Consider the following 1,153,433-nt stretch of genomic DNA (forward strand, 5'->3'; position numbering starts at 1 on the left):
ATGTCATACCATACATCTAATGCTGTTTCCTCATCCTGGTCTTCCCAATCTGGCCATCTTCCCGTGATGTTTCTCAGCATGCCGGTATATAGGATGAATTGACCCATATGTATTTCGTATATATAACATGGGCAATAGTGGGCACCCCTGCTTGGTTCCCCTATGTATCTTCCACTCCTCGGAAATGAATCGCCCCGTTTTCACCCTTGCTCTGGGTTCCTTGTATAGTAACCTGATGTAACGCTCACCTGATTCCCGCAGAGGCGCCGGTCTTGACTGGGTGAATGCCGTATCTTCAAAGGTGATGTGTAACACACGGTTGGCTCTTTGGGTTGGACCTCTGTGCACTGTATGTCTGACTCGAAGAGTAAGATGTCTGCAGATAGAAAATATGGGATTAATGAACTGGGGTTATTGGGTGCCTCTCTCCTCTTCCCTTTCTATTCTCCTGTAGAACCCCAAAGGTTAACACCCTCACCCTAGGTAAGTGAACGCCGAGCTCTCCATCTGCCTCGGGGCAGGGTGCCGTAACCAGTTTCTTCACTGGATAAGGGTGCAGGCCTCTTGACCTCAGAGGACTGCTGTCCGTCGTTAACTGCACGAACGGTAAGTTCTGGGCACTTCAAATGTCTTAAAAGTCTTTTGTAATGATATCTCTTGTTTTGCAGGGTTCCGGCGATGGCGGATGGCGGGCTGATGAGAGTTGAGGATCGAACCCGCGTGAGGAATAGAAGCGCCTGGAAGCACGTAAGTAAGCGCTTGTAGCCTGCTTCACGATGCGCACTAACTGTCCCTTTTATCTTGCAGGTACAAGTTCGGAGCTTTAGAGAAGCTGAAGGGTGCTGGAATACCCACTGGATTCGGCGTGGGAAGGAGTAATGGCACGTGAGTAATAAAGTTGCCCAATGTCTCTAAACGCACCTTCTTCTGTCTTTCAGATGCGGGATTCAGCGCCGAAGGCCTCCGGAGCGGCGAAGAGCTGGTAAGCTTTTGTCTTTCAGATGCCGGAATGCAGCGCGAGGCGTTGGTGACAGCCGATGGACCAGGTAAGAGATGCGCTGCCACGGAAGACCGTAGTGCTAACCTGTTCTTTCTTTGTCTTTACAGGTGCTGCTGAAGACTGGATTCCAGGATGGTAAGCCTTTGTTCCCTTAGGCCCAGGATCAGAAGCAGAAGACACGATGAGCGTTCTGCTGCAGAGAATGCAGAATAACGCAAAGCAAGATTCATCCATCGGGTGTGGTTTAAATAGCCTCCTGTAGTGCTTAGTGGTCTCCTTCCACAGCCACGCCTAAGAAAAGAGTTCCTGCTTTCCAGAAGAGTTCCAGTGTTCTGAACCTAGGGAGTGGCTCCTGCCCCACCCAACAGGAAAAGTAGTCCCAAACAGAAGAGGATCAGGGGTTCAACTGGCAGGTAAGTAAGCAGCATGATCTGCTGCAGGTAAGTCCACCCAAGCATTATGAGTCCGGCGCTTCCAGCGCTGGGACTGGGCATCTTTATGAGCCTGGTGCCACTGGCACCAGGACAGGGTCCAAAAGGTCCCAATTGGGACTGGCTGGCACTCGGAACCGGGGTTATGGGTCTGCTTCCAAGGGAGTCGAGCAAGTCCTGATCTTTTGGAAGCAGAGATCATGACAGCACCCCCCCTCAAGGCCCCTCCCAAACCGGGCTTCTCCGGGGGTTTGGGCTTGTTAGGAAATGTTCGATGAAATCTTTTGATTAGACGAGGCGCGTGGACATATTCTGCAGGTTCCCAGGATCTTTCTTGGGGACCGTAGCCTTTCCAGTCAATCAGGTAAAATAGTTTAGATTTGGAGATCTTGGAATCCAGGATGCTTTTGACTTCAAACTCGAGTTCTCCATCAACTAGAATAGGTTTTGGAGATGTAGTTAGTCGGGTTTGAGGTTGCACGGGTTTTAATAGAGAGACGTGGAAGACCGGATGTATCTTCATGTGAGGGGGCAAGTCCAACTTGACCGCTACTGGATTTACTATGGTAGTGATGGAATAGGGACCAAGGTATCTTGGGTTGAATGTGCGTGGTCCTTTTAGAGGTAGATATTTGGTGGATAACCAGACTTGATCTCCTACTTGATATTGGGGGGCTTCCTTCCGATGTTGGTCTGCTCCTTTCTTGTATTGTTCTTTAGCCCTTTGAAGGTGAGAAACGGCTTCCTTAAAGGCTTGGGTGATTGTAGAATGCAGGTGGTCTACTGCTGGTGTTCCAAGATGTTGGAGTGGATCCAACTCCGAGGTTCGAGGGTGACTACCGTATAAAAGAAAAAACGGGGTCTTCCCAGTTCCCGAGTGGACAGAGTTATTGTAGGCATATTCGGCTATGCAAAGGATATCTTTCCAAGTTTTTTTCAGTTTGTTGTAGCATGCAGCGCAAATACTGTTCCAGAGTTTGATTGGTCCTCTCGGTTTGTCCGTCGGTTTGAGGGTGGTGGCTGGTCGAAAGTCTCACATCAATTTGAGCCGACCGACAGCAACTTCGCCAAAAATGAGAAATACATTGACTACCTCGATCCGAAATTAGAACTGAAGGAAAACCGTGCAGTCGGACGATGTTTTCGAGAAATTCTCGGGCCAGAGTTGCTGCTGTTTGAGTGGAATGAAATGCGCCATCTTGGAGAATAGGTCCACGATTACTAGGATCGTATTGTATCCGGAGCATGGAGGTAGATCGGTGATGAAGTCCATAGAAAGCGTATGCCAAGGGCGAGGCGGGATGTCAATAGGGCGTAAGAGGCCGGCTGGTTTTTCCTTTTGACTCTTGTTTTCGGCGCATACTCCACAGGACATTATAAAGTCTCTGATATCTTTTCTCCAAGACGGCCACCAGAAGTAGCGCTTGATCTTTTCCAAGGTCTTGGTCATACCGGGATGTCCTTCCATTAAAGAATCGTGATAACAAGAGATTACCTTTTTCTGTAAATCTGTGCTGGGCAGGTATAACCGTTCTTGGAAATATAATAGGTTGTCCTTCACCGTAAAGTCCTTTCCCTGCAGATGCCAATTCTGTATGTCTGCTGGAGTTACCAGTAGCCTGGCTTTATCCTTAACTTCCTCTATGGATTGTGTGGCGATTACACCTAGAATTCTTTGTTCGGGAATGATAGGTACAGGTTTAGGATTGATCAAATGTTCTTCCACTCCCATCCGAGAAAGGGCATCAGCTTTACCGTTTTTTGTACCAGGTCGATAGGTAATTATGAAGTCAAACTCGGCAAAGAATAGTGCCCAACGGAGTTGCCTAGAGGATTGAGCTTTTGCGGTTTTCAAATATTGCAGGTTTCGGTGATCTGTAATCACAGTAACGGTGTGTCGGGCCCCCAGAAGATAATGCCGCCAAGCCTTAAAGGCGTACTTGATAGCTAGAAGTTCCTTATCAGTAATAGTGTAATTGATTTCAGGAGGCGAGAATTTGCGGGACCAAAATGCCACGGGATGCAACTGATTGGTTACTGGGTCCTTTTGTGATAGAACTGCCCCCATGGCAAGGCTCGAAGCATCAGTTTCAACGATGTAGGGGAGTTCTGGGCGAGGATGTTTTAAGATCGGTGCAGAGATAAATCTAGTCTTCAAATTCTGGAAAGCTTGTTCCGCCTCGGTAGACCATTCAAAACGTTTGTTTTTCTTTAACAAGGCGGTGATGGGCTGGACTATTCGAGAGAATTCGGGGATAAACCTGCGGTAAAAGTTAGCGAAGCCTAACATGCTTTGAACACCTTTTACGGAGGATGGCGATGGCCATTTGAGAATTGCATCGACCTTCTTTGAATCCATACGCACTCCGCTAGGTGATAATATGAATCCCAAGAATTCAACTTCAGTCACGTTGAAAACACATTTTTCCAATTTAGCGAAAAGTTTGTGTTGACGCAATCTCTCGAGGACCATTTTCACGTGTTTCCGATGTTCAGTTTCCGATGAAGAATAAACGAGGATGTCGTCAATGTAAACAACAACACACACATCTATGAGCTCTCTGAGGACATCGTTCATAAAATATTGAAAGGCGGCCGGGGCATTGCAAAGTCCGAAGGGCATGACCTGATATTCAAATAGCCCATACTTGGTGCGGAAGGCCGTCTTCCATTCATCGCCCTCTTTTACTCGTACCAAGTGGTAGGCTCCTCTAAGATCCAGCTTTGTATATATGCATGCTTTTCTGACTTGGTCCAGGAGTTCAGGGATCAAAGGTAACGGATATCTATTCTTAACGGTGATCTGGTTCAGGGCGCGATAATCTATACAAGTTCTAAGGTCCCCTTCTTTTTTTGGAACGAAGAACAAAGCTGAGGAAGCAGGGGACTTGGAAGGACGAATAAACCCATTCGCTAGGTATTGATCCAGGTATTGTCGGAGGTGAAGATTCTCAGGCTCGTTGAGGGCATAAATTCTACTACAAGGAGGAGTAGATCCAGGTATCAGGTCTATCTGGCAGTCATAAGACCTATGAGGAGGTAGAGAGTTAGCCTGATCCTTCCGGAAAACATGTTGGAATTCTAGGTATTCAGGAGGTAACTGAGGAGCCTCCGAGGAAATTGCTGCCAGTGCAACACCAGGTCGAGGGTGACAAGTAGAGACACATTCTGGTAACTGAACCGTTCTTGCTCGCCAATCGATCTGAGGATTGTGCTTCTCTAACCAAGGAATTCCTAGAATAATCTGGAACTGGGGGGCCTTGATCACATCGAACACAATCTTCTCATGGTGTCCATCTTGACTTACTAGCGTCACTTCTTGGGTGGTATGCGTTACTGGTCCGGAGGCTATCTCCGTACCATCCACCGTAGTAATGACGTCCTTTACAGCCTTTGGACAAAGAGTCAGATTCATCCTCAAAACCATTTCATGATCCACATAATTGCCGATGGCACCGCTGTCGACGTAAGCTTCAATCGCATGTAATCGATCCGGATGTTCAGGGCTAATGAGGACCATAGGTATCACGAAATGCGAGGTCACGGAACTGGTTTTCACGCTCGGCAAGAGGACCTCTATTCTTGTCGGGCGAGGTCGTTTCCCTGCTCAGAGTTTGTGACCCTGGTAACTGCAGCTCCTACTGCCTTCTTGGCTGGTTTCACCGGACAGTCTCGAAGAAAGTGCCCCGAGTTTCCGCAATAGAGGCATAATTGCAGCTGTTTTCTCCTTTCCCGCTCCTTTTGTGTTAGTGGTCCTTTTAGGCCCCCTATTTGCATGGGTTCCCCGGAGTCTACTCCTTTGGTAGGAGTTGGTTGTTTGGAAAATACTCGAGCATCAAACTTGGAACGATCGGCCTTCCTGTTCTGCAGTCTGTGGTCAATTTGAACGACTAAGTCAATATAGTCCGAACAGTCTTGCGGGGGATTCACTACTTGGGCTAACACATCTTTGAGCTCTCCACGTAGACCTCTATAAAACAGCGTAACCCTTTTGTCCTCAGGCCATCGAGTTTCCACTATCAGTCTGTTGAAAGACGCAATATAAGCCAAAAGGTCTTGATTACCTTGTCGCAATGAAAGGAGCTCATTGTCCAAGGCCTGCCCCTGTGAATGTCTTGCAAACAGTTTTTCCATACTGAGCTGAAAAGCTCGAAAATCATGGAGAACCGGATCATCTTGATTAACTAGAGGGATCGACCAGACTGCCGCATTGCCACTAAGGTACAAAAGCACGAAAGCTACCTTAGCTTGATCAGTTGGAAAGGCTGCTGGCCGGCATAAGAAGTGCAACCGGCACTGATTAATAAATACTGCAAACCTCTTTGGGTCACCAGAAAATCGTTCGGGCGGAGCCAGAGGTACATTCCCAGGTAGGTTGATCTGCACTGGGTTCGTAGAGGATGTTGAAGGAAGATTTGCCCCTGATGCGGGTAACGGAGTTTGTCCGGCTTGTGACTGTAGCAATTGTCTAGCGAGATCGCCTGTTCGCTCCTTGGAAATAATCAGTTCCCTTCTCAGAGCATTCGTTTCCTGACGGGCTGCATGCACTTCTGCTCTTAGTTCCCCAAGTAACTGGGCTAGCTGGTCGGTATCCGAGGTTTCCATAGCGCCTGGGTGGGAGTTTTGCGATAGGCTTTGCGTTCTGTAACGCTCACCTGATTCCCGCAGAGGCGCCGGTCTTGACTGGGTGAATGCCGTATCTTCAAAGGTGATGTGTAACACACGGTTGGCTCTTTGGGTTGGACCTCTGTGCACTGTATGTCTGACTCGAAGAGTAAGATGTCTGCAGATGGAAAATATGGGATTAATGAACTGGGGTTATTGGGTGCCTCTCTCCTCTTCCCTTTCTCTTCTCCTGTAGAACCCCAAAGGTTAACACCCTCACCTTAGGTAAGTGAACGCCGAGCTCTCCATCTGCCTCGGGGCAGGGTGCCGTAACCAGTTTCTTCACTGGATAAGGGTGCAGGCTTCTTGACCTCAGAGGACTGCTGTCCGTCGTTAACTGCACGAACGGTAAGTCTTTTGTAATGATATCTCTTGTTTTGCAGGGTTCCGGCGATGGCGGATGGCGGGCTGATGAGAGTTGAGGATCGAACCCGCGTGAGGAATAGAAGCGCCTGGAAGCACGTAAGTAAGCGCTTGTAGCCTGCTTCACGATGCGCACTAACTGTCCCTTTTATCGGTCTCCTGCTTGAGTAGCTGGAACGGGACCCCCGGGGCAATCCATATTAGTACACCTCGTGCGTAACTTGAATATGTGGCGCTGTAAATCCGTCCTCCCCATTTCTTGTCCACCTTGGCCTGCCTGTCTCTTGTGAGGTGTGTCTCCTGTAACATCGCTATCTTGATTTTCATCCGGTTTAGCCAGGCATAAACCCTAAGTCTCTTGACATACGCATTGAGTCCTCTCACATTCCAGGTGGCTATCGTCAGTTCATCCGGTCCCATGATCTCCTTTGTTTGCTTGGCATCATTGTCCCACTGCCATGTCCCTGCATCCTGCGCTTAATCTCCTCGTGCCCATCTCCCTCGGTGCCCTGGTCCTGGATCTATGCCTCTTGATGTGGCGGCTGCTGCTGTCACATGGGTCCTGTCCCATGTTGCTCCGGTCGCTTATTGTCTGTATTATTCCAGTGTTCTTTACAATAGTCCTTCCGTAGTTTGTGCCTTGTACTGCCCATTCACTCCATTCAACGTCCATAACTTCAACAAAAACTGAAAAACTAACGCCCAGCCACCCTCCCCTGCTCGGGCTCCGCCGCTTCTCTCGCCATGCTCCTGTGATGGGCGCAAACTCGCCGCAGCGTAATGCCTTAAAACTGACATCCAAACTGATAGTTCATTCTTCCCGGGGGCGCCGCTTCTCTCAGCCAATGCAGCTAAAGTGGGGCCGATTGCTCCTCCATGCTTACTGCTAGCTTCTTTTAACTTACGTAATGCTCATTTTCTTGTTCCAGGTTGCCTTTGTTACTTCTCATCGGGGTCTATTTCCAGGATTGTTAGCGTTTCTCTGCCTCAGCTGAGGGAAGCCTTGTGAGTCCATCCAACTGTGGGCCTCTTCAGTGGAGTCGAAAAAACATGTTTTGCCTTGGTGTATCACCTTGAGTTTAGCGGGGAACAGGAGCATGTATCTCACCCCCATGGTCCTGAGGCGTTCTTTTGTTGGGCCGAACTGTGCCCGTTGGCTCTGTACCATGGCTGTATAGTCCGGATACATTGTGATCTTGGAAGAGTTCCTGATGATTCCCCCACTTCCTTGAGAACGCTAGTATTTTCTCCCTGTCTTTGTATTCATGATCCTAGCAATCATCGCTCTCGGGGGGGACACCCGGTTGGGGTCTTCCAGTCAGGGCTCTGTGTGCCCTTTCTACCACAAAGCCCTGGGATAGTGCACCTACTCCGACCTCCAGGAGGAGCATGTTCTCGACGTATTCAGTGGGGTCTTTGCCCTCCTCACCTTCCGGGATTCCGATTATGCGGATGTTGTTCCTCCGCGCTCTCCCCCATGCGTCTTCTGTTCTCCTTTCTAGAACCTTAATTCTCTGTAGTACCTCCAACATCTGTGTCTGCATTACCGCAACCCCCTCCGTATTTTGCTGCACCTGCTGTTCCATCGCCGTCACTCTTTCTGTTAGGTTCCTCGCGTCCTATCGGAGAAGGCCCACATCTACCATTACTGTATCCAGTTTATTTTCTAGAGATGCTTTCAGGGCCCCGATTGCTGTGTCCATTTTGTTTTCGAGCGATTCTTTCATGGAGGCGATTGCTTCCAGTATTATGCCTTCGTTGGCGGCTTCCACTGGGCGTGACGTGTCATCCGCGGCTGCTGCTTAGTCCGCTGACGGCGACGGTTTGTGTCCGGACGCCGTCGTAAAAGTCTCCATGCTTACTTGCTTGGTTTTCCCCTCCGCTTTCTTGTTCGGCATCGCGGGGGAGCCGCCCTCTGCCTGCGTCGCCGGTACCAGTCTTGGCTGCGGCCACGTGCCGTAGCCCCTGCTTCTTCCGCCGCCCTGCTCCCAGTGTTTACGGGTCTCTCCTTATATTGGGATTATTGCACTCTTCCGGCGGGTGTATTCGTTAGGCCCTCGTTGCGGGCGTCGCTCTGGGTTTGGGCCTTCCCGTGCATGCTGCGTATGTCGCCTCACCGTGTCAGGGGCCTTCCCGCTTCCACGTCCCACTTCCACCAGCCGCGCCGATCTCCACGTTGTGGGGTTGACTCAGGCTCGGGTCTACCCCGCACCGGTTTCTTTGTTATGCGCGTGATGTGTCCCTCTCTTGTAGATTCACCGGTTCATTCTGTATTACGCAGCCGGGGTCCTCCCACAACTCCTGCGTCCGCCATTTTGATTTCACAGGACGATTCCCCTCCGGCGGTCTATCTCCTTTTCCACCGCCCGGTTTCCTCCGGGGGCTTCGCCGTGTGGGCAGCAGGTGTTCCTGTCTCTCTGGGGAGACTTTGGCGGTCTTCTGGAACCAATTTATGCTAGTTTTTATCGGATTTTGTCAGGATCGCTCCGGAGCTCCTCGGCAGCGAGTCTCACTACATCGGCCGCTAAGCCACGCCCCCTACATTTATGTATTTACCTCCTGTGTTATGTCATTCAAGTGCATTTTAAGAACCTATAATATCTCCTGCTTGTTTCATTTTTTAGTGTGTGTAGAAGGCCTATGATAAATATTTGTATGTTTATACATACCTGCCTAAATTGAAATATTGTGCGTTATATTGTGTGGACTCTAAGGACTGCTGACCCCACTAACAGTCTCCTAAGGTTTTGACCAACCACTCAGAGCTCCCAGTTCACTAACTAGGGTGGCCTCCTAAAATCTGTCCACCATTCTATTAATCCATCTTAACACTTCCTACTACCTCACTGAGTGCATCTCACTGTACTCTCCTTTTCGAACATTCTGCTGCTCCTCATCTCTTCACAACCCATCAGACCCCAGCCCCTCCATCAGACCTCCTGCTTCTGCTCCTTTTCAATTCTTGACACACTAGACTGGAATCCTCTGTGGCCATTTAAGCAATTGCTTCAGTGGAACCCTTCGAAATAAGGCTCAAACTCCACCCTCTTATCCAAACTTACTGCACAACGCACCACTACTGCATTCTGTCCTCAAAAGGTTCTATGTAATGCGTACATGTGCAAGTACTGTTGACAGACCCTCAATGTTGTAAAGTCCTCCAGACACAGTCCCCGTTTTATCTTCCATGTACCCCATCACCACCAGCTATATGTAGTTTAGTACAAAAATGCTTTTAGGTAAAAGGTACCTTAACCTAGGTGTGTCTCTGCTCTCTTACTACCGGAAGTAATTTCAGTTAGTTAAAAATGACTCCGTTTTTAAATAAATAAACAATTGAATCCAAGTCTTTGAAACAGGTTTTTAAACCAACAAACTCCAAAGCCAAGAACCATTGAAACTAACCCTTTTTGTTCATGAAAGGTACCGGGTAGCCTACCTGCGAAGCCTCACCGGATCAATGAAACAATTAATGGTAGGACCAAAATACAATATACGGCAAGTATCTTGTGGATTACAAGAGTTGACAAAGGTGAAGGACCAGGAACAGATTTGATCAAGATCAAACACCAGCAGTGTTCCGACCGAGTGGTGAAGGTTAAAGACGGTTTGAAGGCAGAAGGCATATGTGCAGCACAGTACTGGAGACTACAAGGTACTAAACGCTGAGCTGGAAGACTCTGGGAGGCAACAGTGCTTCTTGCATCCTGCAGAAATAGACTTAACGTAATTAAGCACCAGTAAAATCTTAATGCTCTTAGCTTACTTTTGTACCCAGTCCTCCGACATTCAAAGAGAACAACTGTTTGACAGCCTGAGATTGGCATCTGATTACGAGGTCAACACCCACTCCAAAATGTAAAAAGGTTCCCCCATGGCAATGCGCAAGGTCACCTAGTCCTGGTTTTGCCAGGAATTTTGGGACTTTTAGTAGTAGTTTTCGTAAATTTCAAATGTGAAAGAAAAAAGTCCCAGAATCTGAAGGGGGGAGGGGGAAACAGGAAACAGGACTGGGTTGCCTTAGCATGGCCACGAGAGATTTGAGAGCGTTAATGTAATAACGTTTCATATGCCAAATATGCATACCATGGGAATCTAAAACCGAAAGACATCCTAAAAACATACTGCTGGGATTAGCCTACCCTCCTCCAGTAACTCCCAAATGGTAGGTTAGTGGCTAGATGTTGTATTCCCACTCCTATGCTTGCCTGCAACACTTTACTGTAATGTAATGTCTTGCCCTTGTTCTTATACATGCTCCCAGAATCATTCAAATAAAATACCAAGACAAAAGGGAAAAAAATAGGCATGTTCAAAGTTTGAGCAGAGAAAGCAAGTACAGAGTGGTTTTGTCTCAAACGTTCCTTCTGCAAGCGCAAGCAGTTTTGATAACACTTGTGCAGAGTGTGCAAACGTTTGTTCTGCGAAGGGAGCCCTTTCAAAGCTCTAGTGTTCACAATCCAGCAAATACAGATGGTGAATTCGCTTTAGCGCCGTTGCATTTCAGAGTGGTGCGAGCACTATGCAAGAACATGCCATCAGTTTAACAACATAGCAACAACATTTGTATCTAAAATAATTTATTATAAACTTTAATATTTCATAGCAAAGATCCTGTGGCTCGAAATGCCATAAAGAAATAATTAGATTAAAAGGATCTTGTACAATAGTACAGACACATGGTTAAATATACACACGCACACGGTAAAAAACGGATCAAATAATTCGTACAAAGCGAATTTTTGTCATAAAATTGTTCTGTGCACGGATTAAGGTAAAGACAATCTGGCAATATCACACTTTCTGCAGGCAGATCACGAGATCCGAGGGGTACATCACCAGGGTCTCCCAGGGCAAAGCTCTGATGTCCACTGAAAAGCAAAACACTACACTAACCAAAACCCACATGGCACACAAGGCTGGTATAATTTAGGGCCTGGCATTCATACACCATGTACAGAACCAGCAGGAAGCCAGGCATTGGCCTTTGATGCAGAAAGTGGCTTCGGTTCTTCCCACCAAACACAAAGTGCACAGACAAAATGATGTAATATTACTTTACATTGCATTTATAATGCGCACTATAGACCCGCAGGCATGAAGGCGCGGACAGGTATACATATATCTAAAGGCTCCGGCTCTCAGGTCTAGAAAATCCAAAAACCTGGGAGACACTAAGGCAACAAAGATGCCAACATGAGGCCCATGTGATCTAAGTTACTACCAGATAGAATTTATCAGGTGAAAAGTAGAGTTTTTGAGTCTTTCTTAAAATTAATGAGCGACTTGTGGTTACGGATATATCCTGGCAGTTGATTCTACAGAATGGGCGCTTTCAATGCAAACGCACCATTCTCAGCTTTTGATATTCTACATCTGGGTTGCACCTGTACATTTAGTGACCCCGATCTCAGGGTTATAGAATTCACTTTCTCGTTAATGTGGAGCGGTGTCCGGTTAAAGGTGCGATTACAAAAGGTTCGAATGCAATAGGTTCGGGTCAATAGGACCGAAAACAAAAGGTTCAATTTTTTTTTTTATTATATCTTTTTTTTGGGTTTCCGTTTAGGTAAAAAAGTGTTTTTTACCACAAAAACAGGGGTTGGGGGGGACCCACCACCCACCCCAAAAAAAAATATATTAAAAACAAAATAAATACATTTTTCGAACCTTTTGTTTTCGTTTTTTTTGTTTCGACCCTATTGTATTTCGAACCTTTTGATTCGCACCTTTAACCTATAACCATGTGGAGCTACAAGTAGGATGGCATCTTTTGCATTTTACACTTGCAAGTGATGACCAGAGTTCTAAACTTGATCCTTGCTTCTATAGGCAGCCAGTGAAGGGAGCGCCTAGCTTCGGATACGTGATCTCGCCTAGCGAGCCCCAACACAACTCTCATGGCCCAATTCTGCACCACCTGGAGCCTTTTTAGATCCTGTGTGCATGTACCTAGCAATAAACTACAACAATAGTCCATCTTTGCTCCGACTATTGCTCTTGCAATGGTTTCGGCACTTTTCTGTGAAATTAACGGTCTCAAGTGTGATAGTAATTTGACATAATAGAACGCTGATGAGACGACCGAGGTAACATGAGCTCTCATATTAAGTGTCTGGTCGAAGGTTGCCCCCAGTATTTTAGTTTTTGGCAGTGGAGCTATAATGTCATCCCCTAGCTTAAAGGAACTATAGGACTGGTTTAGATTGTGCAAGGGGTGTGAGCTGCCCACAATCATTAACTCTGTCTTGCTCCTATTTAAGGTGATATGGCTGTCAAGCATCCATTTCTCAATTCGGGTAAATAATCTATTGACTTCAAGCTTGTCCTGATCATGGAATCCCGTCAAAGGGACTACACACTGAGTGTCATCTGCGTAGTTTGAGAATACCACACCCTCCTCCTCTAACATAAAGAAAAAAGGAGCCATAAATAAATTATATGGGCATGGTTATGTACTGGCCCCTTGTGGGACGCCATAGAGGACTGGAGCTGGTGAAGCTTCAGCTATGTCCGAACAGACTCTGCTGCATCTATGTTCCAAAAAGGAAACAATCCACAAGGCTGCAGAATCTGAGAAATTGGCAAATTCCTTCAACCTAGTGTTAAGTATGGAATGTTCGATTAAATCGAAGGCCGCCGATTGGTCTAATGAGATGACCACAGATAAACCGCTCTTGTCCATCTGGGTTAAAAGTTTTGATTTCAACTCCAGAAGAGCTGTCTCGGTGCCAAATAGTTTTTTGAATCCCGACTGATGGGAATGTAGAATTGGAAATTGATTCATGTGCTCAACAATTTGGTTGTATGCTACCCGATCCAATATTTTTAGCAGAAACGGGGTATTTGATATGAGGCAAAAATTCAATGGGTTATCCCTAGCTAATCAAGGTTTCTTGATGATTGGAGTGACCATAGTTTGTTTTAAATCAATCGGCAACTTGCCCTCCTTCAAGGATGCATTTACAAACATACAGACTGCTTTAATAACACTTGGGGCACAAGTTTTAACTACCACAGATGCACAAGCATCTCCTCTACAAAACAATGGTTTCGTTTGTTCTATGAATTTTGTTAGATCAGATTCACTTATTGAGTGAAAATTAACACCTTGCTCCCTGTTAAAGACTTTAGTTGAGTCAAAATCCGATGATAGGGACTGCAACATCTTGTTTTTTTTTCAAGCATTGCCGACCGGATATTATTCAACTTATTTTGTAGTCCATCTTGGATGAGTTGACACCAGTCTTTGTCATTTTTTTCTGCAGGTCCTGAGGGAGTCGGCGTTATTCCTTGTTCTTTTAATATCTTAAACATTTCTTTAGTGTCTGATTTAGCCTTACTGATGCGGTTGTTATGAAAATGTCTTTTGGCTTCAAGTATGGCGTTTTTATAATCTCTTACTATGTTCTTGTAGATAGCTAAAAGATTCGGTTTGGGTTCAGGTTTCCATGCATGAAAGGCTTTTGAGGATGCAGATTTTTGCTTTCTCAGTTCTTCATTGAAGCAGGCCTTATTTTTATTATCCTCTTTATATTGCTTTTTTTGTTTTAGAGGTGCAAGTTTATCTAAGATGTTATTTAAATTGTTTATTAAGGCAGCTGCCATCGCCTGGGCTGTCAAATCTGATGAGAAGTCCAAGTCCAAGGACTTCTCGATCAGAGACTCAATGTTTCCCACGGTTATTTGCTTAGAATTCCGTGACATATTGCCCAATTGTTTGTGATTCTTTTTAACTGCAAATGGTACAGTTAGTGAAAAATTCACAAAGTGATCCGACCAGGGACAAATGCTAGTGCTTACCTCACTGCAGATGATGTTTAATACTGTGAACCAGTCCAGCGTGTGTCCCAATTAGTGTGTTGGAGTTAGCATGTATTGGACAGTTACCTAGGAACTGTTGCAGCTCTCTGCCCCGCCCCGATCACTGGTTGTGCCTAACCAATGGTTAAAATCCCCCAGTATTATATATTTAGAAGCCGGTTTCAGCTGCGGTATTAAATAGCTGCAGATGGCCTCGGCTAAATTTATTTTTGAAGATGGAGGATGATAGACTAGGAGAAGATTGATTGTGGCCTCTGCATTCATGCCTATTTTTATGTGTAAGGAGTCTATGTCCTCAAGAGAAAGACCCGGTGTTTCCCATACAGAGAGAGCTGCTTTTAGGATGAAGGCCACACCACCTCCTCTACCCTCTGGCCTATCTCTCCGGATCATGGTATACACGCCGGAATGGCTAGATTAAGAGCCGGGGCAGAAGCACTTGTCCCCCATGTCTCTGTAAGAGCACATAGGTCCAAATTCTAGTCCTCGATAAAATTGGCTATATCTGTTGCATGTTTAACCAGCGAGCGCGTGTTTAATAACATGCAATGTAATTTAGTAACAGGGTTAATGACCTGGGTGTGTGGAGTAAACATCTCTGTTATGGGGATTCCCGTCGAGGCGGGTGTAAGTTCAGTGGACTCTAAGAGGTCAACTGCTTCAGATGAATTCTCTGTTACTTTGGTAATTTTGTCGGTTAAATTGCCCAATCTTAGATCAGTAGAGACATTATTAAAAGCGCTGTTTCGGTTAGTTTGGGTAGGTATCCCGCATTATCTGCGGACCAAGTGGTATGCATGATAGGCTCACCGGCATCCAAGTTACAAGGCTGGTCCATCAAGCGTAAATTAAGTTTCATTCTTTCTGCTGCAATTACTTTTAGAACATCCTCTATGCCCATGACCTGGCGAGCAGGGAGTAAGGACTTCTGGTCTTGTCTGAACGCAGACTGGCGCTGACTGGCCCGACTCATCCGCGCATGGCGCGTTCACGCCGGGTTTATAGTGAAAACGCACTTCCAGACTACAATTCTGAAGGGGACTGTCGTTGGTAGCAGCAGAACATGAGCGTACAGACGTCCGTCAGGGGTCTGATTTAAACCGTCACACTTCTGCTTGCTGACTTGGATTCTAAATGGTTTGCAATTCGTCTCTGACCGGAGACTAATTGGTAAAAGCTACAAGTCTCTGAAATTAGACTGTGCGTGGCGTGCAAGAAAGTTAAAGTCAGAACTGCGCCCAAAGGTAACCAATTCAAAACTCATGCACAGTACAGTATTCCAATCTAAAATAGCAATCCGCTAGGTTAAGAGTACATAAAAAGCACTATCACAAATATTAAAATACAATCTATGTAATGTATGGAATATTACTTTTGTCTCGGTCAGTCCAAGCAATAAAAAACACGGGCAGGGATACAAACAAACATATTTTCTTCATAAAAAGTAATGCCGAGTAGCTGTGCATTGCACAAGTGACTCATGTGGGTCCATGCTTAAGTGTCTGAGGTCTGACATTCCCTGGCAGTAGAAACCCATAGGGTGCATGCAGGGCTGTCCCAGGCATCAGCCATGCCTGGCAGAGGAACCCCATAGGGTGCCTAGTACAGTGTCAAGTAGTGCAGCTGGCTGTGCTGGCAAGAAGCTGTAGGGTCCATTGAAGTAGTCAGACACCTCAATACAATCTAACTTTTCCTCCTCACTTGGATTTCGTGTGCAAGCACGCTGGCATTCCTCTGTCTGTAGTGTTCCAAGAGTCTCTTCCACATGAAGCAGCAGAGGAGCAGGTGTCGGTTTCCTGTTGGAAAGGAGTGGAGCAGGTGTGATGAAAAGTATTTAGCTTAAACACAAACCCCAATCAGCATTTCTGCAGTACATGTGACTGGCCTCTCAGGGAGAAGTGCAATGGATATCGAAAGTGGCAATGGTAACTAAGGTCGGACGAACATGTACAGCTCCCCAAAAGGCTAGTCTCCAAGCATTCACAGACTTCAGGTCTCGTCCTAAGCGGACTCAGCGTGTGCTCCAAGACAAGTCTTACGATCCATATGACTATGGAAAAAGCATATCACTCTCCATAGTTGTATACAAAAAACCCTAATATATAGTTCAATAAAAGGAAGAGCTCACTGCCACTTTCTTCTGACTCTACCCAACAAAGAACAGATTTAAGATGCACAACTCTGAAGATCTTGCCTGGGCACCACAGGCTTAAGTCTCCTTTAACCAGTCGAAGATATACCAGCACAAAGCACTCACCGAGGATGCAGAGGCCCTCCTGGGCTCTGGTTATAGCAACATTGATTTGGTTCTGATCCGTGACAGAACCAAGGTTTTTATTCAGCCAGCTCTTGGTGGGTTTGCGATCTGCTTCATACTGGGAGCAGGATCTGACTGTGGACAGGACGACGTAGCGCCACTCACTACCTGTAAAAAAATTCAAATAAACTCATGGTCTGCAACTCAAATCATAGGTAATCTAGCTACATTATCAGCGATATGCAAAAACACTGGTATTCTACAGAACTGACCTATTTGATTTTTTACAAATCTCCTTTCACTTCTTGGAGCAAGACCTGGGACAACAGAAATGTCACTTCAGTCCTCGCTCTTAAAACTATGCAGTCATCCAAACATCGCAAACTGGCAAATGTTGTCTACTTGGACATTTGGGCATCATCACACCCTTACTTGGACTCTCTTTACAGTACCTCTGTAGCGACCGTGCCAAACACATTTTGAATAAACACCAAAACTCCTTCCTCCGTCCTAGCCAGACACAAATTGCTTTGACTAAGTATTAGGATTCTCCAACCTCTTTGCGAATGACATTCCTACCTTAGTCTTCCACCCTTGAACATGAACAATACAAGGGTCTGGAGGGATTGGCCAACATCTTGGTCATTCAATACTGGATTATAAACTACGTGGTGTTTAAAATTGACTAATCTGAGATGTTTCAACTGTCCCTCATCTATTGTTCCGAATCCAATCAGATTTGTCTAATCCCCCACAACTCTCCCACCCTTTAATCACCACACCCATCACTCCTGCCCACTTAATTGGAATTTAGTTGACAAAACGTTGGCAAGAAAACCTTTCCAGATATTAACACTAGTCTTCAACAAGATAAGCTACTATAGCCCCCACCTCAACTCTACCTGCAATACTCCTTTTAACTGCTGTAAAAATTGTCACTTCTTCCCAATTCCCCCATACCAAAGGCAAATTCCCTCACCTTAAAAAGCACGCATGAGCTGGACCTCTGCTCCTTCCGGACTCTTTACAAACCTGATTCAAACATATAAAGCAGTAATAGCTGGCCCACCCTTCCCCGATACAGACCATCTTCCACTACACCCCCAATCCTCTCTTCAATACCAGCAACAATCCAAAATCTCTAAACAAACTTGTGTTTCAGATACTCCCCCAGGTTCTTTGTTTTAATACTTTGTGAGCTGTCAAGATAAGATTTAAACAACCCCCTCTCATCGTGAAGCATGCCTCATCTTCTTCGCGACCAAGTACAGAAACACCAAGCAAACAAAGCACCATTTTCTTGAGACCGTGGCCATGTTTTTATCTTTGGATTTCTCATTTTCCACCACCTCTGTGTATTGTTTTTTTTGTTGCCACCCACTAAAAGGATGCTAGAGTTTTGCGTTTGGGTTACATCCAAGACTCAAACAAATACTTTGAGCAGCAGGATACTAAGTTCCACACTCTGGAACCTTCCTGGTAGAATGCGTCACTACTTTAAAAAAAAAACCTGGCCCCAAGTTCCAACACACACACCCATTAACAGAGAACCCCCAGTTAAAGTCTGCACAACAATAAAAAATGAAAGCTTATGTGTACATTAATTTACTCACCTTAGTAACAACACTTCTTAGCAGTGTATATTATATGCATGTGACCAAATGACTACTAGACAGAGCAGGTGCATAGCACGCTACCAAAAAGGCCAGATCAAACAAGACTGTGCCGATGCCCAGGCTTCACCCCCTGATCATTCCCACTCTAGCAAAGAGGGTCTGAAGAGTAAGGTGTACATTGCACATTGAATAGAAGGAGTTTAGACCCTGCAGCCCATGGAGCTAAGGGACTAGGGGTACTATTGTTCTTGAGAAGTTATTTACTTATGTCATAACTCCACCAGTCAGACACATGGATGCCTCCTTGGCATGGAAGTACAGAGGAGGTTGGGAAAGAAGGAGAGCAGGTTGGAGGAGACAATACAACAAAAAAGAAAACAAAACCCTCCATAACCATGCTAGGGAGGCTTTTCTGAAGATCTCTAATGAGGGGCTCAAAAAACAGTCCCAGTATTGTGTGCAGGGGTTGCTCACCAAGAGTGTCTAAAACACTCAACAGTAACGTGACCAAGCAGACTGGCTTCACTCTAAGGGAGGGGAGAGGGCTGTGTTGAGATGTTTTTCAGAGCCACTGTTGATATAATGTTCTTAGTGGGCCAGTAAAGGTTTCACTCACAAGTTTAATCAAAGTCCCTCGATAAGCTGATCGGTAAGGCTTAGACCAAGAAGATCGGGGTGTGGCGGAAAGTTAAAATGCACAGGAGATTGTCAAGCACTAGATTGTCCACACACGTAATGACAAAAACTCCATATTTAGCAACACACGAATTAAGTCAAAATATTAAAAAGTATAAACTACACACACACAAACAGTTTGGTGTCTAAAAGGAGACAAACTTTAGATGTAACAGTTGAAATTGTGACAATTGCCTAAAGTGTGGTGTACGTTTCGGCAATATACAATAGGCTTTATAAAAACGAATAAAACATCTAGCAATAACAATTTATAAAATCCAAGGCCTAGCCTAAGAACTGGGTCGAACAATGTTCAAGGTAAGTTAACAACTTTAGCCAATCCCAGGGTAGGGTGCAAAGTTACTCCAGGTTCTCCCACAGAAAGCAATGTGGCTTGACGAGGTAAACCGTACTATAGGCACTTTAAAATGCATGTTTTCACATTAGGGTTCCATTGCATGGAAGTGGCTGCTAGTTGCCCTAGTCATCCAGGGGAGACCCCAGACAGCAAGATGCCCAGGCTCATGTAACCAGCACAAAAGCCAGTGCCAGGTAGCTGCAGGTTAGGACTTTCCCACCTATTGGAATGAATGGGGAAAAGGATGGACATCAAAACAGGCAACTCAAACCCCAATCAAACATTGATCCTAGATAAGTTGAGGTTGTTGGGGAAAACTGCTCTCAGTGAAATCTGGTGTTGGAGGTCCATAAGTTGCAGGCACAGCATGACTGCATAGGGCAGCTGGGTAAAGAGATTCAGCGGTTCCAGTCTTTAGCGACCTAACGGAATTGGTCAGCGCTGGGCTGGGTAGCAGTTGGAAGGAAAACCTTGACAATGACTGACGTTGGAGGGCCCACCTGCCAGGAATCCTCTGGTATGACAAGCAGTTGAAGTGACCATACACAGGGTCAGCAGGCAAAAGTATGGACAGTACGAGGGCTCCCATTGATACGGGTAGGAGAGCAGTTGGTCCCAGGTCAGTGAATAGGATGCACGGCACAAGTACGCAACAACCACAGACATCCCCACTTTGGATGATAAAGGACCCCTATTCAGAGCTCCAGGACAATGAGGTCTGTGATGCAGGAGTCGGAACTGGTTAGGTCCACCAGCTCAGAGGGAGACAACGTTACAGTTTTCCTCTGTTAAAGAGCAGACCTTCACCTGGCTTGTGATCACAGTTCAATGATGTGCATAATGGGTGAGAAAAACGCCTAATCTAAACCTAAATCTAAGATGGGAGCAAGCTACGACCATCAAATAATAATAAGGCAGTCCTAGTGGCGGTGTGCCAAATAAAAGGGCCTATATTAAAATAAAGCTATTGGCAATCCCCACAACTAAGTTATAAAATAAAGAAATAATCATAGGAGCCTCTCTGAGCACAGTGACAAAGGGGTCCACATCTGGATGACCCTAGGAAACCTAGGGTGACTAAGCCTAAGCCCCTTAAACAATCAAAAAATAGTCATAGGCGCCCCTCTGCGAGAACGAACACGGCTAAATGACCAGTTCTTTGGGAAGGTACCCACTCGAGAGTCTGCAGCCACACTTTAGCTCACTGTACCTTTCACAGAAGGGAAATATCCATTTGCACATCAGTCTTTGTCCCGCCCACATGGGCACAGTCCAGCACCAAAATGCTATGGCAATTCTCTTCTGAACAAGAGTACCAACAGCAACCCCAGACACGTGTTTCAGCCTTGTTGGGCCTCATCAGTGAGGTGGAGCTCTGCCTCTCTGAGCACAGTGACTAAGGGGTCCACATCTGGATGACCCTAGGAAACCTAGGGTGACTAAACCTAAGTCCCTTAAACAATCAAAAAATAGTCATAGGCGCCCCTCTGCGAGAACGAACGCGGTTAAATGACCGGTTCTTTGGGAAGGTACCCACTCGAGAGTCTGCAGCCATACTTTAGCTCACTTCGGTTTTACTATCTGTCTTCTCCGACTCACCAGCTGTGCTGAACTGTTGGAGTTTCTTGTCTCGAGAGCCAATGACGCCACCACAGCGGCAATCGCTTCTCCCCGCTTGGGCTATCAGTGCGGAAGGGCCCTGTGTGCCGTTGACACCTGTCACACCACACGCCAGCTGGACTTCCCGGTCTTATGATTTCCCTTTCGGAGGCTTTGCGGGTCTGAATTGGAAAGGGCAATTTCCTCCTCGTCGTCCCTCCAGGTCTCTCCATCTTTCTCCGCTTGAACTGCCAGTCCAGAATAGTTGCTTCCTCGTGTGTTGGGCCTTGCTCGAAGTGTGCTTTTGTGCTCTGCCTTTATCCGTGTGGGGAAGGGAAATGGCCGGCATGTGTGCGTAGTTATTGTCACTTGCCTGACTCAGCCTGACCGTTGTGTGGGACATGTCAGAGAAACGGCTCGGGTGTTAGTCCATTATCTGTTACGGTGTAGGAAAGTGTTTGTGTTCGAAAAGAGGGGGTACAACCTCTGAATATCCTACGGGGTAGGATGGGGAAAAGGTGTTATAGCGAAGGGGATACCGCGTCTCAGCCTGTCGATGTCCCACTTCCACTCCCAGAGGACCCCTTATCCAGGTGATCCTCCCGCACTGGTCCACCCCCAGGAACTGGATCCAATAGCGATGGCCGTGTCCTGGCCACCTGGATGACAGATCCCCGGGGACAAGCGGGTGAGACAACGTCAGGTTTCTCACATACCCTTCCTCTATGCGAGGTGGATATGCCTGTTCTTTGTCCAGGTTCCCCATTGTTAACACCTGGAAGAGAACAGGGACGAGAGATGTCCAGGAACTCTAGCATATTCCACTGATTGGTGTTAGTCGTTGTAGGTAGAGATGGAGTGGTTTTACCGGTCTCTTTACAATAACCTATAAATTGGGTTTCAAGGGCTGTTTTGGGTTTCATTGGCTCAGAGTTTTCCCAGTCTCATATTGGAGAGTTTTGGGAGTAGTAGTTTGCCTGCCAGGATCTCTGGGGTAGAAAATCTACAAAGGCAGGTGGAGATTCTTGTAAGAGAGTAGAGAAGATGGGGAAGTCCCACCCCAGAATAACTTCTTCGGGGACCCGAGGAATTATGGCTGATGATATTTCACAGGATTCGCCCCGGATTTCAAATATTTTAGGGTATACTTCATTTTCTCCATGTACACATGTCACTCTAACTAGGGCCGCGTTGTCTAGGTCTTTTGGTTTAACTAAATCGGCATGTATAGCGGTTTGCTTACTACCTGAGTCGAGTAAGGCTCTTACCTGTCTCCCATTCACCCAAGCCTTTTCATATGTAAACTCGGCAGGAGTTTGACACAAACAGATGCTAAAGGTTTCTAACTCTTCCTCGGGTTCGTCCCACTCTTCACCCTTCAAACAGCCTATTTCCATAGGTTCGTCTTTTATATTCTTTGGACAGTGTCTAGCTAAATGTCTTGTTTCTCTACTGGAAAAACAGCCTGGAGGAGGTGACCTGCTTCCTTTTAATTCTTCCCTCCTGCTTTCATCCTGCTTTCATCCTTAGTTTTCCTGATTTCTACTCTCTCTCATGGCATCCCTTCTCTGACTCTATGTGACCCCCCCTTGTTTATCTATTCCCTGAGGTTGAGGTTGATGGACGCGCTTAGGATCCTTCCATTCTTCCCATCGATGGGCCAAGTGGAAGTGTTTAGCTGCATCCAAATCGTTTTGCGCAGTCTCAATGGACATGGCTAGGGTAGGTCGATTTAACTGAAGGACATATTTTTGCAAAAAATGGGGTAAGGCATTAGTAAATTGTTCTAGGGTAATCATCTCTGTCAGTTCTTCTAAGGATTTATTAGTCCACAGGGCCACTGTTTTTTGACACGTTCACCCAGTTCTAAAGGAGTTTCTCTCAGGTTTAACCTAATGGCTAATCATTTCTGCAGATAAAAAATTTGCTTTTCTGCCCCACTCTTTTTAACAACCTTTCCTTGATGGATAGAAAGGTGGCTCCCTGAGAAAGGTTGAATAGTTGATAGGAAGTTTGGAATTCACCTTTCAACAAGGGAACCAAATAGCATCTTTTAAGGTTCTCTTCCCATCCCATTTGTTCAGCCAGGCATTTCAAGTTTAGTAAAATATTTCCTGAATCTTCGCCTTCAAGATATGGTTGAGTACGCCCTGTGTTAGTAAGGGCCTCGCTTGCAATTCAATTAATCTAGTTACATTTTCTTGGAGTCTGTTTTTCAGCCTGTTTCTGATGGGCTGCCAATTGGGCGATGATATTGTCTAGGTCGCCCATTTATTTTGCGGGTGTAAGGGTATTATTTATTAACTGACTCGGTACAAAGATTTAGCAGAAACCACTAACCTGAACAGATCACAATCCCTGGACGTGTGGAGAAACCCCCCTGCAAACCTTGCCCACTCTCCGTCTGACTGGAACAGGTAATGGAGAGAGACAAAATCCCCAGGGAAACCCTCTGGGGTAGAAAACCCTGTGCTCGACTGGCGTGGGACAACAGCAGCAGATCCTGGGTCTTCGGACGAAGAAACTGCTACTCTTCTGCAGTGTTGTCTAGGAAGTTGTCTATCAAACACAAGAGATTGGGTAAGCATACTTGTCAGAAGGAGGAAGGTAAAGAGATAGATAGAAAGTAAGGATCGGCACCTACAACTGAGATACTTGGGTTAAACCTCCATAGAAGGCGAGCTTGGGAGAAGAGAAGTGTTTCCTGGATCGAGGCGGGTTTCCTACTCGGGTAGTAAAGAACAATAAATACAGGGTTCCCTTAATTCATAAAGAATAACTCCCTCTTCCCCTAGAACCTACTTGTTCCCAGTGATGATGTGGAACCGCAAGTGAAGAGAATGGAAACAAATGGACGTCTCCGAAGGGGGGGGTGTATTCTCTAGATGACGAACTGAAGAGAATGGAAGTTAGTTTGGCCGTCCTCTGTTAGAAGCGGAACAGTTTCTATACGTAAGTAAATCCCTACCGTATCTCTATGGTATCACTCATTAAGAATTTAGGAGCTTGAAGCGGAAGAGAAGAACTACGGAATGTAGCGGGAGTATAAGAAATGCGGAATCCTGGAGCGGGCGTGACCGCGAGCTGCACAGTTCTGCAAGGGAAGAGAGAAAGGTAAAAGAGAAGTAAACCAGTCGGGTAAGAAAGGTTTTCCTAGAATGCGAACTTACTGAAGCGTCTGAATCTGGAGTAGCGACGAACAGGAGCTCCGGCTTCAGCAGCTTAAGAACGGTCACATGACCGCTAGGGGGCGGAGATACTTTCCACGTTAAACCAGTCAAACCCAGAGTATCTCAGCGGCACAATTCTGCTGCCATTTTGCGGGTAGTCCGTGTAGCAGACTTGCCTGACATAAGGGCACCAGTATAACACAGCCGGCCACCGCGCCACCACAACCAGCGGGAATAGTGAAATGTGACAAAGGGGTCCCTCTGTCGTGTCAGAATCAGAAAAAAAACAACTCCCGACTCCCTCGGATAAGGTTTCAAAATCCTCTGAGTCTTCCGATTCTGAGTCTGTCAAAGGAGTCGACTGGGGTAAATTAATTTCTAACCATGATGGTCCCGCGACAGATGACTGTGTAAAATGGAAAAAAGAAAAGGCTCTGTGGGAGGGCGGATTCAGAGCACTGGGTCTGATAAAAGAAAAGACCGGCTGAACTTTTAGAACGATTCCGTCCCACGGTTATATGTTATAATGGGAGAGAGGAAGGGTATCTAGCCACACTTGGGTTTTAAAGAACATATCCTGTTGACCAGGTGGGACAAGTAGTTGAGAGGACTACACCTCTTTCAATGTGGATACGCGGTCAGAGACTAGTATATAAACTATTTTATTTTCCCCTTCTGGTAGTACCACAATTATTAGCATGGGTTTCAATTGTTATCAGTTGGATCACATCCCACTGCTGACACCTGTCGTGATCCCAGCAAAGGAACATAGATCCCATTCAGAAACACTAGGGAAGCAAAGAACTTCATATCAATCAGGGGGTCAACGCTGACATCAAGCCTGGTGCAAAAGGCATTTTCCTCACTCTTAGCATTGCACCCATAGGCTCATTGCACTTACATTGGTTTTCCCTACACTTAGCATAGCTGCCGCTAAGTCCATAGTTAACTCACAGTGCATGCTACAGCTGTTGCAGAGGGAGCTACTTAAGCCCGTCCTCCGCTGGAGCGCTCACTTTGCGTCTTCTCCGCTGACAGCGGGTAACACTACCAGCGATCTCCTCACAGAACCTGCCAATAGAAAAACGAGTTAAAAGATATTAATTTCTCAGCAAATCAACAGAATACCAGTGTAATTGTAAAGTCTTACCGAACCAAAGTTTTTCTGAAGCTTTTCCTCAGTCTGCTGTTATTTTCGTAGTCTCAGCATCTTCTGTCAGAAGTTCCGTCGCAGCTGCAGCATTTCTACTCTCAGCAGCCTTTGTTCGCGGTCGCAGTGCCTTCATTCAAACGTTTTCCTCAGCAGCCTCTGCATCGTCCGAAGGTATTTTCATCAACAGTTTTTTCCAAAGACCTGCAAAACCAAGGTATTTAGTGAATGAATGAACTTGTGGAAACAAAAGAAAGAAGAAGTTACATATGTGCTTACCTGAAGTCTCAGCAAGGCTTTTCTTCGCTTAATTATTACCGTGCTTGTCACTGAAGGCAGCTATTACTCAGTTTCGATGAACTTACTTTATTTAACAATTCCTCAAACTGAGTATAGTTGCAGCCATATCGCAGCATCTGCCCTTTACCTGGGAACCAAGAACCTGCAAAAATAAAGGAGAATTTTAGTAAGAGCGATCTCTCCAATGTAGGGAAAACTCAGAATCTGATGAATTGTACATAATTATATTTTCACCATAAGACTTACCCAAGATACCTATAGAAGAGGATAGGGCATCATTCAGTTAAGAATCTGCCGACACCACAGTCCCTCAGATTAAAAGTTATCAACCCAACGCGCCCCTGTAGAATACAGGATGGAGAGCTCCACAAAACATAAGCACAGGAGGGTTTATTCAAAGGTACACTGCACCACAGTTTTTGTTTGCAAATGGGAATTACAGTCATTCTATTGTTATAATTGTTGTTTCCACAGAATAAGAGCCCTGATAACAGGTCCTCTAGCTGAAAAGGCATTATGCTCCCGCAGAGTCCCAAGGTAAGCGTTACAACACCATGTGTAAAAAACTCATGGTGGCAACGATAAAGACAGACACAAGTGATCACAGTTCAAGGGTGTTTATTAAAGGAGAGTTCCGGGACTTTTTTTTTATTGTCCCTACGGTTCGGCCATGTGTTTTTAAGCATAACTCGGTAGATCGTAGAAAACTTTCCTATGGACCTTACCCGACTTTTCGTCCATTATCGCACTCGAAATCAGCCGCCATTTTCTGATAATCCTATCATTTCCCCCCATCGCCCTGGCTCACCTGCTTTTGCGGCACTAAATCAAATCCCCCGCCCCTGAGCCTGACATCAGCAGACGCGTACCGCCCATTTCCCAACGCCAAAGCACGTTTCGTGTCAACAATCGCTGCGCCTCAGCTAATGAACTGTCGCCATGGAAATGGCAGGACGCCTCTTTCCTCAATAAGTATAAACACACCGTTTGACAACACACAGCAGCAGATTTTCGATTCCATTACTCTCTGTGTGTTACTTTGAGTATTCTGTGACTCGTTTCTGTGCTCTGGTCAGCTACCTTCGTTGATTGTAGCCCGTGTGAACAGATACCAGTACCACCGCTATAAATTATTTTACTTTCTTTACCACACAATGGCTACAATAATGCCGTATATGTACGAGCCCGAGTACACCGAGGAAGAACTACTGGAAAGGCAAGCACGCGAAAACGATGGGGATTCGGACGGCAGTTGGGAGGACCAGTCAACGGATGAAGAGCCTGGACCATGTCGCATGGACGGCGTCTCCACCTGGTGCACGTGCAATCGGTGCGAGCTAATGCCAACTGAGGAGGAGAACTGCTGCTGCCGTGAAAATTCCGGGTGCTTGGCCTACATTTCGGAAGGCGAGCCAAGTCCGCAATGCATCACCGAGCTGCCAGAGTTCAGGGAAGCCTGCCTCTCACGGACCGTGTTGAGGATGATGATGGTGCTTATGCACGAACTTTGCGGCACTGTTCGTCCGCGTAATCCGAGTAACGAGTAAGTATACTCTGGTTGTGATGTCAGTGATGCCACTACTATTTCATGGTCGTCTCATCATTCGAATGCATGTAAATTGGTTCCATGTTGTGCATTTTCTAGATAGAATTTTTTTCAAAGCAAAATGACATTTTTTACCTGAATCGACAGTGATAAGAAAGTTGTCATTTTAATACAGTTTGCATCTTTCATTTTCACAGGTGGTACAGGCTGGTGGCCTATCGTTGCTTCACTTGGTGGCTTCACGGGAGGCTCGGACACCGCGTTCGGAGAGTAATACCTGCCTGTGCGGTACTTGCCATTAGACAACATTTCCCCAGCGACAGTGGACAATACCGCGGATTTTCCCTGGATGTGCTGCAACCGCAACTTTACAATGTGTAATGTTTATTATTTATGTTCAATTGAAATTAAGATCTAAAATAAAACCCAACATATATTTTAACAATGGTTGTTTTGATTTTTTAAATGAATCTAGTGTGTCTCCATTGAATAGTCTTCCTGTGCCTTGTCTTGTCACACCACATGTCTCCGGCCAGCATCCTCCCTCACGCTGGACGGCCCCCTGCAATCCACATAAGTGTGTCTCCATTCACAAGTCTTCCTGTGTCTTGTCTGCACGACCACCGCCCCAATCCACCCCCCGCCCTATCAAAGGCAGTTCGCACCGGGGTACTTGTGCTGGCAAGTGGAGCTGTCAGGGAACGATAAAGGCCAAGAGGTGCCAAAGACCATGTACACTTCAAAGTGGTCTATAGAGCATGGGTTGTTGTTCCCATGTCTACCGCCAGACCCCGTGTCTCCTGCCAAGCATCCCCCCTCACGCTGGACGGCCCCCTGCAATCCACATAAGTGTGTCTCCATTCACGAGTCTTCCTGTGTCTTGTCTGCACGACCACCGCCCCAATCCACCCCCCGCCCTATCAAAGGCAGTTCGCACCGGGGTACTTGTGCTGGCAAGTGGAGCTGTCAGGGAGCGATAAAGGCCAAGAGGTGCCAAAGACCATGTACACTTCAAAGTGGTCTATAGAGCATGGGTTGTTGTTCCCATGTCTACCGCCAGACCCCGTGTCTCCTGCCAAGCATCCCCCCTCACGCTGGACGGCCCCCTGCAATCCACATAAGTGTGTCTCCATTCACGAGTCTTCCTGTGTCTTGTCTGCACGACCACCGCCCCAATCCACCCCCCGCCCTATCAAAGGCAGTTCGCACCGGGGTACTTGTGCTGGCAAGTGGAGCTGTCAGGGAGCGATAAAGGCCAAGAGGTGCCAAAGACCATGTACACTTCAAAGTGGTCTATAGAGCATGGGTTGTTGTTCCCATGTCTACCGCCAGACCCCGTGTCTCCTGCCAAGCATCCCCCCTCACGCTGGACGGCCCCCTGCAATCCACATAAGTGTGTCTCCATTCACGAGTCTTCCTGTGTCTTGTCTGCACGACCACCGCCCCAATACACCCCCCGTCCTATCAAAGGCAGTTCGCACCGGGGTACTTGTGCTGGCAAGTGGAGCTGTCAGGGAGCGATAAAGGCCAAGAGGTGCCAAAGACCATGTACACTTCAAAGTGGTCTATAGAGCATGGGTTGTTGTTCCCATGTCTACCGCCAGACCCCGTGTCTCCTGCCAAGCATCCCCCCTCACGCTGGACGGCCCCCTGCAATCCACATAAGTGTGTCTCCATTCACGAGTCTTCCTGTGTCTTGTCTGCACGACCACCGCCCCAATCCACCCCCCGCCCTATCAAAGGCAGTTCGCACCGGGGTACTTGTGCTGGCAAGTGGAGCTGTCAGGGAGCGATAAAGGCCAAGAGGTGCCAAAGACCATGTACACTTCAAAGTGGTCTATAGAGCATGGGTTGTTGTTCCCATGTCTACCGCCAGACCCCGTGTCTCCTGCCAAGCATCCCCCCTCACGCTGGACGGCCCCCTGCAAACCGCATAATGCCACGACATATACACGTCATTCATTCACAAACACACCCCTGTTTCGAATTCTTTATAACCCACTTCATATTTCTAATGAGAACTTCTTTGCACTTTGCTAGTCAACCCGTGAAGGTGCTGGTTATCTGCTCTTCGTCTCTGTGAACTTCCGTGACCACTTCGAGGAAACTCGTCAGTTTGCAACCTGTGAACGACAAGAAACTACTCTGATCCCTGCATCTAACTGTTTGCTCGTCAAGGTAAGGCCATGTACCATACTCATTTTGCGTCCAATTTCTTTTCGTTCAAGACAGTACATGCAAGGAACTAGTCACATGTTCTGAGTTTAGTCAAATTATTTTTCTATTTTTTTAAAGTTATTCAAATACTTATCCGCATGTGAATAACGTGTATAGTTCCAAGAACCAAAACATACCTTGCATTGAACCTTTTATGTGTCATTTAATTTTTTAACACATTGGTATTCATAGAGAATTGTTGATCTTTACTTTTCAGAACTTTCCACAATGCCTGCCTGTTCCATTGGCGGTTGCCCTTCGAAGACCCATAATAAATCTGAAGGTACTATAATGCATGTTTTCCCTAAGACAATAGATCAGATAAGAGAATGGGTCCGATATTGCGGATATCCACCCTCTGAGCTTGAAAGTAGAGTCCTAGAAGTCTTTGCGGACAAGAGGGGTGATCGATACCGCATCTGCAGCAGGCACTTTACCTCTGACATGTACTCCACATCATTGCTAATAAAGAAGAACACACCGCGAGCGAGGCGAAAATTGCTCTCAACCGCTATCCCCACTCTATTCGTCCACATCCCTCCACTGGTGAGTCAAGTTTACGTATTTATCTCTCGGCCTTGCGGTAGTGTGTAGCATTAGCTAACAATAATTTCCCCATTTATGTATCCACTCAATATGAAGGCGGAAGATTCTCCATCCGTGTCGTTATTGCAGTCATCAGCCACTTCAAGCGCCTATCGGGTAATCTTACTTGGCTATTCTGCCACTGACTTGTTTTAGGCATGTAAATCAATAGTTTTAATTTATCGTGTAATTATTTTACCTAATGGTACACCCTTGTACTCGTCTTTGTTTTCAGTTATAATTATTGTTATCCAAAATAATTCAAGTACTGTCTTTCAGGGAGATGCTGAGGAGTCCAACGTATTGACGACTACCGTTGATGTCACTCAGATGCTCGAGGTACGTTTCAGGACAGTTCCATCGATGGAGATCATCAGATCTTGCATTCTTGTAGCGTGATTGTTACACACAATGTTTCTTTCGTTTTTAGCCATTGATATGTCCTTCTGTCGTCGCCCTCCTATGTGTCTTCTTTTTTCAATATTGTGTTCATTACTAATGAAAGTCCTATGTTTCAGGGAGTCGATGGAGCATTAGTCCAAGAAGAAGGGGGAGCGTGCAGTTACGGGTCGGCGCAACAGCTTGCAGAAGTGTGCACCGCAGTTACATCGTCCCTTGATGTTCTTATGCATTTCGAGGTATGGATACTGACAGTTCGATGAAGCGAAATCATATGACGTGATTACATCCGCTATACTTCCTTCTTTATTAACGCAAGTACTATGTTTCAGGGAGATGACGGAGCTTCTTCTACAAGAACATCACCCCTAGTAGTTGATGCAGATTTCTGGGTGGTGACACTTCCAACGATCGAGCAAATCGAATCATATTTAGATATCCATTATTTATTTTAGACAACTGATCATTTGTGCAGGTCTATTTAGATGAGCCGTTCACGCCTGCACAAACTTTCTGTTCTTTTTATCAAAATAGAAAACCATACTAATGCAATTACTGTGTTTCAGGGAGTCACTGAAGCATCATCTTCAATAATATCATCAATGGAAGTCTATGAGGAGCACGAGGTATGGATCTTGACAGTTCCATCTAACTAGATCAACAATGCGTGAATAATTGTCGTTTGAATGTTCTACACAAAGCGTTCATTCGTGTTTTGCTATTGAGATGTACGTGGGTATTGGTCCCCAAGTACATTTTGTGTTTTCGATATTATTATACATACTAATGAAAGTTCTATGTTTCAGGGAGTCCATGGAGCGTCAGTGCGTGATGGATGTGCTTATCAGGAAAACATAGTCGTTGCAGCGCAAGAGGAAGTGGAGACATGCACACACGAGTCGGAGCAACAGCGTCCTGATGTTGAAGTTCGAGGCAAGAAAGTTTCAAAGAAAAGAAAGCAAAAGAAGGTTAGTGTCCTGGTCACTATATTATGTTGTTTTTCACTGTTAATAGTTCAATACTGTAAGTTGTGTTTAAACTGAACACCCCTTTTCCAATCTGTCCTCTAGTTGCGAGTGGGTGTACGAACTAGATCTACACAGACAGTGAAGCGAACGAGAGATGTTGCTTGTCAAACCTTTTGGCAGGGACTTGAGACTGGAGAAGCATGGTGCCAATGGGAAGAATATGAAGTGATTGACAACGGAGCTATACCACCACCAGCCATTGATAGTGAATGTCCTCCTGGTAGTTCGGATGCAGTCGGAGATCAATTCACAGAATCCACACCCGCAAAAACTAAGACCGCGAGAAAGTTGAAGAAATTGTTTTATTCACCCATCGCCGGAGAAGGAACAGATGTTGCAATGGAAGAGAATGAAGTAGACGACAATGAAACACCATCAATATCACTGAACATAGCGGAAGACGATATCAGAGATTCTACCTTTCATGTGAGTGACATGTCCTCAACGTTACAGGCCGAACCAGCTGGGATGCAGAGTGACAGTATAAGGAAAGAGGCCAAATTCATTGTATTCGATAGTTGTTTGATTGATATTATTATTCGGATTAAATGTGGGCATTTGGTAGGTGGGGAAGTATGTGGGGAGCCATTGATTAATGTGACTCGTGCAATTCGAGGCACTAACCTTAAAATACATGCCACCTGTACAAAATATCATCCTTTCACATGGTCTGCACAACCTATGCTGGGACAACTGCCAGCAGGCAATCTACTTTGTGCAGCGGCTGCACTTTTTAGTGGTTCAAGTTTTAAAAAATTAGAGTCTTTCTTTCAGTTTGTGGGAATCCATTTCATTGCGAAAACTCAGTTCTACAAATACCAAACCGATTATCTATTTCCAGCCATTAGCGAAGCTTGGAGAATGGAAAAAATGTCTATTGATAGTACATTCGCGGGCAAACGGTTCAGGCTAGCCGGTGATGGACAGTGCGACAGCCCAGGATTTTCAGCCAAGTACTGCACCTACCACTTTCAGGACATGGAAAGTAAGAAAATTGTGAGTTCGGTGGTCGTGCAGGTGTCACAAAGTACATCCTCAGTGGCCATGGAGAAAGTTGGCTTTGTAGCATCATTGCAAGAACTACAATCGCGGGGAATGGTGATCGACCTGATAGCCACGGACAGACACGTTTCAATTGCCAAGACAATGAGGGAACAGTACAAAAATATAAATCACCAATTTGACGTTTGGCATCTTGCAAAATCAATCAATAAAAAATTGTCGGCTGCAGGTAAAAAAAAAGAATTGCAAGGTATTTCACAGTGGTCCAAGTCAATCAGCAACCATCTTTGGTGGAGCTCAAAAACATGTGGAGGGTCGTTGGAAATTCTACTGGAAAAATGGCGGTCAGTAATGCCACACTGTACAAACGTTCACCGATGGAACACGAACCAACATTTCCACAATTGTGAACATGGCCATTTGTCCACAGAGGAGGCACGGAAGAAGAAGTGGTTGATTCCTTCATCACCCACTCACAAAGCCATTGAAAAGATTGTATTTGATAAAACTATAACAAAAGCTTTGAGGGGACTCACGGAATTCTGCCACACAGGAGATTTGGAGGTGTTCCACAATATGTGCCTCAAGTACAGGCCAAAACGATTGCATTTTGGCATGGAGGGCATGATAAATCGGACTCTTTTAGCGGTCTTGGCACATAACCATAATGTTGGCCGTCAACAAAGTAGGACGACTGGAACTTTAGGGACGCTTCGCTACAATAAGGCCTTCACTAAAAGAAGTAAACAATGGGTGATCAAACCAGTGTTTGAGGATATGCAATATGAGTTTATTGAGAAACTTATTGTTGACGTCCTAGATAGGCACATAAATGGAGTTGTGAACGAACCTGTGCAGGGGACAACTGCATTGCCACCCAACATTGCCTCTGTTCCATGTCCACCTAAAGCAGAGCTCATTGAGAAATACACATCACGGTTTAAATGATTGTAATTTGATTGTCTGTTCTCTCGAGTCTCCTCATGTCGCAGGCCCATTGAATATGTGTATCTATCCAACCTTGTTCATTTGCGCATTAAATTAAACCAAACAGTAATATAAATCATTTTTCAAAAAATATAGAATGTCTCCGTATTTATGGTTCTGTGGGGCTGCAAAGCACGCAGACAAAATGCAAAGATGGAGTGTAAATTTCAAGTCCTGTGAGAATGCCTTACACTGAATGTAGCTAACTAGGAATGTGTGCTCGTTCAAAGTGAAGGTCAGCTGCTTTGATTTTTTCTCGGGTGCCAGAATGGCCCACGACTCAGTATAAGGTTCTATTGTATTTTGACCTTGACAGGCCGGGATCACGTAAGAAACGATAATGAATATAATTTCAGAAACGAAAGCCATTTCATGTTCGTTCATTAGAAGAAATAACGTCGGCATAGAAGGAGTGGTATTTCGGGGCTGCCCTACGCACAGACACAATGGAAAATGCAAATATAATGTAAGTAACTCTTTAGATGAGTTTATACCGCAATTTAATTACTATACAGTAGCTTTAAAGACGGGTTAAGTTGTACTTGTTCGTTCTATGTGGCATATTGTTTTGTACCGCGCACTATCTTGGGGAGAACCGTCTACTTTTACGGAAGCACCTCAAAACCTTTGCTTCTGCTTTCTCTCTCCCTCTCCCCTGCTACAACTGGTCCACTGTCTGCGATCTCGGTCCTGGGCCCTTCCACTCTCCACCTGCACTCCCTGTCAACCCCTGCACTGAGGGACTGTCTCAGTATCCTACAGCCCCCCCTTGACGTTTAAAACCCAGTTGCACTGTCCTAGCTATGAAATAATTTCCCGACCGAATATATAAAATGAATAATTTTAATAAAGATCTGATGGTGAGACTAATTTCATTGTTTATGTTTTTCAAACAGGTACATCATGCATTACTGCATGTGTCACGAGTACCAGACACCGGCGGACGGCTTTTTTAACCGCCAGTTGCTTCTCCGCGTGAACAACGTTACCACCCTGACCATTTTATGGGACGATCGCCAAGTACAAGTATGCCCTTACGCGGTACTAACGGCTAGATGCAACATACAGACCGTTGTGGTGGCCTAGTGCCTCGTTGTTGGAACAGCCATGCGATTATCAGTGCGACCGAAGAGCTTATTTTATCGTAAACCAACACCCTGTTTACTGCACACGAACATCGCTTGCCTCAAGACGAACTATTTTGGATCGAGAGCAAATGAAAATGAAAATCGCTGAATATTCTCTAAACATTTGATGTCCAATAAATGTACTTTGCCAAATGTACAATCTTGCAGTTTGCTTTTAAACCACAGTTTCATATTCCGAATTGTGGCGCTGTATTGTGAGATGATCTAAGACCCTGTGTACAGCAAAGGAACATCGCGTGCCTCAAAACGAACTTTTTGGAACGTGAGCAAATAAAAAAGAAAATCGCTGAATATTCTCTAAACATTTGATGTCAAATAAATGTACTTTACCAAATTTACAATCTTGCGGTTTGATTTAAAAGTACAGTTTCATATTGCGAATTGTGGCGCGCTGTGTTGTGTGAGCTGATCTGTGTTGATTTCCGGGTTCTGTGTGGAGTCGCGTAGAAGACGCCTGGGCGCGTTTGCCTACGCAGCACAGTCACGTCACGGATAGAGGCGGGGAATATGAATGTTTTGATAAAGTCTGTTTCAGGGGCGGGGGATTTGATTTAGTGCCGCAAAAGCAGGTGAGCCAGGGCGATGCGGCAAGTGATAGGATTATCAGAAAATGGCGGCTGATTTCGAGTGCGTTAATGGACGAAAAGTCGGGTAAGGTCCATAGGAAAGTTTTCTACGATCTACCGAGTTATGCTTAAAAACACATGGCCGAACCGTAGGGACAATAAAAAAAAAGTCCCGGAACTCTCCTTTAAACTGTATAATGGGTGAGAAAAATGCCTAATCTAAACCTAAATCTAAGATGGGAGCAAGCTACGACCATCAAATAATTATTAGGCAGTTCTAGTGGCGTTGTGTCAAATAAAAAGGGCAAAGCAGTTCACCAAATGATAAGTCAGGATGGTATGGCTGAGGTCTCCCTTCTCCACATTTTTAGCATGGTACAAGGCAGGACCTTTGAGCCCAGCACACTCCTGTGCCTCGCCAGCACAAGGTTACAGTTCCTTCAACGATGCCAGCACCTTCTGGGCCAAGTCTCTTTCCTGAAAAGGTCTCTTGCCTTAGTAGGCCTGCTGTACTATAAACAATAAACAAACAAAGGTTCCTTTGGCAATCTTTTCATCATGTTGGGCGACTGCTCTTCACCCCTTGGGTACCCCTCAGCTGGTCTCTGATCCTTCTTGCAACGTTAGTCTTCCTTAATCGGGTTCACTACGGCCTTTCACTCAAAAACGTATCTTTCAGCAATCTCAATGGGCCCCATTACGAGTTTGGAGGTAGCCATACTGTTTTTAGCTGGTCCCGCAAAAGGGGACTTACCGGGCCATTCCGATCTTGGAGGGCCTGGTAATTCCCTTTCGCGGGACCCGGGCCCGGTACATCCCCGGTACATCCCCATTCCCTTTGAGCCCAAATAGGGCTCAATGGGAATGGGGAGGATGCTAACAACCGGCCCGTCTGACCAGGCGTGCAGAGCGGGACCCGCTGCAGACCTCATAATGTGGCGGCCCGGAATGAACGAGGCCGGTCCCTTACCGGCACCGTTCATTCCGTGGCCGCCTACCTCGTAATGAGGCCCAATGTATTTTAAATCAACTATCCATTGTGGACATCCCTCAGCCGGGTTCACACTTGTTGTCACAATGTTCACGAGTATATCACGGTTTACCCTCAATTCGCAGGCATCCCTCTGTCGGGTTCACATTTGCCAGTTTCACTGTTAAATCAGTTTTCTCCCATGTGTCAAAGACTTTCGAGTGTACAATGGTTTTTGCTCGACCCTTGTAGGCCCACTTTGACACTTCACACTAGCCTCTCCTAAGGCCTCTTGGTCTTCGTAGTTTCAACAAAACAACACAACCCAAGAGGGCTTCAGTCAGAGTCCTTCAAATGAGTGCCCCACGACGCCTGACCACTCTGCTTCTGAACCTTTTACTAGGGTTTCTTTAAAGTTCAATTACACAAGTTCTTTGTTCAACAAGTTTACCACCTGCACCTTGGGCCCAGCACAGTACAGTTTTACTATCCGTCTTCTCCGACTCACCGGCATTGCTGAACTGTTGGAGCTTCGTGTCTCAGGAGCCAAGGATGCCACCAGGCGGGAAGCGCTTCTCCCTGCTTTGGCTATCAGTGCGGGAGGGCCAATGTGCCGTTTACACTTGTCACACCACACGCCAGCTAGACTGCCCGGTCTTATGATTTCCCTTTCGGAAGCTTTGTGGGTCTTAGTTGAAAGGGCAAGGGCAATTCCCTCCTCGTTGTCCCTCCAGGTCTCTCCGACTTTCTCCACCGTTTGAACTGCTGGTCCGGAATAGCTGCTTCCTTGTGTGTTCAGCCTTGCTCGAAGTGTGCTTTTGTGATCCGCCTTTATCCCTGCGAGGAAGGGAAAGGGCCGTCAGGTGTGCGTAGTTATTGTCAATTGCCTGACTCTTGTGTTGTAACATGTCAGCTAAATGGCTCGGGTGTTAGTCCGTTGTCTGTCACGGTGTAGGAAAGTGTTCGGTTGGAAAGGAAGGGGGGGTAGAACCTCTGAATATCATATGGGGTAGGATGGGGAAAAGGTGTTATAGGAAAGGGGGTACAGCGCCTCACCTGTCGGTGTCCCACTTCCACTCCCCGATAACCCCTCATCCAGGTGATCCTCCCACACTGGTCCACCCCCAGGAACTGGATCCAATAGCGATGGCGATGGCCGTGTCCTAGCCACCTGAATGACAGTTCCCCGGGGACTAGCAGGTGAGACACCTTCAGGTTTCTCACAACGCTGAGACCAGTAGGCAATGGAGGAACAAAGCTTCCGCTCTCAGGGCAAGGACCGCTGAGGGTGCCTGAGCAGGGAAGATACAGGAAGCAAATTCATGCGAGACGGCGACACAAAGGAGAGGGGGTGAACGGCCACGTCCCTGATGAGACGCCACTTCGCTGGAGCACACCCAACAATAGAGGTGCCAGGGTTGCCAAGGTGGAGGGGGGCAAGTGGAACAACGTGAGAAGAGAGAATATGACCGAGGGTTACAGGAGCCCTAGAATACTGAATGGTAAAGACTTGCCAAGGCTAAAGATACAACCATAAAGGTTCAACAAACCAGAGCCTGAGGGGGCTGGAGAAGCCTAGTGAATTAAGTGAATTTTGCAACCTGTGAGGAGAAGGGAACCTGGAGGGTTCAAGTCTGTCTAATACATAAAACTAGTGGAAAGGAAACGAAAACGTTGGTGGAGAAGGAAAAAGGGACTCATCCCCCCCACTCAAAGAACTTGAAACTTTTAATTTGTATAAAGATATTCTACTTTTCTTTTTGCAAGTCTCTTACACAGTTTTGACAACCTCTCTTAGAAATTTTGCAATTGAGGGACAGTTCTGATTGCTCCCACATTCTCCAATTTTATCATACCTGATATGAACCTGTGAAATCTATGTACAAATATTGTAGGCACTTTTTGAACATAGATTCTCTAATTAACTGGCTTTGCACACGTTTGAAGATTGCTTGCATTACAAGAAAAAGGAAAACCCTTTTGCAGGTTGCTAGCACACAGATATTCTTGGAACAGACTTCAAGAGTGGAAATAGCCAAGTTGACAGCTGGACCAACAAAAGCCGAGACTCTGGCCTGTGTTCAAAATTAATCTGTGAGTTAATGACCTGCCATGAAGCTATTTTTTACCAATTGTATATAAAGCGGTTTGTTTTGAGAAGAACCGCAGAGGTAGAACGGAGCCAACTGGTGTCGTTAACTCCCACTTGCAAGCGCTTTCAAATAAACTATGTGCCTTTTGAATAATATTTTTTTGTCCTGGTGATTGAATTAAAGGAAATATTATTGACACAGGCAGATATTATAAAAGTAAAGCCCACGAACCATCTGTTGGTCTCAGTTGAAGAACTTCCCAAAACTACAGTTTGCTATGGGTTACAAAAGCTGCAACAGACAGCATTTTCACCTGTTGGGCCCTAGTACAGAAGGTGTGCCATACCAGAATTACACTCATTGGACAAGAACCTTTATTCCATACATGCCACCATTTCTACGAATGGGTTAATTTCTTCACCTTCACCTGCTTGTATTGAAGGCAGGCTTCTGCACATCTTCTGTCCCTCTGATCAAAGGGCTTGCAGAAATATGGCTTTTTTCCTCTCCAGAGAGAATTTGGTGGCATCAATCACATCAAGATGGGTATCCATCTCTTTTTGGACACCTTTTCCAGGGAATGGGTGGTTTCTCTGGTTCCTGCAAAAACTAGCGTGTATGGGTCAAGGGGTTGGATTGTTGTATTATTGATACATGTTACTTCTTTGGTGTGGAGTCTTTCCCTTTATTTTATTTATTGTACTGGTGTATACAGTGTGCAGACGAGTTATACATTGATTATGTTAATGTATTTTTTGGTTAGTTAGATTCTGTTTTTCCACAGTCCCTGTGGGAGTGCGGCTTGAGTGCACACTGGTATGGCTATACGAAAAAGCAAAGAGGACGCCACCGACCGTCATGACATCAGCAGTCCACGTGTCAATGTTAGAGGATCCTTTAACAGGCCATGTGTCAACATTAGGTGGTTGTCTGCTTCAGCACGAGTTATTGCTTAGGGAGAGTTGCCTTTTGCGAGAAATCGATGCAGTTACTGCTGGTCTTATGTAGCCTGTGGATGTGGTACGTGAGTAGTTGAGTCGCACAGGGTCTGTTGATTGGTGCTCATGGTGGAGCACTCATCCCTGCATGCAGATTGATAGGAACCAGCTCATTGCCAAATTGTGGCTGAAGATATGAGGGCAAGTACAATGAGGAACTTGAGATCCTACAATATCCACCATCTCCATCTGGTTCCTCACTGAAACTCGACATCCTCTTTGATGTCACAATCACCAACATAAAAGTTAAAGATATATGAAATAGCAGCTGTACTCAGGAGTGCAGGTTTTTAACAGATTTTTAGTGGAAGCCCTTTGGGTGGGTTCCGAGATGCCACCCTAGGTGACTAGCAAGGGCTTTTCACACATGGTCTACCTAAACTCCCTCAAGGTAGCGTAGGCCTAGCAGTATGGCAGATTTAAGCGATCAGCAGTTTTTTGTGTAGTTACAGTTTATTTATTAAACTTGTGTGGAACTATTACTTGACCCTTTACTATCTCTATTTATTAGACCCAAACACGGTATATGTAATCGCAAAGGCAGACTACACAACCTTTTACATTTAAAACAGCAATAGACAACCTAAGAAAAAGCAATACTCTATCAAGTAAAGTGGGGGGAGAAAAGTGGTTAAACCAGAAATAATGCACCTTGCCATATAATAAGGTGGGCACCTAGCTTGAGCAGCCCTTCCCTAACTACGCAAGTAAATCCAAGGCCCAAAGAGTTCAGTAACCAGGTAAGTACCTGGTAAGGGATTTGGGAATTTCCCCTGTACAAGTTTTGGCATAACCAAGAGGTAGGTAAAATGCAGTTTAAAAGCACACTTTAAGATAAAAGGTTTGAGTCAAAGTAGAGGTACATTCCCATCACCACCACTTTAGGTGTTATCCAAGGTGGAACCCTAGGCCACTAACACCCACAGCCAGATAAGGAGCATTGCAAGAGTGGTTTATACACATTCTTGCATCTACCAGATTTCAGAAATACCCATCACTGTGGTATTCAGAATTGCAGGAGCCATTTGGTTGTTGGTCCCATTGCAGGTCGTCCAGTAGGTTTCAGGTTTAGGTCTGGCTAAGCAGTAGTTCTAGCTCTGGTGAAGATGCGATTCTCGCAGACTTGCAGCATGACGATCCAGATGACCCAGGACAGGGACCACTTCAACTCCTGCAAAGAAGATGGAGCACTCCAGAACAAAGGCGACAGAACCAGCATAACACACTGGTCAGAGGTCAGCAGGCTCAGCTCATTGCAGCAGTAAAAAGCAGGCCCCCGCAGACCACCCTTCCTGAAGGAAAGCAGCTGATGCAGGCCATATATTAATGGGCCAAAAGTTGAAGACCTGCAAAGTCTCAACTTGGAACAGTGTAAGATGAAGCAGAGGCCTGGCCGGTTAATGCGAGGGTACTAGGATACTTCCAAAGTCCACTGATTGGTTGATCCTCGCCAGTCCAGGGGAGGAAGGCACTGATTAAGGTATTCCCTGGTTGCAGGAGATGAAGCATAGGGTCCACAGTGATTGGCTTTGGCAATGCTAGAAGCTTCTGCTGCAGATTCGTCAGTGCTGCTCTTAGTTTTCTGATCCATTGCTCCAGTGAGCGACTTCCAAAATGGCTCTTGATCCTCTCCTGTTATCCAAAATCCAAACTGAGGGGATGGGGTTTGTTTAAGCCCTTCAAAGGTAAACATCTGCACCATTCAGCGGTTAAGAACTGCCCAGTCATAGGCAGCGACCTAGCCCTACCCTGAACGTGCTCAGCAACAGACATCCTCTGGTAGAAATGTGTATTGTAACCAGATAGTCCCAATCCGGGTTACAACCAGTTTGGCACACAAAGCACTGACCGGGAGTCCTGAGCTGGATCCAGATAAATTGCATGGCCTGTTTTTGAAGTTTCCAGCCTGATGGGGCAGGAAGGCAGTACAAAGACAGAATAGCCAAAGGTCAGGTCTTAGAGCACGATTGGCGTCCATTCAGAGTATATCGTTACCAAAATGGCTTTATAATGGTAAAATAAAATAAAAATATCAAAAAAGGTACACGATAGTGCATCTGAAAAAGTAGTAAAGTGTGATTCACAGCACCCAGCTGGACCTAGAGCCATCAAAAAGGCATCCAAAATGCTGCCATGCAAAAGGAAAAAGGAACACAAATTGTCCCTTTTTAAACTCCACTTAAGGTTATGTACATTAAAAGAAAAAAATCGAAACAGTGAATGTGAATTGGAGAAACTCAACCTGCACTGGAAGGCTTAGAGAGTGACCAGTACCTTCAAAATAAATGAGTTGAGCAGGTAGGTGATGCTAAGGAAGTTAGGACTGTTTTTCTGAAGTCCAGTTAAAGGCTTAGCAAAACCATACAACTGAGACAGTACAAAACTCCACTATTAGTATAAGGCTGTACCACCTGAGTATGGGGTAGCGTAGACAGAGCAGCCAGGCTTATTTTAGGAGGGAGAGAGGGCTTTAGGAAAGTACATAGAGCCTGTAGTATACCAAGGATTCAATAGAAACACTTACAACCAGAAGTATTATAAAAAATAAGGATTTATTATAAATATAGTTAGGCCAAGTTAAGTGTTGGGGTAAGTACTTTGTCATAGAGTCATTAACACATTACAAGCTAAAACTGCATTGTCGCTTGAATAGCCTATTGCTGCCGCTCTGGGCCATACTGATCCATCTAATGACATTCGTCCTCCTTAGCTCCACCCCTGGTGGCCACCTTCAGATTCGTTGTGCACGTAAAGTGGCAGTAGGAAGCAAGAAGAGCCACAGAGTGGATGGAGGGAGGTTTTGCATTGGAATCCATGTAAAACCCATGCTGGAGAACTAGAGTTACAGGTAAGTAACGTGTTGCTTCTCCAGCATGAGGTCTTACATGGATGCACATGCTATGAATACGATAACACAGCAGTACACATACACAAACACAAGAGGTGGCAATGCTCAACAGAAGCAATACACTTGTCCCTGGAACAGACTCACCTCATGCAAACAGGGTGCAAAGCACTGCTTGTCTGACACGAGACTCCTCCCTGGAATCCTTGTCGACACAGTAGAACCTCGTTAAGGTGTGGTGTGATGAATCCAATGGCATCATTATGGATTCCCCGGTGGTGACCTTCTCCCATGTGGCTAGGGGATGGCAGCCGCTACCTGATCCTGACCCTGGCGGTGGATCTATGAGGGAGGATCACATGGGAGGAGACAACTACCAGGGAGACACTATGAATTCATTGGATCAAATGCGGTATTACCCTCTTTCCCATGAGGAAGATCCTCCAATAACGGAGTTCTTAATGGTCTATTGTTATTCTGGCCAGGCTCCCACATGTGACCCAAACATCCACAACTTGCATAGAACCTTTGTTTCTACTATGTCTTCAGGTGAAACCTCAGAGAAAAACCATCTAAGAACTAAAATACCCATGACATCCATGGACTCCAACTCTCATAACCACTTAGGTACTGAGACGAGGAGGAGGAAGAGAGAGTTTCTGCAAAGTGACAGGAGCTTGATGTACAGCATTAAGACTAGTTTTCCCAATCCCTCACTGTGCGGGACATTTAAAAATGGCAACCGCACTGTTGAAAGGAGAGTGCAGGAGATTACATCAAACCTCATGCTTAGGATCACGTACGCGGAACGCTGTAAAGCCGCCGGAGAAAGAGGAGAGAATCCGCATGAAAACAGAGAAAGCCGTGGAGATGCGAGGAGCCGAGTAGGAGCTTGTGGTGGGTGAGGTTTCGCAGAAGCAGCGTTCTCCAGTCTGGACCAAGCAAAGCAGCTGGCGTGTGACTGCAAAGCCGCATAGGATGCTGGGGGAGCGCCCATACACTCTAAAATGGAAAGCGACTGCAGGAGCCACACAATCAAGGCTCGAGCAGAGTAGGAGACGCTGGTCACCACCGGTGAGCATATCCAAACTCCAAAGCAGTTGGGGCCCCCGAGGCGTACCGATAAGCGCCCTTCCAAGTATTTGAACATTATGATATTGATAGTATAGGAAATAGTCAAAGCCTATTTAAATGCTCCTTTCATCATCTTGGACTGCCTATCCAGTCCTGGTGCACATCCAATGATGTGCACCTTGAAACACTCGTCTATAGGCGTGTTATAAATGTCATATCATATCATGATCTCTGCTTTAACGCCAGCAAGACTGAGGTCCTTTCAATCGGGACCCCAGCTCCCTCGTTCTTCCCCTTACTCCAGCCATCTTCTATGGGCTCTCCCTCCCTCCCTCATCCGAAGCCAAAAACCTTGGAGTCATCCTGGATTCCTCTCCCTCTCTCTCTCTCTTTCCTCTCTCACATCCAGGACATTGCCAAGAAGTCCAACTTTCAACTCTTGCTTCTCAAAGGAATTCTCCCTTTTCTCACTTTCCCCCAGAGGCTCAATGTTACCAAAGCTCTGGTTCTCTCTAGGCTTGAGTACTGCAACAGCCTACTCTTGAATCTCCCTTCTTTCTCTCTACGACCCCTTCAGCTAATCCAGAATAGGGCAGCAAGACTTATCCTTGGCCTCAAGGCCAGGGAACGCTTCTCTCCTGCCCTAGAAACACTTCATTGGCTCCCGGTTGCTGCACGGATTAAATTCAAGTCCCTCTGCATCATCCACAATGCTGTCTGGGGCCATGGACCATGCTATCTGCAACTTGCTATCACTAAATATTCTCCCTTTAGACCGCTGCGTTCCTCTGGTACCAGCTCTCTGTGTGTAAAGCGGTTCGCTAAACAGAGGGCCGGAGGTCGATCTCTTGCATCAGCAGGCTCCCTCCCTCCTGTGGAACAGCCTCCCCCTTCCTCTTTGTCTTGAGCCGGACCTCTTCAAATTTCGGAAGCTCCTCAAGACTTTCCTTTTCACTTCCTCCTTCCCTTCCTCCCTCCTCTGCTAACTTCACAGTTGCTACGATTGGTGACATGGGCCCTTATGTGTCCTCAGGACCCTGGCCTCTCACACACAATCCCTTTAGCTTCTGCCTACAAACAGCACTTGCCTCGGAACTCACTGGCCTACCCCACTGTAGGCTTGCACTTACCCACTTCCTGCAGCTAAAGCTTCCTAGCACTTACTGTACCTCGCACTTACAACTGCTGCTCACGCAGGAGCACAGACATTGCAGTACTAACCCCGACTCCCTCCTCACTCTGCACTTGCACGTTCTGAATACTCACAAAGCCTAGTAGGTTCATCTTTTTCCTCCATTGTATATTGCGTTTCAATCCCATGTTCCCGCCCTTGCCATGTGGGCGATTAGAAACACAATTTGCTTGTCGTATATGCGCCTAACAAATGCACAATAAATAAAATAAGGCACAGTATAAAGACAAATCCCTGTGGGTTCCTGGAGGTGTAATCTAGGCATTGGGTGTTCTCCAGAGTTGCGAACAAGTCGATGTCTGGAAAACCCCTTTCGGCAAAGACATTGTGTAGAATGTGCTCTTGCAATCCCCACACTTTCTCTACGGGTAGGTGCAAGTCTTTGCTGAGCACATCTGCCAGAAGATTGTGTTCCCCTGAACATGTGATAGTAGGAACATGTGTTTTGAGTGCCCACTTCAAAATGTTCTGGGACAGTTTGGATAGCCCTGGAGAGTGAGTGCGCCCCTGTTTGTACAGACATTACATGGCGTGGTGCTGTCTGTAAGGACAATAACTGCCTTCCCCTGCAGGTGTGCTTGGAAGGCTTTCAGGACTTTGAACACTGCAAGTAGTTCCAACAGGTTGATGTGATTGGATGCTGCTGATGGGGATGCACGCTGTGCGCTGTCTGTTGAAGGAGGTGAGCTCCCCACCCCTACAGAGATGCGTCCGTGGTGAGAGTGGCCTCTACTGCGGGGGTGGTAAAGGGTTTCCCCTGCAGGAGGTTTTCCTTTGACCACCACTGCAATGACGGAACGAGTGCTGTAGAGACAACCACTAGATTGTCCCACTGGCCGCTGCAAGACAGGCAGAATTTAAAAGGTGTCCTCTCCATATCAAAGGGAAACGACAGCCAGAACAAAGAAAAGAGGAGGGGTAAAGAAAAGGCATTCTAGAGAGAAAGTAAGTAATAACAAAGCCCCACTCTCCCTACTGTGAGGCTGTGCCGGAGGTCAGAGGCAAATGGAAATCAGTCGCTGAGTGGTCACAAAAGGATCACGGCGAGGCAGGATGAAGCGTAGAGTAGCCATCAAGCAGCCGCTGAGAGGGTAAGTGCGAACCACTTAAGAATTGGATCATAAATATTAACTCTTATGAGCTCTGCATTTGTGCGACCAACTAGACAGGCAGAAAAAAAACAATCAATGGGACCTTGACGCGTGAAGTATTTTGGGTGCACTACACATCACGTTAGGGATAGTGTTACAGTCACGCCCATGTCGAAGTCCCTTTTCGATCTTGAAAAGAAGATGCAATACTCCACGATTACCACTAGATGTCAGACTATATGTACAGCATGTGATTCTAAGCAGATACACAAGCATCAGAAACCGGGATATCGCTGCTATGTGCCATTTGATGGATGCATGGACGCTTGAGTAAGGCCAGTTTTAGCCAGCGAGAGCAGGTAAGGCAGAAGTTGCGGCGCTTCCACTTGGGTTTGTAGCATGCTCGTTTGGACAGAGCCCTGGCCTTAGCTAACATCTTCTTGCATACAAACGGTAGCAAGAAATGCCAAAATTCTAAGGCTGCAGGAGCCAGGCCAACAGGTTCAGTGACGCTGGGTTGTGGTACAGGATTGCCCCTCCTTTTCGGATAACAGGTCCGTAAGAGGAGGCAGTGTCAGGAAATGCCCGAAGACCTGGAATATGTGGGATAAATAGAGACTAAAACCCAACCATGTATGTCATCATTACCCCTAAAATGGCCGTCGAGAATGGTCTTATTACAAAACTGGACAGGCAGGCCAGAGAGGAATTCTGACTAAGACTGCCCCTGTTTAAACTTGTGAATCCAGCAGAGCGCTGTGTCGCTACTTTACAGGTGGCCCTGTGCAACGCTGCCTCGCTCGAGTGTCTGCTTCAAAGACTGCTGATCCGAGCTGGATTTCTGAAGAACTTATTCACCCGAACTAACATATTTCTTTCCCAGCTTTCCCTTCTGTACTCAGCTGCCTTCCGAAATGGCATCCTCTCCCTTTTCGCGCACCTTGCGCATTCCTTTCGCCCCCTTCCTAAACCTTTCTCGCCTCTCCCATCTTCATATGTGCAGCGGGCCTTCATCTGCTTATGCTCTGTGCTCTCTGCTACTTCTGTTGCGCACCCCCTAACACATAATGTGCTTGTCACGTCCTACCGCTGATCCTGCTGCCATAGATACATGCTCTCTTCACGTTCAGCTCGCTGTTGCAGCTACCTCCTCCATAACGCGGTCCTTGTGTACTGCCTTCTCCCATACTTTCTCTACTACTCATGCTTCTCGCTTTCTAGGTCTCACCAATAACATTCCTTCCTGACATCTTACCCTGCGCTCCACACCCTCAGTGACTTTCTCTTTGCATTTGACATATAACTCTTTTAACAGAGAGCTCTGAACATTCTAGCTTTTGTCCTGCTCTCCTCACCACTATACCCCTGGGAATCCATTTCTTCATGCCCTTGGAATTCCTACACCTGTATGGTACCAACTTGTCCCCTTTATCCTTCTTTATCCTCCAGGAATTTAAATGCCAGATGACATCATAAGGAGCGGCTTCTCACTCCTCATATCTGCCAGAACTTCCTTCCACATGGCACATAGAAGATCGGAGAACCATACATTTTTTCTGCACGATCATCTGTTACCATCCAGAGATCTGACAGAGTCGGGGATAACTCTACCAGCAACAGGAATACCATCAACCTCAGGTCAGTGCGTCTCATCAGTCTAAACGTGATAGGCAGCTTGATGGCCAGAACCACTGACATGTGGAGAAGGTCTGAGTACAGATCTGTCTGGGCCATGCCGGTGCAATGAGGATCATCTTTCAGTGGGATAGTTTGAACGTATTGATCACACGTAGGAGCAGGGAAGTTGGCAGTAATGCATAAAGGAATAGGCCGTCCCATGGGAACGAAAAACTGTCCCCCCAGACTCCTTGCATGAGGATCTGGCAAACTGCTGGCCCTTGGTATTGGCCACGGTCACACACAGGTTGATCTGAGGCTGGACCCACTCGCGAAGATCTGAGGCTTCAGCTTGCTGGAGCTCCCACTCATGGCAAGAGCGCAGCTCGCCGCTGAGTCTGCAATGGTGTTTTGAATGCCTGCTAGGTGGAACCGGACTAGAAACATTCGATGAGCGATGGCCAAGTGCCACAGGTTCTGTGCCTACAGCGAGAGGATGGGCGACCTCATCCCGCCCTGCTTCTTGGTGGTTGTTTAGTCCGTGAAGACCCTGACCACCTTTCCCAAGAGCTGAGGCTTGAAAGACGAGAGGCCAGAAAACTGCCCATAGTTGCAGGATGTTGATATGCAACACCTTCTCCTCCTGGAGCCAGAGGCCTCTGGCTTATAGCTGGCCCATGTGGGCGCCCCAACCTTCAAGTAAAGCGCTGGTTGTGACAGTCTCCTGATGCACAGGGGTACTGAAGGGAGCTCCCTGCGAGATGTGAGGGTGAGTGGACAACGGTTTATGGTCTTTCCATCAATGGAAATGCATCAAAATGCAAATCCATCGATGGAAATCCATCGAATGCCATTGCATCGAAATGCTATCTTTTACATGTAAAAGTGCATTTCCATCGAAACCAGTCCATCGAATATATAAATGGACACGTTTAGATGGATATGTACTTTAAAATGTAAAAAATTGCATTTCAATGCATTTTTTGTAACGTTAAAACATTACATGGAGCTGTCCAGTGCTGAAATTTCGGACCTGGCCAGCTCCTTGTAACGTTTTATTGTTTATTGTATATTGGGGTGGTGGATTCCCCCACCAGCCCCCCCTAACCCCCACGCACACTCCCCTTAACCCTAACCCAACCCTAACCCCAGCTCCAACCCTAAACCTAACCCTAGCCCTAACTCGAACCCTAAACCAACCCTAACCCTTAATCTAACCCTTAATGTAACCCTACATCTAACCCTAAATCTAACCCTACCCCCAACCCTAATTATCCATCGAAATTAACTATTGAAAATTATTCAATGAATATGCTTTTCGATGGAAAGACAATTCAATTAATAATTTTTGATGGAAAGGTATTCGATGAATAATTTTTTGATGGAAAGTCCAGATACCGTGGACAACCAGTGCAGGGTTTGGCAGAAAGCTTGATTGAGGGCTATCCTGTTGCTCCATGAGCCAGAGATCTGCTTCCACCTGGCGTCCAGGAACTCCTGAAGTGGACTCATATGTAGTCTGCAATAAGGAACCAGATCGATGCACAAGCACATCATCCCCAACAGGGATTTGATGGACCAGACCGTTGCCATTCCGATGGATTGCCTTCAGACCTTCCCTAGGATGGCAAGTAATCTTTCCTCTGATGGGGCCAGCAGGCACGAGACTGTTGAGTCAGGCCCCCAGTAACAGAGCGTCTTGGGATGGCACCATGCAAGATTTGGGATCGTTTATGGAGAATCCCAGAGAGGTTCAAGTCTGGACCGTCTCTGCTATATGTTGCGCCGCCTGGGCGTGATAACGAGACCGGACCAGCCAATCGTCCAGGTATGTATACACCTACACTACCTTCTGCCAAAAGAACGCCGCCATTGGAGTTAGGCATTTGGTGAACACGCTCAGGCCGATTTGAGGCCAAAGGGTAGCGCCTTGAATTGGTAAGGTCTTCCTTGGGCTACGAATCTTAGGAACTAACAATGTTTTGGGTGAATGGGGATGTGGAAATATGCATCCTCCAGATTCAGCGTCGCCAGAAAATCTCCCTCTTCCAGTTAGCTGAGCACATGCTGTAACATGACCATCCTACATTTCTGGGACTTTCAGAATATGTTGAGACGACGCAAGTCCAGGATGGGCCTCCACCCGCCTGACTTCTTGCGAACCAGAAAGTATCTGGAGTATACTCCTGAGCCCCGGAGGTGCAGAGGGACCAGTTCTATTGCCTCTTTCAGCAGCATTGCCTGAACTTCCTTGACGAGTTGGGCTCCGTGCTGTTCTTGTCTTATCACGGGAGGAATGCAGGGAGCAATGGTCTTGGAACTCCAGAGAGTGTCTCTGCTCGAGGACATCAAGCACCCATTTGTCCGTGGAGACGTTGTGCCACATGTCGACAAACTGAGATAGCCGGCCTCCCACTCGGGTGCTGAAGTGTTGTCTCAGGGGCTGGGCCTGGTCAGGCTTCCTTCTGCGTCCTGGTGGCTTGCGGACGACAACGCTGGGTACCTCCCCTGTAGGCCTGGGAACAGCCTCTATTTGCCTCCTGAGCAGTGGAGCAGGAGGGCCGACGGTAGGAAGGGCTGAGCACCTTGGAAGTCCAGGAGACCTTCCCTTTTTGGGAGCAAAGGGGTCTGCCTTCTCTGAAGCAGCGTGCCCAGAATGTGCCACCTCTGTGTCCATCTTCATGGTAAAAAGAGACTTGTCCACTGCTTTGCCAAAAAGGTTATCCCTGTCGAAAGGCATGTTGACCACCTTGGCTTGGACGTCCTCCCTGAAATGTGTGGCTGTCAGCCAACCTTGATGGCATAGGGCGACCCAGTTGCCAATCTGCTGGAAACCTGTGTCGGCAATGTCAAGCGCAACCGTGATTGCATGGTCAGATGCCACTTCCCCTGCCTCAAAGATGGCCATAGCCTTTGATTTCTTGTCCTCTTGCAGGAAATCGAGGATGGGTCCCAACTTGTACCCGAGTCCTCTGTCGTAGCGTGCAAAGATGGCAACGTTGTTTGTGGCCTTGACTGTAGAGGCTGTAGTGGCGGTTATCCGCTTCCCTGCAACATCCAGCTTACTTCTCTCCAGATCAGGCGAGACTGAGCAAGACGATGAAGGATTAGACAACCTCTTCCTTGCAGCAGCCGAGACTACAGAGTCCGGTGTTGGATAGCATCTGAGGAAATTTAGAAGCAGTTTGCAGGGCCCTCTATTTCTTCTCCAGCCTCTGCTTTTTAGTAGGTGTGGAAAAGGGCTTTTGCATCACCAGCAGCCAGTACTCACAGACGTCATATAGAAGCGGGACTGAGACCACAGTCTTTTGGGAGGATTCACCGTGCTGGAAAAATAATCCCTCTTTTCCTCTGGAACCAGGTTGAAAGCTTGGCCGCTCAGGAAATAATCCCCTGGAAAGATCCCACTTCATCCGGGGGAAAGCCCCTAGATGGTAGGTCTACATCTAGGGGATCACTGTCTGCATGGACGTAGTCCTCAAACTCATCCGTACCCTGGGTACCATCTGTATCCGGGTTGGTGTCCATATTAGGGCCTGTTCCAGTCAGGACCAACTCCTCCACTATAGAGGGCCGTGGAACAGGAGTTGGCTGTGGGATTGCAGGCACTGGAGAAGGTGGTGCCAGGTGGGGCTGAGGCGTTCTTGGTGAACTGGCCACAGGAGCTAGGCCCGGAACCACAGGAGCCACAGGCAGTAGAGTGTGGAGAGTTGACAAAACGTCCAAAGAAACATCGCTTGGCAATAAATCGCTCACAGTCTGAGGAGTCAAGGTTGGTGCATGAGGCCAAGGGCTCTTAGGGCGAGCAGGTTGTAGCCGTTCCACAGGCCGATGGGCCGGTTTATTCAAAGCAGGCCAACACCACCCTCCAAATTGTGTGAGCCGGCTTCTTGAAAGACTTCATTCTCCTCTGACAGGATGGCAGGAGCGGAGACAGGAGCTGGAGACATGACCATGGGAGGCTTCACCGGGGATCTGGCAGGCAGATGAGGGGAACCTTGTGGGCTTTGGTAGAAAAGAGATCTGGAGGTGCCTCCCTCTCTCTGCTAAAACCTCTATGGAAGGTGCCTAACACAGGCACACCTGGACAAGGTAGTCTGGATGGACCAGACCCAGCAGGCCTTCGAGGCAATGCTACCCTTGAGATTGCGGTCATGACCGTTGAGATGGTGCCTTTAGAGGTGACCGGTGCCACCGGCGTTGCAGACTGGGTTGTCTACTGTCACAGACTGAATCTTCGTCGGCAATTATGACTATTTCGACAGCGGTTTTGGTGTTGTCGATGATGAAGTCTTCGGGGTTGCCGACGCTGCAGACGATGATGAACTTATTTCATCAACAGGGTTGACGGTGATGGAGTGGATGAACTGCGGCCCTCCGAAGACAGGGTGCCCTTCATGCAAGTCGCTGATCCAGATGACAGAAGCCGTGGTGCTTGTCAGCGAAGAAATCGGAGCGTGAAATGAGTTAGCCTTTTTAGGTACCTTCCACCTTGGAAGCGTCTTCAGAGGATCTCGACCTCTTGCCAGAGGGAGTACCATCTTTGGGCTTGCTACCCCTGGCAGAGGCATGACTGTGCACAGACACAGAGTAAAAGGCCTTACCTTCGTCCAGCCACGAGACCAGTCTCTGATGGCGATACTTCCTCCTCTTAGTGGAGAAAGACTGGTAAATGGGGCATCTCCTCCACATCGTGCTCTGGGTGTAGGCAGTAAATGCACTTTTGGTGGCGGTCCTCGATGAAGACATTCTTCTGACCACATCTAGAAGAAGCTTTGAAGAGACTCTTCTTTTCAACCTCTGACATGGCACGTGTACTAGGCCCAAAACTTGGTTTGCGGCCTCACACGGCATAGCGATCCGACGGACGGTGGGATCAAGCCTGGCAATGGATCCCTGCTGCCGACAAGTCACAACAGTGACTTACTGAAAGAAATCGGGAACAAAAAAAACGATCAAAAAATAGGCAAAATACTCGAGACAGTCGAGGAGCGAAACTTGAGGACTCCAAACACGAAAACGTGCAATACAAATCCGAAGATGGCCACCAGGGGTGGAGCTTAGGAGGACAAATGTTGTTGGATGGAGTAGTATGACCCAAAGAGACAGCAATAGGCTATTCAAGTGACCATGCAGTTTTAAGTTTATAGCTGAACTACTTTATTTTACTGAGGATTCCCAGCTGTTAGGAAAGATTCCTTTTTCCTGCATCTTTCCTTCCATTTCTATGGAGCCCCTAACTTTTTTCTTTTCTTTTTGCATCTGACCTGCTCTTTTGACAGTGCAGTGAAGCCTTAAGCTTCACTGTATTGACTTTTTTCTCATCTGTCATGGGGAAACCGACATGCCCTTCAGGCTGTCAGTATTGGGAAACATTGATTCCCTTAGTATAGTTACTTTGTTACTACTTGTAATAACTTTTTATTACTTGTGGTAACTTTTATCATTGTACAAAGCATCTTACAATGCAGTACAATGGGGTACACTTTTTGTTTGGCCCTAGACTAACACTTAGAGAATTTCGGGTTACTCTAGGTGTGCTAAATAGTCAAGCTGGTAGCAGCAGTGACTTTTTACAATTTTTTGGTACATTTCGTTTTAGCCTGCGTTTACCGTGCTTGGCTACTAACTGTGCTAGTGGTCAGACATGGCCATGCCACAAGGGTTTTCGCTTGTCATTTGGCCATCTTGTCTTTTAGCCTTCTTCTTGTCCTGTGAGGCCAGAAAAATCATTATATGGAGTTCCAGAGCCCGGCAAAGCAACTTTTGGCGGGCTACTGGAGGGCTATGTGTGTTTGCTGCCAGGAAGTGGGCTGGGACTGTCTGGTCCCAATCCACAAACTGGTGACAGGGTGTCTGAGTGGTATGCATGAGTTTTCCCGCCAGTGCACTGCTGGGGTTTGTGTGTGGTAGATCTGTCATTGGCTAGTGGGAGTTCCAGCTCTTACCTGGCTTTTAGGATAAGATGAGGACCCCTGCACCCACAATAGAGAGATCCTGGAAGAAATTGAAGAAGCAAAAACTCCCGTCCAGTGACAAGACCTGCGAGGAAACTGAGGACCCGTCGGAAGAAGGCATGGCAACCAACTTCTGCTGCTGCCCTGGTAGAGCCCTGTCCTGTGGAAGATCTCCAGCAGTCTTGTGAAAGAGCTGCGACCCTTGGAGTGGAGGGAACATCCATTCTCGACGTCATCTCAGAGTCCTGCAAAGAAGAGCCTTAGGAAGCGCCCCAGAACTGACCCGTGGCTGACCAGCTCTGAGTTTGGGCTACTGCACTGCAGACGTAATTCCGACCTAGAACTTGGGGGATCCCCAGCTTGTGCAACAAGACTTAGCTCTGCAGGATTTCATGCTCCTAGCATCAAGGGGACCTGAGATAGTCAGACCGTGGCTAGTGAATCCCTTTGCGTCGCCATGCATTGGTGGCTGTTGTCGGAAACTGCTTACCTGCATCCATTCCTGTCCTGAGAGGGGCCATGCAATGCGTTCTGCTGCATTCTTCAACTGGGAAACCTTGCACCAGCATTAGACACTGACAGGAGAACTGCTCCAAACCTGCAACCCCTGGGAATCAATGGCTGAGGTTGATGGCGGAAAAAGCGACCTTGGACTGTCTTCAACCAACCTGCCAAGTCTCATGAAGAATCGGAGTATGGGGGGTGAGTTATAGCGATAATTACCTGCACCCCTAACTCCCTTTTAAAAGTTTGGTAACTTTTAAGAACTTTTGTATTACTTTGGCTTTGCCACTGCTTGTTCATACAAGCACTCCGAAGTTGGGAGCATGTTTGTTAATCAGATTAACTAGTCCCATAACCATTGGAACTGTTCACTGGACCCCAGACATCCTACTTTCATTTTTCCAGCTTCACAAACTGTGGGGAACTTTGCTGAACTTTTGGGCACAAGGCCCCATGCATTTTAGGCATGGGCTTCTGAATTTAGAATGTATTCTCTGTGGATTTGTAGTGCTAATACTAATCTGTACCTTCCTTTTCAGGGGTTTGATATGTGTTTTGCTCTACTCTAGTGATTGTGTATATGTATCATAATGTTAATGTTGTGTGATATTATTACCTGTTCGTAGTCTTTTTTCACAGTTTATTTTGGCCATAAGTAAAGAAGTATTTTTATACCTGTTAGTCTAAGTGTGTTTGTTGACTGTTTCACTCTGTGTACTCATTGTGGACCCTTTACAAGTTCACCACCTCTTCAGGCTTAGCCTATACCACTCGCCTTGCTACCTTGAACTGGTTTGGCTACAGATCCCAGATTTGTCCCTGTCACAATATACGTTGGCCTTCTATACATCTGTCCACCAGGCCAGAGTATAGAAAATCAGTCTTAACACCAGCCTGGCGGGGAATATTCATAGCATGTGAATCCATGTAAGACCCCATGCTGGGGAAAAAGGCTTTTCGTACCCTCTTTAGTCAGCCAGGATTCCAAAATAGACAGATATGTTGTTCCCATTAAATTTAATGGAGGGAAAGCTGAAAAAAGAAAATGTCTGTACCACTTACCTTTAGGGTTTCTATGAAGACCCTATTACTTTTAAAGTTGGATTGTTTTTACTGCGTGATGTGTCCTAAACGTATAGTACTTAATTGTGCCTTTAAAAAAAAAGAAAAAGTGCATTTTTTGCAGCCTACTTGTGTACTGTACTTTCTTGGGTTATCTACTGGCACTAAACACACCTATACACCAGCCATCTTACCTCTTTGGAATTAAACCAAAACTGATATGTCATTGCTACCCCTCACTGACCTTTGTCCATCTCTTGGTCAAACCCTGTCTTGCACTTAAGATAGTTTCACACCACTCACATGGGGCTTTGAAAAAGTGTCCCCAAGAGAGTGTCTGTGAAAATGAAGATTTACCGCCTTCTTTTCTATGTCTATGACAATGCCTCAGGTCCCCTGGTGCCTGGCATTAGAAAGCCTCCCATCACTGAAGGCATAATGGAGGGATCTAAAAAAGAAAATGAGCTTCACAAAGCATGTATATGCACTAGAAGTGGTAGGTCAAAAATCTTGATAGGTGGCTACAGCTTTGAGATCCATAATCATTGTGCTCGTCCTGTACTGTTTACCAACCTTTTTCCCTTAGAAGTACTCATCCAAGGCCCCATGGAGTGTGCAACATTGTTGTGCTCCCAGAGAGAACTTAAGTGGGTTGGGGGAGGGTCCTGTGGGGGGTCGGAGGGGTAAGAGTGCCCAAAAGGTACCCAGGGTCTGCCTAGGGGAAGGAGCCTTGCTCGGGTTAGCTATGGAAGCCAGAGAAGACTAGGGCAGAAAGACTTGTTGCAAGTTGCCTAGGCACTTGCAAGTAAAGAGCTTAAAGGATTAGTAACCTGACGACCCTGGCAGAAACGTTGAGAGTTCCACAGCTAAACTGGACTTCCTTTGTCCAACAGGATCCAGATTTGCTCATATCTGGCTACATATACTTGTGTGCCCACAGTGCATGGGGAAGGGTTAGCCAAGACCAGATCTGGTGTGTATGTGAATAGTTGTCTGTATTCAAAGATGAATTCAGATCCTGTGTGTTTGCCTGAGAAAGTGAATGTGGTGGCCCTTGGTCACCATATTCAAACTTTACTCAGCCCCAACCCCATCCCCAAAGATCTGTTGCCCGTCAAATGTTTGAAAGGAGGCACGATTGTGATTGGAATCAGAGTATCTGCTCCAAAACTTTGTCAATCACTGGGTCAACTTTTGAACCACCAAGACGCAGACTAATAGTGTTTTAATAGTGTTTCACGCAAGATTTCTCCAGCTTGTAAACCCTGAAATAACTATGTAATGGTATGTAATGGTGATGAAAGTCTGAATCAGCTATGTTACACAGGCTATGTACCCAAACATGAAACTGCAGAAGACCCTGTGGAAGCCCTGGTGAGGCAATCTCCCATTGATCGTACAAACAGACAAAATGCTGTTCGGATCTGCGGATTCTAGCCTTTTCAGTGTCCCCTTCCAAAGACATGGCAGGACCAGCTGGCTTACAAGCCTACAAGAGCCCTTTCTCCTAGAAGACAACTTGCTGCTTTTCCTGGCAGAGGCAAGAGCACTTCACAACCAAGGACTGGTAACAGGTAGAGCCAAAGACCTACTGTTCCAAATGACAATGAAATTAAATAAACATTGACCAAGAACCTCAGGCTTTCCTGACCTGCATGACTGAATGACTGCCTGGTTGCTGCACACCTGTGTTCTTGGCTACCATAAAGCTGCACCAGACCCAAATGTCCTACGGTCCAGAATCAATCGTGGTAATGTTAAAGTCGCCCTTCCTGGTGGGGAGCCTTCTGGGTCACCAAAATGTCCCAGTTTACCCTCACTTCTTCCCAGTCACCCCAACTTGCCAGGGTCACATCCTAAAACACTGAGCGGAACTCATTTCAATATTGCTGCATCAAGCTTTCTTCTGCACAGTAAAGAACAATGTTTTGGCTAATAGGTTGTGTGAAGATTACCTTACTGTATGGTATGAAGAATTTACATGACCGACTACCATCCTCCCCTTCTAAGAAGGTAGCCTTGGCTACTCCACCTTAGCCACTGAGAGCGAGGAGGGCTAGAAGGAAAGCAGGTTACCTAGTTGTGGATTGGTCTTTCTAACACCATGAACACCAGACTGAGGAAAAGACTACTTCACTCATGTTTGGTGCTGTAATGTTCATAAAGGTTCCAATACCTTGAAACTGATTTGATCATGTGTACTAGAATGTGCACCATTCTCTAACTTTAAATCATCACTCTAAATATTGTCTCCCACAACCTTTTTCTCCCCCCTCCCATTTATGCAGCTTATGCCCGGGCCACACAATTTGTTCATGCTCTACTTCTATCCACCACCTCCCCTTGACACCAGCTCCCATTTAAACCTATGTCAATTTCACCAGTTTAGCCAACCCCCACAATAGGTCCAAGCAGTGCTACTCCCACTCAGTTTTCACCTTGGCTTTTCATGATGGTGCAGACGTTGATGCCATGGAGGCCTTCCTTCTGTAAGCACTGGTTGATCTCCCCCACCTGTGCATTGTACGGCGTGAGGATGGCGATATCCTTTGGGAGGATGCTGCGATCTAGAGTCAGCTGCTTCACTATCTGCACCTGTAAGAGTAAATGGACCTTAAATTCCTAGTACAAACAAGCCTTATGTATGTCAGCCCTTGCAAGGTATTCAACTGGCAAATACATGCAGGTCAAAAGGTGACCACAAATTTGAAAATCCTAAACCGATTTTCTTCTAAGCCTTTCTCAAATATATTTAGAAAATCAACTTTTCAAACCAGTTTTAGCCTTTGGACACTATTTGGTAAGGCCCAGCAATGACATGTGACACTAAAGTGTGGTTGAACAAGATGATTTGTTTACCATTTGTTTTGGGCATGGCTTAGATGTAATGTCTGTAGACGCCAGGGAAAGGTCTGCACACAAGAAGGATGTTCCCAACTCAAACAGTGTCAAGGATGGGTCAACACAAAGGCCGAAAGTTTCTCCAGATGTCTAGCACCTTCAAAGTAGTGTAACCCAACTACATTCCACTTCTCATAGTTCTTGACCTGTGCTTAATAGTCCTTACCCCTCCTTGGACACCCTACTGTGCAAAACAATACCCATAAGACGCAGCCAACCAAGTTCTAATCCCTAGATTTAAGAAGTCTTTTAGCCTTCTGACTACCCTAAGCTTTCAAACACAAATGGTCTAAGTTTGCCAACAAACGTTCGGAGATTAGGATTTATGAGGCTAAATCATAACCTAACAAAACAGATAAGTTCTCCTGGGAAGGCTCTTGAAGAGTATGCTCACAGCCTGTATCCAACTTCGGTCTTCCTGCTTTCGCGGTTATGCCAGAACTCCCCCCCCCCCCCCGGGTGTCAGGGTTCCATGTCTTAAAATCGCGGCAAAAATGGCCGTGAATACAAAATCTTGCGGCAAAAATGCTGTGGTTTTGCCACCACAATCATGTAAAGGATGCGGGGGACACCCCTGCAATCCCCGGACCCATTATACCATTTAAGGGAAGCGGGGGACACCCCTGCAACCCCGCTCCCCTTAAATGGTATAATGGGGTACACCTTTACCAGGTCAAACCACAGCATTTTTGCCACAATTTCTTTTAACAGCGACATTTGTGCCGCAATATTATTACCTGATACCGGTGTCAGGCTTCTTGGGTTCCTTGTCTCGGATTTATTCACCTCAACCTCTGGTTTCTCCAACTTTCACTTGCTTTTCCCCAATCCACCATGCATAGCTGGGTTGCTCAACGTTCACGCTAGGACTTTCCCAGAACTTTGGTTTCATCAGCATTCACTTTAATAGATATTTCTTCCCACTACCACCCAATTCAGGGTCCTTTTCAGGGAGGTTTTCCTAAACTCTACCAACAGGTGAGGCTCTATAAAACGATCCCTTGGTATACAGGCTCCAACTCTTATTATAAGTCTGTACTACCCAAAGGTTTGTTAGAATGGCAGAGCAGCCAGGCTTATTTTATGAGGAGGATGTGAGCTGTAGGTAATTACAATGAACTTAGTAAATACATATAGCCCAACAGAACTCACACACTTGTAATGATATTAAAATATACATCTATTTTATATACACAAGGCAAAGTTATATTCAGGTATGTAAATACTATTTAGACTGACCAACACAAATAGAAAACTACAGCAATACTTTTTTAGGTGAGTAAACCAATGCACCGGTCATCAACACAGTTCAATGATAAATCAATTCACTTCTTAAAGTCACTCAGACAATGTTCTGTTGTAAGGAAAAAAAGGCTATTCAGCACCAGCAACAGCAATAGACTACTTTGTAATATTTTCAATGATTCCAATACTTTAGCAGTCCTTCCTTAACTAGTTCAGAGTTTATCAGAGTCAGTTGGGATGGGGTGGGAGGGGCGCAAAGTCATGTGCAGCAGCAGAAAAGGCAAAGTTCCACAGGATACTTTAATTATGTTTAAGTAGGATGCTTTAGTGGAATAAAAAAAGTTATCAGGGACCTTGGAAAGGACTCCCTATGGGTGCAAATGTTTTAGGCCTCGGCAATGCGTATTGGAGAACACCCAAACGCCTGATACGGCACTCCAGTAACACAGGAGCGACAATTTAGCTTGAGGCAAGCACTACCTTGAGCCCCACAGCACCTTAGGAGTATTGAAGAAGATGCAGCTCATTCTTTCCTGTGCAGCAGCGGTGGACCCGGTCTCCTGTTCCTTGGTCGTGGTGACGAAAGGAGGGACTCTGAAAGGGATGTCGCAGCAACGGTCGCAAGAAAGTTCCCTCTGCAAGGAATTCATTGGACTCCCACGTCAGTCTGAAGCTTTGGTGCCTGTTTACAAGCTCCTACAGTAAAGGGTTATCACTTGGTCAATCAGCCTCGATTCTGCAGTCCTGCCCTCTGGTGGAAGGACTTTGGGCATGGGGATCTGGCGAACTCCAGAGACAAAGGTTCTGGGAGGATTTGTTCACAGGAAGACGATGCACTGCAATTGGGTCGGAGGTCCCCTGGTATTGGCGGTTTGCAGCTGTGGAAGGTCACTGCACGTCGGGGCGTGGCTCGTTCTGAAGGTTGTCCAATGGCTAGTTGGTCCCACCAGCCAAAGGGAAGGAGTCGTTCTCTTCGGATCTCCTCTGTCGATTTGAAAACTGGATCAGGACAGCAGTGGTCTCATCGGAGTTACTGGAAGGGATTTGCTGACATCTCTGGTTGTCTTCTGCTTCGGATCTTCTGTTCCAGTGGTCGACTTTTCTTCTGCCTCAGGAACCACATCTTTTACCTGGATTTCCCATTCATTCCTCTGCAAACTCTCTGCAGTTTAAAGAAAGGGGCGGGTGGCTGTCCACTCAGGACAGCCAGCCCCCCAGTGGGAACTAGTTCCATTCAGGCACATCAGCAGACAAAGGATAGCAGAGTTTCGGGACCCTGCCCTGCTTCCTGTCCTCGCAGACACATTGGAGCCTCTGCGGGCTACACAAAGGGTTCCTGCCAAAGACAAAACTCACATCCAGACCTCCCCATCTCAGGATGACAGAAGGGCTAAGAAAGAACAACCACACAAGAAATGGCGAAAAAAGAAAGGCGCCACCATTTTGGAACATAGGTGACCCTCTTGTGCATAACCGCAGCTGTAAGTACAGCCCGCAATGGAAAATTGCACAAAAGTAAGTAGACACGCCCCCTGCCACCAGCCATAACTATAGGGTTGTTACTGTAACTAAAAAGTTACAGGAGCAGAAAGAAGGGGGATACTAGGTATCCCCTCGGCACTCCACATAAGGTGGTGTGTGCTGATCTCTCAAAAGTGAAAGTTAGGAATGATAAAAAGTATCCACCTATCCTTAAGAACAGTAGTTTTTAAGGACAATGAAAGAATATAAAAAGGAGAACCCAATGGGCTCCCAACAACACTGCACATAGGGTGCAGTGTGCTGCAAAAGTGTATCGCATATGCCTTTATAAGGTCTGGAGGAAAGCAAGACTCCATAAAAAAAAGTAACACATAAACCAGAGTTGCCCTGGTTAGAGCAGAAAATAATGAATGTGGGGCGGGGCTCCCCTCATTCAGGAGAACAAGAGAAAAGAGAAGTCCAACAAAAAGTGCTGGGGGTCTCACTAGGAGAGTGGGATTAAACATAAAACTGATACATCTCCCTAAGTGTCACCCTCCTGCCAGGTGTCTCCCTGCCTCCTGTTTGGCCCAGCGAGGTTTCACTAGCTCTGCCTTTCTTCTAGCAGCATACCATCCTCAGGGTTGGATCTCTCCACAGCATACGATGTAGGTTTGTCAAATGTGTCAAGATCATGACCATGACAGGGGGAAGGGGTGTTGAGAAGATAAGGATCCACCCGAGCTGGGGTAGGTGGCCTAATAGGGTGCATGCCAGAACCAGCTCCGATCCCGGACGCGGGGTGGGAGTTGGGGAGGATGGTGGCCAGCCCATATGAGTGTGCATTGTATGTGACGGACGGTACCACTATCCCTTCCACAATGCCAGCCAGCCTCTCTGCTGGCCACAGTTCTTTCATCTATTTCAGAACCGCAAATCCCACAATGCTCTTGGGAGCAACAAGAAAACTCAGACTGGGACCATCGAGACCCCAACATTGACTGGATTGGGATTTTCTCCTGCCCAACAGAGAGGAGACACCAAACACCCGACCCACCAACTCCAAACAAACCAAAGGGAATGGCGGAACAGAAAACTAGGGGAGTGAGTAAGAACTGCAGGGGAGAAGTGAAGACAGAAATCCTGCCCAAACCAAGGGGGAACAACACTCACCAGCACAGGAAGATGGCCACCAGGAAAATTAGCACATGGCTGCCATCCAACAAATGGACATTTAAAGAGGGTGGGGCTAAAAGCCTTTTAAAGCCTTCCAAATGAAGACAACACCCAGAGGGTTGTTGATAGGAGCATGTGACCAGGGAGGGGTATGGGAACTGGGAGAAGTGTTGGAAAGGGGTGTGGGTGCAGTTGAGCACAGAGGAGATTGACAGGCGCTTAGATGAGGTCAGGCAGAGCGGTGGTGGACCAAGAGACAAGTGGAGAGAGTGGAGTGGAGTCCTGAGTAAACGGACAGTGTTTTGTGAGAATGCAGCAAAGGTAGTGTGAGAGAGTGGTATCAGTTGTGTCTGGTTTGAACAGGGGAGGAGGGGGTGAAATGAAAGATCGAGGGAGGGAGCATAGGAGACACCACACAGACAACTCCCTTGCAAGCATGCATACAAACTCATAAGTAACAACTTCACGTGCATGCTCACACCCTCGACACACTACTGCCGCCATGTACAACGGGATGTGTGGTAAATATGCGGTTAGTGCAATAATGAGGGGCCACAGGCTAGACTTCCTATGCCCCTGTTAGGAGGGTTTTTCATAGCCTTTATCCGGGACAGGACTTCGAAAAGTCAACCTACAGTCAGCAAGTTTTCTTACAACGCCAGATGAGCAAAGCCACTCACTTAAATAGTCGTGACCAAGCAGCAAGGCTGAACTAAGGATGAAGGAGTTGTGTAGTACAACTAACACTTAGCAGAACAGGCAAGTAAAAGAACCACACAGCTAAGTTATGAAAATTACAATCTTATTACAAGAAATAAGTTACTAACCTGTAACTCTGGTTCCCCAGCAAGGATATCTTTCATATATTTACATGCTGTATGAATATTCCCCATAGTCAGGATGGGAATCCTTGGTAACAGAGCAGTTTACTTTATAAAAATTAAAACTGCAGTTACTCTAGTTGAGTCATTTTGGGTCATATTGTTCACAGCCAATAGAAAGGGCTCCTTTAGTTCCACCCCTGGAGGCCATATTCGGATTTGGCATAGCGCACGTAAAGTGGCAATAAGAGCCAAGAAAAGCCATAAGTGGGGTAGGTGGGATGGATCCCATGTGAATCTATGAAAGATACCAATTGCTTGAGAAATTTAAGTTACTCACCGTAGTGAATAGAGTACTCATAGTCCTTAGTCCCCTTTCCTCCATACTTGTGGGTGTCCTCCAACATGGGGACGGTGCCGGAACCTTTGGCAGTGAAAATGTGAGCTACCCCTTTAAATTTTGTATAGCGCGCGGCCCCGGGTGTGGGAACGCCCCTAAGGCCCCACCCTCCGGCGCCTCACCTCAGTCCCCTTTTTACCTATTGGATGCTTGAATACCTGGCTATACTAAAAAATGTTGCCCCCGCCATACTAGCGGGGAAAGATGGGTGGGACGTATGGAGGAAAGGGGACTAAGGACTAGGAGTACTCTAGTCACTATGTGAGTAACTAATTACTCATAGGTTACATCTCCTTTCCTCCATCCTTGTGGTTGATTCCATCGAACAAGATAAATGGGTGGAGCTGTGACAACCTGCCTCATGCTTAAGAAGCAAAAAGGTTCCTCAGAACCGCCTGACCGAATTCTGTATCCTGCCTGGAACTGGTGACCAGAGAATAGTAGTTACAGAAAGCAGACGAGTGGCCCACATAACCGCCTTGCTAGTGACTTCCCAAGAAGCATGCCTCTGAAAGGCGACAGCCGTAGCCTTGGCCCTGACAGCCAGCACATGAATTCCTGCGGGCACCATCTTGCCTAGGTCCAGATAAGCTTGTGAAATGAACTGAACCATCCAAAGAGCGATGGAGGCCTTGGTGCCGGGGCCACACCCCCGAATGTGAAAAACAGTGCTTCCGACCTCTGGAAAGATCTTGTCCGGGAGAGGTAGAAAGTGAGCACTCTCCTCAAATCCAAGAAATGCAGGGCCCTTTCTGCATCTGACTGATTTCCTGGTTCAAGTGGAACGGTGCGACCACCTTGTCCAAAATGTTTGGATGAGTGCGCAAAATGACCTTGTCATTGTGGCAGGTGAAGGGTTTGCGCAGCGACAGCGCCTGCAGATCACTGATTCTGCATGCAGATGTGAGCACCACCAGCAGGAGCACCTTTAGTGTAACTCACCTGATCCGATGCCAGCTCGAATGTTTTGCGCTGTAAGGCGGCAAGCACCACGTTCAGGTCCCAGATGGGATGGGGTCTATGAACTGGAGGGAACAGTCTGGACAAGTCCTTAAGGTGGGCCTTGACCACCAAGTTGGCCACTGAGAAGGTATGACCCAGTGAGCTTTTGTATGCCCCGAAGGCCGCCAAGTAAGTGCAGCAAGTATCCACCTGTACCCCTGAGAGAGCCAGGTGTGCGGAAAAAAGACCACACGTTGTCCAAGGAGCAAGTGAGGGGGTCAAGCCCCTCACCGCGAGCCCAGAGGCAAAATCTTGGTCCACTTACTCATGTACTGAGAGCGAGTGGCCGGCCTCTTGTCCTTCTGTATGATCTGTGAGAAACCTGAAGGGTTTGTCTTTGGGCCTCGAGGTGGATTGAACCCCTCTGACGTATGTCTCTTCACAGTCTTGTGTGTTGATTAAGTCTCGTAACCAGCATTGATGTTTGGGGGGGTCTTTTGATTTCCATTTCCTAGGTATGTTCCGTTTAGCCGCGGCTCCACCCACTGCGAATAGTCTGCGGGTTTTGACGGATACCTTTCCGATATCTCCCAGTAGGTATTTCAAATGTATGACTGGGATGTTTGTGTTTAATATAGCGTCCATAGTTTCTGCCACCTCATTCCAGAATTGTTTCATTGGTGGGCATTCCCAATACATATGAATGGCTGTTGCGGTAAGTGTGCCACATTTGGGGCATGACTGCGGTTTGGAAGGGTCAAACTTGGAGATTTGGTTGGGAGTGATATGCAGGGGATTCAAGATTTTGAATGAGATAAATCTGAAATTTAAGCAAAGCTTATGGTTTTTGTATATTTGCAGTAGTTTGTCCATTGCTGCTCATTTATCTGGATGTTCAAGTCTCTTTCCCACTTTGCTTTCATACAATTCTTGGATGGTGTGTTGGACTGAGTGATCCTATATAGCATAGACACGCTGCCTACGAAGCCATCTTCCGTCAGAATCTCGGATAGGAATTTGTGTGTTAGCGGTGCACTGGGGAAGGATGGCCACTTCTTCTTGTAGGAGGCCTTCAGATGTTGGTGATGTAGAGTTGTGGTTACATTTTTTCCTGTTCTGTTTTGGATCTCTGCCGCCGTCAGGAACTGCCCTTCCGGGAAGAGATCTCCGACCTTGGCCTGCTTTTCGGGGTCCCATAATGTTTGTATAGTGCGGCCCATTGTGGGTTCCAGATCTGGGTATTGCCATCGGGGTAGGTTCGGTCAGTATGGTGTTTCACATCCCACTCTCTTGACCATGCTCTCACTGTCGATTGCATAGGGTCGGCCAGTGTCTTTTCTCTTGGTACCTTGGCAAATATCATGCTCTTGAGATTCAGAGGAGATGCTGCGAATTTTTCTGCGTGTATGTGCGGAAATTGTTCAGCGGTATTTGCCCAGTATTTTGCGAAGTGTGCTTGTGCTGAATAATGGTATAGTTGGAAGTCTGGGGCTGCTAGGCCTCCAGTGTCGTAGTTCTCGCATAATTTGGACCAGTTTAGTCTGGGCATCTGCCCTCCCCAGATGAAACGTGTGGCAAGCTTTTGTAGTGTGTCGAAAAATGTCCTACCCGGCCAGATCGGGATGCCATTCAATAGGTACAGTAGCTTTGGTACTACTAACATTTTCAATAGGGATATTCGACCATACAGGGATAATGGTAGCTTGATCCATGCATTGAGTTTGCATTCCAGTTGTGTCAGGTATGGGGTGTAGTCATTGGCAAACAGAGTTCGTTTGTCTGGCGCCATTATGATGCCCAAGTATCTTGCTGTGGTGGGGGACCAAGTCTTTTATGCCAGCAGTTTGGATTGTGGACTCGGTCAGGGGGATTATTCCGGGCTTGGCTTGGTTGATTTTATATCCGGAGTGTTTGGTGAATTCGGCTATGTCTCAAAGCACGGGTGGTAGATGAATGAATGTCCGGGTTCTTGAATAGAGGGAGATGAATTGTGGGGATCCCATTATACGGATCCCCCTCCAGGTGTGATTGTGTTGTAGATATGCTGCCATTCCCTCTATTGTCAGTGCAAATATTAACAGAGAGAGCGGGCAGCCTTGCCTAGTACCTCTCTGGTCCAGTTGGGAAGTGATGGCGAAGAAGCGTCTGAGGTTCAGGGCAGTGGAGCGGCCAGGTATAAAACCCGTTTGGTCCGGATGCACAAGTTTAGTCATATATTGGTTCAATTTGTTGGTTATGGCCTTAGCAAAAAATGTTGTATCTACATTGATGAGGGACAGCGGTCTATATGAGGAAGGAGAGTGTGCAGGTTTATGCGGTTTTAGCAAGACCGTGATGATGGTTTCTCTCATTGTCGGTGGGAGTGTTTAGCTTTCCAGCGATTCTTCCAATACTTCTAGAAGCCATGTGGCAAGTTCGTTAGTAAAGATTTTGTAGAGGTCTGCAGGTAGGCCGTCCGACCCTGGCGCCCTGCCCACCTTGAGATCTTTGATTACTTGTTGTATGTCTTCTAGGGTAGGAGGTAGATCGATAGTGGCACTTTCCTCTCGGGTGAGCTTGGGAAGTGGGAAGGAGTCCAGATATTCGTGTAGTTCTTCTGTTGGTACTTGAGCCGAATTGGCATAGAGCTTGCTGTAGAAGTCTCGGAACACTTAATTCACCTTCAGATGATCTACATGTGTCAAGCCTTGTTCATCCATTATGCTGGTGATTTGTCTATGTCCCGTAGTGTTCTTAATGTCAGTCCAGAATTATATGTTTGGCATGTTATACATTCTACAATGAATTTTGACAGGTGCTCTTGTAAGTTGGGAACGAACCAGTGTTCTTGGATATCTGCAGCAATGTGTTGTTTTGCTATATGGCCAGGGAAATGCAACTGCTGGAATGCTATTTCCAGTAACTCTATGGGCATTACAACCTTCCCTGTCGTCTCTTGTCTCCAAATGAGATCTGTGGCTGATTGTGTGCATCCCCATTTGTTCCACAGCTCTTGCTCCTATTGGGATGCACGTTTTTGTAACTCTATTATCTGTGCTATTGGGGTATTAGTGTATGCTTCTTCTCATGGCTCTACTTAGTTGCTTTTGTGATACACTCAAGTGTTGGTGTCATATTGAAATACGAGGCCTCCTTCGCGGCTGCATCGGCTGCCGCGTTTCCTGCGTCTGTGTTGCTGGTATGGGCTTGGCACTTCACCACTGCCACTACTGATGGTACTGCTAATGCATCTATCAGCTCATTTAACAATTTTGCATGCTGTACTGGGGAACCATCTGCCCTCCTGAATCCCCTTCTACGCCACCGTGACAGTCCTGAGTGCACTGTGGTAGTTGCATAGGCTGAGTCTGAGTGTATTGTCACTGCACAGCCTTTAGCAGTGTGCAGTGCTTCAATCAATGCAGTTAATTCTGGCGCCTGGGCTGAATAATGGGATGGAACACTTGTGTATAGGCGCGTTACAAATGCCATATCATATCATATCATATCATGGAAGGCGCTTTTGCACAATTGTTTCATATTCATCTTCCTCCATGCGCACTACCGCCATTCCGACGTGTTTTCCTCCTGTCTCGCGGTCTATTGATGCTGACCCATCTATGAAGTATATTTCTCCCTCCTGTAGGGCATTCCCACTTGCTTTAGGGATATTGTCACCTTCCCCCTCATACGTGGCACAATCGTGTTCTTGTATGTCCTCTGTCGTGCATGGCTCTGTAATAAATGTTGCGGGGTTTACTGTCTTGCACCTAACTATGTGTACGTTGGGGCTTGATATTATTACTTCATACGCTGTTGCTCGTTGGGTCGTTAGTGTTGATTTTGTTCGCTCAAGGATGGCAAACAAGGAATGCTCCGCATATAGTGTTACCGAACATCCCATGACAATGGTGGCGCTTTTTTCAATCGCAAAGGCTGCAGCTGCGAGGGCCTGTTTGCATGCGAAATGACCTTGCATTACTGGATCTAGTGTCCCACTGTAGTAAGCCAAGGGTTTGTGACCCAGTGATGTCTTCTGTGTTAGTACTGCTGTCATCAGTGTCCCATTGCAGTGTGAAAATAAGAAAAACTCCCGCTCATAATCTGGGTTCGCGTGGACTGGGGCGTCTGCGATAAGGTCTTTTAATCTCAAATACTGGGTTATCATTTCCTGCGTCCATTTTATTGCGACCCTACTTTTCTGTGCCTCTTAATGCTTGCAGTAAGGGGCGTGTGTATGCCGCATAATCAAGGATCCAAGCTCGGCAATAATTACAAATACTAGAAATGCTTGCATGTCTTTTACAGTTTTTGGCATGATTATGTTGCGTATAGCAGCTGCTCTCTCTGGGAGTATTCGCTTCCCATCTTTTGATATTAGCTGTCCAAGATATACAACCTCGGCGAGGCAGTATTGCAATTTCCCTTTGTCTACCTTGTATCCTTTGGCAGCTAGCACATTCAATAGTGTTATCGAGTCTTCTCGACACCTTTCTTCTGTATGGCTACAAACGAGCAAATCGTCTACATATTGAATGATGGTACTTTCTACGTCTATGTTTGCAATGTCTTCCCGCAATACCCTGTTAAAAATGCAGGGGCTTTCGCAGTATCCCTGTGGGAGTCTGCAATGTTCATACCTGTTGCTCCCTAATGTGAATGCTGTCAGATATCGGGATCCTGGGTCAAGGGGTATTGAGAAGAAGGCATTTTTCAAATCAATTACAGTAAAACATGTTGATTCTTTTGGAACACTACAAAGTATTGATGCCGGGTTAGGGACTAGAGGGAACTCTTTTTGAATGACGTCATTGAGTGGGCGGAGATCCTGGATCATCCTCCACGCCCCTCCCTTTGCTTTTTTGATCGGAAAAATCGCTGTATTACATGGGGAGGTTGATGGCACTATAATGCCTTGTTTCAGGAGTGCATTTATCGTTTCTTTAATTCCCTCCTCCGCTTCCTTTGATATGGGATATTGTTTTACTCTCGGCAGCATAGCACCTGGTTTGAGTTTTATTTTTATTGGTGTTACCTCATGCAGCAGCCCTACATCGTGGGGCCCAGTAGTCCAAATTTCAGGTGCTACTTTTGTCATGTCTTCCTCAAATATAGTCAGTGGTGCTTTAACGCTAGCCATCAATGGGTTGTGTACCTCACTGTATTGGACCATAATATCACATGGTATGCTTATTTCCATTATTATTTCTCCATCATCCTCACCATCGGTGAACAATTCCTCATCTGTTATGTCTCGTAGCATTACATTTGGGTCTATGCATAACACAGTCCTCCACTCACACCCCTGCGCATCCAGTCCTATGACCACAATGCGTTTACTGGATACTTGAACTGCCTCAATGTCTATGGACATTATCGTGCCTGGTACAATGTCTGTGTGTGCAATTGGGCGGAATATGAAATCTGATGGTGTTCTCCATTCTTTTCTTGTTATTTCTGGCACCACCCATGCTTATATCAATGGGTACCCCTCTCACCACAACTTCATTCATCACTGTGCTGATCATCAACATTGCTCGTACTGGGCACACTCCCGGTGTTGAGCACACTATTCCTCGTTCTGTGAAAGAGATTGTCATATTCAACTTACTTAACAAATCTCTACCCAACAGATTTATTGGCGCGTCTTTGTGGTACAGTAAGGGTGCGCGCACGGTTTTACCTCCCACCGTTATATCAAGATCTTTAGTGTAAGGAACTTTTAAAATAGCCCCAGAGAAACCCTGCGTCTCTAAATTCCTGCCTGAGAGTGGAACCCGGCCTTCCATAAGGCATGATTTCTCTGCTCCAGAGACTACCATGAAGATAAACTGCTTATTTCTTATCTCTGCCCCCATTAGTGGTTCCTCTTCTGCACATAGGGTGGTAGTAGGACTGGACACACAAGTGTTCCCTGTGGGCTGTCCTAATCTGAATGCCTTTCTTGCCCTGGCACGGAGAAGACATTATCTCCGATCACTGTTACGCCGCGGTACGGTGCAGGTGCACCATTTGCAGACGTTGCATAACAATTACTGGTCACACTTCCCACTGCATTTTGCCTTACCATTTGTTGTGGTGGTGGTTGCTGTCCTTACTGTACCTGAGGTTCGCTATAGCAGTAGTCTTGTTGTCTCCCACTTCCCATTGGTAGCCCGTAGGGGCTACCTGGGTGCAGACATCCCCAACCTTGTTCGTTCTCCATGGGCTGTTGCCCCTGGAAATACCCTGAAGGCCGCATTCTACAATCTCTAGAATAGTGTCCCCTTCTCCCACAGTTCCAGCATTACCCTTGTGGTCCGCCTCTCATTCATTGGCCGCCAAATCCCCTATTTCCCATACCTCCAAACCCCCCTCACTGGCCGCGGTACCCACCTCTTCCTCTTGCCGGTCGGTCTTGCCACTATTGTCCACCGTATTGCTCTTCTCCGTTCCACTGTCCTGGCCCTCCTGTAGCCCGTAGTGCTGCTATTGTTGCTGGTCTGTTCCCTGCTCCTTCGTCCCCCTCGTTTTCTCGGTCTGTGGTTGCGCTGGCGCTGACGGCGGCGACATTCACTAATTTGTTCTGTACCAGCTTCGCCTTGTCTGCCAACCTTTTTTGTGCTATCTCGTTTTCTCTTTCTTTGATCCTCCTGCAGTGGTGCACAATGATACTCTGTATTTCAGGCCAGCCCTTGGCTTCTATCCCAGCTATTTTGTCCAAGGCCTTCTGCACCTCCTTCGGGAGCCCCTTCTTTATGATAAAATAAAACAAGGCGGTGGATTGGTTCCAAGCCGTGCCAGTTTCACTTCTCCATAAATCCTGCACCCGTAGTATGAATTGCGTAGGATCCTTGTTCTCTTCCATTGTACACTGCATCACTAAATGTAAATCCGGAATATCGGGAAACATGCGCCTCAATGCATCCCATACTTGTGCTCGAACATTATTGAACGCTGATCCATCGTGGCGATCACAACTCATCGTTACTCCAGGGAATCCGGCTTTTTCCCACACTGCGTCTGCTTGGTCACCTATTGCTGACACTAATAAGCTCTTCACATCCCCTATTGATAGCGGCACTCCCGCTGTGTTTTTCTCAAAGGCGTGTATCCATTTTCCAGCCCCTCCCGACATTGGGGGGAGGACCTTGAGCAAGTTCTTTTTGTCCATTTGTGCCCACGGAATGTAGTGTGGCCTACCTGCTCCTTTATGTATCAATGGCATTTGCAACTTGTGTTTCTTCCCTATCTTACTTACCGCACCTTTCTTTGTCTTACTTACCATCACATTTCCCTCTCGCTGTCTTAACCTACCCTGCCATAATGGTGGCGATGGTGTGTCTGGGTACCGGCGGTTAGGCAGTGGGGACCCTGTCTTGGCAGCTGCCTCTTCATACTCGTCTAAGTCACTCCACACTTATTCTATTTCTGACACCTGTTCATTGTTCCCTTCACATCCTTCTCCCCTCTCACTTTCTGGGGTAGGTGGGCGCATAATTCTCACTGGCTTGTCATTCAGATGGAATAGGAACTCCCCCGACCGCCACTCCTTCTCTTGCCCTTGTGGTGTGCGTGGTTCTTGTGATGATACTGACCGTGCTGGCTCTGAGATTGCTTGCGCCACTAATCCTGCTGTGCATAATGTTGGTGTTAGATCCGCTATAGATAATGGTGGCACCTCTCCGCCTCCTGGCAGCATCTGGCTCCTATCGCACAATGCTCGTAGCAGCGTTATCTCTATCTGTGCATGCGCTAGCTGGCGGTCTAATTCTCCAGTGATATGTGCTAAATTCACGGGGGGTGCGCTTGTTGGGCCATACAAACCTCCTTTATCATAAGGGGGTGGTTCTGTGGCAACTGCTCCTGTTGTAGGTGTAGGAGTTGGACAGGCTGGTACGTACAGGGGCTCACTATATCCTACTGCTGGTCTGGACATTAGAGTAAGAGAGTGGAAGAGGTGGGGAGTGAATGATAAGAGTAGGTGAAACGGGAAAGGGAGTGGGAAAAAGGGGAGCAACAGGGAAGAAAACGCGCGCAGGCAGTCCCTGTGCATGATAAGTGTTATATATGTCTTGCAGGAGGTCAGGGGGCATTCTCCATAGGTGGTGTTCCGGTTTGAGTGACCCGATCTGGATTTCAAGTACTACTGGGGAGTGGTCTGAGAGTGTTCTGGGTAGTATAGTGCATTCCTTCAGGTTCGTTTGTGGAGCAGAGCCAATAGTTGATTCTGGAACTTGACCCATGGACATATGAATGAAATGTATAATCTCTGAAGTTGGGATGCAGTTCTCTCCAGGCATCCGCGAGCGGCAGAGAGGACATGGCCTGTTTTATGGTGAGTGCTGCTTTCGAGTTTGTCCGCTGAGCCGTGGATGTCCTATCGAGTGAGGGGTCAAGAATGGTATTGAAGTCTTCCCCCATATCACTCTTGCTTCTTCTGCTGGGGATATTAGAGTCACAATCTGCTGATAGAACTCTGGTGTGTCGATATTGGGGCCGTAAGTATTTATGATTATTAGTTCCTGACCATGTAATGTGCCCCAGGTTATTACAAATCTGCCATTTGTGTCTATTTTAGTTTTATGTACTCGTCCAAGTCTGCGGTGAATCAATGTCAGGACTCCTTGTGATTGCGATGAGTAATTTGTCGTGAATACCTGTGGTCCCCAAGCACGACCAAGTGAATTAGACATTTGTTCCGTGGTGTGCGTCTCTTGTAGTTGGAGAATATCGATTTTGTGTCTGTTGGCGTATGCAACTACTTTTCTGGCCTTGATTGGGTTCAAGAGTCCCCTAACATTCCAGTATAGACGTCTGGTGCTTCTGGTTACTTGTTGAGGTGCCATTCATAAAACATCTGTAGTGTGCCCATTATTACCACTATGTTGTGAAGGTCTTCTTCCCTTTGCAACAATGCTAGTTTTTTCTTGTTATTGTACCAACATTTATTAACTATACAAACTTTTCGGCTGTGCGGCTTTGTGTGGGTTTCATAACTCCTCTAATTGAACCGGCAACCGGCCTGTTTACCCCCCAACCCTCCACCCTCACCCTCACCACCCCCTCAATCGGGCAGTGTAACCCAAAAAACCATCTGCAACTTTGCAGTAGACAATCAGGAGGAGAGGGGGCTGTGCGGCCCAACCTCCTCTCCGGGGCTGCAGCTTTGGTGTTCATGTGGATCGGCATGCTGCCGGTTCGGCCGTAGGACAAGATGGGGGCATTAGTTATATGTCGGGTTTAGTTGTTGGGAGTGCGGAGATCAGGTCCTGGTGGGCATCTCAGGGATGTGTCTCTGAATATATATGACATAGCTTTGTCTGGTGAGTCAAAGAATTGTGTCTTGCCTTCGTGTTGAATGCAGAGCCTGGAGGGGAACAGCATAGCATATATCATTTTCCGGTCTCTCAGTGTTCTTTTCACTGGGTCAAAGGATCGTCGGGAGGTCTGCACCCCTGTTGAGAAATCAGGGAATATATGGATGCGATTGGATTCAAAGGAGAGAGGGCCTTGTTCTCGCGCCAAATGGAGCACCAGGTCTCAGTCTCGGTAGTTGAGTAGCCTTGCTATAATTGTTCGTGGTGGTGCCCCTGTTGTGGGTAGAGAGATCAGTGCTCTATGTGCTCTCTCAATCAGGAATTGTTTCGAGAACTGCGCATCTGGAAATAGGGAGTGGAGCATGTCTTCAAGTGTTCCATTGGAGTATTAGACTTGCGCTCTGCCACCCCAACTACCCTAATGTTGTTACGTCTCAAATGGGATTCTAAATCTTCACATTTGTTCTGTAGTGTATTGACGTCTTTTGGGATTTTTTCCATGGTTTTACCCTGCGTGGTGGATGTGTCTTCCAAAGTAGAGACCCTATTTTCTGCCTCAGGAACACATGTACTCGGAAGGGTTTAACTGCTATTTTCACTTGTTAAGGGAACCCCCCCTCGGTGAAGTGCACCCTTCACCGACCTATCATCCAGATAAGGGTATAGGTGATGGCCCTGCAAGCGAAGGAAGCCCGCCACCACGATCATAAGGTTTGTGCACCCACGAGGGGCCGAATTGCGACCGAACGGAAGCACTCTGTATTGGAAGTGGTGCAGCATAATCGTGAACCGCAAGAATTTCCTGTGCGGTTTGGAAGATGGGGACGAGTAAGTACACATCTTCGAGGTTGAAGGAACTCATCCAGTCCCCTGCGCCTATCTGCAATAGCGGAGGAGAGGAAGGAGGGGGGAAGGAAGAGGAAGACTGAAGCCAGTGGAGACTATAGACAGAAGCCAATGACCCTTGAAAAGCCGCTTCCAGCTGCTCACAAATAGAGCCAGCTGGCCCCCACAGGGGAACTGTGTTCCTTGGCTGAGACGTCATTGCTTTTCGCCGTCCAAGGCAGGAGCGGAGGAGGGGGGGTGTGAAAAAGGCCCTGCAAGGTCCTCTGCTGCTCGCTCCTATGGTGATCTGTCTGGCTGCCACGTTCTGTGGTCTCCAACCGCCTTGAAGCCGCTGAAGGAGAGAGGTTTAAAGTCTGCCCTGCCCAGAATCTGTGGGTAGGACTTTTGCCCCGGCTTCGTCAGGATTGCCAAGGACTTTGCCATTTGGGTGGAAGTCTTCTTTTTTGTAAACCCGTCATCAGTGGATGACTGGAACAGATATGTCCCCTCGAACAGAAGGTTGAGGATCCTGTCCTGCACATCTGAGGACTATTTCGTAGCATGCATCCACGCTGTCCACCTCATTTCGACACCCAGGCAGAGGCCCCTGCTGGATGTGTCAATGTGGGTGACAGAGGACTGCATCTGATCCTGCTCAACCAGGCGAGCCTCGTTAGACCCGCCTTGAAGGAGGCCTGACTCTCCAGAGGGAGGCATGGAAGGAGCTCCCTAATCTCCCATCACCACCTCTGGCTCATCGCAGCAAGGATAGTGTCAGCGTTGGTCTAGCACTGATGCAGCCTGGCGTTGAGGTAGGACTCTCTTCAAAAAGACTTGAGCGTCTTGTCCTCTTTGGACAAACAGTTGGAGGCAGCCACACCCACAGAAGACGAAGAGGAAGGCTTTGACTATGAAGGCGCTGCCGCCACGACAGAAGAATGTGGCTGGAAGTGGGCTGCAAGGATGGCTGGTTCCCCATCCAGAAGCCAAAAGTGGCCAGCCGTTCGTCTGATCGTTGGCACAAGTCTTTTCCCAGACTTACTTGGACATCCTTTTGCATCTGAATGCCCGAACGGCTTGTGGCAAGCAAGGCCAAAAACCTTCACTGGCATCCCTGCTCTGGGTGGGACACCCCTAAGAACTCCGCTAAACTCTGAAGGCGGTCATGAAACGATTTTACCAACGCGGAAGACCCCTCTTCCTGTGAGTCTCTGCCTCCATTTTTGCCAGGTGGAGGGGTCCTGCATGGAATGAGTCAGAGGGGTCCCCCCCTGGCCAGCCCCCAGAGACGGCTGCGCAGCAACAGGCTTCTGAAGAGGAGAGGAGCGGAGGAACGGGCACTGGAGCTGGAAGTATTGGAGGAGGGGGGGCCAGGTCCGGAGCGGCCATGGGCTGCAGCACTGGGATCCCCAGAGGAAATGGAGGGCCCAAAGGAGGGGGCCTTGGAGGCACCACCTGGGGAACCGCCTCCTTGATGAGGTCCTTAAAGAATACCACCATCTGCATAGAGTGCATGAGTAGGTGGAAGCACTTGAAAAAACGATCCTCACAGGCCACTGGGTCGCGAGAGGGAGCGTGACCATTGGCAGTGCTGGGCCTTCTGTCCTGATCGAAACGCAGAGGAACCTGGGATGGGTACCCGAACAGTTGGGTGGCATAAATGTAACCCTGCAGGGACCACCCACCTGTGCTCTGAGGGCCGACACTGCTCCCCGAAGGAAGAAGACTAGCACCACCCTGCACCGCCTGTTCGGAAGGCGACAGGACCGCCAGAGGCCTAGAGTCAGGATCTAAGATGGCCGGTGGCCGTTTTGGGGCCTTGCGCCATGCCCTGGGTGGGGGGACAGGAAGGCCCTGAACCCTGTGCTGGGTCCGACATAGCCGAGGACTGTTTGTGCCTCGACCATGAAGCAGAAGCGCTGACCTCTGAGATGGCTCCCGTAGGCCCAGGGCCCTCAGCCAGTGGGCTGGTAGTTGCATCGTTCCAGAGTCACGACCTCGGAGAGGGCTCCGGTAGTCTGTAGGCCCTCATCTGGGGACCTGGTAGGTGTATGGGACTGCACCTCAGGCTGCCGGCTGGAACTGGAGCTTGAAAGCCCCTTGCAACCCGGTGCAGAAGACGAAGAAAAGCTGGAGTGCCCCTCGGTGGATCGCCCGGAAGAGCCCTTGGGCCCCTCGGCTTGGGAGCCGGAAGCCTTAAGGGCCTCAGGTCTGCAGCGAATACCATAGTCCAAGGGACCTTTCCCAGCTGGAGGTCCCAGGAAGGAGTCTCCATGTTGGGGGGAATGGCCTTAGAGAAAAAGGACCTACCTTCTCTTGGCCCGAGGGCCTGGCGATGAAGTCCTTTAGACAACCGGGTGGTGAAGAGTGGAAGATCTCTCTCCAGCGGGAAAGACCATTCTTCAAGGATCAATGACCAAGAGAGCTCTCCACGCATCCTCGTGGTGCACGGGCCCCAGGCACTCAAGGCAGAGCGTATGGGGGGCTGAGGCCAGGAACGACTGATCGCAGGATGCGCATCTTCTGAAGCCTTCTGCAGCCGACAAGTGCTGGGTGAGGCAAGGCACCGAAGGGAGGTGAAGAAATTAGAAAAACAAAAGAACGGGGAGCACGCAGATAATTGAAAAAGGTTACTGCACCTAGTTGCCAGATCCGACACCTGCCGTGCGGAAAAAGGGACTGAGGTGAGGTACTAGAGGGCGGGGCCTTGGAGGTGTTCCCATGCCTGAGGCCGCACCCCCAGGTGCTATACTAAATTTAAAGGGTAGCTCACATTTTCACTGCCAAATGTTCAGGTACGGTCCCCATGTTGGGGGACGCCCACAAGTATGGAGGAAAGGGGACGGGACGTATGAGTACAGGAGTTACAGGTAAGTAATTCATTCCTTCTCCAGCATTGGATCCTTCATAGATTCACATGCTGTATGAAAAGATTACAAAGCAGTATCACATAACCACAAAGGGCAGAGGCAAGCTCCTTGAAGAGACACTTATCCTAGGAAACACTCACCTCATGAAAACAGATTATCGCAGACCCACTTGGTCGACCCTGGAATCCCTGTCGACACAGTATAACCTTGTAACTGTGTGAACAGAACTCCAGGTTGTGGCGCTGCAGATGTCTAGCAATGGGACTCAGAGAAAAGCTGTTGTTACAGCAGTGACCCTTGTAGAATGCGCCCTGGGCCTGCCAGGGAGAGGCCTGCCAGCCTGTTGATGACAGGAGATGCAGGAGGAAATTCACCTGGCGATTAACTATTTGGAAAGTGGTTTCCCATTCCAGAGGGACCAAAAGTCACAAAGAGAGATGTCTTTGGGAACGATTTAGTACAGGAGACATACAATATCAAAGCTAGCACTACATCCAAAGAGTGTAGCGAGCGTTCAGCAGGTGAAGAAGGCGAGCCAAAGAAAACTGGTAGCACCACAAGTTCATTGAGGTGGAATGACAAAGGAACCTTGGGTACAAAGGATAGGTTATTGAACTTGTGGAAAACTAATTAGGGGGGCTTGCAGGAAAGAGGCTGAATCTCACACACACACATCTAGTTGACATGATGGCTACTAGCAGAGACGTCTTCCAGGATAGAAACATTAGAGACTTTATGCAGATGCTCAAAGGGAGGTTTCATGAGCCGTGAGAGGATTACATTCCACTTCCAGGCCGGGGCCAGCCGTCAGACCAGCGGGAATGAGCAGAAAAGCCCCTTAAATAATTCATTGATTAAGCAGTGGGACCACAGAGAAGGAGGTGAGAGTATAGAGTGAGATAGTTGCAAGGTGCACTGTGATGGAGGAACGCGTCATGGTCGACTTAGCCAAGGATAGCTGATATGGCATGACGTCTTTAGGTTGTGCGTGGAAAGGGTCTCTGCCCAAGCCACACACCAGCAGGAAAATGTTTTCCATTTACTCCTGTAACAAGCTAGCGTGGAAGAAGCATGTTCCCTAGCCAGGACATCCTTATAGTCTTGTGGCGGCAGAATATTGCTGAATTCAAGGAGTGTAGGAGCCAGGCCGCCTGGTTCAGCGAGGCGGGTCGTGGTGTATCACTGTGCCTTCGCTCCCGGAAGGAAGATTGCACAGAGGGGCAGATTTATTGGTGGAGCAGAAGACAGGGTGAGGAATACCATAACCGCCTCAGCCACGCAGGGTCCACTAAGATGAGTTTGCACCGATATTGTCTGAAGACATTTAACACCAGTACCACAAGGGGGCATGGGGGAAAAAAGCATACAGGGGTATCAGGTAATAAAATCGCGGCAAAAATGTTGCGGTAAAATAAATCATGGCAAAAATGCTGTGGTTTGGCCCGGTAAAGGTGTGCCTCATTTTACCATTTAAGGGGAGCGGGGGTTGCGGGGTTGTCCCCCGCTCTCCTTAAATGGTATAATGGGTACAGGGGTTGCGGGGGTGTCCCCTGCATCCTTTACATGAATTGCGGCGCAAAAACCACGGCATTTTTGCCGTGATATTTTGTTACCACAGCAATTTTTGCTGCAATTCTATCACATGGAACCCATACAGGGACATCCCATCCCAGGGAAATGTGAAAGTATCTCACAGGCTCTCCAAATGAGGGAACCTGCTGGCAAAAGACACGCACCTCTTGTTGGCATAAGTGGCGAAGATGTCAATTTCTGGGATGCACAATCGGCAGTAGATCTGGCAGAGTTGATTCCTGGAGCTCCCATTCATGACAGGAACAGAGTTCCCTGCTGAGGGAATCTGTCATAGTGTGCTGAGCACCCGGTAGGTGAAGAGAATTAGGAACATGCGATTCAGTGCCTAGTGCCACAGAGACTGGGCGTCCGCCGACAGAGTCCTGGTGCCCCCTCCTTGCAGATATAAAACATGGTTGTGGTATCTGTGAAGACCCAGATCACTGAATTGCAGAAGGAAGGACTTTAGGGCCCAAGACACTGTGCATAGATCCAGAAGATTGATATGAACCATCTTCTCCTAGTGTGTTCAGAGACCCCTGGCATGTAGATACTATATGCGTGCACCGGCTCTGCAGGGAGGCGTCCATCGTGACAGTGACTTGATTTGGGAGTGGTCGAAAGGGAGCACCCTGGATGAGATGAACACGGACTGACCACCAGCAAAGGGCATTCTTTAATTGTCTCGTTCGAGGGATCTTATCCTCCCAGGAACAAGGCATAAATTAGTTTTCAAAAAATTGATTAGCAGAGTTTGCTGATTAAAATGTTCTTGATTAGCAAACAACCCATTTGAATAGCAATGTTGTACTAATATTTGTAATGCCACCAGAGGTTATTTGTACCCAAGACATAAAATGAGCATCAACACAAAATGTTTTTGTACCGCTTAGGTAAGACATTAGTCAGATGAGTCGGGCATTGCACATTCTTTGAAATTCTGCTAGACCTGCAGGTCGAGTAACTAGGCCCCTTTAGCGCAGTGCAAAGTGTACCTTTGCAGTACAAAGTGACTATGCTTGGCAAAAATACACTTGCACCTCTCTGTGAATCCGGCCCGGTTCAACGTGCCAAATCCTCCATGAATTAGGCCCTTAGATACACTAACCTAAACCTGACTGTAAAGCATGGAGGCAATGCACTGTTTTACATTAGACATACTGTAATTATGCATTATTTAACAACTTAAATTTTTAGGAGTGAAATTGTGTGACTGTTTTAAAAAAAAAATGATAAAGTAAGCACATACTGTTCTTTGCTAGTCAGGATACAGTCAGCTTAATAAAAGTATCAGCACCATTACTTCTGGCTTTCAATTATTTGAGCTTGCAGTGAACATAGAAAAGAAGGTGGAGAGAGCCCATTGGGCAACAGTGGAATGCAGGGTGAGCTGTGCTTTCATTGAACGGGCTAACTTAAATAGCTAGCTTTACTAAACAAGTGTCCATTTAATTAGCAAACCTACCGAATTGCACAGAAAATTGCTGTGCAACACTGCTTATTTTATGCCTTGCAGGAGCCAGAGGCCTTTGCCAAACAAATCTACGCCTTCCACCACCTTGGTTTGAAAATCTGGTTGGGAGTTGGTGGCCTTAAGCCAGCCTTGCATGCCTAAAACAGCACTGTTTCCCAGCTGTCTGAAGCCAATGTCTGCAATATCAACCAAGATCGAAATGCATGGCCGAAGCAGCTTCGGCCTCATGAAGCAAAGAGAAAGCCCCCTCTTTTTTTATCACCCAGGAGGATTTCAAGTATCGGACCTAATTTGAACCAAAGTTCTGTCATATCTTGATAGGATGGACACTGCATCGGCCACTTTGATGGTAGTAGCAGCGGTCGTTATGATACTCTTGCCAAAGGCATCTAGATGCTTGCCTTCTTTGTTGGGGGGTGAACCGAGCATGGCATGGAGGGGTTGGACGAACGTTTACACGCTGCTGCTGACACCACAGAGTAAGAACTGGGTTATGACCCTTGGCATTTGGGTGCAGAATCCGGAACTTTGTATTTTTTTGTTGAACCTCTGCTTCGTGGGAGATGCAGAGGAAGGATTGGTCATGGTCAACAGACAATCCTCTCATAGGTCTTCAATCACCGGAATTGCAACAGACTTTTTGGGTCGCTAGCGCTGCTGGAAGAGGAATCCCTCCTTCTGTTCCTCAGTAACAGACAAATATTGTTGTAACCCTTGACATTAGGCCATGAGAGGATCCGATTTTGTCTGGGGGAGAATCGTAGAGAGGATCATCTGGTACCAGGTCAAACTTATCCGTGCCGGTGGTATGTGGAGGCATCCCAGGGACACGTCATCTTCAGTTTCAGTGTCTAAGATTATGCACAGGGAGAGGATGAAGCTGGTCCCTTAGAGGACAAGGAGGTGCATTGAGTGATCCACAAAAGGTCTTGTTGGTGTGTGGCTGTGTCAGGTAGCTGTGTTGCAGTTCAGGCAAGTACTGCAACGTGGTTAGAAGGTCCATGGAGAGGTCTATAGAGGGGGGAAGGGTGGGAGGTTGGGGGGGTGGAGACAGAGGACTGTCTTGGCAGTGAGCCAGTCTCAATTTCTTCCTCCGAGAGAACCCCTTTTGTCTCTTTGGGGTCAGTATCCTGAAGAATCTGCTGAGACGGGGTCACCAACGAGCCTGGCATAGCTGAGGTGATACCCAGGGCCAGTGGAAACCGGTGTGGAGGACTGGGTAAAGCAGCCAGGGCTGGCGGCAGTTGCAGGGCGCCAGCTGTAGAGGAAGTGAGGATAGTCACCAAGGCCTGTGACAGCTTATATGGAGTCTTGGTAGCCGATGAGGTTGATGACGGAGTGGACGACCTTGCCTTGTGCTCTGTCGACTTTGTCAAAGAATCTTGTGTCTGGTGATCTCATACTGTTAGGACAGTTTTTCTAAAGTTCAACTAACGGATTCATAAAACCATACAACGTAGGCAATACAGAATCTCCAACTCTAAATATAAGTCTGTACCAGCTGAGATGGGGGTAGCTAGGCTAGAGCAGCCAGGCTTATCTTAGGAGGGAGAGGGCTGTAGGTCAGTACAAATAAATTGTCAGTCGTGGTCACTAGCAGAGCACTAGCAGAGCAGAGCGGAAAGTCTGTCCACCACTTCCATTCTGAAAGGCGGAGTCTCAGTCTCACACTGAGAATCACATCTACAAAACCCCATTCCCAGCGCGGAGCATGCGTGGAGAAGTGAGCGGAAAAGTGGTCAGTCGTGGACCGTCAGGTGACGGAGCAAGGAACACCACCTAGCTGACCAGCTTTGGAAACCTTGCACTCGTCAACTCATCGATATTGTGCCAAATTCGCACCTGACTTAAGACGGCACTTGGTTGAGCTGAGTGAACATTCACCAAGGTAAGAGGCACGGTGGTCTGAGAGCCGGCGGAGGCCAGTACCCAGTGCTCCCAACCCCCCGGAACACTAGATATGGCGGAGAGGGTCTTCAGGGTAACCACCGGCAGCCTAACCCAAGAGGAGGATGAAGGGCGCCGATTAAGGAGCTCACGGTGGCGCCAAGATGGTGAGAAACTGCAGAACCTGCAAGTATACTCGCCTCCTGAAATTCTTGAGGAAAGCGATATGAATGAGGCCCACGCACCCCATAAAAAAGACGTCGGGCCCACGAAAGATCAGTCACAACATCAAAAACAAATGGCACACACTACCGCAAAGAAGGGCTCTGGTGTCCTTAAAACATACAAATCAAGCCTACCTCATGTAGAGGACACGGCAGTGTCCGACAGGCAGGAAGCACAGTCCCGGGCGGTATTGCGAAACCCACGAACTGAGGACTGTAGCCCGCCGATCCACGCAGCTCTGGTTGGCTTGCCGTCAGCCTCCGGAGGGGGGGCGAGATCCGACAGCATGAGCGGCGTTGGATTGGAGACTGCTGCAGGGTTGGGATCGGAGATGGATGTTGGAGTTGCGGATTGCGAGGAGCACAGGCCGTGCTGTTTGGAGGCTGCAGCGGGGCACCCATGTGAATGTCCTGCGGAGCAGAGCACTGAGTCTGTGCCTGCTCGTGATTGCGTCCCGACGGCTGTTGGTCACGTGGCAGTGAGCAGCACGCCACCTGGTGCCGAGAGAGGGAGCATTCAGTCTGGGGCACAGGCGCCACAAGAGGTCAAAAGGCATTGATCCACACCCTCCCTGAAGGGCGATGGCCTCAAGAACTGTGCCCAATTGAGATCGCAGTTAGATCTAGATGCGGTAGAAGCCTCAACCGCAATACCACCTAAAATAATTGAACAAAACCTGACAAGACAAAATTCAGCACATGATGAACCAAACAAAAAAACAAACAAAAAAAAGTTCAATACAACACAGCCTAAGGGGTATTTGAAAGGTACTGCTGGAAAAGCTGTCTTTGCCCCAAAAGGCAAACGGGGAGGCAGTGGCATCACAAGAGTATCAGGATCAGCAAAACCGACCACTATGCGCATTTTGACTGAGTTCTTTCAGTCACAAATGTCTTCCAGGCACAAGGACTTCAAGGAACTCTCTGACGCCGAAATGCTGGCAACCATGAAAGAAAACTTCCCCTGTGCTAAACAAAGAAGGTTGGATTTGCCAACAAGTAAGGATCAACCACACACGGAAACCTTAACCGAAAAGACCAACGTCCAGTCCTCAGAGAGCAGGAAAAAAAGCAACAGTTCAGGTCAGATGAAAGACATCCCGGTCATTGCACAGCCACTGATAGAATCTACTCCTAAACCTGAACCTGTAGTGAACATCCAGCACCCCCGGGGAAAACAACAATTTCTGCGGAAGAGGCGGCTAGATTACATTCAGAAAAGGTTAACGAAAGTGGAACCATAGATACAATGGGGGAACAATCACCTTCAGAAGTAAAAAGGCACGCAGAAACAGGCGGACGGCAGCACGAATCGGCACTGGATATTAGTAGTCAAGAGCTACAGTGCGAAACGTCTCCAAGACGTCTGGAATGAGACCTGGACAACTGCAAGAAAAGGCCGGAGCCGATCCTCAGAGAAGAATCGCCAGAGCTGGCACCGTCTGGAGGCATAACATCACCAACGGCCTTGGGCTGGCAGCAAACCTGAAGCATCCCTGTCACGCGAGTCTGAGCACTGTGTGGATACAGGTCTCCAACGAAGAAGCTTGTTGGAAGCATGCTCCAACGCAGCATCTCATAAAGCCCATTTCACAAGCGACATGTTTGTAACCCCAAGCAAAAGAGCATCTGCACAAACACTGGTACTGCCCCCCAAGACGCCCTCCAAGAAACCTGATTTGTTAACCATTATGTCTGCAATTACAATAGTGCTTGCCCCGTTCTGCAAATTATATGAGTCAATTAATGACACATTGCAGGACCATTCATCTATTCAAGCCATGATGCTCTCCAAATTGACTTAGAGGGTTACATATCAGCCAGAGAGGGAAGAGACACCCAGGTCAAAACGACAGAACAATTCGTAAACCAACTGATGGCAAAAATAACAGCTGTCTCTACGAGTCTCCATCCAATACACACTGCTGGGAAGAAGGATAACCACACCAAAGAAATAAGTGAACAAACAGTAACTATCATTAACTTAACAACAATAATAAATCAATACACGCCAAGGGGAGAAAAGCCACAGAATGCCTTAGTCAAACCACGAAAAGTGATGTCTCAGATGCTGGAACAAAAAAAGCCACAGTTCTGATGGTTGTAGAAAAACCGTCAGCTGAAACTGCGACTGCGCCAGTAGCAATTGAAGAGCCAGCAGCGTCATATTCCATTTTTGACAAATCTAAGTCAAGACCGGTTGTGACCTTTGAAAACGATAACGTCATGTCTCAGTATGTGACTGCGCACCCAAAATATGCGACGAGCAACCATAACATGCCAACAGCATCCAAGACAACGCAGAAAAATGGCTCCATCCACAGTAGAATGAACCCAGACTTTGAAAATCTACAGACAATTATAGTGGCACCGGACGAAAACAAAAGACCAGTCTCCCCAAAGTCGGTCGAAGACTTTCTTAATAACGACCATTGATGAACATAAGTGTGCATTCAACAGGCGAATCAACTCTCCTGTCTACCGCATTGGATGCTAGCCACTCAGAGGAAGTATCAACTTCAGAGATGGCAGCGCAAAAACTTAGAAAAGGAACCAAATCCAAATGTATGACGACACGGGATGATCAATCCAATCTTGGATCAAGAGCGTCCGACGACAACCTTGAAAGTCAGTTCTTAACCTTGGAGCAGAGATGTAAAAGAATATCACAAACAGCAAATTGGCAACTGCAAATGACGGAACAGGCTAAAAATGAAACCTCCGATGGAGACTCACTCTTAAAAAGTAAAAGGAACAGTGAGGCGAAGAAATTAACAGCAGAAAAAATAGCCACGCCGAGAAACCACATAAAAATAAATGATCTGGCAAATACAGCTTATTCCCCGAAAGAAACAAGGCTGAAGGAAACAGCCAAAATTCACTATAGATCCAGAACAGAGGTCTTTAATACAAGAAGCTTAAGAGCACAGGAAGTAAGATGGACCTTCAAAATGGAGCAAAGACCAAGCAACAAGGATGTTCTAACTCTGAATAGAAGAGCCGTCCTGGGGATTCTACATCACATCACAAAGCTCCGGGCAATAAAATCAGACGATCTGCTCATTGTTGAACCATGGCACAAACACCACAGAGCCTGCACACTCTTGTACATTGGCTCATCAACAGTCCAAAAACTCCTCTGTAACGGAACATCAGAAATACAAAAAATGGGTTTTTATATATTTGAAACAACACTTCATGACCAAACATCGCGCAATGCACACAAATCCTGCCGATACATGGACAAAAGTAAAGCTAGCATTAAACAGCATGAGGACGCAAACAAGCGAAAGACCTCCATAACGTCAACGCACAAAGCCACGCATGTAGAACCGAAAAGTGAAGAACGGGAAGAAAGGCGCAGTACAGTGTATGAACAAAAATATACATGAAAAAACAGCACCCCGTCCACAAATAGGCGGAACCCAGAGACACCTGAAAATAAGCAACTCAACAGTGAAAAGATCCAGAGGAGAACAACGGAAAATGCCCATACGACAAATAGAACTATCATCCAAGAAATACAGAGTAATCAGACAAAGATGAGAACATCAAGCAAATCCGAAAATAAACATCTGGTCTTGGCTACCAAAGGCGCTCTCCTCATACCTGAACAAATAGCAATGCGAGGCTGAAGACCTCAGTCAGCCAATGGATCGGCAAGAGGAAGGTCTTCAGTTAACTTTGAAACTCTGCTCATGGACCACAAGAGGTCATTCCCATTTAGCAGTCCCAGGCGATGTAAATTTAGGAGCATACGATATAATATGCCTGCAACGATATAATATGTCTGCAGGAGACATGGCTCGTACACCACCATCCCTAGAGGGGTATGAAATCATGATTGCTCCGGCAGCCAAAGGACATCTTGGTCGCCCCTCCTCAGGCATCTTAACAGCGTGTCGAAATGGCTGTGGACTGTCCATGGATAAAATCTTGATTGCCAATTCATCTGTATTGGCCGTTACAGCAACTTGGAACAAAAGTCCGCTCCAAGTGAAACCACTACCAGCAAGACACTAGTGATTGTCAACACTTACTGGAATCCAGCAGCCATTGATGCAGCAAAATTCATCGCAATGCTGGAGCAGATGATCGATGAGACATTGGCAACACTCATGACGCCCTATCTACTTATCTGTGGCGATTTAAATGCATTGTTGTTAGGCAGAAACCTGTGCAGTTCCCTTTGGGACCACTGCAAAAGATTTAGGACTACAGGTGTTAGCAGTAAACCCACTTGGTAGCAGTCTGTACCACCCAGATTTACCTGGTAGCTGTGGCTGAACAGTCAGACTTCTCTCAAGAAGAGTTAGGCAGTATGCAAAGTATACACAATAGACACCCAGATACAACAATACAAGCAAACACTGACCAGAGCTTTGGTATCAAAGTATATAATTATTTATTTAAAAACACACTGTTTGAAACACTCCAGCACTCTTATTGTAAAACACTCTAAACACAGTTCCTAATATAATATATACAACCCTTATTCCTTATCAGATAAGTCTTAGTTAACACCACTTATTTTCATACAGAGGTGAGTGCTTAACTATAGATAGCACTCCAACAAGTTAATGAATAAGGGAGGGAAAAAGACAGAATATGGGAAGGTACACCACTCTAAGCTTTAGGAACACTATTAGCAAGGCAGAAGAGCAAAAGTCACTTGTGAGCCAAAGTCCATAGGCTGGGCCCACTCTTAGAGAGAGCAGAGCACAAATGCGCCCAAGATCACACAGTTACACTAGGCTTAGAAAGTCTTGCAGAGAGTTCGAAAAGAGTTTAGAGAGGCTCAGAAAAGTTTAGCCAGGGTGTCCCAGGCTAACCCAGGTTCGAAAGCCGGGGGCTAAATCTACCCCGTACAGTCGGTGGCAAGGGAAGCTGGGCAGGACACGGTACCTTAAGTGGGAAGGATCCTCCAGCAGTGGCAGTTGTTCCTGGCAGCAGGTGCAAGTCTTGTCGTCGTCCAGGGGAAGAGAAGATCTCGACTTGGAGGAAAGATGAAGGTCTTTGCACTGCCAGGGAAGAAACCAGCTGCAGAGTTTTCCGGTTAAAGGTATTACACTTTAATTCGCGGTTGTGGTAAAACGTGGGATCCCGGTTGCCGGGGTGCTTGGCACAGGTAAGGCGGCCACGAGATACGTCGGGAAGGCGAAAAGACGGTGAAACTGGTTATCCCCACCAGTCAAAGGAAGAAGACTCTCCGGCGGGAGATCTCCTCTGTCGTTGGGAAAAGTGGTGAGACGGTTCAGCAGGGCTCCACCGGTGGTGTCGTCATGGCAGGTCAGCTCAGCTTCTCCCTCGTTGGATTTTTAGGTCCAGTGGCGACTTCTGAATTTCCAGTCCCCAAAGCCCTGCTTTTATGCAGAAAACCCCCATTCACTCAGCCTAGCTGTCACTCAAACATGCTAAGTGGTGAGCCGGCCGGCTCACCACTTGGGCCAATCAGGACGGAGTGTGACTTGAGTTGCCTAGGCAACTCCGTCCAGGGTGCCTAAATCCCCCTCCACCCCTCCTAAGTACCCCAGACAGAGTGGCACCACTTTGGAGGGCTTCTGTGGAGAAGCCCGCCAAAAAAGTGGAACAAAGGGCTCGACTTGGGTTGGAGTTACAGAAGAGAACACAAACGCCATTTTAGAACCGAGTTTTGGCAAAAAATACCAACCGGAGAATTAATATTAATTAAATAAACCGGCGGTATGTTTGAGGCGATCATAATTAAATAAATAAAGATAGTAGCCTCGAACAATGGGAAAATCCCATAGAGAAATATTCGCGGTTGAATATAAAAAGTAGTATCCACTGCCACCAGCCAAAATTCGATCAGGGGGGACGGAGACGTGCCCCCTCGACTAACAGACCCCGGGGCAATCGAATTGCCCCAGCCAGTACGTCCACAATATGATGGTTTGTACTGGTTCTGTTCAGAATTTAAGACTAGTAAAGTCAATGGTGACTTTACAGACCCTGGGAGACAGTAGTAATTCCCAGGGTATGGAGTCTATACTGGGGAGTCACTATGACACCCCTGTGTTACTGCACTGAGCGTGCTGTGTAACACACATCACAAAAACACATGAAGCCCTATGGAGTAAAAGACCCCATAGCCCATTAAACACATCTAGAGCCAAAGAAACACACTCAAATCATGTCCAAGAGTGAGGGTAAAAGAGTCTCACTCTTGGCAGGAGACAAAAAACAAACCCCAAAAATCCAGCAAAGCTGCTGGGGGACTCACTAGGTTAGGAAATTCAGCCTAAACAGAGAATTCTCCCTAACACTCGCCCCCCCCCCAGACTAAGGGACAGGAGGATTTAATCCACTCCTGGATGAACCTCATACCTCTAGTCAATGACATACATCCTAGAGAGTCCATCAGCATTTTGATGGTGACACCTTGACCTAGGTTCTATGGTCAACTCAAAGGTTTTCCTTTGTAAGCTAAAGGACCTACAAATCCTTTGAGGAACATCAGTCTTTTTGAAACTGTAGGGGATCTGGTTGACCAGTCCCTCAGAAGTTGGTACAACTTCTGAACCTGTGTTAGGCTTTTTCAAGGGGTCCTTATAAAGGATTCCCTAAGATCTAGAGGGGTCTCCAAGGTTCCTGCTGTAACGCCCACCTGGTTCCCACGGGGGCGCTGATCTAGTCTGGATTACTGCGGCCTCTTCTAGCGTGATGCGCAGGACCCGGAACACCGATTGGACAGGACCTCCAAATCGTGCTTCCTTGGCCCGTAGGAATATCCTTCTGCAGATGAGAAAGGGGATTAACAGTCTGCAGAATGGTGTGCTAGCTCCCCCCTTCCCCCCTCCGTTCCTCTCTATTCCTCCAAACCCGGTTTAAGCTCACCTTATGGTTTGGAAGGTTGAACTCTCCATCCTGCTTCTGGTGCAGGGGCGCACGTTCGTCCAGTTACTTCACTGGTTTTCAGAATGACGCTGGCAAAATCCACTTGACTTTCCTGAGCGATGCGCCGTAAGTATGAAAGTTCAAAGTTCAAGTGAGGCCCCCTTTATGCTGTCTTTCTCAACTGTGATCTGTCCTTTATTTCAGATGCAGAATGAAGGCAATGCGTCGAGGGGTTAACCTGCCGAGGTGAGTAGTAATGAGGACGATCCATCTATATGTCCTTATCATTCCTCTGAAATGTCTCTAGTCCTTTCCCCATAGGGTCCGGGGTACGGTACGTGCCAACGGGGCGGCGCCGACCCGAAATGTGGAAGAAAAGCCGGTAAGTATTATGGCTGTTAATCAGGCTTTCCTTCTGTGTGTCCTTCTGCTCACCTTTTGTTTCTTCCTCTCTCCCCTAGGTGCAGAGATGTGGCGTCCGATGCTGACAGCCGCGATGGAGCCGGGAGATGTCTCGAGGACAGGACAGGTGAGTAAAGCGTGGCGCTGCAGCGAGCAACGCTATGCTTTTAAATTGAAGTCTTCCTTCAGGGATGCTGGCGAGAAGATTCCGGATGCAGGTAAGAAGCTTGAAATAATCCTTGGTCTTCACCTTTCTCTTCTCTTCCTTCCTTGCAGGTCTTCCAGGTTCAAGAGGGGCATGGCTGTAGTCCAGGAGCAGGAGCAGACACGGTGAGCGTTAAGCTGCAGGAAGCAGAACAACGCGAAGCATGAGCTGCTGTCTGGGCGTGGCTTAAATAGCCTCCAAAGAAGTCCCAGGTATGTATCCTTCCCCAACTAGGTATGTATCCTTCCCTGGCCACGCCCGAGTGAAAAAATAGTCCCTATGAAAAAATAGTCCCTTTCAGGTCTCAGGGAGGCATGAAGCTTGCAGCATGGTCTGCATCAGGTAAGTGCACAAAACACCTCCCTTTATGAGCCTGGCGCCTATGGCGCCAGGACTGATGTCCAACATGAGCCTGGCGCCAAAGGCGCCAGGACTGAGTCCAAAGAGTCCCTATAAGGGGCCGCTGGGCTTTTACCCGAGGGCATGATGCCTGCTTCCGGGGGTGCTGGGCCTGGCCTGATGCTCCGGGGGTAGGCATCATGACAGCTGCTTTCCCTCATCCTTTTTCTGAGTGACCACCGAATCCTTGTGAGTGGCCCTGTTGGCAACCCACAAGTCAGCAGCCTTAGCTAGTTTTCTGGAATCTAATTCCTTTGAATCAGCCAAGTGCTGTCTGAGCTCAGGAGAGCAGGCATCATAAATTGACTCCAACATAAAAAGATTTTTCATACCTTTATAAGTGTTCACCTTGTAACCCTTGATCCATCCCTCTAAGTTATTCAAACACTCACTCAGCCAGGTAGCCCAAGGGGTACCATCATGCTTTTTGAGGGTTCTAAACCTCTTAAGATACTGGGAAGGGGTCTTCCCAAATCTAGCTATCAGAGCTAGTTTCACACATTCATACTCTTTCCTATCCTCCTCCCCCAACTCCATTACCACATCAGTTGCAACAGGGGGAAGCTTAGAGAACAACCAGGTGAGTAAGTCATTTCCTGTGATGTTCTGAAGCCCATGATTATATTCAAACAGAGACAAACAATCCAACACATCCAACCTAGGCTCATACATACCAACCAATTCTTTAGGCATCTGGGGTCTTTTAGGACTGGAACTTCTAGAGGAGCCAGCGAGAGAAGTATTTTCAACAGACAATTTCTTCATTTCTAGCTCATGCTTGAGCTCCATTTCCCTTAGCCTTAGTTCTTGATTCAGTTCCTGGTGTCTTTGTTCAGCCTGAGTATTCAGTCTCTTGAACTCTAGTTCAAGTTTCATTTTTTCTAGCTCAAGATATTGAGGACGAAATGTGGGACCTGGCAAAGGTCCAGTAGGTACAGCTGGCAGAGCAGACAGAGGCCTAGGGGGGACAGTCACAGCAGCCTCACCCTCCTCTTCTGACTCTTCCTCAAGATTATCAACATTTTGATCAACATCAATCTCTATACTGTTATCTACAGTTTCTGGCATGGTAGGTTCCTCTGAACCATCATCCAGACTTTGGTTAGCTAACAACCTTTCTATCAATTCCATGTTTTTGCCTTTAGTCAGGAGATTCTTAGGCTTACAGAGAACTCTTAAACAATCAGCAGTTTTTGTAGCAAGGGACTCTTGACTATAATTTTCCATAGTTGACATGTTAGAAAGATTACTTTTTTTCAGTGCTAAGCTTTGTGGTTAGTTGTACTAAGGTATCCTGAAGCACTCTAAAATGTATACTCAATACAAATCCCACCGCTGTACACCAGTGTTAGGCAGAAACCTGTGCAGTTCCCTTTGGGACCACTGCAAAAGATTTAGGACTACAGGTGTTAGCAGTAAACCCACTTGGTAGCAGTCTGTACCACCCAGATTTACCTGGCGCTGTGGCTGAGCAGTCAGACTTCTCTCAAGAAGAGTTAGGCAGTATGCAAAGTATACACAATAGACACCCAGATACAACAATACAAGCAAACACTGACCGGAGCTTTGGTATCAAAGTATATCATTATTTATTTAAAAACACACTGTTTGAAACACTCCAGCACTCTTATTGTAAAACACTCTAAACACAGTTACTATTATAATATATACAACCCTTATTCCTTATCAGATAAGTCTTAGTTAACACCACTTATTTTCATACAGAGGTGAGTGCTTAACTATAGATGGCACTCCAACAAGTTCATGAATAAGGGAGGGAAAAAGACAGAATATGGGAAGGTACACCACTCTAAGCTTTAGGAACACTATTAGCAAGGCAGAAGAGCAAAAGTCACTTGTGAGCCAAAGTCCATAGGCTGGGCCCACTCGTAGAGAGAGAAGAGCACAAATGCGCCCAAGATCACACAGTTACACTAGGCTTAGAAAGTCTTGCAGAGAGTTCGAAAAGAGTTTAGAGAGGCTCAGAAAAGTTTAGCCAGGGTGTCCCAGGCTAACCCAGGTTCGAAAGCCGGGGGCTAAATCTACCCCGTACAGTCGGTGGCAAGGGAAGCCGGGCGGGGCACGGTACCTTAAGTGGGAAGGATCCTCCAGCGGTGGCAGTTGTTCCTGGAAGTGGGTGCAAGTCTCGTCGTCATCCAGGGGAAGAGAAGATCTTGACTTGGAGGAAAGATGAAGGTCGTTGCACTGCCAGGGACGAAACCAGCCGCAGAGTTTTCCGGTTAAAGGTATTACCCTTTAATTCGCGGTCGTGGTAAAACGTGGTATCCCGGTTGCCGGGGTGCTTGGCACAGGCAAGGCGGCCACGAGATACGTCAGGAAGGCGAAAAGACGGTGGAACTGGTCCCCACCAGTCAAAGGAAGAAGACTCTCCAGTGGGAGATCTCCTCTGTCGTTGGGAAAAGTGGTGAGACGGTCCAGCAGGGCTCCACCGGTGGTGTCGTCGTGGCAGGTCGGCTCAGCTTCTCCCTCGTCGGATTCGTAGGTCCTGTGGCGACTTCTGAAGTTCCAGTCCCCAAAGCCCTGCTTTTATGCAGAAAACCCCCATTCACTCAGCCTAGCTGTCACTCGAACATGCTAAGTGGTGAGCCGGCCGGCTCACCACTTGGGCCAATCAGGACGGAGTGCGACTTGAGTTGCCTAGGCAACTCCGTCCAGGGTGCCTAAATCCCCCTCCACCCCTCCTAAGTACCCCAGACAGAGTGGCACCACTTTGGAGGGCTTCTGTGGAGAAGCCCGCCAAAAAAGTGGAACAAAGGACTCGACTTGGGTTGGAGTTACAGAAGAGAACCCAAACACCATTTTAGAACCGAGTTTTGGCAAAAAATACCAACCGGAGAATTAATATTAATTAAATAAACCGGCGGTATGTTCGAGGCTATCGTAATTAAATAAATAAAGATAGTAGCCTCGAACAATGGGGAAATCCCATAGAGAAATATTTGCGGTTGAATATAAAAAGTAGTATCCACTGCCACCAGCCAAAACTCGATCAGGGGGGACGGAGACGTGCCCCCTCGACTAACAGACCCCAGGGCAATCGAATTGCCCCAGCCAGTACGTCCACAATATGATGGTTTGTACTGGTTCTGTTCAGAATTTAAGACTAGTAAAGTCAATGGTGACTTTACAGACCCTGGGAGACAGTAGTCAGTCCCAGGGTATGGAGTCTATACTGGGGAGTCACTATGACACCCCTGTGTTACTGCACTGAGGGTGCTGTGTAACACACATCACAAAAACACATGAAGCCCTATGGAGTAAAAGACCCCATAGCCCATTAAACACATCTAGAGTCAAAAAAAAACACTCAAATCATGTCCAAGAGTGAGGGTAAAAGAGTCTCACTCTTGGCAGGAGACAAAAAATAAACCCCAAAAATTCAGCAAAGCTGCTGGGGGACTCACTAGGTTAGGAGATTCAGCCTAAACAGAGAATTCTCCCTAACAATTGTGTCAAATGGAAAAGTCTAAGCAGGCAAAATCCAAGATCTCACCGGCGGAAGGACGAGGGAAAGCATGGCTAGTCATGAAACAGTCAAGAGAGCTTCACAACTTGGACGCGGTTTTCACGCAACATAATAGGCTCCCGACATGGGAATGTGCTGATGTGAGCGCGACTATCGATTATATCTTCGTCTCGAAACCACTGCTGCAGCTGACAACAGCTTTTGAGGTATTGCGAACAAGCACCAGCGATCACAATCTGCTGGAAATGTGCTGGAGGATACCCTCTAAGAAAAATGAAAAGATGACCACGCAAATTGAGTCCAACATACAAGGCTCACGAATCAAATTAAGTGCAAATGTCATTAAAAAGCTGACATCAAAATACAAGGCAAATGGGCAGAATGACTAAGAAAAGCCAGTTGACTATCAACCCCGGCTGACGTCATACAAACACCAGTCAACCAGCAGGAAGTTCTCTCAGACACCTAAAAATCATGCCTACAACAAAGAGCTGGTAGAAAAGAGACGGGAATTCAGAAAAGACAAGAGAATGGCTTAGTCCCTGCCAACGATAAAAGGCGGCATTAAAATCAAGGAAGTAACAAGAGTTTACAAGGCATAGGTCAGATGCCATCGAGATAAGCTCTATCAACAAGACGCGGAATCCATTGCCAAAACCTTAAGCACACATAATGTAAGAGACTTCTGGGCCCTGCTGAGATCCATCGATACGTCAATGCAAGACTTAATACCCAACAAGATCGGGCAACACACCTGGGAAACCCACTACAATTCTGTATTTCAATCTGTCTGTGAGGCACCTAAAGAGGTTGTTTCATACGACAGTCCTGAGAGGATCAAGCTCGGAAACACGGAAGACATTGAAGATGTAATCAAGAACCTCAAAAACTCTAGGGCCCGGGGGCCCGATGGAATTACAAACTTTGAGCTAAAAATGCATCTTTCAGAATGGGCAGCTCTACTCAGCATAATTTTTCAAAGATGTGCAGATACAAAGACACTTCCTCTGTCCTGGACATCGGCGATTGTGATCTCGATTTACAAAAAAGGGAATAAGAGCGACCCCTATAACTTTCGTCCCATTGCATTGCTCAATGCCATCAGGAAAGTATTTGGAACCTTACTGATGAAAAAACTCCAAATATGGGCAGCATCGGCAAAGTGCAATGATCATCTTCAAGCCGGATTTTTAAAAAACGCTGGGACTGCAGGCAACATTCTCTTGCTTAGCATCCTGAAGAGCAAGGTTCTACAATATGGTCATTGTCTCTTTGTTGTATTCATCGACTTCACACAGGCGTTTGATCGAGTGGAAAGACATTGCCTCTGGCAGAAACTTCTAGATTGGAACTGTCCAAAGGAAATCTTGGCACCCATAAAAGCACTTCACTCAAAAACAACAATGAGAGTTTGTCTGAATCGACAAGGGGATTTATCAGCCGAGATCCCAACCACATGCGGGGTCAAGCAAGGATGCCCGCTAGCAGCATCTCTCTTCCGAGCCTATATAGGTGATATCCAGAACACAGAAGCAACAGTACGTGCATTCCCAAATCTGAGGTGAAACGATCTGGCGGCTCCTGTACGCCGACGATCTCACACTATTTGATCAAACGCCTATTGGCTTACAGCGGCAACTGAATTCTCTACTTTCTTACACTCAAGAAAATCACCTCGAGATTAATAAAGAAAAAACAAAGGTAATGATCCTCCTCAAATCTGTTAGAAAAAAGAAAAACAACATAAACAAATGGTTCCTGGCAGAAAACCGAAATAGAGACAGTCCAGAGTTTTAAATATCTAGGAGTCACACTGGACAGCTCTAAACGTGAAACGGCAATGCAAGTGACTCTACAAGGCAAAATCAAAAAGCTGGCGGCTCAGGCAAAAGTGATCGATAAAAAATGTGGTCGATATTCATTAATTCCCACAATCAACTTTTACAAAATTAAGGTCGTCCCGTTTGTGACGTACTGGGCTGAGGCACTGCCTACAATTCCAAGTGACTTCTGGCCTAAATTAGAAGCTGCCTTTTGGAGCTCTGTTTTAGGCCTCCCCAACTCTATATTGGGACCAGCTATTAGACGGGAATTGAGTCTCCTGTCACTCCAATGTATGGTAAGCTGCAACTCCCTAATGTTATACAGGAAATGCAGAATGACAGATAGCAATCCTATCTATAAAATGATAAACAAAGAAATGCAAGATAACCGATGTGAGTTATTAAACTGGAAAAAGGAAAATGAATTGTTACTGGACGCAATTGTTAGCCAAGAAGAAGAGCTCATTTAGAACCCTGTGAGGGTTCTACGAAAAATCAAAGAATTAGACTGGGCAAAGACCACAGAAATGGCAGCAAGGAACAAATTGACCCTACACCTACCGCATAAGACAAAAAAACTAAATGAGCCACAAAATCTCATAAAGAAATTTCCAAACAGGGCGGCGCGGGACCTAATCCCAAGAGCCAGGTTAAACCTACTAGAAACAAATGAAATTCTTTACATTAGAGGTCTTTCACTGACAGGCAACTGCAGATAGTGCCTAGACACGACGTCCCATCAAAAAGAATCTATACAGCATTTGTTGCTTTCATGTACAAGAACTTATTCGATCAGACTACGATACTTAAATAAGTTGTTTGAAAAAGACATACTAGAGCCCGTGTCTAGACTGTTGGTTACAGTCATCGAGGTAGTGTTTGGTGTTGATGTTGACTGTTGGATACAGTCAGTGGTTGGTGTATGGTGTTAAGCCTGTTGGTTATAGCCGGAGATTTAACTGTTGGTTATAGTCGGCGAGGTATTTGTGTTACAGCTGTTGGGTACAGCCAGAGTTTTGATTATTGGTTACAGTTGCGGAGTGGGTATGTATTGTGTTTAGAGATTTGACTGTTGGGTACAGTCAGGGAGGGTGTGTGGTGAATAGTGTGTTTAGAGATTAGACTGTTGGTTACAGTCATGAGGCGATTTAGAGTTTTCACTGTTGGTTACAGTCAGGTGTTGACTGTGATTACAGACAGTGGTTTGGAGTTTAGAGTAGTGAGAGTTGGCCGGGGGTTACAGTCGCGGAGGGTAGTTGAGGGTTAGAGAGAACTGCTGATTACAGTTTGTGTCGTGTGCAGAGTATAGACTGTTGGTTACTGTCACTATGGTGAGTTGAAGTTTTGACTGTTAGTTACAGTCGTAAAGTGTGGTGGGGCGAGTTTAGACTGTGATTATAGTCGGGTGTTTGCCTACAGGTGTTTTACCATTGTTGGTTACAGTGGTGGTGAGTGGGGGTTAGTGTGGTGGTTGTTCTGTTCCGTTGAAAGGTGCGTTTAGGAGTTCTTCACTGTTAGGGGTTTTGCTATCCCTGTGCCCGGCGGACCGCATTGGTTGTCTAAGGTGCAGTGGCTGGTTAGATGTGTGTGCTGTGCAGATTCCCCAGTTTTCCAAATGGTTATTATTCCATCTTTTGTTTTTCCTGTAGAAGGTGTACTGCTCACGTGGGTGTTTTGTGCCAGAATAGATCTGGTTGTCTGGTTAGAGTTTTTCCATCGTTTGTTTCATCTGTTCTTATCAGTTTGTGAGAGGTAGTTTCATCTGTCTCAATTGTTTAGATTTTTGCTGGCATGTGAGGTCGGGGCTGGTATGTTGTTTTACACGTGTGGTGCCAGTTTGTGCTTGTTGCAATGAGTGAACAGGATGAGAGGTGTAGTAATGTGTTATGGTTTTTGTTGGTGGACAGTTAGAGAGACCTCAGCTGGAGTGTGGATGGGCCAGTGTTTCTTCCTATGTACTTTTTTTTTTTATTAATGTAATTTGGTCAGATTTTGACCTTTTACATATACAATTGAACGAACAAAAGAAAACTTAATTTACAAACAATATTCTTTTTCTCTTCACATATAAGATCAAATCAGATAAATCTAGACAAGAACACTAAATCACAAATCATTACTCTCAGTACTCCCCACAGCCAGCCATCTCAGTTGGGACTTATATCCATCCGGATGGCAAAGATGAGAGCATAGATGTCAAACAGGGAAAATCCCTTGGGAGCAACTAAGTATATGTACTTGATGAACTTACCTGTACAACTGGGCCCAAAAACTATCTGTAATTTACCTGGTTCCTGTTTGCTGTGTGGTGGAAGGACCCAACATTGGTTACTTCACAGACCAGGGAAAGCAAAACCCAATAACACATTTAGAAATGCACAAGGTATTTCAAGGTGGGTATATCCTATTGGTCAGCTTTTACACTGATTCAATTTCGTTATTGTAGCTGCTGAATAGAACATTGTGAAAGACAGTTATTAGGATTTTATTTGATATTATATTCCTTTTAGTGTTATTCTTTAGCTGCATTGTGCTTTTAGAAGTGTTTTATTTAGTGAACTTTTACCGCTTGCTGAACTGTAATTTAATTTCTTTTTAACTTGAATCTGCATTAGGGATACGAAATACTACCTGTGCATTATTGAATTGTGTTGCTGCTACCTTCTAATCCCTGATGTTTCTGCTTCGTGCATCACACGTGAAAGCAGTTCTTAAAAACTACAACTCCCTCTAACATTCTAGTTTCCAGCCTCCTCTAATTGACAGGTTAGACGCGCCAGTGCCGGCGCGTCGGGGACGGTTTGTGGCTGCCGTGGCTGGTGAGTGCGGCCGGTTATTCTGCCTCATCCTTTTTGTTAGTTGACTCTTTTTCCTTTCTTCGTGTTAGTACCGACACTTTAGCTATCACTATTATGGCCGCTTTAAATGCTGCCATTCGGCGAAATCGGAGAGTGCGCTTAAATGCCTTGCGGCAGATAATCTTTTAGAGACTGATAGTGTTGTGTTAGATAATCTTGGAAGAAACGTTGAAAAGGAGACACATCAGTCCAGAAAACGGATTCAGATTGATCAGTGTTACTGTCACCGTTACCGCAATGGATAACAAACCATCTCTGCAGCATTCTACTACTCAAGGGTCTGATGGTAACCCTACCCCCTGTATAAGAACACCAGTGAATACATTGAAATGCTGTCTGTTAAATACACAATCACTAGTGAAACATTCAACAGAAATATCCGATTATATCTTTGATTGATTGATTGATTATTTGTATAGCGCCTATACACAACGTGTTTCAAAGCGCTTCAAGGAGGGAGGGAACATGGGAGAATACAATTCAATTCTTGCAAGTCCTTGAAACAATTCAGAATGTGAAAAATAACTATCATAATCAGCCTGGCGACATTTCAGATAGTGCAAGTGCAAGTATCAATTAAGGAGAAGAGGGGAAAGGAAAAATGAGACAAACCAGCAGTAATATTACTATGCCTGATGACAACTGATGTAGTGCATGAGTATACAAGAGGAGTGGGAAGGAGAGCCAGGGAGGGGTGGAGTGAGGGAGAAGGAGAGGAGCAAAACAAGCGACTATCGGAAAAGGTCAGTCGACAATTCAGAAGAGTGCGGGGGGAGAGGGAGGAGAAGAGAAGGAGGGAAGGGGGAGAGAGACAAGCTTCTATCAAAGGTCACAGGACAAATTATAAGAGTAAGTGCTAATGGACAAAAAGGGGTGGGCAGGTGGCTGCAACAGACAGGCGGCTACGATTACTATGCCTGATGACAATTGAGGTAGTGTCAGAGATTTACAGGAGGAGGGGAGGAGGGAGTATGGGGGTGGTCATAAGGGTGAGTGGGGCGAAGACGGTAACAAGGGGCAAGTGGGTGGGTGGGGGGCACAAGGACAGTCACAGGGGGCAAGAGGGTAGGTGGGGGGCAGAAAGACAGTCACTTTGGGTGGGGGACAAAACTTCAACCAAGGTCTTTCCCACCTAGAATGGCAGAAGACCACCTAAGAAACAACAAGCAAATGAGAAATTACGAAAAATAGAAGGAGCCCAACCTTCTAACAGAATGGTGACCCTCCTGCGCATTAACACGGTTGATTTGACAGTCTGCGAGTAATAATGACTAAAAGTCATACAAGTAGTTTCACTGCCACCAACCATTCAAGTTAACAGGTAAGTACGAAAGGGGATACAGTGCATCTCCCCAGCACCCCACATAAGGTGGGATGTGCTGGCTCACTATATAAAATGTAAAGGGGATGGAAATCTCGCTTTACCTCTTGGGAACATTAGTTCACCCAAGTACATTAAAGAGAAATTACAAAGGGAAGCCGAAAGGAGCAAACCATCCCAAGCCCAAACGTTATAGGGAACTATAAATCCAAACACACACTATGGAAAGATATACAAAGGTCACCCACAGAAAGAGTTAAAGACTTGGTGAGAAGGGAAAAAAAATCCCACTCACATAGGGACAAGGGAAAATAATCACAAAGTCCAAGCAAAAGGTTCTGGGGTTGACACGGGTCAGGAAGATTTATCATAAATATGAAAATCTTACCCAACACATACCCAGAGTGCTTTGTCTACAGGGTGTGAGGAGGGGCTACAAGATCTTTGTTAGCCCTGGGAGAATCAAAGATGGTGGCACCCTTTTGTGGACTGAGGCCTCTCTAATTCCACTGCCTTTCTCTGCTAGTGTACAACGTATCAGTTAACTGCCATCCTGGTGCGAGTTCCTTTGGCCTAGCAGAGCCTGGCCTTTGCAGCACCAAACCTCTCCTAGACCCTGGGGGTGGGGCAACAGGGGGGAGTTCCTGTTTTCTGGAGGGGGACGACCCTTTCACAGAGCGAAGACAAAGGCCTTTGCTGGGGCCAAGCCCCAATATTTTGTTCTGGGCGACTGTAAGAAAGGCATGGTATCAAAGCAAGACAGACACAAGTGATCATAGTTCAAGGGTGTTTATTAAACTGTAAAGTGGGTGAGATAAACACTTAATCTAAACCTAAATCTAAGATGGGAGCAGGCTACGACCATCAAATAAAAATAATACAGTCCTAGTGGAGTCTGGTCAAATAAAAAGGGCCTATACTAAGAAAACCTATTGCCAATCCTTACCGCTATGCTACAAAAATAGTGTGGGATAATGTTCACAAGAAAAGAAGGAAGTGTTCAAAAAATAAGTCAGGATGTAATGATCTCCCTTCCCCATGTTTTAGCACGGGACAAGGCGTGACTCTCGAGCACAGCACACTCCTGGGCTTCGCTGACACAAGCTCACAGTTACTTTTCTCTATATCAGGGCCTTCTGTGTCCAAGTCTCTTCTCATGGAAAGTCTCTTGCTTCAGAGGGGCCTGATATGGCAAAACAACCAAACAAAAGTTCCTTCTGGTAACCTTCATGTAGGGTGATTATTACCGTTCTCCCTTGGATCCCCCCTCCTCTCAGTGGTTAGCCTCCCTCAATCAGGCTCAGACCAACCATTCACTTTGGACATCCCTCAGTTGGGTTCATACTTGTCGTTACAATGTCGTTCACTTAGCTTCTTCAAACTTTTCTCTTGACATCCCTCAATCGGGGTTCACTATCGTCTTTCAATCAAGTTCCTTATTTGTGTAATATTCAAAACTCTCAATTCTTTTTAAACAACCACCTTTTTGTTAGGTCCCCCTCACCTGGGCTCAGACCTTTCACAGTGCTTGCCAACTTTAAACAAAGACTTCCGAAGGGCGATCGCGTCTTGCTGGGTCACTTTGTAAGCCTATGACAAGGGTGTGTTTAATCACAATAGCCAGTGGTTTGGCGTTCCCCTCTGCTGGGCGCAAACGCCTATTTCACAGTTCCCTCAGTTGGATTCACAATTCTATTATCATCAAAACTTCTGCAACGTGTGAAGGACTTTCGATTGTACAAGGGCTTTTGCTTGACCCCTGTATGACCACCTTGACACCTCACGTCGGCCTTACCTAAGGCCTCTTGGTACTTGCAGTTTCTTTATTTTTTTTTGTTCAACACAGTCTCTTTGTTCAGAGGAGGGGTACCTGTCAGAGACCTCCCATCAAAGGCCCACGTGGTGCCGGACCACTCTACCTCTGGTACCAAGTCAATACACCTTGAGTTCAACACAGTCCGGCCGACTATCGAGTTCGGCCAACTCACCGGCTGTGCTGAACTTGCTGGCGTTTCTCTTGCCTCTGGAGTCAAGGACGGTACCACGATGGCAACCATGTCTCCCGCCCCTGGCTATCAGTGCAGAGGGTTCCATGTACCGCTGACATCTGTCACACCACTCGCCAGCTGCGATTCCTGGTCTTATGCTTCTTTTATCGGAGGCTTTGCAGTTCTGGGTTGAAAAGGGCAAGTGCAAATCCCTGCTTGACGTCCTTTCAGGTCTTGCCGCCTTTTTCCTCCATTTGAACTGCTGTCCTGGAATAGCTGCTACCTCGTGCGTTCGGCTTTGCTCAAAATGTGTTCCTGTGCTCTGCTTTTTATCCCAACGGGGAAGGGAAAGGGCAGTCGGATGTGTGTAGTTGTTGGCATTTGCATGACTCTGCCTGACCCTTGTGTTGGGACATGTCAGGTAAACGGCTCTGGTACTAGTCTGTTGTCGCTCACGGTGTGAGAAAGTGTTTGTGTTGGAAAAGGGGGTGGGGGTAGAGTTTCTGAGTATCCTACTGGACAGGATGGGGAAAAGGTGTCACAAGGAAGGTGATACTGCATCTCACCCTTCGGTGTCCCACTTCCACTCCCCGAAGACCCCCCATCCAGGTGATCCTCCCGCACTGGTCCACCCCCAGGAACTGGATCTAATATCGATGGCCGTGTCCTGGCCACCCGGATGACAGATCCCCGGGGACTAGTAAGTGAGACACCTTCATATTTCTCACATACCCTTCCCCTATGCGAGGTGGATATTCCTGTTCGCTGTCCACGTTCTACTTTGTTAGGACCAGGAAGAGAACAGGAACGAGAGCTGTCTAAGAGCTCTCGCATATTTCATTGGTTTGTCGTGACCGGGGCTGGTAGAGGTGAAATGATGTTACTGGTCTCTCTACAGTAGTCTATGAATTGGGTTTTAAGGGCTGTTTCAGGTCACTTAGGCTCAGAGTTTTCCCAGTCACATACTGGAGAGTTTTGGGAGTGGTAGTCTGCTTGCCAACAACTCTGGTGTAAAAAGATCTCCAAATGGAGGTGGCGTTTGCTGTAGGAGAGTAGAGAAGGTAGGGACATCCCACCCCAGAATAACTTCTTCGGGGAGTCCAGGAATTTTGGCTGATGATATTTCACAGGAATCGCCCCAGATATTAATGTGTACAGGTATTTTGGGGTACACTTCATTGTCCCCGTGTACACATGTAACTAACTATCGCCGCATTTTCCAGGTCCTTTGTTGTAACTAAACCAGCTCGTATAGCAGTCTGCTTACTACATGAGTCAATCTAGGCTCTTACTTGCCTCCCATTTACCCAGGCCTTTTCGTATGTATAGTCAGTAGACGATTGACATAAAAAGATACTAAAGATCTCTAGCTCTTCTTCGGGTTCTTCCATTCTTCGCTCTTTTGACAGCCTATTTCAGTCGGTTTGTCCGGTTCGTCCCTTAGATTCTTTGGACAGTGTCTAGCTATATGTCCCGTTTCTCTACAAGAAAAACAGACAGAAGGAGGTGGTCTGCTTACTTTTAATTCCTCCCTTTTGCTTTCATCTTTGGTTTTAGGGTCAGTTCTTCTGATTTCTACTTTGTCTCCTAGCATCCATTCCTTGGTTTTATACGACCCCCCCTTGTTTATCTAATCCCTTTGGTGGATAGGCTTATGATCCTTCCATTCCGCCCAAAGATGGGCTGAGTGGAATTATTTAGCTGCATCCAAATGGTTTTGTGCAATCTCAATGTCTGTGGTTAATGTTGGTCGATTTAACTGTAGAACAGCTTTCTGCAAAAAAGTAGATAAGGAATTAGTGACTTGTTCTAGGGTTAACATCTCCGCCAGTTCTTCTAAGGATTTGTTATTGATCCACAGAGCTGTAGTGTTTTTGACATGTTCACCCATTTCTAAGGGGGTTTCTCCAGGGTTTAATCTAATGGTCCTCAACTTCTGCCGATAAAAATTGCAGGTTTGGGCCACTTTTTTTAACAGCCCCTCTTTAATGGATAGAAAGGTGGCACCCTGTGCAAGATTAAGTAGTTGATAGGAGGTTTGTAGTTCACCTTTCAACAAAGCGCCCAAATAGCATCTTTTGAGGTTTTCTTCCCATCCTATTTGGTCAGCTAGGCGTTCGAAGTTCAAGAAAAAATCTCCCAAATCTTCACATTGAAGATACAGCTGAAGTACCCCTTGTGGTAGTAGGGGTCTTGCTTGTAATTCAATTAATTTTGTTAGATTTTCTTGGAGTCTAGCTTCGGCCTGCATCTGATGGGCCGCTAACTGGGCGATGACATTGGCTAGGTCGGCCATTTATTCAACCCATTGATAACCCTGCGATGGATGATGATTGGATACCAAAAAAAATGGTTTGGAAGGGGGAGGCTACGACCATCAAATAATAAGAATACAGTCCTAGTGGAGTCTAGTCAAACAAAAAGTGCCTGTACTAAGAACACCTATTGCCAATCCTTACCACTATGCTACAAGAATAGTGTGGGATAATGTTCACAAGAAAAGAAAGAAGTGTTCACAAAATGATAAGTCAGTATGTTATGGTCGGGGTCTCCCTGCCCAAAGTTTTTAGCACGGGACAAGGCGGGACTCTCAAGCACAGCACACTCCTGGGCTTCGCTGACACAAGCTCACAGTTCCTTTTCTCTATATCAGGGCCTTCTGTGCCCAAGTCTCTTCTCATGCAAAGTCTCTTGCTTCAGAGGCACCTGATATGCCAAAACAACAAAACAAATGTTCCTTCTGGTAACCTTCATGTAGGTGATCCTCCCGCCCTTGTCCACCCCCAGGAACTGGATCCAATAGCGATGGCCGTGTCCTGACCACCTGGATGACAGATCCCTGGGGACTAGTAAGTGAGACACCTTCAGGTTTCTCACAGCGAAACTCAGATCCTCCTGTGTATTTACTATCTGGGACTGCCAGGCATGTCAATGGGCCAAGCTGATAATAAAAAAGGTTTATAGTGATATTTTCGAAACCCATATTTTCGAATGCCATTTTCTCGACACCAAATTTGACGATTTTTTTTTATTTTATTTTTTTACATTTTATATTTAAAATGGGGGGGTTCCCCCCAAACCTTTGTTTTATTTTTATTTACACTTTTTTTTACTAACGAAACCCAAAAAAAACAAAATAAAAAAAAACATTAAAAAAAAAAATCGGCTAAATGTTTTTGACATAATGGTCATTCGAAAAGTATCTTTTCGAAAATATGACTGGATACCAATAAAAATACACCACGATTATATTGGCCAAAACAGTTTAGTGTCCCAGAGGCTACCATCTCGACATAACCTGGCATGGCTTCTACTCAAGACTTGTCAGCCACCAAATCCTTGATCCCACAATTATGTTTAATTTATATGCAGGACTACCCGTGTTGAAATGCAGATTCTGCCTACTGACTGTGTGGTCCCACCAGCTACTGGCAGGAATGCACATCACCTTGTGACTGTCATGTTGCCAAACCATAAGTTAGCAGCTGAGAGACCTCTGATTAGCAGATCTCGTTTCATGGACAGAGCTACCTGCATAAGTTTACTAAAAACCAAAAGAACCCAGGCAATTTCACCCTTACAGATTGTATTCTGTCACGGGTAACCCGGTGGCAACTATACAGTTACATTGTGCTACTAATGCAGTTAAAAGGCCTACATCTCTGTGGAAGCATAAACTAAATTACAGCTGTTACCAGCCCACTCCGCAATACAGCTGTAGGGTGATAGAATCACCATAGGACACAATGGGGTGGTTAAAAAGCACCCCTGTCCCAAATGCCACAGGCTTGCAGTGACTGGGATTGCAGTAGGTGTGTCTTTGTTTCTTATGTTCAGGAAAAGCAGTTGTGAAAAAACTCAATGTTTAGGTTCCCCATACAATGGGTGAAGAACCCCGAAAATCGAATGCTGTTTGAACACCTTCATTAACTTCAAACCGACCCTGAAAAGTGAGGCGAAGAGGAAAGGAACTAGTAGTAATATTCACTACATGCAAATTGTGTGCCTCATTGCATGCTCACTTTACAACTTCAAGACCTACTAGAAAAGGCCAACTGTAAAGGTTCATGCAGGCCTTTATACGATAACCAAACTTCAGCATTCCTCCATTCATAAATCACCACTACCAGAACTGCAACACTACCATGCCAGATAGGCAAGCACATTACTGATTTTCTGTATGTTTACAGCTGCCATCAGAGGCAAAGACCTTCAAGAACTCTCCAAAGGCTTCATGAATGTCATCCACTCCTGCATCCTACCTTGCATTAAAGCACAATTTGGGCCGAGCTGTCCCTCTTTCTACACTCGAGATCTTGCAAAGCTACCCAGAACGCCCATCTCTGATATCACTCCAATGAGAGCGCCTGGAATAGGCTGTACTCCAAGCATGTGGGCAGGTCTTAGGCACACCCAGGTTTCTGGAAAGGGGTAGACTCACCGCATGTGCAGCCTCTTCAGCATTGGCTTTTGAGTTCTCGTTGCCTTCACGTGTGGAGACGAACAGGCTCTGCTCTTTGCCTTCCACGTGGCCAAAGATAATGGGACAACAGGCCTTCCTCGCGTGGTAAAAAACACTCTGTGGCCGAATCAGCTGACTCCAAGTTTTCAATCGGCCCTCATAAAACTCTCCGGAAGGAAAGCTGCAAATGTCCATGTGCTAGTAGTAAACAGACAAGAGCTTAAACACAAAGCGCATCAAACACGGACATTGACATACTCTGCAAAAGGCAAACGCCCAAATGAAAACCCCAACCAACACTATACAAACCAGTGGTTCCTCCCATCTTGAAAACCCTGCTCTTCACCCTTCTTTTCCAGATAATTTTCGAACAGTCTTCCTTCTTCCCTTGTTATCTAAACTACTTGAGCAACTTATTTAGATCACCACTCCTTCTTGCAGTTTGTCTGGGTTTTGGCCTTTCCACTACACTGAACTTGCACTTCTATATGTTGCTAATTTCTTTCTTTCTGCTTGTCACTTAAAACCATCTTCCACAGCTTGATCTTTCTGCTGCATTTTGCACGGCCAATCACCATACTCTTCATTCCCCTCTTCCCTCCTTGGGATTTTCCAGTTCTGCCCTATTTAACAGATCAGACATTCTCGGAACAGTGCCCGCTCCTGTCACTTTCAGCTCTAGCAGCCTGAAAAGAGCGAGTTTTATTTATGACTGTTGTAAACTGCTTATTACTTGTTTTTTCTCTCATCTCTTCTACTGTTCTGCTCTTCCAATTGGGCACCCCTCCTATCACTGTAGTCCTCTTTGCCCATCTATAATTCTGCTATTTATCTGCCATTTGCTCTTTCACCAAGTACTACCGTTTCTCCTTCTATCCTCTGGCTCTGTTAACTCATCTGCTCTTCCATTTTCTCTATAAAACCCTCAACTATCTTCTCTTAACAAAACCCCACTTTCCCCAGTCTGGATTTCGATCCATTTCACTCCTTGCCACTAAATATTGAAATTCTTTACCTTCCCGTTTTAAATGTAATCTTCCTCCTTCATTGTAACCCTCTAATCAGTTTACTGTAATTTTGCATCATTTGCTTTTTTGTACCTTTGTTATTCTTGTTCAGCGATTTGTAAAAGTGCTATAAACATGCGAATGAAGGATTACTTACCATGCGATACTGAATGTCAAGCATCAGAGCTTGGTTGCCATAGCGTTCGAAGAGAGATCTTTCCATCCCAAGTCTGCGGCAGAAATCATCTAGCACAACAGGACGAAGCTGTTTGTGGTCTCCAAGCAACACTACCTAGAAAAAAAGAAATCACAAAGACGTTAGTCTACTCTACATCTTAACAAGTCACATGCGAAATTTCAAGAGTACATTGTCCATTCAACCCATATGAGCAGAACCAAGAAGTAGCATTGTTACTCAGTAATGCAATAGCCTCTCTTAACCCAATGTATAAAAGAGGAGAGCTTAAAGGGAACCCATAGGGAACCCTTAATATAGCCAATATATTTGTTAGGGAAAATATCTCTTCCAACTATTTTACCTCTATATTTGTGGATCCCCCCAAACTTTCTGCTTTTGTTTCAGCATCCTGACCTGCCTTTTGCCAGTGGAGCACAGCCTTCAGCTACACTCCACAGGGCTTTCGCTCATAGTTATGGGGAAACTGACACATTCTACTGGCCGTCAGTGCTGAGAAACTTTGCTTCTCTTAGTCTTTCGACTTGGTTGCCACTTTTGGTAACATTTTATTGCGCAAAGTACATTACTGTACTGTACAATGGGGTCCTTGTGTATTCTGGACAATGTGCCTAGGAGTGGACTGGTGGCAGCAGAAGCCTTTTCATGTAATTGTATAACTTTTTACTGAGCCATACTGCGCTTACTGCGTTTGGCTCATGACTGTGGCTAGTGTCCGTCATGGCCATGCCACAAGGTCTTTTGTCTACTAACTTGGACATTTTGTCTGTTGGCCTTCCCCGTGGTCTTTGTGACCCGGGAATTCCTTATTTGGGCATGCAGTTGCCCATGAAAGCTGCTTCTTTTGTGGGCTACTGCAGGTCACGTGTGTGGGTACCCAGGAAGTGGGCTGGGACAGTCTGGTCCCAATCCGCACTACTGGTGCCAGGATGTCTGGTGTGCACGAGAGCCGCAATGGTCCCAAATTGGACCACTGCTGCTGTGCATGCGTGGGGCAGAGCTCACTGACCGGCTGGGTGCAAGCACTCACCGGACTTGTGGATATGAGGAGGGGTCCTGAATGCAGACACGCAACAGCCCAAGCAGACCCAAGAACTATCCAGAACCACGCAGAAGAAGGTTGGCACCCTGAACCCGATATTGTTCCGGTAGAGCCCTGCTTTGCGCTCAATCTCTGAAGACCTGTGAAGGTGCTTCAAACCTTTGGAGTGGTGGGCCCAATCACTCTCAACACCTCATGGTTTCCCTGCAAAAGAGCTTGTTCAGAAGTGTTCCTGGCCCATCCAGTAGACTGTCCAGCTCGACCCTTGGCACCCATGGAAGAACGTTGTCACATCGAGTTGCTGTCATGACCCATGGCCCTCACTGGCAAGTCAGCCTTCCAGTTAGGGCCAGGTCAAAGGCCTCAAAACCTCATCCAAGACTCTCTTGGAGTCAGTCCTAGCACCTTTGGCGCCAGGCTCTTAACCATCATGAAGACCAACATTAGAATGGGACTATTTACTTGGGACTACTTAACTTGGGGGAGTTCAACCAACATGGAGGCACACAGTTACAAGGAACTGAGCTATGCGATCTAGTCTTTTGGGTGTGGCAGGCCTGAGACTACTTTACCTGGACTACTTTGGGTGTGGCAGGCCTGGGACTATTTTACCTGGACTACTTTACCTGAGACTATTTAAACCGCACCCAAAGAGCAGAACATGCTTTGCGTTATCCTGCTGTGGGCAGCGTAATGCTCACCGTGTCCAGTTCTTTGATCCCAGCTTACCTGAAACCAAGGACCTGTAGAGAGGGAAAGAACACTACGAAACCTATCTGGAACAGTATCCTGTCTTCAATCCATCGTCGACTTCAGATCCGCTCACCTGAAGGTACGAACTCCATCATCGGGCACCGCATGCATCAGAAATACCATAACCTGGAAAGAGGAGAAACAAAGACAGCATTAGTAAGCGTTTACTCACGTTTCCTCCCGAATGAAGGATGCCACACAACTCTTACCTGGGTAGTCATCTCCTGATCAGTATCATTGCTGGAACATTACGGCGCTCAGCGAGGAACATCGCAACCTATAAGGAGAGAAAAGACACAGGTTAGCAATATAAAAGGCGAAACAGCACGGCGCATCGCGCATTACTCACTGGACAGCATCGCGCACACCCTGCTTTCACCTACCGGCCCATGCTCACCTTCAAACTGCATGACAACACCAAAATACCTTTCCATACCAAAAAGAAAAAAGAAGCAAGACATTATAATTTGAACTAAGAGGAACATAAGAACTGCATATAAAGACTAAAGCAGCAAACCTACGGAGTCGCAGCAGGCCTGGATTCCCACAGGGGGGGGCCTGCACCAGTGACGTAACTTGGTCGCTGCTCTCCCCTCACATCTACGCGCCCCTGCCACGAGGAGCAGGACGGAGAATCCATCTTTTACAATATTAAGACCGATCTTTAACCAGAGTCCTTACCAAGGGAGCAGGAGAGGGTACGAGAGTGCAAATCATCCAACCAGGGCTGGGTGGCGTCTCCGTGGATACCAGGTGAGCGTAACAGTTATGCCTCAGGGAATCCTAGCTTGCACTGCAAAGTACCTTTCCACCAAATTTAGTCGTCACAGCTGCGAGAGAAAAGCATTCACCAGATCGCAAGAGTTTGGTGCACCTGAGTCACTGTGCGACAGTGACGGTCGCTAAAGGTGGTTTTCATGCGTTCCTTCTTGTGCCCTGAGACCAGCTGCATAAGTGTTCTACAACTGAGAGGAGAGATACAGCTCCTGTTGTAAACCAGACCCGCACCTGTACCAGCTGCGCCTGTGCAGTTTGAAACTGAATCATTGGCGGGAAATTAAACCTCTGGCGACCCTCTCTAGACCTGCCAAATTTGGACCCAAACCCAGCTAAGGGCATTGAGTACTGAAACCACTTACCGGTAGCCCCTTGTTCATCCATTTCCATTGTATTTTACGCACAGAGGATCCCTGGTGGTCCTCCCTTTGGCTTGGGTAGCCTCCACTTCCTAAAGTCCTCCAAAAGTTGGGGATAGCTTTGTTCATCGCAGCAGATCCTCCCCCGACTCTTGGAGCCCGCTTTCACCCTTCAGAATCCTGTCCCTAACTTTGCCAGCGCCTTAAAAATTTTACTTTGAGACCTTACGCACAACCGATCACTTATATGCACGCATCAAACATTGAGCACACAGCTACATTCATCGTTGGGCTGGACGTATCAAGTTAGGGTTATCCATCTCAGAAGGCGGTCTATGCTATAAAGGTTCCTTCCCTTTTCCCTTACAGGTATTGGCAGAGTTAGCACTTTATCGCATTTGACACCAGTGACTGTATATATTTTACAAAGTGTGTTGTTTGAGTGGTGTTTTTACAGTGCATTTCATTATTCACTTGTGTTTATTCTTGGGCCTAATAAATTGTATATTTTTGTATAGTGCCGTGTAAGGGTAATTCTTTGTGTCTTACTGTGTGTGCTCATCACAGACCACAGATCACCCCACTCCTCCTGTGACTTAGCCTTGACTGCTCTCCAAGCTACAGTGAATTGGTCTGGCTATCTTCCCAGAAGTGTTCCCTGTTTCACTAACAAGTGTAAGCGAGGCATGGCATCAAAAGGAGACACTGACACAAGAGCTGTAAGTTTCAAAACCTTTATCTGTTGGCCTAAAGGGGTTGGAAAACTCATCTTGCCCTATAACTAAGATGGGAATATTCTCTACCATCAAATAAAAGAAAACCCAGTCCTAGTCAGTCTTTCAGTCAAATCAAAAATGGCCTATGCTAAAAAACATAATGCATGCCCTCACTCTTATACAATAAATGTGAAAAGGGGAATGTATGCTGCATAAAGGAAAATCTGACATTTCATTTGAATTCTGATGTGGCTGAGTAAACTCCCTCCCCCGTGTTTTTTTTGTAGCACGGGGTAAGGTGGCACACTTGGACCTTGTGACACACTCCAGCTCTGGTCACAAGGCGGCAGTTCAAGACCTGGACCAGGGCCTACTCAGCCTTCCACATTAAAGCAATTCGTCTCACAGTTTGACAATGGTTTGCTTCCTTCTCGTTTCACTGTTCAACAAAGTTACAGTTCAATACAGGTCTCCCTCTGTCAGGCTTGGACCTCTCAATCACAGTTCCTGGGGTTCCCTTCTTAAGGCTTAATCACACTCTCTAAACTCCCCTCCATCGGGCTCAAGCCTTTTCACTTTTCTTTCACTGTCAAAGACTTTCAAATGTGTGAGGATTTTACCTCGGCATGGCCACTTTGAGTTTTGCTTAAGTTTCACTTTCTCCTTCCCACACCAAAGCCTCTTGGTTAACGTAGTTCTAAGCACAAGAAAGTTCAAAGAAATCCTTTTCATCCAGGTGTCCCTCTGCCGGGATCAAACCTATTCATTCAACAAATTGCCAAGCTTTCACATTCAGGTTTCCCTTCACCGGGATCAAACCAAACAGTTCAGCATTTAAAAGTTCATTTCTTGTATCTATTTCTTTCATTCACTTTGGCACTTTAAAGTCTTGAAACATTTCGTGGAGACTTTCGATTGGGCAATCTCCTTTCGCCGGACCACTCCGCTACTTTGTATCTTTCACGTTAAAGTTCAATACTACTTTACTTTCTATTGCGTTTTATCGCCACCTGCGCAAACCTTCATTCTTCATTGGATACACTGTTGCCCGTGTGATCTCTCTTCAACACAAACTGGCCTTTCATTGCTTTTGTCAACTCACTGGTTGTGTTAATTACTTTTCCCTTTTACTTGCGGCTTTGATCCTGAAGTCAAGGCTGATGCCACTTTGCCTCACAAACTCTGTCGTTCACCCAGGAGGGTGGCTGGTATCTTGGAAGCACAAAGCAGATTTTATTTATTCGTTTACTTGGCTTTTCTTGTGCAACCTTCAAGGTTCTATGGAGGCAACAACCTCTCTCCGGGATGCGCAAGGTTTCCCCACTCCTTGATTCCGCCTGTCGTCCTGCTCCACCTGGTTCACCGTCACCCTGGAAGGACTGCTCCTTCTCGTGCCTCGCCTTGCTCAGAGTGTGTCTCAGTGCTATACCTTTTAACTGTGTGGGGAGAGCTAATAGGTACCAGGTGTACATAATTACGGTCAAGTGCATGACCATATTAGTGGGACATGTCCAATATAATGTTGGGGTGTTAGTCTTTTCAATCTCAGACCTCCTCTTCCTCGGCTCAGTTTTTGTGTAGAAAGGGGGGGTTGAGAAGTTGGAATATCCTATGAAATAGGATGGGATAGTGGTACTGGGAAAGGGGGGATAACATGTCTCACCATCGGATGTCCTCTCGCACTGTCCACCCCCCGGGGTCTGGATCCAAAGGCGATGGCCGTGCCCTGGCCACCTGAGCAAGATATCGCTGGGGTTTAGACAGTGAGACAGCCTTTGGTTTCTCATATACCCTTCCCCTATGGGATGTGGACGGATCTGTTTCTCAAGGGAACCGGGAAAGGAAGTCAAACGTTCCCCTGTTGCTTATCTTTTTGGTGTTCCACTGCGAAACAGTATGGCTGCAAGTCCAGGAACCATTGCGTTACTCAAAGGTTAGATTATTTTCTCTGTTTTATCCATACCAAGGGTTTATGATCAGTAATGAATGTAAGTATTCTCCCCAATAGGAGTATCTAAGATGGAGGATCACCCATTTGATGGCAAGGGCTTCTAGTTCTAACACAGAGTAGTTTTTTTTTCTCTGGGAAATAGTTTGCGACTGGTAACCAATATAGGCTGTTCCAAGCCATCATGTATTTGAGATAGTATGGCTTTTAAACCTGTTAGGGAGGCATCCGTATGTAACAAACTCTTTCGAGAAGTCTGCCACTTTTAATATGGGGTTCTGACATAGAATCTGTTCATGATTGTTATAACAAACATCATCCTCATTAGTCCAACACATTTTCTGGAATTCTGCATTTCTTAATGTATCAGTTAATCTTGAAATTTTGTCTGAAAATCTTGGGATAAACCTGCAATAATACCCAATCAAACCCAAGAATGCTCCAAGATTTGGGTGTGGGAACATCTAGGATGGCTTTCACTTTTTCCTGCTGAGGCTGTACACTACCATTACCCACTAAGAAGCCTAGGTATCTTACTGCTGATTGAGCCAACTTGCACTTCATAGGGATGGCTGTTAATTCGGCCTCTAGGAGTGCTCTCATAATAGTGTAAAGATGGGGGAGGTGTTCTTCCCACGTTTGACTGTAAACTACTATATTGTCAATGTAGGCCACACAGGAATGAGAACAGGGTTGTAATATTCTGTCCGTGAGTCATTGGAAAGTCACTAGGGCCCCATGTAGTCCACAAGGTAGGACTTTAAATTGGAATAGCCCTATTGGTGTTAAAAAAAACGGTTCTTTCCTTATCAGGTCCATATACAGGGACCTGCCAATATCCCTTAGTTAAATCTAGAGTTGACAAGAATACTGCATGTCCCAGTTTATCTATCAAGTCATCGATACGGGGCATAGGATATGCATCAAAGGCAGAGATGGCGTTGACATGCCTAAAATCTATGCAAAATCTTCATGACTGACCTGGTTTGGTTACCAACACGATAGGGAGGACCATGGGCTTGAAGAGGGCTCGATAATATTTGCCTTTAGCATGTTCTCAACCTCATCAATTACTATTTTCTTACGTGCTCCTGGGAGTGCATACAGTTTTAGATTAACCACTTTCCCTTTTGGGATTCGGATGTAATGATAAATTCCATGTACTCTCCCTGATTTTTCACAAAATACGTTGGGGAAAGCAGTAACAAAGTAATTTCAATTCTTCTGTTTGTCTTTAGGTAGTTCTTGGGGAGTGAGTTCTAGATTATCAATTGCTTGGGAGTACCAAACAGGATAATATGGAAGCGTTAGAAGCAGAAGGATTTCCTTTCCACTCTTTCAGGAGATTTACATGGTAGAGGTGGGTCTTTTGTCTTCTATCAGGTTAGGCTACCCTATAAGTACAAGTTCCCATTTGCTCTAGTATTTCATAATGCCCATGCCATTTTGAAACTAGTTTATTTTCAGATGTAGGTAGAAGAACCAGAAAGTTCTGACCAACTGAAAATTATCTAAGATTTACCTTTTTATCATAGGCAAGCTTCTGTTGGTTTTGAGCTTTCTCCATATGAGTATGAACTAGAGTTCTGACTAGATTCCTATGTTCTCACAACCGGGTAGTTGTCTGTGAAAGAGGTATTGGTGCTACTTCTCTTTCTTCCCAGGTTTCCCTGAGCATGTCCAAGACGTCTCTTGGTTCTCTACCATATAGTAATTTGAAAGTAGAGAATCCGGTAGATGCTTGAGGGGTCTTTCTCACTGCAAAGAGGGCCCAGTGGATCATGCGGTCCCAATCTTTCCTATCCTCGTCTACTAACTTTCTCAGGATCGTCTTGAGGGTCTTATTACATCTTTCTATCGGTAAACCGAGGTTCTTAAGGCTGTAATATGTAGTAATTCCTTTACTTCACCCATAAGCTTACTAATGAAATGTGCCCACTGGTCAGTTAGAATTTCTTTGGGGAATCCAACCCTAGAAAAGAATGGTAGCAAATGCTTTAGGATTTGCTAGGTTGTGTTATTTCTCATGGGGAAGGCTTGACCTGGTGGCGTAATTGACAATCACCAAAATAATTTGTTTCCCAATTTAGAAGTTTCTAACAGTCCGATAATATCCATCCTGATTCAGGAGAAGAGAACTTCGATTATCGGTAGTGGGTTTAAAGGGGCAGGTAGAGGAACATGTGAGCTGCTCCTTTGACATATTTCACATGTCTGAGCAAAGTTTTTTATATCAGCATGTACACTGTGAGAAACCAAAGGGTGTCTCACTTGTTAGTTCCCTAGGAACTCTCTCTCAGGTGGCCAGGGCACGGCCATCTTCTTTGGATCCAGGTCCTGGGGGAGGACCAGTGCGGTGAGGGCTCTTCGGGGAGTGGCAGTGGGACGCCCGATGGTGAGGCGCGGTATCTCCACCTTCCCTGTACCTCCATTCAATCCTATGTTATAGGATATTCTGACTTTCCAACCCCCCCTTTCCACACAAACACTGGGCAGAGGAAGAGGAGTGAAAAGGCTAACATTCAGATCTCTCATTGGACATGTCCCATTAACGAGATCAGGCAAAGTCAGGCACTTGACCTTAATTACATACATCTGATACCCATTAGCTGCCCCCACACAAATAAAAGACGGAACATTGAGACAAACGCTGAGCAAAGTGAGACACGAGAAGGAGCGGCCCCTCAGGGGAGAAGGCGAACTCAATGGAGCAAGACAACCGACCGAGGGACCAGCGCGAGGGATAGAGAAACACTAAGGATCATTGCAGGAGGTCATTACCTCCAAGTGACTGCAAAAGATTTATGGAAAAAGCCAACTCCCAAAGGAGAAGAAGCTTGCATTGTGTTTCAAGGACGCCAGCGACCCTCCCGGGTGAATGGCAGAGTTGGGGAGGTGAGGCCAAGCCTGTGGTATCAACCTTGACTCCTGGATTAAAGCTGCAAACAAATGTGAGGTATTCACACAACTGGTGAGTAGATGAGAGCCATGAAAGGCCGGTTTGTGTGGAACAAAGATTGAAGCCGCAACAGTGTTTCTCACAATCGAAGGTTGCGCGTGTGCTCATGAGAAGTGAAAGAAAGTAATCCAATAGTGAACTTTAAAAGAACCGATAACTGTGAAGCCCATGATACAGAGTAACAGAGTGGTCCGGCAAAAGGAAGTAGCCCACTCGAAAGTTTCAGTGAAATGTTTGACATCTTGTTAAAAAAAAAACAGTAAAGCGAATGAACTCTGAAAGGCTAAATGAGTGATCCAAACGAAAGGGGAAATTGAAGGCGAATACTTTAAAGAGAAAGATTGCTTTGAACTTCATTGTTTTTTAAACTACCAAGAAAGAGAGAGAGAGCTGGAGTGAAAGTCAAAGTGCTCATGCAGAGGTCTGTGCAAAATCCTCGCACACTCGAAAGACTTCGATATTAGCGAAAGGTCCGAACCCCTCCTATGTGCTTTCAGGTGAGGCGAACTCCATATGAAGTGATGTAGTATATAAGGTGGGAGAAAATCGCACTATCAAACACAATGTAGAAGCAATATAGCGTCAATAGTAGCTGTGCGACACTAGAAAACACATAGAATGAGAATCCATTTTGCAATAGGCCAAAATAAGCACAGGCCTGCTTGATCGCGCTGCACCCGCAAAACTCCACGAACCCAGGTCACTACACCCAAACTCATTAAGGCTGAATGAATCCACACGGTCAGTTCTCACGGAAGTTCACTTCACCTTTGTCCCTCCACTGTACCGTTTAGAGGAATGCACCTGCAAGAGCACGAGACAACCCCAGGAACCGCAGAATAACTATCTCCACTAAACTTCCAATAGATCTCTTACCCCCACCCAGCCAGTCCAGAGCCAGCCCCACACCATGGACCCGACCCCCACACCTTTGCATTCCCTGGTAAGCAAGTGACCACCCGTCCCAACACAAATCAAGTGTCTGCAAAAGATCTAAGCATGCACGGCTGTATTTCTTCAAGCATAAAAACACATCTCTTGTTACATGAGGTAAATGAGGGATACATTAATGATCAAACCCCGGGTGGAGACCTTGAGAGCGTGAACTACGGTACCAACGAAGCCCTGAATGTGTGGGTCACCGTGACTGTATCTTATCCTCCCTTGCCCCTGGCACCATTTCCTGTGCCGCCCAGCTGCATGCCACAGTGATGGAATAGGGAGTTTAGCGTGTTAGTGTAGATAAGACAATGTATTATACGAGCACCCTGACCTTCACGTAGATCCTGAATGATGGCAACAGAACTAACCAATTGTAGCCTGGCATCCCCTATGGAGCAGGCCCCTATACTGCCTAACCAATCAGTAGTATCAGTTCGTACTGTGTATGATGACATCACATGTCCTTCTAAACTTCTACTTTGCTTTAGAATAACCAGAGCGCTCTCGAGCAGCAGAGTCTTTTGCTGATGTTTGTACTCTGTACAATTAAACCTTTGTTATTCTTGCAATGCTATCTCCTGGCCTATTTCCCTAGAGGGTTGTGTTTATTCTGAAGTGTGCATAAAAAGGGACTTGCCTTCATTTGGTGACCCTTGCAATGTGATTCCATCGCCCCGTACTTGCGGAGGTATCCAGATGGCCTCTCCGGAAGGGCCGTGTCCACCCACGGTGACCAGTCCCAAAATGCGTACGTTGAGTGTCCCTTGTGGTGCTGTCTTTGCAGAATTCCTGCCTGCTCGTTGAAGTGGGATACGGCCCCAAGGAGAGGCCCAGGCCTGCTGTGGATCCCCCGTGAATGGAGGCTTTTCGGAAGAGCGTGGACATGTGAGTATAGCCTACAAGGGATAACAAAGTAGGGTTGGGATTATAGAGCAGTGTGAAAAGGGTGAACACGCAGTGAATTAAAGTGAGAGTGTATTGTGGTTTGTAGAGTGTGGTGATTTTTTCATGGCCATTTTTTTGTCACTTTTTAAAGAATATTGAGGATACGGAAAAAGGAACACGGGAGCACCCCGAGTAAGGGGGGACGGTGGCACCACATGCACTGTCTCGACCAGTGCGGGAGATAAATACAAGGAGAATATAGGAGCTCCGTATAATTAGAGAGCTCAGGAAGAGTAGTGGTTGTTATTTTAGCTTGTTACTTTAGTTTATTTTGTTGGTGTATTTTAATGTGTACCGAGGAGACCTAGGAGGGGTGTGTGTGATGTGTGCAAACGCATCAGGATAGCATGTAGGGCGTGAAGGAAGAATCTCTAATGGGGAACATGGGAGGAAGAAAAGTGAATTGATGTTCTTTTTTGTGAAATGATTGACAGTATTGACTCGTACTAGAGACACGATTAAGGTGTATATGTTTTAATTGATATTGGACGTATTTCTGTTTTAACTGTGGCACAACAGTACAGGTATAGCCCCGACGCAAGACACACTCTGGACACGACCATGGGGACGAACCCACCCCTAGACCACATATGTAAAGCTTTGCCCCTATACTGTGAGAAAATTAAAACGTATCACAACCAATGGGTGACAGACTAAAGGGAAGGGAATGCCCCACTCCTGGCCCGAACAGGTATTTTTTGACAAATGTACTTTGAACCATATGTCCACTTACTTGACCGCAAAGTATAAGGGGAGACCATTGCAGAATAGAAGGAAAATATTGGACCTCTGGAGAATGTTCGAAGAAACAGGGGGCAACATCTGATAGTGGCAAGAAGACGAGTACAGAGGAGACTGGGGGAAAAGGGGAGACAAAAAAGGGAATATACCCCCTAGCCACACACCCAGCAGAATAGTACACCAACCCGATGTATGTGTCAGCGGGCACTATGGTGGCCACCCCAGGTACAGCCCCACTCCCATCGTACGTCTCACCCCCTGAGGTATCGACTCACACAGGGGTAAGCGCAAGAGACCTAGAGGTATTATTAGCCTCGACACACACTGAATTGGCTAGATTAAGGGCAGCATGTGAAGCCACAAGGGTGACAGAGGTTCAAATGTTGCCCGCGGGAGCATCCCCGCAGCCACCTGGGGACGAATGGAAGTCAGGTGACTCCCTGTTCAGAATAGACAGTGCACCCATAAGAACCGGCCACGTAGAGTGGGACGGGGAAACAGACAGCTTGGGATACGAGAATTTAGGGTCCCGTAGAGGTGACGAGGAATTTTGGAGTGACTTTGAGGACACGGAAGAAGATGTAGAGGGAGGGGCCAAGCAAGCACCCCAGACCATATCGAGATTAGTGAGCCTATGGGACGGAAGATTAAGGGAAAGGTTCAGCAGAATAGCATTGTCACAGAAAAAGGGAAGTGCACTTAAGGGCGGGAAGAGAAAGGCAAAACTGCAAATGCCCCTAATACATAAGGGTGCAGAGCAACCACACAATTTGCCCTGGGCACAAATAAACAAACATAATCTCCTCAAGGCACTCCCCCAACTCACAGCGGGGGCGGGGAAATGGATTTACGCATTTGAAAAAAACACAGCAGGGATACCCTTAGCAATAGGGGATATTAAGAGTTTGTTGGTAGCTGCAGTGTTAGATCAAGCAGAAACGGTGTGGATTAAAGCTGGGTACCCGGGAGTAACAGTAAGCAATGATGCCCATGACGGCACGTCCTTAAACAAGATCAGTGCACGTGTATGGGATGTGCTGTGACACACGTTTCCAGACACCCCAGATTTACAGTCCGTATTGCAATGTACAATTGGAGATGAGGAAGATGCTGCGCAATACATTCTCAGAGTTCAAGAGATGTGTAGAGCAGAAGTGCTTGGGACCAATCAACGTCCCTATTTTATTTCATTGTAAAAAGAGGGCTACGCTAGGAAGTGCAGAAAGTGAAAGATAGCCGGGGTAGAAGCAAAGTAGTGGCCCGAGATTCAAAGCATGATAGTGCACCATTGTAGGAGGATCAAAGAGTGGGAGAAAGAAACTGTTCAGAGGCAGCATGCAGAGGAAGCGAAACTGGTTCAAAATAAACTAGTGAAAGTGGCTTCAGTATCGTCAGTATCGACAGGGCTGCCCGCAGAGCAGATGGGAGAGGAGGGGTGCTCCTCCATTGTGACCCAGCCGGGGAGGAAACCAACATTATTCGGGATCCCAGTGGCAAGGAGGGCTGCAACGAGGATGAGGTGGGTTCTGAGGGCCTACAGCAGGAGGATTTTGAGGTCTAGGACCAAGGGGTGGTGGGCCGGACAATGCTGGACGTGTGGGAGGTGGGGGCACTTTTCGAGAGAATGTCGCAGCTACTTTGAGAGAATGTTGCAGCAGGCAGGGAAGAATTATAACTACAATCAACAACAGTATGAGTATCCCCACCCAGGTAGCCCCCAAGGGCCCGCTCAGGGAATGACTTCAATACCATATGAAATTCACCAGGTCTACACGCAGTTACCTCTTTAAGTCCCTGGCCCTTACAGCCCACCGCACCAGCAACAAGCAATGCAACCACACCAGCCTCGCCCCAAACAGCAGCCCGCCGAGAGCAGACACCCTTTCGCGACTGCTCCCAACGGAGCAGTGGCCCCATATCAAGGAGCTACCATGGTGGGGAGAAATCCTTTCTCATTCCTTGGGGCAGACACATACCCCGACTAGGACAGCCCACAGAGAGTACTTGCATGTCCAGTCCTGTCAATGACCTTAGATCCAGAAAAGGAGCTGCTGGTGGGGGCAGTGATAGGGAATAAACAATTCATCTTTATGGTGGACTCAGGAGCGGAGAAGTCATGTATTAGTGAAGGATACATCCCGCTATCAGGAAAGACTCTCGACACTCAGGTATTCTCTGGGGCTGTGTTAACGGTTCCATACACAAAAGATCTAGACATCAAGGTGGGAGGGAAGGTTGTAAGAGCTCCCTTCCTCTATTCAGAGAGTTCCCCTGTCAATTTGCTCAGTATGGACCTGCTTAGCAAATTGAACATGACAATCGTGTTCACAGACAGAGGGACTATCTGTGCCACACTTGTCATGTGCGGCTACGAGCCATGCTGGTAATACATGCTGTGGCAAGTGAAGTATTAGTGAGGGGTATCCTCGTAAATCCAGACATGTTTGTGTTGGCATCAGGGTGCTCGCACAAGCGGTCCCCCGGATCAAAAAAAAGAATGGAGGGTACCCACTGACTTCATTTTCCGACATGTAGTGCTCCCCGAATTGGTTGCAGGCACAATCCTAACCTTAGATTTGGAAAGCCTAGTTGTGTTTGCGAAACAGATTGTAGTGCTGGATACTGACCCCCACAGGTGCCAATGGCGCACTGTGTTATGTATCAACCCTAATGTGCCCCTAAGAGAATTGTCAGACGAAGACCACTTCGAGGATGGCAATAATGATGGAAAAATCATCCTTGATATTTGCATACCTTGTGAAATAAAGGTACAGTACAGGAAAGTGTAAAGCCCCCTCATGACTATTGTTAATGGACCACCCCTCGTTCAGTGAGACAGATTTGTAGTACATCCCTAACACATTTATGGACAGCAAACCCACACAATGTAGGGATGTTGAAAGAAGTGACCCCCGTAAAAATCACACTCAAACAAGGAGCATTACTTCCACGGGTGAAACAGTACCCCCTGTCCAGGGAGGCAGAGGAAGGGATTCAGGAAACACTACAAGCCCTGTGGCACCAATGGATCATAGTGCCCTCCACCTCACCATGCACTACAGCTATGTACCCCATTAAAAAGCCAACGGGGGGCTGTTGGAGGATGATCCAGGATTTGAGACCCCTTAACGATGTTGTGCAGAAAGGGTTTCCACTTGTTCCCAACCCGGTATCCATCTTGTGTAGCATCCCCAAGGAGGCTACCCATTTTACTGTGCTGGATTTTAAGAATGCATTTTTTTTCAGTTGCCCTGCACCCAGACTCACAATACCTCACAGTCTTTACCCTGGGTGGGAAACGCTATGAGCACACTTGTTTGCCCCAGGGGTATTGTGAGAGGCTGAGCATTTTCAACAGGATACTACATGAAGACTTGGGGAACATCCAAGTACCCAGCACAATAATTCAATGTGTAGATGACCTACTGGTCTGCAGCGACAGAGAGCAAGGCTGTCGAAGGAACTCTATTGCATTACTACAATTGCTACAAGAAAAGGGTACAAGGTAGATAAAGCAAAACTCTGATATTGTCAACTAGAAGTACTTTATCTAGGGCAGCTCATTTCCAAAGACGGGAAAAGAATAATTCCTGACAGGGAAGCAACAGTGCGAGCCACCCCTCACAGTTAAGGACATGCAAACGTTCCTAGGGATATGCAACTATTGCAGGGCATGGATTCTAGAGTATGCAGCATATACAAGGCCGCTCTTACAGACCCTTAAGGAGGCCCAAAAGAGAACAACAAAATTGAGTGGACCCCTGAAATTATAACTAGTTTCAATGACTTGAAAGAAGTAATTTCAACAGTACCTGCCCTTGCCACCCCAGATTACACACAGGAATTTAACATTTTCTCACACAAACGGCAAGCTCATGACTGAGGTACTCACCCAAAAGAGCACAATGGGTCATAAACCACTCGCATATTACAGTGGCATCCTTCAATTCTGTCATTCAAGGACAGTTTGCCTGTCGTTGCTATTGAAAAGAATTCCACAATTGTCATGAGGTGCTCGGTAACGTTATACGTGGAACACTCACTTTTTGCAATCCTAGACCGCTCCAAGTCCACACTCACAACACAAAGAGCATCAGCATATGATATCATACTGTCTAGCCCCCACATTCATGTTGTATGGTGCAAGACAGTAAACCCTGACATGTTCCTCACTCAGCCATGCACCTCTGAAGACTTGCAACAGCATGATTGTGCATCCTATGAAGGGGAGGACGATGATATCCCCAAAGCAAAAGACAGCCCCCTAGAAGGGGAGAAGAGCTCTTCGTTGACGGGTCAGCGTCAATTGATCAGTAAACAGGTGAAAAACATGTTGGGGCAGCAGTGGTACGCCTGGAAGATAGAGAATAGGAAACATTGGTAATGAAGAGACTAACCACTTACTATTCAGCACATGCCGCTGAATTGGTAGCGCTCATAGCAGCCCTGCAGGACTCTAAACGATGTTGTGTAACTATTCAGACTCTGCCTATGCCACCACCACGATGCACACAGTTCTGTCACGCTGGAGAAGGAGGGGGTTCAGGAGAGCATATGGCTCACCAGTACAGCATGCTGCCCTGCTTAACACATTGATTCCCGCCCTGACAGAGCCCTCTGTGGTGGCGGTCATCAAATGCACAGCACATACACACAACACAGATGAAATTTCACTGGGGCATGAAGACTGCAGCATACCTCCCAGTACCAACATCAACAGAATACGTCCTGACCACCGCAAACAGCAGGCCAGACACAGATGCATTCACAGCTCTCCCTATCGTACAAATTATTGAACTGCAGCGTAGGGCACCAACAGAGGAACAGGACATATGGCTCAAATGTGGGTATATGCAATCATCCACGGATCTCTTATGGAGACAGCAGAGCACAGGGAAGGTAGTAATGCCCGTGAATTGTTGCATACAGCCTTTGACCAGTTGCATTTGCCATCCCATAGTTCAAAACAACACATTGCAGCAGACATTCAGGAAGATTGGTTTATCCCAAACCTACAGGAGCACCTCACAACGATGATGGTACAATGTACAACGTGATACCACAAAAAGGTAGGGCAATTGACAACTGTGATTCTAATTTAGTTAAAACCAAAACACATCTGGTTTCCAAAAACAGGCAAACCACCTGTTTTTGGGATAAAACTACTGTGGTTGAGGGCAGAATTATTTTTAAAGAGACAACAGAGGACTGCTGTGGATTTAGCCACTCGCAGAAAAACAAGGCGGTGAGAGAGGACAGAAAGGGATAGAGTTGAATTTCTAAATATCCAGTAAGAATAACACCTAGGGAAACGCATAGTGGAGTGTGGATCGTCTCTATGTTGGTTTGTAACACAACGTTTGAGTTTTTATAATTTGTGTTTGTGTCTCTTTTTAAACTTCAGTGTGTGTGGTTGTCACACAATTTTCTGTGAGAGGCTAAATCCACAGCAGTCCTCTGTTGTCTCTTTAAAAATAATTCTGCCCTCAACCACAGTAGTTTTATCCAAAAAACAGGTGGTTTGCCTGTTTTTGGAAACCAGACGTGATTTGGTTTTAACTAAATTAGAATCACAGTTGGCAATTGCCCTACCTTTTTGTGGTATAACTCACCCGTTTGGCCCCCCATTTTTCGTAAACAATGTACAACGGGTCAAGTATTCAGCACAGGCATGACACTAAGAACACTGAGAGGAACACTGCCTCGCCCAGTTGGTCCATTCTGTGAGTTGCACATTGATTATGCAGACATGGGAGAAATATGCAACAGGGCATGCTATTTTATTGTGGTGGTATGTCCATTTTTCAGATGGGTTGAGGCTGGCCCATGTGCCCACCCATACGCCAAGTGTGCTACGAAATTCCTTGTCAGAGAGGTATTTCCCCCTTGGGAGTGTGTGACATTTTAAGGTCAGATAACGTCACTCATTTTTTCAACGAGCTGTTCAAAAGAGATAACAGCCCTGTTAGGAATAAAGCATTATATGTGCTCGATTTACCACCCACAAGGGTGGTGGAGAGGATCAACAGCCTCCTTAAAAGCAGACTATCCAAACTATGTAACACTCTAAAAAAGAATTGGGTGTATTGCCTTCCCTTGGCCCTGTTTCAGTAAGGACCACCCACCTGTCCTCCCCGACCCCCCATGAAGTAGTGACTGGCAGGCGCATGCAGACACCCCTATCACCTGTCTGGAGAGCATCAGATGCCCATAGGATGTATCACAAAACAAATGGCTCTGCCACACACTTAGGAAACACAAACGACAACTGCCCCACAAACTGACACCACCCCCGCACAACCATTGTTGCCAGGGGATTTGGTCTGTGTCAGACGTTTTTTGCGAAAATGGAACAATCCCAGTTTCGATGGGCCCTACGAGGTCGTTGTTCCCATCCCTCTCGCAGTGGAGGTGAAGGGACTGAGTTATTGGATACACCACTCAGATGTTGACAGTGCCCCAAAGGACTCCACACCAGGCGTACAGACAAAAGAACACACTACTACCTCAAAAACGTAGCTCTATGCTGTGCATTTTAGTGCATGAGAGAAACTTTACAGTACTGACAGTCTGAAGGGCATGTCAGTTTCCCCATAACAAGATGAGCAAAAGCCCAGCGGAGTGCAGCAGAAGGCTGGGCTCCACTGGTAAAATTCTGGCTAGGATGGTCAGACAAAAGCAATAAGTTGGGGGATTCACAACTGGAGGGAAAAGTACCTATAAATGGAAATCTTTCCTAACACTTGCCCCTCCCAGACCAACGACAGCGGGAACTAATCCACCCCGGATGAGCTTCTTGTTCAGGTTGGTTAAACATTCTGGACAACCCATCATCATTGCTACGTTGGACACCTGGCCTATGCTCAATGGTGAAGTCAAACCTTTGCAGACTTATGGACCACCTTAGCAACTTTGGATTCTCTCTCTTCATGTTCATGAGCCACATTGAAGGCCATAACACACTCCTCAGACCAAGAGACCTTCTTGGGTTTCTTTGGAGTTGTGAGAACAGTCAGAGGGTTAGCTATGGTACCATCATCTGCCATGAAGTTTCTGTAATACCCATTGATACCTAAAAGGTCTCTGACCTGGGTTTGAGTAGTGGGGGTAGGCCAGTCTTGTACTGCTTGTACGTTACTGGGCACTTGCAGAATTCTCCCTCCACCTACTTCCTGCCCAAAGTAGAGCCCTGATCATTGACCAATCTGGCACTTGCTGGCCTTTATGGTGAAGTGGGCCTCCTGAAGAGCCTGCCACACATTTCTAAGGTGTTTCACATGAAACCTGCTTTATCATCCCAATATGCACGACAGAATTCATCTAACCCATTAAGGGCATGGTTCACAAGCCTCTGGAAAGTGGCATGTGCATTTTTCAATCCAAATTACATTACCCTGAACTGGTAAAGGCCTTCTGGAGTTGAGAATGTGATCTTCCCCTTGGCATGTTCTGCTAGGGCTATTTGCCAATACCCTGCAGTGAGGTCAAATATGCTGAGGTACTTGGAGGTAACCAAGGTATCCACCAGCTCATCAGTTCTAGGCCAGGGGTGTGCATCTGTCTTAGTGACAGCATTCAGAGCCCTGCAGTCCACACAGAACCTCAGCTCAGAGGAACCTGCCTTTGGTACCAGAACCACAGGACTGGATCAAGGACTACTAGAGAGTTCAATCACCCCAGGATATAACATCTTGTTGACCTCTATCTTGATGTAAGATCTCACCGTATCTGACATCCTGTATCCCCTACCTTTAATAGGTACACTATCTCCTGTGTCAATGTCATGTTGGCACCAACGTGTTAAACAAGGAGCTAGGGAAAACAAGGGGAAGAATTGACTCTGAAAACTTCTCACCTCATCTTGTTGACCAGAGGTCAGGTGAGGGGCCACTTTGACGCCCTCAATGGAGCTGTCTGAAGGACTGCCTTGGAACAGGACAGGAAGAGGTTCTGACTCCTCCTCCTCTACATCTGATGCCAAAAGCAGTGCGGCAATTTCAACCCTAGGGATGAAAGCCTTCAGTCTATTCACATGGAACACTTTTGGAGCCTGTCCAGCCCTTCTAAGGTCCACAAAATAGTTTACCTCACCCAGTGGCTCCACTATTGAGTAAAGCTCTAGTCCTTATAGGGTCCATAATCAGGACTTGGTTGTCTGGTGTAAAGTTGACAAGGGAAGCTGTCTGGTCATACCAGTGTTTCACCAGAGCTTGCCCAGCTTTCACCTTATCACTGGCCTTAGCCATCAGGAGGACCATTTTGTTCTTTAGTGCTAGCACATAGTACACTACATTGGTAGTGATAGGGGGAGTATACAGCTCCTACCACTCCTTCACTATAGCCAACTGTTGCCTTACAGGGTGACCAAAAAGAAGCTCAATGGGGCTGAAGCCAACCCCCTCTTGAGGTACCTCTCTGTAAGCACACAATAAGCATGGAAGAAGGAGATCCCATTTTTCTCCTCTAGAGCCTCCAATCATGCTTTTGAGGGTTCTATTGAACATCTCAACTAAGCCATTGGTTTGGGGTGATATGCTGAGGAAAACCTGTAAGTGACCCCACACTCCTTCCACGTGGCTTGCATTTACTTGGACATAAAGTTTCTAAAGGGAACCAACAGTGTCAATCCCTACCCTCTCAAATGGTACCCCACAACTGGGAGTGGTAACAATTGAGCCTGGATTGTTGAGCCACTTTTCCCAGATAACTGGCAGGTGGCACAACTCCTGCAGTGTCTTTCTACCTGGACCCCCATCTTTGGCCAGTAGAAGTGCATGGCTAACCTTTGCTTGGTTCTCTTGATTCCAGGGGGAACTTCATGTGCCTGCTGCAGGAGGAAGGGTCTTATATGAAGGGGAACCACCAACCTGCTATTGTCCCCTTCTGTAGAGACTGTGGGCTCACTGTACAGGAATCCACATTCCCAATAGATCCTATGCTTCCCAGGAGGTTCACCCTCAAGCTGAGAAAAGGCCTGTCTCCTAAGGCCTTCCAAAGATGGGCACTCATGTGGGCCCTTACTAAACTCAACCCGGTCAGGACCACCTTCAACCAATAAACTTTAGAGTTCAGGATGGTCATGGGGATTGAGAATTTCAGGCAACCTCTCTTCTTTGTCAGGGCCAGGTGTTTGGCCACCTACCTCCACCTCAGTGGTAGTGTAACGCTCACCTGATTCCCACGGAGGCGCAGGTCGTGGCAGGAAGGTGTCTGTGACTCGAAAGGTGATGTGCAGGACTCAATGGGCTTCTGGGGTCGAACCTCTTCGCACTGTGTGATGAACTCGTAGGGTGAGGTTTCTGCAGGTGAAAGAATATAGGGGTTAATGGTCTGGGTCGTTTAATGTCTCTCTTCCTCTCTCTCCCAAGCTTCTCCGTAGAGCCCCCAGGTCAACGTGCTCACCTTAGATAGGTGAATGCCGGACTCTCCATCTGCGTCTGATGCAGGGCGCTGTTGCCAGTTCCTTCACTGGTGAAACATAGGCCTCTTGGACTCAGAGGACCTTTACCGTCGTTAATAGCACGAGCGGTGAGTTTCCAGACACCTTTTTAGTCTTTATAGTCTTTAGAGTCTTTAGGTGCAAGGCACGTTAACATTGAACAGGACTTCGTATGATGCTTTTCTCCCTTTTTGCTTGCAGGACTCTTGAGGAAGATGAAATAAAGCGCCTGGAAATGCGTGAGTAAATGCAAGCGCTCTAGCTGTTTTTTCCCTTGCAGCGTAGTTCGTGCTGAAGAGGCACCAGAGTATTTGCAGGCGTTCTATTGTGAAGAGCGCGATGGGCGTAAGTAAATACCTGTCTAATGTCTCTTCTTTTGTCTTTCAGAAGCTTGTTTGCAGCGCCGGAGTCCGCGGAAGGCCCGTAAGTAAATACGATGCTTTGATCTCCGCAGGTGGCGATGCAGCGTGAAGAATTCCAGAGTTCACGGAGTGCCGGTAAGTAATGACAATACCTTTGTCTTCACAGGCAAAAGTACAGCGTGCCGAAATGACCGCAGCCGATGGATCAGGTGAGTAAGCACTGCGAGTTAAGACTGCCTTGCTAACCTGCTGTTTCTTGTCTCTGCAGATGCTGCTGTCGACTGGATACAGGAATGGTGAGTATGATTCTTGCAGATTGAGGAAGAAAGGCTGGAACAGACTCGGTGAGCGTTCTGCTGCAGATGCAGAATAACGCGAAGCACGTTTCATCCATCGGGTGTGGTTTAAATAGCCTTGGAGTGATGAGGCGTCTTCCTCCACGGCCCCGCCTAGGTAAGAAAAGAGTTCCGGTTCCAGAAGCTTTCCTCATGCTGAATCCAGGGAATGGAGCTGCCCCACCCAGGTAAGAAAGTAGTTCCTGTTTACAGAGGACTTCTAAGTGGCTGGTAAGTAAGCAGCATGGTCTGCTGCAGGTAAGTCCACCCAAACATCTGCACACATATTATGAGCCCGGCGCTTCCAGTGCCGGGACCGATGATTCTGATGAGCCTGGTGCCACCGGCGCCAGGACAAGGTCCAAAAGGTCCCTGTGGGGACCGGCTGGTGCCTAGGATTAGGGTTAGGGGCCTGCTTCCAAGGACGTTGGGCTGGTCCTGGCTCCTTGGAAGCAGTGATCATGACAGTACCCCCCCCAAGGCCCCTCCTAAGCGTGTCTTCTCCGGGGGTTTTGGCTTGTCGGGGTGATTCAGATGGAATCTCTTGACCAGACGAGGTGCGTGGACATATTCTGAGGGTTCCCAAGACCTTTCCTGGGGACCGTATCCTTTCCAATCAACCAGATAGTATAATTTAGATTTGGAGATTTTGGAGTCTAGGATGTTCTTTACTTCGAATTCGAGTTCTCCGTCTACCAAAACAGGTTCTGGGAGTTCAGTCAATCGAGTTTCTGGTTGTACTGGTTTTAATAAGGAGACATGGAATACTGGATGTATTTTCATATGCGTAGGTAATTCCAATTTGACCGCCACCGGATTAATTATGGTAGAGATGGTGTAGGGTCCAAGGTATCTCGGGTTGAAGGTGCGGGATCCTTTTAGAGGCAGGTGCTTAGTGGATAACCAGACCTGGTCTCCTACTGCGTAGTGAGGGGCCTCTTTACGATGTCGATCTGCTCCCTTTTTGACTTGAGCTTTAGCTCTTTGCAGATGGGCAGTGGCTTCCTTAAAAGCACGGGTAATCTCAGAGTGTAAATGATCCACAGCTGGTGTTTCGAATTCTTGGGGAGGATCCAAATTAGAGGTTCTAGGATGATGTCCGTATAATAGGAAGAAGGGAGTCTTCCCGGTTCCAGAATGAGTCAAATTGTTGTAAGCGTATTCAGCGATCCACAGGATGTCCTTCCAAGGGTTTTCAGTTTGTTGGAGCATGCAACGCAGATATTGCTCTAGAGTCTGATTTGTCCTCTCGGTTTGTCCGTCAGTTTGGGGATGGTGACTGGTTGAAAGTCTTACATCAATTTGGGCTAGACGACAGCAACTTCGCCAAAAGTGGGAGATGAATTGACTTCCCCTATCAGAGATTAAAACCGAGGGAAAACCGTGTAACCGAATGATGTTTTCTAAGAATTCTCGGGCCAATACCGAAGCCGAAGGTAGGCCCTTCAGGGGAATGAAATGAGCCATCTTGGAGAATAGATCCACGACTACTAAAATGGTATTATACCCTGAGCATGGAGGTAAGTCTGTGATGAAATCCATGGACAGGGTATGCCATGGACAGGGAGGAATATCCAGAGGGTGTAAAAGGCCGGCTGGTTTCTCCTTCTGACTTTTATTCTGGGCACACACACCGCAGGAGATTACAAAGTCTCTAATATCCTTCTTCCATGATGGCCACCAGAAATGCCTCTTGATCTTTTCCATGGTTTTAGTAATGCCAGGGTGACCCTCCATCAGAGAGTCGTGATACCCGGAGATTACTTGTTTTTGTATTTTCTCACAGGGCAAGTACAATCGTCCTTGGAAATATGGTAGGTCTTGATCCACTGAGAATTCCTTTCCCTTTAATTGCCAGTCCTGCAAATCGGCCGGAGTTAGGAGTGACTTGACTGCCGTCTTGATGTCTTCAAAGGATTGAGTGTGGACTAACCCCAAAATCCTTTCATCTGGGATTATGGGTATTGGTTCTGGATTGGTCAAATATTCATCTACTCCCATCCGAGAGAGGGCATCTGCTTTTCCGTTTTTACTGCCTGGTCGATAAGTAATTATAAAGTCAAACTCAGCCAGAAACAGAGCCCAGCGAAGCTGTCTGGAAGACTGAGCTTTGGCTGTCTTCAGATATTGTAGATTGCGGTGATCAGTCATTACGGTGACTGTGTGTCTGGCTCCCAAAAGATAATGTCGCCAGGCTTTAAAGGCCGATCTGATAGCTAAAAGTTCCTTGTCTGTAATGGAATAGTTGATCTCGGGAGCAGAGAATTTGCGGGACCAAAAGGCTACAGGATGTAATTGGTGTGTGACCGGATCTCTTTGTGATAAAACTGCCCCCATAGCAAGACTAGAAGCATCTGTTTCCACAATGTAGGGGAGATCTGGGCGAGGATGTTTCAGTACAGGTGCAGAAATGAATTTAGCTTTTAAGTCCTGAAAAGCTTGTTCTGCTTCAGTAGACCATTCAAAACGTTTGTTCTTTTTTAACAGAGCGGTGATGGGCTGGACTATCCGGGAAAATTCAGGAATGAATCTGCGGTAAAAGTTAGCGAATCCCAACATGCTTTGAACTCCTTTTACCGAGGTTGGTGATGGCCACTTGATGATTGCATCGACCTTCTTTGAATCCATATGAACCCCATTAGGTGACAATATGAATCCCAGGAACTCAACTTCAGTTACGTTGAAAACGCATTTTTCAAGCTTGGCAAAAAGGTTATGTTGACGCAGTCTCCCGAGAACCTTTTTAACGTATTTCTGATGTTCCTCTTCAGATGATGAATAGACAAGGATATCATCAATGTAGACAACAACACACACATCTATGTGTTCTCTAAGGACATCGTTCATAAAATACTGGAAAGCGGCAGGAGCGTTACAAAGTCCGAAGGGCATCACTTGATATTCAAATAGCCCATACTTGGTGCGGAAGGCCGTCTTCCATTCATCGCCTTCTTTTATTCGTACCAAGTGGTAGGCTCCTCTGAGATCCAATTTTGTATATATACATGCTTCTTTGACTTGGTCCAGGAGTTCAGGGATCAAAGGTAACGGGTATCTGTTTTTAACGGTGATCTGATTCAGGGCGCGGTAATCTATACAAGTCCTAAGGTCTCCTTCCTTTTTCGGAACGAAGAACAAAGCCGAGGAAGCTGGAGACTTAGAAGGACGGATAAACCCGTTAGCTAAGTATTGCTCCAGATATTGCCTGAGGTGAAGATTCTCTGGCTCGGTGAGGGCATAAATCCTACTGCAAGGAGGAGTTGTTCTGGGTATTAAGTCTATTTGACAGTCGTAAGACCGATGAGGAGGCAGGGTGTTTGCTTGATCCTTCCGAAAGACATCTTGGAATTCCTGGTAGTCGGGAGGTAATGTAGGAACCTCAGAAGAAATTGCCGCCACTGAAACTTCAGGCCGAGGATAACAAGTGGTAAAACATTCTGGAAACTGAACCGTCTTTGCTCGCCAGTCGATCTGAGGATTGTGTTTCTCTAACCAAGGGATTCCCAGAATGATCTGGAACTGAGGGGCCTTGATCACATCGAACACAATTTTCTCCCGGTGTCCATCTTGGCTCACTAGCGTCACTTCTTGGGTGGCATGCGTTACAGGTCCGGAGGCTATCTCCGTGCCATCCAATGTAGTAATGACGTCCTTTACTGCCTTAGGGACAAGGGGTAGATTCATCCTTGATGCCATTTCACGGTCCACATAATTGCCGATTGCTCCGCTGTCGATGTAAGCTTCAATTGCATGCAAACGATCCGGACGTGCTGGACTAATGAGGACCATGGGCACCACGAAATGCGAGGTCACGGGACAGATCTTAACGCTCGGCAAGAGGACCTCTACACTTGCCGGGCTAGGTCGTTTCCCTGCTTAGAACTTGTGGCACTGGTGTCTGCGGCTCCTACAGCCTTCTTAGCTGGTTTCACTGGACAGTCTCGAAGAAAGTGCCCTGAGTTCCCGCAATAGAGGCATAATTGCAGCTGTCTTCTTCTTTCCCGCTCCTTTTGGCTTAAAGGACCTTTCATCCCCCCTATTTGCATGGGTTCCACAGTGTCAGCTACCTTAGCAGAAGTTTGTGGTTTAGAAAACACTCGGGTATCAAATTTGGAACGATCAGCCTTCCTGTTCTGTAATCTGTGGTCCAATTGGACGACTAAGTCAATATAGTCTGAACATTCTTGTGGAGGGTTCACAACTTGAGCTAACACATCCTTGAGCTCTCCACGCAGGCCTCTGTAGAAAAACGTTATTCTCTTGTCCTCGGGCCATTGAGTTTCCACTATGAGTCTGTTGAATGAGGCTATATAGGTCAAGAGGTCTTGATTACCCTGTCGTAATGAAAGAAGTTCATGGTCCAAGGCCTGCCCTTGTGCATGTCTTGCAAACAGTTTCTCCATACTGGACTGGAAGGCCTGGAAATCATGCAGAACCGGATCATCCTGGGTGACTAAAAGAATCGACCAATCTGCGGCGCTGCCACTGAGATAAGAAAGCACGAAAGCCACTTTGGTCTGATCTGTTGGGAAAGCAGCTGGTCGACATAAGAAATGTAAGCGGCACTGATTGATGAACACTGCATATTTCTTTGGGTCACCAGAAAAACGTTCGGGCGGAGCCAAGGGCACATTACCAGGTAGATTGATTTGCACTGGATTTACAGATGGTGCAGAAGGATAGCTTCCTCCTGGAGCGGGCAGAGGTGTCTGTCCGGCCTGCGTTTGTAGCAATTGCCTAGCGAGGTCCTCTGTTCGCTCCTTGGAAAGTATTAGTTCTCTTCTTAGAGAGCTTGTTTCCTGACGAGCTGCATGTACTTCTGCTCCTAATTCTCCGAGCAACTGGGCTAAGTGATCAGTGTCTGAAGTTTCCATTGCGCCTGGGTAGGAGTTTTGCGGTGGGCTTCGCGTTCTGTAACGCTCACCTGATTCCCACGGAGGCGCAGGTCGTGGCAGGAAGGTGTCTGTGACTCGAAAGGTGATGTGCAGGACTCGATGGGCTTCTGGGGTCGAACCTCTTCGGACTGTGTGATGAACTCGTAGGGTGAGGTTTCTGCAGGTGAAAGAATATAGGGGTTAATGGTCTGGGTCGTTTAATGTCTCTCTTCCTCTCTCTCCCAAGCTTCTCTGTAGAGCCCCCAGGTCAACGTGCTCACCTTAGATAGGTGAATGCCGGACTCTCCATCTGCGTCTGATGCAGGGCGCTGTTGCCAGTTCCTTCACTGGTGAAACATAGGCCTCTTGGACTCAGAGGACCTTTACCGTCGTTAATAGCACGAGCGGTGAGTTTCCAGACACCTTTTTAGTCTTTAGAGTCTTTAGGTGCAAGGCACGTTAACATTGAACAGGACTTCGTATGATGCTTTTCTCCCTTTTTGCTTGCAGGACTCTTGAGGAAGATGAAATAAAGCGCCTGGAAATGCGTGAGTAAATGCAAGCGCTCTAGCTGTTTTTTCCCTTGCAGCGTAGTTCGTGCTGAAGAGGCACCAGAGTATTTGCAGGCGTTCTATTGTGAAGAGCGCGATGGGTGTAAGTAAATACCTGTCTAATGTCTCTTCTTTTGTCTTTCAGAAGCTTGTTTGCAGCGCCGGAGTCCGCGGAAGGCCCGTAAGTAAATACGATGCTTTGATCTCCGCAGGTGGCGATGCAGCGTGAAGAATTCCAGAGTTCACGGAGTGCCGGTAAGTAATGACAATACCTTTGTCTTCACAGGCGAAAGTACAGCGTGCCGAAATGACCGCAGCCGATGGATCAGGTGAGTAAGCACTGCGAGTTAAGACTGCCTTGCTAACCTGCTGTTTCTTGTCTCTGCAGATACTGCTGTCGACTGGATACAGGAATGGTGAGTATGTTTCTTGCAGATTGAGGAAGAACGGCTGGAACAGACTCGGTGAGCGTTCTGCTGCAGATGCAGAATAACGCGAAGCACGTTTCATCCATCGGGTGTGGTTTAAATAGCCTTGGAGTGATGAGGCGTCTTCCTCCACGGCCCCGCCTAGGTAAGAAAAGAGTTCCGGTTCCAGAAGCTTTCCTCATGCTGAATCCAGGGAATGGAGCTGCCCCACCCAGGTAAGAAAGTAGTTCCTGTTTACAGAGGACTTCTAAGTGGCTGGTAAGTAAGCAGCATGGTCTGCTGCAGGTAAGTCCACCCAAACATCTGCACACATATTATGAGCCCGGCGCTTCCAGTGCCGGGACCGATGATTCTGATGAGCCTGGTGCCACCGGCCTGCTTCCAAGGACGTTGGGCTGGTCCTGGCTCCTTGGAAGCAGTGATCATGACAGGTAGGTGAGTTTGGGGGAATGTTTTCCTTTCCTCTCTTGTCTTTCTTGACTCCTTTAGCGTTGGGTTTCCCCTTTGGCTTGGGCTTTGCCTTGGTCTTGGCTAAGGTCTTGTGCAAGGTCTCTCTGCTGTGTCACCCACAACACCTAAGTCCCTGAGATCATTCCCCAGCAGGACCTTACCTGGGACTTGCCTCTGTATGCTCACTGGAATCCTGACCATTGTCTAATTGAGCAGTGAGTGTTCACTGCTAAACTTGGAATCAATTTAAATTCACTTCATGGGGTGCAAACCCCAAAAAAGCTGCCTCTGTGTAGAGCACATGTGAATCATACAAAAAGACAGACCTTGTGTTACGCTCACTTGGCTCCCACGGGGGTGTCGATCTGAACTGGCCAGCTGTTGTTTCCACCAGTGAGACGCGTAGTGCTGAGATGATGGACTGGACTGGCCCATCCAGCTTTGTTTGTTTGACTCGTAGGAATATCCTTCTGTAATGGAGAAAGGGAATTAACCACCTGTGGAGTTCGAGCGCTAACCCCACCTTCCCCTCTCCCGTAGTTCTTCCCACAGGTCACTTTTGGATTCCCTCTATGCTCTCAACTGATGGTTTGGAAAGATGAGCTCTCCATCCTGCTTCGAGCGCAGGGGCGCGTAGATGACCAGTTTCTTCACTGGCGTGGAGGAGTTGGGGAGTTCCAGAACGGTATTGACTCAAAGAATGCCGGCGAGACGCCGTAAGTCTGTAGTTCGTAAGAGTTCAAAAAACGTCTGACCTTCACTCTGTCCAATTCCTTTTAGGTTGCTGAATTGCCCTTATGAAGAGTTCCACGTGGCAACCGGTAATATGCAGGTAAGGGTTTATATTATCCGGCTCAGTTCGCTAAAATGGTGTCAATGTATAACATGTGGCTTTTCCCCCATTCAGGCGCTGATGTGGTATGAGGTCTTGGGGATTGATGCCTCCAGTGGTAAAACCTGGTAAGTCTATTGGAAAAAATCGGTTTTCCCTTATTGCGCCTTGCTGTTCTGTTGTTTCCCCATAGGGGCCGGGGCACGGCGGAGATGCAGCGGAGGCTGAGCTGACCCGAAATGAGGTAAGTACCCCCTGTGGTAAATCAGGTAAGTCTTGGGGGTAGCTTGTACAGTCTTAGAGTATCCCCTTGGCTCACCTTGCTGTTTTTGTCTCCTTAGGTGTCGGAGAGCGGCCGCGAGATGGAGAAGAGCGTGATGGAATGCTGAAGTGCTGCAAGGCAGGTGAGTACAGCGTGGCGCTGCAGGATGCGAAGTAAGGAGTTTTTTTTAAAGACTTCTTCTCCAGCTCTGTGGCGTGATGGATCAGGATTCAGGTAAGGATTAAAGGTAAAACTCCTGTTCTGACCTTTCCTCCTTCTTTCTTCTTGTTTCCAGGAGGTCCGGACTCGAGGCGGGCGTGGCTGAAGACTGGAAGCTGCTGCAGGCACGGTGAGCATTACGCTGCTGGATGCAGAATAACGCGAAGCATGTGCTGCTGTCCGGGCGTGGTTTAAATAGCCTTGGAAGTAGTCCCAGGTAAGTATTCTTCCACAGCCCCACCCGAGTAAAAAGTAGTCCCTTAGGTAAAATAGTCCCTCCTAAGCCTCATGTGGCTTGTGGCTTCTTGCAGCATGGTCTGCATCAGGTAGGTTTTCTACTATGAGCCTGACGCCCATGGCGCCAGGACTGACTCTATTCTTATGAGCCTGGCGCCATAGGCGCCAGGACTGCACCCAAACAGCCCCTAGCTGGGGTTTTTGGGCTTGCTCCAAATGGCATGATGCCTGCTTCCGAGGTTGCTGGGCCTGGTCTGGTTTCCGGGGGGCAGGCATCATGACACCTTGGCTATTAAGCCTGCGGTGTGGACTGCAATCCCTGGAACCATGTAGTGGTTAATGAAATTCCTAGTGGTAAGAAAAAATAGAATCCTATTGTGGAACTTCAGTCCTCATTTATTTTTTAATATCAATCATATTAATTAATGAATCTTTCATTCATGGTTAGCAGATGCATCATTAGGCCAATGCATTTCGGACAATCATGTCCTTCGTCAGGGCCAGTACAAACTTCATATTTTAGGTCAGATATTTTTATACCATTATCAAAAACAGTTACAGTGTATTGTATATGAGCAGTTAACCATGCATCAGCTATTCAATCAATTTAACACGCATTGTGAAATCAACATATACAGGTCCCTAGTACATTCAAAAACACATTTGCGTTACAATTGCATCAGGTGTACATCACAGACAAAATGGTGAAAAATAATGTACATATGTGAAGAGACTGTGGATCCAAAAAAAAGAAAAGAAGAGAAAACCAGATATTTTTGTTAGGTTAGATACGGTTCAAGGGAATTGTATACCACTCGCAACACATCTTGTCAAGCATTGTGTACTAACTTGGTGGTGTTGGCATTCAAAGTAGTGTCTGTGGAAGTAAACGATCAGAGTAACTTAAAAAATGGTGCCCAGTAAAGTGATATGTCTTTGCACTGTGCCCTTGTGTGTACATTCATCTTACCACAAACAGAATTCTGTGTGTTGACAGTAGCTGATACATCGTTGTGTGGCTCGCATTATTTAAAGTTTTCAAAAAACCAAGATCCGCTGTATAAAAAAAGTACTGTTTAGCATTCAACCTATACTGATGTAGTACATTTTAAAATGTGTGTTCTGTGAGAACACTCTTACCTACAGTGCAGCAGCGTTTCATGTGGAAGAACCCACGAAATGCGGTTTGCTTGCTGTGAAAAAGCCAAAGTCAACAGACGGTCGTCATGGTAACCTTAACAAACTTAGATACAGAACTTGGTCGGCCATCTTAAAATGGCTTGGTGATCATAAGGGTAATACGAATCTCAAGGGATTGTATGTGGCAAAACCTATTTATGTCAATTTGTGTATATTAAATAACTGTGTTAAATAATAAATAATAAAAAAATAGTCCATAGGCGCTCCCCTCTTCGAGAACGAACACGGCCCATTGACCTGCTCTTTGGCAAGGTACCCAATCGAGAGTCCACAGCCACACTTTAGCTCACTGTACCTTTCACAGATGGGAAATATTCATTTGCATATCAGTCTTTGTGCCGCCCACATGGGCAGTCCAGCACCGAAATGCTATGGCAATTCCCTTCTGAACAAGAGTACCAACAGCAATCCTCTTTTTTTTTTGGCTCCAGTTCTTCACATAGCAGTGAACGCACTGCAATACAATAATTTACTGAAACGTCCTTCGTGCAACTGCAAAATAATGGGAGCCCAGGTCTAACTTTGCCAAATAATTCAACCTCTATCAATGTACCCAGACTTTATACAAGCCAAGATCAAGCCTCAGTAGAAGAGCGGGAAGCTCGAAACACGTGTCAGGCTGCACCAGCACTGATTAAAACAACCCATTTAAATTGCATTGTGCTTACTATTCTATGTGTGTACACAGTTTGAGAGCAAACCCTTTCTTTTTCTAATTCCATTTTCCAGTGGGAATTTGGCAGGCTCCTACTCAAGCTCTCAGCCGCAGCCCTTACACAGCCACATAAGTTGCCGTCCTATGCGCTGTACCCTGCTGGCCCCTTTCTGACACTCCTCCCCCTAAGTTTACATGTACGTTTATTCTCCAGTTGTAAAGTAGAGAAAGCACTAGGACATCCATCCAGTCCAGCACATTAGGTCCAACTGAAACCCATAGAACCCAGCACTACAAACCTCCACCAACACTCCAACACTCCACATTCCATGTCAGTGACATCACCACTCATAATAACACACACAGCCCATAATCAGGCCCCAGCACAGATTATGACACAGTGCTTGATTTGCCTACTGTGTATGGAATATTTAGTCACAAATACAAGGTCTGGACTTTGTCGTGATTTAGTATTAGTCAAGAGATTGTTACGAACTTTGTTGTTAGTTTTTGATAGTTATTTCTAAATTGTTGTCAGGATATCCTCATTGGCATAGTCTGTCTTGTAGTTTAGCTAGTTGTACATTGCATTCTTCTGGGTCACTCACAATCCTTTTGACTCTAAGCATTTGGCCATAGGGTAAATTCTTCAGGATGTTTGGAGGATGAAAGCTTATGTTTCTATCAGTGATTTTGTGAAAAGAGTTGTGGTTATATTTGGTCCCTTTATCTCGGTCTGAACGTGTAAGTAATGTACATGGGGAGTGCCGATTTCCATTGTGAACTGGATGCGAGTCTCTATGCTGTTAACGTATATCAAGAATTCATCGAGTTCATCTCTACTGCCACGCCACACTCCAAAAATATCATCGATATACCTAACCCATTTTTTGATGAGTTTCTTCCAATAATCATGTTCAAGTATGTGTGTTGATTCTAAACAAAATATAAACATATTGGCGTATGCTGGTGCCATTGTGGCCCCCATACCTGTCCCTGATGTCAGGAGGTAAAATGGCTGGTTATATTCGAAACAAGAGTTCAAAGAAATGAAATTTAGACGTACCATCAAAAATTCCTTGGATGCTCCAATACAGTATTCTTGCAAAAGCAACCATTCAACCGCCTCTTGCCCTAAGTTGTGGGGAATGCTGGTATATAAACTATTAACGTCAATTGTAAAAAGTATATTGTTCTCTGTTAGCTTGATCTCATTCAAAATCTGTAAAAAATGCGTGGTATCTTTCAGATAGATTTTTGGAAATTTTGGAAATGCCACCCACTTCATGTTAAGATGGATTTCTGAACTCTGACCTGGTGGGCAATGGTTCAGAAGGCCAGCCAAGTTTCATGAAACAGGGTAACCTTCTGGACAAGCCAGACCAATCAAGGTAGCATTGGCGGCGGTCAAGACTAGATCTCATGAGGGGTGAAGGTGATCAAAAGCCCACAATGAGCACACACACAGTAAACAACAGCACACATTACTCTGCCAGTTGGATATAACAAAAAAGATATACATTTATTAAAAGCCTTTTAACTCAAACACAAAGTAAATCTCAACAATATTAAAAAAACTAACAACACTAACTTGGAAACATATATACAGTAACCATTGGCTTAAATGAATATTACACAAGTGAGATCAACAACCTGCAAAGAAAGGGGTCATACTTTAGGCAGTCCTTCAATAAATCAAACCCTAACTAATAGGCAGTCCAGTGTCCAAGAAATGTGGAGCCTTGAGCTCAAAGGTGAGAGAAGAGAGAAACGTTAAAACATCTGATTTTATTTTGTTCAAAATTGAAAAATATAAGAACTACCCTCTGGCATGAACAACTATCTAACTCAGTAGGTCTTGATGCTGAGAAATGGTGGCAAATTATCTATGTATGTGAAAATAAGAGAGTACATTTTGTAACTGTGAGATTCTTAGAAGCTGCGTTCAATAAACTAATGGAAAAAGAAGAGAGTGAAAGTGAAATCAGATTGATGGAAAAGATAGGAGATTGGAATTCAAACCCAAAGGGTGGGGGAGGATGGGAATGAGGGTAGCTTGTGCGTGTCTTCTATTTTAGTGAAAACTGGATCATTAAGACAAAGTTAAAAGTTTGTATTAAACTATATACACTGAAAATAAAAATAAAAAATAAAAAAAGTCCATTTAGTGCAGGAGCACTAGATCATGCGGTTAAGTTCAAAACCGATCTTCTTCAGGGGGCTGTACTGACTCAGGAAGCTGGGTGAGGTGATGAAGAATAATGTCCCACTATTCAAGGAGGGTCTCCACAAGAGGGCAGAGTGAATTCCAAGAATCGGGAATAGCTTGGTAGCAGAGGCTACCTTAACAAAGGAGTGTGGCCCTCAGAAGACAATTGTGCGTAAAAGTCTATGGATGCGCCAGGGGCCACCGGTAAGAGCTGCAAGTACTTACGGACCCTCGGCGCACTCCGGACCAAACTTCGCCAGTCAAGTCCAGTTCATTAGCAGGTTCGAATCCCGCATTTGCATATCTCTCTGGCTTTCAGGGGCAGCGTTCCGGGGCCTCAGTCCATGGTCGGACAGTGGCGATTTCTCCTCTTCTGGTGAAGGGATTGGGCCAGTTACACTGCAGCTCGTTTTAGGGCACAGGGGACACAGCAGCAAGGCTCCCATGAAGATCGTCACAACAGAGGGGCCACACGAGAACCGCGAATGCTCGGGTTCAGGCGGACTCTCCTAATTTCAGAACCAGGAATGCTAGGTGTACGGAACTCAGCGGGAGAGTGCCTTCTACCACAATCCTACTAGTTCTCAAGAGCTCAAGTCAAAACTCAAGCTGGCAGCGGTTCCAGGGCAAAGGTCCCATACGAGCTGCTCATTTCACTGGGCGATCCAGGCACACTTCCGAAAAGGCTTGTTTGCAGGTTAAGCAGGAGGTGCCAAGAGTAGTTAGTCCCACTACTGCAACTGGTCGGAAGCCCTTGCAGGCCTTCTATGATCGATCAGAAACAGGGACTCTGACGGGACGACAGCAGGTTCAGGGTGCCAAACCTTCCAGTGGGTCACCAGCAGTTCCACAGATCTGCTTCTTTGGTTCAAGATACTTGGCTCCTTTACTAAGTTCAGTGTGAACTCAGCAGATTGACCTGGAATGGGTGTAAGGTGCCTTTTCTTATCCAAAATCTCCTTTGCACCAAAAGGAAGAGAAACAATAAGAGATCTGCTCACATTCAGCCATCCCAGACGTGGACCACTCATGGACCACAGTGGTCCCAGTCATCCCAGCACTTCAGACATCCTGGCACCCAAGATGTGTATTGGAACTAGACGGCTCCAGCCCACATCCTGGGCACACAGAGACAAGGCATGCAGAAGCCTGTGAAAGCTTCGGTTTGCGTGGGGGTCTGAATGACCAAATAAGGAAATTCCTGGGTCTGCTCGACCTGGGGAAGGCAAAGGGACAAAAAGGCCAAAGGACAGCATAAAGGACCTTGTGGCATGGCCACTTTAGGCACTGTCCTAGGCCAAACGTAGGAAATGTGGTTTGGACCATAGAAAAGAGTCAAAAATGCTTTAAAAGTAACTGCTGCCACCAGCTCTGTCCTGGACACATTCACCAAAAATCCTTTGAGGGTGTGTAGGGCCTTAAAAATTAAAAAGAGACCCCAGCACACTTTACTGCAAGGTACATTGTGCACTAATAAAATGTTGCTCAGAAATAGCAACAAAGGGAAATTAAGTCTCCCAGTACTGACAGTCTGAAGGGCATGTCATTTTCCCCATAACAAGATGAGCAAAAGCCCAGCGGAGTGCAGCAGAAGGCTGGGCTCCACTGGTAAAAGTCAGGCTAAGATGGTCAGACAAAAGCAAAAAGTTGGGGGGTTTACAACTAGAGGGAACATTATCCATAAATGGAAATCTTTCCTAACACCCCCCACACAGGTCTTGTGGAGGTGAGGGCAACCAACAGAGCAGTCTTTCAGAACAAAAACTTTAGAAGCTTTGTGTAAAGGCTTGAAAGGAGGTCCCCACAAGCTTGGAGAGGACCATGTTTAACTCCCACGCTGGAGCAGGCGCTCAGACAGGAGGGAATGAGTGGAAAAGTCCTCGAAGAAATTCTTTGATGAGCCTGTGTGACAACAGGGAAGGCGTCCGGGAGAGGGGTTTGGGGGGAATGCATGAACCTGGAAATGGCAGCCAGGTAAACATTGATGGAAGAGTGAGCCAGCCCGGCTCTTGCCAAGGCCAACAGGTATGGCAGGATGCCAGGAGCCTGCACAAGGAAGGGGTCGAGGCAAGTGGAGAAATGCTTCCACTTGCTCTTATAGCAGGAAGCTGTGGCAGAAGCCATGGCTTGAGCCAGCATGTCAGGACAGTCATGAGGCAATGGTACAGTCCCAAATTCTAAAAAGGTAGGAGCCAGACAGTCAGATTGAGGGAGACCAGGTCATGGTGTAGCACTGCTCCCTGGACAGATTGACAAGTGGCAGAAGGTGGATGGGATGGATGGGAGGTGCTGCTGACAGAATGAGAATCCGGGATCCATCTTTCATGGCCATCAAGAGAATCATCTTTATCATATGTCCACTTTCTATGGCAGTTTAGTCTCCAAACCAAACAACATTACTTTTATTATCGGAATTACTTACGAGGTAACTCTACCCACCCAAGCTGACTCTTCCAAAAATGTTCCCACCTTCTTACTCCTCCAATCCATCTGAATCCTCTCTTCTTCTGCCCTCAGATTTAGTTTCCTATTTCACAGCCAAGGTGTCCACTCTTTATGAGCCCTGCCAGCCGGGTCCCATTACCAAATCAGCTGCTCCTCTCCATTCTATTTCTTCCTTTGAGTTATTCACAGACACTGATACCTCAATGTTTGTCGCACATGCCCACCCTACTGCAGCACCCTATGAATACCCCTTCCTTCTTGTCTCATTTCGCAAGTCATTCCTTATCTCATTCTTCATTTGAACTCTATCTTCTGCGGTCTTCCCTAGGTTTTCAACCATGCAATCAGTACACCCATTCCAAAGAAACCTTCTTTAGAATCTTCGGTTTTATCAAATTTCCATCTGGTCTATTTTACCTTTTATTTCTAAGATCCTCGAAAGAATAGTCTATTGTCAGGTGTCCTTCCTGAACTCTCACTCTTCTTCCTCCACTCCACTTTGGTGTCCGCCCCTTCCATTTGACTGAAACAGCCTTGCTTTCTGTCACAGATTATCTTCTATCTGCTTGCCATAACAATCATCTCTCCTTATCTTAATTGATCCATCTGCGGCATTTGACACAGATCACTCTATTCCTTTACATAGACTTTCTTCCTTGGGCATCTCTGGTTCTGTTCACAATTGGTTTGCTTCTTATCTTTCTGGACTTTCCTACTCTGTCAAATGGGATGGCCACTCTTATACTTCCTATCCACTTCAGAGTTCCTCAGGGCCCTGTATTTGGCCCTCTTCTCGTCACTCTTTATAACATTGCTCTTTCCGCTATTATCTCTTTCAATTTCTCTTACCACTTCTACGTAGACAACTTGCACATTTTCTTTTCATTTTCTACTTTTTATGAGTCTGCATCTCTGCCTTTGTCCTGCTTTACTACCATTGAAACTTGGATGACTGTTATTATTTTTTTCCTAAAGTCCCCTTGAGGTAAGACTTGCTAAAACTATACCTTGGCATACAGGTCCCCAACTCTTAGTATAAGACTGTACTACTCAAAAAACCTTAGTAGAGTGGCAGTGCAGTAAGGCTTATCATAGGAGGAAGATGTGAGCTGTAGGCAAGTACACTGAACCCAGTAAATATAATAGTCCAAAGAAACACTTACACATAAAATGTTATATTAAAATATACACATTATTATATTTATACAAGTAAAGGTAGATAAATACTTCTAACCAACACAAATACGAATTCTTAGTAATACTTTTCAAAGGCCATTGCTTCAATGGTAGTTGCTCGTGGTTACAAGTGTTTCAGACACCAATGACAGGTCTGCCGTATTATCGGTAATACTGCGCATGCGCTTAAAGACAAAGATACACGCTGAAAACGTATTTGTTCTGATTGCCAATTTGGCTCTACTACTTATTTGCAGCTGTCTTTTTTTATGTACTAACCCCCTTAGGCCCTAGATGCCTTTGGGCCTCAGTTTGCGCTTTATACATTTCAAATAAATAAATGCATTTAGTTAGCAAAACCACACGAGATAAAGTCTTTTAGGAAGGAAAAAGGTTGGTTAATCACACAGCAGCCGAGCTTAATGTTCTAGAGACACTTGTTGGGCAAACTAACGCTTTAGAAGTCCAATCCCCAACTATATGAAAAGGTCTGTTCGGAGTGGATTCAAAGTCTTAAGCAGTAGCAGAACAGCAAAAGTTCCTTAGGACACTTTCAGTCTCTAGGATAAGGTACTCGGTAATCTAAAACGAGGGAGACCCTGCAAAAGGACACACTAAAGGGACGCAAGCTTGTGTCAGAGGTACAGTGGACAACTCATCACGCACTCCAGTCACTCTGGGGCGACTTCTTGGTTCAAGGTAAGTTATACCTTTCACCCCACAGTGCCTTTGTTAGAAGAAATGTTAGAAGCTGGATTCTCATCTGTGCAGCAGCGACGGACCCGGTCTCCTGTTTCCTCGGTCTGGTGATGAGAGGAAGGACTCTGAATGGGATGTCTCAGCAGCAGTCTCGAGAAAGAGGACTCTTGGCACAGATTTCTTCACTCTCCTTGGTCGATATGTGGTTTTGGCACCTTTTTTTCAGCACCAACAAAGGACGGTACTCGCCCGGTCGATGATCTTCCCTTATGAAGTCCTCCACTCTGGTGACAGGACCTAGATGAGTCAGATCGTGCCTCTGTAGGTCCAACAAGAGCTCACCAAAGTTCTGGACGGATTCAGCCTTGCAAAGACATTGCACTTCAATTGGGTCAGAGGTCTACTGGTATTCGCGGTCTTCAGCTCTAGAAAAGCACATCACCTTGTTAGATGGATCTGGTTTAGTGATTTTAGAGTTTAATGCTCCTTTCAAGCGGTGTCTAGGGCCCCATCGACCGCCTTACCAAAGAGAGCAGAGTCCTCCACAGACTTGTTGATGAGGGAAGCCTGAGTGTCTAGCTTAAACCTTGAGTTCCTGAGCCACGCATGGAGTTTTAGTTGTGTAAGGAAGGCATGGTATCAATAGTGATGACAGACCCAAAAGATGCACACTTCAAGGGTTTTTATTTAACAAATGAGGGCTGGTAAAATGCCTATCTTGCCCTATATCTAAGGATGGGGGCAAGCTGAACCATCAAATAATAAATAATGCTGTCCTTGTCACGTCTTGTCAAATCAAAATGGCCTATTCAAACAAAAACCTATTGCCTGCCCTTACGCTATAATCAAGATGTGTGGGAAAGTCGTGTATGCAAAGAAAACAGTGTTCAAGAAATAATCAGTCAGGATGACTGAGCAATTTAGTTCCCTTCCCCGCGTTTTCAGCACGGGACAAGGTGGCACACTCAGGTGGTTGAACACTCTCTAGCTTCTTGGCACGAGGGTGCAGCTCAGAACACAAGCCCAGGCCTTCCATGACAAAGTCTCTTTCTGCACAAAGTTTCGTGGCTATAGGCTGCCTGGGCTATACACGCAAAACAAAGTTCTTTCTCTCAAGAATTACAAAGTTCTTGGTTCAAGGTTTATGCAGGGGTTCCCTTAGTTGGGTTCGGACCCTTCTCCTTCACAAGTTCACCATAAGTCTTCCTCGGTTGGGATCGGACCTTTCAAACTCAGTTTCCCTTCTGCTTAACTAAATCGAAGACTTTCCACTGTATGTGGGATTTTATTAAGACCTTCGCAGGACCACTTTGATTCTCACTTTCCTTCAACATTTGCTATGTTATACATCAAACAGAGAACTTCGACTAGGTGCTTCAGCTATGTCGGACCACTCTATTTATTTATATCTTCAAAGCACATCTGATCAAGTCAATGTTCATGAATGATCATTTCACTTTCGCATTCACTCTTGTCTTTTCATTCTTTCTTTGGCTACATGGTGGCCCCTTGCAACCTTCGTTTCAACACAGACCTGCCTTTCATAAGTTTCTCTAACTCACTGGCTGTGTTGATTTCGGCCATTGCGCTTTTGTTCTCGGAGCCAAGGTTGATACCACAGCGTCTGCTTCACCAGCCCAGCTCGCTCAGCCGTGCAGAAGGGCGTCTGGTATCTCGTTCACACAATGCAGGATTCACCAGCTTCTATTCTGGGTTTCACATATTCCCCTTCCCAGGCCTTTTGGAGGTAAGGGTCTCTCACCGAAAAGTTCAAGGTTTGATGTCCCCTCGATCTCGTCCTTCGGTTTGCCGCCTTTTCCCATCCGGCCAGCAGCTGCCTCAGAAGCGTTGTTCCTTCATGCACCTTGTCTCGCTCAGAGTGTGTTCCCGTGCTCCACCTTTTATACATGTGGGGAACTTCATTGGGAGTTAATGTGTGTTAATTGCCGGACTCTGCCAGACCAGTGTATTGGGACATGTCATGTGCAATGCTCGGGTGTTAGTCTTTCTTTCCTCAGACTGAACTGTCTGTGTTAAAGTGTTTGTGCATGGAAGAAGGGGGTGGGGGGTTGGAGTCTCAGAATATCCTACATAGTAGGATGGAGTAAAGGTGTTAAAGGGGGGTATACCGTGTCTCTCCATCAGGTGTACCAACCCCACTCCCCGAGGACCTCTCACCCAGGTGATCCTCCCGCACTGGTCCACCGACGGGAACTGGATCCAAAAGGGATGGCCGTGTCCTGGCCACCTGGATGACAAGTCCTCGGGGCCTAGGACGGGAGACACTTTTTGGTTTCTCACAATAGGGTAACCTGTGCGAAAACTCATCTCGTGGAATACAAAGTGTTTTTGAGGATGTTTTGTTTCAACTGACACCTTTCAGCAACCACAGCAAGAAGCTCAGTGCGAGTAGGTTCCGGGCCATTCCGCAGGCCCTCCTGCACAAGTCCCCATTGCACATCGATGCACCTCGCAAGAAGCGTGGTGTTATTGACGATCTGAGTACAGAAAGCAGCAGAGGTGGTAACCAGTTTGCCCAGAGCGTACAGCTTTTTACAATCCTTGTCTGGAGTGAACGAGGATAGCGGCGCACCTGCTCTTTTCCTGGTGGTTTTAACATCCAGGGGACACAGGAAGACATGGCCTCTAATATCTAAGGGGTCTGAAGGTTCTGGTTGGAATGTCTTCTCCACTCAAGGGTTGACCGTTCGAGTGAGCAAGATTGTGAGCAAAGAGGGGGCCAGGCGTTTCTTCACCGAGTTCAGGAGGGGAATTGCCTGACTGACAAGGACCTTTTCTTTAAGAATATCCTCCATGAAATACGAATCAGGGATGGCCTCCTGGGTGACAATCTTGAAGTGGTCAGCCGCCTTGTTGAGGAGGATGTTGAAGAGCATTTGGTCGTCAATGGGTGACGAGTGGCAAGGTTGAACAACAGGAGGAGTGTCCAGGAAAATATTGTCTGGTTCTGTGTCATGGCTCGAGATAGTGTGCCAAGTGCCCTGGTCATCAGTAGGGATACAGTCTGGGTCTTGAGATACTGGGTCCTGTGGTGTTTGATCTGGGTCAGGTACATAATACAGTTCCTCGTCCGGGTCATCCTGATCATCCTGGTCGTCAAGGAACACATCCACAGGAGGTTCAAGTGGACGATGCTCAGACAGGGACGCAAACTGCGCACCTAGAGAAAGGAGCCTTTGGGACTTCAGGGGAACAGGACACATCTACAGTCCTATGTCTCCTAAGAATATCATCAAACTGGTTTGAAAAGTTGATAAACTGAGACATATTTTCCATAAAGGTCTCAAATCTTTCTTTAGTCCACCCAGAGGAATTGGACTCATCAGGGGGAGGGAAAGGTGAAGCAGCAGGAGCAAGGTCCTTCTGCAGGGCCTGAGAAAGAGCGTGAGAGGCTGGACAATACCCAGAGGTAAAGGGGCAGACTTTTTAGGGCAAGAACCATGTGCATAGGCCTTTCAAAGCTTCCCCTGAAGCTTTGGGAGTGTTATGTATGGATGAGCCTGTTTCGGTGCGTCTTTTGGCTCTACTGCGTCGGGGGGCGAAGATTTATGGGAGGCGCCCACTGAAGATGGAGTCTTGATGCTGTGCGTAGGCCGCAATGGCTGGTGCGCAGAGGGCGATGAACCGGAGGTTTAGTAGGCCACACAGACGTTTTCGATGGGCCTGCAGATGTCGATGGCTTCCTCAACGGGTCAATCGAGGGAAGCTTAGGGGTTGTGTGTTTTTGTGTCGTGGTAACATGTGTGCCCTTGTCGCCGGGGTGTAATCCACCCATCACACTGCCGGTGGCATGCTTGTCGGGCTGGGGACAGACATGCAGGAACTAGTATGTTCCATGGCTGCTGGCAGACTCCTCGTCCGAGCAACGGCACCGGTGGGACAGTGAGTCCTGGCCTGCATGGCGTAGGCCGCCCTCCACTTAGTGTGCCTGTCTTTTAATGTTTTGGGTTGAAAAGGTTTACCGAACTTGCAACGCCGCTCATCGTGGTCAGGAGGGAGGCACTGATTGCACCTTGTATGCGTATCTTTCCAGGAAAATTAGTTGTTGCAAGACTTAAATGGAGTTTGCTCCATGCCAGAGAGAAAAGCAGCCAGACCAAAGGAAAAGAAAGAGAAAAGGGCAAAGAAGGACATTCTCAAGAGACAGTCAGTAAATAGTAAACCCACTCTTCCTACTGTTAGGCTGGGCCTGATGTCCAAGGGCGAGAAGAAATCAGTCGCTGAGTCGCCAGAGATGCATCGTCGGGAGGCAGGTCCAGTCCTCGAGAACTGTCAAGTTGACTTTGAGACAGCTGTCGAGGAACTTTCAGCGAGAACCGCTTAAGTGAGACAAGCAATATAAACTCTATATGAGCTTTGCAGTTAGCGATCGGCTAGATAAGTGGAAATAACAATCTGGTGGGACTGTGACAAGTGAAGGATTTTTGGTACACTACAAGTCACGTTAGGGATAGTGTTACAGTTACGCCCATGTCAACATCCCTTTCAATCAAAAGAAAGATAGAATACTCTGCGGTTACCACTAGATGTTGGACTAGATGCACAGCATGCGATTCTACGCAGATTCACAAGCATCAGAAATATATATATATGGGATACATTACTCACCGTAATCGTATTTCTGATGCTTGTATCTGCTTAGATTCACATGCTGTGCATAGGCCGACATCTAGTGGAAGCTGCAGAGTATTACAGTTTGTTTTTCGAAACTCGAAAATGGGCGTCGACACAGGCGTGCCAGTAATACTATCCCTAGTGTGACGTCCACTGTACCCAAGATCCCTCACGCGTCTGGGATCCTCAGATTGTATTTTTTCTGACATGAGGAAGCATGAGGAGTAGCGTGAGTACAGATAATCCAAGCAGATAGACAGAAAGGTAAGACTACAAGCAATCATGCGCCTTCTCTCGGAGGGGAGGAAGGGTGGGTCGCATGTGAATCTAAGCAGATACAAGCATCAGAAATACGATTACGGTGAGTAATGTATCCCTTCTGAGGCTTGTGGAATCTGCTTAGATCACATGCTGTGCATAGATTAGCGAGCAGTACCCGAAGAAGGAGGTGGGATGTGAGAAGGGTCATGAGCAAACAGGTGTCTTAGAACCGCTTGTCCCACTTGTGTATCTGTCTTGGAATGAGTGTCAATGCAGTAATGCTGAGTAAAAGTGTGAATGGAGCTCCAAGTAGCTGCTTTGCAAATGGTGTCGAGGGGAACATTTGCAATGAAAGCCAGAGTGGCACCAATGCCTCTAGTAGAATGGGCCCTTGGCGTAAAAGGCAGAGTTCTTTCAGAAAGAGAGTAACACAGCTGTATACAGTTGATAATCCACTTCGAGATTGCGCCTTTAGAGACGCGATCCCCCTCTCTGCCTGTAGCTACGGAGACAAACAGTTGATCTGTTTTTCTTAGCGGTCTGGTCTTATTTACATAGTAGAGGACCGCCCTACGCACATCAAGGGTGTGTAGTTTCACCTCAGCCGAGCTTTGCGGGTTCTGGAAGAAAGCCGGAAGCTCGATGGACTGGTTTACATGGAATTTAGATATAACTTTAGGTGAGAACCTAGGGTGTGTGCGTAAAACCAGTTTGTCTTTGTGGATAATAAAGAAAGGATCTTGCACTGACAGAGCCTGAATTTCACTGACCCTTCTTATGGAGGTAATGGCTACTAAGAAGGCAGTTTTATAAGTCAGGTGTTTGAGACTACTTTTATGCATGGGTTCGAAAGGGGGCCCCATGAGCTTAGCTAGCACCACATTGAGGTCCCATCCTGGCGGTGGGTTCGAAATAGGAGGGTGAAGTCTCTTTACTCCTTCCATAAAGGCTTTAACTACTGGTACTTTCCACCACGATACCTTGTTATGGGATGTGGCGTAAGCCGAGAGGGCTGCCAGGTGTACTTTCAGAGAGTTAAAAACCAACCCTGCATCCAGCAGGTGGAGCATGTATGTTACCACGTTGGAAGGAGTGCAATCAACAGGGTTGATTTGTTTATTCTGGCACCAAATAACGAATCTTTTCCACTTGTCAAAGTAACAGTGCCTTGTGTTTGGTTTCCTGGATTCTTTTAGGATGTCCATACACCTCTGTGGTAAATTGAGATGGCCAAACTCTATGACCTCAGGAGCCATGCTGCTAGGTTCATTGAGTTGGGTTCCTGGTGCACTGTTAGACCTTGTTGCTGGGACAGTAGGTTGTACCAGGCTGGGAGTTTGATGGGCTCGCACAGCGCCATCCTGCGTAGGTGTGGAAACCATGGTTGTCTCGCCCACATGGGAGCAACTAGGATGAGCGTCATTGATTCCTTGTTCATCTTGTACACCACCTTTCTGATGAGAGGGGTTGGTGGAAAAGCGTACGCAAACATCCCTGACCAGTTCATCCACAGGGCGTTCCCCTGGGAGTCTGGCTGGGGGAACCTGGATGCAAATCCTGGGCATTGTTTGTTTTCGCTTGTGGCGAATAGGTCTATAGTGGGGAAACCCCACTGAGAGAAGAGATCTTCTACGATATCTCTGTGAAGGACCCATTCGTGTTCTTTTGGGAGGGAGTCTCTGCTTAGGGCATCCGCTAGGGAATTGAGCTCCCCTGGAACATGTTGTGATGACAGGAAGATGTTCCGTCTGAGTGCCCATATCCGGATTTTCTGGGCAAGCTTGGACAGATTTGGCGAACGAGTCCCTCCTTGTTTGTTCAGATAGAACATGGCTGTCGTGCTGTCCGTCTGGATCTGCACCGACAAGTTTAGCAGATGGGGCTCGAACGCCCGAAGCGCTCGGAATACTGCCAGAAGCTCTAGCAGGTTGATGTGGTTCTTGGCTACTGAGTGAGACCAGAGACCCTGAGCTGTGTGGTGGAGATGGTGAGCTCCCCACCCAGTCAGGCATGCATCTGTAGTCACCACTGCTTGTACTTCGGGATCGTAAAAGGGTTTTCCCCTTGCGAGATTCTCTCTTGTCCACCAGTGTAAGCTCTGTACGAGTGTTGGCGAAACGACCACTAGATCGTCCCACTGACCACTTGCCTGAGACCACTGTTTCGCCAACCATTCCTGCATGGGACGCATGCGCAGACGCGCGTGGGGGACCAGGTAAATGCATGACGCCATCATGCCCAGTAACCGCATTGCTTTGCGTACCGTTATTTGTTGACCTGACTGATAATGTGGAATTTGCAGTAGTATATTCCGAATTCTCTCTTCTGAAGGGAAGGTCAACCCTTCCTGAGTATCTAGGATTGCTCCTAGGAACTGTTTTGAGGTGCTTGGCACCAGACTTGACTTCTTCTCGTTGATAGAGAAGCCTAATTCGTGGAGGAGGTCGATAGTCCTCTGAATGTTTGACCTGCAAATTCCTGGGGTTTCCCCCGTTATGAGCCAGTCGTCCAGATAAGGGTACACTGGGATTGCCTCCCTGCGTAGGTGTGCAGCTGCCACCGCCAGTACCTTGGTGAATACCCTTGGTGCTGAAGCTATCCTGAAGGGCAGTACCTTGAATTGGTAGTGGCGACTGTCCACTTTGAAGCGCAAGTACTTTCTGTGCGCTGGGAGCATGGAAATATGAAAATAAGCATCTTTCATATCCAAGGTTGCCATGTAATCCCCCTTTTTTAGGAGGGGGATTACCTCTTGTAGTGTGGTCATATGGAATTTTTGGGGCTTGACATACTTGTTGGCAGGCCGTAAGTCCAATACTGGGCGCATTGTCAAATCTTTCTTTGGCACAAGGAAGTAAGTTGAATAGATACCCTTGTTTACCTGGTGTCCTGGGACGAGTTCTATCGCGTCCTTTTCTAGCAGAATGGCGATCTCCTCGAGAAGGATCTTCTGATGTTCTAAGGAGTGTATTCTTTGTCGTGGAGGGTGGTTCCGGGGACGCTGCAGTAATTCTATACAATATCCTGCGGACACTGTTGACAGCACCCATCTGTCTGAGGTGATCCCTTCCCAAGCCTGGGTGAAGTTGGAAATGCGTCCCCCTACTGGGGTTGCGTGAGAAGGGACCCTGAACTGAGCGTCACTGCTTTGGCGGAGGCGTGCCACCTCCCTTGTTGGGGCTGCCTCTGCCTCTTCCACGACCTCTCTTGTTACCCTTGCTGTAACTTTGGGTAGACTGCTGGTTGTTGTTCCATTGTGTACCCTGTCCTTGGGCATAGTTGCCTCTTTGTGAATTTTGGCTGCGTGGGCGACGAAAATTACTGTTCCCCCTCTGGTTCGGGGGTTTGTTGGTAAGCTGGCCAAGGGATTTGAGAGTCTCGTACTCGTCCTTGGCATTTTTAAGTGCGTCTTCGACCGCTTTCCCAAACAATAGATCGGGTTCCACCGGCTTGTCTATTAATGACGCCTGTGTTTCTGTCTTGAACCCCGACTGCCGCAACCACGCATGTCTCTTGATAACAGTACCTTCTGCTATCAATCTTCCTGCGTTGTCTGCAGCGTCGAAAGTTGCTTTTAAAATGCAACCAGACACGGCTCTCCCTTCTGCCGAGATCCGAGCCAACTGGCCCTTTAACGGTTCAGGAGCAGAGGCTATGAGCGCCGCGACCTCTTCCCATTGATGGCAGTTGTAACTTGCCAACAGGGTGGTGGAGTTAGCAATCCTTGCTTGGTAGGCGGACGTTGAGGCTACCTTCCTGCCAAACCCGTACAGTCTTTTGCTCTCCTTGTCGGGAGGAGCTTCTGACGACGATAAGGGTGTCCCAGCCCTCTTCCGAGTGTTGGTGACCACTAGGGAGTCTGGTTTAAGATGACCTCTTATATAAAGAGGGTCAGACTGGGCTGCCCGAAAAAGTTTTTCGACTCTGGGGTTGACGGCTCTGGTGAGGTTAGGATTCACCAGGGATGGATCTATTCTACGCTGGATGGATTTAAGGATAGGGATGGTCTGAGCGACCGGCCTCCTCTCTCCCACCAACTCTTCTGCGAAGTCCCTTTCCTCCTGTACACCGTGGGTGTCGATGTGAAAATGTTCTGCTGCGCGAGCGAGAACTTCATTAAGGAGGGGTTGGTTATCAACTGGCGAGTCGGTAACTGGGGCTTCGCTCTCTACCGGGGAATCTACTCTGTAAATTTCCTCATCTTCTACCTCCTCCAGGTCCTTATCCTCCGCATAGTATTCCGACCCGGTTCGTTCCTCCATAATTGAAAACTCCTGGTCCCCTTCAGGGAAAGGTTGTCCTTGGTATCTGGGGTGAGGAGTAGCGTATGGAGAAGAGTAAGGCTGCACCTCGAAGGGGTCAGGTCTTTCGGCCCGGGCCTTTTTACTTAGGGGGATAGGATCAGAGGAGCCTGAGGGTGTGGCCCCTTGAGGGTCATACGAAAGGAAATGCTCTGGGTTTTTGTCATAAAAATCTGCTAAGGAAGACATTCTTGACATGACCCTGTCTATGTCCTCACTGGACCATTCTTTGGAACAGGGTATGAGTTTAGTAGGCAACTTAGAGGACTTATCAAGGGTACCCTTGCTGGATGCTGCTGTCCCAGTAGATTTATGTTTATATGTCTGCTTGGGGTGGAAGGATGGTCTTACAGGAGTGGAAGGCTGAGCTTTCCGCTGTTTCCCTCCCTCCCCGTGCGTGGAAAAATGTTTTCCCTGCCCCTTAGAGGCCCCAGAGACCTTCGACGCCTGGCGCCGAGGGTCTGGAGAGGTATATTGTTTCGAGCGTGGGGCCTCGCTGGTGTTAACTGCGCTCTCGGTCTCTTGGAGCGCGGCCTGGGGGTGGAAGTCGTCTTCGTCTTCTGACGATGGAACTTCCGTTAATCTAGGGAGCGAGGCACTCTTGGCAAGAGTGGATGATTGCCTTGCGTCATGAGGCGATCTCGATCGAGAGCGCCCAGAGGACACCGAGTCGGACTGTTCTATCCGTGCCTCTTTCCGAGAAATCGACGTCGTCGAGGTTCGGTTGGACTTAGTGTGCTTAGTGTGTGTAGGTGTAGCGCTTGCGTCGCCGGGGGTCTTCCCCATAGCCACCCTGCCGGGCAACCTTCCGAGGTCGGGGACCTGCGCTCGGCAGTCTTTTGACGCCGTAATGCCCTCGCCGTCCGAAAGTACGGCGTCGCTGCCATCGCTGAAGGCACCCTCCGCTGCCATGGCTGCCTGCCTGGCGTGGTGGGCCCAACGCTTTGTCGAACGGTCCTTAAGTGTCTTAGGTTTAAACCTACTACACGCTCTGCAGTTCGCTTCGGGGTGGTCCCTCGGCAAGCAGAGATTGCACGTGGCGTGCCTGTCGACCCAAGGGTATTTGCGATTGCACTTGGGGCAGAATTGGAAAGGGGTACCCTCCATACGCACCTTGAGGCAGCGGGCTGATAAGTGTAGGAAATATATAAGGTGTACCTATATACCAAGAGTGAAGAGTATGTACCACCCCCCACTCTCCCTACTTGCAGGGCCGAGGCCAGCGGCCTACTAGGCCCGGGCCGAGGCCAGCAGCCTTCCTAGGCCCAGATCCGTCGTGCAGCAGCCGACGGTCGATGTCTTCTCCAGCCGTCGTCGAGATCGATGGTCGACGTTGGGGTGGGGAAGGATGTCAATAAATAATTTTAAATTGCAATATAATAGCAAAAGTATGGCTAAGGCCAGGGGACTCCGCAAGATGCTTCCGACCAGTATGGCGGAAAAAAACAATCTGAGGATCCCAGACGCGTGAGGGATCTTGGGTACAGTGGACGTCACACTAGGGATAGTATTACTGGCACGCCTGTGTCGACGCCCATTTTCGAGTTTCGAAAAACAAACTGTAATACTCCGCAGCTTCCACTAGATGTCGGCCTATGCACAGCATGTGATCTAAGCAGATTCCACAAGCCTCAGAAATATATATATATTTGTGAATGTGCGTTTGTATGTTCGGGGGTTGGCTCCAGCCCCATAACAGTTGGTGGGCTCACATTTGGGCCCAAGGCGGGGTCCGGCCCTGTGCTATCAATATGGGCGATTTCGGGAGATTGCCCATTTACCAAAAATAGGAAGTCAGGACACAATATAACATACACAAGGCTATAGCAGACCTCCACGTGCATGTCAGCTACATACCCGGGCAACGCTGGGTGTGTACTACTAGTACATTTCAATAAATTACACACAGAAAAAACACAGTATAGCCTCGGCCAAGATGGGGCCACCAATATCAGTTTGCCCTGAGGTCGTATGAACACGTCAATTGGAGGGAACGTGTACAGGAACATGCTTGCCCATGGGAACGTGAAGGCGTCCCTTAGGCTTTCTGTGTGGAGAATCTGCTGGCAAAAGCCATGCACTTCTTGCTCATGAAAAGATCGACATCTGGCATTCCACAACTGACGAAGATGCAGCGGACTTGATTGTCAAGAAGTTCTCACTCATGGCAGGATTTCAACTCCCTGCTGAGGCAATTCACCACTGTGTTGTGGATACCCAGTAGATGAAACGGGATGAAGAGATTGTGGGCCAGAGCCCATGTCCATATGGACAGCACAGATGACCGGGCGCCACCTTGTTTTCAGGGGTAAAACACCATTGTTGTGTTGTCACTAAAAACAAGGACCAACCAGCTCCGAAGCTGCGGTAGAAAAGACCTCAGAGCCCAGAAAAGCATGTAGATCTAGGACGTTGATGTGCAATGTTTTCTCTTCTTCGAATCAGAAACCCCTGGCATGGAGATGGCCCATGTGAACTCCCAAGTCCTCCAGAGATGCGTCTGTATAGACTGTGACCTGGGGGTTGGGCAGACTAAAGGGTGCTCCCTGGTTGAGACAGGAGCAAAGCATCCATCATCAAAGACCGGCGTGAAAGGGACGTGCCAGAGGAACCCTGTTCTCCCATGCTCTGGAGATTTCCATCAAGCATCTAGGCACTCCTGGAGAGACCGCATTCGAAGCCTGCTGTGCTGGATTAACGGGATGCAGGAGGACATCATCCCTACCAGGGACTTCAACATGCGAATCGAAGCAGACTTTTTCCGGAGAGCTTTTGCTAACATGGATTTCACCCCGTCCCCTGAAGGGGTAGCAGAACAGCATGTCCAGCCAAGCTCCTAAGAATAGAGTATGCTACAAGGTGGTCAAGCAGGACTTGGCAAAGTTGGAGAACCTCAGCGATGTTGAGCAATGGGTTGTCTCTTCTGTGTTGCAGATGGGCCAAAAGAAGAGTCTGCTGCAACCAGCCAATCGTCGAGGTACAGGTACATGTGCATTCCAGGCGATGTAGATGAGCGGCCACCAGAGCCAAACACTGTTCGGAGGCCTTAAGGGAGAGGCCTTGATTTGAAAATATTGGCCTGCGAAGCTGAATCAAAAGTACTTCTGGTGCCGGAGATGGATTAGGACGTGAAAATACACCTTTTCTGGGTCTAGGAACGATGGGAAATCTCCTTCCTGTAGATGTGTGAGGATATGCTGGAGTGACGATCTTGAGAGTTTGAGCCTGCAGGAAGTTGAGAAGGCGCAGGGCGAGAATGGGCCTGCAACCTCACCCTTCCAGATGTCTTCCGTATGAGAAAGTATCTAGGGAAGGAGGGCAAAGGTTTCATCTTTCTTGTCGACCGTAAGGAAATTCAAGATTGGGCCCTTCTTGAACAAGAGATCCCCATTGTATTTGGATAGGATAGCATTTGCATTGGCCGCTTTGATGATAGTGGCGGCCGTGGAGATAATGAGCTTCCCGAGGGGTACTGTTTCCCTCCCCGTCGGGTGGCACTGAAAACTGCGATGAAAGATTCACAGAAAGATTTTGACGCTGACATCACAGAGTCTGGACTGGGTTGCGTTCTCAGACATTTAGGTGCAGAGTCAGGAGCCTTGTACCTTTTCTCTAGCCTGTCCTCCTTTGGAGGGTCAGAAGAAGGATTCCTCATGGTAAGCAGGCCATCTTCCTAGATGTCGTCAAAGACAGGTATGGTCAACACAGACTTTTATTTTTTATTTTTAGCATTTATATAGCGCTACAAACCCTCAGGCATCTGAGCGCTGCTTATTATTACCCACGATGTGTGGTGCTCATTTATCGACCTCGGAAGGATGAAAGGCTGAGTTTGGCCCTGCCGGGATTCGAACCTGCGTCAGCAGGCTCTGCACAGATGTCAAAGCGAGCGCTCTACTCGCTGTGCGAGACATCAGGTGTGGAAGGATGACATTTTATCAGGAGGAGTGTCATGAAGAGGAGGATCATCCGGTTCGCTGTCCCCAGGAACGACATTATCAAACTCATCCAGATGTGTGCATAGGCACCTCACCATGGGTGACGTCTTCCTCAGTATCAGTATCTAAAAGAGAGGCTGGAAGAGGAAGAGTAGATGTGCGTGTCTGTTAGGGGTCGCCCAACCAGTCAATGAGTAGACAACGAGCCCGCTGGGAGCTCCCGACGTGAAGAGCACGAAAGGAGCTGGAAGCCTTTGGTTTCTGAATTGCAGCAAAGTTTGCAGTGTGGATAGGATGTCCAAGGAGAGGTTGCAGGGCTAAGGTTAAGCAGGAGCCAACCTAGAGGATGGCCCAGCAGGTTCAGAGAGTGCGTTTGTGGGTGGCATATTTGTGGAAACTCCAGCCGGAACAGATGGTAGAGACTCCACGTGAGTGTCATCAATGTGGGTGTAGTCATCAAAGACACCTCCCTGTTCAACCTCTGCCTCATTAGCAGGTTACATTGGGACTCATCACGAGTTGGGCTGTATTCCTGGCTGTAATACCGCAGACTGTAATAGCCCTAGCACGGACCGGTCCGATGGTATTACCACTGGATCACAGGTTGGGCCTTAACGGTAAATCCCCATTCCTGATTGGGTCCATTGGATCTAATGGGGAATTTTCGGTGCTAATACTGCGGGCTAATACAGCCGGCTGTAATACCACCGAAAACAGGGATTTTCACCTCCAGAAAAAAGCTGGAGGTAAAACAGCCGATTTAGCGTCCAACTCATGATGGGGCCAGCCCTTAAATGTGGTGGTAATACCGTTACCGCCGCATTTAAGGGCTACAGCCCAACTCGTGATGAGGCCCAAAATGTTTTCTAGTGGAAGTATAGTAGAGCCGGTAACGAAGAGGATGGATTTACGGAGTGTCCGCGTAATCAGTGGATTGGTACACATAGGCCGTTGAAGTGCAGAAAGCACAGAAGCAGAATCTCCAGTTGGAAAAACACCAAGCAGAGCCATCACCTTTCTATTTCTACAGGAATAAGTGATTTGGTCGATCGGCTTCACAAACCTCTTACCTTGCATACCCATTACAGCAAGAATGTTCCTCAAACGGGTCCAGAGACCCCCTGTAAATTTGATCCGTAGTGGGCAAAACGGTACTACCTGGTCCTTAAAAATCAGAGCTAAATCCCCCGCTTTAATCTCCATTAAGAGCTTGCTAAGTCTTGCTGAACCAATCAGTTTGAATAGATTCAATATTTTGACAATCTTTTCAGAAATTCAAGCACTTGCCTTGATTACCTATAAGGATATTGCCAGGGTGGCCTTCCTGGAGAAAACAATTTGTGATAGAGGTGTCCTATACTTGGAGTCACCCCTAGTTAAGGGACTCATTATCTCCCAAAGTGGCCCTCTGCAGAATCTGGGTTTTGAGATTGAATCAAGATTATCCTTGGAGTTTGTGATCTCTGACCCCTTACCCGTGCCACATAAGGAGCACCACCCGCTGGGGCAGCCGTTAGACAATGAGGGGCGGGCTCAAGTAGGTAATTTGGCATAGAAACAGGGCTCTGATATGGATTGGGACGCAATTATCTCAACCCTGTGGCAAAAACTTGTGCTATAAGCAGGCCTCTCAACCCACAGGGGGCCCCAGTAAGATCAATTTAATACTTAAATCCTGGAACACCAGAGGAAACCAACATCTTTTCTGCAATCCTGCCTGTTTGCGAGAGTTGAGAGAAGCCAATGTTGTGTGTCTCCAGGAGACTTGGATGACCTCTTCCCCCTGCTTGGATGGCTATCGGATATATGATCAGGCGCCCGTCCAGGGAATGGTGGGCAGGCCAGCTGGCGGGGCCTTCTGATAGCGGTGGCTAATTGTTTGGGTTTTGGGGGATCAGACTTGCTGGGCCTGCCTGCTGGAACACTGGTGGTTGATATCTTAACTGGTGACGGTGACCTGAGGCTACTGATTGTTAATATCTATTGGCACGATGGACTGTTGACAGTGGACGTATTCGTAGAAAGTGAGCCCCGAGCAATAACTGCATGGGCCCTGGATAATGAGAAGGGTCGAATTCTGGTTGTTGGAGACCTGAATGCGGATTGTCAATTTGAATATCCCCCATGGGAACTTGGTAAAATGGAGTTTAACCTAGTGGGTACATCTCTGAAAAAACAACAAGGAGTTATTTGGTATGTGGGATTGGGCAACTTCGGCCTACTACCCATTGTGGGTTCTGATAAACAACTACTAGGGGAATCGGCCTGGCACACCTGGCGGCGTGGGAAGAGTTCCTCTTTGTTGGATTACATCTTCCTTGATGATTTTCTAAAGAACAGATGCACCGCGTTTACGGTTGTTCATAACGACTCGAGCGACCATGCCATATTAACTGCCCATTTTAATCGCTTGCCAATCACTGGGAAACCTAATTCACACTTACAGGTCTCAGTAAGTAACACGGGCAATGCTGTCAGATGGACCCCTAAAAACAATGACGCCCTAAATCAGAAACTGAGGGCCCAGTTGAATGCCTCCACCCTGGAATGGAAATTAAATAACTTCCACACTAATGGATCAATGCCTCTGATTAATTGTGCGATTAGGGACATTGCCTTACACCCTAATAGACCGGTATCTAACCCCTAGCATTCCCATTCCTCCAATCGTGAACTGGCCCTGGCTAAAAACCATATGAGATAAGATATCAGTAGAATTAAAAAACTGACAAATCAAACAGCCCTTTCAGACCACTATGGTTAGGCAGATCAAGCAAAAATATAAACATTTCTGTAAAACCATAAAACACCAATTATTACAGCGAGATGCAGAAACTGTGATTCTGATATTAAACAGGGCTAACTTGGGTGCTTTTTGGAAAATTTTGAATGGCCAAGACTACATTCATGCCACTTCACAATTAAATATGATATCAGAGAAAGAGTGGTTAGCATTCTACAGGGACAGGTTTGGGCCCAAATCGACTGCTAGCTGGCTTATATCAACTGATTTCTCTGCTTATGACGCTAGTGACATCTGGGTACCTACCCTAGAGATTGATACAATTAGGCATCTGATTACAAAGTGTAAAAGGTTGCGTGCTCCGGGACCTAATGGTCTCACTAACAATACTTTTAAATCAGACCCTAATTTGTGGGCTAACCTTCTCTATTATGAATTCAAAGACATTTTGGCTTCCGAGGTTTGTCCTCTATCTTGGTCCACAGCAAACGTTATCCCAATCTAGCTTCAAGTGAGGCAGCAGGTCTGATCCTAAGAACTACCGACCAATTTCTTTCATTGATGCAGATTGTAAAATGTTCTCCGCCTTCTTGCTGCTACATCTTGAAGATTGGGAAGAACGTTCTCATCCTTTAAGTATCTTCCAGACTGGATTCCGTAAGGGCCATTCAAGAAACATCAATAGCCTAACAATAAAATGCACCCAGGCGTCGGCACGGAAGAGGGAGAATGGCTGCACTTTTATGGCATCGGTCGATCTTTCCGCAGCCTTTGATTGTGTTGACCGAAACAAACTATGGCAGAAATTAGCATCTTCGGGCTTACCTAGGGGTCTGTTAACATTAGTGGAAGGCGTCTATAAGAACGCTGGCATCAAGATCTGACTGAATCAGCAGGGTGAGAGGTCAACCAGATTACAAACGCACTCTGGTATGAGACAGGGCTGTGTATTGGCGCCATGGATCTTCAATCAGTACCTGTCGGATGTTGCGCAATGCTTAATGAATGAGGGACTCCTCGCCCTGAGTAGGCCTATCAAAAATGATTTGGTTGGCCTATGCGGATGATTTCTTGCTGTTTGATTCTACCAGGGTGGGACTTCAACGACTCTTGGCCTCCTTTGCAAAGTGCGCTAAGGATAATGGTTTGATTATTAATCCAAACAAAACCAAAATCCTAGCATTTACGAAGCATGATCCCAAGACATTGCGGCTGACATGGTCTCTGGAGGGATCCAGGAAAGGCATCTCCCCCAGCATGACATATCTGGGCTACTATGTGGGTGCTTATAAGGGGGCTGGAGCACAGCTGGCAATTTTAGCAAACAAAGCCAAACTATTGGGAGCCAAATGTTGAAAATTGATTGCAAATTTGGGAAATGTTCGATCAAACCCGCGTTCATGTTTTTTTAAGGGAAGGTGGTCCCTAAAGTGGCTTATGGTTTCAAACTGTGCTCAGAAATTGGTATGCATAAGCTGAACCAGATAGAAGGTGGAATTTGGAGAGGGATTCCTATTACTGCAATCCGGTTTGAGTTGGGCTACACTTCCATCTGGGCCCAAGTACAATGGAAGATGCTTCTGTTATATGCTAAAATTAAGGCCCCGATCTCAAACACCTTATATGAGTCGGTAGGTAAGAACATTAACTTAACGGGTTTCCTTGTAATATTTTCCACTAACTGTGAAAAGATTCTTCAAAACATAGACTCAAACTTGGAAAGCTTGATTAAAAATCCTACTGTAACTAAAAAGAGGTTGCTAGACAACGATTGGATTTGTACATTAGAAACTTTCCATTCATATAAATCTTTGTCTCATCTTTCGCATGAACACAGGAAAAGGGGATCCCTCTCCAAAATTCTTTCTCTCTTCCCAAGTCGATACCATCGTGGTCTCCTGCTACGGCTTTGTTTGAACATCCTTCCGACTAAGGATATTCTACTTAAAAGAAAGCAAGTAAATATGGGTGAGTCTTTATGTAGATTCTGTAATTCCGAGCCGGAAACAGCAAAACATCTCATTCTTAATTATGTACAATTGGTTGATATGCGAAACTCCTTTTTGGGCCCCTTCAAGGATTCTTATTTATGCTCTTCTGCTGACTTGGTTTGGAAATATTGTTTAAATGTACAAAACACCCGAGAGGCCGTAGCAATTTCTGGGTTCCTTAAAATTGTATGTTCAAGACAGTATCAATGATCTTAGGTACGCTGTACGTGTCTATTGTCTTCTCTTTTCTGATGATGTTTTGTCTATGCTTGGTTGTTTGTTGTTTTTTTTTATTACAGGTACTTTTACAATGGGAAGTGTCCTTGTGTGGCCTCGACTTCTTGGGTGAAGAGGTGTGTTCAAGGGGCCTGCTCTTCCCAAGGGAAGCATAGCCATGGACCGAGGCCACATCAGAGTCTCCAATACCATAATCTAACCACTTCACTAACCTTCAGTGACGGTCTTGAAAAGTCTTGTTGGGAAAACGACTGATAGATGGAACATGTGCCGATTTCATGGTCAGAATAAAAAGTAGAGGAAGTCGTTGTGGAGATCCTCCACAATGTTCTTTAGATGGTATATAGCACAGGCCTTGAAAAGGCTTTTCTTCCTGGTGTCAGCCGGTAAAATAGCTCAGCGGGTTGAGCGCTCGCTGCTGTGATCTGAGTGTGATCTGCAGGTCGCAGGTTCGAATCCCGGCAAGCCCAACTCAGCCTTTCATCCTTCCGAGGGCGATAAATGAGTACCAATTTTGGGTGATATTGTATGTAAATAGGTGCTTTGGATTAAGGCGCTATATAAATAACACATCATTATCATTATCATTAGCCATAACCTCACAGACAGGTCAAAAGCCTCAACGAGAGGACATTGCAACGGTATCTCCAGAGGAGCTGGAAAGCAGGAACTAAACCACAACAGTAAGTTCCTGGCGTCGTGACGAGTTGGATATCCAAAAGAATGTAGAAATAATGGAAAAACCATCAAAGAAAGGACATTTTTGAAAGTGCAGTAAAAAAATCTGAAGACGGCCTCCGGGGGTGGAACTATGGGAGACTTGTCAATATGACCCAAAATGACTAAAGGAGCATGAACATAGCAGTTTTCTAAATTTAAACAAACTGTTTTACTATACTGAGGATTCCCAGACTGACGACTGGGAATATTCAAACAGCATGTGAATCTAAAAGATCCAATGTTGTAGAAACGAGAGCGTTCTCCCTGCAATGGGAGCCTGAATGAGTACACATTGCTCCAAATGAAGTAAGTTGAACAGGTGAGGCTAAAACGACAACATACTCCAAAAATCAGCCAGAGTCCTAATCCAATAAATGATATGCTGGACGCACCATTGAAGTCAATGGCAGAAAGAGGCAAAAATAAATCCTTCCCAACAATAAACCTTTCAAAGATCCTGCCCACATAGACCTTGAACCCGTCATTGCAGCACACTGAGTTTACTACTTGGAGTTTGAACGTCTGTCGTGGGTTAAAAGAAAAGAGAAACAGAGAAAAAGCTTACACTGGGTCTGTTATGCCAATTTTCTTTTTGCAAATCTTACCCTCTCTGTCCTGAGCCTCCCAGCACTACTGCTGGACGCACAGGTATTTTTTCCATTGTCTTTGAAGGCGATTGAGATCATCTCACCCACCTGCTGCATTCACTTGTTTTGCGACACTGGACCCGAGGGGAGACCTATACCCTTTGTTTTTTATTGATATTTATTGAAATGTATAGAGCACTTTAGCCAAAGCACTTTACAGAATGAATTACATGGTATAGGAAAATGAAAAAACAAACAAATGAATGCAACGGATGATGAAAGCTAGGTTTTAGAAAGAGCAGAAAGAAAATGTCTGTTGGACGAGTGCGTAAAATATGGTAAGAGGAGGAAGAGCAGATAGTGAGAGGAAGAGAGTTCCAGTGTTTTGGAGCGGGGAGTGCAACATAACAGAAACATGAGGAAGTACAAAAAGGTTTCGGAACTGAAAGGAGGAATAGAGGAATGAGATGAGAGAAGACAGACTACAAATTCAGCAGAGTAGTCAAGGCGAGAGAAAAAGGAGATAAGTTTGGTATCATGAAATGAAATAAATTGTCAAGGCACAACGAAGATTATAGAGATGGAAGTGACAGATGCAGGCAGTGTTGGCAATGTGATGAGAATGACAGGGAGGAGTCAAAGATGACTCCAATTGTGTGCAGAGTGGGAGAAGGATGGGGCAGTTGAGGGAAAAGAACACAAGTGAGAGGCGCAGGAGAGTAAGGAGGAAAGAACAGGATTTCCCTTTTGGGAGGGCTTAGGTGTAGCAAATGAGAGGACATCCAAGATTTGATAGCAAGAAGTCAAGAGGACACAGAGTTAGGAATGGAAGAGAAGAAAATCTATGAATCGTCGGCATGGAAATGACAAGAAAGATAGCCTCTAGGAGTGGAACCAATTATGAACAGAGCCAGAGTAGCCAAGGAATGAGACAGAAGACAGAAGGGTTGGATGGTCGACAGTATCAAAGGCATCTGAAAGATCAAGGAGGAGGAGTCTGCATGAAAGCTTGTGTTGGCAGTAAGTAAAGAGTTTCAGACATGTAGCAATGCAATTTTGATTGAGTGAGCAGGACGAAAACCAGATTGCATGGGGTGTGGGGAGGGGTGGGAAGCAGAAAAGAAGAGACCTTGGTATATGAAATTCTTTCAAGAACTTTAGTTAAGAATGGAAAAAGTGAGAAATTTGAAGGGAGGGATCAAGAGATTGACTTTAGGATAAGAATAAAAATAGCATGTGTAAAGGAAAATGGAAAGATGGAAGATGAGAGGGAGAGATTGAACAGGCAGGTAACTAAGAGCAGCGGAGTATAAACAAAGGGTATGAGATAGAAAGGAATAGGGTGAGCATATGACAAAAAGTGGACATAATCAGTAAGGGAGAAGAAAGAAGGAGCAGGGGAATCGAATGGAAGGGAGGAAGGAGTAGGTGGTGGGTAGGAGAGGCATTTGGGGTGCAGAGGAATCTGCTAGTAGTCAGTGAAGTCTGTAGTTGAGAGGGGTAAAGAGGGAAAGGTTAAGGACGACGAGGTGCGAGAATGTTGAGAAGTTGCAAAAGAGTATGAGGATGATGTGAAAGGCAGTGTTAGAGTAGAGAAATAGTATTCTTCTGGTTATATGGAGTAGGGGGTGCGATTTTCTCAATTGTCGCCCAGCCGTGTGCTAGCATAGTTTTCCTAGAGTTCCACCTGGGGGTTAGGACTTAAGTAAACTATCCCAGTGGTTTTTAGATCCCCAAACTCTTAGTATCAGTATGTACTACTGCTGGAACCTTGGTAGAGTGGCAGAGCACTAAGGCTTATCTTAAGAGGAAGATGTCAGCTGTAGGTTAGTACACTGAACCCAATAAGAAATGCACAACAAAGAAACACTTACACATATATTTATATAAAAGATATATATGTATTATATTTACACCAGAATCACTTTAAATACTTCATACGTTAACACTGAAACACTTAGGAATACTTTAGAATGCACTTCAAAGGGCACTTCTTACTTTGTGAATGCTCGCGGTTACAATTGTAGCAGTGGTTTGACAAGTATGGCAGTTATATCGTATTATCAGTAATCATGCGCAAATGCGAATCTTAGTAGTAATACTGTAAAAACATTTACTGTGCATACACATATAAGATAGTGGGCCTCATTCCGAGTACGGCGCTAACCAATGGCGCTATTAACGCCTTGGTTGACGCCGTACCCGGACCGGCAGCGCCTTGGTGGTTGGCGGAATTACCGCCCCATTCCAAGGTTGGCGGGGCGGTAATTCCCCAATCCCCATTTACCCTTCCCCATTCCCATTCTTGCCCCATAGGGCATAATGGGAGTGGGGAAGGCGTCAATTACGCCACCGTAAATTACGGTGGCGTAATTAACATCAAGGTCCCTTAGCGCCATGGTATTTAACGCCTGCTAAAAGCAGGTGTAAAAAGCACCATGGCGCTAAGGGAACTCGGAGTATGGCGGTAAGGGATTACCGCCACCGCTCTCGTTAGCGGTGGCCGCTATCCCTTACCGCCATACTCGGAATGAGGCCCAGTGACTTTTAGGAAGGAAAATAGTTGGTTAGTGTAATACTAGGACGGTTCAAGGTTCTAGAGATGGCTTCTTCACACAGCAAATCTTTTAAGTCCATCAAACACAACCCTAGCTAAAAGCAGTTTGAAGAGGGCTCAAAGATCTGGTAAGCAGCAGAATACGAAAAGTTTTTGTGAATACTTTAAAGTCTCTAGTCTTTGCGAGGTAGCAAGTTTAAAACCAACATTGGAGACCCTGTTAAGGACTCACTAAAGGGACACAAGCAGCGGCATGGGTCGGAGGTAATAAGGGGTACCCTGGACACCTCTGGGTGCACTCCAACGCTCTGGGGCGACATTACGGATCAAGATAAGCAATACCTTTCTCCCCACAGTACCTTAGGTTTAAAGAAACTGTTGTGGCTGGATTCTCCTCAATGTGGCAGCGCTGGACCCGAATTCCGGATTCCTTGGTCTGATGACAAAGAACAGGACAATGGACGGGATCTCTTAGCAGGAGTCTTGAGGGAGGACCTCTGGCACTGCTGTTCTCCAGCATGGGGTCTGGCATGGATTCACATGCTCATGAATATTCCCCGTCGTCAGGCTGGGAATCCTCGGTAAAGAAAAAAACCAGTATCAGTTTCGTTTCTGATCTGTCTTTCGTAGTAATAACCAATCACTGGTCTCTGCGTCATACTGACCACAGCCAATGACTGCCCTCTACCTAAGCACCGCCTCTGGCAGCCATCTTCAGATTTTTACCGCACGTTCATGTGTTGGGATCCTCGTTCTATTGCTCTCGAGCGTTAGTGCTATTTTTTCACGTTTTTCTCAAAAACTTCGTTTTTTTCGGTCAAAAGAGCCTCAAGCTCCACCGACTCTCCATCCGATCAACGGGGACCCGTGTCGGATTCGTCTGCGCCCCTCAAGGGTGAAGATTTCGTCGAGCTACGTTTTTGGAGGACTCCAGAAGCTTCTCAGGCCCGGACATGGCCCAGGAGAAGGGAAGCCCGACGCCCGGAAAGCTGTTCAGGGTCTGCCCTGGATGCCAGCTGCAGAACGTCTTTAAGGAGGACGAACACTCCTTTTGTCTCTACTGCTTACATGAGGACAAAACGCACGTGGAGAAGGACTGTGCGTTTTGCGGCAATATGTCGGAGCGGACCATGAAGGACCGCCATCAACGCCTCGCCAACTGGCTGGAAGGGAAGAGCCCGTCAGGCGAGAAGAAGAGGAAGAAATCCGAGCGGTCTTCTAAGACCTTTGAGGACGCCCCGGCGATGGGCGTCCAACACAAGGCCAAGCACCGCGAGTCCGCTGGCACCGGGAGCGCCGAACGGTCGGGCTCTACGGGCGCCAGGCAGGGCGCACCCTCCCCGGCACCTTCAGCCACGAGCCAACGCTCTGGGTCGGGTAAGAGGAAGGGCGAGCACCCGGCGAAGCTCCTGGAGAGGCCCCGGTCGAGCTCGAAGGCCCCATCGGAGGGGGAGCGAGGCAGTGTCCCCCCCTCAAGGATAAGGCGGTGAGCACACCTAAGGTGGTGAAGGCCTTAATCCATCCGGCCAAGCCCTCTATCGATACTGTCGCGGCGGCCCTGGCTCAGCCTGTGGAGGCTACACCAGTGGTGGCGATCTCGGGGCTCAGAGTCTCCCTGCCACCTCGGAGGGAGTCCTCTTTTGTGCCCATCGATAGGACCCCCGTGAAATCCCCGGCGGGGAAGAAAAAGGGGGGGCAGGGCGTCGTCGTAGATTCGGCTTCAACCTCGGAGGAAGAGCTGATCGAGGTCTTAAGCCACGGCCTTGGCGTGGATGAAGACTGGCCCGTCGGGATGGATCCCGACGCAGGTGACGACGACATCGTCGAGGGTGCCGACGGGGCCCCTGATCGCCCGTCGGATTCCCCTCTGCCAGCGCCGCGAGACAACTCGGCGGCCATTTTGTTGGCTATACAGTCCTTATGCTCAGAGATAAGGACGAGACTACCGTTGCCGACGGAGGATCCTCTCCCGTCGGGGGATCCTGAACCGGGACCTTCGGGTGTTCCCCCGCCCAAGAAAAGAAGGATTCACCCTCCACCTCCTTTTCAGCCGTCGCGCCCCGTCCAGCCCTCCTCCCCGTCCACCCGAAGGGATGATACGGGGACTGACACGGCAGCGACGGGTATGGACGACGAGGTATACGACGAGGATCTACCGTCGTCACCTCCCACCAGGGCTTCTCCGCCCGACGAGATTAGATCGTTCCCCTCCATGATCGCCAGGGCATCCGAGCTTTTCCAACTCTGCCCTGAGGAGAAGAAAAAGGAAGGATTCCTTTATCAACGGCGCGAGGCCAAGAGGAAGACGGTCCTCGCGGTGCCTCTACTGGACGACATTTGGGATGAGGGCCTCGCCCTCCTCAAGAACCCTTCCACGACGCCAGCTAGAAGAGACCGGTACGAGAAGAAGTACCGGGTCCCGGATGCGGCCCCCCTGTGCCTCCGGGCGCAGCCTACCCCGGACTCCGTCGTCTCCGCGGCGGCCAGGAAGAAAGCGGGGGGGGTGCGGCCTCCACATCGACTTCCCCACCGGACGGCGAGGGAAAGAAATTGGACGCTATGGGACGCAGGGTCATCTCGTCTGCAGCGACGACGATTAAAGCGGCCAACGCCTTGGCTATCGTGGCCCGCTACGACAGGTAGCTATGGTACAAACTGGCTCCCCTGCTGGACTTCCTACCGGACGACAAGAGGGCGGATGCCCTGGAGATCCTACAGGAAGGTGAGGTGGCGTCGGACCACGCCATCACTATTGCGACGGACATCGCCGACACTGGGTTTCGCCAGTTGGGCAACGGCGTGTGCCTTAGGCGGCGTGGATGGCTCAAGGCTACGGACTTCCGTCAAGACGTACAGACCAGAGTCCTGGACATGCCGTTCGATGGGAACAACCTGTTTGGGAAAACAGTGGACGATTCCCTTCAGGCCATTAAAGCGGACACTGAGACGGCCTGGGCCCTTGGGGTTCTGCAGCAACGATGGACGCCCTTTCGGAGCAGCGGAGGCAAGGGCGCCTCCAAAGGTTCCGGCGGCGGTTTCTCCACCTACCGTCAAGCGGCCCGCTCGTCGCCTCAGGAGGCCTACAGAGGACGAGGCAAGTCTGGCGGACCCCGCCGTCGTCGCCAAGGAGGTCAAGGCAGCAAAGCCTCGTCGAAACAGGATTGAACCGGCCGTGGGGTCGGACCCCCACCGAAGCACCCCGGTGGGAGGCCGGCTGGCGAGCTTCGTCAGCGTGTGGGAGTCCATCTCCACCGACCGTTGGGTGCTGGATGCCTTAGCCCGGGGCCACGCGCTCGAGTTTCAAAGAAGGTGCCCGCGCGTCCCCCCCGTGGCCAGGAAAGAGCTTCACGTCCCTCAGCTTCTCCTGGAGGTAAAGGCGATGCTCAGGAAGGGCGCCATCGAACTCGCTTCGGTGCTCCGGAGTTTACTCGAGATACTTCCTCGTGAAGAAGAAGACGGGAGGATGGCGCCCCATCCTAGACCTGCGACGTCTGAACAAGTTCATCAAGGCGCAGTAGTTCCGGATGGTCACCCTCCAGCACGTCCTGGGTCAGCTGGAGGAAGGAGACTTCCTGTCGTCGTTGGATTTGGAGGATGCCTACTCCCATATTCCCATCCTAAAGGGGCACCGAAAATTCCTCAGGTTTGTGGTCCAAGGGCGTCACTACCAGTTCAAAGCCCTCCCCTTCGGACTACTGTCGGCACCCAGGGCACCCAGGGTATTCACCAAGTGCCTTGCACCGGTGGCGGCGCAGCTGCGCCGCGAGGGGATCCACGTCTACCCCTACCTGGACGACTGGCTCATCCGAACCAAGACGAAGGAGCTCGCCGTGGAGCACACGGCTAGGACCGTCCAACTTCTCACGGACCTGGGATTCTCCGTGAACTACGCCAAGTCCCACCTGGTACCCGCGCAAAACGCGCTGTTTCTGGGAGCGAAGCTCGACAGTGTCCCTTCTGGCCTCCCCGTCGGAGGAAAGGACCAGGTCCATCCTGGGCAAGGTACAGCAGATGTTGGTTTCCGACGCGGCCAAGGTGAGGTCCATCAAGTCCCTCCTCGGAATGATGTCTTCTTGCATCTACCTCATTCCCATGTGCAGGCTCCGGATGCGCCAGTTGCAGGAGTTCCTGGACGCGCGCTGGATCCAAATGACGGGCGGCTTCGAGGAGAGGATCACACTCGACGAGAGTTTCCGCCGAGCGGTCCGGTGGTGGGGCACCCGCGCGCATCTGACAGCGGGCATGGACTTCCAGACCCCAGACCACCAGGAGACAGTGACCACGGATGCCTCCCTGGAAGGGTGGGGAGCGCACACCGAAAATCTGCATGCGAGGGGCCTTTGGCTCCCGACGGAGAAGTACCTCCATATCAACGTCCTGGAGCTCCGTGCAGTGTTCTGGGCCCTCAGGTCCTTCCTTCCGTCCCTCAAGGGCAAGGTGGTGAGGATCTTCACCGACAACACCACCACCATGTTTTACATCAGGAAACAGGGCGGAACCAGGTCCCCAGCACTGTCCAAGGAGGCGCAGGACCTGTGGCATTGGGCCGTCGCCCAAAGGATGTTTCTGGTGCCGTTTCATCTGGCAGGGATAAAAAACACCATCGCTGACTCACTCAGCAGGGAGCTGCGCTCGTGCCACGAGTGGGAACTACGGCAGGATCTAGTGGATCGCCTCTTCCGACGGTGGGGCACACCCCAGATCGACCTGTTCGCGACGGCGACGAACTCCAAGTGCCGGAGGTTCGCCAGAAGGTTTCCCCAGGCGAGGAGGATGGGCGATGCTTTCTCGTTCCCCTGGGAGGGCCTGTTCCTCTACGCGTTCCCTCCTTTGCCACTGCTAATCCGGCTCGTCAACCAGCTCAAGAGGTCACGGTGCAGGATGATCCTCGTCGCACCTGCGTGGCCGAGGCAGATATGGTTCCCGGACCTTCTGGACTTGTCAGCGTCCCCGCCAATCAAGCTGCCGGTGGACGCGGATCTACTCTCCAGGGAAGGAGGCGCCATCCTCCACCACGACCCGAAATCGCTGAACTTGCAGGCCTGGCTCCTGCAGCGCTAGAGTTTGGGGGATACGACATACCGGCCGACTGCAGAGAGGTTCTTGCAAAGGCCAGGGCGTCCTCGACTCTTAAATGCTACGGACACAAATGGAAGAGGTTCTCTGTCTGGTGCCACGCACAGAAGATTAACCCTCTACGGTTTACAGCTCCCCAGGTACTGCCGTACCTGCTGACGCTGGCCAAAGCTGGACTGGCACACGCGTCCATCAAGATTCATCTTGCTGCGATCTCCCGATACACCAGAACCACGGGCTGGACGTCCTTGTGGTCTCATCGTCTGGTGAAAGAGTTCATGAAGGGACTGTTCAGATCGTTCCCGCCGGTGAAGGCTCCGGCCCTGGCGTGGGAGCTCAACGTGGTGCTGACCAAGCTCATGGGACCTCCGTTCGAGCCTCTGCACTCGGCCCTGTTGAAGTTTCTGTCGTGGAAAACAGCGTTTCTTGTGGCCATCACCTCCGCACGACGGGTGGGAGAGATCCAGGCCCTTTCCTGCAAGGCCCCGTACTTGACTTTTCACGACACGAGGGTAGTGCTGAGGACGCACCCCTCCTTCATGCCCAAGGTACCGTCGGACTTCCATCTCAACGAACCCTTGGTGTTGCCTGTGTTCTTCCCGTCGCCTTCGTCGCCGGCTGAGAGGACTTTGCACTCGCTGGATGTGGCTAGAGCGCTGAAGTTCTACGTGGACCGCACGAAGTGTTTTCGGAAGACGTCACAACTCTTTGTGAACTTTGGACCTGTCAATCAGGGGAAGGCTCTCTCGAAGGCTTCCATTTCCAGATGGCTCTCCGGCTGTATCATGTACTGTCATCGGTTGGCAAACCGACCGCTGCCTGGCCGTCCGAGAGCCCATTCCACCAGAGCGATCGCAGCTACCACGGCGTTCCTTTCTGGTGTGCCCCTGCTGGACATATGCAGGGCTGCTACGTGGAGGTCGACGCACACCTTCACGAAATTCTACTGCGTCGATCGGGATTCCAGGGAGGAGTCCAGGGTCGGCCAAGCAGTGCTGCGCAACCTGTTCGCCTGAGGTGAGCCTGGTGAGGAGGTAAGATGCTTAATGTTGAGTTTGATGTAATGCTTAATGTTGAGCCTTTGCCACCTCCCGTGGTTGTGCATGTGTGTACTGCTATGTATTCTTTATTCATGAGCATGTGAATCCATGCCAGACCCCATGCTGGAGAAGGAACAAGTTACTTACCTGTAACTGTTGTTCTCCAGCATGGGTCTGGCATGGATTCACATGCGAACCCTCCCGCCTACCCCTCTGCGGCTCTTCACTTGGTCATACTGCCACTTCACGTGCTTCCAAATCTGAAGATGGCTGCCAGAGGCGGTGCTTAGGTAGAGGGCAGTCATTGGCTGTGGTCAGTATGACGCAGAGACCAGTGATTGGTTATTACTACGAAAGACAGATCAGAAACGAAACTGATACTGGTTTTTTTCTTTACCGAGGATTCCCAGCCTGACGACGGGGAATATTCATGAGCATGTGAATCCATGCCAGACCCATGCTGGAGAACAACAGTTACAGGTAAGTAACTTGTTCCTTATCTACTTCTCAGGTCACTCTGTGGTTTTGGTGCCTTTTCTGCAGCACCAACAGAGGACGTGATTCGCCCACTCACCTTCTTCGCTTTTCTCAGTCCCGCACTCTGCTGAGGGGGTCTGGGCGAGTTGGATCGGATCACTGGAGTGTCCTTGAGGGCTCAATAAAGAGTTAGACGAGTTCAGCCTTTCCACAATGATGCACTCAGAATGGGCAGCAGGTCTCCTGGCATTGGGGTTCCGCAGCTCTGGAAGCACACACAGCCTTGGGAGATGGCTCAATTCAAAGTTTGTCCTGGGACTGGTTGTTCCCACCAATCAAAGAGAAGGAGTTGTCCTTTTTCGAAGTTCCTCTGTCGTGTAGAAAACACAGTCAGGACAGCAGTGGTCGCTTCACAGTGTTTCAAAGGGTCTGCAGGTGTCTCTGGTCGTCGGCTTCTTCGGTTGCTTTAGCTTCCAGTTGTCGACTTGCTTTACACTCCAGAAGCCTCACCTTTTATACAGTTCCAGCACTCACTCCTCTGCAATTTTCCTCAGCAGTTTGCCTGAATGAGACCAGCTCCCACTGGGGGTGTGGCTGTCCTGATTAGACAGCCAAAACGCCCCTTTCTGTACTCTGGCAGATCAAGGACAGGGGGGTTGAAAACTCCTCCCCCACTTCCTGCCTGCCCAGACACTCTGAAGCTTAGGCGGGAACACCCAAGAGTTCCCGCCAAATGCAAAACACACACAGGGCCTCCCCCTCCCAGGATGGTAGAAGAAGGGCTGACAGAGAACAACCACACTAGTAATGGCGAAAAAAGAAGGAGGCCACTGAGTTAGAACTCAGGTGCCCCTGTTGTGATTAACCAAGTCTATGGACATAGCCTGTGGTAGAATAATCACACAATAGTTGGGAGAACACGTCCACTGCCACCAGCCAGAACTAGGAAATTGTCTATGTGACTAAAAAGTCACAAGAGCAGAAAGAAGGGGGATACTAGCTATCCCTTTGGCACTCCACTGAAGGTGGTGTGTGCCAATCTCGCAGACAATAGATTTTTAGGAGAGATACTAAGTATCTCTCTATCCTTAAGAACTGTAGTTACTCTGGGATAATGAAAATAATCTCAAAGGAGGACCCCAAGGGTCCTCAGAAAGCACAGATGCCCTTAAGAGATATGGAGGAAAAATAGATTCCATGGGACAGTAAAATACAAAGAATAGAGTTCCAATAGACAGAGCCCATAGGAATGAATGAGTGGAAAGAGGCTCCACTCATGCAGGATTAAAGAAAAAGGTCCAGAAGTCCAGCAGAAAGTGCTTGGGGTCTCATTAGGAGAGGGGATGAAGCATAAACATGATAAATCTCCCTAACACTGTGCAAAGGAAAGATTTGGGAGTGAGTTAGCAAGGGTTATAGAGGTTTGCGCTAGGAGAAGGGCGCAGTGAGTCAAGAGAGGACAGAAGAATGGAGAGTAGAGGGAGAATGATCCGGGATAAAGGAGGAAAAGGTTGTAATAGGGGAAAGGGAAGAAGAGAATGAAGAGATGAAGGGTTGAAGAAACGTATATCATGTTGTACGAAGGATACAGTAAGTAATGTAATATGTACAAAGTTTATGTCATTAATTGTTTGTCCTACCTTATCATCTTGAAATGTAAAATTTAATGTGTATGCATTAAATTAATTGAGGCAAAACATAGGAGTTTGCCTACCATCTTAATAAGAGCAATTCTTTAAGTTACTCTGGGGAACGGAAAGAGTGTGCGTGGGTCTCATTCACTCTGACCACTTGTTTATATAGTTCTAAGCCCACCTGGTTATAGAAACCTGCATTACTTCTTCTAATTCTAAGACCTAGAAAATGTAGATTAATACATTAGGAGAGATCAATAGTGGAGTGGGATTTGTTGCAGACTGGACAGGCGTTCCTAAAGCCTAACAGAAACCAGGGGAGAAGGAGAGGGAAAGGGGGTAGGGGGTAGGTAATGTTAGAGGAGTCACACCAGCGAGGAGTCAAGGAGGAAGGTCTAAGTAGAGGAAAGGACTGGAATAGCAAGAGTTAGTGATGGAGAAATGAGGAGAATTTAGGCGTATAGGGCAGAGAGTAGGAAACAGTGAGAACAAAAATAGAGGCTTGCCAATACAAGGGCGAACTGCTAATTACAGGCAGGGGAGCATTAAAAATAGGGCGGATATGATGATAGACCGGGTGCACACAGATGCAAACAGGGGTAATGTGGGTGCCCTTAGAACGCCCACCCTTTGAAATGGATGCCCAGGGAGAGAACAACTGAATGCATAGGAAGAGAAGGGCAAAGAGAGTCATGTGAAAAATCGCGTGAGCTCTGGGGGTGGTAGGTGCCACATCTGCTGAGGGTGTAGGGGAGGGTCATGTAATGAACATTGGAGTCATCATGGATTCCCCAGCGGTGACCTCCTCCCATGTGGCCAGGGGACAGCTGCCACTACCTGATCCTGGTGTGAGGGGATGAGATGGGAGAAGACAACTACCAGGAGATGTGATGGCTTATTGGAGAAAGTGCAGTGTACCCCCCTCCCCCATTACCCATGCGGAAGACCCCCTAATGTACCTGTTGCAATGTGTTTGTTTCCCCCTGTAAAAGTAAAGAAACCATTTCCCAATATTCTTTAGGTCAAACTTCCACCCATGACCAGAAGGATAAAAGCTCCAACAAAATCCTATTTGCTTTTGGTTCACCTTTATCTGAAACGGTTCTTTCATGTAAAACCATTGAGAAAGATTATCCACAAACTGTATATCCAATGACAGCCATGGACTCCAACTCCCACAATCTCCTAAGTACAGAGACAAGAAGGATGAAGGTGTTGGTACAGAGTAACAAGAGCCTGAAGCTTAAGGTGCGTGCTAGTTGGTCACAAGACTACCTGTGCGCAGGACAATTAAAGATGGCAACCGCATTATTAGATGTGGCAGTACAGGCAAAGACTTCGGTTCCTCTGCAGAGGCTTTCGAATGCTGTAGACACAAACCAGTGTAGCAAAGCAGCAGAGTTCGACCAGCAAAGAAGGAGAGCCACAGTACACGAGCAGGATGTGCTGTGGAGATGCCCGGAGCGAGTTCCTGCGTGCTCAGCAGCACGAAAAGGCAGCGTTCTGCTTACCGGGACCTGCGGGGGAGCAGGTGTGTGGCCGTGGAGCTGCGAAGGAAGCCGGAAGGATGTCTGAACAACCCAGAGTGGGAAGCAAGCAGCAGAGCCACGCTGCAGAAGCGCAAACAAATCTGAAGATGCTACAGAGAAGCAAGTGGGGACCATGGAGCGTTTTGGCAACCACGCCAACAGCAATTTGAATGTTATAAGATTGCCAATACAGAAACAACAAGAAGATTGTTTGGAAGCAGAAAAGGCAAAGTGGAGATCCATGGCCCAGTAACATGAATGCATGAAATGCGAGTGCGGGGAAAAGTTTGACGTACATTGAAACACACAGATATATTGAGTCAAGAACAGTATTTGCAGTTTAGCTGATAAAGGGGAATTGTGAAAATACATAAGAAGTCCTGACAAGAGAGGGATACTAGGCACTTGCAAATGCATAAGAAGTCCTGGCAGGTGTGAGGAACTCATGGTGACAACAAGTAAGACTGACACAAGTGATCACAGTTCAAGTGTGCTTATTGAACAATCAATTCTGCATGCCTATTGGAAAAACGCCTGTTCTAAACCTAAATCTATGATGGGAGCAAAAAATCGACCATCAAATGAAATATAAGGCAGATCTAGTGACGTTGTGTCAAAATATGAAGAGCCTATGATAGGAAACCTATTGCCAAACCTCACAACTAATACAAAAAAAAGGGTGTGTGATATTTCTCAAGAAAAGAAAGAAGTGTTCTCAAAATATCATGTCAGGATGCGGTAGCCTGGGTCTCCCTTCCACACGTTTTGACCACAGGGTAAGATGGGAGCTTGGCGCACAGTACAGTCTTGGGCTTCTTCAGCACGAGACGACAGTTCCAATGGCAGCTTGCAGGACCGTGATGGCTAAATCTCGTTTCCCTTGAAAGTCTCTTGCCTTCGAGGAACTGGCATGTTCAGCTAACATAAACCAAAGTTCCTTTAACAAATGAAAGTTGGTTTTCAATATTCGTTGGGTGATGGGTTCACCCCTGAGTCCCCCCCTCTTCTGACCCTTCTTGACTTCATATTCACTTTACTCTCAAGTGTTACAGGATTTGCTTCCCTTGTTTTCTCTTGATGTGGGATTCACTTCCTTTCTTTCTCTCAATGCAGGATTCACGTCCCTTGTTTCTCTCAAAGTGGGATTCACTTCCCTTTCTGTTACAGTGCTCGTAGATTAAAGTCTTTCGATTGTACAGGGATTTTGCTCTACCCTCTGTATGACCACTTTCACCTATTTCTCTTGCCCTCCTATGGCCTTCTGGTACTTGTAGTTTCTCTCATATGGGGCCCGACCAGTGTCTCTTGAGTTAGCACCCACGTGGTGGCGGTTTCTCTCTGCCGCTGGTCTCCCCTTCACACTTTTTCAGTTCATTCAAAGTTTATCAGCTTTGGTTCAAAACTTGCCACTTTGCGATTCCTACTCAACACAGCCTGGTTCTTATCTTCTCCCCTCGACTCACTGGCTGTGATGAACCGCTAGGCTCTTGGCTTCTCTGGAGTCAAGGCCAGTACCATGGGCGCAGGAGCTTCCCTCGCACCTGCTTATCGGCATGGGTTTGCCCTGTGTACCATTGACATCTGCTGCAGGACAACTGTGCTATTGTTCACGGTTTTAGGCTCTCTTCCACAAAGACTATGCACGTTTGGGACATAAAGGGTAAGGCCACTTCTCTCCTCGCCACCCTCTCGATTCCTGCCGCCTTTCTCCTTCTCTTGAACTGCTGCGTGATAGTCGTCTCATCGTGCTGTCTGCCGTGCTTGCTTGGCTCAAACTGTGCTCTCTGGCTCCACTTTTTATCCCTGTGAGGAAGGGAAAGGTCTGTCAGGTGTGTGTAATTTCGATCAATTGCTTGACTTTGCCTGACCTTTGTATTGGGACATATAAGGTAAAAGGCTCTGGTGTTAGGCCATTGTCCTTTGTGTTGTGCAAAAGTGTTTGTGTTGGGAAGGGGTGGGGGCAGTGGTTTGGAACATCCTACGAAAAAGGATGGGGAAACGGTGTTAAAGCAAGGTGGATACTGCGTCTCACCTGTCAGTGTCCCACTCCTCGAGGACTCCCCATCCAGGTTATTCTCCCTCACTGGTCCACCCCTAGGAACTGGATCCAATAGCGATAGCCATGTCCTGGCCACCTGATGACAGATCTCCGGGGACTAGCTAGGGAAACACCTTCAGGTTACTCATACAGGGGAGTATACCAGGCAGTTGGAAACATAATAGAAGTCCTGGCAGGGGAGTATACCAGACAGTTGGACACCTTGGATGAACAGGGGGATAACCCTTAGGTTTAGCCTGAACTACCAAAAGGTTTGGTAGCAATGGCTGGGCAGCCAGGCTTAGTCTAGGATGGATGATGGCTGTAGTGTGGCACACAGTACTCAGAGCATACACTTAGTTCATGGAAACACATGCACACTAGTAGTTCTATAAAAATAGCATTTAGTTGATATACAGTAAAGCCGATACATTTAACTAAGGTAAATACTATCACACAGTAGCATTAAACACAGAATAGTTCCAATATCCAAAGGATAAAAAATACTTTAGAGCAGTTATAAGGTAACACAAAGTAGCAGAAACATCTTAAACAATTATGTAAACGTCAGACCAACTCTTATACCTTAACCAATCTTAAGATACCCACCCCTATTCTAGGTGAGTCTCAGAGCCAAGGGGAGGGAATATGAGTCTTGTGTACAAGGGCAGAGGAAGAACAAGCAGATAAGAAGCACACAAGGTGGAGTCTATGAAGAGTTCTTCAAGTTTACAAGTAAGTATCAGGAGATTTCTTTGGTAAAGAGCAGAAAGGGTTGTCCACCCCCCAATTTCAGGCCTGGGAGGGGATGCAAGTAATGGCTTAACTGCAACCCTCCGAAGCACAAGAACAACAAAGCAGGCCCCAGATAAGTATTAGGGGCTGAACAGTACCTTGTAAGTGAAGAGGTTTGTGCAGCAGGACGGTCCCCAAAGTGAGGTGACAGAAGACCCTAGTTCAATATTCCTGGCCTTGGCGACTGAAGAGAACTTGCAATGAATCTGATGGTTGCTCTCAAGTAGTTGGGCGTCCAGCAGAAGATCTTCGCAGCAATGGCTCCTTGGTTTCAATGCTTGGTTGAAAGATAGTTCTCGTGCAGTAGATAAAACCGTGCTTCGGTTGACGTTGCACCACAAAATGCAGTTAGTCATGGGACTGGTTAGGCCCACCATGCAAAGGAAGGAAGTCATCCACTTTCGGGGATTCCCTGTCGCACAGAAGTTGAGGTCGGGAGTGCAGCAGTTACTCAGATGGATCTGGCGACAGCTGGAAGTGGCTACAGATGTAGTCCTTCTTTGGCTCTTCAGTTTCAGTGGTCGACTGAGTATCTGCTCCAGGACCCTCGTCTTTTCTGCAGGAAAACTGGCTGAGCTCACCGATCACCCGAAATTCATTCAAACTTGAGGGGTGGCTGTCCAATGCGGACAGCCAACCTCCCACCACAGACTGGTTCCAGGCAGGCACACTGCAAGACAAAGACCAAGGGAGTTGGTCACCTCCGCCACTTCCTGTCCTTTCAGGCACTCAGAGCCTTTGCAGGCTTCTCAAGTGAAGCCCGCCAAAGACAAAAGACCCATCAAGACCTCCCCCACCCAGGAGGTAGAAGAAGGCTCAAGAAAGACCAAGTCATCAAGAACAAGGCTTAAAAAAGTACAGCCACCCTTTTAGGCAAATGGTGACCCATGCGTTCCTTACTGCAGCTGTGAAGGCATCCTGCAACAAAGGTCCACAAAAAGTCATCCAAAAAGGTACACTGCCACTAGCCTGTCAGATGAACTTGGAACAGTAACTAAAGGGTCGAGAAAAGGGAGACAATGTTTCCCCTCATTACTTCACTTAAGGTGGGGTGTACTGATTTTGCAAAATAAAATACAGATGGGACAAAGTTTCCTCCTGCCCTGGTAACATGTGTAAACAAAGGTCAAATAAAAAAGGACGCTCAAAGAGCTCTCAGCAACACTGCACAGAAAGTGCTGTGTGCTGCAATAATAAAATGTAGATGCCAGAAAAGATGAAGGAAAGCATAACTCCATTAAAAAATACCAAAAAGAGGTCAAAAAGATTCCCACTCAGGAGAATCAGTCCAAAAATCCAATAGTCCAGCAGAAATGCTGGGGGTCTCACCAAGTGGGGAGAATTTCACTCAGAAAGGAATATCTACCTAACATCTCCTCTAGTGATACATGGGCAACAAAGGGTAGCTTCCGTGCTGCATTTGGAATGCGTCCTATGTTTGAAAGGTTATGTTTTATTTGGGAGCGAATTGCCACCATATCAAGATGGATTGTCAGGTGTATTCAACTCTACACCCGACAATCCATCTTGATATAGTGTCCTCGGTTACAGGGGCACCTTCCCTGCCAGTTGCGAAAATTGTTTCTTTTGTTGTGTGTAAATAGAACAGGAGAGAGAGAGAGAGAGAAAGAGAGAGAGAGAGAGAGAGAGAGAGAGAGCGCGTGCATGTGTGCGTGCCTGCATGTGTGTGTGTGTGTCTGTCCCCCCTCCAATGTGATGGTTAGTGGAAAAGGATGGAAGATAGGAAGATATGTAGACCGATTGACATGACATTTTGAGATACATTTCGATAAGATATGTGGGTGTGTACTGTAAGAAACCTGAAGGTATCTCCCTAACTAGTCCCTGGGTAACTGTCATCCAGGTGGCCAGGACACAGCGATCGCTATTGGATACAGTTCCTGGGGGTGGACCACTGAGGGAGGATCAAATGGACGGGGATCCTTGGGGAGTGGGAGTGAGACACCAACGGGTGGGATGCAGTATACCCCTTCTTTCAACACCTTTTACCCATTCTACCCCGTACGATTTTCCAAAACACTGCCCCCCCCTTTCCGACATGAGCACTTTCGCACAACACGAAAGACAACGGACTAACACCAGAGCCGTTTATCTGGCATGTCAGAATACAAGAGTCAGGCAAAGTCAGTCAACTGACCAGAATCACTCACACCTGACAGCCCTTTTCCTTCCGCACAGGGATAAAAGGGTATCAGGGAATATTATCCCCATCAAAAATATCGCCGTGTATATGGTCGTCGGGAACGGCCATAGGCAATAATGTTAGTGGGGATAATATTTGGGTTTTTTGGGACGGGGGTGTCCTTTTCAAATAATACAGGGGTTGCGGGGGTGTCCCCCACAGGTTCCATGCCTTAATATCGCCGCAAAAATATGGTGATATTTTTGTATGGCGATATTTTTACGGGGATATTAACACATGGAACCGATAAAATTTGGAGAACAAGAGCACAGGACGATCAAGGAAGACTGCACAACGTGAGAGCTAACTCAGCATATCAGTTCAAAAGGAGGCGATAGACAGCAAATACCCAGAGGGTGACAAGGAGAGAAGTGACCTTACCCTTTCCTATCAAGGCCTGTGAAACCTCCGCAGACTGAAACATAAGACCGCAAACAAAGGCCAGCGTGTGTTGCAGCAGATGTCAATGGTACACAAGCCCCTTCTCTGCTGATAACCAGACCGGGGAGAGACGCTTGTCTCAGTGGTACCACCCTTGACTCGAAGGAGAAGAAAGACAAGCAGTTCATCGCCGTTGAATCGAAGGGGAGTCGATAAGAAACCGGGCTGTGTTGAACGAAAAGTAGCAAACCGATAATTTGAACTTTGGAAAACTTAAAGGAACTATTGAGAAAGTGGGGGGAAAGCCTGCAACAGAGGCGTCCGGCACCATGTGGGTGCTCACGCAGAAAACTATGGGTGATTACCCGAAGGTAGAGACTACCATAACCAGAAGGCCTTGGGAAGAGGTGATGAGACATCAAAGTGGTCATAAAGTGGTCTTGTAAAATCCTCTGTTCCGTCGAAAGTCTTTGACCGACAGATGATTGTGAAGAGGGAAGTGAATCCCGCATGGTGAAGATTAGCAAGAGTGAACCCGGTGGATTGATGATAACAAGAGGGGACGAAGTCTAAAGTACCGAAAAGCAGTGAACTGTCGATAAAAGTTGGCAAGAGTGAACACGGCAGAGGGAAGCCGACAACCAGGGGCAAAGCCTGATAAACTGTTTAAAAACACATTGAAGATTCGTGAATGCAAGACATGGCAAAGGGAATTGTCCCCTTGTCAGTTGGGTCCGAGCCCGGCCGTACGAGATCCAGGGGTGAAAAGTCATCACCCAAAGTTCATTGAGAAAAGTAACTGTTTAGTTGTTTTGTTAAATACGACTGGGGAGAGGTCTGCGTTCTGAAGAAGGGGACCCAAGGGTGAATCCGTCACTGCAAAGCATATGTGGAAGAGAACTTTTTGTTTGTTTGTTGAATGCATCAGGCCCCTGAAGGCAAGAGACTTTTATTAAAAGGAGACTTAACCTCTGAAGAACCTGATAGCTGATACGGAACGTTTGGCTCGTGCTGAGAAAGCTCGAGCGTGTGTTGTGCTCCAAGGTCCCACCTTGTCCTGTGCTGAAAACGTGGAGAAGGGAGACCACTGGCAATCACATCCTGACTTCTTATTTGTGAACACTTCTTTTCTTTATTGAAAACCCTGTCCCACACTCTTTCTGTAATTAGTGGTAAGGAATTGGCAATAGGTTTTTTTCATTTTTTACACCCCAAAACCTACACCTCAGCAAGAGATCGACCAGGAAGAAAACCAAAACACTAATCAGAAGACGATCTCTACAAGAAAGTCCAAGCCAAACAACACCTCCAAACTCCACTTCAATCTTATAAAAGCAAGATCCATGTCGAAACATTCAACAGAGATCTTTGACCTACTCGATGACAACGGCATTGACATCTTGTTCATCACAGAAACATGGCTGGATGACCACTACAAAATCACACTCCAAATCTGCCTTCCAACCGACTTCAAATGCCTTCAAATAAACAGGAAAAACAAAAAAGGAGGAGGCATCGCAATAGCATTCAAACGACACCTGACAATAAAAACAGATGAACCGCTTAACATCCACAACTGTGAAACCATGGTAATACACCTAACAGCAAGCCCAAAAACCAACGTCACATTCATCCTGGTATATAGACCACCAACATATGATGCAACCTGCGTCGATAACTTCATAGAAGCCATCACCAACATAGCCATCAACCACAAACACCTAATCATCCTGGGGGACTTCAACATCTGGTTTGAAGACAGTCTCGCCAACTCCCAAAACTCACTGATTGAACAACTCACCACCATGAAACTAAGACAACTAGTCAAAGGGGCAACACACTCGGCAGGACACACCCTCAATGAAATTTTTACCAAGGAAAAACTCATCACCACGGCACCGCGATACAAATACTGTGAAGCGACCATCTCATCATCCCATTCGTGATCACTCTACCTAATCAAATCTGCATCCAACCTCCTAAACTCACAACCACCACAAAAAGAAACTGGAAACACGTCAAAGAAAGCAACCTATTCGAACAACTGGAGTTAACCAAACCCTCAACTACAGAACTAGAGCTAGATGACCTAGACGGGAAAGCGGAGCTACTACACAAATGGATTGCAGACACAATTGACAAGATCGCCCCAGAAAAACCATTCACCCCATCAAAAAAAGAGCAATGGCAAAATGGTTCACCCCACTATTAAGCACCATGAAAAAGGAAAACAAAAAGATGGAACTAGAATGGAGGAAAGAATACAACCCAGACAAAAAAACACTATTCCCGAGACAAATCCACGCATACAAGAAGGAAATTCAAAAGGCAAAGAGAAGGCATTATGATGACAGAATCACCAATGCCACCAACACTCAAAAAGAAATGTTTAACATAATTAAAGAGATGAGAAACCCACCAGGCCGTGACAACACCCCAACTCCCTCGGAGAAACTATGCAACGACCTGGCAGAACACTTCAAGAAAAATTCAATGACATCCGACAAACCATACAAAAAATATAAAACATACCAACCGACCACAACATACTACCAAGCGAACCTATCACAGAACCTCAGCACAAACTAAAAAACGTTCCTGAAATATCAGCAGAGGCATTCACAATGCTGGTAAAACACAGCAAGAAAGCTGGATCACCTATGGATCCCTGTCCCCTGGACATCTACAAATCAATCCTCGCACAAGGAACAACAGCAGAATACTACAGAAACCTTCTGAACCTATCACTAGCAAAAGGAACTGTACTGAGGACCTTCAAATCAGCATATATGAAAGCACTTCTGAAAAACACAAGTGGCAACGTAGAAGACCTCTCTAACTACAGGCCGATTTCAAACATTCCCTACCCGGGAAAAATCCAGGAAACCTACGTATATAAACTAACCCAAGAATACTTAGAAAAACACCACCTGCTAGACCAAGCTCAAGTCGGTTTCAGACCCGCAAGAGGAACGGAAACAGCACTACTATCCATCTGGGATGACCTAAAAACTAACGCAGACTGAAACACAACCTCAGCCCTTATCCTACTCGACCTCTCTGCAGCCTTCGACGCAGTTAGTCATGACACCCTAACCAAAAGACTAGAAGACATAGGCATAACAGATACAGCACTACTCTGGACTAAATCATTCCTAGCAGACAGAACAGAAACCGTATGGATTAAACCCTTCAAATCCACTCCGAGAGCTAACGACTTTGGAGTGCCACAAGTATCCTCACTATTACCACTGTACTTCAACATCTACCAGACTCCGGTTATTAGAATCTTCAAAAAGTACAACATCATATGCTACAACTACGCAGATGATACTCAAATCATCTATAAAATCAAAGACACCTAAGACGATCATTCAACCCTAATCGAGTGTCTAAAAGAAGTCTTGAACTGGATGACTGCCAACAACCTGAAAATCAACCCAGGAAAGACAGAAATCATGATCATATCCAAAGACCAAAAGAACGAAACCGCCATCCCGTGGCCAACGGAAATGGGAACCGCACCAGCACCATCTAAGGTAGTAAAAAATCTGGGAGTCCTGATGGACAACACCCTAACCTTAGAACCAGAAATAAATGCAACAGTCAAGAAATGCTTTTTCCTCCTCCACACAGCAAGAAGAATACTACCTTTCCTCTCCTTCACGCACAAAACAATCACTATCGTCGCCCTCATCATGTCAAGAATCGACTATGCAAACAGCCTCTACCTCGGAATACCAGAATACCTCCTGAAGAAACTACAACGGATCCAAAATGCAGCAGCCAGACTACTCCTCAAACTATCAAGAAGAGAACACATCACTCCTGCTCTTAAAACACTACACTGGCTCCCAGTAAAACATTGCATCACCTTCAAAACAATGTGCATAACGCACAGGGCAAGGAGCAGAATTCCTACAAAAGAAAATAACAATCTACAAGCCAACAAGACTCCTCAGGTCAAGCAACGAAATCCGCCTGGAACCAAAACCATACCTCAAGAAAAAACTCTGAGGCACTTCCTTCTACCACTTAGCTGCAAAAACCTGGAACAACATCCCAAAAGAAATAAGAAACACCAAAGATCACCTAAAATTTAGGAAATTACTAAAACCTGGTTCTTCAACACCAGAGAGACAAACTGAAAACCGAAAGTGAAATGAAAGGGATGACCAAACTAGAGTGGAAACGGACAACTACCAGAACCGTCTGGGAAGCTCCCACGGCACTCTGACAAGTGACGCAGAGTATAGAGTGGAACTCAGGCGACACCCATGGAGACGGAGTCAACAACCCCAACCTAACCCCACACAACGCCCGCACTCGCTCCTTAGTTGCCACCAGGTACCACAGTGTTGTGAAATTGTCGGGATATTATCAAACACCACAATACTGAGCTGTGGACATTGGCAGGTGCACTGGCCGTATGACTGGGAAGGGAAAACAGGTAGGGCTGCGAGGAAGGCGGGGGGACATTAAAGGCCGGACAGACACAGATCAGGACAGAGGCACAGGGGTGCTCCCGAAACCCAGCTGGGGAGATTACAGAAGCCGAAGCCCACCGCCTCAAGTCAGGATAGAGATGCCAACTAACCAATCCGCACTAACAATTTCCCCCTCCGCTTACATCTGTCAAACTACAAACCAAACACAACCACAAACCTACCGCACAACAAACCGCACAAACTTCACTACATTACAACAACAAAACAAAAACACACATAGACTCGCACAACAGTACACAACGACTACCGGCCGCAAACACCCCAGGCCCAGCCAACAGACCCACCGGGCTGAGGCCGCCAACAGCACATCACTGCTCTCTTGCACTTTTCCAGCTTCCTCCCACTAACCCCCTACCCTCCCTCTTTCAGAGCCGCCAGAGCGCCAGGGGACCACTCCAGTGGTGATAGTGCACGGTACAAATGTCCTTTAACATGAACATTAACATATATGCCTTTTTATTTTGACACAATGCCACGAGGGCTGCCTTATTTTAATTTGATGATCGATCCTTGCTCCCATCTTAGATTTAGGTTAGGTTTTTTTTTACACCCTGCATTAACAGTTTAATAAACACCCTTGAACTGTGATAACGTGTGTCTGTCTTTACTGTTGCCACCATGAGTTCCTTACAGTACGAGTTACCACCTTGTGTTTGTGTATGGAAACAAAAGGCTCCGACACCGATAATGGTTTTAGTTTGCTTTCCCTCCTTGTAGATTGAACAGCTGTAAGAAAAGCCACTTTGTGAGATCCCTTAAAGAGGCCTTAGGCTCAAATAGTGCCCCCATGAATCTTTGCAACATAGGTCTCCAACCTGGAGGTGGATGTGCCACAGTAGGATGTATCCTTTTGACTCCTTCCATGAAGGTTTTAAACACTGGTACTCTTGTAGATGGGGAGCAGGTGCAAGGGGATCTATGTCACCTGGCCTATGCCCCTCCTACCTGGTGCCTTCTTGCCTACCGCTCTTTTTCACCACTTAGCAAGCCCCGCCCACCTGGTGCCTTCCTGCTTGCCGCTCTTTTTCACCACTTAGCAAGCCCCGCCCACCTGGTGCCTTCCTGCTTGCCGCTCCTTTTCCAAATGAAGGAGCCCTCCAGCCTCTTTTCCTTTGCAGATGGGGAGCAGGTGCAAGTGGATCTGGTTCACCTGGCCTAAGCCCAACCCATCTGGTGCCTTCCTGCCTGCCGCTCTTTTTCACCACTTAGCAAGCCTCGCCCACCTGGTGCCTTCCTGCTTGCCACTCTTTTTCACCACTTAGCAAGCCCCGCCCACCTGGTGCCTTCCTGCTTGCCGCTCCTTTTCCAAATGAAGGAGCCCTCCAGCCTCTTTTCCTTTGCAGATGGGGAGCAGGTGCAAGTGGATCTAGGTCATCTGGCCTAAGCCCCACCCACCTGGTGCCTTCCTGCCTGCCGCTCTTTTTCACCACTTAGCAAGCTCCACCCACCTGGTGCCTTCCTGCTTGCCGCTCTTTTTCTCCACTTAGCAAGCCCCGCCCACCTGGTGCCTTCCTGGTTGCTGCTCTTTTTCCCTACTTAAGGTGCCTTTCAGCCTCTTTTCCGTTGCAGGTGCTAATGGATCTTGGTCCCCTGGCCTAAGCACCACCCACCTTCTTAGCCCTGCCTCTTCCTTCCTGTTCTTAACTCTTAGATCAAGGGCGTAATCTCGCCCGGGCGTCCGAAGTGAAGAGCAGACAAAGAAAAGGGCAATTCCTGTTTGGAGTGAAGGGCAGATAAAGAAAAGGGCAATTCCTGTTTGGAGTGCAGGGCTGTTAGGGAGAATTCTCATTCTATGGCTAATTTCCCTTACCTATAGAGTCCCCCAGCAGCTTTGCTGGATTTGAAGGGTTTGTTTTTTTCTCCTGCTAAGAGTGTGACTCTTTTTCCCACTCTAAGGCATATTTGCTATGTGTGTTCTAGGCTATTTTTTGTGTTTAATGTCTATGGGGTTTATCTCACCCCCATAGGAACCATCTTTATCCACATGTGTTACACAGCACCCTCCGTGCAGTGACACAGGGGTGTCGTAGTGACCCCCAAACATAGACTCCATACCCTGGGACTGACTACTGTCTCCCAGGGCATGTAAAGTCCCCATTGACGTTACTAGTCAATCTTTATGAACAAAACCAGTACAACCCATCCTACTATGGAGGGACTGGCAAGGGTTAATAGTTTTTCCCCTATGTTCATTTTCGAGAGGGTACCGTACAGTCCCTCTCTCAAAGGTTTCTGGCTGGTGGCAGTGGTTACTAACAAAAATATTCGACAGCGAATATTTCCCTATGGGATTTTCCCATTTTTACAGGCTACCATATTTACTGACAACCTCTAACATACCGCCGGTTTATTTTTATATTAACTTTACTCCGGTAGGTTTTATTTGTCAGAACTTTTATATAAATACTTTCTCGTGACTTTCTCTAAGATCCTAACCCAGGTCGGGGATCCTTTGTTTGTCCTTTTGGCGGGCTTCTGCCAAGAAGCCCTCCTTTCGGCGCCACTGAGTCTGGGGTGGACACATTGTGTGGGAGGGGGAGTAGGACCCCTGGACAGGGTTGCCTCAGCAATCCATGTCGCACTCTGCCCTGATAGGCTGGAGGGTCTCCCGCCAGGATGACCACTCCACAGTATGAGTGACAGCTAGGCTGTATGAATGAGGATCTTTTTGCATAAAAGCAGGGTCTTGAGGACTGGAAGAGCAAGACGTCGCCACTAGAACTAAGAGGCCGAAGAGGAGAGAAGCCAAAGACATCTGCACCAACTGAACCACCGCTGAAGCCCTGCTGCAGCGTCTCACCACTTTTCTCCACACGACGAGAGCAGATCTTCATCTGCAAGAGCCTTCTTCCCTTGAGCTGGTGGGGCCAACCAGTTTGCCAATCGCCTGCCAGGACCTGCCTTGGTCGAATCGCCAGTGCCCTGCACTCGGAGACCGGATCGCCAGGCACCCGTCCACCCGGACCGTGATTTAAAGGAGCATACCTTTATTTCGTTTGGCAGCACCGCGGCTGGTTTCATCCCTGGGCAGTGCAGTAACTTGAACCTTCCTCCACGACGAGAGTCTCTCTTCCTCTGCTTGATCTCCCGAACTGCAGGAACGGCCAGGAACAACCGCCACCGCAGGAGCCTCTTCTAAATTTTAAGATACTTTGTTCCCCCAGGCCTCCCTTTTCGTGTGGTAGTGTTAAAGGTGTTTTAAATCCTTTACCTACCTCTTGGGTTGGCCGCCCCTATCATCTAACATTGTCTTTCACCATCTGCAACCACCTTTTTGAATCGTTTAACAAAGACTTGACTGCAGCTACAAGAACATTTTGCTCCTGGGTACTTTGCCCTGTACCACTGACTCTGGCACAGGCCTATTGACTCTGGTTGAATCTGTTACAACTGCCCTCTCTAGATTGCTTCTCAACTAGAAATGTGTTGCTGCACCTGACTCTTATAAGCACCTTTTCCTTCCCACTTTTAAAACTTGTGAAGTGCCATTTTTCTTGGTTTTCACCTCAGTATTATACCTGCTAAAGTACTGCCTTGCCTAAACTTGTTCACAAACTTTTTTTTTTATTTTTTATTTTTTTTAAACTTTTTATTATTTTAAAAACAAATAAACAATACAAACCAAACTAGCAGCATTATTTGCGACAGACACATGAACATCAATTAATGCACGCTACTGTTCCCCCAATCCCTCCCCCCTCAAGAGCTTGTATGCGTTTCTCATTCTGTATCTGCTGCGTGTGGCCGGGTATCGCTTCCTTCCGAAGCTGCAGAATCCATTATTGTGCCAAACAGTCCTGTTATTAACTCTCTCCATGCCATCAGGTTACCCACTTCTTCTTTCCCGCACTTGCTACATGCCTCCCGCCACACTACCGTTTCAGCCTCCGGCCATTTTTGCAAATCCCGCCACCATACCTCAACCCGTGGCTTGTGGCACTGCTTCCAGCCCATGGCAATCCTTTTTTTTTGCAAGCACATATGCCAGGTCCCTCAGTTTCCCAACATGTTTAGTATTCCGTGGTCTGGGAAACCCTCCCAACAGGCAGGCCCAAGCCGTATCTATGTTGATCGTGACCCCTTTATCCGCTAGTTTTTGTGCCACTTCCCCCCAAAAACCTTGAATCACTGGGCAAGACTAGAACATGTGTGTCATATCAGCGTCTTCTTTATCGCATTTTGAGCATGCTTGTCTTCCTGCATTTACAAACTTAGATATTCTCTTCGGGGTCATATGGGCTCTATGTGTTATGTATAACTGTATTTGTTGCAATCTGGCGTTTCTGGACACCTTCTTGTGGTATCCCACAGCACGCTCCCACATCCCATCGGTCATCTGTGCCCCCACCTCCGCTTCCCAGTCCAGCCTCAAATGCGTCAAATCCTTCCCCACCCGGGTCATCACCATCTCATACAATCTAGAGATCTTGTGCCCTCCTTCTGATATGTCATATATTGTCCCCATAATGGCGTCTGGCTCCTCCACCAGTACAGTCTCTGGCCAGGTTTTACGAATAATCTGCACTAGCCTAAGATACGTGACATATTGGCCTTTGTGCAAGCCTGCCTCTTCCCCCAGTTCTTCGAAATCCTTAATGATCCCCTCTTGCCATACATCTCCCAATGTGACCAGCCCGACCGATTCCCAATAGGTCCTGATTATCATTATTAGTTGGTTGTCTTCCCCCGCTAAGGCCACTAGCGGCACTTGTGGGGAACACGGGTACGGGTTCTCCATCAGTCGGCATACTCTACGCCACATCTTCCACCCAAGCAACATCATACCCGGGCGTTCTTTCATTTCAAGTCTAGGCAACCAGATAATCTCCTTTAGGTAAAACGGAGTGCAGTCCTGTCCAAACAGCCTAAGTTCAGGGGTTTCCTCATCAGAAAGCCATTTGGTTACATATTGCAACTGACCAGCTACATAATAGGCCTCAAAATTTGGCAGCTTAATGCCCCCTCTATCATAGAAGTTCTGCAGCTTCCATAGCGCCACTCTATTTCGAGTGCCATGCCATAGGAAGTCTCTGCACATGCTATTCAGTTTGACAAAAAACTTTTTGGGTATCAAGTACGGTATATTACTGAAGAAATGTAACAGCCTGGGCACGACCACCATTTTGAGCATCGCCCCCCGTCCCATCATCGCCAGCGGCAACTTCTCCCAAAACTTCATACTTGTTCGGATTTATCCCACAGCCACCCCGGTATTATGCAAGTGTTCCTCCTCTACCGTGTGATACACATCTATTCCGAGGTAGCGGAAGGAATCAACCGCCCATGGTACAGACAACACTGGCAACCGCTCCAGAGGGGTTCCTCTGTAGCTCCCCAATGGGAACATGCTCAATTTTTGGGGGTTCACCGCTATGCCGGTCAGTTCTGCATACCTTTCCATAACCTCTAGAATATATTGAAGATTTTCCTCCGGATATTTCAGGTATAGTAGCAAATCGTCAGCATACAAGGATATTAGATGTTTCTCTCCCCCTACCTCAATACCTATCATGTCATATTGTTGTCTGAGGTACACTGCCAGGAGCTCCAGGGCTAGAATGTATAACATCGGGGACCAGGGGCACCCTTGTCTGGTGCCCCTGCTAAGTTGCCATCTCTCGGATATAACCGATCCTGTACGCACCCTGTCCAGTGGCTCACTGTATAGTAATTTTGCCCACCTAACATAGCCCGGCCCCATCCCGTATTCCCTCAGGGCCTCCAGCAACCATGGCCACCTCACTGAGTCAAAAGCTTTGACTGCATCTAGGGACACAACCACCATTTCCCCCTCGCTCCTGTTCCCCTCTTCAATCACCCGGTGGAGTCTCCTATGGTTATGGGTTATATTTCTGCTGGGGACATAACCTGTCTGGTCCGGGTGTATCAGTTTGCTAATAACTCTACGTAGCCTATTGGCCAGGACCGCCGTCAATATCTTGCTATCCTGGTTCAACATTGACAAAGGCCTATAGGAGCCGCAGCTATGCCCTGGCTTGTTGGGCTTAGGAAGCGGCACAATTAACGCTTCTCTAAGCGATTCCAGCAGCCGGCCCATCTCAAAAGACTCATTGAGCATCTCTAGCATAGGGGGGAGTACTTCCTCTCTATATGTTTTATAAAACTCGCCAGGGAAACCGTCCGCGCCCGGGGTTTTACAGGTGGGCAGCTGCTTCACCACCTCCTCCAATTCCTCTAAGGTAATCGGGGCGTCCAACTCCTCCCTTTCTTCAGCACTAATCTTAGGTAATTCCATGTCTTTTAGAGTTTCTCTTATCTCCTCTCGATTGAACCCTCTTCTGTCGTCATATAATGTCCTATAATAGTCTAAGAATGCCTTGTTGACTCCCTCTTGGGTGTCAACTACCTCCCCGTCTTCTCTAGTTATCGTCCTAATCGGGGGCCTAGGGGTTTCGCTCTTATATAACCACGCCAACAAGCGGCCAGTTTTATCCCCACCTGCATGTTGCCTCTCTACATACTTCTTATAGTTAAGGTTGCAGAGCCTTTCCCAAAGCTCTGCACACCACTGCTGTAGTTCGAGTACAAGTTCCGCATCCCCTCCTGCCCTGTTGCTTTCCCGTTCCAATTTCACTTCCGCTTTCTCTAACTCCGTTAGGACCCCACCCTGTAGGCCTTTTGATTTAGCAATAGCAGCACCCTGTAATACCACCTTAAAGGCTTCCCAGAGCGTTCGCGCTGAGTCCACACTGCCTGTGTTTTCCTCAAAGTACTGTGTGATCGCATCTCTGATATCTTCCCTGAAGACCGGGTCCCGGAGCGCCTCCGCCCGGAGGCGCCACGTCGGTATCCGCGCCCTGGGGCGGCAGTACTGCCAGCTCAGAACCAGAGGCGAGTGGTCCGACAGGACCCTCGCTCTGTAGTCTATTTGGGTGGTCTCTATCACCACATCTGGCGTGGCAAAAAAATAATCAAGTCTCGTATGCAGTTGTTGCAGGGCTGAGTAATGCGAGTACTGTGTTTCATTGGGGTGTTTCAGCCTCCAAACATCTGCCAGCCCGAAGTCGTCGAGTAATGTCTGCAATACCCTGGCTGCTGGGGTGGGCCTATCAATCTTATCATCGGATCTGTCTGCCTTGGGGTTGAGCACGCAGTTGAAATCCCCTCCCCAAATAACCGCTCCTCCCATACACGCGCCCAGATGAGTACACAGGGTTCTAAAATATGCCGCAGTATTTTGGTTGGGGGCATATGTATTTATAATGCACACCTTTCTATTCTCCACCAAAGCCTTTAATATGACCAACCTCCCCTCCGTGTCCACCACCTCTTGTGTAAGTTGGAGCGGAACGTGCGGTGCCACCCAGACCAGCACTCCCCTAGCGTAGGCAGAATACGGAGAGCCTACTACAGTACCTCTCCACTTCTTCCCCACCAGTTCCAGTTTCTGCCGGGTCAGATGTGTTTCCTGCAACAACGCAATATCAATCTTCTGTCTTTTCAAGTACATCATGACTTTGTTTCTCTTTAAGTAACTGTTGAGTCCCCTGACATTCCATGTTACGATCTTAAGGTCCCCCATAGCTCATGAGTGTCCTCTTCCCTTCCGTGTAGCGAATCCCCTTTGCCCACGTGATACAGATACAGCTCTCCACCTTTACTTGTAGCTTCTTGTACAAGCTCAAACTACCCATAACTATGTACACAACAACTTCCCCACTTTCCTCCCCACCCTCCACCCATCCCTTCCCCCACACCACACACCCCAACTGTTGCCCAGCTCCGTTCTCGGATCTCAGGCACCCCCACATCTAGTGCTGCAAGCACCAAACAATGCCCAGAGCTCAGTAGGGTGAAGTCGCCCTAATGGCCACTTAACTAAGATTACTGTGGGGTAAAGAGATCCGCTCTGCAAGGCTCCCATTAATTCAATACTAATTACAGTGCTCATAATATCTAGTGTAACAGTCTGACCTTCTCTTCTGAAGGCTGCGCAAATGACTATATTCAAGTCCCATGGGTCCGTGCCGCGCCATCTTGTGGCACCCTCCTCGTGCATTACTTATCTCTTCCATGCTCTCTCTCCGTCCGAACTTCAGACTCCTGGGGACATCCCTGCGCATCGAGCCATCCCATGGCATCCTCCGGGGTTTCAAAAAACAAAGCTTTGTGTTTATGTATAACTTTCAATTTTGCCGGATAAAGCAACATGTATTTGTGGCCCGCCTCTCTCAGTCTCCGCTTTACCGTCCCAAAGTTCATGCGGCTACGCTGCACAGACAGGGTATAGTCCGGGTAGGCCGTGATGTTTGCAGCTCCTCGTATAATCGTTCCTCCCTTGCGGAAGTATTCCAATATCCTCTCCCGGTCCCGGTAATTAAGAATTTTGGCTATCACCGGCCTAGGCGGGTTTCCTGGCGGCGGCCTCCTTGTTAGAGCTCTATGTGCCCGTTCCACCGCAAATCCTTGAGATAGGGCTCCTCCGGGTATCTCTTGCAGTAGCATGGACTCAATGAACTCCGTGGGATCGTGGCCCTCCAATCCCTCCGGCAGGCCCACGATGCGGATGTTGTTTCGTCGGGCGCGTCCTTCCGCCTCCTCCGCTCTGCTCTCCAAGTTGCCCACTCTCTGTATCAGGGCATGCAATTCGGCCTTATGGGAGGCACAATCCGCGGTATTCGGGCTCACTTCCTTCTCAAGGGTCTCCGTGCGCTCCGCCAAGGCCCTGTCGTCCTGCCGGAGTAGATTAACTTCCTCCTGCCTCTCCGACCTTAAGGTCCAGTGCCGCTTTCAGCTCAGTGACGGATAGTTCGAGTTTGGCTTCCCAGGCCGCCTTTAAGTCTGCAATCACAGCTAGGATTTCTTGGTTAGTGCCCGTTGCCGTCATGCTGCTTGCAGGCGACTTATCCTTGCTCTTGGTATTTTCTTGACCAGGGGACGTCTTAGCGAAGTCGTCCAGGGTGGGCTGCTTCGCCTTCGGCCTCACCGTTCTATTAGACATGACCCAGAGGACCTGTATTCTGCACAAGTGACAAATGCGCACCCAGTACGCCTCTTTCGCTCGATCACCGTGCGGCCTATTCCTTCTTTTGTTCCGGACATTGGTCGGCCATTTTGTGTCGTCTTTTGTCTCCGGCGCTTCTTATCTTATCCGCACAGAACTCTGCCGCCGTTTTTCCTACACCTTCCAAAAGTTCGCCAAGCGTGGTCCAATCATTCACACGCCGACATGTGTATTTTCAGCAGTCGTCGGCCCGTCGTTGCGCACTTTTACGCCCGGATCATTTCAGGATCTCGGGAGCTCCTCCAGATCACGTCTTCCTACATGGCCCTCATAGCCACGCCCCCACTTGTTCACAAACTTAGTAGGAAGTGTTGCTAGGGTGCCTAAGAGTATATTCCTGTATAACTGGTCCTTTCCCTCCCTTGTGAGAAATTGCTAGAGTGCCATTTGTGTTTGGTTTTCACTGTGCCGTTTTGCTCAGTTTTCACTCTTGCTCAAACTTGTCTACAATTTAACCCGGGAGTTGTGTATGCTTTTCTTGACTGATTTTAACTTGCTTTATTAACAGTGATTAATGTGTTGAACTAGAAGTGTGTAAAATAAATATATATATATTCTTTTTAATCCAAAGCTTTGGTCAGTGTTTCCTTGTGCCATAGTATTGTAGCCCTATTGTGTAAACCCTGAATACTGCTCATCTCCCTCTTGAGATAAATCTGACTGCTTAGCCACAGCTACCAACTAAATCTTTGTAGTACGGACTGATACCAAAGGGGATTTATTGCTCATACCTGTAGTCTTAATCTTCTGTAGTGCTCCCTAAGGGAACTGCACAGGATTCTGCCTAACACTGGTGTACAGCGGTGAGGATAAAAGTATTGGATTTATATTTTAGTGTGCTGCTATTACCTTGGTTCAATTAACCACAAGGCTAACTATCACAAAAAGTTTATTTTAAACAAAGTCAAAGTATGGAAAGTTACAGCCAAGAGACCCTCCTTACTGATACTGCTGATTATCTAAGGGATCTGTGTAGACAGAAAGGTCTTCCTGTCAAAGGCAAGAAATCAGAAATGATTGGTAGACTGTTAGAAAAACAAAGTCTGGATAGTGGTGCTGTAGTGCCTACTACTCCAGCAAATGTAGTAAACATTGAGGATGATAATGTTGATGATGTTATTTTTGAAGCAGATGAGGAAGAGGGGGATAACAATGTCACCCCTCTGGCCCTCTGCCTGCTCAAAGGCCTCAACCTGTGGCTACTGGACCATTGTCAGGTCCCACCTTAAGTCCTGAATTTATCACCCTAGAAAAAATGACACTTGAGCTAGAATTCAAAGGAATTAGTGCCCAAACTGAACAGAGACATCAAGAACTAAGGCTCAAAGAATTGGAGCTCAATCATGAGCTAGAGATGAAGAAATTGTCATTGGAAAATGCTTTTCTCCCCGTATCCTCTAGATCTTCCAGTCCAAAAAGACCCCGGATGCCTAAAGAGATTGTGGGTATGTGTGAACCTAAGTTGGATGTATTAGATTGGCTTGCTATGTTTGAATACAATCATGGGCTCCAGGATATCACAGGGAATCAGTTGATCCCCTGGTTATTCTCTAGGCTCCCCCCTGTTGCATCTGATGTGGTAATGGAGTTGGGGGAGGTGGATAGGATGGATTATGAATGTGTGAAGCTAGCTTTAATAGCTAGATTTGAGAAGACTCCTTCCCAGTACCTTAAGAGGTTTAGGACCCTCAAAAAGCATGATAGTACCCCTTGGGCTACTTGGATGAATGAGTGTTTGAAGAACTTAGAGGAATGGATTAAGGGTTACAAAGTTAACACTTATGAAGGAATGAGAAATCTTGTAATGTTGGAGTCTCTCTATGATACCTGCTCTCCTGAGCTCAGACAGCACTTGGCTGATTCAAAAGAACTAGATTCTAAGAAACTAGCCAAGGCTGCTGACTTGTGGGTTGCCAACAGGGCTACTCACAAGGATTCAGGGGCCACTCAGAAAAAGGATGAGGGAAAGCAGCCTAAGAAAGACAACAAAGAGAATTCAAATAATTTCAATTCCAAAGAGGCCCCCAAACAAAATTCTAAGGGTAAGCCCCAAGGGAAACCTAATCAGGCTAGTGTACCTTCTGGTCCCAGACCAGAAGGAGGTCAGAACAAGCCACCATTCATAAAGACATTTTGGAAATGTTATGTTTGTGGCTCTACTGATCATGTGAAAGGGGATCCCAGATTTAAGGGTAAACCTTCAGGGGTCCACACTGTCTCCTTAGCCTTCGCTCCAGAGGAGGAAGTACATATGGCCAGTGGAAACTTTGAACTACTAGCTGAAGACCCCATCAGAGTCTCAGCTAGTGTATCTTTAGTATCCCTAGGGTTGTGGGAACAACAGAATTTAGATGTGTATAATTATGTCCCTCCTAATACGAAAGAGTATTATAAAGACAGTGTCCTAGTAAATGGTCATAAGACCCCTGCCATTAGAGACACTGGGTGTGTCACATGAGGGGGTAGCCGCCTAACTAAATTGCACCATACTCTAACTTATGTATGTGGTGAACATTATGAAGAAAAAAGGTGGTCTATGCAGAAGTAAACCTATGATTCATCCTAGTGATGTAATCTAACATCCCCTGGGGGTTGAAAACAAGACAATGTACTTTGTATTGTATAGGCAAGTTCTATTACAAACAACCAGTTATATACGGTGCGATTTATTTTTGATGCACTCGGTATGTTAACAAAACAACAAAAACAGAAATGCAGTGTTCTGATATAAAAACAAAATAATTTTTAAAGGTACTATTAGAGCATCAGTCTCAAACAAAAAAGAAAAATTACTTATGACATCATCATTTGCATGGTACGGTTCTTTTACCAGCAACAACAGGGTAACACTTGTTTTAGTTACAAATACAGTTTGCCAAATTATTCAGCAGATTATTTTCCCAATTGGGAAGCTCTGTAGCATCAAATTGAGCAGGACAGAGTGGTGAGTGTTAGTAAGGTTGTGTACATTTACATATAGGGGGGGCAACCGTTTGCCTCACAGTATTAACGGTGAAACCTCTATAGTTGTACACTATTGTGCAGATCTATAAGTGACCAATCCTCAGTCGGTCACTGGGGCCAGCATAACTGTGGTGGATGAATCTTTTTTCAAGGTGGAGGATGTTGCTAGGGCACCCAAACTCCTCACTAAGTTAGCTGGAGGGCCTGTGCAGATGCTTCCCCAATTAACAGCTCTCATCCAGTGCAATGAAAGGACTCTGAGGATACCTGTTAGTGTGCAATCTGAAGTGCCTGGAAGGGTTCTTTTAGGGAATGACCTTAAAGAACTGGGAGTGGTGTCAAGTACTCCCAGACCTCCCAGCAAGAGATTGCAGGAGCTAACCAGACCTGCAAGGGAGAGGGCCTTGAGGGGCTCTCCTGAGGATATGATGGACAAATAGATCACTCCTACTCCACTGGAGTTACTAACTGCTATTTCAAAAACACCAGAAGCAAAGGGGAAACCCAAGACTTCTAAGAAGAAACCCGCTGAAAGCACTCCAGTGCTTCCAACCAGGAGATCTCCTAGGTTGTCCAAAATCACACCTGTGATTCCCCCTCCAGCTGAGGCTGAGAGGGAGTTATAACCATGTGTGGTTGAACTAGAACCTGAGGACTCAGATCTAGTAGAAGGCCAGGAGCTTATTGTAGATCTGGACCCTGTGGACCATCCTGAGCTGCAGTCTTTACAGGCAGAAGGTGGCCCCAACAGGGCAGACTTCAGTAGGGGACAAAGAGAATGTCAAACTCTGGAAGGTCTTCGCCACCAGGCAGCTTCTCAGCCTGAAGGGCAAGAACCTGGGACGTATAGGTTACACTGGGAAGATGGCCGCTTTTATAGTGTACTGACAGAGTCAATCCCTGGAGACTACAAAAGACTTGTAGTGCCCCAAGAGAACAGACTCCAATTCTTGCAACTAGCCCATGAGATACCTTTGGCTGGTCACTTGAGTTTCAAGAAGACCAAGCAAAGGCTCTCTCTCTACTTTTATGGGCCTAAAATGAGGGCTGAGGTAGATAAATATTGCAAGAGTTGCCACACCTGCCAAAATTCTGGTAAGAGTGGCTCCAAGAACGTGGCACCTTTAGTGCCTCTCCCTGTGGTGGGAGTACCATTTGAGAGGGTTGGAATTGACATTGTCAGTCCTCTTGACCCTCCAACTTCTTCAGGCAATAGGTTTATACTTTTTGTAGTAGACCATGCTACTAGGTACCCTGAAGCAATTCCTATGAGGGCTGTTACAGCTCAGGCTGTAGCTAAGGCCCTCCTTGGTATTTATACCTGGGTTGGGTTTCCTAAGGAGGTAATATCCGACGGGGGGTCAAATTTTATGTCCCACTACATGAAGGCCATGTGGAAAAACTGTGGAGTTACCTACAAGTTCTCAACCGCATACCACCCTCAGACAAATGGATTGGTAGAAAGGTTTAACAGAACCATGAAGAGCATGATAGGAGCTTTAGAGGACCCCCTTAAGAAAAAGTGGGATCTTCTACTGCCATGCCTTCTCTTTGCATATAGAGAAGTCCCTCAGGAGGGAGTGAGTTACAGTCCCTTCGAACTTCTCTATGGCCATCCGGTCAGAGGTCCATTGGCCCTGATGAAGGAGGGGTTGGAGAGTGCTCCTTCCCCCACACCAGTCAGAGTCACTGACTTTGTGATAGGACTCCGGAGGAGAATGTCACACATGATGGCTGAAGCAAGTGATAACTTGAAAGCAGGTCAGGCTCTGGTGAAGCATTGGCATGACCAGAAGGCCATCATAGTTGAGTTCACTCAAGACCAGCTAGTTCTTGTTATGGTGCCAACAAGGCAGAGGGCCTTGCAGGACAAATGGATGGGACACGTCAAGATTGTGGGAAAACTTGGAGAGATTAACTATCTGGTGGACTTAGGCAATCCTAAGGAGACTCCTAGAGTCTTTCACACCAACCAACTAAACGCTTATGTCTCGAGGCCAGAACTGGGAGCTTTGCTTCTAGCTTCAGCTCAAGAGGAGGAGGAGAGTGAACCTCTACCTGACCTCCTCAGAGGCAAACCTTTAGATGAGAAGGTAGAAGGAGTTAATCTCTCTTCTAATCTTGACACCTGAACAACAAGAGGAGTGCAACGTTTTGTTAAATCAATTTTCCCCTCTGTTTCCTCTAGTACCAGGCTTGACCCCTTGGGACCAGCATGATATCAATACTGGTGACTGTCTACCTGTCAAAAGCTGGGGTTACAGGATGTCAGAAAATTTAAGAACCCACATTAAAGGAGAGGTCAACAAGATGCTTGATCTCGGGGTAATGGAGCTCTCTACTAGTCCATGGTCTAGCCCAGTTGTGTTAGTACCAAAGGCAGGATCCAAGGAGTTGAGATTCTGTGTGGACTATAGAGCCCTAAATGCAGTCACTAAGACTGATGCGCATTCTTTGCCAAGGACAGATGAGCTGGTGGATAGATTTGGTTCAGCCAAGTTCCTCAGCACATTTGATCTCACGTCAGGCTATTGGCAAATGGCCCTGACTGACCATGCCAAGGAGAAAACTGCATTCTCCACCCCAGTTGCCTTATACCAGTTTAAAGTTATGCCTTTTGGACTAAAGAATGCACCTGCTTCATTCCAAAGGATGGTTAATCAGGTTCTGAATGGGATGGAGGACTTCTGCATGGCATACTTGGATGACATTGCAGTGTTCAGCCCTACTTGGAAAGAACATGTTGACCACCTAGGATATGTTTTGCAGGCTCTTGAACAGGCCCATCTGACAATAAAGGCAAGTAAATGTCAAATTGGTCAGAGTAAAGTGGTTGTTAGGGAGAATTCTCTGTTTAGGCTGAATTTCCCTACCTAGTGAGTCCCCCAGCAGCTTTGCTGGATTTCTGGGGTTTCTTTTTTTCTCCTGCCAAGAGTGGGACTCTTTTACCCTCACTCTTGGACATGTTGAAGTGTGTTTTCTTGGTTAAACCTTGTGTTGAATGGGCTATGGGGTCTTTTACTCCATAGGGCCTCATGTATTTTTGTGATGTGGGTTACACAGCACCCTCTGTGCCGTGACCCAGGGGTGTCCTAGGGACTCCCCAACATAGACTCCATACCCTGGGACTGACTACTGTCTCCCAGGGCATGTAAAGTCACCAAAGACTTTGCTAGTCTTGAATCCTGAACAGAACCAGTACAAACCATCATATTGTGGACGTACTGGCTGGGGCAATTCGATTGCCCCAGGGTCTGTTAGTCGAGGGGGCACGTCTCCGTCCCCCCTGATCGAGTTTTGGCTGGTGGCAGTGGAAACTACGTTTTATATTCAACCGCGAATATTTTCCTATGGGATTTCCCATTGTTTTAGGCTAACACATTTAATTATTTATTTACGGTAGCCTTAAACATACCGCCGGTTTATATATTTATTATTATGACTCCGGTTGGGACTTTTTGCCAAAACTTGATTCTAAAATGGCGTTGGCGTTCGCCTCTGTAACTCTGACCCAAAGTGGAGCCCTTTGTCCCACTTTTGGCGGGCTTCTCCACAGAAGCCCTCCAAAGTGGTGCCACTCTGTCTGGGGTACTTAGGAGGGGTGGAGGGGGATTTAGGCACCCTGGACTGAGTTACCTTGGTAACTCAAGTCGCACTCCGTCCTGATTGGCCCAAGTGGTGAGCCGGCCGGCTCACCACTTAGCAAGTTTGAGTGACAGCTAGGCTGGGTGAATGGGGGTTTGCTGCATAAAAGCAGGGCTTTGGGGACTGGAACTTTAGAAGTCGCCACAGGACCAAGAATCCGACGAGGGAAGAGCTGAGCCGACCTGCTTCGACGACACCACCCGGTGGAGCCCTGCTGAACCGTCTCACCACTTTTCCCGACGACCGAGGAGAACTCTTAACGGAGTGGCTCCTTCCCTTGACTGGTGGGGACAACCAGTTTTCGCCTTCTTTTCGCTTCTCGAGGTATCTCGTGGCCGCCTTGCCAGTGCCAAGCACCCCGGCAACCGGAACCCCACCACTTTTTACCCCAACCACGAAAGTCGGTACAACCCATTGACCGGAGGACTCTGCGGCTGGTTTCTTCCCGGGCAGTGCAACGACCTCCTTCTTCTGCTCTTCTGCGAGAACTTCTTCTCCCCTGACCGACGTCGAGCCTTGCTGCCACTGCCTGGAACAACTGCCACCGCTGGAGGATCCTTTCCGCTTAAGGTACCGTGTTCCGCCTGGCCTCCCTTGCCACCGACTGTACGGGGTAGATTTAGCCCCCGGCTTTCGAACCTGGGAGTGCCTGGAATACCCTGGCTAAACTTCTAAGCCACTCTAAACTCTTTCTAACTCTTTGCAAGACTTTGAATCCCTAATAACAGTGTGATCGTGGGCACATTTTCGCTCCGGCTACTCTAAGAGTGGGCCCTGCCTAGTGACTTTTGCTCACCTGTGACTTTGTGCTTCTTTGAGCCTATTGCAAGTGTTCTGAACCTTAGAGTGGTGTGTTTAACCCATTTCTGTTTCTTTTTACCCCTTCCTTAAACCTACTAGAGTGTCATCTAACGTTAAGCGCTCACCTCTGTTTTAATTATGTGGAGTTAACTTAGAGTTGTCTAGATAGGAGTAAGGGTTGAAACTGCTTTCATTATAACTGTGTTTTAAGTGTTTTTACTATACTTTGCTAGAGTGTTTTCAACTTATGTGTTCTTAAAAAAATAAATAACTATATACTTTTGAAACCAAGCTCTGGTCAGTGTTTGCTTGTGCTATTGTGTCTGAGTACATACTGTGTATACTTTGCATACTGCCTAACTCTTCTTGAGGGAAGTCTGACTGCTCAGCCACAGCTACCAGGTAAATCTGGGTGGTGCGGACTGCTACCAAGTGGGTTTACTGCTATACCTGTAGTCTTAAATCTTTTGCAGTGTTCCCCAAGGGAACTGCACAGGTTTCTGCCTAACACTGGTGTACAGCGGTGGGATCTGTATTGAGTATACATTTTATTGTGCTTGAATACCTTAGTGCAACTAACCACAAAGCTTAGCACTGTAAAAGTAAACCTCTAACATGTCAGTTATAGAAAGCTATAGTCAAGAGTCCCTTGCAGCCAAAACTGCTGATTGTTTAAGAGTGCTCTGTAAACATAAGGATCTCCTGACTAAGGGCAAGAAAATGGAGCTGATTGAAAGATTGTTAGCTAACCAAAGTCTGGGTGATGGTTCAGAGGAACCTACCACTCCAGCAACTGTAGATGACAGTATTGAAGTTAACATGGAGCAAAATGTTGATGATTCTGAGGAAGAGTCAGAAGAGGAGGGTGAGGCTGTTGTGACTGTCCCCCCTAGGCCTCTGCCTGCTCTACCTGCTGTACCTACTGGACCTTTACCAGGTCCCACATTTAGTCCTCAGTACTTTGAACTGGAGAAAATGAAACTAGAATTGGAGTATAAGAAACTTAATGCTCAAACTGACAAAGAACTAAGGCTAAGGGAAATGGAGCTCAAGTATGACTTAGAAATGAAGAAATTATCTGTTGAGAATGTTTCTCTCTCTGGCTCCTCTAGAAGTTCCAGTCCTAAAAGACCCCGGATGCCTAAAGAATTGATTGGTATGTATGAGCCTAAGTTGGATGTGTTGGATTGGTTGTCTCTGTTTGAATATAATCATGGGCTCCAGAACATCACAGGAAATGACTTACTCACCTGGTTGTTCTCTAGGCTTCCCCCTGTTGCAACTGATGTGGTAATGGAGATGGGGGAGGAGGATAGGAAGGACTATGAATGTGTGAAACTAGCTTTGATAGCTAGGTTTGGGAAGACCCCTTCCCAGTATCTTAAGAGGTTTAGGAGCCTCAAAAAGCATGATGGTACCCCTTGGGCTACCTGGGTGAGTGAATGTTTGAAAAACTTAGAGGGATGGATTAAGGGTTACAAGGTGAACACTTATGAAGGTATGAAGAATTTGTTTATGTTGGAGACTATTTATGATGCCTGCTCTCCTGAGCTCAGACAACACTTGGCTGATTCCAAGGAATTAGATTCCCGGAAGCTAGCTAAGGCTGCTGACTTGTGGGTTGCCAACAGGGCCACTCACAAGGATTCTGGGGTAACTCAGAAGAAGGATGGGGAGAAACAGCCAAAAACAGACTCCAAAGAGAATTCTAATAAATCCTATCCCAAAGAGGGCCCCAAACCACAAAATAACCAGGGTAAGCCACATGGGAAACCTAGTCAGGCTACTGTACCTTCTGGCCACAAGCCAGAAGGAGGTCAGAACAAGCCACCCTTCCAGAGAGCATTTGGACAATGCTATGTCTGTCAGGGTACTGACCATATCAAAGGAGATCCCAAGTGCAAGGGTAAACCTGCAGGGATCAGCACAGTCTCCTTAGCCTTCACTCCTGAGGATGAAGTACAGATGGCTAGTGCCCACTTTGAACTCTTTGCTGAAGAACCCTTGGGTCTTCAAGCAACTGTAAACTTAGAGCCTATGGGTCTGGTTAGTCCCCAGAATAGGGTTGTGTATAACTCCCTACCTGTTAACTCTAAGGTGTATTATGTGGACAGTGTTCTTGTCAATGGCCAGGATACTCCTGCCAGGAGAGACACTGGGGCCAGCAGAACAGTAGTGGATGAAAGCTTCTTTCAACCTGAGGATGTGGCCAAAGCACCCAAAGGTCCCACTAAGATGTCTGGAGGCCCTGTCCAAATGGTTCCTATTCTACCAGCCCTCATTCAGTGTAACAACATGACAGTGAGGATCCCTGTCAGTGTTCAGACTGAGGTACCTGGGAAGGTCCTGTTGGGGAATGACCTAAGAACTCTAGGAGTAGTGTCACATACCCCCAGGCCTCCCAGTATGGAGAAGCAGAACTTAACCAAATTGGCTAGAAAGGCTACCTTGAAGGACCCTTCTAAGCCTGTGGGACCCTCTACTGAGAACCCCACTACAAGCCCTGGTGTTAGTAAGTTGACCTCTAACCCAGGCACATTTCAGGATAGTATGCTAGGAACATGGGCGCCCCAACCAAGCTCCATCATTGTTCCCCTAGTCTCAGAGTCTCTGACTCCCCCTGCTTCTGAGGAAGAGGTGGATAGACCAACTAGGCCCCTATCTGGACCTAAGAGAACTGGTAATTCTCAGTGCTGGTGGAAAACCAGAAAGGAAAAGTCTAAGGCCAAAAACCTTCAGACTGTTGGACCTTCTACTGAAGACCCCAACTCAACTCCTAATATTAGGGGGGAAACTCCTAAAATAGGTAAGGGTAGATCTAAGAGGAAGGGGAAGCAGGTGCATTGCCTAACCCCAACCCCTCCAACCAAGAGGCCTAAGACCCAACCTGCCCCCACAAGAGAGGTGGTGAGGAACCTTGGAGGCCCCTCTAGATCTAAGGGAATCCTTTATAAGGATCCCTTCAAAAAGCCTAACATAGGTTCAGAAGTTGTACCAACTTCTGAGGGACTGGTCAACCAGATCCCCTATAACAAAAAGACTGATGTTCCTCAAAGGGTTTGTAGGTCCTTTAGCTTGCAAAAGAAAACCTTTGAGTTCTCCCTTAAGCATAGGTCAAGGTGTCACCATCAAAATGCTGATGGACTCTCTAGGATGTATATCATCGACTAGAGGTATGAGGTTCATCCAGGAGTGGATTAAATCCTCCTGTCCCTTAGTCTGGGGGGGGCGAGTGTTAGGGAGAATTCTCTGTTTAGGCTGAATTTCCCTACCTAGTGAGTCCCCCAGCAGCTTTGCTGGATTTCTGGGGTTTCTTTTTTTCTCCTGCCAAGAGTGGGACTCTTTTACCCTCACTCTTGGACATGTTGAAGTGTGTTTTCTTGGTTAAACCTTGTGTTGAATGGGCTATGGGGTCTTTTACTCCATAGGGCCTCATGTATTTTTGTGATGTGGGTTACACAGCACCCTCTGTGCCGTGACCCAGGGGTGTCCTAGGGACTCCCCAACATAGACTCCATACCCTGGGACTGACTACTGTCTCCCAGGGCATGTAAAGTCACCAAAGACTTTGCTAGTCTTGAATCCTGAACAGAACCAGTACAAACCATCATATTGTGGACGTACTGGCTGGGGCAATTCGATTGCCCCAGGGTCTGTTAGTCGAGGGGGCACGTCTCCGTCCCCCCTGATCGAGTTTTGGCTGGTGGCAGTGGAAACTACGTTTTATATTCAACCGCGAATATTTTCCTATGGGATTTCCCATTGTTTTAGGCTAACACATTTAATTATTTATTTACGGTAGCCTTAAACATACCGCCGGTTTATATATTTATTATTATGACTCCGGTTGGGACTTTTTGCCAAAACTTGATTCTAAAATGGCGTTGGCGTTCGCCTCTGTAACTCTGACCCAAAGTGGAGCCCTTTGTCCCACTTTTGGCGGGCTTCTCCACAGAAGCCCTCCAAAGTGGTGCCACTCTGTCTGGGGTACTTAGGAGGGGTGGAGGGGGATTTAGGCACCCTGGACTGAGTTACCTTGGTAACTCAAGTCGCACTCCGTCCTGATTGGCCCAAGTGGTGAGCCGGCCGGCTCACCACTTAGCAAGTTTGAGTGACAGCTAGGCTGGGTGAATGGGGGTTTGCTGCATAAAAGCAGGGCTTTGGGGACTGGAACTTTAGAAGTCGCCACAGGACCAAGAATCCGACGAGGGAAGAGCTGAGCCGTCCTGCTTCGACGACACCACCCGGTGGAGCCCTGCTGAACCGTCTCACCACTTTTCCCGACGACCGAGGAGAACTCTTAACGGAGTGGCTCCTTCCCTTGACTGGTGGGGACAACCAGTTTTCGCCTTCTTTTCGCTTCTCGAGGTATCTCGTGGCCGCCTTGCCAGTGCCAAGCACCCCGGCAACCGGAACCCCACCACTTTTTACCCCAACCACGAAAGTCGGTACAACCCTTTGACCGGAGGACTCCGCGGCTGGTTTCTTCCCGGGCAGTGCAACGACCTCCTTCTTCTGCTCTTCTGCGAGAACTTCTTCTCCCCTGACCGACGTCGAGCCTTGCTGCCACTGCCTGGAACAACTGCCACCGCTGGAGGATCCTTTCCGCTTAAGGTACCGTGTTCCACCTGGCCTCCCTTGCCACCGACTGTACGGGGTAGATTTAGCCCCCGGCTTTCGAACCTGGGAGTGCCTGGAATACCCTGGCTAAACTTCTAAGCCACTCTAAACTCTTTCTAACTCTTTGCAAGACTTTGAATCCCTAATAACAGTGTGATCTTGGGCACATTTTCGCTCCGGCTACTCTAAGAGTGGGCCCTGCCTAGTGACTTTTGCTCACCTGTGACTTTGTGCTTCTTTGAGCCTATTGCAAGTGTTCTGAACCTTAGAGTGGTGTGTTTAACCCATTTCTGTTTCTTTTTACCCCTTCCTTAAACCTACTAGAGTGTCATCTAACGTTAAGCGCTCACCTCTGTTTTAATTATGTGGAGTTAACTTAGAGTTGTCTAGATAGGAGTAAGGGTTGAAACTGCTTTCATTATAACTGTGTTTTAAGTGTTTTTACTATACTTTGCTAGAGTGTTTTCAACTTATGTGTTCTTAAAAAAATAAATAACTATATACTTTTGAAACCAAGCTCTGGTCAGTGTTTGCTTGTGCTATTGTGTCTGAGTACATACTGTGTATACTTTGCATACTGCCTAACTCTTCTTGAGGGAAGTCTGACTGCTCAGCCACAGCTACCAGGTAAATCTGGGTGGTGCGGACTGCTACCAAGTGGGTTTACTGCTATACCTGTAGTCTTAAATCTTTTGCAGTGTTCCCCAAGGGAACTGCACAGGTTTCTGCCTAACAGTGGTCTACCTTGGGCATGAGGTACGAGGAGGTGAAATAAGGCCTTTGCTCAGCAAGATTGAAGCTGTGCAAAATTGGACAACCCCTTCTACTCAAACCCAGGTGAGAGCCTTCCTAGGCCTCACTGGGTATTACAGGAATTTCATTGAGAACTATGGATCTATAGCTTCTCCTCTGAATGTAATCTCCTCTCCAAAATTCCCTAAAAAGGTCAAATGGAATGAAGAGTGCAATCAGGCCTTTGAAAGTCTGAAGAAAGCCTTTGTCAAGCTCCAGTTCTCAGAGCTCCTGACTACCGCCAACCCTTCATTGTGCAAACAGATGCTTTCAATATAGGTAAAGGTGCAGTCCTCAGTCAACTGGATGAGAAAGGTAGGGAGCACCCCATTTGCTTCATCAATAGGAAACTGAAGGAACCTGAAACAAGGTGGGCAGCTATTGAGAGAGAATGTTTTGCCATTGTGTGGTCTTTTATGAAGTTTAACCATACTTGTATGGATATACTTTCATTATTCAAACAGACCACCGGCCCTTGAGAGGGTTGATGCAAATGAAAGGGGAAAACCCAAAACAGCTAAAATGGTCAATCTGCCGCCAATGGTTTGATTTTACCATTGAGCACAGGTCAGGATGTCACCACCAAAATGCTGATGGTCTCTCTAGGATGTTTATAACCGACTAGAGGTAAGAGACTCATCCAGGAGTGGATTAGATCCTCCTGTCCCTTAATCTGGGGGGGGGGGCGAGTGTTCCCTTACCTATAGAGTCTCCCAGCAGCTTTGCTGGATTTGAAGGGTTTGTTTTTTCTCCTGCTAAGAGTGTGACTCTTTTTCCCTCTCTTAGGCATATTTGCTATGTGTGTTCTAGGCTATTTTTTGTGTTTATTATCTATGGGGATGGCGTTTATCTCACCCCCATAGGAACCATCTTTATCCACATGTGTTACACAGCACCCTCCGTGCAGTGACACCGGGGTGTCGTAGCGACCCCCAAACACAGACTCCATACCCTGGGACTGACTACTGTCTCCTAGGGCATGTAAAGTCCCCATTGGCGTTACTAGTCAATCTTTATGAACAAAACCAGTACAACCCATCCTACTATGGAGGGACTGGCAAGGGTTAATAGTTTTTCCCCTATGTTCATTTTCGAGAGGGTACCGTACAGTCCCTCTCTCAAAGGTTTCTGGCTGGTGGCAGTGGTTACTAACAAAAATATTCGACCGCGAATATTTCCCTATGGGATTTTCCCATTTTTACAGGCTACCATATTTACTGACAACCTCTAACATACCGCCGGTTTATTTTTATATTAACTTTACTCCGGTAGGTTTTATTTGTCAGAACTTTTATATAAATTCTTTCTCGTGTCTTTCTCTAAGATCCTAACCCAGGTCGGGGATCCTTTGTTCGTCCTTTTGGCGGGCTTGTGCCAAGAAGCCCTCCTTTCGGCGCCACTGAGTCTGGGGTGGACCCATTGTGTGGGAGGGGGTGTAGGACCCCTGGACAGGGTTGCCTCAGCAACCCATGTCGCACTCTGCCCTGATAGGCTGGAGGGTCTCCCACCAGGATGGCCACTCCACTGTGTGAGTGACAGCTAGGCTGTATGAATGAGGATCTTTTTGCATAAAAGCAGGGTCCTGAGGACTGGAAGAGGAAGACGTTGCCACTGGAACTAAGAGGCCGAAGAGGAGAGAAGCCAAAGACATCTGCACCAACTGAACCACTGCTGAAGACCTGCTGCAGCGTCTCACCACTTTTCTCCACACGACGAGAGAAGATCTTCATCTGCAAGAGCCTTCTTCCCTTGAGCTGGTGGGGCCAACCAGTTTGCCAATCGCCTTCCAGGACCTGCCTTGGTCGAATCGCTAGTGCCCTGCACTCGGAGACCGGATAGCCAGGCACCCGTCCATCCGGACCGCGATTTAAAGGAGCGTACCTTTTATTTCGTTTGGCAGCACCGCGGCTGGTTTCATCCCTGGGCAGTGCAGTAACTTGAACCTTCCTCCACAACGAGAGTCTCTCTTCCTCTGCTGGATCTCCCGAACTGCAGGAACTGCCAGGAACAACCGCCACCGCAGGAGCCTCTTCTACATCTTAAGGTACTTTTTTCCGCCAGGCCTCCCTTTTCGTGTGGTAGTGCTAAAGGTGTTTTAAATCCTTTACCTACCTGTTGGGTTGGCCGCCCCTATCATCTACCATTGTCTTTCACCTTCTGCAACCACCTTTTCGAATCGTTTAACAAAGACTTGACTGCAGCTACAAGAACATTTTGCTCCTGGGTACTTTGCCCTGTACCACTGACTCTGGCACAAGCCTATTGACTCTGGTTGAATCTATTACAACTGCCCTCTCTAGATTGTTTCTCAACTAGAAATGTGTTGGTGCACCTAACTCTTATAATCACCTTTTCCTTCCCAATTTTAAAACTTGTCAAGTGCCATTTTGCTCGGTTTTCACCTCAGTATTATACATGCTAAAGTACTGCCTTGCCTAAACTTGTTCACAAACTTAGTAGGAAGTGCTGCTAGGGTGCCTAAGAGTATTTTCCTGTATAACTGGTCCTTCCCCTCCCTTGTGAGAAATTGCTAGAGTGCCATTTGTGTTTGGTTTTCACTGTGCCGTTTTGCTCAGTTTTCACTCTTGCTCAAACTTGTCTACAATTTAACCAGGGAGTTGTGTATGCTTTTCTTGACTGATTTTAACTTGCTTTATTAACTGTGATTTATGTGTTGAACTATAAGTGTGTAAAATAAATATATATATTCTTTTTAATACAAAGCTTTGGTCAGCGTTTCCTTGTGCCATAGTATTGTAGCCCTATTGCGTAAACCCTTAATACTGCTCATCTCCCTCTTGAGATAAGTCTGACTGCTTAGCCACAGCTACCAACTAAATCTTTGTGGTAAGGACTGATACCAAAGGGGATTTATTGCTCATACCTGTAGTCTTAATTTTCTGTAGTGCTCCCTAAGGGAACTGCACAGTATTCTGCCTAACAAGGGCAGACAAAGACAAGGGCAATTCCTGTTTGGACCTGTTCGGATCAGGAGGATCCAGGGGCGAACCCCTGCTCAGACAGCAGGTAAGCATGCACCAACATGTTTAAACTCCCTCTGTCCCCACAGGCCATCCCCATGTTACGCTCACCTGGTATCCACAGGGACGCCACCCAGCCGGGTTACTCGCTGGTATGCTTCTCAGCTTTGCCCTGATGTGGTCTGCGGGGAAGGTTCTGCCTGAAAATACAGGAGGACTGTGTTCAAGACTGACCGACTGGGGTAAGTATCCTCCCTCCACCCCTGTATGACTTCAGTCCCTCTGGCGCCCTCTCCTCACCTTGTGGTAGAATTAGGCGTGCTCTCCGTCCTGCCTTCTTTGCAGGGGTGCGTTGTCTTTCATGGGCGAGTGCGGTCCAGTTACTTCACTGACGCCGGCCCGTTTGATATTGTTCAGGTAGGTTTTATTGCTGTTCTTTAGTTTTGTTGCTATCCTGCATGCCTTTCTTTGTTTAAAATGTCTCTTTTTTCTCCCTTAGGTATGCAGAGCTTCAGCGCGGCGAACTGGCTTGGTAGAGCCCCGCTGGTAAATGATGGCGCATTAAGAGCGCTGTGATGCGGTAAGTAAACACTATACACAGCGCTGCAAAGTCTTGCCTTTGCTAACCTGTGTTTTCCTCCCTTGTAGGTCGCGGTGTTCTTCAGCGCAAGTGGAATGTCCGGAGTGGTGCCAGCCGAGAGGCGACCAGCCAGGTAAGCCTTTTGAGCAGTTCGTAATTTGTAAATGTCTCTACTGCTTTCTTTAATGTTGCCTCTATCTTCCTCATTCAGGCCGTTCTGTCAGGGAGGCGTGCAGATTCGAGGAAGCTGTTCTCAGTAGTTGCGAGTGTTTAAAGATGAAGACTGCAGGTAAGATGCTGCTGCTAATGATGTTCCTTTTGTCTCCTTGCAGGTTCTGCTTCTCCGAGGTTCGAGGGAATAGCTGGACACGGTGAGCGTCATGTTGCAAGCTGCAAAGTAACGCAAAGCTTGTTGTCTTGCTCGCGTGTGGTTTAAATAGCCCCAACAAAATAGTCCAGGTAAAGTAGTCCCTAGGCTGCCACACCCAAAACACTAGACCGCATAGCTTGGTTCTTAGGAACCAAGCTATGTGGATGCCTCCATGTTGGCCGACAATACAATAAAGTAGTTCCCAAGCACATTGTTTTTGATGGTGTATGAGCTTGGCACCATCGGCGCTAGGACTGCCCCCATGAGGGCTTTGAAGAGGATGCCAGGCTCTAGAGGCCCGAGTCCTGACTCCACCTGGCCAATGGGTTTGCCAGAGGGGGTTTTGGGCGAGGGTCGTGACAGCACTCCCCCCTAAGGCCCCTCCCATGGTGCTCCTTCTGTCTGTGTAACGCTCACCTGATTCTCGCAGAGGCGCCGGTCTTGACTGGGCGACTACCGTATCTTCAAAGGTGATGTGTAGCACCCGGTTGGCTCTTTGGGCTGGACCTCTGTGCACTGTATGCCTGACGTGTAGAGTAAGATGTCTGCAGATAGAATATATGGGGTTAATGAACTGGGGTTATTGGGGTGTCCCTATCTCTTTCCTCTTCTCCTCTCCTGTAGACCCCCAAAGGTTAACGCTCTCACCTTAGGTAAGTGAATGCCGAGCTCTCCATCTTCCTCGGGGCAGGGTGCTGTAACCAGTTTCTTCACTGGATAGGTAGCGCAGGCCTCTTGACTTCAGAGGACTGCTGTCCGTCGTTTACTGCACGAACGGTAATTTTCGAGTCATTCAAATGTCTTTAAAGTCTTTAGTAATGATGTCTCTTGTTTTGCAGGGTTCCGGCGATGGCGGATGACGGGCTGAAGTGAGTTGAAGATGGAGCCCGTGTGATGAATAGAAGCGCCTGGAAGCACGTAAGTAAGCGCTTGTTGCCTGCTTCACTATGCGCTCTAACTGTCTTTTTATTTTGCAGGTACGAGTTCGGAGCGGCTGCAGGGTGCCGGAATACCCACTGGATTAGATGTGTAAAGGAGTAATGGCACGTGAGTATTAAAGTTCCCCAATGTCTTTAAACGCACCTTGTTTTGTCTTTCAGATGCGGGATGCAGCGCCGAAGGCCTCCGGAGCGTGCGAAGAGTTGGTAAACTTTTGTCTTTCAGATGCCGGAATGCAGTGTGAAGACCTCCGGAGCGCACGAAGAGTAGGTAAGCCTTTGCCTTTCAGATGCCGGAATGCTAACCTGTTCTTTCTTGTCTTTATAGGTGTTGCTGAAGACTGGATTCAGGATGGTAAGCTTTTGCCTTTCAGATGCCGGAATGCTAACCTGTTCTTTCTTGTCTTTATAGGTGTTGCTGAAGACTGGATTCAGGATGGTAAGCCTTTTTCCTTAGGCCCAGGACCGGATGCAGAAGACACGATGAGCGTTCTGCTGCAGAGGTTGCAGAATAACGCAAAGCAAGATTCATCCACCGGGTGTGGTTTAAATAGCCTCCTGTAGTGCTTAGGTGTCTCCTTCCACAGCCACGCCTAAGTAAGAAAAGAGTTCCTGGTAAGAAAAGAGTTCCTGCCTTCCACAAGAGTTCCAGTGTTCTGAATCTAGGGAGTGGCTCCAGCCCCACCCAACAGGAAAAGTAGTTCCAAACAGAAGAGGATCAGAGGCTCAACTGGCAGGCAAGTAAGCAGCATGGTCTGCTGAAGGTAAGTCCACCCAAGCATTATGAGCCCGGCGCTTCCAGCGCTGGGACTGGGCATATTTATGAGCCTGGTGCCACTGGCGCCAGGACTGGGTCCAAAAGGTCCCAATTGGGACTGGTTGGCACTCGGAACCTGGGTTATGGATCTGCTTCCAAGGGAGTTGGGAAAACCCTGACCTTTTGGAAGCAGAGATCATGACAGTCTGGCCCAGGTTTGGTTTTAAAGTTCCGATGGAATTTCATGATTAGACGTGGTGCGTAGATATTCTCACTGGGCTTCCAGGATCTATCTTGTGGTCCAAATCCTTTCCAATCGACGAGATAATATAGCTTGGTCCTAGAGTATCTAGAGTCCAAGATATCTTTGACTTTGAATTCTGGTTCTCCATCAACAAGTATGGGCTTAGGTGGTGTCCCAATCCGTGTGCCAGGTTGCATTGGTTTCAGGAGGGACACATGGACTACCGGGTGGATGTGTAGATTAGGTGGTAAATCCAGTTTCACGGCTGCTGGGTTGATAATTGCCTTAATGGTATAGGGTCCTAAGAATCTGGGATGAAAGGTCTGGGTTCCCTTGATGGGTACAAATTTAGCGGCTAACCAAACTTTGTCTCCTACTTGATAATCAGGGGCCTTTTTCCGGTGTTGGTTGGCAAATCCCTTTTGTTTTTCTTTGGTATGAATAAGGTGTTCCTTTGCCCTTTTGAAAGCCTGAATAATGGTTGTGTGTAGAGTCTTTACCACTGGCATTTCCAAGCTGGCTGGAAGGTCTAGTTCAGAGGTACGTGGATGTCTGCCATAAAGGGTATAGAAGGGTGTTTGTCCCGTGCTTGAATGCAAAGAATTGTTATATGCATATTCGGCTATCCATAGTAGGTCTTTCCAATTCCTTTGTTCATGGTGCAGCATGCACCGTAAATATTGCTCGAGTGTCTGATTGGTTCTCTCGGTTTGGCCGTCCGTGTGGGGATGGTGACTGGTAGATAGCCGAATGTCGATCTGCACCATTGCACAACATTCTTTCCAGAAGTTTGAAACAAACTGGCTGCCTCGATCAGAGACCAGAACCGAAGGGAAGCCATGTAGCTTAACCACACCCTCCAGGAACACTTTTGCTAAAGTGGCTGCATCTAGGTGGCCTTTGAGAGGAATAAAATGGGCCATCTTCGGGAATAAGTCCACAACTACAAGGATGGTGTTGAACCCTTGGCTTGGAGGTAGATCAGTGATGAAGTCAAGGGAAAGAGTGTGCCATGGAACTGGAGGAATGTCCAATGGTTGTAGGAGACCAGATGGTTTTTGTTTCTGTGATTTATTTTGTGCGCAGACACCGCAGGACTGATTATACTGAATGATGTCCTTACGCCAGGTAGGCCACCAAAAGTTCTCTTTCACCTTAGCTAGGGTTTTGGTGATCCCAGGATGCCCTCCGATCAGTGAATCGTGATAGTTTGAAATAATATGCTGTTGTAATTCCTTCTTGGGTACATATAGGCGATCCCTAAAAAAGGGTAGATGGTCCTTGATGATATATTGTTCTCCTTGAGTTTGCTATGCAAGGTAGGCATCAGGATTCATTGTCCGTTGGATTTCTTTTCATAGTTCTGCTTGTGTTATGACTGTCATGATACCGAAAAGTTTGTCTTCAGGTATAATAGGTACTGGGTCTGGAGTTATATATACTATTTCATCTATGCCCATGCGAGATAAGGCATCCGCCTTTCCGTTTCTGACTCCTGGTCGAAATGTGATTACATAATCATATTCGGCGAAGAAAAGGGCCCACCCTAATTGCCGCGAGGACTGGGCATTGGCTGTTTTGAGATATTGTAGGTTTCGGTGGTCTGTGATGACTGTAATGGTGTGTCTGACCCCCAGAAGGTAGTCCTCCAAGGCTTTAAAGGCGGATTTGATAGCCAGGAGTTCCTTGTCCGTGATGGCATAATTAATCTCTGGAGGTGAGAACTTTTTCGACTAGAAGGCCACAGGTTGTAGCTGGCCGGTTTCCGGGTCTCTCTGTGAAAGGACAGCCCCCATTGCGAGACTGGACGCATCAGTTTCAACGACATAAGGGAGGTCTGGACGAGGATGTTGCAGGATTGGAGCGGAGGTAAACCTTCATTTAAGTTCCTGAAAGGCTTCTTCTGCTTCTTCGGTCCAAGCAAACTTTTTATTGTTTTTTCGTAATAGTACTGTGATTGGGTGCACAACCGGAGAGAAGTCTGGGATGAACCGGCGGTAGAAGTTCGCAAAGCCCAGCATGCTTTGTACCCCTTTCAGAGACGTCGGTGAAGGCCATTTCAGAATGGCATCTACCTTGTGCACGTCCATTCTGATGCCTCCTGGAGTAAGGATAAAACCAAGAAATTCTACTTCGGTGACATGAAAAAAACATTTTTCAAGCTTTGCAAACAAGCGATGTTGACGGAGCTTGGTGAGGACTGAACAAACGTGCCTGACATGATCTTGTTCCGAGGCTGAGTATACTAAGATGTCGTCTATGCACACTAAGGCGCACACATCAATTAACTCCCTTAAGACGTCATTCATGAAATACTGGAATGCCGCAGGAGCGTTGCATAACACGAAGGGCATGACTTGATATTCAAACAAGCCGTACTTAGTACGGAAGGCGGTTTTCCATTCATCTCCTTTTCTGACTCGGACCAGGTGGTACGCTCCTCGAAGGTCCAATTTGGTATAAATCTGGGCCTCTTTAACTTGGTCTAGCATCTCAGGGATAAGTGGCAAGGGGTAGCGGTTCTTCACAGTGATCTGGTTCAATGCATGGTAGTCAATACAGGTTCTCAAGTCTCCTTCCTTTTTTGGTACGAAGAACAAAGGACTGGCTGCGGGGGACTTCGAAGGACGGATAAATCTGTTTGCAAGGTACTGGTCTAAATAGTATTTCAAATGAAGGTTTTCTGGTTCTGTGAGAGCGTAGATCCTGCCACAAGGGATTTGTGCACCAGGAACAAGGTCGATCTGACAGTCATAGGGCCTGTGCGGCGGCAATGTATTGGCTTGGTCCTTTCGGAAAAAACCCTTGAAATCATGGTATTCACTTGGCATGGTATTAGTTGCTCCCAGGGTTGATACTGTTGCTCCGGGAGTCTTGGGAATACAGACGTCGGGTTTCTCCTCTTGGTAATAGCAGGCAGGGGAGCAGTCACCAGGGAAGGTTAATTATCGTGCCCGCCAGTCCATCAAAGGGTTGTGAGCAACCAACCATGGCATCCCTAGTATTAGCCTCAACTGAGGTGCCTTGATGAGATCGAATGAAATAGACTCCCTATGTCCGTCCTGGCACAGCAAGGTTACCCTGGCTGTGCACTGGGTTACTGGTCCGGAAGCGATTTCTGTCCCATCCACAGTGGTTACCTTGTCCATTGTTGGCTTAGAACACAAAGGAAGCCCCATCTCTGCTGCCAGTTCTTGATCAATATAATTTCCAACTGCTCCGCTATCGATGTATGCTTCAACAGCATGCATTCTTGGCGACTGTTGGTGGTTAATTAAGATCACTGGTATTGCAAAGTGTGAGGTCAGCAACTCTTTCTTCTCACTCGACAAACTGACCTCTACGTTTGTTGAGATTGGTAGTTTTCCGATTCCTTAGTTTCATCCTTCTCTGTGGCCCGACTGTTCTTCTTGGGGGTTTTACTGGACAGTCCTTCAGGAAATGTCCTGGTTTCCCACAATACAAACACAGCTGTTGTTGTCTTCTTTTGTCCCGCTCTTGTTTTGTTAATGGAGGCCGTATCCCTCCAAACTGCATGGGTTCTACAGCATTTTCAGGTACATGGGGTGTGTTTTCCCTTGGTCGAACATACACGGTCCGAGGGTCCGTCTTAGACCGGTCTGCCTTTCGGTCCTGCAACCGGTGGTCTAGCTGCACGACCAGATTTATGAATTCTGCACAGTCTCTGGGTGGATCAACCACCTGGGCTAAGACGTCCTTTAATTCGCCTTGTAAGCCTTGATGGAATAACGTGGTTATTTTGTTTTCTGGCCACCTAGCTTCGGCAACCAGTCTGTTGAAGGTAGCAATATACGTTAACAAGTCCTGATTCCCCTGTCAGAGGGACAAGAGTTCATTGTCTACTGCTTGTTCCTGGGAATGGCGAGCAAAACGTTTTTCCATTTCTCTCTGGAACCCCCCAAAGTCATGTAATAGAGGATCATCATGGGTTACCAGCGGCGCCGACCAATCTGCTGCACTACCACTCAGGTATGATAAGACAAAAGCTACCCGAGCTTGGTCATTTGGAAATGCTACAGTCCTACAAAGAAAATGAAGGCGGCACTGATTGATGAATGCTGCATACTTCTGTGGGTCGCCTGAGAACCTTTCTGGTAGTGCCAGGGGCACTGTTCCAGGTAACGTGATCTGTACCGGAGTGGGTGTTATGGCAGGGTTTTGCATTGTTGGATTGCTTCCAGGTAGAGGCGTCTGTCCTGCCTGTGATTGCAAGTATTGCCTGCTAATCTCTTCAGTGCGTTCTTTGGTCACTATTAGGTGTCTCCGGAGGGCATTAGTCTCTTGTCGGGCAGAATGAACCTCAGCACGAAGCTCTCCTAGTAATTGGGCCAATTGGTCCATTTCTGATGTCTCCATGGCGCCCAGGTAGATTTGTTATGGTAGGCTTTGCGTTCTGTTACGCTCACCTGTTATCCACAGGGACGCCACCCAGCCGGGTTACTCGCTGGTATGCTTCTCAGCTTTGCCCTGATGTGGTCTGCGGGGAAGGTTCTGCCTGAAAATACAGGAGGACTGTGTTTAAGACTGACCGACTGGAGTAAGTATCCTCCCTCCACCCCCGTATGACTTCAGTCCCTCTGGCGCCCTCTCCTCGTGGTAGAATTAGGCGTGCTCTCCGTCCTGCCATCTTTGCAGGGCTGCGTTGTTTTTCATGGGCGAGTGCGGTCCAGTTACTTCACTGACGCCGGCCCGTTTGATATTGTTCAGGTAGGTCTTATTGCTGTTCTTTAGTTTTGTTGCTATCCTGCATGCCTTTCTTTGTTTAAAATGTCTCTTTTTTCTCCCTTAGGTATGCAGAGCTTCAGCGCGGTGAACTGGCTTGGTAGAGCCCCGCTGGTAAATGATGGCGCATTAAGAGCGCTATGATGCGGTAAGTAAGCGCTATACGCAGCGCTGCAAAGTCTTGCCTTTGCTAACCTGTGTTTTCCTCTCTTGTAGGTTGCAGTGTTCTTCAGCGCGAGTGGAATGTCCGGAGTGGTGCCAGCCGAGAGGCGACCAGCCAGGTAAGCCTTTTGATCAGTTTGTAATTTGTAAATGTCTCTACTGCTTTCTTTAATGTTGCCTCTATCTTCCTCTTTCAGGTCGTTCTGTCCGGGAGGCGTGCAGATTCGAGGAAGCTGTTCTCAGTAGCTGCAAGTCTTTAAAGATGAAGACTGCAGGTAAGATGCTGCTGCTAATGATGTTCCTTTTGTCTCCTTGCATGTTCTGCTTCTCCGAGGTTCGAGGGAATAGCTGGACACAGTGAGCATCACGTTGCAAGCTGCAAAGTAACGCGGAGCGTGTTGTCTTGCTCGGGTGTGGTTTAAATAGCCCCAACAAAATAGTCCAGGTAAAGTAGTCCCTAGGCTGCCACACCCAAAACACTAGACCGCATAGCTTGGTTCTTATGAACCAAGCTATGTGGATGCCTCCATGTTGGCCGACAATATAATAAAGTAGTTCCCAAGCACATTGTTTTTGATGGTGTATGAGCCTGGCGCCATAGGCACCAGGACTGGCCCCATGAGGGCTTTTGAAGAGGATGCCAGGCTCTAGAGGCCCGAGTCCTGACTCCACCTGGCCAATGGGTTTGCCAGAGGGGGTTTTGGGCGAGGGTCGTGACACCCCATCCCTCTGGTCCCTCCGTGATGTTCCCTTGTGCCCCCCCCTTCTCGAACGTAGGTGTTGCCTGTTTTGCTTGATTCTTCTACCCTGCTCCCCCTCACCCCCGCACCTCCCCTTTAGCCTTCTTCTGCAGGAGTCTGTCCTGATACATTCTGGTTTCACCATCACCGTCTTGTGGCCAATGCTGGATTTGACTTTTATGGACTTCATTGATTCACAGTGCGTCACCCTTTCTCATGGTGGCCCTGAATCATGCTCTTCCCATCTTCATCTTGTATCCAGGCTTGCAACATTATGTGTTACTACCGACTTCTGCATTTGTATTCGCTCTCCCCTCTTGCTTCTCCACTCTTTTTGACTCTCTTTTCTCTCTGTTCTCTCCTCCTCTCCCTTTTCCTACCACCTCCCCTTACTTTCATCTATGCACTCTATCAGAATTGTCCATGGACCTAGTATGATAGCAACCTCGTCTGTCTCCTCCCCCCCTTACTTGTTCTCCCCTCCCCCTCCAGCACTATCTGAAATGCATCAGTCCTAGTAAGATAGTCGCTTGTTTTGTTCTTCCCCTCCCTTTCTCCACCCCTCTCCCTCACCTTTTGTTTTCTCCAGTTCTACCAGAAATATCGTCAGACCTAGTACGGTAGTCACTTGTCTGTTTCCATTTCCTTCCCCTCTCCCCCTCCCTTCTTTATCTATGTCTTAGCTCTTGCACTATCTGAAATGTTGTCAGGCCGAGTACGATAGTTATTTCACATCCTTACTGTTCATAGCTTGTAAGAATGTCATTATATTTTCCCTTGTTCCCTCTCATGCCTTGAAGCGCTTTGAAACACATTGTTTATAGGCGCTATATAAATAAACTATCTTATCATATCAAAAGGGGAAGAAATGAAGAAAAAGGGAGAGGGGACAAAGGAAGGGGACGGACCAAGCTCTCCACTCCTGCCCTACGGTGTCTATCCGACATTGCGGACAGTAGCGGGGTATACAAACGCACAACTGGAAAACCCAGAGGGGGACAAAGAGACAACAGAGGGAAAAGAGGGACCGAGACACACCGCGGGAGGAGGTACACAAAAGCGGGGATAAGAAATACTTAACAGACATTGAAAAGAACACACAACAGCAGGTGGATGCATTATTCAACGAAGAAGAGGGGGTGATAGAAGAGGAGGTGCAGAGGAAAAATAAAGAGGGCAAGGGGAATGGTTGTCGGGGAGGATAACATTTAGATTGGATGACGAGGAGGAAAAAGGGAAAGAGGAGGAGGCAGAAGGAGGGGACGAGGGTAGTGTGGCCTCAGATGAGGAAGGATTCAGGCTAGAATAAGCGATGGAGAGGGCAATGAGTGGACCCCAGACAAAGACAGGAAAAGTGGGGGGAAGCAAAGAAGACAGCAGGACAGCACAGAGTCTGGAAGGGACTCTTCCCTCCGTAGCATGAAGGGGGAAGATAAAAGTAGGTCTGGCCCAGGCCACCAGAGGGGGAGGGGGGACGTGGCCTAGGACAATGCAAATGCTGCTGCTGCAAAAGGGGATGCACATTACGTACCATGGCAGACAATGGACTGGGACAATCTAATATGCAGCCTGCTCTTCCTTGTGGCAGGGGCCAGAAAATGGATACAGTTGCTTGAGAAAAAGACAGCTGGATTGACACTAGCAATAGGGGATATGAAAAGTTTCTTTGCGACCACAATAGGAGAACAAGGGGACAACATTTGGGAGCAGGCAAGGTATAAGAGGGGAAAATTAAGCACAAATGCCCACGATGGGGCTCCATTCAACAACTGTCGAGCACACGTATGGGAGGTCCTGAGAGGCATGTATTCCGATAGCTACAACCTGGTAATAGTAATGGCACATAAGATGAAGCCAGATGACAATACCGCAGATAATATAAAACAGGAGCAGTGAGGAGACTACCAGGGGGCGCGGACCAAGATGGCCGCGTAAGGACCGAGCTCCTCCACTTGCCGCCAATGCAGAGTTCGAGAAGGGTTCCCCCCCAAGCGTCCTGTAAGCACCCCGGTGGGAGCAGAGCCTGGAGGCGGAAGGGTGCTGAGGGACGAGTTACAGCTGTCCCCCCGCACCCCAACAGGAAATTGGAGTTGGGCTGTGTCCCGGGCAGGGACTGAAGGGGAGGAGCCGACACACGGGAGCCCCGTGGCGGCCACGGACCAGTGGAGGCTGCGACAAGGAGAGTGCGCCCACCCAGTGGCAGCCAGAGGCCAGCAGTGCCTTGAAAGTGGTGCCGTGGGGTGCCGCGGCACACCCCCACTGGAGTCAGACAGCGCAGCAGTCCTCGGACTGGGAAGTGTCCTGCAGTGAACACCTGGGACAGATATTACAACTTGGGGCTAGCGGCCGCTCCAGCCCGTGGTGCATGAATTGCGGCTCCCTGGAGGATAGGTGGGCTCAGGCTGGGCCAAGCAACAGAGGAAAGAGGGGAACAAAGGAGGCATTGGTGGCCCCCCGCAAGAAAACCGCACCTGGTACGCCCTATGACAATCTGCCACACGGGAACCACCCACTAGAGCGGGGCCCACAGTGGCCTGACGCAGCGACACACGGAGGGTGTTGGAGCGTGGTGAGAGGAGAGTTTGGTTCCAAAAACAAGGGCCTTGCCCCTTCCAGCGCTGGGCAGCAAGAGGCCTGGGTACTCCAATTCCTGCAGCGGTACGGGAGAGAGCTAGTGACAGACCTCGGAGGGGAGCAGAGCCGGAAAGACACCATGTTGAAGGGGACAGCCACCCCAGCTCACACTAGGGAAGTCCTCAAGGAGATCTTTCAAGAAATCAAGGCCTTCCGAAATGACCTCCAGGCATCGTTCTGTGATCTGAAGGGGAGTATGGACAAGCTGAAGGACAAAATATGGGAGGATATAGACAACCACCTGCAGGCAGACCTACGAGACATGAAATATGAAGCACGATTCATGGACTTAGATGCCTGGGAGGAGGAAACCCTGTTGAAACTGGATGATCTTGAAAACAGGGAATGTCGGAATAACCAACGTATCCTGGGACTACGAGAACAAAAGGGGGAGACCGCTGCTGATGTCGGCAGAAAAGTGCAAGGGCTTGTAAATGCCCCTTTCCTTGCAGATAGGGGGAAGGAAGTTCAGCTCGAGAGAGCCACAGAGGCGGAGAAGGTGGGGGAAAGGGCCCAAGGTCAATTGTAGGTCCGATTTCTCAGGTACATGGAGAAGATGGAGGTCCTTGAGAAGGCGAAGCGCTTGGGAAGACTCTGGTCTAACCTTGTTCCAGCATCGAGACTGTCGCCCCCTCACACAGTGGTTGACAGAGAAGGGAACTAACTAGATATCGCTGGTCATTCCCATTTGCAATGGTGTTTGAGAGAAGAGAGACTGATTACCGGGTCACCAATGGCCAGGAAGCACAACAGGTGTTACAGATACTGAAGGAGGAGTGGACCCCCTCCGAGGGGGATTGGCCAAAAGGCTTCAACACGAAGTGGAGAATTCCGAGGGGAAGGAAGTACAAGAAGCTCAACACACCGCCTCTGGTGAAATGAATGGCAACAGGATACAGGCGGAGCATAACTATGCAAGCAATCGTGTGGCCTAAAGTGTTAAGGGCCAAAGTCAAGTGGGTACGATGGGGGGGAACAGAGGGGTTAGGGAAGGTGGCAGCAGAGGCACAGGTCTACCTTGGTGTCCCATTGTAAGGTGGGCGTCTCCAGTGAGAAGCTGGGGCCTTGGGGGGAGGGGAAAGGGGTAGGAGGGCTGGAGTGGGGGTTCAGGTTTGTTGGGGAAAAGATAGGGACCAGTTGAGTTTCTGTGCCGACTTTTTGTTAAAGGTGTCGGGAGATTGTTTGGATAGTCCAAATGGCACACACTGACGGAGGAGGCCGGGTCGATGCACTCAAGGTATGGACCTTGAACGTCAAGGGCCTGAATTCACCCACCAAGCGATCCCTGACAGGTAGAGAATTCCACAACAGGGGGCTTGACTTAATGGTTGTGCAGGAGACGAGGCTAGTCCGGGGGGAGGAAAGGGGCATCCGGGAGCTCAGATTGGGCAGATCTTCTGGGCATCGGGGTCTACCAAAAAGGGTGGAGTGGGCATCCTGCTTAGATGGAGAACACGCCTAGCCGAACCACAGGTGTGGCAGAAGGCAGATGGTAGGGCCCTACTGGTCTCCGGTATCCTGGAAGGAGTCCAGATGACCCTGGCCACGGTCTACTGCTCGAACCTAGGACAGTGCCAATTTCTTCAGGAAGCGATGGGGGAAATACTTAGTTGGATGGTGGGCCTACTATTAATGGATGGGGGGGGTGATTTCAATGTGGGCAGACCGGCACATGGACCACAGTGGGGGCGAAAGCCAAACAAGAGGCGGGGGATCACAGGAGGTAGGAGGGGCCTTCTGGGGTACATGACTTAGCAGGGCCTGGTGGATGTGTGGAGGGAACGCCACCAGACGGATAGGGGCTTTACCTTCTTCTCCTCACCCCATGGGTCCAGATCGAGGATTGATTACTGGTTCACGCAGCAATATGTGCAGAGGATTTAACTAGTGAACTCATACCCATTAGTTGGTCAGACCATGACATGGTGGACATGGGCATCTCAATGACGGGCCTTAGAACGAGGGACTCCCTATGGCGCTGCAATGACATGCTACTCAAGGATGTGGTCTTTGCTGGGGAAACAAAGGCAGCAATAGAAGAATACTTCACCCTCAATGATACCGAGGAAGTTGAAATCAGAACGTGTGGGATGCTGCCAAGGCTACTTGGAGAGGCCTCTTGATAAGAGAGGGTGCGGCAAAGAAGAGGGTTAGGACCGTCCTGATAAGAGAGGCTCAGGAGCAAAATCATGGGGCTGGAGGGGGGGAAAGACGGATGGGGATAGACTGCAGCTGGCAAGGGAAATAAAGGCAGGAGCTGACGGAATTGGAAGTGGGGAAGGTGGTGTATGGCCTACAGTTCCTCAGACAGTGATACTATGAGAAGGGGGACAAAGCAGACGCCCTGCTTGCGTCGAGGCTGCGAGGACAGAGAGCAGACCGCTGGGTAACGGCGGTGGAGGACTCCGGGGGCTCTCTACGTTCCACCATGGAGGAAATCCTTCAGGAATTTGCCACGTTCTATGAGCAGTTGTGAGTGGGGTGCCCCTGCCGACCCTACGTGAGAGCGAGAGCGAAGACCTAGAGTCACCAATCACTCAGGGGGAGCTACTAGTGGCGATTCGGTGGTTGATGGTGGGGAAGGCTCCAGGGGATGATGGTTACAGAGCAGTGTTTTATAAAATGTTCACGGGCGGTCTAGCCCGGCACATGGCGAAGTTGTTCAATCACATCCTGGCTACGGGAAGGGCACTTGCGTCGTTTGGAAGATAATTAATAACGGTCATCCCTAAAGCAGGGAGAGACCCTAAGAGCTGTAAATCATATCGCCCTATATCCCCCCTCAATGTGGACGCCAAGATCTTCACCAGGGTGCTTGCCTAGAGAATGGAGAGGGTCATGCCAAGATTAGTACACTCGGGTCAGGTGAGTTTCATCTGGGGAAGGCAGGGGGCCAACACATTGCATGAAACAAACCATCTTATGGAGGCTGCAACAAAAAGAGAGAGCAACCCTGTGCTACCCGCCCTGGAAGCCGAAAAAGTGTTTGATCGGGTGGACTGGGGCTTTCTCTATGGAGTCATGCGCAAATACGGGTTTGGGGAACAGGTTATGAAGGGGATACAGGCACTGTACTCATCCCTGGGGGCATGGGTGGCGGCTAATGGGAGGCTGTCGTGGTCCTTTGACCTGAGATGGGGAACGAGGCAAGGATGCCCGTTATCGCCACTCCTATTTGCGCTATCCATGGAGCCGCTTGCTGAGCGATTCCGGAGGGCATCCCAGGTTGAAGGCATAAAGGTCGGGGAGAAGGAATTCAGCGTGGGTCTATATGCCGACAATGTCCTGCTGCATTTGGTGAACCCACAGAGCTCTAACCCAGCAGCCCTGGGAATAATTGAAGAATACAGGAACAGGTGAACAAGGGAAAGTCGGTCATATTTCCATTCGCAGGGGACAGACAGAGGGATGTGGAGGCTCACCCCTGGGGTTGGGAATCCGGTTAGAGAGCATACAGTACCTGGGAGACACCATAATTAGACCCGGGAGGGACCTGAATGGAGCTAACTATCCGCCCATGTTTAACAAATTGTATAGTGATATGGCGGGATGGGCTAAAGGCACATCTCGTGGATGGGGAGGCTGAAAGCCCTTGTTAGGCAAAATCCTGTGCAGTTCCCTTGGGGACCACTGCAAAAAGATTAAGACCACAGGAGTAAGCAGTAACCCCAATTAGTAGCAGTCTGCACCACCCAGATTTACCTGGTAGCTGTGGCTGAGCAGTGAGACCACTCTCAAGAAGAGTAAGGCAGTATATAGAGTATACACAATAGGGCCAAAAACACAGTGGAACAAGCAAACACTGACCAGATCTTTGTATCAAAAGTATATAATTATTTATTTAACACACACTTTAAAAACACGCTAGCACTCTAAATCAAAAGCAAGTTCAAACACAGTCAGATAAAGTATAAACACCTCCCTTGATAACTATTAGACAAGTCAGAGTTAAAATACTACTATTTGTTAAAACAGATGTGAGCGCGTAACCTAGATGGCACTCCAATAGTTAGGTTAAAGGGAGAGAAAAAGGCAGAGCATATAAATAAAACAGGTCCCAACACTTTTAGGAGTTCTCAGCAAGGGAATAAAGGCAGTATACACTGTAGAGCCAAAGTTCATAGGCCAGGCCCACTTTTAATGGAGCAAAGCAAAATATGCCCAGGGTCACACGGTTGAAAATGCACTAAACGTCTTTGCAGAGTGTTCAAAAGAGGTTGGGGTGGTTCAAGAAGTAAAGTTAGAAGGTCTGGGGCCAACCCAGTTGGAAAGCCAAGGATTTAAGGGTCACCTTTAGCAATCCGAAGAAAGGGAGCCCAGGTGGAACACAGTACCTTAAAGAGAGAGGAAGCTCCAGCGGCAGCAGTTGTTCCTGGCAGTGGTTGCAGTTCATTGTTCCGACCAGGGGAAGAGAGGATCTCGTAGAGGAGGAAACTTGCAGTCGATGCACTGCACAGGGATGAAACCAGCCGCGGAGTTCATCGGTAAAAGGTTTGTTCCTTTTATTCGCGGTCAAAGTGGTGAAGCTTGGCTATCCGGTCGCCAGGGTGCTTGGCATGGGCGAGTTGACCAAGAGACGTCTTTGGAAGGCGAAAGGGGCGAACTGGTTGATCCCACCAGCTCAGAGGGAGAAGACTCTTCCAGCAGAAGATCTCCTCTTGTCGTCGGGAAAGTGGTGAGGTTGTTGCAGCAGGGCTCCAGCAGTGGTGTCATCGTTGCAGATGGCTCAGCTTCTTCCCTCTTCAGACTCCTGTGGTGACTTCTGAAGTTCCAGTCCCAAAAGCCCTGCTTTTATGCAGAAACCCCCCCCCATTCAACAGCTTAGCTGTCACTCAAACATGCTAAGTGGTGAGCCGGGCGGCTCACCACTGGGCCAATCAGAATAGAGTGTGACTTGAGTTGCTAAGGCAACGCAGTCCAGGGTGCCAATTCCACTCCCCACACATCCTGTGGAACCCAGACAGAGTGGCACCATTTGGAGGGCTTCTGTGGAGAAGCCCGCCAAAAAATTGTAACAGAGGGCTCGACCTTGGTCAGAGTTACAGAGACGGGCACGAACGCCATTTTAGAAAAGAGTTCTGGCAAAAAGACCCAACCGTGAATTTAATATTAAATAAATAAACCGGCGGTATCTTTAACATTGCACCAAAAAGTGGTGCGTTTAAAATCAATGGGAAAATCCCATAGGAAATATTCCGGGGGAATATTTCGAGTGGTAACCACTGCCACCAGTCAGAAACTCGACAAGGGGGGACTGGACAGTGCCCCCTTGAAAACAGACCCAGGGGTAATATAATTAACCCCTTCCAGTACTTCCACAATATGATGGTTTGTACTGGTTCTGTTCACAATTTAAGACTAGTAAAGTCAATGGTGACTTTACATGCCCTGGGAGACAGTAGTCAGTCCCAGGGTATGGAGTCTATGTTTGGGGGTCACTATGACACCCCTGTGTTGCTGCACTGAGGGTGCTGTGTAACACATACACAAAAAACAGATGATGCCCTATGGAGTAAAAGACCCCATAGCCTAAAATCACACAAATAGTCAGAGACATATCTCAAATCATGCCTAAGAGTGGGAGTAAAAGAGTCTCACTCTTAGCAGGAGAACAAAACAAACCCCAAAAATCCAGCAAAGCTGCTGGGGGACTCACTAGGTTTGGGAAATTAGCCTTTACAGAGAATTCTCCCTAACAGCCCTGAAAATGAATTTCCTTCCGAGGGTGCTGTATATGTTCCAGATGCTACCCTTCAGGTCCCGGAGGACCTCCTGCGGGAGGCTAAGGGTCGGGTTTGGTAAGGTTCCTATGGCAAAACCAGTAACCAAGGGTGGGATATGATACCCTTATACTCCCCAAAGAACGGGGAGGAGTGGGGCTCCCCAACCTGATGTTATACTACAAAGCCGCACAGTTGAGAGCAATGGTACCACATCTGCGAGACGACCCTGATAAACAGTGGGATTACCTGGAAAATTACTGCATGCGCCCAGCGACGGGTTGGGGAGTGGCTCTGGATCCCAAGGGAGCGGCTTCCGGGGAGAATTAGAGAACGCCCCTTCCTGGGGGTTTACTGGGAAATCTGGAAAAAGGGAGCTGGAATGCGGGGAGTCACCACATGGCCCTCGCTGATGAGTCACATTTGGGCCCCTCCTGTGAGGGACTAGATGGATACCTGAGCCGGAGAGATATCAGAAATGGTTTGAGGTGGAGCTCTCCAGAATTGGCCAACTGTGGGTGCAAGGGCAATTTATAGGGATACAGGAGCTACAAGCGAGCTTGGACATAGAAAGGTTACCCGTGCTTCTTTACCTCAGGCTGAAAGGGGTCTTCACCGCAGAGAAATGGAGGGATCTGATTCAAAGGGACCTCCCGTAGAGAAGGTGCTCGACAGACACACGGAAATTAAGGGTCTCATCTTGTTACTCTATAGGGCATTGCTAGAAACCTAGGCATGGTAGAGGGACTCGGGAAAAGGTGAGAAAGGGACCTGGGTCTGGACTTGAACAAGCACCTCTGGCAGCTAATGTGTAGGAGGGCCTTCAAAACATTGATAGCCTGCCAGTCCAAACTCCATGGCCTGCAATTGCTGCACCGGTGGCAATGTGCCCGATGCGGCTCTCTAAGATGTTCCTGTCAGTGAAACCCCTGTGCTAGCGTGGATGTGGGGACAGAGCAGACTACTGGCACATGTGGTGGGGATGCCCGAAGGTTCAAATGTATTGGGCTGAGGTTCTGGGATGGATCAAAGACCTGAAACGGAGGAAATGTTTGTTGGAGCCAATGTTGATATTGTTTGGCTTGGACAATCAAGAGGGACAATGGCACACCATGCCTCATATGACTCATTTTCTGATGTTAGCCGCAAGGGCATGCCTAGCAAGGCACTGGAAGAGAAGGGAACTCACAAGCCTAAAAGAAAAGTCCGAAACAGCAAAAGACATTTACCTAATGAAAAATATCACAGCAGCAATACATGGAAGGACCGCAGGGATGGAGGGGGAATGGCAGCAGTTTTGCACTAGATTTGGGTAGGAGGTTTGTTTTAACTACTCAGGATGGTCCAGCTCGGTCCCAGCTGAAGCATATGTAGGCATAGGGTGTGCATCATATTACAGTTATGTTTGTTAGACTTCGCTATGTTGCAGTTGGTTACTGTGAGCCGGAAACCTCAAATTTAAGGGGTATGTTTGAAAGGAAGGGGGCGGGTACATGGGAGGGGAGAGGAACAGATGGATGATCTAGTGTTTGAAGCATGTGCCGGGGGCTATTAACCCCCAGTCGATCTGTATTTTTCTTTGTTACCATAAAACAATCAAATTCAATTTACAAAAAATGAAACAGGTGCAGGATCTATGGATGCAGGAAACACGAAGGTGCTGGGATGAGTGCATACCCTTGTTTTACCACATACTGGTCAAGGGATTGCCGACGGATGTCCAGGCATCATTAGACAAGATTGGGGGAATAGAAGCAAAGGGATGGCCAGAGATACAGGCAATGATAGTAAACTACTGTAAACGAAAGCAGGAGAGCAAGAGACAGGCGGCAGAAAATGCTGCAAAGGCAGAAAACAAACTGGTACAAAAGAAACTGGCGAGGTATACAAAGGAAGGGTCAATGCTTGTGCCTGAAGCTGCGGCAGTGACACCCGCCCAACAGGGAGGGTTTCCCATGGGGAACACGCCACAGCAAGGGGGTTATATGCAGCAGCAGTATATGCCACAGTGGGTACCCCCACAACAGGGCAATTATATGTATGGGGGATTCTTTCCAATGGGGAGAGGGTACTTGCAACAAGGAAGAGTAGGAGAATACAGAGGGGCAGGATAAAGGGTCTTTGGGCCGTCCTTCATATGCAGGAACATAGGGCACTTGGCACGCACATGTCCTTTCAGGCAACAAGCTCGGGCACAAGCAATGCAAATGGCACAGCAGCAAGGGGTTGTCACAGCAGTGGCAGCAGATGCAGCCTCTCTTAGCCCAGCTGCAGCAGGGACAGATGCACCTGCAGCAGGGACTGCCGCAAGTGCAAGGGGGGCCAACGGATGGTGATATGGCACCCCCGACTGTGACTCAAACACCAGCACTAGCTGCGGGAAGCACAGTGGTGTTAGGACAGAACGTGGTACCCCACTACACTAGGGTCAGCGTTGTCGGAGGGAATCTTTTCTCTTTCCCACAGGGTAGCCCGCAACATTAGGGGGGCCTGCAGAAAGCCAGAGTGTGTCCAATCCTAGCAGTAACTGACGGCCCTGAAGAGGAACCGGAGGTAGCAGTGACAATAGGACCAAGAGAATTTGCATTCCCCATAGGTACAGGAGTAAGAAAATCTTGTATAAGGAAAGAGGGATTCCCGCTATCAAACAAGGTGATGGATACGCACGGCTTCTCTGGGGCAGTAGTGACAGTTCCGGTAACAAAAGACTTATCACTAACAATAGGGATGCAGAACAACATAGTGCCCCTATTAGATTCCAAAGACACACCTATCAATATACTAGGGAGAGGCTTAATCAGCAAACTAAACCCCACAGTAACATTCACAGAGAAAGGGATGGTTTGTATGTCAGGCATTTCCTACACATGAGTGACCGCGCTACTTTTAGGGGTGCATGTTCAAAGCACACTATGAGGCCAACCCATGTACCCAAGCATGTTTAGTATGGAGTCGAGATACTGTTGGGATGGGTCCCTAGAATAAGAGGAAAGGTGTTCAGATTGGCATCAGATTACTTGTTCAGACCACAGTGTCAGAAGGAAGACATAAAAGGTACCACATTAATACTACAGCTAGAAGAGGTAGTGATACACAAACACATCATGATCCTATGCGGGACGGACAATGACAACATGGAGTGGTGTATGGTGCTATGCGTCAACCCAACACTGACAGTAACAGGAGTAACAGATAAACAGCTGTTGTCCGATGGGGAGGAAGATGGCAAGATGGTATTCCAGCTACAGATGCCTTGCCCAGTAAAAGTAGTAGAAAAGCTGGTGCCAATACTGACAACTGGTGAAAAGGGGAAGCGTACACACAAATGAAGATCTCAAAAGGATCCCAGAGAAATTATGGACCAAAGGGCCCCATGATGTAGGTGTACTCAAAGGAGTGGGGGCAGAGATGATAAAGTTAAAGGAAGGGGCACTGTTGCCCCGTGCAAAACAATACCCATTGTCCAGAGAAGCAGATGTGAGCATATACTCGACTCTACATGCACCATGGCAGCAGGGCATCATACAGACATCCTCATCGCCATGCAACACGGCTACATACCCGAAAAAGAAATCTAAGGGTGGGCCGTGGAGGTTTATACAAGATTTATGCCCTCTTAACGATGTAATTGAAGCAGTTTCCCCTGGTACCGAACCCCGCTACAATACTATGCAACATCCCCATGAAGGCAAAGTACTTCACAGTCAGAGAATTGAAGAATGCCTTCTTCTCCATTCCACTGCACCCAGACTCAAGATACTTGACAGTGTTCACGTATCGGGGAACAAAATTCAAACACACTAGGCTGCCCCAGGGGTACTGTGAATCATCAAGCATTTTCAACAGAGTGATCCAAATGGACCTGAGCAATTTACAAATGCCAAGCACAGTGATCCAGTATGTGGACAATTTGTTAATATGCAGTGAGACTGAGGAAGAGTGGAGGGCTGATTTGGTACATCTCTTAACATTACTAGCAGAGAAGGGGTACAAGGTGGACAATACTGCAATACTGCGAGGAGGAGGAGGTTGTGTACCAGGGACACATTTTATCTATTAAAGGGCGCAAGATAAAACAAGAGGGTAGAGGCAATTTACATAACAGCATGACGGCGCACAGTGAAGAAATGCAGAAGTTCCTGGGGTTATGCAATTACTGCAGGCATGGGTCTTTGACTACTCCACATTCACAAAACCGTTACTGTAGGCCCTTAGGAAGCAGAGAAGGAGAATAGGGAACTACAATGGACCCCAGAAATAAAAGAAAGCTTCACAGAACTAAAAGAAGCATTGGCCCATGCACCAGTATTGGCCACCCCTAACTACAAAGAGAGGTTTTACCTGAAATTGTGTGGTGTGTCAACAGTTTTTGTCTGGCCATACTTTGAGAACTGTAAAGGGAACATTACTGCGAACGGAAGGGTCCTTCTGGCACTTGCATATCCAGTGTGTTGATATTCAAGCTAGATGTGCCTGCCACAGGTGCATGCTTGTTGTCGTCTGTCCATTTTCATGTTGGTTTGAGGCGGGGCCCTGTGCTAAAAATGACGCAAAGTCTGCCACAAAGTTTTTAGTATTGGAGGTGTTTTCAAGATGGGGGTGTCTGATGAGATAAGCTCAGACAATGGCCGACATTTCGCCAATAACCTTTTTAAAGAAATAAATCTCTTCCTGGGAATAAAACACAGGCTATGCACAGTGTACCAACCTCAAGCGACCAGGATTGTTCAGAGACAAAATGGATTGCTTAAAGAGCGCTTAGCCAAGCTAACCTCTTCATTGTGCCAAAACTAGCTTATTGCCTCCCAACGGCACTGTTTGCCCTTCGCAACTCACCCAGTGCGGATCACCACTTGACTCTGCATGAAATTGTAACTGGTAGGATGATGCATGCCCCTGTCCCTCCTGCACGTTCAATTTCGGACACTAATAACACAGCAAAAGTTCTAGGAGAGGAGATGAAAAAGTACTTAACTGAAATGACAAATGTCCTCAAATACATTTCCCGCCAGGTCCAACGTTCAACATATCGGCTGACCAACGGTGAACAGACAAGTGCTCACAGGGAGGAGGAGTTTCCATGAGCACAGCTCCTCTACCCAGGTGATAACATTTTCGTCCGTAATGTCGTACGAAAGTGGCGAGAACCCAGGTTTACTGGCCCCTACAAAGTTGTATACGTGACACTGCAATGAAAGTTAAAAAAGGAGGGTTTGGACTCATATTACCAACATCCGCAAGGTCAACAGCAGCGCCTAATGCACTTGTGTCTATGCAAAACTAGAGGGCTCTTTCAGGGACACACAGTAGAAGTAGAATGGATAGACAAAGGGAAGGAGCTAGATGCAGATAATTATATACAGCTTGAAAGCATGGCCAGGGAAGAAACCACAAAGCATGCAATACTGGAATATAATATAGAAGGGGCACAGAGGGGGAACAGTTGGCTACTACCCACAGGAGAATATATTGCAAAAATTCAACAGGACATGATATCCTGTGGTGCCAGACCAGACCCCTGATGCAAATATGGGGATTGGTGTTTCATGATGGCAAATGGGAAAGGGGGATGGTGCAGTGCTATGCAAAAGTACAGGTGGGATATGACAAAGGGGTAGTAAAGAAAATAAATAATGAATGTCAGGGAACATGGAATGACAATGTACATGCTTTGACGTGGATAGATGAAAAACACCGTCCAGTATATATAAAACCGTTCACACAGCATCCTTTGTGTTTCAGAACAACTAGGACGATCGTGCTGAGGGTGAACACTGGCTGAGAGAGGACGATGAGCAGCTCGGCATTGCAAGGGACAGCAAACGTGATGGACTACTGGTGGGCCTGCGGGTCTAAAGCTTACACACAGCATCCTCCAGATTGGGTAGGGGTATGCGCACTTGTAACCCTCCACAGCCCGGCATTGGTCGTGCCCCAGGGAGACTTGGTACCTTTTAATGAACTATGCCAAGGCAGAAGAATAAGGAAAAAGAGGAAAAGGAGATGAGAGATTAGCCATAGCAAGTGGCAAGAAAGAAAAGGAGCAGCAACTACATATCTGCCAATTCTACATGGAGCTTGGACACAATCCCACATCATCTAAAACCTTTTAACAAAGCATCAATCTTCTTTACATCTCTCCTGCTTACCGGGGTTCAAGCAGCCGACAACGCCAAATGGCTTAAGATGATATACATTACTCACCATAATCATATTTCGAGGGCATGGTGTCCTCCGACGTATTCCACATCTATGACAGGTAATGACCACCGCTGTGCTGCTTCGGAAAATTTTCGGCAGAGGGCGTCCTGCATCGATGACGTCGATACATTGTTCCTCGAGGGTCGACGTCACCAGATGTTATATATAGGACGCACGGCACCCATAGCCTTAGTTCCAGTTCCATTTTTTCCACAACGTGTTTGCTCCTGAATCTCGGCGCGCTCGATTCTTCTGTGCGAATATGTCTTTGTCTTATTCTGCTACCCCGAAGTCGGCTTTTAAAAAGTGTCGGGACTGCGGGTCGAAGATGTCCATCACGGACGTATCTCAGGAAAGGGGGATTCATGTCTACCCCTACCTGGACGATTGGTTGATCAGGGCGCGCTCGCCCGAGCAAGTCCTAGATCATCTGTCCTTCACCTGCCACTCCCTTCACAAGCTGGGCTTCTCCCTCAATTTAAAGAAGTCCCATTTGACACCTACCCAGCGGCTCCAGTACATCGGAGCAGTGCTAGACACGTCCCTGGGGCTGTGTTTGCCTCCCAGGTGAGGGCTCATCACATTCTGCAGATGGTGGACAGGTTTCAACATGCCCAGAGTCTCCTGGCATTCGAGTTCTTGAGGTTGCTCGGCCTCATGGCATCCTGCATTTTCCTGGTGCCAGAAGCCAGGCTGCATATGAGATCTCCCCAGTGGGCTCTCAAGATGCAGTGGTCGCAGTTCTCTGGCAGGATGTCGGATCCCGTTCAGATTCCGCCCTCGTTCGCACAGGATCTTCTGTGGTGGGTCGTTGAAGGCAATCTGATGAAGGGAGCTCCATTTTGGCAACCTTGGCAGGAGGTGACGATCGTGACGGATGCATCCCTCACGGGTTGGGGAGCTCATGCCAACGAGTTGACAGCCAGCGGCCGTTGGTCTCCGTCGGAGTCCAGACTCCACATCAATCTGTTAGAGCTGCGGGCTGTCAGGCTAGCCCTGAAGGCTTTTCTACCATCTGTGCGGGGGAATAATGTCCTGATTATGACGGACAATACAGTGGCCATGCGCTACCTCAACAAAAAAGGGGGGGAAGGGTCACTCCCGTTGTGCAGGAAGTCAATGCAGCTCTGGTTCTGGGCCATCCAGCAGGAAATGTTGATCTCGGCAGTTCATCTGGCCGGAGACAAAAAAGCGGCGGCGGATGCTCTGACCAAGCAGAGCACGGTCTCTCACGAATGGGAGCTGGCTCAGGACGTTCTGTTGGAGATCTTCGCCCTTTGGGGAACCCCACAAGTGGATCTCTTCGCCACCAGTGTCAACCGGAAGTGCGAAAGATTCTGCTTGTGGGAATTTCCACCAAGAGGAGCCTTAGGGGACGCTTTTGTAGTGGAGTGGTCCTTCCCACTGCTGTACGCGATTCCTCCAGTCCCCGTCATTCCGCAAGTGTTGCAGAGGTTACGGAGGTTCGGTTCCTGGATGATCCTCATTGCTCCGGCATGGGCCAGGAGAGCGTGGTACCCGGACCTTCTAGACATGTCCATCTGCCCTCCACGTCGTCTTCCCTACCAAGACGATCTGCTCTCACGGGAGGGGGGTCGGGTTCTCCATCCAGAGATCAAGTCTCTTAGCCTTCATGCTTGCTGAAAGGTTCAGGTATAAGGATTGGGACCTCCCCGAAGATGTGATGGTGTCACGCTCACCTGATTCCCACGGAGGCGCAGGTCTGGCTTCGAGTGCTGATGCTTCTTCTATGGTGAAGCGCAGGACTCTGAAGATGGACTCACTGGCTCGCAGGAATATCCCCCTGTGCGTGAGAAGGAAGTATTACCTACTGACGGAATAATGCTCAAGCCTCCCACTCCCTTCCAACCCTCCACGATACCCTTCCTCGATTCCCCGTGAAGTCTCACCTTAGGGTCTGGAAGGATGAGTTCTCCATCCTGCTTCTGATGCAGGGGCGCGTTGAAACCCAGTTACTTCACTGGATTGAGGTTTAATGGGAGTTCAAATAAGCTTGACTATTCAGGTAAGGCGCTGTAAGAGTTCTGTAGCAAGTTCAAAAGTTCAAGCTTAATAATAATGTTCATTGTCTTATTGCAGCAAGCGCTAACGCTTATGTCTTTTTCCCCTTAGGGGCCGGGGTTCGGAATGCCGGAGATATGGCGCCGACCCGAAGTGAAACGTGCAGTTCCAGTAAATGACAGGTAAGTTCTGGATGAGCGTTCGGGTAATGTCTTTGCATTCGCTCATTCAATGTCTTTGTCTTTTTTCCCCATAGGGGCCAGGGTCCGGAATGCCAGGAAGCGGCAGGACCCGAAATGAAATGGGAATGACCCAACAGGTAAGTCTTAGAAGGAAACTGAGCTTTTCCTATTCCCTTCCTTCTCTCACCTTGTGTTCTTGTCTTTTTCTCTCTAGGCTCTGGGAAGTGGCTGCGGATCCGGATGATCGCTGCTGAAGATGGAGGTGGCCAGGAAAGGTGAGTGAAATGCAGCGCTGCAGCGATCGAAGCGAAATGCTTTTAAAATGATGTCTTCCCTTTCAGGATCGTCGGTGTGAAGTCTCCGTGATGCAGCTTTAGCAGGTAAGGTCTTCTTTCTCTCCAATTCTCTCTTAGCAGGTGACCCAGGATGCTGACAGGCGTGGCTGAAGTCCAGATGCAGGAGCTGACACGGTGAGCGTCCAGCTGCGAGGAGCAGAACAACGCGAAGCGTGAGTTGCTGATCGGGTGTGGTTTAAATAGCTTTGGAAGAAGTTCCAGGTATGTATCCTTCCACCGATCAGGTATGTATCCTTCCCCGACCACACCCAGGGGAAAGTAGGTCCACAGGTAAAGTAGTTCCATTCAGGCCTCAAGAGGGCCTGGATGTAGCAGCATGGTCTGCATCAGGTAAGTGCACCTTAAAACATTTGAACACATGTCTAGCTTTATGAGCCTGGCGCCTAAGGCGCCAGGGCAGGGGTCCAACATGAGCCTGGCGCCTAAGGCACCAGGACTGTGTCCAAAGGGCCCCAGCTTGGGCCCGCTGGCACTTCCCTGGGGGAAATGATGCCTGCCTCTGGGGTTGCTGGGTCGGACCTGGCTCCTTGGAGGTAGGCATCATGACAGATGGAGGTGTTGCTTTCGGCCAGAAGGCCTGCAACGAAATCCCTGTACCGTTGCCGTTGAAGAAAGTTCTGTGACTGGTGCAGGGTACGGAATGTGGATCCTTTCCAATGTTCGATTCCCTTGGTTTTGTCTTTTTTGCTTTCTTTAGCCCACAAGGGCCTGCAAGTGGGTACCATTAAGGGTTACCTGGTGGTGCTGTCCATATTTAAGCGCTCGTCTGAGGAATGTTCTTATTTTAAGATCCCTTTGATTTCTCAGTTTCTGAAAGGGCTGACTAATGTGTTTCCACCTTCGCCTTTCCAGGTACCCGGATGGGATTTGAATTTGGTTTTGAAGTTCCTAATGGGAGCTCCGTTTGAGCCCTTACATTCTTGTCCATTGCGACTGTTGTCCTTTAAAACAGTGTTTTAATATGCACTTACTTCCGCACGCAGAGTGAGTGAGTTGCAGGCACTTTCCGCCAAGCCACCCTTTACTGTGTTCCATAAGGACAGGGTTGTCCTGCGGGTGCGGTCTTCGTTTCTTCCGAAGGTTGTGTCGGAATTCCATTTGGGCCAGAAGGGGATTCTTCCGGCGTTTTATCCTCCTCCACATCCTGGTAAGGAAGAGGAGAGGCTCCATAGGTTGGATCCTAGAAGAGCTTTGAGTTTCTATCTCTCGCGGATGTCCCAGGTCAGAGTGGACAATCAGCTCTTTGTTGGTTATGCTGGAAGATGCTTGGGTCAGGCTGTTTCCAAACAGCCCTTCTCTAGATGCATCATTTTGACGATCTCTGAGTGTTACCGTTTGGTGGGAAAGGACCCTCCAGTAGGCTTACGGGCTCACTCTACTAGGGGTGTGGCTGCCTCCACTGCCCTACAAAGGGGTGTTCCGATTCGCAATATTTGCGAAGCAGCCACATGGGCCTCTGTCCATACTTTTGTGAGACACTATTCCTTGGACTCCATCCATGGGCAGGATTTGGCCTTTGGTAAGGCAGTCCTTTATTCAGCAATTTGATTGGGCATTCTAAAATTATATATTGTAAATTCTTCTCCCACCTCCATACATTGGTACTGCTTTGGGAGTCTGTCATAGATGTGGAATACGTTGGAGGACACCATCCCAGCGAAGAACAAGTTACTTACCTTATCTGGTAACGTTCATTCGATGGGATGGTCCTCCGACGTATTCCACATAGAACCCTCCCAGCCTGCCCCGCTACTAAGTTTCCGTAAGACTTTCTGCAGTCATACTGGCAGGAGATTGGTGCCACACGTTCTGGGAAAAAACTACAACTGAGCCTACGGGCGCCGTGCGTCCTATATATAACATACGGTGACGTCGACCCTCGACGGAGGCCCTCGAGGAACAACGTATCGACGTCATCGACGCAGGATGCCCTCTGTTGAAAATTTTCCAAAGCAGCACAGCTGTGGTCATTACCTTTCATAGATGTGGAATACGTTGGAGGAACATCCCATCGAAAGAACGTTACCAGATAAGGTAAGTAACTTGTTCTTCTGGTGATTTTATCTGCTTAGATTCACATGCTGTCTATATAGTCAGACATCTAGTGGTAATTGCAGAGTATTTTATCTTTTTTTCAAAGATCGAAAAGGGACGTTGACATGGGCGCGACTGTAACACTATCCCTAACGTGGCGTTTAGTGTACCCCAAATCCTTTACACGTTGTCAGGTACGATTTTTAAAAAGTCCAACTGGTGTGGGACTTCACAAGACTTATGAGCTTGGTATTTAGGACCCAACCTTTAACATAGGCCTGTTCTACACAAGTTGGTAGAGTGACTGAGCAGCCAGGCTCATCTTAGAAGGGGTACTGTGAGCTGTCGAGCAATGCAATGAAAACAGTACACACAAGGATCCAAGTAAACACTTACACACTTAAAGTTATATTAACATTATCTAATTATACATACACAAAACAAATTCAAATCATACTGAGGAAGAAGTAACTAACAGTAACATTGAACAGAACATGGAATTCAGGCAACAATATTGCAGGCGAGGAATTTCTTTTTGTACTAAAACATTTTCCAGCACACTGAGTGACGTCAATCAATGTCAGTAATAACACTAATGTATTCACCATACATTGTTTGAGTTTATGAGGGAAAGAAAGTGTTAGAGCAGAATAGAACATACTTTAGCAACTGTTACAATAGTCTTTTCTCCCAGAGGGATATAGGAAGTCTTTTTTCCCAGCCAGCAATAAGAGTTAAAACAATTAAAACCTGTATAGGGAACAAGCACTGCCAAAGCCAATAGAGTTCAGCAGGGATGCCTTTAGGGAGCTAGGACAGCCAAAGTCAATGGATAGTTCTAGTTCTGATAAAAAAGTTAGTTGAACAGTCAGTATCACCAATCCAATCACAATGGACCAAATAATCTAGGGTCCTCTAGTTAAAAGAACCAATAGGACTTCGTACATTTAGTGATCTCTACAGCAGGGATTTTTGAAGGAAAGGCTTAGACGCCCACCTGATAGTGTTTACCCAATCCCCTCACTCCATTACCATATACAGATATAGCACCTATAGTAAAGTTACCTTTTCCTAACAAATAGAATTGCATGTTAACTTTTGAGTGTTACACGTCAGATTATGATGCGCTTTGAGTATAAAAGTTATGTTTTGTATGACGTTCGAGGGAGTTGAAGGCTATCGCATCACTGTTGATTTCCATGTTTCCCCGTTTTTTGTACTTGTCATTGTTAGGGAGAATTCTCTGTTTAGGCTCAATTTCCTAACCTAGTGAGTCCCCCAGCAGCTTTGCTGGATTTCTGGAGTTTGTTTTTTTCTCCTGCCAAGAGTGAGTCTCTTTTCTTCACACTCTTGGACATGATTTGGGGGGTTCCTTTGACTGTTAATGTGTTTTATGGGCTGTGGGGTCTTTTACTCCATAGGGTCTCATGTGTTTTTTTCTATGTGTGTTACACAGCACCCTCAGTGCAGTGACACAGGGGTGTCATAGTGACACCCCACCATAGACTCCATACCCTGGGACTGACTACTGTCTCCCAGGGCATGTAAAGTCACCATTGGCTTTACTAGTCCCAAATTACGAACAGAAACCAGTACAAACCATCATATTGTGGATGTACTGGTCGGGGCAATTCGATTGCCCCAGGGTCTGTTAGTCGAGGGGGCACGTCTCCGTCCCCCCTGATCGAGTTTTGGCTGGTGGCAGTGGATACTACTTTTTATATTCGACCGCGAATATATCTCTATGGGATTTTCCCATTGTTCGAGGCTACCAACTTTAGTTATTTAATTCTCATAGCCTCGAACATACCGCCGGTTTATTTATTTAATATTAATTCACCGGTTGGTATTTTTTGCCAGAACTCGATTCTAAAATGGCGTTTGTGTTCTCTTCTGTGACTCCAACCCAAGTCGAGCCCTTTGCTCCACTTTTTGGCGGGCTTCTCCAAGGAAGCCTCCAAAAGTGGTGCCACTCTGTCTGGGTACCACAGGGGGTGTGGGAGGGGGTTTAGGCACCCTGGACTGAGTTACCTTGGTAACTCAAGTCGCACTCTTGTGTGATTGGCCCAAGTGGTGAGCCGGCCGGCTCACCACTTAGCATGTTTAATTGACAGCTAGGCTGAGTGAATGAGGGTGTGCTGCATAAAAGCAGGGCTTTTGGGACTGGAACTTTAGAAGTCGCCACAGGACCTGAGAATCCGACGAGGGAGAAGCTGAGCCGACCTGCTACAACGACACCACCGGTGGAGCCCTGCGGAACCGACTCACCACTTCCCGACGACAGAGAAGATCTCCCGGCTGGAGAGTCTTCTTACCCTGACTGGTGGGCACAACCAGTTTACCTTCTTTTCCTCGCATCCCAGGACGTCTTGTGGTCAATTGCCCGTGCCAAGTACCCCGGCAACTGGATAGCCACTTCCCACTGGACCGTAAATGAAAGGACCGCTCCTTTTAACTGAGAACTCCGCGGCTGGTTTCTTCCCTGGCAGTGCAACGGACTCCTGTCTTCCTCCCCGATGAGATCCTCTCTTCCTCCGGATGAAGCACCGAATTGCATCCGCTGCCAGGAACAACTGCCCCCGCTGGAGTATTCTCACCACTTTAAGGTACCGTGTCCGCCAGGCCTCCCTTTCTAAAGATTGCTACAAGGTAATAATAATCCCTTAACCTTCTGGACTGGGCTGGCCGCCTTGACCATCTAACTGGTCCCTTTCTTTTGGTCCAACTTCTTTCTGAACCTTTTCGAGACTTTTGTGCACTTTTCAACCGTGTGACCTTGGACACATTTCGTTCTGATCCTCTTAAAGTGGATCCGGCTTTCTGAACTCTAACTTCACGGTTTGACTCTGCCTTTCTCTCTTGCTGTGTTCTTTTGAAAGTGTTGGGATCTGTTTCAATTTATGCTCTGCCTTTCTCTCCCTTTTACACCGATTGATTAGAGTGCCATCTTCGTTAAGCGCTAAACGCTGTCTGAAAATAAGTGTTGCTTTACTTAAGACTTGTCTAACTAATCGTTGAAGGGAGTGTATATCTTTTAGTGACCGTGTTTTTGAACTACTTAAAATTAGTGCCTGTGTGTTTTATTAGATGTGGTTTTAAATAAATACTTATATCTCTTTTACACCAAGCTCTGGTCAGTGTTTCCTTGTTCTACTGTGTTCTTTTGACCTATTGTGAATACTCTGTATACTGCCTAACTCTTCTTGAGGGACGTCTGACTGCTCAGCCACAGCTACCAAGTGAATCTGTGTGGTACGGACTGCTACCAAGTGGGTTTACTGCCAAACACCTGTAGTCTTAAATCTTTTGCAGTGGTCCCAGAGGGAACTGCACAGGTTTCTGCCTAACAGTCATTAAACAGACTCCCCTTTGCCAAACCATTCAGTTGTCCTTATTGATTGGAGTTGGAGTAAGAAAACCTGCACCCCCATCCATCTCAAGGTGCAGCTATCTTGTCTTAAAGGACTGTAGAGCAAACCCCGACTCTATGGGATGGCCGGGGGTCTCTCCAGTACACTCGGTTGGAGTTTCTTCAGTCCTTCTGTCCTGGACTCTGGATGAAGAATTCCTGCTTCTGGAGGACCTGGAAGGTGCCCACAATGTTTTGGGCAGATTTGTTCTGCACTCGATAATGGTCAGACGTCCCCGGGCGTTGGGATTCTGCAGCCTTGGAAAGTCGCAGCAAGGTGGGGGTGAGCCAAAATGAAGCAGGTCTCAAGGCTAGTTGGTCTCGCCAACCCAAGGGAGGAAGTCCTCCTTCACGGATCTTCCCTGTCGAAACTAAAACAGGGTCAACACAGCTGCAAGGCTTTACCGGTGCTTCTGTGGTCCTGGAAAGTGCTGATGGCTTCTCTCTGCATCCTCTTCTTCAGATACGATGTTCCAGTGGTCAACTGCTTGTAGTCCCAAAACCCTCGCCTTTTATGCAGATTTCCATTCATTCACAGCCCTACAGCTGCCAATCACACAGTTGGAACTGGTTTCGGTCAGGCATGCCTACTAACAAAGGACAGTGAGGTTTTGGGCTCCTCCCTTACTTCCTGCCTTCATAGACACACTGGAGCCTGGGCGGGCTTCAGGGCTGAAGCCTGCCAAAGGCAAAAAACACAATGGCCTCAAACCTATCCTAATCGACACAGTAAAAGCCCAGAAGGAACTTACACACAAGAAATGGTGAAAAAAGAAGACAGGGGCCATTTTGGAAAAATGGTCACCCATGGGTGCTGCACTGCAGCTGAGAAATCAGCCTGCTAGTGTCCTGCACAAAAGGTACGTAAATGTAACCACTGCCACCAGCCATTCAAGTGAGTAAGTGTAACAAAAATTCCATGAAAAGTGGGATAAGGAGTTAGTATGTAACCCCCAGCACTCCACATAGGGTGGTGTGTGCTGGACCCACAAGACAAAAAGGTAAATAAAATAAAAGTTATCCTACTATTCTTGTGTAGTTCACACAAGAAAATGTATTTAAACATTTCAGTGGCACTGCACAAAAGGTGCTGTGTGTCACTATGCGAAAGGCAGATGCCTATAGAGTTTACCAGACTCCATTAAAACAATAAGAACACAAATCCCAGTCAGAAAGAAATACATGAGTGAGTAGAAAAAAACTCTACTCACTCAGGAGGTCAAAAATCTAAAAGGTCCCAGATTCCCGCAATGGGCTGGGTGTCTCTAAGGTTAAAAGGAATTAGCACAGAAACTGAAAATTCTCCCTAACACTGCCCCCCCCCTCACCTCCCCAGACTCCCGAGAAGGGACAGGAGGATTTAATCCACTCCTGGATGAATCTCTTGTTCCAGTCGTTCATACTTCCAGAAGAGACCGTCAGCATTTTGTGGATTACACCCTGACCTATGCTCAGTGGTAAAATCAAACCCTTGCAGGCTGATAGACCAGACCATCTGAGCAGTTTAGGATGTTCCCCCTTCATTTGCATTAACCATCTCAAGGGTTGGTGGTCTGTCTGAATAAGTGAAGTAAAACCATACAAGTATGGTCTAAACTTCTTCAAGGACCACACTATGGCAAAACACTTACATTCTATGGTTGCCTACCTTGTGCCACAGACCTTCGATTTCCTACTGATGAAGCAAATAGGGTGTTGCCTGCCTTGCTCATCCAGTTGACTGAAGACTGCCCCTATTCCTGTATTGGATGCATCTGTCTGTACAATAACGTTTTGGGCATAATCAAGAGCTCTTAAAACAGGAGCTGTTTCAGCCCTTGAAATGCCTTGGCACACTTTTCATTTCAACTGACCTTCTTAGGAACCTTTGGGGAAGAGATGACATTCAGGGGAGAATGTATGTATGTATGTAGTTCTCTATGAAATTTCGGTAGTACCCTGTGAGACCTAGGAAGTCTGTCACTTGGGTCGAGTAGTGGGGGTGGCCCAGTCCTGTACAACTTGTACTTTACTAGGCAAGGGCCTAATCTCTCCTCCTCCTACCTCATGTCGAACGTAGCCCACTTTACTCTGACCAATTTGACATTACATGGCTTTATGGTCAGATGGGCCTGTTCAAGAGCCTGTAACACATATCCAAGGTGAAGAAGATGGTCTTCCAAAGTGGGGCTGAACACTGCAATGTCATCCAAATATGCCATGCATAAGTCCTCTAACCCATTCAGAACCTGGTCCACCATTCTTTAGAATGTGGCAGGTGCATTCTTTAGCCCAAAAGGCATAAGCCTAAACTGGTATAAGCCTCCTGGGGTAGTCACTGCAGTTTTCTCCTTGGCGTGGTTTGTCAGAGCTATCTGCCAATAGCCTGACGTCAAGTCAAATGTGCTGAGAAACCTGGCAGCTCCAAGTTTGTCCACCGCTCATCTGTCCTTGGTAAAGGATGGGCATCAGTCTTGGTGACAGCATTAAGAGCCCTATAGTCCACACAGAATCTCAACTCGTTGGTTCCTGCTTTTGGCACTAGTGCAACTGGACTAGCCCATGGACTGGTAGATGGCTCAATAACCCGAAGGTCAAGCATCTTGTTGACCCCTTCCTTTACAGGAGATCTTACATGATCAGACATTCTGTAGCCCCTGCTTTTGACAGGGAGACTGTCACCAGTGAGGATATCATGCTGGCCCCAAGGAGTCAAGCCTGGTGTCAGAGAAAACAGAGGGGTCAACTGAGTTAACAGAGCCTTGCACTACTCTTGTTGCTGCAGAGTCAGATCAGAAGAGAGTTGTACCCCTTCTATGGCCCTGAAGAGGAACCGGAGGTAGCAGTGACAATAGGACCAAGAGAATTTGCATTCCCCATAGTTACAGGAATAAGCAAATCTTGTATAAGGAAAGAGGGATTCCCGCTATCAAACAAGGTGATGGATACGCACGGCTTCTCTGGGGCAGTAGTGACAGTTCCGGTAACAAAAGACTTACCACTAACAATAGGGATGCAGAACAACATAGTGCCCCTATTAGATTCCAAAGACACACCTATCAATATACTAGGGAGAGGCTTAATCAGCAAACTAAACCCCACAGTAACATTCACAGAGAAAGGGATGGTTTGTATGTCAGGCATTTCCTACACACGAGTGACCGCGCTACTTTTAGGGGTGCATGCTCAAAGCACACTATGAGGCCAACCCATGTACCCAAGCATGTTTAGTATGGGGTCGAGATACTGTTGGGATGGGTCCCTAGAATAAGAGGAAAGGCGTTCAGATTGGCATCAGATTACTTGTTCAGACCACAGTGTCAGAAGGAAGACATAAAAGGTACTACATTAATACTACAGCTAGAAGAGGTAGTGATACACAAAGACATCATGATCCTATGCGGGACGGACAATGACAACATGGAGTGGTGTATGGTGCTATGCGTCAACCCAACACTGACAGTAACAGGAGTAACAGATAAACAGCTGTTGTCCGATGGGGAGGAAGATGGTGAGATGGTATTCCAGCTACAGATGCCTTGCCCAGTAAAAGTAGCAGAAAAGCTGGTGCCAATACTGACAACTGGTGAAAAGGGGAAGCGTACACACAAATGAAGATCTCAAAAGGATCCCAGAGAAATTATGGACCAAAGGGCCCCATGATGTAGGTGTACTCAAAGGAGTGGGGGCAGAGATGATAAAGTTAAAGGAAGGGGCACTGCTGCCCCGTGCAAAACAATACCCATTGTCCAGAGAAGCAGATGTGAGCATATACTCGACTCTACATGCACCATGGCAGCAGGGCATCATACAGACATCCTCATCGCCATCCAACACGGCTACATACCCGAAAAAGAAATCTAAGGGTGGGTTGTGGAGGTTTATACAAGATTTATGCCCTCTTAACGATGTAATTGAAGCAGTTTCCCCTGGTACCGAACCCCGCTACAATACTATGCAACATCCCCATGAAGGCAAAGTACTTCACAGTCAGAGAATTGAAGAATGCCTTCTTCTCCATTCCACTGCACCCAGACTCAAGATACTTGACAGTGTTCACGTATCGGGGAACAAAATTCAAACACACTAGGCTGCCCCAGGGGTACTGTGAATCATCTAGCATTTTCAACAGAGTGATCCAAATGGACCTGAGCAATTTACAAATGCCAAGCACAGTGATCCAGTATGTGGACGATTTGTTAATATGCAGTGAGACTGAGGAAGAGTGCAGGGCTGATTTGGTACATCTCTTAACATTACTAGCAGAGAAGGGGTACAAGGTGGACAATACTGCAATACTGCGAGGAGGAGGAGGTTGTGTACCAGGGACACATTAAACAAGAGGGTAGAGGCAATTTACATAACAGCATGTCCGCGCACAGTGAAGAAATGCAGAAGTTCCTGGGGTTATGCAATTACTGCAGGCATGGGTCTTTGACTACTCCACATTCACAAAACCGTTACTGTAGGCCCTTAGGAAGCACAGAAGGAGAATAGGGAACTACAATGGACCCCAGAAATAAAAGAAAGCTTCACAGAACTAAAAGAAGCATTGGCCCATGCACCAGTATTGGCCACCCCTAACTACAAAGAGAGGTTTTACCTGAAATTGTGTGGTGTGTCAACAGTTTTTGTCAGGTCATACTTTGAGAACTGTAAAGGGAACATTACCGCAAACGGAAGGGTCCTTCTGGCAATTGGATATCCACTGTGTTGATATGCAAGATAGATGTGCCTGCCACAGGTGCATGCTTGTTGTCGTCTGTCCATTTTCATGTTGGTTTGAGGTGGGGCCCTGTGGTAAAAATGACGCAAAGTCTGCCACAAAGTTTTTAGTATGGGAGGTGTTTTCAAGATGTGGGTGTCTGATGAGATAAGCTCAGACAAGGGCCGAAATTTCGCCAATAACCTTTTTAAAGAAATAAAACTCCTCCTGGGAATAAAACACAGGCTATGCACAGTGTACTGACCTCAGACGACCAGGATTGTTCAGAGACAAAATGGATTGCTTAAAGAGCGCTTAGCCAAGCTAACCTCTTCATTGTGCCAAAACTGGCTTATTGCCTCCCAATGGCGCTGTTTGCCCTTCGCAACTCACCCAGTGCGGATCACCACTTGACTCTGCATTAAATTGTAACTGGTAGGAGGATGCATGCCCCTGTCCCTCCTGCACGTTCAATTTCGGACACTAATAACACAGCAAAAGTTCTAGGAGAGGAGATGAAAAAGTACTTGACTGAAATGACAAATGTCCTCAAATACATTTCGCGCCAGGTCCAAAGTTCAACATGTCGGCTGACCAACGGTGAACAGACAAGTGCTCACAGGAAGGAGGAGTTTCCACGAGCACAGCTCCTCTATCCAGGTGATAACATTTTCGTCCGTAACGTCGTACGGAAGTGGCGAGAACCCAGGTTCACTGGCCCCTACAAAGTTGTATACGTGACACTGCAATGAAAGTTTAAAAAAGGAGGGCTTGGACTCATATTACCAACATCTGCAAGGTCAACAGCAGCGCCTAATGCATTTGTGTCTATGCAAAACTAGAGGGCTCTTTCAGGGACACACAGTAGAAGTAGAATGGATAGACAAAGGGGAGGAGCTAGATGCAGATAATTATATACAGATTGAAAGCATGGCCATGGAAGAAACCACAAAGCATGCAATACTGGAATATAATATAGAAGGGGCACAGAGGGGGAACAGTTGGCTACTACCCACAGGAGAATATATTGCAAACATTCAACAGGACATGATATCCTGTGGTGCCAGACCAGACCCCTGATGCAAATATGGGGATTGGTGTTTCACGATGGCAAATGGGAAAGGGGGATGGTGCAGTGCTATGCAAAAGTACTGGTGGGATATGACGAAGGGGTAGTAAAGAAAATAAATAATGAATGTCAGGGAACATGGAATGACAATGTACATGCTTTGACGTGGATAGATGAAAAACACCGTCCAGTATATATAAAACCGTTCACACAGCATCCTTTGTGTTTCAGAGCGATCGTGCTGAGGGTGAAAACTGGCTGAGAGAGGACGATGAGCAGCTCGGCATTGCAGAATGGGACAACAGCGGTGATGGACTACTGGTGGGCCTGCGGGTCTATAGCTTACGCACAGCATCCTCCAGATTGGGGAGGGGTATGCGCACTTGTAACCCTCCACAGCCCGGCATTGGTCGTGCCCCGGGGAGACTTGGTACCTTTTAATGAACTATGCCAAGGCAGAAGAATAAGGAAAAAGAGGTAAAGGAGATGAGAGATCAGCCATAGCAAGTGGCAAGAAAGAAAAGGAGCAGCAACTACATATCTGCCAAATCTACATGGAGCTTGGACACAATCCCACATCATCTAAAACCTTTCAACAAAGCATCAATCTTCTTTACATCTCTCCTGCTTACCGGGGTTCAAGCAGCCGACAACGCCAAATGGCTTAAGATGATATACATTACTCACCGTAATCGTATTTCGAGGGGATGGTGTCCTCTGACGTATTCCACATCTATGACCGGTAATGACCACCGCTGTGCTGCTTCGGAAAATTTTCGGCAGAGGGCGTCCTGCATCGATGACGTCGATACGTTGTTCCTCGAGGGCCTCCGTTGAGGGTCGACATCACCAGATGTTATATATAGGACGCATGGCGCCCGTAGCCTCAGTTACATTTTTTCCACAACGTGTTTGCTCCGGAATCTCGGCGCGCTCGATTCTCCTGTGCGAATATGTCTTCTGCTACCCCGAAGTCGGGTTTTAAAAAGTGTCGGGACTGCGGGTCGAAGATGTCCATCACGGACCCGCACAACATCTGCCTTTGGTGTCTCTGCGAAAGCCACGCCACCGACGACTGCTAGGAGTGTCAGTCCCTGATGTCTAAGGCCTTGCAGGAACGGAAGAAAAAATTGAAGGTAGTAGGGTGTCTAAGCCCCATAAGTCTCGAGGGGTGACTCTCCGCGTCGGCAAAAGTCCAGGGCTCGGTCTAGGAGTGGTTCCCGCCATTCCACTTCCTCGTCGAGGCATTCTAGGAAGCGCCGTCACCAGTCGCCTTCCCCGTCTTCGTCGGAGGAGGACTCCGCTAGGCGGTTGACTTCTCCCACCAAGTCTTCGTCGCCAGCCGAATGGGAGTCATTCTGCCGGCAGATGTTGGTGATTATCGAATCGCAAGGCACAGTTCTGTCTGCGCCTTCGAAAGAAGCCAGAAAGATACGGGCTCGGTCCACCACACGCATGCCTTCGGGCTCGGGTGGTCGGCGTGATCATCAGGAGCCGTCGAGGTCCTGCTCGGACAAGGGAGATCGCCATAGCCGTGCCAGGTCCAGATCCCAGTGCTCGACGCCATCGAGACCGTCGGAACCTGTGAAGCCTTCGAGGAAGGCGTCAACGCCATCGGTGCCGTGTCCGTCGAGGGACATTCTCGAGGCTCCGCCCTCGAAGAGGTTGTCAGCGCCTCGGTCGACGTCGACGCTGAATCCATCGGCGCCCTCCATGCCGTTTGTGGTCTTGACACCTCTCCGGAGGTGGAGTTTGGTAGGCCTGAACCGGGGACGCATGCCGAATCCTCTTAGAGGCGTCTCATGTCGAGGGTGACTGAATACTTGGGGTGGTCTGCTCCACCTGTTGATTTTGATCAGGATGATCTGACATACATCCTGGACCAAGGTCCACCCACTGACCCGGTGTTGCCATTTCATATGGCTTTGCAAAGAAGGGTGGCGGTGGTTTGGACTGCTCCGGAGAGTCTCCCGGCAGTGATTAAGTCACTTCCGAAGAAATACCGTCCAGCCAGTAGTGACCCCTGCTACTTGTCGACGCACCCTACTCCGGTGAGTTTGGTGGTGCAGGCGGCTATGGCTCCCGCAAAGCAGGCTGCGTACCCTACCATCCCTCCTGATAAGCACGATAAGCGCTTTGATGGTTGGGCGAAGAAGGTGTTTTTATCTGGGGGTATGGCTTTGAAGGCAGCCAACTCCGTTTGTGCCTTGGCAAGATTCACTCACACTCTGTGGAATTGTGCATCTTTGGTGGCTGAGCATATTCCCGAAGGGGAGGAACGGGATGGTTTTCAAGCCCTCATGCAGGACAGCAAGGATGCCATGTGTGAAGCCATTCAGTCGGGTTTGGACACGGCAGACTGTGTCAGTCGGTCCATGGCTGCGATCACCGTGATACGCAGGTTTGCGTGGTTGTGGAAGTCGGGGTTTGCTCCTGATGTGCAATCTCGGCTAATCAACATGCCCTTTGATGGTGTCGATCTGTTTGGCAGCAAGGCTGACGAGAGCCTTGAGAGGTTGCAGACCTCCAAAGCTGCAGCGAAGCCTTTGAGCGCTGCAGTACGCCAACCTCCGCCGTTTTGTCCTAGGGGACAGCAATGGAGGGGAGGTTCCTTCCGGTACTACTCTTCCTATGGTAGATCGAGAGGAGCTGCCAGTCAAAGGGGCCACCGTAGGAGTACCAGAGGTGGAAAGCAAGGTACTCCAGGTGCCAAAGCCGCTCGGCAGTTGCCTCTTTGCCCTCAGGCACTGCCGCAGCCACGTCCGCTCAGTCATGGGGCCATGTCCCATGGTTTGCCAGTTGGGGGTAGACTTGCGCTGCATCTTGGAGAATGGTGTACCATTACTTCAGATGTGTGGGTTCTGGAGATCATAACCCACGGCTACGGTCTTCCCTTCCGGCAGAGGCCTCACGACAATCCACTGGGGAAGCTCTCTTTGAAGCATCCGGATCCGCTCCTTGCACAGGAAATCCTTTCTCTGCTGTAGAAAGGCACCATAGAACTGGTGCCTGCAGCGTAGAGGAACAAGGGATGGTATTCCCCTTATTTTTTGATCCCGAAAAAAGGCGGGGGATTGAGACCCATCATGGACTTACGTGGGCTGAACAAGCTCCTCAGGAAGGACAAGTTCAAGATGCTAACTCTTTCTCAAGTCCTCCAGGCCCTTCAACTTCAGGATTGGTTGGTGTCTCTCGACCTCAAGGATGCTTACTTTCATGTGCCAATTCATCCCAAGCTGATGGTGGTGGTGGCAGCGTATCTCAGGAAAGGGGGGATTCATGTCTACCCCTACCTGGACGATTGGTTGATCAGGGCACGCTCGCCCGAGCAAGTCCTAGATCATCTGTCCGTCACCTGCCACTCCCTTCACAAGCTGGGCTTCTCCCTCAATTTAAAGAAGTCCCATTTGACACCTACCCAGCGGCTCCAGTACATCGGAGCAGTGCTAGACACGTCCCTGGGGCTGTGTTCGCCTCCCAGGTGAGGGCTCATCACATTCTGCAGATGGTGGATGTCATGATGCCTACCCCCGGGCATCAGGACCATGGCCCTCAGCTCCGACAGCAGGCATCCAGACATTTGTTTAAACCTCAGCAGCCCCGGATAGGGGTTGTCTGGGTTCAGTCCTGGCGCCTTAGGCGCTAGGCTCATCATAGAAATCAGTCCTGGCGCCATAGGCGCCAGGCTCATAGACTTTACTTAACTGATGCAGACCATGCTGCAAAAGAGTCCAAGCCTACATGAGGCCTGGATGGGACTATTTTGTTACAGGGACTATTTTTTACTCGGGCGTGGCTCTAGGGAACTTCTTACCTGGAACTACTTTGGAGGCTATTTAAACCACACCCGAACAGCAGCACATGCTTCGCATTATTCTGCATCCAGCAGCGTGACGCTCACCATGCCTGCAGCCAGCATCCAGTCTTCTGCCACGCTCGCGTGCCTGCAGCCAGCATCCAGTCTTCTGCCACGCCCGCCTCGAATCCGGAGCTCCTAGAATAAAGAAGAAGAAAAGGACAAGGTTAGAAAACAAACTTATTTCAAATTCCTCACCTAATTCCGGAACCATTTCATCTCCGGACCTGGAAAGTACATCAGTCCTGCACGCGTCGCTTCGCCAGCTCCAGCACGGCTCCATACTCACCAGTTCTCACAGAATCTTTCGATCTGGCACTGTCTCCATCATTTCTTCGCCGTAATCCGGCACCTAGGGGACACAAGAAAAAACAAGGTGAGCCAAGGGAATCAACAAATACAACCTCTTACCACCATAGACTTACCACCGGCGGTATTATTCCATAACTCTCCACATTTTCATATGCCGCATCTGTAAAGAGGGAGAAAAACAACACGTTAACGCATGCAATAGTTACCGGACAGCGTTGGGTAACACAGACTCTTACCTGAATGACAGCAGCAGCTATGAGACCTTCTTCTCACGAACTCAGTTGCAACTTAAGGAAGGAAGGGGACAAGAGTGAACATCTGGCACATTGAACTCTTTGAACTTGATACTTACCAATCCCGCCAGGGACTTCAGAGTCAATTCTTACCGGAACTCTCCCAACGCCTTCAAACCAGTGAAGTAACTGGTATCTACGCGCCCCTGCAAGACACGCAGGATGGAGAGCTCATCTTTTACGAACATAAGGTGAGGTTACTAAGGGGATATCGGAGGTGATTAGTGGGGGAGAGCGAGAACAGTTCGGAGGCCATCACTAAAACCCACAGGTGGTTAATCCCTGTCTCCACTTGCAGGAAAATACTTCTTCGGGTCCAGCAGACAAGACTAGGCGGGCCAGTCCAGACAGTCATCTCTGCATTACGCATCACGTTGAAGGAGACCGCAGCAGTCCGGGTCCGATCGACACCCCTGTGGGGTCCATGTGAGCGTAACAGAACGCGAAGCGTCTCTACAAATAACCACGCGGGTGTTATGGAAACCTCGGAAACCGACCAACTGGCCCAATTATTGGGGGAACTTAGGGCAGAAGTACATGCCGCTCGCCAAGAGACTAATGCCCTCAGGAGAGAACTGATTGTCTCAAAGGAGCGCACGGATGATCTGGCTAGGCAACTACTGCAAAACCAAGCTGGGCAAACGCCCCTACCTGGATATGGGAGATACCCAACCCCCGTTTCATCAAGCAATCCAGTGCAAGTGGTTTTACCAGGAAATATTCCGTTAGCTCCACCCGAACGCTTTTTATGCAGACCGGGAGCGTTTCCAAATGACAAAGCCAAAGTAGCCTTTGTGTTGTCATATCTTGGTGGCAGCGCAGCGGATTGGTCCATTCCATTAGTCAACCAGGATGATCCTCTTCTCCGGGATTTTCAGGGTTTTCAAAGGAGCATGGAAAAACTATTCGCCAGACACTCACAGGGTCAAGCCCTGGACAACAAACTTTTATCCTTACGACAAGGTAACCAGGATCTGCTAACCTATATTGCAACCTTCAATAGGTTGGTGGTGGAAACCGGGTGGCCGGAGGAAAAACGAATTACATTGTTTCATCGTGGACTTCGGCGAGAACTCAAAGATGTCTTGGCTCAAGTTGTGAACCCACCTCAGGATTGCACAGAATTTATAGACTTAGTGGTCCAGCTAGACCACCGACTTCAGAACCGAAAGACTGATCGAGCTAAGTTCGAGAACCGGGTATTGGTTAAACCCAACGTTGCCCCCAAAGGAACAGATGCATCTGAACCTATGCAGATCACGGGGGCTAAAGGACCCTTAACTCAAAAGGAAAGAGAAAGAAGACGACAGATGCAGTTGTTTCTGTACTGTGGAACCTCAGGACATTTTCTACGGGACTGCCCTACAAAACCACCCAAGAAGTTGGTAGGAGTTGCTGATAAAAGCCACATAGAGCCTGATTCGGGAAGCGACCACGCCCGACAAGCGTAGAGGCCTGCTTGCCGAGCTTAAAGAAGGACACTCAGACCTCGCATCTGATCATCCCAATGGTCCTACTTGATCGCAGGCAGCCATCACGTATGCACGCAGTAAGGGCATACATATATAGCGGGCCGTAGGAAACTATATGGACCACGAATTGGTGTCAAGGATGAATCTACCTCTTTGCACAGTTGATGGAACTGAGATTGCCTCGGGGCCTGTAACTCATTCCACTACAGAGATGACACTGTTGAGTCAAGATGGGCATCGAGAGACTATTGTGTTTGATCTAATCAAAGCCCCACAGTTCCAGATAATACTGGGGATTCCATGGTTGGAAACACATAATCCTTGTATAGATTGGCGAGAGAAGAGAATAACCTTCCCGGATTGTGCACACACCTGTTACCCGGAGAAAACTTTGAACAAAGGCCTGGCTACAGTCGTTAACCCAATCGTGCAGTTACCTCAGGAATACCAAGAATTTCAGGATGTTTTTCAAAAAGAACAGGCCAATACATTACCTCCTCACAGATCATACGATTGTCAAATCGACCTCCTACCCGGTGCACAACCCCCATGCAGAAGAATCTACGCCCTCACAGAACCTGAAAATCATCACCTACGGCAATACTTGGACCAATACCTTGCCAATGGCTTTATTCGTCCTTCCAAGTCTCCTGCATCCTCAGCTTTATTCTTCGTGCCAAAAAAGGAAGGTGACCTTAGAACGTGCATAGATTACCGCGCATTAAATCAGATTACGGTAAAAAAACGTTACCCATTGCCTCTGATCCCCGAATTACTAGACCAAGTAAAGGATGCTTTTATCTACACTAAGTTAGATCTCCGAGGGGCATATCATCTGGTACGCGTCAAGAAAGGCGACGAATGGAACACTGCCTTTCGCACCAAGTACGGATTATTCGAATATCAGGTGATGCCCTTCGGGTTGTGCAATACACCAGCAGCCTTCCAGTATTTTATGTACGATGTCCTTCGTGAACTCATTGACGTCTGTGTCGTCGTATACATAGATGATATTCTAGTGTACTCCTCCTCAGAATAAGACCATGTTAAGCACGTGTGTGCAGTCCTTGAGAAACTACGCCAGCACAAGTTATATGCAAAATTGGAAAAATGTGTTTTTCATGCTACGGAAGTTGAATTTCTTGGATTTATCCTGACTCCAAAAGGAGTCCGAATGGACTCTCGAAAGGTGGACGCAATTCTCAAGTGGCCCTCACCCAGTTCAGTCAAAGGGGTACAAAGCATGCTCGGATTTGCTAATTTCTACCGCAGATTCATTCCGGACTTCTCCCATGTTGTACACCCCATCACAGCACTTTTGCGAAAAAACAAATGCTTCTTGTGGACCGAAGAGGCTGAAAAGGCCTTCCAAGAGCTGAAAGCGAAAATTCACATCAGCACCTGTCTTAAAGCATCCACGCCCTGAGCTTCCATACATAGTAGAAACTGATGCATCCAGTTTAGCCATGGGAGCTGTCCTGTCCCAGAAGGATCCTGAAACCGGTCAACTTCACCCAGTAGCGTTTTGGTCCAGAAAGTTCTCAGCACCTGAGTTAAACTATGCGGTTACCGATAAAGAGCTATTAGCCATCAAATCTGCCTTTAAGGCTTGGCGGCACTATCTTCTTGGTGCCAGGCAAACTATTACCGTAATCACCGATCACCGGAACCTGCAGTATTTAAAAACAGCCAAAGCCCAATCATCGCGACAACTTCGATGGGCATTGTTCTTTGCCGAATTCGATTTCGTGATCACTTATCGACCAGGCTGCAAAAATGGCAAAGCAGATGCCTTATCCCGAATAGGGATGAGAGAAGCATATGCAAACCCGGAACCGGTGCCAATAATTCCCGAGCAAAGAATTCTTGGCATAACTACTCTACAGACACTAGAAGATATTCATTCAAAAATCCAACAACTCTTCGAACCAGCAACCCTGCAGGACTGGGTAAAGAAAGGCCCGGACTACTCAGTCGTCAATGACCTACCTTACTATCAAGGACGACTATTTCTACCACACAAGGAAATACAAGAACTAGTCATCTCCAATTACCATGACACCCTGATGGAAGGGCACCCAGGTATCGCAAAAACTGAAGCGAAAATTAAGAGACAGTCTGGTGGCCCACTTGGCGAAAAGATGTAAAGTCATTTGTGATGTCTTGTGGCATTTGCGCCCAAAACAAAAGCCAGAAGAAAAAACCCGCTGGCCTTATACAACCTTTGGATATTCCACCTACACCATGGCACACCTTGTCTTCAGACTTTATTACAGATCTACCTCCATGTAATGGATTTAACACCATCCTAGTTATTGTGGATCTTTTTTCCAAGATGGCCCACTTTACTCCATTAAAGGGGTTACCTTCTGCTTCGATTCTGGCCAAGGAGTTCCTCGAAAACATTGTTCGATAACACGGATTCCCTTCCGTATTGGTTTCTGACCGAGGTAGTCAATTTATCTCGCATTTTTGGAAGAAATGTTGTCAACTGGCACAAATCGACGTGAGGCTATCAACAAGTCACCATCCCCAGACAGATGGTCAGACGGAAAGGACCAACCAGACCCTTGAACAGTACCTACACTGCATGCTACACCAGACCGAAAGCAATTGGAAAGATATTTTATGGATTTCCAAGTACGCATACAACAACTCTGTACATTCAGGAACCGGACAAAGCCCTTTTTATACCATATATGGACATCACCCTCGAACCTCAGAACTCGATTCGCTTCAGCACTTAGAAATGCCCGCAGTTAGTCATTTGCACTCTACTATTACACAAGCCTTTAAGGAAGCCACAGAACATTTGAAACAAGCAAAAGAGAAATACAAGAAAAATGCTGATCAACATAGAAGTAAAACTCCACAATACCAGATTGGGGATCAAGTTTGGCTGGCTACAAAACATATACCTCTGAAGGGAACTCGGACTTTTAATCCTAGATATTTGGGACCTTACACCATTAAGGCCATTATCAACCCGGTGGCCGTCAAATTGGAATTACCCTCTAATATGCGTATTCATCCTGTCTTTCATGTTTCACTTCTAAAACCAGTTCAACCAGGGACAAGATTAACCAAACCACCTGACCGCATCTTGATAGATGGAGAACCTGAATTCGAGGTAAAAAATATCCTGGACTCCAAGATGATTAAATCAAAACTTTTTTATTTGATCAATTGGAAGGGCTACCGACCACAAGAAAGATCATGGGAGCCTAGCGACCACGTTCATGCACCTCGGTTGGTGAAAAGATTCCATCGGAACTTCCCAGACAAACCGGGGCCAGGGGGAAGAACAACTTTAGGAGGGGCCATGGGGGGAGTGCTGTCATGATGCCTACCCCCGGGCATCAGGACCAAGGCCCTCAGCTCCGGGAGCAGGCATCCAGACATTTGTTTAAACCTCAGCAGCCCCGGCTAGGGGCTGTCTGGGTTCAGTCCTGGCACCTTAGGCGCCAGGCTCATCATAGAAATCAGTCCTGGCGCCATAGGCGCCAGGCTCATAGACTTTACTTACCTGATGCAGACCATGCTGCAAAAGAGTCCAAGCCTACATGAGGCCTGGATGGGACTATTTTGTTACAGGGACTATTTTTTACTCGGGCGTGGCTCTAAGGAACTTCTTACCCGGAACTGCTTTGGAGGCTATTTAAACCACATCCGAACAGCAGCACATGCTTCGCGTTATTCTGCATCCAGCAGCGTGACGCTCACCGTGCCTGCAGCCAGCATCCAGTCTTCTGCCACGTCCGTGTGCCTGCAGCCAGCATCCAGTCTTCTGCCACGCCCGCCTCGAATCCGGAGCTCCTAGAATAAAGAAGAAGAAAAGAACAAGGTTAGAAAACAAACTTATTTGAAATTCCTCACCTAATTCCGGAACCATTTCATCTCCGGACCTGGAAAGTACATCAGTCCTGCACGCGTCGCTTCGCCAGCTCCAGCACGGCTCCATACTCACCAGTTCTCACAGCATCTTTCGATCTGGCACTGTCTCCATCATTTCTTCGCCGTAATCCGGCACCTAGGGGACACAAGAAAAAACAAGGTGAGCCAAGGGAATCAACAAATACAACCTCTTACCACCATAGACTTACCACCGGCGGTATTATTCCATAACTCTCCACATTTTCATATGCCGCATCTGTAAAGAGGGAGAAAAACAACACGTTAACGCATGCAATAGTTACCGGACAGCGTTGGGTAACACATACTCTTACCTGAACGACAGCAGCAGCTATGAGACCTTCTTCTCACAAACTCAGTTGCAACTTAAGGAAGGAAGGGGACAAGAGTGAACATCTGGCACATTGAACTCTTTGAACTTGATACTTACCAATCCCGCCAGGGACTTCAGAGTCAATACTTACCGGAACTCTCCCAACGCCTTCAAACCAGTGAAGTAACTGGTATCTACGCGCCCCTGCAAGACAAGCAGGATGGGGAGCTCATCTTTTACGAACATAAGGTGAGGTTACTAAGGGGATATCGGAGGTGATTAGTGGGGGAGAGCAAGAACAGTTGGGAGGCCATCACTAAAACCCACAGGTGGTTAATCCCTGTCTCCACTTGCAGGAAAATACTTCTTCGGGTCCAGCAGACAAGACTAGGCGGGCCAGTCCAGACAGTCATCTCTGCACTACGCATCACGTTGAAGGAGACCGCAGCTGTCCGGGTCCGATCGACACCCCTGTGGGGTCCAGGTGAGCGTAACAGTGGACAGGTTTCAACATGCCCAGAGTCTCCTGGCGTTCGAGTTCTTGAGGTTGCTCGGCCTCATGGCATCCTGCATTTTCCTGGTGCCAGAGGCCAGGCTGCATATGAGATCTCCCCCGTGGGCTCTCAAGATGCAGTGGTCGCAGTTCTCTGGCAGGATGTCGGATCCCGTTCAGATTCCGCCCTCGTTCGCACAGGATCTTCTGTGGTGGGTCGTTGAAGGCAATCTGATGAAGGGAGCTCCATTTTGGCAACCTTGGCAGGAGGTGACGATCGTGACGGATGCATCCCTCACGGGTTGGAGAGCTCATGCCAACGAGTTGACAGCCAGCGGCCGTTGGTCTCCGTCGGAGTCCAGACTCCACATCAATCTGTTAGAGCTGCGGGCTGTCAGGCTAGCCCTGAAGGCTTTCCTACCATCTGTGCGGGGGAATAATGTCCTGATTATGACGGACAATATAGTGGCCATGCACTACCTCAACAAAAAAGGGGGGGCAGGGTCACTCCCGTTGTGCAGGAAGTAAATGCAGCTCTGGTTCTGGGCCATCCAGCAGGAAATTTCGATCTCAGCAGTTCATCTGGCCGGAGACAAAAAAGCGGCGGCGGATGCTCTGACCAAGCAGAGCACGGTCTCTCACGAATGGGAGCTGGCTCAGGAAGTTCTGTTGGAGATCTTCGCCCTTTGGGGAACCCCACAAGTGGATCTCTTCGCCACCAGTGTCAACCGGAAGTGCGAAAGATTCTGCTCGTGGGAATTTCCACCAAGAGGAGCCTTAGGGGACGCTTTTGTAGTGGAGTGGTCCTTCCCACTGCTGTACGCGATTCCTCCAGTCCCCGTCATTCCTCAAGTGTTGCGGAGGTTACAGAGGTTCGGTTCCCGGATGATCCTCATTGCTCCGGCATGGGCCAGGACAGCATGGTACCCGCACCTTCTAGACATGTCCATCTGCCCTCCACATCGTCTTCCCTACCAAGACGATCTGCTCTCATGGGAGGGGGGTCGGGTTCTCCATCCAGAGATCAAGTCTCTTAGCCTTCATGCTTGGTATCTGAAAGGTTCAGGTATAAGGATTGGGACATCCCCAAAGACGTGATGGAGGTGTTGCTTTCGGCCAGAAGGCCTGCAACGAAATCCCTGTACCGTTGCCGTTGAAGAAAGTTCTGTGACTGGTGCAGGGTACGGAATGTGGATCCTTTCCAATGTTCCATTCCCTTGGTTTTGTCTTTTTTGCTTTCTTTAGCCCACAAGGGCCTGCAAGTGGGTACCATTAAGGGTTAGCTGGTGGCGCTGTCCATATTTAAGCGCTCGTCTGAGGAATGTTCTTATTTTAAGATCCCTTTGATTTCTCAGTTTCTGAAAGGGCTGACTAATGTGTTTCCACCGTCGCCTTTCCAGGTGCCGGGATGGGATTTGAATTTGGTTTTGAAGTTCCTAATGGGAGCTCCGTTTGAGCCCTTACATTCTTGTCCTTTGCGACTGTTGTCCTTTAAAACAGTGTTTTAAGATGCGGTTACTTCCGCACGCAGAGTGAGTGAGTTGCAGGCACTTTCCACCAAGCCATCCTTTACTGTGTTCCATAAGGACAGGGTTGTCCTGCGGGTGCGGTCTTCGTTTCTTCCGAAGGTTGTGTCGGAATTCCATTTGGGCCAGAAGGTGATTCTTCTGGCGTTTTATCCTCCTCCACATCCTGGTAAGGAAGAGGAGAGGCTCCATAGGTTGGATCCTAGAAGAGCTTTGAGTTTCTATCTCTCGCGGATGTCCCAGGTCAGAGTGGACAATCAGCTCTCTGTTGGTTATGCTGGAAGATGCTTGGGTCAGGCTGTTTCCAAACAGACCTTGTCCAGATGGATCATTTTGACGATCTCTGAGTGTTACCGTTTGGTGGGAAAGGACCCTCCTGTAGGCTTACAGGCTCACTCTACTAGGGGTGTGGCTGCCTCCACTGCCCTACAGAGGGGTGTTCCAATTCACAATATTTGCGAAGCAGCCACATGGGCCTCTGTCCATACTTTTGTGAGACACTATTCCTTGGACTCGATCCATGGGCAGGATTTGGCCTTTGGTAAGGCAGTCCTTTATTCAGCAATTTGATTGGGCATTCTAAAATTATAAATTGTAAATTCTTTTCCCACCTCCATACATTGGTACTGCTTTGGGAGTCTGTCATAGATGTGGAATACGTCGGAGGACACCATACCAGCGAAGAACAAGTTACTTACCTTATCTGGTAACGTTCATTCGATGGGATGGTCCTCTGACGTATTCCACGTAGAACCCTCCCAGCCTGCCCCGCTACTAAGAATTTCTTATGCGATTGCAGCTTCCGTTTCCGCAAGGCTTTCTGCAGTCATACTGGCAGGAGATTGGTGCCACACGTTCTGGGAATAAACTACAACTGAGCCTACGGGCGCCGTGCGTCCTATATATAACATACGGCGACGTCGACCCTCGACGGAGGCCCTCGGGAACAACGTATCGACGTCATCGACGCAGGATGCCCTCTGTCGAAAATTTTCCAAAGCAGCACAGCTGTGGTCATTACCTTTCATAGATGTCGAATACGTTGGAGGAACATCCCATCGAAAGAACCTTACCAGATAAGGTAAGTAACTTGTTCTTCTGGTGATTTTATCTGCTTAGATTCACATGCTGTCTATATAGTCAGACATCTAGTGGTAATTGCAGAGTATTTTATCTTTTTTTCAAAGATCGAAAAGGGACGTTGACATGGGTGCGACTGTAACACTATCCCTAACGTGACGTTTAGTGTACCCCAAATCCTTTACGCGTTGTCAGGTAAGATTTTTAAAAAGTCCAACTGGTGTGGGACTTCACAAGACTTATGAGCTTGGTATTTAGGACCCAACCTTTAACATAGGCCTGTTCTACACAAGTTGGTAGAGTGACTGAGCAGCCAGGCTCATCTTAGAAGGAGTACTGTGAGCTGTCGAGCAATGCAATGAAAACAGTACACACAAGGATCCAAGTAAGCACTTACACACTTTTTTTTTTTTTTTAATATTTGTTTATTACATTTAGTTAAACATACAAACAGTAGGGCCTTGAATGGCCGCATACAACACCTTTTGAACTCCCCGCCCTTTCCCTGCACCTCCCTCCCTCCCTCCCTCCCAACTCGCAAGACCATTTCGCTCTGCACCGCAAGGTCCTTTCCGCTCTATTCCACAGTGATCGTACTGTCGCTCGCTGAGTCCACCATCTTGGGGCTGAACAGCGTCACCGTGAGCTCCACCCATTGGAGTAGGTCGGCCGAGGTGTCCAGCCTCTGCTGGCTTCGGGCGTTTTCCCAGGCCCCCGTTTCAGCCTGTGTCCATCTCCGGAGGTCTTCCCACCATGTCACTAAACACGGGGCCTGGGGGCGTTTCCAGCACATGGCGATGCGTCGCTTCGCAAGAATGTACATTAGGTCTTTTAGCTTATTCAGTGGCTTGTTCTTCCGGTTCCTGGGGTATCTTCCCAGGATGCATGCTGTGGGCGTATGCACCTCCAGGGTAACGTCAGCCTCAGCCACTTTGGTTTTGATTAGTGTCCAGAAGGTTTGTATTGCGGGGCACCCCCAGAACATGTGTGTCATATCTGCGTGGGGTTCGTTACACTTGGGGCATCCCCTGCTGTTGACTTGGTTGAATCTGGAAATGATTGCCGGGGTGAGATATGCTCTGTTTGTTATGTAGAACTGTATGAGCTGAAATCTGGCGTTTCTGGATACCTTTTTGTGGTATCTTGTAATGGATTCCCATTCAGCATCTTCAAATTGCTGTCCAAGTTCCATTTCCCACTTTGCCTTGCACTTGAGGCTGTGCTGGGTAGTACTGTCTAGCAACGTTTCGTAAACCCTGGAGGTCTCATGGCCCCCTTCCGCCGCCGCCAGCAGGCTCTCGATCCCTTCATGTCCTGTGTCCAAGTTTTCTACAGATGGCCAGCGGGCAGCCACCCTCTTCGCTACAGCGTTGTGCAGCAGGAATTGACCCGTGTGTAGGCCAGAGGTTTCCTGCAGTTCAGCAAATGTCAGGATGCCCTGGTCATCCACTAGGTCCCCCAGGGTGGCAACGCCGCACAGCTCCCATGTGTCTCTTATTATTTTCCGACTCCCCGGTCTGTTTGCCATGAGTGCAGCTATCGGGATCTGTGGGGAGTAGGGGTCCTTGAGGCTCATGGATTTGCTGGCTCTTTTCCAAATCTGAGTTCCGAGTTGGACTAAGTATGGGTATCGTTGTTTTTGGCATGGCTCGACCCACAGCAGGTCTCTCAGTAGCGATGGGGCTATGCTTGGCCGCAGCAGGCGGGTGTCTGTGGAAGCGCCATCCGCCATCCACTGGATCACATGTTTTAGCTGACCGGCTAAATAGTACAGTTCAAGGTTGGGGACCCTCAGGCCTCCCTTGTCATAGGGTCTTTGCATCGTGTCTAGGGCCACTCTGTGCCTTCCTTCTTGCCACAGGAATTGCCTGCAGAGCTTATGTAGGTTGTTAAAGAATTGATGTGGGATGTTGTATGGCACGTTGGTAAAGTGGTAAAGAAGCCTGGGTAATGCTACCATCTTGAGGAGCCCCACCCTGCCAGCCACCGAAAGCGGCAGCCTGCTCCAAAAGTTCATTGATTTCACTAGGCCTTCCTTTGCCCTGACTGTGTTAAGGATGTGTTCCGTCTTAGGGTCTCTGTGGATCACGATGCCCAGGTATTTAAAGGAGGTGGGTTCCCATTTCAATTCTAGTGTAGGGAGCTTGTCGGCTGCAAGCTCGTTCAAGGCCGCCAGGGGGAACAAGCAGGATTTGCTATGGTTGATGTGAATGCCAGTGACTCTGTGAAACCCCTCCAGGGTCTCTAGGATGTAGGGCAGTGTGTGTTCTGGGTTCCTCAGATAGAGGAGCATATCATCTGCGTACAAAGAGAGAAGGTGGGATACACCATCTATCTCGATGCCAACGTCCTCATATTCCTGTCTGAGGTATGCTGCCACGGGTTCGACGGCGAGGATGTATAGCATGGGGGACAGGGGGCAGCCCTGTCTAGTACCTCGGGATAACCTCCATTTGTCCGAATAAGTTTTATTGGTGCGCACTCTGGCCTCTGGGTTAGTGTAAATGAGTGTAACCCATTTAATAAAGCTGGGCCCCATCCCCATTTTGGACAAGGTAGCTAGGAGCCACCTCCAGCGAACCGAGTCAAACGCTTTTGAGGCGTCTAGGGACACTACTGCGTATTTCTCTCGTCTACCCTCGGTACTGTAAATGACATGGTGCAGTTTGCGCAGGTTTTCCGTGATGGTTCTACCCGGCACGTACCCTGTCTGGTCTTGGTGGATCAGGATCGGGATGGCTCTGCGCAACCTCATGGCCAATATTGCCGTCAGAATCTTGCTGTCCACATTTAATAGGGACAAGGGCCTGTATGACCCACAGTCTGTGGCATCCCTGTTGGGCTTTAGCAGTGGGATGATGGTTGCTTCTCTCATGGTGTCCGGGAGGTAGCCCAACTCATACGCCTCATTGAACACCTGGGACAATAACGGGGCCAGTGTATCTTCGTAGGTCTTATAGAACTCTCCTGGGAGTCCGTCTGGTCCAGGTGCTTTCCCGGAGGGCAGCGATCTGATGGCGGTCGCTACCTCCAAGCACTTACACACTTAAAGTTATATTAACATTATCTAATTATACATACACAAAACAAATTCAAATCATACTGAGGAAGAAGTAACTAACAGTAACATTCAACAGAACATGGAATTCAGGCAATAATAATGCAGGCAAGGAATTTCTTTTTGTACTAAAACATTTTCCAGCACACTGAGTGACGTCAATCAAGGTCAGTAATAACACTAATGTATTCACCATACATTATTTGAGTTTATGAGGGAAAGAAAGTGTTAGAGCAGAATAGAACATACTTTAGCAACTGTTACAATAGTCTTTTCTCCCAGAGGGATATAGGAAGTCTTTTTCCCAGCCAGCAATAAGAGTTAAAACAATTAAAACCTGTATAGGAAACAAGCACTGCCAAAGCCAATAGAGTTCAGCAGGGATGCATTTAGGGAGCTAGGACAGCCAAAGTCAATGGATAGTTCTAGTTCTGATAAAAAAGTTTGTTGAACAGTCAGTAGTCCATTGAAGAATTCGAGGAGCTCAAGTGAGTCTACCTGATGTGCACAAGCTGTAAGGCCTGCACAAGTGAATTGAGGGTAACTCAGAAGTAGAGAAAGGAGCAATTCCCGAGTTAGGAAGCACAAGCTTTGGTGAAAGGTGGCTAAATCCTGAGCCCCACAGTACCTGAGAATTGAAGCAGATGTTCCAGCTGGCTTCCTTCCCGATGCAGTGATGCAGACCCTTGTTCCTGCTCCTTGGTGGTGGTGACAAAAGGGAGGACGTCTGGCGGGCTTTTGCGGCAGTAATCTGGAGAGGGACTGGGCAGCAATTGATTCGACATGATTAAACGGCTCTTTGTGGTTTTGGCGCCTTTTCTTCAGCGTCAAGGAGAAACGAATAGCTCCTGTAGAGGAGGCCCCGAGTAAAGCTTGCACTCCAGTCGCCCATTTTGAAGTACCAGGAACATTCACACCGAAATACGTGACGTATGATGAGCAAATAAACCAGCAGAGAGCCGCAGTAGGGCTCTGCCCAGTACCTATCAGAAGAACAATACCTATTAAAGTACCAATAACCAGACAACCATGGACATTAAGGTACCCATTGAGAAAACCCTACCAGCAAATGTAACGAAATGAAGATTGCTTAAGTACTGTCCAGGAAGAAACCAAAAGGTCCTTAATGGAAGACGAATGGTGACGTCACGAGGGCCTGGACTAATGCACCCATAGAAGATATGACGACCCAAGGATGACACAAAGAGACGAAATGCCATGAATAAAGATATCGTGAAACTGAAAGAAGAGAACGTTGATGAAAGACAAAGGAGCTTAAACTGTAAGCAGGATGAAGATATTCAACCAGCTAACGCCTGTACATATGCTTGTAACCGCAAGAAAGCTAAGAAAACAGTGCAGCTTGCTATGCTAAGTAGAAGAATAGAGCGGCAAGCGCCATTGTACACAATCTACCTCAAAACGAAGCATGTTATATAAGTGCTGGTCCACTTTGCACTAAAACCAGAACCAACCCAGGTTATTATAGGCCAAACGCAAGAAGATTCATATTCTAGCAAACACGAGGAAAGAAGGCTGAATCGACACTCGGCAGAGGCAGCTCGTGCCAGGCAAGCCACGGTCATATCAGTAGAAGCTATGAACAGTAGTTACTTTTAATTGAAGTTAAGAACAGAATATCCTGCCCCTGAAGGATCGAGATAGGAAGGCGAAGGCAGGTGGCGGTTGAAATGAAAATCAAATACACAAATTGAGAGAAACGAGGGAAATTCACAGTGTAGTAGCACGTGACCATCCAAGCAAGGGTTCACACCTACGCTTGGCAGCCGCTGAGACAGAGATATTATAACTTTTCCTGACAAGAAGACACAGTTTCGAGGTCGACCACCGCCGACTAATTGACACATAGCCACTAAAGTAATGATGGATTGAGGGAAGGCCGGGTGAATCTTAGGGCACCCTGTACCTGGTGGACCGTTCTGCGTGCTGCTAAGCAAAGTGGAAATTTTAGCATGGTGTGATGCCAATCCAATCACAATGGACCAAATGATCTAGGGTCCTCTAGTTAATAGAACCAATAGGACGTTGTACATTTAGTGATCTCTACAGCAGGGATTTTTGAAGGAAAGGCTTAGACGCCCACCTGATAGTGTTTACCCAAACTCCTCACTCCATTACCATATACAGATATAGCACCTATAATAAAGTTACCTTTTCCTAACAAATAGAATTGCATGTTAACTTTTGAGTGTTACACGTCAGATTATGACGCGTTTTGAGTATAAAAGTTATGTTTTGTATGACGTTCGAGGGAGTTGAAGCGAATCGCATCACTGTTGATTTCCATGTTTCCCCGTTTTTTGTACTTCTCATTAAACGGACTCCCCTTTGCCAAACCATTGAGTTGTCCTTATTGATTGGAGTTGGAGTAAGAAAACCTGCACCCCCATCTATCTCAAGGTGCAGCTATCTTGTCTTAAAGGTCTGTAGAGCAAACCCTGACTCTATGGGCCGGCCGGGGGTCTCTCCAGTACACTCGGTTGGAGTTTCTTCAGTCCTTCTGTCCTTCTGTCCTGGACTCTGGATGAAGAATTCCTGCTTCTGGAGGACCTTGAAGGTGCCCACAATGTTTTGGGCAGATTTGTTCTGCACTCGATAATGGTCAGAGGTCCCCGGGCATTGGGATTCTGCAGCCTTGGAAAGTCGCAGCAAGGTGGGGGGTGAGCCAAAATGAAGCAGGTCTCAAGGCTAGTTGGTCTCGCCAACCCAAGAGAGGAAGTCCTCCTTCACGGATCTTCCCTGTCGAAACGAAAACAGGGTCAGCACAGCTGCAAGGCTTTACAGGTGCTTCTGTGGTTCTGGAAAGTGCTGATGGCTTCTCTTTGCATCCTCTTCTTTAGATACGATGTTCCAGTGGTCAACTGCTTGTAGTCCCAAAACCCTCGCCTTTTATGCAGATTTCCATTCATTCACAACACTACAGCTGCCAATCACACAGGCGTGGGAGGGGGCGTTCTCCAGGACAGCCTCCCACCCAGTTGGAACTGGTTTCGGTCAGGCATGCCTACAAACAAAGGACAGTGAGGTTTTGGCCTCCTCCCTCACTTCCTGTCTTCATAGACACACTGGAGCCTGGGCGGGCTTCAGGGCTGAAGCCTGCCAAAGGCAAAAAACACAATGGCCTCAAACCTATCCTAATCGACAGAGTAAAAGCCCAGAAGGAACTAACAAGCAAGAAATGGTGAAATAAAAAGACAGGGGCCATTTTGGAAAAACGGTCACACATGGGTGCTGCACTGCAGCTGAGAAATCAGCCTGCTAGTGTCCTGCACAAAAGGTACGTAAAAGTAACCACTGCCACCAGCCAATCAAGTGAGTAAGTGTAACAAAAAGTTCCATGAAAAGTGGGATAAGGAGTTAGTATGTAACCCCCAGCACTCCACATAGGGTGGTGTGTGCTGGACCCACAAGACAAAAAGGTAAATAAAATAAAAGTTATCCTACTATTCTTATGTAGTTCACAAAAGAAAATGTATTTAAACATTTCAGTGGCACTGCACAAAAGGTGCTGTGTGTCACTATGCAAAAAGCAGATGCCTATAGAGTTTACCAGACTCCATTAAAACAATAAGAACACAAATCCCAGTCAGAAAGAAATACATGAGTGAGTAGAAAAAAACTCTACTCACTCAGGAGGTCAAAAATCTAAAAGGTCCCAGATTCCCGCAATGGGCTGGGGGTCTCTAAGGTTAAAAGGAATTAGCACAGAAACTGAAAATTCTCCCTAACACTGCCCCCCCTCTCCTCCCCAGACTCCCGAGAAGGGACAGGAGGATTTAATCCACTCCTGGATGAATCTCTTGTTCCAGTCGTTCATACTTCCAGAAGAGACCGTCAGCATTTTGTGGATTACACCCCCTTCATTTTCCCCCTTCAGTTGCATTAACCATCTCAAGGGTTGGTGGTCTGTCTGAATAAGTAAAGTAGAACCATACAAGTATGGTCTAAACTTCTTCAAGGACCACACAATGGCAAACACTTACATTGTATGGTTGCCCACCTTGTGCCACAGACCTTCGATTTCCTACTGATGACGCAAATAGGGTGTTGCCTGCCTTGCTCATCCAGTTGACTGAAGACTGCCCCTATTCCTGTATTGGATGCATCTGTCTGTACAATAACGTTTTGGGCATAATCAAGAGCTCTTAAGACAGGAGCTGTTTCAGCCCTTGAAATGCCTTGACACACTTTTCATTTCAACTGACCTTCTTAGGAACTTTTGGGGAAGAGTTGACATTCAGGGGAGAAGCTATGTAGTTCTCTATGAAATTTCGGTAGTACCCTGTGAGACCTAGGAAGTCTGTCACTTGGGTCGAGTAGTGGGGGTGGCCCAGTCCTGTACAACTTGTGCTTTACTAGGAAAGGGCCTAATCTCTCCTCCTCCTACTTCATGTCGAACGTAGCCCACTTTACTCTGACCAATTTGACATTACATGGCTTTATGGTCAGATGGGCCTGTTCAAGAGCCTGTAACACATATCCAAGGTGATGAAGATGGTCTTCCAAAGTGGGGCTGAACACTGCAATGTCATCCAAATATGCCATGCATAAGTCCTCTAACCCATTCAGAACCTGTTCCACCATTCTTTAGAATGTGGCAGGTGCATTCTTTAGCCCAAAGGACATAACCCTAAACTGGTATAAGCCTCCTGGGGTAGTCACTGCAGTTTTCTCCTTGGCGTGGTCTGTCAGAGCTATTTGCCAATAGCCTGATGTCAAGTAAAATGTGCTGAGAAACCTAGCAGCTCCAAGTTTGTCCACCGCTCATCTGTCCTTGGTAAAGGATGGGCATCAGTCTTGGTGACAGCATTAAGAGTCCTATAGTCCACACAGAATCTCAACTCGTTGGTTCCTGCTTTTGGCACTAGTGCAACTGGACTAGCCCATGGACTGGTAGATGGCTCAATAACCCGAAGGTCAAGCATCTTGTTGACCCCTTCCTTTACAGGAGATCTTACATGATCAGACATTCTGTAGCCCCTGCTTTTGACAGGGAGACTGTCACCAGTGAGGATATCATGCTGGCCCCAAGGAGTCAAGCCTGGTGTCAGAGAAAACAGAGGGGACAACTGAGCTAACAGAGCCTTGCACTACTGTTGTCGCTGCAGAGTCAGATCAGAAGAGAGTTGTACCCCTTCTATGGTTGCATCTGAAGGGTTTCTCCTGAGATGATCAGGGAGAGACTCATTCTCCCCCTCCTCTTGATCAGAGGCTAGAAACAAAGCTCCCAGTTCTGCTCTAGAGACATAGGCCTTCACACGATTAGTGTGAAAGACCCCAGTGGCTTCCTTGGGGTTGCCTAAGTCCACTAAATAATCGACCTCTCCAAGTTTGCCTACAACTTTGAAGGGTCCAATCTATTTGTCCTGTAAGGCGCTCTGCCTTGTAGGAACCATAACTAGAACTAGCTGGTCTGGAGTAATCTCCACCATGCTAACTTTCTGATCATGCCATTGCTTTATCCGGGCTTGACTAGCCGTCAAGTTTTCTGAAGCTTCAGCCATCAATTGTACCATTCTCTTCCTGAGGCCTAGTACATAGTTAGTTACACGGACTGGCTTTAAGGTTGGAGCACTCTCCAAACCTTCTTTGATCAGAGCCAAAGGGCCTCAGGCAGGGTGACCATAGAGTGGCTCAAACAGGCTGAAACCTACTCCAGCTTGAGGCACCTCTCTATAAGCGAATACAAGGCATGGCATTAGAAGATCCCACTGTCTTCTCAGGGGTTCCTCTAAGGCATCTATCATGCTCTTCGATTAAACCTCTCTACCAACTCATTTGTTTGAGGGTGGTAGGCAGTTGAGAATTTAGAAGTAACTCCACAGTTTTTCCACATGGTATGCATGTAGTGGGACATAAAGTGTGACCCCCTGTCAGAGATGACTTCCTAAGGAAACCTACCCTGGTAAAAATACCAAGTAGGGCCTTAGCTACTGCTTGGGCCGTAATAGTTCGATCGGTATAGCCTCAGGGTATTCAGTAGCATGGTATACTACAACCAATATAGATCGGTTGCTTGAGGTAGTTGGAGGGTCTAGGGGACCACCAATGTCAATCCCCACCCTCTTTTAAGGCACTCCCACCACTGGGAGGGGCACTAAAGTTGCCACATTCTTGGAACCTCTTTTGGCAGATGTCTGCCAGGTGTGGCAGCTCCTACAATGTTTATCAACATCTGCACCCATCTTGGGACAGTAAAGGTACAGAGAAAGCCTCGCTTTGGTCTTCTTGGAACTCAAGTGACCAGCCAGAGGGATCTCATGTGCTAGTTGTAGGAACTTTGGACGAGTATTCTGGGGTACTACCAGTCTCCGGAAGTCCCCTGGGATAGAATCTATAGGCTCACTGTAGAGAAAGCCATCCATCCCCCCAGTAGAGTCTATGCTTCCCTGGCTGGGAAGCTGTATGTTGCTGCAGACCTTCTCGAGAGGGAAACTCTCTTTGTCCTCTGCTGAAGTCTGCCCTAAAGGGTCCACCTTCTGCAAGCAAAGTCTGTAGCTCAGGATGGTCTTTAGGATCTAGATCTCAAACAAATGGAAAGTTCTCCTTCAGCTCTGTTTCACCAGTCGCTGGTTCAGTAGGAGTCTGTTCAACCACCAACTCATCCTCAGCTGGAGGTGGGGTCACTGGGGTGACCTGGGACTTGCCTCTGGGGGAAGTCCAAGGGGCCTCATTACGAGAAGTGTGGTAAAAACAGGACCATTACTGGCATGGAGGAACTAGTGGGTCCGTGCTCGTTTGACGCCGCTAATAGCGGGTGATTACGAGTGCGCGAGCACGCGGGAACCCCCATGCCGGTAATGGCCATACCGCCATGGCGCTAAAGGCCCTCCAACCCCCCGATAGCAACATCACGGGACCCGCCGATACCGCCTCTGCCTAGGAGGCACCCCTTAATCCCAACCCGGTAATAACATCATGCTAATACCGGGCTCGTAGTACCGGACCTGGAAGTAACGTCATTGCGTCGAAATGGGAAATGCGCCGGCGGCCATCTTTAAAAACACAATCCATTGCAATCCTCCCAAACCACCAGTTGTGTTCAGGAGAGACCAGTGCCAACCTATTCAACATGTCTAAGGCTACCCGGAAATCAAACCTGCCTGCGCAAGAAGCGTTTTTCGGACGAAGAACTGAACATGTTGGCGGACACCCTTGCTGCCCATGCTGAGGAGATTAACCAGCACAACCTCAAAAGGGAGGTGCAGCAGCAAAAAAAAGGAGATCTGGGAGGAGGTAGCCCGCAAGGTCTCGGCAGTCGGCACCACCCCATGGACAGTCAAAGAAAAGGTGGGATGACCTCCGCCTCAGGGTACAGAACATCCTGTCCAGCAATAGGAGGGAGGCCATTGGCACATGCGGGGGTCCCCACTCACCCACAAAACGAATGCGCTGGGAGGAGATGTGCAGTACCTTCATCCAGATGGAGTCCATCGAGGGCTTCAGGGAGATGGAGATGGGTGCCGCATAAACATCTGGAGATGGAGGTGAGTGACCCTGCAGATCCCAGTAGGGGAAACCATGACGTAGCACAAGTGATCTGGAATAGAGTCTAGGCAAGGCAATGCATGTCCCAACACACACATCAACATATCCTTGTCCAGATGGAGGCCCAAAGCCTCCCACACTGAAATGCATGCTGAGTTCCAATCCCATTACCAACACACAGCCAACACACACGGACCGTGCCCATGTACTACATCACACAAACCCCAATACAATGCCATGCCACCTGCCATGCAGCATCCTTGAATTGAGACGTCACGGCAAATGCCAAAATGCCCCCTTCATAATACCCTGTGTGACACACCTGTAAGATATGAATGCATGATAAATGAAATTCTCCACAGCACCACATAATGCATCTTGCATGTAACACCATCACTGATGCCCTGCATCTCTTCTACCACCCCAGGCACTGATGGAGAGGATGCCAGCGAGGAAACAGCCACAAGGGCATCCACGTCCTGGCACAAGACAACTCCCACAGGCAAGAACACCCCCGGGGCAGCCTCGCAGGCCACAACAAAACCCAGGGCGAGTGCCAAGGCCATGGCCGCACATGAGGGCCCCACATCAACGCCTGACACCGGGACCACAGAGCTGGCAACACCAATGGGAGGCAAGGCCAGTGGCGCACTTTCGGCGGCAACAAGTTTGGTGGCCGAGGCAGCAGCCACTGAGCGACATTGAAAGAGCAGTGGAGGAGTATGTGGACGAGGATGGGCTAACCCTCTCAGCTCCCCCCTCCCACCCCTGAGGACAGCACTGCCAATGCACACCCGGTCGCATCACCCTCAACCACTGCTTCTCCCACCAACCTTGAGGCACGGCTAGCAAGGGTGGGGTGGAGGCTAGACAGGACTCAATGCTGGACCTTGTCTGACAATATGTTGTGGAGGGAGAGGACACGAGGCGTGATATGGCACAGGCCATAGCGGTGAACACAGCCGCCATCAATGCCTCTGCGTCGATGATGCGAGACAGTCTGGGGGCCGTCACGCAGGTCCTCACCTCAATCCTTCTGCACATGCAGCAGCAACAACCCGCACCAGCCGTGCAAATCACCACGGCTTGCACCCCATCCACCACACCCCCATCCTCCACACCCGCTTCCTCTGCACCCTCCAGCCCTGTGCGTCCAACAAGACGGAGTGTGAGGCACTCAGAAATGCAGCCCCCGGACAACAAGAAAGCAAGGAAATAGTGTGGGACAACAATGGGAGTGGGTCAGATGGTGTTGGTGGTGTATGGGTGTATTAGGGGAGTTCATTGGGGGGTATGGGGAGTTCATTGGGGGTATGGGGTGTTTTGGTGTTATGGGGCGGGGGGTAGCACATTTATGTAGTTGTATTAATACACCCGTTGTGTGAAAAATCATTCAATGCCTGGACATTGTTCATTTCGTGTGTATACATTTTATTCATGACAGTGCACAGTGCCCAACTCCCCACATTCCCTGTGTGCATGTTCACATGGACCCAGTGTACAATGTGTTACTGACACATATCCATCAACATCCCTGTGGGTCAGAAGTATTCGGCAATCAGTAATTGGCGTACTGCACGGCCATGTTGTGCATCACGTACTGGCAGGGGTGCTGCTTCTCCTCCGTCTTCATTCCCATCATCCTCCCCCGGTGCATGCATGTCAATGTCAGGTGGCAGTGGTACATTTCTCCGGAGGACGCACATGTTGTGCAGCATGACACAGGCCATGGTGATCTTTGCCACCTTCTCAGGCCTATAAAGGAGTGCTCCACCAGACCTGCTTAGGCAGCGGAATCGCGCCTTCAACAGGCCAAAGGTCTGCTCAATCACAACACGGGTACGGGTATGAACCCGATTGTACTCCTCTTCATGGCTGTTTACCGCGGGTTCCACACAGGGGTAAGTAGCCACGGCTTCAAGGGATATCCTCCATCACCTGCAAGCAAATACAAATAGGTCTGTGTGAGTCACTCTGAGCTGCCACCTTCAGGATTCACAGCTATGGCCACAGCAATTTGGTGTTGACATACACATGTCCCTGTACGTATGCACAAATAATATTTAGATGCAGTGTATACTGCAATACCGTGTGCTAGTCTGGATGGTGTTGTAGAGATGATGCACGGTGATTTCTTGCATGCTGATGCGGATGTACTGTGGATGCAGGACAATGTTTTGCCTCCCATTTTTGCTGTGTATACTACACTGTGCATGATCACACTAGCCACATTGGTACGGTTGCAATCATGTTTAGTCATGCATTGCTTGACATACCCATGGTGGCCAGGTTGTGCGTCTTACATGTCGTCATTGATATACGGCATTGGTCCAATGTGTGCCAGTGATGTGTCATGTTCGGGTTGGGAGGTTCAGGTCAGGAGTGTTTAGCTCTGTGTGCATTCTCCACTCACGGCCCATTCCCACCCTAGTGGAATATGCATCCCCCCACATCACAACCCGGATGCACTGCCATGGGCCAGTCAGGCAACTCACCAAGCAACCAGGCACGTCGTCCAGCATGTCGCTCCATGTGATGGGGTAGCGTAGAGTTACGCAGCACCATGGCATCATGTGTAGATCCGGGATATCGGGCGCAACAATGTGTGATGATCTTGCTGGAGTCACATACCTTCTGCACATTGATGGAGTGGTATTGCTTGCGATTGCAGTACACCGCCTCTAGGGCATGGGGGACTACCAATTCTACATGGGTGCAGTCGAGGGCACCAACGCAATTGGGCATACCTGCCAGTGCATGGAAGCCTACTTTGGTGTCGGCTATCTCCTGGACAGTCCATGGTAGGGATATGTGGGTGCTAGCGTGCTTCTGGAGGGCATCCAGCACTTGGGTCAGCATGCGTGAAAATAGTGATTGTGAAATGCCATGCAGCTGGCCCACTGTGTGCTGGTAGGTGCCTGTGGCCAGGAGGTGGAGCACAGACACCACCTTTAGTAGCGGGGGGATGGCAGTGCGTATTTCTATGAGGCTGACAATGTCGTTGTGTATCATGTCCACTATGGTGGTGATGGTGTCCCGGTCCAACCGGTACAGGGTGTGGATCTGCTCAGGGGTTAGATTGAATGGCCTGGGTCTGATGCGAGGGATTTGTGGCTGCCTACGAGGTACTACTAGCTGCACTGGTGGTAATTGCTGGCCCTGTCTCACCCTCCTTCTCCTCCTGCGTCTCCTCTCTGCTGCCTGTTGCTGTGGCTGTAGTTGTTGGTGTAGTTGGTGTTGTTTCTGTAGTTGTAGCAGTATAGGCATGTCCTCCAGCCCCATGATTGCAACAGCTAGGGGTATAATTTTGGTGTAGGAAGGGGTGTGGTGTGTGGGTGTACTCCTTTTATACTGGGACAGGCTCCATTGACTCCACCTGTGGTGATTGTGTGCACCTGTGGCAGTTGCCCTGGCTGCAGGTTGCTGTTTATGGGTGGTCCGCGATGCCTGTATGGCCGCTATCGTGCAGGCCCTAATTACCGCCTTCGGGATGCCGGTAACTGCATGCCCGCGTGAGTTGTGATGTCCTCCTATTACCGGCATCCCGGTATTTACTCCGCAAAGGGGCACGTGTACGCGCATGTGCCGGTATGAAGGGGCACGGTACGGGCGGTGGCGGTATTGGCGGGTTGTCGGGTCGTAATGGCCCGGACCCGTTAACAATGACGGTATTACCATTCCGCCTTCCTTTTTTCATTACCTCCTTTCTCGTAATGAGGCACTTGTCTTCAAAGCATGCCTGGGTCTGACACGCTTCTTCCCAGAGACTGTGGATCTCTCCTTGGTCTTTTTCCCAGAAGTTGATGTTTGCCCTGCCTGAGGGTTGGAGATTCTGGATTGCTCCTTGATCTCAAACTGAGAGTTTCTCAAGGTTGCCTCTCTGGCCAATCTTGTCATCTACTGTTTCTTCATACTAGGAGGCCTGGGGGTACTGGAGACTACTCCTAGAGTTTTTAAGTCATTACCGAACAGCACCCTCCCTGGTACTTCAGACTGCACACTAACAGGAATTCTTACAGTCATGTTTTTGCACTGGATAAGGGCTGGCAAAATGGGAACCATTTGGATAGGGCCTCCAGCGAATTTAGTGGGATCTTTGGGTGCCTTAGCTACATCCTCAGGTTTGAAAAAATTTTCATCAACCACTGTAATGCTGGCCCCGGTGTCTCTAATGGCAGGAGTCTCCTGGCCATCTACAAGTACACTGTCCTTGTAATATTCGTTGGTGTTATCGGGTATGGCGCTATACACATCTATATTCTGTTGTTCCCACAGACCGAAGGATACTAAAGAAACACTAGCTTGAACTCCAATGGGTTCTTCAGCTAGTACGTGAAAGTGAGCACATGTCATTGGAGCTTCTCCCTCAGGGATGAAGGCTAAGAAGACAGATTGGACCCGTGAAGGTTTACCCTTGCATCGGGGATCCCCTTTTACATGGTCACCAGACCCACAAACCACACATTTACCAAAGCTTTTCTGGAATGGGGGTTTCTGGTAACCTCTGTCTAGTTTGGCCCCAGAGGTTTCACTAGACCTGTATGGTTTCCCTTGGTATTTACCCTTTATGGTTTTTGTGGCCCTCTTTTGGTGGTGGGGAATTAGAATTTTATTTACCCCCTTTCTTGTGCTTCTTTCCCTCACCCTTTTTATGAGTGCCCCCAGAGTCCTCGTGAGAGGCCCTTTTGGCTACCCACACGTCAGCAGCTTGTGCTAGTCTCTTGGGATCAAGTTCCTTAGAGTCAGCAAGGTGCTGTCTCAGTTCAGGGGAGCAGGCATCAAAAATAGTCTCAAGTAAAAATAAATTCCTCATTCATTCAAAGGAGTTCACTCTGTAACTCTTAACCCAACCATCTAGGTTGTTCAGGTATTCACACACCCAGGTAGCCCAAGGAATCCCATCCTTTTTCTTGTGATCTCTAAATCTTGTTAGGTATTTGGAAGGAGTCTTCCCAAACCTGGCTATACGAGCCTGTTTGACTAGTTCATAATCCAGTCTGTCAGCAACATTCAATTCCATCACAGCATCACAGCCATTCTGGGGGATCCTAGACATAATCCATGAAACTAAATCATACTCTTTTATACCTTGCAAACCATATGTGAATTCAAATGTACTGAACCAATCCAACACGTCAAGCCTAGGATCATACATACTCACTGCCTCTTTTGGTAGGCGAGGTCTCTTGGGACTAGCAGACCTAGAAGACCCTGCAAAGGAAGCAGTGTCAAGAGACATCGTTTTCATATAATATTCATGCTGCATTTCCCTCTCTCTGTGCCTTCTGTCTTTTTCCTGGTGCTCAGATTGTACTGAGTTTCCTGAATTCTAGTTCCAGTCTTATTTTTCAATTGAGGGGTATTCGGTGCTTACATTGTGACCTTGTGGGGTCGTGATAGGAGGTACAGTAGAAGGCTGTGGAGGGGGGTTTCTCACGCCTTGAGGATCCTCATCACCCTCTGACTCATTTGGCAGATTGGGGCTAAGCTCCAAACTATCATCCTCGTCATTTTATTCCATATCAATCTGGGTAGTAGGGGTTATGGGCCTACTCCCAGGGTTTTGGTGATTCAACCATGTTTTAATCAACACAAGCTTTCTTCCTTTACAACTCAAGCCTGTTAGTCTACATAGTTCTTTCAATTGTTCCATTGTAAGTGCAGTAAGGAACTGTTCATTGAAACTGTCCATTCCTGGCATGATATAAGTAATTTTCTTTTGGTGAAGCTAGCCTTGTGAATGTTTTTCTTGGACACAAGTATAACCAATAGTCACTGTAATCCACTCTACACCAATCCCACCACTTGCCAGCAGGTTTAGGTAAGATTTCGTAAAGTCCAACTGGTGTGGGACTTCTCAAGACTTATCTGCTTGGTATTTAGGACCCAACCTTTAACATAGGCCTGTTCTACATAAATTGGTAGAGTGACTGAGCAGCCAGGCTTATCTTAGAAGGGGCACTGTGAGCTGTAGAGCAGTACCATGAAATCAGTATACACAAGGATCCAAGTAAACGCTTACACACTTAACGTTATAATAAAATTATTTAATTATATATACACAACACAAATTCAAATCACACTGAGGAAGAAGTAACTAACAGTAACATTTAACAGAATATGGAATAAAGTTATTTAAGCAACAATAATGCAGGTGAGTCATTTCTTTTTGTGCTAAAACATTTTCCAGCACACTGAGTGACGTCAATCAAGGTCATTAATAACACTGATGGTTCACCATACAATATTTGAGTTTAGGAGGGATAGAACATGTTACAGCAGAATAGAACACACTTTAGCAACTGTTACAATAGTCTTTTCTACCAGAGGAATGTAGGAAGTCTTTTCCCCAGCAACAAGAGTTAAAACAATTAAAACCTTTATAGGGAACACGCACTGCCAAAGCCAATAGAGTTCAGAAGGGATGTCTTTAGGGAGCTAGGACAGCCAAAGTCAACAGATTGTTCTAGTTCTGATGCAAAATGTTCTTAGAACAAGTTATTTGAACCGTCAGTAGTTCATTGAAGAATTCCAGGAGCTCAAGTGAGCCTACCTGAGGTGCACAAGCTGTTAGGCCTGCACAAGTGAATTGAGGGTAACTCAAAAGTAGAGAAAGGAGTGTTAAGATGGATTTCTGAACTCTGACCTGGTAGGCAGAGGTTCAGAAGGCCAGCCTAGTTTCTTGAAACAGGGTAACCTTCTGCACAAGCCAGAACAATCAAGGTATCATTGGCGGCGGTCAAGACTAGGTCTCAGGAGGGGTGAGGCTGACTGAAAGACCTCAATGAGCACACAGAGTAAAGGACACTACAAATCACTCCCAGACAGGTGTTATCTATATTAAAAATATAAGTACATTTATTCAAGGCCTTTCAACACACAGTAATTATCAACAGTAATACATTTAAACCAACACGACACTCCTATAATACATATATACAAAACCAAGTGGCCTAAAGGGGTAGAAGCACAGAATGGGTCCACATCCTAAAAGGGAACGACGCAAGCAGTGCAAATAGTTTTTAGGCAGTTCTTCGTACAATAAACCTTAACTGGCAGCCCAGTCCCTACAAAGAGAGGAGCCTAGTGCTCAATGTACTTTCAATGCTGGTGCATGCGATAGTGCAGAAGGGCGAAAACAGGGACTCTTGCAGGGGCTGTAGCAGCTCAGGAAGGTAGGTAACACAATGAAGAACAAGTTCCCACTATTCGTGGAGGGTCTCCCAAAAAGGGCAGAACAGGTTCCAGGAGTTGGGAAAGGTTCGATAGCACAGGCTATCAGTGGAAACAAGAGTGGCCCTCAGGGGACACTCGTGCATAAAAGTGGGTGGATGCACTAAGGGCCACTGCTAAGGGTTGCAGGTACTCACCGACCCCTGGCGCACTCCAGACCAAACTTCGGCAGTCGAGTCCACTTGGTTTCAGGTTCAAATGCGGCAATTGTGCGGCTCTGCTGCTTTCAGCGGCCAAGTTACAGCAATGATTCCCTGGTGGAACAGTGGTGATTTCTCCGCTTCTGGTGGATGGATCAGGCCAGTGTAGCAGGCTGCAGGGCACAGAGGGGCACAGCAGCAAGGCACCTGGAAAGTTCGTCACCACGGCTGGGCGGCACGGTAACCACGTGTACTTCGGTTCGGGCGCTCGCTCTTTATTCCAGACCTGGGAATGCCAAGTGTACGAAATTCGGTTTGAGAGTGCTGGGAACACAGAGCTTGCGATGTACCAAGATTCAAGGGTCTCCTCAAAACAGTGGCAGTGTCAGAGCAAAGGTCCTGCGTAAGCTGGTCAGCCAAGTGGTTGGCCCAGAACACGTCCGAAGAGGCTTACTTGCAGGGTTTGATGAAGGTGCCGAGAATAGTTGGTCCCACTATTCTAATGGGTCGACGCGTCTTCGCAAACCTTCTAGTTCGATCAGATGTAGAGGGGTCCAGCGGGACGACAGCAGGCTCAGGGTGCCAAACCTTCCAGCGGGTCACCAGCGGTTCCTCGACTCGGCTTCTTAGTTTTAGGATACTTGGATCCTATCCTAGGTACAGTGAGACCTCAAGAGATCGATCTGGTATGGGTGTTTCTCTTATTCAGAATCCCCTTTGTGCCAAAACGAAGAGGACCCAATAGATCTGCTCACATGCAGGCATACCAGATGTGGACCAATCATGGGCCAAAGTGGTCCCAGTCATTCACAGCACACCAGACTCTCTGGCACCCAGGATGTGTATTGGAACTAGACAGTCCACCCCACATCCTAGAAGCACACACACAAGGCATGCAGAAGCCCGCGAAAGGTTGGCGTTTTGCGGGAGAATGCATGCCCAAATGGTCGACCTGGGGAAGGCAAAGGGGCAAGATAGTCAAAGGACAGGACAAAGAACATCGTGGCATGGACATTTTTGAGCCAGGCCACCTTCCTAAGCCAAACGCGGTAAGGGTGGTTTGCACGACAAGAAAGGGTTAAAAATATGCAAAAAGATAAGCTGCCACCATCCCTGTCCAAGGCACAACTGCACTTCTACTAAAAAATCCTTTGAGGGAGTCTAGGGCCATTGGAAGCAAAAGGAAGGCCCGAGCGCACTGTACTGTAATGAACATTGTGCACTTAACATGTTGCAGAAAAGTTACAACATTAGAAAGGACTAAGGGAAACAAATCTCCCAGTACTGACTGTCTTTAAGGGCATGTCAGTTTCCCCATAACAAAGTGAGCGAAAGCCCAGTAGAGTGGAGCTGAAGGCTGTGCTCCACTGGCAAAGTCAGACTATGGTGTTTAAACAGCAGCAAAAAGTTGGGGGGTACACATATGGGGGAAAACCTTCACATAAATGGGTATCTTTCCTAACATGGAGCACTTCCCAAGTTAGGAAGCACACGTTTTGGCAAACGGTGGATAAACTCTAAGCCCCATAGTACCTGAGAATTGAAACAGATGTTCCAACTGGCTTCCTTCCTGATGCAGTGATGCAGACCCCTGTACCTGCTCCTTGGTCATGGTGACGAAAGGGAGGACGTCTGGCGGGCTTCTGCAGCAGCACTCTGGAGAGGGACTGGGCAGCAATGGATTCCACATGATTCAGCGGCTCTTTGTGGTTTTGGTGCCTTTTCTTCAGCGCCAAAGAGAAACGAATAGCTAGTTTCTTCAGTTCCTCGGTCCTGGACTCTGGATTCCTGCTTCTGGAGGTCCTTGAAGGTGTAAGGGAGGCATGGTATCACAAGTGAAGACAGACACAAGAGATGCAATGTTCAAAGGTGTTTATTGAATACAAGGGTTGGATAAACTCCTATCTGGCCCTAACTCTAAGTATGGGAGCACGCTCTACCATCAAATAATACACAAAACAGTCCTAGTTGTGTCTGTCAATACAAAATGGCCTATACTAAACAAACCCATTGCTTGCCCTTATACTACTACAACAAATGAGTGCCCGGGAAAATGCATATGTAAACAAAAACAGTGTTACAAAATAATATGTCAAAATGGTTCAGCTAACAAACTCCCTTCCCCACATTTCTAGCACAGAACAAGATGGCATATTCAGGATTTAGAACACAGGGCCTTCCACGAAAAGTCTCTTGTTCGCAGCAAGTCTCTTGTTCGTAAGATGCCTTGGGCTTGTTCAACAAAACAAAGTTCCTTTAAAAGTTCAACATAATCACATTTCTTCAGGATTTCTCTGTTCACAACTTCCAGGGTTACACAATTCACACTAGGTCTCCCTCGGTCGGGCTCAGACCTTCCACTAACAATTCTCTCACAGTTTCCAAAGTTTGCAATTTACAACATGTCTCCCTCAGTCGGGCTTGGACCTTCCTTTCATAGAGGTTTTTCCAATCTAAGACTTTCGAATGTGCAAGGGATATTACAAATACCTCTGCATGACCACATCGATTGCCATTTACTTTCCTTCTCATCCTTTGGGACTTTCAAAGTTCAATATTTGACAAGGTTGTTTATGGCTTTCACTTTTCACTTCACTATGGTATATGTTTAACAGAGACCTTCGATTGGGCACTTTCGCTATGTCGGACCACTCAGTTAACTTGTATCACTCTTCACTTTCTCACTTTACAGTTAAAAAAACGCTTTGACGGGTTAACGATAATTTACTTTACTTGCGTCAGTCCCAGTCCTAAGGGATTTTATGGCAGTGGGGACACGGGACCACCAGCACCGTAAGCAACGGCGCCGGTGCTCCCGTGACAAGTTTGCCTACCGTGGCCGCTGCGCCCGGCATGGTTAGACCTGTCAGGCACAGCGGCTCTGGCAGACAGACTTGTAGTTTGCCGTTCCGGAAACAAGGGTGCCAGTGAGCTTACCGGGACCCTTGTTTCCGGACCAGCAAACATGTAATGATGCCCCATATCTCTAGGAGAAAAGTCAATGGGTTTGACGTTCTTAGAGTTGTACCAGACAACAAAGCATGCCCACTTATTGGAGTAACAATGTCTGGTGTTGGGTTTCCGTGCTTCCATGAGTATGTCCATACAGCTTTGAGGGAGTAGGAGGTGTCCAAACTATAACTTCAGGAGCCAAATTGCTAGGCTGAGTGTTTGGGGCACGGAGGCAGGGTTTCTCTGTGGTCCTGCAACAGCATGTTGTACGGGCATGGCAGCTTCCTGGGAGGTGTGAGAAACTAAAGGGTGTCTCACTAGCTAGTCCCCGGGGATCTCTTGCTCAGGTGGCCAGGGCACAGCCATTCCCTTTGGATCCAGGCGCTGGTGGTCGACAAGTGCGGGAGGATCATCTGGGTGAGGGGTCCTCGGAGAGTGGGGGTGAGACATCCGACGGCAAGATGTGGGATACCCCCTTTCCGTCTACCCCTATCCCATCCTATTTTATAGGATATTCCAACTTCCCAGCCCCTCCTCTTTCCTACCCAAACTCTGAGCCGAGGAAAAGGATCTCTGAGTGTAAAAGGACTAACACTTGTACATTAGATTGCCATGTCCCACTAATACGGTCAGGCACTTGACCTTAGTTACAAACACCTTGTACCCATTAGCTCTCCCCACACGGATAAAAGGTGGAGCACTGAGACACACTCTGAGCAAGGTGAGACACGAGAAGGAGCAGTTCTCCCAGGGCAGCCGCGAACCAGGTGGAGCAGGACAACAGAGCGAGTGGCTGAATCAAGGAATGGGAAAACCTTGGGCATTCTGGCGAGAGATTGTTACCTCCAAGGTACCGTGAAGGTTGCCCACGAGAAGTCAGTTAAGGGGAGAGAGAAAAACTGCATTGTGTTTCAAAGATACCAGCTACCCTCCTGGGTGAACGGCAGAGTTGGGGAGGCAAAGCAGCAGTTGTGCTATAAGCCTTGACTTCAGGATCAAAGCCGCAAGTAAACAAAGGGAATTCACACAATCAGTGAGTTAATGAACACCATGAAAGGCTGGTCTGTGTTGAAGAAAGATTGTAGCAGCAACAGTGTATCCGGCGAGTGAAGGTTGCCCGTGTTTTGATGAGATGCCAAAGAAAGAAAAGCAATACTGAACTCTAAACTGAGCAATACAGAGTAGCGGAGAGGTCCGGCGAAAGGAGATTGCCCACTCGAAAGTCTCTACAAAATGTGTGATGTCTTTTTCCGAAGTAGCAAAGTTAATGAAAGAAATAGATACATGTAATTAACTTTGAAAGGCGAAACTGTTAGGTTAGATCCCGATGGGGGGGAAACCTGAATGTGAAAGCTTTGCAAGATGATAAACCAATAGGTTTTATCCCACCAGAGGGAAACCCAGAAGAGAAGGATTTTGTTGAACTTTCTTTTTGGTATTTGGAACTTCAAGAACCAAGGGACTTTGGGGTAGAGGAGAAAAAGTGATACGGAAGCAAAAGTCGGAGTGGTCATGATGAGGTATTCGAAAAATCCTTGCACATTCGAAAGTCTTCGACAGTGATAAAAGGTAAAAAAGAGGCTTGAGCCTGACGGAGAAGAGCCCAGTGAATGTGAGTTAAGCTTGGGGAAGGGAACCCCACAAACTGTGATAAAAAAGGTCTGAACCCGACAGAGGGAGACCTGTGATGAACTGTGAAATGTAAAAGAAGTGAACCCTTTTTTGAAATCTGAAAGAGTGACTTTATCATTGAAGGCCAAGTAGGACTTGGTCCATGGTTTTTTAACTGCATCCTTGTGTCCAGAGCGTGTCACCCAGCTGAAGTGTGCCACCTTACCCCGTGCTACAAAATGTGGGGAATAGACTTTGTTCAGCCACCTTGGCATTTCCTTTAAACAATGATTTTCCTTTTGTGCATATACATTTTCCTTAACACATTTATGGTTGAAGAGTTAGGGCAGGCATTCGTTTTTTTTAGTGTAGGCCACTTTAATTTGACTAAGACTGAGTAGGACTGCGTTTTTCTTTGATTTGATGGTCGAGATTAATCCCATTTTAGATACAGGGCAAGATGGAAGTTTTCCAAACCCATTCAAGTTATAAAATAAAGGTGTTGAAACGTGCAGCTCTTGTGTCAGTGTCTCCTTGTGGCACCATGCCTCCCTTACAGAGGGGAGACTGACATCCTCATGAGATGGGAACACCATGGCTGTCGGGCCCACATTGGTAATCCCACATTTTGATTCAGATGGTCTTATTTGGACTAATTTATAGAGAGACCATTACTTGGTTGCATTTTGTTGCCTTTGTATCAAACAAGACTATCTTCCAAATGAAACATTATTTTGACTTTATTCGGTTTCTATGGAGGGCAGATATTCTTTAAAATCCCACGTATCCCTGGTTGTTACTATAACATCCCATCCTACAGCCATGGACACCAGGCTGCAGCGCAGACCGGCATCACACGGCCTGCCTGACCCTGTCCCGATCTTCCGCCTGACCCGCCCATGCCGGGCGCGACGCGGCACCACAGCGAGGCTGAGCCTCGATCCGGCCCATATCTTGATTCCAGTATCCGCCGGCAGGCGGATGCGCCGGCGGCCGACATGAAGGCCGTATAAAGGCCCTGTTTTGCGCCTGTTTGGCGACCGGAAGGCGAGGAAGCGCCCTTCTCTTCGCCCCTGTTCACTAAAGTTAGCTCGGAGGGAGCCTCGTCATCCTCTACGGTGGGCCCTATCACGGTAAGCCTTGGGGCCTTACTTTGCACCACCAGTAAGGAAACAAAAAACTTTGACATCGTGATCCAGTATCCACGCTAATGACATAGAGCCATTCTGCTGCTGCGAGCTGTGCTCATACAACTCTACCCACTATCATGCAGCTCAATAGGTAGCTATAATATCCTATCCATCATTGCCAGCGATATGATCACCTGCTATTACCTTGTTGCCTGCACTGTGCCTTTGCCATTTGAAATGCAATCTTCATAGCCCTGCGTACCCTGCTACTTGCTCCTTAGTCACTGCAGCCTACTGCGCCTAGGCTGATCACTCTGCCCACCGTACCCTTGAGTGCGTAGTCATTGCAGCCTATGGAGACCATACTTACCCATGCCCCCTTTGATTTTGTGTAACTTAAGTCTCCGCTACCCACTGGGCCCCTGCTACCTGAATCTTAGCCTCTGTGCATATACCTTTCTCTGTCCAGTATGCCCAATTGAAACAGCCTATCTAGCTTTCCGTGCTTATTTGAAATTTAGCATCCACATTGGTGCAGACCTTCATAGTACTGTTACAGATCCAGTAACTCTGAACAGTGTGTTTTTCTTTTTCTCCACCACTTATTGCATAAACCTGGTCCTCTATTAATACACCTTTTGACCCACTCGAGACCCTCCTGGTCTCTTGCCAATTGTATGGTCGCTCAGAGACCACTGTGATATTGTGTTGTGCCCTATGGTCGCCTAGAGATCACTGTGATATTGTGTTGTGCCCTATGGTCGCCTAGAGATCACTGTGATATTGTGTTGTGCCCTATGGTCGCTTAGAGATCACTGTGATATTGTGTTGTACCCTATGGTCGCTTAGAGATCACAGTAATATTGTGTTGTGCCCTATGGTCGCCTAGAGATCACTGTGATATTGTGTTGTGCCCTATGGTCGCTTAGAGATCACTGTAACATCGTGTAGTGCCTTAGGGCCGCTCCTGACCGCCCACAGGCCCTCCTAAGAATTTTGCTATTAGCCTAACAGTATCTCACTGCTGACTACTGTATCTAGCCTAATTGGTGCTAGAAAGTGAACCGAACCTCACTTTGCACCACTCCCTATATCCCTAGCTATGTTAAGCTGGATATTGCGCATTATGTTCCCCTTCTGCCTTGTCCGAGCTGACACCCCGTGCACTGGCACTCACTTCCTCGCCCTCATTAATGGCCTCACCAAACTAGCCTGCACAAGACACCATCCCATCCCCTGTCCATCTCCCTTCCTCCCTACCACACCTCCCTTCCCATCCTCCTCTATTCCCTCCTCCAGGCTCAAGGATTCCCACGCAACCAGTAAGGAACACCACCCCACCTCGATCATCACTGATGATCCACTTGCACACCTCAACCCCTCAAGCAATGGTAAAAAATGTAAATCATACCCTATCCTAGGAGACGAGAGAATACCCCGTTTAAGAGCTCGCACAAGGCCACCACACCGCAACCCTACTACCATGACCCAGCCTCCCAGATCACCCAAACCCACGGCCTACACAACAAACGACATACACACCCAGCCTAGAGTAGCTAAAACTACCCCACTATGTGGCCCACCAACCATAAATACTCCCACCAAGGAGCCCAACCCTCCCATTAGTCTCAAAAATGCTCTCATCAATGCCCGCTCCCTTGGAGCCCACGCCATTGATATTCATGACCTCATCACCGATCTTGACCTTGACATGTTAGTAATCACAGAAACTTGGCTACACCAAGCATCAGGCCCTCTGCTAGCATTAGCTATTCCACCAGACTACACCATTCTCAGATCTGATAGAACCACCACTCCAGGAGGTGGCGTGGCCATCATTGCAAAAAACACTATCAAACTCAGATCAAGTTCCATTGAAATAATCTCAGGGTACGAACTACTACTCGCCAAACTCTCATTGAATGTAAACACCACAATTAACATAGTGGTCATCTATAGAGCCCCTAGCTCAAACAGACACCCAGAAACAGACATCCCACTAATACTGGCGCCCCTCCTCAAACCCAAAACGAAATGTATCATTATTGGTGACCTGAACCTAGGTTTTAATGACAACCAAGACACCAAAGCAACCGCCCTCATCATGGCACTAAATGACATGAACTTCCGCCAACATGTCAATGTCCCCACCCATACCAAGGGCAGAACCCTTGATTGGATCCTCACCCTCAACACCAACATCACCTTAGGCCCGATTACCGCACTGAATTGGACAGACCACTCCTGTATAGAATTTACTATCACTAGTGACGACCCTTGCACACCCAAGAACATGCCTATGGAAATCATCGAAAGTAGAAACTCCAAAAAGCTCACAGCTCAGAACTTCGACCCCACCTTGAACAAATTGCTAGATACCCACTCAACCCTCAGCAATGACCCAACTACTCTCGCTGAGTACTACCATAAATGCCTCTCCACAGCGATCAACACCATAGCACCTGTAACCTCCAAATTAAGGCGCCTCAACAAAAAATCCAACTTCTGGTTCAATGAGGAACTAATCGCCCTTAGAAGGAAAAAACGCTCCCTTGAGCATGCCCATAATAAACACCCCTCCCCGGACTCAGCCAAAGCATTCAAAGATGCTAATACCCTCTACAAATCAGCTATCATCTCGCACAAAGCTAATGCCTATAATACCCGCATTAGTAATGCAGGTTCCGATTCCAAAGAGCTCTTCTCTATCCTTAGAGAACTTGAAAATCCACTCCCTACCGTCACATCCACAAACACAAGCAAAGAATGGTGTACCACCATCCAAGATGCTCTTGCCTCCAAAATCACTACCTTACAAAACAAAATCAATTCCAAAAAATTACTCCTAGCTACAAAAAAAAAAACCCTCCCCAACCCCTGCGCCCTTTCCAGTGACAACTCCAACCCCCCATTCCAATTCACGCCAGTCTCCCACAATCTCGTACTCGATACTATCTCCAAACTAAAAGCATCCAACTGCAAAGGAGATACTGTCCCAGCCAAACTAGTCAAAGCCTGTGCTCCCACCCTGACCCCCCTCATCACCAAATTTGTCAATGCCTCATTCAACTCCAATACAGTGCCGACTTGCATCAAAGAAGCCTGGGTTACACCAATTCTAAAAAAACCAAATCTAGACCCCACCATTCCAACTAACTATCGCCCCATAACCACGGTCCCATTCTTACTCAAAATCATCGACAAACTAGCCTACAACCAAATTCAAACCCATTTAGAATCTAACCAGCTCCTCGGCTCCAGACAATCAGGTTTCAGGCCCAACCACAGCACTGAAACAGCACTCTTGGACCTCAAAATCCAGATGGATGCCATTAGAGACTCAGGGAAACTTTGCATTCTCCTATTGCTGGACCTCTCAGCAGCGTTCGACCTGGTGGACCATGACAAGCTCTGTAACTCACTTGCCCATGAATTCAATTTCTCTGGGGCAGCCACTGCTTGGGTGAAATCGTTCTTAACTGACCGCACCTCCAGAGTGTCCATAGGCAAAGAAGCAGCCAACCCCATCCCAGTCCCCATAGGAGTGCCCCAAGGCTCTTGCCTTTCTCCCACGCTGTATAACGCATATACCAAGCTCCTGTTCTCAGCACTCGACGATATGGGTGTCATTTACACTAATTTTGCCGATGACACCCAGATCCTTATACCTCTTACAGGCAACTATGACCAGGACACGTTAGCTATCAATAAAATTTACGTCATCATACAAAACTGGATGGCTTTGAACAGTCTATGTCTTAACGATGAGAAGACGGAAGTCCTCATCGTAGGAGCTCCAGCCAAATTAGCAACCCTTCAGCCAGAATATTCAACTATCAACATCGACGGCACCAATATCCCAGTGTCAAAACAAGTAAAAACACTGGGCGTGTACCTCGATGCTAGCCTTTCCATGACCAAACAGATCAATGCACTTTCCTCCTCCACGGCCTACACTTCCAAATTAATCGCACTCAGCCGACAATTCCTGACCCCAGCAAACTGCCTCACCCTGGCCAGAGCTCTGGTCCTATCGAAATTGGACTACTACAATGTCTTGCTGCTGGGCACCTCCAACACCAACCTAGCCAAAATGCAACTTCTGCAAAACAAAGTCCTGAGGGCAGCACTAGGCATAAAAAAATCAGACCATATTTCCAAGACCAGGAAAGATGCCCACTGGCTCCCCATCAAAGCCCGCATCATTTTCAAAACACTATGCATCACCCACAAATGCATTACTAAAAAAGGACCTACCTACCTCAATAACACTCTGCATCCTAAAACGAACACAAGATTACTGAGATCCAACGACAAACTCCACCTGGACCCCCCTCGATTCAAAACCACTAGAGCAGGGGGCAGCAGCTTCACCACCTTAGCCCCCAAACACTGGAACACCCTACCCATCACCATCAAAAAAGCATCCTCCTTCAAGCTCTTTAAGAAACAGCTAAAAACCTGGCTATTCAACCAATATTAGCACACTTAGATTGGACCCCTCCATCGGACACTGTTGTGAATACTTAGGCCACTGTATATCTTCTTGTGAATATGTTATAAACTATGTCATGTATTGCACTGTCTGTAATGTTTGATTGTGACTAATTCCTAAGCTATCTTATAACCTCGCCGTGACACCTGAGGGTTTGGGCGTGTAACAAATATACAAATAAAATAAACATTCATACCATGGGACCATGGTGTGTGTCGGTGAGTGTACTTAAAATTTAGTAGATGGACCGGAGTACTAAGATGAATTCTCCTCTATCCTCATGCGTGAAGTATTTTTCACTTCTTCTAGACTTCATACGCAGAGTGTTCAAACATCTTGAGCTTTCCTGTTATTCTATGGAGAGATCAAACTGTAGTCTGGTTTTGAATACTAGTCCATTTTCTGCATACACAGTAAAAGTGTGAGCCGACCAGTTTCAGTGGTATGCAGGTAAATTGTACCACTTTCATCAGGGCTAGAACAGCTGGTATCAAGTGGTCTTCTGTTTTCTAAAGTGCTGCAGTGTAATCTGGCTGTTTGTTATGTGGGTAAGAAAATTATTTGAGCAAACAGGGGTTTCCCCCTTTTTTTTTAAGGGGGCTGTGGCAAAAGGCACCTCTAGCTACCCATCTCAACCACACTACAGTTGTAGGTACCCTACTCGACAAGTGATATTGAATATCATCAAGTTACATATTCAACCAAAGGCATAATATAAAAAAAACCTATTTTAATTCATGTATCTCGGACAATTTACTCACATACAAAACATTTAAAACACTAATAAATGCGAGCGTTGCTTGAGAACAACACAGAGAACATAAAAGATGGAATGAAACCCACATTTTCAGCTGTTTCTATGTCAAATGCAGATGTAACTGATGTGCATTTTATGGTTACGTGATGTTAGTAACAGTGACTTAAGCCATGTACAGATATTTACAAAACATGGATTGACAGCGTCTACACTCTAATGTGTTTCTGGGGCAGGGAACAGCACTTTAGTAGTCTAAATTTTGCTAGTGAAGTCCCATGACCCGTCTTCAGGAGGCAGGAGATTAGTGAAAGTGGTCAACTATATTTGATGCATGGAGCCTGTGCATCATTGTTGGGACCTAAAAGCAAATAAAAAGAACTCAGTTTAGGAGATCATCTAAAAAGCCTTATGGGTGATCACAAAATGCCAGAAGCAATGTGAAAAGAAGAGTAGGAATCCTACTAACCTTATATTAATTTCTTTTCGTTGTGGAGGGCACATTCTTTTAGACTTTAATGAGAACCGTAGCATAGATTCGACATCTGGATGAATCCGTAACTATAGACAAACAGATAAAGCAAAATGCATATGGAAGTTAGGTACATCTGTGTCCATATGGAAAAATAACTTAAATTTTATTTTTTGGACAGTGTGTTAACTCAATTACCGTCTATTGTGGATGAGGAGGACAAGAGTTCCTTCCAATAATAGATTCAAAGGATCACGTTCCTTCAGGGGAAAAGAGCTGTGGACTGCATTACCCATAATGCATCATTGTGTCCTGTAAGGGCACAACAAAAAACATAATGTGTGCTAGCGCCATATGTTGCATTGTGGGCAACAGAGACGAGTGAATCTCGAGTCTGTATCAAACAAAACACTTACTTGATGTCCACATGTCAATGAATCCATGCTGGGGACACAATCAGATAGTGTATGCCTGTCTCGATACGTAGTGATGACGAAACCTGCGTTCGGTGTGTGCAAGCCTGTATAAAGAATGGCGCTGATTAGTATGTTACATTTGGTTCCAAAAGAGTGTAAAACAATTAATAAAAGGAAATGGAGCACCCGGGAGAAAGCCTGCGGAACCACATGCTTACCTCCAGGGACCGTTAGTCGTCCTCGTATCTGGGACGAAATGTAGAAATGAATAAAGGACGTCATGTGCATTATGTAAGAATTTAAAGGGAGCCGCTCATCTGTGTTCATGTCCACGTTGTACAAGGCAACAAAGACGGATTCATGAATGACGACTCTACTGTTGTTAATTGAGTCCCTAGAACAGTGGCAGCGCCATCATAAAAGGTTTTGATTGCCTGTTGATGAGTCCCACGAGCAATGCAATCAAGGCACCAGGAATGCCTGAATGATTATTATTTGCTGTACACTGTTGGCGTGTTTATATAGCAAGACAAGTTTTTATGCAATACAATGGGGTACATTTCTCCCCATCTGTGATATGTATTGATAGCAGAGCCACACGTGAATACCTAAACAATACAAGCTCAGAGATACTTGTCATCACAAAACACGGAGGTAAATGTTCCGAACTACGGACCTAATGGTGTGAGGTACATGGTGTGCCCTACAGAAGTAACTGCATGGATGCCCCATATGGGCACCAATAAAATGTCCAGTATACTCCACGTCAACTGTGCATCCTGCTGTGGTGTGTGCTATACCTACTGTGAATGAACCATCATATATTATATATGTCAAAAGGGTATTAATGAACAAATGAATTCCATTCGACCGTTATGTTTAATCCAGTCTGGGCAGTTTTGAGATCATATATCCGCTTCTGTTCTAGTTTTTTGAGTGACAGATCTCTGTCACCCCCTCGTGGATGCGCCCTTGTTGTCTGTATCACAAACAAGAAGATATCTTCACAAGTGTATTTAGCCTCTTTGAAATGGGAAACAAGTGGTTTATCTGGTGTCTCATTGCGGATTGCTGAGCGATGTTCGGCTATCTGCAGCTTGACAGGTCTTATTGTTTTGCCCACATATATAAGCCCACAAGGGCATCTTATCCCATAGACTACCCATTTGGTGAGACAGTTGGAGAAGGATTTGTATTTCCAGAGACGGCCTTTCAAATCAATATGTTTCATATTATTGGTGAGATGGCAAACGGAACATTGTCCGCATTTAAAGTGTCATTGTACAGGCGGTAGGTCCCATAGTTGGAGCTGGGCAGATGTGACATTTTTATTCACAGGATATGTATGTACCAATTTATCGCGAAGGTTAGGCATCCTCTTGAATGCAAATCTAGGGTAGTTAGGTCTAAAGTCGTCTGTTTTGACCGTTTTCCATTTCTTAAGTATGATCCTTCTCAGATCATTACCTATTGGTGAAAAGGAGGAAATGCATGTAATTCTTTCTTCTTGTGGTTGTGTTCGTTTATTCAAAGTGATTTCTCGATTTATGTTACGTGCTCATTTCATAGATCTTTTTAGGATCTTACGAGAGTATTGTCGGTTCTGTAATTTGTGATTCAGTTCATTGCTGTTTGTTTTGAAATCCTCTATCTCACTACAGTTGCGGCGGATTCTGAGAAATCGTCCGCAGGCAAATTTTCCCGGAGGCTCTGTGGATGGAAACTACTGTATAATAAGAGTGTATTCTTATCAGTAGGCTTTTTATACAGTGTAGTGCCCAACAAGTGACCCTCCTTTTTGAAGATCTTAAGGTCTAGAAATGCAATACTGTGTGTGTCAGAGGTCATGGTGAATTTGATAGTTGGTGCTTGTCTATTGAGCCATATGAGAAAACTTGAGAGATCTTCTTGGCTACCATTCCATAACGTAAATACGTTGTCGATATAATGATACCACGACGTAATCTGTCCATGGAAGGGATTAGTGTGAGCAAAAATAACGTTTTCTTCGTAGTGATCCATGTAAAGATTGGCAAAGTCTGGGGCAAATATTGCCCGCCATGGAAGTTCCATGTCGTTGTTGGTAAAAGATGTTTTTTCATAGGAAGAAATTCTTAGTGAGGGCCAATCTGATGCACTCCGAAATAAAGTTAGAAGGTACTGACTGGTCTTCTCTCCTCTCAAGGTACTGATGCATGACCTCTATATATTGTTATTGAGGTATGTGTGTGTATAGAGATTCAACATCAAGGGTGACCAAGTTATCGTTAGTCCCGAAGTGTAACTGCGAGATGGTATGAATCATGGTGGTGGTATTTTGAATGTAAGACTGCATGTTTGAGACAAAAGGTCTTAAAAAAGAATCTGCATACATTTATAATGGTTCCAACAGTGAACCAATAGCTGACACAATTGGACGACCAGGAGGAGTCGCTGCGTTTTTTCGGCAATAAATAGAAAGCCGGTGTCGTTGGATTAGGCCTAGTCAAAAATGGAAATTCATCCTTACAGATCCACTTGTGATCATAAGCATGCTTCATGAGGCTCATTATTTCCTCCGTCAATGCCGCAGTCGGGTTGCCAGGTAATTTTCGACCCCCTTTATCCGCGGGTTTCACCACAAAGGAGGTGTTATTTTCCAGGTCTTTTTTATTTTTAAAATTTCAATTTTATTGGTTTTACCGATGGAAACTTCAACAGTATCGTACAAACATTACTTACAAAGCAAAAAACGAAGAAAGAGACAACATTGCCGATATAGCATAGTTTAATTAAAAATAAGTGTGACTTAATGTCCCTCTCCCCTTCCCATCTTGTATGTCCGTAGGCGAGGCGAAAAACGTTCTATTGCTTCGTGTTATGGTCTTTAGCGGAACCTTGACATCAACAGTAAACAGGGGCGCTTATATAAAAGGAAACAGCTCTTTACAGGCACAGTCAGCTGATTAAATGTATCTTTCTGATCATTTTGGCACATTGTGCACACAATTGTTCATGTGATATATTTGGCACGGAATTCAGACCATTCATTTTCAACAGAAGGGAAGCCCTTGCGGCCAGCAATAGCCCCAAGACCATTTTTGGGGCCTTACGGATTGTCTCTTCATCTTCAATTAGACCGAATAGGGCCAGTAAAGGGTATTTTTCCCTCTCCTCTTCATCTAATTCTTTGATCCAGCTTAGAATTTCGTCCCAGTATGCTTGCACCGCACTGCATCCCCACCACATGTGCCAATAGTCTGCCCTCTGTCCACAGCCCCTCCAACAGTATGGGCTTACGTCCTGGTACATTTTGGCAAGTCTGAGCGGGTCGTATTGCCATCTGTATATTAGTTTGAGTGCGTGTAGTTTGTATTGGCAGGATATCAATGATTTTACTGTCTGTCTACATATTCGCAGCCACAACTCTTGTGAAAGGTGTCCTCCCAGATCAGTTTCCCACCTATTCTTTAGTTTGGCCGAGGGGGCTTTATTGACCTCTATTAGTGCTGTGTACATTGCGCTTATTAGGCCTCTGGAGCCTGTGCAGGTGTCTCGAATTTTCTCGAAATGGGTAAGGTCCCTTTGCAATTGATCTTTCCATACCTCTCGTGTCATAACGCCTTTCAATTTTAAGTATTGAAACACTGATATTGGGCCTATGGCAAGTGCTTCTTCAAGTTCTTGTATTATTATGAAGGCCCTGTTTCTCCATAATTGTCCGACTCTTTCTAGCCCAGCTTCGTACCAGGATTGATAGCTCAATGGTTCAGGTATGTCATCACGGATCCCTGGCACCCAGAGATGTCCCAGCGGGGAAGGCCACGACGTGACCCCTTTCATATCTTTATTTGGTTTCCATACCGCCCATATGGTCCCAAGAAAGGGGTGATTTTTGATGCTATTCCGCAATTGGGGGCCAGGGACCCATAGCCATTCTCCTACAGTAAATGGGCGGAGGTGAAAGTTATCCAGGGGCATCCATTGTAGGTCTGTCTGCTGTCTCAGGTGCGGAATTAATACTCGTAGTTGGGCTGCCTTATAGTACAGTTCCAGGTCTGGAAGGCCCACCCCTGCATTATCCTTCCTGAGATGAAGAAACGATCTAGGGACCCTAGGTTTTTTGTTCTGCCATAGGAAGGCCGTTAGTGATTTCCTGGTGGCAGTGAAATATTCTTTAGGCATCTGGAATAAGTACAATAATTTAGGAAGGATTACCATTTTAATAGTGTTTAAGAGGTCCAACCAAGAAATCGTAAGTCTAGCCCATCTCTCCATGTCTTTCTGCAATATTAGTGACAGAGGGGGGAAGTTAGCTTGGTACAGGGTACCAGGTTCCCGGGTGACGTTGATGCCCAGATATCTAAGTGTAGTGAGGCTCACCTTCATTCCCAAGGGGGTGAACCTATCCACTTCGCTGTCTCTACTTTTATCAATCGGGAATAGGATTGATTTCCCAGCATTAATTTTGAGGCCTTCTAACCGCCCATATTCTTCAATTATGTCTAGCGCTGCCGGGACAGAGTCGAGGGGATCGGTAAGGTTTAGAAGTATGTCATCATCGTAAAGGCCCAGTTTATATTCTCTGTCCCCTACTTTAATACCTCTGACCCTGTCATCAAGTCTCAGTTTCTGTGCTAATGGTTCGAGGGATAGGTCAAATAAAATAGCGGATAGCGGGAAACCTTGCCTTGTCCCTCTTTCTAATGGGAACCATCTGGAGTAGCCACCATTCACGGACACTGATGTCTGCGGGCATGTGTATAATGCCTTTATGGCAAGGCAGAGTTTTGGGCCTAGTCCTATCTCTGCAAGGACCTTTTCTAGGAAGTCCCAGGCAACCCTATCAAAGGCCTTTTTGGCATAAAGGGACAGAAGGGTTGGGTCACCTTGCATTCGCTGTGCTTCATGTATCAGGTGGAGTGTCTTTCTCATCTTGTCAGCCCCCTGTCTCCCCATTACGAAGCCAACTTGGTCTGGGTGTATTAATCGTGGCAGGTGGGTTTCTAATCGGGCTGCTATGACTCTTGCATATATTTTGGCATCTATGTTGAGGAGCGATATGGGTCAATATGATCCGCAGTATTTCAGATCTCTGCCTTCTTTCGGTATGACTGTGAGGAGGGCCTGTGCAAAGGACGGGGGTGCCCGGCCTGTCTCGAAGATGTCGTTAAATAGGGTCGCAAGGAAGGGGGCGAGGAATGTGGAGAATGATTTATAGAAGCCAGAGGTGAATCCTTCGTCCCCTGGAGCCTTTCCTGTTTTTAAATGCTTTATGGCATCCATTACTTCTTCTTCCCTGACCGGTGTTTCTAGGGATTCGGCTTCTATGCATGTCAGTGCCAGGAGTTTCACTTCTTTGAGGTATTTATCAATGGTCCCTGGTGAGGGAGGTGGGTCATTGGTATATAGGTCTTCATAAAAGAAGACAAATGCTTCCCGTATTTCCTCAGGGGAGGACTCTGTTGTGTCCAGGAGTGTGCCGTCGGTCCTCTCTATCACATCCACCCACCTCTTTGCCCTCTGTGCTCAAGAGTCGAGCCGCCAGGAGGGCGTCTGCCTTGTCACCTTTCTTATAGTATTTTTGTTTCAGATATTGCAAGGTCTGAGTTATTTTGCCCACTTCCATTATTTTTAGTTCCTCCCCAAGTTCTTTGGCCTCATTGATATATTTCGATCTCTCGTGCAGGGTTGATGGTGCTTGTTTTTCTGCCATGTTCAACTTCTCTCTAATGTTTTTTTTCTAATAGGGTACGTTCCCTTTTTTCCGGGCTCCCTCCCTGATGAGGATACCCTTCCATGTCGCTTTGGCTGCCTCCCATACCGAAGTCTTTGTGACCTTGCCCGTGTCATTAGAGACAAAAAATTGTTTGATCTTGTTTTCAAGGACGTCCCTGAAGGCCGTATCTGACCATAAGGATTCATTGCATCTCCACTTTGTATTTCGGGGGGCAAATCTGTCCCACCGTATCTCTACAATGACCATGTCGTGGTCTGACCATGTTCGCAGTTTGGATTGTTCGTAGGAGGCCCTCGGAGAGCAATAAATAATCAATCCGTGTGAGAGTCTCGTGTGGGATGGAGCGAAAGGTGAAGCCGCTGTCTGCCAGGTGGAGGTGGCGCCAGCTGTCAGTGAGGCCATATAGGGAGAGGGCGTTTTAATGTCGGCTTCTTCATGAGAGTGTGGTGGATTGAGTACATCTGCCTTACTTTGTCTATCTAGGGAACTGTTCATCCAAGTGTTAAAGTCGCCCCCAAGGACTGATGCCAGGTTGAACACTTTTTCGGTAGTTTTATGAAGGAATCTTTTTTTACCCTGATTGGCAGCGTAGACCGTGGCAAGAGTAATAAGCGTGTTGTGAATGGTTCCTACAGCTAGCACAGCCCTTCCTTCTGTGTCAACCCAGGTGTTCAGAATCGACATACGGAGGTTCTTCCGGACCAGGATCCCCACACATGCCATTTTTTAAATTCCCGAACTCCAGAGGGAGTAACCTACACCGCCACCTGGAATCGCCCTTTCTTCTCCCTTCAGATAGCGTGTTTCTTGGAGGTATAGGATGTCAATGTTAGACCGTTTGAATTCTCTGGCCACCAAGGATCGTTTCGTGGGGGAGTTTAGGCCCTTTACATTGAGTGTGCATATGCGCAGTTGATTGCTGCTAAGTGTGGTCGACATTGAGAGTATTTGGTGTCTGTTTGATTGACAAGTGTGCCTGTTTTAGCGCCTCTGTTGACTCGTGAAACCATATATTAGCTGTTGGTTCTTTGCTACCAGGTTGCGACATGATTGACCTGACGGTTGTCAGTGTGCGTGCCTCGCGCACTACGGATAGTACGAATAGAGGTTCATCTTCTTCTCCTCTATTCATCGAGATCTGCTGCTATTCTTCAATGGTTGACTGTTATTTGAAGGTCACCTTCGCCTCATTGTGACCTTACTCCACTCACATCCTTTGATGTTTCACCCTGAGGAGAGTGGCTGGGTTGATGGGGGGATCAGTGTTCCATGTCCGGGGAGGCATTCATCCTCCTGAATTTGCTGGATCCTTGTATTTTCCTTCGTCGAGGGCCTCTAATACGCCATTCTCTATCCTCATTCCTCTGCTCACCCATGGCTGCTCCCTCTGCTTGGGCGCCCAACAGGTCCGCTATGCAGTTGGAGATGTCTCTCTCTGAGATTAATTTCGTCTTCGTTCCTTCCCATTCAAATGTGAGTGAGAATGGGTAGCCCCACTGGTATCTTATGCCCTTGTCTTTGAGTAATTTGGTGATTGGTAGACACTTTCTTCTCAGTGCCAGTGTGAGGGAGGATAAATCTTGGAAGATGTTGATGTTTGCTTCCCCCATTGCGATCTTCGGCATGAGCCTGGCTTTCTCCAGGATTCGAGCTCTGTCTGCATGGTTATGGAACCGAGCTAATACTGTTCTCGGGCCGCCTGGCTTGCCTCCAGCTCTGTGGATCCAATCAATTTTTGGTTCATCTACTGTATCATCCTTAAAGAGTAACTTCAGGATGTCGTGTAGGGTTTTCTTTAGGTGTGACTTGGATTCCCCCTCCGTCTCTGGAATGCCAAATACACATATGTTGTTGCAATGTTCTCTATTTTCCAGATCGTCAACCTTTAAGCAAATTTCTTCTTCCTTGTTTTCAATCTCTGCAAGACGCTGGTCTATTTGTATCTCCAAAGTACTCGATGAGGTTTGGTTATGTTCAACTTCCTCAAGCCTCTCCTCCATTTTCTCTATTCTATTTGTAATTTTGTCGATCTTATTCCCAATGTCCGCTCTCATGCCCCTCATTTCAGTGAGCAGGTCAACGATGTCCGCTTTGGTCAATGCCGCCTCGGGTCCTTTCAATGCCATGTTTGATTTTCCAGGTCTTTTAAGGCCATCCGTTCTGCCTTGGTCAAGTTATCTTTATGTTGGTTTTTAGTTTTAAAGATATATTGTAATTCTCTTAATATTTTGTTTTCAAAAGTAAGGATCTCAGGAGAGATCATGACCGACGTTGGTGTAAAATAGGACAGAAGTTTCAATCCTGTTTTGTTATCATCTTGGCATATTCCGGCTTTGGCATTGCAAAAAAAAGATATGAGCCTTAGGGATCTGAAAAAATTCCTCATTTTCATTTCAGTGGTGAACTGATCGGCTGTCTTGGTGGGAACAAACGATAAACCTTTGCTCAACACACTAGTTTCTACATTACTTAGGAAGTGTGAGCTTAGGTTGAAAATAGGAATTACCAATTGGTCTGAGGGGGTTGCCACTGCCGTGTGGGCATAGTGCGGTTGCCCCACTGTTTGTTCTTCCTTCGTCTCCCTCGTCCTTGAAAAAATTGTGGTTGTGAACCTCTCTGTGTCTGACCCCCTCGGCTAGTGGAAGGTTGTGCTACTGTAGAATTGGAGTCACTACTATTAGAGGAGTTGGAAAAAGTGACATATTTGTTACTATGGGCTCTATTATTCGTGAAACCTCTTACATTAGCCTGGTTAGTATTTTGCTGTTGAAAGTAGCCAGGGTTCAGATACGGATAGGTAGATTCCTCTTTATAATTAAAGATATCTTTCTTGAGTTTCCAGATCTTTTTTTCAAGGGTAAAGGTTTTGAATTTTTTCATTTCTTCGTCAATTTATTTAAGGAGTATCTTAGTTTCAGGTATTGTTGATTCTTCCTGGATTTCCTTTTCCAATACTAGAAGGTCCTCTTTTTGTTTGGTGGACTCTTCCTCCGCTGTCTCCATGACCAGTATAACCCAGTCACGTGAGCATTTGTTTGCTACCCCACTAAAGTTTCCCATAAATTTGGGATTATCTAAGAAAACACGGGGGATATTTCTAATTTGTAATCCCTCTGGAATCACCACAGCTTTCAGATATTCCACCATGAGTTGGCCGTGTGATTCCGTTCTGATAAGCTTTTTCTTTTTTTGGGTGAGCAAATCAAGGTCATTTGTGTTGATGGGTACAGGAGTAGTAGCCGTAGCTACTGGTGGCGGGCCTAAAATGGATGGAAGTTCCAATTTTTTTTATATAAATCGTTGGAGAATGACACGTAATTTACATTCTCCATGATTTGATTATTGCTCGACCAACCAACAGGGTAGTCCTAAATAGGTAAGAAAATGATTTGAGCAAACAGGGGGTTCCTCTTTTTTTGAAGGGGGCTTCATTCACAGTAGGTATAGCACACACCACAGCAGGATGCACAGTTGATGTGGAGTATACTGGACATGTTGTTGGTGCCCATATGGGACATCCATGCAGTTAATTGTCACGGATATCCCCCTTTCTCACCTGAGTTCGATCCTTGCAGGATTTCTTGGAAGGAGCCTTCTTGCGTACGGATCGGGTTTTGTACAAGCCTGTGCAAGCTTCTTCTGGTTCCAGCGTGCGTTCAGCGTCCAGGGGTAATCGGAGTCTCCGGGAAGTCCAGGAAACGAGGGAGGTGTACTCGGAGGCGGTACACGAGATCCGGGAATCAAGGCAGAGTAAGGAGGGAGGAAGGGAAGAGGGGGAAATCAAGGGTCCGGGAACCAGAAAACAAGAGATTAGTTACAGCGAACTACGGAGCACACGTCTAGCCACTGCAAGCGGTAGCGTTGAAACGCGTGGGGCCGCGGGGGCATGGTCTCTTTGTAGAATGAGCTACGTCTGACGTGGAGGCTGGTGGAGAGGGTATCACGTTAGACGGCCATGTTGGAAGTACCAAGGAGTGCAAGCCCCTTTGTGACAGAGACCAGGAAGTCCAAAAGGGACGCGTTCTATGGATCATGACATTAATTCTGTAGGGCACACCATGTACCTCACTTCATTAGGTCCGTTGGTCTGGACATTTACCTCCGTGTTTCGTGATGACAAGTATCTCTGAGCTTGTATTGTTTAGATATTCACGTGTGGTTCTGCTATCAATACATATCACAGATGGGGAGAAATGTACCCCATTGTATTGCATAAAAATGTGTCTTGCAATATACACACGCCAACAGTGTACAGCAAATTATAATCATTCAGGCATTCCTGGCACATTGATTGCATTGCTCGTGGGACTCATCAACAGGCAATCAAAACCTTTTAAGATGGCGCTGCCACTATTTTAGGGACTCAATTAACAACAGTAGACTCGTCATTCATGAATCCGTCTTTGTTGTCTTGCACAACGCGGACATGAACACAGATGAGCAGCTCCCTTTAAAGTCTTACATAATGCACATGAAGTCCTTTATTCATTTCTACATTTCGTTCCAGATACAAGGACGACTAACGGTCTCTGGAGGTAAGCGTGTGGTTCTGCAGGCTTTCTCCCGGGTGCTCCGTTTCATTTTATTCATTGTTTTACACTCTTTTGGAACCAAATGTAATATACTAATGGGCGCCATTCTTTATGCAGGCTTGCACACACCGAACACAGGTTTAGTCATCACTAGGTATCGAGACAGGCATACACTACCTGATTGTGTCCCCAGCATGGATTCATTGACATGTGGACATCAAGTAAGTGTTTTGTTTGATACAGACTCGAGATTCACTTGTCTCTGTTGCCCACAATACAACATATGGCGCTAGCACACATTATGTTTTTTGTTGTGCCCTTACAGGACAAAATGATGCATTATGGGTAATACAGTCCACAGCTCTCTTCCCCTGAAGGAACGTGATCCTTTGAATCTATTATTGGAAGGAACTCTTGTCCTCCTCATCCACCAGAGACGGTAATTGAGTTAACACACTGTCCAAAAAATTTCATTTTTGTTGTTTTTCCATATGGACACAGATATACCTAACTTCCATATACATTTTGCTTTATCTGTTTGTCTATAGTTGCGGATTCATCCAGATGTCAAATCTATGCTACGGTTCTCATTAATGTCTAAATCAATTTGCCCTCCACACCGAAAAGAAATTAATATAAGGTTAGTAGGATTCCTACTCCTCTTTTCACAGTGCTTCTGGCATTTTGTGATCACCCATAAAGCTTTTTAGATGATCTCCTAAACTGACTTCTTTTTATTTGCTTTTAGGTCCCAACAATGATGCACAGGCTCCATGCATCAAATATAGTTGACCACCTTCACTAATCTCCTGCGTCCTGAAGACGGGTCATGGGACTTCACTAGCAAAATTTAGACTACTAAAGTGCTGTTCCCTGCCCCAGAAACACATTAGAGTGTAGACGCTGTCATCCATGTTTTGTAAATATCTGTACATGGCTTAAGACACTGTTATTTACATCACGTAACCATAAAATGCACATCAGTTAAATCTGCATTTGACATAGAAACAGCTGAAAATGTGGGTTTCATTCCATCTTTTATGTTCTCTGTGTTGTTCTTCAAGCAACGCTCGCATTTATTAGTGTTTTAAACGTTTTGTATGTGAGTAAATTGTCTGAGATACATGAATTAAAATAGTTTTTTTGATATTATGCCTTTGGTTGAATATGTAACTTGATGATATTCAATATCACTTGTCGAGTAGGTTACCTACAACTGTAGTGTGGTTGAGGTGGGTAGCTAGTGGTGCCTTTTGCTGTTTTTTTATGTGTGTCATGTGGACCCACCCTCAAAAGGTTGTATTTCCCCTTTCCAAAGCGGTCCTTTTCTCAGACTGAGTGCCTTCAGTTTTCCTGTACGGGCTGTAGAAGGTCAGCCGCATGCGGCGTAACCTTTCGGGATATGACTTCTTTCTTGAAAGGTCAGTTCCAAATTAATTTTGTATTCGCAGCGTTCCGGTCATTGGTGCCATCAGGATCATTGTTACTTGTTACTGGTGCATCTTGTGCACTATCCTGTTGAGAAGGGGAATCGGGTGAAAAGCAGAGGCAAATCTCCCAGACCATGGTATCCCTTTGGAGCATCTCTGTGGGTACCTGGAGGCGTAATCTGGGCATTGGGCGTTTTCCAGAGTCGCGAATAAGTCGATGTTGGGAAAACCCCATTCTGCAAAGACATTGGGCCTCATTACAACCTGCCAGTCCGGGACCGTGCAAAATCCGTGACGGCGGTAAAAACGTTTCCGTGTCCGCAAGGTTGCGGAAAAACCGTCCGATTACACGCTGTTGGTCGCGCGCACCACACGGACTCTGAACCGTTGTTACCGCCGTCACGGAAAACCTCACGGAAATGGAAATAACGCAGCCACAAGTGGTGCAAAACCCATGTCCGCCTCCGCCGCCACGGACACGGAACCGGAAATACCATGATCGCCAAAACAGGAAACAGAGAGGCGGCCATCATATAAAAGCACAATCCATTGCCATCCAGAGCCAGCACAAGCACAATCCTAACTCTGAGAAGCCAAAAGGGACCACCAGCATGTCTTCCAGGATTCCTGCTCAGAGGCAGCGCAAACAGCGCTTCAGCAAGGCGGAGCTAACCGTCTTGGTGGAGCACATTGTGGACAATGCGGAGATGCTGTTCAGTGCCGACCAACGGCGTGCCACACACTAGCGGAGGAAGGAGGTGTGGGCCGAAGCTGCACGCAAGTGCACCGCTGTGGACGTGACAGCGAGGAGCGTGAAGAACTGCCACAAGCGGTGGGACGACCTGCGGCTGAGGGTACGCAACCTCATTTCCACGCACCGCCAACGCAGCAGTGGGACAGGCGGAGGACCCCCTTCCCCACTGAGGCTGCAAGCATGGGAGGAGCGTTGCAGCAGCGTCCTCCACCTAGAGGGAATCCATGGGATCAGGGAGGCTGAGGCAGGAGTGAGCCCACCTGCAGATGCCGGTAAGTGCCCAAACATGAATGCCACATGAAAATATGCAGTTGTGAGTACTGGGCCAAAGGACCCATTAACAACCCCCCCCGCCCCCCAGGCAGTGCATGTGTGGGCCAAAGGACCCATTAACAACCCCCCCCAGGCAGTGCATGTGTGGGCCAAAGGACCCATCAACAACCCCCCCCCCCAGGGCAGTGCATGTGTGGGCCAAAGGACCCATTAACAACCCCCCCCCCAGGCAGTGCATGTGTGGGCCAAAGGACCCATTAACAACCCCCCCCCCCCCAGGCAGTGATTGTGTGGGCCAAAGGACCCATCAACAACCTCCCCCCCAGGCAGTGCATGTGTGGGCCAAAGGACCCATCAACAACCCCCCCCCCCCAGGCAGTGCATGTGTGGGCCAAAGGACCCATCATGATCTGTATGGCAACCAATATCACAGAATGCATACACTAGCAATCAGATGCATGTGACTAACACTATTCAATGTACAATCTTAATGACGCATGTGATGCACCCATCTGCCACCACAACAACACTAATTGCATGCCCTTTGTGTCCCCACAGCCGTTTCAAGTGACAGTGATACTGCACAACAGGCCAGCCAATCTGCACCGGCAAGTACACAAGCCACCGCCACCACACAGGAGGATGCTGCCAGCAGTTCTGCACCTCTGGCCACATTACCAGCCACTACAGATGTGCCGCTCACCACCACCACCGACATCCCCACCGTCTCCACACTGCCTGAGTCTAGACAGGTGCCACGGGAACCTATCATGGCCACCCAACACAACACCGAAGGCAGCAGCACTGCAGAGGGGGCAGCCTGCAGTGATAACAGTGCCCCGCAAGAGCACTCGGAAACGGGGCCACAGGGGGAGATGCCCACATTGGAAGTCCTGGGCTCCTTCCATGAGCTGGAGTTCAGCCCCACATCACTGGGGAGTTCCATGAGGTCGCCCACCCCATCCATGGCCGAACTGAATGCCCGCATGCAGCGGATGGAGGACCAGCAGGCTACCCTCACCCAGCTGCTGGAGAGGCAGCTAGAGGAATCCAGGCTGCAGAGGGAGAGCTACAGCGCCTCAATGCGTCGCCTGTCGAGGTCCATCGGACACTTTGCGAGCACTATAGTGACCCTTGCACGCCATGTGCGGGAGGGCAACGACCACACCTCCAGGCTTGTAGAGGCCATGTTGGTTGGCCAACAGGCAAATCTGGCACGGATGCCCTCAATCCCAGATTCTGAGCAATCAAACACAACCACCCCATCCAGCTCCACTACTGCCAGTCCAAGGAGGCGCTCGAGTAGGCTAACGGGTCCCTCGGGCAAGGTTGCACAGGCACAGAAGCGCACACGGAAGTGATGGCATGTGTGTGGGGCAGTGCAGGACACATGTGGACTACAAGGGTGTGGGTGGGGGTGGGCACGTTTGGGTGGTGGGGTAGGTAGTTTTGGGGGTTTGAACAATGGGGCCTGGGTGGGGGTGGGCACGTTTGGGTGGTGGGGTAGGTAGTTTTGGGGGTTTGAACAATGGGGCCTGGGTGGGGGTGGGCACGTTTGGGTGGTGTGGTAGGTAGTTTTGGGGGTTTGAACAATGGGGCCTGGGTGGGGGTGGGCACGTTTGGGTGGTGGGTGGCCCCGGGTGTACAGCTTCCCTAACCATAGCACCTCCTTCCCTGTTGTTATTACATCCATACATCACCGTTTCGAATCAAGACATACATGTGTGGACATTGATCATTTATTTTGCAGTGCAACTATTAATTCATTGTCGTCACCATGTTCGTGCATTTCTGTGAATGTGCTGTGACTCAAAAGTAAATGCGAATCAGGGCATCCCGTGCTCTCTGGCCATCATGTGGACCCCGAGGGGGAGGCGGTGCCATCCCATCCCCATCTCCATCCCCATCCCCATCTCCATCCCCATCCCCATCCCCATCTTCCTCATCTGCGTCTGGTGGCATTGGGATGTTCCTGCGCAGGCATATATTGTGCAGCATGGCACATACGAGCATGATTTTACCCGTCTTCACTGGGCTGTACAGCAGTGATCCGCCAGATCTGCTCAGACAGCGGAAACGGGCCTTCAGCAGTCCAAATGTCCTCTCAATCATTCCACGTGTGCGGATATGTGCCCTATTGTATGCCTCTTCATGCCTGTTCCTTGGTCTCCGTACAGGTGTCATCATCCATGGCGTGAGTGCATTTCCCGCATCACCTACATGGGATGTAGATGGGGGAACATGTCAGTGTTTGTGGCATCATGTCCTCATCTGCTGCTGTGCATTCTTGTATCATCATTCATTCATGCATATGTACCATGCAGTGTATGGAGGTATGTTTTGGGCATCACGATGTATGTCGCTAACTGGATATGGGCCTACACATTAACTTGCATGTTTACTGTGCCCTGCGGGTGACATTTGATTGTGTGCATGTCACGGTGCAGTGCTGTCCACACATGGCAGAGGGACTCCACTGTACGGAAGTAGTAAATACACGTCGTCTCATTTACACGCCTCTCGTGCCTTTTGAGGCAGTGTTTCAATTGAGGGCGGGTGTCTGCAGTGGCACAAGGTTCATGGGACAGTGACGGGATTGGCTGTGCCAGCATGTGCACGGGCACATTGTGGTGCCCTGTCATGTCTTCCTTCATGATGTTTGGCATCCGCTGTGTATTTGGTAGATGGAAGGGGGGTGATGCATGTGCGGTCACAGCGGCACACTCACAATGCTCACTGGCCTGGACACACACACACCACTTCGACAGGGTTGTAGCATCGTCAGCTGTACTCACCCAATAGCCATGTGCTTTGTCCGGCATAGCGTTCCATGCACCGTGGCAACGTGGAATTCTGCAGTACCATTGAGTCATGTGATGAGCCTGGGAAACGTGCGCAGCACTGTGTAATCAGTTACATGGCATCACAAACCATCTGGACATTCAAAGAGTGATACTGTTTCCTATTGCGGAACACCGCCTCAATTGCACGTGGTACTGTCAGCTCAACGTGGGTGCAGTCAACTGCGCCTATGCAATTTGGCATGCCTGCTATGGCATGGAAGGCCAACTTGGTGGCAATGACCTCGGGGAGGGTGCGGGGTAGGGCTATGTGTTCCGACACATGGCGCAACAGGGCATCCAGTACGTGTACCAGGATTTTTGAGAAACAGGGTTGTGATATGCCGTGCAGCTCACCAACCGTGTGTTGATAGGTGCCAGTGCCAAGGAAATGCAGTACTGAGACAACCTTCAAGAGGGGGGGATGGCGATGGGGGTGTCAATTTGGCTGCTGATGTTGTCCTCAATCATGGCGGTGATGTGCAGGATTGTTGCACGGTCCAGCCGGTATAGTGTGTGGATCTGTCCTGGGGTGAGGTTCCAGGGTGAGGCCCTGATGTGTCGTATTGCTGGCTGGTGGCGGGGTCGGGCTGGCTGGGCAATGGGGTTTGCCATAGCTGCAGGGTTGGCTGGTTGCCGCCTGCGCCTCCTCCGCCTACGCCTCCTCCTCTGCGCCATTACTGCCACCATGTGCAGTGCTGCCTGTTGGTTGAGTAGGCCCAGTCCCAGTGCTACTAGACCTGCTGCCTGCATGGTTCTGTGCTGTGTTGGGCTGGGTGTGGCCCTTTTGTAGGCTCCCAGTGGCCTGCTAGGTCCAGCTGGGCTGATTTGGTGCACCTGTGCCCTGATTCAGTTCAGCAGGCAGTGTATAACGCCATGTTCGTGGTGGCGGCGGTTCCGCCACCATGATCACGGTATTTACGCCATTTTTTTGCCGGTATTTCCGTGTCCGCGCTAGTTGTGATGCTCACGGTGTTTCGTGTTGACGGTAACGGAGGGGTTTCCGTGCAGACGGACTTAACGGGACCCCTATTTCCGCGGTGGTGGTTGAGGGTGGTGCTATTACCGGGGCCGCGGGTCATGATTGGGCGGACATGGAAACGGTGCCGGTATGGATTTACCGGCAGTGTTAATTCCGGACCGGAGTACTTGTAATGAGGCCCATTGAGTAGAATCTGCGCACGCACTGCGCCACTGGTGCACAAGATTGTATTCCCCTGTAGCATGTTGTAAGAGGAGGAACATTTCGAGTGCCTACTTGCAAATGTTCTGGGACAGTTTGGATAGCCCTGGAGAGTGAGTGCCCTCCTGTTTGTTCAGGTAGTACATGGCTGTGGTACTGTCTGTAAGGACAAGAACTGTCTTCTCCTGTAGGTGTGCTTGGAAGGCGTTTAGGGCTTTGAACACTGCAAGCAGTTCCAACAAGTTGATGTGATTGGATGCTGCTGATGGGGACCACAAGCCATGCGCTGTCTGTTGAAGGAGGGGAGCTTGCCACCCTGACAGAAACTCGTCTGTGGTGAGAGTGGCCTCCACTGCGGGGGTGGTAAAGGTTTTTCCCTGCAGAAGGTTTTCCCTTGACCACCACTGCAGAGACTGAATGAGGACTGTTGAGACAACCACTAGATCGTCCCACTGGCCACAGACCTGACTCCATTGGCTTGAGAGCCACTCCTGCATAGGGCACATGAGGAACTAAGAAGACTCAGGAAGGCATCATGCCGAGCAGTCGCATGGTCTTGCGAACGGTTACCCGGTGACTGGCTACATAATGAGGGATCTGGAACAGCATGTTCTGAACCCTATCATTGGAGAAGAAGACAAGCCAGTCTTCTATCTGAATCAGGGCCCCCAAAAACTGCTTGACTTGGCTGGGGACCAGGCTTGCTTTCTTCTTGTTGATGGAGAATCCCAGATTGAATAGAAGGTCTACTGTCTTCTGGTTATGAGCCAGTCGTCGAGGTAAGGATACACAGGGATGTATTGCTTGCACAGGTGAGCCGCCGCTATCACTAATACCTTTGTAAACACCCTTGGGGCAGAGGCAATGCAGAAGGGGAGAACCTTGAATTGATAGTGGATGTCCTCTATCTTAAACCTGAGATACTTTCTGTGTACTGTCAACATTGAAATATGAAAGTATGCATCTTTCATGTCCAATGTGGCCATGTAATCCCCCTGCCTCAGCAGCAGGATTACCTACTGGAGTGTTGTTATCCTGAACTTTTGTGGTTTGACAGATTTGTTCGCAGGACGCAGATCTAAAACAGGGCGCATGGTTGGATCCTTTTTGGGTTATGTAAGAAAGGCATGGCATCAAAGTAAGACAGACACAAGTGATCACAGTACAAGGGTGTTTATTAAATTGTAAGATGGGTGAGATAAACACCTAATCTAAACCTAAATAAATCTAAGATGGGAGCAAACTACGACCAACAAATAATAATAATACTGTCCAAGTGGAGTCTAGTCAAATAAAAGGGCCTATACTAAGAAACCTATTGCCAATCCTTACCGCTATGTTTCAAAAGAGCGTGGGATAATGTTCACAAGAAAAGAAGAACAAGTTACTTACCCCTGGTAACGTTCTTCTGACTTGATGTTCCTCCAACATATTCCTCATCTTTTACATGTAGTGTCCACAGCTCAGCTGCTTTGGAGATTTTTTGGCAGAGGGCGCCCTGCGTCAATGGCATCGGGTCGATGTCCCTCGAAGGGTGATGTCATCGGATGTTATAAGTAGCACGCACTGCACCAGTTGCTTCAGTTCTAGTTTTTTCTCCCTCCTCGTGTAGCAGAGGTGGCCACAAATTGGGCCTAACTGTACTCAGCCTTGTTGGAACGAAAGCTGTAATAGCATGGGAAATTCTACAGAGGGGTAGGTTGGGTAGGTTGGGTAAGTAACTTATTCGAATGGATTGTGTCCTCCAACGTATTCCTCATCTTTGACAGACTCCCAAAGCAGTATCCATGATTGGAGGAGGGTGAAGAATTTTGTACAGTTGAAATTCAAGGGCAGAGTAAAACACTGCCTTACCATACGCCACATCCTGAGCATGGGAAGTATCCAGGGAATAATGCTTGGTAAACGTGTGTATCGAAGACCACGTTGCAGCATCACATATGTTCTTTATAGGACGCCCCGTTGCAGGGCTGTCGACGTAGCCATGCTTCCGGTTGAATGAGCACTCAAGCCCTCAGGAGGGACCTTGCCCACTGAAGTATAGCATTCAGAAATAGTGAGGATGATCCACCTAGACAAGGTCTGTTTAGACACAGCCTGGCCTAGTTAATGTCTGGTATACTCCACAAAGAGATGATCATCCACTCTCACCTTGGACATTCTGGAAATATAAAAGCTCAAAGCTCTCCTAGGGTCCAACATATGAAGCCTTTCGTCTTCCTTACTAGGATGCAGAGGAGGATAGAAGGCAGGTAGCACAATTTTCTGACTCAAATGAAAGTCCGAAACTACCTTAGGTAGAAAGGAGGGTCTGACTCTCAACACAACCCTGTCCTTGTGGAACACAGTAAAGGGTGGCTTGGAAAAAAGTGCCTGCACTTCGCTCACTCTACGTGGAGATGTAAGAGCAACCAATAGAAAGGTCAACAACCTCATTGGACATGAGTGCAATGTTTCAAACGCAGCCCCCATCAGAAACTTTAAGACCAAGTTAAGGACCCAAACCGGAACCTGAAACGGTGAAGGCGGGAACACATTCGTGAGCCCTTTTAGAAATTGAGTAACCAAAGGAATCTTAAAATAAGAGCATTCCTCGGATGAACACTTAAAGATTGAGAGCGCTGCTAGGTCATTTCTAATGGTCCCCACCTGAAAACCCTTGTGGGCCAAAGAAAGCAAAAAGGATAGAACATCTGGAGTTGAACATTGAAAAGAATAACCATTCTTATCTCTGCACCAGGCGCAGAACTTCTTCCAAAGGCAATGGTACAGAGACTTTGTTGTCGGCCCCCTGGCCGAAAGCAACACCTCCATTACGTCATCCGGGAGGTCCCAATCCTTGTATCTCAACCTTTCAGAAACCATGCGTGAAGATTGAGAGTCTTGACCTCTGGATGGAGAACCCGACCTTCCTCTCGTGAGAGAAGATCCTCTCTTTGGTGAAGACGCATCGGAGGACAGATGGACATGTCCAGAAGATCCAGGAACCACAATCTCCTGGCTCAATCTGGAGAAACTAGGATCATGCAGGACTCAAACCATCTTAACCTCCTGAGAACTTGAGGAATGACGGGGACTGGAGGAAACACGTACAGTAGCAGGAATTCCCAATCCACCATAAACGCGTCGCCTAGGGCTCCTCTCTGAGGAAATTCCCTTGAGCAGAACTGCTCGCACTTCCGGTGGCGCCGGTCGTGAACAGATCCACCTGCGGGGATCACCAAAGGGCGAAGATCTCTTGAAGGACTTCCTGAGCTATTTCCCATTCATGGGAGACTGCTCTGCCTGCTTAGGGCATTCTCCTCTCCGGTCAGATGAACTGCTGCTAGTGAGATCCCTTCTTGAATTGCCCAGAACCAGAGCTGCATTGCCTCTCTCTGCACAGTGGGAGTGACCCTACACCTCCTCTCTCTCTTGTTGAGGTAATGCATGGCCACCATGTTGTCTGTCATTATCAGGACATTCCTCCCCCGTACAGACGGCAGGAAAGCCTTCCGTGCCAGCCCGATTGCTCTCAGCTACAAAAGATTGATGTGTTGTTTAGACTCCGATGTAGATCAACGACCACTGATGGTGAGATCATTGGCGTGAGCTCCCCACCCTGTGAGGGAAGCGTCCGTCACTACAGTTACCTCGGGCCATGGCTGCCAAAAAGGTTCTCCTTTCATGAGGTTTTCCTCGCAGGCCCACCACAGAAGATCCTGTGAGACCCTGACCGGAACCTGAAGGCGATCCGACATCTTGCCTGAGAATTGGGACCATTGAGTCCTGAGCGCCCATTGATGGGACCTCATCCTCAGACAGGCATCTGGCACCAGAAAAATACAGGATGCAATGAGGCTGAGCAACCTTGAATTCAAAGGCCGGGAAGACTCTGGACATTCAGAAATTTGGTTACCATCTGGAGAATGTGTTGAGCCCTCACCTTGCGTGAAGAGCACTTCCCCAAGGATGTGTTCAAGACAGCCCTGATGTACTGGAGCTGTTGGGAAGGTGTCATATGGGACTTCTTGAAATTGAGGGAGACGCCCAGTCTGTTAAGGGAGTGACGGGTAGCATTGAGATGAGCCAAGGCTTGTTCGGGGTAACGCGCCCTGATCAGCCAATTGTCCAGGTAGATGTGAATCCCCCCTTTCCTGAGATGTGCTGCCACTCCCACCATCAGTTTAGTGAATACCCTCGGGGTGGAGGGCAACCCGAATGGCAGGACTCAAAACTGATAGTGTGAGCCGCCAACGGAGAACATCAGGTATTTTCCTGTGCTTGAGGTGGATCGGCAAATAAGCATCCTGAAGGTCCTATGACACCAACCAATCCTGGAGGACCTGAAGGATCTGAGAAAGTGTGACCATCTTGAACCTGTCCTTCCTGAGGAACATTTTCAAGTACCTCAAGTCCAAAATGGGACTCAGTCCCCCGTCCTTTTGGGAATAAAAAAATAAGGGGAGTACCATCCCTTGTTCCTCTCCGCTACAGGCACTGGTTCTATAGCGCCTTTCTATAGCAGGTTTAATATTTCCTGCACAAGGAGCAGATCTGGAACCCTCAAAGAGTGTACTCCCGGTGGATTGTCATGAGGCTTCTGTAGAAAAGGAAGATAGTACCCGTGGGCTATTGTTTCCAGAGCCCAAGCATCCGAAGTAATGACTGGCCATTCTTCCAGATGCTGAGACAGCCTGCTCCCCCAACGGTGAGCTGGGACCGAAGGCCTCAGAGCAGTTTTGAAGCGGCAGTAGCAGAGCCTGATGGCACAGAGGCTGCTGCTTGAGTGGATTTGGCACCTCTACCTCGTCCACTACGAGGAAACTTACATTGGCCTCTTTGACTGGGCATTCCTCTCGCCCTTCCAAATGAGGAGTAGTAACGAAAAGATCTACCCCTCCATTGCTGTCTGCTAGGATGAAAAGGCTGATGCTGCCGAACAGCGGCGTCCAAAGACTTGGCGGCTGCTTTAGAGGTCTGCAGCTTCTCAAGCCTTGCTGCCAAAAAGGCCAGACCCGTCAAATGGCATGTTCAGAAGTCTCGCCTGCACATCCGGTGCAAAACCCAACTTCCTCCACCACTCAAATCTGCGTATTACGGTGCTCATAACCATGGACCTGCTGATGCTGTCTGCAACATCCAACCAGAACTGAAGGGATTAACACATGGCTTCCTTGCTGTTCTTAATAAGAGCCAAGAAACCTTCCCTTTCTTCCCCTTCGGGAATATTCTCAGCCGCCATAGATATGCACTCCCACAGAGTGTACGAAAATCTTGCGAAGGCACAAGAGAAGTTGGCCGCCATCAATGCCATACTCCCAGCTGAAAATACCTTGCGCCCATCCATCCACGCGCTTATCATCCCTATCCGGAGGGATGGTAGGGTACGCAACCTGTTTTGAGGTTGCTGTGGCTGCCTGGACCACCAGACTCTCAGGATTGGGGTGAAATGACAGATAGATGGGGTCGCTACTTGAGGGGGCAGTATTTACTTGTAAGGGACTTGTTCACCCCCAGATTAGTCTCTGGTGTTTCCCAATTTTTTCCAACCTGTTCTCTAGAGCCCCATGAAATGGCAATATTCGATCTGTAGGAGGACCCTGATCCAAAATGTCTGCAAGATCATCCTGATCATAGTGTGCAATAGGCCTAGAACAGTGCAAATACTCCACAACTCTCGATATAAGGTGTCAGTAAGAGGAGTCGGCATGCTCCCAGGGGCTGGTCTGCCGAACTCCAGCTCAGGTGAAGTGTCTATACCACTTGCATTATGCAAGTGCTCACAAAGATCCTACATTCTACTCTCCTCTGAGATGAGGCATTCTGGCACATTAGGGGTCCCAAACTGGAGACCAAAAAGAGTCTCACCCTCATCAGAATGTTCCTCCTTCTCAAAAATGGAGGTGAGGGACTTAAAAAAGCCTTTCTTTGGCAGAGGAGTACACCTTTTCTCCGTTAGCACAGCCAGAGGTTTCAACGTTGACGACTTCGATACCACCTTTTTAGGGGGTTCCACTGTTAGCAGGGGTTGACGTCGGTGTCGACAACGGCTCCGAAGGCATCGAGGGTCTGATCGGGGTGGAAGACCCAACAGGCACAATGGACTGGTGTGGCGCCATGGCATTGACGGCTTCAATGGTATCGAGGGTTTTGACGCTTTCGATGGAGACGAAGACCGTGACCTCATTTCACGTCTTGAGTGATCCTTAGCTACCTTGTCCGAACAAGGCCTCGAAGGCTCTCTATGAGGGTTGCGCCATTAACCCAGGCTCGAGTGCGCATGAGTATCCGGCCAAGACCGTTCCCTGCCTGCTTCAATAGAAGGCACGGACAGGGCCTTGCCCTGCTTTTCTAAAATGTTAAGCATTTCCATGCGGAAAGCTTCCCACTCAGCGGGCGTCGAATGTTTGGATGGGCAACTCACCCTCTCGGACGTGCCGCCTGAAGAAGACGAGGAAGGTGACCGGCGGTGCCTTCTTCTCGAGCGCTTCGACGAGGAGGACGTGTGGCAGGAACCACTCCTGGACCTTGAACGCTTGGCTTTCTTCCTCTGAGGAGAGTCACCTCTCGACTCATCGGTTGAAGGCCCGGCAGTTCGAGACTCATGTGGCTTGGACACCTTGCCTACCTTGAGCTTCCCCTTTAGTTCCTGCAAGGCCTTTCCAGTCATCGACTGGCACTTGGAGCACGTATCCGTGTCATGGCCCACGCCGAGGCACCACAGGCAGACATGATGCAGATCCATGATGGACATCTTGTATCCGCAGTTCTGGCATTTCTTGAACCCGGACCGAGGTGTCGTTGGAGTGGAAGACAAAGACATATCGAAGAACTTCACTGCAAATACTCGCAAGTACGAGGCGCGCCGAGTTTCAGGAAGCAAACAAGTTTGTGGAAAAAACGGAACTGAGGCAACGGGCGCCGTGTGTGCTTCTTCTAACACCTGATGACATCACCCTCGACGGGGGCCTTCAAGGGACATCAACCCAATGCCATTGATGTAGGGCGCCCTCTGCCAAAACATTTCCGAAGCAGCCTAGCTGTGGACACTACATGTCAAAGATGAGGAATACGTTGGAGGACACAATCCATATGAAAGAAGTGTTCACAAAATGATGAGTCAGGATGTTATGGCCGGGGTCTCCTTTAACCACCTTTTTAGCACAGGACGAGGCGGGACTCTCGAGCACAGCACACTCCTGGGCTTCTCCGGCACAAGCTTACAGTTCATGATCTTACAGTTTCTTTTCTCAATATCAGGGTCTTCTGTGTCCAAGTCTCTTCTCATGCAAAAGTCTCTTGCTTCAGAGGACCTGATATGTCAAAACAACAAAACAAAAGTTCCATCGGTTAACCTTTACGTCGGTTGATCACCCTTCACCCTTGGATCCCCCTCAGCCAGGCTCTGATCCTTCTCTCAGTTGTTGGCCTCCCTCAGTCGGGCTCAGATCAACCACTAACTGTGGACATTCCTCATTCGGGTACATACTTGTCAACACAATGTTGTTCACTTAGCTTCTTCACAATATGGGATTCACTTCCCTTCAATCTAAATCTCCTCATTTGTAATATTCACAAGTCTTAATGTCTTTTTAAACAACCCTCTTGGTTTAGTGAGGTCCCCCTCATCCATGCTTAGACCTTCCAAAGCACTTGCCCATCTTAAATAGAGTCTTCTGAAGGGCGATCTCGTCTCCCTGGGTCCCTCTGTTAGGCTACAAAAAGTGCGGGTTTTCACACAAACAGTTTGCATGGCGTTTCCCTCAGTCGGGCACAAACGCCTGTTTCGCAATGTCAAATCTTCTGCAACGTGTCAAGGACTTTTGATTGTACAAGGGATTTGGCTTGACCCTTGTATGACCACCTTAACACTTTATACCGGCCTTCCCTATGGCCTCTTGGTAGTTGTAGTTTCTTTGGCAGTTCCTTTGCCACTGGAGTCAACGACGATACCACGATGACAACCGCGTATCCCCACCCTGGCTATCAGTGCAGGAGGGTTCCATGTACCGCTTACATCCGTCACACCATTTGCCAGCTGTAATTCCCGGTTTTATGTTTCTTTCATCGGAGGTTTTGCGGGTCTGGGTTGAAAAGGGGAAGGGCATGTCCGTCCTTGACATCATCTCAGGTCTTGCAACCTTTCTCCTCCGTTTGAACTGCCGTGCTGGAATGACTGCTTCCTTGTGTGTTTGGCCTTGCTCGGAGTATGCTCTTGTGCTCTTCCTTTTATCCTAAAGGGGAAGGGAAAGGGTAGTCAGGTGTGTGTCAGGTGTGTATAGTTGTCGGCAATTGCCTGACTCTGCCTGACCCTTGTGTTGGGACATGTCAGGTAAACGGCTCAGGTATTAGTCAGTTGTCGATCACGCTGTGAGAAAGTGCTTGTGTTGGAAAGGGGGGGTCGAGTTTCTAAGTATCCTACTAGGTAGGTTGGGGAAAAGGTGTTACAAGGAAGAGGATGCCGCGTCTCAACCTTCGGTGTCCCGCTTCCACTCCCGGAGGACCCCTCATCCAGGTGATCCTCCTGCACTGGTCCACCCCCAAGAACTGGATCCAATAGCGATGGCCATGTCCTGGCCACCTGGATGACAGATCCCCTGGGACTAGTAAGTGAGACACCTGCAGGTTTCTCACAGTACAAGGAAGCATATTGAATAAATACCCTTGTTTACCTGGAGGTGAGGGACGACTTTGATGGTGCCCTTTTCAGCAGGACCTGGACCTCGGCCAATAGGATGTGCAGATGTTCTGATGGGCCATCTGCTTCCAGATGGATGGTAGCAGGGTGGCCGGAGGAACTCGATGCAATACCCGTGGGCGACGATCTTGAGTACCCACTGATCTAATGTGATCCCCTCCCATGTGTCAGTAAAAAATGTCACACGTCCCCCGACTGGGAAAGTGTGGGAGGGGACCCGTACCACTGAGTCACTTGGAGGTGGAGGCTGGAGAGTCTCTGGAAGCAGAGTTTTTACCTCTGCCTTTCCACTGTCAAAAACCTCCAAAAACCTCTTTATTGAGAAGGTATAAACCACTGGGGACACCCTGCACGGTGGCCCAGTTGGACCCCCCCAAACGGTACTGGCCATGAGGAGAGCGGGAGAAGGACTGACCTAAAAAGGGCCGGCGTGTGTTGAAACTGCCTCCCTGGACGAAGGGCTTGGTCGAGATCTGATTCAGTGATTTCAGGGTCTCATGCTCTTTCTGTCATGACCTTTGCCCCTGGCCCTCACTGGCAAGTCAGCCTTCCAGTTAGGGCCAGGTCAAAGGTCTTAAAACCTCATCCAAGACTCTCTTGGAGTCAGTCCTGTCGCCTTTGGCCTTTGACGCCAGGCTCATAACCATCATAAAGACCAACATAAGAATGGGACTATTTTATTTTATTTTATTTTATTTATAAAGCGCAAAAAACCAGGCCCAGGGGCAACCGGGCGCATACTCTTAAACATGTTACAAAAAGCAGTAGTTACAGAAGTTACAAAAATATACAGCATATATACATGTACATACTCTTAAACATGTTACAAAAAGCAGTAGTTCCAGTGAGTTACAAAAATATACAGCATATATACATGTACCGAAGGGTACCATTACAGCGTATAATACAGGGACAGAGCAGAGAGAAAATGTATATTCAGTCCTGTACCCCACATGGGACTATTTTACTTGGGACTATTTAACTTGGGAGGGTTCAGACAACATGGAGGCACACACATAGCTCAGTTACAAGGAACTGAGCTATGCCGTCTAGTCTTTTGGGTGTGGCAGGCCTGGGACTACTCTACCTGGACTACTTGGGGTGTGGCAGGCCTGGGACTATTTTACCTGGACTACTTTACCTGAGACTATTTCAACCGCACCCAAACAGCAGAACATGCTTCACATTATTCTGCTGTGGGCAGTGTAATGCTCACCGTGTCCAGTTCTTTGATGCCATCTTACCTGAAACCAAGGACCTGCAGAGAGAGAAAGAACACTACGAAACTTACCTGGAACAGTATCCTGTCTTCAATTCGTCGCCAACTTCAGTTCCACTCACCTGAAGGTACGAACTCCATCATCCGGAACCGCATGCATCCTGGAATACCATAACCTGGAAAGAGGAGAAAGAAAGACAGCATTAGTAAGTGTTTACTCACGTTTCCTCCCGAATGAAGAAAACCACACAATTCTTATCTGGGTAGTCATCTCCTGGTCAGTATCATCGCTGGAACATTACGGCACTCAGCGAGGAACATAGCGACCTGCAAGGAGAGAAAAGACACAGATTAGCAATTTAAAAGGGCGAAACAGCACAGCGGATCGCGCATTACTCACCGGACAGCATCGCGCACACCGCGCTTTCGCCTACCGACCCATGCTCATCTTCAAACTGCATGACAACACCAAAATACCTTTCCATACCTAAAAGGAAAGAACCAAGACATTATTATTCGAACTAAGAGGAACATAAGAACTGCATATAAAGACTGTAAAACAGCAAACCTATGGAGTCGTAGCAGGCCTGGATTCCCACAGGGGGGCTTGCACCAGTGAAGTAACTTGGTCGCTGCTCGCCCCCCACATCTACGCGCCCCTGCGAAGAGGAGCAGGACGGAGAATCCATCTTTTACAATATTAAGGTGAGGAGAAGGCCCAAGGGGGAGGAAGGAGTTGAGGCCAAGGGAGGTGGGAAAGTGTTAGGGAGAATTCTCTCTTTAGGCTGAATTTCCTAACCTAGTGAGTCCCCCAGCAGCTTTGCTGGATTTCTGGAGTTTGTTTTTTTCTCCTGCCAAGAGTGAGACTCTTTTTCTCCCACTCTTGGACATGATTTATGGTGTTCCTTTGACTGTTTATGTGTTTTATGGGCTATGGGGTCCTTTACTCCATATGGTCTCATGTGTTTTTACTATGTGTGTTACACAGCACCCTCCGTGCAGTAACACAGGGGTGTCATAGTGACACCCCACCAGAGACTCCATACCCTGGGACTGACTACTGTCTCCCAGGGCATGTAAAGTCACCATTGGCTTTACTAGTGCCAAATTATTAACAGAAACCAGTACAAACCATCATATTGTGGACGTACTGGTCGGGGCAATTCGATTGCCCCGGGGTCTGTTAGTCGAGGTGGCACGTCTCCGTCCCCCCTGATCGAGTTTTGGCTGGTGGCAGTGGATACTACTTTTTATATTCGACCGCAAATATTTCCCTATGGGATTTTCCCATTGTTCGAGGCTACCAACTTTAATTATTTAATTCTCATAGCCTCGAACATACCGCCGGTTTATTTAATTAATCTTAATTCGCCGGTTGGTATTTTTTGCCAGGACTCGATTCTAAAATGGCGTTTGTGTTCTCTTCTGTGACTCCAACCCAAGTCGAGCCCTTTGTTCCACTTTTTGGCGGGCTTCTCCACAGAAGCCTCCAAAAGTGGTGCCACTCTGTCTGGGTACCCCAGGGGGTATGGGAGGGGGTTTAGGCACCCTGGACTGAGTTACCTTGGTAACTCAAGTCACACTCTTGTGTGATTGGCCCAAGTGGTGAGCCGGCCGGCTGACCACTTAGCATGTTTGATTGACAGCTAGGCTGAGTGAATGGGGGTATCCTGCATAAAAGCAGGGCTTTTGGGACTGGAACTTCAGAAGTCGCCACAGGACCTGAGAATCCGATGAGGGAGAAGCTGAGCCGGCCTACCATGGCGACACCACCGGTGGAGCGCTGCGGAACCGACTCACCACTTCCCGACGACAGAGAAGATCTCCCGGCTGGAGAGGCGTCCTCCCCTGACTGGTGGGCACAACCAGTTTACCTTCTTCTCTTCGCACCCCAGACCGGTCTGTGGTCGAATTGCCCGTGCCAAGCACCCCGGCAACCGGATAGCCACTTACCACTGGACCGCAAACTAAAGGACCGCTCCTTTTATCTGAGAAACTCCGTGGCTGGTTTCTTCCCTGGCAGTGCAACAGACTCCTGTCTTCCTCCTCGACGAGATCCTCTCTCCCCCCGGACGAAGGACCGACTTGCATCCGCTGCCAGGAACAACTGCCCCCGCTGGAGTATTCTCACCACTTTAAGGTACCGTGTCCGCCAGGCCTCCCTTTCTAAAGATTGCTACAAGGTAATAATAACCCCTTAACCTTCTGGACTGGGCTGGCCGCCTTGACCCTCTAACTGGTCCCTTTCTTTGGTCCAACTCCTTTTTGAACCGTTACAAGACTTTTGTGCACTGCAACCGTGTGACCTTGGACCCAATTCGTTTTGATCCTCTTAAAGCGGATCCGCCCTACTGACTCTGAATTCACTGTGTTACTTTGCCTTCCTCTCTTGTTGTGTTTGTGAAAAAGTGTTGGGATCTGTTTCAATTTATTCTCTGCTTTTCTCTCCCTTGTTTAAACAAATTATTAGAGTGCCATCTACATTAAGCGCTCACCGCTGTCTGAAAATAAGTGGGGCTTTACTTAGACTTGTCTAATATTCTTTTAAGGGAGTGTATATCTTTTAGTGACCATGTTTTTGAATTGCTTACTATTAGTGCCTGTGTGTTTTTCTAGATGTGGTTTTAAATAAATAATTATATCTCTTTTACACCAAGCCCTGGTCAGTGTTTACTTGTTCTATTGTGTTCTCTTGACCTATTGTGAATACTCTGTATACTGCCTAACTCTTCTTGAGGGAAGTCTGACTGCTCAGCCACATCTACCAAGTGAATCTGTGTGGTACAGACTGCTACCAAGTGGGTTTACTGCCAAACACCTGTAGTCCTAAATCTTTTGCAGTGGTCCCAGAGGGAACTGCACAGGTTTCTGCCTAACAGAAAACATAAACACAATCTTGTATTGAATCCAGCTCTCCTATATTGCAGACCCATCTTTAACCTGAGGCCTTACCAACTTTAATTATTTAATTCTCATAGCCTCGAACATACCGCCGGTTTATTTAATTAATCTTAATTCGCCGGTTGGTATTTTTTGCCAGGACTCGATTCTAAAATGGCGTTTGTGTTCTCTTCTGTGACTCCAACCCAAGTCGAGCCCTTTGTTCCACTTTTTGGCGGGCTTCTCCACAGAAGCCTCCAAAAGTGGTGCCACTCTGTCTGGGTACCACAGGGGGTATGGGAGGGGGTTTAGGCACCCTGGACTGAGTTACCTTGGTAACTCAAGTCACACTCTTGTGTGATTGGCCCAAGTGGTGAGCCGGCCGGCTGACCACTTACCATGTTTGATTGACAGCTAGGCTGAGTGAATGGGGGTATCCTGCATAAAAGCAGGGCTTTTGGGACTGGAACTTCAGAAGTCGCCACAGGACCTGAGAATCCGATGAGGGAGAAGCTGAGCCGACCTACCATGGCGACACCACCGGTGGAGCGCTGCGGAACCGACTCACCACTTCCCGACGACAGAGAAGATCTCCCGGCTGGAGAGGCGTCCTCCCCTGACTGGTGGGCACAACCAGTTTACCTTCTTCTCTTCGCACCCCAGACCGGTCTGTGGTCGAATTGCCCGTGCCAAGCACCCCGGCAACCGGATAGCCACTTACCACTGGACCGCGAACTAAAGGACCGCTCCTTTTATCTGAGAAACTCCGTGGCTGGTTTCTTCCCTGGCAGTGCAACAGACTCCTGTCTTCCTCCTCGACGAGATCCTCTCTCCCCCCGGACGAAGGACCGACTTGCATCCGCTGCCAGGAACAACTGCCCCCGCTGGAGTATTCTCACCACTTTAAGGTACCGTGTCCGCCAGGCCTCCCTTTCTAAAGATTGCTACAAGGTAATAATAACCCCTTAACCTTCTGGACTGGGCTGGCCGCCTTGACCCTCTAACTGGTCCCTTTCTTTGGTCCAACTCCTTTTTGAACCGTTACAAGACTTTTGTGCACTGCAACCGTGTGACCTTGGACCCAATTCGTTTTGATCCTCTTAAAGCGGATCCGGCCTACTGACTCTGAATTCACTGTGTTACTTTGCCTTCCTCTCTTGTTGTGTTCGTGAAAAAGTGTTGGGATCTGTTTCAATTTATTCTCTGCTTTTCTCTCCCTTGTTTAAACAAATTATTAGAGTGCCATCTACATTAAGCGCTCACCGCTGTCTGAAAATAAGTGGGGCTTTACTTAGACTTGTCTAATATTCTTTTAAGGGAGTGTATATCTTTTAGTGACCGTGTTTTTGAATTGCTTACTATTAGTGCCTGTGTGTTTTTCTAGATGTGGTTTTAAATAAATAATTATATCTCTTTTACACCAAGCCCTGGTCAGTGTTTACTTGTTCTATTGTGTTCTCTTGACCTATTGTGAATACTCTGTATACTGCCTAACTCTTCTTGAGGGAAGTCTGACTGCTCAGCCACATCTACCAAGTGAATCTGTGTGGTACAGACTGCTACCAAGTGGGTTTACTGCCAAACACCTGTAGTCCTAAATCTTTTGCAGTGGTCCCAGAGGGAACTGCACAGGTTTCTGCCTAACAGAAAACATAAACACAATCTTGTATTGAATCCAGCTCTCCTATATTGCAGACCCATCTTTAACCTGAGGCCTTACCAAGGGACTGGGAGAGGGTTCGAGAGTGCAAATCATCCAACCAGGGCTGGGTGGCGTCCCCGTGGATACCAGGTGAGCGTAACAGAACACAAAGCCTCAATAATATTATCCACCTGGACGTCATGGAGACTTCAGAGACTGAGCAGTTAGCTCAGTTGTTGGGACAATAACGTGCTGAAGTACATTCAGCCAGGCAAGAAACCAATGCTCTTAGGAGGGATTTGATTGTTAATAAAGATCGTACCGACAAAATAAGTAGACAATTGCTCCAATCACATGCAGGACAGACCCCATTGCCTGGTAACATTTCGCCAGCCCAGCACCTGTACCAACTTCTTCCACCAATCCAGTACAAATAACCCTTCCTGGGGCAGTTCCTTTAGCTCCACCTGAACGATTTACAGGGGACCCCAAGAAGTACGCAACGTTCATGAATCAGTGTCGTCTTCATTTCCTTTGCAGACCTGGGGCTTTTGTCTTGTCATATCTGAGTGGCAGTGCTGCGGATTGGTCAGTACCATTGGTAAGTCAGGACAACCCATTGTTACACGACTTTGGGGGTTTCCAGATGGAAATGGAAAAACTCTTTGCTCGTCAAACCCAAGGCCAAGCATTAGATAACGAACTTTTGTCACTCCGTCAAGGAAGTCAAGACTTGCTTACATATATAGCAACATTTAACAGACTAGTCGTTGAAGCTGGGTGTCATGGGAAAAAAGGACCACACTATTTCATCGGAGTCTACGAGGGGAACTAAAGGATGTCCTTGATCAAGTGCAGAATTCATCAACCTTGTGGTGCAATTAGATCACAGATTACAAGACCGAAAAGCGGACCGGATAAGGTTAGACACTTGAGCTGTGTATGTCCGGTCAAAGGATAATGTTCGACGTACATTGGAAAACACGGTAGAACTCATGCAAATCGGAGGTGTACGGCCCCCTTTAACTAAAACTGAATGAGACAAGAGAAGGAAACAGCAATTATGCTTATATTGCGGAAAATCAGGCCACTTCCTCAAAGAATGTCCAGTGAAACCCCCAAGGAGAACTGTTGGAGCCACAGAGAAGGAAGGTTATAACAAGGAGTCGGAAAACTACCAAGCCCGGCAAGCGTAGAGGTCCGCTTGTCGAGCGAGAAGGATGAGCCACAGACCTCCCACTTTGCATTACCAATAATTTTGATCAATCACCAACAACCGTCTCGGATGCATGCTGTCGAAGCATACATGGACAGCGGAGCAGTTGGGAATTATGTAGGCCAAGATCTGGCAGCAGAGATGGGGCTTCCCTTATGCTCTAAGTCGACTACTGAAAATGTTACTACTGTTGATGGGACAGAAATAGCTTCTGGACCAGTAACCCAATGTACAGCAGCACTAGCCCTACTGTGCCAGGATGCGCACCGAGAATCTAATACATTCAATCTCATCAAAGCTCCTCAGTTTCGACTAATCTTAGGGATGCCATGGTTGGTAGCTCACAACCCTCTAATAGATTGGCATCCCAAGAAGTTGTCCTTTTCCGATGATTGTGCTTGCACCTGTTATTACCAAGAAAAGGGGAAAACAGACTTGTGTACATCTGCTACTCCCAGTACGGCGGCGATTGTCCTAGGTGTGACTAGTACTCTACCAAATGAATGCCAAGATTTTCAAGACGTGTTCCAGAAAGAACAAGCCAATACTCTACCACTGCACAGGCCCTACGATTGTCAGTTCGACCTCATACCTGGTGTGCAAATACCTTGTGGCCGAATCTATGCACTTACTGAACCAGAAAACCTCCATTTGAAATCTTATCTTGATCAGTACCTGTCAAATGGTTTTATCCGGCCATCTAAATCACCGGCAGCCAGTCCCTTATTCTTCATACCAAAGAAGGAAGGCGATTTGAGGACTTGCATCGACTATCGCGCATTAAACCAGATCACAGTAAAAAACCGTTATCCACTGCCCCTTAATCCCGAATTATTGGATCAAGTCAAAGACGCCCAAATCGATGCCAAACTGGACATTAGGGTGACGTACCATCTTGTTCGAGTGAAGAAAGGACACAAATGGAAAACCGCCTTTCGTACCAAATGTGGCTTGTATGAATACCAGGTAATGCCTTTTGGACTTTGCAACGCTCCCGCTGCATTACAGTACTTTATGAATGATGTTTTGCAGGAGTTAATCGACATTTGCGCCCTGGTTTACATTGATGACATCTTAGTGTATTCTGCTACAAAAGAAGACCATGTGAGGCATGTCCGCTGCGTCCTTACTAAACTCTGCCAACATAAACTGTATGCTAAACTCGGTAAATGCTCTTTTCATGTCACCGAAGTGGAGTTCCTCGGTTTTATCCTCACACCAAAAGGTATCAGAATGGATAGGCACAAGGTAGATGCCATTCTTAACTGGCCGTCACCAACTTCATTTAAAGGAATCCGGAGTATGTTGGGCTTGGCAACCTTTTACTGCCGATTCATCCCAGATTTTACCCAAATAGTGCATCCAATTACATCACTATTGAGAAAAACAATAAAAAGTTCCATTGGACCAAAGAAGCTGAGAAGGCCTTTCACTTCTGCTCCGGCATCCTCGCCCAGACCTCCCTTATATAGTTGAAACAGATGCCTCTAGCATGGCTATGGGAGCTGTTCTCTCACAAAGGGACCCAGGAACTGGCCAGTTACACCCTGTGGCCTTCTGGTCACAGAAATTCTCACCTCCCGAACTCAACTATGCTATCACAGACAAAGAACTCTTGGCTATAAAATCAGCTTTCAAGGCATGGCGACACTATCTCCTTGGTGCTAGACATACTATCACGGTCATAACTGATCATCGAAACCTGCAATACCTAAAAACAGCAAAGGCTCAATCATCCCGTCAACTGCGGTGGGCTCTTTTCTTCGCTGAATATGACTATGTGATCACCTACCGGCCAGGAGTCTGAAACGGAAAGGCTAACGTCTTGTCCCGCATGGGTGTTGATGAAAAGGCATACATTACTCCAGATCCAGTAGCCATCATTCCAGAAGACAAACTCCTTGGTTTTATGACAACATTGACACAGGGTGAACTCCAAAACAAGATCCAACTCTTAATGGATCCCACTTTCTCACAAGAGCGGTGTACTCAAGGAGAACATTACACCATTAAAGACCAGGTACCATATTTTAAGAACTGTCTATACTTGCCAAGTAAAGATTTCCAAGAACAGGTTATTTCTGGTTATCACGACTCCCTGATTGAAGGTCATCTGGAATTGCCAAAAAAAGCTAAAGTAAAACGAAATTATTGGTGGCCCACATGGCATAAAGACATCATACAATTTATCCAATCTTGTGGTGTGTGTGCACAAAACAAGTCCCAAAAGCAGAAACCAGCTGCTCTTCTCCAACCATTGGAAATTCCTCCCGCACCATGGCACACACTGTCCCTTGATTTCATTACAGATCTACCTCCCAGTCAAGGATTCAACACCATTTTAGTAGTTGTAGACTTGTTCTCTAAAATGGCAAACTTTATTCCTTTTAAGGGTCTTCCAAATGCATCAAGTTTAGCAAAAGTATTCCTGGAGGAAATCATACGGCTACATGGCTTTCCATCGGTATTGATCTCAGATTGAGGTAGTCAGCTCGTATCCAACTTCTGGAGGAAATGCTGTTCAATGGCCCAAATTGACATTCGACTATCCACAAGTCACCATCCTGAAAACAGATGGCCAAACAGAAAGAACAAACCAAACCCTCGAGCAATACTTACGTTGTATGTTACATCAAGTGGAAAGAAATTGGAAGGACTTGTTATGGATAGCTGAATATGCCTATAATAATTCATTACACACCAGCACTGGACAAACCCCTTTCTACACTATTTATGGTAGACATCCACGTACTTCAGAATTGGATCTCACAACCCCTTTGGAAATGCCAGCGGTTAACACCGTTTATACGACTATTTCCCAGGCCTTCAAAGAAGCAGCAGAACATTTACTCCAAGCCAAGAACAGACAAAAGAAATTTGCTGACCAACATCGTAGTAAAGCCCCCGACTATCAAATTAGAGACAAGGTCTGGTTAGCATCAAAATATGTGCCCATAAAAGGGACTCAGACCTTTCGTCCCTGATATCTGGGACCTTATTCTATTGAATCCATAATAAATCCAGTGGCAGTTAAATTAACCCTACCACCCACTATGCAGATTCATCCTGTGTTTCACGTATCACTCCTGAAACTGGTACAACCTGGTACTCAGGTTACAACAGCACCAAAACCAGTATTAGTTGACGGAGAGCCAGAGTTTGAAGTAAAGGATATCCTAGACTCAAAATACACCAGATCCAAACTATACTATTAAGTTGATTGGAAGGGATACGGCCCTCAAGACAGATCATGGGAACCTAGTGAATACATCCATGCACCTCGCTTAATTTAAAAAGTTCCATTAGAATTACGCAGCCAAACCAGGACCAGGCAGAAGTGCCACCGTGAAAGGGGCCTTGGGGGGAGTGCTGTCATGACCTTTGCCCCTGGCCCTCACTGGCAAGTCAGCCTTCCAGTTAGGGCCAGGTCAAAGGCCTTAAAACCTCATCCAAGACTCTCTTGGAGTCAGTCCTGGTGCCTTTGCCGCCAGGCTCATAACCATCATAAAGACCAACATTAGAATGGGACTATTTACTTGGGACTATTTCACTTGGGAGGGTTCAGCCAACATGGAGGCACACACATAGCTCAGTTACAAGGAACTGAGCTATGCGGTCTAGTCTTTTGGGTGTGGCAGGCCTGGGACTACTTTACCTGGACTACTTTGGGTGTGGCAGGCCTGGGACTATTTTACCTGGACTACTTTACCTGAGACTATTTAAACCGCACCCAAACAGCAGAACATGCTTCGCGTTATTCTGCTGTGGGCAGCGTAACGATCATCGTGTCCAGTTCTTTGATGCCAGCTTACCTGAAACCAAGGACCTGCAGAGAGAGAAAGAACCCTACGTAACTTACCTGGAACAGTATCCTGTCTTCAATCCATCGCCGACTTCAGTTCCACTAACCTGAAGGTACGAACTCCATCACTTGGCACCGCATGCATCCTGGAATACCATAACCTGGAAAGAGGAGAAAGAAAGACAGCATTAGTAAGCGTTTACTCATGTTTCCTCCCGAACGAAGAAAGCCACACAATTCTTACCTGGGTAGTCAGTATCATCGCTGGAACATTACGGCACTCGGCGAGGAACATTGCGACCTGCAAGGAGAGAAAAGACACAGGTTAGCAATATAAAAGGGCGAAACAGCGCAGCGCGCATTACTCACCGGACAGCATCGCACACACCGCACTTTCGCCTACCGGCCCATGCTCATCTTCAAACTGCATGACAACACCAAAATACCTTTCCATACCTAAAAGGAAAGAAGCAAAACATTTATTTGAACTAAGAGGAACATGAGAACTGCATATAAAGACTGTAAAGCAGAAAACCTACGGAGTCGCAGCAGGCCTGGATTCCCACAGGGGGGCTTGCACCAGTGAAGTAACTTGGTTGCTGCTTGCCCCCCACATCTACGCGCCTCTGCCACGAGGAGCAGGTCAGAGAATCCATCTTTTACAATATTAAGGTGAGGAGAAGGCCCAAGGGGGAGGAAGGAGTTGAGGCCAAGGGAGGTGGGAAAACATAAAGACAATCTTGCATTGAATCCACCTCTCCTATATTGCAGACCCATCTTTAACCAGAGGCCTTACCAAGGGACCGGGAGAGAGTTCGAGAGTGCAAATCATCCAACCAGGGCTGGGTGGTGTTCCCGTGGATACCAGGTGAGCGTAACACTTTCTTGACGGCTTCATCAACGGTTTCCCGAAAAGGTTGGCTTTCTCCACTGGTTCTTTAATGAAGGGGGCTTGGGTTTCTGGTATAAAACCTGAATTCTTCAGGCAGGCGTGGTGCTTGAGAGGGTTCCCCTGTGCAGTCTCCTGCAGTTTCAGCAGAGTCCAAGGTGTTTTTTTAGGATATACTGGGTGACTTGCCGCTCCTCTGCCACTACAGCCAAAAGGTGGGTGCGAGTGGGTTCTGGGACCTGTTGGAGGCCATCCAGGACAAGGCCCCACTGAAAATCACTATAGCTCACGAGGAGCGTGGTGTTTTTAGCAATTCTGGTGGAGAATGCAGCAGAAGTGGTGACACAATTGCCAAGGGCATACAATTGCTGTCAGTCCTTGTCAGGAGGGGATTCCAATGAGGACAGAGGCACCCCCATGTAGTAGTGACTACCAGGGAGTCACGGATGGTGTGGCCGCTGATATACAGTGGGTCTGAAGGAACCGGGTAGAACATTTTCTCCACTTGGGGATTCACTGCACATGTGAGCGATGGTGTGATCAATGAAGGGGCCAGGTGTTTCTGGTTTGACTTTAGGAAAGGAATGGCTTGGCTGACTGGAGTCTTCTCTTTAAAAATATTTTCCAGAAAGTCTGTATCAGGGACGACTTCCCATGTAGTAATTTGGAAGTGGTCAGTGGCTCATTTTAGAAGGTTGTTGAACATCTTCTGGTCGTCTATACGCGATGAGTCCGTGGATTGGGCGACAGGAGGAGCATCCACAAAAATGTTCCCAGGGTTAGGGTCATGTGGCGGGGTAGACTGCCTTGTGCCTTGGACATTGACAGGGTCCCAATCTTGGTCTTGATAATTGGGTTCTTGGCCCTCCTAGCCGGAGTCTCGGATGTACAAAACGTCCTGGTTAGGATCATCTAGAAAAATATCCACCTGGGAGTCTTCCAGGGAAGAGAAATTAGCACCTGGGGAGTGGAGCCTCTGTGACGTAGGAAGGAAAGGACAGGAGTCAATATCACTAGGTTTCTTCAAGATGTCATCAAATCAGCCAGAGAAATTAATGAACTCGGGCCATCTTGTTCAAGCAAGCTTCAAATCGGTTCCTGGTCCATTCAGAAGTGTCTGAGGGATTAGGAGGGGGGAAGGGTCTTGTAGTGGGAATAGGGTCCTGGTGCAGGGCCCTAGAAAGTGGAGGAGAGGGCAGAGAATAGTCCTCAGGTTAAGAGGAGGCCTTTTGGGGTAGCCTTGGAAAGCTTCTCCCCAGGGTTTGGGAGGGTTTTCACTTGTCTCAACGCGGTTTTGCATCGCAACTGCGTCTTTCGAGGTTACTGTGCCTTTTAACAGTACTACGAGATTTAGAGGTAACGCCTGCCACAGAAGAAGACTTTTAGGCATTCGTAGACAGTGCAGATGGTTGCACAGAGAGCGCCATACTGTGAGGCTCGGAAGGTCCCGCTGAAGATTTCGACAGCCTGCCGGCGTGGAAACTTTCCTCGACTGAAACGCCGGGGAAGGTTTGGGGGTTGTGTGTTTTAGAGCAGGTGGTGCATGTGTGCCCTTGTCGCCGGGATGTGACTTCCCTATAACACTGCCGGCAGCATGCTTATCGGGGCCGGACATGTGGGTGTGCAAGGGCTAAAGAGTAAGGGCTACAGCCTCTGTACCGGAGCCATGGCTGCCAACAGATTCCTCGTCTGAGGCGCTAACGCTGGCGGGGGAAGAGACTCTCGGCCTGCATAGCGTAGGCCGCCCACCATTTCGTATGCATGTCTTTCAGGGTTTTAGGCCGAAAGAGTTTGCTGACTTTACAGCTACGCTTGTTGTGATCACGAGGGAGGCACCGATTGCATTGGCGATGGGTGTTGTAAGGAAGGCATGGTATCAATAGTGAAAACAGACACAAAAGATGCACAGTTCAAGGGTTTTTATTGAACATGTAAGGGTTGGTAGAATGCTTATCTAGTCCTTCATCTAAGGATGGGAGCAAGCTCGACCATCAAATATTAAATAAGGCTGTCCTAGTCGTGTCTTGTCAAATCAAAAGAACATATTGCCTACCCTTACGCTATAACAAATGTGTGTGAAAATCATGTATGCAAAGAAGAAAACAGTGTTCAAGAAATAATATGTCTGGGTGACTGAGCAATGAAGTTCCCTTCGCAAAGTTTTCAGCATGGGACAATGTGGCACACTCAGGTAGTACAACACACTCTAGCTTCTTGGCACAAGGGTGCAGCTCAAGACACAAGCCTCCCTCGGTCGGGCTCGGACCTTTCACTTCACAAGTTCCTTGTAGGTCTCCCTGGGTTGGGCTCGGACCTTTTCCTCTCAATATTTCTTCAGTTTAGACAAATTGAAGACTTTCGACTGTGCAATGGATTTTACAAAGATCTTCGCAGGACCACTTTGATTATCACTCTCCTTCACTTTTTATGCTAATCTTTGTGTGAAACCTGAAGGTGTCTCACTTACTAGTCCCCGGGGATTTGTCATCCAGGTGGCCAGGACATGGCCATCGCTATTAGATACAGTTCCTGGGGGTGGATCAGTGAGGGAAGATCACCTGGATGGGGGGTCCTCTGGGAGTGGAAGGGGGACACCAGCAGGTGACATGCGGTATCCCCCTTCTCATTATACCTTTTCCCTATCCTACCCTGTAGAATACTCGAACACTCTACCCCCCTTTTTCTGACGTGAACACTTACACACATCACGAAAGACGACGGACAAACACCAAAGCCATTTACCTGACATGTCCCAACACCAAGGGTCTGCAAAGTCAGGCAATTGACGAGAATCACACACACATGACAGCCCTTTCCCCTCCCCACAGGGATAAAAGGTGGCGCACAAGAGCACAATACGAGCAAGGCAGACAGCACGATGAGAGAGCTAACTCAGCACAGCAGTTCAAGAGGAGGAGAAAGACAGTGCAAATTGAGAGGGTGCCAATGAGAGAAGTGGCTTTGCCCTTTCCGACCAATGCCTGTGAAACCTCTGCAGAAGGAATCATAAGACTGCGAACAATAGCCAGCGTGTGTTGCAGCAGATGTCAACGGTACACAGGGTTGTCCTCCATTGACAACCAAGCCGGGGAGAGATGCTTGGCCCTATGGTACCGGCCTTGACCGGCCTTGAGACAAATAAAATGCCAAGCAGTTCATCACAGCTGGTGAGTCGAGGGTAGAGCCGATAAGAAACTGAACTGTGTTGAACGAAAGTAGCAAGGGGCTGATTAAAGAAAGTACAAAGAGCTATTGATGCGCAAGGGGAAAGCTAACATAGAAGAGTCAAACACCACTTGGGTGCTCACTCAGGAAACTCTGGGCGATTACCTTGTTGTTGAACTACCGTTAGCCGAAATCCTTGGGAGAAAGGGGAGAAGGGGGTCAAAGTGGTCATACAGGGGTCTAGTAAAATCCCCTGTACAGTTGAAAGCCTTTGACCGACAGAAGATTGTGAAGCTAAGCGAAGCGAATCCCACATCGTAAAGTTGGCAAGAGTGATGCCGATAAAAGGAGGTGAAGTATGAAGTCCCAATGAATAGTGTGTTGATAAGAGTAAACCCGGCAGAGGGATGTCGACAGTGAACTGTTAAAAAAGACATTAAGATTTGTGAATCATATAGATGTCACAAAGAAGATTGTGTTGAAAGCCATAGTGAACCCAGCAGAGGGAGGCTAACCATCAAGAGGAGTCTGAGCTGAGAAGAGGGGGACCTAGGGGTGAAGAGCTATCACCCAATGTCATGACTGTGCAACTGGTGCACCAATTGGCACTCATTGTGGACTATCTGGGACTCATTCATCTCCATAATCCTCCCTGGACAATACCTATTCATATTTTTGTCTTTACTTTCCGTTTGCAGGACTTTGGAACTTCGCTATTTAATTTCACAAACTACATGTCCCATAATGCACCCAGTGGCAGTTCCCAATCCCTGGCTATTCCTATGCAGTAGTCTTAGAACTACAATCCGCAGAAGCCTTAGGGATCAGTGTGGCTTTCACATTCCCAGGACCACAGAGGGAGAAGGCCAATTATCTTCAGGTGTGTTGCTGCAGGTGCTGCTAATTAGCCTGCTTCAGCACAGGGCTGGTCAGTATTCAAGCAGCTGCCTGCAGGAGCACAGGTCTCTTGCATTGAGCTAGCTTCCAGTCCTTTGTTGCTTTCATCATTGGATTTCTGCTGTGTCCTGTTGTTTCCATAACCCGCTCCTGTTCCAGAGCCCTGTGCTCCCTGCCTTGCAGCCTTGCTACTCTGCTTTCACACCCCTGCCTTTTGTCCTGCAACTCTGTGCTTCCTATACTGCAGCCCTGCTCCCCTACTTGCAGTCATATGTTCCATGTCTACAGCACCTCACTCTCTAACACTACCTGCAGTTACTTGTTCTGGGCCCATTGCCCATGCTATCTGTCTTCAGTTCTGCCCTTGTTATCCCACTTCAGAGCTACAGTTTCCTTGTTATTATTTATTTATTTGCATTAAAATTGTTTTTTTTTTTTTTTGCAAAACCTAAAACTAAATGCAATGCAGTTCTCCTTGTCAACTTGCTTCTTGTCAAACAAACTAACTTAAGATATCTGTCTTCAGTCCTGCCCTTGTTATCCCACTCCAGAGTTACTGTTCCTTGTTATCAGCCTGCAGTTTCCAGTCTCCTTACCCCTGTACTCAGATTCTAGTTTCTTTGCTTTTTTTCCACTTCTCTGTCCTGAACTTTGTTCACTTTGACTTCCTTTTTTCCCCTGGATATTTCTGTTACAGTTCTTGTCTTCACTTGTGCCTTGTGTATTTCCTTTGTTCAGAGTTTGGCTGCTGGGTTCCGGCAGGCAATCTTTGCCCCCTTTTCTTAGTCGCGTTTCAGTATTGTACCTTGTGCCATTGTAAACTGTGAACTGGTTCCTGTTTCAGGAGGCAGTCATTGTTCAGTTCCTGCTGGACCCGTACAGGCTTCCGTCTTGTGAGTACTGTTTTCTTGTTCGTGCCTTAGGGTCCAGACACAGACACTCACTGATGTTACTCCTTTCCATGAGCATTCAGAGTAGGGCACTGTAATAGTAACCAGCTTAGAAGGCTGGAGTTTCCCTGGTTCTGTGGGAAACTCTTCCCCTATTCTGCGTACACCCCAAGAGAAAACCCAACGTGTTTGTTTTATTTGTACTCCCTGCCCCTTTCTGTTCACTGCCTCTGTTGCCTATCCTTTCCTGTATGTTATGTTATAACATTTATATAGCACCAAAGCCCTAAAACATCCAGGCGCTCACTCACAAGCAGGAAGAGGACAGTGAGATGTCAGATGATTAAGTAAACAATATTGTTTTCAAGGAATTTCTAAAAACCAAATGATTGTTTTCTTCTCTGAGCGCCAGAGGTAGATTGTTCCATGCCTTTGACGCAAGCACTGGAAAGGAGCGTCCATTTCCATGTGCTCTCTTAGTCCTTGCCACTTTTAGGAGCTGGGCAGAGATTGATCAAAGGTTTTTAGTGGGCCGGTATATGGAAACTCTTTCCTTTAAATAGATGGGAGCTGCCCCATAGATGCACTTATGACAGAGTCAGCATTTTGAAAGAAATCCTGGCTGATATAGGCAGCCAGTGCAAATCCTTTCTGGCAGGAGTAGTTGGTCCATACCGTTTCATACCGTAAACAATACGAACAGACGCATTCTGGTATTTTTGCAGTCTGAAAATTCTTCCCTGCTGGCACCCCCCAACGGGGCGTTGCAGTAATCCAGACATGGGAGGATTACGGCCCTCACTAATTTGGTTCGGTTATTTTTGAAGATTAACGAAGCCACCTGTCTCAATACTCCCAGATAATATTGAGTGTTCTTTTCAATGGCATCTACTTGGGCCCCTGCATCCAAGGATGCTTCCAAGTATGCACCCAGGGTCTTTACCTTATTAACCACTACTATATGGCTGTCCTCCATCAGAAAACTAGAGAAGGTGGGAGCTAAGGTCTCTCTAGACTTCTTGGACCCATATATCATGCGTTCCGTTTTACCAGCATTTAGGCACAACCAGTTTGTGGTCACCCAATTTTTTATGACTGGGTAAACCTCATTTAATTTGTACTGATCTTCCTGATAGTCTCCTGATAGCTCCATTGACAACTGGAAGTCGTTGGCATAATTTGTGAAGAAAAAGCCCAGTCTTTCCAGTTCTCTACATAGGGGTACTACATAAATGTTGAAGAACAAAGGAGATAAGCATGCCCCCTGGGGGACACCACACACAATGGTCTCCATCTCGGAGGATGAGTCTCCCCAATATACCCTGGATTTTCTGCCCTCTAAAAAGGATCTGACCCAATTTATCGTCTCGCCGGCAAGTCCACCCGTATCTTGCAGCCCCTTCAATAAACTCTCATGGTCTAATAGATCGAAAACCGCGCTTAGATCCAATAATATCAGCAGCCCGGATCTGCTTTTCTCCACTAATGTCAGCATATAAGTCTGAAGGTCCACCAAGGCATTTTCCGTGCCATGAAAGCGGCGGAAACCCGATTGTCTTTCATGTAACCGACCAGTGTTTTCAATGTAAAGTTGAAGATGGGTTGTAGCCACCTTGTCAACCAACTTGAGGAAGAACAGGGTGTTCGTGATAGGCCGAAAGTTTGCGGCATCCTTAGTTTCTAAACCTACCTTTTTTCGTAAGGGTGTGACTGCCACTGCTTTAATAGCTTGTGCAACAGTACTATACTTAAATGCAGCGTTGACAAATCTGCATAAAAACGGTGCAAAGATGTCCAAATGGTCCAAAATTATTTTCGAAGGAATAAGATCCCCGGGACAGCTAGTCGGGTTCATAGCTCTCATAATACCCGCAATTTCACAGACTGATATCTCTGGAAATTTAAATCCTATAGAGGTTGATTCCTGATCTTTGTTCCTGGATGGCGTATGATTAGTCATATGACTAATTTCAGCACTCCAAGAAATGGGAGGATCTATGTCTAGATTTTGACTCTGTAGTTCTTTTCTGATTTTATTTTGGGCACATAACATTTTATTAGAAAAGGCCTTCTGTGTTCTAGTACAGTCCTCTTGAGTGGGTGTAATAGCATGATTTAATACTTCCGGTTTTTCGCATGACCTGAAGAGACGGAAAAGCTCCTTCGTTTCATTTCCTGCTATTTCAATCTGGTTGTTATAGTAGGTGCGCTTCGATTCCATGATTTTTTCTTTATACGCTTTTTCATGAGATTTCCAAGCCACTTTATTATTTATATTTTTATCTTTGAGCTAGATACGCTCTGCACGTCTCTTACTGGCTTTTAATTTAGTCAATTCAGGTGTAAACCATTTTTGCTGATTAATAGATTTCCTGGTTATTTTAGGCTTCATAGGGGCAACATTTTCCAGCAGACTTGTCATTTCTCTATTATATTCCTCAACAAGTGTGTCTGGATGATCTAGCTCACTTGTTTTTTCTATGAGGGAAACCATACATTCGGATAGTTTATCTGCAGTAAGCGCCTTGTCATTTCTCTGTACGATTTTGCACAATGGTTCATGTTTGGGCCTGTAGGGAGGGGGAAGCTGTATCCGTAGCATTTCCTTTCCATAAATTCAAGTCCCCTGCTAGTATTATGGCGGAATTTGTTGTCTGCATAGCATTTAATACATATATAAGGTCCTCATTAAGATTATGTGAAACTCCTGGTGGCCTATATATAGTTATCAAATGTATACTACAATTGGGATTGGGGATGAATTTAGTGTGTAAAATATCCCACCTCTCACAATCAATTGTAATTTCATAAATGTTTAGCTCTTCCTTGCAGATAACGTCGACACCGGGGACCATCTTTACGGTGTTTCCCAAAGAATGTGTAACCTGGTGGGTGACCAGGTCTCAGTAACACACATAATGTCAATGCTATGATTAAGGATATAATCCCAAACATCCAGTGTTTGTTTGACCAGGGATATGGTATTTAAAAGCGCTAGATTCAGCTGTGAGGTATTCAGAGGCGGGGGAAGCAATTTAGTTGGCTGTGGAGATTGGGTAATCACAGTATCACGTTTATCTTTCTGCCTGCCAATTTGTGTTTTATCAACTAGGGTGTTTATACTCCCATAATCTACCTTTAGTTAATCCCCTTCATCATGGGGGGGTCTTATAGTTATAGTTGATGCATGTGCTTCATTACATTTAACTATGGCTGTTTCCAGAGTAATACTGCTTGTTTTGGGTAGGCGACTAGTAGAAGATAAGAACATTTCACCCATATGCCTTGGGGCTGTCTGAGTGTTAATGATGGAGTCTGCAGGTGATGGCGTCATAAGCAGAGTCATTCTATCTTGCATCGCTAATGTTTGAGATAATGGCCCTCATTACGACCCTGGCGGAGAACCATGGTGCAATTTGCACCATGGTCCATGGCGCTAAGCTGCCAACTCCGCCATGGTGGTTGGCGGACTTACCGCCCCATTCCGACCTTGGCGGGGCGGTAAGTCCCCAATCCCCATTTACCCTTCCCCATTCCCATTTTTGCCCCATAGGGTATAATGGGAGTGGGGAAGGCGTTAATTACGCCACCGTAAATTACGGTGGCGTAATTAACAACAAGTCCCGTAGCGCCATGGATTTTTCCGCCTGCAAAAAGCAGGCATAAAAATCACCATGGCGCTACGGGAACTCGTACTCTGGCGGAAAGGGGCGCCATGGTTTACGCCGGCGTAAACCCCTTTCCGCCAGGGTCGTAATGAGGGCCAATGACTTACTGCTAGCTCTTTCAATTGCTGCAAGCACCTCCTGGACGCCCATACTACGGGTTCACTGTGATATGGGGGCTGCCGCATTTGCATGTCCCGGCACGGACCACCACAAACCGGCTGGTCACGTACGTGCCGGCGCATTCGCGCCTGGGAACGGTATTTAACACGCAGCAAGGACTACAATCCCGCTGGGGATTGTAGTTCCTAGTTAGGAAAATGTGCATGTGGAGGAAAATACTCTGATTCAAATTGCACTTACTTTACAAAAGCACTAGATTATGATTTGACTACCTGCACCAAAGCACATGAATGTCTCGGTCATACAAAGTAAAATAAAATAAGCAAACACTATAAATCCGTTAAAAAGGCCAACAAAGCTATTTTAACACAATATAAAATCTTTAAAATCTTAAAAAATACTGGTAGCACTTTATTTTCAAACCGTCTATCTCTCTTGTATGCAGGACTCCTTGTACTCCTGCTTCTTGTGTACTTGTCTCCCTTTGGCTTTGTGGGCACATCTCTACCCGCAAGCCCCTCTGACACCCAAACACAAACAGAGACAATCTGAGAAGAACTTTGGTTTATTATTGTTGACCCGTTGGTTAATATTTTTGGAGCTCATCAGACCCTCGGAAACAAGATGTTTGAATACCGAAGGGCCTGATACAGCTAAAGACTTCTTGGGATTTGAGCCCGGAAGAGAGGGATCCAGGGGTGAAAAGGCATTACCCAACGTGCAAGCAGAAAGTAACTTTTGTTTATTATTTTGTTGAAGAGATCAGGTCCTCGGAGGCAAGAGACTTTTTGTAGAAAACAGACTTAACCACTGAAGGCCCTGATAAACTGACAGCGGAACTGTTAGCTCATACTGGGAAAGCTTGAGCGTATGCTGGGCTCCAGAGTCCTATATTGTCCCATGCTCAAAACGTGGGGAAGGGAGACCTGACTGCAGCATCCTGACTTATCATTTGTGAACACTTGTTTCTTTCCTGTGGATCCTATCCGACACTCTGTTTTTTATTTAGCGTAAGGATTGGCAATAGGTTTTTCTTAGCATAGGCCCTTTTATTTGACAAGACGCCACTAGGACTGCCTTATTATTTGATGGTCATAGCTTGCTCCCATCTTAGATTTAGGTTTAGATTAGGCATTTTTGCAACCCCCATATACAGTTTAATAAACACACTTGAACCGTGATCACTTGTGTCTGTCTTTATTGTTGCCACAATTAGTTCCTTACAACATCCAACAGAGATCTTCGACTGGGCACTTTCGCTATGCCGGACGACTCTGTTAATTTTATCTTTAAAGCATCTGCTTAGCTCAGAGTTCATGAATGATCGTTTCACTTTCACATTCACTCGCGTCTTTCCATTCTTCCTTTGGCTACACTGTTGCCCCTTACAACCTTTGTTTCAACACAGACTGGCCTTGCACAGGTCTTTCCAAATCACCTGCTGTGCTGATCTCGGCCGTTGCACTTTGGATCTTGGAGCCAAGGAGGATACCACAGCGGCTGCTTCGCCACCCCTGCTCGAACAGCCATGCGGGAGGGCGTCGGGTATCTCATGCACACAATACAGGATTCACCAGCTTCTTTCTTTGGGTTCACATATTCTGCTTTCAAGGCCTTTATAATGTAACTATCACTTGCCGAAAGGTTCGCGGTTTTGTTTTGCCTCAATATTGCCTTGTGGTTTGCTGCCATCTTCCATCCCGTCAGCGGCTGCCCCTGAAGTACTGGTCCTTCTTGCACCTTGCCTCGCTCAGAGTGTGTTCCCGTGCTCCACTTTTTATCCGTGTGGGGAAGTTCAATAGGAGTCAGGTGTGAGCAATTAGTGTTAATTGCCTGACTCTGTCTGTAGTGTATTGGGACATGTCATGTGTAATGCTCGGGTATTTCTTTCTTTCCTCAGACCCAACTTTCTGTGTTAAAGTGTTAGTGCATCGAAGGGGCGGAGGAGTTGGAGTCTCAGAATATCCTACATAGTACCCAGGTGATCCTCCTGCACTGGTCCATCCCCAGGTCTCGTTCCAATAGCGATTGCCTTGTCCTGGCCATCTGAGTAACAAATCCCAGGGGACTAGCTGGTGAAACACCCTCTGGTGTCCTTCCAAGGGAATTTGCCATTGACGGACGGGCAAACTTTAAAGGGCGTCCTCTCCATAGCAGAGGGAAATGGCAGGCAGACCAAAAGCAAGGGTAGAGAAGGGGTAAAGGAAAGGCATTCTCAGAGAAGTCACTACAAACAGGGCCCCCAATCTCCCTACTGTAAAGGCCGGGCCGGAAGGCAAAGGCCGCATGGAAAACAGTCGCTGAGCAGTCAAGTATGGGACGTCGCCAGACAGGATCAGGCAATGAACAGCCATTGAGTAGTCATCGAAGACAAGCGAACCACTGAAGAAAGCAATATAAAACTCTTACGAGCTCCGCATTATGTGTGACCGACTAGTTAGGTAGAAAAAAACAACCTGGTGGGACATCAACATGTGAAGGATTTTGGGTACACTGCGCGTCACGGTAGGGATCGTTTTGCAGTCACGCCCATGCCGACCTCCCTTTTCTTTTTTTATAAATCTGTTTATTGATTTAGAGCACAAACCAAAATAGACAAACCAAACCAAACAGACATAACCAAAACAAGGTCGCATTGCTAAGGTACAGTATATCCACATTTGTAGAACATTAAAGAGAAATGAAAAGACAGATGAGAATGGCTCATGATAAAGGGGGATGGTGAGAGTCCCAGGTCACTGTGCACCCAGGGCCCCATGGGTTCAGCACCATGGGGCATTTTGGTGCCGAGTATTCACACAGTTCCAATCCATTTCCCCCAGACCTTCTGAAACTTCCCAGGGCAACCCCTGGCGTTGTAGATGCGTTTCTCTAGGGATGCACATCAGTCTATTTCATTGATCCAGCGGCCAAGGCTCAGTCTGTCTGAAGATCCCCACGTAGAAGCCGTAAGCCTCTTCCCCAGTCCCAACGCCACAGAGAGGAATGTCTTTTCGTGTTTGGTGTACTCCACTTCCCCCCAGATTCCCAGTATTACTAGCTTCAGGTCCTGCGGAACTGGGGACCCCAAAACACTAGAGATCTTGCGGATGCATCTCCGCCAGAAGTTCTGTATAATATTGCAGTCACACACCATGTGGTAGAAAGTTCCTTCTAACCTTCGGCATCTCAGGCAGTCTCCATTATCCACTACCCCCCAACTTGCCATCGATGCACAGGAGTAGTAGGCCTGATGCAATATTTTATACTGTATTAAGCGGAGTCTGGCATCTATACCTACCTCACGTGGGAACATTAGTGCCTCTACCCATTCCTCCGATTCCAACGGGCCCATCACCCTCTCCTATTTCACATGGAGACAGGATAGTTCCTGGGCCCCGAAAGCGGTAAGAACTTGGTAGAGTGTTGATGTAACCTTTGTCGGGATTTTAGCATGAAGAATGTTTGCTTCCGGGGGGGCGAGGGGGCCTTTGGGATCTCAGCCAACACAGGGAACTGGGAATGGATGGAATGTGTTAATTGTAGGTATCTATAATATTCCCCAGTGGCTAGCGCAAACTTGTCCTGCATGGCCGCGAATGTCAAGAGGTGCCCATCCTGTACCTCACCAGCAAGGGTTCGTATCCCCAACTCTTCCCACCTTGTAAAGTGCCCCATTTTTAGGATTTCAGGGATGTGCATGTTATTCCATAGGGGTTGATCCATTGTTGGTCTCCCGCCCCAACCAATGTGATGAGTTTCTATCCAGATTTGGTGGACATGTTTTGTCATCCCGGGCATATCAGGCATCTCCTTTTCCATTCCATTCCATACAACACTCGCAGGGGTGGATTTGTGCCCATATTCCTAATCTCTCCCCCCTAAGTGTGGGAGACCCGGGTCCACGCGAAGCCAGTCATTCAACACTCCTAGATGTGTAGCCCAGTAGTAAGCTCGAAGGCAGGGTAGACCAATTCCCCCTTCCCAGACAAAGCGCTGCGGGTTTTGAGGGCTATACAGGGTTGCTTCCCTCCCCATAGGAGTCTCCGAAGGATGATTTCCACGGATGTAAAGATCGTGTGGGGGATATATGGAGTGGGGCATTCTGGAGAACATAAGAATCTCCCATTAGTGTTAGTGGAAGGGATTGCCAGTGGGTAACGTCAGTCCCAAATCTGTCTATTACCGGTTGTAAGTTAAGATGGAGGAAACTGTCCGAGTTGGGGCTTACGTGGATGCCCAGATATTTGAAGCTCTGGATGGAGATCGAATAGGGGAAGTTCTGTGGGATCGCCTCGACCCCACCCTGAAGCGAAAAGAGTACCGTTTTCTGTTTATTCACCCTGAGGCCACAGAATTCCTGGTATTTCGTAAGGATATTCGATACTGATACTGCCGGGCAGGATGTCCTTGGATTGCTTATATAGACGAGCATGTTATCGGCATAAAGTGAAACCCGGTCTTCCCCTCCTCATGGCCACACAAATCCTGACCACTCTTCTGCCATCCTGAGTCTGATGGCATGCGGCTCTATGGCCAGTGTGAAAAGCAGGGGGGGAGAAGGGACAACCCTGCCAAGTTCCCCGCCCCAGCACAAAAGCCCTGGAAGAAGTCCCATTAACCCGTACCACTGCTTGGGGGGAGTGGTATAGTATCCTGACCCAGGACATGTAGTTGGCCCCAAATCCCATGCGACCCATAATATCCCATAAGGCAGCCCATCCCACCGAGTCAAAGGCTTTTTTCAAAATCCACAGCCAAAAGTGCAAGTGGGTCTTCTATCTCGGTTGCTTGATTAATGGTGAACTGTACCCTTCGTAAATTTTTGCGAGTGGACCTACATGGCATAAATCCACATTAGTCTGGGTGCACGAAGGAGTGTGCAACCCCTAACAGTCTATTGGCTAAGACCCGGGCAAGAACCTTGGTTTCTCCGTTGATGAGCGATATTGGCCTCTAGGAGGCACAGAGTTCTGGTGGTTGCCCCAGTTTGGGGATCACAATGCTGCCTTCCTGAGATCTTGGGGGAGCTGCCCTTCCTCCTGGCAATGTACGAACATGCAGTGTATGTGGCCTATTATCGGTTCGCCCAAGCGCTTCCAGGTCTCCACCGGGAAACTGTTCTGTCCCAGAGTTGGGACCGAGCAGCCGCCACCACCTCCTCTGTGATCTCAGCTTCCAGTTTGTGTGTCTGGTGCTCTGAGAGCCTGGGGATTGTAATTAAGGCTAGGACGTATGAGCCCTCTGTTCCCCACAGTGACACCTGGGGGAATAGAGATGTTCATAGAAGATGCCCAATGCCTCTGCAATCTCATCATCCTCAGTCAATAATTCCCCCCCCGGTCTAACGTATGGCCTGCACATGCCCCCTGTTCCTATCTCTCCTTTCCAGCTACGCCAGGGTTTTCCCAGCTTTGTCTCCCGTTTCATGTATCTGACTGCGTACTGCCCAGGGAGCAGTCCTTGCGTTGTCCAGTGCCAAATTTTGTAGGACCTCCTGAGCGGTAATAAGGGCATCACGTGAAGCACATGCCCCTGATGCTAGGAACCCCTTTTCTGCCCTAGCTGCCTACTGCTTTATAGCCTTCCCACAGCGTAATCGGGCTGCCGACAGAGCCTTCGTTTAGGAGAAATGTTCTGCTGTTTTTTGGAAGAGTCCGTCTGCCACCCCAGGAATGCCGAGGTAATATGCATTGAGATGCCAAGTGGGTTTGGTTTTGGTTTGGCTGTGTTTTAGCGCTATAATCAAGGGTGAGTAGTCTGAGATACCCCAGGCAAGATACGTAGCCATCACCAGTCTGTGTGTCATGTCTTGCAGGACAAAGAAGTAGTCTATACGAGACAGGGACTTATGTGCATTAGAAAAAAAGGAGAACCCAGAGTCTGTAGGGTGCAACATTCGCCATGTGTCCACCAACCCAAGCGCTGTCGTGAAGGAGTTTAATTTAGTCTGGAGGTCGGGGTTCCTAGTACCCATATACGTTCTGTCTCTATCCACTTCGATCCCCTCATTGAAGTCTCCCCCCAGCACCCAGAAATCTGCTTGTTTATCAAGCATTGCAGCTTGGAGGTCATTCAGGAGTTCGAGTGAGTTTGGGGGGGAGCATATACTGCTACAATACCCCAGATGTTGGCCCCTATATCACCAGTTACCAACACAAAATGCCCTCTCGGATTCACCTGGAGGCCCCCCCCAAAACTTAAATAGGACCCTTTTATGTATGAGGATCATTGTTCCTCTTGCCCCTCTAAAGAATCCTGCATGAAAGGCCGTTGCATAGTTGGACCTTCGAAAGAACCTGCATTCCGTGCCCATTAGTTGTGTCTCTATGAGGAGGGCAATGTCATGTGAATGTCTTTTGAGGATCTGGAGTACTAGCCTGCGTTTAAAACTGGAGCCCAGTCCGTTGACATTCCATGTGAGCAGGGTTAGTTGTGCCTCATGTGCCAATGGAGTCCGGGGAAATGTTGTTGGGCCATGGGATAGGTTCCCACTGTCATGAACCGTCGCCTGCATCCCTTTTGGACCTCCTGGTCCCTGACCCATAGAGCTCTGAATGCAGTAACCCTCCCAACATGGCCGTCATATACGAAATTTAGCTTGCCAGCCTTTACGTTCCGCGCTTCACACACTATTAAACAGACACACCCCCGCGGCGCTGCGCGTTTCAACGCTGCTGTTTGCTGTAGCTGGACGTGTGCTGCCGGAGTTCGCTCGGGGCTATCCTCCTTTCCCGGTTCCTTGATTCCTCCTCCTTTACTTATATCCTCTAAACTTACCCAACTTCCTGGATTTTCACCGCGCTCGAGTCACAGCTAACGTGCCTCTGTGCGCGGACATTGTTTCTTCCTGGTTCCATACCGGACAGTTTGAACGAAGCATGCTGGAATCCGAAGACCCGCGCACAGCTCTATGGAAATCCCAGACTGTGCGGAAGAAGTCAGGAAAGAAGGTCACAAGCCAACAGGAAAGACAGGTGAGAAGGGGAGAGACTTGTAACAGATTGAGACGCCCAAAAGTCAATACGGATACAGGGATGGAAGCCGCGGTTCAAGACCTCATGCGAGGCATGCAGGAACTTACCACCGAAGTTCAAAACCTTAAAGCTGAGAACGCTGCCTTAAAACAGCTGGTATTGTCTCGGGATTCTGCTACCAAGGAAAGTGTGTTATTAGGAGGAGTGGTGGACGGCTCTCCAAAGACCCTTCGTGCCTTCCTGGATTCATACCTAGTGCATTTCACCTTCAAGCCCTACTACTTTTCCACCTCTAGAACAAAAGTAGGGTTTATGATATCACACCTCACTGCCAACGCATTAACCTGGGCTACTCCCATAGTCAATTTGGGCAACGCCCTCCTGGATGACTACAATAGATTCGTGGAAGCCCTAAAGGCCATGTTTGATCGTCCTGAGCAGGTCTATAGCGCTCAAGAACGTCTACTTGATTTTAGACAAGGATCCCAGGATATGCTTACCTATGTCACCCGTTTCAAACAACCATTGAAGGAAGCCGATTGGTCCCAAGAGGCTAGCTTCACCCTCTTTCGCAGAGGGTTGAATGAAGAAATAAAGGACGAGCTAGCCAGGGTAGCTCGCCCTAATTCTTTCCAGGCCCTCTTGGATCTTTCCTTGCAAATTGATTTTCGAATCCAGGAAAGAAAGGTGGAGAAAAAGAAGTCGAAATCATCATTCCCAAAGACTGTCATCGATCATCCTTCTAGTCCTGAATCCGCAGTTTCTCTGACCTCTGGCCAGAACCTGTGCAACTGGGGGCCTTCCGTGGACCCATTACCCCACAAGAAAGGATGCGCCGTATTCACACTGGTCTCTGCATGTATTGCGCCTCCGATAAACACCTTGTGAGAGAGTACCCTATTGCTCCTCCACGGCGTTCGGGAAATGCCAGCTCCCGATCCTAGATGGGGCACAGTTTCGGGAGAATGATGTCTGCTCCAAATCAATTCATTCCTTGAACTCTCCTGGACAATATAACCTTGTTATTTTACAGGCCTTTCTATCGCCTTCCAAGAAAGAATCCTACCCCATCCTGTCATTAGTGGATTGCGGAGCCATGGGCATATTCATAGATCAGGATTGGGCCACAACTCATCATATCCCATGTGAAACACGAGAGATTATGCAACCTGTCGAAGCAATCGATGGAAGACCCCTGTCTTCAGGACCCATAACCCTTCAAACCAAGGAGCTTCTTCTCTCCATAAACCACCATCAAGAAAAGGTTACATTTGATGTTATAAGATCCGCCCACTATCCAATGGTTTTAGGTATGCCTTGGTTACAGAAGCATAACCCCTAAATCAATTGGGCAGCAGGCTCCTTGTTTCTTGGTTCGGAACATTGTATGTCCCATTGTTTGTCCCTGAACACCTTACCAAAAGCCTCTGAAGATTTCCCAAAGAATCAACAAATACCAGTCACCGTCTCTAACGTCATCCAGATTCCCAGGGCCTATCAGGCCTACTCAGATGTGTTTTTAACTGCCATAGTTCAAGCTCTACCACCCCACAGACCTGAAGATTGTGCCATCGATACTGAACCTTCAGCTGTAATTCTTTTTGGAAGAATGTTTATCTTGTCAGAACCTGAAAAGAGGGCCCTCTGGGAATACCTGGATACCAATCTGGAAAACGGAACTATTTGTCCATCCAAGTCCCCAGCGGGTGCCTCCCTGTTTTTCGTTCCCAAGAAGTATTCCAAGGAGCTTAGACCATGGCCCTCATTACGACCCAGGCGTTGGACCATGGTGCTAATAGCACCATGGTCCATGCCGGTAACTTACCGACTCCGCCATGGCGGAATGGGGAATTACCGCCCCATTCCGAGGTTGGCGGGGCGGTAATTCCCCATGTCGCCATGGCCCTTCCACATTCCCATTTTTGCCCCATAGGGCTCAATGGGACTGGGGAAGGCGCTAATTACGGCACCGTAAATTATGGTGCCGTAATTAGCTCCTAGGTCCCTTTGCGGGTTGTTTTTTTAACGCCTGCTAAAAGCAGGCGTTAAAGTGCCACCCGCAAAGGGACCTCGTAATCAGGCGTTAAGGCTTTAACGGCGCCGCCACCTTTTACGGCGCTGTTAACCCCTTAACGCCTGGGTTGTAATGAAGGCCCATGTCTCGATTACCGTGGCCTTAATCAATGCACTCTTAAGGACCGTTATCCATTGCCTCTCATCTCAGACATCCTGGAAGCCGTCAGAGGCGCTGTCATCTTCACAAAACTAGACCTCAGGGGCGCTTACCATCTTATTCGTATAAAGGAAGGTGACGAATGGAAGACAGCTTTAGGACACCCTTCAGCCATTTGGAGTATTTAGTTATGCCCTTTGGACTTGCTAATGCCCCAGCAGTTTTCCAACGCTTCATGGACTGGGTATTTTCTGATATGCTGTTCCTCTTCGTCATTGTATATCTAGACGACATACTGATCTATTCCAAGGACCATCAAAAACATGAAGCACACGTAAAGGCAGTCTTACAACGTTTACGGGAACATAAACTCCTGGCCAAACCTGAGAAATATCTCTTTCATGTGTCCACTGTTCACTATCTCAGATTTGTTCTTAGCCAAAAAGGGATTGGAATGGATTCTTCGAAGGTTAACTCCATTCTATCTTGGACTTTTCCCACTAGCGTTAAGCAAATTCAATCCTTCCTGGGGCTTGCTAACTTCTACAGAAAGTTTATTCCAGCATTTTCGGAAATTGTTCATCCAATTGTCACGTTGTTAAAAAAGGGCACCCCCTTTCATTGGACCTCAGTCCAAGATTCAGCATTTCAGCGATTAAAATCAGAGTTTACACAAGCCCCCATCCTTGCTCAACCTGACACAAACAAACCTTTCATTGTCGAAACTGATGCTTCCAACTACGCCATTGGGACAGTCTTGAAACAGGAACTTGGAGACAAACTTGAACATCCCATCGCCTATCTCTCCCGCACCTTGGCTCCCAGTGAAACCCATTATTCCGTCCTTGAGAAGGAATTGTTAGCAATCCGTCAGACCTTCACTGATTAGCGTCATCTCCTTCTGGGAGCAAAACACCCAGTTCAAGTTCACACAGACCATCGGAATCTCCAAGTATTACAATCCCTAGAATGCAGAAACAGTCGCCAAGCTCGCTGGGCCTTCTTTTTTGCCCAATACCAATTCCAAATCCATCATTTCCCTGGAACACATAACGTCATAGCCGATGCTTTATCCAGGAGTCCCAACTACGAGCCCCTTGAGGATCGGACCTTTCCTAAGATGTTTCCCCACAGATTATTTGTTGCCCAAGCAATCACCCTTTGGAGGATATTCAAATTCAAACCCAGTCCTCTGAACTATGGAAGGAGTTTATAAGAAACAATCGATGGAATCTCAAAACAAAGGACGGATACCCGTTCAAGGACAATCGCTTGGTCATTCCCACTCCTGGATTGAGACAAAGAATCACAAGCCTATGTCATGATACTTTCCATTCAGGGCACTGTGGCATCAGCAACACTCACCATCTAATACAAAGACATTTTTGGTGGCCAAAGATGAAGGATGATATCAAGATCCATATCCAGATGTGTGCAATCTGCAATCAGAACAAACACGATAACAAAAAACCAGCAGGTCTCCTGCTTCAACCGGCGATACCAACAAGACACTGGGAAATCATTGCCACGGATTTCATAGTGGAACTACCCTCTTCCAGGGGCTACACAACTATAATGGTTACCATTGATTTGTTCACTCATATGGCTCACTTTACACCTTTCTCCAAACTGCCATCCTCATCTGAGCTTGCTGGAATTTTCCTGGAACACATATTCCGGCTTCATGGGCTACCTTCCAAGATCATTTCTGATAGAGGGCCCCAATACATATCCCAGTTCTGGAAACAGTTATATCGTATACTGGGAATCCAGCGTGCCTTGTCGTCAGGATATCACCCACAGACCAATGGAGCTACTGAGCGTGTTAACCAAACTTTAGAACAATATCTTTGTTGCTTCACCACCAAGGTCCAGGATGATTGGTCACTCTTAATACCCGTGGCTGAATTTGCATACAATAATTCGGATCATTCAGCTATCAAAACCAGTCCTTTTTTCTGTAGTCAAGGATTTCATCCTTCAGTCCTACCGTCCATTCTTCCACATCCAACCCCAGTTCCTACAGTTGACTCTTGGATTGAAACATTAATCAATGTACATAAGGAAGCTAAAGAAAACCTGGAAATGGCTCGAAGAGATGTGAAACTTTATGCTGACTCCAAAAGAAGACCAGGACTTTCATATTCAATAGGCGATAAAGTCTGGTTATCCTCAGAACCCCTCCCACGTCACTTACGTCCAAATAAATTGGCAACCAGGTATTACGGTCCCTTTACTATAAAAGAAATCGTCAATCCAGTGGCCTTTCGACTCCAACTACCTGAATCATGGAAAAGGATCCACCCAGTTTTCCATACTTCTTTCTCTGTTAAAGCCATATGTCCAACCCTCTCGAACTGCTCCAAGAGCTACGCCAGTGATTGTCAATGACCAACTCGAATATGAGGTCTCCAGAATATGTGATTCCAGGTACCGACGTGGTCAGCTGCAGTACTTGGTTGAATGGAAAGGTTATCCACCTAGTGAGCGAACCTGGGAACCCCTTTCAAACATGAATGCCCCCAGGTTGTTTCGAAGATACCACCTTATCCAACCAGGCAAACCTGGAGGAGCTGGGCTTCAGAGGAGGCATGCTGTCATGAACTGTAGCCTGCGTCCCTTTTGGACCTCCATAGAGCTCTGAATGCAGTAACCCTCCCAACATGGCCGTCGTATACGAAACGTAGCTTGCCAGCCTTTACGTTCCGCGCTTCACACACTATTAAACAGACACACCCCCGCGGCGCTGCGCGTCTCAACGCTGCTGTTCGCCATAGCTGGACGTGTGCTGCCGGAGTTCGCTCGTGGCTATCCTCTTGAATTTCCCCTTTCCCGGTTCCTTGATTCCTCCTCCTTTCCTTATATTCTCTAAACTTACCCAACTTCCTGGATTTTCACCGCGCTCGAGTCACGGCTACTGTGCCTCCGTGCGCGGACATTGTTTCTTCCTGGTTCCATCCCGGACAGACAGAACGAAGCACGCTGGAATCCGAAGACCTGCGCACAGCTCTATACAAATCCCGGACTGTGCGGAAGAAGTCACAAAAGAAGGTCGCAAGCCAACAGGAAAGACAGGTGAGAAGGGGAGAGACTTGCAACACCCCCCCTTTCAGTTGCTTTCACCCTGAGGGTCCCCCAGGTGGCATATAGAACAGTGCCTGACCCACGGTTCCCAGGATTATTGGGCCTGGACATTTGTGTACCTGGAGCCAGCAGGACGCCTGTCTGCACCCTGCATGCAACCCCTCCACCAAGCTATGCGACCAACCAAAACAAACTCTAAGTGCAACCGCCCAGAACTTCCCCCTTTGTAGCCTCATCCCAATCATGAACAATTATGTAAACCAACGGTCCCCGCATCCCTCCCTGTACTCCCCCGCCCCAACCTGAATCACCTGTAACCCGAACTATGCGCCATCTAGGCGACAAACAACTAAATAACACATTTGTGTGGTATCCGCCCAACTGGAAATACAAATCACACATCATTGGTCAGTGGCCCCCAATGTAAGGTTGCCCATATAGCGCCCATATACTTCGGAATCCTGGATGGCGGTGTTGGTCATCCGTTTTCATCCCTGTCTTCCCCTGTCTGTACAGGTCTCGATGGTTTGGCTACTTGGGAGTCCAACTGGGGCGGGGATCGGTCACCTCTTGGTTTACATCCTGGTGGCCCCCTCGGTGACCGCAGTGGCACAGATTCATTAAGAATCTCAGTTTTCAGCCATTCCCATGCCTCTTTAGGCGAGTAGAACAGACAGGTGGATGACCCCCTCATGGTGCACCTTATGCTGTGCTTGAAAGAACAGTGCATATTTTATAGACAAGGGCTGTAGCTTCTTTTTCACTGAGTCGAAGGATTGGCGAGCCTTTTGAACCTCCCTGGTATAGTCAGGATAAAATCTGATGCGGTAGCCATTGTAGGTGATGGGACCTGTGGCCCAGGCCATCTGAAGTATGGCATCCCTATCTCGGAAATTCAGGAGCCTCCTATGCCCCTTTTCGATCGTCGAAAAAAAGATGCAATACTCTCCAATTACTACTAGATTACAGACTATATGCACAGCATGTGAATATAAGCAGATTCACAAGCATCAGAAAACCTGTTACGAGGTGTTGCAGTTGGCAAACGCAGCCGAGAAAGGACTGAATTAAGAAAGGACTGAATGCAGTGCAAGAGGAGCTCTGTGCCCTGCGCCTGACGGGTCTACAGAATAGATTTGTTCTCGACCTAACAACTGCAATGAAGGGCGGGGTCTGCTACAAGATAGGAAGCAGCTGTTGCACAGCAATACCTGCCAACGATGCTACCAATGGAACACTTACAGAATCTGTCGAAGATATCCGAACATTAGATGAAAAAATTGTAAAAGACGCATTACACTGCATCTGAGAATTGGCTGGACTAACTATTTGCCTGGGTACCATAGTGGCTGGCGGCAATGTTCATAATAACTGTCCCTGTGCTTGTTTTTATGCTCGTTGCCCTCTGTGCCGGACAATTGATCATCAAGCAGTGCAGTTGTCGCGAGGGGAAAGTGCGGTATATAACGTCTTCTAATAAAATTGATGATGATAGCGGATTAGAGAGGCAGTCTCCCAGGGTGAAGGAGGGAGACGAGGGAGTGCACATGGTTTTTGCAGCACCCCCACCAAACGTAGAAGACTTATGATGCGTTTTGGGTAGCATGCTCCCTAGATTTATTTATTTATTTCCCTTTACAAAGCGCACAAACTGCCCTCAGGCATCGATGCGCTGTTACAGCATTTTCACTTGGCAGCAGGTTGAGACATAGTTACAATACTTTGGTACAGGTTAGTGGTTAGGTACATACGCTACTCATGTTCCAATGTTACAGGGGAAACAGCAGAGCAGGTGCGGTTTACCTGAATAGTTTGGTTTTCAGTGCCTTTCTGAAAGCCATGAGTGAAGTTACTGTTCTGAGTTCAAGTGGTAGTGAGTTCCAGGATTTTGGTGCCAATACCTCGAAACTGGACCCACCGGCTTTGGTTCTGTTAAAGGTAGGAATTGTGAGTTGGTGTGAATATATGTCATGTTTGGGTCTGAGTGGTTGAACTTGGTGTATTCGTTACACTAGATAAGTGGGTGCTGACTGGAATAGGCATCTGTGGGTGATTGTAAGTGTCTTGAACATTATGCACTCTCTGATGGGGAGCCAGTGGGCCTCTTTTCTTTCCTGAGAGATTTGCTCTCTCCTAGGAATGCCGAGGGCTGCTCTAAGTGCATTTTTTTGAGCAACTTGTAATCTGTTGATGTTTATGGCGGATGTGCCGAGTAGGAGGACATTACAATAGTCTAGTTTTGCACCTATGGTCGCTGTGGCGATGTTGAGAGTTTTTGGCCAAGAGGTAGGGTTTTACAGGATTGATAATTTTGGTTGTGAGTGTTAATGAAGAGAGATATAGCTGACCTGTCTATCCATAGATAGGATTCTGCCCAGAAAGACTACCAGAGTTTTTACAGTAGTCGAGACTGTGACTACAATGTTCTATATTTTGAAACTGCAGTAGCTCTGGTTTTTTGAGGGTGTCCTTGGGGCCAACCAGTAGGATTTCAGTTTTGTACCTTGTCAACGGTAGGAGCATTTGGCATTTAAATAAGAGGGGGATTGTGAATCAGCCACAAACCCTTAAACACCCAGCAGATTTCCATTAAATCATTTAGACAAGTTACATTGCACCAAATCAGGCTACCATAAAGGCACATCCCACTGGAGAGATGCTACATATCATTTACTGCCATTGTCTCAAGGGCAGAAAATATTGCATTACTCAACCAAGCAACACACTGTATAACTCGAGTGAATAATAGATGGACGATTCTAAGATGGCCGCCGACACCAGTTAGACGTGCCAGCAGCACTCCTGTGCCTCCCCAGCGATTTCAGCAGGATCCACCACCCCACTATAGTCGTAGCCCCCCCGTGAAGGACAGGGAAGGCAGCAGGGGCACGATCGGGAGAAGGAGCAGCCCAAAATGGTGGCACAGACACCCCAGTGGAGACGCCGCAAATGAGAGATGGAGCCCGGCAGGCGAGCCGTAGCCGACGGCCCAGGAGAGTTCACACACCCCACAGGGCGGCCCATCATCCTGCCAACAGCAGAAGCCAGGGGACCCGAGCTCCGACAGAGTTCCCCGGGACGCTGCAGGAGGCCAGGCGCCAGCACACGACAGGCTCGGCAGCGGGCTGACGAGCAGGGAGACCCGGTGACGTGAGGGTGACAGAGGCAGCAGCCGTAACTTCACACGGCGCACCCTGGAGACGAGGAGGAATGAGCGCATCAGAGCCTAAGCAGTGCCATCTGCCCCCCCCCCCGAGCATCGGAGAGCCCAAGGGACGGCGTGGACAGAGCAGGGAGGAAGGGCAGGAGAGGCCCGGGTAAGAGGCAGCAGCACCACGGCCCAGGGGGCACACCCGCTCAGGCACTGAACACCAAGTGCCCGGGACTGCAGAGAACCAGGCATCAGCACGCGACAAGCTCCACATTGGGCTGATGAGCAGCGACAGCCGGGGACGTGAGGGTGACAGTGGCAGCAGCTGAAACTCTGCACGGCGCACCCCGGAGACGAAGAGGAACGAGCGGAGAGGAGCCTGTGCAGCGCCATCTGGCCCCCCCCAGGATCGGAGAGTCCCGCTCCAGGGGACGGCGTGGACGGAGCAGGGAGGAAGGACAGGAGAGGCCCAGGTGAGAGGCAGCAGCGCCACCGCCCTGGGGCGCACCCGCTCAGGCACTGAACATTAAGGGCCTGGGACGCCTGACCAGCGGGCGAGGTAGTGGAGTCCCAGAGACTACATTAGAGAGATGGGAGAGGTGGCCCAAAGGCCAAGAGCAACAAGGGAGTATGCCCCAAGGGGGACATACCGTTAGGGAACAGGAGAGAGGCCATAGAGGCAAGGAGGAGCCAAGAGAGGATATTATTAGTAGGACACCCCTTCCCGCCTAAGGGTCAGAAATACCCAGCCAACAGAGCCTCCATAGTGGAACAAGGGCGGAGAGGCCCAGACCAGACAAGTGCACCCATGAGGTTGGGCATAACAGGGCGCATCACAGGTGCGGAGGATCCCAGGCTGGTGCAGAATTGCCAGAGGGAGGCCCACGGACCTGGGCAGTAGACACCTGGGACAGCAGCGGCAGTAGGCCCATAGGGCCCCCGAATACTGGTAATAGGGGAGGGGAGCCACCCCCAGAAGCGGATCAAGCCTGAGTGAGTTCTAACACTAGAAAATTCCACAATAAGGAGGGGACCAATCACAGCAGAGGTGAAAGAAAAACTGGGAAGAAGCAGGGTAACACGCCACTCCAGGGAACTAGTGGGGGACGCCAACCAGAGCGGCAAGGAAGGACTGGGCTAGGAGGCCAGAAAGGTGAGGCCAAGGGCCCCAACAAGGGAGGGGGCACCCAGGAATAAAGAGCATGCAGAGAGAGGCGCTCAAGCAGAGGAACCTGGAATAAAGGGAAAACTTCAGGGGGGCCCACCTCGAGACGAGAAGGCCCGCAGGGGGCTGAGAGAGGAAAAGAAGTTGAAAGGCGGCACCCAACTGTAGAGGAGAGCGGGCAGCATCCCACCATGTCCAGAAAAAGGTAAAGCGAACAAAGGGACACACCCACAGGGAAATACCCCCGGAACGCTAGCGACAATGTGGACGGCCAGGGAACCCAGTGAGATGATTAGGGGCACCTAGGAGGGTGCGATGGACCGGGCCACACCAGAGAGTCGTACCCAACAGCGCTGATATCGTACCAGGACTTCCACAGCGAAATGATATCCCTACAGTCTAATCTGGTTAAGACTTTCCAGGACCAATTTCAGTTACTACGTTCGGACCTCAGTGCGGCCTTGTGGGAAGTCAAGCAGGAATTTAATCAATTGGGAGAGAGAACGGACATTGTGGAGAGGGGATTACAGGAAGTGGGTGACGACACGAAGGTGAACAGCGAGGCTATCAAGAAACTGGACGTGGCAACACAGAGCCTGGAACTTCAAATGGAGGACATGGAGAACAGGTCCCAGAGGGTCAATATAAGATTGAAATTGCTCCCAGAAACAGTACAAGACAAGGACCTGAAGGGGGTCACCCAAAGCATCTTTGTGTTTCAAGGCGCGAAGTGGAATTAGACAGGGTCCACAGAGTGGTTCGTCTCAATAGAGATATTGTTGTATACTGTATTTACACCATTCTAATTGTCATATCTTCATTAAATAATGACAGGAGACAGCATGTGGGTCTGAACTCCTTTATTCCTCTATCATAACTGTCCCCTCTCCATTCCATTCCTTCCCAAGTTCCACCCACCAAGCATTCCACATTCTATTCAGCCACAACACCTCCCCCTTGTTTATCATAGAGGTTCACTCTCTCCATCAGTCTGACAGGATTACCTCTACATTTGTTCAATGAGACGCAAGGGTTTGCGTATAGTCCTTTGAGGGCAACTATCGCCAAGCAAACAAGGTGGCAAATGTCCAGAGTCCTTAAGTGAAAGGAGACCAACAGTTTCTTCACTCCTCCTTTCCCCATACAGTTCTCTATTCGAGTCATCCTGTGACATAGGACCAACATGCTCCTCATTTCTCCCTTCCTCAGATGATGTTTCTTCTTCCAACTCATCCTGGAACATTGCATGGAAGAGCGAATCATCCCCTGTTACTATGCCATCATCTTTCACAACAGTCGCTATGGGCGTTTTGACAGCCATCATTATTAATGGCTCTAGCTCATGGCTGGATCCCATCTTCCTTTGTTGTTTCTGCCTGCTCAGTACAGATTCACTTTCACTCACTGGCATCTGATTTCCTTCAATTCTCCTCTTGCGACTTATCCGATCTACATTGGCCTGCAGCCTTCTTCCCTCCATGTCCCTATCCATGTCCATGCCCCCCCGCGCCATTTTCAAAATGCTTCATGGCCAGATCTTTTCTTTGGTTTGGTTCTACTGCTTTGGCACGTCCCAGCTGGGACTGACAGATTTCCACATAGCTACTAGCACTAGGTTGTATAGTCTCTCTCTCCCAGTACGATCTTGCATCAGGAAATCTCACCATGCCACACCTCCTCCTTGGTAGCACTCGTATGCTGGTTCTCCATGTTGCCAATGCTGGGACCTCCTCTCTGCACATGATCCAGAAATGATTCCTCTGTCCACATCTCATACACCTCCGACCAAAAGCTGGACATCTACCTCTGTGTGGGAATTCCAATCCACATCTATAACACTTCTTTCCTGGTCGACTCTTGCCTTTACCATCACATGCGCTTTGTCAGGTGAATAGGTTTGAACATCAGGATTGCATCTTTCCGTTAGCTCTGACACCAGTAATGCTATTCAACCCACTTCTGTTTTCCATCTTGAACACTTGCTTTTCAGTTCTTTCATACACTCTTGCCAACTCCAGGACTTCCTTTAATGGGGGAGGCACTTTTAAAAGATGTCTCCGAAGTTGTGATGACGTACACCCTTGAATGATTTTCAGCCTAATCGCCTCATCATCACTAAAACATGCAAATTCGCAATATGCCGCCTTTCTCTTTAATCGTAATGCAAATTGATCAATTGTTTCATGTGGACTCTGTATGCATTGGTTATATGCGTACCGTTCATAATCCCAATTGGGAGGGATCACCAGATGTTCACCAATAGCAAAGATTAATTGTTGATAGGTTGTTTTTCATGAGCTGGAATGCTCATCACCACATTATTCACTTCCTTTCCTACCAAATTAACAAATATGTCAATTTTGTTTGAAGCATCCTGATTTCCTGCTGCTTTCAAAAGGTTCTCTAACTCCTCCATCCATTCCTGCCACCGTTGCCCCTGATCTTCCTGTGGCTCCAGTTTAAATGGGTCAGTACACTGTAAATAGTTCACCGGAATCCCATTATTTTGGACTGGTCTTGTCTCCCCACTTGTGTTATTCAGGGACATGGTTACTCACTTCTGGCAGTTGCTTCACTCTTTCTTTTATCAGCAAATATCTAATAATGCAAACTGTTGTTGTCCTTGTTGCTTGATTGTACAATGTTATTTCCCTTCCCTTATTGTTCGATAAGACACTCTTTCCGAGATTAATAAACTGGTTGTGACATTCTGACTATTCTCTGTGCATGATCTCTATGCTTCCAGCCATCAATCTCGCCGTCGTTATCGACTGCAGCACACTTTGCTATGTTTGTTATATTATCATGTTGCTATTTCTTTTTTCCACTTATCGTGTGCAAGCAATTGGGCTTCTGAGATAGGCTTGTGACATACGTCCCTTGGCTGGGCACAATGGTCCTCATTCCAACCCAGGTGTTAAGGGTTTAACGGCGCCGTCGGCGCCGTTAACCCTTAACGCCTGATTTCCACCTTAACGCGCGTTTTTTGCAGGCGTTAAGTACCAAGGCGCTAAGCGTCCTTGGCGCTAATTATGGCACCGTAATTTACGGTGCCGTAATTAGCGCCTTCCCCACTCCCATTATGCCCTATGTGGCAAAAATGGGAATGGGGAAGGGTAAATGGGGATTGGGGATTTACCGCCCCACTCACCTTGGAATGGGGCGGTAAATCCGCCATCCACCATGGTGTAAACAGAGTTTACACCATGGTGGTAAAGTAGGGAACTTACCACCTGGGTTGGAATGAGGGCCAATATCCGTAATCTCTTTCATTTATCCAGTGTATTTTGTGCTCGACTCTAGTTTTGGTTTTCTGTTTTATTCTGCTGGTGCTGTCACATTTATTTCTTTGTTAGCTATCTTCTTCAATTCCAACCTTTACTGTTATCTTTCTTGTCGCAATTATTGCAGCATGTTATTGTGTACTTTCACTAACATCAGTTCAAAGTTTGAATATGCACGTGAATTGTGTTGGTTCCAGAGATCACTATCATACAGAGCTCACACCATTTAACTTATGGCACAGTTTCCTCCTAATTGTATTGTTGCCCAACAATCAACACTGTTGCATTTAATTTCTTTCATAGCATTTGCGATGCTGCAGCGAAAATCATTTCCATCTTTCCTTTCCACTCTGGTGTTCTGTGGACACAGTTTGTCTATCGCCCTTGCTTTGTGATTGATAGTGCAGCGTTATTGGCTTTGCTGTGTTCTTTTAATTGTTTCCATTGGGCATCTATAATACCTTAGCCCATTGTTTTGTCTTGTTTCATTTCATTTTATTTGTGTTGCATTTATTTTATTACTCTTTTGCTTTATTTGTTCACTTCACATTTACTTCGCCATGCAATGGCAGCATTTTATTTCTTGTGCTTATTAACATTGCAAGTGTTGCATCCATTCCTTCCCAAGTTCCACCCACCAAGCATTCCACATTATATTCAGCCACAACAGATATGAAGGCCAGACCAAGGGATGTGCTTGCAGCTTTTACGAGATACGGCCAAAAAGAAACATTGCTGAGAGCAGCAAGACAACAGGAACCGATCAAGTTCCAGGACCAACGGATAGAGCTTTATCAGGATTTAGCAAGCAGCACTCTGTAAAGCTCGGTTATATGGGCCCGGTCCTGGTGCTACTCAAAGAAAAGGGGATCAGATACAAATGGACATTTCCCTATGGGCTCCTCTTTGAGTGGGCAGGGGGACAAAGACGTATTACCATCCTACAAGAAGGGGTAGATATGCTGCACCTCGATCTGGACCAGGAGCGAAGGGAGGATAGGCCCGAAAGGGCGCCAGGTATGGCGAACGGGCTGAGAATGAAACCGTGTGAATGGTCTATGTAGTAAGGAAGAAACACAGCAGGTAAGTGGAACTTCTTTATTGGCAACCAGCCTAAGCCCAGCAGTGCTGAGCCTACATTCAGCTCTCAGGAACAACTGCTAACCATCCTTTCGGAATGTAGAACCACAACATAAACAAACATGACATCATAGCATGGGTGGAATTCTACGAGGTAGAATTCCACCCAAGAGACATTATAACACTTCTTCCCCCTTTATTCAATAAGAGAACATCCATCCAAGATCCACACACACACACACACACACCCTCCACACTCGCATCAGCAATCACACACAACAGACACACACACACACACCACCAGACTGACATACACTCACTTTAAGCCCAACCATAACATGGATCGCTCACAAGAGCAATGAAGAAATACCAAAAAAAACTAAGAGGTGCTACTGAACAACAGCACCCAAAACAAATTCTTTGTACTTGGAGGGAACCTTCCTCTCCCTGCCAGACCGAGTATGTGTAGGAATAGAGTTGGCCACCCCAGCAGCGGACACTTCACATTCATCCACCGGAACATCCCTAACACCAGAATCAGGCACAGAGATGGAAACGGAATGTTCCTCAATACCCTGGGGATCAAGAGCCGCTCCACTGATCATGGGCTGCAAGTTAACTAGTCCCTCATTCTCCTCCCGGATAGTTGAGCCTTTTAAGGGGACATCACAACCCACCCCAGCATCTCCTGATTCGTTGCCGGGCACACTAGACTCACCCCCCGCAGAAACCACTTTCTCCTTGTCCACCACTACTACACGCCTGAGACTCCAGGTGGACCCATCATCAAGTTTTACATAGTCACGACCACACTTGACTATTTTGCGTGGATTTAAGTATTTGCTGAGATCCTTGGCCACAAACCTAGGATTCCTAATCTGAACCCAATCACCAATCTTCACAGGAAGGGGTTTCCTACAGGTCATTTGCTCACTCAAAAACCGTTCTTGCCTGTTCCTAACTCGATCCAAAACTTCCTGCATGTCCACCTGTCTCTGAACACCGCCACCCAGGGCTGGCACTCTCAACTTGGAGCCAGGTTTCCTCCCTCGCATCAGCTCAAAAGGAGAATGACCAGTAACAATAGAAGGGGTAAGCATGTAAGCCTTAAGTGATTCTGACACTACTCTTCTCCACGGAAGACCATTGGCAAGAGCCAACTGGATGGCCCCCTTGATAAAACGATTCATGCGTTCTACCAGACCGTTGGCTTGTGGGTTGTATAGCGCAACTCTATGATGGCGTATTCCAAGTTCAAAATTTCTGCATATACTCCAACACAAACTGAGAGCCATTGTCAGTAACTAAACCAGCAGGCACACCCTCCCTGTCAAACACTGCAGAGAGGAACTCTACCACTTTCTCAGCGGTAACCGTAGACAAGGCTGTGGCCTCCACCCATCGAGATGTATAATCCACCATAACGACAATAAACCTCAAATCTCCCCCCAATGAATCAATGGGTCCCATTATGTCAAACGCCACCTTGGACCACACTTCACGGGGTGGTTCCACCGGATAAACAGGTTGGGGAGCGGGAACCTTGCTCTTGTCACTGGTGGAATAAGCTGCACAATCCTTCACTACATCCTCCACATCAGCATCCATTCGGGGCCACCAATAGTCTTCTCTGAGTCTTCTCTTGGTCATGGACCTCCCTATGTGCCCCTCATGGGCCAAATCAACAAGCTTCCCTCTAAGGGAACGAGGAGGAACTAACCTCAGGCCTCTAGCCACACCCCATGGACCCACAGACAATTCCTCCCACACATGCCTATAGGATTTAGACAACTCAGGTCCTATAACTCCACTAGTGAGCGCCGTCCTCACCTCCATCAACTCAGGATATCAGTACATTCTGCACCCCACTCAGACTCTGACACCGCGGGGACCACACTGGCCACCAGGGTACAGTCGTCCCCTGCGACCTCTTGAAGCTCAATCTCATCCACAGATTTAGGAAAGCCCGACAGACAATTTGCTACTGCATTCCTAGTTCCTGGAACATATTCAACTTTGAAATTAAACTCTGTCATATCTGCCATCCACCTCATGATCCGTGTGAGACAAACCTTTAGTCGTCAGCACATGCACCAAAGGTTTGTGGTCAGTACGCAGGGTGTATTCAATTCCCCACAGAAAGGTTCTGAAATATTTGGACGCCCACATGACAGCCAAAGCTTCCCTCTCTATGACAGCATACCTGCCTTCAGCCTCCCTGAGCAATCTGGATGCAAAAACAATAGGTCGCAGTTCACCATCCACCCTTTGCTCCAAAACAGCACCTATACCATACTCGCATCCACCGTGAGAAATGTTTTCCTAGCCGGAGAGAAGGACCCTAAGGACGGGGCTTGTTCAATCACCTGCTTCAACTTGACAAATTCCGCCTGACACTGATATGACCATGCAAAATGTACACCCTTCCTCAGTAACGACCTCATACTAACAGTCTTGTCAGCATACGAGGGTATAAACCTGCTGTAATACTCTGCAAGACCCATGAAGGATCTCAACTTGTCAATCTGGAAAAATGAATACCCTTCATTTGAATGATAGACGTAACTTGATGGCCGTGGGCCAACCGTCTTATGCACCGAATTGGAGAAATATGAACTGCTATGCTTGACCGACAAGCAGCCATTTTAAATGTAGTAAGAATCGCCATTTTGCTTGTTAACCATTGCTCATTGCTTTTTGTCTAAAAACTGCTTTGCAGCTTGCAATTCTTGCGGATTCTGCTTACTCTGCTCAACTGTTAACATTGTTGTCTGAATATGAAAGGACAAGGTCGCGGGACTGAAGAGTTTGCTGAAACTCTTCATGAGTAGCCCAGAGAGGAATGCCCACGCTCCCTCTCTGTAGCCTTGGGAGGGAGCTGCAGGGCATTTAATCACTTCACAGCTGCCAGCCAGTCTCGTACGATGGTAGAATATGTTAGAATAATACAGTTAAAGGCTTGAATTATGCTTCTCTTACGGCCCCCCTCGCAAAAACCCTTTAGAACATGTCGGCTCCCAGGACACAAATAGTACCTCATAGATAGCAAAGCTTGGAATGTGGCTCTTCCCCCGTATACAGATTGCTTCCAAGAACAGAACCACCGTGTTCTAAAAGATGCCTCTGCACTTTCTAAATTGCACATTGTTACTAGAATAGACATCGAAAGCATTATAATCGTCATACTCGTCGGATATGTCCATCGTCATCCCGAGTTCAAAGGAATTTAATACAGAGGGGTGTTGAACATGACTTTGCTGATTGTATGATATGCATTTGGTATATATGTAACTGATGTACGTAATTCACTCTCTTGCGTCCCTCGAGGTCTAGGAAACTCACGTTGCGGGGCGTGAGATCAAAATTGGCCAATTGATACTATCTTTTGCTTGCAATAAACCCTAGCATTGGGAATTTGAAACCTCGTGTCTGGCGCATCTTTTCGTGTATGGTCATTGCCTTGTTTCCATAGCACGAGGGACCCCTAGGGGCCCCTTTCAAACTGGTCCTTGTTAGTCAGGGCCGGTGCATCACTCAATGTCTTCACCAACTCTGCCTTGGGATGAATACCTTCAGCATCCAAGGAATTTCCCAAATAGGTCACACTGGGGACACCTACCTTGCATTTGCTAAGTTTGACAGTGAGACCACAATCTTTCAAGACACCCATGACCTCAAGGACCCTGCAATCATGCTTAGCTTGCGATCTTCCCAACACAAAGATGTCATCCTGGAAACATTACACACCCTTAATGGCCCCAAAGAGTTTTTGATTAATCCTCTGAAAAACCGCGGCAGCGGAGGCCAACCCAAAAGGCATCCTGCAAAAACAGAATGCACCAAAATGGGTTACAAACGAAGTAAGTGGGCGAGATTCTCTGTGCAAATCTATTTGATGATAGGCAGACGAGAGGTCAAAAGTCGAAAAACATGAAGCCCCTGATACCAATGTAGGCATCTCATTGATATTTGGCAGGGGGTGTCTGTCAACCCAAATACATGAATTGAGGTCTCTGAGGTCAACACACATCCTCATTCCTCCATCACCCTTCCGTGCCAAGACCACCGGGGCTAACCATTCTGACCACTCTACGTCTTCTATGACCCCAGAGTCCTTGAGTTTGTGCAGTTCCTCCTTCAAGGCATCACAAGCCATGATGGGGACCCTTCTGACCTTGTGAACAACAGGTAGGGACCCTCTCTTGAGAACTATCTTGTGTGCAAAACCCTTCAATTTGCCCAACTTAGAGGTAAATACTGAGGGAAATTTACTCTCTAAAATTTCTGCCGTGATCCCCCCACAGCACACAGCACCATTGTCCCCTTCAGTCACAATCATGACCGGAACAGGTTTTCCTGGTCTAATCAACAGCTCCAGGGCAGCTTGTTCTTCCCACCCCACAACGGGGTCACCATCGTGGGCCACATACAACTTACCCCTAGCCATTCTACCTTGAAACTCTATGTCAGCCCATTCAAAACCCAGAACTTTAATGGGTAGCCGCCCATAGGCGTAAGGTTTTATGTCAGGGGAGGATAAATCAGAAACCCTCTTGTGGAACTTGGATTCGTATAGCTCAGGGGATATCATAGTGTATGGAGACCCCGTGTCCACCATCATCTCCAGCGGAACACCGTTGACCATAAGGGTCGCCCAAGCTCTTTTCTTGCCGCTCCCAACACTTAGTAATGAACCTTCAAGCACACTCCTTTCGCTCCCATCTGAACAAACCATGTAGCCCACTATTGTCACATCATCATCATCATCATCATTGGTGTCAACCATGTTCACTGAGTCCTTTGTGGAGACAACAGTCTTGCACATGCGGGCATAATGTCCCTTGACTTTGCATTTCCTACAAACCACATTGTTAGCAGGACATCCCTTTGCACCCGCTATATGGCCACGCCACCCACAATTCCTGCACAAATCCCTCGAGGAAGACACTGCCCTGTTGTCCTTGTTCTTCCCTTTGACTTCCGTGGACTTGCGGGGAATGATGGCATGCACAGTTTCCCTTTTGTCGGCCATTTCCCTCACACTTTTCCTGGATTCCTCAATTGCACGGGCTATCTCTATGACTTTTTCCAGAGGCGGGCCTTTCTCTATCCATAGCCTCTACCTGACGCGCACATCACACGTCCGCATCATCACTTGATCACGGATGTATTCATCAATGGTGCCTGTGAATTTGCACGTCGCTATTAATGTACGTAAAGCAGTCACATAAGCATCAATCCCTTCACTGGAACCTTGAGCTCTCGCGAAGAAGTGATACCTCTCAAGTACCACATTGGCCCTCTTGCCAAACCTCGCCTCCAACTTGCCCAAAGCCATTTCATAAGCCAGTATTACTCCAGGTAGAGCATCCCCCCCTTCACTCCCTTCCGCGGGGGCAGCTGGGGCGGCATGCACATTGGGACCAGGAAGATGCCTGAATAGCCTGAGTCCCTCAGTCCCCAAACAGTTGAGTAATGCAGCTTCTTTTTCGTCATCCGTAAATTTGGCGCCACCTGCTGCTCTTAGGTAGACTTTAAACGTGTCAACCCTTAGATCCCACACAATTGCTGGTTCACCCGGACTAGCCAGGAAGGCTGGAGGGGGACGCGCATTGTTGTGCTGCATGCTGGTAAGGTTACTTGGTTACACCAAGCAGAATCACAGTCAACTTCTTCCTTCCTTGTCTGCGCTATCCTGGGCCTTTGGCAATAGACATAGGTAAAGTCCAAAATATCCTACACGGTAAGCGCAGGGTTAATTCTTCGTGTTGTCAGGCTCTCTGGCTTTGGACAGAGGGAAACCCAAGAGTTTCGCTCGGTGCACGCAGGGTTAATTCATTCGCGATCGTGTAGAGGAACGCCCCTATGTTGCTCTCTTTGTTTCTGACGGCACTCCGTTAGTGGGCGGGGACTCTCCCAGCGAGAGAGCTCACTCTCCGCTCTCCCCCCCAGGCGCTGACTCTCTGCGGGAGCTCCGCGGAATGCTACGCTGCACTACGGCCGGGGCTGAGGCCTTTGGGGCGCGTGGCTTCTGTTCCTGCCTCGTTGCTTTCCCCACTGGCGGTTCTCCCTCTGCCCACTGTCCCAGAACTGCGCGGTGCCGAGCTGCAGGATGGGGCTGGAGCGGTCACCGTAAGCGCTGCGGGTGGCGCAGGGAAAATCGCTCACCTGTCCATGGGCACACGAAGAGTCGCTGGAGTGGGCAGGGGCACCGCACTCGACCCAGGATGGGGAGTGCAGACCAGACACACCTGCCCCTCTTGCCGGCGTCCGTTGGTCGTGTCTTTGCTCCGCCCAAACGCTCACTGCGGCAGGGGCACCGTGCTCGACCCCTGCTGGGAAGCGCCGGCCAGGCACGCCGGCTTGTGATGTGGAAGCGGCGCAGCGAGGGGTTCCTTCCCCTTCTTCAACAAGTTGCTTGATGCGGACGGCTTCAGCTGGGCAGCTCTTCCCTTGAAGAGCTCGGAGACAGCCACGGACCGGCAGCCCCTCAGGGAGAAACGCAGGCAACTGCTGGGCCGAAGTCGGCTGCATGGGTTGGGGGGCTGGTTGCCCTCGTCGCCAGTGTAGTAAGGAAGAAACACAGCAGGTAAGTGGAACTTCTTTATTGGCAACCAGCCTAAGCCCAGCAGTGCTGAGCCTACATTCAGCTCTCAGGAACAACTGCTAACCGTCCTTTCGGAATGTAGAACCACAACATAAACAAACATGACATCATAGCATGGTAACAGTCATTATAACAGTCTACAGTCAGAGACAAAAGAAGGAGAAGGGCAACACTACGCGGCCCACCATACAAGGAGAGAGGTGAAAAGTTGATTGAAGAGGGAGGGGAAACACCCAGTGGGGGCGAGCCCTGAATAGGCAGCATAAGAAGGGGTGGTGGATGACAAAAGGAGAACAAGGGCAGCGGAGGGGGCGAAAACATCTGAGGATCAGCAAGGGCGATGAGACCCGAAGAGGGGGGAGGGAGCTGGCGGAAGGGGTTGAGGACCCAGTTGGGGGGGAAGGGGTGGGGGAGGGAGGCGGCTCGGCATAGGGATGGACAGAGGGACAACGAGTAGGATGGGAGAGGGGAAAGGACGGAGCAAAGTGGGTGGGAGAGACTCATCAGAGAAAGGGTAGGTGAGTGTCATCGGCAAGCAAAGGAAGTAAGCAAATTAACAACCGTTCAAGTGGGTAACCCATAATGTCAGGGGGCTTAACACCCCCCTCAAGAGTAAAAAGCTAGAACAATTTACGGGAAAAGAAGGGCCGTATATTCTGGGCCTACAAGAAACGCACCTCATGCACAAAGACAAGGGACGACTAAAGTTACGGGGATTCGACCGGATCCTGCATGCATCTCAAAAGAGCAAAGCGGGTGGAGTGGCCATAGCCATCAAAAACACAGTGGACTTTAGGGTTCTCGAAGTTCTACGGGACAAGGAGGGAAGGTACATAATGGCCAGGGGGACGTATCAGGATTTCCCCAACACTATGGCAGTAGCATACGCACCAAATACAGGCCAGTAGCAGTTTTTGATATGCTTTTTGGCAGTATTGGAGGAGAATGCACAGGGCCAAATAATCCTGATGGGAGACCTTAACATAGCCCGGGATAGAGGGTGCGATAGGTCGGTGGCATCCATGAGGGGAAGGGGAGCGGTGATGTCAGCGGAACTAAGGGAGAGGATCGAGAGGGCGGGACTATGGGACGCGTGGCGGGAGCTGAAGGGGAATGAGGAGGGCGACACTTTCCTATTGGGAGTTCATGGGTCTCAGTCCAGAATTGACTACGTCTGGGTCTCAACGGGCTTAGTGGGACGGATCCGGGATGTGAATACGGGCCCCATTGGAATCGCGGGCCATAAGATAGTGTCCATTCAAATGGACCTAGGGCACAAGGAAAGAGGGGTATGGGGATGGAAATACCCAAAGCACCTACTTAGGGCCCAGTAATTAGAGAAGAAATGGAGGGGAAAGTCAAAGGCTTCTTTGAATCCAACAAAAGGGTGGACACAAGGGAAGAAACAAGGTGGGATGCGTTCAAAGCTACGCTTAGGGGAGAACTGATAGCAGCGATGGCTCAGAAGGAAAAGCAGCTGAGAGCGCTGGAGACACAGCTTGAAACTGAGGTGGAGGTAGCAAGGCAACGGGCGGGAACAACCCCTTTTAGATCCTCCATGAGGGAGTACAGGAGAGCGGTAGGGCAATTAGAGATGCTTCGCACTAAGAAGACGGAGGGGGCACTGCTCACTGTCTGCCAAAAATACTATGCCAAAGCAAATAAAGCAGATGCCCTCCTAGTGCGACTACTGCGGGGGGCGAAGTCCAAAAACACGATCACGGCCTTGAAAATGGAAAAAGGGGAGAGGGTTACACGGGTGGGGGACATTCAAGAAACATTAGTGAAGTTTTACGAATCCCTAAACACATCACAAGGCCCCCAGGCCCACACACAAGAGGACTTCCTGCAAAGGGTAACGATGCACAGAATTGGGAGGGAGGCACAGGAAGCCCTTAGCCGGGAGATCACGGAGGACAAAGTAAGGAGGGTGATCTGGAACCTGCCGTCAAACAAAGCTCCAGGACCAGACAGCTACACAGCGGCCTTTTACAAAACGTTTGCGACCGAATTAACCTTGCATCTGACATATCTTTTTAACACATTCAAGAATACAGGTAGAATAACCCCATCTATGGAGGAAGCTAGATTAACCCTCATCTTCAAACCTAATAAAGATCCAGAGGAGAGAACGTCGTACAGGCCAATAGCGCTAATAAATGTAGACGCCAAGATCTACACGAAGATCCTGGCAAACAGATTGGAGGAACACCTCCCAGACCTGATCCACCCAGATCAGGCAGGATTTATAAGGGGAAGGCAAACAGCGGACAACATCAGGAGGGTGGCCCACCTGCTGGAAAAGGTGCCCAAAACTGACACTGCTGTGGTCCTCTTAGCGTTGGATGTGGGAAAAGCATTCAACCTCATGGAGTGGTCCTTTCTGTTCAGGGTTATGCAGAAAATGGGCATTGGTGGGGAATTCCTGAAGATGGTCCAGGCTAATTATCAGGCGCCATCAACGAGAGTGGCAGTGAACGGGGTGATGTCCAGACCCTTCAGATTGAGCAGAAGCATGAAACAAGGCTGCCCACTGTCCCCAATGCTCTACGCAATTCATTTGGAACCCCTCCTACAGGCAATAATGGAGGCAGAAGGGATCCACGGCATTCCATTTGGGAGGGAACAACAAAAGGTGGCAGCATTCGCCGACGATATGCTGCTCTCACTAACAAAGCCAATGGAATCCATTAATGTGAGTAGGGCGCTGCTGGAGGAATTTGGGGAGGTCTCGGGCTTGAAGGCCAACCTCGAAAAATCCGAACTACTGAACTGAACCCTGGGGGCAGGGGATCATGATACACTGAGGCACCCACCCCATTTGTGTGGAGCCTGGGGGGAATTAGGTACTTGGGGGTAAGAATCACAGTGACCCTGGCAGGATGGTACGTGGCTAATTATCCCCCACTACTGAAGGGTATTAAGCGGGATTTCAATAAGTGGAGGAATCTTCGTGTATCCTGGATGGGAAGTTTGAAGTACAACTATTTCTAATCCATGAACATTGTATTAGCAGTATACAAATGATGTTCACTGTGTGACAATCTGTCAGCTCTCATCAACCGGTTCTGTTCCACTGTGCTGTAATTTATTTATTACAAGTATTTTGATACAAGGGGATGGCAGGATATATTCGTCTAGCTCTAGATCCTGGAATTCCTTATGTGAATTGGTGTCTCCAGTGTCCCGAAAATCCTCCTGATGTGTGAAGGGGTGTATTGGGAGTCCAACTGTGTCTTTGCTTTTTTATGAAGGGGTTCTCTCTCGAATAGTCAACTTTCTCTTTGCGTGTGATTCGTGTGTTTCCATAAAATCCATTATTTTGGACAAAGTGTCTGTAGAATGAGGGACGGTAGACTGTTTGTGAGAAAGTAAATAAACCTTTATTCAGGTATAAGCCCTCCTGGCCGAAAGGGTTATGGGGCTTGAATGGTTTCAGTCCTTGGCATCAGGGGCCGATAGACTGTTTTCTCCCTTCAATAAGGAATGTTTCTTCTTTCCTTCTGATGTTCGCACTGGTCCTTAGTACGCACAACGGTACTCTGACAGCTGGACCTGCTGCACGCGGGAAACAAAGAACAAAGAGTTCAGGTTGGTTCCCTTTTGAAGTCCCGGCCCGTCCCTCCCCCAATCTGCATTCAGTAAGTAGCCTGGTCCTCCTGTGTAAGTCCCGTCCCCGTTCGTGGCTCTGTCTGTCCAGGTCCCCATGGCCTCCTGATCCTGCCATCGGGGGGCTGTGACTCAGCCTACCCCCTTCTCGCCTGCTCGGTCATCTGGCCATGGGGAACCGCTATGTTTCCCGCAGGATTCCGGCGTGGGGCCCTGATGGGACAACTGCGTCCGGGAGAAGACGCCTTCCCTGAGCAGGTTCCTCACTGACTGCTCCCGCTCCTTATCACGGTAGGGTTTGGCTTGAGTCCTCCCTTCCGAGTCACCTGTTGGGAGAGGGTTTGGAGGAGGAGTCATATGCCGGTGTTGGGTTCTGATTCATTCTGGGACACGTGATGGGTCTCAATTCCGCTTTCTGATAGGGGTTATACCAGGGGTCTCCTCCGGGAAAGCTTGTACAGCCGGTACAGTGTCCGTAAATTCCTGCATCGACCACTCTGGCATTTTGGGGTTGGTTCTGAAGCGGTTGAGGTTTGGATTGGTGTTGAAGCTAAAATGTTGGCATCAATGCCCTGATCATCAGCCATGTTTTATTCCTCCCACTCCTCCTCTGAGCCTTATATTTAAAAGCAAGCCTTTTTCTGCTTCAACACCTTAGAGAGCGTTTTGACGCTCAATGTGGACATAACAGTTAATGTAAGTTTAGTTTAACACTTTTTTTAATGTGTCGAGTTGGGCACCAGTTGGGTGCTGTCGTTGGCTGTTTCTGTGTGGGTAACGCCCAACGTAGTGTCTGTTGTTGTCTCTTGTCTTTCGCATCGATGCCAAGACTCAAAACCTTTATTTCCCTCGTGTCTGTGTTTGTGTCGTGGTGGTCTCTAGATCGCAGAGGGATTTCTCCGTAAATCGCCCTGTGGTCTAGATGACAGAGCTGGGATTAGGAGGGGAATCTGCTACGGTGCTTGCCTTGAAAGCACCTCTTTGTTTCGCTGTAGGGGTCGGTCTCGACCCCAACAACTGAAACCCCAACCTCGATTTCTGTTGCTTGGGCACTAGAAAAAGCCACACGTTTTGAACTGTGCTCCCAAAGAGTTTTCAGTTTAAATTGTTGGCACGCCTGGCAAATTACAAATTACACCTGGGACAGAATTTAAAAGGTGTTTTTTCCATAAGAGCCTCGGGGAAACACTAGCCTGTGGGCTGTAAGGTTGTAAAGACATTCTCTAGGCCTTCATGTAAATTTAATATATAAGCATATATCACTGTAGCCCTTGTTGAGTCACAGCCAGGGTAGCCTTTCATCAGATTCTGCTTCGATGTCAAAGTTGGCGATCCGCGTGCAATGGTGTTTACAAATGTCTCTCCTCTACAAGTTTTGCTGCCAACTGATGCCATAAAAATAAAACAATCAGAGGGCGTTGACGAGTGCTGGATCATGGGTACATGTAGGATAGGGATAGTGTGACATGAACGCCCTGGTCGAGGCCCCTTTTTTCGACTTTGAAAAAAGCAGATGTTATACTCCGACCAATCACTACATGGCGGACTATGCAAAGCATATTAATCTAAGCAGATTCACAAGTGTTTAGTGTACTACACAACAGTGTCATCTTCCTCCTTAGTTCTGCCTTGCTGCTTGGTCAATGCTATTTGAGAGTAGTTTTGCTCAACTGGGGTTGTGAATAACCTTGCTAACCCTAGGTTGAGGTTCCCAACTTCTCCCACAAGCAGCAAGCTGGCTAAACCAACCTACCAAGCTCTTTCTCCATTGAAACCACTCATATTGTTCCCTGGGCTGCCTTTCCCTCACTCCCCTGTACAGTTCACACAAACCTGCTCCGCTTTCTTGTGGCTGACCAGAGGAATTAGAGTCTCTGGCTCTGTACACATGCCACACTCATCGATCAGGATCTGCTTGGTGGGGAGTTTCTTAAGGTAGTCATGAGAAGCGGCGCAGCATGTGCATAGGATAACATCATGGTGTCGCAGCTCCAGTTCACGTGCCTTCTTAAGAAGCGATTTGTACCTGTAGGTAATGGAAAGTAAAATAATAACATTTAATGTATTGCGGCACACACCAATCCCACAGCACCTATTGGCTTTTCATGTCCACATATTTTCTCCCTGCAGTTTTACATGGGGGACATTTGTTTAGCCCCCACTTCTATTTTTCCTGTGTGTTCGGCAGCAAGTCAGCCACAGGAGGATGCGATACCAGTAACCCTCACCAATTTCACTCCCTGCAAACCCTCTGCTTTTGCCCAGCCAACAAGGATGCCTACTCACTCTTTGATATCCTTTTCCGACAGCTCCTCTTGAGAACGTATCCTGGCATCAAACTCAAGGATCTCGCTATGGTACTCATTGGACGACATCCTTATTCGGTGATGCAAAGTGATGGACCTTGAGGGAGGGAAAAAGATAATAATTAGTTCTGAGGTTCAGCAATCTTAGGCAATTCATGAGTGGGACATGCAGGGACCTCAACACAAGGGATGAGGTCCATTTTCACCACTACATTGCTTGCATTGGGATTCCCTACCTTAGCTCTTGTTTTGGCTTTCCATCATGGAGGGATTTGAAGTTCAAGTGCATACTGCTCCCGGGATAGGGATAGTCCACCACCTCCATCTGCTCACCATACACCCGTAGGGGGCGCAAAACACCCCTCATCGGCAGCAACATGGCTAAGAGGAGAACAAAGAGGATGGCCTTTAGAAACTTGAAGAAAGAAATCATTGTGCCTTCCCACAGCACCAAAGGGAAAAAGTAAGAACCAGTTGCTCCTTTGACACAGCGGAAACGCTGCCGGTCCTTTTGAAACTTCTCACATGTAATGCCTACCTTGCAACTGCAAATCACAGGAGCCCACGTTTACAAACCTAATTAATCACACACCAATTAATGGTGATTACAAAGGCAAGCCCAGCTTTCAGGCTAAGTAGAAGAGCCAGTTGCTCGAAACACGTGTCAGGCTGCACCTTCTTTCGGATTAAACTACAAATTAAATAACTTTCATTTTGGTTGTGTGCGCAGTGTGTTTGCAACAAAATCCCTCTTGTAAGAACCACTCTACACTGCCAAGAGGACTGGAGCACCCCTGCATTTACCACATGACTAAAAGGCATTTGCTTATCTTGGGATCAATTAATTCCCGGCCTTCTGTTAAGCCCATCTTTGGCACAGGGTTACTTAAATCGTATCTCCAGATGCCCATGTGATGCTGTCTAATGTCAAGGACTACACGCCTTTAAAATAATGTCGTCTGGACAAGGGTGTGGCTGCGGCGGTCATGCTTCAGAACAAACAATCAGTGCTGGCTCTAACGTGAGCATGTACTTCCACAAATAAGCAAAGCACTACGTTTATGATGCTTAGCAACCAACCTGAATAGGAGACTGGGTGCATCTATCTTGCCATGGGCCAGAAGCCCGTTCCACATGCCACAGCTCAGACACCAGAATAGTTGTAGCCACTTGAGAATACATGGAGAGCTCTGTCTTGAGCAGAAATGTTCAAGAGCTTTAAGACTGTAGCTGGCTGTGCAACAAAAACCAACGTGTTGCTGATGGAGTGTAACTGCCTGCCTGGTAGGTCCCACAGCGTGCATTGCTTTACTTAAGAGCCCTCCTCTTTTCCCCAATACCCAGGACGTAAGGGCTGAAGAGTGAAGGCATCCCAGTGGCTGCAGGCACTGGATAGCACGGCTGCCAAACATACAGACGTGGCAGGGATGAGGGGATTCGGAAACTAAAACCTTGTTTGTCAGAATTATTTCAAAATGTACAGTCTGGAGGGGAAAGGGTTCTGATCACCATCTGAAGTGTCACACAGAGGTAAAAGTAACGCCTCCTGTAGAATCCTTGAGTGATTGTGCATTTCTAAAACAAAGATTACTATTTTTTTAACATTCCCTTGAATCTGGTTGTGATGTCACTGCTGCACATGCTCCCTCAAACATCAGCTTTACCCCTAGGCGATAAACATACAGTGTGCTTCTAAGCCTCTATTATTTCTTTGGGAAGTTACTCTAGTACGGGTGCCTCCCATCATTGTTAGTTTTCATTCTCACACACCAGCATGTGTGTCAAACTATTTTAATGCATGCGTACCCATTTCCTCCTTTCAAGGAAACCATATTAAGTGTTAAGTAAGGGCTCAGGTGCCTTTGACCAAGGCACCTGTTAATTGGCTTGGCTTTATCTGAAGCAGATTCTCCCAGATTCTTGGCACACGCAGCAGGGCAAGAACACTATAGCAGTTGTATTACCATTGTGGTGTTGTATTTAGTATCCCTGCATGCAGTGATCTGTAGAAATGTGATTATCCAAATGCTTAAGGCTGAGGTTATGTTCAGTTATAACTGGCCTTCATTTATGCAGCTCTAAAACGTTAGTCATTTGTCGTCCTTCAATCTGTGGCCCATATGTACCCATTGTTAGTGTAGTGCGTTGGCTACCAATGGTGCTTACTTGTGGCATGCAAACATAGGAGGTGGCTTATGGTGTATAGTGTGGCTTGCAGCCCTATTAACAGAGCTATTTTGGAAGCTGTAGAGGGGGTATACTGTGCAGGAGCGGCAAGGCTGGCCCTCACCCTTGGACTGGGTGACTGTTAGGATGGATTTCTAGAATCTGGCTTGGTGAACGGATTCTAGGAGGCCTCCCTAGTTATAGTGAACAGGGGAACTCTGAGAGGGTAGCCAAACCCAATCAAGGTAAGCGTGGAGTGGTCAAAGCTTAGTCTCAGGAGAAAGTGAGTGTGGTCAGAGGTCCACAATGAGTCCACACAGTGAAGCACATCATTCAATGTAGACAGGCAGGTACAGAAATACACTATTATAGGGCCAAAACACTAGAAAATGAAATAAGCAGGTAGTAATATCACCCAATACTCGGTTATCAAACATATACAGTCACCTTTGGTTCTTAGAAATGCATTCAGTAACTTAGACAACAAAATGAAGGTAAGCAGTATGCAGTAGAATGAAACCAGTTTTCAAGAAGGATACCATTATATCCTGAAGTCGCATGCAATGATGACAGCAGCCACTTCATGTAGGGCTGTTTATTCAAGTACAGCAAACATCTAGTCACAGCAAGCAAGTTCACATATTATGTTCAATAGCAGGACCGATAGCATAACACTGGTAACCCATCCTTACTCCGGCAGGCCTCTCAACTGTTCATCATAGAACACTCCTGTGGCCATTAGATGAGTCCCATGATGTCAGAGATTCCATAACATTACATTCTTGAATTTCTTTTTTTTTATTGAGTGCATTTGGTTAAAAACCCTTTCACACTAAAATCACATAAGTAAACATAATAAAAAACAGATTAAATATTCAAATAAATGCACCATAGAGTTACCATTATATTCAATTACCAGCTAGTACTAACAGTCTATCTTTCACAATTAGCCAAATATGATAAGCGCTAATGTAACGACAACGGCCTGTGCGCCATAAAGCATGCTCCAAAATTGATCAAGAATAACATTCCGTAATTTAGTATAACCTTTGTCATATAAACATTGGAGTTTGGAGTATTGTGTTAATATGTGACGGGCAGTCTCCACATGATCGCCACAAATCCTGCAGAGTCTCTTATCTCTAGGTAATCCTGTCCAAGCACCAACGTACCCCAATACCGGCAGTATGTAAATTCTTAAATATAGGACGAATTATAACAACCCCTGGGCAAGCAGAATTCACTAATGGAGGACTTCTGGACACAACACAGGAAAAATACTTCCACTGGGAAGTCACCGCACAGCGAAGATGGCCTGAGCCTTTCCAGTCTCGGTCGAAGAAGGCCTTACAGAGCAGGATCCCTTGAAGCTCGGAAGCTGAAACTCGGCAGCAAGGCGATTTGTGTTGCGAACTTCCTTCGTTGAACATGGAACGGTGACGATTCTACAGAGGTAGCCCACTGGAGAGCTGGTCTGTTCACCAGGTGGCCCAGCGACACTTACGAAGGCTTAGGACAGCTGGATCCTCGAGGTTGGTCCCACCAGTCCAAGAGTTGAAGCACTGTTTGGGGCCTTTGCAGATCAGGTAGTGTTGGCCTTTGCAGATCAGGTAGTGTTAGGGGAGTTTTCCTAAAGTCCACTTTAGAATATTTAGAATAAGACTCTATAAAACTACCCCTTGGTATACAGGTCCCTGTTAGGGAGAATTTCCATTTCTGTGCTAATTTTCTCCCACCTTAGAGACCCCCAGCTCTTTTGATGGATTTAGGTCTTTCTTGGCTTTTACTCTGTAAGTTGAGACAGGTTTGAGCCCTTTGTGTGTTTTGCCTTTGGCAGGCTTCAGCCCTGAATCTGGTCCCTGGCTCCAGTGTGTCTGGAAGGACAGGAAGTGAGGAAGGGTCCCAAAACTCCCCCGTCCTTTGTCTCTAGGTGTGCCTGATCGAAACCAGTCCTGTATGGCTGGCTGGCTGGCCAGGAATGACAGCCAGCCTGTTGGGTGATTGACAACCTAGGGATGTGAATGAATGAGAACGAGCATAAAAGGCAAGGTTCTTGGGACAACAGGCAGAGTCAACCACTGGAAGAAACATCCGAAGAAGAAATCGTGAACAGAAGCCCGCTGCAACCTCCTGGAACTGGAAGTGCCCGGTGAAGCCCTGCTGCTGTGCGGACCTCCTTTTTCGCATCGACAGAGAAGCTCTGGACGGGACGACATCTCCCGGGCTAGTGGGACCAACTAGCCCCGAGACAAACTCCACTTTGGCACAACTCCCGACTTACTGTGCCTCTCCAGTGCTGCCGAAGCCCAATGCCAGGGGTCAAGTGTCCATTATAGAGTGCAATGTCTTCCGCAGGACGAATCCAGCCAAAAGCTCCAAGAGCCTCCTAAGGACACTCCAGAAGCAGGAAATCCTGATCCAAAGTCCCCTCACCACAATCCAGGACCGAGGGAGCAAGGAAAGTCCAACCGGGGATATTCGTTCTGCATGAGTACGGTTTGCGAGCTGCTGAAACCACGAAGAGCCGCTGAACTGAAGAAAATCCATAGCTGACAAAGTCCTTTCCCCAAGTACTGCCGCAGGAGCATGCCAGACGACCTCCCTCTTGTGCCCACGACTGAGGCGCAGTGCTAGGGAGAATTCTCAGAAATGTGCTAATTCCCTCTACCTTAGAGACCCCCAGCAACTTTGCTGGATTTTGAGGACTTGATTTTTTCAATCTGGAGAGAGCGAGACCCTTTTTTCCACTGTCTCATGTATTTTAATGTGATTTTGAACACCGTGTTTCTTTGGTTGTGGAGTCTGACAAACTCAATGGGCATCATATTTTACATTGTGTCACACAGCACCTTCATTGCAGTGACACTGGGAAGTCTTTCAGATTTCTCAAAGGTTTAAATACTTTCTCTGGGATAAACTACTGTTTCCCAGAGAAGTAAAGTGAAATTGCCTTTACTTACATTTGTAACTTTCTCGACCAAGCACACACTATCTTACAATAGGGTGCTGGGGGGGTTGCTTAGTATCCCCTTTGTCTAGCTTCTCATGTAACAATTTTATGTTACCCTTTCCTCGATGAATGGCTGGTGGCAGTGGTTTACTTTTAACTACTGTGGTGTGCATTTACCGCGGACTGAGTTCGCAGCTGTAGTAAAGCACCCAAGGGTGCCATTTTTGTCCAAAATGGCCACGGTCTTCTTTTTTCGCCATTTCTTCTTGGAAAGGTCCTTCTTGAGATTTATTCTGCGCGCCAAACCAGGTTTGGTCCCTTTGTTTGCTTTGCCTTTTGCGGGATTCACGAGTGAAGCCCGCCTCTGGCTCCAGCGTGTCTGGTGGGGGAAGGAAGTGAGGGAGGTGCCCAAAACCCAAATGCACTCTGTCATGATTGGCCAGCTGACTGTCCAGCAAGGACAGCCACCCTGCTGGGTGACTGACAGCTAGGCTGGAAAGATTGGGAGAGAACTGAATAAAAGGCGAGGCTTTTGGCTTGGAAGTCAGAGTCGACCACTGGGCGAAGGAACCGAAGAAGAATTTGAAGAAGACGCCTGCTGCAACTCAGGAACAGTGCGATCTGCAGAGCGGCACAGGAACAGAAATCATCTTCTGAAATGTTTCTTCAATCCAAAGGTACTGTCAAAGTCTGAGAGAACTTACCTCTTGTGGTAGAGTTGCTTGCATCTTCTACTACTCACAAGCCTAAATAGCTTGTGGCCCTACATTGATTCTTCTTTTTTCAAAGACTTCTAAAACATTGTGCAAAGACTTTCTCTACTTACCTACCAGAAGGGCTTCAGCTCATATAGACTTTTGCTCATTGACTTTGGCTTAACCTGTAACAGTGAATGTCTCTGCTTAGGGGATCCAAAAGTATTTGCCTGCTTAAGAATATTTGTGGACTCTTGTTTGTTCTAATAACTTTTTCCTTTGCCCCAGTTCTAAGAATATTCTAAATGCAACAGTAAGATATTAATGCCCCCAGCACCTGAATTATTGAAGTCGCCTGAGGGTGTAGGTTGTGGTTGTGGGCCATCCGAAAAGGGTCTTTACTGATTTAGAAACTAAGAGTGTGTAGTTTTGAAGTGTATTTGTGTGTTGCTTTTATATTGCTCCCTTCTGAAGAAGGCTTATTCTAACTGACTGATAAATAAATTAATAATTGTTTATTCAAGAAACCTTGTGTGTAAGTGTTTATTTGAATACGTGTCACTGTGGATCTCTGTGTAACTCCCCTACAGCTCACATTGACCCCTCTTGAGATAAGCCTGGCTGCTCAACATGCTACCAACCTGTGTAGTACAGACTTATACCAACGGTCGGGATCCTATTGCCAGGGGGTCAGGGTTGTTGTAGTGCACCCAAAGGATACTGCATACAATCTTGCCTAACACTGGTGGCAGGCAGTGAGGATCTATTGTAGAGTTGTTACACTAAGAATTTACTTTGCTTATGTTGAACTAAAAACCTTCACAAGGCTAAGCGCCACTAGAAAAGCAATTGTAACATGCCAGATATGGATAACTTGAGGCCGGAAGCCCTGATCATTTTAGCAGTAGAGCAACTGAAAGAAATGTGTAAAATCAGGAATCTCCCTGTTAGAGGAAAGAAAAATGAACTAATTGCAAGATTGTTGAATAATGAAAGTCTGGGTAGTAGGCCTGTCACACCTACTAACCCAGGAAATGAGGAAATTGATAATGAGGATGATAATTCGAAGTCTAACTCTAATATTGTTGAAGAGTCAGAAGAGTCAGAGGAGCCTCAGGAAGATAGCCCGTCTTTACCTCAACAGGCCCTTTTGCCTCAATCTGTATCCACACGGACCCCACAAGGTCCATCACTGAGTCCAGAATGTGTGTCTCTTGAGAAAATGAGACTTGAGTTAGAGTTCAAAAGATTACAAACATCGCTGAAACCAAACATCAGGACATCAAACTAAGGGAAATGGAAATGCAACATGCTCTTGAAATGAAGAAATCGTCTCTTGAAATGTTTCTATCCCAGAGTCTCCTACGTCTCTCAGTCCAAAGAGATCTTGCATGCCTAAAGAAGCAGTGAGTATGTATGATGTGAAAGTTGATATTTTGGATGGGTTGGGTGCTTTTGAATATAACTATGGGATTCAGGGTTTCACAGGGAATCTGCTGATTCCTTGGTTTTTGTCTAGGCTCCCCCAGGTTGCAACTGATGCTGTAATGGAGGTGGGGGAATTGAAAGATTGGAGTATGGAAATGCGAAGCTAGCTTTGATAGCTAGATTTGGGAAAACTCCTTGCCAGTACCTTAAGAAGCTTAGGACCGTCAAACAGACTGATGGTAACCCTTGGGCTACCTGGTTGTGTGAATGTTTGAAAACTTAGATGGTTGGGTTAAGGGTTACAGAGTGAACTCCTTTGAAGGAATGAGAAATCTATTTTTGTTGGAGTCTATTTTATATGCCTGTTCTCCTGAGCTAAGACAGCACTTGGCTGACTCAAAGAGATTCATTTTAAGAAGCTAGCAACAGCTGCTGACTTGTGGGTTGCCAACAGGGCTACTCACAAGGATTCTGGGGCCACTCACAAAAAGGATGAGGGGAAATAGCACAAGAAAGATGAAAAAAGAAAAATAATTCTAAAACCTCCCATCCAAAAGAGGGCCACAAACATAAGAAGGATAAGCCATTTGGGAAACCAGGTCAGTCTAGTGAAACCTGAGGTGCCAAACCAGAGGGAGGTCAGCAGAAGCCCCCATTTGTCAAAACATTTGGAAAATGTTATGCTTGTGGGTCAACTGACCATGTAAAAGGGGATCCCAGATGTAAGGGTAAAGCTTCAGGGGTCCACACTGCCTCCTTAGCCTTCATCCCTGAGGGAGAAGTACATATGGCAAGTGGAAAATTTCAACTATTGGCTGAAGACCCCATTGGAGTCTCTGCCAGTGTTTCTTTAGTGTCCCTGTGTCTGTGGGAACAGCAGAATGTAGATGTGTATAACTCTATACCAGATAACACAAAATAATACTACAAGGAAAGTGCACTTGTAAATGGTCAGGAGACCCCTGCCATTAGGGACACTAGGGCCATCATTACAGTGGTGGATGAAACCTTTTTCAAATCTGAGGATGTTGCTAAGGCACCCAAAGGCCCCACTATGCTTGCTGGAGGCCCTATCCAGATACTACCAGCTCCCATCCAGTGCAACAATATGACTGTAAGAATACCTGTCAGTGTACAAAGTGAGGTGCCTGGGAAAGTCCTGCTGGGGAATGACTTAAAAACTCTTGGAGTTGTATCAAGCACCCCCAGGCCTCCCAGTAAAAGGAAGCAGGAGCAGACTAGGAAGGCCAGAGGCCTCACTTTAAATGACTCTCAGTGGGTTGTTACAGAAGAACCTATAACACCCAGTCCACAGGAAGAGCAAACTTCTATTTCCAGGAAGAAAGAGACAAAGGGGTAACCCAAGGTCTCAGGAAACCAGAAAAATAACACTCCTGTGCATCAAACCAGGACATCCCCGAGAGGACAGTCCAAAGTCACACCTGTGACTTCTCCACCAGCTGAAGCTGAGTGTGAGGTTCAACCAGAAGATGGTGAATCAGCTACTGATGACAAAGAGCTGGAAGAACACCTTCCCCCTGTTGGAGATCTGGATCCTAAAGACCGTTCTGAGCTGCAGACTTTGCTTGCAGTAGGTGGCCCCTGTAGGGCAGACTTCAGCAGAGGTCAAAGAGAGTGTCCTACTCTTGAAGGACTTTGCCAACAGGCAGCCTCCCAGCTGGAAGGGCAAGAGCCAGGGAAGCACAGGTTGTACTGGGAGGATGGACTCCTCTATATAGAACCTATTGAGTCTACCCCAGGGGACTACAGAAGACTTGTAGTGCCTCAGGAGGTGAGACCCCCGTTTCTACAGTTAGCCCATGAAATTCCTTTGGCTGGTTACTTAAGCTTTAAGAAGACCAAGGAAAGGATTTCTCTTTATTTCTACTGGCCTAAAATGGGGTCTGGTGTAGATCAATTCTGTAGAAGCTCTCACACTTGTCAGATTTCTGGCAAGAGTGGAGCCAAGAATGTGGCACCTTTGGTGCCTCTCCCAGTGGTGGGAGTCCCTTTTGAGGGGGTAGGAATCGACATTGTTGGTCCCTTAGACCCCCCCAACATCTTCAGGCAACCAATTTATATTGGTTGTGGTAGACCATGCTTCCAGGTATTCTGAAGCCATACCTATGAGGACTGTTACTGCTCAGGCAGTGGCTAAGGCCCTACTTGGTATTCAGAGTAGGTTTTCCTAAGGAGGTTATCTCAGACAGGGGATCCAACTTTATGCCCCACTACATGCAAGCCATGCGGAAAAACTGTGGAGCAACCTACGAGTTCTCAACAGCCTATCATCCCCAAATCAATGGGTTGGTGGAGAGGTTTAACAGAACTATGAAGAGCATGATATGTGCTTTAGAATAACCCCTTAAAAGAAAGTGGGACCTTCTACTGCCATGCCTTCTCTTTGCTTACAGAGAGGTCCCTCAAGAAGGGGTTGGCTTTAGCTCGTTTGAGCTTCTTTATGGTCACCCGGTTAGAGGTCCATTGGCCCTAATCAAGGAGGGGTTGGACAGTGCTCCTTCCCACAAGCCAGTGAGAGTCACTGACTATGTGCTTGGTCTCCGAAGGAGAATGACACACATGATGACAGAAGCTTCAGATAACTTGAAAGCAGGTCAGGCTCTGGCAAAGCATTGGCATGACCAGAAGGCCAACATGGTTGAGTTTACTCAAGACCAGCTAGTTCTAGTTATGGTACCTACAAGGTAGAAGGCCTTACATGACAAATGGATTAAACCCTTCAAGGTTGTGGGAAAGATTGGAGATGTCAATTATTTGGTGGACTTAGGCAATCCTAAGGAGGCCCCCAGGGTCTTTCACACCAACCGCCTAAAGGCCTATGTCTCCAGACCAGAACTGGAAGCTTTGCTTCTAGCCTCTGCTCAAGAGGAGGAGGAGGAGGAGAGTGAACCTCTACTTGACCTACTCAGGGGACAACTTTTAGATAGGAAGATAGGAGTTAATCCATCTTCTGATCTAACACTGGAACAACAGGAGGAGTGCAAAATTCTGTTAAATCAGTTTGCCCCTCTGTTTTCACTATCACCAGGCTTGACCCCTTGGGGCCAGCATGAGATTCTCACTGGTGACTGTTTACCTCTGTTAAAAGCAGAGGTTACAGAATGTCAGACCATGTAAGAACCCACATAAAGGAAGAGGTCAACAAGATGCTTGATCTCGGGGTAATAGAGCCCTCTACCAGTCCATGGTCTAGTCCAGTTGTGCTAGTACCAAAGGCAGGATCCAAGGAGTTGAGATTCTGTGTGGACTATAGAGGTCTTAATGCAGTCACCACGACTGATGCCCATCCTTTACCGAGGACAGATGAGCTGGTGGACAAACTTGGTTCAGCCAAGTACCTCAGTACATTTGACCTAAACTCAGGCTATTGGCAAATAGCTCTGACAGACCATGCCAAGGAGAAAACTGCATTTCCAACCCCAGGAGGCCTCTACCCGTTTAAGGTTATGCCTTTTCGACTAAAGAAAGCACCTGCTACATTCCAAAGGATGGTGAATCATGTTCTGAATGGGATGGAGGACTTCTGCATGGCATACTTGGATGACATTGCAGTGTTCAGCCCTACTTGGAAGGAACATATTGACCACTTAGAATATTTATTGCAGGCTCTTGAGCAGGCCAATCTGACCATAAAGGCAAGTAAGTGTCAAATTGGTCAGAGTAAAATACTCTACCTAGGACATGAGGTAGGAGGAGGTGAAATAAGGCCATTGCCTAGCAAAGTACAAGCTGTACAAGACTGGGCCACCCCTACTACTCAAACCCAAGTGAGACCCTTTCTAGGTCTCACAGGGTACTATAGGAACTTCAATTAGAACTATGGGACCATAGCTTCTCCCATGAATGTGATCCCCTCACCCAAATTCCTCAAGGTCAGGTAGAATGAGGAGTGCACTAAGGCATTTGAAGGATTTACGAAAGCCCTTTGTCAAGCTCCAGTTTTAGGAGCTTGTGACTACAACCAATCCTTTATTGTACAGACAGACGCTTTCAATACAGGTATAGGTGTAGTTCTGAGTCAGCTGGATGAGAAAGGCAGGGAACACCCAATTTGCTTCATCAGTAGGAAACTGAAGGAACCTGAAACAAGGTGGGCAACCATAGAACGTGAATGTTTTGCCATTGTTTGGTCTTTGAAGAAGTTTAGACCATACTTTTATGGATCTACTTTTGTGATTCAAACAGACCACCAACCCTTGAGATGGTTAATGCAGATGAAGGGAGAGAATCCTAAATAGTTAAGATGGTCAATCAGCCTACAGGGGTTTGAGTTTATCATTGAACACAGGTCAGGGTGTAATCACAAAAATGCTGATGGTCTCTCCAGAAAGTCTGACCGACTGGAGTAAAGAGATTCATCCAGGGGTGGATTAAATCCTCCTGTCCCTTAGTCTGGGGAGGACGAGTGTTAGGGAGAATTCTCCGAAATGTGCTAATTCCCTCTACCTTCGAGACCCCCAGCAACTTCTCTGGATTCTGAGGACTTCATATTTCAACCTGGAGAGAGTGAGACCCTTTTGTCCACTCTCTCATATATTTTAATGTGATTTTGAACGCTGTGTTTCTTTTGGTTGTGGTGTCTGACAAACTCCATAGGCATCATCTTTTACATTGTGTCACACAGCACCTTCAGTGCAGTGACACAGGGAAGTCTTTCAGATTTCCCAAAGGTTTAAATACCTTCTCTGGGATAAACTACTGTTTCCCAGAGTAGTAAAGTAAAATTGACTTTACTTACATTTGTAACTTTCTAGACCCAGCATAAACTATCTTACAATGGGATGGGGTGCTGGATGGGTTACTTAGTATCCCCTTTGTCTAGCTTCTCATGTAAAAATTGTATGTTACCCTTTCCTCGATGAATGGCTGGTGGCAGTGGTTTACTCTTAACTACCGTGCTGTGCATTTACTGCGGGCTGCGTTTGCAGCTGCAGTAAAGCACCCAAGGGTGCCATTTTTGTCAAAATGGCCCAGTCATCTTTTTTCGCCATTTCTTCTCGGAAAGGTTCTTCTTGAGATTTACTCTGCGCGCCAATCCTGGTTTGGTCCGTTTGTTCCCTTTGCCTTTGGCAGGATTCACGAGTGAAGCCTGCCTTTGGCTCCAGGGTGTCTGGTGGGCGCAGGAAGTGAGGGAGGTGCCCAAAACTCCCTGTGCTTAGTCTCCTAGGAGACCCAAATGCACTCTGAGGATTGGCCAGCTGACTGTTTGGCAAGGACAGCCACCCTGCTGTGTGACTGACAGCTAGGCTGGAATTAATGGGAGAGAACGGAAAAAAAGGTGAGGCTTTTGGCTGGAAGGCAGAGACGACCACTGGATGAAGGAATCAAAGAAGAACTTGAAGAGGACTCCTGCTGCAACTCCTGAACCATTGGTTTGCCCATTTAAGCCCTGCTGCTGTGCTGAAACTCCAAATTCGTATCGACTGAGAAGCCCCGGCAAGGACGACTGCTCCCCTTGAGTTGTTGGGACCAATCAACTCCAAAGTAAGCCACCTGGACATTCTCTCGGAGCTGGTTGCATTTCCACAGAGTTGCTGCTGGAAACCAAAACATCAGGGAAAGGAACACCAGATTGTGTGCGTTGCTTTTAAGTTGGCCAAGAGCTCCAGAAAGATCCTCGGGACTCCCAGCAAGCAAGACTGACCGAGCCTAAGCCCCCTCAACAGAGTGCGGGACCCCAGAAGCAAGGCAAGTCCATCTCGACAGCCAGAAACTGCAGTGTTGCTATTTGCGGTAGTCGCGAGGAGCTGAAACACCGAAGTGCCACTTGTTTGAAGATTGCCAGTTGTGGTACTGTCGTTGGCTCCAACAATAAAGCAGCGTCAGTGAAGTCAACACAGCCAGTGAGTTGGGGAGAACGATACAAGACCGGTCTGTGTTGAAGCCAAGGTTGCAAGCGGCAACATTGTATGGTGAGCATTTAAACGTACGTTTGAAACGCGTGTGATAACCAATGCAAGTAAAGTTGAACTGCATGTGAGCACGTTGCAGCATCACATATGTTCTTAATAGGGACACCCCTTTGAAGGGCTGTCGATGTAGCCATGCCCCTGGTGGAATGAGCACGTAAACACTCAGGAGGGTCTTTGCCTGCCAGTCTGTAGCATTCAGAAATGGCTAGAAAGATCCACCTAGACAAGGTCTGTTTGGTAACAGCCTGTCCCAATGTGTGTCCTGTATACCCTACAAAAAGCTGGTTGTCCACTCGCAATTTTGACATTCTGGCAATGTAAAAGCTTAACCATCTCCTAGGGTTCAGCCTATGGAGCCTTTCCTCGTCCTTACCAGGATGAGGTGGAGGATAGAAAGCTGTCACGCCCCCGCACTCACCCCCGCTCCTACTCTCTCCCTCACACTCGTCTCCCCTACCTGGCCCTTCTCGCCATCATGTTTTCCACCCACATCAGCAGGGGAGGCGCGGCAGGCGAGATACCATGGTGGGCAGACCCGCCTCTTTTCGCCCTTTTCCGCGGTGGCGGTTGCCATGGCGCCTCCTCCACACCCGGCGACACCAGCATACCAGGAAGCGCCGGCAGCACCAATCGCTGGCCGCGTTGCGCTCTGCGTAACGGGTGCTAGCGGTCACGTGATGCGTCACTTGACTCTGCTCGCAGCTTCAAAAGAAGCTGGCAAATACAACACGTCGCTTCACAGCTACTTCTCCGGAGGACTGCCAGGCGTTACTTACTGCATCTTGTTACTATCCTTACCTCGACCTTGGAACGTTTTACTTAGACTTGCTTTCGGATTACCCTTGGACTTTGGCGTGCTCTCTGACCCCCCGGATCATCTTGACCTTTGTTTGAACACTGGACTTGGCTCTGGATTGCCCCTCTGTTTCTGCAACCTCGGATTGCTTCAAGTTTTGCCACAGATCAAGTTCTTGCTTCACCCAGGTGTTTCCGGAGTGCCAACTACATCATCCCAGCCTGCTGTTGGTTTCCCCTGCTGTTTGTGTAGGTCTCCTACCTATGCTACCATCCTTTAGGTAAGCTGGTGTCACTGTACCTTGTTTGCTCCCTCTGCCAGTTGCCTTTTGGGTGTTTCCTTGATTATAACCCTTTGCCTTACAGCACTCAGGGGTCCTTCTGGCGTTCCCGGTACCAGGCTGACGACGACACTCCACATCTGTGGCCTCAAGGATTGCTAGGGCAGTTATTTTTTCCTGCTCGAGCGGTACTTGGGGACGGAGGCATTACATAACTGCACAACCATCAAGTCTGACCCATCGAGTTAGAACAGACTGTGAAGCCTTGTGGTCGTCCAGTTATGGATGCCTCGGCCCGGGACCCTGTGACTGCCTTAATGCAAGCAGTGACATCGCTTAGGGCAGACATGGCAGCTGCTACCACTGCTCTCCGCACTGACATGGCCACTGCCACTACTGCGTTGCACCACCGCCTTGATGCCATGCAAAGCACACATCACCCCTTGCCTGTAGACGCCGAATTCGGTGATGCCACTCCACCCGAAAACCCGATCCCTGTCACACCGCCCACCTTACCATCCCTGCCTGTGGTGGTTCAGACCCACTTCCCTCTAGCAGCCCCCGAGAGATACCAGGGGGACCCAAAGAAATACTGCACCTTTATAAACCAATGCAAATTGCAATTTGTGTGTCGACCCCAGGCTTTTTCTGATTCAGTCTCCAAGGCGGCCTTTCTCCTCTCCCATCTGTCAGGTGTGGCAGCCACGTGGGCCAACCCGTTGTTGGAGGGCGACCATCCTGCCCTGTACGATTTTGAACTGTTAACCCAAGAAATGGCCAAAGTTTTCGACACCAGATACAAAGCACAATCCAGAGATATGGAACTCCTAGATCTCACTCAAGGCCTATCAACTCTCATTGAGTACATCACCAAGTTCAACCAGCTCTCTGCTGAGACCTCCTGGTCAGAGAACAAAAAGGCGGTGATATACTATTGGGGCTTGTGTGGTTCCATGAAGGACGCATTGTCTGTGGTGCCCTCTCTTCCCTCAGTCTATGCAGACTTGGTTGACCTGACCTTGCAGGTCGACGCTAGACGAGCAGAACGTAGGGTGGAAGCAGGGCTATCCCATACCCCATCATCAACCACATCTGACACCTCACCCGAACCCATGCAGTTCGGCGGGGTACGCAGCCCCATTACTCATGCCGAACAAGAGCGCAGAAGGACAGACAATGCTTGCTTCTACTGCGGTCTTAACAGGAATTTTATAAAGGAGTGTCCCGTCGCCCAAAGAACAAGATTCCGGGTTTTCCGAAGACTCGCCCTTAAGATCAGGGGTTGGGCGAGTCCTATACGAAATCCCTCTGATCCTGCTTTTGGTCCCGTCTGGCCTGTGGTGGTACAGGCTTCCTTGAACCCTACTGCTGGTATCTCCCATTCAGTACGAATAGTGATCGACTCTGGAGCTACAGGCTGCTTTATTGACATAGCACTAGCCAGTTCATTGAATCTACCTTTGGTTACAAAGAAACACCCTGAGCCGGTTTATGCAGTGGACGGGACGTCCCTTGCTTCTGGACCAATCATGCAACAGACAGCCCCATTGGAATTAGTCATACAGGAAGTCCACAGGGAGACCATATCTTTTGATCTCATAGCCACACCTCAGTTCGGAGTCATCCTCGGCATCCATTGGCTGAAAAGGCACAATCCTCTGATTAACTGGGGCACAGGTCAGGTCTCCTTCGAATCAGAGACGTGCCAATACTACTGCCTACTCGAGACACCTCGGGTTTCCAGCCCCGCAGACATCCTAGGGGTAGTCGCTTCTTTGGCCATAGAGGACAGGTCCGACACCCAGGACACGCACATGATAGGGGCAATCACGGGCAGCATACCTCCTGAGTACCATGATTTCCAGGCTGTGTTCGGCAAAGGCTCTGCGGAAGGCCTACCTCCGCATCGGCCCTACGATTGTCCCATTGATTTAGTCCCTGACGCTCTGATCCCAAAGGGCCGGATCTACTCCTTGACCCAGACGGAAGAACGAGTCCTGCAAGAGTATATACAGCAGGCTCTACGTCTAGGTCACATTCGCCCGTCGACATCCCCAGCTGCGAGCCCTATCTTCTTCGTTCCGAAGAAGGAAGGGGATCTCCGTCCCTGCATTGATTACAGGCGCTTGAACGCCATCACGGTAAAAAAACGCTATCCCATACCCCTTATTACCCCGTTGTTAGACAGGCTTACTCATGCCACGATCTACACCAAATTGGATCTCCGTGGGGCGTATAATCTCATACGCATGCGTGACGGAGACGAGTGGAAGATGGCCTTCTGCTCACGACAAGGGTTATTCGAGTACACGGTTATGCCGTTTGGCCTCTGCAATGCTCCCGCTACGTTTCAGCGCTTCATGGATGACATATTCAGCGACATCCTGAACGCTTACGTGGTAGTGTACTTAGATGACATACTGGTTTTCTCTTCCTCCCTCGAAGAACACATCACGCATGTTAAGGAAGTGTTGGTATGGCTCCAAGCCGACGCACTATTCGCTAAACTCGAAAAGTGTCCTTTTCACACCAGTCAGGTCGAGTTCTTGGGGTTCCATATCTCTCCCGGGGGTCTATCTATGAACCAGTCCAAAGTCCGGGCGATCAACGAATGGCCAATCCCGACCACTCTCAAACTGTTACAGTCATTTCTGGGATTCGCTAACTTTTACCGACGGTTCATTGCTGGGTTCTCCTCTATCGTGGCACCTCTCACTGCTCTCACTAGCCCTTCCGTCCCCTATGTCTGGTCCATGGCACAACAAAACGCTTTTGACTCTCTGAAAACCATGTTCACCACTGCTCCGGTGTTGCAACACCCTGACCCTGAGCTCCCGTTTGTTCTCGAGGCAGACGCTTCTTCATATGCACTGGGCGCTGTATTGTCCCAACCCTGTCCTACCACTGGCCGTTTGCATCCGATAGCGTTTCACTCACGTAAATTCACGGCAAGCGAATTACACTACACGGTTACGGAAAAAGAGCTACTGGCCATTAAGGACGCTCTACAAACCTGGAGACACCATCTCTTGGGTGCAAAGCACCAGACTGTGGTGTTCCCCGATCATAAGAACCTCCAGGACCTTGCCTCCCTGAAATGTACAAACAGCCGACAGGTACGTTGGCACCTCTTCTTTGCCACGTTCGATTTCGTGGTCAAACACAGACCCGGTGTCGGGCATGGGAAAGCAGACGCCCTGTCTCGTTCTCCTGGGGGGGAGGTTCTCCCATCATTCCCTGAGACCTTGTTGGGTGAGACATATGTAGTATGTGTCTGCACACCGTCGCCTTCCTTACAGTCCACCATACGGCAGTGGGTTTCCCAATATCCACAATCACTAACAGAATGGGATCCGGTTATGCAGGATGGGCTGCCTTTCGTACACGGGAAGCTCTTCCTTCCCACAAGTGAAACCAGGAATCTGGCGTTAGACTGGTCTCATGATGCTGCCATTAATGGTCACCCCGGGCAACATCGCACTCTAGACCTCCTCAAATGCTGGTGTTGGTGGCCGACTATGAAACGCGATGTACAGAACTATGTCAATACCTGTTCAGTTTGTGCCCATGGCAAGTCACGCAGGGGCCGACCCTTGGGTCTTCTTCTCCCTCTCCCCGTTCCTCCACGGCCTTGGCACACGGTCTCAATGGACCTGATTACCGATCTGCCACGTCCACAGGGTTTCAATAACATTTGGGTCGTCGTCGACTCCTATACCAAACTGGCGCGTTTCATACCGTGCAAGGAGGTACCCTCAGCCCCAGTCTTGGCTAAACATTTCTTTAGGTCTGTGTTCTGTCTTTTTGGCTTGCCCCATGTGTTGGTTTCCGATCGTGGCATGCAGTTTACCTCCCGATTCTGGCGGGCCCTCACCTCTCTACTGGGTATCGACGCTCACTCATCAGAGAGTGATGGGCAGACCGAGAGGGTCAACCAGACATTAGAGCAGTATCTATGCTGTCTGACATTACAGTACCAGGACACATGGCTCAACCTGTTGCATCTCGCCGAGATCGCCTATAACAATACACTGCACTCTGCTACTGGATTCTCGCCTTTCTTCGCCCTCTATGGACAACATCCCCGTACTCTCCCCATTCCGGACTTCTCCTCTTCTGATACCCCCGCCGCTTCAGCCTGTGCTCGGGATCTGGTCTCGGTCCATGCCCAAACGTTGGTCCACCTGCGCGAAGCCCAGGCCTCCATGAAAACCGCTGCTGTCAGGAGGAGGGCGGATGCTCCTGCTTACAAGGTGGGGGACCGGGTTTGGCTCTCTACCCGCCATTTGCACATCCCTGGCTGTCGCAAACTGCTTCCTCGTTTTGTGGGTCCGTATGGGGTGGTCAAGGTCCTGAACCTGGTGGTGTTGCGCCTGGCGGTGCCACCCGCCTGGCGGATGCACCCGGTGTTTCACGTCTCCCTACTTAAGCCATGCCCTGGCCCTACCCGGTTAGCTGCCCCTCCTGCCCCGGTCTCTGTCTCGTCCCCTGATGTGTTTGAGGTGCGGGCTGTTCTAGGTTCCCGTATGTACAGGGGTGGGTTGCAGTATCTGGTGGACTGGCTAGGTTACTGTCCTGAGGACCGCTCTTGGGTTGCTTCCCGGGATGTTCATGCTCCTCGTTTGGTGGCCCGGTTTCACCGCGAGCATCCTTCCAGCCCACGTGGTCGTGGGCCTTTAGGGGGGGCTCTGTCATGCCCCAGCACTCACCCCCGCTCCCACTCTCTCCCTCACACTCGTCTTCCCTATCTGGCCCTTCTCGCCATCATGTTTTCCACCCACATCAGCAGGGGAGGCACGGCAGGCGGGATACCATGGTGGGCAGACCCACCTCTTTTCGCCTTTTTCCGCGGTGGCGGTTGCCATGGTGCCTCCTCCACACCCGGTGACGCCAGCATACCAGGAAGCGCCGGCAGCACCAATCGCTGGCCGCGTTGTGCTCCGCGTAACGCGTGCGAGAGGTCACGTGATGCATCACGTGACTCCGCTCGCAGCTTCAAAAGAAGCCGGCAAATACAACACGTCGCTTCACAGCTACTTCTCCGGAGGACTGCCAGGCGTTACTTACTGCTTCTTGTTACTATCCTTACCTCGACCTTGGAACGTTTTACTTGGACTTGCTTTCGGATTACCCTTGGACTTTGGCGTGCTCTCTGACCCCCCGGATCATCTTGACCTCTGTTTGAACACTGGACTTGGCTCTGGATTGCCACTCTGTTTCTGCAACCTCGGATTGCTTCAAGTTTTGCCACAGATCAAGTTCTTGCTTCACCCAGGTGTTTCCGGAGTGCCAACTACATCATCCCAGCCTGCTGTTGGTTTCCCCTGCTGTTTGTGTAGGTCTCCTACCTATGCTACCATCCTTTAGGTAAGCTGGTGTCACTGTACCTTATTTGCTCCCTCAGCCAGTTGCCTTTTGGATGTTTCCTTGATTATAACCCTTTGCCTTACAGCACTCAGGGGTCCTTCCGGCGTTCCCGGTACCAGGCTGACGACGACACTCCACACCTGTGGCCTCAAGGATTGCTAGGGCAGTTATTTTTTCCTGCTCGAGCGGTACTTGGGGACGGAGGCATTACATAACTTCACGACCATCAAGTCTGACCCATCGAGTTAGAACAAAAGCTGCTAGCACAATTTTCTGACTTAAATGGAAGTCTGAGACTACCTTAGGCAAGAAGGAGTGTTTTACCCTTAACAAAACCCTGTTCTTGTGGAATACGGTAAAAGGTGGCTTGGAAGAAAGTGTCTGCAACTCGCTCACTCTATGTGCTGATGTTATAGCAACCAATAGTTTTGTCTTAAAGGTGAAAAACCTTAACAGACATGTGTGCAAAGGTTCAAATGGGGCACACATCAGAAATTTTAAAACCAGGTTGAGGTCCCAAACCAGAACCTGAAAAGGAGATGGAGGGAACACATTAGGGAGCCCTTTTAAAAAATTGAGTCACCAGTGGGATCTTGAAATAAGAGCATTCCTCTGATAAGCGCGTAAAGATTGAGAGTGCTGCTAGGTAGCCCTTAATGGTGCCAACCTGAAGGCCTTTATGTGCTAATGAAAGCAAAAATGATAAAACCTCTGGAGTTTTACACTGAAAAGGATCAACATTCTTTTCTCTGCACCAGTCACAAAAAGTATTCCAACGGCAACAGTACAGAGATTTTGTTGCTGATCTTCTGGCCGAAAGCAACACCTCCATTACGTCATCTCAGCCTTTCAGAAACCAAGCATGAAGTTTGAGATTCCAGACCTCTGGATGGAGAAGCCGACCCTCCTCTTGCGAGAGAAGGTCCTCTCTTTGTAGAAGACGCATCGGAGGACAGATGGACATGTCCAGAAGGTCCGGATACCACGTTCTCCTGGCTCAATCCGGGACAATTAGGATCATGTGTTTGCCGAACCGTCGCAACCTCCTGATTACATGAGGAATGACGGGGACTGGAGGAAACGCATACAGTAGTGGGAACTCCCAGTCCACCATGAACGAAACTCTCCTAGAGCTCCTCTTGGAGGAAATTCCCTTGAGCAGTACTGCTCGCACTTCTGGTTGGTACCGGTCGTGAACAGACCCACCTGAGGGGTTCCCCAAAGGGTGAAGATCTCTTAAAGGACTTCCCGAGATAGTTCCCACTCATAGGAGACTGTGATCTGCCTGCTCAGAGCATCCGCCGTTGCGTTCTCCTCCGCGGCCAGGTGAACCGCTGATAGGGAGATACCTTCTTGAATAGCCCAGTACCAGAGCTGCATTTCCTCTCTGCACAGAGGTAGTGACCCTACACCTCCTCTCTTGTTGAGCTAGTGCATGGCCACCGTGTTGTTCTTATTTATCAGGACATTCTTTCCCAGTACCGAGGGCAGGAAAGCCTTCAGCACTAGTCTGATTGCTCTCAGGTCCAAAAGATTGATGTGTAGTTTGGACTCTGATGGAGACCAACGACCGCTGATGGTCAGATTGTTGGCGTGAGCCCCCACCCCATGAGTGAGGTGTCCGTCACTACCGTTATCTCCGGCCATGGTTGCCAAAAAGGTTCTCTCTTCAGAATATTCTCCTCGCAGGCCCACCACAGAAGATCCTGTGAGACTCTGGTTGGAATCTGAATGCGGTCCGACATCTTTCCTGAGAATTGGGACATTGAGTTCTCAGAGCCCATTGAAGGGATCTCATCCTCAGGCAGGCCTCTGGCACCAGAAAAATGCAGGATGCCATGAGGCTGAGCAACTTCAAAAATTCGAAGGCCGGAAGACACTAGGCACTCTGAAATTTCATTACCATCTGAAGAATGTCTCAAGCCCTCACCTCGGGTGGCAAGCTCTTTCCCAAGGATGTATCTAATAGTGCTCTGATGTATTGGTGCGTCTGGGAAGGTGTCATATGGGACTTCTTGTAATTGAGGGAGAAGCCCAGTTTGTGAAGAAAGTGGCAGGTAACATTGAGATGATCCAGGATTTGTCTGGGAGAAAGCGCCCTGATCGTGAATCCACCCCTCCTGAGACTCGCTGCCACCACCACAATCAGTTTGGTGAAAACCCTCAGCCGAATGGCAGAACTCGAAACTGAAAGTGCGAGCCGTCCACTGCGAACCTCAGGTATTTCCTGTGCTTAAGATGGATTGGCACATCAAAATAAGCATCCTGAAGGTCCAATGACACCAACCAATCCTGGAGTTGGAGGGCCTGAAGGATCTGAGAAAGAGTGACCATCTTGATTTTGTCTTTCCTGAGGAACTTGTTCAAGCATCTCAAGTCCAAGATGGGTCTCAGTTCTCCGTCCTTTTTGGGAATAAAAAAATATGTGGAATACCAACCCTTGTTCCTCTCTGCCACATGCACCAGTGCTAGAGCACCTTTCTCCAGCAGGGTTAAAATTTCCTGCACAAGGAGCGGATCCGGAATCTTCAAAGAGTGTTTCCCCGGTGGATTGTCCTGGGGCTTCTTTAGAAAAGGAAGGCAGTAACCGTGGGCTATTGTTTCCAGAGCCCAAGCATCGGATGTAATGTCTCACCATTCTCCCAGATGCTGAGACAGCCTGCCCCCCACTGTTGAAGTGTGACTCAAGCCCTCAGAGTGGTTTTGAAGCGGCAGTTGCAGCGGCCGATGGTACAGAGGCTGCTGTGTGAGCTGGCTTAGCACCTCTACCTCGTCCGCCATGAGGACATTTTCTTTGACCTCTTTGACTGGTCATTCCTCTCGCCCTTCCAAATGAGCAGTAATAGCAAAAACATCTACCTCAAAGGTTGTCCGCTAGCACGAAAAAGCTGAGGTTACCTAACAGCGGCACAATTAAGACTTGGCAGCTGCCTTCGAGGTCTGCAACTTCTCAAGGCTCTCGTCAGCCTTGTTGCCAAAAAGATGAGACCCGTCAAAAGGCATGTTGAGAAGTCTAGCCTTCAAATCCGGTGCAAAACCCGACTTCCGCAACTACGCAAAGACTTTCTTTGTAAGACTCTTGTCAACTACTGGATTGGTTTCCCAATTCCTGCCCACCCTTTTTTGCAGTGCCACATAGAAAGACAAGAGTGGATCAGTGGCTGGACCCTTATCCAGAATGTCTGTTAGATCATCCTGATCATAAGGTACTGGAGGTCTAGACCAACCCAAGTATTCAACAACTTTAGACATGAGTTGTCTGTATGAGGAGTGGGCATGCTCCCCGGGTTCTGGACTTCCAAACTCCAATTCAGGAGAGGTATCAATGCCACTAGCATTGTGCAAGCAAAGTATCACAAAGATCTTGCATTCGACTTGCCTCCGAAATAAGGCACTCAGGCACATTTAGGGTACTATACTGGAGTCCAAAAGGGGCCTCTTCCTCATCCGTATGCTCTTCCTCCTCAAAGATGGAAGTCAAAGACCTGAAAATATCCTTTTTCGGGAGAGCTGTACACAACTTCTCTGGTCTAGAACCCAGAGGCTTTGACAGTGTCGAAGGCGTCAACTTGGTTTTAGCCAGTGCCTTTTTCGGAGGAACACTGGTCACCAGTGCCTGTGCCGGCAAAATTGGCGCAGCAAGCGTCAACAATTTCGCTGTCGATGTCGACACTGGCGTCGATGACATCCATGGCCTAAAAGGGGTCGAGGACACGATGGGCGTCACAGGCACCAACGGCGTCGAGGACTTAGAGGGCTTAGAAGGCATCGACGACCTCGATCTTTCACCCCATCTCGAGTGATCGTTAGATTTCTTCTCTGAACGAGGCCTCGAGGACTCTCGACAGGGATCACGCTGTTCACGCGGGCTTGAGGGCGTGTGAGTTTTCGGCCGAGACCTCTCCTTCCCGGCTTCCACAGAAGGCTTGGTCGGAGCACGACCATGTTTATCAAAAATCTTGAGCATTTCCACACGGAAAGCTTCCCACTCTGCAGGAGTCTAATTCTTGGATGGACATGCCACCATTGCGGGGGAACCGTCTGATGAAGACGTCGGGGAAGGCGACCTGCGGTGCCTTCTCCGTGACTTCCTCAAAAGAAGAGAAGGAGTGGCGACTACGACTCCTAGACCTAGACCACGCTTGGCCTACTTCCTCCCAGGCGAGTTGTCTTGCGACTCATCAGTCGAAAGGCCAGCAGGTCAGGACTTCGGGGGTTTGGAAACTCTGCCTACCTGAAGTTTCCCCTTTCGTTCCCTTAAGGCCTTTCCCATCATGGACAGATACTTGGAACAGAAAATCGTATCGTAGCCCTCGCCGAGGCATCACAGGCAGATCTGTTGCGGGTCAGTGATGGATATCTTAGATCCGCAGTCCTTACATGTTTTGAAACAGGACCAAGGAGTCGACGGAGTAGAAGACGAAGACATCTCGAGGTTTCGCAAAAACACACAGAAATATACTTGTACAAGTACGAGGCGCGCTGAGTTTGTCACGAAGCAAACGCATTTGCAGAAAAACTGAACTGAGGTTAACGGGTGCCGTGCATGCTATATATAACATCTGATGACATCACCCTCGATGGAGGCTTTTGAGGGACATTGATCCGACGCCATCAACGCAGGGCGCCCTTTGCCGAAAAAGTTTGCCGAAGCAGCCGAAGCTGGACAACACATGTCAAAGATGAGGAATACGTTGGAGGACACAATCCATTCGAAAGCCGTTTTTCAAACCCAAGTGAAATTCAATAAACACCCTTGAAATGTGGTCACTTGTGTCTGTTTTACTGTCGATATCATACCTTTCTTACAGTGCTTTTTTATATCAGCTCCAACTATGGATGGTTATCGCCTTGTTAATCGATTCTGCAGTTCTGGCACTCTGGTCAGGGGACTTGGATGAGTGGGATCGTGTCTCTGGAAGTCCAAATGGAGCTCACCAAAGTTCTAGGTGGATTTGTCCACGCAAAAACGTTGCACTGCAAATGGGTTGGAGGTCCCCTGGTATTTGCTGTTTGCAGCCCTGGAAGGTCACGACACTTCAGGGGATGGCTCGATCTGTAGTTCATTTTGGGGCTGGTTAGTGCCACCAGCCAAAGGGAAGGAGTCGTCCTCTTCGGAGCTCCTCTGTCAATACGAAAACTGGATTGGGACAGCAGTGGTCACTTCACAGTTACTGGAAGGGTCTGCAGGTGTCTCTGGTCATCTTCAGCTTTGGATCTTCTGTTTCAGTGGTCGACTTGCCTTCTGCCTCAGTTTTCCTATTCACTCCTCTGCAAACTCTCCCAGCAGTTTACAGAAAGGGAAGGGTGGCTGTCCAGTCAGGACAGCCAAACCCCCAGTGGGCACTGGTTCCATTCATGCACATCAGCAGACAGCAGGATAGGGGAGTGTTAAACTCTTCCACTGCTTTCTGTCCTCGCAGATACACTGGAGCCTAGGGGTGGGGCATCCAAGAGTTCCCGCCAACAGAAAAACACATTCAAACCTCCTCCTCCCAGAATGGTAGAAGGGCTAACATAGGACAACCACACTAGAAATGACAAAAAAAGAAAGGAGCCACCATGTTAGAACATAGGTGACCCTTTTGTGCATAACTGAGGCTGTGAATACAGTCTGCGGTAGAAAATAGCACGCAAGTTTGTAGAACACATCCACTGCCACTAGCCATAACTAGAGGGTTGTCACTTTGACAAAAACGTCAGAGGAGCAGAGAGAAAGGGGATTTTAGGGATCCCCTTAGCACTCCTCATAAGGTGGTGTGTGGTAATCTCTCATAAATTCAAGTTTTAGGAAGGATACAAAGTATCCCTCTATCATTAAGAACAGTAGTTGTAAAGGATGTATGCGGTTTGGACGTGGCACAATTGTCAGTGGCCGAATTAACTGTGGTCAACTTGGGCGCTTACCCAATTTTGGCACTGCCAAACCCGCCCAAACTAAATCAACCCCACCCACCCCATCCCCATCCACCTCCTACTTACCTTTTCGCTGTCCGCTCATTTTCTAACCCTGCGGCATGGGATCAGTCCCTCCTATGCGGGTCGGATCAGATGCCGCAGGGTCCGCTTTTCTTTTTTTTTTTTCCTGTCCCCCACCTCCAAACCTCCGAAAGAGGGGGACACCCCGCTACCCCAAAAGCCATCACTACCAAACATGGGGAGCGGGGGACACCCCCGCTCTTCATGTTTGGTAGGGATTACCCAAACTGATCGTTTACAAACCATAGAATGGTACTGGCCGAATTCGGACAGGTTTACCATACGATTGTTTGTAAACTATTAATTTGGTTAATACCTTTTTTAAAGATAGTGAAAGAATCTAAAAGGAGAATACAAAGGGTTCCCAGCAGCATTGCATCTAGGGTGTTGTGTGCAGCAAAAGTTAAACACAGATGCCTTTAAAGAGATATGGAGGAAAGGAGACTCCATAGAAAAGGTAAAACACAGAACAGAGTTCCAAAAGTCAAAGCAAATCCTTATGTTATTTTGCTTATAAAGCGCCAAAGCCCTATGAATGAGAGGAAAAAGGCTCCCCTCATTCAGGATAGAAAGAAAAAGGTCCAGATGTCCAGCAGAAAGTGCTGGGGCTCTCACTAGGAGAAGGGATGAAACATAAAAATGATAAATCTCCCTAACAGGTAGTCCAGCAGGGCTTCACTGGGCCAATCACAGGCAACCTATTATGATTTTCCATCACTGTTTGTTTTTTGAGTCTCCATAATAAAGCTGTAAATTCTAGAGTGTTTTTGTTAAGGATCCTGTTAATTTGCACACTGGTGATAGATTCCCATACAGTATGATGCAATGAAAAGTTCAATTATGCCTTTTTGCTCCCACTTATAATTTATACCAATTTACAGTTTGTCAAGTTGCTTTATTATGTGATATGTTCCTTTTTTTCAAGAAACACTATAAAGCATTTTCTTTTTTAATTCTTTTTATTTCGGTCCTAGGAAACCAAACTCTATAACTGTACCAATTAGAGCTGGAATAATGTGGACAAATGCCTGCATTTCAGACTGGGGTCAAACAAATCCCAGCTTCACCACTTGACTAAAGTGTGTGTTATTACCCAAATTGATTGTTTACAAACGATCGTATGGTAAATCAGGCTGAATTCGGCCAGTACCATACGATCATTTGTAAACAATCAGTTTGGGTAATCACTACCAAACATGGGGAGCGGCGGTTGCTCCCCGCTTGCCATGTTTGGTAGTGATGGTTTTTGGAGGTAGCAGGGGTGTTTCCCCCGCTTCTGGGGGTTTGGAGGCAGGGACGGGAAGAAAACAAAAAAAGAAAAGCAGACCCTGCGGCGTCGGGGCGACCCACGTAGGAGGGACAGATCCGACGCTGCAGGGTTAGAAGATGAGCAGACGGTGAAAAGGTAAATAGGTGGTGGGTGGGGGAGTGTATGAGGGTGGGTGTTTTTTTTTAGTTTGGGCAGTTTTGGCCACGGAAAAAACTGGCTTTGCGGCCAAATTGACCACGGTCAATTCGACCGCGAACAATTGTGCCACGGCCAAACCGTATACATCCGGAGTGACAGGGAGGTCCCTTAAGTGCAAATGGTGGGTGATTATACATTGGAAGAGTGCATAGTAAGCTCCATGATGTGTGCACTCTTCCAATGTATAATCACCCAACATTTGCACTTAAGGGACCTCTCTGTCACTCCCAATTAGCCGCCGAGTGCTGTATCTGCTGTGATCTACCATGGATCACTGAGTTTTTAACGCACTGTTGATGAGAAAAGTATGTTAACAGCTGCCCCACTTCTTTGTGTATCTGAATGTAAAGTGGAAAAAAACGGAACAGAGCTGGTACATCAATCTCAGAATGCTGGCTAGGAGAGCCAATCCAGCGCCCTCAAAGTACCTAAACCCCGGCTGCCACCTTCTTGGCCAGCCCCAAGAAACCACACTGACTGGCGGTGTCTGTTGTCCGGTCCCTACTTCAGAGCCTGCATAGTAAATGCCATAAAAAGAACAGATGAGTAAAACAAGCAGAACTGCACATCACGCCATTCACCAGGACGGTAACACTACATATTATCCCCACCAAAATGATCGCCGTATAATATATATAGTATAATACATAGTATATATCGTCTGGAATGGCCATAGGCAAAAACATTTTGGGAGGGATAATTTTTGGGGGTTTTAGGAGTGGAGGTTACAGGGGTGTCCCCCGCTCTTTTAAACATAATTCAGGGGTTGTGGGGGTGTCCCCCTAAGGTTCCATGTCTTAATATTGCTGCAAAAATATGGCGATATTTCAGTATGGTGATATTTTTGCAGGGATAGTAACACATGGAACCACCAGGACACACGTACATTGGCACAGCGGTCTGCATGCGACTTCATGAGAATAAAAGTTGTTGGTACTGGACAATAATAATTAAGATTAACTGGAAAAGCTTCATGTGAGGACCTGGGTAGGAAGTGTAAGGGCTTCTTTTAAAGGGGGACTTCAGTGGGTTGGGGGAGCCGCTGATGTCTTCTTAAAACCCCTCCAGTTACTACAACTAAGGGACAGTTCCTTTGACAGAACACGCCCTTCCGCCCCCCCTCCCCCACCCCTTCAGAAAAGAGGTGCTAGAAGAGGTGCTAGAATGCACCATGGCCAGTCCTTTGGGCCGACATATTCGAATCTGATGTAATGAAGGAAGTTAAAAGAAACACTTTTTTTGCAGCTGAGCATATTGCATCAACATGTAGGACTGTTAACAGAGATGCTTTGCCAAATACAAATGCAGAAATTCAATGATGCAGTTTATGAACCTGTATTCCATAATTGGCAATGTTTTTATTTAGGCGAAATTGAGACAAGTAGCTTCCTCATACATTTTGCCCCTTGGATAATATGATATTTTTTTTTTTATTGCACCCCCTGTTGGCACCCCACTGTTCCATTAACCCAGGCAACCGCTCACTAATGCACTCCCAGAAGCCCACATCCATGAAAGTATTGTTTACCAGCAACAACGTCAACTGATTTATTAGATGGGCCGCAATAGAGGATGCAACTCTTGGCTCGATCATCTGCAGGATCCAGAGGAACTGGCACCTGCTGCTGTTCTTGCTCCAGGTTTATTCTGTGGAACCAGTGCACAAGGTGGACACCAACCAAAGTCTTCCCTGTTCCTGGAAAAGGAGAGGTCAAGTGAGATTTCTCTCCTACAGCATAAGCAATTAAGCACTCCACTCATTTATGCCAAGTAAAATATTGAGTAGTCGGAGTCCCCTGCAAGCTGTACCAATGCCCGTGTGCTACCCCACCCCCACCTCAAGCCTTGACTAGGCTAAATCCTTAATTCTTGTACTTTATATTTATTTTGAGTTGCTCCCCAAATCCATCTTGCGAGAGGACCAGTAAACCTCCGAACCCTGAAAGGAGGAAATGCACGGTCATTGCTAACAACTTTGCAGCTTAGGTCTTCAACCATCCAAACATTAGCACAGCCATCTCTCCATCTACTGAATTATTCCACGGCCATCCTCAATTTCAACCTTTCCTCAAACCATTCCATCAAAGCCCTTCATGTACCACACCCCCACCCAAGAAGGCCTTTTTGGCACAGACTATTTAACACCTAACCAACACTTCATCTCACTCTGTGCTACATTTATTTCATGGTCCCAAATGCCCTTGTACTGCAAGACAGCCCTCATAATTCCTCCTCCCCTGATCCATTTCATTCCCCTGCCAGCCAAAGAAAGCCTTCCTTCGCCTTTCTCTGCACACCCACATTTCTCCTCAATTATCTCTTCACCTTGCTAAGACAATGATCAATATCTGGCCAGTTGCGGGTTGCCCTCTCAAAGTACTTTACCACTGGTAAGGCCTCAACTTTGCATCAACTTCTTCAGACATAAGGCAAGTTGACTAGCATAAAAAATGGATGAATCTGCCAACCAAACCGTCTGCCTCCAACACACTCCGCTCCTGAGAGTTCCAGATTCTGGTCCTCTTTACGTCCTCTACATTGGCATGTTCATTGAGCCGAGGGCTTCTAGCCCACTACCCACTTTACAGTACCACATCAGCAAACTAAAACTCCCCACCTGCTACTTCACTAATCCCGCTGGGCAGCACCAACAGCATCCGTACCCCAGATACTGGCATGATGGGTGGGTAGACTAATGTGTTTATTATTTTGACTTGCCTTATTGCTCCAATCATGCTTTGTGTCACCACCAGCTCTTAAATTACTTAAGTAGCATTTCCAATGTATCCGACCTCCAGTGGTTTTCATTGGATTGCTCAGACTTCCAATGCAGAGACACACAATCAGTTATACTTTCACAGGATCAGTTTACTGCTTACCAGGAGGTCCCTGGATCAACGTGAACGGGTCCCTCAGCGCCGTTGCAATTGCCTTGTTCTGACTTGCATTTAGCCGACGATAATTGCTAAACACATCAAAGGTGTTCTGCTTCAAGATTTTGGAATTACGTGATGATCCTGGAAAACAAAAGGCAAGCATGTCACAGTAACAGGATCCCCAACAATTCCACAAGTCATTGAACTTCTTTTTTTAAATAGTATGGAACATGCAAATTAAAGTCTAACAAGCTTATACATTAAACATGTTTTTTTTTAAAGGGGGGAATAAGACGGGTAAGATTCACAAAAAGAAACTCTCCCTGTCCTGAGTCTCCCAGCAGTATTGCTGGACACAGATTTTTTTAAATGACTTCTTTTTATTTCACTGACCCGCTGCATTTACTTTTGTTCTGGACCCACTGGACTCTTCGTACAAGGTTTGAGTGGGCGTGGGGGGTTGCGAAGAGACCGCTCCCCTTAGTTTTGGCCCTATGCTTTCCTATGGTGCCCCCCCACCACACACACACACCTACACCTTAAGTGGTGTGCTACCAGGCACCCCACAGCCCCTTTTGCAATGTTGTTTGGACTCATTGGTGAATCCCCTAGACCCACCAGGGCAGTAGTGGTCATTTACTGTGTGCAGCATAAGCCATTTTGCTACTGACCAGGAATGCTCTTACAGGCAGATGGCAGTCTTCACTTTTTACCTATTTTGGGAAGCATTGTGCCGGGCTGCTCTGCTTTTGCAGCCATGGTAATGCATTAAAGTGACATGTTGTAAGTCCTGTTACCGCCCTACCTTTCTAGGTGGGGAACGCTCACTTTTTATTACACCTTGGCTGGCGGGCCAATTGCTTTTGTTAATGGGAAGTGAGGAAGGCCCGTCTGCCCCCAATCCACATTACTCCAGGGACTTGGATGTTGCTGGTCAGATTGTTGGAGGCGGGCTGTCCCCCATTGTACAGCCACCTCCAAGTTTGAATGATACAGGGTGCCCTTATTGGAGCGCTGCAGACTCCCCTACCCCATTTTCTTGATAGAAGGAGAAAAGCTGGACCAAGGAACCAAATCGACCACTGGAACTGAAGAGATCCTAAAACGATTATGACAGAGGGACACCGGAGGACTGCTGCAGCAACCAGCATTGGCTCAGCCAATATCACTGCATTGCGGACCTCAACCTTCATATCAATAGGTAAAATGGCTGAGCGGGTTCACCGCTCGTTGCTGTGATCTGTGTTTGATAAGCAGGTTGCAGGTTCGAATCTCAGCAAGGCCAACTCAGCTTTTCATCCATTCGAGGTCGATAAATGAGTACCAATTTTGATTGTGTAATAATAGTAATGTATGTAAATAGGTCCTATGTAAATCGCTTCACATTAAAGTGCTATATAAAAATTATTATTATTCTTATTTTAGGGGAAACCTCTGCGAGATGCAGTCCCGATTTTGGTGATACCAACCAGTCACCTCTCCTGCTCTAGGTACATCGCCAGTTTTCGTTCTTAGGAGCGTGTATCTTTGCATTTCCTCTGCAAGGCCCGGAACTAGCGGGTTATCATTGCAAGGACTTCCTGCTAGCCAAACGGCTGAACTTTTCGTGGTCATCCTCGAGGCTCTGCTGAGACTCTGGAAATTCGCTCTGCTGCCCTACACCAGTCGACCAGCCTGCAGGACAACCAGCGTGCAGCCGCAGTGTGCCTCGTGTCTCAGCCCAGGGTCAATGCAAGAAATGCATCTGTGAACATATCCCCAAACCCCTCCTTTTCCGTTTAACAGAATCTGTGTGTCGTCCCCCCACCACCTTAGGTCTCCAGAAAAAGCTACAGATGACTGGTGGTGACCACTCTGAAAACCCGCGACCGTGAACAGAAACTACATCAGCGAGCTTGGCTTTCCCCAAAGCTTTAGTGTCGACTAGGTTCTAACTTCTGAGGTGCAGAGGGGCCAGAGATCACATATCTCTTAAACCACCCCCTCCCCAATGGGTTTCCATTGGGAACAAAGTCATGCTTACCTTAACGCCATCTGGGGCTAGCTCAAGACAGTGGTATCGAGGTCAGTATGTCTGTTGGCCAGTCTTAAGAACCCCAGAGGTGGCAGTTGCTCCTTCTGTTGCTGGAATTTGACTTCTGACCCTTAAGTCTCCATTTGGCATTGTAGCAATTGCCCTGCACAAACTGAAAGTCAGTACATTTCCTGCACTAGACGATTGGGCACTCCCGGCCACTCACCTTTTGCCTCAGGAACCTTTTGGGACACCTAAAGCTACCAGAGACTTGGTACAAGCTAGGGCTGGACTGCGAAGCTGTGGTATATGGTGCTGGGTGATTACAAGTAAAAGGCCTATGCATAATGTGTGCTTAACATTAATTCTCCCTACTTAATTGACTGCATTTATTGAGTGAATAATCTTTTGTGATTTTAAAGTAGCGAGTAACCAATAGTGGGTTACCTGAGTTGTATATATGTACTAAAGTAATGTTTTACTTACCTTAAAATATTTTAAGTGTGCCTACTTTACACGGATCCAACTCCTTCCCATTCCCAACACCCGGAACCTTATGATCAACTATAAAACCTGTGATGGCAGAGGTCAAAATGAGGCTCAGAGCAGACGATTTCCAGAGAGTAGGGCAGCTTATCATCTTTTCTTACACAAGCAAAGTAATTCTGGCAATCAAGGAAGGCAGCGCAGGTGGCTTTTCTTCGGATCACACTGTTAGACAGGTTTATATATAATCATAAACAAATTTAAAACAGAATAGAAACATCGCAATTCTGAATGACCTCTGGGCGGAATGCAGTAGTGATCTGCAAAGCTAGCTTTCTGCTTGAAAGGCAATGCAAAGTCTAGACTCTAGACAGACAATCGTCAGTGACCTGGAATCCAGTATATCTGGCAGACAAAATGTACTCTAGGAAAGCGGTGTGAATGCTGAAGTCATAGGCAACCAATGGCTAGAAATAGGAGTTGGTAAGAAACATATCCAGATGGCAAAGGCAAATGCCTTACACTGTACCCCTGGCTAAAGGCCCGATACTTTGCCCTTTTCCCCTCCAAATTAGGTGTACCAGAGGTCTCATTCAAGACAACTCCTTAATGTGCCCCCAGCACTGGTGGTCTCAGGAATGAAATGCACCCCAAAGGTGCCAAGTCCCTGTGCAAGCATCCTCACATTGACCTGGTGCAACGATTTCTAAATTACTGTAAAGAATTAAGGTGTTAAAGAAGCAGTCAACAAAAACATTAAAAAAAAACGTTTCCCAACCGGATTAAGCATTTGGCAACTAAACCAGCATAGTGTTCAGGATTAGGTTTCTTTTTACAGCTTCCCAACCTGGCAAACGCTCACTTGCTCAACTTCTTTTTGGATGGACATTGTTAGTCCACAAGGCTGACTGTCCAGGGACACCACTTCTTCCATTCATGTTTTCACCACCCTGTGTGCAGCATTACCGGCACAGTTCCTTTTTGTCTAGCAATATTGTTGTATGCCTTTGGAATGTGCCTTGGAGAAGAAGCCGGTGGTAGGGATCCATGTTTTACAACTTTCTTTAACAGCAATATTGCCATTTTGGGTAACAAATACACAAAATGGCTGCCCAGTCAGTTTTTAAAACTGTCCTTTGACCGTCTTGCTGTTTGTCAGTCTTCCTGCCCTCTCAGGCATGAACCCCCCAATTAGGGGTATCCACTGTCACAGGTTCCTGCTGAAGACTCCACTCAGTGTTGTGTGTGACTGGATCTTCGCAGAATATTTGGCTCCAAACTTGATCTTCAGAAATGGGGACGGACACACACACACACACAAACACACACACACACACCCACCACCCCACAAAACAGACCCAGTCTCCTGTTCCTCAATCTTGGCGACTTGAAGAAGGTGACTTTGGTGGATCTGGCGACAGCACTCGCACAGGGGAATGTCCAGCTGCAGTTCTTCCATGTGATGTGTTTCTTGGTGCCCTCTGCAGGCCCGGTGGACAGTCGGTTGTCGCAGCGGTCAACTGCACTCAATTTCTCGGTCTTCACTTCTGGTGAGGGGACATTTGGAGCCAATTACAGTTGTTGCAGACTTGGAAGGATGCCCTCGAAGTTGCAGGTGAACCCATGCTTCCGGAGAAGTTGCACAGCTATGCAGCGCAGGACCCCAGGTTTTGGAGGATTGCAGCTCTTCTGGGGAGGGCACACATTGTAGGTTGGCTTGAAGCTGATTAGGCCCACCAGTCTATGGGAGGAAGTCACCTTCTTCAGATCTTCCCTGTCGCTTGGAGTGACAAGGCTCAGACTGCAGCTGTGACTAAAAAGGGTCTGGCACTCGTTGAAAGTGCGGGTGAGGTCTTTCTCTGCGCTCCTCAGCATCTTCTTGTTCCAGTGGTTGACTCTGGGTTTCTGCTCCAGAACCTGTGGATATATCCAGGAACACCAGCTAAGTCCATCAATCATGTTCCATACACCACTCAAACTTTGAGGTAGCTGTCCAATGGGGACAGCCAGCCTTGCAGCCTGAACTGGTTCCAACCAGGCAGGACAAGGGTCAGGGGTGTTTCGCGTGACCTCCCCCACTTCCAGTCCTGCCAGGCACTCAGGTATCCTTAGTGGGGTTTCCTTGCAAAGCATACCAAGGGCAAAGGGACCGTCCCAGACACGGAATGGTAGAAGAAGAGACCAGAAAGGCAAACGATCTTGTTCAGGGCTGTCTCGGGAGGATAGCTCAGGGGGGACATGCTCGCCTTGGAAGCAAGGTGACACGTAGCAACATAGGTTCGATCCCCGGGTCCGCTCTTAGAAACCTCTGGGTATTAAGCGCATTATAAATAACCCATCATATCATATAATATCATGAAAGACAAGGCCACCATGTTATATGTATGGGGTGACCAATGTGATTTGTCAGCGCTGCAATAGCAGCCTCTGATAAAAAGTATGAAAAACGTTGTGTAGAAGGTATACTGCCAACAGCCTGAACAGATGGGCCGGTCACAATAACGAAATGTTACTGGAGAAGCGAGAAAAAAGATACACTGTACCCCCTTAGCACTCCACATCATGTGTTGTGTGCTGATCATACAAGAGAAAAAGTAGGAAGGATAAAAAGTATCCCCCTGCTCTAGTAACCATACCAGTTATTGAGGGAAAAAATAAATAATGATGGGGAAGATCTAGGAGCTTCTGCCAACACTGCACAGAAGGTGCTGTGTGTTGCTTCACTAAAAAGTAGATGCCACAAAAAAAAGCCTGAGGAAAGCATAACTGAAAACAAATCCCAAAAAAAGACCTTTAATATCTAAAGAAACTACTAAATGCACCTCTAGCTGGCAGAGGGCCCCAATCGATACCAGGGAGACTGTGGGAGAGGGTATTTTGGACTGGTCGGGATACAATGCGAATGACTCTCTGGCTAGTGACCGGGAGAGTGAGTTATCTACTACCCATTATTTGGCTCTGGAACAACTACTAAGGGCAGTTTTGGTGAAATGTGATAACAGAGCTGAAACTGGCCACACACGCAAATGATTTAGGTGCTCTAAACTACTTTGCACTCAGGGAAATAAAACTAGTACTTGCACTGAAGTAAGAGAGAAATGTGTACTGCTAGAGAACAAATTAGATAGTCACACTGTGCCGCTGGAAGAGTTAACATCTTTGTGTGTGTGGATAAAAGGAGGTATAACTAAATTGGTGACTTAGGTGGAAAGGATGGGTGAAGATGATCTATCGCGGGAGGCAATAGAGATAAAGGATGTATCCGATAACCACCACTCTGACCTTGGGCAAGATGGACACGTAGAAATGGGGGTTAGGGGGGTGAGGGGTTGGCGAATAGGAAAAAAATAAAAAAATTAAAAACAGACTCCTATCCACCAAGCTCACATGTATGCTAACAAGAGGTATGGAAGGAAAAGGCAGGGTTGTGCTCTTAATTCTGAGAAGTGGGCCCTGGCGGAGAATGCTGATGGCAACTATGAGGTGGTAGAGGTGGCCTTTATTGGAGGTAAAGTGAAGATAAAGAGAATACTCCAGTGATCTGTGAAGGGGCAGCTACTGGGGTACGGACAAAAGTATCCAACCCTAACCAGCCAGCCGTAATCCACAGAAGCAATTTGACTGCTGATAAACATAATACTTCAGAGTTAGAGTTGATTGAGGAAGACCCAGAGCCCGTAGTTGGGAGGTAGAGTGCTGATTAGAAGTGAGGGAAGAAAGGAGGATATTAGAGGATATCTGAAAAAAGTAGAGACGCAAAAGCCTCATATGATGGGCTCTGAATTGGAAACAAAATCCCCAGGTATGATAGATGGAGTAATGGCAAATGGTCACCAAGCAGAGGTTTTGAGGTTTTGATGGGTGACTATATGGCCCTACAAGTCAGTTGGATCATGAGGGATGAAGTGCATCCACCAATAAATCGACACATGATGCAGTAATTCCATACTATCATTCCACTAGAGTTATGATGGGGGATGACATATTGTTGGTTGACCAAGAAGAGGACAGGGTGAACTCTGTTTCTAATATTGTTTTCAGAACTAATGATATAGTACACTTTGTTCTGCAGTATGAGGATCGATTTAAGTGTGGCTATGATTGTAAATTGGTTTCTATCTCTAAAGAAAAAAAAAGGAAAAAGGTTCAGAATTCCCTGATTAACCACGGCCTTGGGGGTTTTGATTGATTGATTGATATTTTATTTCTATCCCGCTCGTACACAAGTGTTTCAGAGCGCGACAAGGCAAGGGAGGGGAACAGGAGAGAACAAAACAGCGATCTTACTAGGCCCAGTGACATTGAGAACGCGCAAGTGCATGTGAGAGGGGGAGGGGAAAAGTGCATGGAAGGGGGGAGAGGTGGAAAGTGCGAAGCAGAGGAGAAACAGATAAATAACAATAAATAAATAATAAAGGCAACAAACAGTGGTAATGCAGCCAGCAATTTGCAAGTGCTAGGTTTAAGGCAGCAGACAGGGTAGGTCCGATAAGTGCAGGAAGAAAAAGGGGGGGCTGTATGGGTACAGATACAGACCCCAGTGCAAGGGGTGGCCCGGAGGCAGTGCGGGAGGGTGACAGGATGAGCAGGTACCTGGGCCCAAAAGACAGAGGGTGGCCAGGTGCACGGGGCCAAGAGAGAATAGATCAGCAGGGGAGAGGGGGAGCGAAGGCAGAAGAAAAGAGGAAGGTCTTGAGGTGCTTCCGGAACCAGAGATGGTTCTCCTCAAGTTTTAGAGTGGCAGGGAGGCTGTTCCAGAGGGAGGCCCCAGCCGAAGACAGAGGTCTACCCCCAGCTCGTTTCTTAGAAAAACGACTGACCCTGAGTGAGTTGGAGGTAGAGGAGCGAAGAGCTTGAGAGGGGAGGTATTTGCGGAGGGATAGCTGAAGGTATTTTGGACCCAGGCCCCAGAAAGCCTTGTGGACAATGCAGAGGGTTTTGAATTTAATCCTTGCATCCACTGGGAGCCAGTGAAGAGATTTCAGAGCTGGAGAGATACGATCCCAGGGCTTGAGGCCAAGGACAAGTCTTGCAGTCCTGTTCTGGATTAGTTGCAGAGGGTGGAGAGTAGAGGCAGGTAGATTTAGAAAGAGGCTGTTACAATAGTCCAAGCTAGAGAGAACCAAAGCTTGAGATACCATGAGCTTCTGGGAGAAGGAGAGGAAAGGCAGAGTACCTCTGAGGAGGTGCAGTCAGAAATTTGACTTTTTAGAGACCTCAGAGATGTGGGCAGAGAAGGAAAGGGTGGAGTCAAAGATGACCCAGAGGTTCTTAGCCTCGCAGGTGGGGGTAGGAGGAGGGCCAAGGTAGGCCGGCCAGAGAGGGAGGGGAAAGGATGGTGAAGGTGTGCCGATGAGGAGGATCTCCGTCTTGCTGGCATTCAGACAAAGATCATTGGCGGCACACCAATCTTGAATGGCAGTTAGGCAATCAGAGATGAGAGAGGAAGAGAAGGTGGCAGAGCGCAAGCTGAAAATGAGTTGAGTGTCGTCAACATAGCACTGGAAATTTGAGCAGAAAATGGCAATGCAGTGGGCGAGAGTTGGCAGGTATTGGTTGAAAAGCCAGGGCGAGAGGTTAGACCCCTGGGGAACACCACAGGTAGAGAGGAAGATAGATGAAAGGAAGGACCCAAGTTGGACCTGGGAGGGTCGATCTGAGAGGAAAGAGGTCAGCCAGGCCAGAGCCTGATCAGTGATACCCTGGTTTTCACGGAGATGGTTGAGCAGGATGGTATGGTTGACCGTGTCGAAGGCAGAGATCGAGGAGGATGAGGACAGAGGGAATGTTAGAGTCAAGGTTGGTGAGCAGATCTTCACGTATGTTTAGGAGAGCAGTTTCCGTTATTCTGGCAGCTCTGAAACCAGACTTGTGGTCATGGAGACAGCCAACAGAATTGGAATGAAGGTTAAGCTGAGAGATGGCCAACTTTTCCAGGAGTTTGCCAAGAAAGGGAGTAATGGAAATTGGGCGATAGTTAGCTGGACAAGAAGGATCAGCTGTGGGTTTCTTGAGAAGAGGATGCACAAAGGAGTGCTTCAGAGGGGAGGGGAAGGATCCAGAGGCAAAGGAGTGGTTGCAAAAATCAGCAAAGGCCGGAGCGAGGGTGTAAATGTGGTCCTTGATGGTTTTAGAGGAACAGGGATGAACCTGTTTTGAAGAGGCTTTCATAGATCGGACTTGTCTAGCAACCTCGTCAGGGGTGAAAAGAGAAAAGGACGAGAAGGATGGTGGCAGGGTGGCTAAAGGAGGGTCAGCAAGCACAGATGGAGAGGGAAGAGGAGGAGTGTGGGTGGAGAGGGTGGACAGGATGTCCTGGGTTTTTTTAAATGAAGTGAGAGGCAAGGGCATTGCAAAGAGCCTGGGAGGCAACAGGAGGGGTAGAGACTGCAGCAGGGTTGGCCAGCTCCTTGTAGATTTTAAAGAGTTCGGCCGAGTTGTTAGATGCCGCAGAGTCACAAGCTTGAATGTGGACTCTCTTCTTGGTGAGGAAAGAGAGTCGGTATTGCCTTTGTAGCAGGCGACAGGCCAGTTTGTCAGAGGATGAACAGGAAGTCCTCCATTTCCTCTCAGCTGCCCTACACTTACGTTTAAGTGTAGCTAGGTCAGAGTCATACCAGGAATTGCACTTGGCTTTGGACTTCAAACGGATCCTCATGACAGGGGCAAGAACATCAAGCGTATCAGAAATTGAAGAGTAGAGCAGAGACAGGGCTATATCAGGATGAGAGACAGCCAAAGGTGGAGGGGGGGGAGAGAAAGTGGCGACAAAAGCCTCAACTGACACACGCTTCATGGGCCGGATGTCCGAGAAGGTAGGTGGCAGTGTTGGGGTAGGCTTGGCTTGGGGGGAAGAGAGGGAGAGATGAGATGAGAGGAGGGAGTGATCGCTCCAAGAGAGAAGATTGGTCAGAAGGATGGAGAGGGGGAGGTCAGAGGAGATCAAGACATCGAGTGTGTGCCCTGCAGAGTGAGTCGGGCCAGAGGGGAGGATGGACAGGGAGAGGGAGTCGCAGAGGTCACGGAAGAGTACAGAGGAGGAGCAAGGAGAGTCTAAATGTATATTTAGGTCACCGAGGAGGAGGAGTTGAGTGGTAGAGGCCAGGAGGGAGGAGGAGAGGTCTGTCCAATCAGAGAGAAATGAGGTGATTTGACCAGGAGGCCGGTAGATGGTAACCACAGTAAGAGCATGGGTAGGCGAGAGAGAAAGCCTACAGACAAGGCATTCAAAAGAGAAGTAGGTCTGAGTGGGAATGATAGAGACAGGAATCCACTCAGGAAAGATCAGGACTACCCCCCACCGGACCGGGAGGATCTGGGTGCTGAGAGGATCTTGTAACCATCAGCGAGGAAAGTGTCAAAGCTTGTAACAGAGCTGGCCGTGAACCATGTCTCAGTAAGACCAAGGACATCAAGGTCTAGTTCTTCAAGGAGGTGGCAGATGTCAGAGGAGTGTTTGACGGCAGAGCAAGAGTTGAGAGTGGCAATATGAAGAAGGTTGCCAGCCTTAAAGACCTTCCGGGGAGGGGTACAGATCAGAGGTACGCCCTGCGGAGGAGAAAGAGCCCTAGGAGGGGCAGAGGAGGAGGAGGAGGAGGAGAGAGAGGGCAAGGTAGCCAATGGGGGAGAGGAGGGGACAGCAGGAGATGAGAGGAAATTGATGAGGCGAGGGAAGCGCCTATCAAAGAGGAGGAGATTGGCCTGAGGGCCTTGGACCATGACAGTGCCATTTAGGTAGACATTAATGATGACTTTAGAGGAGTCAAAGGAAGCCATGAGAACTTCCCAGCGAGTGCCGCCATTAATGGGAGAGGAGGAGATAAGGCAGAGCATAGAGACCATATGAGAAGTCCATAGATCTGGCGAAGGAACGACAAAGAGGATGTCGGTAAGGGTCTGTCTGGTGGAAGCATTGGAGTAGGTGTCGGCGATAGGAAGACCAGGATTAGAAGCCAAGATATCCTTTTTGAACTTCTTCCTACCAGACTTAGTGAGAAGGGGAGGATAGTCAATGGAGAAGCAGTTGGCGAAGATAGGAGAAACAGAAAGCGCCATTGGGGTGGAAGTAAGGAGAGGATGGAGATACTGGGGGGGCTAAGTCAGGTGTGAGACAAGAGAGTGGTGAGGTCACTGGGCTTGCAAGTTACAGAGAAGAAACAGTATACAAGCAAAATACAGAGAATTTCGCACTGGGCAGCAAGATATGACTTTTTAGCACAAAGCAAAACAGCAAGATTTGACTTTTTAGCACAAAGCAAAAACAGCAGGATTTGACTTTTTAGCACAAAGCAAAAACAGCAAGATTTGACTTTTTAGCACAAAGCAAAAACAGCAAGATTTGACTTTTAAGAGCAAAGCCAAAACAGCAAGATTTGACTTTTTAGCACAAAGCAGAAACAGCAAGATTTGACTTTTAGGAGCAAAGCAAAAACAGCAAGATTTGACTTTTAAGAGCAAAGCAAAAACAGCAAGATTTGACTTTTTAGCACAAAGCAGAAACAGCAAGATTTGACTTTTAAGAGCAAAGCAAAAACAGCAAGATTTGACTTTTAAGAGCAAAGCCAAAACAGCAAGATTTGACTTTTTAGCACAAAGCAGAAACAGCAAGATTTGACTTTTAAGAGCAAAGCAAAAACAGCAAGATTTGACTTTTAAGAGCAAAGCAAAAACAGCAAGATTTGACTTTTAAGAGCAAATCAAAAACAGCAAGATTGCCAGAGCCAGTGCCGGTGAAACAGCACCCGAAAGCTCTCTCATATAATAGGCATGATGACAATTTGGCTCTGGAAGTTGTTTTGCAATGGATCCCAATAGCCTTCCAGCGTTATCATTGAACCCGTAGACCTAGGGCTCTTTAAGACGAGGTAGCAATACTTAGAGAATGATGGGGATGCAGATTTTACTCAAACAACAATAATCAAACCGACTCCTCAGGAAGTTGACAAAACAAGGTACTGTTTTATTTGCAATTATCTAAAACAGAGAGTTACAACGGACATCAACGGATGTTCGCTCGATTTCGCTCAGCTCATTTCATATAAAACACAACTTTTATAGTAAAAACTCATCATCAGTGACGTCACGCTACGTGGCAAACTACAAAAAAAACCTACTTGGAAAAGGGAACATCTAAGTATACGTTCCATGCTTGACGGGGATAGTGATTGGGTCTCTAACATCAGGTGGGCAACTAAGCCCTCCTAAAGTATAAGTCATCTACATCGTCACAAATGACATGACAATTCATTGGTTACACAAACTATAGGGCTCTCTGTTACGTGGCCCTCTATAATTGGTTGGCACCCTTGTACCCCTCTGGAATATTCCACACGCTAGCAGCATGCAGGCCGGTACCTCAGGTGCTTGGGGGGGGGGGGGTTGGCTGGTCATGGCTTCCCATCCAATTAGTCTACCATCCATCATCACTCTTGCAGTCTGCCAATCAATTAAGGCTCTGAACTTGGCCATGCACAAGTTCTTTTTGCCTGAGAATAAAAGGAAGTATAGGCATAGTTTGTCTCCTGGTTTTTGTGTAGCTCGACCCAATCTCTATTTTGATCTGACCATTTGACGCGAGACCACATTTCCGAGCTCTTTGCTGCATTTAAAACTATTAAATGATCAACTCTAGATGCCTTCAGTGTTTTTCCATTCCACCTCAGACAGAAGTTTGTTTCTTTCTCACATGCATGTAACTACGGGATGGACAACCAGGCTCACGGTGGCCTCAACCTCTTGGTACTGGGCCAGCCAAGCCTTTCTTGGATTCTCCTTCGCCATTAGCTGTTTTCCAACTGCGCCACAGTGAAAACCTTTCTATTCACACGGTGCAAGCTCTGCTAAAATGCATTGTGGAACATCCATATTCTATACATTCCTATGTATATATGTTGGCGCATCGCCGCAATCTATTCACTAAGTAGCCAGCCTCAAGATCACTTTGTCTACTTGAGTCACTGCATCTGTACAATTGTAAAATGACTGCATTTTTTTCAGCGTTTCTGTAGCATGAGCATCTTCATCTCGAGCTCGAAATGTTGCTCATCTTTAACACCTCCTCTTCAGATATCATAGAATGTTTATATTCTTTTTGCCTCTTGCGTCTTTTCTGGGTGTGTCAGTCCTTCTTCGCATGACGTCACCAGTCTTCTTCCTTACTCATGTTCACCCTTCTTCTAGGATTTTGTCCAAAAGGCCATCATATCTTTGTGAATGCATATAGGGTTTCCTTAGTGGATACCTTGTTTCAAGGATTCTTTGCGGGACAGGCAGCTCCACTGGTACTGCACATGTCTCACTTTCTGGCTCCCAACATATAGGCAACATGGCGGCAGAGCTTTTGGTGGGGGTGCTTGACCTCTCCTCTACACTCCCCCCTCCGGGAGATTCATCGACCACTCTCTCATCAGTCTTCTCATCTAGACATCCTCGTCTGAAGAAGTGCTTCTTTGGGACCCATATCTTTACTACTCTTTTCAGACATCCTGCTGATTTCACATGCTCATCAACACTCCAGGTTATAAGCATGCATCATCCACTGGGACTGCAGTAGCTCCATTTCCCCACATACTTCTTATGGTTCTTTGGGTACAAGAACTTCGTTCACTCAGGTGCATGGATGCTGGCCTTTACTTAGTCTCTGATCTCTTTGTCTGTCTGCTCTTTACGTTCAAATCCTGATTCGACACCAATTACAATCTTCATTCCTACTGCTTTCTTTGCAGCCTTCTTGCATTGTGTGATTATTATCCTGATCACACATAATCCAAACATGATCATCACCAACAGTGCTCCCAGGAATTTCCAAATGTTTGCCATCCATTGTGGAACCCAACTGTCATCAGCAATGTCTTCTACTTCATCTTCCATCTTGGTGTTAAAGTTTGTCAGCAACATCAAGGTGCCATTTTCATCAGCGTGAGAAGGTATGAATGTGCAACATGATTCTCCAATTTTGGCACAAACACCTCCATCCATAGCTGTGATCATATCCAGGACATATCTGTTCTGTAGAGTCATAAGTCGTATGGCTCTCAGTTCCTCCTTGATAGCATTGAATCCCTTTATGGTGGTGTTGATCATCTGCAAAAGTTCCCATCTGGTTATTTGCAACCATTTGGCATTCGTCATCACCTGGATCCTGGGCATAAAGATTTTCGTGAATATTGCTGAAGTCTGACTGAACAATCTGTGTTAATATGGAATGGCATCAAAAGCTTCTATTGAGTTAGCTGATAAATAGTTCTCCCTCTTCATTCGATTCAAGAGCTCAGCAGATCTCTTCTTCCTCAGGTGAGCATCTGCTTTTGGAAACTCGCCAATGTTCATGTCACTTTTAGGAATCACCAACACTGGAACATGAACGATCACTATAGAACGTAGTCCTCCCCAATCTCTGGGCAGCTTCATATAAGCTCTGGATCCACAAGCCCAATAGTGATCCATTATTACTGCTGTCCCGTCCTTCATTCCTGGTACATAAAAGATTCATCCGCACTGTTGATTGTCTCCAACTTTTCTCGTGCATTATTTCTGAAACATAGTACTGCACTAGCCAAAGGCACTATCTGCAACGGGCCTCCTTTGCCTTCTACTCACGTCAGAAGTTTTGCAAGTTTTGGCCACAGAGGTTTGCATCCATTTTCCACTCGTTTGATAACTGGTTTGCGATGACCAGTTACTACCACAGCTATGCATATGACTACACCTTCTTCCCATTGGTCTGGAGATAGTACTGTTCCCCAGATCTGCATCTGGCTTCTTTCCTTGAAGCTTCAAATGTCTTCTTCAGTCTTCCCTTGTGAGTTTTCTGTTTATTTCCCATTTGATTCCTGCTCCCTTCATACCAGGCTGTTCAGACCTTATCACAAGATTTCTGGTGTATGCTCTCGCTCTTGTCTTTATATCTTGAACATAATCATCTTCATCTGGTGCTGACCATTCTGTCACCCATATCAAGGATGCCGTTCGATCTTGGAACTGACCTCTTGTATGGCAGAGTGCAAGTGAGCCGTTTGAACATATATTTCAATGGCTATGAATATCTTAGACTTTCCCATAGTATAAGGCAGGAGTGCACATACATAGCAATCCTCCTCTGAAGTTCTCTTTCCCACCTCTTCCATGTGTTGATACCACATATTTTTCCCCAAGTGTGCTGTACTGTCTAAGTAATTATTTAATTCATAATCATCCTCCCTTGTACTTCTCTTGGGTCTCTTTCTTTGTTTCTCTCTAAGAACCTGTATCAGTAAGGATAGCTATAAGAGTTCCTCCTGCATAAGGATTTCCAGTACACTAATCAGAGAAATCAGTGCTTTCACATGAGCTAGTGGAGTAGGGACAATCACATAGGGTCTTGGCTTTTGTAAAACTGCTATACTTCTTTTTTTCCCAATAAGTTTTTATTAATCATTTGTAATTCATACAACAAAGAGCATTAACGGAAAGAAAAGAACCCCAGAACCTCCTAAACCCCTTTTACCCACAACTCCCCCCGTCCTCCCCCTCCCCCGCCCAGATTCTACAGGTTCTCTGAGCCGCCAAGTTTGACAAGTAGGAGAAAGGTAGCACACTTCAACTTTGAAGGTCCGATTCATCTTGAGGGCTAACTATGCCCAACAGCTCCATCGCCCTGGGGCACCAAGCCTGGCGGGCTCCCGCCTTTAAGAAGGACAACAGAGTGGCCCAATCCGAGTAAAACCTCAAGTGCATGCCTTGAATCGCATAGGTGAGCCACTCCATCGCCACCATTGCCCACAGTTTCGCCACCCACTCGTGTTCCTGAGGCGGGTCCTTTGAAGTCCACTTCCTGGCCAGGACCATTGCCGCTGACATCATCATTATCACATATAGTTTGCGGTCAGCTTTGGTGGACAGGGTGGCAAGCAGTCCATTAAGGCCCACTAAGTCGCGCCCCCCACCTCCATCTTGCAAAGGACCCAACACCTGAGTTATCGCCTGCCGAACTAAAGACCAAAAGGCAGCCAGTTTCGGGCATTCCCACCAAATGTGAGCCCAGGATTCCACTTCGCTGCACTCCCTCCAGCAAAGCGCCGGGTGTGTGGGGTACATCTTGTTTAACTTAAGCGGGGTACAGTGCCATCTAAGTAGCAGCTTCAGCCACATCTCCCGGATTTGAATAGATCTAGCGAGTTTTGGGATTTGGGACCACAGCCTAAGCCATTCCTTCTCCCCTACGCCAGCCCTTAGATCAGTCTCCTATTTACCCATGCAGGACCTGGAATGTAGTGCCTCTTCCCGTTTTATGAGCGTATAAATAGACGAAACCACCGCCCTATCCCCCGAGTTGGTATCTAAATACTTTTCAAATTGGGTAAGAGGGCGCGAACCTGGGCGTCTTACAGACGGGTGGGAGATCCAGTGCCTGAACTGGAGGTATGAGAATCGCTGTTGCTCTCCCACACCAAAGTTTTTCTTGCAATGCTCAAAGCTTTTCACCTCGCCTCCGACGAGCAAGTCTCGCAGCATCCTACATCCCCCTAAAAACCATGGATCGAAACACGGTGCGGGGGTGGCAGCCGGAGTGAATTGCGAGTTTCAATGCAGGGGAGAATATGGGGAAGGGAAGGTAGTGATCTGAGCCCTATGGACTGCCTGATCCCATGCATCCCCAGTCGCCGATGTTATAGCGCTACAATACATTCTGTGTGGCCTACCTTGCTTCGGTAACCACAGGACGCCCTCTAGGTCAGAACCCACCACTGCTCTATCCATTGGTCTCCAGACTTTGCCCCTGTCATTCCTCTGCCAATCCCTAATTACTCTAAGCTGCGCAGCTAAGTAATACACACGAAAATCTGGCTGCCCCACTCCCCCCCTCTCAGGCAAGTCTTTCATGATGGGAGCCGCCACTCTCGGGTGCTTTCCGCTCCAAACAAACCGACTGGTTATTTTTTGCAGAGCCCTGAAGAAGGATGTAGGGACTTGTACCGGTAGGGTGACAAAGTAATACAACATCAGAGGCAGGATTGCCATCTTTAAAGCGTTGACTCTACCCAACCACGAGATCTCAAGGGGGCCCCAGTCCACTAACTTAGATTTCACCTTCTGGAGGAGTGGCGGATACTTACAATTGGTCCACTTTATTGGTCAGATACACCCCCAGGTACTTCAATGAGGATTCTACCCCTCTGTATTTGTGGACCTTGGTGAGATCCCGAATCTCGGAGGGCGTCAGGGTTAGGGGGAGAACCTCAGACTTGTGGGCGTTGACCTTTAGGCCTGCCACCTTACCAAACTTATCCAGCTCTCTTGCCACCTGCAAGGATAAGATCGGGGAGGTTAAGGAGAAGATCATATCATCAGCAAAGGCCGCGATCTTATAGGCCTCGCCTCCGAATGGGATATCCTTGATGTCCTCAGCTGCACGAACCGCTGCCAGAAACGGTTCCAGGTGGAGGGCATATAGGAGCAGCGACATCGGGCATCCCTGCTTGGTGCCCCTTCCTAAACGTATCAGTGCAGTAACCTGGCCATTTATCGCTAAGCGTATGACAGGGTTTTGGTAACCAGCCTTCACCCGCGCTATAAAGCCCGCTCCGAAACCCATTCGCTCCAGGACTGCAAACAGAAACCCCCACTCCACCCGATCGAAAGCCTTCTCGGCATCGATAGCCAGCAGAAGGGCAGGAATATTCTTTTTCTGGGACTTTTCAATCAGGTGCGTGAGCCGTCTGATATTATCCGAGGTTTATCTACCCCGTATAAAACCCGACTGATCCCCCTGAATTAGTTTGGGGAGGATAGGCTCTAGACGATTGGCCAGGACCTTAGCATGAATTTTGGCATCAATGTTCATTAGTGCTATAGGTCGGTAGGACGCGCAGTCGGTCGGATCCTTACCTTGTTTATGAAGCAAGATCACTTTGGCTTCGTTCATGGATCCGGGGAGTTGCCCCGAAGAACCTATGCAGTTAAATAGTTTAGTGAGGGCGGGAATCAAGGACTCCTTGTGGGTCTTATAGAATTCTGAAAGGAACCCATCTGGGCCCAGGGCTTTACCTGATGGAAGATTATTAATGACCCTCCGCACTTCGTCTGTCGTGATCTCGACTTCCAGCACGTCCCTATCGACCTGCGACAACCGTCGGACGCCAACATCCCGAAGGTATGTCTCTTGCTCTACAATCTGAGGAAAACTTGAACTATAAAGGGCAGTATAGAATTTAGTAAAAGCCCCCTCAATGTTACGAATGCGACGTGAGCAAGCCCCCCTCCTCATCTTTTATTTTTAGTATGGTTCTGTCCCCGGCCTCCTTTCGGAGGTTTCTAGCTAACAAGCGGTCAGCCTTATTGCCCTTTACATAGAACCTCTGTCGGTAGCGGCAAAGATTCCGTTAAACCGCTCTGGTTTGTATGAGATTCAACTGACCGGGAAGCGACCTACACACTTTTTGGTGGCAGCCGACATTTTAAGGCTCATGCGAGACATAACCTCCTTGAGCCGCTCCTCCAGCTGTAACTCCTCCAGCTTTAATTCCCTTTCCCTTCTAGCCTTGATAGCGATGATCCTGCCCCTGATCTTGGCCTTCAATGCGTCCCACCAGATCTGAGGAGTCGAGACCTCCCATTTATTGTGGGAGGCGTACTCCCCCACTGCATCCTCTATCTCACTAACCAGGAGAGGGTCTCGAAACAGGGAAACCGGGTATCTCCACTTCCAGATGGCCGGAGGATCTCTAGGCACCGCCAACGATAGGGTAAGCAGGGTGTGGTCCCCCACAACGATCGCACCCACCTCCAATGCCAAGGCCCTTCCCAACAGTGGTTTTGAGATCCAGACATAGTCTATCCGCGAGTGTGACCTATGCGCATGCGAATAGAAAGTATTCCTCTCCGCCGAGCCATATAGTTTGCGCCACATGTCCACTAGGGCCAAATCATGCATTTTCTTCAACAAATCCCCAGAAGGGCCCCCCTGTTTATCCCATGTCGAGGAGCTCCTATCTTTAGCAGGGTCCCAGGCTAGATTAAAATCACCCATTAGGAGGATATTCCCCACTGCTAATTTCCCCAGGCGGGTAAGGGACTTCTGTAGGAAAGGGTCTTGAGCCTGGTTGGGCGCATATAGGGTGGCCACCGTAAAGGACTGGCCCTTACCCCCCAACAACACTGCAAGATACCGACCCTGATTGTCCTTCTGGATGCCTTTAATAGTCATTCCTAACCCGTCCCGTAAAGCTAGTAACACCCCCCCTTCTTGCTTGGCTGTGCAGCTTGAACCAGACGGGAATACCCCCAGAATCTAATCCTATGTGAATCTTTCGTCTGTACATGAGTTTCCTGCAATGCCACTACGTGAGGCTGTTCTCGCCTTTTCCCCTCTTTATATGGGAATTAAGCCCGTTCACATTTAGTGACATGAATTTTAGGGCGTTAACGTTAGCCATCTGCCCGTGTCATGTTGATCTGGAAAGACCCAGGGAACCTTCTTGGCCTTATTCCAAATGTTGGGTGCCCCGAAATCTCCCCCCATGCAACCCTTTTGGTGCCACTCAAGTCTGAACCTTGAATCTTGAACCCCTCCCACCTCCCCCCCAACCACCCCTTCTGGGTGGGATCGGCTGGCACTCAGCCCCCCTCGTACAATAAACACGAGAGCCAACCCCAATACCAAACCCAGAGAACACCCACGCAGGAAATCCCATTCCCTTTCCAAGAATACCAAACCCGCCCATCCCCAACCTGCACTCGAAGCAACATAAAGCCGCAGCCCAGCCCGAGCTCTTAGACAGCTTCCTTTAGAGCCCTCCCCGGCCTCTACTCAAAAACTTGTTAAACCCATCAGACTGCTATGACACCACCGAGGAACCACTCTGCCCAGCCATGTCTTCAAGAGTGCCTTTGTTAGCCTGTGGCTCGGGACACGGGCCCCAGGACCTCTTCCAACCCCTCCTGCGCTTTGCTGTCGACCACTCCCATGGTCTGCGCGGAGGCTGCTGCTCTCCCTCCGCCTGCGCGGGGGTAAGGGTTGGTCCTCCAGGCCCAGCAGGGCCAGGCCCTGATCGCAAGTTGTTATCTTGTATTGAGAGCCCTGCCCGGTGAAGGACAAACCAAATGGATGGGCCCATCTGTAGCTGATCCGTTGAGATCTGAGGAATGACAAAACAGGGCCCATTCTTCGCCTCTTTATAAGGGTGATCCTCGCCAGGTCTTGGTAAAGTGCGATTTCCTGGCCGTTGTAGGTGATTCGAGCCGCCTTTCTCGCTCTCTCCATTACTCTCTCCTTCGTCGCATAACTGTGGAAGGCTACCAACACATCCCGAGGTCTAGAGCCCGGCTCCAAGCGTCTCGGACCCACCCTGTGGACCCTGTCAAACTGCATGTCAAAATCCAGGGTGACATCCAACATGTCGACAAATACTCCTTTCAGCACAGACGGGAGCTCATGGTCTTGGATATCCTATGACAGCGATTTCACTTGGATGTTCGCCCTTCTCGACCTGTTCTCCAAGACTTCCGCTTGCAGCTCAAGGTTTTGTGTAGCCACCGCCAACGTCTCAAGTAGGGTATCGACTTTTCTCGCATCTTCCGTCAGTTCCTGGATAGCCCTCTCGTTAGTGTCAACTCTCTCCTCGACCTTGTTGACGTCTCTTCTGAGATCCCCAAGGCTTTCAGCCAGGTCCTCTCCTAATTTGTCAATCTGTTGTTGTCCGACCGCCGTGATCTTCTCTAACAGTTCGCCCATAAGGCGCGAGAGTGATTCCTGGGTTAACGGTGTGTCCTGGCCCTCTGGGGAGGACCCCGCAGAGGACCCGGCCAGCCCCCGAACCGAGTCCGAGTTTCCGTAGTCTCCATGTCCTTGGGCCAAAGTTTCATAAGGGGGCCCCCTGTAGTTTTCCTGGACATCTTTCCCTGTGATGTGCCCTCTTTTCCCTTGTTCCTGGACATGGCCGGCCCCAGTGGCAGAAGACAGAGGGAGACAAGAGCGTCCACAACTGCACCCCCTAGGCAGGGGTGGCACGGGATCCGGGATAAGGGCCACACCGGACCCGCACGCTCCTCCGGGGCGACCGAGTCTGGAACCCACAGCCCCACCCAGCACCCCACTCAGCCGTGTTTACTCCCCCGTAGCTGTTGCCCCCAGTGGAAGTGGACCAACCGTGGGGGCCAATCCCCTCCCGTGGCACCAGGGGTCTTCTAATTTGCTGAAGGGGCTCAGACTGACCGGCCCCCTTCAATGTTTTCTGTCCACAGTGCAAGTTGGTGAAAATCTGCAAGGCGATCCACCAAAGTAGCCCCCCAACGGGGCCCAGCAGCCAGTCCACTCGCCCAAGTCCAGAAGGCCCGGCCAGGGGAAGGAGCACTCCACCACCCCTGAGCTGCCAGCAATGAGCCTCCTAGCCTGACCGCTCCACACAGGCGGCCCCTCCACACGGGGCCGAAGGGGGGTCGCAGCACAAGCCTACAGTTCTTCTGGAGCCCGGGGGCCGGCCACAAACCCCCGGCAGGACGCCCGCCCGGGCCCTCCTAGGGCCTCCAGCAATCTCAGGTCCTCCCCTTGCTCGCCTCCAACGTGCCCGGCAGGTGCCGCTGTCAATCCGGGTAGTGCTCCACCCCTGAGCCGCTGCGCCTTCACTCCTCTCCCGGAGCCCAGGACGGCCGCCACAGCACCCTGGGCTCCCTGGGCTCCCCAACTGCTCCACCAGGTACGGGCACCACCGCTGCCTCTTCAAACAGCCCTGGGGCCTCAGGCCGCCGCAGATCCGGCCCCGCTAGCCGCGACCACACCAGGGACACTGCTCCCGGCCCCCTCCACCGGCAGAACACCCGGCGGGGGCGCCCCAGAGACCCCTGCGGGGGCCAAGCTCCTTCCCCGCTACGGTCGGCGGCTGCTCGCCACACAGCACCACTGACCCGGACTCTCGGGCGCCCGCAGCACCAGCCGCCGGATCCACACCAGGGGCCCGGGTCCCAACCCTGGCCACACCAGCCGCAGCAGGGGGGGGGCGACAGCCGTCCGTTCCGACGCCGGGGAGGGGGGCTAGAACAACGGGTGGGCAATCTTAGTCAGTGCAGGTCGGGAGCACCAGGCAGTGCGTCCTCCCTACTAGCCGGCCATTTTGGAATCCGAAAAACTGCTATACTTCTAACTACCTCTTGTGTAGGAAAAAACAAGGGAACCGCTGCTCTCTTTGGACAATATAATGAACAGTATGTATCTTAACAAACAGAAACATGATGAATACGGTGCCTGCATATATTATGCACCAATACATGAGCCCCCACCAGCGGTGATTCCTCGCACGTCATTGTGCCCTCTCATTGTCTGCTATATTATTATCAATGCTCCACATCTTGCCCGTAATTACTTTTAAGAAGGGAAAAGTGGTTTTAATCAGGCAAGTTTATCAGATGGTCAGGCAGCTTCCGAATTTGCTCTCCGATTTCTGCAAGTAACTGGTTGATAGTTGGACGGTTTATAGGATCTTGCATAAACACAAAGTGTTGGTATTCTGCCAAATAAGATAAGGGTGTACTTGAAGCAAATAGTAAAAGATCATGACAAGTAGTTTGTGGGCATCGTCGCTAGATAGGACAATTTGTGCATCCAGTAAGATGTTCAGGTAGCTGCAGAATTTGCTCAATGATGGCTGAGAGCAATCGCCTTGTGATGGGACCATTTTTAGGATCTTGCAGAAAAACACAAACGTCAACAGTTCTCCCAACCAGTGCAAGATATGCTTGCAAAATGAAGAGAAAAACAGCAAAAACGAGCCGGTGGGTGTTGACATCAGACAACACCATGGGTGCCTCCAAAGAGAAACTCAGTAAGAAATGAGTTGGGGAACTGCTCCCTCTTCCAGTCATCAAAGAGAAATTCAAGATCTGGCAATTTTTCTTCAGGACTTCAATATTTCACAGTCCAATGTCAACAAACTCCTGTGGCTCAAGAACAGTAACTGTCATGACCCTTGCCCCTGGCCCTCACTGGCAAGTCAGTCTTCCAGTTAGGGCCAGGTCAAAGGCCTTAAAACCTCATCCAGTACTCTCCTGGAGTCAGTCCTGGCGTCTTTGGCGCCAGGCTCATAACCATCATGAAGACCAACATTAGAATGGGACTATTTACTTGGGACTATTTAACTGGGGGGGTTCAGCCAACATGGAGTTACGCGCATAGCTCAGTTACAAGGAACTGAGGTATGTGGTCTAGTCTTTTAGGTGTGGCAGTGTAACGCTCACCTGATTCTCGCAGAGGCGCCGGTCTTGACTGGGCGACTACCGTATCTTCAAAGGTGATGTGTAGCACCCGGTTGGCTCTTTGGGCTGGACCTCTGTACACTGTATGCCTGACGTGTAGAGTAAGATGTCTGCAGATAGAAAATATGGGGTTAATGAACTGGGGTTATTGGGGTGTCCCTATCTCTTTCCTCTTCTCCTCTCCTGTAGACCCCCAAAGGTTAACGCTCTCACCTTAGGTAAGTGAATGCCGAGCTCTCCATCTGCCTCGGGGCAGGGTGCTGTAACCAGTTTCTTCACTGGATAGGTAGCACAGGCCTCTTGACTTCAGAGGACTGCTGTCCGTCGTTTACTGCACGAACGGTAAGTTTCGAGTCATTCAAATGTCTTTAAAGTCTTTAGTAATGATGTCTCTTGTTTTGCAGGGTTCCGGCGATGGCGGATGACGGGCTGAAGTGAGTTGAAGATGGAGCCCGTGTGATGAATAGAAGTGCCTGGAAGCACGTAAGTAAGCGCTTGTTGCCTGCTTCACTATGCGCTCTAACTGTCTTTTTATTTTGCAGGTACGAGTTCGGAGCGGCTGCAGGGTGCCGGAATACCCACTGGATTAGATGTGGAAAAGAGTAATGGCACGTGAGTATTAAAGTTCCCCAATGTCTTTAAACGCACCTTGTTTTGTCTTTCAGATGCGGGATGCAGCGCCGAAGGCCTCCGGAGCGTGCGAAGAGTTGGTAAACCTTTGTCTTTCAGATGCCGGAATGCAGTGTGAAGACCTCCGGAGCGCACGAAGAGTAGGTAAGCCTTTGCCTTTCAGATGCCGGAATGCTAACCTGTTCTTTCTTGTCTTTATAGGTGTTGCTGAAGACTGGATTCAGGATGGTAAGCCTTTGCCTTTCAGATGCCGGAATGCTAACCTGTTCTTTCTTGTCTTTATAGGTGTTGCTGAAGACTGGATTCAGGATGGTAAACCTTTTTCCTTAGGCCCAGGACCGGATGCAGAAGACACGATGAGCGTTCTGCTGCAGAGGTTGCAGAATAACGCAAAGCAAGATTCATCCACCGGGTGTGGTTTAAATAGCCTCCTGTAGTGCTTAGGTGTCTCCTTCCACAGCCACGCCTAAGTAAGAAAAGAGTTCCTGATAAGAAAAGAGTTCCTGCCTTCCAGAAGAGTTCCAGTGTTCTGAGTCTAGGGAGTGGCTCCAGCCCCACCCAACAGGAAAAGTAGTTCCAAACAGAAGAGGATCAGAGGCTCAACTGGCAGGCAAGTAAGCAGCATGGTCTGCTGAAGGTAAGTCCACCCAAGCATTATGAGCCCGGCGCTTCCAGCGCTGGGACTGGGCATATTTATGAGCCTGGTGCCACTGGCGCCAGGACTGGGTCCAAAAGGTCCCAATTGGGACTGGTTGGCACTCGGAACCTGGGTTATGGATCTGCTTCCAAGGGAGTTGGGAAAACCCTGACCTTTTGGAAGCAGAGATCATGACAGTACCCCCCCTCAAGGCCCCTCCCAAACCGGGCTTCTCCGGGGGTTTTGGCTTGTCAGGAAATGTTCGGTGAAATCTTTTGATTAGGCGAGGAGCGTGGACATATTCAGCAGGTTCCCAGGATCTCTCTTGGGGGCCGTAGCCTTTCCAGTCAATTAGGTAGAATAGTTTAGATTTGGAGATCTTGGAGTCCAGAATGCTTTTGACTTCAAACTCGAGTTCTCCATCCACTAGGATAGGTTTTGGAGATTTGGTTAGTCGTGTTTGAGGTTGCACGGGTTTTAATAGAGAGACGTGGAAGACCGGATGTATCTTCATGTGCGGGGGCAAGTCCAACTTGACCGCTACTGGGTTTACTATGGTAGTGATGGAATAGGGACCAAGGTATCTTGGGTTGAATGTGCGTGGCCCTTTTAGAGATAGATATTTGGTGGATAACCAGACTTGATCCCCTTCTTGATAGTGAGGGGCTTCCTTCCGATGTTGATCTGCTCCTTTCTTGTATTGTTCTTTAGCCCTTTGAAGGTGAGAAACAGCTTCCTTAAAGGCTTGGGTGATTGTAGAATGCAGGTAGTCTACTGCTGGTGTTTCAAGATCTTGGAGGGGATCCAACTCCGAGGTTCGAGGGTGACTGCCGTACAAAAGAAAAAACGGGGTTTTCCCAGTTCCCGAATGGACAGAGTTATTGTAGGCATACTCGGCTATCCAAAGGATATCTTTCCAAGTTTTTTCAGTTTGTTGCAGCATGCAGCGTAAATACTGTTCCAGAGTTTGATTGGTCCTCTCGGTTTGTCCGTCGGTCTGAGGGTGGTGACTGGTCGATAGTCTCACATCAATTTGAACTGACCGACAGCAACTTCGCCAAAAATGAGAAATAAATTGACTACCTCGATCCGAAATTAGAACCGAAGGAAAACCGTGCAGTCGGACGATGTTTTCGAGAAATTTTCGGGCCAGAGTTGCTGCTGTTGGCAAGCCTTTGAGCGGAATGAAATGCGCCATCTTGGAGAATAAGTCCACGATTACTAGAATCGTATTGTATCCGGAGCATGGAGGTAGATCGGTGATGAAGTCCATAGAAAGCGTATGCCAAGGGCGAGGTGGGATGTCAATAGGGCGTAAGAGGCCTGCTGGTCTTTCCTTTTGACTCTTGTTTTGGGCGCATACTCCACAGGACATTATAAAGTCTCTGATATCTTTTTTCCAAGACGGCCACCAGAAGTAGCGCTTGATCTTTTCTGAGGTCTTGGCTATACCGGGATGACCTTCCATTAAAGAGTCGTGATAACAAGAGATTACTTTTTTCTGTAAATCTGTGCTGGGTAGGTATAATCGTTCTTGGAAATACAATAAGTTGTCCTTTACTGCAAAGTCCTTTCCCTGCAGATGCCAATTCTGTATGTCTGCTGGAGTTACAAGTTGCCTGGCTTTATCCTTAACTTCCTCTATGGATTCTGTGGCGATTACACCCAGAATTCTTTGTTCGGGAATGATTGGTACAGGTTTAGGGTTGACCAAGTGTTCTTCCACTCCCATCCGAGAAAGGGCATCGGCTTTACCGTTCTTTGTACCAGGTCGATAGGTAATTATGAAGTCAAACTCGGCAAAGAATAATGCCCAACGGAGTTGTCTAGAGGATTGGGCTTTTGCGGTCTTCAAATATTGCAGGTTTCGGTGATCCGTAATCACAGTAACGGTGTGTCGGGCCCCCAGCAGATAATGCCGCCAAGCCTTAAAGGCATACTTGATAGCCAGAAGTTCCTTGTCAGTAATCGTGTAATTGATTTCAGGAGGCGAGAATTTGCGGGACCAAAATGCCACGGGATGCAACTGATTGGTTACCGGGTCTTTTTGTGATAGAACTGCCCCCATGGCAAGGCTTGAAGCATCAGTTTCCACGATGTAGGGGAGTTCGGGGCGAGGGTGTTTTAAGATTGGTGCAGAGATAAATTTAGTCTTCAAATCCTGGAAAGCTTGTTCCGCCTCGGTAGACCATTCAAAACGTTTGTTTTTCTTTAACAAGGCAGTGATGGGCTGGACTATTCGAGAGAATTCGGGGATAAACCTGCGGTAAAAGTTAGCGAAGCCTAACATGCTTTGCACACCTTTTACGGAGGATGGTGATGGCCATTTGAGAACTGCATCGACCTTCTTTGAATCCATACGCACTCCGCCAGGTGATAATATGAATCCCAAGAATTCAACTTCAGTCACGTTGAAAACACATTTTTCCAACTTAGCGAAAAGTTTGTGTTGACGCAATCTTTCGAGGACCATTTTCACGTGTTTCTGATGTTCAGATTCCGATGAAGAATAAACGAGGATGTCGTCAATGTAAACAACAACACATACATCTATGAGCTCTCTGAGGACATCGTTCATAAAATATTGAAAGGCGGCCGGGGCATTGCAAAGTCCGAAGGGCATGACCTGATATTCAAATAGCCCATACTTGGTGCGGAAGGCCGTCTTCCATTCATCGCCCTCTTTTACTCGTACCAAGTGGTAAGCTCCTCTAAGATCCAGCTTTGTATATATGCATGCTTTTCTGACTTGGTCCAGGAGTTCAGGGATCAAAGGTAACGGATATCTATTCTTAACGGTGATCTGGTTCAGGGAGCGATAATCGATACAAGTTCTAAGGTCTCCTTCCTTTTTTGGAACGAAGAACAAAGCTGAAGAAGCAGGGGACTTGGAAGGACGAATAAACCCATTTGCCAGGTATTGATCCAGGTATTGTCGAAGGTGAAGGTTCTCAGGCTCGGTGAGGGCCTAAATTCTACTACAAGGAGGAGTAGATCCAGGTATCAGGTCTATCTGGCAGTCATAAGACCTATGAGGAGGTAGAGAGTTAGCCTGATCCTTCCGGAAAACATCTTGGTATTCTAGGTATTCGGGAGGTAACTGGGGAGTCTCTGAAGAAATTGCGGCCAGTGCAACACCAGGTGGAGGGTGACAAGTAGAGACACATTCTGGAAACTGGACCGTTCTTGCTCGCCAATCGATCAGAGGATTGTGTTTCTCTAACCAAGGTATTCCTAGAATAATCTGAAACTGAGGGGCCTTGATCACATCGAACACGATCTTCTCATGGTGTCCATCTTGACTTACTAGCGTCACCTCTTGAGTGGTATGCGTTACTGGCCCGGAGGCTATCTCCGTACCATCCACCGTAGTAATGACGTCCTTTACAGCCTTGGGACAAAGAGTTAGATTCATCCTCAAAACCATTTCATGATCCACATAATTGCCGATGGTACCGCTGTCGACGTAAGCTTCAATTGCATGTAATCGATCCGGATTATCAGGGCTAATGAGGACCATAGGTATCACGAAATGCGAGGTCACGGAACTGGTTTTCACACTCGGCAAGAGGACCTCTATTCTTGTCGGGCGAGGTCGTTTCCCTGCTCAGAGTTTGTAACTTTGGTAACTGCAGCTCCTACTGCCTTCTTGGCAGGTTTCACCGGACAGTCTCCAAGAAAGTGCCCTGAGTTTCCGCAATATAGGCATAATTGCAACTGTTTCCTCCTTTCCCGCTCCCTTTGTGTTAGAGGACCTTTCAGACCCCCTATTTGCATGAGTTCCCCGGAGTCTACTCCTTTGGAAGGAGTTGGCGGTTTGGAAAATACTCGAGCATCAAACTTGGAACGATCGGCCTTCCTGTTCTGCAGCCTGTGATCTATTTGAACGACCAAGTCTATATAATCCGAACAGTCTTGTGGGGGATTCACTACTTGGGCTAAAACGTCTTTGAGCTCTCCACGTAGACCTCTATAAAACAGCGTAATCCTTTTGTCCTCAGGCCATTGAGTTTCCACTATTAGTCTATTGAAAGATGCAATATAAGCCAAAAGGTCTTGATTACCCTGTCGCAACGAAAGAAGCTCATTGTCCAAGGCCTGCCCCTGTGAATGTCTTGCGAACAGTTTTTCCATACTAAGCTGAAAGGCTTGAAAATCATGGAGAACCGGATCATCTTGATTAACTAGAGGGATCGACCAGTCTGCCGCATTGCCACTAAGGTACGAAAGTACAAAAGCTACTTTTGCTTGATCAGTTGGAAAGGCTGCTGGCCGGCATAAGAAGTGCAACCGGCACTGATTGATAAATACTGCAAACCTCTTTGGGTCACCAGAAAATCGTTCGGGCGGAGCCAGAGGTACATTCCCAGGTAGGTTGATCTGCACTGGATTCATAGAGGATGTTGAAGGAAGATTTGCCCCTGATGCGGGTAACGGGGTCTGTCCGGCTTGTGACTGTAGCACTTGTCTAGCAAGATTGTCTGTTCTCTCCTTGGAAATAATTAGTTCCCTTCTTAGAGCATTCGTTTCCTGACGAGCTGCATGCACTTCTGCCCTTAGTTCCCCAAGTAACCGGGCTAGGGGGTCAGTATCCGAGGTTTCCATAGCGCCTGGGCGAGAGTTTTGCGGTAGGCTTTGCGTTCTGTAACGCTCACCTGATTCTCGCAGAGGCGCCGGTCTTGACTGGGCGACTACCGTATCTTCAAAGGTGATGTGTAGCACCCGGTTGGCTCTTTGGGCTGGACCTCTGTGCACTGTATGCCTGACGTGTAGAGTAAGATGTCTGCAGATAGAAAATATGGGGTTAATGAACTGGGGTTATTGGGGTGTCCCTATCTCTTTCCTCTTCTCCTCTCCTGTAGACCCCCAAAGGTTAACGCTCTCACCTTAGGTAAGTGAATGCCGAGCTCTCCATCTGCCTCGGGGCAGGGTGCTGTAACCAGTTTCTTCACTGGATAGGTAGCGCAGGCCTCTTGACTTCAGAGGACTGCTGTCCGTCGTTTACTGCACGAACGGTAAGTTTCGAGTCATTCAAATGTCTTTAAAGTCTTTAGTAATGATGTCTCTTGTTTTGCAGGGTTCCGGCGATGGCGGATGACGGGCTGAAGTGAGTTGAAGATGGAGCCCGTGTGATGAATAGAAGTGCCTGGAAGCACGTAAGTAAGCGCTTGTTGCCTGCTTCACTATGCGCTCTAACTGTCTTTTTATTTTGCAGGTACGAGTTCGGAGCGGCTGCAGGGTGCCGGAATACCCACTGGATTAGATGTGGAAAAGAGTAATGGCACGTGAGTATTAAAGTTCCCCAATGTCTTTAAACGCACCTTGTTTTGTCTTTCAGATGCGGGATGCAGCGCCGAAGGCCTCCGGAGCGTGCGAAGAGTTGGTAAACTTTTGTCTTTCAGATGCCGGAATGCAGTGTGAAGACCTCCGGAGCGCACGAAGAGTAGGTAAGCCTTTGCCTTTCAGATGCCGGAATGCTAACCTGTTCTTTCTTGTCTTTATAGGTGTTGCTGAAGACTGGATTCAGGATGGTAAGCCTTTGCCTTTCAGATGCCGGAATGCTAACCTGTTCTTTCTTGTCTTTATAGGTGTTGCTGAAGACTGGATTCAGGATGGTAAACCTTTTTCCTTAGGCCCAGGACCGGATGCAGAAGACACGATGAGCGTTCTGCTGCAGAGGTTGCAGAATAACGCAAAGCAAGATTCATCCACCGGGTGTGGTTTAAATAGCCTCCTGTAGTGCTTAGGTGTCTCCTTCCACAGCCACGCCTAAGTAAGAAAAGAGTTCCTGATAAGAAAAGAGTTCCTGCCTTCCAGAAGAGTTCCAGTGTTCTGAATCTAGGGAGTGGCTCCAGCCCCACCCAACAGGAAAAGTAGTTCCAAACAGAAGAGGATCAGAGGCTCAACTGGCAGGCAAGTAAGCAGCATGGTCTGCTGAAGGTAAGTCCACCCAAGCATTATGAGCCCGGCGCTTCCAGCGCTGGGACTGGGCATATTTATGAGCCTGGTGCCACTGGCGCCAGGACTGGGTCCAAAAGGTCCCAATTGGGACTGGTTGGCACTCGGAACCTGGGTTATGGATCTGCTTCCAAGGGAGTTGGGAAAACCCTGACCTTTTGGAAGCAGAGATCATGACAGGCAGGCCTGGGACTACTTTACCTGGACTACTTTGGGTGTGGCAGGCCTGGGACTATTTTACCTGGACTACTTTACCTGAGACTATTTAAACCACACCCAAACAGCAGAACATGCTTTGCGTTATTCTGTTGTGGGCAGCGTAACGCTCACCGTGTCCAGTTCTTTGATGCCAGTTTACCTGAAACCAAGGACCTGCAGAGAGAGAAAGAACACTACGAAACTTACCTAGAACTGTATCCTGTCTTCAAGCCATCGCCGATTTCAGTTCCACTCACCTGAAGGTACGAACTCCATCATCCGGCACCGCATGCATCCTGGAATACCATAACCTGGAAAGAGGAGAAAGAAAGACAGCATCAGTAAGCGTTTACTCACGTTTCCTTCCGACTGAAGAAAGCCACACAATTCTTACCTAGTCATCTCCTGGTCAGTATCATTGCTGGAACATTATGGCGCTCATTGAGGAACATCGCAAACTGCAAGGAATGAAAAGACATAGGTTAGCAATATAAAAGGCGAAACAGCGCCCTGCATCGCGCATTACTCACCGGACAGATTTGCGCACACCACGCTTTCGCCTACCGGCCCATGCTCATCTTGAAACTGCATGACAACTCCAAAATACCTTTCTATACCTAAAAGGAAAGAAGCAAGACATTATTATTCGTACTAAGGGGAACATAAGAACTGCATATAAAGACTGTAAAGCAGCAAACCTACAGAGTCGCAGCAGGCCTGGATTCTCACAGGGGGGGGCTTGAACCAGTGAAGTAACTTGGTCGCTGCTCGCCCCCCATCTACGCGCCCCTGCCACGAGGAGCAGGACGGAGAATCCACCTTCTACAATATTAAGGTGAGGAGAGGGCCCAAAGGGGAGGAAGGAGTTGAGGCCAAGGGAGGTGGGTAAACATAAAGACAATCTGGTATTGAATCCAGCTCTCCTATATTGCAGACCCATCTTTAACCAGAGGTATTACCAAGGGACCGGGAGAGGGTTCGAGAGTGCAAATCATCCAACCAGGGCTGGGTGGCGTCCCAGTGGATACCAGGTGAGCGTAACAGAACGCAAAGCCTCAATAATATTATCCACCTGGGCGTCATGGAGACTTCAGAGACTGATCAGTTAGTTCATTTGTTGGGACAATTACGCTCTGAAGAACATTCAGCCAGGCAAGAAACCAATGCTCTTAGCAGGGATCATACCGACGAAATAAGTAGACAATTGCTCCAATCACAGGCAGGACAGACCTCATTGCCTGGTAACATTCCGCCAGTACCTGTACCAACTTCTACCAATCCAGTACAAATAACCCTTCTTGGGGCAGTTCCTTTAGCTCCACCTGAACGATTTACAGGTTGACCCCAAGAAGTACGCAACGTTCATGAACCAGTGTCGTCTTCATTTCCTTTGCAGACCTGGGGCTTTTCCTAACGACCAATCGCGGGTTGCTTTTGTTTTGTCATATCTGAGCGGCAGTGCTGCGGATTGGTCGGGACCATTGGTAAGTCAGGATGACCCGTTGTTACATGACCGATGGAAATGGAAAAACTCTTTGCTCGTCATAACCAAGGCCAAGCATTAGACAACAAACTTTTGTCACTCTGTCAAGGATGTCACAGACCTCACACTTTGCATTACCAGTAATTTTGATCAATCACCAACAACCGTCTCGGATGCATGCTGTCGAAGCATACATAGACAGCGGAGCAGTTGGGAATTATGTAGACCAAGATCTGACAGCAGAGATGGGGCTTCCCTTATGCTCTAAGTTGACTACTGAAAAAGTTACTACTATTGATGGGAAAGAAATAGCTTCCGGACCATTAACCCAATGTGCAGTAGCACTAACCGTAGTGTGCCAGGATGGACACCGAGAATCTATTGCATTCATTCTCATCAAAGCTCCTCAGTTTCGACTAATCTTAGGGATGCCATGGTTGGTAGCTCACAACCCTCTAATAGATCGGCGTGCCAAGAAGTTGGCCTTTTCCGATGATTGTGCTCGCACCTGTTATTACCAAGAAAAGGGGAAAACAGACTTATGTACATCTGCTACTCCCAGTACGGCGGTGATTGTACTAGGTGTGAGTAGTACTCTACCAAATGAATACCAAGATTTTCAAGACGTGTTCCAGAAAGAACAAGCAAATACTCTACCACCGCACAGGCCCTACGATTGTCAGATCGACCTCATACCTGGTGCGCAAATTCCTTGTGGCCGAATCTATGCACTTACTGAACCAGAAAACCTACATTTGAAATCTTATCTTGATCAGTACCTGGCAAATGGATTTATCCGCCCGTCTAAATCACCTGCAGCCAGTCCCTTATTCTTCGTACCTGAGAAGGAAGGAGATTTGATGACTTGCATCGACTATCGCGCATTAAACCAGATCACAGTAAAAAACCGTTATCCACTGCCCCTTATTCCTGAATTATTGGATCAAGTCAAAGACGGCCAAATCTATACCAAACTGGACCTTAGGTGGGCGTACCATCTTGTTCGAGTGAAGAAAGGAGACGAATGGAAAAACCGCCTTTCGTACCAAATACGGCTTGTATGAATACCAGGTAATGCCTTTTGGACTTTGCAACGCTCCCGCTGCATTCCAGTACTTTATGAATGATGTTTTGCGGGAGTTCATTGACGTTTGCGCCCTTCTTTACATTGATGCCATTTTAGTCTATTCTGCTACAAAAGAAGACCATGTCAGGCATGTCCGCTCCGTCCTTACTAAACTCTGCCAACATAAACTGTATGCTAAACTCGAAAAATGCTCTTTTCATATCACCGAAGTGGGGTTCCTCGGTTTTATCCTCACACCAAAAGGTATCAGAATGGATAGGCACAAGGTAGATGCCCTTCTTAACTGGCCGTCACCAACTTCATTTAAAGGATTCCAGAGTATGTTGGGCTTTGCAAACTTTTACCGCCGATTCATCCCAGATTTTTCCCAAATAGTGCATCCAATTACATCACTATTGAGAAAAAACAATAAAAAGTTCCATTGGACCGAAGAAGCAGAGAAGGCCTTTCAAGAAGTTAAGAAAAAATTCACTTCTGCTCCACTTCTACGCATCCTCACCCAGACCTCCCTTATATAGTTGAAACAGATGCCACTAGCATGGCCATGGGAGCTGTTCTCTCGCAAAGGGACCCAGGAACTGGCCAGTTACACCCTGTGGCCTTCCGGTCACGAAAATTCTCACCTCCCGAACTCAACTATGCTATCACAGACAAAAGACTCTTGGCTATAAAATCAGCTTTCAAGGAATGGTGACACTATCTCCTTGGTGCTAGACATACTGTCACGGTCATAACTGATCATCGAAACCTGCAATACCTAAAAACAGCAAAGGCTCAATCATCCCGTCAACTGCGGTGGGCTCTTTTCTTCGCTGAATATGACTATGTATCACCTACGGCCAGGAGTCCGAAACAGAAAGGCTGATACCTTGTCCCGCATGGGTGTTGATGAAAAGGTATACATAACTCCAGATCCAGTAGCCATCATTCCAGAAGACAAACTCCTGGGTATTATGACAACATTGACACAGGGAGAACTCCAAAACAAGATGCAACTCTTAATGGATCCCACTTTCTCACAAGAGTGGTGTACTCAAGGAGAACATTACACCATCAAAGACCAGTTACCATATTTTAGGAACCGTCTATACTTGCCAAGTAAAGATTTACAAGAGCAGGTTATTTCGGGTTATCACGACTCCCTGAGTGAAGGTCATCGTGGAATTGCCAAAACTCTAGCTAAAGTAAAACAAAACTATTGGTGGCCCACATGGCGTAAAGACATCATACAATTTATCCAATCTTGCGGTGTGTGTGCACAAAACAAGTCCCAAAAGCAGAAACCAGCTGGTCTTCTCCAACAATTGGAAATTCCTCCCGCACCATGGCACACACTGTCCCTTGATTTCATTACATATCTACCTCCCAGTCAAGGATTCAACACCATCTTAGTAGTTGTAGACTTGTTCTCTAAAATGGCACACTTTATTCCCTTTAAGGGTCTTCCAAATGCATCCAATTTAGCAAAAGTATTCCTGGAGGAAATCGTACGGCTACATGGCTTTCCATCGGTCTTGATCTCAGATCGAGGTACTCAGTTTGTATCCAACTTCTGTAGGAAATGCTGTTCAATGGCCCAAATTGACATTCGACTATCCACAAGTCACCATCCTCAAACAGATGGCCAAACAGAAAGAACAAACCAAACCCTCGAGCAATACTTATGTTGCATGTTACATCAAGTGGAAAGAAATTGGAAGGACTTGTTATGGATAGCTGAATATGCCTATAATAATTCTTTACATCCCAGCACTGGACAAACCCCTTTCTACACTATATATGGTAGATATCCACGTACTTCAGAATTGGATCTCCCAACCCCTTTGGAAATGCCAGCGGTTAAAACCCTACATACGACTATTTCCCAGGCCTTCAAAGAAACAGCAGAACATTTACTCCAAGCCAAGAACAGACAAAAGAAATTTGCGGACCAACATCGTAGTAAAGCCCCTGACTATCAAATTGGAGACAAGGTCTGGTTAGCATCAAAATATGTGCCCATAAAAAGGACTCGGACCTTTCGTCCCCGATATCTGGGACCTTATTCTATTGAATCCATAATAAATCTAGTGGCAGTTAAATTAGCCCTACCACCCACTATGCAGATTCATCCTGTGTTTCATGTATCACTCCTGAAACTGGTACAACCCGGTACTCGGGTTACAACACCACCAAAACCAGTATTAGTTGACGGAGAACCAGAGTTTGAAGTAAAGGATATCCTAGACTCAAAATACACCAGATCCAAACTATACTACTTAGTTGATTGGCAGAGATACGGCCCTCAAGACAGATCATGGGTACCTAGTGAATACATCCATGCACCTTGCTTAATTAAAAAAGTTCCATCAGAATTACCCAGCCAAACCGTGAGAGGGGCCTTGGGGGGGAGTGCTGTCAGGACCCTTGCCCCTGGCCCTCACTGGCAAGTCAGCCTTCCAGTTAGGGCCAGGTCAAAGGCCTTAAAACCTTATCCAAGACTCTCTTGGAGTCAGTCCCGGCGCCTTTGGCGCCAGGCTCATAACCATCATGAAGACCAACATTAGAATGGGACTATTTACTTAGGACTATTTAACTTGGGGGGGTTCAGCCAACACGGAGGCACACACATAGCCCAGTTACAAGGAACTGAGCTATGCAGTGTAGTCTTTTGGGTGTGGCAGGCCTGGGACTATTTTACCTGGACTACTTTACCTGAGACTATTTAAACCACACCCAAACAGCAGAACATGCTTTGCGTTATTCTGCTGTGGGCAGCGTAATGCTCACCGTGTCCAGTTCTTTGATGCCAGCTTACCTGAAACCAAGGACCTGCAGAGAGAGAAAGAAGACTACGAAACTTACCTGGAACAGTATCCTGTCTTCAATCAATCGCCAATTTCAGTTCCACTCACCTGAAGGTACAAACTCCATCATCCGGCACCGCATGCATCCTGGAATACCATAACCTGGAAAGAGGAGAAAGAAAGACAGCATTAGTAAGCGTTTACTCACGTTTCCTTCCGAATAGAGAAAGCCACACAATTCTTACCTTGGTAGTCATCTCCTGGACAGTATCATTGCTGGAACATTACGGCGCTCGGCGAGGAACATCGCAACCTGCAAGGAGTGAAAAGACACAGGTTAGCAATATAAAAGGCGAAACAGTGCCGCGCATTGCGCATTACTCACCGGACAGCATCGCGCACACCACGCTTTCACCTACCGGCCCATGCTCATCTTCAAACTGCATGACAACTCCAAAATACCTTTCCATACCTAAAAGGAAAGAAGCAAGACATTATTATTCGAACTAAGAGGAACATAAGAACTGCATATAAAGACTGTAAAGCAGCAAACCTACAGAGTCGCAGCAGGCCTGGATTCCCACAGGGGGGGGCTTGCACCAGTGAAGTAACTTGGTCGCTGCTCGCCCCCACATCTACGCGCCCCTGCCACGAGGAGCAGGACGGAGAATCCACCTTCTACAATATTAAGGTGAGGAGAGAGACCAAGGGGGAAGAAGGAGTTGAGGCCAAGGGAGGTGGGAAAACATAAAGACAATCTGGTATTGAATCCAGCTCTCCTATATTGCAGACCCATCTTTAACCAGAGGCCTTACCAAGGGACCGGGAGAGGGTTCGAGAGTGCAAATCATCCAACCAGGGCTGGGTGGCGTCCCCGGGGATACCAGGTGAGCGTAACAGTAACTCGCTCACTCCTTGCTTAGCAGCTATAAAGAGTGTTTCAGGGGAGCCACTGTCCAAGTGTACACTTTCATCTGTCTACTGGACAGTCTTTGCAATCAAGTCTGCACATGCTGAACTTCTTCTCCTTGACTTGCTTCCGAATGGGTTAGAGGTGTGGTGGCCTCTCCAGCGTAGACTTTCACATCTCTTAGGTGTATCCATGCTCATCTCCCTAGGACTTTGACTGCTAATGGAGTAATGTCCTCCACTACAAAAGGGCCACTAAATTTAGGCTTGTGCCACATTCGTGTAAAATTTCTGATTAGAACCTGATCTCCAGTAAAAAGTCTAGGTACACATAATCCTTCAGGTCCGGTTGCTGTATGGTCATCTGTGTTCTGAGACAGACACCTGGTCCGCGTGACTTGATCTGAAATGACAGGGACACTCGCGGTCATACATGGTAAGTATGCACGTAACTCATCTCCTAACAATTCTGCAGTTGTCTGGGCATCACTCCTAGTCCTCGATCAAAGAGTTAGAGGCATTCTTATTTGCTTTGCTGTGACTAGTTCGAGGGGTGTGAGATGGTTGTTCAGAGCCGGGCTGATTTCTCAATGCATATAATGCAAGGGGCAGGCAATGCAGCCACCCCTTTTTCAGTGTCAATTTCAACTTGGCTATTTTCTCTTTGAGCAGACCCTTGAGTCTCACCCATATCCCGTTCGCTTGCGGGTGATAAGCAGAAGAAAACTTGTCTTTTATGCTAAGCAATAAGCTAATTTGTTCAAATTCCTCGTTCACAAAATGAGGGTCATTATCTGATCTCAATACCTTGCATACTCCCCATCTAGGGAATACTTCTCGGACTAAGAACTGCGCAGCGCAAGTGGCGTCAGGATGTGTGCATGGACCAGCCTCGATCCACCTTGAGAAAGAGCACACTATCATATACCTATATCCATTACAAATCTGCAGCATGTAAACATAATCGATATGTAAATGCTGAAAAGGACCATTTGGTTGAGGAATTACTGCTCTAACTGTTTGCAGCATGTGCCCAGCAGTAAACATTTGACATATGATGCAATTTACTACATAAAAAGCAACGTGTTCTAACAGGTTCGGTATGAACCAGTCCTCTGCAATGGTTGCAGCGAGGCTTTCCCTAGTGACGTGCGCAGGGTAGTGTAGCTGTTCTAACACCACCCTCAATAAGGGTACAGGCATCAATGGTTTACCAGTGCTGTCTTGTCGCGACAGTGTTTTAGAAGGGGATAAAGAACACCCCCTCTATGTCCATAAGTCATTCTCTTCCTGTGGGGCTCCACCTTGAACTACCATTAATTGCGTTCGTGACATATGATTAAAACCTTCATTCACAACCATTATTGCAACCATTTTCTCTTTCACATCAGGCGCATCAAAACTAAACATTTCAGAAGAATATGCAACTCTTTTGGCCTCTTCGCCTGCGGCTTGGATCCGCATGAAATAAAGTCTGTTCTCTTAGTTTGCGCTGCGCACTTAACTATAGCGATAGCTACTGGGAGCTGTAGTGCTTTAATAAGTCTGTCCAATAATGTGGCATGTTGCACTGGAGTGCCGTCCGCTTGGAGGTAGCCACTCCTTTTCCAACGTGTTAATCCTGCGTGCACAGTTGACGTCATGTAGGTGGAGTCACTATACACCGTCACTTCCTGCCCTGTGTGATTCTCGAGCGCAACAATAAGGACCACCAATTCTGCAGCCTGTGCTGAAAAATGAGATGGTAGTCTCGCGCTTGCTACCACTTCAAATTCCCCATTGGCTCTGTGTCTTACCACAGCTAATCCTGAATGCCTTTCTCCATCAGTTTGATCGATCTTCTAAAAACCATCAATAAAGAGAACCTCCCCAGCTAGTAGAGCATTTTCTTTTACTCTTGGGTTCTCATCATAGAATTCTTCATTGTTTGAGCAATCGTGAACTTGTTCATCCTCTGTCAGTGGTTCGGCTACAAACGTGGCAAGGTTCACCATTTTACACCTGACTATTTTAATCGCTGGATTCGATATAACTACCTCATAAGCAGAAGCACTTTGAGACGTCAGCGTACCCTTGGGTTTCTCCAAATCAGTAGAGCATGTTCAACAAATAACGTCATGGAACACCCCATCACTATGCTGGCAGACTTCTCAATAGCGAACACGGCTGCTGCCAGCGACTGTTCGCAAGGGAAGTGACCCCCTCATAACTGGGTCCAAAATCTCACTGTAATATGCTAGGGGCTTGTACTCCAATGTTGTTCTCTGTGTGAGTACCGCTGTCATGACTGTTCCATTTGTGTGCGAGAATAAAAAGAACTCCTCAGAATAATTGGGAATTCCTAAAACTGGAACTGTGCAAATTGCCTTTTTTAATTCATCAAACCCCTCCTCTATTTCCTCAGTCCACTCATTTTTTTCCTGATTCACCTGTGCCTTTTTCAGGGCCTGCAACAAGGGTCTTGTATATGAATTATAATGAAATACCCATGCTCTAACATAATTGCATAAGCCTAAACACTGTTGCATTTGCTTTATCGTATGCGGTTTTGATATTTTCAAAATCGCCTCAGCTCTTTCAGGTGTAACTTTCTTTCCCTCATGCAAGATTTACTGTCCTATGTACAACACCTTTTCTTGGCAATACTGTAATTTCTCCTTGTCCACGTTATATCCTTTGTCTGCTAGAATAATCATTAGCTGAATCGAGTCTCGTCTACACTCTTCTTCTGATGTGCTACAAACCAAAATATCATCTACGTATTGCAGCACAACACTTGGCACATCAATATTGCTTAGGTCCATCTGCAGGAACCTATTGAAGATCGATGGAGACTCACAATACCCCTGGGGCAAACGTGTGCTTTTCAGCTGAGTCTGGCGGAAAGTAAATGACTTGAGATCTTGGGAATCTTTATGCAACGGGATTGAGAAAAACACATTTTTCAAGTCAATCACAGTAAAATATCGCGCCCCAACAGGTATACTACATAGTATCGTCGCCGGATTTGGAACTAGAGGAAACTCTGCCTCTACAATCTGGTTAATCAGTCTCATAACCTGGATTAAACGCCACAACCCCCTCTTTTATTTCTTGATAGGATACACTGCGGTATTGCATGGTGACTCTCACCTCACTAAAATGCCCCGATCCATCATGGCTGATATAGGGCCTCATTACACGTTGTGCGCTAAAATTACCGGCATGGCGCTCTTAACGTGTCCGCCCTCGCAAGAGGGCGCTAATAGCGTACCATTACGAGTACGCGGACACGAGCATAGCGCCATGCCAGTAATGACCCTACCGCCATGCCCCTAAAGACCCCAAAAAGTCGCTTACCGCCTTCGACGAAAGTGCAGATAGCACCTCTGCCCTCACGCTGCATGCAAATAGCGGTCACCGCTATTAGCGGTGACCGTTAAATTGCGGAACCGGAAATAGCGTCATCGCACAGGAACGGGAAAGAGCACGGCGGCCATCTTTAAAAACACAATCCATTGCCATCCTCTGCCCCCTGGACCTGTTTGGAGTAGCTTGCAGTTGGAAATCATCAGGAACACCCTCAACATGCCCAAGGCATTGAAAAAAACCACCGACCGGCAGCGGAAAGAAAAATGTACCTCAGAGGAGCTAATCATGCTGACCCAGACCCTAGCTGACAATGCCGCCATGGTCTTTGCCAGCGACATGCGGCGGGAGACTCTCATGAAAAAAAAGGCAATCTGGGCTGAGGTTGCATTAAAAGTCAGTGCTGTGGGCACCACCACCCGCAATGTGTGTGAGTGGCGAAAGAGGTGGGATGACCTGAGACTCCGGGTGAGAAGCATCCTTGCCGAAAATCACCAAATTGCCACAGCAGGTGGATCTGGGTCGCCCATAAAACTTAAAGAATGGGAGGAGACATGCGCCAACCTCATAGGAGTTGAATGCATAGAGGGAGTCGGCACGATGGAGCATGGCGTGGCAACCACTTCAGATGGAGGTGAGTGTATACATGAAAGCATGCAATGTGAATCTACTGGTCCCCCCAAATGTGAGCCCAGAATCACCTCATGGATGGCCAAACATCCACACATGCATCACACCCTGGCCATGTCAGTGTCAGACCCAAACAAACACACATGCACACATCACCAGAGACAAGTGCCACACACAACCATGCATGGATGAGCCACTGTACTGACACATCACCTGCATCCTTTACAATGTAGTCCAAATGGCCACAACTGCATTATTGATGTATACTGCATTAAGTACATTGAACCGTAACCTATGACATCCCCCTTCTTGCCCCTGACAGGCTCACATACAGACAGCGAGGATGCTGGCAATGCATCACAGGGACCCCCTGCGCATAAGAAACAAAGGGCTTTGGACACAGAGGACACCCCCACAACATCAAGGGGCAAAGGCAGAAGGGTCCCGATGCATAGTACGAAACATCAGTGGAGCGCAACTTCCAAGACACAAGTTGCCACACCACCAACAACTGCCCCACCTCCGGAGGTTAACCCACCACCACCGATCCCGGCCACAGAGGGCCCACCCTCAACTCCAGCTAGTTCTGCAGGAGAGGCGGCAGCCACTGCCCCACTATCAGATGTGGAGGACCCCACCGACTTCCACATGGAGATGCACACCTCAATCCCCCCTGGAACCCCCGAGCCATCACCACAGCACACACCTGGGTCCAATGTCACTGGCAATGAGAACATGGGAGCTTTTAGTAGCCCCCCGGTGGCTTCATCTGTTGACCTGGTACCATCACAGGCCACAGCAGCCACACCACCAGAACCCAATACTGCCCTCGACCTGGCCAGCATCAGCCAGCGGCAACAAGAAATAACTGTGCTGGTTGGGCAGCATGTTGAGGAGGCTGCCCGTCTCAGGGCAGACATTACAGAGACAGCAAGGCACTCCAGGGAGGGGATGGAGGCATGTACAGACAGGCTGTGTGGGGAGATCATCCGAGTCAGGGAGGTCCTCACACGGATAGCGGACGCATTGGACCGCCAATTCCCACCACCACCACCACCAGGACAGTCTGCCACATCCTCATCCGCCAGTTTGGGGCAGACAAGCCCCCTCCACCACTCCTCACGCACCACAAGGCACACCTCTAGTCAGCCTTCCAATGCTGGTGTTGGCAATGGCCAATAGGGAGTGCATGCTGAAGCCTCTGCGTGCATGGCTGGAGGGAAACATTGTGCAAGACACATGTGGAACTGTTGTGGGGGGGAAGGGTGTTATGGGACTGTTGTGGGGGTGGGGGGAAGGGTATTATGGGACTGTTGTGGGGGGTGGGGGGAAGGGTGGTGGGATGTTTGGGGACATGCACATTTCCTTCTTTACGTTCCTTAATACACTGGTGTTTGAACAAAACACAGGCTTGGACTTCTTCATTGAGTATGTGTACTTTATTGACGCCATGGTCCATTGTGCGCTTCAAAACAGACACCAGTGCATTACTACCCATATCCATGTGACAGTACAAAACCATGTTACTCAGAATATTTGGTTGATCAGATGCTGTCTCACAGCACGTCCCTCCTGGCCATCCCCTCTTGCATGACCTGCATCCCCTTCACCTCCGTCCTCATCACCATCATCATCCTCATCAGGTGCTTCTATTTCAACGTCAGGGGGCAGTGGCACATTCCGTCTGATATACATATTGTGCAGCATGACACATGCCATGGTGATCTTGGCCACCTTCTCATGGCCATACAACGGAGCCAAAAGGCCAAAAGTCTGCTCGATCACAATGCTGGTACGGGTATGTGCACGATTGTATTCCTCCTCGTGCCTGTTCTGTGGGTTCCGTACAGGGGTGAGGAGCCACCTCTTCAGGGGATAGCCGGCATCACCTGTATGGGGGGACGAATGGGGTCCTGTTACTGTTCACCTCAAGAGCTGCCTGTTCATATCACACAAATGGACTTTGCATTGTGATTGAAGTACACAATTAACAGCATCCATGCAGATGGTCTGTGTGACTGCAATGTGCAAAGGTGAGCTCGCCCCTGCAAGTAGACATGCCCCATTAATGCCTCCAACAGTAATTGACATGTCCTGGGTGAGGCCAGGTCTTAGGTGTCCCTGGGCCCAGGCAGATTTGGTACCACACTGCTGGTGTTATGCCATTCCAACATTGATGTTCTCATGCTGAGAGGCATCACTTCAGTGGTGCTATAGGTGCGTGGTGCAATGCTATGGCTAGGGGTGATCCATTTGCATGCTTTCAAGGGCACATTGCATTATTGTTGTTGTGCTGGACTAATTCTGTATGACTATCTTGACGGCATGTATGACATTTGTGTATTTTGTGGCGTGGAATGTTGTGCAATGTGGATGGATGTATAAGGTTTCTAGACCTGCATTGTCATCTATGTTGTGTAGCTTATACTTGCATGTCCGTTCATCTCAAGTACGTTGCAGGCTTCCCAGATGGACATTGGCGTAAGTCTGTATGTGCATTCGTCCGACGGACGACAAGCTACACCCATTTCAAGTATGTATCTCCCCCCCCAATCACACCCAGTTGGAGTATGTATCTCCCCCCCCATCACACTGACATGTGCTTGCCCTGCAACTCACCAAGTAGCCACGGACGTTGTCCGGCTTGTCGCTCCATGTAGCGTGGGATAGTTGAGTTCCGCAGGACCATGGAATCATGGCTTGATCAGGGGAAACTGGCACAAAAATGTGTGATTACCTTGTTGGCGTCACATACCATTTGGACATTGATGGAGTGGAATTGCTTCCTGTTTCGGTAGACTACTTCATTGTGATGTGGTACCACCAATTCCACATGGGTACAGTCGATGGCCCTGATGCAACTTGGGATGCCTGCCAGTGAATAGAAGCCAACTTTGATGATTGCAATCTCCTGGGCATTCCGTGGCATGAATATGTGTTCAGGTGCATGCTTCAGGAGGGCATCGAGTACCTGGTTCAGCGTGCGTGAGAATAGTGGTTGTGAGATGCCATGCATCTGGCCCACTGTATGCTGGTAGGTGCCTGTGGCGAGGAAGTGGAGCACAGTCACCACCTTGAGTAGAGGGGGGATGGCAGTTCGGATGTCTATGAGGCTCACAATGTCGTTGTGTATCATGTCCACGATGCTGGTGATGGTATCCCGGTCCAGACGGTACAGGGTGTGTATCTGCTCTGGGGTTAGATTAAATGGACTGGCTCTGATCCTGGGGATTGGTGGGTGCCTCTGTGGTATGATTAGGTGCCGTGGTGGTGCTTGCTGTGCCTGTCTTGCCCTCCTCCTCCTCCTCCTGCGTCTCCTCTGTTCTGTCTGTTATTGTTGCTGCTGCGCTGCAATCATGTCCTCCAGCCCATGTAATGCTGCAAGTATTGGAACCATCTTGGTGTGGGCAGGGGTGTGGTGAGCTCCTTTTGGGCTGCCACAGTCTCCATTGCCTCCACCTGTGCTGATTGTGTCCACCTGCCACTGCTCAGTTCTCTTAACGGGTGGTTCGCGATGGCGGTATTAGCGCCATGGCGGTAAGGGGTTTTGGGGGCTTTAACATGCCGCTATTGGCATGTCCGCTCGCCTTGTGATGCTCTGCTATTAACGGCATGGCGTTATTTACGGGATGGAGGGTCGCGCACACGCGGACTGCCCACTATTAGTGGCACCGTACTTAGCGGTGCCACTAATAGCGGTGAGCCGGGTCGTAATTAGCATGGGGATTTAACGTTACCGGTATTCCATTACCGGTAACGTTAAATCCCTACCGCCTACCGTGTAATGAGGCCCATAGTCTTAAAAATACCCTTGTCTGCCTCTCGAGGCATGGGATGCTGCCTTGCTCCTGGCTTCAGCTTTGTTTTAACTTCTCCCACCCCTTTTAACAGGCCTATGTCATAGGGGCCCGTAGTCCATAAAGAAATTGGCACTTTCTCCATATCTTCATCAAAAAATGCAGGACGCTGCAGCACTATCAACATTTTCTGTGGAACCTCGCGTCTTTAAATCCTGATCCAATGTGTAATGCTCATCTCGAACACTACTTCGTCATCTGACGGGTCGTCTCTAAACATATCCTTGTCTGTGACATCAGTCAATCTGTAACCCTCCCCAATAGCAATCACTGTTCTCCATGGCCTGCCTTCATCATCAAATCCTTCGAGCATGGCCAATTTCCCCCGCACTAAGGCTGCCTGCAACTCTTAAGGAAAAACCTGCCCCCCCTCTTCGTCCATAGGTATCCGTGGCCTGAACAAAAATTCATCCGGTATTCTCATAATGTTGCCCACTAAACGGGGTAGCCACGTTAACAAAATGCGTACCCCATAGTGAAAGACTTCTGGTTCTAACGGCGTCCCTCGTATGGCTATTTGTCCTGTAAATGCCATGATAAATTCACCCATGTTTAGATAATGTATTCCTGGCGTTGAAGACACTATGCCTTCATCCGTGAAGGAAATCGTCATGTTTAGCTTCGTCATCAAATCCTGGCCCAGTATATTAACTGTTGTCTGCCTTGAGTACAATAACGGGACGGACATATCACACTCTCCTATAGAGACTGGCAGTTTCTCAGTAAAAGGAACTCTACTTGTAGCTCCAAAGAACCCTTGAGCATTCATGGCACTTCCTGATAATGAAAATGTTCTCTCTCGTATACATGAGCGAGTTGCCCCTTTGTCTACAAAAAAAGGATTTGCCTCCTATGGTACCGTCAACTCTCGGTTCCTTTTGAGGATTTGGCGTCACCGATAGTACTGAACACATCAAGTCACCCTGTGAGCTGTCCTGTTGTGGGTACATACTTATTCCCGCGCCTGTGAAAGAATTCCCACCCTCAACAGTGACACCCCCTAATCTAGGAGTCAATAACTGTCTTGTGTTTGCACTCTGCTGTATTTGCATAGGTGCGTGCTGTGACTGCCCTTATGGCGTATTCAATGGTGCTGGCTGTGGTTGCAAAGCATGTTGTATTCACGGTGCTTGTGTTTGATGCACTGTCTGATCTTGGGCAAACCCATACCTACTTGTGGGCTATATGCTGGGGGGGAACGCTGTCCCCCTTCTTGAGAACTGCCCATTCTGTACATACTCTAGGCTCCCACATGTTCGTTCAATGTGCCCTATCATTCCAGATGTCCAACTCACAGGAGGGAGTCTTCTGATTTGCCCTCCCTGCATGCCTCGATTATCATTCTGCATATTCTGAAAACCACCTTGGTTATTCTGAAAATGTCCCTGATTATTCTGAAAGCCTCCTCTTCCGCAGAAGCCTCCTCTGCCTCTTGGCATAAATTAATTCCCTCCTTGATCCAACTGCCGTTGGTTATTCATCTGCGGCATACCTGCGGCATACCTGCTGCGATCCTGGCCCTTCTACGCTAGTTAACATTGCCCCTTCTATAGCATATTTCGACAGCTTCTTTTGTACTAACTTAGCCTCCTCGATCTTCCTAGCATCTTCTCTCTTTTGATTTTTCTCCTGCAATAATAAGCAATGGTGCGCAATGGTCAGCTGTATTTCTGGCCATGGTTTTGCCTCCATACCCACCAGCTTCTTGAGCTGTCTCTGCACCTGGTCTGGCAGTCCCTGACATAAAATATGATAGAATACAGGTATTGATTTTCCCCACGGCTCCCGCGTTTCCAAAGACCACTGCTCTTGAAAATTCTGAATGTAAATAAGCGGATCCTCGCCTTCCTGCATCTTACGTGCCATAATTGCGCCTAATATATCAGGATATTGTACTCTAAGCGCCTTCCAGACTGCCGCTCTACAATTATTAAATGGTGCCCCGTCATGCTCTGTGTTCTGTGCAGCGACACTTGCCTATCGGGAGCTACACCTTACACTGATCGCCTTCTCCCTGGTAATAACCTCAGCCTGTTCACATAGGGTGGCGAGGCCCCCCCTCTCACTAGGAAGTTGCCTTTTAGGTCAATCTGGCCGAACCATAGGCTCTGGCGTCCTTTCTTTAGGTAGGTCCAGATCCGACCATCTCACTTCATTGTCTGTCAGAAAACACCCCTCGGGACGGCACACACCAGTGCCCTTGTCAGGCCTGTGGTTACTGCTAAGGTCAATTGACGCCCCTCTACTCACGCTGATTACACTATGCCACAGAACTGTATGACACGCATTCATGTAAACAACCACGTTCATATTCCTTCCATGCATCATAATATCAGAATATTTAACCCGCACTACAACTCCCAGACCCGCCGGTGTTACAACCACAGGACTCGCTATGGTGCTGATTGGCGGTTTCCATGGAGACTAAGACCGCATGTGGAAGCTGCAGGGCTCCGACGCTCATCTCGATCACGTGACAAGGTCCGCTGTATTCAGTCCATTCAGCCCCTGACGGCGGCGCTTCTGATTTGCTGTAGTTCTTTGTACATGAAAATGTTGATTGCTTGTTATTCGAACCTTGCCTGCTACTGGATTCCCATTGCCTGTTCCTAGTCTGTTTGTCGTACTTGGTTTCCGCTTGCCTACCGCCTACCTGATCACGGACCGCACCTCGGATTGTTACTCTGCACCCTTTTGGCCCACGCCCTGGAAATGTTACCTTGCCGTTCTGGTATTCGACCCGGACTGTTTTTGGAACTCTCATGCCTCCTGTGACTTTGGAAGCCCACGCCCTCGTTCCTTGTGTTCCTCATCTCAGAGCACCTTTTTTCCAACACCAATGGGCCACCCCGTCTCATCTGGATTTTCTCCCACGACGGACTGGTACTGTGAGGTGGAGCATAACCCTTCTGCCCAACTGCCTTGCTCGGACTGGGATTCTACATTGGCAGTATTCCTAAAAGACGTACGCGTGCCGCCGGGATTGTCGTTGGGACTAGAGACTGTCTTCCTGTTTCAGGCGTCCTCGTTTCGTCGGGATAGCCTCGTTGGGTTGCTCCACCCTCTGCAGTACCATCTACAAAATTGCCACTCTCTCTATATGGTAAGTCCTGTCACGTTCCACGCTAAACTTCCTTACTTAGAACGTCCTCCTTGTGCAGTACACCACCCTTAGGATTCTTCTGTTCATGATTACAGATCTTGGTGATATCGTTGTTTCTTCCTCCCATTACCTTTGGGCTTTGACCAGGAAGGGTCCTCCACCTAATATACAGAGGTCAGTCCTTTCCACTGGATTCTTGATTTCTTTCATTGTTGTCTGAAGATAAGATATTGATTGTGTTCTCTTGCGTGCTAGGTTAACGGGTGTTCACTGGTTCCATTCTTTCAATGAATCCATCCTCCTGTTCTGTTAGTTTTACAGACAAGAGGTTCTATTGCTAGAAAGAATTCGCTGACTACACCTCGGGGTCAACAACCCGGCGGATTCTGACAGCCCTCCTCCCCACAGAAGGTTTCCCTGTCTTCGTCTGACATACCTTGTCCCCAACTAGTATGGCTATCATCTTTCACGTCTCTGTTTAAAGTCAGCCTGTCCAAAGACAAGGCTCGGGGCTGAACAGGCCCTCCTCTTAGCCTAACGACTGAGCACCTTCAGATCAATCGTCTTTCCCTTTGCTTCTCAATTCACCTTTTGCCCTCACCTCTTGATAAGCCTTTTCGATTCATTCTCTGATATTTCATATCTCAAAATTATCCTCTAGATTTATCCTAGAGGGTCCTGGCATCAGTTCATGTGACGGGAGGAACTCCTCTATGTCCTCCCATAATACCACTGGACTTGGTTCCATTAGCTGTTTCTCAATACGATCAATGTTGCGTGCCCTTTGCCTTCTCTTGCATTCCATTTCCTTATCAAATTTTCTTTGTTTATTTGCTTCCTCCCTAACCCTTTCCTCTTCCTGTCTTTTCATTTCTCTTCTTTCTCTTCTCTCGTTTGCCCTATGCACTTCTTGGTCTCTGTGTCTTTGCATTCTTGTATCTCTTAATTTCTGTTCTTCCTCTTCCTCCCTTTTCCTTTCTAGCCTGTCTTGTTCTTCGATTGCTCTTTGCCTATTGTCATATTTTCCTTGTTCTTCTGCTCTTTCCTCTTTTCTCAACTGTTTATCCTGATACAGTTGTTCCCGTCTTTGTCTACTCTTTCTTTTGGACTTGTCTTCTTTCCACCATTTTTCTTGTTCCCTGTCTTTTTTATCTTGCTCGTCTTGATCTTCCCCTTGCCATACTTCCTCAATGCTCTTTCCATCAAGTTTGAGCAATATCTGACCACCCAAACACTTGTGTACGAGCGCGATATAAATAAAATATCACTACATTTCATTTCATCCATTTTTTTGAGTGCTATCTCGTCAGCTCTTTCTTTTTCTCCTTTCCATCTCTTTATTTCTCGTTCTATTTCTAGGGTCATACTCGGTTGTTCACTTTTCTCCTTGTCCCGTGGGACTTTAGAGATCACATCTTTTTCTAGAGTTCTCTCTGGACTCTCGTCACTGCTATACGCAGGCGGCTCATGTATTGGATTACTGTATCCTGTTGCTGCCTTAAGCTCTCTTAATGGATACAATCCTTCATCTTTCGTACTATCACCATTTACTTCAGGCGCGGTAGAGGGAGCAGAAGGCTCAACACCCCCATCTTTACATTGGTTAAGCATCCAGTCTTCAGGAGGCGGGTCTTCCCTTTCCTCCTGATACATCTTCCAAAGTTCTAGGCTAGCTAACCTTTTGTCCAACCTTTTTCCCGTGTACACAGCGTGCAAGTATGTGGTCATATGTTGCAAAGCTGCTTTTGACAATGATCCCCCTTGTGGCCATGGCATGAACATTTTATCTGCTGTGCTCTTAACCCATTCTGAAATATACTGATTAAGCTTGGGTGCGTGTTTTGGCAACTGGTTGCGAAGGTGTATGAGCGGTAGAACATCCTCCATCATGACTAGTCACAATCGACTGTCAATACTTACCGTTCTTTTACACAGAAAAATACATTTCAGAAAAACAATACAATATGAGTGTGCACCAATCGTCGCAGCTCCAAACCTCTATGTCTCACTTTACTTCAATCTACCTATTCAATCAACACCATCAGTCAACTAAATAAATAATCAAATCTCAGCCTTTTACCCCAATCTATTACTTGTCGTTTCTTCAATAGTTCATAATTTCCTCAACAGATAAAATACATATAATAAACAGAAAGACAGACAGACTGGCCGGCCCCAACATATATATCTCTGCCAACGCTCCTCGTGGCTACTCTCCCCACTAAAAGTACTCTAATCGGAATGTGAATTATTTTCTTTAACAGATCTAGCTGTTTGTAGCCTATATATCCACTTGGATTTTAAAACAACTCCTTCTAGACGTCCCTTGATGTAGGATTAATGGGTTTAAAATTATGACGCTCCTCGTCTTTCACTTACTTGACGCTCTTCGTCATTAAACTAAATACCCCACCAACCCGCCGTTACTTTCTTCCCATTATCACTTTCCCCACTCAATGCTCATTCATTGTTTGCCACGTTTGTCAATCTACTCACCATTTGCTTTTCAGCTCCTGACCCTTGGGATCGTCTCCTCCACAACCAATCACCTCAGCCTTCGGTCCGCTCAGCTGCCTGTAGAAAACGGGAGGGGAATTCCGTGAAAGAGGGACCCGTCCCAACTGCTTCGTTTGTCCTGTAAAAACTTGTTTTCGGCCGCTATCCACAGGAAGCCTCGCGGTCCTCCAGCTAAATGGCGGAGGACATCTGATATTTCGGAGTCCCTAAAAAGCCTACTGGGTCGACGGATCTTTAACCATCCTACCTCTGCTACCACGTGAACCCATAGACCTAGGGCTCTTTAAGACGATCAATACTTAGAGATAGATGGGGATGCAGATTTTACTCAAACATCAATAATCAAACCGACTCAGGTAGTTGGCAAAACAAGGTACTGTTTTATTTGCAATTATCTAAAACAGCGAGTTACAACGGACATCAACGGACGTTCGTTCGATTTCGCTCCGCTCATTTCATAAAAAGCACAACTTTTATTGTACAAACTCGTCATCAGTGACGTCACCCTACGTGGAAAACTACAAAAACCTACTTGGAAAAGTGATAGGCTTAAAGGGAACATCTAAGTATACGTTCCATACTCGACGGAGATAGTGATTGGGTATCTAACATCAGGTGGGCAACTAAGCCCTCCTCTAGTACAAGTCATCTACATTGTCACAAATTACACAACAATTCATTGGTTACACAAAATATAGGGCTCTCTGTTACGTGGCCCTCTATAATTGGTTGGCACCCTTGTACCCCTCTGGAATATTCCACACACTAGCAGCACGCAGGCTGATACTCCAGGTGCTTGGGGGGGGGGGTTGGCTGGTCATGCCTCCCCACCCAATTAGTCTTCCATCCATCATCACTCTTGCAGTCTGCAGTCCGTTAAGACTTTGAACTTGGCCTTGCAGACGTTCTCTGTGCCTGAGAATAAAAGGGAGTATAGGCATAGTTTGTCTCCTGGTTTCGGTGTAGCTCGACCCAATGTCTATTTTGATCTGACCATGTGACTGGAGACCGCATTTCTGAGCTCTTTGCTGCATTTAAAACTATTAAATGATGAACTGTAGACGCTTTCAGTGTTTTTCCATTCCACCTCAGACAGAAGTTTGTTTCTTTAACACGTTCATGTAACTACTGGATGGACAACCAGGCTCACGGTGGCCTCGACGTCTTGGTGCTGGGCCAGCCAAGCCTTTCTTGGATTCTCCTTCGCCATTAGCTGTTTTCCAACTGCACCACATTGTAAACCTTTTTATTCACGGGGTTCAAGCCCAAGTGCATTGTGGAACATCCATATTCTATACATTCTTAAGTTTATGTGTTGGCACATCGCCGCAATCTATTCACTACGTAGCCAGCCTCAAGATCACTTTGCCTACTTGCGTTACTGCATCTGTACAATTGTAAAATTACTTCGCATTTCCTTCAGCATTTCTGTAGCATGAGCATCTTCATCTCGAGCTCGAAATGTTGCTCATCTTTAACACCTCCTCTTCAGATCTCATAGAATGTTTATATTCTTTTTGCCTCTTGCATCTTTTCTGGATGCGTCAGTCCTACTTCACATGACATCACCAGTCTTCTTTCTTACTCATTTTCCCACTTCCTCTGGGATTTTGTCCAAAAGGCCATCATATCTTCGTGAATGCATATAGGGTTTCCTTAGTGGATACCTTGTTTCAAGGATTCTTTGTGATACAGGCATCTTCACTGGTACTGCACGTGTCTCATTTTCTGGCTCCCAACATATAGGCAACATGGGGGGCGGAGCTTTTGGTGGGGGTACTTGACCTCTCCTCTACATCTTAATAATCAATCCTGATAGTTGAGTTGGTCTTTGTTGTATTCATGGAATACTAGAGGCCATTGTCACGTTTGGGATAATGGAGGGTAGAGTGAAGTGTGTAACTTATTTTTCATAATCCTACTGAAAGATACATGGATGGACATGCTTGAACTAACGGGGAGGCAATCTATTAATATCGTATCAACTTAAGGTGAGAGAGGGAGGTCCAAGGGAGGACTCCATATTTCTGTGGATAACCAGTGGCAGATTGAAAAACATCCCGAAAGTATGAAGTTTGTACTGGGTAGCCTGCTACAGTGTGGAGAGGGAAAAACCAAGGAGAGAATCCTGCTGATTAACGTATACGACCCTCCAGGGAACAGATGGCATGATAGTATCGTGTAATCTATTAATAAGATGCTGTTGACAACAGAGGCAAACACAGTGACCATTATGGGGGGTGACTAACGCAAACATACTTTGGGTATCATGCCTTTCAGAGCTGCCAGAGCGCCAGGGGACCACTCCCTTGCACGATATAAATATCCATTAACATTAACATCAGTAGATAATCTGGAAATGGAGGAACAACCCATCTCTGGCAAATCGAAATATAGCAAGAAGGGCCATTCGTGGGCGAACATTATGTTGCTTAATGGATACGCCATGATTAATGGAAACTGTAAGCGATCAACAGAGGGGGCTATACTAAATCTAGCTTGAAATACTTTTCTACGATTGATTACTTATTTGTTAACATATCACACCTAGGTAGAATACTGGATATGGCCACTGTCGTAAGAGAGGAGAGTGATCACATGCCTCTGTACGCACTGTTCACTGTTGCAAGTAGCTCAAGAGGAGTATGATGTGACTGAGGTGGGAGATTTGAGTGTGAATGGTGATAAGAACAGGATGCAATGGAGTTTTAATAAATTAGAGAGGGCTAGAGAAATAGCGCAGGAAGAGCTCAATGGTCATTTGAACAGAATGGAATACAGGGGCATCGAAAAGAGTGCTGAATGGGTCATTGAGGAGTTTCAGAAGATGACCAATATCCGGGATCTGGTATTCCAGATTGGTAGCACAAAACAATTATAAGGGCAATTTAAGAAAATAGCGAAATCCAAAAGGAAAGATCATGATGGAGTGGTACAATTAGAAAAGAAACGGCACAGAAGGGACCTTAAAGGAATAATACAAAACCATATATATCTTGCGGTGGTAGCCACTGTGAGAAACCAGAAGGTGTCTCACCCACTAGTCACCGGGGATCTGTCATCCAGGTGGCCAGGACACGGCCATCGGTTTTGGATCCAGTTCCTAGGGGTGGACCAGTGCGGGAAGATCACCTGGGTGAGGGGTCTTTGGGGAGTGGGACGCTGGATGGTGAGACGCGGTATCCCCTTCCCTCTAACACCTTTACCCACATCTTACCCGGTAGGATACCTAATAACTCAAAACCCCCTCCCCCCTTTCACAACACAAACACTTTCTCACGGACAGCTCGCTATGAGAGAAAACAGACTAACACCCGAGCCGTATACCTGACGTGTCCCAATACAATGGGCAGGCAATTACTGACCATCATGAACACCTGACTTCCATTACACTTCACCACACTGATAAAAAGCGGAGCATGAGAGCACACACTGTGCGAGGCAAAGCAGACGAAGAAACAGCAGTTCCAAGATGGCAGTTTAACAAGAGGAGAAAGATGATGACACAGAAGGGGTTTGCAAGGACGGAAGTTCCCTTGACCTTTTCGACCAACAACCGGTGCTTTCATGAGTCCTCGAGATAGGAAAGCATAAGACCAGGAAAACAGGCTGAAGAATCCTGCATTGTGTGTCAAAGGTACCCGGGGGCCTCCTGTGTCGATAATCAAGGCGGCGAGAATCGCCAGCTGCCGTGGTACTGCTCCTGACTCAAACAACAAAGCAGCGTCAGTGAAATCAACACTGCACGTGTGCTCATTCGAACGTCTCTGTAAAGTATCGAGCTGAGAGTGGATAAAAGTGAAAGAGTGGCAAAAGATTGTGAATCGAAGTGGTCCTGAGATGGGTCAAGGCAAATCCTGTGCACAATCGAAAGTCTTCGATGTTGATACAGTAAAGCAAGTTTATGGCAAAGTAGATCAATTGGTCCGAGCCCGGCAGAGGGAGACTGATTGAAGATTTTGCATCAAAGTGGATCTGAGGGGGATTCGGGGTTAACAGTGAATCACCCGAGAAATTGTATACATGAAAATCCTGAGAACATTGTAATTGTGTTTAAGTGGATCTGAGCCCAGTGGAGGGGGATCCGAGGTGACTAGTAATCACCTAAGAAAATTGTGTACAAATGAAATACTGATAAGAGAGGAACTTTGTTGTCGGGTTTGTTGAATCAAGGCCTCTGAAGGAATGAACTTTGAATGACAAAGAAACTTGGGCGCATAAGGCCCTGATGCTGATGTTTTGAACTGCATCCTTGTGCTAGAGAAGCCAGAGACTGTGCTAAGCTGGAGTGTGCCGCCTTGTCCTGTGCTTCAAATGTGGGGAAGGGGACCTAACGGCTCAGATATCCTAACATATGATGATTTCTTGAACACTTTTCTTTTGCATAATATTTCCTCCACTAGTTGTATTTAGAGGTAAGGATTGGCAATAGGTTTATTTGTATGGGCCCTTTTTATTTTGACAAGACACTACTAGGACTGCGTTATTATTGTCTGATGGTCGTAGCTTGCTCCCATCTTTAGTGTTAGGTTCAGACAGGTGTTTTTCAAACCCAATTGAAGTTCAATTAACACCCTTGAACTGTGATCCCTTGTGTCTGTCTTACTGTTGATACCATGCCTTCCTTATACCACGAATAAAAGCTTAAGTGAGAACCTGCAGATCAGAAAATCCCAATTTAAGAAATGGGTTCGTACTCATTTTAGAAACAAAGAAAAGGAGGCGTGGTTGGGCATTGCAAAAGCATTGAATGACAATGATTTTTGGAAAAACATAAACCAAAATAATAATACGGTATTCCAATTAATGGGGAATGAAGCAGACAGTGGCAGGATTATGTTACCTCAACATTAGGGACGGTGGATGAGGCCGTTCTGATGGAGGAAAGTATATATGATAATGAATGGGCATTTAAACAGTCTAATTAGTGAACTCAGGTCTCTAGAGCTATGAGCCCATATGGAACGTGCAATGCTTTAATGAAACAGGACCCTCTACTATGGGCCCGTACATTATCTTGAGTATTGACCGGATTTTGTAAAACCGGAAAAATACCAAAAACCTGGCAGGTTAGTATAATTTTGCCAGTGTTTAAAAAGGGTCAGCAAAACGATCCTGCTAATTAGAGGATGCTCGAGATACTCAGTATACCATCAACATTTTTGCCAGGATCCTCCTTGCAGAACTTACGAACTGGAGTAATACCGGTAACATTTTTCCATTTAACCAAACGTGTTTTCATAAGAAAATGGGGACCATTTATAACCTCCTGTCCCTTACAAGCATTATAGAATTTACGTGGGTCAGGAGGGGATTGCCTCTGTATGTGGCCTATATAGATTATTCGGCTGCATTTGGCTGCATTCGGCACAGTGAACAGAGGCAAACTCTGGAATAAATGATGCGATTGGAACATCCAGTGTGGCCTCTTGAGTATGATTGTGGCGTTACATACTAACACTAGGGTTCTTGTGCGACTGGACCGGGATGGGAAGACTACTAACTGGGTGAACACAACAGGAGGAGTCAAGCAGGGTTGCCTATTGGCTGATTTAATCTGTATTTGGCAGATCTTCAGCTTGCCTTTGATTCAGCAGATGTGTGCCCTGTTAAATTCAGAAGCTTAGTACTTTCCTGGTTAGGCAATGCGGATGATTTGATTATCATGGACTATATTACGCACAGACTACTAAAAGAATTACACACGCTGGAACAATACTCAAAAGATAATGATCTGAGGATTGACATAGTGAAAACTAAGATAATGATTTTTAACAGAGGGCATAAAAGATTGAAGAATTACAAGTGGTATCCCCAGGATAAGGAACTAGAGGTGGTCAGAGACTACAAATACTTTGGTGTAATTGTAGACAACCAGTTAAAATGGGAAAAACACTGGGAATTGGTAAAACTAAAAGTAAAACAGTGGGAGGAATTAATGTTTTCTCAGGTACTCATGGTGGCCATAGCCTGGAAACAATTGCCAAATTGTATAAAGCAAAAATACGCTCTACCATGATCTATGGGGTTGAATCTGGGGCAGCAAGGAAAGTTTATGTACTGCTTAGACAAACTAGAGGCATACACCCTAAGGAAATTAGTTAAAACAAGTCCTACACTCCCAGTAGAATAACTAACCCTGGAACTTAATCTGGCGAGCTGTAAAGCAGTGTACAGACAAAAGTGAATACTGTTATATAGCAGCTCGCTACAGCGGAAGGAGCCTCATTGATACATCACCTATGGTTCGCCTTGAACACTTTGAATCCCCCTCTTAGACAGGGCCCGCTAAGAAGCATTGATTCTTTTGCAGGGATATGGAGTTAATTTTATTGCCAGTAGGGACTTTTAAAACCATTTTACGTGGTGTATTGTACTACCAAGATAGAGATCAACAGATTGTGGTACTCGCATCTAAATCGAATAGTATGGAATTTTTGTTGCTATATTGAGGTTTGTAGCCCCGGGCAAAATATCTCAAGGCATATCCATACAGAAACATTGCAAAGAAATATTTAGACATTACATTTAATACCATGCCCTCAATGGAAGTGTAGGACGGTCGTATGGGTATCCCTACGGGAGATAAAGTTTGCCCTTTTTGTGGCAAGCGGGTACTGGAATTTGATAATAGATTGTTCAAGGTTGGACAAGATAAGGGGGAGCTACCACAGGAAATACAGTAATAACTGTAAACTGTTGATTTTCAATTACTGTGGGTGCAATTTTTAAACGGTAATGATTTTAATTTGATGTTTTATATTGTGAATTTTACAGATGTGATATTTGATTTACTGAATGAGTTATTTTGTTAGGAGATGCTATTTTTGCTTTTTGGTTATTGTAAAGTGTAACTCCTATCAGTTGACACTAGATAAAGGACTGAAGTATGTATATGGTCTTTATATAATATGTACACAATAAAAAAGAAATATATATACCTGGACATGAAGTGGATGCCTCTGTCAGACAACCTCTTTAGGGAAGCGAGCGCTAGTAAATATGCCCAGCAATGCTCCAGCGGCTGACTTGTCAGTTACTGTATTCAGTGGGATGGCTTCAGGATACCTTACAGCATTACCAAATGTAGGAGGATTAATGGACCAACGTTGACAATCCCTACCCTCCCAAATGGTATTCCCACTACATGTAGTGGTGCTAATGGAGCCCAGGTTTTTGCACCACTTTTGCAAGAAATCTGACAAGTAGCACAACTCCTGCAATGGCATTTTTACTTGTGACCCCATCTTAGGCCAGTAGAAATACATGCTCAACCTCTCTTTAGTCTTCTTGATGCCAAGATGACCTGCAAGTGTGACTCATGCACTAATTGCAGGAGGAAGGGTCTCCCCTGAAGGGAAACCACCAATCTCTTCTGGTCTCCTTCAGAGGACTGGGCTCACTGTACAGAAGTCAACTTTCCCAATAATTCCTGTGCTTCCCAGGGCCTTCACCCTCAACTGGGAGCAGGCCTGTCTCGTTAGTTCTTCAAGTGATGGACACTCATGTTGCCCATTATTAAACTCTTCCCTTGAGGGACCCCCATCTGCAAGCAAACTCTGCAGTTCAGGGTGATCATGGGGGGTTTAGAATTTCAGGCAGCTCTTCTTTCTCGTCAAGTTCAGGGGCTTGGACAACTACCTCCACCTCAGTGGTAGGTGAGTTAGGGGAATATTTTCTTTCCCTCTTCTACATTTTTTCTCTCCTTTAGCCTTAGGTTTCCCCTTTGGCTTTGGCTGGGCCTTAGGCCTGCCTAAGGCAGCCTTGGTCTGAGACCTAATACTTGGACCTTCTGCAGTGTCCACCACAAGACACAGGTCATTGCGGTCATTCCCAATCATAACTTTTCCATGGACTTGCCTCTGTACGCCAACAGTTATCCTGATCACGCCACCATTCACAGCTAAAATCACAGGCATAGCTGGAACCGTGAGAAGGGGACCATCAGCCAATTTAGCAGGCATCAGAGTTTCTCTGACCAGAGCCTCCGAATTTACCAGAGTAGAATCCACCACAGTTCGACTGGCTACAGTGTCCCCAATGGCAGAGGTGTCTACACCATTTTCCAGTACACTATCCTTGAAATAATGCTTAGTGTGATCAGGTATGGAGACATAAACCTCAGCTACTTTAGGTTCACAGGGAAACTAAAATGACCCCAGATCCTATCCCAAGGGGTAAGGAATCGGAGGAGAAGGATGCCCCTGTGAGTATTTCTTACTCTTCATAAGAAAGTACAAGATTCACAGTAGACCCAAAAGTCTTACCCTTACATCTGGGGTCCCCCTTCACATGGTCACTTGCTCCACAGGTTACACACGATCCAATGGATCTGTTTATGTAGGGAGGCTTAGAGTGTCCACTCCTATGCTTGGGATAGTTCGTCCCACTACCCTTTCCATGCTCATGCGACTTATTCTCGTTATGAAATTTTCTGTGGGTTTATGGGAAGACATTTGATCAGTAGACCTACCCTCTTTTTATTGCTCTTTCTCCCCATGCTTACTAGAAGGATGTTTGTCCTTATGGGACACTTTGGGGAAACCCAAACATCAGCAGCAATGGCCATCTTCTTAGTATTTAATTCCTTAAAATCTGCCAAATGCTGCTTAAGCTCAGGGGAACAAGAGGCAAAAATATGTTCCAGGTTGGTCATGCCTCCAAAAGTGGTTACTTTATGATCTTCTACACACCACTCAAGTTTTTCAACAAATCATTAACAAAAGACACCCAAGTATCATCTTTTTTCTTGTACTCTCTGAGCCTCTTTACGTATTGGGCAGCAGTTTTACCAAACTTTAAGAGGCGAGCCTGCTTTAATTTGTCAAAGTCCTTAAAGTCACCATTTGACATATCCATAATCACACTGCAGCCAGAATGGGGTAGTTTGCTGAGTACCCAAGCAATCTTATCAGGCTCACCTACTTCCTGTACCTCATAAGGATATTCAAAAATTGTTAGCGAAAAAATAATATTTTTTTCATCATACATATTTATCAGATCCTTAGGAAACCTAGGATAAGAGGATCCAGAACCGCAGCAAGAACCTCTGAGGATCCTTGAGACCCTTGTAGTCTGGCCAACTCAACTGGTGATCTCTATCTTTTTGTTTCTCAATCCTGCCGACTCCAGCTCAGCCATGTTGTTAAAATCAAACTCTTCCTGTCTGAGCCAGAGCTTCTTTTTTAAGCTCCCACAAGGTCTCAGCTTCTGACGTTGACAGTGAAACATTGGAAGACTTCCTGTGCATTCACAATAGTGGCAGTTACCACAAGTCCATTGCTACTGCAGGGACCTGCTCCAGCATCTACTGCATCACTATTAACAGTCAAAGGAACAATTCAAGACTCCTGGTAACAATTTCTGTACCAAATAAACTCTGATTCAAAAGGATAGCAATCCTCGGTCCACACAGAACTTTCTTAAATTCTCTACTTTAAGCGCAGAAAAAGTAGACACAGTGAATGTATCTATGTTTTTGTTTTAAATGTTTTAATTTATTTAGTGTCAGTAGTTTACAAAAAACTAACATATTCCTTTAAAAAAAAAGAAAGCAGTAGGCAACTTTTATACCAACTACGTTATGTTATGTGAAACAAATGTATAAAGCGCACTTACACATGTAGGCAACATGACGCTAAGAGGATTTTCTTTTTATTTTAGGAGCTGCGTGATAGCCCGAGGACAGTTTAATTGAACAGAAAGGTTTTTAGTTGGCGCTGAAAGGCCAAGTGATTGGTGATTTTGCAGATTTCAAGCAGAAGTTTGTCCCAAAGGTGAGCCGCTGAAACAGAGAAAGCTTGTCCACCAAATTCTAGCTCGATGGATTCTGGGAACTAGGATCAGCAAATCAGATGAAGATCGAGGCTGTCGAGTAGGGCCACAGCGGCAGAACTTTAAGTAGTCAGCTCCTTGGCCATTGAAAGCCTGATGGACTAAGCATAATGCTTTAAAGTCAACACGGCAAGAAACCGGCAGCCAGTGAAGGCTGCGCAGTGAAGATGAAATATGGTCGCGAGAAGATAAACCAAAAAACGGCATGAGCCACAGTGTCTTGTAGTACTTGAGGTCAGTGCAGTAGGTAAGCTGTCTGTGAGAGATACGGCACATTACAATAATCGAGTGTGCTAAGAATTAAGGAAGCTATCACTGGAGAACACAAAGGAGACAAGAGAAACAGAAGTATTGTGTGCAAGGTTTTGAGCTTAAAATGTCCTTGCTAACATACTGAGCTTACTTGGGCTTCCATGGAGAGTGAGGCAGCTACTTTGATACCCAGATTCTTTGCCACTGGCACTGGCTGCGGAAATGTGCCTAAAGATGGCGGCCAAAAATCAGGCGAGCCGATGGTCTGAACTGCTGCTTTATCGTCATTACGTTTGAGCCAATTTTGGGCCATCCAATCCCCAATCCCCAACGGCCTTCAGGCAGTTACTGAGATTCAAAGCTCCACAGGGATTATAGGTAAGGAGAACAATGATCTGCGTGTCATCAGCATACATATAACAACGCAGACCAAATGATTGGTCTACTAAATTCAAATCACAGATCTCAGTTGGCCACCCTAGTTATAGTGAACAGGAGAACTCTGAGAGGTTAGCCAAACCCAATCAAGGTAAGCATGGAGAGTGGTCAAGGCTTAGTCTGAGGGGAAAGTGAGTGGGGTCAGGGGTCCAGAATGAGTCCACACAGTGAAGCACACAATCATTCAATTTAGAAAGGCAAGTAGAGAAATATTCCATTTGTTATAGGCCCAAAATCAAACACGGAAATGAAATAAGCAGGTAGTAATACCACACAATACTCGGTTATCAAACATATACACAGTCACCATTGGGGCTTAGAAATGCATTCAGTAATTTAGACAACAATATGAAGGTAAGTAAGGATGCAGTAGAATGAAACCAGTTCATAAGAGGTATACCCTAACTTTGTGAGTCCAATCCCTAGGATGCATGGGGCTTTGTGCCCAAAGGTCACAAAACATCTTCTTAAGAGAGGGGACTCATGCAGGAAGAGTTATTGTGGTGTGGAAATGTTCCAGAAGATAGTCAATAACATTACAGGTCAGTCTAATTATATTCCTATCTCTTTAGATACAAGCTTCTAGATCAAAAAGCCATGGAATGGAATAACCAAAATGTATTCTCAGGTTTATTCTAAGGAGAACAGGGGGAGGTGAATGCGTTCCAATTACTTACCCCTCTGACTTGGGGGGATGAGGAGGTTGTGACCACTGAAATTCCGGCAACAAACGCGTAACAGTGACAATTCTACTAAGGTAGTCCACTGAGAGCTAGTCAGTCCACTGGGTGTTCCAGGGACACTTCCGAAGGCTCAGGACGACTGTATCCTTGAGAATATGTAGAGACTGGTTGGTCCCACCAGTCCAAGGGCTGAAGCACCATGCTCAGGGCCTACACAGATCAGGAAGTCCAGCAGGCCTTAACCTGGTCAATCACAGGAAAGGATGCCAGGCCTCTTCGGGAGCCAACCACGGATCTACAGTCTGCTCGTCTACGCAGGATATTTGGTGCCAACACTGATCTCCAGAAATAGCTGCAGGAGTCCAAGCCCACCAATGGTAAGGATCTGCACCATTCAACAGCCAGTCAGGGACCACTGTGGGTTTTACTCATGCCCCACACCTAGACTCTCTGGCCCCCTAGATGTTTAGTGGGAACAGACAGTCCCACCCACTTCCTGAGCGCCACACACACACATTTCCTGACCTGAGAAGGGAGGAAGAAGGCCAAACAATATGGTCAAAGAACAAGTGGAAATCCTGTGCCACTGTCATTTTAGGGCACTAGCCACATTTAGTAGCCAAACACAGTAAACTCGAATGTGCACACTAAAAATACTGCAAAAATGGTAAAAGGGTCATTGCTGCCACCAGCTTGTCTTTAGGCACATAGAAAAGTAAACAAAAACCCCTAGTGTAAAAGACTAGGGTGATACAAATGTATCCCCACTGCATTGTATGATGCTGCATGCCCTGTTCAAAAGTAAGCAAAAAAGTAAAAAGACAAAAAGGGAAACAGTTTCCCAGTACTGATAGTCTGAAGGACTGATCAGTTTCCCCGTAACAAAATTAGCAAAAGGCCAGGGGAGTGAAGCTGAAGGCTTCACTTCCCTGTAAAAAGACAGGACAGGTGCAAAAGGTGTGGGGGGTACATAGAATATGGAGGGGAAAGTTGCCTAAAGAGAAATCATTATAACAGTTACATGCACATAACATTCTGTACCTAAACTACTCTTTCCTGACTTTGGTCAGTGGAGGCCTGGTCAAGAATCCCCTTCCTTGGTCTAGCCTAGTGACTTGGCTTGAGTGAGTTTACTTACCTTTTTTAATCAAACACTGGCATTGTGTAAACTTAGTAAACCTACCTGAAAAGTATAACTTTGGAACTGACGGCTTTAGGGCACAATACTGTAACCCATTTTACGGGCGGACTCATTAACAGATAGGAGAATTGTTCTGTGGTTCTTTTAACGTTTCTTTTACTGAATTTCATATATTTGAGCACTGACAAACCAAGGATATTCGTCCCTTCTCCCTGAGGGGGAAGCTTCCCCCTTTGAAGCTAGGGTGGGTGAGCCCGCTCCGCAAGACCCTCCCTAGGCATCTGGCCAAGTGGGACCTCACTGAGAGAGACAGAGGAGAGGAGGAGAGGAAACTCCCTGCTTTCAAGTCGCTGCAGAGAGGCGAGACAGAAGGAGAGGATTGTAAGCAGGGATTATGCCGACAACGCACAATGTGTCGTCCCCCTTTGCTGAGGACGAGATTATGATTAACAGGATATATGGATTGATCCAAAGCTGGATGTGCAGTAATGGGCTTGCACTGAACACCAGCAAAACTGAGCTGATGCTGGTGGGCACCGAAGCTAAAACTCGTAAAATGGAGACATAATACACACAGTTCCAGATTGATGGCTGTGAGATTAAAACTAAAAATAAAGTAAAGAACCTTGGGGTTTACTTTGACCATAACCTTAATATGAAGGCACAAATCAGCAGTCTGGTCTCCTCAGCATCTTACTACATTAAACTAATGACACATGCACACCCATTTATCTCCAGAGAAAACTGAGAGGTACTTGCTAGGACTCTAATGGGATCCAGACTTGATTACTGTAGTAGCCTGTTAGTTGGTTTACCGACAACACAGGTTAATCGGCTTCAAGTTGTGCAGAACAAAGCTGTTCGAATTATAATGGACCTTAGTAGGAAAGACCATATTTCTGAGGCAGAGTCTACATTGGCTACCTATGAAAGCCAAAATTACTTTTCGACTCCTTCTTATCACTCATAAATGTTTCAAGAGTACAGCACCAACATATCTGAAAAAAGTTCTAGAAGTAAAATCTAACTATCACAACCTTAGATCGAATAATACCTTCCAACTATAAATTCCAGCTTGTAAACTGTCTCAGGTAAAAAAAGGAGCTTTTTTTGCTGTCGCTCCCTCTGCTTGGAACACAATTCCTGTGAACCTTAGAGAGGAAACCTAAACAGCGGTCTTCAGGAAGAAACTAAAGACATACTTGTTTAGTTGGATCACACATTTTTAACCTGCATATGTCTTCTGGTGATGACGGACTCCTGTGCCCTACAGCTTATCGACTTGTCTACATGTATTGTTTCATTCTTGTTTTTTGTTGGTGCCCTTAAGCCTCCGGGTCAGTGGTGCACGATACAAATTAATAAAGTAAAGTAAACCACCCCCCTCAATATCACGCCTTGGAAAGGCGGAGCGAAGGAGAGCCGCAGAGCAAATCAGAGAAGTCCCGAAATACAGAGGAAAATGCTGGAGGCCTGGCGTTTAAGAGGACGGAGAAACAGTGGAGCAGGGAATCATAACCCTAGTGGTGGCATGACCACGACGGCTTCGTGGTGGGGCATGCGTCCCTCAAACTTCATCAAAGCCATTAAGGCAGGGAGTGGAAGAGACTCCCTGGTGCCCACAACCGTAACCAGCCGCACCGAGAGAGAAGAGAGAGGGCGGGACGCCAGCAATATCAAGAAGCATGAGATCCAGAACGTAGAAGAGAACCAGAGCGAGCGCCGAGCCCGACAGCGTTCCCCTGCAGACATTGGAGCTAACAGGGAGAACCGGGAGGCCACCGGGGCATTGTTATGAAGTGGGGAAAACTTGTCCCAGTGAAATTGACGAGATACGGAATATAAAACTATTTAAGTGATAAAGTGAATAACGAAAAAGCCTGAAAGAGGAATCATTACGGACACATGCCCTGGAAAGAACCTCCTGGTTTAAGAAGTAAACAGTGGAACAAGCCAGAGAGGGCATCCTATAAGTATGAATGGGAAGTGAAATCAAGTGAACTAGATGAAAGAGATAACCAAAGTGAGAAGCTCAAGGAGAGGGGTGGGTGGTCAAATTACAACCAGGAGAAGGGAGACATTCTCCTGAAGTACTCTAAGTTAGTCAAAATAGTGGTAGGGTCTATTAGAACTAGTTTGGACCATGGACATATTCATTTGGAACTTCTCGACAACTGACAAGCACGTTTACTTTATTTAGATAGGCAGGAATACCCCTCTAGCAATTGGGAAAGATGGGCCTTATCCACATTATTTTAATAAACATCAGTTAAAATATCCCCCAAGTGTCCGACTCCTCTTTCTAACCCACCAAAGCACTTACCAGTGTTTCACTGGCTATCGAATCATATGCTTTTTTTTCTCCTACGGGTGAATGCATATATCTGTTTTATAGTAAGTGTGTGACAATGCTTGACTAGAGGTTTGACTAGAGGTTTTATTTGCTTGGTATGCATTGCATATCTTTGTATATAAAGGTCTAGCTTGAATTATTGGTGTTTTTCTGTGTGGACACATTGTAATCCTAGACCACTCTCACAGCCATCCTGAGACTAATGGCCTCATCACGAGTTGGACGGTATCCCGAATGGGAAGTACCGAACTTAAGTACACCTCAGTCCCTAAGCACAAGTCAGAGAGAGACAAAATGGACTTGCTGACCGGTTATTGAGGCCACAGGTGGCAGGAACAGTAAACTCCAGGTCCCAGGTGACTGTGAGGAAAAACAGGCAGGTTAGACTTAAGCAAACAATCTTGGTTTGTGATATGTCCCAGTGGAGAAACTGGAAAGGCACCTACCTAAATGGAAGCTGGAGGAAGAATGGAAGGACACTGATCCCCTCTTTGTCTCTATTAGAAGTTGTGATGGCGACCTCTATCAAACACCTGGGTAGATGCTTTATCAAGACAACAATGAGGTGCCACCGTAGGGTGAAGAGGATGGGTAGGGCTCCTGGTGGGGAAAAGGATTGGACAGGGGTAAGGCCAAACAGGGGTTAAGATCCAGAGTGTCAGTTCCAAAACAAGATCCAAAGCAGTCCAAAATCCAAGAGCCAAAGTCAGAGCAGTTTGTAGGAAATGTCAAATTAGGCGGCAAATCCAAATGGGGAGTCCAAATCGAAAATCCAAGAAACGTTGCCAGGTCAGTAATCCGTGGTACAAGATACAAGAACAAAACGCCAAACGCTGCAGTAGGAAAACAGCTGAGAAGCGTTTAAACAGCGTACCTGGTGCCTTTTTATGTTGCCGGCTTGTTGTCACGTGATCGATGTGCAGGAAGGCCCACGTGATCGGAGAAATGACAAGCCCCACCCCCTCACACATGATCGCTCAGGCCATGTAGAATGTGCAACGGGGGCCTGGGGAGCCGGCTGTCGGGATGTCCATAAACACCATGGCAACTGCCAATGCCAGCGTTGCCACCAACGCCAGCCTGGGACCATGGAACCCCAGGACAGCACCCGCCAAGGGACACAAGGCTTCCTGGTAAGTGGGGAACTTGAGATGCGCCCACCCTATGAGAGTGTTCTGGTGCTGGGACGTGATGAGGGGTGTATGGCCTGACGGAGCACAGGACAAGAGGGACGCATGACAGGTAGGATCCTTTTAACCAATCGCAGAAGAAAGAAGCATTTCTTGATTAGGGTGTTTACTTTACAGTAGATGATGGGGCTGGGGTATCACCAAGTTCAGTGGGCCATGGGATGTAGAGGTTGTCTTCTCCGTTTTTTGTGATGATCATTATTTCGGTTTTGCCTGGGTTGAGTTTAAGGTAGTTTAAGTTCATCCAGTTGTAGATTTCACAAAGGCAGTTCTCTAGTGTTGAATTGTCTTCTTGTAAGTCTTGTATTTTGTAGATTTGTGTGTCGTCAGCGTAGTTGTAACAGGTGAGGCAATGTCTTTCGATGATTTTAATTAGCTGTGACAGGTAGATGTTGAATAGTAATAGCGAGAAGAATGATCCTTGAGGGACTCCGCAAGATGATTCTCGTGGGCTTGATTTGTAAGGTTCCATCCATATTGTTTCTGTTCTGTTTGTTAGGAAGGATATGATCAAAAGTAAGGCGTTGTCGGTAATTTCAAATTCTTCCATGATGAGGATGTTGTGGTTAACTGTGTCGAATGCCACAGAGAGGTCTAGAAGTATCAGAGCGGTGCTGTTGTTTGAGTCTGCGTTCGCCTTTAGATCATCCCAGATTGAAATAAGTGCTGTTTCCGTTCCTCTCATCGGTCTGAAGCCTACTTGTGCCTGGTTTAATAGGTGGTGTTCTTCTATGAATTTTTGGGAAGCTCTATATATGTGTGTTTACAAGAGTTTAGCTTGGTAGGGGATGTTGGAGATGGGTCTGTAGTTAGAGAGGTCATCTATGCTTTCTGTTGTATCCTTGAGGAGTGGTTTGATGTATGCTGATTTGAAGGCTTGAGGCACACTTTCTGTTGAGATTGATTGGTTGAGGACGTTCCTGTTGTATTCCATTGGTGTTGCTTGTCCAAGGATAGATTTTTAGATGTCAGGGGGCATGGATCCGCAGGGGAGCCCGATTTGTTGCTTTGATTTACGAGTTTGATGAAAGTCTCCACCGATATGTGCAGGAAGTTTTGGAGTTTGTTCTGATGTTCCTGGCATCGGTCAGTGTCTTCAGTGTAGTGGTTGCATGGTCTGTTTTGTATGGTATGTTGGATGGTCATGATTTTATTTTTGAAGTGGTCTGCGAGGTCACTGCATAATTTCTTTGATGGTATTGGAGTGTTGTTGCAGCCGGGTGGGTTTTTTATTTTGTTTATGATTTTAACCAGTTCTTTTTGGGTGTTTGGTGCTCTGAGAATTCTGTTGTCGTAGTATTTCCTTTTTGCTTTTTGTATATCCTTTTTGTATGAACGGGTATGTTGTTGAAGTTTGAATTCTTTTTCCTGCAGTCTTTATTGATCTTCCATTCTAGTTCTAGTTTTCGTTTTTTCCTTTTCATGGCGCCTAGTAGTGGGCTGAACCATTTTGCCATTGCTCTTTTGTGGGATGGATTGAAATGTCTCTCTTTTGCGATCTCGTCGATTGTTGTGGGGATCCAGTTGAGAAGTATAGCTATTTTAGTGTCTAGGTCAGCTTGGCCCATGGTTATTGTTTGTGGTTTGGTGATCGCGAGTCGGTCCGTTAAGTTGCAGTTTTTTATGGTTCTCCAGTTTCTTTTCATGATGATTGGTAGTTTTTCTTCTTTCTTGGTTATTGGGGAAGGCAGTGTGATTACGAAGGGGGATTATGAGGTGGTCGCTCCAGAGGATCTGAATCAGTGGTTCTGTGGTAATTCGTTTTCTGTTGGCGTAGATTGCGTCTAGTGTATGTCCAGCCGTGTTGGGTGGTCCTTTGACCAGCTGATGTAGTTCCATTGTTGTTAGTTGGCTGGTAAGACATTTTTGTGAGGTTGTGGTTTCTTCATCGAACCAGATGTTGAAGTCTCTGAGGATAATCAGTTGGTTACGCTCGATAGCTAGGTTGGTGATTGCTTCTATGAAGTTGTCTATGAAGGCCGCATCGTACGTCGGTGGTCTGTATATCAGTATGAATTTCAGGTTTGTTCTGGGATTTATTGATAGACTATTGATTAGGGATTCACATTTGTTGATGTTTAATGGGTCTTCCACTTTAATTTCCAGGTGTTTCTTGTGGATGATTGCCAGTCCACAATCTCTTTTGGTTTTCCTGTTTACTTGGATGCACTTGAAGGTATCGGGCAGGCAGTTATTGAGGGTGATCTTGTGGTTGTCACCTAGCCATGCTTCGGTTACAAAAAGGATGTCAATGTCCCTGTCACTTAGGAGGTCATAGATTTTGGTGGCGTGTTTGGACATTGATCTTGCGTTGATTAGATTGCAGTGGATCTTTTTGGTGTCATTTGGTTTATTTTGTGTTCCCGGTTTTGGTTTGTGGGTGTTCAGTTGGGGTGCTTTTATGTTGCCTCCAAGCGGTAGAGGTTCTGTGAAGGCAGCTTCGTGGTTGAATCGGTCTGTGAGATTGATAATTGGGTAGTTGACATCTATTGTTTCTCCATCTCTTGTCATTTGATGTGGGTATCGACAGTGCCCATCTGTTCTTGTGATGTAGCAAGTAAAGGGGTTGGTGTCATCCCATTCTATTCTTGGGTCTTTTGTTCCATTGTTCTGTGTTTTTTTATCCGTGTGGAAATGTTGTTGGTGTCGTTGAAGTATCTAGGTTCTTTGGTTGGTGCGAGGTACGGTGTAAGGTATAAGGAGTTTTCTCTTGCGATGTTTGTTCTGTCAATAGTATTATTATGCGGGGTGTGTTCTGTATTGAAGGCGTCTTTGTCTGGGGGCGGTTGAGCTTGTGTATCCGTGTTATTTGTGCCCAGTTCCTGCATTGGGAACATGACAACCTGAGTAAAATCCTGGTATCCAAATACTTGAGCAAGCTTACTAACCTAAAAAAAAAAAACAAGGGGTTGCGTCCGCCCTCTGAAAAAAAGTTACGCTGTCCAACCACATGTGTCCTTTACTGGTGGCCCTGAAAAGCAGCAAACAATCAGGGGGAAATAATTGCACCAGTGTCCAGGTTGCAAACTCTCTTGCCACATCGTGGGCAAATACTCATGACTTACTTGCCCTCTCATCATTTCCCCTCCTCACCCCTATGCCTGGCTTTCAACATTACTCTGCTTTATAAAGCTAACTTGAAAAGTACACATACCATAGTGTCACTCAAATATATAAATCCTTATAGAACTATGTGAGGCGAAAAGTGTACAATTGTGGCATTATTCCCCGCATCTTGACTGTGAGATTACAAATACCAGAATGCAATTCAGCAAAAGGCAAAACAATTGTCTCAGAGTGGAAAACCTTCAAGGACTGTCAGTAGCACGGTTTAAAAAAAAATAATGTGGATGCCGTGTGTTATGAGATATTTTAAACTAAGAAAACACACAGCATTCGGGACTGTGGTCTGTCTGCCACCCATGCAGTAACCGTGACTGACCCTGCTTAGTTTCAAACCGAGGAAGGATCCAGCCCCCACAGGCCATGTTTCTCTAAGTGGTCTTGTAAGGTGGGCTCATATATTAGGCCCATTGTTGGATGGCAACAGCTATACCCCTCTAGAGTGTGATCCTACGTCTGAGTTGATTCTGATAATCAGAGAGAAAGTCATGAGAGCATTCGAATCAGAAATTATTTCTAAACAAGAATGTGATTTTTTCACTCGGGAAACTGGCAGAGTACCAGTATTTTATATTCTGCCAAAAGTACATAAACAACTCATCCGTCCTCCTGGCAGACCCATCGTATTAGGGGTGAGCTCTATCCTAGAGCCACTTTCCAAGTTTGCAGATTTCTATCTCAGGCCATTTGTACTGAAAATGGCTAGTTACCTTAGAGACACCACGGATCCCATAAACAAAATAGAGAATCTGCTTTTTGAACCAGGGAAGTCTCTGCTTATCTGTTTAGACATTCAGTCTTTGTACACAATGATTCCTCAACAAGACACTTTAGAAGTGATTGAAGAAATACTACTAAATAGGGACGATGGCCACCCTGTGAGCAACGGATTTATTTTGTGGTGCACTGAATTTGCTCTCACTAAGAACTTCTTCCAATTTCAAGGTGCCTTTTATCAACAAACAGAAGGTACTGCCATGGGCGCAGCCATGGCACCCAATCTTGCAAATTTATATGTGGAGTTTTTTGAAAAAAGTATGATCTATTCCACAGATAATCCATACCAACAATTCTTGAGAAAATGGCTAAGGTACATAGATGATGTCCTTATAATTTGGGACGGATCTATTGAACAAGCTAATGATTTTGTCGATTGGCTGAATCTACAAAATAGGTTCTTGAAATTCACCCGAGCGATAGAGGAACAACAAATTGACTTCCTGGACATTACCATATTTCATCATTTGGGTGTCATCAAAGTTAAACCTTTCAGCAAGAAGAATGATAAAAATGCCTTGCTACATTACAACAGCCATCATGCCAATCATCTCAAATCAAATTTGCCTTTCAGGCAGTTCTTAAGGCTTAAACGTAACAGCAGCCTCAAAGAGGACTTTGTTTCTAGTGCTGATGTCCTGTCTCGAAAATTGTTAGAAAAGGGGTACCCGGCTAAATTTGTTAGAACCTCTTCTAAAAGGGCTTATAACAACAATAGAGATGCCGTACTGGAGAAAACTAATAAAGAACGAAGAGAAGTAGGTACTGTATTTGTTAATACCTTCTCGAATTTGTCTTATAAAATCAAGACCATTATTAATAAGACATGGAAGAAAGTTTATAATAACAAAGAAATACTACCTCCATTGGTAGCATACAGAAAGAGTCAGAATTTGCAAAACATACTCATCAGGAATGATGTTACCATAAAACCCAATGCACCAGTGAAACAAACCACTTTGTGGGGTCTCCCTCTTGTCATTGGTCATTTTCCGTGTGGCCAGTGTGTCATGTGTGACTTTACCAAGGCAACCAAGTCATTACAGATCAGTCCTGCGGTAATATGGAATATGAGCAGTATGACTAATTGCAATATGCAAAATGTGGTCTACATGATCACTTGTCCCTGTGGCCTCCGATATATTGGTAAAACCAATAGGAAATGTTGGACTTGAATTATTGAACATCGTAGCTGTATTAAAAACAAAGTGCTAACAGCTCCAATCGTAAAACATTTTTTGGATAAAAAGCATGACCATACCAACTTTGAATGGGTAATTTTAAAGAACATTGAAGGTAATAACAAAAATGAGATTGATCAAAAGTTGTTGAATTTTGAACAAAAACTTATTTTCAAATTACAAAGTCATGTGATAGGGCTCAACGAAAATGTTGATTGGCACCAAGTACATCTTTGAGACAGCTTTGTCCTCTACTGCAACAAATAACAAGGTTGACCTACTGCTTTAAAATGTCTACACTATTGTATATAATCTGTGACTTTGCCTGGTGACAGCCCCATAAACATTGTTTAATATAAAAACATGTACTATTTGAAACAACAAGTATATGTTTTTCATCGCACATTGAATTATATGGACATCTATATGGTGGTTCACACCGTTTGTATATTTGACATTTTATGATGCAAGATAGGGCTAACATGTTTATTTATGCGGTATTTAAATTATACTAGAAATGTATGAAATTATACATTTTGGTTATTCATTCCAACCGTTGTTCCTACTTAGGAGAATTTGTAAGAATAGTCCATTGCGTTCTTGTGTAATCAATATTGTGCATCATCGGGCGTTGCATCAGTATTTTCCTAAACTGGTCTGACACCATTTTTCCTTTCAAACATGGCGCTCTTTTCCACTTCCTTCTTAGCGCTGTCTTCTATTTGAACTCGGTGCCTGTTTTCAGTCCCCTTTCTATTTCGTTGTAGATACTGACTACGCAGTGATTTCAGACCTCACTCGCGTTGGCTCCTCTAGCGAGAACGTTGGTCCACGGCATGCTGCCCTGCTTTGACTCACACAGTAAGTTTAAAACCGCGGGCTGTGAACGCATGGAAAGCTACCGTGTTTGGCTTAGGCAGCTTGTCTGTTTCTTATAAACGTGACATTGAGTGTTTGCATGTTTTGCACCCACGGCCTCTTTGAGAAAGAAAACAAGGGTTCTTTCGTACGTTGAATTTAGTAGTTTGACAGAGCTGATGAGTGTTCCATTTCATTGATGGGGAACTATTTCTTTTTCAGACAGGGTATAACTGGCACAGTTATAATTGATACTTTAACTGCTAGCAATGGCTTTTTTGGCGACACATGTGCTGAGATGCCGAATGGGACTTTGATGTTTCCAATGCTGTATTGACATACACACGTTTGAAAGTTTATCTATACCATCTTTTGGAGACGTTTTCAGGTACTTGTGAGTTTCACATGATTTTAATATGTAACTGTATGTTGTGCTTTCTGGTGGTAGTTTCTATCGTTGTGCCTACCCTGGGTGATTTGAGCATCTAATCATATAAATTTGACCTTTATGATAGAGGTGTGGCAAACGTATTAATTAACATATCGCCTCTTAAGAAGTGGCAAGTTATGGCCCTTCTTAGTAATTATTGTAATTACTGTTTTCACTTCGAGGGTGACTTTTCGAACTCTTTGGGAATCTGTCATGGTGACGGTATGCTTGTGCTTTCATCACGGTATAGGCTTAAGTCTTTTTCCAGTGGTGAAGGTTGTTATTTGTTCTTTGGATGATACTATTGGGAACTGAAGGCTTCTTTGCCTCTTCTTTTTTCAGCTTATTGATAACATCTGTTGGTGGATGTTCTTAGGACCCCTACTGCACAATATTGAAGGACGTTTAGAAGAATTGTTTCCCCTGAAGAAAGTTCAGCTACATAAAGGCATCAAGAACTGAAACATGCTACATGTCGGGAATATATGTGTTGTTTGTGACACATTCATTTTATGATGTTGTGATTTGCTGCTATATTTGTGTCCATGGGCCTCATTACGACCCCAGCGCTAAACCATGGTGCTATTAGCACCATGGTCCATGCCGGGGTCCGCCATGGTGAATGGCGGAATTACCGCCCCATTCCAAGGTTGGCGGGGCAGTAATTCCCCATTCACCATGGCCCCTTCCCCATTCCCATTTTTGGCCCATAGGGCTCAATGGGAATGGGGAAGGCGCTAATTACGGCACCGTAAATTACGGTGCCGTAATTAGCTCCTAGGTCCCTTTGCGGGTTGGTTTTTTAACGCCTGCTAAAAGCAGCCGTTAAAGTGCAACCCACAAAGGGACCTCGTAATCAGGCGTTAAGGGTTTAATGGCGCCGACATCTTTTATGGCGCCGTTAACCCCTTAACGCCTGGGTGGTAATGAGGCCCCATGTATTTGTTTAAAACGTGTTTTTTATGAAAACTAAGTAATACATATGTACTTAATACGATTATTTGTTGTACATAACTAGGGTCTTTGTTGCTTATAATAAATTATACATTTTTTGATAAACTGTTTGTACTTTATCTATTGTTTCAAGATATAAGTACCGGTACATCATCTAGAGAGATGTTCTGTGTTCCCTTGTTTGATATCTACATTTGTTCTTTTATGTTTGGTGTCCTATCTCTTTGTTTATGAATATATACTCATATATTAGGCAACATGGCCTTAGGGGGCTGACCCCTTCCTCACTTTAAAGCTAAGCAGGGTTTGTTCCAGTTACTGCAGGGATGGGAAACCCACTGTTGCTGTAAAAATATCAATTTGTTTTTGTATTATTGACTGGGAGACTACAAATACCAGAATGCAATTCAGCAAAAGGCAAACAATTGTCTCAGTGCAAAACAAGGACTGATAGTAGCACAATTTTAAATAAAAATGAAAATTCAGATGCCAATTTGGTCGCCCATTCATGCAGTAACCGGGACTGACCGTGCTTAGCTTCAAAGCAGGGCTGACCCTGCTTCGCTTCAAAGCAAGGAAATGTCTGGCCTGTTTCTCTAAGTGGTCTTTTAACTTTGGCTCATTTATCGGGCAACATGGCCTGAAGAGGCTGGCCCCTTCCTCACTTTGAAGCTAAGCAGGGGCTGTCCTGGTTACTGCATGGATGGGAGACCTGGATGGCAATCGTGTCACTGGCCATGGCCCCCCACTCCCCAGATGGCCGACTGTCAGGAATCAGCACAAGAACAATAGAATCCCAACATCACGTAATGCCTTATGAAAGAAAGACACGCAAAGCTCTGATTCTATGCAGCCCGATTCTATGGTACGCTCCAGTAAGCATTATTCCGGTACATCATATAGGGTTTTCATAACAGGAGATCCCAAATGCTTGAGCGTTGGCGGTTGCGCTGGACACAGTGGCGTCCCCTTCACAGGTCACGTGGGCACTCACGGAACAGCAAAGTCATGTGACCGCTATTTAAACGCCTTTCGAAATTGCTGCAGTGCTTCTGATTCATACTAGTTAGCTACTTTGTTACTCTCTCTTGCCTTTCATTGTTTTGACATTGTTACCGACCTTTGCCTTGCCTACGGATTTGTCTATGTCTACACCCTTGTGAATCTACGTCCTTGTTACTCTGTTGCCAGACATTGCATCGTCCCCGGATTGCCTCTGCTTAAGCCCTCTTGTGTATTTGGTACTACGTTATTCGACCTCGGACTCCATCCCCGACTTCCTCTGCCTTTCGACTATACTTTGATTGTCTCCCACATTACGATTCGGACCGTTGATGGATTGCTTTTGTCTTCATGCCCTGAACTGATCTGTACTCACCCGTCATCATACTCTACCTGGAAATTCAAGACAAACTGCTCCATTGCTTCTACATATTGCGTCAACCATTTTAGGCGTCCGCGTGCCGTCGGGTTCAGGTGGGCCATTGAGGTAATAGAGAAAGGCGCCACCTTAGCTTAAGGCGTCCTCGTTTCGTCGGGGCTAGTATTGGGATCAGCATCATTTTGTAACTCTTTCAACTCTGCAATATCGGAACTACTGGAACTTGGTCTTCATCATCTGGAATCCCACGGTAAGACTTTCCCACTCATTTGTCCTTTTTAATCTCACCCATTCTGTAGTCAGTCTTGTTTCATACACTACTCTTTGTGCTTCCAGGTTTGCACTGAGATCTAAACATCAAGTTTTCACTCCAATTCCTAAGATTCCCAGATTTCTGGTCAGGTTAGTCCTTGTGTTGTTCTGGGTTTTCACTGCCACTTGTTTGTGTAACGTGCATTAACATCATTCTTCTGTTGTCTCCCTGCAGCCTGTGGTTTTTGTCTGGTGCTCCATCTTCTTTCGAAATAGATCCCTTTGCGTGTACTTTGGCCCACCAAAGGGTTACAGTACTAAGAAGAATTTGTCGGCTACAGTCACTTCAGAGAGACGAATTTTGACACCTCCTCACCCCCTGCCCTCTCCATTTCCCCCCACAACACATGCTGTTTCTGTGACGCAGTTCGCTTTGAGATGTCGGCTATTCAAGGCTATAGCCGAGGCTACACAAAGCTTTGTGTTGCAAGCTCAGTCCCTGGGCCCCGTCTTTAAGGAAGGCATTGTATCAAGATAAGACAAACACAAGTGTTTATTACACTGTAGAATGGTTGAGAAAAACGCCTAATCTAACCCTAAATCTAAAATGGGAGCAAGCTACGACCATCAAATAATAATAATACAGTTCTAGTGGTGTCTTAGTCAAATAAAAAGGGCCTATACTAAAAACCTATTGCCAATCCTTACTGCTATGCGACAGTGTGGGATAATGTTTACAAGAAAAGAAAGAAGTGTTCTCAAAATGATAAGTCAGGATGTTATGGCTGGGGTCTCCCTTCTTCACATTTTTAGTACAGGATAAGGTGGGACTCTTGAGCACAGGACACTCCTGGGCTTCACCAGCACGAGCTTACAATTCATTTCCAAAATATCAGGGCCTTCTGTGGCCAAATCTCTTTCACACAAAGTCTCTTGCCTCAGAGGACCTGATGTGCTATAAACAACAAAAACAAAAAGTTCCTTTCAGTAATCTTCACATTGGGCGATTTATCTTCACCTTAGGATCCCCCTGAACCGGGCTCTGATGCTTCTTGCAACGTGGGCCTCGCTTAATCGGATTCACTACGGCCTTTCATTCAAAATATCAGCAACTTTTAACATTCAACAGTCTCAATGTCTTTTTAAACAACCATTCACTGTGGACATCCCTCAGCCGGGTTCACACTTGTCGTCACAATGTTCACGGGTGTATCACTGTTCACCCCAATTCGCAGACTTTATAACAATCTGGGATACACTTCCCTTAGCTTTCCTCTTGGCCTCCCTCCATTGGGTTCACATAGACATTCTAACACAGTTCACGATTGTATCATCTCATCAGAAAAGCAGGGTTCTCTTCCCCTAGCTTTCTTTCAGCATCCCTCTGTCGAGTCCACACTTGCCTTAGTTCGCAATTTCACAGTTCATCAGAAACGGGGTTCCCGTCCCCTAGCTTTCTCTTGGAATCTCTCCATCGGGTTCACACTTGCGACAGTTCACTAGACCCCTTAGGTTCTTTTCTTACCTAAGTCCGGGTCTCAGCCCCCAGTCAGGCTTCACATAATTCTATTCACATAATGTTCTCGGGGTTGTTACTGGTCACCCTAATTCGTAGGCATCCCTCAGTCGGGTTCACATTTTCCCCCAGTAACACAGTTCACTTTCTTTCCTCAGCGTGTCAAAGACTGTACAAGGGGTTTTGCTTGATCCTCGTATGACCACTTTGACCCCTCACGCCAGCCTCTCCTAGGGCCTCTTGGTATTTGTAGTTTCAACAAAGGGGACCAGCCAGAGTCCTTCGAATGAGAGCCCACGTGGCACCGGACCACTCTGCAGCTGGACCTTCACTGGGTTTTTTCAAGAGTTCAATTACACATAGGTTCTTTGCTCATATACTGTTGCCATTTGCAACCTTGGGCTCAACACAGTCTGGTTTACTATCAGCTCTCTCCGACTCACCGACTGTGCTGAACTTGTTGGCGTTTCTTGCCTCTGGAGTCAAGGACGGTACCACAGAGGCAAGCGCTTCTCCCACCTTGGCTATCAGTGGGCGAGGGGCCTGTGCACCGTTGACATCTGTCACACCACATGCCAGCTGTAGTTCCTGGTCTTATGATTCCTTTCACGGAGGCTTAGCAGGTCTGGGTTGAAAAGGGTAAGGGCACGTCCCTCGTTATCCTTTCAGGTCTCACCGCCTTTCTCCTGCGTTTGAACTGTCGTCCTGGAATAGCTGATTCCTCCTGGGCTTGGCCTTGCTCAAAGTTTGCTCTCATGCTTTTGTCTTTTATCCTTGTGGGGAAGAGAAAGGGCCATCAGGTGTGTATAGTTATCGGCAATTGCTTCACTCTGCCTGACACTGGTGTTGCGACCTGTCAGGTAAACGGCTCTGGTGTTAGTCTGTTGTTTTTCACGGTGTGAAAAAGTATTTGTGTTGGAAAAAAGGCCTGGGGGGCAGGGTTTCTAAGTATCCTACGGGGTAGGATGGGGAAAAAGTGTAATCGGGAATTATATTCTTGGTCCTAGGGGGGGTTGGTGAATTCGGAAAGGTGAGATTTGTAAGGTTTGTGAAATGAATAGGGGGGGGTTGTGGGAACGTCATGCTTTGTCAAAGTAGACTGGGAGTTCGGGAAATAATAAGGGACGTGGAGAAAAATGACTCGGAGTACTCGAGTAGGCAACAGGAAGACAGGGATTCTCTAAGATGTAGTTTACAGGATTTGAGTTCCTAATAGGTTTGCCAGATGCAGAGGGGTTGTTGGATTCGGGTGAGGGAGATTCATTGGGTGGAAGGGAGGTGGATTTGGAACAGCCTACAAAAGTTTCAGGGACTTCATCCTCCTTACCTTCTTCCCCAGTATAATACAGCGTCTCGCCTGGGGGATTCCCCTGAGTATAATCCCAGGCTCCCCTCCCCAGGTGATCCTTCCTCGCTCGTCCACCCCCCGGGGTTGGGATCTGAGAGCGCCAGCCCTTCCGTGGCCACCTGAATATGGGATTCTCGAGGTCTACTTGGGAGAACACCCTCAGGTTTTTCACACCTCCAACTCCCAAATTTCACTTGGTGCCCTCTAGCCACCCTGTCTAGCATGATGGCATTTGCATGTTTTCTGACCTGCAAATAGCTTTTTTCCTACGTTTTATTCTTCCATATCCTCTGCTATAGCCGCAGATATCTCTTGCCTTGAGAGAAAAACAAGATGGCGGTTATTTCATTTCTAAAAACACCCGGTTTTGGGTAAATCCCCAGGATATCTCTATTTTTGGGAAGGGGCCACCCCCTTCTCCATCAAATATTTTAAAAATGACTGCACGGAATAACCCCAAACCATGCATGGATTGCAAGTCAATGCTTCGTGCCCCAGTTGTTTCGGACATGGTCCAAATCTGTCCAGTGGTTTGGGCTGTGCCCTTTGGAAACAATGGACCTTGTTTGTCTATGGGAAAATGAATGGGAAGTAGGCCAAACCGTTGCTCGAATCAAAAGTTGCAAATGTCTGTCTTGGGTTGATTAAGCTATGTATAAAGTAGCACTGCCCTTTTAGACAAAGAAATTTCCTGGAGAAAAAGGTTTGCATTTGAGCTAATTTGCATACCCACAATGCCTTGCTGTTGTGGCTCAGAACTGGAGGGGAACTTCCAGCGATGGCTACTAGGTGGCGTTGTATAATGTGTGACTTGGCTCAAATGGACTTTCCTACTATATATGTATTTCTGAGGCTTGTGGAATCTGCTTAGATCACATGCTGTGCATAGGCCGACATCTAGTGGAAGCTGCGGAGTATTACAGTTTGTTTTTCGAAACTGGAAAATGGGCGTTGACAAAGGGCGTGCCAGTAATACTATCCCTAGTGTGACGTCCACTGTACCCATGATCCCTCACACGTCTAGGACCCTCAAATTGTTTTTTTCCGCCATACTGGTCGGAAGCATTCCGCTGAGTTCCCTGGACTTAGCCATACTTTTGCAAAATATTGTTATATTTCCCCATTTCTCCACCCCAACGTCGAGCCACCGAACTTCCACACTCGACGCCGGCCCAGAGAAGGAATCGACCGTCGAGAGTTGCACGATGGACTTGGGCCTCGGAAGGCCTCTGGCCTCGGCCCGGGCCTTGGAAGGCCTCTAGCCTCGGCCCTGCAAGTAGGGAGAGTGGAGGGTGGACATACTCTACACTCTTTGGTATATAGGTACATTCTTATATATTCCTACACTTATTAGCCCGCTGCCACAAGGTGCATATGGAGGGTACCCCTTTCCAATTTTTCCCCAAGTGCAACCGCAAGTACCCTTAGGTTGACAGACACGCCATGTACAATCTCTGCTTGCCGAGGGACCACCCGAGGCGAACTGCAGAGTGTGTAGTAGGTTTAAACCGAAAACACTAAAGGACTGTTCAATCAAGCGTTGGGCCCACCACGCCAGGCGTCAAGAGGCCATGGCAGCGGAGGGTGCCTTCAGCGATGGCAGCGGCGCGTGCTTTCGGACAGCAAGGGCAATGTGGTGTCAAGAGACAGCCAAGCGCAAGTCCCCGACCTTGGAAGGTCGTCCGGCAAGGCGGCTATGGGGAAAACCCCTGACGACACAAGCGCTACCCACAGCACTTCCACAAAACATATGAAGTCCAACCGAGACTCGACGCGCACGTCGAGTTCTCAGAAAAAGGCACATAGAGAACGGTCCGAATCGGTATCCTCTGGGCGTTCTCGATCTAGATCGCTGCATGACTCCAGGCAACCATCCACTGTTGCCAAGAGTGCCTCGCTCCCCAAGGAAATAGAGGTTCGATCGTCGGCAGACGAAGCCGACCTTTATCCCCAGACCGCACTCCAGAAGTCGGCGTCAGCAGACTGTGTAACGGCTGTGGACACTACCCCCGAACCTCGACACCAGGCGTCGAAAGGCTACGAAGGGGCGAAAACACAGGGTAAACACTCTTCCACCCACGGGGAGGGGGAAAAAACAACAGAGGAAGCAGTCTCAGCCTTCCACACCTCAAAAACATTCTACTCCACATAAACAGACAGACAAGTCTTCTGTTATCCCAAAGACCCCTGCTCAAACCAGTAGGTCTAGTCAAGATAAACCAGGGAAAGTCCCCCAAGTAAGAGTCATTCCCAGTTCAAGAGAATGGTCTAGTGATGACATAGACAGAGTTATGTCAAGGATGTCATCATTGGCAGATTTCTATACCAAGAACCCTGAACACTTTCTCTCTTATACCCCCGACGGGTCAGCACCCTCAGGCTCTAAGGATCCAATACCCCTAAGTAAGAAGTCCCGGGTTGAAGCACCAACACGGTCTTCAGACCCCTTCTGTATACAGCCCTATTCTCAATATCAGGGACATCCATCCTTTTGTGAGGATCCAGATTTGGGCATGTTGGAAGAACGCGCTGGGACGGGCTACTATGGGGATGACGAGGACCAAGAAGAGGAAGAGAACGACCCAGAAACATACAGAGTAGATTCCCCGATAGATAAAGAACCCCCAGTTACCGACTCCCCTGTCGACAACCAGCCTCTCTTGAATGAAGTTCTGTCCAGAGCGGCAGAGCACTTCCACATCTCCCCCCCAAGTGCTCAAGAAGAGAGGGACTTTGCCGAGGAGTTAGTGGGAGAAAGGAGACCTGTTGCCCAGGCCATCACTATCCTTAAGTAAATACAAAGGAGAATAGACCCTTCCCTTGTAAATCCCAACCTCACTAGGGCAGTAAATGCCAGGATTGAGAAGCTTTTCAGGGCAGCCCAATCAGACCCACTGTACATAAGGGGGCATCTGAAACCGGATTCCCTGGTAGTTACAAACACCCGAAAGAGTGCGGGAACACCCTTGTCATCGTCCGAAGCTCCTCCAGACAAGGAGAGCAAGAAGATTTATGGCTTGGGCAGGAAGGTAGCCTCCACTTCCGCCTACCAGGCAAGGATTGCCAACTCCACCACCCTGCTGGCGAGTTACAACTACCACCAGTGAGGAGAAGTCACGGCACTCATAGAGTCCACCCCAGAACCCTTAAAGAGCCAATTGGCACGAGTTTCGGCGGAGGGAAGAGCCGTGTCCGGTTGCATTTTAAAAGCAACCTTTGATGCCGCGGATAACGCCGGCAGATTGATAGCAGATTGATAGCAGAAGGTACTGTTATCAAAAGACATGCTTGGTTAAGGCAGTCTGGGTTCAAACCCGAAACCCAAGCATCATTGATAGATAAGCCGGTGGAGCCGGATCTATTGTTTGGAAAGGCTGGTACCTTGAACTGGTAGTGCCGACTGTTCACCTTGAAGCGCAAGTACTTTCCGTGCGCTGGGAACATGGAAATATGAAAGTAGGCATCTTTCATGTCCAATGTTGCCATATAGTCCCCCTTTTTTAGGAGGGGGATTACCTCTTGGAGACTAGTCATGCGAAATTGTTGGGGCTTGGCATACTTGTTTGCAGGCCGTAAGTCCAATACTGGGCGCATTGTCAAATCGTTTTTTGGCACAAGGAAGTAAGTTGAATAAATACCCAAATTTACAAATGGAAAAGATTCGTTATCTGGTGCCAGAATAAGCAAATCAACCCGGTTGATTGCACTCCTTCCACAATTGTCACATACATGCTCCACCTGCTGGATGTAGGACTGGTTTTTAACTCACTGAAGGTACACCTGGCAGCTATGTCAGCATACACCACCTCCCATAACAAGGTGTCGTGGTGGAAAATACCAGTGGTTAAAGCCTTCATGGAAGGAGTAAAGAGACATCACCCTCCTATTTCAAACCGACCACCAGGAAGGGACCTTAACGTGGTGCTATCTAAACTCATGGGGCCCCCATTCGAGCCCATGCATAAAAGCAGTCTCAAACACCCAACTTATGAGACGGCCTTCTTAGTAGCAATTACTTCTATAAGAAGGGTCAGTGAAATTCAGGCTCTGTCAGTGCAGGATCCTTTCTTTACAGTTCATAAAGATAAACTGGTTTTACGTACACACCCTAGGTTCTCACCCGAGTTTATTTCTAAATTCCACGTGAACCAGTCCATCGACCTTCCGGCTTTCTTCCAAGACCCACAAAGCTCGGCTGAGGTGAAACTACACACCCTAGATGTGCGTAGGGCGGTCCTCTACTATATAAACAAAACCAGACCGCTAAGGAAAACAGACCAGCTGTTTGTCTCCGTAGCTACAGGCAGAGAGGGAGATTGCGTCTCTAAAGGTGCCATCTCTAAGTGGATTATTAACTGTATCCAGCTGTGTTACTCCCTTTCTGAAAAAACTTTGCCTTTCACGCCAAGAGCCCACTCTACAAGAGGCATTGGGGCCACTCTGGCTTTCATTGCAAATGTACCCCTTGACACCATTTGCAAAGCAGCTACTTGGAGCTCTATTCACACTTTTACTCAGCACTACTGCATTGACACCCATTCCAAGACAGATACTCAAGTGGGACAAGCGGTTCTAAGACATTTATTTGCTCATGACCCTTCTCACATCCCACCTCCTTCTTCTAACACTGCTTGCTAATCTATGCACAGCATGTGATCTAAGCAGATTCCACAAGCCTCAGAAGGGATACATTACTCACCGTAATCGTATTTCTGATGCTTGTATCTGCTTAGATTCACATGCGACCCACCCTTCCTCACCTCTGAGAGAAGGCGCATGGATGGTTGTAGTCTTATCTTTCTATCTATCTGCTTGGATTATCTGTACTCACGTTAGTCCTCATGCTACCTCATGTCAGAAAAAATACAATCTGAGGGTCCTAGACACGTGAGGGATCATGGGTACAGTGGACATCACACTAGGGATAGTATTACTGGCACGCCCTGTGTCGACGCCCATTTTCGAGTTTCGAAAAACAAACTGTAATACTCTGCAGCTTCCACTAGATGTCGGCCTATGCACAGCATGTGAATCTAAGCAGATACAAGCATCAGAAATACGATTACGGTGAGTAATGTATCATATATATATATATATATATATATATATAAATATTTATTTATTTATATATATTCAATGAAAAAACTGTTAAAGGGACGTTATGGTTAAGGTGCACTAATAAAAACCTATGAAATTCAGTAAAAAAACGTTGTTAAAAGGACGTTTTGGTTACAAGTAAAATCGAAAAACCCATGAAATTCACCAGTTATGGTAAGCTAAGCAACCATAACTCGCGCCACCACCTGCACTGCTAAGACTAACACCCAGGACATCAAAGATGACATCACAAATATCATTTGTATATTCCTGCACAGGTCGGAACTGCATTTTCTACTGATCTAGAAACTTTCAACTTCAAAATTTCCCTTGCATAGCTCCAACACCTATTCCTACTCATTATCCATTAACAATCTAGTACACAGTACATACTTTTAGCAAAACAGCTTTTTATCTTAAAATGGCATCAGCTATTGCCATCCCTCCTCCCCAAGAGCCACCACCACTGCTGTAATCAAGGAGCATGAGAAACACTGCCCCCTACCTTAGAAATAACACACACGCAACATTTTCCCTTGTCCACCTGCCCCTGCATATTAGTGTTTTGTGCCTCTTCTCTCTTTTCTTTCCCCACCTTTCGTTCTTAGCTCTCCTGCCAACAAAAAAAAAATATATCCAAAAACAACAAAAGAAATGTTCCTTTAGGAACCACCGTTCACAGTTAAAAAATAGAACTAAAAACCACTTATAGACTTCATCTACTTTACATTTCTCAGTAAAGTACATAGACTCAATAAGATTTTCCAACATTTCCATTTGCATTTTGTGTTATGCTAATGGGAATATTGTGGCGTTCATCCCCCGTTCCAGGGACTGGAACGGTGGATACCGCCCAGCAGCCCAAGTTATCAGCCCAAGCGAAGCGAGGGTGGATAACGAGGTCTCCGGACCATTATCCCCCCATTCCAGCCCCTGTAATGAGGGATGAAGTCCATTAGCACCCTAGGTTCCTAAAGCGGGAACCCGGGGTGCCAAAAAAGGATTTTCCGTTCCTACACCAGGACGCCTCTGATAAGTTTGACAAGTTTGCCTTTGGCGTCCCGGTGGAGGAAGGAAAATCCTTTTCCAAGATGGCCACCAGGGAAAGGGAAGGTGGGGTTCCATAAAGGGCCCCTCTTCGCTTTCCATGGCAGCCTGCAGAAGCCGAAGAGAAAACCCTATGACCATATTACTACGAGCACATTTTTCTTCCCTTTCAAACCTATCCCAATTTCGAACAACTTTACCACAAAGCCGGTCCCAGGTGGACATGGCCACTTTAACCCCATGTGTTGTCCGTCGTGGTCATGGCCAGTAGCCAGATTGTCCGGATCATGACCTTATTCCATGACCCGGACAATCTGGCCACTGTCCATGGCTACCGGCTATACCTCAGTCACCAAAAAGGTATATCACTATTTTTTGTACCTACATTATGACATTTGTTCAAAAGTAAAACGCGGGCACATTTGCAAAACCATGCTTTCAGATCCTTGCCAATGCTCCTTCCACAAGTTTGCTGGAAATCCACACGTGTTATTTTTTCAAAAGTGTCAAATGTATACACATACAATAGTCATATAAGCTAGCCCCAACTTGACAAAATCCATATAGACTTTATGAAAATGTTATATCTAGATCTAAAATCTTTTTGCAAACTTTTGTGTAGATTTGTCAAACTGCACCGCATTTATAAGCCTTTACAATATTTTTGTACGCCCCCTCTAATTTTGCCCCCTCTTGACAAAATCCCACCAAACATTCGAAAAACATTTATATCTAGATCTATAATGTTTTTGCACACCTTTGTGTAGAGTCGTTAAATGGCACCCCTTTTATAAGCCTTTAAAATAATTTGGGACACCCCCTCAAATTTTGCCCCCTCTTTACAAAATCCCACCAAACTTTGCAAAAGCATTTATACCTAGATCTATTATCAGTTCCCCAACTTAAGTGTGGATTTGTCAAATGGCACCTCATTTATAAGCCTTTATATTATTTTAGGAGCCCCTCTAATTTCGCCCCCTCTTGACAGAATCCCACCGAACATTGCAGACTCATTTGGAATCAGGTCAAGAATATAAGTGCAACATTTCATGCAGTTTAATTAAGTGGCGCCAAAGTTATAAGCCATCCAAGAACTGCTTTTCACCAACCCTGCAATTAAGAGATATCCGCCAACTTCACAGGACTGTTTGCGACCATCCGGGCTGTTCGTGGATTTTCGCGACAAGAAAACACCCTTTTTTTGCTTCCTGCAGCCATATCCCATCCCCTCCTCATCTCCCCTCACCTCCCCAGAGATTATTTGATAAGTTTGACCAGTGCAATGTTGTGTTTTTTTATATGTTTTTACCACGATGCCCGCGGACACCGGCTGCTGTCCACGAATCCAAGATGGCGGACAAAAATCTGACGCACTTCACGCTTTTCACCATCCAATCAGCAGTTACGTCCGATGTCTGCGGACACCACATTGCCCTTTAAGCCAATCAGAGTCCTGTCCGCGGAGCGAACAGGGAAGTGTGTCCATGGAGCTGACATAGATAGCACACATTTTGTTGGACCTACTTTTTGGTCATTTTAAAAAAAAACTACTGGACGGATTTCCACCAAATTTACAAAAGCATGCTTTCGGGAGCAAGCCATCCAGCGGTTTGGGCTGTAGGCGTGAGCAAAGTTTTTCTCCATTCAGTCTATGGGAAAAAAAGAAATTTTGGGACCCCCCTATAACTTTTCCCCCCCTTGACGAAACCTCACGAAAATTTGCAGAAAAATTCGGAGTCGGACATATACTTATTTTGCAACGTTTGGTGAGGATTTGTCCAGGGGGACCGAAGTTATAGGCCGCCCAAAAGGTGCTCTTCCTATGGGTTTAGCAACTTAACCATAACTACATGGCCGCTACCGCAGGCCATGTAATATATATATACATATATATACATATATATAAATATATATATATATACCTTGCCTCCTAGGAGGCTCAGCCTCATACGCAGCAGGTGCCTCCGGGTAGGGATAGAGTCAACCCTTCATTCATACAAAACTCTCAGACTATCAGACTGCATACCGCATCCATGTCACCAATGGTAGTCGAAAGGAAAAAGTGGAGCACTCATTCTTCCAAGAAATGCTATTTGCAGTATGTGCAAATTTATCGCTGCTTTCTAAAACGATACTCTAATCATAATTATCCAGCCATGGTCAAAGACAGGACAGGAAACGATTTTAAAAATCGTCACACGTTCCATCCTAACACAGGACTTCCTCAGGCACAATTTACATTGATCATTGTGGCCTCACCTGATCGAGAAAACAGGACCTTCCATTTCCTGTTCACCTATACAAATCATGTGATAAAAGTGACTACGTGCTCAACCCCTCCAAAATGGAGGACATTTTAAACAATCTAGAACTGCATGGATTACACTGCATTGGCTACTTATTCATACAATCGTTGATTCAAATCTACATTTCCACACTAACAGAGGAAAAAGCAGTCTTGTAAATTAGTTACATAAGACAAAAATAAACAGCTTAAATGCAAACAATTACAATTGAAACATGTACAATCACGTGTATTTCTTGAAAAAGACGATGGATTAGCTGCTGCTCTACACCATGTATTGGTGATGAAAATTGTAATCATCCAACCGACATTAAAAAACTTGAGTGCAATAAAGCCGAAGTGGGGTAATTGTTCCCAAAAACCGAATAGAAATATCAGTTCAGGCAGCAATTCATATACATACATTATCAAAGAGGCAGTTACTGAGTTATAAAGACAGTGACAAGTGTTGCAAATCTGTTCAGAAAGACACATAGCTCCTCACCACCATGCAGGCCATTGGGTTTCATGGTATTCATTTTTATTAGGACTTTAGATTCAAGATGTCGTAATTTTAGCTGCCTATTACCGTTTCTTATGTGTTCAGGAACATAAGCAAATGCCACAAATGTCATCCCTGTAACACCACTATTGTGGAATTCAGTAAAGTGTGGCGTTAAAGGATAAGTGATGTTGCCATTCTTAATGGCTCTACAGTGACGCAAAATAAGTCATTTCAGGGACCCTATAGTGGACCCAATGAACCTCAATTTGCAGGAACACTATCAAATAAACAACAAATTTGGTGAGCCAAATAATAACATAATTCAGCTTCCAGGTTTTGTTCTCATAGGTTAGTTGATCACTAGGTACATAACACATAACAGCCAGGCAGGTGCTTTCAGAAAGATACTCACCAAACACTGGCCCATATGTTTGAGTGATTGTTAGGGAGATTTATCAGTTTTATGCTTAATACCCTCTCCTAGTGAGACCCCCAGCATTTTTTGCTGGACTTCTGGACCTTTTTCTCCTGAATGAGGGGAGCCTTTTTCCCCTCATTCATTCGTATTTGCTCTAACCATGGGAACTCTGTTATTTATGATTTACCTTCTTTTATGGAGTCTTGCTTTCCTCCATATCTCTTAAAGGCATCTGTGTTTCACTTTTGCAGCACACAGCATCCTATGTGCAGTGTTGCTGGGAACCCTTTGGGTTCTCCTGTTATACTCTTTCATTTTCCTTAAGAACAACTGTTCTTAAAGAAAGAGGGATACTTTTTATCCTTCCTAAACTTTTACTTTTGAGAGATCAGCAGGCCCCACCTTATGTGTAGTGCTGAGGGGATACATAGTATCGCCCTTCTCGCTGCTCCTGTAAACTTTTGGTTACAGTGACTACTCTATAGTTATGGCTGGTGGCAGGGCACGTGTCCTACCAACATTTGTGCAATTTTCCACTCTAGGCTGTATTTACAGCTGCAGGTATGCACAGGAGGGTCACCTACGTTCCTTTTTCGCCATTTCTTGTGCAGATGTCCTTTGTTAGCCCTTCTTCTACCATCCTGGGAGGGGGAGGTCAGAATGTGAGTTTTGTCTTTGGCAGGAACCCTTTGTGTAGCCTGCCAAGGCTCCAGTGTGTCTGTGAGGACAGGAAGCAGGGGGGAGGCCGAAACTCTCCTGTCCTTTGTCTGCTGATGTGCCTGAGTGGAACCACTTCCCACTAGGGGGCTGGCTGTCCTCATTGGACAGCCACCCACCCCTTTCTGTAAACTGCAGGGAGAGTTTGCAGAGGAATAAATGGTAAATCCTGATAACAGGTGAGGTTCCTGAGGCAGAAGGCAAGTCAGCCACTGGAACAGAAGATCCAAAGCAGAAGACGACCAGAGACACCGGCAGATAATTCCAGTAACCGCAAAGAGACTACTGCTGTCCTGACCCTGTTTTCTAATCGACAGAAGAGCTCTGAAGAGGACGACTCCTTCCCTTTGGTTTGTCATAGGACGAGCTGCAAAACAAGCTATCCCTTGATTTGATTTATTTGTAAACGCGCACCTGACAAAACTAATCGTGTCTGGGCGCAGATGTATCACACAGTGATAAATCAACTGTCTTTGACAGTGCTATCAATTCAGAAATTTCACAGGCAAGTGACTAAACGTTGGTGCTATCATTAGCAGAATATATATAGGTCTTCAGAGCCTTTCGGAATGTAATGAGAGTTTTATGTTCTCGAATGACTCTCGGGAGGCTGTTCCAGAGTTTTGGACCATAAACTCCAAACCTTCGATCTCCTTTACACTGATATCTTGACCGTGGCACTTGCAGCAACGTCTTGTCGCAAGAGCGTAGTTGACAGCCTGGGCTATATGTCTTGATTTTATCAGACAAATAGCTTGGTGCTAACTGGTTCACGCATTTAAAGATAACGCAAAGGATTTTAAAATCTATGCGTTCCTTCACAGCTAGCCAATATAATGACCACCTTAGATTAGAGATAGGGGATGATTTTATCACCCTGAACACCAATCTAACTGCCGCATTTAGGGTGACTTGGAGTCTGCATAGTTGGGTTGCAGGGATTCCAGTCAACAGAGTATTACCATAATCCAGTCGTGAATTGATGAGAGTTCCCACAACTGTCGCCCGGTCCTTGTCTGCTATAAATGGTAGGATCTGTCTTAGCATCCGTAGGGTGTAGAACACAGATTGTACTTTCGCAATAACTGGTGCCCCACTCCCTATGTTGTCTTCCCAGATACAGCCCAGATTATTTATTTTGGGAGAAAAGTCCAATTGTGATCCCAGAAAACTTAGTGACAGTACTTGCTTGTTATGTTGCAATTGGTGTTTAGAGCCAAACAATGCTACATCTGTCTTATTTGCCTACATCTGTCTTATTTGCATTCAACAACAGCTTTTTCACTCACATCCAAGCTTGCACCTCCTTTAAACAGTGTTCCACTAGTTCAAAAGTGTCTCCGATATCTCTATTCTCAGAAATACCTGAGTGTCATCAGCATATGAATGGAATTTAACTTGATGTCTCCTCAGGATATCCCTAAGAGCTTTTACATATAGATTAAAGATGAGAGGCGAGAGAGAGGAACCCTGGGGGACACCACAAATTTGCATAAGGGAATCCGACAGGAATCCTCCAAATGTTACCCATTGTTCTCTACCAGCAAAAATGACTTAAACCACTGTAGAGCTTGTGTAGAAACCTTTCCCACCTCCTCGAGACGTCTCAGCAAGATCTTATGGTCTACTGTGTCAAATGTGGCAGATAGGTCCAACATAATCAAAAGTGATATGTCCCCCTGATCTGCCGTCTCAAGAAGCTCATCCTAGACCGTCAACAATGGAGTTTCCGTACCGAATCCCGGTCGGAAACCCAGAGGGTCCAGTAAATTCTCATTTTCCACATACTCCTGTAATTGTGATGTGACGATTTTTTCTAAATTTTTCCAGGCCATGGCAAACCTGCCACTGGTCTGTAATTCTGCAGGTTCTTGGGATCTAATTTTGCCTTTTTTTAGCAATGGAGTGACGACTGCCTTTTTCAAGTTTGCTGGTACAATGCCTGTTGTTAGGGATTGGATGTGCTGTGACCTGCCAGGGCTGCAAACCACCAATACCAGGGAACCTCCAACCCAATTGCAGTTCATCGTCTTTCCATGAACAAATCCTCCAAGAACTTTGGTGAGCTCCAGTTGGACCTACAGAGGCACAATTCCACTCCTTAAAGTCCCCTCACCAGAGTGCAGGACTGCAGATTCAAGGCAGATCGACCCGTTCACTGTTGGAGCTTGTTAAAAGGTGCCAAAACCGCAGACTGACATGGGAGACCGAAGAATTCCTTGATGGGGGTCCTTTCTCGCGAATGCTGCTGCAACATCTGTTCCAGAGTTCCTCCTTTCGTCACCAGACCGAGGAATCAGGAGACCGGTTCCATCGCTGCTGCACAGGAAAGAATTCAGCTGCATTTTCTTCAACTACCCTAAGGTACTGTGGGGCTCAAAGTAGTACTTACCTCAAGCCAAATTGTCACTCCTCTGTCACTGGGGTGCTATATCCAGAGGTTGGCCATTCGCCCTTACACCTTGCCCAGGCCGTACATCTTAGGGAGTCCTTTCAAAGGTCCCTATTAACCTTTGTATTCCACTAAAGCCTTCTACTTAAAGTAACTAACTTTGCCTTTTCTGCTGATCCATAGGACTTTGCACCCTTCTTCAAATGACTTTTGATGAACTCTTAACTAGTTAGGCAATGGACTCCTAAAGTATTAGAATCATTTAAAAGTGCTAGAGAAGTAGATTGTTGCTGCTAGTGCTGAATAACCCTTTCTCCTTACAACAGAACATTATCCACGTGACTTTACAAATTAATGTAACTGTCCTCTGTGTTCATGGCGGGCACAAGTCACTACCTATTGAAGTAGTCACCTGAAAGAGTGTTACTTATGTTATCTATTTGTGTTGGTTATTCTAAAATAGTATTTACTTACCTTGCCTTGTGTATATAAAATAAATGTGTATTTTACTATAACTACAAGTGTGCAAGAGGTTCTTTGGACCTATGTGTTTACTGAGTTCATTGTACTTCCCTACAGCTCACATCCTCCTCATAAGATAAGCCTGGCTGCTCTGCCATTCTATCAAACCTTTGGATAGTACAGACGTATACTAAAAGTTGGGGCTCGTACACCAAGGGATAGTTTTATCGAGTCTCACCTGCTGGTAGACTTTAGGAAAACTCCCCCAACAGTGATGACTTAAACAAGTTTCTGAGCACTTCCCCAAAAATTACTTTTTATAAAGCACCTAATCTAAAAGACAAAATAGCACCAAGTCGTCCACGCAGTCAATTGGTTGACACAGGATAAAAAAAACAATGGCTACTGTAGGTGTAATAGCAGCAACATTTGTGAATATGCTATGGTTTGTGATCAACCAACTTAAAAGAATGAGAACAAAACTTAGAAGCTAATTATGTTACTACTCGTTTTACCAGGTTTGTAGTTTATTTGATCGTGTGTCCCTGTAAATTGCAATACATTGGGTCCACTAAAGGGTGCTGAAATAATTTATTTTGCAACACTATAGAGCCATGAAGAATGGCAACAGCACTTATCCATTAACCTCACACATTGCTCCATTCCACAATAGTGATGTTGCTGGGATAACATTTGTGGGGATTGCTCATGTTCCTGAACACATAAGAAAGGGTAATAGATAGCTAGAATTACGACAGCTTAAATCTGAAGTCATAATAAAAATGAATACCATGAAAACCAATGGCCTGAATGGTGATGAGGAGCTATTTGTCTTTCTGAACTGATTTGCAACACTTGACTCCTTTTTAACTGCCTCTGTGTGATACATTATGTATATGAATTGCTACCTGAATGTTTAGATTTTTCTGTTCGGTTTTTGGGAAAAATTAACCCACTTGGGCTTTAGAATGTATGATGTGATTATAATTTTCATCACCAATACATGGGTTAGAGTAGCAGCTAATCCATGGCTCTTACAAGAAAATGAAATGTGTGCATTATGCACGTGATTGTACATGTTAGAATTATAATTGTATGCATTTAAGCTCAGTTTATTTTTGCCTTATGCAAGTAATTAACAAGACTTGCTATTCCCTCAAACTATGTTTGTGGTGAAATGCAGATTTGAATCAACGACTGTATGAACAGGAAACCAATGCAGTGCAATCCATAATCACATGATTTGTATAGGTGAACAGGAAATGGAGGGTCCTGTTTTCCATATCAGTTGGAGCCACAATGAGCAATGTAAATTGAGAGGTATACGTTTAATACTGCGCTGCAGATAACAGAGGACAAAAACATTGAAATATTTGTGGTGGCTGGGTTAAGGTTATAATTAATGTGGGGGCAGTATGGGTGGTGTGCGTGGGGGGGGGGGTAATTGCATTGAAATGACCAAAAAGGAGTGGGAGGTGGAAGAAAACACCTGTTTTCATCCTCAAGGTTATTTTTTCATTGTAATCACATAGATCCAATTGAGCCTTAGAAAGTCCTGTGTTACGACAGAACGTGTGGTCATTTTTTCTTTTTTATCGGGTCTTGTCCTGTCTTTGACCATGGCTGGACTATCATTTTAACAGCAGTAAACAAAATGTATACACAGTGGTCCAGATAAGATTTGGATGTGGGAGTATTTTACTCCCTATATTTTAAAGTTGGGTGTAAAATGATTTTTTTAGGGGGTAAAAATGCAAGTCCAATTCCCAGTGGGAGTATTCTATAAGCGAGTAAAAATATGTTTTAACTGGAAAAAACGAAAATGTTTCTGTAATAATTTTTTTTGCACCTATTTATTCATCTACATTAAAAGAAATAGGTTTATTTCTTCTGATCAGGCAGTAATAATAGTAGTTTCATCCTGTGGTACTATGTGCACTACTGATCCAAGCCTACCCATTGAGCTGTGTTGGGGAACTCAAGGGGAACAGGGTTCTACATGTCAGTTTCCCTTTTTTTGTTGGGAGTATTTTGACTCCCTGTTTTTATTTTTGGGGCATATTTGCCTATTTTTAGGGAGTAAAAGTGGCCAATACACCCCTTATCCGTAGGGCTGTGTACACATGCTGCACACAGCACTTTTTGGAAGAAGTGCCCAGGTGCTTTTCTTTCGATTACCATTGGCGACCTGGATGTTGTACGTGGTCAGATGGTCAGATTGTTTTATATAAAAGGTTTGTGCTGTAGTGTATAGTATCCTTAGGTTGTCCTTGCATTTGTGTTTGGGCCTAAGAAATAGTATATTCATACTTTATAATTCTGTGTGGAATCCTATTACAAGAGGCTCTCCGCCATCATCCAGAGCACTTTTTGCATATGAGCTAGTTAAGGCAGGCAAGTGTGCTCACAAATAACCCAAATTGCAGGCTGGCCAAAGAAAGAAAATTGGTAGAACAGTAGTTAGGTGAAAGGCACATAGGCGCTTCATAATGAAGACCAGATAGTGAGAATCAGCACAATGTATAGATTAAAAAAACTCTATGAATATCTATATTAGACAGACAATAGTGGAAGTTGGTTTGTTTTAACCGGTTAGCTGCAGAAGGAAGAAGCAAACCAATCTTCGAATGACAACCTCATCCAGTAAGAAGCAAGAATTCTTTGACTCTCAGAAGATGCCCTAGCTCCAGTCAATCTCAACTGTGTATTAGCGGCTGGTCAGACTTGACAGGCCGTACACCACTATCACTCCATAGAAGCTGGATAGAACAATGGCAAGTGTGGAAAAGTTGGTAATTCATTAGCAACACCTCTCGCTTTACAGAATGGAACGCATTCATCCTGGTGTAGGAAGAGTCGTCAATGAGATAGCAAAGAATATTCTCTGTATTTGAGAGTGTTAACCCAAAGACATCTACATTACAAACCTCTGGAAAACAACTTGTGACTTAAAATTCATACGAAGCAGGTATGGACAAAGGATCTCTCCAGCATTCCTCTAGCCCTACTTCCTCAAGTCTCCCTTGTAATGTGCCTTAATATAGACAACGGAAAGCCATCCTGTATAAGAATGGAGATTGTCGCAGAGTCAGGGGTGATGGGCATCAGCAAGATGATAGACTAAGCACAAAAGAAAAAGGGAAGTCCTTATCCTTGCATCTACACTGTACTACTTTGCTTATAATTTGAGATACCCAATTACCAAAAAACTGGGAGACAAGTTAAGCTATCCTAGGCATCTGGTGAACAGGTTATTAATGCCCGAGTAGCCCAACTAAACAGCTGCTGAGTAAGTACACAAGAAGATGCGTTGTGAACTGCTGCTTCAAACCTAAAAGTATGGACTTCCGGAAGAGACCTTTGCACTGGGGAAGTGGACACAGCATCCTCCCCCACCAAAGGAGGCCATAGGAGGCATTACCTGTTTCTGGAGGTTGTTGGCCCACAGCTATACACTTTGTGAGTTTGGAGGCCCACTGAAGGCCTTCCACAGCAATCTCCTTGCGACTGAAAAGAAAGGAAGCAGACTTTAGGTTCCTCTATAAAATGTACAGAAGCAAATAGACTCCTCAAATCCACGCAGTTAAACTTTCCCTTGCACTCATCAACCGCCCCTCCCATCTGAAATCTTTCATGCAATTTGCACAGCACTTCTGGATTTTCTCCCCATGAACCCCCTCGCAGATGGAACCAATTTAACAGCGGATCCGAAGAAGAGCAAAATTCATACTATTTTTACTAAATTACTACTTCTATCCTTCCTGACTGAGGCTTTGCAATGCCTTCATCCCCGGCATACTGGCCCCAATGGGAGCTGTAGCATTAAGAAAGCCTCCATTTTAGGAGCCTGACCCAGTCGGTCCGGACAGGCAGGGCCTGGATTGGACACTGCAGTCAAATCATCCCCACCACAAAGTTCTGCCCTTGGACATCTACATGCCAGGCATCCCAGCCGAGAGCTAACAGTCAGGGGTAATTAGTTTGGCCCAATTAGGGCCTGGTAGGGCTTTGGATGGTGTAATTTCACAGCCCCGATTTACCATACAAGTGTACCTTCTTTTTAACTGCATGGTCTGTTGCCTGATGTCCCTTCTACCCACTCACACAAGTTATGCACCATCCATAAACTCATACCAGTTGCCTCGTTCAACACCAAGTTTCCCTGGGCACCTAAATTATTCATTCCAACCCACCTTTCCATATACATTTACAAATTAATTCTAGACTATTTTCCTTGTGCATTTAGAAAGTATTTCTACCATAGTTGTCTTGCATATTTAATATAATTCAGACCTATTTCTCAAGTGCAGCGAGCTCTGCATGCTACTGCTTGTATGACTACCTAGTGTGGTGTCACTTATTGGTGCACTGAGGTGGCCTATTGTTAAGGTGGATTTCCAAAATCAACCATGGGGATGGATTCTAAGAGGCCAAACTACTATGGTGAACAAGAAGATACTGAAGTCTGGCCAAACCAGTCAAGGTATGGGAGCAGAGTAGCAAGGCTTAGACTCAGGAGGGGTGTCAGTAGTCTAGGGCTACAATGAGTCCATGCAGACCACCACCAATAATTCCAGTTAGACAGGCACGTACAAAAATATACAATGATTTATTGGGCCTTTAGAATTCACACAAAAGAGTAACTTCTAATCAGATAGTGTCACACCAACACTATAATACAGATACATACATTCATCCTTAGGAGATACAAGAAAGCATTGGATTCAGTAACCAGTTACCCACAGGCAAGTACTCTGATGCATTAGAATTAGAAAATACACTTTGGGATAATCATAGAACAGCTTCCCTACCTGTTATAAAGTGCATTCCTAAAATAGGTTGGGGCCTTGTGCCCAAGGTCACCAGTTCCAAAGTATATACTTCAGAGTTAGGATTATGAAGAGATTAGCAATGACAGTGATTATGATTAAAAGTCAAACTGTTAGTTAAACGTTCAGATAAGTAAAATCACTCCATCTCAGTCACTCGGATAGGCCCAGGAAGAGGTACCTGACCAGTCCCCCACCAACCAAAATCAGAAAAAGTGATTTTAGGGACGGGACTTTACGCCATTGTACCCATATGGAGAGCAGTGGGGGACAAAAACTGGCATGTTTACTTACTCTCCTGACTCAGAATTTTCCAGAATCCACAGCAAAGCTTCCCGATTCCGTTGGGGACTTAGTCTTCTGTGCTTGGTCCCTTCAAGGGATGCCCAGGGGTCTCGGGTGCAGAGGTCACTTTTGACATCGCAATTTAGTGTTGGTCGGTTGCAGTATTTAGGAATGTCATTTCCAGACAGCTTCTAGCCGAACACCCAAAAAAAGAGATCATCAATTCTGCGGGGCAGACCACCTATATACACCTCCAGGGAGCAATGATGAGTTGCAACGGGAGTCACCACAGTCAGGAGGAGACAGGCGATCTTTAGGGGACCAAAACAAAAATAAAAAAAATAATAGGCCTAGCACAGCTTCTTCTGATGGAAAGTGGCTGAAAATGCAGTTCCAAGGATGAACTTAGAATCGCGACAGCTGAAGTGAGGTAGCCCAGGAGAGAGCCGTCAGTCCACTGGCGGGACCAGGATCACTTCTGAAGGCTCAGAAGGCACAGATCCTAAAGCAGCGGTGGGTCTGTATTGCTCTCCCCAGAGTTCACGGAAAAACATAAATCACCAATGTAATTATAGAGCAAATACTTTGAACGCAGAAAGACGCAATAACTCGCAACCACACACTCTTAGAAGGTAATCAGCACTTATACGGCTATTTATTCAAAGTTTAGAAGCAACCAGTAATAACATAGAAATAACTCAAAGCATTAACATAGACATAAATCACAGAATAAGCAAAGAATTGAAAAGGAAATACATCACTGTGAGCGTAACTGGATTCCTCATCTCGCCCAGAAGCGGCTGGAAGACCCCGGGAACATCCAGGCCGAGAGCACCACAGCTCACAGGAGTGCCGGACGTAAGTGTCCTCCTCTGGCTGAAGTCTCACCTGACCACCTCCGGGTTTCCGCATATATACACACTCCGAAAAGGGATGGCAGTTCTCGAACCTTCTGGAAATGGCACTTGCACAGTTGATGCGCAGCCGTCGGTTGCCAGCTGTGTCAATCGAGAGCTACCCTCAAGGGGCTGAGTGCCTCCCTCCTCTAAAAACACGCTCCGCAGAGAACAGTAACAAACCATAACAAAGTTAGTTTTCCCAGCAGAAATGTCCTTGACCGCATACCAGGTTTGGAAAGCATGTTTTCCTCAGCACCGTGAATCTAACACTCAGCAAAATGTGTGCAGCTTTTCACTGCGGCATGAAGTAAATATCCATCATGGCTCCGAGCGCTCCCAGAATACATTGCGCACCAGCGCCATTTTAGTTCAAGCATAACAATTCCACCCTTGGATATTTACCTTCCATAGCCCGGTGGCAAAGGAGCCGGTCTCTGAAACCTACGAAACGTTAAAACTAAATTGGGAATACATTGAATACAACAACAACAAGCTATTATGATAGCTAATATAATGAAAATGCAAGCAAAAGCGTAACGTAGTGTACCCCCAATATCAGGTATCCATGAAAATAACCAATCCCACCAATTCCCAGTACGATCTTGAGTCACTTGAGAAATGAGATCCCTCAAACCTCGAATATGACTTTCAATGGATCGTGAATGGTCACTTAGATTAAAACAACACATAACTTCAAATGCGTTACACCCTAAATTATGCTTTAGCAATAGGTAATCAACAGCAGCTCTGTTCTGCAAAGTTGCTTTTCTAATAACTTGACTATCAAGGAGTAATTCTTCTAATGCCTGAGAAGTATGATTAAGGCTTTTGACTACTAAACATGCTAATTTCATCAAAGATTTGTAACCCCCAGCAGCTAAACCCCAAACTCCCACTAATGAAAGGGTTAATGCTAGAACCTCAGCTTCTGATAACAAGTGTACATGTGAATCACAATCAGGAGATAGACCCACAGATTCGAAAGTTGACCTTTTACCTCGAGTTATCGCTGGGTGTAAAGGAAACATCATTAGTCCTAATCGAGTTAAAGCACATGGACCTCCGGAAATGTTAGCTGTAATGTAAGTGTATGTGATGTTACCACATGAAAAGAGCCATCCTGTTGGAAGTTTCACATGATTCAAATGACTGGCAGCTATCACTGTATGATTACAAGACATAGTATTATTTACACTGGTGCATGTGCGTGGCACTCGCGAACATAGTCGTCTCTCAAACATTGTGTGATTGTGCTGTTGGGTTAAATCGATCTGTCGGCATTTGCCAATTTCTTGTGCATTGCAGGTCATAAAATAACAGACATCACCTTGGGTTATATCATAAGTAATAACACGTGTCAAATTTCTCCATTTGCGATCGGTTTCTTGGCAGAACCTACAGTACTCATAAACGGAAAAAGCTTGCCTAATATCAGAATCTTGAAGCAAAGAATCATTGTGTGTGAGGCCGAAGATATGCTTTTAAACCGGAACAGGCGTCGGCACTGCTACTAAGCACATAGTCAGTAAAGCTTCAGCATTGGGCACATCAGTAAAACAGAAGTGCGATATGTTGAGCACCTGCTGTGCCAGATATATCCACATATTCTCCGTCTGGGTGATCATAGGAGAATGTTTTCGCCGTCCTGAAAATGCTTCTAGCATGACTGGCATCAAGGTTGTTTTCACTTGCTCCTGACGTGTTTGCCGCATTTCACGAATCCATGTCTTCGGTCTGGCTGGCTTTTCGGCATCGGCATAAGGCTGCTTTGGGACAACATTATTCATCACTATCAGTATCCCCTTGATCACTGGCACAGATGTGACATTTTTCGTTGGTAGCAGCAGGCTGTTTAACTCTCCCAAATGGAGTCCATTTAGTACCACAATTACACCAGCCAGACACAGGATCTACAAGGCAAACCCAGAAAAGAGATATCAGTGTTGCACAACACTCTCTCAGGTAACATTTGTCTGCGGGTACATATTGCCATTTCTTTCTACCAGGTTCCATGACTAAAACTACTTGATCTTTGCCTGATGCAATGACATCTGCGGGCACTGGTGGGCCACTTGGCTTTTCCACCCACACCTTTGCACCCGGTACCATACTGTCTGAAGAGCCAAAACTGCGATCCCCATGGGTAGTTAACACTGTAGGAGGCTCCCTTTTCTTAATCATAGACAACTTAACGGGAATAATGATCAATTGGGCCACTCGATCACCCTTGTGGATCGATAACAATTGGTCCCCACTATTCATCAGGATGACTTTAATCTCGCCTTGGTAATCAGCATCAATCACCCCTCCCAACACTTGAACTCCCTTCAATGCTAGGCCAGATCTAGGGGCAATCCATCCCATATGCTCTGGGGGAATTTGTACTCCAATCCCTGTTTCAATTACAACCATCCCTCTCTGGTCTGATCTGATTTCTTCATGGGAGTGCAAGTCTACCCCTGCTGACTCTGGAGTTGCTCGATAGGGAGCTAAATAACCCTGAGTAATTTCCCAGTACAATAGTGTTTCTCTGACTGAATTGGGTTGAACCTGTAAAGTAGGAGTCATTAGTCGCATCAAAGGAGTTTCATGCTCATTCACAGGTCTATTGTTTAATACTTGCACCGCATCAAACACACGATCACGCCAGCCTGCCAAATTGCTGTCACCAGGTTTGTGCAACTGTTCTTTCAATAACCCATTCATTTGTTCAATTAACCCTGAAGCTGCTGGCTAATATGGTACATGATACAACCACTCAATGCTCTTTTCCTGACAAAACTCCTGGATTAATTTGCCTTTGAAATGTGACCCATTGTCACTTTGAATCTGCAAAGGCACTCCATAATGTAGTATGATCTGATGTAACAACCTGATGATGTTCAGTTGTGTTGCACGTTTGCACGGCAAAACCATCAAATATCCTGCGTATCTATCCAGAATAGTGCATGCATACTGACAACCTCTACTGATTGGCATGGGACCGATTTAATCTATCTGCCAAATTTGACCTGGTAATTTTCCTCTTCGCAATGTACCCCGAACAATCTGAGGGATAGGTCTATGCAGTTGGTGTTGGCACACTGGACATTGCAAAATGATTGTTTTCACTACTTCTAAAGGAAGACTGATTCCTCGAGTTTGTGCCCACCTGATAGTAGCCTTTTCTCCAAGGGGCCCTCATTTCTGATGGGCCCATTTGGCCAAACCCTCCAAATCGTCTTCCTAAGCCTCTGCATCCACAGATGAAATCTTGGTGTGTTCGTCTGCAACAGAATTAAACCAACGTTCTAATGAGTCTGTGGCACAATGCGCGTCCACATGATATACAGTGACTTCACTTTGTAATAACATTTCTGCAATATCTTGCCACAGTTCTTTTCCCCACAGCTCTTTTGAATGAATCTTCCAGCCATTCTTTTGCCAAGTTGGCAACCACACTGCCAATCCATTCGCCACTGACCATGAATCTGTACACATAACATTGACCAGGGGTCTCTTGTTTCAATGCTTGGTAAACTGCGTAAAGCTCTGCAAACTGACTGCTCTTCCCTTTCCCTGTCGTTGTCAACATCTTTTTTGTCTTGGGATTGTACGACACTGCTTTTCAGTACCGCTCAGTTCCCACATATCGGGTTGAACCATCCGTGAACCAAGCATGTTCCGTTTGCTCCACGGTCAAATCGCTGTAAGGTACTCCCCATTTCAGGGGAGACTCGCGTTTTTCAGGCACTTCCGGTGATATGTAATCTGAGGGCTTCTTGAGCATGTCCTATTCTATGCGTTTTAGGAGAGCTCAGTACCCATTGCATGATTGGTATTTCTGGTCTCATTAATGCATCATGGCCCACCGTCATTTGCTCGGTATCAACAAGTGCCCAATAACACGCCAGCAATTGCTTCTCAAACGGAGTGTATGAGTTACCAGCATCGGGCAACTTACGACTCCAAAACCCCAATGGCACACGTTTCCTGTCTTGTTTCTGCCACACACTCCACTTAGCATAATTGTCTTGTACAGACACAATTAATTCCACTTCGCCTTTCTTCAATGGCCATAAATCAAGCACCTGCTGCACGGTTTCTTTCGCCAGCTCAAAGGCTTTCTGTTGCTCCTCCCCCCACTGAAACTCATATTTCTTTCGTGTCACCTTGTAGAGGGGGGGCAATATCTGCCCTAAATGGGGAATGTGCTGTCTCCAAAACCCAAACAGCCCTATAAACTGCTGAGCTTGCTTTTTGTTCATTGGAGTGGTGAATTCAAATATTTTCTGTCAGGCCTTTGGCACCATTTCTCGATGCCCATGATGCCACTGAATCCCTAGGAATATCACTGTTTCAGCTGGACCTTGAATTTTATTCGGGTTAATCTCCCACCCTTCCTTCTTCAATCCTTCCATAATGACATCTAACTGACTTTGCACACTGTGCTCATCCTTGCCCTGAATCAAAATATCATCAATGTAATGAGAGATTTGTATGTCAGGTTTACACGGTATATCATGTCTAAGTGCTCTGCCACCAGCCGGTGACAGATAGTCGGACTGTGTATGTACCGCATAGGTAGCCTCGTGAAAGTGTACTGACGTCCACTCCACCAAAATGCAAACTGCTCTTGACACTCTTCAGCAATTGGCACAGAGAAAAATGCATTGGCTAAATCGATCACTGCATACCAAGTCCCCTCAAACTTTTGGACATTCTCAATCAAGGTAATGGCATCTGGGACTGCGGGCACTAAGGGAGGAGTGTGTTTATTCAACTCCCTGTAATCCACCGTCATCCTCCACGACCCATCTCCCTTTTTAATAGGCAGGAGAGGATTGTTCCATGCGGTGGTAATACAGCGCCATACACCCACCTCCACGTACTCTTTGGTGGTGTCTGAAATTTCCTTGTGCCCCCCAGGAATGCAGTATTGTTTCATTGCTACCCGCTTGGTTGCCACCGGCACTTGCACTGGGGGCATCTTCAATTTGCCTACGGTAATGGGTGTACAGATCAATGCACTCATCCCAAACTGGTACGTTTTACCGCCAAGTCCCAAGGTTAACCCTTCCAAAATGTCAAAGCCAATTATATATTCAGGTATCGGGACAATCAACACTTGGTATTTCTGCCTATTCAAATTGCCTATTTTCATCTCCACTTTCGTTTGTACTGCGGGGGTCTCCTTTCCCCCTAGACCTGTAATAGTAAACTGTTTGCCTTTAAATCGTGTTGGATTGCCATGAATCAAAGAGGCCTCCGCCCCGGTGTCTATCAATGCTCGCACCCCTTGTGTATTTCCTGGCCCCCAAAAAATCTTAACATCAACATGAGGCCGCATCAACATGAGGCCGCCTATCAACTTTTATGCGGGCAGACGCTGCTGGAGCTTGGCCGAAGCCCTAGTCAAACTTCGAATGAGTGTGACTCGACTCCGCCTCTAACATTGCACTCACCACCTTTCTCAAATCAGCGTATGTTGGCTGGTACGGGAAGGTGTCCCCATAGACCCTTCGTCTTGTTCTTCCGCAGGGGGAGCAGAAGGTGAGGTGTCCCCCTGTGGCGTGGTGACTACCTGTTTCTTAACCTGTTTATAGCGCTCTTTAGCTGCAATTCCTCATTTTTTGTATAATTCATACATTACTCTGGTTTCAATGCCATCAATTTCTTTGTGTGGCACACCATCCTTTAACAAAGCCAAAAACATGTCTTTTCAAGACACTCGGGAGTCTCTGCTATCTTGCCGCCTGCCTTTGGTTCTTCTCTCACTACGCCCTTCTCTCTCCCGTAGCTTGTTATCGCTCTTATCCCACTCCCCTAAATCTGCAATCTGCCGAATGGCATCCGCCACCTCATCAGTAGCTTTGCCCGTCATACCTACAAGCAAAGTCATAATGACACTTTTGTATGCAGGTGGCGCGGTTCTAATCACCATGTTTCGAGTTGAAACCGAGAGCGGCACGGCTCCCATATGATCAGGAGCATCTATGTGAATAGCCTCTTTCATAGCATGCTCTCTGACTTTTTGAATTGGTTCTCTCAATGTATACCACTTCGTTTCTTCGCTAGGCCAATCTGTGGTAATGGGGTATTTACGGTTACATGCTTGGGCTACCAGGTGCAACAAAGACACCTGTGTATCTTGACCATTTGCGTCAGGGGGTGGTCCTGCTCTTAAGACCTCCTGTACATTGGTGTCAATTGACAGTGGTAAAAAACGCGATGAATCCGTAGAATCTACCAACAACCCTGCAGCACCCCCATCTAGCAAGCTCACCATCCATGTTAATAAATCTTCCCCTGATTTTTGCCTCAAACGGGTAATAATTTCCCCAACCTCCTGTTGTGTGTAATCCTCCAGCGTGGTTAAATCCACCATTCCGCAGCAGGATTCTGCGGGTGGGGTCCGGCTCGCCGTCTTCTAACGGGCTTAGCCGCCACTGTTTTCTGTTTCACTTCCATTTTGGGGTCAGACTCATTTGCGGAACTACTTTCTAGACTGGTTGAGTCAAAAATATCACCATCCCACTTATCCGGATCCCAGTCCACACCAGCGGTATCAATTACAGTTGCCACCTTTCTTTTGTTGACCCCTCCCCGTCTTTTCCTATACTTATACCGGGCTTCTCTGACTGCTGCCCTCTCGGCCACAGCCTGATATGTGTCAGCCTTATCTTTAAACAGTTTCATTTGAATCTGCTGCATTAACACAGTCTGCCTTTCTGCAGCCAGCTCTCTCTCTAATCGCAAAACCTCATTTTTCATTTCCACCTTCATTTGATGTATTTTCCTATAAGCATACAAAAGAACCCAACCTCGCCTACCTAATGCCGCACATTCTCTGCCACGTTCTACTGGAACTTGTTGCAAGCATGCCATACATCAGCCGGATCGGCATCTCCCAATCCTTGATCCCATGTTTCACTTAGACCTGCACCACATGCCCACGCCTGGGCCAACTTATCATATGGACTCTTAGTCCAGCCTGGAATAACAACATCAGAACAGTCACCGCCAGCGGTAATGCTCTTCTTCCTGAACAAACTAGTCATTATCGCAAACAAAACAAAACCTCTTTATATCTATTTATTTCTTCTCTCCACACTGCAATCACGCCCACAGGCACGCACACACCGGCAAAGGAAAAAAACGTACTCAAAAACTTCACTTGAAAGACAACCGAATCCTATCTACGTTCAAACAGATTCTTGAATACTCGGAACAACTCATCACAAGTATCCTGTTCGTGACGAAAAACATAAATCACCAATGCAATTATAGAGCAAATACTTTGAACGCAGAAAGACGCAATAACTCGCAACCACACACTCTTAGAAGACAATCAGCACTTATACGGCTATTTATTAAAAGTTTAAAAGCAACCAGTAATAACATAGAAATAACTCACAGCAATAACATAGACATAAATCACAGAAGAAGCAAAGAATTCAAAAGGAAATACATCACCGTGAGCGTAACTGGATTCCTCATCTCACCCAGGAGCGGCTGGAAGACCCCGGGAACAGCCAGGTCGAGAGCACCACAGCTCACAGGAGTGCCGGACGTAAGCGTCCTCCTCCGGCTGAAGTCTCACCTGACCACCTCCGGGTTTCCACATATATACACACTCCGAAAAGGAGTGGCAGTTCTCAAACCTTCTGGAAATGGCACTTGCGCAGTTGATGAGCAGCCGTTGGTTGCCAGCTGGGTCAATCGAGAGCTACCCTCAAGGAGCAGAGTGCCTCCCTCCTCTAAAAACACGCTCCGCGGAGAACAGTAACAAACCGTAACAAAGTTAGCTTTCCCAGCAGAAATGTCCTTGACCGCATACCAGGTTTGGAAAGCATGTTTTCCTCAGCACCGTGAATCTAACACTCAGCAAAATGTGTGCAGCTTTTCACTGCGGCATGAAGTAAATATCCATCATGGCTCAGAGCGCTCCCAGAATACATTGCGCACCAGTGCCATTTTAGTTCAAGCATAACAGGGTCTGAGGGTGGTCAGGACTGGTTGACCCCATCGGTCCTGGGGGCACCAATGAAGACCTTCGAGATCAGGACAGAGGAGCAGGGCTTCACCGGGTAAGCACTGGAGTCGATGCTGATCAGCTTCAGGAGTGGTCTTGAGATTGCCAACCGGCAGCCCTTCTTCGTAGAGGTCTTGGCTCAAATGATGATCAGAGGAAGGGCTGCATGAGTCCTCCTTTTATCCATGATTGGACTGGGCACACCAATGGCAAGGATCTGCACCATTCAAACTGGCAGTGGCTTCCAATCATGGATAGCCAAACATCTGCTCAGCAACAGACATTCAGGCACCTGGGACCAGACAGTACCAGCTCCCACAACAGGGCTCAAACAAACCACCTCTTAGAAGGACTTTCCATACATAGCAATTCAGATCCGAGAGGGCAGGAACAAGGCCAAAGACAAATACGGCCAAAGGACAAGCAATAACCTTGCTGCATGGCCATCTTAGGGTGCTAGCCACCCTTAGTAGCCATTTGCAGTAAAGGCAAAAGTGCACAAGTAAAATCACAAAAACATAGTAGAACAATATCCACTGCCACCGGCTCACCCTAGGAACATTGTAAAAGTAACCAAAAAGCCATTTTAGAAAAATATATAAAGGACACAAAATATCATAACTGGACACTTTAAGGTTATTTGTGCAATTGTAACAATACAAGAAATTCACAAAGACAGTTTTCCCATAAGAATGGGCAAAAGGACAAGGGAAGCAAAGCAGAAGGTTTTGCTTATCTTCAAAAAGTCAGGACAGGAGTCTAAACAAAGCAAAATAAAGGGTCTCCCATCGAGGCCCATGGGCAGAAAGCAGCAATAGGAAAGTCTTTCACAACACCTATGAAAATGGCTCTTCACCAGTTCCCAATATGTATATTCTCCTTTGTGTGCCGACTGATCACTCGTCATGCCCCAGAACAACTGTTTCAATTTGTCTAGGCACCCGACTGTGCGACTAAGAGTCCATTAGTAACAATGGAAAACTACCCAAAAGTGTTATCCTTTATTGCCCTTTTCATTCAGTAAAATTACAGCCAGCGAAAGAATAGACATTCTTATCTTCAATTATGACCCTAGTGCCTGGAAGTCCCCCATGCTGTCAAAACCTCACTGCAGCTTCTGTTTGTACCTACAGGCTTTCCTGGTCAAAACTAACCCACTTTGCTAATTTAATGCTTCTTCCTTAATGCCTGAACCAACTGGATCCAAATGTTCTAAGACACTGAATATCAATGTCTTTGTACTCCCCTTGCACCCCATTCCCTTTGAACCTGGGAGCACTACTAAGCGATCGGCTCACTGATGGTGCTGGTCCAATCACTATTAAATACATACTCTTACCAATTTTCAATCTAATCTCATGGTCTAGGAGTTAGGATTCACAGGTGATCTGTCATCCCATTTGTAAATAGGTCACTTACTTTTCGATCATCCCAGCCCTTAGCTTTTCACATTTCAGCCAGAAATTTCAAGCAGCTAAAAATATAAGCTCTTAAATCTGTACACAGTTTGCTGGGGTGGGAAGTGTTCTTTCCAATTTTGATTTTGGGGACCTCCATTCTTTGACCAGTTCAACTGTTCACCTACAAAGAATACATACTTTTTTTTATACTAAGAGGATGCCCATTCAAGAATTAACTACCCTTTATAAAAAAATTCACCAGAGTTGTATTGATGTTCTGTAACCATGATGAGAAAGGGCATTGCTAATGACAGGATGAATACCAATTACCAGTAAGCCCCTTGAAATATCACATGCCGAAACTATATAAATATGTGTGCCAATGCACAACGCAAAACAGACTTTTCACAGAGAGTACATCTGCTCATATTTAGCAAATTGGCTGATTATTTTATTTAGTAACAGAATAAACCGACTACCAGCCTCTCTGAAAAACCCAGTTAAAGTAGAAAGAGGTTTGTAGAGCTGCAGAGTAATCACCCTTCCGCTTACATGGAGCAGACCAGCTTGGAAGTAGATATGGAGCTTTTCCTACACTTATCCTGAGGTTCATTTGGGGGAACCTTTCCTTAACATTTATTTCCACAGTGCGTGAATTTCCCCCTCAAAAAGTCTCACTGCTTTGACCCTACGCAATATTTAATTGAAATCATTCATAGTGCCTCAGCCCCTTTTGGTGCCAAGGGGCTCCGGTGGGTTTATGCTTAAAAATAAATTAATAAATATATAATTTGAGGTTTGTAGCATGTTGGGAAGTATGCTGAACTTTTCGAACAGCCACATATCCACATATGGCAGGGGTAAGCATTGCAGACCGCCTAAAAAAAGTTAATTAGAAAAATGTATATTGTATACTGTTTACATTGTTTACACAATGGAACCTACCCACATGCCAAATTTCAGGTTTGTAGCAGGTTGGGAAGTATGCTGAACAGTCGGAACCGACACACATTTTCCTATATATATATGTATATGTATATATATGATACATTACTCACCGTAATCATATTTCTGATGCTTGTATCCGCTTAGATTCACATGCTGTGCATAGGCCGACATCTAGTGGAAGCTGCAGAGTATTACAGTTTGTTTTTCGAAACTCGAAAATGGACGTCGACACAGGGCGTGCCAGTAATACTATCCCTAGTGTGACGTCCACTGTACCCATGATCCCTCACGCGTGTAGGACCCTCAGATTGTATTTTTTTCTGACATGAGGTATCAGGAGGAGTAGCGTGAGTACAGATTCTCCAAGCAGATAGATAGAAAGATAAAATAAGACTACAAGCCTCCATGCGCCTTCTCTCAGAGGGGAGGAAGGGCGGGTCACATATGAATCTAAGCAGATACAAGCATCAGAAATACGATTACAGTGAGTAATGTGTCCCTTCTGAGGCTTGTGGAATCTGCTTAAATCACATGCTGTGCATAGATTAGCGAGCAGTGTTAGCAGAAGGAGGTGGGATGTGAGAAGGGTAATGAGCAAATAGATATCTTAGAACCGCTTGTCCCACTTGAGTATCTGTCTTGGAATGAGTGTCAATGCAGTAGTGCTGAGTAAAAGTGTGAACAGAGCTCCATGTAGCTGCTTTGCAAATGGTGTCTAGGGGTACATTAGCAATGAAAGCCAGAGTGTCCCCAATGCCTCTTGTAGAGTGGGCTCTTGGCGTAAAAGGCAGAGTCTTTTCAGAAAGGGAGTAACATAGTTGGATACAATTGACTATCCATTTGAGATGGCACCTTTAGAGACACAATCTCCTTCTCTGCCTCTAGCTACGGAGACAAACAGTTGGTCTGTTTTCCTTAGCGGTCTGGTCTTGTCTACATAGTAGAGGACCGCTCTTCGCACATCTAGAGTGTGTAGTTTCACCTCAGCAGAGCTTTTGGGTTCTTGGAAGAAGGCGGAAGCTCGATGGACTGGTTAACGTGGAATTTAGAAATAAACTTAGGTGAGAACCTAGGGTGTGTTCGTAGAACCAGTTTATCCTTATGAACAGTAAAGAAAGGATCCTGTACTGACAGAGCCTGAATTTCACTGACCCTTCTTATGGATGTAATGGCTACTAAGAAGGCAGTTTTATAGGTCAGGTGTTTGAGACTGGCTTTATGCATGGATTCAAAGGGTGGGCCCATGAGCTTAGCAAGCACCACATTAAGGTCCAAACCAGGTGGTGGGTTTGAAATTGGAGGGTGGAGTCTCTTTACCCCTTCCATGAAGGCTTTAACCACTGGTACTTTCCACCACGACACCTTGTTGTGGGAAGTGGTGTAGGCTGACAGCGCTGCCAGGTGTACCTTGAGTGAGTTAAATACTAGCCCTGCATCCAGCAGGTGGAGCATGTAAGTGACAATATTGCAAGGAGTGCAATCAACCGGGTTGATTTGCTTATTCTGGCACCATATAATGAATCTTTTCCATTTATCAAAGTAACAGTGCCTTGTGTAAGGTTTCCTAGATTCCTTTAGGGTGTCCATAGATCTCTGTGGTAAGTTGAGATGTCCAAACTCCATGACTTCAGGAGCCATGCTGCTAGGTTCATTGAGTTGGGTTGAGGATGCACTGTTTGACCTTGGTGCTGGGACAGTAGGTTGTAGCAGCACGGGAGTCTGATGGGTTCGCACACCGCTAGTCTGCGTAGGTGTGGGAACCACGGTTGCCTCGCCCACATGGGAGCAACTAGGATGAGCGTCATCGATTCCCTGTGCATCTTGTTGACCACCTTCCTCATGAGAGGTGTTGGTGGAAAAGCGTAGGCAAACATCCCTGACCAGTTCATCCACAGGGCGTTCCCCTCTGCTGGGGGAACCTGGATGCAAATTCTGGGCACTGCCTGTTTTCGCTTGTGGCGAATAGGTCTGTAGTAGGGAAACTCCACTGTGAGAAGATGTCTTCTACGACTTCTCCTCTGAGTAGACACCATTCATGTTCTTTTGGGAGGGGATCTCTGCTCAAAGCGTACGCTAGCGAATTGAGATCCCCTGGAACATGTTGAGATGACAGGTAAATGTTCCGTCTGAGTGCCCATATCCAAGTTTTCTGGGCAAGCTTGGACAGATTTGGCGAACGAGTACCTTCCTGTTTGTTTAGGTAAAACATCGCTGTTGTGCTGTCTGTTAGGATCTGCACAGACAGGTTCAACAGGTGGGGCTCAAACGCTTGAAGCACTCTGAATACTGCTAGAAGCTCTAGCAAATTGATATGATTCTTGGCCACTGTGTGAGACCAGAGTCCCTGAGCTGTGTGGTGAAGGAGGTGTGCTCCCCACCCTGACAGGGATGCGTCTGTTGTAACTACAGCCTGTACCTCTGGATCGTAAAAGAGTTTCCCCTTTGACAGGTTCTCTCTTGTCCACCAAAGAAGACTTTGTCCAAGTGTTGGCGAAACAACCACTAGATCGTCCCACTGACCACTTGCCTGAGACCACTGTTTCGCCAACCATTCTTGCATGGGTCGCATGCGCAGGCACGCATGGGGGGCCAGATAAATACATGACGCCATCATGCCTAGCAAACGCATCGCTTTGTGCACCGTTATCTGGCGACCGGGCTGATATAGAGGAATTTTCAGTAGTAGATTCCGAATTCTTTCCTCTGATGGAAAGGCCAACCCCTCTTGAGTGTTTAGGACAGCTCCTAGGAACTATTTGGAGGTGCTTGGCACCAGGCTTGATTCTTTCTCGTTTATGGAGAAACCCAATTCGAAGAGGAGGTAGATCGTTCTTTGAATGTTTGATCTGCAAATTACTGGGGTCTCCCCCGTGATGAGCCAGTCGTCCAGGTAAGGGTACACTGGGATTGCCTCCCTGCGTAGGTGTGCCGCCGCCACCGCCAGTACCTTGGTGAATACCCTTGGCGCCGAGGCTATACCGAAGGGCAGCACTTTGAACTGGTAGTGCTGACTGTCCAGCTTGAAGCGCAAGAATCTTCTGTGCGCTGGGAACATGGAAATATGAAAATAGGCATCTTTCATGTCCAATGTTGCCATGTAATCCCCCTTTTTGTAGAAGGGGGATTACCTCTTGGAGAGTAGTCATGTGAAATATTTGGGGCTTGACATACTTGTTTGCAGGGCGTAAGTCTAATACTGGGCGCATAGTCAAATCTTTTTTTTGGCACAAGGAAGTTGAATAAATACCCTTGTTTATCAGGTTGCCCGGGACGAGTTCTATCGCGTCCTTTGCTAGAAGATTGACAATCTCCTCGAGGAGGATTTCTGGTGGTCCAAGGAATGTATCTTTTGACGTGGAGGGTGGTTTCGGGGACGCTCGAGCAGCTCTATGCAGTATCCTGCGGACACTGTGGACAGCACCCATCTGTCTGATGTGATCCCTTCCCAAGCTTGGGTGAAGTTGGAAATGCGTCCCCCAAATGGGGATGCGTGAGAAGGGACCCTGAGCGCGGCATCACTGTTTTGCGGGAGGCGTGCCGCCTCTGCTGGGGCTGCCTCTACCCTTACCACGGCCTCTCTTGTTTCCTCTGCTGTAACTTTAGGTAGTCTGCTGGTTGTTACCCCATGATGTACCCTGCCCCTGTGTATAATTGGAGCCTCTTTGTGAATTTTGGCCGCGTGGGCGATGGAAATTACCATTGCCTCTTTGATTAGGGGGCTTGTTGGTCAATTGCCCCAGGGATTTCAGAGTATCATACTCGTCTTTGGCAGTCTTTAAAGCGCCCTCTACCGCTTTGCCAAACAGTAGATTAGGTTCCACCGGCATGTCGATTAAGGATGCTTGTGTCTCGGGTTTAAACCCTGACTGTCTTAACCAAGCATGCCTCTTAATGACAGTGCTCTCTGCTATAAGCCTGCCCGCGTTATCTGCGGCATCGAAGGTTGCCTTAAGGATGCAACCGGACACGGATCTCCCCTCTGACGCGACCTGGGCCAACTGGGCCTTTAATGGTTCCGGTGCAGAGTCAATGAGGGGAGCTACCTGCTCCCACTGATGGCAGTTGTAACTAGCCAGCAGAGTGGTGGAGTTGGCAATCCTTGCCTGGTAAGCGGAAGTGGAGGCTACCTTCCTTCCCAACCCGTAGATTTTCTTGCTCTCCTTGTCGGGGGGAGCCTCGGGCCTCGGATGATGATAGAGGTGTTCCCGCCCTCTTCCGGGTATTAGTAACTTCCAGGGAGTCAGGCTTCAGTTGACCCCTTATGTAAAGTGGGTCTGACTGGGCTTCCCTAAACAATTTCTCGATTCTGGGGTTTACTGCCCTGGTGAGGTTAGGATTGAGAAGGGAAGGATCAATTCTCTGTTGGATGGATTTAAGCATTGGGATGGCTTGGGCAATGGGTCTCTTTTCTCCCACTAGTTCCTCAGCAAAGTCTCTCTCCTCCTGTGCTCCCTGAGTGTCTATGCGGAAGTGTTCTGCCGCTCTAGTAAAGACCTCATTTAGGAGGGGCTGGTTGTCGACTGGAGAGTCTGTAACTTGAGGTTCTTTGCCTACAGGGGAGTCTGTTCTGTAGACTTCTGGGTCATCTTCCTCCTCATCCTGGTCCTCGTCATCCCCATAATAGTCCACCCCAGTTTGGTCGTCCAACGTTACCAAGTCTGGATCCTCATCCTGTTGTGGATCCCCACTATACTGGGTGTAAGGCTGGATGTAAAAAGGGTCTGAAGACAGACCTTGCGTTGGGGTCTCAAACCGAGGTTTCTTACCAGGGGGCTGCGGGTCCCTAGATCCTGAGGGAGTAGCACCGTCAGGGGTATAGGTGAGGAAGTGTTCTGGGTTCTTGGAGTATAAGTCTGCAAGGGAGGACATTCTAGTCATAATCCTGTCTATATCCTCACTGGTCCATTTTTTGGAGCTGGGAATGACCCTTTTTTGAGAGGGTTCCCCTTCTATGACTTGACTGGACCTATGGGTGGGTCTGTGCAGGGGTCTTGGCTAGATGCTTATCAGAAGACTTACAACTGTCTTTATGTAACTGTGGTGCAAAAGAAGGGTGAGATGGTTTCTTCTGCTGTTTCCCCCCTTCTCCATCAGTGGAAGAGTGTTTCCCTGGTGTTTTCACCCTCTCATTGCTTTTCGACGCATGGCGTCGAGATTCAGGGGTAGAGTCCCTTTTGAGTGAGGACGTCGGGATTCGGAAGCAGCCGCCGAACGGTCTGCTGTAGCCGACTCCTGGTGAGCGGCCTGGGGCTGGTGGTCGGCTTCATCTTCTGACGAGCGTACCTCCATGGATTTGGTGAGTGAGGCACTTTTGGCAACTGTGGATGGTTGCCTGGTGTCGTGAGGCGATCTTGACCGAGAACGCCCAGAGGACACCGATTCGGTGGACCGCTCTTTGTGTGCCTCTTTCCGAGAACTCGACATGCGCGTCGAGTCTCGGTTGGACTTCGAGTGTTTAGGTGTGGAAGTGGTGTGGGTAGCGCTCGTGTCGCCGGGTGTATTCCCCATAACTGCCCTGCCAGACAGTCTTCTGAGGTCGGGGACTTGCGCTTGGGCGTCTTTCGACGCCTCCCTGCCCTCACCGTCCCAAAGTACGGCGTCGCTGCCATCACTGAAGGTGCCCTCCGCTTCCATGGCCTCACGTTGCCTGGCATGGTGGGCCCAACGTTTGGTCGAGAGGTCCTTTAGTGTCTTAGCCTTGAACCGGCTGCACGCTCTACAGTTCGCCTCGGAGTGGTCCGTCGGCAAGCAGGGGTTACAGGTGGCACGCAGAGGTTACAGGTGGTGTGTTTGTCAACCCAAGGATACTTGCGGTTGCACTTGGGGCAGAATTTGAAAGGGGTACCCTCCATACGCACCCTGTGGCAGCGGGCTAGTGTGTGTAGGAAAATATAAGAGTGTAGAGTATGTTTCCACCCCCCACTCTCCCTACTTGCTGGGCCGAGGCCAGAGGCCTTCCAAGGCCCAAAGTCCGTTCTGCAGCTATCGAACTTCGATGACTCGACGTGGGAGTGGAAGAAACAGGGAAATATTATGATAATTTGCAAAATATGGCTGAAAGCCAGGGAACTCCGCGGAATGCTTCCGTCAAGTATGGCGGAAAAAACAATCTGATGGTCCTACACGCGTGAGGGATTATGGGTACAGTGGACGTCACACTAGGGATAGTATTACTGGCACGCCCTGTGTCGACTCCCATTTTCGAGTTTCCAAAAACAAATTGTAATACTCTGCAGCTGACACTAGATGTCAGCCTATGCACAGCATGTGATCTAAGCAGATTCCACAAGCCTCAGAAATATATATATATATTGTAAATAGAGATCATGTTAAAAAGCTGATGCTCATGTATTGCATCCGTCTTGAATATTATTTAATCTCTTCCCTACCAATTGATCTGTGGCAATGACAACCATCCATGTAGGTGGCTAGAACAAACCAATCAACATTCCCCAAGTGTCTGGGTTTTATCATGTTTTACTGGTTCCAATATAATTCACAAGATGCACATTCATCTAGACTAGCTATTACATCGGATCCCTTTGCTATGAGAAGGGCTCCAGTCTCATAGTAGCCACTTCAGATGATAGAAACACAGAGTATGGGGACCACCCGGTATCACTCCCAAAGAAATTGAAGCTGTAACTCCTGAGATTGATGCCCGCGATCTAGGGCGCACTGAAGTTGAGGGACAGCAAGAGAGCCTATCGGAGGAGCCCCGCCTAGATGTCTTTAGAGATGCTGGAGTGAGGTGACCCCTATCGGCAGCATAATGCGACCGCTACATCTGGGCCAGAGAAACTAACACAAAAGACCGCCCAGCTCATCGATCAGACTGCTGGTGCAGGCAAAGCACGCTACTGAAGCTGCGTGATCACCTGGGAGAAAACCGAGATATTGACGGCTGAAAGAAGTAAGTGCGACCCCACCAACGTGTGAAAGACACTCTACGCTCTAGCAAGCGACTTCAAAAAGAGCAGGCACTTCATAAACTCTGAAGCACCTTGTTTGAATAAAACAGCCCAGCACTCCATCTGCTGTTGTAAATGTGGGTGGTTCCCCACTGCTCATTGTGTGGGTAACGCACACTTTCATTTAATACGCAGGCCTACAACAACTGATATCAGTGCCTCCCTGGTTGAGCCATAAAGAAACTACGCTCCAGCCGCCTACCAGCTGCCATATACCCTAGGCCCTATAAAGTGACACTGCTCCAAATAAACGCTTCTCAGCCAGATAACCCTCTCCACGGTGGCATAACCTCCTGGCACTCACTGGCAATCTGTGCAGCTTACGCCGTGGAGGTGAGTTACTTTGGACCCATCTGTTGATCCGTGATCTGTAAGGGGTTTGCTTATCTATAAGTGCGGCTGGTCTAGGCATATCTGGACCCTCAGGAGGCCACGAAACGCAAGGGAGGAAACCATGACAAAGGGTTCAGGGAACAAGAAAGGAGTCCCAATTGAACGGTTCACAAAACCCACCCCTAAACCTTTGAAGAAGGCTGATGGAGCGCCCAGTGATCAAATGCTCACTGGGGAACCTCAAGCTTTGGCCCTTATTGACCTACAGGGTGTCATGGACCCCATGCAGCAACACTTATCCACAATAAATGATAAGCTGGACAGTATAACAGCTAATGTTACTTTGATCTGTGCCCAATTGGAAAAGGAAACCCAACGCATAACTGAGGCTGAAAATTGCACCAGCAATACTGAGGACACTGTGGCATCGTTGCAGGAGACTGTGACAGCACTAACCCAGGATATGAGGCACGTTAAAGCCAAATGCGAAGACTTAAGAGTCAAGACCACGTAGAAATAACATGCCCATCGTTGGTGTCCCGGAGGATGCACTTAAAGGCAATATGAAGAGAGCAGTGGAAGAATTGTTGCTGCAGGGATCCTGAGCAACTTTCTGGTTCCCCACTCGCTGTGGTAACTGCCACCACTGATGTGAGTGCTATCATTATGTGGGATAGTTTTGTTGAGTCGAAGTTTGGGGGGCTATGAGGGAGGGGGTGTAGGGACGGGGAAGGGTGTAGGGAGAAAAAGTAGTAAACTACACATGGTGAAAGGGATGAAGACCGACAGCACATGGAAGTATGCATTAGCAATTATGGGCATGGCAATAAATGCGGGATGACCCATGATAGGGAGAACGTGTCAAGCTGGTGGTCCTGAGGTGATAATCCGTTAGAAGAACTAGAAGCGTAGCTGCAGAGTTCTTCCTACCAATGTATCCCTTTGTATTTCTAATCAAACTACAAAGGAATCAATTAGCCGAAAGATGGGATCACTGCATCCGTGTTAGAGTGTTCAGACACCGTTGACTGTAGAAGAGTTGGAGTATTCAAACACGGTTGACTGTAGAAGAGGAAAGACCTGATATCAGAACAAAATAATCTTCCAAGAACCAGAACAAGAACGAGGCACCAGAAAGAATGCGAGAGATTTACATAAATACCAAATCAAGAAGAAAGCAATGAGGTGAGATGGATATGATTTACCACTGTGGGTCTTTAGGAAAACACTACAGAGGAACACATACACCACCCAACCTAGCCCTAAACCCCGCCGGCAAGAGGACACCTAGGCGGAAACAGACAGTCTCTAGTCCAAGGTGCTACCCCGACGAAACGAGGACGCCTGTCGGCCTATGCGCTAATAATCACAGTCTCTAGTCCAGGCGCTTTGAGTTTGGCTGGTGCAGGTTCGCTCTAGGCAGTAAGGGAATGGAAGCCAGACCCAAGGTAAGCGGGAGAACGTTGGTATCTTCAGCAGTTCACAGGTGAGTCGTAAATGGAAAAGAAGGCAGGTCGGTAAACGTTCCAAGGTTAACAGCGTGCGGGCAATAAAGGTGTGGCAATCCGAAAAGAAGAAGCAGGTCGGTGGACGGTCTGGAGTCAGCAGCGTGTGAGCAATGAAGGTAATGCAATCCAAAAAGCAGAAGCAGGTCGTTAGACTGTTAGGCAGAATCCTGTGCAGTTCCCTTAGGGAACACTGCAAAAAAATGTAAGACTACAGGAGTAAGCAGTAAACCCAATTGGAAGCAGTCCGCACCACCCAGATTTACCTGGTAGCCATGGCTCAGCAGTCAGACCTCTCTCAAGAAGAGTAGGGCAGTATGTATAGTATACACAATAGGTCCAAAAACACAGTAGAGCAAACAAACACTGACCAGAGCTTTGTATAAAAAGTAAATAATTATTAACCCTTAACGCCTGAGTTGTAATGAGGCCCGTGTTTAAACAGCTCTAAGACTGAGCTTATGGTCTTCGGATCTACCCGGGCTAGAAAGAAGCTTGACACATCCTACACAACTTTTACGATCGACTCCTGCGACATAAAAGTGGTTGAAAGGGTAAAAACCCTGGGCACCATTTTTGAAGCATCTTTAAATGCAGATGCTCATGTCAAATATGTAACTAGAAATGCACACATCTAAAAATTCTACGACAGATCAATTCTTTAGTATCTCGCAAAAATTGCAAGACTTTGGTCCGGGCCATAATTATGCTCGCTTGGATTACTCCAATGCCTCATTGAATGGGGCAGGCAAAAGGAACATTCAAAAGTTGCAGATAATCCAGAACGATGCGGTAAGAATAATTTCAATGCAACAAAATGAGAGCACATCTCACAGTACTGTAAGAAGCTTCCCTGGCTACCAATAGAAAAAATAATTCAATTCAAGACACTGGGGGTCATTACGAGGTTGGAGGTACGTGGAATAAGATGCCGGTAATGGATTACCTGCATCGCTTACCGCTCCGCACGATTAAGACATGCCAACCCGATATTAGCGGCACCGTAATTAACGGTGCCGCTTATAGCGGCAGGGGCGCGGGCACGCGACCCTTCCTGCCGGCAATACCGGCATGGCGTAAACAGGGGAACATCACAAGTCAGGCGGACATGCAAATAACGCCCTACTGAAGCCCGAAAAGTACCTTACTGACATGGAGCAAATACCGGCATCGCGGACCACCCGTAAACGGCCATGTGCAGTGTTCCCAACTGCCACAGGTGCACACAATCAGCAGAGGTGGAGGCAAAATAGACTGGGCCAGCACAAAAGGTGCACACCCAACCCCTTCCCACACCCAGTCACACACCAAAATGATTCCAATACTACTAGCAATGCTGGGGCTGGAGGACATGATTGCAGTGGAACTCCAGCAACAACAACAACAACAACAGGCAGCACAGAGGAGACGCAGGAAGAGAAGGAGGGTGAGGCAGGCCCAGCATGCCCCACCAGTGCAGCCAGTGGCACCACGCAGGCTGCCCCCAACCCCTCGCATCAGAGCCAGTCCATTCAACCTAACCCCTGAGCAGATCCACACCCTGTACCGTCTGGACCGGGACACCATCACCACCATTATGGACATGATACATGATGACATTGTCAGCCTGATTGAAATACGCACCGCCATCCCAACCCTACTGAAGGTAGCGTCTGTGCTCCACTTCCTGGCCACAGGCACCTACCAGCACACAGTGGGGCACTTGCATGGCATTTCACAACCATTATTCTCACATACGCTGAACCAAGTGCTTGATGCCCTCCTCAAGCACACAGACGACCACATTTCCTTAGCACGGTCTGCCCAGGAGATCTCACACACCAAAGTAGGTTTCCATTCACTGGCCGGCATACCTGGTTGTATTGGCTCCATCGACTGCACCCATGTGGAATTGGTGGTCCCACATGCCATGGAGTTAGCGTACCGCAACCGTAAACTATACCACTCAATCAACGTGCAAATGGTATGTGACTCAAACAAGATCATCACACATTGTTGTGCCTGATTCCCCGGATGAACCCATGATTCAATGGTCCTGCGGAACTCCACGATACCACTCTACATGGAGCGACATGCAGGGCAGAGATCCTGGCTTCTCGGTGAGTTGCATGTTAGGCTCATGGAACTGCGATGTGGGTAGGTTATTGGGGGGAGAGATGCATACTTCACCTGGCTGAGATGGGGGCGGGGGAGAGATGCATACTTCACCTGGCTGAGATGGGGGGGGAGATGCATACTTCACCTGGCTGAGATGGGGGGGAGATGCATACTTCACCTGGCTGAGAGTGCCTGGGAGAATGGACCATGCTCATAACCCAAAGCAGGCCTGACTGGACCTGACACCTGACCCCAAAATGCAAGACGTAAGCTGCTCTACCATGAAAATGATGCAGTGTTACAACCATCCCATAGCCATCAACATGTGCACTGTACATAATCAGACCGTATACCCCACAACACAATGCAGCTACAAGCAATTAGTATGGCCAATGCACACGACCCCAAATACCATCAACAGAAAGGACAGTCCTCCATTACTGCGTACAAAGGAGTCACATGAGGGCCAAATACATTAAAACACCACTACACTAACACAGAGGTCCACCAAAACTGCATGTCACCATTTGTCGTGCATAGTGAGAGCATCATGAGGCTGCCATCAACAGTGACAGGATGAAAGCATAGAAATGACTGCACATTAGCCAGATCATGGGATCAACCAGCACCAGCGTGGACAAACAAGGTGCATGATCACTCACAAGGAATAGGACCCCCCTGCGCCCACTAGACGATGGCACACCCACCTGTCCATAGGAGGAATACACATATAGCAATCACATTGTGTGTCTGTATTCATGCATGGATATGTGGTAGCAAACAGTAAATAAATGCATGCTATGGTGTCATTGATACAGGTCCCATATGATGTGATGACTTACACATATACATTGTTGCCCACATGCAGGTGATGCAGGCTATCCCTTGAAGAGGTGGCTCCTTACCCCAGTCCGGAACCCGCAGAACAGGCACGAGGAGGACTACAATCGTGCGCATACGCGTACCCGTGTGGTGATTGAGCAGACATTTGGCCTCTTGAAGGCACGGTTTCGCTGCCGCAGCAGGTCTGGTGGGGCACTCCTGTACGGCCATAAGAAGGTGGGCAAGATCGTCATGGCATGTGTCATGCTACACAATATGTGCCTCTACCCCTGACGCTGAACTGCAACCACCTGACGATGAGGATGTGGAGGGTGGAGATGGGGCTGCACTTCAGGGAGGCAGCGATGCACAGGAGGGACGTGACATGCGGCTGACACTGATTAGCCAATGTTTCTAGCACACATGGATGGGGGGTGTGACATGGAGGTGGCACTCAGGGCACTGGGTGTGTCAGGGACACGGACACTGTAGAATGTTCACCAATAAAGCACACGTACACAATTAGCAATGTCCACATATGTGAGTCATGATTTTCCAACAGGTGTATTAAATAAACATAACAAAGTGCACAAGCCCTCCACCCCACACACCCTCTCCCCCTCCCCCCTCAACTTCCCCACACACCCTCTCCCTCATCCCCCCTCAACTTCCCCACACACCCTCCCCCCTCAACTTCCCCACACACCCTCTCCCCCCTCAACTTCCCCACACACCCTCTCCCCTCTCCCCCCTCAACTTCCCCACACATGGTGTGCACTTGCATGCACCGTAAGTCAACATGAGTTCAGGATGCCTGCCAGAGCCTACACCCCTTCCCCTCTTCAGGCATCAGGTGGACCCTTGGCGGACCTGCGCAGGTTCCGTCCAGACCTACGCACGGGGCTGGTCTTCGTGGAGCTAGCACTCGACGATGTGGCAGGTTGTTCGGCCACCTGTGCCAGGGCCATGGCCTGCATTGCTGCCACCATTTGTGAGAGTACCTGTCTCATCCCTGCCAATTCGCTACAAATTTCTTTGGAGCTTGTCTCTATAGCAGATCTGATGGAAGAGGCGCATTCCCTCATCTCATCCCTTGCATGTCCACATTCTGTGATATGCTGGGTTAACAGCCCTGCCAGCTCATCCTGCCGCTGTTGAATCGCCCTCATCCCCTCTTGGCTGATTGGGACACTGGTGGAGCTATGATGTGCCACTGCCATCGTTGTTTCCTCAGGCAGGCTTTGTGGGGGGCTGATGACTCCCCAGGAGACAGCTCTTGCCTGTTGATGTCGTCAATGCTGGTTGGTGTGAGTTGTGGCGAATGCATTGGCCCAGTAGCGGCAGTTGTGCCTTGTGTGAGACTTTCAGCCTCATTGTCGGACACGGCTGCTGTGGCAGCTGTCTCCCCAACAATACTGCTGGCACCCGAAACAGTGCCTTCAGCCGCTGCCTCCTGGGTGTTGGTGGCTGGTGTGGGTGCTGTGGTGTTGGCCGTAATGGTAATTGGTGTTGGAGGTACTGGGGTTGTCTTGCCCTTGTGCAAAACTGCAGCTTGCCCTCTTCCCCTTGATGTAGAGGCGCAGTCTGGTCCCTCCATGCCCCTGGCTTTCTTGTGGGGCATTGCGGCATCCTCCCTGGTGTCCTGCTCATCAGTGTCTGATTGCGTGCCTGTGCGGGAGCAAGAGAGGGAGAGCATTAGTGATGGGTCAACGTGCATCAGGCATGCATTGGTTTTGCTGTTTCTCTATGGAATGGCAGGAGATTGCCATTGGGGTAGTGACATACGGGTTGCTTGGCTTTTGGGTGGGTAATCAAGGGATGCGTCTGGAAAGAGACATATATGGGGTGCATCATGCATGTGGATGAGTTGGTGCTGTGCACTGCCTGTAGGCAGTCTTGCAAAAATATGTCTGGTGGACCCTGCTTCCCATCATTGCACTGTCAGTTCAGGGGGACATCATCGTTTAATACTTTTGAGTGTTTGTTTTGTGACACCTACCTGCATCTGCCGAAGACGGGGCTCCTCGCTCCATGTCCCCCACTATGGCCTCCATCCCTATTGTGCTTGTGCAGATCTCCTCCCACGGCTGCAACTTGATGGGGGAGTCCGCACCACCACCGGTAGCCATCCCCTGTTTCCGGTTGACCGCAAGGATGTTGCACAGGTCGTCCCAGCACTTCCGGACGTCTTTTGGTGTGCACGGGGTGGTGCCAACAGCACTCACCTTCTGCGCCACCTCCGCCCATATGGCCTTCTTGCGCAGCAATGCGGGTCGGGACATGTTAGTAGAGAAAACCACCTCTTCATGTTCCAGCAGCGTCTCAGCGAGCATGTTTAGCTCCTCCTGTGAGAAGCGCTCCTTGCGCAGGCGGTCTGCGCTTTTTTTGAGAGATTTTGGCATTATTAGATGCTGCAGGTTATAGTACAGGTGAGGAAGAGGTGTGGTCAGGATTGGGGTCCTGGAGGATGGCAATGGATTGTGTTTTTAAAGATGGCCGCCATGCTCTTTCCCGTTCCTGTGCGATGACGCTAGTTTCGGTTCCGCTCATTAGCTGTCACCGATAATAGCGGTCATTGCTATTACAGATGGCTTGGATGGCGGTGGACCTATCTACGCCTCGCGCAATGCCGGTAAGGGCGATTTTTCGCCCTTTACCGACATGGCGGTAAGGTCATTACCGGCATGGCGCAAAGCTTGTGCCCGCCATGTCGTAATAGGCCGCTTTTAGCGGTCTAGTACCAGCACGGACACGGTATTTGCTCCATGCCGGTAATGACCGGTACTTACCTCCAACCTCGTAATGACCCCCACTGACCCTTACGCATAAGTGTGTGCACGGAGAGGCCCCACTATATCTGAAGCAAACAGTAAGACAATACACACCAAGCAGGTCTCTGCGCTCTAGTACTTCACACCTCTTGATCATACCACAGATCAAAAGAGCTAGAGGATCCGGCAGATCTTTCCCTGCTTCTACTGCAAAAAACTGGAATAAACTCCCCATACCAATGCGAACAGAAGTAACCTATGAGGTCTTCAGGAAAAGCCTGAAAACAACCCTGTTTGAGTAAACCAGTCATCAAATCCTAAAAGCCTATATGTCGTAGGTTTTGCGCCCTGATGCCCGTGGGCTATGGCGCGGTATAGATCCAGTCATCAAATCCTAAAAGCCTATATGTCGTAGCTTTTGCACCCTGATGCCCGTGGGCTATGGCGCAGGATAGATAAATAAATAAACAGCACCCACGTGGGAGAAGATGGACAGACGGGGCTGTGACCAATGGTCTGGCATCCCGTATGGATCAGGCCGTCCATGTATAGGGTCTCACTAACCAGCTGCACAGGTTTTCACTGTGTGTAATGATGTCATGATGATGCTGTGTACCTTGATACGGTTCTGCTTGTGCAGATTTTGGCAGAATTTTCGGCGAGAGCAGAGCAGTTTGCTGGCGCATTTCTTCTAGTTTGTGGAAATAAAACTTGTTATCCTTGCAAGAGGTGCATTGGACCTTTTTCCCTGCTGGGTTGTTTTTTTTCTGGTATGAGCATCTAGGGGGGCTTTCTTACATTTGGTGACCCTGACGTGATCCCAGCAACCCCTGCGTCCACGGAGGCTTCCAGGCCGCTTCTCTGAAGGGGCCGCACCCACCCGCAGCAACCAGACCCACACGTGCAAAACGCAGAGGTCTGCAGGAGCCGTTTTCACAGAATTCCTGTCTGCTCTTTGGAGAGGGGCGCAGCTCCGGGGAGAGTGCAGGTCGTTATTGGGACCCTGTGACGGACGAACTTGTGTGAACACACAGACGTGAGTAGTGAGTACACCCCTTGCGAGGGATAACAACAAGGGGTATGGTTTGAGGGAGTGTTGCGTGCATGAGTGTAGGAAGTGTGTGTTAAGGTCATGTGGCGTGAGTTCTTTTTTATTATAATTTCTGGGTAATATGACAGGATTTTACAGAGGAAAAATAAGAGTGTAGGGAGCCTTCCTGCGTGAGGGAAGATGATGGCCCCATTTGTTTTGTGACAAGGAGATAAAGGAAATAATAGGAGCTCCATATAATTAGAGGGCTCAGTGGAAGTAGTGGTTGTTTGTTGTTTCAGCTTGAGATGAGGGGGGGAACGCCTTTAGAGTTCATGTATAACGCATTACCATTGTACAGGGACAAGAAAGAGAAGTATCACATGCAGTGGGTGGTGGAGACGCAGGGGTGATGCCCCGCTCCAGGCCAGAGCAGAGCACCCACAATAGAGGGATATTAGACTACATGAGCAACTTGTTAGCTCCTAATTATAAAGGTAAACAACTTCAAAAGAGATATTGGATTTATGGAAGATGATAGAGGATATGGAAGACCCAGATGGGGGCGGGACTCAGGGTATTGAAGGGACTGCCCTAGACACAATGCCTGTGACAGTACAGGAAAACGAGAATGCATCAATACACACAGGGCTTTACCCACTCGCCACCCGCGCAGCAACGGGATATATAAACCCAACATACATGCCCACTCTGGCGACTGCTCCGCCCCCATATATATCAACATTGAGTGCCGTCCCGCCCCAGGATAGCAAGGCTCAGAAAGAGTAAGAAGAAATATTGGAGGATATGCAGGTAGAATTGTCTCGATTGAGAGAAACTCAATAAGGAGGGGGAAAGAATGGGAGTGGGTTGGATGAATGGAGAGCAGGACACATTCTGTTTCAGTTAGATAGCACGGTCTGAGAAACATGAAGGTGTCTCACTCGCTAGTCCCCGTTGATCTGTCATCCAGGTGGCCAGGACACGGCCATCGCTGTTGGATCCAGTGCCTGGGGGTGGGCAGGTGCGGGAGGATCACATGGATGGGGGGTCTTCGGGTGTGGAAGTGGGACACTGAAGGGTGAGACGCGGTATCCCCTTCCTTATGACACCTTTTCCCCATCCTAACCAGTAGAATATCTAGAAACTCAAACCCCCCCCCCATTTCTTGGCACAAACACTTTCTCACAGACAGATTACTGTGAAAGGCAATGGACTAACACCAGAGCCGTATACCGGGCATGTCCCAACACAAGGGTCAGGTAGAGTGAGGCAATTGGGGATAACTACACACACCCGACTTCACATTCGATTCCCCATAGGGATGAAAGGCAAAGCACGAAATCACACTCTGAGCAAGGCCAAACGCATGAGGAAGCAGCTAATCCAGGACGGCAGTTCATACGGAGTAGAAAGGCGGCAAGACCTGAAAGGACGAGAAGGAAGGAATTGCCCCTGCCCTTTTCAACCCAGACCCACGGAGCCTCTGAGAAGGGAAACGTAAGACCGGGAGTTGCAGCTGGTGAATGGTGTGAAGGATGTCAGTGGTGCATGGGACCATCCCGCACTGATAGCCAGGGCAGGGAGAAGCGGTTGCCATCGTGGTACCGTCGTTGACTCCCAAGGCAAGAGACGCCAACAGCGTTCTGCACAGCCGGTGAGTTGGAATGAGACGATAATAGACCGGGCTCAAGGTTGCGAAGAGCAACATTGTATGAAGAAAGAAAACTAAGGTACTAAAAGGTCTTTTGTGAGTAAAATTGACATTAGAGTTAGAGTGGTCCGGCGTCACATGGGCACGCATTCGAAGGACTCTAACCGGTGCCCTGCTCCTGAACAAGGAGAATGTGGTGAAGAAGGAAATCGAAGTGGCCCTGCAGCAGGTTATGTTGAATCCTGTGCATAGTCGAAAGCCTGGCGTGAGGTGTCAAAGTGGTCGTACGAGGGTCAAGCCAAATCCCTTGTACAGTCTTTGGCACGTTGTGGAGGCAAATGTGAACCCAACTGAGCGATGGCAAGAGAACGTTAAGCAAGGTGAACTGTGTATGTGGGCAAATGTGAACCCGACTGAGTGATGCCTGAGAACTAGGGTGAGCAGTAATACACCCATGAACATTGTGATGACAAGTATGACCCGGCTGAGGGATTCTAGACAGAAAGAGGACAAGGACAGTAGGATGTTGACCTCAGTACTCTTACCCAAAGTGGCACCAAGGAGGTCAACAGCGCGGGAGGGGCGGATTCCAAGGAGGAAGGGGGGTATTTGGAGGCATGGGAGCTTGGGCGCAGGCATGGGCCCCTCGCAGTGTTGGAACTGTGGGAAGTAGGGACTTTTTTCAAGGGAATGCATGAGCAGGCAGGGGTGGGATATGAATCTTATACCAATTATCACCCACCATTTCAGCCCCAACCACAGGGGCAGCTCACAGGGCCAACCTCCATACCATATGAAATACATCAGGTTTACACCCAACAGCCGCAACGACCCCCAGGTGAACAAGGACAGAAACCACAGATGACACAACTGCCAATGCCCCAACAGAAGGCCATGCATGGAAGTAGCATGCTGACTACCAATGCAGTGCCAAATGGCACCGTCGTACCCTACCGAGGGGTGAGAATGATGGGGACCAATCCTTTCATGTTCCCGCGCACCAACACATACCCTGACTAGGACAGCCCACATAGAACTCTTGCATGCCCAGTCCACGCTGACAAGGAACCCTTGGTGGGTGCTGTAAGGGAGGCATGGTATTATAAGTGAAGACAGACACAAAAGAAGCAATGGTCAAGGGTTTTTATTTGAACAATGAGGATGGTAAAAACGCCTATTTGGCCCCATATCTAAAGATGGGAGCACGCTCGACCATCAAAATAATAAATAACAGTCCCAGTAATGTCCGCCAAACAAAATGGCCTATGCTAACAAAACCTATTGCCTGCCCCTATGCTAATATAAGAAACATGGGCTGGGAAAATGTGTATGCAAATGAAAGAAGTGTTAAAAAATAATGTATCAGGGCGACTGAGCAATAAGGTTCCTCAGTAAAGTAGCGGCATATCCACATGCCGCTACTTTACTGAGGAATCATAGGCAGGTAAGGACCACCAACCACGTTTTCAGCACAGGAGAAGGTGGCACACTCAGGCTTTGGAACACACTCTGGCTTCTCAGGCACGAAGATGCAGCTCAGGACACGAGCCAGGGCCTTCCACGACAATGCGCCTCATTACACGGTCGGAGGTAACCAGGGCGCTATTAGCGCCATGGCTACCCCTTACCGCCTTCTGGGTTCGGGTAGGCGGTATGGGGATTTACCGGGACATTCCGACCCTGGAGGACCCAGTAAATCCCCATGCCAATTACCATTCCCCATTCCCATTCGAGCCCCTCTAGGGCTCAGTGGGAATGGGGATGGACCTAATAACGGTACCGCCATTAGCGGTACCGTTATTAGCTCTGAAGTCCCTCAGAAGGTCCCATCCTTAACATGTGGTCTGACCACACGATAAGGACGGGACCCGCTGAGGGACCTTGTACTAGGGCGGTAAGGGATTACCGGCACTGATGCCCTTACCGGTGCCGGTAATCCCTTACCGCCTACCGTGTAATGAGGCCCAATGTCTCTTATTCACACAAAAATTCTCTTGTTCGCAGGATGCCTTGGGTGCACACAAAATAAAGTTTCTTCTCGCTAGGATTCACAGATCCCAAACTTTCGGGCTCACAGGTCACAGTAGGCCTACCTCAGCCAGGCTCGGACCTTTCAATCGAAAGTTGGCACAAGTTCACTGATCTCCCTCAGTTGGGCTCGGACCGGCTATTCACAATCCTTTTCAATATTTAGTTAATCAAAGACTTTCGAATGTGACTCCACATAGCTTCAACAGACCGGCCTTGCATAGTTTTCTCTAACTCACTGGCTGTGTTGAATTCTGCATTTACGTCTTTGATATGGGAGCCAAGGATAATTCCACGGCGGCTGTTTCACCACCCCAACTCGACCAGTCGTGCGGGAGGGTGTCGGGTATCACTTACAAACAATGCAGGATTCACCAGATTTGTTCATCGGGTTTGCATATTCCACTTTCAAGGATCTTGGAATGTAATGATCACTCGATGAAAAGCTCAAGGTCTTTCTCCTCCTTGATTCTGCCTCACGGTCTGCCGTCTTGTTCCACCTGCTTAGCTGCTTCCCGGAAGTACTTCCTCTTCGTGTGCTTTGCCTCGCTCGGAGTGTGTCCCCGTGCTCCACCTTTTATCCGTGTGGGGAAGATCAATGGGAATCAGGTGTAAGCAATTGGAGTCAATTGCCTGACTCTGCCTGACCATTGTTGCGGGACATGTCGGGTTTAATGCTCGGGTGTGAGTCTTTCTTCCCTCAGACCAGATTTTCAGTTTTTCAGTGTTTGTGCAAGAAAAGGGGGGGAGGGCGTAAGGAACTCATGGTGGCAACAGTAAAGACAGACACAAGTGATCACAGTTCAAGGGTGTTTATTGAACTTTATAATGGGTGAGATAAACACCTAATCTAAACCTAAATCTAAGATGGGAGCAAGCTACGACCATCAAATAATAATAAGGTAGTCCTAGTGGCATCTTGTCAAATAAAAAGGGGCCTATACTAAAAATAACTATTGCCAATCCTTACTACTAAATTACAAAAAGAGTGTGGGATAATGATCACCAGAAAAGAAAGAAGTGTTGAGAAAATGATAAGTCGGTATGGTACGCTGGGTCTCCCTTCCCCACGTTTAAAGCACGGAACAAGGCGGGACCTCTGAGCACAGCACACTCCTGGGCCTCGTCAGCACAAGGTTCACAGTTCAGTTCAACAATAGCAAAAACCTTCAGAGGCCAAGTCCTTTCCCTGCAGAATTCTCTTGCCTTAGATGACCTGCTGATTCACAACGACAAACAAAGATTCTTTCGGTAGCCTTGTACTTTGGGCGATTGCTCTTTTTCCCTAGGATCTCCCTCCGCCGGGTTCGGATCCTCCTTGCAAATCCGGCCTCCCTTCGTCAGGTTCACTAAGGCCTTTCTTTAGCACAGTGCATGTATTTCTTACACAGTTCATATATTGCTTATCTTCACCAGAAAGCAGGGTTTTCCTTCTCCTTGCTTTCTCTCAGCATCCCTCTGTCGGGTTCATACTTGCCTTACTTCACAGTTCACAACCTTGTTGGAAAGCAGGGTTCCCTTCACTAGCTTTCTCCTGGCAATGGGTCAGAGACTTTCGATTGTACAAAGGATTTGATGTGATCCTTCACGCTGCCCTTTTCTGGCGCCCTCTGGTCTTCGCAGTTTCAACACAAAACCAAAGGGGCCAGCTACAGTCCTTCCAATGAGCACTCCTACGGCGCCTGACCACTCTGCTGCTGGCCCTTGTCTGGGCTTTATTAACAGTTCAAAAATGTTGCTACTTGCAACCTTGGGCTCAACACAGTTCGGTTTGCTATCAGCTTTCTCTAATTCACCGGCTGTGCTGAACCGGTTGGCTTCTCTGATCTCTGGAGTCAAGGATAGTACCACGGTAGCCAGCTTGCCTCTCCGCCTGCGTTATCAATGCAGGAGGCCCCAATGTACCGTTGACATCTGCTGCTCCACACGGCAGCTGTATCTCCGGTCTTATGATTTCCCTTTTCGGAGGCCTTGTGTGTCTGAGTTGAAAAGGGCAAGGGCAGTTCCCCCTTTGTCGTCCCTCCAGGTCTCGCCACCTTTCTCCTCCGCTTGAACTGCCGGTTTGGTGTAGCTGTCTCATCGTGCATTCGGCCTTGCTCGAAGTGTGCTTTTGTGCTCTGCCTTTTACCCTGTGGAGAAGGTAAAGGGCCGTCAGGTGTGCGTGGTTATTGTCAATTGCCTGAGTCTATATGACCTGTGCGTTGGGACATGTCAGGTAAACGGCTCTGGTGTTAGTCCATTGTCTGTTACAGTGTAAGAAAGTGTTTGTGTGGGAAAAGGGGAAGGGTAGAGCTTCTAAATACCCTACAGGGTAGGATGGGGAAAAGGTGCTACAAGGAAGGCGATACTGCGTCTCAACCCTCAGTGTCCCACTCCCTGGAGACCCATCGCCCAGGTGATCCTCCCCCACTGGTCCACCCCCAGGAACTGGATCCAATAGTGATGGCTGTGTCCTGGCCACCTGGGCGACAGATCTCCAGGGACTAGCGGGTGAGACACCTTCAGGTTTCTCACAGGGGGGGAATTGGAATCTCTGAATATCCTACATAGTAGGATAGGGTAGAGGTGTTGAAAGGGGGGGATACCGTGTCTCACCATCGGGTGTCCCACCCCACTCCCCGAGGACCCCTCACCCAGGTGATACTCCCTCAATAGTCCACCCCCAGGGTCTGGATCCAAAGGCAATGGCCATGCCCTGGCCACCAGGGTGACAAATCCCCGGGGACTAGACCATGAGACACCCTCTTGTTTCTCACAAGCCCTTCCCCTATGCAATGTGGCTACATCTGTTTCACAAGGGAACAGGGAAAGGAAGTCAACATTTCCTTGCTTTTTACCTTTTCGGTGTTCCACAGTGAAACTGTAGGGCTGTAGGTCCAAGAACCATCGCATGACTCTAGGGTTGGACTCTTTCCCCTGACTTATCCATTCTAAAGGCGAGTGGTCAGTTACAAGCAAAAACGTTCTTCCCAGTATGTAGTATCAAAGATGGATAATGGCTCACTTAATGGCAAGGGCTTCTAACTCTATTATTGAATAGTTCTTTTCTCGGGGGAATAGTTTTCGACTGGCAAATAGGATGGGTTGTTCTAGACCAGCATGTACCTGGGATAATACTGCTCCTAATCCTGTCAATGTGTAAGATGAATTCTTTAGAGAAGTCTGACACTTTCAGTATGAGGTTTTGACATAGGGTCTGTTTGAAGTTGTTAAAACAGATATCGTCTTCCTCTGTCCAGCAAACTTTCTGAGGCTCTGCGTTCTTAAGTTTATCTGTCAGTCTAGATGTTTTGTCGGAGAACCTTGGGATAAACCTACGATAATACCCAATTATCCCTAGAAATGTTCAGAGATTTCTCTTGGTCTTCACCTTTCAGCTTTCACCTTCTATCGCTGTGGTTGTACACTACCATTCCCAACAAAGAAACCAAGATATTTCACTGCCGATTGAGCTAACCTGCATTTGTTCGGGTTGGCAGTCAGTCCGGCCTGTAAGAGTGCTCTCATGATGGTGTAAAGTTGGGAAATGTGGTCTTCCCAAGACTGGCTATAGATGACAATATCGTCAATGTAAGCCCCGGAGAAGTTGGAATATGGTTGGAGTATATTATCCATGAGCCGCTGAAAAGTTGCTGAGGCCCCATGTATATCGAAAGGGAGGACTTTAAACTGAAATAGTCCTATTGGGGTCGAGAAGCCCGCCTTTTCCTTGTCAGGTCCGTGTACTGGGAGCTGGCAATACCCTTTTGTCAGGTCCGGGGCGGATAGGAATAGTGAGCTACCCAGTTTGTCTATCAAATCATCGATTCGAAACCTGGGATAGGCGTCAAAGGCGGAAATGGCATTGACCTGCCTGAAATCTATGCAAAACTGCCAGGATTGGTCAGGTTTGGTAACCAAAACAATAGGGGGGAGGACCACGGACTGGAAGAGGGTTCTATGATGTTGGCTTTTAACATACTCTCAAACTCCTTGATTACTATCTTTTTCCGTGCCTCTGGGAGTCTATATGGTTTTAGATGTACTACCTTCCCTTTTGGAGTTCTGATACAGAGATAAGTGCCCTGTACCCTACCAGGTTTTTCCCAAAATACAAAATACATCAGGAAAAACTCTGACAAGATCGTCTAAGTCTCTCTGTTTCTCCTTCGATAAGTCTTGGGAATGAGGTCTGTGTTATCAATCTCCTCAGGTACTAGACAGGATAACATGGATGATGTGGAGGCCATTGGGTTTTCCTTCCACTCTTTCGGGAGACTTCCATGATACAGATGGGTTTTCCTTCTTTTGTCAGGTTGGGCTACCCTGTAAATTCAGGTACCTGTTCATTCTGTATGATCTCATAGTGTCTGTGCCACTTAGAAACCAGTTTATTCTCGGAAGTGGGCAAGAGAACTAACACTTTCTGGCCCACTGAAAAGGAGCGGAGGTTCACCTTTTTATCATAGGCCTGTTTTTGTTGAGCCTGAGCTTTCTCCATGTGAGCCTGGACTAGTGTTCTAACGAGTGTCATGTGTTCTGTCTGGGACAAGGGTATTGGTGCTGCTTCTCTTTCTTCCCAGGTTTCCCTGGGCATGTCTAAGACATCTCTGGGTTCACTACCTTACAGCAATTCAAAGTGAGAGAATTGGTAGATGCTTGAGGAGTCTTCCTTACTGCAAACAGAGCCCGGGGTCTTATTAAATATCTCCATCAATCCGTATGTCTAGGGGTGGTAAACTGAGGTTTTCAAAGTAACCAATATGTAATAATTCATTTATCTCCCCCCCATTAGCTGACTCATGAAATTTGTTCCCTGGTCAGTTAGAATTTCATCGGGAAAGCCTGCCTGCAAAAAGAAGGGTAGCAAATGCTTTAAAATCTGTTCAGTGGTGCTATTTCTCATGGCGAAGGCTTTGGGGTACCTGGTGGCATAATCTACAATTACAAGAATTCATTTATTACCCAACTTGTAGGTTTCTAATGGACCCAGGATTTCCATTCCTATCTGAGAGAAAGGAATCTATATTATGGGCAGTGGGTTTAGTGGAGCAGGTAAAGGAATATGTGAGCTGGTTTTCTGACATATTTCACACATCTGAATAAAGTTTTTTATATCTGTATGTATACCTGACCAATAGAATTTCTCACTAATCTGGGCTCAGGATTTAGATTGCCTGAGGTGTCCCCCTGTCAACTGAGAGTGTGCAATTTCTAGTACTATTTTCCTATGGGTTATAGGTATTACCAACTGAGTTTTAATCAGGCCTTCCCCAGTTGTTTCTCTCCTATACAGGCGTCCTTGTTTCAGAAAGCAGAAGGGACTGTCATTCCCCTGGCCTTAGTATTCAGGTATTACCTGTAAGAAGGCCTCAGTGAGTATTGGATCATTTTCATTGGGTGAAAGCTAAGTCAGGAAGGATGGTTGTTTCATCGTACCTTGCAGAACTGAGTTTAAGTTCCTTGTCAGCCTCTCCAAAACACTGGTCACCTCTTTCAGTTTCCACAACTTCCTATTCCTCCTCAAAGTTGGGAAATAAAGCCTTTTCAAGAATTCCCCCGGTCGTGTTTCAAAGGGGTTCTCCCAATGATTTTGTAACAGAACTTTTATGTCTCCCCTAAAATCTGGATCTATAACTCCTGCCAAAACATCCAAACCAAATATCCATGATAAGCCAGATTTTGAGGTAAATCTGATATAGCAACCAGGTGGAGGTATCAGGACCAGGTCTGTGGGAATTAAATCTCTCTTCCCAGGAGGGATGGTGGTTTCCCTACTGCTACAAATAAACATTTACCACCCAACAAAACCACTCAGATCAAGCAACGACATCTGCCTAGAACCAAAACATACAACAAAAGAAAATTTGGAGGATTGTCTTTCTCTCACCTGACACCAATAACCTGGAATAAGCTACCAAAAAACATACGTAACACAAAAGACCATCTTCAATTCAGAAAACTACTCAAAACGTGGCTCTTTGCCCCAGAACACAAAGGAAACGACTAAAAAGCATATACGTACCGGGAAACAAGAAATCCCAGAGAGGTAACCCATCGTCCCTAACTTATCTTCCCTAACCGGAGGGTGGGGGAGAATGCCACTAATGCATACCATTATGCCAAAGCGGAAACGTAGGTAGGCTAGGTTCTCACTTGGGAATGGGCAAGGAAGGACCTTGAGGGCAGAGGGTGTACGGCATATCCACATGCCGCTACTTTACTGAGGAATCATAGGCAGGTAAGGACCACCAACATGGAAATGGGCAGGAAGGGAGCTGAATCCTGCAAACTATACATGCCAACACCAGAGTGGGGGAACACACCTGCTTCAAACAAGGAACACAAACTAATAAAATAACACAAAAGAAAAATGCCACTGCAACATCCCTTCCGATGATACGGACAAACTACAATACCAAACTCACAGAATAACTACAGATGTGCTACAAAGAACAGAAACGCAAATGATTAATGAGGTAAAAAAAAAAATAAAAAGAATAAAATAAAAAATAAAATAAAAACCCACTAATTCAAAACTAGAAAAACCTCAACTTTCCCCATACACTTCTCACACGGAAACCCACACAACCACTTCTGTGCACAGCAATCTGCACATACTTCACCACAGCGCAACAACAGACAAACAACACATAACCGTATGAACAGCACATGGGAACTCAAACTGATCCGATAACCGCACTCAAGCTCAGCGCACAGTGAATACCGAACTGAAGCTGCCAACAAGACATCACAGCTCTCACTATTTAAAAAACAAAAAATATTTATTCATTGTGTTTTATTTCCCATAAGTTGAGATGCAAGACACAAAACAAATGAGAAACTTTCACAAAATCATATAATACCAAAATAAAAAACATTCAATACATTTCAGAATATAAAATTATGAAACATTGTACAAATCCTAATAAAAAGAAAAACCAAAAATGTCCTAATTCAGTTTTCCTGATTTGCATAGCATTATGAGATGCCAAAAAGCAGTACATTCTGCCTAAAAGGCTAATGGGCACAACCAGAGCATAAAACGTGTGGGCTATAGGTATGAGCTATGTTCCTGTGGTATGCTCTGTCAACCTCTTTAATGTTTTAGAGATTAATTCACATAACGTCAGAATCAAGCTCTACGATTGTCCACCCATTAGACTGCACCACCAAGCTCCATTACCTGCTTTGATGTTAAAGTAATTCCCCCTCACTTCCCTCAGGGCATCACAGCCCATCACCAGCTGTTTCAAGGATGCTATCAATCCCTCCTCCACACACAATCTACAACTTCCATAACCTTTCACTTTCTTCCAGCTGTTCACTCTTTCCAGCGTAGGTAGCTGGTTTAAACAGAAGCAAAGGTAAAGTGCTCTTCTTCTAGAGCACGGAAAGATAAGTATATATTTAGCTACCTGCTCCCTTTTATAGACCCGCTTAGAGTATTATTTGTACAGGGAATATTGCCCCAAACCATCTGCTGTTTTCCCCCAGTCATGTTGGAAGAGCTTCTTTTTGACCTTAGCTGGGTTTAAGACGAGTTCCTCTCGAGAGGCTCCTATTTCACTCAACAAGGTGTTCATATGTTCCTTAAAGGTGGTGATAGTTGCCCCTGATGTACAGGACTGCTCATCCTCCATTTTTCATGCAGAGTTGGTAATGGTGGATTCAGGAGTTTGGCGTAAGTCATCAGCTTTCTCCATGTGGTCCTGCTTGCCAAGGAGGCAAGCCCAAATTCATATCTTATGACTGTGTTTGGTGTAGAGCTAGCAAGCCTTAAGGTGTTCTTCCAAAGCATGCCTTGTATTACATCCAGGCTGTCCCCCAGGTCAGTCAAGTTGATCTCAAGACCATAGAATATTATTGGTACAATTTGCATAAGATAGAATTGAATCAATGGGGTAAAAGAGTAGGTGCAAAGCTGCGCGTAAACTCGCTTAATTTTCGTTAACTGTGGGCCATATTTGGATTTTCGATACAATTGACTCCCTTTTTTTGAGGAGGTATTTAGCACGTCATACCCTAAGTAGGTCAATGCAGATACCCGTTCTAAGGGCTCATTTCCTACCCGGCATATCATTACCTTGGGAGTTTTCTTTGTCGTGAAGATGCAAACTCTTGATTTGGTGCCATTTGTTGATCTCTCACTATCCTACTCCGGCTACCACCTACTAATCCCCACCCCTCCTCTTTCAGATCCATCAGAGCGCCTGAGGACCACTTCCGGTGGTGACGGTGCACAGTACAAATACCTTTAACATAACATATGTCAAAGCCAATGGATTCCTTGGTGGCAACAGATGGGTCTGAGGCTCGATTACTAAGTTTTTGAAATTTTAGGGTTCCCCAATTTGTCTCAATTGAGTCACATCCCACTCCTGACACCACATGTTAGGGAAGTATAGTATCATAAGTGAAGACAGACACAAAAAAGCAATGCTAAAGGGTTTTTATTTGAACAACGAGGGTTGGAAAAACACATATCTGGCCCTGTATCTAAAGATGGGAGCACACTCGACCATCAAAATAATAAATAACACAGTCCTGGTAATATCCGTAAAACAAAATGGACTATGCTAAGCAAACTATTGCCTGCCCATACGCTAATATAACAAACATGTGCAGGGAAAATGTGTATGCAAAGGAAACCAGTGTTAAAAAATAATGTATCCGTATGGCTCCCCTTCTTCGAAAAATACGGCCGCTCAGTGTAATCTTAAGCACTGGACCCGGAGAACTCCCCCCCTTGGGGCCTCGGGTCATCGTTCACTGGTCCAACTTCGAGTCCTTGCAAAGCTCGGCCCATGACTTCGGCGTGCCAAGTGCACATCATGTAGACTTTGCTACGCTCTTTTCGGAACCCATCCAATATGCAATTACTGAGAACTTGAACTGGTGGGGAGGTGGGAAGGGGTGGGGGGCGATGGGTTATAACTGGTTTCCTGTTTATTCATGTTTAAATATGTTCTGCGTTGTTATAACACATGTGCGAAACCTAATAAAATTTGATTTAAAAAAAAAAAATAATGTATCTGAGTGACTGAGCAATAAGGTTCCCTTACCCACATTTTCAGTACAGGAGAAGGTGGCACACTCGGGCTTTGGAACACACTCTGGGTTCTCGGGCACGAGGATGCAACTCAGTACACTAGCCAGGGCCTTCCACAACAAAGTCTCTTATTCACACAAAAAGTCTCTTGTTCGCAGGATGCCTTGGGTGCACACAAAATAAAGTTCCTTCTCTCTAGGATTCACGGTTCCCAAACTTTCAGGTCCACAGGTCACAGTAGGTCTCCCTCAACTGGGCTCGGACCTTTCAATCACAATTTCTCACAAGTTCACAGATGTCCCACAGTCGGGTTCGGACCTGCTATTTACGATCCCTTCCAATATTTAGTTAATCGAAGACTTTCCAATGTGCAAGGGGTTTTACAAAGACCTCAGCATGACCACTTTGATTGCCGCTTATTTCCACTTCTTCCTTTCACCTTATTAGTGTGTACATTAAACAGAGACCTCCGATTGGGCACTTTCGCTATGCCGGACCTCTCTGTTAATTTGTATCACTCGTTGTCAGCTTATTTCACAGTTCAGCAATGTTTCGATAGTTAACGGTAATTCACTTTCACTTGCATCTTTCCATTATACGTGCCAATTCCATTATCTCCTGGAAACACTGTTGCCACTTGCAACTTTAGCTTCAACACAGACCGGCCTTGCACAGTTTTCTCTAACTCACCGGCTGTGTTGAATTCTTGGTTTGTGTATTTTATCTGGGAGCCAAGGATGATGCCACGGCGGCTGCTTCACCTCCCCAACTCGACCAGTCATGTGGGATGGCAGGGTGTATCTCTTACACACAATGCAGGATTCGCCAGCTTCTTTCATCGGGTATGCATATTCCGCTTTCAAGGATCTTGGAATGTAACGATAATTCACTGAAAAGCTCAAGGTCTTTCTCCTCCTTGATTCTGCCGCACGGACTGCCATCGTGTTCCACCTGCTTAGGTGCTGCCTGGGAAGAAATGCTCCTTCCTTCGTGTGCTTTAACTCGCTCAGAGCGTGTTCCTGTGCTGCATCTTTTATCTGTATGTGGAAGATCAATGGGAATCAGGTGTAAGCAATTGTTAGTCAATGGCCTGACTCTGGCTGACCATTGTAGCAGGACATGTCATGTGTAAGTCTGCCTATGATAGGACTGGGCTAATTTGGGAATACTCCACTCTGGCTGTATTTAAAGTCATTCACCTCCGAACTCCGCTGAAGTTTCCCAGCAGGCAACAGACTCCCTGTATAACCTCTATAGAGAAGGGCCTACGGTCACAGAATCTTGTGAGTGACGCCTAAATGAATATCCTGTCCCTGCTCTGTCCATCACAATAAGCAACTAGAAGTACTACTGGGTTTAGAAGATTTTTTTAATTTACTTGTATTTAGTCAGTAGTAACGTTTACAAGAGATTCTGAACAGTAAGAGGCCATGAAGATATTTCCATCTGATTAAGTAGGTAGAGCTTCTATCTTCTCCATGGCGAATTTTTAAATCTTTGCTGCGGCGATAGTCCATCTGGCCTTTTCACCTGATATCAAGCGGGCCCACCAAGTCTCTTCTTCCTGTAACTTGCAATCCGAAAACAACGGGATCAGATATTTAGCTCTCGCTCCTCTGGTTGCCGGATAGAACATCAGTAAGTGTCTTATGGTTTCCCGATGGGATTCCTCTGCACATAGTCTGCATTCGATTGAGTTTGACATTGATCTTATTTCCAAGATTTCGTGTGTCAGCAGAAGACTTAGTCGTGCTCTCATGAATGTACTTCTTAGAGTTTTATCTGGAAATTTGTTAATGTATGCTTTGGTTTCTTTTAATTTTCTAGCCGCCTTGGGCAAGTGACTGAGCAGTTTGTTACTTGCCGCCAGTTCTTGAGTGTTGATCCAGTCCAGATTTTCCATTTTTTTTTACTCTCTGGGGGTTGGAAATTAAGACTTCCCCAGTACAGGTGGAATTTCAAATTGAAGTTTTTTTTGCGGTCACCCAGGTATTTAGCATGTTGCAGCGTCCCTTTTGGGGCTCTTCAGCGATCAATTGGTAGGCTGGCAGGCTTCCTGTCATCAGGATCTTCCTGTAAAGTTGCATACTTCTCTGATCTACCATTACTGCCAACGGGAGCAAGCCCAATTCACGTCTGATGGTTGCAATAGAGGTCGACTTAGGTATATTGAGAACGGATCTCCACAAGAAACCTTCCATCTTAGGCCATATTGTTACTGGGATAGAGGGGCATGCGTCCATCCCATACACAATAGATGGTACCACTTTGGTTTTGTAAAATTGAATTGCAGGCAACAAAGAAAACCTTCCAAATTTCTTGTCAATTGCTTTGGTTTGCGAGGTTAGGTTTCTCGTTTTATCCCAAGGGATTTGCTGCATTCTGGCTTCAGATTTTGAGCTATCAAACGTGACACCCAAATATTTAAAGTAGGCAACAGATTCAATTTCGGAACTGCCTAAGGTCATCTGAATTTATCGCCTCTTTTTGGAAATTTCTCCAAAGTCAGGATTTTCGTCTTGTTCTTGTTCATTTCCAGTTTGTTTTGTTCAATGTATAGTGCCTAGTTATTCAATTGTCTTTGGAGGCCGATGGGGGTTTGTTCCAACAATATCATGTCATCGCAAATGAGGAACAATGCAATTGCCAATTTTGGGCGGAAATGATCTTACTGTTGTCGCAGATTCTTTGTAGTCCCCCAGGAATGCGATGAACAAAGTAGGAGCCAGAGGGCAGCCCTGATTTACCCCTCTTTTGGATGGTATTTTGGCCGAAAGAAGGCTTTGCTGACTAAGCCGCACACGCATGTTAGTGTTGGTATGTAGTGCGGTTAAAGGGCCCAAGATGGAAGGTGGACACTTCCAGGCTTCAAACTTCTCCCAGAGTTTCTCACGGTCCACTCAGTCGAAAGCTTGAGTTAGATCGATGAAAGCTAGGAACACTCTCGGAGCGCCAGCTCTGATCTTGCTTTTAATGATGTTTAAAAGCATAATGTTCACTGATGTGCTCGCGTTTTTCATAAAACCCGTTTGAAACGGGTCAGCACATGGGGAGAGTCTAGCCCATGCCTGAAATTTTTAGAGAAGGAGGGATGCGAAAACCTTTCCAATGATGTCTAGAAGGGTGATCGGGCGATAGTTCTTCGGGTCTTCCCTACTGCCCTTCTTAAAGATTGGCACCACCACCGCCGAGGCCCATGAAGTCGGGATTTAGGATCTCAATAGAGCATTTATACATGTCCTGATGAAGGCCCGGCATGAATAAAGAGAAGACCAAGGTTGGATGTGGTCTATCCCTACCATTTAGGCCAAAACGCACCGCGTCAACAACATTCTTGCAATTTCATCCATTGCTAATCACGCCCTCAGAGGTGATAGTTAGCAAGAACCATACAATCAACAAAATAACTATTTGTCTTCTTTTCTTTGAGAATTTGTTGGAAATCAAATGAGTTGATACCCTTTGATGTACTGTAACTGCCTGTTTTGTTTTTTGAACCCAGACTTAATGTATCTACATGAAACTATGTCCAATGTGAGTATATCATTTGTGACATGTTTTTTATGTGCTTTAATACAAAAGAAAAATTTGGTTTTGTGAAAAACAGGTACTCAAGATGAGTAAAGAATAAAATTTGGTTTCCTGTTCAAAACTTTTATAAAAAATTGTGTTTTGGACCATTAAGAAGTTTATATGGTTTATAACTTCAGGGTGTGCACTTGGTTCTGATAACTGATAATCAGCTAAAATGCAGGAGTAGGAGGAAGTCTGTGGTTCTCTTTGTTGCTTATGTCAGTATATCTTACATAGTAGGACGGGGTAGAGGTGTTGAAGGAGGGGGGATACTGTGTCTCACCATCGGGTGTCCCCACTCCACTCCCCGAGGACCCCTCACCCAGGTGATCCTCCCACACTGGTTCACCCCCCGGGTTTAGATAAAATAGGTGGTGGCCTTGCCGTGGCCACCTGGGTGACAAATCCCTGGGGACTAGACCGTGAGACACCCTCTGGTTTCTCACAGCGCTGAGATAGGTAAACAAATCATCTTCAGAGTTGACACAGGTGCCACTAAATCATGCATCAGTGAGGGAGGATTCCCACTATCAGGTGAAACTCTGACTGCAGGGCTCCTCTGGGGCCGTCGCGACGGTTCTCTATACAAAAGAAGTGGATATCAAAATAGGAGGTTTGAAAAACCAGAGGGTGTTTCACAACCTAGTCCCCGGGGATAACATATTCAGGTGGCCAGGGGAGGTGCATCGCTTTTGGATCCCGTCCCTGGCGGTGGACAAGCAGGGGAGGATCACCTTGGTAGGGGGTCCTCGGTGAATGGTGGAGAAGCACCTGATGGCGAGACATGCTATTCCTCCTTTCCTACATCCCATCCAACCCCTATTCCCACCTTTGTTTATGGGAAACTACAGCTCCCTTAATTCCTCCCCACTTCACATTGACAACACCACTGAGCAGAGGAAGATGAGGAATGAGGCTAGGAAGATTACCTCCAGTGATTAGCAATGGCTCTGTCCCCTTAATGAGATCAGGCAGAGTCAGGCATGTAATCCCAACAACACACACCTGTTAACACTCCCTGTCAGGATAAAAGGTGGCGAGCACAGTTATACTCTAAGCGAGGCTGGGCACAAGAAGTAGTAGCTCTGTCGGGGCTGACACAAAACTGGCATTGGAAGTCTGGAAGCCAAGGGGCTGAATGGCAGTTGTGGAGAGCAAGAGAAAGCCAAGCAAGGATCCCTCACTTTCAGAAGGCCGTAAGCGTTCAAAACTTCAAAGCCATTAAGAGGAGAGAAGACTGCTATAGAGTGCTGCATGATGACCCGCTCTCCTCCAGGGTACAAGACCGAGTCAGGGAGGTGCCAAGATGGAATTGTTATTGGCCGTGACTCCCAGATGAAAGCTGCTGAAAAGGCAAAAAACATAAACGGTGAGTTATCAAAAGCAAACAAAAATCTGGTTTTGTGTTAGAGTAACTGTAGCTAGAAGTGAAGGATGCGCATCTGCTGATAAGCGCGTAAACGAGAAAGACGTTTAATGGCCAAATCATAAAATGTATGCAAAGTAACAGTGGTCCTGCGAAAGGTGTTGCACATTCATAAGTCTCTGTGAAATGTCTTTAATGTTATAACGGAACACGAAAGTGAGATGAGAAAATGACGTCAATGCCGAACGAGGATGCATGAGTAGATACAAACTTTGAGTATGCCAGAAGGGCAAAATAAAACAAACTCTAAGTACCAGAAGGCATTGTGAGTGTTAAAGGTACGGAAGATTGGTGAAATTGTTAAAGCTACAGAAAGTTGATAAATTGCTATCGTCGAAGTGGTCATGCAAAGGTAAAAGCTAAATCCTTGCAGTTTTGAAAGTCTTCGACAGTTAACAAATGTAGGTTTTTGAAGTAAAGACATTGGGGAAGTGAACCCCAGAAAGTGAGATAAAAGGTTAGGCTTGAGCCTGGCAGAGGGAAGCCTATATGTGAATTTAACTGTGATCAACTGAAACCACGAACTGATTGGAAATTGTGAACAAGCTTGAGCTCGGCAGAGGGAAGCTTTATGTGAATTGGACTGTGATGTATTGAAATCACAAGCGGAGGTATATATTGGTGAAGAAGCTGACAAAGTCAGGGAACTTTGTGAACTGTACTAAAGGGTTGATCTGTGAAAGGACTGGGAGCTCCAGTCTAATCTATGGAACTGTGCCAGTAAGCCAGAGTGTGCTGAGTTGAAAGATAGATGTGCCATCCACCCATCCCTTCAAAAGGCTCCCAACACCCTGTGCCTTTGAACGTGGTGAAGGGACTTTTTACCTACGCCATTCTGACATTTATTTTTAAACCACTGATTTTTGTGTTATATTCCCTTTTCACATTTTGTTGTTTAAGAAGGAGGGCAGGGTTAGGTTTTATTAGTGTAGGCCTTTTGTGTTGGACTAGACTGACCTGGACTATTTTTCTTATTATACAGTGGTCGGGATTACTCCCATTTTGGAGGTAGGGCCAGATAGGAATTCTCCCAACCTGCTTAAAGATAAATAAAGGTTTTTGAAACTTGCATCTATTGTGATAGTGTCTACTGTTGATAACATGCCTTCCTTACAGAGGGCAGTTGATATGTGCACTCCTGTTGTATTCTGAGAGCTCCCCTATAAATTTGTTGGGGCGAGACTTGCTTAGCAAATTGAATATGACCATCTCCTTCACAGACACAGGAGTGTTGTGTGCCACCTTGGGTATGGGTGCCATAAGAGCAATGATTATCATACATACACGGGAGGAGGCAGTGGTTTGCAGTATTGCTGCGGACCCAAACATGTTTGTTTATGGCATAACAGTGCTTCTTGAGGCGGTGCTCCAAATTGGTAAGGCTTGTTGGCGAGTGCCTTCTGACTTCATTTTTCAGCCTGTGGTAACACCCAAACTGGTCACATGAACAATACTATCTTTGGATTTACAGGGCCTGGTGGTATCAGTCAAAGGGATTGTTGTAATAGGGACCGATTCAGAAGGGTGCAAATGGCGCACGGTGCTATGTGTTGCCCTACAGTGTCTCTCCGAGAATTTACAGACACAGGGCCTCATTACACAGACGGCGGTGGACCAAGGTCCATGCCGGTAAAATACTGGCACCGCCTTGGTGGAAAGGGGAATTACCGCCCTATTCCAAGGTTGGTGGGGCGGTAATTCCCCCTTCCCCCATTGCCCTTCCCCATTCCCATTTTTGCCCCATAGGGCATAATGGGAATGGGGAAGGTGCTAATTACGGCACCGCAAATTGCGGTACCGTAATTAGCTCCCTGGTCCCTTTGCGGGTTGGTTTTTAACGCCTGCAAAAAGCAGGCGTTAAATTCTCCAACCCGCAAAGGGACCTCGTAGTAGGGCGGTAAGGGTTTACCGGTACCAGTAAAATACCGGTGCCGGTAAACCCTTACCGCCTACCGTGTAATGAGGCCCACAGAGTTGTTTGAGGACCGGCCAGAAGATGGCGAAATTGTGTTAGCAATTTCCATTACACATTAGGGTGCAGTATTGAAAAGTGCAATGGCCCTTGATGGCTCTCGTAGCTCTGCCCCCCCTTCACCGACACAGATTTAGAGCAGGTCCCTGAAAGGCTCTTGACAACAAATGCCCACAATGTAGGGCTAGTGCAGGGAGATACCCCAGTACAAATAACACTCAAGCCAGGCGCTGTGCTGCCCCGGGTGAGACAGTACCCTTTATCAAGAGTGGCAGAGGAAGGAATATGAGATACCATCGTGGCCCTACTAAACCAGGGGATAATTGTGCCATCTACCTCCCCATGTAACACGGCTATGTACCCGATAAAGAAAGCAAAAGGGGGGAGCTGGAGGATGATTTAGGATTTGCGCCCCCTTAATGACATTGTACAGGCATAATTTCAAGTGGTCCCGAACCCCGGAACAATACTTTGCAACATCCCTAAAGAGGCGACCCACTTCACGGTGGTAGATCTTAAAAACACCTTCTTTTCTGTCCCCTTGCACTCCAAATTGCAATATCTTACCGCATTCACACATCGGGGGAGGCTGTTTGAAAAAACAAGACTGCCTGAGGGGTACTGCGAGCCCCCCAGTACTTTTAACAGGATCCTATATGCTGATCTGGGCAATATCCATGTGCCCAGTACGAGTATTTAATATGTTGATGATGATTTACTGGTGTGCAGCGTCAGCGAACACCAGTGCAGGCAAGACTCCATAACACTCCTACAGCCCTTGGCCCGCAAAGGATACACAGTTGATAAGGCTGAATTACAGTACTGACTCCAAAAAGTGGTCTACCTGGGCCAGTTGATCTCTGTGAATGGTAAACGGATCAACCCTAATAGCGCTGCATCTGTGCGTGCCACGTCACAACCCAAAACAGTGAAGAAGATGCAGACATTTGTAGGCCTCTGCCATTATTGCAGGCCATGGATACTGGACTGTGCAGCATACACGCAAGAGTTCTATTTATTTTCCCACTCCAATGGGCACCCCAATACTGAAAAGGTTCCATGGGACACAAGCCCCAATCCAGGTCTGTGGCTCAGTGGACTAATGCATCCACTATAGGGACCTGTGTTGGACCCCATGGTCACAGGTTCGAATCTCGGCAGGTCCACTGAGCCCGTCATACTTCTGAGGTCGATAAGTTGGGTAACAATAAACATCTGTTATTAGCGTTGAGATGCCCCTTCAGGGGTAAACATGCGCTTTATAAATATGCCTGTTATGTTATTACAGTGGTATGCTAGACTCCGTGATGCAGGGCCAATTTGCATGCGAGCAGGCACTTGCTGCTGCATTTGCATTTCCAATTGAAAAAAGTTCTACCATCGTTATGGGCTGCTTAGTACCTTGAGCATGTAGTTTTTGCAATATTGGAGCAGTCAAAATCCTCTCCGAGCACGCAGCGAGCATCCGCATACAAAGTTATTCTGTCGAGCACAAGCATTCACATTGTACGATGCAAAACAGGAAATCCAGCGACCTTTTTAACAGAAATGTGCTCTGATGAAGACTTGGCAAACCATGACTGTGTGACTTATGAGGGGGAGGAAGATGACATTCCTAAGGCACACGATAGACCGCTCAGCCGTAGTGCGCCTGGTTGATGGCAAACCGAGCAGCTGTCATGTAACTGCGTTCGGGAGACTGACTCTTAAATGCCAGTTTGCCGTCTCTTTCTAACACGATACAGATCGAAGACGATCAATATCAAATCAGAGGACTTGACCCTCCAACCACAGTAAGAGTACCTCGCGACCACCTTTTCAAGATACCTTTGCCACCTAATCTGATCAACAAGGTTTTCGGGTGAACATACAAGACCAGTGCCTGCACCAACGGCTCTCCTGGACTCAACACAGGAGCGCCTATAACTGTCCACCCCGTAGCAAATTCCTGCTTACTGCAGAAAAATCATAGGGCACCCTGAATTCCACCTGCTTCCGTCCTGATGAAGGCCTACCACATGCCAGCCTCACTAAAGAGCCTATATTTGGCTGAAACACAGTAGTGCCGACTACCCTAAGAGCTATGGATGGTCGATAAACAGCAGTTCCCATCCACTGAATTACTTACAGTTTAATTAACTACATCTGCTACCTCTACCATTAACATGCACCTAATCTATAGACCTCCGGGTATCACTACTACCTTCAAGGATGACATCTCCTACTTACTAACCTTCAATACTAAATGTAACTCTCAAGTTATAATCCTAGTTTAATTTAGGCCTTGATGATCCTACATACTCCAAAGCTACTACCCTTAAGGATACCATGACTGAGCTGGGGTTTACACACCGTATCACCAGCCCAACACACAACAAAGGCCATACGCTTGATTGGGTAGCAGACCTCAATTGCAGTATCAAGGTACTATCTAATACGCTTTGTCCTTGGACAAACCACCACCTAATAACTTTCAGCATTGACAAGGCCGCTCCTTCCATTACCACTGCTATAGCTCCAGCTTCGATGACAAGAAGTAAATGAAAACTTACTCTAGAAAATGTACTTCCACTTCTACGCCCCATAACTCATCCGACTTCTACCTACTCAGGCCCATCAGACTTAGTCAATCTCTATAATAATACCATTCTTAAAGCTATCAACACGATAGCACCACTCAAACTACAGAAAGCCAAACCTCTCGCACATATCAACAAATGGTACACTCCTCATCTAAAAACCTTGAGGAAAGAGAAGCGATTAGCAGAAACCACCTGGAAAAAAGTTCCATCTCAACAAAACAAAGATATCTTCAAGGCAGTCTCATCTAACTATAAAGCTGCTATTGTCCAGGCAAAAAAAGAAAAATGTAATGACTATATAGCCAAAGCTAACTCTAGTACTAAGGAATTGTGCAACATTCTTAAATAATTAGAATCGCCTGCCCCTATACCAGATTCATGTATAAAAGACACTGCATGGTGCACTAGTATACAGAATGCCTTACAAGATAAAATCACACTGCTACTCAATAAAATATCTATCAAGAAAACTCTCATAGACAATGCCCTACCACAGGACATGCCACCTGTACCTAACCCTAATTTAACACAATTTAAATTTGAACCTTTAACAACCAAAGAAGTAGAGTTGATAATACGCAAACTTAAACCTTTGAACTGTAAGGGTGATGTCTGCCCAGCCATACCTATTAAAGAAGCGGCTACTACACTTGCTCCTTTTATTACTTCATTCATAAATGCTTAATTCAATACGAGTACGGTACCTACCAATTTGAAAGATGCCTCGGTACTCCCTCTATTAAAAAAACCTATGCTGGACCCGAATAATCCATCTAGCTACAGACCCATTACACTGTCCCCTTTTTATTGAAGATACTGGATCATGCAGCATACCTTCAGATCCAGCAATATTTGGAATCCAATAATCTATTGGGATTAAGACAATCAGTCTACAGACCAAAACATGGGACTGAAACTGCTCTCATTGACCTTAAGTCCCAAATTCAGACACTAAAAGACAAAGGGAAGTCCGCCTTGCTACTACTACTCCACTTATCAGCAGCATTTGATTTAGTGAACCATGAAATCTTATGTAAACATTTATCAACTGCCGCACACTTCTGAGACCAAGCAAACCTATGGATTAAATCCTTCCTTAGCAACAGATCGATGAGGGTCTTTGCACCCACTGTAGTGGCCTCTCCTTCACCAGTCTCCTGTGGAGTCCCGCAAGGATCCTGAGTGTCCCCCTACACTCTATAACGTTTTCACCAAACCCCTTTTTGATATTCTAGACTATCTGGGTGTCACGTATACGAACTACGTGGATGACACCCAGATACTCACCCCTAACACTGGTGACTACACTATAGATAGTACACTACTGAACAATATCTACAGTACAATACAAATATGGATGGCCAACCATGCACTAAATGACGACAAAACCAAGTACTTGGTACATTGACTCTACTTTATCATTCATTAGACAAACCAATGCCCTAGCATCAGCCACATCGTATACCTGCAAGCTTATTACAGCCTGCCGCCCTTACCTTTCGCCGACCAACTGCATATCTGTAGCAGGAGCACTAGTATTCTCTTAGTTAGACTATTGTAATGCTCTCTACTTAGGAACGTCTCAATATAATATCATCAAAATGCAAGTTATGCAAAGGAATGCAGTTAGAGCAGCTTGCGACATCCCCAGGAAACACCACATTACCACAGTCAGACAGAACTTAAACTGGCTGAGTATTAACCAAAGAATAGACTTCAAATCACTTTCACTAGCACACAAGTGCCTCCACAACCAAGCACATATATACCTAAGTAACACCTTTAAACGCCACTCCTCTACACGGCCTATTAGAACAGCCCAGTCACACTGTATTGTAATACCTCGATTTGACCAACAACGGGCAGGTGGGGTCAGCTTCCCTGTTTTAGCAGCAAAAACATTTAACTCACTCCCAACTACCATAAGAGCAGAACCTTCCTTCTCGGTCTTCCGCAACAAAGTTAAAGTACGACTTCAAGACCAGGACTACAACCTTGCTTTACATTAACGTATGCTCCGCTTCATTATAGCCTTTTACTGTATACATGATCGTACCTATGTATATCTCTAATCCTCTGCTTGTACAGACTTGCGCTTTATGCATTTGTTTAATGGCTCTTCCTTGCAGAGTCATCCCCTGCACATAGTTAGCCATGTGTAAATGCTTATACCTTGCTATGTGTAAACTGTATACAATTGTAAGATTAGCGCTCAGTTGCCCCTGGGCTTCATGCGCTCTACAAATAAATAAAATTCAAATACAAATACCCTCTTGTTTATATAGTGTATACTGTCTACACTATAATTTGAGAACTGTTTATCTCTGTACCTTTTATACATGTCATTTTGGCTACTGTATCCCTTTTTTTTTTATAAAGGACAATACATGTTTTTTCGGCACTTGAAACCAGCCAACCGCAATGGATAGAAAGTTGATGTAATATGTGCAAAGTTTATGTGACAAATGCGTGTCCTACCCTACAAACACAATTGTGAAATGTAACTTATATGTATTAAAATCATTTAGACAGAACAGGTTTCTGCCAACAATTTTATCAAGAGTAATATCTTTTGGTTTTTGAGCATTGTGAAGAATGGGTATTTATCTTAACCACCCTGATCATATGTTTATATAGGTCCAAGCACACCTGGGTAGATCGGGGCCAAGCCAGGAGCCCTTTTTTCTCTGTCATCAGTGGGAAAGTGAATACGAAAAGTGAACTGTAATCAAAGTGGTTATGCAGATCGATTCGTAATATACCTTGCTCATTTGAAAGTCTTTGATAGGAAAGAAAGTGTGAACTGGAAGGTCTGGGCCCGACAGAGGGAGACCTATAGCAAACTGTGAGAATGTGTGATTGGAAGGTCCGAGCCCGGCAGAGGGAGACCTATGGTGAACTTTAAATCTTGAAGTTTGTGATCTGTGGATCCTGGAGGAAAGGAACGTTTGTTTTGTTGGATGAACCCAAGGCATCCTGCAAACAAGAGACTTTGTGCGAACAAGAGACTTTTTCGTGAAAGGCCCTGTCCCGCGTCCTGAGCTGCATCCTTGTGTCTGAAGCCAGAGTGTGTTCTAAGACCCTAGTGTGCCACCTTATCCCGTTCTTAAAACGTGGGGAAGGGATTTTTTGCTTAGCCCCCTTGACATATTATGTAATAGAGTAAGGCCAGGCAATAGTTTTGTTTTTAGTATATGCCATTTTTGTTCTGACTGAAAATTGGCCAAGGCTGTGCTTTTTTTCTTTGATGGTTCAGATTACTCCCATCTTTAGCTATAGGGCAAGCTAGGAGTTTCTCAAACCCCCCCATTCAAGTTACAAGAAAGGTTTTTGAACCTTCAAATCTTGTGTCTGTGTCTACTTGTGATACCATGCCTCCCTTACACCTGTTAGGTGAGCATCAGACTCTCACAGGGCGGCATCCATTTTGGGGGAGGAATTTAGCAGCTAAATGTCCTGCCTACCAAAGGCCATAAAATGTGTCTCCCAACAGATTGAAAGCAAAAGGCAACAGACCCACCAGCATCATCACCCACAATGCAGTGGTTCCCTAGGGACTCGGTTTACATTAAAAATGTTGTCTGCCGGTGGTCAGAAACCAGATGGTCCCTTTCAAATGATCAAAGCCACTCCCCTTGCAGTGAAAGTGAAGGAACTATGCTACTGGGTGCACGTTTCAGATGACCGTATGGCACCCCAACCTGAGCAGGAAGTAAACACGTAAATTGCCCACCTTCCCCCTTCAGTACGACCCATATACTCACTCCCAAATGATAAAAGAACGTTGCTTGGCATCCCCAGCCGCATGGTCCCCACGAAAACACTGTCCACCGCTGCTACACACTACATTTGCACAGGAAGTGCCTTCTCGCACTTCTGCATACGTTGCTCTATTATCCCTCTCTCCCCTTTTTCTCTCTCTCTACCTCCCACTCTCTCTTCCTCTCGCGCTCTCTCTCTGTTCTCTCTCCTTTTTGTTAATAAGAAGTAGGTGTGTCCCAGATTTCGCCTTGAATAAGTATTCGGGCGACTATCGGCTGAAAACCAGCTATTCGATTTCGGCAGAATACTTACTGAAATACTTACTCGAAGCCGAAGTTCTGTGCTTCCCTACTTTCTAGTTACTGGCTGAAACTTTGGATGTATAAAATGATTTGAGGAGTGGCCACCAGATGTCACTGTGCGAAAAGAAATTGTTGTATTGAGCCTCTCTGAGGTGAGGTAGCTTGAGATGTCATGTGGAATGTTTGTGTGGACGATGGAATATTCTGAGTGAGTGTTCTGTGTAGAGGCGGTTACAGCTGGCTGTCTCTGGGTGATGGGAGCCGGTGTTGTCACAGTTTATGTCCTTTATGTCTTCATGTGGATATGTAACTAAGAACTTGGAATAAACTTACCTGAAGAAATCTTAAAAGAGCTTGGAACATGCTTTTTAACAATGGCGACGAGTCGGTCTTTGGTAAACTACGTGCCACAAGCTGATGGACTGAGGACCCTGCTGCGGGGGGTGCAGGAAGGACAAGCTTCTGGAGAAGGACAACACCGGCCCCCAAAAACTGTGTCTCATCACCCAGGGTGCAGGGGGAGTCGGAGGATTAAAGCCCCATCTTTGGTGGGACCGGCAAACATAAGTAGTGGGCAAGCTGTACCCCAGGGAGTCTTCAGGGAGAAGCCCTGACATGGCTCCACAGAGCGCAGGGGCAGGAACAGGAATTGGCCCCCATTGCAGATGGATCAGTTCCAGGAGCAGGAAGGAGGACTGTGTCCCAGGGTTCAGGGGAAGTCCAAGAAAGAGGCCCCTTTTTGGATGGGCAGCTCCTAAGTAGGAGGCAGAGCTCTGCCCTGGGGGCTGGAGATGGCGCTGGACCAGCAGGTGAAAGATAATACTGGCAATACTGGGAAATTGATGTTGAAAGCAAACGCTGTACCCTGGTCCTCCGTGAGATGTAATGAAGAGCTAGCCCACTGGGAGGAATGTGATGCTACTCTACGTTTTTTTTTTTAAGTTAGAATGGCAATAGAAAAAAAGAGACGCTGCTCTGTGTTTGGGAAATGGATGTGAATTTGACATGAACAAGGAGGACTGTTTGCCTGACTACACGTCACTCCCATGTCTTGTGCACTCATAGCAATGGGGAGCTGTTGTTTTAAACGCTGTCCTTCTCACTAGATAATTGCAGGCTTTGAAGTTATGGGAGCCTGGCAGCACCGTACTGTGCTTATCGTGCACATCATGTTTTTGGCTGTCTGAAACTCTGGTGATTTATGAGCCTTTCGTGGCGAGGTCTCCTGGGAAGTGAACGACCGTTGGCCTATGAAGCTCTGCATAGCCCTGCTGAGCAGTAGTGACTGATGATGTCACATATGCAGCAGGGGGAGATGGTGAAGTGTAGAATGTTCTTTGGAATGTGCTATTGTTAGAGCTTCGTATTATAAGTGCTGTTTGCCCTGAGGGTGTAAAAGGGAAAGTACTTTAAGGAATCTGACGTTTGGCAAGACATGTGTCTTAGAAGGAAGGAAGCAAAATATGTGTGCAGCTATATTAAGGCAGGAATGAACAATGCTTAGAACATGGGATTCCTATGATACAAATCGGATCCAAGAGACAATAGGTGTCAAATGCTGTGGTCTCTGCTTTGCAAAAGAGACATTTTTGGCCGATTGTGATGCTGGCATGCCGCTCCGTCTCAGTTAGTGAGGCGACAGGTAGCGGCCAACAAATAAGGTGACATTTTTAGGTCATGACAGTATGGTGGGGTATAGGTTTGTGCAGAAAGTAACAGCCATAATGTTGGGTAGTTTGGAACTTTAATATACCTATTTAAAACTGACGGAGCATTTTGCACGTGCAGGATGGTGAGGGCCTTGATACGATGTGAATCTGTAGAATGGGGGCACTGCGAGGATGCAAATGAGTTCGTGTTTATAGAAGATATACATGCATCTTAAACGGCGCTGTTCTGTTATGTAAATGGTTAAGTGAAACGGTGACAATGTAGTGTGTAATATGTTGTATTGAAGGGTATTTAGCATAATTCTTTTGAGGAATTGCAAGTTTCGAGTGCCAAGCACCATGGCACATGGACACTAATGTGCATAAATCGTTGCTGTTAGTGTAAGATGGGTGGTATGTGTATGAGTGTGATAGCTTTAATCATTTTGAGGATTTTCAGCTATATTGCACATGTCAGTAGAACCTGTGTAAACGGCTATGGACTCATAGGTTCGCTTAAGAGCCTGCAAATGACTATGGACGTTTTAGTTCATAAAAGTGTTAGTTTTGGGGACTTTACTTACTATGAGCAACATGGTTTTGTATTCAAATGTGCACAACGCAAAAGTTTTCAATGCTGTTTATGTATTGTTTACAGCATATGGTTGCAGCATTCTATGATTTTGAAATGTATGTTATGATGAATCTGACTCAGATAGGTTGGAGAGAGTCAGTGAGTGTTGGGTATTGGGTGAACTCACATTCAGCATGGAAGTGTTGCAGTGTGAAATGCATGGTTTGAATTGTTTGGGTAATGTCAGTGGGGTATATAGTTTTCCTTACATTGGTTTGGTTTGGTTTGGGTAGTTACCTGTCGTGGTAAAAGTTGAACACCCATGCGATTGTTCTAGAGTGAGGTAGCGCCTCGACTATTTCAATTAAGGATGTTAGGATTTTCTAATTTCATGTGAGGGGATTGGTCTGGTTATAGGGGTTACCTGATTCCGGTAAAGGATGAACAGCGATGAGGTTGTTCTGTGAGGTAGGTAGCGCCTCCTCTAGGTTTTTTTTTATCCTTCTCATCACATTGGACAGTAGGTAGCTGGTGGCAAAGGGGTAGCTGGGGACGCCTGGTAATGACCCGTCGGTTTTGAGTGTGGCAAGTCCTGTGATGATGAGTAAATTGTTTTCTATGTTACTTGTGGTATTTATTGTGGATTTCGTTGTATCCATGGGTTCAACAGCTTGTTTTGGGTTAGGATGTTTACCTTGCTATAAGACCGTTTAGTTTTTACCAGTCATTGATGTTGGCATTGGGAGTGCGTGGCCACCGCTCCCAATGTGTTTGGAAGGCTGGTACATCCTGGTCTGGTGTAATGAGTATGGTATTAAGACCATGGGTGTTTGTGATCTCAGGGATGTTGTATGTTTCCACTTTGTGAATCCCTGTTCGAGTGAGGTTGTGATTGTCTTTTTGGAGGCTTTGAGGTCTCAGTTCTCTAGAGTGGCAGTCTAGAGGCCTGCTGGGGTTCCAGGGTGGCAGCCTGGACAACCGCGTTGTTGTAGGCGGGGGCAGGTGGTAGGAGGTGTAGCAGTCTTGTGGTTGTTCAGGAATGTAGGTGAAGTAGCCCAGTTTCAGGGTTGGCCAGGTCCTGGGGTGAGAGCCCAGTTGCTTGTTTGTGGCAGGAACAGGCAGATGGATGACAGTATTTTTGTTATTGGTACATGGAATGTAGTTTGTCAGGGTGTGATGTTTTGATGGTTGGGTTTGGCCGTGGAAGTGTCTGTCTGCCAGTTGAGTGTTACGTGTGCGTATATCTTGGAAGGTGGTAGTTGTGTTGTTCTGGTATGTGACTTGTTCTGTGCATGTATGGTTTAGTAAAGGAGGGAGGTGTGTTGTATTGTGCCTCTCTGAGGTGAGGTAGCTTGAGATGTCATGTGGAATGTTTGTGTGGATGATGGAATATTCGGAGTGATTGTTCTGTGTAGAGGCGGTTACAGCTGGCTGGCCCTGGGTGATGGGAGACGTGTTGTCACAGCTTATGTCCTTTATGTCTTCATGTGGATATGTAACTAAGAACTTGGAATAAACTTACCTGAAGAAATCTTAAAGAGCTTGGAACATGCTTTTTAACAGAAATGTAAGTCGCATTCGAAAAGCAATGTATATCTGTACAGTGGAGTATTTTTGGGAAAGCGTGGGTTTGCATGAAAGGAAAGTCTGCTAGTCAATGATTGTTCGGCTAGTAGAGAGATGCAATGATGTGTGTAATCTTTCAGAAGACATGGATCACCAAGGGTGACAGAGGAACGGGGGAATATATCCCTGCAAGCTGTCTGTGGGATACCAGTGGTTGAATTACTTAGTACAATGCTGGCATCAATGAACAGTTTATAAATAAGTGGCCATGAGGTGCCGCTAATTAGCTCCTGCGGGGAGTAGTAAACTACAAAGGAGGGATGTGAGCAGAGAAGCCATTGATGCCTAACCTGTGGAGAGAATCATCAGGAAGGGAGTGGGGAGGGGGTTTGTTGTAGGAATGTGTGATGCTATATATGGTGGGAGAAGGAAGCTGGAGACTCAGTGACTGGGTGAGAAGTGTGAAGAGCGCAGATGGCGAGTGGAAGGGGGTGTCAGGTTAATTTTGATGGATAGTGAGGAAGAGGGTGAGGACAAAATGGTCTAAGTGCACATTAAGAATGTATGTAGATATAGGCATTTGTTGCAAGGGAGGAGGAGGAAGTGTACTGCTGTCCTGTGAGTGGCGATACGAACAAAAAATTAATGCCTTTCTGCCAAGAGGTGTTCAATGTACTAGTGAAGTTCCCTTCTGCCCAGTGAAGTTACACAAAACGAGTGCCTTTCTGCTTAGTGTCAAATAGGTAAGCAACTGGCACCTCTCTGCTTGGTGGCTTCAATGAACAAATCCACAGACTAGTGGCTTGCCACTAGCATTTCCACAGTAAGGTTTACACTCGTGTTCAAAGTAGAAAAACAAGTGCATCAGTGAAACATTTTCCAACATCGGCATATGTGATACTTATAAGCTCAACGCGTACCTTCTCTTTGTAACATTAGGATTCTGTAACATCTGTGACTGCACTTGTGATACTGTGCAATGGCTGGTGTAATTAATGCATTAATAAGTAGCTTATATTGAGTGTAAGCTTTGTTTCCTCTCCCCTCCCCCAGAATATGTTTATGAGTTTTCCCGGGTGTTTCCCAGTCATGGCTGTCAAGAGGGGCTTTGTTGTCTTGTAAAATGGGAAGCCAGTGGAGGAGGAGGGTATTCGTGCTATTAAACATGCGTCTTTGTTCACAACCTTAAGGCTGTGGGGTTTTGGGTTGTCTCCTTACAGGAAGGGCGCTGCAGGCATGCACACACAATTGATGTAGAACTCGATTGGCTGGTGTAAGTAAAGGTCACGTTTTAAAAGATAGTTAGGTTTTAAAGCTGCCTGCAATTTCGGTTCTGGGCCTTGCAGTTGCTGCTAAGGAAAAGCACCTGCATGACGTACATGTCAGAGTGCCTTACTAGACCTAGTCCTACTTCGTATGGCCTCAGTTTACCACTTGAATGGATTTGTTGTATTATCTCAGCAGGAATGGGTGGGGTTGCACCTTGTACTAGTCTGCATGCGAGTAAGAAGCATCCTGAATTTAGTTGAAATCGGGGTGGGGTGGCGCTATGGTACCTTCAGTTGAAGTGCGGGGCGGGGTAAAAAAAAAATGCACCACAGTGACAACCCCAAAAAGTGTGATTGGCAAATATGTCAGAGGGGTCACGTTTACAAAATAATAGTAAAAGCATCATTACCATAAGCTTTAACCAGTGGTAGAAGTGGTTATTAAGTTTTACCATTCCTATACATTTATTTTTAAATGAAACCATTCCGTAATGGCTTAGTCTTAATATAAAAGTGTAGAAAGAAGTTGGAACTTGCACTTGAGTGCACTGCACTGAACATTCCCTTAAACAGTAGGTACTTTTGTTTGGGGGTATGGATTGCGCATTGGGAGGGTCGCTGGGATGGGGTATGTGGGGAGCTGGGGCAGGCCAGTTGGGAACATAGCTCCACTACTTCTTTTTGTACGCTTCAACCACAGCTTTAACATTAAAGCTCTAGGAGTAACGTAATTAAAAAGCTACCTTTTGTTTTTGATAAACTGGAATGAAATGAACACAAAGATACGTAACATGTTACATCTACAGCAAGACATTTCAAATTAAGAAATCATATGGACCCATCACGGCGATGGAAGGGGAGGTTTGCCAGAAAATTGACGATTCCTGCTGCACATTCGTACCTCTAAATGACGCAGAGAACGGCACCCTGACACAAATAATAGGAGCAGTGCACTCCCTCGGCTCGCACATACAAACTGAAGCAGGAATACAAAACAAGGACTGGTTTGAGGACTTTTTTGCCTGGGCACCATCCTGGATGGGGGTGATCGTGAAGATGCTGGTGCCCGTCCTCATGTTGGTCCTTTTTTGCACCTGCCAATTGGGACTCCAATGTTGTGCCAAAGAAGTACCTAACAGTGCCATGATGATGGTTTCAATTGGAGTTTCAAATGCACCTCCTGGTACAAAAGACATTTCTGCCCAAACAGATGACTCAAACCAACCACGCATGGTAGTCATAGAGCAACACTTGCACCCTCCGGGCACTGTCACCACACCCGACCTGACCCTGAGCGTTATATAGAACACTGGGTGGATTTAGCAGGAGATGGGGGCTGTATATACACGACTTGTACCCTTGAGGAGTATGTACGAGCTGGCCAGAGTTTACATCATGCATGCAGAGCATGTGTTCCAAAAAAGGGATCGCCCACCTTACTTAGAGGCTGAGAGGTTGGAGAAAGAACGCTATCAGGGGGCAAGTACACATGGGGTTGTTGGGGAGTTAATTAATGTAGAATTAACAACAGAGGGGAAATCTTGGGAAGGGAACGCAATCTTCCCGCCCCCCTAAGCGCTTCGGAGCAAAGACTGTGGATAGCAATGTAAGAGACCAGGGGAAAGGTGGGTGCCCTTAAAGGCACCACAGGTTCACATTATTGCATGCTTAATAGATGCAGTGCAAATGCGGTAACAAACGCCATTTTAGATATTAGCAGCCATATTGAAATGCAAGGCCTAAAACTTAGCGCAGCATCCAGCATCCAAGGCTTAGGCCGCGAACATGAGGGAGAACCAGGTGGCATCCCGGGCACTGATGAGAAAGGCCAGTGCCACACAGATCCAGAAACCCTTCATTGTTCTAAAAAGTTGCCATTCGCTGTGCTCTGGGAAGAATGTGCCGTGCAAGGCCATGGGAGGAGGGCTGCATGTCTCCCCGTGATACAATCCGACAAGAAGGAAGATATGGGCCTCCAACCCACACCAGTCCCCATCCTGAGTTATAGTACCCAAATGTCCTATCCTTAAGACCCCTGAATTCCAAGGTACCAGCTAACCACAGATCACTAATCGTTAAACTGTTAGACCCCCCGATCGATCAAGAAAGATCAGAAAGCCGGGCCCCCTTGTCTTCACTCTTGGGTCATGTGATTTGTGCTGCAAGATACAGGAAGGGATGAAATTATAGCCGAGAACGAGGGTGGGAGACCTTGGAGTGGTGCCTGCCTGTGGGAGCGAGTGAAGTGTGTCATTTAGGGGCCCTCGGCTTGTCCTCCCGGGCCCCTGTCTACTCGTACCAGGTGCACTGTTACATAGATAGAGATGTGTTGTTTAGTTGGAAAATATTTGTGAGTTACCCAGCTTCAGACAGATGACTAATGCAACAGCACCCACGTGGGAGAAGATGGACGGGAGAGGCTGGGATCAATGGTCTGGCATCCCCTATGGAGCAGGCCGTCCATGTATAGGGTTTCACCAACCAGCCGTGACGGGTTTCACTGTGTGTAATGATGTCACTGATGACGCTGTGCACCTTGATAAGGTTCTGCTCATGCAGATTTTGGCAGAAGGTTCGGAAACAGCAGAGCCCTATTCTGGCGCATTTCTATTTTGTGGAAATAAAACTTTGTTATCCTTGCAAAGTTGCATTGGGCCTCTTTCCCTAGTGGATTGTATTTTTTCTGGTGTGAGCATCTAGGGGGGCTTTCCTACACTATAACAAGTGATTTTACTTACATTGAACTGTGTTCATGAACTGTATATTTCCCTACTATTGGTTTACTCACCTAAAGTATTGCTCATGTTTTATAGTGTGTTGATTAGTTGAAATAGTACTTACTATGAGAAACCTGCGGGTGTTCTCACTGGTAGACCCCGGGGATCCTTTGTTGAGGTGGCCAGGGGAGGGCCATCGCGCTTGGATCCTGACCCTGGTGGCCGGATAAGCGAGGGAGGATCAGCTGGGCAAGGGGTGCTTGTTGACCGTGGAAGGAACGCCCTCAGGTGAGACGCAGTATCCCCTTTTCTGCGATACACCCCTACCTGACAACCCTTCAGTCTTTATACGATATTGCCACCACAGTCCCATCCTAGCCCAGTCCTTTCCTTTAACAAAAGGCAGGAGAACACCCATTGATCCACAACGATACATATGTACTCCCCCTTTCTGACAATAACCTGCCCTCCTCTTCAGTCAAACACTACAAACCCCATAATGCCTGTTCTTTTGTTGACAAACCTTTTTTAAATATTCACCCGAATAGCTCCCAAAATCTGCATCTCACATTTCCCAGAATCCCCTTCATTCACTCTGTCCTTCAAATACTGCGAAGAAGAGGAAGCAACAAGGAGGAATAAAGATTACCCATAGGAATCCCTGGGCCATAAACTCCTATGGACGACCGCCATGTTGTCCCGCTAACAAGAACAGGCAGGGTTAGGCATTCCCATCCAACCACTCACACCTGGATCCAATCACTACTCCCAGGAAGTATAAAAGGCAGAGCAAGAGAGCACACTTTGAGCGAGTTGGGGATGCTGGAAGATGCACGAAGCCAGAGGAAGACCAGAAGAGCGGCAGAGAACCTGGGAGACCTGGAGGAGGAGAAAACTGCCCTGACACTGGCCCTGTGAGTCCAGGAGAGACTGAACTGTGGAGAGGGAGCTGTACCTCCAGAAAGCAATTCATTAGGCAGCTGGGGTTGCCTGATAGTACCCACAGCAAGAATCCTTCCCTGGGCCAGTCAGATGAACCCAGGTCTCTGAGGGTCAGCAGAAGAGACCCTGACCTCAGAACATTATCCCCTTTTAGCTCCTGCAGTTCCCAATGCCAGAAAATTCTGTTTTGGGGAGCTGAGAAGTGGTAGCAAAATCCTGACAGTGCATTCTCGGGCTAGGGGTCCCAAACCCCTTTTTGTGGATTGTAAACTTTGAAAGGAGGTTCGAGCCCGGCTCAGCGAGGCCTTTTTGGTGAGAAGATTGTGAGCTTTGTAAGAGGGTCTGAGCCTGGCAGAGGAAGGCCCTTTGTGAAGCTTGGCCGAGGGGTATTAGCCCGGCAGAGGGAAACCCCTTGTTGACTTTTGTAGAGAACCTTTGGGAGAAGGGTATGAGCCTGGAAGAGGAAGCCCTTTGTGAACCCTAAGAGGGGGTCCGAGCTCGGCAGAAGGAGACCCTTGGAAATTTTGTGAGTGAAATTGGCACCAGAGACAGAGGGCCTCATTACACGGATGGCGGAGTGCCGGGTGCCGGTGAGAAAATGACTCCGCCAACCATGTAATGACCACCTTTGACACGTTGTGGAAGCAAAGTGAACTGTGTTACTGGGGAAAATGTGAACACGACAGAGGGATGCCTGCAAATTAGGGTGAACAGTAAGACATCCGAGAACCTTGTGGTAATAGAATTGTGTGAAGCCTGACTGGAGACTATAGGGAAAGCCTGATTGGGGGCTTATGGGAAAGCCTGACTGGGGTCTAAGACACAGACTTAGGGAAGAACCTAAGGAGTCTAGAGTGACTTTCTATTGAACTATGCTAAAATGGCAATGTGAACCCGACGGAGGGATACCAGGACAAAGTGAAGGGAAATGAATCCTGCATTGTGCTAAAGCTAATTGAACTGTTATTCTGGCAAATGTGAACCCGGCTGATGGCTGCCTGCGAATTAGGCTGAACAGTAATACACCCCTGAACATTGTGACGACAAGTGTGAACCCGACTGAGGGTTGCCCACAGTGAGTGATTGGTCTGAGCCCAACTGAGGGAGGCTAACATTGAGAGAAGGATCAGAGCCCTGAGGGGGATCCAAGGGTGAAGGAACGTTTTGTTTTGTTGTTTTTGGCATATCAGGCCCTCTGAAGCCAGAAACTTTCCATGCAAGAGACTTGGGCACAGAATGCCCTGATATTAAGGAAAAGGAACTGTAACCTTGTGCCGGAGAAGCCCAGGAGTGTGCTGTGCTCAAGAGTCCCGCCTTGTCCCATGCTAAAAACGTGGGGAAGGGAGCCTAACAACCTGACATATGAATTCTTGAACACTTCTTTCTTTTCTTGTGAACATTATCCCACACTACTTTGTAGCATAGCGGTAAGGATTGGAAATAGGTTTTTTAGTATAGGCCCTTTCTTTTTGACTAGGCTCCACTAGGACTGTATCATTATTATTATTTGATGGTCGTAGCTTGCTCCCATCTTAGATTTAGGTTTAGATTAGCTGTTTATCTCACCCATTTTTACAGTTTCATAAACACCCTTGAACTGTGATCACTTATGTCTGTCTTACTTTGATACCATACCATACCTACCTTACATTACTTACCTGAATACAACTTTGCCTTGTGTTAGAAAATAAATGTCTATTTTTACTATAACTACAAGTGTGTGAGCGTTTATTTGGGTCTTGGTATTTACTGAGTTCATTGTACTTCCCTACAGTTCACATCATCCACCTAAGATAAGCATGGCTGCTCTACTATTCTACTAAACCTTTTGGGTAGTACAGACGTATACTAAGAGTTGGGGCCTGTATACCAAGGGATATTTTTATAGAGTCTCACCTGTTGGTAGACTTAAGGAAAACTTCAACATGCGCAACCGCAAAGTCAAAGGTAACAGGATCGGCAGGACACCTGGGAGGAGTCCAGGGGAGTTACAATAGGCATAAGAGAGTGCCACAGGAGTAATCTCCCTCGACGCAGTAATTGTGATAGATCATAAGAAAAGCCAAGAGATCTACAGGATTGATCTCCCTCGTCACAGTGAGTGGGGAAACCTTAAGAAAACCCAAAAGAACTACAGGAATAGCCTCCCTTGTCATAATACTGGGAAGAACAGTTTACCAAATCAGAATCAAGAAACCAGAAGAGAGAATATATGAACAACAGTTAAGGAAAGAACGATTGTGGACATTTCAATCCAATAATCATTGTACACTTCAGAAATACCCAAGTAGCCCCATTGAGGAATTCCAGGGGCTAATCATAAATATAACAAGAGACTATATGAAGATACATCACTGAGGCTGGGCCAGGAGAAGGAAGACATTCTCTTGAGCACCTTTTTGGTTTGCAGAATCCTTTCTGCTTAGTGGTAGGGTCCGAGTAGGATTGTTTTTTGGACAGGACAGACCTTTTTCCTTGGGCAAACCACCCCGACAACAAGCACCCTGGTAAGAGTTCTGTTGGGTAGGGCAAACCCTGGTAGTATAAGGAAAGATAGGTCTTTTTCTAATTATTTCAATAAAAGCTTTGTGTAGAATGGCATCCCTTTGTCCGACTCCTCCTCCTTACTTACTACACCTCCCAAAGTCCACCCCACAGTTAATTTTGGAAATCCATCTTAACAAACATCAAGCAGCAAATTAAAGAAAACACCATTTCACATATCTTGCATTTCACAAAGCAGCAGCTTACACATCAGGCAGCAGTTGTGGGATGATCTCCACTGTGAATCTGGAAGAGTCTGCAAACACCTGCGAAGGAACAGTAGTCATGGAGACCTGGTGGAGATGGAAGTCCACCTTCCGCAATGGGCTTTCAGAAAGAAGCTTTTCTTCAGAAGGGTCAGTTAAGCCATGGGCCACCCATGTATAAGTAGCTGGGTCCACCTCCAGCTTTCCATTCTCCCCTGAAAGCTTTTGACAGAGGTTTTCTTTGGCAGATGGATTTTGAGGATTTCTCAAGTGCAAGTCTCCAAGTCGAATGCAGAGGTAGCAGTGTTCAAAGTCCACCTTAATGCAACGTTCTTGCAACAAGTCTTTGGATAGACTAAAGGAACCCAGAAGGGGCTGCTGTTTCTGAGTCCAGTTAATGCAAAGGTCATGCAGAACAAGGTTGGCGTTTTCCTGCACGGCACTAGTTGCTGACTCCATGGCGCACAGCGGTTGCCAGACTCTTCTATACTCCAAGGGATCCCTATATGAAGGTTTTGGAGACAGGGTGGCATACTCCGTAAAGCATTCAATAGGTTTTTCAGAGTGCTCCACACAGACATTAAACCCAGGTGCTGCTGTCCACAGCTGAACAGAGGGAGTCAAGAAGCCACGAAAGACACTGGAGGTCAGCTGCACAGTCACCATACTCCCAGGATACAATTCCAGCGACACCTCCATGTAGTGTGAGCAGCGACTCCTCTCCACCTTTCCCACAGCGGTCAACTGCTGGCACCCATGGTTGAGGAGCGGTACCACATCTTCAAACTTCTCATGTCTGACTGCTTTCAGAACTTCTTCCCAGACTGGTAAACTGAAGGAGGTGAGATCGTCATGAATCAAAGCAGACCGGAAACCCAACTGCTTTTGGGGATCTACAGAATAGGTCCTGCGTCTCCACGCTAGCCCTGTGCATCCTTTGACTGGATTAAATGCCGGTTGCTTAGTCAGCTGCAGACGACTGTATTTCAACTTTATGCAATTGGGCAAAGTGTCATGGTTGAGGGGAAACATCATCCCAAAACAATTGGACTCCACAGTCATTACAAAAGCCAGTTTCTGCTGAACCTGGCTCTGAAGTTGAGTTGCCAGCTGCAAAGAATATGCTCGCTTCTCGTAAGCTTTTGCCTTCCTATTCTTCCTACCAAAGTCATGGCAAAGAAAGTCAATTTCCTCTGGCAAATACTCAGGCGGCTTTTTGCAAAGTGTACTATGAAGGTGCCGTTGCACCACAATGTCAATGTAACGTCGGATAGGCGACGAGGCCCAAGTGTAACAATCAAGCTGAAGTGAGTAATGACCAGCTTTTGACTGCTCTGTTGAATTGGAGCGATTGAAGGATGCCCTGCTCAACAGCTTCCTGAACTCCCAGCAAATATGGGCAAGATTTGGGTGCAAATCATCAGTCATAAGAAGATCAATCATTTTGTTAAAATCCTCGCTTCTTGCAGCAGACTGGAGAACCTCCCACACAGGGGTCAGCATAACAAATTTCCCATTTGAGGCAGAAGCCTCCTCAGTTGGATGATAGTTCAGATGGTGAGACAGATGGATGGAGAGCGGTATAAGGTGTTCATGCTTATTCTTCAACTGTATTGCACGCTGCAGGTTTGGGGCACCTTGACACCGCAGGGGCATTACATCCTTGGTCTGATTGTTGCTGGTTAGGAACTCTGCCACAAAGTTGTTGAACATGATCATCAGCTCAGCAATCATGTGATGTGCCCTCCTGTTCCCAGGAGAACACTCCTCATCCAATTGGTCATAAAAACAGTCATCCTGGAGCCGACATTTCCTGTGAACTGTGGAAAAATGATACAGAACACTCAAGCAGTCTTCCACTGTATCAAATCGAAGTGGCCCTGGCCGACTATCTTGGATGAGGTTTTCTGCCTCTTCGTAGGAAAGCTGCCGATCAGAGTTAATGAGAGAGAAAGCAAAGGTTCCCCTCACCACTAGGTCAGTGTCCTTCTCAGTCACAACAAACAAGGAGATAACCCGGCGATCCTTCTCGGGAAGGAGGCAGAGCAAGTCCTGGCTGAGCTCAGGTGGAAACATATGCAAAGGATCCCTGCCAGGGGCATAGTAAGTGGTACCACGTTGCTTTGCCTGTTCATCCAACGCACCATCCTTTGGGACAAAACTCGCCACATCTGCAATGTGTACACCAACCTCGTAATGGCAGCCAAGGTCTCGAACAGTGATTGCGTCATCCAAATCTTGGGCACCATCAGGGTCGATGGTGAAAGTCAGGAAGCTGCGGCAGTCCTTTAGGCATTCCACTGATGGGCAGGATTTACCAGACTTCATTTTGGTCACTTCTTTGGTCACAGCTGGTGGATATTTTGTACTTTTGTCTAATTCGTACTCTATATCAAGGATTTTGAAACCCTGCTCTGCTGTCACAGCTAATGGCAAAATATTTGTTACAATTCCCAGTGGATAGTAGAAGCCTTCTCGCCAGCAAATTATCTGGACGACAAACAGTCTGGTCCTTTTGATCTCCTCTGTGATCCTTTCTGTGCGCACAGTTTGTATGCATTGGTTTTTGAAAGTGCGGATGGGGACAACATTTGGTTTATCCTTAAATCCTGGAGCAAAGATTTTGGTGACAGATTGGTTGATGGGAACCATCACACGAGGGTCATGCGGATCCATGTTGCAGACAAAAATTTGCTGACTTTGGGCTTTCTCAAGCACACCAATTACTTTCCCACAGAGATCCTGGGTGAGGGTACCAGCCATGTTTGATAGGATCTGCACTACCACTTCATCTCCACTGAAGGCCATACCACAATTAACCCGTCCCTGGATAGTGATATGTAGGGGCGGCGATTCATCCAAGCTGAGAGCATACGCTTTATCAAAGAATTCCTTGACAAGCTCACACCTTTTGTACAATTTGGGCTGCATTTGCAAATAGTTCTTGAGAGTACAAGACGGAAAACTGGTGTAGTACCCATCCTCCACTTTTGACCTTTGTTCACCAGTCTCCACGTTCAGGAATCCCTCCTGAGTCACAGTCACCCGAGCATCCCGGCTGCTGTCCAATAGTTCCTGTAAGATAGGGTCATCAGAGTTCACATCAAAGTCAGAGGTCCACGAATCTGTGTCACTGCTCCTATCATCATCTTCCTCATCGGGCCCAGTTCTCCAGACCGCAAGATCTGCAATGGCTTGCTTGATCTGCTCAACTGTGAAGTTCTCTGGGTATGCACAGTCATGCTCCACACATTCCTGGATGTAGTGCTTCCAAATCTTGCTGCACTTGCCAAAAGAACACAGGGCCACAGCATCTCCAACAACAATGACCTGAGACTGTGCTCTAGTCATGGCTGTGTTCAGCACCCTAGCCTCATTGAAGAACTCTAGATTGGGTGAGGATGACGATGAGTTCACAATGCTCTCTCTTGTGTGAACAGTGCTTATGATGACGACTCTGAACTCCCTCCCTGTGTAAAGAAAAAAGACAAACTGTTAACAAGTGAACCTTGCACATGTACACACAAGTAAATTAAGCTTGTACCTGCATAGACATGAGAAACAAAGATAGTCAGTAAGAGCTTGGAGATCCATGTGGGCCAATTCATTTCCTGTTGTAGAGTGCATCCCAAGAAGGTCAGTAGGTGTCAGTGTCCTTACTTTTTTTTTAAACCCTGCTTGAAGGGTTGTTTTGTTTTTAAGTCCACAAATGACATTGGGAGGCACTCTACAAATCCACCACCCTTTTGGTAGTACGTTTGTCAAACGGTGCATCATTGTACCAGGCAGGTTAGAGATAAAGTACAAACTATGAAAACATGGGCCTAAGTTCTTCAGAAATCAGAAGGGTTCATTCAGGCATAAGAGAGGACTGCTCCTCCCACCAACTTCATTTCCCATGTCTACCAAATCTAATATAAAATTCTCAGTCATTTATTTCCTCCTTCTGTGCGATGACCTTTCATGAAGCCAGACACAAATCACCCTACATTATACAGCTACCTCACCCACATTTATTCAGTAGCTCTATGGGGGGGGAGGGTGTTAAGAAAACTACAAACACGTCTGAGACATTTTATAAGCCATCTAACAATACAATTACTATTCAGCATTACATGTTTTTTCAGAGCAGGTTTTAACAATAGAAAATAAATTCCCATTACTACCAACATTCTTGAAATGTAAAGGTTTCCATATGAGGGGGTTAGCCGACTACAAACCAATTTAACACCATCCCTGCCTATGAATAAATGTAGTTTGGAGTTTTTTTTCCAGGGCCCTCTGCACCCTAATGGAGGGCAGGGCAGAGTAGAAAACTACAGATATCCAGGGGGAAGGAAGGGGCAGAGAGCTGAACATCAGCAGGGATGAAATGCAGGGAAGTAGTTGCAGAGATTCAGGCCTGAGACCCTTGCAGTCTGGCCTGGTGAGCAAGTCTACTCTTCCAAGGGCCTGAGAGGAGAAATCTCCTGGTGGCGTCATGAGCACACTCCAGCTTATGCCAAATGACTGGAGCAAGTGTCTCTGGAGTTTGGGAGCTGATACATGCAATGGAATGGTTGAGCGAAAATAGGCCAGGGTCTAGGGTAGGAGGCTTGAATAAAGTATGTCCCAATGGATGTTACTTTAAGTTGAGTTGACATTGGCTCAGAGGTTGTGCATTTGGGCAGTTACCATCACAAGGGCTTGGAGTGAATGGTTATCTGGCCACACCCGGATTGGGAGGGGATGAAGAGGGCGGTGTAAGGAACTCACGGTGGCAACATTAAAGACAGACACAAGTGATTACAGTTCAAGGCTGTTTATTAAACTGCAAAGGTAGGTTGGAAAAACGCTTAATCGAAACCCAAATCTAAGGTGGGAGCAAGTTTCGACCATCAAATAATAATAAGGCAGTCCTAGTGGCGTTGTGTCAAATAAAAGGGCCTATACTAAGAAAAACCTATTGACAATTCTTACGCTAAATACAAAAATAAGTGTGAGATAATGTTGTTAAGAAAGAAGTTAGTGCTCACAAATGATAAATCAGGATGCGGGACTTGAGGTCTCTCTGCCCCATGTTTTCAGCATGGGACAAGGTGGACTTTGGAGCACAGCACACGCACAAGCTTTCCCAGCACAAGATAAAAGTTCCTTTGTCGGGTTCCTTCTGGCATATCATGCATTCAAAAAGGCTCTCTTTATTTTTGATTGGTTACACTCGCGGGTCGGTGGGTGTTTGGCTTTTCACCCTTGGATCCCCCTCTTTCGGGCTCAGATCTGACTCGACTGTTCGCCTCCATCAATCGGGTTCACTATTCCTTTCAATGCAACTTATCTGGTGACTTTTGAATATTTTAGTGTCCATTTGTACAGTTCACTGTGGACATGCCTCGGTCGGGTTCACTCTTGTCAACGCACTGTATTTCATGACTTTAGACTTCGTCCCCTCTTTATCGGCATCCCTCGTTTGGGTTCATGTTTGCCAATCTGTCAATCGTACCTTTTCTCATTCAACTCTTACGATGCGGGATTCACTTCCCTTAGCTTCACAATCATCTGTCGGTGAAAGACTTTCGACTGTACAGAGGATTTTACAAGACCCCTGTATGACCACTTTGACCCCCTCCTCGCCTTTCCCAAGGCCTTCTGGTTATGGTAGTTTCAACAATCGGGTAATCGTCCAGAGTTTCCTGAGTGCGCACCCATGTGGTGCCAGACTCCTCTGTGGCTGGTTTTCCCCCTTTTCTCATCAATTGCAAATGATGCTTTCAAAGTTCAATTAGCCGTTTGTACTTTTTGTTCAACACAGTTCGGTTTCTTATTGACTCTCCCCCTGACTCACCGGCTGTGATGAACCGCTTGGCTTTCTTTCTTGTTGGAGTCAAGGTTGGTACCACAGAGACAAGCCTCTCTCTCCGGCTTGGTTATCAGCAGAGGAGGGTCTTGTGTACCGTTGACATCTACTGCAACACACACTGGCTATTGTTCGCGGTCTTACAATTCCTTCTGCTGAGGTTTCACTGGGCTTGGTCGGAAAGGGCAAGGTCACTTCTCTTCTTGTCACCCTTTCAGTATGCGCCGTCATTCTCCTCCTCTTGAACTGCTGTGCCGAGTTAGCTCCCTGGACATGCTGTCTGCCTTGCTCGTCTTGTGATCTTGTGCTCTACCTTTTATTGATGAGGGGAAGGGAAAGGGCCATCAGGTGTGTGTGGCTCTGGTCAATTGCATGACTTTGCCTGACCCTGGTGTTGGGACATGTCAGGTAATTGGCTTGAGTGTTAGTCCGCCGTCCTTCATATTATGCAAAAGTGTTCGCGTCGGCAGGAGGGATTTTGTCATGGAAAATTATACTCTTCGTCCTAGTAGTGTTGATAACGTCAGAATGGTGAAATCGGGGAACAACAGAAAAAGGAGGATTCTCGGAGTTGGGGTGTTTGAGGTTTGTGTATCCTACGTGGTATGTTGGGGTACAGTTGTTGGAAGAAGGGGAATACACCGTCTCACCCATCAGTGTCCCACGTCCACTCCCCAAGGACCCACCATCCAGGTGATCCTCCCTCACTAGTCCATCCCCAGAAACTGGATCCAATAGCAATGGCTGTGTCCTGGCCACCTGAATGACAGACCCCCGGGGACTAGTCAGGGAGACACATTCAGGTTTCTTACAGCACAGATGGCCATCTAGTCCTATGCCGAGGGCCCGAGACCTATATTAGGTATTGTTTCCCCAAGGTTTGGAAACATTTTCCCAATGTTAAACGTGACAGCAGTCCAACTGAATATTTAGGAGGGGGGACAATTGTAAAGTACAGCTTAGACAAACCTCAGCAAGGACATTCCACAAAGCATGCTCCTAGAAACCGGTTACATGTCTTTCCATCGAAAATGTTCCATCTACACATTTTTCCATCACATTTTTTCTAATGAAAAAATGTTCATCTGATGCATTTTTTTATTTGTTGTTATTTTATTCAGGGGGTCCCCCCTAACCCCTGGTTTTGAATCCTTAAAAGCCCACCCCAAACAAAATTAACCCTTTACCCCACACAAATATGCATTCGATGAACATATTTTTGTTAGAACATTTTCGATGGAAAATGTGTAGATGGAAAATGTGTTGATGGAAAGATTGCACAGCATAGAAATGTACCCCTAGAAAATATGAAATATCTACATTTACAAGCAAGTACTTTACTGGTTTTAATATGCTTGCTGTATGTTTTTAAAGTGTTTCAAAAAATCACAAATCACAAAGTTAACATGTTTTCAACACAATTTTACAATTCAACACACACAAATTGAAGTACTTTTAGTTTGTGTAGAAAGTGTTAAAGATTTGTCCAGACAGTGAGCAGACGGCCCCCATGTACAATGAAACTACAAGTAAGTGTTAAGAGTAGAGGCAGACAAGGAGACCTTCAAGCTGGCCAGGAAGGACCCCATTGGATGAGATACAGACCCACTTGACGACCAAATTTGTTCGGAGACCTGACTGAAGACTTTATTTGTATTTAATATATTTGTGTTGGTTTAAATAAACCTTTACAAAGTTAAAAATCACAACAACAAAAATAATTTGAATAAAATCTACTGACAAATATCTCTAGAACAGATTACAGACATTTGATGAAGTACTGCCAACTTCAGAGACACGGATTTCCCAAGTAACATTGACCACCAAAAAAGTTCCAAATGCCCAATGGTACTTACAAATTTCCCAACATATTCAGTACGTTGTGGCCTAAGAACATTACAGTACAACAATAGATGTGGCAGGGTTTCTTTTTCTGTTATTTGATTACAAAATCGAAACACAGCCTTACCCTCTAATTGTACTTTTCTAATACATAAAATTTCATTTGTAGGTAAAACATTCATTCTAAAACGCATACAATTATTGTGTAGCTTTTTACTAGGAAAACAGCAAATATAATTCAACCTGTCCTATTTCTTTCAGTGGAGATACAATCTGCTTATAAAGACCACATTTCATCAGGGCATCAATAGCGTTAGCCCAATAATTACGAATAATAATTTCCTTGGCTTTTATTGGATTCAGAAGTAAAGTTTAAAGTTAAATATCCAATGCAGCCAACCTAGACAAACATACATTAATGAACTCAAAAATAAATCCTTTCTCTAAGAAACCTTCTCGCACCTCCCTACTCATTACAGAGTAAAGATTTCCTGCAGGGTTAATATCAATCCTAAAAAGCGACAGTCTGCGCCACACAACACAGGTCTGCAAAGATTTTAATCCTAATTCAGATCTAATAGTGCTAATAGGGACACATTTTGCTAGGTGATAAAAAACTGATCTCCATATTAGAGCTTCCAAGATATACAGTTCAGTCAAAATCCAAGCCATAGGTCAGCCTATGTAAAACTTTAGCAATATAACATTTCCGAGTTGAAATAATGGAAAATAACAGAAAATGTCCCATACTTCATCTCTATTTTTTTCATTTGTCTAATCAGAACCAAGGTTTTCTCCCTCACATAATTCTTGTAAAAGCACTTCTTAGGTTTGGTAATAATAGGAAAGACATGGTATACCATAGAGGATTTCTTTAGCAATTTTGTATTACCAATTGACCAGGGAAAATATTGAACACCTGTCTGTTTACCCATCTGCAAAATTACAGTTTTATGTGGATTAATGGACAGGTTATTATTGTCCATATAGTGTTCAAATGCCAGAAATAGTCACTGGAGCCCAATGGGAGTATGATCAAAAAGAAGGAAATCGTCTTTATAAGCAGCCCATCTGATTTTCTCCCTCCCTACACTCGGAGGAACAAATGAGGCCACAGCAAGAGGGTCTCCTACATACGAGACAGCGGTTAAAGAGGCAAGGTGCCAAGATGCAACCCTGCCTTAGACCATTCTGCGTGGGTGTAGGGCGAGATAACAAACCCTTGTTATTCAACCTCACTTGGATACAATCCAAGAAGATTTATGTAAATAGATTAGCATACTCAATAATACATCGGGTAGTCCGAGTTTGGCAAGTTTCCTACACAGGGTTGGGCAATCAACTTTATCAAACACCATGCATAAGTCCAAGGATGCAATATAAACACGGGAGGAACTCTCCTTCTAAGCAATATGTTGAAGGCTGTTCAGCAAGACACCACCACAGTCGGCTCCTATGAATTTTCTAAATCCTAGTTGGTACGGACTAAGACTATTACTCCTCCAAATACTGCAGGACCACGGTAGCAAATGTTTTTGAGTCTGTGTCTATTATTTCTATAGGCTAGATAATTACTGGCAACGCTTTTAATCCCCCTTCTTAAATAAAGGAATTACATACGTTGACCTCCATGAGATAGGTACCCTCCTATTGACAATTATATAATTGATTATATCATTGAATAATATGCATAGTATTTTAGACCATAGTAAGGAATTCTATTTAAACACAGCGTCAAAGCTCTTGGACCACAAGCCCTAGGTGGGTTAGACTTTACAATCACATGTGCAATATCTTCTACAGACACAGTTAGACACCAGCCAATATTGGAAGGAAAAGGGAGATTAACACCCGAGGAATACTTAGTCTTATATCATTCCAAAAAATAGCCACACCAGGTTTCTTTAGATATTGAATTCATTTATCTTACCAAATGATTTGACTCAAGGCTGTTAAATAAAAATCAATAATTTGAAGTCGATGTACAGCATATCCTCCCTGTTGAGATGACTTAATGCCTATCAAAGTATCTGATATATTTTTAGAGGAAGACTTGAGCATACACATTTTCTTCACAACATTCCTTCTTCATTTTTGTACCAAAGGATCATACTTATAACAATGTTTCTTAACATGTTTCTGTTTCCATTTAGTTCAAGGAAAAGCCCCCAACACAGATTGTACATATGGGTCCAAAGTTGATACAGTATACGTGTACAATTTAGTCTCATAAGAAAAATTCTCAGTCTTCCAGGATGAACAAATTCATTTTCACAATATTGTCATAATGCACTTAATACGGTTACCTCTAGTATTTCCAACAAGGTGAGTGGTGTACTAGTGACTATCGTATGAGGGAGAATTCCCCTCAAAGGAGACACAAAGCATACCATGATCGCTAAAGGAGTTGAATAAAATATCCACCTCAGAAGCTACATCAAACAAGTTATTGGTGATAAAAAGATAGTCAATGGTTGATGCAGAATTTCCACACCTACATGTTGGAGCCTGAATATATCCATTGTATGATTTAGTTAACATAAGCAGGCCCCAACCCTCAATAGCATGACGCCACTTCTGTCCATGAACCGATTTCCTCTTAGAGCAATTCACACATTTATACTGATCAGCTTGATGGTTCTCCTCTCCTACCCCCAACTCATCAGTTACATTCCAAGAATCAAGAATCAAGATGTAGCCCTCTTCTTGCTTCCAACTTCAGACCAATCGCCCTTCTCCCCTTCATCTCAAAGCTCCTTGAGCGCCTAGCCTACTCTCAACTCTCAGCTTTCGTATCCTCTCACTCCCTCCTCCCCACCTCTCAGTCTGGTTTCCGCCCTAAACACTCCACTGATACTGCTCTCACTTATGTACTTAATTCTCTCTTCACTGCTCGCTACGCTAAGCAAGCCTCAATTCAAATCCTCCTTGACCTCTCTGCAGCTTATGATACCGTAGATCACCCCTTACTTCTTAGCACTCTGTCCTCTTTCGGCTTCAACGGCTCTGTCCTCTCCTGGCTCTCCTCTTACCTCTCCAATCGATCCTTTACTGTCTCCTGGGGCGGCCGCTCCTCCTTCAACTTCCCCTTGAACTATGGCGTTCCCCAGAGATCTGTACTTGGACCTTTTCTTTTCTCTCTCTATACCTCCCTTCTCGCCCCGTCATCTCTTCCTTCGGCATCTCCCACCATTTCTATGCTGATGACACCCAGCTCTTTCTCTCCTTCTCTTCTTTCACTCCCGACCTCCATCACATTCTCTCTTCCAGCCTTACGGCGATAAAAAAACTGGATGTCCTCCCATTTTCTTTCTCTCAACACTGACAAGACTGAAGTGCTTTTCTTCCGTCCTAACACTGCTTCTCCTCCCCCCCTCCTTTCATCCACTTTCCCCCTTCCAATCTCCCCATCTCCACCCATGCCTGCAATCTTGGCCTCCACATTGACTCCTCCCTCTCCTTCTCCAACCACATCTCTCTAACCTCTCATGCCTGTCGGCACCACCCCTTCAACATCCGCAAGATCCGCTCCTCTCTCACCTTCCACGCTTCAAAACTCTTAATGTCCTCCCTTATTTTCTCCCGCCTCTTCTACTGATCCTCTCTCCTTTTTGGACTCCCTCTCTCTCACCTGACTCCCCTAAAATCCATCTACCACTCCTCTATCCATACTCTTTGTCTTCTTGGCCCTCACGATTCTATTTCTACCTCACTCTCTCAACTCGGCTGGCTTCCCGTCCTCTCACAACTAAAATTTCAATTCCTCTGTCTTGTCTACAAATCCCTCCATGATCTCGCCCCCCTATCTCTCTTCCCTCCTCTCATTTTACTCTCCTTCCCGCCCTCTCCGCTCAGCTGATCTCCATCTACTCACTGTTCCCCCAGCCCCATGTGCCTCCTCACGCTTCCGCTCCTTCCAACTCTTGGCCCCTCACTGGAACTCCCTACCTCTTTCTATCTGCTCCTCCCCTACCTACTCTTCCTTCCGCTCCTCTCTGAAATCCCTTCTTCTCCACTCCCCCGACTCTCCTTCCCTATCTCTCAACCCCAATCCCCCGGCCCCGCCTTCCTCTCCCTCCTTTCCCCTCCTCCCGCTGACCTCAAATCTGACATTGAAACCACCAGGGGGTGTAGGAGGTCATCAGGGGGCTCCCCCCCCTTCCCTTACCTTCCCTCCCTCCCCTCTCGCTGACCTTAAATAAGACATTGAAACCTTCCTTACCTACCCCTCTCCCCTCCCCCCCATCCTTTTATGTAAATTGTTCTGCATACTCTATCAATGGTTTGTTTCATGTTTGTAAATATGCTTCTTTCATTATTGTACCTGTTGTTATACTGTAAAACGCTTTGGATTAAAGCGCTAAATAAACTCAATAAACAAACATAAACATAAGGTATTCAATAACACAATCACTAGTGAAGTGGCAATCAGAGTTAAGATCTCCAGCGATTATAATGTCCCCTCCAGGAAAGCAAGTAAACCAGTATTCCAAGGTTTCATTTACAAGACCAATCATATGCTCCAAATTAGCAACAGGGTTATGATATAGATTAACAAGTAATATCTCCCTACATAAGGACACAAGGTTTTCTTCTATTGCCACCACCAAAATTCCCCTTGAAACTTTCCATTGACCAGTGATCTTTAGGTTACAGTTTATCTTAATGGCAATTAACAAGTACCCCTTAGTCGCCCTCTAGCACCTTGGATCGCTGGCTCAGTGAAAATAACAACCATCGAACAACGGCATACCAACCATCCAAGTCTCCTGTAACATAATGCGAGAATATGCTTGAGGATGAGAGCACAGAAGGATGTCAGATGAAATGGAGGAAAAACCTCTAACATTCCAAGACAGCAGTGAAAACACTCTATGCAACCAGCTGCCACCAACAGTCATCAACAATATACCCATAGGAGAGATCAGAGCATGACGTAATTGCGAGGATGCAGTTGTATTTGACAAAGAATGTGAGGTTACTCAGCACAGTTTATAGATAAAGCTCATAGGAAAGTTAAAAGTATGCAAAGAAAGAACACATTGGTACAGAAGACAAGAAGGGACCCTGATATGCAACATAAGACAAGGTTGATCACGAAATACTGCAAAGATAGCAGTACGATTCTTAACAAGCACTGGTATCTTTTAAACTTGGATAAACATTTAACAAAACCATTTGGATTAGAAACCACGGATCACATTCACAAAGGCAACCACACTCAAGAAACGATTGAGTCCCTTGTTTTTGCCAAGTCCAGACCAAGGACATGGGATGAACTGGCTACATCCTTTAAGGAAGGGATTTTTTAAGTGCGGGACATTCACGTTGTGTAAATATGCCCACACAAGCGACAAGAATTCACAGATTGCAGGGGGTCCAAAATGAATATCCTCGAAAGTATTAACTGTAGATCCAAATTTGTGATCTATGCGATTGAATGTGTGTCACAAAATCTACATTGAGAGCACCATCCACAAACTGCAAATCAGGGTTCGTGAACATATCTCAAAAATTGGGAGCCAGGACCCTAGATTCCCATTGGCCGTGCATTGGCAGGCAACTCATCAAATGGAGGGAAAAAGAGGTGGTAACAAGGAATTGAAACACAGGCAAATGGAATCAAGAACTATATGCCAAATGCGCTCAACAGAATTTGATCTAAATACAGATAATGAAATGGGGGCATTTTTGCGAAAATTGAAGGTCCTCCAGCATTTGTCAATGAGGTTTACTTCAGGTGTGCAATGGGGTACTACAGATTTTTCAGACTAAAAAGAATGTAAAAAACTACCTTGGGCACCATCTTCCAAATCCTTTGTCTTTATAGCATGGAATTTTGCGGGATTATGTGAGCTCTTTGTTGGCTATGCAATTGCCCTCCACACACGCAATTGCGTTCCTTATGAGCATTGCTAAAGACAGCCTTGTACCATGAGAATACCATGATGGTTCAATTGGAAGTAGTATGTATCTGATCCTACTATTACCTTTTCTGGGGTTTGTATTGCTAAGGCTCCGAGATTCTGTACGCATTGCCATACATCTCAACCTATTTACAGAACATATAGAATAGTCAAATATGTCCTTACCGCATTAGAACACTAATTTCAGTCCAAACCACGTAATTGCGCATTTTATGAAGAATTATGCCCATGGGGCTTGTAATGCTGAGGCTTACAGAGCTTGTGCGCATTGACCTAAGTGCTAAACCCAAATGTGGAATATTCAGAATAGATCAGCATAGCTTTATCGTAGTGGCACATTTATTTATGCTTTCACTTTGAAGAAACATATCTGTTTTCAGAAAACATAAGGGTTAACTAAACCATGCTTGTGTATACACTTTTTGTTATGTACGGCCGTCACCATGGGAAACAGGAACATCTGACGTCATGCGCACAACGGGAGACGTCACTGTCTGTTTACATAATATCCACTGTAGGTAAAATGGCGCCCGTGGCATTAACCAGCACACATGAATGCCGAGAAAGAGGTTTTGCCCTCTGTAACAAGAAGGTAAGTTCCTTTCGTTTGTTCTTTAGCTTTTCGGGGCTACATACCTGTAATACAAGCTGTCTTTGCAAATCTTTATCGAGTATAAAATTTGGGCACTGATTACTTGTATGTTGGTAGTGTAGAGAAGGAGCTAAGCACCCCCACCTCAATCACCTTGCCTATATTGCCTATATGTTGGGAGCCAGAGCATGAGACACGCACAGAGTGATTTAAACTACAGATACCAAGGAGAATCCTGGAAGCAAGGTTCCCATTGAGACAACCATACCTGCATACGAGACAGTTCGATTGAAATTCCAGAAGACACAGGACATTTGAATGGTGAAGAAGAATGATGACGTCACAAAGGGAAGAGATGATGTGCAAAGAAGAGATGCAGAGACTAAAGAATGCAGGCAATTCTATAAGCCATCAAGAAAATATCGAGTATAAGTATCATTTTGGGATCAAGATGAAGAGGATGAAGAAGCTTATGCTATGACAAATAATGAAGATACCAAGCTGTTCTACACGTGTAAATATGCAAAGCAACGCAAGCAGACAAAGCACTCTTGAGGCTAGCTTTATAGTGAAAAGATTGCAGCATGCGCCAACATGTATATGTATATATATAAGAGTCAGTAAAGAATGGATGTTCCTACTACGAACAAATAGAGATGAGCAAACGAAGAAAGGCCGCCTTTCCAGTATGTCGCAGTTAGAAAACAAGTGAATTATAGGTGAATCTCAGAAAGGTTAGGTTGGATGAACCAAGAAGCCAAGGCCATATCAGACTGGGGTGAGCTGACATTGGATACAAATCATGTGAAGGAATGAAGCTCTTGTTCAGGAGGCATGGATAAAAAGCAAGAAGATGTCAGAGGTCTATTAGGAAATAGTATTCTAATACACTAGAAAGTCGATTTCGTGGTGTTCAGTCATGAGGGGAGAAGAAGTTGGACGAGAATGATGGTCACACCTACGCCCGAGGGCAGAGCGTGCCTTCACTCGCCTGGATTCTCCATAGCAAGGAACATTTTCAAGGCCAACTTCAAAGTCCTAATTGACAGCAGACCACTGAGGTGATGATGGATGGTTATGTTAATTGGTGGGAAGCATGGTTAAGAGGAGCTCCCCAGCACCTGGACACTCAGCCTGCGTGCTGCTATACATGGGTGGGAAGATACTGATGGAGGTTAGAAACTAACCAATAATAGAGGACTGCATGATCAAGGGTCCTATAGTTGTGTAGCCAATAAAAAGTTGTATATTTTGTGACGTTCATAGTGACATATTTAAGGGGAGGGCTTAGTTGCCCCACCTGATAAGAAACAAATGACATTATTCCACTGCCCTAGACGAGTATGGATTGTATACCTAGATGATCTTTTTAGACCCTATCACACTCACCATTAGGTTTTTGAAGTTTGCCACGTAGGATGACGTTAGTAATACGCAGGTTAACGTCATCAATGACGAATATCTACTATAAAAATGTAATTTTTAATCAAATGCTTTCAGCAGTCTCGAGAAAGAGTCATTACGCTAAGATGTCAGTTTATATCCGTTGTACTCCCTGTTTTTCGATAATTTTTTTTTTTTAAAACATTTTATTAATTTTATATTTTAGAAAACCAAACAACACACAACACAATACAACTGTTATGGTATATCGTCATCAATGCACCATATTACATAACATAAATCCACAACTCCCCCCTCCCCCCATCAAGCCAGAGCCGGCTCCCCTATGTCATCAGCTGGAGCACCATCGGGTGGTACATTCTTTATACGCTCATCGTCCGAATTCTCAGGTTCGTCAAGACCTTGTTGTGGATTAGTCATAGAGGCCAGCAGTTGCCGCCAGGCCAGCAGGGGCCCTATTGCCTCCTCGCCCCCGCTAGTGACCGCTTCAAACCATACCACAGATTCCGCTTCAGCCCACCTAAAGAGTGTTTTTCGATAATTGATATTAAAACAGCTATCCTTTTGCCAACTACCCATGCTGTTTCAATTATTGATGTTTGAGTAATTTCTGCATCCCCATCAATTTTAAGGGTATTGCTACCTCATCTTAAAGGGCTGGAAGCTCCAGTTCACCTTTTATCAGAGAGAGGATGGTTACATATCCATTGCGATAAGTAAGCTTTGGGGTCTGGGAAATATCGCACGACTTCTGCCATTTGGCTGAAAGGACGTGAGGCTCCCTGTAGATAGCAGTTTAGTGTAATGTAAAGTCTTGCAAGCCAAGTTAGACGGGTCCCTTGTTTTCATGCAAAACCCCTCCCGGTGTCTACGGGAAGCTGAATGAACGGAAAGTTGGAGAGGCCAGTGAGGAGCCGTACGATCCCTAGAGTCGGAAGTCGAATGGTGAGTAGAAAACTGAGCGAGGTGGCAAAAGAGTGAATGGGCAGTCGGTGAAGAAAGTGATAAGGAGAAAACGAGTAACAAAGGGAGGTGGTGTTAAATATTGAGTAAATTAACTTGAGGAGAGGTCAAGCAATTAAGAAGTATCATGAAGAGAGGCCACGATAAAAGAGTACGCCTAGATACCTGCGTTTTAAAGAACGTAACAGAAGCAGCAGCACCTAGAGTCCCGTAGCGGATGACGAAGGAGACAGATTCAATTAAAGATGAATCTAAGGAGGGCTGTTCAAACTCTGTAGGAGTATTTTTAGAGATAGGATTAGTCTTAAGGAAAAAGGCTGAGATACATGTGGCCGGCCCAGTGTGTTTGTCCATGTGTTTGTTTTATGTGATTGTGCAATAATGATGAAATAATAAGACGAAATTGATCAATGAAAAGAAGAGAAACACAAGAGTTTTAAGAACTAAGTGTGTATTTAATAAACTTTAATTGATAGTATTTTTAGCAGATTAAAGTAAAAAAGGTAATAAAAAAAGGTTTGGAGCCTGCGACTGTCACGACTTGCTTCCCTTTCTCCAAACTCCTCCTCACCTGTGTCTTCTAACAACTCCTCCGATCTCTCTGCTTCCTTATTTTTCCTGGGTTTCTTGGATTCTGTTATCTTCTTCCCCTTCTTTTGATGTAAGTAGGGACACGCTCCTTCGGTGGCCATCTTCATCTGAATTGTATATAGACCTCGGGGACCCCCGAGGAGCACGCCTCTTGGACAGGGAAAATGCCAAAGGATGAAAAAACCCTGTTAGGTGTTTGCTTGATCCTTCCGATTACAGGTGTCTTAATCCGGATTAGAAAAGGGACGCTTCCACCTTAAGACCAGGAAATGTTTGAAGTCTTCATCAATACTGCTGGCAGCAATCCGTAATAGTCAGTACTAGTAAGGGGGTAAGTCCTGGATAACAAGGAAGGTGACTGCATGGAACAGGAAAGGATCCTTTGATCTCTGAAGACAGGATTCGGGAAGCAATCGAAATGGCAGGTTCCGATTCCGGAAACCAAAAGAATGCTGGAGGCGGTCCGGTGAAGGAACGGAACAGGCAAAGGTAATGTCCGATCCCAGGAGCCAGGAAAAGCGGGTAAGAAATATATAGCAAAAAACACATACAAATAAATAAACTCAGAGACAACTAAGAGACGAAAAAATAGTAGAATAGAGAGGTACACAAGGTACCGATAGACATGGTACTAGATAGAAGAGGAGAAATTCTAATTACAGTAGGAACTTAGAAACAGGTAAACGGAGGTAGCGTTACAAAAGAAGAAAGTACGCGCTACGGTGCACAACAGAATAGCTGGTAAATTCCCGTAAAAAGTTACCTTAAGAATGATCCTAGCGTGAGGGAAATATGATAGATGAAAAGTAAGCAAGGAGAAAGTGATGAAGATGAGAAAAACTCTGAAAAGCGAGTCGCTTTAGAAAAAAGGGACTGGCAGCGCAAGTAACCAATAAGATACAATGCACCAAACGCCAGTCTGAAGAGTTGCTTATAGATTCCGACGGCCATCTTGGAAATAAGCTAGACCGTTGTAAACGGAGAGTATTGACGGTCAAAGAGTGACGTGTCAAAATGCAAGGCTATTACGCTGCTTAAACACCTTTGAAAACAACAGCCGAAACACGCACCTAAGCTTAGGCAGGACAGTGCGGAATAGGTTAAAGGAACCGCAGACAAAATGTTCATGCCATGGCCACAAGGGGGATCACTATCGAAGGCAGTCCTGCAGCATATGACAACATATTTGCATGCTGCATATACAGGTAAAAAGTTACACAAACGACTAGCGAGCTTAGAGCTCTGGAAAATGTACCAGGAGGAGAGAGAGGACCCGCCTCCTGTAGATTGGATACTTAATGTATGCACAGAGGGGGGTGAGGAACCTTCCGCTCCACTTGCCGCACCTGAAGCAGACAGCGATAGTAAAAAGGATGACGGCCTGTACCCATTTAGGGAGCTCAAGGCAGCAACGGGGTATAGCAACCCGGCATATGAGTCCCCTGCGCAAAGCAGTGACGAGGGCCCAGACAAAAATACTGAGAGAGATGTAATCTCTAAGGTCTCGAGGGACAAGGAGAGACGCGATAAGGAGAAAAACGATCGACCAAGTACATCTCTAGATATAGGTCGAGAAATAAAGAGATGGGAATGAGAAAAGGATGAGACTGATGAGTTAGCGCTTATACAGAATGAATGGATGGGTGGTCAGATTTTGCTAAAACTCGATGGTAAGAGCATCGAGGACCTAAGGCAAAGGGAAGATCGAGATGAACAAGATATGGAAGATAAAGAAAGGGAAGAGAGATTGAAAGATGATGGGACAAAAAGAAAAAATAGACAAAGACGGGAACAGCTGTATGAAGAGGAGCAACTGAGAAAACAGGAAAGAGCAGATGAACAGAGAAATTATGACAACAGACAGAAGGCGATCGAAGAGCAAGAAAGACTAGAGAGGAAAAGGAGGGAAGAAGAAGAACAGAAATTAAGGGATAAAAGAATGCAAAGACGCAGAGATGAAGAAATACGAAGGGCAAATGAGAGAAGGGACATGAGAAGAAAAGAAGAAGACAGGGTAAGGGGGGAAGCAAAGAGTTTGATGATGAATTAGAACGAAAGAGAAGACACAGAGCACATGATCTTGATCGCATGGAAAAGGAGGTAATGGATCCTAATCCAGTAGTGGCATGGGAAGATTTAGAAGAGTTCTTCCCAACACATGAGCCGATAGCAGGTCTATCCAGAGCAAATCTGGAGGATGAGTTTGACTCTAGAAGCATTAGGGATGCAACGACGTCACAGATTAAGACTTGTTTAGAGATCATCCATCAGATGACGAAGTCAACTTTGAAACAAGCATCACTTATTGGGTGAGAGAAATTAAACATGAAGTTCCTCAGAAAATTATGTTAGCACAGAAACGCCCTGACTATTTCGAGGAAGACATGGCAAAGATACCAGTTTCTTTACGGACAAAAGGCCCCTATGATGTAGGCCTATTGAAGGGGGCCGGGGAAATCAAGATTAAATTGAAACCAGGAGCAATTTTACCTTGAGCACGACAGTATCCCATGTCTCAAGAGGCAGATGAAGGTATTTTCAAAACGATATCAGCTATGATGGAGCAGGGTATTTTAGTGACGTCAGATTCACTGTGTAATACCGCAATCTATCTGATAAAAAAAGGGAAAGGAGGGTCATAGCATTTAATTCAAGATTAACGCCTGATTAACCAGATTGTAGAGGCCGAGTTCCCTCTAGTTCCTAATCCGGTGACAATTTTATGTAATATATCTGTTGAGACACGATATTTTACTGTGATTGACTTGAAAAATGTGTTTTTACAATCCCATTGCATAAATACTCGCAAGATCTGATGTCATTTACGTTCAGACAAACTCGTCTGAAAAGCACTTGTTTACCACAGGGGTACTGGGAGTCCCCATCGATTTTCAATAGGGTCCTACAGATGGACTTAAGCAATATTGATTTAGAAAGTATTGTGTTACAATACGTGGATAACATATTGGTCTGTAGCACCTCAGAGGAAGAGTGCAGATGCGATTCAGTTTAGCTGATGATTATTCTTGCAGACAAAGGATATAAAGTAGACAAAGAGAAGTTATAGTACTGTCAGGAGGAAGTGCTGTACATAGGCCAGTTAATCTCGCATGAAGGAAAGAAGGTTACTCCTGAAAGAGCTGAGGCTACATTAAAAACAGTAAAGCCAGTCACGATAAAGCACATGCAGAGACTTTTAGGACTATGTAATTATGTGAGAGCATGGGTCTTTAACTACAGTTCATACATAAGGCCATTGTTGCAAGCTATAGAAAAAAAGGCAAATCAGGAAAAGATTCTTTGGAATGAGATGATGGAAGAAGTGTTTGATGAATTGAAAAAAGCAATTTGCACAGCTCCAGTTCTAGGGATTCCTAATTATGCGGAGGAATTCTTCCTATTTTCACACACGAATGGCACTGTTATGACAGCTGTACTCACGCAGAGAACCAAGTTGGGGTACAAGCCCCTTGCTTATTACAGTGGGATTTTAGACCCAGTAATGAGGGGTCACTTCCCTTGCGAACAATTTTTGTCAGCTGTCGCCTTCGCCATTGAGAAGGCTGCCAGTATGGTAATAGGATGTTCTATGACGTTATTTATCGAACATGCATTGTTTGCCATTCTGGAAAAACCTAAAGGTATGTTGACATCTCAAATGGCTTCTGCCTATGAGGTGGTCATATCGAATCCGGCGATTAAAATAGTCAGATGCAGAATAGTGAATCCTGCCATGTTTGTAGCAGAACCACTGGCAGAGGGTGAGCACGCACATGATTGTTCAAACTGCGAAGAGTTCTATGACAAGCTCCCAAGGGGGAAGGGAAATGCATTGGTAGCTGGGGAGATTCTCTTTATTGACGATTCTTCTAGAATCGATCAAAATGTTGGACAAAGATATACAGGTGCCACTGTGGTAAAGCACACAGCCAATGGAGAGTTTGAAGTACTAATAAGTGCACGACTACCGTCTCACTTTTGGGCACAGGCTACAGAATTAGTGGCGCTGTTTGTCGCGAATGAGAATCATGTAGACCAGGAAGTAACGTGTATAGTGACTCCGCCTATGTGACGTCAACGGTGCACGCAGGGCTAGCACGTTGGAAAAGGAGGGGCTACCTCAGAGCGGACGGCACTCCGGTGCAACACGCAACCTTATTGGACAGACTCATTAGAGCACTACAACTCCATTGCAGTCATAAAATGCGCAGCTCACAATAAAAGGGAAGATTTTATCTCACGAGGAAATCAAAAAGCAGATGGGGAAGCCAAAAGTGTTGCATGTACAGGATTGATTATGTAATTTGATACGCCTAATGTGAATGAAAGCATGGTGGTGATGATAAGTGTGCCAAACTGTTATAACAACCTGTCTACAACTCAGTTGGGAGAACTTCAAGGGGAAGCGCCTCAAGATGAAAAAGACTTGTGGACGCAGAGAGGGTGTTCTTTAAACCCCTCTGAGGCATAGTGGTGACAAGACAGCACTGGTAAACTGGTGATGCCTGTAGCCTTGTTAAGGGTGGCAATGGAACAGCTGCACTACCCTGCGCACGTTACTAGAGAGAGCTTCACCGCAACAATAGAGGATTGGTTCATTCCAAATGTAGTAGAACACATTGCATTTTATGTAGTAAATTGTATTGTATGTCAAAAGTTTACTGCTGGGCACACATTGCGCACAATTAGAGGAGTTATTCTAAGACCTAATGGTCCCTTTCAGCATATACACATTGACATGCTGCAAGTCTGTAATGGATACAGATATATGATTGTAGTAGTATGCCCGTTCTCAAGGTGGATCGAAGCTGGACCGTGTACTCACCCAGATGCCACCTGTGCAGCCACATTTTTAGTACGAGAAGTGTTTCCTAGATGCGGAATATGTGAAGTATTGAGATCAGATAATTGTCCTCATTTTGTCAATGAAGTCTTTAGAACAAATAAGCTTGTTGTTTAGCATAAAGCACAAGTTTTCATTGGCGTATCACCTGCAAGCAAATGGTGTCTGTGAGAGACTCAACGACCTGCTTAAAGAGAGAATAGCCACATTGAATTTGACTCTGAAGAAAGGATGGTTGCATTGTCTACCACCGGCATTGTATGTGTTGAGAAACCAGCCGGGTTCAGACCACCAACTTACCCCTCACGAGATAGTGATAGGGAGGCGAATGAGGACACCTCTCACACCTCTGTCTAGAACTAGAAGTGATGCCCAGCCAACAACATAATTGTTAGGAAAGGAGCTACGTGATTACCATACGTGTATGACTTCAAGTATCTTTGTCATTTCAGATCAGCTCAAGCGAAAGGGGTGTGGGGCAACGCAGAACACAGAAGGAGATGCCACATCGACCGGAGTTGACCAGCTTTGTCTTCCCAAACTTTTTCCCTGAGATGCGGTCCTAATCCGCAATTTCACTAGGAAGTGGCACAAACCTTGTTTCAACTGTCCTTTCATTGTGGAAGACGTCACGCCGTCTGCAGTCAAGATGCAAGGCAGACACGCTTGGATATTCCTCGGCGATGTAAAGATCTATATTAGAGAACCCGCATCACCCTCACCCCCACCCGAAGAGAGCATCAAGGAAGAGCCACAGCATGTGCAGACTAAGTCTATCACAAGGAAGACGGACACAGAAGCTGCTGCCAAGTAAAAACAAAGAGTTCATTGGACTGTGGCTTATTTCAGGACACTTTTTTCAGTCCCTAAGAGAGTTAAGGGTAACATTATTGTTCTTGAGCCACAGGGGCTTGCTGACATTGGACTGAGACATGTTTAAAGTCTTGATCATAAAGAAAGGTTTCCCAAAATTCAAGATACTGTTCAACGTCCGGAAGAGGGAGCAGTTCCGTGATTCTTTTCCTATTGAACTTCCTTTCCAGGGTGCCGATAGTGGTGCCAACAACAACGTTTCCCGGATCGTTCTTACTGTCTTCCTGTTCATCTTGCGCGCTTACCCTGCACTGGTAGGGAGAACTACCGACATTCATTTGTTCTTGCAAGATCCTAAGAATAGCTCAATTGTGAGAAGATTTCTTGCAGCTATCATTCAACAAATCCTTCAGCTTCCTGAGTTCAGTGTGGAAAACACAAATGCCCCTGTCACCGGATAATGCGCATAGACTGGCCAGTACAGTATTTTTATATCTGATCGAGGAATGCCCACATCTTGTTGGGAGACAAACCGACGTCCAAACTTTCCTGAGAGATCCCAGAAACAATGCAGCGCTCAATGAAATATTGAGAGACATCATAAACCAGGTGAATGGGTACGCTGAGAGAACTTTAAGAACTGAATGAGACTTTGGAGGAAGAAGATCAAAAAGGTATACTGATTGAGGAATTTTTGTTTCATGCTGAAAGAAAATCTACATGTCGTCTGGTCAAAGATCAATTTGTGGCATCCATTGGGAATTTGAGTTTATTATTGTATAGTCAGCCAGCTGAAGCTGAACGAGGAACTTTTGAGTTGACTCCAGAAATAGTGTATGATGTTACTGAATTACTTATCCTTTCCTTAAATGAAACATGGGCAGCAGCAGTAGCAACTTCGTCATGGCACATCACGAGAGATGTCCATGATGTATCAAAAGTTATTACTTTAAGTGGTCGTGTTTGTGCACAATTTACACCTGTATTTTGTTCATAGTAATACTGCTCTCACTTACAGTACGAACAGCTTATTATATAGATATAAACAGAGTGAAGATTCCTGTGTATCCTCCTGTGCAAGAGAAGGATACCGATGTGGCAACTACTAGGCAGCCAAGACCTTATGTGATTGTTCCTACTCTAGAAATACACACAAGAGCACCTGGTCCTGTGATGAATGAACCAGGGTTAACTAAAAGGAAGTGACATATGGACATTTTGCGAGACATTTTCATGCCTAAATCTTATGTTGATAGGATGAAACACCTAGAACGTTCTCCTACTCAGGTAGCACATGTAAATGCACCCAGTCCACTGATGAATGGTTCTATGATTGGTCCAGTAAGAAGAACCTATGCTGACATACTTCATGAGAGAAGAACGAGATCCAAGAGAAATGCTAGTGAGGATGATCATGAGCTAAATTATTACCCGGACAGTATAGCACACTTGGGGAATAACATTTGGTATCAGCATATGAAGGAAGTGGGAAGGAGCACATCGAAGGAGGAATGCTTTGTATGTTCACTCATGCCTTATAGCATGGGCAAGTCCAAAATCTTCATAGCTATTGAAATAGATGTCCAGACAGCATATTGTCGATCACACATAGCACTCTGCCATACAAGAGGCCAGTTCATGGGTCGAGATGCCTATCTCAAATGGGCAACTGAAAAGACAGATCCAGATGAAGATAACCATGTGCAAGACACAAAGACAAGAAACAGAGCTCACACCAACAATGACGTGATCAGATATGAAAAGCCTGGAGTAAAAGGAGCTGGAATCAGAGCTGGAATCAGATGGGAAGTAAACAAAAGACTTGAGAGTCCAGGAAAAACTGAAGAAAACATCTGACATTGGAAGAACAGAGGCCAGTTGCAAATTTTGGGATCAGTGTTATAACCTTATGGATGTGAGTCGTTATCTGCAGAGCTTGAATGATATATGATCGTCCTGAATCAATTGTTTGGAATGCACAGGTGGGATGCAAACCATTGTGGCCGAAACTTGCTAAACTACTGACCTGGGTCAAAGACAGAGGAGGACCATTGCAGATAGAGACTTTGGAAAGTTCAAAGCTGTGCTTTAGAAACAATGGCACAAGAAAAGTCGGAGAGAATCAGAGCTGCAGTTGGATCTTTGATGCACCAAAGATGAATCTTGGAACAGCAGTGATCATGAATCAATATTGGGTCTGTGGAGCCAAAGCTTATATGATATTACCTACAGACAGGGGAGGAATATGCACACTGGTGTATGTTCATGTTCCTGCGTTGGTGATTCCTAAAAGCGACTTGAATATTGACAGTTTCCTGAAAGCAGATGCTCATCGGAGGAAGGCGAGACCTGTGGAGCTGATTAATCGAATGAAGAGGGAGAACTAGTTCTCTGCCAAGTCAATAGAAGCCTTTGACTCCATCCCATATGAACACAGACTGTTCAGCCAGACTTTGTCAGTATTCACGTTAATCTTCATGACGAGAATCCAGGTTGGAGCAAATACCAAATGGCTGCAAATTACCAAATGGGAATTGCTGCAGACGATCAACACAACCATAAAGGGATTCAATGCTCTCAGAGAAGAGCTGAGAGCCATAAAACTGATGACTCTCCAGAACAGAAACATCTTGGATATGATCACAGCTATGGATGGAGGTGTTTGTGCAAAAATCGGAGAATCTTGTTGCACATTCATACCTTCTCACGATGATGAAAATTGAACTTTGACAGAGGCTACAGAGATGCTAATGAAGCTACACATCCAGATGATAGACGAAGTAGAAGACATTGCTGATGACAGCTGGTTTGGATCACATTTTACTTGGGTTCCACAATGGATGGCGGACATGTTCAAGTTCCTTGGAGCCCTGATCATGTTAGTGTTGCTGGGATTCTGTGTAATCAAGATAATAATCACACAGTGCAAGAAGACAGTAAAAAAAGCCATAGAGATGAAAATCATGATCGATGTTGAGCCTGGATGGAAGGCCAGAGATTTGACAGATGAAGAAATCAGAGACTCTGTGAAGGCCAGTATCAAGGCACCTCAGGGTACGAAATTCCTATATCCAAAGAACCATAAGAAGTATGTGGGACGATGGATCTATTGCAGTCCAAGTAGACAGTGAATGCTCATGACTTGGAACAAGGATGAGCTTGTGAAATCAACTGGATGCCTAAAGAGCGTCATAAAGATATGGATCCCAAAGAAGCATTTCTTCAGGCAAGGATGTCTAAATATTTTATTTTAATTTTATTTTGTTATTTGTTATATGCCCAGACCAGGAGGTATTACGGCATAGGTTGCAGAATGCTTACTTATCTGATTACAATGTAAAGTCAATACAAGTGTTACAAAACGCTTACGTTTTTGGTTACAAGTCACAATCAATACAAGAATTATAGTTATACATGGGAAGTATTGTAGTTCTTACGTTTCTGATTACAAGTTACAATTAATCCAAGAATTATAGTTATACATGAGAAATATTGTAGTTCTGAACACAACCCAGTTGCACGAGTGAATCATATGATACAGGGCGAGATGGTTGATATGGTTCATTCATATAAGTTGAAAAGCCAGGTTTTTAATATTTTCTTAAATATCTGGTGAGAGGGTTCGCCTTTGATGGTGGGGAAGAAGGGTATTCCATAATTTCGGGGCTAAGACTGCAAAGCGATTACCCCCTGCTCTGGATCTTTGGTAACGGCGAGCGCAGAGAGGTGAATTGTTGCTGGATCTGAGGACTCTGATGCTCTTTTTATAGGCAATGGTATTGTTCAGGTAGGTGGGAGGTGTTGTTGAGGCACTTGTGTGTGATGCAGAGTGTTTTGAAGGAGATTCTGACTTTGAAAGGGAGCCAATGGGCCTCCCTTCTGATCTTAGAGATATGGTCGGATTTATTTTATTCCTAATGATGCTCGCAGTGCTTTATTTTGTAGGAGTTGGAGTTTGGCAATGTTAGCTTTGGAGACGCCTGACAGTAATATGTTGCAGTAGTCTAACTTGGACAGGAAAAGAGCCCTGGCTAGAGTGATGCAGTTTTGAGGGGTTGAGTATTTTCGAGCCAGTGCAATGAGCTTAGAAGTGTAGGAGGTGGCTGAGTAGAGAGCATTGACCTGTTTGGTCAGCGTATGATAGTGTCAAGGTGGACCCCTAGTGTTTTGGCTTGGTGGAGAATTGGGATCGGTGTGCCATCGATAGTTATGGAGTTATAATCTTTGTATACCTATATGATCTTTAAAGACCTTATCACACTCACCATTAGGTTTTTGAAGTTTGCCACGTAGGATGACATTAGTAATACGCAGGTTAACGTCATCAATGACGAATATCTACTATAAAAATGTAATTTTTTATGAAATGCTTTGAGAAGTCTCAAGAGTCATTACGCTGAGATGTCCTTTGATGTCCGTTGTACTCCCTGTTTTAGATAATTGATATTAAAACAGCTATCCTTTTGCCAACTACCTGAGTTGTTTAAATTATTGATGTTTGAGTAATTTCTGCACCCCCATCCATCTCAAGGGTATTGCTACCTCATCTTAAAGGGCTGGAAGCTCCAGTTCAGTAGCTTTAGCGAGTGAGAGGCATTTGAATTCTTTTTTGCTGATGAGAATTCAGAGGGAAGCATCGGATTCACGATACTAAATCATTGGCACTGAATGGTGTACTGTTCTGCACTTGTGGGAGAATATGCAGAATGGCAGTAATAGGTGTGCTTTTCACATGATCATGTACCCACTGATGGCAATTTACAGTATATGTTGCGAACAAAATCTTTTTCGTTCAGGGCCTAGGGATTGATCTCTTTAATATTCAGTGGAGCAATTGCTTCATTAATTAACTTAGGAAGAAGCAGGTGAGTATGCATGACCCCACTGATATGGCTGAACAGAGGGCATTGGCACAAGCATAACTTTAATTATTGCATATACTCTGATATATGTACACCGCTCTTTACAAGGAACTAAGGTATTTCTAATATGGACCTGTGATTTATACTAACTATGAAATAGCTGGGAATAATGTGTTCTTTCTCACAGAGCACACCAAAGCAGGCAACAAGCACCCACGATTAGGGAGGAAAAGGAGGGTAACGTATGTATGGTGGATCTCTTTAAAACCAAACAGGGAAGTTATTACAGTATGAGAGAGGCAATTATGGGAATTACATGTGGTATGATACGATATGATATGGCATTTATAACGCGCCTATACACAAGTGTTTTAAGGCGCGACGAGGCAAGGGGGGCAAAGGGAGGACAGACAACGATCCTACTAGGCCAGGTGTCATTCAGATCGCGCAAGTGCATGGGAGGGGGGGAAGGAAAAGTGCATGGTAAGGGGGGAAAGGAAAAGTGCGTAGGGGGAGGGGAGAAGGGAAAGTGCAGTACATGGGAAGTGGAATAATAAGACACATAAAACAGGCAGCTAGTGGCCAGTGCAAGGAAGTGCAGACGTAAGTGCTGGTAGGGGGACTGAAGGGATACAGAAAAAACAGTCCCCAAGTGCAGGGGTTGCCAGGGAGGCAGTGCAGGTGGGTAATGGCCAGAGATTGGAAGGGTGGCCAGGTAACGAGTGCAATTTCAGTCAGGAATTCAGCAAGGGAGGGGAGGAGAGAAAGCAAAAGCAAAGAGGAAGGTTTTAAGGTGTTTCCGGAACCGGAGATGGTTCTCCTCAAGTTTCAGGGAGGCAGGAAGGCTGTTCCATAGGGAGGCCCCTGCCGAAGAGCGTGATCTGCCACCAACTCGTTGCTTGGAGAAGCGACTGACCCTAAGGGAGTTGGAGGCAGATGAGCAAAGGGCTCGAGAGGGAAGAGAGAGCTGAAGGTAGTGCGGCCCCAGAACCCAGAAGGCCTTGTGTACAATGCAGAGGGTTTTGAACTTAATCCTCGCAGCCACTGGGAGCCAGTGCAGAGATTTCAGTCCTGGAGAGATACGATCCCTGGGCTTGAGGCCAAGGACAAGTCTCGCAGTCCTGTTCTGGATAAGTTGTGGAGGGCGGAGTGTGGAGGCAGACAGATTTAGATAGAGGCTGTTACAGTAGTCCAGCTTGGAGAGGACCAGGGCTCTGGAGACGGTGAGCTTCTGGGGGAAGGAGAGGAAAGGAAGAATACAATAGAGACTGACCCTGTGCTTTACCTCCCCTGGTAATCCTCCCCTTTTCCAACCCTGTGTTATCTGTTTGTATATCTTTCATCATTCACTGCAGGCAGCCGACGCGAGGTAAGAAAGCCCATCCGGGCCCTGCACACCTCTATTGGTGGCAACTAGGCCCCCAGACCCCCGGCGCATCCCTCTCCCACCCCGCACCCTCTTCTGGATTCCCGCTCCCCTCCCGCCTCCCAACCCGCCCATCCCCGCTCTGATTGGGCCGTGAGCCCTGGCCCAAAGGGTCTAGCGACCCTCCTCGCGCCGGCCCCTGCATTCACTGCAGGCAGCCGACGCGAGGTAAGAAAGCCCATCCGGGCCCTGCACACCTCTATTGGTGGCAACTAGGCCCCCAGACCCCCGGCGCATCCCTCTCCCACCCCGCACCCTCTTCCGGATTCCCGCTCCCCTCCCGCCTCCCAACCCGCCCATCCCCGCTCTGATTGGGCCGTGAGCCCTGGCCCAAAGGGTCTAGCGACCCTCCTCGCGCCGGCCCCTGCATTCACTGCAGGCAGCCGACGCGAGGTAAGAAAGCCCATCCGGGCCCTGCACACCTCTATTGGTGGCAACTAGGCCCCCAGACCCCCGGCGCATCCCCCTCCCACCCCGCACCCTCTTCCGGATTCCTGCTCCCCTCCCGCCTCCCAACCCGCCCATCCCCGCTCTGATTGGGCCGTGAGCCCTGGCCCAAAGGGTCTAGCGACCCTCCTCGCGCCGGCCCCTGCATTCACTGCAGGCAGCCGACGCGAGGTAAGAAAGCCCATCCGGGCCCTGCACACCTCTATTGGTGGCAACTAGGCCCCCAGACCCCCGGCGCATCCCTCTCCCACCCCGCACCCTCTTCCGGATTCCCGCTCCCCTCCCGCCTCCCAACCCGCCCATCCCCGCTCTGATTGGGCCGTGAGCCCTGGCCCAAAGGGTCTAGCGACCCTCCTCGCGCCGGCCCCTGCATTCACTGCAGGCAGCCGACGCGAGGTAAGAAAGCCCATCCGGGCCCTGCACACCTCTATTGGTGGCAACTAGGCCCCCAGACCCCCGGCGCATCCCTCTCCCACCCCGCACCCTCTTCCGGATTCCCGCTCCCCTCCCGCCTCCCAACCCGCCCATCCCCACTCTGATTGGCCCGTGAACCCTTCATCACTGGTCCTCCCAGGGCAGCCCTCTGCCCGGCAGCCCCAGCGGCTAAGGGCCCCATGGCCAAGGGCGGCTCCAACAGAGGCGGCTCCAGGAAGTGTCAGCAGGTGTCCGCAGGGGACGCCAAGGAAGCCAGCAACCAACAGACACCACCAAAACCGTGAGTGTGGAATGGGTAGGGGAGTAGAGCAATCACTCCACTCCAGAAAGCCCACGCCACTCTATCTTACCACCAAATAACATAGATTGCCATAATGTTAGCATGTCCACTCCTAGACAGAATTTGTGAAAGTTAGCATGTCCACTCTAGAACTGTGAAAGTTAGCATGTCCACTCCTAGACGGAATTGTGAAAGTTAGCATGTCCACTCCTAGACGGAATTGTGAAAGTTAGCATGTCCACTCCTAGACGGAATTGTGAAAGTTAGCATGTCCACTCCTAGACGGAATTGTGAAAGTTGGCATGTCCACTCTAGAACTGTGCAAGTTAGCATGTCCACTCCTAGACGGAATTTGTGAAAGTTAGCATGTCCACTCTAGAACTGTGAAAGTTAGCATGTCCACTCCTAGACGGAATTGTGAAAGTTGGCATGTCCACTCCTAGATGGAATTGTGAAAGTTAGCATGTCCACTCCTAGACGGAATTGTGAAAGTTAGCATGTCCACTTCTAGACGGAATTGTGAAAGTTGGCATGTCCACTCCTAGACGGAATTGTGAAAGTTGGCATGTCCACTCCTAGACGGAATTGTGAAAGTTAGCATGTCCACTCCTAGACGGAATTGTGAAAGTTAGCATGTCCACTCCTAGACGGAATTGTGAAAGTTAGCATGTCCACTCTAGAACTGTGCAAGTTAGCATGTCCACTCCTAGACGGAATTTGTGAAAGTTAGCATGTCCACTCTAGAACTGTGAAAGTTAGCATGTCCACTCCTAGACGGAATTGTGAAAGTTGGCATGTCCACTCCTAGATGGAATTGTGAAAGTTAGCATGTCCACTCTAGAACTGTGAAAGTTAGCATGTCCACTCCTAGACGGAATTATGAAAGTTAACATGTCCACTCTAGAACTGTGAAAGTTAGCATGTCCACTCCTAGACGGAATTGTGAAAGTTAGCATGTCCACTCCTAAACGGAGTTGTGAAAGTTAGCATGTCCACTCTAGAACTGTGAAAGTTACCATGTCCACTCCTAGACGGAATTATGAAAGTTAGCATGTCCACTCTAAAACTGTGAAAGTTGGCATGTCCACTCCTAGACGGAATTGTGAAAGTTAGCATGTCCACTCCTAAACGGAGTTGTGAAAGTTAGCATGTCCACTCTAGAACTGTGATAGTTAGCATGTCCACTCCTAGACGGAATTATGAAAGTTAGCATGTCCACTCTAAAACTGTGAAAGTTGGCATGTCCACTCCTAGACGGAATTGTGAAAGTTAGCATGTCCACTCTAAAACTGTGAAAGTTGGCATGTCCACTCCTAGACGGAATTGTGAAAGTTAACATGTCCACTCTAAAACTGTGAAAGTTGGCATGTCCACTCCTAGACGGAATTGTGAAAGTTAGCATGTCCACTCTAAAACTGTGAAAGTTAGCATGTCCACTCCTAGACGGAATTGTGAAAGCTAGCATGTCCACTCCTAGACGGAATTGTGAAAGTTCGCATGTCCACTCTAGAACTGTGAAAGTTAGCATGTCCACTCCTAGACGGAATTGTGAAAGCTAGCATGTCCACTCCTAGACGGAATTGTGAAAGTTGGCATGTCCACCCCTAGATGGAATTGTGAAAGTTAGCATGTCCACTCTAGAACTGTGAAAGTTAGCATGTCCACTCCTAGACGGAATTGTGAAAGTTGGCATGCCCACTCCTAGATGGAATTGTGAAAGTTAGCATGTCCACTCTAGAACTGTGAAAGTTAGCATGTCCACTCCTAGACGGAATTTGTGAAAGTTAGCATGTCCACTCTAGAACTGTGAAAGTTAGCATGTCCACTCTAGAACTGTGAAAGTTAGCATGTCCACTCCTAGACGGAATTGTGAAAGATAGGATGTCCACTCTAGAACTGTGAAAGTTAGCATGTCCACTCCTAGACGGAATTTGTGAAAGTTAGCATGTCCACTCTAGAACTGTGAAAGTTAGCATGTCCACTCTAGAACTGTGAAAGTTAGCATGTCCACTCCTAGACGGAATTGTGAAAGTTAGCATGTCCACTCTAAAACTGCGAAAGTTGGCATGTCCACTCCTAGACGGAATTGTGAAAGTTAGCATGTCCACTCTAAAACTGTGAAAGTTGGCATGTCCACTCCTTGGCGGAATTGTGAAAGTTAGCATGTAAAAGTTGCATTTAGAAAGTGTGCCCTACAGCCTCTCCGTCAAGCTTAGAAATGTGCCCAATAGCCTCTCTGGTAAATTGAATTTAGATGTGTGCCCAAGATCCTCTGTGAAAGATGCATTTAGAAATGAGCCCAATAGCCACTCTATGAAAATTGCATTCAGTAGTGTGCCCAATAGACACTCTGGAAAGCCGCATTTAGAAATGAACCCAATAGACACTCTGGTAAATTGAATTTAGATGTGTGCCCAAGATCCTCTGTGAAAGATGCATTTAGAAATGAGCCCAATAGCCACTCTATGAAAATTGCATTCAGTAGTGTGCCCAATAGACACTCTGGAAAGCCGCATTTAGAAATGAACCCAATAGACACTCTGGAAAGTTCCATTAGAAGTGTGCCCAATAACCTCGCTGTGAATTTAGTAGTGTTCCCAATAACCACTCAGTGAAAGTTGCTTTCAGAAGTGTGCCCAACAACCCCTCTGTGAAATTTAGAGGTGTACCCATTAGCCGCAATGAGTTACATTTAGAGGTGTGCCCAATAGCCTCCCTGGTAAATTGAATTTAGAAATGTTCCTAATAGCCTCGCTGGAAAACTGAATTTGGAAGTATCCCCAATAGCCTCGCTGGAAAATGAAGTTAATAGTGCGCCCAGTAGCCTCTCTGTGGAAAATTGAATTTAGATATGGGCCCAATATCCTCTGTGAAAGCTGCATCTAGAAGTGTGCCCATTAGCCACACTGTGAAAGCTGCATTTAGAAGTGCTACCAATAGCATCCGTGAAAGTTGATTATAGAAGTGTATCCAATAGACACCCTGGAAAGTCTCAAGTAGAAGTTTGCCCAATAACCTCTCTGGAAAATTGAACTTAGAAATGTAGCCCAGTAGACGCTCTGTGAAAATTTGCATTTAGAAGTGTACCCAATAGCCTCCGCGAGTGTTACACTTAGAAGTGTGCCTAGTAGCCTCGCTGATAAACTGAATTTAGAAACGTTCCCAATAGCATCTGTATGGAAAATTATACTTAGAAGTTCGCCCGGTAGCCTCTCTGTGAAAGTGATTTTAGAAGTTTGCACATTGAAAGAGCATATAACCATTCTTACCACACCCCACGCTTACTCTCTCCTTTACATCACCACTCAACTAGAACACAGAGATACTATGACACCATTCGGTATAACTGTTCCCATACGAACATCCACCGCTTACTCCACATCATTCTATGTAAACACTGCTGGTCTCACACCCCCAGCCAGGCGTTCTCCTCAGGCCTAACGCAGCCACATCCGTTCCGGATAAATCCTGCCAGAACGAACACATTCTCCTGATCTCTCAACCACCACACCTACCAATAAGAATCAGCTATTACTTTGTGTACCGCACGAGCTGCACACATATCCGGTGCACACACGCACCTTTTGACTCTCCCTACTCTCTCTACTGATCTGAACTTCGGTTCCCAAGGGCGTTCAACCTACCAGCGCCTTCAGACCATACCAATGGTATATAAGGCGCTATATAAGTGCAAAATAACAATAACAATAACAATTATATTTTTTGTTTAATATATTTAATTCAATGACTGTTCTTTTTTTCATTTTTGAAATGGATTTCATGTTCCTATTTATGTGCTTATATATTGGGTTGCACATATGCTACAATGGGTTGAAAACTTACCTTTGTTCTTATGATTTTTGATATGCATTTACATCTCGGTTTTGTGTTGACATATGTAGCCCAGTTTTGAAAAAGGCCTAAGTAGGGCCGAAACATGTGTAAACATTTGGGCAAGATAACATAGGACACTTGTGAATCTATAAAGTGTCCCATGTACTGACTACAGTGAACTTGTATTGATTTTAAAAGTGTTTGGCGCATCCTCTGGGACATACTACTACTAGCAGTGAAAGGTTACTTGGTCCTTTAGAAACCAATTATGGGGAGCGACAGGGAACCAGCTACATAGCCCTTGTTAGCCCGTGTAGTAAGGAATGGAACCAAATTGTATCCCAACCGTTGGAAAATCGGGGCTTCATTTAAAATTCTCATTTACAATCTGTGACGGAATCACCAGTCTAACAATCATATCTTCTTAGATAGATAAAGTCGACTAATTTAATGTCTTTTGACGTAATTAAACGTAAAGCTGGAATTTCATTAAAGAGAGCCAGCAAATGCCCTCTATTAAGGGAGCGTGGATCCCCCCGCCCCCACTCACCAAACATGTAATTTAGTACCACACTAGGATCATCAGGAAAGACAGGATCTCTCAGGAGTTGATCATAATGTCCCCCCACATTATGGCAAGAATATTTAATTATACTACTCAAAGGCATATTGCTGGAGTTTGTCACTGCCAGATCTTTACATGGAATACCTTAGATGCCTCCCCCAATAAGACAGTTTTCTCTGTTGGTGACCGGCCTGGGATCCCCATGGCCCAGAGCTGACTCAAAGAGAGATTTCTGATTCAGAATAGTTTGTACAATTGCCCTTATGTCTACTTCTGTAAGTTGCATAGTCAGAGGTCTAGCCTTCCCTAGCATAAAGCACTCATTAAAAGATTGAAGATCCTCTTTACCATGGTCTCTAGATGTTTTATCAGAGCCTCTCCTCTCTTTGCTAGGTGATACAGGATCGTTATTCATGGTGTTTTCACTAGTTGCTGGTTGACCAAAAGTAACCTGAACCGGCAGATCCTCAGTTATTACTTTCACACTCTCTTTGACTTTATTCTGTTTTTTAAATATTTCATCCATACAGAATAGGACAAGCATAAAGAGCGTTCCGCATCAGCAAACAGGCACTTAAGAGGCACTCCGAGATATGCGCCTGAAGAATTTAGAATGCAGAAAAACTTGGAATGCAGAGCAAGTCGTGGTTAGGGGTCAGGGGTGACAGCAGGTACAGCCCCCAGGCACGGAAGATCTGACCTCTACCTCAGCAATAGATTTGAGGATCCAAGACCCAGGAATGCGGAAGAGAGCCGGGTACTAAATAACCAGTCCAAGGGTACATAGAGGTGTTTGCACAATCTTTCTTCTGCATGTCATGGCTCTGGATCCTGATCAGCAGACAGAGACCCTGGTGACAGAAGTATTGATTAAATGACAGGAAAGGTCACCAGGCTTGCAGAAGACAACCCTTATGGTGGGGAAATGACAGGACATCTGCAGCAACGAACTAGCACAATTCTGGCCCTTCAGAAAAAGCTGGAGATGATCCAATCAGGACAAAGGGTCGCTGTTAGGAAAGATTTCCAGTTATGGGTAATTTTCCCTCCAGTTGTGAAACCCCCAACCTTTTGCTTTTGTCTGACCATCCTAGCCTGACTTTTACCAGTGGAGCCCAGCCTTCTGCTGTTCTCCGCTGGGCTTTTGCTCACTTTGTAATGGGGAAACTGACATGCCCTTCAGACTGTCAGTACTGGGAGACTTTGTTTACCTTAGTCTTTCACTTTGTTGCTAGTTCTTTGGAACATTATATCAGTGCACAATGTACCTTAATGTACAGTGCGTTGGGGTCTCTCATTTTTAAGGCCCTAGACAACCTCACAGGATTCTTAGTGAATGTACAAGTGTATCCAGGACAGAGCTGGTTGCAGCAGTTATGTTTACAGCATTTTTGACTCTTTTCCATGGACCCAACCGCATTTACCGCGTTTGGCCCAGGACTGTGGCCAGTCCCTAAAATGGCCATGCCACAAGGTCCTTTGTTCTATCCTTTGGCAGTTTTGTTTGGGAAATTCCTTATTTGATCATGCAGACCACCGCGCAAACCAAAGTTTTCACAGGCTTCTGTATGCCTTGTGTGTGTGCGCACCGGATGTGGGCTGGAGCTGTCTAGTTCCAATACACATCCAAGGTGCCAGGATGTCTTGTGTGCTGGGATGACTGGGACCACCGTGATCCGTGATTGGTCCACGTCTGGGATGGTTGAATGTGAGCAGATCTCCTATTGGTTTCTCTTTGTTTTGGTGCGAAGGAGATTCTGGATAAGAGAAGGCTCTCTGGACCTATTCCAGGTCCATCTTGTGAGTTTGCACCAAACTTAGTAAAGGCGCCAAGTATCTTGAACCGAAAGAAGCAGATTAGTGGAACTGCTGATGACCCGCTGGAAGGTTTGGCATCCTGACCCTGCTGTTGTCCCATCAGAGCCCCTGTTTCTCATCGATCACAGAAGGCCTGCAAGGGCGCTTCGACCTGTTGGAGTAGTGAGACTAACTACTATCGGCACCTCCTGCTTAACCTGCAAACAAGCCCCTTATGAAGTGTTCCTAGAACAGCCAGTGAACTGACCAGCTCATACAGGACCTTTGCCCTGGAACCGCTGCCTTCTCGAGTTTCGACTTGAGCCAATTTGAACCGTAAACTCTTGGTAGAAGGTACTCTCCTGCTGAGTTTCGTACACCTAGCATTCCTAGGTCTGGAATTAGGAGAGTCCGCCTGAACACAAGCCTACGCGGTTCCCGTGTCGCCCCACTGTGGTGACAAACTTTGTGGCTGCTTTGCTGCTGTGCCCCCCTGTGCCCTAAAATGAACTGCAGTGGAACTAGCCCGATCCCTTCACCAGAAGCGGAGAAATCGCCACTGTCCTGCCACAGACTGAGGTCATGGAACGCAGCCCCTGAAAGCCGCAGAGATGCGCAACTGCGGGATTCGAACCTGCGAATGAACTGGACAAGGCTTGCAATGTTTGCTCTGGACTGCCTCGAGGGTTACTAAGTACTTGCAACCCTTACCGGTGGCTCCTGGCACATCCATAGACTTTTACGCACCAGTGTCCCCCAGGGGCCACCCTCCCTTTGTTAAGGTAGCATTTGCTACCATCCTATTCCCGATTCCTGGAAATCACTCTGCCCTCTTGTGGAGATCCTCCTCGAATAGTGGGACCTTTTTCTTCATCACCTCACCCACCTTCCTGAGTCACTACAGCCCCTTGAAGAGACCCGTTTTGTACTTAACCGCACAATCGACTGCTCCAGCACTGAATGTACTTTTGAGCACAAGGCTCCACACTTCGTAGGGACTGGACTGCTTATTAGTTCGGGTTTCAGTTGTTGAAGGACTGCCTAAATTATATTTGCACTGTATGAACCCTTTCAGTTGCAGGTTGTGGATCTTAAGCCTTTAATAAATGTATATGTATTTGTCATAATGCCTACCCCCGGGGACCCAGACCACGTCCAGCAACCCTGGAAGCAGGCATCAAGTTATCCTAAGCAAGCCCAACAACCCCTGCTAGGGGCTATTTGGGTCCAGTCCTGGCGCCATAGGCGCCAGGCTCATAGATTAACACTTACCTGATGCAGACCATGCTGCAGACTTACCTGATGCAGACCGTGCTGCAAGAGCTCCAAGCCAAAAGAGGCTTGGAATGGACTACTTTACTTAGGGACTATTTTTTACTCGGGCAGGGCTGGGGAGGAATACTTACCTGGGACTACTTTGGAGGCTATTTAAACCATGCCCGAAGAGCAGCACACGCTTCGCGTTATTCTGCATCCAGCAGCGTAACGCTCACTGTGCCTGCAAATCTGCATCCAGCCTTCTGCCCGCCTAGAGTTTGGAGCTCCTAGATAAAGGGAGAAAGAAGAAGAAAAGAATAGAACAAGAGCAATACCTTTAATCCTTACCTGAATTCCCGATCCATTGCGCCTTCGAGCTGGAAGAAAGAAGTTATTTTATGCGCGTCGCCTCGCCTGCTGCAGCGCCGCGCTAAACTCACCGGCCTTCGCAGCATCTTCACATTCCACCGCATCCTCCTGCATGTTCCGGCCGCACTTCGGCACCTAAGGAGAAGACAAGAACAGCAAGGTGAGCCAAGGGAATACACAGAGAAATATTAGTTACCCCCCCATAGACTTACCTGATTTTACCGCCGGGGGTACTATTCCTCTTCACGGGTCGGCGCAGCTTCCACTGCATCTTCGCCGAACCCCGGCCCCTAAGGGGAAACAAAAGGACAGCAAGGTGAAACAAAGGGACTAACAAGGGGAACCCTCCTCACCACAATAGACTTGCCTGATTTTACCACCGTAGGTATTATTCCCCAAGACTTCATACTTTCTCTCAGCACCTGAATAAGGGAGAAAGCAACAGGTTACATATTTTATCGAACTGTGTTGGAAAATACAAATCCTTACCAGAATACTACCGGTTTGCACGAGGAACTCTTCATTAGGGTCAAGCTGCAACCTGCAAGGAATCGGACAAGAGTGAAAGTCAGGCATTTGAACTCTTAAGAACTTTATACTTACGGCGTCTTGCCGGGAATCTCGGAGTCAATATTGTTCTGGAACTCACCAATTCCTTCGAGCCAGTGAAGCAACTGGTTATCAACGTGCCCCTGCGCTCAATGCAGGATGGAGAGCTCATCTTTTCAAACCGTCAGGTGAGACTATAAGAGGGGACATCAAAGGTGATCTGTGGCGAGAACAGCGGGGGTGGGGGGATTTACGCTCAACTCCACGAGTGGTTAATTCCCTTTCTCCATTTGCAGAAGAATATTCCTACGGGCCAAGCAAACGAAGCTATGTGGGCCAGTCCAGTCCGTCATCTCGGTCCTACGCGTCACATTGGTGGAGACCGCAGCTGTCCAGTTCCGATCGACGCCTCTGTGGGAGCCAGGTGAGCGTAACAGTATTTTTGATATATACACCTGACAGAGTAATTTGTGGTGTCATTTGCTGTGTGTGCAGATTGTGGACTTTCGATCAGCCTCACCCCTCCTGAGACCTAGTTTTGACCGCTGCCAATGCTATCTTGATTGGTCTGGCTTGTCCAGAAGGTTACCCTGTTCCAAGAAACTAGGCTGGCCTTCTGAACTTCTGCCCACCTGTAACGCTCACCTGAATCCCTCGGAGGCGCAGGTCTGGGCTGGGGGTTCTCGGAGTCCTCTAGGGTCACGCGCAGGCCCCGAATGCCACCCTGGAAAGGCCCTCTCCTCACTGAGATCTTGATCTGAAGGGTGAGGTGTCTGCAATTAGGAGAGCAAGGGGTTAATAGGATATATAAGCCTGACTGGGCAAGCTGACTCCCCTTCCTGGTACTCCCCAAGTAGTTCGTAGGCTAAATGTGCTCACCTTATATAGGTGAAAGCAGAGCTCTCCATCCTGCGTCTGTGCAGGGGCGCCGAAGCCAGTTACTTCACTGGTTAATTGTCCAGCCTCTTGGTTGCAGAGGATGAAGATTTGGAGCTAGGCCGTCGTTAGCAGCACGAACGGCGGTTGCTTGAATGTGGAGGTCCGGAGAGCGATGGAAAGGCGAAGGTATTGCAGGCAAGTAAGTAGAAAATGTCAATTCGAAGTTTAAAGCACTTCTTAATGTCTCTTTTCCTTTTTCAGGTTGCAGAAGCAGCTGGGTAGAAAAATAGATGTCGAGGAATGTGCCGAGGAGTGAGAAAGATGAGAGCTGCCCAAAACACGTGCGTATGAATGGAGTTTTGTATTTCTTAATGATGTCCTTTTGTTTTGCAGATGCGAGTAGCAGCGTCGGCGGAGGAGAGAAGAATGCAGCGCAGGTAGGGAAGGTTTCACGATGGTTACTAACCAATGTCCTTGCTTCCACAGGGTGCCGAAAAAATGGAAAGCTGCAGCCCGTGGCTTGAGATGCACCGATGGATTGGGTAAGTGCTGCGCTGGTTTTTATCTCTTGCCAACCTGGTGTTCTTTTCCCTTCTCAGATGCTGCAGAAGACGAAGATGGTATTTCAGAAGGTAAGATTACAGATTTCTCTTCCCTAGATGCAGAAGTTGAAGATTCTCTGGAGCTGACGCGGTGAGCGTCCTGCTGCTATTGCAGAATAACGCGAAGCACGTTGCTCTGATCGGGCGTGGTTTAAATAGTCCTACTGGAGTGCTTAGGTGTCTCCTTCCACAGCAGCCTCGCCCAAGTAAAAAGTCCCAGCTTCCAGAATAGTTCCAGTATCCAGTCCCAGGGAGTGGTGCTGGCCACACCCAGAAGGTAAAGTAGTTCCAGCCATGGATGGATGAGGATTTCATCCTGCAGGTGAGTGAGCAGCATGGTCTGCAGCCGGTAGGTCCACCCAAGCACCATTCCTTACATCATGAGCCCGGCACGTCCTGTGCCGGGACTGGGTCCCCTTATGAGCCTGGCGCCACTGGCGCCAGGACAAGGTCCATAAGGCCCCTATGGGAGCCGATGGATGCCTGAAAAGGAAGTTGTGACCCAGCTTCCGAGGCAGTTGGGCTAAATCTGACTCCTTGGAGGCTGCGGTCATGACACCACCAGGGAGTTCAGAAATCCATCTTAACATTCGCAGACAGGATACAAGAGGGTCTTTCTATGAAGGACATCTGTAGAAGTGCAGGGCAGGACATCCCATGACAGCACAGGCTCTCAGAAGCTAGCTCATCAGATTTGGGCTGACCACGGTCCCCAAGCTTCTAGGGGTGCATGCAAGGATGCAGCATCTGATAATTCAGCTATCCCCAGTGGAACAAAGGAGTTAAGAGCCTGAAACAGGATTCCCTTAGTTGGAAGAGGCAGAACCTAAGCCAACAACACAGCTTGAACAAGGAGTGTTTAGCCATATCCTTCCTTCCGATAAATAGGACATAGTTTAAGTTGGAGGGGAAGAGGGCTCTGATTGACCAGGCCTCACAAATTCAGAAAAATATTAGAACAGGTCTAGATCGTTACTTTTCACGGTCCATACCCCCAAACATCAGGTACAGACCACCCTGCCCAAGGCGTTGGGTCCCATGGGGGCCTTGAGGGCCCCAAGGAATCTTGCAGGGGCTTCCTGGACTCGGTCCTGGCGCTGTTGGCGCCAGGCTCATACTGCCATCACCAACTTGGCACGTTTCAGACCCAGAGAGGCACGTGCGAACCAATATGAGGCAGGGTGAAGGGATTATTTGCCGTGGGACTATTTGCTTGGGTGTGGTTGCTGGAACTACTTTACCTGAGAACTACTTTCAGAAGACTATATAAGACACACCCTTCATACAGAACACGCTTTGCGTTATTCTGCACTCCTGCAGCGTAACGCTCACCGTGTCTGCAGCTCCAGGCCAGCCATCAGCCACGCCCGTCCAGTTGTCTCGAGTTACCTGCAAAGAAGAGTGAGAAAGAAGAGCAGAACAAGATACTTACCAGTCTCTTCATAGCAGCCGCTCGGGAGTCCACGCTTCTTCAGAACTGAAAAGGAAAGAACATCAGATTAGCCTTGCAGACCACACGCTCTTCATCGCAGTTCAGCGCCGCACTAATACTTACCAGCGAACCATCGGAACGTCATCACTCGATCTCCGCTTCATCTTCCGATCGCCACTCCGGGACTGCCGCATCTGTAAAACAGAAAGAAGACATCAGGTTAGCAGAGCAGTGGGAAGGCCTCATTCTGACTTATAATCCTGCACGAGGCAGCTCTCACCTAAAGGCAGCAATCCTCACGGGCTCACAATTCTTCATCACGCAGCCTTTGTTCAGGAGATTCCGCACCTGCAGAATATAAAAGCAGCAGGTTAGTTGTGCAGAAAAACAGTATCGGGTGGAAAAACTTTTGCATAGCACTGGCGCAAATCTTACCTTGGGAAGCCAGCTACCAAGAACCTCGCTCCATCGTATGCACGAAGAGGGAATCTGTAAAGAAAGGTACAGAGTGAACTTTTGCAACTTGAACTCTTAGCTATCCATATCTTTGGAATAAGACTTACCATAGAGTCACAGTTGTCTGGAACTTTCAATAGGATCAGTGAAGTAACTAGATCCTAGAACTACGACGCACCCCTGCGAACAGTGGCAGGACGGAGAGCCCGCTATTTGTAACTCAAAGGTGAGATATAGCGGGGGGGGGGTCCACATGGTTGGGTAACCTGTGATTTACCTTTCTAGGCAAGCCTGATTTCGAATCGGAAGGGAGTACAAGACACCACTCACCGTCCGGCGTCCCTGTGGAGATCAGGTCAGCATAACATTACTTTAGCTATTTGCCCCCAATACATTCCATCACACTTATAGAAAAATGTACCAAACATTTTTTTTAAATTAAAACACAAGTGTTTTCTGTTAAATGGTGCATTTCATATTTGGCACAATGCTGCCACCCAGAGGCCAGCTGCGCACAGTGAGACGTTTATTTGCTATCTGCTACAAAGGACTGTCGTCGAATGATGGCCAGCAGCCTTTTCTTCACTGCCCCGGTGAAGCCCCCGTCTCTCTGCAGATCTCTAGAAGACATTAATTGGTGCTTCAAACCCTGTACCGGTGGGAACAGCCAGTCCCCACCTCTGCTTGACAAGCCAGCTGAAGTGTTCGGAACAGTCTTGGAACCATTGGCTGACGTCCTCCTGTGCTACTGCGCTGCAACCGTTGATGTCCCGAGTTGAACCTTGGGACTCCGCAAATCCTCAGCTTATGGAACAAGAAGCATTTCTCTGAAGTTGCAGTTCTCCACCACGAAGAGGGGCCTTGCAGGACCAGTTTGTTTTTGCCACTAGGGTCGCCTTTTGCCATTTTCTTCAAGTGGCAGTGGCCATCGTTGACTGCATCGCAACCTGGGGGTCCTCTAAGGTCATCAACAGAGTGGTGATCCCGAAATCAGTGGACAGCTTGAAACTCAGAGAACAATGTCCAAAACCGATCCAACAGAGCCTGGCACCATGAACTACTGACCCAAAAACCAAGTACCTGAAGTGACCTTTGCACCAGACCCCTGGACTTCCTTCAATGGAAGGAAGGCACAAATACAGAAAGCCCAGCAACATCAGGAACTTCTACGGTGGTCCTTGAGTGAATCAGAGTACAGGGGGTGAGTAAACATAACCGTTATGCCCCCACCCACCTTCCCAGTCTCCATAGGGTTCAATGGGTGTAAAGTCCTAGCTCCATCTCTCCCTTACCCAACCCTAACCTGTGCTATTCTGGCGTGGTAGTCCTCTCCTCGGTATCCTCTAAGATGGTTGGATTGGGAGAGGGTCTTTTAAAGACTTTCCTCTTGATTACATACATTTTTGGAACACTTACAACTTGTTCTCTCAAGCCAACACTTGTGCAACATACTAAAAGACACTCCTAGCCTCCTGAAAAGACATTGGGACCAGTGACTCCAAGGACACAAGGCTGCTACTTTTCCAGCTAGGAAAGGTCATGTTAAGGTTAGTATCTTATTTATGAGGTTTTGTATGGCGTTTGAGGACCAATAGCTTTAGATAAATTAAGTTAGCTAAGTATTGCTTACTTACCTGGTTCACTTTCTTCATTCAGTTTATTTGCTAAATATTTGCTAATACATTTTGATCTATATTTAAAAGGGAAGTGTTTGTGCTCTTAGCAGAGCACGCCAATGTGAATGTATTGTGATGGGCCCGCGTTGTGGCCCCATCAGGGGCCGGGAGGGAGTCCACCCCAACCAGACCATGGTGCCAGAGTGCAGGCAACCCCCTTCCCACCTTACCTGCATGGATGGTGGCCTGCAGGCCGCAACAGGACCCAGGGAGACCTGCAGCCCCGCTGCCAGCGCCAGAGCCACAGGACACCAGGAGAAGCAGAGTTCATCCTGCTGCGGGGAGCAGAGAGCGGTACAACACTGACCGCCCAACACCAGAGGACACGGTAAAGGGGTGTTGCGACACTCGACACCGGCCATCAAAGGAGCGCAGCTTGTAGCCCGAGCGGGGACAAGCCTCCACTAAAGCACCAGGGAAATATTTTTTAAACAAAGGTCTGTATAATGGCCATAACAACCACTCTCCCATCAGGGAATTTTTAATTATTAAATAAAGGCATCCATAAAGGCTTTTACCCCACTAAACGACCTTTCACATGCAACGTACCTGGACTCCATCAGGGTCCCTGTTGGAAAAAGGGCATGGAATACAAGCCCTTTTGAAGCCTCCCATGCACTGCCCATGACAAACCCCTGGAGCCAGGGAAGCTAATGGTTAAGGTAAGTGGCCAATCCTGGGAGGGGTAATTAAGTATGTGCGTGTGAATGATTCTGTGTGGGCTACTTGGGTGAGGACAGGAGGTGGTGGACAATGTCCGAGAGACCCGAGGATGCGAGAGTGAAAGGAGTGCACAGGCTATTATAAGGAAGGGGATTTGTGGAGTGTTTGTGTGTGTAAGAGCGGAGAGTGTAAGGTATAGGAGGTATAGCAGAAGTGGCAGTGGTTGCCAGTAGAGGGTGGTAGCGAGCACTGGTGAGTAAAAAGACTGATAGTAGTTGGAGGAAGTAAAGGGATAGCGGTAATAACGAGTAGAAGTAGTAGTAGAGGAAGAGTGGTAGGAGCAACAGAGTGGGAGAATAGGAGTAGCTAGTGAGTAGAGAGCGATTATAACAGGAAGAATAGCAAGAGACAAGGAAGTAGAGTGGAAGGGAAGAGAAGATAAATGGAGGTAGAGGGGTAGTTGGAGGTACGAATGATAGTAAGAACAGGAGTATGAAAAGAAGTAAGATCAAAGGGTGGATGTGGAAAGGCAGAGTGAGATCAGAGGGACAGCGACGTGGTGGTAGGAGAACATATTAAGAGACCAGTATAGTGAAGGGTCAGGTACGAGTGGGTGTGCGAGAAGTGAGGGTGGCACCGGGCGGAAGAAGACATCATCCCTAACTCCCTAAAACACTTAGTGGGCTAGGAGAGGGAGAGTTAGAAGACCCCTAGGGAATCAGATAGCCAATGACTTAGGGAAGCCACACTTAGGCCCAGGAAGAACGACAGATAGTAGGGCGCACCTGGCTGTAGTATCATCAACCCCATTAGGGATGCCAGGGTTAGGGAGGCGGGGACAAGGCCGGGGTAGACAAGATAGAAGGGGGCTGGCACCAGTGCCAAAACCCCAAGCCTAGCTAGGCCCCAGATGCCCGTGCCAAGGAGATATGGCTATCTGGTTTGTAAAGATTTTTAAATAAACATCCTTGGACTTGACAGCCGAGCGAGTGTGGTTATTTGTGGCGGGTCACCCAGTCAAATGTGTATATCAAATAGTAGTGAATGTATTAGAACAAACTCATCAATGATAAACCACAAGCTAGTAACACACTAAGTCCTAAATAAATAACTTTAATACATTCTGCCTAACTTGCATTACCAAGAGTGCTCTGTGTGTGCTTAACTGAACCCTTCACCACTCTCACGCCCTCCTAAGTGTAAGCCTTGTTGTTCAGCGACAACCTTACTGCACAAATCGGGCAAAACACCAGAGAAATGCGAGTCTTCAACAGATTTCTCTATTAACGTGGGCAATAAAATCTGGCAAATCGCCTTCTTTCCATCATGCTGCCTTGGGGATCAATCCGGATGAATTCCTGGCCGGAACAAGACATTTGGTCTGTGCCGATATTTTGGGCTCCCCGATGCGATAGACCCAGCAGTCTCTGTGATATTGGTGCTCTCGGACGTCAAAAAAGCGTTAGATTCTGTTGAAGGGCCCTACTTGTTTAGTGTTCTTAAAAAGATTGTGTTGGACACTAAATTTATATCACAGATAGCTCTATTATATTGGCACCCCTCTGCTAGCATTACGGTTAATGGAATGCTCTCAGAATAGATGACAATGGGGAGGGGGACGAGGCAAGGGTGCCTGCTCTCAACATTGATGTTCGCCCTGGCAATGGAGCCATTGGTTGCTTTATTGCAGGAACAAAACTTGGATAAAGGGATCCAATTGTATTCCCATAAATGTATCATATGTCTTTAAGCAGATGACATTGTTCGTTAAGGACTCTAGGTAGAATCTAGGCCCAGTAATGCAGCAGGTGATCTGCTTCGGGGGAACTCTCGGGTTAAAGATTACTCATAGCAAATCAGTTGTATCCCCTCCCACTGACCAGACTGTGAATACACTGACTTATGCGGATGAATTTGGGTTTAAATGGGAGTGGAATGACAAATATCTGGTAAGGAACAAGTTACTTACCTGTAACTGTTGTTCTCCAGCATGGGTCTGGCATGGATTCACATGGTCATGAATATTCCCCGTCGTCAGGCTGGGAATCCACGGTAAAGAAAAAATCAGTATCAGTTTTGTTTCTGATCTGTCTTTCGTAGTAGTAACCAATCACTGATCTCTGCGTCATACTGACCACAGCCAATGACTGCCCTCTACCTAGGCCCCGCCTCTGGCAGCCATCTTCAGATTTGGTAGCACGTGAAGTGGCAGTATGACCAAGTGAAGAGCCGCAGAGGGGAAGGCGGGAGGGTTCGCATGTGAATCCATGCCAGACCCATGCTGGAGAACAACAGTTACAGGTAAGTAACTTGTTCCTTCTCCAGCATGGGGTCTGGCATGGATTCACATGCTCATGAATAAAGAATACATAGCAGTACACACATGCACAACCACGGGAGGTGGCAAAGGCTCAACATTAAGCATTACATCAAACTCAACATTAAGCAATTCTTACCTCCTCACCAGGCTCACCTTAGGCGAACAGGTTTCGCAGCACTGCTTGGCCGACCCTGGACTCCTCCCTGGAATCCCGATCGACGCAGTAGAATTTCGTGAAGGTGTGCGTCGACTTCCACGTAGCAGCCCTGCAGATGTCCAGCAAGGGCACACCAGATAGGAACGCCGTGGTAGCTGCGATCGCTCTGGTGGAATGGGCTCTCGGACGGCCAGGCAGCGGTCGGTTTGCCAACCGATGACAGTACATGATACAGCCGGAGAGCCATCTGGAAATGGAAGCCTTCGAGAGAGCCTTCCCCTGATTGACAGGTCCAAAGTTCACAAAGAGTTTTGACGTCTTCCGAAAACACTTTGTGCGGTCCACGTAGAACTTCAGCGCTCTAGCCACATCCAGCGAGTGCAAAGTCCTTTCAGCCGGCGACAAAGGCGACGGGAAGAAAACAGGCAACACCAAGGGTTCGTTGAGGTGGAAGTCCGACGGCACCTTGGGCATGAAGGAGGGGTGCGTCCTGAGCACTACCCTCGTGTCGTGAAAAGTCAAGTACGGGGCCCTGCAGGAAAGGGCCTGGATCTCTCCCACCCGTCGTGCGGAGGTGATGGCCACAAGAAACGCTGTTTTCCACGACAAGAACTTCAACGGAGCCGAGTGCAGAGGCTCGAACGGAGGTCTCATGAGCTTGGTCAGCACCACGTTGAGCTCCCACGCCGGGGCCGGAGCCTTCACCGGCGGGAACGATCTGAACAGTCCCTTCATGAACTCTTTCACCAGACGATGAGACCACAAAGACGTCCGCCCCGTGGTTCTGGTGTATCGGGAGATCGCAGCAAGATGAATCTTGATGGACGCGTGCGCCAGTCCAGCCTTGGCCAGCGTCAGTAGGTACGGCAGTACTTGGGGAGCCGTAATCCGTAGAGGGTTAATCTTCTGTGCGTGGCACCAGACAGAGAACCTCTTCCATTTGTGTCCGTAGCATTTAAGAGTTGAGGACGCACTGGCCTTTGCAAGAACCTCTCTGCAGTCGGCCGGTATGTTGTATCCTCCAAACTCTAATGCTGCAGGAGCCAGGCCTGCAAGCTCAGCGACTTCGGGTCGTGATGGAGGATGGCGCCTCCTTCCCTGGAGAGAAGATCCGCGTCCACTGGCAGCTTGGTTGACGGGGACGCTGACAAGTCCAGAAGGTCCGGGAACCATATCTGCCTCGGCCACGCAGGTGCGACGAGGATCATCCTGCACCGTGACCTCTTGAGCTGGTTGATGAGCCGGATCAGCAATGGCAATGGAGGGAACGCGTATAGAAACAGGCCCTCCCAGGGGAACGAGAAAGCATCGCCCATGCTCCTCGGCTGGGGAAACCTGCTGGCGAACCTCCGGCACTTGGAGTTCGTCGCCGTCGCGAACAGATCGATCTGGGGTGTGCCCCGCCATCGGAAGAGGCGGTCCACTAGATCCTGTCGTAGTTCCCACTCGTGGCACGAGCGCAGCTCTTTGCTGAGCGAGTCGACGATGGTGTTTTTTATCCCTGCCAGATGAAACGGCACCAGAAACATCCCTTGGGTGACGGCCCAATGCCACAGATCCTGCGCCTCCTTGGACAGGGCTGGGGACCTGGTTCCGCCCTGTTTCCTGATGTAGAACATGGTGGTGGTGTTGTCGGTGAAGATCCTCACCACCTTGCCCTTGAGGGACGGAAGAAAGGACCTGAGGGCCCAAAACACTGCACGGAGCTCCAGGACGTTGATATGGAGGGACTTCTGCGTCGGAAGCCAAAGGCCTCTCGCGTGCAGATTTTCGGTGTGCGCTCCCCACCCTTCCAGGGAGGCATCCGTGGTCACTGTCTCCTGGTGGCCGGGGGTCTGGAAGTCCATGCCCGCCGTCAGATGCGCGCGGGTGCCCCACCACCGGATCGCTCGTCGGAAACTCTCGTCGAGTGTGATCCTCTCCTCGAAGCTGCCCGTAGTCTGGATCCAGCGCGCGTCCAGGAACTCCTGCAACGGGCGCATCCGGAGCCTGCACAGGCGGATGAGGTAAATGCAAGAAGACATCATTCCGAGGAGGGACTTGATGGACCGCAACCAGCATCTGCTGCACCTTGCCCAAGACGGCCCTCATCCTTTCCTCCGACGGAGAGGCCAGAAGCAACACTGTGTCGAGCTTCGCTCCCAGAAACAGTGCGTCTTGCGCGGGCACCAGGTGGGACTTGGCGTAGTTTATGGAGAATCCCAGGTCCGTGAGTAGTTGGACGGTCCTTGCCGTGTGCTCCACGGCGAGCTCCTTCGTCTTCGCTCGGATGAGCCAGTCGTCCAGGTAGGGGTAGACGTGGATCCCCTCTCGGCGCAGCTGCGCCGCCACCGGTGCGAGCGACTTGGTGAACCCCCTGGGTGCCGACCTCAATCCGAAGGGAAGGGCTCTGAACTGGTAGTGACGCCCTTGGACCACGAAACTGAGAAACTTTCGGTGTCCCTTTAGGATGGGAATATGGAAGTAGGCATCCTCCAAATCCAACGACGACAGGAAATCGCCCTCCTCCAGCTGACCCAGGACGTGTTGGAGGGTGACCATCCGGAACTTCTGTGCCTTGATGAATTTGTTCAGTCGTCGTAGGTCCAGGATGGGACGCCATCCTCCCGTCTTCTTCTTCACGAGGAAGTATCTTGAGTAAACTCCGGAGCCCCGAAGCTTCTTTGGGACGAGCTCGATGGCGCCCTTCTTGAGCATCGCCTTTACCTCCAAGAGAAGTTGAGGGACGTGATGTTCTTTCCTGGCCACAGGGGGGACGCGCGGGCACCTCTTTAGAAACTCGAGCGCGTGACCCTGAGCTAGGGCGTCCAGCACCCAACGGTCGGTGGAGATGGACCCCCACACGCTGACGAAGCTCGCCAGCCAGCCTCCCACGGGGGTGCTTCGGTGGGGGCCCGACCCCATGGCCGGTTCAGTCCTGCTTAGACGAGGCTTTGCCGCCTTGTCCTCCTTGGCGACGACGGCGGGGCCCGCCTGACTTGCCTCGTCCCCTGTAAGCTTCCTGTGACGACGAACGGGCCGCTTGACGGTAGGTGGAAAATCCGCCGCTGGAACCTTTGGAGGCACCCTGTTTGCCTCCGCCGCTCCGAAAGGGCGGCCTCTGTTGCTGGAGAACCCCAAGAGCCCGGGCCGTGTCTGCCTTGATGGCTTGAAGGGAATCGTCCACTGTTTTCCCAAACAGGTTGTTTCCGTCGAACGGCATGTCCAAGACTCTGGTCTGCACGTCCTGACGGAAGTCAGTAGCCTTGAGCCATCCACGCCGCCTAAGGCACACGCCGTTGCCCAACTGGCGAAATCCAGTGTCAGCGATGTCCGTCGCAATCGTAATGGCGTGGTCCGACGCCACCTCTCCTTCCTGCAAGATCTCTAGGGCTTCCGCCCTCTTGTCGTCCGGTAGGAAGTCCAGCAGGGGGGCTAGTTTGTACCACAACTCCCTGTCGTAGCGTGCTACGATAGCCAAGGCGTTGGCCGCCTTAATCGTCGTCGCCGCAGAGGCAACCGAGTCCGGGGTCGGCTGTGCCCGAAGGCACAAGGGGGCCGCGTCCGGGACCCGGTACTTCTTCTCGTACCGATCCCTTCTAGACGGCGTCGTGGATGGGTTCTTGAGGAGGGCGAGGCCCTCATCCCAAATATCGTCCAGTAGAGGTACAGAGAGGACCGTCTTCCTCTTGGCCTCGCGCCGTTGATAAAGGAAACCTTCCTTCTTCTTCTCTTCCGGGCAGAGCTGGAAAAGCTTGGATGCCCTGGCGATCATGGAGTGAAACGATCCAATCTCGTCGGGCGGAGAAGCCCGGGTGGGAGGTGACGACGGCAGATCCTCGTCGTAAACCTCGTCGTCTGTACCCGTCGCGGCCGTGTCAGTCCCCGCATCATCCCCACGTGTCGTGGACGGGGAGGAGGGCTGAACAGGGCGCGATGGCTGAAAAGGAGGTGGAGGATGAATCCTTCTTCTCTTAGGGGGAGGGTTCCCAGAAGGGCCTGGCTCCGGGTCCCCCGTCGGGAGCGGTTCCTCCGCTGGTGGTAACGGCAGTCTCGTCCTTATCTCCGAGCATAAGGACTGTATAGCCAACAAAATGGCCGCCGAGTTGTCTTGCGGCACTGGTTGAGGGGAGTCCGATGGGCGGTCAGGAGCCCCGTCTGCACCCTCAACGTTATCGTCGTCTCCTACGTCGGGGTCCCTCCCGACGGGCTGGTCTTCTTCCACGCCAACGCCGTGGCTTAAGACTTCGATCAGCTCTTCCTCAGAGGTTGAGGCTGAATCCACGACGACCTCCTGCCCCCCCTTTTTATTCTCCGTCAGAGGTTTCACGGGGTCCTGTCGATGGGCATAAAAGAGGACTCCCTCCGCGGTGGCAGGGAGACTCTGAGCCCCGAGGTTGCCACCACTGGTGTAGCCTCCACAGGCTGAGCCAGGGCCGCCGCGACTGTCTCGATAGAGGCCTTGGCCGGATGGATTAAGGCTTTCACCACCTTAGGTGCGCTCACCGCTTTCTCCTTGGGGGGAGGGTCACTGCCTCGCTCCCCCTCCGATGGGGCCTTCGAGCTCGACCGGGGTCTCTCCAGGAGCTTCGCCGGGTGCTCGGCCTTCCTCTTACCCGAACCAGAGCGTTGGCTCGTGGTTGATGGCGCCGGGGAGGATGCACCCTGCCTGGCGCCCGTAGAGCCCGACCGTTCGGCGCTCCCGGTGCCAGCGGACTCGCGGTGCTTGGCCTTGTGTTGGACCCCCGTCGCCGGGGCGTCCTCAAAGGTCTTAGAAGACCGCTCGGACTTCTTCTTCTTCTTCTCGCCTGCCGGGCTCTTCCCTTCCAGCCAGTTGGCGAGACGTTGATGGCAGTCCTTCATGGTCCGCTCCGACATATTGCCGCAAAACGCACAGTCCTTCTCCACGTGCGTCTTGTCCTCATGTAGGCAGTAAAGACAAAGGGAGTGTTCGTCCTCCTTAAAGACATTCTGAAGCTGGCATCCAGGGCAGACCCTGAACAGCTTTCCTGGCGTCGAGCTTCCCTTCTCCTGGGCCATGTCCGAGATGGGCCTGAGAAGCTTCTGGAGTCCTCCAAAAGCGTGGCTCGACGAAATCTTCACCCTTGAGGGGCGTAGACGAATCCGACACGGGTCCCCGTTGATCGGATGAAGAAACGGTGGAGCTTGAGGCTCTTTTGACCGAAAAAGAAGAATTTTTTGAGAAAAAAACGTGAAAAAATAGCACTAACGCTCGAGAGCAATAGCACGAGGATCCCAACACTTGAACGTGTGGTAAAAATCTGAAGATGGCTGCCAGAGGCGGGGCCTAGGTAGAGGGCAGTCATTGGCTGTGGTCAGTCTGACGCAGAGATCAGTGATTGGTTACTACTACGAAAGACAGATCAGAAACGAAACTGATACTGATTTTTTCTTTACCGAGGATTCCCAGCCTGACGACGGGGAATATTCATGAGCATGTGAATCCATGCCAGACCCCATGCTGGAGAAAAGAGGTTTCTTTTTCTTATTTGATTTGATCAATATCTGATCTTCCAAAAATGAATTCTCACAAAAAAGAGAATTCATAAAACACAAATTTCAAAATTCAAAATTCATTTTACACATTAATACAATGGAAGAGAAGTATTAAAATCCAACAAACACAAAACATTCAATACACAATATTCAACTATAACCAAAGTTTCATTTAATAAAATTGTATAATAAAGCAGAGATCAAAGCATCCCTGTACATATTAATATATATTGCACATATGCATTAAAAACCGGCGAACAGTTACTCCTACTTATTCTCAACACTCTTCAAGAGGTCTAGCGTTTCAAGCATTCTTCTCATTTCGGTTGTTAGGAATACTTCTTGTCCTGTAATTAGTCTACACCAAATATCATCAGGATCAACATAAGCATTTAGATTAAAGAAACGTCCCAGGTATTTGGTACGGACCTCTGTCAATTTCATACAATCAACCAAAACATGCCTAAGGCTCTGAATTGAATCTTCAGAATTACAATAATGAGAAATACCTAGTTTGGTATCTGGTGTAGCTGCACAAGCTCTAAGCATTTCACTGGTCGGTAACAAATTCAGGCGGAGCCTTAGAAAGTGGCTACGATATTGAGGATTGGGAAACAATTCAAGATAGTGAGCTAGGGAGCCCTGAGGTTTGTCCACCTGTGAAAAGGTAGAATGCAGGTGGTATTCTCTAGTTTAGTCGATGGTATATATCCAATCCATCTCTTTGAGAGACTTCTTAACTTTCAAAGGATTTACAATAAAGTCCAATAAAGTACTACCAAACCCTATTAGAATGGTTTCTGTAGTTTCTTTCAGTTGTTTTAAGAAATATTGTGGCTCGACCGTGAGTTCCTAATGCATGGCTTCATAGAGAGTGTCCTTAATAGGATAGATAATTTTTCCCTTAGGGATAATACCCACCAATTAAACCAGGCTTAGAGGGATTGAAGGACTAGCTCAAAACGTAGGGAGGGCATTGGAGTTGCGAGAGGAAGATTTAATATTCACTTCCAAATCCTTCCCTCTAGCTTCTCCCATTTCAAATTATGGCAGACTGGTTCACCCTCACTTCCATATGGTATTGTTGGAACCACTTTGCCAAATTTACTTAGAGGATTTATAGAAAACGTACAGAAAGAACCCAAGATCTACCTTATCTGATGGATCATAGAGTCTGCTTTATCCTCTAGGCCCTCAACGATTGTCTGCTTATTAGAGTTGACCAGTACAGGAAACCCTAAGTACTTTGTTCCTTTCATCACGGTGATATTTGTGTCATCAATTCACCATTTGAATCTGCATTTTCTGGTAGCCATTTTCGTGAAATGAAGGACATTTGATTTATTATCAGGTCATTTTGCTTGGCATACACCCCCAATGCACTGAGTAATCTGTTTAGGCCTACGGGAGTACGATCAAATAAAATAACATCTGCGTAGGCCATCCAAAAAATATTTTTATTACCCAATTTGGGACGGACAAAAACTGATTTTGCCAGTGCATTCCCTATATCAGCCATATAAAGATTATAAAGGCATGGCGCCAAAATGCACCCCTGTCTCAGTCCCCTAATGATCCTTATCTTGTTTGTCAGATGTCCTTCCTCATCCAGAAGTGCTTGAACTGTGTTATCCTCATGGATAAGTTGCAATATGGCTAATAAGGTATTATTAGGTATATGAATGAAGCCCATCATTCATCCTGATTTACGGTGTCGAACGCCTTGGAAAAATCTATCATGGCTATATAAAGCGAATCATTTTTAGTTGCCCAGACCTGATGTCTCAAAGTCGTCAAGATGATACCATTAAGAGTGTTATTCATACCTTTTCTAAACACAGTTTCGGCCTGATCCTGTGTGTGTTCTTCCTCTATCCATGTCTGTTCCAGAATTAGAGCACAAAAGACCTTGCTATTCGCATCAAGTAGGGCGATGGGGTGGTAATTTAACAGACCCGACCAATCTCCCTTTTTCAAAATGGTTTTGATTATTAGCTGCCCTCCATGTCTCTGGCAAAGACTTTGTGATAAGAATGTTTTTAAATAGCATATATAATAAGAGGGACCATGTATCTCTATTAGATTTCAGGATCTTATTTGAGAGACCATTAGGACCGGCTGCACCATAGTTAGATATTTTGACTATGAAGCAATCGACACCCCCTCTCTCAAAATCAATAATCCAGGGTACATCTTTAGCACCTGACTCTACTGTATTGTTGATAGGATTCATTTCCTTCCAATGAAGATACCATTTATCTTCAGTGACTGCATTTAGTTGTTGTTGAATCTGGGTATGGTTAAGGCTATTAATCATTGTCCAAATGTTTCTCGTATTTTTAGCTATTAATGTATTTAGCCTTTTTTCTTCAACAGCCTGCAAGAGGGAGTGCCGATGTAAACAAGACCAGTTTTTATAAGACCCTATTAGTTGTTTTTTATTTGTTTTATACGCTTCATTATCTGTTTTGTTGAGTCTCAAAAGGCGCAACTGTTTTCTATGAAGCCTTTTTCTACACAGAACTTACTGATCAAATCTATGGCAAGTGCCATGTCGATAAGCTCCTATAGGCTTAGGGGTTTCTTGACTCCAAATAAAATCTTTAAAGCCTTCACTTGTGCATACGACTCCAAGGGCGTGTGTATTGTTCTCTTGAATCGTTCTAGAGAGGGCCTGTGTAAGTTGTACACCACCTTTTTTAAATGTTCTAATTCTGTTTGCAGCAGTATTTACTGAAAGGTCTGAATGTATGCTTGGGCGTATATTTGTTTTCTTTAAAAAAAATGTTGTTATCATTTTATTATGGTCAGTAGCCATAGTTTCCTGTATATTCATATCCTTACAATGTACATACACTGATAAATATACAGTCAATTGTTGAAGACTTTGTGCCACTTTTCCATGTAGGTTTCGGCACCAAATCTCCACATGCATTACCGTTCACGCTCAGTAAATCCCAATGTTTTGCCCATAGATTACACTTGTCACCATTTCTTATACTCATTCCCTTTTTTTGATTATCCAAACACAAACAATTTGAATTGAAGTTGCCGGCGACAATCAAGTTGGGGTCATGGTCAATTAACCAATTGCCCAGGATTTCTGAGAGATCGCCAATAAAATCAGTAAGCGTGGATAGGACCGCATTCCAATATAGATTCAAAACTAAAAAGGTTTGAGTTTTGGAACATGTCATTATCTCTAATTAGTACCCGGCGAAGGGTCTACCAGAATGTAACAATCTGATTGGCCCTCGCCAGGGCTTTACCCGACTGAGAATCCCTCGAATCCCTCTCCACTGCGTTCCTTCATGTTCCTGGTGGGGGTGTGTGGCAGCTACTCAGCCAATGAGGAGGCTTAGAACGCAGTATTCCCTGCTCCGAGCCACCACACGGCTGGAGGCTGCCATCTTCCCCCGCCGGGGATCGAGGTAATGGTTTTCCCTCTCTCTCCCCCCCATCTAAACAATCACCTTCCCGCCCTCCCAACCCCACTTAGCTTCTTTTTGGTCCATTTCGGGAGCAGACACGCTGGGAACACTTCTGTCCCCAGCGTGTTCGCTCCCGATACCCGACAGGCCATCATGGAAAGGAAGAAGGGATTACACGTAGTCCCTTCTTCCTTTCCATGGCAGCCATTTGTTTTGTTTACTTTTTTCTATTTTTTAAATGGCTACCATGGAAAGGGTAACCAGACTTCATTTTCCCTTCCCCAGTGGCCATTTTAAAATAAAAAAGAAAATTCTGTTCCGAAACGCCAGAGCGTTTCTGAACAGAACAATAATACTATTAGTACCCCGCTCTTTTGGGCAGGAGTACTATTAGCAATAAGCCTGTCGCCACTGGGGCATTACCAAGTCAGGTAAAGCCCCAGGGCCTTCGTTAAGGCCCTCACTTTGCTCGGGCCTGTAACTATGGCCCCGGGGCTTTACCTGATTCTGTAATGAGTATCATTCTTCAGTGACACGGTCGCAGGAGAGGGAACAGAGGAAACATGTACAGAAACAGCCCTTCTGACAGGAAGGAGAACTCGTCCCCAGGCTTCTCAGTTGGTGGAATCTGCTGGCAATCTGCTGGCAAACTTCAGCCATTTGGAGTTTGCCGCAGTCGCAAATAGATTGTTCTGGGGCCTGTACCACTTGACGAAGAGATGGTCCACCTGATCCTGCTGAAGTTTCCACTCGTGGCAGGAGTGCAGTTCCCTGCTGAGGGAGTCTGCAATAGTGTTCTTGACTGTCGCTAGGTGAAGAGGGACGAAGAACATCCCTTGTCCGATGGCCCAGTGCCACAAGTCCTGCGCTTCCTTGGAGAGCACCGTGGATCGAGTGCCCCCGTTTCCTGATCTAGAACAAGGTGGTGTTGTCCATGAAGATCCTTACCACCTTGCCCTTCAGAGACGGAAGGAACGACTTGAGGGCCCAGAACACTGTCTATAGCCAGGCCTCTGGCGTGTAGACGTCTGGTATGGGCTCACCAACCCTCCAGGGAAGCGTCCGTGGTGACCGTCCCCAGTTATGGGGGTGTTTTGAAATCCCGTGCTCTGGGCGACGCCCCATCATCCTATCACCCGACGGAACTTGTCATCGGGAGGGAACTTGTCCGTGAAGCTCCCAGACACTTGTATCCAGTGAGCATCTAGGAATTCCTGTAGGGGTCGCATCTGCAACCTGCAGAGCCGGACGAGGTATATGCAGGACATCATGCTCAGTAATGACTTGATGACCCGTACCGTGGCCGTCTTCGTCGACGACAGCCTTGAATGGCTGCTATCCTCTCCTCTGAGGGTGACACCTGGCAAGACACTGTATTAAGGCTGGAGCCTCGGAAAAGCGCATCCTGCGATGGCGTTAAGCAGGACTTTGGAAATTTGACGGAGTATCCCAGATCCATCTGTAAACAGACAGTCGTCTCTGTCAGCCAGCTCCCCCGAGCGGGCACAAATCAACCAGTCGTCCAGGTACAGGCATACGTGTATGCCCTGTAGAAGTAGATGGGCCGCCACCAGTGCCAGGCATTATGTGAACACCCTGGGGGCCGACTTCAAGCCGAAAGTTAGAGCCTTGAACTGGTAGTGCTGTCCCAGCACTACAAAACATAGAAACCTTCTATGTTTCTTGTGAATGGGGATGTGGAAATAGGCGTCCTCCAGGTCCAACAATGTCAATAAGTCTCCTTTTTCCAGTTGGCCGAGCATGTGTTGCAACTTGACCATCCTGAACTTTTGGGACTTTAGATATTTGTTGAGATGTCATAGGTCTAGGATGGGCCTCCAGCCCCATCTTCTTTCTGACCAGAAAGTATCTGGACTAGACTCCGGATCCCCGGAGCCGTTGGGGAACTAGCTCCATCGCCCCTTTTCACAGCATGGCCCGTACCTCTTCCAGGAGTGGGGGATCTGCTGCTCCTGCCGGCTAACCGGTGGGATCCATAGACACCTGCGTTGAAACTCCTGGGTGTGTCCTTGGTCGAGAGCGTCCAGCACCCATCCGTTGGTGGTAATCTTTCTCTACTCGCTGACAAACCTCGTCAGACGGCCTCCCACTGGTGTGGACAGATGGGGGACCAACGTCCCGTTCAGTTCAGGCCTGCTTCGGCACCCGTGTCCTGCCTTGCGGGCGACAGCGACGCTGTCCTCCACTACCATAGACCTGGGAGGCTCTGTAGGCTTCCTGAGTTGTGGATCTGGAATGTTGATGGTATGATGTGGAGAAATCTTTTGGAGACCTGCTCTACTTTCACATAGTGGAGCGAAAGGAAAAGCGGTGCTGCTGGAGAGTGCCCAGGGAACGGGCTGTCTCCGTGTCTGTTTTGATGGCTTGGACGGACTTGTCGACGACCTTTCCAAACACATTCTCTCAGTCGAAGGGCATGTCCAGGACCTTCGCTTGGACCTCCTGACGGAAGTTGGTGGCTTTCATCCAACCTTGGCGACGCGTGCAGACACCGTTCCCCATCTGCCGGAACTCCGTGTCAGTGACGTCCAATGCCACTGTGATGGCATGATCCGATGCCACTTTCCCTTCCTGGAAGAGAGATCGATTGCCTCCATCTTCGTATCATCAGGGGGGAACTGCAGAATCAGCACCAGTTTGTACCACAGCTCCCTGTCGTACCTGGCCAGGATTGCCAGCACGTTGGCCGCCTTGATAGGGGACGCTGTGGTGTAATCACCTTCTTTCTGTAAGGAACTCATGGTGGTAACAGTAAAGACAGACACAAGTAATCACAGTTCAAGGGTGTTTATTGAACTTTATAATGGGTGAGATAAATGCCTAATCTAAACCTAAATCTAAGGTCGGAGCGAGCCACGACCATGAAATAATAATAAGGCAGTCCTAGTGGCATCTTGTCAAATAAAAAGGGCCTATACAAAAATAACTATTGCCAATCCTTACTACTAAATAACAAAAAAAGTGTGTGGGATAATGTTCACCAGAAAAAAAGAAGTGTTCTCAAAATGATAAGTCAGGATGGTACGGATGGGTCTCCCTTCTCCACATTTGAAGCACGGGACAAGGCGGGATGCTTGAGCACAGCACACTCCTGGGCCTCGACAGCACGAGGTTTACAGTTCAGTTCAACGATATCAAAACCCCTTCAGAGGGTAAGTCTCTTTCTTTTGCCTTAGAAAGTTTGCTGATTCAAAGTAACAAACAAACAAAAGGTTCTCTCTGTGATCTTGCACCTTGAGCGATTGCTCTTCGCCCCTAGGATCTCCCTCCGCCGTGCTCGGATCCTCTTTACGAAAATGGGCCTCCCTTCGTCAGGTTCACTATGGCCTTTCTTCAACACAGTTCATGTATTCCTAATACAGTCCATGTATTGCTCAGTTTCATCAGAAAGCGGCATTTCTTTCTCCTAGCTTTCTTTCGGCATCCCTCTGTCGGGTTCACATTTGCCAATTATCACAGTTCACAATCGTAGTGGAAAGCGGGGTTCCCTTCCCCTAGCTTTCCTATGGCAATGGGTCAGAAACTTTCGATTGTACAAGGGATTTGACGTGACCCTTATAGGAACACTCTGATGCCTCATGCCACCCTTTCCTAGGGCCTTCTGGTCCTTGTAGTTTCAAAAACAGGTCCTGGTCAGAGCCTTTCGAATGATCGCTCATGTGGCGCCGGACCCCTCTGTACCTGTACCTCAACTGGGCTTTCTTTAAAGTTAAAACATACATACAAGTTCTTTCTTCTTGCGTTCATAATGTTGCTACTCGCAACCTTGGGCCCAACACAGTTTGGTTTGCTATCAGCTTCCTCCGACTCACCGGTTGTGCTGAATCCGCTGTCTTCTTTGTTCGCTGGAGTCAAGGATAGTACAATGGTAGCCAGCTTGTCTCTCTGCCTGCGTTATCAATGCGTGAGGCCCTCGTGTACCATTGACATCTGTTGCTCCACACGCCAGCTGTAGCTCCCGGTCTTATGATTTCCCTTCGGAGGCTTTGCAGGTCTGAGTTGAAAAGTGCAAGGGCAATTCCCCCTTCGTCGTCCTTCCAGGTCTCACCGCTTTTCTTCTCCCTTTGTACTGCAGGTTTGGTGTAGCTGTCTCCTTGTGCGGTCAGCCTTGCTCAAATTGTGCTTTTGTGCCCCACCTTTTATCCCTGTGGCATCATTGCCAACCCTCCGATTTGGGCGGTAGGATACCGCTTTTTAAGCAGTCCTACCGCCTACCGCTTTATTGGCAACAAATACCGATTTTCTTTGTAAACATTTTTTTTTTTGCCCATGCCAGCTCGGGTCGAGTCTTTCAAGGGCTCCCCCGAGCTGGCGTAACGGGAGAAGGCACTCCATGCAGGCTTTTGATGTGAAAAGGCACCCAGGCGGTGGGCTAAATGTGCCCCTCCACTGTGGGTGCCTTTGACAAAAGGCGCCATTAGCCCCCCACCACGCCAGCTCGGGGGAGTCTTTCAAGGACTTCCCCGAGCTGGCGTAGCGGGAGAAGGCGCGGCATGCAGGCTTTTGATGTAAAAGGCGCCCACGGCGGTGGGCTAAATGCACCCCTCCGCCGCGGGTGCCTTTGAGAAAAGGCACCATTAGCCCCCCACCACGCCAGCTCGGGGGAGTCTTTCAAGGGCTCCCCCAAGCTGGCGTAGCAGGAGAAAGCATGGCATGCAAGCTTTTGATGTAAAAGGCATCCACGGCGGTGGGCTAAATGCACCCCTTCGCCGTGGGTGCCTTTGACAAAAGGCGCCATTAGCCCCCCACCACGCCAGCATGGGGGAGTCTTTCAAGGGCTTCCCCGAACTGACGTAGCGGGAGAAGGCGCAGCATGGAGGCTTTTGATGTAAAAGGCGCCCACGGCGGTGGGCTAAGTGCGCCCTTCTGCCGCGGGTGCCTTTGACAAAAGGCGCCATTAGCCTCCCACCACGCCAGCTCGGAGGAGTCTTTCAAGGGCTCCCCCGAGCTGGCGTGGTGGCAGAAGGCGTGGCAGGCGCCTCACTGTCATTGAATGCAGCCGTGGCGGCAGGCTCATTCAATGACAATGAGCTGCTGTCGCGCCCTATTCCTATCATTACCTCCTTGCCTGATTATTTTTGAAACTTTAAGATTCCTACAGATTTTTGGTCACAGAATGTTGGCATGTATGCTGTGGGGAAGGTAAAGGGCTGTCAGGTGTGCATGGTTATTGTCAATTGCCTGACTCTTCCTGACCCGAGTGGTGGGACATGTTAGGTAAACGGCTCTGGTGTTAGTCCGTTGTCTTTTACTGTGTAAGAAAGTGTTTGTGTGGGAAAGGGGGGAAAGGGGTAGAGCTTCTAAATATCCTACAAAGTAGGATGGGGAAAAGGTGTTATAGGGAAGGGAACACTGCATCGCTACCCTCGGTGCCCCACTTCCACTCTCTGAAGACCCCTCACCCAGATGATCCTTCCCCACTGGTCGACCCCCAGGAACTGGATCCAATAGCGATGGCCCTGTCCTGGCCACCTGAACGTCAGATCTCCGGGGACTAGCGGGTGAGGCACCTTCTAATGGGCAGGTAATGACTGCTGTCCTCACCCAAAAGACTTCACTCGGACATAAGCCCCTGGCTTATTTCAACGGTCTTCTGGACCCAGCCATGCAGGGGCACTTCCCATGCGAGTAAACTCTAGCAGCTGCTACATCTGCCATACAGAAATCATCTACCATCTATCATTACCATGGGGTGCCTGCTCAACCTTTATGTGGATCATGCAGTTTTCACAATCCTAGAAAAGTCCAATTCTAATCTTACCACCCAACGAGCATCAGGGTATGAGGTCATACTGTTAAATCCCTCTATTCACACAGTTATGTGCTACACTGTTAATCCAGCAATATTTATCACAGAACCATTTCAGGCAAATGACAGTACATGATTGCGCCACGCATGAAGACACCATTGACAAAAATACCTGCGTAAGGGAGGATGTGCTCTAAGAAGGGAACGTGCTCTTAGCTGACGGTTCATCAACGACTGATTCAGAGCACTGGAATCAGGGGATTACCTCATGTTAGCTAAGGTGCCACTTCCCTCGTACTATATTTAATGGTATCCCTGGAGTCTAAGTTTGTGCTTATTAGTCATTTGCAGGTGTGAGCCCATACCACCACCCAGCCCTTCCAACTGCAGGCTCTCCCAAGCTCATATTTTGATCACAAGTCCCTCGACTCCCCCTCAACAATTACACCACTAATACGATTGCCTTCCCCGGCCTAACTTATCTAGACCTTCACCACCTTCTCCGGCTCACACGTCTTCCCTTTAAGTAGCTGTAGGGGCCTTCAGAGTCCTCTTATAGTTTCTTTGCTTGACCTTGGACCATTCCCAAGTTTTCTTGGATGCCTGGCCTTTCATTTTGGGTTAGCCTGGTCTTGCTTCTTCCTCCTCTAGCCCAAGTATACTCGCACCTTCATTGCAGGATGAGACGCAATGTTTTTGGCCCTCCCATTCGAATACCAAACCAAAGGGAAATGTCCAGCGGTATCTAATGTCCTTTTCACAGAGAAAACTCACTACCGGGCCCATTTTCCTCATTTCAAGCAATGTTATTTGGGACAGGTCCTGAAAGAGTTGTAGCTCCGAGAAGTTGTATTTTAACTGCTTCATTTTTCTGGCTGCCAACAGTATCTTCTTTCTGACCATAGTCGTGCAGAACCGCCAGAACGTCTCTAGCTCTAGGTTTAGCTCCTGGTTCTCTCCTAAGCGGGCACACTCTATGGACTCTGTCCAGTTTCAGCTGGCCGTCCCCTTCGAATTCTATAAAATCTACAAATATTTGCCGGATCGCCGCCTTGAGATCTTTGTCTTGCACGTCTTCGGTCAGGCCTTTTACCCTTACATTACACCTATTAGACCTGTTCTCAAGATCCTCAGTTTGCAGTTTTAAGTTGTGGGTAGCGGTCGCAAGCCTTTCCACCAATTCGTCCGTTTTCCAGGCATCATTCACCAAGTCCTGGAGCGCCGTCTCATTCATGTCTACTCTTTCTTCTAATTTGTTCACATCTCTTTTTACCTCATGTAGCGCTGACGCCAGGTCCTCTCAGATCTTGTCCAGCTGTGCCTGTACAGTTCCTGCAATTTTGTCCCCAAAGTTGTCCCCAAAGTCTTGAAAGTACCTTCTAAGAATATCTTGCGTGACCGCCTGGTCCCCTGAGTCCCCCCTAGATCACCTTTTTTCCGGGCTTCCCTCTACCTTGGACTGGGTTTCTGTGTCCTTCCTCCATGGTTTTTAGATGGTGCCTTCCTGTTTTTTTTATTGCCTTTGGTTATAATCTGCACCTCTTTTCCCTTGTTTTCCAACATCTTTGACATCTGCCAACTTACAGAATCGCTCTTCGGGTTTTCCAGTACGTCCACCCGTTGTTTATTAAGCCCACACAGGATCTCCTGCGCAGATGTTCCTCAACTGTTTTTGTTGTCTCAAGTGCCTCAAGTGTCTTTGCCAATTGTGGAGCCCACTTCTCTAGAATCTCGGTCACTCCAGGGAGTCCAGGACTCGGTCAGGGCTTGTCCTTGCTTTTAAGTGCTCTCAGCCCCCACTGCCTTCTTCCTCATTTCCAGACTACTCCCTTTTTGCCTACTGAGCAGGTTTGTTCCTCCTACCCACCCGGATTGAGGGCTCTTCATCTCTCTTCACTTAGGGTTGAATTGCCCGCTATTCTCTTTGGGACCAGTGCCCTTGCCTCTATGCTGCCGCCTGAAAGGGGTAATTTTCTAGCACAAAAATATGATCTCCCTTGTGTCCTCTGCTTCTGTCCCCGGCTAAAATGTCCAGATTTCTGGTGTTTGGATAAGGGGAGCGGGGGACGTAAGTCTCACTTCTCTCGTGTTCCTGAATTTTCTCTCTCTCACACAGCCCCGCTGTGTGCCCCGCTATCGCTCCGCTGCTCACCTCTCCTTGGTTTCGCCTCTTCTCTCTTTCAAAATATGTCCACTCCTCCAGGGGTCCTCTTAGATCTCGCCTCCTCTCTGGTGGTCTGCCTCTCTCCTCGCCTTCTGGGTTCCCAGTCTTCGTGTGCACCACGGATACCTTCTTATCGGAGCTTGTCTTCAATTACGCTTTGTCTCTGAGGCAGCTTCTCCCTCTTCTCCGGCTCTGGTTCTTTGCCTGCGGGGTTCCCGCAGCTGCTTCGTGGGTGTAAGCAGGTCCTTCTAGCAGCTTCATGCCACTCTTAGGCCACTCCTTTTGCCGGGGTCTGCACCACTCCTACGTTTAACCCTAGCTACATCAGAATCTTTTTGCTCTGCAAAGGTGAAGATTTCGACCTTTTCGAATATTCGCGCTCGCTGAAGGAATCAAGCTAAATGTCTTTGAATCTTTGTCAGGGGGCAGGAGAGCATCGGTTACAGTGTTCTCCTGTAGGCGGCCATCTTGGAATCTTCTATTGACTTTTTGCATTGCATTTCCCCCCTAGTGTGACCTAGTATAAAACTACAGACTATACCAGTAAACTCCCGGTCAAAAAATAGGTTGGTTTCCATAGGAAACCTAAGGTGTTTACGAATTAAATATAAATGTATGAAGTGGCAACGGTGTAACCTTATGAATACTGGTTTTGTCTTCCTGTTTTGCGATATGCAATGCAAAAACTAAATAGAAGCAAAAATAAAATGTGTACTGGTAGACATTGACCAACAAAAGAGAACCACAAACTTCCTCCTACTCCGGCATTATACACTGACTATCAATGATCAGAACCAAGTGCACACCTTGAAGTCATAACATGTATCAACTCCAAGGTGTGGGATTTGAGACGTTCTCAATTCTGACTACGGCACGCATTTTTCCAATGAAAAAAGTTGAAAGAAATGTTCTTTGTTGGGTACAAAACACAAATTGTGCTCCATTTGTCACCCACAGGCCAATGGTGTAGTGGAGCGCATGGCTTGTCTCTTAAAACAGAAACGTGCAAAGTTGTGTGATACACTGAAAAAGTCATGGTTTCACGGTTTGCCTCTTGCTCGGATTGCGCTGGGAAATCAGCCAGGGTCCGACCATCACCTTACCACGCATGAAATAATCACAGGCAGAAGAATGCATACTACTCTCCCACCTGCACACACCTCTGTGCAGATTTTAGGGGAAGAGTTCCAGGGGTACCTTAGGGAGCTAGCGAAAATTAGTCAGGTTTATATCTCACCAGTTGGGCCCCATTGCAGCAATCGTGATCCACCGGCAGACAAGTCAACGCCGGTGCAAGTCATTGCAGTGCCTGCAACCATAGCTCTTCCCAAGCAATCAAGTTTTTTCGTTAGGAACTTTGTGCGGAAGTGGCAGGACCGTACATTTGAGGGACCGTTCGAGGTTATCTACGCTACTCGCACAGCCATCAAAGTCGCCGGAAGAAAGACATGGATTCACCTCAGCGACATCTGCAAGGACAGCAGTTCCCTTGTACCTCTCCAACAGCTGGAGGAAAAAAGAGGAGGGCGGGGGGGGAGGGCGGGAGGAGTATAGATTTGACTTTTTTGCATCCAATAACATGAATTACTTCTTTACATCCACCTGGGCAACAGGACATCATGAACTCATTGCGGCATCGAAAGAACACAGACCGATTCAGACAGTATATGCATTATCTTGTTCTTTATTGCATTTTGTTTTTTCTTATGTTCCATCTTTTCCGTTTTCTCTCCCACTGGGATATTGCTGGCTATAACGTCACTAATGCTGAAACCATTGCATTGCTAGGAAGTAGTAATGTTTCTAAACACACTGAACTGTTAGCGAGTGTTAATGTTTCCATGTCCAGAATTAAAAGAGATTACTGAGCCAAGAGTTATCCCAAGTAGATCTGATAGAGTGCATCGCCACGCAGAGAACATGTGGTACTGCCACACGCAGGCAGTGAGGAAATAGGAAGAAATGTCTCCTATTATGTTTGTTCATGGATTTCTTATGCAGCGGCCACACCCAAGTTTTTCTTACCTCAAAAGATGCCAAAGGTATCAAGTTGTTTAGTTCACCTAGCCTTATGCACTCTGGTTGGGGACACCATTCAGGGACGTAAGGTCATATACAGTGGGTGGAAGTTAACACAACAGTATATGACAACAATTATGTGGAGTTGAAGATTATAACGGACGATAATGGTTTGAGTGATCTCATACATAGGTATCAAAGAAGATGACAGGCGCAAATGACTGACTTTCAGGAAAAGCAAGTTAGGAAGAGCGAGTTCGTTATTACACCATTGCATGCATCACATTGTTCCAATGATATAGGGCGGGGCAGGTCTCATTGTGGAGTTAGGCCTAAGCTACAGATGAAAGGCATTGTCTTGTATAAAGGCAAATGGGTCGAATGGCTGATTGGATGCAGGGCAGGGGGAATGTTTGGGATACCCAATAATTTGCATCTAAAAATAACTTGAGTTTGATCTGTGTAAGAGTAGATTTCCTTTTTGAGTGAAATTCCCTACACCTGAGAGAGTCCCCCAGCACTTTTTGCTGGACTCTTTATCTAATTGTCCTGAGTGGGAACCTTTTTCCACACTCGCTCATTCTTTTACTTTGTACTTGGGGGAACCCTTTTTTTGATCTCTTATTGATACCTTCTAATGGAGTTATACTTTCCTCCATTTTTTCTGGGATCAACATTTTACTTTCTGTGCAGTGTTGCTGGAAGCGCCTTGAGCTTTCCCTTCTATTGTATATTGAGTTGACTACTGTTACCAGGGCAGGGGACACCCTTTTGTCCCTCCTGCATTTTACTTTGTGAGATTAGCACACCCCACCTTATATGGAGTGCTGAGGGGAAACAGTGTCCCCCTTTTCTCACTGTTCCAGTAACCTTTAGTTACTGTTACAAGTTCAGACAGACTGGTAGTAGTGTACCTTTTTGCATGACTTTTTGTGGCCATCTACCGCAGGCTGTCTTCGCAGTTGCAGTAGGGACACAGGGTCACCATTTAGCTACACTGGTGGCTGTACTTTAAGCCCTGTTCATGATGACTTGTTCTTACTTGAGCCTTCTTCTACCTTCTGGGTGTGGAGGTCTTGATAGGTCTTTTGTCTTTGGAAGGCTTCCTTTGGAAAGTCGCCAAGGCGCTCAGAGTGCCTGAAAGGTCAGGAAGTGGGGGAGGTAGCCGAAAGCCCCTGGTCTTTGTACTGCAGTGTGCATGTCTGTAAATAGTTTGAAATGGGAGGCTGGCTGTCCTCCTGGGACAGCCAACCCCCATATTTGCATGAAAGGCTTTTCTGGTGATTGGTGGGCTCAGCCAGTTTTCTTGCATAAAAGGAGAGAGTCATGCAGCTGAACCTCGTAGTCGATCACAGGACAGAAGATCCTAAGAGGAATTTGTAGAAGGACGTCCCAGCAACTTCAAAGCGACCGCCAGACCCGTTGAGTGATCGCTGAAGACCCGACCCTGAATTCCAAGTGACAGGGAAGATCTTTTGAAGACGACTACCTCTCCTGGACTGGTGAGCCTAACCAATCTCAAAACCACCTGCATTTTGCGCCATACCATGAAGAGCTGCGATCTTCCTGGGCTGCAAACTCCCAAGACTCTGGGACCTGCGACATTTTGCAGTGCAACATCTTGTGAGGCGCGGATCCAGCTCACACCTAGTGGGCATCCTTCTGGACCTACAGTGATTCTAGACGTCCCCTCAGCCAGGTCGTGGATCTAAAACCGAGAAGTCTATCGAAAGACAACCGTCGCTAACCCAAAGCCTTTAAAGGGCTCCTACGCACCAGTGCCATGAAGATCCACTGCTGGGCATCCAACTGCTCAAGTGTATCTATTTGCTTCCTTTAAAGTGCATTCTTCAGCCATCCAGGCCAAGAAAACCTGAACCAGGGACAACTGTCGCTTCACCATTGGGACCAAACAGCTGCACCAAGTTCTTCATTGAAAGGGTACGGTCTCAAGCCCAAGTACTTACCTTAGTCTTGCTGCATTGTTCTGGTATTCTTGGAGGGCTGCAGTTAAGCTTTTACTTGCACCCCCCTCTAGGGCACCCAGAGTCCCACTGGGGTGAACAACCCACTGGGCTCTAAATTACCAAACTAACTGTTCCTTACCTGCAAACCTGAAGAAAACCTTTGTAGACTTTACTCTGTTGCTTAACTGCCTCTTTCATCCTGAGCCCTTGGTCACTGGACCCACGGTGCCCCCTTCACTCTGAGCTTTATCTAGTATAGGGATCAACTTTTAAAGATTGGTTAAGCAGGGGTTAAATGACGTTACAAAAGTTGATCTAAAGTTTGCTCATTTGGTTCAGTAGTTTCTCCTACTTTGGTGTTGCTTTACATTTGATTTAAAGTGTGCTACCTTTTATTCTACTGTGATATTACTGTGTGAATAATACTTACATGACTTATTTCTAAAGCCTTTGTGTATATCAAATAAATTACTTTTTTATATAATTGCTAGTGTGTCAGTGTTTCCTTGAATAATTGTATGCTCGGAGTACTGTGTGCCTCACTACAGCCATCATCTCTCCTAGACTAAACCTGACTGCTCAGCCATTGCTACTAAACCTTTGGGTAGCTCAGGCTAAACCTAAGGGGTAAAACCCTGTCACCTAAGGTGGCCCTTTCCAAGTTCTGTCACAGACAGTAAAACTCCCCAACATTCTGCCATATGGGGGAAGTACGTAAAAAGTTTGACTTGGATAGATCAATATAAACCTCCCAAAGTTATAAAACTCAAACGGTTCTCCTTGTGTTTCAAAAGCAACAGGAGTTTGTTTGTGGTGGCAAACTTAAACTGCAATTTAACTGTCGATCTTCCTGATATTTAGGGGGTACCGATGCTCTATGGACCTATACTGGGTGTGCAGCGGAGTGGCATACACCCAACTGCAACCGTCCTAGAGGGGTCTTTCTTTCCTGGCAACACTAAAAGCTCCCATCCAGGTGGTACCTGATGTTAACATCACTGCAATCCGCAAGCATACAATTATTATTTATTCAGATTTGTAGAGCGCACATCAGCCCGTGGGCATCGTGGCGCTTGTTACAGACAATATCTTAGTTACATAGGATACAGTAATTACATACAATACAGAATTTACAGTAGACATGCATACATTAGCAATGCAGTATATTTACATGGATTCCTGAGAGTTTCCCAATTATTTTGCAAGGAATGATCAATGATCAAGCCCATGTACTTATTGCACCAGAGAATTCACCAATCTTTGAGCCTGAGTCGCCACAGCAACTATCTGTCTCAAGAATCAGTCAGCAGGCTACATGAAATACCAGAGGAATACAGACTGTTCAGCCAAGCAGACATTATTTTCTCCTCAGTTTTTGCTCCAAGGGTGCAAGCGGTAAACAATGCCAAGTGGCTGTAAATAACTAGGGGGGAGCTCATTCAAATTGCCAATGGCACAGAGAATGGGTTGAATTCCAGTAAGGTAAGAACTCTGGCCTATAAGACGAACCACCTTCTAGAATCGTTATCTACTCAATCTCATTACCGCCATGGAAATGAGAGTTTGCACTAAACTGGGTACCTCTTGCTGCATGTCCATTCCCTGCAACGACGCAGACAATGGCATTCTCGCACAAGCAATAAATGCGTTACACACCCTGCGCACCACCATGGAGAAGGAGGGTAGGGTTCAGAATGACAAATGGCTCACATCAATTCGCTCATGGATGCCTTCATGGAGGAGCAATCTTCTCAAAGTATTGATGCCTATTATCATTCTGCTCTTTGATCTTTTTTGCACGTCCCAACTGCCCGTAGGATGTTGCAAAAGATTGATGTTAGTAATGTACATGATGACTCTCACAATACAGCCATTGTAAGTGGTCCTATGACAAAATATGCCCACACCCAAACTGAACACTGGTCTTGCGAGGATAAGCCTTTCATGGTTCGAATAGAACACCCCATTGGTCCAGAGGGAACACTGTTTGATTGCCCTAATGATCCCGAAAATTATTTTGAAAAATATGTTGATTCTATAGGGGATGGAGATTTTTGCTTTTTGCCATGTAGCACAGAGTTGTATAGAGGGGATATGCATAATGTTTTCAAAGTTTGCATACCAAAAACTCCCTTTGACAAGGTGAAAGAGAACGCTTGTGTGACTGAAAACATTCATGTCCAACGTCCTAATCCTAACAGAAAATACAGGCTGCGCGAATATTTTTGAAGTAAGCATTTCTCCCATTTTATTGAATTGGGCCTAGGCCCTGTGACTATCCAATTGAATGTAGGCCTCGTGAGCATTGCTGAAATGAATGTTTCTGCCATTTACTGAATTGGATTTCATCTCTGCAGCATCCTAGAGAACCATTCAGGTTGCCAAGTACACAGCAGGATGGCTGACAGCACAAATGCGAGTCATTGTCCAAGAATTAGGCTTTGTGAATAGTGAATTAAGTCTAGGCTTGGTGAACATTATTGCAGTGAATGTTTTTGCCATATTGTTGAATTAGGGTTTAATTTCTACTGCACTCATACTCGGCAGCTTTAAGGCTGCCGAGTATGTGGTAGGGTAAGATAGCACAGAATATGAAGTTATTTGCCCAAAGAATTAGGCCTTGATTGTATTTTCCCAGAGAAACCTTCCCCAGAGAGTCAAGCACATTATGAAATAACTGTGTGTGTCCTTGGCATACGCAGGCGGGTACAGGATAGCTGCAAGTACATGCTTTGAATGTGGGCGAGCAGCAGGTTTTGGGAATAGCTTGGGTGCCAAGTTGCCTGGTCGCACGGGAGAGTATAGCACTCTATCTAGTTTGTTGCTTTGATGGGCAGATTTCGCTCTTCTTACTGACTGCATATGATTAGGTCATCTGCGGTGGGATGCAACTCACATGTAACACTGTTCTAACCAATCAAGGTAGGGCAATTTATGCAGACTTAGGTTTGTATAGGCAGGAGCCAATAGGATGGTTAGAATGTATTCCAATTTTGTGGTTTTTGCCTTTAAATACTACTGTCTGATGTGAACGTGTCGAGGGCTTTCAGTTTTGCGGACTCCCGCGACCTACTAAACCTCCTGGATGTTATTGCATTAAAACTGTTTTCTTGGAATTCGTGCATCTCGTTATTGTTTTGTGAAAATCGCTAGAGGTCTACATGCGATATAGAGTGCGGCCGAAACGTTCCTATCTCTTTTTGAGCATCCCACTACACCTTTCAACATTTCATTTTTTTAAACAGGCTTTGTGGGTTCATCCTAGACTTCCTGTGGGCAGGCAAGCATCCCGAGTTAAATGGGGCACCAGTGCAGCCCGTTGAGCAGGGAGGCCTAGCACTTCCAGATTTTGAAAGCTACTACTTGGCTGCGCAGGCACTTTTGTGTCCTTCTGGTAAGCTGTGCAATATTTCAGATTCCACGTGCAGATAGAAAGGGTGGTGGTTGCGTCGGCATTATAGCGGCCAGTGATACTAGGCGAGTCGAGACGAGACGCAAGCCCAGGGATTTGAATGTGGTCTCCTGCTCCTGCATAGCCTGGAATAAAATTGCAGACAAAATGGGTACTAAAACTCTATATTCACTGCTACTCCCAACTCGGTTTGTGCAGGGGTGAAGATAATGCACTTGAAGGTATATAACCCTCTTACACTTGGAGATTACTATGATGGTCTATAGAGAAAAGGGTGGGGTCACACCATTATACACAATTATGTATTTTGGCATAAGGAACAAATTCAGGGTACGCTTCCAGTTCTTTCTGGCACAAGGATGGATTTGTATGCTCTTGCATGATGTCACTGTAGCCCGAGGAGAGGGACAGGTGGTCTCACATATATAGAATGGACTCATGTCCAAGATTCTGTATGATGGAGAAGCACCTAAAAGGAGATGGGAGCGTCACCTCACCGATGGGATCTCTGAAGAGGACTGGGCATATAATATGTGACAGACTAAAAAAGGTGTCGCTCAATGCCTGATACAAGTTAGTCATAATTATTACCCCGAGGTATTGCAAAATTGTATGAGGTGTAATGCTGAGGATGCAGATTTTGTGCATCTGGCCTGGATATGTCCTTAGATGGCAGAATTTTGGGACGAGGTTTTTGTTATGGGTTCCCTTATGAAAGAACGGATTGCTATGTATTCAATAATGTCCTTACTGGGGCTCACTGGAGGCCTTCCGAAAAGCGCATGTGCAGACTGGTGGGGCTCCTGCTGGCTTGCATGAAGGTGGCTATAGCCTGTTGGAAGGGCCCCAAACCCAAATTAACATCCTGGATGCAGGACTTTGCTTACGCTTATGATATAGACATCGCATTTATCTGCACTATGCCCTTACATGCCAGACTCCCGGATATATGGGGACCATATGTACAATATTTGCTATATATGTCAAAGGATGATTCTCCTATTGTGTGTGGCAATGTAGACTGCCCCCTGGATGAAATCGCTTAATGGACTTTGTTGTTGTATCACTATGCTATCAAATGTCATTTTCTGGGTCACCCAAATGTTATTATTGTATGTAATGTGAAACAGATATTGTCAACAACAAAAAAAGCTTTATTGTTCAATCCCACTATTCAGGTAGTTTGGCTAGACATTTGCGTTTGGTCCTGTTCATCCGAATAGGGCGGCCTTTACGGCCTTTCAGAATCGGTCCACAGGACCAATTCTGAAGATCCATCTTAACATCAAGTAACCAGACGTAAACACATTTGTAGTCAACATCCCATTAGCAAAAAAAATTCTTTATATAAGAAAAGGCAAAGACAAACAGTAATACTCTTGACAGGTAAGTAACTTGGCAAAATAGAAGATGCTACAGTGTATCTGGTAAGTAACAATTTTAAATAAGAATTCTACAGAGTTCGAGTTCCAGCTACAAAGAAAAATGCATTACCAGGTATGCAAAAGCTCTCCATCTAGGTTGGCAAATTCAGGAGGAGACCAGTAATGCAAATGGGGAGAGACTTTAGGGGAGGGGCATAGTTACCTTTGTGCAAAGTGCCTCAAGGGGCAGTCCATCGAGTTCAATTTGAAGGAAAACCTCAGGAGTTCGTGGCAGATGAGAGGCACAGGGACGCACAAATAGCACCAGTGTCAGGAGAGCACGACTCGAAGAGCAAAAAAGCAGTTCTGCAGCAGGCAGTCAGTGGTTTCCAAATGCAGTTGATGCACACATTGTTCAGCGACCACTGGGGGCTCCAGCAACAAGCCACCAAGGCAGGACGGACCAAGACTTTTAGGAAGAGCGATTCTCAGTCCAGTTACTTCTAGGTCTGGCCAAGAGGAGCGGAAAGGCAAGTCGACTGCAGTTGCCAAGTATGCAGGGTTCCTGCATCTTTCTCGTGCATATAATTTTGCTTCCGAGTACGCGGTTGGCTCCGAAAGACCCCAAGGAAGACCAAATGAAGTCACCCCGGATAGGAAGAAGGACCGGGAAGGAGAGTTCAGCTGTACTGTTGCAGAGGCAGTATAGGCCTCTGGCGCTTCACAGTAGGGGAACAGATGCAGAGCGATTGTCCGATTTCCTTGGATGAAAAATCGTTGGTTTGGTCAGCACAGTCATCTTGGAGTCCAAAGGGGCACCCGCTTCTGGGTCCAGCGATTGAGGCAAAGTCAGAAGATTCAGGGAAGGGAGACCTTCGGGCAAGAACTGCAATCCACTTGTCACTGGTTCAGGGGAAAGGAGAACTGCTGTGGTTCCTTCTGGTGTTCCAGGAGGCACAGAGCTTTGCAGTCTTTTTGGTGTGTCAAAGGATGCTGGTGCAGAGCATCAGTCCTTCATAGAGCAGCATGCCTTCCAGAGGGGAGGTTCAGAATTACAGCTGTTGACTAGGTGAGTGGGCAAGGTGGACTGCTTTTATTCCCCCTGGGAGGCAGTCAGTGAGCACAAAATCCACTAACACTCCAAGCATCATTTGTTAGGTACGATTTTCATATCTATGATAAATCTTCCTGAACTGGGTCAACCCCAGAACATTTTGCTTTGACTAGGTAACTATTTTTCCTTGTACCTAGACGAAGGGGAATCTTTTTCCCCCCTCACCCAGTCTTTTGCTCTTTTTATGTATATCCATAGTGTATGGTTGAAGTTATAGTTTCCTACAACTTTTGAGCTTAGGCTAGGTAGCCCCTTTGGGCTCCCCTGTTAATTTCTCTTTCATGTACTTGGATGAACTACAGTCCCCAAGTAGTAAAGAGGGATTTTCATCCCCTTTACATTTTGTACAAATGAGCCACCACCCCCACCTTAGGTGGAGTGCTGGGGGGATACAATGTATCCCCTTTCTTACTTACCTAGTATCATTCTGTTACAATTGCCAGTTTCCTTGAATGGCTGGTGGCAGTGAAACTAGTTTTATGACTGTTTAGTCTTCATTACTCGCAGGCTGTTAATTCAGCCTCAGTAAATTTGAAAATGGTAGGCTGCACTTTAGGGGGGCTGAGGGATCACCCTAGACCGCCAGAGAATTTTGTAATGTAAAAAGGGGTGGCCCTCTCACCCAACCCCAAATGGAGGGGGGGCATCTCATGCAGCCAACAAAAAACCGAGAACAGGCCCCCCAGTGGGTGGGCCAGTAGGGTTTGGACACCCTGGGGGCACATTAGCACACTAATGTGCCCATCTTCGCCAAGGGAAGTTTGGTAAACAAAGAAAAAAATTGAAAATGGTAGACTGCACTTTAGAGGGGGCTGAGGGGCCCCCTAAATCGCTGGGGAATGTTCTAATGGAAAGGGGGTGACCCTCTCCCCCCACACCAAATGGAGGGGGGCATCTCATTCAGCCCTCCCTGGGGGCGGATAAGAGGGGGGCAGTCCATTTTGGGTGAGGGGGAAGGGACACCACCTTTCCATAAGAAAAAATTCCCTGGTGGTCTAGTGGGGGTGGTGGGGCACTCCCCCCAAAATTAACCATGAATATATTTTCCTTGGGCCCATTCCCTAGGGGCACCCATCTGCCCCAGAGGGCCCTACCCTGCAGGCCCCATCCTTTGGGGGGCCTGCCCACACTTTCCTGGGCCACCCCTTTCCCCAATTGGATGGGGGGCCACCTCATGTACTTCTGCTTGGGGGAAGAAATCTGCCCCCAGAGAGGGCTACAAGGGGTGCCCCCCTTTCCACTTGGGGTGGGAGGGCGAGGGCCAACCCACTTTCATGTAAAAAAAAATACCTGGTGGCTAGTGGCCCCCCACGCACATCCCTGTTTGCTTGTGATTATTTTTTTTTTTATTTTTTTTACATATCCCCTTCCCTGGGGGCATATGATCACCCATCTGCCCCCAAGGGTCTCCATACCTGTGGCCCCATGCTTTGGGGCCTCGGGGGGGGGGCAGGGAGGGCCGATTACCTAGTAAGCAGTCCCCCCTGCATCAAAAATGGATTCCTGGTGGTCCAGTGGCATTGCTGAGCGCGGTTAGAAAGCTCTGCATCCGATCCGCGCCCAGCAATGCTTTCAAAAAGGTGTTGTTGGAAAGGGGAGAGTCTCCCCTTTCCAACTACACCTCCCTCGATATCCGGCTTGAAATACAGCCAGAGATCGAGGCAGAGAAAGGTGGACAATCACCTTCTCTTTTCACCGGAGCAGCCGAAAGTGGCTGCTGCAATGAAAATACTTTCAGTTTCATGTCGGCATGCATTACACACGCCAATGTGAAACTGAAGGTAATCCAACCCCCGGGCAGTGAGGTGGGACCTCCCCTCACATAGCCTGGGGGTTGGATTACTGTTTTGAGTGATCCCTGCTTTGTAGGGATTACTCAAACCAAAGTGCCAAAAAAGACAAGCTATCTCGTCCTTGGCACCCGGGAGGGAATTCCAAGGACGAGATAACTCGTCCTTGGCACTTAAGAGGTTAATCCACACCCTTGAACTGTGATCACTTGTGTCTGTCTTAACTGTTGTCATCATGAGTTCCTTACATGAGGTACTGTGTTGACTGGGGTATTACTTACCTTAAACCTTGAGTGATTCCTGTGTAGCTTTTGAGGTGTTTCATGTGATTGGGAGAACTCTCATCCAGTTCACCCAGGCCCACTGATGGTATCCTCCTAGGTGTCTTCTCAGAAGTCCCTGAACCCTAACTAACTCTAAAGTGAACTACTTACTTGTTTTGAAGAGACCTCCACAGGAACTCTGACTTTTCCTACATCTGTGCCTATCCTGACCTGCCTGCTGGACACCAGAACCCTAGTGATCCCCCTCCAGCCACTGAGAACACTCATTCCCCAAGGATAGGGAAATACGTCTAAGGTTTGGGCCTTTTGCCTAAAAAATGTAATAAATGTTTAAAGGTTACTTACTTATAAATGAATTGGTTTAGTAATGGTCCCTCTGAGAGTGAGCAGGTACAAAAGTTCTTACTAGCCTTTGAATGCGTTTTGGCATTCTGAAAAGTATATGGGATACATTACTCACCGTAATCATATTTCTGATGCTTGTATCTGCTTGAATTCACATGCTATGCATAGGCCGACATCTAGTAGTAGCCACGGAGTATTACATTTTTTGTTTTTGAAACTCGAAAGGGGACGTCGGCAGGGCATGCCAGTAAACTATCCCTAGTGTGGCGTCCACTGTACCCATGGTCCTTCACGCGTTGAGATCTGTCAGATTGTTTTGTTTCTGACATGAGGTAGCACGAAGTGTAGCTTGAGTACAGATGTAATAAAGCAGATAAGAGTAGGTAAGCCAGAGAAACGTCTACGCACCTTCTACTCCACAGGGGAGGAGGGGTGGGAGCATGTAACAGATACGAGCATCAGAAATACGATTACGGTGAGTAATGTATCCCTCTTTAGGCTTGTGGATCTGTTTAGATCACATGCTATGCGTAGATTAATGAGCAGTGTCTGGAGAAGGTGGTGGGTTGTGAGAAGGTATAGCGGCAAATAGACGTTTTAGCACTACTTGTCCCAACGAGCCTAACACATGGAGGCCTGTAATGAACTATATTGTGAATTGTGAACCCTGGAAGTTGTGAACTGAGAAATCCTGAAGGATTGTGATTATATGGAACTGTTAAAGGAACTTTGTTTTGTTGAAAAACTCTAAGGCATCCTACGAACAAGAGACTTGGTAAGAAAAAGAGACTTTTTCGTGGAAGGCCCTGGCCCATGTCCTGAGCTCCATCCTCGGGCCTTATATCAGAGTGTGTTCTAAAGACTCGATTGTGCCACCTTGTCCCGTGCTAAAAGCGTGGGGAAGGGAGTTTGTTTGCTCAGCCACCTTGACATATTTTGAACGCTGTTTTTCCTTTACATACACCTTTTCCGATGCACCCATTTATTGTAATAGTATAAGGGCAGGCAATAGGTTTATTTAGTAAAGGCCATTTTTGTGTTGACTGACACAACTATGACTGTTTTATTTATTATTTGATGGTAGAGCGCGTTCCCATCTTTAGAGACAGGACCAGACAGGAGTTTATCCAACCCTTTTGCTAAAAATAAACACTCTTGAACATTGCATCTCTTGTGTCTGTCTTCACTTGTGAAGGATTGGCAATAGGTTTTTATTAATATAGGCCCTTTTATTTGACAAGACGCCACTAGGACTGCCTTAGTTTGATTTGATGGTCGTAGCTTGCTCCCATCTTAGATTTAGGTTTAGATTAGGCGTTTTTCCACCCTACCTCTACAGTTTAATAAACACCCTTGAACTGGGATTACTTGGGTCCGTCTATTCTCGATACCATGCCTTCCTTACAGCGCATATCCCAGACCGAATAAATATCGCCACGTAACCAAGTTTATGGACCTTGTGTGTGTTTTGGCAAAAAGACGCATAGCCATGTCTTGGAAACTTAGACAGGGCCCCCAATATACGGTATGGACGAAGGACTTTGAGCGATGGTCCCTAGCTGAAACTACGACCTGGCTTCAATCTTTGAGCAATGACGCCAGTGTGACATCCGATAACTTTGAAGGCTGGAACGCCCTTATTCTTGAAATGTTCCATCCATTGGATGATATGCCACCTGTGCACCACTACCCACTGTTATTTGAGCTGTAGTATTACATTTGTAAAAGTTTCTCGCCCTGACTCGACGCTTTCAGGCCAGCCCCGGCATGAAGGGTTTACTTCATACCCGTTTACCACAATTCTGAAGCACTGCTTACCTATGGGCCTTCCCTCAGAATATATACACCGACCAAGCCTTGTTTACTCCCTTTCAGATTTGTTAAAGTTTTATAGTTTATAATTTGTTGTTGACTCTGTGGAAAGGATTCGACATCTGAGAAAATGGCAAATGCACCCAGCTTGCTGGTAGTGAATGAATGAAATATTTGCCTTACCTGGCATTGTACTGTATGTTACTGTGTCGATAATGTCCTTAATAACAATAAAATAATGTTTAAATAAACTGCCTGAGGTCCTCTGTCTAGTTTTGAGAGAAAGCGTAGACAAGATATCGGGTTGTGTATGTATTGTGGGTCAGGAAACCATCTGCTCTGTGATTGTCCCGAAGTTCCGCAGAGAAGGACGGGAAACGAAAGACCCCTGTCGTAGGGGGAACCTTGTGCCGGGGTATTAAGGAAGGTCCCTTGATTGCCACACACACCAGTCGGAACACAAAGGACTCACTTTTACTGGTTGTCCTTCTACACCTGCATCTGCCTGAAAGAACTATCGAGGCACTGGCGCTGATTGATAGCGGGGCTGCAGGCAATTTTATGGATGTTGTCTGGGCTGATAAAGAGGGGATTCCCTGACAAGAACGCTTATAGAACTAGGCTGTAGAAGGGGTGGATAGAAAACCTCTGAGTTTGGGACTCATCACTCACACGTCTGTACCCAATGCGGCTCTCAGTTTTTGATAATCGGGAAACTCTTTGTTTTGATATTATCTGGGCTGCTCACTTTCCGGTTATATTGGGTATACCCTGGTCAAGGATGCATAATCATCTCATTGACTGGAAGAACAACACACTTATCTTCCAATCGGACTGTTGTACCTCCCATTGCCTTCAGGTTTCAGAGGAGGAATCCTCTCTAGCACAGTGTCCGTGTCCGATTTGGTGGTCTCCGGTGGTTGGAGTTCATTGCATAGCTAAGACTTATCACAGATTCGGGGAGGTCTTCCAGGACAAATTCCCTAAGGAACTACCTCCTCATCGCCCAGAGGACTGTGCCATCGAATTAAAACAGGATGCTCTGGTACACTTTAGTAACATGTTCTCACTAACCATTCCTGAAAAGAAGGCCTTGAAGGAATACTTAGAACATAACCTACAAAACATTTTTATCAGACCTTCCAAGTCACTTGCTGGGGAATCACTGTTTTTTATACATAAGAAGGATTCTCAAGAACTTAGGCCATGTATCGATTATCGTGGCCTCAATCGGGTCACCATTCGGGACAGATACCCCATGCCCCTCATAAGAGACATCCTGGAGGCGGTCCAAGGATCATTTGTTTTCACCAAGTTGGATCTCCCAGGGGCTTACCATCTTTTACGAATGAGATCAGGGGATGAATTAAAGACAGCCTTCATGACCCCTTATGGTCACTTTGAGTACCAGGTCATGCCTTTCGGCCTGGTGAATGCTCAAGCTGTCTTTCAGCGTTTCATGGACCGATTATTCTCGGATTTGTTGTTCTGGTCGGTCATCATTTACCTTGATGTCATCCTGGTGTTCTCAAGGTCAAAGGAACTCATCAGGAACAATTGTCTGAGGTGTTGGACAGATTACGAAGGAAGTGTCTTTTTCAAGTGTCTTCAGTTCCTTATCTGGGTTTTGATCTTTCAGATAAGGGCATTGAGATGGACCAGCGTAAGGTATCAGCTGTGCTTCAGTGGCCTACACCATCCTCGATAAGGGACATCCAGCGTTTTTGGGTTTAGTGAACTTTTAATGTAAATGTATTCCTGAGTTCTCCAAGACAGTCTTACCCATCACCTCTTTGCTCAAGAAATATGTGCCTTTCGTCTCGAGCCAAATGGCTGAAGAGGCTTTTCGACGACGCAAGGATTTGTTCTGTTCCGCACCAATAGTCAAACAACCAGATCTGAATCTTCTGTTTATTGTGGAACCGATGCCTCTGCGGGGCCCTGGGAGCCGTCCTGAAACAATTCATCGACGGAACAGAGCATCCCATCGCCTACCTTTCAAAGACCTTATACCCCAGTGAACTCAACTATTTCATCATTGTGAAAGAGTTACTAGCCATGAAACATGCCTGCGCTGAATGGCGACATTTGTTGCAAGGGACTACACATCCCTTCAAGATCAGGACCGACCATAGAAACCTCAGAGTCTTGCAACAAATGGATTGTGTCAATGCTAGACAAGTCTGTTGGGTATTCTTCTTTGCTCAGTTCGATTTCACAATCACTTATATTCCCGGATCTGAGAACATTGTAGCAGACGGTTTTTCAGGACAATTCCTCACAGAGACTACTGCAGTTTCAATAACCGAGCCGCTCTTCAGTAGGAACAGGCACCTTTGCTCAGTATCATCTTTTCTGAAGGAGGTTAAGGAAGCTTTCACTGATTTTGCTCTCAACCAGCAGGATCTTGCTTTCATGAAGAGGATGGCCTTCTCTTTCATGATGTTGTTAGTTGTCCCTAATGTTTCACTTCAAGGTACAGTCCTGTCTTGGTATCACGCATAAAAGACGGCTGGCCACAAAGGCTATGATGCCACTTTGGAACTTATTAGACGTTCTTTTTGGTGGGCCACGTTGTGGAAAGATGTCAAATCCTTTGTTCGTTCGTGTCCAATTTGCTTACAGTGCAAGTACAGCACCGGTAAAGCCATTGGTTACCTGGAAAAAGGTCCCAATCCCACCAGACCTTGGAGCCACGTGTCCACTGACTTTGTGGTTGATCTACCACCCTCTCGGGGGTGTACTCCTGTGATGGTCACAATGGATTCTTTCAGTAAGTTGACCCACTTTGCACCTCTTCAGGGTCTACCTACTGCTTCCAAAATGGCTACAGTTTTCTTCAGGGAAATATTTTGTTTACATGGTTTCCCCGAGTCAGTCACATCTGATCGGGGTTCACAATTTACGTCTCTATTCTGGAAGACTTTATGTAACCTTCTTGGCATAGAACGAGCCCTTTCTTCAGGGTTTCACCCTCAAACTAACAGACATACAGAGAGACTTAATTACACCATGGAACAGTATCTCTGCTGTTTCGTTAACTCTTGACAGAATAATTGGGTGGATCTGCTACTACGGCGGAATTTGTTTATAACACCTTGAACACCGCAATAGGAATGAGCCATTTTTATTGCACATATGCTCTCCACCCATGGTTCCTTCCCAGTGCTGTCTTTGCAGCTTCTGCTGTTCCTTCAATCAACTCTCTCTTGAAAGATCTCTCGAGCCCACAAGGATGCTTTGGAAAGTCTCAAACAAAAGGCAAGAATATAAGGCCCAAGACGATGTTCACAGAAATCCTGTCCCGGACTGGAAGATCGGTTCCAAGGTGTGGCTCTCAACTAGGTATTTACTGTGAGAAACCTAAGGGTGCCAGGGTAGGGCCATCACGCTTGGATCCAGACCCTGAGGGTGGACAAGCGAGGAAGGATCACCTTGGGACCGCAGAAGGAACACCCTCAGGCGAAACGCAGTATCCCCTTTTCTACGATACACCCCTACCAGACACCCCTTTGTCTATATGGGATATTGCCACCACAGTCCCATCCTACACCAGTACTTCCTTTTAAGAAAAGGCAGGAGAAAAACCAATTTATCCACAACAACCCATCTGTTCTCCCTTTTCTGACAATAACCAACCCCCTCTTCAGTGGAACACTACAAACACCATAATCCCCATTTTCTTATTGACAAACCTTTTAATATGTCTTTTTTTTTTTACTTTGGTTTTATTAGCATTTTCTGAAAACAACAAGCCAAGATAGATACAAATTAAACACATTAATTGGACCCTTGAACCCAACTCCCTCAGCCCCCCCGACCCCCGAACCCCAACCCTCCCCCCAAATAAATTGACCCTTTAAACCAATAACTTTAAGAGCATCCATAATACGTCCTTTCCCCGGTGCTTGGGTGCTGAATTGTTTGTCGCCATCTCTGTCGGCTTTGTAGCGTCTGCTGTGGCCCGGACCGTAGGTCACCACTCCTGGAGCAGGCACCACACATTCCCCATCCCACCCCCCCGGTACATTAACATCCCCTCGTGACATTAAATCTCCCATCTCCACATCTGTCGCACCCCATACCAGTTTGCTTGGAATGCACTTGAGTCATTGTTAACCATGGCCGTTAATTTATCCATGAGGAACATGTTCTTTAATTTATTCAACCAATCGTCCTATGAGGGGGTCACCGGGGCTCTTCCATTTCTGCGCCAGGGCCACTCTACCCGCCCTCAGCATTGTTTCCCACATTCATGGGTACCTGTGTATTTCCGCTTCCTCCGGGGGGAGGCCTAGCAGCATCGTCAGCGGATTTTGTGGGAGTACTTCCTCAGTTTCCTCCGCCATCCAACCCCTTACGTCCTTCCAGAACTTCTGGACTACTGGGCAACGCCACATGTGGTCCCTTGAGCCCACCTGGCCACACCCCCTTGGACATCTGGGTGACACCCCTGGGAACATCTTTGACAGTTTGAATGGGTCCCTATGCCAGCCCTGCAAGATCTTAAAATGATGCTCCATGTCTGATGTAAATAAGTTCCCATGGAACGCAATTTTAAAAATCCTTGCCCAATAGTCCTCCGAAAGGGTCGCCCCTATTAACCCATTCCAAAACCTGTGGAATCCCCTCCTTTACTCTAGGTTGTTGGTGTTCAGGATTTTGTACATCTTGGACACTGACCCCTTTCTCGTTGTAGCCATGTCCATTAGTGTTTCAAATGGAGTCAGCTTTCTTCTCAGATTTTGCCCCCATGATTGATCACAAAGAATGCCCTTCAACCGAAGGTACTCGAAAATGGAAATTGATCCCCGCCCAAGAACCGCCCTCATTTCTTCATACGAGAGAAATTCACCCTCTTTGAACATTTGCCCCGCCCATTCCAATCCCGTGTCTGACCAAGATTGGACATTTCGAAACCCCCTACTCCCGAGTTTGAAGGGGTGTCCCCAGAGTGAGGCCATTGGGGAGGGCCACGAAGTTAGGTGAGCAGTCAAGGGTCCCTCTTTCCAGGTCGCCCAGAGCACCCCCAGGGTTGGATGGGCCTTCAACCTGCTCGGAATGAGCCTACGTGGGGCCCACAGGAGATCACGTACCTTAAGGGGGTGGGCATCCATGTCTTCCAGATAGGACCAGTAAGTTCCCATCCCTTCTTTGATGTGTTCCAACAGAACTCGCAATTTAGTAGCACGGTAATAGAGAAGAAAATCCGGTAACCCAAAAACCCCTCCTCCCTGGGGAGAGTCAGAGTAGCCCACCCGATCCTCGGGGTTCTCCCCTGCCATATAAACTCTCGCACCGCTTTCTGTAGGCCCCTAAAGGTTTGGTCGGGGACAATCGTTGGGAGAGCTATGAAGAGGTACAGCAGCCTAGGCAGGATATTCATTGTTACCGCAGTCATGCGGCCGTACCAGGAAAGGGTCATCCCTCCCCATTTTCTCAGATCCGATGTGATCCCTTCCACTGCGGGGCCATAGTTGGTTGAAGCTAACTCCTAAAGGTCCCTAGTAATGAGAACGCCCAGATAGCGAACAGAGTCTTTCCCAACCACAACTCCCTTATACCTGCCCAGGGGATCCAGCCTCGGATCCCGGGCTCTCATGGGGAGTTTCACTGACTTTGCCATGTTAATTTTCAACCCCAAAAATTGCCTTAAAGTGGTCATCAATGATAGGAGGGAGGGAGTGAGGAGTCAGGCTGCACCAGGTATACCAGGATATCATCTGCGAACAGAGATAGCTTGAACTCCACTTCACCTCTTCTAATCCCTTGGATTTCCGGATGGGCTTTCACCGCTGTGGCCAGGTGGTCCAACATTAGGTTGTATAAGAAGGGGGAGAGTGGGCATCCTTGCCTCATCCCCCGCGAAAGGGAGAATGAGTCTGATAGCATCCATTCACTTGAACCCTCGCCGTTGGGGCCCTATATAATGCGGCCACCCAGTTCCTAATGTTTACCCCGAAGCCCATTCTTCAGAGGAGTAGTTCCATATATCTCTATTCCACCCTATCTAAAGCTTTCTCCGAGTCTAGAGAAAGCAAACTCGCCTCCAGGTCCGACTCTTGGGCATAGTGGATCAGATCTATCGTCTTGCGGATATTGTCCGACCCTTGCCTCCCCCTTATGAAGCCCACTTGACCCCCAGCTTTGGCATTATCCCTTCCATCCGCTTCCCCACCACCTTGGCTAGGATCTTTACGTCTATATTAAGAAGCGATATAGGCCGGTAGGAGGGGCATTCCGTCGGGTCCTTCCCTTCCTTGGGCAGCACCACTATTATAGCCCCCATCATGGATTCTGGCAGGATTCCCCCCTCTAACACCGCATTAAACACCCTCGCTAAATACGGAGCCAGGGTGGAGCGGAACCTTTTGTAAAAGTACACAGTGCAGCCATCCTCACCCGGTGACGTTCCCCCTCTCATCCCGCTAATCACTTGCTCCACCTCATCCTCCGTTACAGGCCCTTCCAAACCCTCTGCCATCTCCTCTGTCAGGGCCTTAATGGCGTTCAGAAACCCCTCAATCTGGGCGTCCTCCCCTTTATATTCAGACGAGTATAGCTTCTCGTAAAATCGACGGAAGGCCCCACCTATACTAGGGGTGTCATAGACCATCACCCCCCGATCATTTTTCACTGCCTTCACCATTCTACTTCTCTGGACCTCCCTCAATTTCCAAGCTAAAATACTATCCGCCCTGTCCCCCTTCTCATAATATTTTTGCTTCACCAGCTGGAGGCTCCTTTCTGTTTTATGTAGGAGGAGATCCCTCAACTGGAGCCTGTAATCCTCCAGTGTGGCCACCCGCTCCCGGTCCAAAGGTACCTCTCAGGGACCCCCCGGCTGGAGATGAGCTATTTTCTCTCTCAAAGACCTCTCCAGGGCCTCCCTTTCCCTTTTTTTCTGGGCTCCCATTTTAATAAGGACACCTCGTATGGTCGCCTTGAAGGCGTCCCATAGTGTGTTCATGCCTACCTCGCCATTATCGTTCACTGCAAAAAAATCCACAATGGCATCCTAGATCTCCTGGGCCAAAACATTATCCTTCAACAGGGAGTCATTACATTTCCAACGCCCCCTTTGCGGACACCCCGCCATCCACCCGCTATGGCAACCCAGACCATCTCATGGTCAGACCAGGGGACAGGGTCGACCCTGTGGCCAGAGACGTGCGGGTGCAGGAGCTCATCAACCAGGATGTAGTCTATTCTAGAGTACGATTCGTGGGTTGCAGAACAGTATGTGAAAGAGGGGTCTCCGATCCTGGGACTCGGGGTTGCGTCCACCAGGCCCAACTCTGCATTAACCTTCTGGAAGGTTCGTGCCATGGGTTTGTCCGCCGCCCTAGTAACCTGAGATCCCAGCCGTTTCCTGTCTGTGGATGGGTCCAGGACCATGTTAAAATCCCCCCCCCACCACCACCGAGCCTTGAACAAATAACTTTAGCCGGTCCCCTATTTCTTCCCAAAATTGTGCCTGCCCTTCATTTGGACTATACACCACAACAATAGTTAGTGGGGAGCCCTGTAGAGACCCCCTAACCATTAAATATCAGCCCTCCGGATCCATCATTATGGCCTCCTTGTCGAAGCCCACGTCCTTCGCCATTAAGATGGCCACCCCCCTCTTTTTGGTCCTGTGCGATGCGCAGAATACCTCCCCAATCACCCCCACCCCTGCATTTTGGGTTTCTTCCCCCGTGCCCAGTGCGTCTCTTGTAATAAAAGTAGGTTGAGTTTGGTCCTTCTAAATTCTCTGCAAACCAAAGACCTCTTTGTAGGGGTGTTCAAGCCTCGTACATTTAGGGAACCCACACCCAGGGCCGGCAGACATTCAGCCATTGTCTAAGATACCTTTTCTCTCGGTCAGCACCCTCACTGCACCTTTTTCTAACAGCTCTTGATACTTTTCCCTGTGTACCCCCTCCCCCCCTCCCTCCTCCCTGGGTGGGCCTTAAGAATTCCCCCAACTGCCCCCCAGTCCCCACCCCCAATTTAACAACCCCAACTCTCCCCCAACCCCCCCCCCCCACCCCGGCGTCCAGCCAAATAGTTCCACCATCGCAGGTGCTTGGCCGGACCACCAGCCTACCCACCACTGCTGGGCTATCATCGACGTGTTCACTGCTGTGACCCCCCCAACTCATCGCCCCCTCCAAGATCCCCTTATACTTGCTGTTCAGGGGGACCCCGATCTTGCAAGGACCCCCGGGTCCCCTCCTCTCTTCCATTATTGGTCGGGGCAGTCCACCCCTCCTCCACCATGGTCGTTCTTGGTCGGTGAGGGGGTATTCCATTTTTCCATTCCATTTTTTACATTTTCTTGAGCCTGTTTTTTTTCTCCTGTTTCCCCACTATTCCCTATGGGCCCCTTCCGGGGGATCGACTCTGTTACATAGTCCTGGATTGCTCCCTTTATGTCTTCCTCAGTAACCAAAGTCATATGCTGCCCCATATATTCGAATGAAAGGGAGAAGGGGTAGCCCCATCTGTAGCGCACACCCTTCTCCTTCAGCCACTGCGTTAGGGGGCGGCACATTCTGCGCTTAGCCAAGCATTACTGTTTGCTCTGCATTGTGTTATACTAGGGTGCTTTTTCTCCCCTCGCAGGATTCTCAAACTTAGGTGGCCCTGACCTACTACGCATTACTGTTTGCTCTGTATCGTGTTAAACTAGGGTGCTTTTTCTCCCCTCGCAGGATTCTCAAACTTAGGTGGCCCTGACCTACTACGCATTACTGTTTGCTCTGTATCGTGTTAAACTAGTGCCCTCCACTCAATTCCTGTCTACATACTCGTGTCGTCCGCCTCCCCTCCTACTCCATGGTGCTCTCTATTTCGCCTATCTACTCTAATTGCTTCTCTATTGACTATCCTGCTCTCCTCACTAAATCCGGTAGGAAAAAGTTTAAAAAGGACATCCTGGTCTCCAACCCAGGCCTCCCTATTGCTGACACCTACACGAGCGCCTGCTCCAAGGAAACTCTCACTGACATTCTCTTTTTCGTGCCTTCACCTGACCTATGGACCCTTCACATGCTCTCTGTGCTCTCTCCTTTCTCCTCCTCTCCCATCAATGGTGGCACCCGCTGGGATGTCCTCCTGGCCCCTTTCCACTCCTCTAAGGCCATCATTAATGTCTATGCTAACGGGACCGTCTTGGTCCAAGGCCCTCAGGCCAACCTTCACCTCTTTGATAGACGCCTCCCACGCCTCATCAACTTCCTCTCCTCTCCCACTGTCCCCCTTCCTCTGTCCTCGGCTACCTTGCCTCTCCCCTCCCTCCATGCCCCTTCTCTTGCTCCCTCTTCAACTCCCTCTCTAACACCTCCGCAGGACATACCTCTGATCTGCACCCCTCCCCGGAAGTTTTTCAAAGGTGGCAACCTTCTCCACATTGCCACTCTAAATGCTCGCTCTGCCATCAAGCACTCCTCTGATATCTGTCGCCTTCTTGAGGAACTGGACCTGGACGTCCTCGGTCTCACTGAGACATGGTTCACAGCCAGCTCTGCCACCAGCTTCGACACACTCCTACCTGACGGTTACAAGATCCTCTCCGTGCCCAGGCCCAACCGTTCAGGGGGTGGTGTTGCCCTTATCTTCCCTGAGTGGATTCCTGCCACTGTCACTCCTACGCAGACCTACTCCTCTTTTGAATGCCTTGTCTGCCGACTCTCTCTCTCTCCTAGCCATTCCCTTACCGTGGCTACTATCTATCGGCCACCTGGTCAAATTTCCTCCTTCCTCTCTGAATGGGCTGACCTCTCCTCCTCACTCCTGTCCTCAACCACCCAACTCCTCTTTCTCGGTGACTTCAACATCCACCTCGATGCCTCCTGTCCCCCCACTGGTCTCTTTCGCGAACTCTGTAACTCTCTCTCACTCTCTATTCTCCCGTCTGGGCCTACTCACTCTGCAGGGCACACTCTTGACGCTCTGATCTCTTCTGACCTTCCTCTCTCCCCTCCTCTCTCCACTCCTCTCTCTTGGAGTGATCACTTTCTCCTATCCTCCCACCTCTCCCTCCCTACCCCACAGGCAAAGCCACCCTCTTCACTGCCACCCACCTTCTCGGTCATCCGACCCATGAAGCGCGTGTCAGTTGAGGCTTTTGCTGCTACCTTCTCGCCCCCTCCTCCCCCCTTGGCTGACTCCCACCCTGACACAGCCCTCTCCATGCTCTATTCCTCTATATCTGATACTCTCGATATCCTTGCCCCTGTCATGAGAATCCGCCTGAAGCCCAAAGCCAAATGTAACTCCTGGTATGACTCGGATCTCGTCACCCTAAAACGCAAGTGTAGGGTGGCAGAGAGGAAATGGCGTGCTTCATGTTCATCCTCTGACAAACTGGCCTGCCGCCTGCTCCAAAGGCAATACCGGCTCTCCGTTCTCACCAAGAAGAGAGCCCTTATCCAAGCCCGCATCTCTGAGGCATCAAACAACTCGGCCGAACTCTTTAAAATCTGCAAGGAGCTGGCCAACCCTGCTGCAGTCTCTACCTCTCCTGTCCCCTCCCAGGCCCTCTGCACTGCACTGGCCTCGCACTTCATCTCAAAAACTCAGGACATCCTGTCCTCGCTCTCCTCCTCTCTCCTCCCTCCCTCTCTTCCCAGCTCTCCCTCTTGCTCTCTTGCAGCCACCCCTCCACCCTCCTTCTCTGCTTTTCCACCTTTTTCTGCTGATGAGGTCTCCAGACAAGTCCGATCTATGAAAGCCTCGTCTAAACAGGTTCACCCCTGTTCCTCCAAAACCATCAAGGACCACATCGACTCCCTGGCTCCTGTCCTGGCTGACTTCTGCAACCACTCATTCGCCTCTGGAGTCTTCCCATCCCCCCTCAAGCACTCCCTTGTGCACCCCCTCCTCAAGAAACCCTCTGCCGACCCCTCCTGCCCGGCCAATTATCGCCCAATCTCCATTACTCCCTTCCTGGGTAAGCTCCTGGAGAAACTGGCCATCTCCCAGCTTAACCTCCATGCTGACTCTGTTGGTAATCTGCATGACCATCAATCTGGCTTCAGAGCTGCCAGAAGCACGGAAACTGCTCTCCTGAACATCCGTGAGGACCTGCTCCTGAACCTCGATACCAACACTCCCTGTGTTCTCATTCTGCTCGATCTCTCCTCTGCCTTTGACACTGTCAACCATGCCATCCTGCTCAACTGTCTCCGTGATAACCTGGGTATCACTGGTCAGGCTCTGGCCTGGCTGACTTCTTTCCTCTTCGATCGACCCTCCCAGGTCCAAATGGGCTCCTTCCTCTCTGACATCTTTTTCTCCACCTGTGGTGTCCCCCAGGGATCCAACCTCTCTCCCTGGCTTTTCAACCAGTATCTGGCACTCCTTGCCCACCGCATCGCCGCTCTCTGCCCCTACTTCCAGTGCTATGCAGACGATACCCAGCTCATCTTCAGGCTACCCTCAGCCTCCTCCTCTCCTTCCCTCATCTCCGACTGTCTGTCTGCTATCCATGAATGGTGCGCCGCCAATGACCTCTGCCTCAACGCCAGTAAGACTGAGATTCTACTCATCGGCACACCCACTCCCTCCTTCCCTGCAGCTCTCTGGCCGGCCTCCCTTGGCCCCCTTCCTGCCCCTACCTGCAAGGCTAAAAACCTCGGGGTCATCTTCGACTCCACACTCTCCTTCTCTCCTCATATATCTGACGTCTCTAAGAAGTCACACTACCAGCTGCACCTCCTCAGAGGTATTCTTCCCTTCCTCTCCTTCCCCCAGAAGCTCACTGTCTCTCGAGCCCTGGTTCTCTCAAGGCTGGACTACTGTAACAGCCTCTATCTTAATCTGCCTGCCTCCACTCTCCGCCCTCTGCAACTTATCCAGAACAGAACTGCGAGACTTGTCCTTGGCCTCAAGCCCAGGGACCGTATCTCTCCAGGACTGAAATCTCTTCACTGGCTCCCAGTTGCCGCGAGGATCAAGTTCAAAACCCTCTGCATTGTCCACAAGGCCTTCTGGGGCCTGGGACCAAAATACCTCCAACTCTCTCTTCCTAAATATCTTCCTTCACGAGCCCTTCGCTCATCCGTCTCCAACTCCCTCATGGTCAGCCGTTTCTCGAAGCAACGAGCTGGGGGTAGATCTCTCTCCGCAGCAGGGGCCTCCCTCTGGAACAGCCTTCCTGCCTCCCTGAAACTTGAGGAGAACCATCTCCGGTTCCGGAAGCACCTCAAAACCTTCCTCTTCGCTTCTGCCTTCTCTCTCCCTCTCCCCTGCTAATCCTGCTTAACTCCCCACTGAACTCAGCTCAAACCTGCATCTGGGCCACTCTCAGCAACCTCGGTCCAGGGCCCAGCCACTCTCCACCTGCACTGCCTCCCCGGCTCCCCCTGCACTGTGGGACTGTCACTGTATCCCTACAGCCCCTTTCCCAGCACTTGCTCTGCACTTACCTCGCACTTGCCACCAGCTGGCCCTTTCTATTTATTATTTATTATTATTTTATTTTATTTTATTTTTTCTTACGCTACTTACCTTGTACTGCACTTCCCCCCCACCTCCTCCCCCCTGCACTTCCTCCTTTTCCCCTTACCTCTGCACTTGCGCGATCTGAATGACACCTGGCCTAGTAGGATCGTTTGTCTGTTTTCCCCTTGTTTCCCTCCCTCCCTGCCTCGTTGCGCCTTGAAACACTTGTGTATAGGCGCGTTACAAATACCATATCATATCATATCATATCAATGTGTACGCGGAGAGATCTTGCTAGATTGAAACTTGCGCGCTGTTATATGTGATCTCCCGGGCCTTCCTAGCCTCCTCCAGTACCTTGGCCCTCTCAGTGTAGTAGTGGAACCGGACCAACATGGACCGGGGGCCTCCCGCTCTGCCCCCCGCCCTATGAACCCGGTCGAACATCGGCTCCGTTGTCATCCCATCCGCAAAGAGGAGGTTGATAATGTCTCTCACCACTCGACCCAACTCTCTCTCCGTTTCGCCCTCCATTTCCGGGACCTCATAAATCTGAGGTTATTCCTTCTTTCCCTGTTTCCAAAATCGTCCAGTTGCCTGGCCCTTTTCTCATCTCTCTTCCAGGGCCCTCAGCTTCAGGTACATTTGCACTTACTGAGTCACAGAAGAAGTTTGGTTGGTTTTCAATTGCAACAGCCTGTCATCCACTTTGCTCACCCTCTGGTCCTTTTTTCCATTTTTTGGGCAATGTCCGTCCTCATGTCCCTGATTTCCTGCAGGACTGCAGCAAAACCTCTTTCCATTGCAGAGGCCGACTGCGACGAGGACTCCGGCTGGGCCATTCCGCTGTCTCGATCCAGGCCTTTGCCGCAGCTGCTACCCTCCCGATAATGATATTCCTGAAGGGTTTTGCACCAGCTCATCCGACCACCCTGTCTGCCTCACTGCCGGATCTCCCGCCGTCCAGGGGACCACGAGGCGCCCCCCCCAGGCCCTGACGCAAGACCTCTTCACCACTCCAGCCGCTGGGTTCCCTAAGAGGGGTCAACCCGTCCTCCGGGGTAACATACACCCCTGGGCGGGCACACGCCCCACCGACACCGGGCAGGGACCTCACACCCTGTTCACACCACAGCAATAGTCCAAGGTCCTCTTTGCACTCAGGGGGGAGAACCTCCTACCTACCCCCCTGGGCGGGCACACGCCCCACCAACAACGGGCCTTCCACACCACTGCCGTGTTCCAAGGTCCTCTTCGTACTCTGTGAGGAAGACCCCTCACATACACCCCTGGGCGGGCACACGCCCCACCAACAACGGGCGGGGGCCTCACACCCTTTCCACACCACCACGGGGATCCAAGGTCTTCTTCTTCCTCCGGGGGGAAAACAACCAATCCGATCTCCTGGTCCTCTCCAAGGGAGCAGGTTCCCCCCCTGGCACTCGTGGGAGGGCGCTCGTTGCGGTCACAGGCCCCGGGGCAATCACCCACGCGGAGTCAGCTCGCCCATTCTCCGTACCCTCACTGGGGCTTATCAGCAGACACGGGCCCCGCGGACATTCAGGTACCCCTCTCCACTCCCTGGGCCCCGACACCCCTCCCAAGTCCCCAGTCCAATCAGGAATCCTCTCGTGGGGGGTCACTGGGCGAGGGGCAACAGGGGGAGGGACCGGAGGGCCTCCTATCTACCGCTCTGCGGTCGTTCTGTCTCCCTACCTCCGGGCCCCCTTCCCCGTTCAGGCTGGTGACCACTCCGGGGGGGGCTCATGCGCGAGTTAGGGCCAACACTCCACACGGCCACCTCCTTGCCCCCGTATCTGCGCTCCCGCGCCCGGCCGGGGGGCGCCTCCACCCGCTCCTTATCCAGGCCGCCTGACACCACTCTCCCCCGCAAGGGGGAAGGCTCCGCTCCCGCTCCACCAGCTGTCCGGGCAAAGGGTTCTCCCGCCGGGATCCCCTGCGCCCACAGACGGGAGCCAGAGAAGGGAGACAAGCCCGACAACGGGAGCCCGCAGCCCCGGGCTCCAACGGCTCTTCTAACGCCTCCCGAGCCACAGGGACTTCCACTGCTTCCCGCCAGGCCCAGCGTCCTCCGAACTTCGACTTCCCGGGGTCCCGGATCACAGCTCCTGCATTTAGGGGATCCCCGGAGGGGTCAGTTCTCGGGCCCACAGGCTTGCTTTCGCTGGGGGGCTCACACCCCTGTTTGGCCCAGCTTCAGCGGGAGCACGGGAATCAGGCAGCCATAACCTGTGCGCCCCCTGTGGCCTCCTTAATATTTCTTCAGCCGATTTTCTTCCACAATCTGCAACTCGCTACACTTCCCAGAATCCCCTTCATTCACTCTGTCCTTCAAATACAGCGAAGAGGAAGCAACAAGGAGGAATAAGGATTACCCATAGGAATCCCTTACCCACTAACTCCTATGGATGACCGACATGTTGTCCCGCTAACGAGGACAGGCAGGGTCAGGTATTCCCTTCCAACCATGCACACCTGAACCAAATCACCACTCCCAGGACGTATAAAAGGCGGGGCAGGAAAGCACACTTTGAGCAAGTTGGGTGTGCTGGATGGTGCAGGAAGCTGGAGGAAGACCCAAAGAGCCCCTGGGAGACCTGGAGGAGGAGAAAACCACCCTGACACTGGCCCTGTGAGTCGAGAGGAGACTGCACTGTGGAGAGTGAGCTGTACCTCCAGAAGGCAATTCCACGGGCACCTGGGGCTGCCTGGCGGTATCCATAGCAAGACTCCTCCCCTGGGCCAGTCAGGTGAACCCAGGTCTCTGAGGGTCAGCAGACAAGACCCTGACCTCAGAACACTATCCCCTTTTAGCTCCCGCAGCTCCCAATGCCAAATGCCGTTTTAGGGTGCTGAGAAGTGGGAGCAAAACCCTGATAGTGCATTCTGGAACTGGAAGTCCCAAAACCCTTTTTGGAAACAGGTGTGAGAGGAGACTCAAGCCCGGCAGAGGGAAGTCTTCTTTATTTTTTTTTTATAACTCTGTTTATTGAGTTGGAACAACACAACATAGAAAAACAAACATGGATCATCGGCATACATAGGATGAAGGCAGCATAGCATTAATAACAGTTAGAACAAGCCCATAAGGCCGAGGACCGTGCGACAATAACAAAACAAGGCAGGTAACCAATGCTAACAGTGATATTAATCTATCCCCAACAGCGGATCTCAGTGAGCATCTAGCCATTTACCCCATATTTTTTCAAATTTACGGGGGCAGCCCCGTGCGTTATAAATCCGGCGCTCTGAAGCTGCGCACCTGTCCAGCTCGTTACTCCAACGGTTCAGGCACAGTGGGTCGGCAGATCCCCAATTAGCTGCAATAAGTCTTTTGCCTGCCCCCAATGCGATTGCCAGAAACATCTTCATATATTTTGACAGGTCTACTTCACCCCCGATGCCTAAGAGAACCATTTTGGGATCCCTGGGGATTGGTGTCGCCAGGGCGGCAGAGATTGTACTAATACAGTCCTCCCAGAAGGCCTGTAACACCCGACAGTCCCATATCATGTGGTAGAAGGTGGCAGGTTCATTATTGCATCGAACGCATGTCCCATCTTCTAGTCCACCCCATCTGGCCATTACAGCACGTGATTGCTATGAGCGATGGAGGATTCTTAACTGTATTAGCCTAAGCTTGGACTCCATACCAATTTCTCTAGGAGACATTAATGCATCAACCCAATCTTCAGGTTCGAGGTGACCTACGTCCCTTTCCCACTTTGCTTTGAGCCCGTCTAGCTGTGTAGCCCCGAAGGAGTTGAGGGCCTGGTAAAGAGTGGAGGTGACCTTAGAGGAGATGCGTTGCGGGAGGATATTGGTCTCGATGGGGGAGCAGGGGAGTATGATTGTCATATCAGGGAATTGGGTGCGGATAGCGTGGGCTTGTTGCGCGTGCCGAAATCGATCAATGGGTGCCAGGTTGAATTGTTCTCGGATGGTCTCAAAGCCCAGGAGGCGACCCCCTTGTATCACCTGTGCTAGTGCGTTTATTCCTTTTGCATGCCAGTGGCCAAAGGAGCCCATTCTCACTATTTCCGGGAGGAGCGCATTGTGCCATATGGGCTGTGATAGCGTTGGCTGTCCTTTCCAGCCGATTAGTTTGTGTGCGTCTCACCAGGCGCGACGTATATGGTGGGTCATTTTGGGCAGCGCCGGGAGTTGGGCATGGGTGGCGTACAGGATTTGCAGCGGTGTCAACAGGGCCATGATCTCCAGTTCGATACGGATGTGTGGCAATGTGGGGTCTGCGTGCATCCAGTCGTTTACCACTCCTATCTGTGTCGCAAGGTAATAGGTGCGTATGCAGGGTAAACCGATGCCTCCCTCCCATACTGATCTCTGGAGCGTGTGAAGGGCGATCCGGAATTGTTTCCCGCCCCATAGTGCGTAGGTACTTGTCAATTAATGCAAAGGTTTCTCGGGGGATGAGGAATGGGGCGTTCTGAAGGACATACAACAGCCTGGGGAGTGTCATCATTTTGAATAGCGCGGCTCTGCACATTAGCGATAGGGGAAGTGATTGCCAATGGGGGGTGTCTCTGGTGAACCGCTCAATTACTGGTTGTAGATTAAGTCGGGAGTACACCTCGAGTGTCGGGTCAAGCCGTATACCCAGGTATTTAAATTCCTTAATAGAGACATGGTATGGGCAGGTCTCCGGGATCGCAGACTCGCCCCCCTGAATCGGGAAGAAGATGGTTTTGGCTTCATTAACCTTTAGGCCCGCAAAATTCTGATATTCCCTGAGAATGAGGGAGACAGCCGGGCATGAGATGCACGGGTTACTGAGGTATATGAGAAGGTCATCCGCGTAGAGCGAAAGGCGGTCCTCTCCCCCTTCCGGCCAAACGAAACTGGTCCAGTTGGTATTGGCTCTAAGCTCAATTGCTAGCGGTTCAATGGCCAGGAGGAAGAGGAGTGGGGATAGCGGGCACCCCTGCCTCGTGTCCCTACCCAAGGGGAATGATTTGGAAGACCTGTCATTCACCCTCACCGTGGCTTCTGGGGATGCATAAAGAAGTTTTACCCATGATATAAATGTCTGCCCCAGGTTCATCCTAGCCATGATCGCCCACAGAGCTTCCCACCCCACGGAGTCAAATGCCTTTTCAAAGTCCACCGCCAGGAGGGCGAGTGGGGCTGGTATTTCTTTCGCTCTGCTCAGCGCCAGTTGGACTCTACGTGAGTTCATTCGAGTTAATTTATTGGGCATGAATCCACATTGGTCCGGGTGGACGAGGGTCTCAATCACCTGCAGTAGTCTGTTGGCAAGTGTTCTGGAGAGGACCTTGGCCTCGCCGTTGATCAGGGATATCGGGCGGTAGGAGGCACATTCCTCCGGGGGTTTTCCAGGCTTGTGTATGACTACAATGCATGCCTTCCTGAGGTCAGGGGGGAGCGCTCCTAGCTCTCTGCTGTGTAGGAACATGCGGTGCATGTGGGTAGATAGTGTGCCACCGAGGCATTTCCACGTTTCCGTTGGGAACCTGTTGGGGCCTGGAGTTTTCCCGGACTGGAGCTGTGCCAGCGCCTCTTGCACCTCGGTGTCGGTGATGTCGGCATTCAGAAGATCCGATTGGTGCTGTGGGAGTATCGGAACCTCGATTCGGTCGAGGTAGCGTGAGGGTTCAACTGGCGGGTTCTCAGTGGGTGGGGTGTAGAGATTTTTGTAGTAGTTGGCGAATGCCTCGACAATGTCAGAGTCTTCTGTCAGTAGTGTTCCATCTGTAGATCAAATGGCCCGTACATGTCCCCTGCTTTGTTTTCGTCTCTCTAACTAGGCCAGAGCTTTGTCGCCCCGTTCATATATTTGGCTTCGAACTAATTGGTGGGCCGTTCGTGCATTATCTAGAGATAGGTTGCTAAGGGCGTCTTGCGCCGTGAGCATTGCCTCTTTTGCTTCTTGGGTGCCGTGTGCTAGGACTTGCTGTTCACACTCCAGGACTCGTGTTTCCGCTTCTCTGACCTTCTGGACTTGACGTTGTTGATAGGTGGAAACCGCTGAGATATCTTCCCCCCAGAGGACCGTCTTGTACGCCTCCCAGATCGAGATCGGGCAGTCCACGGAGCCTTCATTGAGTTTGAAATATTCTGTTGTCTTTTTTTCAAGCTCCTCTGCGATTTCAGGGAGGCGGAGATGGTATGCGTTTAGGCGCCAGTTACGGTCTGGGTGGCGGCAGGAGTTTTTCATGGTTTGGAGGAGCGGAGAGTGGTCCGAAATTCCTCTTGCAAGGAATTCAGCGCTGAGAAGCCTGTGATTTATGTTGCCGGGGATAAAGGCATAATCGATCCTGGAGAACGATTTGTGGACGCCCAAATAGAAGGAAAAGCCAGCCTCGTTATTATGAAGCGAACGCCATCTGTCCGTCAGTCCCAAGGCCTCGGCGAACGCGGCGAGCGGTGTGGAGGTGGGGCGGGTTCTAGGTCTCCTATAGGATCTATCGACTGTGGTGTCCATTACTTCATTAAAGTCCCCCCCAATAACCCAAGTATCGGCCTCTTCTTCCAGGAGCAAACTCTGTAGTTCGTAGAGTAGTTCTTTCGCCAGCGTGGGAGGGGGGCATAGATTGCTGCGAGGCCCCATTTCTTGCCCCAGATATCAGTTAGCAACAGTACATATCGGCGTCAGGGGTCGGTCTTGATCTTCCTTACCTGGAGGGGAACTTGTTTGTGAACGAGTATCATCGTGCCCCTGGCACCTTTCGTGAATCCAGCATTGTAGGTATGCGGATAATTGGACCTTTTCAAAAAGTTGGCATTTGTGCCTATCAAGTGCGTTTCAATTAGGAGGGCAATGTCTGCCGAGTGTCGGTTTAGGTACTGGAGCACCAATCTTCGCTTTATGCTGGAGCCAAGGCCATTGACGATCCAGGACAGTATGGTTACCTTGTTGGAATTCAATCTATCTGCGTGAGTCTTCTTGTTGGGACATCTAGAAGGATCAGTGGCGATTGCGCTTTTTCTGGGGGCATATAGCGGTTTCCTTCCAAGGGAGACATCCAAGGTTTGCCTCGCATTGAGGTGCCTGCTGATAATGGCGTCCACGGTCCTGGCCAAAGACAGTGTTTGTTTTCCTTATCTACGTTTGTCGGCTTCAAGCCTTCTTGTCCCATGGTTCCTTAGGTCCCCCAAACGCCCCCCACCCTGTACTTCCCCCCCAACTGGGAGCACCTGTCGCCCAAACATTAAACTTATAACTTGGTAAACTTCCTCGGGATAACCCCGACTGCGATAGCGCCCACGTCGCATTAGGAGCGGCGGCCGCTAGGTGAGCGCTTCCATGTTAATACGTTGCAGCTTAGACTCCCCCACTGCGTGGGCCTTACCCCTTTTCTGTGGGGGTCTCCGTCATGTCGTTGTCTGCGTTGGCCGGAGAACGAGGGGGCGAGGGCCGCTCGGGTCGGGGCCTCTGTGTGGGTGGGCCCGGTGGTGTGCGCCTCGTTCTGGAATCCGAGAGAACTTGGGTTTCCAGCCAGTCCCATGCTTCTTTGGGAGTGTAAAATAGATGAGTGGTGCCCTCATGGTGGACTTTGAGCGATGCCGGGAAAAATAAAGCATATTTGATAGAAAGCGACTGAAGTTTCTTCTTGACCGAGTCAAAAGATTGGCGGGCCTTTTGGACTTCCTTGGTGTAGTCGGGGTAGAACCTGACCCTATAGCCGTTGTATGTGATCGGGCCGGAGGCCCTTGCCATTTGTAGGATCGCATCTCGATCACGGTAGTTCAGCAGGCGTGCGATTATCGTTCTAGGCGGGGCGCCCAGGGTAGGTGGGCCGGTGGGGACTCCGTGCGCCCTTTCTATGGAGAAGAATTTGGACAGTTTTTTGGGGGCGAAGACATGAGTTAGCCAATCCTCCAGGAACAGTTCAGTGCTGGGGCCTTCCTCCTTCTCCGGTATTCCGAGGATCCTGAGATTATTGCGCCCCGCTCTCCCTTCGCTGTCCTCAGCACGGTATTCCAATTGGGCAATTTTTTGGGTGATCTCGGCAAGTTGTTGCTCCAAGCGGTGCACCGTGTCTTCTGTGTCCGACACTCTCTGTTCTGCCTCACCAACCCTGGCCGATAGATTGCAGAGGTCTTGGCGTATGAGGGACACCCCAATCGCTCTCATGAGGTCCGTCAAGGAAATTGGGGGGTCCTGAGGCTCGTCGCCGGCCCCTTTGTTTTCTTGGGGCTGAGGTCCGCAGCGTGGAGGGCCTCCACGGTGTAGAGGTCCATTTTGCTTTGCAGTGTTTGTCGCTTGGTCTTTTCCTTCCCCATGTCGCGGTTGATCGGCCCTGTGCAGTGTGGGCACAGCCGCTTCAAGTGTTCACCCAAGGGGTGGGTGTAGGGTTTGGAAAAGGGCTAACGTATGCCAAGCGGGTGTGCTCAAGCAGCGCAGGGCCCATTGTGTGTCCGTATGCTGGCTGCGCCTTAATATAGTTTGTTGGCAGCGTATCTCCGGCCACGGGGGAGCGCAGCCCCCGATTCTCCTTGTCCTGCTGCAGCTCGACCCCGGTGCCGCTGTCCTGCTGATTGGGGGAGGGGGGAAACGACCGGCAGCGTAGGCCCGAGCCGCAGGCAGTCAGCCGTAGAGCCTCGCCTGCTCACCTCGACGACGGGCCAGGAGAAGCGCCTTGAGGATTCACCCACTGCCAGTGTCGGGTCGACAGAGGAGATCGCCGAGGGTCTCCTGCGGTATCTACAAGGCGCCGGTTCTTGGAGTCGGGTTGTCTCTGTGTGCCTTCTCAAGGAGGGATCCCCGCGCACGCCGTGTCGTGGAGGGGGCGGGCGCTGCGTTAGGGCCTCAACTGCCGCGCCTCGTCCGTCTGACGACTTCGGGAAGGATCTCGCGTCTCCGACTCCGATTTTCTTCGGGGTTGCAGGCACTGGTTCTCTACTGCATCCACTACCCCCGGGGCACAGCCGGGGTGGGAATAATACACTTTAACGGGAGTTCTTGCAGGATAATTGTAGCGGCCGCTGGGAGCCGAGGCGATTAGGTCCGCATGCGTCGGGCGCGCATGCGCAGAACCGGAAGTCTTCTTTATGAACTTTGTGAGAGATGTCTGAGCCTGGCAGAGGGAGACCCTTGTTAACTTTGTGAGAGGGTCCATATCCGGTGGAAGGATATCTTTGTGGACTTTTGGAGAGAACTTTTGGGAGCAAGGTCCAAGCCCGGCAGAGGGAGACCCTTGGGAACTTTGTGAGTGAAACTGGCAACAGCGATGGAGTGATCTGGCACCAAGTGGGCGCTCATTCGAAGGTCTCTGGTTGGTGCTCCCTCTCCCGATGCACAACAAACAGGGTAGACAATTAAGAGTCTAAATGGGAAAACAATTGCATTCCTGCCATTATATCCCGTACCTTTTTAACACATCAAAAACGGACTTTGAAGAACTATCTTAAACATACATAATCATTATCGTGCAAACAAATTCATCAAGACCACTCAAGCTGTCCCTCAAAAAGAAGCACATCCTGACCCTGTCAGGGAGAGCTCTCCCTAGGTTGCCAGTGGTGCGCCACCTATCTAAAAGGGATAGCAGGTGAAAAGCTGTCCCGGATACCCAATGACACACTGAATGAGTTCTGAAAGGTTTAAAAATCCAAATGAACAATACCATATTCACAATGGGTCGACTGGTTTCGTTGACTAATGGTATTAGTGTCATCTTCTTCAGTACCTGGTTGTTCACATATTGACAATGTTCTATAAGTAAACAGCGATGAAGTTGTGCTCCAGTAATATAGCTGATGTAGACGCCTTTGAAACTGACTAGGAAAGGTGAGAAGTAATTTGACACGCCCCTGTCTTTCACCTCCTACCGTCAGAACACCCATGTTTGAATTCAGAGGGGGCGGAGGTGTCAGCCCAATCTGGAGTTGCGGATTTCTTTTGGAACATTGTCGATATGTTGAAGTTTTTTGTCTCGATGTCTGTTCTTCAGCGCGCAACAGAAGGGCCTTTTAAGGAGCGGTGTCGGAAACTGGCCTATTCAGTGCATGTTTGGGAGTTCTATGTTGTGGTGATCGCGAGCGTGAGGGCTCAGAACAGTGTGCGTTTGGATTTCTCCTTCTGCCTAGACACTGTGTGGCCGTGTTTTCCCGACAACGTGGTTGGAATACGGCTCTGGGTTGTGTCTTTAGTGTGTTTATGAATATGTGTGCTTTGGCCACCGGGTGTTGTCTCCATTACAGGGCAGCCGGCCTGCTTACCGAAAGTCGGGTGCCAGCACGTGGGGATCTGCGGAACCCTGATCATCCTCAGCGTCACTGTGTGCGCCCTAGCTGCCTTCTTCGTCAAATTCGCCTGTACCGATGATGAATGCCTCAGCCTGCATGGTGTGGGCGGCCCAGCGCTTGGTACGGCGATCCTTTTAAGTTTTGGGTTTGCAAGATTTGCAATGCTTTTTGTTGTGGTCCTGTGGAAGACAGTGATTGCATATCCGGTGTCACACCTCGGGTCACACATCGGCACTCTCTCCGCCTGCTCCAGGCTCTCCCAGCTGTCCCTACACTTAACATATGGCAACCTCGCTCTAAAATGGGCATTGGCAGGTTTTCAGCCCTTCGGCATGGCATACAGCGCTTCGCAGCACCATTTCTCCGTCAGTGGAAACTGCCGTGGAGACGGACTACTGCAGCAGTAATCTCAAAGGACTCTGCCTAAGTTTCCCAGCAGGCTCACATTTCCACATGAGGCGTGCTGCCAATGGAATACTAGAGCCTCGCATCCAGCATTGTGTATCATCATACATTTAAACTGATGCTGCCAGCCAAATACTGCTATTGTTTGAAGTTGCTATCAAAGTTTCGTCTTCAGCTACCGGAGTTCCTTATTCCAATTTTGATTCCTTGTGTACCAGATCTTGCATACTTCCAAACGGACTGCCTCCTCTATACGTTTCACTGTCTTGCTGCCAGCTCGTGTACCAGCCCCTTTGAATTCCAAACGGACTGCTTTGCCTTATGTTTCACTGTCTTGCTGCCAGTCCGTGCACCGAAACCTTGGATCTCCAAATGGACTGCCTTTATGCTTCTTTACAACAAATCACCTGCTCCCATGCAATCCGCCTTTGACTCCGGTGAGTCTGCTAACCAAACTGCTGCGCTCCCGTGTGCCTTTTGTCCCTGCATACACTTTGGCTTTCCCGCAGACCCCTGGCTCACAGACCCTTTGGACTCCGGATCATTTGAGTTCTGCCTGTGACTCTGTGCTCTGTTTTTTCCTCTCCCCGTGGTTACTTTATTGGATTCTGCTATCAATTTCTTATCCTCCTGTTTTGAACTACTCCTTCATCTCCTGGGAATAACGAAGTGCACAAAGAGACGCTCTGCAGGCAATGCACCAACCCGGACCTAGTTCGCCCCTCGTGCCGCCCGGGTTTAGAATCCCTCACAAACCTATCCTTTTTTGTTCTTTTATCCCTTTGTTGTTATCTCCCTGGATTCTGCTCAACTAACTGACTCCCAACCAAAGTATTGGTAAGATACAACCATTATTCTCGAGTTCTTCTTTTAGTCATCATTGCCACTTGAGTAATTCTGTTCTGCACTTGCAGGAAGGTCCCTGAGTTTGTATCCTTACAGAAGAGGGGGGAGAATTACTAAGGTATTGGTCCTTTATTTTGGACATTACTGGTTGTTACACATATGATCAGTTATTGATTGGTTGTCTTTTCTTTCAGCTGGGTCAGTGGTGGTGCGTTCTCCCTGCTCTTTTAGGTGATCAGTCTTTTTGTCTGGGTACTTTGTCAGCAAAGGGGCATATCATAGAAAAGAGTTTATTCCCCCATAGAGAGGAGGCTCGGGTGGAGGCTCCAACATGAGCTCTTCAATCAACCCAGAGAAGTTAACCAGAACCAGTCTTATGCCTCGCCCATTCACCCGTCCAGTGAGTAACACCCAGTGTGTGTCCTTCCAGGGGTACTTGAGACTGTAAGAGGGATATAAAAGATAAAAGGAGTGTTTTCCCTATTTAGATGGAAAGGCAGCACGACTAATAATGGGAAGTGGTGTAAGGGAAATAGGCATTCTCTAAAATACAAAGTATGATATGATAAGTCATTTATAACGCGCCTGTACACAAGTGTTTCGAGGTGTGAAAAGACAAGGGAGGGAAGACAGAGGGAGGACAAGACAAACGATCTTACTGGGCCTTGTCTCATTCAGATTCTGCGAAAACGAGAAGTCCAAGGGAAAGCGGGGGGGCGGGGGAGAGTGCAAGGGAGAGGGGAGGGGAAAAAAGGGCAGCAATGCTCTGAGTAAGTGGAGCCACGGCAGCACAGCTCTGGGTAGTGCAAAGGGAACTGTAGGGTTACAGTTACAGCCCCTAGGTGTGTGGTAGGCCCAGAGGCAGTGCATGGGTGACTGATCAAGAAAGAGCCTGGTACCCAGTGAGTCTCTGAGTGTAGCCAAGCAACCAGTCGTTACAGCAGACAGGTAGGTCAGCAGGAAAGGGAGAGAGAGAAAGCAGAGGAGAAAAGGAAGGTTTTGAGCTGCTTCCGGAACCTCAGGTGGTCCAGCTCAAGTTTGAGAGGGGCAGGGAGGCCATTCCAGAGGGAGGCACCTGCAGAGGAGAGAGATCTACTCCCCACTCCCTGCCCGGAGAAGCATCTAACCCGTAGAGAGTTGGAGGTAACTGAGCGAAGGGCTCGAGACTCTAGATGGAAGGTATTTTGGAAGAGAGTGTTGCATGTAGTGCGGGCCCCGGCCCCAGAACACCTTGTGGACAATGCAAATGATCTTGAACTTGATCTTTGCAACCACGGGAGCCAGTGGAGAGATTTCAGGGCTGGATAGATACAGTCCCTGGGTTTGAGGTCAGGGATAAGTCTCGCAGTCCTGTTCTGGATTAGTTGCAGAGGGCGGAGAGTAGAGAAAGGAAGATTGAGAAAGAGGCTGTTATAGTAGTCCAGCCTAGAGAGAACCAGGGCTCTGGAGACAGTGAGCTTCTGGGGGAAAGGGCGAAAGGGAAGAGTCCCTTTGAGGAGATGCAGCTGGTGGGACTTCTTGGCGACGTCCGAGATGTGAGGAGAGAAAGAGAGTGGAATCGAATATGACACCAAGATTTTTTGCCTTGCAGGAAGGCGAAAGAAGAGGGCCCAACGTGGACGGCCAGAGTGAGCGAGGGAAAGCAGGGGCAGGGGTCCCAATGAGAAGGATCTCCGTCTTACTGGCATTAAGGCAGAGATCGTTGGAGGTACACCACTCCTGAAACACGGATAGACAGTCAGGAATGAGCAAGAGATGAGAGGAGGCTGAGGGGAGCCTGAAGGAAAGCTGAGTGTCATCCGCATAACACTGAAAGTTAGAGAAGGTAGATATAAGGTGTGCCAAAGGGGCCAAGTAGAGGTTGAAAAACCAGGGTGAGAAGGACAGAGCCCTGGGGAACGCCAAAGGTAGAGAGAGGTGGTGCAGAGAAAAGGACCAAGTTGGACCTGGGAGAGGCGGTCCAAGAGGAAGGAGGTCAGCCACTCCTGGCCCTGATCTGTGATGTCCAGGTTCAAATGGTGTCGATTCATCAGGATGGCGTGGTTGACCGTGTTGAAAGCAGAGGAAAGATCAAGGAGGATGAGGACAGAAGGAATACTGGAATCAAAGCTAGAGAGCAGATGTCTCCCCCCCCACCACTTACCCTACTGTAATGGGCCGAAGCCTGGTGTAGGCTGCGGTCAACGTTCATAAAAAATTATGTTGTTTCTTCAACGCAGGTAATGGAGCCATCCGTAGAGTGTCGTTGAGGGCTGCTCAACTGCGAGAGGCGAACAACGGATGGGACGGCAATATAATGATAAACTTTGTAATAATAAAGGTGTATAGCCAGTAATCTCTGCAACATGTGACAGACTATGATGGTGGAAAAAACAATCTGAGGGGCCTCGACGTATTAAGGACCTTGGGTACAGTAGATGTCACGCTAGGGATCGTATTACAAAAACGCCCAGTCGATGTCACTTGTTTTTGAAACTCAAAAAGTCATGCAATTCTTACATCTACGGCCCCGCGACTTGCACGGTTCCCGGGCATTAGACATCCGGCTCTCTATAAGGCCAGGAGATTTACTGCTCCATGCTTACAGCGTTGACGGTTGCCCTGGAGACGAAGCGTCTCTGCGTACGGGAATCAGAATCTGCGTCCCGGTCAACTGACAAGCTTGCAGCGTGTTGCACGTTCACGCAAGCTCCGCCTCCCGCTGAGCCCATTTAATCGCTCCACTCGCTCCTGAAAGGCGCTTCTAATTAAGCGTTAATTTATTGGTCTATTCCTTGTTACCAGATACTTCATTTACGACTTCGGACTTCTTATCGCACTTCCTCTGCCTCTTCCCTTGCTACGCGTCTCTCCTGGATCGACTCGGACTGCTTACGGACTCCTTCTTCTAAACCCTTCAGTATGTCGCCTGCCTGTTTCCAAACTGCTCCATCTGGCACTGGTCTTGGTGTGCAGCCTCTTTTCGGTCCTTCCCGGGTTGGGCTCGCACACCCGACACGCCGCTCTCCGAGCCATCTGACCTCAGGCACGCTACCCATTCCTGCCATTTTGCCTGGCTTCGGTGCTCTCCCATGAGCATACCGAACAAACTTAGGTAAGCGCCTTCCTTGTTACAGTCTTACCTCATCTCTAGTACCGTTGGCTGACTAAGCTGCAACCCAGGAATCATCCCCTATAACTGACCTAGTGGAACCTGCTTTTGACCTCACAGTGACTTGTGTATCAGCGGTGTGTGTGTGTTGGACCATCTTTGTGCAATTCTGGATGCTATCCTGTTACCTTGCACCAACCCGGCTCTAGCTGCGCTCTGCGTGCCGCCTGGGTAGATCTCCTTACTAACCTTCCCATTTTTTATTTTACACTGTCGTTGTTCCATACCCATGCAGTCTCCTTCATTTCCCTTCAGGGTAAGCTTTCCTTGTTAACAATTTATAAAGGGTATCCTGTATTACTTGTGGTAGTAATTAGATCTCCATTTCCCTAGGGGTTGGCTCCTTGAGTACTACCGTTTCCTATACCATTGCTCTTCAGCTCAAGGCTTTAAGGTATCCTCATTGCTATTAGGAATACTGAGTTTAGGCTTGTCTCCTGGCTACGCTAATCAGTTTGTTTCCTTTACAGCCTTGGCGCAGCAGTGTGGTATCCTGCTCTTTTGGGTAATCAACCCCTCTATCTGTTATTACTTAAACAGCAAAGGGGTTTATTGCATTAAAGAGGACCTCTAGTTGAGGAGGCCCGGTTCGGGTTACCTTCCTGTATTGGAGGTTATACCAGTTTGGGCTGAACATTCCCGGAGAAGCTCCCCCCGATCTGTAAATCAGGGGTCCTGAGCGATGCCCCGGCCAGTTCAGCGTGAGAGAAGATCCTCTCTGTGGGGAAGATGGCGTGGAGGTCAGATGGACATTTCTAGAGGGTTCGGGTACCACGCTCTCCTGGCCCAATCCGAAGCAATGAGGATCATGTGGGATCCAAACCTCCACAACCTCCTTAGCACCTGAGGAATGACAAGGACCGGAGGAAACGCATACAGAAGTGGGAATGACCAATCCACGACGAATGTGTCCCCTAAGGCTCCTCTCGGAGGCAATTCCCTTGAGCAAAATCTCTCGCACTTCCGGTTGGCACCTGTCATGAACAGATCCACTTGAGGAGTTCCCCAAAGGGCGAAGATCTCCAGAAAGACTTCCTGAGCCAACTCCCACTCGTGGGAGACCGTGCTCTGCCTGCTCAGAGTGTCTGACGCTGCATTCTCCTCTCCGGCCAGGTGGACTGCCGAGAGTGATATTCCTTGCTGTATCGCCCAGAACCAGAGTTGCATCGCCTCTCTGCATAGCGGGAGTGACCCTACCCCCTTTTTTTTTTAGGTAATCCATGGCTGCTGTGTTGTCCGTCATGATCAGGGCACTCTCGCCCTGCACAGATGGCAGAAAAGCCTACAGGGCCAGCCTGATGGCCCTCAGCTCCAACAGGTTGATGTGGAGTTTGGACTCTGACAGAGACCAACGACCGCTGGCGGTCAGATCGTCGGCATGAGCTCCCCATCCTGTGAGGGAAGCGTCCATCACCACTGTCACCTCCGGCCATGGTTGCCAAAATAGCTTCCCCTTCATCAGATTCCCTTCACTGGCCCACCACAGAAGATCCTGCGAGACAGAGAGTGGAATCTGAACGGGATCCGACATCTTACCTGAGAATTGCAACCAATGCATCTTGAGAACCCATTGAAGGGATCTCATCCTCAGTCTGGCCTCTGGCACCAGAAAAATGCAGGATGCCATGAGGCCGAGCAACCTTAAGAATTCGAAAGTCAGAAGACTCTGGGCACGTTGAAATTTGTTGACCATCTGTACAATGTGATGAGCCCTCACCTTGGGAGGCGAGCACTTCCCCAAGGATGTGTCCAACACAGCCCGATGTACAGGAGCTGTTGGGAAGGTGTCATATGCGACTTCTTGAAATTGAGGCAGAAGCCCAGCTTGTGAAGGGAGCGGCAGGTGAGGCTGAGATGATCCAAAGCATGTTCGGGAGAATGCGCTCGGATCAACCAGTTGTCAAGGTAGGGGTAGACGTGAACCTCCCCCCCCTCGTCTGAGATACGCTGCCACCACCACCATTAGCTTGGTGAAGACCCTCGGGGCGGAGGTCAATCCGAATGTTAGGACCTGAAACTGAAAGTGTGAGTTGCCAGCCGCAAACCTCAGGTATTTTCTGTGTTTGGATGAATCGGCACATGAAAATAAGCATCCTGGTGGTCCACAGACACCAACCAATCCTGAAGTTGAAGGGCCTAAAGGACCTGAGAAAGAGTGACCATCTTGAACTTGTCCTTCCTGAAGAACTTGTTCAACCAATGCACGTCCAAGATGGGTCTCAGTCCCCTGTCTTTCTTTGGGATCATAAAATATGGGGAACCATCCCTTGTTCCTCTCCGCCACAGGTACTAGTACTATAGCGCCTTTCTCCAGCAGGGTCAAGATTTCCTGCACAAGGAGAGGATCTGGAAGCTTCAAAGAGAGATTCCCCGGTGGATTGTCGTGAGGCCGCTTTAGGAAGGGAAGGCAGTAGCCATGGGCTATTGTATCCAGAACCCACGCATCTGAAAGTAATAGCTTGCCATCTTCGAGAGGCTGAGACAGTCTGCCCCCAACTGGCGAACAATGGAACATGGCCTCATAGCTGTTTTGGAGCAGCTGTGGCAGCGCCTGAAGGCAAAGAGGCAGCTGCCTGAGCGGCTTTGACACCTCTATTTCCCCGTCCACCATGGGTACCTTTACGGTGGCCCCTTTATTTAGCGGCTCCTCTCGTTCTACCAAAAGAGGAGTAGTAACGAAAGGAACCCCCCCTCCACTGTTGTCCCATAGGACGAAAAGGCAGAGGTTGACGCACAGCTGCGCCCATAGATTTAGCAGCAGCTTTTGAGGTCTGCAACCTCTCAAGGCTCTCATTAGCCTTGCTGCCAAACAAATGAGAGTCATCAAAGGGCATGTTCAGAAGACGGGCCTGCACATCTGGAGCCAAACCAGACTTCCGCAACCACGCAAACCTGGGTATCACGGTGCTCGCAGCCATGGACCGGCTAACACTATCAGCCGTGTCCAACCCAGACTGAAGGGATTCACACATGGCATCCTTGCCATCCTGCACAAGAGCAAGGAAGCCATCCCTTTCTTCCCCCTCAGGGATATGCTCAGCCGCTAGAGAGACACAATTCCACAGAGTGTGTGAAAACCTTTCCAAGGCACAAGTGGAGTTGGCAGACTTCAGCGCCATACTCCCAGCAGAAAATACCTTGAGTGCCCAACCATCTAATCGATTGTTGTCCCTATCAGGAGGGATGGTAGGGTACGCTATCTGCCTCGAGGTGGCTGTAGCCGCCTGAACCACCAAACTCTTGGGAGTGGCGTGAGTGGATAGATAGCTGGGGTCGCTACTGGATGGGCGGTATTTCTTAGTTAACGACTTGTTGACCGCCGGAAGAGCCTCTGGGGTCTGCCAAGTAGTCGCCACCCTTTTTTGCAATGCCAAATGAAAAGGAAACACTGGGTCAGTGGACGGACCCTGATCCAAAATATCAGTCAGGTCATCCTGACCGAATGCAACCGGAGGACCGGACCACCCGAGATATTCTGTAACTCTAGACATAAACCTCATATAGGAGGATTCAGCATGAGCCCCAGGCTCTGGCCTACCAAACGCCACCTCAGGAGAAGTGTCAAGGCCACTGGCATCATGCAACGACTGACGCAACTCCTCCAAATGACTTTTCTTCAGAAAATACCATGTCAGGAGCCTCATGAGTTTCAACAGGCTCAAACTCCATATCTGACCTCTCCTCATCCTCATAAATATCATGCAGAGAATGAAAGTACTCCTTCCTCGGGACAAGAGCATCCCTAGAGTCCACAACAGGCCTCACTGTCTTGGATAAAGCCTTTCTCGGAGGATCCACAGTACCAGGGGCCTCCACTGGCAAATTCTGGCCAAATTGCCCCAAAGGCGTTGAGGGTGCCGATGGCTTCGGCATCGATGCCGAATGCTCCGAGGGCTGGATCGAAGGCAAAGCTCTGACAGCCGTACTCGACAGACATGGCGCTGACAGTGTCGACGCCGACCTCGAGCCCAAGCTCTGACATCCGTACTCGACGGACATGGCGCTGACGGTGTCGATGCCGACCTCGAGCCCATACCAGTTTTCTGCGGTTTTGCTGGGGAGGAAGACCGAGACCTGGATCTGGCACCTCTCTGGCGATCCACCGGAGCCTTGTCCGAACGGGACCCCGATGATTCCCGATGTTTATCGTACCCGAGCCCGAAGGCGCGTGAGCATCGGACCGAGACTGTTGCCTGCCTGCTTCTTCTGAAGGCGCAGACGGAACTGTGCCCAGGCATTGAAAAATCGCTAGCATTTGCTCCCTGAATGCCTCCCATTCCTCAGGGGTCGAGGATTTAGTGGGACAAGCCACTTTCCTTGCGGAGCCATCATCCAATGAGGACGGAGAAGGCGACCGGTGACGACACTTCCGGGAGTGCCGAGACGAGGAGGAGTGGTGGGACCCACTCCGGGTTTGAGATCCCCGGGACTCCTTCTGACGAGGAGAGTCACCCCTCGAATCGTCAGTGGAAATACCTGCAGTTTTTGGGGATTTTCGAGGTTTAGAAACCCGACCAACCTGTAATTTCCCCTTACGCTCCCGCAAGGCCTTGGCAGTCAATGACTGGCTCTTCGAGCAGTCGTCGGTATTATGACTTTTGCCCAGACACCACAAGCAGATGCGTTGCAGGTCTGTAATCAACATTTTGGACTTACAGTCCTGGCATGTCTTAAAACAAGACCGCGGAGTCGGAGGGGTAGACGATGAAGACATTTTCTCCGAAGAAGATCACACGAGGCGCGCCCAGTTCTCGAAGCAAAATTGCGGAAAAACGGACTGAGGCTACGGGCGCCATGCATCCTATTTATAACATCCGGTGACGTCACCCTCGACGGAGGCCTTCGAGGGACATCGACCCGACGCCATCGACGCAGGACACCCTATGCCGAAAAAATGTCCAAAGCAGCACAGCTGTGGACATTACATGTCAAAGATGTGGAATACGTTGGGGGGGACAATCCATTCGAAATAGATTTTTTTTAATACTGCTCCCCTGTGAATCTGCTTTAGAGTGTGCGTCTAGGCAGTAATGCAGAATAAATGTATGAATGGAACTCCAAGTAGTAGCTTTGCAAATTTCGTCTAAAGGAACATTTGCAATAAAGGCTAAAGTCGCCGCTGTGACTCTTGTAGAGTGGGCTCTTGGTACAAAGGGTAAAGTCTTTTTTGAGAGCGAGTAGTGTGGAGGCATGGTATCACAAGTGAAGACAGACACAAGAGATGCAATGTTCAATGGTGTTTATTGAACACAAAGGTTGGATAAACTCCTGTCTGACCCTATATCTAAAGATGGAAGCACGCTCTACCATCAAATAATAAATAAAACAACACTAGTTGTGTCAGTCAAAACAAAATGGCCTATACTAAATAAACCTATTACCTGCCCTTATACTATTACAGTAAATGGGTGCACGGGAAAAGGTATATGTAAAGGAAAAATAGTGTTCAAAATAATATGTCAAGGTGGCTGAGCAAACAAATTCCCTTCCCCATGTTTTTAGCACGGGACAAGGTGACACACTTGAGCCTTTGGAACACACTCTGGCTATAAGGCACGAGGATGCAGCTCAGGACGCGGGCCAGTGCCTTCCCACTTGTTCGTAGGATGCCTTGGAATTGTTGAACAAAAAAAAAGCTCCTTTAACAGTTCCATACAATCATAATCCTTCAGGATTTCTCAATTCACAACTTCCAGGGTTCACAAATCACAACAGGCCTCCCTCTGTCGGGCTCAGACCTTCCATTCACAAATACCAGTGCATGACCACTTAGATTGCCATTTGCTTTCTCTTTCACCCTTCGGGATTCTCAAAGTTCAATATTTGACAAGGTTGTTTCTCACTTTCACTTTTCTACGGTATACGTTAAACAGAGACCTTCGATTGGGCACCTTTGCTATGCCGGACCACTCTGTTAACTTGTATCACATTTATCTTGCTCACTTTACAGTTCATCAATGCTTTGGCGGTTTAACCAGAATTTACTCGCATCTTCTCAGTATATGAGCAATCTTCATTCTCATGATACACTGTTGCCGCTTTCAATCTTAGCTTCAACACAGACTGGCCCTGCACGGTTTTCTCTAACTCACTGGCTGTGATGATTTCTGCGTTCACGTTTTTGATCTGGGAGCCAAGGTTGATACCATGGTGGCTGCTTTACCTCCCCAACTCGGCCAGTCATCCGGGAGGGCAGCGGATATCTTTTACACACAATGCTGGATGCACTATTCTCCTTTGTCGGGTTTGCATATGCAGCCTTCAAGGTTCTTGGGAGGTGACGATTGTTCGCCGAGACTTCCAAGGTCTTTTTACTCCTTGATTCCACCTCTCTGCCTGCCGTCCTGCTTCACTGCTGCCCCGGAAGAACTGCTCCTTCATGTGCTTTGCCTCACTCTGAGTGTGTTCCTGTGCTCCACCTTTTATCTGTGTGAGGAAGGTCAATGGGAATCTGGTGTAAAGCAATTGTAGTCAATTGCCTGACCATAGTAACGAGACATGTCTGGTGTAATGTCTGGGTGTTAGTATTTTTTCTCTCAGACCGTCTCTTCCGTGGTTCAGTGTTCGTGCAGGAAAGGGGGAGGGGGAGTTGGAATCTCGGAACATCTTATCAAATAGGATGGAATAGAGGTGTTGAAGCGGGGCATACCATGTCTCACCATCGGGTGTCCCACCCCCACGCCCCAAAGAACCCTCACCCAGGTGATTCTCCCGCACTGGTCCACCCTCAGGGACTGGATGCAAAGGCGATGGCCATGCCCTGGCCACCTGAGTGACAAGTCGCCAGGGAGTAGATAGTGAGACACCCTCTGGTTTCTCCCAGCTGCAAAGTTGGATGCATTTGACTATCCATATTGGAGACCACGTTTTTTAAACATGATCTCCCTGTCATTAGCTATGGAAACAAAGAGCTGATCCATTTTCTTTAGTGGCTTGGTTTTGTTTTTGTGGTACAAAACCACCCTACTTACATCTAAGGTTTTGAGCCTTTGTTCTGCTGAATTTGAAGGCTGTTGGAAAAAAGTAGGAAGTTCAATAGACTGATTCACATGGAACTTGGATATGAATTTTGGCGAAAATCTAAGATGTGTTTTACGAACCACCTTGTCTTTATGGATGAAAAGGAAAGGGTCTTGTATTGAAAGTGCTCGTAGTTCATGGACTGGTCTTATGGAAGAGATAGCCACTAGAAATGCAGTCTTGTAAGTTAAAGGTTTTAGACTGGCTTTGTGCATAGGTTCAAAGGGTAGACCCATGAGTTTTGTGAGTACAACAATGAGTTCCAAAACTCATTGTTGTACTCACAAAACTCATGGGTCCACCCTTGGGGATTTGAAATTGGATGGTATAGTCTTTTTACTCCTTCCATGAATGCTTTGATAACTGGTACTTTCCACCACAATATTTTGTTTTGGGAAGTAGTGTAAGCAGACAGAGCTGCTAGGTGTACTTTGATTGAATCAAAGACTAAACCGGAGTCTAGTAGGTAAAGCATGAAGGGAAGCATGTGCGATGGAGAACAGACAATTGAATTTATGTTGCATGACCTGCATCAAATGACAAATCTTTTCCACTTGTTAAAATAACAGTGTCTTGTGTTAGGCTTCAGAGCTTCTTTAAGGCTATCCATACACCTTTGTGGAACATTTAAATACCCCAATTCTATGATCTCAGGAGCCAAGCTGCCAAGTTCAGAGTCTGAGGATATGGATGGAATGTCATCCCCTTGTGTTGGGACAGCATGTTGAGTGGGCACGGAAGCTTGATTGGATTGAACATTGCTAGTTTGAATAGGTGTGGAAACCATAGTTGTTGCAAGCACATTGGAGCTATCAGAATTAGTGTGGCTTGTTCCTGGTGCATCTTGTGCACTATTTTGTTCAAGAGTCGTGTGGTGAAAAAGCGTAGGCAAATTTCCTTGACCAACTCATCCACAGGGCGTTCCCCTTGGATACTAGTTGCGGAAACCTGGATGCGAAGACTGGGCATTGCACGTTTTGCTTTGTTACGAACCAGTCTAGAGGTGGACGCCCCGAATGGGTGAAGATATTTTTTTCATTTTTTTTATTACGAGTATATAATCACCGAAGTGATTTTTACAAGAAGATGAGTAAAAACAAACACAAAATGTTTTGTCATAACAGCAGAAGTCAGGGCTGAAAGAAGAAGACATGTGAAGATTAAAAGGTGAAAGTAAAAGCTCAAGGTGAAAGATGCAAGGTGAAAGGTGAAATCACTCCCAGCCATCTTGGTAATTGCACCGACCCACACACCACCAGGAGGAGTCACCCCTTATGCCTGGCTTCACATGGGACCGGTCTGCCGTGTCTCAGAAGCTGCATGTGCGAAGATTTGATCCAGGATTTTAGTTGCTGCTATAGTCCAAGAGGGTCTCAAACCTCCTATTAGACGATCCCACCAAACTGCTTCATCAGTCAGGTAAGCTTTCTTTAAGTGATGCAGTATGTACGGCGATCTGAATTTGTCTGTTCCTGGGCACAGTAGTAAAAGGTGCCGTAATGTTTCGCTTTGTTTGGTGTCGTTACAAAAGCGGCGGGTATTAGATGGAGAGAGGCCTCTTATGTGCAGGATTTCGTTTGTGGGTAACAAGTTCAACCTCGCACGCAAAAGAGTGTTCCGAGTTTTTCTGCTTGGATGTTTTAGCAGAAAAGGTTGGACTGCATTAAATTTTCTGCATGTTGGAGGAAGATGGCTAGTCAGCTTATACTCAGATGCCTTGTCTAATGTACTTATCCAGTCCATTTCCTCAATTCAGGATTTGGTTTTTGTTGGATTACCCAAAAGTTCTACCATGGAGCTGCCGCAAATTTCGAGTTGCTGTAAACACATTAACTCCCATTTGGTCAGCAGTATGCTTTTACTTGAGTTAATCTCCGCTTGTACCATCGAAAAAATTGACGGAGAAGAAGGATCTTTGATCTTCCGGTATAACATGACAGAAGCCCTTTTAACTGTTGACTCTAAAGATGAAAGGGAGAGTTTGCGTCTTATCAAAGCTATCGGGGTAGAAGATGGTAAATTCAAAACTGAACGCCAGAAGAGGCGCTCAAGTCTGGCCCACAAAGCGTTGGGTAGGGATGGCATGGCGTCAGCTCCATAGGTAATAGCTGGGATAACTTTGCCCCGATAGAATTTGAGTAGGGGCATCAATGAAAAACGCCCATATTTTTTGTCCAGTGTTTTTGCTTGTGAGACAAGAGCTTTAATTTTTTCAAAGAGGTGGTGTTGCATCGCTGAGTCTTTAGGTGTTGAGTCAATGAGGACTCCAAGATATTTGAATTCTGCCACTTGTTCGATTTTGTTTCCAGTCAGGAACCATGAGTTGTTCTTTTTCCTTTTGTGATTTTTTTCAAACAACACGATCTTTGTTTTTTGTTTGTTTACTTCTAAATCGTTAGCAGCTGTGTATGTGGTCAATGCCGACAACTGGTGTTGTAAGCCAATTGGGGTCTGGTCAAGTTGAATGAGGTCGTCCGCATACAAGAGTCTTGGAATCTTCACCTTGCCCAATTCTGTGGGGAATGCAAGTGTCCTGATTGAGATGTCTTTGTAGTCCCCAAAGTATGAAAGAAAAAGGGCTGGAGCTAGGGGGCAGCCTTGTTTGACCCCTCTATCGGTTGTTATAGCTGACGAAAGCAGACCACTAGTATTCAATCGCACCTGCACCGATGTAGAAGCATGAAGTGCTTTGATAGGGTTCAAGATCTGCTGTGGGCAATCCCAGTTGTTGAGTTTTTCCCAAAGTTTCCTATGATTGACTAAGTCAAAGGCCTGGGTAAGGTCTATGAATGGCAGATATAGGTTCCGATTTGTTTCACGGGCTTTTGCTTTTAGTAGACTGAGAATGAAGATGTTAATACTAGTTTCTACTCCCTTTTTAAACCCAGATTGAAGAGGGTCGTTACAGGGTGCACTTTTTGCCCATTGATTGAAGTGATCCAACAAAAGGGACCCATAGACCATCCCTATGACGTCGAGGAGAGCCACTAGGCGAAAATTCCTAGGGTCATCCTTCCTTCCTTTTTTGAATATGGGGATGATGACCACTGAGGTCCAAGAAGGCGGGATTGTGCTGAAGATTGTACATTTCTGAAAAATTAGACTCAGCAGATTTGACCAGTCTTCTGGGGCAGATTTCAAATTCTTGTTAGACAGACCATCGGGCCCTGGTGCCCTTGAGTTCTTTAACTTGGATATTTTATCCAAGATTTCGGTTTTGTCAGAGAGATCAACCCAAGGTACTGTCGTCTGCGGTGATAAAGGCCCCACAGCAAGGTCCGGAGATCTGAACAATGTTGAGTAGAACCCAATCCATGTTGCTTCCGAGATGCTATTCAGCATCATTGTAGTTGCTTCTTTAGCCCGTGGATTGACCAGACTCCAAAACTCTCTAGAATTGGATTTTTGGATTTGTTCCAACATAGCTTCGGAGTCCTGTTGATGAAGTGTTAGACGATAGCACCGTAGCCAGCTTTTATAGGCTCTTGATGTCTCGATTACGTGGGCTCTATTGGAGGGCGTGTTGTTTCTTGCAGCCGTCCTTTTCGCTCTCCGGAGTATGTTTCGGTGTGCCACCAGGAGGATGTCGAAATTGTGTGCACGGGATGTTTGCTTTGAGTTTATCCCCTTCGAGCTTTTCGTCATGGGTCTGTAGGGTTCCAGAAGTGGTCTGTAATCAACCTCCAAAACAGACTGCCTGGTTCCATATGAAGAGGTGATTGCTCGAATGTTTGCCCGTGTGACCCTAACCCGGTTGCCTTTACCTTCCGGTTCAATTCTTCCAGAGTAATGGGCTGATGCTGGTTTTGTAGAAGCCCATTTGATGGCCAGAAGATTGTGGTCGCTTTGGTTTGACTGATGAACACTGAATTCTGTCAGCCGAGCTAGAAGAAATTCAGAAGCAAAGATGTAATCTATTGTTGAATGGGCCATGCCTCGCTTCCATGAAGGTAGAATGCTGGAATCAGGAAGTACCGATGCGGTGTTAAAAAGTTGTCTGGCTGTCATCAGTTTATGCCAAGCTGTACCTTGTTTACAGGGAATACTCTGTGAGGGACCTGTGGTGACAGAGCCAGCCGTTGGGCATTTGATGTTTAGATCTCCGCATACAATGACCTCACATGCCCTGAACTCCAAGTATACCGAATCTAGTGTAGACGTAACTATGTCAAACAGGGAGGTCTGGTGAATCGCTTTGTGGTTCCAATAAATGGACAGCACCAGCAAGAAGGTGCGTGTGTGCTGGTCTTCCGCGGACTCCTTTCACAGCCAAGAGATAAGAACCGCAATAACGTAGGGGGACTTCAGGATGATTTTAGTTATCTCTAGTCCCACACCCATCCGGACTGCAATAATTAGCCCTGAAGAGGGCCTTCCTTTGCTTTCTCAGAAGCATTAGCAGGAAACAATCTCGAAACCATCCAATGTTGGTTTAGATTTTAACCAGACCTCTTGGAGACATAGAATATCGTATTCCCCTAGGTTGATGTCACCAGGTGTTGTTAAGTGTAAGAACCCTCTTGTGTTCCAGCTCGCCAGAGAGAGTGATTGTTGCTCTTTATCAGTTTTGGTGAGAACTGGTGGCTATTTGTGAAGACGTGTAGACAGAGCTTTAGGTAACCAAGCCCATGTAGAAGAGTTGAAATTCGGTTTGGCCTGCGTCCTCTTTTGGTTCTCCTCTAGTAGTGTGCTCGCCTTTATATCAAGTGGTTTACGAGGGGAGATATCTTGCCCCTGAAGTGATGATAGAGCCGTGTCCGACCGGAGGGTTACTGATTAGTTCCTTGCCAGATCGGCGCTTGAGCTAGTGTGCAGGCGTTTTTCATTTGCAGGTCTATCCTCCGTTGTGCTGTCCTTTATCTTCTCATTGGCCCTCATTACGACCCTGGCGGAAAGTGACTGACCTGACCGCCATAGCGTAAATAGCGTTTCCGCCATTGCACGACGGAGCAAAGTGCGGCTAATTCCGACCCATCGGGCACGAGCACCACGCCATGGCGGAAGTGCAAAGTCCGCGATGGCGGAAATGTCCCCAAAACGGCCCTCACCGCCGCCGTACGGCGCCCTAGGTGCAATTCCGCCACCCATCTTAGTGGTCACCGCAATGAGCGGCAATCGGAAAGTACGGTGACCGCAAATATACGGAAACGGAAGTAAAAACATGGTCCCGGAACGGGAAACAGCACGCCGTACACCTATAAAAACACAATTTCCACACAACCATTAAAAATACTACCCTGAGACTCATCCCAACCCGTCATCCACCCTAGTGAAACCAATAAAAATGGGAAAAGTAGCGAAAAAATCGTGCGACCGCAAGCGGCAGGTCCACTTCTCCCGTGAGGAACTCACCGTGCTCACAGAGACCCTCCAGGAGAATGCTGCCGTCGTCTTCTCGACGCAAATGACCAGGACGGCACTTGCGAACAAGAAGGCCATATGGGCCCTGGTGGCACAGCGGGTAAGTGCGGTGGGGACCGCACCCCGCAACCCACAGCAATGCAGAAAGCGATGGGACGACTTGCGGATACGCGTACGGAGCATACTATCCGCCAACCGTAACATTGCCACAGCTACCGGGGGAGGATCGGAATCACCCATCAAGTTGACCCCCTGGGAAGAAATCTGTGCCTCCACCATTGGAATGGAGAGTATAGAGGGAGTCGGAGGGATGGAGAAAGGAGTGCAGACATCCGAAGAATCAGGTAGGTGGGCCAAATAAAACAATGCTAAATCCACAATGTCCAATCATGTGAAGTACCATGTGTCCACATAGTGCAACAGTAACACATGTCCAGGAGAACGTCCACATACATATGCCTGATAGCACACTTTAAAAGTCACATTAAATACATAAATAATTAAAAATCCTAAAAACACCCTCTACACGTGCAGCAGGCACACCCTAACTGCAGGCTGCAAAACAACTGCATCCTCAATCCACACAAAAATGAAACCACCTCCAAGGCCCTGACCCAAATCACCCTCAGGTACCACCCCAATGCATGTGATACATTGCCATTCCAATTTCCACAGACCCATTAATAACGCTCGCCCTCCTTTACTCCACCACAGGGTCCGATTCAAACGACGAGCTCCAGGACACCCCTACCAGCACACCTGCAAAGAGGGCCAAGACCAACGGCCAAAGACCCTCCACCTCAGCTGCACGTATCAAGACACGGCAGCAGCAAAAATCAAGTGGCAGCACACAGGAGGGAACTTCAACAGGCACCCCAGCAGCCAGCATGCCCACAACAGCACCACCACAGGTCCCCCCAATGGATGCCACAGAAGGCACTGCTTCTGGTGGCAGCAGCACCATAGGTGACACTGCATTAATGGCAGCATGCTCCGACACAGAAAACGGGGATGTCGAAGTAAGATCCATCCATGACCTGTCTCAATCCCCCTGTCTGTTCCATCCCGTACACCATGAGGATACCACGCAGGGGCACCCACAAGACGACGACTGGCCATCCCCCACAAGCCCTGTGGCAAGGCAACATGAGGTGACCAGCCCCTCTGTGACACCACCGCAAATGGCCATGGCACAGCAGAGGCAACAGTCCCTCGACCAGGTGATCGTGCAACAGCAGCAACTGGCCACGCTCCTCAAGGACCATGCTGATGAATGTGGGGGTACTAAGGCAGCCATAGAAACATCAACTGAGACACTTAGGGCAGAAATGGAGAGAAGTACAGAGACACTAAGGGCACAAATGGAGAGAAGCACCGAGAGCCTGAGGGGGGAACTGCATGCGACGTCCAAAGACGTATGTGCTGAACTTGCTGCTGTGCGCCGTGTGCTCACTGAGCTCTCACAAACCCTTAGGGACATGCATGGACGTGAGCAGGCAGAGACATCATCCGTTGCAAGTTCCGTCCAGGGCAGCCCCCAACGTAGATCTGGGAGGAACCTGCGCTCAACAGGCAGGGGTGCCCCTGATACCCGGAGAGGGGGCTTGCAATAGCGTCTGCCCACTGACAATGAGCATCTTTGGACACTGGTGTTCGGGGGGGAGGTAGGAGGGTGGAGGGGGTGTGTTGGGCTCACTTGGGTGGCGGGTCGATGGGGTGTGTAACATAATTTCACATATGCCATAAACAATGCACGATCATCCAATGAGATGTGTGGACATTGATCTTTGTGTACGAGGCCATTATAGGCGTACAGTCCATATTGTGCATGTTCCAGACACACACAGTGCCACAAGTCCCGTGTCCATGTATCAGCCACCAGGCGTGAGTGCTAGAAGCATGCATCTATGATATGCTGACGAATGTCACGGCCCTCCTGTGCCTCGCAGACTCCTTGAGGTGCTGCCACATCCCCACCCTCATCATGACCATCTTCAGGTGCTTGCAGTTCTGCGTCAGGGGGCATGGGCACATTTCTACGTACGCACATGTTGTGTAGCATGACACATGCCATGACCATCTTTGCAACCTTCTCATGGCGGTACAGGAGTGCCCCGCCAGACCTGCTGAGGCAGCGGAAACGAGTCTTCAGTAGGCCGAATGCCTGTTCTATGACTACACGGGTACGTGAGTGGGCATGGTTGTAGTCCTCCTCATGCTGGTCCTGTGGGTTCCGGAGTGGTGTAAGGAGCCATCTCTTCAGTGGATACCCGGCATCACCTGTATGTGGACAATAAAGGATGTTTGTGGAATGACATTGCTACGTACGCACCCCCCCCCTTCCTGCCAGGTCATTGCCGCATCACATACCCCACATTATCATGCTTGAAATGAGACTCACCGAGTAGCCAGGATCTGTTCCCTGCGTGTCGCGCCATGTAGCGTGGTATTGTAGAGTTCCTCAAGACCATAGAATCATGGGTTGATCCAGGAAATCGGGCACAACAATGTGTAATGATCCTGTTGGAGTCACACACCATTTGTACATTCAGAGAATGAAATTGTTTTCGGTTGCGGTACTGGGCCTCCATGGCATGTGGGACGACCAATTCCACATGGGTGCAGTCGATGGCACCAATGCAACCCGGTATGCCGCCAAGTGCATGGAATCCCACTTTTGTGTTCGTAATTTCCTGCTCCGAGCGTGGTAGAGAGATGTAGTCGTCTGCGTGCCTCAGGAGGGCATCGAGCACTTGCAATAGTGTCCGTGAGAACACTGGCTGTGAAATGCCATGCAACTGTCCGACTGTGTGCTGGTAGGTGCCTGTGGCCAGGAAGTGGAGTACAGACACCACCTTCAGTAGGGGTGGGATGGCGGTTGGGCTATCTATCATGCTGACAAGGTCAGCCTGTGTCATGTCCACAATGGCGGTTATGGTGTCCCGGTCCAAACGGTAGAGGGTGTGGATCTGCTCATCAGTGAGGTTGAACGGATGTGCTCGGAGGCGTGGGATTGCGGGCTGCCTGCGTGGTGGTAGTGGCTGTGCTGGCGGCCCTTGCTGGCCCTGCCTTGCCCTCCTCCTCCTCCTGCGTCTCCTCTGTGCGGCCGGTTGTTGTAGTAGTTGGTGTTCGTCTTCTTCTTGAAGTTGGAGTACTTGCAGTGCTATCAGGTCCCCCAGGGCCAACATCGCTAGTCCTGCCGGTAGCATTTCGGAGTGGGTGTGGTTGTGGGAGGGGGTTGGGTGTGCAATTTATGTGTTTTCAGGCTGTATAGCCTCCACCTGTGGTGATTCATTCCACCTGTGCAAGCTGCAATCCCCTTTGGGCGAGCACGTCCCGCACACAACGCTGCAATTCGACGAATGGCATCTTGCTATTACAATCATGTATTTGTTCCCGATGGCAGTGTAATATTGGTTCATATGTTCATTCTGCTATGGTCCCATTGTTTCACATACTATCTTTGCAGTCGCGAACAGACTTGTGAAGGGTCAGTGGAATGTAGTACTCGATTAACGGTGGACCCTCATGCAACACTGTACCGAGGTTCACCGACGGGCGGGGCGTCCCATTTGTGAGTGAAGCCAGTTGCCATTTTCACACACTGCCGCACTAGATGGATGAATTTGTGATTTCAAGCGGTCACAGATGCCTTTTCGACGTTATGTTGCAAATGAGGAATTCGAAGGACGGCGCTTTCGGTTTTCAGCTAGCGGCAAGGAGATGCCCACAGGTCTGACTGCAAATATAACGTTCTATTGTTCAATGTCCTTGGGACAGGGGCCATGGCGAGAATGCAATGATTGATATGAATAGTATGGGATGCGCAATAGCGTAGTGGACGATGAGGCCGGACGTTCCCAAATACATGTTACTTCACAACACTGGAATTACGGGCTGGAGCACAGTGGATTTTGCAGACTGCATAACGCACAGACTCAATGGAAATTTCACATGTTATGTGAGTATAAAATCAGGCGTTTTCATTACGGGATGAGGGAATGATGTATGGATGCATGGACAGATGATTTAATACAGAGTTTGCCATGTACAGGGCTTTTTGGAATCTATCCACCTCCCCTGCGCTATGTGATGCAGAGCTGCCATAGTGGGACCATCGTCTATCTGCCCTTGTTGAACCCTCCCTGTCTCGACGCGCCTTCATACACTTGTGTCTATGCACGTTACTAATCCCATCTGATGGATTCTGTTTTAACAGACGCATGCACAAAAACACTCGTTTGTAATAGTGTTTTCACCTCGATATATATAGTTATGATTCGCAAGTGGTTTTTGGGTGGAAATAATCCATTGGAGTGGGCTAGCATGCATATGGCTGTGGATTTAGTGTGATCATTGAAGTGAGTAATTCAAATGAAGTTCGGATGCCCATACTATTCTTTTTCATTTCATTTGGGTGACAGGTATCTCCTCCCCTTTTGCCACTGCCATCTGTATGCCACTCCTGCAGATGGATTTTACTCCCGACACCTGCTGCTTCGTGTTAATCAGTGGAGCACCATTACGATCTTATGGGACGATCGCCAATGGGCCACATGCCCTTACGCAGTACTCGTGGCTAGGAGCAACATTTCGGCCTTTCAGCTGGACTAGTGCCTACCTAATGGGACGGCCCTGCGGTTCTAGGCGCTTCCATGTTGCCTTTTTGAACGTGAATGTAGCCCCTGTGTACCATGAAGGAACAGGGCGTCACACAAGAAGAAGCTGGTCATTTATTGCGGATGCAGCCCACAATAATGAAATCTATTTTGGAGTTCATGACCTAATGGCTGTATGGGCTTGGTGATTTTGTTGTGCATTAAATTTCTATTCTGATATTAACCGTGTAGCGTTCTTCTTTGCAAGTGATGTAGCATATTCCTATTTGTGGAGCGATGTATTGTGAGGAGATCTGCATTGGGTTCCAGCTTCGGAGTATAGTTGCGTGGTACTGTACTGGGCGCGTTTGCCTACGAAGCCCAGTGAGGTCAGGGATACGGGCTGCCATTATGACTGTTTTAATGATGTCATGCTCAGGGGCGGGGGATTAGCTTTTGTGTAACAGATGCCGGTCAGCCAGGTGGATTGGTGGAATGATGTGATTATCAGAATATGGCTGGTCACAGGTGCCTGTGTTTGCGTGCGTTTCTTGGAGGGAGACTGAGGTCATGTCCATTGGAATGGCTTCTGTATTCGTGCCATCTGTGCCCTGCAGCTCCCATTGGCCCCTCTTGAGATGAGCCTGGCTGCTCAGTCACTCTGCCAACTTGTGTGGTACATGCTTATGCTGATGGTTGGTTTGTTTACTGGCAGGAGCACAGGGCTGGTGCAGTCTCACTCAGGATACTGCTTTGAATGTTGCCTTACACTGGTGTCAGTCGATGGGGGGGCCTGTTTTTGTTTGTCTCATTTTTCTGTTCATGTTGCTGGACTTGACCCTTCACATGCCTGTGCTGCATCAGTGCGGCAATGGTGCCATGGCAAATATGGATGGCCACTCACAAGGCACTTGGAGCCCCTAGATTCATTTGTTCGTTGCCAGGCATGGATGACTTGTACATTTCACTGGTTGCATTGTGTGACTTCATTGCACCTACGAGGAGTTGTGCAATGTGGCCAGGGAGTGGTGTACAGGCACTCAGTAGGGCCGTTTACGGTTGGTTCGCGATGCCGTACTTCTCACCATGGCGGAATGGTACTTTCCGCCATGCTTGATGGCGTTAGGTGCATGTCCGCTAGGGTCAGAATTCGCGTACCGTTGCGCCATGGTGGTAATTACGGTTTGGCATGGCGCGCGTGCGCGTACTTGGTGCAGTTAGCGTTGGCGTTCACTACGGTGTCGCTAATGGCATCGTACTTTACGGTGACGGGTCATGATCGCACCGAGCGCTATTCGATGGCGGTATTGCATTTCCGCCATCGTTTTTCGATTTCCGCCAGGGTCGTAATGAGGGCCATTGTCTGTTTTAAATGGCCTAAGTAAAGTTAGTTCAAACCCTTGTTTGTATAGTACCTCCGCTGCGGCAGACAACAGAGTGGTCACACTGACTGATGAAATGTAGAGCAAACAAGAGGCCTTGTGACCCTCGTGAGAAGGTTCCACCGTTTTGAGATCTTCTGATTTTAGATTCCTTAAGGTGGAAATACTGTGTAGCAACTTCATCACAGTGCGTCTATTTAAGACCAAGTACTTTTGGTTGCCAGATCGTTGTTGTATTTTGATAGAGGGGTTCAACCTATGGCTGTGAGTGTCTTGGTACGGCTTCTTCTGGTGATGAGAATTATAGGTCGATCTCTCTTGTTGTTTGTGGTCCTGGAATCCCTTTCACTGCTGCGGATGGATAATATCCTTAGTCTTGTCCGATGAGTCAGCTTTTGTTTGAATATGGACTCTCGAGCTGTATTTCGCCTGTGGCCGACGAAGAGGTAAGTCCGAATCAGGGTTTTGTTCCATACGCTTGTCAGAGGGCTTGGTGGTGTGGTCCCAATTATTACTTCCTAGAGATTTGAAGCGGTCATCAAGTGAGGTGAAGCCTGAAAGATCCCTAATAACTGTCTGGTGGCTGGGTGACAGCTCGGGAAGATGAAAGTTCGCGCCTTTCTGTTGGCTATCTACACTGACATCAAGATGTTGGGTTAAATCCATCAGGTCATTGTGAGTGAGAAAATCATCTACTGTTTTTGGTGACTGAGAAAGAACTTCTGATGGGTTATCAGTATTTAAGGCATTTGCTGGAACTGATTTCTTCCCTCCCAGGCTTTGATTGTTCTTTGGTAGAGTTTCCTTCTGATGGAGTTCCGGTTGCTGAGTGACAGGGATTGGATTAAACAGAGGTGCCGTTTTTAGGCATACTTGGGAGCTGGGAAGTTGATGTTTAGATCTTGTGCCCAAGTTTGCGTCGATAGTCACCCCTGAGCCCGATGGTTTTTGGCTTACTCCCTGGATTAGTTTTAATCTTGGCTGATCTTTGTGTGGGAGAGTGTCTTCTAGACACATCACTTCATTGTCTCCCATCTTATTGATTGTCAAGTCTGGTCTAAGTGGCGATGAGCTGTGAAGGCCTGGCAAATTGCTGGAACCAGATTTAGGCCTTGTCCCATAGACAATTTGAGTGGCCTCACGCCGCAAAGTGTCTTGTACTGTTGTTTGAGAGCTTGCGTCCATCTTTGGCCTGTCTTTGTTGTTTTTTCTTGGGACTGTTGAAGATTCCATAAACTCAGATTGATGGAGATGGGAGATGCCAGCTGAATCGTTTTTCCTTCTCTCCAGGGCGTTGATATAACCTTCTAGGTAAATGAGCTTAGAGTTCATCATCGCGAAGGTAGATGTATGATCTTTCAAGGAATCGTTGATTGCCTCATATAGCTTACAGAATGGTGCAAGTGCGATTGTTACGGCAGACATAATGTACATGAAGTCTGCTTTTTTCGATTGAGTCTCCTTTGGGATGCTGTAGGATGACTCACTTGATCTTCTATTAGTTGAAGAGCTCAATGGTGATGAAGGCAGCCATAACCGCAGCAGTTCTTTGGATTTGTGTTGAGGGGTGGGGAACCTCGGAAGGGAACCCTCCCGGGGGTCTGGCACAGCCTCCTTATTTCCGTTTCCCCCATGTGCCTCAATGGGAAGGAGGACTGCTAGGTCAATGGGCTTGTTCGCCAGGTTCCTTTTCTCGAAATTTTGAGGCGATGGATTTTCGTTGTCGTATAAGCCCAAGCTATTTGTTTCCGATGGCACTGGTAGGGCAAGTAGCGGGCTTTTTTTTTCAAATGACGCTGGTAAGGCGGTTAGCGGGCCTATACAGTCTAACTGGGGATTAGATTTCGAATTTCCCAGTAGAGGTTGGATTATCTGATCAAGCTCCAGAGAGTTTGGGTCTTCCCTGTAAGACTTGTTGTGAGTTGACACAGCTGGTAAGGTGAGATTTTCCTCTGGCCGGTTTTCTTGTATTTCCACAATAATTGGTAAAAATGCTGGCCCGGGATTGCAAATGTCTTTAGCTTGCTCTTTTTGTTCTGGGGTCGGTGCTTGGATCCCACTACCAGGAATGGTCTTCTGGGAGCCAGATGAGGCAGTGAGTAGAGGTTCAAGAAGTGCTTCTAGCAAGTCTGCGTCTGAAATTTCCCCAAGCCCTGATTGGTAGAGTTTCTCTTTTGCTTGCCTTTGGAAAAGCGTTTTCAGGGAATTTTCCAGGCGCAAACTCGCTGATGGAGTTGCCGAACTGCTGGATCTCGAGGGCTTTTTTGCTGCTGTTCGCTTGTTAGACATAGGGAGATCAAAGTTTTTTTTTGTGAGCAGCCTAAATGGAATTCCATGTGGATGTCGATTGTGTGCCCCTTGTTTGGTGCCCTCTCTCAGATCTCTAGTCTTGGCAAACTCAGTTTCAGTGCTCTGAACGTGCAAGGGGCCCGAGGGGGAAAAAGGTGGTGCGGGAGGCGTTGTAGTAAGATCACCAGGACATCCCGCAATCTTAGGATCCCCCTCAAGAGCAAGTGTTTTATTTCTTTCAAGTTGTTCCATTTCGGCACTTTCAGCCAATGACAAAGTCGAGATATTATGTATTTGAGCCTTTATTGTTTTTGCAAAAGGATTCAATGCAATCGCGTCTGTGGCCACCAAATGGCGCTGTGGTACGGCTGAGCCAGGAGTTGTCAAGTTAAAGGAGCTCTGCGCCCCGGAATCTCTGGTTTGCTGAGGAGAATGCTGAGGTGGAAGCCAGCCCTCGCTGCTCCGCTCTTCCGTCGGTGAGTGATGGTCTTCCTGGGGTACAGTGGACCACGCGGTGCCTGGCCGCGGCCCCCCCTGGTTCCTGCCCGGGCGGCCTCCCCTCCTTCGAGGGACGGTTCCTCCGCGTCTTCCATCAGGTGCAGGGGCCGGGACCAGGGCCGCACAGCACCGCTGGATTCTCCCATACAGCCGACTTCATCCTCAGAATGCTGCCGTAGTGATGCTTCTCTGCAGCTCCGCTGACCCATATGGCCGTAATTAGCCTCAGTTGGTGAGTCGGCACACGCGAAGCCCGTCCCCAGCTTCTCCTGGCGTTCAACACAGGTGGCCTCCCCTCCTTCGAGGGGTGGCCCCCCCGCGCCGTCCACCGTCAGATGCTGGGGCCAGGGCGCCGCGGCTCCCCTGTTTTTACAGCCGTCTCCGACTCAAGAGCGCCAATCTCCTCCGTTTGCTACTTTTTAGTGATAGCCTCCCCAGTCGAGGAAGGTCCGGACATAGACTCGAACCACCCCGCCGGTAAAAGTTTTTGTTTTTGTTTCTGTGCAAAATTATTGCTCTTTGCAGTATGTTGTTGGGCTGTTAATTTAGCCAGTTTTTTTGAAGGGATATATTGCAATTTACCTCCTAGCCGCTTTAATGAGCCAGCACAGGATAAGTTATTTGATTGTAGAGTTGAAAGAGCGTCATTAGTGAGTGAGGAAGCTAACAAGAGGGTAGAGGTGCTGTTGGCACTCCGCAGCCTTCGTGGTTCATCTTGCCTCCAGCGGTGTTGATTCTCAAGTCCAGAGAAGCTCCCCCGACCGCCCCAGCTACCATTGGACTGCCACAGACTGCCCACTCTCACACCACTCCGCTCCGCTTTGCTGCTGCCTTCTGGTTTTGAAGGAATGGGTGAAGATATTGCTTAAAATATCCTTGTGTATTTGCCACTTTTGTTCTGCAGGTAGTTGTAGACTTCTGCTGAGTGTGTCTGCCAGTGAACTGTGTTCCCCTGGAATGTGTTGTGACACTAGGAACATGTTTAATTTGAGTTTCCACTTCCAAATCTTTTGGGATAACCAGGACAGACTTGGAGCGTGTGTCCCACCATGTTTGTTTAGATAAAACATGCCAGTGGTACTGTCTGTGAGCACTAGCACTGTTTGCCCTACTAGGTGGTGTTGTAAAAGTTGAAGAGCTTTGAGGATTGCTAGCAATTCTAGTAGGTGTATGTGGTTTTTTGCTGTTTGGGTCCACACGCTGTGTGCAGTATGTTGGAGGTAGAGAGCTCCTCAAGCTGAGAGTGAGGCGTCTGTTGTGAGAGTGGTTTGAACTGGTGGGTTGCGAAAAGGTTTCCCTTTTTTAACATGTTTTTTGCCCCCCAGCAAGAGCTTGTACTAAGGTTAGCGAAACACCACTAGATCGTTCCAATGACCACGTGCCTGAGACCAGTGTTTCGCTAGCTACTCTTGTATCAGGCACATGCGCAGCCGTGCGTGTGGAACCAGATTAATGCACAAAGCCATGATCCTAAGCAGGCGCATTGCCTTGGGCATGGTTATCTGACGACCGGCTAGGTAGTGAGGTACTTGAAAAAGCATGTTTTGTACGCTCTCGTTTGAGCGGAAGACTAATTCTTCTCCAGTCTATTTATAATTGCTACCAGGAATTGTTTGACTTGATTGGGAATTAGACTTGATTTTTTCTCACTGATGGAGAACCCTATTTCGAATAACTTATTGATTGTTTGTCGGGTGCGTTTGGCTCATTACAGGGGAGACACCACACATTTGCAGTCGTCCAGCTAAGGGTACACTGGGATTGATTATCTTTGTAGGTGTGCTGCTACTACTGCTAATACCTTTGTGAACACCATTTGCGCTGATGAAATACCAAAGTGGAGGACTTTGAATTGGTAATGATGGCTTGCGATTTTGAAGCGCAGGTATTTTCTGTGCGCTGGTAACATTGAAATATGAAACATGCATCTTTCATATCCAATGTTGCCATGAAATCCCTTGTTTTAACAGAGGAATTACCTCTTGCAGCCTTGTCATGCGAACCTTTTGAGGTTTGCCATTCATATTGGCTGCTAGTACAGGGCGCATAGTTAAGTCTTTCTTTGGCACAAGGAAGTACGTTGAATAGATACCCTTGTTTACCTGTTCTGCTGGCTAGTTAGATTGCGCCTTTCTGCAACAAGGACTTTATTTCTTGTAGAATAATAAGCTTCTCTTGTGGTGACATCTTCTGATGTTTTGGAGGATGGTTTAGGGGATTATCTAGAAACTCTATGCAGTAACCACCTGCCACGGTGGATAACACCCACTGATCAGATGCGATTCCCTCCCATGCATGGCTGAATTGGCAAATTCGGCCTCCGACTGGAGTTGCATGCAAGGGAACCTGTATTGACGCATCATTGCTTAGAGGCAAGGGAGCCTCTGGTGGTGGAGGCTCTACCTCTACTTCTTTTATACCCACTTTGAAAGTTGGTCTGGTAAACACTCGACTGACTGTGTGTTTCCCCAGGATGAGGGTTGGCTTTGGTTATATCCCATTGATCATGGGTAACCTTGCCCATGAAAGGAGCATCTGGTGTTGAACACCCCTCGCTGGACGAAACGCTTGCTTGTTATTTGGCCTAAACATTTCAGAGTCTCATGCTCTTCTTTTGCACTCTTAAGCGTATCATCAACTGCCTTGCCAAATAATACATTCAGCTCTATTGGCATATTTAAAAGCGCAGCCTGAGTTTCCAGTTTGAAACCTGACTGTCGTAGCCAGGCGAGTCATTTGATCAGGGTGCCTTCTGCTACAACGCGTCCAGCATTATCTGCAGCATCTAGATTATTTTTTAGGATGCAGCTGGCAACTTGTTTACCCTCGGAAATGGTTTTAATGAACTGAGATTTCAAGGGATTAGGGACAGATTCAATTTGCTGCTGGATTGCATCCCAGACATGGCAGTTATAACGGGCAAGCAGGGTGGTGTTATTGGCAATCCAGGTTTGGTATGCAGCAGAGCATACTACCTTCCTGCCTAGAGTATTGATCGTTTTACTCCTTGTCTGGTGGTGTCTACGTGGAAGCCAGCGGTGTGCCTGCTCTCTTTCTGGTTGTAGTTACTCAGGTTTTGGTTGACCTCTAATATACAGGGGGGTCAGTTTGAGTTTAAATGTTTTTTTCAATACAGGGGTTTCCCGCTCTTGTCAGGGTAGGTGTAAGTAAAGATGTCTGAATGGACTGGAGAATAGAAATAAACTGGGTTACGCCCCAGGATGTCGTCCACAAAGTCTATTTCATGTTGAGTCTCCTGTGTAACTACTTTGAAGTGGTGTGCTGCTTTAATTAGCAGCTCATTGTATTTGAGCTGGTTGTCAATAGGGGAGTCAGCAATAGGCTGATCCTGGTCTTCTGGGGATGGCAAAATGTAAATGTCTGGATTGTCGTCATAGAACTGATCTTGATCCCGATTAAATTGGTCATCCTGTGATACTGGATCATCTTGGTGGGAAGGGTCAACTATGTATAGGTCATCCGAGGTTTCTTTACAGAGTAGCAGGGGGTTGGTGGGTGGAAGTGCTGGGCTGTGAACTTTCCAGTCTTTGTACCTTTGCAGGTGGTTCCCCCACTAGTTCCCCTTGAGTCAACACTTCTGGATGCCTGTCCATAAAGTCGACAAAGCAAGAAATACTTTTCATTACTCTTTCAAATTTTTCAGTAGTCCACTCACTGGCCTTTGGGAAAGAGTTTGTCCCAGATGAAGATGGTACTTGGAGAGAAGCCTGTCTCCTGTGGTGTAAAGCCTCTGATGCGGTGTCTTCAGAGAGTGTGTAGTCTTTCTTGTGATGTGTGTTGTATGTGATTTTGGTGTTGAAATACTAGAGGGTTTTGATCTTTTACCCTTAAGCAGCGTCTTGGGGACATGTTTTTGTATAAGTTGCTGCATTTTCGACATGCCTGATGTAAGGAAGGCATGGTATCAAACAGTGAAGACAGACACAAGTGATCACAGTTCAAGGGTGTTTACTGAACTTCACTGGGTTGGTTGAACACCTATCTAAGCCTAAAACCAATGATGGGAGAAGGCTACGACTATCAAATAATAATAATGCAGTCCTAGTGGAGTCTTGTCAAAACAAAAGGGCCTATATTAATAAACCTATAGCCAATCCTTACTTCTAAATACAAAAAGGGTGTGGGACAATTGTGTATGCATAAAGAAAATGTTCAAGAAACAATATGTCTGGATGGTTGAGCAGTTTGCTTCCCCTCCCCACGTTTTCAGCAGGGGACACGGTGGCACATTCGAGCTTTGCACACACTCTGGCTTCTCTGGCACAAGGATATAGTTCCAAGCAAAGGTATCAAGGCCTTCTGCCAAAGCCTCTTTTCCAACAACAGCCTCTTAGGGCCTGTCGTAACAAACAAATATCAAAGTTCCACACTTATCAGGATTTTCACGTGCATAAGTTCTTGCTTCCCGTTTCCATCATGGGTCTCCCTCCTTCAGGCCTGGAACCCCTTTTTACAACAATGTTTGCATTTGGTCTCCCTCGTTCGGGCTTGGACCATGGATCTCACATGTAGTCCCACTTTCTACGGTTTCCTCTTGACATCAAAATCGAAGACTTTCGAATGTGCAATGGGTTTTGCTTAAACTGTCGCAGGGCCACTTCGATTCATTCGTACAATGTTCTGATCAATCTTCTACTTTCGTTTCTACCACTTCTTGGCGGGATACCTCAGAGAGACCTTCGATTGAGCACATTAACAGTGCCGGACCACTCTGTCAACGGTATCGTATCTTTCCTTCTCAAGTTCAAACATTCATCAGTTGTTTAGCTTTACTCACATCTTTCATCACACGCGTTCACCATTATTAGTTCCAGCGCTTGTTATACAATGTTGCCGCTTGCAACCTTGACTTCAACACAGACCAGTCTTGTATTGGTCTCACTGGCTGTGTTGATCTCTCTGGCACTTTTTTATTCTTGAATCCAAGGACGATACCACAGCGGCTGAAGCTCCACATGTCAGGTATACTGCTCGGATGTGAGTCTGTTTTCTCCCAGAGTGGGCTGTCTGTGTTCAAGTGTTTATGAAGTGAAAGGGGGGGTTAAAGTGGGGTAAGGGTGTTGCAGGTGGAGGGATACCGCATCTCGCCATCCAGTGCCCCACTCCCAGCACTGGTCCACCCCCAGGAACTGGATCCAAAATGATGGCCGTGTCCTAGCCACCTGGATGACAGATCCCCAGGGACTAGCAGGTGAGACACCTTCTGGTTGCTCACACTGAAGAGTGCCTCAAAGATGTCTTATTCAACGTGAACTCTTCGGCGCACGAAAAAGGGCCTTTTTACGCACAGTGTCAGAAACGAGCCTACTCAGCACCTGTTTTAGAGACGTAGCGTGTGTTGAGTGCGCGGGCCCAGAGGGCAGTGGGCGTTTAGATTTTTCCTTCTCCTTCGACACCGCGTGGCCATGTCTTTAGTTTGTTTGTGAGAGTGTGTTTTTGCCGCTAGGTGTTTTCTCCATGACAGGACCACCGACCTGCCTATTGGAGTTGGGGGTTAGCACTTGAGGTTCTGTAGAACACAATGTCCTCGGCGTCACTGTGAGCGCTGTAGCTGCCTTAGTCGGATTCACCCGCCACGTAGGTGGAGGCTTTGGCCTGCATTGCGTAGGTGCACAATGTTTTGTGCGTCGGTCTTTTAGGGTCTTGGGTTTGAAAAGCGTGCACGATTTGCAATGCTTTTCGTCGTGATCCAGTGGAAGACAGTAGTTGCACACACAGTGCGTGTCCTTCCAGGGAAACATTGGACCGCAAGCAGGGCAAAATGTAAAAGGAGTGTTTTGCATAGTGGAAAGGAAAGGCAGCACAATGATAAACGAGAAGTGATGGGAGGGAAATAGGCACTCTCTAAAGACCGAGTATATGTACCCCGCCCCCCCAACTCTTCCTACTGTAGAGGGCCTGTGTAGGCCGAAGTCAAAGTCCGTCGAACAAGGATTTCTCTTCGATGCAGGCAACAGGAGTCATCCGTCGCCAAAAATTGCTTGAAAGCGGGAGGCGAGAAAATGACAAATATAATATTAAATGTTGTATTAATAATGGCGTTTTGCCAGGAATCTCTGCAACACGCGACCGACTAGGATGGGGGACAAAAACAATCTGAGGGACCTTGATGTGTGAAGGACAATGGGCACAGTAGACATCACACTAGGGATAGCATTACAAACACGCCCAGTCGGCGTCCCTTTTTCGTGTTTCGAAAACAAGTCATGCAATACTCTGTGACTACAACTAGATGTCGGCCTATGCATAGCATGTGATCTAAGCAGATCCACAGGCCTCATAAATGTACATGCACACATAGACACACACATTCACCGTTGGATATAAGATTGCATATGCATTCAATACCAGTATTCAACAGGCAAGTAAGCAGATGTAAGAAAAAGTTGGAATAGTTAGTATAGGTGCAAACTCAGCTCCCTCTGCCTTATAAAGTCCAGCTCTAAGATGTATGTGGCCTTGTTCCCAAAAAGTCAAACATTCCAACTATGGTTTCTTCAGGGAAGGTATTCCAGAACTGATGCACTGGGCTGTACTAGGGCTTTGAAAGTTCTTTAAAGTAAGATAAGTATTTACTTAAAGTTAGGCAAGTACCCCACTCCACCCTATTCCCAAGGTAAATCCAAGGAAAGGATCCTTATCCCAGGTTCGACGACCAAAGACCAGGCCGAGGATGTTTAGGGACAATGGCTCTACACCCAGTGTTACCTTATGGAAGATAGAACAGATATGTTCACTCCTCCCCTTACTTTGATTCTTCCAGGTGACACTGCAGGTCTTCTAGAATTTGTTGGGAATTCAACCTTGTGTCCTTTGTGTCAGGAGCTGGCCGCGGTTCTACAACTTAGAACCCCAAATGAAGAAACAATGCAGACTTCAGCAGTACAAACCCTTCAGGACACCTCACAGGAATGCAGAAGGATTGTTCCAGCCGAGGTTAGGCAGTGACAGGCGATCTTCCAGTGGTGAACACAGAAGCAGACCCAGCACAGCTTCCCTTGTCATGAAATGACTGAAAATGCAAGGACAGGCGACTTATGACAAACTGAAAATCTTGCAAGCCCCAAGGCTCTGATCAGAAATGCAACAGCAGCAGTGTGGTAGTCCAAAGGGGAGCTGATCAGTCAACCAAGGGGGTCCAGGGACACTTACGAAGGCTTTCAAAGTTTGGATCTGCAAGCAGGGGTCAAAACTGGTGGTTCCGACTGGTCCAAGGGTCAAAGCACCTGCGATCGTCTTCTGAGATCAGGCAGAGAAGGACTTCACTGGGCCAATCACTGGAGCAGAATCTGGTCGTCTGCGGGAGTCATCCGTTGGTAATCAGCGGGCTGCACCTCTTGGTTCTAATGATGATCTGTGGAATAGATTGCAGGAGCCCTCCTTTTATCCAAGATTCAGGCTGGCAGCTAGCCCAAGCCCACCAATTGTAAGGATCTGCACCATTCAAACATCTGAGGGTTGTCCAATCCTGTACAACCACTTGTCATCCCATCCGTCCAGCAACAGACTTTCGGGCGCCAGAGGCTGTAGACTTGGACCAGACAGTTGCAGCCCCCTCCTCTGGCGCGCACACACACACATGACACACACACGTTACACACATGGCCCACACCACACACAAACGCAGCAGCTTTCACTTGCAAAGAGGTTACCTATGGCATTTCCTGAACTGGGAAGGCAGGCGTGCCAAGATGGCCAAAGAATAAGCACAAATCCCGTAGCAGGACTCTTTTAGGGTGATAGCCACCTTCAAAAAGAGGCAAAGTCTCTCAGTACTGACAGTCTTATGGACTAGCAAGCTTCCCCATAAGAATGAGGAAAACAGGAGCAAAAAGAAAAAGAAAATTTGCTCTTCCTTGAGTCCTTATGACTCCCAAGGCAGGTGTACACTCCAAATGTGCCCCGTAGGGTCCCAGAGACGGTACCCCTTCTGTATTAGTCATGTGGCTAGGCTTGCTGTGACTTTTTCACCCTTGCAAATTGGAGGACTCCATGCTACCTGACTGGGTTCTTTTTTTAACCCCACCTCCACTTCATGAACATTGAGGTGTCTTTGTTTTCCTCAAAGATCAGAGGGGGTCACATGATAATCCCTTGTCTCTCTATGTGTAAGAGGGCATGACCATCTTGGGACACTAGTTGCCTGCTTCCGAGGACTGTGGGGGCTGTAGTCAGCCTGAAACCAGTTCCAACTGGCAGATGCCTGTCTGAAGTAATGTGTATTCATGTATTGGTGCAAGACCCTTCCAAGAGCATGGATGTGCTTAGAGGGATGTCTTTGTTGGGAAAGATTTTCTTTTTGTCACTTTCCCTCAAAAGAAATCAATAGGAAAGTCCCCTTTCTGCTGTTTTGAACCTGTTCTGACTTTAAGGCAAGTGAAGTCTTTTTTTACTTTTCTTACGAAGCTCATCTGTCTTAGAGGCACTTATCAGTCCCTACGACTATCCATGGAGGAGAACTCTGTTCTCAATTGTCAAAGTGTTTTACCCTGCACTCTTCACCGGTCAGTGATGTGCAGTGGGCATACTTTGGTACTAAAACCAAATCTACAGGGACACAATGTGGTTACTAACCTGATGTGTCCAGGACAGGCTGGTAGCAGCTGATACATTCTACAGTTTGTTTTCATGGTCTTGTGCACTTTTGCATTTTACTGCTTTATGCCAAATAGAGTACCATATACCCTAAAATGTCCATGATACTAGAGCAGTGGTCTTCAAACGTTTTTGTCCGGGGGCCCCCCTGAGCAAAATTTGGGCAGGTCGGGACCACCCAGAAATGCCAAATGGACAGTATATATTGCGCGCAGTCACCTGCTCCCATAACAGTTGCTGGGCTCCCTCATCCCACTCCTACCCAGTCCCTGGTCTCTCCCCACCCCATCACACACCCTGGGCTCTCCCCACTCTGCTCCCACCACTATCCGATGGTTCCCGCCCACTGTGCTCCCACCATAGTCCCTGGGTTCCCCCCATCCCATTCCCAACACAGTCTGAGGGCCAGTGGCGGCTGGTGATTTTTTTAACCTCTGATTAAAAAAAAAAAGAATGGGTTAAAATGTTGCATTGTAGAGCATACGTTTAACAAAAAATGGGTAAACAGCCAAACAGTTTGCAATTGGTGCTGGGGGGCCCAGAGGGTAGGCATGACATTTTCTACTGGACATCTATGATAGATGTCCAGTAAAAAGATACCATCCCTGATTATGTGTGTATGCAAGGCGCTGCACATTCATACAGCAATCACTCTTTCATTCACACAAGCATCCATCACCATACACTCACTCATAACATAAGCATACACGCATTCATACACATGTTTAAATAAAAACAATGAACATAGACGTACCTTCTGCATTGGCCTGCGTGTGGGTGCTGAAACGCCCTGCTCCAGGCTGCTCTGTCCGTATGTGCGAGGAGGCGCAGGAGCGCCCCCTCGGACATACAGACATGCAGTGCCCCAACCAGCATTTCCAATGAGCTATGCAATGCTGGCGAAGCAAAACGCCCCAGCACTTGCATGGCTCAGTGAGCTTGTGCGGCTGGGGAACTAAACTGAACTGTCAAAGGGAAACAGTGTTTCCCTTTGACAGTTCAGCCAGCCCAGGAGCACTCCATCAGCTGGAAAAAGCAGCTGAGGGAGTGCTCACTGTTTCACTGGGCTGGCTCCTTAGCTCCTCCATAATGGGTGAGGGGCCACTGGGTGGGCACCCCCTCACCATTATGGATGAGCTGCCAGGCTTGGACTGGCCTATAGGGCAATGCCTGTACCAAAAATGTAAAATGCTAGTGTGGGCCAGTCAAAATGGGCTACCATTTTTGGCCAATGTGGATCAGTTTGATGAGTTACTTAACTATGCAGTTAGTAATTTTGACCATTGTTGCTGAATATATCACAATTTACTTACATTTTAACACAAAGCACCCCCTTGGGTACTATTGAAACAGTGGGCCTCATTACAACTCCGGCGGCAGCCGTGCCGGTAAAACCGGAGTTGCATCTGGGTCCGGCACCCGCGAATGGGCAATTATCGGGTCATGCCGAGTTAGGCGGACCTGATAATTGCCCTTTCGCGGGTGCCGGTACCGGTACCAGTAGATCCCCATTCCCATTTGAGCCCATTAGGGCTCAAATGGAAATGGGGAGCTCGGATGCACCGGCAACGTTAGTAACGGTGCCGGTGCATCCGACGAGCTGTGCTCGCGGGTGCCGCCCGGCCTGCCAGGTCAGACCTGGCGGGCTGTCAGGCACCCACGAGCACAACTCTTACTATGGCGGTACGGTAGCAACAGTGCCTGTAGCTTACCGGCACCATTGATACCGTACCGCCATAGTTGTAATGAGGCCCAGTCTGTGACTAAAGGAATGAATATACATTTACAACTGCGGGCCACTTTTTCATTATTGCCTGAGACAGTTTCATGCTTCAGCCTGACCATGTGAGCCACCCCTGCCCATTTCTTCCAATATATGTATATTTTTTTTAATATTTCAGGCTGAGCTCTCAGGACCCCCAAGGGATGTACCCGCGGACCCCTGGGGGTCGCGCCCCACAGTTTGAATACCGCTGTACTAGAGGTTTGCCAGTCCTTTGGTCATCTTGTATTTTGGCCGTATAACTACTGTGAGGGGTCAGAAATGTGAGGCGGACAAATTTGTGTTTTCCAAAAGATGCCATTTTATTAAATTAAAAAGATGAATAAACGCCTTACTATCCATACCCTGACGAGGATTTCCCTGCCTAAAATAAACTAGGAAACACTCTAACAAAGGATATCTGTCCCTCACACTTATACATACAATAACGCAATGAAGCAATATATATGGCAGTTCAAAGGCAACAGAAATATCTCAATTGAATTCTTAATATGTTAACAGTCTCTCCTTATAATCTGCGTGAATTCCCCTTCCCTAGATTCAATCAGGATTCTGTTCCACAGTTCCCAAAAGAAACAAGCAAATCCTGGTTTGGAACAATGTCCCAACACAGTTCCTTGGGACTCCAACTGGACAATAGAACGTTCCAACACTCCAGTGATTCAACAAAGAAAACAGAAGGTTCTTTCTCTTCTTTGAGAAAGAATAAGATTCAGAATCATGCAATTTTTTCTTCAGTACCACAAGCAACATAAATTGCCTTTGTCAGGATGTTTACTACAACTGAAGCAACATAAATTGTCTTTGTCAGGCTTACTGCCTCAATTACATCTGGTCTGCTCCCATGCCAGGCCTACTTCTTCAAAGGTTTGCCATTTGGGCATACTCTTCTGCCCAAACAGCAATTCACCAACAGTAAGTGCTTCTGTAGTCAGGATCAACCTATAGCAGCTTTATAACAGCTTCACAATGTTCATTGTTTTGCAAAATCAAGCTTTTAGCCACTCTTCAGGGAAAACAAGATTGACATTGAGACTCTTGAATATTCTCTGTAAATTATGCTCTTCTCCTGAATAACCTTTTCCAGAAGGGCAGACTTTTTGCCACTCTCGCTTCCCCACTGCATAATTAACCAAATACTGACAAGGATAGGATCTTATTCTGCTTGGCTTTGGCAATGTGGGTTTATACCAGCTTTTGTGTTATAGGCAACACGTTTCACAACCGTTGGGCGTTTCATTAGTTTCCTTTTGCCTTTGCCAATATCTGTTGGATTTGAATTGCTTGTGTTTTGGTCTCTTGGCTTGGGCAATGGTTGTATGTATTAGCTTTTAATAATACTGTCCCCTGGGATTGCTGGCCTTTCAACCAACTCAAACGCTTCAAGTTCCAGTCATTTGGTTTCAACCAATACGGATTTCGCTGCTTTCTGATACTTCGTTATTAAAAATGACTTTGAGTATTACTTCCACTGACATGCAAGTGTTTGTTATTTGGTAAACACCTGCCTTGAACACGCGAGCGGTCTCAGAGTGCTCCAGGGTCACTATCAGCTTGTGAACTCACTGGGTAAGGTGTGCGCGCCCGATCCCCTCTCTGCTCGCTGGTGTTCAGCTTCAGTGGCTTCTCGCGACCCGGCAAACAGCTACTCTTGGTCTTTTTTAAAATTGTTTTTATTGATTTAGTTGATTAAATCAACCTTTCAACATTTTTCTCACATCAATGTCATATCTTAGCAAATAAAACAAGAAAATAATTGATAAGAAATACATATCAGCAGCATAATTAACATTTAAACTACTAAAAAACATTTAACTAAACAATGTACATCACATTTAAAATGTTATATTATGTTATTGGTGAGCTTTAAATAGTAAAATATCAAAATAAAATGTGCAATATGGCAATAAGAAAAAGTAAAAGGGAATATTCATTACAGATTGTCATAACAAGAAGACAGATTGTCTCAGCGTCATAACTCTTTCAAGACAGACAATTCTGACACAAGTATTTGATACTATACAGAAAAACTCTTAATTTATTTCACTGTCCTATTCTTTTATTTCTTTCCCTTTTTTAATAGTTCTTCATTGTGTTCACCATAATCTATGTTAACATGAGTGATTGTAAAAAATTCACAATGGCTATATTGCTCGAAACACGTTGGCAGTTAAATAATGCTAGCCATAGTGTCTCAGAAGATGATATAGAGTATTCCGAGAACAAGTGATAAATACTTTTTCCTAATATCAGACAAAAGAGGACAGACGGTTATTAGATGCTTGAGTGTCTCGGGCACGTCTGTCTTTAGGCAAAATCTACAATAGTTTTCCTCCTTTGTAAGAATGCACCGCTTGGCCATTACATCTTTCTAAATGTCATGTACTGGTTCCTCAATTTTTGTTCTGGAAATTTAAGTAAATATGGTTCTACAACATTCAGTTTCTTGGGAGGAAAAGTATGATCCTTAAACGATTGTTATTTCACACATTTTTCTCTAGTTGTAATCCAATCGGACAGCCATAGTTTGTTCTTGGAATGAGCAGGTTCGAAATTAGGAGAGACTTTGATGAGACTGACTAATTTCATAGAGTCTTGAATTGCGTGTCTCTATTTCTGCATGTGTGAGTTGTGGTAGTTGTATAGGTGGATACTACATTTACCAGCAAGTTATCTTTAGCTGGGAGCAGGTATTTCTAGTATGCAGCATTTGTTTTCCAATTGTATTGAGCATACAATGATGTCAACCCTAGTTCATGTCTTATGGTGCAGATAGACTGGCTTTCAGGTAGATTTAAAACAGATCTCCAGAATCGACCTTCAATTTGCAACCAAAGGATTTCTAGAAGGCGGGCTCAGGTTTCAGCACCATAAATGAGTATGGGGACGACTTTCTGTTTGTAAAATGTCAGAGTTGACATGATGGAAAATTTGCCATATTTTGACTTCAGAATTCGTGTCTGGGAAATTGCTGCTCGCTGTTTCATTTGCATTTGTTGATAGTAAGGAAGATCGGATGGGTGGTTATTGGCATCAAGGCCTAGATATTTATATTAAATCTGCTCAATCTGTTTTCCTTGTAGTGTCCATCTGAGTACTAATTTGCGTTTGCAATGTGTTATTGTGTTATGTAGTTTATCATGACCTTACATTTGGTCTGATTGATGGTCCGTAAATTACTTTTTACATATTCATCCAATTGATTCAATAAGGCTTGCAATCCCCTCTGTGTTTTTGTCAACAACACATGGTCGTCAGCATAAAACTGCCCAATTTTCGGTGGATCAGACATTTTTGTAAAACAATGGCACATATCAGCAATGAAAAAATTTAAGAGGAAAGACGCCAATGTGCACCCTTGTTTAAGCCCTCTATAGGTGGAAATAGGGGCTGATAGACTTCCATCAATGGAAAGCCTAATCTGTATGGTCGTTTTGGAGTGCAACTGGTTAAGCCAATACAACAGAAAATCAGGGCAGGCCGCTGTTAAGGTTTTCAAATAGAAGTTCTCTAGACACTGAGTCGAAGGCAGCTTGGAAGTCTATGAAGGCCATGGAAGTGGGCTGTTTCCTTTGTAATTCCAGCATGTTGGATAGCATGTAAAACTTGTAGATTTATTGTAGTACCAAGACCTGCAGTGAAGCCTGTTTGATGGGGATTTCTCAGATCTGTTCTTTCTATCCATAAGTTAAGGTCTATCAGCAAAAGTCGGACAATGAGCTTGCCTGGAACATCCAAGAGGGTGACCGGTCTATAGTTCTGAGTGGCTTGCCTGTCCCCTTTCTTATAGATAGGGACTACAATGGATTCACGCCAGGATGGGGGTATTTGGCAGCTGCGTATTGTCTGATTGAATATCGCCATTAAAACCTCTGCCCATGCTTGGGGGTGTGACTTGATCATTTTGTTCGAGAGGCCATCGGGTCCTGGAGCTCCAGATTAGCTCAATTTGTTTATGAAAAGACATATGCCCTCTATATCAAATTTGATGGTTTGTACCCCCACATGATAGTTGTATTTCAGTTGCAGTGGCGCAAGGGATAGCTGCGTATAATGTCTTATAATAGGCTTCCCATGCTTCCACTGGAACTGCATTTATTTGGGTTCCTAACTGGGTGTGTCCAGTAGCTTTATTTAACAGACCCTATATGAGGGCAGAGCTCTTAGATGCTAGTGCTCCCAACATGTGTTCTGTATCTTGTTCGTAGGTTTGGGCTTTCCTAGATCTGACCCAGTTCTTATATTTGGATTTTGGTGATTTTAATTCCTTTTCTTTCTGTTGCTGTGGGACTGCATCTAATGCCCTCCTATCAGCTCAATATATTGACCGCCTGGCAACTAGTTCTCGATCATATGCATGTATGTGCCTGATGGCAGGGGTGGTATGTGTGCCTGTTCTAGATTGGATCGTATGTAGGGCGGCTACGTATATGCCCTATGATCTTGCCAGCTCAGGGAACATGATGTTAGATGGATAATTTAATTGCATATTGAGATCACTCAGTGGGTTCGGGGTCCACTTGAATCAATGACCTTGAGTTGAGACGGTTAGATCTCAGGCACTTGATTTTGGGGTTGCATTTGGAATTGGTCCAAGCCAAATTCAAAGAGAGAAGGTCATGATCACTGGAGGTTTGCAATTGGATTCAGAATTCTTTCACTATGGCAAACATACTTCTGTCAGTATAGACGTAGTCAATCAGTGCTACCTGCTTCCCCCTATGCCATGTGGTTTGATGAAAAATGTCTACTGGTATGCAGCCATTAATCATAAGGAGCTGTCTCACTTTCATGAGGGCAGTACACTGAAGTGCTAGTGATGTAAATGGAATTTCGGGGGATCTAATGCACTTCATGTTTAAATCCACCGCTAAAATGGTAAGTTCTATGGTGCTATCAGTGGCAATTAGATCCAATAGTGTTTCCAAATCATTAAGAAAGTCGTCATCTCGGAGTCCTGCGTGGTTCCAATATATGTTTAATAGAGCAATCGTATATTGGGAATATTTTACTTTTAATTGTTGGAACATATTGATGGAAGCCCAAGGTTCTAATTTTAGACTGGATGTTGATTTTACGGCTACCATCAAGCCGGCCATCAGCCTTCGCCTTATAGCTAATTTTGCAGGAACTAATGAGAGACTATGCTTCTCCCATATTGGAGCTGAAGTCAGCCAAACTTTTTGAAGCATAACTATGTCGAAATCATTTAAGGCGTTCGGATTTGTCATGGTTAAATGTTTATTTCCCCTGGTGTTCCATGACGCTAAGGAACATAGTATAGGTTCACTCTGACCGAGTTGTTAATTATAACAGAGGGAAGATTTTGTTGTTAAAGCTGAAAGACGTTGACATTGCAATTCACATGGACCTTGGGAGCATGTACATTTCAAAGCTAGGTTGTCCACTGTTTTGTTTCCGATTAATTGGATTCATTGCACTGGGGTAATGATTGAATATTCATTGGAGTGGATTGTCTACTGAGGAATCAATCCCAGGTTATACCAGTCCTCTCTTGCCTTCCATAGCATGTTCAGGACGATTCCCAACAGCATCCAGAGTTTCACTCTGGATGAGTCGTGATCTTCCAAGAACTCAACCCGTTCAATATCTCCTGAGCTCAAGTCTTCAAGGAGAGGTATATCACCCAGAATGTTTAGGACACTTGTCCTATTTAAATTGTATGTAGGAAAAGATTGACTTCTATGTTGCAAGATTAGTTGATGAAAAGCTCGAAAGGATGATGGTTCAGCTTGGCAAGGCTAGGATTAATAATCATAGACACAGAGCAGTTACGAGTGGACAAGTTGGAGTTCACAGTCCTGTGAATAATGGGTTCAGAATTTTAGCTATTTTTATCCATTGAGGGCTGGCGTGAATTCATAGCGCTGTCAGATGTTAAATGGGCCATAAAGAGCTGTATTGATTTGGCTATATCATTCAGTATTTGTTCCAATGTTCGGTAATTCTTACTATTTGGCATTTTTGTTCAATTTTCTTCATTGCCCTGTTCCGTTGGTGGATTTGGAGTGGGGCAGGTTGCTAATGATGGTATTTTTTGTCTTCTCGACTAGGTCTATTAATGCATCTAGTGGTTCATAAACCCGATGTTGAGAATCTTCTGGTTGTTTCGTATGCAAGGAATTTTTGCGCCGGATTATTTTAGCATATTTCTTCGCAGATCTTGCCGATTGAGAGCTGCTCTTCAGGAGCGTGAGTGTTTTAATGAAATGGCGAGAGTTCGAGATTTTTGGTAATGCCTATTTGATATTTTTGCCCTTCTTACCTAATTGAGATTTAACAGGCTTTTGGTTTGTTTTCGCAAACATATCATAATGAGGTTTCTCTGTTGGTGTTATTTCAATAGCATCGTTTTGAGATAATATTGGTGCTTGTGTTGCAAACATCTCTTGATGAAGCACACTCTTGACTTCCTGCTTTTTCCTATTTTTTTGTTGTGTTCTGACCTTGTGATTGTGTGAGATCGAATTTGCATTCACATTCAAGTTGTCTAAGCAGATAATATTGTGTTGTACTGTTGGTTGAGGATTCCCTTTTATAGAAGATTCAAAGTTGCTTTGTGTGGATTTTGTATTTGTGATATTGCTAAAATAGTCTTGCGAAATCCTTCACTAATTGTTCAAGTAAATCAGTCTGTGTTTGAATCTTTTTATCCATGGCTTCATATAGCCTTGCTAAGGCGTATAAAGCGGTATTCATTGCTTGTAGTGTCGGCTCCACACCGGGTAGGAAACTGGCCGAAGGAGATTCAGTCTCTCGTGGCGCAGATATAGCTGTTCTCCTCGTAGTCGGATGGTTAAAGGAGAGCCACAGCGCAGAAGTCTCATGAACAGATAGGGAAAACATTGCCGGTGATTCTGATAAATCCCACACATGTTTAGATGGCAGAGTCTGATTTATTGATTGATCTTGGTCCTTCTTCATGGTTATGGGGGTGGAGTCAAGGCAGGGGGTCATATTTGTTATTCGTGGATTCGCAGAGGCAGTAGATGGAGTTATATGACCCGCTTCAGTCAGCGTTGCCATCGCAGGGTCGAAAGATGGCTGCGCAGTGTGTACTTGAGCCGTCGTTCGCTCACCGCTCACCGCTCACCACTGTCAGAGTTGGCAATTTCGATATGAGGTGAGTCACTGCAATGCAAGATGCTTTTTCTACTAAACAGAATTTGTGAATATCTGGCATTGCAGAAGTAACACGGACTCTCGCTGCTGAATTTAGGCTTCTTGTTAAAATAATGGAACGCACAGAGCAATTAGGAGCTATTTGCAAATCATTAAGGTGATTCATTATTTCTTTACACGGCAGAATATCTGTATTTAGGTTATATAAACTTGCCATTTTCAAAGTGATCAATAACCGTTGGTAATTGCATATATGCTTCACTCACAACTAAACAAAAGAGTAGAATAATGAAAACCACAAACTTTAGTTATGCACACGCTGCACCCCGCAAACAGCCAAACAGCCCTTTGCAATGCCCTTTGTAAATGCGCGCGCATCCTCTGTTTTGTTGGGCTTGTGGGTAAGTGGGAGGTGTCACCACTTATTGAGGTCTAAAACAGAAAATATAAATTATATATATTAAAATAATGATGCATTCTTATTCCCATCAATATTTGCTTCCTTAAATGTCCTTCTGTCTCCACAAGAGGATATTCATACCAGGTGAAGTCTTTCTGGAAATGTTGGATCGAGGAGCAGAGTAGAAGTGTACACAGCCAAACAGCCCTTTATAATGCCCTTCATAAAAGCGCCACTGTTGCCCGCATCATTTCGGAAAGGAGCCTCCTTTGCTCCTGAGGCTCTGTGGTGCTCGACAGCTACCAGAGACAGCCTCCTGGAAAGAAAGGCTTACCTTGCTTTCGCTTCCCGCTGCACAGCCTCTGCACTTGGTACTTCTGGAGACAAAGACCATTTCAAGACTGGCTACTGTCTTCTGTCTAACAGTGGTCTTGCCGTCTTCTCCCTCCTCCAATTCCCTTGTCGACTGCATACACGGGTTAAACTCCTCTTCAAGCTAGCTCTGCTGCTCGTACTGCTCTCACTGCTTACTAATGGCCTGCACACGAGGGGGCCTTTTAAGCCTCCCAGTCTCCCTCAGGTGTGTCATTTCCACTAACAACCTGACCACTCCTGCAGCATTGTTTCTCTTCAGCCCTCTTTTTCGTCCCAGTATTTAGGGAATTCTGGGACTTGAAGTCCCTAATGGCAGTGTTTTCTGGCTTGGTTTTCATTCTTAAGCTCATTCTGTCCCCCATAACACTCTTTAAAGAAATATCATAAGGATCAGTCAACCAGACTTGAGTGAAAAGAGGAACACCATTATTTAGAGTTTAAAATGTTATTATTCGCAGATTTCCTTTCACTGTACTTTTGGTAGTTAGGGATGTTTTTACCTTTATAAGTCTAAAGGGTTTTGGAAGGGTTTTTATTTCTCCCAATGTCTAGATGTTTCGTATGTGGAACACAAAGATTGTTACAACAACAATCCATTACAGACTTTGGTATGGAGGATATGTCTTCCTTAGAGGAAAATAAATACTGCGTCTCACCCCACAGAATCCTCTCATTGCCCTGGGCCCCTTCTCCTCACAGGTGATCCTCCCGCAGAACACCACCCCCAAGGTTAGGATCAGAAGGTGTCTGCATTTCCCTGACGACGCGGAGCAACACAGGTTCGATCCCCGGGTCCACGCTTAGAAACCTCTGGGTATTAAGCACGCCCCCCAGTTTGAATAGTGTAGATGCTTACCTTTGGTAGGCTATGGGAAGACTCCAGTCCGATGCCAGTGTTAGGGAGAGTTCCCAAACATGTGCTAATTCCCTCCATCTTAGAGACCCCCAGCAACTTTGCTGGATTTTGAGGACTTGATTTTTTTTGCCTGGAGAGAGGAGACCTTTTTTCCCACTCTCTCATGTATTTTAATGTAATTTCATACACTGTGTTTCTTTTTAGTTATGGAGTCTAACCAACTCCATAGGCATCATCTTTTACTATTGTGTTAGAAAGCACGTTCAGTGCAGTGCCACAGAGAAGTCTTCCAGATTTCACTAGGTTTAAATACCTTCTCTGTGATCAACTACTGTTTCCCAGAGCAGTAAAGTGGAATTGACTTTACTTAGCATTGTACTTGCTAGACCCAGCACATCCTATCTTACAATAGAGTGCTGGAGGGGTTACTTAGTATCCCCTGTGTCTAAATGCCCATGTAACATTTTTTATGTTACCCTTTCCTCAATTGACTGGCTGGTGGCAGTGGTTTCGTTCTGAACTACCTTGGTTTGCATTTAACGTGACCGTTTGCGGCTCTGATAAAGTAACCGCGGGAACCATCTTTTTCAAAATGGCGTCCAGCCATCTTTGCTAAAATAGTGCCCGGTCTTCTTTTTTTGCCAGGTCTTTGTAGAAAGGTCCTTCTAGAGAGTTTCTCTGCACGCCAAACCAGGTTTGGTCTCTTTGTTCATTTCACCTTTGGCAGGGTTTCTGAGAGAAACCTTCCTCTGGCTCCAGAGTGTCTGGGGTAGGCAGGAAGTGAGGGAGGTGCCCGAAACTCCCTGTGCTTAGTCTCCTAGGAGACCTAAATGCACTCTGTGGTGATTGGCTGGCTTACTGTCCGGCAAGGATAGCCATCTGCTGGGTGAGTGACAGCTAGGCTGGAATGAATGGGAGAGAACTGAATAAAAGGCGAGTCTTTTGGCTTGGAAGGCAGAGTCGACCACTGGACGAAGGAACCAAAGAAGAGCTTGAAGAGGACGCGTGCTGCAACTCCTGGACCGTTGGTTTGCCGGGTGAAGCCCTGCTGTAGTGATTACTTGCCAAGTTCGCATTAACAAAAAAGCCCCTGCAAGGACGACTTCTCCCTTTGAGTTGGTGGGACAAATCAACTCGAAAGTAAGCCACCTGGACGCCCATCTCGGAGCTGGTTGAATTTCCTCAGAGTTGCTGCAGGAAACCGAATAGCTAGGGAGAGGGACACCAGATTGTATGCGTTACATTTAAGCTTGCCAAAAGCTTTTGCAAGATCCTCAGGACTCCCGCAAAGCAGGACTAACCAAGCCTGAGCCCCCTCAGCAGAGTGCGGGACCCCAGAAGTGAGGACAGTCCACATTGTTAGCCAGGAACCCTCGCCTGAGGTAAGCTGCCACCACCACCATGAGCTTGGTGAAGACCCTCGGGGCGGAGGTCAGTCTGAACGGCAGGACCCGAAACTGAAATTGCGAGTCCCCCGCCGCAAACCTCAGGTACTTCCTGTGCGGGATGGATTGGCACATGGAAGTAAGCATCGTTGAGGTCCAGAGACACCAACCAATGCTGAAGTTGAAGGGCCTGGAGGACTTGGAAAGAGTGACCATCTTGAACTTGTCCTTCCGGAGGAGTTTGTTCAACCAACGTAAGTCCATGATGGGTCTCAAACCCCTGCCTTTCTTTGGGATCAAAGAATAAGGGGAATACCATCCCTTGTTCCTCTCCACTACAGGCACCAGTTCTATAGCGCCTTTCTCCAGCAGGGACAAGATTTCCTGCGCAAGGAGCGGATCCGGAAGCTTCAAAGAGAGTTTCCCCGGTGGATTGTCGTGAGGCCGCTGAAGGAAGGGAAGACAGTAGCCGTGGGCTATGGTATCCAACACCGACGCATCTGAAGTAATGGCCCGCCATTCTTCGAGATGCTGAGACAGTCTGCCTCCAACCAGCGAACCATGGGACATGGCCTCATGACTGTTTGGAAGCGGCTGCGGCAGTGCCTGAAGGCAAAGAGGCAGCTGCCTGAGCAGCTCTGTCACCACGATTTCCCCGTCCACCACGGGTACCTTTCCGCTTGCCCCTTTGACTGGCGGCCCCACTTGTACTACCAAAGGAGGAGTAGTACCGAAAGGAACCTCCCCTACACTACTGTCCCCTAGGATGAAAAGGCGGAGGTTGACCCACCGTGGTGCTCAAAGACTTCGCCGCAGCTTTTGAGGTCTGCAACCTCTCAAGGCTCTCGTCAGCTTTGCTGCCAAATAAATGTGCGCCATCAAAGGGCATGATGAGAAGACGGGCCTGCACATCCGGAGCTAACCCCGACTTCCGCAACCACGCAAATTTGCGTATCACGGTGCTCGCAGCCATGGATCGACTAACACTGACGGCCGTATCCAAACCCGACTGAAGGGATTCACACATGGTATCCTTGCCGTCTTGCATGAGAGCAAGGAAACCATCCCTTTCTTCCCCCTTGGGAATATGCTAAGCCGCCAAAGAAACACAATTCCACAGAGTATGTGAAAACCTTGCCAAGGCACACGTGGAGTTGGCCGATTTCAAGGCCATGCTCCCAGCAGACAATACCCTCCAGGTCCAACCGTCGAAGCATTTGTCGTCCCTATCCGGAGGGATGGTAGGGTACGCCGCCTGCCTCGAGGTGGCTGTAGCCGCCTGTACCACCATACTCTGAGGAGTGGGATGAGTAGACAAATAGCTGGTTCGCTAACGGAAGGGCAGTATTTCTTAGTTAGATTTTTATTCACAGCCGGAAGAGATTCCGGGGACTGCCAAGCAGCTGCCACCCTTTTCTGCAAGGTAGAATGAAATGGCAAAACAGGGTCAGAGAACGGACCTTGATCCAAGATGTCCATCAGATCATCCTGCACAAAGTCTTCTGGAGGACTAGACCAACCCAGATACTCCGAGACTTGTGCCATGAGTCTCCTATAAGAAGACTCTACATGAGCCCCAGGCTCAGGTCTTCCAACCACCACTTCCGGGGAAGTGTCCAGTCCACTTGCATCATGGAGGGTCTGCCTCAACTCCTCCAAATGACTGTCCCCAGAAAGAATTGGAGCATCATCAAGGTCACCAGGTTCCTCAACCTCAGACCTTTCCGCCTCTTCAAAAATATCATCCAGAGGGGGTTGAAACCCAGGTCCAGGGACAGAAGAGGTCCTGGTGGCCAAAACCGGCCTCACCGACTTCGATGTAGCCTTCCTTGGAGGATCCACGATGTCCGGGTACTCCAACGGCAAATTTAGAGAAAAAATTCCTGAAGGCGCCGATAGCGCTGAAGGCTTCGACGTCGAAAGCGTCGACAACCTCGACGTCGGGATCGCCGAAGGCTTCAGCATCGACGTCGACACAGGTGCTGACGGTGCCGTGGGCACCGATGTCCGAATCATACGGACACGGTGCCGAACGAGTCGACGCTGGCCCCGAGCCCTCATAGGTTGCCACAGTCTCGCTGGGGACGAGGATCGAGACCTAGAGACACGTCTCTTGCGACCTTTCGATTCCTTGCCCCTATGGGACCTCGACTGCTCCCAATGAGTGTCGCGTTGTATACCCGAGCCCGAAGGTGTGCGAGCCATGGAACGAGACCGATTCTGGCCGGCTTCGTCAGAAGGCGCGACCGGACCTGTGTCCTGCGATTGAAAAATCGCCATCATGGATTTTCGAAATGCCGCCCATTCCTCTGGAGTGGAGGACTTCGTAGGGCACAAAACCTTCCTCGAGGCACCATCCTCCGAGGAGGACGGGGAAAGCGATCAGTGACGGCGCTTCCTGGAGTGCCGGGACGAGGATGACGAGTGGCGGGAACCACTCCGGGACCGAGATCCCCGGGAATCCTTCCGATGCGGAGAGTTGCCCCTTGAGTCGTCGGTGGAAACCCCCTTGGAATTGGACTTGGAAGTCCGGTACTTAACAGGCTCAGAGCCCCTACCTAACTGGAGCTTCCCCTTCTGCTCCCGCAAGGCCTTAGCAGTCAGGGACTGGCATTTCGAGCAGTTGTTGGTGTCGTGCGACTCGCCCAGACACCACAAATAAATGCGGTGGGGGTCGGTGAGCGACATCTTAGACTTGCAGTCCCGGCAGGTCTTGAAGCCGGACCGCGGAGTCGGAGGGGTCGAAGAGAAAGACATCTTCAATGAAGAAAACACACGAGGCGTGCTGAGTCTCACAAAGTTAAATGTTCGCGGATAAAATTTAACTGAGGCTACGGGCGCCGTGCATCCTATTTATAACATCCTGTGACGTCGTCCTCGATGGAGGCCCTCGAGGGACATGGACCCAACGTCATCGATGCAGGACGCCCTCTGTCGAAAAAGTTTCCAAAGTGCAAATCTGTGGGCATTACATGTCAAAGATGTGGAATGCGTTGGAGGACACAATCCATTTGAAATATGCTTAACCGAAATGGCTTTGCACCTAGCAAATAGAAGGGGACATTAGTGGGATAAGATACTGATGCAGAAGAACTGGAAACAAGCACAGGGCCAGTTGCAGAAAAGAGGATATCTGACCTTGTACTGCTCTCAGTGAAGAAAAAAAGTACTGCTCAGGACGAAGGACCACCACCATGATTAGCAGTCAACATTGTTGCCCTTTGATAAATCTTCCTGACCTGTGTCAACCCCAGACATGTTTGCTTTTACTGGTGGATTATTTTTCCTTATACCTCTGTGAGTGGGAACCTTTTCCCACACTCACAGAATATTTTACTCTTTTTATCTGTGTCATTTTTAAGACTCTCCGTAGTGTTTTTTAAAAGTAAACCTCTGACAACTTTTTGGCAATACGTGCCTATTGTTGCTTGGTTGCCCTAGGGGCTCCCCTTTTAACTTTCTCTGGCTACCCTTGTGAGAACTACAGTTCCCAAGGGTAGAAAGGATCTTTGATCCCTTTTACATTTTACTAGGTGAGACCAGCACGCCCAGTTTATGGGGAGTGTTGGGAAGATACGGAGTATCCTCTTTCTCATTTTAAATCTAACATTTATATTACAAGGACAGACCTACCTTTAATGGCAGGTGACAGTGAACTTTTGTATTAATTCGGTGCACCTTTTCCCGTGGGCTTTCTGTACAGCCATGGTAAAGGTACCCGTGGGTGCTCATTTTACCAAAATGGCCCCGGTCCTGTTTTTTCGCCATTTAAGTGTTCCTTGTCCTTTCTTGTTCCTTCCCTTTACATAGAGGGTGGGACATTCCTTTGTGTGATTGTATCTTCGGCGGGGATCCTGTGAGCTCCCCGCCCAGGCTCCAGAGTGTCTGTGAAGGTAGGAAGTGAGGGAGGAGTCCAAAACTCTCGAGCCCTTTGTCTTCCAGCATGAGTGCAAGATTCCAGTTCAAAATGGGAGGCTGGCTGACCAGAAAGGATTGCCAACCGCCTAAGTTTGAATGTTGCAAGGCTGTTTGATTGGCAGGGTTCCTGCATAAAACTATGATCATGGAAGCTGAAGAGGTAGTCGACCACTGGAACCAAAACCAAAGAGGAAGATGAAGAATTTGCGGCTGTATCCATTAACCAGAGCCTGCTGTAGCCCCCAATTGACCTGGGGACTCCGAAAACAACAACGTGGACTCACAGCTTAGTGAGACCCACTGGGCTGAGGAAGACCTGTTATTTTGAGCCATCCCACGCCGTGCTGCGACCTTGCGGGGGTGCAATACCCCAATACCCTGGGATCTCGAGCCATTGTTCGGTGCACAGTCTTCCAAATCTCGCTGAAACTTCGCAGGCATCTTGCTCGATCTCCAGGGGCATGATTCCAGTCCGAGAAGTCCCCTCACTGGAGTGTTGAACCTTGCAAACGGCGAGAATCCAACCAGCAATATTCTCTCTGCTTCTGTGCTCCTGAAAAAGGCGCTAAATTCACAGAGCCGCATCCAGCCATGAGGAAAACCTTGCCTAGAGCCTTACCTGTGATCCTTGCTGCAAAAGTCCTTCCACTATCCTATCTTCTGTCTTCTGTCTTCTTGATGAAGGAATTCAACGACTGAGTTTTTGGCTGCAGATACTGAAATCCTCCTGCTGCAAAATCTTCTGTGCTGAGGTACTGTACTGGGAACTACATCAACATGAACATCCTATCCGGAATGCATATGGCACTGCTAATGTCCTATATCACAGAGCCCGTGAGAGGTCTATATGTTGCAAAATGTCCAGCAGGCCTTTACGGGTCATCATTACACCAATAGCCCACTGGCAGTATAGCAGCGCAAGCCACATCCTTGGCTTTTTATTGGTGTCAAGTCTTATATCACGAACATACAACCACTAGAGGAAGGGCCCACTGCTAGAGTCTTGTTGCACAACAGTGTACCTCTTGAGGAAACGACTTGGATGCTACATGCCTAGCAAGGCCCTGCTGGGATCATAACCCTGGCAATTTACTTCCAGGGGAAGCCAACATTGCTGCAGGCATGTAGCCTTGACGAGATAATGCAGGAGGAAGCCCTCACTGCTGGAGCCTTCTAGCACTGACAATGACCTTCTGTAGGATGTCCACTCTGTTAAGGGTCCCACAGATCTGTCAGGGCAGCCACTAGAGGATGCTCACATTGGTGGGCCTTGTAGCCATGACGGACCCTGATGAAGGAGGTTCACAAAGCTAAAGCACATACTGGGTAGTGTTGGGTTTCTATAGCATTCACAGGTAAATGCTGGATTAATAAAAAGAGCAAGGGCCTAGTATTCATGTAAAGACATGGTAGAAAACTTCACACTACACTTTCCTCTTTTGTGCGGAGAGCAATGACTTTTTTTTTGCTGGACTAAGCTCACTGTTATGCCCTTGTAAAGGGCGGGCTGTGATGAAGGAGCGTGTACTGCTAGTCTACAACAGCGACTGAGCACTACTTGCACTGCCACCCACTGTGACCTCCCCGCCCCAGCACCTGTAAAGTGCATAGTCTTGAATGATCTTCTGGAGAAAGCGAGCTTGAAATGGCCAATTCACAAAGACGACGCCAACAATTTTGGGCCCGTTTTAGCATCTTGCAAGTGTGCACTCTTCAGGGAATTTCACTAAAAGTGTAATAAGTGTGGCTAGCTTGCGCTCAATGGCAAGAGGCTGTAGGCCAGTGTTTCTACGACATGCAAGTAAAATTGTACACAAGCCAGGCCAATCCAGGGTTATCAATGAGTCAAGTTTTTCTTTGCATTACTCTACCAGCATTTTGTGTATATGCCATTATAAAAAGAACGAAGGTTAGTTACACAGGCACACAGCAAAATTAAATGGCTGAGCAGCAGTTTGGAGACGCAAGAGATCAAACTATGCTGCATGTCAGGAAGAAATAGAGCATCCTGTACCGCTTACTTCTCTGCATTCTAGTTTCCCCACAGATAACACAGGTCTTCAGGTCACAGAATATTGTATTTAGGACAGGCCTCAAACTTTGCACTCACCCCTCGCCAATGACTTGTGATAATGGACTCTAGGCGAGTAAGAAATGGTGTGCTGGATGTATGTGGAGAATTAAGGGAGGCAAGTGACTTTATGCCTGGCTAATAGCTTGCAACTTGAAATTTGTACCCCTGATTTAGAAAGGGTGGAGGTCGAGAGTAGATGAGGGAATAGATTTGGGAAGGCTTTATTACATTAAGAACTAGTGTCTTAAGATTAACCTTTTGAGACACCAAGGACAAGAGACATTGGCCGAGACCAACTCCAGATTAGCCTCCAACTGACAGCACAACAGAAAAAAAAAACGAATTACAAGATTATCAGAGCTGGCAGGAACTCATCATTCACAAACATTCCACCCCTCATTCACCGTAGCCCATGCAGACAAGAACTAGCATAGAACAAAGGGAAAGGTGGCATTAACATCAGAGAACCTAATTGTGCACAGGAAAGCAAGTCAGAGAGACTTCAAATACTTCAGACAGTGCTTCTGGGAAGAATGTGCTACTTCATGCAGGTCACCCTGCATTATTGAATAGTCCACAGTCTCAAGCTGGGAATAGCCAGCTCTGTGCCAAGGTAATTTTAAGAGGATAGTCAAAGCTATGAAATGACAACCATTTTGTGTAATAGGTTAACTTCATCAGAATGAGCTGTGAACCAGCATGTGTCTACACAGAGGAGACATGAAAGAAAAAGACAAACACAGATAAACCAGACAGAGGGAATATGCTACACCAGATCTTGTGTGTATTCTCTATGCTATACCTTTTGAATTCCATGCAACAGGTAGAGATTTGCCTAAAGTGGAAACCAATGTGTACCACCAACCTGGTATGCTCTCATAACTCTCTACAGTCACATCTCCCAGGCGCACCTTTCTCAGTTCCTGTCGAATGGCTTTAACCTGGAATAATAAGAGAGAATTGATTGAATTCCAAACCTCAGAGCTCACAATCCAATGTTTTAGGAGGGTCAGACACAGCAATATCAAACGTGTGATAAGACTCCACAGATAACAGGCAGAATCAAAAGGTAAAAGGTTGGCAGAAACGGGCTGCTGGGTAAGACGAAGGGAAAGTAGGGCGTCGGTTAAACCCACAAAACAGGGCTTTTTATACCCATACCCCGCGAGATGCTAACCATACATCAGGTGCTTGTCCATTCCATCAACCACAAAACACACAAACAAGCCATGATGCAGTCCCACCCACACTGCAACTTAACCCCTCACATCTGCCAGCCCTCACCCCCCCAGGATGTGCTTCCTGTACCTGCATTCCGTGAGAGAGCACACAGATTCTACTCCGGTTCATTGGTCCCCACTCATCCGGCCAATTCTGTTGCATCTCCAGGACCTTCTCCGTGACCTGCATGATTTCCGCAGTATTCATCCAGGACATTCGGCTGCCATCCGGTTCGCAGACACCATGGGTGTGACAGAACATAAGCGGGTGATTGCTGGGGTGTGGTGGGATTGCCCCACAGGCCTCAATCGCGTTTCCATCGCCAATGTAGAAGTGCTTAGAGACAAACTGAATGATGGCTGGGGTGCAGCGATAGTTCTGGTGGAAGATTATGCGGCTTTTACGAGCCACCTCATGCTGCTCCTGCTGGTAATGCTGGAAAAGGCGATTCAACAGGGTGTACTCTGCCAGCTGTCCATCACCCAGGCAGAACAATTTGTGTGTCAGCTGCATATGGTCCCCAGCCAGGACAATGCGAGTCTGGTGGTCAGCGTGGGCCAGTGGGATGAGGGCTTCACACTCCAGCATCTGCGCAGCCTCATCAATCAGGATGTGGCTAAAGAAGCCCCGAGGAACCCTCAAATGCTGGGAGTTGGCTGTGGTAGTAATGACCACACGATATTTTTTCAGCACAGATATTGGGGGGTTCATGAAGCTCTTCTGGTTTTCAGAGAGATGGCAATACTTCAACGTAATCGCGTTGGTCGTGTGGATTGAACGCTTGATATACATCACCCTCAGTGGCACGGCTTCAGGATGCCCTTGGATCACATAGGGATGGAAGTGTTCCCGGACATAAAGATCTGCAGCACTGTAGAGAGTAAGAAATATGGGGTGAGTACAGCATTACCACAGAATAGGGGCGCAAAGGGAAAACCGAGTAAGGAAGAACATAATTGGGGCAACGCAAGATCAAGGTTGGTGGGGGAAGCGATTGGCTAGGAAAGGTGATGGTGCACAGCTAGGGGGAGGAAACTAAACTGAAGCGATTAGACACTGAAGACAGCACATTATAAAAGACAAGATACTTTACCCTCTTAGTGAAACTTCCACTACAAAAACGAACACAACTTCTCCTCTATAAACACACTGGCCGCAAAAACATAATTCCCAGACGCTCTTGATTTTATCCCTCTATTATATGAAAGCCAATCTTTCTGTCCTAGAAAATGGGCAATCTTCCCCAAAACAGCGCCCATCTACACCTCTACTCAGTCACAGCCTCATCTTTTCAACAGAAAAGTAAAGAAAATCTTCGAGCCATCACCCCATTGTCAAACTCCCAGATGCCTTCAGTTCTACCATTGATCTAATGCAAGACAAAGATTCTGCTAGGTTCATGTGATTGCAGACAAGAAAGCTACCACGGAACATCCAAATGTAGCGTCGGGACATCCACATTCAGTGTGGGAGACATGAATGGAGTACACCATTTCATCTTGTGTTATTGATATGATATGATATGATATGGCATTTGTAACGCGCCTATACACAAGTGTTTCAAGGCGCGACAAGGCAGGGAGGGGGGAACAAGGGGAAGACAGACAACGATCCTACTAGGCCAGGTGTCATTCAGACCGCGCAAGTGCAGGGGTAGGGGGAAGGGAAAAAGTGCAAGGGGAAGGGGGAGGGGGGGGAGTGCAGTACAAATAGTAGAATAGAAATAAAATAATAAATAAATAGGGCCAGCTGGTGGCAAGTGCAAGGTAAGTGCAGACAAGTGCTGGGGGGGGGGGGCTGTAGTGATACAGAGACAGTCCCGCAGTGCAGGGGTTGCCAGGGAGGCAGTGCAAGTGAAGAGTGACTGGGCCCAGGACCGAGGTCGGTGAGAGTGGCCCAGTTGCAGAATCAGTGCAGTTTTGGTGAAGAATTTAGCAGGGGAGAGGGAGAGAGAAAGCAGAAGTGAAGAGGAAGGTTTTGAGGTGCTTCCGGAACCGGAGAAGCAACTGTGAATGCAAAGCACCTAAATACTCAATTTTCTGATCTCTTCCCAATCACACATGTTCTCCATATTTGTTTCTTAATGAGCACTAGCATGCCAGTTATGGCATAATGTGGTATGGACTGTCAAGCTTTTCTTCATCACATAGCCATGTTCTTTTTGGTAGAAAAAACTCCAACTTCCACAAGTCAAAGTCAGTTTGGTTTTTTAAGCCCACTATGGGTCCCTTTGAAAAGGAAAATGTTAACTGGATTTCTAAATTCTGGCCTGGTGGACAGGTTTAGAAGGCCATCCTAGTTATAGTGAACAGAGAAGCTCTGGGAGCTGTAGCCAAACCAATCAAGGTAGCAAGGAGAGTGGTGGAGGCTAAGTCTCAGGAGTCCACAACGAATCCACACAGTGAGCAATGAAGAATTACACTTAAACAGTTAGATATAAAAAATACTATATGTATGGCCAAGAACACACTATAAAAATGACTAAGAATGGCTAACAATATCACGCTAATAGTAAAATACATATATACAATCAAAGTGAGTTAGTGTAAAAATAATCAATTCACCACCCCACCCCCAATGCCTGAAAGGGAAGGTATGTAATTAGTCAATACAATTCCACAGGAATGAGAACCATAACTTGAACGGTCCAACCCTGAGTTGTATGGGACCTTGTGCTCAAGAGGGTAACGTTTCCAAAGAGTTTTAGGGAGTAGGAAAAAGTTAGGAGGAGGAGGGTCCTGTGGATGTGGAAGTTCCAGAAGAAAGATGAAGTTCAAGGGTGAGTAAAACCTTTTTCTACCTTTGGGAGGGCTTAAGCAACAAGTCTTGGCAGAGTCGATAGTTGTGAAACTAATCAAAACTTTTAAAGGGGGGGAGATAGTAGAGCAGGTAATTACCGTTGTAACTTAACCCTCGTACTCTGATTTTTCCTCAGACTTGGCAGGTTGTGGAGTGTCGCCTGAGGTCCGTTTTTTCACCGTTGGTTCCAGTCGAAGAAGCCCAGGAACTGCAGTTGCAAGAGTTACGGGCATCTCCAGGAGCTGTGTGCAACCTCATCTCGAGGAAAAACACAGCAGGCACTGGTGCAGGACTCTTCAGGATCCTTCGACTAGATGCAGGAAAGCCGGTTTTTAGCAACGGTCACCGATGCACGATGACAGCAGGCATCAGATGTCACGGTTGAAGAAAGCCAACATTTCCCAGGAAGGCTACTCACAGGACAAGCGGAAGATGCCTGAAGTTCAGAGTCAACACACGGAACAGCAACGCTTCTACTGCAGTAGCCCAAATTGGAGTTGGTCAATCCACTAAAGGGCCCAGGAACACTTCTGAAGACTCCAAATTGTAGGACACCAAGAAGACATTCAGAATGGTTGTTCCCACCCCTCCAAAGGGTCAAAGCACCAACAAGGGCCTTCTAAGATCATTCGCCAGACAGGGCTCCACTGGGAGTGCCGCAAAAGTTTGTCACCAGGCCTTCTCACGGTCAGTCCACGGGTCTTCCAAAGTCTTCATGGCTATGCAAGATGCTTGGCTCCTCTTCAGATCTCTGTGCAATGGCTGCAAGACTCCTCGTATCCAGAAACTTAGGTAAGCACAGAAACTAAGCCCAAACATTGGAAGATCTGCCCCTCAAACACACCCCAGCAGTAGGTCCATCAGGTACCACTATTGGTGAAACTCATGCATACACGCCAGACACACAGAAACCAGTTTGTGGATTGGGACCAGCCAGTCCCAGCCCACTTCCTGGCTTGCAACTCACATGTCCTGCACTAGCTAGCGAAAAAAAGCACTGCTTTTGTGGGTAAATGCATGACCATAAAAGGGAATTCCTGACCTGGCAAGGCAGAAAGAAGGCCAACAAACAAAACAGCCAAAAGAACAAGCAAAAACCTTGTGGCACGGCCATGATGGGACACTAACCACAGTTAGTAGCCAAACACGGTGAACGCGAGAGAGCTAAAATAAAATACAGTAGGAATAGTGAAAAAGGAACTGCTGCCACTTAGTTGTCTTTACCAAACAATCCTCTGAGTGAGGTCTAGGGTGATTTATTTTTAAAGTGCCCTTTAAATGATGACACGTGTTTTGGTCTCCCTGAGAACTTTTTCAAATCCAGGCTATTAGTCTGTCATAGCACCATAGGACATAACAAAAAACATTTTTTCATGTTAAACATATAATAAAGTCAGACATCCACATAAAATAGAAGGGTTCAAAAACATTATCAAGATGAAGTAAAACTAAGAAAACTCAGGAAACATTACAGAGACGAGAGGGACTATCAGGATGATAGGGTGTATACTTTCCAAGCAAAATACAATACACCAACCAAATTCGATCTAAGACGAGTACACCCAATACATCATCCGCAAGTTCGGATGCGGACTCAGAAGCTGAAACACAAAATATAGACGAGACAACAACACCAACGGATACGACAGGAGCAAAAGAGAGTTCAAGTGGAAGATCAACCTCTGGCTTCATGAATCAAATCAAAAGATATAAAAAAGGCAATAGGAATATTATACCCAAACAGGTCTGTTTTCAATTACCTCTGAACACCGGATCAACAACCAGTACACCAGGAGGAGAGGAAGGAGGGGTGGTACAAGATCCAACAAATCAAGGATCACAAGAAAGTACAAACAAAAGACTTACAAGAGCGACCTCAAAAGAAATAAACAGAGTGAAATAGGGCCAAACCTCATACTAAATCTATCCAGTAGATCAATATCATTGGAAGAAAATAACTTACTAAACAAAGGACTTTCTTTCACCCCATCTACGAGCTACAATGAAATGGATTTGCACACTGATCTTTTTAAGTTCGTACGGAAATTGAAACTCAAAAAGTTTTTCGTCACTAAAGCGCCAGGGAATTACAAACAGCAGCAGAAAACCATTCCGAGTGATCTAAGCATTAAGGAAATAGAAGAAATTAATCTACTTAGATCCATCACAGAACCAGTGGAGTATGATATTACCAATGTACTAAGAGATCTTAATGTGGAACCGGATTCGTTGCCAATTAAGGAACTCAAACCAACATCAAAATTTGTACCCCAATTTGCAGCAGACAACATCATTGATACCTTTTATAAGGCAGTATCTCAAGACCTTTATCGAATGAACCAGAGACAATCACATTCAAAATGCAAACCTAATCTCACCCTTAAAGAACAAGAAGCCCTACACAAACTGGAAACTGACCACTCAATAGTGATAAAAGAGGCGGATAAGGGAGGGAACATTGTCATCATGGATAGGGAAAACTATTTGGAGATGGCTAAAAGACACCTCAATACACCAGGTTGCTACGAAATAGTGCCTGCCAATACAACAAAGGAAATCGTACACAAATTGGAACTCAAAATTCAGGATTGGCACCGCAAAGGTCTTCTCACAGACAATGAGAAGAGTTTTCTTCTAATCAAAGACCCGGTTACACCAATCAAGGTTCATAAGGAATGTGACCTAATTCCGGAAGGCCGACCAATCCTAAGCGGAATAGGTTGGTCGACTGAAAACATTTCACAATACTTGGACAATATTCCGAGACCCAGAGCAATGAAATTGAAGGCGTATCTCAAGCATACTACTGATGTAATTATTAAACTCCAATCCTGGAATTGGGACAATGATTGTTTATCAGCAACTTTGGACGTGAAAGCATTGTACACATCGATCCAGCACTCATGGGCTCTGCAAGCAATAGATCATACTTTTAAGAATGATTCAGCATCCATGTATCATCAGATTGTCATGATCAAGGAAATGTTAGAACTATCTCTGGAATGCAACATTTTCAACTTCAACAATACATACTACAGGCAAACCAAGGGCGTTGCAATGGGCACAAAATATGCCCCAGCCCTAGCCAACATCTTTATGGGCCTATTTGAGGACACGGTTATCTATCAGGATAAGGCCTATCAGAAAGAACTTGTTCACTGGTTAAGATATATAGATGATGTGTTGATACTATGGAGAGGCACAGAATTGGAGTTCACAGATTTTCAGAACAGAATTAACCTTAATGAAATGGATATCCAATTCACTGGTATTTGTGATGCCAAAAGTATACATTTTCTGGACCTCACAATATACATTGAACTAGATAAAATCAGAACATGCGCATATCGGAAACCTACAGAAGTTAATTCGACCTTACACGCGGCAAGTTGCCATCATAGACCGACAATTTTGAATATACCATCAGGAGAATTCTTAAGAGCAAGAAGAAACTGCCAGACCATGGAACACTTTGAGAAGGAGTGTAACCTTTTGAAATCAAGATTTCTAGCTAGAGGTTATTCGGAACAATGTACTAGCAAAGCCTGGGACAGAAGTCTGTCGGTAACACAAGAGCAAACGTTAGTCAAAAGGAACAAAACGCTGGAACAACCGACTATTGGTTTTATCACTAAATACAGCAATGACTACAGACATGTGAAATAAATCCTAGCCAAACACTGGCATTTGTTGAAATTGGATGAGAATATTTCGAACTTTGTAGATGAAAAACCAAGGATTATCTTCAAAAGAGCACAGACCTTGAAAAACAAACTAAGTCCTTTGAATCTACCAGACACGATGGAGGAATCATCGAACTGGCTGAAAGCAACTACCAACGGATTTAGGAAATGCGGGACCTGCACGATGTGCAAATATGCACACAAGAAAACAGACTCATTCTCGAGCAGCAAAAATAAGATCTTGAAAATCAGACAACCCATCAACTGTAGGACAAAATATGTGGTCTATGCAATCATCTGTGTGTGTAAGTTGGTGTATATAGGCAGTACGATTAGAGAACTCAGGACCCGAGTACGAGAACATTTAGCAAAAATCGGCAGCCAAGATCCCAGACTGTCACTTGCATGCCATTGGCAAGAGAAACATCAAATGAACAATAAGGCAGAGATACAATTCATTGGTCTTCAAAGAGTGACACTAGGAAGACGTGGAGGGGACAAAGAAAAGAAACTTAGAGAAATGGAGGCCAAAATTATTTGCAAATTCAATTCTACAGTATTTGGCCTTAACACAGACAATGAAATGGTGTCGTTTTTGTAGGAACTCAATCAACATTCCTGTAAAGTTTAGTGTGTTATTGTCAGATTGCTCTTTATTATTTTTATCTTTGTTATTCTTTCCCATGCATATTGGAGTATTTTCACTTAATTAGTAATATAGCAAACTCGACATACTCCTGTTCTTTTCATGTGGATGTTCACTGCAACATCCCGCAACTATCTCATCATGTGTCTAATTAAACAAGGGAATGGAATCCTTTCCCCCATATATAGCTATTCTGTATGCTGTTTGACCAATAGATTACGTTTTGACTTATGTACATATACAGCGAGATGTTAACTATAACTTTACCTTTTCTGACTGGTTTAGAAACAAAGGGATAGTATTAATTGTGACTGGACACTTTCCTCTTGTTCTAGCGTGGCCAACACGCACGCTCGCAATACAATGTTGACAATGGTGATATGTTCCTTTAAGTTACACTGGAGAGATATCACTTTGTCACAAGACATAAATAACAATGCAGTATTTAATTATACATTGAACACAGCCATTATGAATGCTCTTATATCGGATCTGAACATTCTATTATATGATATCTATGGAACACACTACACTTTCATATGGCTGCCAGGGAAACACTGGACGAAACAAGGAGAAGGGACTGCGCAGGGTGCTCATCCCCATAGCAACGTCTATATACACACAGAGGACGGCTAATGGCGCCCCCTCGAGATTCTGTGCAACACGCGATTAAACGCTGTATCGGTATGAGAGGTAAGAGACCGTCTGGCATTTCACAGCCAACTTTTACTCTAAAATACGTCTAATTACGCGCAGGATAACGTGGGCGCATACATACTCGATCTTTTTTGCATCATATACTGCACCAAGGTGCACCATTGAGTATTTTATCACCTGTGTTAGACCATGAAGGACCGTTGACATATAACTATACTGTTTAGAGGCTACTTAAGCAAGATAGTTATAAGCAAACGCTAGCACAAACATTTAAGGTTAATATAAAACACTTCACACCGAAAGCAATACCGAGCTAATACCAAGTTGCGATTGAATGACTAAGCCGAATTTTACTGTTGTAACGGTTGACATTGTCAATAATTTCACATTTGTAGGGATCTAACCCGTTTATTGTGGAGGATTCATTCCAAATGTAATAGGGGCACTAGAGGAATTCAAGGTAATATTCCTTATATTTACAATGAGATTTTCAATGAACACATGTGTTGACTTACAACAACCATCAAATACATTACCTAACAAGTGTCTTGTACTTATCTCTCTCAACAACACCCCTTCTTTTACCACCCCCTTTCCCCATCCTACTTATTGTCTGGCATTTATTTTGATTGTTATTCTGATTTTTATGTTTTTGTTCATTTTAATCTCATTTGAAACTCTGTTTTTGGTTCTCATATTAAATTTTTTTGAACCCTTCTATTTTATGTGGATGTCTGACAATATTATATGTTTAACATGAAAAAACGTTTTCTGTTATGACCTATGGTGCTATGACAGACTAATAGCGCTGATTTGAAAAAGGTCTCAGGGAGACCGAAACACGTGTCATCATTTAAATGGCACTTTAAAAATAAAGAAACCTTTTCGATAATTGGGCGCAGTCTCCTTCCGGGTTCTTCATACTTTTACTTATGTTCGAGGGGGTTTTTACTTGGCTAAACCCACAATCCGGTGAGACGCGACCATTTGCATTAAACTAGTCACGTTTGAAAAACTCCTAATCTCAACAAAGCTGATGTCGCCATGTTAGACCAAACCGCTGCAGCCAAGAGTGTCTGAGAAAATATATGTTTAAACAGTGTTTCTTGCTTATGCGAGGTGGACACTGTACAACGTACTGGGCATGTTTTTGCAATCAAAGCCTCTTGCCTAGCTTGTTGGAATGCTCGCTTTCACATCTCTCGGTTCTTACGGGATTCCCTTTTAGCATATGCAAGCAGGATCTAAGCTCTCGATTTCTTAAGAAAAGTGACACAGGGGAGCAGATGTCACACTGCTAATGCTCCCGCTTACCTCAAAGCGTATGGGAATCTTTAAGGAGTGTGGGCACCTTGACTAACTAAGTTACGACAGTGTAGCCTCACTGATTAACACTGGCTTACATGAAAGGGCACAGCAGGTGTCAGAATGTGTCTTGTGTTGCTGTTGGGTTCGTGCCGTCACTGCTTTCTACTAATAAAGTGTTCACCAATCTACTGAGTCATGAGTGATCCTTTTTCCTCAACACACTTACTGCCTGGTTTCAGGATTGATATGATATACGATATAGCATTTATAAGGCGCCTGTACATAAGTCTTTCAAGGCGCCACAGGACAAGGGAAGGAAGACAAGACAAACAATCCTACTAGGAATTGTGTCCTTTGGATCGTGCAAGTGCGACAACGAGAAGTGCAGGGGGAAAGGGCAAGGAAGAGGGTAGGGGGAAGTGCATTCAGGGCTGCATGACTCTGAGTAAGTGCAGCCAGGGCAGCGTGGCTCTGGGTAAGTGCAAGGAGACAGGGGTGCTGTAGGGGTTACAGTTACAGCCCTTAAGTGTGCGGTAGGCCAGGATGCAATGCAACGAAGACTGGTCGAGGAAGAGCCTGGTACCCAGTGAAACTCTGAGGATACCAAGCAATCAGTCGGCGCAGCAGACAGGTAAGTTACCAAGGAAGCGAGAGAGAGAAGGTAGAGGAGAAAAGGAGGGTCCTGAGCTGCTTACGGAACTTCAGGTGGTCCGGCTCAAGTCTTAAAGTGGCAGGGAGGCCGTTGCAGGGGGAGGCATCTGCTGAAGAGAGAGATCTACCCCCCACTCTCTGTCTGGAGAAGCGTCTGACCCTCAGAGTTGGAGGTAGCTGAGCAAAGGTCTAGAAGGAAGGTATTTCGTAAGAGAGAGTTGGATGTAGTGCGGGCCCACAGCCCCAAAAAGCCTTGTGGAGAAGGCACAGGGTCTTGAACTTGATCTGTGTAGCCACCGGGAGCCAGTGGAGAGATTTCAGGGCTGGGGAGATACGGTCCCTGGACTTGAGGCCAAGGATAAATCTTGCAGTCCTGTTCTGGATTAGTTGCAGGGGGTGAAAAGTAGAGGTAGGCAGATTGAGAAAGAGGCTGTTTCAGTAGTCCAGCCTGGAGACAGTGAGCTTCTGGGGAAAAGTAATAAAAAGTAGACTATCTCTGAGGGGATGAAGCTGGAAGTGGGGCTTTTTTGACAAGGTCTGTAATGTGAGGAGAGAAGGAGAGAATGGAGTCGAAGAGGACATCAAGGTTTTTTGCAATCACAGGAAGGCAAGCTTTGAGGGCCCAAGGCGGGCACCCATAGTGAGAGTGTGAAAATGGGAGCAGGGGTACCAATAATAAGGAACTCCGTCTTACTGGCATTAAGGTGATTTGAAACTGAATTTACTTGCTGTATAAGTGCCTAACAAGCGAACAATAAATAAATAAATAAGGCAAAGATCGTTGGAGGTGCATCAATCCTGAATCGCAGAAAGATGGTCAGGAATGAGCGAGGGAGGAGAGGAGGCTGAGGGAAGCCTGAAAGAGAGCTGAGTGTCATCCGCATAAAACTGAATGTTATAAGAGAAGGTGGAGATCAAGTGGGCCAAAGAGACCAGATAGACATTGAAGAGCCAGGGTTAGAGGATAGAGCCCTGGGGGACAGCACATGTGGAGAGAGAGGTGGTGGAGAGGGTCAGTCATGGAGGAACGAGGTCAGCCGCGCCAGGACCTTATCTGTGATGCCCAGGTTCACACAGAGTTAGTTGATCAGGTTGGCGTAATTGACTGTGTCAAAAGCAGAGGAAAGGTCATGGAGAATGAGGACAGAAAGAAGGCTGGAGTCAAGATTAGTGAGCAGATCTTCACAGTGTTCAGGAGAGCAGGTTCCGTGACTCAGGCTGTTCTGAAGCCAGACTGATGGTCATGGAGACAACCAACAGATTCAGTGTGGAGAGTAAGCTGGGAGATTGCCATGAGAGTACAGAGAGTCTGTATTGCCTTTGGAGCAGGCGGCAGGCCAGTTTGCCAGAGGATGCGCCCGAAGCCCTCCACATCCTCTCAGCAACCCTGCACTTGCATTTCAGGGCGGCGAGGTCGGAGTCATACTAAGAGTTGCAATTGGAGGTAGGCTTCAGACGGATTCTCATGACAGTGGCAAGGACGTCCCGAGTGTTGGATATAGAAAGATGCAGATTAGAGAGGGCTGTGTCAGAGTGTGAGTCAGCCGCAGGAGTAGGTGGAGCAGAGAAAGTGGAGGCAAAGTAGAGTATTGCCTTTTCTTTCTACATATTTAAAGTATTGTTCATCTTCAACTATAAAGATCTCACAATTTACACCATGTTCCCAATTAGACACCCACACAAGGCCGTCCAAGAAAACTGCACTTTGATCTTTTGCTCAACCCGACCATCTCTAATCACCTTGTTCTGCTTTTTATAAGGTGCATCCTTTACTCTTCTATACTCAGGATGAAAGTGCCTGCCCTTTCTTGGTGTTTCCCTTAGCTCGCACCTCATCCTTTCATGGAACAATAAATACAACTTTTGCTGCATTGCTCGATCATATGGATATCCAAGTTGTATTTCTTGGCAGCTGCTTTGCTCACTCAATACGCTTCCTTGGGAGTGCACCATTGCTTGATTTGAGTTTGGTTCACATTTCGTGGCAGAGGACTCTGCGATTCTGCATACACCAGAGGCTGGGTGGCACCTCACCTCCTCCATCTTAATCCCCCTAAACAGAAATTGGTTATGTAAAAAGCCATATTACATCACCAAGATTATTCCATTCACTTTTCCCAATGCTCCTTTCACTTCTGCTGCTTAGTGTCTCGGTTTTAAAATTCAATCTTGAGGGAGTACATTTTATTGGTTCTCATACAGGGAACTTCCAAGCCATTCATTAAGGAAGTCATGTTTTCCTACTACAGTTATCAGATCTGAAATTGCCCCATCACCTACCCCAGCTGTTTAGAGAGGAGTCATTCAGTGTATGCTTAATCCGAATCATTCTGTTTCTGCATCTTATTTGGCATACGTTATTCTCTCTCTGCACATCTATGGTGGCCTTCCATCTTTCTGATTTCTGCTCTATGTTAAATCAAGGCGTGCCAGGCTTGAAGTAATTGAAAGTATTTATTTATTTATTTAAATTTGTATAGCGCGCAAGCAGCCCAGGGGCATTGAGGCGCTGTTACTTGCATGAGCTTAGTTACAGGCATGGTATCAGTAAGAGGCATAATACAGATAGGAACAAGCAAGGTTATCATTACAGCTTATGCGGTTGGTCAATACAATTTAGGCAGTGGGTCATATGGTTGGTATTATGCAGCTGCGAGGGACCTTATGAGAAGAGGGTGGTTTTCAGTGCTTTGCGGAAGGCTAGGAGGGAGGGCTCACCGCAGATGGTGGGAGGTAGGGCATTCCAGTGAGTGGGTGCGAGATAGGGGAAGCTGGATCCCCCTGCTCTGGATCTTTTTACTAATGGCACAGAGAGCATGTTGGTGTAGGGTGATCTTGTTGGTCTTGTAGAGGCGACGGAGTGGATTCTTTGTGAGAGGTATTCGGGGGCAGTGAGATGGATGCATTTGTGTGTCAGTGTGAGCGCTTTGAAAATTATTCTTTCCTTTATTGGGAGCCAGTGGGCTAGTTTTCTGGCTTCCGAGATGTGGTCCCTTTTGGCAATACCTTGGGCTGCTCGGAGAGCACTATTCTGGATGACTTGTAGCCTCTCCAGGTTTTTTTTTTAGGTTCCTAGGAAGAGTATGTTGCAGTAGTCTAGCCTGGAGCCGGTAATCAAGATAAGCAGTACACGGCAGCAGGCCTCACCTTGAGAGGCAAAGCTCAACTGACTATAAAAGAATTAAACACATACAATAACACTCTAACTTAGAATACTGTGACATCATAGTTGGAAAGAACAGGATAGGAAACTGGTAAGTATATATCAATACAAATGGATGTGTGAAGCATCCAAGCTACATCTTAACACATCTCTTCCCTTTCGAGAACAACAAATTTAGCGTTATTCAACATAGTAATCCCTCAGCCACAGAGGTTTGCTCCTTAAACGTCCTGCATTGTTTCTATTAAACACATCAAAGTATTCAGATAGAGTTCCACTCTTCCTTGAGTCATAACCCATGTCACTATCACTGCCTTCATCCTCACATTCTTCAGCCTCTCCATTGTTGTTGCATCTCACAAGTCTGGACATAGACCAGCACTCCCCTCCCTCCAGAATCACTGCATTTCCTCTTACAGCAGTAATTCTTTTAGGTCCAAGGAACTTGCTTTCAATACACTTGGGTGACCTTCTAGGATTCTTCACGTATACCATATCACCTTCCTTCCAATCAACACTATTACACTTCTTTTCTAGGTCAAATTAGGCCTTATACTCGTCTTGGGCCTCTCTAATAAGTGTAACAATTTTGCTCCTATCAACATTAACACTCCTGTCTAGATTTAACCAAGCAGGGCAGAGTTGGGTGCCTGGCTGTCTCCCTTTCAGAGACATAAATGGGGAGATCCTAGTAACAGTATGGGGTGTGGTACAGTAACACCATATCATTTCCCTCAAAATTCTTTTCCAATTCAATCCTGCCGCCATGGCTAGTTGTAATCCTCCCTTAACAAACCTGTTTGCCCTCTCTACCAGTCCATTGGCTCTGGGCTGATACAGAGCCGTTCTGTAATGCTTGATGCCATATATTCTGAAAAAATCTGTCATCCTCTCTGAACAGAACTGGACACCATTGTCCGAAATCAACTCTGTAGGAAAACCCTCCCTGTAGAATACTTCTTCGAAGAAGATTATCATCTGAGCAGTGGTGGCTTCTTGTATAGCTTTACACTCTATCCACTTAGAATGATAATCTACCATGACAATCAAATATTTGAGGTCTTCTCCCAGGTCCTGCAGAGGACCTATCAAGTCTACTGCAACTTTCTTCCAAGGCTCGGTGGGAACACTCACTGGTCTCATAGGTGCTTCTCTTACTATTTTACTCTTGTCACTCTTCTCGCACTCTTTACACTTCTTAACACACTTTTCAACCTCTCCACCAATCCCTGGCCACCAAAACGACTCTCTAATATGTCTCTTTGTGCCTCCTATTCCTAGATGCCCTTGATGAGCTAAGGTCACCAATCTAGATCTAATACTGGCAGGGGGAATAACTTTCAGACCCTTTCTAAGTTTGAGACCATCCTCTGAAATACTAAGTTCCTCTTTAATGTTATAATAATACTCAAAAACTTTCTCAACATCATTTCTCTGAGGCCACCCTGTTTTGGTCCAGCTTTTAACTTGTTCTAACATAACATCTTCAACATTAGCAGTTTCCCACTCTTCCTTACTTATGGCATTATATTCAAGTTCAGAAATAAGTACATTTTGTTCTAGGCATTCTTCTTCATTACTTTTGTTCCCCACTGGTAGTCTAGACAGGCAGTCTGCCACTACATTATCTTTGCCTGCTATATAAACCATCCTAAAATCATAAGCCAAAAGTTCAACCATCCACCTTGAGACTCTGGGTGAACCTTTGGCCCACTCGACACTTCCTAACAATTGGACTAAAGGTTTGTGGTCCGTTTTGACCACAAAAGTTTGACCCCACAAGTAGAACTTGAAGTGAGCCACAGCCCATGATAAAGCCAGGGCTTCCCTTTCAATAACTGAATAATTCTCTTCAGCACCTCTCAGTGGTCTGGATGCGAACGCAATGATGTGTTCCACCTTGGCAGAGTCATATTGAGATAAAGCTGCCCCCAGACCTTCATTGCTTGCATCAACCGCCAAAATTGTCTTTCTTCCAGATACGAATCCGCCAAGTGAGGGCGCTTGAACAATACTTTCTTTAATCTTTCCAAAAGCCACCTCACACTCACTTGACCAGTCAAACCTAACATTCTTCTTCAACAATTCTCTCAGGGGAGTGGAGATGCTAGCAAAACTATTAACAAACTTGTGGTAATACTCCGCCAGCCCCATAAATGACCGTAACTGATCCTTGTCTTGAGGCTGGGGAGCATTCCTGATGCTGTCCACGAGTGACTTCTTGGGAGATATACCATCGCTTGAAATCTTATGGCCCAAGTAATCTACTTCAGCTACAGCAATCTTACATTTGCTCCTCTGAACAGTCAGGCCAGCCTCTCTGAGCCTAGTTAGAACAGCCATAAGGGTGTTATCATGCTCCAATTTATTGTCAGCAAACACTAGGATGTCATCTTGGAACACCGTAACTCTTTTTAAACCTCTGAGCACCTCCTCCATTAATTTTTTGAAAAACTGAAGCAGCAGAAGCTAAACCAAATGGCATTCTCTTATATTTAAACACACCCTCAGGAGTTCTGAATGCGGTGAGATGCTGCACATCTTCTGATAGTGGGACTTGGTGGTAAGCTGCTGATAAATCAATGATGGAAAATAACTTTGGCTCACCCAAAGTGGAGAGAGTTTCGGAGATGTTGGGAACAGGGTGTCTCTCAACAATGATATTCTGGTTAAGACTGCGTAAATCGACACACGACCTCAGTTTCCCATTGGATTTAGCCACAAGGACGATGGGTGATAGCCATTCTGTAGCAGCTACAGGTTCAATCACACCTTTTGTAACCAAGTCATGCAGTTCATCATGGAGTTGACTCCTCATATTTAATGGAACTTGCCTTACCCTATGTACAACAGGTTGTGCATTTTTTTTGAGTCTTATGTGATGTTCAAAGTTTCTCAGCCTTCCCAGTCTCTCGGAAAGTACTTCGGGAAAATTCTTAGTCCAGACATCTTCTATCTCTGCAATCGATACAGGATTAGGTGCACTTGCCTGGACTCTCACTCCCAAAGCTCTCTGCTCTTCCCATCCTAGTAAAGAAGACCCTCTCTTGGCAACAAGTATTCTGGCTTGACAGTCCCTTCCTTTGTAGGATATTTTCACTGGGACTTCACCCATGATATCAATGGCAGATTCTGAATACCCACAAGCTTTGACGTCAGTGGGTTTGATTTTGTCTTCATTCTTCTTTAAAACATTTACCAGAGTATCCCTTGATACTATGGTCCACGGAGAGCATGTGTCAACTTTCATTACAATATTGTGCCTTTCCACACAGAAGGTATCCGTCGGTCCTTTCTCATCACCATGCATAGACAACACTTCAAAAATAAACATTTGGTTCTTGATTGTTTGATACTTCTTGGATATTATAGTTCCTCCTAATTTCTTCTTCATGAGTGGATTTCACTTCCATCCTGGGTTCTACAAGGTTTACTGAACTTGCTCTACAAACATTGGCAAAGTGTCCCTTTCCCTTGCATTTGAAGCAATCAGCGAATTTTGCGGGGCAAGACGGAAAGTTCACGCCATGTCTGAAACTTCCACACTTGGGGCATGAGCCCCTCGAACCCCAGTTCCCTTTTTTCACTGATGAGAAGCTTCCCTTCTTCTTTTGATCGATAGCACAGACTGACATGGCTGGCGTGATTTGTTTGTCAACTTTGAGCTCCTTCACATATTGAGATGTCTGCTCAATACTCCTTGCCAGATCAATTGCTTCCTCCAACTTCATGTCCCTCGCAAGTAGTTTTTCCTGGATTCTGGGATTATTCGTGCATCTAAGTAGCTGATCCCTGATCAGTGAGTCTGTCAGTTGTTCGAACTCGCACGTGTAACTTAAGGACCTCAAGCAGGCAATGTATGACTCAACCGACTCATTTTGTTCCTGCATCCTCTGAAAGAATTTATGTCTCTCAAAGCTGACATTTATGCGTGGTTCAAAATGATCTTGCAATTTCTTGATGGTCAGAGCATACACATCTATGTCACCAGCCTCAGGTGCTTGATCGCCAGTCAAACCATCAAATATCCTGCGTCCTTCAACTCCCAAATTATGAATCGCAAGGGCTTTTTTTCTGACAGGGGAGAATCTGTCCCCCCCCATTGCTATTAAGTAATTTTCAAAAGTATCCTTCCACTTATCCCATCTAAGTGAAGGGCGACCAGGTTCATTTAGGAATGATTGTGGTGGAGGAATAGAGGTAGCCATAGTAGGTGGGAACTAAATAAGAATTTTCCAATGATGTAGAACACCAGTAGATTGTCTGGGGCGGAATTATACTGGGTAGCAGTGCTTGAGGTGAATTGTCTGCTGTTCACAATTGTTGCAACAATGTATCCTTCGTTCCGCTAGATTTGACGTTCTTTTGAGCTTTCCGGACAGAAATCTGGTTGCCAGGCAACCGACGTCACAATGAAGGCTTTTTCCTTTCTGAGCCGTAGCGCGTAATTTGACGTGTCCCCAGGGAGCCAGCTTCAGCACACGGATATGAGAAGCTTATGTGACACGAGCATGCGCGCACGCTCGCGGCCAGTATAAGCGTTGTGCTTTTATAGCGCACGCGGGACCACACAGTTTCTTGCTTCCCCTTCTCTTCGCACAAAATACACAAATCACTCACTTGCCTTGTGTGAGGATCCTTAGTAAGGTGTTCTCCGCCGCCTTCCGCGATTCGCCTGCTGCCGCTGCTGGGGAAGGAGACCGGACGAACACAACGCTGATTAGATCAGCTGGAGTTGCCTTCAAACGCGCACACGGGGCCCGCTTCAGTTATCCTCGTCGCCAATGTTAAATCAAGGCGTGCCAGGCTTGAAGTAATTGAAAGTATCTTTAATCAAGATAAGCAGTACACGGCAGCAGGCCTCACCTTGAGAGGCAAAGCTCAACTGACTATAAAAGAATTAAACACATACAATAACACTCTAACTTAGAATACTGTGACATCATAGTTGGAAAGAACAGGATAGGAAACTGGTAAGTATATATCAATACAAATGGATGTGTGAAGCATCCGAGTTACATCTTAACACTCTACTGCCTATTTTGTGGTCATATTTAATTCCCTTTCGGAACTGAACATTTCCTTAATTATCCTACCCCGACCGTCCCCCGCCCAGTAAACCTCTAATTTCCTTCGAATTTCCTGTCATTACATCACACCTTGTACACAGGTACCATCTGCTCTTTTTCATTACATGTCTCTTTAAGATGTGTAATGTGTTTGTGACTCCACTACATACTTCCCTCTAAAATTAACTATTTATGATCTAAATTTTGAAAAAAATTATATTGACTTTCTACTTCTTCAGTCTACATGATCAGATTGGCACAGCTACAGAAGCCCTGAAATGCCAATATAATCAATTGTTTACTTCAATTTCTTTAACTTTGTTCAGTGCTTTGCATAAAAGTGATAAGTGGGTTTGTTAATTCTGTGTACCCGATCGATGTCACTGACATTCTTGCTGTACCTTTTCCAATGAAAACAATTTAGTTGACAATACAGCCCATCCTATAATAAATATTGGAAGAAATAAAAATACCATTAAAGTAATCGGTCTGTAATTTACACAAGAGCAAACAGCACCCTTCACACAAAGTGTAAACATGTGAATAAAATAAAAAAATATTTATAAACTTCATCCTGTCCATTCCACACAGAAAATAGAAAAACACCCTGCTCAAACCTTCCTTGACTCCTTGGAAAGCACACTTAAAATAAAATGTTCAATATCTGAAAATGTAGCAGACCCCTCAATAGCCTCCGAAAGCCATTAATTATAAAAGACGTGCTGTTCTTGCACTATAGACTTGGTCTCTCCCATTAAAGGGACACGATTTTTCGTAGAAATATATGTTTTTTATAATTCAAAATGTATTATAATTTTTAGGTTACAAAGGAGGAAGAATAAACACAATCACAACAAATCACTAAAACAAACAATACTACTTCCACCCAACCGCCAACAACCCACCCCCTGGTATAGGCAATAAAAAGCTCCGGACCAAAAGGAAAAAAGATTGTTCTCCTGTGCGATGCAAAAAAGACTCAAAATGGATCAACCATACACCTCAAATCTACCGATTGGGAAGGAAGAGCTGAAATCCACCCCTCCAATAATACTACATCCTCCGGTCCATCACCCTTCTCCAAAGACCCTAAGCCTCAAAGGGGCATAAACCTGCTGCAAAACCCACTCCATTCAGCCTCCAATTCCACATGATTTTCATGGAGGTCTGCAGTGATCATTTACATTACGTATATGTTTTTTGCCTTGTCACATATGCAATTATTTAATACTGTGAAGCTTATATTGGCAGGCGATCAATGACTTGAATGCTCTTAAGCACATTTTACACCATAATGTTCCTTCTACATCCAAGCCGAAGCCCTTTTCCCACCTCTCCCGAAGTTTCTCCGTAGTCCCCTTACCAGATTCTACCAAGCTACATACAAAAGAGAAATCTACTCCTTCATCTCTGTCTGGGAATTAAGAACTTTTTCTGTCAGGGTGCGATCCTGCTGTATCTGCGCTCTCAATGTATCAGCTGTATTCACCTCACTTCAGTTGCAAGTATATAAAAATGGATAGGTTCTCATGTGCAGACCCTCTTCCAACTCCATTATGGAAATAAACTTCCCACTGTTCCATAACTGCCCAATCCTCGTTAAAGCTGCCTCGAACCAACTCTGAAACCTGTCCAAGTTCGGAATATTTCACTCCTGGGGTCCAGAAATGGCTCAAAGCAGAAGGCCAGGACATAACCCCATCCATCCTATGTTCCTTACACCATATTGTCTAAATAACTCCCAGTATGGGATGCACTGTGATTCTGAGTGGGATCCGATCTCTTGGCCACCATAACAATTCCCAAACTGTTGTGGGTATAAGAAGGTAATTGTCCAGTCCCACCGTCTGTCTCTGCACTTGTTCGTGTAAATGATGTACCAATACCCTAAGCTGGGCTGCCTTATAATATAAATATAAATCTGGGAGATCCACTCCCCCTTTATCTTTGGGTAGAATCAAAGTATCATATACCACTCGCACCCTCTTCCCCTGCCACAGAAGCCTCCAGAACTGGTTCTTGGCCTCCCGAGTCTGGGAAGGAAATTCATCTTTCTAGCATTAAGACTCCCCATGCATGATTTGGTAAGTCTGTCCGACTTCACCATGTCATTGTACAATCTCTGCATCAATGGGGGTAGTTAACCCCATACAGTCCATTCAATTCTCTCGTAAGAAGGACTCCAAGGTAACGCAACGTATACTCCCTCACGTCTATTCCCAAGCACTCCAATCCTTGTGCAGCACGATCCCCATCCCGATCAACAGGCAACAAAATACATTGACCTATTAATTTTAAAACCTGAGAATTTCCCATATTGTACAATCAATTTCATGTCCGCCGGGACCAATCCCAGCGGGTTCAGAAGGTGCAGCAAGACATAATCTGCATCTAACCCCAATTTAAATTCCAACTCCCCTACTTTAATACCTTCAACTCGTGGGTCATCCCTTAACCTTTGGGCCAGCAGTTCAAGCGAAAGTGCAAAAAGAAGTGGTGAAAGTGGGCATCCCTGCCTCGTACCTCTAGCTAATCCAAACCCCCTGGAGAATCTAATATTTGCTGCAACACATGTCATGGGACTCAAATAAACTGCATTAATGCCATTCAAAACGTTCCCCCAAACCCAAATTTGTGTAATACTGCCTCAAGGAATGCCGAGTCGACTCTGTCAAAGGACTTTTTGGCATCGATGGAGAGTAACATGCGATTGCCTCCCTTCCCCCGGGCGAAATCCATGCAATACGAGATTTCACAACGTATTGGCGCCCTGACAGCACCTTATAAACCACACCTGGTCCATGTGGACCAGTCTAGGCATTTGTATATTGAATCTGGAGGCAAGGACCCGCGTAAATATCTTGGCATCTACGTTAAGTGAAATAGGTCTATAACAATCACATAAATGGGGGCCCTTACAAAAGGGCTGTCAAAATATGATTAAAAACGATTTCACCAAATGTGGTACAAGTAAAGTTGAGAACTATTTATAAACCCATCGTCACCTGGGGCCTTAGCCAACTGTAAGCAACGAATAGCCTCCACAATCTCCTCCTCTGTAATGGGAGCATCAAGACTGGCTGCGTCCTCAAGCAACAAAACTGACAGATTGTACTCAAATAGTCCTCCAAACCCTGGGTATCCACCTGCCCCTCCAGGGCATATAGCTCCTCATAGAAGGATACAAATCTATCTACAATCCCCTTGGATGTCGCTACCACTCGGCCATCAATCCCCTCCACCTCTGCTATCCAATTCTCATCCCGCTGTCCACAAAGGCAGGCCGCCAAGATTCCATCCACCTTGTCCCCTTTATCATAATACATTTGCTGCAAAAACTGGAGTTTTGGAACTACCTTCCCTTCCTCCAGTAATTTCAACTCCTCCCTTTTCCCCTGGACCTCGTCCATCAATAGCCCCACTCCTCGGTCTGATTCCTGGATTTCCTTTTCCAGGGTCCCAATCGCTGTCCTAAGCCTATTCTCTAATAGCGTCCTCTCCCTCTTTTTCAGCGCATCTTATCCAATCAACAATCCCTACCATGTCACTTTGGCTGCATCCCAAACAGTACATAAATCCACCTCCCCAGTATCATTGATCATAAAATATTCCATGATGGCCCCCTCCAATGCCTCTCTAAACCTCAGATCCTTCCAAAGTGACTCGTTACAATGCTGTAGAGAGTGTTGTGCGCTCAGCCCCATCAACGACAAGTCAAGCCCCACCATATCATGATCCCTCCAGCTAATTGGGGGTATCTCACAACCCAATGCTCTTTCCCGCAATTCTCTCAACAAGCAAATATAATCAATGCGAGTGCAGATGCCATGTGGCAGAGGATAAGAAATAAAAACAAAAAAACTGTAAAACCTCTATCCTGAGGATGAAGTAGACACCACACATCACATACATCCTGAGAATCCAAGCAGGCTTGCAAACCTCCACAACCCAATAGGGGAGCCCATTCTATCCAGCAACAGATCAGCCCACATGTTGAGTTCTGCCCCAAAATCATATGTCCTGTACATTTCCTCCGAACATGCACGATTGTATCCCTCAACAATATCAATTGCCCCAGAATAGGGGCATATATCGTTGCGAACGATAATCGTACCTCCTCAAAGGCTCAATGCACTACCAACCCCACTTCTCCAAACCACTACATCTTTCAACACAAGCCTCTTATGCAAAAGAATCCCAACTACTCCCTTCTTAACATCACTAGACGCCCAATACACCTACCCAATCAAACTACATGGGATTCTTCTTTCCTCTCCCTGCAACAGTGTAGTCTCCTGAATAAAAAAAGACCTCCAACCCCGCCCTCCGAAATTCCATGGCCAACAAAGACTGCTTAGTCACTGAGTTTTGACTCTAGCCATTCAATGTGCATACACGTAGGAGGTCCGCCCCTTCCCCCTGAATCACATCTTGCATCACCATATAAGAAATAAGTCCTGCCCACAATATAGCACCTCAACAAAGAAATACATTTCCAAGGTCACAACAATTCTTCCTGTACCAGGTCCCCATACCAGAAGCCCCCCCCCCAAATTCCCACACCCAACATCCCCACTGCCTCGCCCTGCATTGAAACGCCTATGTAAAAAATAAAAAATACATGATTTTTTACAAAAAACTATGGGCCACCATGGCACTTGCTTCTTCCCCTGCCTCCATCTTAATAAACACCTTACACTCCAAACAGAAAAGCCTAACCAAACCTAACCAAACACAGAAATGTTAAACAGGAACATACACCCCTCTCACCCTCCGAGGAAATATCACTTCGCAGATTAAGCAGTGTTTAATCTCCTGTATTTGCGGCCCCTCAGCACACGTTTCCGCTGCATCAATCCACCCAGCCCATCCTGTGTGGCCGCCAGTCTGCTCTCATCTGGTGCTGCTCCCCGATCCTACTCCCTCTCAAAGACGTGATGAAGAACCTGCTCAGCCTCAAAACCCTTTAATCACCCTATAGTGCACATCCTCAATTTAAAATGTTAGGGCAAATAATCTCTAATGTATCCCTCTCGATGTAGGGCAGAAGTGAGAGACCTACAATCCCTCCGCCTGTACAGATGGAAAGTGGAACTCTCCTGGTGAATCTGAACAGAGTCCCCTTAAAATGGAAAACTACATTGCTGTTTCACTCTTTCCACGACAAGCGCCCTATCTGTGTATCTGAGGAACTTCACCGTCACTGATCTCGACCATGCCTCCATGGTGAGCCATCTCAATCGCCACCTCCCTTCCTCCATCATTCGCAAACAGAATTAATAAGGGCCTCAACCTTCCCCTGCACATCATTAGGACAGTCATCCTTCTGTTCTTTCAGTACAAAGATCTGTAGATTATTTCTCTGTTCTCTATTCGCCAGGTCATCTTACTTGAGCTTTACCATCCTCTCTAGTTTCTCGGCCTCTCAAACCACCTTCAAACAAGTCCGCATTGAGGTGGTTGAATTCAATACCTGTTTCCCAACATATCAACTCTCACACTGAAGCTTGCACCTCTCCACGTAAAGCTTTAATTTCCTGGAGAATGTCTCTAATATCTTCTTTAGTAGACGGAGAATGTATACCCAGTGGCACTCGTGAGTCTGATGGCCCAGCCCCACTCTTTTTCCACTTCTGCAGCCTGCTTAAAGCGCTGCAACCGAAAGAGCATTGTTCCGTTATACCTCCACCAGTGCCAGGTCTCACTAGTAGAAAGACACGTCCAAAGTGTCCAATGGCATGTAGCTCAAATTGTCCTGCAATGCAATGAAAGCGCAGAGGCTACTCCGCCAATACCTTCACGCTGCTGAAATGCCACCACTGGGTTCACCAATGCACCCCAAGTCTCAGGTCTCTCGTTTAGGCAGGTAGCCCCCAAAAAGGCAGAAAGCTGAGGAACATCACAGTACCCCTCAGCGTCAGGCTTCCAATTCACCACCGTTCTTCCCCACTCATACGGTCAAGGTGTAGCCTCTCCAGAGTGCGGGGGGGGGCGTACCAGGTCGTTTCCTCCAAACACCTGCACCCTGGCTCAACAAAGGGCCTCACAGCGGGCCGTGCCACTTCTTACCCCACCACGCTATTCCTGGCCTTCAGATTCAAGCTTGCACCAAACTCACTTGTGCAAGCCGTCCTCGCAGCTCCAGCACTTGCCGGAACTCTCACCACCACAGTTCCACACCTGTGCAGCCAATATGTTGCCTGCTCGATCCGTTGCACAATGCTGCTTTACCACCAAGTGCTTAATTTCACCTGGCAATTGCACAGGACCCAGTTTCTCTTTTCGCTCTGCTGGCTTCGTGTACGTCCAAGTCAGGATTGAGCTCCATCACGCTAGCGTCCAACGAGACCTCCCGTGACTCAACTTACATTGCCTTCACAATAGAGAGGTGGCCACTCCCCCTACGCAACTCCGCTGACCAGCACACGCAGGTCTCACTCGGTCGTTCGATAACTCAGGGCGCTGGGTCAATATGCAGGCCGCTTCGGCACCGGAGATTGTCACTTTTGTCCCGCAAGGTTCATTAACCGATTCCAATCGTTGCTTGGAGGCTTATTGCAAACCATAATGTGGAGCAGGGGACAGGGAGAAGACGTGCTATGCAGCCATATTGTCTGTACCACCTGATGGTCCCCCCATTGAAATATTTTAATGTAGTTTAATGGAAAAAAGGTGAAATTAACGCACACCCTTGCTTAAACCTTTTTAGCGGCATGGCCGATTTAATAGAGTATCTTCCACCATGTTTGAAGCCCTATTTGGTTCAGTCAGTGCAGATACACAAGGTGTGAATCATCCACTTCTCCTATGTGGGATCTGCAATCTCTGGCTTCCCTTTAGTGAAACACACTGTATAACCAATCATCCTACAAGGATCTGTGAGTTTTTCTAATGTTCACTGAACACTAAAGGTTTATTCCAGAAGGTCTATTATTAATTAGAATCAAAGAAGTGCAAAAGCATAAAAAATAACTAACTAGGGCAACGGTACAGGTTTCTAGCTGCACGCTGCTAGCCAGACATAAAAAAGTAACTTGCCACCTAAATCCTATGCATACACAGCACAACATTTCTTATCCGCCAATAGACAAAATATCACTACGCTATACCACAGCGAATGGCTAGTGGCGAGTGCACATTTTGTGCACTGCCCTGGATCTCAATATACACTCACTATTTTTCCCTTGCGAAGAATGCCTTCCCCACTCACAAATGGCTTGCGGCAAGGGCTCACTGAGGCCTAAACTAGGGCATTGCAGAGGATCGATTCTACTTTCCAAAAAGGCTTTTCTTAGACAATAACTAGCAAATGGCCAAATGTGAACAGAGTAGTTGAATAGGATGTTGATTTACCAATGAAATTATTGAGAAAACTAATCAATAAGCCCTTCCTACCAGACACCAGCTTGAGGGCCACTGTACATGTCCTATAGGAAGGGCTTGGCCATACATGGCACTCCAGGAAAACACATTGGGCCTGATTAGTAAGCTCACCGGCACCCTTGTTTACAGACCGGCAAACTACGCGTTTGCCTGCCATGGCCGCTCTGCACGACAGGTCTGACCCTGCTGGGCGCAGCGGTCACGTTAGGCAAACCCTTCATGGAAACACCGGCACCATTAACAACGGTGCTGGTGCTTCCGTGTCCCCACTCCCATAGTGTCCCACAGGACTCTAAGGGAATGGGGATTAACAAATATACCAGCGCCTGACTTCCCGGCCGCTGGGCTCATAATGAGCCGGTGGCACCAGGTCATCAGGCACCAGTAAATTATTACGGGTCCAGCAGCAACTCACCGGTAGCACCAGCAGGGTTACCACTGGACCCCTAATGAGGCCCATTGTCTACAACTACGTTCTGTAAAGCTACGGACTGCAATATCGCTTTACAGTTGGAGTAAAAATCCTAATGCCCTTTGAGAGAATCTCCAGTTATGTCAATTCTCAAGTCTAAGAAAGAAAATTGTAAAATGTATCAGACTATAAATACGGTGTGAATCTAAAGTCAAGGCTGAAGACATGCGGCTGCATCTCGTATTAAATACACAGAACAGCATTAGCAGTGAAACCTATGAGAGAAATAATATAAAATGCTTTATCAGCTTCACTTATGAATGCAGAAGACTGAATGCAGTCCACTGAATTAGATGTAAAACAAATAATGTTTACATGATAACATGGTATAGGAATACATGTCTGAAACCGGTCTAAAAATCAGACTAAAGATGACAATATATTAGCAGTGAAAATTTAAAGTTGCAAGCTACTAGCCAGGCATAAAAATTCACAGAGAACAGGATTTCTTGCTTGCCAAGAGTGCCACTCTGCAACAGCTGGTGGCAAGTGCACATTTTGAGACTTGCATTAAATGACCAATAACCACACAGAGGAGGATCTAAATAGCCTCAACATAGAAAGGTTACTACAAAAACAAAGAGAAAAGAAGTGGATACTCAGTACACATGACAAAAGGCTCAGTCAAAAGAACGAGTGGCTGGTCTTAATGAACGATTGCCTATTACAGAAGGTACAGAGCCCCAGAACACTTCACACATCCTTGCTGCATCAGTATACAAGATGCTAGGTTCTACTGGTTAGGAAAGAGTTCTCTTTTGGCAACTTTCCCTCCATAGTTTCTATGGACCCCCAATCTTTTTTGCTTTGTTTTTTTAACCAGTTCTGACTTGTTGAGGGGAAGTAAAGCCTTCGGCTTCACTTTCCTTGCCTTTTACTCATTTATTATGGTGAAACTGCAGTCCTTCAGACAATGAGTACTGGGAAACTAGGTTTCCCTTTTATGTTTTACATTTTGTTTTACTTTTTAAAATTGCACACAGTATCTTACAAAGTAGTACAATGGGGATACTTTTGTATCACCCTAGACTTTTTGGTTACTTTTATATGTGCCTAAAGACAAGCTGGTGGCAGCAATATTTGTGTTTTCCTTCTGTTCTTTCTTTGAAAGAAATACTCTCGTTCTTTCTCTCGATGCATCATTATAGTCAGTTTTGGTATGGCTGCCAATACGCCCCGGCATCCCAGCTTCCCTCGGGTGGACTAACCAGCTCTGGCTGGTGTATTCTCCTTCTCTCGCTGTAAACTGGTAGCGGTTATTCAGCGTTCACTCCTCTGGTGTCGCATCTGTTTCTCGCATCGCGGTCCCTGCTGGCCTCTTCTTCTTCGTGTCTTCAGACTCCAGTAAGGCAAAGACTGCCTCCAAGCACTCTCTTGGCTTCTGGCATTCCTGCAGCGTGTTTGTTCTTGCGTTCAGCTCCTCTCTCTCTCTCCCTCTCTCTCTTCCTCTCCATGCTTCAGTCAGCTGCTCCACTAGGCTGGAATGCCCATGTGATTTTGTACTGTCATGCTGCCAAACTACAAGGCAGCTGATGAGAGGTCATTACACAGGCCCAGCAGAGTCACGTGTTTATATTCGGCCGTTGAACATGCAAAACTATGTAAGTGAGATCCAATTAGCAGACCTCACTTTCAGAGATTGATTTATTATAATGAAATGATGCAAGAAGATCTATCAAAAAAGGTTTAGACTATTTAACGATCACAAATGGCATTCTGTCACACAGGTGGAGGCCAAGCTCAGACCTCAGAAACTCCTCAGAGCTTGAAAAAGCAGTGCATTCAAAGCCGAGCGGCACCCGTTTTAGGTCTTGCCAGTTGATTTGAAGGCAGTTGTCTAACAACAGCAGCACTCAAGTAGGTCTCAGACAGTGCTTGGGCTTCAGATACTTGGCTCTTGGGGTCAACAAAATTGAATGGCTCCTGGTCCTCCTCTTGTATCCCGATTTTGGGGCAGAGGGCTGTCGAGCCCATCTATGGATGCAATCTGCAACATTGAAATGAGTGAAGGATGTCCAATCAAGGACAGCCCATCACCAAACATTATGCACAGCAACTGGCATACCCTGGCTGAAGTGTGGATTGGGACCAAGCACTGAATGGGATTCCAGGGCTTGACTACCAAGAAAGTCATGCCATTACATGGCAATTTTCCCATCTGAAGAGGAAGTAAGATGGACAACAAAAGAAGATGGTACAAAGAAGGGCTTGTAGCATGCAGAACCACCATTTTGAGTATCTGGAACTCAAAGGGTATATTTGAAGTAAAAAACCATATCAACCGTAAGAGACACAAGTGACCACAGTTCAAGGGTGTTTATTAAAGGGTTTGAAAAACGCCCATCTAATCCTAAATCTACAAATGGGAGCAAGCTATGATCATCAAGTAATAATAGCTCAGTCCTAGTAGTGTCTTGTCAAAATAAAAGGGCCTATACTAATACATCTATTGCCAATCCTTACCTCTAAATATACCTCTAAATACAAATAGTGTTGGAAACAACATTACGAAAAAGAAAAAAGTGTTCACAAAATGATATATCAGGATGTTCAGGCCATTGGCCTCCCTGCCCCACATTTTCAGCACGGGACAAGGCGGTACTCTGTCTTCTCTAGCACGAGGATACAATTCAGTCATTAGCATCAGGGCCTTCCGTTCCCAAGTCTCTTTGCTTTTCAAAGTCTCTTCATTCAGATGGCCTGATGCGACAAACAATTTCTTTTCTTCTTTCAGATTTTCACAAGTACTCCATTTCTACGGCGATTCACCATTCACCTTGGATCCCCCTCAGATCCTCTCAACACAACACAATGTTCGTAAATTATTTATGCATCCAATTTCTCGTAGGATATTCTTTCTCAGGTGGTGACTCACGGTTCACCCCAGCTTAGATCCCGGATCCCCCTCAGTCGGGCTCAGATCCCGGATCCCACTCAGTCGGGCTCAGATCCCTTTTAACACAATGTTCAATTAGCCTCCCTCCACCAGGCTCAGACTAATTCCAATTTCCAATACAACATTACACAGACTTGCTTCAACCAAAAGCTTTTAGCTGAACTCCCTCCGCCAGTCTCAGACCAACTTCATATACCTTTTCATCAACTGTCGAAGACTTTCAAATGTGAACAGGGTTTTGCTTGACCCATTGCAGGACCATGTCGATTTCACCATTCTTCATCACTTCACATTTGTCACCTTTCAGCTGGATACCTAACAGAGACTTTCGAATGAGCACCCATGTGGTGCCGGACTGTCTACGGTATCGTATCTTGGCTGTTCTCTTCAGTTTTCAATATACAATGTTGCCACTTGCAACCTTGGCTTCAACACAGACCTGTCTGGTATCAGTCTTCCTCAACTCACTGGCTGTGATGACTTCAATGGTGCTGTTTTGTTATAGGAGCCAATGACAGTACCACGTCAGCAGACAAAGAAGAGTCCTGGGTACCTCTGACACACAATGCAGGATTCTTCAGCCTTGATTTCCTGGTCTTACGTTTCCTATTCTCGAAGGTTCATGAAAGTAACGGTCTTTTGTTGAAAAGGTCAAGGGCACTTCCCTCCTTGCAATCCTCTTCAGTTTTGCCGTCTTTCGCCTTGTATTAAACTGTCATCTTGGAACTGCTGCTTCCTCGTGTGCTTTGCCTTGCTCAGAATGTGCTTTCATGCTCCGCCTTTTACCTGTGTGGAGAAGTGTAATTTTTTTTTTTTTATTGCAAAACTTCAACTTGATATTTCATATCATGTTTCTCTTACATTTCCAAAAGAAAGAACATTTAGATACATTTTCTTTTTTTTCACCATCTTTTCATCTTTTTTCCATCTCCTCCTTGGGTAGTCTTAGTCAAATTTAACAATAGATGTTATACTATAGGGTAACACAGTTACCGGAAAGGGCAACCACCAAGAAGGCAGATCTTTCAGATACTAGAGGCCTTCAGTTGGGTACTGACTTTAGGGCTTCATCAAAGAAGTTGATGAGGTTGCAGGAGAGCTTGATGTTGTGACCTGCTGTGGCGTGGTCCCACCAATCGTCAGGCTCCTGGGATTGTGTTTTGAATTCGTTTAGATGCACCTCACGGAGATCTGTCAGCATTGGGCACAATATAGCTAGGTGCTTTAGAGATTCAACTTCTGTGGTTTTGCAAAAGCGGCAGTAATAATTTGCTGTTTCTTTATTCTTTTGCCTCCAGAGCATCTCATTAGTATTTAGAGCGTTCAGTCGCAGCCTTAGAAATTGTGCCCTGTGGTGGCGAGATGGACAGTTTGTGAGATATTTTGGTTGACAGTTCAGTTTGCCTTGACTTCTGGAAGTGGGCAGGGTTGATTTAAGGGCTAGGTGGGTATTGTAGGTTGTAATCCAATCCCATTTTGCTAGCTTCTTCTTGGCGTGTTGTGGGCGCTTGACTAGCTCTTCCTCCGATATGCCTGCATCAGCCATAATAGAATTTAGTTTGAGCTTCCATGTGTGAATAAGGACATTGTCGGTGGATTCTTGCTCCGGCTTGAAGATGTTATATGCCGGGATGGTAGAGCCAAGTAGTATTTTGCGCAAGGTAGATAGAGATTTCCAGACAATTGTCATATACATGGAGCTCAAAGCTAGCTCATATCGCAAAGCTGACATAGAGATATAATTCGGAAGGCTCAGGACACGTCTCCAAAACTTTCCCTCCAATTGGCACCATAGGTTGTGATTGATATTCTGTGGAAATCGATATAATATTGTGACCCCAATCGCATTGTTTAAATGTATGTTGGCCTACGCCAAGCTGTCTAAAGAATATTGTGAACATAGGTTCCGCGGCAAGGTCTTGACCTTAATGTATTGTGTAAGCTGCCATCTTGGATCTAGCCGCCATTTTAGGTATTCTTGCAGTGTGGAAGTCACCCCGAATCACAAAATGGAGGCCGAATGACATTGCGAGTAAGACTTCGGCCATGGTGACCTCCGCACACGTGAATGAATAATATGTCCGCAGGCTACTTGTTAGGGTCATGAACTAAGACCCTGTCCTCTGTTTAACCTAGGTGTAAATATGTAACTGTATCAGCGGAACCGATCTAATATATGGAGATTGCATGTTCGACCTGGCTACGAACCCTAGCCATGGTTCCAGAAATGGTTAACTTGTAAGAGGGCTGGCCAATGCAGTACTAAATGTATAAAAACCCAAGCATCCCGATGATCGGTCTCTCCCACTTTCAGTGCGAACCTAACGTTGAAGGTTCGTGTGTTAGTCAGAGGGCCGAATAGCTATTCGCATGTCAATTGGCTTTGATAACTTGGTAACTTTGTAACTTTGAAATAAAGCGCTTTATATGGTCCTTTGTAACCTGTGTTGGTGTGTTTCCATTTGGGCTTCCCGGCCTCATGTCAATTTCTCTGTTTCCACAGTTGGCGCCCGAATAGGGACCCTCAAGATTGATGCCGGATCATTGAAGGTTGACGCAGACTATCGAATCGGGATCGGACGGTGTGATTCTGCGGGCCGGACCGATCGAGACGCGATACCTCGGCAGCGCTGCACGATCCGATCCTTGGGCGATAGTCGTGCGGTCTGACACGGCATCTTGACGAGGGTCCAAATCCGAGGCGGGCAGATTTGCCGAAACCACTGAACGCAGGTAAAATTTGTTAGTTGAAGTCCTTTGAAAACCATACGGTCCTCCTTAGGTTTGGTCAGGTGTAGTCGTGACCCGGCTCTTAATTTAACCCTGACAATTTGAATTTGGCGTATTGTATCTGCAGACACAATTATTGGACCAGGTAACACCAATTCTTTGAGAAATGCCTGGGAAATTGTCTAGCTGTTTTAGGGCTCTATTCCGCAGCGATCGACAATCTTTGGAATTTAGCCGTCCGGCACCACAGGAGGGGTCGCCGGCGTGTACTATGTACTGTAAGTATGGCATTGGTAGTATTGTATTTAATGACATTTGGCACAGACAGACCAGAAATGCCTCCGAATTTCAGTGGCCAATCAATGATAGTTTTGAGATCCCCCGTATTGAATACTTAGAGTCGATCTTGCTTAAAAAGAAGGCTAGGCCAGCAGCCTTTGATGTGTTACAAAATTGGAAAAAGGAAGCATTACAGCAGCTTAAAAGTAGGGATAAACATGCACGACGTCATAAAACGAATGCCGAAAAGGCATTGTTATATGACAAGGAAAAACGATTAGATGAAACCCAGAAAATGGACAGAGCTTTTTCACTCGGAGTCCAGAAAATTTACCCTTCTAAAGATTTCCATGTTTCCGAGGAGTTTATTGAGAAAATATTAAACGAACGGAGGCCTGATTCTTCAGCGCCACCTCCGTATGCTCCTGTTGTGGGCGCTCTTCCCATTCCTGCTATTGCTCCTATCGTTATTCCTACTCCTCTTACACAGCCTACTACCCCTAGTTCCTTAGTTGTCGCTCCTCCGTCTATTTCGTCTGTTACATTACCTCTTTCCCCTGCACCCATGTTAGGTTCACCTACACTTTCGATTTCGGGGAGTCCTGTGTTTATTAAATCAGATCCTGGTGCAGGGTCGAGGATAGTGACTCGTAGTACTGTTCCTGCGGGCAGGAAACAGGAACTATTTGCTTGGGCTAAACATTGCATGGAAAAAGGTGATCAAACTGATGTATTTTCAACATTATCTAATTTGCACGATTTTCCCGAGAAAAACGTTTTTATTGAAGGACTGGGGATTCATTTAGGTGTAATGTGGGGTAGATTGCAGACTTCGGATCTCCCACAAGGGGTGAGAGATCTAAACGCTTTGGCACTCTCAAGGGATACCGAACAGAAAGTATATGGACATGTTGATAGATTGTTTGAGTTTAGACAGGATTTTGAAAGATTACAAAATGAGGATGATGAGGACGATAGGATATATATGCAGAAACGGTTCCTTTCGTGCCGAAGATCAGCACCCGAGGAAGTACGGATCTGTACTAGAGATGCGGTTCGATGGATCTCGGATTCATCAATACCGCCGGATGAGGTATACGATACATATAGTCAATATACGGTAGAAATGCAAAGGAAGGTAATTCAAGTGATGGTACAGCACTTGCAGGAAGAATGTATAAGAAAGAAGGTTGGTTGCCCCACAGAGTTATTAGGTATTTGTAAAAGAGCTTTTTCGCCTGACACTTCCACAGCTGCTTTAGCGCTTGATTTGGCCTTATTACTCAGTAAGCGGTCGGAGGTCCCTATATCTCAGTTGCCTATGAGAGAGGTCCCTCCGACCCTTGTCCCAAAAGTAGAAATCCCCGCCAACGCGGCGACTGGTGCTCCCGCGGTGGATATCCCAGCACACTACGTATCACAGTTTGTTCACGTCCCGTTCTCTCGACAGGAAGTGAACACGATCAGACAATCAGTCCCTGATATTAGGAAGAACCCGACAGGGTTTTATAAAGAAATAGAATCCGTTTTGCAGTCTTCCGTGTTCACCTTAAGTGACATGGATTTATTGTTTCCAGTGCTTTTACCTGTTGATGTATGGAAGCAGGTACGGACAGTAGATGATGTGCCGGGGTTAGGGGATACATGGGTAAATCTAACTAGAATAGATGGGGAACGACCAGCTGGTGAGAAACCACCCCAGGTAATACTCACTTTACCCGATAGAATAGTTGCCAAATTGAAAACTATAATTCCAGAAAAAAGGATTATTTGGGACAAGCTTACGGCCTGTGTCCAAGGAAAAACTGAAGGTACCACTGAATTCTTTAATAGGTTTGAACAGGTGTTCTCCGACTTCAGTGGACAGGATTTGGGTACAGAGTCGGGGAAGAGGTTGTTTGTGGACAAATTTGTGCGTGGATTGTTGCCCGACATCCAGTCACAAATTATGTCCTCAGAGAGCGCTTGGCAGGCAAAATCTCAGTCAGAGGTTTTGCATATGGCTCAGTATTATGAGAATCGGGTTAATAACGAAAAAGAGAAAATCGAAAAAAGAAGGGGTGACCTAAAGACTAAGGTATTGTTGCAGCAAATTGTCAGGCACCCCAGAGGAGGTACGACACAAACTAGAGGTCAGTACATTCCAAGAGGAAATACTCCTCTAAATTCTATAAATATTAATCAGTGTGCTTATTGCCGCCAGGAAGGTCACTGGCGAGCACAGTGCCCTGCCCTCCGTCAGAGGTCAGGAGGCACATTCGGAGGTATGGGTAGGCGACCACGGGGCCGCCCTGGAGCAGGGGGTCCTGATAGGGGTCAGCTTCTACGAGATCCCCAGCAACCTTTTTCACAGGAAAATCAGACTTCGAGTATGGACTCGAGAAATATATTTGATCACCCTTCCGCCGTCTATCTTTCTGAGGAACTTCCCTTTGATGAAGTTCTGCCTTACTAGGATTGCCCGAAGCAGCGTTTGGAACCTTTACCTATTCCCGTTATTCAGAAGGGCCCCTATGTTGAATTATTGGTGGGGAATAGGAAACATCAGTTCTTGATCGACACTGGAGCGCAGAAGTGCTCCATTGACCATTCTCGGGTTCCAAACATTCCCCTGTCAGGGCAAACAAACGTTTCTATAGGGTTCTCTGGTATACCAACTGTTTGTCCGGTCTCTGCGCCGGTATCCGTTTCTTTGGGCCCTTTTACAGACCAGTGCCCTTTTCTTCTTACTTCAAACTGTGGAGAAAACTTGCTGGGGTTGAATTTGTTGAAGAAACTGAATGCAGTGATCCATTGTACCCCTGACGGAATAAGATTGACAGTTTCACCACAGCAACCTTTTAACTCCCAGTACTTGACCCGACCTCTACCTCCCGAGTTCGGCATTGTCCCGGAATGTTTGTGGGCAATAGACGACAATGATGTCGGAATATTGCACGTTGAGCCCGTTAAGATAGTCTTGAAACATGGGGTTAAACTACCGCGCATTCCGCAATATAAAATTTCAGTTGAGGGCGAGCGCGCTCTGAAATGCATTGTCTCCGATTTTGTACATCGTGGAGTGATCGAAGAGATTACAGGTAGCTTATGTAATAGTCCGATCTTACCGGTATATAAGAAAGGCGACAATGCAATTCCGTACCGGTTTATAATAGATCTTCGTGCTATTAACCGGGTAGTGGCCCCACAATTTCCAATCGTGCCGGATGTAACAACAATCTTAACAATGATCCCTGCTACGGCTACGCACTTCAGTGTCGTAGATTTGAAAAACGCCTTCTTTAGTATTCCGATACACAAGGAGAGCAGGTATTTGTTTGCGTTCACCTTGGGGGGACGCTCATTTACATTCACAAGGGCACCTCAAGGGTACACTGAAAGTCCTAGTATCTATAGTAGAGCCTTAAAAGAGCAGCTCGACACCCTTGAACTGCCACCTACTTGCACGCTGCTTCAATATGTAGACGATTTGCTCTTAGCTGCAGACTCTGAGAAAGCTTGTAAAGAAGGCACTATATTGTTGCTTGTTCATTTAGCTGAACATGGTCACAAAGCTTCACTTAAGAAATTTCAATATTGTTGCCAGGAGGTTGCCTATTTAGGCTACCTCCTGTCAAAGGAGGGGAGAAGATTGACACCTGAACGAATAAAACACATTTCTGGCATGTCTGTCCCAAAAACACAGAAGGAAGTCAGAGCCCTGATAGGGATGGCGTCCTACTGTAGACTGTGGATCCCGAACTTTGCCCTAGTGGTAAAACCGATGTTGGCTTTGACGAGGAAGGGCATTTCTTTGCCACTGCCATGGGAATCGGAACATCAACGATCATTTGAGCTTCTCAAAGCCGCGCTGTGTTCAGCACCGGTTCTGGGTACACCAAATTACGATAAGGCCTTTGTGTTGTTTGTGCATGAATGTAATGGATGTGCTTTGTCTGTGTTAACGCAGGAACATGGAGGGAAGAATAGGCCGTGCGGCTATTATTCCTCCGCCCTCGATCCTGTCGCATGCGCTTTGCCGCGATGTCTGCGCGCTGTTGCTGCTGCGTCTGTAAAACAGAGTGAGGGGATGGTCCTAGGCCACGATTTGATTCTGATGGTACCTCACTCTGTTGATATTCTATTGAATAAAACTCAAACACAACACCTTACTTCTGCCCGGTTGACCACGTATGAATTAGTTCTATTTGCTCCTCATATCCAAATTAAAAGGTGTTGTGTTCTCAATCCGGCTGAACTTTTGCCTCTCCCGCAAACTTCTGCTTGCGGCGATGATGGATCACATGACTGCCTGTACGCCACCGAACAAGAAACAAAGGGCAGAATAGACCTCTCAGATACTCCTTTGGAGAATGCGGAAGGGGAGCTGTTTTGTGATGGCTCCTGCTTTAAACTTCCGAATGGCACATCTACAGCTGCTTATGCAGTTACTACTTTAAACAAGATCGTAGAAACTAAAAGGATTCCGCATAACTCTGCGCAGGCCGCAGAGATTATAGCGTTGACTCGTGCTTGTGAGCTCTCCCAAGGGCATAGAGTTAATATTTATACGGATAGTCAGTACGCCTTTGGGGTGGCTCACAACTTCGGAAAATTGTGGTCGGAAAGAGGGTTTCTGACCTCACATGGGACCAAGATTCAGCATGGTCCCTTAATAGTACAGTTACTTTCAGCACTCTCACTCCCTAAACAACTAGCGATTATGAAATGTGCAGCTCATCTTAAGGTCATAGATGATGTGGGCAAAGGAAATGCTTTTGCAGACTCGATAGCTAGACAAACAGCTACAGACCTTAGCACAGACATGTATACCTCAAGGGAAGTGAGAGATGGTTGTATAATAGATGAAGGCATTGGGTCTGTGCGAGATATTCAGACTGATGCCTCTGTTGATGAATCTAGGAAATGGGCTGAAGGCATGGGGAAATTGGATGACGAAGGGTGTTGGGTGGACGCATCTGACGGGAAATGGTTGCTTCCTGATTCTTATGTATTAGCAATGGTCACAATGGCACACGGTCCAACACATGTGTGTGCCCAGCAAATTGCGAAGATATTACAGCAGGTTTGGGTGAATGATAAAATTTTGGAAACTGCAAAAAGACATGTTAGTAATTGTATGATTTGCCTACAACACAATGTGGGTAAAGGGACAGTGACTCCAAGGGGAAGTTTCGGGCCCCCCTCTGTCCCCTTTGAAACCATTCACCTTGATTTCATTGAAATGGAACGTTGTAATAACTTGAAATATGTTCTTGTTATCATTTGTGCTTTTAGCAAGTGGGTCGAGGCTTTCCCTGCCAAAGATGCTACCGCCATGACCACCGCAAAGATCTTGGTGAAAGAATATTTTCCTCAATTTGGGCTCCCGAGGATAATCTGGTCGGATAACGGCCCACATTTCATCGCAGCTATAATATTGCAAATATGTGTTGCCTTAGGGATTGAGAAACGTTTTCATTCAGCTAGGCACCCTCAAAGTGCGGGGTTGGTAGAAAGACACAACGGTATTTTGAAAAACAAACTTGCAAAAACATGTGCTGAGACTAAATTAAAATGGCCAGATGCTTTACCTATTGTATTGTTAGCTATGCGCACCACACCCCAGACTAGAACTGGGCTTTCTCCATTCGAGGTAGTAATGGGAAGGCCTGCTAATATTTGGGGCCTCCCTAAACCTAAAGCCCTGAGGGATGTGGAGAATGTATTGCTTGTAGATTATTGTAATCAATTGACTAAAAACCTGTATTTCATCTACCACCAGGTGAAGGCCGCCTTACCTGTACGGTTTACGGGCCCAGGACACGATATATTGCCCGGCAGCTGGATCCTGGTAAAGGCCTACAAAAGGTCTTCCTGTCTCGCGCCTCGCTGGCGGGGACCCTACCAGGTTTTATTGGTCACCAGGACGGCAGTGCGGGTGGCAGGAAAGAAGAACTGGATACATGCAACACACATCAAGAAGATCCCTCACCCGACGCCACACGTTACAGAAGAAACAGAACCCCTTGCTGATGCTACACTCTCTGATCTCGGAGTAGCAAGCAGCGTTGTGAGTGCGTCGGAGAAGTTCTCTGAGCCTGAGGAGCTCGGGGAGCTGTCCATTTTGTCTCCGCACTCCCTTGATCAATCACTTCCGGAAACTCTTGTTTCAAGTTCTGCGACTTCCGTCGCCACCGACGTGACGCTCCCCTCAGGGAGCGACGATACTTTGCTTTTGGATTCGGTAAACTTGGGTACCATCAGGTACAACCTTCGACCACGCGCTGCACGAGTATAGTGCATTTGAAAGGAAGAAGGAGTGATTGAAATACTATTGTCTTCCCTTTTTTTGGAACAAAGAAAAGGGGGGGGTTCTGTTGGCTAGGGTTGGGAAGGACTAAGAAGTCGCGCGGCCGAAGTGCCGCCAGCAACGAACATTGGGGCCGTCGATCGGGATAACCATGATGCCTGCCGCCTTCACCGCTGCTCCTCGTATTGAACTATTAGATAAGGAGGTGACCAGTTCGAACAATGGACAATGTGCCTGGGCCCTGAAAACGTACTGTTGTGTTCTTGTTTTGATTACTGTTAGTTTTGCAACTGCTGCCGTGGGACTTTGGTACTTTGAAGAGATTTATCCTTTGAAGCCTCTGTTACCGACCGAAATTGTACCAACTGTTTTGACTCCCTCTGTACACCTTCACACTCTGTCCCCTAGGGACTCTCGGCATAGACAGAAATATCATAATAACACTCTGATGATAGTGATGAATGCTACGCATGCTATTTTTAATAAGAGTAATTGTTGGATTTGCACGCATTTGCCACAACATGGGAACAAGGGACTGGGATGGTATATACATCCCTTACCTCTAACGACTTCCTGCTATGCCTCTCTTAGAGCACTCTTCTTTGGCCGATGGAATGATAGCATCTCAGGGAACTTCGATGGCACTAATTTGAATGAATTTGAGAGACGTGAATTGACTCCCCTGGGATGCTCGCTTTTCGCAAATAGGAGTAGACCTAATATCGCTTCTATTAGGCCCTCTGATAAACTTTCCTTTCCTTTCCAAAATCTAGTTTCTTTCAAGATGGCTCCGATAGGCAATAAGGATGCCATGCCTCCTTCTTATTCTGTAAATCACAATCCTGATTCTGTCCCTTTCTGTGTACAAAGAAATGGCACTAGGCCAATGGGAGATTTTGAGCCTTGTATACATATTGTAAATTTGACTGGGGAAAATAGGCCTTTGTATGTAGGGGGACCCGTTTATTTTGTTTGTGGTAGTTTAGCTTTTCCCTGGTTGCCCAAGGATTGGCAGGGGACTTGTTATTTAGGGATATTGTTACCAGGTGTATTTATAGCCAGTACCTTAGAGGTATCCAAGGCTCGCCCGCGACGAGATAGTGATGGAGATACCCCCGGACAAGTGTTGGGGGATATAGCCAAATCAGTAGTCCCCTTTTGGGGACAAATAGCAAATTCAGAAAACATTAGGGGATTAGCGAGGGTATTGGAGAAAACGATCAACCGGACCACGGACATACTTTACAATATGACCTTAGAGCAAAAGGCGATAAGACTGGTAGCACTTCAAAATCGAATGGCATTAGATGTCATTTTAGCCGAACGAGGTGGAGTATGTAAATTAGTGGGGTCCGCTTGTTGCGTTTTCGTACCAGATTCTTCACCAACAATATTTAAAGCAATTCAGAATTTACACACTCTTAGTTCTGAAGTCCATATCCCTGTAGGAGACTGGAGCCTTAGTACCTGGTTTTGGGATTCTCTGCGATCTTGGGGGTGGAAGGTGCTTTCTGTCATTTTAGGTATTTTAGGGACTCTGTTATTTCTTTGCTGTTGTTTTCAATGCCTCCCAAGTATATGCGGAATGATGGGGGAATGTTGTGCCCAGGTAATGAGCGCAATAGGGCGTAAGATATACACTCCGAAGACAGCATCTAAAGAGTTCATGTTGCAAGAAGTTCTTACGAACGACCTTATGGCTATTGATATTTCAGACAATGATGCGGAACCTATGAATGATAATGCCTTCAAGTATTAGAAAACTATGTTTTAGCACTTGGCATAGGCCAAAAGGAGGGTCTGTGGAAATCGATATAATATTGTGACCCCAATCGCATTGTTTAAATGTATGTTGGCCTACGCCTAGCTGTCTAAAGAATATTGTGAACATAGGTTCCGCGGCAAGGTCTTGACCTTAATGTATTGTGTAAGCTGCCATCTTGGATCTAGCCGCCATTTTAGGTATTCTTGCAGTGTGGAAGTCACCCCGAATCACAAAATGGAGGCCGAATGACATTGCGAGTAAGACTTCGGCCATGGTGACCTCCGCACACGTGAATGAATAATATGTCCGCAGGCTACTTGTTAGGGTCATGAACTAAGACCCTGTCCTCTGTTTAACCTAGGTGTAAATATGTAACTGTATCAGCGGAACCGATCTAATATATGGAGATTGCATGTTCGACCTGGCTACGAACCCTAGCCATGGTTCCAGAAATGGTTAACTTGTAAGAGGGCTGGCCAATGCAGTACTAAATGTATAAAAACCCAAGCATCCCGATGATCGGTCTCTCCCACTTTCAGTGCGAACCTAACGTTGAAGGTTCGTGTGTTAGTCAGAGGGCCGAATAGCTATTCGCATGTCAATTGGCTTTGATAACTTGGTAACTTTGTAACTTTGAAATAAAGCGCTTTATATGGTCCTTTGTAACCTGTGTTGGTGTGTTTCCATTTGGGCTTCCCGGCCTCATGTCAATTTCTCTGTTTCCACAATTCAAGGTTGCTTCGCCGCCAAAAGTGATAGTTGGAATTACTTTTTGAAGATAGAACATTACTACGGGAGTGACAGAAAATTTCCCGTAGTCAATGTTTAGTTTGGCAGCTTGGAGACTCAGGATCTTTATTTTGTCCATCAGATCACTGGTCCATGCAGCTTCGCAAACCGAGTCATTGACCATTACTCCAAGGTAGCGAATAGGGAACAAGTTACTTACCTGTAACTGTTGTTCTCCAGCATGGGTCTGGCATGGATTCACATGCTCATGAATATTCCCCGTCGTCAGGCTGGGAATCCTCGGTAAAGAAAAAACCAGTATCAGTTTCGTTTCTGATCTGTCTTTCGTAGTAATAACCAATCACTGGTCTCTGCGTCATACTGACCACAGCCAATGACTGCCCTCTACCTAAGCACCGCCTCTGGCAGCCATCTTCAGATTTGGAAGCACGTGAAGTGGCAGTATGACCAAGTGAAGAGCCGCAGAGGGGTAGGCGGGAGGGTTCGCATGTGAATCCATGCCAGACCCATGCTGGAGAACAACAGTTACAGGTAAGTAACTTGTTCCTTCTCCAGCATGGGGTCTGGCATGGATTCACATGCTCATGAATAAAGAATACATAGCAGTACACACATGCACAACCACGGGAGGTGGCAAAGGCTCAACATCAAGCATCACATCAACTCAACATTAAGCATCTTACCTCCTCACCAGGCTCACCTCAGGCGAACAGGTTGCGCAGCACTGCTTGGCCGACCCTGGACTCCTCCCTGGAATCCCGGTCGACGCAGTAGAATTTCGTGAAGGTGTGCGTCGACCTCCACGTAGCAGCCCTGCATATGTCCAGCAGGGGCACACCAGATAGGAACGCCGTGGTAGCTGCGATCGCTCTGGTGGAATGGGCTCTCGGACGGCCAGGCAGCGGTCGGTTTGCCAACCGGTGACAGCACATGATACAGCCGGAGAGCCATCTGGAGATGGAAGCCTTCGAGAGAGCCTTCCCCTGATTGACAGGTCCAAAGTTCACAAAGAGTTGTGACGTCTTCCGAAAACCCTTTGTGCGGTCCACGTAGAACTTCAGTGCTCTAGCTACATCCAGCGAGTGCAAAGTCCTCTCAGCCGGCGACGAAGGCGACGGGAAAAACACAGGTAACACCAAGGGTTCGTTGAGATGGAAGTCCGACGGTACCTTGGGCATGAAGGAGGGGTGCGTCCTGAGCACTACCCTCGTGTCGTGGAAAGTCAAGTACGGGGCCTTGCAGGAAAGGGCCTGGATCTCTCCCACTCGTCGTGCGGAGGTGATGGCCACAAGAAAAGCTGTTTTCCACGATAGAAACTTCAACGGGGCCGAGTGCAGAGGCTCGAACGGAGGTCCCATGAGCTTGGTCAGCACCCCGTTGAGCTCCCACGCCAGGGCCGGAGCCTTCACCGGCGGGAACGATCTGAACAGTCCCCTCATGAACTCTTTCACCAGACGATGAGACCACAAGGACGTCCGGCCCGTGGTTCTGGTGTATCGGGAGATCGCAGCAAGATGAATCTTGATGGACGCGTGTGCCAGACCAGCTTTGGCCAGCGTCAGCAGGTACGGCAGTACTTGGGGAGCCGTAATCCGTAGAGGGTTAATCTTCTGTGCGTGGCACCAGACAGAGAACCTCTTCCATTTGTGTCCGTAGCATTTAAGAGTCGAGGACGCCCTGGCCTTTGCAAGAACCTCTCTGCAATCGGCCGGTATGTCGTATCCTCCAAACTCTAGCGCTGCAGGAGCCAGGCCTGCAAGTTCAGCGACTTCGGGTCGTGGTGGAGGATGGCGCCTCCTTCCCTGGAGAGTAGATTCGCGTCCGCCGGCAGCTTGATCGGCGGGGACGCTGACAAGTCCAGAAGGTCCGGGAACCATATCTGCCTCGGCCACGCAGGTGCGACGAGGATCATCCTGCACCGTGACCTCTTGAGCTGGTTGACGAGCCGGATTAGCAGAGGCAAGGGAGGGAACGCGTAGAGGAACAGGCCCTCCCAGGGGAACGAGAAAGCATCGCCCATGCTCCTCGTCTGGGGAAACCTGCTGGCGAACCTCCGGCACTTGGTGTTCGTCGCCGTCGCGAACAGGTCGATCTGGGGTGTGCCCCACCGTCGGAAGAGGCGATCCACCAGATCCTGCCGTAGTTCCCACTCGTGGCACGAGCGCAGCTCCCTGCTGAGTGAGTCGGCGATGGTGTTTTTTATCCCTGCCAGATGAAACGGCACCAGAAAAATCCCTTGGGCGACGGCCCAATGCCACAGGTCCTGCGCCTCCTTGGACAGCGCTGGGGACCTGGTTCCGCCCTGTTTCCTGATGTAAAACATGGTGGTGGTGTTGTCGGTGAAGATCCTCACCACCTTGCCCTTGAGGGACGGAAGGAAGGACCTGAGGGCCCAAAACACTGCACGGAGCTCCAGGACGTTGATATGTAGGGACTTCTCCGTCGGGAGCCAGAGTCCCCTTGCGTGCAGATTTTCGGTGTGCGCTCCCCACCCTTCCAGGGAGGCATCCGTGGTCACAGTCTCCTGGTGGGCTGGGGTCTGGAAGTCCATGCCCGCCGTCAGATGCGCGCGGGTGCCCCACCACCGTATCGCTCGTCGGAAACTCTCGTCGAGCTTGATCCTTTCCTCGAAGCTGCCCGTCGTCTGGATCCAGCGCGCATCCAGGAATTCTTGCAACGGGCGCATCCGGAGCCTGCACATGGGAATGAGGTAGATGCAGGAAGACATCATCCCGAGGAGGGACTTGATGGACCTCACTTTGGCCGCGTCGGCCACCAACATCCGTTGCACCTTGCCCAAGATGGTCCTGGTCCTCTCCTCCGACGGGGAGGCCAGAAGGGACACTGTGTCGAGCCTCGCTCCCAGAAACAGTGCGACTTGCGCGGGCACCAGGTAGGATTTGGCGTAGTTCACGGAGAATCCCAGGTCCGTGAGGAGTTGGACGGTCCTTGCCGTGTGGACCACGGCGAGCTCCCTCGTCTTGGCGCGGATGAGCCAGTCGTCCAGGTAGGGGTAGACGTGAATCCCCTCGCGGCGCAGCTGCGCCGCCACCGGTGCAAGGCACTTGGTGAATACCCTGGGTGCCGACCGTAGTCCGAAGGGAAGGGCTTTGAACTGGTAATGACGCCCTTGGACCACGAATCTGAGGAATTTGCGGTGCCCCTTTAGGATGGGAATGTGGAAGTAGGCATCCTCCAAATCCAACGACGATAGGAAGTCTCCTTCCTCCAGCTGACCCAGGACGTGCTGGAGGGTGACCATCCGGAACTTCTGCGCCTTGATGAACTTGTTCAGACGTCGCAGGTCTAGGATGGGGCGCCATCCTCCCGTCTTCTTCTTCACGAGGAAGTATCTCGAGTAGACTCCGGAGCCCCGAAGCCTCCTTGGGACGAGTTCGATGGCGCCCTTTCTGAGCATCGCCTTTACCTCCAGGAGAAGTTGAGGGACGTGAAGTTCTTTCCTGGCCACGGGGGGGACGCGCGGGCACCTTCTTTGAAACTCGAGCGCGTGGCCCCGGGCCAGGGCGTCCAGCACCCAACGGTCGGTGGAGATGGACTCCCACACGCTGATGAAGCCCGCCAGCCGGCCTCCCACCGGGGTGCTTCGGTGGGGGCCCGACCCCACGGCCGGTTCAATCCTGCTTGGACGCGGTCTTGCCGCCTTGACCTCCTTGGCGACGACGGCGGGGTCCGCTAGACTTGCCTCGTCCTCTGTAGGCCTCTTGCGACGACGAGCGGGCCGCTTGACGGTAGGAAGCGAAACCGCCGCCGGAACCTTTGGAGGTGCCCTTGCCTCCGCCGCTCCGAAAGGGCGTCCGTCGTTGCAGGACTCCAAGGGCCCGGGCCGTCTCCGTATCCGCCTTGATGGCCTGAAGGGAATCGTCCACTGTCTTCCCAAACAGGTTGTTCCCGTCGAAGGGCATGTCCAGGACTCTGGTCTGGACGTCCTGCCGGAAGTCCGTAGCTTTGAGCCATCCACGACGTCGAAGGCAAACGCCGTTGCCCAGCTGGCGGAACCCAGTGTCGGCGATGTCCGTCGCCACGGTGATGGCGTGGTCCGAGGCCACCTCACCTTCCTGCAGGATCTCAAGGGCCTCCGCCCTCTTGTCGTCCGGCAGAAAATCCAGCAGGGGAGCCATCTTGTACCAGAGCTCCCTGTCGTAGCGGGCCACGATAGCCAAGGCGTTGGCCGCTTTAATCGTCGTCGCTGCCGACGAGATGACTCTACGCCCCATAGTATCCAATTTCTTTCCCTCGCCGTCCGGCGGGGAAGTCGATGTGGAGGCCGCACCCCCCCCCGCTTTCTTCCTGGCTGCCGCGGAGACGACGGAGTCCGGGGTAGGCTGCGCCCGGAGGCATAGGGGGGCCGTGTCCGGGACCCGGTACTTTTTCTCGTACCGGTCTCTTCTAGCTGGCGTCGTGGAAGGGTTCTTGAGGAGGGAAAGGCCCTCATCCCAAATGTCGTCCAACAGAGGCACTGCGAGGACCGTCTTCCTCTTGGCCTCGCGCCGCTGATAAAGGAAGCCTTCCTTTTTCTTCTCCTCAGGGCAGAGTTGGAAAAGCTCGGAAGCCCTGGAGATCATGGAGTGGAAAGATCCGATCTCGTCGGGCGGAGAGGCCCTGGTGGGAGGCGACGACGGAAAATCCTCGTCGTATGCCTCGTCGTCCGTACCCGTCGCTGCCGTGTCAGTCCCCGTATCATCCCCTCGGGTGGACGGGGAGGAGGGCTGGAAGGGGCGCGACGGTTGAAAAGGAGGTGGTGGATGGATCCTTCTTTTCTTGGTAGGGGGAACACCAGAAGGTCCCGGTTCTGGATCCCCCGACGGGAGAGGTTCCTCCGTCGGTAACGGTAGCCTCGTCCTTATCTCGGAGCATAAGGACTGTATGGCCAACAAAATGGCCGCCGAGTTGTCTTGCGGCGCTGGCAGAGGGGAATCCGACGGGCGAGCAGGGGCCCCGTCGGTATCCTCGACGATGTCGTCGTCGTCACCTGCGTCGGGGTCCATTCCGACGGGCTGGCCTTCTTCCACGCCTAGGCCGTGGCTTAAGACCTCGATCAGCTCCTCTTCTGAGGTTGAGGCCGACTCTACGACGACGCCCTGCCCCCCCTTCTTCTTCCCCACAGAGGGTTTCACGGGGGTCCTATCGATGGGCACAAAGGAAGACTCCCTCCGAGGAGGCAGGGAGATTCTGGGCCCTGAGGTCGCCACCACTGGTGCAGCCACCACAGGCTGAGCCAGGGCCGCCGCGACCGTTTCGATAGAGGGCTTGGTCGGATGGATCAAGGCCTTCACCACCTTAGGTGCGCTCACCGCCTTATCCTTGAGGGAGGGGGCACTGCCACGCTCCTCCTCTGTCTTAGAGCTCGACCGGGGCCTCTCCAGGAGCTTCGCCGGGTGCTCGGCCTTCCTCTTACCCGACCCAGAGCGTTGGCTCGTGGTTGATGGTGCCGGGGAGGGTGCGCCCTGCCTGGCGCCCGTAGAGCCCGACCGTTCGGCGCTCCCGGTGCCAGCGGACTCGCGGTGCTTGGCCTTATGTTGGGCCCCCGTCGCCGGGGCGCCCTCAAAGGTCTTAGAAGACCGCTCGGATTTCTTCTTCTTCTCGCCAGACGGGCTCTTACCCTCCAGCCAGTTGGCGAGACGTTGATGGCGGTCCTTCATGGTCCGTTCCGACATGTTGCCGCAAAACGCACAGTCCTTCTCCACGTGCGTCTTGTCCTCATGAAGGCAGTAAAGGCAGAAAGAGTGTTCGTCCTCCTTGAAGACGTTCTGCAGCTGGCATCCAGGGCAGACCCTGAACAGCTTTCCGGGCGTCGAGCTTCCCTTCTCCTGGGCCATCTCCGAGACCGGGCCTGAGAAGCTTCTGGAGTCCTCCGAAGTGTAGCTCGACGAAATCTTCACCCTTGAGGGGCACAGATGAATCCGACACGGGTCCCCGTTGATCGGATGTAGGATCGGTGGAGCTTGAGGCTCTTTTGACCGAAAGAATCGAAGTTTTTTGTAAAAAGCGCGAAAAAATAGCACTAACGCTCGAGAGCAATAGCACGAGGATCCCAACACATGAACGTGCGGTAAAAATCTGAAGATGGCTGCCAGAGGCGGTGCTTAGGTAGAGGGCAGTCATTGGCTGTGGTCAGTATGACGCAGAGACCAGTGATTGGTTATTACTACGAAAGACAGATCAGAAACGAAACTGATACTGGTTTTTTCTTTACCGAGGATTCCCAGCCTGACGACGGGGAATATTCATGAGCATGTGAATCCATGCCAGACCCCATGCTGGAGAAACTTGACAACATTTAGCACTTTTCTTTCTATGTGCCATTGGAAAGACCTGTCTTTTTTTGACCTACCTTTACCTATGCACATGATTTTTGTTTTCTCTGCGTTTAAATAGAGCTTGTTAAAGGTTAAAAACTCATGCAGGCGAAAAAGAAGATGTTGAAGGCCAATTTGAGTTTGATCAACCAACACTATGTCGTCAGCATAAACCAGGTGATTAATGAAGGTTCCATTTAGCTTGGGTGGAAAACAATGGACAGACTTTAGCCACTCTGGTAAATCAGCTATAAAGAGTTTAAAAAGGTCTGCTGCGAGGGGGCAGCCTTGTTTGACGCCTTTAAATGTTCTTATTGGATCTGTGAGATCGCCTTGTGAATTGACTCTGATTTGAATGGACGTGTTGGAGTGCAGGGCGATGATGGGCTCTAGCAAATGCTCTGGACAATGCCACAAACGTAGTTTTGCCCATAGTTTGGTCCTATTTATGGCGTCAAAGGCTTGTTGAAGATCGACAAACGCCAGGAAGATTCTTTTTTTCGCCTCCATCGCTGACAACTTTAAGAATGATAATATTGTCAGATTCACGTCAGTCCCCACGTTTTTCGTGAACCCTGTTTGGCGACAGTCAAGTTTTCCTGTTGAGATTGCCCAATTCACCAGCTGTTGGCGCAAAAAAGAGCCGAATACTTTCCCGATAGTATCTAGGAGGGCGATCGGGCGATAGTTAATAGGATCTGCTCGACATCCCTTCTTATATATCGGAACTACAATTGCCCTGCACCAGGAGGAAGGCAGTTTCCTGCTGTTTGTAATCTGACAGAACAACTTGTGGATGAATTTCGCCCAGTGTACACTGTGTTTTTTGAGCATGAGATTTGATATTTGGTCCGGAACAGCAGCTCTTGAATTTTTCAGCTTAGAGATTGCATGTTCAATCTCTTTGCAAGAAGGTATGATGTCCCAAGTAGAAAGTGTCACGTCAGGCTGCGAGGGATCTTCAGACTCAGGTTTTTCGTACATTAAGGTGAAGTATTCGCGCCATTTGTCGCTGGTGATTTCATTAGATATTGCTGAGGATGATTTGGAGCGGCCCTTATTCAGGATGGCCCAGATTTCACGGGTATTTTTCTGTACGAGGAGTTTTAACATCGTTTCTGCTCGACCTTGATCGATGATGGTTGAGTGTGATCTCAGCCAATTTCGATAATCTTGTCGTCGGTTCTTGATCTTCATTGCCTTACAACGTAGGTCGCACGGCTCTCTTTTAATTTGCCTGAGATCTTTCCTTAATAGTTTTTTTGCCAATGCAATTTCAGAACTATATAGATGTTTCGGCAGTGATCCGAACGTTCTTGAATTGGAAATTATTTGAGTGTGGTCCATCAGCAGATGTGTATATTCTACTGTCTCGAATTCGTTTACGCTGTGGCTTAGATTAACAATAGCAGATCCATTGATTACTAATCGATTGCCTGCTGCATTTGTTTGTAATTGAAAGGAGTATTTGTCTGGCGTTTTGCAGAGCTCTTCATGCCAAACAAGCCGCAGCAGGTTATGATCGCTAGATGACATCGGCCGCACTTTAAGGGAAGAGACTTTGTGGAAGAGATCCGCCGAGGCCCAAATATAGTCGAGGGTATTTGTTCGAGCCATGCAATGCCACGTCAGATTTGCAGGAGAATCGCACTTTATTGTTCCATTTAGCATCTGGCAGTTGCGTTCCAGAAGATCCTTTGACCAAGTTTGGCCTCGCTGAGCTACTTCAAGATCAGGAAGCCGAGCGTTTAACTTAGTAAGTGGATCATATTTAAACCAACTGCAGTTGAGGTCGCCGCAGATGAGTACAGAAACATTGTTGTATTCTAAAAAGGTGTGATCTATTTCATTCAATACTGACTGAATGAAATCATGGCGGGATTCCAGTATCCATTTATTATTAGAAGATTGGAAACGGTGGCTCTTAATGAAAGTTTGATCAAAGTGCTTTGCACGAATGGATTAGGGTTCGTGGAGACGAGCGACCACCAGTTCTGGATTTTCAAAAGTGTTAACAAGCCCGCAAAAGGTTGACCCTTTGGGTTCTTGCTAGCTGGATTTATCAGCGTAATGAATCCATCGCGCGTGGGGGGATCCCGTAGCCACGTTTCCTGTAGGCATATCGCAAACACATTCACCAAAGATTCTTGAAAAGTGTTAAACAAGTGCGTGAATCCTCTCGTGTTCCATGACAGTAGAATTAGTTCTTGTTGTTTGACGTTGGCTCATTGTTATTTACGTGGTCCATTTGGGAATCGTTTTGCATTGTTGGCTCTTCTTTCGAATGACTGATGCGTGGCATCATCTAAAATGTCGGGTGATGAGACTAGAGATTGGCGCAGGGCCAGTCGCCTGGAGGTGCCGTGACTTGCTTCATGGTCACGATTTGCCTTGGAAGATGAAACGGCTATCGTAGTAAGAGGCTCGAGGGTGAGATCAAAGCCGTAAAGCAGGAGATCTACGTTTGCTTGAAGTAGCATGTTTTTTACCGCCGTCGATGCAATATGGAGAAACACTTGGTCGGAAGACGTTTCTGTTATATATTCCACAATTTTGATGTCGTCTGATGAGATGGCTCGCAGTGGTGGTATGCATGCGAACAGTTTTAGAATGTTTCCTCTATTTAGGTTAACTTTGTTGCCGTCTGAGTGAATATTTTGGAGACGGAGTTTCCACTTGCTAGTTTGAGACTCGAAATTGGCAGGACCGGAAGCGCGCTGAACTGGAGGCAAGCGCAATTTTAGCTGATTTGACGTGTGTTTATGATTTAGCCTAGAATTTAGTGGTTGCTGGGCTTTCCTCTTTATTGAGGGTGAGATTTGTCGAACATTGGTCCTTGATTGTGTGATCTTCGAAGTTTTATTTGCCTCTAGCTTCTCCCTCATTAATGGCCCAGTTGATATTACAGCTGGGACTACAAAAGAAGCATTGATGGAATTCTCAAGGTCAGCTGAGTAAGTCGATAGATCACATAGGTCAACAGAGGAGTCATGAGAACCATTTCCAATGGAAACATCGTTGGAGGCTATGCGCCAGCGTTTTGTTGAGGTCCTTGAGGGACTTGGTCTAGCATCTATTGATCTTGATGGTGCATTGTTTGTAGGTTTTATTACAGTCGTTGTGTGAACATGCCGAGTGAACAGACTTGTCTTCTTGGGGGTTGTTAGGTTCCTTATAAATTTTTTGGGGATTTTGATTTGCTGTTGTTTTTGTTTAGGTTGTGTACTTTTTTTGTTAAGAAGCTCTGCCTGTTGTCCCGCAGACTTTTTCAGATTAGTTTTCGGCGCTTGTAATGATTGTTTTTGCTGGCCCTTTGAATATATTAAATGAATTCACTGATGTGGAGGTTTGTGCCGGTACATGTCCTTGTAACGAGATTTCTTTTGTTGTGAGACTGCTTGTTTGAGGGACTGATCCCTACGTTTTCGAGTTTGAAACTAAAGTGTCATGGGAAGGAGCCGGAAGGCTCATTGTTGGATCAGACTGCGGGGGTTCGTTTCCAAGTGTCGCAGGTGCGGTCGAGATTTGAGGATGGGGGGATCCTGATGAATTTTCCTGTGTCTTGCAAGCGTCTCGGGAGGCAAAGATTGTGTTTTTTTGCATCCATTTCACGGCGTCCAACAAGCCTTCCATTAGAGAGTCGTTTTGACAATGATGACGAGCAGCGAGATCGCTCAACCTGTCTTGCCATCTCGCCGCATTTTCAGCATTTGATGTCATTTGGGCTTGAAGGAAGCACGAAAAGTGTTCAAGTTTATCGATTTTTGCCGTTAGGTTAGAGATGGCAGCACCTTGATCACTTATAGATCCTATCAATGATTCAAACATTTTGGTGAATGGAGCTAAGGCAACAGCCGAGGCAGCTAAGACATTGTTATGTATCTGAGAAAGCGCTTCGGGTGAAATGTCAAGCGATTGAGGTGCAGAATCATGAAGGGACAAGGAGCCAACAGAATTGTCCAAGTTATAATGCGGGTTAAAGGTGGAAAATATTTTTGCAGAAATCGTCGGATGGACTTCTTCGCCAAACTGAGGTGGCCTTGGGTGTGGAGTACTTGCATTCAGCATTGAATTTTCACATACAGGAGGTATGATGGAAGTAAGTTTTGCCTTAAGCTCGGCGACTCTTTGTAGGCAACTAGCGCGAGCAATCGCACTCCGATCGCATTGAATGGGGAGTGGATTGAGTTCTGGTGCCGGTGGCTGAGGGGTGCTAAATGGCTGAACATCGCTGAGCTGATCATTTGCACTCGAAATGGAAGAGCGACCAACGTCTGGAGCTTGACATGCCAAAGCGCTATCGTTATCAAGTTCGGTGCATTCAAAGGCTGCTCCTAGAGCAGTACGACCTGCTGTTTTTAGAATGGGAGGATCAATTTGGGAATAAATTGGATTGATTGTGGCCAAAGAACGTGGAATATTAGCAAGGGCCATCAGTGTATTTTCGGTGCTGACCAAGGCGCTCTTGGGGCCGCGCGACTGAACCGGAAAATGATAGGCGCTTCCCTCCTGTAACAGAATGTCAATGACTGTGGGGAGACAAGTCTACCCCACAGATGGCGTAGATGGTCGTTTATTGTTCAGAGCTTGTTTGGGAAGTAAATCGTTCATCGCAAGGTTTCCCGTCTCAAGATTCGGGATTTTTAACAGTTCTTCGTCGGTCACTAAATGTGACAAGAGACCTTTGTCTGTAGAAAGACCAGCAGCATTCATGAAGTTGTTGTTATGAAAGGGCGTAGGTGCCATTATAGCCGGTTGCGTCGTTCGTAGTGTATCAGATGTCTTAACATCGGACCGAGGCACCGGAATGTCGCCTAGAACGCCAACTGAGTTCAGTGAATCCACCTTACCCGCTCTGTTTGCTGATATGTCTGTTTCATCCACAAGTGAGATTTCATCATTAGAAGCTGGATTGCATTCCGAATTGATAGTGGGGAGTCTCGATGAATTGGGATTGTCTGACTGTGTTGCTAAGGCATTAGATGGAACTGTGAGCAGTACAGGTGGAATTAAGGCATCGGTTTGCGCGCATTGCTCTTCAAGAGACAACAAGACTAGGGGCTTTGGAGAGCTGCTAGTTTCTGTTGGTAATAACTCATTTGTAGCCATAAGCGAACGCCCAGTAGCTTTGCTTACCTTAGGGCCGACTGCAGCTTTCATCATGGACCAAGGATTTGTAGAGCGCCATTGCTGTAAGGATTTTTTTCGGGTCTGTGGGCCGTCTGCCGATAAAGTCATTATTTGTGGCGGCTCGGCAAGAGTACGTAGGATGAAGCCACCAGTGCCTAACAGTCGCTTAACAGTCACCGGGCTTTACTCCTGACGGCCTTAACGCCGCAAGGGTGGTAGCCTCTGTCCTTTGAAGGCCGGCCCGAGTCACGTGATAGGGTCACGTGCCGATGTTGCCACGCCTCCTCCAGGAAGCGTGTTGGAGCGGCGTTCGCGGCAAGAGCAGGGGGCAGCTCGCAATGCTGGATCAGGTAGAGATAGCTTCTGTGGGCAGCTTCTGAGGACTTCAAAGTGCTTTCTGTGGTAAGTTCCACACACTGAGCGGGCGGCAGCCTCTGTCCTTTGAAGGCCGGCCCGAGTCACGTGATAGGGTCACGTGCCGATGTTGCCACGCCTCCTCCAGGAAGCGTGTTGGAGTGGCGTTCGCGGCAAGAGCAGGGGGCAGCTCGCAATGCCGGATCAGGTAGAGATAGCTTCTGTGGGCAGCTTCTGAGGACTTCAAAGTGCTTTCTGTGGTAAGTTACACACTCATTAAACAAATTCAAGTACCATAACAATCAACTATACGAAATGTGCTTTACATGGAGGAATCTTTCCCGCTGCGTCCCGTCCTCATGTGAATTATATGCGACTAGGCATTGGAGTGGCAGCGCGCATGTCCCTCTCCACGGGAATAATCGAGACCGTTGTAGACAGATCACCTACGCACCTTTCGCTGTCTGGAGAAGTGTAATGGAAGTCAGGTGTGTGTAATGGTCAGCAGTAATTGCCTGACCCTGCCTGGCAATTTTATTGGAACATGTCAGGTATACGGCTCGGGTGTAAGTCCATTATCTCTTGTAATGGGCTGTCCATGAGGAAATGTTTGTGTTGGGAAGGGGGGGTTTGAGTTCCTAAGTATCCTACTTGGTAGGATGGGGTAAAGGTGTTATAGGGAAGGGGATACCGCATCTCGCCATCCGGTGTCCAACTTCCACTCCCCGAAGACCCCTCACCGAGGTGATCCCCCCTCGCACAGGTCCACCCCCAGGAACTGGATCCAAAAGTGATGGCTGTGTCGTAGCCACCTGGAGCGCAGATTCCCGGGGACTAGCGGGTCAGACACCTTCAGGTTTCTCACATACCCTTCCCCTATGTGATGTAGCTGCATCTGTTTCACAAGGGAACCAAGTAAGGAAATTCACGCTCCCTCGGTGTTTGCCTTTTCGGTGCTCCACAGTGAAACAGTAGGCTTGCAGGTCTAAGAACCATCGCATGACTTAAGGGTTAGAATCTTTCCGCTGGCTAATCCAAACTAGTGGAGAATGATCCGTGACTAGTGTGAACTTCCTTGCAAGGAGGTAGTACCTAAGGTGGGTAATGGCCCACTTGATGGCAAGGGCCTCTAATTCCAGCACAGAGTAATTTGTTTCACGTGGGAAGAGTTTGCAACTAGTAAATAAAATAGGATATTCCAATCTGTCGCAAATTTGCGACAAGACTGCTCCTAGCCCTGTAAGGGAGGCATCTGTTTGTAACACAAACTCCTTAGAGAAATCTACTACATTTAGGATCGGGTTCTGGCACAGGGTTTGTTTTAGGTTGTTGCAATATACATCGTCTTCGTCAGTCCAATGAATTTTCTGGGATTCAGTGTTCTTTCAATTGTCTGTCAGCCTAGCTGTTCTGTCCGAGAAGTTAGGGATAAACCTACGGTAATAATTAATTAACCATAAGAATGCTCTGAGGTCTCTTTTAGTTGTATGTGTTATTTGGCATTTATATAGCGCTCTATATATCATTGGTATGACCTCAAAGCGCTGGTAGGATGAATGCCCTCGGGGGCCGTAGTCCAGTTCAGTCAAGAGAGTACAGTGTCATAGGGCGCTTGTGTGCACAGATTATGTGCACAGCTAATGCGATTGTCTGGTGGTAGCTGCTACCTTTCATTAGGTGTGGTGGTATTTGATATCAGTTGAATGTGTGCAGTCTGGAGCGTATTTACCAAGACTAGGTTCTGGCTGCAGTAGGCCAGTGCAGGACACTTATGTGTGCAGCTTGGCTGATTTTTGTGGGTATAGCTGCATTTTATCAGAATGTTGAGGTGTTCATAAAGTATGGTTCGTATGTGAGCAGCTAGGCCAAAATTGATCGAGGGGTGTGTGTTGGTGTATAGTAGAGAGTGAGCATGGTGATTTGAGAGATGAGTGTCTGGGTGGAGGATTTAATCTAAAGAGCTTGCTGTTCCGGATCTTTGGTGCGCATTTGCGATTGCTATCTTCAGAGTAAAATTATTAGTGACTTAGTCGCATTCAGAGGTGTCACTGCTCGAGGTCTCTTGAACATTTGTCGGCATGTTGCAAGGTTTCAGCTGCCTTAGATGGTCTTAATCAACATGTATGGAAAGAGCCACGTTTTTAGAGCTTTGCAGAAGGCCATGAAGTCTTTGGTGTGTCAAATATTTTGGGGGAGTGAGTGCCAGAGTTGGAGCCAAGGTTGAGAAGGCGGAGTCTCCGATCCTGATAGAGTTAGAGGTTGGAATCACTAGAAAGAGGGCAGTGCTTGACCTTAGTGTGCAAGATGGTAGGTAGATATCTTCTCTTGTAGGTACATTTTACCGGTCTTGTGTACTGCTCGGTGGGTAATGCATAGGGTCTTGAAGGTGGCCCTTCGTCCAGGCGGGAGCCAGTGGAGTGTGCAGAGAGGGAATTGTACGATCGGACCAAAAAAAAGGTCAGACCGTACAAAAAGTCAGAAAAATGCTACCAAAGTTCGAACCTTTGGTGGTACCATGCATTGAAGGTAAGTTTAAAAAAAAAAAGACTGCAGAGTCTGCAGGGGTGTCCTCCGCAACACCCCGCTCACCATACTATACAGTATAGTGAGCAGGGTGTTGCGGGGGACATCCCCCCTGCACACCCAACATTTAAGAAAAAAAGAAAAACATGGGCTGTGGGGGTGTCCCCCGCAACATCCCGCTCACTATACTGTGTGGTATAGTGAGCGGGGTGTTGCGGGGGACACCCCTGCAGTACACCCGAGGAAAAAAAAAAACAAAACAGGGCCTGCGGGTGTGTCCCCCGCAACACCCCGCTCACTATACTTCAAAGTATAGTGAGCGGGGGTTGCGGGGGACACACCTGAAGCCCCTGTAAAAAATAAAAAAATGAAAAGGACCCTGCGGCACCGGTTCCCGATCACGGAAGTGAAAGGGAACTGCACCGCAGGGAGACAGCCTGAAGAAAAGGTAAGTAGGGTATGTTTATGTTGAGGGTGTGGGTGGGGGGTTGTTGATGGTGTGTCGTGGGTGTGGGTAATGTAGTGATTTACAATGTTTGTTCGCATGGGAAATGTATGCACCTTTGGTGGTGCGTACATTTCCCATGCAAACTTTTCCGTCACTGACTTTTCCGTGACAGAAGGATCACACAGATCCTGAGGAGAGCAGGTGAGATGTGGTCTCTGTGTCCTAGGGCGAGGCAGAGTTTGGCTGCAGCGTTCTGGGCTTTTCAGAGTTTGTTGAGCTGGTATACCGGTACTCCCAGGTATAAGGAGTTGGCATAGTCCAGTCTCGACATTACAATAGACATAACAGCAGCGAGTCTGTTGGAGTAGGAGAGGTAGGGAAAAATGCGTCTAAGAAGCTTGAGGTGGAAGTGACAGCATTTTGATACATTATTGATCTGACGGCAGAGGGTTAGGCCCGAGTCCATGGTGCACCCTAGGTTTTTCACTATATTGGAGGGGTGGGGGAGGGGTTGGGCCGAGGAAGGGGGGGCCATGGGAGCGGTTGTGGTACAATGGCAGTATTGCCGCACACCATGATTTTGGTTTTTTATCAGGGTTCAAAAGGAGGTGGTTACTTGTCATCCATTGGTCAATATCATGGAGACAAGCTTCAGGGTCAGGAAGTGGGTTGGTGCTTGACTTGGGGATTTTTAGGATAATTTGGGTATCATCGGCATAGTTGTAACAGGAGAGGTTGCGCATGTAGATGATTCCTGGTAGACTGGTCGGATAGAGGTTGAAAAGGAGAGCAGAGAGGCATGCGCCTTGGGGTACTCCAGTGTTGACAGCACGAGCAGTTGAGACAAAAGGGGAGGGGAAGGCGATTTGTTTCCTGTTGCTGAGGAAGGAGGCAATCCATTTGAATGCTGAGCCACGGATTCCTAGAGAGTAGAGGCGGTCAAGGAAGATTGAATTTTTAACAGTGTCAAAGGCTGCAGAGAGCTCGAGGAGAATCAGCACTGCGCAGCCCTCAGAGTTTGCTGTGACCTTGAGATCATCCCAGATCGAGATCAGTGTGGTTTCTGTTCCATGTCGAGGTCTGAAGCCTGATTGTGCAGGGTCAAGGAGTTTGTTGGATTATACAAAGCAGTTGAGCTGGGAGTATGCAGTCCGGTCAATGAGTTTCGCGAGAAATCTGGTGTTGGAGATCGGTCTGTAATTCTCTTAGGGTGAAGGGGGGTCGAGAGATGCCTTTTTTAGAAGTGGCTTGACATGCGCAATTTTAAAGGCTTCAGGAAGATGCCCGAGGTGGGGGAGTCGTTTAGTATAGCTCTTGCATGTTCTCCTGCGCAGGTGGAGGAGAGTATTTCTTTCAGAACAAAGGCGGTGGCAGGGGTCAAGGGGTGATCCGGAGGGTCTGCTGGCTGATAGTAGGTCAAGGAATTCATCTCTGGAGATGGGTTTGAAAGAGTCGAAGGTTGGTAGAGTGGGCGTCGGGGCAATGGGATCAGGAGGGGTCTGTCAAGTGCGGTGTTGTAGAAGTGTAGCGAGAGGGAGTCGCAGAGTAATTGTGTGGGAGTGGTGTGGGCAGAGGTGCAGGTTGGTTTCACAAATTTGGAGATGACCTTGTAGAGTTCTTTGCTGCTGCTGCCACAGTTCAGAATTAGTTTATTTTAATAGGCTTTTTTGGCCTTTCGGATCTCGGATTTGTAATTACAGTGTTGGAGGGTGAACATGGATCTGCAGAGATCGGTTTTAGATGCTCGTCATTTGCATTCAAGGGAGTTTTTTTTTTTAATGTCCTCAGGTGGGGTGTGAACCATCTTGGGGGACGGTCCTTTGCGTGAGGATGCGGGGCATGAGGGAGTGAGAGGAATTAGTGATTCTTTAAGCCAGGAGTCGAAGGATTCAATGGTTAAGGGTCTACCATAGGAGAGCGTTGCAGGTGGACGGAGTACCATTGCTTCAGCTAGGTTGGGGAGTACCTTGACTTTGTTCCAGCATTTGTGATCAAAAGTGGGGGGAGGGGGAGCTGTAGGAGATGGGGCCATTGTGTGGATGGAGAAAGGGATGGCAAAGTGGTCTGTCCAAATACGTGGTTTGGGACTGGATGTAGAGACCAGGTCATAGGAGCTGAAAATCACATCAAGGGTGTGCCCACCTGAGTGAGTTGGACCAGTGGTATTTTGGGAGAGGTTGAGTGCATCAAGACTGTCGCCCAGAGGATGGGTCATGGGGTTGTTGGGCATATCAAACCAGATATTGAAATCTCCCAGGAGTGTGAGAGATTGGTGATTTACCTGAATGGTAGCTATTGAGTCACAGAAATTGTTGGCGGAGTGCCTGTCGTATCCAGGGGGTCTGTAGATGAGTAGGAAACTGTGGGTGAAAGTCGATAGTAGCGCGAGCTTTACTAGAAGGGATTCACAGGAAGCCTTGCATGTCTGGGATTCGACGAGTGAGAAATGGGGTTCGTAGAGGATTGCGACTCTGCCATGTCTGGAGGGTCTATTGTGGGCGATAAGGGAGTAGCCAGGGCGGAAGGCCTCGTGCGCGACTGCCGCAAAATCGGAGAACCAGGTTTCGGTGATAAAAATGAGGTTGGGTTTGTCAGAGGATAGGAGGTCAAAGATGCTGTGTCTGTTTCTTGCTACAGAGCGGGCATTAAAGAGGATGCATGTGACTTCGTGATGGGAGGTGGTTTTCATGACGTTTGTCGCAGGGAGTGCTCGGTGGACATGGGTGTCCGAACAGGTGGGGGATGTGGTAGGATGATTCAGGGCGGTTGGTACGGGCTGAAGGGGGGAAGAGGGAGGACTGGATGCCTGTGCACTTTGAGTGTCGTGTGAGACATGGGTTACGTCGCAAGGTTTCCCGTCTCAAGATTCGGGATTTTTAACAGTTCTTCGTCGGTCACTAAATGTGACAAGAGACCTTTGTCTGTAGAAAGACCAGCAGCATTCATGAAGTTGTTGTTATGAAAGGGCGTAGGTGCCATTATAGCCGGTTGCGTCGTTCGTAGTGTATCAGATGTCTTAACATCGGACCGAGGCACCGGAATGTCGCCTAGAACGCCAACTGAGTTCAGTGAATCCACCTTACCCGCTCTGTTTGCTGATATGTCTGTTTCATCCACAAGTGAGATTTCATCATTAGAAGCTGGATTGCATTCCGAATTGATAGTGGGGAGTCTCGATGAATTGGGATTGTCTGACTGTGTTGCTAAGGCATTAGATGGAACTGTGAGCAGTACAGGTGGAATTAAGGCATCGGTTTGCGCGCATTGCTCTTCAAGAGACAACAAGACTAGGGGCTTTGGAGAGCTGCTAGTTTCTGTTGGTAATAACTCATTTGTAGCCATAAGCGAACGCCCAGTAGCTTTGCTTACCTTAGGGCCGACTGCAGCTTTCATCATGGACCAAGGATTTGTAGAGCGCCGTTGCTGTAAGGATTTTTTTCGGGTCTGTGGGCCGTCTGCCGATAAAGTCATTATTTGTGGCGGCTCGGCAAGAGTACGTAGGATGAAGCCACCAGTGCCTAACAGTCGCTTAACAGTCACCGGGCTTTACTCCTGACGGCCTTAACGCCGCAAGGGTGGTAGCCTCTGTCCTTTGAAGGCCGGCCCGAGTCACGTGATAGGGTCACGTGCCGATGTTGCCACGCCTCCTCCAGGAAGCGTGTTGGAGCGGCGTTCGCGGCAAGAGCAGGGGGCAGCTCGCAATGCTGGATCAGGTAGAGATAGCTTCTGTGGGCAGCTTCTGAGGACTTCAAAGTGCTTTCTGTGGTAAGTTCCACACACTGAGCGGGCGGCAGCCTCTGTCCTTTGAAGGCCGGCCCGAGTCACGTGATAGGGTCACGTGCCGATGTTGCCACGCCTCCTCCAGGAAGCGTGTTGGAGCGGCGTTCGCGGCAAGAGCAGGGGGCAGCTCGCAATGCCGGATCAGGTAGAGATAGCTTCTGTGGGCAGCTTCTGAGGACTTCAAAGTGCTTTCTGTGGTAAGTTACACACTCATTAAACAAATTCAAGTATCATAACAATCAACTATACGAAATGTGCTTTACATGGAGGAATCTTTCCCGCTGCGTCCCGTCCTCGTGTGAATTATATGCGACTAGGCATTGGAGTGGCAGCGCGCATGTCCCTCTCCACGGGAATAATCGAGACCGTTGTAGACAGATCACCTACGCACCTTTCGCTGTCTGGAGAAGTGTAATGGAAGTCAGGTGTGTGTAATGGTCAGCAGTAATTGCCTGACCCTGCCTGGCAATTTTATTGGAACATGTCAGGTATACGGCTCGGGTGTAAGTCCATTATCTCTTGTAATGGGCTGTCCATGAGGAAATGTTTGTGTTGGGAAGGGGGGGTTTGAGTTCCTAAGTATCCTACTTGGTAGGATGGGGTAAAGGTGTTATAGGGAAGGGGATACCGCATCTCGCCATCCGGTGTCCAACTTCCACTCCCCGAAGACCCCTCACCGAGGTGATCCCCCCTCGCACAGGTCCACCCCCAGGAACTGGATCCAAAAGTGATGGCTGTGTCATAGCCACCTGGAGTGCAGATTCCCGGGGACTAGCGGGTCAGACACCTTCAGGTTTCTCACATACCCTTCCCCTATGTGATGTAGCTGCATCTGTTTCACAAGGGAACCAAGTAAGGAAATTCACGCTCCCTCAGTGTTTGCCTTTTCGGTGCTCCACAGTGAAACAGTAGGCTTGCAGGTCTAAGAACCATCGCATGACTTAAGGGTTAGAATCTTTCCGCTGGCTAATCCAAACTAGTGGAGAATGATCCGTGACTAGTGTGAACTTCCTTGCAAGGAGGTAGTACCTAAGGTGGGTAATGGCCCACTTGATGGCAAGGGCCTCTAATTCCAGCACAGAGTAATTTGTTTCACGTGGGAAGAGTTTGCAACTAGTAAATAAAATAGGATATTCCAATCTGTCGCAAATTTGCGACAAGACTGCTCCTAGCCCTGTAAGGGAGGCATCTGTTTGTAACACAAACTCCTTAGAGAAATCTACTACATTTAGGATCGGGTTCTGGCACAGGGTTTGTTTTAGGTTGTTGCAATATACATCGTCTTCGTCAGTCCAATGAATTTTCTGGGATTCAGTGTTCTTTCAATTGTCTGTCAGCCTAGCTGTTCTGTCCGAGAAGTTAGGGATAAACCTACGGTAATAATTAATTAACCATAAGAATGCTCTGAGGTCTCTTTTAGTTGTATGTGTTATTTGGCATTTATATAGTGCTCTATATATCATTGGTATGACCTCAAAGCGCTGGTAGGATGAATGCCCTCGGGGGCCGTAGTCCAGTTCAGTCAAGAGAGTACAGTGTCATAGGGCGCTTGTGTGCACAGATTATGTGCACAGCTAATGCGATTGTCTGGTGGTAGCTGCTACCTTTCATTAGGTGTGGTGGTATTTGATATCAGTTGAATGTGTGCAGTCTGGAGCGTATTTACCAAGACTAGGTTCTGGCTGCAGTAGGCCAGTGCAGGACACTTATGTGTGCAGCTTGGCTGATTTTTGTGGGTATAGCTGCATTTTATCAGAATGTTGAGGTGTTCATAAAGTATGGTTCGTATGTGAGCAGCTAGGCCAAAATTGATCGAGGGGTGTGTGTTGGTGTATAGTAGAGAGTGAGCATGGTGATTTGAGAGATGAGTGTCTGGGTGGAGGATTTAATCTAAAGAGCTTGCTGTTCCGGATCTTTGGTGCGCATTTGCGATTGCTACCTTCAGAGTAAAATTATTAGTGACTTAGTCGCATTCAGAGGTGTCACTGCTCGAGGTCTCTTGAACATTTGTCGGCATGTTGCAAGGTTTCAGCTGCCTTAGATGGTCTTAATCAACATGTATGGAAAGAGCCACGTTTTTAGAGCTTTGCAGAAGGCCATGAAGTCTTTGGTGTGTCAAATATTTTGGGGGAGTGAGTGCCAGAGTTGGAGCCAAGGTTGAGAAGGCGGAGTCTCCGATCCTGATAGAGTTAGAGGTTGGAATCACTAGAAAGAGGGCATAGCTTGACCTTAGTGTGCAAGATGGTAGGTAGATATCTTCTCTTGTAGGTACATTTTACCGGTCTTGTGTACTGCTCGGTGGGTAATGCATAGGGTCTTGAAGGTGGCCCTTCGTCCAGGCGGGAGCCAGTGGAGTGTGCAGAGAGGGAATTGTACGATCGGACCAAAAAAAAGGTCAGACCGTACAAAAAGTCAGAAAAATGCTACCAAAGTTCGAACCTTTGGTGGTACCATGCATTGAAGGTAAGTTTAAAAAAAAAAAGACTGCAGAGTCTGCAGGGGTGTCCTCCGCAACACCCCGCTCACCATACTATACAGTATAGTGAGCAGGGTGTTGCGGGGGACATCCCCCCTGCACACCCAACATTTAAGAAAAAAAGAAAAACATGGGCTGTGGGGGTGTCCCCCGCAACATCCCGCTCACTATACTGTGTGGTATAGTGAGCGGGGTGTTGCGGGGGACACCCCTGCAGTACACCCGAGGAAAAAAAAAACAAAACAGGGCCTGCGGGTGTGTCCCCCGCAACACCCCGCTCACTATACTTCAAAGTATAGTGAGCGGGGGTTGCGGGGGACACACCTGAAGCCCCTGTAAAAAATAAAAAAATGAAAAGGACCCTGCGGCACCGGTTCCCGATCACGGAAGTGAAAGGGAACTGCACCGCAGGGAGACAGCCTGAAGAAAAGGTAAGTAGGGTATGTTTATGTTGAGGGTGTGGGTGGGGGGTTGTTGATGGTGTGTCGTGGGTGTGGGTAATGTAGTGATTTACAATGTTTGTTCGCATGGGAAATGTATGCACCTTTGGTGGTGCGTACATTTCCCATGCAAACTTTTCCGTCACTGACTTTTCCGTGACAGAAGGATCACACAGATCCTGAGGAGAGCAGGTGAGATGTGGTCTCTGTGTCCTAGGGCGAGGCAGAGTTTGGCTGCAGCGTTCTGGGCTTTTCAGAGTTTGTTGAGCTGGTATACCGGTACTCCCAGGTATAAGGAGTTGGCATAGTCCAGTCTCGACATTACAATAGACATAACAGCAGCGAGTCTGTTGGAGTAGGAGAGGTAGGGAAAAATGCGTCTAAGAAGCTTGAGGTGGAAGTGACAGCATTTTGATACATTATTGATCTGACGGCAGAGGGTTAGGCCCGAGTCCATGGTGCACCCTAGGTTTTTCACTATATTGGAGGGGTGGGGGAGGGGTTGGGCCGAGGAAGGGGGGGCCATGGGAGCGGTTGTGGTACAATGGCAGTATTGCCGCACACCATGATTTTGGTTTTTTTATCAGGGTTCAAAAGGAGGTGGTTACTTGTCATCCATTGGTCAATATCATGGAGACAAGCTTCAGGGTCAGGAAGTGGGTTGGTGCTTGACTTTGGGATTTTTAGGATAATTTGGGTATCATCAGCATAGTTGTAACAGGAGAGGTTGCGCATGTAGATGATTCCTGGTAGACTGGTCGGATAGAGGTTGAAAAGGAGAGCAGAGAGGCATGCGCCTTGGGGTACTCCAGTGTTGACAGCACGAGCAGTTGAGACAAAAGGGGAGGGGAAGGCGATTTGTTTCCTGTTGCTGAGGAAGGAGGCAATCCATTTGAATGCTGAGCCACGGATTCCTAGAGAGTAGAGACGGTCAAGGAAGATTGAATTTTTGACAGTGTCAAAGGCTGCAGAGAGCTCGAGGAGAATCAGCACTGCGCAGCCCTCAGAGTTTGCTGTGACCTTGAGATCATCCCAGATCGAGATCAGTGTGGTTTCTGTTCCATGTCGAGGTCTGAAGCCTGATTGTGCAGGGTGAAGGAGTTTGTTGGATTATACAAAGCAGTTGAGCTGGGAGTATGCAGTCCGGTCAATGAGTTTCGCGAGAAATCTGGTGTTGGAGATCGGTCTGTAATTCTCTTAGGGTGAAGGGGGGTCGAGAGATGCCTTTTTTAGAAGTGGCTTGACATGCGCAATTTTAAAGGCTTCAGGAAGATGCCCGAGGTGGGGGAGTCGTTTAGTATAGCTCTTGCATGTTCTCCTGCGCAGGTGGAGGAGAGTATTTCTTTCAGAACAAAGGCGGTGGCAGGGGTCAAGGGGTGATCCGGAGGGTCTGCTGGCTGATAGTAGGTCAAGGAATTCATCTCTGGAGATGGGTTTGAAAGAGTCGAAGGTTGGTAGAGTGGGCGTCGGGGCAATGGGATCAGGAGGGGTCTGTCAAGTGCGGTGTTGTAGAAGTGTAGCGAGAGGGAGTCGCAGAGTAATTGTGTGGGAGTGGTGTGGGCAGAGGTGCAGGTTGGTTTCACAAATTTGGAGATGACCTTGTAGAGTTCTTTGCTGCTGCTGCCACAGTTCAGAATTAGTTTATTTTAATAGGCTTTTTTGGCCTTTCGGATCTCGGATTTGTAATTACAGTGTTGGAGGGTGAACATGGATCTGTAGAGATCGGTTTTAGATGCTCGTCATTTGCATTCAAGGGAGTTTTTTTTTTTAATGTCCTCAGGTGGGGTGTGAACCATCTTGGGGGACGGTCCTTTGCGTGAGGATGAGGGACATGAGGGAGTGAGAGGAATTAGTGATTCTTTAAGCCAGGAGTCGAAGGATTCAATGGTTAAGGGTCTACCATAGGAGAGCGTTGCAGGTGGACGGAGTACCATTGCTTCAGCTAGGTTGGGGAGTACCTTGACTTTGTTCCAGCATTTGTGATCAAAAGTGGGGGGAGGGGGAGCTGTAGGAGATGGGGCCATTGTGTGGATGGAGAAAGGGATGGCAAAGTGGTCTGTCCAAATACGTGGTTTGGGACTGGATGTAGAGACCAGGTCATAGGAGCTGAAAATCACATCAAGGGTGTGCCCACCTGAGTGAGTTGGACCAGTGGTATTTTGGGAGAGGTTGAGTGCATCAAGACTGTCGCCCAGAGGATGGGTCATGGGGTTGTTGGGCATATCAAACCAGATATTGAAATCTCCCAGGAGTGTGAGAGATTGGTGATTTACCTGAATGGTAGCTATTGAGTCACAGAAATTGTTGGCGGAGTGCCTGTCGTATCCAGGGGGTCTGTAGATGAGTAGGAAACTGTGGGTGAAAGTCGATAGTAGCGAGAGCTTTACTAGAAGGGATTCACAGGAAGCCTTGCATGTCTGGGATTCGACGAGTGAGAAATGGGGTTCGTAGAGGATTGCGACTCTGCCATGTCTGGAGGGTCTATTGTGGGCGATAAGGGAGTAGCCAGGGCGGAAGGCCTCGTGCGCGACTGCCGCAAAATCGGAGAACCAGGTTTCGGTGATAAAAATGAGGTTGGGTTTGTCAGAGGATAGGAGGTCAAAGATGCTGTGTCTGTTTCTTGCTACAGAGCGGGCATTAAAGAGGATGCATGTGACTTCGTGATGGGAGGTGGTTTTCATGACGTTTGTCGCAGGGAGTGCTCGGTGGACATGGGTGTCCGAACAGGTGGGGGATGTGGTAGGATGATTCAGGGCGGTTGGTACGGGCTGAAGGGGGGAAGAGGGAGGACTGGATGCCTGTGCACTTTGAGTGTCGTGTGAGACATGGGTTACGTCGATGCGGGGCAGGAACAGTAGGCGGGTGGTGGTAGGTATGAAAGAGATGAGGATCAGGGGCGATTGGGAGGATGGTGAGTGGAGCACTTGAGGTGTGGGGGGTTGGGTGGGTTGTTTCTGGTTAGAGTCTGGAAGGCGCTGGGGTTTAGGTGTACTGGGTGTGAAGTCAAGAGCATGGGGGTGGAGACTGGGAGAGCGGGAGGTGAGGGTCTGAAGGTAGGGGTGGGGTAGGCTGGAAGGTTGGACCGATGGAGAAGTGGTGAGGTATGAAGCGTCGAGGGAGAGGACCAGTCTCTCTTTCTGCGTTTGGTGGGAATTGGTGCCATTGAAGTGTGAGAGAGGGTAGGAGGGTCAGAGGGGGAGGAGGATGAAGCTACTGTTTTAGAAAGGGCGAGACAATCTACTTTCAGAGAAGGGAAGGGATATGGGGGTCTGTGGGCGGGGGTCGAGTAGGGGCTGAGGGGAGAGGGAGGGCGGTATGGGAGGAGAGGTGAGAGGGTGAGGAGTTCCTCAGTGGTGGACTAAAGGATGGTGTGGCGGTGGCGGGGGACTTGTGATGTTTGGCGCGCCAGAGAGCTCTTCTGGCTTGTGAGTTTTTGATTGGGTGGGGTGTAAGGGTGGGGAGTGAGGGGTTGTTCTCAACAGATGCTAGGGGGAAGTAGGATGTGGATGTGTTTGGGTGGGTTGAGGTGTGCGGAGTGAGGGTTTGGGGTGAGTGGTGTTTGGCATGCCAGAGAGCTCCTCTGGCTTGTGAGTTTGAGATTGGGCGGGGCGTAAGGGTGGAAGTGTGCAGTTGTTCTCAATAGATGCTAGGGGGAAGAAGGATACGGATGTGTTCGGGTGGGTTGAGGTGTGCAGGGTGAGGGTTTGGGGGGAGTGGTGTTTGGCACACCAGAGTGCTAGAGGTGGATTCATGGATGGGGGATTGGTGGGGGAGTTGGGGTTCTGTGTAGCAGCATTGTACGGGGCAAGAATTGTAGGTGGTGACCTGATGTGGGATACAGGGGGGGTTCATGAAGTTAGGTTATGTGCCGGATGGGGTGAATTATGGAGGAGGGGTTGGGTGGGTGTGGAGCGGATAGGAGTGAGGAGGGGTCAGAGAGGTGGCCTTTGTAGAAGAGGTATCTCCATCCCAGAGGGCAGGACAGGGCAGCACCTCGGATTTCATAGACCTGGATAGAGGGCAAGTCCTAGATTTAATAGGCGACAATAGTAAATGCAGTAACCTTTGATGTAATAGCAGCACCTAGTTTTGGGACACTTAGATAGAGGGAGAAAGGTCCAGCAGGGGACAACAGTAAATGTAGTAATAGAGTTTGCAATAACCTAAGATGTATTAGCTGCAATTAGATATGGGACACCTGGAAAGAGGGTGAAAGGCCTAACACCGGACAAAAGTAAATGCAGTAACCTTAGATGCAATGTCAGCGCTTTCATTTGGGACACCTGGATGGAGGGAGAAGGCCTAATAGGGAACACCAGTAAATGCAGTAACCTTAGATGCAATATCAGCGCTTTGATTTGGGACATCTCATAGGGAGAGAAAGGCCTAACACCGGACAACAGTAAATGCAGTAACCTTAGATGCAATATCAGCGCTATGACGGCGTAGGGGTATCTAAAACGGCCTTCACTTTCTCGCGTTTAGCCTGGACACTACCATTTCCTACAAAGAGGCTGAGGTATTTGACGGCTGATTGGGCCAGCTTGCATTTGGATGGATTGGCAGTTATGCCGGCTTCTCTGAGGGCTTTCATAATAGTAAAGAGATGGAAAAGATGGTCTTCCCAGATTTTACTATAAATGACTATTTTGTCAATATAAGCTCCACAGAAATCAGAGTAGGGCTGTAATATTCTGTCCATAAGTTGTTGGAAAGTGGCAGGGGCACCATGTAAGCCAAAAGGGAGGACTTTGAATGGGAACAGTCCCAGCACGTCGAGAAAGCTGTCTTTTCCTCATCAGGTCCATGTACTGGGACCTGCCAGTACCCCTTGGTTAAGTCTAGGGTTGATCGAAAGGTGGCGTTTACGAGTTTATCAATCAATTTGCCGATGCGTGGCATGGGATAGGCATTGAAGTCGGAGATGGCATTAACTTGGCGGACGTCTATGCAAAACCTCCGGAATGGTAGGTTTTGTGAGCAATACTATAGGGGAGGACCATGGGCTTGAAGAGGGTTCATTAATATTTGCTCTTAACAATTTAGTTACTTCCTCAACCACTATCTGTTTACAGGCTTACAGGAGTCTTTATGGTTTCAGATGCACCACTTTTCCTTTAGGTGTTCTAATATACTGATAAGTGCCTTTCACTCTCCCTGGTTTCACCGAGAATACATTGGGAAATGTTATAACTAAATCCTTTAAATCTTGTTGTTGTTGATTAGATAGCTCTGGAGGAAGGAATTCAGTTATCTATTTCTTCTGGTACCAAACAGGATAGTATTGTGGCATTGGCGGCAGAAGGATTTTCCTTCCACTATTAAGAGATTTACGTGGTATAAATGGGCCTTTTGTTTCCGGTCAGGTTGTGCTACCTTATAAGTACAGGTTCCTGTTTGTTCCAAAATTTCATATCGCCCATGCTACTTAGAGACAAGTTTGTTTTCTGAGGTAGACAAGAGGACAAATACTTTTTGTCCTACGGATAACGATCTTAGTTTTACCTTTTTGTCATAGGTGGACTTTTGTTGTGCTTGGGCTTTTTCCATAGGAGTATAGACTAGATTTCAAACACGTTTCATATGCGCTCCCAATTTGGTAGCGGTTTGCGAAAGGGGAATGGGTGCCTCTTCTCTTTCTTCCCAAGTCTCCTGCAGCATGTCCAGGACATCTCTAGGTTCTCTACCTTAAAGTAGTTCAAAAGGAGAGAATCTAGTGAATGCCTGAGTGGTTTTACTTACTGCAAATAGTGCCATGGGGATCATACGGTCCCAGTCCTTCCCGTCCTTATCTACTAACTTTCTTAGGATCATTTTGAGTGTTTTGTTGAATCTTTCCACCAAACCATCTGTTTGGAGATGGTAAACTGAAGTTCTTAAGGTGGTGATATGGAGCAGCTCCTTGACTTCACCCATGAGCTTGCTCATGAAATTGAATCCTTGATCCGCCAGGATTTCCTTAGGAAAGCCAACCCTAGAAAATATGGTAATAGGTGTTTTAAAATCTGTTGGGTGGTGTTGTTCCGCATAGGGAATGCCTCGGGGTATCTGGTCGCGTAATCGACAATCACAAGGACATATTTGCTACCCAGTCTAGAGGTTTCAAAAGGTCTAATGATATCCATCCCAATCCTTGAGAAAGGGACTTCTATTATTGGTAAAGGATTCAGAAGGGCAGACAAGGGAGTGCTGGTTTTCTGACATAGTTCACATGTCTGAATAAAGGTTTTTAGATCTGCATGGATACCTGGCCAGTAAAACTTGCACTGATATGTTCATGGGTCTTAGATTGTCCTAAGTGTCCCCCTGTCAGATGAGAATGTGCAATCTCTATTACGTTCATCTGGTGGGTTTTGGGGATTACTAACTGAGTTTTACTTAGGCCTTCTGTGGATGTTTCCTTTCTATACAATAATCCTTGCCTTAGGAAGAAAAAGGGACTTCCCTTCTCTACTCCCTCCCCTTCGGGAATTGCTTGTAAGAAAGCCTAAGTGGGGGATGGATGATTTTGTTGGGCGAAGGCTAGGTCGGGAAAGATGGTAAGTTCTTCTTCCCTTTTCTCCTCAGAGGTAGATGGTTCATCCGCTTCCCCAAAGCCTAAGGTACCTCCCACAATATCTTCTGGTTCACTCTCTCTAAAACGAGGAAATAGAGCCCTTTCAAGAATTCCTTGTGCAATTTTGTCCGCACAATGTACTTCGAATGGAATTTCACCAGAACCTTTATGTCTCCCAGAAGTCGTGATCTATGGCGCCTGCTAGAACGTCTAGACCGAACTTCCAGGCCAGGCCAGATTTTTGGGCCAATCTTATATAACACCCAGGAGGGGTCTCTTGGAACTGCTGCTTCCTCGTGTGCTTTACCATGCTCAGAGTGTGCTTTCGTGCTCTGCCTTTTATCCGTGTGGGGAAGTGTAATGGAAGTCAGGTGTGTGTAATGGTCAGCAGTAATGGCCTGACCATGGGACTTGTCAGATATACGGCTCGAGTGTTAGTCCGTTTTCTCCTGTAGTCAGCTGTCCATGAGGAAATGTTCATGTTGGGAAGGGGGGGGGGGTTGAGTTCCTAAGTATCCTACTTGCTGAGATGGGTTAAAGGTGTTACGGGGAAGGGGATACCACGTCTCGCCAGCCAGTATTCCACTTCCACTCCCCGAAGACCCCTCACCCAGGTGATCCTCCCGCACTGGTCCACCCCCAGGAACTGGATCCAAAAGCAATGGCCGTGTCCGGGCCACCTGGATGACAGATCCAAAGGAGACATTCCCTTCACTGGTAGCCAGAGGGGCTAATCAGTGCATACTAAAATGAAATGAGAAGCCAGAGAGAGGCAAAAAGGCCTCACTCGCTTTAAAGCAAAACATTAAAAAAAGTCAAAAAGCAGATGTGCTGGTGTTCACCACTAAAGTCAATGGAAGAAAACTGCAAACAAAGTTCCTAATAGTTAACTAAAGTCTGAATTTCTCAGGCATGCAGCAAAATCAAATTCAATGCCAGCTTTTAGTTCCAGGGCCTATACAATGGGACATTCTGCTGTTCATCCGCACACCTGAGAGACCACCTGCCTTCGTTGCAAGCATAATAACCCACCTGTTAAATACAGTGGCCCTCATTACGACCCTGGCGGAGATCATGGTGCAATATGCACCATGGAGCATGGCGGAAAGCTGCCAATACCGCCATGGGGGTTGGCGGATTTACCGCCCCAGTCCGACCTTGGCGGGGCGGTAAATCCCCAATCCCCATTTTACCCTTCCCCATTCCCATTTTTGCCCCATAGGGTATAATGGGAGTGGTGAAGGCGTTAATTACGCCACCGTAAATTACGGTGGCGTAATTAACATCAAGGTCCCGTAGCGCCATGGATTTCTCCGCCCGGAAAAACCAGGCGGAAAAAGGCTCCATGGCGCTACGGGAACTCGTAGTAAGGCGGAAGGGTCCGCCATGATTACCGCTGGCGTAAACCCACTCCGCCAGGGTCGTAATGAGGGCCAGTATGTCCTTTAGTCAGGAAGCAGCTTGAAGTGCTATTCTACAGGTCTCTCAATCATATTGCATACATTGGAGTCCCTGGTATATAGCTTCATAGATGTATGTGTGTCCAACACAAACCAACTGGGTAATAAAGTGTGAAGAATATATGAAACACCAAGATGTGGCCCTTGTACTGGTGCAGTATTTCCCAAAAAAAGGCAAAACCAAAACCGCTTGGAATGTCAAAGTCCAACATCCTTGCATTTAATATATTTTGCCCATCTTGTACATGATTTTAATGGTTTATCATGTGGTTTAATATGGCAATACATTTTACATCAAAAGAATGATATGGTTGGAGATTTGAGAGAGGTTTTATCTTGTTGTTTCTACCAATCTGTTTGAGTCACATCGAATAATATTGGTTACAGAAGTGAATGTGAATCTGTATATGTCTGACCTGATAATTTGCACTATGGTATTGATGTTTTTGTATGGATTTTATAAAATTGGTGTATGTGTTATGTAAGAAAGTGTTATTGTGGAAAGGGATGATGAATTTGATCCCACAGAGTATTTATTGTTCGATTTGTAGGAACGTTTCTAGTTGAACTAATAGGCTTGCGGAAGATCCAGGAAGGACAACTGCATCCTTCCGCATCCAGTTCTTTCCAAACAAAAATTGGAGGACTTATAAGAGCGTCAGCACATAAAGAAAACAGCAGACTGGTGACAATATGCAACTACAAGCAAATACATAGCAGGATGTGCAAAATTAAAATATATAAAAAGGAAATTCAAGTTAATTGAACTCAAAACAGTTTCATCTTTTTGACCACCATGGTCATTATTAATTTGACCTCCTGTAGGAGCCACGCCATGAGTTTTTTTGGAAAATGTTTGAGAAAAGGTTGAAAAAGTTGAAAAATGAAACTCAAACCTAATTTTGGAAATATATGACATTTGAAATATACGATAACCAAAATTTGGAAACAAGATTTGAGAACATATGAGCCAAAAATTGAAGCTTTGAAAGTTTGAAAAAGAAACTTTATAGGAAGACGTTTAAGAAATATATGACTAACAAAATTTGGAAATATATGACAAACAATAACAAGTAAATTTGAAACTGGTCTCCGCAGAATTTTTTCTAAGATGCATGAAATCTAAAGATTGCAATCTAAAAATGGAACTAATAGACCTAAATAAAATATAAGGACTTTAAGATGCAGTGACTATGTACTAATGGAAGACCATGCGCTACTCCATGGGGGGGCAGAGGGGAGATATGGGTGAGGGGGCGGTGTGGAATGGGGAATAAATAGGCTTTGGCCACCATGATGGAAAAAACAGTTCGGAAAGATTAATTTTGAAGCTTCCCCTCCATTGACATCAATGGCTCTCCCAAAATGTTTTGCTTGAACCCCATCCTGACTGAGGTAGGTAAAGTGCGTTTTACCTTCCCTGCTCAGGTCATCTCTTTTGATAGCACAGGTCAGCCCATTTGGCTAACACTGTAAAGTCCCCTTTGTGTGGTTCCTTTGTTGTTGTTTTTGTACTGTAGCACAAATCACCTTTTTCCTTTTGCTACTTTTTTGTGTCCAAAACTGACTGGGTTCAGGGGATGTTTTTTCTACAGTGTTTTATTACCACATGCACTTTTATTACCACATAATGCAATTTTGAGTACCGTAAACACAAAATGGATGTGCCACGTTTCTTTTCACGCTGTCCTTTGACCATTTTGTCAGATGGCCTTCCTGCCTTCTCAGGTCAGTAAAAGCCATACAAAGGTAGGTCCTTTCAGGGAAAAACCTTGAGTTTTCCAGGGAAAGTGGCGGTGAGTGCATCCTGGCTGAATACTTTCTTGTCCCATCCACATTTCAGCCACGGGATCTCTGCTGCTGGGTAGATGTAGGGCAAGAGGCGGTCCAGGATTGGCCACCCCTTGCCAGTTTGAATGGAGCAGATCCTTGCCATGGGTAGGCTGGCACAGCCCATAGACTGAATTTGGCATGGGAGTGCTGTAGCCATTCCCCAGATTGTTGTTTGGGGCCAAGATCCCTTCAAAGAGGAGCAGCCCAACCTGAAGGCTGCTGACGACACCAACCAACCAACGTGGCCTACAACCAAGTCCCATCAAAGTCCTGCCTCTCTGCATCCAGCTCCAGAAAATTCTGGTCTGTGCTTCAACCCTTGGTCTGGTGGAACCAACCAGCCCAGGCACCTGCATAAAGATCCTACCTCCAGAGGCATACCAGAACCATCCTCTGGCCTGACCAGCTTCATCCCGGGCATCTTCGGTGCAATGGTCCCCACTCCAAGTTTACACTTGGAACTCAGCAGGTTGTCTATTTGTGGCCCATGACCAGTCCTCCTACAGCTGCTGCCCCAACGCAAAGAGGGGCCATTCTGGAGCTGGGTCTTCTTCGCTACGAGGGGTGCCAGCTGCCCTTTGAACAAGATCGTCAATGCTGCCTGCCTGTCATGCTGTGGGATCTGTAGTGGTTCTGTTGTGCCTGGGTCGCCCTGCTTCAAGGACATCAGGAACCAACTATACAGCCACATTCTAGCCAAACCCAATCCCGTTGCAGAAAACTACTACTGCACCCAAGGACCCCTTGCAACCGGACCAATGACTGAAGTAAGTGGGCCCAGTGATACTAGGGACCATAGGGTTGGTCTACAGGGGCGTTGCTAGGGGGGGGCTAAGGGGGCTATAGCCCCTGATCTTTTGGTTGTAGCCCCGGATAGAATCTCAGGAGATACAGCCAAAAGACTAGCTAGCCCCCAGTCCCAACAGTTCTGACATCAGCTTAGCCCCGGGTCTTTTCCAGACCTAGCAACTCCCCTGTTGGTCTATCAAAAAATAAATAATTGTGGTAAGGGCTTACATACTCGTTTCCAGCCTCATGCCACCATTAGGACTGTTTGAGTGTAAATACCACTACCTAACTCTCCCTTGCCTGGTTCTGAGTCATGGAAAACTAGCCAAGGATCTCCCCCTGGTAGCCCCTAGTGGCATGGGACTGGGAGGGACCCCTAAATTGCATTACTTACCCTCATATCCTTTTTAATTTCTTGCATCTGGAGCATGTACTTATCGGTTGGCTTGGTCAACAATTGCTCTGGGACTCTCAAGACTTACAATTCTCGGCAGCAGGTATTTACCTCGGACTTTGACTCTAAGGCACTAGGCCTACTTACCTAACAGGGAAGGACTTCTGAAGTGATAGGGGCAAATATACTTTTAAAGCAATGTATAGGTTTTAACTGCTTTGCATCTCACTTTACTGCCTACAGTTTAGGACTTTCACTGAACTGTTTTACTGTTTATTAGTGTAAAGTGTGGGTGATCTCCAGATGAGATCACTAAATCTGTGTGTATATGCATATGTATAGGGTTGTTTTAGGAATAATTACCTTTGATAGTAACTGTCTTGAAATGTTTTGAAGGCCAAATACAGTATTTTTGCACTGCTGTCCAATTGTATTGTAGTGCTCCGTGCATGGCTCACTGTGCTATTATACCACCTCCAATAGCTCTTGAAGTCTTGCCTTCTTGCTCTGCTACACAACCTTGATAAACTTTTGGCTAGACCGAAGTGTCAATTACCCTATTCACTAATTCACTTACTACGGTGGCCTCTCAGAATCCTCCCAGAGGGCCGATTCTGAATATCCCATCTCAACACACTGCCAAAGGAAATCTGCACAACGCAATAACATTTTAGAAGCATGAGAGCACTAAAGACAATCGTCGAAGATACCACCAGTCCAGCAACCAGAGGGCTTTCTGCAATCTTACACCAACCAGCAACTCTGACCCCAAGCACACAGCATCTACTTACCCTTGGTCAAACAACCAGGAAATGCCATTCTGTCTCCCCTCTGCCAGAACATGGTTTGCACCACAATGTAACTTTTGCTGTGCTCCGTTCCATCCTAGCTCTGCCTCAGTTCACACAACGGCCTCCTTCCAACTGTCGCACATCTCATACCAAGTTATGATTGATGCCAATGAAATAAACTATGTAACAAGGACCGCACTCCAATGTCTTGCTGCAGCCTCTGCTAACCTCACCCACTAATTACTCAGGTTCTGCACTCAACACACTATACGAAAACAAGCCACTTGCAGAAAGCTTCTTAATAACCTTCCCACAAGACAGCAAACAGAACACTACACCTCTGCGGCCAAAGTACATACCAGAGAACCAGCCAATGCATCATAGCACAACATGCACACAGGACCTCCCATTCTGGACATGACCGCATCAATGCTGCTGACACAAAACACCTACAAACTCATCCACATCCAAGGCTCTGGGTACTTTCAGTCTGCACGCATCAACGCAAGAGCAAACCCATCTAGCACCCACCCCCCTCCAGCTTTGACCAGTCCCACCCATCACCTTGCAGATCCACCAGAAAACCTGGTGAACAAATGGCAGCAGTGTACGGGATAAACACTAAAATAGCATCTCATACAGTCTCTGTATCATTATATAAACCTGTGGAATGTATTCACATTCCTGTGCACATACATGCCCATCCTCGTTTTTAAGAGTTTGACGACTGCAGTAGGGGTCAGTGTACTTTCACACATATTTTGCACTGGCAAGGACAAAACACACCATGTGCCCATGACAACTCTGTGCTTTAGTCTCCAGGCTTACAGCATCAAAGCATCATGAAGGTGTGTGCTACCTACCCAAGTGCAATAGAGCAAGGGGTGTCAAGAACAGAGTCCCGAAATGTGCTATCCTGTTGAACAAGTGCAGTGGAGGTCATGGTCCCATATTATCCAATCGAATACAGCATGGGGACAGCCTGTACTTAGATTACCCATCTAGGAGTGCACTGTAGGATGGCCAGGTGGGAAGGAAATCACAATGTGTCAGTGTACTATTTACATGTGCAAAGGGTCAAAATAAAGGTTTGGTTTGCAGGAGTGGCAAGGAGCTCCTTGGTATCAGGCATCCCACATCAAACAGGAACCAACTAAAGGAGCGATGACATTGTGTGCTGCAAATTTAAAGGAATGGTTCGTCAACATTTTTTATTGCCCCTACGGGTCGGCCATGTGTTTTTAAGCCTAAGTCGCTCGATTTTAGAAAAATTTCCTATGGACCTTACCCGAGTTTTCGTCCATTAAACGCACGCAAAAACAGGCATCAGGGAGCCGCCATTTTGTGATAATCCTATCATTTCCCCCATCGCCCTGGCTGACCTGCTTTTGCGGCACTAAATCAGATCCCCCGCCCCTGAGCCTGACATTATCAAAACATTCATATTCCCCGTCTCTCTCCGTGACATTTCTGTGCTGCGTAGGCAAACGCACCCAGTCGTCTTCTACGCGACTTCACACAGAACCCGGAAACCAACACAGATCAACTCACAACACAGCGCGCCACAATTCGGAATATGAAACTGTACTTTAAAATCAAACAGCAACACGGTACATTTGGTAAAGTACATCTATTTGACATTCAATGTTTATAGAATATTCAGCAATTGCCATATGAACTCCGAATGCCATTTATTTTCTTTTATCGCTATCCGCAAATCCATAAAAGTTTATTGTGAGTCACGCGCTGTTCCTTTATGGTACACAGGGTGTTGTTTTTCATTAAAAGAAGCACTTTGGTCGCACGTCGAACCGCAAGGCTGTTCCATCAAGTAGGCACTAGGCCAGCGTAAAGGTTGATATGTTGCTTCTAGCCACTAGTACCGCATAAGGGCATATGGGTCCTTGGCGATCGTCCCATAAAATCATCAAAGTGGTGCAGTTGTTTACAAGAAGCTGCAGCTGGCGGTTGAAAAAAACCATCTGCTGGGGTCTGAAACTGGTGGCAGTAGCAGTAGGGAAGGATATACCTGTTTTGAAAACATAAAATGTATAAATAGTCTCGCCAGCCGATCTTTATTAATATTATTCATTTTATTTATTACGGCCAAGCTGAAACTATTTGCTTTCAAGGATAGTGCAATGGAGTATGTTCGGCTCTAAAATCAATGCGAAACGTAACAAAATAAATCGAGGTTAGTACACAATGAAAAGCGACTTTTTGTCTACATGCGTGTGGAATGTGGACCTGCATGCCCATGTGCCCGCTACAAGGACGATCCCACAAACGTTTTCCTAGCTCTTCATTCATTCATTTATTCATGCATCCATTCATTAATTCTTCATTCCGGTATAAAAGCGTCTAAAGAGTTACTTACATTATATTTGCAATTTCCATTGTGTCTCTGCGTAATGCAGTCCGTAAATCCCACTGTGATTTGACAACAATTTTTCGTATACTGAACTAACATGAAACTCGGTCTAGTTTCAGAATTTTCTGCCTTATCGTTTCTTACGTTAATGCCCCCCCCCTTTCAAATGAAGTTCTTTCGGCATGGTCCCTGTCTCTCAAGGTCAAAAAACAATAGAAACTTATACTGCCAGTGCGAGTTGTGGGCCTCTTCAGGGCGCGAGCTGAACATCAAAGCCGCTGGCCTTCACTAGAAATGAGCATACATTCTTTCTTTGCAACATCCCGTAGTAAAGCCATCTGTGAGAACTTGGAAGTTTCGAATCCATCTATGTACTGCGCCTCAATGTGCAAATGCGAACTGGCTTCTCTCCCATCTGCAATGGCTCGCTTTTGACAAAGTCGAACTCCATTTCCTCATAGACTGGTTTGAGCACCCATTGCTTACTTCTTTTTGAAAAGGCCTTAGTGTAGCGAGGCATCCTTACATTACCCGTAGTCCTAGGTTGTTCACGGCCGAGATTCTCGTTATGGGCCAAGACGGCAAGTAGAGTCCTATGTCTCATGCCCTGTATGCTGAAATGCAAGCGCTTTGGCCTGTACTTTAGGCACATATTGTGGAACACCTCCAAACCTCCTGTGTGACAGAATTCTGTCAGTTCCCTCAAATCTCTTGATAGAGTTTTATCGAAAACAATCTTCTCAATGGCTTTGTGTGTCAGTGAAGATGGATTCAACCACTTCTTTTTCCGTGCCTCCACTGGGGACAAAGGGCCATGTTCACATTGGTGGAAATGTAGGTTTTCTGACCAGCGGTGCACGTTGGTACAGTGGTGCATCAGTGACCGCCATTTTTCAAGTAGTATTTCCACTGACCCTTCACAAGTTTTGGAGCTCCACCAAAGATAGTTGCTGATAGACTGGGACCACTCTGAAATACTTTCCGAACCTTTTTTTTTCCCTGCAGCCAAGATTTTCTTATTGATTGATTTAGCAAGATGCCATACGTCAAATTGATGTTTAATATGTGGGAACTGATCTCTCATTGTCTTGGCAATTGAAACGTGTCTGTCTGTGGCTATGAGGTCGATGTGCATTCCCCTCGATTGTAGATATTCCACTGATTTTAAAAATCCTAGTTTCTCCATGGCCACTGAGGATGTACATTGTGTTACCTGCACGACCACCGAACTCACAATTTTCTTACTATCCATTTCCTGAAAGTGGTAGGTGCAGTACTTGGCAGAAAATCCAGGGCTGTTGCACTGTCCATCGCCGGCTAGCCTGAATCGTTTGCCTTCGAATGTACTTGCTAGAGACAATTGTTCAATTTTCCAAGCATCACTAATGGCCGGAAACAGATAATCATGTTGGTATTTGTAGTACTGCATTTTTTAAATGAAATGGAGTCCCACAAACTGAAAGAAAGACTCTAACTTTCTAAAACTGGAGCCACTAAAAAGTGATGCAGCTGCACACAGTAGATCGCCTGCTGGCAGTTTCCCCAGCATCGGTTGTGCAGACCATGAGCACGTATGATGTAATCTACAGGCGGCATGTATTGTGACGTTACTGCCTTGTTTTTGACGAGTCACATGAATCAATGGCTTCCCACATACTTTCCCTCTGACGGAATGCCCACATTTCAGCATACTTATAATATCCATCAAACAACTGTCGAATACTATGTATTTGCCCTCTTTCATTAGACTGTCATCCTGCGTCAAAGTTGTTTCGGCCTGTGACGTTGAGGACATATCACCACATTTGAAAGAAATATTGCTGCTATCAAGTTCTGATGCGTCGGTGAATGCTGCTGCTGGTTCATTCTCTGTCATTTCAACATCTGCTACTTCAACATTGATGGGAGAACACAACAATGTCGACAGCTTTTTTGGTGGCAAATTTTTGGCGGGTGTAGATTGTGTGAATTGATCTGCGACTACTTCAGAGCTATCTTCAATGCATCCAGTATCATGTTGTTGTGGTGGTGCGGTCGCACTGTAGCAATGGTCCTTTACAACTTTACTGGATTCTCCGGACACATTAATTTCGTGTTCTGGCCATTGGACATGAGCATCTCTAGTCTCAACACGCGGCGTCTGAATTAATAGTTCCTCCATAGTGTAAATGGTCTGGCAAGCAACATCTCTTATTCGCTTCACTGTCTGTGTACGTATAGTTCGGACACCCACGGGTAACTAGAGGACAGATTGGAAAAGGGATGTTCAGTTTAAACACAAGATAAAGTATAGTACAATTGACTGGAAAAAAACATAAAATAGTCCCCAGCACAAAAAAATGTCTAAAGTTATGAACTGTTTGTAACTAACCTTATTTTTGTTTCTCTTCTTTGCAACTTTCTTGACTCGAACTTCAAGATCTGCACGTTGTTGCTCCGATTCATTTCCGCATGTCTTCCCTTCCTCTGGCGCTGCAACGATTATATTTTCTGGATCTGCATAGACAGCACGGAATGACGCTCCATCGATTCTCTCTGAAACATAGTACTTTCATTACTATGTATCACAATATTGAAAACATAAAACACACGTGAGGACGAACACACAGGTACATCTCAATAGCTAAACGCGAATTAAACATTGTGTAGAACAATCAAACGACAAGTATTCCAGCTCTGATGATCCAGTTTGATGGAACTGTCAGTACCCATACCTCTGGCTCCGAATGCTTGTATTGGAGAGGAGGCATCAGCAACTCCCTGAAACACAGTACATGCATTAGTCTGGTTTTCAATATTGTAAACATAACACACACTTGGGGTCGACGGCACAAGTACATATATAGAGATAACCACAAATGATGCATTGTCTAAAAGAATCAAGGAATATCTCTAAATATGATCACATTTCATCGACTTATTTCTCCGATTTATTTACATCTGCATCATTTAAATGAGATGTTGTGATTGTATAGGAAAGTCCGTCGTCTCCCTGAAACACAGTACTTGCGTTAATAAGGAAGAAAGTATAGCAAATGGAATCACGTCATATGATCACGCTCGATGGAGCTGTCAGTAGCCATACCTTGTGCTGCTGAAGAATATCTAGGGATGTTGTAAATGTAGTGCGCACTTCCGAAAGCTGTTGCGCCGATTCGTATACGCAAGGTCCCGCTTCCACTTCCCCTGGAATTACTTGAATGTCAGGCTCCGCATGAAGTGCAGGGGTTAACGCTCCATCCACTGCCTGAAACATAGTACTTTCATTAGTAAGGATTACAATATTGAAAACATAACACACACTTGGGGTCGACCGCACAGGTACATATCAATGGCTAACCACGAATGAAACATTGTGTAGAACAATCAAACGACAAGTATTCCAGCTCTGATGATCTAGTTTGATGGAGCTGTCAGTATCCATACCTCGTGCTGCTGAAGAACATCTATGGATGTTGTAAATGTGGTGCGCACTTCCGAAAGCTGTTGCGCCGATTCGTATCCGCATGGTCCCGCTTCCCCTGGAATTACTTGAATGTTAGGCTCTGCATCAAGTGCTTGGGTTGACGCTTCAACAACTGCCTGAAACATAGTATTTGCATTAGTAAGGATTACAATATTGAAAACACAACACACACTTGGGGTCGACCGCACAGGTACATATCAATGGCTAACCACGAATGAAACATGGTGTAGAACAATCAAACGACAAGTGTTCCAGTCCTGATGATCACGGTCGATGGCGCTGTCAGTATCCATACCTCGTGCTGCTGAAGAACATCTAGGGCTGTTGTCAATGTGGTGGACGCTTCAGCATCTCCCTGAAAGACAGTACTTGCATTAGTATGGATAAAACTAATTATAACTGAAAACAAACACCAGGGGACGACAACTAAGGTGTATATCAATTGGAAAGCACTAACCAAACATTCGGTAAAATAATCACACGATACATAAAAACTATTACTTGACATGCATAAAACAAGTCTGTAGCGGAATAGCCAAGTAAGATTACCTGATACGCGCTAGAAGTGGTTGATAACTGCGAGCACGTCACGGATGTTGAATGTTTTTGCTTCAGATTCAAGGGATAGTCAAGCAGTTGTAAAGGTAAATTATTATTTGATAATGAAATGCCAATATTAAAAATTGCCATGTAAGGAGACAGAATACTTGAGAGTAATGCTATGGAAAATGCGCTATATAGCACAGTTCCCTGTGCCCATATATAGATTTTGTTTGTGGGTTATGAAATCGAAAAAGAATATATTGATAAATGTCATTATTCAAAAAGCTATACACTCATATCAATCTCGAAAGTATTACAAGGGACACAACACCTAAAATATCAATTAATCCATTTGGCTACCTACACACTACCGCAAGGCCTAAAGCTAAATCCAGACACTTGCCTCACCAGTGGCGGAATGTGGACGAATAGAGTGGGAATAGCATTTGCGAGCAATTTTCGTGTCGTTCGCCGTTTATTCTTCTTTGTTACCCAAGATGTGGCATACATGTTCGAGGAAAAGTGACGGGTCACCCCTCTTGTCCTCTAAGACTTGTTGGACTCTACTTTCCAGCTCAACCAGTGGATATCGGCAATGTCTGACCCATTCTCTTATTCGATCAACAGTTTTCGGGAATACATGCATTGTAGTGCCTTCAGATTTAGCATGGGTCTTTGAAAGGCAACCGCTAATCGAACAGGCAGGCATTGGTGAAAATTCTGAAAAGTTAATATCGACATTATTATACAATCTTGATGAATAAAAATGTGATACAAAAGTAAATGAACCATACAATGTTCAATGCAAGGTTTGTTTTGGTCGCCGGAACTATACTAGTTCATCATGTGCGGCTTAGTATTTGCATAAGTTGCAGAAATGTATAAGTGATGTGACTAAACTCTGAATATGTGACTCGTCCCTTAGGATGTTCTTTCTTGCACGAGAAGGAAACATGCTTACATTATAGACTGGACCCCGAAGGATGCAATTCGATGACAATTGACACAGATGAAAATAAATAGATCTATTGATAGCATAACAATTGAAACTCAAGTCAATAGCAATGAGACCAATGAACAAAGCACTATTGAGTACTCTACTTGCAAATAGATAGAAATTTAAAAATCAACGAAATATGACTAGGATACATGGCCTTACCTTGACCAACAAACAGTTGGATTCAGCAAGCCGAGCAGTATGTTGCAGGAGAACAGGTAGATGGCCACAGGTAGCACACTAACGAGTTTGCTTGAAGCGGTCACAGAAGTTTACGGATAGCACGACGATGAGCAGATTAGCATAGATCTTAGTGGTTCTCAGGTAGCACGTTCAGGAGTTGACTTGAAAAGCACAAAGATGTTCTCATGAGACATATCAAGTGGTTTATAAAGTATTAGAAACAGGGGTGTGTTTGTGAATGAATGACGTGTGTATGTCGTGGTATTATGTGGTTTGCCGGGGGCCGGCCAGCGTGAGGGTGGCGGGACCTGCCTGGAAACACGGGGTCTGAAGAGGCCATGTGAGCGATGGCCCCTGGGCGTGGGATACCTTTTGAAGTGTACATGGTGTTTGGCATTTGGCCATTTGCGCCCCTGAAAGTCCCCAATGGCAGCGCTCATCCCCGGGTGCGAACTGCCTTTGATGGGGGGTGGATGGATGGATGGGCCGGTGGGCGTGCAGACAAGGCACAGGAAGACTGCTGAATGGAGACACACTTATGTGGATTACAGGGGGCGGCCTGCTTCAAGGGGAGCCCTGCCTGGAGACACAGGGTCTGAGGAGGCCATGTGAGCGATGGCCCCTGGACGTGGGATACCTTTTGAAGTGTACATGGTGTTTGGCACCTTGGCCGTTTGCGCCCCTGACAGCCCCCAATGGCAGCGCTCATCCCCGGGTGCGAACTGCCTTTAATGGGGGGTGGATGGATGGATGGGCCGGTGGACGTGCAGACAAGGCACAGGAAGACTGCTGAATGGAGACACACTTATGTGGATTGCAGGGGGGCGTCCTGCTTCAAGGGGAGCCCTGCCTGGAGACACAGGGTCTGAGGAGGCCATGTGAGCGATGGCCCCTGGGCGTGGGATACCTTTTGAAGTGTACATCCCTGGTTGCGAACCAACCGCCTTTGATAGAGGGGGTGGGATGGATGGGCCGGTGGGCATGCAGGCAAGTGTGTGGGAGTGAGGGGCCATCAGGCCCCTCTCATCCTTTACTTCTCAGTAGAAACTCGGACCAAGTGCCTCCAGTAGTGGGTTCGCCCCTTGCCCTTATGTGATGTTAACTTTGGTTGACATTTGCGTAGATGGGACCACTGACCAGGACATGGGGCATCCATTTTTGTACCCCCTTTCCAATCCATCTTGGTGACCAGGCCTCACTGCGCACAGCACATGGCCCCCACCCTCGTTCCCACTCTGACTGGAAAACTCCAGAGGTATTTGCAACAGCTAATAAATGTAACACATCACTCTTCCTCTTCGATCACTGTCCTGCATGTGAACCAGCCTGAACTAAGCACATAGCTCGTTCATCTCCACAAACGTGTGCTCAATACCTGCATGCATTATTGAGAATATGACAATGCATTACTTACCGTAAAAGCATTTCTGATGGTTGTATCTGCTTAGATTCACATGCTGTGTATAGGTCCGACATCCAGTGGTCACTGCGGAGTATTGCATTTTGTTTTTCGTAGTCGAAAAGGGGACTTCGACAAGGCGTGTCTGTAACACTATCCCTATAGTGACGTGCGTTGTACCCATAATCCCTCACGCGTCGAGGTCCCTCTGTTTGTATTTTTCTGCCCTGAGGGAGCCCTTTAGCCGTGAGTGAGTACAGAAAAGAGAGAAATATATATAAAAGGATGTCTATGTTCCTTCCATCCGAGCGGGGAGGAAGGGTGGGCGCATGTGAATCTAAGCAGATACAACCATCAGAAATGCTTTTACGGTAAGTAATGCATTGTCTTCTGATGTTTGTTAATCTGCTTAGAATCACATGCTGTGCATAGACTAGCGAGCAGTACCCGGAGTTGGCGGTGGGTTATGAGAAGGAACAGTAGAAAAAAGATGTCTTAATACTGCCTGCCCAACCTGGGAATCAGATCTAGAGTGTGCATCTAGACAGTAGTGTTTTGTAAATGTGTGCACAGAACTCCAGGTTGCCGCTTTGCAGATGGACTCAAGGGGAACATTTGCAATGAATGCTATGGAAGCCCCCGTGCCTCGAGTGGAATGTGCTCTTGGCTTGAAGGGTAGTTCTCTCTTAGCAAGAGTGTAACAGAGAGTGATGCATTGAACAATCCATCTAGATATAGTGGATTTTGAGACCGCATCTCCTTCTCTTCCTGCTGCCACCGAGACAAAGAACTGATTAGTCTTTCTCAGTGGTCTGGTCCTTTCCATGTAGAACATGACAGCTCTGCGTACATCTAGTGTATGCAGACTTTTTTCTCCCGAGCTGGAATGGTTTTGAAAGAACGTTGGTAGTTCGATAGTTTGGTTTACATGAAATTTCGAGATGAATTTAGGTGCAAAACTTGGGTGTGTGCGTAGAACCACCTTATCTTTGTGAACTGTTACGAAGGGGTCTAGTACAGAGAGAGCCTGTAGTTCACTTACTCTCCTAATGGAGGTGATAGCTATTAGGAAAGCAGTCTTAAGGGTGATATCTTTAAGAGTTGCCTTGTGCATGGGTTCGAAGGGAGGGCCCATGAGTCTGGAAAGTACCACATTTAAGTCCCATCCGGGAGCTGGGTTAGCTATCGGAGGGTGTATCCTCTTTACCCCCTCCATGAAGGCTTTGATAACTGGTATCTTCCACCACGACACTTTAAGTTGGGAAGTGGTGTATGCAGAAAGTGCCGCTAGGTGGACTTTAATGGAATTGAACACTAAACCTGAATCCAGTAAATGGGTCAAGTATATAATAATGTCAGTAGGAGAGCAGTCAACTGGGTTGATGCTAGTACCTCTACACCAGATAACGAATCTTTTCCATTTGCTAGAATAGCAGTGTCGAGTATTAGGTTTTCTGGCTTCCCTGAGGATGTCCATACATCTCTGTGGGAGTTGTAAATGTCCAAATTCTATGATCTCAGGAGCCAGGCTGCTAAGTTCATGGTCTGAGGGCATGGATGCAGTGTTCTGCCCTTGTCTTGTGACAGCATGTTGTACGGGCAGGGAAGTTTCACTGGGGGAGATAGGGACATCTCCATCAAGTGAGCGAACCATGGCTGCCGGGCCCACATTGGGGCCACTAGTATCATTGTAACCTGCTCCTGATGCATCTTGTGCACCACTTTGTTGAGAAGGGGAGTCGGGGGAAAGGCGTAAACAAATTTCCCTGACCATAGAATCGACAGACCGTTCCCCTTGGACTGGTTCTGGGGGTACCTGGAGGCGTAACTTTGGCATTGTGAGTTTTCCAGAGTTGCGAACAGGTCTATTTCCGGGAATCCCCATTGAGTGAAGACGTCTAAGATGATGTCTTTGTGTAATTGCCATTCGTACTCTCCGGGCAGGGGGAAGTCTCTGCTGAGTTTGTCTGCTAGAAGATTGAGTTCCCCTGGTACATGTTGTGACAGTAGGAACATGTTGTGTCTGAGAGCCCACTTCCATATATTCTGGGACAGTTTGGACAGTCCTGGAGAGTGAGTGCCTCCTTGCTTGTTGAGGTAGTACATGGCTGTGTGTCACGCCGCCCGCATTGGGGTCCACTTACTTGAAGCGGCGCGCCCCGTCCTGGAGGCTGTACCCGCGCTTTCGCTTAGGGGTTCCTGGGTTGTTCTGGTCATCGCGCGCTTCCGGGTTTCCTGGGCAGGTTGGTCAGCGCATGCGCGGGCGGCCATTCCGCGCTCTTCGCGCATGCGCGCTGCACGGAGTACTCGCTTTGGAGGACCTTGCGGTCCACGCCTCTCTCCGAGCCAACCAACGCTTGGGAGTCGGCTCGGCTTGCGTTCCAAGCCTCCTAGGGGTTGGCAGTCCTATTTAAGGAGCCCGGTCGTTCATTCAAACTGCGTCTCAACGCGGTTTGAATAGGATCGTGTTTTCTTGCCGGTTCCTTGTGCCTACCTTACCTGTTACCTGACTCCTGTCCTCCTTGTTCCTGGTACCCACGGGTACATCTGCAGTTGCCTTGCCTTGTCCTTCCTTCCCTTGTCCTGTGGTAGGGTGGTTCCCTTTCCCCTCTTCTGAGTTGGGTGGTTCCCCTGTGGTTATCAGTTGGTCATTGCCCTTGTACCTTGTCTGCCTGCACCTTCAGCCTCCCTCTACCTTGTGAGCCATTCTTCTCTTTTCATCCCGGATCCTGCCTCCTACCAGTCTCCACTGTGTCCTCCCCCTTGGGACTTCCATCTTCCGGATCCAGTCTCCCTTGGGACTTCCGTCTTCCGGATCCAGTCTCCCTTGGGACTTCCATCTTCCGGATCCAGTCTTCCTTGGGACTACCATCTTCCGGATCCAGTCTTCCTTGGGACTCAGTATCGTCATCTGGAAAGGCTCCCCCTGTCAGTACTTGCACTGTCCTGACGCCACGTTAATCAGGGGTGAGCAGACTCGTGGCGTTGGGAGCTGGTTCATCTCCAACCCGGTTCCATTCGGGCGGGAGCTGGGCTGGCTTCTCGCGTCATCAACCACATCCACGCAGGACTCCTGACAGCCTGGCATCATCATCAAGGTCTTCAACCAGACGAACAGGTACGCAACGTCCTCGTGACGCGCTCTATAACAGATTGAGACGCCTGCCTTCGGATACTTCGGACACTGAGATGGAAGAGGACCCAGGTCTTCGTATTGAAGTACAAGCTCTTCGTGCTGAGATGACAGCACTCCGTCAGGAGAACGTGGCTTTACGTCAAATGGTGACACAGAACATAGGGGCATCTCCACAGTCTGAAAACACCATGGCCCACACCGCACCCATCAAGTTCGATGGAGACCCCAGACGTGTGGGTGAATTCTGCAATCATTGTCGGATACATTTCCTCTACCGTTCGACTCATTTCAACAATGATAAAGCCAAGATCGGCTACATTTTGGGCAATTTATCTGGGAATGCTCTTGCTTGGGCTACACCCCTGGTTGTTATTGATAGCCCCATTCTTGGCGATTTTTTGGCCTTTGAAAAAGCGTTCTTGGATGTTTTTCAGTCTCCTAATCTGGCTTCCACAGCACAGAATCTATTGATGGACATTCAACAGGCAAATTCCGATATAATAACTTATATCAGCCGTTTTCGTCAACTAGCGACCGATTCCCTATGGCCAGAGATAACACAGAAGACCTTGTTTCGCCGGGGATTAAGAGAGGAATACAAGGACGAGTTGTTGCACATTCCTGAACCCGAAGATCTACAGAAACTTATTGAACAGGTTTTGAGGATAGACCAGAGATTGGCCGAGAGAAAGGGCGAGAGACGTCGGTTTGAGAAGGTGTTCCCCAGGCCATCAACCCTACCGACTGGACTGCCAGTACCTTCGGATTCCTCTACCGAACCAATGCAATTAGGCGCAGTAAGGGGTCCCTTATCAGAAGAAGAGAAGAAGCGCAGAAGAAGACTGCGATTGTGTCTATACTGTGGGGCTGCCGGTCACTATCTGAGTACCTGTCCTTTGCGCCCTATCAAGAAAGGGGGAAACTAGGAGGCCTGTCGTCTATTGGAAAGGCCACGACAGGTTCTTCTTTGCTACAAGTCCTTTCTTGTGCCAATACGGCGTTTCCGCCTATGCAGCCAGCCGTCTTGATGATTTTGCAAATCAGTCTGAAGTGGCAGGAGAAGACAATTGATGTCCATGGATTATTGGACTGTGGGGCTTCCGGTAATTATATTGACAAGGAATTCGCCATCAACAACGGCATACCATTGCTCACCAGAAGGAATGCGATACCTGTGGAGGTCATTGATGGTACACCTTTGTCTTCCGGACCTATTCGATTACATACTGTTGGCATGCTATTGCGAATCGAGGCTCATGAGGAGGAGATCGCTCTCGATGTCATCAAGTCGCCTTCATATCAAGTGGTGTTGGGATTACCTTGGCTTCAGCGACACAATCCCTCGATCAATTGGGAGTCTCGTATTCTAGTGTTTACCTCTGCTCTTTGTATTCAGGAATGTTGTGGTTCCGGCACGTCATTGAAGCCACCAACCTCAACCTCTCTTACCACCGGTAAGAACCCGCTTGGTTTGTGCTCCTTGTCCCAGATCCCACATGCGTATGCTGACCTGAGGACAGTATTTTCTGAACCTGGAGACATACCCCTTCCACCTCACAGAACTTTTGATTGCTCCATTGACCTGATCCCGGGTGCGGTGATCCCACATGGGAAGGTCTATTCCTTGACCCAGACCGAAAGACTGGTACTTCGGAACTACTTGGATGAATGTGTCAAGAAAGGATACATCGTACCTTCTAAATCCCCCGCGGGATTCCCGCTGTTTTTCGTGAAGAAGAAGGAGGGCACTCTACGGCCATGTATTGATTATCGTCAATTGAATGACATCACCCTTAAAGACAGGTACCCGTTACCTTTGATTCGAAACATCATGGAGTCATTACGGTCAGCCAGGGAGTTCACCAAACTAGACCTTCGTGGAGCCTACCATTTGGTCAGAATCAAGGAGGGCGACGAGTGGAAGACGGCCTTTAAGACTCCATTTGGGCATTACGAATACAGGGTAATGCCCTTCGGGTTGTGTAATGCCCCGGCCGTCTTCCAGCGGTTCATGGATCACATCTTCAGCGACTTGATTGGCATCTCGGTTTGGGTTTATCTGGATGATATCCTGATCTTCTCAGAAAATCCGGAGGAACACGTTTCACATGTACGAGAGGTCCTTCTACGTTTATCACAGTATCAATTGTTCGCCAAAGCTGGAAAATGTTCATTTCATCGGAACAAGATGGAGTTTCTGGGGTATGTAATCAGTGAGGCTGGAATCCACATGGATTCTGATAAAGTACAAGCAATCCGAGACTGGAAACAACCTCATGACTTGAAGTCCCTCCAAAGATTCCTGGGATTCGCCAATTTTTATCGGCGCTTCATTCCTCAGTTTTCCCGTATCACAGCCTCGTTGACACGTTTGACCAGCGTCAAGACTCCGTTCCTTTGGGATTCAGAGGCATTAGCAGCCTTCAACCGTTTGAAGACGGCGTTCAGTACGGCTCCTGTTTTACGTCATCCCAACGACGAGATGCCTTACATCGTTGAGGCTGATGCTTCCAACTTCGCTGTTGGCGCTGTTCTCCTACAGAAGCATCCTATATCTAACGAAGAACACCCGGTGGCCTATTTCTCACGAAAGCTCGCTTCGAGCGAACAGAACTACGCTGTCATAGTGAAGGAACTCTTGGCCATAAAGACTGCGTTTGAGGAGTGGAGGCACCACTTGCTGGGAGGTCGTTTTTCTGTAGAAGTCCGCACTGATCATCGTAACCTGCAATATTTGCGATCCTTGCAGTGTCGCACCGCTCGCCAGGCCAGGTGGGCTTTTTTCTTTTCTCACTACGACTTCAACATTACTTACATCCCCAGCTCTCAGAACCTGAAGGCTGATGCCTTATCGCGCTCTCTGGAGAAGGAAGAGAAGGATTGCAGTCAGAACACTCCATTGATTTCTCCTAAGCATTTTCTTTTGACGATTTCTCCTCATCTGCAGAGAATAGTACAAGAAACATCGGTGGACCCTGATCGAGCCGACATTCTGAAGCGACCACAGATCACTGAACACAACGGTCTTTTGTTCTTTTTGAAACGTCTGTACTTACCGACGTGTCCACTCCGGTTAGACATCCTTCAAGGTTTACACGATTCACATGTTGGTGGTCATCGTGGCGTCAAGGCCACTCAAGAGCTGATTTCCAGACAATTCTGGTGGCCGGGTTGGGCCAAGGAGGTCAAGCGGTATGTGGAGAGTTGTCCAGTTTGTGCTCAAACTAAGACGCCAAGAAGAAAACCTTTGGGATTGCTTCAGCCTACTGAAACACCGCCTTACCCATGGCACACCATCGCCACTGACTTTATTGTCGAGCTTCCGCCTTCTGAGGGCAATACTTGCATTATGGTAGTAGTGGACTGTTTCACGAAGTATGCTCACTTTATCCCTTTTTCTAAGATACCTACCTCCTCTCAGATGGCTCAGGCATTTCTACACAACATTTACCGGCTACATGGGTTACCGGAGAAGATCATCTCTGATCGTGGCTCGCAGTTTCTCTCTTCGTTTTGGCATCAATTGTGCAATCATCTTGGTATCCGCAGAGCCTTGAGTTCTGGTTATCATCCACACACAAACGGACAGACGGAGAGAACCAACCAAACCCTAGAGCAGTACCTACGCTGTTATGCCAATGCTACTCAATCCAACTGGGTGAAGAATCTTGATTTGGCTGAGGTATCCTATAACAACGCAACGCATACTGCTACGGGTATCAGCCCTTTCTTTTGCTCTACTGGACTACATCCCAAGTTGGTTCCTTTTACTCCAGTACTACCTAGTGCTGTTCCTTCGGCGGATCAATTGGTTTCTGACATCCAAAAGCAGCACGACCTGGCCCGGGGTACCCTGGTTGAGACACGGAAGCGCATGAAGAAGCAGGCAGACAAGTGCCGGACTACGGAGCCGGATCTCCAGGTGGGCGATCTGGTTTGGTTGTCCTCTAAGAACCTGCCAGTACGCAATCTGCCCACCAAATTGGCACCCCGATTCTATGGGCCTTTCAGGATTTCCAAACGTTTGTCCTCAGTTGCTTTTCGACTGGTGTTACCCCAATCTTGGCGAGTGCATCCAGTGTTTCATGTCTCCCTTTTGAAACCCTTTGTGAAGGATGTCTTTGGGCGTTCCAGTCCTCGGCCTTCCTCCATTCAAGTACGGGGGGTTCCTGAATTTGAGGTACAGGAAATATGTGACTCACGGATTCGTCGGGGCGTGCTCCAATTCCTTGTTGATTGGAAAGGTTACCCTGCTTGTGATCGCACTTGGGAGCCCCGCTGTCATGTGCATGCGCCCCGTCTGGTTCGTGACTTTTTCCTTCGTTGTCCCTGGAAGCCGGGGGCTCCGGGTCTTTCTGGGAGGGGGCATAGTGTCACGCCGCCCGCATTGGGGTCCACTTACTTGAAGCGGCGCGCCCCGTCCTGGAGGCTGTACCCGCGCTTTCGCTTAGGGGTTCCTGGGTTGTTCTGGTCATCGCGCGCTTCCGGGTTTCCTGGGCAGGTTGGTCAGCGCATGCGCGGGCGGCCATACCGCGCTCTTCGCGCATGCGCGCTGCACGGAGTACTCGCTTTGGAGGACCTTGCGGTCCACGCCTCTCTCCGAGCCAACCAACGCTTGGGAGTCGGCTCGGCTTGCGTTCCAAGCCTCCTAGGGGTTGGCAGTCCTATTTAAGGAGCCCGGTCGTTCATTCAAACTGCGTCTCAACGCGGTTTGAATAGGATCGTGTTTTCTTGCCGGTTCCTTGTGCCTACCTTACCTGTTACCTGACTCCTGTCCTCCTTGTTCCTGGTACCCACGGGTACATCTGCAGTTGCCTTGCCTTGTCCTTCCTTCCCTTGTCCTGTGGTAGGGTGGTTCCCTTTCCCCTCTTCTGAGTTGGGTGGTTCCCCTGTGGTTATCAGTTGGTCATTGCCCTTGTACCTTGTCTGCCTGCACCTTCAGCCTCCCTCTACCTTGTGAGCCATTCTTCTCTTTTCATCCCGGATCCTGCCTCCTACCAGTCTCCACTGTGTCCTTCCCCTTGGGACTTCCATCTTCCGGATCCAGTCTCCCTTGGGACTTCCGTCTTCCGGATCCAGTCTCCCTTGGGACTTCCATCTTCCGGATCCAGTCTTCCTTGGGACTACCATCTTCCGGATCCAGTCTTCCTTGGGACTCAGTATCGTCATCTGGAAAGGCTCCCCCTGTCAGTACTTGCACTGTCCTGACGCCACGTTAATCAGGGGTGAGCAGACTCGTGCCGTTGGGAGCTGGTTCATCTCCAACCCGGTTCCATTCGGGCGGGAGCTGGGCTGGCTTCTCGCGTCATCAACCACATCCACGCAGGACTCCTGACAGCCTGGCATCATCATCAAGGTCTTCAACCAGACGAACAGGTACGCAACGTCCTCGTGACGCGCTCTATAACACTGTGGTGCTGTCTGTGAGGACCATCACTGTCTTTTCTTGTAGCTGTTTCTGAAAGGCTTTCAGTGCTTTGAACACCGCTAGTAGTTCCAGCAGGTTTATATGCTTGGATGCTAAGCTCGGAGTCCAAACTCCGTGGGCCGTCTGATGGGATAGGTGAGCCCCCCATCCTGTAAGGGATGCGTCTGTGGTTAGAGTGGCTTCCACTGCGGGTGTGGCAAAAGTTTTCCCTAATAACAGGTTTTCTTTTGTCCACCACCGTAGCGAGAGAACCAAGGCCTGCGAGACCACCACTAGATCGTCCCATTGTCCGCTGGCCTGACACCACTGGCTGTAGAGCCACTCTTGCATTGGGCGCATGCGCAGGCGCGCGTGAGGTACCAAATAAATACATGACGCCATCATCCCTAGCAAGCGCATTGCTTTGCGTACCGTCACCTCTCGGCCTGCTACATAATGGGGAATTTGAAACAGCATGTTTTGGACCCTCTCGTTGGAGGGGAATACGAGGCCGTCCTTTGTTCGAATTAGAGCCCCTAGGAATTGTTTGGTTTGGCTGGGGTCTAAGCTGGACTTCTTTTCGTTGATGGAGAAGCCCAGTTGGGACAAAAGGTCTACGGTCTTTTGGGTATTGGAGAAGCATGTTTCGTAAGAATCCCCTGTTATGAGCCAGTCGTCGAGGTAAGGGTATACCGGGATGGTTAATCTGCGCAGGTGGGCCGCTGCCACTGCCAGTACTTTCATGAATACCCTTGGTGCAGATGTTATCCCGAAGGGTAGTACTCTGAACTGGTAGTGTTTGTCCTCTATTTTGAACCTGAGGTATTTTCTGTGCGATGTCAACATTAAAATATGAAAGTATGCATCTTTCATGTCCAGTGTTGTCATGTAATCCCCTTGTGATAACAGTGGGATTACCTCCTGTAAGGTCACCATACGAAACTTTTGGGGTTTGACAAATATGTTCGCTGGGCGCAGATCTAATACAGGGCGCATGGTTAAATCCTTTTTGGGTACAAGGAAGTACACTGAATAAATACCTTCTGTTACCTGTGATAGGGGGACGGGCTCTATAGCTTCTTTTTCAGTAGTTCTTCCACCTTTTGAAGAAGAATGGAGAGGTGTTGCGGTGTCATGCGTCGGTTCCGTGGGGGTTTGTACTTCGGGGAACCGTTGAACTCGATGCAGTATCCGTGGGCTATGGTGGATAATACCCAACGGTCTGACGTGATTCCCTCCCATGCTGAAAGGAACGATGTTAGCCGGCCCCCGACCGGTGATGCATGGGAGGGGACCCGAATTTTCGGGTCATTTGCTGGTATTGGGCGTGGAACCTCTGGGGCTGGAGCCACGACCTCTTCCTTTGCCACGGCGTTGGCCTCTTTGACTGAACTGGGTGTTACCCTGGTTAGTGGTCCAGTTGGAGCCAGAGTAATATTGTTGTTGTTGGTTCTGCTGCTGTCTTTGGCCACGAAAGGAGCGTTTATTACCATAGCCTCGCCTGTTAGGGGGCCTAGAAATTTGATCAAGAGTCTTGATGGTATCAAACTCTTTTTTAGCATGTTCTAGGGCCTCATCTACTGCTTTCCCAAACAGATGCGTCTGTTCAATGGGTTTATTTATGAGGGAGGCTTGGGTTTCGGGCTTAAAACCTGAATTGCGTAGCCAAACGTGGCGCTTGAGAAGTATTCCCTGCACTAGTGAGCGGCCAGCCGTCTCAGCGGCATCTAGGGAGTTCTTAACGATGCCCTGGTTTACCAGTGTGCCCTCTGATATTATAGCTAGCAGGCGAGAACGCAGAGGTTCAGGTGCTTCCTCTGCTTCGCTGCGCAGCTTGTTCCACTGTGCATCTGCGTAGCTAGGTATTGCTCCTCCTCAGTGAGGTCAACCAGCCTAGGAATCTTGACTCTAGGGTCATCCTGTGGCCATTCTCTTTGTCTTTTGTGAGTGGGTGGGTCTTGGTTTCCTAGAAACCTTTCCATTTTCTCCATGCAAGAATGGAGTCTTTCAAGGGTCTCATGGGGTACCCCTGAATAGTCTAGAGGGGGGAAATTAGTGTTTTCGCCTTCGAATCGTTTCGAACGCTCCCACAACGTCGACGAGAGGTTCCCGTCTCCTTCTGAAAAGCCTTCAGGTAGTTCGGAAGCGTCCTTTGGAGAAAGGGGCAGTTCCTGCTACTTTTATGTTTTTTCGACGCGGTATTCGACGTTTGTTTCGTCGTCCGCGTACGTTTGTCTTCGGCGACAATTCTCGCTAGGCTCTCGACCACGATTTTGTCCGTCGAGGGCTCTGGTGTCGACGTTGTGTGCGTTGCGCGTTGTACCTCGACGGTCGCTCTATGGAGCGTTGCGTCGGATGTTTTTGGGGTAGCGCCCGTGTTAGATGGAAGCCCAATCGCTGGTCGCGGCTGCGTTTGCGGGTGGGGCTTGTGACCTTTACGGTCTGCGGTAGACGCCGGAGTGCCCTGCGTCCCCTTCGGCGCTGATGGATCCTTCGTTCTCGACGAAGAAGAGCCGTGGGTAGTGTGTTTAGCCTTATGGGGTTTGTGTGCATCCTTGTCGCCGGGGTGTTCATCCCCATAAGCAGGGCGTGAGCCGAGCCCGTCGGGGCCGGGGACGGACGAGGAGGAGCGGGAGCGCTCCTTCTGGGGGTTCATGACTTCCGTAACGGATGTCGAGTTATCGCACTCCTCGGCACTTTCAGTAACAGCGGCAGTGGGTGAGGAAACTGACTTCGACATCGCGTAGTCCGCCCACCACTTAACCCTACGTTCTTTAAGAGTCCTGGGTTTTAAGAGCTTGCAGGCTGCGCAGCTGTTCTCTATGTGATCGAGGGGTAAGCAACGATTACAGAGCTTGTGCTTATCTTTCCAAGTATATTTGCCCCTGCAGCGTGGGCAAAACTTAAATGGTGTCCTCTCCATAGCTGAGGCAATAATAGCTGGCGATAACAACCCCAAGGGAAAGAAAGGGGAGAAAGAAAGACATTCTCAAAGAGAAGAGACAAAGTTTTAACCCCCACTCTCCCTACTGTAAGTTGGCCGTCGAGGCCAGGCCACGTGTTCGGCAGCGCCGAAGGATCTCCTCCGCTCTTCCTCTCCGTCGAAAATCAGTTCGGCGGAGAAACAGCTTCACAGCTAACGTCGAGGGGGAGGGATCGTTATCAGTATATTAAGTTATGACAAAAGGACCGAGGTCCGTGGCAAGTATAGCAATGTCTCTCTAGGAGCCCCGCGAAAGGCGACCAGAAACTGGGCGGAAAAAAACAATCTGAGGGACCTCGACGCGTGAGGGATTGTGGGTACAACGCACGTCACTATAGGGATAGTGTTACAGACACGCCTTGTCGACGTCCCCTTTTCGACTACGAAAAACAAAATGCAATACTCCGCAGTGACCACTGGATGTCGGACCTATGCACAGCATGTGATTCTAAGCAGATTAACAAACATCAGAAATTATGTTAGCTTAGATAGTGACCACCCTGCTTCACAGCAACCTTACCTTCACCCATTCGGAGCACAGATGTCTAACGTCCATCCTTGAATGGAGAGACACTTGATTCATTTAAAAAATCGAAACAACCGTTGTTAAAATATATGTGGTGATTTATTTTGTATCTTATTTTGATGACACAAAAATACAAGACTTTACACATTGTACAGGTCAGGTTGCAGCACAGTGGGAGAAAATCCCCTGTACTGACCGCTGTCACTCGGGAACGTTTCTCTTATGGCACGAACGGCACAGGCGTATATTACTCTTCGAACGCGGTGTCCAAGCCTCCCGTGAAGCCACCATGTAAAGGAACGATAGGCCACCAGCCTGTACCACCTGTGAAAAGGAATGAAACAAACTGTTTTTAAATGACCAAGATAAGCTTAATAAACGTTTGTTGTCAATGACAATTCTTGTAACTAATGGCATTCTGCTCAGACAAATGCTATCTAGACACTGCACACTATTGAACGACTTTCATGCGTTATAATGATATGTGTATGTAATTTTGGATATAGTAGAAGACCATGAAATAGGAGTGGCATGACAAGCAGAGTATACTTACTCTTTACTCGGATTACGAGGACGAACAGTTGCGCAAAGTTTGGGCATAAGCACCATCATTATCCTCAACACGGACCGTGTGAGGCAGGCTGCCCTGAAGTCTGGCAGCTCGGTGATGCATTGCGGTCGTGGCTCGCCTTCCGAAATGTAGGCCACGCATCCCGAGTTTTCACAGCAGCAGCAGTTCTCGTCCTCGGTTGGCATTAGCTCGCACCGATTGCATGTGCACCAGGTGGAAACAATGTCCATGCGACTAGGTCCAGGCTCTTCAGCTGTTGAATCGTCCTCCCAACTGCCGTCCGAAGACCCATCGTTTTCGCGTGTTTCCCTTTCCAGTAGTTCCTCCTCGGTATACTCGGGCTCGTATATGTAGGGCATTATTGTATCCATTGTGTGTTAAACAAACTAAAATAATTTATAGCGATGGTACTGGTATCTGTTCACACGGGCTACAAGCAACGAAGGTAGCTGACCAGAGCACAGAAACGAGTCACAGAATACTCAAAGTAACACAGAGAGAGGAATGGAATCGAAAATCTGCTGCTGTGTATTGTGAAGCGGTCTGTTTATACTTATTGAGGAAAGAGGCGTCCTGCCATTTCCATGGCGAGACGTCATTAGCTGAAGCGCAGCGAATGTTGACACGAGACGTGCTTTGGCGTTGTGAAATGGGCGGTACGCGTATGCTGATGACAGGCTCACGGGCGGGGGATATGATTTAGTGCCGCAAAAGCAGGTCAGCCAGGGCGATGGGGGAAATGATAGGATTATCACAAAATGGCGGCTCCCTGAGACCTGTTTTCGCGTGCGTTTAATGGACGAAAACTCGGTTAAGGTCCATAGGAAATTTTTCTAAAATCGAGCGACCTAGGCTTATAAACAAATGGCCGACCCGTAGGGCCAATAAAAATGTTGACCGAACGATTCCTTTAACTGTGACTCAATCTTCGAACAGTCCATTACATTTGCCCCACTCTGCTTTAAATGTCTTCTATGGGTAACACAATTTTCCCTTGTACACATTCCCCAAACAGAGCCCCCATGTGTCTGCTTACCCATTTCTGGTTAGAAGCATGCATAATCCCCTTTTTTGTTGGGGAATTATATGTGTTTGTTTTGGTTTGAATAGTGTTGACGCCTTCCATCACACTAAAGCAGCCTTCTGCAGATCACTGCTTTACACAAATGGCTTCCATCCCTGTACAAAGAGCAGTGGCGGTTTAGGTGATGAGATTTTACGCTTACAAAATTATACTGCATGTTCTGGTCTGCACACAGGCAAACCAGTACATTACCTGTTGGTGTGGGTGCAGATCAACACACGCGATCCCAGGTCTTTAAGCACCACCATGGCTGCCTTAGCCAGCATGTAGGTTTTTCCAGTCCCAAAGGGCCCATAGATGACAAGTGGGGGTACAGGCCGTGTCCCCACTGCACACCCAGTTATGAAAGAAATGGCCTGTTTCTGCTTCTCATTCCCAGACATGGAGGTCTCCAAGCAGACGGGGACAGAGCAAGAGACAAGGTCAGGAAGGATCTGCTTCTCATCCAGCAGGAGGTCCACAGCCTGATGCCAAGAGGAGAACTGTTGGCGATCTGTTTGGAACTGGAGCTCCACAGTATAGGGGGTGTTCTCCTTCAGATCGAGCTCATGGCAGCAGCGTGGCGGTATCTGCACCCACAAGCTTCTGTCTGTGGTAGCCTCGTGTTCCAAAAGGACTTCATAAACACGCTTGTTCGTGGACGTGGATAGTGACAATAGCGCTGTGCGCACCGATCTTTTCAAAAGGTAACCCTCATCGGTGTCTGGCGTCAGGCTGTACGTAACTGGTACTTCAGCAAATCGCTCACCATGTGCAGCAAACTTCATTCCAAATGGCGTCTCCATCATCTTGGTGACAATAATGCAGGATACCAATCTCAGCCTAAAGGGGAGACATGTAACGCAGAATTAATAAGTGCAACCCATCACCCTCAACAAGCATAGTGCCAGCCTTAAACAGTCTACGCCATTAAAGCAGAAGCTGTGCTACAGACTTTGACCTGGCCAACCTTAGCAAAAATGTGCTTAATTAGAAAAGCAGTGGAGACTTCAGGTCGGGACTATGATACACTGCCAGGGAAGAAGGGTTTGTGTTTATACAGCATGAAATCGCGAGGCACTGCAGCACCTGGTTAACCAGATGAACAGCTTGGACTTCTGGGCAGTGCTTAAGTTCAGGATAGAAGATAATTCATGGAGAAGATGGACAATTTACTGGACAAGCTGGCAGAGTCTGGGGAGGGGTGGCAAGAATCCAGTTTTGACAGAGCTACATTGTAGGTCATGGTGAACCAGGGCCAGGCGAGGACAAAGTTTATTAGAGCGCATAGAAACCCTAGTGAAACAGTAATTATAGATACCAGAGTTGTTTTTATTAAAGCTGTGGGAATGGTCCGAATGAAAGAATATCATGGGAAATACAGGCCAGAACACAAGTTAGCACTGTACTGAATTGCACATTTTGGTTTTCAAGCAAACCAAAATATTTAAAACTAGACATTGCCAGATTTAACAAAATTGAAATCTATTATGCGTGCTAGTTACCAACAATTTGGTTGCTATTAGCAAAACCCTGATTTCTTTTAAAAGATTTTTTTCCACTAGGAAGCATTTATTCAATACCATCCGACATTAAAAACATTGAGCCAAATACTAATATGTGAATTTGGGGGAATCTTCGGTACACTACCATTGTAGGTGCATTGGTAGAGATGCATGTGTGAAACTAGCAAAGTAGATCAGTAAGATTTGAGAGCTGAAGGATGTAGACTACATATCAGGATCAACGTAAAGCACCGATAGTGTGGTGCCAAGTAAGTAGAACACTAAATAGATTAGAACTTGGGTGCAGTTGCAAGCCTGCTAGAAAGGTCTCAAAGAATACCCACAATAGGAGGGTATGATGGCACATTTGCATAATCGAGGACTCCGGTTGAATGCAAAAAATATATAAAAGAGAAATGGATTATCACCAATACTATCACATTTCATACACTGCTTCATGCCAGATTTCTAGTGTGTTTAGGTGCTGTAAAGGTCATAAGACACAGCTGGCCTAAATTAAGAAATTCACTGTACGCAGATCCCGATATACACTATGCTGATGATTGGTCTTGAACTAGAGCAACCTAAGCACATGGAGATTACACAGGTGAGAGAGCCCACCCTGTTGGAATTCAAGCATGCAAGTATAGATCACACACAGACTCTAAAGTGAGGGCTTAACATCAAGAATCTGGAAATATGCAAACCTCCTTTGACGAGGTCACTCAGGATAATAGTCCAATTCCACTCACCTGGAGACAAGTCCTTCCACAGCCATCTCCTCAGCAAACAGAAGCTTGTGCATCCTCTCTCGGTAGTTCTGGCGGGTAATTGGCATCTCGCTCACTCGCACACCCCATCGATAATCTAAGGAGAGCGTTGGTGGCTTGTACTTCGCAAGAAGGTCCACTTCCTCCAAGGTCCTCTCAAAACATGGAATAATCAGACGGTTACCACTATGCCACCTCTCCTCAGTCCCAATAGGTGTGTCCATGATGGGGTCACGGTTGCTGGGGCCCACATCTTCAGAGCCAACAATCAATAGAATCTTCTTGAGCAATACAGGGCGGGTGCCAAAATCCAGCACAAGCCACTGCTCGTGGGTACCAAAAAGGGAGCATTCCACCTGCACAGTCACACAGCAATGTGTGGCAGAAACCGACTCGTAGAAGCTGCTGCCGCTGGCATACGTACATCTTTGGTGGAGCCTACACCCTGCCAGTGAGAAGACAACTCCCGGGTCCCTCTTCAACAAGGCCACATGCATCAAAGGCCGCTGCAAAACACATAGGGGAGAAGAAAATAAAAATACAATTATATGGTGAAAGGGGAGAGGGCTGTACAGAATTTTCCTCAAGTTTAAACTAATCATAAAATACTGCGCGTAAAGGAGAAGGTTCACTAATGAAACAGAATCCTATGAAGGGACCCTTTGATGAGTCACCTGCTTCACCTCAACCTGCCTATCAAAAGCTCTGCATCACTTGGATAAATGGAAGTTATGCCAACTACAGTGACCTGAGGAATTTGATCAACCGAGTGATTGAGGAAGCGTTGGCAGAGGGACATAATAGCCAAAGGGAAGCAGACTTTCTTTGCCCTAACCACCCAAGATATCCAGCATTCTACTCACTCCCTAAGATGCATAAGGGCACCACACCAGTACCTGGACGCCTGATAGTCTCAGGGAAAGGCTCAATATTAGAGCCATTGTCTCAATTTGTAGACTTTTTTTTATTTAGAACGAAGTGACTCAAATGAGATCATATACCACGGACACAACAGAGGTATTAGTACACCTTGAGAGTATAATTCTACCAAGTGACAATATTTGTATAGTCACAATGGATATAGAATCACTACATTCAAAAATCCCCCTTAAAAGTGATTGAGAAAGTACTCCACGAAAAAAGACCGGAAGTAGACGTGCCAATCCATCTGATAATGCAACTAGCAGAGATAGCACTAACAAAGAACTTCTTCTTGGTACAAGATAGATATTATGAACAAATATCTGGTACTGCAATGGGTGCGACATTTGCGCCCACGTTAGCTAATCTCTATGTAGCAGACTTTGAGGAGCGAAGTATATACCACCAGTCTAATCCATCTTGAGCTGGCGACGCTACATAGAACATATATGACATGCTGATGTTCTTTGAAGGGGATGAAAACACTTTAATGAAATTCATAGAATGGCTTAATGCCCAAAATCCCTACCTGAAATTCACTCATGAATTCAGCAAGGAAGAAGCAACATTCTTAGATTTGAAGATCGTAAGGAATGGAACTGGGCTAGAAACAACTGTATATCAAAATGCCACAGTCATTGTTGGAATTTCATAGCTTTCACCAGAGAACTTTAAAAGAAAACCTGCCCTTTGGGCAATTTCGAAGATACGGAAGAAATTTCACAGCTAGGGAAGAATATGACTCTCAGGCAGCGAGATTGACCCAAAAATTGAGAAAAAGGAACTACCCTTAGAGAACAATCAGACACGCAAGAAAACGAGTGTGGAATATACCAAGAGAAATCACACTCATACAACATGGGAAGAAGCCACGGGGAGACAATCAAATAACAGCTGTCTTCAGCTACTCACCAGTGGTGAACCATATCAAAAAGGAGGTAAAAAATGATGGCACATCCTAAATGTAGGAGCGAGTGCTTTAGATCTCCCCTTATTTGCAATTAAGAGGAGAAGGAACATCAGAGACTCACTGGTGCATACCTACAAAGGAGATGGAGAACCAAACAACACTTTGGGGCTTACCCAAAACCACTAGGCACACCCCATGTGGACTGTGTTCCGTATGTCCTTTCACCAAAAGTACTACCACAATCCAAAAGTACTACCACAATAGATATAGGCTGGCCAACGCCATGCGAGCAGAGATCCCTCACAATTTGCAACACTACAAATATTGTACATCTTATAAAATGCCCCTGTGGGAAGAAATACATTGGGATGACAACTAGAGCGATACAAATCAGAATATGTGAGCACAGATCCAACATTTGGACGAAACGGATGACAGCTCCACTAGTGGAGCACTATGTGCAAAACCAACACTCTGAAAATGATATACTATGGACTATTTTGGAAAAAGTACAAGTTCCAAGAAGAGGAGGAAATATAGGGGCAATGCTCCTCAGAAGCCATATGGAGGGGCTCAATGAAGAAATATTTTGGCAAACTTTAGACACATTATAAGGTGTTTATCCCGAACAAGAGATGGAGTGTGGACCATGGAAAAGCAAGTTAGGCTGCCTAGAGTATAATGCATATGTGAATATAAAGGCCAACATCAGTGCAAAATAACAACACATGGACACAAGCAGTGTCGCTATATCAGAGTTTGAAGATGAGGAAAATGCCTCAGAATGGCACATAGATTATACTAGTCACAGCTGAGAGAGCATTACCTACAGTTGAAATATAGACAGAACATAATGATCCGTGAAAACTATGATTCCTACAATGCTCGAAAAGAACATGTGAAAAAGAAGTCCGATAAATATATCACAGGTCACGGTGAAAAAACATTGCTATATTGGTATATATGAAGAAAAAAAGGGAGTACATGTAAGAAACTAGCAGATGGTATAAGTATCGAATTGCTGTGAACTCCAATACCCATAATGCCTTGCGCCAGACACGAGCGAAGAAATAAAAGGAAAGAAAAGGGACCAGGAAAAAGACCTGAGCCAATATGTGAGCTGACTAGTATAGGTGAAAGACTGTCAAATCACTACTTTACTGTGACAGCACAGGTTTGAGTTATGGCAGAACTCCACACATACTCAGAGAATATCGGAGCAGTATGGTCAGAGAAAGAGGACTACAAGAGGGTAAGAAATGGACGTCACATGACAATAAAACACGTACATAGCATTCCCAAGATGACCACATCATTGCAAAACGCGGAGAGAAGGGAGAGAGCAATGCAGGTGGACTAAATAAGGTAAGACGCTAGCTGCAAGTATAACATCTGTAGCTGAACCATAGAATGGTATAGTACTAAGATAGCTGAGTAACGTTGTAGTCGCGACCCGCGCACCTATATTCGAAAATGGAAGAGGGGCAGCGCTGAAGGGAGAGTATAACTATTGCCTCCCACAAAATAGTCATGTAACACCAGAAGCTCGCACATGTGGGAATTCAGAGAATAGCATAAAAATAGTGATCATACATGGAATGTTATAGAATTAAGAAACAACTGAGTAACATTGTAGCCGCGACCTACAAACCCACATTGGAAAGTGGGAGCGGGATATCGCTTAAGGGAAGGAATAACGTTCTCCTCCCACAAAACAGTCACATAACCCGAGTAATTGGGGCATGTGGGAAATTGGAGAATGGCCTAACAGATAGTGATGAAATTCCGAAATAGGGGCACATAGACACACAGGGAAACAGTGCCTAGCCAAAGAATTATTCAGTATTGTGGGACTGGTGACAATTCAAGGGTTGCAAATAAGATTATATCCAATTTTCCCCAACAGGTCGCACATGAATCGACTAAAAGAACATATTGGGAAGTGTAAATTGAGACCACATACCACCCATATTGACCATCTAGACAGCAAGGTGGCCCATCGAGCCAGTGCAGTTAAAACAAATGGTAAGCATGAAAAACTTTTATACAGAATTGGAACAGAAAGAGTGTGAGCTACACAAATATAGACAATCTGAAATACTGAGGGCCTCATTATTTATTTATAGGGCAACGACAAAAACAGGAGAGATATGTGAAGAGGGAGCGTGGCTAGGCAGCCATGGAATAGGCTGGGAACCCTGTGAGCTCCGTGATCCGACTACTTGATCCGACCAAGAAACGCATATTTTCCTGATCAGCAGCAGCCCAAAAAGTATGTACAGGTGTGGGAAGGCACAGAGCAGAGCATGAACATGAAAAGGGGATTGCCCCAAATGTGGTACAGCTAATGAGGGGGTCTCAAATATATGTTCACAAGGAAATACATAAGCTGTGAGAAATAAATTCGAAGAAAGCTACTAATTCTAATTGATTTGGTATCCAACAAATGGATATCCTGACCTGAAACTGCTCTGGCTTTTTTCAACTTTTTGGTTTCCATCTTTATGTATTTGTTCAAAGCATAGGATTTTGTGTATTTGTTAAATGTATTTACCTTTGGGAAATAAAAAATTGTAATATATTTTTTCAACAAGTTGTGTTTGGTGTGACCTTACCTTGCTGTATGTTTTTTTTGGCTACCCTGGGCAGTTTCAGGTCAGGATATCCATTTGTTGGATACCAGGTCAATTAGAATTAGTAGCTTTCTTCGAATTTATTTCTCACAGCTTATGTATTTCCTTGTGATCACAGAGCAGAGCATGAACAGGCTGGCTGCACGTTTATAGCGGAGGAACAGTCGGATTGATACTTTGTACCGAGAGGCCAGCCGCGAAAGGGGCATCAAAATGGCCGCGGCCGAGAACAAAGAGATTCCGAGGGGCGCACCCCTGTGATGGAGGAGCTGTCTCCGTTCGACAACAGCAGAAGCGGATCGCTAGCGGTACAAAATTACTATTATATTGCCCAATCTGGGTGGCTGCAGCGAAAGAGGGTCCCGGACCTGCACAACCGAGGACCTTGACGAACAGAGGAGGCATACCGATTTAGGGGGCCCGTGCGCACTATTGAGGTGGGGAGCGGCTCCCCAACGGCTGAGTATAGCAGTGATAATACTCCCAGGGAAGCAAAGGGGAGAGACGCTGGAGGAGTGCCCTGGGAGTGAAGCGTGGATGATCAAGGGATCCAGCAGATACCATCGGCCCTTCGGGGACAGCAAGAACCCACCCTTGCTGGGACTGAAGACCACGGGTGAAGGGGCTGATCCACGGCTCATAGACACAGCGCTATGTCTAATAAACCCCCAAGACTGAAGAGTAAGCAACCCACATTAGAAGAATACACCAAGACGCCGCCCGGCCCGGAGGGAGCGAGAAGCAAAGACAGAGCCCAAGTTGGGAGCAGTGCCACCATGGGTACAAACAACAAGGGGGTCCTCGATGCGATCGCAGACCTTAAGGTGGCTTGGGAGACCAAGCTTGAACTGGCGGTGACAGAACTAAAAACAGCGATGGAGCTCCATGTCGGGGCAGTGCAAGAGGACGTGAATCTACTACGGCAAGACGTAAGGTCTCTGGCGGAGCGCACGGAGAACCTCGAGAAGGAGATGGGTCCGAACATGGCAGACTGTGCTTCCCACCGGTCGGAGCTTCACGCCCTGGTACAGCGAGTGGGTAATCTGGAGAGCAGAGCGGAGGAGGCGGAAGGACGAGCCCGGAGAAATAATATCCATATTGTTGGACTGCCGGAAGGAACAGAAGGCCATAACCCCACAGAGTTCATTGAAACAATGTTGTTACAGGGAATCACTGGAGGAGTGCTGTCTCAGGGGTTTGCGATGGAGAGGGCGCATAGGGCCCTAACGAGGAAACCACCGCCAGGGAGCCCACCTAGGTCGGTGATCGCTAACATACTTAACTACAGGGATCGAGAAAGGATCCTGGAGCACTTTCGCAAAGGTGGGACAATACAAAGAGGGTCAGCAAACATAACAGCTTACCCGGATTATACCCTGATGGTGCAGCAGAGCAGAATGAACTTTAGGGCAGTCAAGAGAAGATTGCGAGAAGCGGGTCATAAGTACATGTTGCTGTATCCGGCTAAGCTAAAAGTTTTTCACAAGCACAGAACTTTGTTTTTTGAAACTCCGGAAGAAGCCATGGGATGGCTCGACACGCAGGGTTGCCCCCAGGAGTCGGACGTTCGGATGGGAGAAGGAGGTGATGCGGATAAGTAATGAGCGAGAGGGGCACCGGGGGGTGTCAGAACTTAAGACTATGGGACTTGATTATAGTCACTGAGGCAGCTCGCAAAATGGTGTGATCAGGCTGGGGGAAACACATGATCCGTGAATATTGCGATAATTACTTTGTTATGGAGCTTTGCAGGACCAACCTTTACATCCCCCATGTAGAGCTTAGTTAGGTCGCCGATAGCGCGGTGACACCTGCTGGGGTCTTGCCTGGGATACCAGGGTAGGCCCAAACGTGGGGGAGCCTGAGATCCAGGGATGGAGCTGGGCAACTGTTGGGGTTGGGGTAGGGCGGGAAGGGGGAGGGAAGGGGTTGTGTGCTGTGGTGTGTTATAGTTGGGGAAGAGTTATGGGGTGAGCCTACACCTCAGGGAACACAAGATGAACCATGGGAGACCTTAAGATAGTCACTTGGAACGTCATGGGGCTCAATAGTTATCTGAAACGGAACAAGGTAATGATGTACCTGCGCAGACAGAAAGTGGATATAGCATTGTTACAAGAAACTCATTTAACGCAAGATAAATTGGAAGTGATACGGAAAAAGTGGAGAGGGACAATGGTTGGGAGCAACATACTCTGCCTATGCAAGAGGGGTAATCACATGGATGGCCCCACATGTCCCGTTCCAGTTGCTGAGCTCGCTGGTAGAGGCGGATGGTAGGATGGTGATTATGAAAGGGATGGTGGAAAATAGAGAGATCTGCATTGTAAATACTTATGCCCGAACCAAGATACAGCTGCGTATTTTAGGGCCCTGTATAGTAAACTCAGTGACAGCGTGGGGGGAGCTATATTGTGGGGGGGAGATTTCAATTGTGTGTTGAACCCCAACATAGACAGATCAGACACCCCGGCTGCAAAGGCACTGCATGCACTGCTGACGGATTTTGGACTGGCAGATGTATGGAGAACACGTCATCCGCTGGATAGACAATATTCACACTATGCAGCCCCACAGGGCCTATATACAAGACTGGACTATGTATTTGTCACGCAGAAGTTACTGACCGAAATACCGCAGGCGGAATATAAAGCTAGAGTCCTCTCAGACCACTCGCCACTGCTGCTAGTGTGTCAATACCGACCCCAAGGGGAAGGATACCCACATGGCGATTGCGTGCTGAAGCGCTTAAAGACAGCGTATTCAGGGAAGATATGCGAGAGGAAATAAAAAGTTATTTCGAGATAAATACTGGCAGTGTTAAGACGGCGGGCACACTCTGGGAAGCCTTTAAAGTAGTAGTGAGGGGAATTGCCATAGCAAAATCTAAAGGACTGCAGAGTGGGATTCTGACCGAATTGCAGGACTCCGAAAAGGAACTGGAGAGGGTATTGGAACGGGGCAGCAACACTAAGGCAGATACAGAAATGGCACTGGGCCTGTAGCAGAAATGTGCAGGATATTGGGAGCGATTATGTAATCTTAACTATAAAAAATACACAGAAAGACAACATGCTAGAGGCGACAAACCAGGAAGACTCCTGGCGTGGCTCTACAAAAATGAGACTCCTAGGCTCCCAATCAGAACAATAGTGAAAGACAATGGCGACAAAGTGGATACGCAAGAGGGGGTTAATCAAGAATTTGCAGAAAGTAGGCTCGGGAGGGGGGAGAGACGGGAAATACAGTGAGTGAAAATGTAACAATGTATGTGTATTTATGAGCAATTGATGTATCCACTGTAAGTTGAGTTTGGTTTGTTTTTTATTGGTTGAACAAAATTAATAAAATATATTTTTTTAAAAAGATATGTGAAGAGTTGGATCAATACTATTCAAAAGAAGAAAGTTTGAACAATCCAACGTTGGTAAGACCATTCTGAAAGAACACAGGTTCACCTTAGATGTCATGAGTAGATTTACTCAGAGGAAAAAAAGTGACGGTTCCCCCGCTTTTTTATACATTCCCTTGTAGGGAACTTGGAACCAAGACGCCTGCATAATGAAACATGAGATGCTCTCCCTTGAAAAACAATATGGAGATCAAGACATAAAGAAGAACATTTTCTTTTTTAACTTGTTTAAATTTGATAATTGATGTCAAATTCTGTGTCCTGAAGAAAGCAGAGTAGCCCCAATTCTGTTGAAACCGGTTGACATATATAACTCAGGGTGATGACCTGGCTTCCGAGACCTGCATAATAAAATACAAGCTCAGCCAAAAGATATCATTTTAAAAGAAGGGTTTGGTTAAGTAAGATGTAAATTAACAATCATACACACATACAAACCAATCAATCTTCATATCAGATTGTAGTTTTTAACAAAAATGATGAATTATTGTTGGTAACTGATAAGCACATGGGAAGGAAGCAATATGAATAACATGAACAGAATTGACTTCCGCAAGTGTGCACTCATTGTTAGAGATTAGAAAAAGCATTGATAGGGTAGGGCTAGTCTCTTTTCTATCCCCTAACCTAGATAGGCGTTACACCAGCGCTAACTAGAGAGAGCACATCCACTTGAGGGATATTTCAACTCTTTGAATAGGGTTTAGTCAGCCTTAGGTGACTTTAGACGTAGAAGTTGTACTTTAATAAATTGGTTCTGTCTGTGTTGTGCTACAAAATACAATAAATATAGGACAGTGTCTCAATAGTGGACGACAACATCCAACCTTTACTCATTTAAGACCAAGCATTTACTTGTTAAACCTGCTTATGGTGTAGGGGACCTCCAATTAAAAACAAGCATTGACAAAGCCAATAGTCTTGCTCTTTGCATTTATAGGCACCAGGGTGCAAGGAGAAGAGTGCAAAGTTTCAAAGGAGGATGCGATAAGGGGCGCAGGTGTGCAAGAGAATGAGAAGGAAGGAGAATAGAGCAAGGAAGGAAACGATTGAGAGAGGGTGCCACATAAAGCAAGAGTGTGAGGAAGAATTGGAGATAGGGGCGGGATGGGGTAGAGCGAGGGGTGGGCGGGATGGAGTAGAGTGAGGGGCGGGCGGGATGGGGTAGAGCGAGGGGCGGGATGGGGTAGAGCAAGGGGCGGGCGGGATGGGGTAGAGCGAGGGGCGGGATGGGGTAGAGCAAGGGGAGGGTGGGTGGGATGGGGTAGAGCGAGGGGGGATGTAGTATGGTGTTTGCTGCAGCATACTACTGCAAGCTATAGAATGTTCACCCAGCTGGAACCTTGTGGTGTTCTCAAGGTTCCAGGGTTGTCAGTTGGAGTGAACAGGATGAGAGATCAACTAGAAAGGATGTGTTCAGTGTAGCTCCCTATCTCCCTTTCTATTCTATACCCTGCAACAATAAACCAACTCTCTTATTTATACATACCTGTGCCTACAAATCTCCTGCTTACCTGATCACCACACCAACTAGAACACTGCAGGAGGGTGGGTGGGATGGGGTAGAGAGAGGGGAGGGTGGGTGGGATGGGGTAGAGAGAGAGGAGGTAGATAGTGCGGCAGTCGGTGGGTGACGGTAGTTGGGTGGGTGCAAAAAAAACAACCTGCAGCCTCAGGAGGATTTGTCAAAAGTAGCCAAAAACAGCCCAAACAAAACCCAACCAGCAATTGTAATGGGGTGGAGTGGGTGAGTGGGGGATGAGGGGTAGAGTGAGTCGGGGTAGAGTGAGTGGGGGTGGAGGGGAGTGTAGAAAGGCAGCCTCATGATAGAACCAAAAAAATACTGCTGTCAAAAGTAGCCCAAAATGAAATCAAGGCGCACCTGGGAAATGGAAAGCCCAGCACCGGACTTGCTTCTTACAAAGCTGCTGATTTGATCAAATCTGGTTAGGGAACTTCTCATTGGGTAGTGCGGCAGAGGGTTTTGGAAAAGGAGATTTGAGTGATTTGGCAGTTTCATGGCATTGCCCATTGCTATTCCAACCAGATAATCTTGGTTCAGAACCCACCATTCCCACATCCCTCCAAAAATTGTTTTGGCAATTTTGTAAATTCGCCAAAACAAAAAGTGTTCCTTAGTAGGGATTGCACTGTTGCCACTGAACCTGATTCTCATACTGCCTTCATCTTGTTCAAAAGCAGCGTCAAAGTCAGTTCTAGAGCCTCCCAGAACCTACTTTCAACCAATGACATTTTTACTGTGTATACGAACACACTCAGCTATCTCATCACCACCCATTTTGAGATCACAGATCACTGATCCTCCGTACAGTGCGTAACAAAAGCACCTACCGAGGACTGAACTGTGAATTTCCAGTTATGCTTCAGCTTCTTTTCTCGGGAGCGGATCGTCTCTGGTTGGTTGCACGAGACACTGACACCCTGGATTTGCTCAGCCATCTGAGAATTAAAAGTGAAGACATGTAAGAATTGAGAGCAAATAAACACCTGCCGTTTGCAGAGGCAGCATGGACAGTAAGTGGTATATTTGAAACATGCAGATGCGCCCACCCAAGGAAGAGCAGGAAGGAGAGTGAAGGTTGTACCCTCTAGAAGCTTTCGCAAAAGGACTGGAGAGCACTAAGGGGGAAGAAAGGCAGAGCTTTCAGCAACAATGCTACCGAAAATTAAAGGAAGTTCCTTTCTTATATTTTAAAGTTGGAAGTACATTTATTATCAGTCCCATTCCTAATGGAAGTATTTTATAAGCGAGTAAAAATATGCTTCAATTGTAAAAACAGAAATGTTTTTGTAATAAATACTTTTGTTGCACCTAGTGATTCATGCATGTTAAAATATACATGTGTTCCTCTTTGGATAGATCACGCAGAAAGAATAGTGGTAAACCTCTTAGTCCAATGTACCACTCCCCCCAACAACCTGCCCAAATACCTTCTCCCCTTCTAGTCAGTATCCCCACTCTGCTTTCAGTTATGCAATAGATTCTGCTCCCATTGTCATACTAATTTGTAGATGAGAATGCACAATGGCCACGGGGACCTTACATTTCATGAGACGATGGGGTTTCGTTGTTTAGGTTGGGGGGTCTGAATGGAAACACTTAAGCGTGCATCTGAACGGTAGCCGGGCATAAACCAGTGTCTCTTGGGTAAAGAGTATGAGACACAGAAAGGGAGGCGCGGTGGGGGCAGGGGTATAAATATTATATGCAATGTGCCGGACCATTGGGGGGGGAGGACAGGCACCTCCGTACACAACATTCTCATGGTTCAGTCAGTCTAGGTTTCAAAATATACATTTTACATTAAATATTCACATTGTTGGCGGTAGGGGGGTGAGGCGGGTGAGTTGCTTTGTGGTGAAGGCACTGAAGGATTACAAAAATTCAGACGCCAAGTGGCACCCTACAGTGCGAGGTATTTTGTCTAGAAGGTGAATGCTAGCAGGGAGGTGAGCTGCAGCATGTGCAAAGACTGTGTGGTAGTGCTTTGCGTCTCTGAAATTGCCACGAGCCGGTTCTTCGGGATGTCAGGCCAAATCATGTTCCAGCCAGGTTATGTCTTTTGCTGGGCAGATTCAGGGTAGCTGTCTGTCCTCATTCGAACCGACTACTTATTTGAATGGTGCTGATAATAATCTTTGGAAAATTGGGGTCGCCCCCCAGCCTGCATTTAGATGAAAAGGGATGCCTAAAGCCACATGTGATATCACTCACAGGAACCAGGAGTCCATAGACTGACACCAAGCAGGAACACCAGAGGACTGCAGGTGTGGATCAGCATCGCCAATGCCAGTGGTTGGCAACATGTGGCTCTCCAGATGTTATGCACTACAACGCCCAACGCTTCTTCCAGGCAGGCTTTCACCGACATCCACTTTATCGTCCCCTCTCCTGACCTTTGGATTCCACATATAGTTGCAGTGCCATCCCCTTTTTATTCTTCGCCCATTAATGGTGGTGCCTGCTAGGAAATACTCTTGGCATCCTTCCTGTCCTCTAGGGCCATCATGAATGTCTACCTAAATGGCACAGTCATGGTCCAAGGCTCTCAGCCCAACCTCCTTCTTGATAGGAGTCTTTCATCTCTAATCAACTTCCTCCATTCTCCTGCCACCCCTCCGGCCCCTCTGCCCTCTCCGTCAGGTGTACCACACCACACTCCTGTACCCCTCCTCGGAAGACCTTCAAAAGTGGCAACCTGCTCCACTTAGCTACCATCAACTCTCGCTCTGCCATCAAACACTCTTCTGACATCTGCCGCCTCCTTGAAGACCTCAACGTAGACGTCCTTGCTCTCACCGAGACGTGGTTCACTGCCAGCTCTGTTCTGATTTTTGACACCCTCCTCCTTGAGGGCTACAAGATCCTCTCTAAGCCCAGGCCTTACCGGCCCAGGGGCGGAGAGGCCCTGATCTTCCCTGAGTGGGTCCCTGCTACTATCATAGTCCACTCCAGCCTACACCTCTTTCGAAATGCTTCGTCTGCAGGCTTGGCCTCTCTCCTGTCCTCTCTCTGACTCTGACCACCATCTACAGCCCCCCTGGCCCAGTCTCCCTCTTCCGCTCAGAGTGGGCTGACCTCACTTTTTCTCCTCTCCTGGCCTCTACCACCAAGCGTCTCCTCCTCAGAGTCTTCAGTATTCCCCTCGACTCTCCTGATGCAGCCTCTGGATTTTTCCGCAACCTCTGTGACTCTCTTTCCCTCTCCATTCTTCCCTCCGGTCTGATACACTCGGCCGAACACACCTTGGATGCTCTTATCTCTGCAGACGTTCCCATCTCTACCCATCTCATTACTCCTCTCTCCTAGTCTGAAAATGCCTTTCCTCTCACCTGGACCACCTGGGTCCCCCGGCTTAGCCCCCGCCCGCACTGCCAGTCTCCTGATTCTGGCTGATTTCTGCAATCACTCCTTTGCCACTGGATCTTTCCCCTCTCGTCTCAAGCACTCCCTTGTGCACACACTCCTAAAAAAGCCGGCTGCAACCCTACCTGCCCTGCTAACTATTGCCAGATTTCTATCACTCCTTTCCTGGACAAACTCCTTGAGAAGCTGGCCATCTCCCAGCTAACCCTCCACACTGAATCTGTTGGTTGTCTCCATGACCATCAGTCTGGCTTCAGAGCAGGCAGACGCACAGAAACTGCTCTCCTGAACACCAGTGAAGTTTAGCTCTCTAACCTTGACTCCAGCTCTCTCTCTGGCCTCATCCTCCTTGACCTTTCCTCTGCTTTTTGATACGGCCAATCACGCCACCTTGATTAATCGAATCTGAGATCCATGGCATCACAGATCAGGCTCCGGCTTGGCTGACCTCCTTTCTCTTGGACTCACCCTCCCAGGTCCAGCTAGGATCCTTTCTCTCCACCACCTGTCTCTCCACACGTGGTGTCCCCCAGGACTCTATCCTCTCACCCTGGCTCGTCAATGTCTATGGTTCCATGTGATAATGTCCACACAAAAATGTCACCATGCAAACAATTCGCTGAAAAATAGCAGTTTTTTGCAGAGACATTATTACATGCAACATGCCGGGGACAGCTCTGCAACCCCCAAAACCTTTTTTACTTCAAGGGGACCAGGGGACGCCCCTGCAACTCCTGCTACCCCTGTCCCTATATATATGGTCACCTATATAATGTCACAACCCTTTCCCGGCGGCATTATGTACGGCAACCATATATATAAGGACATTATTACCTGGCACCATGTCTATCTGGCCCCTTTGGCCCACCTGATCTCCCACCTTCTCCTCTAACTTTCAGTGCTATGCGGATGACACCCAGCTTTCTTTCAGGCTACCCTCAGCCTCCTCCCCTTCCTCACTCATTCCTGATTGTCTATCCACTATTCAGGCATGGTGCATCTCCAACGATCTCTGACTTAATACCAGTAAAACAGAGATTCTTCTCATTGGGACCCCTGCTTGCACTTTCCCTCTCTCACTCTGGCCACCGTCCTTGGGCCCCCTCCCCTCACCCTCACGTGAGGCTAAAAACCTTGGTGTCATCTTTGACTCCACTCTCTCCTCACATCACAGACCTTGCCAAGAAGGTCCACTTCCAGCTGCACCTCCTCAGAGGTATTGTCCCTTTCATCACCTTCCCCCAGAAGCTCACTGTCTCCAGAGCGTGGTTCTCTCCAGTCTGGACTACTGCAACAGCCTCTTTCTTAACCTTCCTAAATCTGTGCTCCGCCCGCTACAGCTAATCCAGAACAGGGCTGCAAGACTTATCCTTGGCCTCAAACACAGGGACCGCATCTCGCCAGCCCTGAAATCTCTCCACTGGCTCCCGGTGGCAGTGAGGATCAAGTTCAAGACCCTCTGCATCGTCCACAAGGCTTTCTGGGGCCATGGGCCTCACTACATCCAACTCTCTCTGCCTAAATACCTTTCTTCTAGAGCCCTTTGCTCATCTACTTCTAACTCTCTGTGGGTCAGACACTTCTCCAAGCCGAGAGGTGGGAGGTAGATCTCTCTCCTCTGAAGGTGCCACCCTCTGGAATGGCCCCCCTGCCCCTCTCAGACTTGAGCCGGACCTCCTTAAGTTCCAGAAGCTTCTCAAGACCTTCCTTTTCCCCCTCTTCTTTCTCGCTCCCTCTCCCCTGCTAATCTAGTGACCCTCCTGCTCAGTCCTCCTGCACTGTCTCCTGGCCTGCCCCACACTTCCGGGCTGAACTGCACCAGTGTAGACCCTGCCTTGCTCGTACTTAACTCAGAGCCCTGCTGCCCTGATTGCACTTCCCCCGCACCATCTCCCCTGCCCTTCTCGTCAATGCACTTGCATGATTCGAATGTCACAAGGCCTAGTAGGATCTTTGTCTTGCCCTCCGTCCCCCAACTTGTCTTGTTGTGCCTAGAAACACTTGTGTATAGATGCATTATAAATACCAAATCAATGAATCCTCTACACCCCATCAGTCTCCCTCACCTGCTCTCATGCCTCCCTTGGATCCCTCTGCATCCTTCCCTCCTACTCTCCTCTTTCTCTCCCATATAACATGATGGGATTTCTAGACAAGTCCGCTCTATGATAGTCTCATCCAAACAGATGCTCCCCTGCTCCTCCAGAACTATCAAGGACAACATGGTCTCCCTTGCCCCAGCCGTTGCTGATTTCGGCGATCACTCCCTTGCCACTGGATCTTTCCAGTCACTCCTCAAGCACTCCCTTGTGCACCCTCTCCTCAAAAAGCATTTGGCTGACTCTTCCTTTCTGGATAACTACCACCCTATTTCCATTACACCTTTCCTGGGCGAACTCTTGGAGAAGCTGGCCATCTCCCAGCTCATCCACCACACTGAATCTGTTGGTCTTCTTCACGAGCACCAGTCTGGCTTCAGAGCTGCCAGAGGCACATACACTACACACCTGAACACCTGTGAAGATTTGCTCTCTAATCTAAACTCCAACTCTCCTTCCTTTCTCATCCTTCTTGACCTCTCCTCTGCCTTTGATACTGTCAACCATGCCACCCTTACAAATTGGCTCTGTGATACCCTTGGCATCATGGACATGGCTCTGGACTGGCTGATTTCCTTCCTCTCTGAACGACCTTTCCAAGTTCAACTTGGCCCTTTTCTCTCCTCCATCTCATTCTGCACCTGGGGTGTCCCTCAGGGCTCTATTCTCTCACCTTGGCTTTTCAACATCTACCTTGCCCCCTAGCCCATCTGATCTCTGCCTTCACTCCTAACTGCCAGTGTTATGCGGATGACACACAACTCTTTCAAGCATGCCTCCTCTGCCTCCTTTCTCATACCTGTCTGTCTGCTATTCAGGCCTGGCTAACAATCTCTGCCTTAAATCCAGTAAGACTGAGATCCTTCTCATTGGGACTCCTGCTCCGTCCTTTCCCCCTACGCTCTGGCCACCCTCCATGTGCCCCCTCCTCTGACCCTCTTGTGAGGCAAAAAACCTACGTGTCATCTTCGACTCCTCTCTCTCTCTCTCCTTCGTCACTCACATCACAGACCTTGCCAAGAAAACTCACTTTCAGCTTTACCTCCTCTGAGGCATTCTTCCTTTCCTCAACTTCCCCCAGAAACTCAATGTCTCCAGAGCTCAGGTCCTCTCCAGGCTGGACTACTGTAACAGCATCTTCCTTAACCTACTTAACTCCTCCCTCTGCCCCTTTCAACTAACCCAGAATAGGACTGTGAGATGTATCCTTGGCTTCAAGCCCAGTGACCGCATCTCTCTAGCCCTAAAATCTCTCCACTGGCTCCCAGTTGCTGCGAGGATCAAATTCAAAACCCTCTGCATCATCCACAAGGCTTTCTGGGGCTTGGGACCCTGCTAAATACAACTCTCTCTCCCTAAATACCTCCCTGCTAGAGCCCTTCGGTCTTCTAGCTCCAACTCTCTGCAGATCAGATGCTTCTCCAAGCAGAGAGTGAGGGTAGGCAGATCTCTCTCCTCCACAGGTGCCTCCCACTGGAATGGTCTCCTTGCCCCGCACAGACATGAGTCAGATCTCCTTAAATTTCGGAAGCTTCTCAAGACACTCCTTTTCTCTTCCTCCTACCCCCTCCCCTGCTAATTCTACCCCCCTCTTCCTCTTGGCTGAATGCCGGCTCCTTCAGATTCTTACAGGGCACCAGGCCCTCACCTACCAGTCTACCCCTGCACTTGGTCTCCTATGATCCCCTCTCCCCCCACCTGCACTTGCCCTTCTGGGCTCCCTCCCCCTGCACTAGCCTGGCTGGGCCTGCACTCCATTAGCCCTTCCAACACGTTCCCTGCACTTAGCATGTGGACCTTCTGCCCCTGCACTCTCTTCTTGCGCCTTGAAACACATTGTGTATAGGCGCATTATAAAATCCCAATAATTAAATAAATGATTTCTCACTATTGATTATGCTGGCTAGGGTTGATGGTTGTTGCAGTCCAAAACATCTGGAGATGCAAAGGTTGCAGACCCCCTGGCCTATGCCTTCCCCTGGGGAATGTTTGGACCATCTTGTGACATGGGGAGGCCCTTACTGAATGCCTTCCTCTATTACACTTGTGGATGTAAATGTTCTCAAGTCCTGCTCACGCTGGACTTCGGAAATGTTGAGGATTATCCCAGCAAATGGGCCATCCTCACAAAGGAGACTGATGCCGCTCACATACAGTCTCGCCTGGCAGCCCAACACTGCAGATCCAACTCAGAGGGGACTCAAACATGGTCACCTCTTCATGCTCGCTACCATGAAGGAGACCGTCTGAAGCGAGAGTTCTACCGCCCTGCGACCCAGAGCATGCCTATCAGCCAACTTGCTGCACCAAAGTGTTCTGGGGTTCTTCCAACATCACGTGAGTCTCCCTGTTCTGAGAGGGATTCATTTGGTGTATGTACTACAACTACACTTACCCGAGCATGGATGCTGCTGTTCTCAAATAGAATTCCTCACAGGGGACTATTCATTGCTTAAGAATGGAGAGTTGCAGTGTCCCTTTGCGGGAAATCTTTTTTCCCGAAAAGGCGTATAACTATCTAATAACTTATTGGCGTTGGGCGAATGTTCCTTGAAACGGGAGTGGGGTGGAGAAGATTGTTTCGCAATGGTGAACTACAGCGTTTTAATACTGGGGCGAGGTACATTTTTGGGATATATAGTGCAATATTCCATTTGATCCAAGTCACACATGCCCCGTAATATCGCTGGAAGGAGACCTCCAGTTCAGAGCCACATGAGCAAGGCACTGTGGGTATGCAAATGAGCTCAAATGCAAGACATTTGCTCCAGAAAATTGCCTGCGTCTTACAGGGAAATTGCTTACTCAAGCCAAGACAGACATTTCTCTAGACTGCAGACAATTACATACCCGGTTTCACCTTCTTAGGGATCATCGGTGTAGTATACTGCACTATCACATTTCAGGTGGAATTCTTTTTTCTTCCCGGAAGCATTTTTAAACCCATCATAATTTAGCTGATATATATATATATATATATATAAAATCCAGAAGTGGTATCCTTAGCTGATATCAGCTGATATCAGCTAAGGATTTATATATATATATATATATATATATATATATATATATATATATATATATATATATATATATATATATATATATATATATATCGAAAAAGAAGAGGAAAATGAACCGCACTCTCCGCAGTCAAAATGAACAACAAATGCCCAATTTCCAAACGGAAAAAGCACAGCGCACAACACTGAAGAGGTCATAAAAAAGTATTTAATGTTGCACAAAGAAATTTGTTTAAAATAAACAAAAATTACAAAATATAGCTGGAACAGTAGCAAAAACAGAGGCAGGACGCCTGTCAAAACGGCCCGCACACAACGCGTTTCACACTCAACTGAGTGCTTGGTCACGTGAAAAGACAAGGGACTAAGACATCTTAATAGTTGTTTACCAATATAGTCCTTTAACTATGTCCATGAAACTCAAAGGAGTGCCTAGGCAGATGGAAAGGGCAGCGGCCATGATGGAATGAAGTGCTGTAATAAAACACCAACAATCAAACAGCACATGAACAATTGAAAGCGCTGAAAACAAGGTCATGGAAACAGCAAAATAAAAAGGCTCCAATGTACATATTCCATGACAGGCAACACTGTAAATCCACTGTCAGTAGTAACAGCCAAGCAGTGTATATAGGAACACATAATTCCAAGTGGAGGCGCAATGTATTAAATAGTCACATGAAAAAACGAATGGCATAAGTCTTGATCCTCTTCAAAAAAGGTATAAATTTGTAATTCAATTTAACTGGAGATAAAGTGCAAATGCAAGATGTTATAGCAGCAAAATAGAAGTGCAAAAATTGCAAAGTGCATACACAGGCAATAATGGCAACAAGGTAATGTGCAAATTAGAGTGCAAATAATGCAGAGTGCATATGCACATGATAATAGCAGCAAGGTAATGTGCAAAAATGCAGAGCCACAGTCACAGTAAAATTGCATATACAAAAGAAACTTTGAACATTCTGGCTGATGGAATAAAATGCGATTGCATACATTTGCAACAACATAATAAAGTACAAATACAATGGTTGAAAGATAAAGAAATACATAATATAGTAGTCTGGCCCCATTGAGAGATGAAATAAAGTGCAAGTGCATAACAGTGTAATACTGTGCAAACATGCCGGGCCTAAAATGCAGAATGTCAGCATCATTAAAAACTATCTAACAGCCTTAATATTATGCAAATATACAGGAACCAGAGCAACAACAATAAAATTGCATAAAGTGACAAAGGCCCTCATTACGACCCTGGCGGAAAGCAACCGACCGGACCGCCATAGCGTAAATAGCGTTTCCGCCATTGCACGACGGAGCAAAGTGCGGCTCATTCCGACCCATCGGGCACGAGCACCACGCCATGGCGGAAGTGCAAAGTCCGCGATGGCGGAAATGACCCCAAAACGGCCCACACCGCCGCCGTACGGCTCCCTAGGTGCAATTCCGCCACCCATCTTAGCGGTCACCGCAATGAGCGGCAATCGGAAAGTACGGTGACCGGAAATATACGGAAACGGAAGTAAAAACATGGTCCCGGAACGGGAAACATCACGCCGTACACCTATAAAAACACTATTTCCACACAACCATTAAAAATACTACCCTGAGACACATCCCAACCCGTCATCCACCCTAGTGAAACCAAGAAAAATGGGAAAAGTAGCGAAGAAAGCGTGCGACCGCAAGCGGCAGGTCCACTTCTCCCGTGAGGAACTCACCGTGCTCACAGAGACCCTCCAGGAGAATGCTGCCGTCGTCTTCTCCACGCAAATGACCAGGACGGCACTTGCGAACAAGAAGGCCATATGGGCCCTGGTGGCACAGCGGGTAAGTGCGGTGGGGACCGCACCCCGCAACCCACAGCAATGCAGAAAGCGATGGGACGACCTGCGGATCCGCGTCCGTAGCATACTTTCTGCCAACCGTAACATTGCCACAGCTACCGGGGGAGGATCGGAATCACCCATCAAGTTGACCCCCTGGGAAGAAATCTGTGCCTCCACCATTGGAATGGAGAGTATAGAGGGAGTCGGAGGGATGGAGAAAGGAGTGCAGACATCCGAAGAATCAGGTAGGTGTCACAAATAAAACAATGCTAAAACCACAATGTCCAATCATGTGAAGTACCACGTGTCCACATAGTGCAACAGTAACACATGTCCAGGAGAACGTCCACATACATAGGCCTGATAGCACACTTTAAAAGTCACATTAAATACATAAATAATTAAAAATCCTAAAAACACCCTCTACACGTGCAGCAGGCACACCCTAACTGCAGGCTGCAAAACAACTGCACCCTCAATCCACACAAAAATGAAACCACCTCCAAGGCCCCAACCCAAATCACCCTCAGGTACCACCCCAATGCATGTGATACATTGCCATTCCAATTCCCACAGACCCATTTATAACGCTCGCCCTCCTTTACTCCACCACAGGGTCCGATTCAAACGACGAGCTCCAGGACACCCCTACCAGCACACCTGCAAAGAGGGCCAAGACCAACGGCCAAAGACCCTCCACCTCAGCTGCACGGATCAAGACACGGCAGCAGCACAAATCAAGTGGCAGCACACAGGAGGGAACTTCAACAGGCACCCCAGCAGCCAGCATGCCCACAACAGCACCACCACAGGTCCCCCCAATGGATGCCACAGTAGGCACTGCTTCTGGTGGCAGCTGCACCATAGGTGACACTGCATTAATGGCAGCATGCTCCGACACAGAAAACGGGGATGTCGAAGTTAGATCCATCCATGACCTGTCTCAATCCCCCTGTCTGTTCCATCCCGTACACCATGAGGATACCACGCAGGGGCACCCACAAGACAACGACTGGCCATCCCCCACAAGCCCTGTGGCAAGGCAACATGAGGTGACCAGCCCCTCTGTGACACCACCGCAAATGGCCATGGCCCAGCAGAGGCAACAGTCCCTCGACCAGGTGATCGTGCAACAGCAGCAACTGGCCACGCTCCTCAAGGACCATGCCGATGAATGTGGGGGCACTAAGGCAGACATAGAAACATCAACTGAGACACTTAGGGCAGAAATGGAGAGAAGTACAGAGACACTAAGGGCACAAATGGAGAGTAGCACCGAGAGCCTGAGAGTAGAAATGGAGAGAAGCACCGAGAGCCTGAGAGTACAAATGGAGAGAAGCACCGAGAGCCTGAGGGGGGAACTGCATGCGACGTCCAAAGACGTATGTGCTGAACTTGCCGCTGTGCGCCGTGTGCTCACTGAGCTCTCACAAACCCTTAGGGACATGCATGGACGTGAGCAGGCAGAGACATCATCCGTTGCAAGTTCCGTCCAGGGCAGCCCCCAACGTAGATCTGGGAGGAACCTGCGCTCCACAGGCAGGGGTGCCCCTGATACCCGGAGAGGGGGCTTGCAATAGCGACTGCCCACTGACAATGAGCATCTTTGGACACTGGTGTTCGGGGGGGAGGTAGGAGGGTGGAGGGGGTGTGTTGGGCTCACTTGGGTGGCGGGTCGATGGGGTGTGTAACATGATATCACATATGCCATAAACAATGCACGATCATCCAATGAGATGTGTGGACATTGATCTTTGTGTACGAGGCCATTATAGGCGTACAGTCCATATTGTGCATGTTCCAGACACACACAGTGCCACAAGTCCCGTGTCCATGTATCAGCCACCAGGCGTGAGTGCTAGAAGCATGCATCTATGATATGCTGACGAATGTCACGGCCCTCCTGTGCCTCGCAGACTCCTTGAGGTGCTGCCACATCCCCACCCTCATCATGACCATCTTCAGGTGCTTGCAGTTCTGCGTCAGGGGGCATGGGCACATTTCTACGTACGCACATGTTGTGTAGCATGACACATGCCATGACCATCTTTGCAACCTTCTCATGGCGGTACAGGAGTGCCCCGCCAGACCTGCTGAGGCAGCGGAAACGAGTCTTCAGTAGGCCGAGTGCCTGTTCTATGACTACACGGGTACATGAGTGGGCATGGTTGTAGTCCTCCTCATGCTGGTCCCGTGGGTTCCGGAGTGGTGTAAGGAGCCATCTCTTCAGTGGATACCCGGCATCACCTGTATGTGGACAATAAAGGATGTTTGTGGAATGACATTGCTACGTACGCACCCCCCCCCCTTCCTGCCAGGTCATTGCCGCATCACATACCCCACATTATCATGCTTGAAATGAGACTCACCGAGTAGCCAGGATCTGTTCCCTGCGTGTCGCTCCATGTAGCGTGGTATTGTAGAGTTCCTCAAGACCATAGAATCATGGGTTGATCCAGGGAATCGGGCACAACAATGTGTAATGATCCTGTTGGAGTCACACACCATTTGTACATTCAGAGAATGAAATTGTTTTCGGTTGCGGTACTGGGCCTCCATGGCATGTGGGACGACCAATTCCACATGGGTGCAGTCGATGGCACCAATGCAACCCGGTATGCCGCCAAGTGCATGGAATCCCACTTTTGCGTTCGTAATTTCCTGCTCCGAGCGTGGTAGAGAGATGTAGTCGTCTGCATGCCTCAGGAGGGCATCGAGCACTTGCAATAGTGTCCGTGAGAACAGTGGCTGTGAAATGCCATGCAACTGTCCGACTGTGTGCTGGTAGGTGCCTGTGGCCAGGAAGTGGAGTACAGACACCACCTTCAGTAGGGGTGGGATGGCGGTTGGGCTATCTATCATGCTGACAAGGTCAGCCTGTGTCATGTCCACAATGGCGGTTATGGTGTCCCGGTCCAAACGGTAGAGGGTGTGGATCTGCTCATCAGTGAGGTCGAACGGATGTGCTCGGAGGCGTGGGATTGCGGGCTGCCTGCGTGGTGGTAGTGGCTGTGCTGGCGGCCCTTGCTGGCCCTGCCTTGCCCTCCTCCTCCTCCTGCGTCTCCTCCGTGCGGCCGGTTGTTGTAGTAGTTGGGGTTCGTCTTCTTCTTGAAGTTGGAGTACTTGCAGTGCTATCAGGTCCCCCAGGGCCAACATCGCTAGTCCTGCCGGTAGCATTTCTGAGTGGGTGTGGTTGTGGGAGGGGGTTGGGTGTGCAATTTATGTGTTTTCAGGCTGTATAGCCTCCACCTGTGGTGATTCATTCCACCTGTGCAAGCTGCAATCCCCTTTAGGCGAGCACGTCCCGCACACAACGCTGCAATTCGACGAATGGCATCTTGCTATTACAATCATGTATTTGTACCTGATGGCAGTGTAATATTGGTTGATATGTTCATTCTGCTATGGTCCCATTGTTTCACATACTATCTTTGCAGTCGCGAACAGACTTGTGAAGGGTCAGTGGAACGTAGTACTCGAGTAACGGTGGACCCTCATGCAACACTGTACCGAGGTTCACCGACGGGCGGGGCGTCCCATTTGTGAGTGAAGCCAGTTGCCATTTTCACACACAGCCGCACTAGATGGATTAATTTGTGATTTCAAGCGGCCACAGATGCCTTTTCGACGTGATGTTGCAAATGAGGAATTCGAAGGACGGCGCTTTCGGTTTTCAGCTAGCGGCGAGGAGATGCCCACAGGTCTGACTGCAAATATAACGTTCTATTGTTCAATGTCCTTGGGACAGGGGCCATGGCGAGAATGCAATGATTGATATGAATAGTATGGGATGCGCAATAGCGAAGTGGGCGATAAGGCCGGACGTTCCCAAATACATGTTACTTCACAACACTGGAATTACGGGCTGGAGCACAGTGGATTTTGCAGGCTGCATAACGCACAGACTCAATGGAAATTTCACATGTTATGTGAGTATGAAAACAGGCGTTTTCATTACGGGATGAGGGAATGATGTATGGATGCATGGACAGATGATTTAATACAGAGTTTGCCATGTACAGGGCTTCTTGGAATCTATCCACCTCCCCTGCGCTATGTGATGCAGGGCTGCCATAGTGGGACCATCGTCTATCTGGCCTTGTTGAACCCTCCCTGTCTCGACGCGCCTTCAGACACTTGTGTCTATGCACGTTACTAATCCCATCTGATGGATTCTGTTTTAACAGACGCATGCACAAAAACACTTGTTTGTAATAGTGTTTTCACCTCGATATAGATAGTTATGATTCGCAAGTGGTTTTTGGGTGGTGATGATCCTTTGGAGTGGGCTAGCATGCATATGGCTGTGGATTTGGTGTGATCATTGAAGTGAGTAATTCAAATGAAGTTCTGATGCCCATACTATTCTTTTTCATTTCATTTGGGTGACAGGTATCTCCTCCCCTTTTGCCACTGCCATCTGTATGCCACTCCTGCAGATGGATTTTACTCCCGACACCTGCTGCTTCGTGTTAATCAGTGGAGCACCATTACGATCTTATGGGACGATCACCAATGGGCCACATGCCCTTACGCAGTACTAGTGGCTAGGAGCAACATTTCGGCCTTTCAGCTGGACTAGTGCCTCCCTAATGGGACGGCCCTGCGGTTCTAGGCGCTTCCATGTTGCCTTTTCGTACGAGAATGTAGCCCCTGTGTACCATGAGGGAACAGGGCGTCACACAAGAAGTAGCTGGTCATTTATTGCGGATGCAGCCCACAATGATGAAATATATTTTGGAGTTCATGGCCTAATGGCTGTATGGGCTTGGTGATTTTGTTGTGCATTAAATTTCTATTCTGATATTAACCGTGTAGCGTTCTTCTTTGCAAGTGATGTGGCATATTCCTATTTGTGGAGCGATGTATTGTGAGGAGATCTGCATTGGGTTCCAGCTTCGGAGTATAGTTGCGTGGTACTGTACTGGGCGCGTTTGCCTACGAAGCCCAGTGAGGTCAGGGATAAGGGCTGCCAATATGACTGTTTTAATGATGTCATGCTCAGGGGCGGGGGATTGGCTTTTGTGTAACAGATGCCGGTCAGCCAGGTGGATTGGTGGAATGATGTGATTATCAGAATATGGCTGGTCACAGGTGCCTGTGTTTGCGTGCGTTTCTTGGAGGGAGACTGAGGTCATGTCCATTTGTATAGCTTCTGTATTCGTGCCATCTGTGCCCTGCAGCTCCCATTGGCCCCTCTTGAGATTCATTTGTTCGTTGGCAGGCATGGATGACTTGTACATTTCACTGGTTGCATTGTGTGACTTCATTGCACCTACGGGGAGTTGTACAATGTGGCCAGGGAGCGGTGTACAGGCACTCAGTAGGGCCGTTTACGGTTGGTTCGCGATGCCGTACTTCTCACCATGGCGGAATGGTACTTTCCGCCGTGCTTGATGGCGTTAGGTGCATGTCCGCTAGGGTCAGAATTCGCGTACCGTTGCGCCATGGTGGTAATTACGGTTTGGCATGGCGCGCGTGCGCGTACTTGGTGCAGTTAGCGTTGGCGTTCACTACGGTGTCGCTGATGGCATCGTACTTTACGGTGACGGGTCATGATCGCACCTTGCGCTATTCGATGGCGGTATTGCATTTCCGCCATCGTTTTTCGATTTCCGCCAGGGTCGTAATGAGGGCCAAAGTCCGTGACTGACCAATTAAGAGGAAAAGATGTAAAAACATTATGTATACCTAGGGATCAAGAATCTAACATGGGCTATAGGAATAGGGATTAACTACTATTTAGCCAATATCAAAAAATAGTAGTTAATACTAATACAAAACTCAAAAACCATGATCCACTACAGCACTACTGACACAAGAAAGGCCGAGTTAAGAAAAATAAAAGAAAAATAAACAAGGACAATAAAGAAGCTCAAGTCCCTAAGGGTCGTGCTACAGCAAGAAAAAAATTTTTTTAGTTGAACATAAGCAATCTGGACACTAAAACACCGATAAAATAAGGTGTAAAGTAATACAGACAGGCCAAGGATATAATATATTGGGAGAGAAAATTACCAACAGAGGAAACCTAAGCAAAGACAACAAATGCTAAAGAAGAAATAACATAAACATAAACCATAACACGCAAATTTAGGTCCCCAAAAATGTATAAAGCTCCTCATCAAGATTATGTCCAAAGGGAAACTTGGTATCAAGATCCAAGATAAAACGTGTTTCCAATTGTCTCAATTTTAGGACGCGGTCTCCACCCCTAGGATGGATGGGAATATGTGCAACCGCAAAAAATGTAAGCAAATATATATATATATATCAGCTAAGTTATGATGGGTTTAAAAATGCTTCCGGGAAGAAAAAATAAATTCCACCTGAAATTTGATAGTGCAGTATACTACACCGATGATCCCTAAGAAGGTGAAACCGGGTATGTAATTGTCTGCAGTCTAGAGAAATGTCTGTCTTGGCTTGAGTAAGCAATTTCCCTGTAAGACGCAGGCAATTTTCTGGAGCAAATGTCTTGCATTTGAGCTCATTTGCATACCCACAGTGCCTTGCAAAAATCCAGAAGTGGTATCCTTAGCTGATATGGGATACATTACTCACCGTAATCGTATTTCTGATGCTTGTATCTGCTTAGATTCACATGCTGTGCATAGGCCGACATCTAGTGGAAGCTGCGGAGTATTACAGTTTGTTTTTCGAAACTCGAAAATGGGCGTCGACACAGGCGTGCCAGTAATACTATCCCTAGTGTGACGTCCACTGTACCCAAGATCCCTCACGTGTCTAGGATCCTCAGATTGTATTTTTTCTGACATGAGGAAGCATGAGGAGTAGCGTGAGTACAGATAATCCAAGCAGATAGACAGAAAGGTAAGACTACAAGCAATCATGCGCCTTCTCTCGGAGGGGAGGAAGGGTGGGTCGCATGTGAATCTAAGCAGATACAAGCATCAGAAATACGATTACGGTGAGTAATGTATCCCTTCTGAGGCTTGTGGAATCTGCTTAGATCACATGCTGTGCATAGATTAGCGAGCAGTACCAGAAGAAGGAGGTGGGATGTGAGAAGGGTCATGAGCAAACAGGTGTCTTAGAACCGCTTGTCCCACTTGTGTATCTGTCTTGGAATGAGTGTCAATGCAGTAAAGCTGAGTAAAAGTGTGAATAGAGCTCCAAGTAGCTGCTTTGCAAATGGTGTCGAGGGGAACATTTGCAATGAAAGCCAGAGTGGCCCCAATGCCTCTAGTAGAATGGGCCCTTGGCGTAAAAGGCAGAGTTTTTTCAGAAAGAGAGTAACACAGCTGTATACAGTTGATAATCCACTTCGAGATCGCGCCTTTAGAGACTCGATCCCCCTCTCTGCCTGTAGCTACGGAGACAAACAGTTGATCTGTTTTCCTTAGCGGTCTGGTTTTGTTTACATAGTAGAGGACCGCCCTACGCACATCAAGGGTGTGTAGTTTCACCTCAGCTGAGCTTTGCGGGTTCTGGAAGAAAGCCGGAAGCTCGATGGACTGGTTTACATGGAACTTAGATATAAATTTAGGTGAGAACCTAGGGTGTGTGCGTAAACCCAGTTTATCTTTGTGGATAGTAAAGAAAGGATCCTGCACTGACAGAGCCTGAATTTCACTGACCCTTCTTATAGAGGTAATGGCTACTAAGAAGGCAGTTTTGTAAGTCAGGTGTTTGAGACTACTTTTATGCATGGGTTCGAAAGGGGGGCCCATGAGCTTAGCTAGCACCACATTGAGGTCCCATCCTGGCGGTGGGTTCGAAATAGGAGGGTGAAGTCTCTTTACTCCTTCCATGAAGGCTGTAACTACTGGTACTTTCCACCACGATACTTTGTTATGGGATGTGGTGTAAGCCGAGAGGGCTGCCAGGTGTACTTTCAGAGAGTTAAAAACCAAACCTGCGTCCAGCAGGTGGAGCATGTATGTTACAACGTTGGAAGAAGTGCAATCAACTGGGTTGATTTGTTTATTCTGGCACCAAATAACGAATCTCTTCCACTTGTCAAAGTAACAGTGCCTTGTGTTTGGTTTCCTGGATTCTTTTAGGATGTCCATACACCTCTGAGGTAAATTGAGATGTCCAAACTCTATGACTTCAGGAGCAATGCTGCCAGGTTCATTGAGTTGGGTTCCTGGTGCACTGTTTGACCTTGTTGCTGGGACAGTAGGTTGTACCAGGCTGGGAGTTTGATGGGTTCGCACACCGCCATCCTGCGTAGGTGTGGAAACCATGGTTGTCTCGCCCACATGGGAGCAACTAGGATGAGCGTCATCGATTCCTTGTTCATCTTGTACACCACCTTCCTGATGAGAGGAGTTGGTGGAAAAGCGTACGCAAACCTCCCTGACCAGTTCATCCACAGGGCGTTCCCTTGGGAGTCTGGTTGGGGGAACCTGGATGCAAATCCTGGGCATTGTTTGTTTTCGCTTGTGGCGAATAGGTCTATAGTGGGGAAACCCCACTGAGAGAAGAGATCTCCTACGATATCTCTGTGAAGGACCCATTCGTGTTCTCTTGGGAGCGAGTCTCTGCTTAGGGCATCCGCTAGGGAATTGAGCTCCCCTGGAACATGTTGTGATGACAGGAAGATGTTCCGTCTGAGTGCCCATATCCAGATTTTCTGGGCAAGCTTGGACAGATTTGGCGAACGAGTCCCTCCTTGTTTGTTGAGATAGAACATGGCTGTCGTGCTGTCCGTCCGGATTTGCACCGATAAGTTTAGCAGATGGGGCTCGAACGCCCGAAGCGCTCGGAATACTGCCAGAAGCTCTAGCAGGTTGATGTGGTTCTTGGCTACTGAGTGAGACCAGAGACCCTGAGTTGTGTGGTGGAGATGGTGAGCTCCCCACCCAGTCAGGCATGCATCTGTAGTCACCACTGCCTGTACTTCGGGATCGTAAAAGGGTTTTCCCCGTGCGAGATTTTCTCTTGTCCACCAGTGTAAGCTCTGTACGAGTGTTGGCGAAACGACCACTAGATCGTCCCACTGACCACTTGCCTGAGACCACTGTTTCGCCAACCATTCCTGCATGGGACGCATGCGCAGACGCGCGTGGGGGACCAGGTAAATGCATGACGCCATCATGCCCAGTAACCGCATCGCTTTGCGTACCGTTATTTGTTGACCTGACTGATAATGTGGAATTTGCAGTAGTATATTCCGAATTCTCTCTTCTGAAGGGAAGGTCAACCCTTTCTGAGTATCTAGGATTGCTCCTAGGAACTGTTTTGAGGTGCTTGGCACCAGACTTGACTTCTTCTCGTTGATAGAGAAGCCTAATTCGTGGAGGAGGTCGATAGTCCTCTGAATGTTTGACCTGCAAATTCCTGGGGTTTCCCCCGTTATGAGCCAGTCGTCCAGATAAGGGTACACTGGGATTGCCTCCCTGCGTAGGTGTGCAGCTGCCACCGCCAGTACCTTGGTGAATAACCTTGGTGCTGAAGCTATCCCGAAGGGCAGTACCTTGAATTGGTAGTGGCGACTGTCCACCTTGAAGCGCAAGTATTTTCTGTGCGCTGGGAGCATGGAAATATGAAAATAAGCATCTTTCATATCCAAGGTTGCCATGTAATCCCCCTTTTTTAGGAGGGGGATTACCTCTTGTAGCGTGGTCATACGGAATTTTTGGGGCTTGACATACTTGTTGGCAGGCCGTAAGTCCAATACTGGGCGCATTGTCAAATCTTTCTTTGGCACAAGGAAGTAAGTTGAATAGATACCCTTGTTTACCTGGTTTCCTGGGACGAGTTCTATCGCGTCCTTTTCTAGCAGAATGGCGATCTCCTCGAGAAGGATCTTCTGATGTTCTAAGGAGTGTATTCTTTGTCGTGGAGGGTGGTTCCGGGGACGCTGCAGTAATTCTATACAATATCCTGTGGACACTGTTGACAGCACCCATCTGTCTGAGGTGATCCCTTCCCAAGCCTGGGTGAAGTTGGAAATGCGTCCCCCTACTGGGGTTGCGTGAGAAGGGACCCTGAACTGAGCGTCACTGCTTTGGTGGAGGCGTGCCACCTCCCTTGTTGGGGCTGCCTCTGCCTCTTCCACGACCTCTCTTGTTACCCCTGCCGTAACTTTGGGTAGACTGCTGGTTGTTGTTCCATTGTGTACCCTGCCCTTGGGCATAGTTGCCTCTTTGTGAATTTTGGCCGCGTGGGCGACGAAAATTACTGTTCCCCCTCTGGTTAGGGGGTTTGTTGGTAAGCTGGCCAAGGGATTTGAGAGTCTCGTATTCGTCCTTGGCATTCTTAAGGGCGTCTTCGACCGCTTTCCCAAACAATAGATCGGGTTCCACCGGCTTGTCTATTAATGAAGCCTGGGTTTCTGTTTTGAACCCCGACTGCCGTAACCACGCATGTCTCTTGATAACAGTACCTTCTGCTATCAATCTTCCTGCGTTGTCCGCGGCATCGAAAGTTGCTTTTAATATGCAACCAGACACGGCTCTCCCTTCTGCCGAGATCCGAGCCAACTGACCCTTAAACGGTTCAGGAGCAGAGGCTATGAGCGCCGCGACCTCTTCCCATTGATGGCAGTTGTAACTTGCCAACAGGGTGGTGGAGTTTGCAATCCTTGCTTGGTAGGCGGACGTTGAGGCTACCTTCCTGCCAAACCCGTACAGTTTCTTGCTCTCCTTGTCGGGAGGAGCTTCTGACGACGATAAGGGTGTCCCAGCCCTCTTCCGAGTGTTGGTAACCACTAGGAAGTCTGGTTTAAGATGTCCTCTTATATAAAGAGGGTCAGACTGGGCTGCCCGAAAAAGTTTTTCAACTCTGGGGTTGACGGCTCTGGTGAGGTTAGGATTCACCAGGGATGGATCTATTCTACGTTGGATGGATTTAAGGATAGGGAAGGTCTGAGCGACCGGCCTCCTCTCTCCCACCAACTCTTCTGCGAAGTCCCTTTCCTCCTGTACACCGTGGGTGTCGATGTGAAAATGTTCTGCTGCGCGAGCGAGAACTTCATTAAGGAGGGGCTGGTTATCAACTGGCGAGTCGGTAACTGGGGCTTCGCTCTCTACCGGGGAATCTACTCGGTAAATTTCCTGTTCATCTTCTACCTCCTCCAGGTCCTCATTATCCGCATAGTATTCAGTCCCGGTTTGTTCCTCCATAATTTCAAACTCCTGGTCCCCTACAGGGAAAGGCTGTCCTTGGTAACTGGGGTGTAGAGTAGAGTATGGAGTAGAGTAAGGCTGCACCTCTAAGGGTTCAGGTCTTTCGAACCGGGTCTTTTTACTTAGGGGGATAGGATCAGAGGAGCCTGAGGGTGTGGCCCCTTGAGGGTCATACGAAAGGAAATGCTCTGGGTTTTTGTCATAAAAATCAGCTAAGGAAGACATCCTTGACATGACCCTGTCTATGTCTTCACTGGACCATTCTTTGGAACAGGGTATGATCTTAGTAGGCAACTTAGAGGACTTATCAAGGGTACCCTTGCTGGATGTGGATGTCCCAGTAGATTTGTGTTTGACAGGAGTGGAAGGCTGTGCTTTCCGCTGTTTCCCCCCCTCCCCGTGCGTGGAAAAATGTTTTCCCTGCCCCTTGGAGGCCCCAGAGACTTTCGACGCCTGGCGTCGAGGGTCGGGAGAGGTATCTGTGTGTTTCGAGCGTGGGGCCTCGCTGGTGTTAACTGCGGCCTCGGTCTCCTGGAGCGCGGCCTGGGGGTGGAAGTCGTCTTCGTCTGCCGACGATCGAACTTCTGTTAATCTAGGGAGCGAGGCACTCTTGGCAAGAGTGGATGATTGCCTTGCGTCATGAGGCGATCTCGATCGAGAGCGGCCAGAGGACACCGAGTCGGACCGTTCTATCTGTGCCTCTTTCCGAGAAGTCGACGTCGTCGAGGTTCGGTTGGACTTAGTGTACTTAGTGTGTGTAGGGTGTGTAGCGCTTGCGTCGCCGGGGGTCTTCCCCATAGCCGCCCTGCCGGACAACCTTCCGAGGTCGGGGACCTGCGCTCGGCAGTCTTTCGACGCCGTAATGCCCTCGCCGTCCGAAGGTACGGCGTCGCTGCCATCGCTGAAGGCGCCCTCCGCTGCCATGGCTGCCTGCCTGGCGTGGTGGGCCCAACGCTTTGTCGAACGGTCCTTAAGTGTCTTAGGCTTAAACCTACTACACGCTCTGCAGTTCGCTTCGGGGTGGTCCCTCGGCAAGCAGAGATTGCACGTGGCGTGCCTGTCGACCCAAGGGTACTTGCGGTTGCACTTGGGGCAGAATTGGAAAGGGGTACCCTCCATACGCACCTTGAGGCAGCGGGCTGGTAAGTGTAGGAAATATATAAGGTGTACCTATATACCAAGAGTGAAGAGTATGTACCACCCCCCACTCTCCCTACTTGCAGGGCCGAGGCCAGCGGCCTACTAGGCCCGGGCCGAGGCCAGCGGCCTTCCGAGGCCCAGATCCGTCGTGCAGCAGCCGACGGTCGATGTCTTCTCCAGCCGTCGTCGAGTGTCGACGTTGGGGTGGGGAAGGATGTCAATAATTAAAGTTAAACTTCAATAATTAGCAAAAGTATGGCTAAGGCCAGGGGACTCCGCAAGATGCTTCCGACCAGTATGGCGGAAAAAAACAATCTGAGGATCCTAGACGCGTGAGGGATCTTGGGTACAGTGGACGTCACACTAGGGATAGTATTACTGGCACGCCTGTGTCGACGCCCATTTTCGAGTTTCGAAAAACAAACTGTAATACTCCGCAGCTTCCACTAGATGTCGGCCTATGCACAGCATGTGATCTAAGCAGATTCCACAAGCCTCAGAAATATATATATATATATATATCAGCTAAGGATACCACTTATGGATTTTTAATACATATATATGTATATGGGATACATTACTCACCGTAATCGTATTTCTGATGCTTGTATCTGCTTAGATTCACATGCTGTGCATAGGCCGACATCTAGTGGAAGCTGCGGAGTATTACAGTTTGTTTTTCGAAACTCGAAAATGGGCGTCGACACAGGCGTGCCAGTAATACTATCCCTAGTATGACGTCCACTGTACCCAAGATCCCTCACGCGTCTAGGATCCTCAGATTGTATTTTTTCTGACATGAGGAAGCATGAGGAGTAGCGTGAGTACAGATAATCCAAGCAGATAGACAGAAAGGTAAGACTACAAGCAATCGTGCGCCTTCTCTCGGAGGGGAGGAAGGGTGGGTCGCATGTGAATCTAAGCAGATACAAGCATCAGAAATACGATTACGGTGAGTAATGTATCCCTTCTGAGGCTTGTGGAATCTGCTTAGATCACATGCTGTGTATAGATTAGCGAGCAGTATCAGAAGAAGGAGGTGGGATGTGAGAAGGGTCATGAGCAAACAGGTGTCTTAGAACCGCTTGTCCCACTTGTGTATCTGTCTTGGAATGAGTGTCAATGCAGTAATGCTGAGTAAAAGTGTGAATAGAGCTCCAAGTAGCTGCTTTGCAAATGGTGTCGAAGGGAACATTTGCAATGAAAGCCAGAGTGGCCCCCATGCCTCTAGTGGAATGGGCCCTTGGCGTAAAAGGCAGAGTTCTTTCAGAAAGAGAGTAACACAGCTGCATAAAGTTGATAATCCACTTCGAGATCGCGCTTTTAGAGACGCGATCCCCTTCTCTGCCTGTAGCTACTGAGACAAACAGTTGATCTGTTTTCCTTAGCGGTCTGGTTTTATTTACATAGTAGAGGACCGCCCTACGCACATCAATGGTGTGTAGTTTCACCTCAGCTGAGCTTTGCGGGTTCTGGAAGAAAGCCGGAAGCTCGATGGACTGGTTTACATGGAACTTAGATATAAATTTAGGTGAGAACCTAGGGTGTGTGCGTAAAACCAGTTTGTCTTTGTGGATAGCAAAGAAAGGATCCTGCACTGACAGAGCCTGAATTTCACTGACCCTTCTTATAGAGGTAATGGCTACTAAGAAGGCCGTTTTATAAATCAGGTGTTTGAGACTACTTTTATGCATGGGTTCGAAGGGGGGGCCCATGAGCTTAGCTAGCACCACATTGAGGTCCCATCCTGGCGGTGGGTTCGAAATAGGAGGGTGAAGTCTCTTTACTCCTTCCATGAAGGCTTTAACTACTGATACTTTCCACCACAATACCTTGTTATGGGATGTGGTGTAAGCCGAGAGGGCTGCCAGGTGTACTTTCAGAGAGTTAAAAACCAAACCTGCGTCCAGCAGGTGGAGCATGTATGTTACAACGTTGGAAGGAGTGCAATCAACTGGGTTGATTTGTTTATTCTGGCACCAAATAACGAATCTTTTCCATTTGTCAAAGTAGCAGTGCCTTGTGTTTGGTTTCCTGGATTCTTTTAGGATGTCCATACAACTTTGTGGTAAATTGAGATGGCCAAACTCTATGACCTCAGGAGCCATGCTGCCAGGTTCATAGAGTTGGGTTCTTTGTGCACTGTTTGACCTTGTTGCTGGGACAGTAGGTTGTACCAGGCTGGGAGTTTGATGGGCTCGCACACCGCCATCATGTGTAGGTGTGGAAACCATGGTTGTCTCGCCCACATGGGAGCAACTTGGATGAGCGTCATCGATTCTTTGTTCATTTTGTACACCACATTCCTGATGAGAGGGGTTGGTGGAAAAGCGTACGCAAACATCCCTGACCAGTTCATCCACAGGGCGTTCCCTTGGGAGTCTGGCTGGGGGAACCTGGATGCGAATCCTAGGCATTGTTTGTTTTCGCTTGTGGCGAATAGGTCTATAGTGGGGAAACCCCACCGAGAGAAGAGATCTTCTACGATATCTCTGTGAAGGACCCATTCGTGTTCTTCTGGGAGGGAGTCTCTGCTTAGGGCATCCGCTAGGGAATTGAGCTCCCCTGGAACATGTTGTGATGACAGGAAGATGTTCCGTCTGAGTGCCCATATCCAGATTTTCTGGGCAAGCTTGGACAGATTTGGCGAACGAGTCCCTCCTTGTTTGTTCAGATAGAACATGGCTGTCGTGCTGTCCGTCCGGATCTGCACCGACAAGTTTAGCAGATGGGGCTCGAACACCCGAAGCGCTCGGAATACTGCCAGAAGCTCTAGCAGATTGATGTGGTTCTTGGCTACTGAGTGAGACCAGAGACCCTGAGCTGTGTGGTGGAGATGGTGAGCTCCCCACCCAGTCAGGCATGCATTTGTAGTCACCACTGCCTGTACTTCTGGATCGTAAAAGGGTTTTCCCCTTGCGAGGTTCTCTCTTGTCCACCAGTGTAAGCTCTGTACGAGTGTTGGCGAAACGACCACTAGATCGTCCCACTGACCACTTGCCTGAGACCACTGTTTCGCCAACCATTCCTGCATGGGACGCATGCGCAGACGCGCGTGGGGGACCAGGTAAATGCATGACGCCATCATGCCCAGTAACCGCATTGCTTTGCGTACCGTTATTTGTTGACCTGACTGATAATGTGGAATCTGCAGTAGTATATTCCGAATTCTGTCTTCCGAAGGGAAGGTCAACCCTTTCTGAGTATCTAGGATTGCTCCTAGGAACTGTTTTGAGGTGCTTGGCACCAGACTTGACTTCTTCTCGTTGATAGAGAAGCCTAATTCGTGGAGGAGGTTGATAGTCCTCTGAATGTTTGACCTGCAAATTCCTGGGGTTTCCCCCGTTATGAGCCAGTCGTCCAGATAAGGATACACTGGGATTGCCTCCCTGCGTAGGTGTGCAGCTGCCACTGCCAGTACCTTGGTGAATACCCTTGGTGCTGAAGCTATCCCGAAGGGCAGTACCTTGAATTGGTAGTGGCGACTGTCTACCTTGAAGCGCAAGTATTTTCTGTGCGCTGGGATCATGGAAATATGAAAATAAGCATCTTTCATATCCAAGGTTGCCATGTAATCCCCCTTTTTTAGGAGGGGGATTACCTCTTGTAGCGTGGTCATACGGAATTTTTGGGGCTTGACATACTTGTTGGCAGGCCGTAAATCCAATACTGGGCGCATTGTCAAATCTTTTTTTGGCACAAGGAAGTAAGTTGAATAAATACCCTTGTTTACCTGGTGTCCCGGGACGAGCTCTATTGCGTCCTTTTGTAGAAGAATGGCGATCTCCTCGAGAAGGATCTTCTGATGTTCTAAGGAGTGTATTCTTTGTCGTGGAGGGTGGTTCCGGGGACGCTGCAGTAATTCTATACAATATCCTGCGGACACTGTTGACAGCACCCATCTGTCTGAGGTGATCCCTTCCCAAGCCTGGGTGAAGTTGGAAATGCGTCCCCCTACTGGGGTTGCGTGAGAAGGGACCCTGAACTGAGCGTCACTGCTTTGGTGGAGGCGTGCCACCTCCCTTGTTGGGGCTGCCTCTGCCTCTTCCACGACCTCTCTTGTTACCCCTGCCGTAACTTTGGGTAGACTGCTGGTTGTTGTTCCATTGTGTACCCTGTCCTTGGGCATAGTTGCCTCTTTGTGAATTTTGGCCGCGTGGGCGACGAAAATTACTGTTCCCCCTCTGGTTAGGGGGTTTGTTGGTAAGCTGGCCAAGGGATTTGAGAGTCTCGTATTCGTCCTTGGCATTCTTAAGTGCGTCTTCGACCGCTTTCCCAAACAATAGCTCGGGTTCCACCGGCTTGTCTATTAATGAAGCCTGGGTTTCTGTTTTGAACCCCGACTGCCGTAACCATGCATGTCTCTTGATAACAGTACCTTCTGCTATCAATCTTCCTGCGTTGTCCGCGGCGTCGAAAGTTGCTTTTAATATGCAACCAGACACGGCTCTCCCTTCTGCCGAGATCCGAGCCAACTGGCCCTTTAACGGTTCAGGAGCAGAGGCTATGAGCGCCGCGACCTCTTCCCATTGATGGCAGTTGTAACTTGCCAACAGGGTGGTGGAGTTTGCAATTCTTGCTTGGTAGGCGGACGTTGAGGCTACCTTTCTGCCAAACCCGTACAGTTTCTTGCTCTCCTTGTCGGGAGGAGCTTCTGACGACGATAAGGGTGTCCCAGCCCTCTTCCGAGTGTTGGTAACCACTAGGGAGTCTGGTTTAAGATGTCCTCTTATATAAAGAGGGTCAGACTGGGCTGCCCGAAAAAGTTTTTCAACTCTGGGGTTGACGGCTCTGGTGAGGTTAGGATTCACCAGGGATGGATCTATTCTACGTTGGATGGATTTAAGGATAGGGATGGTCTGAGCGACCGGCCTCCTCTCTCCCACCAACTCTTCTGCGAAGTCCCTTTCCTCCTGTACACCGTGGGTGTCGATGTGAAAATGTTCTGCTGCGAGAGCGAGAACTTCATTAAGGAGGGGTTGGTTATCAACTGGCGAGTCGGTAACTGGGGCTTCGCTCTCTACCGGGGAATCTACTCTGTAAATTTCCTGCTCATCTTCTACCTCCTCCAGGTCCTCATCATCCGCATAGTATTCAGTCCCGGTTTGTTCCTCCATAATTTCAAACTCATGGTGTGGAGTAGAGTATGGAGTAGAGTAAGGCTGCACCTCGAAGGGTTCAGGTCTTTCAAACCGGGCCTTTTTACTTAGGGGGATAGGATCAGAGGAGCCTGAGGGTGTGGCCCCTTGAGGGTCATACGAAAGGAAATGTTCTGGGTTTTTTTCATAAAAATCAGCTAAGGAAGACATCCTTGACATGACCCTGTCTATGTCTTCACTGGACCATACTTTGGAACAGGGTATGACTTTAGTAGGCAACTTAGGGGACTCAAGGGTACCCTTACTGGATGTTGAAGTCCCAGTAGATTTGTGTTTGTCTGTCTGCTTAGGGTGGAAGGATGATCTTAGAGGAGTGGAAGGCTGTGCTTTCCGCTGTTTCCCCCCCTCCCCATGCGTGGAAAAATGTTTTCCCTGCCCCTTGGAGGCCCCAGAGACCTTCGACGGCTGTCGTCGAGGGTCTGGGGAGGTATCTGTGTGTTTCGAGCGTGGGGCCTCGCTGGTGATAACTGCGGCCTCGGTCTCCTGGAGCGCGGCCTGGGGGTGGAAGTCGTCTTCGTCTTCCGACGATCGAACTTCCGTTAATCTCGGGAGCGAGGCACTCTTGGCAAGAGTGGATGATTGCCTTGCGTCATGAGGCGATCTCGATCGAGAGCGCCCAGAGGACACCGAGTCGGACCGTTCTATCTGTGCCTCTTTCCGAGAAGTCGACGTCGTCGAGGTTCGGTTGGACTTCGTGTGCTTAGTGTGTGTAGGGTGTGTAGCGCTTGCGTCGCCGGGGGTCTTCCCCATAGCCGCCCTGCCGGACAACCTTCCGAGGTCGGGGACCTGCGCTCGGCAGTCTTTCGACGCCCTAATGCCCTCGCCGTCCGAAAGTACGGCGTCGCTGCCATCGCTGAAGGCGCCCTCCGCTGCCATGGCCGCCTGCCTGGCGTGGTGGGCCCAACGCTTTGTCGAACGGTCCTTAAGTGTCTTAGGCTTAAACCTACTACACGCTCTGCAGTTCGCTTCGGGGTGGTCCCTCGGCAAGCAGAGATTGCACGTGGCGTGCCTGTCGACCCAAGGGTATTTGCGGTTGCACTTGGGGCAGAATTGGAAAGGGGTACCCTCCATACGCACCTTGAGGCAGCGGGCTGGTAAGTGTATGAAATATATAAGGTGTACCTAACGGTGTACCTAATACCAAGAGTGAAGAGTATGTACCAGCCCCCACTCTCCCTACTTGCAGGGCCGAGGCCAGCGGCCTACTAGGCCCGGGCCGAGGCCAGCGGCCTTCCGAGGCCCAGATCCGTCGTGCAGCAGCCGACGGTCGATGTCTTCTCCAGCCGTCGTCGAGTTTCGAGGGTCGACGTTGGGGTGGGGAAGGATGTTAATAAATAATTTTAAACTTCAATAATAAGCAAAAGTATGGCTAAGGCCAGGGAACTCCGCAAGATGCTTCCGACCAGTATGGCGGAAAAAAACAATCTGAGGATCCTAGACGCGTGAGGGATCTTGGGTACAGTGGACGTCACACTAGGGATAGTATTACTGGCACGCCTGTGTCGACGCCCATTTTCGAGTTTCGAAAAACAAACTGTAATACTCCGCAGCTTCCACTAGATGTCGGCCTATGCACAGCATGTGATCTAAGCAGATTCCACAAGCCTCAGAAATATATATATATATGTATTAAAAATCCAGAAGTGGTGACTTGCCAGCTACCCGCAGAGTAAGAGTCCTTTTTGTGCAGTAATCTCCAAATAGATTTGGTGGGAAACATAGCCTAAATGTATTAGGCATTCACACTTTGGTGGTCTTCCGGCAAACAAGGCTTCTCCTGGGGATACATATTGTACCCCATGTGCGCGCGGGATATCCAGACCGGAGTCTGTGGGAAGGACTTGGGCGGGGAATAGGAAGTTTAGGAACAGAAGGAACAAGTCGGCCCTAAAGGTAGGAAAAGCAGGGAGACTGAAGGAAAAGGGGTTTCTACGTGAATGCAGTTCATCTGAAATTCCTGACTCGAGGCAGGGGTAGATGGTTATGGCCCGAGTGCAGTTTGAATTGCAAAAATACAGAAATTTATGGCAACACATGCCATGCTCAAGCATAAAAACAGACTGAAATCCTCATTCTCATTCTCAACACAGGGATCCATGTGGAACCTGCTTGTACTTAAGTGCCTAGTAGGCTTAACTAGAGTGGTGCGAGGAAATGCTTTGGACTCAGAACAGGTTACACAGTGTTCCCTTTATTTGTGTTCTACTACTTTTGAGCCCTCTAGAATATACTGAAAAACCTAAATGTGTGACTAGGTTATGCATAGCTCTCAACTCACACGCTTTTGGCGGGTGTCACCCGCCTCATAAAGGGCAGACTCACCCGCCAAGCCTACTGCACGCCCATTCATTCCAATGGCCGTCTCACCCGCCAAAAACAAAATCGGGTGATTTCACCCGCCTTTGCGACACAAATGGTTGAGAGCTATGGGTTATGAGGCTGATGAAAAACGAGAGCTGGCTGGACTAAGCGTGCGGTAGTTCAATTTGCTGCACAATCTGCAGTCTATTAAATGGGCCCTACAATTTGTACTCGGCATTAGCCATTTGGCCAGCAATATTGGTCACTTGGCGACTAAGAAATGGTATATATGGATTACTACTGGGGGTGGAGGGGTGACTTCATACCTTGCTAGTGGCTTACGCCTGCTATTACATGCTCCTGCTCATTGACTGAAGGCCCATGCACTGGAAACATGGTCATCTTTCGCTTCTCAACTTTATTTCAATCCCTGCGAGCGCATTTCCACCAATCCATTTAAGAGCATCAGTCGCAATGTAGGAAATGAAGACATTCAACTCACAACAAGGAGCTCGCTGCTGCATGCCCGGTACTCCTGAATAAGACGATCTGAGTAGGAGAGGAGCCCTTCCTTTTCGGCAGACCGCTTGATCTTCCGGATAACCTTGGCCCTCTGGATCCACTCCTGCAGCTCCTCCGAGGAATGGGCACCAGTGCATCCCTCCCCGTACACACAGGTCTCTGGCCTGCAGAAGTGAGATTACACAAGAGGCAGATACAAGTAAATATCCTTCCTGAAAGCATCAAAGTTCCAAAACAATCTGGACTCAGTTTAAGAAATCCTACGGCCGTTCAACCAGTTTAGGAAAGTGCTAAAAAAGCAAGTGTACACAAACTCACAATCTAACTCCCTTCTACCAGCCCCACAAAAATGAAGGAACACTAACATGTCTACACGAATAATAGCACCCCCTCTTCACATGAAAATATCTATTGAAATAGGTCTACGAACGGCATTCACTTTTTCCTTAGTTTTCCCCAAAACACAAAACCAATCCTATGTTTTCCTGACAGTAATCACACTTCTAGCATCATTCCTACAGGAATTCTTTCTCCAGGAAGGGTTGGAAAGCCCTGACGCTTTCAGCGTTCTACCCTCGATTTCTTTAGGGTGGATACACCGTGTGAAGGACACCGATTAAGTTTGTCCTAAAGTAAAAGTGTTTTTTAAAATGCTTATATATCATTTGTATTACCATACAAGCTTTTTGTGTTCAGGTTTCCCCTATCCCAAACGTGGTTTTTATATGCAGTGTGTACCTCACACTCCTCCTTAGGAGGGTAGACCTGCGCACAGTAAACACAGGATTCCTACAGCCAGTTTCATTAGACATTTGCATCGTCCCTGTGCTTTAAACTAGTCACCAGTCTACATCTTTCTCGCCAATACAGGCGTATTTCTTCTACAAAAGCCATTTGTGGCACGCATTGGAACAATCTGTATCCAGAGTTGCGAATGCTTGTGGCCCGGAGAAGGCATCAAGAAAGATTGTTTTGAGCCCTAATGTAATAGACACTGCTGAGCAATGTAAAGGATTTGCCTGGTTTATTACTTTGAAGGACTTTTCAAAGGAACGGGAGGAGACAATTTATTTAATCTGTGCTGCTGTGACATTCACTTGCGGATGTGCAGGACCCATTGCTAGTTGCAGGTTTATGCAGACTTACCATAGCAAAAGGGAGGTATTTGCCCAGATTTGTTGTATGCCACAAGACACTACCACCTTCTTACATCTGAAGTACCTTCTTTGTCCGGTTTAAATTCTGTTTGACATTCCCAAGTCTGGGGATGCAAAAGCGTCAGTCAGATCCAATTAAACTCTCTAATCTGATAGGTTAATGTTAAATGTATTTGTATAGCGCACCGTCACCAACCGAATTGGTCACCAGGCACTCAGGCGGATCTGTAAACGAGAAGGCAGGTTGGGTTATTAGCGTGAAGAGGGAGTAGGATAGTGACAGAAGTGGTGTCCTGTTGGCAGCTTCAGTTCAGTATACACCGTGCACTGACCATTGGTGCGAGTATTGGATCGAAGTCAGGCCTCGTGTGCTGTTGGTGCGGCTTATGTGTTGTTTTTTGTTGTGGTGTGGTTAAGTGCGTGCGTCTTGCTGTGCGAGAGGTGGTTGTGTAGGATTCGGTATGGGTTAAGTATGCAGAATTTGAGCTTTTTTGGTTAGTGGGTTATATGTCTTGAAGCTGACCTTCACAGTTTGGCTAAGTGCCTAGGGTTTAGAGTCCTGTAGAGTGGGGCAAAGGCCCCGGTTCCACCGTAAATGGGTTTCTGCATATGATAGGCAGAAATGGAGGCTACATCTGGATTCGGCTACATCAGGCTAACATTCACAGAAGTGTGGGACTTGCTAACATTCACAATTCCATCCAGGTGCAGCACCTGCCAACTCCCACAGTCCTATCTAGATGCGATGCAGGCTAACGTTCACAATTCTATCCAAGTGCGGCACATACCAACATTCACATTTTTAAGTGTGGAACTTGCCGACATTCACAGTTCTATCCAAGTGTGGCACATGTTAATATTCACATTTGTAAGTGAGGGCTTGCTAACATTCACTATTCCATCTAAGTGTGGGCTTGCTAACATTCACAATTCCATCTAAGTGTGGGACTTGCTGACATTCACAGTCCTATCTAGATGCAACGCAGGCTGATGTTCACACCTCTATCTAAGTGTGGCACATGTCAATATTCACATTTGCAAGTGTGGACTTGCTAACATTCACAATTCCATCCAAGTGTGGTCCTGCTAACATTCACAATTCCATCCAAGTCTGGACTTGCTAACATACACAACTCCATCCAAATGTAGGCTTGCCAACATTCACAATCCATCCAAATGTGGGCTTGCCAACATTCACAATTCCATCCAAATGTGGGCTTGCCAACATTCACAATTCCATCCAAGTATGGGCTTGCTAACATTCACAATTCCATCTAAGTGTGGGCTTGCTAACAATCACAATTCTATCTAGATGCGACGCAGGCTGATGTTCACAATTCTAAGTGTGGCAATGTTAATATTCACATTTTTAAGTGTGGGCTTGCTAGAATTCATAATTCCATCTAAGTGTGGGACTTGCTGACATTCACAATTCCAGCTAAGTGTGACACATGCTAATATTCATATTTTTAAGTGTGGGACTGTAAAGACCGGAGGGGGGGTCTGCACTTCCGCTCTCTATATGGTAGAGGGGAGGCACAGAGACCCCTGCCAAGATTCTCTATTACGGTAGCAATGGACGAGCAATCAAGGCCTAGCTTCTCGGGAGGTGTTGCGAGCTGGTTCTTAAGTACAGTGTAGTCCCCAAGCACCCACGAAGGAATGTCCACACACTGTATCGGTTAAAACACAGTCTTTATATAATTAATATTCAAAGTCATATACACGATCACGATAACTCACTTTGTGCTCTGAAAATCAACAATGGTAAATATGTACAGTTCTAAATTGGTACCACTAACGTTACTCAATCTTATTAAAGTGCATACGGTCAGAATGACACACAGATCAAAATAAAGAGAAAACCAGCAGTAGAGAGAGGAAGGAAAGCAGGATGGTTGAGCAATAGGCAGAATACTGGTAGCTACCGTTAAACACAGCTCTGTGTGGAGATCCCCCCACCTGGGCAACCTGTAGAAGAAAAATACAAGCCCATTCCATATATTGTTCACCCTTAGAGTTCCCAATAGTTCTGCAACCCCAAAGTACCTTGGTGTTATAGTGTTCCGCGTCAGGGAAATTGACAACCCTTCTTGAGTGTCCTCCCTTTCAGGCAGGAGTCACGGGTCGTCAAACGTCCGACGGAGAACAGGTCGAGCTACGACGGTGAAGTGGCCGCGTCGTTCCTAGCGGTGCTCGTTGACAGGAAAGCGTAAACTTCCTGCAAGGAACAGGCGTGCGAGGCACCTCGGTGTCGATAGTTCTGGACCGCAAAGAGTTGAAGAACTGTGGCCCAGCAAGGGCGTCGAGTCATCGGCATCTCTGTGGTCTTTGGGTGGCGGGAAACCCACCGGTGGATGCTCCTCGGCGCGTCGATGGTCAGGCCTTCTCCAGCAGGATACAGCGGCGACGATGCGGACAAGAGCGTTCTTGGATTACGGGAGTTTCTTAGGCAATGGGAGCACGGCGGTTCCAGTCGGCGACGGCTGTCGACGACAGTGACGGACAACAGTCCGGGTGCTTCTCCTTGGAGTTCCGCAGCAGTCCCCGTATCGGGTCGGCAGCCTGTCGAAGGTCTGTCTACCAGGGAGCTTAGGCAAAGATCAGCTGTGCACAATCGTCCCTCGTAGCTCAGGGAGAGGGCGCCTTATCAGGTCCTCTCTGGGTCAGTTCCTGAAGCACAGCAGCTTTCAGATGGCGAAGGAGAGCAACAGCAATTCTTCTCGTCCAGCAGAGCTCAAGATTAAGCTTCACTCCAGTTACTCGTCGTAGTGGACTTCAGCTTCTGAACACGATTCCTAGCAGCGAGAGGTCCCCAGATATACCGTTGATCTCCCATTCATTCCGCTAGGTCGCACTCAAGCATCCAATCACGACTACAGGCATTCATGCAGGCAGGCAACCAATCAGGTACACAAGGTATTCAGGCCATTCACTTCTCTCCAGACACTCACAACAAGTTATGTGTATTGGGACAAGTACCGAGCCATTCAACACTCCAAATTGCATTCATACCGGTTTCGGGCAGGGCTGTCTCAACCATTGTGTCAAACACCAGATACTAGACAGTCACAACATAGAATGTATATTCGACACACACTCCATTCACCCAGGTCCCACCCCCAGGCGTACCCACAACATATGGTCATTGAGAAGGCTCCAGCCAGTCTTGTCGGCACTTCCCCACACTACCATATACAGAACTTCCACCCAACAGCCAGTCAGGGGGGAGGGACAGAGGCAGGGCTTCCCGGGACTTCGGGAAGATCAGTGTAACAGGTGATGGAAGGCAAGAGGCCATGGGGGCCATTTTCTCTCCATCAGGAATCTACCGATTCCAATGACATGGCCTGGGCATCCCAAAATGGAGGACGCTCAGGGCACCAATCATTTCAGCACGGAGCTGCCACCAGCCCGTACCCTACCCATGGGTGCCATAAGGGTATCCCATGGGTCTGTTCACCAAACCAAAAGAGAGAGAGCTGCAGCGCCAGGAGTCCCACATGAACTCCTGCGTGGAAAACACGACAGAACACACGATAAAAAGCAGTAAAGGACAAGGATACGGAGGCCCTGTCCCTCCGATGCATTTCCAGCATCACAGCGACTTGCTTACATTCACAATTCTATCTAGATGCGACGCAGGCCAACATTCACAATTTCAAGGTAGGGTGCTGTAGAGTAGCAGGGGTTTTCTGGAGTAGAGTAACTGCTCGGCTCCCCTCCCAAGCCACACTTACTTTAGTGGTTGCTGCTGGTTGACGGCTGGCCATTGGCTTCCCCTGCTGACACCTGCAGACACGATGTGGAGCCGCCTCTGTTGGAGCCGCCCTTTGCCTTGGGGCCTGTTAGGCAAAGTTTGTATGCAGTACCCTCTGGGAACACTACAAACAACTCTTGACTACAGGTATAGGAAACCCAACCTTTAATGTAAGCTTGTACTACACAGTTTTGGTAGCGTGTTCAGCAGCCAGCCTTATGTCAAAAGGAGTCAATGTGAGCTGTAGTGGAGTTACACAGAGATTTACAATTAGAAGTATTCAAATAAACTCTTACACTCAAGATTTCTTGAATAAAAAATTATTAATTTATTTATCCGTCAGTTAGAATAAGCGTTCTTCAGAAGGGAGCAATATAACAGTAACGCTCAAATACACTTCATGAAATACCCACTCTTAATATCTCTAAATCAGTAGATACCCTTTTGGGACGGCCCACAGCCACTACCCACACCCTCAGGTGATTTCATTTGTTAGGGTGCTGGGGACACTAATATATCATTGTTGCATTTAGAATCATATAGTAATAAGTCAAAGGAAAAGGTTATTTAGAACATACAAGAGACCGCAAATATTCTTAAGCAGGCAAATACTTTCAGATCCCACACTAAGAGTCATTCAGTGGAAGAGGTTAAAGGCATGGTCTAGTAAAAGTTTTTATTGTCCCAACGGGTCGGCCATCTTTTTTTAAGCCTAAGTGGCTCGATTTTAGAAAACTTTCCTATGGACCTTACCCGAGTTTTCGTCCATTAAACGCACGCGAAAACAAGCACTAGGGAGCCGCCATTTTCTGATAATCCTATCTTTTCCCCAATCGCCCTGGCTGACCTGCTTTTGCGGCACTAAATCAATTCCCCCGCCCCTGAGCCTGTCATCAGCAGACTCGTACCGCCCATTTCCCAACGCCAAAGCACGTCTCGTGTCAACATTCGCTGCGCTTCAGCTAATGACGTGTCGCCATGGAAATGGCAGGACGCCTCTCTCCTCAATAAGTATAAACAGACCGTTTCACAACACACAGCAGCCGATTTTCGATTCCATTCCTCTCTCTGTGTTACTTTGAGTATTCTGTGACTCGTTTCAGTGCTCTGGTCAGCTACCTTCGCTGCTTGTAGCCCGTGTGAACAGATACCAGTACCACCGCTATCAATTATTTTAGTTTGTTTAACACACAATGGCTACAATAATGCCCTACATGTACGAGCCCGAGTATACAGAGGAGGAACTACTGGAAAGGGAAGCACGCGAAAACGATGGGGATTCGGACAGCAGTTGGCAGGACGAATCAACAGATGAAGAGCCTGGACCATGTCGCATGGACGGCGTCTCCACCTGGTGCACATGCAATCGGTGCGAGCTAATGCCAACTGAGGACGAGAACTGCTGCTGCCGAGAAAACTCGGGATGCCTGGCCTACATTTCGGAAGGCGAGCCACGACCGCAATGCATCACCGAGCTGCCAGACTTCAGGGCAGCCTGCCTCACACGGGCCGTGTTGAGAATAATGATGGTGCTTATGCACAAACTTCGAGCAACTGTTCGTCCTCGTAATCCGAGTAACGAGTAAGTATACTCTGCTTGTCATGCCACTCCTATTTCATGTTCTTCTACTATATCCAAAATTACATCTACATATCATTGTAACGCATGAAAGTCATTCAATAGTGTGCATTGTCTAGATAGCATTTGTCCGTGTAAAATGCCATTAGTTACAAGAATTGTCATTGACAACAAACGTTTATTAAACTTATCTGGGTCATTTAAAAACAGTTTGTTTCATTCCTTTTCACAGGTGGTACAGGCTAGTGGCCTATCGTTCCTTTACATGGTGGCTTCACGGGAGGCTTGGACACCGCGTTCGAAGAGTGATACCCGCCTGTGCCGTTCGTGCCATTAGAGAAACGTTCCCGAGTGACAGCGGTCAGTACAGGGGATTTTCTCTTGCTGTGCTGCAACCTGACCTGTGTAATCTTTAAAGTTTTGTATTTTTGTTTCATGAAAATAAGATACTAAATAAAACACCACATATATTTTAACAACGTTTGTCTCGATTTTTTAAATGAATCAAGTGTGTCTCCATTCAAGGATGGACGTCAGACATCTGTGCTCCGAATGGGTGAAGGTCTGGTTGCTGTGAAGCAGGGTGGTCACTATCTATCTAAGCTAACATAACATATTCTCGATAATGCTTGCACTAAATAACACTTGTTCAAAGTCTTTCAGTAGGTTATGTCTCTATAAAAGTCACACATATATCTATACTAACAATTACCATTTGATTATACAGGCCTTAGGGTCTTGGCCACTATAATACACCGGTTGAAGTGTGGGTCTGTGCTCACAAGAATCTCCGGTATGTGACATTTGTTATTGATAAGCAACGATATACTATAATTGATATAAAGGCGATATACTGTATATTGATATAAAGGCGGTTCGCGCCGGTGGATGCGCGCTGGCATGGGGGGCTGTGACGGGCGCAAACGGCCAAGGTGCCAAACTACATGTACACTTCAAAAGGTGTCCCACGCCAAGGGGCCATCGGTCACATGGCCTCCTCAGACCCCGTGTCTCCAGGCAGGCCTCCCCTGAGGCAGGCCGCCCCCCTGCAATCCACATAAGTGTGTCTCTATTCAGCAGTCTTCCTGTGCCTTATCTGCACGCCCCAGGGCCATCCATCCCACCCCCCTCTATCAAAGGCGGTTCGCGCCGGTGGATGCGCGCTGGCATGGGGGGCTGTGACGGGCGCAAACGGCCAAGGTGCCAAACTACATGTACACTTCAAAAGGTGTCCCACGCCAAGGGGCCATCGGTCACATGGCCTCCTCAGACCCCGTGTCTCCAGGCAGGCCTCCCCTGAGGCAGGCCGCCCCCCTAATACCACGACATACATACGTCATTCATTCACAAACACACCCCAGTTTCTAATACTTTAAAAACCACTCGATATGTCTCATGAGAACATCTTTGTGCTTTGCAAGTCAACTCTTGAACGTGCTACCTGGGAACCACTGAGATCTATGATAATCTGCTCGTCGTCGTGCTATCCGTGAACTTCTGTGACCGCTTCGAGCATATCCATCAGTGCGCTACCTGTGGCCATCCACCTATTCTCCCGCAACATACTGCTCTGCTTGCTGAATCCAACTGTTTGTTGGTCAAGGTAAGGCCATGTATCCTGGTTATATTTCGCAGATTTTTAAATTTCTATCTATTTTCGAGTAGAGTAAACAATAGTGCTATGTTCATTGGTCTCATTGGTATTGACGTGAGTTTCCATTGCTATGCTATCAATAAATCTATTTATTTTCATCTGTGACTATTGTGATTGAATTGCATCCTTTGGGGGTCCAGTCAATAATGTTAGCATGTTTCCTTCTCGTGCAAGACAGAACATCCAAGGGACGAGTCACATGTTCAGATTTTAGTCACATCATTTATACATTTCTGCAACTTATGCAAATACTAAGCAGCACATAATGAACTGGTATAGTTCCTGCGACCAAAACAAACCTTGCATTGATCATTGTATGATTCATTTACTTTTGTATCAAATCTTTACTCTTGAAGATTGTATAATAATGTCGATATTTACTTTTCAGATTTATCAACAATGCCTGCCTGTTCGATTAGCGGTTGCCCTTCGAAGACCCATGCGAAATCTGAAGGAACTACAATGCATGTATTCCCGAAAACTGTTGATCGAATAAGAGAATGGGTCAGACATTGCGGATATCCACTGGATGAGCTGGAAAGTAGAGTCCAACAAGTCTTAGAGGACAAGAGGGGTGATCGATACCGCATCTGCAGCCGGCACTTTTCCTTGGACATGTACAAAACTTCTTGGGTAACAAAGAAGAATAAACGGCGAACGACACGGAAATTGCGCGAAAATGCTATTCCCACTCTATTCGTCCACATTCCGCCAACGGTGAGTCAAGTGTCCGGATTTAGCTTTAGGCCTTGTGGTAGTGTGTAGCCGAATGGATTAATAGATATTGTAGGTGTTCTATCCCTTGTAATAATTTCGATATTGATATGAGTGTATAGTTTTTTGAATAATGACATTTATCAATATATTCTTTTTCGATTTCATAACCCACAAACGCAATGTATATATATATGGGGACAGCGAACTGTGCTGTATTGAGCATTTTTCAAGTATTCTGTCGGCTTACATGGCTATTTTTAATATTGGCATTTCATTATCAATCATTAATTGACCTTTACAACTTCTTGACTATCCCTTGAATCTGAAGCAAGAACATTCTACATCCTTGACGTGGTCGCAGTTATCAACCACTTCTAGCGCGTATCAGGTAATCTTACTTGGCTAATCCGCTACATACTTGTTTTATGCATGTCAAGTAATAGTTTTATTCTATCGTGTAATTATTTTACCGAATGTTTGGTTACTGCTTTCCAATTAATATACACCTTAGTTATCGTCCACTGGTGTTTGTTTTCAGTTATAATTAGTGTTATCCATACTAATGCAAGTACTGTCTTTCAGGGAGATGCTGAAGCGTCCGCCACATCTACAACATTTCTAGATGTTTTTCAACATCAGGAGGTATGGATACTGACAGCTCCACCGAGCGTCATCATCAGAGCTGGAATTCTTGTCGTTTGATTGTTCTACACAATGTTTCATTCGTGGTTAGCCGTTGATATGTACCTGTGCTGTCGACCCCAGGTGTATATTATGTTTTCACAATTGTAATCCTCACTAATGCAAGTACTATGTTTCAGGCAGTTGATGGAGCGTCAACCCCTGCACTTGATGCAGAGCCTGACATTCAAGTATACGAATCGGCGCAACAGCTTTCGGAAGTGCGCACTACATTTGCAACATCCATAGATATTCTTCAGCAGCACGAGGTATGGATAATGACAGCTCCATCATGCGTGATCATATAACGTGATTCCATTTGCTATACTTTCTTCCCTATTAACGCAAGTGCTGTGTTTCAGGGAGACGACGGAGCTTCCACCACAATCACAACATCTCATTTAGATGATGCAGATGTAAAGGAATCGTTGAAATAAGTCGATGAAATGTGATCATATTTGGATTTTCCTTGATTCTTTTGGACAATGCATCTTTCGCGGTTATCTCTTTATATGTACCTGTGCGTTCGACCCCAAGTGTGTGTTATGTTTCCAATATTGAAAACCATACTAATCCAAGTACTGTGTTTCAGGGAGACGACGGAGCTTCCACCACAATCACAACATCTCATTTAGATGATGCAGATGTAAAGGAATCGTAGAAATAAGTCGATGAAATGTGATCATATTTGGATTTTCCTTGATTCTTTTGGACAATGCATCATTTGCGGTTATCTCTTTATATGTACCTGTGCCGTCGACCCCAAGTGTGTGTTGTGTTTCCAATATTGAAAAGCATACTAATGCAAGTACTGTGTTTCAGGGAGATGCGGATGCCTCCTCTCCAATACAACCATTCATGGCAGTCCATGCAGAGCCAGAGGTATGGATACTGACAGTTCCATCGAAATAGATCATCACTGGTCGAATACTTGTCCTTTGATTGTTGCACACAATGTTTAAATCGTATTTGGCTATTGAGATGTACCTGTGTGTTTGTCCTCACGTGTGTTTTATGCTAACAATATTTTGATACATAGTAATAAAAGTACTATGTTTCAGGGAGACGATGGAGTCTCATTCCGTGCTGTCTATGCGGATACAGAAAATATAGTCCTTGCAGCGCAAGAGGAAGGGAGGACATGCGGAAACGAATCGGAGCTACAGCGTGCAGATGTTGAAGGTCGAGTCAAAAAAGTTGCAAAGAAAAAAAAACAAAAAAAGGTTAGTTACAAACAGTTCATAACTTTAAAAAAATGTTTGTGCTGGGGACTATTTTATGTTTTTTTCCAGTCAATTCTACTACAGTCCATCTTGTGTTTAAACTGAACATCCCTTTTCCAATATCTCCTCCAGTTACCCGTGGGTGTCAGAACTATACACACACAGACAGTGAAGCGAATGAGAGATGTGGCTTGCCAGACCGTGTACACTATGGAGGAACTATTAATTGAGGCGAGGCGTGTTCAGGCTCGAGATGCTCATGTCCAATGGCCAGAACATGAATTATTGTGTTTGGAGACTACAGCAAAGTTGCATTGGACCATAGCTACAGTGCGACCGCACCACCACAAGAAGATGTTATTGAATGTATTGAAGATAGCTCTGAAGTAGTTGCAGATCAATTTACACAATCTACACCCGCCAAAAATTTGCCACCAAAAAACCTGTCGACATTGTTGTGTTCTCCCATCAATGTTGAAGTAATAGATGTTGAAATGACAGTGAATGAACCAGCCGCAGCATCCATAGAAGCATCAGAACTTGATATCAGCGATATTACTTTCCAATGTGTTGAAATCTCCACAACGTCAACAGCCGAAATAACGTTGACGCAGGATGACAGTCTAATGAAAGAGAGAAAATACATTGTATTCGACAGTTGTTTGATGGAAATTAGAAGTATGCTGAATGTGTGCATTCCATTAGAGGGAAAGTATGTGGGAAGCCATTGATTAATGTGACTCGTCAAATAAAAGGCAGTAACGTCAAAATAAATGCCGCCTGTAGATTAAATCATAGGTTCTCATGGTCTGCACAACCAATGCTGGGGAAAATGCCAGCAGGCAATCTACTGTGTGCAGCCGCATCACTTTTTAGTGGCTCCAGTCTTAGAAAGTTAGAGGCTTTCTTTCAGTTTGTGGGACTCCATTTCATTTCTAAAGCGCTGTACTAGACATACCAACGTGATTATCTGTTTCCGGCCATTAGTGATGCTTGGAAAATTGAACAATTGTCTCAAGCAAGTACATTCGAAGGCAAACGATTCAGGCTAGCCGGCGATGGACAGTGCGACAGCCCTGGATTTTCTGCCAAGTACTGCACCTACCACTTTCAGGACATGGATAGTAAGAAAATTGTGAGTTCGGTGGTCGTGCAGGTAACACAATGTACATCGTCAGTGGCCATGGAGAAACTAGGTTTTATAAAATCAGTGGAATATCTACAATCAAGGGGAATGCACATCGACCTCATAGCCACGGATAGACACGTTTCAATTGCCAAGACAATGAGAGATCAGTTCCCACATATTAAACATCAATTTGACGTATGGCATCTTGCTAAATCAATCAATAAGAAAATCTCGGCTGCAGGAAAAAAAAAGGTTTTGAAAGTCTTTTGCAGTGGTCACATTCTATCACCAACCATCTTTGGTGGAGCTCAAAAACTTGTGAGGGGTCAGTGGAAATACTACTTGAAAAATGGCGGTCACTGATGCACCACTGTACCAACGTTCACCGCTGGACAGCAAATGAACATTTCCACCAATGTGAACATGGCCCTTTGTCCCCAGAGGAGGCACGGAAGAAGAAGTGGTTGATTCCATCTTCACCGACACACAAAGCCTTTGAGAAGATTGTTTTCGACAAAACTCTATCAAGAGATTTGAGAGGACTGACAGAATTCTGTCACACAGGAGATTTGGAGGTGTTCCACAATATGTGCCTAAAGTACAGGCCAAAGCGCTTGCATTTTAGCTTTCGGGGCATGAAACATCGTACTCTACTAGCGGTCTTGGCCCATAACAGCAATGTCGGATGTGAACAATCTAGGACTAGGGGTAAAGTAAGGATGCCTCGCTACACTAAGGTGTTTTCAAAACGAAGTAAGCAATGGGTGATCAAACCAGTCTATGATGAAATGCAGTTCGACTTTGTGAAAGGCCTTATTGTTGCTGTGTTAGAGAAGCACAGATATGGAATTTTGGACGTTTCTTTTGCAGAGCAGTGATCCATTGCCACCGAACATTGCGACTGTGCCATGCCCACCCGATGCACAGCTGATTGTGAAGTACAAATCCCGGTTTAAATAATTGCAATACGATTGTCTTTTTGTAAATAAATGTTATTGTACAGTGTACCTGTAACCCTAACCCCTACCTTCACCATCATGGGTGGCGAACAAGCTGGGTGTCATCTTTGAATTCTCTCTATTCACCTCACATATGTGTATGTATATATTTTTCTCATGTCTCATCTCATGTAAATGTAAATGCTGCGCACTGTTAACGGAGGGGAGGCTTGCGTGTTGCAAATAATAAAACAAACAAACAAACAATAAATCTCACTTTAAACTCAACTCCTGTGGTACTTTATACTTTCCCTGACCTTCCGCCAAAAATTAAATGTCTCAATTTGGGCTGCAAAGCTCGCAGACAACGGGGACAAAATTGGGGCACTTGGAACGCGCCAGCCAAGCGGGCCGTGGCATTTGGGAGAGAAGCCAGTTCGCATTTGCACATTAAGGCGCACTACATAGACGGATTCTAAACTTCAAGTTCTCATAGATGCCTATACTACATGATGTTGCAAATAAAGAATGCGAAGGACAGCGCCCAGATGAGGCCCACAAGTCGCACTGGAAGTATAAGGGTCTATTGTTTTTTGACCTTGAGACAGGGACCATGTCGAAAGAACTACATTTGAAGGGAGTGCGCAATAACGTAAGAGACGATAAGGCAGAAAATTCAGAAACTAGACCGAGTTTCAGTTTTAGGTCAGTATACGAAAAATCATTGTTAAGAGCACGGTCCGTTTTACAGACTGCATTACGAAGAGACACAATGGAAATTTCAAATATAATGTAAGTAAATCTTTACACGCTTTTATACTGGAATGAAGATTTAGTGAATGAATGCATGAATAAATGAATGAATGAAGAGCTAGGAAAAGCAAGTAAAACTGTTCGTAGTGGGTACATGGGCATGCAGGTCCACTGGTCTCACCGATCTCGCTCCTTGGCCCAGCCACTTTTCCCTGCACTACGGGACTGTCTCTGTATCCTTCAGCCCCTTCTCCCGGCATTTACCTTGCACTTGCCACCAGCTGGCCCTATTATTTAATTTGTATTCAACTAACCTTGTGCAGCCCATCCCCATGTGCGATCAGAAAGACACCTGGCCTAGTAGGATCGTTGTCTGTCTGCCCTTGTTCCCCACCTGCCTCGTCACGCCTAGTAACACTTGAGTATAGGCGCTTTACAAATGCCATATCATATATCATATCATTCCTCACGCATGTAGACTGTCGTTTATCATTGTGTGTTGGCCTCGATTTATCTTGTTACTTTTCGCATTGATTTTAGAGACGAACATACTCCATTGAACTACCCTTGCAAGCAAATAGTTTCTGATCGGCCGTAATAAATAAAATGAGTAATATTAATGAAGTTCGGCTAGCGAGACTAATTATCATTTTTTTGTTTTCATAACAGGTATTTGATCCCTTACTGCCACTGCCATCTGTTTGAGACACCGGCGGATGGATTCTTCAGCAGACACCTGCAGCTTCGTGTCAACAACTGGAGCACGATCACCATATTATGGGACGATCGCCAAGGGCCCACATGCCCTTACGCTGTACTAGTGGCTAGAAGCAACATATCAACCTTTAGGATGGACAAGTGCCTAGTTGATGGAACAGCCTTGTGGTTCACCGTGCTTCCAAAGTGATTCTTTTTACGAAAATGAACACCCTGTGTACCATAAAGGAACAGCGCGTGACTCAAGATGAAACGGAACAGTTATTGCGGATACAGATAAAAGAAAATAAATGGCTTCCGGAGTTCATATGTCAATTGCTGAATATTCTCTAAACATTTAATGTCAAATAAATGTACTTTACCAAATGTACCGTGTTGCTGTTTCATTTTAAAGTACAGTTTCATATTCCGAATTGTGGCGCGCTGTGTTGTGAGTTGATCTGTGTTGGTTTCCGGGTTCTGTGTGGAGTCGCGCAGAAGACGACTGGGCGCGTTTGCCCACGCAGCACAGTAACGTCACGGGGAGAGGCGGGGAATATGAATGTTTTGATAATGTCAGGCTCAGGGGCGGGGGAATTGATTTAGTGCCGCAAATGCAGGTCAGCCAGGGCGATCGGGGAAAAGATAGGATTATCAGAAAATGGCGGCTCCCTGGTGCTTGTTTTCGCGTGCGTTTAATGGACGAGGTGGAGACGTCGTCCATGCGACATGGTCCAGGCTCTTCATCTGTTGATTCGTCCTGCCAACTGCCGTCCGAATCCCCATCGTTTTCGCGTGCTTCCCTTTCCAGTAGTTCCTCCTCGGTATACTCGGGCTCGTACATGTAGGGCATTATTGTAGCCATTGTGTGTTCAACAAACTAAAATAATTGATAGCTGTGGTACTGGTATCTGTTCACACGGGCTACAAGCAGCGAAGGTAGCTTACCAGAGCACTGAAACGAGTCACAGAATACTCAAAGAGTCACAGAATACTCAAAGTAACACAGAGAGAGGAATGGAATCGAAAATCGGCTGCTGTGTGTTGTGAAACGGTCTGTTTATACTTATTGAGGAGAGAGGCGTCCTGCCATTTCCATGGCGATACGTCATTAGCTGAAGCGCAGCGAATGTTGACACGAGACGTGCTTTGGCGTTGGGAAATGGGCGGTACGAGTCTGCTGATGACAGGCTCAGGGGCGGGGGAATTGATTTAGTGCCGCAAAAGCAGGTCAGCCAGGGCGATCGGGGAAAAGATAGGATTATCAGAAAATGGCGGCTCCCTGGTGCTTGTTTTCGCGTGCGTTTAATGGACGAAAACTCGGGTAAGGTCCATAGGAAAGTTTTCTAAAATCGAGCCACTTAGGCTTAAAAAAACATGGCCGACCCGTTGGGACAATACACATTTTTACTAGACCATGCCTTTAAGCCAAAGTCAATAGGCAAAAGTCTATGTAAGCTGAAGCACTTCTTTGTAGGTAAGTAGAAAGTCTTTGCACAATGTTTTAGAAGTCTTTGAAGAAAAGAACAATCAAATGTAGGGCCACAAGCTGATTAGACTTGCGAGTACTAGAAGATGCAAGCAACTCTACAGTAAGAGGTAAGTTCTCTCAGACTTTGTACAGTACCTTTAAAATGAAGAAAATATGCAGTAGATGACTCCTGTTCCTGTGCAGCACTGCAGATCTCAGTGTTCCTGGGCCTCAGTCGTGGGGACAAGAGGAAGGATGTCAGGGGATTCCTGCACTGGGATGGTCAAAACTTGCAAACGGCAAACTTCACTTTCAGTGGCTGTTCAGTGTTTCAGCTCCTTGCATCTACAGCAAATAGCAACACTGCGGATCCTGGCTGCCGAGATGGTCTTTCCTTGCTTCTGGGGTCCCGCACTCTATTGAGGGGGCTCCATGGGATTCCGGAGGATCTTCCTGGAGCTGTAGGCCAGCTTAAAAGCAACACACACAATCTGGCGTTCCTCTCCCTGGCTATACGGTTTCCAGCAGCAACTCTGTAGAAATTCAACCATCTCCAAGATGGATGTCCAGGTGGCTTACTTTGGTGTTGATTGGTTCCACCAACTCAAGGGGAGAAATCGTCCTTGCAGGGGCTTCTCTGTCAAACTTGGCGTTTCGGCACTGCAGCAGGGCTTCACCGGGCAAACCAATGGTCCAAGAGTTGCAGCAGACATCCTCTTCAAGTTCTTCTTCGGTTCCTTCATCCAGTGGTCGACTCTGCCTTCCAAGCCAAAGGACTCGCCTTTTATACAGTTCTCTCCCTTTCATTCTAGCCTAGCTGTCACTCACCTAGCAGGGTGGCTGTCCTTGCCGGACAGTCAGCCGGCAAATCACCACAGAGTGCATTTGGGTCTCCTAGGAGACTAAGCACAAGGAGTTCCGGGAACCTCCCTCACTTCCTGCCTAACCCAGAGACCCTGGAGCCAGAGGCGGGCTTCACTCGTGAATCCCGCCAAAGGCAAAGCAAATAATGGGACCAAACTTGGTTTGGAGCGCAGAGTAAATCTCAAGAAGGACCTTTCCACAAAGAAATGGCGAAGAAAGAAGATGTAGGGGAGGATTGGTCCAAAAGACCCCCCTTGCCTACATCCCCACCCCAGGTGAGGGCCATGGCTCATCGGGTGTCCCCTCCTTACCACCAGGGCCCAGGTGGTGGCTGGCTCACCTGCTGAAGACATTGCCCACACGTATTGAATTGAGCTAGGCCTCAGAAACCATTTTGTCTAATAAAGATGGTGTGAGCTCAGCGCACTGTAGCGCGGCCCCCACCCTCGGAGAGTTTCAATTATCCCTGTTGCCGCAGCACCCTGGCAGATCCACTGTGAGCCCGTTCCCACGAACAAGACGGGCATGAGCTAGCGTAAGATACTAACACTGTAACATTTCACCTTCCGCAGTGTATCACTGCTCCCGGCATGACCCGGCCAGCGGGGCCTGGGTGATGAAGAGAACTGTAAAATGGTCATCGGATAAAAGCAGAAAATTCCTAAATATTAATGCCAAGACTACTTGCAAAGTGTGCATTTCTCCACAAAGCTTCTTCTATTAAGGAAACCTGTAAAATATATAAACATGGTAGAATGCATGCTTACATGATATTAGCAATGAAGAACTCCCACCACTGCAGTTGGGTGCTAACAATAAAGGAGCGTTCCAGGGGACTATTCATTATGTGTATTCTTGAGAAGCTTACACCCCGTGGTCCCGCACAATAACCGAACTAATGCTGCTAGAGTGCAAGGGAAGACGAATGTAACCATACAGAGGGCTCATGTGAAGGATGCGCGAGAATACACTTGTCATGCGTGTATGTCTAAGCCCCTTATGTGCCACTACCGTCACGTACGGTGGCGAGTCATTTTCTATGTGCTCCACCAACCTCACTACTACCTCACTTACTGCAAATGTATATGCATATAACTAAATGCTGTAGTTGTTAAAACATAGTGTACGAATAAGGTGCTCAGACTGGCTATATTTGAGACACATTTAGCAAAGTTGAAATGTATGTTTTCGAGTGATTCAAATGAGTATTATAAAGTGTTCAAATGTTTGTGATGTTTTCACCTAAAGTCGGCAACACACGAGGAAGATACCTTTGTGAATATGTGCAAGGCCATTCTCCCTCCCACCCTGCGAAGACTGCCAAACAAGAGAGCAGAGGCCCGCGCCGCGCTGCTCCACCTCCCCCAACCAGACTGGAGCCGCTTCAAAGATTTGTAGTCCCCTCTGCAGCACCCAAGGCCGCGGCCCGCCACCTGCATTATTTACAGCACAGCAGTAAACCTCTGCCTGAATACACAAATCCAAAGGCGCCCCCTCGTAAACCCCACAACCCACCGGATCACATTAGACTTATAGCCCTGTGTAATTAGGACACCCAATACTGTGGCAACACATAGCAGCACATTCATAACAACTTCTAACAAGACAGAAAGACATGTACCGCCCGTCCCATGCCCTGAGACTTAGCCCCTCGACCTATGGTACCGGTCAACAGGACACTGGTAACCATGCCCTGACGAATGACCATCAGACCCCTCACAAGGTGCATTCCTCCTGTGTTGCATTAACCTGTAGAATAACCTATTGAAAGATTTACTAAAGAAGATGACATTGCAATAGCTGAATGACTGCGGTGTGCATGGCCTAGGTCAAATAAGTCAGGAAAAGACATTCATTTCTGACACTGGCAACAATGGCACAACAACACCGCCCGGATGAACTCAGCCGACCCGCCAGGCCCAGCCCGACCCACGAGGCTGACCAGTGACGTCCTCCAGCCAAGGCCAACCACATCGCAGCTACGCCTATAGCTAGTCATCACCACCCAATCCCATTGAACTTGTGCCCCCTATAGTATGTAGGTTCTTATGACGTTTTTTGTAAATATATACGCCTGTCTTTGCTATTGTCAGACAGAGCGCTCTCGGAGTTTGCAGAGTTCTTTGCATGCACTATTCTGATTGATAAACTCCCATTTAAGCTCACCCGCACTCTGTCTTGGCTTTATTCCCAACTTGGGAGAGTCCTTCATTGTCTCTCATTGCGGGGAGGATCGTGCTGGTTGGGGACGCTTGCCTTCAGTGGTGACCCCGAAAGCGTGATTATTATTATTTTTTCCCAACCTATCACTACCGTCCCCTTTTGGCACGAGAATCTCCGGTCGAAAAGGGATACGCACGGTGCGCCGGCTCCGGGAGGCTGCCCGCCAACGGCGACCGGTACGCTCAGAAGTGCGCACTCAACAGAGAGAGGGTACGGGATCCCGGTTGAAAAATCCCCTTTGAGTACCGCTCGCCGGAGCCGGGGCTGACTGTTGAGCGGACGGCAACACTGCCTGGACGGACCCAGTTTCGGAGACTATCGGTTCAAGACGGGCACGTGAGTTTTGAGTGCGAGTGATCATAAAGGGAGTGGAGGAGGAAATTTAGGACAGGGAACGAGGAGGGAAAGAAGGGGGGGCACGTAGGTCTACTAAGGACCATCTTAGACTTTCTTTGCTTTTTCTTTGCATATGGCCATTAGGATTAAGAGGTGAATAAGAGACAAAAGTGACGGGAACCTAGCTCCGAGAGGGGGTGGAAGGCGGCGCCGCATAGTGCTATCTTCACTAGTACTGGGAATATATGAAGAAGTGGATAATAAGATAAAAGTGTCTGGCAAAGGGGGACACGGAGAATATATTTGTGACTGCTATTCTTTCTATTCTTTTCTTTAGGGTTGGGGGAAAAAATAAAAGTGAGATCAGTACAAAACGTTAGAGATAAAGTAAGAGACAGAGAGTCCTACTGTAAGAGTGAAGATCAGACCTATAAATATATGGGATACATTACTCACCGTAATCGTATTTCTGATGCTTGTATCTGCTTAGATTCACATGCTGTGCATAGGCCGACATCTAGTGGAAGCTGCGGAGTATTACAGTTTGTTTTTCGAAACTCGAAAATGGGCGTCGACACAGGCGTGCCAGTAATACTATCCCTAGTGTGACGTCCACTGTACCCAAGATCCCTCACGCGTCTAGGATCCTCAGATTGTATTTTTTCTGACATGAGGAAGCATGAGGAGTAGCGTGAGTACAGATAATCCAAGCAGATAGACAGAAAGGTAAGACTACAAGCAATCATGCGCCTTCTCTCGGAGGGGAGGAAGGGTGGGTCGCATGTGAATCTAAGCAGATACAAGCATCAGAAATACGATTACGGTGAGTAATGTATCCCTTCTGAGGCTTGTGGAATCTGCTTAGATCACATGCTGTGCATAGATTAGCGAGCAGTACCAGAGAAGGAGGTGGGATGTGAGAAGGGTCATGAGCAAACAGGTGTCTTAGAACCGCTTGTCCCACTTGTGTATCTGTCTTGGAATGAGTGTCAATGCAGTAATGCTGAGTAAAAGTGTGAATAGAGCTCCAAGTAGCTGCTTTGCAAATGGTGTCGAGGGGAACATTTGCAATGAAAGCCAGAGTGGCCCCCATGCCTCTAGTGGAATGGGCCCTTGGCGTAAAAGGCAGAGTTCTTTCAGAAAGAGAGTAACACAGCTGTATACAGTTGATAATCCACTTCGAGATCGCGCTTTTAGAGACGCGATCCCCTTCTCTGCCTGTAGCTACGGAGACAAACAGTTGATCTGTTTTCCTTAGCGGTCTGGTTTTATTTACATAGTAGAGGACCGCCCTACGCACATCAAGGGTGTGTAGTTTCACCTCAGCTGAGCTTTGCGGGTTCTGGAAGAAAGCCGGAAGCTCGATGGACTGGTTTACATGGAACTTAGATATAAATTTAGGTGAGAACCTAGGGTGTGTGCGTAAAACCAGTTTGTCTTTGTGGATAGCAAAGAAAGGATCCTGCACTGACAGAGCCTGAATTTCACTGACCCTTCTTATAGAGGTAATGGCTACTAAGAAGGCCGTTTTATAAGTCAGGTGTTTGAGACTACTTTTATGCATGGGTTCGAAGGGGGGGCCCATGAGCTTAGCTAGCACCACATTGAGGTCCCATCCTGGCGGTGGGTTCGAAATAGGAGGGTGAAGTCTCTTTACTCCTTCCATGAAGGCTTTAACTACTGGTACTTTCCACCACGATACCTTGTTATGGGATGTGGTGCAAGCCGAGAGGGCTGCCAGGTGTACTTTCAGAGAGTTAAAAACCAAACCTGCGTCCAGCAGGTGGAGCATGTATGTTACAACGTTGGAAGGAGTGCAATCAACTGGGTTGATTTGTTTATTCTGGCACCAAATAACGAATCTTTTCCATTTGTCAAAGTAGCAGTGCCTTGTGTTTGGTTTCCTGGATTCTTTTAGGATGTCCATACACCTCTGTGGTAAATTGAGATGGCCAAACTCTATGACCTCAGGAGCCATGCTGCCAGGTTCATAGAGTTGGGTTCTTTGTGCACTGTTTGACCTTGTTGCTGGGACAGTAGGTTGTACCAGGCTGGGAGTTTGATGGGCTCGCACACCGCCATCATGTGTAGGTGTGGGAACCATGGTTGTCTCGCCCACATTGGAGCAACTAGGATGAGCGTCATCGATTCTTTGTTCATTTTGTACACCACCTTCCTGATGAGAGGGGTTGGTGGAAAAGCGTACGCAAACATCCCTGACCAGTTCATCCACAGGGCGTTCCCTTGGGAGTCTGGCTGGGGGAACCTGGATGCAAATCCTGGGCATTGTTTGTTTTCGCTTGTGGCGAATAGGTCTATAGTGGGGAAACCCCACCGAGAGAAGAGATCTTCTACGATATCTTTGTGAAGGACCCATTCGTGTTCTTCTGGGAGGGAGTCTCTGCTTAGGGCATCCGCTAGGGAATTGAGCTCCCCTGGAACATGTTGTGATGACAGGAAGATGTTCCGTCTGAGTGCCCATATCCAGATTTTCTGGGCAAGCTTGGACAGATTTGGCGAACAAGTCCCTCCTTGTTTGTTCAGATAGAACATGGCTGTCGTGCTGTCCGTCCGGATCTGCACCGACAAGTTTAGCAGATGGGGCTCGAACGCCCGAAGCGCTCGGAATACTGCCAGAAGCTCTAGCAGATTGATGTGGTTCTTGGCTACTGAGTGAGACCAGAGACCCTGAGCTGTGTGGTGGAGATGGTGAGCTCCCCACCCAGTCAGGCATGCATCTGTAGTCACCACTGCCTGTACTTCTGGATCGTAAAAGGGTTTTCCCCTTGCGAGGTTCTCTCTTGTCCACCAGTGTAAGCTCTGTACGAGTGTTGGCGAAACGACCACTAGATCGTCCCACTGACCACTTGCCTGAGACCACTGTTTCGCCAACCATTCCTGCATGGGACGCATGCGCAGACGCGCGTGGGGGACCAGGTAAATGCATGACGCCATCATGCCCAGTAACCGCATTGCTTTGCGTACCGTTATTTGTTGACCTGACTGATAATGTGGAATCTGCAGTAGTATATTCCGAATTCTGTCTTCCGAAGGGAAGGTCAACCCTTTCTGAGTATCTAGGATCGCTCCTAGGAACTGTTTTGAGGTGCTTGGCACCAGACTTGACTTCTTCTCGTTGATAGAGAAGCCTAATTCGTGGAGGAGGTCGATAGTCCTCTGAATGTTTGACCTGCAAATTCCTGGGGTTTCCCCCGTTATGAGCCAGTCGTCCAGATAAGGGTACACTGGGATTGCCTCCCTGCGTAGGTGTGCAGCTGCCACCGCCAGTACCTTGGTGAATACCCTTGGTGCTGAAGCTATCCCGAAGGGCAGTACCTTGAATTGGTAGTGGCGACTGTCTACCTTGAAGCGCAAGTATTTTCTGTGCGCTGGGATCATGGAAATATGAAAATAAGCATCTTTCATATCCAAGGTTGCCATGTAATCCCCCTTTTTTAGGAGGGGGATTACCTCTTGTAGCGTGGTCATACGGAATTTTTGGGGCTTGACATACTTGTTGGCAGGCCGTAAGTCCAATACTGGGCGCATTGTCAAATCTTTTTTTGGCACAAGGAAGTAAGTTGAATAAATACCCTTGTTTACCTGGTGTCCCGGGACGAGCTCTATTGCGTCCTTTTGTAGAAGAATGGCGATCTCCTCGAGAAGGATCTTCTGATGTTCTAAGGAGTGTATTCTTTGTCGTGGAGGGTGGTTCCGGGGACGCTGCAGTAATTCTATACAATATCCTGTGGACACTGTTGACAGCACCCATCTGTCTGAGGTGATCCCTTCCCAAGCCTGGGTGAAGTTGGAAATGCGTCCCCCTACTGGGGTTGCGTGAGAAGGGACCCTGAACTGAGCGTCACTGCTTTGGTGGAGGCGTGCCACCTCCCTTGTTGGGGCTGCCTCTGCCTCTTCCACGACCTCTCTTGTTACCCCTGCCGTAACTTTGGGTAGACTGCTGGTTGTTGTTCCATTGTGTACCCTGTCCTTGGGCATAGTTGCCTCTTTGTGAATTTTGGCCGCGTGGGCGACGAAAATTACTGTTTCCCCTCTGGTTAGGGGGTTTGTTGGTAAGCTGGCCAAGGGATTTGAGAGTCTCGTATTCGTCCTTGGCATTCTTAAGTGCGTCTTCGACCGCTTTCCCAAACAATAGCTCGGGTTCCACCGGCTTGTCTATTAATGAAGCCTGGGTTTCTGTTTTGAACCCTGACTGCCGTAACCACGCATGTCTCTTGATAACAGTACCTTCTGCTATCAATCTTCCTGCGTTGTCCGCGGCGTCGAAAGTTGCTTTTAATATGCAACCAGACACGGCTCTCCCTTCTGCCGAGATCCGAGCCAACTGGCCCTTTAACGGTTTAGGAGCAGAGGCTATGAGCGCCGCGACCTCTTCCCATTGATGGCAGTTGTAACTTGCCAACAGGGTGGTGGAGTTTGCAATCCTTACTTGGTAGGCGGACGTTGAGGCTACCTTCCTGCCAAACCCGTACAGTTTCTTGCTCTCCTTGTCGGGAGGAGCTTCTGACGACGATAAGGGTGTCCCAGCCCTCTTCCGAGTGTTGGTAACCACTAGGGAGTCTGGTTTAAGATGTCCTCTTATATAAAGAGGGTCAGACTGGGCTGCCCGAAAAAGTTTTTCAACTCTGGGGTTGACGGCTCTGGTGAGGTTAGGATTCACCAGGGATGGATCTATTCTACGTTGGATGTATTTAAGGATAGGGATGGTCTGAGCGACCGGCCTCCTCTCTCCCACCAACTCTTCTGCGAAGTCCCTTTCCTCCTGTACACCGTGGGTGTCGATGTGAAAATGTTCTGCTGCGCGAGCGAGAACTTCATTAAGGAGGGGCTGGTTATCAACTGGCGAGTCGGTAACTGGGGCTTCGCTCTCTACCGGGGAATCTACTCTGTAAATTTCCTGCTCATCTTCTACCTCCTCCAGGTCCTCATCATCCGCATAGTATTCAGTCCCGGTTTGTTCCTCCATAATTTCAAACTCCTGGTGTGGAGTAGAGTATGGAGTAGAGTAAGGCTGCACCTCGAAGGGTTCAGGTCTTTCAAACCGGGCCTTTTTACTTAGGGGGATAGGATCAGAGGAGCCTGAGGGTGTGGCCCCTTGAGGGTCATACGAAAGGAAATGTTCTGGGTTTTTTTCATAAAAATCAGCTAAGGAAGACATCCTTGACATGACCCTGTCTATGTCTTCACTGGACCATACTTTGGAACAGGGTATGACTTTAGTAGGCAACTTAGGGGACTCAAGGGTACCCTTACTGGATGTTGAAGTCCCAGTAGATTTGTGTTTGTCTGTCTGCTTAGGGTGGAAGGATGGTCTTAGAGAAGTGGAAGGCTGTGCTTTCCGCTGTTTCCCCCCCTCCCCATGCGTGGAAAAATGTTTTCCCTGCCCCTTGGAGGCCCCAGAGACCTTCGACGGCTGTCGTCGAGGGTCTGGGGAGGTATCTGTGTGTTTCGAGCGTGGGGCCTCGCTGGTGATAACTGCGGCCTCGGTCTCCTGGAGCGCGGCCTGGGGTGGAAGTCGTCTTCGTCTTCGTCTTCCGACGATCGAACTTCCGTTAATCTAGGGAGCGAGGCACTCTTGGCAAGAGTGGATGATTGCCTTGCGTCATGAGGCGATCTCGATCGAGAGCGCCCAGAGGACACCGAGTCGGACCGTTCTATCTGTGCCTCTTTCCGAGAAGTCGACGTTGTCGAGGTTCGGTTGGACTTCGTGTGCTTAGTGTGTGTAGGGTGTGTAGCGCTTGCGTCGCCGGGGGTCTTCCCCATAGCCGCCCTGCCGGACAACCTTCCGAGGTCGGGGACCTGCGCTCGGCAGTCTTTCGACGCCCTAATGCCCTCGCCGTCCGAAAGTACGGCGTCGCTGCCATCGCTGAAGGCGCCCTCCGCTGCCATGGCCGCCTGCCTGGCGTGGTGGGCCCAACGCTTTGTCGAACGGTCCTTAAGTGTCTTAGGCTTAAACCTACTACACGCTCTGCAGTTCGCTTCGGGGTGGTCCCTCGGCAAGCAGAGATTGCACGTGGCGTGCCTGTCGACCCAAGGGTATTTGCGGTTGCACTTGGGGCAGAATTGGAAAGGGGTACCCTCCATACGCACCTTGAGGCAGCGGGCTGGTAAGTGTAGGAAATATATAAGGTGTACCTAACGGTGTACCTATATACCAAGAGTGAAGAGTATGTACCACCCCCCACTCTCCCTACTTGCAGGGCCGAGGCCAGCGGCCTTCCGAGGCCCAGATCCGTCGTGCAGCAGCCGACGGTCGATGTCTTCTCCAGCCGTCGTCGAGTGTCGAGGGTCGACGTTGGGGTGGGGAAGGATGTTAATAAATAATTTTAAACTTCAATAATAAGCAAAAGTATGGCTAAGGCCAGGGAACTCCGCAAGATGCTTCCGACCAGTATGGCGGAAAAAAACAATCTGAGGATCCTAGACGCGTGAGGGATCTTGGGTACAGTGGACGTCACACTAGGGATAGTATTACTGGCACGCCTGTGTCGACGCCCATTTTCGAGTTTCGAAAAACAAACTGTAATACTCCGCAGCTTCCACTAGATGTCGGCCTATGCACAGCATGTGATCTAAGCAGATTCCACAAGCCTCAGAAATATATATATGTGCATACATATATCTGAATAAGACGGACAGGGACAACCGGCCAGGGAGGAAAGGGAGGGCAGATTGAATTGTGAATAGAGTGTTACAGAGAGGTGTGCGCACCTCGCATGCGTCAGGAGATAATTTGGTGCTGTGGGTGTGTAAAAATGGTCATAAATGTATAGTAATTGAATGGTCATGGTAAGTGTGGCCGGATAAAGCTTCATGAAGACAAAAATGACAAGGTGAAGTGAGTGTGTACCTTTTTGATTTCTGGGTTAACATTGTCGAGATCACTGATGGTTTGCTCTTGTATGTGCCCCCCAAAGAGAATAGAATAGAGACTGTGTACAGCCATTCTTGTAGTGTGCAGGCAGGGGGAAGAACATAAAGGCGCCCATTATTGAATGTGAAATAGAAGACGAAAACTCATATTGGTGATACGTTTACATTGTAATTTTGGGACACACAGAGACACACAAATACCAGGAGGGCACAAAGTATGGGGGCAGAAACACCCTTATCACATATTTGTAAGAACCTACCGGGGTACGCGGAGCGAATTAAGAAATATCATGACCAATGGATAACAGAGCTGAAGGGAGAGGGGTTACCCCAGATATGGCCCGAGGGGGGGTCATTTGACAAAAGTGTTCTGGATATGGTAGCCACATGCATTTGTTTGAAATACAAGGGGAAACAGTTGCATAATAGGAGGGAAATATTAGATCTCTGGAGGTTATTTGAAGAGATACCACCGCCTAAAGCACCAGCATTAAATCCTGACCTACCATCCACCACTGACAATCCACTAATGATACAGAGAGATGCCAAAGAATTGCCAAATGTAGAGCCACCAATAGAGGTAGTAAGCTTGTACCCGATATTAAACAAGCCTGTGCCCACAGAAGGGTACAGTAACCCCACTTATGTGCCTCCCCCGACAACTACTACACCCCAACGGCCAACGGCACCCCGCCATACGAGAGTACAAGGGAGCGAACCCAGGCAAGTACACAAAGGGTGGACATAGAAAAACTAACAGACGATTTAGAGTCAAGACTCTCAATAGCCAAAGATGAGCTCTCAAGGATAAAAGACATATGTGAACAAACAGCACTTAATGCAGCGAGATCAGAGCGCACGTCTAGAGCGCCGAGTGAGAATAGAACACTTGAAGACAGGTGGAAAAAAGGTGAGATACTGTTCAGAATTGAGGAAGAACCGACACGAATAATTGAAGTAGGGACAAGAGAGGGATGTACTGATAATGAAGAAAGGCCTATAGGGGACAGAGAAGAACTACTATGTGATATAAGGGACGATTTGGAGGAAAGCGACAGGTTGAGCATGGCAATAGGAGGGGGAAGCGAAGGGTTAGATGGTGCATGTTCAATGAGAACACTGGACGATGAGTGGACGGGACGATTGAGAAACAGGGTGGGGAAAATGGCATCATTGGGAACATCAGGAGTGAAGACGGGTACAGATACCATGATCAAAGGAAGGTTACAGCTCCCACTGATACATAGGAGAGGAGGGAGGCCGAATTATATCCCATGGGCTCAGATGGATAAGGCCAATTTATTAAAGTTATTGCCCCCGTTATCGGGAGGGGCAAGTAAGTGGATATACGCCTTTGAGAAACACACCGCCGGGGTACCCCTAGCAATAGGAGATGTGAAGAGCTTGCTTGTATCAGCAGTGGGGGATCAGGCCGACAGAGTATGGGTCAAGGCTGGTTTCCCAGGAGTAACATTAGACTGCGATCGCCATGATGGAGCTTCCTTTAACACAGTGCGTGCAAGGGTGTGGGATGCTTTGCGGGAAACTTTTCCAGATACACCAGACTTACAGTCAGTAATGCAGTGTACAATGACTGACGGGGAGGATGCTATGGATTACATTTTTCGGGTCCAAGAGATGTGGAGAGCAGAAACGGGTACGCCCTGGTATCAATCGACATCTTTATTTTACTTCATTATACAAAGAGGGCTCCCAAAAGAGGTGCAAAAGGCGCTCGACAAGATAGCAGGTATTGAAGCGAAAGGATGGCCGGAGATTCAGAGCATAATAGTGCACCACTGTAAGCGAATAAAAGAAAGAGAGAAGGAGGTGGCGCAGAAAAGATTGGCAGACGAAGCGAAACTAGTGCAGACAAAGTTGGTGAAGATCGCAGCAGCAGTAGCCGCGCTCCCACACAGCAGGGAGGGAGATGAGGAGGAGGAGGGGCTGATAGCAATACAAGGAAGGATGGCAACTAATTGGGCTGGAGCAGGACAGCGGCAGTGGAACGAGCAGGAGCAAGGCGGAGGTCCGCAGTGGCAAGAGTGGGCCCCTCGAGGGGGACGAGGTGGGTACAGGGACCGAAGAGGAGGTGGACCGGGGTACGGGGGAATGGGAGGAAATGGATAGCAGGGTCCTAGAGGTGCACAAGGGAGTTGTTGGAACTGCGGAAGATGGGGGCATTACTCTAGGGAGTGCAGAAGCAGACCCAACAACGGGTTCCAAGAGGCAGAACATTATGGCCATCCCCATCCGGGGAGCCCATATGGTCTCCCAATGGGACAACAACAACAAAGAAACCCAGGCCAGGGGCACAATGAGCAACAACAGGGGCATCAGTATAGAACACAGAACCACCCACAAAACAATGACAATATGCAGTACACGCCAGGCAACCCTTTTGCGACAACAGCAAACGGGGCCCCCGCACCAGCGCCCTATAGTGGCGTGTCAGTGGTTTCAGGGAGTGTCTTCAATCAGGGGGGGGCAATGAGACACCCCGCATAGGACAGCCCACAGAGAACACTTGCGTGTCCAGTTCTATCTACAACCTACGATGCATCAGAGGAACCATTGGTAGGGGCGCAGATAGGAGACAAGCAGTTCATATTCATGGTGGATTAAGGAGCGGAGAAATCATGCATTAGAGAGGGCCGGTTCCCGTTATCTAACCGGAAGTTAGAGACGCAGGGGTTCTCTGGGGCTGTAATTGAAGTTCCTTACACAGAAGCATTGGATGTAACAGTGGGGGGCAAAACTGTAAAGACACCCTTACTGTATTATGAACACTCACCAATAAATTTATTAGGGAGGGATCTCCTGAGTAAACTCAACATGACCATATCCTTCACTGAGAGAGGTATAGTATGTTCAACACCCGGAATATGCCCATTACGTGTAATGTTGGTAGTACAGGCCCACACAACCACACAAGAAATACGAGGTTTGCCGGAAAACGAGGAAATGTTTATTGAAGGGCTAAAGACATTGGCCCTCATAATTCCAGAGCTGAGAAGAATGGATTGGAGGATTCCAGCGGAATTCCTCTTCCGCCCCATAGTGTGCCCCGACACAGCACCAGGATCAGTGGTATCATTAGATTTGCATGCTGTACAGGTATCAGCAAAAAGGATTTCTGTGATTGGAATAGATATGGAAGGATGTGAGTGGTGTACAGTACTGTGTACAAATGCCAATATCGCCCTACGAGACTTAACAGATGAGGATCTCTTTTCAGATGCAGAGGGGGATGGTGAAATAGTAATGGAAATAGCACTGCCCTGTGACATTTTGATTCAAGCAAGGGAAATCCCCGTTCAGCTGATGGCAGTGGTAGGAGCACCGCTGTCATTCTTCGATGACGACATGAGGCTCGTACCAAATAATTTGTGGACAACAGGCCCCCATGATGTAGGGCTGTTGCATGGAGTACAACCTGTGATAATAAAACTAAAACAAGGAGCAATTCTACCCCGAGTGAAACAGTATCCATTGTCCCGTGAAGCTGAAGAAGGGATAAAAGAGACAATAAATGCACTACTAGCACAAGGGATAATAGTGCCTTCAAACTCCCCATGTAACACATGTATTTATCCAATCAAAAAAGCAAAGGGAGGGTCTTGGAGAATGATACAGGATTTACGCCCCCTAAATGATATAATTCAGAAAGAGTTCCCTTTGGTCCCGAACCCTGCATCAATATTATGCAGCATCCCAAAAACGGCATCACATTTCACGGTCGTCGACTTGAAAAACGCATTTTTCTCAATCCTCCTGGCTGAAGAGAGTAGATACCTGACAGCATTCACACTAGGGGGAAAGAGATATGAACACTGCAGATTACCGCAGGGATACTGTGAGAGCCCGAGCATATTCAACCGCATATTACATGAAGACTTGGGAAACCTATCAGTTGAGAGTACAATCATTCAGTACGTAGACGATTTACTCGTCTGTGCACAAGACGAAGAAACCTGCAGAAAAGATTCAACAACACTCCTGACTCTATTGGCCAATAAGGGGTACAAGGTAGACAAGGGAAAGCTACAGTACTGTCTGACAGAGGTTCTATACCTGGGACAGCTAATATCAAAAGATGGAAAAAGAATAATCCCCGACAGGGTAGAAGCGATAAGATCAGTAGGAGAACCCACAACAGTGAGAGACATGCAGAAATTCCTGGGAATGTGCAACTATTGCCGAGAATGGATATTAGATTATACAGCATACACGAGACCCCTACTACAAGCACTCAAGGAAGCACAACAGGAGAACAAGAAAATAGAATGGTCAGAAGAAATGAGTGCCTCCTTTAAATCATTAAAAGAGTTAATTTCAAGCGCTCCAGTACTCGCAAATCCTGATTATGGACGCGAGTTTTACCTGTTCTCACACTGCAAGGGAACACTCATGACAGCTGTACTGACACAGAAGACGTCCCTAGAACACAAGCCTTTGGCTTACTATAGTGGTACTTTAGATGCTGTGATGCAAGGACATTTCGCGTGCGAGCAATCACTCGCTGCAGCCGCGTTCGCAATTGAGAAAAGTGCCACAATAGTAATGGGATGCCCTGTGACATTGTTTGTGGAACATTCATTATTTGCAATACTTGAGAGGTCAAAAGGCACACTGACAACACAGCGGGCAACCGCCTATGAGATAATATTGTCCAGCGCCAATATCCATGTGGTGAGATGCAAGACAGTGAACCCAGCAACATTCATTACAGAAGCGTGCACACTAGAGGACATGCAGGAACACGATTGTGCAACTTACACAGGAGAAAGAGGGGAGGACACAGTGGTGTGTGAGAACGCTCTGAGCGAGGGGGAAGTGTACTTCGTAGATGGGTCAGCATCAATTGACGTGGACACAGGAGAGAAACATGTGGGGATGGCAGTGGTGAGATTAGAAGACGGTGAGTATGAAACACTAGTGCAGTACCGCCTCCCATCACATTACTCCGCACAAGCAGCAGAACTGATTGCACTCATAGAAGCACTACAAGCAGCTAAGTGTTGTGCAGTGACAATATACACAGACTCAGTTTACATGACGACAACAGTACATGGGGACCTAGCAAGATGGGGGCGGAGGGGGTTTCGACGGGCAGATGGAACCGTAGTACAGCATGCAGAATTGCTGAAGGAGTTAATTGAGGCCCTACAAGATCCCACAGCGGTAGCAATAGTGAAGTGCCAAGCACATACATCCAACACAGATGTTGTGTCTTTGGGAAACGCGGCAGCGGATGCTGCCGCCAAGGAAGCTTCCTACTTTCAGAAATATGAAGCAGGTGAGTACATGCTGCAGCACAAGACAAACGAAGAGCTCCCAGAAGGCTACAATATGATGCCTATATCACAAATACTAGAATTACAGGAAGGAGCTAGTGCAGATGAAAAATTGATGTGGACAAAACGAGGATGCAGCAAATCGGCGACAGACTTACTGTGGCGACAAAATAACTCAGGAAAAGTGGTAATGCCAGTAAAATTATTGGAAATTGCGTTTCAACAACTACACTTCCCTGCACACAATACGAAACAGCATATTGCAGCAGAGATACAGGAAGAATGGTTCGTGCCCTGTCTCCAGGAGCACATATCCCGATTGACACTGGAATGCACAACATGTCAGATATACAATTCAGGAATGACATTACGTACGCTCCGGGGAACGATTCCGAAACCCATTGGGCCATTCAGAGAGTTACATATCGACTACGCGGACATGGGAGAAAGGTGTAATGGGGCACGTTACATGATCGTGGTTGTATGCCCATTCTCAAGGTGGGTAGAAGCAGGCCCATGTGCACGACCTGATGCCAAAAGCGCTGCAAAGTTCCTAGTGAGGGAAGTGTTCCCGCGCTGGGGAATTTGTGACGTGATTCGCTCGGATAACGGCACTCACTTTGTAAATGAGCTCTTCAAGGAAGTGACTACATTGTTGGGGATAAAGCATAAATTGTGCTCGATTTATCATCCTCAAAGTAATGGCGTAGTGGAAAAGATGAACGGACTGTTAAAAGGCAGGTTATCAAAACTATGCTTTTCATTAAAAAAGAACTGGATTTACTGTTTGCCCCTCGCGCTTTTTGAGCTAAGAAATCAGCCAAGCAAAGACCACCATTTGTCCCCGCACGAGATCGTGACTGGGAGACGAATGTACACAGCACACTCCCCACTGCGCGAACACTCAGATGCACACAGGAGCGCCGCGATATTGGGAGACGAATTCACAGACTATTTGAAGAAATTAACAAGGGCAGCGCGCGCGATATCAAAGCAGCTCTCTCCACCTTTCACGCGAGAGGAAGGAAACACAACAGGGTCTGTTACTGAACCTGAACCACAGCTACAGCTGATGCCGGGTGAATTGATATATGTCAGCAGTTTTGTGCGTCGGTGGAATGCACCACGTTTCCATGGCCCATACGAAGTGGTGTTTTGCACGCCCACAGCAGTTAAAGTAAAGGGCCTGAAGTATTGGGTGCATTTGACCGACGTACGAAGGGCATATAGTAATGTGCAGGAAGAGGTGGATGAGGGGGCTCAGACAACAGCAAACGATGAGTAGAATGTCTGAATATGAACTTGTGTGTGTGACAGAAATACAGAAGAATGAAAAAATGGCTGACAAGTATACTTGCATTTTTTAAATTGCAAAAAAAAAAAAATATTTTCCACTTGTGAACGTATATGTAACCAATGATATGATAAAATTATGAAGTGTTTAAACTTTACACCCTTGTCTGTGCATCCCCATCCCTGCAACCCTACCCGCTTCCACTCCCTGTCAATATATATTGGCACTGATAGTGCCAACAAAATGTTTACATTCATGCACTTAATACTGCACTTTTATATCTCAAACAGGAGCTACCATGGCATCTAACGGGCAGCCTGCAACAGATAGATTTATTAGATTGAGAGAATTGTTAACTGAGAGATGCAGATATTCGTATGAGTGTGGATTATCTGTGTGCATTACGTTGTTTTTTACAATAATGTTTGGCCTGGTTACATATTGGTTCATAGCGTTCATCTCTATTGAGATGAACGAGGGGGGAGGGATTAACAGCACTACTGGGACCAATACAACTGCAAGTGTCAATACTAAGGAAGGTGATTTTTTGGTATGGGACGGAACTAAACTTGTATCAGGTTATTATACCACACCATCCAATGCTGTCATCTCAAAAAATGAAGGTCTACAGGGTGAAATGCAAAATAACACAGTGTCTCCGCCAAAGATATCTAATTACAATGCTCGCAGTTTAAATGACCGAAACCCGTCTGCCATATCGTGGTTGTATAACACCCCCACCAGCCAACCTGCCCCCATAGTAAAAAACAACCTGCAAGATAACGTCAAGGACGAAAAGGAAAAGATGATAGCAACACACGAAATATTATATGATGACTGGGCAAAGGGGGGCGGGAATGAGAAAGGGGGGCCCATTTTGTCCATCGCCCAGGAGGCTGGGAAGTACATGAGGCACAAGAATAACAGACGAAAAAGGGAAGCAGGGAGAAGGAAGTATGATGAGTACTATGGAAGACCCACGACACCCCCATCAGACAAATAAATGGTATGCGGATATGAGTGCCACAGCTAAACAAACAACAAATGAGAGCTGTTATGTCTGCTCCCTCATTCCTCATGCTTCAGGTACACCTAAAGTATTGCTACCCAAAGAGTTGCCAATTATAGATGCCCAATGTCTCCTTCATCTCACGTTATGCAGGATTAAGAACACCTTCCAGGCACATGAAGTTACTTTAAGAATGCTGCAGAACGAGAAAACTTGCTACCCAAAGACGGTAGGAGTGGTATGTCTGGAGGAACCATTTTTTGTGATACAAGGGACACTTTTTTCGGACAACAAGTGGAAGGATGAAGAAGTAATGTGTAAAGCTGAAGCACTGAGGGGTGTGGCACCAGAGAAATTGCAATGGATAGAAGAAATGTGCACACCAGTATGGAAGGAACACATTTCAAAACTAACTTGGGTAACAGCCATTGAAAAACCCTTTAAACTGCAGAACGAAATAGACTATGAACTATGTTTTAAAGCAGAAGGGAAAACATCCATGGGGACAAACAAGAACTGTAACAAGACCCTCACCATCCCAGATCTGAGAAAAGGGACAGCGGCCCTGATGGACACGTATTGGGTATGCGGCAACCAGGCATACCTGCACCTCCTCCAGTCATGGAGTGGCAGATGCTCAATGGCCACTCTACACTCAGCTCTAATGGTAATCCCAGAAAGCCACATTGATGGGAGCAAAAGGACACAAGAAAGCATACAACAGAGTGCGGCCCAGCCGACTGCAGAGTCACAAATCTATGTCCTGTCTTCCGGGAGCAAGGAAGAGGTGCTGTCCCGAAAAAGATGAGCATCAAACTACATATCAAAGGCATCATCGGAATTGTTGGCACAGATCCCAGACAGATATCGATTATTCAGCTCCGCAGAAACATTCTTTGCCTCACTCATCTCAAGTGTCCAAGCCAGAGCAAACGCAAAATGGCTCCAGATAACACGCTGGGAACTGATTCAGCTGGCAAATGACACTGAAGAAGGGTTCAACGTAATAAAAGTGGAACTAAGAGCTTTACGGCTGATGACCATGCAAAACAGGTATGTCTTGGACCTGTTGACGGCGATGGATGGAGGTGTTTGCCGAAAAAACGGAAGTGCCTGCTGCACTTTCGTACCTTCTGAAGACGCAGAAAACGGCTCCCTGTCCCATGTGATCGAAGCAGTACACAACCTAGGAGAAAGAATGAAAATGGAAGGTGGAGCAGAAGACAGCACATGGTTTGACAATATCTTCTCCTGGGTTCCCTCATGGCTTGGAATGACTGTGAAATTTTTGATGCCAGCTGTGGTGTTCCGCCTCTTCATTTTTTGCCTGTGCCAGGTGGGTCTTCGATGTTGTGCTAACGCAGTACCGAATGGTGCAATGATGATGGTGACAATGGGCAACACCCGTGGTACAATACAAACCATGCAGGAAGTGCAGGTACAAACAGGAACAGGTGACACACCAAGATATCAGCTAGTGCCTATGTATCACGACAAGGATATCGTAGATAAATTATGGCACACCACCATTAGAGAGCCCCGTGTACTAGAATGGTACCAGGAGGTGTGGGTAGACTTGGCAGGAGAGGGCGGATGTATATACCTGACTTGTACCCCAGATGAGTATGCTAGGAGAGGTGAGAGCTTAAGGGGGGTGTGCAGAGCGTGGATGCCCATAAAAGGCACACCTGCATGGGATGACGCAATGATTGACGAAGCAGAGTGCAGGAGATTGGAGGATTTAAAGTATTCGTTACTTAAGTAACGAAAGGGGGAAGTGTAGCAGAGGATTGGTCCAAAAGACCCCCCTTGCCTACATCCCCACCCCAGGTGAGGGCCATGGCTCATCGGGTGTCCCCTCCTTACCACCAGGGCCCAGGTGGTGGATGGCTCACCTGCTGAAGACATTGCCCACACGTATTGAATTCAGCTAGGCCTCAGAAACCATTTTGTCTAATAAAGATGGTGTGAGCTCAGTGCACTGTAGCGCGGCCCCCACCCTCGGAGAGTTTCAATTATCCCTGTTGCCGCAGCACCCTGGCAGATCCACTGTGAGCCCGTTCCCACGAACAAGACGGGCATGAGCTAGCGTAAGATACTAACACTGTAACATTTCACCTTCCGCAGTGTATCACTGCTCCCAGCATGACCCGGCCAGCGGGGCCTGGGTGATGAAGAGAACTGTAAAATGATCATCGGATGAAAGCAGAAAATTCCCAAATATTAATGCCAAGACTACTTGCAAAGTGTGCATTTCTCCACAAAGCTTCTTCTATTAAGGAAACCTGTAAAATATATAAACATGGTAGAATGCATGCTTACATGATATTAGCAATGAAGAACCCCCACCACTGCAGTTGGGTGCTAACAATAAAGGAGCGTTCCAGGGGACTATTCATTATGTGTATTCTTGAGAAGCTTACACCCCGTAGTCCCGCACAATAACCGAACTAATGCTGCTAGAGTGCAAGGGAAGACGAATGTAACCATACAGAGGGCTCATGTGAAGGATGCGCGAGAATACACTTGTCATGCGTGTATGTCTAAGCCCCTTATGTGCCACTACCGTCACGTACGGTGGCGAGTCATTTTCTATGTGCTCCACCAACCTCACTACTACCTCACTTACTGCAAATGTATATGCATATAACTAAATGCTGTAGTTGTTAAAACATAGTGTACGAATAAGGTGCTCAGACTGGCTATATTTGAGACACATTTAGCAAAGTTGAAATGTATGTTTTCGAGTGATTCAAATGAGTATTATAAAGTGTTCAAATGTTTGTGATGTTTTCACCTAAAGTCGGCAACACACGAGGAAGATACCTTTGTGAATATGTGCAAGGCCATTCCCCCTCCCACCCTGCGAAGACTGCCAAACAAGAGAGCAGAGGCCCGCGCCGCGCTGCTCCACCTCCCCCAACCAGACTGGAGCCGCTTCAAAGATTTGTAGTCCCCTCTGCAGCACCCAAGGCCGCGGCCCGCCACCTGCATTATTTACAGCACAGCAGTAAACCTCTGCCTGAATACACAAATCCAAAGGCGCCCCCTCGTAAACCCCACAACCCACCGGATCACATTAGACTTATAGCCCTGTGTAATTAGGACACCCAATACTGTGGCAACACATAGCAGCACATTCATAACAACTTCTAACAAGACAGAAAGACATGTACCGCCCGTCCCATGACCTGAGACTTAGCCCCTCGACCTATGGTACCGGTCAACAGGACACTGGTAACCATGCCCTGACGAATGACCATCAGACCCCTCACAAGGTGCATTCCTCCTGTGTTGCATTAACCTGTAGAATAACCTATTGAAAGATTTACTAAAGAAGATAACATTGCAATAGCTGAATGACTGCGGTGTGCATGGCCTAGGGCAAATAAGTCAGGAAAAGACATTCATCTCTGACACTGGCAACAATGGCACAACAACACCGTCCGGATGAACTCAGCCGACCCGCCAGGCCCAGCCCGACCCACGAGGCTGACCAGTGACGTCCTCCAGCCAAGGCCAACCACATCGCAGCTACGCCTATAGCTAGTCATCACCACCCAATCCCAATGAACTTGTGCCCCCTATAGTATTTAGGTTCTTATGACGTTTTTTGTAAATATATACGCCTGTCTTTGCTATTGTCAGACAGAGCGCTCTCGGAGTTTGCAGAGTTCTTTGCATGCCCTATTCTGATTGATAAACTCCCATTTAAGCTCACTCGCACTCTGTCTTGGCTTTATTCCCAACTTGGGAGAGTCCTTCATTGTCTCTCATTGCGGGGAGGATCGTGCTGGTTGGGGACGCTTGCCTTCAAAGACCAGGACGATATTGACAAAAATTGCACCCTTGGGTGCTTTACTGCAGCTGCGAATGCAGCCCGCGGTAAATGCACACCATGGTAGTTAAAACGAAACCACTGCCACCAGCCAATCAGTGAGGAAAGGGTAACATAAAAATGTTACATGAGAAGCTAGACAAAGGGGATACTAGGTAACCCCTCCAGCACCCTATTGTAAGATAGTGTGTGCTGGGTCTAGAAAGTTACACATGTAAGTAAAGTCAATTTCACGTTACTGCTCTTGAAAACAGTAGTATAACCAAGAGAAGGTAGTTATACCTTTGGGAAATCTGAAAGACATCGCTGTGCAACTGCACTGAAGGTGCTGTGTGACACAATGTAAAAGATGATGCCTATGGAGTTTGTCAGACTCCACAACCAAAAGAAACACAGTGGCCCTCATTACGACCCTGGCGGATTTTTTCCGCCATCGGCGGACTTTTCCGCCATGGCGCAAAGTCCCTTTACGCCATGGCGGATGGCGGACTTACCGCCCCATTCCGAGGTCGGCGGGGCGGTAAGTCCCCATTGACCCATTTACCCTTCCCCATTCCCATTTCGGCCCCATAGGGCTCAATGGGAGTGGGGAAGGTGTTAATTACGCCACCGTACACTACGGTGGCGTAATTAACACCGAGGTCCCATAGCGCCATGGATTTTTACGCCCGCAAAAAGCGGGCGGAAAAATGACCATGGCGCTATGGAAACTCGTAGTTGGCGGTAAGGGGTCGGCGCAGCTAACGCTGGCGCAAACCCCTTAGCGCCAGGGTCCTAATGAGGGCCAGTGTTCAAAATCACAATAAAGTACATGAGAGAGTGGGAAAAAGGTTCTCACTCTCTCCAGGTTAAAGAAATCAAGTCCTCAAAATCCAGCAAAGTTGGTGGATCTGGGGGTCTCTAAGGTGGACGGAATTAGCACATTTCTGAGAATTCTCCCTAACAGGGCCCTTAGCCGCAGGGACTGCTGGGCAGTGGGCTGCCCTCAGATGTTCTTTTGAGGCGTGATGGACTAATCAGCTCGGGAGGAAGGTTCTGGAGGCGGGATGGGTGAAACCAGGAAGCGGGCAGCCTCGAGGGAGAGCGGAGCGCCGAGTGCGCACGCATGCTTTTAAAGCAGCGATTGGGGTTCAGTGGAGCAGGCTGGGCAGGTGGGGGTCAGGAGACTCTTACCTTACCTGGGGATTGCACTGAAATAGCACGGGTGTGGGTGAAAGGCAGTAGCCAATCAGCTCGGGAGGCAGGTCCTGAAGGCGGGATGGGTGAAACCAGGAAGCGGGCAGCCTCAAGGGAGAGCCGAGCGTGCACTGCATGATTGGGGTTAAAGCAGTGATTGGGGTTCAGTGGAGCAGGCTGGGCAGGAGGGGGTCAGGAGACAACAAAACACATGTACCCAGTCTATAGTGGTGACGGCATACCTACCGCAGGAGTGGGAGCTTCCTCTCGCCATGCAATCAGTTCCATACTAGCTCCAATACTTCTCCAAGCACTTCTCTGGAATTCAGAGCCTTACCGCATGTTTCCAAAGTTATGTATATGGAGGCCTCCAGAAAGGATGCAGCTGAACAGTCCTTTTTAGTTTTGGCTCATAATTGGTGTTTAAGAGCATAGGCCCAAGGTATTGCATTTGGGTACAGCTGGGCAGGACACAGCTTGTGGATGTGCTTTGGCTAATTCACGACCCATTGACTGCCCATCACCTGTCCAAACATTGGCACCTGGGACCTCTTGAGCTAGCTCCATCAAGCAGTAACGGGTGATCGAAGTGAGCAGGAATAGCCTGGAGCGGCGTTGCACTACTTTTATTTTGTACTGTTAACAGTCCCACTACTTTTTGCAACCATTTTCACCATTCCGGACTGTTCTTTGTGAAGTTAAAACAAACTTCACCACCAAATAGCAATTGCAGCTAAACTGAAATCTGTTTCAACCCAATTGGCTGTCAGCCAGCATGGATGCAACCATTGAAAAAATGTTTTGCACGTTGCCCCCTTCCTGCCCTCTCCATCCCCTTTGAGGGTCACAGTTCCACTACTGTGTGGTACACTTTTACCCCATATTTTGTGCTCTGTAAAACCTGTCATTGTTTTGTGTAAGCAGTCAAGAGTTAATGGCTTAATTGGAGGAACTCTGGCAGAAATCTGTGGATCCAGGTGACCTTCAAAATTGAAAATTGAATCAGTATGATGGAGACAATGATCGGTATACTTAATACTCTTAACTAATTTAATTGGCGGATTAAAACTCTAAAGCTCCTCTAGGAGCGGTAAAAAAAACATTTTTTTAAAAGTGTTGATCCCATAAAAACAAACAGTTACAGTGTAGCCATCGATCGAACTCTGAAAAATGTTATAATTTTTTCACAGCGAAAAAAAACAGTAATCTGTAGCGATTTTCAGAAACCAAAAAGGAATAATTTTAAAGACAGAATGGAAATTAAAAAACACCTTTTACTCAAAGGAGCTTGCTGGCGGTTCCCATTTGCTGGATCCCTCAACAGCATTTGACACAGTAGACCAATAGGCAATCCTTAGCATCTTGTAACAGTGCATGGTTATAGGGAGTGTTGCACAGGGATGTTTGAAGTCTTTTCTTTTTAATAGGCACCAAGTAGTCCAAATTAGAAAATTAAGTCCGCTCTGCCTCCCCTTGTTAAGATAGATTTCTAGAATCTGGCGTGGTGGACAGATTTTAGGAGGCCACCCTAGTTATAGTGAACATGGGATGGGAACTCAGAGATGTTAGCCAAACCCAATCAAGGTAAACATGGAGAGTGATCAAGGTCTTAAGATAGAGTGAGTGGGGTCAGAGGCCCACAATGAGTCCACACAGTGGAGCACACAAATCATTCAATTTAGACAGGCAAGTACAAACATACAATATTTATTATAAGCCCAAAAAAACACACTAGAAAAATTAAACAAGTAGGTGGAAATATCACACAATAATCAATGATCAAACATATATAGTCATCTTAGGTTTTTAGGAATGCATACAATAACAGATTACTGGTGGCAAGTAGGGATGCAATAGAATGAAACCCAGTTCACATGAATTATGCCCCAACTTTAGAAGTCCAATCCCTAGGATGTATGGGGCTTGTGACCAAAAGTCACAAATCTTCTTCTTAGGAGAGGGGACGGATGTAGGAAGAGTTCCAGAAGATACTTCAACAACTTATCTTTTAGATGAAGCCATCAAAAAGTGATGGGATGGAATGGAATAACCAAGGTTTATTCTAAGGAGAACAGTGGGAGGTGAAGGCGCTGAAATTAGTTACCCCCTGACCCGTCTTATGCCGATTTTCCCTAGTGAATAGGCAGGTTGTTTGGGAATCACTAGGTAGGTCTTGCCACTGTTGGATCCAGTAGAAGATGCCCGGAACTGCGAAGGGAAATGTTACGCCTCGGCAGGCCCGCAGGAAGGTTATTGCCCTCCATAAGAGTATGCGTCATATTGCAAACCCACTCTACGCCCGCTGGCAACTGCCCTGGAAAATAGTGGCTTCGGCTCACTCCGCAGCACTCTGCGGCAAGTTTGGACTACGATTCCCAGCTTTCCGCCTCCCGCTGTCAGCTGAGAGGCGATGATGCGTGAACCTCGGTTTCGTCCAGTTCCGCCTTCTCCTTCCCGATTTAAACCTCGGAACCGGGCGAAATGCTGCTTCTGATTAAAGTTGCATCCCGGTATTTAGAAGTTCCGTCTTCAATCCTACTTTACTTACCTGTGTACCAGACCTGTTTCCTCTTTCACGGACTGCTTTTGCCTGCCGCTTTTTGGAAAACTACTTACCCGTGTACCAGACCTGTTTCCTCTTTCACGGACTGCTTTTGCCTGCCGCTTTTTGGAAAACTACTTATCCGTGTACCAGACCTGTTTCCTCATTCACGGACTGCTTTTGCCTGCCGCTTTTTGGAAAACTACTTACCCGTGTACCAGACCTGTTTCCTCATTCACGGACTGCTTGTGCCTGCCGCTTTTGGAACCTTGTGATCACAGCATCGGTAAGACTCTTCTTTTCACCACTTGCTAACAAGCATATCTCCTTAACCCATTGTACCTTGCCGCTGAACTATATCACCTGCAATACTCCAACTCAATTGTGTCCTTTATTGTTGCTGTTACCATCCTTTCCACAATCAGACTTCCATTGGACATTCTTCAGTAGTGCACCAGAGGGACGCTTTGCGGATAGTGCACCTACCCAACTCTAGTGCGGCCCTCGTTCCGCCCGGGTTCAGTTTCCCTAACTAACCTTCCCATTTGTTATTTTGCACTTCCGTTTTTTCTGAACTCTTTGGGACAACACAGACTCAACAGCACATCAGTGGTAAGGGTTTTCTTTTGTATGATTATCCATTCTCCTTAGCTAATTGACAACTATAGTCAGGATAAGTTACATTCTCCTCTCTTACTTGTAGGTGGTTCCGGTTGCCTTGAAACAAGGGGAGGGCATAGTTCAGGTACTACTAGAAAGAAGTATCGAGGGAAAGGGATCTTTCTTAAATTTCCAATTGCTCACCTCTTGTTTTTCCTTTACAGCTGGGTTCTTGGCGGTGTGTCCTCCCCGCCCTTTTGAGCGATCAGTCCCTCTGCCTGGTCCTACCCAGCAGAGAGTCATATCGTTAAAAAGGTCTTGTGCCCTCACAGAGAGGAGGCTAGGTTGGAGGCCCCGACCTAGCTCTTTAATCAATAGTTCAGTCCTGTGCCTTCCGGCCACCGATTTGGTATACTTTCCGTCCGGTGAGTAACAAAATCAGAAGCCATGGAAGAAGCGAATCCGTTGGCCACTATGGTTCATTTGGTATCTGAACTACGGGCAGACATGACTGCCGCGCATGATGCCTTACACCAGCGGATTGACAACATGAGGCCCTTTCCTGCACCCCAGACTCTGGGGATTGATCCGTCCGGTGCTACTGCCTCAGGCTCTGGAGCCCATTCAGCCTCCGCCTCTGGGTTCACCTCTGGCCCTGTTCTGATGGCCACCCAATTCCCATAGGCCCCTCCGGAACGTTTTACTGGTGACCCAAAGCAGTACCGGACATTTATCAACCAATGCAAATTGCATTTTCTTTGTCGCCCTTCTGCATTTCCTAATCCCACCACGAAGGCGGCCTTTGTCCTTTCACACCTTGGAGGGACGGCGGCAGCCTGGGCTAATCCCTTTCTTGAATCCAATATCTATGTTTTGTATGACTGTGACGCTCTTATCACAGCCATGAATAGGGTGTTTGATGCCCGGTACAAGTCACAGGCCAAGGACCTAGAATTCTTGAATTTACGTCAGGGTACGTCTTCCTTGTTTACATACCTCACTAGGTTCAATCAGTTGGCAGCCGAGACGGATTGGCCAGAAGAGAAGAAATCTGCGGTATTCTACAAAGGATTGTCTGAGGAGTTAAAAGACATCCTGGCTACTGTGCCAGTAATTCCTACCACATTCGGGGAGTTGCTTGATTTGGTGTTACAAATATACGCTAGACGATCTGAAAGGAAGGGAGAACGGAAAAATGTGACTCCAGTACCCCTTTCCCTTGATTCCGTTAATCCTCCTTCCTCTGCTTCTTCTGAACCTATGCAGATAGGGGCAGTGCGTGGTCCGTTGTCTCCTGCACAACGTGAACACCGACGATCCAACAATTTATGTATGTACTGTGGTTCGTCTGAGCACCAACTCAAGGATTGTCCAAAAAGACCCGTTAAGAAGGCGGGAAACGCCAGAACCCGGCGATAGCAGGAGTCCCTACGCCGGGGGTATTATCTTTGGACTCGAATATGGAAATTACCATACCTGTTAGTCTGCCAGTGGTATTTACCACTACAACTGACTGTTCTTTCTCTTCTCAGGCTATAATTGATTCCGGTGCTACTGGGAATTATATGGATTATGACTATGCCATGAGCAAAAACGTTCCTGTGGTTTCTAAACCACAACCTGAAGCCGTACATGCGGTAGACGGCTCTTCTCTGGTCTCGGGTCTGGTTACTCAAAGCACGTCTCTCGTCCGTATGCAGACGGACGATGGACATACTGAAACACTCACATTTGACCTAATTAAGGCCCCCCAGCTTCGTGTAATTTTGGGCATTCCGTGGTTACAGCACCACAATCCTGAAATCGACTGGGCCAGGAAGGTGGTACAATTTCCTTCCTCTGTCTGTAACGAAAGGTGTTTTCAGACTAGTAGCATTTCCGGTACTTCCTGTCAAGCCCTGGTGGCCTCAATGGCCTTGATAGGTGCCATTACCAATGCCATCGAACCTTGTATCCCTGTGGAATACGCTTCTTTTCGGGACGTCTTCGATAAAGGTGGCGCAGACCAGTTGCCCCCACACAGGCCATATGATTGTCCTATCGACCTGGTACCAGGGGATAAAATACCTGCTGGCAGGGTTTATTCGCTCACACTGCCAGAAGACAAAGTGCTAAAAGAGTACATTGACAAGGCATTGGCTACAGGGTTCATCAGACCATCGAGATCACCGGCAGCGTCTCCTCTGTTTTTTGTTCCTAAAAAAGAAGGCGACCTTCGCCCTTGCATTGATTACAGGGCATTAAACGCAATCACAGTTAAGAACCAGTACCCTCTTCCCCTGATCTCTGTACTCTTGGATCAGCTAGGTTCTTCTATAATCTTTACCAAACTTGACCTGCGGGGTGCCTACAACCTAGTTCGCATAAGAGAGGGGGACGAGTGGAAAACCGCCTTCAAGACCCGGTACGGGTTATTTGAATACCTTGTGATGCCCTTCGGGTTGTGTAATGCCCCGGTCACCTTTCAGGCCTTCATGAACGATGTCTTTCACGATTGTCTGGACCAGTTTGTTGTGGTCTACCTAGACGATATACTGATTTATTCCTCATCCAAGAGTGAACACACCGAACATGTGAGATTTGTCTTACAAAGGCTGAGAGAGAACCGTCTCTTCGTCAAAGCCGAGAAGTGTATCTTCAATTCATCGGAGGTTGAGTTTTTAGGTTATGACCTTACCAATCGGAGCATCCGGATGAGCCAATCCAAGGTTAAGGCCGTTTTGGAATGGCCTGTTCCTACTACAACCAAAGCCCTACAGTCATTCCTGGGGTTCTCAAACTTTTACAGGCGCTTTATCTTTTCATTTTCTACCATCTCGGCTCCTTTGATGGCTTTAACTAGCTCAAAACAGCCATACCGATGGACACCAGAAGCGCAATCCGCCTTCGAGGCCTTAAAAGCGGCTTTTTCTTCAGCTCCAGTGCTGCAACATCCCGATCCGCTCCTACCCTTTTTTGTGGAAGCTGATGCTTCTGGGACGGCCATCGGGGCTATACTGTCGCAACCCTGTCAGGACTCGGGTGAGATTCATCCGGTTGCGTTCTTTTCAAGAAAACTGACACCATACGAGCGCAACTATCCTATCACGGAAAGATAATTGCTGGCAGTTAAGGACGCTTTCTCTGAATGGCGTCATCACCTATTGGGGGCCCGTCATCCGGTTACTGTCTTCTCTGACCATCGGAGTCTATTGGCATTCAAGTCAATGAAGTGTCTCACTGCTCGGCAGGCCCGCTGGCACCTTTTCTTTTCTCAGTTCAATTTCACCATCACGTATAGGCCAGCCCGTCTCAACGTTTGTGCAGACGCCTTGTCTCGCCTGCCCTCTCACCCGGAGCAAAGCAAACCGGATTCCCCTCTTCTGCTGCCTTCTAGGGTAGTATGTGCATGTACTCCACGCCCTTTGCTCCGTTCTTTAATCTCGGACTGGGTGAATACACATAAAGAGGAATGTGTAGCCCTAAATCTTGACGCGGTACAAGGACTTCCCTATATTCAGGCCGCCTGTTTGTGCCCCCGGGGAAAGCTCGTCTCCAGGCCCTTGCTTTGTCCCATGACTCCTTGATAGCGGCTCATCCAGGTCAAAAGAAGACTCTGGACTTGCTCCGTCGTTGGGCCTGGTGGCCGTCTATGTCTCAAGACGTGGTTAACTATTTGGCCTCCTGTTCTGTGTGCGCTCAATGTAAGGTCTCCCGGTCTAAACCTGTGGGTTTGTTGCAGTCACTCCCGGTCCCTCACAAGCCATGGTACATGGTCTCTATGGATTTCATTGTGGACCTGCCACCGGTTGACGGTTTTGACACCATCTGGGTGGTAATTGATTATTTCACAAAAATGGCGCTTTTCATTCCTTGTGCGGGTTTGCCCTCTTCTCCGACATTGGCCTCATTGTTCCTTAAAAACGTATTTCGTTTCTTTGGTCTGCCTTCTATTGTGGTTTCGGATTGCGGACCGCAGTTTACGTCACGTTTCTGGAGGGCTCTGACGGCATCTCTTGGCATTGACGACAGGTTCAGCTCTGCCTTCCATCCACAAACAGATGGGCAGACTGAACGGCTCAACGCTACTCTCGAACAATACCTACGCTGCCTCACACTTCGTTTCCAGTCCTCTTGGTTGGCGTTGCTACCACCCGCTGAATTCGCTTATAATAATTCTCTGCATGCCGCTTCTGGTGTATCTCCCTTTTTTGCACTTTACGGACACCATCCGCGGTCCTTGCCCCTGGATCCTGACCTTCCCATTGACAATCCAGCGGCTCATGCGTGTGTCCGGGACCTCAAGTCCATTCATGGGGTCGTTCGTCAACACCTGCTGCATGCTCAGGCAAAGGCAAAGAAATTTGCAGACATGCATCGGACACCCGCACCCAACTACCGTGTGGGTATGAAGGTTTGGCTGTCATCACGCAACCTGAGAATACCTGGTAAACGAATGCTCTTACCCAAGTTTGTGGGTCCCTTTCCTGTCACAAAGGTCTTAAATCCAGTTGCTGTGCGTCTTTCATTGCCCTCGTCCTGGAAACAGCACCCAGTGTTTCATGTCAGTTTGCTGAAGCCTTGTCCGGCCAACATGCGGTTGCCGGTCCGCCCACCCCCGGTGCGGGTGGATGGCAATGATGAGTTCGAGGTGGCTGATATCCTGGATTTTCGACTTCGGAGGGGTCGTCCTTTTTACCTGGTTGACTGGAAGGGTTTTGGCCCTGAGGATAGGTCTTGGGAGCCTTTATCTAATATTCATGCCCCGTCCCTGCTTCGCCGCTTTCATGCCCGTAGCGGGGTGGCGCCGCCTTTGGGGGTGGATGCTGTTACGCCTCGGCAGGCCCGCAGGAAGGTTATTGCCCTCCGTAAGGGTATGCGTCATATTGCAAACCCAATCTACGCCCACTGGCAACTGCCCTGGAAAATAGTGGCTTCGGCTCACTCCGCAGCACTCTGCGGCAAGTTTGGACTACGATTCCCAGCTTTCCGCCTCCCGCTGTCAGCTGACAGGCGATGATGCGTGAACCTCGGTTTCGTCAAGTTCCGCCTTCTCCTTCCCGATTTAAACCTCGGAACCGGGCGAAACGCTGCTTCTGATTAAAGTTGCATCCCGGTATTTAGAAGTTCCGTCTTCAATCCTACTTTACTTACCTGTGTACCAGACCTGTTTCCTCTTTCACGGACTGCTTTTGCCTGCCGCTTTTTGGAAAACTACTTACCCGTGTACCAGACCTGTTTCCTCTTTCACGGACTGCTTTTGCCTGCCGCTTTTTGGAAAACTACTTACCCGTGTACCAGACCTGTTTCCTCATTCACGGACTGCTTTTGCCTGCCGCTTTTTGGAAAACTACTTACCCGTGTACCAGACCTGTTTCCTCATTCACGGACTGCTTGTGCCTGCCGCTTTTGGAACCTTGTGATCACGGCATCGGTAAGACTCTTCTTTTCACCACTTGCTAACAAGCATATCTCCTGTACTCATTGTACCTTGCCACTGAACTATATCACCTGCAATACTCCAACTCAATTGTGTCCTTTATTGTTGCTGTTACCATCCTTTCTACAATCAGACTTCCATTGGACATTCTTCAGTAGTGCACAGGGACGCTTTGCGGATAGTGCACCTACCCGACTCTAGTGCGGCCCTCGTTCCGCCCGGGTTCAGTTTCCCGAACTAACCTTCCCATTTGTTATTTTGCACTTCCGTTTTTTATGAACTCTTTGTGACAACACAGACTCAACAGCACATCAGTGGTAAGGGTTTTCTTTTGTATGATTATCCATTCTCCTTAGCTAATTGACAACTATAGTCAGGATAGGTTACATTCTCCTCTCTTACTTGTAGGTGGTTCCGGTTGCCTTGAAACAAGGGGAGGGCATAGTTCAGGTACTACTAGAAAGAAGTATCGAGGGAAAGGGATCTTTCTTAAATTTCCAATTGCTCACCTCTTGTTTTTCCTTTACAGCTGGGTTTTTGGCGCCGTGTCCTCCCCGCCCTTTTGAGCAATCAGTCCCTCTGCCTGGTCCTACCCAGCAGAGAGTCATATCGTTAAAAAGGTCTTGTGCCCTCACAGAGAGGAGGCTAGGTTGGAGGCCCCGACCTAGCTCTTCAATCAATAGTTCAGTCCTGTGCCTTCCGGCCACCGATTTGGTATACTTCCCGTCCGGTGAGTAACAGGAAAGGATTCTTCCGGTCGGTTCCAGGAGCAGAGTGCAACCCTTTGTGAAGAAGAAATGCAAATCACAGATGCATATCCCCTCAGAACACTTCACCATACGAGGGATGGAGAGTTCCAATGATGGCTATTGCACAGGTACAACAGCTGGCGCATTTTCAGTCGCGATTGAAGAAGACCTTGCAGAGTAGGATCCCTTGATGTTGGGAAGCTGAAACTTGGCAGGAAGGCGACTTGTGGGACGAGGTGGCGTACATCGAAATTACAGCGATGAGCGTGGAATACTGACAATTCTACCAAGGAAGCCCACTGGAGAGCTGGTCGGTGCAGGGACACTTTCGAAGGCTCAGGATGGCTGGGTCCTCGAGGATGAGTCCAGACTGGTTGGTCCCATCAGTCCAAGGGTTGAAGCACTGCTCTGAGCCTTCGCAGATCAGGTAGTCCAGCAGAGCTTTATTGACATAAAGTAACCGTATATCAGTAACAAGCAAAACGTCTTAGTAGTAGGTGAAATAAAATACCCACTTACACTAAGAATTGGTCTTAAATGACTCCCTCAGAAAAAATACAGATACTCTTGATGACAAACAGTTCAAAATACTTTCCCGATTCTAGTAATTGTTATATATGTGCAGGTGCATACAAAACATGACAGGTACCATCAAACAATAGCGCCACTCTAGTGCAAATCTATACAATAAAAACGCTATGCTTTCTAAATCACGACTAGCCCCATTCTTTACATATATACAAATACTTTGTTGCAAAACTGTTCTTTGACAATTATAGGGTCTATGTAAGTTCTGGTGGGTACTTTAGACACAAAATGTCACCCTTTGAAACAGCCCTACATATTTCAATCCCACATAAGGAATGCAGGGATCTTCTTCAGGGGCTTAAAACGTTGTATGGTGCAGGGTACCTTGAACCGGCTCTGAGCGACATTTACGTTCTGCAGTTGAGCACGTTTTGAAAGGCATAGTAACAAATCATTGACTTCTGGCCGCAGGCCAATTGTGGTCGATGGACTAATCCGATTACTGGAAACAGGCAATGTCCAAGCTTGTTTAAAGCAAAAGCTTTCTTACAAATGTGTTTATAGTTAAGGTTGTAAAACGAAGTGGCACTTTGGTACTAGTCTGCCGCCGGCAGGCTGGCTGTTGAGAACAGGCTTCACCAGGCCAAACGCAGGAAGGGATGCCAGGTGGGAGTGGTCCACAGCTCTTCAGTCAGCTGCTCTTCTACAGAGGATACTTGGCTCCAACATTGATCTGAAGAAATGGCTGCAGGAGTCCTCCTATCCTAAATCCTGGCTGGAGGTGAGTCCAAGCCCACCAATGGTAAGGATCAGCACCATTCAAACAGCCAACAGGGGTCCAATCAGGGACCACTGTAGGTTTTCACTCATGCCCCACACCCAGACTTTCAAGTGCCCCAGTTGTGGAGTGTGATAGACCGTCCCACCCTCATCCTGGGTCCCCATACACCAGGCCAGCAGTAGCCCACGAAAGCAGCAGCTTTCCTGGTGAATGCATGGCCATAGAAGGGATTTCCTGACCTGAAAATGCAGGCAGACAACAATATTGCCCTACGACAAGTAGCCAGACATGGTATACACGAATGTGCACACTAGAAATAATGCAAAAATTGTACCAATGTATCTGCCGCCACCAGCATGTCTTTAGGCACATACAAAAGTATCCCCCATTGTACTGCATTGTAAGATGTTGTGTGCACTGTTAAAATGTTACCAAAAAGGTAAAAAGAAAAGGTATGCCAGTGCTGATAGTCCGAAGGACTGATCAGTTTCCCCATGACACATGAGCAAAAGGCCATGGGAGTGAAGCTGAAGGCTTCAATTCCCTGTAAAAAGTCAGGACAAGTTCAAAAGCAAAACGTTTGGGGGTCCATAGAATATAGAGGGAAAATTGTCTGCAGAGAAATCTTTCCCAACACCCACCTCCTACCCACTTTAACGTGCACTGTGGTGTGCCACAGGGGTCGAGCTATCCCCATCCTGGCTACATTTACTGGCTGTTGGGGGACTGTGCCACAACTAAACTCTTTGGATAAATATCTAGGATTCATTTTAGACAAACTATCCATGAAACTTCATGTATCAAAAAAAAAGTTCAAATAGTGTACTATCAAATCTCTCTTCTTAATAAAATAGAGGATCTTATTCCATGCAATTCTTTTCGAATGGGCGTGAAACACAGGTCAGTGTGTACCAAACGGTCTCACAGGCAAGAAAACCGATCTGCACAGCTTGTACACTTTGAAACCCTTGCAAAAACAACATAGTAAAGGAGGGGTTCTTGTGGCTACGGAGGTGAGCCCGCTACGTGATAACCTCCTTAGGGTTAGAGACAATCAGTACCTCACTGGGAGACATTTCAATCCCCTTCCACCGGGATAAGTACTCCCGTTTCCGATGAGGGACTCCCCTTCCAACCGAACCATGCCTATTCTGTTGGGGGAAGAAGAGAAATCATTGTATATTTGTTATGGCGGTATTGAATCTGAAAATCAGTACCTGCCTGGTACTGTCACGAATAAACCCACAAGAACTATAATGAATATGTCCAAGACACTGAGAAAGGACTCCCACGAGACGGTGGGTAAGCCAGAAAGCAGCATCATAAAAATGGGAGGAGAGAAACCAGGAAAGAGAGAGACCCAGGAGTTCCGAACCAGCATTGTGAGGTAAGCTGGTAGACGCGGGAGAACGCCACCTCTAACGCAGGGTAGGAGCTGACCGGTATCAGTGCCCGGGCTTCACTGTCCAAGGCACAGACTCTAGTACATCTTTGAAGTTGAATGGTCCCTGGAGGGACGGACGAGAGAAAGAACTGGAAGCCGAGACGGAGAGAGAGAAAGAGAACTAACCCCTCTTGGAGTCTATACCGCTTACTGGAAAACACGCTTTAGCGGGTCAGAAGAAGGGAAGACAGATTGAAAGTCGTCCTGAACGACGTGGATATGCCCAAGGAAGAAGCTGACCCGATGACGCTGCCCCAATACAAGGAAGGTAACGGGGAGAGCAGAAGACCGGCAATTCTAAGTGTAATGTAAATGTAATTGGTTATTCATAACAAGCTTAATAACCAGAGGCTTCTAAGCGCGGACCCGGGGTTCGAACCTGTGTTGCTCACGTCATCTTGCTTCTAAGACGAGCGCGTTGCCACTGAGCTATCCTCCAGAGACAAGGGTGGCAGAGTCATAAGGCAGAGAGAGAAATTAAAATAACGAGTGGGGACATCATCCTCATCCCAGTGAGATAGAGGAAATCAAGACATGGCATATCAGTGTTTGTAACAGTAAACACAGAGAGAGTAATGAAAAGCAATGCTGGGTTTATCCTACTCGTTCCAGTAAGAAAACTAGTAACCAAGAGTGTGAGAATCTATAATGGGATCAGCATACTCGTCACAGTGGGAATGTGAGCTATCCAGAGAATAAGGATCAATACTGGGTTCACCCTACTCGTCCTAGTGAGAAGGTTGATAACCAGAAGAGTGAGAATACTGGGTGCATAATACTCATCCCAGTGAACACGTGAGTGGCCAAGAAAGTGAAAGCCAATAGCAGGGTTGCCATTATTGTTTCAGAGGTAGTGTGAGTGACCACGAGAGTAAGAGTCAACCAGAGAAATACTTATTTATACCCAAGATAGACCAAGGGAATCAAAGACAAGGAACTTTAATCAAAAGGGATCTTTCAACAACAGGGGAAAAATAAATCAGAAGGCTGGGAACGAGCCCTAAATGAACTGGTGCAAAAGATAGTAAAGACTCTTCAGATAACTAAAAACAAATATGTACTGAGCTGAGAAAGCAGTCCCAGGACAAAGGAGTCATTCTCCTGGACTTTAGTTGTTTTGTATTAGTGGTGGGGTCAGAGTAGCTAGTCTGTCTCCCCCTTCCGACCCTCCACAGTACCCCCTATACAATTATTCTAAATAAAATAATGATTTCTGCTCTAAGTGTGCTCTTCATGTAATATAAATGCCTTTTGCAAGTACGCCTTCATCCACTGGGTGTCTTGCACAGAAGTCCTGTTAAAAACAAGAATCGAGTTCCCCTTTACCGACTGTTATCTTATGGCCAGGTAGTACCATTATGGCAGCGCCTGGCAAATACCTATCCCACACCATCACGAAAGCCAATATGTTTACCTTTGGCAAGGCTCTTTTACCTTCTTTTGTTTTTGCCAAAGCCATACTGCAACCCATGGGTTTGCGTCACCGTTTCAGTAATACAGGATTGCACAGTAAACATAGTGGGTTTGGCCTAATAGAAGCATGATAGTTTTTTTCTTCACAACCTCCAGTTTCAATAGTTAATACCATAGCGTCCTATTGGTCTATTTGGAGTTAGTATACTCAGCCAAAATACAGACAGAAATGATACATAATGAACTTGAATTAATGTGTTTTTTCCATGACAGTATAAACCAATGGGTAGTCTTGTACATGCCTCTATTGATTTTTACAGATCTCAGAGGAGAAGGTTTTACTGGTATGCCATAACATTCAACACTTGCAAATCTCATTCCATCTCCTTGTTCAGCACCTTTATCTATTGGTGAAATTAAGGGAATATGTTCAACTGGATTGTGTGTGGTTGGACCTCCGATCTCCGTAACTCAACACAGGCCCACCTATTAAGAAGCGAGCGCATGTTTGTCCGCAAAGCAAGTTTATTGTACAAATGGCCAGGAGGGACTAGATGACACTGTAGAGTCAAACTAACCAGAGTCTCTCCGAAGCACGCAAAGATCTCAAATTATATACATTTTGGAACAGTCAACACACTCCCACATATTTCATTACAAAGTCATCCCCCCAAAAATGATTGGTCAACCCTATACAAAGAAATCTAGTCTCCTTTAGTTCCCACCCTCTCAATGGAAACATTTATTTAACCACTATCTCCTTTCAACATACATTTGCATCATTTCATAGTCACAACACACCCCGTCTTTGGAACTTACCCTAGTAGGCCATGAAACCACACGGTTACATATTTACAACAAGCCTAATTTAGTACAAGTTCCAACTTGTCTGGGACCTTTAACCCCGGATGTGATGCAGATGACTTTTCCAAGGATACTTCAACAATACGAGGAGAGAGAGAAACAAACAAGTTCCATTTGAACTGGTGAGAAGTATTTTAAGCACCCAGACTTGCTGGTGTCCTTATTTCATACTAATCTCTAATGACTACCATTTGAGCACTCATGGCCTCTGGCCACATCCTGGTCCCTCCCAAAACACTGAGCCAAACCTATAAACCATGTGTTTGCTTTGCCCTTAAGCATCCCTTGCACCGGGTTTATTACCCGGCCCCAAACTGGCCCTACCAGCTGGCCGGACTTCCCTGGGCAATGAATAAGAGGCTCCCATGTACTTAAAAAGATTACATCGCCTCTCCACAATAGTACCAAGTCGTAAAAACCTGAGCCTGGCCATAGCTGTCTATTTGAGCAAGGTTGAAGGCAGCAGGCACCTGAGATAACATCAACCAGCTTTCCAGGTCTCTCGCCACCCCAGGTTTTTGTGGCCTGTACAACCCCTTGCTATGGCTATGAGGAGACTCGCGGCATACAGATTTGCCATGTACCAAGCGTACCCAAATGGTCCCAAACACATTTCCCTAAAGACTCCTGCATATGTATGTTTGTGTATGCATGTCCAAGACTACCGCGTACCTTCACAGTAGTTTCTCCATCTGCAAATCTCCTTTTGTGCGTACGCATATGAAGCTTCCCATCTTTAGGCGCTATTGTGAGGATTTCATGGTTATCAGAAGTAAGAATACAACACAAGTGGTTCAGGTTCAAGGGTGTTTAATCAACAGTTTAAGGGAAGTGCAATTTCTTAAAATAAAAATGGGGTAGTGTTCTCAAAGAAAGGATTGTGTTCAGGATTTCAAAGGATTATTGGAAGAAACAATATATATCACTGCAGGTGGCAAAAATGGCTGGATGTGGCAATAATAATTCCCTTCCCACCGTTATTGGCACGGGGTATGGCAGAGTTTGTTGGCAGTGGGAAGGGTAGCCCAATTAGATTTAAAAAAAAAAAAGACAAAAAATAATACATAAACATTGAACAACTATCGCCACACACAAGCACATGAAAGAAAAAGAAAAAAAAGGATAAAAACAGAACGTTTGTACGGTAATCAAAAAAACTGCACAAGGATTTTAAGCACTAGGCATTATCAATCAAAGTTACTGATACCTGCTGCCATCCAGTTTCATTTTATGAAGTGTGCAGGGCACTATTGTTTTTTATATGTGCAGTGCTCGGTTGCTTCCCAAAGCTATGTATGCACTCAATACCCTAATAAATAGGTAATCACCCCTTGTAGAAGGTCAAACATGGAATACTGAAACATGTCAAAGCTGTAGAAATAAAGCATGTAGAGATGTTGTAAAAAATGTTATTTTTTTCTCCAACAGATTAGTCGAATGTGTCATTAAAACACAGGTTTTGAGTTCTGGAGGGGGAAAAAAATAACATATATAAAATGGTGCTGGTAAACTGGGCCAAAAAAGTGTAGAGATCAGAATAACTGAAATGGCTGTTCAGGACCAACATTTTATGATCAAAGTAAAAATGAAATGTTAATCTTGGTATAAGGAATATTTCAGTAGAGCTTAATCATGGTGGCAATGCTAGGTGTACTAGTGTTATATATTATCTCCAGGGCAACTGCTCATATGTGTACACACATTGTACGAATAAAAGGTGAAAACATTTAACCTGAATGGGGCATTGAACAGGTATGGTTCTGGCCGCCTGACAAGACATTGCAGGGGTACACGTCAAAGACTTACCAAGCATGACTGCGCCAAGAGCAAGTGTGGGACTGTGCATGCGCTTACGAAAAGCAGGGATTCTGTGTTGCACATTTGTGAGTAATATGCAAGTTAGAATTAAGAGACACAAAGGATGACCACTGTTGGAGAACACATGTGCTTCAGGGCCCTGGCTGTAGTAGGCGAGGACAGGGGACAGTTGCAGTGTGACAGACAATAAATATGGATTTTATATGACAAAATGATTTGCTGCATTCACATACAGGCATGCAGATGGAACAGTAAGTGGGGGCAAAGGCAGAAAAAGGGGAGATCTAGTGCAAGAGATGAACACATCAAAGCAAGTAGGGGCAGATGAACGATAGCAGGGGGTGGATGAAATTGGTGCCAATTGGTGTGGGAGGCCATATGAATGTATAGGAGTAAATGAATGTCTTCGAAGAGCTAAATGAATGATCAGGTGGGGGATGGATGTACAGCTGGATAGGAGAAGCGTGGATATGGATAGATGGGAGAGGGTGAACCGAGGCATGAATGAGCGGAAGACGTATAAATAACGAAATCATGATGGATGGATGAACAAGTGTAAAGATTAATGTGTGAAGGGACCGCAGTGTTGGGGCGAGGGGGGAAAGGACACTGAACAAGAAATCTAATAGATTGCTTGCACTTTGCTTAGTATTGAAAACATGTTTAAGCCTGCGCCAGTGAAGGGCGCTATCTACTTTCGCTGTTTGGCTGTTCTGCGCACCGTGTGGAGTTGGATAGGTTCCTACCTGCAGCCCCACTGAAACTTTGCTTCACCGTTGCTTCGCCGTAGCGCTGCCCCCTTCAGGAAGTGGAAGTACAAAGGGCAGGCAGAGTCACCCTTGTGGCGTTAAACCCACACCAGTGAAGGGCGCTATCTACTTTCGCTGTTTGGCTGTTTGCTGCTTGGATGCTGGGTGCAAGCGCCCGCCCATACCCATCAATATCGACACCACGAGAGTTCTTGCCGACCGGAGACTGCAGGCCGTGAACCTTTGATGCGGGTACGCATACAGAAGCAATTATACAGAAACCAACACAAACTAAAGAAGGCTGCTAACGGAGCGATTCCCGGAGGAGACCGAGGGGCTCTGCTGCCTGTAGCCGTCCACAAGATCACACTGTAAATCTTGGGGGAAACAAACTACTATGTCAACAATCTCCCAAGAGGAGGAGGGACACAGGCTCCGTAGCCAGCGTACCCGCAGTGAGGACAGCAGACTCTAACATCGTAGTCCCCTGAAACAATGTAAAAACAGGAAGACATTGGGTAAACACACAGATGTATTGTATGCATTGGCGCCCCCAGACATTTTTCATAGGGGTGGCCACACTTGAAGTCTTGGGGTGGCACACCAAAACAAACATACATAAATGAATGGGCCAGTGGGGGGGTGCTTTTATAAGGGTGGCTGTGGCCCCCCTTTGGCCACCCCTTGGAAGCACCCCTGACAGTATGCACCAGACACCTACCAACTCCCAACTTTATCCCCACCGTTTAAAGCAGACAATCATGCTTCTCATGCATTACAATCCAACATAAGGAAAATAATAATAACATCAGGACCTACCGACATAACGCCCAACTCATTACTATGCGCCCCCCCACAAGATGAAAGAAGCAGCCCTGAAAACAGTATACCTACCAAGATGTCAGCTCAAGTGGTTCCTCCCGTCCAGTCGGAGATAGATGGCTGCCGGGTGCCTGATTCACGGGAACAGTGCGGCGGCGAGGAGGAGCTCGCCTGGGGGAGTACCACGGATGAACAGACGGAAGGCCTTTTGGGGGGGAGGGGAAGGCCTGAAGGGAGAAACCATTGAGGCCGAGCCTTTCAGCACTGGGACACTGGGCAGAGCTGAAGATATGTGTGCGGGAGCTAAAGTGGGTCCCATTGGGCGAGGGGGTCACCTCCGACGATCCCTTGTCGGCCCGTGTCCTGTCAGGGATCCAAGTGCAGGAGACAACGGTGCTGGCTCGCGTGGCAAGCGAGGGGGTGTCGGAAGGGGAGGCCTCAAGCGGAAATGGATGGAACACTGACCCGTCGATCTCAGCGGTGGAGGAAGATTCACACGGCCAGTCAACTGTAATAGAAACAGTCGCGATTGGAGGGAGGGTGGAGCTCCCCTGCTCGTTGGAGGGTGTGGGAGGGGTGAAACACACTGGTGAAGGGGCCCAGCCTGATCCTAACTCAGAGCTCGAGGTGAATACTGAAGACTTACTCTCAGATAGTCTTGACAAGGAACAGCCCGCCGCCTCCTTAATCGACATAAATCGGACAATGGAACAATTGGAAAAACCTATAGGCTCAACAGATATATCAGGTCCTGGAGTAGCCAAACGTGATCCAATAAAAATTGCTATAGAGGTCCACCTAGTAACGGCCAGGGAGGACCTGAAAACTCCTCCAGCTACTCCACTGGTTTCATCCCTGCAGAAATGGGCCCAGGATCTTTCATATGAAACGACTGATGACTCAAATACAGACACAGACTCGGACCAATGGGATAACACACAAAATTGGGGCCCGAAAGAGAGAAACTTTGCAGAGAAAAAGAAACAAATAATGGATCGCCAAAAAGAAAAGATGAAGTTTACTCGAAAAGGAGGAGGCGCAAAAAAAAACTAAAACGACTTACGAAAAATATACAGTCATTAAAAAATGAAGGGATTCCAAAAGACCCACTGTCCAAATGTAGGGATAGAAGTCGGACTCACTCTACCCTACTGGTGGGCCAACAAAGCTCCACGAAATGGGATGTAAAAATACCACTGGCAACAAAAAAATCTTGGGTCCACAAAAGGGGTTCTGGAAAACTTCTTTCACAAAATTTTTAAAAAGACAGGATCAATCAACAACGAGATAACAGACACAGAGATACTAGAAGGAATAATAGAAGCCATGGAAACTACGCAACCAATCAATATGGAAAACCAATCTACTCCAAAACAAAATATGGATGATCACAAAGTGCCCAAACTAAACATCGACACAAAAATAAGATGGCATGTTGGAAAACAACCTCCAAACAAATTGTTGGAGCACTCTAGACTTTTGGGCTCCCCACTACTATCTTATACTAAACAAGATAAGATCAGAAACGCACTACAAACCACCAGCCTTCTAACAACAAGGCAACACAAGGATGCATTAGAAGCACTCGGACTGACAACCAAAGGTGAGGCTATCTCTACGGTAGCATTAAAAGCGGATGGTCTGACATTGCACTCAGCTAAAGGAAACTAAGTCTCAGAGGCAGATTCATCATCACTAAGGCCTCTGGATTTCCCGACCTATGAGCCACTACCAAACCATGACCTAATCCCAAAACCAAAAGTGAACCAAGCAAAACAGAGCGACAGAATGGAACTACATGAAATACAAACATCACCATCCATCTTATACGCCTTAGAAATCTAGCATAGCAAGCGAAATAGGCAGGCAGGAAACCAAACCGCCAACCAATAAATTGATCTCTTCTCTCTAATGTCAACCTTGACGATTGCTCTGGCCCCATTCACAAAACTTTACGAGGCCCTAAACGATACGTCAAAGGACCTCTTGACCATGGCGGCCATGGCCGAAACCAGACTATCCTTTTTGGAAGGTTTCATTACCTCGAGAGACCAAAACAAATCAAACACAGTTGAAAAAACTCCCCAAACAGGGCCCATCCAAAAGATGGCCCAGAAAGAGTCATAATCTCAAACCAAACAACCAAAGCTAAAAACATCATTTCTTGCTGCAAAATAATAATCTGCGGTCTGAAACATTGACAATGAGCCAGTCAGCACCAGGGAAGCAAGTACCAGCTATACAACTGAAGCACTCGGGTCCCAGTAAACAGGGGACCAAAACATACAAAAAGAAAAACGGCCTGACTGCAGGATTGGGTAGTCAGAGCTCAAATGCATCAATCAACTTTAGAAGTGAAAAACCAACAGAGGAATCTGACCCAAGGAAAAAGAGACAAAACGGATGTACGATCCAAGAGACAAAAGGTCTATTACAAATCACAAGAGATCCCCTGATTGAGGTTACTTCACAAGTGAAACCAAAAGGAAATATCTGTTTGGTTTTACCAAAACCAGGGGCAAGGAATAAAGGATAGGAGGTCATTACATCGAGAAAACTGGCCCCGATGTTCGAAGAGAGAACTCAACGAAAAGGAACACCCAAAACAAAAACACAGAAAAGAGTCTCCACAATTTTTTTATTTTTTTATTAATACCGTGTGTTTTAGTTTACAAAAAAAACGTTTCACACTTACAAAAAATTAGATACATATATATATAAACAGGTTAACCTTTTACACGAAACAAATCAAAAATTCATCAAAATTTCCACAATTTCAGGTTAAAATTCATTCTAAATTGCATTACCACAGTAATCACTGAGGAATTGTTCGGACTTGCTGAACCCGAATAATCACAACAATTGAGGTCTTATAAAGAGACCACCTGTTAGAAAAAATGCTTGAAGACATCTAATGCCTCATGTAGACAATGTACAATGTTTATGGCTTGAGTATATAGATTAATTTAAGTCATTTGCAACATAATTCATTCTCTGCAACAGTTCATTTTCAATTTTAGATAATAGTCTACCCAAAGCCCACATGAATGAAATGTGAGGCTTATTCATGCATTTAATCCATAGCATTTCACGTGAAGAAATAGAGTTCATTACATTTCTCTCCCCCAAGAATGCGAGTCTCTCATTTTCAAAGTGACTACAATAAATAACCAAGTGCTTTGTAGTTTCCTTTTGTGGAGCTTTCTTGCAGCAGCGACACATATCGGTATTGAAATACACCCACTGACTAATGTGTTCTTTGGAATGAAGCTGATTCAAGCGAAACCGCATATAGATGTCACGTAATTTAGTATCAAGGAAGCACTCAACATACATCAGCCTCGGAACCCTTTTGTGCGTATGTAAGGCAAATTCTTTGTAAAGCATATAGGAACCAATTTCATCATGAGAATCGAGCCAATCCATCTGATATAGCATTTTTTTTTTATATCCCACTCGAGTTATCAGATCCTCTTTGGTGATGTTAATGTATTGCAAGGCAAGATCCATTCTCTTCTTAAAAATAATTATTGAGTGTGGATTCTGTAAGGCTCCTCTATTCATGAAGATTCGCAGCATGAAGAAACACTAACAGAATCGGAATTAATGGAAATTGCACTCAATATGACACAAGACTTGGCGGGGGACACAGATCAGGATCTCACATTAAAGGGCAATGGGAAACATAAAACAACAGAGACCCCGGATATCCCGAATTTAGGTGAACCTGAAAAAGAGATTACCATCCGCGACCCTCAATCACCAGTTTTCTTCACATTGGAAGAAAAAAAGAACAAAACAATTGAAAAAAGGGGATAAACTCAAATTACTGAAAAAGAAAAGACGAGGTAAAAAACAGAGGGGCAAGAAGGTATTCCAGAGAGCGACCATCTACACCCTATGGGGACAAAAAGAGACCCTAGCTAAATGAGCAGGGCTCAACCAGCAGAGAGTGGAGAGGTCCCACAAAATGGAAATCCCGAGTACACATGAAATTAGACCCCACAAGAGGATCTCAGGACAAAAGACAACCCTCTAAAAGGTCAACATCGAGGGCTAAGGGTGCAAGGCAGGAAAAGAGAGCCCAAATGACAAGAACAGTGAGAACTACAAAAACTCATACATTTTTACTAAAACGAGCGAGGGGAACAGAAGGTGGCAAAATTCTAAATCAAAGATCAATACTGGCACTCTTTCGCCAAATACATACCCTAAGAACATTGGGTTCAGATGACATTGACATAATAGAGTTTATAGGTGAGAAAGCACTGGACAAAGTCTACCTGCACATAACATTATGTTCGGTTAGAAAAACACTAAGAGAAGCTAGACACAAGCTAAAAGCTTTAGCCCTCGATCTAACGGAAGTGGAGCATCAAAGGAGTGAGGAGAGAAAGAACTAGGGGTGTACCGAACTTCGGCTTTGAGTAAGTATTCGGCCGAATAACGGCTGAAAAAAATCTATTCAGCTCCGGCCGAATAGTTTCTAGCCATTCGGCTTTTGCCGAATACTTTGACCTTCTCATTTGAATACAATGCAGCATGAACTCAGAAAGGCAAATATAGACTTCAGTTCGCAAACCTGAATAGAATTAGACCAGACAAATTGCTATCACACTGCTGCAAAATTTATTGTATTGTAATCTGCTCTTTAGGGCATGTTTTGTTACAGATTCTTAGACAAAAAAGGTGCTCATCTTTTATACTTAGCCTGCAACAATACAGGAACATCTTTTCTTTTGGAGAATGTTTATATCTTAGACAAAAAAGGTGCTCATCTTTTATACTTAGCCTGCAACAATACAGGAACATCTTTTCTTTTGGAGAATGTTTATATGCAATGTGCACTTTTTTCAGTTGGAAAAAACTAACTGAAAGAAATGTGCATAGATACTTTCAGTTCCTGTCATGTTGCTTCCCATTGCGTACGTCATTGTCCCCCCTTTTCTTTTTTTTAGGACTTGAGTCCTGAGTTTGTGTATTGATGAGGAAGAGTGGCGACGATAAGTGAAAAATGAGCAGCTTTTGTTTGGGTGGGGTGAATAGTTGTGAGATGTAGTTCACGCATTTCAGATTTCCTCTTGACTTGTATCCTGCATGAGACGACATGAACCATTTTATACATTTCTATGTGAGCTGCAAAGAAGTTTCAAAACTCGACCGCATCGACTTTGCAACTGCATAGAGAATGCAATGCATCTGATTCATAAAGGCAGTCCTTTTGCATTTGTGAAGCCTCCTACTTTAACTGGCACTGAATATGCAACAATCTTCTGTACATTTGGTCCCTTCATTTTGGAAAAATTGCTTTATTTCTGACTTTTATACTTTAAATAAAGATGCTACATTAATTACATCAAAGAGAAATAAAATTATAGAATGCATTTAAAATGGTGCTTTATTTGTTTTTTTAAGAAGTGTGTTTTTTGAAGTTTGGAACATGATTTATTAAATAAAGCAACTATACGGCTTCATATTCGGCTTCGGCCGAATATTTGACAAACTATTCAATATTCGGCAGAATACTAAATATGCTATTCGGTACAGCCCTAGAAAGAACGTCCAGAGAACAAGTGACAGACCAATTCCCGTTACCCAAACTGACCTAATGCATAAATACGGAAGAGAAAACCATCCCAAATGTCAAGGTTCAAGGGAGATAAATGAAAAATCATCGAGAGGGGAAAGAAAGAAAAGTACCGACTATCGATCAAATCCAGTCCAAAGGTGCTGTCGATCTAACTCAAGAGAAAAGAAAAGATCAAGGAAAGTCAAACAGGAACAAGATAAAAAAGGATACAACAATATCCCTGGACAAGACAGGCGAGAGACCTGGGGTCGGCACAAAGAAGAGTTTCGAGTTGAAGACAAACGATGCAGGGAACTAACCTTGGAAAAGGAGAGGGTCCCCCACGGGGCGCAAAAAAATTGGGAAATCACCATAGATCAAAACAGACCCAAAAGCAGACACAGTGAGCATAATTCCGAATTAAGACAAAACCTCGTAAAACAGGATCTAAAGCAATGGGATTGGCTACCGAAAGTGTTGGCCCTCAAACAGAGTTCCTAGCCACAAAAAGTCCCTAATTCAATTGAGTGGTACAAAGCAAAAAGAACCATTCTAGTACAACACCAAACAAGATAACTATGGGTTCATGGAACACTTGTGGCTTCTCACACCTCATGAGGCCCTCGGACCTAAATTTGGGAGACTTCGACATCCTGTGCTTGCAGGAGACCTTGGTGCGGCAACAACCAGCAATTGACGGTTGTGAGATTGCTTTCTCGTCGGCTGTTAAAGGACCAATGGGTCGCCCGAGGGCGGGTTTGATCTGCGCAGTTAGAACAGGAAGCAACTTGGAGATCGAAACAATCCTGGTTACAGACCCTTTCCTCTTGGCAATTGTGATCCTTTAGAGAGAAGATTTAATTGGAGTCAAAGAAAGGAGAAACAAACGGTACCTGTTGCTTAACCTCTATTGGAATCCAAAAGAAGAAGTGAACATTGCCTTCACAACTAAGATCGAAATAATATTAGATAACGCTTCCCAAGAGTTCAAGATCGATCATACAATAATATGTGGCGACTTGAACACAACATTCGACTGCAAATACCTAAAGAAAGACACAAAAAGTCAAAATTATAGAGGTGCACAGTGGGCTCAAAGCATTGATGCAATAGACCTACATAACTTACATAACGTAATATCAAAACCTCAAAACAATCCACCGACTTGGGAATTCGAAAATCGCAAAGCAAATCTAGAGCACGTTTATGTCTCAAGAGACCTGCTGCCAAAGATAACAGCAGTCGAAGTGGTGAGAACGCTACACAGTGACCACAATCTCTTGCAAACTGAATGGGATTTGGAGACACCTTTAAACCCCCCCTTCCAGAAAATAACTTAACTATAATTTAGAAGTCAACAAGGGAGGAACAAAACTGAGGTTAAATTTAACGGCAATTAAAGAAATCACAGGAAGATCCCAAAAGGCCGGTTTAGCAGAGAAAGATTTGCAGAGAGAGCCGATCCCAGACTACCGGCAAACCTCACACAACCCACAGCCACACGACTGATCAACTACTAAAACTAAAAAGAAGAAAAGTGAGGATGGCAACAAGAAAAGCAAAAAAAACTCCAACAGTGGCTAACATAGAAGCAGCTAGACAAGAATAAGTACAAGCATTGGTTAAAATTCCACCAACTTACTCTATACCAACAGGATTCAGAAAAAATGCTATCGACCCTAAGCGGGAAACAGGCAAGAGCCTTCTGGTCACTGATCAATACAAAGGGAAGAGAAACGCAAGAGGCAATATCAAATCATGTGCCCGAAAAAAGATGGATTACATTCTTTTCAAAGTTGTTTGAGTTACCTTCGGCCACACCCTTTGTCCAACTAAAGAAATCTAAAATGTGGGACGTCGAACAAAACATTGAGGCAATATGTGATAAGATCACCAAACTGAAGACATCACAAGCTCCAGGCCCTGATGGGATCTCCAACGTAGACCTAAAATCAAATACTGAAGATTGGGCTGTCTTGATCGGAGAAATCTTCAAAAACTGCGCTACTTCACAATCGATTCCCCAATCCTGGATAACCATCAATGTTGTCCCTATTCACAAAAAAGGAGATAGGGGCAATCCCACCAACTATCGCCCCATCGCCCTACTTGGCACAATTGGCAAAATCTTTGGGTCCTTCCTCCTTGACAAGTTTAAAGCATGGGTAATCACCTCAAAGGGGCACGATCCTTTCCAATCAGGCTTTACAAAAAATATGGGGACGGCGGCTAACATCTTTATCCTGAGTATCTTAAAAGGAAAAGTTTTGGAGGGAACCCCAAAAATTGCCCTGGCCTTCATAGACCTCTCCCAGGCCTTTGACAAGGTAAATCGGGAAAGACTCTGTGAGAAATTATCCAAATGGCAAAGCCTGGACTCTATATTGAACCCGATCAGGGATTTACATACTGACACGTCGATGAGGGTGCGCTTGAGTGGTACAGGTCTTTTGTATGGAAAACTCTTGACCTTTAGAGGAGTAAAGCAAGGCTGTCCCCTGGCACCAGCACTTTATAATGCCTACATTGGCGACATCAGCGAAATGGAAACTGACATCCGAACTTTTCCCACCATCACTTGGGAAAGAAAAAATACATAGATTGTTCTATGCAGACGATATTATTCTCATAGACCAAACAGGAGTTGGATTACAAAGGAAATTGCTGAGCCTACAGCAATACCTCCAACAAAACGATCTTGAGATCAACACCAAGAAAACAAAAGTGATGATTCTCGAGAAAACAGCTAAAGAAAAACCTATAAAGTATCTCTTTCTAGAAGGATGCACCCTGGAAACAGGAAAGAGTTTTAGGTACCTTGGAGTGATATTCAATCTGCATCAAAAAGAACTCCCAATGCAAGACTTTCTGTTCACGAAAATCAAGATGCTGACGGCTCAAGCAATGAGAATGGAAAAACAATTTGGACGCTTTTTCCTCCAAGCTTCAATAAATTTCTATAAAGCAAAGGTTTTGCCGGCTATAGCTTACGGCGCGGAATCCATGGCAATGATCCCACTGCATATTTGGCAAAAACGCAAAGGGTACTATTGGAGGAAACTCTAAATTTTGCCTTCTTCTACCACAATTTCAGTAGTGAGAAAAGAGCTGGGCGTAACCTCACTGATAGGTACAGTGAAGATAAATGGTTTGATGCTTTTTAGAAAAATCCAAACGTTAAACCAAACACTATTTGAACTTATGCGGGAAGAAATTAACAAAGGCTCAAATGCGATGCTGCGCGAATGGAAGACCAGAAACATTTGCCTCTTAGAAGAAATCGGCAGCTCTGAAACCACACGGTTACATATTTACAACAAGCCTAATTTAGTACAAGTTCCAACTTGTCTGGGACCTTTAACCCCGGATGTGATGCAGATGACTTTTCCAAGGATACTTCAACAATACGAGGAGAGAGAGAAACAAACAAGTTCCATTTCAACTGGTGAGAAGTATTTTATGCACCCAGACTTGCTGGTGTCCTCATTTCATACTAATCTCTAATGACTACCATTTGAGCACTCATGGCCTCTGGCCACATCCTGGTCACTCCCAAAACACTGAGCGAAACCTATAAACCATGCGTTTGCTTTGCCCTTAAGCATCCCTTGCACCGGGTTTATTACCCGGCCCCAAACTGGCTCTACCAGCTGGCCGGACTTCCCTGGGCAATGAATAAAAGGCTCCCATGTACTTAAAAAGATTACATCGCCTCTCCACAATAGTACCAAGTCGTAAAAACCTGAGCCTGGCCATAGCTGTCTATTTGAGCAAGGTTGAAGGCAGCAGGCACCTGAGATAACATCAACCAGCGTTCCAGGTCTCTCGCCACCCCAGGTTTTTGTGGCCTGTACAACCCCTTGCTATGGCTATGAGGAGACTCGCGGCATACAGATTTGCCATGTACCAAGCGTACCCAAATGGTCCCAAACACATTTCCCTAAAGACTCCTGTATATGTATGTTTGTGTATGCATGTCCAAGACTACCGCGTCCCTTCACAGTAGTTTCTCCATCTGCAAATCTCCTTTCGTGCGTACGCATATGAAGCTTCCCATCTTTAGGCGCTATTGTGAGGATGGCATGGTTATCAGAAGTAAGAATACAACACAAGTGGTTCAGGTTCAAGGGTGTTTAATCAACAGTTTAAGGGAAGTGCAATTTCTTAAAATAAAAATGGGGTAGTGTTCTCAAAGAAAGGATTGTGTTCAGGATTTCAAAGGATTATTGGAAGAAACAATATATATCACTGCAGGTGGCAAAAATGGCTGGATGTGGCAATAATAATTCCCTTCCCACCGTTATTGGCACGGGGTATGGCAGAGCTTGTTGGCAGTGGGAAGGGTAGCCCAATTAGATTTAAAAACAAAAAAAGACAAAAAATAATACATAAACATTGAACAACTATCGCCACACACAAGCACATGAAAGAAAAAGAAAAAAAAGGATAAAAACAGAACGCTTGTACGGTAATCAAAAAAACTGCACAAGGATTTTAAGCACTAGGCATTATCAATCAAAGTTACTGATACCTGCTGCCATCCAGTTTCATTTTATGAAGTGTGCAGGGCACTATTGTTTTTTATATGTGCAGTGCTCGGTTGCTTCCCAAAGCTATGTATGCACTCAATACCCTAATAAATAGGTAATCACCCCTTGTAGAAGGTCAAACATGGAATACTGAAACATGTCAAAGCTGTAGAAATAAAGCCTGTAGAGATGTTGTAAAAAATGTTATTTTTTTTCTCCAACAGATTAGTCGAATGTGTCATAAAAACACAGGTTTTGAGTTCTGGAGGGGGAAAAAAATAACATATATAAAATGGTGCTGGTAAACTGGGCCAAAAAAGTGTAAAGATCAGAATAACTGAAATGGCTGTTCAGGACCAACATTTTATGATCAAAGTAAAAATGAAATGTTAATCTTGGTATAAGGAATATTTCAGTAGAGCTTAATCATGTTGGCAATGCCAGGTGTACTAGTGTTATATATTATCTCCAGGGCAACTGCTCATATGTGTACACACATTGTACGAATAAAAGGTGAAAACATTTAACCTGAATGGGGCATTGAACAGGTATGGTTCTGGCCGCCTGACAAGACATTGCAGGGGTACACGTCAAAGACTTACCAAGCATGACTGCGCCAAGAGCAAGTGTGGGACTGTGCATGCGCTTACGAAAAGCAGGGATTCTGTTTTGCACATTTGTGAGTAATATGCAGGTTAGAATTAAGAGACACAAAGGATGACCACTGTTGGAGAACACATGTGCTTCAGGGCCCTGGCTGTAGTAGGAGAGGACAGGGGACAGTTCCAGTGTGACAGACAATAAATATGGATTTTATATGACAAAATGATTTGCTGCATTCACATACAGGCATGCAGATGGAACAGTAAGTGGGGGCAAAAGCAGAAAAAGGGGAGATCTAGTGCAAGAGATGAACACATCAAAGCAAGTAGTGGCAGATGAACGATAGCAGGGGTGGATGAAATTGGTGCCAATTGGTGTGGGAGGCCATATGAATGTATAGGAGTAAATGAATGTCTTCGAAGAGCTAAATGAATGATCAGGTGGGGGATGGATGTACAGCTGGATAGGAGAAGCGTTGATATGGATAGATGGGAGAGGGTGAACCGAGGCATGAATGAGCGGAAGACGTATAAATAACGAAATCATGATGGATGGATGAACAAGCGTAAAGATTAATGTGTGAAGGGACCACAGTGTTGGGGCGAGGGGGGAAAGGACACTGAACAAGAAATCTAATAGATTGCTTGCACTTTGCTTAGTATTGAAAACATGTTTAAGCCTGCGCCAGTGAAGGGCACTATCTACTTTCGCTGTTTGGCTGTTCTGCGCACCGTGTGGAGTTGGATAGGTTCCTACCTGCAGCCCCACTGAAACTTTGCTTCACCGTTGCTTCGCCGTAGCTCTGCCCCCTTCAGGAAGTGGAAGTACAAAGGGTAGGCAGAGTCACCCTTGTGGCGTTAAACCCAGACCAGTGAAGGGCGCTATCTACTTTCGCTGTTTGGCTGTTTGCTGCTTGGATGCTGGGTGCAAGCACCCCCCCCATACCCATCAATATCGACACCACGAGAGTTCTGGCCGACCGGAGACTGCAGGCTGTGAACCTTTGATGCGGGTAGGCATACAGAAGCAATTATACAGAAACCAACACAAACTAAAGAAGGCTGCTAACGGAGCGATTCCCGGAGGAGACCGAGGGGCTCTGCTGCCTGTAGCCGTCCACAAGATCACACTGTAAATCTTGGGGGAAACAAACTACTATGTCAACAATCTCCCAAGAGGAGGAGGGACACTGGCTCCGTAGCCAGCGTACCCGCAGTGAGGACAGCAGAATCTAACATCGTAGTCCCCTGAAACAACGTAAAAACAGGAAGACATTGGGTAAACACACAGATGTATTGTATGCATTGGCGCCCCCAGACATTTTTCATAGGGGTGGCCACATTTGAAGTCTTGGGGTGGCACACCAAAACAAACATACATAAATGAATGGGCCAGTGGGGGGGGGTGCTTTTATAAGGGTGGCTGTGGCCCACCCTTGGCCACCCCTTGGAAGCGCCCCTGACAGTATGCACCAGACACCTACCAATTCCCAACTTTATCCCCACCGTTTAAAGCACACAATCATGCTTCTCATGCATTACAGTCCAACATAAGGAAAATAATAATAACATCAGGACCTACCGACATAACGCCCAACTCATTACTATGCGCCCCCCCACAACATGAAAGAAGCAGCCCTGAAAACAGTATACTTACCAAGATGTCAGCTCAAGTGGTTCCTCCCGTCCAGTCGGAGATAGATGGCTGCCGGGTGCCTGATTCACGGGAACAGTGCGGCGGCGAGGAGGAGCTCGCCTGGGGGAGTACCACGGATGAACAGACGGAAGGCCTTTTGGGGGGGAGGGGAAGGCCTGAAGGGAGAAACCATTGAGGCCGAGCCTTTCAGCACTGGGACACTGGGCAGAGCTGAAGATATGTGTGCGGGAGCTAAAGTGGGTCCCATTGGGCGAGGGGGTCACCTCCGACGATCCCTTGTCGGCCCGTGTCCTGTCAGGGATCCAAGTGCAGGAGACAACGGTGCTGGCTCGCGTGGCAAGCGAGGGGGTGTCGGAAGGGGAGGCCTCAAGTGGAAATGGATGGAACACTGGCCCGTCGATCTCAGCGGTGGAGGAAGATTCACACGGCCAGTCAACTGTAATAGAAACAGTCGCGATTGGAGGGAGGGTGGAGCTCCCCTGCTCGTTGGAGGGTGTGGGAGGGGTGAAACACACTGGTGAAGGGGCCCAGCCTGATCCTAACTCAGAGCTCGAGGTGAATACTGAAGACTTACTCTCAGATAGTCTTGAGAAGGAACAGCCCGCCGCCTCCTTAATCGGCATAAATCGGACAATGGAACAATTGGAAAAACCTATAGGCTCAACATATATATCAGGTCCTGGAGTAGCCAAACGTGATCCAATAAGAATTGCTATAGAGGTCCACCCAGTAACGGCCAGGGAGGACCTGAAAACTCCTCCAGCTACTCCACTGGTTTCATCCCTGCAGAAATGGGCCCAGGATCTTTCATATGAAACGACTGATGACTCAAATACAGACACAGACTCGGACCAATGGGATAACACACAAAATTGGGGCCCGAAAGAGAGAAACTTTGCAGAGAAAAAGAAACAAATAATGGATCGCCAAAAAGAAAAGATGAAGTTTACTCGAAAAGGAGGAGGCGCAAAAAAAAACTAAAACGACTTACGAAAAATACACAGTCATTAAAAAAGGAAGGGATTCCAAAAGACCCACTGTCCAAATGTAGGGATAGAAGTCGGACTCACCCTACCCTACTGGTGGGCCAACAAAGCTCCACGAAATGGGATGTAAAAATACCACTGGCAACAAAAAAATCTTGGGTCCACAAAAGGGGTTCTGGAAAACTTCTTTCACAAAATTTTTAAAAAGACAGGATCAATCAACAACGAGATAACAGACACAGAGATACTAGAAGGAATAATAGAAGCCCTGGAAACTACGCAACCAATCAATATGGAAAACCAATCTACTCCAAAACAAAATATGGATGATCACAAAGTGCCCAAACTAAACATCGACACAAAAATAAGATGGCATGTTGGAAAACAACCTCCAAACAAATTGTTGGAGCACTCTAGACTTTTGGGCTCCCCACTACTATCTTATACTAAACAAGATAAGATGAGAAACGCACTACAAACCACCAGCCTTCTAACAACAAGGCAACACAAGGATGCATTAGAAGCACTCGGACTGACAACCAAAGGTGAGGCTATCTCTACGGTAGCATTAAAAGCGGATGGTCTGACATTGCACTCAGCTAAAGGAAACTAAGTCTCAGAGGCAGATTCATCATCACTAAGGCCTCCGGATTTCCCGACCTATGAGCCACTACCAAACCATGACCTAATCCCAAAACCAAAAGCGAACCAAGCAAAACAGAGCGACAGAATGGAACTACATGAAATACAAATATCACCATCCATTTTATACGCCTTAGAAATCTAGCATAGCAAGCGAAATAGGCAGGCAGGAAACCAAACCGCCAACCAATAAATTGATCTCTTCTCTCTAATGTCAACCTTGACGATTGCTCTGGCCCCATTCACAAAACTTTACGAGGCCCTAAACGATACGTCAAAGGACCTCTTGACCATGGCGGCCATGGCCGAAACCAGACTATCCTTTTTGGAAGGTTTCATTACCTCGAGAGAGCAAAACAAATCAAACACAGTTGAAAAACTCCCCAAACAGGGCCCATCCAAAAGATGGCCCAGAAAGAGTCATAATCTCAAACCAAACAACCAAAGCTAAAAACATCATTTCTTGCTGCAAAATAATAATCTGCGGTCTGAAACATTGACAATGAGCCAGTCAGCACCAGGGAAGCAAGTACCAGCTATACAACTGAAGCACTCGGGTCCCAGTAAACAGGGGACCAAAACATACAAAAAGAAAAAAGGCCTGACTGCAGGATTGGGTAGTCAGAGCTCAAATACACCAATCAACTTTAGAAGTGAAAAACCAACAGAGGAATCTGACCCAAGGAAAAAGAGACCAAACGGATGTACGATCCAAGAGACAAAAGGTCTATTACAAATCACAAGAGATCCCCTGATCGAGGTTACTTCACAAGTGAAACCAAAAGGAAATATCTGTTTGGTTTTACCAAAACCAGGGGCAAGGAATAAAGGATACGATGTCATTAAATCGAGAAAACTGGCCCCGATGTTCGAAGAGAGAACTCAACGAAAAGGAACACCCAAAACAAAAACACAGAAAAGAGTCTCCACAATTTTTTTATTTTTTTATTAATACCGTGTGCTTTAGTTTACAAAAAAAACGTTTCACACTTACAAAAAATTAGATACATATATATATATAAACAGGTTAACCTTTTATACGAAACAAATCAAAAATTCATCAAAATTTCCACAATTTCAGGTTAAAATTAATTCTAAATTGCATTACCACAGTAATCGCTGAGGAACTTTTCCGACTTGCTGAACCCGAATAATCACAACAATTGAGGTCTTATAAAGAGACCACCTGTTAGAAAAAATGCTTGAAGACATCTAATGCCTCATGTAGACAATGTACAATGTTTATTGCTTGAGTATATAGATTAATTTAAGTCATTTGCAACATAATTCATTCTCTGCAACAGTTCATTTTCAATTTTAGATAATAGTCTACCCAAAGCACACATGAATGAAATGTGAGGATTATTCATGCATTTAATCCATAGCATTTCACGTGAAGAAATAGAGTTCATTACATTTCTCTCCCCCAAGAATGCGAGTCTCTCATTTTCAAAGTGACTACAATAAATAACCAAGTGCTTTGTAGTTTCCTTTTGTGGAGCTTTCTTGCAGCAGCGACACATATCGGAATTGAAATACACCCACTGACTAATGCGTTCTTTGGAATGAAGCTGATTCAAGCGAAACCGCATATAGATGTCACGTAATTTAGTATCAAGGAAGCACTCAACATACATCAGCCTCGGAACCCTTTTGTGCGTATGTAAGGCAAATTCTTTGTAAAGCATATAGGAACCAATTTCATCATGAGAATCGACCCAATCCATCTGATATACCATTTTTTTTTTATATCCCACTCGAGTTATCAGATCCTCTTTGGTGATGTTAATGTATTGCAAGGCAAGATCCATTCTCTTCCTTAAAAATAATTATTGAGTGTGGATTCTGTAAGGCTCCACTATTCATGAGGATTCGCAGCATGAAGAAACACTAACAGAATCGGAATTAATGGAAATTGCACTCAATATGACACAAGACTTGGCGGGGAACACAGATCAGGATCTCACATTAAAGGGCAAACGGAAACATAAAACAACAGAGACCCCGGATAGCCCGAATTTAGGTGAACCTGAAAAAGAGATTACCATCTGCGACCCTCAATCACCAGTTTTCTTCACATTGGAAGAAAAAAAGAACAAAACAATTGAAAAAAGGGGATAAACTCAAATTACTGAAAAAGAAAAGACGAGGTATAAAAACAGAGGGGCAAGAAGGTATTCCAGAGAGCGACCATCTACACCCTATGGGGACAAAAAGAGACCCTAGCTAAATGAGCAGGGCTCAACCAGCAGAGAGTGGAGAGGTCCCACAAAATGGAAATCCCGAGTACACATGAAATTAGACCCCACAAGAGGATCTCAGGACAAAAGACAACCCTCTAAAAGGTCAACATCGAGGGCTAAGGGTGTAAAGCAGGAAAAGAGAGCCCAAATGACAAGAACAGTGAGAACTACAAAAACTACATTTTTACTAAAACGAGCTAGGGGAACAGAAGGTGGCAAAATTCTAAATCAAAGATCAATACTGGCACTCTTTCGCCAAATACATACCCTAAGAACATTGGGTTCAGATGACATTGACATAATAGAGTTTATAGGTGAGAAAGCACTGGACAAAGTCTACCTGCACATAACATTATGTTCGGTTAGAAAAACACTAAGAGAAGCTAGACACAAGCTAAAAGCTTTAGCCCTCGATCTAACGGAAGTGGAGCATCTAAGGAGTGAGGAGAGAAAGAACTAGGGGTGTACCGAACTTCGTCTTTGAGTAAGTATTCGGCCGAATAACGGCTGAAAAAAAGCTATTCCACTCCGGCCGAATAGTTTCTAGCTATTCGGCTTTTGCCAAATACTTTGACCTTCTCATTTGAATACAATGCAGCATGAACTCAGAAAGGCAAATATAGACTTCAGTTCGCAAACCTGAATAGAATTAGACCAGACAAATTGCTATCACACTGCTGCAAAATTTATTGTATTGTAATCTGCTCTTTAGGGCATGTTTTGTTACAGATTCATAGACAAAAAAGGTGCTCATCTTTTATACTTAGCCTGCAACAATACAGGAACATCTTTTCTTTTGGAGAATGTTTATATGCAATGTGCACTTTTTTCAGTTGGAAAAAACTAACTGAAAGAAATGTGCATAGATACTTTCAGTTCCTGTCATGTCACTTCCCATTGCGTACGTCATTGTCCCCCCTTTTCTTTTTTTAAGGACTTGAGTCCTGAGTTTGTGTATTGATGAGGAAGAGTGGCGACGATAAGTGAAAAATGAGCAGCTTTTGTTTGGGTGGGGTGAATAGTTGTGAGATGTAGTTCACGCATTTCAGATTTCCTCTTGACTTGTATCCTGCATGAGACGACATGAACCATTTTATACATTTCTATGTGAGCTGCAAAGAAGTTTCAAAACTCGACCGCATCGACTTTGCAACTGGATAGAGAATGCAATGCATCTGATTCACAAAGGCAGTCCTTTTGCATTTGTGAAGCCTCCTACTTTAACTGGCACTGAATATGCAACAATCTTCTGTACATTTGGTCCCTTCATTTTGGAAAAATTGCTTTATTTCTGACTTTTATACTTTAAATAAAGATGCTACATTAATTACATCAAAGAGAAATAAAATTATAGAATGCATTTAAAATGGTGCTTTATTTGTTTTTTTAAGAAGTGTGTTTTTTGAAGTTTGGAACATGATTTATTAAATAAAGCAAATATACGGCTTCATATTCGGCTTCGGCCGAATATTTGACAAACTATTCGATATTCGGCAGAATACTAAATATGCTATTCGGTACAGCCCTAGAAAGAACGTCCAGAGAACAAGTGACAGACCAATTCCTGTTACCCAAACTCAAGAGAAAAGACAAGATCAAGGAAAGTCAAACAGGAACAAGATAAAAAAGGATACAACAATATCCCTGGACAAGACAGGCGAGAGACCTGGGGTCGGCACAAAGAAGAGTTTCGAGTTGAAGACAAACGATGCAGGGAACTAACCTTGGAAAAGGAGAGGGTCCCTCAGGGGGCGCAAGAAAATTGGGAAATCACCATAGATCAAAACAGACCCAAAAGCAGACACAGTGAGCATAATTCCGAATTAAGACAAAACCTCGTAAAACAGGATCTAAAGCAATGGGATCGGCTACCGAAAGTGTTGGCCCTCAAACAGAGTTCCTAGCCACAAAAAGTCCCTAATTCAATTGAGTGGTACAAAGCAAAAAGAACCATTCTAGTACAACACCAAACAAGATAGCTATGGGTTCATGGAACACTTGTGGCTTCTCACACCTCATGAGGCCCTCGGACCTAAATTTGGGAGACTTCGACATCCTGTGCCTGCAGGAGACCTTGGTGCGGCAACAACCAGCAATTGACGGTTGTGAGATTGCTTTCTCGTCGGCTGTTAAAGGACCAATGGGTCGCCCGAGGGCGGGTTTGATCTGCGCAGTTAGAACAGGAAGCAACTTGGAGATCGAAACAATCCTGGTTACAGACCCTTTCCTCTTGGCAATTGTGATCCTTTAGAGAGAAGATTTAATTGGAGTCAAGGAAAGGAGAAACAAACGGTACCTGTTGCTTAACCTCTATTGGAATCCAAAAGAAGAAGTGAACATTGCCTTCACAACTAAGATCGAAATAATATTAGATAACGCTTCCCAAGAGTTCAAGATCGATCATACAATAATATGTGGCGACTTGAACACAACATTCGACTGCAAATACCTAAAGAAAGACACAAAAAGTCAAAATTATAGAGGTGCACAGTGGGCTCAAAGCATTGATGCAAGAGACCTACATGACTTACATAACGTAATATCAAAACCTCAAAACAATCCACCGACTTGGGAATTTGAAAATCGCAAAGCAAATCTAGAGCACGTTTATGTCTCAAGAGACCTGCTGCCAAAGATAACAGCAGTCGAAGTGATGAGAACGCTACACAGTGACCACAATCTCTTGCAAACTGAATGGGATTTGGAGACATCTTTAACCCCCCCTTCCAGAAAATAACTTAACTATAATTTAGAAGTCAACAAGGGAGGAACAAAACTGAGGTTAAATTTAACAGCAATTAAAGAAATCACAGGAAGATCCCAAAAGGCCGGTTTAGCAGAAAAAGATTTGCAGAGAGAGCTGATCCCAGACTACCGGCAAACCTCACACAACCCACAGCCACACGACTGATCAACTACTAAAACTAAAAAGAAGAAAAGTGAGGATGGCAACAAGAAAAGCAAAAATAACTCCAACAGTGGCTAACATAGAAGCAGCTAGACAAGAATAAGTACAAGCATTGGTTAAAATTCCACCAACTTACTCTATACCAACAGGATTCAGAAAAAATGCTATCGACCCTAAGCGGGAAACAGGCAAGAGCCTTCTGGTCACTGATCAATACAAAGGGAAGAGAAACGCAAGAGGCAATATCAAATCATGTGCCCGAAAAAAGATGGATTACATTCTTTTCAAAGTTGTTTGAGTTACCTTCGGCCACACCCTTTGTACAACTAAAGAAATCTAAAATGTGGGACGTCGAACAAAACATTGAGGCAATATGTGATAAGATCACCAAACTGAAGACATCACGAGCTCCAGGCCCTGATGGGATCTCCAACGTAGACCTAAAATCAAATACTGAAGATTGGGCTGTCTTGATCGGAGAAATCTTCAAAAACTGCGCTACTTCACAATCGATTCCCCAATCCTGGAAAACCACCAATGTGTACCTATTCACAAAAAAGGAGATAGGGGCAATCCCACCAACTATCGCCCCATCGCCCTACTTGGCACAATTGTCAAAATCTTTGGGTCCTTCCTCCTTGACAAGTTTAAAGCATGGGTAATCACCTCAAAGGGGCACGATCCTTTCCAATCAGGCTTTACAAAAAATATGGGGACGGCGGCTAACATCTTTATCCTGAGTATCTTAAAAGGAAAAGTTTTGGAGGGAACCCCAAAAATTGCCCTGGCCTTCAAAGACCTCTCCCAGGCCTTTGACAAGGTAAATCGGGATAGACTCTGTGAGAAATTATCCAAATGGCAATGCCTGGACTCTATATTGAACCCGATCAGGGATTTACATACTGACACGTCGATGAGGGTGCGCTTGAGTGGTACAGGTCTTTTGTATGGAAAACTCTTGACCTTTAGTGTCCCCTGGCACCAGCACTTTATAATGCCTACATTGGTGACATCAGCGAAATGGAAACTGACATCCAAACTTTTCCCACCATCACTTGGGAAAGAAAAAATACATAGATTGTTCTATGCAGACGATATTATTCTCATAGACCAAACAGGAGTTGGATTACAAAGGAAATTGCTGAGCCTACAGAAATAACTCCAACAAAACGATCTTGAGATCAACACCAAGAAAACAAAAGTGATGATTCTCGAGAAAACAGCTAAAGAAAAATCTATAAAGTATCTCTTTCTAGAAGGATGCACCCTGGAAACAGGAAAGAGTTTTAGGTACCTTGGAGTGATATTCAATCTGCATCAAAAAGAACTCCCAATGCAAGACTTTCTGTTCACGAAAATCAAGATGCTGACGGCTCAAGCAATGAGAATGGACAAACAATTTGGACGCTTTTTCCTCCAAGCTTCAATACATTTCTATAAAGCAAAGGTTGTGCCGGCTATAGCTTACGGCGCGGAATCCATGGCGATGATCCCACTGCATATTTGGCAAAAACGCAAAGGGTACTATTGGAGGAAACTCTAAATTTTGCCTTCTTCTACCACAATTTCACTAGTGAGAAAAGAGCTGGGCGTAACCTCACTGATAGGTACAGTGAAGTTAAATGGTTTGATCCTTTTTAGAAAAATCCAAACGTTAAACCAAACACTATTTGAACTTATGCGGGAAGAAATGAACAAAGGCTCAAATGCGATGCTGCGAGAATGGAAGACCAGAAACATCTGCCTCTTAGAAGAAATCGGCAGCTCTCAAAAAGATCTTGATTACAATCCAACAAGAACGGCAAAAAAACTAAAATGATGGGATTGGTGTCAGACGTTGGGTAAGGCGGAGAACAACAAACTCACTAAACATCTGCCATTGGACGTCCGGAAGATAAACCAACCTATGCCATACCTCATCAAATTTCCCAACAAGAGACTTCATTCGACCTTCCTAAGAGCTCGGCTAAATCTGCTGAAAACCAACGAAATTCCGAAAATCAGGGGAATCTTGACAGAAGACAAATGTAGGTTCTGTGAAAGAGATAGAACAACGGAAACCATAAGACACCTACTTATCCAGTGCCAGAGTTTGGTGGAAGAGAGAAGAAAATATATGGGACATCTGTTCACAGATTTTAGACTACAAAATGAAGATTACTGGTGGAGTTTTTTGATGAATGGCACAATAACCAAATCAGTAATCGCTGCAGCAAATTTTCTGGAAAGTTTGAACCTGGATAACAAACGCTAGGCCATCATCTGGGCAAGGAGCCACTTACCCACTTATCCAAACATTCAAACCTCAAACAGGTGCACTGCACGCCGTCTTTCAAACTCTGCTCTGACGACGCAACACTTGTAAAAACTGATAACTCTGTTAAATCAAGTATAAAAAAAATAAAAACATTAAAATAAAAAAAAAAATTTAAAAGTGGAATTGAGGAGCACAACTGCTCCTTCCACTATGCAGACAAACATTTCCTACAAAGAGGTTCCTCGAGTTAAAGGGGAACAGTCACAAAATATTAAACAGACTTTTTGTTTAAAAAGTGAATAGCCCCCAGAATGAGCCCTGCGGTTAGATCTTCTGGGTCGCCATATATGTCACTGCCTCACACGGTGCCCTGGCTCCCGTTACAAAGCATCAGCAATAGACTCAACTGATCACTGCAGCTCACTTTCTACAAGAGGCAACAGATGCTGGTTCAACATTTCCGCAATGGACCATTTTCTCATCTCTGAACTGCAGAGGCAATTCTAAAGTTGACTAACTCACGAGTAGTGCATGCACAACGCTATTTTGCAATCATATTTTGACCCCCTTCCCTTCATTTTTCACAATTGTTCTTTTCTTCTCACTTTCCCATTTTCTTCATTAATTCCTTTAAATCTGCCCTTTCTTCTGTTACCATCTTGTTTCTTTTACCTTGTCTTTCTGTTAATGCAGTGTGACTTCTATAAACATTCAATTCTTTCCATCCACCATTTATTTTATCTTTTCACCTCTTCCTTTCCTTCCATGCGTCCACCTTTATTTCTGTTCTTTTTTCTTCATCCCCATTTCCATCCTTTCAAGAAAGAGGGCGAAATAACTTATAGAGGCATGCAATAACTTTGTGGTCATTGCGAACTGTTGCTCTGTGTAAAAGGTTTGCTTCAAAAGAAAAAACATCCAGCTATTATGTTACTGGAGGTTGGAGAAGGGCAAAGATTTTACTGTAAATCATAGAAAGCCGATATGTTACTGCTCGTCATGTTATTTAGTGACATGAACTAATGTTGACCTTCCTTTATGAATAAAATTTTGGCGACGATTTAAGTCCACTACCTCAGTGCATCAGCAACTACTGTTATGTCCTAGACCTGCACTCACGCAGGCAGGGTAGACTATCGCTGGGGGCACTCAGCATACACGTTGCCATGGACAGTTGCGAGCTGGCTCACCAGGACACAGGCCAGCCCGAGGACTTGCTGGGGGTACCCAGCCGACATCTTTGTTGCGGGGATCACCCTATTGTCCGTGGTCACACGGATTCACATCACAGTCGTGGTCAGACGACTTGACCGTGGCCTGGAAGCACCCAGGCCGACATGACACAGCACAGTCGGAGTTGCCCAGCAGGGGCTCTGGTGAGTACAGATCGACAGGGACAGTGTTGCCCAGCAGGGGCACTGTCATAGTGGAGGGCCCTGCAGGGCAGGCCATCTGCCTCCTACACAGCACCAGCATCGCGCTGCAAAAGTTGCTCTAGACTGACAAGTGGGAAACTGCTCTCCCTTTTATTGAGTGAGTCACATGGTCACAAGCATGTGACATTAGCACAAGCCCATCACCGTAGCTCCTTGTCCTTAAAGGGGCACAACACCACAACTACAAACACAGAACTGAAGGTTAAAGGTTGTGGACCTTATGCAGTTAGCTGAAAAAGGCAAGTGGGAAGGGATGCCCCAAAGGAAAGAATGATAGAAAGATGTTAGGGAGATTTCTCACACAAGTGCTATATTCCCTCTACCTTATAGCCCTCCAGCTCTTTTGCTATATTTTGGGACTTTGAAATGTTCATTTTCAATGTGTTTTACTTTTGTGTTCTTTGGTTATGGAGTTTTAAAACAACTCCAGTGGCATCATCTTTTTCTGTGTGTCACAAAGCACCTTCAGTGCAGTGGCACAGGGCTGTATTTCAGACTCCCCAAAGGTTTAAATACCTTCCCTGAGCATGACTACTGTCTCTCAGGGCATGTAAAGTTAAATTGACTTTACTAGTCTCTTTAAACTTACTGACCCAGCACACCCTATCTTACTATAGAGTGCTGGGGGGGTTGCTTAGCTTCCCCTGAGTCAAAACTTTCATGTAACAGTAAAATGTTACCTTTTCCTATTTTAAATGGCTGGTGGCAGTGGTTTAGATCAACTACCGTGATCTTTAGCGACCGCTAACAACGGTAGCTCAAAATCAGGGGTAGCCATGTTTTTCAATATGGCGCCCCAGACCCATCTGTTTAAACAGACATCGGTCATCTTTTTTCGCCATTTCTTTTAGGAGGAGTCCTTCTTGTGTTTGTCTCTGCGCGCCAATCCAGGTTTGGTCCCTTTGTTCGTGCCCTTTGGCAGGCTTCTGTACTGAAGCCCTCCTCTGGTGCCAGAGTGTCTGGGGTGGACAGGATGTGAGGGAGGTGCACGAAACTCCCTGTGCTTAGTCTCCTAGGAGACCTGAATGCATTCTGTCGTGATTCGCCGGCTGGCTGTCCGGCAAGGACAGCCACCCTGCTATGTGAGTGACAGCCAGGCTGGAATGAATGGGGGAAAACTGTTTAAAAGCAGGTCTCTGGGACTTGGAAAGCAGAGTCGACCACTGGAACGAAAGAACCAAAGAGGAGAGGAAGGAAGGGGACTGCTGCAACTCCTGGACAACCGGTGAAGCCCTGCTGCAGGCCCGAATTGCCTGAAACTCCGACGACAGAGAAGCCCTTCAAGGTAAACTTCTTCCCTCGAGTTTGGTGGGAACAACCAACTCGCAAGTCACCTGGACACTGTCCTATTCTGGTCGAATTTTTAGCAGAGTGCTGTTAAAAACCGGATAACCAGAGGGAAGGAAACCAGGGGGACTTTAAGGCACTCCAACCTTAAACCGACGTCTTGCTACAGCTTTTGGCCTCTTCTCTGAGCAGTGCAGGAACCTACCGACGTCCTCCTTGTCCACACGACTGAAGCACAGGAACAGCGAGATCTGCTCGAACTGCCAGGAACAACTGCCTCAGCTACAGCTTTCTTCAGTTAAAAAGGTACTGTGCAAATGTGGTCCGGAACTCTTTTCGGCCATCGAGAAAGTGCGTGAAACTTTCCTCAACTACGAAGGCTTGTCCTTCCCTAAACATTTGTCAAACTTTTCCCCTAGCCAAATCCTTTAAAACTCTGTGGCACCTAGAATATATGGCAGAAAAAGAGCATATGTTCTTTGAACCACGACTGGTAAAACTCCTGCTGAACCCATGACGATGAACCGACATTGTATGAAATGTATGTTTTGAAAAAGCACAGAAGACATAATGTTCCTTGCCCTTTTCTTTTTTTTCTTTCTTTTTTTTCTTTCTCCTCTTCTCTTCCCTTTCCCCTCTATTGTCCTGGAACTGTGCGTAGATCTAGCGCTAATTGATTTTCTTTATACTGTTTCATAAGAAGTTGCTAACGAGTGCAAGAGCAACAGTTGTATTGTTAAACCAGACAAAAGGAAGTCCTGACACATGAATGTTAAGCAATCTATAATGCTACATGATTGGTTTGTTATCGAATTATACTTTATGTGGTCTGAGATTTCAATAAAAAAAAACTTAATAAAAAAAAAACTCTGTGGCAAAGACTTAACCGTTACTTACCAGAACTGTGCTATCCTAGACAAGAGACTCTGTACCATTGACTTTGGCCCAGGCCTGTTGAGAAGAATTGCTGGTTGTATTTAACTGAAACCCTTTGCCCTGCCTATGATTGTATTTGAGCCGTCTATTCTTATAACCTTGTCTTTTCCCTCCCTTTCTAAGTATCTAAAGTGCCATTTTGCTCACACTTCATTTTTGAGCTAAACTTGTTTAGTTACTTACCGGTTGGATTTTTGTGGTGTATTAGTGTGTGATATTGATTTGCTTGTGCTAGTGTAATGTTTTATAACTGACTGAGTAGATAAATGTATATTCTTTTACTAAGAAACCTTGAGTAAGTGTTTGCTTGAATCACTGTATTGGTTGGTCCTTTGTGTAACTTGTTCTACTGCTCACTTAAACTATTGACATAAGTCTGGCTGCTCATCCATCGCTACCACTTTACTGTGTAGTACAGGCTTGTACCAAAGGTGAAATTGTGCTTACACTTGTAGTCCTAATTACCTGTAGTGTTCCCAAAGGGTACTGCAGGCGATTCTGCCTAACAAAAGAAAATGATGGAATGAAGGAGAATGGATTATAATAAAGGAGGAAAGAAAAATGAGAAGTAGAAAGCCAGGAAGGACATGGAAAGCAAAGGTAAGTGGCCTTACATAGCACCCTTCTGCCAATGTTGGCCTCGCTGTTCAGGGCTCTATGAAAGAAGGTTGGTGGGTGCGGGGGTGTTATAAGGATAATGGGAAAGTCAAGTGCAGACTCCTGTGGTGTTGAGTGCAGGTTGAAAGCACTCACAACCTGTGTGCCAGTATGGGTTCTACTGTGTTCAGGGCAGGGTGCGAAGGGATAGACACACTGGGGCTAGTTAACCATAAAGGCAGTCACAGGGTTAAGATAGTAGCAATAGTTCATTTGGTGGGAGGGTGGCAATTGTAAAAGAACAGGGTAGGTAGGAGACTATTTAGCACTCTAAACCTTGTTAAGTCATATGACAGGGAATGAACAAGATGTAACATTGAAAGAATTTAGCCGTAAGAAGTTTGTGGGGATTGGGGTCAGTGGTGGGAGAGTCCTTAATTTATTTCTGAGACCGTGCTCCGATTTGAGCATCATAGGAATGGACATCAGCATTCAGACAAGGTACCCCTGAGTGGGGTTGTTGCCTTCAGCAGACAGTACAGCGGACTAGTCTCCACTGTAGAGTGGTACTGGTTGGAGATGTAAGCACTTCGTCCTTGTACAAACCAATACATAAGGAAGCTGCGATTTCCTGTTATGTTAGAGGCTTAGGTAGAGGGTTTGGTGCCAGCATGGAGAAAGAGGACCCACCATGTCTTTTCCGATTGAAGGTAGGAACTAACTAGAGCAGTGGTAGTGGACTTTACAGTCCCGGAAGGTGTGTCATATTGGAAGGCTCTTGTGAAGTAAACTGGGCCCTCTCAATGGTAAGGATGTCGGTCTATGCAGAGGGTTCTGAAATCTATTCTTTTTTCGATAAGAGAGCCACAGAAACATGCAACATGTAAGCGTTTGAGGGTTAGGTGTTCAAACCTTTTCATCTAGGAGTATACTGGCCAACGTGTTTTATACTCTTTGTACTTAACCCTCCCGCCCAACCGCCCATATGTATTCCAGGAGTTCAAGACATAAATGGTCTGCACAGCCTAGTCCTGCGAGGACTCACATCACAGTGATGGTCCTGTGGGTGGAGGACAGGTAAGGTACGCTGCATCGTAGAGTGTGGAGTTGGAGTGCAGTACAATTACATGATTCAGCCATGCAGTGGACTACCCGGTGGCAGTGAGAGGAAGCAGTGGAGCTATCCAATGACGCAAGCAGTTCACTGGTAGCACAGCAAATGCAGCAAGTAACACAATGGAGCTGTGAGGTGGACTAACAGCAAATGGAACAAAGTGAATTTAGCAGTGAGATGGATCCACTGGTAGCACAACCAAAAGGGAACAGTGAAATTAAAAAAAAAAGCTATGCAGTTGGGAATCTAGCTAGGGAAGGCAATATTGAAATAAAAGAAATAAATAGATGAAAAGAAAATGCACAGAATGAAAGTAGTATTGGGAAAATATAATCTGGAAAAGGTGGAAAGAGGGCCAAAATATATTTCAGAATTGTTTCAATGCACTTCAGAGTTCAAAAAGTTTTCCTATAGTCAAGGACATCAGACCAGGACCCACTCCCCTCGTTGTAGAAATGATTCTGCAGTGATGATCAGAGGTTTGTTGATAAGTTGTAATTGGATCCATGGCACCGTGCAGACAAAGATAGCAGACCCTGAGCATACTTCAGGTCTAATTTCTACAGTGATTTAATGGAGTTACTGTGCACAAAAACACACTGGTAATTAGTTCCATGTTCTAAAGTAAAATGCCTCATGACAATTCCCCTTTCCGACAGAGCTTTGTGTTCAGGAAAAGGTAACTGGTGACCATCCAGTATAGTGTGCATAGTCTGTATGGCTTTAGGGTGTCTAGGTGAAAACTCTCCATTAGGATTTGCAACAGTCGGACATGGGAGTGTTACTGAATGCAAGATGTCAATTTGGCTGAACTGAAAGACTTCACCTCCTGCCACTACCCTTCATGTTGACACCATTAAAATGCACACATCGAGATGGGCACATGCCCTTTTTTAATTTACGATCCCATTGGATGGCAAACTATTGTAAATGTATAGACATTCAGCTCTCTATCTAAGCAGCAGACAAGTATGTTGGAACTCCCATGTTATTTTTTGTATTTGCATACTTATGCGTAACAGATGTGTCAGCACCTTGCCACTGTTCTGGTGATGTTGTGGGCAATACTTCTCATAATACCAGCCTTTGACCATAGCCAGCAGAATGAGACACCAGCAAAGAAGATTTCAAAGGCTTCGCAGACATATTTTATTAATAATACACTTAAGCGTGTCTCAGGCGAAAACACATGGCTTTGCCTGTGCCTCTGAAGTTATTCTGAGAACAAACAGCTTTTATACCTTTGGTGTGACATTTGCTTCATGACAGGCATTAATCACCAGGCTAAATGCGAACAAGAATAAGGGTCTCAGTTTACTACTAATGCAGCTGCTTTCTGGCTATTTCCACTCCTTGGGCTTGCTCTAAGAATACATTCATATATGTAAAGCAAAAGGGTTTTCTTACTGCTAGGCAAGCATTCTATGGTCGTGTGCACAGACAAACTGATTAGAGAACTTATGTTCACTCATTTGGCAAAGTGCCTACAATTATTTGTTCATAATTTTCCACAATCGCCCTTTGAACATAGTTCTATTATCACAATGTAATATCCGTAAGAAATTCAATCTGTTACATATATGGCCACCATACCTCTAATAACATTCTCTTGAATAATAAAAGCATTTGTGGTGGATACTGAAGTTGCTTCCGGTCTGAGACATGAAGCTAATGTCTGGCATAAGGCAGGCACAAAACTAATACAAAGACATATGAAAAGGAAAATAGCCAATAAAACACAAATAACAGACAATAGTTTCTACCCAAATGTTGTCATCATGGACCATAAAGATCCACCAATATCTAATGTACCCATAGGGAAGTGCACTTGGTCTGCAGTACTCTGGAGATTATTAATAGCATGATACACTGAGGGGGAAGAGTTGTGTATGAATGAACAGCATTGTTTACTGAAAATCTGGCAAACACCTCCTTTCTCTGCAAAATCATATCAAGTACTACTCTGTTCTGCAATGCTACAAGGTGCACAGCTTTCAATTCAATAGTGATAGCAGCAAGAGCATCTGATGTTTCATCTATAGTAATTTCTAGCAGTCATGACAGTCTGCACATATCTCTGGAATTAACAGAAGGGTCATATTATGGAATGATTGCTTTAAGGATGCCTCCCATTACCTGAGGTCCAGTATCATCCTGCATCACATAACGCTTTCGTTGAGAGAGAAAATACCACTGGCTATCTTTTACTGTAATAGCACTCAGTACAAACCCAATGTGGCATCGCCTTGCCCAGTCAGAAGGTAACCAAGAATATGAATCAGTAGCTAAATAAAGCATATCGACTCCCCTACATAGAGAGGGTCTTTAAACACCTTGGCCGGTAGATGCAATGTATAGTTACAGTTCAAGGTAAAGCCCATATCCTTTGTACCATTGCTGGAGATGCACATACTACTTAAGACAGTATTGTTCCTTATATGGAGGGTTGGTACATGGGAGGGCAGTTGAGAGGCTCGATTGCTGTATGACACATTCATAAGGAGGGACCATTCCTGTCATTCTCTAGGGAACAGGTCCATTAACGGGAAGGTTCCATTAGGCATAGTGACGCCCTCACAACCCTCTTTTTTCAGAAGATTTTCCTAAAGATACTTATATGGGACACCTGGTGAGTTGAGCTTGGTGCTACCTATTTTAGCATATATGCCAAAGAAAGGAGGGCCTCCCCTAGCCACAGTTATGTGTAGTGCATAACATGAGGTGGAAAATGGTAACGGGAGGTGCTGCAACGGGAGGCGTTCACCAGAATAGGCTGGGTAATACAGATAGATATAACAGTTGCTTCTATTGATGATTTAATATGTGTTATGGAACAGTGAAACAAAAGTATTTGTATCTATACATTTCTCCCTGTGGTATTCTTGTACAGTGAATAAAGTAGGTACAGCAATAGTGGTATTGTAGACAGCTGGATACACAACATATTCTACGAATAACGACCCTACAATAACAAACAATATGATAAGCATCAACATAGTATACATAAAAGTCATGGTTGTATACCATTGTGCTTTTTTGTCATTAATGGATTAACTTCTTTGGCGCGATATGACGGTATGCTATTGTCATGGCATATTATATTTGTCAACCACGCAATAGGTAAGGCAAAGGCACAGCTCATAATCATACTGTAATTTTTATGGAGCGTCCCTTATTACTACCTCACCCCCAAGTAGTCCATTTAAGATGGCGGTTTGCACCGCCTAGTAGCTGTCCCTTACGAAATGGGATTCCACTTCACAGTTTGTAGTTCAGTAGCGGTGGGTTCACAGTTTCCTGGGTCTCAAGTTGTATTGCGGCCCCTCTGTTGCTACAGCAATGTCTTTGGGACAATAGTCAATAGTCTTACCACCCTGAGGGGGGGGGGGGCTTTTGGGTCTCCTTACCAGGCAATGCACTATCCACAGGGGCAAGTAACAAAGAGGACGGTGCACGCTTCACATAACTGGAGTGGATCCACCTTTTTTTTATACAACTTTATATAAACCAGTTGCATAAGAGTAATCTTACAGTGTTAGAGCATGGCAGCAGTAATTCTTAACAATAGATAGATAACGAACCCACTACCCTCCCTCAGCCGTTCTTCTGTTTCATAGGGTCCCACTGTCAGACTAGCATGGTGCATTAGGGGACAAGTAAGGGTGGGGGGGGGACTGTTTTGATGACGTTACTAGGGAAGGTTAGCGCTCGGACAGCCTGGTCATAATCCAGGACTGGGGCCCAAATGTCAGTGAAACAGTGAAGTGTTACTTCTTTAGCCGCTGTGACTCTTTCCTCAACCTAGATATCCCAGACCTTGACACACCATAGTGGTAACTGCGGGCCCTCCTATGCTTTCCACCTGCAGGCAAGAGTAATTTTCACAGTCAAGAGGAGTTGTGTGAGTAGCTAGGCAGTAGGTCTAGTCTTAGGGTAGCTCTCCGGATGTGGGGTCCCCAGTAGAATCTCCTCTGTTCCATTGGCAACATAATGAGAGTGATAGCCTCAATTGTTTTGAGCACTTTCTCCCAGAAGGATCGCGCCACCGGGCACTTCCACCACATATGGAAATGGGTCCCACGAGCCACACATTGTCTCCAGCATTTGGGATCAAGAGAATTCTCCAAGTGATGTAAGCATACCGGGGGAGTAATGCCAACGATATAGTTGTTTAAAAGTGTATTCTTTATTGGTAACACATGTATTGGCTGTATTGTTCCTGGACCAGATATCGACCCATGATTGATCATCTATAGAGTGACCCAGGTCTGCTTCCCACTGGGCCATGTATGTGGGTCATATGGTCAGCATATTGTCTTGCAGCAGTTTACATAGTCGCGTGATGTGCCCTCGTCATGGGCCATCCTGAAGTGTAAGGTCTAAGGAGTTAGGTTCCCTTGTGGCCCCTTGTTTGATGGGTGGTTGGGTGATCCAATGTCAGTTTTGGGTATATGAAATCTGTCCAATTCGGACAGAGCAAAGCTGTCTTTGCATTTTGCAAAGGTAAATGGAGTGCCATTCTCGAAAAGTTGAGAAATCGTCTGCAGCCCTCCCCGACTCCAGTTCTTGAAGTTAGACGGATCCAGGCCAGGGGTAAAGTCGGGGTTCCGAAAAACTGGCGAGCATGGGCTCATACCTTGGGGGTCCCTTTTCTTTGTAATGCCCAATGCCAGATTCTCAGGCTGGTTTTGGTCGAGGAGAGGATGGTCACCCAGTGTTTGCGTGGCGTCACCGAGATGTGTAATAGGGAGCAAAGTGGGAGAGGGCATCTGGCTTGTTCAATGAGTACCCATTTCGGGGGGTTTGTGGAGTCAGACCATGCGAGAATGTTTCTCAATTGTGCTGCAACATAGTTGCAGTGGTTAGGAGCACCTATCCCACCCCATTTAGCAACGCCCGTCATTACTTTCTGAGGGGCCCGCACCTTTCCCCCCTTCCATATAAACTGGGAGACCTGTTTCTGAAGCTGAAGGAGTGGTTTTAGAGGGATTTCTATTGGGAGGATCAAGCACAGGTATAGAAATCTGGACAATAGTTTAATTTTGCATGCTGGGACACTCCCCATGAGTGAGATCTCCTAAGCTGCCCAGCTCTTGAGGTCAGCCTCCAGGTTACTGAACAGGTGAGGGAAGTTGGCCACATATAGGCCTTTAGGGTTTGCCACAATATGGACACCCAGGTATTTTATCATATTAGTGCTCCACTCCAGTGGGCAGGCAGGATGGAGGAGTTTTATTGTGTCTTTAGTCATCCCAACCCCCAATACTCCTGATTTAGCATAGTTAATGGCAAAGCCGGCAACCTTTTCAAAGGAATTGAGTTATGTCAGTGCCTTCGGTAAAGAAGATCGGCTATTAATAAGTGAGAGATTTACATCGTACGCATAAAGAGATACCTTATATTGATCGCCTTTTATTTCCACCCCTTCAATGGAGACGTTTTTACGGATTTGTTGGGCAAACGGCTCCATAATTAGAGTGAAATTTAATAGGCAGAGCGGACATGGGGGCCGAAAGTTTCTGGTTTACCTTCAGGACTATCCTCAGGGACCTGTAGTTAGCTAATAGCATTTTGCAGAAAAGGGGGCCATACCTGCCATACCTGCCTGCTTCGAGGCCCAATCACATAATGTCCAATCAACCCTGTCAAATGCTTTAGTTGCATCTAGGGTAAGTAAAGCCAATTCACTGTGTTCCGCCGTTGCCACTTCTATTGGCTTAAGGGCCCGCCGAAATGTGTCCCTGGTGCTTCTTCCTAATATAAAACCTGTTTGATCAGCAGTAACGATTTTGGGGAGCACCTTCCCTAGTCGATTAGCCAACATTTTGGAGTAAATGTTCACATCTATATTAAGAAGCGAGATAGGACTATATGAGGCGCATTTCCTTGGGTTTTTTTCTGGCTTTAACAACAGGATGGTGGTGCATTCTTGCATGGAGGGGGCTGTGATACCAGTCACCCAAAATTAATTCAGGAGCTCTGTCAGGGGATCTGTGAGGAAGTCCTTCAAAGATTTTATTACTGACTCAACTTCCTCTGTGGTGATTGATTGATAGTTCCAGGGATTCCCTATCTACCTCCGAAAGGCAAGGAAGGGCAGCCTCTGTAATATATTGCTCCTGTTGAGATCAGGTTAGGGGAATAGGTGACATAGTGTCAATCAAGTGTGATGTCGCCAGTTGTAGCTTGGCTTCTTCTGAGTATTGAGTTGAGCCCTTTGAGTCTTTCTGGCTTGGAACCAGATTCTGCATTCAGGTTTTTGCTAGTTTCCTAACCAGGAATGTATTGGCTTTATTGCCTTTGGCGTAGTAGCTTTGTTTAGTTCTCGTAAGGGTTTGAGCTGTTTCTTCTGCTTAGTGGGCTTCCAGTTTGTTACGAGCGATACATAGTGCTTGTGCTGCTCTAGGAGACCAACCTTTCTTATGGTTTAGTTCGGTGGTCTCTCTTTCATTTTCCAATTGCTCTTTAGTTTTTAATCTGCGCTTTCTGTAAGCCGCCGCCTGGGCTATCCGTTCCCCCCTGATAACCGCTTTCATTGCCTCCCACCTGGTGGCCACCGAAGTGGGCCCGACAGGGTTGTCTCTAAAGTAGTTATAAATGGCTTTGGTTAGTGCATCTCTGAGTGCCATGTCATTCAGCATTGGGTCATAGAGGCACCACCAGGGTCTCGGAGGGGGGTCTGGGTTGTGAATTCGAGCTGTAAGGATTACTGGAGCATGATCTGAGATTACCTTCATTCCCATCAATACCTCATTGGTGTAGGGTAGGAGCTGGGGGCTGATCAGCAAAATGTCGATGCCGGAGGAAGTGCGGTGTATGTGCAAATAAAATGAGAATTCTTTTGTTTCCGGGTGTAAGGCCCTCCATGAGTCCACCACTCCCAGAGATTTTAGTGAAGCAGTCCCAGGGCAATTTTGAAGTCTCTCAGTGCCGGTTGGTGAGATTTATCAGCCTGGGGGTCTGGGACCCCATTGAAATCTCCTCCTATTGATTGATTGATATTTTATTTCTATCGCGCTCATACACAAGTGTTTAAGAGCGCGACAACGTAAGGAAAAGGGAACAGGGGAGAACAAAAACAACAATCTTACTAGGCCCAGTGACATTGAGAACGTGCAAGTGCAGGGTAGAGGGAGAAGGGGGAGAAGTGCATGGAAGGGGGAACAAAAGGAGAGTGCAGAGCGAGAAGGAAAAAACTAAAATAATAATAAAATGATAAATAAAAAAGCAACAAACAATGGGAGTACAATCACCACTTGGCCCTCAAGGAAGGGAGTAAATTGGACTCCAAGTCTATTAATAAGGCCTCCTGTCTTTCATTGAGAGAGTAGACTGAAACCAAGGTATACATTTGGCCGAACAGCTTAACTTTGATGCCAATATATCGCCCTTCGGGACCCTTGAGTACCTCCAGTTCTGTGAATGGGATGCTTCTCGCCAGTAGGATTGCCGTGACACCTTTTTTGGAGCCGCTGGTCGCAAGATGCTGTCTCGGGAAGGCTCTGCTGCGTAGCTGTGAAACGTCTGCAGTGATCAGGTGAGTTTCTTGGAGGAATATTACTGAGCTAGCCAAATCACTTAGACATTGGAGTGCTGATCTATGTTTGTTAGGAGAGTTCAGGCCTTGTATATTATGAGTCACAAAGCAAAGCTTTTGGTGAGGTGGGAAGGCCTCCCATGGATCTGCCTCATCCATCGGAAGAGAAGGGTTCGGGTTTCAGTGACATTCAGCTGCCATTAAGTGCCTTGATCTTTACCAATTTTTGTTACAACCGAGTTTTCAACTTTTTAAAACAAATATCGAAATTAAACTGAAGAACAAGAACAAAACTACACCTGTAGGCCATTTGGCCAATGAGCCTATGCACACTCTAGGCTGGCGTATGCTGTGTGAAGTCTGCGCTCCATCAATGCCTTATTGTGAGGAGCCATTGTCGGCCTTACTGAAGTGGGGCATCTGCAGTTGTGCCTGTCGGGATTGTTTATGTCTGCTGCGGAGAGTGACCTGGTTTCCGTCCCTTCGCCACTTTCACCCAGTTATTTTGTCTTGGCTTCGGAGCTTCTCCGGTCCCCCCCAAGGGCAATGCATTTGTGGTTTTTGTCTGGGGCCAAAGGCCCTCCTGTCAGGATGCCCTCAGCTTCTTCCAAGGAGTTAATTGTTTGTACCTGACCATCCAATGTGAACTGAAGGGTTCCCGGAAACATCTAACGATATTTTATGTTCTGGTCCTGGAGGAATGTCGTCAGGGGTTTAAGAGCCCTATGCCTTTGCACCGTTGCCAATTCTTGGTAGATATGTATCGGTGGCCCTTGGAACGTTAATTTGCCCTGTAGCAGGCTTAAAGTCATGATCTCTTGTTTAGTGGAGAAGAAGTGAACGCAGGTAATCACGTCTGGTGGGTCCTTTGTGGAGGTTCATCTGGGGTTCCGTAGCCTGTGGGTTCGATCTATTAACAGCATTGCCTTGTAACAAGCTGGGAGGAGAGTTTGGAAGAGGTTGCTCACGTAGACACGTAGACTTGTAGGGCTTGATCAATGACGGAGGCAGGTACCCCTTGTATGGAAGGCATGGTATCAAAGTAAGACCGACACAAGTGATCACAGTTCAAGGGTGTTTATTCAACTGTAAAATAGGTGCGATAAATGCCTAATCTAAACCTAAATCTAAGATGGGAGCAAGCTATGACCATAAAATCATAATAATACAGTCCTAGTGGAGTCTAGTCAAATGAAAAAGGCCTATACTAAAAAATAACCTATTGCCAATCCTTAACGCTATGCTACAAAATAGTGTGGGGAAATGTTCACAAGAAAAGAAAGAAGTGTTTACAGAATGATAAGTTAGGATGTCAAGGCTGGGCTCTCCCTTCTCCACATTTTTAGCACAGGACAAGGTGGGACTCTTGAGCACAGCAGGTTACAGTTCCTTTTCTCAATATCAGGGCCCTCCCTACCCACATCTCTTTCATGCAAAGTCTTTTGCTTTAGAGGGCCTGATGTGCCATAAACAACAAAACAAAAGTTCCTTCTGTTAATCTTCACATCGGGCGATTACTCTTCACCTTTGGATCCCCCTTAGCTGGGCTTCGATCCTTCTCTCAACGTTAGCCTCCCTCAGTCGGGCTCAGACCAACAACTCACTGTGGACATCCCTCAGTCGGGTTAACGTTTGTCATCACAATATTCACAGGGGTATTACTCTTCACCCTAATTCACAAGCATCCCTCAGCCGGGTTCACATTTGCCAAAATAAAACTTTTCACTTAGTTTTCTCACAATGCGGGATTCACTTCCCTTAGCTTTCTGCTGGCATCCCTCCGTTGGGTTCACATTGCCATTTTAACACAGTACCAAAAGAAGGTCATTCTAGACCCCTTAGGTTCTTCCCTTACCCAAGTCCGGGTATCAGCCTCCAGTCAGGCTTTGCCGTCAGCACCCAGTCAGGCTCTCTTAAACCCCCAGTCAGGCTTTCCCTTAGGCCCCTAGTCAGGCTTTCTCTTAAGCCCCCAGTCAGGCTTCACACAGTTCTATTATCACATAAGGTTCCCCTCCGTCGGGCTCAAACCTTTCTCAGTGGCTCTTACGCCTTGGCTTCCCTCTGTTGGGCTCAAACCACTTGTCTTCCACTATTTGTTGGGTCAGAGACTTTCAAGAGGGTGAGGACTTTTACGGAAACCCCAGCTTGACCACTAACCATTATTCCTCTCTCATCATTCCTTTTGTACGCTTCCCTCAGCCGGGCTGTACAGGTTTTCACGGTCACCCCAATGCCTCTTGGTACTTGTAGTTGCTTTAGATTTTCTCGGGGTTTCCCTTTCTCGCACTATAGTACCCCTTCTGCTTCATTCCCCCATTCCAGCCACCCATGCGCTTACAGCGGTCCTCTCTTCATCCGTCGAGAGACTTACTCGGCTAACGTGGTGCTGGTGGGTAGCTCGCTGGGGGGAGAGAGGGTCTCACCACCTGCCCCTCCTGCACCTGGAATTCCTTTCAGATGCCCAGGGGAAGCAAGCTTTGCAGTAAACATGACCAGCAGGCTGCAGTCTGCTTTCTTTAGCCCTAGGGAGGCAAGGCTCCTTAGCTGTGCTGTATCCCCACACAGGTACTGGCTCAGCACCTCAACCTTCCTCCTCCTCTGGGCACTCTCCACGGCTTCCTCTGCTCCCTCCTGCTTCTTGGTGTGCTTGGGTCTGTGGTATGTATCCTGTCGGACTCAGCCTTGTAGCCTCCCTCCTCTGTTCCCAAGAGCAACTTCCTTCTCGCTCTTTTCAGGCCCCTTTTAAGCACCTGTGTGATATTAACAAGCTGCAGGTGTGTGGTTAGGGTTGGGCCTGCCTGACTTCGTTAGTGTGACAAGATGGCGGTCGTCTATAGGATTCAATGGCCCGGGGATTCCCATGGGTAATCCTCATTCCTCTTTGTTTCTTCTTCTTCACAGTATTTGGAAGACAGATTGAATGAAGGGGTTTCTGGGAAATGTAGTGAGTTGTAGATCTTGGGAGAAAGTCGGTTGAATGATTATAAAAAGGTTTGTGAACAAAAAAACAGGGATTATGGGGCTTGTAGTGCTTCACTGAAGAGGGGGCAGTTTATTGTCATAAAGGGGAGAAAAGGTGTATTGTTGTAGATTAATGTTTTCTCCTGCCTTTTCTTAAAGGAAAGTACTGGGGTAGGATGGGACTGTGGTGGCAACATCCCATAAAGACTTAGAGGTTGTCAGGTAGGGGTGTATCGTAAAAAAGGGGATACTGCGTCTTGCCCAACGGTGTTCCTTCAAGGGGCCCCAACGGCCCCTTACCCAGGTGATCCTTCCTCGCTTGTCCGCTCCCAGGGTCGGGATCCAAGGGCAATGGATCCTTTGCCACCTGAACAAAGGATCCCCTGGATCTACCTGTGAGAACACCCTCAGGTTTCTCACACCCTCCAATTCTCACATTATTCCTATGGGCCCCGTTTTCAATGTCCTCTTGCTTGAGCATCATGCCTTCATTCTTCTCTTCCAGGACCTGGAGTTTTCCCCATAGGTCTGTCAGTTGTGTTGCATGGTCCAGAGCCTGGTCTTCTGTTTCTCTGACCCTGTGTTCCAGCTCCTCCATCCGGTTACCTAAGCGCTCCACCTTAGGCGAGATTTCCGTCATGCAATTCCGGAATTCAGTTTTTATGTCTGCCAGGAGAGATTGGATGTCATCTTTTGTGACCCATTGTCCTGCTGGTCTCTCAGGCGCATGGATGGAGAAGCGTCCAGCCTCTGTTTTTTTGCTTTTATCATGTGGCTGTAATAAGGTGGCTATATTTTCAGTTGTTGCTGCTTGGACATTGTAGCTGGGGCAAGTGTGACCTGCTTAGGTCAGGCAACTCAAGGCGCTCTGAATATGTATCTGCGGCCAGTTGTTCAGTCTCATTCCTCCCTCCCCTGGTAATCGGGCTTCATGCAATAGAGGAGAGGGCTCCTGCTGCAGGGAGGAGAGCAGGGGGGGGTGGAGCGTGGTTTACTTGGCCCCGACTCGAGGTCCAGGCTCCTGTTTTATGTGTGTGGTTGTCAGGGCTAGCAGCTGCTCGTACCTGCCACTAGTTGCATGTGCTTCGGTGTGCTCGCTGGTTCTGCGTCTCGGCGGGGGGCGATGAGCACTCCATGTCTAAACCAGGGAAGGGAGAAGGGGTACCGGGAATTTATTCCCTGTGGGTTGTTGACAGGCTTGGAAGCCTCTTAATATCGTCCCTCTGTGGCTCCGGAGGGCATGTTGCCGACCGCAAGTCGGGTCTCGAGCTCCTCCTTGCTCTGGTCCCCCACGTTGTTGTGGTTTCCTCCTCATGGAGCGTTCTGTGCCTCCACTCCCCCAGGCCCCGTCCAAACTCCTCCTTACTTGCACATTCACCGAATCAGTAAAATGGGGTAGTCGCGAGGGCCTCGATCGGCCTCAGGCGTTGGCAGGGTGTCCCCGCTGGTGTGAACGGGCTGCGCAGGTTTAGTTGCTCTGCAGTGGTCACCATCTTGTGCGACGCTGCTGCGGGCGGGCCCCAACTTTCATCAGCAATAACAAGGCTCGTAGGCACAGCCCCTTGCTGCAACTTTCCCCAAACCACCCCTGGGCATTACTTTGCAAGCTCCATTGTTCAACGATGTGGGCTCGGCTCCATGTCTAGCGGAACTTCATGGGATACTCGCGTTCTCCACGGATCCACCTTTTGTGTCCACAGCACTTCAAAGCAGTCTGAGTGGTTAGTAACACCTGCACTGGGCCTTTCCACCTGGGTTGCAACCCAGGTGTTTGCTGAAAGTTCTTCGTGTAGATCCACTCGCCTGGTTGAATCCTGTGTCCTGGGTTTTGGCAAATTGTCAGCAACCTGTTTGCAAAGAACAGACAATGTTTTATTCAGCTCCTTACAGTAATCTATCAACAAAGGGTAAGGTACAGTACTCCGTCTTCTTGGATTTGGCACGCCCCATACATTAGCTAGGCGGGGCATAACTACTTTGTAAGGAGACAATCCAACTCCTGAATCCACGATAGTTCTCATGGAGAATAATGCTAGTGGGAGTGCATATACACATCCTAGGGCACTACTGGAGCATATCTTCGCCAATTTATTTTTCAAAGTAGAGTTTGTTCTCTCCACCAATCCAGCTGCATGGGAATGGTAGACCGAATGACATTTCTGTTTAATACCCAAAGCCTTACACACGAGCTCCATTGTGGTATTAACAAAGGGAACGCCGATGGCACTCCAAACAGTGCATGGCAGTGCATGGCAACCCACACCGGGGCAAATATTCTTTAACAAGGCCCTTAGTTGAGCTCAAGGCAGTATTGGCTTTTAATGAGAACGCCTCTACCCATTTGCTGAACATGCATACTATTACTACTACATTCTTTCCTTGACATGGAGGCAATTCAATGAAGTCCATTTGCAGGGCTTCGAGAGGGAACTCTGGAGGTCTAAAATGTCCTTTTGGTGCACCTTCTCCCTTGCTAACATTATGGACAGTACAGACAGGACTGCTTCTACAATACACAATTGACAATAACAGTCTACAAACCAACGAGACCCCTCCGATCGAGCAACGGAATCCGCCTGGAACTCAAACCATACCTCAAGAAAAAACTTGGAGGCACCTCCTTCTACCACTTAGCCGCAAAAACCTGGAACAACATCCCAAAGGAAATAAGAAACACTGAAGATCACCTAGAATTCAGGAAATCACTAAAAACCTGGCTCTACAACACCGCAGACTAAACCGGAAAAAGGAAACTGGTAAAAAGGATAACTAAACCGGAAAGACACGGACATCCCTGACCGGGTAGAGTAAAGCCCACGGCAGCTTGACGGGTGACATCGGATAGACAGGAACACAGGCAGCATGCACAGAGACTGAGTCAACTAACCCAGACAATCCCACCAACACTCTCGCCCGCCCCGTAACTTAACTACCGCCAGGTACCACGTTGGTGTGGAATTATCGAGACACTGGCAATCTACCCACTACTGGAGAGGTTGTCATTAGCAGATGCCCTGGCCACTAGAGTCTAAATGGAGGATAAGGGGAGCCATGAGGGAGCATGTTAAACGCGGGACTAGAGGAGTATGGAACCTGTATGCCAGTCAGACCCAGATCAGGACAGAGCCCCAACAGGGGAGACTACGCAAGCCGAGCGCTTCAATTCAGGATAGAGACGCAAACTAACCAACACTACTAACAATTTCCCTTTCTGCATACACCTCTCAAATTCCAAACCAAACACAACCAAAACCTACAGCACAACAAACCGCACAAACTTCACTACATTGCAACAACAAAACAAAAACACACATAGCCTTGCACAACAGTACACGACGACTACCGGCCGCAAACACCCCAGGCCCTGCCTACGGACCCACCGGGCTGAGGCCGCCAGCAGAACATCACTGCTCTCTTGTACTTTTCCTGCTTCCTCCCACTAACTCAACCTCCTCTCGTCTTTCAGAGCCGCCAGAGTGGCAAGGGACCACTACGGTGGTGATAGTGCGCGGTACAAATGTCCTTTAACATTAACATTAACATGCTTGTCTTAATTTAGTGTTGCTCCATACTGTGGTCAGCAGACTGAGCATGCCATCCGCTCCTACTTGAAATGAGCCATTGGCATGACACAACATTAGGGGCATGTATTGTGAGTCCCACCCAGCAGGTATCAGGTAATATTATCCCCATATATATGGTCGCCGTAAATAATATCGCTGGGAAAAGGTCACGGCGATATTATATGGGTGACCATATATATGGGGACAGGGACAAAAAACATTTTTTTAAAAAAAGAAAAAATTAAGTTTGGGTTTGCGGGGGTGTCCCCCGCATGTTCCATGCAATAATGTTGCCACAAAAAACGGCCATTTTTCGGCGAGATTTTTGCATGGCGAGATTTTTGTGGCGACATTATTACATGGAACCACCCAGCATCAGTCTATACATTTCCCATGCAGTTTCCAATCCTGAAGCTCTTGCTCAGTGGCCTCAGGCTGAATAGTTAGTACTGTCTCAAATGTATTATCAAATATGATGTTCTCTGGCTGAATCATGTGCATGACATAGATAAGGGAAACCGGAGATTGTGCAGTTGCCTTTGCAATTTGATCAGCAAAAGCATTACCTTTTCCTACATCCTCTACAACAGCCTTGTGGGCGCTGCATTTGGCTGATGATGGCTAATTTCTTTGGCAGGGTCGGTGCATACAATCCTTTCAAAATCAATGTACCATGCTGTATTTTTGTTCCACGTGAAACTAAAAATTCTTTCTCAGCCCATAAATGGCCAAAGTTATGAGCAACTTCAAATGCATATTGACTGTCAGTGTAAAGACCGAAGCTCGACTCACAAGCTTGCGTAAGAACAATTATTTCAGCGGCTTGGGCTGAATGCTGAGATATCCTACAAGTCTCAACAATGGTTTTAAATGTTGCAATAGCATATGATGTTGTGGTAGTACCATCTCGCAATTTAAAACACAAGCCATCTACATATAATGTACCATCAGGTTTATCAATCGGTGCATCCATCGAATCCACCCGTCCCTTTGTTTCCTTATGTGTTATTTATACACAATCATGCATTACTTTTGATTCATCCGATGGCAGGGGTAGCAAGGTGGCAGGATTTTGAGTGTTACAACGTTGTATGGAAATGTTTGGAGGCAATAACGTCAGCTCAAATCTATTTAACCTGGCATTTGTCAGGTTCTTTGTTTTAGTTTTGTTCAATAAAATATGAACCGCATGTGGACAGACAATGTAACTTGGTATCCCAATATTATGGTATCGGCTTACTACATAGAAAAAGCTGCAGCCGCTACACCCCTTAAACAATTTGGCAGTGGTTTTTCCACTGGGTCCAATGTGGAATAAAAATATGCACATGGTCTGTTTTTACCCCCTTGTTGTTGAGTTAGTACAGATAACGCACAGCCTTGTTTTTCATGCACAAACAACGTAAATGATTTAGTATAATCAGGCGAGCCTAAAGCAGGTGAATTACATACAGCAGATTTTAAAACATCAAAATGCATATCAAGGGTACTGGAGAGCTACTCAGGGTTAGTTCTACCAGTGGTTTAGATGAAAGTGAAAAATTAGGAATCCATTGCCTGGAAAATGAAATCATCCCTATAAACCATCTGACATCATTTTGTGCGATATGGATATGTATTTTCATTATAACCTCTAGGCGCTGAGGGTGTAATCTCCACTCCCCTTTTGACAATAGGTGTCCTAAATAGGTGACCTTGGTTTTATAAAACTGTATCTTATTTTAGGGACACTGCATGTCCAATGGCACTACAAATTGTAACCAGACAGTGCAATCCATGTATTGCTCTTGCGTGTCTGCAGCTATCAGCAAATAATCACTGTCTTGGAGCAGTGTGGTATTTGCTGTCGTGTGAACATGTCTAGCTGTGTTTTCAGTACTTGGCTGTAAATACTTCGGCTTTCAGTGTAGCCTTGGAGGGCCCTACGGAAGGTGTAGGACTGCAATTCAACATTAAATGCAAATAGGTAGCGAATGTCTTAATAGATCGGAATGCTAAAGAAAGCATTTTTGAGGTCCATAACAGTGAAATATTGGGCTGAAGGCAGTATCATGGTGAACAGGCAAGTCATGTCATGTGGTTCTACAATTTTATTTATTGCTCTGAGATCGATAATCAGTCTGCATTGTGCTGGAACAAAAGGCTTTCCATCAATCCGATTTTGCACAGGAAGAATTGAGCTGTTGCCGGGACTCCCCACAATTACTTTTGAAATCCCTTTAACTAGAAAATCCTGTATTACAGGCTTAATTCCTTCTAACCCTGCCTTGCGTAATCTATATGGAGGAATTTGCAGTAATTCCCGCACTGGGCTTATCCTGTATTTTCACTGGGTCAACTACCATGCATCCTATCATTAGATCTGGTGGCCCATATCATAGGGTCAACTACCTTAAGTTGAGGTGGCAAATTATTAGTAGTAGTGAGAAAACATTTTGAAAAAGACTCAGCATTACATGTTAGGTACACTCCATCAGGCGAGCTATATATATTTGCTTGCAAATGTTTCAGCAAATCCATTCTGAACAGATTGAAAGCACATTTATCAGTAACAACAAGCGGAGCCATGCAAGATATAGGATCTATAGTAAACTGTACGGGGTCAGATATTGGACTTTGGACCGGAATATTAGAGAATCCCACTGATGTGTTTACTTTGCCAGAGAGAGGAATATGGGGCACTAGTTTGTGGGAAATTGATGCATTGGGTGCACCTGTGTCAAGGAGGAACGTTGACGGTTTGTCTTGCACTGTAGCTTCTACAAATGGCCCTTTTGAACCTAAAGGGATACTAATGTGCCCTTTTCCTTCTCCATGGCACCCCTATGCTATGTAGTCTATTGTACTGTAATCATCCTCGTAACAATCCCTAGATGAATACTGCTGGCCTAGCCCAGGGTCAAAATAATGATGCTGTTGCTCATTATTCTCTTCCAGTGCCCCAGTATTAGTTATTATGCTGTTCCCGGCCTCGGTCCTTATAAAAGTTCCTCATTCCTCGCCCATAAGAGAGCCCGCACCGCCTCCGGCTCAGCAGACACTCTCTTATCCAGTGGTCCTATGCCTTGTAAAAATAACACCCAGTGTCTATCATACCTGCTCCATTACTTGGCGGGACCTACCACCTCTTACTTCTCTATACATTCCCCTTCCCCTTTCTGGAAAAGCCTGTTACATTAATGCTCTGGTTTTTAATGATCACATTTTTATTTTCTTTTTTCCCTTTGTCTTTGGCATGGCTGTTTGCATAAAACCTAGCCATGGTCAATATTTGAGCAGCACTTTGGGTTGGCCAGGTGGACTTTTATGTTTGAATGTCACTTTTTAAGTGAGGTAAAAATCCTTCAACAAAATGGGAAGAGAACGCTTTTTGCCCCTCCGGGGTAGACGTATCCATACCACTAAACGAGGTAAAAGCTTCTTCCTTTTGTGCAAAGTATTTTTCTACTGACTCACCTTCCTGCCTGTAAGCAGTCAGCTTATCCCAATTCATTTGCTTGCAGGGAACTACTTGCTGGATATGTGTTTATCAGCAGTGTCGGAAAGTTATTGTTGCTTTGGACAATTCCCCAGTCTTTCCCCTTTTGCTCGCTGCCACAGTCAGCTCATCCCACTTAATGACAGGATCTAAACTGTCTTGCATTCTGCGTTGGTGCCATATATCTGCTGGTAGAATGCACGAAAACAACTGATCTATATCTCCCAGCGTGAGCGGACCTGATTTAAGAACTCGGTCCATCTGGGTGTACCACTGTTCTGGATTTTGTCTAATATCTGGATAATCTTTAGTAAAAGAAAGTAACTCCATCCTATTCCAGGGGACATGGACCTGGTGTTTTGGGTTATCAGAATCAAACCCAGGTACTTCTCTCATCGAAAAGTTTGAGTTACCATTTTTTTTTAAAGTAATTTATTGGTGTTTTGTATTAAGCGCATACAAATACAAACATATAAACTGTATTCGATAGCAAGTAAAAAAAGAGAAAAAAGATAAAAACAAGAACATAAAAACGACAGTCTTCATGAGGTGTGGTGCATGTCTCTCGGGTGAATGTGAGTGAAGAGAGATCACTTGTCTCGAGGAATCGGTGGAGTCTTCTGTGGTGTCTCAAGCGTTCAGTTGTAGCATATTGTTGGGAGTTGTCAAGGGGGTTTGTGGTCTGCGCTGAAGGATGTGTCTCTCAGTAGGGCCTTCCAGGAGTCTAGGGTCCCACTCGCCATGTCTCCGGTGGAGTTGACTCCATCTTGCCAGGCTCTGGTTTCAGCTGCTGTCCATCTCTGCATCTCCTTCAACCAGTGTTCGTGTCTGGGGCCGGCTGGTTTCTTCCATGCCATGGCTATGGTTCTCTTTGCTAGGATGCATGAAATGTCCATAATTTTTACAAGGTGTTTGTGTTTAGTTGGTCTGGGGTAAGTGCCCAGTAAGCATTCTCCTGGTGTCCACTTATATCTTTCCATTCCTACAACTTTGCAGGTCTGTTTGATTTTGGACCACAGTTCCATCGCTTTAGTGCATGTCCAGAACATATGGATCAGGTCCGCTCTGTCGTTCCCGCACCTTGGGCATGCCGGGGAAGCTTGTTTGTTGAAGGAAGCCACCCTGTGTGGAGTCATGTACGTTCGATAAAGGACGTGCAGCTGGATCTGACCGAATCTGGAGTTCCTGGACACTTTCTTGGGGTATATTAATGCTCTTTCCCATTCTTTGTCTGTGAGCGTGGTTCTGATATCTGCTTCCCATTTCGCCTTCAGTGCCTCTCCCTTGGGGTTGGGTTTATCAATGAGTCTGTTGTAGAGCCTGGAGATCGGTCTCCATCCGTCCCCAAGATCGTGCATTTCCTGCAGTAGCGGGTCTGGAGTGGGCTTCTCTGGCCAGCCGTTCCAGTTCTTCTTGCTGGTTTGTTTGATGCGTTGGTACCAGAGAAACTGGCCACTTGAAAGCCCTTCTTTGGTCTGCAGCGACTCGAGTTCTCTGAATTCTCCCTCCTCAAACATATCTCCCCATGTGTAAATGCCTGCCACTTCTCATCTTCTTGCTGTGGATAGGTCGGATTCTGATTTGCACACATCCACCAAGATGGGGTTGTCTGGGGAGTACGGGTGTTTCACTTGCCTGATGTAACAGGTTCTGGCCCATACCTGCCTGCCAAGACCGATGACAAAGGAGGCGTCGGGGGATTGTAGTAGGGGGCTCCATAGGGTTTCCTTGGGTGTTAATTTGGTGGAGAATTGACTCAGGAGTCCCAGTTTAGCGGATGGTTCATCTGAGAGCCACTTTGTGATGTGGCTAAGCTGCGCCGCAAGGTAATATAGCTGAAGGTCCGGTAGTTTTATTCCTCCCTCCTTGTGTGGGAGAGATAGTGTGGCTAAGGACAGTGTGTGCCTGTTGGGGCCCCACAGGAAGTCTCTTATGAGCGCTTCAAGTTTCTTGAAGAAGGGTGGTCTCACGTAGAAGCATATATTCAAGAAGAAATACAGGAACCGGGGGAGAATTATCATCTTGACAATCGCCGCTCTACCAACCATTGCTAGCGGGAGCTTAGACCAGAATTTCATGGATCTGCGAAGGCTTGATATGGCAGCTTCCGTGTTGTGTTCATGTGTGAGCATCGGAGTGTGGCCCACTTTAATTCCTAGGTACCTGAACTTATTGAGTTGCCATTTTATTCCAATAGCCGGGAGATCGGTCTCTGCTAGGCCTCTCAAGCCGGCCAGGGGGAATGCTGAGGATTTGTGTCTGCTAAATTGTATTCCAGAATATTTTGAGTAATTGTCTAGTACCTCCAGTGTGATCGGTGCATTGACCTTGGGGTCATTTAGGTACAGTAGAACATCATCAGCGTAGAGGGAAATCACGTTGTGAGCATTGCCGACCTTGATGCCAGCATCGAAAAATTGTTGCCTAAAATATACAGCAATCGGCTCCAGGCCAAGTATATATAGCATAGGCGAGAGAGGGCATCCCTGCCTAGTGCCCCTCTGTATCTGCCAGGGTTCTGACACCGTTCTGCCTGTCTTCACTCTTGCGGTTGGAGAGTTATATAGTACCGTGATCCATCTGATGAAGCCCTCGCCAAACCCAAATCCTCTCAGTACCTCGATAAGCCACTCCCAGTAGATGGAGTCGAAGGCTTTGATGGCGTCAAGTGAGAGCACCGCTAGGCCTTCATCCCTTTCATAAGTCTCTGCCATGATGTGTTGAAGCCTTCTCAGGTTGGCTGTGGTGTTGCGACCGGGAACAAACCCGTTTTGGTCTTCGTGGATTATGGAACCCAGCACTCTGGCGAGTCTACCAGCTAGTATGGTGGTGAGGATCTTGATGTCATAATTTAGCATGGCCAGAGGGCGATAGGAATCGCAATCGGTGGGTGTTTTATATGGCTTGAGCATGGGAATGATTATTGTCTCCCTCATGGTGTTGGGTAGGACCCCGTCTGTGTAGGCCTCTTGATATACTTCGTGCAGGATTGGGGTGAGGGTGGATTCGTATGTTTTATAGAACTCAGATGGGAGGCCGTCACTTCCAGGGGCCTTGCCGGTGGCGAGCGATCTAATTGCTGCCTTCACGTCCTCGGCCGTGATCTCCTTCTCTAGTTCATCCCTCTGTTCGTTGGTGATCTTGGGGAGGTCAATCTCTTCCAGTGTATCGATGATTTCGTCTCTGGGAATATGTTTGTCGTGGGTGTACAACCTGGAGTAGAATTTGGCGAATGCCTTGTTAATTCCCGTCTGCGTCCTGTGAGATGTCCCTTCTTCGTCTAATATCTCGGTGGGGAGCTGTTTAGGATGTTCTTTCCTGCATAGCCAAGCCAATAGCCTACCAGGTTTATCTGATTCTTTATGGGATCTGGTGGTGTACGTTGCGTAGTCGAATTTCTCTAATCTGTCCCAGGAGGATTGGCAGTTTTCGCGGAGCTCTTTCAGTTGCATCTCAATTACTGGAGTGATGTTAGAGGAAGATTCCAGGCGTGTTATCTCCAATTCCTGTGAATCGAGGGACGCCTTTAGTTGCCTGCGAGTGCCGCCAGCTTTCGATATTATTTCACCCCTTGCCACCACCTTCATGGCCTCCCACAGTGTGCTCCAGGAGGATACTGAGCCCTTGTTGGTGTCAACGTATTCTTCAAGTTTTTCGGCGAGGTCCTCTTTGAACTCTGGGTCTTCCAGGGCCGCAACAGGCATCCTCCACATAGGGATGGGGGGTCTGGGACCTTTAAGCTGCCATTGCATGACCAGTGGTGAATGGTCGGAGACCGATCTGCCCAAATATTTGGAAGACTCCACCAATTGCATTTGTTCTCTATCAACGAAGAGGTAATCAATTCTTGTGTAGACTCTGTGTGGAGCTGAGTAGTAGGAGTAGACCTTTTCGGAGGGGTGTTGTTCTCTCCATATGTCTATTAAGTGAAGCTGCGATAGTGCCTCTTTCATGGCGCTCGATGCAGGGTTTTTTGTTTGGGGAGGAGGTGTTGATCTATCCATGGCAACATCCACCACGCAATTGAAGTCACCGCCCCATATGAAGGTTCTGTCTCGGTGTTGCGCCAGCTTTGCACTGATCATTCCGAGGTGCAATGGTATCCCGTGGGGTGGAAAGTATGAGTTAGCTAGGCATATCGGGATTTGTTCTATGGTGCCCCACATGATCACAAAACGGCCTTCTTTATCAGTCTCGTATCCTTGTAGCTGAAAGGGGACATTCGGGTTTACCCATGTGAGCACACCCCTTGCATATTTGGAGTAGGGGGATCCCTTCAGCGTCCCATCCCATCGGTCCGCTAGTTTGGCCATGGCATCTTCTGTGAGGTGTGTCTCTTGTAGGAACACAATTGAAACTTTCTTCCTTCGGAGGAAGGATTGTATGCGGTTCCGTCTGAGATACGAGCCCATCCCCCTCACATTCCACGTCATCACGTTGAGTTGTGACGCCATTGGATCAGTGTTTCGGGGCCGGCGGGGGGTTCCATCCCTGGGGCCTGGAGTGACAACGGTCCGTATTCAGGGGGTCGGGGACAGGGACGGCCTAAATTTGTACTTCTTATTGCATTTCTTGCACCCGGCGTATGTTTCTTCGGCAGTGTAGATTTGAAGACTGTGTAACTGTTGGAACAAACAACATAACTCAAACTGGTGCGCCCAGCGACTACTCTCGTGTCGTGGTGCTCGGGCGCTCTCGAGCCGTCTAGGCCCATCCGGGCTTCGGGCGCGAGTTGGGTCTGGTGTTGGCCTGACCCGGGAGGGTTGTTCGCTGGGAGGTTGGGCTGGGGCCCGGCGAGGAGGCCGAACGAGGGTCGTTTCCGTGTGGCATGCTGTTACTGGATTACCTTCTGATGTCCGGGTTCAATTTTTGCTGGGCTGCCTCTGCGTTGTATGTGTCCTGTTCAGGTAATATGGGGAGCTCAGTCTTTATTATGTGGAGTGTCCTTGCCGTCGGCAAGGTTGTTGTCCTCGAGCCACATGTTGGCGGCCTCTGGGTTTTCGAGAAATATCGCTCGTCCTTTATGTATAACTTTCAGACGTGAGGGGTAGAGCAGCCTGTATTTCAGATCTAGCTGGCGGAGTCTTGCTTTGATCGGAACAAAAGAATTTCTCTCTCTCTGGACTTTCTGGGTGTAGTCCGGGTATATGGTTATCCTAGAGTCTCCCCTTTCGATGGGACCTTCTTCCCTGGAGTGTTTTAAGATGGTTTCCCTATCTTGGAAGTTTAGTATCTTGGCAATTATTGGTCGGGGATGCGAGCCAGGGGGGGGGGCGTTTTTGGAGTGATCTGTGGGCCCTCTCGACCGCGAATCCCTGTGTCATCTTACCGGCTCCAATCTCTTGCAATAGTAGGGATTCTACGTAGGTTGTGGTGTTTGGGCCCTCACTTCCCTCCGGAACCCCCAGGATCCTGATGTTGCCCCGTCTGGCCCGACCTTCAGCCTCCTCTGCCCTTTCCTCGAGAGCGTGAACTTTCCGTTTCAGATCGGCAACCTCAGACCATAATGATGCGGTCGCCCCGGCCGTTTCTTCTGCTGAGTTCTCAATAATCGTCACTCTCTCCGTCAGGTTGCGTGCATCCTGGCGGATAAGTTGAATGTCAATTTTGAACTCGTCTATTTTGGAGTCTATGTGGGTCCTCAATGAGGCTATGGCTTCCAATATTTGAGAGTGGTTGTCTGTGGGTTCACCCTCTTTAGTTTGGGTGTTTTCGGCAGCATTAGGTCTAGCCTGGGTGGGTGTTTTCGGCTTGGCAGCGACAAAGGAGTCCATGGTGGCTGCTTTGGCTTTATTCCTGGCGGCCATTTTAGAGCGGCTCTAGTGTTGTGACTAGGGCTCTGTGTTGGGGTGGAATTTCGAGTCCCTACTACCAGGGCTTGGTAGGTGTTCACAGGGTTGCTGTGGGCTGTGAGTTCAGTGGAGATGGTAGGGGGTAATTAGGAGTGCCTATCCTTGGGTCTGGGTGGGCTCCCAATCCCCGTTGTATGGATCCAAAAAAGTGGCTTCTATTTCTTAGGGGCCGTTGTCTTCCCCCTTATCTGGAGGGCTACTAATGTTCGTAAGGCACTGGGCGATGGTGGTGGTGGTATTGGGGGGTTGTAGAGGCAACTCGTGAGGTGTCTGTGTCACTGACACACTTATATGCGACCCCAAGTGCCAGGGGGCTGTGGGTGATTACCTCTCGTGGCTGTTGCAGGGTCTGTCTCGGTCAGTCCTGCCGTGCTGCTTCTTCCGTAGCTCCGGTGTTCCGCCTCCTGGTATCCGGGTCGCCAAGGGATTACGGGGGGGGGGGATGTGCCGCAGGTGCTGCCCCTCCGTGGTCTCGCTGCCGGGTCAGCTGCCGCATAGGAGTCGGGTGTGAGCCCGGGGACCGTGTGTTCCCTCTTCAGGCTGTTCGCGGCGCTGGCGGCGTCCGCGTATCATGGGCTAGGGGTGGTTGAGTGGCTCCGCTGGATCAGCGGTCGCAGAGCAGAGGGGCCGCCCGACGCGGGCTCCGGAAACTGGTGTGAGCCTCAGGTTGCCGCCGCACCAGGGTTCCTCGGTCCTTGGTTCGCTGCCTCCTACTCGGGCAGTAACCGCCGACGGTGGCGCTTCTCCGCGGCTTCGTTACTTGGCGCGCGGCGCCATCTTGTTTTCTTGCGAGGCGGGGGGGAGTGCAGTTCGGGGCCGCTGGTGTCGTCTCGGGGGTCCGATTCCCCGATGAAGCGAGCGGGGCTTGTCGGGATCAGCTTCCCCCACCTCCGTGGACTTTTATTATTGATGCAGCTTCGCTCGAGCCGGGATAGAGGATCTGGAAACGGCGTCTCGGCCGGATCTCGGCGGATTAGCCTCCGAACGCCATCGGCTCCAGGCCACGCCCTTCAAGTTTGAGTTACCATAGACCGTTTTGGGGAATTTATGATCCAACATAAAAACGTTGACACAACTTTTGGACAGGAGTCTTAATCAAGCGTACACCACTGGATTGCTTGCTCTCTGTCCTAATAATCGCTCGGTAGGGGGTACACTTCATCCTCCTCATTAACCATTTTATGTAACAGCCACATTTGTTTGCATAGCTCTTGTACTATTGCAAATATAAGTGTATCGCGTTGCTGCGGCACTTTGGCTTTTTCTACTCCTTCTACCCTATTTTTGATCCATGCTAACACTATGCTTTCTGCGGTTTCCGTGTCGTGGGTTGTAATCTTGTGGGCACGAGGTGGCGAGGAGAGTACCTTATCACCAGGTACCCGATAGTGGGGTGGGGGGTCTTTTATCCATTAAACATTCTAACAACAAGTCTGTCTCATCCTTTAAGGTCACTCCGGGGGCTGAGGGACAAGCCTTGGCTACATACACACCCTTAATTCTCATTATATTTTCACGGTCGCCATCTTCCCAATCCTTTTTCTTCTCTTTATGATCATATGTGCGCACTTTGTCTTTTTTGGATTGTGGTTTACGTTTTTTAATCTGTGCTTCTCTCATAGATTTTTGTCTAGCACAATCTTCCAACTGTTTATATGTTTCCCATTGCAAGAGTCTAATGGCCTAGTCACCCTTAGCGGCTAACATTTCCCTTAAATATTATATTTTATCTAGGTTAAAATACCTATGCATGGGGAACTGTAAATCAGGGTTGGCGGGAGTGTATTCATGCAATTTGCACAAAAACACCACTACCCCCAAGTCTTTCTTGATCATCAACTCCCATCCTAGCGTACCTTCCAGGGGAGGAGACGCATGTTTTTTCTAATTCTGAATGACTAACATTGCAACCCACAACATCCTTTAGTGCATGAATTTCCCATTTCTCACAGTAACTGTTTCTTGTGATCACAAGGTTACATTGATAATGGCCCACTTAACATAGTGCTCCCACAATCAATACAAACTACACGGTCATTTCATGATTCATCCATCCCATGTTGTCAATTTGTGTGCACAAGGTGTATTTCTCTATGGCTCATTTAACACAAGGCTCCCATAGAAAACCCAACACTACACATTCATAACATCAGACTGCAAAACATAATTCTGCATTAAGTCATCATACCCTGCATGAAACAGTTACACCCTTTTTTTTGCAGTTTTCTGAGCCGGCGCTGCAACAGGAGTGTAAGCCTCCTTTCCACACACAGGCAAGCAACGTCGGTCGCGGAGATCAACGTGTCGAAGAGACTGACTGATGGGTGAAAGTTGTGGCTGCAGGAATCCTCTTTCCACCTCACGCAGTGCGCTCCACGACCTCCACCTGTCCGGTGCCTACTCTCCAACCGTGGCAGAACAATCCAAGTGGATGTTACTGAGACGAGGTCCCACCTGGGGTAGCCAATTTGTGGGCAATACATCTCATAATACCCACCTGTGCCCATAACCAGCAGAATGGGACACCAGCACAGAAGATTTCAAAGGCTTCACAGTCATATTTTATTATTAATAATATGCTTAAGCGGGGCTGAGGTGAAAGCACATGGCTTCGTCTGTGGCTCTGAAGTTATTCTGAGAACAAGCAGCTTCTTTGGTGTGACATTTGCTTCTTGACAGGCATTAAATCACCAGGCTTTATGCGAACAAAAGTCAGGGTCTCAGTTTACTGCTAATGCAGCAGCTTCCTGGCTATTTCCACTACTTGGGCTTGCTCTAAGAATACAAGCATATGCGTAAAGTCATAGAAAGTGTAAAGCAAAAGGGTTTTCTTACTACTAGGCATGCATTCTATGGTCATGTGCACAGACAAACTGATTAGATAACTTATTTTCACTCATTTGGCAAACTTCCTACAATTATTTGTTCATAATTGTCCACAATGTGTTCATACCAGAAGCATCAGCAACACAGCTCTACTATTGCATTAGCCGGTCTGAAGAGCAAGCCCCCAGGATAAAACAGAAACACATTTTCATTTCATGTATGTTAAGTATTTTTTTGGGCCCTCCGGGGTAGTCATGCATCAGGGAGAGGTACTGAGCAGAACGAAATTGTGTTACAACAAAAATACATCAGACTTACAATTTAGAATTGCCTGAAAGACACCAGTCCAGCCAAGAGTCCTATTTAACTTCCAGGAAAAAAGGGTTTACTCCCAACAGTAGGGAGTAAAATACCCCCATCCCAAATTCGTATCTGGAGCCTCGTCTATCCCATTGGGCTTGGTTGTAATGTTTGGGCTGCAAATCAAAAGGCATTTAAACGTGGGCACATTCCTTGTGCCTCGCCACCTGCATGGTCCCTGAATGACTCTCCAGATTGCTAAAAACCCATGTGTGATGTTCGACTAAAGGTCCCCTCTACATCAGACCTGCTCGCCATTCGACTGCATAAAAACAGAAAAAAACACACACACCGACACACACTTCATATGTATGAAAAGCTACAAGGAGAACGATTCCACCATTGCCTTCTTAGTGAAAAGGCCACTACAAAAATGTCTAAGCCCAAAGGCATGTCTTAAAAGGGAAAGCAGATTTACTTTTTATGGTGAAAGAAACAAGCAATGGTAACATTCCTTATGGCAACGTAGCACTATGCAATAAGGCATTAGCATAGGAGGTCTCCGAATGAGTCACCATGTTGCAGCCCCTCCAACATGTGCTAGTTCCCTGCGTGTTCACACTTCCATTCAGCAAATCCCCCGACAGAGTAATGCCCACACGCCACTACATTGCAGATAGCTTGCGGAGCCACCGATGTTCACACATCACAAGTGGCTGCTTAGATGCACTGAAGAAAAGGGTGCTGCATGGATTATTCCTCCCAGGTACAGTGTCATGTCAGCCTCAGGGCTGCTCCTGTGTACTTTCAAAACAGCACAAAGACCCACCGATAAGCTGACTCAAAGGGCAATATAAAGAACCTGAGACAGTGGAAGCTGACATTAAAGAATCTGGATACATCTCGAAATTCTTGGAGGACTGACTCACCAAACCATCCTCACCAAATGTGGGTAACCAGAGCAGCCCACATGCATGCCAAACAGTCATAGAAAACGTGGTGCACTTTCCAGGACCACTGTAAGCTGCACAGAGGCAGGAAGAGGATCAAGCTGCCAAGAACAGCTAAGGAGAACATGGGGGTGGGGTAAGGGAGTGGGATAAGGAAGGCATAGGGAAGGCTAAGAGCAGGGGGCACGACGTCCGGGACCCCCTCACCCCATTGATGGGGGACTCAAGAGGTGGAACTTGTGGTGTCATATGGGGGAATGGGTGTACAGAGATGAAACCACCATTACAGGACAGAGGAGTGGGGGGCAGTTCAGAGTCGGTGGGTGCTCGACTGGTGCTCTGTGGGCGAATTCCAGCAGTCCAAATCAGCTAAACAGGGATTTGATGAGGGGAGTCTGCCCACACAGATCCGAATGTTTTCCTTAAACTGCATTGAGGAAGAGTACAGAATGGAAGGTCTTAAACAAGTGGAGGAACCAAGTAGTCTAGCATGATACTTCAAAGCACGTAAAGAATGCAACAAGCCTGCACAGCAATAATGCATTGTGAGCATGCAGCAAGAGGGGAGAAAGGTGAAGTTGTGCGGCCCCTCTGCCTATTGTTAGCTAGGTGTGCAGAGGCAAAATCTGCAGAAGAACATGGAGATTGACTGCACAGAGACCTGGGCCCACAACAAGTGGTTTAAATCATGGACCCCTGTACGTTGGTAGGGGTTACAAGCATACGTTAGATGGCTATGAGGAGTGTTGAGAATGTTGACATGAATACAGCTGCGGAAAGAAGGGGTGACTCCTTATGGGGGTTTACAAAGAGAATAGTAAATATGTCAATGAAAGGGTATTCACCTAAAAGAAGCCTTTAACAGGATGTCTCAGACATTACATTCGAAGCTATGTTTTTATAGAGAGTGCAGCAAACACATTCTGCAGCGGTTTTCTGGAATAGTGAGCTTATGAAGGAAAAAACAAAAATGTTACACACAGGTGCACTAATAGTATTTAGTAACAAATGCTTAACTTGGCGATCAAGTAGGTTAAGCGTGAGTGCTGGCAGGGAAATATAATGGGGACGACAGTCACAACCTGCAGTCAAATTCTACACTCCTTTGAAGGGAAAACATTGAGGAACACATTTTTTTCCAGGTAGTCCAACTGCCTCAGGCTTACTCATTGTTCAACTTTTGCATTTGGTAAAGTTTTCACAACAACCAACAATTTAATTTAGTAGCCACTTCATGCCCAACAGGACCAACACATTTGATGGTACTCACCTTTCACAGAGTGTGAAGCTTGCCTTTCCACATGGTGGACTGCGGTACTTCCACACAGTAAGCGTGTCATCAGACATCATCTGTGTGTGCTCCAGAGATGCGCAGTGCCTCTCAAACTGCTCCTGGGAGGTGGCAGTCACCAGACAAACCCGGCAGTAGAACACCTCCTCCACTGGCATTTCTACCTCAGCAGCCAATCCATTCGCCAGAGGTGGTGTCAGCAAATCAGAGTGCAACAGCTTTCCTAGCCGCTCTGCCTCCCAGACCATCATCTCAACTTCGCTGTGTGCGTAGTTGCAGCGCTTGGCGCCATGCTTGCATGGTAGTCCCCTTAGGATGAACTGGCAAGGCTGTAGGGGCCGTATGGCGGGCACAGGCCGAATCTCTTTGTAATGTGTCTTGCGGTCCTCTTCTGTCATGATGTGCACCAGCAGAGGCTCAGCGACACGGTGACTACGGCACAGACTGTTGAGGGGCCAGGGAGAGATTCTGGGCGGCGTGCAGTAAAAACAAGTTTCACAGATCTCCTGGAATTGGCCCCCATACTCCTGTAGGATATCAGATCGGTTAGTGAGGATGCTCTTTGTGGGGCTGGTGACCCGAACAGTATTGCTCTGTGGATGCAGCAGCCTTGCCCGCAGATCATTGCGATGCAAGTTCATGTCCCTCTCCACAGTCCAAACCAGCGCCTCCTCCTGGCTCCAGGCAAAGGTGCATCGATTTCTGTGCCTTTCACAACCAAACCCAAGCCGGTAGTACCAGCAAACTACGTACTTGACTGGGATTGGAAAGTCCGGCTTATGGCGAATCTCGTGCCATTGGGCAGTGCCACTACCCTTTAGACGCCCCAAGAGAGTCAGAGCACTGCAATTGTGGTTCCAAGGTCGTAAAACAAAGGTGCTTTCATTCTGTCTCACAATACATACAGCACAGGCTAGTCGCAGCTCCAGCTGCCTATGCAGGCGGTCCAATGCCCCCAAACCATTCCCCTGTGCCATGGGGCTCACTGATAAAATATAAATGCTTTATTTAAAAAGTTTAAAAAGCTACAGGATGCTTTGGAGGACAGTCAGACTGTATGTACACTGGCAAACAGGCTCAGTCAAGTAGAGGAATTAAGCAAGCAAAGAGTCATCACACCTGTTTGTCTTTTGCTGCCATCTATATCTGCGTTGGATAATAAAATCCAGCAAGGAAAACCTGGCAGGGAAAAAGAAAAGAAGATGACAGGTTTTTGTTAGAAGATTTCACATTAATAGATTACTAGTGGCAAGGATTGTCCCTGTAACTTCCTTCAGGAAGAAAAAGACGGCATCAGGTAACAATGTCCCCATACATATGTCGCTGGGTAAAGCCATTGGCAACATTATATATGGTGACATCATGTATGGGGACAGGTTGCGGGGATGTCCCCTGCTCCCATTGTAAAATGAAAATTAACATTGGGGTTGGGGATTGCGGGGGTGTCCCCCACATGTCCAATGTAACATTGTCTCTGCAAAAAACAGCGACTTTTTTGTCAGGAGACATTTTTGCGGGGACATTATTAAATGGAACCAGGAAGACTGCCCTTTCAAGGCACAGCCTCTCTAATATCATAATTCACAGGCAGCCCCCCCCCCCTCTGAATCTACAATCCTTTCAAAAGAGCACCATCTGAAAAAAGTCATACATGGGCCAGCGATGATAATCAACATTACAACCATTGCTTGAACCCAAAGTACACAAATATAAGCAGAGTAGGGGACACGAAAATTGCTGGGTAGGGAGTACAAGTTAAAGTCCAGGTACGTTGCCAGTAACACATTTCACTGAAACCAAAATAGCAACAAGTTCAAGTGCTGCAGCTTTCTGGCACCCACAAAAATGTACATTGCCACAAGAATGTAATTTAACTGGGCTGGGCAGAGCCTACAATGGTTTCTTATGGGAATTCAGAAAAAACATGCACTCACCTGTAGCACTTAAGGGGTTAAACAAGCCCTAACCCCTGAAAATGTTACAAACGCTGTAATAGAGTCAGTTATTTCACATATCTGGCAATCGGCATCACGTGATAGGCTGTGCGAGGCTACAATCAATTCCCAGTCAAAATGCACACAGGTGAATAAGAAAGGTGTGGGGCGTTAGATTTACAAACTTAACGTGACCATAAAGGAGGCCTGTGCTGTGCCATTCTCAAAGGCCAGAGAGCGTAGTGTAATAGGAGGTTGGGAGAGCATGTTGCAATTCAAAGGCCGTATTCCCAGATTCCAATTCGGATGTACCTGAGACTCTGGGAAAAACTTGAGCAAACTAAACCTCCACACATCCCCTCCGCACTGTTCTGTTTCTGTTCCCCCTTCCCTTGCACTTGCGATCTGAATGACACTTGGCCGAGTAGGATCGTTGTCTGTCTTCCCACTGTTCTCCCTCCCTTGCCTCGTTGCGCCTTGAAACACTTGTGTATAGGCGCGTTATAAATGGCATGTCATATCATATCCCTGTCATTGCCTCAAGTTTTAGGGGCGAATATGCCAGTCGTGAATTCCCTTAAGGAATCATTGCAGACACTGTCCACTTCATTGAAGGATGAACCCACCCTTACCACCTTGGCACAGATGCCCCTGGGGTCCCTTGGTCTCACTGATATTCCATGATGCTCTATTAGCTGGCGATGGAATATAGGGACATGAAGTAGTAAAAACAATGCCGGAAGGACCTGCACGAGGTATAAAGGCATCTTGGGTAAAAATGAACCATAAACAACTGATTATGCGCATTCCTCATCATGTGTGTATTCTACCAAACGGCCCCATTTAACGCGCGCCTTAAATGTATTAGCGCCCCTTTAAATTAACTATCACTTTAACAATGAGGGTTCTTTTTCCAGGGGAGGAGGTTGTGGCCCTCAAAACTGTGTTTTACCACTGGCGCAGTAACCAAGCAATGGGTAGAACAGGGTACAGGAAGCTGCTGCTAACATCCTGTGGTAATTGTTTTGCCACCAGCTGGTGCTTTAACGGGCCGCTGTATATAGTTGCATTGTACTCCTCTGGCATTGTGTAAAGCGATGCTTGCAGCGGGTAAGTTAGAACCGGCAATTAGAAAGGGAATCCTTCATACCAGAAATATCTTTTCATGGGCAAATGCATTTTTAGAGACTTAACGTGCCACACTTTTACGATGAGCCGAATGAAATAGCGGGCTCACAAGACTTGCCGAGAGGCACCTTAAACCCGTACATTTAGTAAGTTCGACTTAGAAGTAAATAGAAGGTCAAACAGACCTACCTACGGCATCCAAACCTGCCCAACAACATTACATACCAAGAGGGACGCACGCTTGTGAATGGAGTTTATTAAGCAGGAAGGACCTGAAGACCTTACATTCCTTTCAAAGGGGATCTGGCCAATCAACCCAGTTTCACCCCCTCTGAAGTTCCCATCCCCCTGCTCCCATCATCCCAGCTCATCGACACCCTACTTAGAATACCCTGGCCTGGCGCATTTCCTTTATACAGCGCTGTTTCTTAATTTATAAACTCCATACATACAAGTGCAACAATCTCCAGAAACTTTCGAAAAGTTCAAAGCCACACAAAGCAAATAAGAAAAACGAGCAACTCGGCTCTGGAAGTGGGTGGTATTCTTTCTGCACACACAGGCCACTAACACATAAGGCTGCAGTGCTGACAGTGCCCAGGTGCTTCCGACCGGAATGCATCAGACAACACCCGCAGCAATGTTCTGTTGACCTTCCTCTCGCTTCCCTGCAATCTAACACTCTCTAAACGACCCACCAGAGCCTGGAAGCAGAACGCAGCGGTGCAGCGCATCTCCCAATAACGTAATGCTGAACTATTAGCCAACCTGAAAATACTAAAGGAGGGCTGCAGTATTTGGGCCGAGGGAGTAAGTGTGTCAGTGGACCTTAACTGTGTCAGGGGATTATTTCTGTCTGCATACCCCGACCCTCGCCCCAGGGTGGCTCTCTCCGCTGGCTAGATCTCCCAAACTCTCCTCAATTTGGCGACCCTCTTCCTGTACCTGAGTTTGGCAGTTTGTATTGGTCCCTGCAGCACTGGCGCTGCTCCTCTGCTTCCTGAAAACTGTCACTATCGGTAGTTCTGTTCCCATGAAACTTGCTGATAGATGTTATCCATCACCGGTGATTTTTGGATACCGAGGCTTGAGCCTCATTGCTCCATCTTCGTGGGTTAGGATTCTTCTTGGTCTGTGTGGGCTTGGCATCGGTCTGTCCCTTTATATCTGCTCCCCCCCTACCCCCCCACCGGCCGCCCTTGCCGCCTCCATTCAGTTTCGATTCTTGCTCTTGACTTGCCGCATATACCTCCAGGAAGTTACACCCCACCTCTTTGTTGTGTGTCGGACACCATACTCTTGTCATAAGTGCCTGCCCCTTATCCTCGCCCATCATCCCAGTCTCACGCATGTCCTGAAAGCCACGTACATGCAAGCGGAGTCTATCAGTTGCATGTGCCCGTTGCCTGCTACAGAACGACATCTTTAACCCGGGGCAAGTTGGCAAACTTCAGAAATCTACAACCCGCCCCGGTGCCACCCAGCGCGTGCTCTGCTGCCTTGCGAGATCCCTCCTCTATTATGAAACAGCTCGCCACTTGCACAAAGCCGATATTCCGGTGTTGTATGGTATTCTGCAGTCCCAAGGCTGGCGTTCGGCAATCTCCGGAACCACGCCCACCCAGTAGCCTACCCTCGGAGGTACCAGGTGGGCGTGGCTTTTCACGCTGTCATGGCAAGCCAAATAGCACATTAAAGTGTATAATATACGGCTTCCCGTGTTAAGAGCGTGGGATGCAATCTTCGAGCCTAAAGGAAATACACAGGCGCTGTTTAATGTTCCCTGCCATCACTCCCTGTAGCTCTGACACGTGGATCAGAATCTCATACCAGACTGAAGATCCACAGTAATTATTTCAGATGGGCAAGGTGTGTTTTTAAAGTTATATGTATTGTGTAGCCTAACTTGCACAATTTTGTTTTTAACATGTTTAGTAGTAGGGGAAGCTTTTAACTTTGATGACTGTGATGGATATTTTTACACAGTATGTCTCTTGGATTCCTTACCCGTTTTTACTCTGCCCTTCATTTTGCCTTGCCTTTTACCTCTCTTTTTGCATTACCGGAGGTTATTTTATATCACTTGTGATGTAGACATTTACATTGCAAGGGTTACTTTGCTATGATACATTTTTCATTAGGTCTATTATGACTATAGATTTTAACTGGGACGATCAGGCTCATGTGTACCACCTCAATGCAGTAGAAGGTTTATAAGGAAGTTAGTTTGCCTTTAATATTGGGTATTTTATGGTTAAAGCACTTTGCACTTTATTGAGGATGTACTTGTTGACTACTCTCCAGCTTTCCATGTATGCACGGTTTTTGTGCCATGTATTTTTTCATAGAGAGCAGGGTTATTTTTTAACATTTGAGATACTATGTCATTTTAAACATCCATGATTTTTTGATTTATCTCTGTTAACTATGTTTATGGTTTTATGTTTTATATTACCAGTACATAAAGGTATACATCAGTGCATCCATGGACGTAGAGCACTGTGCACATTATTATTGCTGTAGAGTTCTCAACTTTCATCCCTTTTACTATTTCCCCTTCCCCTTCTTTTCCATTTCTATGCTGCTATGCACTTTGCACTTTTTTGGCTGCTAATGCACTATGCACTTTATATTGCTCACATACTGCAACATTTGCTTGATTTGTCCCATCTTTACCCTTGTATATGCACAATGACAATGATGTGTTTCAGTACTTTGAGACTATTGATTACCATGGGGCATGCATACACGTCATACAGTTAATGTCACGTATGAAACTCAGATCGTGGGACTGTTTTGAAGAGATGGCTATATAACGGTGTGTGTGCAGACTTTTAGCGCGGATTTCACATACGTCTGTATGACAGGCATTTACTGACTACGCCTCTTTTTTTATTTATATTTGATAGTTTATTCTGTTTAGAGGCATGTTGTGGTCCATCTTGCCCCTGTACATTGCACCCACAGTGGGAGCACTTTACTTGACATACTCTGTCTTTTACATTTAGCGGTGATTTTACCGTCAAGATTCCTCCCACAGCTATTTCCTCTCACGTTATACGCCGTCTCTTCAGCAGTTCCCACTTTCATGATTTTCGTGGCACTGGCGGCAGCATTTTCAATCTAAGCCGTTACTTAATGTTCAAATGATTAAGGTGTGTACCTTATTTCATTGTCCAGAAAAGAATGCGTTGCCTTTGATATGCTACAACATGGCCGCTTAGTGTCCAATATATTGTATTGACTTGTGCACAGAGACGTTCTATGTACTGCTACCATAGAGTTTATATAACGTTTTAAGGAGTCCTTTGTCTGTGTTTCCCCTACCTACGTGAACAAGCGGTCGGAGCACCGCGAAACGCGTCGTTCTGTTACTTCAGGTTTTCCCTTTCTTATGCACTTTGGATCAATAAAGAAGATTTTGTGCTGCCTGATCCTGCTGTCAAGCCTTTAATTTTGCTGACATTGGATTTCCTTTACTCAGCTGCTCTCGGGAGTGCAGCCCGCTGGTTTTGCCCTGTCCTGGGGCACAATTTTTCGTTTGAAAAAAAAAAAAATAATAAATATATATATATATATATATATATATATAACATCTCATATTTCAGTGCACGGTGGGGGAAATAAAAATGTTAGCCCATTGCTGAGAAGACGGCTAAGATTCTAAGCCAAGCCCCACAATGTGAATCCAGACAGCCACAAGGCCACAGAAATATATTATACAGCACTAAATTGTTTCATATTGACAATCTGTAATACAGGATTTCTTTTGCTACACATTCTTAGACATAAAAGGTGTGCACCTTTTACACTTAGCCAGCAATGTTCTACGAAAATCTGTTCTCAGTTGGAAAAGACAAATTGAATGAAATTTGCACATTTCGCCTTAGTCTATGTACACTTTTTGTGATGTCTCTTCCCAATGCATATGTCAGAGTCCCCCCCACCCCTTTTATTAGGACTTGAGCCCTGTGTACAGCCGATTTGGACCACACATAGCACCACATAAAGTGGCCACATTTCTCCTATGTGTCATCAGTGCTTTTCTTTGTGCACCTGCATGTGATTTTCATGCAGGCATAGAACAAGTGTATTACTATGGAATACGCCCCAGTTTTGGTCAAGATCACATGAATTAAGTATGAATATATTAGTAAACACCACCTGAAAAGTGTATTTGGAGGCAGTGTTTACATTTTTCACGAGATGGAGAGGAAAATAAGAGTAAACACCACTTTCTTTCTCCCGCCGCCTTGTAAACGTTTAAAATTGCATGCAGAGAACACAATACCACATAAGTGCTAACCGTGGTGGCTCCCGGCATGCAATTTACATTTAATGTACAATAATCCATGTTAGGCAGAATCCTGCGCAGTTCCCTTAGGGAGCACTATAGAATATTAAGACTACAGGTATATGCAATAAATCCCCTTTGGTATCAGTCTGTACCACAAAGATTTAGTTGGTAGCTGTGGCTAAGCAGTCAGACTTATCTCAAGAGGGAGATGAGCAGTATTCAGGTTTAACACATTAGGACTACAATACTATGGAACAAGGAAACACTGACCAAAGCTTTGTATCAAAAATAATATATATATATATTTTACACACTCTGATGTTCACACACAAATCACTATTATAAAAGCAAGTTAAATCAGTCAAGAAAAGTATACACAACTCCCTATTTCAATTGTAGACAAGTTTGAGCAAGAGTGAAAACTGAGCAAAACGGCACAGTGAAAACCAAGCAGAAATGTCACTAACAATTTCTCAAAAGGGAGGAAAATGCCATGTAATACAGGAATATACACTTAAACACACCAGCAACACTTCCCAATATGATTGTGAACAAGTTAGGCAAGGCAGTACTTTAGCATGTATAATACTGAGGTGAAAACCGAGCAAAATGGCACTTCACAAGTTTAAAAAGAGGGAAGAAAAAGGTGGTTATAAGAGTTAGGTGCACCAACTCATTTCTAGGTGAGAAGCAATCTAGAGAAGGCAGTTGTAACATATTTAGCCAGAGTCAATAGGTCTGTGCCAGAGTCAGTGGTACAGGGCAAAGTGCCCAGGAGCAAAATGTTCTTGTAGCTGCAGTCAAATCTTTGTTAAACGATTCGAAAAAAAAGGCGGTTGCAGAAGGTGAAAGACATGTTAGTTAATAGGGGCGGCCGACCCAGTAGGTAAGTAAAGGATTTAAAACACCTTTAGCAGTACAATCCAGACGGTCACTCCACCCCCACTTTGCACCTTGGGACTCATGCCTCGCTGTATGCTATTAAGTATTTGCACTGCGACCTTCACCACTGTAGTGGTTTTTCTGTGCCAAATATGTCCGCCGGGGGAAAACCAGACGCATGTATATGCACGATTTAGCCCCTCACTGGACAACCCCATACATTTTGAATGTGGGGGTGCAAGATATCATGGCCTGGTTGCACCTATGGTAATTTGCATCCCCTATTTCTCTTGGGGGAAATTCACACTAACACAAGTGGTCATCCTGTTTTATATTTACTCAGGTCCCAACCAAAGTATATGCACCATCTAGTCACACCCTGCATACTCCAATACCTTTTGTTTGTGGTGATGCAAGATATCATGGCATGCACACACTCATGGTAATTAACATCCCCTGCGTCTCTGGGATTAACTTGCATGCAGGCAAGTGGTCATCCTGTTTTATATTGGACCGATCCCAACAGATGTATATGCACCATCTATCGGCTCCCGGGAGTCCTCAAAACCTTTTGGTTGTGTGGATGCAAGATGTCATGGCTTGAGCACAATCATGGTAATTTGCACCCCTTCTCTATCTGGGGTTAATTCGCAGCAGGGCAAGTGGTCTTCCTGTTTCATATTCACTCTGGTCCCAACAGATACATGTCTACCTTAGTGTCCCTCCCTGGGCTCCCACATACATTTTTATTGCAGGGATGCAAGATATAATGTCCTGAACACACCCATGGTAATTTGCATCCACTGCCTCCCTGGGTGTAATTCGCAGTAACACAAGTGGTAATCCTGTTTTATATTTGCTCTGGTCCCAATCGATCTATATGCACCATCTACCCCTCACTGGACACTCCCACACTTTTGGATTGTGGGGGTGCAAAATATAATTGCCGGAACACACCAATGGTAATGTGCTTACCCCTTTTCTCTGGGTGTAATTCGCACCAACACAAGTGGTCATCCTGTTTCAGATTTACTCTGGTCCCAACCAATGTATAGGCACCGTCTAGCCTGTCCCAGGACACCCCATACCTTTTGATTGTGAGGGGTGCAAGATATTATGGCCTGAACGCACCCATGATAATTCGCATACTATGTTTTTCTGTGGGGAATTCACAAAAACACAAGTGGTCATCCCGTTTTATATTTACTCAGGTCCCGACCAATGTATATGCACCATCTAGCTACACCTTGGATACTCCAATACCATTTGCTTGTGGGGATGCAAGATATCATTGCATGCACAAACTCATTGTAATTCACATCCCCTCTGTCTCTGGAATTAATTAGCAGCAACACAAGTGGTCATCCTGCTTTATATTTACTCAGGTCCCAACCAATGCATAGGCACCATCTAGCCCCTCCCTGAACACCCCCATACCTTTTGATTGTGGTGGTGCAAGTGCAAGATATCATGGCCTGAATGCACCTATGGTAATTCACATCCTCTGCCCCCCTGGGGTAAACACTGACACAAGTGGACATCCTTTCTCAGGTTTACTCTGGTCCCAACCAATTTAGAAGCACCACCCAGCCACTCCCTGGACACCCCATACCTTTTGACTGTGGGGATGCAAGATATTGTGGCCTTAACGCACCTATGATAATTCACATCCCCTGTTTCTCTGGGGGCAATTCACACTGACACAAGTGGCCATCCTGTGATATGTTTACTCTGGTTCCAACTGTGAGAAACCTGAAGATGTCTCCCTGACTAGTCCCTGGGGGTCTGTCATCCAGGTGGCCAGAACACGGCCATCACTATTGGATCCAGTTCTTGGGGGTGGACCAATGAGGGAGGATCACCTGGATGCCGGGTCCTCGGGGAGTGGAGGTGGGACACCTATGGGTGAGCAGCAGTATCCCCCTTCTTATGACAACTTTTCCTCAACCTTCCATGTAGGATACACAAACACTTTAACCCCCTGCCCTTTTACGATGCAAACAATTTCGCACATTACAAAATATGACAGACTAACACTTGAGCTATTTACCTGACATGTCCCAACATCAGGGTCAGGCAAAGGCAGGCAATTGACCCGAACCACACACACCTGACGGCCCTTTCCCATCCCCACATGGATAAAAGGTGTAGCACAAGAGCACAATACAAGCAAGGCAGACCGCACGTCCGGGGAGCTAACACAGCACAGAAGTTCAAGAGGAGGAGAAAGATGGCGCATATCGAGAGGGTGACAAGGAGAGAATCGACCTTGCCATTTCCGACCCAGGACCATGAGACCTCCGCAGAAGGAATCGTACGACTGTGAACAATAGCCAGCGTGTGTTGTAGCAGATGTCTATGGTACACGAGATCCACCTCCACTGATAACCAAGCCAGGGAGAGACGCTTGTCTTCGTGGTACCAACTTTGACTCTGAGGAAAAAGAAAGCCAAGCGTTTCATCACAGCAGGTGATTCGAGGGGAGAGTCGATAAGAAACCAAACTGTGTTGAACGAAAAGTAGTAAACGGCTAATTGAACTTAGAAAGCATAAAGAACAATCGTTGTGAAAGGGGAAAAACCAGCAACAGAGGAGTCCGGCACCACGTCAGTGCTCACTCAGGAAACTCTGGGCGATTACCCAAGTATTGAAACTACCGTAACCAGAAGGCCTTGGGAAAGGCGAGAAGAGGGGTCAAAGTGGTCATACAGGGGTCTTGTAAAATCCTCTGTACAGTTGAATGTCTTTGACCGACAGATGATTGTGAAGCCAAGGGAAGTGAATCCTGCATCGTAAGAGTTGAATGAGAAAGGTACGATTGACAAGATTGGCAAGAGTGAACCCGAAAGAGGGATGGCGATAAAAGAGGGCAAATTCTAAAGTCCCGAAATACAGTGTGTTGACAAGATTGAACTCAGCCGAGGCATGTCGACAGTGAAATGTTTTAAAAGACATTAAGATTTGTGAATGACACATATTGTGTTGAATAGCCATTGTGTTTAAAGCCATAGTGAACCCGGCGAAGGGAGGCTAACAATTGAGAATGGATCAGCGCCCGGAAGTGGGGGAACCAAAGGTGAAAGACAACACCCAACGTACAAGCAGAAAGTAACTGTTGATTAGTTTGATACATCAGGCCCACGGCGGCAAGGGACTGTTGGATGGAAAAGAGACTTAACCACCGAATGTCCCGATTGCTGAAATCCGAACTGTTACCTCGTGCTGGGAAAGCTCAAGCGTTTGCTGTGCTCCAAATCCCCCTCACCCCCCGAGCTTTCTATTCAACAAGAAGATGATTTAAAAGACGTGGTAGACTCATTTCCCAATGTTTTCTCAGAAAAACCAGGAAGAGTAAAAGGCACATACCACTTTATTACAACACCTAAAGCTAAAGTGGTTCATTTAAAACTGTATCGACTCCCAGAAGCCCATAAGCAGATAGTGATTGAGGAAGTAAACAAAATGTTAAAAGCCAACATTATTGAACCATCTTTAAGCTCATGGTCCTCTCCTATCATATTGGTCACTAAACCTGACCGTTCCTGTAGATTCTACATAGACCTCTGTCAAGTTAATGCCATCTCGGACTTTGATGCATATCCCATGCACAGCATCGATGATCTAATTGATAAACTCGGAGCAGCCACCTTTCTATCTACGCTAGATTTAACCAAAGGGTACTGCCAAGTCCCTGTATACGGGTCAAATAAGGAAAGAAACGTGTTCTCGACGCCTCTAGGACTATTTCAATTTAAAGTCCTGTCTTTTGGCTTACACAGTGCGCCAGCCACCTCCCAACGCCTCATGGATGAAATTTTACAACCCTACTCTGATTTCTGTGGAGCTTACATTGACGATACCGTCATTCATACTAAGACCTGGGAGGACCATCACTTCCATCTTCATGCCATCGTTAAAAGTCCTCAGAAAAGCTGTCCTTACTAAGTGCTGATTGGCCCAATCAGCCATGAAATACGTAGGTTTCTTTGTCGGGAATGGGAATGTACAGCCCCAACATGAGAAGGTAAAAGCCGTCAGATACACCAACCCAACCCCTAAGACCAAAAGAGATCTTAGAGCTTTTCTCAGGGTAATAGGATATTACCGTAGGTTTATCCCCAACTTTTCGGATAAAACAGCCCCGTTAACAGATAAACTTAAAAATGCTGCACCGCAGAAACTTCATTGGAATGAAGAGGATGAGGTATGCTACAACACCCTGAAACAAACTCTGTGCCAAAGCCAAAACCCGATCCTAAAGGTAGATCACTTTTCTGAAGAGGTCATATTACAAATGGATGCCTCCCTCACAGGGTTAGGAGCAGTCCTATCCCAGGTTTGCGATGGATTGGAACACCTCATATTATTCACCAGCCGCAAACTATTCCACAGGACAAAAATGATTCTGTGTTCGAGCTAGAGGCCCTGGCCATGAGATGGGCCACAATCCATTTTAGATACTACCTCTTAGGATAAAAATGTACACTCGTGACAGATCACTCACCCCTAGTTTGGATTAGCCAACCCAAAGAGTGTAACCCTCGGGTCATGCAATGGTTTCTAGACCTACAACCCTATTGCTTCACAGTGGAACACTGAAAAGGAAAAGACCAGGGAATTGTACATTTTCTTTCCAGGTTCCCCTGTGAAACAAATGTGGCTACATCGCATGGAGGAAGGGTATGTGAGAAACCTAAAGGTGTCTCCCTAAATAGTCTAAGGGTATCTGTAATCCAGGTGGCCAGGAGACATCCATCACTATTGGATCCAGTTCCTGGGGGTGGACCACTGAGGTAGCATCACCTGGACGGCGGATCCTCGGGGAGTGGAAGTGGGACACTGATGGGTGAGACACAGTATCCCCCTTCTTAGGACAACTTTTCCGCAACCTTCCACGTAGGATACACAAACTCTCCCCCCTCCTTTTCTGACGTGAACACTTTCGCATATTACAAAGGACGACAGACTAACACTCAAGCTATTTACCTGACATGTCCCAACACCAATGTATGAATTTTGGAGGGATAGTTAAGACCGACAGTCAGAGGGTACGAAGAGTCTTTCAGGGAGCCAGGACAGCCAATGTCACTTGGGCAAAGTCTCGGGGGAGCTGAGGCACTGCTTGAAGGGAAGTAAAAGTCTTGCACAATGTTAACAAGAGTTTTGTTGTAAAAAGAAATCACTGTTGGGCCACATGCTGGGAGGCTTGAGAAGGGCAAAGCTGCAAGCAACTCTGCAAAGGGCAGCCAATACAAGTCTCCAGTAAGAGCAAGCAAACTACACCACAAGAGGTAAGTACCCCTTAGTTCACAGTACCTTACATCTGAAGAAATGGTTCCAGCAACAATGGGCTCAGATCAGCGGCACTTCGCGGTTGCAGCTACTCGCAAATAGCACCACAGTGGTTCTTGGACACCTTGTGGATTTTCCTTGCTTCTGGGGTCCAGCGCTCTGCTCAGGTGGCTCAGGCTTGGTTCGGGGGAGTCCAGAGGATCTTTTTGGAGCTCAGGTCCGGCTTAAAAATGACGCACTCTATTCTGGTGTTACTGTCCCCTGGCACTCGGTTCCTACAGCAGCAATGGAAGTACAGCCAGCAGAGAGAGGGGTTTCACTCGAGTTCGTCTTGGGGTCGATTGGTCCCACCAACCCAAAGGGAGAAGTCGTCCTTTGCGGGCTTCTCTAGTCGATGTCAAAATAGGAGCTTTAGCACTGCAGCAGGGCTTCACCGGGCAAACCAACGATCCAGGAGTTGTAGCAAGCTTCTCTTCCAGTTTCTTTCTTCGGTTCCTTAGCCCAGTGATCGACTGCCTTCCTTGCAGAAGACCTCGCCTTTTATGCAAGTCGTTCCCATTCTTTCGCAGCCTAGCTGTCACTCACACAGCAGGGTGGCTGTCCTCCCAGGACAGCCAGCTGGCCAATCACCTCTAGGTGCATTCCTGTAACCAAGGAGACTAAGCACGGGGAGTATTGGCACCTCCCTTGCTTCCTGCCCTGCTAGACACCCTGGAGCCAGAGGCGGGCTTCACCAATGAATCCTGCCAAAGGCAAAATGAACAAAGGGACCGAACCTGGCTTGTCGTGCAGAGTAAATCTCAAGAAGGACCTTTCCAACAAGAAATGGCGAAAAAAGAAGACCGGGCCATTTTGACAAAATGGGCACCCATGGGTGCTATACAGCAGCTGCGAACGCAGCCCGCAGTAAAAACACACAATGGCAGGAAAAAGGAAACCACTGCCACAAGCCATTAATTGTAGAAAGGCTAACAAAAATGTTACATGAGAAGTTAGACAAAGGGATACTAAGTAACCCCTCCAGAACCCTATTTTAAGATAGTGTGGGCTGGGTCTATAAAGAGGAAAATGTAAGTAAAGTCAATTTCACTTCACTACTCTTGGAAACAGTAGTTGATCCAAGAGAAGATATGTAAACCTTAGCAGAGATTCAAAGGATCTCTCTGTGGCACTGCACTGAGGGTGCTGTGTGTCACAATGTAAAAAGATGATGCTTATGGAGTTTGTCAGACCCCAAAACCAAAAGAAACACAGGGTTCAAATCATATGAAAATGCATGAGAGTGTGAGAAAAAGCTCTCACTCTCTTCAGGATAAAAATTATAAGTCCTAAAGTCCAGCAAAAGAGCTGGGGTCTCTAAGGTAGAAGGGAATTAGCACATTTCTTAGAATTCTCCCTAACAGTGTGTGGGCAAGAATGAAACCGGCCGAAGGATGGATGTCCACAGTGAACTGTTTAAAAAGACATTAAGATTTGTGAATGACACACAGAAGAATGTGTTGAAAGGCATAGTGAATCCAGCAGAGGGAGGCTAACAATTGAGAAGGGAAGAGGGGGATCCAATGGTGAAAGACATCACCCAACGTCCAAGTAGACAGGAACTGTTTGTTGATTATTTTGATACATCAGGCCCACGGAAGCAAGAGACTTTGTTGGAAAAGAGACTTCACCACTGAATGCCCCGATTGCTGAAAGCGGAACTGTTAGCTTGTGCTGGGAAAGCTAGAGCGTGTGCTGTGCTCCAAAGTCCCACCTTGTCCCGTGCTGAAAAACGTGGGGAAGGGAGACCTCAAGTACTGCATCCTGAATTATCATTTGTGAACACTTCCTTCTTCCTTAAGAACCTTATCCCACATTTGTTAGTATAGGCCCTTTTATTTGACACAATGCCACTGGGACTGCCTTATTATTATTTGATGGTAGAAGCTTGCTCCCATCTTAGATTTGGGTTTAGATTAGGCGTTTTTCCAACCTACCTATACAGTTTAATAAACACCCTTGAACTGTGATCACTTGTGTCTGTCTTTACTGTTGCCACCATGAGTTCCTTACACAACCAATGTATATGCACCATCTAGCCGCTACCTGGACACCCCCAGACCTTTGGATTGTGTGGGGTGCAAGCTATCGTGGCCTGAATGTACCTATGGTAATTCGCATCCCCTGCCTCCCTAGGTTAATTCACACTGACACAAGTGGTCATCCTGTTTTATGTTTTATCTGCTCCCAACCAATGTAGAGGCACCATCTAGCCACTCACTGGACACCCCCATACCTTTTTGATTGTGAGGGGTGCAAGATATCGTGGTCTGAAAGCATCTATGGTAATTAACATTGATTGCTTTCCTGGGGTTAATTCACACTGACACATGTGGTCATTTATTTTAATGTTTACTCTGGTGCCAACAAATGTAGAGGCACCATCTAGCCACTCCCTGGACGTTTTAGTTACTTACCTACAACTGTATTTCTCCAGCATTGGTATTTTTCATAGATTCACATGCTTGAATATTCCCCGTCGTTAGACTGGGAATCCTCAGTGATTTAAATAATAATTAAAAAATGTAATATATATACATTATTTCCATAGAAATACAATGTAGATCTATGAAAGATACCAATGCTGGAGAAATACAGTTACAGGTAAGTAACTAAAACTTCTCCAGCATTGGATCTTTCATAGATTCAGATGCTTGAATAGAATACCAAGCAGTTAGGCCATTCCCATATCATAAGTACATTCTGAAAATCCTTCTACTCGCCTTACTATACAACAAGTAATAGTTTACATTACCAGGGAAGGCAACCTTGTACAAAGAGATGGCAAAGAACTGCTTGTCCCACTGCCAACTCTTTGCTGGCATCTTTTGGCAGGCAGTAATGTTTGGCGAACGTATGCAGAGTGCTCCAGGTTGCGGCTCTGCAGATATCTTTCAAAGGTACTCCAGCGTGGAAAGCAACCGAAGCAGGCCCTCCCTCTGGTGGAGTGAGCTGAAGGTGGTCTAGCCAGTGGATCATCTTTTGACTGATGGCAGTGGCTGATACATTGGGAAACCCAACGTGCCAAACTTTGCTTTGAGATGTGCTGTCCTTTAGTCCGGCCAGCGAATGCGATGAAGAGTCTAGTCGAGGAGTGGAATTCTTTAGTTCTCTGGATGTAGAGGTTTAGGACTCATGCAACATCGAGTGAGTTTAAGGACCTCTCCGTATCGGAAGAGTGATTCATGAAAGAGGTAGGAAGTACGATGCGCTGGTTGAGGGTAATTTCTGACAGTGCCTTGGGTAAAAAATTTGGTTGTGTCCTTAGTATGACACGGTCTCTTAGTAACAAGGTGAAAGGAGGCTCTGAAGACAGGGCCTGCAGCTCGCTAAACCTCCTGGCTGACGTGACAGCTACTAAGAAAGCTACTTTCCAGGATAAAAATGTTAAGTCACACCTGTGAATTGGATCATATGGTGGTTCCATGAGCGCTGCTAGAACCGTGTTCAGGCTCCATGTAGGAACTGGTGTAGGAGTTGGTGGGAAAGCACGCATCAATCCTTTTAAGAATATTTTGATAGCCGGTTTGGTGAGTAAAGATTGTTGACCTGGGTTAGTCGTGTATGCCGATATAGCGGACACATGCACCTTGATGGATGAAAGGGAAAGCCCTGCTTTTGCAAGGTGCAACAGGTACGGTAATATTTGCTTGATGGATGCAGAGAGCGTGTTCACTGAAGATGTTTCGCACCACTTGGTAAAATGGGTCCATTACCGAATGTAGGTTGTTCGTGTAGACGGGGCCCTAGAGGCCGTAAATACGTCCTCACATTCTGCAGGAAGATTCAGATCCATTAATTTTCGCTGCTCAAGAACCATGCATGTAGTGACAGGCTCACTGGGTCGTGGGGGAACACCTTCCAACCTTGTTGCGTTAAGAGTCTCTGATGAACATTGAGGCGAATAGGAAGGCATTGAGACAAATGCTATCAGGATCATCGAGCAGGCCTGTTCTTTCAGTCTGCGTAGCACTCTCGCTATGAGTGGGATAGGAGGGAAGGCATAAAGGAATTTGCCCGTCCAGTCCACAGAGAAGGCGTCCCCTATCGAGAGGTGTTCTGGATACCTGGACGCAAACCTGTGGTATTTTTTGTTGGCCTTGGTGGCAAAAAGGTCGATCTGTGGACATCCCCACATGTGGAAAATCCGCCGGGTTTCTGCTTCGTCCAGCTCCCATTCATGGGATGCTGAAAAATCTCTGCTTAACTTGTCTGCCAGGACATTGTCCACTCCCGGTAGGTGTTCCGCCTTGATGTGGACCTTGTGATGCAAAGCCCAGGTCCATACCTTTTGAGCCTCTTGCAATAGCAATTCCAACCTTGTTCCCCCGTGTTTGTTTGTGTAGTGCATTGAGGTCGTGTTATCTGTTTGAACGGTCACCGCCTGCCCTCCCAGTCAGCGCCCATCGAATTGCCCTGAGCTCTAACACATTTATGTGCAGCTGAGATTCTTGAGTGGACCAAGTGCCCTTGGTTTGTAGATCTGCTAAGTGCGCTCCCCAGCCTGATAACGAGGCATCCGTCCTGAGGAGAAGGGTTGATGTTGGAGCCTGGATAGGCATTCCCCGTAGCAGGTTCTGAGGTAAGCTCCACCATCGGAGGGCTTTGTGAAAGGCCGCTGTTAGTTGTATGGTATCATCCCATGAGCCGATTGCCTGCTTCCATTGGTGGTCCAGGGTCTTTTGGATTGGCCTCATGTGCAGCCTGCAATTTGGTATGAGGAATATTTACGAGGACATCATGCCCAGGAGAGATTTGAGGGTGCGAACCGTGGTGGCCCCGTTGCTTTGAAACCATGAAGACCGATGAGTTAGTGCAGATATTCTGTTCGCCGATGGTCTTACTCTGGGTATGCTGGTGTTGTTTTCCGCCTCCAGAAACAACACTGTTTTGTTGGGAACGGGGCAGGATTTATCTTCGTTTATCGAAAACCCTAACTCCTTCAAGAGTTTTCTTGTTGTTCTCTCCACTGCAGTGCAAGCCAGTCTGAGTGAGCTGGCCCTTATGAGCCAATCGTCTAAATATGGGAAGACTTCCGTCCCTGACCTTCTGAGATATGCTGCCACCGGTGCCAGACACATGGTAAACGCTCTTGGTGATGATTTTAGGCCGAACGGGAGGACACTGAACTGAAAATGTGACACCCCTAAGGCGAACAAACACCTAAGGGGAGGTAAGAGGATTATGAGCCCTCTCCTTGGCACATCCTCTATATTTTTTAGGCGAAGCCTAAAACAACAAACGAAACGGTGCCAAGGGGCTTGATATGTTCCCTTTTCAATTAGTGTCCCAATGCGTGCAGCATTAATCACCAGTTACTGATCAGATTCCAAACAAGTTTACAAAAAATATATATAATTTATTAGTTTTCATCATTATTAAAAAACTTTGAGTTTGTTCACAGTCAATATTAAAAACCTCAATAACCAGACAACTGGTATAAAGTGCAAATAGCATGTACCATTTCACAATTGGAGGTAAAATAGCAGAATAAACAGAAAAAATATGAAATAATCACAACAGATACCAAATAATAAACAGTGTGAAAAAACCAGGAGTGAATAAAGATTGAGATCACTCCGGGGTAGAGTTGTGCAAATGTCACCAAAATCAACCTACTCATTCCCTACATTCGTTCTAATTCAAATTCAGACATACTCATTCATTCATTCATTCATCGCTTTCCCAACATGTCTCTTTCTGAATGTGTGTGTGTGAAAAGTAATCAGAAATTCTTCAGGGGTAGTCTGCCGTCTACCAAAGCTAAAAATAACCCACTAATGATATCGGAAAGGGTACAAATCATCTAATAACAACTACAATCTGATAATTGCAGAGTCAATCAAAAGGAAGTACAAAAACAAAAAGACAAATATAATTGCGTTAGGCACATATTCATGTGAATTGAAAGTCCAAACTCTTCTCGTCCTGTGAATGGTCCAAGAATTGTTTGAGACTCAACAGCAAGAGAGGGACTCCATATTTAAAAAAACTGGAGGTTCGCAATGGAATACAAGAAGCATCATCCGAATAAGTCGGTCATTAATTTTGTATGGCTACAGTCAATGGTTACAAAGAACAACGTTGGTTATTCATTCCTTATACAAGCATGGTTATGCGGTGGAAGAAACCATGTAGTGTCTCTTTAAATCGTATTGAAAATGTTAAAGCTTTATCCGTGTTACACGTACCGGACTTGGAATAAATGTCCTGTGGTGTTCCTTTACTGGCGAGTAGCTGCTGAGGTGCTACAAGTGCCGATTAATGGCCGCGTAATGCGTATCCTCCATTGTTTCTCCGTTCGTTCTCACAGTGCCCTACGGCGAACCTGAGGAATTGCCTGTGGGTAGGATGAATGCGAATGTGGAAATATGCATTCTCCAAGTCGAGGGTGGCCAGGAGGTTGTGTTGGTTGAGCCACAGGAGAACATTCTGAAGAGACGTCATCTTGAATTTGATGCGTTTGATAAACTTGTTCAGAGCTCTCAAATCCAGAATTGGTCTCCACCGACCGTTCTTTATCTTCACCAAAAAGAACCGGGAGTAGAAGCCTCTTCCCCTTTGTTGGTATGGTACCGGCTCTATAGCTGCTTTTAGGAGTAGCTTGTGAACCTCCAGCATGACCTGCTTCTGATGATGCAGTTTGCAAGGAACGGGGGCAAGGGACGTAGGTTGGTCCAGGAATTCGATGGTGTGACCTTCGCGGACCACCTGTAGCACCCACTTGTCTGATGTTATTTTTAGCCAATTCTGATAAAAACGGCTTACTCTCCCGCCCACTGGGGTGCGTCGTGAGAGAGGAGAAAGAAGATAGTCAGTTTTGTATGCTCTGGGCCTTGGCGTGGTTGGAGCCACGCTTGCCCATATGGGTGTACCTGTTTGATGACTGATGGTACCTGTCTTGAAAGGTGTTACTCTGCGTTTTCTGATTGTAGGAGGGGCCGCTGAAACCCCTATATTTTGAGGATGCACCTCAAAAGGACCAAAAGGATCAACGATCTTTGTCTTTGTCCTTAAGGGAACTGATGGCACGTGCTGTATCTGTATCAGCTTTAATACCCTTGAGATGGTCGTCGATCTTTTTACCAAAGAGCTCTTGCCTATCGAAGGGCATATCTAAGATCTAAGCCTGAACCTCTGGTCTAAAGTTCGTAGCTTTCATCCAGGCTTGTCTTCTCAAGACTGTATCATGGGCCATTTGTCTGAAACCCGACTCTGCTATGTCAACAGCCGTGTCAATCATATGTACGGAGGTGGCCTCTTCTTGCAGGTCCGCAGGCAAATGATTGGTCAGTTTGGATATACTGAGCCACAGCTCACGGTCCAGCCGTGCCGTCATGGCCAGGGCATTTCCAGCCCTGATGGTGAGCGAGGCCGAAAATGATACCTTCCGGCCCATGGCCTCTAATTTACTTCCTTCCTTGTCCGCTGGAGCTGAAAGAGGTGAGGATGGATTAGCCAACCTTTTTCTGGCTGCAACCGTTATTACGGAATCCGGTTTGGTATGCACCCTTAGGCATAATGGTGCCGTGTCCGGTGCCTTATACTTCTTCTCTGGCCTTGAAACGAGGGCTGGTGTGGACAACGGTGTAGCCAAAATGTTTTCTCCAGTGTCCCATATAGTGTCCAAAAGAGAAAACATAGTGACTGTTTGTTAGGAAAGATTTCTTATGTGTATGTAATTTTCCCTCCATGTGTCAACCCCCAAACGTTTTTCTGCTGTTTAGACATACCTCACTGACTTTGCCAGAGAAGCACAGCCTTCAGCAGCACTCCTCTGAGCTTTCGCTCACTTTTTATGGGGAAGCTCACATTCCCTTAAGACAGTCAGTACTGGGAGACTTTGTTTCCCTTAGTCCTTTTCCTCATGTTGCAACTTTTGTGCAACATGTAGCAAGTGTGCAATGTATCTTACTATACAGCACACTTGGGTCTATATTCATTTCCAAAGGCCCTAGATACTCTCGCTGGACTTTTTATGAACTGTGCAGATGTGTCATGGACAGGACTGGTGGCAGCTATCGTTTTGCATGATTTTTTTTAACCCTTTCCTGTCATGTTAACTGCGTTAACTGCGTTTGGCACGAATAGGTGGCCTGGCTCCAAAATGGCCATGCCACGAGGTTCTTTGTCCTGTCCTTTGGCCATCTTGCCCCTTCACCTTCCTCAGGTCGAGTCGACCTGGGCCAGTCCTTATTTGGTCATGCATTTTCCAGCGAATCCCAATGCTTTTGCAGGCTTCTGCATGCCTTGTGTGTGTGCCTCCAGGATGTGGGCTGGGATGTCTGGTCCCAATGCACATCCTGGGTGCCAGAGAGTCTGGAGTGTCCTGAATGCCTAAGACCACCGTGGTCTGTGATTGGTCCACGTATGGAGTGAGTGTTTGTGAGCAGATCTCCCATTGGGTCCTCTCCGTTTTGGCGCGAAGGCAACTTTGGATAAGAGGAGGCTGGAAACACCACTGCCATGTCGATCTCCTGAGTTCTCACTGAAGAAAGGATAGGATCCAAGTATCCTGCAACTACGAAGCTGAGTCGAGGAACCGCTGGTGACCCGCTGGAAGGTTTGGCACCCTGCACCCGTTGTCGTCCCATGGGACCCCTCTGCATCTGGTCATTCTAGAAGGTCTGCAAAGACGCTTCGACCCAGTGGAATAGTGGGACCAACTATTCTCGGCACCTTCACTAAAACCTGCAAGTAAGCTTTCTCGGAAGTGTCCCTGGGCCAACCAGTGGGCTGACCAGCTTACACAGGACCCTTGCTCTGTGTGCTCATTGAGGTCCTTCAGTCACCCTCACCCCTCCTGAGACTTAGTCTTGACCACCTGCCATAGCTACCCTGATTGGTCTGGCTTGTCCAGAGGTTACCCTGTTCCAAGAAACTAGGTTGGCCTCCTGAACCTCTGCCCCTCCTGGACAGAGTTCAGAAATCCTTCTTAACACTGTTCTTCTACGCTTGTCTCTATGTTCATAGAGCACCGATTTTTTCTCTTCTGATGCCACTTGTAAATTAAAGATGTCCGCCGCTTTACCAATTATGGTATGAAAAGACACTAGATTGTCTGGTGGTGAAGTGTCTCCTGGGGAGTCCTTACTAGGCTTCTCTACAATGTAATCCTCCCACTCGCTCTGCACGTCTGGCTCCTGAGTAATCTCCCCTTCTTCAGGGTCTGAAAATTCCTGAAAGGATCTTCTTGCCAGTCAGAAACAGATGCAGTGGAAGGGACTATCGTGGGGTCCTTGTGGGTGGTCTCACAGGATCCCTTATGGGTGGGATTGGCATAGGAGATGATCTAGAAGGGGAGACCCTTGTCGGCGAAGCACTGAGCGTCCTGCTCCTGGACCTAATGGGAGGTTCTGGCGAGCATGCTCTCTTCTGAGGTCTGCTCCTGGTAGGAGAGTTTCTTGGAGAATTATGAGGCAGTGACAACTGCCTTCAAGGAGATCTTTCCATCAGTGTAGAAGAATGATGCCTCTGTCTCTGATGCCTATTGAATTTGTCAATGATCCTCTGCATCGAAAGCATGAGTTCTGGATCATATGGGTCTGTGGGTTCCCCTGGAGTGGGATGCCAGGGAGGACTGCTCTCCTTGGGAGTGATGATCGGTTGCACAGGAATGAGTTCAGAATCCGAGAAATCCTCCTGTAGGATGATGTCATTTCTTTTAAAGGAGATATTTGAGCTCCTATTGGTAGAATTAGGTCTTCTGGTATATGTAGGCCTGTGTCCATTGGTCCGAACGACTCGGTTTCCTTGGAGGGCGTGTCAGGGATATCCATGGACGGTGCCTTGGACTTGTTTTTCTCCATTGACGAGAGGTCAGTAGTCGTCAACGGTACATTCGTCGACGATGCTTTGGACTTCAACGACAAGGATGTCATCGATGAGGGTTTCGTGGATGAATAAGGCTTCGTGGAAGACAAGGGCTTCGTGGACAAAGAGAGCGTCGTGTACAGATGGTGCTCCTTGACCGTCGACGATAGCTTCGTTGATGAGTGGTGAGATTCTTTTGTCGATGATTGCTTGGAAGTGGCCGATTTCAACGACGAAGACTTAGTCATGGACGACGAGCTTTTTCGTCGCCAGTTTACTCGTCGGTGGGCCTCTATCGCAGGTGCTGCTCGTAGATGGCGTTTTCAATGACTGCCCCCCCGGAATTTTTGAAAACGTCTCCTTACCTTTAGAGGAGGTTTTCTCGTCAGGGTGCTTTTTATTTGGTCTCCAGATGCAAGGGATGGAGATAGAGATGACAATTCCATCTTTTTCTTACTCCTATATGAGGGAGAGGAGCTTCTTTCCACAGAAGAGGCCCTTCTTTTCGAAGTTTGCATCTCTGAAGGCTTCAAAGACAGTACAGGGGCTGTCTTAGCCGATTCTTCATCAGAAGAGTGTCCTCTAGATTCCAAATGTAGAAGGAGTCTTCTATGTCTGTCCTGGAGAGTTTTGTTAGAAAAAGTCTTACAAATATCACATTTGTGAATTTCATGTGATAGAGACAGTACATGCACTGCTCATGAGGGTCTTTCATGTATTCTTGCATCTAACACAGTCCCTGAAAAGGGAAGGCTTCTTGGTAGTAGATTCCTCTGACATGGTGTGAAGAGAGGCTTCACTCGACGAATTCTGAGTGAAAACAAGTGTTTTCTGGGCCCAGAAACACTGTACAGGGAGAGTTTGATCAGGAGATCAAGGTAAAGCTGTTTTTGAGAAAAAACTATTAAGCTAACAGCAAAGAAAAATCGAAAAGCTCAGAGAGCTGAAGATTCCCTCTAGTGTGTTAGACTGCACTGAAAAATCTGAAGATGGCTGCCAGGGGAGGAGCTTAAACCATGCCATCTCATTGGTTAGGGCCATAAGGACCAAAGTGAGGTGGAGGGACTTCACAAGTGAATGGCTTATAGGCCATAAGGGGCAATCTACATTGTATTTCTATGGATAGAATGTATAAATATTTAATTTTTAAATTATTATTTAAATCACAGAGGATTTCCAGTCTTACGACGGGGAATATTCAAGCATCTGAATCTATGAAATATCCAATACTGGAGAAACCCCCACACGTTTTTGATTTTGGGGGTGCAAGATATCATGGTTGAACACATCTATGGTAATTCGCATCCCCTGCCTCACTGGGGTTAATTCACTCTGACACAAGCAGTCATCCTATTTTTTGTTTACTCTGGTCCCAACAAATGTAGAGGCACCATTTAGCCACTCCCTGGACACCCCCATACCTTTTTGATTGTGGGGGTGCAAGATATCATGGCCTGAACGCACCTGTGGTAATTCACATTGTATTCGAGTGCGAGTGACCCCTGACCGGCCCATAGAGTCAGAGCTCGCTCTGTCGTACTTCTAAGACAAGATAGCTGCACCTTGAGGTGGAAGGAGTGCAGGATTTCTTACTCCAACACCAATCAATAAGGACAACTCAATGGTTTGGCAAAGGGGAGTCCGTTTAATGACAAGTACAAAAAACGGGGAAACATGGAAATCAAAAGTGATGCGATAGCCCGTCTTGCTTCAACTCCCAACAATCTTCATTCAAACAGTAACAGTTATACCCAAAATTCATCATCATTGACGTGTAAGACTCATAAATTTGTCATGCAATTCTATTGGTTGGAAAAGGTAACTTAAGTATAGGTGTTATATCAGTATATGGTAACGGAGTGAGAGGATTGGTTAACCCTTATCAGGTGGGCGTCTACGCCCTTCCCTCTAACATTACTCATGTAGACGTCACTAAAAGTACGACGTCCCATTGGTTCTACTATCTATTGTAAGAGGATTCAATTCAACACTACAGCTAAGTCAACGCCTAGTCTATAATACTGAATGAAAACCCTTATTGATATATCTTTAGGTCCAGTTCATGCGTTCTGGATGACTACCCCTATATAACACCCCTCTCTTGGAATCCCCCTGACCCCACTGAGCCAAGAAGTAGTTCTGTTTTGCAAGTTAAAAAGGTTTATTTGAAACTTTAAACAATATGGATATCACACTTTATAATAAATTAATAATTGAATAGCACACTTAATCTGATATGATGAAGATTAACAACGGAGAATCTGGCACTAACACACTTCTTATAATCACTAATGAGTTGACATGAAATGGATAAGGTAGCACACGGGTGAATAGGAACAAAAGTATAATGTGGTAGAGGATGCTTTATGTAAGCTCAGGTGGATGCAATATTCAATGAATGCAGTACAGAAAATACTCAATATGATTTCAACCAAACAATGTAATCACTTTTCTCTGGCTATTCACTCCCCCCCCTCTTTATGCAATGCAAGGAAATGGAAGGAAAACACACAGTTCTCAGAAATGCAATCAATGTAATTCAGTTCAACCCAGCAAGCTTAGACAACAGAAGTTTAAAAACACAGGCCCAAATTGCTTTGATATGTGCTGGCAATGAATTAAAAAATATGCTAAATTGCTTTTAATTCCCCTTTCAGAGGTTCAGGGTGAGTGGTATCTAGTTAATATTAGTCCAGGCTCACACTAGCAATGATGCAGGGATAGTTAGCAGGTTAAACGAATTTCTGGCAAATGGAAGGCAAGCAGCAGCAGTTTTTACATGTGAAGAAATCTGCAAATCGCGGCAAAATTCGCGGATGCGTGTTCCGCGATTGCGGTAAAACTATACGGGGTAGGAATGCGGTTCTAGGTGCGATTCAAAGCTAAGATTCTAAGCTTTCAAATAAAAGTTATTGCAAGTCTCTAGCACAAACGGTTGCGGAGATATGAGCGATTGAATAAAGGTCGTTTTTCAGATTTGAAATTTTAAAGTTCAAAAAGACAAGTGCAGCTTGCGACTAGAAAATGACAGGTGACAGCTAGGAAGCAGTTCTACTTAGATTAAATAGATTGAATTATATTATTTAACTAAGAGATTGGTTCTGCACAGTTTTCTAGGTACTCACACTATATTCTTGAGTGAAATGGGCCTCGCCATGGATCTGGTCAGGGTTTTGGACTGGACTCTGGTCTGGTCTGGTCTGGCCTCTGCACTTCACAGTGATCTGGGTCAGCTCTCTCTGCTGGTCTGGGTCTCTCTGGGTACAGCACTGCTTTCTCTCTGGTCTGGTCTCTTAGTTCTGGATAGATTGAAGTCTCTAGTTTGGCTTTCTGGAGGTTGATGGAGGTAAGTATGGATTTTTCCGGCAGAGCGTCCCGCTGCAGATGGATTTGGAAGGTCCCTATCTGTCCTGTCTGTCTGCTTTTATGTGTTTAGAATGTGGGTGTGTTCTAGCATCACTGACCCTACCTCTCTCTCAGCTTCTAATTGGTCAAACTTCCATTTATCATTTGATTGGGGAATGAACTGTGAGTCAGAGGGATGTCATTTTATGGCTTGCAGATAGGACACTCCTCTGTCAGATTGCACATATCCTATATTTGATAATAAAAGACATATTTCACAGTTACACAGTTGCTTGAAATTACATATACATGGTGTGGCTGAATTTAGCCATGTCTCTGTCCAAATCTGCTGTTTCTAAGAGCTTGCATTCAGAAATGGCAGATATTTCACTTTTTAACTGATTTTTCAATTTCTGACATTGACCCAACTTTACATACATGTGTGCAGGGAGTATGGACATTAACTGAAGAAGTTTCAGATTTTTAACATGCATACAGTTAGAGTAATATCCATTTTTCCGCTAAAACCCCCCTGAACATGCCACCGGGTCGAAAAACCTCTTAAAATGTGGGCAGAAAAATCACAAGAATTATGGTATCATTTATAAAATTTTCACATGTCCGCTCTATGAGTTATTCATCTTTTTAAAGTTATGTTCTGGCTCCAAAGGGGTGTGGTTTCCCAGGTCACATGGTATAGAAACCAGTCTTTCCAGTTTCTGCCAAGCCAGCTTGCTCTCACAGGCAGTGCTCCTCCCAGCTCCTGCCAAGAGGAAGCTACATTTTACGACTGCGGTAATAAAAACCTTTGCCTGAGTGAAGAGGGCTTTGTTCACTCTCTTGCAGAGCACAGGTAATTCAATTATCAGATAGATGGCATATCCTTAGTGTGGGCAGCAAAAGGAAGGTTGGCCTGGGAACACAGTGGTGACTCAAATTTCACTCCTGATGGGGGTAGTTGCCAGGCAGAATCAAGTTCCTTAAGCCAGACTTTCAACTACTGTCATGTTATTTGTTGCTTTTTAAATTAACTTGCAATTTTACACATGCAGCTAGAATGCTGATTCTAAGTGCAAAACTATGACATTTAAACAATTGCAACCTATGTGACACTCAAAAGTAGGTCACTCAGTCAATTTAAACATTTAGATTTTTTTTTTTTTAGTGTCTTTCAATCCAGTGCAACTTAAACTGCTGAAATCCACAGCGCAGCCAGTCTTGTTATAAACCTTGTCTTATGATCTTCATTTCCCAGATTTTGTAGGCACACAAAACTCCATTCTGCCAAATGTCTGCTGGTGTTCAGTAAATATTTTGCACCTATTGCAATGTTTGAAAATAGGCATTTTGACTTGCCTTCAGGGAAACAGAGTGGTTTTAAAACGCCGGCTTTTGGATAGTGGTGAGTACTGGTACTGCACCCATTTTTGGGATTTAAGAAATGAATTCCCCACAATTCTAGGTTGCATTTGGCAATCAGCATTGCCATTCCCAATGGTTTCAGACTACTGTGCGGGTAGTCCAATGGTGGTTTTAGGCAGCGTCCTTCTGTGCCCATAACATCGGCAAAAATGGGTGGCAGCCTATTCTTCCTGCATTTCCCTGTGCATTTTCTGGGAAGCTCTGGCCATCATGATGTTTTCATGTCAGTACTGCACAGTTTTGAGGTAGGGCTAGGATGCATGGGTAAATACATCCCACAAGCCCCCCTCTTGCGATGGCCATTCGGTTTCACTGATGGGACTCGCAAGATCTGGGATGTTTCCTCATCTTCTTCCAATAGATGGCACAGTTCAGCATCTTTTCCTCCATCCGGTACTGATCGATCAGTTCTCCTCGCCGGTCCTGATGGGAATATTGGGCGGTCCACTGGGCCCATTGGATCTTCGTTCCCGGTCTCCGTATCATCCTCCTTGGCCCGTCTTCAGGTTTTCTTTCTCCTAGGACGACAAAGGAAAAGCGGCAATATCTACTCATAGACGATTTTTTATTTTTTTTTTTTTTTTTTTTTTTTCCACCACTGTTGAGATAGTGGGGCAGCATATGCATTTTATCATAACGAAACATTACATTCTTATTTTAATAAAAAAAAAACAGTATAACTAAGAGAGAGTCTCCTGCTGGAAGCACTCTTGAGCCTGTGACCTGTGCAGCAGCAGCCTTCATTTTTACCCGTTCTCTACCTGAAAAACGAGCCGCCTGAGGCTCCTGCAGCCACGGACTTTCGACACGCTTCCTGGAGGAGGCGTGTCCTACATCACGTGACTGTATCACGTGACTCGACAACACTTGAAAGGCCGGAGGCTGCCGCCCGCTCAGAGTGAGAGTCTCCTGCTGGAAACACTCTTGAGCCTGTGACCTGTGCAGCAGCAGCCTTCATTTTTACCCGTTCTCTACCTGAAAAACGAGCCGCCTGAGGCTCCTGCAGCCACGGACTTTCGACACGCTTCCTGGAGGAGGCGTGTCCTACATCACGTGACTGTATCACGTGACTCGACAACACTTGAAAGGCCGGAGGCTGCCGCCCGCTCAGAGTGAGAGTCTCCTGCTGGAAACACTCTTGAGCCTGTGACCTGTGCAGCAGCAGCCTTCATTTTTACCCGTTCTCTACCTGAAAAACAAGCCGCCTGAGGCTCCTGCAGCCACGGACTTTCGACACGCTTCCTGGAGGAGGCGTGTCCTACATCACGTGACTGTATCACGTGACTCGACAACACTTGAAAGGCCGGAGGCTGCCGCCCGCTCAGAGTGAGAGTCTCCTGCTGGAAACACTCTTGAGCCTGTGACCTGTGCAGCAGCAGCCTTCATTTTTACCCGTTCTCTACCTGAAAAACGAGCCGCCTGAGGCTCCTGCAGCCACGGACTTTCGACACGCTTCCTGGAGGAGGCGTGTCCTACATCACGTGACTGTATCACGTGACTCGACAACACTTGAAAGGCCGGAGGCTACCACCCTTGTGGCTGTAAGCCCGGTGGAAATAAGCCCATTGGCTGTTTTACGGCTGTTGTGCGCTGGTGGCGCGTAAGTGGGTGGGAGACTGCGGAGGCATTCGCCTCTTTGATCCCGGCCCGTGGCAAGCCCTGTCCGCACCGGGACCCGCATTGACGCTCCAGCATCCCGGAGGACCAACTTCAGTTTAGCACCACCCAGCACCAAATGACGCTAACAGCTGAAGGACCTCAGACTAGAAAGAAAACTCTCCAACACCGTCGCATGCTCAACCCTTGGACAGGGATGAAATCAACAACCAGCACAAAGGTAAGCAAAACTGCTGGCCGAGTTCTGCTTGCATCTCTTACCCTACCAGCTGCGATATCCGTAGACCATTTGGAACAGCCCTCTGTCTGTCAACTACCTAACACAAGTAAAGCGGCATTGAGTCACGAATGCACAAACGAAGATCAACCCTCTAGGCGCTCTTGTTCCAAAGACCTCATCTCAAATACCAACTTAGCCACTGCCACTGCAGTAAACCTACTTGTGAAGCAGACTCATCAGGGAACGCACGGGCAACTAGCACATTCATTGAGTCAAGAGCATCTTGACGCCATTAGCAATGATGTTCTAGAAATCCCTGCGCCGGCTACTTCTCCTTCCGTCCCTGCTGCTACTCTACTGCCTCTGCAACTAACCAACAACAGGAGCGAAGACACGCCAACTCAGCGTGCCAGTGCTCATCTTGTTGCGACAGCGCATCACAAGCTGAGCTTGGCTACGGCCACTGAATACTTAACCTCGGACACGATCTGTGATCCTCTGATCCATCTAGCCCCTACAGCGCCTGACGCATCAGTATTCCAACCCCAGCAGCACTTTATGGTGAGCGACGACGAACTTTTAAATTTGCCAAACGTTGAGGTAGCGACTCGCTCTTCATCCTGCACACACGCTGTGAATTTAACTGATTTATCTATACAGGAGAAATCTATGACAACGGTCTCTACAAAAAACCAGCTTCAAACTCTACACCCCTCAAGACCTGCACCCAGCCCTTTTATCTCCTTGCCCTCATCCAACGTGGCAGTTACACCTGCTAAACGCTCATCAGAGCACCCGGGCCAAGGAAACTGTAGTAGCTATGCATGCCAAGCCCCTGAAGATCCAGCAACGCTGAGACCTCCGAATGGACTTCACCCTACTTCGTCCGCACCAGTAACAACACAAAAGCCATCCGGCTTGGAGTGTAGTTCGCTCGCTAGAGCAAGACGCCTACAACGAATTGCAGAATTAAAGGCAAACCTTCAACAACTGTCACCATTACAAGACCAACAAACTGCCCAAGTAAGCACTCCATTCTCTACAAACAAGTCTTCCCATGGCGAAACTTTACAATCTACTCTACCTCGAACTTTGTCACCTATTAATTCGAAGTTTCATCTGGATTTTTCCATTTCATCTTCAATTGAACAAGACGCCACCTCAGCAAACACTTTGCACGCAAGCATTCTATCCGAAGCCATTATGCAAATCCACAACAACGTCCTTGCGGCATCTGCTGTTGCGTTGGCGCCCTTTACCAAACTATATGAAACTCTACAAACCCAAATATCTGATCAAGGTGCAATGATTCAGAATCTGGTAAAACAAGTAGACAAATTCGATCACTTTACAGGCTTTCTCCAAACGCAAATGGAGAAAAACGTTGACCAGACAACAAGATGGCAAGAACGGCTCGGCGATTTGGCCGCCAGACACCACTGTCAAAACGATACACTTACAGAAGGCCTGCTAGACGCAGTGAAATGGATGAGGAAAAACGTCAACTCGAACTCCACACTGCATACAACATCATCGTGTTTAAAATGTTCCTCTACGGCCTCAAAGGATCTCAGATATCAGCCCAACGAGCCAATCCTTGTGACAACCAATACAAACGCCCCTTTAAAAACTGACGTCTCTGTCGTTGCTCAAACTCCACTGGTGCAACTTACGCATGAACAACAGAGCGATCAACTAAGAAACACTTGTCTTACAAACCCCCAAGGAAAAGGCGCCTCTCTCCTGACGAGTCGTGCAGCAAACCCTGCGGAATCACTTGCTCCAGTGAGCTCTCAACCTTCCTCATTTAACATTTTTAGCGCTTCCGCTAAAACAATTACTATAGCGAATTCAATCAAGAAAAGCCTAACTACCGATAAACAGAAACGTTCTGAAGGTGGTCAAAAGGAATCCCAACAAAAAAAAAAAAAGTCAGAATGTAAAAAAATTCATAAGAACTCTGACCACTCCGAAAAAAACTGGTTTGTTTGAACGCAAAAACGATCATCAACAACCAACTTCTTCACAAACTCAAGCGCCGGCCCGGCAAAAAGAACAGAACAAAGTCATGCCTAAACAAACAGCAAAACGACGACGCATAGACTCGATTACTGAGAGTCCGGTTCATTCAGCAAATGAATCTTTGGTAGACCTATGTGATCTCTCTACATATTTAACTGGAAGTGAAACAAACAATTTTTCCACTTATGAAACCACGCCAGTAAAGGTCGCCAACAACTTGGCGCCGAAACAAACTTCAGTGAACGAAAAACTGCATAATCAACGTCTTTGCGAAATTCCAAAAAAGCATCCCCCAAACGTTGGAAAGACTTTGCCTTTATCTGTCAGCCAAAGACTAAATCCAAAGCTAACAACAAACCAAAGAAAAATTGATTTACACTTTCGCTCTAGAGTCCATAGTGACACGTCAAAACTTGCAGCAACCCCATGGAAACTCCGCCTTCAAAACATTCTATCTGACGAACACGAATTAAACTTAAATAGAGCTAACGTTCTAAAACTGTTCGCTTGTGTTCCTCAACTTCGGTCCATAAAGACTGATGACATCAAAATCGTTGAATATGCAACAGAAAAATCTACTGACCAAGTGATCTTACATATAACCTCGTGCTCTGCAAAAAACATCTTACTGCAAGCTGCCGAAGAGTTACTAGCCTTTGGTTTTGACATTACCTTGGAACCAGATCTGATAAACCAAACTAAAAACCCGATCGGGAAGAACAACGTAAAGAAACCTGAAAGAAACATCAGTCGAACGCCCTTACGGAAATCACTATCGCTTCCATTTAGATCTCGACAAGAGTTGGCTTTCAAAACAAGAAACGACGGAGGCAGACAAGAATTCAGCAGAAGAAACGATCAAAACCAATGACAATGATCGACACAGACACTCCTCTGTCTGATCTCATGGAACACCCGCGGTTTTATGCATCTGTTCAACGATTCTGTAGAACCCTCAGATGAGGTTTTCATGATCTGCCTCCAAGAAACATGGCTCCGCGAAGCACCAACCAAAGATGGATTCAGTATCTTTTTGAACCCTGCGAAAAAAAACTCCAAAGGCCGTCCTTTCTCAGGACTACTAACTATGGTGAAAATCTACAACTGGATGACCCCAATTGTTACAATAAATCCGAACCCCTTTGTGCAAGGAACGATTATCCGATATGATACGAAAACTCCAAAGACCTATAGCCATTTACTTGCAATCAACAGCTATTGGAACCCAGCAAAGATCTCCACTACAAACTTTATTGACTCAGTCACAACCCTAATTGACGATGCCTTTCTTAATTTTACTGACCTATCGGTAATTATATGCGGTGACTTGAACTGCAGTTGGTTTCAATTCAACCCTCATAACATGGAGAACAACCCCATACCTGAAATCGAAGTATGCGAACGAGGCAAACTATGGTCTCGAGCACTTGCCTCACGAAATTGTCAAATGGTCAACGGAAACACAAAGGGCGATCAACCATGCAGCACAACCTGGAAGCGACTCCAATGCAGGAAAACACTGGACTATATTTGGGCCTCTCGAAATATATTCGAAAGGGTGGAATCACTCGAGGTAATCCCGAAGGCCGCTAGTGACCACGATATGTTATGTCTAGTATTACAGCACGAGACTCCCTTTCTGGTTGAGACTTACGACTTACCTCTATCGATAAACGCTGCTGGAAATCGGCTTAAAACCAATGGCCCAAAAATCCTGAAACTAGTCTCCGACCTTGATAACTCTAACAACGTCGAATATGTTCCCCTGCTGGCCGCGTTCTTACCAAAACACTCAAATTCAAGAATCTATGGCAACATTACAAAACATCTTTACAGCAACAAAATAGCTGCAGCAAAAAAATCATTAAGGAAAGATATTCGACTGATAAGAAAGTCAAAACACGATCTAAACGACCTACAAAAGGAGATAAAAACGCGTCGCCAGGCCTACAGAAACTGGCTTAAATCTCACTCTGTAATTATCGAACAAGACAGAGCCGAAATCATGTTAAAACTAATAATCACTAAAAATTCTCGCGACATATGGGCTATACTAAACAAAGGAACCACAAAAACTAACCCAAACATGTCAAATGAAATTTCCAGCGCAAAGTGGGTCGATTATTTTACAAAGGTATATGAACAGCCGCTCCAAGACACCCAAGACCTTATCGCTGCCACTTCTGAAGCCTGGGAAATAACACCTTCACAGGAAGACCTAGAATTAGCAATTGGAAACCTAAAGAATTCAAGTGCTGCTGGCCCAGACCACATCTCCAATATTACATTAAAAAAACATAAACATCATTGGGCCAAATTTATGGAAACTTTATTTCGACAAATTTCCAAATCTAGAAAAACGCCTGCATCATGGGCCAAGGCCATAGTTGTCCCAATCTATAAGAAAGGCAGTCGAGATGAGCCCTCAAACTATCGGCCCATTGCCCTACTAGACACGATGGGGAAAATATTCGGATCGTTTCTTCGCTTGAAACTGACGGCCTGGGCTACCAAAGAAAAACAAACAGATTGTCGACAAACAGGTTTTGTCGAACAAGTTGGTGTTGATGTAAATCTCACCCTGTTATCCATTTTAAAACTAGAAGCCCTAAAAGCGAAAAAAAAAATCTTTTTTGCATTTGTTGACCTCAGACAAGCGTTTGATGCAATAAATCGCAGCAAACTTTGGTCTAAATTACGAGGGTGGAACTGCCCAGCACAACTTCTTGACCCCCTCATAGCGTTGCATACTAATACAACAATACAAGTGAAGGTGAACTCTCAAGGTACACTCACAGAGCCGATTCCAACGCATAAAGGGGTCAAGCAAGGCTGTCCCCTTGCTGCCGAACTATTTAAACTCTTTATCTCTGATTTACCGCACTGGCTTGAAACTGTCCATTGTTTCTCTCCAAAAATAAATGGATCCCCTATTAAATGTCTTGTATATGCCGACGACATTGTATTGATCGACCTAACCCAGATTGGCCTACAACATCTATTACTTAGTTTGAACATGTATTTAGAAGCCAACGACCTGCAACTAAACACAGACAAAACAAAGATCATGTGTATTGGAAAAAGTCTATCGAGGAAAGACAAAAACTTTAACTGGGTAATCGAAAAAGCAGAACTAAAAATCGTATCATCTATAAGATACCTGGGCATCCTGGTTAACAATTCCATCTGCGAATCTGCATGGACAAGCGATCTCTTAGAAAGAGCAGACAAACTAGGTCGCCAAGGAGCCAAAATCAACAAAGACTTTGGGAAATTCTCAATAGCTCCACTACTAACATTTTATTCGCAAAAATTTATCCCCACCATAACTTTTGGCGGGGCGACAGGCTGGAACATCGACCATTCTCTGTGGCAACAACTCGAAGGGAGGTTTTGGAGACGAGCTTTGAGTCTTCCAAAACACATTTCAACTGTAGCTCTGAGATACGAACTGACGCAGAACTCTCTCTACATGACAATACTATGGCAATCCCTATCATTTATGAGGAAAACACTACTTGGTTCACAAATTCCAGCTTATGGAATTTTTGCAAAGGAGTCTGAATATTCACAATCAAACATATTTCAAACATGGAAGTGTAAAATAAAAACTATCATGGAAGCCGCCAACATCTCTATAGACGAGCTGATCAATCGACCTCAGCACGCAAAAAGAAAACTTGAAACCTGGGATTGGATATCAACTTATGAGCTTCGTGCAACTCGAAAAACCACCCTCCCAGACTTGACGAGCACGTTGAAACTACACTCCCCTCCGATGTATCTTACAACATGTCCATCTCGCTACCACAGGAATCAATTCCTGAAATTTAGACTGAATGTTCTGAACACCAGAGAATCATTATGTCAACGTCGATCTAAAGTCACTCCCTCAGATAAATGCCGGTTTTGCAACTCAGGTGAAGTGGAATCATTGAAACATCTAATAACATCATGCACAGAGCTGACCATTACCCGAGAACTACATCTGCACTCCTACAAACCCATCTTTTATGACCCAGACGAGTGGTGGGAAACAGTTGCCGCCGGCCAAAACATCAAACTCACATGCAGTATAATAAACTTCCTAGATGCAATCCTGAACACCGATCAAACCTGAGGTCAAGAGACAAGAGTTCATTATGCGTGAAGAAAAAGGATACAGAAACAAAGGAAGCGGAAATGACAACATCAACTTAAGCTTTAATTGGCACATAACAGCTAAAAGGAGACACTCTTGTAACAAAAGTTTGATACATGTATTAAACTGTAGTTTTACAAATAAAATAAAAAAAAAAAAAATAACTAAGAGACAGTTTCATGCAAATCACAATATTTTAGAGACTAGATGTGGTATGTTTTATGATTGGAACTGAATTAGTCTGATACAGTACCCGCTAGGATTCCAGAGGATTCCTCCAGTTGTTGCAGAGTGTGCCTGGGATGGCAACATTTCAACTGGTTTATGTGGACCCACTTGTCTTCCCCCGCTGCCAAAGGACCTTTGGGGATGTGGATTTTGTAGGCCACAGGGGAGATTTTGTCTATGATCTCGAGTGGTCCCTTCCATGTAGGCAAAAATTTTCGCTGCTTGGCCTGGTTCCTTTGGAAGTTGTATAGATAGACCCGGTCTCCCACCTGATATTCCTTCCTGGAAGTTTTCAGGTCATAGTGGGTCTTCATGCTATCAGCTGATCTTTCTAGATTCCGCTGAGCATAAGCAAAAGCATGTTGGAGGTGTTTCCTTAAATTCTCTACATACTCATGAGTAGTGGAGGCATTTATCAGTGTCTGCTCTTGGGTCCTATAGAGCAAATGCTGAGGAAGCACCATCTTGCGCCCAGTCATCAACTCAAATGGTGACATTTTGGTTGCAGATGAAGGGGTAGATCTGATAGCCATTAGGACCAGAGGTAATCGGATATCCCAACTTGGCCCAGAATCTGCCACAAACTTCTTTAATATGCTCACAATGGTTCGGTTATATCTCTCTACTGCCCCAGAAGAAGCTGGTCTATAAGCAATATGCAGCTTTCTCTTGACCCCCAGTATCTCCCACATCTTTGTCATTACTTCACTGGTGAAGTGGCTACCTCTGTCTGACTCAATCCTTTGAGGTAGACCAAAACGGGAAAAGATGTGGTTAATCATCAAGGCAGCTGCAGTTTCTGCCTTGCAATTTGGGGCTGGGAGACATTCCACCCACTTGGTAAACAAGCATGTCACAGTCAACATGTACTTATTCCCCCTAGCCGAGCGAATCACAGGGCCTACAAAGTCGATTTGTAAATCTGACCATGGCAGTGTCATTCCCCTCTTTTGTAAAGGCGCCCGGTGCGTAAGGGATGATGGCTGAAATTGTGCACACACAAGACACCCCTTCAAGTATTGGTCGAGGTCCTGCCCCATGTGTGGCCAGTATGCAACCTCTCTTAAGATTTCCAATGTTGTGTGAAACCCCCTATGACCGGCGGTGGCCGCATCATGGGTGTGACTTAACATCAGGCTTCGGAATGAGGTAGGAACCACCCACTGATCGTGGCCAGCTTTGGATTTCCTTACCAACAAACCGTCTTGGATTCGGAACATTTTTGGACATTTCATCAACACTCTTAGGTCCTCTTTCCCAATGTAATCGGTATCCGTCAGGGGAAAGTTCTCAGGGTCCTCAAGGTGCTGGTAAAATTTACCAATAATTGGATCCCCCTTCTGAGCGGTAATCAAATCAGCATCCGGGGTCTCCTTACTCCATTGTGCAATTGAAAGGTCGTTGTGAGCATTTGTCTGGGACCTAGTGATGGCAGTGACCTGGATTTCCCCCAACAGGGACTCAATCTCAATTAGATCCCCTTGGATGGCCCCGGTTTTGGCCAGCTGATCAGCTAAGTCATTCCCAGTTTTGTCTGGTCCCTCTACTTTGGAATGACCCTTGATCTTTTTCCAGTAGATGGTCATCCCATTCGATGTGACCAGATCATCAATGTTTTGGATCAACTTCCCATGTTTCAAGGGTTTGTTGTTAGCACATAACATGCCTCTGGTTTTCCAATTAACCAGGTGCTCCACGAACCCGTTCCGTACATAATCCGAATCTGTGATTATGACCAGTTTGTGGAGTTGATGCTGGACAGCAGTGAGGATGGCCTGATGCACAGCCATCAATTCTGCCACCTGACTACTTCGGGGGCCAATTTTGTATCCAGCGGAGGGTTCTGGGGACTCATTCACCCATGAATTCCCTACGCCGGCCACCAGTTCTTTCTCCCCGTTGTTGTCAACATGGTAAGAGCATCCATCCACATAGACAGTGGGCATTCCCTCACACTTGTCCTCTTCAAAGACTTTGTGGGGGGAATTAAGGTATGCCTCCATGTTGTCCTTGATTTTTAGACTTTCGTCCTCGAGACAGTTTTCTCTGGCACAATCATGCAAGTCAGCCAGACCTTGCGCGAGTGGACTCTTCTTGTTTTGGCCATATCTGACCTCCACAGGAAAGCCTTGCATTGACAGAATCCAGGAAGTAATTCGGGAATTACTCACATTTCCGGCCCGGATTCTGTCACTTTGGAGATATTGCAGAGGCTGGTGTGGAGTCTCCACTATGATGTGCTCCCCCTGGATAAACGGGCGGTAATTCTTCAATGCCTACACCGTCGCCAGGAGTGCCTTCTCACAACCGTTGAATTTTTCCTCCACAGAGGATAAAGTTTTGCTCGCATAGGAGATTACTTTATTGACCTTGTCATGCTTTTGATATAATACTGCCGTCAAGCACGTATTAGAGAACCCTGTCTCCAGGAAGAACTCCTTGTTTCTGACAGGGTAAGCTAGGCAAGGCGCTTGTGAGAGGCTTCTTTTGAGTTGTCTTACTGCCTCGGATTGTTCTGGACCCCATTCCCACTTGACCCCCCCCTTCAGGAGATGAATCAGGGGTCTGGTGATCTCTGCGTAGCCCTCAATGAACTTTCTGCTGTAATTAGTCAGTCCAAGGAGGCTCCTTAGTTCCCGCAGAGTTGTGGGGTCTTTCAGTTTCTGAAGTGCTTCCACTTTCTTTTCCTGGGGACAGAGACCCTGAGGAGTAATCTCATGCCCCAAGAAATTAACACGGGTTCTACACCACTGTGCTTTCTGAAAGGAAAGTTTTGCTCCGGCGGCCCTCAACTGTGTCAGAACATAACGGATCTCCGCTATGTGTTCCTCCACAGATGAACTTTTGATGAGGACGTCATCTACATAAGCCAGGTTACCCCTTGCACCCAAGTCGGGCATGGCCTTGTGTAGAAAAATGTTGAATTCATTGCCGGAGTTGAGGTTTCCGAAGGGAGTCCGGGTCCATGTATACTGCTGGCCCCCAAAGGTAAAAGCCAGTTTGTATTGGTCCTCCCTGCTGACAGGCACGGTCCAGTATCCATTGGTCAGGTCTATTGCAGTGAATACCTGTGACCCCTGAATCTGGGCCAGACCTTGGTCAATGTAGGGCAGAGGCCATCGGGAAGTATGGACCCGTTTGTTGAGCTCCCTAAGGTCGGCACAGAGTCTCCACTGGCTGTTTGGCTTCAATATTCCCAGCACCGGATTATTGAAGGTGCTGTGGACTGGACGGATTATTCCCCGGGACTCAAGGTTCTTAATTATTTCAGTAAGGGACTCCATTGATGCGAGAGGCAAGCGATATTGCTTCACAAACACAGGAGTCATGCCAGGGTCCGTGGGGATTGTTGTTGTGTGGATGTCAGTGCGACCACAGTCATATGAGTCTACCGCAAAGAGATCTTGGAAATCCAAGAAAACTTGTTTCAACTTTTGCTTTTGTTCCAGAGTCACACAGGCATCAGCCAGGTTGACTCTCTCTTCCACCATCTGCCTGAAGCCTGGAAAGACTTCTGGTTTGGCTATCTCCGCGGCCTCCTCCAGCTGGGTGGAGAAGTCCCTGGTCAGAGTGTTGATTTGGACCGGAGGCTTCAGGTGGGAAAGGCAGCCCTCATGGACCTGGAAAATCACCTCATCCCTCCTGAAGTCACAAGTCACATCTTCCTTACCATAGGGGCAAGAAGTGTACACCAGGAAGTTCCCCCCATGCCGGGTGAAAATCCTGTCTGGTGTTGTATTGTCCTCACTGTCACTGTCAAAACAGTCCTTGGGGATTGGTCCTAACAGTTCATTTCTAAGATCAATGGAGAAATGTCGGTCATCAACCGCCATTCCAATAATGGTGCCTGCGGCTAGAGTAATACTCTTTAAGTCGCTGTTATCCACCTCTATTGGAATGGTGTCATGTTCTAGGTTGACTAATGGAGTTGGGTTTACCCCCAACCCTTGCTGTTGGAGAGAAGCATTTAGATGTATGTAAGCATCAGGGGTTTTCAACTCTTGTCCCCTTTTAACTTTCACTTCCAGGGAGAATTGTCGGGTCCTTTCTGGGATGGTGACTTCCTCTTTGATCTGAATTTCAACTGCATAAGGTAGCAATTGAGCTGACCTAAATGCTTTTTCTGGATCATCAAAGCCCATGGGATTATCCGCTAATCGGGACCAAGCTTTGAAGTTTATTAGGTCCAAACTAATGGCAAAGCGATTGAGAATGTCACTGCCTAAGTAAAAGGCGGCAGTGACGTCTCGCACGACCCAACAATTGTGGACTATGCTCTTATTGCCAATGGAGATTTTGAGCATACACCTGCTTGGCAGGAGATGTTTGGAATTAGGTGCTTCCAGGTCCATTTCCCATTTGTCTATCAGTTTGAAGGTGGGAATGGCTGGATCTTTTGGGAGTTGGCGGAACATGGCTTCGCTGATGAAGCTCTTACCGTTGTTCACACACACTCGAGCGAGAACAGAGTCCTTCCCATCATTTAACTGAACAGGGATGAACAACTGCTCTCCAATTTGCTGAATATCAGCCAGGCTTTGAGCTGATTTCACATCTTTCTGGACTATAGGAGTGGGAGTTTCAGATTGTGGATTAGTATAGAATTTCAGAGTGTTTCCTTCCAGCGTGGAATACCACTTTAGACTGGAAGGAAGGTTGATTTTCAGAAATAGAGAGGACCCCCCATCACCAGTCTGTTGTCCTACTGCTATTACTGTCACGTCTGGAATTTGGTTGTTCTGGAAGTGAAATTCTACTTGGTCAGATTTTTGTTCAACCATGTGGCAGGTGCCGTTTAAACTAACATGGTTGACACTCTGTTTTAATTTTATTGGTCGGCTAGTCTGGGTCCAGAGGACCTTGTTTACGCAATCTATTAGGGGTGACAACCTTCTCAGGAGGTCATTCCCTAGTAAACAAGGGGTGCCCTCTGGGGTCACAACTATGACCGGGTGTTTCAACTTATGTCGCCCAATTTTAATGTCCAAGTCTGCCGTCCCCTCAACGGGAATTTCCTTCCCGTCAAAGTTCTGGAGTTGTCCAGGAAGTGAGGTGAGAGGAATTTGGTAATTCTCTCCCCTTCCTGCATTCAGTTCATCAAAGGCCCTTCTGGACAGAAGGGTAGCTTGAGATCCAGTGTCCACCAGTGCCGAGATTGTACCCTGCCCCTGTACTTGTACCGGGGCATAATATCTTCCCTCCTTCTCCTCAAGGGGGCACAGATAATGTACATTTTTGAACAACTGGTGGGCTAACTTTCTGGTTTTGGACATCGCGAGAGAAGAATTTTGGGCAGAATTCTGTGGAGAGCCTTGGGAATCTGAAAGAAAAAGTTGGCAACTGGAGATCAGAGCCATTGTGGGTTCCCCTGGCTCCGGTTCCGGGCCGCCCCCCCCCTTTTTGGAGGCAGTCACCAGGATGGGTTTGAACCAGGGGATTTTCTTGCTGTTGGTTCTGGGATGAGATGGTGGGCGGCGGTAGCTCAGTCTCCACATCTCCCCAGTCTGGATTTGCATCCCTAGGGACCCATTTTTCTTTGGGAGGAGTTCCCCCCTCTCTGAAGGAGAAGATCCTTTTCCCAGGATCCTCTGAGGATCCCTCTCCCTCAAATTGGAAGATCTGTACCTCCTCCTCAAACTGAGTCTGTTTGGGTCTTTTGTTTCTCCTACCCCCCCTCTGCTCCTTAGGAGGCAGACTTTCAGGGGCAAGAGATTTTGTTTCCGGTTCCTGGGTTTCCAGGGGCTGTTTACAAGTAAGGAAGGAAGCTTCCTCCAAGGCTTTACACCCCCCTTCCCCTTGTGCCTCCTCCCTGGGAACCGGTGAGTTATCGGGGTGCTGCCCCCGTCATTGTTCTGGAGCACCAGGTCCAGAGTTGGGTGCGTTCTGCGCCGGCACGCCCATCTGAGGGTTCTGCTGAGCCCTCAGTATATGACCCATTCCCGCGCCATGTTTTGAACCTGGCGCTCTAACTGGGAAACCCGCTCAGGCTGATACGGGGCCCTGTTTTCTCCCCTGGGCTGATCCCGGGAAGGGTAGCTGTCCCTCCTCTGGTAATACCCCGGGTTGGGAAGATTTGGGTACCCCTCCACCCTTGGCCTCCCCTCTCCCGGATTCAGTGGTCTGGGCTCAGGGAATTGGGGAAAGAAGGATGGATGGTTTTGGGGCTGAACGTCGGGTGGATATCTGGGGAAAAAGTTCTGCCCAGGGTTTGGTAAATTTCTGCCCTCCTGTGGGAAGTTTGGAGGGAAGTTCCCTGGGTTAGGTGCTTGTCTGGATCCCCCCCCTTGGGCTGGAGGAGTCCACACATAACCCAGGATGGGTCTGTTACCTTTGTAGCGAGGACTTACATAGTCAGGAGAGCGAGGGACCCCATTTGTGGGGCTGCCTCCCTGGCTCCCTGTCTGTGACTGGCCCGAGGACCTTCTGGGCCTAGCATTATTAGGTGCAGGTAGGTTTTTAGGCCCCCCCATCTCCAGATCCAAAACGGGGGTGACCTTTACCTCTGCCACCTTGACAGCAGCAGGGATGCTGTTGGCTTTGGGGTTTTTCTGGGCATTGCTTTTATTTTCTATGGGCTTCTGCACCTCATAGATCCGGGTAGCCTGTTCAATGACCCAGTCTAAAGATCTTTTCTCATGAAAATCTCTCACGAGCTGGGTCATTATATATTTGGGCAAGGCATGGAAAAATGTATTGACAAACTCTCTACTATCTGTGCGCACCCTTCTGGTGGTTTGCGCAAAAGCACGCTTTAACTCCTGCACAAATTCTCGTGGGGCCTGATCCTCCCCACATTGCAAATTGTAGGCCGCCTTGCGAGCCTCTTGAGGATTTCTGTGAACAGAAAAATGTTTCAGGATGGCCGCCTTATATGTGGACCATCTTAAATGATTTTGGTCCTCCAGCCCCGCAAAGAAACTGGAGTATTCCGGGGAGAATGTCCACTTTACATATTGAATACAGCTTTGGCTGTCCTTCAAATGGAAAGTCTCCATCATTTGTTCAAACAACTCTAAGTGCTCCCAAACAGAATACTTAGCGTTCTTATGGTAAGGCGTGATGACGCTCCTGATCGCCTTAATCTGCTTTAAGGGGTCCTTAAGCAAGGCCCTTTTTGCCTTATTGGCCTTTTTGGTTCGGGTAACCCTTGTCCATTCTTCCTCGGACTCAGAGGCACTGCTCCCAGAGGTTCCCGTCTGTTCTTCCAGGTTTTCCCGGATTCTGCGAGCCTGGGAATGGCTGGCAGAATGTGGGGACCTGGTCTCCTGTGTCCTGCGCAGTTCAGAGGAGTCTTCAGATTCCTCCTTGCTGCCAGGATTTGATGGGTACCCCCTCCACTGACCTAACTGGGCAGAGGTTTTCAGGATGCCCTTAATGGGCCTACTCTCCTGGGGTTCCCCATTGAACTGTACTGTACTTGGGTGCCCATACCCGGATGCCCACCCCTCCATTCCTGAGTGGTACTGGCCTATGAGCCCCATACTCTTAGCTGGATAGTGATCTGCCATCCCTGCGGCCCTGTGCTCATGTGCGCCAGGGGACATGGGGGTGGTAGAGTCCAGGGACTGGGGGAGATGAAGGCCCCTGGTGTTAGGGCTCCTGCGGTTATGGTCAGGAATCTCTCTTTCCCAGCGGACCTCATCTCTATCCGCCCCTGCTCCCTGTTGCAATGCAAGAGCCTGCATTTGTGCTTTCAGTTCCTCTGTTAAGGCCTTACTCGACTCTATCAGTTTCTCCTGCATCGCTACCTGTTGCTGGAGCCTATCATTGTGTTGACAGAGGGCCTCATTCTCCCTCTGTGCTTCCTGGTTGGTCCTGGAGAACTGGGCCAGTCTTTGCTGCAGGAGGTTTACCTCCTGGGCAATGTCCCTATTGGCCTGCTCCTTTCTTGCTAGAGCATCTTCCACCCTTCTGGTGTGCTCTACCAAGTTCTGGTTTTCTTTTTGGAGATCACCCAGCCCCTGGTGGGTCAGGTGATTTTCTTCCATTTTTCTTTTTAAATGGCAGACTTCCTGGCCTAAGGCGTCTCTTTCCTGACTAAGAGCCTGCATTTGTGCCGCCAGGTCGTCCCTTTGCCTTTGGAAGGCACCAGCTTTCTGGCGCTCCTGATCAAACTCTGCCTGGGTATCCAGGTCTTTCAGAATCAGTTTATTGCTCTCCTCCTTCACTCTATCTAGGTGGCCTTGCAGGGTGACTACCTGCTCAGCACATGCCCTATTGAAGTCTAGCTGTTGCTCCAGCTTTTTCTGGCTTTGCAGTAGGGAGTCCAAACCTTCTTGGTGTTCCTTCTGCAAGGCCAGAAATCTGGTATCCTGTTCTGACTTTTCCTTTTGCAGCACATCCATATCCTCCTTTATTTTAGTGATGTACTGTCTGGTCTCATTTTCTGACTCCTGGCTTCTGTGCAGCCTTTGCTCAGAAGAGTCCAGATCAGATTGGGCCTCTCTAACGCCATCTGTTGCCTTTTTGCCAGATCATGGCCTTCAGCACATTTATCCTGTATGGCTCCCATGTATAAATATAAATATGCCGCTATCCTAACAATCTTGTCGTGCTCATCTTTGGCCTTAGGAGCCATATATAGTTCACTCAGGGCCACGTGTAATGGACCCTGATCTCTATATATATCTGACCCTGTTTCAGTGACCTGTTGCGTGATGGCCTGCAACCAGATTGTTTGGTCCTGGTGAGTCCATTCACCTCTCACAAATAGTTTGTGTAAGAAGTGCTCTCTGGCCATTTTCATGTCTACTAAGGTCGTCATTCTAGAGATTGGTCTCTGTCCTGACTTACAGAAGTTTGTATTTTATTTTTTGCAGAACAGAACTTTTTTTGGAGTGTCCCTTTTGAGGAGTGCTTCACAGCGTAATGCAGCGTGGTGATCCGACCGGATGTATGTATCCCGTCAGTTAGCACACTGTATTAAGCTGCACAAGTGGTATTCTAACCCAAACGTCCGGCTCGAGCCCCCAATTTGTAAGAGGATTCAATTCAACACTACAGCTAAGTCAACGCCTAGTCTATAATACTGAATGAAAACCCTTATTGATATATCTTTAGGTCCAGTTCATGCGTTCTGGATGACTACCCCTATATAACACCCCTCTCTTGGAATCCCCCTGACCCCACTGAGCCAAGAAGTAGTTCTGTTTTGCAAGTTAAAAAGGTTTATTTGAAACTTTAAACAATATGGATATCACACTTTATAATAAATTAATAATTGAATAGCACACTTAATCTGATATGATGAAGATTAACAACGGAGAATCTGGCACTAACACACTTCTTATAATCACTAATGAGTTGACATGAAATGGATAAGGTAGCACACGGGTGAATAGGAACAAAAGTATAATGTGGTAGAGGATGCTTTATGTAAGCTCAGGTGGATGCAATATTCAATGAATGCAGTACAGAAAATACTCAATATGATTTCAACCAAACAATGTAATCACTTTTCTCTGGCTATTCACTCCCCCCCCCTCTTTATGCAATGCAAGGAAATGGAAGGAAAACACACAGTTCTCAGAAATGCAATCAATGTAATTCAGTTCAACCCAGCAAGCTTAGACAACAGAAGTTTAAAAACACAGGCCCAAATTGCTTTGATATGTGCTGGCAATGAATTAAAAAATATGCTAAATTGCTTTTAATTCCCCTTTCAGAGGTTCAGGGTGAGTGGTATCTAGTTAATATTAGTCCAGGCTCACACTAGCAATGATGCAGGGATAGTTAGCAGGTTAAACGAATTTCTGGCAAATGGAAGGCAAGCAGCAGCAGTTTTTACATGTGAAGAAATCTGCAAATCGCGGCAAAATTCGCGGATGCGTGTTCCGCGATTGCGGTAAAACTATAAGGGGTAGGAATGCGGTTCTAGGTGGGATTCAAAGCTAAGATTCTAAGCTTTCAAATAAAAGTTATTGCAAGTCTCTAGACAAACGGTTGCGGAGATATGAGCGATTGAATAAAGGTCGTTTTTCAGATTTGAAATTTTAAAGTTCAAAAAGACAAGTGCAGCTTGCGACTAGAAAATGACAGGTGACAGCTAGGAAGCAGTTCTACTTAGATTAAATAGATTGAATTATATTATTTAACTAAGAGATTGGTTCTGCACAGTTTTCTAGGTACTCACACTATATTCTTGAGTGAAATGGGCCTCGCCATGGATCTGGTCAGGGTTTTGGACTGGACTCTGGTCTGGTCTGGTCTGGCCTCTGCACTTCACAGTGATCTGGGTCAGCTCTCTCTGCTGGTCTGGGTCTCTCTGGGTACAGCACTGCTTTCTCTCTGGTCTGGTCTCTTAGTTCTGGATAGATTGAAGTCTCTAGTTTGGCTTTCTGGAGGTTGATGGAGGTAAGTATGGATTTTTCCGGCAGAGCGTCCCGCTGCAGATGGATTTGGAAGGTCCCTATCTGTCCTGTCTGTCTGCTTTTATGTGTTTAGAATGTGGGTGTGTTCTAGCATCACTGACCCTACCTCTCTCTCAGCTTCTAATTGGTCAAACTTCCATTTATCATTTGATTGGGGAATGAACTGTGAGTCAGAGGGATGTCATTTTATGGCTTGCAGATAGGACACTCCTCTGTCAGATTGCACATATCCTATATTTGATAATAAAAGACATATTTCACAGTTACACAGTTGCTTGAAATTACATATACATGGTGTGGCTGAATTTAGCCATGTCTCTGTCCAAATCTGCTGTTTCTAAGAGCTTGCATTCAGAAATGGCAGATATTTCACTTTTTAACTGATTTTTCAATTTCTGACATTGACCCAACTTTACATACATGTGTGCAGGGAGTATGGACATTAACTGAAGAAGTTTCAGATTTTTAACATGCATACAGTTAGAGTAATATCCATTTTTCCGCTAAAACCCCCCTGAACATGCCACCGGGTCGAAAAACCTCTTAAAATGTGGGCAGAAAAATCACAAGAATTATGGTATCATTTATAAAATGTTCACATGTCCGCTCTATGAGTTATTCATCTTTTTAAAGTTATGTTCTGGCTCCAAAGGGGTGTGGTTTCCCAGGTCACATGGTATAGAAACCAGTCTTTCCAGTTTCTGCCAAGCCAGCTTGCTCTCACAGGCAGTGCTCCTCCCAGCTCCTGCCAAGAGGAAGCTACATTTTACGACTGCGGTAATAAAAACCTTTGCCTGAGTGAAGAGGGCTTTGTTCACTCTCTTGCAGAGCACAGGTAATTCAATTATCAGATAGATGGCATATCCTTAGTGTGGGCAGCAAAAGGAAGGTTGGCCTGGGAACACAGTGGTGACTCAAATTTCACTCCTGATGGGGGTAGTTGCCAGGCAGAATCAAGTTCCTTAAGCCAGACTTTCAACTACTGTCATGTTATTTGTTGCTTTTTAAATTAACTTGCAATTTTACACTTGCAGCTAGAATGCTGATTCTAAGTGCAAAACTATGACATTTAAACAATTGCAACCTATGTGACACTCAAAAGTAGGTCACTCAGTCAATTTAAACATTTAGATTTTTTTTTTTTTAGTGTCTTTCAATCCAGTGCAACTTAAACTGCTGAAATCCACAGCGCAGCCAGTCTTGTTATAAACCTTGTCTTATGATCTTCATTTCCCAGATTTTGTAGGCACACAAAACTCCATTCTGCCAAATGTCTGCTGGTGTTCAGTAAATATTTTGCACCTATTGCAATGTTTGAAAATAGGCATTTTGACTTGCCTTCAGGGAAACAGAGTGGTTTTAAAACGCCGGCTTTTGGATAGTGGTGAGTACTGGTACTGCACCCATTTTTGGGATTTAAGAAATTAATTCCCCACAATTCTAGGTTGCATTTGGCAATCAGCATTGCCATTCCCAATGGTTTCAGACTACTGTGCGGGTAGTCCAATGGTGGTTTTAGGCAGCGTCCTTCTGTGCCCATAACATCGGCAAAAATGGGTGGCAGCCTATTCTTCCTGCATTTCCCTGTGCATTTTCTGGGAAGCTCTGGCCATCATGATGTTTTCATGTCAGTACTGCACAGTTTTGAGGTAGGGCTAGGATGCATGGGTAAATACATCCCACACTATAGGACCCTAGATTATTTGGCCCATTGTGATTGGGTTGGCTACAACCCCAAGCATAAATCTCCACTTTAATTAGCAGCACACAGAATGGTCAACCAGGTGCAAGATGCCCCAAGATTCACCCAGCCTCCCTTCCATCAATCAGTACTCGAATGGCTATGTGTCAATTAGTTGGCTGTGGTCGGCCTCGAAACTGTAGCTTCTTGTCAGGAAAACTTATGGTATCTCCTGTTTTGGGTGACATCAGACGTTGGTGCCTCTTCGCGCTTGGCTGGTCACGTGTTAGCACACCGTGAATCTGCTTCGTTTTCCTTCTATTTGTGCATTTAATTTTCATTTCGGCCTGCCACCTGCCTGGGCCTCCTGATCTTGACCTTCATGGGGCAGGCTGCTCTGCTCTTAAGTTTCGATTCTCTGAAGCTACTGACTGCCTCCCTCTCTTGGTTTGACCTCGATTTCCCAGGCACAGAATGCCCTTTGTTGAGTTTGATTCCGTCGTCTCTTCTTGTTTTATCTGGAATACGAATCCTGTCCTGTTTGACCCTTAGTAACCTGGGTTAATTCTGCTTTTGTACAAAGTGGACTCGCACTTATATAGTGTGCTTCGTTGAGGTAGATATATAGTTTGCACTGGCTGCTCTATTCTTCTACTAAGCATAGCAAGCCGCACTGTTTTCTTAGCTTCTTGCGGTTACAAGCATATGTACAGGCGCTAGCTGGTTGAATATCTTCATCCTGCTTTACAGTTTAAGTTTCTTCATATTTCAACATCGTCTCTCCTTCCAAGTTCATGATGTTCCGTCTTTGTGTGTCATCTTTTGGTTGTCGTTTCTTTCATCTATGAGTATGTCCAGGCCCTTGTGTTGTCACCATTCGTCTTCAATTAAGGACTTTTGAGTTTCTTCTGGGACAGAGTTTAAGTATTCTTCGTTTCGTGTCATTTGTTGGTAGCGTTGGCACAATTGATACCTTACTGTCCATGGTTTTCTGGTTATTGGCACTTCAATAGGTGTTGCTCTTCTGATGGGCACTGGGCAGAGCCCTAACGCGGCTCTCTGCTGGTTTATTTGCTCATCATACGTCACATATCTCGGTGTGAACGTTGCTGGTACTTCAAAATGGGTGGCTGGAGTGCAGGCTATATTTGGGACCTCCTCTACACTCCCCCCTCTGGTCGGTTCATCGACCACTTCCGCTTCCTCTTTTGGATTCATCTTACTTGTTTCTTCTGTATCCATTTCTTCTTCATCTTCTGGGTTGTACATGACGGTTTGAAGGAGTGTCTCTTTGGAGTACATATTTTTATCACTCCTTTCAGGTTTCCTGCTGTTTTTACATGTTCATCCTTGTTCCATGTCATAAACTGACATTGTCCATTTGGGCTACAATAGATCCATTTTCCTTCATAATTCCTGTGTTTCCTGGGATACAGAAACTTCGTACCTTCTGGCGCATGCCTGCTTGCCTTAACAAAGTCTCTTATTTCATCATCAGTTAGATCTCTGGGCTTCCATCCTGGTTTGACATCAATCATGATCTTCATCCCTATGGCTATCTTTGCAGTTTTCTGGCGTTGCGAGATTATTATCTTGATAACGCAAAATCCTAGTAATATCATTACTAGCAGGGCTCCTAGGAACTTGAATGCATCTGCCATACATTGTGGAACCCATGAAAACAGTGATCGAAACCAGCTGTCATCACCAACTTCGTCAGTTTCATTGATCATCTGGTTCTCTGGGTTTATCAGCATACCTATGGCTTCTGTTAAAGTTCTGTTTTCTTTGTCGTGAGAAGGTATAAATGTGCAACATGATTCTCTGATTTTTGCACAAACTCCTCCATCCATCGCTGTGATCATGTCAAGTACATATCTGTTCTGGAGAGTCATCAGTCAGATTGCTCTTAACTCTTCCTTGATTGCATTGAATCCTTTTATTGTCGAGTTGATGGTTTGCAGTAATTCCCATCTGGTTATCTGCAACCATTTAGTATTAGTTCCAACTTGGAATCTTGGCATGAGGATTGTCACGAACACTGATGAGGTGAGGCTGAATAGCCTGTGCTCATGTGGGATTGCATGAAATGCTTCTTCTGATTTGGCAGAGAAATAATTTTCTCTCTTCTCTCGAGTTGTCAGTTCCACCGATCTCCTCTTCCTCAGGAGAGCATCTGCTTTCCGGAAACTATCAATATTCAGGTCACCTTTCAGGAGCACTAGTGCTGGAACGTGGACATTCACTATTGTGCATATGTCTCCCCAATTTTTCAGCAGTCTGATGTATGCTTTGGATCCACACGGCCAATAATGATCCATAATTACTGCAGTTCCATGAGTCATTCCTGGAGCTTCAAAAATTCGTCCGCAGTTCTGATTTTCTCCCATCTTCCTTGTGCCATTGTTCCTGAAGCACAATTTCGGGCTTTCTAGTGGCACTATCTGCAAGGGTCCTCCTCTGTCCTCGACCCATGTCAGTAATCTTGTAAGCTTTGGCCATAGTGGTTTGCACAATCTCTGTGAGTTTTCTATTGCTTCCTTACAGGCTCCAAGCACCATCCATGCTCGGCAGATCACTACTCATTCTTCCCATCCGTTTGTTGAAAGCACTGTTCCCCAAATCTGCATTTGGCCTCTGTTCTTCCAAATTTGAGCCTTTTCTGGAGTTTTTCCTTGGACGTTCAGTCTTGCGTTTACTTCCCATCTTATTCCTGCTCCTTTAACTTCAGGCTTCTCATACCTGATCATGTGATTCCTAGTATGAGCTCTATTTCTCGTCTTGATGTCTTGAACATAATCATCTTCATCGGGATAATCTCTTTCAGTTGCCCATATCAATGAGGCATCCCTTCCCATGAACTGGCCTCTGGTGTTGCACATTGCTACATGTGACAGACAATGTGCCGTCGGGACATCAATTTCTACAGCCACGAAGATCTTGGATTTCCCCATGTTGTATGGTAGTAGTGCACAAACGAAGCACTCTTCTTCTGAATTTCGTCTTCCAACTTCTTTCATGTGCTGGTACCAAATGTTGTTTCCTCGATGTGCTGTGCTGTCCAGGTAATTGTTCAGTTCATTGTTATCTTCATGTAGGCGTCTCTTGATCCTTAATGTTCTCTTGTAGTTTGCTATAACTACATTCCTAAATGCATCTGTATGGCTTTTTCTTGCTGAAGGACTCTCAGGTATCCTGGTCCATGCTGCAAGTCTCTTTATCTGTGCCAGTGGGGTAGGTGAAGGTTTTGCTGTTCTCTCCTTCTCTTCTTGCATCCTTTTCCTGCTATTTATAAGCACCCTTACCAACCAGCAGGCTGATGCTGGTACGGTATATGGCTGTATTGTAGGCCTGGTACTTGTCCCTTGTGTTGGAATATGCGTGCTGGATAATACAGCCTCTGTCGTTCTGTTCTTCAGTTCCTCTTGTCGTTTTGTCGCTCTGGTCAGGTGTGGAAATAGGAGGTCTACTAACATTTGTGTACTTGCTGAGAGTTTTTCTGCGGCCGCTTCTGTTTTCTTGAGGGCTTCTGACAAGACTGCTTCTGTGGGCTTTCCTCTTAATTCTTCTAGTTTTTTCTCACTATCTCCTGTGAAAGTTTTTTCGGTAGGCAGTCTCATCTTCTCTGCTGCTTTCGTTTGAGGCTCTGTGGTTCTTGCAGCTTGGCCTGGTTTGTGTGCATTCAGTGTGTGTGTGTGTGTAGTTATCAGTGCTCTTTCTTCATTCATCTCGTGCTGACCCTGTCTCCAGCTTTTCTCTTCATTCGTTACCTCAAGTGTGTGTGTATCACTGCTAAACACATTAATCTCGAGTTCATTTATTTTACCATCAGATTTTCTAGGGACTGGAATGACTATATAGGGTCTGGATGTTTTTGTGGGTTTCATGCATACATCATCAGGTGGGTGCACCAAAATTGAAATGCTTCGTGCACCAATAGAAAATGCAGTTCTGATTGTTAATGACAGTAAAATAATGATAAATACAATGCATAAGTACATTATAGTTCGATATGTAAGGCGACAGCATTTTCTTCCAGAGAAGCGGGGGTGCCTCTCTGCTTGTGGGAGGACCAGGTTACTGTTCTGGGCCCCCATCTCGATCATTCGCCAAATGTCAATGTTATTTTTCCCCCACCCAATATCGTTCTTTGAACAGTTTTGTGTCAGAAAGTGTCAGGTGCTTCACAAGTGTCCCCCCTCTTGTGAGTGGCAATTGTCTCTTGTTACAGGATACAGTTCCTTTGCTAAACTATGGGAAAAATAGATTAGACTAACACTTCGATGAGACACCTTCACTGTGCATGTTCAAAGTGTACGAGTTCCCAGTCCACTCCTCTAATCTGTTTCAGTCCTGAGGACATGTTGGACACTGGTCAGTGTGAGGAAATATGGGAAAAATGACAACAAATATAACAAATAAGGTTCTTGACTCTGCTCCCTCGATCTGTCCCTCGGCGGAAGGTTTCTTCAGGATCTCCTCAGATAGTCTCTCTGATGATTGGAAAGTTCCACTTGGAGAATTATTCCATGCAGGAGCATTCCCATTTGTGCGATATTAGCTGGATCTCGGAAGAATGTGAGGATGTCAACTTCGATAGATCTCCCCACTAATTCCGGAAAGTCAGTAACTAGGCGAAAAAAGACACTGTGCGCTAATCTGCTGTCTTCTGGTGATAGGGAAGTCTTGTTGAGATTCAGGATTATGTGTTTTTTCCTTGACGTGAACAATGTCTGCACTGTCCAGTCGCGTGGAGTGCGACCAAAATGCTGATTTTATTCAACAGAACTCAAATGTTCAGTGTTTGCTGGATCTCGAAGGAATGTCAATGTATCAGTTGTTCTCCCGACAATAGATGGACAGTGTTCGATTATGCAAAAGAAAAGTGTATTGATGAGTTAATCTAGAATCGCCTGTGGTGGAAGCATTTGTGTCCTTCTCACTGTACTCCGGGAGTCCGATGAATGCTTCCGCAATGACAGTAAGCAGGTGTCTGATTATTTTTTCATTGTAAGGATCTTGAAGAAAGTCTGTGACACTGGTGAGCCTCCCTACCAGTGATGGGTATGATCTTAACACTAAGTGGAAATACGTAACCACATCCTTTGTGATGTCTCTACTGTGGGACACCATAAGTGCTGCCAAACAAAGTCTCGGTGCTGGATGAACTCGGGATGCTGTGTCTGTTCCCAATGTAAATGTCTTTGATCAAAGTTTGTCATAGTCTTTCCTTCATCAAGGCTTATGTGTGACTTGGCCCAAAAGTTCGTGTCAACAAAACGTGTTGTGGCTTATATGCACAATTTTCTTCTTCACCCTGCAACTAGGATGTACAGAGTGTCCTTATTTTTATGTCCTTATCCCCTTTTTTGCTTAGTGGAAGTGTCCAAGTTAAGCCACAACTTGCAAAAGGGTTCTTTGTCTTTACTTTGCTGTTCATGCGTCCTTTTTCCTTGTCATGGATCTCGTCTGCACGTGCTGTGGTTCTTCCACGTTGTCTGTAGTTTCTTCGCGGTGGGGTGCAGGCAGCGGGATTCCTCCGACGTATGGTTTGGTATCACCCAAGAAGATCCACGCTCTTCTTCCTTGTAACTTGACTGCGGATGGAGTAACGTCTTCGACTGTGAATGGTCCGTTGAATCTTGGCACATCCGACTTTTTTCATGTGTGATTCCTCACCAAAACAGTATCTCCAGGGAAGACGAGTGGAACACGTAGATTCTGGACTGTGTCTGATGTAGTGTCTGTTTCTTTGTCTCGTGCTGCACTGCACCCTGTTTGTCATCGCTGCAGCTGGTCTGAAATTACAGTAAGGCAAGATGTCATGCAGTTCAGATAGTTTTGCATTTCAGTTCCCAGAACCTCCCTTGTCGACTGGGCATCACATCTAGCTCTATCTCAGGGTATCAGGGGAGTGCGCATTCTTCTTCCTGTGGCTATCTCGTGTGGCGTAAAATGATGGTCGGAGCCGGGTTGGTTCCGAAGAGCATACAGTGCCAGAGGAAGGCAGTGAAACCATCCCCTGTTTAGAGTAAGCTTCAACTTGGCTATCCTTTCCTTTAACAAGCCGTTGCGCCTCTCACAGATCCCATTACCTTCTGGATGATACACTGATGAGAACTTGTGCTTTATACCAAGCAGCAAGCTAATCTGCTCAAAGACTGCATTGCCAAAGGGAGCCCCATTATCTGATCTCATTACTTCACACACCCCCCACCTAGGGAACACTTCCCTCACTAGGAATTTGGACGCACAGGTAGAGTTTGGGTGTGTACATGGACCTGCTTCCATCCATCTAGAGAATGGACACACCACGACAATTAAGTATCTGTACCCGTTGCATACTTGAATCATGTCAACGTAATCAACATGCAAGTGCTGAAAAGGCCCATTTGGCCTGGGAATGACTCCTCTTATTACTTTTAATGTGTGCCCAGTGGTGAATTGCTGGCAGATTATGCAGCTCACCATAAAGAATGCAACATGCTCAGCTAAATTCGGTATAAACCAGTCTTCCGCGAGCGTTGCTGCTAGATTCTCCTTTGTCATGTGCGTCGGGTAATGCAACTGTTCCAACGCAATTTTTAGTAGGGCTACAGGCATTACTGGTTTACCAGTGCTGTCTTGATGCCACAAGCTGTCAGAGGGGTTTAAAGAACACTCTTGACGTTTCCACAAGTTTTTCTCTTCCTGTGGTGCCTCCCCTTGGAGCTCCATTAGTTGCGTTTGCCCAAGATTGCTATAGGCTTCTGGTGTGGTTCGTGCTACCATCATCCTTTCATGGGTGCACGCCACTTCCACTTCCACGACTGTCTCATTTTTGGATGCCATACGCTTGACTTCTGTGTCTGCTGCGTGATTTCTGTGTGACACAAAATCTGTCCCTTTCGTGTGGGTGGCGCATTTCACGACTGCTATACCCACTGGGAGCTGTAGTGCTTTTATCAGCCTGTCCAATAAGGCTGCGTGCTGTACTGGCGTGCCGTCCATTCGGAGGTAGCACCTCCTTTTCCAGCGCGCTAAACCTGCGTGCACTGTTGACGTCATATAGGCAGAATCACTATACACCGTTACTTCCTGGTCTGCGTGATTCTCAATGGCGAGTATCAATGCCAATAATTCTGCAGCCTGTGCTGAGTAGTGAGATGGTATTCGCGCACTAACAAGTACTCAAAATTCTCCATTTGCTGTGTGTTTTATCACAGCGACGCCTGTGTATCTTTGCCCATCACTTTGGTCGATCCTTGAAGAACCGTCAATAAAGATGATCTCTCCTCTTGCCAAGGCATTTTCTTTCACCCTGGGGATTTCATCATAGAATTCTTCGTAATTCGTGCAGTCATGTATCACGCTCCTTCAGTGACTGGCTCTGCTATAAACATAGCTGGGTTCACTTTTTTACATCGGACTATTTTAATTGATGGGTTTGATATGATCACTTCATAGGCAGAAGCTCTCTGCGATGTCAATGTGCCCTTTGGTTTCTCTAAAATGGCAAATAATGAGTGTTCGACGTATAACATCATGGAACACCCCATTACAATGGTTGTCGCTTTCTCTATGGTGAACGCTGCAGCAGCTAAACCTTGTTCACATGGGAAGTGGGTAGTAAATTCTTATAAAGATGACAGGAGGCTGTCGGTTAGCTTGATGTCCTTTATTAACTGGGCGACATCTGCTGCAAACATATGCACATAAACGTGCCAAAACAACCAGGCAACGTGCCTGTTAACAGCTGCAGGGCTGGGGTGCCTTGTGGTGCAGGCCCCAAGCCCAAATCTCGGAGGAGCCGTCCGGACGCGTCCTGATGCGCCCTCTGCCGCTCCCGTAATGCGCGTGGTGCGCGCGGGGCGGTCTTTGTGCGGCCGCGAGATCTCGCGAGAGTGGGGCTCTCGCGATATCTCTACACACTTCCCCTGGGTAATGCAAAGGAAGTTCATTGCAAGACATAGTCTTTGTATCTCACCGGTCTTCTGTGCTCTCTACTGGGTCGGCCATCTTCTCCGGTGCGGACTTCCGTCTGCTCCTGTTCTGGTTCAGACCTAGGTGTTTCCGGTTCCATCTCTGTTTCTTCCCTCTCTCTGTCGTCCCTCTCTGGCTCGCGTTCTTCCCTTCGCTCATAGTCTAATCCTCCTTACGCATGTGATCTCTCCGGGGTCCTCGCTCTTTCTTGTCTCTTCTGATAAAGGGCTACTCTTTCCAGATTCCACGTGCGCCCATCTTCGGTGCGAACATGGTTGGTTCCCCTGTGACTCACTTTGATGGGTCTGCTGAACCGCGAGCCTGTGATTTGATCTTTTTTTGGTAGTCTTATTTTGACCCAATCTCCCCTTCCCATGTCTGATGCTTGCTTGGTTCTTCTTCTTCGGTCACTCCATGTTTTCATGCGTGCCTTGCTGTTTTCAATTCTCCACACCACCTCTGACATGTCAACTGCTTCATCCTCTCTTACTTTGGACAGCCATGGGGGTATGAGCGTGGAGGCTGCACTCCTCCCTCTCAACATTCGGAACGGGGATATTTGCGTGATCCTGTTGGGAGTGAGCCTGTGGGCCGCTATGGCCTCCTTGGTTGTTTTCAGTGGGTCCATTCCAGAGGCTGTGGCTAGTTGGATGGCCCCTTTAATGAACCTGTTGGCCCTATCTACGAGCCCATTGGCTTGGGGATGATACAAAGCCGCTTTCTTTTTCCCTATATGGTGCTTTCTCAGGAATTGTTCCATGTCCCGTGATATAAGTTGTACCCCATTGTCCGTCGCTACCTCCTTGGGGAGGCCTTCCCTTTGAAAAATTTCAGTGAGGACTTCAATTACTGTCGGGGTGGTGATGTTCGGGACGAACTCCGCCTCGACTCACTTGGATAGGTAATCTACCAGCACTATGCCGTACCGATGTTCTGGCGCCATCGCCTCCAGGGGTCCTATAAAGTCTATGCCCACTTTTGACCACACCGCTTCTGGTACTTCTGTGGGAATTAGAGGTGCCTGTCTGACTTTTAATCTTTTGTCGCTATTGAGGCACTCATGACACCGCTCTATCATGGTGCGAATCTCTTGGTCCATGGAAGGCCACCAGTAGGCCTCTCTGACTCTGCGACGGGTCATCGTGTTTCCCAGGTGACCCGCATGGGCTCTGCAGAGAATGGTTCTCCTCATGTCTACGGTTGGGATTATCTGGTCCGTTTTCATTATTATTCCGTCCGTTTCAGATATCTCCTCGGCCACCTTCCAATAGGGTCTCATGCCTTCTGGCATTGCTTTTTCATCGGGCCACCCTTCCTTGATCCAGTCTCGGATTTTTGCCATGGTCGGGTCTTTTCCGTCTTCTTCCAACCAGTGTTTTCCACTGAGTTCCAGGTAATCAGGTGCTTTTATATCAGTGATGGATGCCACGATGCACTCCCCTTGTAGAAACGTGGTGGCTTTGTCTTTGCCCTCTGGCAGTCTCGACATGCAGTCTGCCTGCAAGTTCTTCCATCCTGAGATGTGCTGCACTTCAAACGTGTACTCCTGCAGTTTTGCTGCAATGCGTGCCAATCTGGGTGTAGACACTTTTGTGCCTCCCGGGCTGAGCATGTGGATGAGGGGTTTATGATCTGTCACCAATTTGAATTTCGTGCCCCACACATATGTTCTGAAATGTTCTACCGCCCATGCACATGCCAACATTTCCTTTTCTATGGTGGAGTAGTTCTGTTCCGCCGAGGACAAAGCCTTCGAGGCAAAGGCTACCACATGTTCCGTGTCTCCTTTCTTCTGCGTTAGAACGGCTCCTAGTCCATACGCACTGGCATCCGTGGTGATGACTGTCTCCCACTCTGGGTTAAATAGCTGTAAACACGGCGCTTCCATGATGTGCCGTTTTATACTTTCGACCGCCTTCTTTTGGGGTTCTTGCCACAAGAATTCCGAACCTTTTTTGAGGAGGTCACGGAGTGGTGCCAAGGTTTCTGAGAACTTGGGGATAAATTTGGCGTAATACTCCGCCAGTCAAAGAAATGATCTTACTTCATCTTTGCTGGTGGGTTCCGGTGCTTTATTTATGGCATGCATCAAGTTTTGTTTGGGACTAATCCCTTTTTCTGAGATTTTGTACCCCAAGTACTCGACTTCTTTCGCTTTGAATACGCATTTTTCATGGCGTAGTCTCACACCTGCTTCTTGCAGCTTGGTCAGGACAGTTCTCAGTGTGGCATCGTGTGTCTGTTCATCCCCTGCGTACACAAAGATGTCATCCTGAAAATAGGCAACATTTCTGACCTTCCGTAGCAGGACGTCCATCATGCATTGGAAAGCTGATGCCGCTGACGATAAGCCGAATGGCATCTTGGTGAACTGATAGGTGCCAAACGGTGTGATGAATGCTGTGAGAGGTTTCGACTCTTCGTGCAATTGTATTTGGTGGTATGCGTTTCTCATATCCAATTTTGAGAATATTCTGGCTTCTTTCATCAACAGAATGAGTTTGTTTATGCTCGGTAGTGGGTAGTTGTCGGTGATGACTTCTAAGTTTAAACTGCGAAGGTCAATGCACACTCTCAGCTCTTGCGAGTTGGGCTTCTTTATGAGTATGACCGGGCTCAGCCATTCCGACGCTTCAATTTCTTCAATGACTCCCTCCACTCTCATTTTGTCCAATTGATTCCTGAGCGTGTCTCTTGCGGTTGCTGGTACTGGCCTCACTCGATGCTTGACTGGGACGGCACTCTTCTTGAGCATTATTTTATGGACAAAGCCCTTGATGTGTCCCGGCTCCTCCGAGAAAAGTTTTGGATAGTCACTCTTGTCATTGGGCCCCCTCCTCGCGCCGACAGACAGTACCTGGTCTTCTGTGCTGGGGTCCAGTTTGATTTTCAGCTTGTCTTGGTCGTCCCATCCCAGCACTGCTGGGCCTTCATGACTGAAGTAGACTCTGGTGATGGTTTCTCTTCCCTTAAACTCCACTTTTCCATTGATATATCCCAGTAGTTCGACTGACGCCCCACCGAAAACTGTGGGTTTGTGTCGTGTAGTGAGAACTTGGACCTTTTCTTTTCCCACCATTTCTTTGTAGGTTCGTAGGGGTATGATGGTGAGGTCCGACCCGGAGTCCGCCATGACTTTTGTTTCTAGGCCGTCGATCTTGATTATACAATGGGGCTTTTCTCTTCTCGCCCTTGTGCTGTTTACCATAATGACGGTGGGTCTCCCCTCCTCTTCTGAGGACGATTCTCTATCGATGTTGCGATCTGTGTTTACGCTGGTAACTTTCTTGTTCCTCCATCGACACACAATCGAAAAATGGCCAATGCGTTTGCAGATGGAGCACTCCAGGTGTTTCGTGCTGGTGCACCTGTGGCATTTCAGGGGTTCTTTCTTGCCCCTTCTCCCCTCTCTCGGGTCTGGTGCCTGTCCTTCCTTTCTCGAGTGAAATGCAACCGCTTGAATTTCGGTGGAACTCTGAGCTCCTGTGAGTTCTCTTCATCTTCCCGCTGTTTCTTCGACTGCTCTGGCAATTTCAATCGCTTTCTCTAGCTGTAACTCTTTCTTCACTATGAATTTATCTTGAACTTTCCTGCTGTTTGTGTGGACTAACAACATATCACAGATGAGGCTCTCAGCATTGTTGCCAAAACTGCACAGCGCCGCCAGTTCCCGCAGCTTGGTGACGTAATCGTCAACGGGTTCTGAGATTTCTTGTTTGCGGCTGTAAAAACGTATTCTGTGCAACACCGTGTTTTCTTTGCTGGCAAATCTCTTTACGATTCTCCTTACTGCCTCCTTAAAGACATCATCGTTGTAACCCGCCACTGGAATCGGGGTGAGACTCTCAAACACCCTCTGCCCTTCCACTCCCAGGGCGTTAAGTAACATAGCCCTGCGCCGTGCCGCTGAAAATCCTGCCCCTCCCAGTGCCTCCACATACGTCGTGAATAAGGGTTGCCATTGCGGCCACGGGATGGCAGGTTTACCTGGAGTTTGCAGGAAGGGCGGTGGTGGCGTCGCTCCTTGCATGTTCTCACATGGGTTGCAGTGGTGATCCTCGTCGCCAATTTATGTAGTAAATTCTTATAAAGATGACAGGAGGCTGTCGGTTAGCTTGATGTCCTTTATTAACTGGGCGACATCTGCTGCAAACATATGCACATAAACGTGCCAAAACAACCAGACAACGTGCCTGTTAACAGCTGCAGGGCTGGGGGGCTGGGGTGCCTTGTGGTGCAGGCCCCAAGCCCAAATCTCGGAGGAGCCGTCCGGACGCGTCCTGATGCGCCCTCTGCCGCTCCCGTAATGCGCGCGGCGCGCGCGGGGGCGGTCTTGGTGCGGCCGCGAGATCTCGCGAGAGTGGGGCTCTCGCGATATCTCTACAAGTGGCCCTTCATTACTGGGTCCAGGTTCCCACTGTAATGTGCTATGGGCTTGTACCCCAGCGAGGTTCTTTGGGCGAGCACTGCTGTCATAACGCTACCATCTGTGTGTGAAAACAGGTAGAATTCCTCTGTATAATTGGGAATTCCGAGAGCTGGGGCTGTGCAGATCGCTCTCTTGAGTTCAGCAAACCCTTTCTCCATCGTTTCAGACCATTCAATCTTTTCCTTTGTCACTTGGGCCTTCTTTAGGGCCTGAAGTAAAGGCTTAGTATAAGAGCTGTAATCGAAAACCCATGCCCTAACATAGTTGCACAGGCCTAGAAAGCTCTGCATTTACATTATCGTGTGTGGCTTAGCCGTGTTCAGTATTGCTTCAGCCCTTTCTGGGGTCACCTTCTTTCCTTCATGAGAGATCAGCTGGCCTATGTACAGCACTTCCTGTTGACAATATTGTAACTTTTCCTTGTCAACCTTATAACCTTTCTCAGCCAGTATAGTCAGTAGCTGAACAGAATCGTGCCTGCATTGCTCTTCTGTGGTACTGCAGATTAGGATGTCATCCACATACTGCAAGACGACACTTTCTAATGCAATGTTGCTTAAGTTCATCTGCAGGACTCTGTTGAAAATGGACAGGGACTCACAGTACCCCTGTGGCAGCCTTGTGCTTTTCAGACGCATTTGTCTGAACATGAATGATGTCAGATCTTGTGAGTCACGGTGCAACGGGATCGAGAAAAAGGCATTTTTCAAGTCAATCACTGTGAAATATTTTGCCTCAACGGGTATATTACATAGAATTGTAGATGGGTTAGGGACTAAAGGGAACTCGGCTTCAACAATATCGTTTATTGCTCGTAAATCCTGGATTAAACGCCAAGACCCCCCCTTTTTTGACAGGATAAACCGCCGTATTACATGGTGACTTTGACGTCACTAAGATGCCCTGGTCCATCATCGCAGAGATTGTCTTAAAAATCCCTTTGTCTGCCTCTCTGGACATAGGATATTGTCTGACTCTCAGCAGAATTGCTCCTGGCTTTAGTTTAATTTTCACTTCTCCCACCCCCTTCAAGAGGCCTACGTCATAGGGTCTTGTAGTCCACACTGAGACAGGCACTTCAGCTATATCTTCATCAAAATATTCTGGACGCTTCAGCGCCAACATCATTCTCTGGGGCACTTCTCTTTTGATCATTTTTACCCAAAATATGAGACTCACTTCCACCCTTGTCTCTTCCGTGTCTGATTGTTCTTCAAACAGAGCATCATCGGTGACATCAGTCACTCGATACCCTTCTTCGATGGCGATAATCGCGCACCATTGTCTGCCTTCATCATCGTACCCATCAACCAATGCTACTTTCCCTCGCACTGCTGCAGCATGTATCATCAAGGGAAACACTTGTCCCTCCTCCTCATGCATAGGTATTCTTGGTCTGAATAGAAACTCATCAGGGGTTCCCATGGTTCTATCTGCAAGGCCTGGCAATCCTGCCATAAGCACACGCATGCCATATGTGAAAACTTCTGGCTCCAATGGTATGGCCCTCATGGCTATATGTCCTGAGAATGCTCTAATCATTTCACATACATTTGAATAGTGCATTCCTGGAGTGGAGCAGATTATGCCCTCCTCTGTGAATGACATTGTCATGTTCAATTTTGCCATTAAGTCTCGACCCAAAATGTTTACTGGGGTCTGCCGTGAATACAATAAAGGTACATTCATTTTGCACTCTCCTATGAAGACTGGGAAAGCGTCTGTAAAGGGAAATCGACTGTGAGCTCCTGTAAAACTCTGAGTATCTATGGCCTTGCCGGACAAGGAAAACTTGCCTTCATGTATGCACGAGCTTGTTGCACCCGTGTCCACTAGGAAGGAATATTCTTTACCCCCTGTAACAACATCCACCCTAGGTTCCCTATGAGGGTCTGGTGTCACTGATAGGATAGAGCACATCAGAGTTTCCAGTGAGCAGTCCTAGTTTATATATAGATTTGGCCCACTCTGCACTTGTGGATTTTCCCCATTACCAGTGTTTCTTCCCCTTCCAGGGTTCTGGGACTGTGACAGTTAGGTTGGTACATGTTGGGATTGTCCTTGTGGGAAATTCCCCATGTTCTGTGGTTGCACCCCTTGTTGCGCTCCTTGCTGCACTCCTGGCGTTTGCTTCTGCACCGTGTGATTCTGTGCAACGCCCTGTTGTGAGACTGCAGGTGGATTTGCCGTGCCTGTTCCCATTCCTTGGCTATTCTGTATCATGCCTTGACTCCTGCACGTGCGCCAAATGCCCTGTCATTCCACACAGCCAACATACTGGTGGTGGTTGGATTATTTGCCCATTTGACATATCCGGATTACTTCCTCACCCTTTCGAGTTGCCTCCTTTTTTCGATTCTTTTCTTGCAACAGTCTACAGTAATGTGCGATAGTCAACTGTATTTCAGCCCAAGGCTTAGCCTCAACTCCTACCAATTTCTTGAGCTGTTTCTGCACTGGTTCTGGCAATCCTTGGCACAATATCTGGTAAAACACAGGTATTGATTTCGTCCAAGATTCATGCGTTTCGAGCACCCATGCGTCTTGGAAATTCTGGATATAAATTAACAGATCTTTCGACTCCTTCATTTTTCGAGTCATTATAGCTCCCATATCGGAAGTGTCTGGGTAAAGCACTCGTAGCGTTTTCCATACTGCTGCTCTGCAGTTGTTAAATGGCGCTCAGTCATGCACAGTGTTAATTGTGGTTACACCAGTGTACCCCACCCGTTTCCACACATCGTCTGCTCTCTCACCAAGTATGGCGATCAGGAGACCTTTAATGTCCCCTATAGCTAGCGTGTTTCCTCCTGTCATCTTTTCTAACTCATGTATCAATTTTCCGGCTCCCGATGTCAGCATTGGAAGCTTGTTTTTCAGGTTTTCTCGATCCATGTGTGGCCATGGAATATATTGTGGTCTTACTCCCCCCTTCTCTAGAAGCGGAAATGGGAGTGCACAGCCCTCTTTCGCTTCTCTCATTGTTCTCCTGTCTATCGCAGGGGTGATATTCCTGCATCGCCGTCTACCTGGCAATGTCCTTAGTCTGTCTACATAGGGCGGTGACGACAGCCCCCTCTGACCATGGGGTATTCATTCATGCCAGTCAGACTGTGCAGCTGAATAAGATGCCATCGGTGCGGACTTGCTAGTGTCTGACCATCGTACCCCTCTTTCCCTTAGGAGTCGTCTTTCGCGCCGTCTCCCTTCTCCATTTGCCACGCGCTCCTCCTCTTCGGAGTCAGACATTGTTTGTTCCCAATTCATGCAACTTCTTGTGTCATCATCGTTTTTACTGATTTCTAATCTATCCATGGACAGTTTCCTACTCCCGCTACCTCGGGTGACATCCTCAGTGTCATACAGCTGACTGCTTTCCCAGCGTTCATCCTCCCCCTCTCCGTGGGGTATTTGTTCTAGTCCCATTTCATCATATATTTTATCGATCGTTTCCCCGATGCTTCTGGTGTCGAAGTCATCTTCAATATTTGCCCTAGACGTGCCGGGTACTGAATCGTACGCAGGTCACAATTCTTCAATGTCTTCCCAGTCTACAACTGGATCGGGTTTCTTACCCTCCCTCTCCAAATACTCAAGATCGCGTGCCCTCTGTCTACGCTTACGTTCAACATCATCATCGAATTCTTTGAGCTTCCTCGCCTCTTCTCTGACACTATCTTCTTCCCTTCTCTTTGCATTTCTAGGTTCATCTACTGTAACACTCACCTGATTCCCACGGAGGCGCAGGTCTGGCTTCGAGTGCTGATGCTTCTTCAATGGTGAAGCGCAGGACTCTGAAGATGGACAGGAAGGGCCCTCTACTTTGGCTTCTCCGGCTCGCAGGAATATTCCCCTGTGCGTGAAAAGGGAGTATTACCTACTGACTGAGTTATGCTCAAGCCTCCCACTCTCTTCCAACCCTCCACGATACCCTTCCACGATTCCCCGTGAAGTCTCACCTTAGGGTCTGAAAGGACGAGCTCTCCATCCTGCTTCTGACGCAGGGGCGCGTTGAACCCAGTTACTTCACTGGATTGAGGTTGGATGGGAGTTCAGGTAAGCTTGATTATACTGGTAAGGCGCTGTAAAAGTTCTGTTGCAAGTTCAAAAGTTCAAGCTTTAAATAATAATGTTCATTGTCTTTTTTCAGGTGATGAATGAAGATTCCTTTGGAGACTTCTTGCAACAAAGCGTTGATGTTGATGTCTTTTCCCCATAGGGGCCGGGGTTCGGAATGCCGGAGATATGGCGCCGACCCGAAATGAAACGTGCAGTTCCAGTCAAGATCTGGTAAGTCCTAGATGAGCGCTCAGGTAATGTTTTTGCATTCGCTCATCTAATGTCTTTGTCTTTTTTCCCCATAGGGGCCGGGGTCCTGCTTGGAAGCAGCAAGACCCGAAATGAAATGGGAATGACCTAACAGGTAAGTCTTAGAAGGAAACTGAGCTTTTCCTATTCCCTTCCTTCTCTCACCTCTTATGCTTGTCTTTTTCTCTAGGCTCTGGGAAGTGGCTGTGTATCCGGATGATCGCTGCTGAAGATGGAGGAAAGGTGAGTGAAATGCAGCGCTGCAGCGATCGTAACGAAATGCTTTTAAAAATGATGTCTTCCCTTTCAGGATCGTCGGTGATGTCTCCGTGGTGCAGATTAGCTGGTAGGTCTCTTGTCTCCCTTTGCAGGTGACCCAGGATGCTGACAGGCGTGGCTGAAGTCCAGATGCAGGAGCTGACACCGTGAGCGTCCAGCTGCGAGGAGCAGAACAACGCGAAGCGTGAGTTGCTGATCGGGTGTGGTTTAAATAGCTTTGGAAGAAGTTCCAAGTGTGTATCCTTCCTCCGATCAGGTATGTATCCTTCCCCGACCACACCCGGGTGGAAAGTAGTCCCACAGGTAAAGTAGTTCCTACTCAGGCCTCAAGAGGGCCTGGATGTGGCAGCATGGTCTGCATCAGGTAAGTGCACATTAAAACACTTGAACACATGTCTAGCTTTATGAGCCTGGCACCTAAGGCGCCAGGACAGAGGTCCAACATGAGCCTGGCGCCTAAGGCGCCAGGACTGCGTCCAAAGGGCCCCAGCTTGGGCCCGCTGGCACTCCCCTGGGGGAAATGATGCCTGCCTCTGGGGTTGCTGGGTCGGACCTGGCTCCTTGGAGGTAGGCATCATGACAGTACCCCCCCTCAAGGCCCCTCCCAAGGTTCTTCCCTCCGGGGGTTTGGGCTTGTTCGGAAATCTCCGGTGAAACCTTTGTACTAATCGAGGTGCGTGGACATGGTTACTAGGCTCCCACGATCTCTCCTGAGGTCCATATCCCTTCCAGTCAACAAGATAGAAGAGTTTTGACTTTACCACCTTGGAGTCTAAAATGTCTTTAACTTCGAATTCTAATTCCCCTTCAATTTGAACTGGATCTGGAGGCTTGGACAGTCGGGTTCCTGGTTGTACTGGCTTCAAAAGTGATGCATGAAAAACTGGATGAATACGCATGTTGGACGGTAGATCCAGTTTAAAGGCCACTGGATTGATTATAGCTTTGATGGGATAAGGTCCTATGAATCTGGGATTGAAGGTTTGCGGGCCCTTGAGGGGTAAATGTTTAGTTGCTAGCCATACCTGGTCTCCTACTTGGTAAGGAGGAGTTTTACTTTGGTGCAAATCAGCGTTTTCTTTATACTTTTTCTTGGCTTGCTGTAAATGAGTTGCAGCTTCTTTGAAGGCTCGGGTTATTGTGGAATGCAGATGATTTACTGCGGGCATTTCCAGGGTCAGGGGTGGATCTAGATCAGAGGTCCGAGGATGGTGACCATACAAAGTATAAAAGGGGGTTTGTCCGGTTCCAGAATGCACTGAATTGTTGTATGCATATTCTGCGATCCAAAGGATGTCTTTCCAATTTAACTCGGATTGGTGTAACATGCACCGAAGATATTGCTTGAGAGTCTGATTGGTTCTCTCGGTTTGTCCGTCGGTCTGGGGGTGGTGGCTGGTGGATAACCGCACATCTATTTGTGCTAGTTGGCAACACTTCTTCCAAAAATGTGAGATAAATTGACTTCCACGATCCAAGACTAAAATGGAAGGGAAACCATGTATGCGAACTATATTCTCCAGGAATTCCTTGGCCAAGGTGGAAGCTGAAGGCAAACCCTTTAAAGGTATAAAGTGGGCCATTTTGGAGAATAGGTCCACAATTACAAGGATTGTGTTGTAACCAGCACAAGGAGGCAGATCTGTTATAAACTCCATTGACAGGGTGTGCCATGGTGCCGGTGGAATATCCAAGGGTTGATGTAGGCCGGCTGGCCTTTTCTTTTGAGCCTTGTTTTGGGTGCAAATTCCACAAGACAGTACAAAAGACTTTATGTCTTTTCTCCAAGAAGGCCACCAGAAGTGGCGTTTGATTTTTTCCTCCGTTTTAGCGATACCAGGGTGTCCTTCCATTAAAGATTCATGAAAGTTCTTGCAATTCTTTACTTGGCAGAAACAACCGCTCCTGGAAGTAGGGTAAGTCATCCTTGACGGTGTAATGAGGACCCTTTTGACTCCATTCCAGTAAGGTTGAAGAGTCGAGAAGTTGTTTTACTTGCGTTTGGATATCCTCAATAGATTGCAATGAAGTTAAGCCTAAGATTCTTTGCTGAGGTATGATGGGCACAGGTTCTAAACTCGAATTAGGTTCTTCCATGCCAATCCGGGATAAGGCGTCTGCTTTTCCATTCTTGCAGCCAGGGCGATAGGTAATTACATAATCAAATTCTGCAAAGAATAGAGCCCATCGGAGTTGTCGTGAAGATTGAGCTTTGGCCGTCTTTAAATACTGTAAGTTTCTGTGGTCCGTAATTACGGTGATGGTGTGTCTTGCCCCGAGAAGGTAGTGACGCCAAGCCTTGAAAGCAGATTTGATGGCCAGTAACTCTTTATCGGTAATTGCGTAGTTGATTTCAGGAGGAGAAAATTTTCTGGACCAAAAGGCCACTGGGTGTAGTTGGTTAGTTTTTGGGTCTCTTTGCGACAGGACAGCTCCCATGGCCGAACTGGAAGCATCGGTTTCCACTATGTACGGGAGATCTGGGTGCGGGTGCTTCAATACAGGTGCAGAGGTGAATTTGGTTTTCAGGTCCTGGAAGGCTTGTTCGGCCTCAAGAATCCATTCGAAGCGTTTATTTTTCTTTAGGAGAGCGGTGATGGGTTGGACTGTTCGGGAAAATTCCGGGATGAATCTTCGATAGAAATTGGCAAAGCCGAGCATGCTCTGAACTCCCTTCACCGAGCTTGGAGATGGCCATTTGAGGATGGCGTCCACCTTTCGCGAGTCCATTCGGACTCCTTGAGGTGTCAGGATGAATCCGAGAAACTCAACTTCTGAGGTATGAAAAACGCATTTTTCGAGTTTTGCAAATAGTCTGTGCTGGCGCAGTTTCTCAAGAACTGCCCTAACATGTTTTCTGTGATCAGATTCTGAAGAAGAGTACACCAGGATGTCGTCAATGTAAACAATGACTCAGACATCGATAAGTTCCCGAAGAACATCATTCATAAAGTACTGAAAGGCGGCAGGTGCATTGCACAAACCGAAGGGCATCACCTGATATTCGAAGAGCCCAAATTTGGTGCGGAATGCAGTCTTCCATTCGTCGCCTTCTTTTATGCGCATCGGGTGATAAGCTCCTCTGAGATCTAACTTGGTGTACACACAAGCGTCTTTCACCTGGTCGATAAGCTCAGGGATCAAGGGCAGAGGATAACGATTCTTAATTGTTATTTGATTTAGGGCACGATAGTCTATACACGTTCTAAGGTCCCCTTCTTTTTTTGGCACGAAGAACAGAGCTGAAGAGACAGGAGACTTGGACGGGCGAATAAAACCATTGGCTAGGTACTGATCTAAATACTGACGCAAATGCAGGTTCTCAGGTTCCGTAAGAGGATAAATCCTACTACAAGGAAATTGAGCATTGGGTACCAGATCGATCTGGCAATCATAAGACCGATGGGGAGGTAACGTGTTAGCCTATTCTTTCTGAAAAACGTCTTGGAATTCTTGGTATTCTGACGGTAGCTGTACAGGGGTGGAAGTTGCTGAGGCTAGACCCATAGCTGGATTTCTTGGATAACAAGTTGGTTCACAATCAGGAAAACTTATCTTCTTTGCTCGCCAGTCAATTCTGGGATTATGTGTTTCTAACCAAGGAATTCCAAGAATTACTCGAAATTGTGGGGCCTTGATCACATCAAACACGATTGCTTCCCGATGTCCATCCTGACCCACCAGTGTCACTTCAACAGTGGAATGCGTTACAGGCCCTGAGGCTATTTCGGTTCCATCTACTGTAGTAATGACATCTTGGGTTACTTTCGGGCGTTGAGGAAGCTTAATCCTGGAAGCCAATTCACGGTCTATGTAATTTCCAATAGCTCCACTGTCGATGTATGCTTTTATAGCATGCAACTGCTGAGGCTGTTTTGGGTCCACGAGCACCATTGGCATGACGAAATGCGAGGTCAAAGAGTTAGTTTTCAAGTTCGGCAAGCGGACCCCTACGCTTGCCGGGCTAGGTCGTTTCCCGAATCAGGTGTCACTAATTCGTTATCAGTAGCTCCAACCACCTTCTTAAGTGGTTTAACTGGACAATTTCGAAGAAAGTGACCGGAAGTCCCGCAATACAGACAAAGTTGCATTTGCCGCCTTCTCTCTCGTTCTTTCTGCGTTAATGGTCCTTTAACACCACCGATTTGCATAGGTTCAGATACGTCGGTACTCTTGGAGGTAGCGTGGGTTTTGATCGGTGCTCGGTTTTCATACTTGAACCGATCTGCTTTTCTATTTTGAAGTTTGTGATCAAGTTGAACCACCAAGTCAATGTAGTCTGCGCAGACCTGGGGTGGGTTTACTATCTGAGCTAGACCATCCTTAAGCTCTCCGCGCAGGCCTCGATGAAACAATGTGATCCTTTTGCTTTCTGGCCATCCAGTTTCCACAACCAGTCTGTTAAAGGTGGCTATGTAGGACAGAACATCCTGATTACCTTGTCGTAAGGATAGCAGTTCGTTATCAAGGGCCTGTCCTGGAGAGTGTCGAGCAAACAATCTTTCCATGCTGGCCTGGAAGCCCTGAAAATTCTGGAGAATGGGATCATCCTGATTTACCAATGGAATAGACCAATCGGCAGCACTGCCACTGAGGTAAGATAGTATAAAGGCTACCTTGGTCTGGTCGTTAGGGAAGGCTCCGGGTCTGCATAGAAAGTGTAAACGACATTGGTTCATAAAGACGCCATATTTCTTGGGATCCCCCGCAAAACGTTCAGGCGGGGCCAAAGGCATGTGTCCAGGTAGATTAATTTGTACCGGGTTACTCAAACCCATTGATGTGGAAATGTCTCCGGAATTAGGTAAACGAGTGTGCCCTGCCTGGGCCTGTAATAACCATTTGGCTAGGTCATCAGTTGTTTCCTTAGATAAGATCAGTTCTCTTTTGAGAGCGTTAGTCTCCTGGCGGGCTGAGTGCACCTCTGCCCGTAATTCCCCCAAAAGCTGGGCCAGCTGGTCAGTCTCGGAAGTCTCCATAGCGCCCGGGTGGGAAATTGTGGGTAGGCTTCACGTTCTGTAACGCTCACCTGATTCCCACGGAGGCGCAGGTCTGGCTTCGAGTGCTGATGCTTCTTCAATGGTGAAGCGCAGGACTCTGAAGATGGACAGGAAGGGCCCTCTACTCTGGCTTCTCCGGCTCGCAGGAATATTCCCCTGTGCATGAAAAGGGAGTATTACCTACTGACTGAGTTATGCTCAAGCCTCCCACTCTCTTCCAACCCTCCACGATACCCTTCCACGATTCCCCGTGAAGTCTCACCTTAGGGTCTGAAAGGACGAGCTCTCCATCCTGCTTCTGACGCAGGGGCGCGTTGAACCCAGTTACTTCACTGGATTGAGGTTGGATGGGAGTTCAGGTAAGCTTGATTATACTGGTAAGGTGCTGTAAAAGTTCTGTTGCAAGTTCAAAAGTTCAAGCTTTAAATAATAATGTTCATTGTATTTTTTCAGGTGATGAATGAAGATTCCTTTGGAGACTTCTTGCAACAAAGCGTTGATGTTGATGTCTTTTCCCCATAGGGGCCGGGGTTCGGAATGCCGGAGATATGGCGCCGACCCGAAGTGAAACGTGCAGTTCCAGTAAAGATCTGGTAAGTCCTAGATGAGCGCTCAGGTAATGTTTTTGCATCCGCTCATCTAATGTCTTTGTCTTTTTTCCCCATAGGGGCCGGGGTCCTGCTTGGAAGCAGCAAGACCCGAAATGAAATGGGAATGACCCAACAGGTAAGTCTTAGAAGGAAACTGAGCTTTTCCTATTCCCTTCCTTCTCTCACCTCTTATGCTTGTCTTTTTCTCTAGGCTCTGGGAAGTGGCTGTGTATCCGGATGATCGCTGCTGAAGATGGAGGAACACAGGAAAGGTGAGTGAAATGCAGCGCTGCAGCGATCGTAACGAAATGCTTTTAAAAATGATGTCTTCCCTTTCAGGATCGTCGGTGATGTCTCCGTGGTGCAGATTAGCTGGTAGGTCTCTTGTCTCCCTTTGCAGGTGACCCAGGATGCTGACAGGCGTGGCTGAAGTCCAGATGCAGGAGCTGACACGGTGAGCGTCCAGCTGCGAGGAGCAGAACAACGCGACGCGTGAGTTGCTGATCGGGTGTGGTTTAAATAGCTTTGGAAGAAGTTCCAAGTGTGTATCCTTCCTCCGATCAGGTATGTATCCTTCCCCGACCACACCCGGGTGGAAAGTAGTCCCACAGGTAAAGTAGTTCCTATTCAGGCCTCAAGAGGGCCTGGATGTGGCAGCATGGTCTGCATCAGGTAAGTGCACATTAAAACACTTGAACACATGTCTAGCTTTATGAGCCTGGCGCCTAAGGCGCAAGGACAGAGGTCCAACATGAGCCTGGCGCCTAAGGCGCCAGGACTGCGTCCAAAGGGCCTCAGCTTGGGCCCGCTGGCACTCCCCTGGTGGAAATGATGCCTGCCTCTGGGGTTGCTGGGTCGGACCTGGCTCCTTGGAGGTAGGCATCATGACATCTACCCTTCGAATTTCCTCATCTCTTCGTCTCCTTATCCTTTTTTCACATACCCTTTGCTCTTCTTCTAACCTTTGCAGTTTCTTCCTGTCTTGATCATATGCTGCTCTCGGTTTGCGATCAAGCTGTTTTTCTTGCTCTTTGCGATATAGCAGTTCTCACCTTATCCTATCTTTCCTTCTTATCCTTTCGTCCCTTAGCTCCTTCTCTTTCTCCTTTCTCTGTGCCTCATCTAACCTCTCTTTAGGTCTCAAGTCATCACTTCCTTTCCCATCGAGTTTCAATAAGATTTGTCCTCCCATCCATTCATCTTTTGCAAATGCTATCTCATCAGTTCTGTCTTCACTTGCTTTCCACTTCTTTCCCTTGGGAGATGCACTTGTCTGTGCCTGATCCTTTCATCATCGCGTCTCCCCTTGTCCCTCGGGACTGCAGAGGTAAGATTCTTGTCCTTATCCTTCCCTTGATTTTCATCACTACTCTATGCAGGTGACCCATATGCAGGGTTGCTGTACCCTGTGGCTGCTTTAAGCTCTCTTAATGGGTAGAGTCCCTCAGCCTTACTTTTTTCGGTTTCTGTTTCAGGCGGGGCAGGTGGCGCGGTAGGCGTCTCACCCCCCTCTGTGCATACATTTAGTATCCAATCTGCTGACGGCTCTTCCTCCTTTGTCTATTCAAACATCTTTCCAGAGCTCTAGAACAGCAAGGCGTTTCTCTAGCTTCTTGCCTGTATATGTGCCATGCAAATATGTCGTCATGTGTTGTAGGACGGCTTTGGATAAAGACCCATTTTGTGGCCATGGCATAAACATCTTGTAGGCAGTCCCTTTAACCCACTCAGTACTATACTTCTTTAGCTTAGGTGCATTTTTCGGCAACTGTTTGCATAAGTGTGCTAATGGAGTTATGTCTTCCATGTTTAAATCTGAGACGAACAATAATTTTCAGAATCGGAAGTGGCCTCTTGCGATTTTCCGACAAGTGGGTGCATACGAGGTGCGGCTTGATTCCTGACTGTCTGCTGCCGTAGTACGCTGGTAGTAGGACGTTGCAAGGTCCTTTCCTCTAATCGACAGAGCCGCGGCGGCTCATTGACTTTACTCTGGCGAACGTGGATGCGGGACGTGGGATGCAAGATACCGCCTGAGGAGGACCCCGCTCTGCTCCACTGAGGAATTCACCCCTGGGGGGGCGGCAAAAGGGCAAAACGCAGGTTAAGGGTTGCAGAAGAGTGCCGCGTCTGATACATGCGGCAGGACCCTGCAGGCCTGATAACCCAGAATCCAGATTGCCAGACTATCAGGATCGACGGGTAAGAGAACTGTGACTGCCCTGCACCCTGTTTCCTGCATCCTGAGTCCTACGTACTGCTTGACAGGCAACCACAAGCTTATTGAGCTGAACCTAGGGTGTGTGTTTTTTTGCTCTATGGGCATAAGCACTTCATTACTGGTGCTTACTGAGTATGATCAGGGGGAGGTACTGAGAAAATCTGGGCGGAAGGTGAGGTGAGGTGAGACAGGTTTCCTCCGGCCGCTAGTAGTGCCCTACCGAAGTAGTAAGCTACTACTCCTACTTATATCACTACATTCACACTACAGGGTGAGTGCCCTGAGTAGACAGTATCTCTATAGTGTATCACTTATTGCTTATCTTCTACCAAAGCGTTTCAAGGTAAAACTGATAGAAGGTGCTATAGGTAACTCTGAATTGAGGCAAAGTAGACAAAACCGTAATACGACGGGGAGACTGTGGGAAAAAATCCTTTGATCCCCGGGACTAAACAGTACAGTTGAGAACGCTGCGTGTTACTGGCTACTGTCCTTGTAGACAAGGTTTCTCTTCCCACAGTGTGAAGCCAATTGATTCTATATATTCAACAAGTGAAATCTACGGCACATCACTGGTAGAAGTGATACCTACTATACTTTGTGGGACTGTGTAAAGAAACAGACTGAGAGAGAATGACCACCTATTCTATGGGCCCTGGATACAATCTGCGCAAGACTAAAGAGAAAGGTCCACTGCCGGGAATTGATAACAAGATGGGTAAAGGCAAAAAATGACTCCCGGTAACAACGGGAGGGATTACTTCCTTTTTCCATCCCAATCTCCCAGTTGAGGGCAACCGTCCACAAGATCAATGTGTTATACCTCAGATCGATCTGGATAATCATTCTCTGGAACAGACTATAAATGAAGAGATTGACAATAACTCCTTACTGGATATGTGCATCTCAATACAAAGGCAGATGACTCCAGCAGTTACGAATATTGCGGAAGCACAGGCTGTGAATACCCAGTCGTCAAGTTTGACCCAATCACCAAACGGGGCAGCTAGGTTATCCACATCACCGAATCTAGAAGCACTGGTGGACCAGTCTGAAGTGGACCAATCAAATGACTTCTACACCTCGACGGGTGAGTTTAAAGAGTTGCAAGCGTCAGTGGCGTCATTGCAATTTGCCCTTAAAATATTATTAAAAATGTGTGGACGCATTTTGGAAAATACCAACAATATGGCTATGGTAAATGAAGCAAACGTGATGAGATTGATAATGCAGAGAATAATTTGTCAGATGCGATGGCTATGGTGGAAGCAGAACCAGTGATTAATGCGAACTCGGTGCAAGATATAGAGGATCCGACTAACTCTGAGATCTTTTTCTCCCGAAAGCAGAGGAGAATGGCCAGAAGGGCAATCATGAAGAAGAGACCGTGTGCTGCAGCCGCAATATCACTATCTCCTGCACCTATTAAAATCACAAAAAAAGCTAGAAAAAAAGTGACATGGGCAAAGAAACGCAAGCTGGTGACAGAGGGACGCCTAACCAGCTGGTTGATTCCGGAAAAGCCCAATGAAGTTAATAGTGCTGCAGAAAACTCTATTGTTTTACCAGATTCATTCATAGAAGAAGACCTCGACAAGATCTCTTCCACTCCTTGAAGTAGAAGTATGACTTCTCCGAGAAGAGAGAATGTCAGCTTAACTACAAAAGAGGCTGAGATGACTCAGGAGGGAATCAAGAGGAATATTTGCATTATTAAGAACCTCTATCAAAAGAATGAATCGGACTGGCTCACAAGAACTGAATTACTCACTAGACTACACTCAATTCCTCAATTGAGAGTTTTAAGATCGGAGGACTTTGAATTTATTGAACCTCTGACTTGTGTGAATACTAACGTTTCTGCTATCCACTGCAAATTCCATGCTACTATACAGCTATTGAGATCTTATAAAGCCAATCTAGTGGAAGTGGATGTACAATTGGATGCTGATCCTGGAAAGGAAGACCATATTTGTCCCAGAAAGAAGATTGTGGAGAGCAAGAATAACACTCCAATTCCAGTGGTAACGAAAGAGAAATCTCCGCAGATAGAGGATATTCAGAACGCTTTGAAGTGGTTGGTGGAAGCATTACCGGCGGTCCTAAACAAAGATTGAAGTTTTGCTATTATGTCCTGGAATTGTAGGGGTTTTAACCATCTCTTTCAAACAGGAGGCTCTTTAACTTTAATGACCAAATTCCCCTGCTTTTGTTTACAGGAAACATGGTTAACCTCTCAAGTTGTGATAAATGGATATACAGTTTATCAATCGCTGGTGAATAAGGGGCTACGGGGAAGACCTTACGGGGGCTTGATCGTGGGAATTAAGCATCATGTAAAATCCCGCCAAATTGAGTCTAATTTAGGTGAATTTGTGATTGCTGTCGAATTTGAATTATGGTCTGTGGATCACATAGTAAACATCTTGATAATTACTCTGTATTCCCCACCTGTTGCGGCCCACACCGAAGCAATCCAAGAATCCTTGCATGAGACTTTGATTAAATGGTCTATTAAGCAGGGAAACAAATTGATTGCGATTATGGGGGACTTTAATTGTCACATGGGGGGAGGTAAATGGTCTACGAGCAATCCTTTATTAAGGGCTGAGAGTAATATGTGCCAGTCGAGAACTGACACGGAGGGATTGCAATGGTTGAGCTTTTTCAATTTCTGGGATATGGAAATGATTAATGGAAGATCGATGGGGGACAACCCAGGTAAAGAAACCTGGGGGAACGGTATAAGTAAGAGTACCCTTGATTATATTTTTGTTACCCTTGAACTGGCGGTGATGGTTGGAGACTTTCTTGTATTAGAGAACGAGTGGAGTGATCATGCTTCACTCTCATTAACAATTACCCCGTACATAAGTAAACATGCATTTAAATCTCTGGGTACTCTGAGGGTGAACCATGCTGCCACACGTATAAGCTGGTCGGAGAAAAACATAGCTAAAGCCGCTCTCCATATCACGGAGACAAGTCAACCAGAGATTGATATTTTCCGGGAAATGACAATAAACAATATAGAGGCCTGGATAGTAACTTTCTCAACTAAACACGCTTCTGTAAATATGGGATTCGCATGGTCTAAGCAAAAGAAGACAATTGGGTATGACTCAGAAAACAGGGATGCTAAGAGATTACTTAGAATAGGAATTTGCAAAGCTAAGATCTCTTCTCCCAATATGCAGTCCTTCCTTATATTGAGTAGATTGCTTAAGAATAAGTATAAAAGGTGGATTAAACAAAAAATACATCTAAACAAACTTAAGCAGTGGCAGGACACGGTGCGCACATTGTGTGCTAAGAATACGCGCAATATCTGGGCAATCCTTGCGGAGGCTCAGGGCAATAGGACAATCTCTATGATTAATCCTATTAGTGCCCTGAGATGGGAAACATTTTTGTTAGAGCGCAACATTGAGACGCATGACAAAGTCAACCCCATAAGTAAGATTATACCTCCTGTGCCTCCATTCTCGATTTCTATTAATCAGCTTATTGACAAAATAAAAGTATTAAAATCATCTCGAGCCCCGGGGCCGAATGGCTTGGCAAATATAACTTTGAAAAGCAAACCGAGGTTCTGGGCAGAGCTGTTAAAAATCTTGTTTGACAAAGTCTTCCGTGAAGGTAAAATACCTGATTCATGGTGTAAGGCAATACGAATCCCCATACATAAAAAGGGAGATAAGTTAGAGCCAACAAATTATATACTATTGTCCATGTTAGATTGTACTAGCAACATTTTCACTAGTTTCCTATTAAAAGAACTTCAAACCTGGATCGATCAAAAAGGTCTTCTCTATCGATTCCAGAGTGGTTTTAGGCAAGGCTACTCCACTACGCATAATTTGTTTATTCTTGATACCCTGCGTATGACTGCTAGAAGAAAGGGGAATCCGCCGATATATGCTTTATTTGTGGATTTTAAAGCAGCTTTTGACAGAGTAAGAAGAGAGCTGCTTTGGGCTAAATTAGAACTGCTGGGATGCCCGGAAGGACTAATGTATTATCTCAGACTCCTACATGATAATAACACGGTCTGCTTAAAACTTGATACACAGGGTAATATGACTGTTCAAGTTGTACAAAATCGGGGGGTCAAACAGGGGTGTGTCACTGCACCAACGCTATTTAATTTTTTTGTGTATGATCTCCCTTTAGTTTTTGACAAGGTAAATAATTGTGCCCCACAAATTGGTGTGGACAGATGCCCGGTACTTGCTTACGCTGACGATCTTGACATCCTCGACCACACATTTAGTGGTTTGCGACGATTGGCGGAAGCTCTCTGGGCATATTGTAAAAATAACGAGTTGGAAATTAACCTGGAAAAGACTCAAGTCATGGTCTTCGCTAACAAAAAGATAGCACGTGTAAGACTTGAAGTCCTGAAATCGATCATATGCTATACTCCTTCCTATAGATATCTAGGCATTGAGTTTGAAATGACTAATGATTACGTGCATTGTGTCCAAATACGTAAAATTAGGGCAGCTCAAATAACAGCCTTAGTCTATCGTTTTACTCTAACTCATGGGGGATTTAGCATCTGGGCTGCGCGGCTCTTATTCCAGCAGGTGTTCACACCGATGATGATATATGGCCTTGAGGCCCTCCAAAAAATTGATTTAAAGTGGCTACAGGTTGTGGAGGGTAAATTTTGGAGAAAAGTGCTAGGACTCCCAACTTGTAATCCTATGGCCATTATCAGACTGGAGTTGGGGCTGTTTTCCCTGAAATCTATGGTACTTAAGAAAAGGACAGAATTCTATTTGAAACTCAATAGTACCTTTAGTAATCAATTACTGGTCTCACTGTGGCAAGAATTGCATATGGAATCGAAGAGATCGACCTTAAAAAACAGTACTGGAAATGTTATGCATATGATAAACTGGAACTGTAGCCAGGAGATATTTACCCCAGCTGCCAAAATTGCTCTGTCAAAGAAAGTTGACTTGGCTGATTGGATTAACAACTACACTCATCTAGAACAGCTGAGAAAATACCAATTTGTTAAATACATTTCATATGCATCTAAAAAACCTCAACATTATCTAAATCTATGTCCAAGCATCAGACTACGAAGATTTATATTACTTGTTAGGATTAATTATTTACCGGTTCTTGAAAATACTGGTGTAATTAATAAAGTAAGGATTGAGGAGCGATGCTGTAGATTATGTGAGGACAAAGTTACAATTGAGGCGGGGCGACATGTTTTGACTTGCTGCTCAAAAATTATAAACATATACTCTAGATATTATGGGGAGTTTGTGCATAGGATTGAACACACTCAGGAGGAAATCTTCTGGTGGCGTATCTTGAATTCCACAAAACTGAAAGGTTTAATAGCAATGTACAATGTTTGGTTAGAGATTGAGAAAAGACTGGATATCTCCATTTGAGCTAAGCGGAATGGTAGGTAATGGCATAACTTGTATATACACCCAGAGGTAGAAATACAGATTGGTTATTCATTGATGTACATAAAAGAATGTTTTAGAAATGATCTTACTGAATGCATTTTAGGCACTTTTATATAGTTCTTAGCATGTTTTTTTTTTAATGAGAATTAATTATGAATTTGTAATTTGGCTTCTTTTTTTAGTGGATAATGTATATGTATAATATGTAAGATGTGAAAAGTTTATTTATAAACTGTAACACATTAATAAATAAAACAATAAATCTGTTCTCTTTCCTCTTATACAACACCTGTCAATACCTACGTGTGATTAAAACACCTTGTAACAATATGAGCAAGCACCAAACACTGCAAGCTCCAATCCGAATTTTCCACCAAAAATATCTTATATCACCACTTTGCTCAAAAACATAAATTCTTGTGTGATTCTGTCTCAGCTATCGATTCGCTCAAAATTTTCAACCAGTTTTCTTAATAAAAACGTCACAGATGATGTCACACAAAACATATAGGACAGACAGTTAACAGACTAGACAGACACCAGCTGGACACAAATATCTCTGCCTCTAATCATTAACCCTACATGGAGTCTAAACGAACCCCGTTCACAAGGTCTTTAAACGTGGTGGTAGCCTAATTGTTCCCCATTATGTGGGACTCTGGGTTCACGTTTCTTCTGACCGCTATATTAAAGCGCAGGAATAAAGCGTATCCTCTCACTTCGAAGGTGTCCGCCCAGGGGAGTTGCTAGGTCTGGAAAAGACCCGGCGCTAAGCTTATGTCGGAGCTGTTGGGACTGGGGGCTAGCTGGCCTTTTGGCTGTAGCTCCTGAGATTCTATCCGGGGCTACAACCAAAAGATCAGGGGCTATAGCACCCTTGGCCCCCCCTAGCAACGCCCCTGTGTCCGCCCTGGTAACTTCTCTCTTCTCGGGTGTCCACCCCGGTATTCTCTTTTTATTCAATTATTCTCGAGTGATTATCCCCTTATATATATATATACAGTCTTCTCTACTTCTGACTATTTTGTTTTTTCCTCCTCCCTCCATTACCTTTTGCCTTTACTTGTTCTAAGGCGTACGTGGTTTACCAAAGCACTCAATTTTTTGCTTCACTCACCGTTCGCATCGTTCGTCTCTGGATCCTCGGGATCACCACCTCCATTACAGCCTCCTTCAGGTTTTCATCCGATCAGCTGCCCGTAGGAATGGGAAGGGATATGTTTGTAAAACGGGTCCCTTCAGGCCCCGACTGCAGTCTTGGGTTAGTTATACTACCATTGTCTATGGGGAGCTTCACAGTCTACTCAGCCGAATGGCGAAGTACTTGTGATATTGCCGAGGACCTAGAGTTACTTTGGGCCTCATTATGACCCAGGCGCTAAGTGTTTAACGGCGCCGTAAAAGGCTGCGGTGCCGTTAAACACTTAGCGCCTAATTACGTTAAAGTAGGGACCCGCAATTTGCGGTACCGTAATTAGCTCCTTCCCCATTCCCATTGAGCCCTATGGGGCAAAAATGGGAATGGGGAAGGGCCATGGCGGCATGGGGAATTACCGCCCCACCAACCTCGGAATGGGGTGGTAATTCCCCATTCCGCCATGGCGGACTCCGGCATGGACCATGGTGCTAATAGCACCATGCTTTAGCGCCGGAGTCCTAATGATGCCCTTTATGTCGACGGTCAATAGGTGTCTTATTTTAATCAATAATCAATAATCGATGGTCTCCAACCATCCTCTGCTACCAAGTGTACTCGTGTGCGAGTGACCCCTGACCGGCCCATATAGTCAGAGCTCTCTCTGTCGTACTTCTAAGACAAGATAGCTGCACCTTGAGGTGGAAGGGGTGCAGGATTTCTTACTCCAACACCAATAAATAAGGACAACTCAATGGTTTGGCAAAGGGGAGTCTGTTTAATGACAAGTACAAGAAACATGGAAATCAACAGTGATGCAATAGCCTGTCTTGCTTTAACTCCCAACAATCTTCATTCAAACAGTAACAGTTATACCCAAAATTCATCATCATTGACGTGTAAGACTCATAAATTTGTCATGCAATTCTATTGGTTGGAAAAGGTAACTTAAGTATAGGTGTTATATCAGTATATGGTAACAGAGTGAGATGATTGGTTAACCCTTATCAGGTGGGCGCCTACGCCCTTCCCTCTAACATTACTCATGTAGACGTCACTAAAAGTACGACGTCCCATTGGTTCTACTATCTATAGGACCTTAGATTATTTGGCCCATTGTGATTGGGTTGGCTACAACCCCAAGCATAAATCTCCACTCTAATTAGCAGCATGCAGAATAGTCAACCAGGTGCAGGATTCCCCAAGAGTCACCCAGCCTCCCTTCCATCAATCAGTACTCGAATGGCTATGTGCCAATTAGTTGGCTGTGGTCGGCATCGAAACTGTAGCTTCTTGTCAGGAAAAGTTATGGTATCTCCTGTTTTGGGTGGCATCAGACGTTGGTGCCTCTTCACGCTTGGCTGGTCACGTGTCAGCACACCGTGAATCTGCTTTGTTTTCCTTCTATTTGTGCATTTAATTCTCATTTCAGCCTGCCACCTGCCTGGACCTCCTTATCTCGACCTTCACGGGGCAGGCTGCTCTGCTCTTAACTTTCGATTCTCTGAAGCTACTGTCCGCCTCCCTCTCTTGGTTTGACCTCGATTTCCCAGGCACGGAATGCCCTTTGCTGAGTTTCGATTCCGCCGTCGCTTCTTGTTTTAGCTGGAATACGAATCCTTTCCTGTTTGACCCTTAGTAACCTGGGTTGATTCTGCTTTTGTACAAAGTGGACTCGCACTTATATAGGGCCTCATTACGACTCAGGCGGTAAGGGTTTTACGGCGGCGTAAACAGCGCCGACCCTTACCGCCTGAGTACGAGGTCCCTTAGCGCCATGGCGGACTTAACACCTGCTTTTAGCAGGTGTTAAAATCCATGGCGCTAAGGGACCATGGAGTTAATTACGCCACCGTAATTTACGGTGGCGTAATTAACGCCTTCCCCACTCCCATTATGCCCTATGGGGCAAAAATGGGAATGGGGAAGGGTAAATGGGGATTGGGGACTTACCGCCCCGCCAAGGTCGGAATGGGGCGGTAAGTCCGCCAACCACCATGGCGTAAACATAGTTTACGCCATGGTGGTAAAGTCACGGCCCAGGCGGTAACTTACCGCCTGGGTCGTAATGAGGCCCATAGTGTGCTTCGTTGAGTTATAGTTGGCGCTTGCCACTCTATTCTTCTACTAAGTATAGCAAGCCGCACAGTTTTCTTAGCTTCTTGCGGTTACAAGCATATGTACAGGCGCTAGCTGGTTGAATATCTTCATCGTGCTTTACAGTTTAAGTTTCTTCAAATCTCAACATCGTCTCTCCTTCCAAGTTCATGATGTTCTTATTCATGACGTTTCGTCTTTGTGTGTCATCTTTTGGTTGTCGTTTCTTTCTCCTGTGAGTCTGTCCGGGCCCTTGTGTCGTCACCATTCGTCTTCAATAAAGGCCTTTTGAGTTTCTTCTGGGACAGTGTTGAAGCATTCTTCGTTTCGTGTCATTTGTTGGTAGGGTTGTCTCAATGGATACCTTACTGTCCATGGTTGTCTGGTTATTGGTACTTCAATAGGTATTGCTCTTCTGATGTGCACTGGGCAGAGCCCTAACGCGGCTCTCTGCTGGTTTATTTGCTCATCATACATCACATATCTCGGTGTGAACGTTCCTGGAACTTCAAAATGGGTATGCAGGCTATATTTGGGACCTCCTCTACAACATCCCCTTTTTTCTGGGGATAATTCACATGAACACAAGTAGTCATGCTGTTCTTTATTTACTCTTGTCCAAACCTATGTATAGGCATCATCTAGCCCCTGCCTGGACAAACTCAAACCTTGTGATTGTGGGGTGCATGATATCATGGCCTGAATGCACCTATGATAATTTGCATCTTCTGCCTCCCTGGGGTTGACCGACACTGACACAAGTGGTCATCCTGTTTTATGTTTACTCTAGCCTCCGCCAACCAACATATATGCACCAACTAGCCCCTCCCTGGACACCCCCATACCTTATGATTTTGGGGGTGCAAGATATCATGACCTGAATGCACCCGTGGCAATTTGCATCCCCTGCCTCCATGGGGTTAACTCACACTGACAAAAGTGGTCATCCTGTTTTAGATTTACGCTGGTCACAACCAATTTAGAGGCACCATCTAGCCACTCCCTGGACACCCCATACCTTTTCATTGTGGGGGTGCAAGATATCATGGCCTGAACGCACTCAGGGTAATTTGCATCCCCTGCCCCCCCCCCCACTCTCTCTCTCTCTATAACACACAAGTGGGCATCCTGTTTAATATTTACTTTGGTCCCAACCGATGTATAGGCACCATATAACCCCTCCCTGGACACCCCCATACCTTTTGATTGTGGTCATTCGCATCCCCTGCCTCCCTGGGGTTAAATCACACTGACACAAGTGGTCATCCTGTTTCATATTTAATATAGCACAAAAGTAAACTTTGCCAGTTTTGCGCTTATCTTCAAAATGTCTATGCTGATTAATGTCCTGTCTCAAAATACACAAGATTGATCATCCAGTTTGGCCTATTGGCATTTAATATATTCAGATTGCTCAAACTTCACCTGATATGGTGAGTTCCAGCCTCCGGCGGATCGGGCAACCAATACCCCTTTCTCACACCCAGAGCCCTGCCTGATGCGAGCGCTCCTCGTTCATGGCTCTTTCCAGGTTGCCTGATTTGAAAATGGCCGGCAAGCCCGTTGCCTAGCAACATGTCCACTTTTAGGCCAATCACCACCGCCACCAGGCGGAAGCCGGCCCTTTCCAAAAAGGTCGGCTAATAAGGCCCTGGTTGCGCCTGTTCCCGCAGGAGCGCTTTGGCAGAACCTGTATTGCCCCATCGGGGTTACCCTGCAAGGTAAGCGACCACCAAGTACGCCCTTGTCGATTAACTCACCTGCTCATGTTCCTCCTCTTTCATATGCTGGTTGATTACCTCTCCAGAGCTGGCCTGCAATACCTACACAACGCGACCTCCATTACCTGCACGGCCCTGCCCCCTTTTGTAACAATCCACCAGTGACTATAACGAACCCCAATACTTCTGTGAACTTATCACTTAGGATACTCGCCTCCATGCTATCCATCTGCTACATGTCCCCACTACCGGCACTCGCCTACCCTTAGCATAGAGCACTACACGCAGCTCTTTAGTTCCTCTACTTAACACTGCCAATTTCGCACCGCATCTGCTTGTTATGCAGTAACTACGGTTTGACCGGCTAATGGTGACTTGCACTCACTGCAAACCCTACAATTCGCATCTAGCCTACTTTATGTTGACAAGCATTCTACTGCCTGTATTCAGCCCATTGTGTTCTGACTAGTCTACCTTGCGCTGCCTAGCATCCTATTGCCTGTATTTAGCCCATTGTGTTCTGACTAGTCTACCTTGTGCTGCCTAGCATTCTGCCTGTATTGAGCCCATTGTGTTCTGACAAGTCTACCTTGTGCTGCCTAGCATCCTGCTGTATTTAGCCCATTGTGTTCTGACTAGTGTACCGTGTGCTGCCATTGGGTTCTGACTAGTCTACCTTGTGCTGCCTAGCATTCTACTGCCTGTATTTAGCCCATTGTGTTACAACTAGTCTACCTTGTGCTGCCACTGTGTTATGCTTAGTCTACCTTGTGCTGCCTAGCATTCTACTGCCTGTACTTAGCCCATTGTGTTCAGACTAGTCTACCTTGTGCTGCAACTGTGTTATGCTTAGTCTACCTTGTGCTGCCTAGCATTCTACTGCCTGTATTTAGCCCATTCTGTTCGGACTAGTCTACCTTGGGCTGCCTAGCATTTTACTGCTTGTATTGAGCCCAGCGTATTATGCCTAGTGCTCCTCTGTCTTTCCCGCAGGTCTGCTCTTAGCCTATTGTGTTAGCAGCCCCACAGTTGACCTATTCTCTCATGCCCAGTAGTTCTCTGCGCATCCCATAGTGTTACACCTGGCTCACCGCACTGTACCTTGTATCCCACTACACCCACACTTTGCACCTCATCAAACCTATTGCATCCCCTTCTAAGCCTCCAGCTCCATCTACATGGCCACCCTACGGAGAGTAACGCTCACCATGGCCACCCTCTTACTGCTGTTTCACTCCATAGCACCCACTAAATTTCTACCAGCCTTGCAACCTCACCCACATCCTCTTGGCCTGCACTCAGCCCCATTCTCTAGTGCAAACTGCCCCATCTCACTCTGCTGAATGGATCATGCGTTTCGCCTCCCCATCCACACCCTGACCCTGTGCCCACTCAGACTGAGGAACACAAGACTAGTTTCTCGCCTCCCTTGTAACAAGTTGACATACAGATCTTTTGCTCCTCTTGATCCCAGCAGAATGCTTAATTCCCAAACCACTATCCCTCCTTCTGAATCTACTCGCTCTCGCACTATCACTTGCTCTCCTGTGCACTCTACTCCACCCCGTGGTGCTCTAGACACTGACATCCCAACTATCAAGGGAGCTCTCCTCAATGCACGCTCCCTGGTCGCCCACTCTCTTGACATTGCCGACCTCATCACTACGAACCATCTGGACTTCCTCGCCGTAACAGAAACCTGGCTACACCCTCTGGCAGGACCTACACTATCACTAGCCATCCCAGACAACTATACAATCATCCGATCAGACAGGTACTGGTAAAGGTGGTGGAGTGGACTTCATTGCCAAATCTCACCCGAGCCTTAGAAAATTCACACACCCAGTCCTTCCATCAGCAGAACTTCTCTCTGTTAAACTCCCACTTTCAGACACCCGTACCCTCTTACTTCACCTCATCTATCGTCCCCCGGGGGCCTTCTCATCCTTTGAGGAAGACATAACCCACCTTTTGACCCAAAATACTAAACCAGGCCCGCAAATCATTTTGTTGGGAGATCTCAATCTAGGTCTCCATGACTCTAATGCTCCTAATGCCACTATTTAGACAATGCCATCACACAACTCGGTTTCAAACAACATATTAACAAACCTACCCACACCAAGTGTAGAACATTGGACTGGCTGGCTGACGTTAACTGCTCCACCACAATCCTTAACAACGCACCTTGTGGCTGGTCAGACCACCATTGTATCACCTTCGTCATACCGAAAGATGCCCACACTAACACCCTCACTGCCCTTGCCCCACAATCCCTGTACAGGATTAAACGCTATATAACATCACCTCTGCTACAGCCCATCGTTGATTTTCCCCACAACTGAGACATGGACCCATCCTCTCAGGTTCACTTGTACAACGGCACCATAGAACAAGCCCTAAATAAAATCGCCCCTTAAGAAAGGCTAATCCGGCTGCCCAATTAAATAAATGGTTCTCGGCCGAATTAAAAGCACTACGCAATGTAAAGAGATCTTCTGAAGCCAACTGGAGAAAGTCCCCTTCAACTCCCAACAAGGAAAAGTTCTCCATTGCTGCGGCTACTTAAAAAGCTGCCATTACCAACCCAAAAGAGAGATCTACAACGCCAGAATTAAGAACGCAAAATCTGGTACTAAAGAGCTCTCTTCTATTCTAAGAGAATTGGAGTCTCCTGCTCCGCCTACAGAAGATTGTATTAAGGACAAGGCCTGGTGTGCTAATATCCAGAAAGCCTCATCAGACAAAATAGCCTCACTTCAAGCCAAAATCGAGACCCAAAAGAATAGCCTAGCCCCCAGTGCCTATTCACGCAAACTGCCTGTCCCACATTCCCCATTGTGCCACTCATTCAACTTCTCCTCAGTGACTACTGAAGAAGTGGAAAAAAAATCATCTCAGTGCTTAAACCCTCAAATTGCCAGGGAGACACATGCCCAGCTCCAATTATTAAGGATGGAGCAAAAGAGTTAGCACCCTTCATCATTGCCTCTATTAATTCATTCTATAAAAGCTGCTCAGTCCCCAACAACCTTAAAGAGGCATGGGTCATGCCTCTCCTCAAAAAACCCAACCTGGACTCAAACATACCCACCAACTACAGACCCATAACAACAGTCCCATTTCTCCTAAAGATAGCAGATAGAGCAGCCTATCTCCAAATTCAAAAACACTTGGAAGATAACAACATTCTCGGCCTGCGACAGTTTGGCTTCAAACCCAGGCATGATACAGAAACATCCTTCTTGGATTTAAAAATCCAAATGGAAGAAGCCAAAGATAAGGGTAATCTGGCCATCATCCTACTTCTAGACTTATCAGCAGCATTTGATCTTGTTGACCATCAGATCCTGACCAAACATGTGTCCACTGCTGCAGCATTTCCGCCGAATGGCGCTAGCTGGATCCAATCCTTCTCGCTAATAGAACAACCAGGGTCTTTGCACCCACAGCATCTGCTGATCCAGTACCTATCCACTGTGGAGTCCCTCAGGGGTCCTGTGTTTCACAGACGCTTTATAATATCTTTACTAAGCTTCTCTTTGATCGTCTTGACAACCTGGGTGTCACCTACACAAATTATGCGGATGACACTCAGGTCGTCATTGCACTAACTGGTTGCTATGAAAAAGATTCCAAAAAGCTAACAAAATCTACCTTGAAATACAGGCCTGGATGGCTACCTACAGCCTCTGACTAAACGACAAGACAGAACTTTGAACTGCTGGCTCTCAAGTCCGTCTGAACAAACTTGATCCACGGTACAAAACCTTTAACATTGATGGGAACATCATCAAAGTCGTCAAAGAGGTTAAAACTCTTGGTGTTTACTTAGACTCCACCCTCTCCCTCAATGTCAACAGTACAGCCTCCACCACAGCATACACCAACAAAATAATCAAAGCCTGCAAACCCTTTCTATCCACAAATAGCTGTTTTACATTAGCCTGGGCTTTGATTTTGTCCAAATTGATTACAAGTTCCCCAAAATAATGCCCTTAGATGCGCCCTGAATATACCCCACTCCAGTCATATCTCTGCTATTAGATGGTACTCACTCTGGTTACCAGTATGTGACATTCACACATAAATGTCTGTCAAATACAGCCCCACAATATCTGTCTGTCAAATTCTCGAGGAACCGATCATCCAGACCCACCAGATCGTCATACCTACACTGCCTCAATATCCCAAAGTACAAACTGAAAATGGCAGGGGGATCTAGCTTCCCTGTATTAGCGGCCAAGTGCTGCAACACCCTCCCTACAGCCATCAGAGCGGAACCTCCCTTCTGGAATTTCAGATCCAAAGTGAAAGAATGGCTCTTTGCCCAGCAACATTAGCTTAATCCTCAGTCACTCTGAAATGGCCTCAACCACTATCAACGCCGGACTATCATACTCCCATGATCTCTGACCCTTGTCTGAACTCTGTGATACTAGTACTCTTGTCCCGTGGATTAATCATTTACCGTACCATCACCACTGTATTTATTACCAGTGCTCCTCTGCCTAGGGAATATTGCTCCCCAGCTCATAGTATTGTATTGCCTTGTTGTTGTCACGCTGACCATCTGTAATCTGGTCCTCATGCTTTTGTCATTTTTGTGCAACTGTAACAAATCATTTATGCTTAAGCGCCCAGATACCTCAGGGTTAGGGGCACTATACAAATATAAAACTAAACTAAACTTCAGATGCGTAACTACGTTTATTCCATTTTGGCAGAATGTTCATTCAAGTTTGCCGACACGTGCTTCGACCTTCTGGTCCTTTTCAAGGCATTTACATTACATGAAAAATCTATAATCTATTATTATCATTTCCCATATTGGAATAACAAAATGATAAAATATTACCATTCACATTGATGAAATTGAAGATAATAACCAGAGGAAAAAATGGGAAAGAGAAAAAAGGGGAAAATATTGCAAAGATTGACAGTGTTGTCATTACAATTTCCAATACTCTGAATGATATTACATATGTCTCTCTCAATTCAAAGGACTAATGCCACCGTGTTCTTAAAACCTTTTGTCTAGTGATACTCCATCGTTCAACTATTCTAATTAACTAAAGAGATGGACTCACTGACCGACAGCCGTGTCTATAACAGTGTGTCAATTACAATGTGTGCACGCTGGTTATTTGTTCATCATATAGGGGTGATTCACCCTGAAATCATGCATCTCTGCACAAGAAGGTGATTAATGAAAAAATCTAATTGGTATCTCACCCTTCAATCTTCCTTTCTTTGAAAAGGTTCGACTGTACAAATATCCTGAAACCATTACGTTATTCAATGTTATTTATCTATTTCATTACTTACTGCATGATTTGTATCTAGTTTCAATAGTGTATTACCAAGATTCACTTGGACTCACCTTAAATGTTGTAAAGGTATAGGCAACACTGGTTGCCCTGATATATATGCGCAATTACTCCAAATCCATTTTACGATGATTATCAGCATCTAAATTAATCAAAATAAAGTATAACAGCGATTATAAATCAGTCTAGGACATATCCTATGGGTTATATATTTTGTATCTTGCAAAGCGTAGCATTTTAACTTACCTGTGTCATGATAAATATCACCTGCAGTGTGTTATGCCATCCCCAAGCTTGCGGTCACCATTTTGGATCTTTATTTTTTAGCTGTAAATAGGACAGTATCTCCCGCATTTTGACAGTACTCTTTATTCACTATCGTAGTGTCACGGCTCCAGCTTCTAACCTTCATAGCTGTCATTTTCGGAGGAGGGGGAGGCCCGCGTCTCTGCTCCGGCGCTCATCACGACTCCACCCTCCCTGTTCCCTCTTCTTGCCATGACTACGCGACGCACACCAGCATCACGCACACGCCCTCTAGCCCGGGAAGTAAAAAAGAACTGGCATTGCAATACACAAGTGCTTCTGAAGTTAGTTGCTTACTTCTTTGATACTTCGCTCCTGTTCTACGCTTTTTGCTGTCTGGTTACTAATGGATTGCTACTGATTACCCTCCTGCTTCCGACCTCAGCTCTGGTAAACCGACCCTGTATCTTGGATTACGATTTTGTACTGTTTATCTTTCCTTACCAGGTTCTTTGACATTTTTTACTTTCAAACAGATTGATACTGGATAGTCCTGCACCATATGAACTATCCTTTGCAAATCAGAGTGATTTGAACTTTGGACCCCTTGCTGTTTTCCATTGCACTCTGTTCCCATTAGGGCGCCCTCGTTCCATACGGGAAAAAGGTTCCTAACTAACCATATTAACTACCCTTCCCTTCTACCTTACCTGTCCCAAACCTCCTTATTCTGGTGCCACTACTCATCGGAAAAAACATTACAAAAGAGAGTTTTTTTCACCCCTACTTCTAAGCATCCTTTCTATGTAGATTTCCAGCTATTTCAGGTTAGTGCCTCTTTAACTGCATATTGTCATTTATATCCTACACTGCTCTGTTACTAAAACTCTCCTTCATTTCTTTTCAGGCTGGTGAATACCTGGTGGTATTTTGCTCTTCCAGCTGAACTTCTATCCCGTAAGTATTTCATTCGCTCGGATGGGGTGGTATTTCATAGGGAAGGTCGCCCTCTCAGAGGAGGCCCACATAGGGCTAATCGATTACCATTCAGTAACGTCTCTTCTACCTTCCTGAGGATTCTAGGCACTTTCATTCCTTTTGAGTATTAGATAATCAGAAGCCCTCTTTTTCCTCATGGATGTGGCTGATACTCTAACCAGCCTATTGCAATTAGTCGCAGATTTGTACACCGACATGACCACTGCACAGTCGGATATCCATCATAAAATGGATGCTCTGCAAGAGCTTGCGCGTACTTCCTCTCGCGATTTGGATTATTGAGGTGCTACGACTCTGGCCCCAGTCTATCCCATACTACAGCAGAATCCGATCCCTGTCTTAATGTCTACCTAATTTCCATTGGCCCCTCCGAAAAGATACCAGGGTGATCAAAAAACGTACTGCACTTTTATCAACCAGTGCAAACTTCATCTTCTCTGCCGCCCTGCCTCGTTTCCGGACTCAACCACTAAGGCAGCCTTTGTACTTTGCTATTTGGGTGGCACCGCAGCAGCCTGGGCCAACCCATTATCGGGATCTAATAGTTACATGTTGTATGATTGTGATGTCCTCCTTATTAATGCCATGAACCGAGTGTTTGATACCCGGCCCAAGTCTCAAGCTACTGACTTAGAACTTATTGAACAAAAACAGGGCAGCACCCCTCTACTTACCTATCTGGCCAAATTCAATCAGTTGGCTGCAGAAACTGGGTGGCCAGAGGAGAAAGCGGCAGCGTTTTTTTTATAGAGGTCTTTCGGATGAATTAAAATATATAATTGCTACAGTTAGAGTGGTACCTGTGGATTACCCTGAACTACTCGATTTTTGTTCTCCAGATAAACGCTCAAAGAGCAGAACGCAAAGGCGAACGAAAGCTCCTCTAGTACCTCCATTTAGATCGGAAACCCTTGCCACTGCACCATCAGAGGGTGAGTGTTATGACCCTAGGCGGGGTCAGCTGGGTAAAGGATACGCTGGAGGCCAGAAGTACTTATTGTTACTTTAATAAGGTGTCATCAGGAGATTCTTTAGTAGTTACAGGATCAAATTGGAGCCCACTGGCTCCCACCACCCAGGCTACATAATCTCAACTGTCCCTGGGTAGAACACTCACCACACAGCATTCCACCTAATCATACCCAAACACTCCATTCATGACATCACTACTCAGGCACTCATCATACATACTCCAAGAGGACAGGGAGTCACTCTTAACACCTCCCTTCCTTCAAAGCCTAACTATCCTAACACCTCCCTTCCTTCAATCGACACCAACACCTTTCCTCCTTAAAATGCACAACACTCGCACGGGAGGGCGCAACACACACACAAGCACACCATAGCCAGTACCAGGCTCCTGGGGGAATGTCTCCAACATGACAAACCAAACAAGCACAAGACCCAGCCGCCTCAACTACTCTCACAATCCATCAGAAAACACTGATCACCTTCCATTCCCCACCGCCACCAGGGAACCTCGCAGCTGCCACCTACGAGCGCAAACCGGCCCACCGTGGGCATACATGCCAAAGCAAATCCACATACCCTCAAAGAACTCTTGACTCCTTTTATTTGACCCCTGCCACGGGCAAAATCATGGGGCTGCCACACCCACGCGCAAACTCCCTAGCTCGGGATAAACCAGGTCATGCTCTGACAAAGCAAACAATAACTAACTATGCACAGTCACCACAGGGCGATCTTAGAAGGGCACCAGATCCCATATACCACTCACACGATACCGGACAGTCAGCAACTCACTCACAACTCATACACACTAGGGCCACTCCCACCAGAGGAATTCCACAACAAGTACCCAAACACCGATCCCAGATTGGCGGCCGTTCCAATCTGAGCCATCAGCAGTCAGGTCTCAACCCAACACATCTAACAACAACGAAAACCTCCGGCAACTAGATGGAAAAGTCAAATTAGCCCAAAAATTAAAGGGAAGTGCCACCGGAAGATGACACTCTCTGCAACTCAATTTAAGAAACAAGATAACCTACCCAAGCCAACTCACAGCTTGGACAAAATGCCACTAGGTGACCTTGGGGTGAAACACACACACACCCTTTAACTCACCATCAGACACGAGACATGAAAGCGTCCCCTCACTCTCGCGCCACGAACAGCATGCAGGCAGCGTCCTGCCAAACAACTATTCCTAAAACTAATTACCACTGAGAACACCAAGTGTAACTCACATCAATGGGCCATACACACCCATACTTGAAATTCACTTCAATGGGCTACGCACACCCAAACAACCATTCCTAAAACCAGTTACCTCTGAGAACACCAAGTGTAACTCACATCAATGGGCCATACTCACCCATACTTGCAATACACTTCAATGGGCTAGACTCACCCATGCTCATAATACACTTTAATGAACACACACACACCTGCTCACTACAAGCTCCAGTGTGCAACGCACACCCATTGTGCACATCCAGTGTGTAACACACATCAGAGGGCCATACACACCCATACTTGTAATACACTTCAATGGGCCACACACACACCCATACTCATAACACACATGAATGGACAACACTCACCCATGCTCAACATACTCATGAATGGGCCACACAGACCCATGCTAATGACATGTACAAGATGCACATCATTACTACAGAAAATTTCTCGGAAGTAGACAAATATCTTAACATTTCCTAAACTTTACTCACTTTGACATTTCCTAAGTCTGCACTTTTAAACATCTTCTTTTAGTAAAAGAAACACTAAAAGTCCATGTTGCCTGAAACTGCAACGTAAACAACCTGCAATTCCTCAAATAGTTGTTAAACTGACACAAGCTAACCTACCCATTCACACTTCCATGCAAATATAAATTCCAAGAAGTGCAAAGGCAAACTCTGCCGCATTATAAAGTCCACTTTGCATGGTTCTATGATAAAACGTAACCTCCTGCAAATCCTCAAACTGTTATTCTGATATGCAGTGAACCACTATTAATAGCTCGCTATATAGCTGCACTCTCCGCACAGAATCACTCTGGTCGAAGCTTTTAAAATCTGCAACATACGAAACCGTCCACACACTCCATTCACACCAAACTATAGTTCAATCTACTGAACTAGCGAAACAATCCCTCTTTGGTATTTCCAACAATAATGTACAACCTCACAAAATCCAACATTGCATTTTCTTGGCTGTGGAACATTCCGTTAAATCAGTATCTCGTCCATAAAATACTTTGCAATGACTGACTCTGCTTGGGACTTGAAAAACAGTAACGGTAATAACAAGGCTCAGCTGCATTACGATGAGAACCTTACTTGCTTCGAGTCAAAGTTCAATTTAATGCCACTCTAGTAGAGGCAGGCTCGCAACACTGCCCCATCATTTCACGCAGCACTCCTTCCTTCCCCTTGAAAGGCAATGGTAGTCAATTCATGTGTCAGTCTCCACTACAACGCAGCTAATTTAGGAACCCGGTACACGGAAAGGAAACTCATTTCCTGGTCACACTGAATGACGTTGCTGGGTCCTTTACTCGAAACCCTGATACTGCTCACCGGATAGACACGAACTTCTAAGCACCGGGCATTCTCTGACAGTACAGAATCTTCATGATCCATCATTCCACACAATCGCTGAGTCCCCCTGCTGGGTTGATGACATCATCACTACAGGATGGGAGATGAGGCCGCATGGAGCTCCAGGGCTCCAACTGTCACCCTGCGCGTTACGGGACGTCTAAGACATGTTATCCCCATGAGTGGGACGTGCCCAGTACCACGGCTCCTCACTCACATATCATCGTGATATATTAGGCGGCTGGCAAGCTGACAACCCTTCACTGCAGCACACTCTTACTGCCATCCTACAGCAATGGGTGTTTTTCCATGGACGCAGGTTCGTTTAGACAGTCTCAGCATACTATCGACTTAACGGCTCTCCAGGAATGGCACTCACTTCACTCCTTAGAGCTTGCATTTCCTAGCTCCACGTCAGCTCTACACCAGCAGTGACAGATGTGTCTCTGGCGCCTTTCCCTGGTACGACAAGAGCGACTTCTGGTACAAACATTTTAACCCCGTAGTGCCAACAGGAACAGTCTCTTGGGTTACCTTGTGTGGAAACTAAAACACCACCTCTCATGTTACCGGGTGCCATTATCTGTTACCATCTTTTGAAAGCCACTAGAGACGCCCTCTTTTCCCCTGGGTGGTGGGACTCATCATGGGGGGCAGTGGGCCCCCTCCTTTTTCTCAGTCTCTGTGATCCTGTGCTGCACCCCCCGCAGCAGTCCTTTCTCCTCTCTCTCATCCTTTTCTCCCAATGTCTGGCCCCATTCATGCAGGTACCTCGTCGCCAATATATGTTATGACCCTAGGCGGGGTCAGCTGGGTAAGGATACGCTGGAGGCCAGCAGGGGGACTCAGCGATTGTGTGGAACGATGGATCATGAAGATTCTGTACTGTCAGAGAATGCCCGGTGCTTAGAAGTTCGTGTCTATCCGGTGAGCAGTATCAGGGTTTCGAGTAAAGGACCCTGCAACGTCATTCAGTGTGACCAGGAAATGAGTTTCCTTTCCGTGTACCGGGTTCCTAAATTAGCTGCGTTGTAGTGGAGACTGACACATGAATTGACTACCATTGCCTTTCAAGGGGAAGGAAGGAGTGCTGCGTGAAATGATGGGGCAGTGTTGCGAGCCTGCCTCTACTAGAGTGGCATTAAATTGAACTTTGACTCGAAGCAAGTAAGGTTCTCATCGTAATGCAGCTGAGCCTTGTTATTACCGTTACTGTTTTTCAAGTCCCAAGCAGAGTCAGTCATTGCAAAGTATTTTATGGACGAGATACTGATTTAACGGAATGTTCCACAGCCAAGAAAATGCAATGTTGGATGTTGTGAGGTTGTACATTATTGTTGGAAATACCAAAGAGGGATTGTTTCGCTAGTTCAGTAGATTGAACTATAGTTTGGTGTGAATGGAGTGTGTGGACGGTTTCGTATGTTGCAGATTTTAAAAGCTTCGACCAGAGTGATTCTGTGCGGAGAGTGCAGCTATATAGCGAGCTATTAATAGTGGTTCACTGCATATCAGAATAACAGTTTGAGGATTTGCAGGAGGTTACGTTTCATCATAGAACCATGCAAAGTGGACTTTATAATGCGGCAGAGTTTGCCTTTGCACTTCTTGGAATTTACATTTGCATGGAAGTGTGAATGGGTAGGTTAGCTTGTGTCAGTTTAACAACTATTTGAGGAATTGCAGGTTGTTTACGTTGCAGTTTCAGGCAACATGGACTTTTAGTGTTTCTTTTACTAAAAGAAGATGTTTAAAAGTGCAGACTTAGGAAATGTCAAAGTGAGTAAAGTTTAGGAAATGTTAAGATATTTGTCTACTTCCGAGAAATTTTCTGTAGTAATGATGTGCATCTTGTACATGTCATTAGCATGGGTCTGTGTGGCCCATTCATGAGTATGTTGAGCATGGGTGAGTGTTGTCCATTCATGTGTGTTATGAGTATGGGTGTGTGTGTGGCCCATTGAAGTGTATTACAAGTATGGGTGTGTATGGCCCTCTGATGTGTGTTACACACTGGATGTGCACAATGGGTGTGCGTTGCACACTGGAGCTTGTAGTGAGCAGGTGTGTGTGTGTTCATTAAAGTGTATTATGAGCATGGGTGAGTCTAGCCCATTGAAGTGTATTGCAAGTATGGGTGAGTATGGCCCATTGATGTGAGTTACACTTGGTGTTCTCAGAGGTAACTGGTTTTAGGAATGGTTGTTTGGGTGTGCGTAGCCCATTGAAGTGTATTTCAAGTATGGGTGTGTATGGCCCATTGATGTGAGTTACACTTGGTGTTCTCAGTGGTAATTAGTTTTAGGAATAGTTGTTTGGCAGGACGCTGCCTGCATGCTGTTCGTGGCGCGAGAGTGAGGGGACGCTTTCATGTCTCGTGTCTGATGGTGAGTTAAAGGGTGTGTGTGTGTTTCACCCCAAGGTCACCTAGTGGCATTTTGTCCAAGCTGTGAGTTGGCTTGGGTAGGTTATCTTGTTTCTTAAATTGAGTTGCAGAGAGTGTCATCTTCCGGTGGCACTCCCCTGTAATTTTTGGGCTAATTTGACTTTTCCATCTAGTTGCCGGAGGTTTTCGTTGTTGTTAGATGTGTTGGGTTGAGACCTGACTGCTGATGGCTCAGATTGGAACGGCCGCCAATCTGGGATCAGTGTTTGGGTACTTGTTGTGGAATTCCTCTGGTGGGTCCTATGTCCTCAGCTGAAAGGGAACATAGGCGGTCCTCTAACCTATGCATGCATTGTGGCTCGTCAGAACACTTCTTGTGGAATTGCCCAAAAAAGCCCCTACAGAAACCGGGCAACTCCAAAACCCAGCTGCAGTAGGAGTCCCACTGCCAGGTGCTGATACTTTGGACTATTCGTCTTCGGCAATCTTGTTGGCCGTTTGTTTGTCTGCTACCTGACAGTTGTCAGACGATCTAGATATCCATACTCGAACGGTCCTAGATTCTGGGGCCACTGGCAATTATATGGATATCACCTATGCTGTATTACAGCTGTAAGAAAAGCACAGCCCGAAATAGTTAACGCTGTTAAGGCACTGCCCTGATTTCCGGGCTGGTATTTGAACAAACGCCTGTTTTCATTATGATTACCAACCTTGGCCATCGGGAGCAACTGTCTTTTGACCTCATTGCAGCCCCCCAATATGAGGTTATTCTGCGGATCTCCTGGTAACATCAACATAACCCACACAGACTTGGTTTGGTGAGAGGTCTCTTCGTCTACGCATTGTCAGGATTCTTATTTGGCGCCTGAGGCTGTTTTTCCTGGTTCTCCCTGTGTGGCCTTTCTTGAGGCGGTTTCCTTTATCAATGCCATATCTAGGCTTGCCGACGCCTCCATCCCTGCTCATTATAATGAATATCTTGATGCGTTTCATAAAGGCAAGGCCGAGCATTTGCCCCCTAACAGGCCTTATGACTGTACAATAGATTTGCTTCCTGATTCTAAGATCCTTTCTGGCCGTGTGTATTCATTCAGCGTAAAGGAAGACAAAATCCTCAAGGAATACCTGGACACGGCCTTGGCCAACGGATTTATCCATCCTAGGTCCCTTGCTGCCTCTCCTTTGTTTTTGTATCGAAAAAAGGAAGGAGACCTCCGGGCCTGTATCGATTACAGAACCCTGAACACCAGAATGGTAAAACATCAATACCTGCTTCCTCTCATCTCTGTCCTGTTGGATCAACTAGATTCCTCTGTTATCTTCACTAAATTGGATTTAAGAGGCGCCTATAATCTGGCACGCATTAGACCAGGAGATTGGTGGAAAACGGCATTCAAAACACATTATGGTCTATTTGAGTACCTAGTTATGCCCTTCGGGCTATGCAATGTTCCTGCCACCTTCCAGTTCTTCATGAATGACATCTTCTGTGACATGGCGGATCAATACGTGGTTGTCTATCTAGATGATATCCTTATTGTGTCACGCCTCCTCCCTCCCACACCATTGCCGGACAACCTTCCAGATTCACGTCCACCACCCCTAACCATGCACGACTCATCCGGCGTGTTCCCCATAACATTCATCGCACTCAGCAACTGAATTACCAAAGACGGCTACGACCTTTCCTACATTGGAATCTGCCATGGCGCTTCTCTCCGGGACAGCACCCGTCTACGGGCGCCCGGAGACTACGATCCAGCGCACGAAATGCTTCCGATCAGGTGACCAAACGCCGGCAACATGCAGCCAATCGCCGGCAGACTCCCTGTGCAGCGTCGAGGGTCACGTGACGTGGACCCGCGTTTCCCTCGTGACTGTATCACATGATTAATTCAACACAGTCAAAAGGACAGGGGAAACACGGAACAAACGCTTCACAGCTGCTTTTCGGAGTGCTGCACATCGTTTTTGGATCTCGCTTAGAATTTGGATTTCTTTGACCACGGAACGTTTCACGGATTGCTTTTGGTCTCTTCCTCAGGCTCAGGCGAACTTTAATCTTTAGACTTCAAGACCTTTGGCTTTGCACAAACTTTTGAACTTTGGATATTGGACCTTGGTTATTGTTTTCTTGGCTTTCGACCCTGGACTGTTAACGGATTGTTTACGAATCATCCACTGGCTATCTGACCTACAGGTGTTTTCCATCAAGATTGCCCACAAGGACCCTTCTGTTCCCCTAACCCTTTGAGGCATCCTGACCAGCACATTTGGGTAAGCCCTTTAGCTTCTTCCACCATATTGCATTGTGATAATTGTGACTGTCTGCCCTAATCATTTATTGCCTTACAGTGGTCAGGGGGTCCTTCCGGTGTTCCTGGTTCCAGCTTGACGGCACTCCACACCTGTGACCTCAAGAATTGCATTGGTAGTGTTATTATTTCTACCAGTGTGGTACTTGGCAACGGAGGTATCTTCATCTACACGACCATCAAGATTATAACAGACTGTGAAGCCTTTTGGTCGTCCAGATGGATACTTCTGCCGGGGACCCAGTGGCCGCTTTAATGCAAGCAGTCACAGCCCTTAGGACTGATATGGCCACAGCTACCACCGCTATTCACCATAGCTTGGACGCCTTAAACAGCGTCCAACATCCTTTACCCGTTGATACCGAATTTGGGGACGCTGCCCCCCAGAACCCTGTTCCTCCCACAGTTCCTCCGGCTCCCTCTCTGCCCCCTCCTGTGGTACTCCCTAGCCCCATTCCCCTGGCAGCCCCCGAAAGGTTCCATGGAGACCCTAGGAAATATCGCACTTTCTTAAATCAGTGCAAGCTCCATTTCCTGTGCCGGACCTTGGCATTTCTTGATTCCGTCACTAAGGCGGCTTTTCTACTCTCGCATTTGTCAGGAGTGGCAGCCACTTGGGCAAACCCTTTTTTAGAAAGTGACCATCCTGCCCTATACAACTTCGACCTCTTGGTTAGTGAAATGGCAAAAGTCTTCGACACCAGATATAGGGCACAATCCCAGGACTTGCAGCTTTTGGATCTCACTCAGGGCAGACAGACGCTTATAGAGTACATAACCCGCTTTAACCAGCTGTCTGCGGAGACGTCTTGGCCTGAAAATAAAAAAGCGGTTGTATTCTATAGGGGTCTGAGTAGCGCCTTGAAGGATGCCCGCTCAGTCGTCCCATCCCTTCTGGCTATCTATTCAGATCTGGTTGCTCTGGCTTTACAGGTAGATGCCCGAAGGACTGAGCGAAGGGCAGAAGCAGGTTTTTCCGGTCATCACACTTCCCCCTCAACGGATCAAACCCCAGAACCCATGCAAGTAGGCGGGATCCGTAGCCCCATTACTCATACTGAACGGGAACGTAGACGTACTGACAATGCTTGTTTCTACTGCGGTATCAGCGGTCACTATGTAAAAGAATGTCCTCGCCGACCAAAAAACAAAAATCCGGGTTTTCAGAAGGCTCGCCCCTGAGATCAGGGGTACGGGCGAGCATTCCACTAACCCCCCCTGATATCGCTTTTGGTCCCATTAAACCAGTGGTGGTCCAGGCTATGCTGATCCCAGCCCGGGAACGCATGCATTCGGTTCACATTGTTATCGATTCAGGTGCCACTGGCTGTTTTATTGACATCACACTGGCTCAACAACTCAACCTACCATTGATTACCAAAGAACGTCCTGAACCAGTACAGGCCGTAGACGGTACTTCCCTCGCTTCCGGCCCCATCAAGCAACAGACTGCTCCTTTGGAAGTTGTAATTCAAGGTACCCACAGAGAATCATTAACCTTTGATCTGATCACTACCCCTCAGTTCGGGATTATCCTCGGGATACCGTGGCTGAAACAACACAACCCTCTGATCAACTGGAGTACCGGACAAGTGTTTTTTGAGTCGAGGTCTGTCAGCATTTTTGCCTGGTAGAGTCGGAATCTGTGTCCAGTCCCGCAAGAGTACTAGGAGCCTTGGCTTCCCTAACCTTGGAAGAAGGTATCCCCACAACCACTGCCACTTTATCTCATACTGTTGGGGCTGTCACAGCCGTGATACCCTCAGTATACCAGGACTTCCACATGGTGTTTGATAAAGCCTCAGCAGAGGGTCTACCGCCTCACAGGCCGTATGACTGCCCCATCGACTTAATACCGGGAGCCCCGGTACCGAGGGGCCGCATATACTCACTGTCCCACTCAGAAGAACAGGCCCTGAAGGATTACATCCAACAGGCCTTACGGTTAGGTCACATCCGCCCCTCTTCTTCCCCAGCAGCAAGTCCCATTTTCTTTGTTCCGAAGAAAGAAGGTGATCTGCGCCCTTGCATCGATTATCGGCGGCTAAATTCCATCACCATTAAGAACAGATACCGCATCCCGCTCATTTCCACGTTATTGGACAGATTGTCTCACGCATCTATCTACACAAAACTAGACTTACGTGGGGCTTACAATCTGATCCGTATGCGTGAAGGGGACGAGTGGAAGACGGCGTTCTGCTCCCGACAAGGACTGTATGAATATACGGTGATGCCCTTTGGGCTTTGCAATGCCCCAGCCACCTTCCAACATTTCATAAACGATTTGTTCAGTGATATCCTAGATGTATATGTAGTGGTTTATCTAGACGATATCCTGATCTTCTCCCCCACTCTGGAAGAGCATGTAATTCACGTCAGAGAAGTTCTGTCCCGCCTCAAACAGAACGCACTCTTTGCTAAACCTGAAAAATGTCTGTTTCACGCCACCGAAGTTGAGTTCTTAGGATTCCATATAACACCCGGGGGCCTCTCCATGAACCATTCTAAGGTCCGCGCTATTACGGACTGGCCCGTCCCTGTTACACTCAAGCAGCTGCAGTCTTTTCTTGGTTTCGCGAACGTCTATCGGCGTTTTATCGCTGGTTTTTCCTCCATTGTTGCGCCTTTGACTGCACTAACCAGCCCTCTGGTCCACCATCATTGGACACCGGAACATCAAACAGCGTTTGATACCTTGAAGGAGAGGTTCACCACTGCCCCTGTTCTTCAGCAATCCGATCCTGAACGCCCTTTTATTTCGGAAGCAGATGCTTCATCGTTTGCATTAGGTGCAGTTCTCTCTCAAACCTGCCCTACCACGGGTCGACTGCACCCAGTGGCTTTCCATTCACGGAAATTCACTTCATCCGAAGTGCACTATACCGTGACGGAGAAGGAACTATTGGCCATTAAAGACGCTATGCAGACATGGCGGCATCATCTTCTAGGGGCGAAGCACCAAACCACCATTTATTCCGACCACAAGAACCTACAGGATTTGGCTTCCCTGAAATGCATGAATAGCCGTCAAGTACGCTGGCATCTGTTTTTTGCTGCATACGATTTTGTAATAAAACACCGACCCGGGGTGGTTCATGGTAAAGCAGATGCTCTGTCCCGCTCCCCAGGGGGGCAATCCCTTCCTTTGTTCCCAGATACCTTGCTCAGAAAAGGCCATGTTATCTGTGCCTGCACCCCCTCACCGTCCATGTTAACTAACATACGCCACTGGGTTGTTCACAATAATCATATAGTCAGTGAATGGGATCTTATAGTTCAGGATGGCTTGCCGTTTATACATGGGAAACTATTCCTGCCCACAAGTGACACGCGCACCCAGGCTCTGAACTGGTCGCATGACACGGCGATCAATGGCCATCCGGCACAACGCCGTTCTCTGGATCTATTGAAACGGTGGTGTTGGTGGCCATCGATGAGACGGGATGTAGAGAGTTACGTGAATACCTGCTCAGTATGTGCCCAATGTAAATCCCGAAGGGGTCGTCCTCTAGGTCTACTTCAACCACTACCCATACCCCTGAAGCCATGGCACACGGTTTCAATGGACCTAATTACGGACTTACCCCGCGTACAGGGGTACGACACCATTTGGGCGGTGGTGGACTCTTATACCAAAATGGCCCGTTTCGTGCCCTGCACAGGGATTCCCATGGCACCAACACTGGCCCGATTGTTTTTCAAATCCATCTTCTGTCTCTTTGGCCTGCCACAGGTTATAGTGTCTGACCGGGGTACCCAGTTCACTTCTCGTTTTTGGCGGGCTTTGACTAAGTTGTTGGGCATTGATGTGCATTTCTCTTCCGCTTACCACCCTGAGAGTGATGGTCAAACAGAAAGGGTGAACCAATCCCTAGAACAGTACTTGCGATGTCTTACCCTCCAATATCAGGACACATGGCTAAATCTCTTGCACCTAGCGGAATTCGCCTATAAAAACGCTCTACACTCTTCAACAGGCTTCTCCCCTTTCTGTTCCCTTTATGGCCAACATCCTCGTACCCTTCCTTTCCCAGATTTCACACCTACGGCCACCCTTGCTGCCAATGCCTGTGCTCGAGATCTAGTCACTGTTCACGCCCAAACCCTTGTCCATTTGCGGGAATCTCAAGCCTCCATGAAGAAAGCGGCCGACAAGAAACGGTTGGTTGCTCCGGAGTATCGGGTGGGGGATCGGGTGTGGTTGTCTTCCCGGCATTTACACATTCCTGGTTCCTGTAAGATGCTCCCCCGCTTTGTCGGTCCTTATGTCATGAGCACTACTCCCGAGGAGCCAGGACTGGCCCAGCGCCCCCGGAAGCAGACCCTTCTTCCACATCTCCGGACCCAGCAGACCCCTACAGGGGCCCTTTGGACCGTGTCCTGGCGCCTTTGGTGCCAGGCTCATAAAGGACTTCAGTCCCGGCGCCGCTCATTTTGATAAACTGTGTAATAATGCTTGAGTGGACTTACCTGAGGCAGACCATGCTGCATACTTACCCAGAACAATCCAGTCTGGCTGAAGTCCCCAGCCATCAGGGCTGGGAGGAACTGTTTCCTCTATTCAGGAACTCTTTTCTTACCTGGGTGGGGCCGGTGGAAGAACACACACCTGAAGCACTTCTCTGCTATTTAAACCACGCCCGATGGAATACACATGCTTCGCGTTATTCTGCATCAGCAGCAGGACACTCACCGAGTCGGCTACTGCATCCTGGCTCCTGACACGCCCGCCAGCACCCGGAACACCTGCAAACAGACAAGAAAAGAGAAGGCGAGCATTAGAAATTATACTTAACGGAATCCGGCCTCAGCAATCCTACCTCCGACGATCCTGCAAAGGAAAGGTACAAGACTAGCAGCGCTCTCAAATGCTCGCAGCCGCGCCGCCTTGCCTTACCCATCCGTGGCCTCGCCGAACTCCACCGCGGCCACGACGCCGGCAGCATCTCGGCACCTGAAAAACAGAAAAAGACAGTCATTAGAGGTGCCCGCTCTAAAGCGGCCACATTTTTTCCACTTACTTACGTGCTTCATCAAGCGCGACAGCGGCTGTGTCGCCGGCAGCATCTCGGCACCTGTAAGCAGAAAAAGACAATCATTAGAAGTAAGCAGTCGCTTTTCTTTCACTTACCTTCCTCCACCGTGGCCACGACGCCAGCTACATCCCAGCACCTGCATAAGAGGAATACATGGTGAGCACTAACTAAGCACGGAGAACAAATACTCACCAAGAGACTTACCTGTTTTAGGTTTCTGGGCTCCGGCTCCTGTGGAGAAAAGACACTCATGCTTACGGCTACCGCAGGAGAGACGAAAGGACACAGTGTCCGCAACTATTTCCCATCCAGTGACGTAACTGGATCCTACGCACCCCTGCACCTGAAGCAGGATGGAGAGCTCATCTTTACAATACCTAAGGTGAGAGCTCGCAGAAACCAAGTTGGGGGTCAAGAAGAGTGAGAAACGGGAGATTGGTGGGAACACATATCCACCCGAGCTGGTAATCAATCCCTTTTCTTCCACCTGCAGAAAACTTACTCTACAAGCCAGGCAATTCAAATTCGGAGGCCCCGTCCAAAGCATCTTCCGGGCCCTGCGCCTCACGATAGAAGAAACGGTAGCAGTCCAGTTCGGGTCAGCGTCTCTGTGGGAATCAGGTGAGCGTTACACCTTATCGGATCTCCAAAGTCATTAACTCAGTGACTTTTCGCCTCTCCGTTCCCGCCTCATAGCAGATCCACCCAGTGTTTCACTCTTCCCTGCTTAAGCCCTGCCCTGCTCCTACTCGTTTCATTACAGCGCCTGCTCCTGTTTCAGTGTCATCCCCTGACATGTTCGAGGTCAGTGCCATCTTGGGTTCCCGTCTCTGTAGGGGTCAGTTGCAGTACCTGGTGGACTGGATGGGGTATGGTCCTGAGGATCGCTCTTGGGTTTCCTCTCGGGATGTACAGGCCCCACTTTTGGTTGCTCGTTTTCATCGGGACCATCCTTCCAGCCCACGGAGTCGTGGGCCGTTGGGGGGGGACTCTGTCACGCCTCCTCCCTGCCACACCATTGCCAGACAACCTTCCAGATTCACGTCCACCACCCCTAACCATGCACGACTCATCCGGCGTGTTCCCCATAACATTCATCGCACTCAGCAACTGAATTACCAAGGACGGCTACGACCTTTCCTACATTGGAATCTGCCATGGCGCTTCTCTCCGGGACGGCACCCGTCTACGGGCGCCCGGAGACTACGATCCAGCGCACGAAATGCTTCCGATCAGGTGACCAAACGCCGGCAACAGGCGGCCAATCGCCGGCAGACTCACCGTGCAGCTTCGAGGGTCACGTGACGTGGACCCGCGTTTCCCTCGTGACTGTATCACGTGATTAATTCAACACAGTCAAAAGGACAGGGGAAACGCAGAACAAACGCTTCACAGCTGCTTTTCGGAGTGCTGCACGGCGTTTTTGGATCTCGCTTAGAATTCGGATTTCTTTGACCACGGAACATTTCACGGATTGCTTTTGGTCTCTTCCAAAACTTCTTGGACTTCAAGACCTTTGGCTTTGTACAAACTTTAGAACTTTGGATATTGGACCTTGGTTATTGTTTTCTTGGCTTTCGACCCTGGACTGTTAACGGATTGTTTACGGATCATCCACTGGCTATCTGACCTACAGGTGTTTTCCATCAAGAGTGCCCACAAGGACCCTTCTGTTCCCCTAACCCTTTGAGGCATCCTGACCAGCACATTTGGGTAAGCCCTTTAGCTTCTTCCACCATATTGCATTGTGATAATTGTGACTGTCTACCCTAATCATTTATTGCTTTACAGTGGTCAGGGGGTCCTTCCGGTGTTCCTGGTTCCAGCCTGACGGCACTCCACACCTGTGGCCTCAAGAATTGCATTGGTAGTGTTATTATTTCTACCAGTGTGGTACTTGGGAACGGAGGTATCTTCACCTACACGACCATCAAGATTATAACATATTGCCTCAGACTCTGTTGAGCAACACGTCACACATGTCCGTTCGGTTTTACAATGGCTGAGGGAACATCGCCTTTATGCTAAAGCAGAAAAATGTGTCTTTCATGCCACCGATGATGACTTCTTGGGTTACAACATCACTGAGAAAGGGGTACAAATTAGTAATTCTAAAGTAAAGGCAGTCCTGGACTGGCCAGTTCATTCCTCATTAAAAGCCTTACAGTCTTTCCTTGGTTTTGCAAACTTTTACAGGAGGTTAATTCATTCATTTTCCTCAATCGTAGCCCCCCTTACCAATCTGACGAGTCCAAAGTCACCTTTTAGGTAGAACCCAGACACTCAGGAAGCTTTTGAGCATCTTAAGTCAGCGTTTACATCTGCTCCTGTACTACAGCATCCTGATCCTATGTTACCGTTCATAGTGGAGGCAGATGCTTCCGTCATGGCGATTGGAGCTGTCCTGTCACAGAGTGTCCCGATACTGGTGCGGTCCATCCTGTGGCCTTCTATTCACGTAAGCTCACGGACTCTGAACAAAACTATACTGTCACTGAACGTGAACCTTTGGCCATCAAGGATGCTGTCAAAATTGGGAGCCTGGCACAAAGTTACAGTCTTCACAGACCACCGGAATCTACTTGCCTTGAAATCAGTGTAGTGTTCATCTGCTAGGCAAGCACACTGGCATTTCTTCTTTTCCATTTTTTACTTCATTGTTACTCACAGGCCTGCGATTCTCCATACCAAGGAGGATGCCCCGCCTCGCCTGGGGATTGAGTGTTTCTCATCGAAAGCGGTACAACCCTTCTTGTAGCCCCACCAGGTGGCTTGTATCTGTACGCCACACAGTTCACTCAAGGACAAGATTTGCACCTGGGTGCTTTCTCATCCTACTAAAGTGACCGACATCAATGCACATGTCATCAATAGTTTAACATACATTCAGGACAAGATATATATGACTGACACTGAAACTCGTCTCTGTGGGGGGCACTGTTGCACGATTGCCAAGATGGTGACCATCGGGTGAGCTCCGTGAGTGAGGCGAGATCCCTCTCAAATTAAAGGCATGAAATGAGGCGTGCTTGACAAGAAAACTGACGAGAAGCTGCATGAAGGGTGGGGGCATATCTAGGCCTGATAATAAAATTGTGAACTGCAGAACCGGCTGAGAAACTGAGCTGTGAAGCGCGGCGGGCCCAGATAGCGTGGGCCAGTTGTGTCGAAGCCACTGCGCAACTGGAGGCCTCACCTGCTATTGCAGGTGGGGAGAGAAGCTGAAGACTTTGTCGCAGGCCTGCAGTGGTGAGCTTTTGGAAGGCAGGCGCGCGGAAGAAGAGGAAAACCGATTGGTTCACCTCCAGGGCCGTCCCTGCGCTGTGGAGAGCTGTGGCTGTGCCCCGCCGTGCTTTGGACTCGTCGGACCGTAGGGGGCACCGTTTGGGTGGAGGGAAAGCCCGATCATGGACCTCTGGAGCTGCACAGTGTCACTTGCGAGTGGCAAGTAGCCTGTGGGGCTACATCCTCCGTTCGTGGTCTGAGGGCGGTGGACGCTAGTCGTGGAGTGAGGGAGTAATTGCTGTGTGGAAGCCCCGACCCGCACCGCAATTATCTCTAGTGCGACGCCCAGGAATTTACTAGCTTTTCGGTCGTGCTGCGCTGATATCAGCAACTCAAGTAAGTGAGAGCCTCATTTGCTTGCACGCAACAAGGATCGGTTGGAGTTGTGCATCTCCCACTCCAGCTGCTTCCCCTGCCACTATTCTTTCCTCTTCGCTATGACTGCGCCCTTGCCTGGGGTGCCATGGGGAGCGAAGTGAGGGACTGTGTGAGCTGATGACCCCATGTTATGGCAATGAGGACAGATTGAGCAAGCAATCTTTAGTTGGTCAGGTGGCACAGCGAGTAGAGCGCCCGCTTGACATCCGTGCAGAGCCTGCTGATGCAGGTTCGAATCCCGGCGGGGCCAAACTCAGCCTTTCATCCTTTCGAGGTCGATAAATGAGCACCACACACTGCGGGTAATAATAAGCAGCGCTCAGATACCTGAGGGTTCGTAGCGCTATATAAATGACAAATTATTATCATTTATTATTATTAAAGGAATTGCCAAACGTGTATACTAAATAAGAATTGGTCACTGGCTGAGGTGGCACTAGAGATCTGATGCACTGCTGCCCCATGCCCCAATATCCCCATTCGTCATTCTCATGCCCCCCCCCCCACCCGGAACTGCAGTGTGTGTGAATTGAGGGGCTACATGCACCAGTGGCCTCAGGATACACTTGAAAACATTTGGGGGTGCAGTTTGAGTGGACAACTTTTGAAAGGCCTGCTAAACAATAACTTTGAATATGGTTGGAGTTGCTTGGTGGTGACTAAGGTGAATTGTTGCGTTGCTGCCCAACTGGTGTCCCCCTGGCTGGGCATATTCAATGTTCTACAACTTCTGAGGCACAGTGTCCATCGAGTTGCAAGTTGGGAGTGGGGACTAGAGGGTGCAGTGTCTAAAGGAGCTGGCCCCAAGAAAGGTGGTACCATGGATAAATATGCAAAACCCACCCCAAAGCACGTGGAAACAGTATGCAAAGGGACAGGCAAACAAGGACATGCAGAAGGATCACCACCACCACCGCCTGTCAATCTCCAAGGTGTCACAGCCATCATGCAGCAAGGATTTGCTTCTATGAATGATACGCTGGATGGCATTACTGTTAATGTTACTACAATACGAGCTCAGTTGGAAAAAGCTATGCAACAAAATACGGAAACGTGGATAAGCACAGCAGAGGATGCCATAACAGCACTACAGGGGACAATGACGACCATGGCTAAGGACCTGGGCAGCATCAAGACAAAATGTGAAGATTTGGAGGCGAGATCGAGGCGGAACAATGTTCTCATTATAGGTGTACCAGAGGATGCTTTGAAAGGACTAATGGAGGCTGCAATAGAGGAGCTGGTGAAGGAATTGCTGGGGGATCCTGGCTGGTCTCAGATGTTTGTTGCGGAACGTGCGCATAGAGCGCTGATGGCGAAGCCAAGACCGGGGGCTACCCCCAACCAATAATTGCACGCCTAATGAACTACAGGGACAGAGATTTGGCTCTGAAGGCTGTGAGGGAGAAACAGGAACTGGGCTCTAACGTGATCCACATTTTCCCTGACTATACATTGGCAGTAGAACAGGAGAGACGCTTATTTGTTGGTGTTAAAAAGCTACTAAGGGAACAGGAAATACCCTATGCTATTTATTTTATTTATTTATTGTATATTACAGTACCAATCTGTACTTTTAACACAAAACACACATAACAATCCATTGTCATCAATTAAAAAACATTTAACAATTCCAAAATACCTATGCTATGCTCTATACCGCCCGATTGCATCTACAATACAACAATAACACCTACTACTTTACATTCCCTGAGGAATCTGCCTTATTTGTAGAGGCCAATATTGCTCTTCCGAAGGGGCAGACCCCATGGGCAAAATAATACAAGAAAGAATCTGAGTATCTCACCCGTAACTATGCAAATTGGATGTGTTAATCGCAACTTTTGTTTTGACTCCTTAAATTATGTGTCAAGTCAAGGCAATATATTATTGAAGCGTGGGTGTCCACTTACCACGGTAGCAGTCACGCCCAATGCAAATGCATATATTTTATGGGCAGGTTAGGGCGGGGTGTTGGGGGAGACAGAGGGGAAGGGATGAGCATAGTCGAAGTTCGGCATACTATGAGTGTGGGGGAGGGGGGGTTTAGGTTGAAACTGTTATAAAAATGTGCAGGGTAAGCATTGCATATTATGGACTGGACAAGAGGAGGTGCAGAGAAGGGTGGAACGATCAATGTTATACAAGAGAGGATGGCAGGGAACAATCCGGCTGATGTAAAACTATTGAGTTGGAATGTACGGGGCTTGGGTATCCCTATGAAGATGCGTAAAGTGATGTCATATGTTAACAGACTGGGGGCCAAGCTTCTATTTTTGCAAGAAACACACCTGCTAGAGCACCAGGCACATAAGGTAGCCCCTGGGTGGGGAGATCAACGTTAATATACGTCTTACTCTACAAGAGCATGGGGGTCACGATTTTAGTGCACCAGTCACTGTCATTAACTCATTATGCAACCGTAAAAGACTATTGTGGCAGGTTTCTGCATGTCCATGGGAAACGAGGGAGTGCGGCAGTCCTCTTGATAAATGTATATGGTCCAAATGTGGATGACTGAGTTTCATGACACTTTATTCCAAAGATGTGCTAGGTACCCCACTGCATCAGTTATTTGTGGTGGAGACTTTAATACGATACTGGACGTAGAGCTTGATCGCACATCCACAACACCCAAGTCTCTGACGAATGCGGCACGCACTATACACACACACATCGAAGATTTGGGGTTGAGGGATGTGAAATAGTAGGGCAAGACAAGCCCAACATGGAATCAGTTTAACTTTAATGGTAGGGGGGAGGGAGCTTGGCCAGCTAGCCATGGAGTAGGACGTGCTCCAGTGTGCTGCTCCTGTCAATCCGACGATGATCCGTGCTAAAGCACTTAAATGGACTTGAAAGTGACTAGAACTTTGAGCAGAGGCGTCGGAACGTGTTCCCCACGACGGCAGCAACAGGCTAGCAATTCGCGACAAGCAGGCCGAAGATATGAGTTTCTTTGTGTATGCCTTTGAGAATATGAAGCCTCCCAAAATGGCGGACAACAAAGACATCGAGACCCCTGACTGCCGAAATCTCTAAACTGGACTGTCAGCGGTGATTGCAGAGCGCACTCCAGACGGGGCGCTTAGCGGAACATTTGATCCCTTTAACAACAGCCCACGTTGAGCTGCAGTGCGCGGTGAGCTTTGGAAAGGTAGACTTCTAAAAATATTGTAGCGCGATCACTCCCGGCGAGCAGCACTTAAAGAACTCACATTAGACTGGGTGCCCGGCGGGATATCAGATCTCTATGACGCCGGCTTGTGTCGCGCTGAAGCGTATGGAAAGCCTGGCAAAGGGGGATCGAGCGGACACAGCAGCGGGAGGAACTCCCTGTAAATAGTGAGCAAGGAGCTTGTTGCAATAATCGCTCACGCAGCACAAGAGTGTGCGGCAAGCCCGGGAGTGACGAATGGATACTGTAGCGCGATCAGGGCCCCGAGCGTTCTGAACGCCACATAAACGCTTCCTTGAATGGAAACAAGCGCAGCGCACCCGGACCTGTGATACATTGTAACGGGAGCATATTGAATAAATAACAGTGCGGGCGAGCCGAGCTGGATAACAAAACATTATACTTCAGCAGAAGGGACAGCTAATGCAAAGGGAGGCTGCTCACCATTAGTTTAAGCAGCCGGAACGATGGAACTGTGCACCTAATAATAACGGCTACGGGAAGACACCTTTATATGCCGCTGGGCTGAAACTGATGGAGATGGTCCTGCATACCTAGGGGCTAAGGGGTGCGGCACACTGGGAGCTGGGGGTTCGCTGGGAGGCTGAAGAATCAGCAGATTACCCCGAAGAAGTCACAGAGCCTAAAAGTAAAAGGCATCACAGAGAAGCATGGCATATGGGGAGTATGCAAGGAAGACCGCTGAGGATATATGCAACGGTGCACAGTGTGCATAGAGCCCAGAAGCCAGGTGACCAAGGTAAAGAAAAGAGTGATCTCTGCGATGCAATAAGATAAGTCAAAACGTGGGAGAGCACAACCCACTCCAGGAAATAGCGCAGCAAATGCAAGCCTACACAGAAGTTCTTCTGGACAACTGCCTCAGACCTGCAGTGCTGCACTGGGTTCGCATCAAAACAGAAGTGCAGGGCCGATACGTCAGAGACCAAGCAACCTCAGACACATAACCGCGGCTGCAAGATGACAGGACGAGGGGCCATAAGCAAGAACAAGAACAAACAATCAACAATGGAAGCATTTGCCAAGACGCAGCTATCTCCTGCGACCATAGCACCTAAGGGTGCGACAGCACCGGTGGAGAGCACCGCAACGACTGAAAACCACCAGATTGTGGCAGCTATCACGGAGCTGAAAGATTCATGGGGGTTAGCGATGGCGGACTTGCGCACTTCCCTGGAGGCCAAGATAGACGCAGTAGGCATTGACATCACCTTGCTGAGACAGGATGTTAGGGCGTTAGCAGAGAGAACAAGCAGCCTGGAGAGTGCGGTGAAAACCAACACGGACACTAGTAGCAACAATGCAAAGGAGGTTCATGTACTGAAGCAACAGGTAGCTAGCCTGGAGAATCGGGCGGAGGAAGCGGAAGGGAGAGCAAGGAGGAACAACATCCGCGTGGTCGGCCTGCCGGAGGGGGAGGAAGGCCAAGACCCTACAGACTACATTGAGAATCTACTTTTACAAGAAATAGGGGCTGAAAGACTTTCGCAAGGATTCGCAGTGGAGCGTGCGCACAGAGCCCTTAAGAGGAGGCTGAAGCCTGGGGCACCCCCCGGGCGATAATTGCAAAAAAACTGAACTATGAAGATTGCGAGAAGATATTGGAGTATTTTCGCAAAGGAGGAACGATTGAAAGGGCTTCATGCACTATTACAGCGTATCCTGACTATACAATGCTGGTCCAGAGGCAGCGGTACAGCTATGTGGCAATCAAAAGGAGACTACGCATAGCGGGAATAAAATACATGCTTCTGTACCCTGCAAAATTGAAAGTGCAGCACAAGGGCAAGATGCACTTCTTCGACACCCCGGAAGAAGCAACGACATGGCTGGACCTTCAGGGCTGCCCGGAACAAGATGCAGAGCAGGCTCGACCGGAACACGATAAGTGATGGGGCCATTGCAAGTATATTGAGGGGATGCAGAGCGAGTATCCCAGCGGAGATATTGATAGTGCTTAAAATAAGGGATGCGATTGAGTAAAGTTTACACTCTGCTGGGATACCTTTGACAGTGTCGAATTTAATTGACTGGAATATAGTAGTGCGCATACATGCGCAGATTGAATAGCAATGTGTGATTGAACTGTTGCAAACAGGAGTGGCAGGACACAAGCACCCTACTCCCCCCGAGTAATAATTGTAGTTGTAGCAGGTTAGTCACTAAGGCGACCTCACCCTGCGGAGCTTCGAGTACAGGCGAGAGCCAGAAAGAGCTAGATGCGGGGGTGCCTGAGATCCAGGGATGGAGCTGGGCAACAGTTGAGGGGGTGATGTTGGGGATGGGAGGGGAGAAGGGAGGGGAGTCTGGGAAGTTGGGGAAGGGAAGGGTGGCGCGAGGGAGGGAGGGAGGGCTGTGTGGGGTGTTTGTAGTTAGGGGCAGTTTGAACCGGGGAACGAGCCTATATAGACAGAAACGGAAAGAGGAACTGGTCTGCACTGGCAGGGGGGAACGGGAACTCTAACACGCCATGGGGGACCTTAAAATAATTACATGGAATGTCAGAGGCCTCAATAGTTATTTAAAAAGGAACAAAGTGATGTTATACTTGCGCAGACAAAAGATAGATATTGCGCTGCTACAGGAGACTCACCTGACGCAGGAAAAGTTGGGAACGGTTGTGAAAAAATGGAAAGGGGTCGTAGCGGGCTCGACATATTCGGCCTATTACAGAGGCGTGCTTATCTGGGTGGCGCCGCATGTCTCATTTTACAAGTTGCAGGAAACTGCGGAAGCAGACGGGAGAATGGTTATGTTGAGGGGACTGGTGGAGAATAGGGAGGTATGCATTGTGAATACTTATGCCCCCAATGAGAACACGGCAACATACTTCAGAACCCTTAGTACTAATCTTAACATGTGTATGGGAAGTGCAGTGATCTGGGGAGGGGATTTCAACTGTGTACTAAGCCCTAAGATAGACAGATCAGATCGGAAGTTTGATAGACCTGCCCCAGCGGCAAAAGCGTTACAGGCACTGCTAGACGACTTTGGTCTGGTGGACGTGTGGAGAATAAAACACCCCTGTGAAAGGCAGTACTAGCATTATTCTACCCCACAACAGCTGCATACGAGGCTGGACTACGTCTTTGTCACGTCCGAAACAGTGATGGAGATGGTGCAAGCAGAATATAAGGCGCGGGTCCTGTTGGACCACTCGCCCCTGGTAATTGGCTGGCAATACCGCCCCCCAAGAGCGAGGATTCCGACGTGGCGCATCCGGGCAGAGGCACTTAAAGACCCCCTTTTTAGGGAAGATATAAGGGAGGAGATTATAAATTACTTTGAGGTGAATACGGGTAGCGTGGACTCAGCGAGCACGCTATGGGAAGCCTTTAAGGTGGTGTTAGCCATAGCGAAATCTAAAGGCCTGCAAGGGGGAATCCTGGCCGATCTACATGATGCAGAAAGGGAATTGGAAAAGGCGCTGAAGGGTGGAGATGACACTGGAATAGACATGGAGCTGATACTTAAATGGCAACAGACATGCGCGGAGCTATGGGACAGACTGTCTAACCTTAACTATAAGAAATATATAGAAAGACAGCATGCGGGAGGAGATAAAACAGGAATGCTTTTGGCATGGTTGTACAAGAGCGAGATCCCCAGACCCACCATCAGGACAATAACAAGAGAAGATGGCAGTGTAGCTGACACCCAAGAGGAAGTTAATCAGGAGTTTGAAAATTACTACAGGGATGTGGAGAGAAGCAGTTGTGAAGAAATAAGAGACACTAGATGACATAGGTCTACCAACAATAAGTACTGAAGAAAGAGAGGAACTGGATGCACTGATTACCATGGAGGAGTTAGAAGAAGTGGTGAGGCAGCTACCTACTAGTAAGACCCCGGGGGCAGATGGGTTTCCAAGTGATTTTTATAAAGTGTATAAGGCAGAAGTGCTCCCGCTGATGCTGGACATGCTAAATGAAGCATTTGAGATGGGACGGCTGCCAGAGTCACTTAGAGAAGCGATCATAATACCGCTTCCCAAACCTAATAAGCCTGGACACAGCTGTGGCTCTTATAGACCGCTCTCAATGCTGAACCAGGACAGTAAGATATTGCCAGCTGTCCTGGCAAGCAGACTGCGTAGAGTCATTGGCAAATGAATACACTAGACCAGACAGGTTATCTCCCGAATAGGAACATAACTCATAACCATAGGCGACTCCATCGGGTTGTTGAATGGGGGTGCAGGAATGAGGGCGAAATGGCAATAGTGTCTTTAGACGCGGTGAAGGCCTTTGATTCCGTCAAGTGGCCATGGCTGCTGGCAGCCTTGGCGGGCTATGGTATGGGGCCTGGATACATAAGATGGGCAAAGATGCTATATAGCGAGCCGTTGGGCAGAGTCAAAACAGGAGCGGTGATTTCTGAAAGATGGCAACTAGGCAGAGGCACCAGACAAGGGTGCCCATGGTCCCCTATGCTGTACATATTAGCTTTAGAGCCTTTGGCGATATACCTCAAACAACAGTACGACACGATAGGCATTGAAGTGGGAGGGGAGCGACATTTGATCTCCTTATATGCGGACGATTTGCTGTTGTACCTGAGATACCCGGAGGAGAATCTCCAGTACATCTTGGAGGCTATGGACAGGTATGCGAGGCTGTCTGGTATAGCGGTGAACCCTCAGAAATCTATAATTTTCCTGTTAGGTAGTTATAAGGGGCTCCCTGTCGAGCGATTGCCGGTGCTGCAAGCTCCTTGGGCTGTCGATACTTTTCGGTACCTTGGGATAGATGTGTATCACACAAGAAGAGCACAGGCCCAATACCGAGGTGGCCATAGGGAAAATCGAAAAGAGCATGACATTTAGGGTAAAGCTCCCTCTAGCAATGATGGGGTGAAGTGCAATGCTCAAAATGGTGGTCTTGCCCAGGCTCCTGCATTCCATTGGAAACATTCCGTATCTAATACCTAAGAAGTTTTTCACCAGATTGAATGGCATGTGCAGAGATTTCCTGTGGCAGGGTACCAGGAATAGGGTGGCACTATGGAAGTTGCAGAACTTTTATGGAAAAGGGGGAATAAAACTACCTATGAGGTCTATTACGTGGCGAGCCAATTGCAATATACTGCCAAATGGCTCTCAGACAAAGCGACTCCTGAATCTAGGTTGTTTAGAACAGACTGTGCCCCATATTATTTAAAAGAAATGATTTGGCTGCCTAAGACCGCGTCCTAGGATGATGATGATGTTTGGGTGGAGGATCTGGCGCCGAGCGTGCCAGATGATGGAAAACCCAGCCCCATGCTCCCCGCAGATACCACTGGTGGCGTTGGCTAGGGGAGATGAGCAGCTACGAAGGACAATTAGGAGCCACTGGGAATCGGTGGGATTGGTAACTATGGGAGATGTCTGGCGGGAGGGGACTATCATACATTTTGAAGAGTTAGAAGAGGAAGTGGGGCTACATGTTGGTCAATATATTACATATTATAAAATGGTGCAGGAAATTAAAAAAACTTGGCCTGAGACAGTACTGGAAGAAGAGCCTGATGTTACCATAGACATGATATATGATATAACGGAAGGAGGGCATGAGATTTCTAGATTGTACGAAATGCTGATGTCCAAGGTTGGGAAAGAACTAACGCAATTAAGATTAGACTGGGAAGCGGAGGTGGGAGCCCCGATGGAAGATGGGATGTGGGAACGTGCCCTGGGGTACCATAAAAAGGTGTCAAGAAATGCCAGATTAAAACAGATACAACTATATATCACGCACAGGGCATACATGACACCCCTGAGGATATCGAGGTTTGAAAACGCCAGCAGACAGGCATGCCCCAAATGCGATGAAGAAAAGGCTGATAAGGTACATATGTTCTGGTCCTGCCCGGTGGTTGAGCGCGTCTGGAGCAAAGTAGCGGGAAAACTAGCGGTAAAGGGGGTTACTATTGTCATAGACTCAGTCTGGGCTTGCTTACTGGGAGGGTTCCCCAGATCGCAGAAACTTAACCATGTCAATAAACTGAAGGATTTAGCATATGTGCTCGCAAAAAGGAGGATTGCCATGGGATGGAAGGCTTGTCATAGGCCACGGGTGGAGATGTGGTGGAAAGAGTTGCAGAAGTTGCAAAACGGTGGTGTGGAAGGTTGCCCAGAGCAATTACCAGTGGTTTAGATTCATTCGAAACCTTCCATCCATCACTTTTGTGGTCAGTTTGTTTCTCCTTGTGAGAGAGGGTATGCCCAGACGTGGGTCCCTTGCTCGCTGCACCACAGGGAACCAGGCTGCACCTCACTGAGGAGGTCCAACAAGGCCGAAACATGTCTGGGGTTGCTTGGTTTTCTGTGCAGAGGGGACCTGGCCTAGCAGTTCGGGCTGGGCTGTTACCTTCGGTGGCGGCAGCTGCTGACTGATTTGCACATGGCTGGTCCCCTTTTGCAATGGCGCGGACGAGCTAAAAAACGGTGGTGTGGAAGGTTGCCCAGAGCAATTGCCAGTGGTTTAGATTCATTCGAAACCTTCCACCCATCACTTTTGTGGTCAGTTTGTTTCTCCTTGTGAGAGAGGGTATGCCCAGATGTGGGTCCCTTGCTCGCTGCGCCACAGTGAACCAGGCTGCACCTCACTGAGGAGGTCCAACAAGGCCGAAACATGTCTGGGGTTGCTTGGTTTTCTGTGCAGAGGGGACCTGGCCTAGCAGTTCGGGCTGGGCTGCTACCTTCGGTGGCGGCAGCTGCTGACTGATTTGCACATGGCTGGTCCCCTTTTGCAATGGCGCAGACGGGCTAAAAAACGGTGGTGTGGAAGGTTGCCCAGAGCAATTGCCAGTGGTTTAGATTCATTCGAAACCTTCCACCCATCACTTTTGTGGTCAGTTTGTTTCTCCTTGTGAGAGAGGGTATGCCCAGACGTGGGTCCCTTGCTCGCTGCGCCACAGGGAACCAGGCTGCACCTCACTGAGGAGGTCCAACAAGGCCGAAACATGTCTGGGGTTGCTTGGTTTTCTGTGCAGAGGGGACCTGGCCTAGCAGTTCGGGCTGGGCTTCTACCTTCGGTGGCGGCAGCTGCTGACTGATTTGCACATGGCTGGTCCCCTTTTGCAATGGCGCAGACGCGCTAAAAAACGGTGGTGTGGAAGGTTGCCCAGAGCAATTGCCAGTGGTTTAGATTCATTCGAAACCTTCCACCCATCACTTTTGTGGTCAGTTTGTTTCTCCTTGTGAGAGAGGGTATGCCTAGACGTGGGTCCCTTGCTCGCTGCGCCACAGGGAACCAGGCTGCACCTCACTGAGGAGGTCCAACAAGGCCGAAACATGTCTGGGGTTGCTTGGTTTTCTGTGCAGAGGGGACCTGGCCTAGCAGTTCGGGCTGGGCTGCTACCTTCGGTGGTGGCAGCCGCTGACTGATTTGCACATGGCAGGTCCCCTTTTGCAATGGCGCAGACGGGCTAAAAAACGGTGGTGTGGAAGGTTGCCCAGAGCAATTGCCAGTGGTTTAGATTCATTCAAAACCTTCCACCCATCACTTTTGTGGGCAGAAGTGAGCGGAGGCAGAGGCCATGGTGTGGCAGGAAGCAAGTAATATAGGGGGAGAGGAAAAGGTGGGAACCCTGATGGCATGGAAATCGATGGTAGCGGAACTGTTTGGAAAAATACAAGATTTGACAGAATCCACTGAAAATGAGACCCCACCACGCGGTGCGGATATAGATTGAGTGGAACAATAGGCTCGTAGGGGAGGGTGGGACAAGGGGAGCAGTGACTAATATTGTGTACTGAACAACGTGAAATCGTACTGCTATTTGCACTGCGTGTTTGGTTGGTATTTGTTTTGTTTATTTGAATATGTAATAAAAATTGTTTAAAAAAAAACTAAAAAAAAATATTTAATGGTAGGGGACCACCTCCCAAACCCCCCTCATGCAGTCTTCAACTGCCCGAAGGGTGGAATCCTACAGACTGGCAGCCCCAGACGGAGGCAGAGAGACTTGGAATGGCTCCCAGGGGCACCCCCCGAATATGTTTTCACAGGTTTAAAGTTTCTTGAGTTTGGACGATAGGTACTACAAGTTGAGGGGTTGGGGGGAGTTTACGGGCAGCGGTTGGTTGGATGGGGGGACAGGGTGTTCAGCTACATGCCACAAAATTCTATAGAAACCGTATATAACACACCCACTCAGCCCGACCCACAGGTTGGGGGGATAACCCATCAGGATGGGAATAGAGGCACTAATGGTTTAAGGTTCACGTTGTACGTTTGGAAAGCAGCAGCCGGGTCGACGCTATATCATTGGGACACAGGGGACGGGAATACAGGTGGTTGGGCGCTGGTTGGAGGACTAGTGGAGACCAGGAACATATGGGCCCTGATACCCCCCCAGGCCCCACAAGACAAAACTTCATACCTATGGTACGTGACGGGCAGATATCCCTAATAGCATGAAATGTTAATGGGCTGGGCTCTAGCATAAAACTAAGGCTGGTGTTCCAGTTTTTAAATCGCCACTCTCCCAATATTGCCCTCATCACAGGGACCCACCTAGTTGGCACAGACTGTGGTTTCTTCAAAAGGTCCAATCATCAGCAAACATACCATGCAGGATTCTCTAAGGGGGCTAGGGGCACACTGGTACTCCACAAGCAAGTCCCATTCCAAGTGAGGGAGGTGCGCGCAGACCCCAGAGGCAGATTTGTAATGGTGCTCTGGGACATGTCGGGGGAAAGATGGGGACTCATTCCCACTTACGCTCCCCCACCAATCACAATGGAGCTCCTTAATGAGCTACAGGCAATATTGCTTACAGAACGGGCAGACTTGTGGGTCCTGGGAGGGGATTATAACGAGGTCATGGAGATCAGCCAGGATAGGTCAAGTAGAAGCAGTAGAAACCAGGATACACCAACCAAACTATATACCTTTGTGGAGGCGCTGGGACTAGTGGATACCTGGAGGGCACTACATGCTGCAGACAGCAGGTTCTCCTTCTACTCTAATGCACACAAGACGCTCTCGAGGATAGACTATATATTTGTTCCCAGGAACATGTCCCATCGGCTGCAGTATTCCTAGCAAGAGGGATCTCTGACCATTCCCCTCTGCTGCTAACACTAAAAAACAGGCAACACAAACCAGAAGCCGCTTGGCGCTTGACCACATACTATCTAGGGATACCTGAAATAGCAGAGAGCCTCTCTCAGAAGACTACAGAGTACTTTGACCTTAATGTGGGGTCAGTGGAATGCCCGATTATGCTTTGAGAAGCTTATAAAACAGTTCTCCGTGGGGAAGCCATCTCAATAGTGTCGGCTCACCGCACGCATTACAATTGAGAAATTGCTGAGGCAGAGAGACAGGTGACTAGAAAGGAAGAGCAGCTCCTGGAATTGGGGAATGGAGCCTCGCACAAGGCCCTTGTGATAGCACAGGAGGTCCCAAGGAACGATGTACGAACTGCACACTGGTCGGTCAGGAGCCAAATATATGAGGCAGGGGACAAGGCGGGTAAGACACTGGCGTGGTTTGAAAGGCAGGAACAGAGTAAGGGGCAGGTACAGGCCATCCGGTCGGATACAGAGGAAATGTTAACCACAGACTGTGATATTGCAGAGGCCTTTAACGTTTTTTATGAACAACTTTATTCCCCCCGCTAAGGGCACCCGGGACAAATAGTCCGACATTCCTGGATTCCATCAAACTCTCCCGGCTCTCTGAACAACAGGCTGGTGGCCTTGAGTCCGAGATTACAGAGGACAAAGTCCAAACAGCTCTGTCACAGCTTAAATCTGGGAAAAGCCCTGGCCCCAACGGCTTCCCAATAAAAACCTGGAGGAGACTTAGTCACGGGACACATACACTGCATGTTCCTGCTTAGCAAAGAACAGGGACAGCTTCCCTTGAACCTTAGAATAATGTGCATAGTGGTAATTCCAAAACCCGGGAAACCCCCGAACAATGCACCTCCTACAGGCCTATATCACTAATAAACGGAGAAACAAAAATACTGGCATGAGTTCTGGCCAATAGGTTGCTTGGGGTAATAGAATCCCTGGTTCATCCGGACCAATGTAGTTTCATGCCCGGCAGATCTACCCGTATCAACCTGCGCAGGGTCCTTCTAACCATGGACTGCGCCCCAAAATTCCAGCCCCGTTGGCTCTCTTGGCGGTGGATTTCAAGAAAGCCTTTGACTCGGTGGTGTGGGAGGCACTATGGGAAATTATGGGTCGGATGGGATTTGGACACAAATTCACATCTTGGGTCAAACTTCTCTATGACTCAGCCGAGGTGGTGGTGAGAATTAATGGCAGGACATCTAGGGGGTTCTCACTATGGCGTGGTCTAGGCAGGGCTGCCCTTTCTCCTCCCTATTGTTCCTCCTCGCTATTGAACCACTGGCAATTAGAATCCAAATGGACAAAAGCTGGTCTGGATTCTCGTGGCCTGGGGGAGGGTAAGAAAGAGTCTCGCTATAGGCGGACAATCTCCTTATATACCTCAACAACCCGACGACCTCCTGTCCGATGGTGTCCCAAATTCTTTTAGAGTATCAAACCTTTGGGGGGCTCCAGGTGAATAAACAGAAAACGGTATGCTTTCCAATCCAAGGGGGAGATGCTGCAATCCCTGAACATTACCTGTACCCCGTCTCAGTACGTGGCTTCACTTATCTGGGTCTACGTATCAGCCCAAGTTTAGATTACTTCCTCCGGCGTAATCTACAGCCAGTGATCGACAGATTTGCATCAGATGTCTCTCATTCGCATCCCTTTCCACTGTGACTATTGGGTAAGGCTGCACTGTTTAAAATGATAATACTTCTGCAACTGTTATATGTCCTTCAGAACGCCCCACTCTCCATCCCCTCATATAACCTTTGTAGCAATAGACACGGTCCTTCGTGCGATTGCTTTGGGGCGGGAAGCAACCCTGAGTTGCCCTCACGACACTACAACGCTCGGTATGGGAGGGTGGTAGGACTACTGAATCCTCGCATTTGCTATTGGGCTGCGCACACGGGTGTGGTGAATGAGTGGTCACAAGGGGATTCCGCGCTCCCACATATCAGGGTAGAATTAGACAACACAGGCCCGACCTCCCCACTACGGATTCTGTATGATGGCCGTAGGAATTTGGCAGGAATATCAAGAATGACACTTCACATCCGTCGAGTCTGGAGGGAGTCCCACCAACACATAGGATGGCATGCGAAACCAACAATGGCCCAGCCCATATGGCATAGTGAACATCTCCCGGAAATCCCAAAAATGGGGCACTTCGTCAACTGGAAAACATGGGGCATATTGTAACGCTCACCTGATTCCCGTAGAGGCGCCGGTCTTGACTGGGCGTATACCGTATCTGCAAAGGTGATGTGTAACACACGGCTGGCTCTTTGGGCTGGACCTCTGTGCACTGTATGTCTGACTTGAAGGGTAAGATGTCTGCAGATAGAAAATATGGGATTAAGGAACTGGGTTATTGAATGTCTCTCTCTTCTTCCCTTTCTCTTCTCCTGTAGAACCCCAAAGGTTAACGCTCTCACCTTAGGTAAGTGAACGCCGTGCTCTCCATCTGCCTCGGGGCAGGGTGCTGTAACCAGTTTCTTCACTGGATAAGGGGAGCAGGCCTCTTGACTTCAGAGGACTGCTGTCCGTCGTTTACTGCACGAACGGTAAGTTTCGAGTAATTCTAATGTCTTTAAAGTCTTTAGTAATGATGTTTCTTGTTTTGCAGGGTTCCGGCGATGGCGGATGACGGGCTGAAGTGAGTTGAAGATGGAGCCCGTGTGATGAATAGAAGCGCCTGGAAGCACGTAAGTAAGCGCTTGTTGCCTGCTTCACGATGCGCTCTAACTGTCTTTTTATTTTGCAGGTATAAGTTCGGAGCGGCTGCAGGGTGCCGGAATACCCACTGGGTTAGATGTGGAAAGGAGTAATGGCCCGTGAGTATTAAAGTTCCCCAATGTCTTTTAACGCACCTTGTTTTGTCTTTCAGATGCGGGATGCAGCGCCGAAGGCCTACGGAGCGTGCGAAGAGTTGGTAAGCTTTTGTCTTTCAGATGCCGGAATGCAGTGTGAAGACCTCCGTAGCGCACGAAGAGTAGGTAAGCCTTTGTCTTTCAGATGCCGGAATGCAGCGCGAGGCGTTGGTGACAGCCGATGGACCAGGTAAGTGAAGAGCTGTCACTGAAGACCGTAATGCTAACCTGTTCTTTCTTGTCTTTATAGGTGTTGCTGAAGACTGGATTCAGGATGGTAAGCCTTTTTCCTTAGGCCCAGGATCAGATGCAGAAGACACGATGAACGTTCTGCTGCAGAGGATGCAGAATAACGCAAAGCAAGATTCATCCATCGGGTGTGGTTTAAATAGCCTCCTGTAGTGCTTAGGTGTCTCCTTCCACAGCCACGCCTAGGTAAGAAAAGAGTTCCTGCTTTCCAGAAGAGTTCCAGTGTTCTGAATCTAGGGAGTGGCTCCTGCCCCACCCAACAGGAAAAGTAGTTCCAAACAGAAGAGGATCAGAGGCTCAACTGGCAGGCAAGTAAGCAGCATGGTCTGCTGCAGGTAAGTCCACCCAAGCATTATGAGCCCGGCGCTTCCAGCGCTGGGACTGGGCATATTTATGAGCCTGGTGCCACTGGCGCCAGGACTGGGTCCAAAAGGTCCCAATTGGGACTGGTTGGCACTCGGAACCTGGGTTATGGATCTGCTTCCAAGGGAGTTGGGAAAACCCTGACCATTTGGAAGCAGAGATCATGACACATATGCACTCTGGCAGATGTAGTGCAGGAGGGACGCCTCCTGGACTTCGAGACCCTGAAAGGAAACCACGGGTTACAACCAATGGATCAGTATAGGCACATTCAACTCACTCATGCCATAAAGTCCCAACTCCCGAATCTCACCGACATACCCAGCTGCTCCCCCCTGGAGACCAAAGTTCTCCCTGACCGCATCCTGACTAAAGTCACCTCCACACTCTAACAAGTACTCAATTCTTTTGGAACCCGCAAACTGACTAGGCTGAAGGAAAAATGGGAAAGGTTCCTGGGCCCACTAGAAGCGGAAGAATGGGTGGAAGCATTGATGTTCCCTCGAGAGATGGGTATTGATGCACTGCTCCTACTGATCCAGCTTAAAATACTGCACTAGTCGTACTATTCCAGATCTATGATGGCCCAATGGGGCAGTGGTAGACGAAGGGGGATGTCTCCATTGTAAAAATGCAGAAGGCCCCTTCTTCCACATGCTCTGGGAGTGTAGCGTATTGTGAAGAAATGCACTAGCAGGATCTCCCGGGTACCAGGGTCCCCTGTTCCACAAGACCCGAAACTGATACTACTGGGAATATGGGGAGAGGTGGACTTTACTGAACATGAACAAACATTCCTAGCAGTGGCTATGGGCGCGGGGAAGAGGCTGACCGATGCAATGTGGGACTCGGCCGACAAACTGCGCATAGACCGATGGTCCAACGATGTGGACAGATGCGCCTCCCTGGAAAGACGGCTCTATAAGGCCAGAGGATGCACTACTAAATTCCCGAAAGTTTGGGGGATTTGGGAGGACTCTAGATGAGCCCCTGAAGGAGGATGCCTCGGCACTCCACATGCTCAAAAAAAGGACCCGAGACTCATTACTGTGGGCCTGGACCACTGGAGCAACCCCCGGAATATTACCATATTGTTCATGGTTGACACTGTGTATTGCATATCAAGTGACCTTGCTGATTGTTTATATTGTTTCATTGTTTATATGGTTGGTACTCTTACAATAAAATCAATAAACAGTTATAAAAAAAAATACACAGCGTGCTTTCACTTTCTATTCATCCGTGCACGATATGCACTCACGTATCAACTTCTGGCTGACATCACACAAGCTATTGAATTGGGTGGCCGAGTGCCGCATATTGCTTAGAACTTTGTCTGATCACTCCCCAGTATTGCTTTAATTATGTATTCCTGGAGGCATGGTTTCGCAGCCGCAGTGGGGCTTAAACGCTACAATCCTGGGGGATCTGGTCTTTCGGGCTAATATGGCACCACACAGACAATTATTTTGAAAATAACAAAGGGTTGGTGAGCACACATGCTATTCTCTGGCAGGCGTTCAAAGTATACATGAGGGGAGTTGCATTGTCAACCAAATTTGTGGTATTGAGCGACATTGTAGCTGCGCCAATGCAGCCTTGCATCTCTTTAATTCTCTTTCAAACAGAAAGCACGAGGGACCCATCACCACAGATTAGCAAAGATATTATGGCACATTTAGATAAATACCGGGAAACAGCAGATAGGGAGTTCAGATACTTTGATAAGCCAGCAGCAGCGCACCGATATGGTGAACAGGAGAGGCCTGGGAAATTGTTGGCACAGACAGTTCGCAGTGAGAGGGGCAGCACTAATATCCTGAGGATAATCAGGGCAGATGGTACGGTGGCCAACAGAGTGGAAGAGAAGAGCGAGATATTTTATGATTTCTATAAGAGCTTATATTCCCCCAAAGTGTGGCTACGAACGCCGAGATAGATGAGTACTTGGCTAAAATCCCTACGACACTTCTGTCTGCAGAAGCACCTAATGTGCTGGAAGAACTGATAAAGTTAAGTGAGATCAAGGAAGTGATTAGATACCTTCTACGTAGGAAAGCCGCGGAATAACTCAGTGCGGAATTTTACAAAGAATGTATAGATATGTTATCTCCCCCGAATACTGTTGGTGTGGGTGGAGGCTGTAGAACTTGGTACCCTGCCTGAATCGCTGCGTGAAACGGTTATTATCCTGTTATTGAAACCGGGTAAGCCCCCAGAAGATTGCAGATTGTACCGGCCTCTATCCCTAATAAATACTGAAGCAAAAGTATTTGCGAAAATACTGGCATCTAGGCTTAACACGCTAATGCCCTACATGGTACATGAAAACCAGGCTGTGTTCATATAGGGGAGATCAACGGCATCCAATATTTGCAGGATATATAATGTAATGGCGCAGATACCAAAAGATGTTGAGGGGGTTGCAGTGTCTTTAGACATGCAGAGAGCATTTGACACAGTGTGTTGGCCATTCTTGTTTAGGGTTCTACACAATTATGGGTTCGGGCCAAACTTTGTGAAGTGGGTGAAGGTTTTATACACGCAGCCATATGCTAGAGTGTGTGTAAACGGAGTGCTCTCACTGATACTAACATTGGCAGGAGGCACCAGGTAGGTATGCCCGTTGTCACCCCTGCTGTTTGCGTCAGTGATGGAAACCCTGGCAGACCTTATGAGGGCTCGACACACCTGTGCCAGCAATAACATCGCTGGGCAGGTGGAACTCATAACATTATTGTTGGTTGAGTTGAGCGGCTGTTATAACACCGACCACAGCATGGTAGCCAACATCTATGACATTATTGAAGCCTGGATGAAGGCCAAATGGCTTTGCCTAAATAGGAGCTGAACTGATGATTTTTGGCTCTCATCAAGCAAGGTCTAAGCTAAGCCTGGACTATTCCACCTTCAAGATCAGAGACTCTCTCATCCCCATTTCTGGGAAATTAAAAACATTAGGCATATACCTTGATGCATCTCTGGGAGCAGATGCGCATGTTTCCTACCTAAATAAAAACTGACAGTATCACTTACGATTGCTCAAATCCATTAGACCGTATCTGAGTGAAAACAACTGTGCAACGATTGCCAGAGCCACTATCCTCTCCAGATTGGATTATGGCAATGCAATTTTGTTGGGAGTCAGTAAGGGATCCATTATGCACTGTCAGACATTACAAAATAACGCAGGGAGAATTATCAGACAGAAGACCAGAAGGGAGCATATCACAGGGGACCGGAAGTCCCTCCACTGGCTAGCATTAGAGGAACGAATCATATTCAAATGCATGACGACGGTACATTGCTGCCTTTATGGCTCAGCCCCTGCTTATCTGAAAAATTAAATATGCCGCTACACCCGGGCCGAGCTCTGAGATCAGAGGCTCTAGGTCTTATAGTATGCCCAGACGTTAAAAGAACTAATAGACGCGGATGCTCTTTCCCTGTAAGAGCCGCATTGGCCTGGAACAGTCTCCCCGGCTCTTTAAGATAAGAGTCAAACGACACGATCTTTAGAAAGAGATTGAAAACAAGCTTATTCAAGTAATTAGTTAGCGCTACCTCAGCAAACAAATCTGGATGTCCCGTTACTAATTGTTGTCTTTATGTATGCGCCCTGATGCCTGCGGGCTTCGGCGCTTTATAAATAAATAAAAATAAATAAATTATACGCGGATGACATAATGATGTATATAAGAGACCCTGGGAAACACCTGCAGAGGATCTTAGCTGCAGTTCGCGAGTTTGGGAAATATTCCGGCCTGCGCCTGAATAGTAACAAGTCAGATGTCTACCCACTAACGAACATCACTTCAGAACCAAGGAATATATTCGGACTAAGATGGGCGCATTTACATATAAAATATCTAGGTGTCGAGATTGCCCGGTCACCTGCCCTTGTTAAAACCCTTAATTACAACCCCTTCACTAAAATGTGCACCAAACTGGAGCGGTGGAACCAGCTCCCCATTTCTCTGATGGGACGGGCTGCGTTAATAAAAATGATTATTTTGCCCAAACATTTCTACTTATTCAGCAACGTTCAGTTATGGCCTGGCAGAGCCTTTTTCGCTACAATGGCCAGAGCGTGCTCCTCATTTGTATGGAAGGGTCAGATAGGGTCAGTTGGAAGTGCTTCACACTACCATATGAGCTTGGACGGTTATCAGCACCTGACTGAGCTATATTACCTTGCTGCCCAGGCATATTATGCAGTGTACTGGGTTGAGGGAGGACTGCACGTATCATATATTAGATTGGAAAGGCACTGGCAACTCTGCTGCACAGGCTGGCCGTGGGAACACAGTGCAATACTAATCAGCTGGATCCAGTGTCAGTCACACAAGAGGCATGACTAAGCTAGTCAAGCGCCCCAAGAATACTGTACTATATAGCCGAGCCATGCCAATCTGGGGCGTGTCTTTCCTAGGCCCACAAGGGATACACTACTGGCAACACATTGGCGTAAGGTGAGCATATTGAATTTAGGAGAACTGTTCCATGAGGGGTCATTCGTGTCCTGGGACATGATTAAGGTACATGTGGGTGACACGCCACTTCAGAAACTCCAGTATTGTCGGATTCGCTCAGCAGTGGCATTGGTGTGGCCTGAATACCCACAGGATCCGACATCTCACCCGTGTCTCAATTACAAGTCAGCTTTAGCATTGTATAAAATTGCGCAGACGTCATGGGGGGCACACACATCGAACATTAGGGGGCACTGGGAGAAGGATCTAGATGTCACTATCACAGACACACACATTGGTTACAAATATGCAGATTAACAAGGCAGATATCATTAAACTCCAGACACAGGCTAATATACTTCAAGGTCTTAAATAGAGTACATCATAACCCGGTCGGCCTCAAGAGAATGTATCCCACCTCAGAGGGAAAGTGTCCCAGATGTGAATTGGGGGATTCAGATATAATGCATATGTTGTGGGCATGTCGGGCATTATCGGAATATTGAAACAAGGTGTGTCATGCGTTGGAGGAGATAATGGAGCAGCCAATGACGTGGGAACCCTCGGAATGTATATTGGGATATGTGAATAGACTGAACCCATTGAAGCGCAAATTGGTTAATATTGGTCTGGTGCTGGCAAAAAGGCCTATCTTAATGAGGTCGAAAAGCAAGGTGGCCCCCACCTATGACAACTGGCTCAGTGATATGATCTGGGCGAATGATAAGGAGGAAGTATATGCTTGCTTGGTGTCACTGTCAAGTTGTCTGAGGGACATATGGGGTGGTTTCTGACAATATTTAATGCTACAAAGTGTGGAGGAAGAGGATATAACTGTACTGTAAAATAACATGTACACGAACGTTGATGTCGACAGAGGCTTTTTGTGCTAACTTTGCTGTTCTTTATCCACTCAATGAAAATGTATGGTTTGCATTGCTGTACGCCTGTGCAAGTTAAAGTTATTCAATAAAAATGTGCCTCTTTGCCTTGCGTTGGTGCAATGACTGTCTAGTGGCAGTTCACCCCGGGAAGACTAAGACATTGGAATTATTACACAGGTGGTCCTGGTGGCCTGCCATGTCAAGAGACGTTGTTGTTTACATTGCAAAGTGTTCTATTTGTGTTCAGTGCAAGACACAAAGACAAAAACCGGTCGGTCTCTTGCACCCACTTCCCGTCGCACACAAACCTTTGTTTATGGTATCAATGGACTTGATAGTCGAGCTTCCACCAATCCATGATTATGACACCATATGGGTGGTGATAGATTACGTCACTAACTTGGCTATTTGTGTATCCTGTATAGGAGTTCCGGCTGCTCCCGTTTTAGCGGATCTCTTTCTGAAACATGTGTTCCGTTTCTTCGGGCTACCTTCTGTTATTGTTTACGACAGGGGGTCTCAATTCACTTCGCATTTCTGGTGAGCCCCGACTTCCTCCTTTGGCTTAATGCCACCTTGAAGCAGTACTTGCGCTGTTTTTGTCTACACTACCAGGAGACTTGGTTGACGTTCCTTTTCTCGGCTGAGTTTGCTTATAACAACTCTGTTCATTCTTCTACTGGTGCCTCTCCTTTTTATGTTCTATATGGGCAACATCCCCGTTCGATCCCTCTTGAAGCACCACCTCCTTCTGAAAGCCCTGCTGCTAGCACTTCAGTCTGAGATTTAATGTCTGTCAGGGACCAGCTAGTTCAGGTGCAGAACCCGGCCAAGAAATTCACGTATCATTGCTGCACTCCAGCTCCTGTCTATCGTCCAGGAATTAAGGTTTGGTTGTCTACCAAGAATTTAAAGTTGCACAGTGCACGTAAGCTCGTGCCACGTTTCGTTGGTCCTTATGAGGTTCTCCAGTTCATCAACCCCATTGTGTTGCGCTTAAGTCTGTCTAGGAAGTGGCAGGTCCATCCTGTGTTCCATATTTCCCTGCTGAAACCGTTCCTACCTGCTACCTGGCTTTCTGCTCACCTGCGCTCAGTCCTGGTAGATGGTGATGAGGAGTATGAGGTTTATGCCATTCTGCACATGAAGGTTCGGAATGGTAAACAGTTCCATCTAGAGGACTGGAAGGCTTACGGTCCTGAGGAGCGGACTTGGGAACCCTCTGATAATATTCGTGCTCCTGTGCTATTGGCCCGTTTTCACTCTAAGGGTGTGCACCTTCCTTTGGGGCACACACTGTCACGGCTCCAGCGTCTAGCCTTCATCGTTGTCATTTTCAGAGGCGGGGAGGCCTCGCGTCTGCTTCTGGCAGTAGGCATGGTGCCTTTTAGAGTGTCGCACTCTCAAACGGCTCTGCCCTCCGTTCCCTCACCTTTGGGTTGCCATGATTATGAGAGATACACCAGCACCACGCACATGCCCTCTAGCCCGGAAGTACAAAAGAACTTGCATTGCAATACGTGAGTGTTTCTGATTGAAGTTAGTTTCTTACTTCCTTGATCCTTTGCTCCTGCTCTATGTTTTTGCTGCCTGGTTACTGACTTCTTTTTTATTGGATTACCCTCCTGCTGCTGACCTCGGCTCTGGTAATCCGACCCTGTATCTTGCATTACGATTTTGTAATGTTTACCTTTGCTTACCTGGTTCTTTGACATTTTTTCTACTTTCAAATGCATTGATACTGGATTGTCCTGCACCTTATGAACTATCGTTTGCAAACCAGAGTGCTTTGAACTTTGGACGCCTTGCTGTTTTCCATTGCACTCTGTTCCAATTAGAGAGCCCTCCTTCTATACGGGAAAAAGCTTCCTAACTAACCGTTTTAACTACCCTTCCATCCTACCTGTCTCAAACATCCTTATTCTGGTGCTACGACTCATTTCCCAGAGTTCCATCAGAAAACATTACAAAAGGGAGTTTTTTGCCGCCACCTACTTCTAAGCATCCTTTCTATGCAGATTCCCAGCTAATTCAGTTAGTCTCTCTTGAACTGCATACTGTCATTCATATCCTACACTGCTCTATTGCTAGCACTCTCCTTCATTTCCTTTCAGGCTGGTGAATACCTGGTGGTATTTTGCTCTTCCAGCTGAACTTCTATCCCTAGCTCGGACGGGGTGATATTTCATAGGGAAGGTGAAAGGAGGCCCACATAGGGCTATTCGATTACCATTCAGTAACGGCTCTTCTACCTTCCTCAGGATTCAAGGCGCTTTCTTTCCTTACGAGTATCACATGTAGTTAGATATCTTGAGTCTTTAATATGCTCTAAAGTGATCTAAAATTAATTACATTCACGTGCAATACATATTTTTGACCAATTTCTTATGTTCAGCAACCGATTTTACTGAACTAATAACTTTGTGTTTACATCTGAAGCCACAAGTCTAAATGCCCTTGAATATTTTATGAATTATTGAACGTGCCTATTGGATAATTACCGAATAACATTGACCCGACCATTGGATATTCTATTACCACTAATGGTAATCGCTAATGAAAATGACTGGGTGAAGGTGAATAACTTGATCACAGTAAGAAAACTGGCACTGATATTATCATACATTGACAGTGATTGCATGTTTTACTCTTGTGGATTTAATATCCCAAACAGAATTATTGCACATAATATTATGAAATAAATTGTCTCCACAATGTTCTCATATTATTCTCAATAACTTTACACTCAGATAATATCACATCTATTTTCCCATATTTCACGGTTAGTTACACAAAATACATTAATTTCATGTTCACGGTTTAGCTAATGCTTTAAACAACATAGGGAACATATTAATTTACTTTCTGCCTGTCACAACATGAGTGTTCCCGTCACCCCCACGCATGACTACTTCAATTTGCCCAAGTCCTATGAAGCGTATATCATCCTTGTTGTCTAACTTGTCTAACTGGTGATGCTCTTGCCAGTGGACTGCCAATGGCAATCTCATGTCTTGTGAATTAAGACTCGAAAGGTGTTCTCTGATACGTATACGTAATTCCCCGATGATGCTCCCTACGTAAATACGGTTGCAGATGCAAATGATGGCGCAGACCGCACATTTTGGTCTGCAGTTGATCAAATCCATAATGCGAAATATTTTACCACCATTATGTACATATTCTTTATTGATATTGATATTGATATTTTATTTCTATCGCGCTCATACACAAGTGTTTCAGAGCGCGACAAAGCAAGGGAAGGGGAACAGGGGAGAACAAAAACAACGATCTCACTAGGCCCATTGACATTGAGAACGTGCAAATGCAGGGTAGAGGGAAAAGGGGGAGAAGTGCATGGAAGGGGGAACAAAAGGAGAGTGCGGAGCGAGAAGGAAAAAACAAAAATAATAATAAAATAATAAATAAAAAGGCAACAAACAATGGGAGTGCAGCCAGCAAGTGGCAAGTGCTGGGTTTATGGCAGCAGGCCATGTAGGTCTGAAAGTGCAGGAAGAAAAGGGGAGGGCTGTATGGGTACAGATACAGACCCCCCAGTGCATGGGGTGGCTCGGAGGCAGTGCGTGAGGGTGGCAAGATGAGCAGGTACCTGGGCCCGGTGACAGAGGGTGGCCAGGTGCATGGTGCAGAGGGAGAGTAGAATCAACAGGGGAGAGGGGAGGAGAAGGCAGAAGCAAAGAGGAAGGTTTTGAGGTGCTTCCAGAACTGGAGATGGTTCTCCTCAAGTGGCAGGCAGGCTGTTCCAGAGGGAGGCCCCAGCTGAAGACAGAGATCTACCCCCAGCTCGTTTCTTTGAGAAACAACTGACCCTGAGGGAGTTAGAGGTAGAGGAGCGGAGTGCTCGAGATGGGAGGTATTTGCGGAGGGATAGCTGAAGGTATGTTGGACCCAGGCCCCAGAAAGCCTCGTGGGCAATGCAGAGGGTTTTGAATTTAATCCTTGCCTCCACTGGGAGCCAATGGAGAGATTTCAGAGCTGGAGAGATGCGATCCCAGGACTTGAGGCCAAGGACAAGTCTCGCAGTGCTGTTCTGGATAAGGTCTAAAGGGCGGAGATTAGAGGCAGGTAGATTAAGAAAGAGGCTGTTGCAATAGTCCAATTTAGAGAGAACCAGAGCTTGGGAGACTGTGAGCTTCTGGGGGAATGAGAGGAAAGGAAGAATACCTCTGAGGAGGTGCAGTAGGATGTTTCTTTTTTGATACATCAGCAATGTGGGCGGAGAAGGAGAGTGTGGAATCAAAGGTGACACCAAGGTTCTTGGCCTTGCAGGTGGGGATAGGAGGAGGGCCAAGCGAGGCCGGCCAGAGAGTGAGGGGAAAGGAAGGTGATGGTGTGCCAATGAGGAGGATCTCTGTTTTGCTGGCATTAAGAAAAAGTTCGTTGGCGGCACACCAATCTTGGATGGCAGTTAGGCAATCAGTGATGAGAGAGGTGGAGGAGGTGGCCGAGGGCAGCCTGAAAATGAGTTGAGTGTCGTCTGCGTAGCACTGGAAGTTTGAGCAGAAAATGGCAATACAGTGGGCGAGAGTTGCCAGGTATTGGTTGAAAAGCCAGGGCGAGAGGTTAGACCCCTGGGGAACACCACAGGTGGAGAGGAAGACAGATGATAGGAAGGACCCAAGTTGGACCTGGGAGGGTCGATCAGAGAGGAAAGAGGTCAGCCAGGCCAGAGCCTGATCGGTGATGCCCAAGTTATCCCAGAGACGGTTGAGCAGGATGGTATGGTTGACCGTGTCGAAGGCAGAGGAGAGATCAAGTAGGATGAGAACAGAGGGAATGCTAGAGTCAAGGTTGGAAAGCAGATCTTCACGGATGTTCAGGAGAGCAGTTTCCGTGCTTCTGCCAGATCTGAAGCCAGACTGATGGTCATGGAGACAGCCAACAGAATCAGAATGAAGGTTTAGCTGAGAGATGGCCAGCTTTTCAAGGAGTTTTCCTAAGAAGTGGGTAATGGAAATTGGGCGATAGTTGGCCGGGCAAGAGGGATACGCTGTGGGTTTCTTGAGGAGAGGATGCACAAGGGAGTACTTAAGAGGGGAGGGGAAGGATCCTGAGGCAAAGGAGTGGTTGCAGAAGTCGGCAAGGGCCGGAGCGAGGGTATCAATGTGGTCCTTGAAAGTTTTAGAGGAACAGGGATGAACCTGTTTTGACGAGGCTTTCATAGATCGGACTTGTCTAGCGACCTCATCAGGGGAGAAGAGAGGAAAGGAAGAGAAGGAGGGTGGGGGGAGTGGCTGGAGGAGGGTCAGTGAGTACCGACGGAGAGGGGAGAGGAGAGGGAGTGGAGGAGAGTGTGGACAGGATGTCCTGGGTTTTTGAGATAAAGTGTGAGGCCAGGGCATTGCAAAGAGCCAGAGAGGCAAGGGGAGGGGTAGAGACTGCAGCAGGGTTGGCCAGCTCCTTACAAATTTTAAAGAGTTCGGCCGAGCTGTTAGATGCCGCAGACACAGGCTTGAATGTGGACTCTCTTCTTGGTACGGACAGAGAGACGGTATTGCCTTTGGAGTAGGCGACAGGCCAGTTTGTCAGAGGATGAGCAGGAATCCCTCCATTTTCTTTCAGCCGCCCTACACCTACGTTTAAGTGTAGCTAGGTCGGAGTCATACCAGGAATTGCACTTGGCTTTGGACTTCAGGCGGATCCTCATGACAGGGGCAAGAACATCAAGAGTATCAGAAATAGAAGAATAGAGAGAAGACAGGGCTGTGTCAGGGTGTGAGTCAGCCAGAGGAAGAGGGCATGGGGAGAAGGTGGAAGCAAAAGCCTCGACTGACACACGCTTCATGGGCCGGATGTCCAGGAAGGTAGGTGGCAGTGTTGGGGTAGGCTTGGCTTGGGGGGAAGAGAGAGAGAGATGAGAGGAGAGGAGGTAGTGGTCACTCCAGGAGAGGGGAGTGGAGAGAGGGATAGATAGGGGGAGGCTAGAGGAGATCAAGACATAAAGTGTGTGCTCTGCAGAGTGCGTTGGGCCAGAGGGGAGGATAGAGAGGGAGAGGGAATCGCAGAGGTCGCGAAAGAGCAATGTTGAGGGACAGGGAGAATCAAGGTGAATGTTGAGGTCACCAAGGAGGAAGAGTTGAGTAGTTGAGGCCAGGAGAGAGGAGGAGAGGTCAGCCCACTCAGAGAGAAAAGATGTGATTTGACCAGGGGGCCGGTAGAGAGTGGCAACAGTAAGAGAGTGGCTAGGAGAGATTGAGAGCCTGCAGACGAGGCATTCGAAAGAGGAGTAGATCTGAGTGGGAATTATAGTGGCAGGAATCCACTCAGGAAAGATCAAGGCTACATCCCCTCCAGGGCGATTGGATCTGGGTGCAGAGAGGATCTTGTAGCCATCAGGGAGGAGAGTGTCAAAGCTCGTGACAGAGCTGGCCATGAATCATGTCTCTGTAAGACCAAGGACGTCAAGGTCAAGTTCTTCAAGCAGGTGGCAGATGTCAGAGGAGTGTTTGACAGCAGAGCGAGAGTTGAGAGTGGCAAGATGAAGAAGGTTGCCGGCCTTAAAGACCTTTAGTATCAGGATGTGCATGTTTACACATACTTGCATTCCCACATTTATAAAAACATGCAGTTCGTGGTCTCATCCATGTCAGGGTTCATGCTGTGTGTAGTGCTTGGTCTGAGGAACGAAGGGCTAACTTTTGTTCTAATAGTCTGTGCCTTCGTATATGTGAAACTAGGGCCTTCACCTATATAGTGAATTAAATATTCATCCATCCTAAGGATGTGCCAATGCTCATTCAAAATAATGTATATCTGATGAATATCATCCGAATATTGGGTGACTAAATTCACCTCACGCTCCTCAAATGGTTTAATTAGTATTTTAGGTTTCAATATGTCTTTTTGCGTAGATGGTAGATGCTATAAAAAAAGGCCGATCCCTGGACACCCCCATACCTTTTGATTGTGGGGGTGCAAGATATCATGGCCGGAACACACCAATGGTAATGTGTACCCTGTGTTTCTCTGGGTCTAATTCGCACCAACACAAGTGGTCATCCTGTTTCAGATTTACTCAGATCGCAACTAGTGTATATGCACCATATAGCCACACCCTGAGTACTTCAATACCTTTCGGTTGTGGGGATGCAAGACATCATTTCATGCACAACCTCATTGTAATTCACAACCCCTCTGTCTCCGGGATTAATTCCAGCAACGTAAGTGGTCATTCTCCTTTATATTTACTCAGGTCCCAACCAATGTATAGGCACCATCTTACTCCTTCCTGGACACCTCCATATCTTTTTACTGTGGGGGCACAAGATATCATGTCCTGAACGCACCTATTGTAATGCACATCCCATGCCTCCCTGTGGTTAATTCACACTGACACAAGTGGTCATCCTGTTTTATGTTTACTGTGGTCCCAACCAATGTAGAGGCACCATTTAGCCACTCTCTGGATGTTAGGCAGAAACACATGCAGTACCCTTTGGGAACACTACACACAATTAAGACAAGTGTAAGTACAATTTCACCTTTGGTACAAGCCTGTACTACACAGTAATGTGGTAGCAGTGGCTGAGCAGCCAGACTTATCTCAAGAGTAAAGTGAGCAGTACAAGCGTTTACACAAAGGGTCAGCAATCACAGTGGTTCAAACAAACACTTACTCAAGGTTTCTTGGTAAAAGAATATATATTTATTTACACAGTCGGTTAGAAAACATTCCACTAGTAAGAGCAGCTCAATATCACAATCTAATATACTACACTACACAACCAATCAGTTTCTGAACAAGTTCAGCTCTCCTGAAGTGGGAGCAAAATGGCACTTCAGTTACTTTAAAAAGGGGTAAAAAGACAAGGGTTAAAAGAATCAAAGCACAAATACTTTCAGAGGTAAGGCAAATAGTTTCAGTTCACTACAACCAGCAATTCAATTCAGTAGGCATGGGCCAAAGTCAATGGTTCAGAGTCTTGGATAGGATAGCACAGTTCTGGTAGTAAACGGTTAAGTCTTTGCCACGGTTTTTAGAAGTAATTGGTCAGACGAAAAGTTATATGTCGGTGTAGGGAAGGACAAGCCTTCAAAGTTGGGAAAGTTTCACAAACTTTCACAGCGGCAGAAAGGATTTCTTGACCGCACTTGCACAGTACCTTTTAAATGAAGAAGAGCTGTAGCTGAGGCAGTTGTTCCTGGCAGTTCCTGCAGATCTCGCTGTTCCTGAGCTTCAATCATGGGGACAAGGAGGACGTCAGGAGGTTCCTGCACTGCCCGGGGAAGAGGCCACAAGCTTGTCAAAACGTCGGTTTAAGGTGTGAGTGCCTTAAAGACCACAAACTGGTATCCTTCTCACTGGCTATCCAGTTTTCAATAGCACTCTGAAGAAAATTCGACCAGTATAGAGACGGTGTCCAGGTGACTTGTACGTTTGTTGTTCCCACCAAGCCCCAGGGGAGAAGGTAACCTTGAAGGGCTTCTCTTTCGATGGAGTTTCAGACAGTTCGAACATGCAGCAGGGCTTCACCAGTGGACCAGGAGTTTCTGCAGTCGTCTTCCTTCAGCTAGTCTTCGGTTCTTACATTCCAGTGGTCGACTCTGCTTTCCAAGTCCCAGAGGCCTGCTTTTAAACAGTTTCCCCATTCATTCCAGCCAAGCTGCCACTCACCCAGCAGGGTGGCTGTCCTTGCCGGCCAGCAAGCCGGCCAATCACGCCAGAGTGCATTCAGGTCTCCTAGGAGACTAAGCACAGGGAGTTTCGGGCAGCTCCCTCACATCCTGTAACCCCAGACACTCAGGCGCCAAAGGAGGGCTTCAGCACTGAAGCCCGCCAAAGGCCAATGAACAAAGGGACCAAACCTGGTTTTGCGCGCAGAGACAAACACTAGAAGGACCTTTCCAAAATGAAACGGCAAAAAAAGTTGACCAGAGTCTGCTTTAACAGACAGATCTTGGGCGCCATATTGAAAAACATGGATGCCCCGATTTTTAGCTACCGGTGTTCACGGTTGGGAAAAATCATGGTAGTTTGTTCTAAACCACTGCCACCAGGCATTTGACGAGGGAAAGGGTAACATTTGACTTTTACATGAGTATTTAGACTCAGGGGATGCAAGGCAAACCTTCCAGCACCCTATAGGAAGATAGTGTGTGCTGGGTCTGTACATTTAAAAAGACTAGTAAAGTCAATACTTTACATGCTCTGGGAGACAGTAGTCAGTCCCAGAGAAGGTATTTAAACCTTGGGAAGTCTGAAAGACATCCCTGTACCACTGCACTGAAGGTGCTGTGTGACACGCAAGAAAAGATGATGCCTATGAAGTTGTTTTAAAACTCCATATCCAAAGAACACAAAAGTAAAACACACATCAAAATACATGAAAGAGTGGGAAAAAAGGCTCACACTCTTTTCAGGTAAAAATGTAAATCCTAGAAATCCAGCAAAGTTGGTGTGGGCCTCAAAAGGTAAGGGAAATTAGCACATTCTTGAGAATTCTTAACACTGGACACGCCCATAACTTTTTGATTGTGAGGGTTCAAGATAAAATGGTTGAACACATCTATGGTAATTCATATCCCCAGCCTCCCTGGGGTTAGTTCACACTGACACAAGTAGTCATCCTGTTTTATGTTTAATCTGGTCCCAACCAATGTAGAGGCGCCATCTACCCCATCCCTGGACACCCACATACCTTTTGATTGTGGGGGTTCAAGATATCATGGCCTGAATGCACCTATGGTAATTCACATCCCCTGCCTCCTTGGGGTTAATTCACACTGACACAAGTGGTCATCCTGTCTCAGGTTTACTCTGGTCCCAACCAATGTATAGGCACCATCTAGCCACTCCCTGGACACACCCATACCTTTTTGATTGTGGGGGTGTAAGATATCATGGTCTGAACGCATCTATGGTCATTCACACCCATTGCCTCCCTAGGGTTAATTCACACTGACACAAGTGATCATCCTGTTTTATATTTACCCTGATCCCAAACAATGTAGAGGCACCATCTAGCCACACCCTGGACACGGCCATACTTTTTTGATTGTGGAGGTGCAAGATATAATGGTTGAACAGATTTATGGTAATTCGCATCCCCTGCCTCCCTGGGGTTAATTCACACTGACACAAGTAGTCATCCTGTTTTATGTTTAATCTGGCCCCAACCAATGTAGAGGCACCATCTACCCCATCCCTGGACACCCACATACCTTTCGATTGTGGGGGTGCAAGATATCATGGCCTGAATGCACCTATGGTAATTCACATCACCTGCCTCTGTGGGGTTAATTCACACCGACACAAGTGGTCATCCTGTCTCAGGTTTACTCTGGTCCCAACCAATTTAGAGGCACCGCCCAGCCCCTCCCTGGACAACCCCATATCTTTTGATTGTGGGGGTGCAAGATATCATGGCCTGAACGCACTTATGGTAATTCGCATCTCCTGGATCACTGGGGTTAATTCACACTGGCACAAGTGGTCATCCTGTTTTATGTTTACTCTGGTCCCAACCAATGTAGAGGCACCATCTATCAACTCCCTGGACACCCCCATACCTTTTTGATTGTGTGGGTGCAAGATATCATGGTTGAACGCATCTATGGTAATTTGCACCCCCTGCCTCTCTAGGGTTAATTCACACTGACACAAGTGGTCATCCTGTTTTATATTTACCCTGGTGCTAAGCGATATATAGGCACTATATAGCCCCTCCCTGGACACCCCCATACCTTTGATTGTGTGCAGGATATCATGGCCAGAACGGACTCATGGTAATTTGCATCACCCGGCCCGCCCCCTCCTCTACCCCCTATCTACAGTGGCTTCGCTAGGGGGGACCTGGGGGGGCCGGGGCCCTCCCTGTGAAACCCTGTGCCCCCCATGTGCCCCCCTACCTAAGATGAGCAGTGACCATGTTCTCCCCTACTTTTGTCTGTGCCCCCCTACTTTTGTCTTTGGCCCCCTCTGTGCCCCTCCTAAATTTGATTCCTGGCGACGCCCGTGCCTATATATCCCTCCTCTACCCCCTATCTCTCCCTCTTTAATTTGCAGTAACACAAGTGGTCATCCTGTTTTATGTTTACTCTGGTCCCAACCAATGTAGAGGCACCATATAGCCACTCCCTGGACACCCCCATACCTTTTGATTGTGGGGGTTCAAGATATCATGGCCTTAACGAGCATATGGTAATTCCCATCCCGTTTCTCTGGGAGTAATTCACACTGACATAAGTGTCATCCTGTTTTAGGTTTACTCTGGTCTCCCCAACCAATGTATAAGCACCACCTAGCCCCTCCCTGGACACCCCATACCTTTTGATTGTGGGGGTTCAAGATATCATGGCCTGCATGAGACTATGGTCATTCGCATCCCCAGTTTCTCTGGGGGTAATTCACACTGACACAATTGGGCATCTTGTTTTATATTTACTGTGGTCCCAACTGATGTGTAGGCACCATCTAGGCCCTCCCTGGACACCCCCATACATTTTGGTTCTGGGGATGTACAATATCATGGCATGCACACACTCATTGTAATTCACATCCACTCGGCCTCTGGGATTAATTTTCAGCAACAGAAGTGGTCAACTTGTTTTAGATTTACTGTGGTCCCAACCAATGTGTAGGCACCATCTAGCCGTGGTCATGCTGTTTTATATTTACTCAGGTCCAACTGATGTGTAGGCATCATCTAGCCGCTCCCTTGACACCCCTATACCTTTTGACTGTTGATAATTCGATCCCATGTTTCTCTGGAAGAAATTCACACTGACACAAGTGGTCATCTTTTTTATATTTTCTCAGGTCCCAACCAATGTGTAAGCACCATCTAGCCACACCCTGCATATTCCAATAACATTTGGTTGTGGGGGTGCAAGATCTCATTGCATGCACACACTCGTAATTCACATCCCCTCTGTCTCTCGGATTAATATGCAGCAACACAAGTGGTCATCTTGTTTTATGTTTAATCTGATCCCAATCAATGTAGAGGCGCCATCTATCTCCTCCCTGGACACCCCCATACTGTTTGATTGCGGGGGGCAAGATATCATGGCCTGAATGAGCCTATAGTAATTCCCATCGTCCCTTTTCTCTGGTGGTAATTCACACTGGTACAAGTGGTCATCCTGTTTTATGTTTATTCTGGTCCCCCCATCCAATGTCTTTTTACCATCTAGCCCCTCCCTGCTTTATATTTACTCAAGTCCCAACCATTGTATAGGCACCATCTAGCCCCTCCCTGGACACCTCCATACCTTTTGATTGTGGGGGTGCAAGATATCATGGCCTTAACAGATTTATAGTAATTCGCTTCCCCTGCCTCCCTAGGTTAATTCACACTGACACAAGTGGTCATCCTGTTTCATGTTTTACCTGGTCTCAACCAATGTAGAGGTCCCATCTAGCCCCTCCCTGGAAACCCCCATACCTTTTGAGTGTGGGGGTGCAAGATATCATGGCCTGAACGCACTCAAAGTAATTTGCAACCCCCCCCCCCCTCCATCTCTCTCTCTCTTTAATTCGCAGTAACAGAAGTGGTCATCCTGCTTTATATTTACTCTCGTCCCAACCAATGTAGAGGCACCATCTAGCTTCTCCCTGGACACCCCCATACCTTTTGATTTTGAGGGTGCAAGATATCATGGCCTGAACACACCTTTGCTAATTAGCATGCTCTGCCTCCCTGGGATTAATTCACACCAACACAAGTGGTCATCCGGTTTTATATTTACTCCGGTCCCAACCGATGTGTAGGCACCATCTACTCCTTCCCTGGACACCCCCATACCTTTTGATTGTGGGGGTTCAAGAAATCATGGCCTGAACGAGCCTATGGTAATTCGCATCCCCCTTTTCTGTAGGGGTAATTCACACTCACACAAGTGGTCATCCTGTTTTATATTTACTCAGGTCCCAACCAGCGTATATGCACCATATAGCCACACCCTGGATACTTCAATGCCTTTTAGTTGTGGGGGTGCAAGATATCATGGCCTGAACGCACTCATGGTAATTTGCACTCCCCCCCTCTCTCTATCACTCTCTTTCATTTGCAGTAACACAGTGGTCATCCTGTTTTATATTTACTCCAATCCCAACCGATGTATAGGCACCATCTAGCCTCTCCCAGGGCACCCCGATAGGTTTGATTGTGTGGGTGCAAGATATATTGGCCTGAACACACCAATGATACACGTATCCCCTCTTCTTCAGGGGGTAATTCACACTAACGCAAGTGGCCATCCTGTTTTAGATTTACTCTGGTCTCAACGTATGTATATACACCACCTAACCCCTCCCTGGACACACCTTAGACCTTTTAATTTCAAGGATGCAAGATATCATGGCCTGAACACACCGATGGTAATTTGCACCCCTTGACTCTCAGGGGCGAGGGGGGGTAATTCACAGAACCACAGTGTGGTCATCCAGCATTATATTTACTCTGGTCCCCCCAACTGATGTATATACATTACCTAGCCCCTCCATGCACACCCCAATATCTTTTGGTTGTGACGATGCAAGATATCAAGGCTGGAACAAGACCATGGCAATTCACAGTCCTTGCTTCTCTGGAGGCAACATGGGCGTAATTTTAGGGGGGGAGAGGGGTGTTTGTCCCCCCCAACTTTCATGGCACACTATTTTGTCCCCATTCATTTGAATGGGGCACCTTTTCTTCAGAGGTCATGTCCCCCCCAACATTTTCAGCAAAGTTTCTCCACTGGGAGGCAATTCACACTAAAACAATTGGTCATCTTGTTTTATATTTATTCTGGTCCCAATCGGTGTATAGGCACCATCTAGCCACTCCCTGGACACCACCGGACCTTTTGATTGTGAGGATAAAAGATATCATGGCCTGAAAGCTCCCATGGTAAATGCAACCCGCCTCTAGGTTTTTAAGATTTCCAAGATTTTTAAGGCAAAGAAGGCCCTTCTGGTAGGTCAGACATAGGAGACGTATACAAAGACAAGCTTCAACACCTTTTTATTCATAAACATAAAGGAGGAAAGCCTATTATAGTTCCTGTATCTAAGATGGTTTCCCTATGCCAAAGAAAATAATAAACCAGGAAGGAAGTCCCAAATCAATGTCAGTCCTCAGTCTAAAACCTAGTCTAACGTAACTCTAGCATTGTTCTCTAGAAAGAATGAATTCCAATCTATTGCTTAGATGAGGTTTACAAATTAACAAGGGGGTCTTGGGAGTCGCCCTGCCAGACATTAATCCTGGTTACGAGATCCTTACCCAGATTCTTTATCTCACTATCTTTCACAGAGGAGAAATATCCAAAACATATCAGTCTTTGTCCTGCCCTGGGGTCGTCCACCACCGAAATGCTAGCCAATTCTCCTCTGAACAAGAGTACCAACAGCAACCCCAGACACATGTTTTTGGTCTGGTTGGACCTCATCAGTAGGGTGGAGCTGTGCCTCTCTAAGAATAGTGAGCAAGGGGTCCAAGTCTGGATTCCCCTAGTAATTTAGGGTGAGACCCAAAGTTACTTAAATTATGCAAATTAACAAGGGGGGTCCTAGGAGTCCCTCTGCCAGACATTAGTGCTGGATGAGGTTTACTACACCCAGGGAGATGGCTGGTTCACTGACCTTTCCCCGTATGTTCCATACAGTGTCTGGTTTCTCAAAAGATACTGTAAGGAAGGCATGGTATCGAAATAAGTCAGACAAGTGACCACAGTTCAAGGGTGTTTCTTGAACTTTCACAAGGGGTTGAAAAACGCCAATCTAAACCTAAATCTACAGATGGGAGCCAACTACGACCATCAAATAATAATACAGTCCTAGGGGAGCCTTGTCAAAATAAAAGGGCCTATACCAAAAAACCTATTGCCAATCCTTACCACTAATTTACAAATAGTGTGGGAGAATGTTCAAAAGAAAGAAGTGTTCACAAAATGATAAGTCAGGATGTTTGGGCCGTTGGCCGCCCTTCCCCACTTTTTCAGCACGGGCAAGACAGTTCACTCGAGCCAAGCACACACACTCGCTTGCTCGACACGAGGATACAGTTCCAATTCCAGTATCGGGGCCTTCTGTGCCCAAGTCTCTTTTCTTATCAAGTCTTTAGCTTCAGAGGGCCTGATGTACAAAAAAACCCCATAAAGTTCCTTTATTCTTATAATGATGTGATTTGGGTGTCCCTCCCTGGATCCCCCTCGCCGGGCTCAGATCCCTTTTCTATTACGGTGGATCCCCCAATTCCAGGCTCAGACCCCTTTATTTTAAAGTTAAAAAAATATTCCTTCTCTGGTGACTCACAGTTCACTGTGAATCCTCCTCAGCCGGGCTCAGATCCCTTTTCCACTTTCAATTAGTCTCCCCCAGCCAGGCTCAGACCAATTACTGTTCACTTTATACTTATCGAAGACTTTCGAATTCGCACAGGGTTTAGCTTGACCCGTCGCAGGACCACTTCAAAACAAAGTTCCTTTTTTATAATGCAGTCGCCATTCAGTTGGATACCTAACAGAGACGTTCGAATGAGCACCCATGTGGCGCTGGACCACTCTGTACACGGTATCTTATTTGGCTTTTTTCAAAGTACATTCACTCCTTTCGTTCCACTTGTTTGCGCCTCTCATCACATGCACTTCAAACACTGTCCTTTGTGGATTTCTTCATACAATGTTGCCGCTTGCAACCTTGGTTCAAGCACCAGCTGATTTAGTATCAGTTTCTCTGACTCATCGGCTGCGTTGCTTTTACTGGCGCAGCTTTCTTGAAGGAGCCAAGGACAGTACCATAGTGGCAATCGCTGCTCTTGGCCTGGGTTATCGACACAGGAGCACCCCGGATACCTTTGATAAACAGTGTAGGATTGTTCAGCTTCAGTTCCCGGTTTTAGGCTTCTCACTTTCCAAGGTTCGTGACAACAACCGTTTCTAGAGATCATGGGTACTTCCCTCCTTGCAACCCTCTCCGGTCTCGCCGCCTTTCTTCTTGTGTCAAACTGCCATCTTGGAACTGCTGCTTCCTTGTGTGCTTTTCCTCACTCAGAGTGCGCTTTCGTGCTCCACCTTTTCTCCGTGTGGGGAAGTGTGATGGGAGTCGGGTGTGTGTAATAATCAGTAATTGCCTGAACTTGCCGGACCATGGTGTTGGGACATGTCAGGTATACGGCTCTGATGTTAATCCTTTGTCGCTCACGATGAACTGTCTGTGAGAAAGTGTTTGTGTCGGGAAGGGAGTTGAGGGGTATGAGCTTCTAGGTATCCTACATAGTAGGATGGGGAAAAGATGCTACAGGTAAGGGGATTCCGTGTCTCACCCTTCGGTGTCCCACTTCCACTCCCCAAGGACTCCTCATCCAGGTGATCCTGCCACATTGGTTCACCCCCAGGAACTGGATCGAAAAGCGATGGCCATGTCCTGGCCACCTGGATGACAGATTCCTGGGGACTGGCGGGTGAGACACCTTCAGGTTACTCACAATACTAAATGGCACAATTTGTTCCAAAGAAAATGGTCTTTCAAACCTTCCTTTGCAGTGGAAACAGGAATCGTGTGTGTCCCTTCTCCGCTGTTCACCCTCCATGGAGCGATTGGGTGGACCCAGTGGGGTCGGTATTTATGGTTCATGAATATCGCCAGTTCTAGGCTTTCCTGTAGACTCGGCAGGTTTTCCCCCACCCACTCAGCCTTATGTGCGCTATGAGTGTGTTTTTCCCTCTGTAAATTGTTAAGTTGAGGGGTTACATCATTCATGTCCCTCGCAAGCTGTAGGCTTTTCAGCCTGATGCAATATCCCTTTGTGGGGTTGTCTCGGGTAGCTCCTGATGTGCTGCTGGCACCTCAAGCCGTGCAGTACCCATTTGTGTGGGGGAGAGGGGCGGGTGTCTCGGATAGCCCCTCCCAGTCCCTGGGCTCCTCGAGCCATTGCGCCTCCCCTCTGTGGGGTTGGACTTCTGGTTACCCTTCATGGGCTGTGGGCTCCTTGTGCTGGTGTGGTACTCCTTTGTGACAGCGTGTCTCTGGTAGCCCCTGGCAGGCTATGGACTCCTCGAGCGGTTGAGATATCTCTGTGGCGGTGTGTCTTCTCTAGCTCCTTGTGGGCGATTGGCTCTTTGAGCCGGTGTGCTACCCTTGTGTAGGGTGATGTCTCTAGTAGCCCTTTGTGGGCTTTGGGCTCCTCGAGCCATTGCGGTACCTCTTTGTAGGGTTGTGTCTCTTGCTGTTTTGTTCTTCGGGGGTGGAGAACGTGCTTCCCACCTCAGTGGTCCCTCTGTGTCAGGGGACTCTAGCTTTGTCGAAGCATCAGCGTCTACAATGCTGTGTCCTCTGCTCACCCATCAGTTTTAATTTCCAGCTCTGCTCCTCCTCTTGGTGGCTCCTCGTGCTCGCTCTCTCACAGTGTCTCTCTTCTCTCTATCCTCTCTCTCCCTGTGTGTTCTTCCGACACGTATTTAATGTGGCGCTCCAGCCCGCTATCCTCCTTAAAGGGCCAGAGTGTTTTCTCTGGGTTCAGTTCCCATATAACCCATGAATATGGGTGAGGAGTCTAAATCATGTTGGGTGGGAGTTTCATTAGGGCCTTCCTCATTCCTAGAGGGGTGTGGGGAGTCACCCTGAGTGGGATTTTGCTTGCCCAGACCCCTATTGAGGTATTACATAGCTGGCTCACCTCCCTAGTCCCAAAGGTGGTTGCTCATACTTGAGAAGAAGGGACGAATTCCCTATATTTGTTGCATACTCCAAGCCAAAGTGGTCCCTCTGTGGGTCACTGGCATGTCGCCAACCCCCACTGTGGCATAAAATAGCAGTATAGATGGATGCCTCTCGTTTGGCCCTGTAGCTCCCCTTACCCGACTTCCCCTATGTTTAAGGCTATTAAGTAGGGCTTTTCACCAATAAGAGCCACTATTTCACACCCGATGGGCAATTAAACTTAATTTTTTGATTTTAATTTAATTTTAAAATGTTTTTATTGGCATTTCAAAATACATTGGATGCAGTAATAGTTAACAGTCGGCATTTACCAATGAGGAACCATGTAACTAATAAAATAACTTAAAACAAACAACGAAGAACAATGGTCTTCATCGCCTAATACCATCTTTCAGCTACTTTTAGGGTGGTGGTATCCTCCCAGGGGCGGAGTAGGAGTGGGGTCATTATCGAGGGAATGATGGGACTACTAGTTGGAGGCAGGTTAGTTCATCGTTGAAGAATAGTTCCAATCGTATGTCCAAGCCCAGACGGCCAGTTTTAATTTCTCATGGGGGTTTGTCGTCAGTCGGGTGGAACATGTCCCATATCAGGGATTTCTAGGCTTCATAAGTCATGCTTGGGTCGTCCCCCGTCTTGGCTACTCCCTCTCCCCAGATTCTCGTTTCCACCTCCGACCAGTGTTCCAGCTCCTTATGCCATTTGGCGTATTGGGGGCCCTTCAGCGTTTTCCATGTCATTGCGATAGCTCTCTTAGCCAGCACAAAGGCCATGTCCATGAATTTTACGATGTGCCTGATTTTGCTTATTCGCCGGTAGGCTCCCAGCAGGCATTGCTGCGACATCCATTCATATCGGGTCAAGCCTGCTCTTTTGCAAGTTTGTTCGATTTTGGCCCAGAAGTGTTGTATCTTGGAGCAACTCCAGAACATATATGTCATTCCTGCCGAGCTGCATCGGGGGCAAAGTGGGGTCATGGACCTGTTGGATTTGGCCATTCTGCATGGGGTCAGGTATGTTCTGTGTAGGACATTTAGCTGGATTAGTCGGAATCTCGCGTTTCTTGACACTTCTCTGGGATATTGTAGGATTCTTTCCCATTCCTTTTCGGTTATGCTTACTCCCAAGTCTATTTCCCATGAACTCCTTAGGGCGTCACTTTTGGGGTTGGGTCTGTCCGTGAGTTGGGCGTATATCCTGGAGGTTGGTTTCCAACCATCTCCCAGGTTGTGCATTAGGGTTAGGGTTGGGTTTGCTTCAGGTTCCTCCGGCCATTCGCTCCATTTCAATTTCGCCACTCAGATCTTTCAGTAACTTAGGTATTGGCCTTTGGGTAGTCCTTCGTTCAATACCATAGATTTAAACTCTCTAAAGGCATTTTCCTCGTATATGTCTTCCCAGGTATAGATGCCATATCCTTCCCATAGTCTCGTAAGCGCTAGTTCCCCTCTGTTGGAGCAGACGTCAGCGGTCATTGGTGTTTCTGGAGAGTATGGGTTCTCAATCTTCAGTAACTTCAGAGTTCTGTCCCACACTCTTCGGCCTAACTGAATGAGGAGGGGAACCTTTTCGGAGTGTTTCCATCGGACCCAGAGGATTTCTTTCAAGTGTATCAGGGCTATTAGCTGACCAAAGAGGTCAGTCTCCGAGGTGGATTCATCTGCAAGCCATTTAGCCACGAAGTTGAGCTGAGCGGCCAGGAAGTATCTTTTGAGGTCTGGGAGCTGGAGTCCCCCTCCCCTATATGATAGCGTCAGCGTGTCTAGAGATAGCCTGTGTCTGGTGTTTCCCCACAGCAGGTCCCTCAGTAATGTACCTAGGAGCCGGAGGAAAGAGGCTGGTATATAGTAATGGACATTTTGGAAAAAGTACAGAAAGCACGGTAGCACTATCATTTTGGTGATGGCCACTCGGCCCATCATCGACAGTGGGAGTTTGGACCAGAACTTGGTAGATCGCTTGAGCCCCTGCACTGCCAATAGGGTATTGCCCCCATGTGTTTGCTCGGTGTGTGCCAAATGTTAATACCCAGGTATCTAAAAGTGTGTGGTTCCAACCTTATCCCGACATCTGGAAGATCTGCCTTCCTGGTTCCAGCCAGCCCCGCAAGTGGGAATATACATGACTTCTCCGGGCTGACGGAGATCCCTGATACCCTTGCAAAGTTTTTTAGTACTTCCAGGATAGTGGGTAGATTAAGGTGTGGGTCTCTTAGGTAGAGTAAAACGGCATCGGCGTATAGCGAGATCATGTGGTATGGTCCCCCAATGTTTATGCCTGCGTCGAAGAATTGTTTCCGAATATATATTGCCAATGGCTCCAGTCCCAGGATGTATAGCATTGGGGATAAAGGGCATCCCTGTCTGGTGCCTCTGTATGCCCCACAGTGCGGACACCTTTCTCCCAGTTTTAACCCTGGCCACCGGAGTCCTGTATAGGATTTTAATCCAGTGGATGAAGTATTGTTTCAGGGAGGCCAGGAGCCACTCCCAGTATATAGAATCGAATGCTTTAATAGCATCAAGGGAGACTACTGCGTAGGATTCCTGTTAGCCTAACGTTTGAGCTATGATGTGTTATAGTCTGCATAAATTTGCCGTTGTGCTGCGGCCCGGGACAAACCCATTCTGGTATCTGTGTACTAGGGCCCCAATAACCCTCGATAGTCTGTAAGCCAGCATTGTTGTCAGGATTTTTATGTCATAGTTGAGGATGGCTATCGGCCTATATGATCCGCACTCAGCTGCTGGTTGCCCAGGTTTGAGTATGGGGATCACTAGTGTCTCATTCATACTTTTCAGCAGTGCACCGGTCTCAAAGGCTTCTTTATAGACCTCATATAGGGTCTGGGCTAGCTCGGTAGTATATGCTTTATAGAACTCCAGGGGTAACCTGTCGCTCCCAGGGGTTTTGGAAGTGGACAATGTTTTGATCGCCTCTTGTATGTCCTCCAGTGTTAGTTCCTCATTAAGCATGTCTCTTTGGGCTACTTTGAGCGTGGGAAGGCCTATCTGGTCGAGTGTGTCATCTATGTCGTCCTGGGGTATAATTGACTTGTGGCTGTATAGGTTGGAGTAAAAGTGTTTGAAGGTTTCATTGATCCCTTATTGCGTAATATGTGTCGTGCCTTGGTGATCTATGATTTCGACAATTGGCTGTTTCGAGTTCTCTTTTTTACATAGCCATGAAAGTAGTCTGCCGGGTTTATCCCCCTCTGAGTGGGTCCTAGTGATTTTAGCGATATTGTCGAATTTGGTTCATCCTTCCTGGTTGTTGACATTTCTTCTTCAAGTGCTTTGGTCTTGTTGGACCTGGCCTCCAATTGTCTAATCTTCTCCTCGCCGGTTTCCAGCTCCTCCCTTAATGTTTTTCGGATCCCACCAGCGCTTGCTATAACCTCCCCCCTCACTTTCAGGGTCTCCCAGATGGTTCTCCATTTGCTTACACTCCCCACATTGTTGTCTGTGTATTGAACTATTTTGTCCAGGAGCTCCTCCTTAAATGCCCTGTCCATTAGTGCTTCCATTGGCATCCGCCACATCGGTATGGGTGGTCTGGGGCCCCTTACTTTCCTTACCATGAGGAGCAGGGAGTGGTCAGATATAGTTCTGCCCAAATAGGAGACGTATTCCACTTGAGGCAAGTGTGCTTTGTCTATCAGTAGGTAGTCAATACGGGTATATACCCCGTGTGGGATGAATAGTATGAAAATTCCCTACCTTCGGGGTGCAGGTCTCTCCACACCTCTGAGAGGTCCAGGTCTTGTATGACTTTCTGCAGGGTGGAGAAGGATGGGTTGGCCGGCTTCTTCGGAGGAGCAGATATATTGAGGGAGAAGTCTTGTACACTGTTAAAGTCGCCTCCCCAAATGAAGAAGCAGTCTCTGTAGGATGCTAGTTTTAGTTGCAGTTTGGCAAGATACGCCGAGGTTCCGCAATTAGGGAGATACGTGTTGACGAGGCAAATTTCACGTTGCTCGATACTTCCTCGGAGTAGGAGGTATCTGCCCTCGGGGTCGGCTTCCATGGTCAAGTGTTTGAAAGGTACAGAGCTGTTTATCCATGTGTGGACACCCCAGGCAAACTTAGAGTATGTTGCTCCAAAGGCCTGTCCTCCCCACCAGTTTGGTATCTGTGAGTCGACTTCAGCGGTGAGGTGCGTTTCGTGAAGCAGTGCGATTGAGATGTGTTTTCTTCTCAAGAAGGATTTCATCCTGTTTCTGCGCGTGTAGGTGCCCATCCCTCTAACATTCCATGTTAGTATCTTTATGTCAGCTGCCATGGCTACTGAGCCGCGCCCCGGGCCATTTGTGGTGTGCCCATTGTTTCTGTGTGATGGTTGCGTTGAAGACTGTGGAAAATTTCAAACAAGAACAAAAGGTACGAGGAAACAAAATGTGTCCAACTGGACCAACTGCACCCAGCAGTTGCACTGTGTCTGCAATGCTCAGGTGCCCCACTCTTTCATGGCCCTTCCAGGTCATCTTGAGCGTGTGTGGAGCGTCAGCGATGTGCTGTCACCAGTCTGTTCTTGGGGGGGTGTGCTTATGTCAGGCTGGTTAGTTGGGTACCTCCCGCCCTTTGTGCTGTCTTTGGCACGATCCATATTGTCGGCTTGTCATTAGGTGATCCCGAAATGCAGTATGGGTTACGGTGCTTTGTCTTTGCCATCTGCCATGTTGTTGTGTTCCAGCCACATGTTAGCCGCCGCCGCCGGCAATTCCAGGAATATTGCTCTGCCTTTGTGAATTATTTTGAGCCTTGAGGGTTACATTAACATGTATTTGATGTTCAGTTGTCACAGTCTAGCCTTGATCGGGACGAAAAGTTCCTCGCCTTTTGTACTGCTGGCGTATAGTCTGGGTAAATGGTGATTTTAGCGCTGTCTCTTTTAATTTCCCCTCCCTCGTGTGAAAAGCGTAGAATGATTTCCCTGTCTTGAAAGTTCAGGATTCGGGCTATCATAGGGCGTGGATAGGATCCCGGTGGTGGTTTCTGCTGCAAGGACCTGTGAGCACGTTCGACAGCAAAACCCTTTGAAAGGCGGTTGGTGCCAATTTCTTGTTGTGTGATGGTTTCTATAAAGCCGGTGGGATTGGAGCCCTCCATTCCCTCAGATATTCCAAGAAGGCGCACATTGTTTCATCTGGAGCGCCCTTCAGCGTCTTCCGCCCTCTCCTCTAGGAACGTATTGCGCTTCTCGAGTTCAAGCACTCTACTTTGTTTGTCTTTAAGGGCCTCAGTTGTCTCTTGCTGCACCGACTCCGCGGTAGTCACGTGGTCTGTAAGGTTTCGTATGTCTTTGCGTATCAGCATCACGTCCGATTTCACCTCTTCAATTTTAGTATCTATGAAGGAGCGCAGCCCATTAATGGCCTCAAGTACCTGATTGTCTTTATCATTCTCTTCTGATGTAGGTGGCTCCGTGCCGGACCCTTTAGACTTCTGGCTCGGTTCTTTGGGCTTGCCTGCATTCAATGACTCCATGATAGTGGTTTTGGCTTTACTTTTGGAGTTCGCCATAGCTGGCCGCAGTGAGTTTGTCGGGTTGCAAGACGGGGTCCGGGCGGCGCCCGGTCTACTGGTGTGTTTCTCGGCTGACTGAACCTGGGGGCGGCTTTTCTGCATGTAGGGGGGTTAGCATAGGATGTTAGCAGGGCCCAAGGTGGGAGATGTCTAGGGGATTGGGGCTGGCTCTAGTTTGTATACTGCGGCTCCAAGGAGCTGCACTGTTCTGTTGCTGTAGATATGTGCTGCGGTGCCACCTCTACGGACCCTGGCGGTCTATTGTTGCTGTATGATTAGGTGGACCTCAGCAGTGCCCGCCCTGGTACAGGCTTGGGGTCACCATACAAGTCTGGCGGCTTGGGTGCTTAGGAATGGCACAGTCCAACACCGCGCTGTTCATATGTTGGCTTCAGGCTCTGCGTATGAGTTGTCTGGGCTGTAGTGCAGGACTTGCGTGCTTAGGGATCATCATGCGTTCAATCTCTGTAGTTTAGGGTATATGCCAGGTACCCCCTGTTGAACCAAGGTGATGATAAACTCCTGCTCCTTGCTTGTGCCTTGGTGGGTGCCTTCCCAGGGTGCTAGATGTCACCATTAGTGTGCTGTACGCCCTCTGCCTGCCGCATGCGTGCCCCCCTACTCGTCTATGTAGTGTAGGCCGTCGTGGTTAACCGCTGCGGCGCTGTTCTCATGGTATACACGCATTTCACTGCGGTATTTTTCATCGCGTGTTTTTTCATCGCTGTTTTTATTTCGAAAAAAAACTCAGTTTTTTTTTGGGGGGGTTAAAAAATTAAATATATGGTTGTGGGTGTAAGGGAATAAAAAAAAAAAACAGGGGCTTGGGGGGGGTCCCCCCAAAAAAATAAATAAATCAAAACGAGTTTTTCGAAAAAAAACGGCGATGAAAAAACCCACGATGAAAAATACTGCGGCGAAATAACGTAGAACCGTTCTCATACCTTCCTTGCCCTGTCCGGTAGCTGCTGGGTGCGGGAAGCAGTCTGCACCTGGGGTCTGCAGGCCGCTGCAAATGCTGTGTTTCAGGAGGTCTTGGTGAGTACACGGCACTCCGTGTCCTGGGGGGTGTGCTTACTTGTTGGGATATGGAGCGCTGCTGTCTGGTTGCTCCGATGGGGGGCCGCAATCGTGCCAAGTTCCCCGTGATGGCTCTCAGCTGCAGGGCGGTTTTCAGCCCATCCACGATGTGTAGGGTTGGCGCGGGTGGGCCAGCAAGGGCCCGGTGTCCTCAGGCCACAGCACGTATCTCTGCCACTCTTGTTCAGCCCTCTGGGGAGTCACTGATTTCGCTCTGGCTCTTACTTGGGCTGCCCGTTCAATCGGCGCCAGCTGACGCCGGGTTGGGCTGTGGGTTCCCAGCAGCAGACGGCGGTCTGGATAAGAGATGTGTCGCCGCCACCCTACGCCTTGTGGTTCCTGGTGGAGCCCTGGCACCGCGCTCGGACCATCCCCCTCCACGGAGTCAGAGTGCCATCGCGGTCGCCATCTTGGTCCCCGGGGGCTTGAGTTTGGCGGTTACGTTTCGCGGATGCCAGCTCTGTTTTTTGGCGGAATTGCTGCCAAAGTGTGCCGTGTCAGTTTGTTTCAGCCTGCAAATCGCTTTTTGTCGAATTTTCATGGATCTAGCCGTATGTTTGAAGGATCGATAGAAGGAGCTCGGGAGAGACTCGTCCTCACTCCATGCGTGTAGGCCGCGCCCCTCAAACTTTATTCATTGATAATATAGGCAAGATCATGTATTTAAAGAAAAGGTTAATCGAGCAAAAATGACATATAATTTTACATACTTAGGTTAGGAAATAAGGAGTTAAAAAGATGGGAATGAAACTATAAAGTAGATGAGACTGTAAAAATGTGCAAGACATTTCTTTTTTAAATAAAAAATCTGCTGTAATGTTGTGCAGAAGTACCAGAATTCAATGATGAATGGACAATTCAGGAAGGAAAATACCTTTAAGAAGCATAAGCACAAGAGAAGAGAAGCTACGCCTCACAGAAGCCAAAACACATTGTTTAACTAAATAGGGTTAGAGAAACATTCATGTTTTTCTCCTTGAATGTAAAGGTGAATAGGCACTTACATGGCTATGAGTGAAGAAAATGTGTTTTGTCTTGTTTTTTTTTGTATAAGCTACTCACTGTAGCGAATGCTGTGCTACTCGAAAACTGAGGTCTTGTTTTTTTCCTCCTTCTACTATTCTTTCTCCCCTTGCTCCTCCTCTGCTTTCTTTTCCTCCCTCTTCGCTCTTTCCCAGCTCGTAATCTGTGTTATTTTTGATTTATCTTTCTCTGCTCTTATCTACACTATTTCTCATGCCGGTCGCTATCAGCTAACATTCAAAAAGCTTGTCTGTTTCTTCCTTTTTCTTTTGCTAAGCCTCTTATCTCTTACTTAGTCTTTTCTCATCGGTTTTATTGTTCTTCTCTTTGGTCTTCCTGCTTCTCATCTAGCCCCACTTTGCGCCATCATTCTTCTATTCAAGTTCTTTGCTCGATTGCTCCTCAGAATTCTATCACCTCTGATCTGCAGTCTTTGCATGGGTTTTCTTTTGAAAATCGTTTACTCTTTAATTTCTTTCGCAGTGTCTTTAAATCCCACTATGGTCTCGCTCCTCCTGATCTTTCTTCTTAATTTCTTTTTATTCTGCAACTCACTCTCTTCGTTCTAAATCTCTTTTTCTGTTGACGGTTTCTCGTGCTCCATTTACCCCATTACGTTTTCATTCATTTGCTCTTCTTGCCCCTAAGGCCTGGAATGCTATTCCTATGTCCATGCGTTCCATTTCTGTTTAAAATCATTTCTTTTAACCTCTAGATCCGTTGGTTTCTTGATTATCTGTTCTTGCAAATTATACTGGTGAATATTTTTGTACAGTGCTTAGGAGACGAGCGCTAAAGACAGTTAATACAATACAAATAGAATACCATTTTCTTCTACATATATGAGTCCATTCCCAGCAGGAGAATGCAGCACTTCAGAGGGATCTCTTATTGTGTCAGGACTTGCCTCTCCTCAGCCGCCTATTAGGATGGATGAGGTTGATACACTGGTGTGCTTTACTGCATCAAATTTGGGTACTTGAGAGCTCCAGGAATGCAGTGCCTCCAACATAGTAGTGTATCTGAGCACAAACAATTTTAGCAAGCTGGTTGCCCAACCTCAACTCCCCTAACCTCCAACACAGTCTCCCATGCCTCCCTGGCAACAACCCATAAATTCCTTCTTACTGACAATCCTCTCCGGAATAAAACTCTAATCCGCCCTAAATTAGAAAACATACTTGGCCCGCCTTGGTGCCAAAGATGGTACTTGCATTGCCCAATTTAAGTGTGAGAAAGCTTAGTACGATAAACAAACAAATCATACATACTTGCAAATGTAAGACAAGGCATATTCAGGGTATTGTACAAGGATGGGCAATGAGTTTGACAAAACATTTCAAAAACAGAGCACAACTTGCAGGATTGCTTCTCCTTCAAGGAAATGTCTACATGAGATATCCTCTAGTGTACTGGAGTCTTCCCTTATGGTGAAATATGCAGAAAACAAAGTAATGTGCAATAAAACACAAGCTGCTGTCCCGAGGGGCAAATTGAGGTCAGACCACCACCCAGTCAGCTGCAGAGTCCCACAAGCCTCTGATGATCTTTAATCTTGACAGAAGTCCTTGTGATCACTTCTCAATGACCTTGACATATTACTACACGCACAATACCTAGTTATAACTAAACATCTGTGGTACCTCCATCCAAGCCTGGATGACTAGCACACACCTGAAACTCAACCCCACAAAGACATAATTAGTCCTACTTGGTGACCAACATCAGAAGGATACCATTAAATGACGGCTAAACAACATGCACCTTGATAGCTTCTCACGTCATCTGGCCCCGACGGCCATATCACTCGGATTCACTATACACATTGCTCCCTCCTTCCGACAACATATAACCAAAAGGCCTCAAACCACCTGGTACCAGCTAACCCTCCTCCGGAAGTTAAATCCCTTACCACTTGAGGATTTTAGAACCACAGTCCAAGCACTGGTAAACTCCCATATCAATGGGAGAAATGCCCTCCCCACCGTATTTTTATTTTTATTTTGTGCATTTATAAAGCGCACTGGCAGCCCGGATGCATCGAGGCGCCATTACATGGAGGTCTCTTAGTTCCAGGTGCATACTTTGCTTACAGGTTACAATCAGTGTGGTAAAGTTGAGTTGCATGAGTACATCGTACAGTAGTTACAGGTAATTTTGTTACATGATGCAGTTACAATCATCATATTGGAAAACAGTGGATGGTGCTCTGTAGGGCTGGAGTTACAGGTTTAGACGAACAGCATAGTTTTAATTGCCTTGCAGAAGGCTAGGCGGGATGATATACCTCTGAGGTGAGGTGGCAACAAGTTCCATTGGGTAGCAGCAATGAAAGGGAAGCTGGAGCCTCCGGCCCATGCTCTCAATACCTTAGGCACTGTGATTCGGATGGTGTATGGGGTTCTGGTAGGTCTGGCTGTGTGTGGTTTTGTGATTCTTTGTGTTAGGTACTGGGGGGCTGTATTGTGGATGCATTTGTGTGAGGGCCAGGGTTTTGAAAATGACTTTTTCTTTAACGGGGAGCCTGTGGGCTTGTTTCCTGGCAGCTGATATGTGGTCCCTTCTGGGGATGCCGATGGCAGCCCAGAGCACATTGTTTTGGATATTTTTAGTAGAGGTGCCAGCCAGGAGGGCATTGCAGTAATCAAGTCAGGATCCAATTATGACTCTAGCTATGGTTAGACAGTTCTGCTCAATGAGGTATGGTCTAGCTGCGTCATTGCGACAGCGCACCTGACCCCACTTAGGGTTGCCGAACATGCTGCGGCACGACAGAGAAAAAGTACTGGATTAGCATTCCAGTTGGAATACTCTTTAAGACTGCCCACATTAACTATCAGGCAACCACTGTCCACACACCTGCCTAAATAACTAATGGTTGTGCAAAGTGCAAGGGCAAAGTGCAATATGGCAGCAGTTGTCCTTGGATTGCATTGGCAGTAGAGGTACATGGCTGTAGCTCCATGATTGTTAGTCACCATTTCTTGGAACGGTGAAGCTGTGGGAGAAACTTGGGTGGAGCCAGGTAAACCTTCCACTCTGCGTGTAGTGCAAGGCAAAGTACAGTTTGGCAGCAGTTTGGCTGTTGTTGGAACTTGTGAAGATCTAGTTAGTGAGTTGAATCTCCTCACATTTTTTCTCCTGTCGGTATTGCTGTTGGCAATGTTTGAACTGCACAATCACCAGACCGGCACCCCTTCCCTTGACTTGATCCCTGTGGACCCATTTTGCCAGCCCCGGGGAGATATTACCTTCGATGCTGATGAGGTCCGCCCAGAGGCCAATGATCTAAAAGAGAATCCTGACTTAAAAGAATGCAGCAGCCATTTTGGAATTCGTTTATGGCAGTGCCACTGATGTTACCATGGAAACGTTCCATGGCGTATTACGTGAGTTCAAAGACTCGCAAAAAGGGGATGCTGTTTGTCTGGACTATGTGTGCATGAACTATGCAAAAGTATTTATTTTGGTGGCAGACAAAATGCATACTGGATGAATCCGTGTGTATAGACGTGTGGGTATTGGTGACTTCATTGGTGTACAGCCTTATAATCACAAGCATAGTGTGCATGATATGAAACACTCACGATCTTAGTGATACCAACCCAGAGGGGATTTTAATAATTTGTTCCCCTCATTTCACTTCACAGCCCTGTGGAATTTAGATCCTGCAACACTACAGAATCCACCGCCCTACCAATAGGAGGCAGTGACCTCGAGCAAAGTGAATTGCATTTTTTGGTAAGAATTACGTTACCATATTCAGCACCATACCATTGGGTGGGCATGTGTTTTTTAATACATAGTCCCACAACTAGACTAATAGCCTTTTGGGTATCCTTTTGTCCCACAATAGCCACTCGGTCTTACCTGTGACACCACAGAATTGTGCAGTCACAATCTCCTGTACTTTGGACAAGGGGATTTGCACAATAGCACCCACCGTAGCAATATCCGTCATATGGTAAGCCAAGTGATATCTCCTAGAAGATTATCATTATCATTTTTAGAGCATGAATAAGCCTCTGTAAAAAATGTAAACTGATCTTAAAACCACATACCTTCGAAACCACGTTATCTGACTAGATCCAATCCTTTCTAAATAACCGCACAATGAGAGTCTTCTCCCTACTAGCAGCAGCCGACCCAACGCCCATCACCTGTGGCGTGCCCTAGGGATCATGCGTTTCCCCGACACTACAACATATTCACGAAGCCCCTTTTTGATGATCTAGATGGTCTGGGTATCACCTACACCAATTATGCCGATGATACCCAGATCCTCATCCCGCTGACGGGGGATTATGACAAGGATTTGGCCTTCGTCAATAGGTTGTACCTCATCATTCAGGCATGGATGGCCTCACACGGTCTATGCCTGAATGATGACAAAACAGAACTCCTCATTTTGGGATCGCCACATAACCTTAGCAAATTGGACCAAAATTACTCCTCCTTCGTAATTGACAACAATAAGATCACGGTAGCCAAGGAGGTCAAAACCCTTGGCTTCTACCTAGACTCTACTCTCACCTTCAAAAACAAGTTAACGCCATGGCTTCCGCCACATCCTATACATTCAAACTCATCAGAGCAGCTAAACCTTTTCTCTCTCCATCCAATTGCATCACACTAGCCAGGGCGTTGATCCTGTCCAAGCTGGACTATTGCAACGCACTATATGTAGGCTGCAACAAATATATCACTAACAAAATACAAATCCTTCAAAATAATGCCCTAAGAGCGGCCCTCAGTATCCCGAAGAAAGCCCACATTTCTGACTCTAGAAGATCTGTCAATTGGCTATCCACTAAAGACAAAATATTCCTCAAATCGGTATCCCTGACTCACAAATGTTTCCACCAAGCAGCCCCTCAATACCTTATCACTAGATTCACCAGACCTACTTCCTTTCGCCCCTCCAGAATGGCCAACTCTAATCTCCTTCTGGTGCCTAGGTTTAAACGTACAATGTCTGGAGGGAACAGCTTTCCTGTAAAAGCAGCACAATTCTGGAACTCCCTTCCTCCTACTTGCAGGGAGGACCTTCCCTACCGCCAATTTAGATCTAAGACCATCCATTGGCTCAAGGCTCATGACACATAACGACCGCCAGCTCTCTTGTTGCCCTGATGCCCCACACCACTATATTTGTAAATATGTACATTTAGGTTGTCATCTGTTTGGCATAGATATCTTTCATGAGACAACCGGCATCTTGTATATAATATTGCCTATATTGTTTATCGCTGTAATTTATGCCTCCTCGGCGTGCATTGTTTCTATTTTACGCGTCCAGCACTGTAACCACAGTATTAAATAAAATAAATACTAAATACTAAATCATTTGTCATGGCTTTGACAGAGATCAACAGGACACCCTCTCTCTTCACCTGTTCTTCCATCCTGATGAAGGCCTACTACACGCCAGCTTCATTACAAGGCTGATCATTTTGGCCAAAACACAGTAGTGTCGACTACCGATTATATGCACCAGTGTCCATCACCAACACTGTCAGTTGTAAACTGTATGTTCTTTATGCTCACATGTTATCTATAAACGGAATTCCCTAGATGTAATAAGGGAAGAAACATGCCTACCATTATCCACTTCCAGTCAAGTTGACTGGACTGTACTGTTGTTTATTTTGTACAGAGTCTTCATAAGCAAGTGTGTCCGGTTTTGTTTTTCTTGATATACTGTTGAACATTAAAAAGCTTGGGTTCTAAGCACTTTGTCTTGATCCAGCCAGCATATTCATATTAACGTCTTTTTTCTTACGTAGTTGTATCATCACAAAGGTTTGTGTTTTTTAGTCACCCTGGTCATTGTGTTGTTATATACATGGTTTACTCTCCTGCCAGGGCTTTCTTATTTTATCACTTGGGTGCGGGTCCCAGACTCGCTGTATGCCTGGTTTACTCTCCTGCCAGGGCTTTCTTATCTTGCTTAGTATTGGAGTGCAGGCCCCAGACTCTCACCTTTCATCAGCAATCACCTTTGCTTTCTGCCACTTCATTTGATTTTTCACAGGTTGGGTTAAAAACCCCTTTTCCGCTGTTTCACATTCTTTGCTCACTTTTCTGGCTTTCTTGTTTGGGCTCACTCGACTTGTAAAAGGTACTCAGCTTGCACCATTAACCGCTGCAGTAACCCAATCTCGTTCTCGGGGCTTACCGGTTTCATTCTGCAGCTTCATCATTCCTTTTCTCTCCATTTTCACTGTTGCTTAGGCACTGGTTGTGAGAAGGTCCTGTCGGCCCGCCGGTTCCCACTCTGCCTTCTTCGTGGTGAAGCTCCTGCTGACGACAACACCAGCTTGGCGAACCTTCCTCTGCTCTACTTTCCAGGACAGCATCCTCAGCGACTTCTCTGCTCCAGTGTACAGCGTCCTTGCTTTCAGTGTGCCAACCAGTATTGGGAGAAGTGAGTCTCCAGTTCAATTCATGTGTGTTGCATTTGAACATCCCAGTCTTGGTTAACTTTGACCAACAACTAGAATGCAGCATTGGCTTTCCGCTTCTGGTGATCTTCATTACTCCAGCCCCCTTCCTCATCTCAGTGGTTTTCAACAGAGAGAAAGGTAAGCAATTTTGCTCATCAGTCATGACTGGGAATTCCCCTTCTGAACTACAGGATGCCATACATGAATGGGGAATAGACAAGTGGGGTCCATCAAGAGGAACAGATAAAGGTCTACTTTCATCTCGCAAATTTCCTCCACTTCTCCAAGGGTTGTCTTCCCACATGTGGTCCTCCCACCGACAGCCACGCCCAGTGATGAAGTCAGGTAGCTTCTGCTTTTCCCTGGCCACATATCGGGAGACTTCCCCCCGAGAAGTAGTGATGAACTCACCAGATCCGTCACAGGGGGCAGTGTGAGGGGTCCTCACAATATTTTCATGTAAAAATGTAGACAAAAATGGTTAAAGAAAATTGGCAAAAGTGTAGTTTGGCAAAATAAACGTGCCAATCAGAACCACTTGTGACCCTGCAGGCCTCTGTCGTTTAAACTAAGGGGACAGACTGGGTTGCTCCCTGGATCCAAAACCAATCCACTGTTTTCTTTGTGACTTTTATTGACTCTACCTCTTCTTCCAGAACTATTGGACGTTGTCCCTGAACTGGTGTTCACAAACCGCCCTCAACCTGTTACATCTAGCCAATTTAGACCTTTCTCTGAGCTTGACTTTGTTGTGACTAGCACATCATGGCTCGGATTGTATCAGTGCTCCTTTTCTTCATCCACCTCACTGTGAGTGCTGGTTTTAACACCACTTGCCACAAGTACTATGGTTGTTCAACACACCTTTGGACTCGCAGTGAGAACACTTTCCTTCTCCTGGCATGGCAGTCCAGCTGTGTGCAAAATATTTCTGATTGTTGGGTTTATGCATACCTCCCTCATGATTTGACCTCTGGTTTCCCAGTAGCCCCTGTGCTCTTCAACAGGGGGCCATGTCTTCCGAGACCTTCTGCTGGTATCCCGAACCCCTGGTCATGGACCCTGTGGTGGTCGCCATTCCCAGACGGTGTTTACTTGTCCTCCACATTTTCACCCCCCCAATCCGTTATCACGAAAACATGCCACACCTCACCTTTACACTCAGGCTACAGTATTGCTTTGTTACACAAGCCAGGGTGCATTATTCATGGGAAACAGTAAGTGACAGCATTCTCTTTCAACAGATATCGGTATAATTATGAACAATGTCATCTTTGCTTTTGAGACAGGATTCTCCTTCTCTAAATCTGGGTTCTCCACCTATCGTGGGACTTACTTTGTGTGTTTGGTGGGTGGGGTGGAGGATTATGCCTATTCATGACTGTGCAAAAATTGTGGAGGAATTTGTTATATGGGCTATGTCTTAACCAGCAATCCACCATTCCCAAACATTCCTCTTCCCGCCGTGGGAGACGTTTGGGGTTGGACAATTTCATTACTGGGGTCGGATACCTCAACCCTGGGCTGCGTATGAAAGAGAACCGGGACAAACTGACCAAGCTGTCTAGGTTGTTAGAGGATATTGCTAATGCCACCCTTTCCTCAATCCTTCTACTGTCCCAAAAACAGGTTGCCATCAGTACCATGGTACTTCAGAACTGTATGTCTTTAGATGGCTTCAAAAGGGGGCATGCACGCTATCATAAAAATGAAATTCTTCCCTTAATTTCCAAATTCTGATAGCAATATCACCAATATAGCATCACACATTCGACAGACTGTTGCCACTCTCCATGAGAATAACAATTCTGAGCGGTCAGGATAATCTTGGTTTATAAATGTCCTTGGCGCCTTAGGTACATCAATCCTGCATATTGCCCTGATGATACTCATTCTATTCCCCGAGTCTTCATTGTTCGTTATTACTCCTCAAAATGGTATGCATCTGTATGCAAAGGAAATATGAAATGCCTCCGAATGTAACACGAATGCTATACCTAACGAAAACCACTGAAGTACACGGTCAGGATGTACAATTATGTAATATATGTAACTTTAAGCCAGTAATGGCTGAGAATAGAGTGATGGTCTAATAGGAGGGGATTGTGGTGGAAAATTGTCAGGCTCGGGAAGTCTTCCGTCGGGATCGGAGACACTCTAGCAACTCCAGTCTCGAGGGAGTACTGAGGTCTCCTTTCACGGATGAAAGGGAGACTCCCCCAACCCCCGAGAGCATGGCCTGCAGAAAGAGCAACAACTACCAGGCCAGGGACTCCGGTGAAAAGGCAGGAGCGTGCAGCAGAGTTAGGAGGAAAGAAAAAAAACAGACAAGAATTTCAAAACCTCTTTGGGATCCAATAAGTACACCCGTGTAACCCTGAGACAACCCCACTCTTAACTGTTGTGCTGTGATGCCAAGCTGAGAACCTACTTGCACAGAACTCCAGCCAGCGAAGAACTAAAGAAGCAAGAGTAGATGGAGTGGGTGAGAACCTTGACCAGGTGTTTGCAAGACTTTTAACACAGGGTAGCTTCCCTAACCCGGGCGGCACAAGGGCGCAATCTAAATGGATATGAAGTCACCAAAGTTCCAAAAGAAAGTTCCAAACGCGCAGTTCTCAGCCAGCAAGGTCCGTTGAAGCAGTCCCAAAAACAAAGTTCCAAAGAGGAAAGCCAATCCAAAATGAAGAAACAGAGAAATCCTTCTTGTGACCGCAGAGCGTCCAAAAGAACAGAACACTGTTCAAGGCAGGGTAGAGCAAGGGGAAATCCACTATGCGTTAGCCAAACTCTGTGGGGAGCCAGATGATCAGGACAGGAGAGATTCAGTGCCGGACACAGAACAAGGGCAAAGCGTGATGCCACAGAGGAGAATGCCAAGTCGGGTAACCAGGTAAGCAGTCCGAAGGGAAGACAGATAGAAACAGATTGGGGGACAATGTCACTAAGCAGTACCAAAGTCAAAAGCCGGGTCAGTCGAGATCAGGAAGCAGAAATGCAAGAATCAAGGAACGTAAAAGCAACCGTACCGTAACAGAAACACAACGGTTTAGGAGCAATGGCATGTGGTTCAAGGAAGCATTTATGCTGTACTTCCGGATGACGCTGGAAAACGCACATGCTGCCACGCGTCTTGTGATCCACAGGCGCTAGGAGTTATGGGGATTGCAGTCCGTTGCAGGCATCAAGGTGTCCTGTGCATTAGGCACCATGGCAGGCGCCACTGCCTATGAGAGGCAATATTCCAGGGACAACCAGCACCTGAGGGGCATCGGGATGAGACAAAAACGAGACGCATGCTACTATTTATTGAATTGCCTTCCGTGTCTTACTTACAAAGCTTGGTTAGACTCATGTTTGCCATCTCTAATTATAATGCACTGCCTCAGCCTGCCTAACCCTATTCTGTTGTGCGCATTTACACGATTAACCAGGTATCGTCACTTCTGCCCAGGGGGGGAGCCCTTTCCCATGAGGCTAGGGAGGTGAGGCAGTTACCCAATGGTCCTCCTAGGGGTGGTTTAATGCAGAGGATCTCGTGGGGAGGGACTCTCCTCCTGGGGACAAGGACGACCACCTGGGGTACAGCCCGTTAAACGTCACTCCCCAACATTCCCTAGGCACCCCCTCTGTTCCAAACCACTTCCTTGAGAGTAGACCAATGTATTACGGTAATACCGAAAGATAGGCAGTACCATGATGAAAAAGAGCACAGGAGACATGAAGACTACGGGCTGTGCAAGTACTGGTACGAGGTGGCCTTGGGGAGGTATAAAGATCAAGCTGTCAAAAGGAACAAAGGACTTTAACAAATCACCAGGGAGGGACTGGCAACAATGTATAAGAAGAGACAAAGGACTACCTAAGAAGTCAAGCCCAGCCGGGACAGGCAGCAGGTGTGGAAACTGTCCATCACAGGATTTTTTAATCCTGACGGCAGGCCAGGGAAAGAGAAGAGCAGATAATGCCGGCTAGCTGCTGAGGGAGTTCTCTGTGGGTCCTGCTGGAACAGACCCAGATGCGAGAACGGGAACTGAGCCGAATAGTGTGGGAAGTTGCTGTGTTGAAGGGGTAGTTGCAGAGAGAAGCCCGAAGAGCCGGAAAGATGAACCCTGGTCCCAGGAAGACCTGGTGATGTACCAAAGTCACTCTGAAGGCAACGGGAGGTATGGGAGACCCGTAGGGGACACAGGGTTGAGCAGAAGACGATCCCGAGCGGCTCATCCTCGGACCAGTAGTAGTGATACAACTATTGGGCCTGTTCAGTGTCCACCATGCATCAAACTTTTTTTTTTTTTTAAATGTATTTTATTTTATAACGACCACACAGTGCAACAGAACATAAATAGAACACATCAAGCCACAACAAAGGCCAAACAACAGATATGAAAAAGAAAAGAAAGAAAAAACAGAACAGAATTAACTTAACAATCCCCTTCCCTCCCCCCTATGAGCCTGTAGGGTGTCCACCATCATTGTCCGTTCCGTGTGGTGGGGTTCCGTCGCTCTCAGATCCAGCCGAGGTCGACCCCGTACTAAACAGTTCAGCCAATAGCACCTTCCATGCCGTGAGGGAGCTCACCTCTTCCTCCCCTCCCGCCCTGCTGGCCTCCCACCATGCTGTCGTCTCGGCGGCAGCCCATTTCTGGAGGTCACGCCACCATACCTCCACCCGCGGCCTCTGACAATTCTTCCATCCCATAGCTATTCTGCGTTTGGCAAGTACATAAGCCAAATCTTTAAGCTTCTCCACGTGCCGAAGCTTGCGCGCTCTGGGGTACCCTCCAAGCAAACAGGCCCAGGCCGAATCTGTCTTAAGTACAATGCCCCTCCCTGCCAGCTTCTGCGCCACTTCACTCCAGTAGGTTGCAATCACAGGGCAGGCCCAGAACATGTGAATCATATCAGCGTTCTCTGTGTTACACTTGGGACACGCCTGGCGCCCAGCGTCTCGAAATCTGGAAATTCTCAGGGGGGTCATGTATGCCCTATGCGTGATATATAGTTGTATCTGTTTAAACCTGGCATTCCTCGACACTTTTTTGTGGTACCCCAGGGCGCGCTCCCACTGCCCATCCGCCATCGGGGCCCCCATCTCTGTTTCCCATTCCAGCCTCAGGTACCCCAAATCCTTCCCAACCTTTGCCATCAGCATCTCGTACAGCCTGGAGACCTCATGCCCGCCCTCGGATGCGTCATACATAATCTCCAGCGTCGCATCCGGCTCGTCAGCCAATACGGTCTCGGGCCAAGTGCTCCGGACCTCCCTGACCACTCTGTGGAACGTCATGTATTGCCCCGCATGCAGCCCCGCCCCCGCCTCTAGATCTGCGAACTCCGCCAAGGCCCCATCCTGCCAAATGTCGCCCAAAGTGACCAGCCCCACTGACTCCCAGTATGTTCGCAGGATGGCCCTAAGCTGCCCGTCTTCCCCTGCCAAGGCCACCAGCGGCAGCTGCGGCATGCACGGCAGGGGATCCCCCATCATCCGGCAGGCTCTTCGCCACATGTTCCTGCCCAACGCTAACATCTTAGGACGCCCCCTCATCCATGTGCTGGATACCCAAATAATCTCTCGCAGGTAGAAGGGGGAGCAGTCCTTTCCCAACAGTCTATGTTCCGGGGTTTCGTCGTCCGAAAGCCACTTGGCCACGTACTGCAGCTGCGCTGCCACGTAGTAGGCCTCAAAGTTCGGCAGCCTCACGCCGCCTTTCTCATAAGCCTTCTGCAATTTCCACAATGCGACCCTGTTACGCGTGCCCTGCCATAAGAAATCTCTACATACCCTATGTAGTCTAGCAAAAAAACCCTTGGGTATCATGTATGGAATGTTATTGAAATAATGCAACAGCCTAGGTAGCACGACCATCTTAAGCATAGCGCCCCGGCCCATCATCGCTAAGGGTAGTTTCTCCCAAAACCTCATGCACTTCTCGATCCTCCCCACTGCCAATTCAGTATTGTGCCTGTGTTCCTCCCCGGTCGTGTGGTATACGTCTATGCCAAGGTACCGAAAGGTGCTTGTCGCCCATGGGATTCGCAATACTGGCAACCTCTCAGTCGGTATCCCCACATAGCCGCCCAGCGGGAACAGAGTGGATTTCCGAGGGTTGACCGCTATGCCAGAAAGCCAAGCAAACCTCTCCATCACCTCCAAGACATATTGCAAGTTCTCTTCAGGGTATTGGAGGTACAACAGCATATCGTCGGCATACAGGGATATCAGATGGCTCTCCCCCACCACCTCTATGCCCACCGGGTCATACTGTTGCCGGAGGTAAATTGCCAAGGGCTCAAGGGCCAGGATGTACAACATTGGGGACCAAGGACATCCCTGCCTGGTGCCTCTACCTAACTGCCACCTATCCGACACTACTGCCCCCGTGCGAACTCTGGCTAGAGGCGCGCTATATAATAATTCGGCCCACCTCCTGTACCCTGGCCCCATTCCGAAGTGATCCAGTGCCGCCAACAGCCACGGCCAGCGAACAGAGTCGAACGCCTTGACCGCATCCAGCGCCACTATCGCCATTTCGCCGTCTTTGCTACATCCCCATTCGACCACTCTGTGTAGGCGTCTATGGTTGTGGGTAATGTTCCTGTCCGGGACATAGCCCGTCTGGTCAGGGTGAATCAGCTTGCCTATCACTCTCCTCATTCTAGCCGCCAAGACAGCTGTTAGGATCTTGCTGTCCTGGTTCAGCATCGACAAGGGTCGGTAGGAGCCGCAACCGTGTCCCGGTGTGTTGTGCTTGGGGAGTGGCACTATGACCGCTTCCCTGAGTGATTCTGGTAGCTGTCCCAGCTCAAACGCCTCATTAAACATGTCCAGCATGGGTGGGAGTACCTCCTCCCCATACGCCTTATAAAACTCGCTGGGGAACCCGTCCGCCCCCGGGGCCTTACAAGTGAGCTCTTCCAGAGTGATCGGAGCATCCATCTCCTCTCGCTCTTCATCGCTGATTCTGGGCAGGCCTATATCCCCGAGTACTTCATCTATCTCCTCTCGGCTCCCCCCTTCCCGATCTTCATACAATGTTTGGTAGTATTCTGCGAATGCCCCATTTACCCCTTCTTGCGTATCGATCTCCGCACCCCCTTCGGTGATGACCGATCGGATCGGAGCCCTAGGGGTTTCGCTCTTATATAGCCAAGCGAGGAGCCTGCCTGTCTTGTCCCCACCTGCATGCAACCTCTCAATGTACTTCGTATAATTCAGGTTACAAAGTCTGTCCCAATGCCCAGAGCACCGCTGCTGCAGCTCAGTAACTACTTCCATATCGGTCCCACCCTTCTCCAATTCTTTTTCCAGCTCGATCTCGGCCTCTCGCAGGTCGGTCAGGATTCCGCCCATTAATCCCTTGGACTTCGCGATAGCAACTCCCCTCATCACCACCTTAAAAGCCTCCCACAAAGTACCAGCCGACTTGACACTCCCTGTGTTCGACTCAAAGTACGCGACTATCTCCTCCCTCATGTCCTCCTTGAATACCGGATCCCGTAGCGCTTCCGCCCGAAGGCGCCATGTTGGAATCCGTGCACGTGGGGGGCGCAGCCGCCAATGCATGATTAGGGGCGAGTGGTTCAAGTTTATCCCGTGTCAAATGCGTCTCCTGTAACAAGGCCACGTCTATCCTCTGCCTCTTCAAATACAACATGACCTTATTACGCTTCAGGTAGCTATTCAACCCTCTAACATTCCATGTCAATACCTTAAGGTCTCCCATGATTTATCCGTAGCTCCCACTTCCCCCTCTGGTCTGATCGCCTCCCCCCAGTCCCGACTACATCCCTTCTCAGTTTCTTCCCCAGGCTCACATAACAACTAACACCCCCCACCCCCCTAACCCAACCAACTGCCCAGCTCCATCCCTGGATCTCAGGCATCCCCGTGTTCGGTTCTCTTCGGAAGCCCGTGTAGAGAACCCGACAGGGTGTCACACCCCACACAGTGACTAACCTAACCACACACTGGGGTACGAATAAAACGGCCCTCGGATGCCCCCTACACATTTATATCCGCGCTCGCGGACCATGTTCGAAACAGTTAAAAAGTGCATCCCCATCACAAAGTGGCAAAGACTATATTCCAGTCCAAATGTTCAAAGTCCGCCGGGCCCACTGTTTCACTTAACTCTCCCTGCTCCGTCCGCCATCTGCTCATCAGGCTCCTGAGGGCAGTTCTGCGCATCGAGCCATTCCATGGCCTCCTCAGGGGTGTCGAAAAACAGCGTCTTAGCCTTGAAGAAGACCTTAAGTTTGGCTGGGTAGAGTAACATATACTTGAAACCGGCCGTCCGCAGGCGCCTTTTGACCGCCCCAAAGTTCATCCGACTGCGCTGCACTTGTAGAGTGTAGTCGGGGTAAGCAGTGATGGTTGCCTCCCCTCGCCGTATGGTGCCCCCTTTACGAAAATGTTCCAGAATCTTCTCCCGGTCTTTGTAGTTGAGGATCTTGGCGATCACGGGCCTGGGCGGATTACCCGGCGGTGGCCTTCTGATCAGGGCCCTATGTGCCCTCTCCACTGCAAATCCCTGCGTTAGGGCACCTCCGGTAATCTCCTGCAGCAGCAAAGTCTCAATAAAATCTGTGGGATTCTGGCCCTCAGCTCCCTCCGGTAGGCCCACAATCCGGATGTTGTTTCTGCGGGCCCGACCTTCTGCCTCTTCAGCCCTGCTTTCCAGGTTGCCTACCCTCTGCACCAGGGCGTGGATCTCTCGTTTGTGCGCGGTGCATTCCGCCACAGTCGGGCCCATCTCCTTCTCCAGGGACTCTGTGCGCTCGGCCAGGGTTCGCACATCTTGCCTCAGGAGGTTCACGTCCTCCTGTACCGCCCCGACCTGTAGTTCCATCGCAGTTTTCAGTTCGGCCACCGCAAGTTGGAGTTTGGTCTCCCATGTCGCCTTCAGATCAGCGATCGCTGCCAGGACCTCCTGGTTCGTTCCTCCTGCGGCCATCTCCTTGGGCTGGGCCTTCTCTTTGCTCCTGGTCCCCTCGGTGCCAGGCGATGTCTTGGCAAATTCGTCGAGCGTGGGCTGTTTATTCTTCGCCCTCAGGAGCTTGCTCGACATATCTTCGATCAGGAGCGTCCCTTCGATCTCGCTTAGGCCCCAGGCCTGGGGGCACTACGTCCCCCCGTCGCCACACAGTTTCGGCTACCTCCAGTCAGGCTTGCTCTCGCTGGATCGCGCTGAACGTGAACTGAGGGAATCGCCTCCAGAATCCCGGTCCCCGATCCTTTGTCCCAACATCAAGCGACGGCGGCCATTTTGTCTGCCGGCGAAGCTCCGGCCCCAAAACTTCACGCGGCTCCTGAGTACACAAGCGCTGCACAATCCCGTATGAGAATGCACCCACATGTGCAGCCAAGCCTCGCATTTACAGTCATCACCGTCTATGCCACATCGTAGCGGCCGTTGCGCGGATTCAGCCGGATAATGTTCGGATCAGACCATGCATCAAACTTAATCATCCCTGTGTCAGTGGCAGAGATAAGCCCATGAACCAATAAAGAAGGGTTTGGGATCCCTACCAAAGAGAATCAAGGGTCAAATGGATTCTTTTCTTCCACTTCGTTTGGGACTTTCCCATTGACCAACATGGAAGAATTCAAGACTTTGTTGAGACTTGAAGAGAATGTCAAACCCAAGTTCAGAACTTTTATACAAGAGACAGTGTAAGAATTATACACAAGATGCTAGGGGAAGGGAGTCATACCCCCTAGAGTGCTTTTGAAAAGCACTGAAAAGACTGTATAAATACCAGGAGACAGCAGTCATTCTCCTGGTGAGCAAACAAGTGTTGGACATACTTCAAGATTTGTTGGATCTATATTCCAGGGGGAGTCATTCTCCTTGGGCCGTTAATATCAAGAACATTTGAACGGAAAGCATACACCAGGGGAAGGGAGTCATTCTCCTGGTGAAGGAACTTTCTGTTGGACTTATAATCTTCTTTAGTTGTAGTGCAAGGGGTAACCTGTACTTTATGTTTATTTATATATTTGTAATTTACTGTAATGCTCTGTCTGCCTATACCATGCTGTAACCTAAGTGATGCGCCTGGATGCCCTTGGGCCTGGTGCGCTTTATAAATAAAATAAATACAAATACAAATAAAAGTAGGTTTTGACAGGAGGGTGGAGTTGATTTTGACAGACATTCTGACAGTTCATTTTAAGTTGAGGCAGGGAAATCCCTCGTAGAGATAGGGTTATTTAGGTTTTTGATACGTTTAATAAACGTTTATGACAACCAAAATAACACCACCTCATCAGTTTCCTCCTTCCACACCCTCACAGCATGCCTCAATCAAATGTGCACCAGGTATTCTGCGAGAAACAGACCGCTTTGTAGGTTGTATACCTCTTACGTATTTCCTGTTTGGCCCGGACAAGTGAGAGTTAGAGCACCGCCTCGTTCAGCGAGATGAATGCAGTGTGTAGAATTAGCAACATTATGTGGGTCAGGCACTATCTGAGCCCTGTTAGAACCGCATTTGTACTAGAAAAGGCTGCCTCACTGAAAGCGCATTGTAATATGTCTGCTGCATGAAGCAAAATTCAATCGGCCAGACTTTGGAATCCAGCTGATGTGCATGTACCGTATTGACAAAACCCCTTAGAACAGGTGGCGATTTGCTGATACATTGTATAGTATGACCATTGAAGGTGGTTTAGTAGTCCCTTCTATTGAAGACCATGTCATGTGAATGTATAAAAACAATGTAAATATGGGAGCAGGTGTTGCTGTTACCTGTTCCGTCTGGGTACTCAGATCAGGTGTTTCGTGTTATCTCCTGTCATGTAGCTGTTTTGTTCGCGGCTATGCCAACTGTAAAAAAGGCATGGTATCAAACAGTAAAACAGACACAAATTACCACAGTTCAAGGGTGTTTATTGAACTTCAATTTGATTTTAAAAAAGCCTATTTAATCCAACATCTAAAGATGGGAGCAAGCTATGACCATCAAATAACGCAGTCCTAGTGGTGTCTTGTCAAAATTAAAGGGCACATAACCTATTGCCAATCCTTACCTCTAAATACAAATAGTGTGGGAAACAATGTTATGCAAAAGAAAAGTGTTCAAGAAATGATATGTCAGGATGTCTGATCTGTTGGCGCCCCTTCCCCACGTTTTCAGTACGGGACAAGGCGGCACACTCAAGCTTAGCACAGTCTCTGGCTTCTCTAGCACAAGGATACAGTTTAGAACCTCAACATCAGGGCCTTCTGTGCCAAAGTCTCTTTGCCATTCAAAGTCTCTTATTTCAGAGTGCCTGATGCAACAAACAAACATTGAAGTTCCTTTCTTCATAGAATTTCACATATACACAATTTTTCTGGTGATTCACTATTCAACTCGGGTCCCCCTCCACTGGGCTCAGACCCATTTTGACACAATGTTCTTAGGATTTTCATGTATCCAATTCCTTGGGTCGTTCACTGTTCACCTTGGGTCCCCCTGTGCCGGGCTCAGACCCACTTTAACACAAAACCTTCAATCAGTCTTCCTCCGCCGAGCTTGGACAAATTTATCTATTTTAAACACAAATTTTCTTTACTGTATCAACATCGAAGACATTGGGGGTGTTAGTTTGTTTTCTTCCATAGCGGGCTGTCCGTGTGAAAATGTTTGTGTTGTAAAAAGGAGGAGGTTAAAATTCCCAGGTATTCTTCCTGGTAGGATAGGGTAAACATGTTACAGGGCATGGGATACTGCATCTCACCATCCGGTATCACACTCCCCGAAGATCCCTCACCCAGGTGATCCTCTCGCACTGGTCCACCCCCAGGCACTGGATCCAAAAGCAATGGCCGTGTCCTGGTTACCTGGATGACAGATCCCTAGGGACTAGTGGGTGAAACACCTTCTGGTTTCTCACACAACTGCCAAAGACGCTTATTTATTGGACATGTGTACGGTGCCTATACACAAGTGTTTCAAGGCGCCACAAGACAATGGAGGTTGGAGGGGATAGAGGAGAAAAAATCAAGAGCGGTACATGATAACAGAAAAACGGTCATAATGGGCTAGTGCGAGGAAGGGATGGACCAGAATCAGGCTAGTCAGGAAAAGGGTGCACAAGGGAGTGTTGGTTACAGTTTGCTGGAGTAGACTGGATGAGGGAGTGGGGGGGCTGTCCCCAGTAAGGCACATAAGGGGCTAGGCAACACGTTGCAGTGGCAGAAGGAACTTAGCAAAAGAGGGGGAGAGAGAAGGAGGAGGAGAAAAGGAAAGTCTTGAGAAGTTTCCAGAACTTAAGGAGATCCGGCTTAAGTCTGAGAGGAGCATGAAGACCATTCAGTAGGGAGGCTCCTGCCGATGTAAAATCTACCCTCCACTGTCTGCTTAGAGAAACGTCTGATCTGCAGAGAGTTGGAGCTAGAGGACTGAATGACTCCACCTGGGAGGTATTTAGGGAGAGAAAGGTGGATGTAGCGGGGCCCCATGCCCCAGAAAGCCTTGTAAATGATGCAAAGGGTCTTGAATTTGATTCTTGCAGCCGCCGGAGAGATTTTAGGGCTGGAGAGATGCAGTCCCTGGGCTTGAGGCCAAGGATAAGTCTTGCAGCCCTATTATAGATTAGTTGAAGAGGGCGAAGGGAGGAAAAAGGCAGTTTGAGGAAGAGGCTGTTGCAGTAGTCCAGCTTAGATAGAACCAGAACTTTGAGCTTCTGGGAAAAGGTGAGGAAAGGGAGAATACCTCTGAGGAGGTGGAACAGAACGTTGGACTTCTTGGCAAGGTCTGTGATGTGGGGGAGAAGGAGAGAGAGGAGTCGAAGATGACCCTAAGGTATTTAGCCACACAAGAGTGTGAGGGGAGGGGGCCCAAATAGTCCAGCCAGAGAGTGGGAGAAGAACAAGGAGCTGGCATCCCAATGAGAAGTATCTCAGTCTTACTGGCATTAAGGCAGAGATAATTTGCAGAGCACCATGCCTGAATAGAAGTCAGGTATGAGGGAGGAAGAATATGAGGTAGAGGAGGGGAGCTTAAAGGAGAGCTCTGCGTCATCAGCATAACACTGGACGTGAGGAGAAAAAGTGGAGATCAAGTGGGGGAGAGGCGCAAGGTAAATATTGAAAAGCCACAGCAATAGGATAGAGCCCCGAGGAACGCTGCAGGTAGAGAGTGAGGTGGATGAGAGGAAAGGGCCAAGTTGCACTAGTAATTAAGGAGGCCAGCCAGGCCAGTGCCCGATCCGTGATGCCGAGGGTATCACAGAGACGATTTATGATTGATTGTGTCAAAGGCAGAGGATAGATCGAGAAGGATAAGAACAGAGGGAGAGCTGCAATCAAGATTTGAGTGCAGGTCCTCAAGGGCGTTCAGGTGAGCAATTTCCGTGCCTCTGGATGCTGTGAAGCCAGACTGGTGGTCATGGAGACAGCCAGCAGATTCGGTGTGGTGGGTCAGTTGGGGGATAACTAACCTTTCCAGGAGTTTGCCCAAGAAAGGGGTGATAGAGAAAGGGCAATAGTTAGCCAGGCCGGAAGGGTCAGCAGTCGGCTTTTTTAGGAGAGGCTGCGCAGGGGAATGCTTGAGGGATTGTGGGAAAGAGCCAGTGGCAAAGGAGTGGTTTCAGAAGTCTGACAAGGCAGGGGCGAGAGAGAAGATGTTTTCCTTGATAGTTCTAGAAGAACGGGGGAGCACCTGTTTTGAGGAGACTTCCATAGAGCGGACTACCCTAGATCTAGAGACCTCGTCTGGTGCAATGGGAGAGAAAGAGGAGAGAGAGGGGGAGAGGGTCCAAGGTAGGACAGAGAGAAGGGGGTGGGGAGTAGCGGAGAGTGAGGACAGAATTTCCTGGGTTTTGGTGGAGAAGCAGGAGGCCAGTGCAGAGGGCCTGGGGGGGAAGGGGAGAAGAGGAGACTGTAGTAGTATTGGCAAGTTCTGCCGTGTTATTGGTGGCCCCAGAAATGCGGGCTTGGACATAAGCCCTCTTATTAAAGTGGATGGAGAGTCGATACTGCCATTGGAGCAGGTGGCAGGCCAGTTTGTCATAGGATTTGCTTGAAGCCTGCCACTTTCACTCAGCAACTTTGCACTTGCGTTTCAGAGCGGCCAGGTCAAAGTCATACCAAGAGTTGCATTTGGAGGCAGGCTTCATACAGATCCTCATGACTGGGGCAAGAATGTGCAGAGTGTTGGAGATGGAGAGATGGAGGTTGTCAAGTGCAGAGCCGGAATGAAAGTAAATAGGAGGGTTTGGGAGGTGGCATGAAGGTGGCAACAAATGCAGCGAGTGACACATGCTTCATCTGTCGAATGATAGAGAAGGAGACTGGCAGTGCAGGCAGAGGTATTGCCGGGGGGCCAGGGAGCTCCAGGTGAGAGAGTGAGTGATCAGACCAGGAGAGAGGGATAGTTAGAGGGTTAGAGGGTATGATGTTTGCTGAGATGAGCGCATCCAAGGTGTGACCAGTAGAGTGGGTCAGCTGGAGGGAAGAATTGTGAGGAGAAAGTCACAGAGGTTGCAGAAGAGAACAGTGGACGTCTCAGGAGCAACTAGATGAATATTAATGTCACCAAGGAAGAGATGTTTGGGGCAGGAGGCTAGGAGAGAGGAAGATAAATTGGCCCATTCAGAAAAGGGTGGTAGATCCAGGGGGCCTTATAGATAGCGGCGAGAGGGTGGGAGAGACACCCAGCTTACAGACCTTACCAACCTACCCTGGGATAGGATTATTTCCTGAGTGGTGATTTATTTCCACATGACTTTCACCAGACAGTATCGCCTCCACTTGCACAAGCAAATGTCAAACTCGTTCAGAGCGGTGGTGTTGAGTGCTGGTACACATGCTCAAGCGTTGTTTGTTGATGTGGCTGATAAATAATTGGTGGAAGCAGCACTCTGGTTGGTCTGTGTTTTTATCGTTGAATAATTTTTCCATCTCTATATTGGGTATGTCTCCCATATAAGTACTGCAAAGAGAAAGAGAAGAGGGAGTGGAGGTCATTAGCTGGTTTCATATTGGTAATCTCCATTACTCCAATTCCTACTCTTCCTCATCACAGCAATTGCGAACCACTTCTCCCACACTGGAGCAGAGTGAAAAAAGGCCATGATGCGTTTGGGGGAATTGAACTGACACTGGTGGCTGGGTGTGTTCTGCTCTCAGTAAAGAGGGGTGGGGAATGTATGGTATATTAAAAAGAAAGCATGGATTCCTCATGTGGAGGTTGGGCCCTCACAAGTACTGTGAAGAGGAAGAATAGGAGTAATGAAGATTACTGGCAAGCAACCTGCTTAGGACCTATGGAGAGCAAGATATCAAACAGCATGGCAATTTTACAATTGCTGAGTCAAGCATTTCAGATCCATGTGAATAATGCTATAATTATTGCAACAGCCTGTTTCACAAACCCTATTTTATAAAGTGTGGTGAATACTCGGATTTCATCCCTTCTCCCCTAATAGCCCCTTCCCCTGGGGGCAGAGCAGTGGGGCTACTGCCCGGTGATCCCCCCTGGGGGTGGTGTTCAGCAGGGGGTCACGTGGGGAGGGGACCCCCCTGTGGAACTGAGGATGACTATAGGGAGAGAACATAGAATGTCGACTACCCATTAAGCCCTACCTCACATAACCTCCCTATCCTCACTTCACATATCCCTCACACTTCTATATGCCTCTGTTGGGTAGATGAAATCCCACCCTTAGAAGGTACTGGGACGAAGAAGTGCGGAAGCATTAAGAATGCTCAAGAGAACTGGAACTGGCGGTCTATTCTTTCCCGATATCTGATTGGACAAGGCTTATTCAAAATAGAAGAGGGAAACCTGGGAAGGGAGAGAAATCCTTACTGGAGGAACGAAGGGTCTCATCCACCCAGCAGGAACTGCGAGAGCGTAGTGCAGTTATTGCGGAGCACAGAGGAAAACCGGGACGCCGTGCAGAGAGAAGCAGGGTCCGACCCCGCTCCCCAGAAGAACCCCTACCTGGAGGCATGGCAGACCAAGACTTCTGATGGTCCTGCCACCGGAGGCAAGGGGGAGAGAGAAGCCATGCGATCCAGAAAACAAGGAAGACTGCAGGACTGCTGCAGAAAAATGAAAGCAGACAGCAGTCTCGGAATCAGGGCATCTGTGGCAAGAGTGGAAGTCGCCAAAACCGGTTCTGGGGCCCAAGAGAAAGAGGAGAATCTTTTATGTGTTAATCACAAAGGTAAAGCCTGGCAGGTTGCTGCTATTCACTGCCCATGCATACTTTGTTGCTTATCTGTAGTCCTTGCCCTATTAGATTGCATCTATTAGCATTTTACTAATTTTAAAAATCGAGATGATTGTTTTTAATATTGCCTTATTTGATTTTAACTGCTACTGCATTGCGCTGTCTAGATTTGTAATTAATTTGACTGTGTTAATCTTGCATCCTTAGTAATCACTGCTATCCTGTTGCTAGTTGCTTTTAGCGGCGTGGAACTACATTTCCCTTTGCTTTTGTAGTTCCAGTTAAAAAAATGTCAGTCCCCTGGCACGTTCGCGCCGGCGCATTTACAACTAGCCAGTTAGTGCCGTTATTAAGCACAACTGCATCGTTGCTACGATCTTGACTCCGTATTCCATGTCAGTCTGACCCCCTGAGTTGGCTCCGCCCCCTGCCCGCCTCCCTCCCACCATCCAACGCGAGGCCTTTCTTACTAAAAGAGAAGGTTTCGCGCATCGCGCGCGTGCATCAAGTAGCACTGCAAGTAGCTGTTAAGCTGCAGGAGCTGCCTCTCTGCCTCTCTGTCAGCGCGATTTCAGGATTTACTGCATGAATTGTGGACAATCTTATCTGCCCTACAAGCTTTTTGCCTGAAGTGCCGTTGGTAAGAGGAAACAACGCGGCATGCGTAACATGGACTTTACAGAAAGTAGATACCCATAAAGTCTTGACTTCTGTGCCATGTGCAATTTATGTTTCACTGTTTCACTGGGTTTCATTGAGTTTAAAGGCCCCTTCTCCCTACCTGTAGCAGCGGATACACGTGTTGTCCTACTGTGTGTTCGCCATCACTCACCAGAGTCTTCTCTTTCCCTCTAGGTTGGCTCCGCCCCCTGCCTGCCTCCCGCCCACTAGCCAACGCAAGGCCTTTTTTACTAAAAGAGAAGGTTTCGCGTATCGTGCGCGCATCAAGTAGCACTGCAAGTAGCTGTTAAGCTGTTCGGCTGTGTGGCGGTAGGCGGGCAGAGCGTGAGATCTTCTGCTCCACCGCTCTGGGGGGCTTAGTTATTTGGTTTCTGTTGGGGCTACAAGGAGGGAGGTAATAACTCTTAAAAGACCTCTATTATCCTGCATTTAACAAATATTTGTTTTGGTATTTCTTTTCCCAATTCGTTTAAAACTTTTGTACTCCATGGAAACTACTCTCCGAAATGGGAAAATACGGAAAGATTGCTCTTCCAAGACCCAACCTAATTTGGAATCCCCCAAAAAATGTAAATAAAAAAAAAACAGTCCCTCCCTTTCCTTAAATGGAAAATGTTCTTTTCACTCCATGTTGGCTCACATTGAGGAAGTAATACCTATCAACGATAAGAGCACCAACCCGCAAACAAATGATAACATGCTGCATTTAAATTAAATATGCTCGCTAAAAAAGCAAATGAAGATATCACACGAGATCCGTTTGCTGTAGCCTCAAATTCGAACATGGAGCAGAAAATTGTGGCCGAGATTCACGAAAAATAAATATACACCAATGGCAGACATTTCTATGCTCGCCCGTGTAATCATGGCAGATCTCGACAAAAGAGTACGGTTATCTCTCGGTCCATCGACGCCTGTCGCAACAAATGGGAACTATAGAGAACATGTTCACTTTTACAAGTTTAACATGAAGGAGTCCATGAGTCCTCACCACTGCCTTGATCAAAAAGCGGCTCAAGTTGCACAAAAATTGCAATTTCCCACTACCAGTTCCCCCACTGTGGAATACGCGAAAGAAATAAAACCTCAAAACTATATTCCTGCTCAAAGGAATCAGAATTCATCAATGCCTGTTTTCAACTTTTCCAATCTGCCTGAAGTTCCTCTCACTCAAGAAAACATTGACGAGGAACTCCTAGATAGAAACACCAAGGAGTTCCAAGTCATCGCGAGAATTTTGAACCTCTTAGATCGAGGCCACGAATATTCTCACCTTTTATTACAGGAGTTAAAAAATGACATTATCGCTAATACTTCAAAAGTAACGAAAATCGAAGGTTACATTCTAGCTCAGGAGGCTTCTCATAAACATCACCTGAACTGCCATGACAGAGCTGCCCCAATTGTAAAAAAAAGAGCTTTGGAACAGCATACCTCATCTGGACAAAATTCATAAGGGATCACAAACACTTGCTGATCCCCTTCTGCTAAAAGGAGTTCCTATGACATTCGCTCAAATAGCACAACATCAGGATAATTCAGAGAAAGATGTCACAAGCAAACCCTTGAGCGAACCGATTGATTATCTTGACGTTGCGAAATTACAACACAAACAGTTATTACAGGTTGAACAAATCCTAGTGCAAATGAATCCTAAAGCAAAACTCCTTGAGATGCTTGCTGTTTCAGAAACATCAGAAAACAAATTGATCTCGAATACTGCACTTTGTATCCCGCATTGCTGCTATTCACTGCCGTTCCTACTTTGTTACTCATCTGTAGTCCTTGCTCTATTAGATTTGATCTATTAGCATTTTAATCATTTTTACTATTGCCTTAATTGAGTTTAACTGCTACTGCATTGCGTCGTCTAGATTTGTAATTAATTTGACTGTGTCCATCTTGCCTCCTTGGTAATCACTGCTATCATGTTGCTAGTTGCTTTTAGCGGCATGGAACTACATTTTCCTTTGCTTTTGTAGTTCCAGTTTAAAAAACTTCAGTCCCCTGGCACGTTCGACAGTAAAGCCTAAGCCCTACTTTCTGTTCTTGATGCGCTAGCTTTTTCCCAACTTGTAAAAACTCAAACTCAAAGCGGTCATACCAGTGACTGGATTTTAGCTCGTAGCCTATCGCACGACTGCACCTATACCAAGACTTGCCCCTGGTCTGATCACTCATTAGTTCACCTGAAGACATCATTACCTACAGCTCTGCCCAGACTTGACAATAATGCACGGATTACTATTAAATGCAGGAATCTGAAAAGAATCTCCTCTGCAGCTAATATACTCTTAGCTACGAACCTTGATTCTATAGATACTACTGCTAATGCCACTGACATAGCACATCATCTTTCTAAAGCCATTAAGACTATTAACCTCCTGGCCCCTGAAAGAACGAAAATAATAAAAACTGAAACCACAAAAGAAATCTTGGTTCTCTGACAATATAATTAATGCCAGGAAAATGCAATGAGCCTTCGAACGGGATGGCGGAAATACCGTGGACCTTCCACTCTAGGAAAGTACAAAAGAAATCTGCAATAACCTACAAGAACATTATCATCGAAGCTAAAGCTAAAAACCTTGATTTGCTGATTAATAAAGCTAATTCAGCCCCCAGCAAACTGTTTAAAATTCTCAAGGAATTTGAGACTTCTACCTCTCCTTTTCCATCTTTTACCAAGGATTCCACCTGGTGCCAATCTATTCAAGGAGAATTCACAGTTAAAATTTCTAGTCACCAGTTGAATATCTCTAAGCAATTGAGCCATCTTGCCACTAATGTTAAACATATCCCTAGGAAACATAACATTCTTGGTGTCCCTACGTCATCCTTTCCTAAATTTGAATTCCGACATTGTACTGCGGTTGAAATTCAAGATATTCTTATGAGCCTCAAATCGACTACATGTCCAGGGGACTCTTCTCCCACTAACATCTTGAAAGACTCTCTTACTGTGACTTTTCCATGGATTACTAAGCTTGTCAATTCATCCTTCAGTGAAGACATTGTACCCAGCTCCTTGGAAAAATGGCCGGATTACCCCTCTGATTAAAAAGGCTTCCTTGGATCCTTCTATAGCTAAAAACTACTGCCCTATTACTTGCGTGCCATATTTGCTGGAAATTCTTGACAGAGTTGTTTATCTACAGCTCCAAAATTATGTGGAAGAGAAACTCTTGAGCACTCATCAGTTTGGCTTCAGGGCTAGGTACAGGACAGACTGCTTTATTAGATCTCAAGTCCAACATTTCTAAGATCGTTGAGAAGGGCCATTCAGCCTTACTCATGCTATTGGACCTCTCTGCAGCCTTTGATATCATGGACCATGAGCTCCTACATGAAAGGCAGCTTAACATTGCTAATCTCTCAGGACAAGCTGCTGACCGGATTTCTTCTCTTGTGAGTCATATAACCTCAAGAGTAGCTTACAAGGCTGCAGAAGCCAATCCCATCTTCTCTACATATGGTGTACCTCAAGGTTCATGCTCGTCTCCTACCCATTTCAATGTATACATTAGACCACTCCTAAATCTTCTCGATGACCTGGGTGTCCACTATGCTAATTATGCAGATGACACCCAGGTTCTCTGAGTTATCAGGCATGTATGCCACTGACCTCAATAAAGTGAATTGCATTTACAATGAAATTCAATCCTGGATGGCTTATAATTCTCTAGCACTTAATGTTAAAATGGAGCTTCTCGCTATTAACCCGTTTGAAGAAACATGATCCTTCCTATTCTCATTCTCAACTTTTGCCGTAATTCTGGATTCTGAACCTTCCATGAAACAACACGTTTCAAGTGTGTGCTCATCCTGTGGATACATCATTAAATTATTGCATCAAATTAAGCCATATCTCTGCATTAAAAATAGATCCCTCCTGGCTACTGCCCTAAATCAACTCAACGCCTGATTACTGCAATCATTTGCTTATTGGCACCTCGCAATCTAATCTCACCCGCCTGTAAACTAGACAAAATGGAGCTGTTAGGGCTATATATGTCATGCACTGTTGTTACAGGTGGGTTTTCGACAAGATCAATGTTCACCTCCCCTTCCTCCTCACCTGAATCCTCTGAGGAGGCTTTTCGCCGGGTGAGCTTCTTCTTTGATTTCTTCTTTGAGAAGAGAAAGGGTTGTCCTCGGTAAGAAGCCACCCTGATTCCCTGTTAAACAGGGAAGCAGTGGACTTCCTTCCCGCGGGGACCAAATGGAGAGGAAAAAAGCAGCCGCTTAAAAAAACCTCTCAGTAATGGCAGATGTAGCAGACTTCCGGGTGGTTCTATAGTCAGGAACTGGATGGAAGGAGATCCATAGCGCACAGTGGAGGTTCTGAAGGTAGTAGCAGAGATGGAAGGGTCCTGGAGTGGAGGCTGAGGGGTGGAGGCTATACTGGTGCCGACACCTGGGATGGAAACGGGCGAGGATAAGGAGCGGAGTCCAACAATCAGGCCAGGTAGATGCAGAGCACGAAGGGAGGCAGGAGACAGACTGCCGGGGCGGAAAGGAAGAGAACCAGGAAGGAAGAGCACAGAGCGGGAAGGAAAGGAGAGCGAAGCAGTGAGGTGAAAGTGAGAAAAGGCAAGAGAAGAGGCAAAGAAAGGACCCGAGTAGCAAGATGCTCGGGGAGCAGGAGAGGGAGCAGTAAGCGAGGCGAGGCAGGCAGAGCAAGCGCGTGGAGAAAAAACACAGGAGCACAGCAACAAAGTGAAAGTGACCAAGTTGCAATGCGCCGAACCCAGAGATGGGCGGGGCTAAATACTGAACCGGCGCTAAGGAGCAAAAAGACTAGACCGGTGGACCAGGAAGTGAAAAACAAACCTGGAACAATCTAATGGCGCCGCCAACACCAAGTGTTCCATAGCCGCCAGCGGCCACTGGGAGATGGCGGTGTGACAGTATACCCCCTCCCAAGTGACCCCCCCCCTGGCTTGCCCGGGAACCTGCGGTGGAAGCTCTGAACAAATGCTGGGGCATGTACATGAGAAACCGGCTCCCAGGAATCCTCAGAATGGGGATAACCCTTCCAATGGATGAGATATTCCAACCGGCCCTGCCAATAACGGGAATCCTGGACTGAGGCCACTTCATACTCCTCAGGAGGTACGTCAGTCGGCACCGGATCCCGGGGCAAAGGGCGATGGTAGGGATCCCCCTTGAATTCTCTAAGAAGGGAAGAGTGAAAAACAGGGTGGAGGCGGTGCATGTGTTTAGGTAGCAAAAGACAGAAAGCCACAGGATTGATCTTGCGAACAATGGGAAAAGGACCCAGAAAGCGGAGTGATAGCTTAGAGGGATTAAGCCAGCGATGCAGGTATTTAGTGGACAACCATACTTTAGCACCAGTTTGCCACTTCGGAGAGGGCAGGCGCTTAGAATTACTCAGGGTACTGTAGCGAAGACTGCTTGCCCGTAGGTTCTCAACCGCAGATTTGTGCGCCTCCGAGATACTAAACAGCAGGTAATCCACAGAGGGTGTGACAGACGGGGGAAAGGATAGAGAAGGAGTAAAGCTGGGGTGAAACCCATAGGAACAAAAGAAAGGGCTGAGGCCTGTGGCACTGTGCTTGGAGTTGTGGTAGGCGAATTCTGCAGTGGGCAGCAGGCTGACCCAATTGTCCTGTTGATGATTAGTGAAGCATCGAAGATATTGCTCTAGGGTTGCGTTTGTCCTTTTTGTTTCCCCATTGGTCTGCGGATGGAACCCTGATGATAAGGCACGCTCTATGCCCAACTTGTCACAAAGTTCTTTCCAAAAGCGGGAGACATATTGAGGACCTCTGTCAGAAATGATCTTATCCGGCGTGCCATGTAAGCGAAATATCTCTCTGGCAAATACTGCCGCCATCTCTGCTGCGGTAGGCAAACCAACCAGGGGGGAGAAATGATCCATCTTGGTAAAACAGTCGACTGTTACCATTATGCAAGAGCATCCTTCTGAAGGGGGAAGATCCACAATGAAGTTGGTAGCTATCAGGCTCCAAGGTCTCTTGGGAGTCTCTCTTGTTGCAGGAAACCAATGGATTTTTGAGTGTTGTGTTTAGACCGATTACAAACTGGACAGGTATGGACATAAGAAGTGACCTCTTTAGCCATCTGGGGCCACCAAAATCTGTGTCGTAGCAGCTCTCCAGGGTGTTCTTCACCCCCTGTGTCCAGCCACAGGGTCGTCATGGCACCATTTTAGTGCCGTCTGCCGTGTTTGGAAGTTGGGAAGGAACAAGCGTTGTTGCTTGAAGTACAAACCATCTTGGTCCAGAAGGTTCTCGGCGAGTGGGGTAGCAGGAGGAATACCAGCAGACCGTGAAGCGCTACGAACCTCCTCCAAAAAGGACTCAAAGGAACATATGATCTTAACATCCGGGAGCATGAGCCTACGGGGTTCCTTCTGTACCAGCCCGGGAAACGATTTTCTTGACAGAGCATCGGCAAGTATATTCTTGGAACCTGGCAGGTAGGTCAGAATGAAGTCAAATTGAGTAAAGAAGTGGGCCCATCGGGCCTGACGTGAATTGACGCATTCCATGTTCTGTAGAATTTTGAGATTCTGGTGGTCGGTCCGTATCTCGAAAGGATGGTTAGCCCCCTGTAGAAGATGACACCATTCCTCACAGGCAGATTTCATGGCCAGTAGCTCTTTTTCAATGACAGAATAGTGTGTCTGACTGTCGTTCAACGTTTTAGACATATAGGCCACGGGGTACTCCAGACCCTCATGTTCCTGCAGCAGCATTGCGCCTAGGGCGGCAGCTGACGCATCAGTTTCAACAATAAATATTAAGCTCTGGTCAGGTTGGCGAAGGACAGGAGCCGAGCAGAAATCCTCTTTCAACTGTTGAAAGGCCTGGTTAGCCTCAGGGGCCCATGTAAACGGCATAGAAGACTTCTTGAGTAGCCTAGTGATGGGGAGTACTCCGTCGGAAAAACCAAGAATAAACTTGCGATAAAAATTGGTAGGTCCTAGGAACCTTTGAACATCCTTGAAAGAACTAGGCGTGGGCCAATGTAGTATGGCTTCTATCTTTGCGGGATCCATCCGGACACCCTCTGAAGACAAAATGAACCCAAGGTAAGGAACCTCAGGAACCTGAAAGACACACTTCTCAGCATTAACCTTAAGGTGATTTTCTTGTAATCGCTGGAGAACCTGGTGGAGATGTGTTGTGTGGAACTGAGTGTTCTTCGAAAATACCAAAATGTCGTCAAGATAGACTATGGCACAATGAAATAGGAGGTCAGAGAATATACGATCCATAAATCGCTGAAAAATCGATGGTGCATTGTCCAAGCCAAAGGGCATGACACAGTATTCATAGTGTCCATAAGGTGTATGGAAAGCCGTCTTCCACTCATCTCCTGAGCTGATCCATAGAAGGTGGTAGACTCTCCTGAGGTCGATCTTGGAAAACACCTTGGCTCCTTGGACTGCCTCCAGTATGTCTCTTATAAGAGGCATGGGATAACGATCCCTTATCGTGACTTGGTTAAGTCCCATGTAGTCGATACAAGGTCGAAGTTCACAAGATCCTTTCTTAGGAATGAAGAAAAGTGAGGCTCCGGCGGGAGAGCGAGAGTGCTGAATAAGCCTGTGGTACAGATTGGAGTCGAGGTACTCCTTGAGTGCCTCCTTCTCTTTGAGAGAAAGAGAAAACATCCGCCCAAAAGGTACCACCGCATTGGGCAGTAGGTTGATGTCGCAGTCCTCTGGTCGGTGAGATGGTAACTCTTGAGGACCCTCGTTCTGAAACACCTCCTGATACTGAAGGAACTCCGTGGGAATGCTGTTCACCTTTAAAATGTCTGTTCTCCGGGTTGGATCAGGAAAAGTGAGAACAGTGGCATGCTGGGTTTGGGAAATACAGGATCTTTGACAATATTCAGAGTCAAAAGTCAATTGATTCTTAGTCCAGTCTATAGTAGGATTGTGTTTCCGTAGCCACGAAACACCCAGGATGGCTGGGAAATGCGCGGCTCTGATCAAATCAAATTGGATGGTTTCGGTATGATGACGTATCTTCATCACCATGGGAGAAGTGGTGTGTGTGATGAGTCCAGAACTTAATGGTCTGCCATCCACTCCCTCCACCTTTTGGTCTTCCTCTTTCTCCAAACGACCAATTCCAGTCTTGTCAGCCCAGACGACATCCATAAAACATCCAGCTGCTCCACAGTCAAGTAGAGCTAGTACTTCGAATGTTTGTTGGGAAAGACACAATTGGACACCAACTACCATAAGGCGGTTGTCCTCAGTGGAATTGACGGGAGTAACAGATAATGAAACAAAGGGACCAGGAAATCCCCCTCAGTAACTCGTCCCCACTAGTTCCGAGGTGTAGCGTTTCCCCAATCGTCGGGGTGGTACATCCGGGCAGTCCCGTAGAATGCATTGAGCGGATCCACAGTACATACACAGATTGTTGTCCCTGCGTCGTTTTCTTTCTTCAGACGAAAGTGGTCCTCTAGTAGTACCTATTTGCATGGTTTCCTCCTTATTCGAGCAGGTGGGAGTGGAGGAGGATGTGCTAGGCTCTGTCTGAACCGGGAACCCAGGATGTCTTCAACGTTCTGAACACCTTTCTGAGAGGCGGAAGTCAAGCTGGATAACTGTAGACCAAAGATCAGCAAGTGTGGCAGGTCTAGTAACTCTTGCCAATTCATCTTTGAGTTCTTCCCTCAGGCCCCGGCGAAAGATGGTATATTGGGTGTTCTCCTCCCAACCTGCATCTGCAGCCACCCGCTTAAAGCGGGATATGTATGACAAAAGATCAGATGTACCCTGGCGGATGTCCAACAATTGTTCACTGGCTACTACGGCAGTCTCTTGCCTTTCGAAAGCCAATTTGAATTGGGCTGTAAACCTGGGATAATCTTGCAGTAAAGGACTAGCGCCGGTTACAAGAGGAGTTGCCCAAGATAGGGAATTGCCTGTTAAATTGGAGACCAGAAAACCTATGCGGGCTTGATCTGAGGCATAGGTCTGGGGTCTGAAGGTGTAGTGGATAATGCAAGCTTCCATAAATTCCTTGAATTTATTGGGTGAACCATCAAATTTGCCACAGGATAAGGGCATGGGAGGAAGGTCACTCCGGGACTGTTCAAAGCGGTCGACCCTTTGCCTAAGAGCCGTATTTTCGGCCTTGACAGCCTGTAATTCCTGTGTGATGTTATGCACAGCTGTAAGAAGCTCCTGAACCTGTTCAGGGGTAGCCATTGATATGTCCTTGTGGCGTTGCAAACTGTCATGCACTGTTGTTACAGGTGGGTTTTCGACAAGATCAATGTTCACCTCCCCTTCCTCCTCACCTGAATCCTCTGAAGAGGGTTTTCGCCGGGTGAGCTTCTTCTTTGATTTCTTCTTTGATAAGAGAAAGGGTCGTCCTCAGTAAGAAGCCACCCTGATTCCCTGTTAAACAGGGAAGCAGTGGACTTCCTTCCCGCGGAGACCAAATGGAGAGGAAAAAAGCAGCCGCTTAAAAAAACAGTGCAGGTTCCGAAGGTAGTAGCAGAGATGGAACGGTCCTGGGCTTGAGGCTGAGGGGTGGAGGCTATACTGGTGCCGACGCCCAGGATGGAAACGGGCGAGGATAAGCAGCGGAGTCCAACAATCAGGCCAGGTAGATGCAGAGCACGAAGGGAGGCAGGAGACAGACTGCCAGGGCGGAAAGGAAGAGAACCAGGAAGGAAGAGCACAGAGCGGGAAGGAAAGGAGAGCGAAGCAGTGAGGTGAAAGCGAGAAAGGGCAAGCGGAAAAGGCAAAGAAAGGACCCGAGTAGCGATATGCTAGGGGAGCAGGAGAGGGAGCAGTAAGCGAGGCGAGGCATGCAGAGCAAGAGTGAGGAGAAAAAACACGGGAGCACAGCAACAAAGTGAAAGTGACCAAGTTGCAACGCGCCAAACCCAGAGATGGACGGGGCTAAATACTGAACCGGCGCTAAGGAGCAAAAAGACTAGACCGGTGGACCAGGAAGTGAAAAACAAACCTGGAACAATCTAATGGCGCTGCCAATGCCAAGCGTTCCATAGCCGCCAGCGGCCACCGGGAGACGGCAGCGTGACAATATATGGTTTGGCCAAGAATGACCATGTATCAACTTTTAGAAAAAAAAGATACATTGGCTCCGAGTCAGACAGAGAATTAGTTGCTCTCTCTGACCTACAAATGCCAGAATGATGCTGCTCCGCTCTACTTGGAAAAAATAATTGTACGTACTTAACCTACCAGAGCCCTGCGCTCTAACAATTTGCTCTCCTAATCTCAGCCTCGTTTTCGCCTAAAAAAAAGTTTGGAGGCACCTGTTTTTTTTTAGGTCTGTGCGCCCCAGGAATGGAATATCCTACCTCCGGCTTGTAAACTTTGTTATTCGTTTTCGGCCTTTAAAAAGGCCATCAAAACACTTCTCTTTAACTCTGCTGATTAATATCTTCTCTCTCTCTCATGCCTGACCTGCCCCTCTGATTTATCTGACCCTTTGCTTTGGTTTGCGCTCTGAGGCCTACGGGCGTGTGGCGCTTGAAGAATTACAAATAAATAAATAGGAGAGTAAACCAAGACTACCCAGAAGAAACCACTATAAAAGGGTCTGGGACCAGAGGTAACAAAATCACAATAAAGGGGTCTGGGACTCGAGAAAACAAAATTATAACGGGTTATAAAATATAGTGAAATATTGGGACACTTGGAAAATCAAGAAAGGTCGGAGACCCATGTCTATTTAACTGCTTGCCTCTACAATCATCTTCAGTCACATTACCTAGCAAGTCAGTGAACCAGGTAGGCTGTGAACACTGCGGACACTGGGAACTTAGTGTATTGTGAAAGAGACTAGGGGAAGGGAGTTATTCCACCGGTATTTGAACATTGTGAAAGAAGCGTAGAGGTATCCTCTTCGCCTTTAAGAAATCAGAGAAAACAAACCAGGGGAAGGGAGTCATTCCCCCTGGTGCTGTGCTGTGAACTTTGTGAAGCCAAGAGAGGAGAGGCATCCTCTTAGCCTCTAAGTGGTTTTCGGAATGCTCTGGCCCAGACCTCTGTCAATTAATGCCAGCATCCCATTCTGTAGTGCACATAGATAGGGCCCCTCCTAATAGGGGCGGGGGGCCTCACAATAATCTATCGGGATTCTTTTCAGTGCATGCTTATTCCCGTGACACATTTTCTCCCCTGCGAGTTGTTACTCATGAGAGTACAGACTAATGCAAACACGACTTGCCACTTCTTATTGATATATCGTCCTCCTTCTGCAAAGCGTGCTGACTTTGCTATCAACTTTGCTCAATTGGTGGCTAATCTCTATCTGCTGCACCCAAATTTGGTGGTACTGTGAGATTTTAATTTCCACTCTAATGATCCTGCAGATCATTATGTGGAAAAATTAGTGACCTGTATGTCAGACATTTCTCTGGGTCTATGCAATAATCTTCCCACTCATGATAGTGGCAACCTACTGGATCTTATTTTTGCTGAGGCTGGTAAGGTTTCTAGTTGTACTCCGGTGCCGGTAACCTGGTCTGACCATTTCTTGGTCCGTTTCCTGGTCAAGGCTCCATCTTTTCTCACTAAGCCATCTCATGGACTACAATTTCCTAAACATTGGCACACAGTCGATCAAATGGATTTGATAGAGACCCTTCATGTGGAGCTTCAGACCTCTAGAGAGAAGGGTGATGATCCTCTGTCATCCCTATTAAATGCCCTAGAGAAAGGCTAGTAAAGTAGCCCAAAACTTGCCCAATTTCAGCAGAACCAAGCCTTCTGAGATGTGGTATACTCCAGATTTGAGCCCAGAGACAAGTGTGTCGACATTTGGAGAGGAAATGGCAATGGTCATATGATGTAGTTGCACGTAATCTTTATAAGCCATCTGTGAACAGCTACCATCTAATGATACGCGCCGAAAAAGCGAAATACTATGCAACTAGAATCACAAAGGCATCTTCTACCTCTTGAGAATTGTTTCTGGTAGCCAAGGAGGTATCAGTGCGTTGGTAATTCTGCTAAACAACCGGATGGATGCTCAATTAAGATGCAATGCCATTAGCAACTTCTTCCAGGATAAAATTGTTGATATCCGTAGGGGCAGTAAAGTACGTCAAACTGATGAGTCGGCTGTGCGGAATCAGGCTAGAAATAGCTCCCCCTCTGCATACACGTCAAGCAAATTCGAACTTCAGCCCATAACGGAGGATGTGGTCAGGAAGGCCCTATTGAGTCTTAAGTCGGCCTCCCCGTCAGATGCAGTCCCTCTGCATATTCTGAAAGCCTTGCCCTACAGAGCTATTGGCATGCTGACTGTGGCAGTCCAACATTCCTTTTCAATGGGTACGGTCCCCACTACCCTCAAACACTTGGATCCAAAAGTGATAGCTGTGTCCTGGCCACCTGGATGACAGATCCCAGGGGACTAGACAGGGACACCTTCAGGTTTCTCACACTACTGAAGGGTCAGAAATGAGACGGACAAAAATGTGTAATGTTTTCAACATTATACATTTTATTGATGTAAAAGGATTTGG

The 1,153,433-nt window shown here is 47.1% G+C and overlaps 1 protein-coding gene across 2 annotated transcripts; it reads right to left on the bottom strand.

Moving 5' to 3' along the window:
• Window positions 1-11,022: 11,022 nt before the first annotated feature.
• LOC138580390 (3'-5' exoribonuclease HELZ2-like) lies at window positions 11,023-968,229 on the bottom strand. Of its 2 annotated transcripts, XM_069650902.1 has the most exons (20): window positions 968,054-968,229; window positions 964,026-965,225; window positions 852,088-852,271; window positions 822,400-822,507; window positions 812,154-812,677; window positions 810,110-810,739; window positions 713,505-714,288; window positions 713,062-713,137; window positions 559,630-563,098; window positions 493,350-493,435; window positions 399,433-399,570; window positions 398,082-398,249; window positions 369,728-369,872; window positions 369,472-369,588; window positions 369,019-369,211; window positions 106,333-106,467; window positions 105,148-105,366; window positions 56,728-56,884; window positions 16,541-16,708; window positions 11,023-16,079 (listed from the first exon to the last, which is right to left on the bottom strand). In XM_069650902.1, exons 2-20 carry the CDS (start codon window positions 965,021-965,023, stop codon window positions 15,967-15,969), a joined length of 8,412 nt encoding a protein of 2,803 aa, XP_069507003.1. In that variant the 5' UTR covers window positions 965,024-965,225; window positions 968,054-968,229; the 3' UTR covers window positions 11,023-15,966. The 2 variants fall into 2 exon arrangements, with proteins under 2 accessions (XP_069507003.1, XP_069507004.1); XM_069650903.1 differs by lacking the exons at window positions 11,023-16,079; window positions 16,541-16,708; window positions 56,728-56,884; window positions 105,148-105,366; window positions 106,333-106,467 and adding an exon at window positions 365,722-367,134.
• Window positions 968,230-1,153,433: the final 185,204 nt, after the last annotated feature.

Source organism: Ambystoma mexicanum, chromosome 3p (genome assembly GCF_040938575.1).
Source record: "Ambystoma mexicanum isolate Mex_15411 chromosome 3p, UKY_AmexF1_1, whole genome shotgun sequence".
In the NCBI taxonomy this organism is placed as follows: Eukaryota; Metazoa; Chordata; class Amphibia; order Caudata; family Ambystomatidae; genus Ambystoma; species Ambystoma mexicanum.

Bases quoted from the DNA above. Each gene is read 5' to 3' on its own strand.
- LOC138580390 (XM_069650902.1), bottom strand. From the start codon at position 965,023: ATGGCACAGGGGAATGGTTTGGGGGCATTGGACCGCCTGCATAGGCAG. The intron at 493,436-559,629 runs GTAAGCTGCTGC...CTTTCTTTTCAG, and splicing joins CCACAACTGCTGCCTGATGT to TCGCAAGGAGATTGCTGTGG. The intron at 369,589-369,727 runs GTAGGGAATCCC...CCCTCCCTCAAG, and splicing joins AAGCCAAAACAAGAGCTAAG to GTCCATCACTTTGCATCACC.